Source organism: Sebastes fasciatus, chromosome 3 (genome assembly GCF_043250625.1).
Source record: "Sebastes fasciatus isolate fSebFas1 chromosome 3, fSebFas1.pri, whole genome shotgun sequence".
NCBI classification, from domain to species: domain Eukaryota; kingdom Metazoa; phylum Chordata; class Actinopteri; order Perciformes; family Sebastidae; genus Sebastes; species Sebastes fasciatus.
The window spans coordinates 4257515-5389835 of record NC_133797.1 but is presented as its reverse complement, the minus strand read 5'-3'; the positions used below and the strand labels follow the sequence as shown (position 1 = coordinate 5389835).

Here is a 1132321-nt window from a genome sequence, read left to right as displayed (position 1 = left end):
CATTGTGGGTTTTTCTCTCTTTAACGGAACGTTACCAACAACTTTGCCTACGTGTGTATGTAACGTTAATAATGTAAAATACAATTATGGACACATTGCAATAGGCTACATATAAGTTTAAGTCCAATAAACACTTTTATTTAGGGAACAATTTGATGTTTTTCTCACAACATCAGCATTTTTTAGTCTGAGGTGAATGCACGTTTAAATTAGAACACGAGATACAATTACGATAAATAGAGTTAAACGAAATGTATGTAAAAACTCTGGTTTATTGAATTAATAATAGAAACAGAAAAAAAGTTAATATATAATAAATGTAATATAACATAGCATTTCAGTAAGCTATATCCAAGCAGACTTTTTTTAATAATTTATAAAGTGAATGAAAATTGCACAGGAGTCGACAAAAGAGGGATTGTATAAAAATCCGGAGGATCGTTTTCATTTAACATTTCATCCCTTTAAAGACTTTTGTGTTGAAGACAAAGTTGAGTTTCTGGTATGTTTGCCTCTAACAGTGTCTAGTTTGACAGCTGGCACACACACACACACACACACACACACAGAGGACTGAGTGAGCGGCTCTGATTGGAGCAGACGAGAAGGCAGAGTCAAACCCTGACAGCTGATCTGGAATCGGCTTCCTCTGTTCCAGCCTCGGGGTTGGAACAGAGTTTTACAACAAAGAAAACAATCCCAGACCAGCTACTGAGCCAGAAGTGGCGCGCTAGGCAATGACGCACATTTTGATTTAAATAAATAAATAAGACAGAATTTATGTTTTGTTTTTTGTTTAAAAAAATAATAATAACCATAACAATAATATAGTAATGATAAAGCAGACACACCATACCGGTAATAACGACAATAACAAAAGATACTTTTAGAGAACCATTTCAAAATGAAATAAAAAGAGAGATCTTAATCTGATGATCCCCTCCCACTCCACTTCCTCCTCCTGCTGTGACATCATTTCCTGTTCACGCTGGAGGAAGTGATGAGGGAACTCTGCACAGACCACAGGACAGCATCATCCATGGACAGCACTGCATGCAGCTCAGCACCACTAGATCTGTTCGGCCTTGATGTATAGCCAAGCTTTCATTTAAAACCAGCGGAACGCTGCTACTGCTCCGTCAAATAAATGCATGTTCTCGTGTCACATGAAAATATGTACAATCTGTTTGATATAACACTGTAATTTAAGCGATAACTAGATATAATCCCACTAAATAAATTTCTGAGAAAATAATGGTGGGTTAAAAGTGATATCTGTGTTGTTTGATTTAAAGGCTGCGAGGATGACATGGTTTTGTTTCATCTAGAGGAGCAATATAGATCCCCGTTTTTAGGACCACGTCACTTTTTTATGTCATATTGTTGATCATGATGGGATATGCAAGCATGTGTAGATACACAGATTGTGAACATAATAACTCAGAAGTAGGGTGAGCAGATCCCAACAAACCAAGTGTGGGACAAATAGTATGTTTTTGTGGGACAATGTGGGACATGTTGCTAAGAAGTAGTCTTCAGTTTTGATATAATGTCTATCTAACTTAAAGCTGCAGTGGGCAGAATTGGAGCAAGTATAATTAAAAGAAGTTATTTATATAAAACACTATATCCTGTCAGTAGTACATGAGACAGGTAATCTGAAAAAAATCATGTTCCTCTGTGTCCTCTGGTGCTCCTAACGGCATCTGCAAGTTTTCACAGACTGGAGGAAAACAAGCAGTCAGAGCTGATCTGGAGTCTGCCGTCCAGCTGCCGTCTATGAGAGCCGGCTGTCAATCACTCGCAAACTCCGACCAAACGGTCAAACTAGGTAGCGCTGATCAAATATGAATCAATATTCTGTTACTGTAATGCCTATTTCTCTCCTCAAATGTTTTCAGAATCATCTTGTAGTGTACTGTTTAGCTGTAAAATGAGAAGGTTTGTGACCCGGCAGCCAAGTTGAGATCAAGTTGAAGAAAGTACCAAGCACCGCCCACCAGCCGGAGCACAGCCAATAGGAACGCTCTCTCTCTGAAATGACCTGTGATTGGTCAAAGTCTCCATCACGGGCTAGATGTTCTAAAGCCTGAAAACAGAGCCATGAGGAGGTGCAGAAGTCTAGTTTTCTCTCAGAACACTTGAATTACAATATGCTTGGTTATTATTGAAAATGGTTGCCTACTGAAGCTTTGATGAAGTGTTTATTCACCCCAAACAGCAGCCAAAGACGTTAGCATAAGGCAGCTGTAAACTAGCTAGCAGCAGACCGTATGTTCCTGTTTGTTTGTATGGCCATCAAGCCTCTGACTGAACTCATATTTCACAAGAAACTCCAGTTCTTTCTTTAATTTTCCTCCAGCCTCTCTCATTTTACATCTCACCCTCCATACATCTTTATGAAGCAGGTTCATAGGGCAGCTGTGCCTGCTGAGTTACAGATACAATAAATGATTTCCAAAAAAAACCAAAAAAAACAACTTTCATATGAATATGTTGAGTGAAGAGGCAAAGTGATGGACTGACTAACATGTAAAAAAATAAGAACAGAGCATTACATCCAAGTTCACAAACCCTTGATATGACATCATCATCACTCTTGTATTGCCACAGGTATTACATATCAAACTGAACATTTCAGCAGTAACCTGTCTGCCCTGTCTGTTAGAACACATTCGTCCTGATTGTCCTGATTGACCTCTGCACCTCCTTCCGCACCATTATCAGAATTTCTAGCACTTTTGTCGATTGCAAGTCAAAACAAGTTACCAAAAGTCAACCAGAGTCATACCGGAAGTTAACTCTTCCACCTTCATAATAAAAGCGAATATATGTTAAACTGGGTGAGAGCGTGGGTGTAAAGAGCTCAAAATATCAAATACGAATCGTAGAATTATATTTATTTAAAATACACTTTACAATACAATAAAATGCATTAAAAGGTCTCACGATACTTGGCGTGTAATTCTAAATGAATTTTATTTTTAACATCCAAACCGGAAGTTGTATTTCCGGCTGTCTTCACACTGTAACGCCTAGGATAGCTAGCTTGCAGTCATTCATATTAAGCTAACCGCTTCATCGCTGGCTGCCTCGGCCTCTTCGGGCTTCCTTATACCAGTCCGACAGTACTAGAGAATGGCTCTGCTAACGCCGTTATTCGCCTTCCTGTACCACCTGCCGCAGGTGTACAAGTGGCTGCTGAAGCCCTACTATGTAGCCTCTCTCTTCATGTCTGTAGCCTTCCTAGCTGTCCGCAAGACGCCGGGCATCTGCGACCATCTGGCCACACAGCGAGAGGACGGCAACTCCTGCGACTTCGACTGGGTCCGTAGAAAAATGCTAGAAAGTCACTAATTTGCTTTTCAAGAGCTGCTCCCAACTAGCTGTCTATCCGGTCAGCTGTGTGTCGTTGAACAGGCTGACAGCAAAGGCTAGCTGTTAGCTGTTCTTAGCTATAGGCAAGGCCTATATAAGGAGGTCGGGGCACGGGTCGGGGTACGGGTCGGGGTACTGCACATGCGCAGTGTAACTCAAGCTGCGGTCGAGTGTTACGATTGGCTCAATTTCAACGAGTGCAGACCAGGTTTATACTGCGCGTGCGTAGATATGACTTGTGACCCATCCTCCTTTCCATAGGCCTTGGCTACAGGGAGAGAATGACAGGCCAAACTACGGTCAAAAGACTGCACATTCATTCTGTTCTGCTTATTGTCGGAGTTACTCATGTCACAAAACGTAATGTTTTAACTCACTAGAGTTAATTAAGGTATTTATATTATTACCGGCATACATAGACTGTAAATCGGTGTTTATTTAAATGCAGAATGAACCGAGAGCGAGTCGCAGTGCTGCAGTCAGTATTGGTTTAACGTTAGCTAACGTTAGAGCATTGATCGACGTCCTCTAACGTCAATAACAGTGTTTCTCTAGTTAATCCATCATCCTGTTCCCTTACCGCCCACCATCAAATACAATGTAGGCTAATTGTCTCCCTAAATATTAATGTCGATTATTATTTATTTATATTTTCATTATATTATATTTTTATTATTATTATTCTGTGTTATATCATTAAAAAAGCATGTGAATATAATATATATTTATGAGTTTTGCAACAGTTATACATTTTGACATTCAGACTTTAATTAGGTATCACAAACATACTTGCTAACTTTGAGACCTTTAAAAAAAGGGAGGATTTCTAACCCAAATGGGGGTCTGTGGGTCCTCCCTCAGAAACATTAGTTTCAGAGACTTTGTTTTCTGCATTCTGACGACTGTAAAAGAGTGAAAATAACAAAATAATAACTTCATTGCAACAGCATTTTATGTTAAACTTTTAATTTGACCTTTAACTCCCAGGAAAGAAAACTGAATAATTGGCCCCTCTGGTGTGAACTTGAATGTTGTAAAAGTGTCAGACTGTCGGATGTGTGGAGGGAGGGAGTTCTAGAGCCTCTGTAAGATACAAGAGTACGTAGAGAATCAATGCAGGAGAGTATAAGAATCAATGTCTTTAAGGACACATAAGCCAAATCGTGTATTGGCAGTTTGCCCGAATTTCACAGTAGGTCCTTACTAAACTGTTAAAACTCGTATATTTCAAACTCCAAGACAGGAATATATATCGACGAGCAAAATATCTTAAAACTCTTAGATATCTTATGGAGTTTGTTGTGTTGTTGTCGCCACATAAGAGAGCGTAGACTAGAAAGGTACGGTGGCCTCCTTGATATTCCACTAGCTGCTGCTGAAGCCTGGACTTACACCTGATTTCATCTGATAATTTTTCAGTAATAATATAATTAATACATCAGCAAGAACACATTGTGTACATCCCCTTTTATCATTATCGGTTGACTTTGCCTCCATTCTCCCTGTCCCCTTAGAAGGTCTGTGTATTGGCAAGAATCGATACGATACGTATCACGATACAAGGGTTACGATTCAATATATCGGGATATATTGCGATACTGCAAGCAAGGCGATCAATTGCAATATTTAAAATCAAATTTCAGGAAAACTATCATAGTATAAAGAACACACCACCATTTGCATAAAAACGTTTTTTAATTTAAAAAAGTTTACTTTTTTCTGCATCAGAAGAGTGGGATCTGCATTTGCATTTATCACAGTCCCTGTAACATCATAACACTACTTGTTGTGCAATCCGAGCCACTGTCTACCACAAATCTTTGCATGTAAACTATTAATTAAAAATCAATACAGTATTTTTTGAGACTCTATACAGTGTCAGAAAACATAATATCACGATACTCAAGTGTATCAATATTTTCTTACACCCCTACCCCTTACTGACACATTATACAAATATGCTGTCACAAAATGTAAAATTACCAGGTAGTGTGACATCACGGTGTCCCACAGTGACCTAAACGCTGTCAATATGAACAGACTGGTTAAAGTGGCTGGCTATAGTTAAGGACATGTCATGTCTGTGTTCTCAGAGGGAGGTGGAGATCCTCATGTTCCTCAGTGCCATCGTCATGATGAAGAACAGACGAGCGAGTGAGTAAATGTCATATTTTCTGTTTTGTTCTGAATTAATTTCTCCTGAGTAGCAATATGATATATTATAATGTGATGCATGGATGATAAAGAATGAGTTACAGGGAGTGTAATGATACAAGCGAGAGTAAACCAAGGTATGACTAGAATAACATTCCAGAAGGAACACATTAAATCTCTTGAATTTAATAGTTTGTTTTTTACAATTGTACATTTTAAAGAACCTGAATATCAGCTATTGTCATATTCAGTTAGAAAATATAGACATCATCCCCCAAAACCCATACTGGTTGAATCTTAGAAACAGCACTGCTCAGGATTTGAAATAACAGATGAGCATCATTATCCGCTGCTCATTTTTATGGATTTTGGACAAAAGCAAGGAAAGTGTCTTTGTGTCTGTTTATTTCAGTAACTGTGGAGCAGCATTTGGGCAACATCATCCTGTTCAGCAAAGTTGCCAATGTCATCCTGTTCTTCAGACTGGACATCAGGATGGGACTGCTCTACCTGACACTCTGCATAGGTCAGTCTAACATTTACACACATACATCAGCTGACACTTCTGTTTCCTGTCTTAGGCATCAAATGTCAAAAACCAGGGTCTGATGTGAGCGGGTGGGGGAAAAAAAATCCATTCACCTATGTATCACAATTTTCTTTTCTTTTTTTATGATTTTGAAATAGACCTAATAATGTCAGAATTGATATATTTGCTTCATTTGAGTCTCTGCGGAGGTAGAAGGAAGTTACCGCTTTTATTGCTGTGGAAGGGGATTATTCAAATAATAATCGAATTTCAATTAATAATCGATTCAAAAATCCTGATCGGAGCACCCTGTAGTACCATCCAAATATTTCCAATAAAGGGCCAGTAATGGCTTCAGTAGTGACACAGAAGACGATTATTTTGTTATTGAATAATCTGGTGATTCTTTTTTTTAGTTTAGTCTGTAATATGCTAGAAAATATTGAAAAATGCCCTCCATAGTGTCCTAGAGCCCAGGGTGACGTCTTCATATTGCTTATTCTGTCTCACCAACAATAACTAAAAACCAAACAAACAACAACGAAGAATCAATTTAACGATAAACCGCCAAGAGAAGCAGCATACGTGGAGAATGTGGAATTAGGGAATGTTTCGGCATTTTTGCTTTATAAATGACCATAAAATGATGAAATGTGTGCTCGTTGATGTCAGTGACGGATCGGTTGACGAAACCAGTCGTCAGCACTAATTCTGCAAACATCCTAATGTCCCCTCTTCTGTTGGTTCTTTGTGTGTTTTAAGTGTTTTTGATGACCTGTAAGCCTCCTCTTTACATTGGACCAGAATACATCAAATACTTCAGCGACAAAACCATCGATGTGAGTAAAATGGTAGAATTTGTAGTAGCAGTTTGTCTGTTACCAAGACAAGAGCAAAGATATGTACAATTTCTTTTGAATCATAAATCAAAAGTGTGTGTGTGTGTGTGTCCAGGATGAGCTGGACAGAGACACTCGCGTGACGTGGATTGTTGAATTTTTCGCCAACTGGTCTCCGGAGTGCCAGTCCTTCGCTTCCGTCTATGCTGATCTCTCTCTCAAGTACGACTCCGTCCACCCACGCAGTAACAGTATAAAGTACACTCAGTGGCATTAACAAGAGTAACTTTAGTTACTTGTTTTGTTCTTGTGTTTCAGGTACAACTGTGCTGGTCTCAAATTTGGTAAAGTGGACATCGGACGTTATGGAGAGGTTTCCAAAAAGTAAGACATTATATTTTCTCTTTTGTCTTTAAGACGTTTGTGTCGTAGATTTGATGGGCTTTCATTTTGTCAGAGAAGACACACACTAGACTTGTGAACATGTAACCGTATGGATTTAATTCTGTTCTGCAGGTACAAGGTGTCCGCGTCCCCGCTGTCCAAACAGCTTCCATCCTTGGTGTTGTTTCAGGGAGGGAATGAGGTGATGCGGCGCCCCCAGGTGGACAAGAAGGGTAGAGCCGTATCATGGAGCTTCACCGAGGTCAGGCTGGACAATGCACTTCAGATCTGTGGCTTTTAAATTAGAAAATACATGGCTTGTGTAGTCAATAATATGTGCTGTACAACCTCACTTTACTTTACATTCAAACCATGCTGTTTACACCTCAATATAAGCCGCAGAGTTGTCACTAAACAACCTTGTTTAAATGCATTTGTGGCATGAATTATGAGTGTCAATTTGCAGCATCTTAAAAGTGGCTTTCGGCATTTAAAATGTGAAAGGTGACTTCCAGGAAATATCACACCTGCTAATGCTCCAAAGCATAAGTCTCTATGACCTCATGTTGATATAGCACTATGTCACCTAGAGCAGCTGTTCTCAACCACTGGGTCTCAGAGCACCATCTAGTGTACTGTGGATTGTAAGTACTTTAGGGTGGGACCTCTTTGCAGTCAGTATGGACCGGAAGAAGGATCACAGTGACCAATAACTATTTCAATATACATATACAGTATGTGAAAATGTGTTTGTATCTGGCATTGGGTTCTATTCTTTATTATTTTTGTGTTCGCCTTGTAAAGCACATAATGAGCGCTCGTTTTGATAAGTGCTTTATAAATAACCTTGATTATTATTATTATCAACCACACAAGATGTGTTTATTAACATGTGAACACCACATGTTGTAGAAAATCCTAAAAGCCAATCAGCTCTTTGATCAGTGCGACAGCCAGGCGTTTCCCATCATGTCCTGTGTCTTGCAGTCGGTGGAGAGCAACTGCGGCGCCTGGCTCTAAAAACTACGGCCGCCTCAATCTCGCGAGGTTGTCGTTGCCCACGTGTGCGTGACGTAGGGATCAAGTCGGACACAAATCTATCCGGCATGCATTGCGCACCGATCGCCGGTGATCGATTCTGCGCAGGCCTGGTTCGCGTCGAACGAGCCTAATATTTACCGGAGCAAAACCGGTCAGGGAAACCTTTAACCTTGGCTGCAGATGTTGTTAATTTCTCCCCGATTTCGGGATCAGTTTCTTGCTGGAACGTGTGCCGTCCAGTTTTCGGTTTATACACTTTTAATCCGGTCATTATTGACTGTAGAAGTGCTGATTAAATTCATGTAGCTCACACTGAATCCCCGTTCCTCGGCTGATTGACAGCAGAGACCCGGAAACACTGACCACTCAGAGCAGACTGGGCTGTTTGAGGGGGTGGGGGGCTTAAAGGACAGGCACTGAACCTGAGGGTGAATACAGGCACATTCAGACAGGATGAGAAGAATAACGTTTTTTTTTTTTTAACATTACAGCATGTAAACTAGTAGAAAATTAAAATAGATGTATGAACCTGAGCATAATATGTGATCTTTAAACTGTCTGATTCAAATAAACTGGTATCAATAACGGTCTCTGGCTCTCTCTCCACCAGGAGAACATCATCCGAGAGTTCAACCTGAACGAACTCTACCAGAAATCCAAGAAGCTCAACAAGACCAAAGGAGACAAGGTCGGCCAGTCCCAGTTCCCACCGGTCCCCGAGGAGGACGAGTCCGAGCAGCAAGGAGCCGTCGAAGAGGCGCTGGAGTCTGAATCCAAGAAGGACAAATAAAGACGGTTTCCAGCACTCGGCTTTCACTTCTGGATGAAACCTGTTGGTCTAGGTCAGCTTCTCCTCCTCCTCCTCCTCCACCTCTTCTTCCCTCTCCTCTTTAAATAGTTCAGTTTGTTCACTCGTGAATCAGAGCAGGGCTGGCGTCGTGTGGATCATCGTGAGAATTTAAAATAGCCACGGTACTTCTGCCTCTCTCCAGCACCATTTAACGCTAAACCCCAGTTAAACCCAATCATTCAATATCCCTCTATAAAAGAGCAAAGAGAACAAGTGTACACTTTCGCAGAGGAGCAAACTGTATATGGATGTAAGGCCTGGAAATTTGCTGCGCAGACCTGCCATGTGCACCAGGTTATTAGAGTCCCCACCACCATCATTTGTGATGGTTAAAGCTGTGAAGTCTGAGGGACCGTCAGTTGAGTTCTTACTAATCAACAGTAAGGGAGTAAGTGAATGTGATGCTACTTTTGTTGTTTTAGAATTTTTATGCAACTAATTTAATTAGATTAGAGTAGATTGTTGTGTTTTTTTATTCATTCTATGAATAACTGTATATTCATGTAAATTTAAGTTCTAACTGCTGTTTTCACATATAATTAATTTGCAGTGTGAAACATTTCATTCTGGTTCCTGGTGGTCTGGGCTTGAAATGAGAGATGCTATATGGGAGCACTTGGTTTAACATGAACACGTCTGCATGAGTCGGGTGGTGTTACTCAAGTTTACCAATAGTTGGGCTAGGAATGTTAATAATTAACCGTTTAACCGATATTACGAATTTTAACCGATTTAACGCTATCGGTTAAACGGTTAACCAGCTTAACAGCCCACCTTAAGAGAGTCTGAGCCGGTGTTTCAGGATACAGGGAGTTGGCTCGGGTCTTGAGGAGTTGTAGCGTCTATTCACCGACAAATAAACTGCACACACACTGCTACAGCTACGTTCACAGCTACAACGCCGCCGCCGCCGCCACACACACAGTCTGTCGGACACTCGCTAACGTTATGCCGGACAGACACACAGCTGACAACCTCGCAGCTAAACTAAATGATTCGGTGGAGACTTACTGGGACAATACACGCAGCATCGTGGCTGTTACAGTAACTCTCCCGGACGGGTGAACTGGGGACTCAGTTGTCTGTTATGCTCATGCACTGCAGCTGGTGCACCGCTGCAGCTGCATGCAACGCACTAATCTTGTTGGTTAACGGTTAATAATCGCTTAACGAGGGTTGGCTATCGGTTAAAAAAAATAAATATATCAGCATCCCTATTCATCCATGTTTACTGACCAAGCTCAACTCTACCGCCATTCCATCAGTATTTTTACAAATTCCAACTCTCCTTCATGTGTTGTTGCTTTTTGTATTCAGTGTCCGTGCCTCTCAGAGAGACGACTGTCTTCAGCTCTCGGTTACCATCGCCGCCATTCATTCGTCATTCATTCGTCATTCGTTTTCTTCTTTGAAAACACTTACAGCTTTTATACTAACTATACTGATTTAGTTGTACCTTTTTTTTTTTTACTATTCTTATGTTGCCAACTAGGTAACCAGTATTTTTTATGTTTTTGGAAACAAGCAGTGCTCGAGCTTCTGCATCCACGCACTCCGTGTTTTACAGTTTCTCAACGCCCAGTCGGTTTGGTTACAGTTCCAATAAAGTTACTACGTCCTCAATAGTGTTGACAGAAACAGATGGACATCCTTTTTGTGCACTTTGTGCAATTCCATTATGTATGGACAGTAAGGAGATGCGGATAATATGGTCCGTCTGTTGTGAACTGAAGTTTGTAAATGAACTGGTAAATGGACTTGCACTTTCTAGTCTTCCGACCACTCAGAGCGATTTACACTATATGTCAGCAGTCACCCATTCATTCACACATTCATACACACAGAGGCTGCCATGCAAGGATCTGATCTAAATACTCATTCACACACCGATGGCGCAGCCTTCGGGGTTCGGTATCTCGCTCAAGAATACTTCAACATGTGGACTGGAGGAGCCGGGGGTCGAACCAGCAACCTTCTGATTGGTGGACGACCCGCTCTACCCTCCGAGCCACAGCCGCCCCCCAAAGTTCATGGATCTTTTAACTGCCAGATTCTTTGATCGTTCAAGCAATTAAGCCCATGACCTCAAACTCCACGTTCAATGACAACCGATTCTAAAAATGAGTTTGGGGCGACCGGTTCCGGTTTATAGTTTCTCTTGATCGCTCTGGCTCATTTTTTAAAACCGTTTCAACATTCTCTAAACTGTCAGTACAAATGTCACAACTGTTTGATGGGACATCACAACTCTGTTGCATGTCTGCAAAAGGTAGCAACTGACCTGTTTGGCCAGTTGGCACCAAAATGAAAAGTTGTTTCGTCATCATGTGAGCCGTACCGGTCCAAATGTTTGTGTTTTTTCACCACGGCAGTCAGCTCTGGACATGCAAGTCTGTTTTGTTTTACTTTTTGTTGACACTTTGTACTATACCAGAATGTCAATTTTGTCCAGCTAAATGCTGTCGTGTATCACACTGAGCTTTTTTAGATCCTCATTTCAATTGTATGCAATCGTTTACTGGGAAAGGTCAATACTGTACAATACTGTAGTACACAGAAAAGGGATATGCACATGTGTACAGTCAGTCAGTTTCTTTGTAACAATGTGTTACCTGGACTGTAAATGGAAAATTCACCTTTGATCTCTCATGTAAAGTCATATACAGAATTTGCCACTAAATAACATCAAACATGCAAAAAAAGAAAAAAAGGCTGCGGTAGTTCAGTAAAAAAACAACTAATTGTACCTCCTCATCATAGATATTTATGGAATATACACGTATATCTGACAGGTTTTGATAACTGAATGGATAATTTTGCATGTGACGGCTCAAACGATGAAAGAATGTTTAGAAGTCGTGAAGAGGACGACAGTTTCACTGAGAATCAACTCATCGGTTTTCATCAGCAAGGCGTGTGCAAGTGGTTATTGTACTTACTCATTTGCACACTTGCCACAAAACACGTGCAGTTTGCTTGAATGAATGAAAAATTCTAATCTGTTATGAACAACAAACTCATTGTTCAGAGATTTGAATTTACTTTTTTGAAAAAAACAAAACAATTCTCATTCAAGAATTGAGCCAAAGCGAACGAGAGAAACTGTAATCCGTCCAGTGTCCGCCTGGCTTTAGTCCTTTTCAGTTTCAGATGTAAATATTCTAAAAGGTTTCATCTCCCGTTGCTGCGTTCACTGACGGCAGCGGCTCCTGTAACTTTGGACCCTGTCAGCTGTTTCCTAGCAAAGCAATCCTGAAACGCTTGAAATGGAAATGGTCTATTGAATGATGAGCATGCTAATTCAATTTTGCACAGGCATTGATTTTCTTCCGAGAATGAATCCTACTGACTTTTCCTCTAGCGCCACCATCAGGTCAAAATGAAATGTGTCCCAATACTTTGGTTTATGGCCAAACACCTGCAGAACTAATGACATTCCCATCAGCCTCAGCTGTACTTTGTATTTACTGTTAATTAGCAAATGTTAGCATGCTAACACACTAAACAATGATGGTGAACATGGTAAACATTTTAGACATTAGCGGTGCCTTCAAATGGCGTCGTGTTTACCGTGTTCACGAGAAGAGTCCATATGGACGCCTCCCCTCTTGTCGTATTCACAACCTCGTAAGCGGAGAGTTTCTGAAAGCTCAGAGTTCACGAGTTGTGACGTGTTTGTTAACGTCAGAAATGAACAACGAAGTTAATGTTTCGGTACATAATAATAATAATAATAATAAGTAATTTTAGTCGTATATTGTTTTTCTTTGTAATTTTATAATGGGCCTGAGGAAAATGTTGATATTCCCAACTGACTAATCATTTTCCTCTGTCATTATACCTTTACATTTCCTGCATGATGTTACCCACTTGCTAGCTTGCTAACTTGCTAGCCTCTGTGGCTTCTAGACGCCGACAGTAACGTTAATATTGCCGTTGCGTAGCAGCGGTGTACTTCACGACTTAACCACTTGAACGCCAAGCATATCGTGTGCACGACTTCCCACGTTGTGAACACGAGCTCACGAGTTTCATTTGAAGGCACCGATAGATCATTTCAACAGAACTTGGGTCCATGTTTAAGTTCACAATAGTAAAATGGTCTATAGTTGCTGAACTACAGCGTGTTAGCATTGTCATTGTGACCATGTTAGCATGCTGACGTTAGCATTCAGTATAGCCAGAGCTGCTAACATGTCGGTGGACTCCTAGTCTTATTTAAATCTATTTTCTTTTACAAATTATATCGATGTTTCGGACAGAAACAGTGAAGAGTGTTGCTGGCAGTCGCATAGTTCCATCATCAGACAGTACCATGATACCTGTACTGGATCTTTAGACTGTGTCCAGATCCAGGACTGACTCTTCCCCCATCAAATTCTGATGTCAAAACACTCGTCCTGCACATTGATTGGCTGAATACCGGACAAGTATTTTATTCTACAAACTTGCGATGAGCATGACGATGAAGTGAAAGCATGTTTGCTGCTTCGAACTGAAGTCTGGTCCTAGTGAGAGACCACATCACATCGTGTGAGACATTCACACATCCACTTTCATTTTGATTTTGTTTTTTGTTCTGTATAAACTACAGCTTGTTCCGGTCTTTTACGCCAAATTCACACCAAAGCAGCGGCGAAGTGCAGCCCGCGGCGAGCTGCCGTGCAACGTCTGTGAAAAGATCTGGTGTGCATTTGGCGTCGGGACCAGATAAGACAATTGTTTCCGAGGCATTTTATTCAATTTTCCGGCATTATTTCCTGCTTTCTTGCGAACATTCCTTTCAGGATTTTGAGTTTTTTCCACTTGTAAATTGGAACATGTGCACACATACACTGTATACATTTGCTTTTTGAAGACACTGTGAGTTTATTCCTTTTAATCATTATTTTGTTACTAAAACTGTTTTGCATTGTACACTTTTTGTGAAATTGATTTGATCTTTTGTCATGTTGCATTTCAGTTGAGCTGCATTCTAAAGTCCTGTATGTATTTTGCTCCTGTACATGAATAGAGAAGTCTGCTGAAAAGACCTCCGAAGTCTGTCCTGTTTTGTTATTCATGCAATAAAACAATGTACACATGAAGCGTTTCAATGCAGCCGTCGTTCTTCAGATAAATGATGCTCGGCTGATTCTTCAGTGTTCCTCTGAAACCTTCAGTGCGTCTTACTTCCACATGTACTCTATATACAGTGCATTCAGAAAGTATTCAGACCCCGTGTTATGCTGCAGCAGCCTCGTGCTAAGTAAGGGATAATGTACAGCGAGCCGGTCATTGTTGTGAAAGAATTCCCCCGACAGGTCGATGCAGAGCCGAAGGGGATTCTTTCACAACAATGACCCGCTTAGCTGTACATTATCCCGCTTATTACACGGCTACTTACTGAAGAAATCAATATTTTGACACAAAAACGGTCCTCCAGAGTCCGACATCAGAGCTGCGCCCATAGCAACGGTCTGTTATACATAGCAACGCCGCAGAACGCCGTGATTGTCCAATCAGAATCGAGTATTCAACACAGCCGTGTAAAAAAAAAAAAAAAAAGATTGTTTCATTTTCCCTCATCAGTCTACACTCAACATCCCATAGTGACACTGAGGAAAAAAGGGGAAATTTCACATCAACAGAAGTATTCAGATCCATTGCTATGACGCTCAGGTGCCTCCCATTTCTCTTAATTAATTTGAGTAATTTAAATCTTGATGCTAGTATACTAACGACACAGAAAATAATACATATAATAATATAATATACTTGCCTGCAAATATTTCGCAATAAAACCATTACCGGCAGCAATGTGAATTTGCGACAGTTGCAACACAGTTCCGATAGATTTGCGCGGGCAGAGGACCAACTACTGGAATCATATTTACCCAGTTTGTCTGAGCTAAATTGTTGTATAGTCTAAACTACTGTAAGTTATTTTAATAAGTTTCCTTTTAGCAAAATGTTCTGAGTGAATTTGAGTTCCCTCTGGTAAACAGTTAAACAGTGTACATGTCTAGGGCTTTTATTGTGACGGGTAAGAACAGAAAGAGTGGATCTGGTCTGATAACTCTCTGTGGGTTCATCACAACGAGTGACCTCTCTTGAATGACACAGCTTCATTTGATCCATCCTTTAAAGCCCCTCAAGCTGTACAGTTTGAAATGTCACTTTACTTTCGTGGCCTCCGGTGGTCGTATAAAAAAAAAATGCACTGTGGGACACAACGATGCATGAATCTGACCCGAGGACAGTTAAGTGAATGGGATGAAACTGCACCTAATTGTTTCTACAATCTAAAACTATCCATCCATCTGCTGGAAAATGCTGGATTGCTCTCACTGGACTGGGGAGTGCGTTCCTGCCCCAAGCGAGGGAGTTCAGGTATCTCTGGGTCTTGTTAACGAGTGAGGGTAAAATGGAGCGGGAGATGGAGACAGGCGGTTCGGTGCGGCATCAGCAGTTATGAAGGCGTTGTGCCGGACCGTTGTGGTGAAGAGGGAGATGAGCTGGAAGGCAAAGCTCTCGGTTTACCGGTCCATATACGTTCCAACCATCACCTGTGGTCACAAGCTTTGGGTAGTGACCGAAAGAATGAGATTGCAAATACAAGCGGCCGAAATGAGTTTCCTCCGTAGGGTGGCTGGGCTCAGCCTTAGAAATAGGGTGAGGAGCTCAGACATCCGAACGCCTCAGGGTCCCCTGGGAAGAGCTGGAAAGCGTTGCTGGGGAGAGGGACGTCTGGAATTCCCTGACAGGCCTGCTGCCCCCGCTACCCGACCCCAGATAAGCAGAAGAAAATGGATGGATTAATGGAAAAATGGATAGATGGATGTTTCTACAAACTAAATGTCATGAAAATAAGAATGCTGTAATTGCACAGTTCCACATATTGGAGGGTTGACCAGATTGGCAGTGGCAGTACAATCGCTCACCTCCATTGTAATTAGGCTGGTGCCACAAGTTTCAGAGGCCAAAATCTCTGCACATAAAACTGAAACTATCCGTATTGCTGCTGCATACCACTACGCCTCATTTATTGTGTGAGTTAGATGAAAAGGCCCTTTAAACTGCTCGAGATTTAACAAATAGCACTAAAATAGAGGCGCCAAATCACTTCCGTCTGATAATGCACCTACAGTGCAAAAGTCTGCAGAGTCGAATTTGAGCATGTTCAGAAATGTCTAGTCTAGGTCTCTAGTGTGTGGCTGTAAAGTTTCATGAGGCTGTGATTATCCTAGAGGTCAACACATGTCGTTTTGTAACAGGGAGGTCAAGTTTAAAAAAAATGGTCTCACTACAATGAAATGTCTCCTATGGGGAGTAACATCATCACACATGAATACAGTTGGGCTCATTGGATCCACAAGAGTCTCAGCTTTACAGTGATACCCAATTTATGTAATTCTAAGACTGTTTAGGGACCCCAGTATGCAGAAATATTCAAACACACCATTTTTAGAATAGGAGAAAATAACACATTTATACTGGATGCAAAAAGCTGCATGTGATTATCATAAAGTGGGTCAGGATATAGTGACTGTTTTTATAAAAAATAACTTTTTGTTTTTTTAAATCATATTTGCTCCATTTCTACCCACTGCTGATTTAAGTTAAAGCTAAATTATAATTCATTTGGAGACCAGAAGGAATTTCACTCATGTAGTCTCCAATTTGAATAGTAAGACAAGAGTAGTTGGGGCCACTGGCTTAATTATTTTAACAGAAACCATAATACTCTATCGTAGAATAGAGATCATTTCCACTGGAAGTTTTTTTATAGATAATAACTAACTGAAATCATGACTGAAGATGCAATCTGACTGAGACCATGTTATCTGAGAGATTCTGAACTGCTTTGTAACCGTGATTCTAAAACTCTTGAGTCAATATTAAAAAATCTTCACGTATCAATAGCTATATTTCCATATAAATTCATATAAAACAATTTCAAATTAAATAGGTGACATAAAAAACACTTTAATTTTTCAAGGCAATTGCTCGAGGAATGAATTTTTCTAGAGAGACCGGCCCATCGACAACAAAAGGCTAAAACATGAGTTCCTTGTTCACTTTAGTTTCCACACGTTCTCTTTGTTCAAACAGACCACTTGGTCCACAGCCAAACACAGTGGCCTATAGTGGCTAGTAGTAATAGTAGTGCATGCTGCAGTCTGGTATGAACGCCACTTAAAAAAAAAGAAAAGAAAAAGAAAATCCACACTTAGAATCACATCATCCTGTACAAACATGGAATCATATTCACATCTAGGAATAAATCAACAAATGACTCAAAGAAAACAGGGAATCAGCTTCTTTTTTTTTTTTTCTTCTTCAAATGTCACATTTTTCATCCCTCCATCAAAAAGGCAAGTCAAATTCACGCGGCGACCTCGATCGGAGAGAGTTCGTGTGTGACCGTTCCCTCCGGCCGCTGGTAGATTGTCACAAGTCCATAATAGATCCTACTAATCGCTTGATTATTGACCCTCCTGTCGGCTCCCGTTGTGCATTTCCACGGCTGACTGGAAGGCTGTGAACGAGACGATGGCCTCGAGGAGACGGACGACAGCTTACGAGGATTCTGCCATTACTGACTACGTGCTTCACACACACACACACACACAACTTGTGTTCATGGTCCAATGAAATCGCTCCATTTGGTGGATTGCTGTTATCAAAAGTAGGGTTTAACTGACAACTGGGGCCATAACTTGTATTAACCATAAACATATACACAGACGCCGCACTGGACTCTTCGGCCCGTTGCGGCGATACGTCAACGTGGGCGCCATATTGGACCAGGCAAGACTGACCTGTAACCCTATACAAGTGAACAGGGGAGCTGCCGTTTTTCTGGATAAAAGGCACTATAACGTCTACATTTCTCAACCGATTTCAACGAGTCTTTATTATATTAAATGGTTTATGATCTAAGAGGAGTAGAAAAATAAATTTTGTCTCCAGTTACTTAGAATCTGGATAGTTCAGCTATAATCGCTGCTAGACGCTCAGGAGACGGAGGTGCTGTAGAATGACATGAACTGAATTATTGATGTGATAGAAAATAATTCATTCATCATAAGGAATTATTAAAACTCACATTTGTCAAGTATGGCTTTGGCTTATTTTACTTGTTAAAGGTTAATACTTGTAGAGAGGTCCCTGTATAATAATATAATATAATATAATATAATATAATATAATGTACAATGAAACGTCTTCCTCCGTTTTAGCGATCATGCTTTCAGTCTATAGGCTACCGCTAACATTGCTACTGTTATTACTATTATGTACTCACTAATAAGAGCAATCAGAATAACAGGCAAATAGTAGTACATAAATAAATAATGGTAACAATAAATATTAGTATAATATTAGTTACGATCTGAATTTATTGAAATAATGGTGATAACACAGCAATTATAAAAAACTAAATAATCTAATAGCGTAATTGTTAACCAAGACATGCCATCAGTTTTATTGTTTGCATTATTAGACATATATCGTTTTTAATACGTATCGTACATTTAATTTTTTAAACACGATATCATGATAGATATGAACATCAATAAGCTAACATTAACTCATATCGATTAGCTAACATTAACGAACGTCAGCTAGCTCTCATCTGATGTTACGGAAGCAAACGTTTTGTAAAGATGTAACGTTAACAGCTGATTATGTGAAAAACGCTTAAAGGAGTTTTGAATAATTACATAATCGATTGAATCCCACCTTATCGAATGACAGGCTGGTGATCCATGAACTGGAAGCAGTGACGTTAACGTATTACGTTTTTCGGCATTATCTTTGAGAAAAGAAAAAAAAAAAATTACGTTAACTTAACGTTTCGCCTCGTAGATCGTAAATGTTTGAATATAAAAACGACTCGTTGAAATCGGTTGAGAAATTTAAACGTTATAGTGCTTTTTATCCAGAAAAACGGCAGCTCCTCCGTTCACCTGTATGGGGTTACAGGTCAGTCTTGCCCTGTAAGACTGACCTGTATGGCGCCCACGTTTGACGTACGATCCGGGAGTCAATGCGGCGTCTATGTGTATATATGTCTATGGTATTAACAACTAGCTATGACTTCATCCGATATGACTGATCACATATGTAGTTTTACACTAAACTGGTTGTCTATGGCAAGCCCTTAACTTTAAATGGATTCTACTTTGATTTTGATCGGGTTCCACAGACTGTGCATGAATGTGTTTTGTTATTACTATCATCATCATGGGGTTTTTGTGTTCAATGATGTTCCAAATGTGAGCGTGAAAATGTTAAAATATTAAACATCTGCACCAATTTTGACCTAAACACAGCTTCAGTCCAAAAGTGCTGATTCGAACCTTCGTAAACTTACAGTCATCAAACCTCAGTCCAGAGCTCACTGGTGGGGATCAAACTCCTCACCCTGGCAGTGGTAATGCCTTGCGCTGCTATAGCCTACTTGTGTAATGGAACATCCAGACCTGACCAAGCTGGTGGCCTCATGCTACCTACTGAGCTACAGTCAGGATAAAACCCACAAAAATTCGCCAAATCATGGTTCTTGTTTGGTCCTGTGAGACCCCCAAAAAAATTGTCTTTTATAGCTCAATGCCAGCAAGTCCTGGCTTACATCAAGTCCAGGTCTTACTCTCAGTTATTGTGGTGGATGTCTGGAGGCAGGACAGTCCAGCAAAGTTTAGCTCCACAATCAACCAGCCAACGAGGAGCGACATCTGGACAAAATGGTTCAACTCATCCTCAGATGTTCAGGTCTACAGTCGGTCAGTGGTTTTGTTGTATTAAATCTCTCCCTCAAAAGGCAGGAGACAGCAGCACCTCCTCTTCTTCTCGTTGGTCCTCGAGCAGGGAGGCCTGTCGCCACTCAGACAGAAATCTCGTAGGTGGTGCCTCCGACGCCCGTCACCTTCTTCACCCCGCCACCCTGAGGCTTGTGGGCGGGACTCTGCGTCAATGCCGAGCTGGGATAAGCCACTCCGTGGCGGGCGGACACGCCGACTGGGTGAGAGGGGGAGGAAGGGGCGGAGCAGGAGGAGGCGGAGGAGAAGGGGTGGCTGCCGTTGGTCCGACACAGAGGTTTCATCTGGATCAGCTCATCCCTGATTGTAGGAAAACACAAAGATGATCAGGGTGACAGTTCAGGACAGGAAGTCCAGGGTTCGTTTGAAAAATAAATGGAGAACTCAATGACACTAACAATCAGTATTTTACCACTTCATTTTCCAAACAGCTGGCTCACTGCTACAATGCATGAGATATTACTACAGGTCTGAAATAGTCTGAGTTAATTTGGCCTGGATCAAGGGGACAAAATGACACACAGTTGCCTTTTAGCTCTGGTCTGGTTTGTGTTCACACCATGGATGTATAATGAGACCTGGATACGCCATTGATGTATTAAGAGAACTGGATACAGCGTTGGAGACGGGGCCCCCGTTCATTACTATGAAAGTTGCTCAGTGACGCATGAAGCCTAAGTGACTCGACTTCCAAGTGGAAAAGAACCCGGATCTTCCGCATCCATTGGGCCCATGGAGCAGGCGCAGTAGCGTCCGCTCGGTCACATGACTCGGTCACGGGGTCACAGCCGTCACGCTGTCGTCACGGCTTGCCAACTCCGCCTCCCAGCCCTCGCTCCAGCCTCGGTCTGGGTCTCATTCACATGAACGGAGGAAGGAAAATAACTCTGGATTTGGCTATTAGTGCGTTTTACAACTTTTAGGACCTAATGATTTAAATAAGGACTAGTAGAGTGTTCATACTGGGAAGTTCTTTTACATAAAAAAAAAAAAATTATCCACTGAGTTACAGACATCTCTTTCCTAATGTACGTCTATGGGAAAAAGTCTTTTTGGGCCCAATGGCATCACGTGACGGACACAGAAGTTGCAGTACCGCCATTTGGCCGCTACAAAAGTTGGCATCAACAACCGACGCTCTTCCCGGGGGCTTGGTATGCGCCAGATGAGCAATTCTCAAAGGACTGAATAACCCAACCATGTTGGGGGTCCGGTATCCAGTTCTTATTATACATCCATGGTTCACACTAACAAACCAAGACGAGTAAACAAGAAGTCCCACACACACTCACAGATTGATTGATTAGTTTTCATTACTGTGGGACGGGCATGTGACACACTGATTAATGGACTTAATGAACTGCTTCTGACTGTCTGATTGATCGGATGGATTTATATCTACTTTCAAAAAAAAATCCTGTGCTCGATTCATTTACGAGTTTGACCGACAGCTTTATCACGAGCCCAAACAAATCAAACTAAACGGGCTGAACGCACCAGGGTTCGTTTTTTAACCGAACCAAACAAGATAAGTGTGAAAGCCCCCTTTTTGTGTTTCAGCTTTAAAAACACCGTTCACAGCTGGTCTACACATTACATTCTCACTCCAAAACCTCGGTCTAAATGGGCTCACAGTCTGTATGTAACGTACAATCTCACTACAAGAACCACAACCACAGTTGACAGAGACAACAACGATGGAATGGTTTGTGCTGAAATGGACATTGAACTGAAAGCATCTCACCCAGTAGTACATGTCACAGTGTTTCTGTAATGCTAAAGTATGAAGGTTGAATATCAGACTAATCGTTGATTAGGATTTTTCGCTCTGCTGGAGGAAATGATTTTCATTTAATAGTTGATTAATCTGTGAACTGGAATACGCGCGACATTCAACCTCATTTAGTCATCAAGGCTCACAATGAAGACACACAATGAGACATCCCTGTGGTCTCAGGACCACAGCAGTAGGGCTGCACGATTATGTTCAAAATGATAAATCCCGATTATTCTGATCAATATTGAGATCCCGATTATTTATCCCGATTGTTCATAGATTTTAGGGGGCAATATATCTTTATTGCAATTTCACATTTAAATAAACAGAGCGCTGCTTTCACTTCCATGTTGTGCTAAGATAAGATAAGATATACCTTTATTAGTCCCCAACAAATTCTAAATATTATCCTTTTACTTTCTTATTGTCATCTATGGTGGTTATTTGCATAAAAACTCAAATGATTAGGAAATATGTGATTTTATTTAAATAAAATATTTGCTTTGATTAAAAAAAAAATCTTGGCGTTAGTAGTTTTAATTCTATATTATGAGCTCAGAGCTAGATTTAGGACGTTAAACAGATCATAATTCCCTCTCAAATATCTATTTTATATTGCTGTGAAAACATGTCCTTCAAGAAACAACTGGATTTATTCAAATTTCTCTCCAAGATTACATTCAAAACGCATCATGATAGCAGTAAAATCCATCATCGCGTAATGCATTTTTAATTGTTAACGGAGCTCTGAAACTCCATGCAGTCGGCAGACGAGCCGGTCGCTGTGATCACTCTGAGCAGCATCACGGGAATGAATTACAATATAATCAGTGTCTGATTGAGTTAGTTGTTCCAGATGTTGTTCCTCCACGGCGTATTTTGGACTTACAGTTGTAGCTTTATGTCTTCTTCACTCAAGCTGAAGAACTTCCACACCGACGACATGTTGTGTGCGTGTGTGTGTGTGTGACGTTACGGACTGTGCTGCTGTGTGCCGACCATCATGTGGCGGCTGCACATGTGTGTGACCGGCAAAGAAATCTGATATATGAGACTGCTGAAAACCGGCCGGCTGATTGATGGTGCGTCTCTAGCTGTTAGTTTAGGAAGCGCATGATTTATGCAGCAGAGTTTTCTATGAGCGGAGCATTTTTAAACGTTAATATCGCAGTCGATCATGTTCATTTTACTTGTGGGAAGCCAAACCAGCCGTACCAGTGAGCGGGATGGACAAGCAACAGGGATGTTGGACAGGACGGAAACACGCACGGCAACATATCAGAAGATCAAACAGTTGAATTGTCATCATGCAAAAGTTTGGTGGTAATAATAATTATAATGATCGTGTAGAGGACAAGAACAAACAGGCAGACCACAACAGCGTCATACACTACATGTAACATCAGTGACGAATGGAAGAAGAGCCAATGGAAAAGAAGGAAGAACTCACAGGAAATCTGGCAGGAGGAGGAGGAGAGAAGGGAAGAAGAGGAGGAGGAGGAGCAGGAGGAGCAGTCAATCAGGTAGTCAGGTTTTCAGGCGGGCAGCTGGTTTTTTCGGGGTTAACAGGAAACCAATTGTCCTGACAAAAGGCGAAATTCATACTCACTTCGGCGCTTGTATTCCTCCTCCTCCCATCCCTCCACTTCCTCCTCCTCCCACCCCCGCTGCGTTCGCGCCGGCTGACGCAGAAGCCTTTCGGACCAGCCGGTACTGCATTTCGGCGGCGGCGGCGCTCGAGTAAGAGAGCGACTTGCCCAGAGGCGGTGGGTGCGGGGAGCGGGGAGGGTGGGTGGTGGAGGTGGAGGAGGGTCCCAGAGGTGTGTCGGTGGAGCGAGTGCGGTAGGGGTAAGCGTGGTGTGGTGGTGCGTGAGGGGCGGCGAAGCGGGGAGGGCGGGAGGTAGAGGAAGAGGCGGAGGAGTGGTGGTGGTGATGATGTTGTGCGTGGTGGTGGTGATGGTGGTGATGATGTGCGTGGTGCTGGTGCGGGGGAGGCGGGGCAGAAGAGGAGGGGGGAGCCGGGGCCTGATTGGCGGGCGTGGGGTGAGCGCCGGGGTGGGGCTCGGCCAGCAGGCGCTCTCTCTCTGGAGGAGGCGGTGGGGAGGAGGACGTGGTGGAGGAGGAGGAGCGATGGAGGTAGGAGTGGTGGTGGTGGTGGGAGGTGCGGTGGTAGTGACGGGGTGACTGGGCGGTCTGGGAGTGCATCTCAGCATCTCTCTGTTGTGATGACAGGAAGGGGGAGCTGTAGCCACCTGCCGCTGGTGTGCAGGGTCTCCCGGAGGAGACCTCAGGGGCTGCTGAACCCGCCGCCACCCCTTTGTCGAAATCCTCACCACCTGCCAGTAGGCTGTCATACGACAGGCTCCCGTTGCGGGACGGGTGGTGAGGCGGGGGCGTCTGATTGGCTAAGCTCTTGAAGCTGGCCGAGGCGGTGGTTGCCTCGGAGACGTGGACGGCGCCCGCTGAGGTGTGCGTGGAGCTGGAAGATCGCGATGCCACTCCCGAGAGGACCGTCGGGTCAGAGAAGGAGGGGTACGAGCGTCCGCCGAGGGAGTAGCCGGGGATGCCTCCTCCTCCTCCTCCCCCCGCCTCTCTTCTCCCCTCTCTCCTCTCCCCACCTCCTCCCACTCCCACTCTGTCGGACGAAGTGTCCCTCCGGTCCAGGCTCGGCTGGGAGCGGAAACCGGGCTGCTGGCTAGCCTGAAGGAGGGAGGAGGCGGAGGAGGAGGAGTCCCTGGCACTGCCAACACTCTCCCCTCGACTTAACTGGAGGAGGCAGGGGGAGGAGGAGGAGAAGTGAAGGGAAGGTGAAGGAAAAGAGGGTCAGCAGGAGGGAAAAAGAAACAAGATGCTGAGCAAATAGGAGTAGAGACCAGTATTGACATCCTGACACAACACCTCAACTGTTGCTGTCGGCAATATTTCTTTGCCAGACAGGAACTTGTCTCTTTAATGATACTGTTGGTCTTAATCTTCATGTACATATTCAATATGTTTACTTTGACAGTATCACCACACAATGCTAAGATGAAGGAAGACCATAGAGAGATGAAGGCTCTGCACACTTATGTCCAATGCAAGTATCTAAAAATAAGGCCAAGCTTCCGGTCACTGGACCTTCATCTGAGCAATCAGGACATGACTTTCTATTAGGGGTGGAACAATACGTGTAACTGTGTTGAACCCTTCCGTACAGGACGTTCGGTTCGTTCCGCGACCGAAAGAACGTATATTGCTAAGAAGTGAAAGTCAATTATACGTTCCATTGCAACGCCAGCGGCCAGCAGCAGACCTACGCCTCCACCAGCTTGGATTGTAATTGATTTGACTACCATAATGACGCCTACAAAGTGCCGTACAAAAGTAAAACTAAATTATTTCTGTTGTATTGTCATCATTTTAATCTCTCTACCGAAATGACCTGTGTTGAACAATAAAAATATTATAAATATGCATAATATTATAACTATTTACTTACTTTATTTATTTATTTAACTTTTTGGGTGTATTAAAAAGGTAATAAAAGTGATGAATTACAGCCAATATATCCGTTATTACAGCCGCACACAGCTAGCAGGAAGCTGAAAACCGGATATTAGGGCTGTGTATTGGCAATAATCGGATAAAATACGATACGTATCGCGATACAGGGGTCACGATTCAATATATTGCAATATATCGAATCGCTGGATTATATAGACAATATTATGTTGTGTATAATTAACCTGATATCAATATTTCATTTTTAAATATCATGGTTATCGTCAATACCACACCCCTTATTTACTTTACTTATAAATCTAATTCTCTGTGTGGCACTTAACCAAACAAAATACCACAAATGCCAACAGCATTGTAAACGATACAGACTGATTAACGCGTATTTCTCGTGGCCTGCAGTCGCTGAATTCAAATAGAAAAAGCTTTTATAGTTGAATTAAAGGTTACCAGTGAATCTCCACCACCTGCTGCCAGTTCATTATCAGCTGGTAGAGATTTAAACATCGTAGCTGCTGACGTACAGGCCGCCTGCACTTACTGTAACCATCACACAGCTGTTAAGTCTTTCTCTATTTGATATCCTTATAGATTAATAAATGAATTAAAGTAAATAAATAGATTCCCTTTTGTCCTGATAAAGGTTTAGTGAATGAAAGCTGGAGTTAATCATTCATTACAATGAAGACATACAGTAATATCCCTCATGAATTTAAAAATAAACTATTGTCTAGACTTAAGTTTAACAGAAATTATGAAAAACAATCATTGTGTTGGTACTCTTATAGGCAGTAATGACCTCTTTCTGAGTCCTCAGGAAACGTTTTCTCCATACGAGACCATCAAAATTAGATATCCAAAGGTACTTGTAGGACACTACTGAAACAAGGAATTGCTAAATGGAGGTACATTTGAGCTTTTAATACTGTATCTGAGTTACAGGGGAACAACGTCTGGAGAGAATCTACAGGAGACACACTTCTAATCAGGGAGAAATGAAGGAGAATCAAAACAATATTTGTATACGGTGTGTGCTGGATTGACAGGTGGGAGGATGTGGACCAGACATGGGTACAAATACTGAGTAGAACCGACTTATTCTGTACCAATCAATCCAGATGTATTCAGGTATAATCCTTTGATTCAAAACACTAAAATGACTTTCTCTTTATCTTAAATTGACTGTCAACAACAGTAATGCCATTAAAGACAGGTGAATCTAGTCACTTAACCATTATCAATATGTTCAAACAGTATTTCACCCATGTTCAGAGCAAACAGAAAAGGGGGGTGGGGACAGGAAACAAAGTGAAGACAAGAGAAGGAAAAAAAATGCTTCGAGAACAATCACTTACTGATACTGATCAACAGAAAGCCACTGAGAAACCAAACCCACATGACCCGACAGGAAATCAAAAGAAAAAAAACACAAACAGAAAATGGAGATGCATTAGATTGAAATCAAAAAAGATAAAAGAAGCAGAGACGGGGACAATCTCAGCTCAGAAACATACCGTACATACACACAATGCTCTTTTTAAATGGGAGTGTACGGCTGAGATGTTGCTGCTAGGTTTATAGTGCGGATTTGGAGTCCACGAGCTTAGTTAATATGTCCAGCGAGGAAAAAACCTCCCCAGCATGGGCAGCTGTAGCTGAGAGGTAAGAGCGGGGTCGCCCACCGATCGGAAGGTCGGCGGTTCGATCCCCCCCACACGTGTCGAAGTGTCCTTGAGGAAGGTACTGAACCGTCGGTGTGTGAATGAGTATTTAGATTAGATCCTGATGGGCAGGTTGGACACCTTGCATGGCAGCCTCTGCTTCTATAGTGAAAATAAACTATTTTTCTGGGGACCCCCTGGAACTCGCTCAAGGACCCTTGAGGGTCCCCAGACCCCTGATTGGGAACCATTGGTTTAGAGACCTGCATTTATTTTGACAGGCCGTTACGTTACTTAGACTATCGCACATTCACACACTTTACTTTTTTTGGTCAAGCTTCACTGACTTACATTTAAAACTAGATTCAGAATACGTTCAGAAGGGCCTGGCGACACCGATGGAGTTTGTCCTTATCTGAAGCAAGGGTCTAAAGACAGAGGTTGTCGTAACGTCCTACAGATTCTAAAGCCCCTTGAGGCAAATTTGAGGTATTGGGCTAAAATAAAATTGACCTGACTTGACCATCCTTGTATCTCACCTGGCTGTCTCTCCTGTTGTGTGTTTACGTGTGCGTTACCTGGTTGGCGTAAGCGTGCGTGAGCGCTGTGTGGTTCTTGCCGGGGCTGTAGGTGGGCCTGTATTTGTACATGGTGGGGGTGGGAGGGGCTTTGTTCAGTAGACTGCAATCTGCAGGAGGGTGGGGAGACAAAGAATAAAACAAATGATTACTGTGAAATCAACGTAGAATCAGATCAATGTGTCGTTTTTACAACAAGACGTCGAGACAAAGTCCGTGTGCGGATGGCTGGTGACGGTAAGAGCATAGCAAGAAGTTAGACAGTATTACCCTCAGCGTTTCCTCTGGTGATTCCAGGATAGCGGAGCTCTGGTTTAGGAGGAGGAGGAGGCTCAGCGTCACACGACTGGCTCTCCATCATCTCCAGACTGGACTTGGACTGGATAGACGAGAGATAGAAAGTCAAAGAATCACATTCAGTTGACTGAGAAGTATGAGATTTTCATTTTTCAAGCCTCAATTTTGAGATAATTTGTCACATTTATAACTTTTTATGGGAATTATGTCCAAATTTTGACATAGTAAGCCAAAGTTATGAGATATTAAGTCTAATTTATGAGTCAAAATGAATCATTAATTCCAATTTTGCAATAAAATACACTTCTATTCCTATTTTTGGAGTGGATCTTTCATTAATTGTGGTCTGGCCCACTGGACACCAAACTGGACTGTACGTTTGCCACCCCTGGCCGAGCAGGTTATACCAGCTACCTGCACATTTACTACACTTTATTATACTATACAGATCAAGCCCTCTGGAAATATGTAATTTTGCAGTCAAGGCAATTAATACAAATTCAATTAAAATACTGCAATATTAGTAAAAGCTTGCAATTTGATGCAGTCACTGCAATGTTTCTACAGAGATAGATTGATAAATTGATATATAAAAATGAAAATTCGAAAAATAATAAAGTTTTAAATTAACACCGTTCCCCCCCCCCCCCCCACAAACATTTGAACATCGCGGCAGTTTCTCAAAAATTAACAAAAACAATTGCGAATGACATCACAGTTACTCAGAAAAAAAATTCAGCAATTCAATCAATTTTTGGCCACGATAACCTCCGAGGCCCCGTTTGAACCGACTGATGTGTGTGTTTTTGTATTCTTCGTTTGAAGCATCACAGACCGTCTGGGCTGATGGATGTGGTCGTCTTACTGATGTGACTTTAGAGGATTTCTGGCTCTTACATTTCAAACGGCCTTAAACCTCTCGTTGCCATCTGGACCTGCCTATAAGCAAACTCACCAAGTGCAGATTTGAATGAGAAGCGTAGCGCCCCTTCCGCAGCACGTGTTTACCGACAGTATTTAAATCAAACCAAATGATGAGAACACTGCGGTATTTATGAGCACCCGTTCCCCTCTGTTCTTACCCGGTGCAGGTCTCCCTGTATGCCGTTGTCCAAGATCTTTGCAGCCAGCTGGGCCTCTGTCAGCTGTGGCCGCAGAAAGGGAGGCTGCACACACACGCTCTGCACACACTTCTTTCTGCCCAGATACCTGCGGAGAGCACGGAGACAGTGAGTGTCCGTATCATAAAGACAAACCACGACACAAGTACACTTGCACTGAAATATGCTATTCATCAAAGACTTAAATACTTGCGAATACTACCTAGCAATCACATTTGCTCCCTAAAATAATGAATGTTTTGTCTATGTTATTGTGCTGTGCAGTGTGTACTGAAGCATGTTGATGGGTTTTGGGTGCAGACATGCCTTTGTAAGGCGATGTAATGCTTATGAACAACTGAACAGAGAGTTAAAAAAGAAGGAAAAAGCACCTGGGTGCCTGTGAGCTGCAGAGGACATGAGAGACATTCTTCCGACAGCCATTGGTGAAAGGGTTAACACCTCCTCTGAACTTCCCTGTTACCTGGAGAAAGAAAGAGACACCAAGAGAGGCATTGAAAAGATGAGAGGGAGGATGGACAAAGTATAAAAGGTTGTTAAACATGTCACCACTTTATTTATTTATTTCATTTACAAATTAATACAACCTGATTTAATGCACGGACTCTAAATAAGTTCTAAATAACCTCACTGATATTGAAATCTTTCTAATATTTGTAAAATGAGACGGTGGGTCATTTGGGGCAAGTGGTGGAAAAAGCCCCACCTGCTGGCAGAAAAGAAAAAAAGTGAGGTTTTAGAGGTACTGAGTAATTTAGAAATTACTTTAATTCTGGATTAATGCGAGATAGGAAAAAAAAAAAAAAACCTTGGTTGCTGCTGTTATTCATCATTATTCTACAATTTTGTAGAACAATTTCTATAACTTGTAATTTTGGACTGGGCCCCGAGAGGCTGGTCACTTTTACTTGTCACTGGTGCACTCGTACTGAAACGCTGAGTTTCCCACCTGTTCGTTGGTTGTCCTGCCTCTGGCCACAAGCACTATGTGGAAACCAGTGAGGCCAGCAACAGGGATGAAGAACAGGCCTGCAACACACATTACAGCCAGCCTGAGAGCACAGGATGGGGGGAGTCAAGGAATATCTTATGAGACCAGATTAAACAGACAGAAGAAGGCCCACAGTGAATACTTGAATAGATTTCGTTTGATTTGGATATTTCTTGTGTATGCATGGACAGCTTGGCCCTGTGGTGGTGTTTAGTAGGGGGTGTAACGATTCATCTACTACATCGATGTATCGATTTATATTCCTACGATCCAACTACATCGATACGTACTCGGCAAGTTGTCCTTCACGGGGGAAGTATATCGATATAAAATTGATTTGAAACGCAAAAAAAACGATTGTATCGATACTAAGGATTTGCACCTTGTATTTAAGGACAACAAATGTTATATGAAAGTGTTTTTTAGCACTTTTATTAGTAAAGGTCGGCACCGGCCTGCATGCTGCCGGTGCTGCGAATGTAAAGGAGCCGGTCGTCAGAGTTTCAGACGCTATCAATCCACCTGACGTGGGCGACTTCACCCACATCTGCTTTCCCTGTGCGCTGTCGTTTTTTCATTCAGAGAGAATGACTTTCCTTTCCCCGTCGTGATATCTATGTGCATGCAGCATCAGCCTCACGTATCCAGCTGGAAAGTAGACGGTCCGCGAGGCAAATTATCACAGGAGTAAAGTAAAAAAAACAAAAAAACAGAAATTCAACCGTTAGTCTAACATAGTTTTAAAATGTTGTTCCGTATGTTTTCATGTGTGAAAAGACCCCAAATGAACACTGTAGGTGGACTACTTGATTACTATAAACAGATTATTTAAAAAGTGTTTGTAGAGGAATGATTCTGTCCCAAGCTGTTATATCACTATCAGGTGTTTGATCACTATAAGCGGTTGATCTCTGTATTATTGATACCGTTTATATTAAAAATGAGAACAGAAGCAGGTTAAGCCACTGTTCATTTAACTTGAATAGAAGTTGGTTTATTATATTTTTTGTTAAATATTGCACTGCCTTGTATCTTGAGAACTGAATCAGCAGGTCCTGCAGCTGCACTTTTTATTATTTCCAAATAAAAGGTGTACGTATTTACCATTAATCGTTGTTTACTTGTTTATATCCATAATTAATTTATCCCCGATTCCCTTACAAGAAAAACATTGAGGAATCCTGACCTGCACTGTCCGGTATCAGATATTTATTTCACAGTCACACTGATTGAATTTTTGGCAAAAAAAGTTACTGTATCGATTTCAAATCATTGAATCGTATCGTATCGCTCTAGATGAGCCAAATATCGTCCTTGAATCGTATCGGAACCACGAAAAGTGATACGTATCGTACCGTTGTAAAAACGTATCGTTACTCCCCTAGTGTTTAGACACACAAGAGTTACCAAAATAATCAGAATTCATCATGGAAAGATGACAGCCTGACATTGACACGTCATCAGGACACAACAACGTGCTACCTAAAACTGGACGAATAAAATCTGTTGAAGCTGGTTAGCAATTCCTTAAGGCAAAAAAGTACAAGTTTCATTACTTGTCTCAGAATGTTGAGAGAAATTCTCCCACACCACACTGAAATGAACGAATCAACCATAACAACGTGTTGAAGCCAAGGAGGACCTTAACTGAACAGTATCTGCAATCTTAAAATGGATAGATGAAAAAAATGCACGGGGAAGAGATCTTAAAGGATACGTGACGATGGCATGCAGGCGGTCGATGTTTTGGCGATGGTAGAGGATAAAGAGCAGGCCGAAGCCAAACACGGCCATGATGTGAGCCGTCAGAGACATGAGGAAGAGGAAGAAGTAGCGGTAGTTCCTCCTGCCGATGCAGTTGTTTACCCAAGGACAGTGGTGGTCAAAGTCCTGCATTATGAGGGTTAAAAGACACTGTGGTAAGAAAAGAAGTCATGGCTTTTTTGTCTGTACTTTTCAACATGAATACAGTTATCAGAAAGCATTGTATCATTCCTTACTTCCTCATACAGCAGCGGCAATTCACATTTACATTACACTGTCTTGCCACAACAGATCCAACACTGACACTCTTCTCTCCAACCAGGTACTTTGAAACATCATTTTATTCAGAGACGGCGTCCATTAATAATGTCGGAATTTATCATATGTAAAAGGTGAATGGGTGAGTATGAGCAAACCTCGACACAGTTGTCACAGACGGAGCAGTGGGAACACCGTGGCGGCCTGTAGAAGCGACAGGTTGAACACCACTTCATCCTGACCTGGATCCCTCTGATCTCCACGGTCTTGTAGAGGGGAGCACGAAAATCATCCTCCTTGTCCTCGTCCTCCTCAGCTGCAGGGACAGGAACAGAAGACACACACACACACACACACACATACACACACACACACAACCCTGAAATTTAACAACATTTGAGCACTGACATCAGATTACATTACACACCTTGACCTATTCAAATCCCTCACCCTGACATGATCAGTGTTTGGCAAAGTTTTTGTACCATTTCTCATTAAAACCGTGGCACTAGAATAACAGTTCACATGCTCAATATTCCTACATAATACAGCAGAAAATCACTGATTAGTGCAACATCTGATGATACAGATCCTGCTTGACCCTATTTTCTCCTATACTGGATCAACTACAGGTCAATTAGTCATAGCTGTACGTCAGTTAATATGACTGATGTGAGCTCTGATCACATTTAAAAATCAAACCAAATCAAATTGTGAATTGTTAACTTCTGCCTCAACTCCTCCCCTCACCGATACTACAAGAATCTGCTTGTTGGACACAAGCGAAGAAGTTTTTTTTCATCTTTTTGAGGCTATAAAAGCCGTTTCACACCGAGCACGGATTTTTGTCCGAAAAATTCGCACGGAAATCTATTTAAAAAAACTGATTTTGTGAGTTCTTGTGAATGCTTGCACGCACCTGTGGAACATTCGTGCGGGGGGGACTTCCATTTCAGCGTATTTCAGCCTGCGGAAATATATGTGTGTTCCAAGTGATGTCATACATCCAGGTATAGCTCCAGGTAGCTTTGCTGCCAAAACGGCGGAACATCTTATCAATTTGATTTCTCAACACTCAATATTGTAGGAGATACACCGCAACGACTACCTCAACAACCAAATAAATGACAAAATATGGCGTGAGATCGCCCAGCAGCTGGGATACGATTGAGATGGTGATGTAGCTGATATGCACTTGCTAACATTATGTGTTGGTCACCGAACGGGGCTAGCCACAACAAGCTAGCGTTAGCGTCAAATTTGGGATCTGACTAGTTTATGTATTGTGTAGTTAATGTAAGAATATTAGACATTCTGTGTCTGGATATGTTTTTTGTTATGTGGAATGGAGCACTTTATAAAATTAGGGATTTTTTTTTTTTTTTGTGACGAAAATGGAACATGGCAATGCAGATAATTCACACCGGACCCGTTGTGCATAGTTGCCACGCGCATCCATATTTTCGCACCACATTTTTTGCATCACATTGGTGAGAAACGGCTTTTAAATGGAAATCAATTTTTGAGGCTTTAACATGGAATCATCTTCATGTGTGGATAAGCGAGAATGTATACACTTTGGAAATAAAGCCAAAAGGCAAACTTTAAATTTTGTAACGACAGCAACATCAACATACAGTATTTAGCAGCCTGTTTGGTGACACATGAACAACACAGAGTACATTCAACCATCCATGCTCTCACCTCTCGGGAAGATGCCAGGGTCCATGAACGTGGCCATGCAGAAGTTAGCCAAAACAAACAGGAAGATGACTCCATTGTAGATGGGCACAGCTACCGAGAAACGCTCTGAAAGCCACGGACACCTGGGACATGAATAGAGAAGGACAGTGCCTGACATTCAGTTGTAATCAAAGTGATGCTGCAGTCACCGGAAGACCAGCTGCAGCAGCACATTTTTGGTACTTTTACCGACTGATAATTATAAACATTATTAATATTACCTGAGAAATATTCCTGTTTTGGTGAATTTTTAGACTGATGTGTATTTTTCTCAGTTACATCCAGGACAGAGAGGTCCAGGGCATTGTTCTCCATATGTGGTGTTGGATTGATTGGGTTGCAGATGATTTCACATTAGCTTGGGTTTAGAGTTTAGAGCGATTTTTATGGCGCTGTTACCACAACAATGTCCGTAAGCTCAAACTTGCGAAAGCGTATGAAGATTCAAAGTGAGCTGAATCAGTGATCAAGCCCTTGAAAAAGGCTGGTGGGTCCTTCTATTTTTTCATTTTGTCATCGAACCCCATGAAAAGACCAAATCAAACAGTGTCCGTCTCTCAGTACTCTGACTGCCCTACCGTCTGTGGCATTCGGCCCCATTCGCGCAGATCTATGAAAGTGGCTCACACCTAAAAACATACTTATTCTAAATTAAAAAATAACAAGCATATCAAAATGAATATGAAGCATACTACTGCTTTATGGTCTCCAAGGAGTTTTTCTTTGACATGTTTGTGTTACTCCCTCATTATTATTATTCGATAATTGTTGTCAGCCTTTTTCGTGTAGTGTCGTATTAATTCACTAGTGAGACAATAAGAGGAGGAAGTGTGAGAGTGACTGCAGGGATACAAACACCAACAGACTCGGGGAGAAAGAAACAGTGAGAGACTGGATAATGGGCTTTTGTCAGTGTGACAGATGTTGGCCTATTTTCTTCTCACTAATCTGAAGCACAGAGCTGACTGCCCACCACACTGACCACACACACACACACACACACATAAAGTGATTCGATTTTCTCACATACGCACACACAAACACACACAGATAGACAGGCATGCGCGCACTCATTCACAATCTGACTTTGAGGTGTCAGCAAGATTAGTAATGACAGTCTCTAACAACTCATCCTGTAGGGCTGAAGGCCGCTCTGAGGCCAGAAATCTGAAAATGCTGTTTACATGTGAAAACGACTTAAGTTCAGTCCTCATGACTGGTTTCAGCTTGTTTTTGTTTTTTTAACGTTCTGCATCCATACTCCTAAACTATAAAGCCAGTTAAATGATCCAGGCTTTATCTGAGGACAGACACAGCCTTCTTATGGTCTGGACAGATATTACTCTTCTGTTTGTCGGCCAGCTAAAATTATATCCTCGGGGTTAAGGCGTCGACCGTTAACTTCAACATCCCTGGTTCGCATCCGGCCGGGGACATTTTGTCGTTCCACATCTCTCTTTCTTCCTCATTTCCTGTCATAGCTCTACAGTTGCCATCGAATAAGGCCCCTCCCAAAAAAATAATTATTAATATTAATCTATCTTTTTCATTCAGCTGAAATAGGCTGTTGTGTTCTTCAATCACAGCTTGAGGTCTGATTTGTTCTCGGATGAAGTTATCTTGAATGACGGTGCGCTCTTATTTTCAAATAAAGTTAAAGGGTGGGTCCATTATATTATTATTATTATTATTATTTTTTAGGTTTTTCTATTATTCTGTAGCTTAGCAGTGGTGCTCCTTATGTATTCAAATCAGACCATTCAAATTTTGGTCGAAGTAATGTATGTTTTAGCAACAAAATGCTATTTTCCCCTTGAAGTGTGAGGTTCCCCTTTAAAGGACTGGTAAAATTGTAACTCACTGTAACCATGCAGGGTAAACAGGTCTCAATATTTTCGGCCAACAATTTCCAACTTCGTTTACACAAACGATGCATACCACAGTCTCTATTGAACTACTGGTGGAGTTAAGGCAACACGGAGGCCATATCAAACAAGGCCAGCATCTTCAGGGCTCATAAACACTATACATAGTAGTAGTAGGCACTTAAATTAAAGTGTCCATAAATTACTAAGGTCTCCAGGGCGTTAAGGCAGCTTCCTGGCTGAACAACGAGGGCATAACGTTAATGTCCATCATATTAATGTTACTATAACTAGGTACACCCAGAGTGGTGTAAGTCAGTTTCTGAGGCTGTTGAGGTCGGACCTGTGCCTTCCTTGTGCGTCCCTCCAACCCCACACTGTCCATACCAGGAGCACATTAATTTTTTTTTTTCTTGTGAAGGACTTTGTGATCTTTTCTATGAGCGGTGCTACACTAAGAACTAGAAAATGGAATAGTAGTTAATTAGAACCTGTAACAGTTGTGAAACCGAGACCAGAACACAAACGTCCAGAGTCTCGCGTCGCGGTTCCGTCTTCCATAAGGACGCACACACCAAACGATTCACTCACTCACTTAGCGTTTATACTACACAGTTTCAGAGTGGGGATTCCAGCGACTCAAGTGATAAAACGTGACATCAGAAAAAAATAAAACATGGAGGCAGACTGTCACCGTCAGATGGTTACACTTGTGCGTGCTATGTTTTGCTCTGGAAAAAAAGAAGAAGACAGAATCAGCATGGCTTGTTGGTCTGTTCTATACAAGTACGCGGTGGATCCGGTTGGTGACGCTTTATGGAAGCAAATAAGGGTCATTAATATTTTGAGCCTGTGAAATGATGTTCACAGCCTTCAGTTGTCACCTTTAGATATAATTTGCACATAATAAACCTCACTGTTGAAAATATTCCTGTACAAATTTGAATTACACATACACATAATATTTCTCCAGCTACTTTTGACACGTGTGCAAATCATATCTTTTTGCGTAAAACCTTTCTTTGGTAACATTGTGGCAAAGTGGCAATCCAAAAAAATATGATTTTGAATTTCTATTTTGAGTGAAAACAATGGAAATGTGCTGAGAGTTCAGCAGTCTGGAGTCGTTTTGTTGATACATGAGCATAGAAATAGAATAATAAATAGAATCTCCCTTGTCGCTAAAAGTTGCATATTGATTGATGGATGGATGGATGTCATGATATTATTGGCTGAAATTGGTTGGCAGCCTTCTAGCTTACGTAAGCAAATATATTTTGTTTTACAGGAAGAAAAAAAATGATTGGATTTTGATACAAAAATAGGAAGAAATTGTTTTTTTTTGTATATTGTTAAATAGGTGCACAATGTCACATTATGACCGGGGAGGTGATCTAAAAGGGTTAAAAATACATTTTTAATTTCATCTCGACTTTAAGATTATGTCTATGTTCACTGTGACATATGTTCATTTCCAGGTTCATACTTGTATTTTGGGTTTCTGCTAGAACATGTTTATATGCTTTAATGTACAAAAACGGTCTCATACTGTCTGTCTGAATGTACCTGTATTCACCTTCTGTCTGAAAGACTCCGTTTTAGCGCCTGTCTCTTTAAGCCCAGTCTGCTCTGATTGGCTTGCGAGAAAAATTTGGCGCACCATTTCAAAGGTAGTTCTCAAGCCAAGGGTGGAGATACTCAGATGGGTGGCGGTATATTCTACAAAGCCCTGCATGCGACATACAATAGGAAGGGGAGCCAGATCTGAATGGCTTGTTGAATCACATGTTTTCTGATCCAGGCAGCCCACAAAAGACCAACTGGGTTGTCTTATTTCATACTTTGTGGGTTGGTAGGCACTCCGGATATCCAAATGTTTGTGCACAAGCATTGAAAAAGGGAATTTTTCATGATATGTCCCCTTTGAGAACGTGTTACTCTGAAAAACAGCACGAGAGCTGAACAATCATGTGTCAAGTCGTCACCAATCCAATCAAACAAACTCAGTGTAGAAAGAACCAAGGCCCTGGTCTCTATTATCACATATATTATGTTTCTTATGAAGTATTTAATTAAACAGTCATTTCATTCCAGCTTCTAAACAGGCCAGTATGTATGTGTGTGTGTGTGAGACTATGCACTGTTATCACTTACGTGAAGCAGAAGAAGAGCGTGGTGGAGCCGACGAGGAAGAAGGTGGCTGCCGACACCGGGACGTAGCGGGAAGGTCTCAGGGGTCTGCTGGGCGGGACTGTGCCATGGGGGAGGGGTGACGAGGACGGACCCCGCCCTCCGCTCTTACTACTGCTGATACCTGGCATCACTTCCTTTGCGTAGTGGTGTGCGTGTCTGTTCAGCAACTGCTAGCATTCAGAGTTAAAGTGTTCCTTTACGTGTGGTGTATTGAGTGTGTGAGTGTATTTGTAGTTTGGGTGGGGGCAGAAATGATGGATGGCAAAAAAATAAAAAATAAAAAATGTAAAGAACAGATAGAAAAAGAGATGGAGGGATAATTGAGGAGGGCTTCCTCTTTCGCATGGACAAGAGGAAAACACTCCTCGGCTTCACCACCCTGAGATGGGAGGAGGAGCGTTTGCTTGTTTTCTAAGGTCAACCCTGATCTACTGTGTGTGTGTGTGAGAGAGATTAAAAGAAGCTTACAAGTCTCTTTGCTGTAAAAGCCTTGTTTTGCCGTCAGCCAGAAAACAGGTGGGAAGGCGGAATGAACAAATAAAACCACTGATTGTAAAAAGGAGAAGGTGTCTTGACAGCTATCTCTTAACACAGTTGCAGGTAATTACACAACACTAGTTTGAGTCTGTTCCACCCAATATGTCAATTAATTACAAATACAAGCCAATAGAAACTGATTATTCTTACAGGTCTGTTGGAGTAAAATCAGTCTAAAAAGAGGACATCTGCTTGTTGGATAAAGGCTTGATGAAAAACATGACAATAGAGCAATAAAAAAACATGGCTGTTATTGAGATATAAAAGAAAATTTTGGACCCCTTCCATTAAAACACAATAATTCTTAATAGCTGTTAAGTGATTTGGTGCTGCGGAAGTCCAAAATCACATCCTGACGGACAGAAAAAACCTCAGCTGAACTGATGAACCTGATGTGAACCGGTTTGATTTGATTGGTCTGTAAATGGGAGTTTAGTGAGGTAAAAGAGTTGGCAGAGGTAGGCCTGTATTGGTAAGAGATGGACCTGGACAAGATGGACCAAAAACAAAAACAGCAAGAAATGAAATGAGGCAGAAAGAAAGAGAAAATGGGAGTGAAAAGCTTGAAAGGAAAAAAAAAAAAAAAGGCCGGGATGATAACTTTCCTCAGCTTAGAAAAAAGTGCAGGTCGAGACCTACAAATGGGAAACGGGCTTGTTTGTGCCAGCAAAATGTGTATGGAGATTTCCTTTCCCTTCAATTCAAAGTTGTTTTTTTTAGCACCCAGATATCAGTGGTCTGGGCAGCTGTAGCAATATGAGAAAATGTCATATGATTAAAAAGTGACAACCCCCTTGCTCTCTGCTAGAGAAGGAGACAATTTGCCTTCAGTCCAGGACTCGTATTAGAAACAGCAGTCTGTTAACGGGCCAGTGGAGTAGCCTGGTTTTCCTGTGTCGGGGCATCCCTAAACCCCGCCGGTGGCTGATTCACACCAGCTCACCTGCCAGCTGCACCAGGGATGTGTTCGGAAGACAGGAAGCAGGAAGTGGAGGTGTGGTTCTTTCCAAAACATCCATTAGTATCCATGTAAATTAATTTTTTTTAAGAAAGAGCTAAACAGTGTTGGCTTGGAGGAGCGCTCGGGGGGTTATGGGTGAATAGATAATGGTGTTATCTCATATATTAGCCAGCAATGGCGGCGTAGAAAAACTCCACGCCGGTCTCCTTGTTCCACTGTGTTAGCGGACGACCACGCCTGTTACTTATGTAACCGTCAGCCTTCCAGCTTCGGGCCGTTTTCTGTTTTGCCCTCTTTTTTTCCAGGGACTTCCAGGGCCTTCCCTCCGCTTCCTACCCCAGAGGAGAGCACTGAGGCTTGGATAACATACTCCCACAACAATCCCTTGGAGGATACAGCCTCTACAGAGCAACGTCCGAAAAAATTACCTCAACAAAAATGTGACAAACTGTGGCTTTTTATGTGTGTAAAAGATGGAGATTTCTCGGGCTATTGAGATGTTTCAGGTTTGAAGCATCCTTCTGCGAACTCGAAAACAGGACCCGGTGCTGATCAGTGGCCTCCTCGATAGCTGAGTTTGATCGCTTTGCATATATGGACGAAACACAACTTCAACAGGTCATCTTGCGTCACCAAAAAAAAAAAAGGGTATCCAGTCTGATGGTTGGTCAGGATGCTCCACCTACAGTAGCAATGAGAAGAACAAAGGTTGTGTGAAGATCAAATACTCCAGTATTCAGTATTATGTCTCACTTGACTTGGGGTGGGAGGGGGGGGGTGCGCTAATGTTTAATATATAAATGCAAGTCCAAAAGTGGTCACTACGATCAAGTCACATATATTCATGAACTAATCATTACCCAATGGGAGTAGGATCTCCCAGTCTGTTCTCTAGAATCTCATCATTATCTACTATATAGTACTCCATTAACAATTATTAGAGAAGTACTCCTTAACGACAATCATTAGCTACTGTACTCTAAATTTGAGTGGGAGTTACTCCACTAATGGTTCACTAGCAGTTAGATCCTCATTTGTTTTTTAATTACATAATCGTTAACTAATCATTGACTAATCATTACCTACTAGAGGTGTAACGATTCATCTACTACATCGATGTATCGATTTCTATTGATACGATCCAACTACATCGATAGGTACTCGGCAAGTTGTCCTTCACGAGGGACGTATGTCGATCTAAAATCAATTTGCAAGGTAAATAATCGATTGTATCGGCACTAAGAATGTGCACCTTGTATTTAGGCACCACTATCGTTACATGGATGTATTTTTTAGCACTTTTATTAGTAAAGAAATGTTAAACGTTACTCCGGTTCACTCTCCCTGTTTTATAACTCCATTAACATGCACCAGCTTGCCAGCTCTGCAGCGCAAGCACGTGCGAGTGTGCATCGATGGCCTGCCGGGACTCCTCGCTCTCTCACCCGGTAGTGGCGTGGAGGGAGACGGGCACCGGTCTGCGTGAGCTGCTGGCGCTGTGGTGCAGAGGAGCCGGTCAGCAGAGTTTTAAGGCGCTATCAATCCACTTGACGAGGGCGGCTTCACTTGCTCAATTCACTTGCTTTCCCCGTGCACTGTCGTTTTTTCATTCAGAGAAAATTCCTTTCCTTTCCTTGTCATATATTATCAATGTGCACGCAGCATCAGCGTCACGTATCCAACCGGAAAGCAGACGGTCCGTGAGGCAAATTATCACGGTAAAGTAAAAAAACAAACAGAAATTCAACTAACGTTAGTCTAACGTAGTTTTAAAATGTTTTTTCTGTATATCTTCATGTATGAAAAGACCCCAAATGAACACTGAAGGTGGACTAATTGATTACTATGAGTGAATTATTTGTATAGGAATGATTCTGTCCGAAGCTGTTTGATCACTATAAGCGGTTGATCACTGTATTATTGCTCTACCGTTTATATTGAAAATGAGAACATTTAACTTCCTTCGCGACAAGTTAGTATGACATGGCTGGTACCAATGGATTCCTTAGGTTTTCTAGTTTCATATGATGCCAGTATCGTCACTCTGTGAAGATGCGTTATTAACACAAACACTTTTGCTCTACAAGGCCGAAGTCTCATCAGAACTACAACCAGCCTCTCTCCCTCCTCTTTGGTTCATCAGAGAGCGCTCACAGCTCAGCAGCTGAAGCTGTTCGCAGGGACACAGACCGGCAGAGAGACACAGTCCCTGTGAACAGTTGTTCACTTCATGGACTCAAGGCTTCAACCCTTCAATCAATAAACAAATGAGTGCACCTGTTCAGGCTAGGCGTGATGGATGGACCTGTCCTCCTACAGTTTATCTGTTACTGCTGCCCCATTCATCAGCATTAATTGCTCGCTCCTTCTCTCTGCCTCAACCTGTTGATGTTCACGGCAGGGTTCACTGCACGATTATGGCTAAAATAATGATCACGATTATTTTTGACCAATATTGAGATCACGACTATGTTGTTGTTATTTATTTATCTTTTATTGACAATATGTTAGTATTGTTCACACAAAAAAACTAGAGTAACAGCTGATTAGTGAAGTTGAAATGAGGAGTTATCTGATACGATACCTCCTCATTTCACTACAAACACCTAAATAAGGTGACAGCAGGCTGGAGGGAGATTACCAGGAGATCACCTAAAAGTTTATTTAGGCTACCGTTGGCTGTATTGTATGGCATTTTCAGTTAATATCGCAATATAAAACCTGTGTTTTCTGTTTAAGAAACACAAACGTCGGGTGGTTACGTGTCCAGTCTGATCTGGAGCTCACAGCTGATAGGTACTAGGGATGCACCGATACCAGTATCGGGTATCGGGTCCGATACTGTGCTCATGTACTCGTACGGTCTAGTGTTAAAAAAGTTTTTAAAAAGAATCGTAATATCGAGTCGCATATTAAAAAAATCGCAATACATTGCGAATCGCCAGCCAAGTATTGTGATAGTATCGAATCGGGAGATAGGAGTGTCGTCCCAGCCCTAGTACCAAACTGTGACCCCAAAACCGAGGTACATACCGAACTGGGAACTTTGTGTACCGTTACACCCCTACCATTTTAGAATAGGCGAACATAACACATTTGAACTGCATGCAAAAAAACGACTTGTTTTTTTGCCCCAAACTGCATTTGATTATCATAAAGTGGGCATGTCTGTAAAGAGGAGACTCGTGTGTACCCACAGAACCCATTTTCATTCACATATCTTAAGGTCAGAGGTCAAGGGACAACCTTGGAAAATTGGCCATGCCAGTTTATCTTTGGAGCGTTATTTAGCCTCCTTCCCGACAAGCTAACTTGACATGGTTGGTACCAATGGATTCCTTAGGTTTCATATGATATACCAGTATCTTCACTCTAGCTTTAAAACTGCCACAGCCTCTGAAAGACATGTATAGCTGCTAGTCAGATTTTTAAGAGGTTAAATGTATGTATTTAATTAATATATAATCTTTATTTCGTACTGTTCATTTATTGCATCAATAATCAGTTATCATTTTGTCACCCAGTAATACAGGTAAGCATCTTTTCTACATTTGATTTACTTTTAATGTTAGCCTATTGTATCTGTATATTCATCTGTATGTATTACACAATTACACTGAGATTTGAGTAAAACATCTTGGTCATACCATCGTGAAACGCCAGTGTCTGTGGTCATTTTCTACCCACTTTCGTGACCTTAAATCAGTAGCCTATTCAAACCAAACAGTCTTCAAAATATGGATTTCAGAGAAAATCTACTCTTCGATGGACTTAATGAACACAGGCTCAGGTTTTAGTTGTGGAGGGGATTTGTAAAGTGTGATAGCAATCACATGCATCCTGCTACGCAAACTGGCAGGAATACATGACATCACTTGTGGTTTATTACCCAATATTTGCCTTAACAGTTGGCAGGCGGCCATGTTATGACATGTCAAGGCCAAAAATCAAGGTTTGCAACTCTGTCAAACGGACCTGGTACCTCCAAATGGCATGATGCCCAATACTGAACATACACACACTCCTGTACAATAAGGGATACATCTGCTTTTGACATGCTAAAAATCTAGGATTGTATTTAAGCCAAACATTCAATAAATCCCAGCCTATCACATTTAAAGACTAAACATAATGAGGTGGTTTACCTTGATCTCAATTTACTCAAAAATGTACATTGCAGAGGAATTCTGAACACACACCACCTCATTTGCATTTCCCCAAGCTCCATAAACATATAAGATATGTATTCCCTCATTCAACCATGAGTCCTTTCCATGTGATCTAATCAAAACTGTGCATCCTTACTCCCATCAGGCAGAATCTCTACCCTACAATGCTGGAAATGCTAGAAAATCCCCGGACACAATGGCACCTTCTTACATCTAAAAAAAGGAGCCTACAACATTGCACTTACTCATAAATCCTGGGTGTGTAAGGCAGCTGCAGTCACGGCCAGCACCGCTGTAACCACAGCAGTTAGAGCATCGGTATATGCACTAAAAACCGGTCAAATCATGCCGACAACCTCATTCCATTTGTTCCCCAATTTTGGATTGCCATTTTAGTGACATTTTGCAGCGTTGGTTTGAATGGACTAGCTTGTGCGTCTCAAATGCAGGCAGATGATGATGATGTGTAGATACAGCTGAGCCGGGTGTCACACACACACACACACACACACACACACACACACACACACACACTGGCCCAGCAGCGCTTGATTTGACAGCACCAGTGGACGCGATTTTAGCCCGGACAAAGATGTGTGCCATTCACTTTATAAAACCGGAGCGTCACGCCAAACTACATGTGAAAATCTCACAATTTTGTGTGTCGGCTGTGATTAGCGAGTGTACACGTTTCACATTATTCATTAAAGCCTTCTCTCCATCATCGCCTGTAGATCGGCTCGCACATATGACGGCGTGCAGTGCGGAAACAGCCCGATCGCAGCCGTGTGTGCAGAGACATTCAGCCCAACATCATGACAGCAGCGTTGAAGAAGCCGGGGTGGGGACACATAGTGGGGACACATAGCTAGTGATCATAACGTTACAGGAGGAGCACAATTAAGCCCACGATTACAATGTGTGGTTTCTATATGAATGCTGACTGTAACGTTGTGGCGTGTCTTTATAGCGATGAGAGTAGGGTGGAGGTAACCAACGTTAGCAGCACGATCAATGATCTAACGTTATCTACCAAGACACAGGGGACGTGTATTAAAGCGTTAGATTACACCAACACAAAGACGACTCGTGGTTTAGACGAGAAGTAAATCATGCGTGTGACTGTGTGGCCCAGTAAGGGACAATAACATTAGCTCGCCTTAAAGCTAACGTTAGCCAGGTCTGCTCCGGTTTTAACGGCAGCCCTGCTGACACCCAGCAGCAGGCTAACGACTCAGCTCACCTGTGAGAGGAGGTTTTATGTATTACAGTTGTTCTGGGTCCAAACACGGTGAATGGGATGTTGCCAGGTCCTGGTCGTGTTAATTCCTCTCAGCAGAAGACAAGTCCTTCATCAGTTATTATCCACAGTACTCGTTGAGCGGTGCCAGCTGAGCTGTCCGGGGTGTTGCTGTGAAGGCTAGCTAGCTCTCTCCCAGCAGCGTCAAGCTAACACGGCTAACGTTACATGTTTGGCTATCTATCCACGGACGTCTGACTAGTGATGTGTCGTCGCGAACGAGCCGGTTCAAAGAGCCGGCTCTTTTAAGTGAACGATAAGAGCCGGCTCCCCGTCCGAGAGCCGTTTTGTTTTTTTTCCTTTAATTAATTCAAGGCAGTATACGATACGATAATGCGATAATACTTTATTGTCAGACAGGTCTGAACATTGTTTTGCATCACAGCAGCTCCATTTGCAACATCACAGAAAGGACAAAGACAAGAAACAAGGATACATACATTTAAACATTACAATCACAGAAGACGATATTCAGGGCCCTTCAACGTACATTTGATCTGGGATTATGTATGATAGGACGATCTTCTCCGCGCCACGGGCACTCCATGCACTGACTGTGACTAAATGTTGTGTTAATGACATCCGTGCGAGACAGATGAGGATCATACCATCAAGCAGGGACGGGCGGGGGGATGCACGGCGCGCTGACGGTCTACAGGTACAGAGCAGGAGGGAGAGGAGGGGAGAAAGAGAGAGGAGTGCGCTGCGCGAATAGCAAGACAAGATGAGTGACAGTCGGAAACGAAGCAGCATGTAAAATTGCGGTATTATTGAAATTATAAGGTTTAGTATAATTATATTGAATAATTTAAGTGATATATGTGCACACATACTAATCATAGGTCAAAACAGCGCTAAATTTGGCTGAATTATAAAAAGGCAGAAGTGGTAAAACGAAGAGCCGTTTGGGAGCCGAAAGAGCCGGCTCTTCTTGGTGAGCTGAGCCAAATGATATTGATCACTAAAAAGAGCCTGAATTCCCATCACTACGTCTGACGTTACTTTACTACACGCAGCTAGCTTAGCTAACTGTTAGCTACAGGGATGGAAGCTGCTGGGTTTTTCCTTCTTTTTTTTTTAAACTTCTTTATAATAGCTATATAGCATCTGTCTGCAGGCCGCTCCACCTCCACCAATATGGACATTAAAGAGAGGAAAGCCAAGTGAATGTAATGCCGAGACTATATTATATTATATATATATATATATATATATTATATATATATACTCCTCATATATCCATAATAATATTGGTGGCCAAAGAGATTTCCCAGAGGCCAACATGTTTGTCATCAGTACTACAGTAGTACTCTAATGCCAGCAGGGTCCAAACAGCGAGCCATACAGGGAGCACTGATTGGACGTCAAGGCTGTCAATCAAGATGAGAGCGTTTTGTTGTTGTCACTAAGCATGGCTGGCACATAAACTGTCCCTGACATGAGGTTTTAATCCTCTCATGTGACACACTGACACAGTAACGTATGCTTGTGTGTGTGTGTGTGTCCACATAATGAGAATAGACGTGCACACACGCACACTGGCAACACAAAGGGGAGATTAAAATGACAGCAGGGGCTATGAGGATAAACCTAAACCCACACAACCACAAGATCCTCATCAACTCTCACACACACACACACACACACTCTCTCCAAAATAACAAATCTGAAATCCTGCCACCAAGAACTCATGGAATTGGATTGTGACTCTTTGTGTGGCGTAAGAGTGTGTGTGTGTGTGTGTGTGTGTGTGTGTGTGTGTGTGTGCAGTTGGCATGTGAGTCCATAAAGCTCTTACGCTAAAGGGGCAATCATGGCATTAAAAACACAATGGCTGATTCTGTGATGAGCCGTTGGGGGTCGGACAAAAAAAACAGTTTTTTTCAATGTGTTCCTCCATGTGAAGCTGCAGAAGTGTTAAAGGATAGGTCAAGGTCTATCTTACGGTAATGCAATACTCACCTGTCCAGAGAAAGAGCACATATAGAGGTCATAGAGTTCAGAAGGAGCAACAATAGCTAAATGTGGGTATCAGCAATGACTGCAAATGGTCTTCATTTTATACCAAAAAAGGCAACTGCATCTCAGTCACCGTGGGGAGGGAACTGACACCCATCTTTTAAAGGGAATCTCACATTGATGGTTCAATCTGAATCTGAAATTTAGACATATTATTATTATTATTTTTTTTTATTAGGTTGTTCCCCCACTGCAATAAGAACTCTGAACACTTCTCACTAACCCTCACAGATGTACTGCCCTTAAAACTTTTGTATCAACTAAATACTGTCTCTGAATTTCGTTTTGTGGTAATATGTGAATAATGTCTGTTGTGTTAAGCTGGGCATACGCTGTACGATTTTAGACAGTTTCTGGCCCCGAATTTTGAGCCGCACGACTCATTTTAGATACGGATGGAATTTCAGTTTTTGTCGGGCGTCGTTTGCCGTGTACGGGGTGGGGGGCGAGGACCGATTAACTCCTCCCGACCAGTCAGATGAATTTCTGACATTTTTCACAAAATGTTGGTTGGCCAACCACAGGATCTCTCACAGTTGAAGCAGAGCCACGAGCCGATTCCCCAACGTTTTTTTTCTCCTCTTTTACAATAATCAGAGCGTAGCTATCAAGATAACAATGCACAATAGATATAGTAAAACATAGCTCCTCCAATTCTCTCTGCAAAATGGACAAGCCATTCTGTCCACATCTTCTTCGCCACAGCGAGTCCATATAACGTTACGCTGCTGCCTCTTCTTTTTTTTTAGACGTTTCAGCAGACAGGATGTCACAGATGATCAACGCAGCACGTTTCTGCCTTGTTAGCATTGTGACCCGTACAGACCTCTGCTACCAAACAAACTTTACTTGCCTTGGAGCTTTCAAACAAATCTTTATTGACAACTGTCCAACAGCCAGAACGGCCCTCAGGAGTCGACAGGCCGTGTTGTTTTTATTTTCTATTTTACACGTACAGTGTGAGCACTCAGGTCGTGGCTGATGATCGGACCGTACAGTGTGAGCACATAAATCGTGAGCTTTGGCTTTACAGTAGGAGTAGGAGTTACACAACAACATTTCTAAAATTGTAAATCTATGCCCGCAGCTTAAGTCATGTGCCTCATGTGATGTCTACGTTTGATGTACTGACACTGTCGTATTGAGATTACCGACCATGCTGTATGGAAAGCAAATTCCTCGGTCTCGTGGTCATTAATAAATAATGGATTTATTTACTGATTGATTGATTGATGGATTGATTGATTAAATAAGCAAGTAGTCTCACCAGTTAGGAGCTATTCTCAGCCTTAAAATGTTCCATGAATATGATCCTAGATCATTAGACTGGCTCAGCAGGAGCCTGGTGGAGAAGCAGCAGGAGGAGCCCAACAGCAATCTCTTAAAGCTCCAGGTAATAGTGATGCCAAAGCTTTGCCAGTGTGCCAAAAATGCTGCAGGGCCTCTGGCATCTCTCTCAATCAGGATGAGATGGTTCTTTCTCTCCAAGAGAAGGAGCTGAACTGTTTAAGGCACTGACCATCATATAATACCATATTCATTTAACTATCCAAACACAATTTTATACATACATGTGAACTTTGGTAAGTCAACTGACAAAGATATGACCCTTTGTGTCAGTGATGTTCTGGATAAACAATATCCGACCACTGTGTTGGACAGGGGAAGACTGAAGGGGCATGACAGCGATCAACCTTTAAGGTATCGCGAATGCTCAGCGAGTGCGAAGTACCCATATGTGCCGTTCATATGAGTTAAACTGTAGCTGGGTGATGTCAGTGCAACACAGAATTAGTTTTGTAAGAAACTTTATTATGAAAACAATGGACGCAGGAGGCGAAGTGGTGCCTCTCCAGCTACCAGTCCACACTCTGTTCTTGGTCTGAGCTGGACTTGAACCGGCAACCCTCTGGTTCCTAAGCCAGTTTTGCATTATGATGCATTCATCATAATTCAGGGGACGTAAGGAATCTATTTTGGCTTTCTTAGCAAATTCCTATTTCTAAAAATGTGAAACGTGGGAACATGAACATAAAAAACACAATTTCATTTAACATTTACAATGGTTTTTAATTCTTTACATTTCTCCACGACAAATCAAAGCAAGTCAAAAACCAAATGAATGGAACACAGAAAACATCTTCCAAGTTATTTACACCGAACAATTACTTTTATTTGAAAAAAGTCATTCAGTTTTTGAAGATTATTATAGGATTTATTTTTATTTTTTTGATAAAACTTTAACTCCTCTTCATCACCAAAATAAGTGATGACGAACGCTGTCACAGTTGATTCTGCTGTGACCAGAATCAACTTAATTAGCACTGATAAACAATGCAATAATAACACACAGTAGGTGGACACAATACAAGCAACACCTGTACACTGTGATGCAATACAATAAATACTACGTCTCTGAAGCTTATATTGTCAAATTCCCTGCAGTCTTTGTCAGAATAATTCATGTGGCCAGTGTTTCTGTGTTGGATTGCATTATGTTTTAAGGTGCACCTGCTGTATATTCTGTGTAGTCTGTCTATAGACGGCTATCAGACGAGCAGCATGTCTCAAAAAAAAAAAAATTTAAACAAGGTGCTTTCTATTTGTACATATGCTGCCTTTCAATCAAGACAGTTAAACATCAGCAGATTGCACTTTATACTGTAGAGGACAACCCAAGGCACTTCCAAAGCATGCACATTATGTCACAAATACAAGCACACATTATTACAACTATTTTACATATCATTATGTATCACTAGGCTGCGACAATCATGACTTATCACATTCACTACTTTCACCCCCTTTAATCACAGGGCTATCCCCCTCATGACGCACTGACAGTCTGGGGGTCCTGTAGAGAGTTAGTTTTGAACCTGAACAATCTCTGTCACATCATGTTGCTCGCCACAGTCACACATCTACATGTAGGCTATTATAATTAGAAAATGTGGAGCTCAGAGGACATTTTGGCCAGGACGGAGACACCGGGTGAAAGACAGACGGTCAGTGAGGGAGTTATAAGCGGAGCTAAAAGCTTTAAGCGATTCACTTTCTATTCACTTATTAATTCGCTAATTTTTCACCTACACGCCTGTTGATGTGCAGAAGAAACTAAAAACGACACGTTTGATGTGCAGATAAAAACGGGGGGAAAACGTTTGGTTCTGAGGTTCAACAGTCTGATGCTGGTTGCACAAAATGTAACCAGCAGATCTGCCGTGTCTGTGCATAATGTGACTTCACAGCGCGCAACATCATTCTAGTTAGAGACTGCAGCGGGGTGCGCTGCGCCGGCTCTCTGTATATGTATTTATTTTGTGCGCACAAATTAATGAATGAGTGATACAGAACATGATAAACTTCTATTTAAGTATAAAATTATTATCATTATTTTAATTGTGGTGAAATCTGAGACATTTGTGTGTTTTACAGATATTTGTTGGGACTCGGGACACATAGCTTGAAACTGCGGATTTTGTCATGATCATAATTGTCTCATATTTTTCAGGATAACAAATTACGTTATGTCATTTTCAGCAATTAAAGTTGAAGGAGAGGTTCACAATTTTTCAAGTCCGGAGAACTACGGTGGCCTTCAGGTAACGTAAAAATATGAAAGTCTCTCTCTAGAGCCAGAGTTTGGTTTGTCCGTTCTGGGCTACTGTAGAAACATGGCGGAGCAACATGGCGTACTCCGTGAAGAGGACCCGCTCCCTATGTAGATATGAAGGACTCATTGTAAGCTAATAAAAAAACAATTCTTAGTTTCAGGTGATCATACACTAATGAAAACATACTTGAAAGAATATCATATTCCATTTCTACTAATAGATCCCTTGAAATGTTACACACTGTTCCTTTAAGACAGACTTGAAAAATGGGGAACCTATACTTTAAAGTAGACATTAAAAACATGTCTAAATTATCTTACTATGTCAAGATGACAAATAGTGCTCATAACTGTAACATACAGTATGTGTAGGCATGCTTTATTGGTTTGCAGTTTTGCTGTGATGGATTACTTAAAGGGGAACACCACCTACATTAAGAATACCAATATGTTATTTCCACGGCCTAGGAAAGTTCAATCATTATCTATGAACATGAGCTCCTCTCTCTGAGAGAAGTACGTCTCAAACTTGTGATGTCTTAAAGTATTAAGTCTGGAGCGGCTCCATAGACGATGAATGGGAGACTGAGTTTGTGGACCCACAGAATGTTTGTTTTCTTTTTTTATACACAAAATTAGCTTATTCTATTGTAGTGGTCTGAAACAAAAAATTTACCCATATACTCTCTCAGTGTCATCTATAACATCTTTCCCTATTCATTGTCTATGGAGCAGCTCCAGACTTTATACCCTATGACATCACAAGTTTGGATTTTGAGTTGCTTGAATTCTTTCACTCTAGTTTTTGGATTTGGGAGAGAGTTGTTTACTAATATTTTTGGAATGTCTTAGACCAGTGGTTCTCAAACTATGGTACACGTACTACTGGCTGTACGCGTGCTCTCTCTAGTGGTACGCGGAGGAATCTTTGACTATCGATTCCTCCGTATTGATGCTTTCCCACAGTTACGCATGCCCAATGACGCATAAACACGCTGTATCATGTTTCAGTTTGTTTGGGACCGGAGCCACGGTGAAGAGAAAAAAAAGCGCTCAACAGCATGGCACTACTAAATCTGAGGGGACTCACCCTATTCTCCCTGATAAACTGTGAACAACAAACCTGTGTTGAAATCAGCAGGAGGAGAGTTAGTAACGTTAGCTGTTAGTAGCCGGTGGGCAGCACAGTCCTGACTGGCTAAATACCGGAGATACGAACATTAACGGAGGTGCCATTGAGTTATTGTTATGAGGTGTTCGAGTCGGCTCAGGAAAAATTACTATTGGACGAAAGTAAATTACAACGTTATCATGATGTGTTCAAATGTAATCTTGTAAAATTAAGTTTTGGCAAGAAACTTGAATAAATCCAGTTATTTGAAGGAGATGTTTTCTAATCAATATAAATTAGATAATAGAGAGAGAATTATGACCTGTTTAACTGCCTAACACTAGCTCTAAGCAGCTTGCCAAGAATTTTTTAATCAAAGCAAATATTTAAATAATCATAATCATTTGAATTGTGTGTTTTTATGCAAACAACCACTAAAGGTGACAATAACAAAGCACAGTACAGTACTGTGTACGGTAGGCTACCCTCCCTGCCATGAAAAATAGGGCTTTTTGGACCTGCAGTGCATGCTGGGGGATTATCTGTTTTGTTAAGTTTTGTTAATGGAAACATTACTACCCAAAACAGTCAGTCCTATACGGTTCAAAAACTCCTGCATATTATGTAATTTTCTTAATAATATGCTGTTTGGAGTGATTATCAGTATAATAAATGCAGAAAAATAAGTGTGCAGTATGTTTTCTATAAATTAATCTAGTGATAAAATAGAGGTTAGGTCTGACAGAACTTATTTGGCCCCCGGCAACAATCTGGGTTTTCTCATGTGGCCCCCCAGGAAAAATAATTGCCCACCCCTGGTCATAATGGTGGTACTTGGAGAGTCAAATATTTTCTGAGGTGGTACATGGTGTAAAAAGTTTGAGAACCACTGTCTTAGACCATAGGACTAACATGTGAATTTTGAAAATGGGTGTAGTTCCCCTTTAACCCAAGCAAGTTTCAAGTACATTCAATAATCTAAAAAGTTACGCTTTGAAAATGGCTGGAAATACTCCAGTCTAGCTACTGTAGGTGATTCATATTACACAGGAGGAAACATGCAGAAACATGATATGGTCCTTGCATATGGAAATTTGATGCTTAATGCTTGGGTCAAGGGTTTGGGGACTGGAAATTTTCCCAGCATGCAGTTCACTGGTCCATCACATGACGGAATCTAGTGAAAACTCAAAGAGTATTTTCTAAATGAGAAGCCGGACATTAGGGTTACAAATGTAGCTTCCAGTTCCATCGTCAATTTTTGCCAAAATGTGGCACTATTGCTGGCTATAACCTTTGTTTTAAATAAAGATAAAAATAAAATTTTGCTCAATATGTATTCTTTTTTTTTGTCCTGTTTTGTTTTTGCTAGATGTCACAGTTTTCAAACCAGAGTTGAGGTTGCATTTACATCCTCAGACTGAGACTGAATGGTGTTATATAAATTGATCGTTTCACTCCTGTCAATCATCTTAAGCAGTGTGTCCATCTGGTGTGTATCCATTAGCCGCATGTCCGTTGGCTGGTCTCTTAGCAGTTCCACTGTCTGATTTGGTTAGAGGAGCATTCTCTTTGTCTGATTGGCTGGCAGCCAGCCTATCACGCTCTGCCTTTGCCCTGATCAGGTTTCTACGGTGATAGAACAGATAGCCTGGCAACAGGAAGCCCGCCACGGAGAAGATGAGAAGGCCCAAATTGATCTGTTGTAAGGAGAGACATGTCAGTGCATGTGATAAACCTGTTATAAAACCTGTTGTATGTATTTGAATCCTCGCGTCTTCTCTATGATTGTTTGTGTTTGTGTGTGTGTGTGTGCTCTCTACCCAGTAAGGATCTCCATTGAGGTGTCCCACCATCAGTATGAACAGTGGCTGTTGGAGCAAGGCGAAAGCAGCACTGATCATTGACTGCAGGCCTGTCAGTGTTCCAAAGTGGTTGGCTGGATACCTAGAGCGGGATGGGAGATAATACATGATTCACAACATAAACAGAAAGAGCATGAATGTCTATTTCCCAATCATTGTCTTAATTTAGAGTCAAAATATTCTAAACCTAGCACACAGAGCAGTGCTGGAATGTAACTAAGTATATTTACTCAAGTGCTGTACTTATGAATACATTTGAGGTCTTCTCTAACTCCTCTAACTCTGAGACCGACTTTACTGTCTTTCAGAGGCTGTAGCAGGTTCAGTTTTAGAGCTAGAGAGAAGATACGGATAGCATATGAAACTAAACAACCTAAGGAATCCATTGGTACCATGTCATGCTAGCTCGTCTGGAAGGAGGCTAAATAACGCTCCAAAGTTGGGCTAAATTTTGGCGAGGAAAAACTGGCATGGTCATTTTCAAAGGGGTCTCTTGACCTCTGACCTCAAGATATGTGAATGAAAATGGGTTCTATGGGTTCCCATGAGTCTCCCCTTTACAGACATGCCCACTTTATGATAATCACATGCAGTTTTGGGGCACAAAACATGCAGTACAAATGTGTTATTTTCGCCTATTCTAAAAATGGTGTGTTTGAATATTTCTGCACACTGGGGTCTCTAAACAGTCTTGGAATTACATAAATTGGGTATCACTGTAAAGCTGAGACTCTTGTGGATCCAGTGAGCTCAATTGTATTCATGTGTGATGATGTTAGTCCCCATAGGAGACATTTCATTAAAGTGAGACCATTTTTGAGACAGGACCTCCCTGTATAACACGACCTGCGGTGACCTCTAGGATAATCACAGCCTCATGAAACTTTACAGCCACAAACTAGAGACCTAGAGCATTCAGAGGATGGATGGCTTTCCTAGCTAGATTGACAATAAGGCGGTTTCTGAGCAGTTTACACAACAGAAGTGCGCTGAAAAATGAAAGAAATCTCAAAGGTTTTTGATCCCAAATCACAGCATGGCTTTTTCTATGGTGTTCCTCAAAGGCCTTGGTGTCTTAATGTGGTATTTTGGAGGGATTATTCATCATGTTTTATTAATTTTCGAGTGGTAAAAAAAATGGTTAAATTTAGCACCAAATCTGTGTAACAAATGGTATCAACCCAAAAATGTATGCGACATAATAGAGCATGGGGATGATCATCATATACTTCTATCATAATGTTCTAAGCCCTTATACACTTTAACAATTCATTTTAAATAATTAATGAACTCATGTTTATTTCTGATTATTTATGACTAGAATAACTTGACACACAGTGCTGAGCAGCATCTCAAATTAATCTTCAGATTCCTAGCTTTCAGATGATGTACACCACTTCTAAAGACCCCCTGTACCCCTCTAAAAGAAAAGACAAGAACGGGTCTATGGTGGGTCTCAGAGGGTTAAAGATGCCAGTGGTGTTACTCACACAGCAGCATAGAGACCTCCACAGCAGGAGTGGATAAATCCTCTCACTATGGTATGCAGAACAAACGACACCATCTAATAGAAAAAGGAAAGACAGAATGACAGAGAACAGATTCATTAATGATCATCAACGGCGACACTTTGTGTTTCTGTATCTGTGTGTGCCTGTAAATAATTCATAGGCATTGCTTCTGTATTCAAATATGAAGTAAAAACACATTGTATTCCTGAACAGTATTTTTGTCTAACCTGTAAAGGCAGGTTGTCAATCAAGGAAATTATTCCGAAGGCGACCAATAGGAGGTTGGTGAAGATGAAAGCTCTCATGGCATTGGTCAGTTTCTGGATCTTTCTGTCTCTCTTTGGGGGATCTGATTGGCTGAAGGGGACAAAAATAGGCTGACAGCTAAGGAGGAGGTGTGGATGTTACAGAGTATGAAACTGTGCTGTTTCCTTCATCTTTTACAGTGATAGACAAGGATGGGATCACTTCAGGGCCAGTATGGACTGCAACCAAAATTTCAAAGTACATAATGTGACATGTGAGTGTTGAATTCCAAATTGATAAATCCAGAGAAACCTTCTCAACCTAATCTATACAATAGTCATCTGTGTTGCTGACTTCTGTAAAACAATGCCTAAACCTAAAGAGATGCCATCTTCATACCTCTTCTCTGTGTGTGGGTTTGCATTTTCCTCTTCACACTCTGTCAACCTCCAGTCCATGATGTAGCCGATCAGAGGACAGGTCAGGAGACACAGAAGCTGCATTGTGCCGAAGATAGATGAGTAGAAGCCAACTGGGGGGGAACACACAGAGATAGAGCGATGTCCATAGAAACCATAGATGTAACGGGAGACAGACTGACTCTACCTTAGGCTATACCTATTGTCTTATTTTAGAAACACTGACTAGATAAAACCCAAATGTTTTAAAGGTCCCATATTGTAAAAAGTGAGATTTTCATGTCTTTTATATTATAAAGCAGGTTTAAGTGATATATAAATACTGTTAAACTATCAAAACGCTCAATATATGGAGAAATACACACAGCCCGTATTTACAAATTGTGCGTTTAAAACAAGCAGTTCGGATTTCTGTCCATTTATGATGTCACAAATATACAATATATAGATCATTACAAGGTTTTAAACACAAACATTCTAAATATGTCCCAGTTTATTTCCTGTTGCAGTGTATGTGAATGACATCAGCTGACAGGAAGTAAACATGGACCCAAGCTGTTGCCTAGCAACGCAATTCCGTTGCAATTCCATTGAAATGCACTAAAACGGAGCGTTTCAGACAGAGGCTAAATACAGGTATATTCAGGCAGACAGTATGAGGAAAATATTTATTTTTTTAACATTAAAGCATGTAAACATGTTCTAGTAGAAACAAAAAATACAAGTATGATCCTGAAAATGAGCACGATATGGGACCTTTAAGGTTTCATTTCCCAATATGAAGGTCTAAATGGTGTTTCAAAGCCCTCTCCACACTGTTAGGAATACAGTTCAGATGGAGAAATACTGGATTCTGGGGGAAAGTAAGCACACAAAATACAACCGGAAACATCAGTGTAGTAACTCCACTCAGACCACTGAGTATCCCGACTCTTACCTTGTTCCTCCACCTCCTTCTGCAGCTCTTCTGAGGCTGAAAGAGACAACAGCTTCAGGTCAGGGGTCACCACAGATGGTTTAACACGGGCTGTTGTCATTCACTGTTCGTACCTACAGTATACCTACGAAAAGTAATGTACTGTAATTTGTATATATCCCGTGTAATTGTGAGCCGGGACGTGCAGGCTGCCTCTTAGCAGACAGGTGACGTAGTATTAAGAGCGACAAAGTCTGCGTAGGGAGGATGTTGGGGTGGATGGACGGTTCAAACAAAGACAGGTCTTTTCACCCAGGAGACCACTGCTCGGGTCCCGAGTGAAAAAACCCCTCAATATTGACTTATTTTAACACATGATTCGAAAAAAGTATTTTTTATTAAACGGTCACTACTGTATATCCTGACAGTAGTGCATGAGACAGGTAATCTGAAAAAATCATGTGCCTCCGGTTGCCTCCGGTGTCCTCCGGTGCTCCTAATGGCATCTGCAAGATTTCGCAGACCGGAGGAAAACAACCAGTCCGAGCTGATCTGGAGTCTGCCGTCCAACTGACGTCTATGAGAGCCAGCTGTCAATCACTTGCGAACTCCGACCAAACAGTCAAACTAGGCAGCGCTGATCAAATATGTATTATTATTCTGTTACTGTAATGCCTATTTCTCTCCTCAAATGTTTTCAGAAACATCTTGTAGTGTACTGTTTAGCTGTAAAATGATAAAGTTTGTGACCCGGCAGCCATACTGAGATCTGTTGAGGAAATACCAAGCACCGCCCACCAGCCCGAGCACAGCCAATAGGAATGCTCTCTCTCTCTGAAATGACCTGTGATTGGTCAAAGTCTCACGTCACGGGCTAGATTTTCTAATGCCTGACATTCTAATTGCTTCATCTATAATTTTCTCCATTGATGACAAAGGAAACCAAACAATCTTCATTCCTCTTGCCATTGTTTTGTCCAATGATAACAAAGTAGTACTTCAGTTATTAAAAAAATATACATTCATGTAGGTTATTGTTCTTACGGTTGGGGTTGCCGTGGGTGACCAGGAACTCCAGCATCTTGTTCATGGCACCCATGAAGAAGATCAGCCTCAGCTGGGTCATCGCCATGGTGATGAGACTCCACAGCAAGATGGGAGTGCACATAGAATGACAGAGTGGCACCGAGCCTGAAGAAGTAGAGAGAGAGAGAGAGAGATAATTATGTTGAAGCAACCTTTAGTTCAGGTAGAGAGCTACTCATGGAGTCACACACACACACTCAAACATCCGTCCACCCATTGAAACTGCGACCCCTCTCGCTTCGAGGCGACCGGACTCAAACAATTCAGCCAAATTGTTGCAGCTCACTGGGAGTTCAGTTCCATAGAAAATTCCAAGAATGAACTGTTTCTCTTTTATTTTTCACGGCACTTTATACCTAACCCCGGAGTTGGCGTAAAATTTCAGAGGTTAATGGAGGTGACTAATACATCAGTGAAATACATCAGAAATAATATTCATTGAAGCAGCATCCTAATTCACTGTGTACTTATTCACTACCAGTAGAGCAAGGAACCAGTTTGAAACACTCCAATTCGGTGGATGAGACTCATGAAAGCACGGCAACGACGAGTGACACTTTAAGTTGAAGGCTCAGGAAGTTTCAGGCTACACTAAAAGAACCAGTTTCACTGTAAAACAACAGTAGAATAATCAATTCAAATGTTATCAGTTGGTCCATCATGTTGGCAAACGTTCCAGTTTTGAATCCATATGCAGTTATATTGATATTTTCATTGGTTCATGTGTTGTTTTATCAGTATGTAGTTGAGTGGCACACAGTTTGTGGCTTTAGTGACAGGCACTTTGTATAAGACATCAGATATGTTACCTTATCACATAGAATGTGAAGAATATGGAGCAGGGATTTACTGTAACTTTATGTCATTTTTAAAACTTCTACGAAGAACTTCCATTTTTTTGTGTTGATTTTGGCGGCCCCTGTGGACAAAAGCGGAAATGTTTCCAAGCACCAGAGTCCCTTTAGAAAAACCTCTAATTTTACTGCAGTAGGGTCTGAAAGTCTGCCCCGTGCAGTCCTGGTTCTGGTTCTATACTGCCTGCATGGGCCTCCAGCAGCGTGGTGGAGCTCCACCTCCCGCCGGAGCTCCGACTGCAGGTCGAAGGCGGCAGCGAAGCCGGATCTGGGTCTGTCTATGGGGGGGCGTGTCACTGTCGGAGTCCCAGCTGAGTCTGAGCTGAAGGAGTTTCTGGTGAACATGCATGATTGTGTCTGATTTTTCCGGAATCTGACCCGGTGGCACCGATGATAAGCATTAAAGGGACTATTTGTAACTTTCAGAAATGCTTGTTAACAGTGACACCTGTGGCCTTGAAATCAACGAAAGTCAGCGTCGAGCTTGCGCTTGCTCGCTCTAAATAGACATGAACGAGCATCGCTCAAAACAGTGAGGCGACACACGTCAGCTAAAAGCACAATATCACTCTATATTTCACCTGCTTGGCAGTAATGTTAGCTGACCAGACGAAGGTCTCTCCATGAATCACTGCTGATCCTAGTGTTGGCTTTTCCTGCCTCAGCGCAGGCTCAGGCAGCGGGGCTCCTTAACGAGTTACGTTATCGCCTCCCGACCGCAACCGGCAGCCGCAGGGAGACACCGGCACCCGGTCGGTAACGAGACGACAACGTATCACGTTGAGGAGCCCCGTCAATTCACAAGACACGGAAAACCTCTGTTGGTCTGGAGGAGCTGCTGCATTTATTTCTGCACAAACGTCCCCTGTACATTCACTAGATATTCTCAGAGCTAAACTAACTCTTCTGCAGTGTAGAGTGAGCGTGCGTTCACGTCTAGTAGAGGTGGAGCGAGTACGCGAGCACGCGCGCTCTGTCTGAGTGAAGGTAAGCAGGCAGCGGAGACGAGGCTCCGGCCACACGCGAGCGCGCATATGCGAACGCGCATGTGTGGCGACCCGCTACATTTATACGCTTAAAAAGTTACAAACAGTCCCTTTAAGAATAACTAGCCAATCGTCTCACTGATGTTCTTGTTTACTTATGTAGGTCATATAGAAGCATCAGTATTGCATTGAGACTTCATAACGTTTCATAACCAGTTAAAAGTTCCTCGTACTAACTTTAAAAAATACAATAGGTTCAACTCGTACTTTTATAGTAAGTTGTTAAAAATTCAACTCATAAGATGTAAATATCATCACTAGCAGTTTTAAATGAAATCAAAGGTGACTTCCACCATGTTTATACATCAGGATATCTATGCCTCTGAGGCACTAAATTTGACCATTATTTTAAAGAATCTCTCTCTTGTGAATCCCCCCGTTTTATGGAAGTGCAGTACTAAATTGCTGCAGTCTTCTTTACATTTGCATGATTCACTTCATGGTACACCTACAGGTCTTTTCATTTATTTTGCCAAGCCACAAAATTACCAAATAGACTGGAGCACAAAAATCGGAACTGCTGCTTTGCACCTGTATGACAACAGAGGGCTTGGTGTCATATATACTGCAGAGATCTAAATGCTGTTTCACACCTTTCCATTCTGGCATCAAGTAGAAACATAAAATGTTGAATGTCTTACCCTGGGTTGGGTTTTTGGAGTCTGTCTGCTCGGATTCTGACTGGTTAGGTCCCATCGTGTCTTCCATGACAGTCACATGGGTGACGTACCTGTCCCCAGTAATCTTGTCCTCTGTCACAACTCCACTCAGCTTCACCTTTTTACTGCCGACAAAAGAGAAAGAGATTGAATGTATAATGAGACATATAAAATCACGACGGAGTATACGACGAATAAAGTCATAACTTTACGAGAAAAAAAGTCGGAATATTATGAGAATAATGTCATAAGTTTAAAAGAAAAAAAAGTCGTAGTATGAGAATGAAGTCATAATATTATATACATTTTATGTGTTATTTTAGAGGGGAAAAACGGCGTTTATTCCGAAGAAAGAACCACACGGACCTGATAGGGAAATTAGCTCTTTTGTGGTTAAAGTTATTACTTTATTATTGTAATATTACAACTTTTTTTCTTCAAATAGTATGACTTTTTTTCTCATTAAATTATGACTTTTTTCTCGTAATATTATGACTTTATTTTCGAAATCACATATTTTTTTTCCCCTCAATGTGGCCCTAATACTCTGTCATATAAAATAACTCCAGCCCTTACTTACTTAGTTCAAGAAATTGATATTAGATGCTAGATGCAAGATCAATTAAGAAATTCATCAATAAGCTCTAAACCTAAATTTAGAATTTCAATGAAACTGCTTCACACTCTTCCCTCTTGGTGCTTCTTAAACTCATGCATTAATACCTTAAAACTACATTTTCTCGATAAATGTCATTGAATTGATAGATATCAGTCACTGAATCTACCTGTTCAATTCATGAGTTTATGATTAGTTATTAATTATAGTTACATATTTTGATGTTAATTCATTATTAAATCTGCTACAAGCAATAATGTTACAAGTAGCAACGGTAAAACTCATTACTGGACTTTACGGGGATGATTGTGTTTGTGTGTTTCCATGAGTATAATAATGTGAGTGCACTGACGTGTATCTGATGTCTTCGGGTGCAGGGAAGGATTCAGCAGGCCAGTTTAGGAAGCAGTTGACGAAGACTAAGCCGGCCAGACCGGACCAAAGCCACATGATGGTGTGGAATGACACGCCGAGGTCATAAATCACCTGGAGTGGTGAGAGCGATAAGATGGGGAGAAGACGGGTAAGGAGAGAGACAGAAATGAGGACAGGGATGAATAGAAGAGAGAGGGAGAAGCAAAATATGGTTTAAAAAAGTGTACATTAGCATGTTGTAAAATTGACCTTATTGCATCCTTACATTTGCATTATATTTAACTTTAACTGCACAGTGGATAGCACTGTCGCCTCACAGCAAGAGGGTCGCAGGTTGGAATCCTCCTGTGTGGAGTTTGCATGTTCTCCCCGTGTTAGCGTGGGTTTTCTCCGGCTTCCTCCCACAGTCCAAAGACATGCAGGTTAGGTTCATTGTTGACTCTAAATTGCCCATAGGTGTGAATGTAAGTGTGAATGGTTGTCTGTCTCTACGTGTCTATCATGTCTGCGATAGGCTGGAGACCTGACTAGGGTGTACCCCGCCTTCACCCAACGTCAGCTGGGATCGGCTCCAGCCCCCCGCGACCCCTAATAAGCGGTTGCAGATGATGGATGGATGGAACTGCTTAAAGGTCATCACTGAAATCCCACCGTGAACCCATTTCCCCTCTCTCTCCCTTCTGTTTCTTCTGCACTTCTTTTACTTTCTAATCTATTCCTCCTTCTTTTCATTCTTCCTTCCATCCTCTCCATTTCCCCCATCTTTCTTCCCTTCTTCCTTTCTTTCTTTTGTTAATGTTTCCATAATGCTTCTTGTACTATACCCACAGTTCACAGTCTTAAAATGCACTTTTGTAATTATATAATTCAAAATAGAGGCATGGGTGACACTATACAATAAGACAGTGGTTCTCAAACTATTTACACCACGTACCACCTCAGAAAATATTTGGCTCTCCAAGTACCACCATTATGACCCATGTTAAAGTACAGCGTATGCCTATACCCTAGTCAGCAATGCACAGTTCACGCAGGAGGCAAATTTATTCCTAATAATAATAATATTACTTATTGTTGACTTTTGTCAGCCACAGCCACGCTGTACAAAGGGCTAGCACTAGAACTGGCACTTAAACTCTTCCATAAAACCAAAATAATAGTTCCCGTTTGGAGCCACGATTGCAGTGTTTTTGAACCCTTCATCATTTTAGCTACCTCCTACCGCTTACTATCTTGTCATCACAGTTTAGCTTGTCACTAATTGTGGATGTTTTGCACGCACTACTACCCGACTACTACGTAGCTGCTACGTGGCGGGGTGGCAGCGCGTGCATACGTTTTTTTGTTTCAAAATAAAAATATTACAGCAAAACCAAAACTTATTTTAAATCCCATTTCGATGATGTCATGGTTAAGGTATTTTCATTTGTAGTAGTATTTTGATATTATTATATGTTTTCAAATTAATTTTATTTCACTTTTTAAAAATATTTCAGAGATTCCTCCGCGTACCACTAGAGGGAGCACGCGTACCACCAGTGGTACACGTACCATAGTTTGAGAACCACTGCAACAAGGGAAATAACATTTTGAGTGAATGAGGAGCTAACTGCTTGTAGTTCATCAGTAACTCCTCGTCAACCATTTGTAAAGTGTTATAATAATATAATAGGCACAGTTGGCAAAAAATCTTGCGAACTGGATATTTAAAGGTAAAACTGCACAAGCAAGGCAATGACAACAATCCTAAATAAGGATTTTTGTTATGATTATTTTGTATAAAGAAGATTTTTTTTTCAACAACAGTTCAAGTAGATTTGTGCATGCACAAATTGTGTTTGTGTTTGTGTTTGTGTTTGTGTGTACCTTTACACCAGGAAAGGTGACGGCTGAAGAAGCGTAGGAGCCAATCATCAAGGAGAGGATGGTTGACCGTACATTCCCAAACATGTTAGGCAGCTAGATGACAGAGAGGGACAGAGATTAAAGAGCAAGGAAACTTCTATAATATCAATTAACGAATAAATGAAACATTATCATTATCAGTCAACAGTAAGTCCTAACGTCTTTTCCTAACCACTTTTCCTTTGACCTCGATGGAAAACGTCATGAGGTCAAGGAAAGATGAGAAGGAGAATTCAGAAGAACTTAGGAAAAGACAAATGTGGTGTAAAGAGAATCCAACTGCACTTTCACTATAGGCTCTGTGATTATGATGCGACGGCAGTGGATGTTAGTGACGCAGGTCTGCCGTGGTGAAACTACAATGTTCCAAAGATGGACTACAGAAGGCGCTGCTCCGTCCATCCGTTCTAAAATAATTCTTTCAATGACAGACTGCTTCAACCGCGGTGTGTGAAAGAGAGATACCACAGGTCCTTCTGCTGCTGGAACACTTTATCAACAGATAATAAAAGATTATCTGACCTAACGTGGACAACCCGTGAAAAATATCACTTCATTACCGAGGTTGGAATTGAAATAAACAAAGGAATATATGATAAATATTGAGTTAATTGTTCGAGTTATGGAGAAGGTGTAGGACCATATACTTCTTCCAACTTCTTTTCGGACATGTAATATTTATTTATGTTGATTAATTGATGGTTTACTGTTAATTTTATTTGTTATTCTTGTTTTGTTTTTTACTTTGGTATTTGTTACATGTTCGAAATAAATAAATAATTAAAAATAAAGTGAAACAAAATGGTTCTCACTGTCCACTCATATTAAACATGAATCCCAATTAGCATATCGATCAGCATATCGTTTGTTATCAGGATCGGCCGAATGGTGCGTCGATTTAAAAGCTGCGGCCGCAAGTAATTGTGGGACGGCATTATATCCTTTCCTTTGGTAAAGGATGGTTCAGTGTATCCTCTGCTAAAGGAGATAATAAAGGAAGCATTGAAGCTCCTTTCCTCAGCATTTAGAGGATTCGACCAGCTCTCATCATGGCTGCTGCCGAGATACTTCCGGGTCATTTCACTCCGCTAGGAACCTTCCTAAGTGAAAAAGGACTATTCGACCACCAAAGCCTAAATGTGATCAAATAAGCTACTGCTAATTCCTTTAATCAGATATGACCTTTTGACCATTTTTCAGGTATTTCTATAAAACAACATATGATGTGAAACCGACTAAAATAAGTAAACTAAATCAATGTTATGAGTAAACTAATGTAGATTCTCAATGATTCACTTTGAAAACCCCTAGGTGGTGCAACTGCATTCTTACACACACACACACACACACACACACGCACACACACACACACTGCCCCTGTGTGACTGTGACTGCCACCCATCCCTTTTGTTATGACAACTTGGTGTGTGTGTGTGGGTGTGTGCATGTGAACATTCTCTGGCTATGCAGATGGTAAGTTTTGGAGTGTGTGTGTGTGTGTGTGTGTCTGGAGACTTTCACTCTAACTATAGACGCAGCTGGAGTGCCGCCAATCACACTGCACGCGGCTCTGTTCACATTACAGGCCGTCATGTTCAGTTTAAACTTACTGCTCATATCAGATTTTATGGATGACTGTTTATTTCAATTCTACAATGTTGCCAATAGTATATCCCATACAATCAATCAATCAATCAATCAAACAATCATTCAATCAATCAATCAATCAATTTGTCACATGTAATCATATAAGGTTAGGTACAATTTCAGTGCCAGTTCCTTCAAGTTGTGCATTAAAAAGAGTTTAAATAGTGTGTATATGTGTGAAAAGGCCGTTATAAGGGTGGTTGGGATCCTTAATCGATGTCATCGGTGACATTGACGGTGGTGTCCTTGAACAAGCTCCAGACTGTGTCAGACTGCAGACGATTCGCCTAAATAAAGTGACCTCTCGAGTCTGTTTGAATACTTTGACCTCAGCAAGCTGGCTGTGCGGTCGCCCGTTCCTAAACGCGGGTAGCGATTCCGCTGTAGCCGTATATTGAATGGCGTGTAGCAGTGATCCAGAGTGTTCGATGGTTAGTTTTTCAGGTTTACCCGTATGAACTGAGGCCAGGACAAAAACACAAACACTGAAGTGTCCCCAACAACTCTGATATTCATTACAGCCCCCGTACACCACCAGCAGTGTGTTGTTTGTCCTGAAGGTCAGGACAAATTACAACCCAGTCCAGTCTGGTCTCCTAAAAATGACCTTCCAACAAAAACAGCAAAACTGCATTGTTTTGAATGACATTTTGAGGGAAACCTATTTATTATTATTATCATTATTATCATTATCATTATCATTATCATTATTATTATTATTATTATAGGCTTCTCTGTAAAGAAGGCAGACTTAGTTAGGCCTGGTTTTGATTTATTGATTTTGATTATTTGGCAGAACCATTTTGTCCCTACCTCAACCACATTTGTCAACCTTTAGTTTCTTTAATAAACACCTTTAATTTTGCCCTTCACTTTGACTCTGTCTAATCTTTGGTTGTTGTTCAGTTATTGTTCCACCTAGTGGACGTAACACGGACCATCAGCCGTTCTGTGGCGTCTCTCTGCCTCTCCGGCTGGTGGTGCCTCATTCCACATGATAGACCTGGACCTCCGTCCTCCAGGGAATTTAGCCTCTCTAATAAATTGCTTCAGTCCAAGGGGGCTTATTGGCATGGGTAATATACATTTACATTACTAAGCAACTGTGAATTACAAACAAAAATCTGGTCCTCTCTCTAGGTTCCATGGTGGAGAGGAGGTTGTGTTGCTCTGGCTCTATCTATCTGGCATGGAGAGGAGGTCATGTTGCTCGGGCTCTATCTATCTGGCGTGGAGAGGTGGTTGTGTTGCTCTAGCTCTATCTGTTTGACGTGGAGAGGAGGTCGTGTTGCTCTGGCTCTATCTGGTTGGCGTGGAGAGGTGGTTGTGTTGCTCTAGCTCTATCTGTTTGACGTGGAGAGGAGGTCGTGTTGCTCTGGCTCTATCTGGTTGGTGTGGAGAGGTGGTTGCGTTGCTCTGGCTCTATCTGTTTGACGTGGAGAGGAGGTTGTGTTGCTCTGGCTCTATCTATCTGGCGTGGAGAGGTGGTTGTGTTGCTCTGGCTCTATCTGTTTTTGACGTGGAGAGGAGGTCGTGTTGCTCTGGCTCTACCTATCTGGCATGGAGAGGAGGTTGTGTTGCTCTGGCTCTATCTGCTTGGCGTCGAAAGGAGGTTGTGTTGCTCTTGCTCTGTTTGCCGACGCCTGGAAGCTCTCTCTAGATTCCATGGTGGAGAGGAGGTCGGGTTGCTTTGGCTCTACCTGTTTGGTGTGGAGAGGAGGTCGTGTTGCTCTTGCTCTGTTTGCCGACGCCCGGAAGCTGCTTGACATCCTCCTGGATCCCCCTTCTAACATATGGTCACATTATATGTATTATTTTTTGTCATATGGATTGTCTATGATGTATTTTCATTATGTTGTTACTCTGTACACGCGGCATCTATTGCACGTCTGTCCATCCTGGAAGGGGGATCCCTCCTCTGTTGCTCTTCCTGAGGTTCCTTCCATTTTTTCCCTGTTAAAAGTTTTTTTTTCTGGTTACGTTTTTCCTTATCCGATAAGAGGGTCGTACTGTAAAGGACAGAGGGTGTCGTATCCTTTACAGATTGTAAAGCCCCCTGAGGCACATTTGTGATTTTGGGCAATACAAATAAAATTGACTTGACTTATTCCCAGATTACTTTTGTTTTTGATGTATCACAAATACGTCCACTGTTCCGTGTGAAACCAAAATTGAATAATTTACGTCTGTAACTTAAATAATGTAACATTATTTGAAGCCAAACGATGATGTTTTACTAAACTTAGTCAAGTACTTTTGTTGCCTAAATATAACCAAGTAATTTTGTTGCATTTTTGTTTGGTTTCAATTTACAATTTAACCACATGTTCAAATACCTTTCCCCTCTAAACGTAATTGAGAATGCAGTTTAGTTGTATGGGAGTGTATTTAGTAGGAGACAGGGTTACCCAGTCATGGGGGCAGTAGTTTAGTGGTTTATTGCAATGTGGGGTTTTCTATTGACAGTACTGACAAACACAGAGCTGTTCCACCTCTGTCAACACTGTAGACTGATATCCTTCTCAGGGTCTCTTGGCTCTTTGACAATCACGTAGTTCATTGTGTACTCTGCTTGTGTGTTTTTCGCCCTCTTATCCCAAAGGTTCTAATCTGACAAATTCTAAACTCACTGGATAAAAGCTTTCCTACTCCGAGAGAAAAAAGGTTCAAACACACCCCTTTTAGATTCTATCAACTGGAACTGCATGAGCTTTTTTTGATAGCTTTTTTGATAGCTTTTTTGAATATTACAGATGTGCCCAACGGGTATGTTATTAAATTAAAGTGATGTATGGACACAGTATGCTCTCATATTTCTATTCAAATATATGAACAAAAATAGACAAATCTATATAAGATTGAAAAATGAGTGAGATTTTATTTATTTTCAGCACTGGTCTTAGCTGCTAACAGAGGTTGTTTCGACTGAAAGGAGATCAGAGACGAAATATCGTGTCATGATTTGTATTATTTGAAGGTCATTTACTTTCAGCTGATGGTGCAGATGTATTATATGATTCCTCTCGACTCTCAAAGCCGTATTCAGGGCGAGATGGTGATCAAAACTCCATTTACCTAAACTGTTTACCTAAAACATTGTTCGAGGAAACAAATGAACTCTCATCTTCTGCCCCTTCTTCCAATTGGTCTGTTGATCGGCCCACTCTGTCTGTGGACCCAATTCAATATCAGCGCCGGTATCACCAGATGGAGAATGAATGACATGACGATTTGTAAATCATTTCACGTGCAATAACAACACCTTTCGTGTTTTGTCATTTCATGCCATGTAGTCTGTTTACACTGAATATGCTACGCTAATAGCTAGTGACGTAATATAAAGAGTGAGACAGACTGCTTATGTTGTGGGTGGGAGGTGGGAGGCGGGCGGGCGGGCGATGGACGGGTCAAACAAACAGGACTTTCAACAAGGAGACCGCTGTTCGTGTCCCAGTTTTGCCGCGTTATTTTGAAGTGACGTTTGTCATGTGATTTACATACTTATGTTACGTTGTTTACGTACTTATTTCAAGCTCAACCATGATGTTTTATCCTAAACCTAACTTAGTGGTTTTGTTGCCTGAACACAACCGTGACCGTTCACGGTAACCACCCCATTGTTATCGTGAAAAATCACACGTAAAAAGCTGTTTCACAACATTAATAATAACGTGATAATATAACAGTAATGCGTTACTTAGCCCCTTTCAGATGGCAGTGTTATCTGTTTTGGGGAGCTCTGATAGATGGTGTAGTAGTTCATTCTCAACTAAAGGACAACACAAGATTTTCCAGGACATTTGACTTTTTCTCTCATGTGTTTTCCATGACTGGAAAATTGGTCAACTGTTTTCCAGGTTTTCTATGACACGTCGGAAGTTAAAACAAAAACCTGATAGCTCTGGCCAGTCAATTTATTATAGTACAAACTGCCTTATCAAATTACACAGAGCAGAGTGTGTTTGCAGCTAAGTTAGGTTAGCTGGAAATGTACACTGTTTGTATCAAGTAGATATGTTAAGAGCTTATCGACAAGATAATAACACAGCAGACACAAACACACACCAGACCAGGAATGACAGCAGTGAGGCCACAATGACCATGTCAAGTCCAGGACATGGTCTAGGTCAGGAAGTGGGAGGGAAAGAGAGAGAGACAGAGAGAGAGAGATGGTGTTGACAAGGAGACAGGGCCTCCGGAGGGTGTGTTGGCCGCCCATGCTTTGGATTGGCTGAGAGGTCGCAAGAGAATTTTGAATACGTGGAACAGCATGTGCTGCTTTGCAAACACACACACACACACACACACACACACACACACACACACACACACACACACACACACACACACACACACACACACACACACACACACACACACACACACACACACACACACACACACACACACTGTTTGGAACATGAATACCAAACGTTATGTTTGTAGATGTAGAGGGTGCAATGCCATGTTCCTACGGTCCATTATTCCAAAACCCCAATAGTCTGAAAGTACTGTAAAAGTACAGTACGAACACTCTAATAGCCCTTATTTAAATCATTAGGTCCTCAAAAGCTGTAAAATGCACTAACAGCTGAATCCAACTTTTAGGACCTAGTGATTTAAATAATAATGATGGGAAGTTGATTTACCCAAAGAAAATTATCCGCTGAGTTACAGACGTCTCTTTCCCAATGTAAGTCTATGAGAAAAAGTATGTTTGGGCCCAATGGCATCACGTGACGGACACAGGCGTTGTAGTACCGCTGTTTGGCCACTGCGAAAATTGACATCAACGACCGGCGCTCTTCCTGGGGGCTTGCTGGGAACACTTCAGGATTCCTCAGCAGGAGATGAAGGAAATAGCTAGGGAGAGGGACGCCTGGGCTACTTTACCTCACCCACTGCCACTGCGACAAACCGGAATTTTGTAATATAAGTAGCTATTTTTCAGTGCGAGGAACTATTTTGTTAAGTACTGGTTCAGTTGTGACTACATTTTGATAGGCTAGTCTGCAAAGTGTGTGTGTGTGTGTGTGTGTGTGTGTGTGTGTGTGTGTGTGTGTGCGTGCGTGCGTGCGTGCGTGCGTGTGTGTGCCTGTGTGTGAGTGGGAATCATACTGTGAGTGAAGTGAAGGTCAGGCAGATTCCTCCAAAACCGTTGAAGGAGACAGCGAGGAAGATGAGGCCAGACAGCACTGATGGAACACATGGAAATGAAGATTACCATAAAAAAAAAATTTGAATGGTAAATTCAGTTGTTTTGGGTTTTTTTTACAATGTGGACATTCATTTTTGTACCTTTGTCCCATTATTCCCACCTGAAAGTGAGTGCGTCCAACATGTCAGTTATAATCTCATTGCGTAGAAAATGATGGTAAATAGGGTGGGTCAAAGTGAAGAACCAGGAAGACCGGCTACAAAATATACACAGTTTGAGTATTAATTGTTCTTTCTCTTCCAAGTTCCTTAAAGATCCCACATTGTAAAAAGTAAGATTTTCATGTCTTTTATATTATAAAGCAGGTTTAAGTGATATATAAATACTGTGAAAGTATCAAAGCACTCAATATACGGAGAAATACATACGACCCATATTCAGAAACTGCGTTTGAAACAAGCCGTCAGGATTTCTGTCCATTTGTGATGTCACAAATCTACAATATTTAGACCATTTCATAGTTTTAAACGTAAACATACTAAATGTGTCCCAGTTTATTTCCTGTTGCAGTGTATGTGAAAGACATCAGCTGACAGGAAGTAAACATGGACCCAAGCTGTTTACTAGCAACGCAATTCCGTTGCCATTCCGTTGAAATGGCATAGCGTTTCAGACAGAGCGTGAATACAGTTATATTCAGACAGACAGTATGAGAAAAATAATGTGTTTTTTGAACATTAAAGCATGTAAACATGTTCTAGTAGAAACCCAAAATACAAGTATGAACCTGAAAATGAGAATATTATGTGCCCTTTAAACTGTTGGAGTCTGTTGTGAAGATGTTGCAGTGTCTCACAGTGAAGCTGGTGATTAAGTATTACCATAATTGGTTGCAAAACTACAAAAATAAGTGGAGCTGTAAAGTACTGTATCTCTGTGGGAATGCTGTTGCAGTAGCGGAATTGGTTTGAAGGAAGCTTGAAGCATGATAATTCAAGGTTTTGATGTATTGATGTTGTGGTGTCTCACCTTCAGGGTCATATGTAGCTGCAGCTATCATTGCACAGGAGGCTGCGAAACATGAACTGAAATATATACACAGGGATATCAGAGCACATCTGGGTGTGGTTTCAATGTCATTTTCAATTCATATGGTGACAACTCTCATCTACAGATAAAAAAATCAAATAATAAAAGAACTGTCTGTCTGTCACACCTGCCAATGAGCCTCAGTGGGCGCGGCCCATATCTGTCCATCAAGATCCCCAGAGGTAAAGTGGCTGCGCTCAAGAGGAAAGAGCCAATGGTGAAGCCAAGGTTCAATACCTCTTCCTGCTCCACACAACTCCGCCAGCCGTCGCTCTCCGTGGAAGTCACGTTGGTGACGACAGTCTCATTTTCTAGATAGAAAAAAACAAGTCGGAAGAAGGTAAACTGTTGAAAGTAGAGAAATGAACACTTCCTCACTGCACTGAAAAGATTAGGCATGACAATACATGAACCAAAATAAACACAATATACTACTACTAACAGGATACGCCCTGATAACATCAGTCAGGTGTTAGGGGTCAGAGGCAAGGGGCAACCAGTGAAGCCAATGCAGAAGTGTCTTAAACCTGCATTCTTTCTGACAGCCAGCAGGTGGCGACTCCTCTCAAAAACGTGAATGATGCTTTTGCCCAACAGTGCTATACGTGTGCACATTCGCTTACAAACACAGGTTACTCCTATTCAAATATTACACTACTTTTGTGAACCTAAGACTTTGGTAAACACATTTCAAGCAATAAAGCGATTCGTCCACTCGAGTAAAGTTGTGTTTTCACAAGAGATTTAAAGAATTTCAAAAAAGTGGACTTCAACTTTTCAACTTTAGAGCCAAATTATCTCTTTACACAGAGTGCTCTGGGACTTATGGGAGCCTCAGTGCAGAGAGGGCTGAGAGTGTTCTGCAAATTTTGATATGCAAGTACCTTTAAAAGGTGAATTAAGGACGTCATGTAAAAATGGAGAAGACTTCAGAGGGTTCCAGAGGCATCCTGTCTCACATCTGACCTCTACTGTTAACCAGTTGACAAAAAAGTGCCTCCATCCTGCTTGTTTTGGAAGAAGCTTCAACATGAATTAACTTGATGAGCACAGTAGCTAATGGCAAAAGTTCAGGGACAATGCAAGATACAAAGACTGGAACAAAAACACTTCAGTCAGTCTTGTTGGATTATTTGTTCTACTGTATTACAACTGAAACCAGTCCTAAAATGAAGACACTCATGGTCTCCTCAAAGAACCAGAAACACCATCAATGACATTGATCAATATCACGGTCAGAGCATGTCTTCACCAAGTCACAGACACCAAAACATTCAAGCATCCTGTCTGTGGCCGTCTGTACTGTATCACCAGAAATGCAGTTAAAATGCCCTTTTTTTTTAGTAAAACTGCATCTTTGAAACAATCCAAGAGAGGTACATGTCTGATATATCTGACTGTGGATGATCACCGTGCTAGAGATCACCAGAGGAGCTGCTTGGATGGATGGTCTTACCGATACAAAGGTGGGAATAGAAGCCTTCATTCTTCAGCATGATGAGCAGTGAGCCCCAGCCCAGCAGAACCGCAGAGCAGAGCAGGTTCTCTATGATGGCTGTGATAGCCATCCACCACCTCCTCCTGAAAGCTTGGGCCAAGCTTGGAGCCATGACAGCTGTAGACACACAAGAGCAGGAAAACATTAGCCCACCACACAGCTGGAAGCCAACAAGTACAAGTACAACAAATCCTTACATTGCACCATCCTGTATTACTACTCTATGCCCCTTTCACACATGCACTGCAACCCTGAATTTATCTAGACTGTAGACTGTATATAAGAAGTGGACGTAGTCCCCGTCAGGGCTGGATTGGGACAAAAAATCGTCCCTGGCATTTTGGCCCAGACCGGCCCCATCACCGGCCATTTGCGCTGTGTGTACCACGTTTTGTTGAAGGCTCTGTTCGAGGAAATCCCTTCAAATGTGGTTGTTTTGCATACTTGCCAACCTTGAGACCTCAAAAATAGGGAGGATTTCAAAACCAAAGCAGAGGGGTCTGGGGGTCCTTTGTTTCCTGAAATCTCAGGAAAGGAAACTGAATAATTCACCCCTCTGGTATAAACTTTGCGTGTGAATATCTAGCATAAACTAATATTCATCAGTTATAATTAAATTGTTTTGCCCCTGCTAGCCCATAACAGCTTACCGCAAGCTCTACACTCCCTCATCTCTCTCCCTCTCCTCCTCAATGTGGCCGCCCGGCACAGAGCGATTGGGCCAGCCCAGTGTCAATTAAGGAAAAGAAATGGGCCGATTGGGACCTGTTTTATGGGCCAAAATGTTATTTTCCATGAAGAAATGGAAAATAACAACTTCAGATGCATGTGTGTGTGGCGAATCCCAATCCATGGAACACATCATGAGATGTAGCCGAGCTCCACAATGTACCAACGATGACCTGGACGAACCAAATGCCGCTGCGCTCGCCTGCGCCAACCACTGGAAAGATGTGATATAGAAGATGGCTGGACACGAGGAAGAAGATGGGCCAAAAAAAAGAAAAGACATCCCCTGGGAAAATACCCGGTTAGGCCAGATGGCCAGCCCAGCCCTGGTCACCGTGACGCCACCCATTGGTTTACGGACTGCGCTTTTGAAACCTTGAGTTTGGCATTTTGGCCGTCATCATCTTGTTTTTTGTGCAACCAGAAGTTGACATGAGAAGGTGGAACTAAGTAAAACCGAATGCTGACCAAGACATTTTTGGCGACCAAAATGTTCCAATTAGAATATAATAGAATAGAATATATCTTTATTGTCATTGTACAAGTACAACGAAATTTAAATGCAATCCTTAAGAAGTGCATGAAACATAAACAATAACGTGCCTCTAAAATTATATAAAAAATGAATAATAATAAAAACACACACACCACACACAAGACATTCACATTCTACAGGTATTGCACGACTCATATCATTATTGCACAGTGAATATTTACAAGATGTTCTTTGCTGTGTTTAGTGCAGTTATGGCTCTGGCATAGAAACTGTTCTTTAATCTGTTTGTCTGTGCTTTCAGTGTCCTGAAACGTCTGCCTCAGGGCAGCAGTTCAGCAGTTCATTAACTTTCATGAAGTGAAAACACAATGTGAAAGGGTTAAAGTTCTAAAACAAAAACACAAAAACACCCAAACAGGAGAATCACAAGGTAGCCACGCCCTTAAGCACACCCTGCTTTATCCTGCATTAGATTCTGTTAGACGAAATTAACATCATGCTGTACTGAAGAAGACTTGAAACTAGCAATTGAGTCCATAAACTAAAAAAAATTTCTGAGGTAATAAATCAAGTGAGAAGTAGGCTCATTTTCTCATAGACTCCCTAATACAAAGTCTGATTGACCCATGTGTCATTGTCCGGAGAATTTACAGTGAGTGAGTGGGCATGTTGGTAATGTTTCTATCATGCAGCTGGCGCGAAACCTGAAATTGTCACGAAGCAATCCAGCGAAGTGATTTGCAGATAATAGCCTAACACACCCGAATATTAAAGGACAGCTATCTCGGTGTGTACAGTATTGCAAATGTTTATCATTTCATTGTAGATATTGTCGTATCGGCCATCCATACAGACTAAACATAAATATGTACACAATGCAGGTTTTCAAAATATTACATTTTGACATGCTGCCTATAATTTGTCATTAGTTCCGTTGCTGTATATGATTCAATAATAAAGAATAGTAAAATGTATGTTTAAGTAACTTAAATGTTTTGTGGAAATTCATTCAACACTAGTGTTAGGCCATAAGGATACATGCAATTGGTTTATGTGAGAAACACTGGATGTAAACTGTGTGTGTTTGCAAGAAAACCCTACAGAGTACCCCTTCATTCTGTCCATGGATGGATTAAGAGAACTGGATACAGCGTTGGAGACGGGGCCCCGTTCATTCCTATGAGTTGCTCAGTGGCGCATGAAGCCAAAATGGTTCGACTTCCGAGTAGAAAAGTACCCGCATCTTCCGTTGATCTTCCTCATCCATTGGGCCCATGGAGCAGGCGCAGTAGCGTCCGCTCGGTCACATGGGTCGGTCACGGGGTCACAGCCGTCACACTGTCATCACGGCTTGCTAACTCCGCCTCCCAGCCCTCGCTCCAGTCTCGGTCTGGGTCTCATTCACATGGAAAATAACTCTGGATTCGGCTATTAGTGCATTTTACAACTTTTAGGACCTAATGATTTAAATAAGGGCTACTCAAGTGTTCGTACTGGGAAGTTGATTCACGTCAAAAAGGGAGTTACAGACCTCTCTTTCCCGATGTAAGTCTATGGGAAAAAAGTCTTTTAAGGCCAAATGGCATCACGTGACGTACACGGAAGTTGTAGTACCACCGTTTGGCCACTACGAAAGTTGGCATCAACGACCGGCGCTCTTTCTGGGGGCTTGATTCTGTCACCATTAAACACCATCACTGTTGCATCAGTCAAACTCTGTAGAGCTCGAATGTACATGGTTATTAGCTGTGAGCTGTCATGAAACCTGAAAGGCAACAAGTGTTAAGGAGGGGAAGTGGAAGATGAGACTCAAACAGGGAGGAGTTTGACCCTATTTAACCTTCTACTGTAGCTGGAGCTATCAGGTGTCGTGCACTGATCTAACCCATGTGCACACTCACACTACGCATGCAAACAGAAACACTCATGTTGAACTACAAATCAATGGACCCCGTGTTCTGCCCGGCAATGAGTGTGCAAATATTTAATGGACTGACTTAAAAACTTGAGTTGGTGTGTGCGTGTGAAGCTTTAGAAAGCAGTGACTCAACCTGTGTAAGGCACATGTTTGCACACTGGGAGTCCAGCTGACCACGGAAATAGCACTCCCCTCTCTCTCTCTCTAAAACACACACACACACACACACACACCGCTGTCTTTTCAAAATAAACTTCCATGTTCACAGGAAACGCACAGTTTCCCGCTCGTTACATGCATACAGTCTCTTTTCAAAATAAACTTCCAACGTAGGTTTACTTTGTTTTTAAGTTTACTTGCATAACAAAACTACTTAGGTTAGGTTTAGTCAACAAAAGTAGTTGGTTAGGCTTTGGAAAAGATCACTGACCAAGCATCAGCTTTGATCAAATGAGTTGGGAGTGAGAATGAGCGAAGTATGATATTCTTGGCGTAGAGAAGCGTCATGTAATCCAATCCATATTTATTTATAAAGCACATTTAACACCAACAAAAGTTGACCAAAGTGCTGTACAATTATACATAAAAAATGTGAAATAAAATAAAAACTAAAACACAATAAAACACTCAGACCAATTTAAAACCAACAGGACATTAAAGGCGGATTCATGCGTCATCAACGCGTCATCAGTTACACTGCGCATGTGTTATACCCTGTGGTCTAAATGCTCAGGCTGATTGGAATCCTTAAAAATATTCTTGAATCCGGATCATGATTCGGATCGCCACCAAAATTGAATGGATTGTTCATTGTGCTACACCCCACCCCTCCAAAAAAAAAATTCATTCAAATCCATTGTGAACTTTTGGAGTAATCCTGCTAACAGAAGGACAGACAGACAGACAAACAAACAAACCAACACCGGTGAAAACAAAACCTCCTTCCAAGGCCCTTATAATAAAAGTGTTAAGATCAATAGGAAAGGAAAAAGGATTCTCTCATGCCGAGTTAAAAGCCAAGGAATAAAAGTGCTTTTTGAGGTTTGATTTAAAAACAGGCAGTGTGAGGGACAGCCCAACATGTGGAGGCGGAGCGTTCCAGAGCTTAAAAAAGGCTCGGTCACCCCTGAGCTTTAACTTTGACCTGGGGACAGTCAGAAGCAACTGGTCAGTGGATCTGAGTGTCCTTGATAAAAGATGTGGTTTTAAAAGGTCTGAGAGATGAGTTGGAGCTTGCCCATTTAAAGATTTATATGTTAATAATAAAATCTTAAAATCAATCCTAAAACGCACTGAAGAGAAGCCAGAATAGGGGAGATGTGCTCACGTTCACGTTTACCAGTTAAAAGACGAGCTGCCGCGTTCTGAACGAACTGCAGGCGAGACAAAGAGCCTCGGCTAACACCAATGCAAAGTGCATTACAATAATCAAGACGTGTGGTGATAAAAGCATGTATTACCTTTTCAAAATCATTAAAAGATAAAAAAAGGACTTAACCCTAGATAAAAGACGCAGTTGGAAAAAGCTTGATTTCACAACTGAGTTTATCTCTTTGTCCATTCTAATGTCCTTATCCATTATTAACCCCTAGATTCTTTACAGGAAGTTAAAGAAAAGGTTCCCAGAGGGGGAAAGGTCCATGTTGGGCTCGTGGCTGCTTCCATTGGTCCCAACAATAATGACTTCTGTCTTGCTCTTGTTGAGCTAGAGAACTTAAAAACCTGACGTGAGAACCAGGTGTGAGCGTTAAGTATAGTTCATTTTCATTCAGCATCACACAAATCCCATCTACAGATGGACCAAATCAGCTGTGATTCTGACACATCAATTCCTTCTTCAAGGTTCAAGGTTAATTTATTGTCACTGTACATCACAGGGTTGCACAACGAAACCCTTTATGTTACACAAGAAAAAAACAAAGTACGGAGAATGAGTTGAGGAGTCTCACAGCCTGAGGTAAGAAGCTGCTCCGTAAGTCTGGTGGTACGGCAGCATAGAGAACAGGCCGTTGCTGGGGTGGGTATCGACAGCATCACCACAGCATCCCTAACCTTTACAGCTTTATGCTTTGATTTTGTGTGTGTAGTTGCCAGTTAATATCGTTGGAGAGCAGTCTGATAAGCTGGATAATGAACAAGACTTCAGAGCAGCAGCCAGGTTTCTGCTATATTTGTTGAATCATGGTGACCTCTAGCGCATCAGCTAAAGAAATGTATCCCATGCTATCCAGGCGCTAACCAATAATACACTTAGAGCCCATGTTGTCGCCTAATATTTCCATTTAAAGTGAGACGGTGTGACTTTTGAAAGAGCAAATAACACAATCTTCTCCTCCTACAAATGAAAAGTTCAATTCATAACGTAAAATTATATACATACATATACATATCATCTTGAATTTCCCTCGGGATCAATATAGTTACTATCTATAAAATACACCGATCCGCCATAACATTATGACCACCTGCCTAATATTCAGTAGGTCCCCCTTTTGCTGCCAAAACAGCCCCGACCCGTCGAGGCATGGACTCCACTAGACCTCTGAAGGTCTGCTGTGGTATCTGGCACCAAGCCGTCAGTAGCAGATCTTTTAAGTCCTGTAAGTTGCGAGGTGGGACCTCCATGGATCGGACTTGTTTGTCCAGCACATCCCACAGATGCTCCATTGGATTGAGATCTGGAGAATATGGAGGCCGAGTCGACACGTCCAACTCGTTGCCCTCCACATGATGTAAAAGAAAATGTGATCCATCAGACTGGGCCACCTTCTTCCATTGTTCCGTGGTCCAGTTCTGATGCTCACGTTCCCATTGTAGGCGCTTTTGGCGTTGGACACGGGTAAGCAAAGGCACCCTGACCGGTCTGCAGCTACGCAGCCCCATATGCAACAAACTGCAATGCACTGTGTGTTCTGACATCTTTCTATCGAAACCAGCATTAACTTTTTCAGCAGTTTGAGCTCCAGTAGCTCTTCTATTGGATCAGACAACACGGGCCAGCCTTCGCTCCCCACGTGCATCAATGAGCCTCGGGTCTGACCCTGTCGCCGGTTCAGTGGTTTTCCTTCCTTGGACCACTTTTGGTAGGTCCTGACCACTGCAGACCGGGAACATCCCACAAGAGCTGCAGTTCTGGAGATGCTCTGACCCAGTCGTCTAGCCAGCACTATTTGACCCTTGTCAAAGTTGCTCACATTCTTACGCTGGCCCATTTTTTCTGCTTCCAACACAAAGTTCAAAATGTTAACTTGCTGTCTAATATATCCCCCCCACTGCCAGGTGTCATTGTAACGAGATAATCCATGTTATTCACTTCACCTGTCAGTGGTCCTAATGTTATGGCTGATCGGTGTATACTTTTGCTCAATTCAATTCCCTCTGGGGTTTCTGCTTCTACAGCCTTACTTGGCCTGGTAAGACCAGTAGCTTATGCTAGTGAGTCTCTAGTGATTCTCTACTTAGCATGGCATCATCTTGTAATTGTCACTTGTGTCAACAATGGCTGCTGTTCAGCTAAAGTTACATAGGCTGGCTTTAAAGCCCACCGAAATCATGAGCCTTTATAATATAAGTGAACGCAACATGGGCCCATGTCGGACCTGATGGTAAATCACACACAGTGTCCAACGGCCCATTAGTGACCCACATAGGCACACACTATATGGAGTCATACGCACTTCTTAAAATCCCAGCCCATCACATAACTACAGTATGTGGGGCCCTCAAGGACAAACTGACTGTAAGTTCTACAGTTCTTTCACTCGGTAATGGATAATAGCAAAATTAATTTTAAACTCTATGTTAATGTCCATAATTATTACTTTAAATAGTTGGGGTACTTCCTATAAAAGATATCTCGTGAACTCCAGAAAATCTGAAAATGTCCCCTAACGAGGTCATTAATGAGCACAGTAAACACGAAGACGTCATATACTTCTACCTTTCTCTCCCTACATAACATGTCACAGTAACACCTTTTCTAAGTTGAGTTAATAAACGACCATTTCCATATGAAAATGACACAAACAAATATTCGTTACCAGAAGTTGAATTATACAAAAGCTATTGGCCGTCTCCGTCGTTCCATTTCATCATCACAGAGCTCCCTTTCAAATGTTGGGACGTGTTGGAAAATTTGACTCCGTTGAGTTAAACAAATGAAGATGATGGTGGTTGACAGGAGAGGGAACTGACTGGTTCTAATGCAGATTTGACACCATACATACCCCTAACCTCAGAAGTACCTCCAATCCCATTACAACAACACAACTTGAGTCATTAAATGGCTTTATGAGGGGACCCTGTCAACTTTTGTCTACAATCCAAACATGTGCAACAAGTTTAAAGTTACTTACTTCACGAGTTGAGCCTCCAGTAGATGATCTGTGTTTGTATGCTGACACGTTATCTCCGCTGCTGCTTCTGTTTCCAGACAGGAGAATGTTGGAGTTTAAACTTTCTTCCTTTCTTTTGCAGATTTAAAGTATTCCTCCCACTGTGTGACAGCTGTATTCACTCGCACATGTGCACTCACATTGACACTCTCTCTCTCCCTCCCTCTCTAAGTACAGCAAGACTATAAATGGAGCTCAAGTCTCACCCGCCCACTGACCTTAACAAATCCACGTTCAGAAACCCCCCCCAGAACCCTTGCTAAATTTGTCCACATCTAATGTGTTTTACAATCTGGACACATTAGGTCTGATGGTGAAATAAGTTAAGGATGTACATGTCATAAAAGCATTACAACTCTTTTTTTGAACTTTGGTTCCGGAAAAGCTGAAAGTTTAACAGCTGACACCCGTGATACTGATAGACTGGTAGCTTGCTCAATGGCCCCATCATGTGGTCTCTAAACAAAATATAAAAGTATATATTTATTTATAACATTGGTTGCACTCCTTAATCATACATTTCAACTGTGAATAAATTGCTGATATATATAATTGATATAGTCTTTCTCACACCAACGCTAAGTGGCTCCTTTCCAGGAATCATCAAATAAAAACACAGACTTAAAAGAGAGAGTATTATAAAATCATATTATATTATTATACAGGAACCTCTCTACAAGTATTAACCTTAAACAAGGAAAATAAGCCAAAGCCATAATTGACAAACGTGAGTTCTAACAATTCCTTATGATAAATTAATTATTTTCTATCACGTCAATAATTCGGTTCATGTCAGCCTGCGGTACATACTCGTCTTCTGATCGTCAGCAGCGATTATAGCTGAACTATCGAGATTCTAAGTAACTCGGGACAAAATTTTTCTACTCCTCATAGAACATAAACCCTTTAATATAATAACGACCCGTCCGAATGGGTTGAGAAATGTAGACGTTATGGTACTTTTTATCCAGAAAAAAGGCAGCTCCCCCGTTCACTTGTATAGGGTTACAGGCCAGTCTTGCCCTGTCCAATATGGCGCCCACGTTGACGTATCGTCGTAACGGGCTGAAGCGTCTAATGCGGCATCTATGTATTTATGTCTATGGGAAATGAATACATTCAATGTGCAGTAGTCAGTGCGAGGGAGAGGCCCAGATGGAGTAAAAAATATTGTCAGTTAGTGACTCAGAGGAAATCCTAAATAGTAGCTGTACATATTGTGACTTTACTCACACTTCACAACATTTTTTTCTCATAAAAGTATGACTTCATATAAAAGAATGACTTTTTTTCTTGTAAAATGATGACTTTACTTTCAGAACATGATGACTTTATTCTTCAAATCTCAGATTTTTTGCTTTTCTAACAGTTGCCCTAATACTCTGTCATCGTGGCCAAATGTGATATACAACAAAAGTTATTGTTAACTACATGAATCCAAAATGCTTTGTTCACAAATAATAATAATAATAATAATAATAATAATAAAAAAAATCCCTTCAATGGCAAACAAAATGACAAAAATGGCTGGTTCGCACAAAAAAAAAAAAATCATTTCAAATGAAACACAGACTCACTGTCAGGCCTGCTGTATGACTCAATAGGAATCTATGTATTACAGCTCTGCTAAAAGCATCGCAATCCTGCGTGTGAAATCATTTCCAGTATACTAACACAGAGGCAGACTCCGTGGTACACGGGAGTAAGCAACGAAACGAATAAGTGTTGCAGTGAGGACTCGCAGGAGTGAAAGTAATAAATACAGACAGTATATTCAAAGCCCTAAACATAAAGAACCATATTAATACATTTAGCTTACATACGTGTAGCAGTCGCATCATTAAAACGCTGACTGTACCTGGAAGTACACAACAACCTCTACTGTGTTTAAACATGAATATAAATAATAGAATCGACAATGTGTGAAGGCTTTAAGTCGGCTTCGGTCAGTCTGCGAAGCCTCGGGATGTCAAGTCAAGTTACGTAATATTTAAGACTTTCTCAGCTTTTCAGCATCAGTAACAATCAAGAGAAAAGACAAAGAAGGATACTGAACTGGAGATCTATCAGAATGACTGGCCTTTAAATGCTACACTCTCCTTTACAACCTGTAGACACCCCGCTGTATATACGTCCCACTTTAAGCCCAGACTCTGCAGGAAATGATGCGTTTCTGCAGAATCATCAAATTCATTTTACAGGTTCGCAAAATGTCATGGTAATTAGGTGATAATTAGCAAGTAACCTATTTGAAATTTCTTTGGAATTACTGCCAAATTACCCCAATATGACTTTGTTTGGTTACTTTGTTTTGCTTTATTTCCATGTCTGCTGGTAAATAGATAATAACCAGGTTACATTTGTGTAGACAATAAGTCACACGATGGGGAGTTTTGTGCCTGATCAGAAGTGTCTTCTATTAGTTTTCCACGTCCGATGAAGAGCTGCGCACAGCCGCTTCTCAAGCCTATAGGCCCTATTTTAACCATTATATGCTATTTTAGCAAACAATTATTAAAGCTGAAGTAGGCGAGAATGGAGCAAATATGATTAAAAAAAAGGTTATTTTTATAAAACGGTCACTATGTCCTGACAGTAGTACATGAGACAAGTAACCTGAAAAAAAGCATGTGTCCTCCGGTGCACCTAAAGGCATCTGCAAGATTTCATAGACCGGAGGAAAACAAGCAGTAAGAGCTGATCTGATGTCTGCCGTCCAACTGCCGCCTATGAGAGTCGGCTGTCAATCACTCGCGAACTCCGACTAAACGATCAAACTAGGCAGCGCTGATCAAATATGAATCAATATTCTGTTACTGTAATGCCTATTTCTCTCCTCAAATGTTTTCAGAATCATCTTGTAGTACACTGTTTAGCTGTAAAATGGGAAAGTTTGTGGCGCCGCCGCCATGTTGAGATGGCTTGAAGGAACGCCAAGTACCGGAGCACAGCCAGTAGGAACACTCTCTCTCTCTCTCTGAAATGACCTGTGATTGGTCAAAGTCTTCCGTCACGGGATAGATTTATTAAAGTCTGAAAACAGAGCCATGAGGAGGAGCAGAAGTCTAGTTTTCTCTCAGAACACTTGAATTACAATATGCTGAAAGGTTATTATGGAATTTTTGCCCAATGATGCCAAAAATATACTGCCTACTGCCACTTTAAATCACGTTTATAATAAAGCAATTTTCGATAAATCTTGAGGTAAATATTGGGGTAATTTGGCAGTAATTCCAAAGAAATTTCAAATAGGTTACTCGCTTATTATCACCTAATTACCATGACATTTGCGGACCTGAAGTGTTACCCAGAATCCAAGAGTTGCAGTACGGACTCGGGCTGAACATCCGCTCTGAAACATTTTAAGAAGAGTGTGACGTGCACACTGACATGCACCCTGTGATGGTCTGCTAACAGTCTTCCTTCACAGGTTGATGCAGATCTAACAATAATGTGATTGCAGTGTAAAGACTGTTGCAGTGGCCAGTTGGGGGATTCTGTAGTACACCTAGTCATCTGTCCTTTTTACACCTTTTTACTGACCACAGATTATTACTGGTGAATTACAGTGTGGACGTAAAGCTGGTGTGTGTATGTGTGTGTATGTGTGTATGTGTGTGTATGTGTGTATGTGTGTGTGTGTGTGTGTGTGTGTGTGTGTGTGTGTGTGTTTGACTTGAGACCACTCAGCGCTTTTCTCTTTCATCTATCTGATCCACTCGTTTTTCATCCAGACATCTAAAAGGTGCTAGCCTATATGTAGCATTTTAACCACCAATACATCATCGACATGCTGTTAGCATTACTCATTAAACATCTACAGCAGTGTTTGTCGGGACCACAGAGGGATTATATCAACAAGAAATGTAAGAAAAGAAACAAAAAGTATTTCTGCTTACACAAATTATTTTTTCTGACTTTCTGATCTTTGCAATTTTTATTTTGAAAATTGTGTTCACCTCTTCGGGAGCCGGGTACACCGGCTCTTCCAAATTTCAGCGTTCAGCCTCATTATAAGCAGAAGGGTTTCACCACAGTGCAGACCTATGCGTCACTAAATGAAATGGGGTTGCACCAAACTAGGTAGAGATTAGCCGTTACTAAATGTTTACTGCCACTAACTGCAGGTAGAACTGTTGTGATCTAATATTTGATATATTAATCTTTGAAAGAGGTAATGGGATATAGTCGATATATCTGACTCTTAGACACTATTTAATTATGTAAACTGAAAAGACTTCAAATTACATTTCACAAAAAAAAAAAACATCATATCTCAAATTACAAAACGTTATGCCAATAATCTCACACAAAATATGCTTGGTTAGGTTATCTCAACCGGATATTTCCCTCCCACTCTAAAGTACGTGAATACTACGACGCCTGAAACACACCCGTCTCTCACTGTACTCATATATAACTTATATTGTTTGGCCGCCCAATCTCTTATACAGCTTGTGATGCTACAACAACTTCCTGTTGATTGCATTTTAAAGATGTTTCCTAGCAGCATATTTACACATTACTGAAGTCTTTACAACCGAAGACATTTCTTAAAGGGGAACTACGCCCATTTTCACAATTCATACATGTTATTCCTATGGTCTAAGACAGTCCCAAAATTTTTTAGAAAACATGAACAACTCTCTCCCAAATCCCAAACTAGATTGCTGAAGCTCAAATGTGTGATGTCATTGAGTATAAAGTGTGGAGCTGCTCCATAGACAATGAATTGGGAAAGATGTTACAGATCATTGAGAGCACCCAGGGGAACGTTCTGAGTATATGAGAACTGAGAACACTAGAGTAAAGCTCATTTGGGTATAAAAAAGAAAACAAACAATTCTGTGGGTCCTCGAAATCAGTCTCCCAGTCATTGTCTATGGAGCAGCTCTAGACTTTATACCAGGGTCGGAAATTAGCAGACCTGAAATCATCAGGACACCCGCCACTTTGGCAGGTGGGGAAAATGAACCAGAGAGAACCGCAGCTGTCCGATTCCTTGGCATCTCATGCCTCCGTGACCATCGTTTCCTCTTATTGATGTTTCCGACAGTTACGCTGCACAATGAACCACACGCACGCTGTAGGCGGAGAGAAAAAAAACGCTCAACAGCATGGCGCTACTAAACCTGAGGGGACGCATCCTATTTACCCCCTGATAATGTCACACTGTGAACAACAAATCTGTGTTAAAATCAGCAGGATGAGTGTTCGTAACGTTAGCTGTTAGCAGCCGGTGGGCAGCGCAGTCCTGACTGGTTAAATAGCGGAGATACGAACGTTAACGGAGGTGCCATCGAGTTATTATTATGAGGCGTTCAAAGTCTGCTCAGGAAAAATGACTATTGGGCAAAGGTAAATTACAACGTTATCATGATGTGTTCAAATGTAATCGCATAAAATTAAGTTTTTGGCGAGAAACTTGAATAAATCCAGTTGTTTGAAGGAGATTTTTTCACATCAATATAAAATAGATATTAGAGAGAATTATGACCTGTTTAACTTCCTAACAACTTACCAAGATTGTTTTTAATCAAAGCAAATATTTTAATATTCATAATCATTTGAATTGTGTTTTTATACAAACAACCACTATAGATGACAATAACAAAGTACAGTACTGTGTACAGTACCCTCCCTCCACGGTGTAATCGAACACTGTAATCTACCGTGTATATAATGTTTTTGTGTAAAATATATCGAACATTGAATGACATCAGATCTAAAATGTTATTCCTTCATTTAGGGCAGAGATTTCAAAAATGGCAGATAAAAAAAAATACTTGCCTGCCACAGTGGCAGGAAGTGAAAAAAGTTAATTTCAGACCCTGTTTTATACCTGATGACATCACAAGTTTGAGACTTACTTCTCTGGTTTCTGGCTTTGAGAGAGAGGAGCTCAAGTGCACCAATATTGATTGACCTTTCCTAGGCCATGGATATAACATATTGGAATTATTATAATTTAGGTGGTGTTCCCCTTTAAGTTTTATTGGTGCATTCTGATTTAGTAAATGACTAGTTGGAAGCTAGCTAGTAGTTACTGAGAACTTTACACACAAACTTAGTGAAGGTTTTATGAATAGATGGTGCAACCCAAAGATATTAATGCATCCTGTGACGAGCCAAAACGGTTGGGAAACCATTGATTACAGTGACGTTTACATGCACACTAATATTCCACTATTATTCCGAATATATGACAATATTTCGAACTTGATACCGGTAAACAGCATATTCCCGATAAGACATGCGGGATATGCTGATGTTATTCTGGTTTTAGGAGCATTCTTTGGACGTGTACACAGAGCATTCAGAATATGTGTCTGCATTTGAGTTTTTACGGCAGTTTGAGACACGTGGCCTCTTGTCTGTTTACGGCCAGCTCAACCCAACTAGCTGCCCCCCCAAAAAAAGACACACATCTGGTCGGAAGGAGAAACACACCTACTTTTAAACATTATGAAAGACTCGGATAGCAACTGGTTTTTGGACATTCGCAAATATCGCAATGCCGACCTTTGGGTGGTCGAAGGAATGAAAGAGAGAGGCTGCGTTTGCGCGGTCAAACAAGTCCGCCACCGGTTACGTTGATCATGCACAGCGGCATGTAAACAGGAATATTAGTGGAATATTAATTTTCATAAGCCATGTAAACAGCTTTGTAGGAATATTGTCTTTTTTTGGACAAAAAAAAAACCTGGAATATTTTGTAGTCACTGTGTGTCCCTCATCTAAATGCTTTACACACAAAAAAACGGATTATAGCATGCTAACATGCTAATGTTTATCATGTGACCTTTAGTATTTTAGAATGCAAAGGTTAGCGTTAAAGTACAGCTTTAGCAAAATCATGTCATAAGAGACATAGTTCACTCAAGTGTTGGACAGGCAAACCGGGCCTAGGCCTTCCTAGACTCATACAAGTGCAGTCTTAGTAAGCTATGGGATTCAAATGAAATGCTACACATAGCACCTTTTAGTATTGAGGAGGAGATGGTCTTTCCTTCTTGTTGTTTTCTGATTGTCTGTTGGCTAAATATTTCACTCTTTAGTGAAATATTTTCACTCTTTAGTGTTAAGTATTTATCATCTTTGCTTGTTTCTCTCTCTCACCTTGCCTCACCCCTACACGCCCAGTCCTCTGCATTTTTTTTTTTTTCCGACAGTCCTTCTTTAGATGGTCTCTTTCTTCTTCTTCTCCCCCCCCCCACACAGTCCACCGGTCCTCTCTTTCTCCCATTACTCCCAGAAGATGTTGGTGATGTCAGAGTCCAGGCTGAAGATCCAGATCAACAGCGGTGCAGAGATCAGGACGAACGACCAGGACACGCCCCTCAGCGACTGGCGCACCTTCGTCGTCACGGCGCCGACCAATCCCGTGCTAGGCCCCATCCTCCGCTGCTCCTCTTCCTCTTCCAGTGTCTTTTTTGAGAGATGGATTGCAACAAAGAAAAAGGGTTAGTTAGACACAGACCGCTTTGAGATACAACTACCGATCGGGGACACGTCTTCTGACCTGGATCTGGCTTCCTGGCTCGATGTAGTTGCGGGCCAGGAACTTGAGAGCCTCGTCCATCATGATGACAGGAAGTGACATCTTCAGCACTACCACCCACTGAGGCCACGACAGAGGGCGTATCTGGAAAACCACCTGAAAACACGCACAGAAGGAATGGGGGGATATATTTAAGCCCACGATAGATAAGAAGTGTCAGCGAATTACATATATACATTACATGTGCATGCACGCTTACCGGCAGTGGGTCTACATATAGAATGAGGAAGTGTAGAGCCATGGACAGACAGATGGCTCCCACCAGCCAGGGGTTTGACCAGGGAGGCATTTTCAGCAGAGACTGGTTCTCTGAAAGACTGGACAGCACGGCGACAGAAGGAAAACATTATTTTCTGCTTTCTGACTTTACAGTTTCGAACAACTCCGGGCTCTATCCTACACCCGGCGCAAAGGCTAGTTTCAGACCGACGCGGTTCTCATTTTCATTTACGTTGTGTAAATAGCAAATGTACTTGCGCCCATCATGATTGGTCTTAAAATGAGGTGTGGTCAGGTGCTTTGTTTGACGCCTTGCTATCTTGAGGCAGCAGAAAGCGATTGCGTCATTGACCAAAAGAAACCCGGTTTAAAGTCAATGGTGTCGTATTTTCCTGCTATTTAAAGTGGCAGTAGGCAGTATATATTTTTGGCATCATTGGGCAAAAATTCCATAATAACCTTTCAGCATATTGTAATTCAAGTGTTCTGAGAGAAAACTAGACTTCTGCTCCTCCTCATCTAGAAAATCTAGCCGGTGACGGGAGACTTTGACCAATCACAGGTCATTTCAGAGAGACAGCGTTCCTATTGGCTGTGCTCCGGTCATGTGACCGGAACTTGGCGTTCCTTCACCAGATTTCAACATGGCTGCCAGGTCACAAACTTTCTCATTTTACAGCTAAACCGTGCACTACAAGATGATTCTGAAAACATTTGAGGAGAAAAATAGGCATTAACGTAACAGAATATTGATTCATATTTGATCAGCGCTGCCTAGTTTCACCGTTTGGTCGGAGTTTGTGAGTGATTGACAGCCAGCTCTCATAGACAGTAGCTGGACAGCAGACCTCAGATCAGCTCTGACTGCTTGTTTTCCTCGGTTCTGTGAAATCTTGCAGATGCTGTTAGGGGCACCGGAGGACACAGAGGAACATGATTTTTTTTCCAGGTTACCTGTTTCATGTACTACTGTCACGATATAGTGACCTTTTTTTAAATCATATTTTCTCCAATCTCACCTACTTCAGGTTTAACCGATAGCGATAAACGGTTAAAATGCTTAATGTCGGTTAACGGTTAATTATTAACATCCCTAATTCAGATAGTAAGATGTGTTTATTTAGGCGGTTTCACAATGTGCATATACTCTGCTTGTTCCACACACAGGGACGTGCAGCAGCGCTTTCCTCCTCAGTTAAAGAAGTTATCGGTTCATTTGCTTGTATGCAGTCAAATGGAGATGTTGACGGGGCAAATCAATAAATAGCAATTCACAATGCGCCAGGTGCAGGTACACCTGGCTTTTAAAGGGAACGAGAGGAGTGACACTCTGGTTTAATTCATGTTACGCCCAAAACACACAAGAGACTAAATACAACCCCTTTGCCTCGGGGGGCAGCTGTGGCTTAGAGAGGTAGAGCAGGTCGTCCACCAATCGGAAGGTCGACGGTCAGTGGTCAATCCCCGGCTCCTCCTCCGGTCACATGTCGAAGTGTCCTTGACTTAACCCCATATTGTGTACGAATGTGTGTGTGAACGGGTGAATGCTAACGTGTAGCGTAAAGTGCTATGAGTGGTCGGAAGACCAGAAAAGCGCGATATAAATGCAAGTCCATTGACCTCTTGCGCCTTACTTTGCGGCCAGATTATGCCGTTTAACTAGCAAAAGTGGAGTTGCGCCATGCTCTTTAGACACGTACTATAGATGGTTTAAATAGCAGGACCCCATCTCTTTCCTAGATCTACAGCCTTCAAACTCCAAACCATTACATTCATATATATGTATAGATAGTTTTATACAGGACAGCACTGTAGGATATTTGCTTTAGTGTGTGGGTGTGATTGTTTTATTCTTACCTGTTCAAGGCGTTACACATCTCTATGGTAACCAGGACAGACAGGGCCATGGTCATGGGATAAGGAGACTCAAAGACTGAACACTGCACACCAGCAAACTCAGCATGGCCTTCGCTGCACTGCAGGTAGTGGGACTGTGGAGGAAACAAATGTGGAAATAACATTCTTGCCACCTTCCCACTTTCCTGTCTCACTTACCTACTCCTGCTGAGATCCTTTGGATCACTTATTATCCTGCAGGTGCAGAGCTCTCAATCCGATACATTGACATGGCAGTTATCTTATCACTTGTGCGTATATTTTTTCAATGTAAAATCTCCTGCTCGGCACATATCTTGGTCACAAACAATAACTAGACAAACCACAATTCAGCATTGGCCTCCCCCAAGTGTTAATGTAGCCTTTAAGCCTGTTTGTTGGCCTCTTAACATATTATGTTCATTACTATGAACATGGTAGCAAACGATGACGTGTTAAAGGGGTCATATCCTGCTCATTTTCAGGTTCATACTTGTAATTTGTGTTTTCTACCAGAACATGTTTACATGCTTTAATTAAAAAACCTGAATGTACCTGTACATTCAGACATAGTGTACCTGTACACACACTGGAAATGTAAATATTTAAGACATAGCAGCTGAAACTCGGGTCACACGGCTCCATTAGGTCTGACCTATAATGCAGTTTTTTCTATAAACCTATTCTAAATAAGCGATTGTTAATATTATCAATAACAAATACAAGCTGTTTATTGCCTTACTTTTATTGTCTAAAATTTGAATTGAGTACATCTATTACCTATATTACCTACAGTTTGTCAACAAGTTGCTTGATAGTTTGAAATGAATATGGAGCTATACCCTTTTTGCCTGTGTAATAGTAATGGTATGATTTCTTTTAAATACTATTTTTAGCAATATGTAATACCATGTTTATGGTTTCAACTGCTCATTCTTCTTGTGTTAGTGCCACAGCGTCTCCATTCAACTACAGTATATAATGTAGGACATGAAAGAGGTGTAGTGAGACAGCTTACCAGTTGATAGAAGGAAAGTTTTGGTCCGTCGTGGGCCGCCATAAACCACCAGGCAGCAGCTCCGACTGTGGCAGCTCCCACATAACCTGCAGAGAGGAAGGAGGGGGGAGAGGGGTATGTTTATAACCTGCAGACTGTGTGTAGCAGGACATCTTGTCTAATAGGTAAGATGCTCTGATGATGAATAAATAATCTGCAGATAAGATTTTTTTTAGTGTATGTGGCTAATGAAGATAATCCCATTCTGTCCCGGGCACGCGACTCACATCCGACGATGAGGTAACGGCAGAACAACCAGCTGGAGATCAGAGGCTCTTTGGGGGAGCGGGGAGGGCGGGACATGATGTCCAGGTCTGGAGGGTTGAAGCCCAGAGCCGTTGCTGGGAAACCGTCGGTGACGAGGTTGACCCATAGCAGCTGGACCGGGATCAGCGCTTCAGGCATCCCCAGCGCGGCCGTCATGAAAATACTGAGGAGGAAGGAAAGACAGATGGAAGAGAAGGCAACAGTGAGAGGGGCCAAATGATCCATAAACTGAATGTTTGAAGTTAGTTCCACCACATTTTCTCTCGCTCTTTTTTTTACTCACCAGACCACCTCTCCTATGTTCGATGATATCAGGTATCTGATGAACTGTTTCATGTTGTTGTAGATGGCTCTGCCCTCTTCCACCGCAGCCACAATGGTGGAGAAATTGTCATCAGCCAAGATCATCTCAGAGGCCGACTTAGCCACCGCCGTGCCGCTGCCCATAGCGATGCCGATCTCCGCCTTCTTCAACGCGGGCGCGTCGTTCACCCCGTCACCTGTCTGAAACCATGAGACAGGATGGGAGGGATGGAGGGTTGGTTATCGACGTGCCCTTGATACCACTTCGAAGTGTGAGACGGCACTACTCTCACCATGGCAGTGATGTCACCGAGGCTCTGCAGGTACTCCACTATACGACTCTTGTGTGCCGGTTCCACCCGGGCGAAGCAGCGCACCGTTCTGCAGGCCTGGCGCTGCAGGTGAGGGGGCAGCTCGTCAAACTCCCGCCCTGTCAGGCCCCCGTTGACCCCGAAGCCCTCCTGCTCCTCTTCCTGCTCCGTGATGATGCCCACCCTCCGACAGATAGACAGGGCCGTCCCTTTGTTGTCACCTGGAGAGAGAAAAATGAAGAGAGAGATGGATTGTTCGATTAATGCTCGTATCGGCTAGCTAGGTTAGGTTTCTGACAAAGTTTCTAAACTAACCTCACTGATCAAAGTCAGATTGAAGTTTTTCCAACTAAAACAGGAAGTTGAGTGAGAGATAATAGATAATTCTGCCCCCCCCCCCCCTAAAAGAGAAGTAAAGCCTATGTTCAACAGATTTTAAGAATATGAAGCATGAGAAGATACTCCAAGAAATGACATCACAATAAGCAAGAATACCAACATACCAAGGCACTGGCTATTTCTATTGTTCTATGGCAGAGTTCAAAGGGTTAAAGGTGTGTTTTTGCACGCATATACAGTAGTGTACATTTAGATGTGTGCGTGGTTGTGCGTGTTACCTGTGATCATGATGACTCTTATGCCAGCCTGCCGACACATTCGGACAGCGCTGAGCACCTCTTTCCTGGGAGGGTCCAACATGCCCACACAGCCCACAAATGTCAGGTCCGACTGGGGAGATGGAAGAAGAGGAGGGAAGGCGTAGGGGACGAGTTTAGGCATCACCAACAGTTCACTTCTTTAGTTAGAGCCACTCTAGTGAAGACTGACTAAAAGAGAGTTTCCAATTCCCATTCAGCAGACCAAGCGGGATTTGACAATGTAGGTATTCTCTGTCTTAACTTCATATTTTAAAAATGATATGGATATTCAGTGTTATATTTCATCACCATCACCTCATAGTCAGCAAAGGTAGCTGAGTTCTCCAGGTTGAGGCTTTTGATGTCAGGGGGCGTGTCCCTGGTCGCCATGGCGAGGCAGCGCAGTGTGTCTCGGCCCGATCCCCATTCCCGCACCGTGGACAGGAGCTGCTCTCGAACCGCCGGGGTCAAAGGCACGCGGGAAGAACCGCCGACCCGAATGTAATTACAGCGCTCCAACACGCTCTCTGGAGCTCCCTGAGGAGAGACCGGTGAGAAAAAGATGAGACACCGCAGGGAAGAAGAAGAAGAAGAAGAAGGAGACATGACAGTCTCTGGATAACCAAATTTGGCACAGTGAGCCGTGTGGAACACACCTTGATAAACATCTTGGCTCCAGTGGAAGACCTGTTGAGTTTATTGGAGGAACAGAAGACAGACATGGACTTCCTGTCTCTGGAAAACTCCAGTGTCAGCTCTTTCCTCATCAGCTGCTTAATCACCTGAAAACAAGAAATAAAAACTAAAGCATGTACAGTACGGTTCATTTATAGCACAGTTCAGTCATTCATTTTTTCATTCATTCATTCATTCATTCATTCATTCAATGACCTAGCTGTACATTATCCCGTTTATTACACGGCTACTTACTGAAGAAATCAATATTTTGACACAAAAATGATCCACCAGAGTCCGAAATCAGAGCTGCGCCCATAGCAACGGTCTGCTATACATAGCAACGGTCTGTTATAGAGAAATTACAGACCACAGAACGCCGTGATTGACCAATCAGAATCGAGTATTCAACACAGCCGTGTAATGTATATATATATATATATATATATATATATATATATATATATATATAGTATATTTATTTATTATTACCTAGCAGGAGGCTGGCTTGTCGCGATTTACCCTCCTTCTCGAAAAGCCAACATAACATGGTTGGTACCGATGGATTCATCAGGTTTTCTAGTTTCATATGTTACCAGCTAGAGCTTCACTCCAGCTCTAAAACTGAGCCCGCTACAGCCTCTGAGAGACGGTAAAGTCAATCGGGATTGCCGACGGGTTAAAAGCGTCTCACGCACACATGCGTACGTACCCCCATACAAACACGCACGCGCACACAAACACACACTTACGGAGCAGCATGCTGTAGCTCTCTCAACAGGGCTCAGTCCTCTCAGGTCAGTGTCGAACACGTTCATTTTCTCCACCAGACAGCAGAGGGCAGTCTCTGTCGCCTCCCCAACCTTCTCATATACACCTTTTGCCTGGAACACACACACAGACACACAGACACACACACACACACACACACACACACAGACAGACACACGCACATGCACACACACAGAAGGGACATAGCATCAAAGTATGCTGCTGACGGTATTTGTGGTCTAAACATATTCAGAGACAGATTCCAGCTGTAACTGTTCCAGCACCATATACGGTAATCCATGACGGTCCGAGCCGTCGCTGCAGTCGTGTCTTACCTCATTGTAGTCAAGCGATGAGTCATTGCAAAGTGCACAGATGGAGGCCATCTCCACCAGGCCTTCATATTGACTGGACTTCACCACTGAGCCATCCTTATAACTAGAAAGACAGAAGTACAGGCCATGACGGAGGAAACACGGGAATAAAAGAGGGAAAAGTGGAGGGAATGTATACAAATTGTGAAAAAAAGGGGTGGATAAATGAAGGAGGGGTAAATTGTGGGCTCTCACAATCCATATCCATAAACTGCCAGGGGGTTAATGGGCTAAGTGTTAAAGGTTAAAGACACTCACACTTCCCCTTCAGGGGCGTAAGTAGATCCAGTCACTGTGAACTCGCTCAGGCTGCAGCGCTCCCCTGACACACTGTCTACTACAGACATCTAAACACACACACATGCACACACACATAGACAGTAGTTGATTAGTTCAATAATATTAGAAGAAGGGATGCACCGATTTTGACTTTTTCAGTCCCGATACCAATAGCGATACCTGGGCTTTGGGTATCGGCCGATACCGAGTACAGATCCGATACCAGTGTTTAATGAATAAGCTGTATGCCTGACTGTGTGGAGGTGAATGGGATCATTCTTCTACATCAGGCTGGACTTAAACATTGCTTTCCTAACTTTGTAAAAACAAAATGTAACAAATAATTACATGGATATAAATTTACTGAATTGTTATTATTAAAACAATAAATTGTAAGGTAGCAAATTGGTAAAATAAAAATCTTAAAAATGAACAAGAATTACAATTCAAGAGTAAAACCCTTTTTAATGCTGCAACAAATTAGTCAAAACTTAAACAGGAATTAAAAATCCAGTCTATAATGTATATAGTATATAAACATAGAATTTGATTGAATAGATTGGCCCCGTTGTCACCGATACCCGATCCAGCTATTTGAGTCAGTATCAGCCCGATATCCGATATCAGTACCGGTGCATCCCTAATTAGAAGATCACATTTAAGATTAGGTCCACATTCCAACAGGCCATTCCACCTCATTAGCCCCAGGTTTTTATATCAAAGCTGACACTACATCAAAGGCAGACTTCCAGACTTAATTAACATTTGAATACTAAAATATACGTATGTGGCAAAGTCCTGTATCTTATTCGCTTGACTTTTTAATAGTGGAAATTCTCAAATAAAAGCCTGCGTTCAAAAAACAGCTGTGGCCAGCAAATAAAGACCTGGTAGAAATCATTGAAGGGGGCTGGTGACTTTAGATAAAGTCAATTTCTACAACACTGAGTCCGTCATACTCACCACTCTGCTGCTCTGAGTTTCTCTTTTTAACACATTTTTGTTTTACTTCACTATAGGGGTGACCCCGAATAGTCGGCTACTCGACATGCTCTAGGACAGTGGTTCTCAAACTATGGCACATGTACCACTGGTGGTACTCTCTAGTGGTACGCGGAGGAATCTCTGACTATCGATTCCTCTGTATTGATGCTTTCCCACAGTTACGCATGCACAATGACGCATACACACGCTGTATCATGTTTCAGTTTGTTTTGGAACGGAGCCACGGTGAAGAGAAAAAAGAGCACTCAATAGCATGGCGCTACTAAACTTGAGGGGACGCACCCTATTTTTCCCTGATAAAGCGACACTGTGAACAACAAACCTGTGTTGAAATCAGCAGGAGAAGAGTTAGTACCGTTAGCTGTTAGCAGCCGGTGGGCAGCACAGTCCTGACTGGCTAAATACCGGAGATACAAATGTTAACGGTGGTGCCATTGAGTTATTGTTATGAGGCGTTCAAAGTTGGCTCAGGAAAAATTACTATTGGGTGAAGGTAAATTACGTTATCATGATGTGTTCAAATGTAATCTCTTAAAATGAAGTTTTGACGAGAAACTTGAATAAATCCTGTTGTTTGGAGATGTTTTCACATCAATATAAAATAGATAAAAGAGATAGTAAATGCTGAAAAATAAGTGTGCAGTTTTTTTTTCTATAAATTAATCTAGTGATAAAATATAGGTTAGGTCTGACAGAATTTATTTGGCACCCGGCGACAATCTGGGTTTCTCATGTGGCCCCCCAGGAAAAATAATTGCCCACCCCTGGTCATAATGGTGGTACTTGGAGAGTCAAATATTTCCTGAGGTGCTAAAAAATTCAACTTAGAGCAGGAAAGCGGCCGACGTCATTAAAAATTAAAAAGACTTATTCCATAATTTAATAATTTTTCATCCAGGAAACTAAACTAAGGGTTAAAAATATTTTCTTAAAAAAAAAAAAAAAAATTCTAACAAAAAGAATAAGATCACAGAGTCAGGTTTTGTTTGGTTGAGTGAATAATAATGGTCATTGTGGTGACTTATGCTGGATACCTGGAGCTATGTGACTTTACCAACCATGGTTATCATGATCTGACCAGAAAACAGCAGGCCTGGAGGCTGTTTATGGATACCCGGAGCTACTGCATATGAGTTTACTAACCACCATGATCAGAACAGAAAATAGCAGGAGGCAAATTAGTGCGGTACTTGAAATTTCAATGTTTTCTTTTACCCGGCCTGTATTAGCTACCAGGCTTTATTAGACTGCTGGCACTCTAGAATGTAAGTGAGCTGTTGAATCTAATGTTAGTATGACAAGCCATTAGATGTTCATTTGGAATAAGCAAATTACTTTTTTTTAATAGATTTTCATGTTGCCTGCTTTTGGATATTACTAATCAATGCCATGATGACTGTGATGTAATCAATACTACTGTATCATATCAATCGTATGAGAGCTGAATGAGGCTGACTGGCCAATATAGCAATTTTGACACACGGCGGATGTATCGGTGTGATCGTACCCTGCAGACTGACATCTGGTTGGTGGTCAGTGTTCCTGTCTTGTCAGAGCAGATAACAGAGGTGCAACCCAGCGTCTCCACTGACGGCAGGCTGCGGACGATGGCGTTCTTCCTGGCCATCCTCCTGGTGCCCAACGCCAGGCAGGTAGTGATGACTGCTGGGAGGCCTGGGACAAAACACAACCGGCAGACACTGGTGATGAGAGGGAAGGAGTCTTTTCCTGTCATTCTCCACTTGAGCTGTTGGGTTGTATGTGCCTTGCTCAAGGAAGGGCACATGTAAGGTTATTTAAAGTGAGTGGACAAGTTATTTACAAAAACATAGGAAAAAAACATCTGTAAGAAGTGATTTTCCTGCATCGATAGATAGATAAAGATATTTGACCTTCGGGTATTGCAGCTACAGCCAGAGCCACAGCGATCTTGAAATAGTAAACAGCTCCTCTCAGCCAGCTGCCTCCATGGACAGGGTCATTAAAGTGGCCCACATTGATGGCCCACACTGCCACACAGATCAAACTGATGACCTGCAGGTTGAAACAAGACAACTGTAACTGTAGTAACACAGATATATTCATTCTATAGACTATAAAGTATCAAAAACAATGAGTCCAAAGTGACCCCAAGCACTACATTACACACAAACATACACACACACACACGGGTCCTTGCCTTAGACAGCTGTTCTCCAAACTCGTCTAGTTTCTGTTGTAGCGGGGTCCTTTCAGGGTCAGTGGAAGCCATCTCATCTCGGATTTTCCCAATCTCTGTCTGCACCCCTGTTGCCACGACAACCCCGACGGCACGGCCCGCTGCAATGTTGGTACCCTGGGGCAAAGGTCATAAACTTTACTGTCAAACTCCGTTTTCATCAAATATTGAGAGATAGTTTCTGTAGTTCTTCAGCAGTTTAAGAGATGCTGAGTAGAATCTGGATGTGTCTATTTTATTTATATGCTCTCACATAAAGCGGTCAAAGTGAAATGTGGTATCTAAGTGTAGTGATTTCTTTCTATCCCATAATAGCAGGTTTCCTCCACATCAGTGAGTGAAGTCACAGTTGGTCCAGCAGTGACAGATATGCAGCCTGTCAGAGTGATGGTGCTAAATAAAACATCACTGGCTGACAGACCAACACACACACACACACACAAAGTCAGCCATTTTGAATTTTGTGTGATTTTTTTCGTGTATTTTTGCTATTTCCAGGCTCTGTACTTTAACAAACTCCTCCTACAGATTTAACCTGATCACTAGTTTTGTTGCCTAAACCTAAAGAAGTTGTAGTTTTATTGTCTAAACCAAAAGAAGTTGTAGTTTTGTTGCCTAAACCTAAAGAAGTTGTAGTTTTGTTGTCTAAACCTCAAGAAGCTATAGTTTTATTGTCTAAACCTAAAGAAGTTGTAGTTTTGTTGCCTAAAACTAAAGTAGTTGTAGTTTTATTGTCTAAACCAAAAGAAGTTGTAGTTTTGTTGTCTAAACCTAAAGAAGTTGTATTTTTATTGTCTAAACCTAAAGAAGTTGTAGTTTTGTTGCCTAAAACTAAAGTAGTTGTAGTTTTATTGTCTAAACCAAAAGTAGTTGTAGTTTTGTTGCCTAAACCTAAAGAAGTTGTAGTTTTGTTGACTAAACCTAAAGAAGTTGTATTTTTATTGTCTAAACCTCAAGAAGCTATAGTTGTTGCCTAAACCTAAAGAAGTTGTAGTTTTGTTGACTAAACCTAAAGAAGTTGTATTTTTATTGTCTAAACCTAAAGAAGTTGTAGTTTTGTTGCCTAAAACTAAAGTAGTTGTAGTTTTGTTGTCCAAACCTAAAGAAGTTGTAGTTTTGTTGTCTACACCTAATGAAGTTGTATTTTTATTGTCTAAACCTAAAGAAGTTGTATTTTTATTGTCTAAACCTCAAGAAGCTATAGTTGTTGCCTAAACCTAAAGAAGTTGTAGTTTTGTTGACTAAACCTAAAGAAGTTGTATTTTTATTGTCTAAACCTAAAGAAGTTGTAGTTTTGTTGCCTAAAACTAAAGTAGTTGTAGTTTTGTTGTCCAAACCTAAAGAAGTTGTAGTTTTGTTGTCTACACCTAATGAAGTTGTATTTTTATTGTCTAAACCTAAAGAAGTTGTATTTTTATTGTCTAAACCTCAAGAAGCTATAGTTGTTGCCTAAACCTAAAGAAGTTGTAGTTTTGTTGACTAAACCTAAAGAAGTTGTATTTTTATTGTCTAAACCTAAAGAAGTTGTATTTTTATTGTCTAAACCTAAAGAAGTTGTATTTTTATTGTCTAAACCTAAAGAAGTTGTAGTTTTGTTGCCTAAAACTAAAGTAGTTGTAGTTTTGTTGTCCAAACCTAATGAAATTGTAGTTTTGTTGTCTAAACCAAAAAAAGTTGTAGTTTTATTGTCTAAACCAAAAAAAGTTGTAATTTTATTGTCTAAACCTAAATAAGTTGTAGTTTTATTGTATAACCAAAAGAAGTTGTAGTATTATTGTCTAAACCTAAATAAGTTGTAGTTTTATTGTCTAAACCTAAAGAAGTTGTAGTTTTATTGTATAACCAAAAGAAGTTTTTAGTTTTATGCCTAAACCTAAAGAAGCCTTTTTGTTTGTGTTCAAAACGTGATGTTTCATTCAGTTTTCCAACGTGTTAGAACTGTAAAACAAACGCATCTCCCTGCCCTCCAAGGAAGAAAAAGAAAGTCGCAGCGTGCCTTGCTCTGCTCACTGAGGCAGTCCTGCTGTTGTTGGGTGACTGTTCGGTTTAGCCATCTGATTCTCATGCTAATGCGAAACTAGCATCTTGAACAGAAGCATCTGCTCAGTTAACACAGGCTGAGGGCAGAACTCTAATTACATTAGAAATTTACGCTAAATTTTGGTGAGGAAAAACTGGCATGGCCATTTTCATAGGGGTCCCTTGACCTCTGACCTCAAGATACAGTATGTGAATTAATATCGGATCTGGGTCTGTCTGTCGCGGTCTGGTCGCTTCCGGAGGCCCCGCTGGAGTCTGAGCTGAAGGAGTTTCTGGTGAACCTACATGACTGTTTCATAACCAGTTAACAGTTCCTTGTAGTAACCTTAAACACGTAAAACACTTTGTAGTCCCATTCATCCTGGTCTCTTTCCTGGCTTTTATGTTGATTCTATGTGAATTAGGAAAAGACAGATATGTTTGTTGAAACTCACAGAGAAGAGCATGTTCTTCTTGTCCTGGTTGACAGCTCGGGGATCCGGTACAGGGTCTGTGTGTTTGATCACCGACACAGACTCCCCCGTCAGAATGGACTGGTCCACCCTCAGAGTGGTGGAACAGATGGACGTCAGCCTGATGTCAGCTGGGACCTTATCACCGACTGCAGGGTGTTGTGAACAGAGACAGAAAAACAAATCTTAATTTCACTTTTCATTTTTGTATTTAGTTTAGATTCAGACAAATGTGGTGTTTGTATTCCATTCTGTATATAAACTTTTCTTCCCGAGTTAAAAAAAACAAGCCACAAGTAGTGGCCAAGAAGTGTGCCTCTAAAAACCCACAAAGATCCTAAGATGTAGATTATGTAGCATCCCTTCCCCCTCTCCTACCTCCACACCATAAAAGAACAAGCAAGGTCATGATCTTGAGATCACGATTAGACACATCAACTAAGGTTCAAATTAAAAGCACTCTCCCTGGATGACAAGCAAACAGTCACACTCCAGTTAAGATCACAACCAATCAAAATGTCCTTGACTTCAGACGCTGCGGCTTAAACAATCAGAGCACTTCAGTTCTCTCCTTCCCGTCAAAGCTTCAAATTATGAACTTGCTCCTCCACATGCTGCAGTTGCCTAGCAATCAGCAGTCTGGCCTTGTTACCTAGATCTGCTGATTGACAAAAACAGCAAAATGATGCTATTGACCAGTGTCGTTTGTCTGAAATAAAAGCTCCAAAATACTCCTTGCAGGGCATGTAGCTGTTCCACCTGAGGGTTCAGAGGCTTGCCACTAAGGCTGCATTCAAATCAGATCAGGCGTTGCAGCGAAAACGCAAGTTTTCCCATTCATCTGGGCAAAAAAAGAATTACTTAATAAGGCTTAGGAAAAGAGTGACTTGGTAAAAAAACTACTTAGTTAGGTTTAAGCAAGAAAACGACTTAGTTAGGCTTAGGAAAAGATCGAATTTATAACAAAACTACTTAGTTAGGTTTAGGCAAGAAAATTACTTAGTAAGGCTTAGGAAAAGATCGACTTTATAACAAAACTACTTAGTTAGGTTTAAGCAAGAAAACGACTTAGTTAGGCTTAGGAAAAGATCGACTTTATAACAAAACTACTTAGTTAGGTTTAGGCAAGAAAATTACTTAGTTAGGCTTAGGAAAAGATCGGAGTTTGGCTTCAAATAACGGAAGTGGCATTACTTAAGTATGCAACTAACGTGACAAATAAATCATCGTTGACTTCTGGTTTCACGCGGGACACGAACGCCGGTCTCCTGGGTGAAAGTCTGGTATTTTTTGACCCACCCATCCACCCAAACCTCCTCCCTATGCGGCGTGTTGCTGCGATGTATATTTCCTGGTTCCCGATTACATTAATTACACACAAACTGATTTCGTGGGATACACACAAATTACAGTGCATTACTTTTCGTAGGTATACAGTAGCTACGAGCAGTGTATGAAACCAGCCTGCTTTGATGAACATATTTAGTTATATTTAACGCTGCACAACACCAGACCAATTTGATCTGTTGTGAAGAAATCAGAGACGTGGGCAGTGATTCACAGGTCTGGAACCAGACTACCTCAAAAGGTAGATGTTTGCAGAAAGAACATATCACAGCTGGTACAAAATGAAAGGTTATACTGCAGAGTGACCTTTAGGATGACAAGAATACATTGTTGGACCAAACAGTGATCACATCAATAGGGCTGCCCCCTCTTGGTCGATAAGTCATAGTTTGTATTAGTGATGGATAGGGTTACTTAAAAACAGCCAAAATTACTTACACAAACTACTGTCAGTTTCACTCCAAAAATGTACGGATGTACCCAGAAAGTCATATTGGTCACTCCATTATGTTTGGCAAAAAACATCGGAATGAAACACAGCCTCCGGTCTGGTTAGTGTCACTGAGTTCCCATGCTCTGGAAGGCGAATATTTTACAACAAACAGACAGGACAGTTGATCTCACACACACGCACGCACACACACACACACACGATACATACTCCTAACCCTACTTCCTCTCTCTGAGCAGCTTGAAATAGCAGTGGGTATCTGGAGGATTCAACAGTTGTCTTACTGGGAAAAAAATGTGTGTGTGTGTGTGTGTGTGTGTGTTTAAGTTGTTACTACAGCTGACAGTGTTCATATAACTCAGCTGGACTGTGTTGTGCATGAGTGTGCTAAAAGAGCGCCATTCATTGAACGTGCTCATATTTTTGGTGAACGGAATGTATCTGTTTGCAACTAATGAGCGAGAACGAGAGCCTCGTTAACTCACGGGACAGTTAACCACGCTCAAGGGACAGTTAACCGCGCTCACGGGACAGTTAACCGCGCTCACGGGACAGTTAACCACGCTCAAGGGACAGTTAACCACGCTCAAGGGACAGTTAACCACGCTCAAGGGGACAGTTAACCACGCTCACTGGACAGTTAACCGCGCTCACGGGACAGTTAACCGCGCTAAGGGGACAGTTAACCGCGCTAAGGGGACAGTTAACCACGCTCACTGGACAGTTAACCGCGTTAAGGGGACAGTTAAGGGGACAGTTAACCACGCTCACTGGACAGTTAACCACGCTAAGGGGACAGTTAACCACGCTCACTGGACAGTTAACCGCGTTAAGGGGACAGTTAACCACGCTCACTGGACAATTAACCACGCTAAGGGGACAGTTAACCACGCTAAGGGGACAGTTAACCACGCTAAGGGGACAGTTAACCACGCTAAGGGGACAGTTAACCACGCTAAGGGGACAGTTAACCACGCTCACTGGACAGTTACTGTAACCATGCTCACGCACGGTGTGGCCGGCAGTGCAGTCAAAGGACATCAGCCACTGCCTTCCATTCCCGCCTCCGCTTGACAAGAGAGCGTGGGAGGGTCGAGCTCGTGCTCGTTACAGCCCCGTGCTTGCGGGACTGCATTTGTGCACACGGAGCAGAAATGCTAATTCGCGAGGATGCTTGCGGATACTGTGCGCTCTTATCACGTGCACGTTTCTGTTTTTTGTATTCGCCGGGTTTGTTCATTACTATCATATGCACAACAATTACAAAGAAGCAGACGTTGGCTCTTGAATCTCAGGCTTCCTTCAACAATGCTCCTTAAATATGCAGGCCTATATAAAAAAAGGAAGATCACACAAGTAACAGCAGTATATAGACTACAGAGATATAAAAAGCTTTTAAAACAGTAAGTAAAGTATATAGAGGTAAAGTGACAGTCTAATGGTATGAAGCTGTCCCTGAGCTGACAGCAGATCACCAAGTCGGTATGCTAATGTTGAACTGGTTGCTAGCTAGCTAGCAGAACCTACCGGCAAGTTACGTGAACAAACTCTATAATGTAGGCTTCAGAATAAAGTAGTGCTTTGGGCGTTTATTTCCATAGTGACCCTGTCTTTGAACGGTCTGAATGAGACAGCAGAGGAGAAGAGGCAGGTGATCAGAGAGGGGAGAGGACGGGAGACAGAGACAGAGACAGAGACAGAGACAGAGACAGAGACAGAGACAGAGACAGGTGATAAGAGAGGGGAGAGGATGGAGAGACAGAGACAGAGACAGAGACAGGTGATAAGAGAGGGGAGAGGATGGAGAGACAGAGACAGGTGATCAGAGAGAGGAGAGGACGGGAGATGGAGAGACAGTCAGCTGACGCTGGACTCAGTGCCTGTCGGAGGGCTCTTTCAGTGCCACTAGCCAGCGCTGCAGTAACGTTACTGATCTCCGTTTCAGCGTCAGTTTATTAAAATGGACTGTTTTGTCCTTGACTTTAACATTGTAAAACTCATCTTTACATCCAGTAACAATACAACATTGTTCCCTCTTTTGTTTTTCTTCTGTCCCGTGTCTCCTCAGTCTCCGTCTTTCACGGTCTCTACCGTTGTATCGGTGTAACTCAGCCGAGCCAACCATCCTTGTGACATCACAGGCTAAAGTACTGTATCATGGCGATCTTTTTTTTTTTTAAATGCTGACATTTGTCATGTTTGTTAGATAATAGTTCATTAGAGTGGAAATCCTTTTTAGTAAACCAGCTTAACTTGGTTGAACGCTTCACTTCCACTTTAGAACTTTACACGCACTCTCACACTCTAAAACATTTGAGAAAAAATTACAGCACTCAAAAAAGCACTCCACAACTGGATGAAAAAAGGTTTACACACAATATCTAAACGACGCTTCAGACCCTCCGATTCTTCTCGTGTATTCCACCTTTCATGAATCCACACTACAAAAAGCTTGTGAAATTGCTGCTATGAGATGCACTCCAATCAAATATTTTCCATCCCAGCCTTGTGTGCCTCTCATTGGGTTTTCCATGATGATGATGACAGCCAGAGGAGAGGGCAGAGATTAAGATGTTTGCCAGGAATGACTGGACTAAGACGCCACAGTGGTATTTCAACCATGTCTATAAACAGCAATGCAGTGTATATGCATTGTGCTTGAATACAAATGTCTTTCCAAGCTCATTGTAGCACTACAGACTACATACTATTAGACAGAATATCAAGTGTGTGTGTGTGTGTGTAAAAACATGTTAGGGCTTCAATTCTCCATTATTAATGTCTCCTGTTCATACTCTCCTGAATGCTAATGCCTTAATATCACTAAGCTTCTTATATTTGCTTTTATATGCCTCTAACTGACTTAAAAGAATGACGGTCTAATGGGTTTGGGGCAGAACTAGATAGATTTGAAACAGAGGAATAATGCCTAGCTGTGCAAACAAGTATTACTGGAATTAAATTACAGTTTCTGCGGGACATTATTCAACATATTCAGTGCAGAAGATGGTTTGTTATCTCTAGTTTGTTAGTGAGAGATTCTAATCAACTGGATACAAAACGTGTGTGTTCTACTCCACGTAGATCATAAACCCTTGAATATAAAATGACTCGTTGAGATTGGCTGAGAAATGTAGATGTTTTTTGATCTTTAAATCCACTTCTGGGAATTATTGAGGCAATAAATAAACTGTGCAGATTTCCAATATTGGCAGTTTTACAAAAATTGATGGCAAGTCGAAAAATGTATGGCAAGCCAAAAATTTGCTGCATTTTTAACGTTTAGAAGCTCCATAAGACCGCGAGCAGACCAACCCCTAGTTTATGCAGTGTAGAATGCCATAGTCTGGTTTCTGGGTGGATTGTACTGCAGGGCTGGCTGTAGAAAGTTCTGTGGCCGTTAGTTTTCCCACTGTGAAATGTAGAATCCCACATAAGACATAAACCTGCTTTACTGCTTGAAGGTGGAAGTTACAGAGCTACAAAGGGTGAGTGTTTGACACTCAACAGATGTTGAATGAATTGAATTTTATTTGTCTACTTACCAGCGACTTCCACCAATGTCTCCAGGAACGATGTCTCGGGCTCTAATTCTCTGGATGCTCTTCTTGTCCTGTCGGTACACCTTGCCCATCTCTGGTTCGTACTCCTTTAGAGCCTCGATGGCATTCTCTGCATTACGCTCCTGGAGGACACAGCATCATAGAACGGTTCTATGAGTTTTTTTTCAATTGTTGATGTGGAAACTTCAATTGTACAAAAAATCACTTCCAACACGGTTGCCCTCATGTGAAGATAAAGACAGAAGGGAAGGAGAGACAGGAAGCTCTCTTTATGTTTGATTCTCAACATCCATAAGATTTCTCTATTTACAGCAATGCTTTGCTATTCATTTTAGCTGTCGGCGTTAACACGCATTTTCTGCAGGAAATGCATTTTCTAGTTAAAAAGAAATTCATTATTAATTGCCTTGATATGATGATGTGATTGTCAATCCAAAAAAAACTGCACACCACACACACACACACACTGTTTACCTGCCAAACTCCAACAATAGCATTGGCAATGAGAATGAGGAGGATGACAAAGGGTTCAACAAAGGCTGTAATTGTCCCCTCCCCTTCTTCGAACCAAGCCAAGGTCTACGAGACAGAAGACACAAGACAGAGAGAAAGGTGAAGATTTGTGTTATTAACGATCCTTTCATTTGTGTGCGTAAATAGCAGAGTTAAACTAACTAATCAGTTTACACAAATCCACATAGTCCATACAAACTTGTAGAAATTACTACCTTTACTTGTATATGTGAATGTGTATGTGTTTGCATGTGGTTGTGCACACGGTTGCGTTTTCTTACAAAGGAGATGCACGCAGCCAGCAGCAAGATTCGAACCAACAGATCCTCAAACTGTTCCAGGATCAGCTCCCAAAGTGACTTCCCTGCATGAGGACACCAAGGAACACAATGAGCAGCAGAAGAAAGAAAGAGACAAAAAGACAGACTTTGATTTAGATGAGATAAAGACGATGGGAGAAAGACAAAGAAAGAAGAGGAACAGAATATCATGATATAGTGAAATAGATAGATATCTCACCTTCTTCAGCTGGCAATTCTGCGAGTAAAGAAAGAGTTAAAGGTAGATAGAAAGGACGGAGGGTGGAGAAAAAGAAAAAAATACATTATCATCACCACTGGCATGTTGTTTAATAAATTACAATGCGGAGGGGGTCATGATCGTTTTGAATTTTCAATTAGTTTTTATTTTATTTTGTTAGTTTTCAGTTTGCTATTTTTAGTTTAGTTTCCGTTTTTCAGAAAGTTTTAGTTTTATATATTTAGTTTTTGTTTTGCAGTAGTTTCAGTATGTTTTTTGTTAGGGCCAGGTATAATGTCTCAGAAGTATGTAGCTATAAATACATATAAAATACACGGTTGGAGAACTGTGTAGGAATGGCCATAATGTTTAATCTTCACGCTTCTTCAGTTAAGTCATCTCCTGGAATGTCAACTCCGTTACGTTTCTGTGGTTCAACGTCACGAGAGTTGACAGAAATTCATGCCGTTTCCTTTTTTTTAGTAGTGATATATTATAACTAAAAAATTAAAACTGATATGAATTTATGTTCATTTTTACAGGAGCGAGTAACGTTTTCGACTCCAGCCCGAAGCAGGAAAAGTTATCAGTGTTTGGTTTGTCCGTTCTGGGCTACTGGTGAAACATGGCGGTGCAATGTGGCGGACTCCATGAAGAGGACCCGCTCCTTATGTTGATGTAAACGGCTCATTCTAAGCTAACGAAAACACAACAATTCTTATTATCAGGTGATTATACACTAAAGAAAACATACTTATTATTTGTATATTCCATTTCTGCCAATAGATCCCCCTAATTGTTACACACTGGTCCTTTAAAGGATATTGTTTTTATTCAGTTTCAGTTTAGTAACAATATTTTTCACTGCTTATTTTCATTTTAGTTTCAGTTTTAATTTACTATAATAACCCTGATGCAGAGCAGTGATCGGTTATTTTCCTCTACCCGAGCACTTTTGTACTGTTTGTATCTATTGTTGCATTATGTGATTTATGATGAATATGTTTATATACCTGACTGCAACCAAATTTCCCCTGGTAGGGACACATGACTCGACACATATGATTTTTTTTTTTGTTGGCTGCTGCAGCAGCAGGTCTAAAATGATATTGTGCTTGCTAATACTTGAACATGATGCAGTTATACAGAACATCTTTTACTGAAAAAGGATATGATGCAGATTGACAGCACTGTCTAGTAAATGTGTATCCATGTTAACATTTACTGAATTATGTAATTGTTGCATATGAGGAGCCTTTAACCTTAATTTGGTCTAATGATATTTTGTATGACCATGTTTTTATTATCATGATGGTTGTAATGTTTTGTTAGTGGCAGTAGTAGTAGTAATCATTGTATTAATTTCATCTAATAAACAAAAGATGGATGAAATCTCTTGTGACACTACATTGAATAGTCTATTTGTTTTGAAGAAATTGAATGAATGAGTGTTTAATGAAAACAAAAAAAAGATTTCTATTTGTACCGTTGGGTCCCCATCTCTCCCTGTTCTTCTTCAGCTGCTCACAGCTCAGACCTGTAGACTCATTTACACTGCAAAAGCCCAAAACCTCCTCCACCGTCTTAGTATGAGCATTATCCATCACTGTGGAGGGAGGAGGAGGAGGAGGAGAGAACACAAGGCAAGATCAATATCAGCTTCTTCAGTACAAAAATATCACAAGAAGCTGTCAAACTCCTATTTTTGCTAATTTACAGAGGCAGTTATGTAACAGTTGGATTCAAAAAAGTGTGTAGTGTATATAATCACCCTTCTTTACAACATAGGAAGGTAATATATAGCTTGAAAGCTGCAGTCGGTCACTTTGAGCAGATGTGATGAACAGTATTGTATGAGACAGATAATCCGTGAAAACAATCATGTTCTCCTGCCCTTCCCCTCGTGCTCCTAAAGGCATTTGCAAGTAAAAACCTTTGCAAGAAAACATTTGAGGCGAGAAATAGGCATTGCAGTAACAAAATCTTGATTCATATTGGATCAGCGCTGCCTAAATTGACAGTTTGATCGGAGTTCACAAGTTTCATGAGCGGTGATTGACTGCTGTAGAGACTCCTCGGCTCCGATTGGTTGTTTTCTTCCGGTCTGGGAAATCTTGTACAATTCTGGGCATGATTTATTTTTTTCAGATTACCTGTCTCATGCACTACTGGATATAGTGACCGTTTTATAAAAACACCTTTTTGTTCTACTATATTTGCTCCAAGTTACCAACTTTAGCTTTAATAAGGCTGACTACACCGATCAGCCATAACATTAGGACAGCATGGGCACCCTGACCGGTCTGCGGCTACGCAGCCCCATACGCAACAAACTGCGATGCACTGTGTGTTCTGACACCTTTCTATCAGAACCAGCATTAACTTGTTCAGCAGTTAGAGCTCCAGTAGCTCTTCTATTGGATCGGACAACACGGGTCGCCGGTTTTCCTTCCTTGGACCACTTCTGGTAGGTCCTGGCCACTGCAGACCGGGAGCATCCCACAAGAGCTGCAGTTCTGGAGATGCTCTGACCCAGTCGTCTAGCCATCACAATTTGGCCCTTGTCAAAGTCACTCACATCCTTACGCTGGCCCATTTTTTCTGCTTCCAAGTAACACAAAGTTCAAAGTTCAAAATGTTCACTTGCTGTCTAATATATCCCCCCACTGCCAGGTGTCATTGTAATGACATAGTCAATGTTATTCACTTCACCTGTCACTGGTCTTAATTTTATGGCTGATCGCTGTATATTTTAGGTTGAAAATGCAAACATTGGTAGAATTTAAATTTTTTATTCTTATTTTATTCTAACATTTATCTATTCTTTTGTTATTATACTGTTTTGACTTGCACCAACATAACCAAAGCAAATTCCTAGTGTATACCTCTTACACCTGGCAATAAACACGATTCTGATTCTGATTTTAGCTGTATTGAACTTTTTTTTTTTTATATTTTTAAATTTTCAAGTTATAAAATATTTCTTAATATTCAGTGTTTTCCTCAGGTTAATATTCTTATCAGTCCTTTTTATCAGCTGGTTTTCAATAAAAAATATGCAGTATTTCAGCGTGATCCACACTTGAAAAGTAGCCTGCCACTTGAATGTGTCAATAATTACACACTGTTACAGCATTAGTTGGCTGGGGAATCAAATGTACTGTTTAGCCAAGCAACCGCACAAACTGGAGCCCACAGAGAATAAACAGGCCCCAGACACATGAATCACTGTATCCATAGGGTGAGCTGCCTCTGAAGGAGCATCTCCTGCTGTTGCATCCTATTGGTACAATATTCATATCTGTGCTTTTAGGCTGTTTATTATTCAAGTTTACATTAAATGCACCCAGGCTATCTATAGTTCACCCATTTAAATATTATTATAAGAAATAATGTGGGTGTATTCCCTTGATCTCCTTCCCACCATTGTGTGGCCGTGTGTTAGCGAGCAGCTCGGAATAATTACAAACTCCTAGCATCATTTACCGGTTCATCATCTAGTCCAGGGGTCAGCAACCTTTACTATCAAAAGAGCCATTTTAGGCAAAAAAAAATCTGTCTGGAGCCGCAAAACATTTTATCATTGTGATGAAGGTAACACAGTTTATAGTCTAAGTATATAGTATATAAACCAAATGCAGTGAGGGCCAAAGAGCAAATGTACGACGGAGTATTAGGGCCACATTGAGGGGAAAAAACATCTGAGATTTACAGAATAAAGTCATAATATTATGAGAGAAAAAAGTCGTAATATTACAGGAAGAAAGTCACAACTTTACGAGAATAAAAGTCTTAATTTTACGAGAATAAAGTCATAACTTAACAAGAGAAAAAGAAAATAACACGTAAAATTACTACTTTATAATATTATGACTTCATTTTCGAAACCTCAGATTTATTTTTTTCCCTCAATGTGGCCCTAATACTCCCTAATACTCCGTCATACCGTAGACCTACAACCATGATAAATAAAAATGAAAATCCACAGGGAGCCAGTGGAGAGGAGCTAAAGAGCCGCATGTTGCTTAGACCCCTGGTATAGGCCGAATTCATCACAAGTCTCTGTTCTCAATCATTATTAAAGGCCCAGTCAGGTTGGAAGAACTGGGCCTGAGAGTTTAACAGAATTAATAATGTCTTATGCCAATTTCTGCATCTGCAGTATCATCCTGAAGGACCGTCCCTGTATCCTGCACAAGATGCAAATAAACTGGGTACCAGCGAAACTAATAATGAGGACACTTCCGGTCATTTGTTTAATGACAGACATTAAAATATGAGGGTCTTACGATCCATATACCTTCGCTCTGTTATTACGAGAAGCCTCGCCTTCATGTGGATGACATAACGGTGAAAAGCTGCAGACATATTGCTCACTAGCAATTTGATATGGCTGCAACTGGTTGTAGGCTGATAGCAGAGCTATATGTCAGATGACAGGTGAAAAAATCACAACAGGCTGAAGCCTTCAGCTAGCAGAGAGCTAGCGGGCTAGCTGTCTGTCTGTGTGGGTGACCAAGGCCTATAGAAGTAGGCTAGGACACGCGTCATCAATACGTCATAAATCAGGGGGTACTACACATGCGCAGTCGAATCTGGTCTGCACTCGCCGAAATTGAGCCAATCAAAACGTAGGACCGCAGCTTGAGTTACACTGCGCATGCGTCATACACAACACCCCAAAACCGTGTCCTAGCCTCCTTCTATAGGCCTAGTGGGTGACTAGCTTAGCTACCGTCGGGCAGCTATAGCGCGGTGTGTGGTAACGTTAATCCTCCGGAGATGAACAGGTTGCTTACCAGAGTGTGACATCGCTCCACCGTCCCTTCACTTCTTTTAGTAAGACACGATATATCACAGCACCATGCGTTTCCGATTGATTTCCCAACAGCAACGAAGAAAAAAAAAAAGCAGCAACAAATATACTTAGAAAATGTGTTTTTTTTTACAACAGGCTATCTAGCTCAGTTATACTGTGACCAACACTCATAATAATCCATTCAAACAGCGACGTCGTCTAACTCCCGAGCGGTACAAATATTACAAAAATTAAGGCTTATTTAAGGCAAATAATTCTCATATATAGTTGCAGACTATTTTCTACAGACAGTGTCGTATTATTCCTCCCGGCTGCAGGGGTGTGGGTCACTAATACTCAGCCTACAGGCTACAGCAGCCAATACAATCAAGCTGCACAAACACCAAACACAACTTCCGGTCGGAACCTTCAAAGTAAACATTTCTGCTTGAGAAGATTCAAAATTCAAGTCCTTTATTGTCATTGTAAGTACAACGAAATTAGATTGTGACAATCCCATAGGTGCTAAAAAAAAGATAGCACAAAAAAAGAGATAGTGCAATATAAATATAAAAAAACATATACAAGATAATACAATATAAAATATAAAATACAATATGTATATTGATGAGATGACAGTTTTGCCAGATTATTGCACAAAGTGTCCGTCAGATAATGATATAATTATTGCAACAGAGTGATCAGCATGTTATTGCACATATATCCGTAACAGTAGATTTACAGTATTTACATTGCAAAAGTGACCAACGTGTTATTGCACATTTACATTGCACGTGTTCAACTCAGACAGAGGAGACGTCACTACATGCTGTGATATAATCTAAATGCACGTTTCGTGACAATGCTTGTTTCAGAGTATTCTCCACCAACGGGTAACTGACAGCTGTATTGTCTCCAACACCAACACATTTTGGACTTTTATTTTGAATAAAAGTCGTCTGACTTCTGGTATTATCGCGGCTGATGTTGTCCACCTTGACGCTGCTAGCCCGTAACGAACATGATTAAACGGTCCTCAACGCAGCTAAGAATGAACCAATGAGAGGCCGGGGAATCTGAGTGACGCAGCACGTCAACGTATCACCGTGTAGAATCCTGTCAAATCCCGCCCACTCTAATCGTTACTACCGAAGAGACCGCCTCCAATCTCAGTCACCCAGCTCTTGACCAATCAGAGCACGGTGCGTCTGCTGTCGCTCAACTGATCGGCGTGTGAACCAATCAGCTTTGAGTGTTTGACGACACTACAGACCAATCGAATACCGCTAGAGGCGGGACCTCCTTTTCGTCCATCTGTCAAACATTTTTTTTTTAATTAAAGCTGCAAAATTCAACCCCTGTAACCCTCACAACCAGTATTTTACATAAGAAAATTTATAAAAAAGAGCGTTTCATTTTACATAGTACATTTTCTTCTTCTCAAATGCATTCTCAATGGATATACAGCATATGGCGAGAGACCTACATATTACAAGGAGTCTTATCATGTGTGTGCATCACTTTTTGGAATATGTTCCAAGTGACAACCATTCAAGTCTTTATTTTCCAATCACTTTAACCACTAACAAAGGCTTACACAGACTTTTCATTGTAGCTAGAACACATCCACTCACTCAGTCTCTATCTCATGTATCTCGTGGAGTTGAGAATAAAACAGAGACTTTTAAGTTAGGTCAGTTATAAAAAGACGGAGGCAAATGTATGTCAGTGTGCAGTCCACATGGGAGATACCAGAGGGTAGCAAATTATGTGAATGTGTAACTCTTTGGTATTTATGTCTCCTTCATCATTTCATTTCTACAGTGTCAACAGTGAGGTAAACCCTCCCTCCATTATGCATCACAAGACAGAAGAAGACAGTATTTTTGGTAGAATTATTTTTTTAATTAAAAAATGTTAATACAAACATTGTGTGTAAAAGCCAACGTAGTACAACTGCAAGAAAAAACAACAAATGGATGCTGTGTCATTCTTCTGTCTCCATCCTGAAAGAGCGACCCCTCCTCTGTTGCTCTTCTTGAGGTTTCTCCCTTTAAACATCTTCAATCTTTTCAGGGCTTAAAGAAGGTAAATCCCTCTGAGAGGTGCATATACATTAACCTGACTTTTGCTGGAATCTGCATTCTTTTTCTCCTTCCAGTGATGTCTTCCTCACAAAGGATAATCGCTCCATAGGCTGAAAGACAAAAAACTAAATAATTACCAACAAATTAAGACCGACTTTATTAATATGAATCTGTGTCTCTAAGAGTTAGGGCTGAATATCATTCCACATTTTTCAGCAGTACATGAACTTTGCCTACATTAAATGCAGACTAAAATGACTCATAAGTATAATACTGTAACTCTCTCATGATAATAGAATAATTAAAGGTCCCATATCCAGGTCATTTTCAGGTTCATACTTGTATTTGGGGTTCCTACTAGAACATGTTTACATGCTGTAATGTTAAAAAAACAACTTTATTTTTCTCATACTGTCTGTCTGAATATGCCTGTATTTACCCTTTCACTGAAACATTCCGTTTTAGCACATTTCAACGGAATTGCATTAAATAGACGTACTATCATATTACATTTTCCTTTAAGAATTTTTCACATTATCAAAACGTTTGCTTTCGTAACTTAGCTCATCAGATGAGAGCTAGCTAGCGAAGAAAGGAGGTTGAACGCGCTTCAACCGTTTCACAAGGAATCGCCGGCCTGTCCGGTGCTCACAGAATAGGGCAACAGGAGAAACTTCAGAGACCAGGTCCAAAGCACACTGGATCACATGGTTTAAAGGCAATCAACTTTATTACAGACTAATGTTTCAACGCCATATCAACTGTTCAGTATAATAATAATATTATTTTGCCCCCATATTTTGTTAACAATAGGTTTCTCTCCAGCAGTAAATTAGGGGTTCATCCAAACTGGCATGAGGGGAGGGATAGGCCAGAAGTACTAAGACGTCTATGATGTTCTTATACCTCCCATGAATGGAGGATCAGGGGGATTATCAATATTTTATTACATTTTGGATAACACCAGTGGCTATGATTTTTTTATTATAACCACCTCCAACTACCTTCTTCACAGTGTTTTGACCCATGATAGTTTGTATCTGCCATAAGCCTATAGGATAGATAATATGAGTAAACATCAGGTATACCTCAGCCACACATATTTCTAGAGTTGGTGGATGTTAACATTGTTAGTATAGGAGTTAATAAAAAGTAAGCATCGTGTGGTACTTTAAAATACTCTACGGATACCACAAATGGGGGATAAGTGTGTGTGTGTGTGTGTGTGTTACCTCTGGTTGTACTCATTGTCAGTGTGTGTTTGCAGCAGCAGGTATCTGATCTCCTCAGGTGGGCTCAGACCATGAAGCTTTGCTCTCTCCCATCTCTGCAACCTGCTGATACCTGGAGAGAGAGAGAGGTAATATGATAAATGATAAATGATTCAGGGTTTTGTGTGATGGCTAAAAAAAGGACAGACGGGAACTGCAGAGTTGGTGATAATTCTCTGTGGGTTTTGTCACTACAAAACGACACCTTTCATATTAAACATAATGATTTGATCCACTGTTAATATAAATGTAGTGCAGCTTTAATAAATATGTTTGTGTGATTAAGTATTGCAGAACACGCGTGCGTTTAGTGCATGTGAGCGTGCCCCACTGGCCTGGTCACGGCCGCCGCTCTGCACCCTGCTGATAAGACGGTTACAGCTGATAAAGCCGTGCCGACCGACGTGGAAGTGTAGCGCCCACCCTTCGGTCCATATGAAAACGCTCGGTGAATCAACTGCACTACACGCTGTATTCATTTGTTAAAGCCCTTTGACTACTCAGAGATTGTCATCCCGTACACAAATTCAAACCGATATTTAAGTTGACACGACTTAAATCTTATTCCAAAGCCAGATATTCTACAGTGTGTACACATGTAGGTATGTTACCTGTGCAGGGACCAAATCTCCAGTCCAGATCAAACTGTCTGAGCGTCTGCAGATCCTTCTCTCGGACCGTTTCAGTTTCAGCCTCTGCTCCAATGAAAAGATTCAGAGAGAATTAAAGTCACTATTGTATTGCTGGGCAAATATATTGATATTATATCGATATCGTGATATGAGACTAGCTTTCATTTTAGATTATATCGTAATATCGTCATATGGCACAAGTGTTGTCTTTTCCTTGTTTTAAAGGTTCTATTACAGTAAAGTGATGCAATTTTCTGAACTTACCAGAATGTTCTAGCTGTTCTATTATTTGCTTTTACACATGTAGTCATTATATCCACATTACTGATGATTATTTATCAAAAATCTCGTTGGGTAAATATTTTGTGAAAGCACCAATGGTAAACCCTACATTATCGTTGCAATATCGATATCAAGGTATTTGGTCAAACATATCGCTATGTTTGATTTTCTCCATATCGCACATCCCTACAATACAGAACATAGCAAAAACAGGACCTCTATATACAAACACTGTGCTGCTCTTCACCTTTCTGTGGCGGAGGAGGAGTAGGCTTCTTCTCTCGCTTCATCGCCCTCCGAGCTTTCTTCACCACCTTGAATGAATCGGTTATCAATCCGTGCTTGGTTGTCATGCTGACTGATCTAGAACATACACACAGGCACACACTTTACTGGATGCTCCACATTACTGTTCATAGTTTGGGGATTTTTTTTTTTCAAATCAAATAATACTTTTATTCTGAAAGGATATTAACATTTTTCAATGAGAAAATCTATGTATATCCCAAAACTACAGCTTAGGGTCGTGATTACCTTACCATCCTTCTCTTCTCTGGTAATAGTCATCAACGTTCAGTTTTAATGCACAAAAATGAGGAGGTCTGTAGAGATGACAATGTAATTTAGTATTATTTTCTTCCAAATTCTAAGTAGTAGCCTACTTGCAGCTCCAATGAGAGTCGGCTACCTCTGCCAAATCCTTGATTTAACCACATTTAAAATGACTACAAAGTAAACCAACCTAAATCTAGTTATCACCTCTTTGTGCATGGAGACTACCCTGAATCATTCACCTTTATTCAAATTAAACTTAATTCAATTTCACATTAAGAGGCATATTAGTGGTTGCTGCCTCATTATGGTCACATATTGGTGCTGGTCACACAGTAAACCCTTTTGATTTAAATTTACATAGCAGTTACTTTGTTTGGGGTGGTACCACAAAATGTCACTTTAAACAACAATAAACTAAACCTTTTACCTTTTGCTCCGATGGTGGCCAGATGACAAATTTTGATTAGATGGAAAGATTGCAACCCTCCAACATTTGCACAGTGGCTTAGAGATATGTTATACTTTATTAAGTTGGAGAAAATCCGGTATACTATTAAGGGGTCAGCCGACAAGTTTTCATTGATTTGGCAACCTTTCCTTAGTCGTGTTGATTCCTTAGACTCAGATAACTTTGTGGCTGATTAAAGTTTGGTGTATGTGTGTGTATGTATATATATGTGTATGTGTCTATATATGTGTGTGTATATATATGTATATATGGATACAGTATATGTGTGTATATATTTGATCAGGAATATTTCAAACGAAACATTGGAAGGACCCGATTTATCTTTGTGTTCAACTCTTCGGCTTAACTCCTGTGCTTGTTTTATGCATGTCAATGCCCTAGATGATAGGGTGTACTGTCTTAAACCTCTAACAATTTATCATGATTTATGTTTATTTATTTTATTTTAATTTTATTTTATTTATATTTATTTTTGTACACTTGTTTTTTTTTTGAGTGCCCTCTGGGTATTGTCATGGGTGGGGGGTGGGATATCTATCAGTCCAAACATATTTGTGCAATGGATTGTTAGAGTTGTATTAACAAAATTCAGAAATAAACTCTGTTTAAAAAAAAAATTTACATAGCAGTCTCTACTTGTCAATTATTACGTTTTAATGATAATTAATTATTGAGAAATACGTTTCCATACAGCGTTTAGCTATTATTTGCTTGGAAACATTCACATTAACCTCTTTTATGTATAGTTGAAAATGTCTGGGCAAGGGCTATACTACTTCCGGTTTTACCTTTCAAAATAAAACAACTCTTAACGATACAGCGTTGCTCATGTATGTAAATGATTATGAACAGCATGTTACCACAAACAATGAAAGTGACACATAGGCTGTTCTGGCCCCGAAGTTGCACTTCTCACAAGGTCAAACCAAATTCAATTTAAAAATCGGGTTAATTGTGATTACAATACGCTTCTTGGCAAATATATATGCCGATGGGATGACATATTATAATGTTTACGACTCTTGGCAATTTAATCTTAAATTCGGCACAAACTAATAACCGCTATTTCAATGAGATTGTGAACTACAGCTCACTGTTACATCAGCTGCCACTCCTCTCGTCTTCATAGAAATCACACCGTCATCTGGCTGGACGGACGTTATGGACCGGTTATGAAAGCATTACGCACTAAAATAGACGTGTTTCAACGTGATTGTCCAAGGTCGTCTCTCAGTCTACTGAACTCACCTCGTAGCTTCAAACAATAAAAGCTCCAATAGATGTGCGTTATTATCGCCCTGTCCGAAGTGTTTTCTCTTCGTTCAGTCTGCAGCAAAACCAGTCGACCAAAACAATGACTACTTCTTCTTCTGTCTCTCCGGTAGACTCCAGACTATTGGGCCCTTTTCCTGCCGCCTGCCGGTACCTCCGGGTATTACGTCTACATGGTCAGCAGCAGTATCCTACTGCACTATTCAAACCAAATTCATAATTTACAGTTTTTCTCATTCGCTTATTTGGCTCAATACTTGAATGAGATTTCTTTTTTTTTTAAAACAATAAGCTCAAATCTCTGAACAACTAGTTTGTTGTTCACAACAGGTTCAAATGTATCATTCATAGGTTGGCCATAGGCATCTTGCACCAGAGCTTTTTTTTTTATATCTATTTTATATATTGATGCCCCTTTGAGTCATAGTTGATGATGCATTGAAGATGCTGATGCCAGAGGTAAGTTAACAAGTTATGGTTGTAATTTTCTTTACAAAGTATAGATGGCTATACCAGACAAAGGTAAGTCAACACTTAATGACAGCATTAACACAAGTCTCCTGAAAGTCTCACTTATTACCAGTAATTCAAAGATTATTTATTATTATTACTCACTTTCTCTCTTTTTTTTCTTTAGTCATGTGTAGGTGGCTGTACCAGACGGAGCTGCAGGACCAGATGAGGAGAATGGAGGACTACAGGACCAGATGAGGAGGATGGAGGACTACAGGACCAGATGAGAAGGACGGAGGACTGCAGGACCAGATGAGAAGGATGGAGGACTACAGGACCAGATGAGAAGGATGGAGGACTACAGGACCAGATGAGGCGGATGGAGGACTACAGGACCAGATGAGGCGGATGGAGGACTACAGGACCAGATGAGAAGGATGGAAGACTACAGGACCAGATGAGGCGGATGGAGGACTACAGGACCAGATGAGGCGGATGGAGGACTACAGGACCAGATGAGATGGATGGAGGACTACAGGACCAGATGAGAAGGATGGAGGACTACAGGACCAGATGAGAAGGATGGAGGACTACAGGGCCAGATGAGAAGGACGGAGGGCTACAGGACCAGATGAGAAGGATGGAGGACTACATCAATATCATGATCTTTCTTTAAACACTAATTCGTAAATCTGACAATGTATGATATTTTAGATACAATAAATATTGTGCAAATTATGATTTAGTGTGTTCTAAATTTTCATTCGACTCAAAGGCATTACTGTTATTACTGTTAAGTATTATATATATAATACTCATATGTGTATGTAAATCTCATATTACATGTTGATATAAGTAAAATTGGGTACGCTTTAGATCACGGCCCGCAGTGTACAGCGTAATTCTTCCCAATTTAATTCATATTAAATCATAATTAATTGTATTGTTTTTGCACTGACTGTGTAGCAGTAGAGGGGAGTGGTGTTGGATGTCATATTACATTTGCCATTATATGACATATAGTTGTAGATTATTGCAGACTACCGTAAAATATGAATGAATGAATGAATTAGTTAAAGTGACTCAGTGTTCTCAGTAGTACAATGTTAAAATGCTTCATACATACATTAGAATTAATCATCCAGTAATAATGTCTAGTTAACACTAATAGGGGACATTCTGCTTGACAATGAATACTTTGATACTTAAAGTACATCTTGCTGATGATAATACAGATGAAGCATCATTTCCACTCAGACTTGCAGTTCCAGTTGTATCCTGAGTCTCTCTGGTGGCAGTATACTCAACATTTAGCACCAGCTCTCTCTTTTTCGTTATTCTATCACACTCTACAAAAAAGGTTAATCAATTAGACTCTGCGTTGTCTTTAGTGACTTCAGACTAGTTGTACATTAAATACTGCATAGTGGAAAGAAGTGCATCCAAAGAGGCCCAGAGAGAAACAACATGAAGACGACTGAAAATAAACAGGATAAATAACTAAATAAATTAATAATAATAATCCAAATTAAGTGGATCATAAAGAAAACACAATAAATATAAATAAATAAATAAATAAATGATAATATAATAAAAACGGAGAGGGTTAGGGATCATGATTGGACTCTACTAGAAGAGGGAAATACCTGATCAAAATAAAATAAACAGGGTTGCCAGACTTTGTGGAACCTTGGAGAAGAGCATTGAATGGTGTATTTAAGGTGTTCAAGTTTGAGGTGTGGCATCACCTCCTCCAGCCGGCGTTTATGAGACTGTGGCTCTGCCTTCCTCCAACTGAAAATAATCAGTCTGCTTTTGTTTTATAACAATGTTTAATTTAATAAGAACAATAATGGCAGCCGTGTAATAATATATATTTTTTTTACTTATCCATCGCGAGCTGGACTCAGCAGTGACGGCTGAACTCTTCATCACTTCCACCCATCAGACAGTGAAAAGAAGACTCTATACTTTAGCATTATTTGGTTTCCCATTAGCTTCCACAAAGTGGTCACAGGGTCCAGATAATAGTGTACGGGAATGATCTTTGTGGCTAATGCTTCATTCATATGGATAGGTGTAATCTTTATAATGAAAATGGTGGTGATGGTGGAAGTTAACCTAATGATGATGATGATGTGACAGGAAGGCAGAGGATAATAACTCTCTTTCTCTCTCACTGGTCATAAATATAAAAATCAATACAAATCATTTAGACCAGTTATTCAGCCGTCTTCCTCGGTATTTCCCTCTCTACGTCTCCCTCATCCCTCCATCCAGATAGATCACTTACTGTATAATCTAATCTACGGTGTGTGTGTGTGTTAACTGATAGAGAGACATGCCACTTTCTCTTTGTGAATGCTTATGAGAGGCTTACGGTTTTGGAAATAACATTTCATGATTTTATTCTTTTTTTTGTTTGCTTTTGACACAACAGTATGATTTAGTAATGAGCTCTCGATCTTAAAATGCAACAGCGACAAGAAAATCAATAATGTTCAGATAGCATAAACCGTCGTCATTATGTGCTACCTTCACTGAAACAGATGTTATTTTGTATGCAATAAAAGGTGCATAAATCATCCCCAAGATAACAGTTATCTCCAGTTTTCTACATTGGGTAAAGAATTTGAAAGAGTAATTATGCAAAAATGGCAGATCCCAAACTAAAAAAAAAATAATCTAAATTTGCCAAGCTAGTAGTTTCCCCATTTCCAGGCTTTGTGCTAAGCTAAGCTCACAATAAAGTTTAAAGCTGCAGTGGGTGGAAATGGAGCAAATATGATTAAAAAAAAAGTTATTTTTATAAAACAGTCACTATATCCTGACAGTAGTGCATGAGACAGGTAATCTGAAAAACGTCATGTTCCTCTGTGTCCTCCTAACGGTATCTGCAAGATTTCACAGACCGGAGGAAAACAAGCAGTCAGAGCTGACCTGGAGTCCGCCGTCCAGCTGCCGTCTATCAGTCAGCTGTCAAAGTCTGTCAAAACTAGGCAGCGCTGATCAAATATGAATCAATATTCTGTTACTGTAATGCCTATTTCTCTCCTCAAATGTTTTCAGAATCATCTTGTAGTGTACTGTTTAGCTGTAAAATGAGAAAGTTTGTGACCCGGCAGCCATGTTGAGATCTGAGTGGGTCATAAGTGATGACTGAGAGGGATTCTTTTTCTCAGTCTATACATTGTTTTTTAGGAAATTCCTGCATATATTTAAGAAACGTAACAAACATACTTATTGTAATGTAACTTCAAGGTTGACATTTGGTTGCGGACCTCCTCCCCACACAGACTTTGTCGCTCTTTATTCTACCTCACCTGACTTTCTCCTTTATAATCCTCCACCATAGCCACGTAGAGCATCATACTTTGAAGCATATGGGGCCACTGGCCAAGCTACCAAATTTGACAACTTGGGAGTGAGGACGGGCTGCTCTTTTCTCTCTTTCTCATCTGTTACTCCCCATCATTTTCTTGTCTTCCTCCTCCATTTCTTCCTCCTATTTCCCCCCACCCCAAAAGAATGATATTTTACCACTTCCTGGTTCTCATCCAATGGCAGTCCATTGTCGACTCTTCATAAGTGACTGCTGGAGGTATTCAGAGAGTCTAGGTGGCATTAGACTGAAGACAGCTGCGATTAGATTAGTGTGAAACGTTATCTCCTGGATATGGTTTGTGGTGTATATTCGGATGTAGAGACTGATACGCTGGGCTGCTGATAGCAGCCTTTTAAACAAAGTGAGGTCAGCTCCACTCACTGTGGTCCACCATTACATGATGGATATGATGAATTTTGAATCATATAAATATTTCATATAGATCATAGAATTGATCTTTACACTGTGTAAGGCAGTGTTCTGAAATCCTGAAATGATGCCAATGGGATACTGGATTCATTTAGATTTAAAATTATGTTATCAGTATGTTAGCGATGTAACGATGTATCCAGCTAACAGTTTGATCCAGTATTAATTAGTAATATTATTATCATCATGGTTCATGGTGGAGAGGAGGTCGTGTTGCTCTGGCTATATCTGTCTGGCGTGGAGAGGAGGCTGTGTTGCTAGGGCTCTATCTGGTTGGCATGGAGAGGAGGTTGTGTTGCTGTGGCTCTATCTATCTGGCGTGGAGAGGAGGTTGTGTTGCTCTGGCTCTATCTATCTGGCGTGGAGAGAAGGTTGTGTTGTTCTGGCTCTATCTGGTTGGCGTGGAGAGGAGGTTGTGTTGCTCTGGCTCTATCTGTTCTCACATATGTTCACATTATATGTATTATTTTTATTATTTGTCATATGGATTGTCTATGTTGTATTTTCATTATGTTGTTACTCTGTACACACAACATCTATTGAAGGTCTGTCAATCCTGGAAGGGGGATCCCTCCTCTGTTGCTCTTCCTGAGGTTTCGTCCATTTTTTTCCCTGTTAAAAGGTTCTTTTTGGTTAAGTTTTTCCATAGTTTACAGAGGGTGTCGTATTCTGTACAGATTGAGGCAAATTTGTGATTTTGGGCTATACAAATAAAATTGACTTGACTTGAAACATGACATTGGGGTTTAAGGAGCTGTTGGGTTGTTGGAAGTTGCTGGATTTTTTTCCCTGTTAAAAGTTTTTTTTTTTGTGATTTGTGATTTTGGACTATACAATTACAATTGACTTGACTTGACTATCCTGATGTTTTGAGCAAAAACTGAAAGGCCACAACTGTGTCTAAAGACAAAAGCGCCTCAGCTCGGTATAGGGTCGTGTCAGCAGTTCTTGGATCTGTGTCCTTGGGTCACTTTTGGATTGGTTCTCTTTTTTTGAAAATGGCTAAATGCATGTCAAGTTTTGAGGACCTCTAGTTACCAGCCTAACTATAACTGAAAAATAAACCTTCCAGCAACTTCCAACAACCCAACAGCTCCTTAAACCCCAATGTCATGTTTCAAGTCAAGTAAATTTTATTTGTATAGCCCAAAATCACAAATTTGCTTCAGGGGGCTTTACAATCTGTACAGTATGCGACACCCTCTGTAAACTATGGAAAAACTTAACCAAAAAAAACCTTTTAACAGGGAAAAAAATGGACGAAACCTCAGGAAAAGCAACAGAGGAGGGATCCATCTTCCAGGATGGACAGACGTGCAATAGATGTCATGTGTACAGAGTAACAACATGATGAAAATACAACATAAACAATCCATATGACAAAAAATAATACATATAATGTGAACATATGTGAGAAGGTGGATCCAGGAGGATGTCAAGCAGCTTCCCGGCGTCGCCAACCAGATAGAGCCAGAACAACACAATCTCCTCTCCATGCCAAACAGGTAGAGCCAGAGCAACACGACTTCCTCTCCACGCCAACCAGATAGAGCCAGAGCAACACAACCTCCTCTCCACGCCAACCAGATAGAGCCAGAGCAACACAACCTCCTCTCCACGCCAACCAGATAGAGCCAGAGCAGCACGACCTCCTCTCCACGCCAACCAGATAGAGCCAGAGCAACACAACCTCCTCTCCAGGCCAGATAGGCAGAGCCATGTTTCTACTTTCTCTTTCTCTCTCCACTTTTGATTGAGCTGGGCTAGCAGTTTCGTACTCCTTCCAGTCCTTTGCTAAGCTAGTCTAATTATCCTCTGGTCTATTCGTACTGGTTCTGACTATCCCTTTAAAACTGCAATATATGCATGTTGGATAGCCTGGCCTAAATGCAAGTTGAATAAATTTAAAGACCAATTTTATTGGCACTAGTCAATACTAAAACAGTTGCTGCTGTTGTATTCCCCCCCCCCTTGACTGTGAACCCAGAATGCTGCACACAAAAAACCTTGACCATGAGTCCAGGATGCACTGAGCAGAAGGAGGGAGGGGGGGCTTTGAGGAGTGGTTTAGATAATCGAATGGGGGGAAATCAGAGACAGAGAGTCAGAGACAAAACGAGAGAGAGACTGGCCGAGTGGGTGAAGATAGAGATACGGACAAAAGAGAGAGAAAGCTGTTTACTTGTTGACCAGTTAGTCATCGTCATACATGAAGGTACAGGAAGAGAGCATTAACTGAAGACTGGTTTCCATGAAGAAGAAGAGATACAGCTCTTGGATATCTGGACTCTCACTGTTGGATTTTTTTTTTTTTTCCAACACAAAATAATAATGAAGATGTCAGCCACATTTGGGGACTGAAATATGCTGTAGGTGTATTATTGCTGCAGGCACACAGCTGCTTCATTTGGACTTCAATTTCAGCTTTTATATCCATAATCCATACATAGTGGAATTTTCTTTATACTTACGTAAATTGCTTTAAATTCCTTTAAGTCACACCACATACAGAAAATACACAAAGACAAGCTTTTTTAAATATTTATTCACGCACATAATGCTAGGATGTGGTCTTGTATAAAAGACTTCTTCACCTATGAAACCACCAAGTCGGTGGTAGTGAAGAGCTGGACCATCGGCATCATCAACCGTGTCGTCCAACTCCTCATCATCACTTACTTCATCGGGTGAGTATTTCCATTCATTCTGCTGTATTTTATGATTATTTAATTTGGTTTAGTTGAATGAAACAACATATTTTTATTATATATTTATTATTATTTATTTTATATATATATATATATATATATATATATATATATATTTAATATCTAATGCCATGGATTAGGCATTGATTATCATATCGCACATGCCCTTATTAATTGACATTAATTACTACTTATGAGTAAATCATGTAATGGTGATGATGACACAATTGGATAAGTTTAGAATTAAAATATAGTGTTATTTAAAGCTAAAAGCACTGTTATATATTACATTATTATTACTGTTATTACATCACTGTGAATTATTCAAATACTATATGCTGTGTATTGATTCAAAATGTTAATGTTTCAATATTAAACTTATTTATTTATCACTATTAATTAGATTCAAGTGTCCTGTTACTGACATCAAAGGAGACACATTTCCACAATTTTACAGGCTAGAAGCACTATAATTTAAGAAAATAAATAAAATTCAATCTTATTTTATTCATTCAGTATCACTTAACAAAAAGGAAAAAGTCAACCAGTCAAGTTATGCTAGCAAATTATTTGTTAAATGTAAGTGTTTGTGGGGGTTTTAGGTGTTATTTGTATTGCAATTTCTAGGTAATCATTAAAATTATTATCAAATTAGGATTCATTTAACTAAATTGAATTTCAGGTTGGCATATATATATTCAAATTCTCCTGTTCTATAGATATGTAAAGGTGTATAACACTTACCAACAGTCAAATATGCTTTTGAGTCTCTTACTGGACGTTTGACATTTTCCCGCAAATAGTCATTTTTCACAATAATTGTATCTTTGTCCACAACATTTCTGTATCTTTTGGTAACATCACAACTTACAGTTTGTACTTTTCCGATATATGTGGTGATAGTGTAGTACCTGCATTACACACACATGCTCTCAGGATATAGAGGCAGTTGGTGGTAAACTCAGCTCAAATCAATCTATCTGAACAGGGCCTCGGACTGTGAGTCCTATAACTGAAAACGTCCCTGACAGCTGGCAGCTGCCACACAAAAATGAACATCAGCACGCTAACAAAATCATTTAAACCCAGCAAAGTTCTCTAACTAACAACTAACTTTTATTTCAGGTCACTGCTCTATCAGTCCACAGCAGGTGACAACAGTCAGACAGCAGCTTTAGCTTTTAGCCTATCAGTGAGTGATACATGAACAGGCTCCACTGAGTCTTAGAATGAGGTCTGAGAGAAGTAATACACAATACCTTTTCTTTTTTTAATGTTTCTGTTGTCTGTGTGTGTGTGTGTGTGTGTGTGTGTGTGTGTGTGTGTGTGTGTGTGTGTGTGCTTCAGGTGGGTGTTTGTCAATGAGAAGGCCTACCAGGTGAGAGACACAGCTATTGAATCCTCAGTGATGACCAAGGTCAAAGGTTTTGGAATCTACAATGACAAGGTCATGGATGTTGCAGACTACGTCACTCCTACACAGGTAGGCCTATGGACGGATAAATAGATGGAGGGATAGATAGATAGATGACTGACAGTAGTATACAGTGATGTGCTATGTGTTTTTCGCAGGGAGCTTCAGTCTTCTGCATCATTACCAAACTGATCACTACAGAGAACCAAGTCCAAGCATACTGTCCTGAGGTTAGTCTTCGTCACTACCATTACTGCAATACTACTTCCATAGAGTGCTGCAGGGATGACGTATTTCTGTAGGCCAATCAGGAAGTTAGCATCACCCTGTTTCCTTTGACAAAAAGCCAATGGGACTTTTCCATTGGGTTTTGCATCGTTGCAGAAAATAAGCTCTGTGGCAAACAAACGTTTATGATACTTACATGTTTTGCTCAGCAAGATCAATTTCCCAAATGAACACCGCTTTTATGATTTTTGAAGCGTGAATGCAATCGGCAGAAGTAAAAAGCTAATGTTCACATTAATGTGAGTAACACAACAAGGCGGACTAGTGTTCAGTGTGATGGCATCTAATGCCCCCGACAACCTCTGAAGTCTCTTTTAGCCACTTGTTAGTAACTGCCTTTTTTAAAACACAAAATGCTGTTCGGTGCTGAGCATGTTGTGTATACTAGGTTTATTATGTATACTGGGTTTATTATAGCTCACTGTAAACAGTTGCCTGCTGCTGCTGGAAATGATGCTGACGAAAGAGCAGAGACTAAACCAAAACAATAAAGTTGCGGCCATAAAACCCAAAGCCATGATCTTAAAGACGCTAAAATCTGCCTAGATCTGAGGGGAACTGCAGAGTAGGGTGATGATTCTCTGTGGGTTCATCACTACGAGCAATCCCCTTTGACATTACACGTAGTCATTTGATCCATTGTTAATATAAAAATAATTATGTGTGTGTGTGTGTGTGTGTAACTTTGTGCTACCCAGAGTGAGAAGAAGTACATTTGCACCCAGGACAGTAACTGCACAAAGCACCTCAACAAGTCAGGAAGTTATGGTGAGACCTTCTCTCTGTTTCTTTTTCTTGTTTCATCATACTTGATAACATGTTTGATGAAAATGTTATTATTATTATTATTATTATTATTATACTTATGCTGTTGAATTACTATGTTAGAAGTGGTATCTATTTCTGAGCCTAACATTTATTGTTTGATTTTTGTAGTTTGCATAAAAGCTTTTCTTTTTTCCCGCTCAGGAATTCTGACAGGGAAATGTGTTCCTTTCAACACCACCGTCAAGATGTGTGAAATAAAAGGATGGTGTCCTGCCGAGATCGACACCATCAAGACGTAAGACGATATACTGTGCATGTGATAGAAAGCTTTTTACGTTGCCGTGCCACTGTTGGATAGCCCATTATTCCGAAACCCCAATAGTCAGAAAAATGGCCCATTGGACCTGAATGCCCATTTGTCCTACATGTTATTCCAAAAACAAACTGCCATTGTTCCGGAGGCCCATTGCTCCGAAAATACAAACTTTATGTGCAGTGCACAGAAGCACATGGATAACTATTATGCAGAATTATGTCATCGGACCTTCCCCGTCGCAATGAGTGTGTTTTTTTTACCATGACAACGGCATGACCCACCCTACTCTATCTCTGGTTGACTTACCCTGATATTCTAACTGATCTCACTCCTCATGCCTAAACCTAACCAACCTCACCAACAAAGGCAACGAGTAATAAGAGGTAGATTAATGGTAAGCCGTTCTGTAATTAATTTTCAGATATCCATAAACACATTTCTCCTGGTCAAAATTGTATTCTCACTAGTCTTATTAAAGGACTAATTAAAGGACCAGTATGTAATATATTTACTGTAATAATCATAAAATGACCATATGTCATCAGAGATTAAGGAAAAATGCTAAACTGAAATAAAACGGAACGTGTATTTTGATTTGGCCCGTGTAATCTCGTCCACTGCCCATTTCAACAGCCCATTGCCTATGGAAGTGTGTGCCACACCATGATACTCAAAGACAAACATTTTGTGCTGGCTTTGTGAGGCTCGAGAAAAAATTACATATTTAAACACAATGCTGTTTGTTTGTCTGTCTTTTCTTCTGTGTTTCTCCCTTCACCTCTCTTTCAGTACGCCAATGATGGAAGTGGAGAATTTCACCATTTTTATTAAGAATAGCATCCGCTTTCCAATCTTCAACTACACCAAGTATGACAATTATGATTTTAAATATGGTGATGATGAGGATGATGAGGATGACGACAACACTGGAGTCTGACATGTTGATATGATATATGTCTGTATGTGTACAGAGGGAACTTCCTTACTACCATCACTGACGATTACATCAAAAGATGTAACTTTGACATGGTGAACAACACCTACTGCCCCATCTTCAGAGTGGGAGACGTGGTCCGCTACGCACAGCAGAACTTCACTAAACTGGCCGACAAGGTAGAGTCAACGCATGTCGTTTTTCTGGAGACGGGCACGGCTCGATCCACTCCTCCATAGAAGTTAACCTTAAACATTTCCATTTCGCGGCGCGTTTTAGCAGCTTGCTTTGTTACACTTTGTATCTGTAACCTGTTCTGCGATGGTGGAAGTGATCCCCCTGTGAGCCTGTCAACACATTAGTTTTTTTCTCAGACAGGGAGTGATGAGGTATGTGGGTATTATATCACGGCTATGAACCAATCAGAATGCTTGATTTTGAGCTACCCATTTTCTAAGCTTTTGTTACGGAGAATCGTTCAGTTTGAATAAACACACAAAAACACTGAGGTTAAAATTAAAGAATATAAATGCAATTAGGGGACATAATACATTGACACAAGAAACTAGGAACCAAGCAGGAAAGTCTTCCTCACGGAAGATATTATACAGCCTAATATACTTTTCTCAAAGTTTCGTGGCTGAATATATTGTAGATGTGTTCTTTTTATTGCTTTTCTTATTCAATTCAATTCAATGGGGGCAATGGGGCAATTGGTTTGGAGCAGTTTGTACATAAAAACATAGATAAAACAGGGTGACACACAACAACAAGAACAACAATATATGTAAGCTAAAAATATAAAAACAGGACCTAAAACGATTACTGGTGTAAATTAGACTAACTAATAAATAAATAAACAGACTGAATAAGAACAATAGGAGGATCAGTCTAATAAGGGATAAAAGGATCTGTGATGGTAAAAGGATAATAGTCCTTCAGGATAAACTGACTGCAGAGGGGATAAACGATTTAGAATAGCGGTTAGTATTACAAACCGGTAAACCATAACGACATCCGGACGGCAACAGAGAAAATTCACTTGTAAGCACATGACCAGAAGATGCTAAAATACATTTCTGCTGGTTACAAAAGGAATTCAAATCTCTCTGTTTCACACCAATAATCTTAGAACAGATTTTAACAATACTGTTGAGACTGTTTCTGAAAAAAGAAGAAAAGCAAAGGAGACTCTCAATGAAAGACTGATAAAAAACGACAGAGGATTACGGGACTGACTGAGAAGGAATTCAGTTTCCGTAAGAGATGAATTATCTGTTGCCCCCTCTTTACAATAGCCTCAGTGTTGACATCAAATTTAAGTTGATCATCCAAATACGTGCCCAAGTACTTGTAAGATCTTACAATTTCCACATTATCATTATGAATGGTATAATAATAATAATAATAATGGGTAGAGCCTTTCCATGGTCTGACACTGGACCCTGGAAGAGGGATAGTAAATTTGATCAGGTAGCTGTCCTCCTGAGAGCTCCTGCAAGCATCAGTATACTGTACATGATGAAGAGGAGGGGGGAGAGGACACACCCTCGTGGCGAGCCTGTGGATGTGGTTCGGGCGTCTGACAAATGGCCATTTACAGACACCCTCTGTGTTCTGTCAGTCAGAAAGTCCATAATCCACAGTACAAGCTGATGATAAAAGATCACAGATCATTCTTTCTGTTAGAAGATGAGGCTGCACGGTGTTAAAAGCTGATGAAAAATCGGCAAACAAGAGCCGAGCGTGAGTTTGTGGCTTTTCTAAGTGTCTGTTTAAGCAAATGAAATAATAAACACAACACCAAAGTCACACTGAAACAGACCAGAGTCTGCCTGAGTCTGCTGCTGTCTCTGGAGCTCTGCCCTCCTGCGGCCGCAGACACAACAGCATCTTCGTCTCTGCTGCAGCTGCTGATTCATCTCCTTTCTTCTGTTCCAGTCTCACACAGTTTAACAACACGACATTCTCCATGAAACTTTTGTGATAAAAAGTTACAATGTAAAAGTACAGATTTTTAAAAAATACCTAAAAAAGTACACACACAAAAAAACCTTTGTCACAATGAGAGTAAATGTAATTTCTTACCTCTACCCCTGTCTCATATGATTATATTTGACAACTGTTATCAACAACTGACCCAGACTGGAACAGACCAGACCCAGTTCAGCTGACTCAGACTGGAACGGACCCGGTACAACTTGGTGCTATCAGTCATCATGCCCATATCATACAACACATATAACACAGGCAGTGCAAAATACCTCCGCAACATATTAGCCATATTAGCAAATTAGTTATATATAAATGTAATTCCTAAGGAGACAGGATTGAGCACAAACATTTATTCATTCTTTCATTCATGTGCCTCTCTTATTTTGAAAATTCTCCTCAGGGAGGAGTGATTGGAATAAAGATCGGCTGGAACTGTGATCTGGACAAGTCAGATGACCAGTGTAACCCTTCGTACTCGTTCACTCGCCTGGATGCCATGTCACAGAAGAACGCTGTGTCACCGGGCTACAATTTCAGGTATTCAGCTACACAGTTGGACCGATGTGTTAAGACACAAAGCGCTCACGATTAGACCTTGAAGACCGGTTGCTGGATCCTTAATCTAGATGACGAAAAAAAAGAAAGACTAGGACAGCGCTCCAATTTCACTTTTGCCACACAAATGTTTCAAGCAAGATGCCCTTCTTCAGCGTGTATTCTGGCAATTTCACAGTCAGTATACACAGGTGGGGTGACCGACATAAAAGACTTTTATGCTTTTTTATATTCAAGAAAGGAATCCATCAAATTTCACATTGTGTTATGATCAAGAACTGGAACTGGACTCTATGGCGTCTGTAAACGAAGCTAAATCTGTTTTCAGGCTCACTTCGTCCTGATGCAATAGGGAGAAATTTAAAGGCGGGGTGTACGGTTGACGGGCAACTCAAGCTCAAGAGGAGCATCTGTGTCATCATTGACCTCCACCTATGGCCTCCGTATGTAATTGAAAAAAATCTTTTTTTTATAAATAAATTCCTCTTAAATCTTAATTGACAAATGCCCATGTTATTCTAATAAACAAAATTTCAAGTAAATTGAAGGAGAAAATAATAATGTGGCAAGCGGGCAGGTAGGGGTATGGCCAGAATTCAAAGACAAACACTGCACACAAACAAACAACAACTCACACAGGTAGTGTGCGGTCACTATGGCAAATGCTTGCAGAGCACGACAGGTGAGTTACGCCCCGGCGAGACCGCCCGCATGAACAGCGCTTGGCGGCTGCGGGATTCACACATCGGTTGTTCACAACAGCTGCGTTTCTGCTGCTGCTGCCAGCCCTTTCTTTCTACATAGAATTTGCCTTTCATAATGGCCATTTCATTTCATTATAAATATATATATATATATATATATATATAATATATTATTTTATTTTAGACAGAGAAAGGTAAAGAACCGTGTGGTAATTTGTAAATAATAGTAATAATCCACAATTAAAACCCCATACTATATTAATTCATGGAGCTCTTCAAGTCACTGCATGTTCTACATCACTGTCCGGCACATATTTCACAATAAAAGCCTCGTGTTAACAAATTAAGGAATTCTGTCCACAGAAAAAAATGCTTGAGGGCTTTTATTTTGAAATGAAAGCAGAAACTGTTGATTTAAAAAATAGTCTTTACTTTTTTTTCATCTCCCTAACATTTTCTACAGATACAGACATTGAAACTTTAGTAATGTTGCTGGTATGATGTCAATATACAGTCAATAAATCACCTTCACTGTCTGTTGTTGCTGTGAACCGCGCGGCTCACGTTCGTACGCCGAAATAAAAAACAAAGTGCAAAGTGCTTTTATCTCTATGTGTTCAAGTGTGACATATCATTTATGGGTTAGGATTTTCTTTGTATTACACCAAAAAAAATGTGTCTAAGTTGCACACTGTTCCATAAGCTTTAAAGTGTTTTCTTTGATATAAAAATGGCGTGATTTGTCTGTTTGTGCAGGTTTGCCAAATACTATAAGATGGAGAATGGGACCGACTACCGCACACTGGTCAAAGCCTACGCTATTAGGTTTGATGTTCTAGTCAATGGAAATGTGAGTATATATGTATCTTAGTGTGTGTCAACATTTGTGTATACTTGCAAAACACTATCTATTATGGATAATGACAAAGAGATATGGATCTGTATGTTTTGACCGCTCAACATAGAAGCTTCTTCATAAAGTACGAAAATATATTTTATGGCACCAGTTGCATACATTTATTTATTTCTTATACTTGCATACTACATCTTTTTTAAACATCTTGGGTATTCTAAATGCTTTGTTTAGCCATCCGCTTCAAATACAAGCGTACTTGTTACTTTAAGTTTCACTTTCACAACGTGGTAGGTGCAGTTTTTACCCGTCTGAAGGATTAGCGTGGTAGTGATAAGCACTGATAACGCCCATTCAATCGGCCGATAGCGCTCGAAATGTTTAGCATTACAAGAGCAGAATAGCAGAATAATTTATACAATACATCTACAATGTGGCCATACTGTTTGGTGTGTGGGACACTGAAAGAGTTATTGTCTTTAACATAATTTCAGGTCAGATAAAGTAGCTATGATCACTAAAATTCGATTATCAGGTGTCATCAACATTTTCACATAAAGCCTGGGGTCGTTGAATTGGAAACTCATAATAGTAACTATTTTTCCCATCGGCCACTATATTAATCACAATCACACCCAGGAGACTGAAACCTGTTGAAATAAACTACTGTTCTTCCTTTGTAGGCAGGGAAGTTCAACATGATCCCTACACTCATCAACATGGTGGCAGCCTTCACGTCAGTGGGAGTGGTGAGTTTTATTGGTATACTTGACACAACTGATAAATGGAGCCAAACATTCCCCTTTTACTTCTGATTTTAAGTATTATCTCAAGTACAATTTGACCTTTGTTGTACTTAAATACATTGCAAAAATGCCCTCCCACCTCCCTTCTCACTGAAGCTCAACTGTAAACTATTTTAAAACATGAATAGTGACCTTTGAGAAGATCTGGGGTTACTATTGGGCTGAATTTTAAAGTTTCATCTGTACTTTTGCTTTGTTGAGTGCTTTGTAAATAAAGATTATAATTATTATTATTATTATTATTATTATCATCATGCAGGGCACGGTGTTGTGTGACATCATACTGCTGAACTTCCTGAAAGGAGCGGAGCAGTACAAGGCCAAGAAATTTGAAGAGGTAAATTAACCCAGTTCTTCACAATGTAATGTACACTTCATTAGATTTGAACTCATTACTCAGTGTTGGTGTTGCATTAATTGATTGTTAGCCAATTGGGGGCAGTGGGACATGCTGTAAACACAACAGTGACCACCCTTTAAAGTTGTTATGGTGAAGTTCTTAGCAAATATCCAATATTCACTCTCCTTTTAGCTCTGGCTTTGGTCTCCACCACCAACTCCTGAGAAAAATATCTGTCTATTTAGCAGCTAAATGCTCCACTATGTTCACCAGCTAGTTGCTAACTGTGTCTGTCCAATGCGGTATCACGCCAAAGCGTGTAATAGACCCGCCTGTCCACCAGAAGATAGCATGTCAGAGTCACGTTTTGCCTCGCCGAGGCGTGAATATTACACACATGTACGAAGGTGCAGTACCAGCGGGGGGCAACAAAACCACTTAGCTAGGTTAAGGAAAAACCTCATGGTTGGCCTTAAAATAAGTATGTAAACTAAGTACAATATATACGGAAACAACGTAACATAAGTACAGAAAACGCGCCACAAACGACACTAAAAAACAATTCACAAACGTCACTAATGTACGAAACAAAACACCGGTCTCGAACACCCGTCTCCTGGTTGAAGGTCCTGTGTTTTTTTTACCCATCCAGCTTCCCTCTCGCCCTCAATAAGCAGTCGGCCTCACTTTATATTTTACGTCACTAGCTCTGAGTGTAGCATATTTACGCGGATACATTTACATTGCAGTCAGAATTTAAAATTCAATGTATTTGTTATGAATAGAGATGGCAATAAGTGTGGTACAGAGCAACATTTCTCTCTCTCTCTCATATACTGTAGGTGTCCGACAGCCCGATGGATTTCCAAAGCAACGGGTTGTACCGCTCACAGCTGTCACTCCGACACAACGAGACCATGATGAGGTCCAGTGACTCCGGGTCATTTTCTATTGAACATTACAGCTAAATGGACAAGAGCACCAGCCACTGGTCTCAGCAGTGGACTATGGAAAACAGATGTGGGTTGGGTTTCTCTAAAAATGTTTTGAGTTTTAGCAATTTTATGCATTCAGGGCATCCCGGGCCGTCTTTATATAATACAGTACCTCAGCGTTACCAATATATTTTATGTCAATGTCTAAAAAACTTCTGATTGTTACTAAATTTATATTATTCTTAAATGTATCAAAAGTGCTACAAGCAATGACGAACAATATATCTTAAATCAAATGAATCAAATACAAAAGTGTTTTTGCATGGTGACACATTTGGCATGTGACATTGGCTCAGGATTTTCCGAGCAAGAACAAAACCCTTTTTGTGTTTAAAAAAGTGAAATTCAACCTGAAAAAAAGATTTCACGTTTGAGCACTCTTGAAACTACTGGAATGCACCACAACTATATTATGAAGGCCTTTTTTTGTGACAAGAAAACAGGAATAAACAAGACAGCTGGCATGAATTGATTCACTTGCTTGCTCTTCTTTAACAGCTCTATTGTGGTTTCTGCTCTGATAGATTAACTCTGGGTGAGGGAGCTGGATTGTAGTTTGATTTGATAAAAGCAGCCATTTTTGTCTCGGATGATAACAAGCTGGATAAAGCCACAACGGTGATGGAGAGCACGCTATTCCTAATGGATATATGCGTGTCATTGTCCTTGATCATCCAAACAAGTGTTCTAAATTAATCTGCTAATTACACATCCGCTCAGATTGGTGTTGGGTGGAGCTATGTTAGGAATTACATCAGGGAACCAAAACCACTAATGAAAAAGCTGAAGGTGTAGATCGTCCCGTCCTAACCAAGCCCCCAGGAAGAGCGTCGGTCGTTGATGCCAATTTTCGTAGTGGCCAAACAGAGGTACTGCAACCTCCGTGTCCGTCACGTGATGCCATTGGACCCAAACAGACTTTTTCCCATAGACTTACATTGGGAAAGAGACGGCCGTAACTCAGCCGATCATTTTTTAATCAACTTCCCAGTACGAACACCTCGTTTTGTACTATTAAATTGTTACCAAGAAAACAATAGTGTAATGCTACAGCAACCAACCAAACAAGTGTGTGCAGCAGCATCATGATTAGCATGTTTTACATATATAATTGGGACATATTTCCATACTTTTTATTATTATCTGGACACCGGGACAAACCAGGTATACCAGGATGTCAATCTGGTCCGGAAATAGTTAACTTATTAACGTTGGTAGCTAGCTAACGAATGTTTAGAGAAAGATGTGACGTTGGCCAAATGCAAATTTAGTGATCATAAGAGGTGGTGACATTTACGTGAACATTCATGCCATCAAAATGAACACAGAGCCCGTTTTATAAGACTCAAATTGAATTAAATTTAGACGTTACCTAACCTCCTGAAAACCACGGAGAAAGAGCGACGAATGGCAGCGATGGCAGATCATTTAAAAGATTGACCTCGCCTTTTCGTTGGCTTTTATAAAGATGGGACTAAGTGGCGTGATTGGCTGTCAAATTATTGACTTTGACATTTGATTTGCTTGCAAAAGCTTGACTACGATACATGATTGTTTTTTTAAATGATGGAAATTTGAGATGCAGACAAGCGGTCAGATACTGGAAAAGGTATGTAAGGTAGGATGAGCTGATTGTTTTTCAAATAGAAATGTAGATGAGAATTTCCTACAAGATGCACAGGTCAATACGTCTTTTTTAATTAATATCTCACAGCAGTTTCTTTTTTATACACCTCTGTCTATGGCTATTAAGAATTACAACGACACAACAGGTAAGTTTCATTCTTTATTTTGGCCTTGTATTAATCACCCATACTCCAGCAATTATTTTTGCAATATGTACACTTTGCTGTTGATGCTCTCTCTCTCTCTCCATACCGAGAACCGATGATCACCTTTTCCCCACCCACCCCTCATAAACATGAAGACAATGTAGGGATCAGAACTGTTCATGGGAAAAAAAATCCACATTTAAAGAAGGGACATGGCGAGTTACTAGTCATAGCTGTTTGCTACTGTTTGCTCATGCGGCTTCAGACACTGCACACCGTCGGATCGAAACCTTTAAAATCGACCAGTACTCTCTTCCAAAGACACTTGAGGTTAATAATTCATCACTTTTTAAACCCCACAATAACCAACTCATGGCCGAATCTGACTCCATTCATCCAATTCATAAAGTCAAGAGAAATAGTAATAAAAAAAAAACATTTATTTCAATTTCTTGTTCATTTGTTTAGAAATGAAAAACATTATTTTAATAACAAAAATCCACAATCAAGTGAGTGACTTACTGGTCATACAAAATCAAGTGTTTTTCCCCGGAGTCACTGTGCAGTGTTTGGGCCAACAGAGCAAGAAAACTGCAACAACGCAGGAGTGATTTTATATTTTACAATGTTTCAAATAACAATTTTCCTCATGCCACCTGCACTTCAACCATTCTGCTGCCGAAAGAGGGGCGGACGTAAGACGAAGAGCAAAATGTCCATCGACACGTCGACTACGAAACCTTCCAGGCTCACAAATGTTGAGAGCTCTGGAGGGCTGACGAAGGCTCAGTGCAGAACAGCAGCAGGACAGATGATATGTAGAAAATAAAAGTATTGTTTACCCCCACGGAAGAGCAAGTGTATAAGGGTTTGACTTGCTATTAAAATTCATTAAAACTTTTCATTAAAAGTCTACCATCAAATTCCTTTTCCAGAAAAGATGACACAAATCAGCTTAACTTTCTGTACACAATGAAAAAAAGAAGAAAACACATATTTAACAATACTTTGTAAACTCAAATGAAAAGGGGTCAAATTAATACAACGTAAACATACAAAATGAACAAGGCAGTTTACTCTATGATAGTGTCAAGAGAAATGCTATTAAAAAACAAAGGCATAACTACATTTCATATTAAAATAACATAATAAAGAAGGAAGGGAGTACCATCATCAATCATCATCACAGTTAAAGGATAGGGATTCCCGTTAAGTACCAACAGAATACCGTAAACTGGGAGCATACACACACACACACACACACACACACACACACACACACACACACACACACACACACACACACACACACACATACACATATACACACAGACACAACATTGTGATAAGGGGTCATGTACAGACCCAACTCAAAGACTGGGCAGTGTGTTATTTGTCAGGAGAGGCAGAGGTAAGAAGAGGAGAGTTTTTATGTGTGTTGTTGAGATCAGAATGATGCTACTGATCTCCAACTGAGGTCAACAAGTCATAGATTAAATGTCCCATATTGTGTATTGTGTACAGTATACTTCACAATTTGAATTGTAACATCGCCACATAAAGAACTCACATTTACTGATCGGCCGACACAGCAGGCTCATCGGATTTAAACGCGGTGAATCCACAGAAGGACGGCCTTCTGGTCCAGATGCTGTAAACTGGCCTTATTGGATGGATCTCAGTGCCAGCCAAGCCGGAGCAAGCCCAGTTGTGATGTGTTTCCTGTAGTTGGTTTAAAATTGGTTTTGGGGACTTGCAATTAGGCTTGTCGCGGTAGTCGGGTGTTACACGGTGGTCGGGGCACACACCGATTACATTACGTACCCATCGTCGTTTTTTTTTTTTTTTTTTACAGAAATAAAACCCATTTAGTTAATTTTGGCGTATCAGCAACATGTTATCAATAGATAGTCGGATGACGGAGTCTCAGCTCAGAGCAGCAGGTGTCGGAGTGTGAAGGATTTGGTGTCGAAGCGAAAAGCAAACTTTGCCTATTTGGCAATATTTCAGATTTAAACCCAGAACTATAAGAGAACCGTAATGTTTAATGAGGCAATCAGCGCAGAGGAGGACAGAGCAGACACGGCCGGTGTGCACGGCGCAGCGGCGCCAGGTAGACCCCTGCTGCCCCGCAGCGAAGGCTGGACCGGAGAGGCCAGACACACTGCCACCTGACGGTCGAGATCAAGGTAAGCACGCTACATATATCCCCCGCCACTTTTCTTGTAAAATGTCCGGTGTTATCAGTAACACCGGTGTTGTCACGAGTTTATTCAAATTTCCTAACCGTCACATCCCTACTTGCAATATGACATTTTAAAGGTGCTGAATGCAAGCTTGGGAGCATTTTCTATTGCCTCCGCACGGCTCTCAACATGCGACGGCTGAGCCGGCGGCTCGCAGCTAACGGCGCTAACAGCGGTAACAACAGCAATAGAGCTGACAGAGATAACGGTGTTGACCTGGAGGGCGGGGGGTTCCACGCTTCCGCGACGACTTATCGACCTTAACCGCCGTATGGGAGCAGTTGCAGAGCGGCGTCTGTGAGCTAGCCGGTGGCTCACATGCACGAAAAAGGCAGGTACGGCCGGCCCGGCTATGTCAACAAAGCAAAGAGGAGCTCTGATTACGGCACACACACATAGAGGGAGAGAGACTTCATTCTCTGCTCAGGTAGACATTACTCCTCTATATCTTTACATTCAGTAAAAACAGGGAAATAGTCATTTACTATTTATCTTTGATGACACATAAGAGGGGAATTTACATTTGCAGTACATACTGTAAGTATGGGACCCTTTAATTGCCTGACTGTTTAATCATGTTTTCCTTCTTTATTGTGTGTGCGTGTGTCTTCATTTGTAATGCTCTACTAGTTACTAACAACCACATATGGAGGCTAAGTTAAGGATGCACCGATGTTACCGAGACCGGATCGGCAGGCTGATACTGACTCAAATAGCTGGATTGCGTCTCGGTGACAATGGGGCCAATCTATTCTATTCAATTCTATGTAGTATATATACTACATACATTATAGACTTGAATTTAATTCCTGTTTAAGTTTTGACCATTTTGTTGCCGCATTAAAAAGGTTTATTATTCCTGATAAATTGCTGGATTTATTATTTTAATAATACATAGCAGTAAATTTATATCTATGTATTTATTTGTTACATTTCCTTTTACAAAGTTAAGATTGTAATGTTTTAAAGTCCAGCCTGATGGTGCCTTACACATGAAAGAATGATCCCAGTCACTTCCACACAGTGAGGCAAACAGCTTATTAATTAAAGACCGGTATTGGATCAGTACCCGGTCGGATCGGTGCATCCCTAATCCCAGCTTCCTTGACAAATTGTCAGATCGACCAATTAAAATGAGTGTTTTGTATGTGTTTGACCAGGTTGTGACCTCTGCTTCAGGTCTCCCTCTTGTCCTCTCCATCGCCCCCCTCCCCCGACCCTCTGCCCAATCTAAGAGGCTTCCTGTCTGCGAGACCAGCCCCCACCAGTTCATTTCTCTTCAGTTTTAAGCACTGACAGTGAAGCTCGTTCAACTAGAACTAAACACTTGGGCCTCGAAGCAAATCCTCATCGCTTCTAGGCGACCCTAAAACAGTTTTTATTCCCCATCCTCACCTTTTTTCTCACTGGTGCCACACTGTTGACGAGATGCAACAGCATTAACGCCCACTGAACACAACGTGAACCGTCAATAGGGTCAAAAATATAAGATATATAAGTAAATAGCGGTACCTGTGTGTCTACGGTTAACTCGTACCACAGTGGCTCAATAGTAAGACTCCAAATAGGACCAAATGACGAGGCCTCAGTTTGGTCTTTTGTCATTTCACACACAACCATAAATGTACGGAGAGCCTAGGTCGTATAAAAACCCCATCAAGTCAAAGGTAGGAGGTAAAGTATGGAAAGGCATTAAATGAGGATTATAGCAACAATGATAAAAAAAAAAAAGTAACACGTGTGGATAACTCATAGTAACATGTTTGATTTGTTCCAGTAGCTTGCAGGCTGAATCGTAGTTCATCAGTACCACCACAAGAGGGAGCGACGGCACTAAACTTCAACCACAAACAAAGCAGGTGGTTTGAACAAAAGCCGGCAGAGTCCATCTGTCTTTCCCTTCATCGCTCTTCTCGGTTTCCTTGTGTTTTTTAAATGACAGCCAAAGTACCTGTTGAGTACTGTACAAGTTAGTTTTACTCTACTCCTATCCTACGCTACATTCATACACCATCTTTTGTCTCTTTCTGCTACATCATTCCTGCATTCCTGTCCCCTCCCCCCACCACTCCAACTTCTTTCTCTCTTTGTCCTTTCTCTTCCAGTTTTCATTGAACTGCTCTTACATTTTGACCTTCTTTTTCTGGTTACTCTCTCTCTCTCTCTCTCTCTCAGTAAAGTGAACTTGTTTTTGTCCTAAATATTAGTACCATTTCATTCTCACTTGTTGTCATTTTAGTACCTAGCTAAAACCACGAGTGCCATCATTTTCTTCGCCTCCTCGTCCTCTTCTTTCTGCGTTGCTTTTTTTTTCTGTGCTTGCTTGTGAAAACTGTGAAGTTTGGACAGACTTGCATTGACAGGCGAACCCAGCGGTGACTCTTGAAAAAGCGGTTCCCCTCCGCAAAACCAAATCAATGTCTTCCAGAACCCGAGATGTCCCCCCCCCTGCACCCCTTTTATGTGCTGGCAGAGAGAGTGCGTTCTCTTTTCCTCCTCCTGCTTCTGTTATTTTCACGGTCTCTTCCTCTTCTCCTCGTTCTCCCTTCCACTCTTCGCTGCTCTCACACGGATGTCTCCTCATCCTCCTCCTCCTCCTCCGCTGCCTTGTCCTTTCACTTTTCCATCAGTCCGTCGTCCTCTGTGATGCCCTGAGCTCGGAGCTCTTCCAGAACGTTGTTGAGGTGTCCGGGGTCAGGGAAGCCGTGGCCTGTCAGGTTGGAGCCAAACTCTGTCTTATGGTGGACCTTGAAGAGAGGGAGGGACAACAACTGTTTTCTTTTGTTTCTGTTATAGATATCACAAACTACAGTTTATAAAAATCCATTTCCTGAGTTACGGTCTAACGTTATTGTGTCTGTACCTCATTCCAGATGACGGTGTCAGACTCTCCGGTCGTGCTCGAAGTCCCAACTGAGAAGATCAACCTGCGGTCCCACGCCACCAGGAGCAGTCTCAGTACCTGAGGGGTAAGGACAAAAGGTTATTTTAAAAAAAAAATAAAAAAATGTTGACACATCAAACATTTTTGAATTGTTTTTTTTATTGCCAATGTGTGAACAGGCTATAATCTAACCCTAAAAATTAGACCTTCCGTGACTTTCTGGGTTTCCTCTATAAACCTGTAGACTGCTTTTGATGTGAAGAATGCGGGATGTTTTTTTTCTGGGGAAAATCCAACGGATGTGACATCATGCATGCTCATGAGTTTACTCTATTCTCCGCCTCAGGGCTAACTGTGTGCAACGATAGCTAACGTTCGGTTAGAAATGGAGTCTCTAACGACCAGCATCCACCACAACTCAAGACTATAGCCCCTTTAAAAACACATCTGTATGAAGAATGGATCTACATGGGTCTGTAAACAGGACGGTGGATTGTGTTTACCTTGCGTCCTCTCTCGCTGTCTGGGAGGTAGCAGTGTCGGGGAAAGCCTCTGGCAGTGAAGGGCTTCCCTGGGTTCGGATGCTCTGGTCCCTGAAAAGGAAAGGGAGGAGGTCGATATTAGCAGACAACCCAACTCTGACCGTGTAATACCTCATATGGGAATAAAAACAACACTAGTGACTACATCTACATGCACAAAATATTCCAGTTTTTGCCCGTGTTCCCTAAAAAGACAGTAGTTAACATGGCTAGAGAAAATGTTTCACTAATATTCCCGTTTACATCCATGCATGCAACAATTAACGTAAAATGCCCCCATGACGTATGTTCCTTTAAATAACTTAAATTTCCAATTTCCAATTTTCCAACTGCAGTCATGTTGCAAGTTTTGCAAAACTGTGTCCTTCAAGCTATTCTTTTTACAGCTATGCACAAGAACGTACGTTTGTACATCCTGCTAATGTACAAATATTTGCATAAAAATAAGACTGATTCTTATTCACAGTTGCATCTCCTAGAATCAAAATCAAAACATTTTTTAGCGCATTTTCATTTAAAAAGAGTAATATGCAGTACATTATGATGGCGCAGCTGCGAGCTGAGCTCCCCGGAGATTGTGTGTTTTCTTAGTTTTTGTATTTATTTTGAACATCCTTTTTGCTACCTACACATCGGCACTGACATCGTACGACTGCGACACACTTCTGGACATTAAAACAAAGTTTTTTGAACACTTTTTCCATCGACCCAGCGTTGCCGGCTGAGATCACAAGAGCGAGCCAAGACGAGAACAGTGGTACGTTTACATGAAAAACGACGGAGGAAACATCAAGGTATACGGGGAGGGATACGGAACAGACTGAGAGCTCGTGCCTACCGTTCACCTCTGGCCAGCACTCTTCTTGCTAATGTCCAATCTCTGGATAATAAGGATGGATGATGTTAGGGCGAGGATCAGATTCCAACGGGACATACGGGCTTGTAATATCTTCCGTCTGACTTTGATCCGCTGGTGCCAGATCGAGTTATTTGCCCAACCGAGTCCTTCTCTGTTTTCCATGCGGTCCGAACGGTAGAGTCTGGTAAATCCAAGGATGGAGGGGTTCGCTTCATGACTAACGACAACTGGTGCAACCCCAAAGGACATTAAGACTCTTTCTCGTTGTAAGGTGCGCACGCAGTGGTGTGGCAGCTCCCCAAAAGTGAAGCCAAAACATTGTGATCGCCGGCTGGCTGTTAGTTTAAGAAGCGCTTGATTTAACACGCAGCAGTTTTCTATGAGTGGAGCATTTTATTAATAGCCTGAGTTGTGATCCCGATTAATATTTGATTAATTGTGCGGCCCTGCTGTAAACTGTCAGCCCAGTTGTTTTGGAGTACCTGAAGGCCTGGTGGTATGTTGTAGATGATGCGTATGGTTTTGCAGTCAGGATGTCCCGGTAGAGAGTGAGGGATGACGTGGTACTCCATCTTCCCTGCTGGCTGGTTGCCTGTCTTGACGCCGTAGATGGTTTTACAGGTGGGACACTGAAGACTGCAAAAGAGAGGAAGAAAATTGATGAGCTAATTTGTGAAAAACAGTGAATAGACGATGAAGAGTCTCTCTGTCTCTGACCTACCTGCCATCCTTGTTCCCATTATTATACATGGCCACCAGACACTGGAAATGGTACTGGTGTCCACACTGTGCTAGTCGCCCGACTGACTCCGCCCGAGACACGGGCCCCACCCCTGGACCCTTGTATCCAGACGGACCCCCCAACGGCTCCATACAGATGGTACAGTCCTAGGAAAAGAACAAGAAAACCCATTATTCTGTATCGTTTAATGAGTTAGCACTATGAAAGATATAGATACAAATACTGTTCGTACCTCCTCTGGTGGACTTTTTACTTTCTGCAGGTACTTCTTCACCACCTCCTCTGGAGTTTTACCTGCAGACAGGAAGGAGAGGGAACAGAAGGAGGGGGATGAAGGGCAAGAAACGGTGAGACCTTCACTCTTATCCGGCACACAGTGTTTTTGTTTTTTTTCATTTCTGTGGCTGGTCTTGACTTGAGAGCTTACCCTTGCGAGCCTGTTTCTTAGTGGTCTTCCTACAGCAGTGGCCAAAGCTCGGCACGGGTTTGATGTCGCTCTTGCTGACAGGCGGAGGGTGCAGCACGAGTTTTGGAGGTCTAGTCAGACACACAGGCAGAGCGGCAGCACTCATCAGGATACCTGTGATCCCTGAAAATACAGCGAGAGAGAGAAATCCAAGTCTGGTTAGAAAACAGAAAAAAAAATCTCAAAGAAATGAATCAAAATTTCATCTTGTTCTATCGGTTAACAGTCCGTGGTTAGTGAGAGTGTGATTTTACCGGCGAGTGCAGGGTGAACAGGACTGGATCCGTTGAGGTTCTTCACTGGGACGGTGGGCACACTGCAAGAGAAGAGCAAACTGTTTAGTAGAGTGTATTTCCAACGCTTCTTCTCAGGCCTAGAGCGAGAACATCAGACATAACAAGCTGGCAAATACTTTGAGGTTATCATACACTTACTTTGAAAAGCTGATGACTGTCATTTCTACACTAAGAGGTCACAATTGTGCAACCGACAAAAAGACTGAAATCAGCTCAATAAATTATTATCCAGCCAAATTTCTGGAGTTGAAAAAATTGCGGAACAAAATTGTCACAAAAAGCGACTGAGTTCTCCCTCCGTGTGTCTCTCTCTCTCTTCTCTCTGTTACGTATCCTTTCCCTCTCTTTGCATCTCCTTGTTTCTCGGCGCACTGCTTCGCTCGGCGGCTAGAGAATATATGAATGACTGTGCACGGCCGTCTGTGTTGTGTTCATGAAAGCTAATCCACAAGAGTTTCCATCTCCCCAGTGACGTAGACGTCACGTAGTTGCTTGCCGGGGATTACCTGCCTCGTCACAAAGCCCATCATCATCATCTCTAATAGACAAATGCGTAACACCCACACAGATACATCAACTGGTACAATTGTATAGAGAGTCCAGTATATTTGATGATGGTGATCTAAAAATCTATTTATGATACCAATGTGAGCTTGACTCTCAGAAATAAACACGTGCAAAGTCTGGATATTCAGAGCATTTTGTCAGTCATAGTCTGACCGCCGGGCCACACGGGGAACGTCAGCAGCGCGTGGCGGCTGTGGAACTTGTTGTTGTTTTTTATTACGGCGTCCGTGTTAACAGGTTAGAGCAGCTAATCTTCTAAAGATTCGAGGCCTCGGCTATTTTTACCGCGAGCCACGCGGTTCACAGCAACAACAGACAGTGAAAATGTTCTTTTTGACAGTATATTGACATCTTACCAGCAACATTACTACAGTTTCAATGTCTAGACATCTGTAGAATGAAACACTTCCTGCTTCCATTTCAAAAATAAAAGCCCTAAAGCATTTTTTTCTGTGGACAGAATTCCTTCATTTGTTAACACAAGGCTTTTATTGTGAAATATTTGCAGGATAGTGTTGTACAACATGCAGTGACTTGCACGGCTCCATGAATGAATAAAGTACGAGGTTTTAATTGTGGATTATTACTATTATTTACAAATGAGCACACGCTTCTCAAACTTTTTCTGTCTAAAATAAATATAAATGACACTTACAATGAAGTGGAATGATCGTTATGAAAGGCAAACTCTGTGTAGAAAGAAAGGGCTGACAGCAACAGCAGCAGAGATCCTGCCAGTGTGGACGCCAGGCAGCCGTCACGCACTGCTCACGCACTGCTCACGCACTGCTCACGCACTGCTCACGCAGCCCCGTCTGTCCCGACTAAGTAAGGACAGTGGACTGGTGGCTGGCGAGGTGCCAGTTCGCCTCCTGGGCACTGCGGGGGTGCCCTTGAGCAAGGTACCAGACTCACAAACCTGCTCCCCTGGCACTATATAGTCGCTGCCCACTGCTCCTAATACTAGGATGGGTTAAATGCATTGAGTAAATTTCACTCTGTGTCGCTGATTTACATTACATTTACAAACGCTAGTGCGATTGCTCTATGAGCTCCGTGGATGCTGAAGATCCGGGGTAATTTTCAGTCCTCGACTCTAACAGCGTAGCTGTCAAAGGGGGGCAATGGAAGCCTCTTTTCATTCAACTGCAAACACGATCACTCACTCATACTAACAGACTACTTCAGGCAGAGGGACAGTGTGCTGGGATGATCTGTTGTTGCTTTAGATTTAACAGGCTTTCTGTCAGTGCACTAAGCTGCTTTAACTTAACCCCTCTCAGTGAAACATGACGACACGTGAGTGAATGACTCACTGGGATGTGTGTGTGTGTGTGTGTGTGTGTGTGTGTGTGTGTGTGTGTGTGTAAATCTGCACCAGTGTGGATGAGGGAAAGAGTGTAAGAGAATGAGTTTGTGTCTGAAAGGAGGTGTTATATCACACGCTTCAGAGCGAAAAAAGCAAAACAGAAAGTGTGAGTAGAAGAACATACAGAGTGAGGTGTAAACAACAGAAATTACTCATCTGCCATCAATACTAATGAATAGATGTAGCACATCACAGGGTTAAGATACTGTATATAACAATCTGATACACAGACACGACAACACTGGTGGGTTTCCTTTTCTGCCTATAGCTATGATACTCAATTAGGGGTGTAATTATAATTTTTTTACAACGATACAATACGATGCAATGCGTATCACTTTCCATGGTTCCGATACGATTCAAGGACGATATTTGGCTCATCTAGAGCAATACGATACGATTCAATGACTTGAAATCGATACAGAGCAGGTCAGGATTCCTCAAAGTTTTTCTTGTAAGGGAATCAGGGATAAATTAATTATGGATATAAACAAGTAAACAACGATTAATGGTAAATACATACACCTTTTATTTGGAAATAATAAAAAGTGCAACTGCAGGACCTGCTGATTCAGTTCTCAAGATACAAGGCAGTGCAATATTTAACAAAACATATAATAAACCAACTTCTATTCAAGTTAAATGAACAGTGGTTTAACCTGCTTCTGTTCTCATTTTCAAGATAAACGGTATCAATAATACAGAGATCAACCGCTTATAGATATGATCAAACAGCTTGGGACAGAATAATTCCTATACAAACGCTGTTTAAATAATCTGCTTATAGTAATCAAGTAGTCCACCTACAGTGTTCATGTAGGGTCTTTTCATACATGAAAACATACGGAACAACATTTTAAAACTATGTTAGACTAACGTTTGTTGAATTTCTGTTTTGTTTTTTACTTTACTCCCGTGATAATTTGCCTAGCGGACCGTCTGCTTTCCGTCTGGATACGTGAGGCTGATGCTGCGTGATGCACATAGATATCACGACGGGGAAACGTTTTAACATTTCTTTACTAATAAAAGTGCTAAAAAACACTTTCATATAACGTTTGTCGTCCTTAAATACAAGGTGCAAATCCTTAGTATCGATACAATTGATTTTTGCGTCTCAAATCAATTTTATATCGATATACGTCTCCCGTGAAGGACAACTTGTACTTGACTGTATTAATAAATCTAGTAAAACATGTGTGAACACCACCTTATTACAGCTCAGACGGGATAATGTGATCATAGCTCTGCCTTCTACTATGGAGGGATGGGAGGACGACCTGAAGAAGTGGCCTCAGATAACCTACACTAGCATATTTAGCTACTTTATTGACAGGCCCTGGATCAGCAGATGAAAATGAATGGATGGATGAATACATTTTGGGCTGCACACACACACACACACACACACACACAGTCTGCACAGACCCTCATGGACATGGACTGATGCTGCTCCGTGGTGAGAGAGAAAACGGCATGTAGGGTCGGCACATTTTCCCATATAACACTATGAATTAAGGGTTTATTCAACCATATTATTGGATGTGTGACGATGTTCCGCCGCTCGAACAGCTGATCTACCAGTTGAAAAGCACTCACACACACACATAATACCTGAACTGACGGAAAAGAGCCTAACTGAACGTGCCACACACTGTAGTAACATTACAACCAGGTGGTGCCTGTGACGGTTAAAACAAGGGAAAATATAATTTTGAAGATATGATGATAGTTGCATAAACTGTTTGATTTTCTATAATTGAATGACTATTAGAAAAATTGAGAATCATGACCCATCCCTAGATTTTAGTGCTATATGCCTTTAGGTAGGCCTATAATGTTGTTTTTTAAACAACAAAGATTACAGTTTTAAAACAAAGTAAATACTAGTTTATTGTTAAAGGGACTGTTTGTAACTTTTTAAGCGTATAAATGTACCGGGTCGGGACACATGCGTGCTCGCATATGCGCTCTAGACGTGAACGCGCGCTCACTACACACTGCAGAAGAGTTAGTTTAGCTCTGAGAATATCTAGTGAATGTACAGGGGATGTTTGTACAGAAATAACTGCTGCAGCTCCTCCAGACCAACAGAGGTTTCCCGTGTCTTGTGAAGTGACGGAGCTCCGCAGCGAGTTACCTTATCGCCTCCCTCCTGCGCCCACAGGGAGACACCGGGTTCCGGTGTCATGGTTCACGTTTCTCTCTGCGGAGCTCCGTCACTTCACAAGACACGGAAAACCTCTGTTGGTGCGCGCTGTGTCAGTGAAGGCAAGCAGGCAGCGGAGGAGAGGCTACGGTTGCCGGTGTCTCCCTGCGGGCGCAGGAGGGTGAGGCAGGAAAAGCCAACACTAGGATCAGATCTAAATCATGTTCATGGAGAGACCTTCATCTGGTCAGCTAACATTACTGCCAAGCAGCTGAAATATAGAGTGATATTGTGGTTTTAGCTGACGTGTGTCGCCTCACTGTTTTCAGCGATGCTCGTTCAGGTATATTTAGAGCGAGCAAGCGCGAGCCCGACGCTGACTTTCGTTGACTTAACGGCGGCAGGTGTCGCTGTTAACAAGCATTTCTGAAAGTTACAAATAGTCCCTTTAAATGCAGAACACAGAAGGGCAACGAGGCGCAGCGTTTTGTTCAGCTGAGGCGCTTTGGTTGTGTCTGGTTGCAGAATATCCGCAGGAGTAAAAATGTACTTGAGAGGAAGGCTGAAGCATGTAGGGGGAGAGGAGAGGACGGACCCGCCAGCCTACGTGTATTATTTCTCCTCCCTTGTTGTTGTTGTTGTTCATCATATTTCCATCTACGTTGATCAGATTAGTCTGAGCCTTGCTATGAGTATGAGTCAGAGGAGTTTAAAATCCTAAATTTGTCATAAAGATTTATTTATGACAACATAAGACGGACAGACAAACAGCCTCCTCTGTTATAAATAGGCTATATCCGCTGATGACGGATGGGAAACACCTATTAGATTGAGCCAGCGAGTGACGACGACGACGGTGATCACACGCTAACCACTCGTTGCCAGTCACCGGATCTATTAATATTTAATAGACTGCAGCGTTAGCAAGGAAGGCTTTACAGTATGAGGTAAAGAGGAAGAGGAAGTGGAGTGTTGAGTTAAGTCTGATCCTGGATAAGCTTCATGTAGCTCATTAACACACTTACCAGCTGCCCCACTGATGCTCTAATGACACATACATATACACACAGCTCCTTTGTTAACCCTCTGAGACCCACCATAGACACGTATTTGTCTTTTTTTTAAGGGAGAGATAGCAGGTCAACAGTAGATGTCACATAAAAGTGGTGTACATCATCTGAAAGCTGGAAACATGGAGATTAATTTGAGATGCTGCTCAGCACTGTGGGTCAAGTTGTTCTAGTCATAAATCAGAAATAAACATGAATTAATTAATTATTTCAAATTAACTGTAAAAGTGTATAAAGGTTTAGAACATTATGATAGAAGTATATGATGGTCATTCCCATGCTCTATTATGTCTCATAAATTGTTGCAGCAACTTTTGGGTTGATACCATTTATTACATGGATTTGGTGCTAAGTTTAACCATTTTTTACCACTTGAGAATTGATAAAAATGATCAATAATCCTTCCAAAATACCACATTGAGACATCAAGACCTTTGAGGAACACTATAGAACAAGTCATTCTGTGATTTGGGATCAAAAACTTTTGACATTTGGAGATTTCTGCAAGAATTGCATTTTTCGGCGATTCGATGGCGAGCACTTCTGCTCAGAAACCCCCTTATTGTCATTCTAGCTCCATCCTCTGAATGCTCTAGGTCTGTAGTTTGTGGCTGTAAAGTTTCACGAGGCTGTGATTATGCTAGAGGTCACCACAGGTCATTTTATACAGTGAGGTCAAGTTTAAAAAAAGGGGTCTCACTACTTGTGACTTTACATTTTTCTTGTTATAAACTTAAAGGTAGAGTCGACGATGTTGGAAAGCTAGCATAATTTGCAAGTAGATCCCCTCCAACATGTATTTTTCCAAATAAAACAATGACTTTCTCACGCAAACCAAATCAATGTGATTGGATGATAGGAAGTGTCTGCCATCCCTATTGGTTGAGGAAGTGACATCATCGCATAATCATTGCAGCATGAAAAAAAAAAAGGAAGAGAAGAAAAGAAAAAGTGTCTTTGTTGTACTTTTTGTGAGGTTTGTCTCACAACAACACCAACACTCTTGAGTGGCGGCGGTGAGCGACTGTCAGTTCTCTGTGTGTGTGTGTGTGTGTGTGTGTGTGGGGGAAGGGAAGGGGTGGAGGGATCAGGGTTGTGTACGGATCCTGCAACAGGACAAACTAGACCGGTAGACAGGAGAGAGAGAGGAGCCCAAATAAACTATAACACTTTAGAAACAAGCCCGAAAAACACAACCTGCAACTACCAATATTTGTAAGCCACTTTTCAGGAAAACAAGCCCACAGCCCAAGACTTGACAACTCTACAACTCTGGTTAAGAGAGTCAAGGCCCCAATAATAGGAAAAGATCCCGTCCCTGCCTGAAGGGGGGGGGGGGGGGGTTTGGCTGAATGGGACTCCAGTCTCTTGACCTCCTGTGACCTCAAACCCGCCCTCCTACCCTCCGCCCGCTTCCCACAAGATCACACACTCCCTCAGCTTTGTCTCACCCACTCCCTCCAGTCCCTCCAGTCCCTCTGCTACTCCTATCCACCCCCACCCCCCCGGGCCAGATGGACATCAGCTGGACTGATTTAGACACGAGACAATAACACACTCCCACACATTCTCACAAACATATTGTCACACACACATAAAGCTGCACCCACAGCCTCAACACACATTCTTATGAACTCACACACACACACTTGCCAATGATGTTTCAAGGAAACTTCCTCTGCTTTAATGAAACATCATTTGATGTGACAGAAAATGTGACAGGTTCGCTGTTGTGAGGTGACTGTGTGCCATTTCCTAGAACGATAACTACATTTGAAATGCAAGCTGGGAGTTTCTTTTTTTGTCAATAAACAGAGAAGGATGTGCATTTGTTGAATACATAATGACAGGCTTGATTAGCACCGACAAATATGTGTTCAAAAACATTGTACAACAGTTTCACAAAAGTGGCTACGGATGTTCAGAAATGTTCATTATGAAAAGAAATTATGTAAGTAAATTTTTTTTGGCAGCTTGGGAAGCTGATTTAACTGCTATAAATGACCTCAGTGAAACTCAACAAACTTTTTCAAAAGATATTTGAGAGAAAGAAACACTATTCTGGATATAAATCGACAATGACAGACAGGCTGGGAGGAATCAGGACAGACCAGCAGTCGGCCGCTGACAACAAACGACACAGATGGCTGTTTGGTCTAGCTGTCTGTCTACTCTTAGTCATTGCTGGTCGTGTCTGGATGGTAACCCCCAAAATTACGAAAACTTGCAATAAACTCTCGCTGCGACCTATCCTAACCATAACCATCCGAGAACAATGCCTAACCTCAACAATCTCTTGATAGTTTTGCAATTTTACCGTTCTTCATCTTCTATTATTGTTCTAAAAAGGAAGAATTTAAAAGCGTATAAAGAACATCACAATCTAACTTGCCGTCTGGTCAAAGGGAAATGATCAAGTTTGCGCTGACTCTGTCTTGACAGCAAATAACTATTTAAATGCAACAACAGAGTTTTTTTGGACCAGATCAGAGTCCTTTGATATCAGGTATCTCTGATCCCATACTTATATTTACCAAGAGTGTGTTCCAATCCACGTTCTTCCAGATGTACACTTCAATGTAGTGCACTTTGTGCCCTCTGTACTCACTTGAGTAGTGCGTGAATTTCAACGGGGTAGGGTCGTCTCAAATCGAATACTCTGCGGCGCACTGACCAGAAATAACGATCGCAACATTTGACCGAGGCTCACTACCCGCCAAAATATCTTCTGAAAAAAAATGAAAGCAGAGTGGAAATTACGTTTCCAAGGTCGTCGCCTACGATGTGTCCTCCTGTTGGCTGAAAATGCACTGGTATGTTTACGTATTGTTTTGTTTTATTCTGTTATCTACGTATGTTTGAATAGTGGTCGTGGCTCCGCCCCTTCCGCTACGTAGCCAAGAGGGCGACAGTTGAGTGTGGAAAGTGTCCAGCGTTCCACACTCAACGATCTGACCGTTTTGAGTACAACATCCGGGTACTTTGAGTGCACTGCATTTTGCCGTACTTCCCAGTGTGAACGCACTTATGCACTCAAAATAGTAAGTGTAAGTACAGAAGTACGCGGATTAGAACACACTGCAAGAGTGTAGTTCCTAGTGTTAGGAAGTTAAACAGGTCATCTCTAATATCTGTTTTATATTGCTGTGAAAACATCTTCAAACTGCACTTATTCAAGTTTCTTGCCAAAGAAATTTTACAAGATTACATTTGAACACATCATGATAATGTTATAATTTACCATCGCAGATTTAAACACATCCTAATGTAACTCAATGGAATCTCCGCTAACGTTAGCTGCTAGCTCCATTATTTAGCCAAGCAAGGGGGGGTGCTGTGCTGTGCTGTTAATTAGCTCTCCTCCCGCCGATTATCTGTCTCGCACACTTTGCAGGGGGGCTCGCGAGAGTTTTCACATGTGTTCGCAACTCGTGGGTTACCCTCTAGACATGACCGTTGTTGCTCTCAGCCGCATGCACAAGACCCAATGACAGGTATCTAGCTTGTCCACCTGTTGGATATAATATTTTGTATAGATTTATTCATAATATACAATAAATATTTTTATTTTATACAAGTTAGAGCCTTATAATTCCTACATACATACGATTTCTGTATTTCTCCGTCAATTATATTCATTAATTCAAGGGTTTATAAAAAAGCCGCGGGGTGTCGGTGGCCTACAGGTTAAAGTTGCTGACCGAGTCAACAATAAAGTCTCCAGGTCCGAGTCCAGCTGGGAACTTTTTAAGACATGTCATTGCACATTTGCTGTCCAATAAAGACATAGAAACATTCTCAAAAAAGACAACATTGAGAGGCCAAAGATTACATGTAGGCCTTACTGATTAGACAATATATTACAATACTCAGCAAAGACGCCAGACAGTGGAGACGGTCACTCTGAGAACTATTTGTCAAAGTCAGATTTGTCTGTGTGCTTTCACCTTTTAAACTTGTCTCATTATTTCATTCTTATTCAGTCAAGGATGTCAGTTTCGTCCAAGGTTTCATTGACTCCGAGGTTATGTTTTCACTGGCGTTGGTTTGTTTGTTTGTCTGTCTGTTAGCAGGATTACTCCAAAAGTTTGCCATGGATTTGAATGCATTTTTTTTTTGGAGGGGTGGAGTGTAGCACAATGAACAATCCATTAGATTCTGGTGGCGATCCGGATTCAAAATTGTTTTTAAGGATTCCAATCAGCCTGAGCATTAAGACCACAGAGTATAACACATAACACAGAGGGATACGTGTGTGGATGTGTGGCGAGACATCGAGGGGCGGGAGCTGCTGGCCGACCGCGGTGAGAAACAAAAAAGCGGTAGATGACAGGATGAGAGACAACGTAGTGTAACCTTATACGGACGTAACAAGGCTGCTGAATGAGAGAGGCATCCGCCGATACGTTACACGGAAACACACCGTGTTAATAACAAGCCGACCACCTCACGGTACCGCCAGCTGTGAGCTCTGATCTGTTTTCAAAAGTCACGCACCTTGGCGGAGGTCTGCGCTCTCCGAGTGCCATTCTAGCTCTGCATATTTTCTTTGAATATGAGAAATAGATTTAGAATTTTCCCCGTCTGTGGTTACAGCTCCCTCTACGGGCCGCACATGATTAACAATTATACCTTCTGGTGAACTGAACAGGTGCCGATACGTTCCCACAGCTCTCTCTTATCTTACCTCTCTCTCCCAAAATACAGTGAGATGTTTAGTTATGGAGTTCTCTCTTTCTCACACCCCTTCCTGTTTATTTAGCTTTTCCTCAGTACGCTGTCTGTGCCGTCTCATTAATTCCTTTTGTCTCGTTCCTATAATCCCCCCACTGGGGAGAGAGCACACATTCTCCACTGCATCTCCCGTTAGGATTGTCAATATTTACTGTGTGTGAGAGAGAAGGACAATGTGTGTGTGTGTGTGTGCATTTGTTAAATGCCTCAACAGCCAGCCAGGCATGGCTGAGAGTGAGTGTGTCACCTCCCTCCCTCCCTCTCTCTCTCTCTCTCTCTCTCTCTCTCTCTCTCTCTCTCTGGTGTTCTTGCACCATTGTGTGATCAATCTTTGACAGTTTGCTGACTCGTTCTTTGTCTTGTAACCCCCACCCCATTCCCATAAAGCCCTTGTCTTGAGCGCTGTCTGAGTCTGAGACTGTCTATACACACACACACACATAAATAAATCTAACTACACACCCCTCCCCTCGTCTGAATTGTGATTGTCTGGGGGGGGGGGGGGTAGAAACAATGCTGACTGGACCAGTATCATTGTCTAGCTCTCCCACCCACCTGAAAAAATATTCCCTTTACAAATATGATACCAGATCAACACTGGGCATCTGTATGATGGGGGGGGGGGGGTATTCCTCCACATCCACCCACCACACTAAGAATCCACCTACGACATCTTTACTAGTCCCGTTTAAAATAGCCCCAAACTCTACAGGCTGCTAAAACGGAAGCAGAGCCAGAGAGATTAACACAGTGAGAAATAAAAAAAAGACATAGAAATACAGAGGGAGGTTAAGAGATGGTGGGAAAAGAATATAGACCGGTGTGAGCAGAGAGAGAGAGAGAGAGGGGGAAGGAGAAGAGAGTAGAAAGAGGAGAAAACTCGCAGAGGCTCAGCATTGTGCTGCTAATGCAGCCCAGGCTCGGCTAATCCAACAAAGGTTACTGTGGAAACCAACAATGAGGCTCTGAGGGGCCCCGACTGAGGAGACGCGACAGGAGAGGAGCCAGGGAAGGAGAGGAGGGGGCCGGGAACATCAGACAGGTTTGAAGGGGGAGGAAAGGGGGAGGAGGTCCAACCAAGAAAAAAAAGAAATCTACATCTCAGAACTATCTGACCTTGCTTTCAGTTTTAACACGATTATCGGCGAGGATCCCACCTTCGGTCAAAAATTGAAAAGCATCACTTCCTGTACAGCTTCCTGTCGGCTTTTGTGAAACACACACACACACACACCTGTTGTTTAAACGCATTAACGGGAAAGGCTTTCATGAAATGGCTTTAAGTTGGAAAATGAATCACTATAAAATCTAGTTTTTCTTTTTCCGGTCGCACAACTGAACAGAGGAAGTTGAGTTGTGACTGGAAGCTGATTAAAATCAGCCTCTGTGGTGAATGAGCAACACTTCCCCCCCCCACCTCGGTGTGACTGTGAAGCAGAGCGAAGCGGGACGACAACAGCAAGTGCAATCAGGCAGCACTCCCTGAGTTATGTAGAGTCTACAGTCATGTTACTGTGGCCCTGTTCAGACCTGGTATTAACATGCGTCTCCAGTGATCCGATCACAAGTGGACAGCTCTACGTACAGGTGTGAACGCACTGAAGACGCATTGAGATCAGATCTTTCAGACCACATTCAGAGGTGGTCTGGGCCACATATGGCCACATTCTTTTAGCAGTGTGTAGTGAATGTGTCCTGGGCCACATTAAGGACCGCCTACTCATCTGATGTCCCGCTGGGATCCGCGGGATCACTGCGCTCCTCAGGTGAACAGACAGGAGAACTGTGCGGGGGGAACGGACTCTCCGTCCAGTCTGCTTTTGTTTTGCTCCGCTAATCGACACATTCCGGTGATGCCGTCGTAATTAAATGTTTCAAGTGTCCACATATAAACCCGACTTCAGTTGAACAGTGTCTGCGTACGGTTTGACACAAATCGTTGTCAGTTTAGCTCGACCATCACGAGCTACTGCGACACTAGAACGCTGCTACCGTTCTTGGTGCGCTGCCAAAACTTTCCGGGTAAAACTCACGCTCCAGAGTTGCTGTTCGGCGCGTGCGAGTAACGGCGTACCGAGAGGATGTCGCGGACCGAAACCGAACGTCCTGTGCCGAATGGTTCGTGTGAAATACGCATACCGTTCCACCCCTAATTGTGATAGTATCAAACTGGGAGATAGGTGTATCATCCCAGCCCTAGCAAATAGCCCCGATCACTTCAGAAGCTTTGACATCAACTTGATACAAACTCCAACTGAGTTCAAGTACATTCTTTAAACAGAGACACGAACACCGGAATCAACTGGAATGAGTGCCAGAGAGAGTGTGTTCAGGCTGAGAGGAGAGCAGTGTGGGAGGAGAGCGAGGAAGGCTGGCAGTTTGTTGTGATCGTTTTCACACAGCTCATTCACCATTCCTCCAGTTGTTATCTGCAGCTGGTTAAAAACGTCAGTCGGTTCGATGTGTTTTTGTATTTGTGTTTCCAGTTTACTACTTCTCCTCACGCTGTGTTGCCATCAAACAAGAAGACCTCAAGTTCCACTGAGACTCACAGAACTGTGTACAACAGCAGTCTGATAAATAAAGTATAGTGCTGGCGTTGGAGATTGATGGAGGTGTGAGAGAAAGACATAAGAAGACAGGTGAGTGTTGTTTTGACATCTGACTATGTTTGTCCCCTATCGTGAGATTCTCATGTTTCAGGGAACAGGCGTTAGTTACAGGCTACCACATTTATACTTTTCTTACATTTTTAGAAAATTTCAATTCAGCAAGTTTGTTTTTAATTTGTGTGTTCACATGATTCCTGAGGTCTCCACAGTGGGCTTCCAACTCGAGACTGTTAACCCCCCCAGCCAGTTTTACTTCCTGTTTTTTGGTTATTTCTCAAACAGAGAATGAGCGTGTGGTTAATAGTCAAACGTAATTCATCACCATGGCAACCAGATTGCATCGTTTTTCAACCCAGTTTAGATGAATTTACTGTTTATCAGACCACTAATGAGACGAGAATTATCTCAACACACCGACTCTCTCTCTCTCACTCTCAATCTCTCTCTTCTTGACCGTCTCCTCCTGGCGAGGCGGCCGTCTGGCTGCTGCTGCACCGAGGAGCCGCCACGCCGCACACCGCCCACAGCGCACCGGAGGAGATGTTGCAGAGGTCCAGCGTTTGAAATGCTGTTTCGGGACGTTTTGGAGGTGCACCGTCAACCAGCGCCGGCCGCTCTCGCCTCAGCTCCAGCACCGACACCGCACCGGGCTGCTCTGTGATTCGTTTATTTCTCTAACAGGACTTTTCTCTGGTTTTCTGTTGGGCTGAAAGTTGTGCTTCCCGTCGTTTGGACCTGTTAGCAAACCTCCGTTAATTTATCTCCAGCAGGAGGAGACGGTAAAGAAGAGAGCGAGTGAGAGAGACCGTCAGTGTGTTGTGTTCATTCTGCCAGTGGGATTTTGTGTAATTCACTGCGTTGATTTGACCTGTCCACCAAACACACAAATGCCATTGTGAAAATAAACACTCTAAACTAAGGTGGAGGATACTAAAGAATAAAATGAAAACCCTAAATTAGCTAATGCAACAAGTTGGGCTACTAGCTACCTAACTAGAAAGACAAACTGACAGACAGATAAACAGATTTATCAGTTCGCTGCTGTTCAGACTCAAACGAGCATGAGTGCACCTGCAGCTTGGAGGATGACCTTTGACCTGCGGCTTCTACTATAGTCATACGTCATATTCCCGTTTTAGAAACAACCTTCTTTTGTAACTTTAAGTTATTTGTCAAAAACATTTTGGGCAAACAGTGTGGCTGATCAACTTAGTCAGGAAATGACTCTAATAAATATGAAATATCATAGAAATGCCAAAATACACTGGAGGGGGGCTTTAAGTTGACGTTCCGAGCGGACCACTCGCAGAGCTGCTCTCCGCTCAGACCTTTGCACCGTGCACACCCAAATAGCTTTAGAGAGAGAGGGAGGTAATGCTGACCCATGGCCTTCACACTCGCTCCCCTGTCTTCTCACACAATCCTTCCCCCCCTCCACCCCCCCCCCACCACTCTGCTCTACAGATGCCACTTCACAGATGGACAACACACAGAAGGCTCGGCTGACTTTTGACACACCCACACCCACACCCACACACAAACACACACACACACACACACACACTGGCATAGATACATATTGCAAGTTAACAGTTACAAGTTCAGTTTAACATTTTATAACATCAGTTTGGCCAAAAACAATTTTTCCGAGTTCTTGTAAATTTGCCACTTAAATCTCAGCGTCTGAAATTAGAAGTTTTTTAATACCCCCCTCCTCTGACTCCATATTTTTTTTTTTTAACTACAATGGACCTAATATGACGTTGTATAACAAGCAATTGAATAAGAGTTTCAAACTTGAAGGTCACCAGAATTCACTATGACACATGAATAGGTACGACTGAATCTCATTTGTCTCAGTATTTAAAATTCTTCCTCACAAGGCGTGTCACTATAATGACATCATCCGCTCACCATGCGATATACAGACATGATGTGACCTCGATCATTTTTACGTTATCAACTTATCGTACGATATACAGACATGACCTCAAACATTTTCGCTGACCTCGACATTGCCCTTTGTGTTTACAGGCATGTTTTTTTACATAAGAACATCACCAACATTTTAGCCAACAAGATGCCAGCAGGGTTTTCCCTTCTATTATAAGACTTGGGCATTGCACAGGCATTGCACATTGTGGTTTTATTTTATTAACGTATTATTTATTTAGAATATTTTTATATTTTTTTAGAATTCACATTTCAGTGCCACTGTCTGATAACTGTAATTGTTTTATCCTGTTCTGCTTTTGCGTCTAAAGCGGAGTTGGAAATTAGCACCAGCCAAATGCTTGTAAAATATGACATGGCTGCATATTGGTTGCATATTGGCTGCTAGATTTGCTTCACTCACCAGCCACAAAAAAACGACAATAATCTATGGAGTGGCCGGTGGGCAAAAAAGTTAATTTCCAACACTGGGAGGCTACTAGAAAGCAGCAGGGATAAGGAGTTGGCCTGCGGGTTGTTTTTTCCATGTCCTGGTGATCAGCACATCGGGCTGATGCCGTTGAATGTGCGTTAGCATGTTTGATGTGTTAACTTTCCGTTCACATCTTAATATCTTTAACCCCTCCTCCCCCCCGCACCATGGCATATTTTGCAGAAAGGAGACAAGTTTGCATGCCTGCAGGTCACGTTGGAAAAATTTTAGTAGGACTTGGTAAAATAGCATTTTGCGGCTAAAACAGACATACTTAGACTACAATGGGAATGTTCGGACTTGAATACATAAGGAACACCACTGGGAAGCTACAGAATGATACAAAAATAAAAAAAAAGAGAAAAAGAAAGTATGTTTTATTTACTCACCCCGATGCTATGAGCGCTCTGGACTGGGCCATTGCAATCCTCTGTAACGCTGGTCTGCTCAGCCCGGCTAAGCTCGATCTCTGCGGCAACGGGGCATGGCACACCGTCGCCGCGGACGACAGTGGGCGCTGCTGTGGCTTCATCACCATCGTCGATGGAGACGGTACGGGAGAGGGGGGCGTGGTCACGCCGTTGGCGGGGGTAACTAACGTGCCGGTTGGCACCGATTCACTGGCCGACAATGAGGAGTGCTTGGTCGGAATGGACGGAGGGATCAGGTTTGGTTTGGACGACGGAGGCTGAGGAGGCGGGAGGGACGGCGGGGGTGGCCTGTTGGAAGACGAGGAGATACCCAGAGAGGAGGTGCCCGCGGTGAGGGCGGCCAGCGACTGAGCGAAGAGCTGGGCGTTCCTTCGAGGAGAAGCGATGTTTCTGGAGATGGCGAGGCCGTGCGGCAGCGTCTGGTAGTAGTTGGAGTTGGAGTTGGTGTTCTGCTGCTGTCCTCGCCCCAGAGTGGCTGATTTCGACGGACTCAGAGGTTTAGAGGCGATGGGTGCTAAGTTCTTGGGCCGCTGCATGGTTAGTGAGCGTCTACCTAGAGTCTGTATCCCTGCTCCTCCTACTCCTGCTCCTCCTGTATTGGTCTTCACGCTGAGAACCAGCATGCACTGCTGGCAAGAACAAGGCTGGCCCAGTCCAGTAGCCTGTAAGCCCCCATTGGGGTAGACAGAGCTTCCAATCCCCATGCTGGCCCCCGACACCCCGACACCCAGCAGGGCTCCTGTTAGGCCTCCACCTCCTACACTGCCTCCTTTGGATATAGGGAGAGGACCGGACACTAGAGGATAGACCATGTCAGCACGTCTCTGGAGCCTCCGACACCTCTGGCTCTGTCTGTTCACCTGCAGGAGGACACAACAAAACAGTAGTTTCATGACATTTCAGAGAATTAAAGGTATGGAAGATGTTTCAAGTTGATTTTGTCACCGATGTCCACGTAAAGAATTTAAACACACCTGTGTCATGTTCTGGAAATCAATGAGGTAGCAGAAGCCGAGCGGCGTCAGGTCGAGGCAGGGCTGCTGCCGACTGTGGGCGCTCTCGATGGCGATGGCCACCTCCATGTCGTACGCCGTCCACGAGCCCGAGTCGTTTTCCCACTCCCACTGCCAGCCCTGACCTGGGGCCGAGGCCGGGTCATAGAAACTCCTCCGCACCGGACGGATGGTTCCTGAAATGGAAAGAAAGGGCCAACTGTTAAACAATATGCAGACCACTAAACTTTAAGTTACATGGTCTCTGATTGTTATCAATTAGGCTACATGTAATACTCTAAAACTGACTACAATGTTACAGTAATTCTACTGATTGAACATTTGGGGCTTGGGTTACCTCTTTGCTAAATATAAGATTGTCAAGACTATGGATGTGTATTCCAAGTAAAAATATAAGCAAAAAAACATGCAGTTTTTTGAATGCAGTATAAATGTGTTATTTTTGCCTATTCTAAAATGGTTGTGTTTGAATATTTCTGCATACTGGGGTCCCTAAACAGTCTTGGAATTACATAAATTGGATATCACTGTAAAGCTGAGACTCTTGTGGATCCAATGAGCTCAACTGTATTCATATGTGATGATGTTAGTCCCCATAGTAGCCATTTCATTGTAGTGAGACCATTTTTTGAAACTTGACCTCACTGTATAAAATGACCTGTGGTGACCTCTAGGATAATCACAGCCTCATGAACTTTTACAGCTACAAACTAGAGACCTAGAGCATTCAGAGGATGGATGGCTTTCCAAGGTATATTGACAATAAGGGGGTTTCTGATCAGTTTACACAACAGAAGTGCTCGCCATCTAATCGCTGAAAAATGCAATTCTTGCAGAAATCTCAAAATGTCAAAAGTTTTTGATCCCAAATCACAGCATGGCTTTTTCTATGGTGTTCCTCAAGGTCTTGGTGTCTTAATGTAGTATTTTGGAAAGATTTTTGATCATTTTTATCAATTCTCCAGTGGTAAAAAATGGTTAGATTTAGCACCAAATCTGTGTAGCAAATGATATCAACCCAAATAATTGCTGCAACAACTTATGAGACATAATAGAGAATAGGGATGACCATCATATATTTCTACCATAATGTTCTAAGCCCTTATACACGTTTACAATTTATTTTAATTAATGACTTCATTACTTCTATTACTACCGAGCTTTCAGATGATGTACACCACTTCTATGTGACATCTACTGTTGACCTGCTATCTCCCCCTAAAGACCCCCTGTTCCCCCCTAAAAAAGACAAAAACGGATCTGTTGTGCGTCTCAGAAGGTTCATTTCCTTTACAGAACCAATAACATAAATAAACATTTTTGATGAGTTTTATGACACTGTTTTAAAACAAATCTTTGACATCCCTGTACTTCAATTTCATGTCATTTATTGGCTGACATATATGCCTAAACTGATATTTCTACTATGAGCCAATATTGGGTATTGATTTATCAACCTGTCCGATTTATCGGTCGGGCTCTAATACATACCGTATATGGTATATTAGTGTTGTCACGATACTGGGTTTTCTAACTTGGATACAATACCTTGAAAAATATCGATATTCAATTTCCGATACAACGATTAGGTTTTTATTAAAAGATTAATAGGCCTATAACAAGACCAGTGTTTCCCACAGGAGTTTGTGAGACTATGGTGGGCGGATGCTCCCCCGGGGAAAAAAAATTGTATTTGGAATCGGAGTGGAAAGTTGAATAGGTGCATTGGTAATATTAGTACATATGGGATATGAATGTATAGGATTTACAACAATGATTGGCTCAATTGTTTCCCACCCCAGGAAATATGTGTGAATATTGAAGATCTAAGAGCACCAGGGAGAGAAATGAACGTGAGTGAAATGTATGAGAGGGATAGAGAGCACAAAGAGGCCTATGGCAGGTGGAGAAAGAGACTGGCCATCTGGGCTTTATTGTTCTCTCTACTACTGACCCCTCCCTGCACACACACACACACACACACACACACACACACACACACACACACACACACACACACACACACACACACACACAACATGACCAGCAGGCAGGCACATGTTAAGGCCGGGTCATGCTTGATGCTTTACGCAGGAAGGTGTTTGTGCTGCTCTCACTTCTCATGAAACCTTCAACCTCTGTGGTAAAATTCAGCATCCGATATGAGCTGGCACTTCCTCTTTTTCCTCCTCTGTTTAGCCGATTCTAGAAATTATGGCATATGGCTATAATGCACAAACATGTCTCATGTAGACTTTAAAAGGTGTAATTCTAATACAATAACACACTTTTTGTCAACCTTTTTGTGCTCTGAAAAAAAGCCGATGTCCACACACATACACACACACAGCCATGGCTCTGTAAATGGGAAACAAACAAAGTGGCTCGGACCAAGTTGTCTGTCAAAGGAAAAGACTATGGGAAAAAAATGACATGAAAAAGTGACTGCATGGTCGGTGTCGTGCCTCTGCTCATCCTGTCTTTCCATGTCCATATAACTTTAACTTTATTACATTTGTCATATACATACAGACACATACAAGAAATGTGACCTCTGCATTTAACCCATCCTTCTTACATCTAGGTTGCTGTAAGCGCCCGGAGGTTTAGTGTCTCGCTCAAGGACACTTCAACATGCAGACAGTAGGAACCGGGGATCGAACCGCCAACCTTGCGGTTACACTGAGCTACAGCCGCCCCATATACGGTGCTTCATTTGTATATCAGGAGGTACCGTAACACGCGTATGCACGGAACGCATCAAAACCACAGCGCCTGGCGCACAGACAACACCTACTGCAGGGTGCTGCTGTGCAGATACTAAACAAGAATGACATAATAAGCAACGCTATGTGCAGCGTGTGTGACAGAAAATTATATTGCATGTCAGAACGTGACAAGACATGACCGATACTGTGCTAATGTACTTGTAATCGTAAAATTACTCTGATACAACCGCACCGACACTTTACGGCAACGCAACGTTAACCGACAATTTTAGTGCCTTGAATGCAGAGGTGCTGTGGGTGAAGTGCCGCCCAGCCGCGAGTCACCAGATCACCCCGTTCACGGTGCATCGTCGTGGACACCTGCAGCCACTTTAGTCTCCACCGCATCAACTTGTTTAGCTTCGAGGTTGTCAATTTATGCCCGACATACTCTGTTGTTCGAGTTTCCGCCAGTGTACTGCAAGCCCGGCGTAACATTAGTGAGTGTCCAGCCGAGAGAGAGAGAGAGAGAGAGCGTGTGTGTGATGATGATGAGTATGAAGTCAGCAGTAGCTGTGAACGTAGCAGTGCAGTGTGTGTACAGTTTATTTATCCATGAATTAATGCTACAACTCTTCAACTCCTGAGGGGAGAGACCCAAGCTAAAGTGGTTTCATGTAGGGGTGTGAATCTTTCGGTTTCTCACGATTCTATTTCGATTCCTGATTCAACACACAAAGGCAAAAGACACCATTTATTCATGCTGAACTCGCACTAATAAACACAGAAAGATTCTCACTTCTCACAATTTCTCACTTCTCAGTGACTTCAAGAATGATAAATTCAAGTCCTACAAAAAATAAAACCGCTGTTTGTTACATAAATAAAATTGGTTTGCCACCTTTTTATTTCTGAGAAACTTGCCAATGACAAAAATAAATTGTACACAAAACAACACTATAAAACTGGTATTTTGCATGATAGGAATCTTGATTCTTACATGAATCAATTTTTTCCCCCACCCTAGTTTCATGCCCATAGCTGGAAGTCATCTGACGATTCAAACACTTTGCCCCTACGGTCCAAACTCAAACATTTAAACATGATAGATAGATAGATAGTAACTTTATTAATCCTGAGGGAAATTCAAGTTTCCAGCATCACAGTTCCATAGTGCAAAACATGTTAGTAAAAAGGCAGTGGAAAAGTTAGTAGCGCAAAGTACAAAGTACAAAAAAATATATACCAGATATAAAAATACAAGGAGATGAAGAAAACTGTTAAAACTGAATATAGTGCAGGGTAACAGCTGTGATACACGACTATTCAAAAAGTGAATATAGTGCAGAAGAGACTGTTAAAAGTGGGTATAGTGCATTTTTATCCGTACTGCAGACTGTCCTCCTTTGTGTCACAGCCAGGGAAAACACTGGAAACAGAAAAGCTAGTGACAAACGTATGGTGATCTATCCATGTTGACCATCACGGTGAGAGGTTGACCGTGGCAAATCAATCCTCTAAATTGTGATGTGCTTAGTTTTTAACCAGGTTCTATTGGATTCATTGCCAGCCAGAGGTTCATGAATCACTTACTTTTGCATAACAGCATCAAAGCCAGCACAATGTAACGTCAAAATATCATCTTGGGCTCATTCGACTCTCCTAAATCAGCCACACATGCACATGCAAAACTGTGTGACCTCATGACTTTGTGATTTTGTATCCACCCATCAGAGGAATAACAACATTTCCCTCGCCATCTCTCTCATGTTTCTTTCCATTTCTGGCCCCTGAGACATGAGAAGTGTCCCAGTTTGAACCCAGAGTGATTTCTGTCCAAACCTGAACAAAGCCTAAAGGCAAATCAGATGAAATAGCCATTTCACTAATGATAACTTAAAGCACTTCTCAAAAATATTCCCTGACCTCCAGCTCCACTTCACTGCTCACCATCCTCAATCAGGCCTGAGTACCCTCAAGCAGCGGAGGGATGAGGGATGGTCGAGGAAATGAACAAACTCATATTTAGTTGGTGTCGGGGAACGTTTGAATTTTAACGATTCTGGTGCTGCTTATCGATTCCGGTACTTAACGGTTCTCGATTCTGATTCTTTGAGGGGGCTGTAACAGGTCACATGCTTATTTCACAGGAAAAAAAAAATATTTATAAAATTCATATTCACCAAAAGCTTTATATATACTGTATATATGTGAACCAATATCCATTGGTATGGATTCCTTAGTGTAAATTCTGTATCTGTAAATTATAATCCAATAAATGTGCATTAAAGACTGATAATTATAATCTAAAAAAGTGCATTAAAGACTGTCAATTATAATCTAAAATGTGTATTAAAGACTGTAAAGTATAATCTAAAAATGTGCATTAAAATTCTGTAAATTATAATCTAAAAATGTGCATTAGATTCTGTAAATTATAATCTAAAAATGTGCATTAGATTCTGTAAATTATAATCTAAAAATGTGCATTAAAGACTGTTAATTATAATCTAAAAATGTGCATTAAAGACTGTAAATTATAATCTAAAAATGTGCATTAAAATTCTGTAAATTATAATCTAAAAATGTGCATTAGATTCTGTAAATTATAATCTAAAAATGTGCATTAAAGACTGTTAATTATAATCTAAAAATGTGCATTAAAGACTGTAAATTATAATCTAAAAATGTGCATTAAAATTCTGTAAATTATAATCTAAAAATGTGCATTAGGTTCTGTAAATTATAATCTAAAAATGGGCATTAAAATTCTGTAAATTATAATCTAAAAATGCACATCAAAGACTGTAAGAATTATCATCTAAATATCTAAAATGAAAATGACATCCCTGAAAACGACATACGCAGAACAATTTGTGGCAAATGTTAACACCAACGACAGAAAAATGAGAACTGACACTGAGATAAAAAAGGCCGAAACAGAAAATCGGTCTAGACGAAACTGAATCAAAAGCAGCGGGATCGTTCTCTCAAAGGAAAAAAAGAGGATGGAGCGAGGAGGAAGAGAGAGTCGAAAGACGAAGTAGAAGCGTGAGATTAGAGAGGAACACAGAGACTGAAACAGAGAGGCTGAGCTCACTAATTATCTAGAGGGTCCAGCTGACCTGAGGTCACCAAGACTACATCTTCCAGCACATACTTGTTTTCATTAATTTCTTTCAGACACTCACTTCACTTCCTCTTGTTTTGTTTCCTTCTTTCATCACTTTCCTGTCCCCCTCTGTTCTTCCTTGTTTCCCCACTATTGATTTGTTTATCTTGATGTCTCACCCACTTTCTGTCTGATATCACTGTCACCTTTTCGTCTGATCTTTCTAACACTTCATCACTGATCACTGTGTGGAGTCTACAATTATTGTCCTTTAGCAAATATTAGTCTTTCTTCATGGCCTGGTTCAAGCCCTCTGAATCACTGGCCATATCTCATATACATATACCGTACGTACTGTATGTGTGATGTTCCGTTGGTTGGAGAAACAGTTGACCAATCAGAGCTAAGACAATAACACAAATGGGTACATCTGCCTACATACGTAGCTACATCCATTCTAAATAGCGACAGTAAAAAGGAAAATGTGATCAGCGTGGATGAAACAGGTATTCGGGTTTTGTAAATCCTCTTAAAGGGATATTACAGCAATTTATTATTGCACCTTCATAAAGTTGTGGAACTTACATAATACAGATTTTATTAAAGAATGGATGGAATAGATATCCATCTATCAATCCATCTATTAGGGGTGTAACGATACGTTTTTACAACGATACGATATGTTCCACTTTCCATGGTTCTGATACGATTCAAGGACTATAATTGGCTCATCTGTTTCCTATACAAACACTGTTTAAATCATTTGTATATAGTAATCATGTAGTCCACAATCAGTGTTCATTTGGGGTATTTTCATACATGAAAACACGGAAAACTATTTTTAGAACTACGTTAGACTAACGTTAGTTGAATTTCTGTTTTGTCTGCTTTCCGGCTGGATACGTGAGGCTGATGCTGCGTGCACACTGATATCATAACAGGAAAACGGTAATTTTCTCTGAATAAAAAAACAATGTGTACGGAGAAAGCATCTGTGGGTGAAGCCGCCCTCGTCAAGCGGATTGATAACACCTCGTCACGAAGTGACCCCAAAGTGAAAACCCTCCCGAACGGTTATACAACCGGGAGAGTGAACCGGAGCAACGTTTAACATTTCTTTACTAATAAAAGTGCTAAAAAATACTTCCATGTCACGATAGTGGTGCCTAAATACAAGGTGCAAATTCTTAGTATCGATACAATCGATTATTTACCTTGCAAATCGATTTAGATCGATATACGATATATATCTATTCATTCTCTGGCACTAATTCTGTTTTTGCATTTCATCTCTTTGCCTCCCTGCGAGCCCCTCTAAACCCCATCACATGAGAGTCACCAGCCGTAGGCAATCCTGTATGTATGTATGTATGTGTGTGTGTGTGTGTGTGTGTGTGTGTGTGACTGCTGTGGTTTAAGTGTGAGCGCGTTAGTTAGGGTGAGTTTAGGTTTGGAGTGTTTAAAGGAACTAGAACTGAGAAATTCTGAGGCAATCTGTTGTTGCCCATAACTGAATTGAGTCGGATGCATGATACTGTAACGCAGCAGCGACATAAATATTTATCGATGCCTTCACATGCTTTCATATACATCCACTGCTTGTATGTGTGTTGTCCCCCTGGAGGACACAGTAACCAGACATGCAGAGTTGCACAACAACAACAACTCCAGTCCACTAACTTGAAGCTAAGTTAGTTCTTCTAATCAAGCAATAGTGTGATTTATATAAATAATGTTGAAAGATAAAAATAATTCATATTTTAGTTTTCATGTATCTGCCTTGACAACTGGATGGAAAAAAATAGGTTACTGCTTTTCTCAGAACGATACAAAAAACACATCTTAATGTACAGTATTTTAAGCAAAAATATCCATCATTATTTTTATGGTTTCAAGAAATCCCACTTGTCTGAATGAAAGTCACCCAAGCCTTTATCCTTTCATTCTCCCCTCTGGATTTTTCTGTCAGGTCTTGTCATCTTTTTTCAGTCACTTATATCTTCCGCCTTTCCTTCGACCTCAGCTCCTTTCTACACCTCTACATCTTTTTCTTCTTCCGGTAATATTCTTCCTTTGCTGTTTAATTTTCTGTTGCCCTCTCCACACTTTTTTCACCCCTCTCTCTCTCTCTCTCCTCCGACTTTGTCGTGCCGCCTCCTCCCTTCAGCTCGCTCTCTGTCTTTGTCTCTACTTTGTCTCACCTTGAAAGAGTCAACTCCCCTGAGTTTTGGTTTCAGAGTCAATTTTCAGCTTCATAAGAGTGTGAGAGAGAAAAGCAGAGAAAGAGGGTGATGGAGGAGAAAAGAGAAAGAGATAGCGAGAGATAGATCAGGTGGTGACATAAAAAGCGGAGGCTTCAAGACAAAAGAAGAAGAGACCCTAACCTTCACAGTCAAAGTCAGAAACTCTGTCCAGGATAGGGCTGACCGATAAATCCTATTTTCATCGTCGTCACGATATGAACATGCGCGATAAACGCATCGCAAAAGGCCGTCTGAAACACGATTAATACGAAAAATCATTATATTTAAAGGGACTATTTGTAACTTTCAGAACTGCTTGTTAACAGAGACACCTGTGGCCGTTAAGTCAACGAAAGTCAGCGTCGGGCTCGCGCTTGCTCGCTCTAAATAGACATGAACGAGCATCGCTCAAAACAGTGAGGCGACACACATCAGCTAAAACCACAATATCACTCTATATTTCAGCTGCTTGGCAGTAATGTTAGCTGACCAGACGAAGGTCTCTCCATGAATCAATGCTGATAAGAGTGTTGGCTTTTCCTGCTTCAGCAAAAGCGGGTCGGTGCTGGGGCTGAAGCAGGAAGAGAAACGTTATTGCCTCCCGACTGCGCCCGCAGGGAGACACCGGCACCCGGTCGGAGGCGATAACGTTTCTCGCTGGGGAGCCCCGTCACTTCACAAGACACGGAAACACACCTGTTCAACAAGCATAAACATGATGAAATGGTTAAACATGTATGAAAGCTGCTCTGTCCGCAGTCTGTCATCCACTGCCGCTATGTTTACACAAGTACAGCGCGTTAGCGTGGCGGCTAACAGCGAAGTGTAAACAAGTGCAAGTCATTTAGTTGAGTTGTGACTGACTTTAGATCCTCTAGTAAGCAGTGATCCAGTGTTTGTGTCCGGGGAGTTAATTGTGAAGGGAGGAACGGAAGGCGTGATATTGACGAGGCTGCAGATTACGGAGCCTCCGTGTTATTCATTTATTATCTTCATAAAGTACGGGAGCAACGTAACCCTCGGCTACACAAGCTAAAACTACATCTGGCAGTAGGCTGTGTAGTCTAACTGTTTAGGTTAGTTTGCCATGTATCTTACTGGTAAATGTATCTGCTGGCTGAGACAAATCACCCCCGACCCCCCCTCCCTCCCTCAACCATCGGTACCTATATATGTATATGTATAGCTAATATGCACACTTCAATATTTGTTTACTTATCACAGGTCATATCGTCATCGCAATATTGAATGATGTTATCGCAGATTGTCCTCATATCGTGCAGGCCTATTGTGTACGTGCGGAACGGATTAGGCACTGACAGTGTGTGTGTGTGTGTTTGTTTATGTTGTCACACAAAACGTGGTCATTTTCATCACCGTTCATTCTAATATAACGAGGATTTTTCTTTCAACTCTCGTCCCAAACTAATTTTCATCCTCCCCGACCATACTTTTTCCGGCCCCCGGGACGACGGGGCGTCCTTGAGCTCCAGATATGATCCCGCAATTATCACATGTTCTCGAGACGTCGTGAGAATCCAGCTGCCGTGCAAGAGCAGTATTTTGCCTCAGGATCCTAGAACTGGATCCTGAGTGGAAATGGCCCAACGTTGACTGCTCTCTTTTCCCTTCTCCGCCTTCCTTCCATCCTCCACTTTACTGAACTTGTAACAACGAGCGACCCCCAAACCTGACAACCCCCTCCCCTCTGCCTCCGAGGTCTTTTCTGCTTCTCAAAGCCCCTCAGACTTTCACTTTCCCGTGTGTGTGTGTGTGTGTCTCACAGCCACAATGGAGTAACTCACATCTGTTCGACAAAATCCAACAATGGTGGAGGAGTGAACGACAGAGAGAGAGAGAGAGAGAGAGAGAGAGAGAGAGAGAGAGAGAGAGAGAGAGAGAGAGAGAGAGAGAGAGAGAGAGAGAGAATACTGACTCCCCAATCATCTCACTCCTTCTGCAACAACCACTCCCACTCCTTCTACCACCCCCCACTGCACACACACGCACACACACACACACACACACACACACACACACACTCGTATCTTTCTATCTGTCCCATGTCAAAGCAAAAACCGAAAGGCCCTTGGGACTTTTGCCTTATTGACGAAACTTAACACTTGCACAAGAGAGAGAGGGAGAGGAAGGGGGGAGAAGGTGAGAGACCCCAGGGAGAGGAGGAGAGGAGAGAGAGAGGGGGGTGGGGGGCTACAGAGGGAGAACAACTAAAGTGAACTCTCTGCTCATCAGGCCTTGAAATATTCCATTCTTCCAGAATCAAGGTCTCTCTATTGCTTCGTGTCAGGAGTGTGCAGCTGCTGTGTGTCTGTGTGTGTGTGTGTGTGTGTGTGTGTGTGTGAAGTGCTAATGGATAATGGCTAAAGAATACAGCTAACTCAGTGATGCAATGGTCATTTGCAGCTGCTCCACACCATCATATTGTTGAATTTCAAACCAACACAGCCACCACACACACACACACACACACACACATACACAAACACACTTTCTCTCTGTTTCTGACTGGCAGAAGTTCCACAAGGAGCTGAACCAATACAAGAGCTTATAAAGCAAATCAATAGATTAAGACTTTATCTGAACCGCGCACGGCTCGCGGTGAAAATAGGCGAGACCTTGATTCTCCAGAAGAGAAACGCAGCTGACACGCAGACGAGCCGTGCGTCTAATGCAGGCTGTGTGGTTGCTCTAACCTGTTAACATGGACGCCGAAATAAAAAACTACAGGTTCCGCAGCTGCCACGCGCTGCTGACGTTCCCTGTGTGGACGGGGCGTAATAATGTCTCTAGTGATTGTTTTGGTGACATATAAGGACAAAAGTTTATGGTTATCTCGCTAGTGGAAGATACCGCCGGCAAGCTACATGTCAACAAACTCTATAACGTGGGCTTCAGAATAAAGTAGTGCTTTGGGCGTTTATTTTCTTAGTGACCCTGTCTTTGGACGGTCTGAATGAGACAGCAGAGGAGGAGAGACAGGTGATCAGAGAGGGGAGAGGATGGGCGATGGGGAGACAGAGACAGATGATCAGAGAGGGGAGAGGACGGGAGACAGAGACAGGTGATAAGAGAGGGGAGAGGACGGGAGATGGGGAAACAGAGACAGGTGATCAGAGAGGGGAGAGGACGGGAGATACAGAGACAGGTGATCAGAGAGGGGAGAGGATGGGAGATGGGGAAACAGAGACAGGTGATCAGAGAGGGGAGAGGACGGGAGATGGGGAGACAGAGACAGGTGATCAGAGAGAGGAGAGGACGGGAGACAGAGACAGGTGATCAGAGAGGGGAGAGGACGGGAGATGGAGAGACAGAGACAGGTGATCAGAGAGAGGAGAGGACGGGAGATGGAGAGACAGTCAGCTGCAGCTGGACTCAGTGCCTGTCGGAGGACTCTTTCAGTGCTTTGTCCTTGGCTTTAAAATTGTAAAACTCATCTTTACATCTAGTAACAATACAATAGTGTCCCCTCTTATGTTTTCTTCTGTCCCGTGTCTCCTCAGTCTGTCTTTCACGGTCTCTACCGTTGTAGCCAACCAACCTCATGACGTAACAGGTTAGTTAGTACTGCAATGACAGTCACTTTTGCCGTGAAAGTTAAAACGGAGTTTCTTTTTTTCTTTTAAATGCTGACATTTGACTTACGTTTGTTATATAATTGTTGATTAGAGTAGAAATCCATTTAGTAAATCAGCTTAAAGCAGCAGTGGTTAGAAATGGAGCAAATATGATTAAAAAAAGTTATTTTTACAAAACGGTCACTATATCCTGACAGTAGTGCATGCATGAGTATTTCTCTCCTCAAATGTTTCCAGAAACATCTTGTAGTGTACTGTTTAACTGTAAAATGAGAAAGTTTGTGACCCGGCAGCCATGTTGAGATCTGTTGAGGAATTACTAAGCACCGCCCACCAGCCGGAGCACAGCCAATAGGAACGCTCTCTCTCTCTGAAATGACCTGTGATTGGCCAAACTCTCCCGTCACGGGCTAGATGTTCTAAAGCCTGAAAACAGAGCCATGAGGAGGAGCAGAACTCTAGTTTTCTCTCAGAACACTTGAATTACAATACGCTGAAAGGTTATTATGGACATTTTCACCCAATGATGCCAAAAATATACTGCCTACTGACACTTTAACTTGGTTGACTGCTTCATGTCCCCTTTAAATATATATATATATGCCAACTGTTTTACTGACTTTGTTGACAGAGGTAATCACCACCCTACTTTGAGCAACGCTTTCACAAGTCGTTAGATAAAACTAGATCGTTCTTATCGCCCACATTTGAATCAAAACTCACCAGATATAGCTCTGTATACTGTTTATGATCTGGTAAACATTAATCAAACTTCAACACACTGAAAAATACCCAGATGTGGTACTTTACAGGCTACATTCAGCCTAATATCTTAGACCTACACCCAGAAATGCAAGGTGTTGTGCTTTGAAAAACAAAGTTGGTGTCTTCTGAAACATCTTTTGAGGATCGCAGGGCAGATTGACTTGAATCTCAAATAATATTCTGCATTTCTATATGAGTGGTCCAAACAGAAGAGATTACACCTTTATATCTTGTATACAGCCATACGAGCGTATTTACGCAGTGCTATATTTTTTGGTCAATGACTTGAGGCTTTCAGTTTGTTTAAAAATCCATGACCATAATAAGTAGCAAACAGCACACAGATGCCAAAGAAGCAGATTGTACCATAATGCACAACAGCTCAAGGCTAATACCATTTTGATCCAGTTATAGCACTCTCTGTTACATGGGGAGTTGTATGGCCCTGAACCCTTCAATAAAAAAACAACCCAAAACGTGACACCCCATGCACCGTGCATCCTCTCCCTCTATCGCACCTTCCCCTGTCTTACCTGTGTCCTGTCTGAACTGGTGCATGGACTGGAGATCTATGATGTACGGCGAGAGTCGGCTGTCCACCTGGCCGAGGACCACGCTCCCTCCGCGGGGGTCGCTGCTCCGGATGGCCGCCTCTATCTGGTGGGAGACGGCGGGGCTGTAGGGCCGCCACCGACCGTGCTCGTTCAGCCATTCCCACACCACCACGACAGAGGCCAGGAGCATGTTGTTACTGTTGGCCCTGGGGAGGAAAACGAAGGATGAAATGGCAGGAAAACACTGGGTTTGTTTGCCAAAATAAAGGCTGCCTGCTCGAAACCAGAGGCCAACCACACACCAAAACAAGCTGGCATATGCACACAATAGTCTCTTATATGGCGTTATCATATTTAATCTGGCCGTATGGGTGTCTTTTAACTTGTGATGAATAAATATAGGCCGACTATACCCCCAAAAGCCAGAACAAAGCCATTTTCTTTCTTACATGGAGCCGCGGCGGAGCTAACGCCGGGAGGAGAAGGCGACACATTCTTCTACGTAGATCCGAGCTGCTCGCATGGCCAGGCGGGGAAGGAAATCACAGTCCTCGCTCGTCTTTTGTTATAACACCGTAATACGTCGTTTTATCCCAGCAGCGAAGGGAATCCACAGTGAAGCGGCATAAATGTCGTCGTTTTATGTGTGTTTGCTAGTCCTTTGCTCCAGACACACCAACGATTAGCTTCTCCTCCTCCGACGGACGAGTGGTTGTTTCCCAGTGACGGCCTATTAGTGGATGTTTTGCCTCAATAGAAGCCTCGTTGTGTGGGGTTTTCGTTGTTATTCCTCGTAGAGCGGGAGCTATATATGTCTACATCCCGACATAAGCAGCCACGGCTAGGGTGGAGATAGCAACAAGCTCGTGCAACTTGTGTTTTTCTCCCGTAGTTTTGGGGCGTAGCGTTACCGAAATGTTGAAGAAAGAAAGTAGTGGTTGGCTTCCAACAGCGCAACCTCACAAGTAACCAACCACTCTCCAACCAGAACAGGTTGAACTGGTCTCGAACCCCGGTCCTCTGAACACCACTGGATATTTACTACACTCACACAATGTAAACAAGCTCGTAGGTCCAGTGGACATTTGGGGGCCCAAGGCGGTGGCTGTTTTTTATTCAGATAAGTCCTGTTTTTAACAAAATAAAAAGCTCCGTGCTTGTTTATTCCTTTTCATGTGCACTCAAGAAGGAAATATCTGTACAATAATGGTGTTTTAAGCCATCTATATCTCATTTTAGTTTATAGAAAATTAGCTTTGCATCAACTTGTTTGTTCTTTCTCCACACAAGCCAAAAATAATCTATTCATGCAGTTTGAATATATATATTTGAGTTGCAATTATTTTCTCTCATATATCAACAAGTCTTTCTTTCTCTAACGCTGTCTCTTTAGCCTACTTTTCCTCTTTTATCTCTTTGGTCCGAGATACAAGTCAGTATACATTATTATTATTATTATTATTATTATTAGGAATTTGAAGCCGCTGAACTCATATCACGCTAGTCATACTTCAGTTTGTAGTTGTTGTTTTGCGGTGTTGTTATTGTGGTTAAGCTGATCCTATGTGAACACTTCGTTACAGGGTGTGCACCACTTTATCTGTTCAAACATGCAGTCGTTCCTCCCACACACACACACACACCAACACACAGAGAGAGAGAGCAGACGGACCTGAATCAAACATTCACCTGTTGATAGGAACTTGTGGGTCCACTCTCCTGGTCCGGGACACTTGACACAATCCAGGATCGCCACAGACTTCTTCATGAATTAAATCTGTCTTCCTCTCTGCTCCACCATGGCTCCTTCTTTCTTTCTTTCTCTCCCTGTATATACACCAGGTGGTCGCACAAAGCCAGACCCCCACACACACACTTCTTTGTCTTTATATTAAAGTCCAAATAGAGAGGAGTTAGATACCCTGTAATGGGTTAAGGGTATAAATGGTGCGTCCATGATGAAATAATAAATTCCATGTTTACGATGCTGCTATCCTTTCGCGTCCATCTTCAACCAGCTGTGGGAGAATCTGGTAGGAGGCTATAGAGAGTAGAGAGGGAGGGGGGCAGCTGCCCCTCACCACGCCCTGTAGACCCCATAGTGATGGGGGGCCGACAGCAACCAATAGAAAGACCCCCCGTCTATTTATATGCCTTAAGGTTTGACCTATTGGACATAGGTTTATTTATTTGTGTTTTGTTTCTGCACTGTAATCCATATCCATCAATGTACACTTGTGACAGTGAGATATTATTAAAGTCATGCTGTAATGTGTTGCAATAAAATCAAATTAAATTAAATTAAATAAAACAAAATCTGCTTTTGCGTTTGCTGGAGGCTCTTACTGGTCTGTTTGAAGGTGGTGACTTGCTGCCACCTGGTGGATGAATGAGAGATCTCACATATAGCAGGCTCCGGTAGAAACCATTACAGGCAGTTTCTGACGGCGCTTATTTAATTTTATATCGTCAATTAATGCTAATAGACTACAGGTGTGCCTCACTTTATTACCATATCTATTGTCAGTTGAATAGATGCGGTGTAAAGGTCTGTTGAGGGAAATGTGGGCTCACTGCGGGGGTGCATCAGGGGTGCATGGATGTGCGGGGTTGTGCGGGTGTGGGCCTGAAGCGTATCCCAGAGTGCATTGCGTGGCAGAGATTGTTTTTACCTGAACAATATTAAGAAATACATCGTAGCAATAGTTCAAAACTTGTTGAGACAACTATATAATCAAATGTGACGTCATAGGCGACTAACACGGGCTCCATAGCTCAGGGGTTAGAGCACTGGTCTTGTAAACCAGGGGTCGCGAGTTCAAATCTCGCTGGGGCCTACATTCCTTTTTCATTTTCTGTCATGGATATATTTGCGCATTCACTGCGTAAATTGTGGTAAACGTTTTTAAACGATTGTTTCGGGAACTTAGAAGCATCATAACTGTAAAAAACAACAACACAGTACAGAGCAGCAGTTACACAAGCATAAATACAAGAAAAATACAACACAAGTTAAATAAAATAACTTAATAAACTAAGCTTCATTAAAAAATATTGGGTCGTCATAGTTGGGTCCATATATACAGTATATTTACCAAGGTTACCCTGTTCATATTAAGTACACAGTCTACAAGCAGAAATCTTCCATCTCTATCTCTTTCGACTGAGTTCAATTTAAAACTCAGGTTTTTATTAATGAACAAGGCAACTCCTCTCGCGTTTGAGGAGTAGGAAGAGAAAAAAACATCACCCACCCAGTCCCTACGCAATTTCAAATGTTCTCAGTCTGTGAGGCTCTGTGTGGCTCTCTTGAATGAAAGCTGTTTGCTCTTTGTCTCTTTAGATACATTAATATATTTTGTCCTCTTTATTGGTGAGTTGACTCCTCTAATGTTCCAAGATATACATGTCAATTGACCTATACTATTAGTTCAATAGATAAATGTACCAGCAGGATGTAAATTATTAATATAAGATCAAAGAATGTCAAAACCCCAAAACGTTAAACTAAAAACCTGCCTAGCAAAACCCAAAAACAAAACATTAGTGTAGGTAACTCTCTTAAAGTCCATGTAAAGCAAAAAATAAATATCCATTCCAGGTTTGTCACACCACAGAAAAATGTGTTACTACCCACCCAGCCAAATTTTAATGATTAAAAAAATCGCCAAGTATATAAAATTAGCTTTCAAAATCATTGAAAAAGTAAGCAGTATTCTCTGCTCTGGCGGGTTAGTGACAGTCGCTCGGTGTGGAAGGATCCCCTTGCGTGACCTCTCCCCGGCACTCGGTGGCCCTCGCCGGGCGCATTTCATCCGAGGTGGTCGGTCGGCTTGGAAAGGCTCGGGGCAACGGTGGATGGAGGCTTCGTGGCTTTACAGCGCCCCCGCCCCCTGCCCGGACCTCTATTACAAGTTTACAGAAAAATAATAAATATACACAGTACATGGGATGGAGTACAGTCATAAAAACACAAAACAAAAACAGTGATAAAAGTGCAAATGTTCAATGTGGGACTCAAACTCACAACCTTGAGATTATAAATTTCTTGCTCTACCAACTGAGCTAGCTGAGATAACCCTTGATGATGTCATGGGTTTCTGTTTTGGCTTTCCAAAACCAGGTTTGTGAAGACAGATGGAGTTATGTTAAGGATGACTCCAGTGCATCATCGAGCCATGATTTCAGCCCTGCCTTAAAAACCCTGAACACAAAACTGGTCAAAAAAACAGTTCAATGGTCTAACTCCACAATCCAGTACTACAATGTTCACAGCCTTTGCACATGTTTTCACTAATTATTTTCCAACATTTATAATGTGTTTAGAAACAAATCTCTGAATTTCCTTTACGCGGCCTTTAAATTACTGTGGATACCTCAGCAACTGCTGAGATTAGGAATAAACTTTCAGAACAGTTTGAACACAGAGACATTTTACATGTTAGGAGACCAGAGGTGAGGACCAGACAGGAAAAAATAAAATAAAAATAATAATGTGTAAGTCTACAAGTATGTGTATAAGCCCTTTAAACAAAAATAATAAATTAAAGTACTGGGCTTCTTATCCTCTGATTAGCTATACCTAAGTAATATTGGCCCCTCAGCATCATGGCCCAAGTTATTATTATAAATGAGAGGAGCAGTAATAACTTTGTCAAGGTATGATCATACATCAGTCTCTGTCCCTTTCTCTTTTTTTCTGAACAGCTCTGTTCATGTGAGTCTAGATGTCTCTGAACGGTGCATGACATCACTCTGATTGTTGTTACTCACTCTGCGGCTCCTTCAGGAACCTCTCAGCTTCAGTGGAGAAACATGTGAAAGTTGTCTGGTGTTTTGCTCTGCGGAGCGACATCTCTCTCCTGCAGCCTCCTCCTCCTCACGGCCGAGGAGTCTGTCTCTCCTGCGCTGCAGCTCCGGACAGAAGGACATCTATCCGTCCCCTTGTTGTTGTTTAAGGTAATCTGTCCCTTGTTACCAGAAAGTGCTCGTCCGCCAGAGACTGATTGCCGTCCGCGGGAGCGCGCACACCCTCTTAAAGCTGTATCGCCCAGATTACAAACTTTCAGTCACAACAATATATATATATATATGCTGTATATATACATATATACAGCATATATATATATATATATATATATATTGTTGTGACTGAAAGTTTGTTTCTGCCTCAGAATGACTTGATTTCATTCATGAGGATTATATTTGACAGATTTCAGCCCACTCAGACCTTTTTACCTCGTGAAACTCCTTTAAAGGGCCATTACAACCCATAAAATACAGTTCTATTTCATTCTCCCTGACCGCCAGAGGACGGTGCTTTAGCACTGGATATCTCCATCTCGCATATGTGCAGGTCGAGTCATTATATCAACAAGTCACCTGTGACCATGTGATGACGTAGGGCGCACGCCCCACTATAAAACCCTTACGTCATCACGCAATCTGTTCCTTCTATTTTCTCGCTAGTGAGTAAACTGATAGCAGGTCAATGTGGCTCGTCGCTTGTAGCTTCGTAACCTGAGGGTTGGTGCTTTGTTTTTACGCCCACCAGAGGCTGCGACAAGCTAATATTTCAAATTCCATTATTTGTTTCTTCACACTTTGGCTCTCAAGGTTGGCAGTCTGTCATCAGTTTGCCCAGATTAAAGAGCTCCTGCTCAATCTCCAGCCTGTTAATAGGAGGCCAGTTACCAGTGGTGACTCCGCCACAAGGGACTCGCCTTGTCAGGAGAATGATGATGTACTATCAACTGCAGCCTCCTGCAGTTTGTTTATAGATATGGGGCAGGATGTGGATAGAGCCACAGCCTCTCAAGCCTCTGATGCCTTTTCTCAGGGGTCTGATGGTGGGTCATTACATTGATCAGAAACTGGCCGTGCCACAATGAAGCCAGCAATTCAGATGGCTTTATCACATCTGGGACAGACGAAGCTCCTGTTGCAGCAGCTCCGTCAAGCGCCTTTTTCAGGCAGACGCCACAGTCCTCCGCCTTTTCAGTACCTCCTTCTAAGCCCTATGTTGGAGAGCTCCACAGGTGCTGACCCTAAGTTGTTCTCCCATCACACCAGTGATTGCAGAAACTATTGCAGATATATTCAACATTGTAGGTCCCAGCAATGGCCATAAAGTTTAGCTGGTAAGGGGTCGAGGAGGCACGTGGTAGGTTTAGAAGCGGAGACCAGCTTAGAAAGTGTTTCAACAGAGACGGTCTCAAAATGTGGAAGGACGACGCACGGAAATTGGGTTAGTTATTTGGGTTAATTTACAGATGTAGCTGGGAGCGAGGAACTCATTTTATATCTGATCTCATCTATTTGTCTGCAAAAGAAATCTAAGAAATGATGTGCTGTAAAGGGTAAGCTGTTAACAGCCGGCTGTTCTTGGGTGAGTTTGGCTACAGTGTCAAAGAGAAATCTAGGATTGTGTTTATTGTTACTGATTAATCGAGAGAAATAAGCTGTTTTGGCAGCGGACAGAGCACGCTTATAAATGACGACACACTCATGCCGTGATAGGTAGTTTACTTCCAGTTTTGATTTACGGCATTTGCGTTCCGATCTCCTGCAGGCCTGTTTAATATTGTTGTTCTCAGAAAAATACTGCCCTTATTTAAAGTTTTCTGCTAATACAATACAAGGGTTACTGTTTAGCTCCTACTTGATGCAAAGATGAAAACTGTTGTCGATGTCGATTTCATTAAAAAATATAAAATTAAACTGATAATTCTTTTGAATGTTGTCAGGTGAGTCAGTGTGTGGCATGCCAGGCCAGTGGTGTAATAATTAAACAGGAGGTGGAGTACACACCAATAAAGGTACGATTCGATTCATATTGTTTTTGTATTATCTTTTAATTATAGACAAAAATAGTTACTAACAGAAATCAAAATATTAAAGACAATATTACACAAATTGAATTAGTAATGTTTTCTGTGTTTGAAAGGTAACCCAGCCATTTGATCTCATTGGCATAGATTTGGTTGGAAAACTGAAAACCACTTCCAATGGAAACCAGTACATATGTGTACTAATCGACTATCTAACAAAGTGCCACAGGCAAATCCAAGATTGCAGAGGAAGTAACCCAGTGCATTCTAACGTTTTTTTATCAGTTTGAAGCGCCCAAGCGAATTCTAACTGATTAAGGGAAAAAGTTTGTGAACGAAGTACGTACAAAGCACTACTGAAATGCAAAAGTTTTAGGTATATAGGTCAGGCTTTATTTAACTATAACAAATGTAATTGGCTAAGAGAGTTTAATCTTGTTTCACCTGTTACCTTTTTTTTCTTTCTTCTCCTTCTTCTTAATACAGATCAATAAAAATGTCTGCAAAGTACTCAACATTAAAAGGCTCTGTGCCCCTTACCACTCGCAGACAAATGGGATAGTTGAGAGGATGAATTGTCCCATACAGAGGTATAATGTCCATTTCCACTTTTTATATAGGCCTAGTTTTAAGTTAATTTTACTTCATGTCCTAAAACACATACTTATTAACAAGCAATTTATTGATATTTTCTCTTTTTTTCTAGAGCACTGTCCAAGTTGGTGAAAGACAGACCTGAGTAATGGGACAAACGTTTGGACGCTGTCATGTTTGACTTGAGGACAAAGCGCACAAATGACAACAAAGTTTTCACCCTTCTTTTTGACGTTTGGTAGAGAGGCGAGGTACCCCTCACAAATCCCATATGAATACAGGGTGAGTTGCACTTACAAACATATTTTAAAAAGAAAGAACATTTTAAATTTTGGTATAATGTGACCTTTAAACACTGCATTTTAATGTTTTAATACAACACCACAATCATTTTATAGGTGGGTAGCAGCATTGAGGACAATTTGTCTGTTGAGGAGGTAACAGAGGACATTCTGAAGCTCGACGAAGTTCTTCAGAGTGCCATCTCAAACAAAGCAAAAGTGAGCATGGCTCACATACCCCAGCTCACTGCTTGACCCTTACTAAAGTACGGCCAAAGGTTTTACCCTTTTGGAACTAATGGAATTAGTCTATTGAGCACAATCTAGCTTGTTATTAGCTCACCTTCCTCAGGATAAAGTCAGTAGGAGACAAATATGGTCTGTCTTGTTGATGCTCTCCAGGTTTTAACCACTTCATTACTTGCTTGTATTTCAACACCTGGACTCTGATATTTCATTAATTGTACATGATTTGGGAACTTGCCATCCAAGTTTGTTTATTCCAAGTATGTGATGAATCCAACACAGTGCCAAGTCGTTAGCTGTAGATTTAAGTAAAAAAAAGTCACAGTTTTTGGCCAACATTTAAAAATTTTTGGGCACCCTGGACTTCTAACCCTCAAAGGCACAACTAGACCACACCGTCAACCATCATACCAATTTTGAAGTTCTTAAGTTAAATAGTTTCCGATTGCTGGTCTAGAAATGAAAGTGTGACACGCGAACGGACGGAAGGATGGACACACGGAGCGCTATAAACCCAACCAACTACCCCGACAATAGCGGCTATGGTTTAGAGCCCAACTATCGTGGGGTCTACACCATAGCCGCTATTGTAGGAAAAGTGTGGATGTTGTGGACAGCCGAGGAGTGACAATACCAAAGATTAACAGGGATCACTTGATGGTTGAGTGACCATCAGTTGAGTGACTCTTTAAATCTTATCTAGTGCTAACATTTGTAGTTGTATCTGTTCGCTGTATGTTATGTAATGTTAGCCCGTGTGTAGGGGACGGAGCTGTAGGGGAAGTAGAAAAGGGTGCACGGGGAGGGCACTGTGGCATTTCTGCGACCTGAACTGCCTTAAGGTGTGTGGAAGTGGGTAGATTTTCCGGTTGCAGTGTATTGTGTGCATTATGGTGTTTTGCAGTATAATCTGCCCTGTTTGCTGTAGGCATTTAAATTCGTAGCCTAGTTATTGGGTTTGTAGTCTAACTTGCCTTGTGTATTTAAATTAGAACCAATACCAACGAGTGGTATCTGCAGTCAGGTGGGGAAGGCCATAGTTTGCGCCCGGCCGCCCGGTACTACCCAGCCACAGCAGTGATTCACCTATACATGTTTTAGATATTTGACTGTAGTTCATGAAATAAAGATAATTTATATTTTGTACTCCCGAGACTGGTGGTCATCTTTTCAGCCTCTCACCCGAGTAAAACGGGTTACCCACGGCCCGCTATTTAACAAACTTTATTACAGTATTATGGAGATTAACTAGCAGCTAACGTTACACAAGTCAAACGCCATCAATTTGTATTGATGTTACAATAACGTTGAGTTAACTTTAGACTGAGAGGTAAGTATAATTTTTAGGTGTACCATTAGCTTGGTGTTTTTGGTGTTGCTAACTAAATCAATTATGCTGTAATATGTTAACTTTTATATTTTTGACAGAGTCCCTGAGAAAGCTCCAGCTCATATCTCCTGTCAGCACAGATCTCCTGTCACACCACATGAGAGACAGCAGTCCTAATATCAGCTGTAGCTAAATGTCTGATTTATTTATGGTATTTATGTCATATGCTTTTGTGACTGATTTTGCTTTGCCTTAATTCAGCTGAAGTGAAGACGGGTGTGGGCTGGCCAGCGAGACAGTAAGAGCTTTCTCTGCTGGGCTGGAAGGTGCCGGGTTATCCTCTATGGTCCAAGAGGCTTTTTATGTAGAGCACATTTAACTAGATACTTGTGCCAAATTCAATCAGACGCACTGTGTGAGGGGCGTGGCCTTTCCAAATTAGCATTTTCAGGTATCATTTTAGCGCCACCACCAGGCCGATTGGGGTCAAATTTCTTGGGAAGCAGTTGGACCATCGTTTCCAGTTATTTGACCACGGTTTCATGTTTCTAGCTCATTCCAGCTCATGGCATTTCGAGCCACGGCGGAAGACGCCAAATAATAACAAACCGGCACAAACTCAACAGATTCCAAGGTTTGAACTCTAATAAAGCTGATTGCCTCGGTGTGACACGGGCATTTTCTATTCCAGCCTGTATTTTGTATCAAAGACAGCAGCTCACAAATAAGTTTTGTTTATTGTTTAAGAATACATACAGTCTGTTACACTCTTTAGGCAGATACAATAGCAATTAATACAAACAATAAAATAACAGACTTACATTCCAAACTGCTTTCGTGAAAAAAATACATATGAAAACAACAAAAACCCCACTCGACTGACATGGAGTCATTTGTGCTGTAATTAATGTTACAGATAGTGTGTGTATGCAGTCTTATAAAGAACAGCAGCATCAAGTATCATCTGTAGAAGTCAGCGGTAGCATTGCACACACTGTGACGACTAGCAGTTTGGCTTCACCTGACAGACGAATGGGAAGCGCATGGTGCAGCCGTGATTGGACCAGCCCAGGGACTCTACAAAAAACCATTAACATCAGCATCATCAGCAATGGCAACAAAATGACATCAATCAAGTTTAATGGTAGAAATAGGCCTCATGGTCCCGTCTCTGTGCTGTTGCCTACGATATGTTCAAATCGTTGTTGTTTTGTTCCATGACCAGTAAATGACTGTGTGTTTTTTTTTATTCTTACCTTGAGAGTTGAGCTGTAGGCACTGGTAATGGTCAGTGGAGCTCGCTGAATCCCAGTTGTGATAGTCAAACAATGAGCTATCTTCCCATCTCCAAGCGCCCTGGGGGAAATCACGGTTACAGTCACTTTAGTTTTTTTCAGTGTCTCTACATGTACACGTTTAAAAATAAAATTGCCAACCATCAATTATTTTCTAAAAAATTCATTTAAAACCAAACCCAGTTCCTCGAAAGTTTGCTGAAAACTTAATTTAAGGTTAACACAACGTGCACAACCTTTAATAATCTATTTCTATTTGAAGATGAAGTTAAACAGTAATAAAGCAATAAATACGTAACAGTTTAGGTTTTCTAAAATAAAGGCTTTTTTAAATGTTTGAACAAACCTCGAAGTAGTAACCTCCGATCCAGGCTAAAGTGTGAGCCCCAGTCTTGACCAAACGCTGGAGGAAGTTGTACTCCCAGATGTTGTGGACTGAGGCCAGACTGCCACCATAGCTACCACAATAGCTCTGAGGATGAGACAAGAGGAACAACATTGTACTGTTGTAATTCTGAGCAAGAGCTCTAAACTTTTCTGTCTTAATGAATAATATGTTATTACCTCTGCGTTGCTCCAGGTGTCAACATGGTTGCTTAAATAGTAGCATTTACCACGGAAACTATGCCAACCATCCAGGCAGAAATCAAAACGAGCTGGAACGATTTGGAAAAACAATAATTAAATCAAATTCCAAAATGTATCTTTTTTTTTTTTTTTTTACTCATTATTTTTTGGGGAATTTATTCAGTGTCTCGGGACATAAACTAATTTGAAGTTCTTTTTATCTTCTCTCTCCAGCAAAAGCAGCCTCATGCTTCTGTGAAAGTGAGTAGTGTGATTTTCTAACCTTCAGGTAGAGCAGCTGCCCCGCCAGCAGCAACAGCAGTGTCAGCATCCATCCCTGTAAAACCCAACAACATAAGGTCTGTAAGGTTAAGTGAGTTATGTATTCTTTGTGTGAGATTCATTACTCATTATTTTCTCTTGGACAAAGCTGGATAGAAAGATAAAAAGTAAAACATTTTAAGGGAGTTTGTATCATTTCAGTTTACTGTGCAGCTTGTAACGCCTCGTCCACACAGAGAACCTCAGCAGCGTGTGGCGGCTGCAGAACCTGTTGTTTTTTATTTCGGCGTCCTTGTTAAAAAGTTAGAGCAGCCACACAGTCCGCGTGAGCAGCGCGGCTTACAATACTGGCGGAAACTCTGAGAGAGTACGCCAGGCAGACACAGCTGACAACCTGGCAGTTAAACTAACTAGACTTAATGGGAAAAGTGGCTGCATCTGTCCACGACAATGCACGCTAAATCTTGGCTGCTAACTCTCATGGACGTTTCAGGTGAACTGAGGACTCAGTTGCCTGTTTTGCTCATACACTACCCGTTTGTGCATTGGCTTATGGTTGCAGGTGAGCATTAGGCACTTCATCCACAGCAACTCTGCATGTAAGGCACCAGTCATGACGATTAACATGACGTTGTCATAAAGTGGATTCGGGTGCGGTTGTTTAATCGGAGTAGTTTTAAAAGTATGAGTACATGAGCACAGTGTCTGACCCATTACCTGATAATGGTATTCGTATATCCCTAGAATTAGGTTAGGATTACAGTACAACTGTTCCCTTTGCTGATTCACCAAGTTTTCCTTCAGCTCAAATCAATAGTTGTCTCTAATTGTAAAGGAAAATTTCAGCAACGATTCACAAAGAAAATGAGGAACACCCAATGTGTTGACACAAGATGCTTCATATTACAGCAACAATATCTGAAGTGAAGTTAAGTAAAGATGAAAAAAAAGCCAATAACCTGATTTTGGTGCGGGTTTGTTTTCCTGTTGTACTGCAGCAGCCTCAGCTGGAACAACTAAGGGAAAAGAACGGCAAAGATAGTTAATGTAGATCATTTTTTTTACAGTTATGTACTAAACAAGTACCACTGAGTTCAGTGGGGGCTGGAGCCGATTCCAGCTGACATTCGGCGAAGGCGGGGTACACCCTGGACAGCTCTGTGAATATTATACTATACACTGATCAGCCATAACATCATGACCACCTGCCTAATATTGAGTAGGTCCCCCTTCTGCCGCCAAAACAGCCCTGACCCATCGAGGCATGGACTCCACTAGACCTCTGAAGGTCTGCTGTGGTATCTGGCACCGAGCCGTCAGTAGCAGATCCTTTAAGTCCTGTAAGTTGCGAGGTGGGGTCTCCGTGGATCGGACTAGTTTGTCCAGCACATCCCACAGATGCTCGATTGGATTGAGATCTTGAGAATTTGGAGGCCGAGTCAACACCTCCAACTCGTTGCCATCCACATGATGTAAAAGAAAACATGATTCATCATCGGGCCACCTTCTTCTATTGCTCTGTGGTCCAGTTCTGATGCTCACGTGCCCATTGTAGGCACTTTTGGCGGTGGACATGGGTCAGCATGGGCACCCTGACCGGTCTATGGCTACGCAGTCAGAACACACAGCAACCTTTCTATCTGAACCAGCATTAACTTTTTCAGAAGTTTGAGCTCCAGTAGCTCTTCTATTGGATCAGACAACGCGGGCCAGCTTTCGCTCCCCACGTGCATCAATGAGCCTCGGGTCTGACCCTGTCGCCGGTTCACCGGTTTTCCTTCCTTAGACCACTTTTGGTAGGTCCTGACCACTGCAGACCTGGAACATCCCACAAGAGCTGCAGTTCTGGAGATGCTCTGACCCAGTCGTCTAGCCATCACAATTTGGCCTTCGTCAAAGTTGATCACATCCTTACGTTGGCCCATTTTTTCTGCTTCCAACACAATGTTCAAAGTTCAAAATGTTCACTTGCTGTCTAATATATCCCACCTACTGCCAGGTGCCATTGTAACGAGATAATCCATGTTATTCACTTCACCTGTCAGTGGTCATAATGTTATGGCTGATCAGTGTATATACGTATATGGCTTTTATATCAAGGTTGAAAGGAGTAATAAAGTTGTTGTTTCATAAATATAGGCGCAACATGAGTTCCAAACCCTCATCCCACCCCATCATCTACATTTCACAATTGTCTAAAATGTGTTATTGAGATGGTACAAGTATTTGAGCGTATCAATATTGTGTCTGACCTGTTGCAGCCCTGATGGTCAGAGCACCACAGAGGATAACAGAGAGGATCAGTAAAACCTTCATGATGAGAGCTAATGAACGTCTGGATGCTCACAGATCTGAAAATTGAAAGCATTGAGAAGGTAAGAGAAAGATATACACGCATAAAAGAAGCAACGCCGAAGCGGTAGTGTTGATGACTTACAGAGAGAAGCAGCAGTCAGGCAAATGTGCAGTGTTCTTCAGGTACCAGACAGTTCAGTGATGACAGGAGGCTATGTGATCTTTATATACACACTGAAATACATTGACTAATCCTCTTCTTCTCGTTAACAGTAAAACTTGTGGACTTTGCCTCCTGTGTCAGTATCGAGGGGTGTGCTGCAGGAAGACGGAAGTGTTTTCCCATCACTTCCCACCAAGGTGATTAAATAACATCAATCAAACCGATATGAGTCAACAAAGTGGTGACATTTTCATGGATAGTAGGCTATACATGTCCACTGTTTGACCCTGCTGCCTGATCTTAAATCTTCTGGAATTGCAATGAATGGATGTGCAGGAAGAATTGGCTATAACTAGAAAAGGAGGCATAGGCTACATTAAGACCACTTAAGGTTACGCATTTTCTTTCAATAGTTAAGGTTAGGCATTGATCTCAAATAGTTAAGGTTAGGCATTAACCTCGAATAGGTAAGGTTCGGATAAGTCGTCGGGCAGCGAGTCTCATCAGAGTTTTTGCAAGTTTTTGCAGATCTCAGATCAGATTTCACAATTTGCAGGTTCCCCTCTAGACTTGACCATCCTAATGCCCAAATTGGTCATAATCTACCTCAAAAATTCCCAGAATTCACTGTAAAAAGCAACATGCCAAGAATAAAAAGGGATTTCCTTAAAGGAATCCTCTTGTTTGCTGTCTTGCCTGGAGTCGGATGAGAAGACAGATATACTGTAGTTAATGATATCATAGTACAAAGTTGCAGTAGGTCAAGGACATTTTTATCTCAGTTTAGAAAAAGGAAACCCCCGGGATTAGAATGCACTGAAAGAGAGACATAACACACATATTTTACAGCCATAAAACACATAGAGCAATGATTGATTCAATGAAATGATGATTGGAGATCGTTTTAGAGTCCAGTATGCAGCCTATCAGTCATCATGGCTATAAAATATTCATGTTTTATTGGAAGCCTGTTCTTTAGTACAATAAATCCTTTACTTTATCTTTTCTTCCAAACTAATAATCTGTTATCTCCTCTTCCTCCAGTAAGAGAGGTCGGCACTCTGCCCTGCTTTTCCCAACACTCCACACCCTTTAAATCCCTATCATAAATCTGAATCTGAACCAGGAAACAACATCATATTATGTGTTTTACTTTTCATCCCACCATATCTATCTATAACTGCAGTTAATCATTAGTTTTATTATGAAAACAAATGTTAAGAATTTAATTTAATGAAATATGTTTCCTCTTTTCCCCCTTTGTTTCCAAAACCTTTGCGATTTTAAGGATGAAACATCTGCCCCCTAGGTGAGCACAATCTTCTCTGAGAAAACACGAACTACAAACTGGTTAAAGACGCATTTCAAGCTCACAGAGAGTGAGCGCATGAAGATTTTGGGGGCTCTCCATTCAGCGGCATTCACACTGACATCATCACTGACATCTGTTTTGTGATCAAATTCGCTCTCTACATACGACTGCATGCCCTCAAACACAATCATTACATTTACAGATGACACAACAGTGGTGGGACTGATCTCAAATAGAGATGAGAGGTGAAGTCTGCAAACTGGCAGGATGATGCACGGAAAACAATCTATCACTGAACATAAAAAAAACCCAAAGAACTCATCCTAGAATTAAGGAGACACCGCGAGGACATCTCTCCTCTAAATATCACAGGAGTAGAAGTGGAGAGGGTTTCCAGCTTTAAGTTTCTGGGAACACACATCACAGATGACCTCAGATAGACGATCCACCCCACTGCTCTGGTAACAAAACAAAAAGGCTGAACAGCACCTTTATTCATTTTAGGACACTTAGGAAAAGCAACCTGTGAGCTGCACATACTCTACCACTGCTCCACAGAGTGTATTGACACTATATTACTGGATGGTATGCGAACTGTTTAGCAGCAGACAGAAGAACTCTCCAGAGAGTCATAAACACACCCCAGAAAATAGTTGGACTTCCCTGTCCTTCCCTGTCCTTACTGGAAGACATGTTCAGATCACACAATCACTGCAGAGCCAGCAGCAGTGTAGATTCTGACTCTACCTTCAAACTCTTGAGAAACAGACAATAAAACATTGTGTTATTTCCTTTTCAGTAGGCGTCTTGCTTCCTTGATTGAGGCAGTGACGAAAAGTATGTTGATTCACTAGAGACTTACAAGAACGATAAACGGATTTAAGACTTCCTTTATTCCCCTATGATCTTTCAGATGTGACAGAGGCCATTCCTCCTGCATAATGACTACTATAGCTTAGTTAGTTTACAAAGTACATTTTTTTTCTGCTCATACTTCTGTACTTTTATTTAACGGTGCAATGTGTAATGTCTGGTAGGGCTGCACAATTAATCTAATTTTAATCGTGATCACGATTTTGGCTTCTCACAATTAAATGAACATGATCGCCTGCGATATTGATGTTTAAAATGCGTGCCACGCGTAAATCAAGCGCTTCCTAAGCTAACAAATAGAGACGCACCGTCAATCACCGGCTGGCTTTCAGCAGTCTCATATATCTGATTTTCTGCCAGTCACATGAGCAGCTGCCACATGATGGTTTTACATCGGCGCACAGCGGCACAGACAGTAACGTCAAACAAACATCTGGAACAACTAACTTAATCAGACACTTATTATATTGTAATTCATTCCCATGATGTCGCTCAGAGTGATCACAGCGACCGACTCGTCTGCTGACAGCACGAAGCTGAAGTGCTGGTGGTGCATTCAAGCTCTAATCAAAATGAGTATTGGCCGATGGTAACTTCTAACGCTATCATGATGCGTTCAAATGTGATCTTGTAAAATGTAGTTTTTGGTGAGAAACTTGAATAAATCCAGTTGTTTGAAGGAGATGTTTTCACTGCAATATAAAATATGTCCTGTTTAACTTCCTAACACTAGCTCTAAGAAGCTTATAATATATAATTAAAACTGCTAATGCCAAGATTTTTTTTAAATCAAAGCAAATATTTAAATAAAAATACAATAATGTATTTCCTAATTGTGTGTTTTTATGCAAATAACCACCATAGATGACAATAACAAAGTAAAAGGATAATATTTAGAATTTCTGACGGTTGGAATGTAGCACAACATGGAAGTGAAAGCAGCGCTCTGTTTATTTAAATGTGAAATTGCAATAAAAATATGTTGTCTCTAAAATCTATGAATGATTGTGATAAATAATCGTGATCTCAATATTGATCAAAATAATCGTGATTATCAAACGGGTCAGCATTTCACCTCTACTACTGGCTCCATACAATCTAAATTCACAGTCATCAGTTTAAAAAAAAAAAGCCAACTACTAACTAACAGCAGGGTAAGAATATAAACACAATACATCACGTCTTTGACATAATGTCAACTCTTAACCTCTTCACATTCTGTTGATAATGTTGGTTAATTTTTGGAATGTGTTAATCTAAAAGGATGTCCATATCTTACACATTGCACCCTAAATGTTGAATAGCGCATCATAACTGTTCAATTGTTCTTTAAAAGTGCAGAACACACAGCTGACGCACAGACCTCACTGAATATCCAGTCAAGTTCCAGTTCCTTTAAACCATTAACCTGATCTGAGATCACACCAACAGAGAGAGTTTGTGCCGCAACTGTTTACATGCTGTCAGGAAAAAGATCAGAGTTCAGGTTCATATCTTTATGTGCAATCATCTTCCTGCATACGGGGCTGAGTCACAGACAAATTATCGGCACGTTCCACCATCCACACCCCCGCATGAACGTGACTCGGTGGTTCAAGTGTGTATATAAAGAGCAGGGAGACCTCCTCATCATCATTGCATCCATCACTGAGCTGATACCTGAACAACATCACCTTACATTTACCTGACAAGTAAGTTAGACACCTGCTGTATTTCTTTTCATTCAGTGGAGCTCATGGTTCTGCTCTCCCTCTTTATATTTTTAACAGCAGATTTCTCTTCTCCACAGTTGATCATCACCATGAAGACGGTCCTGGTCCTCTCAATTCTCCTCTGTGCTGCATTTGCAGCTCCGGCTGAAGACAAAGAGAAGCATGCTCCAGGTCAGTATTGAAGGTCTTTGCTTTAATACACACACAGACAGTCAGACCTACATCTATCTAACACCAACATTAATGTGATTCATCCACAGAAGCAGCAGCAGCAGAGGCCCTGAAGGAACAGTCGGTTGCTGCACCTGGTTAGTGTCCTCTTCAAATCTCATGCAGCTTTTTTTCTGTTTGGTTTCATGTTTTATTTAGCCTGCGATGTGACAGCTAGTTGAGAACAATTAACTAAACAAATGATCAGAATAGCTCAACTAAGTCAACTAATATCCAAAGCCAGGATAAACAAGTTCCACCAGTATGCTCCCATTTCAAGTTTTGAGTTTTTCTGACTTGTCAATCTGTTTGTTGTTGAAAGGGAAAAATAATTCAAGATAGATTCTCCCTGAATGAGATAGTTGTGTAGGATTTGAACCCAAGGGCACATGATGACAGACTGCAGTTTCAACAGTTTGCTCGATTACATTTGAAGGCCAGAGCAGAACAACTACAACTTAGTCTGGTACAGGCTGTCGTATATAACCAACCTAATCAATTCGTACGTAATCCACGTAATCGTGACCCAGGACAGGTGACTTAGTATAAAGAGTGATAAAGTCTGCATAAGGAGGAGGTCAGGGAGGATGGGTGGATCTAAAAACACCAGACTTTCACCCAGGAGCCCACTGTTTGTGTACCGTGTAAAACCAGAAGTCAACGTTGACTTATTTGTCTCGTAACTTCCATACTTAATTAACTTCTGTAGTCATTTTAACCCAAATCTCTTTTCCTAAACCTAACCAAGTAGCTTTGTTACCTAAACAGGTTCTGCACTGCAGTGGCACTGATCGCTTGTGTTGCTGGACATTAATTTGAAGACAAACACACGAAAAATAACAAAATAACTTTTTTATAAGATATACGAACCGTTGTATGAGGATACGTTGATCTAGAACAGCACAGCCCTCGAGGAGCTCAAAGAGCACCTTTGTAGATTAGAGCTGGTGTTGCTGAGATTCAAGACCAACATTTGGTCCCCTTTCCTTTAGGTTCTGTCCAGTCAGAGGTTTGCACACTAAAAGAATAAAGAAACCATCACAATTTGAAGGTAAATGTCAAATTGTGGCACAAGGGAAACAGCTTTGTCAATCTAGTCAGAACTTGCCTACTTTTTAGTCACGCTTGCAGCATTCGCTGAAGGGACGGCAATGCACGACCTGCAAAACGAATAAGATTCCCATCAGCCTCAGCTTATATATTACTTTTACGGTGCCTTCAAATGAAACTCGTGAACTTGTGTTTACAGCATGGGAAGTCGTGTTTGCATTATGCTTGGTGTTCAAGTGGTGAGAACACCGCTGCTAAGCAACGGCAAAATTAACGTTAATGAAGCTGTTGATGTTTCAGAGATGGAGGACAAGATGATGAAGAAAGAAGAAGTGTCTGTGCAAGAAGATTCTGTTCCTGTTCCCAGAAATGGTAAACAGGAAGGACACACACACGCACGCACGCACGCACGCACGCACGCACGCACGCACGCACGCACGCACGCACGCACACACACACACACACACACACACAAACACGCCACTCTATACGCTGTGGCTGCTCATAGTCAACTAAGCCGTGAAATACATATTTCAGTTATCACAGTTATACTTTATCAAGTACTCCCGACCTGTCCCACATATTGTTGGACTGTAAAAAAAAGTTCAATTAGATTAAAGACATTTAAACTACAATATGCACACAATACATGTCCAGTATTTTTTATTTATTTTTATACTACATCTCTGTCTCTCTCTCTATGCAGTATATGTGTATATATACATAAATATATATATATATATATGTATATATATATTGTATATTTTACACAATAGTACTAATTGTGTTGACTGTTTCTCTGTGTTTGTGCAGCACTTCAGTCTGAGGAGGCAGCAGCACCTGAATGTAAGATCCACTTCACTGTTTTAATCTTTCCTTTATGCTCCTTCATGACCGAGGTCGTCATGGCAACAACAATGACACCACTGAAAGAGAAAATACAAATAAAAGTCAAACACCTACCTGTCACGTAGATTGTCAAATGTCTTAAGTATTTAAGCATGACGTGCTTTAAAGGACCAGAGCAGTATTTTTGCATGTGTTATTATTATTAACTACTTACAACATGTCTATTATACTCCACTACTAACTAATCTCCAAAATACATCAGATGAATACAGACAGATGTTGGTGTCATTAGAACAGCAGTTTCTTCCTTAGGAGGCTGTAAAAAGTGAGTTTAGAAAGGACCTCTTATCGTTGTATTTCAGTCAGTCAAACTGCTCTGTTCTCTCTTCTGTCTGTCTGCAGCTCGTTATAACTTCTGTCCACAAGGCTGGTTCAGCCACAGCTCTCGCTGCTTCCTCTTCGTCAATACTGCCATGAACTGGTACAGTGCTGAGGTACTGCTGCTGTAATATAATAATATATAATATAATAACTTCTATATTGGTATTGTGAGCAGCTTAATAACTCGTATAGCTTTTCCTGTCATCTGATAGACTTTGTTATAGACTACTTTAGAAGTTAACCATCAAACGATGAATGTTCCACTGGATGGTGACGGTAGGTCAGTCAGTCTGTCACCATCAGTCCATGAAAAGATGAGCAGCTCACATCGAAGCTAAAGACAATTCCATTTGGAAAAGAAAATTAAGAAAAAGTATTTAGTTGTATAGCCCTAAAATATCCCGATGTGCTTCCTCTGTCTGACAGGAGTACTGCAACGGCCTGGGTGCCCACCTGGCTTCTGTAACCAACAGCAGAGAGTACAGCTTCCTCCAGCAGATCACACAGACAGCTGGTCAGACCCTCGCATGGATTGGAGGCTTCAGTCTGCAGGTCTGGATTTAGGAAGAAATACCACTCAGTCAGTCCAGATCAAGCTCAGGACCTGGTCCAAAATGGGGTGTAGAACTACACAAGATGAATATGAGAGCAAATGAAGAGACTATAAGACAACACTTCCTTACACTCATGCTCTTTGTCTCTCAGGGCCGGTGGATGTGGATCGACCGTGAGGGTTTCTATTACACCAACTGGCACTCCCAATCCTCCTCCAGCAGCTTCCCCTGCGTCCACTTACGCACCAGCAGTAAGTCCACCTGTTTGCCTTGGCTCGCTAGCTACACGAGTTAAACTTCTCACTACGGTTACCTGTTTTCAATTATTATTTTCTCACACGTGAAGCAAACATAGCCTTAGCTAATGTGTTAGTTCAGATCAAATTTACTACGTGGCTATCTGTGAAGGTGCTGCCTGGCTTTTTTTTTCGCTGAAGAGGGCAACATCAGACACATTTATAATTTTTTGTCAAATTTGACAGTGATATTGGAATATTTTTTCAATCCCAGTTATAATCAGTTTAAGTTAAGTTAAGTTTCACTCACACTTAACCATGAGTGCCACACGCTCTCCATCTCCTTTCAGTCCAAATAAGATTTACGTATATAAATACAGTTGTAAGAGGTGTGAATGTTCTACCTGGATTTCTGTCTTGGTCTCAGAGAGTGGATATCTGTATTTATATGTCTTGATAGGGAACAATGCCCAGATCAGAGTTAAAGTGACATTAGAGTATACAAATCTTCCTCTTTCACCCTTTTTTTTTTGGTCTGAGTGCTAATTTATTAAATTTTCTGTGGAAAAAGGCAATTCAGTGATATTACAGTGAACATTATGGTGTATAATTTGTTAGATTCAAAATGGATTTATTGTTAATGTTGTTATTTTTTGTCTTTTTTTAAATCAAATTTCAGATGGTTGGGGCAACACCCAATGTAGCTCTTCTTATCGCTTCATCTGCTCCAAGAACCCTTTCAGCTGTTAATATACGGACTAAACATCTGGGGCCTTGGGACAGATCGGCCGGTGTATTTTTTTCTGTTTGAAGCCGACTCATGAACTTTGTTGTGTGTCTTACTGAATTATAGATTTCCATCGTGTATTCTTCAAAACGTTAAATGATGAAGTAACTTTTGTGTTAAAGTGTTTGTGATTGTGGCAGTAGACTTGTTTTACATAATAAAGACTTGTAAGAACGGGACAATGTGTGATCTTCCTTTAAGAGCTTGGTTGAAAAGTGCTTGTTGAAGTCCAGCTGTAGTCATTCATCAGGTTTGTATCAAAGCCGTTCAAATAATGACACACGTCTCAGAACTAATGCTTTAATCCCTGGTCTTGGTGTTATAAGAGGTATGATAAATATAAGAAAACACAGACAAAGAGGACTCTGGGTTTTATTTCAAGACCAGGTCAAGACTGTGGTGTTATATCACTAAACTGCCTCCACATTGTCCGATTCAATTGTTAAGATCATGACTGTGATTGCTCATAGAAAACAAAGGAGAATCCCCACACATAAAAAATTCACGTCTGCAACGCCTTTTAATTATTTTATCAAGACACTTCTCATGGTATACTTCTACATACACACATATGTATATGTGTCGATGAAAGAAGTGAATCAAGGAATCTTCTTTTATTTTCTGTTGGTGTTTTTATGTGAATGTGGATCTTTCAGATCAATTAGAGGAGTTCCTCTGGTTTGCATGTTCCACCTTTTATCACAAGTGCAGTGTAGGACTACTCGCACTGGTCTGGTCTTGGTTTTGACTCAATCTTGTCTTGACTTTGTCTCAACTCCTTCTTTTTAACTTAACATTGACTTACTGTCAATGTACATGTATTGATTTGATTTAATGCTATTCACTGAGTTTTATTGTTGTCATATTAGTAGTAGTAGTAGTCAGTTGTCAGGCTATTTGGGTAGCTGGCTTTGCCACAGTTGATTTTTTCGTTATGCTTCACACGAACACGGGGGTATTGCATGCACACTAACCATCTTTTCTAACTCGGTGCATTATCCTAAACACTACAATGTACATGAACTGTGAATACACATACACATTCAGAGAGAATCTCAAAACTCCCGCATCACACACATTGTTGTGACCGAATACGTGTTCAGACAAGACAAAGAGACCATGTGGCTGATGAACCGGTGGCCATCTTTGTTATTTTACATTGTCAGCCATATTGTTTTGTAGGCCATGCGGCCTCAGTCGCCATCTGGAACCAAGAACACCATTTTGTCTTTGTCTCTCTCACACACACACACACACACACGTTTTGTCACTTTAGAGGACATTACATTGCTTCATGGGGACATATATTTTGTCCCCAAAAGGAAAGCTAGTCCCCACAATGCGACTGTGTAAACAGATTTATGTCCCCACAACATGAGTAACACATGCCCACACACACTCTTTTTGGTTTGTTTTTCTTTAGTTAATTAGTTAGATTAATATTGTGTTTTAACCACTATTATCTTTGAAATAAATGCTTGTGGAATAAACATGCTGGTCTGTTTAATGCTGCATAACTGATAGTTTAGTATACTTTATGAGACTGTTCCTATGGGACAACATTAACTGGCTACTATTTTCCCTTTGTTAAGGCGGGTGGTTCCCCACGAGTTCACTTCATATAAATGAAGTCATATTATTTGTTCTGCCTCCACATTTTTTGTGTTGCATTGGAGCCACCTAGTGGTGATGAAATGTATTTCATTTGTGTTCATGTATTTTAACCCTCCTCTCTTGGTGTAGTCTGTTCCTTTTGTCTATGACTCTACTGAGAGGACATGCTGAGAGGACATGCTGCCCTTTCTTCTTACTTTTCACCTCTGGTAGCCTTAGAGGGTCAAAGTCTGGAAGTATTTCTGCATGTAAAGGTCTACTTTGATATATTCATGGAGTATTTTTATGTTTTGATGTTACATTCATGTTGTAGTTGTAGTGCTAAATGTAGTAGCATTTCACCACAATGTTAAAATCAGCTCAGATGCTAACTAGGCCTGCAAGCCTCATGATAATGGCTCCTCTTTTTTCTTATGTGATGGTTATATGTTAAATTTGAGTTGTGTAATCATGCATATGTATATGGGCAGTTTGTAATGCCATATTTTGTATGTTTCCACAGTTTTACAGTGAAGGAAAGATTCTAACTAAAGACCCTACACTCTACTCCGGTTTCCTGGGTCTTTATTTCAAGGATCTAATGTTAGCTATCGGCTAAGCTAACCTGAACAAAGCAAGATCAGAATATTATTCAATACAATTATTACTTTCGTTACATGCCTGTGTGTCGTTGCCGCCCCTCATTTACACTACTGATCCTTCAGTAAAACCTAAGGAAACTTTTAAATCATGGTACCCATTTTACGGATAATTCCAATATTTCTGCAATTTATGAAACACCTTATATTTATGGTCCTGAACCATAAGTTTGACTTTAGCATTTTTTTTTGTTGTGCCAAACATATCCGTAGAGGGTTCAGATGTTCTCTAAATACCATGGTTGCAAAATCAATTAACGGCAAACAGACCATCGAACTGATGGTGTTGGACCTAAAGAAAAGGTACAGCCAGGCTTGTGTTCATCCCCGAAAGGTTCTCTACGTGGATGTCTGTCTCGCGGAGACAGGACAGAGCGCATTGCAGGCGAGGTTTGGAGTGTGGTCAAATCTCACAATCAGACTTGACATATGGCATTTCATATGGAGGTTGTCTGCTGGGTGCACCACAAATGCCCACCCACTGTATGGGACATTTACAGTATGTCCTGCCTGCAGTTTTGACCGGGAACCAGAGGACATTGCTCTGCTGCGCCGGGCAGTGACTGAGCAGCTGAGCTGACTTGGTGGACAAGCGCATCGCGAAGAAAGATCTGGGGTCTCATTTCTAAAACAGTGCGTAGGATCCACAATAAAAATGTACGTGCGCACAAAAGCTGAAAATGGCGTGCACCAAAAAAAAATTGGACTTATAAACCTGTGTGTAAAAACACCTGCAGGCAATGTTCCCTTTATAGATCACAGTCCACCTGGAAATGTGCGCACATGGATCCGCCTCATATCCCGCCCTCTACACCCCCACATTCAGCCATAAATGGTCGATGCAAAGCACCTCATGAATGTTTCTGCGTGTAAATGAGCCTGTTGATCAGTGGATCTTACACACTTACACACCAAAAACTGACAATAACTGCACTATACTGTATACTGACTGTGCAATATCATAACTACTCAGGTGTAATTCATACTGTGCAATATTTTTTAGGTAGAATTTAATTTCATTCTCACTGTGCAATATAATTTTTCCACTTGTGCAATTTTGTTAATAGTCTGTTTATTGTCAATACTGTATATACTGCTCCTATTTTTATACTTCCTTCTATTTAAATAGTTCATATTTTGTTACACTTTGTTTAGCTCTTTTTTTACTGTGTTAGCTGATGCATCTTGTTTTTTTGCACTATCCCCTTTGCTGCTGTACACTGCAAATTTCCCCACTGCGGGACTAATAAAAGAATATCTTATCTTATCTTATCTTTACGGTGAATCACGGCAACTACCGAGAGGAAGACCAAGAAAATCAATTTTTCTGACACAGAGATCGAGGTGCTTGTAGGTGAGGAGGTCTCTGAACACTCGTTCCCTTCTCATTCTGTCATTCACGTCACGTAGTCCTCACAGTGCCGGTATATCCACCATGCAGCATGTTACGAGTGTCACTGCTGTGTTTATATGTTTACAGCAATCAGAATGATCGATTCACAACTTGCCAAAATGATCAAGGCAATCAGTAATATCCCCCACCTGGATACCATTTGAAAAAGGAAGTTTGATAGGTGAATACAATTTATTTATTTAAGTTTTAATGGCAAACTTGTCCTGCATTATGATTAGGACTGATAATGATAATGAGGATATAGAGTGTAACGATTGTGCAAGAGCTGTCACTGGCTTTACTTCCTCACTTTGCTAATATACACAATCCATACTGTCGAAGATGTGCCGGGTGGAGGTGACTGGAGGAAGCTGAGTTTGTGTGGCGCACTGTTGGAGACATAGTTGCATCAGATAGCTGTTTTCATTGATTCTATGTATACTGTATCTGTCCCTATCTAATAAACCATACATACATGAATAAGTCGATTTTACAGGACAACTTTAAGAAAACTAATATCGTACTTGGAGATATATGCACACTTATTAAAACTATTGGCGCTCTGTTCTGCCATTCTTTAATGCTATTTGATATAATCTTGGATTTCTACAACCCATGATGATGATGATGATGATGATGATATCAACAGCTGCTCCACAGCTGACTGCAAGTGTCGGTAGTCCGGCCCTCTCCTCTGAGCTCCGGAGGAACGTGATGGTCAGACAGCGCTGATGAGATATTGAGAGGAATTTGATTTGAGATTTGAGTTGGCTAATATATTTTACATTTGTAAGGTGCTTATGGAATAATTATGGCTCACTCGCACAAATAACACTGCTGGTTTAAATGTTTATGATAAAGTGGATATAATTGAAGTGAAGTTAAATATGTGAGAGGATTTGGTAGGAACAGGTTTGGTTATTAGCAAATTAATTCATAATATCAATAGAATTATTAGTATTAATAAAATTATCAATAAACATTAATAAATGGGGCACCACCCTGGAATCAGGGAACAATAACCAAAACGTAAATATAGTCTCATTAAATATACTAAACTATCAATTTGGACCTTTGATTAATAATTAAATTAATAACTATAAGCAAAATAGATAGTAAAGGTTGAAGGATATTGGAGTTCTTGACATAGCAGAGGTTGGCATTATTCACTCTTGTACAACATTAAACAGACCAGCATGTATATTCCACAAACATTTATTTACAAGATAATAAAGGTGTTAAACACAATATTAATCTAACCAAACTAAACAAACCAAACACAGTGTGTGAACTTGTGTGTGTGTGTGTGTGTGTGTGTGTGTGTGTGTGTGTGAGAGAGAGAGCGAGAAAGCGAGAGAGAGAGAGAGAGAGAGAGAGAGAGAGAGAGAGAGAGAGAGAGAGAGAGAGAGAGAGAGAGAGAGAGAGAGACACAAGATGGCTGGCTACTTGTCTCAAGATGTCTGCATTTGCCTACAGACAAATGGCGAGCACTGTAAAACTACAAAGATGTCTGGATCAAAGATGGCCGCCAACATGTTACCACATGGCTTCGGAACACATGTGCTCAGGAAGGACAAAGAGGGGGGGTTGATGTGGGGGTTGAGATCATCTGAATGTGTATGTTTATGTTTAACACTAATTCACAGTTTATGTATGTGATCTTAATGTGTGTCAGATAATGCAGTTGGTTAGTTTGCATGCAATACCTTGTCTATGTGAAGCATAAACTAAACACATCAGATGTGGTGAAGCCAGCTACCCAAATATCTTAACTACAAATAATATCACAACAGTCAAACTCAATGAATAACATTAAACATATCAATACAGGTACATTCCAGAAATCAAAGTTGAACACTCTTGCTCAGCCATGTACAATTGCTAGTGCTAAGGTAAGCCCAGTACGTTACCAATCCATGGAAGAAAGGGTTGTAACTCCATGTGTTGAAGTCGTGGTTGCAAGTCAAAGATGTTGTCTTTGCTGTGTGAGATCTAGTTCTGCAGTTTGGTGGGAAACTGGTCCAGTCCTGTTTCTGCAGCTTGGTAGCTTGGTGCTAACTTCCTTGCTCTTATTGCTTGAAGTTAGCTGGTCAAAAGGCAGGCTCTCGCGTCTTCTGCTTAGAAGTTCTTTGTGCTTCAATGTCTGTTTCCTAACAGGCCATAGATCAGAGCAGAGCTGCTTCTACAGCTTCTGGTCTGGAGAGAAGAGCAGCAGCTCACCTTCCGCAGGTCAGCAGAGGTGAGAAGAAGGTGAAGAAAGAGAAAGAACAAATGATTGTCCTTTGGTTTTGTCCTGGGTGAATTTCACAACTATGTGTGAATGAGTCATCAGCCAATGGTTACTGAGCTGAGTCCATGGGTGGAGATACTCAATGGGTGCATGACTCAAGGATCCTGAGAAGAGTAGTTCATTGTCTTTGCCACCAGTAATGGTGGGTCCCAACAGTGCGTACGCATGGGTCAAAGTTTCCGTACAGCTGCGCACATTCTCCCGTTAAGTTTGTTTTTATAGATCACAACTGTTGCGTGGGAAGTGGCGTACGCACATTTCAGGCCCCGTTTTGTGCGTATGCAACGGTTATAAATGAGACCCCAGATCATTACTTGGACAGAAAAGAAAAACAAAATTAAAGCTGCAAGCAGCAATGAACGGGCCCTCGCCCCTTGTGCATGTCAAGGGAACTGGCGGGACGCTGGTCAACGCGGCTGTGCATTTCCGTGATCGTCTGACACGCCATACACGACTTAGATGGTATTTTTTGCTTGGAGTGGATGGCGCTGGAAATTATGTATTTAAAATTTTGAACAACTTCCTGTGTCCACTATGTGACACTAGAGAACACACACACACAAATGATACGCTATGTTGCTGTATATCGTGTAGATCACACCATGTAAATCTCATGTAAATCGGATGTCACAAAAGGCTGACTTCCTGTTGTCAGTAGGTGGCGCTATGACCATAACTCAATATGGGCTTGTAGATGTCTTCAAGCCTGGACTTTTGTCCAGCATATACAATTTGGGGCATATTGGACAATGTTAAGTCTAGTTACAACTGCTTCCTGTGTCATGGCAAAACATGCAAATTGCCCGCCTCGCCACGGCAACGCTGTTCCACAAAAACCCCAAAAGCTTCGCAATTTACCATTGCAAAGGTCTTGAGATACTGTAGACAAATTTTGAGATCGATCTGTTGAATCCTCTAGGAGGAGTTTTGAAACGTTCCATACCTGTAAAGTGCCTAAAATGGCATATTGTCACATGATCTATGACATCGGCGTTGAAGGTATTGAATATTCCTTCGCAATTTAGCGTTAGATTAGCTGGAGGGTTATACCACCAAATTTGAAATGAATCCGATAAACCCTCTGGGGCGAGTTCAAAAAAGTTTGCAAAGTTTGAGTGCATGAGTTTTTATGCATCCTAAAGTCCTCAAACATGTGTTCGTAAAATGAAAATTATCATACAAATGCTAATATGGCTGACTTTCTGTCTGGTGAAACACTTTGAAAAAGATTGGATATACTTTTGAACATGAGTGCAATGATCCCACCAAATATCATGAACATCGAAGGAACTTTTTTCCAACCTGGTGTGCATTTGGGGAGTGCTATGGAGCCCACTGGCCATGCCGGAGCACAATCACTGCACAACTATGCTGTTTTCGCCGGCTCTGGAGCGTTTGCCAATTTTTGTTTTAGTGCATCCCAAGCCCAAGTCCGGACCTGTCAGTGCGGTCACAACAAATTGATGGCATGCGGATGTCTGTGGAGCCTACACATACCTCTGATGACGAAATTTACATCACACGGACCCTAGCAGACCCTCACATACTCGCGGAAAGTATAACTTCGACTTAAGACTTCCAATATGGACTTCTAACCTTCAGAATGAAAGTTTCAGTAAAACAGATTATTGTACCTCATATCCTTGTTTCAGCCAATCAGAGCTGAGTAGCCTATACGTTAGACACGGATTGTTAATGCATCATTTACATGTCAACAAGTTCAGGTCAGATATCATTTGTGCTTTAACAATCAAAGGAGAATTGTACAATGTCTCACATGCTTTAAAGGGACTGTTTGTAACTTCTTACACGTATAAATCAATCCGTGTTGGTGTCCCATGCGTGCTCGCGTGTGGCTACGTTCAGACAAGACTCCAACACAAACTACACGGAAGCACCAAAACCGCAAAGTTATATCTAGTGAAGCCTGTCTTGCAAAACAGTGTTCGCCTGGGTCGGACGACGCGGGGGAGACCGTAGCTTTGGTCTCCAGGGCTGGGTCTCTGCTCCTCTACCTGCCTTCACTCAGCTCGCTCCACCTCTCACGTTCATGCGCGCACACTACACACTGCAGAAGAGTTAGTAGCTCTGAGAATATCTAGAGAATGTACAGTGGACATTTGTGCAGAAATAACTGCTGCAGCTCCTCCAGACCATCAGAGGTTTCCCCTGTCTTGTGAAGTGGCGGTGCTCCGCAACTAGTTACGTTATCGTCTCCGACCGGGTACTGATGTCTTCCCTGATCCTTCCCTGGCCGCAGTCAGGAGGCTGAGGCAGGAAAAGCCAACACTAGGATCAGCAGTGATTCATGGAGAAACCTTCGTCTGGTCAGCTAACATTACTGCCAAGCAGGTGAAATATAGAGTGATATTGTGGTTTTAGCTGACGTGTATCGCCTCACTGTTTTGACGGATGCTCGGTCACATTCACGTAGCGCGTGCACACGGGCGAGCGCGAGCAACAGGACACTGACTTTCGTTAATTTAACAGCCACAGGTTTCGCTCTTACAACCAATTTCTGATACTTACAAACAGTCCCTTTAACTCACTTCTTTTCAGTCTTTATGCAGGTCATGGAATATTATAGTATTTCACTATTTTTATTAGTCTGTGACGGCATGAAAGTGAAATGCTGCATTACATTACTCAAAAACATGGCTTTATTGTGAATCCCATACAGTACTTCAACATTTCCACTACACAGTGCGCTCAGTTTAACAATCTGTGCACACAGTTTTTTTTAAACAGCATTCGGAGAGTCTGTGCCGACACTGCTCAACCCTCTCACATTAGTTTTTTTAATGATAGAACATGTTTAGAAAGCAAAATATACACAGTTAGGCTGTTTGCCTTTAATTGATTTTGCAACCATGGTTTTTAGAGAACATCTGAACCCTCTACAGAAATGTTTGTACGACAACAAAATGTGCAAATATCAGACTTATGGAGGTGGTGGACATCTACAAGTTCCTGGGAGTACACATGAACAATAAACTGGACTGGACCGACAACACCGAGGCCCTCTACAGGAAGGGACAGAGCAAACTGTTCTTCCTGAGGAGGCTCAGGTCCTTCAACGTGTGCAATAGGCTGCTGCAGATGTTTTACCAGTCTGTAGTAGCCAGTGTCCTCTTCTTTGCCGTGGCATGTTGGGGGGCGGGGGGTAACACCAACACAAGGGATGCCAACAAACTGAACAGGCTGGTGAGGAAGTCTAGCTCTGTGGTTGGATCTGAACTGGACGATCTGGAGGTGGTGGCAGAGGGGAGGATGAGGAGGAAGCTGGACGCTATCCTGGAGAACCGCTTCCACCCCCTCCATGATGAGCTAGTCAAGATGAGGAGCACCTTCAGCCACAGACTCATCCCCCCTCGGCACAACACAAAGCGCCTGGGTCAGTCCTTCATGCTGGTAGCCATCAGGCTCCACAACCAAGGCTGACCCCCATATGAGAACTATGAGGACTTTAAAGGTCACCTATTATGCAAAATGCACTTTTCCATGTCTTTTAAACATCAATATCTGTCCCCAGTGTGTCTACAGGCCACCATAGTATCATAAAAGACCATCCTCTCTCTTTTTCTCCTCCTCCGTTTGTCCGGAAATGGGTGCAGAAAAAAAATTCGCTTTTTTCCTTGTATTCTGACGTCATTAGAGAATGCAAGTCACGTGAGGGTTTCCTGGTCGAACCAGAGAGAACCTTCAGTAGCTGACCCCGGCCCACAGCGCGTCACTGTCTCTCCTCCTCAACCGAACTAGAGCAAAGTAGCTCCTACAGTTAGTCTGCAAGAACCAGCAGAACAGGCTTCATGTACTCCCATCATCTAAATATAACATGTTCTTTCACAAAGGCTTTATGTAATTACACTGTTTAAACAGATGATATTTATATATTATATATATTTGATGTCATGCATGTAGCAGATTACAGGTAGTAAATAGTGACTTGTAAGCAACACAACACATTTCTGTTTCACAGTCAAACTTTATTTGAGAAGACAGATGACAATATTAATTATTCACAGCATTTGTAATCATCTCACCTGCAGTTATGTTAACATGGTACAGGAGAAAGTCTTCAGCTCTGGTAAACTATGGTAAGCTAAGCTCCGGTGGTCTGTAGTCATGGTAACACAGAGACAGCTACTACTGTAAATAATATACCATTACTCTGATCTTCCATACATTTATCTTTTAGCAGAAATAATGAACTGACTACTGTTTCACATCTTCTATTTTCCACCCTGATGGTCGCTGTGTTTACACACCGTGTCATAGCGGTAGCATGTAGCTAACCCGTTAGCATGTAGCTACATGCTACCGGGTTAGCTTTGTATCTCCATGTAAACAGAGCCATCTGCCCACAGCTGTCTGCTCTCCTCTGGGATGATTCTGTCGGTCATTTCTCACAGATGGATCTGTAAAGACAGACGTAAAACAGAGTGTATGTTTACGGTTTACAGAGTTGATGCATGAGGTAAACACTGAGCTAACCAACAGAGCTATAAATAGTATTATTTACCTGAGAGAAACCGTCAGGAAAACCTGGAATCTGGACCGCAGATGTTCATCATGTGTCGCCGATTTCTGATCAGATTCCTCCGGTAACGTGCGCTGGGTGAAGTTTCTGGTTTATAAACTTTAAAGTGGTTTATAAACTCTATTCTAGCTCCTCTCTCTCCACTCTTCTCTCTCTCTCTCTCTCTCTCTAGAGAGAGAGAGAGAGAGAGAGAGAGCTTCTCCGGGAGGGAGGGGGATGGTGACGCTGTTGTTGAGGACGTTTGATTGACAGAAAATGCTGACCAATCAGAGCAGAGTGGGAGGAGACAGAGGCTACAGACACAGAAATCAGCACTTTTGGAAATGGGCTGAAACAGAGGTTATAGAGACATGCTGGAATGCATGATCTGATTGTTTTTTTGAAAAAAAAACTTCAGAGACATGGTTTGGAGGTGTCTGAGACCTATAATAACTAGTTTAAATGGAGTATAACATGTGACCTTTAAGAACTTTAAACACACACTATCTGCAACCATCTTGGACTCTAACCACTGGCGCACTTTACACTTACTTCACACTATAAATCCTATATACCACTTTATACGTAGACTGCACATATGTACATATTACATTTATTTATTGTACATACTACATTTATTTATTGACAGACTGCACACACTATGTTCAACCATTCAGTCTGTATCTTTTATATCTCTATTATTGTTTTTATAATTTTTGTATACCTGTACCTCTCCTGTGTTTCACTCTGTTTGCTGCTGTTGCTGCTTTGACACCTGAATTTCCCTCTGGGGATTAATTAAGGTTAATCTTATCTTATCTTATCTTAACTTAATTGTATTGAATAATATTCTGCTCTTGCTTTGTTCAGGTTAGCTTAGCCGATAGTTAACATTAGATCCTTGAAATAAAGACCCAGGAAACCGGAGTAGAGTGTCGGGCCTATGATGGCTTCCTTCTCGCTTTCCTATTAAACCATAATTCTATCACCAAGCAACGTGTCAACAACAAGGCTTGTATTAAATAAAGTTACGCTCATTCATTTTGTTACTCACGGTTAGATATCCAGTCAGTAGCTTTCTGTCTATGGATGCATGGATGTCAACGTGCAACCTACTGTATGTGTGTGTGTGCACGTGTGTGTGTGCGATAAACTACACAAAATAACCAAAACAGGATATGCCGCGGCAACCCAAAGTAAAGAAAAAGATCAACTTAAACTTTATCTTTGTGAAATGAACAAGTTACTGTTTTAAAGCCCATTGAAAAACTATTTGGTCTCTTGGCGTCCTGAAGCAGCCTGCGCTGTGCACAGCTGGTACTAATCACTATGACGCCATCAACTGGTGCCAATTTATTAACAATTTAATGCCATGGTTGGCCACATGGGGCACAAATACCAACCACTACTCTATCAACATGCTGTTCATCTTATAATAAGGAATTTAACTTATCCTTTTCTAATATTTGGCTCCTACAGGGCCTTTAGTTAGAACTTTTCCTTCACTTTAAAACTGTGGAAACATACAAAATATGGCATAAAAAACTGCCCATATACATATGCATGAATACACAACTCAAATTTAACATATAACCATCACATAAGACAAAAGAGGAGCAATTATCATGAGGCCTGCAGGCCTAGTTAGCATCTGAGCTGATTTTAACATTGTGGTGAAATGTTACTACATTTAGCATCTATTATTACAACATGAATGTCACATCAAAACATAAAATACTCCATGAATATATCAAAGTAGACCTTTACATGCAGAAATACTTCCAGACTTTGACCCTCTAAGGCTACCAGAGGTGAAAAGTAGGAAGAAAGTGCAGCATGTCCTCTCAGTAGAGTCAGAAACAAAAGGAACAGACTACACCAAGAGAGGAGGGTTAAAATACATCAACACAAGTGCAATACATTTCAACACCACTAGGTGGCTCCAATGCAACACAAAAAATGTGGAGGCAGAACAAATAATATGACTTCATTTATATGAAGTGAACTCATGGGGAACCACCCGCCTTAACAAAGGGAAAATAATAATAGCCAGTTAATGTTGTCCCATAGGAACAGTTTCATAAAGTATACTAAACTATCAATTATGCAGCATTAAACAGACCAGCATTTATATTCCACAAGCATTTATTTCAAAGATAATAGTGGTTAAAACACAATATTAATCTAACTAATTAACTAAAGAAAAACAAACCAAAAAGAGTGTGTGTGGGCATGTGTTACTCATGTTGTGGGGACATAAATCTGTTTACACAGTTGCATTGTGGGGACTAGCTTTCCTTTTGGGGACAAAATATACGTCCCCATGAAGCAATGTTATGTCCTCTAAAGTGACACAACGTGTGTGTGTGTGTGTGTGTGTGTGTGTGTGTGCGTGTGGTGTGTGTGTGAGAGACAAAGACAAAATGGTGTTCTTGCTTCCAGATGGCGACTGAGGCCGAATGGCCTACAAAACAATATGGCTGACAATGTAAAATAACAAAGATGGCCACCGGTTCATCAGCCACATGGTCTCTTTGTCTTGTCTGAACACGTGTTCAGTCACAACAAAGTGTGTGTGATGCAGGAGTTTTGAGATTCTCGCACCGAGTTAGAAAAGATGGTTAGTGTGCATGCAATACCCCCGTGTACGCGTGAAGCATAACGAAAAAATTAACTGTGGCAAAGCCAGCTACCCAAATAGCCTGACAACTGACTACTACTACTACTACTAATATGACAACAATAAACCTTAAAAAGGAGTTGAGACCAATTCAAGACCAGACCGAGTCAAGTCCAAGACCAGACCAGTGTGAGTAGTCCTACACTGCGCGACACACTCACACAATAAAATGTGGAACATGCAAACCAGAGGAACTCCTCTAATTGATCTGAAAGATCCACATTCACATAAAAACACCAACAGAAAATAAAAGAAGATTCCTTGATTCACTTCTTTTATCGACACATATACATATGTGTGTATGTAGAAGTATACCATGAGAAGTGTCTTGATAAAATAATTAAAAGGTGTTGCAGACGTGAATTTTATGTGTGGGGATTTTCCTTTGTTTGCTATGAGCAATCACAGCAATGATCTTAACAAATGAATCGGACAATGTGGAGGCAGTTTAGTGATATAACACCACACTCTTGACCTGGTCTTGAAATAAAACCCAGAGTCCTCTTTGTCTGTGTTTCCTTTGATTTATCATACCTCTTATAACACCACGACCAGGGATTAAAGCATTAGTTCTGAGACGTGTGTCATTATTTGAACGGCTTTGATACAAACCTGATGAATGACTGTCAGTCTTCAGACTACAGCTGGACTTCAACAACCACTTTCAACCAAGCTCTTAAAGGAAGATCACACATTGTCCTGTTCTTACAAGTCTTTATTATGTAAAACAAGTCTACCGCCACAATCAAAAACTTACTTAACATTTCATCATTTAATGTTTTGAAGAATATACGATGGAAATCTATAATTCAGTAAGACACACAACAAAGTTCATGAGTCGGCTTCAAACAGAAAAAAATAACACCGGCTGATCTGTCCCAAGGCCCCAGATGTTTTGTCCGTATATTAACAGCTGAAATGGTTCTTGGAGCAGATGAAGCGATAAGAAGTGGCACACCTCTGGTTGCCCCAACCATCTGAAATTTGATTTAAAAAAAGAGAGAAAAAATAACAACATTAACAATAAATCCATTTTTAATCTAACAAATTACACACAATAATGTTCACTGTAATATCACTGAATTGCCTTTTTTCCACTGAATAAATTAGCACTTAGACCAAGAAAAGGGTGAAAGATGTAAGACTTGTATACTCTAATGTCACTTTAACTCTGATCTGGGCATTGTTCCCTATCAAGACATATAATTACAGATATCCACTCTCTGAGACCAAGACAGAAATCCAGGTAGAACATTCACACCTCTTACAACTGTATTTATATACGTAAATCTTATTTGGACTGAAAAGAGATGGAGAGCGTGTGGCACTCATGGTTAAGTGTGAGTGAAACTTAACTTAACTTAAACTGATTATAACTGGGATGGAAAAAATATTCCAAAAAATGATAAATGTGTCTGATGTTGCCCTCTTCAGCAAAAAAAAGAAAAGCCAGGCAGCACCTTCACAGATAGCCACGTAGTAAACTTGATCTGAACTAACACATTAGCTAAGGCTACGTTTGCTTCACGTGTGAGAAAACAATAATTGAAAACAGGTAAAAGTAGTGAGAAGTTTAACTCATGTAACTAGTGTGACAAGGCAAACAGGTGGACTTACTGCTGGTGCGTAAGTAGACGCAGGGGCAGCCGTTGGCGGACACTTGGGAGTACCAGTTGGTGTAATAGAAACCCTCACTGTCGATCCACATCCACCGATTCTAAGAGAAAGAGAGCATGAGTGTAAGGAAGTGTTGTCTTATAGTCTCTTCATTTGCTCTTGTATTCATCTTGGTCCATTTTGGACCAGGTCCTGATCTTGATCTGGACATAGTGGTATTTCTTCCTAAATCCAGACCTGCAGATAGAAGCCTCCGAGCCACGCGGTGGTCTGACCGGTTGTCCGTGTGATCTGCTGGAGGAAGCTGTACTCTCTGCTGTTGGTCGCAGAAGCCAGGTGGGCACCCAGGCCGTTGCAGTACTCCTGTCAGACAGAGGAAGCACATCGGGATCTTTTAGGGCTATACAACTAAATAGTTTTTCTTAATTTTCTTTTCCAAATGGAATTGTCTTTAGCTTCAATGTGAGCTGCTCATCTTTTCATGGACTGATGATGACAGACTGACTGACCTACCGTCACCATCCAGTGGAACATTCATCGTTTGATGGTTAACTTCTAAAGTAGTCTATAACAAAGTCTATCAGATGACAGGAAAAGCTATACGAGTTATTAAGCTGCTCACAATACCAATATAGAAGTTATTATATTATATATTATTATATTACAGCAGCAGTACCTCAGCACTGTACCAGTTCATGGCAGTATTGACGAAGAGGAAGCAGCGAGAGCCGTGGCTGAACCAGCCTTGTGGACAGAAGTTATAACGAGCTGCAGACAGACAGAAGAGAGAACAGAGCAGTTTGACTGACTGAAATACAACGATAAGAGCTCCTTTCTAATCTCACTTTTTACAACCTCCTACAGAAGAAACTGCTGTTCTAATGACACCAACATCTGTCTGTATGTATCTGATGTATTTTGGAGATTAGTTAGTAGTGGAGTATAATAGACATGTTGTAAGTAGTTAATATAATAACACATGCAAAAATACTGCTCTGGTCCTTTAAAGCACGTCATGCTTAAATACTTAACACATTTGACGTTCTACGTGACATTTGTGATATTTGGAGAGAGGTGTTTGACTTTTATTTGTATTTTCTCTTTCAGTGGTGTCATTGTTGTTGCCATGACGACCTCAGTCATGAAGGAGCATAAAGGAAAGATTAAAACAGTGAAGTGGATCTTACATTCAGGTGCTGCTGCCTCCTCAGACTGAAGTGCTGCACAAACACAGAGAAACAGTCAACACTATTGATTAGTACTATTGTGTAAAATATACAATATATATATACAGTATATATGTATAGAGAGAGAGACAGAGATGTGGTATAAAAATAAATAAAAAATATTGTACATGTATTGTGTGCATATTGTTGTTTAAATGTCTTTAATCTAATTGAACTTTTTTCTATAGTACAACAATATGTGGGACAGTTAGGGAGTACTTGATAAAGTATAACTGTGATAACTGAAATATGTATTTCATGGCTTAGTTGACTATGAGCAGCCGCAGCCTATAGGGTGGCGCGTGTGTGTGTGTGTGTGTGTGTGTGTGTCCTTCCTGATTACCGTTTCTGGGAACAGGGACAGAATCTTCTGGCACAGATGCTTCTTCTTTCGTCATCATCTTGTCTTCCATCTCTGAAACATCAACAGCTTCATCAGACCTCGATTTTTGTTGAGAGTATTTGACATCACAGTATATCTATCTTGAATTATTCTTCCCTTTCAACAACAAACAGATTGACAAGTCAGAAAAACTCAAAACTTGAAATCGGAGCCTACTGGTGGAACTTGTTTATCCTAGCTTTGGATATTAGTTGACTTAGTTGAGCTATTTTGATCATTTGTTTAGTTAATTTTTCTCAAATAGCTGTCACATCGCAGGCTAAATAAAACATGAAACCAAACCGAAAAAAAGCTGCATGAGAAAGAAGACACTAACCAGGTGCAGCAACCGACTGTTCCTTCAGGGCCTCTGCTGCTGCTGCTTCTGTGGATGAATCACATTAATGTTGGTGTTAGATAGATGTAGGTCTGACTGTCTGTGTGTGTGTGTGTGTGTGTATTAAAGCAAAGACCTTCAATACTGACCTGGAGCATGCTTCTCTTTGTCTTCAGCCGGAGCTGCAAATGCAGCACAGAGGAGAATTGAGAGGACCAGGACCGTCTTCATGGTGATGATCAACTGTGGAGAAGAGAAATCTGCTGTTAAAAATATAAAGAGGGAGAGCAGAACCATGAACTCCACTGAATGAAAAGAAATACAGCAGGTGTCTAACTTACTTGTCAGGTAAATGTAAGGTGATGTTGTTCAGGTATCAGCTCAGTGATGGATGCAATGATGATGAGGAGGTCTCCCTGCTCTTTATAAACACACTTGAACCACTAGTCGGCAGAACGTGCCGATATTTGCAGGAAGATGATTGCAAATAAAGATATGAACCTGAACTCTGATCTTTTTCCTGACAGCATGTAAACAGTTGCAGCACAAACTCTCTCTGTTGTTGTGATCTCAGATCAGGTTAATGGTTTAAAGGAACTGGAACTTGACTGGATATTCAGTGAGGTCTGTGCGTCAGCTGTGTGTTCTGCACTATTAAAGGACATATGAACAGTTGTGATGCGCTATTCAACATTTAAGGTTCAATGTGTAAGATATGGACATCATTTTAGTTTAATACATTCAAAAAATGAACTAACATTATCAACAGAATGTGAAGAGATTAAGTGTTGACATTATGTCAAAGAGGTCTATGTATTGTGTTTGTATTCTTACCCTGCTGTTAGTAAGTAGTCGGCTTTATTTTAATAACCTATGACTGTGAATTTAGATTGTATGGAGCCAGTAGTAGAGGGGAATTGCTGACCCCTGTTTGTTTGAAGAATGTGACCGGACATTAGGGCTGCACGATTATGGCCAAAATGATAATCACGATTATTCTGATCAATATTGAAATCACGATTATTTATCACAATCATTCATAGATTTTAGAGACAACATATTTTTATCGCAATTTCACATTTAAATAAACAGAGCGCTGCTTTCACTTCCATGTTGTGCTACATTCCAACTGTCAAAAATTCTAAATATTATCCTTTTACTTTGTTATTGTCATCTAGTGTGGTTATTTGCATAAAAACACACAATTAGGAAATAGAATTTAATTATATATTATAAGCTTCTTAGAGCTAGTGTTAGGAAGTTGAAGAGGACATATTTTATATTGCAGTGAAAACATCTCCTTCAAACAACTGGATTTATTCAAATTTCTCGCCAAAAACTACATTTTACAAGATCACATTTGAACGCATCATGACAGCGTTAGAAGTTACCATCGTCCAATACTCATTTTTAGTGATTAGAGCTTGAACGCACCACCAGCACTTCAGCTCTGTGCTGTCAGCAGACGAGTTGGTCACTGTGATCATTGTGATCACTCTGAGCGGCATCATGGGAATGAATTACAACATAACAAGTGTCTGATTAAGTTAGTTGTTCCAGATGTTTGTGTGATGTTACTGTCTGTGCCGCTATGTGCCGACGTAAAACCATCATGTGGCGGCTGCTCTTGTGACTGGCAGAAAATCCGATATATGAGACTGCTGATTTCAGAGCACTTGATTTACGCGTGGCACACATTTTAAACATCAATATCGCATGCGATCATGTTCATTTAATTGTGAGAAACCAAAATCAAGATCGCGATTAAAATTTGATTAATTGTGCAGCCCTACCAGACATTACACATTGCACCGTTAAATAAAAGTACAGAAGTATGAGCAGAAAAAAAAATGTACTTTGTAAACTACTAAGTTAAAGTAGTCATTATGCAGGAGGAATGGCCTCTGTCACATCTGAAGGATCATAGTGGAATAAAGGAAGTCTTAAGTCTGTTTATCGTTCTTGTAAGTCTCTAGTGAATCATCGTACTTTGATCACCGCTTCAATCAAGGAAGCAAGACGCCTACTGAAAAGGAAATAACAAAATGTTTTATTGTTTTGTTTCTCAAGAGTTTGAAGGTAGCTGTAATAGAGCTAACTGGATTCCTAGCTTGCTGTCATGGTTTTATTGCCATATTTGGTTGAAGTGTACCCACTTTACCATTCTCTAGACGACACAAATTCTCTAATCCATCTTATTTTTCTAAACGGAGCCCCGCCCAGCAGCTCTAATCAGCTGCTGCTGGCTCTGCAGTGATTGTGTGATCTGAACTTGTCTTCCAGTAAGGACAGGGAAGGACACGGAAGTCCAACTATTTTCTGAGCTGTGTTTATGACTCTCTGGAGAGCTCTTCTGTCTGCTGCTGAACAGTTGGCATACCATCTTGTAATATAGTGTCAATACACTCTGTGGAGCAGTGGTAGAGTATGTGCAGCTCACAGGTTGCTTTTCCTAAGTGTCCTAAAATGAATAAAGGTGCTGTTGAGCCTTTTTTTGTTACCAGAGCAGTGGGGTTGATCGTCTATCTGAGGTCATCTGTGATGTGTGTTCCTAGAAACTTAAAGCTGGAAACCCTCTCCACTTCTAATCCTGTGATGTTTAGAGGAGAGGGATCCTCGCGGTGTCTCCTTAATTCTAGGATGAGTTCTTTGTTTTTTTTTGATGTTCAGTGATAGATTGTTTTCCGTGCATCATCCTGCCAGTATGCAGACTTCACCTCTCATCTCTATTTGAGTTCAGTCCCACCACTTTTGTGTCATCTGTAAATGTAATGATTGTGTTTGAGGGGATGCAGTCGTATGTAGAGAGCAAATTGTATCACAAAACAGATGTCAGTGATGATGTCAGTGTGAATGCCGCTGAATGGAGAGCCCCTCAGTGCTAACTTGTAGACCGTTTTGATTTTGATCATGTGTTTTACCTTTTACCTGAAACCAAAATAACATCATAATAATCTGCTCTTTTTGTTTTAATGTTCTACATTTGGCCCATTGCTGTCCATGTGAATGAGGCAAAAATGCTGCAGATCAAATGTAAATGTTTAGGCTTTTCTATATGAGCTGTTGGGCTGAATTTAACAGAACTATAATGTTTGGTAGGAGTCTCGTGTTTCATTTTTCTCTGGGTATGTTTGCCAGTAAGCAAGACAGAATTAAAATTAAACTTGCCCCCAAATCTTCAAGCGCTCACTCTCCGTGAGCTTGAAATGCGTCTTTAACCAGTTGGTAGTTTGTGTTTTCTGAGAGAAGATTGTGCTCAGCTCGGGGCGGATGTTTCATCCTTAAAATCGCAACGGTTTTTGAAGGAAGTTTGGTGCAGCGGTTTTGGAAACAGAGGGGTAAAAGAGGAACGTATTTCATAAAGTTAAATTCTTAACATTTGTTTCAATAATAAACTAATGATTAACTGCAGTTATAGATAGATATGGTGGGATAAAAGTAAAACATGCAATATGATGTTGTTTCCTGGTTCAGATTCAGATTTATGATAGGGATTTAAAGGGTGTGGAGTGTTGGGAAAAGCAGGGCAGAGTGCCGACCTCTGTTACTGGAGGAAGAGGAGATAACAGATTATTAGTTTGGAAGAAAAGACAAAGTAAAGGATTTATTGTACTAAAGAACAGGCTTCCAATAAAACATGAATATTTTATAGCCATGATGACTGATAGGCTGCATACTGGACTCTAAAACGATCTTCAATCATCATTTCATTGAATCAATCATTGCTCTATGTGTTTTATGGCTGTAAATTATTTGTGTTGTGTTTCTCTCTTCTAGTGCTTTCTAATCCACGATGTTGCCTTTCTCTAAACTGAGATAAACATGCCCTTGACCTACTGCAACTTTGTACTATGATATCATTAACTACAGTATATCTGTCTTCTCATCCGACTCCAGGCAAGACATCAAACAAGAGGATTCCTTGTTTTTTCGAGGTAGATTATGACCAATTTGGGCATTAGGATGGTCAAGTCTAGAAGGGAGCCCGCAAATTGTGAAATCTGATCTGAGATCTGCAAAAACTTGCAAAAACTCTCACGATTCGCTGCCCGACGACTTATCCTAACCCTAACCATTCAAGGTCAATGCCTACCCTTAACTATTCGAGGTCAATGCCTAACCTTAACTATTTGAGATCAATGCCTAACCTTAACTATTCAAGGTCAATGACTAACCTTAACTATTCAAGATCAATGCCTAACCCTAACTATTTGAGATCAATGCCTAACCTTAACTATTCAAGGTCAATGCCTAACCTTAACTATTTGAGATCAATGCAGAACCTTAACTATTTGAGTTCAATGCCTAACCTCAACTATTTGAGATCAATGCCTAACCTCAACTATTCGAGATCAATGCCTAACCTCAACTATTCGAGATCAATGCCTAACCTTAACTATTTGAGATCAATGCCTAACCTCAACTATTCAAGGTCAATGCCTAACCTTAACTATTCAAGATCAGCAGGAAGTGTTGATTTAAAAATAAATCTTTACTTTTTTTCATCTCCATAACATATTCTACTGATATAGACATCGAAACTGAAGTAATGTTGCTGATATGATGTTAATATACTGTCAATAGATCACTTTCACTGTCTTTTGCTGCTGTGAACCGCGCGGCTCGCGTCAAAAATAGGCGAAACCTCGAATCTCTAGAAGAGATTGATCAGCTTAGACGTCTAACGCGAGCAGTGTGGCTGCTCTAACCTGTTAACACGGACGGCGATATAAAAAACAACAGGTAACGCAGCCGCCACACGCTCCTGACGTTACTGGTGTGGCCGAGGCTTTAAGGTTAGTCAGTGACAGACATTCTTTCAAATTCTGTAAAAGCTAATAGCTAATGCTAATCAGATCACTCATGTTTATGTGTAACATTACTGAATTGACACCTCTATGGTCTTAATGTAGCCTATGCCTCCTTTTCTAGTTATAGCTAATTCTTCCTGCACATCCATTCATTGCAATTCCAGAAGATTTAAAATCAGGCAGCAGGGTCAAACAGTGGACATGTATAGCCTACTATCCATGAAAATGTCCCCACTTTGTTGACCCATATCGGTTTGATTGATGTTATTTAATCAACTTGGTGGGAAGTGATGGGAAAACACTTGCGTCTTCCTGCAGCACACCTCAATACTGACACAGGAGGCAAAGTCCACAAGTTTTACTGTTAACAAGAAGAAGGGGATGAGTCAATGTATTTCAGTGTGTATATATATAAAGATCACATAGCCTCATCACTGTCATCACTGAACTGTCTGGTACCTGAAGAACACTGCACATTTGCCTGACTGCTGCTTCTCTCTGTAAGTCATCAACGCTACCGCTTCGGCGTTGCTTCTTTTATGCATTTGTATCTTTCTCTTACCTTTTCAATGCTTTCACTTTTCAGATCTGTGAGAATCCAGCTGCCTCCAGACGTTCGTTATCTTTCATCATGAAGGTTCTACTGATCCTCTCTGTTATCCTCTGTGGTGCTCTGACCATCAGGGCTGCAACAGGTCAGACACAATATTGATACGCTCAAATACTTGTACCATTTCAATAACACATTTTTGACAATTGTGAAATGTAGATGATATATTGAAAATGTGGGTCATGGGACAAGGGGTGGGATGAGGGTTTGGGACTCGTGTTGCGCATATATTTATGAAACAACAACACGGAGGCTCCATTGTGCGAACCAAGGCAGCAAACTTTATTACTCCTTTCAACCTTGACGTAAAAGCCATATTTATATATACACTGATCCGCCATAACATTATGACCACTGACAGGTGAAGTGAATAACATGGATTATCTCGTTACAATGGCACCTGGCAGTAGGTGGGATATATTAGACAGCAAGTGAACATTTTGAACTTTGAACCTTGTGTTGGAAGCAGAACAAATGGGCCAGCGTAAGGATGTGAGTGACTTTGACAAGGGCCAAATAGAGATGGCTAGACGACTGGGTCAGAGCATCTCCAGAACTGCAGCTTTTGTGGGATGTTCCTGGTCTGAAGTGGTCAGGACCTACCAAAAGTGGTCCAAGGAAGGAAAACCGGTGAACCGGCGACAGGGTCAGACCCGAGGCTCATTGATGCACGTGTGGAGCGAAGGCTGGCCCGTGTTGTCTGATCCAATAGAAGAGCTACTGGAGCTCAGATTGCTGAAAAAGTTAATGCTGGTTCTGATAGAAAGGTGTCAGAACACACCGCCAAAAGCGCCTACAATGGGCACGTGAGCATCAGAACTGGACCACGGAGCGATGGAAGAAGGTGGCCCGGTCTGATGAATCATGTTTTCTTTTACATAACGCGGACGGCAACGAGTTGGAGGTGTTGACTCGGCCTCCAAATTCTCCAGATCTCAATCCAATCGAGCATCTGTGGGATGTGCTGGACAAACAAGTACGATCCACGGAGACCCCACCTCGCAACTTACAGGACTTAAAGGATCTGCTACTGACGGCTTGGTGCCAGATACCACAGCAGACCTTCAGAGGTCTAGTGGAGTCCATGCCTCGACGGGTCAGGGCTGTTCTAACGGCAAAATGGGGACCTACTCAATATTAGGCAGGTGGTCATAATGTTATGGCGGATCGGTGTATAGTATAATATTCACAGACCTGTCCAGGGTGTACCCCGCCTTCGCCCAGTGTCAGCTGGAATCAGCTCCAGCCCCCACTGAACTCAGTGGTACTTATTTATTACATAACTGTAAAAAAACTGATCTACATTAACTATCTTTGCCGTTCTTTTCCCTCAGTTGTTCCTGCTGAGGTTGCTGCAGTACAACAGGAAAACAAACCCTCACCAAAATCAGGTTATTGTATTTATTTAACTTCACTTCAGATATTGTTGCTGTAATATAAAGCATCTTGTGTCAACACATTGGGTGTTTCTCATTTTCTTTGTGAATCGTTGCTGAAATTTTCCTTTACAATTAGAGACAATATTATTGATTTGAGCTGAAGGAAAACTTGGTGAATCAGCAAAGGGAACAGTTGTACTGTAATCCTCACCTAATTCTAGGGATATATGGATACCATTATCGGGTAATGGGTCCAACACTGTGCTCATGTACTCATACTTGTTAAACTACTCCGATACAACCGCACCTGATGCCACTTTATGACAACGTCATGTTAATCGTCATGACTGGTGCCTTACATGCAGAGTTGCCGTGGTTGAAGTGCCTAATAAGCCGCTCAGCTGCAACCATAAGCCGATGCACAAACAGGTTAAATCCATCATTTACCGCCAGCTGCAGTGTATGAGCAAAACAGGCAACTGAGTCCTCAGTTCACCCGAAACGTCCAGGAGAGTTAGCAGCCACGATGTAGCGTGCATTGTCGTGGACAGATTCAGCCACTTTTACAGTAAGTCTAGTTAGTTTAGCTGCGAGGTTGTCAGCTTTGTGTCTGCCTGGCGTACTCTCTCAGGGTTTCCGCCAGTATTGTAAGCCGCGCTGCTCACGCGGACTGTGTGGCTGCTCTAACTTTTTAACAAGGACGCCGAAATAAAAAACAACAGGTTCTGCAGCCGCCACGCGCTGCTGAGATTCCCTGTGTGGACGAGGCGCTATAAGCTGCACAGTATACTGAAATGATACAAACTCCCTTAAAATGTTTTACTTTTTATCTTTCTATCCAGCTTTGTCCAAGAGAAAATAATGAGTAATGAATCTCACACAAAGAATACATAACTCACTTAACCTTACAGACCTTATGTTGTTGGGTTTTACAGGGATGGATGCTGACACTGCTGTTGCTGCTGGCGGGGCAGCTGCTCTACCTGAAGGTTAGAAAATCACACTACTCACTTTCACAGCAGCATGAGGCCGCTGCTGCTGCTGGAGAGAGAAGACAAAAAGAACTTCAAATTAGTTTCTGTCCTGAGATACTGAATAAATTCCCCAAAAAATAATGAGTTAAAAAAAAACAACAACATAAATTTTGGAATTTGATTTAATTATTGTTTTTCCAAATCGTTCCAGCTCGTTTTGATTTCTGCCTGGATGGTTGGCATAGTTTCCGAGGTAAATGCTACTATTTAGCCAACCATGTTGACACCTGGAGCGATGCAGAGGTAATAACATGTTATTCATTAAGACAGAAAAGTTTAGAGCTCTTGCTTAGAATTACAACAGTACAATGTTGTTCCTCTTGTCTCATCCTCAGAGCTATTGTGCTAGCTATGGTGGCAGTCTGGCCTCAGTCCACAACATCTGGGAGTACAACTTCCTCCAGCGTATGGTCAAGACTGGGGCTCACACTTTAGCCTGGATCGGAGGTTACTACTTCCAGGTTTGTTCAAACATTTAAAAAAGCCTTTATTTTAGAAAACCTAAACTGTTACGTATTTAATGCTTTATCACTGTTTAACTTCATCTTCAAATAGAAATAGATTATTAAAGTTTGTGCACATTGTGTTAACCTTAAATTAAGTTTTCAGCAAGCTTTCAAGGAATTGGGTTTGGTTTAAAATGAGTTTTGTAGAATATAATTGATGGTTGGCAATTACATTTTGTTTTAGGAAAGTGAAACAATCTTGGTGAAAATATATGTAATGTTTTGATATTTAGTCAGAAATGTTAAAATCCTACACAAAGGTGCTTTAAACTAAACATGTACATGTAGAGACACTGAAAAAAACTAAGTGGACTGTAACCGTGATTTCCCCCAGGGCGACTGGAGATGGGAAGATGGCTCAGTGTTTGACTATCACAACTGGGATTCAGCGAGCTCCACTGACCGTTACCAGTGCCTACAGCTCAACTCTCAAGGTAAGAATAGAAAACCCACACAGTCATTTACTGGTCATGGAACAAAACAACAACGATTTGAACATATCGTAGGCAACAGCACAGAGACGGGACCATGAGGCCTATTTCTACCATTAAACTTGATTGATGTCATTTTGTTGCCATTGCTGATGATGCTGATGTTAATGTTTTTTGTAGAGTCCCTGGGCTGGTCCAATCACGGCTGCAGCATGCGCTTCCCATTCGTCTGTCAGGTGAAGCCAAACTGCTAGTCGTCACAGTGTGTGCAATGCTACCGCTGACTTCTACAGATGATACTTGATGCTGCTGTTCTTTATAAGACTGCATACACACACTATCTGTAACATTAATTTCAGCACAAATGACTCCATGTCAGTCGAGTGGGGTTTTTGCTGTTTTTATATGTATTTTTTCACGACAGCAGTTTGGAATGTAAGGCTGTTATATAAAGGTTGTTATTTTATTGTTTGTATTAATTGCTATTGTATCTGCCTAAAGAGTGTAATGATTGTATGTATTCTTAAACAATAAACACTTGTTATTTTTGAGCTGCTGTCTTTAATACAAAATACAGGCTTGAATAGAAAATGCTCGTGTCTCACCGAGGCAATCAGCTTTATTAGGGTTCAAACCTTGAAGGGGTAGAACCTTATTGAGTTTGTGCCGGTTTGTTATTATTTGGCATCTTCCGCCGTGGCTCGAAATGCCGTGAGCTGGAATGAGCTAGAAACATGAAACCTTGGTCAAATAACTGGAAATGATGGTCCAACTGCTTCCCAAGAAATTTGACCCCAATCGGCCACATGGTGGTGGCGCTAAAATGAACACCCGAAAATGCGAATTTGGAAAGGGCCACGCCCCTCACACAATGCGTCTGATTGAATTTGGCACACATATCTAGTTCAATGTGCTCTACAAAAAAAGCCTCTTGGACCACAGAGGATGACCCAGCACCTTCCAGCCCAGCAGAGAAAGCTCTTACTGTCTGCTGGCCAGCCCACACCCGTCTTCACTTCAGCTGAATTAAGCAGAGCAAAGCAAAATCAGTCACAAAAACATATGACATAAATACCATAAATAAATCAGACATTTAGCTACAGCTGACATTAGGACTGTTGTCTCTCATGTGGTGTGTGACAGGAGATATGAGCTGGAGCTTTCTCAGGGACTCTTTCAAAAATATAAAAGTTAACATATTGGAGCATAATTGGTTTAGTTAGCGACACCAAAAACCCCAAGCTAATGGTACACCTAATAATTTTACTTACCTCTCTGGCTAAAGTTAACTCAACGTTATTGTAACATCAATACAAATTGATGGCGTTTTACTTGTGTAACGTTAGCTGCTAGTTAATCTCCATAATACTGTAATAAAGTTTGTTTGGAAATAGCGGGCCATGGGTAACCCGTTTTACTCGGGTGAGAGGCTGAAAAGATGACCACCAGTCTCGGAGTAGAAAATATAAATGATCTTTATTTCGTGAACTACAGTCAAATATCTACCCTAATATCTATATCTAAAAGCTAAAAGCTAAAAACTAAAAACGACCCACTTCCACACACCTTAAGGCAGTTCAGGTCGCAAAAATGCCACAGTGCCCTCCCCATACACCCTTTCTACTCCCCCTACAGCTCTGTCCCCTACACATGGGCTAACATTACATAACATACAGCGAACAGATACAGAAGAAAACAACAGAGCTGATGAGACAATGGATGAGCACAAAAGCCGAAATCTTGGGCTGGCAGGTGCCACACAACGTCCACCCAGTTACCGCTCCCCAGAGTCCATCAATCAGTGCTCGGCTCTCTCTTTTATCAGTTCCGAGGTGTCCGAAAGAGCCGGCTGTACAATACCAACTGCCGTGATGACCTCAGTCTCAGTCAACTCGGTGGTCTCTGACACTGTTTGTTTTTGCACTGTCTTTGTTTGTCTTGTTCACGTGGATATATAATGTTTGCACTACTGCTACTGCGCATAATTTATAATGCACATATTTATTACCTTTTATAACATATAACTTTTACTAGTGTTCTTATCGCTTGTTTTTTTTTTACTCTCATTTATTGTATGCCCTGTCTTATTTTATGTATTTACTTCTTCTGTTAGAATCTGTGCTGCTGTGCAACTGCAATTTACCCGCGGGGATTATAAAGTTCTATTCTATCCGAGTATGGCTCTAACTGGCCTCCTTTCCTCTGCTGGCTCCTCAAGTTCAGCCTCCACACTTTCATGCCCACATGAAAATCAGAGGTAGCTTTTCCTTTTGTTTCTTTTGTTTTGTTTTGACTGTGTTGTGTTGTTATTATACGTAGTCGGGGGGTATATAGCGCTCCGTGTGTCCGTCCTTTCGTCCTTCTGCGTGTCACACTTTCGTTTCCGAAGCAGAACTCGGAAACTAATTAACTTAGGAACTTCAAATTTGGTATGATGGTTGACAGTGTGGTCTAGTTGTGCCTGTTGGGGGTTAGAAGTCCAGAGAGCCCAAATTCTTTGACATTTTGGCCAAAAACTGTTTTTTTTCGACTTCAATCTACAGCTAATGACTTGGCACCATGTTGGATTCATTACATACTTGGAATAAACAAATTAGGATAGCAGTCTGATAGTTGCATCAGACAGCTGTTTTCATGTTTGTCTGTGTATACTGTATCTGTCCCTATCTAATAAACCATACCTACATGAATAAGTCATGTGTTGTTCACGGCAGCGATTTTACAGGAGAACTTTATGAAAACTAATATTGTACTTGGAGATATATGCACACTTATTAAAGCTATTGATGCTCTGTTCTGCCATTCTTTAATGCTATTTGATATAATCTTGGATTTCTACAACCCATGATGATGATGATGATTTCAACAGCTGCTCTACAGCTGACTGCGAGTGTCGGTAGTCCGGCCCTCTCCTCTGAGCTCCGGAGGACCTTGATGGTCAGACAGCGCTGATGAGATATTGAGCGGAATTTGATTTGAGATTTGAGTTGGCTGATATATTTTACATTTGTAAGGTGCTTATGGAACAGTTATGGCTCACTAGCACAAATAACACTGCTGGTTTAATGTTTATGATAGAGTGGATATAATTGAAGTGAAGTTAAGTGTGTGAGAGGCATCATTATACGTATAATGATGACTCTCACATTTAATGTCTAGTCTGGCTTAATTTCACCACCTCACCATCTGCGTCTCCAGTTTCCCCTACCTCGGTGTCTCCATAATGTGCGTACGCATGGATCAAAGTTTCCGTACAGCTGCGCACATTCTCCCGTCAAGTTTGTTTTTATAGATCACAACTGTTGCGTGGGATGTGGCGTACGCACATTTCATGCCCTGTTTTGTGCGTACGCAACGGAATTAAATGAGACCCCAGATCATTACTTGGACAGAAAAGAAAAAACAAAATTAAAGCTGCAAGCAGCAATGAACGGGCCCTCGCCCCTTGTGCATGTCAAGGGAACTGGCGGGACGCTGGTCAACGCGGCTGTGCATTTCCGTGACTGTCTGATACTGCACACACGACTTAGATGGTATTTTTTGCGTGGAGTGGATGGCGCTGGAAATGATGTAGTTCAAATTTTGAACAACTTCCTGTGTCCACTATGTGACACTAGAGAACACAACCACACAAATGATACACTATGTTGCTGTATATCGTGTAGATCACTATATGTAAATCTCATGTAAATCGGATGTCACAGATGGCTGACTTCCTGTTGTCAGTAGGTGGCACTATGACTATAACTCAATATGGGTGTGTAGATGTCTTCAAGCCTGGACTTTTATCCAGCATGTCAAATTTGGGGCATATTGGACAACGTTAAGTCTAGTTACAACTGCTTCCTGTAATGCAAATTGCCCGTCTCGCCACGGCAACGCTGTTCCACAAAAACCCATACATTACATAGTGTTAATGTAATGTCAACTGTTATTTATACCCAATAAATGATTCATATTTGGATAATAGTGTTAGTAAAACAGATTACTGTACCTCATATCCTTGTTTCAGCCAATCAGAGCATAGTAGCATATACGTTAGACACGGATTGTTAATGCATCATTTACATGTGATCAAGTTCAGGTCAGATATCATTTGTGCTTTAACAATCAATGTCTCAAATGCTTTAATTCACTTCTTTTCAGTCTATATACAGGTCATGGAATATTATAGTATTTCACTATTTTTATTAGTCTGTGACGGCATGAAAGTGAAATGCTGCATTATATTACTCAAAAACATGGCTTTATTGTGAATCCCATACTTCAACATTTCCACTACACAGTGCGCTCAGTTTAACAATCTGTGCACACAGGCACGTAACAAAAGTAATAACTGTATTGAATAATATCCTGCTCTTGCTTTGTTCAGGTTAACTTAGCAGATAGCTAACATTAGATCCTTGAAATAAAGACCCAGGAAACCGGAGTAGAGTGTCGGGCCTATTATGGCTTCCTTCTTGCTTTCCTTTTAAGCCATATTTCTATCACCAAGCAACGTGTCAACAACAAGGCTTTTATTAAATAAAGTTACGCTCATTCATTTTGTTCCTCACGGTTAGATGTCCAGTCAGTAGCTTTCTGTCGATGGATGCATAGATGGCAACGTGCAGCCTTTGTGTGTATGTGTGTGTGTATGTGTGTGTGTGTGTGTGTGATAAACTACATAAAACAACCAAAACAGGATATGCTGCAGCAACCCAAAGTAAAGAAAAAGATCAACTTAAACTTTGTCTTTGTGAAATGAACAAGTTACTGTATTAAAGCCCGTTGAAAAACGATTTGGTCTCTTGGCGTCCTGAAGCAGCCTGCGCTGTGCACACCTGGTACTAATCACTATGACGCCATCAACTGGTGCCAATTTATTAACAGTTTAATGCCATGGTTGGCCACATGGGGCACAAATACCAACCACTATTCTATCAACATGCTGTTCATCTTATAATAAGGAATATAACTTATCCTTTTTTAATATTTGGCTCCTAAAGGGCCTTCAGTTAGAATCTTTCCTTCACTGTAAAACTGTGGAAACATACAAAGTATGGCATTACAAACTGCCCATATACATATGCATGAATACACAACTCAAATTTAACATATAACCATCACATAAGAAAAAAGAGGAGCAAATATCATGAGGCCTGCAGGCCTAGTTAGCATCTGAGCTGATTTTAACATTGTGGTGAAATGTTACTACATTTAGCATCTATTACTACAACATGAATGTAACATCAAAACATAAAATACTCCATGAATATATCAAAGAAGACCTTTACATGCAGAAATACTTCCAGACTTTGACCCTCTAAGGCTACCAGAGGTGAAAAGTAGGAAGAAAGTGCAGCATGTCCTCTCATCATGTCCTCTCAGCGTGTCCTCTCAGTAGAGTCAGAAACAAAAGGAACAGACTACACCAAGAGAGGAGGGTTAAAATACATGAACACAAATGAAATACATTTCATCACCACTAGGTGGCTCCAATGCAACACAAAAAATGTGGAGGCAGAACAAATAATATGACTTCATTTATATGAAGTGAACTCATGGGGAACCACCCGCCTTAACAAAGGGAAAATAATAATAGCCAGTTAATGTTGTCCCATAGGAACAGTTTCATAAAGTATACTAAACTATCAATTATGCAGCATTAAACAGACCAGCATGTTTATTCCACAAGCATGTATTTCAAAGATAATAGTGGTTAGAACACAATATTAATCTAACTAATTAATTAAATAAAAACAAACCAAAAAGAGTGTGTGTGTGTGGGCGTGTGTTACTCATGTTGTGGGGACATAAATCTGTTTACACAGTCGCATTGCGGGGACTAGCTTTCCTTTTGGGGACAAAATGCACGTCCCCATGAAGCAATGTAATGTCCTCTAAAGTGACACAACGTGTGTGTGTGTGTGTGTGTGTGTGTGTGCGTGTTCGTGTATGTGTGTGTGTGTGTGTGTGTGTGTGTGTGTGTGTGTGTGTGTGTGAGAGACAAAGACGAAATGGTGTTCTTGGCCGCATGGCCTACAAAACAATATGGCTGATAATGTAAATTATCAAAGATGGCCACCGGGTCGTCAGCCACATGGTCTCTTTGTCTTGTCTGAACACGTGTTCGGTCACAACAAGGTTCAGGTTCAGGTGACTTTATTTGTACCCGTAGGTAGATTTGTTTTGCAGCAAAAGAGGATGACATCCGTATTGACAATAAGTTAGAGCACAGACAAGAGACAGACACACCAAAAACATGACAAAGAGTACTCAAATGCTTACTGGGATCAGGACCCAGCAAAAAGAAGACCACAAGATCAATATAAAGAAAAGAAAAACACTGAAATATCAGGACATTGAAAAAGACACAAAAAATGAGAAAAGGGATAAACAATGTGTGTGATGCGGGAGTTTTGAGATTCTCTCTGAATGTGTATGTCTGTGTTTATAACCGATTCACAGTTCATGTACATTGATGTGTTTCGGATAATGCACCGTTATAGAAAAGATGGTTAGTGTGCATGCAGTACCCCGTGTCCTTGTGAAGCATAACGAAAGAATCAACTGTGGCAAAGCCAGCTACCCAAATAGCCTGACAACTGACTACTACTACTACTAGTATGACAACAATAAAACTCAGTGAATAGCATTAAATCAGATCAAGTTAATGTTAAGTTAAAAAGAAGGAGTTGAGACCAAGTCAAGACAAAGGCAGGACAAAACCAGGGGTCTCATTTATAAAACAGTGCGTAGGATCCATACTAAAAATGTACGTGCGCACAAAAAAGTTGGTGCGCTGCTCGGCTGCGCACTGCGTCTCAGTTTTCTCTGTTTGCTCTGTGTTTTGTTTTTTGTTTTTGTTTAATTGCTGTCTAAATTGTTGCGTCTGTAAGAACTGTCCTTGTGTAATGTGTAAGATGATGACTGCCCTGAAAACTACGCTTCTGATTCTGTGGATTATTGGCCTCCGTGGACAATGTTTGTCGGTGCAATTTTCAACCACACACCTGAGTGGCAACATGGACAGGTGTGGCGAGGAGCCGTGCCTCGCACGCTCGTACAGTCGCGAGACTTTGCTGGAGCTACAACCCGAGCTGACACGGGAGATGACATCAAGCCACGTCTACCATTCGATGCTGGATAACATCCCTCAGGAGAAAACAGTGCGTAGGATCCATACTAAAAATGTACGTGCGCACAAAAGCCGAAAATGGCGTGCGCCAAAAAAAATCTGTCTTATAAAACTGTGCGTACGCGCACCTTCAGGCAATGTTCCCTTTATAAATCACAGTCCACCTGGAAATGTGCGCACGTGAATCCGCCTCAGATCTCGCCTTGTACACGCCCACATTCAACCATAAATGGTCGATGCAAAGCATCTCATGAATGTTTCTGCATATAAATGAACCTGCTGATCAATGGATCTTTCTTTACGGTGAATCACGGCAACTGCTGAGAGGAAGACTCAGAAGAGAAAGTTCTCTGACACCGAAATCGAGGTGCTTGTGGGTGAGGTGGAGGTTAGAAAAAATATATATTGTTTGGTGGCCACAGCAACGGTGAAACAAATAAAAAAGAATTAACTTAGTGGCAATATGTTACTGTTGCGGTTAACTCCGTGAGCACGACAGATAGGACGGTCCCTGAAGTTAAAAAGAAGTGATCCGATCTGAAGGTGGAAGCGAAGAAGAACATTGTGACCAACCGTCAGAGCGTGTCTGCTACTGGTGGGGGGGCGAGGCCACACCTGAGCTCACGCCGCTGAAGCCCGAATGGCCTCCATACTCGGGGAAGCAAGTGTGTGGGGCATTGTGTCGGAGAAGGAGGGAGACGCAGACATGACTGAGACCACAGATGAACCAGGTAAAGCACAGTTTTATCTTTTATTACAGTGTTTTGAAAACAATTTAAACATATGAAAAACCACAGTGGGCTCATGTATGGTGTGTTTTAGTCCTCCCAGAGTCGGGAGCGGTTGGTGACGTCAAGGTTCCTGGCAAGGAGGTTCCCGGTGAGGGGGTTCCCGGTGAAGAGGTTCCTGGCGAGGGGGCTGCAGCCACAGAGCGTCCGGCAGTTGCCAGCACCAATGAGTCCTGTGCACATGGCACACCTGGAAGTGGCCGCGTCCTGACCGACGCTGTCCTGCAGACACAGAGGGACACAATCAGCGCAATTAATGTAATAACTGACGAGCTGAAAGAAATGAGAGTCGTGCTTTCTGATATTGCATCCTCATTAAAAGATCTTGTTAAAAAGTAAACCTTACTTGTTGTCCTTCCTTCATACGCCGCATGACATCCTCACTGGTCCTTACTCCCTGTTGAAATCCCTCTTGTCGGCAAGGGGGCTGTGGGCCAGGGTCCTGATGCTGGGGAGGTGGGAGGCCAATCCTCTCCCCCTCGCCATAATGTGCAACACAGCACACGCCCTGATAATCTGGCAGACTTTTTTGGGATGCCACTTGAGGCATCTAAAGACCGCCATCAGCATTTGAGGAGGCCGATGGCTCGCTCCAAAACTGAACGCACACGAGTGTGGACATCGTTGTAGCGCACCTCCTTTGCACTCTGCGGGTTTGGGAATGGGGTGAGTAGCCAGCGCCTGAGGGGGTGGCTACTGTCACCTGCAGATTATAACGGAAAGTAATTATACATCAGGCTTGAATGGTTAGAATTCCTACAATACGGTGGTTATTAACTTACCAATAAGCCAGCCATCACGCACAGCGCCTGCCTGTAGTCTGTTCCCTACACAGATATAAGTCAGGATAAAGGAGTCATGTGTTGAGCCAGGCCATCGTGCTACCACATTTGTCATGTCCATGTTGGAGTCACATGTCACTTGGACATTAATTGAATGTACATGCTTCCGATTAACTGACATATATTCGTTATCATATGGTGCCCTTATAGCAATATGAGTGCAGTCAATTGCAGCGATTACATTTGGGAAACGAGACATTGCTGCATTGTATCGACAAGTCATACTAATAATGCCGTCCAAGACGGCAGTCATTATGGCACTCAGGAACGGCTGTGATATCCCGGACCTAAGGATATGAATTAACAGAACTGTATTATTACCAAAAGGGGCTTTAGGCAGTAAGGTAAACATTATATATGATAATCATATCAAACACATACCTGTCAGCTAATTCCCGCTGGTAACAGCCAGTTGCCAGAAACCCCAGAGTGGTCAGTACTTGGATGTTAACCGGGATGGCGCGGTTCCGTCTGGTTGGTCGCACTAATGCTGGACCCAGTTCAGCACATAGATCCAAGAGCATTGCTCCAGGGGATCTAAATCGGCTTATTGGCCAGTCGTCATCATGGCCCAGCAAATCATCACGGTCCCTGAACACTCGTTCCCTCCTAATCCTCCCATTCAGGTAGTCTTCCAGCAGTGCCAGCACATCCATCTTGCAACATTACGCACGAGTGTCACCGCAGTATTTATTGGTTTTCCAGCAATCAAAATAATTGCTCCACACCTTGCCAAATTGATCGTTTCAATTAGTGCTATCCCCCACCCTGGATATCATTTGTAAATGGAAGTTTGATAGGTGAACACAATTTATTCATTTAATTTATTCATTTAACTGGTTATGGTGAACTTGGCCTGCATTAGACCTCATAAAGAGGACATGGAGCATAACGATTGTCTGAGAGCTGTCACTGGCTTTATTTCCATACTTTGTTAATTTACACAATCCACATGTGCAGGTGGTGAAGATGCGTGGAGAAGGCAGTGTGTGTGGTGCACAATGGTGTCTCCAGAGCGCTCTGTGCGCCACAGTGCATACATAGTATTATAAGACATTATTAAAACTATTGGCGCTCTGTTCTGCCATTCTTTAATGCTATTTGATATAATCTTGGATTTCTACAACCCAATGATGATGATTTCAACAGCTGCTCCACAGCTGACTGCCAGTGTCGGTAGTCCGGCCCTCTCCTCTGAGCTCCGGTGGAGGGGAGGGGGTGAGGGACGTGATGGTGAGACAGTGTTGATGAGATATTGAGCGGAATTTGATTTGAGATTAATTTCAGTTGATTGATATCTTTTACATTTGTAAGGTGCTTATGGAATAGTTATTGCTCACTAGCACAAATAACACTGCTGGTTTAAATGTTTATGATAAAGTGGATTTAAGTATGAAGTGAAATTAAATGTGTGAGAGGCATCATTATACGTATAATGATGACTCTCACATTTAATTTCTACAGTCTGGCTTCATTTCACCACCTCACCATCTGCGTATAGTTTCCCCTACTTGGTGTCTCCATAATGTGCGTACGCAGGGTCAAAGTTTCCGTAAAGGTGCGCACATTCTCCCGTCAAGTTTGTTTTTATAGATCACAACTGTTGCGTGGGAAGTGGCGTACTCACATTGCAGGCCCCGTTTTGTGCGTACGCAACGGTTATAAATGAGACCCCAGACCAGTGCGAGTAGTCCTACACTGTACTTGTGATAAAATGTGGAACATGCAAACCAGAGGCACTCGTCTAATTGATCTGAAAGATCCACATTCAAGTACAAACACCAACAGAAAATAACAGAAGATTCCTTGATTCACTTCTTTGATTGCCATATTTACGTATGTGGGATTTTCCTTTGTTTTCTATGAGAAAATCACAGTAATGATCTTAACAAATAAATTGAACAATGTGGAGGCAGTTTAGTGATATAACACCACAGTTGTGGTCTTGACCTGGTCTTGAAATAAAACCCAGAGTCCTCTTTGTCTGTGTTTCCTTTGATTTATCATACCTCTTATAACACCACGACCAGGGATTAAAGCATTAGTTTTGAGACGTGTGATATTATTTGAACGGCTTTGATACAAACCTGATGAATGACTGTCCGTCTTCAGACTACAGCTGGACTTCAACAACCACTTTTCAACAAAGCTCTTAAAGGAAGATCACACATTGTCCTGTTCTTACAAGTCTTTATTATGTAAAACAAGTCTACCGCCACAATCACAAACTCTTTAACACAAAAGTTATTTAACACTTCATCATTGAACGTTTTGAAGAATACACGATGGAAATCTATAATTCAGTAATACACACAACAAAGTTCAGTATTTGGCTTTAAACGGAAAAAATAACACCGGCCGATCCGTCCCAAGGCCCCAGATGTTTAGTCCGTATATTAACAGCTGAAAGGGTTCTTGGAGCAGATGAAGCGGAAAGAAGAGGTACACGGGTAGTTGCCCCAACCATCTGAAATTTGATTTAAAAAAAAGAGAAAAAATAACAACATTAACAATAAATCCATTTTTAATCTAACAAATTATACACCATAATGTTCACTGTAATATCACTGAATTGCCTTTTTCCACAGAAAATGTAATAAATTAGCACTCAGACCAAAAAGGGTGAAAGATGGAAGACTTGTATACTCTAATGTCACTTTAACTCTGATCTGGGCATTGTTCCCTATCAAGACATATAAATACAGATATCCACTCTCTGAGACCAAGACAGAAATCCAGGTAGAACATTCACACCTCTTACAACTGTATTTATATATGTAAATCTTATTTGGACTGAAAAGAGATGGAGAGCTTGTGGCACTCATGGTTAAGTGTGAGTGAAACTTAACTTAACTTAAACTGATTATAACTGGGATGGAAAAAATATTCCAAAAATGATAAATGTGTCTGATGTTGCCCTCTTCAGCAAAAAAAAAAAAGAAGCCAGGCAGCACCTTCACAGATAGCCACGTTGTAAACTTGATCTGAACTAACACATTAGCTAAGGCTACGTTTGCTTCACGGGTGAGAAAACAATAATTGAAAACAGGTAAAAGTAGTGAGAAGTTTAACTCATGTAACTAGTGTGCCAAGGCAAACAGGTGGACTTACTGCTGGTGCGTAAGTAGACGCAGGGGCAGCCGTTGGCGGCTTCTTGGGCGTACCAGTTGGTGTAATAGAAACCCTCACGGTCGATCCACATCCACCGGCCCTAAGAGAAAGAGAGCATGAGTGTAAGGAAGTGTTGTCTTATAGTCTCTTCATTTGCTCTTGTATTCATCTTGTGTAATTCTAGACCCCATTTTAGACCAGGTCCTGATCTTGATCTGGACATAGTGGTATTTTCTTCCTAAATCAGACCTGCAGATAGAAGCCTCCGAGCCACACGGTGGTCTGACCGGTTGTCCGTGTGATCTGCTGGAGGAAGCTGTACTCTCTGCCGTTGGTCGCAGAAGCCAGGTGGGCACCCAGGCCATTGCAGTACTCCTGTCAGACAGAGGAAGCACATCGGGATCTTTTGGGGCTATACAACTAAATAGTTTTTCTTAATTTTCTTTTCCAAATGGAATTGTCTTTAGCTTCGATGTGAGCAGCTCATCTTTTCATGGACTGATGGTGACAGACTGACTGACCTACCGTCACCATCCAGTGGAACATTCATCGTTTGATGGTTAACTTCTAAAGTAGTCTATAACAAAGTCTATCAGATGACAGGAAAAGCTATACGAGTTATTAAGCTGCTCACAATACCAATATAGAAGTTATTATATTATATATTATTATATTACAGCAGCAGTACCTCGGCACTGTACCAGTTCATGGGAGCATTGACGAAGAGGAAGCAGCGAGAGCCGAGGCTGAACCAGCCTTCTGGACAGAAGTTATAACGAGCTGCAGACAGACAGAAGAGAGAACAGAGCAGTTTGACTGACTGAAATACAACGATAAGAGGTCCTTTCTAAACTCACTTTTTACAGCCTCCTAAGGAAGAAACTGCTGTTCTAATGACACCAACATCTGTCTGTATGTATCTGATGTATTTTGGAGAATAGTTAGTAGTGGAGTATAATAGACATGTTGTAAGTAGTTAATATAATAACACATGCAAAAATACTGCTCTGGTCCTTTAAAGCACGTCATGCTTAAATACTTAAGACATTTGACGTTCTACATGACATTTGTGATATTTGGAGAGAGGTGTTTGACTTTTATTTGTATTTTCTCTTTCAATGGTGTCATTGTTGTTGCCATGACGACCTCAGTCATGAAGGAGCATAAAGGAAAGATTAAAACAGTGAAGTGGGTCTTACATTCAGGTGCTGCTGCCTCCTCAGACTGAAGTGCTGCACAAACACAGAGAAACAGTCAACACAATGATTAGTACTATTGTGTAAAATATACAATATATATATATATATATATATATATATATATATATATATATATGTATATACTGCATAGAGAGAGAGAGAGAGAGAGAGAGAGAGAGAGAGAGAGAGAGAGAGAGAGAAGTAGTATAAAAATAAATAAAAAATATTGTACATGTATTGTGTGCATATTGTTGTTTAAATGTCTTTAATCTAATTGAACTTTTTTCTATAGTACAACAATATGTGGGACAGGTCGGGAGTACTTGATAAAGTATAACTGTGATAACTGAAATATGTATTTCATGGCTAAGTTGACTATGAGCAGCCGCAGCCTATAGGGTGGCGTGTGTGTGTGTGTGTGTGTGTGTGTGTGTGTGTGTGTGTCCTTCCTGATTACCGTTTCTGGGAACAGGGACAGAATCTTCTGGGACAGACGCTTCTTCTTTCTTCATCATCTTGTCCTCCATCTCTGAAACATCAACAGCTTCATCAGACCTCGTTTTAGTTGAGAGTATTTGACATTACAGTATATCTATCTTGAATTATTCTTCCCTTTCAACAACAAACAGATTGACAAGTCAGAAAAACTCAAAACTTGAAATCGGAGCATACTGGTGGAACTTGTTTATCCTGGCTTTGGATATTAGTTGACTTAGTTGAGCTATTTTGATCATTTGTTTAGTTAATTTTTCTCAACTAGCTGTCACATCGCAGGCTAAATAAATCATTAAACCAAACAGAAAAAAAGCTGCATGAGATTTAAAGAGGACACTAACCAGGTGCAGCAACCGACTGTTCCTTCAGGGCCTCTGCTGCTGCTGCTTCTGTGGATGAATCACATTAATGTTGGTGTTAGATAGATGTAGGTCTGACTGTCTGTCTGTGTGTGTGTGTGTGTATTAAAGCAAAGACCTTCAATACTGACCTGGAGCATGCTTCTCTTTGTCTTCAGCCGGAGCTGCAAATGCAGCACAGAGGAGAATGGAGAGGACCAGGACCGTCTTCATGGTGATGATCAACTGTGGAGAAGAAAAATCTGCTGTTAAAAATATAGAGAGGGAGAGCAGAACCATGAGCTCCACTGAATGAAAAGAAATACAGCAGGTGTCTAACTTACTTGTCAGGTAAATGTAAGGTGATGTTGTTCAGGTATCAGCTCAGTTGGATGCAATGATGATGAGGAGGTCTCCCTGCTCTTTATATTCACACTTGAACCACGAGTCACGTTCATGGGGGGGGGGGGGGGGGGGGGGGGGGGGGGTGGGGGGGGGGGGGGGGTGGATTGCAGAACGTGCCGATATTTGCAGGAAGATGATTGCACATAAAGATATGAACCTGAACTCTGATCTTTTTCCTGACAGCATGTAAACAGTTGCAGCACAAACTCTCTCTGTTGTTGTGATCTCAGATCAGGTTAATGGTTTAAAGGAACTGGAACTTGACTGGATATTCAGTGAGGTCTGTGCGTCAGCTGTGGGTTCTGCACTATTAAAGGACATATGAACAGTTGTGATGCGCTATTCAACATTTAAGGTTCAATGTGTAAGATATGGACATCATTTTAGTTTAATACATTCAAAAAATTAACCAACATTATCAACAGAATGTGAAGAGATTAAGTGTTGACATTATGTCGAAGAGGTCTATGTATTGTTTTTGTATTCTTACCCTGCTGTTAGTAAGTAGTCGGCTTTATTTTAATAACCTATGACTGTGAATTTAGATTGTATGGAGCCAGTAGTAGAGGTGAAATGCTGACCCCTGTTTGATAATCACGATTATTTTGATCAATATTGAAATCACGATTATTTATCACAATCATTCATAGATTTTAGAGACAACATATTTTTATCGCAATTTCACATTTAAATAAACAGAGCGCTGCTTTCACTTCCATGTTGTGCTACATTCCAACTGTCAAAAATTCTAAATATTATCCTTTTACTTTGTAATTGTCATCTAGTGTGGTTATTTGCATAAAAACACACAATTAGGAAATACATTTTTATTTAAATATTTGCTTTGATTTAAAAAAAATCTTGGCATTAGCAGTTTTAATTATATATTATAAGCTTCTTAGAGCTAGTGTTAGGAAGTTGAAGAGGACATATTTTATATTGCAGTGAAAACATCTCCTTCAAACAACTGGATTTATTCAAATTTCTCGCCAAAAACTACATTTTACAAGATCACATTTGAACGCATCATGATAGCGTTAGAAGTTACCATCGCCCAATACTCATTTTTAGTGATTAGAGCTTGAACGCACCACCAGCACTTCAGCTCCGTGCTGTCAGCAGAAGTGTCGGTCACTGTGATCATTGTGATCACTCTGAGCGGCATCATGGGAATGAATTACAACATAACGTGTCTGATTAAGTTAGTTGTTCCAGATGTTTGTGTGACGTTACTGTCTGTGCCGCTATGTGCCGACGTAAAACCATCATGTGGCGGCTGCTCTTGTGACTGGCAGAAAATCCGATATGAGACTGCTGATTTCAGAGCACTTGATTTACGCGTGGCACACATTTTAAACATCAATATCGCATGCGATCATGTTCATTTAATTGTGAGAAACCAAAATCAAGATCGCGATTAAAATTCGATTAATTGTGCAGCCCTACCAGACATTACACATTGCACCGTTAAATAAAAGTACAGAAGTATGAGCAGAAAAAAAAATTTACTTTGTAAACTACTAAGTTATAGTAGTCATTATGCAGGAGGAATGGCCTCTGTCACATCTGAAGAATCATAGTGGAATAAAGGAAGTCTTAAGTCTGTTTATCGTTCTTGTAAGTCTCTAGTGAATCAACATACTTTGATCACCGCTTCAATCAAGGAAGCAAGACGCCTACTGAAAAGGAAATAACACAATGTTTTATTGTTTTGTTTCTCAAGAGTTTGACGGTAGCTGTAATAGAGCTAACTGGATTCCTAGCTTGCTGTCATGGTTTTATTCCCGTATTTTGGTTGAAGTGTACCCACTTTACCATTCTCTAGACGACACAAACTCTCTAATCCATCACCTTTTTCTAAACGGAGCCCCGCCCAACTCTGACCAGCAGCTCTAATCAGCTGCTGCTGGCTCTGCAGTGATGGCGTGATCTGAACATGTCTTCCAGTAAGGACAGGGAAGTCCAACTATTTTCTGAGCTGTGTTTATGACTCTCTGGAGAGCTCTTCTGTCTGCTGCTGAACAGTTGGCATACCATCTTGTAATATAGTGTCAATACACTCTGTGGAGCAGTGGTAGAGTATGTGCAGCTCACAGGTTGCTTTTCCTAAGTGTCCTAAAATGAATAAAGGTGCTGTTGAGCCTTTTTTTGTTACCAGAGCAGTGGGGTTGATCGTCTATCTGAGGTCATCTGTGATGTGTGTTCCTAGAAACTTAAAGCTGGAAACCCTCTCCACTTCTAATCCTGTGATGTTTAGAGGAGAGGGGTCCTCGCGGTGTCTCCTTAATTCTAGGATGAGTTCTTTGTTTTTTTTTGATGTTCAGTGATGGATTGTTTTCCGTGCATCATCCTGCCAGTTTGCAGACTTCACCTCTCATCTCTATTTGAGTTCAGTCCCACCACTGTTGTGTCATCTGTAAATGTAATGATTGTGTTTGAGGGGATGCAGTCGTATGTAGAGAGCAAATTGTATCACAAAACAGATGTCAGTGATGATGTCAGTGTGAATGCCTCTGAATGGAGAGCCCCTCAGTGCTAACTTGTAGACCGTTTTGATTTGATCATGTGTTTTACCTTTTACCCGAAACCAAAATAACATCATAATAATCTGCCCTTTTTTTGTTTTAATGTTCTACATTTGGCCCATTGCTGTCCATGTAAATGAGGCAAAAATGCTGCAGATCTAATGTAAATGTTTAGGCTTTTCTATATGAGCTGTTGGGCTGAATTTAACAGAACTATAATGTTTGGTAGGAGTCTCGTGTTTCATTTTTCTCTGGGTATGTTTGCCAGTAAGCAAGACAGAATTAAATGTATACTTGCCCCCAAATCTTCAAGCGCTCACTCTCTGTGAGCTTGAAATGTGTCTTTAACCAGTTTGTAATTCGTGTTTTCTCAGAGAAGATTGTGCTCAGCTCGGGGCGGATGTTTCATCCTTAAAATCGCAAAGGTTTTCTAAGGAAGTTTGGTGCAGCGGTTTTGGAAACAAAGGGGTAAAAGAGGAACGTATTTCATAAAGTTAAATTCTTAACATTTGTTTCAATAATAAACTAATGATTAACTGCAGTTATCAGATAGATATGGTGTGATAAAAGTAAAACATGCAATATGATGTTGTTTCCTGGTTCAGATTCAGATTTATGATAGGGATTTAAAGGGTGTGGAGTGTTGGGAAAAGCACGGCAGAGTGCCGACCTCTCTTACTGGAGGAAGAGGAGATAACAGATTATTAGTTTGGAAGAAAAGACAAAGTAAAGGATTTATTATACTAAAGAACAGGCTTCCAGTAAAACATGTTCATTTTATAGCCATGATGACTGATAGGCTGCATACTGGACTCTAAAACGATCTTCAATCATCATTTCATTGAATCAATCATTGCTCTATGTGTTTTATGGCTGTAAAATATGTGTGTTGTGTGTCTCTCTTCTAGTGCATTCTAATCCCGGGGGTTTCCTTTTTCTAAAATGAGATAAAAATGTCCTTGACCTACTGCAACTTTGTACTATGATATCATTAACTACAATATATCTGTTTTCTCATCCGACTCCAGGCAAGACATCAAACAAGAGGATTTCTTTAAGAAAATCCCTTTTTATTCTTGGCATGTTGTTTTTTTACAGTGCATTCTGGGAATTTTCGAGGTAGATTATTACCAATTTGGGCATTAGGACGGTCAAGTCTAGAAGGGAACGTGCAAATTGTGAGATCTGCAAAAACTTGCAAAAACTCTCACGACTCGCTGCCCGACGACTTATCCTAACCTCAACCATTCAAGGTCAATGCCTACCCTTAACTATTCGAGGTCAATGCCTAACCTTAACTATTCGAGATCAATGCCTAACCTTAACTATTCAAGATCAATGCCTAACCTTAACTATTCAAGATCAATGCCTAACCTTAATTATTCAAGGTCAATGCCTAACCTTAACTATTTGAGATCAATGCATAACCTTAACTATTCAAGATCAATGCCTAACCCTAACTATTCAAGGTCAATGCCTAACCCTAACTATTCGAGGTCAATGCCTAACCTTAACTATTTGAGATCAATGCTTAACCGTAACTAATCAAGATCAATGCCTAATCTTAACTATTTGAGATCAATGCTTAACCTTTACTAATCAAGATCAATGCCTAAACCTAACTATTCAAGGTCAATGCCTAACCTTAACTATTCAAGGTCAATGCCTAACCTTAACTATTTGAGATCAATGCCTAACCTTAACTATTCGAGGTCAATGCCTAACCTTAACTATTTGAGATCAATGCCTAACCTCAACTATTCAAGGTCAATGCCTAACCTTAACTATTCAAGATCAGCAGGAAGTGTTGATTTAAAAATAAATCTTTACTTTTTTTCATCTCCATAACATATTCTACTGATATAGACATCGAAACTGAAGTAATGTTGCTGATATGATGTTAATATACTGTCAATAGATCACTTTCACCATCTGTTGCTGCTGTGAACCGCGCGGCTCGCGTCAAAAATAGGTGAGACCTCGAATCTCTAGAAGAGATTGATCAGCTTAGACGTCTAACGCGGGCAGTGTGGCTGCTCTAACCTGTTAACACGGACGGCGATATAAAAAACAACAGGTAACGCAGCCGCCACACGCTCCTGACGTTACTGGTGTGGCCGAGGCTTTAAGGTTAGTCAGTGACAGACATTCTTTCAAATTCTGTAAAAGCTAATAGCTAATGCTAATCAGATCACTCATGTTTATGTGTAACATTACTGAATTGACACCTCTATGGTCTTAATGTAGCCTATGCCTCCTTTTCTAGTTATAGCTAATTCTTCCTGCACATCCATTCATTGCAATTCCAGAAGATTTAAAATCAGGCAGCAGGGTCAAACAGTGGACATGTATAGCCTACTATCCATGAAAATGTCCCCACTTTGTTGACCCATATCGGTTTGATTGATGTTATTTAATCAACTTGGTGGGAAGTGATGGGAAAACACTTGCGTCTTCCTGCAGCACACCTCAATACTGACACAGGAGGCAAAGTCCACAAGTTTTACTGTTAACAAGAAGAAGGGGATGAGTCAATGTATTTCAGTGTGTATATATATAAAGATCACATAGCCTCATCACTGTCATCACTGAACTGTCTGGTACCTGAAGAACACTGCACATTTGCCTGACTGCTGCTTCTCTCTGTAAGTCATCAACGCTACCGCTTCGGCGTTGCTTCTTTTATGCGTTTGTATCTTTCTCTTACCTTTTCAATGCGTTCACTTTTCAGATCTGTGAGAATCCAGCTGCCTCCAGACGTTCGTTATCTTTCATCATGAAGGTTCTACTGATCCTCTCTGTTATCCTCTGTGGTGCTCTGACCATCAGGGCTGCAACAGGTCAGACACAATATTGATACGCTCAAATACTTGTACCATTTCAATAACACATTTTTGACAATTGTGAAATGTAGATGATATATTGAAAATGTGGGTCATGGGACAAGGGGTGGGATGAGGGTTTGGGACTCGTGTTGCGCATATATTTATGAAACAACAACACGGAGGCTCCATTGTGCGAACCAAGGCAGCAAACTTTATTACTCCTTTCAACCTTGACATAAAAGCCATATTTATATATATTTATATATACACTGATCAGCCAAAACATTATGACCACTGACAGGTGAAGTGAATAAATAGTGGTGGCTAGACGACTGGGTCAGAGCATCTCCAGAACTGCAGCTCTTGTGGGATGTTCCCGGTCTGCAGTGGTCAGGACCTACCAAAAGTGGTCCAAGTAAGGAAAACCGGTGAACCGGCGACAGGGTCAGACCCGAGGCTCATTGATGCACGTGGGGGGCGAAGGCTGGCCCGTGTTGTCTGATCCAATAGAAGAGCTACTGGAGCTCAGATTGCTGAAAAAGTTAATGCTGGTTCTGATAGAAAGGTGTCAGAACACACCGCCAAAAGCACCTACAACGGGCACGTGAGCATTAGAACTGGACCACAGAGCAATGGAAGAAGGTGGCCCGGTCTGATGAATCACGTTTTCTTTTACATCATGTGGATGGCAACGAGTTGGAGGTGTTGACTCGGCCTCCAAATTCTCCAGATCTCAATCCAATCGAGCATCTGTGGGATGTGCTGGACAAACAAGTCCGGTCCACGGAGGCCCCACCTCGCAACTTACAGGACTTAAAGGATCTGCTACTGACGGCTTGGTGCCAGATACCACAGCAGACCTTCAGAGGTCTAGTGGAGTCCATGCCTCGACGGGTCAGTGCTGTTCTAACGGCAAAATGGGGACCTACTCAATATTAGGCAGGTGGTCACAATGTTATGGCGGATCGGTGTATAGTATAATATTCACAGAGCTGTCCAGGGTGTACCCCGCCTTCGCCCCGTGTCAGCTGGAATCAGCTCCAGCCCCCACTGAACTCAGTGGTACTTATTTATTACATAACTGTAAAAAAACTGATCTACATTAACTATCTTTGCCGTTCTTTTCCCTCAGTTGTTCCTGCTGAGGCTGCTGCAGTACAACAGGAAAACAAACCCTCACCAAAATCAGGTTATTGGCTTTTTTTTCATCTTTATTTAACTTCACTTCAGATATTGTTGCTGTAATATGAAGCATCTTGTGTCAACACATTGAGTGTTCCTCATTTTCTTTGTGAATCGTTGCTGAAATTTTCCTTTACAATTAGAGACAATATTATTGATTTGAGCTGAAGGAAAACTTGGTGAATCAGCAAAGGGAACAGTTGTACTGTAATCCTAACCTAATTCTAGGGATATACGGATACCATTATCGGGTAATCGGTCAGACACTGTGCTCATGTACTCATACTTGTAAAACTACTCGGATACAACCGCACCTGATGCCACTTTATGACAACGTCATGTTAATCGTCATGACTGGTGCCTTACATGCAGAGCTGCCGTGGTTGAAGTGCCTAATGCTCACCTGCAACCATAAGCCAATGCACAAACAGGTTAAATCCATTATTTACCGCCAGCTGCAGTGTATGAGCAAAACAGGCAACTGAGTCCTCAGTTCACCCGAAACGTCAGGTAGAGTTAGCATCCAAGATGTAGCGTGCATTTTCGTGGACAGATGCAGCCACTTTCCCAGTAAGTCTAGTTAGTTTAGCTGCGAGGTTGTCAGCTGTGTGTCTGCCTGGCGTACTCTCTCAGGGTTTCCGCCAGTATTGTAAGCCGCGCTGCTCACGCGGACTGTGTGGCTGCTCTAACTTTTTAACAAGGATGCCGAAATAAAAAACAACAGGTTCCGCAGCCGCCATGCTACGCTGCTGAGGTTCTCTGTGTGGACGAGGCGCTACAAGCTGCACAGTATACTGAAATGATACAAACTCCCTTAAAATGTTTTACTTTTTATCTTTCTATCCAGCTTTGTCCAAGAAAAAATAATGAGTAATGAATCTCACACAAAGAATACATAACTCACTTAACCTTACAGACCTTATGTTGTTGGGTTTTACAGGGATGGATGCTGACACTGCTGTTGCTGCTGGCGGGGCAGCTGCTCTACCTGAAGGTTAGAAAATCACACTACTCACTTTAACAGCAGCATGAGGCTGCTGCTGCTGCTGGAGAGAGAAGACAAAAAGAACTTCAAATCCGTTTCTGTCCTGAGATACTGAATAAATTCCCCAAAAAATAATGAGTTATTGTTAACAACAACATAAATTTTGGAATTTGATTTAATTATTGTTTTTCCAAATCGTTCCAGCTCGTTTTGATTTCTGCCTGGATGGTTGGCATAGTTTCCGGGGTAAATGCTACTATTTAGCCAACCATGTTGACACCTGGAGCGACGCAGAGGTAATAACATGTTATTCATTAAGACAGAAAAGTTTAGAGCTCTTGCTCAGAATTACAACAGTACAATGTTGTTCCTCTTGTCTCATCCTCAGAGCTATTGTGCTAGCTATGGTGGCAGTCTGGCCTCAGTCCACAACATCTGGGAGTACAACTTCCTCCAGCGTATGGTCAAAACTGGGGCTCACACTTTAGCCTGGATCGGAGGTTACTACTTCCAGGTTTGTTCAAACATTTAAAAAAGCCTTTATTTTAGAAAACCTAAACAGTAACGTATTTAATGCTTTATTACTGTTTAACTTAATCTTCAAATAGAAATAGATTATTAAAGTTTGTGCACGTTGTGTTAACCTTAAACTAAGTTTTCAGCAAACTTTCGAGGAATTGGGTTTGGTTTTAAATGAGTTTTGTAGAATATAATTGATGGTTGGCAATTACATTTTGTTTTAGGAAAGTGAAACAATCTCAGTGAAAATTGATGCAATTTTTATTTTTAATTTTTAAACGTGTACATGTAGAGACACTGAAAAAAACTAAGGGGACTGTAACCATGATTTCCCCAGGGCGCTTGGAGATGGGAAGATGGCTCAGTGTTTGACTATCACAACTGGGATTCAGCGAGCTCCACTGACCGTTACCAGTGCCTACAGCTCAACTCTCAAGGTATTTACTGGTCATGGAACAAAACAACAACGATTTGAACATATCGTAGGCAACAGCACAGAGACGGGACCATGAGGCCTATTTCTACCATTAAACTTGATTGATGCCATTTTGTTGCCATTGCTGATGATGCTGATGTTAATGTTTTTTGTAGAGTCCCTGGGCTGGTCCAATCACGGCTGCAGCATGCGCTTCCCATTCGTCTGTCAGGTGAAGCCAAACTGCTAGTCGTCACAGTGTGTGCAATGCTACCGCTGACTTCTACAGATGATACTTGATGCTGCTGTTCTTTATAAGACTGCATACACATACACATATCTGTAACATTAATTTCAGCACAAATGACTCCATGTCAGTCGAGTGGGGTTTTTGCTGTTTTTATATGTATTTTTTTCACGACAGCAGTTTGGAATGTAAGGCTGTTATATAAAGGTTGTTATTTCATTGTTTGTATTAATTGCTATTGTATCTGCCTAAAGAGTGTAATAGACTGTATGTATTCTTAAACAATAAAAAAACGTATTTGTGAGCTGCTGTCTTAAATACAAAATACAGGCTTGAATAGAAAATGCTCGTATCACACCGGGCACGTAACAAAAGTAATAATTGTATTGAATAATATCCTGCTCTTGCTTTGTTCAGGTTAACTTAGCCGATAGCTAACATTAGATCCTTGAAATAAAGACCCAGGAAACCGCAGTAGAGTGTGGGGCCTATTATGGCTTCCTTCTTGCTTTCCTTTTAAGCCATATTTCTATCACCAAGCAACGTGTCAACAACAAGGCTTGTATTAAATAAAGTTACGCTCATTTTATTTTGTTCCTCACGGTTAGATGTCCAGTCAGTAGCTTTCTGTCTATGGATGCACGGATGTCAACGTGCAGCCTGTGTGTGTGTGCACGCGCGTGTGTGTGTGTGTGTTATAAACTACACAAAACAGGATATGGCCGCGGCAACCCAAAGTAAAGAAAGAGATCAACTTAAACTTTGTCTTTGTGAAATGAACAAGTTACTGTATTAAAGCCCGTTGAAAAACTATTTTGTCTCTTGGCGTCCTGAAGCAGCCTGCGCTGTGCACCAAAGGTGAAAAGTAGGAAGAAAGTGCAGCATGTCCTCTCAGCAGAGTCAGAAACAAAAGGAACAGACTACACAAGGAGAGGAGGGTTAAAATACATGAACACAAATTAAATATATTTCAACACCACTAGGTGGCTCCAATGCAACATAAAAAATGTGGAGGCAGAACAAATAATATGACTTCATTTATATGAAGTGAACTTGTGGGGAACCACCCACCTTAACAAAGGGAAAATAATAGCCAGTTAATGTCGTCCCATAGGAACAGTCTCATAAAGTATACTAAACTATCAATTATGCAGCATTAAACAGACCAGCGTGTTTATTCCACAAGCATTTATTTCAAAGATAATAGTGGTTAAAACACAATATTAATCTAACTAATTAACTAAAGGAAACAAACCAAAAAGAGTGTGTGTGGGCATGTGTTACTCATGTTGTGGGGACATAAATCTGTTTACACAGTCGCATTGTGGGGACTAGCCCTCCTTTTGGGGACAAAATGCACGTCCCCATGAAGCAATGTTATGTCCTCTAAAGTGACACAACATGTGTGTGTGTGTGTGTGTGTTCGTGTATGTATGTGTGTGTGTGTGTGAGAGACAAAGATGAAATGGTGTTCTTGGTTCCAGATGGCGACTGAGGCCGCATGGCCTACAAAACAATATGGCTGATAATGTAAATTATCAAAGATGGCCACCAGGTCGTCAGCCACATGGTCTCTTTGTCTTGTCTGAACACGGTCACAACTAAGAGTGTGTGATGTGGGAGTTTTGAGATTCTCACTGAATGTGTATGTCTGTGTTTATAACCGATTCACAGTTCATGCACATTGTAGTGTTTAGGATAATGCACCGTTATAGAAAAGATGGTTAGTGTGCATGCAGTACCCTGTGTCCGTGTGAAGCATAACGAAAAAATCAACTGTGGCAAAGCCAGCTACCCAAATAGCCTGACAACTGACTACTACTACTACTAATATGACAACAATAAAACACAGTGAGTAGCATTAAATCAGATCAAGTCAATGTTAAGTTAAAAAGAAGGAGTTGAGACCAAATCAAGATCAAGGCAGGACAAAACCAGGGGCCTCATTTATAAAACAGTGCGTAGGATCCATACTAAAAATGTACATGCGCACAAAAGCCGAAAATGGCGTGCGCAAAAAAAATCTGACTTATAAAACTGTGCGTACGCACACCTGCAGGCAATGTTCCCTTTATAAATCACAGTCCACCTGGAAATGTGCGCACGTGAATCCGCCTCAGATCCCGCACTGTACACGCCCACATTCAACCATAAATGGTCGATGCAAAGCATCTCATGAATGTTTCTGCATATAAATGAACCTGCTGATCAATGGATCTTTACGTTGAATCACGGCAACTGCTGAGAGAAACACTAAGAAGAGAAACTTCTCTGACACCGAAATCGAGGTGCTTGTGGTTGAGGTGGAGGTTAGAAAAAATATATTGTTTGGTGGCCACAGCAACGGTGTAACAAATAAAAAAGAATGAACTTAGTGGCAACATGTTACTGCTGCGGTTAACTCTGTGAGCACGACAGATAGGACAGTCCCTGAAGTTCAAAAGAAGTGATCCGATATGAAGGTGGAAGCGAAGAAGAACATTGTGACCAACCGTCAGAGCGTGTCTGCTACTGGTGGGGGGACGAGGCCACACCTGAGCTCACGCCGCTGGAAGCCCGAATGGCCTCCATACTCGGGGAAGCAAGTGTGTGGGGCATTGTGTCGGAGAAGGAGGGAGACGCAGACATGACTGAGACCACAGATGAACCAGGTAAAAACACAGTTTTATCTTTTATTACAGTGTTTTGAAAACAATTTAAACATATGAAAAACCACAGTGGGCTAATATGTGGTGATTTTTAGTCTTCCCAGAGTCGGGAGCGGTTGGTGACGACGAGGTTCCTGGCAAGGAGGTTCCCGGTGACGGGGTTCCCGGTGAAGAGGTTCCTGGCCGCAGAGCGTCCGGCTGTCGCCAGCACCAGTGCGTCCCGTGCACATGGCACGCCTGGAAGTGGCCGCGTCCTGACCGACGCTGTCCTGCAGACAGAGAGACACAATCAGCGCAATCAATGTAATTGCTGACGAGCTGAAAGAATGAGGGTCGTGGTTTCCAATATTGCATCCTCATTAAAAGATCTTGTTAAAAAGTAAACCTTACTTGTTGTCCTTCCTTCATACGCCGCACGACATCCTCAATGGTCCTTACTTCCTGTTGAAACCCCTCTTGTTGGGGAGGGGGCTTTGGGTCAGGGTCCTCATGCTGGGGAGGTGGGAGGCCAATCCTCTGGGCCATATTGTGCAACACAGCACACGCCCTGATAATCTGGCAGACTTTTTTGGGATGGCACAAAAGTCTGCCACCTGAGGCATCTAAAGACCGCCATCAGCATTTGAGGAGGCCGATGGCTCGCTCCATAATTGAACACACACGAGTGTGGACATCATTGTAGCGCACTTCCTCTGCACTCTGCGGGTTTGGGAATGGGGTGAGTAGCCAGCGCCTGAGGGGGTAGCTACTGTCACCTGCAGGTTATAACAGAGAGTAATATACATCAGGCTTGAATGGTTAGAAGTCCTACAATACGGTTATTAGCTTACCAATAAGCCAGCCATCACGCACAGCGTCTGCCTGTAGTCTGTCCCCTACACTGCTATGCGTCAGGATGAAGGAGTCATGTGTTGAGCCAGGCCATCGTGCTACCACATTTTTTAGGACCATGTTGAAGTCACATGTCACTTGGACATTAATTGAATGTACATGCTTCCGATTAACTGACATATATTCGTTATCATATGGTGCCCTTATAGCAATATGAGTGCAGTCAATTTTACCGATTACATTTGGGAAACGGGACATTGCTGCAAATGCCTTTTAATATTGGCCTGTTCTCCCACAGTGTAAGGAAACCTGATGTATCGACAAGTCATATTAATAATGCCGTCCGAGACGGCAGGCATTATGGCACTCAGGGATGACTAAGGATATGAATTAACAGAACTGTATTATTACCAAAATCGGCGTTAGGCAGTAAGGTAAACATTATATATGATAATCATATCAAACACATACCTGTCAGCTAATTCCCGCTGGTAACTTCCAGTTGCCAGAAACCCCAGCGTGGTCAGTACTTGGATGTTAACCGGGATGGCGTGTGTCCAATGCTGGACACAGTTCAGCACATAGATCCAAGATCACTGCTCCAGGGGATCTAAATTGGCTTATTGGCCAGTCGTCATCATGGGCCAGCAAATCTTCATGGTCAAGCAATCAAAATAATTGCTCCACACCTTGCCAAATTGATCGTGTCAATTAGTGCTATCCCCCACCCTGGATATCATTTGTAAATGGAAGTTTGATATGTGAACACAATCCACATGTGCAGGTGGTGAAGATGCGTGGAGAAGGCAGTGTGTGTGGTGCACAATGGTGTCTCCAGAGCGCTCTGTGCGCCACAGTGCATACATAGTATTATAAGACATTATTAAAACTATTGGCGCTCTGTTCTGCCATTCTTTAATGCTATTTGATATAATCTTGGATTTCTACAACCCAATGATGATGATTTAAACAGCTGCTCCACAGCTGACTGCCAGTGTCGGTAGTCCGGCCCTCTCCTCTGAGCTCCGGTGGAGGGGAGGGGGTGAGGGACGTGATGGTGAGACAGTGTTGATGAGATATTGAGCGGAATTTGATTTGAGATTAATTTCAGTTGATTGATATCTTTTACATTTGTAAGGTGCTTATGGAATAGTTATTGCTCACTAGCACAAATAACACTGCTGGTTTAAATTTTTATGATAAAGTGGATTTAAGTATGAAGTGAAATTAAATGTGTGAGAGGCATCATTATACGTATAATGATTAATCTCACATTTAATTTCTACACTCTGGCTTCAATTCACCACCTCACCATCTGCGTCTCCAGTTTCCACTACCTCGGTGCCTCCATAATGTGCGTACGCAGGGTCAAAGTTTCCGTAAAGGTGCGCACATTCTCCCGTCAAGTTTGTTTTTATAGATCACAACTGTTGCGTGGGAAGTGGCGTACTCACATTGCAGGCCCCGTTTTGTGCGTACGCAACGGTTATAAATGAGACCCCAGACCAGTGCGAGTAGTCCTACACTGCACTTGCAATAAAATGTGGAATATGCAAACCAGAGGAACTCCTCTAATTGATCTGAAAGATCCACATTCAAGTACAAACACCAACAGAAAATAACAGAAGATTCCTTGATTCACTTCTTTTATTGACATATTTACGTATGTGTGTATGTAGAAGTATACCATGAGAAATGTCTTGATAAAATAATTAAAAGGCGTTGTAGACGTGAATTTTATGTGTGGGGATTTTCCTTTGTTTTCTATGAGAAAATCACAGTAATGATCTTAACAAATAAATTGAACAATGTGGAGGCAGTTTAGTGATATAACACCAAAGTTGTGGTCTTGACCCGGTCTTGAAATAAAACCAAGAGTCCTCTTTGTCTGTGTTTCCTTTGATTTATCATACCTCTTATAACACCACAACCAGGGATTAAAGCATTAGTTCTGAGACGTGTGATATTATTTGAATGGCTTTGATACAAACCTGATGAATGACTGTCAGTCTTCAGACTACAGCTGGACTTCAACAACCACTTTTCAACCAAGCTCTTAAAGGAAGATCACACATTGTCCTGTTCTTACAAGTCTTTATTATGTAAAACAAGTCTACCGCCACAATCACAAACACTTTAACACTTAATCATTGAACGTTTTGAAGAATACACGATGGAAATCTATAATTCAGTAATACACACAACAAAGTTCAGTATTTGGCTTTAAACGGAAAAAATAACACCGGCCGATCCGTCCCAAGGCCCCAGATGTTTAGTCCGTATATTAACAGCTGAAAGGGTTCTTGGAGCAGATGAAGCGATAAGAAGTGCTACACTGGACGTTGCCCCAACCATCTGAAATTTGATTTAAAAAAAGGAGAGAAAAAATAACAACATTAACAATAAATCCATTTTTAATCTAACAAATTATACACCATAATGTTCACTGTAATATCACTGAATTGCCTTTTTCCACAGAAAATTTAATAAATTGGCACTCAGACCAAAAAAAGGGTGAAAGATGGAAGACTTGTATACTCTAATGTCACTTTAACTCTGATCTGGGCATTGTTCCCTATCAAGACATATAAATACAGATATCCACTCTCTGAGACCAAGACAGAAATCCAGGTAGAACATTCACACCTCTTACAACTGTATTTATATACGTAAATCTTATTTGGACTGAAAAGAGATGGAGAGCTTGTGGCACTCATGGTTAAGTGTGAGTGAAACTTAACTTAACTTAAACTGATTATAACTGGGATGGAAAAAATATTCCAATATCAATGTCAAATTTGACAAAAAATTATAAATGTGTCTGATGTTGCCCTCTTCAGCGAAAAAAAAGGCAGTCAGCACCTTCACAGATAGCCACGTAGTAATTTGATCTGAACTAACACATTAGCTAAGGCTATGTTTGCTTCACCTGTGAGGAAATAACAATTAAAAACAGGTAAAAGTAGTGAGAAGTTTAACTCATGTAGCTAGCGAGCCAAAGCAAACAGGTGGACTTACGGGTGGTGCGTAAGTAGACGCAGGGGTAGCTGCTGGAGGACAATGGGGAGTACCAGTTGGTGTAATAGAAACCCTCACGGTCGATCCACATCCACCGGCCCTAAGAGACAAAGAGCATGAGTGTAAGGAAGTGTTGTCTTATAGTCTCTTCATTTGCTCTCATATTCATCTTGTGTAGTTCTACACCCCATTTTGGACCAGGTCCTGAGCTTGATCTGGACTGTCTGAGTGGTATTTCTTCCTAAATCCAGACCTGCAGACTGAAGCCTCCAATCCACGCGACGCTCTGACCGGTTGTCCGTGTGATCTGCTGGAGGAAGCTGTACTCTCTGCTGTTGGTTACAGAGGCCAGGTGGGCACCCAGGCCGTTGCAGTGCTCCTGTCAAACAGAGGAAGCACATCAGGATCTTTTAGGGCTATACAACTAAATACTTGTGTCATTTTCTTCATTTTCTTTTCCAAATGGAATTGTCTTTAGCTTCGATGTGAGCTGCTCATCTTTTCACGGACTGATGGTGACAGACTGACTGACCTACCGTCACCATCCAGTGGAACATTCATCATTTGATGGTTAACTTCTAGAGTAGCCGATAACAAAGTCTATCAGATGACAGGAAAAGCTATACGAGTTATTAAGCTGCTCACAATACCAATATAGAAGTAATTATATTATATATTATTATATTACAGCAGCAGTACCTCGGCACTGTACCAGTTCATGGGAGTATTGACGAAGAGGAAGCAGCGAGGGCCGAGGCTGAACCAGCCTTCTGGACAGAAGTTATAACGAGCTGCAGACAGACAGAAGAGAGAACAGAGCAGTTTGACTGACTGAAATACAACGATAAGAGGTCCTTTCTAAACTCACTTTTTACAGCCTCCTACAGAAGAAACTGCTGTTCTAATGACACCAACATCTGTCTGTATGTATCTGATGTATTTTGGAGATTAGTTAGTAGTGGAGTATATTAGACATGTTGTAAGTAGTTAATATAATAACACATGCAAAAATACTGCTTTGGTCCTTTAAAGCACGTCATGCTTAAATACTTAACACATTTGACGTTCTACGTGACAGGTAGGTGTTTGACTTTTATTTGTATTTTCTCTTTCAGTGGTGTCATTGTTGTTGCCATGACGACCTCGGTCATGAAGGAGCATAAAGGAAAGATTAAAACAGTGAAGTGGGTCTTACATTCAGGTGCTGCTGCCTCCTCAGACTGAAGTGCTGCACAAACACAGAGAAACAGTCAACACAATGATTAGTACTATTGTGTAAAATATACAATATATATATATATATATATATATATATATATATATATATATATGTATATACTGCATAGAGAGAGAGAGAGAGAGAGAGAGAGAGAGAGAGAGAGAGAGAAGTAGTATAAAAATAACTAAAAAATACTGGACATGTATTGTGTGCATATTGTAGTTTAAATGTCTTTAATCTAATTGAACTTTTTTCTATTGTACAACAATAATTGGGACAGGTCGGGAGTACTTGATAAAGTATAACTGTGATAACTGAAATATGTATTTCACCGCTAAGTTGACTATGAGCAGCCACAGCCTATAGGGTGGCGCGTGTGTGTGTGTGTGTGTGTGTGTGTGTGTGTGTGTGTCCTTCCTGATTACCGTTTCTGGGAACAGGGACAGAATCTTCTGGGACAGACGCTTCTTCTTTCTTCATCATCTTGTCCTCCATCTCTGAAACATCAACAGCTTCATCAGACCTCGTTTTAGTTGAGAGTATTTGACATTACAGTATATCTATCTTGAATTATTCTTCCCTTTCAACAACAAACAGATTGACAAGTCAGAAAAACTCAAAACTTGAAATCGGAGCATACTGGTGGAACTTGTTTATCCTAGCTTTGGATATTAGTTGACTTAGTTGAGCTATTTTGATCATTTGTTTAGTTAATTTTTCTCAACTAGCTGTCACATCGCAGGCTAAATAAAACATGAAACCAAACAGAAAAAAAGCTGCATGAGATTTAAAGAGGACACTAACCAGGTGCAGCAACCGACTGTTCCTTCAGGGCCTCTGCTGCTGCTGCTTCTGTGGATGAATCACATTAATGTTGGTGTTAGATAGATGTAGGTCTGACTGTCTGTCTGTGTGTGTGTGTGTGTGTGTATTAAAGCAAAGACCTTCAATACTGACCTGGAGCATGCTTCTCTTTGTCTTCAGCCGGAGCTGCAAATGCAGCACAGAGGAGAATGGAGAGGACCAGGACCGTCTTCATGGTGATGATCAACTGAGGAGAAGAAAAATCTGCCGTTAAAAATATAGAGAGGGAGAGCAGAACCATGAGCTCCACTGAATGAAAAGAAATACAGCAGGTGTCTTACTTGTCAGGTAAATGTAAGGTGATGTTGTTCAGGTATCAGCTCAGTGATGGATGCAATGATGATGAGGAGGTCTCCCTGCTCTTTATAAACACACTTGAACCACTGAGTTGCGTTCATGGGGGAGTTGGGGGGGGGGGGGTGGGGGGTGGGGGGGGGATGGCGGAACGTGCCGATAATTTGTCTATGACTCAACCCTGTATGCAGGAAGATGATTGCACATAAAGATATGAACCTGAACTCTGATCTCTTTCCTGACAGCATGTAAACAGTTGCAGCACAAATTCTCTCTGTAGTTGTGATCTCAGATCAGGTTAATGGTTTAAAGGAACTGGAACTTGACTGGATATTCATTGAGGTCTGTGCGTCAGCTGTGTGTTCTGCACTTTCAAAGGACAATTGAACAGTTATGATGCGCTATTCAACATTTAAGGTTCAATGTGTAAGATATGGACATCCTTTTAGTTTAATAAATAAAAAAAATTAACCAACATTATCAACAGAATGTGAAGAGGTTAAGTGTTGACATTATGTCAAAGAGGTCTATGTATTGTGTTTGTATTCTTACCCTGCTGTTAGTTAGTAGTTGGCTTTATTTTAATAACCTATGACTGTGAATTTAGATTGTATGGAGCCAGTAGTAGAGGTGAAATGCTGACCCCTGTTTGTTTGGAGAATGTGACCGGACATTAGGTCTGCACGATTATGGCCAAAATGATAATCACGATTATTATCACAATCATTCATAGATTTTAGAGACGACATATTTGTATTGCCATTTCACATTTAAATAAACAGAGCGCTGCTTTCACTTCCATGTTGTGCTACATTCCGACTGTCAAAAATTCTACATATTATCGTTTTACTTTGTTATTGTCATCTAGTGTGGTTATTTATATAAAGACTCACAATATAAAAATAAATAAACGATTGTATTTTTATTTAAATATTTGCTTTGATTTAAAAAAAATCTTGGCATTAGTAGTTATAATTATATATTATAAGCTTCTTAGAGCTAGTGTTAGGACGTTAAACAGGTCATAATTCTCTATTTTATATTGCAGTGAAAACATCTCCTTCAAACAACTGGATTTATTCAAGTTTTTCACCAAAAACGACGTTTTACAAGATCACATTTGAACGCATCATGACAGCGTTAGAAGTTACAGTCGCCCAATACTCATTTTTAGTGATTAGAGCTTGAATGCACCACCAGCACTTCAGTTCCGTGCTGTCGGCAGACGAGTCGGTCGCTGTGATCACTCTGAGCGGCATCATGGGAATGAATTACAATATAATAAGTGTCTGATTAAGTTAGTTGTTCCAGATGTTTGTGTGACGTTACTGTCTGTGCCGCTATGTGCCGATGTAAAACCATCATGTGGCGGCTGCTCATGTGCCTGGCAGAAAATCATATATATGAGACTGCTGTAAGCCGGCCGGTGATTGACGGTGCGTCTCTAGCTGTTAGTTTGGGAAGCGCTTGATTTACGCGTGGCACGCATTTTAAACATCAATATCGCAGGCGATCATCTTCATTTAATTGTGAGAATCCAAAATCGTGATCGCGATTAAAATTTGACTAATTGTGCAGCCCTACCAGACATTACACATTGCACCGTTAAATAAAAGTACAGAAGTACAGAGTACAGGCCTCTGTCACATCTGAAAGACCATAGTGGGATAAAGGAAGTCTTAAATCTGTTTATCGTTCTTGTAAGTCTCTAGTGAATGATCGTACTTTTCGTCACTGCCTCAATCAAGGAAGCAAGACGGCTACTTAAAAGGAGATAACACAATGTTTTATTGTCTGTTTCTCAAGAGTTTGAAGGTAGAGTCAGAATCTACACTGCTGCTGGCTCTGCAGTGATTGTGTGATCTGAACATGTCTTCCAGTAAGGACAGGGAAGGACAGGGAAGTCCAGCTATTTTCTGAGCTGTGTTTATGACTCTCTGGAGAGCTCTTCTGTCTGCTGCTGAACAGTTAATATAGTGTCAATACACTCTGTGGAGCAGTGGTAGAGTATGTGCAGCTCACAGGTTGCTTTTCCTAAGTGTCCTAAAATGAATAAAGGTGCTGTTCAGCCTTTTTGTTTTGTTACCAGAGCAGTGGGGTGGATCGTCTATCTGAGGTCATCTGTGATGTGTGTTCCCAGAAACTTAAAGCTGGAAACCCTCTCCACTTCTACTCCTGTAATGTTTAGAGGAGTGGGGTCCTCGCGTTGTCTCCTAAACTCTAGGATGAGTTCTTCAGGTTTTTTTTTATGTTCAGTGATGGATTGTTTTCCGTGCATCATCCTGCCAGTTTGCAGACTTCACCTCTCATCTCTATTTGAGATCAGTCCCACCACTGTTGTGTCATCTGCAAATGTAATGATTGTGTTTGAGAGGATGCAGTCGTATGTAGAGAGCGAATTTGATCACAAAACAGATGTCAGTGATGATGTCAGTGTGAATGCCGCTGAATGGAGAGCCCCTCAGTGCTAATTTGTAGACTGTTTTGATTTGATCATGTGTTTTACCTTTTACCTGAAACCAAAATAACGTCATAATAATCTTCTCTTTTTGTTTTAATGTTCTACATTTGGCCCGTTGCTGTCCATGTAAATAAGGCAAAAATGCTGCAAATCTAATGTAAATGTTTAGATTTTTCTATATGAGCTGTTGGGCTGAATTTAACAGAACTATAATGTTCGGTAGGAGTCTCGTGTTTAATTTTTCTCTGGGTATGTTTCCCAGTAAGCAAGACAGAATTGAAATTATATTTGCCCCCAAATCTTCAAGCGCTCACTCTCTGTGAGCTTGAAATGCGTCTTTAACCAGTTGGTAGTTAGTGTTTTCTCAGAGAAGATTGTGCTCAGCTCGGGGCGGATGTTTCATCCTTAAAATCGCAAAGGTTTTTGGAGGAAGTTTGGTGCAGCGGTTTTGGAAACAAAGGGGTAAAAGAGGAACATATTTCATAAAGTTAAATTCTTAACATTTGTTTTAATAATAAAACTAATGATTAACTACAGTTATCAGATAGATATAGTGGGATACAATTGTAACATATATGTTATTTCCTGGTTCAGATTCAGATTTATGATAGGGATTTCAAGGGTGTGGAGTGTTGGGAAAAGCACGGCAGAGTGCCGACCTCTCTTACTGAAGGAAGAGGAGATAACAGATTATTAGTTGGGAAGAAAAGAGAAGTCAAAAGATTTATTGTACTAAAGAACAGGCTTCCAGTAAACATGTTCATTTTATAGCCATGATGACTGATAGGCTGCATACTGGCCTCTAAAACGATCTCCAATCATCATTTCATTGAATCAATCATTGCTCTGTGTTTTATGGCTGTAAAATATGTGTTGTCTCTCTTCCAGTGCTTTCTAATCCACAAGGTTTCCTTTTTCTAAGCTTCTAACACCGAGATCTGCAAAAACTTGCAAAAACTCTTGCGAGACTCGCTGCCCGACGACCTATCCTACCTTAACTATTCAAGGTCAATGCCTAACCTTAACTATTCAAGGTCAATGCATAGCCTTAACTATTCAAGGTCAATGCCTAACCTTAACTATTCAAGGTCAATGCATAGCCTTAACTATTCAAGGTCAATGCCTAATCTTAACTATTCGAGATCAACGCCTAACTCTCGCGAGAGTTTCCCCAGTTTGCGGGCTCCCTTCTAGCCACTACCCATTAGGACACCCTACACCCTGGACCTGCAGAGTGGGTCAAACCAGGGGGCATTACTGTTTTACAGCATGTGACTTAACCAGTAGGCCAGCACCATGCCTCGAACTGAAGATTAATATGGCCTCATTACAAGTCTTCTTGTAGGTGATTGTTATGTCCCAGTGAGGTCTAGGGGTTAAAGGAAGGAACATAGTCCGGTGTTGTCATGCGTAAAGTTGCCGTTTAATGAAATAATGGACAATCAAGGAAACAACACAGACTGTAGTCAGTAATATACAATGACTCAGCAAACAGGAGCAAACATACCCGTGTCAGCAGGCAAAAAGAAAAACAAGGAAAGGGCTGTGGATGGCGTGGAAATCAACAAACAAATAAGACAAAAACTGCTACAAACTATAACTTAAATTCACAGCTGACTAGCTAGCAAAAAATCCCAAAACATGAACCAGAAAGAAAACGGTATTCTTACTACACTAATGGTGAAAAAATATAACACAATAGTGGCAGCCCTTTACCTGGTGTTCCTAACAAAGAAAATGCCTAACTGAGTGTGCACAGCGGTATGTACGCTAAAAACTAACTAAAAACGAATCCCTGCCTAGTCCCAAACACAATATAAAGTGCCTCTATGACAATGAGTGCCATAACAGAAACTAACAATCATTACACACAGAGTTGGATATTCAAAGAATGATTGAACTGCACCGGAGAAGCACGGCGATGGACTGATCAATGAAAATCACAGCCACCCCGATGTTGAGCGCCAGGCCTCTTTAATAATATTCAGCGCCAAAGTTTCCTTCTCAATAGTGGAATAGCTCATTTGATGTTTGCTGAACTTGCGAGACAAGTAATTAACTGGATGGTCTATCCCGTTCAAATCCTGTGTGAGGACAGTGCCAAGCCCCCACCGCACTAGGGTCAACCTCCAACTTGAAGGGATGGGTGAAATCAGGGGCAGCAAGCCAGAAGCATTACACAGGAGACTTTTAACACTATCAAAAGCATGCTGGCATTAGGGGTCCACTGGTAATCCGCTTTTGGGCTGATGAGACTAGAGAGGGGATGAAGTACAGTGGATAAATTCCTGCAGAAGTTCCTGTAATAACCAAGGAACTGTCGCAGTGCACGCCTAGCGGCAGGAACTCCTCAATAGCTGTTACTTTAGCCTCAATGGGACCCACTTGACCCTTCCCAACCCGTCATGTCATGGAACATTGAACTTTTTCTGTTTGTTAGAAGTTAAGATTGTCTTATGTTCCTTCTTTGGGTTTATTAGTTCTGTTAATGTGATTTGGGTTTGTGTTGGATTTGGTTTCTTTTATATTCTTTCATTCCAGTGTTTCCTGTTTTATTTTGAAATTCAATCCTCCTGTGTCTTGTCTGGTTTTACTTCCTACCTTTGTTTGTTTTCCCGCCTTTGTTGATTGTCTGCCCCGCCCTGATTTATTCCACCTGTGTTTAATCACCCTCTTGTATTTATGCCTGTGTGTTCCCCACTGTCTTTGTCGGTTTGTTTGTCGCTCCAGCCTTGTCTACCTTGTCTCCCGTTTTGCTCGTCACTCCTGCCTTGATCCTAGTGATCCTCGTGTCCTCTGGTTGGTAATTTTGGTTTTGTTCTCAGTTTGGTTTTTGTTGTTTGTTGGATTTATTCTTTTGTACTTTGTTCTCCTCCCTGCATTTTTGGTTTTTGATACCTGTTGGTTTTTGTTGTTGGGATACTTCAGTTTCATTTATTAAAGCTCGCTTTTATTTAAATGTTACTTTCTGCCTGGTAACTCTGCGTTTGAGTCCACCCTTTAAACTCACACCCTGACACATCATCCTAAATAACGTACGGTGCCCCTTCCCAAATTCACATTTGGCCAAGTTGAGGGTGAGCGATGCTTTACCGAGGCGGCTGAACACTTCAGATAACGTGTTCAGATGCTCAGGACAGGTGGAGGAATAAAATGATCAGGTCATCCAGGTACGCATTACAGTTAGATACGCCAGCCAAAACAGTATTTACAAGACGTTGAAAGGTGGCACGCGCATTGCACATGCCGAAGGCTATAACGGTATCCTGCAAAAAACGGTTGCGAGTCACAAAGGCACAGATGACTGAGACGCAGTCCGAAGGAGAAGTTGTGTTTTATCAGATAATCAGCCTCTGTCTTCATTAGATCTCTTTTTATTTGGCTGACGCTGTATGGTTGTTGTTTTATTGGCTATAACTAACTATCTAACTCGGTTATACTCCCAAGCCAACACGCACACGGACCGACTCGGTGGGTTGCTGTCAGCGGCAGCTCCGGGCGGTGTGGGGGGGGAACAAACCCCAGTCGTGTCCGTCGGCTTGGGATTATAACCGACTGAGTGAGTTAGTAAGTAATTAAAGGACAACACAGGTAACATTAGGCCTATAATGTGTCTAGTGTTTGCTTTGGAGATAAGTTTTACTTTGTGACGGTAGTTTTGGTATGCTAATGTTGAGTCGGTAGCTAGCTAGCTAGCAGAAGCTACCGGCAAGTTACGTAAACAAACGCTATAATGTAGGCTTCAGAATAAAGTAGTGCTTTGGGCGTTTATTTTCTTAGTGACCCTGTCTTTGAACGGTCTGAATGAGACAGCAGAGGAGGAGAGACAGGTAATCAGAGAGAGGAGAGGACGGGAGATGGTGAGACAGGTGATCAGAGAGGGGAGAGGACGGGAGCTGGGGAGACAGACAGGTGATCAGAGAGGGGAGAGGCAGGGGGGGCGGGGAGAGCCCATTACCTGGAGGAGTGTGCCAGCTTTGTGGACCGTCCCAGTTTGTTCCGTGTGGCCTGCCAGGAGCCACCTGAACCCACAGATGTACACTCCAGTCGCAGGGTATTATCTGTGTATGGCAGGGACATAATCAGTCGTCTGGATCACATCAAGGCCATCATCACTTCCACCTTTGGATCCATTTTGAAAATGGACTCAAGCAAAAAGGTATTAAGCAGTAGTGAAATAACTAAACATAGCAATAGCACAGCATGAATCTAGTATAATCCATCCATCCATCTGCAACCGCTTATCCCGTTAGGGGTCGCGGGGGGGCTGGAGCCGATCCCAGCCAACATTGGGCGAAGGCAGGGTACACCCTGGACAGGTCGCCAGTCCATCGCAGGGCGAATCTAGTATAATAATATATATAATATATTCTTGGATTATTACTGATACATGAACATCAAACCAAGATTTTCATGTTGAAGTTTGTTGTAAAACGGTAGTTTTACAGTGTTGGGTAGTTAAATCTATAACAATGCATCATATTACATAAACTGATCGTATGTTACTTTTTAAAATCTTGAAATAACCACTAACTTTAGCTGTCAAATGAATTAAGTGGATTGAGAAGTACTTGAGTAAATGTACTGTTACTTTCTGCCACTGGTGTTAAGTTTACATAACAATCAGTGCTTTCTTTTGTGTGTCAATACAGATCACAAAGAAGTTGACAGGAATAGGCAAGGGGACTACCTTCTGGATGACCTCTGTGGGCAACGAGATTGGCCAGATCCTTATTAGCGTCTGTACTGCTTAGGAAGTAGCGGGTCTCGACCTGATGGTGGCGGACCTAAAGAAAAGGTACAGCAAGGCTTGTGTCCTTCCCCGAAAGGTTCTCTACGTGGATGTCTGTCTCGCGGAGGCAGGACAGAGTGCATTGTAGGCGAGGTTTGGAGTGTGGTCAGATCTCACAATCAGATTTGACATATGGCATTTCATGTGGAAGTTGTCTCCATGCGCCCAAAGTGAGAGCTGTGTTCGAGTTTTCGGCAGTAAGTCAGACTCGTTTCCGGTGGGGATTGGCCCCCGCCAGGGCTGCGCTTTGTCACCAATCCTGTTGGTGATATTCATGTACAGGATATCGAGGCGTAGTAGGGTTTGCAGTTCGGTGTGCTGACGATCCCGTTGCTGCTTTTTGCAGATGATGTGGTCCTGTTGGCATCATCGATCTGTGACCTCCAGCACTCACCGGATCGGTTCGCAGCTGAGTGTGAAGCGGCTGGGATGAGGATCAGCACCTCTAAATCTGAGGCCATGGTTCTCAACAGGAAACCGATGGATTGCCTACTTCGGGTAGGGAATGAGTCCTTACCCCAAGTGAAGGAGTTCAAGTACCTCGGGGTCTTGTTCGCGAGTGAGGGGACTATGGATCGTGAGATTAGCCGGAGAATCGGAGCAGCGGGGGCGGTATTGCATTCGCTTTACCGCACCGTTGTGACGAAAAGAGAGCTGAGCCGGAAGGCAAAGCTCTCGATCTACTGGTCAATCTTCGTTCCTACTCTCACCTATGGTCATGAGGGCTGGGTCATGACAGAAAGAACTAGATTGCGGGTACAAGCGGCCGAAATGGGTTTCCTCAGGAGGGTGGCTGGTGTCTCCCTTAGAGATAGGGTGAGAAGCTCAGTCTTCCGTGAGGGACTCGGAGTAGAGCCGCTACTCCTTTGCGTTGAAAAGAGCCAGCTGAGGTGGTTCGGGCATCTGGTACGGATGCCCCCCTGGGCGCCTCCCTAGGGAGGTGTTCCAGGCACAACCAGCTAGGAGGAGGCCACAGGGAAGACCCAGGACTAGGTGGAGAGATTATATCTCCACACTGGCCTGGGAACGCCTCGGGATCCCCCCAGTCAGAGCTGGTTAATGTGGCCCGGGAAAGGGAAGTTTGGGGTCCCCTGCTGGAGCTGTTGCCCAGCAACCCGACCCCGGATAAGCGGTTGAAGATGAGCGAGTGAGTTGTCTGCTGGGTGCACCACAGATGCCTACCCACTGTATGGCACATTTACACTATGTCCTGCCTGCAGCTTTGAGTGGACCCAGAAGACACTGCTCTGTTGAGCCGGGCGGTGACTGAGCAGCTCAGGCAGGGGGGTGTCAGAGTCGTCAGCGTTGACTTGGTGGACAAGCACATCTCAAAGACGTAACTGGCCTTCTACTGCAGACGGAGAACTCGTGGAGAGGACACCACCATCCGCCTTCTTGATCAGCTGCTGCAGGAGCTCATGACTGACAAGGGAAGAGACCACATGGGTATCCAGCTGCTGGACAGGGTGAGGATGGAACACATCTGGCGTGTTCAGCAGCAACAGGTCAAGTGCATTCAGGATGTGCTTGGGATACCTCTGTACACTCAAACTGGCACCACTACCATCATCCTCACCAGGTATAGGTGTGCCAGAGGTTCCACATCCCTGGAGTGCTTTCATTTGCACCTGCAGACATTCATTCCAGGTTGGTTACAGTCTCATCATTTCAACTGATTATGACTATCATATCTTTAAATCTATAAAATAATTCTTTTCACTAAACCACTGATATTTTTATAATTTTACTAGGAACCAGTGCCAAACAACTTGAATTTCCAGCCGTACCTCCTGGAAGATCTTGGCAGGTGGAATCAGGACATTGCAGCAGAAGCAGTCAGCCAACGGCTCTGCTTACCTACGCTGGGGACGTGGTTCAGAGCATTAACACCAACAGCCTGAAAGTTTTTGAACGGAGATATGTCACCTCTTTCCAGCCTCCTGCCAAATACACTGGTACATTCTGTTACTTTTATTAATTCCTATCTTTCTGCATAAACTATATTTATACATTTATTTTTAATTTCCATTCCTTGTTTTTCAGGAGAGCTGATTGGTGTGGACTATTTGCTGAGGCAGACAGGACAGCCTTTACAGGAGGTCAGACCTGACTCACTGAGGACACTGAGACCTTGCTGGAAGACCAGGTAGAAAAGGATTGAGAGGAAGATGAGGGCTTTTGAGGAGGACACACAGGACCCAACTCTTTCAGAGACTAGTTTCACCTCAGTGCCCACAGAACAGCCTGTATCCTCCACCCAGGCAACTAGTTTGACACAGCCCCCAAGCCAGCCCGCTGTCCTGCCTGCTGTCCAGCCGTCCGTCCTGCCTGCAGTCCAGCCCTCCATCCTGCCTGCTGACCAATCTGAATCCCCAACTGGTGTCTCAGGTTCCTCAGCGCAGGTGCCAGAAATACAGGCGGAAAGTAATATTTACATAAACCTCACAATAAAACAATAGTAACAGTTGTGTCAAATTCATTGAACATACACAAACAACATACAACAGACAGCATACAGGCAATAAGACATTATATGTTACATATAGTGTAATTTCACAGCAGTTTATCCTATTTATTTGCTTACTGACGACAAATTGTATGTTTATCAGGCAGTGGACGAGCATGGTATGCCAGGTATGGATCGGGTTGACAGCCTTGCAGAGTACCTGGTAGAACTGAGGACACAGACCTCCATGACTCTCAGCAACCAGCAGGTCAGTAATATTTGTAATATGGAATATCATGCTTAGTCCAAAAAGAATAAGACAATGTTGTTTTTTTGTTATTTCATTAGTTACTCGCATACGCCTGTTGTGTGAATAAATATTCAGTCTTTGTTGTTCTTTTTCCATGTTTTTAAGCACAATTGTGGATCTGTGGCAAAACCTGCTGGACTTTGACAAACAGCCAGTCTTGTTTGCTGCCAGACACCAGGACAAACTAAACACAGGGCGGTCTAGGTCACCCAAAAAAGAGGGCTGAATTTACACCTGGAGTGGACTGTCTGAAAAGTGCCCTTGCCTCCTCAGCGCCGCTTGCTCAGTGGCCAGACTGTTGCCGTGTGATTGAGGGACAATCTTTATTCGACTTTGTGATATTCACAGATATCTAAAGAAGATGGGAAAGACCTCTCTCACAAGGTGGTCACTGATCCTGCAGCACTACCGCATGATACAGATGTTAATTTTAAATATCACCGTAACGAGGGACACTACTCTGCAGGTGGTTGAGGCCAATCAGACCGCACTTCAGCAATGGCACAATCGAAGGGTGAAGAGACAAGAGCATCGCATGGTGTTACAGGGAATCAACTTGCCCTGTAGGATTCCTGTGGCTGCCGCGGCCCTACCACCAGCTGCTGTTGCTCCCGGGAGATATGCACAAGTACAGTCTACCTCGAAGTACTGCAGGACTAGCAGTCACTAAGAGGAAAACCACTGCCCCAGCATCTACTCGGCCACAGAAACCACTTCTCCCAATGCCTCCCACCCCGAGCCCACTTTCTGTGTCACCTCCCCTTCCTCTTACCCTTTTCAGTTTTCCCAGAGGGATGTCTTTTGCTCCCATGCCAACACACCACCACACCTTTCTCCAAATCCCTGGTACCACACCATCCCCTGTCACTATTTCTGTAAGTACATCTGCTCCTCAAAGGAAGTACATAAAGAAGGTGCAGAATAATACCTGCAGAAAGTGTGGTCAGTACAGGACCTCAGAAACTGGCCACAGCCAATACAAAGGCACAATTTACTGCCCCTCCACTGAAACGGCATCCAAAGAGGAATGGCTTGAGGCAATTAAAAAAATAATAATGGTGGGGTTAGGGATGCAATTGTTTTATTAAGTTATTCAGTATTCAGGTTGTAAATGTTGGTGTCACAATCTTCACAACCCATTACATTGTATATAGTCCCAGTTTATATGAGGAACTTTGATTTTGGTGGTCCTTGTGGACAAAAGCGGTAGTGTTTCTGAGCACCAGAGTCCCTTTAGAAAACCTCTCATTTTACTGCAGCAGGGTCTGACAGTCTGCCCCGCACAGCTCCTGGTTCTGGTTCTCCTTTCCCTCCAGCGGGCCCAGCGATACTGCCTGGGCCTCCAGGCGGAGCAGCGAGGTGAAGCTCTGCTCTTGGCCGGAGCGAGAGTCTGAGCTGAAGGAGTCTCTACAAAAGTTGCAAAATGATTTGTTCTTGTTCTCACGTGTTCCACACCGAAAGACAATACAATTAAAACTTTAATATCACAACTGTCTCAATTCATGTTTAATTAATTACATACAGCAAGTCCATCACAATTAAAACACATTGCACAACTTCTCCAGTACATAGCGCTTTCATTCATCTAACATTTTGGGCCATCTTGCCTTCATCAGGTTGGTGTCTGAGGCCGTTTCCGATTTCTTAACTGTTCATTAATCAGTCATAAGAAGAATATGTGTAAAATAACATAATCATCCTTTATTATCCTCATTATAAAAGTAATGATGATGATGATAATGTTTTGTATATAGGGTATCTGTGGTGATCTACCAGTTATATGACTGTATAAGGAAACCTGAAATAGCCTCAAACACCACCCTGATGAAGGCAACACAGCTGAAAATAAACACATTTATCTTTTACAGTTATCCGTCAAGGGAACACATAGCAAAAAACTATAAAATATTAATCAATGAACTTAGAAGACAAAGAATCTATTTATGGATTGTACTGTGGAAGAACATAATCAGAGACTAGGGACGTTTTTCCATTCTAATGTATTCATTGCATTGTACAAGTCTTGCATAAAAACAATATCTTGAGTAAATTCAAGTTTGTACAGACGACACAGACAATTTTTTACTGCATATCATTAACCTCAACCCCGTTGAAGACGAGATTCAAACTGCCACTTATGTTGACATGTCTTCTTCCTCCTGAAATGCACAAAAGAAATAACAGTTTTATTCTCTAAGACCAATACAGAATTGTGTCTTCTATTTTCTTTCCTCCTTCTTTTTTCTCCCCTTTCACCCCCTTTTTCCTCTTTGTTCCCCCACCCACCCATTGTTCTCCAGCTTTTGCGGAGTTGGTAGAACATTAGACTTTTAATCCGAGGGTCCAGGGTCCAGGGTTCTTATTCGAGCAGATATTCCTCTGCATCAGCAGTTTTTTTTCAGTTTTCCCTCCTATCACTTGGTTTTATATTTTTTATTGTCTATTTTATAGTTTATATTATATTGTAATTTGAATATTTGAATATCTCTGTGGGTGTAGCATGGAAGGGCTACAACTGCATTTCATGGTGCAATCCTGTATTGTACAATAACACGTTTAAAATTGGTGGAGTCTTCCATCTGGTACAGTCAGAGAATCACCACCTGATGAACTGAGAGGTCATGTCTTGTTCATTTAGCTGATATTGTTGTTGGTTACTGTATACTCATTTTGTAAGGAACATAATCAATAAGCACTGGAAATGCATTAAATGTAGTTCAAAAGAGAGAGACTTCCTCCACTCACTTGGATCAGATTATTATTGAACACCATAGCTTGAAGAGCACAGGTGTGGTTAAGATCATTAATGAAAGCTTAGGGGCGTAGGTTAGCTTAGGTTCCTGCATGATGCTGCTGCTACATGCACAGTAGCTATACATCCGTATAGTCAGTGTATTAAAAGGTATAATATTCCGCAGGCCGCTCTGTGGAGGACTTCCTCCACGAGATGAGGTAGAGGGACGGGCGGAAAATGCCGTGCACAACAAAGTAGCAGAAAAAACACTGAGCGTTGGCGGAGGCTGAGGCCAGGAGGAAGGGCTGGCTGTTCCACGAAAGGAAGCCCTATACCTGCCAGCTGTGTGGCATGCCAAAGAATTATGAATATGGCCACACGTTTCCGTTTCTGCTCAATGACTAATAGTGGGAAGACTATGGAGCAGTGGCTAGCGGAGCAGAGGGCTGCCTCCCCCACTTCCGCCGCCTCCGATGCCACCCAGCCATAGCTGTAGTGTGTTTTTTAGTGACTGACTGTTGTGTGTGCCTCTTCAAACTCTCTGTAGGCCAGCCAACTAGCGTCTCTGAGGAGGACTCTGTAGCCAAGCCAGCAGCCTCTCGCCCCCTGTGTGGTGGTCCTGCAGGTCACAGGGGATTCTACAGCTTCAGAGGTCATCAGTTCTGCGAGGTGGTGGCAGCAGGACGGATGACTCTGAAGCACTAGCATTTATTCACCGACAAATAAACTGTACACACACTGATACTGCTACGATCACAGCTATAACGCCACACACACGGCCTTTCAGACTCTCGCTAACGTAACGCCGGGTTGACAAGAGTACACTGCTGCCACACACACACGCACTTCCTTGTCCTGGTCTTTCGACCGGACACTCGCTAAATTTACGCCGTTCTCACTGGTACGCCAGGTAGACAAACCGCTGACAACCTCGTAGCTAAATGTTGTGGTGGAGATTTATGGGACAATACACGCGGCATCATGGCTGCTACCGTAACTCTCCCAGACGGGTGAAATGGGGACTCAGTTGTCTGCATACACCGCAGTTGGTGATAAATGATGGATTTAACCTGTTTGTCCATGGCTTTTCGTTGCAGCTGGTCGGCTTGTTATAGGTACTAAAAATAGCAGCGCTGCATGACACGCACTAATCTTGTCGGTTAAAGGGACTCTATGTAAGAATCAGAAATTGCTTGTTAACAGCAACACTTGAGGCCTTTAAAAGGTCACCTATTATGCAAAATGCACTTTTCCATGTTTTTTAAACATCAATATCTGTCCCCAGTGTGTCTACAGGTCACCATAGTATCATAAAAGACCATCCTCTCTTTTTTTCTCCTGCTCCATTTGTCCGGAAATGGGTGTAGAAAATCACTTCGCTTTTTTCCCTTCTCTTCTGACGTCATTAGAGAAATGCAAGCCATGTAAGGGTTTCCTGGTCGAACCAGAGAGAACGTCCAGCTAGCTGACCCCGCCCCACAGCGCGTCACTGTCTCTCCTCCTCAACCGAACTTGAGCAAAGTAGCTCCTACAGTTAGTCTGCAAGAACCAGCAGAACAGGCTTCATGTACTCCCATCATCTAAATATAACATGTTCTTTCACAAAGGCTTTATGTAATTACACTGTTTAAACAGATGATATTTATATATTATATATATTTGATGTCATGCATGTAGAAGAGTACAGGTAGTAGTGACTGTAAGCAACACAACACGTTTCTGTTTCACAGTCTAACTTTATTTTTATTAATATACCATTACTCTGATCTTCCATACATTTATCAGGTGTCTTTTACCAGAAATAATGAACTGACTACTGTTTCACATCTTCTATTTTCCACCCTGATGGTCGCTGTGTTTACACACCGTCTCATAGCGGTAGCATGTAGCTAACCCGTTAGCATGTAGCTACATGCTAACGGGTTAGCTCTGTATCTCCCATCTGCTCACAGCTGTCTGCTCTCAGCTGTCTGCTCTCCTCTGGGATGATTCTGTCGGTCATTTCTCACAGATGGATCTGTAAAGACAGACGTAAAACAGAGTGTATGTTTACGGTTTACAGAGTTGATGCATGAGGTAAACACTGAGCTAACTAACAGAGTTTCTGGTTTATAAACTTTATAAACTCTATTTTTAGCTCCTCTTTCTCCGTTAGCCAGAGCTTCTCTGGGGGCAGAGGGGGTGGGTGGGCGGGGAGAGAGTGACGCTGTGTTGAGGACGTTTGATTGACAGAAACGCTGACCAATCAGAGCAGAGTGGGAGGAGACAGGCTGTAAATCAGGATCTCTCAGACAGAGGCTAAATGCAGGCTAAGTGAGAGACACTGAGAAGAATAAAGTTTTTTTTAACATTGCAGCATGTAAACATGTTCTAGTGCAACATTAAATACATCTATGAACCTGGAAATGAGCATAATATGAGACCTTTAAGTCAACAAAAGTCAGCGTCCTGTTGCTCGCGCTCGCTCTACATAGACGAACAAGCATTGGTCAAAACAGTGAGGCGACACACGTCAGCTAAAACCACAATATCACTCTATATTTCAGCTGCTTGGCAGTAATGTTAGCTGACCAGACGAAGGTCTCTCCATGAACCAATGCTGATACTGTGTTGTCCTGCTTCAGACTCCCGTCTTCTGCAGTGTGTAGTGTGCGTGCATGCATGTGAGAGGTGGAGCTAGGGGTTTCGCGGTATACCAGTTTTGCGGTAATACAAACATGAAAATAGTAATATTGTGTAAATAATCCAGCCACGATATTTCGTGTTTAATTCAATTTAGCTCTTGGTTTAACCGTTTCTCTTTTGTGTTCTCCCGCACGCAGTAAATAAAAGCTTGTCGCAGACATGACGTCATACACGCGCGCCAAAGGCAAGCACTCGTCTTGTCTTCGGGATTGTCAAAATGACGACGAATAAAAGGAGATACTTTATCGCCATGCTTAAAACGTAAACTCTGCAGTGGGAATTCTTCGGGTTGCACAAGAAAACAAAGTACAGATGTGTGTCCAGTGTGCAGGGAATGTGAGGCTACAGTATTAGCTAAAGGAGGGAATACTTCAAACATGCTGCATAGTCACCTTCGCAATCATCATGCTGAACATTTCGCCACCGTAGAGCGACTAGATTGTAATGTTAGCATAACTAAACATGTCAGTTGAGTTACATGAGTTCAACGTTAGCAAATCTTGGTTAGTGAATGACTGTGAGCTGGCTGGCTAACGTTAGCTAGCCAGCTATAGCTGCGTTGTGTTGGCTGGCTGGCTCGGCTAGTTGAAGCCAAGCAATGCTAGCCAACCGAGACTTGCCAGCGATAGTGAACCGGTCGGCTGGCATTGCTTGGCTCTGGCTGGCTGGGTTGTTCGCCATCACTGGCGGGCTCCGACTGGCCAACACCACCCGGCTCCAACCAGCCAAGCCACCCGTCACCAGCGGCGCGTCCCAGCTGGCCAGCACTGCCTGGCTTCAACCATGATAGTGAATGGCTATGTTGGCTAGCTAGCTAATTTATGTGCTAAGTAAAGTTGGCTAACTTAATTAAGGTCTGTTCAACAAGACAGTGACAGCTTGAACTTTTCTTTTGGTCAGGCAGCAGCATCCAAGAAATGTGAGAAATCATCAGGGAAAGAAAAAGGAGCAGGTCAGCTAGGCCTAATTATTATATTCCATTAGTTTATTCAGTTCAGACACACTCACTGCCATGTAAAATACACTGTTATCCATTGTTTTGGAAAGAAAACAAACAAACGTTGGACCAAATATGGTTAAAGATGTATTTTAAGCGATTGCATAATTTTTTTTAAATGATATCGCGATAATATCATTCTCATGATATTTTTTGCCATGAAAACCGTATTGAGAAAAATGTATCTCGTGACAGCCCTAGGTGGAGTGAGTGAGAACGAGCGCGGTGCGTGAGTGAAGGCAGGCAGGCAGAGGAGCAGAGCAGCATCGACTGGAGACCAAAGCTCCCCTGTGTGTTCTGGCCGCGGTCAGGAGGCTGGAGCAGGAAGAGTTGACACTGTTTTGCAAGACGGGCTTCACTATATATAACTTTGCGGTTTTGGTGCTTCTGTGTAGTTTGTGTTGGAACAGCATAGCCACACGCAAGCACGCATGGGACACCGACCCGATTTATAAGTGTAAGAAGTTACAAACGGTACCTTTAATGGGTTAATAATCGGCTAACGAGGGTCAGTTATCGGCTAAAAAAAAATTCTAAATTAGCCTCCCTAATCCTGTTTGCATATATTTCCGAAATAATGTCCCTCCCCGTCGCCTGTCGGTCGAGCTCATCCATCATTTCAGAGCCAATCATCTTGCGTATCGCTACCAAGATTCTACCAAGATTTGACCAATCGGAGGCCGCCCTGCTACCAAGAATGGCGACAGCCAATCACCGTCCGTTGCGTCTACCAAGATTTGACCAATCACACTCGCTATCGCTACCAAGATTGACGCCGGAAGCCACGCCCCTAGAAATCAACGTCAGGTCCCTTCAACGGAAAGTCAAGTCCTTCACCAGCATTTCTTTTCGACCCGACGTCTTTGCTATAGTTTGGGTAAGTTCATCGTCAACCATTTATTGAAAATATGTGGTTTACATTGGTGGCGAGCCAGCACGCTAGCGAGCTAATGTCATATCCACTTAACCTGGCTATCTCACACTAGTTGAAGTCGCGAACGACTCTCCATTCATAACCAGCTGACGTCAGCTGATATGATACTATGCTTTATTTTAGGCAGCTGACAACACTAGTGTGTTAGCCTGTCTGTTTACATAGCACATTATGTAGTCCTACAGTTAATAACGGGCTGGCTATTTGGTAATAACACTGACGTTAACGTTAATCAATAGTACAAGACAGAAAATACGTAGTCCACAGTTTACCAACGTAATCTATGTTTCCACTCTTTATGTGTGGATCAGTCTATGTATTTGGTATTTTGCTGAGTATGCTAATTTAGCCCCTGTGTATATGAATTGTTTCAGAATGTTATAGTGTTAAGTTACAGGTAGTAAAGCAGTTGACAATAAGACATGGTAATGCATAGGTCCAGTAAGGTACTCACCTGGTAACTAGTTTTAAAAAATTAAATTGTTTACAGATTCTGTATAGTAAGTACATTATTAGAAAACACTGTATCACAGACAGACAGAGGCAACAACATATTGCATAACCTCTTTTGCATGAGAAGTAATGGACACAGAGTGTAATTTATGTTAGTTTAGCTAGATTGGAGATCAGGATACAAGGATGTATTGTCATATGCATAAATAAACAAGTTATCAATGCAATGACATTCTTAGTTTGCTGGATCACTATTCTGTAGTGAAATATACTAAAAGTAAATATGAAATTAAGAAAGAAGAAAGAAATTATAACATAACATATAGCAGGCCATAATTTTACAATATAAGAGGACAGACCAAGCATATTCTCACTGTGTTTTTTTTCTTTTTCCCCCAATCATACAGAATGGAGCCTAAATTTAGGAGGAGGGGGGATGGCCATGCTAGCCTCTTTGACACAGAGGAAGCAAAACGAATTAAGAGGGAGAACAGGCCATGGGTGCGGGCTCTGTCGCCTGAGAGGGTGAAAGAGTGCGAAGATGGCTGTTCTGCGTCGCGGTGGAGACCCGGAGAATATGCAGCATGTCCTGGGCCAACATCAGATGCAGTTTGGGATATTCAGGGGCCAAACTTTTCAATGGGTGGCAGAAAATGCGTTGGGGTATGCGGGTTATGTGGTGGCATCAATGTCAGAGGAGTCGGGAAACTCTGATTCACACAACAACCTCGTCAACAAAAGAGCCTTCCAGGGGTACATCTCACATTATCCGGCAGGCCGTTATGCCATCCAGGTCAAGCGGGAGGTGAGATCCGCTAGAAGCCAGAGCCAACCTGCCACTGCTGCTGCTGCCACCTCCACACAGCTGCCCTCCACCTCACCACGGCCCTCAGCCTCTTCACGAGCTGCAACCACCACACAGCCGCCCTCCAGCTCACCACGGCCCTCAGCCTCTTCACGAGCTGCAACCACCACACAGCCGCCCTCCAGCTCACCACGGCCCTCAGCCTCTTCACGAGCTGCAACCACCACACAGCCGCCCTCCACCTCACCACGGCCCTCAGCCTCTTCACGAGCTGCAACCACCACACAGCCGCCCTCCAGCTCACCACGGCCCTCAGCCTCTTCACGAGCTGCAACCACCACACAGCCGCCCTCCAGCTCACCACGGCCCTCAGCCTCTTCACAAGCTGCAACCACCACACAGCTGCCCTCCATCTCACCACGGCCCTCAGCCTCTTCGCAAGCTGCAACCACCACACAGCTGCCCTCCACCTCACCACGGCCCCCAGCCTCTTTGCGAGCAGGCCATCTCGACCTCAAAAATCACCTTCGTCAGCCCAGAGAGCCTGCCTCCTGCAGTTGAAAGGAAAGGAAGACCCTGTATGCCTAACAGCAGTGTGGCAAATCCCCACATCTTTGTTTTGCCCCCTAATACTGCAGGGATGGCCCAGCTAAAACAAAGACTGAACATAACTCCATCTGCTGGTCTTAGGCCGCCCTTCCTTGCAGCTCTCGAGCCGCCTCTCCAGGCAGCTCCCCAACCTCTCAGACCTCTCCTGCTTGCGCCCAGACCTCTCCTGTGTGCAGCCCAACCTCACCTGCCTGCACCACAACCTCTCTTGCCTGCCTTCCAATCTGTGGTTCCTGCAGGTTCTTCCCTGACAGATGTGCCTTACACCACTCAAAATTACCACAAGAGGAAAAGACAGGAGGAGGAACAGAGTGGCAAAAGGAAGAGGAAATACTCTAGGAAGAGTGACGCCATCACCTGCAAGCAGTGTCAGAGGGAGCGGGACCCTGCCACCCACCAGCAGTACTTTGGGAACTGGTACTGCCAGGCCACAGCCACCGTGACTCTGGCTGAGTGGAGGGCTGCACTTGAAGCCTGGGGATATGGCACAAAAAAAGATGCTCGACCCTGATAACTCTGTGCACATTAGCCTATATTGTATTGTATATATACTATTTCATATACTGTATTGTATTCTAGTAATAATAGTATTAATAATAATCTATTATATGATACTATATTCTATTCTATTCTATTACATGGTATTATATTATATTATATGGTATTATATTATATTATATTTTATTATATTGCATTATATTATATATATATTATTCTAGTAACAATAGTATTTATAATATATATTTTTTATTGTATTATATATATTCTGTTCTATTTTGTTCCATTACATTGTATTCCTGTTGATTTTATTGTTGATAAATGTATATACCACTGATTGCACTGATTTTATTACTGTACTGTTTTTTAAAATTTGTTTATAATAAATATGTTATTAAGATGACTCAATACAAGTGTTCTTTTTCATTCAAATACAATGTATAGCATACCACTGAATTATATTATATACAATAAATATATATATACTCTTCTAGTAATAATAGTATTAATAATAATCTATTTTATTAGCCTATATTATATTAAATTATATTATAATATTATATATAAACTATTCTGTCCTGTTCCTAAATGATAGGCTATTAATTAATCAATCACAATGGCAAGTGTATAAAGTTAATAGTCAATGCTTGTGATAAAAAAAATATTGTAATATTTACATACACCACACACTGCTTAATTTCTACCATAGATTAAGCACAACAGACAATATTAACACACCGTTTGAACCGCCTTAATAATAAAGCCAATTACATCTTTCATATCATTACAACACGGGATACGAGGCGATGATCATCAGCCGTGTTTTGGTAGCGCGTTAATGTTACTATTTATAGCATTAATAGCTCGACGATCTGCGATAATAAAGCCAATAGGAAATAGCGATAATAATGATAAATGACCGTCATTATAACGGCAACGATAAAAGATCCACCTTAGAACCATCTATGCATGTGTGTTTGCTAAATAGTAATGGCATGAGGTTTGGGTGACACGGGTTTCGAGGCGAGGATCATCAGACATATTCTGGTAGTGTGTTACTATTTTTAGCAACCGTAGCACGACCAACCGGCTACTTCCTTGTCCCATGGGGTCCACCGCAAGGGGAGGAACTTCGCCTCTCTATACTCGACCTCAACTTCTGCATCTCAAGAGGAGTCAGCGGATTATCTACTATTTATCCAAGGCTTCCACTCAAATACTCACACATATGGTGTCAACTAGTTTACACAAGTTTTATTTTGTACTGCAACTTTACATAAGTATACTGATAGCATAAGTATAGCCTACTGATAGTTTACTGGTTTAATACTTGTAGCCCACTTTTTAGTTTATGAAAGTACTGCACTACAGATAAGTAAAAATGAACAGAGTTTATTTTCCAACCAAGAGGAAAAAACACAGGCAGGGAGCTTGCTGACTCGTGGAGGTATCACCAGCGAGGAGAGAATGGAACACGAGGACTGAGCACATGGAATTATTTAATCACAGGAGACAACGGAAGTTGGTGAAGCAGCGAGGCACACAGGATAAACCTGAGCACAGGAAAAAAACACAGGCAAGTACGTGGATCACGAGCAACACTACAAAACTAGCAATCTACAAAAACACTGGGAGAGCAGGCACGCAATGCACTACTGAACGAGACGGAATTATCTGGCAGTGTAGTGGAGTGAAGACCAGGCTTTTATGGGGAGGTTGATGAGGTGAGTGGAACCTGGTGTGCCTCCTCTGCTGCCGAAGGAGGAGCCAGCCAGCCACACCCCCTGCCACACACATGCCCTACCAGGAGAAAAAGACCGAGAGGAGAAGGGGAGAGAGAAAGAGAGAGCAAACACAAAAAGACCTACAAACAAAACCAAAACTAACAGAATCATCACAAGTACGCTTTAAAGTATACTCCCAGTAAACCACTAGTTTAATAGTTTTTATACTGCAAGTATAGGCTAATTGTATATATTTGTAGCCCACTTTTTAGCAGAGATGGGTAATCGAGGCTGCGTCTTGGATTCGAATGATTTATGTATCACATAAAGAGACTTGCTCCTTTTATTTGATGTGATGATTTGTGATGAGATTAAAAAAATACGTAAAATGTGTTGTTCTCGCATGCCTCCACGGTGAACGGATAAAATCAAAAACTTAAATTCTTGTTGAACTGAAGTAAATTCATATCAAAACATCCTTTTACAAATTCTCTATCAACAAGTAAGCACAACTACAAGCCAAGTATACCTTTCTGTAGGCCTACAAGGCAAGAATACTTAATTATACTTTTCTTAAGTGTATCTCGATCAAAAGATTAAGTACAAGTTGGCCTATAAGCCAAATAAACTTAGACTTTACTGAATACTTGTCCGTATAAGCCAAGTATACTTAAATATATTTTTGTTAAAGGGACTCTATGTAAGAATCAGAAATTGCTTGTTGACAGTGACACCTGTTGTCGTTAAGTCAACGAAAGTCAGCGTCCTGTTGCTCGCGCTCATGCTTGTGCTCGCTCTACATAGACATGAACGAGCATCGCTCAAAACAGTGAGTCGACACACGTCAGCTAAAACCACAATATCACTCTATATTTCAGCTGCTTGGCAGTAATGTTAGCTGACTAGACGAAGGTCTCTCCATGAATCAATGCTGATACTAGTGTTGGCTTTTCCTGCCTCAGCTCCCCGACCGCAGCCGGAGGGAACAGGGGAGACACCGGAGATTTGGTCGGAGACGATAACTTTTCTCGCTGCGGAGCCCCGTCACTTCACAAGACACGGGAAACCTCTGTTGGTCTGGAGAAGCTGCAGCAGTTATTTCTGCAAAAAAATCCACTGTACATTCAGTAGATATTCTTAGAGCTACTAACTCTTCTGCAGTGTGGAGTGTGCGCGCATACACTTGAGAGTGGAGCGAAAGAGCAAGTCAGAACGAGCGCACTGTGTGAGTGAAGACAGGCAGAGAATCAGAGTACAGCAGAGACTCCGGTCCTGGAGACCAAAGCTACGGACTCCCCCATGTCCTCCAATCGCGGCCAACACTGTTTAACAGACGGGCTTCACTAGATAGAACTTTGCTGTTTTGGTGCTTCCGCGTAGTTTGTGTTGGAGTCTTGTCTGGACAGCGTAGCCAAATGCGAGCGCACATCGGACACCGCAACGATTTATACGTGTAAGAAGTTACAAACAGTCCCTTTAAATAAGTATATCTAAGTTCATAAAAAATAAACTGAAAGTATGCTCTCTTATTCTAAGTTTAAAAGAAGTACACTAATAGCACACTTGAATAAACTTCTTTTTGGTAAGGGTACGTTTGCTGAGACTTCACAGAGGTGGTGTAGATGTGCAGTTCTGCTGGGTACCAGCGCACGACAAGCTAGCATAAAGGGCCTTATAAAATGAAATAACTGTGCCAACACCACTTGGCAGAGGAGAAGGAAAAGCAGTAATTAAGAGGAAAGGAATGTACTTTGCTATGACTGTATTCGTTCTTCGTCCTTCCGTTTCTGTCCTCGTCCCACTTTTTCGGCCATCTCTACCATAAAGAAAGGAACAGAAAGGAGGAAATAATCACAACGACACTCAGGCTGGATCACACAGGGTTAAATGGTACTAAGTTTGTGGTGGGGGAGGAGGAAAGGAACAGTGACAAGTGTGTTAAAGAACACGTTGGAGCATGTTTTATTGCATTGTTACACCCCACCCTTGGGCAGCCCTATTGGGGCGAACAACACTCCAACACGGACCTAAATCAACCACAGAGGACACCTTTAATAACACTCAAATCCATATAGGATTTATCAACAAAGAGATATGAACAAGACCATACAAAAACTATAGGCTGAGAGGCACCAAAACCAGTAGTCCCCACACATCAGAGATTCCTCTCCCTTCTGCTGCTGGCAAAGGAGCTTTTAAGCACTTCCTTCCCAACCTCATTGAGCAATGCAGCACACCTGGACACCTCGTTGAGCAAAGCAGCACACCTGGGCACCTCGTTGAGTAATGCAGCACACCTGGGCACCTCGTTGAGCAAAGCAGCACACCTGGGCAGAGCTACTGGAGAGGGAAAAGGGACAACAGCACAGAAAACACACACAGCAGTAACAAACATGTACGACGTAGGGATGTGCAATACAAGCAAAAATACTATTTGAAAATCACTGGGAATTATTCAATTATTATTCGAATAATACCGCACCCGGTCCCAGTGTGCTCCGTGCTTAATGCAGCAGTCTGTGGCTGGCAGACCTCCTTGCACATCATACCTCTGTTCCTTGGTTTTTGGTTCCTTTTCCTTGTTTTTACAGCACAACATCCATGCAGCACATTTTCACACATCCACTCCCTACACTACTGACTGTAAAGATTCCTCCCATACGTTCTTTAGACTTACTTTTTACATACTTTTTGGTTAATAAATCATTTTATTTCATACTTGTCAACCCTGCCGATTTTTACCGTGAGACTCACGTTTTTCATTGCCCTCTCCCGGTTTCCTCCCGGGGTCACAATTCTCTTGTTTTTCTCCTGATTTTCACTCCTTTTTTCATTAGCCATTCTGTTTCCACCCAGACGACAAAGTTACACCAAATATAATATATATTTATATATATATATATATTTATTATATTTACATAGAATTAAAAGTAGGCCTATTTATCATATTTTGTTATTTTCGTTCTTTAAAAGTCACCAGAGTTTCAGGAAACAAAGTCTCCTGAAACTACATTTTTTCTGGGGGAGGACCTCCAGACCCCCCGCCTTGGTTTATAAATCCTCCCTATTTTGAAGGTCTCAAGGTTGGCAAGTATGCTTTATTTGTTCAGTATACCCGTGTGTCTCCCGTGTTAAACTGCAGACCCATCACCCTAACATCACATATCTGTAAATTAATGGAACGTATGGTTAATGAGAGGCTTATGTATTTTTTGGAAAGGAGGGGCTTGGTGGCTGCATACCAGAAGAGGCAGGAGCACGATGGATCTGGTTGTGTGTTTAGAGGATGAAGTCAGAAAACCCAGGTTAATAAAGAATCAGTGACGGCAGCGTTTTTTGATGTGGAAAAGGCGTGTGATATGCTATGGAGAGAACGGTTGCTGATCAAGCTACATCAAAATGGGAATTGAGGGAAACCTGTTTAATTGGATTGTGGATTTTTTTAGGTGGAAGAGCCATCCAGGTTAAGATAGGCTCAGAGCTTTCAGAAAGCCATGTTGTAGAAAATGGTACGCCCCAGGGGAGTGTTATAAGTCCTACATTATTCTCAATTATGATAAATGATATAGTTGGAGGTATTCTGGCAGAGATGGGAAGGTCTCTGTTTGCGGATGACGGGGCTCTGTGGAAGAGGGGAAGGAATATGGGGCATATAGTTAAGAAACTAAAAGAAAGGAATAAAACAAGTGGAAAGATGGGGAACAGAATGGGGTTTTACATCTTCGGTGCAAAAGACTAAAGTCATGTTCTTCACAAACAAGAAAGCAAAGGAAGGAATGAATCTGAGTTTATATGGAAGTAAGTTAGAGAGAGTTTTTATTTTATTTTATTTATGTAACCTTTATTTAACCAGGTTAGTCCCTTTGAGATTAAGAACCTCTTTTCCAAGGGAGACCTGGGGTCTCATTTATAACCGTTGCGTACGCACATTTCAGGCCCCGTTTTGTGCGTACGCACTTCCAACGCAAAAGTTGTGCTGATAAAAACAAACTTGATGGGAGAATGTGCGCAGCTGTACGGAAACTTTGACCCATGCGTACGCACATTATGGAGGCGGGAACCTCGCGGATGGTGAGGTGATGAATTGAAGCCAGGCTGTAGAAATTAAATGTGAGTCATCATTATACGTATAATGATGCCTCTCACATATTTAACTTCACTTCATGCTTATATCCACTTTATCATAAACATTTAAACAAGCAGTGTTATTTGTGCTAGTGAGTCATAACAATTCCATAAGCACCTTACAAATGTAAAAGATATCAACCAACTCAAATCAAATTCCGCTCAATATCTCATCAGCGCTGTCTCACCATCAAGACCCCCCCACCCTCAATTAAAGAATGGCAGAACAGAGCGCCAATAGTTTTAATAATATCTTATAATACTATGTATGCACTGTGGTGCACAGAGCGCTCTGGAGACACCACTGTGCACCACACACACTGCCTTCTCCACGCATCTTCACCACCTGCACATGTGGATTTTGTAAATTAACAAAACACGGAAAAAAAGCCAGTGACAGCTCTCACACAATCGTTATGCTCCATGTCCTCATTATGAGGTGTAATGCAGGCCAAGTTCACCATAACAAAAGTTAAATGCATAATTTGTGTTCACCTATCAAACTTCCATTTACAAATGATATCCAGGGTGGGGGATAGCACTAATTGACACGATCAATTTGGCAAGGTGTGGAGCAATCAGTCCGATTGCTGAAAAATGTATAAATACTGCGGTGACACTCGTGCGTAATGTTGCAAGATGGATGTGCTGGTACTGCTGGAAGACTACCTGAATGGGAGGATTAGGAGGGAACGACTGTTCAGGGACCATGAAGATTTGCTGGGCCATGATGACGACTGGCCAATAAGCCGATTTAGATCCCCTGGAGCAGTGCTCTTGGATCTACGTGCTGAACTGGGTCCAGCATTAGTGCGACCGACCAGACGGAACCGCGCCATCCCGGTTAACATCCAAGTACTGACCACTCTGGGGTTTCTGGCCACTAGAAGTTACCAGCAGGAATTAGCCAACAGGTACAGTATGTGTTTGATATGATTATCATATATAATGTTTACCTTTCTGCCTAAAGCCCCTTTTGGTGATAATACAGTTCTGTTAATTCATATCCGTAGGTCTGGGATATCACAGCCATCCCTGAGTGCCATAATGCCGGCCGTCTTGGACGGCATTATTAATATGACTTGTCGATACATCAGGTTTCCTTACACTGTGGGAGAACAGGCCAATATTAAAAGGCAATTTGCAGCAATGTCCCGTTTTCCAAATGTAATCGGTGCAATTGACTGCACTCATATTGCTATAAGGGCACCATATGATAACGAATATGTGTACGTTAATCGGAAGCATGTACATTCAATTAATGTCCAAGTGACATGTGACTCCAACATGGTCATGACAAATGTGTTAGCATGATGGCCTGGCTCAACACATGACTCCTTCATCCTGACGCATAGCAGTGTAGGGAACAGACTACAGGCAGGCGCTGTGCATGATGGCTGGCTTATTGGTAAGCTAATAACCACCGTATTGTAGGAATTCTAACCATTCAAGCCTGATGTATAATTACTCTCTGTTATAACCTGCAGGTGACAGTAGCTTCCCCCTCAGGCGTTGGCTCCTCACCACATTCCCAAACCCGCAGAGTGCAGAGGAAGTGCGCTACAATGATGTCCACACTCGTGTGCGTTCAGTTATGGAGCGAGCCATTGGCCTCCTCAAATGCTGATGGCGGTGTTTAGATGCCTCAGGTGGCAGACTTTTGTGCCACCCCAAAAAAATCTGCAGATTATCAGGGCGTGTGCTGTGTTGCACAATATGGCCCAGAGGATTGGCCTCCCACCTCCCCAGCATGAGGACCCTGACCCACAGCCCCCTCGCCGACAAAAAGGCTTTCAAAAGGGAGTAAGGACCAGTGAGGATGTCATGCTGCGTTTGTAAGAAAAACAACAAGTAAGGTTCACTTTTTAACAAGATCTTTTAATGATGTTGCAATTTCAGACGGCACAACTCTTATTTCTTTGAGCTCGTCAGCATTACATTGATTGCGCTGATTGTGTCCCTCTGTGTCTGCAGGAGAGCATCGGTCGCAACGCGGCCACTTCCAGGTGTGCCATGTGCACGGGACGCACTGCTGCTGGGGAAAGCTCTGGGGCTGCAGCCCCCTCGCCGGGAACCTCTTCACCGAGAACCCCCTCACCGGGAACCTCCTTGCCAGGAACCTTGACGTCACCAACCACTCCCGATTCTCAGAAGACTAAAAATCACCCCACATATTAGCCCACTGTGGTTTTTCATATGTTTAAATTTTTTTAAAAACACTGTAATAAAAGATAAAACCGAGCTTTAACTGGTTCATCTGTGGTCTCAGTCATGTCTGTGTCTCCCTCCTTCTCCGACACAATGCCCCACACACTTGCTTCCCCGAGTATGGAGGCCATACGGGCTTCCAGTGGCGTGAGCTCAGGTGTTCCCTTGCCTCCACCAGTAGCAGACACGCTCTGACGGTTGGTCACAATGTTTTTCTTCGCCTCCACCTTCAGATCGGATCACTTCTTTTTAACTTCAGGGACCGTCTTATCTGTCGTGCTCGCAGAGTTAACCGCAGCAGTATCATGTTGCCACTAAGTTCATTCTTTTTTATTTGTTACACCACTGCAGTGGCCAACAAACAATATATTTTTTCTAACCTCCACCTCACCCACAAGCACCTCGATTTTGGTGTCAGAGAAGTTTCTCTTCTTAGTCTTTCTCCCAGCAGTTGCCGTGATTCAACGTAAAGAAAGATCCATTGATCAGCAGGTTCATTACTATGTAGAAACATTCATGTGGTGCTTTGCATTGACCATTTATAGGGCGTACAGGGCGGGATATGAGGCGGATCCACGTGCGCACATTTCCAGGTGGACTGTGATTTACAAAAGGAGCCTTTCCTGTAGGTGTGCGTACGCACAGTTTTATAAGTCTTATAGTCTTTATAAGTTTTATAAAACGAAAGTTACGAATGTAACTACGGTTCTATGAATCCTGGATGACTGCCAGAGGCAGTGCTTCAACACTGAATATCTTCGTCTCGCGCATGCGCAGGTCGAGTATTAATATCAACAAAGTCACGTGTGACCTCGGATGACCCTGGTTAGGTATAAGTTCCGGTGTCATCCACGAGATCAGTCCTACAGAATCTTCTCGCGGGATCACGGGATTCTGAGTGACTAAGAACTCTGGCGGTCATCCAGGATTCATAGAACCGTAGTTACATTCGTAACTTTTGTTCTATTTCATCCTTACTGACCGCCAGAGGCAGTGCTTCAACACTGGATGACTTATAACAACAGAGTCACGAGGAATCCTTGAGTACATACCTCATAAAGATGAAGCAGAGGAACTCGGCTGAAGGACCGCGCCCAATGGATGGGGGGTGGCCACATTGACTCTATAGTATCTGGAGAATGTGCTCGGTGACGTCCATGAGGCCACGGCACATATGTCCTCCAAGGGGACCCCTCTCAGGGTTGCCCATGATGTGGAAACACTCCTGGTAGAGTGGCACCTTACTGTGGATGGAGGAGAACGGTCATTCACCTTGTATGCGTGGGCAATCACTTCCACGATCCAGTGGGACAGGCGCTGCTTTGAGAGCGCACAGCCCTTCTTGGGACCGCCGTAACAGATAAAGAGTTGCTCTGACCGCCGTATGCATGCGGTGGCTTCTACATAGGCTCTAAGGGCCCGCACTGGGCATAACAGCCTTGCCCTCTCCTCCCCATCTCCTTTTGGGGGTTGAAACTGGGCAAGCCGAATAGGCTGATTGTGATGTGAGCGTGACAGCACCTTAGGGAGGAACGCTGTATTTGGCCACAAAGTGACACCTGAGCCATCTGAGTTCCACCTCAGACATGAATTGTTCACTGACAAGGCATGTAGCTCGCCTACACGCTTTGCAGAAGTGATGGCAAGGAGAAATGAAGTTTTGGCCGACAGCCACCTCAGCTCTGCCTGTACTAAGGGTTCAAAGGGAGGCAAGCATAGAGCGTCCAACACCAGGGGCAGGTCCCATGCGGGAGCCCTCGGGGTGTTCGGGGGACGCAGCCGCAGAGCCCCTTTTAAGAAGAGAGACACAAGCCTGTTGCTCCCCACAGTGTTATTATCGACCCTATCATGCTGCGATGAAATAGCAGCCACATACACCCTCAGTGTAGATGGAGACCGGCCACCTTCCAGGAGGGACTGCAGAAACTTAAGAATTGTAGGCACAGAGCAATGTACTGGGTCCTCTTTCTGAACTGTACATCAGTCAGAGAACAACTTCCACCTGTTCTCATACTGCAGGCGGGTAGATGGTGCTCTGGCATTCAGAATAGTCTTTCTGACGGGCTCTATGCAATCAGTCAGCATTGGGTCGGGCCCTCCAGCAGCCAAACCCACAGCTGAAGGCGGCTGGGGTCGGGATGCCAGATCTGACCCCCCAGCTGAGATAAGAGGTCTGTCCTGCTGGGGAGGCGCCAGGGCGTCCCGCAGCAGAGTCTGTGCAGCAGTGAGAACCATATCCTTGCTGGCCAGAAGGGGGCCACCAGGAGAAGTCTGTGGCCCTGCTGAAACACTCTGAGAAGCGTTGGTAGGATCAGAGGGAACGGTGGGAAGGCATAGAGGAGACTCTCTGGCCACGTGTGAGCCAGAGCATCTTGACCTAGAGGGCTGGTCTTCTCCCTCAAGGAGAGCCAGAGGAGGCAGTGGGTTGACATCTCTGAGGCAAAGAGATCCACCTCTGCTCTGCCAAAGAGACTCCATATTTTGTGCACCACCTGGGGGTGAAGGCGCCACTCCCCCGGCGGGGGTTTGTGACGGGAGAGGAAATCTGCGACAAGGTTCCGTTACCCTGGCAAATACATTGCCCGTAGGCTGGTCAGGCGAGAGGCTGCCCATGTCAGGAGAGCCTGGGATGTCTGCAGCAACCTTGCAGATTTGGTGCCCCCTTGGTGGTTTATATAAAAGACGGTCGAGGTGTTGTCCGACCGGACGAGCACATGTTTCCCTCTCAGGGATGGCAGGAAGTGCTTGAGCGCTAGGTGCACTGCACGTAGCTCCAGCACATTGACATGCTCTGTGCGGTCCAGAGCAGACCACTGTCCCCGAGCAGTCTTGTTCTGCCACACTGCACCCCACCCAGAGAGGCAGGCATCTGTTGTGACGGTCTCTCTGCGGGATGGAACAGAGTCCATGGGCACGCCCCTTTCCAAGTACGCTTTCTCCCTCCATGGGGATAGAGCGAGAAGGCACTGTTGAGACACATTTATCTTCTTGTGCCTGTGCCGCTTGTCCCTTCGAAGACCAGAGAACTGCTGCCTGGTCTGGTCAGCTTGGACAGTCCGCTCAAGTACCTGTAGGGCAGCTGTCCCGAACAGCTGCCCTGGTTCCACTGGGACAGTACGGAGGGTCCTCCGACATGTCTCAGACAAGGGCGACTGCGCCAGCCAAACCTGGCGACGAGTCTGAACCAGCGTGGACATCAGATGTCCAAGTTCCCTCGACATCAGGGCAAACGCCTGCAATGACGCGTCACTGAGGCTGGTGGAGGAAACGTCGGGAGCAGCCTCCTGCAGAGAGGCTGAGAGGGCAAGCATGAGGTGAGAGAGGGAGTTGCCGATGCGGCCCATTCGAGCCGCTGTATCATAGGCTTTAGAGAGGAGGTCATCTGTGACCCGACATTGGGGTCGAGGGCACCTGGCCTCTGGTCTCAGAGCCTCGTCAGGGGAGACTATGAGGGAAGCAATGGCAGGCTCAATAGCTGGCATGTGGTCAAGGCCAAATTTCGCCGCATCCTGCATGGTTGCCAGGGTTCGGCCATCAGACGGGAGACGGGAGAAAGTCCTAGTGTCCCTCCAGCATGCCTGTAACTCCCTAAGATATTCTTCGGAGGGAGGGACAGTAAAGGTGGTGGAGGCCGGCGCGCGCCTAAAGAAAGCGCTAGCAGGCGCCGATTCTGGCTGCCATATATCCAGCTGCAGGCGAGACAAGGTCATGTCTTCCATCCCATCCGAAGAGCTATGGGCCGAGGAACGGGAGCCGCGCCCAGAGGAATGGGAGGGCTCCTCCACGTTGTATTCGTTAAAGAGGGTGGCTGAAGCCGCCATCGAGACAGCATCTTCCTCCGAATATGACTCAGCCGTGGGCGGAGTTGGTGTACCTGCGTCCTCCGTACCCGCACTAGAATGAAGGGCGAGGAGGAGCGACTTCATGTGGGCCAGCTCAGCCGTAAGCAGATCCACCTTAGAAGACAGCTTGACAGACTTGGCCTGCTTCTTGGATGGCGCACCCGCAGCCTCTGTGGCCCGCCGCTTGGAACGGGTAGTTTGGGCTGGGGCCAGCTGCCCTGAGGGGAGGCCAGCGTAACCCATCAGGAGTTCTACCTCAGCCAGCCTAGCGGCCCTCACTGCACGAGGCATGATGCTGCAGTTCATGCACGGGTCCTCCGAGAGGCCCTCCCTCAGATGTTCGAGGCCAAGACAAGAGGGGCAAAGTTCATGGCCATCCTCAGGTTGAAGAGGAGCCATACAGGTGTTGCAGCCTGGAGAGTTGAGCATAGTGACAACAACGGAGAAACTCTGTGCTGAAGTCAGCTAGAGCACTCTGCTGACTGAAGAGAACGTGCAGGAAACAGTCTGTGTAGTGAGAGGAGAGTGAGCACACTGTCTTCACTAGCACAGTAACTGTCAATGTCTTAGTCTACCCGATTAGCCTGAGCGAGAGCACTCTGCTAATGCGAGGACAGTAACGTTGTGGTAATCAATGCCAAGGTTAGCCTGAGCGAGAGCACTCCGCTAACTGTGAAGGCGGTAACGTTGTGAAAACAATGCCGAAATTAGCCTGAGCGAGAGCACTCTGCTAATTAAGAAGGCAGTAAAGTTTATAGTAAAAAATGCATACAGTAATGTTACCAATATACTTAGCTGTAAGCAATGTTCGTTATAGTGCTACACAGCAGAGAGGAGAGCTGGACGCTTCTTCCCTGACAGCACGTTGTCAAACGGTAAACACTGAGCGGACACGCTCTTGTTAGTATCTCACTAGTTTAGCATGAGCTAACGCTCTGCTAACTGTGCACAGACGTTATCGTTATAGAAAACAATGTAAATCGATCTCACCGGGTGATGTACACATTGGAAGATGTCCTTATCACGCTGGTGATGACCAGGATAGGTGCATCCGCCGTCTCCTCCGTCGGAGGACCGAACGGCGGACAACACAGTTTGATGGGCGGCTCGTCGCAGCCTTTGGAGGGCGAAACTCCGCAACTCCGACCGGTGGTCACAAGGCTACCGGCGACGAGCTCAAATAGGTTAGTTGTAGGTAATTTAGCTTTTAGCTAATGCTACCACAGTAGTTAAACTGCGCAAGCGAGAAGATGAAATAGGACTGATCTCGTGGATGACACCGGAACTTATACCTAACCAGGGTCATCCGAGATCACACGTGACTTTGTTGATATTAATACTCCACCTGCGCATGCGCGAGACGAAGATATTCAGTGTTGAAGCACTGCCTCTGGCGGTCAGTAAGGATGAAATAGAAAGGAACTTTTCTGGGAGTCAGCTGTACAACATGGGAAGCTAAAAACATTGGCATGCCATAGAGTCTGTTTCTAAAGCCTTCATTTTAGATTTAAAAATGTTTAATGATACCTGCTCCTTGATTTTCAAGTAATTTTGGAGCAAATTCCAGGCTGAGGGTGCAGAATATGCAAAAGCCCCAATTTTTGTCCGAGCTTTTGGGACACAAATAAGTCCTGCGAACGCAGTGAAGACTGTCCACAATTTTTCTGCGTAGTAAAAACACTGAAGTAGTGTGGGAGCAGACCCAGAATCACCTTATATAAATTTATAAAGATGTACCAATGGGAGAGCCTACGGGTTGCCGGTGCAGGCCATCCCACAGTGGTGAGTCAGAGCTTTACAATTTGTAATGAACCTCAAGGATGCTTGGTAAGCTACGTCAAGCATATGAAGGCACTGAGCAGAGGCATGTACAAAACATCTCCATAATCTAAAACCAGTAAAAATGTTGTAGAAAAAAGATGCTTTTTTACTTTAAAAGAAAAACACAACTTGTTTCGAAAATAAAAATCCAGTTGTAGCCTCCGTTTTTTTTTTACAAGGTACAGCACATGTGGTTTAAAAGTAAGGGAGTCATCAATCAAGATGCCAAGGTATCTGTAGGCCTTGACAACCTCTATCTCCTTTCCATCCACAGTAAGCAACACAGGAACATATTGTGACCTACACTTTGCGATTGAAAACAACATAAGTTTGGTCTTATCTGCATTTAAAACAAGTTTCAGCTCATGCAGTGTACTTTGCACAACAACAAAAGCATTTTGCATATATTCAACAGCCTGTATAAGAGATGACCATCGGGTTCTTGGTCACCTCTCTTACCAAGGCCCTTCTCCCCCGATTGCTCAGTTTGGCCGGGCGGCCAGCTCTAAAGCCCGGGCCACACAGCGCGCATCATGCTCGCGTGACGGCAACGTCGCGTGTTGTTTTTTATTTCGGCGTCCATGTTAACAGGTTAGAGTGGACACACTGCCCGCATGAGACGCGCGTCAGACGCGCGTCAGACGCACGTCAGACGTGCGTCTATTTTATAGAATAGAAGGCTCGCCTATTTTTCACGCTTGCCGCTTACCTCTCGGCTGCGTCTCCCAGCAGCAACAGACAGTGAAGGTGATCTATTGACAGTATATGAGCAAGATTACTACAGTTTCCATGTCTAGACATCTGTAGAATATGTCACTGAACATCAATATTTTACACTTCCTATCTAGATTTCAAAATAAAAGTCCTCTAGCGTTTTTAGTGCACAGAATCATTCATTCATTAACACAATGCTTTTATTCTGAAATACTCTAAATAAAGCAGTTGTCTGCTTGCAGGTTTCCATCAAGTTAATATAGTACAGGCTTTTAATTATGTAAACACTGTAGTAGTCATAGCAGAAACCCTACATATGCTATACATATAATAGACTGGGTTAATAGGTTATAAGAACATCAGGTGATAGTTGGCAGTATTTTTCCGATGCGCTCTCTCTCTCTCTCTCTCTCTCTCTCTCTCTCTCTCTCTCTCTCTCAACAAACACCACGTAACTTTATTGTTCTTTCTTTTAGAGGTGTTATTTAATTTTTTTAAAGATATTTAATAATAATTTTCGTTTTCTAAAGGTTAACAAATAACGAAACTGTTTATTTTGCTTTGTTTTATAATAATAAAAAAAAAAACACTTTACTTATATTTATCATTCTGAAATACTTCAGGTGTTTTTCTCCATCAAGGCGCAGTTCAGCAACAAGGTGGTGAAAAGCTCCAAGTTGCCTGAGATGTCGGAACATCAGCATTTATAATGTAAATTGCTGTCCCGCCCCAGATGTAAATTAAGTCGTTTTCGATAAAAGCCGCAACCTGGAATGCTGTAGAACAGGAACCCGAAACCCCCTGGAAATGTTGTTTAAAACTGTGCCAGTCAAAGTGAAGAGGGATTGCTGTAGGCTCTCTCTTACTACTAATGTATTTATTTATTTTTTTGTATTAATATATAGCCCACAGAAATCCCTCTTCACTGTCAATGAAGAGGGATTTATATATATATATATATATATATATAGCCCATAGAAATCCCTCCTCATTGTATATATATAAATCCCTCTTCACTGACAGAAAAGAGGGATTTATATGGGCTATATATTAATATTTATGTATGAATTTATTTGCTTGTTTTTAATAATATTTACAAATTACCACACAGTTCTTACCCTTTTTTGTCTTAAATAAATATAAATCACATTTATTATGAAGTTAAATGGCCATTAAAAGACAAACTCTATGTAGAAAGAAAGGGCTGTCAGCAACAGCAAAAACACAGCTGACAGGTAGCTCCGGGACGCTCCCGAGACGTAGGTAACTCGTGTCTAGTGTGAACACCCTAGGTGGGCATGACGCGGCCACGACGTGACGCTGCCGTCACGCGAGCATGATGCGCGCTGTGTGGCCCCGGCGTAAGAAGAGTCCTGGTTGTTCCAAACTTCTTCCATTTAAGAATTATGGAGGCCACTGTGCTCTTGGGGAACTTCAATGCAGCAGACATTTTTTTTGTAGCCTTCCCCAGATCTGTGCCTCGACACAATCCTGTCTCAGAGCTCTGCAGGGAGTTCCTGCTTTGCTTGGTTTTTGCTCTGATATGCATTGTCAGCTGTGAGACCTTATATAGACAGGTGTGTGCCTTTCCAAATCATGTCCAATCAATTGAATTTACCACCGGTGGACTCTGGTCAAGGTGGTGAAACATCTCAAAGATGATCAAGGGAAATGGGAGGCACCTGAGCTAAATTTCAAGTGTCATAGCAAAGGGTCTGAATACTTATGTCAATGTGATATTTCAGTTTTTCTTTTTTAATAAATTTGCAAAAATTTCTAAAATTCTGTTTCCGCTTTGTCATTGTGGTGTATTGAGTGTGTGATGAGGGAAAAAAATAATTTAAACGATTTTAGCACAAGGCTGCAACATAACAAAATGTGAAAAAAGTGAAGGGCTCTGAATACTTTCTGAATGCACTGCATGTAGCATTAATCCAGACGAGAACTGATTACAGGTGTGTTGTGTATGGGTCAGCAGCAAAATCTGTGCTGTCAGACCTCAATGTTGTTCAAGCCCGGGCGTTGAGGATGTGCCTATCGGGGCAGAGAAAACTGCACCTGTGTGTGCACTTCAAGTTGAGGCAGGAGAGATGCCACTGTGGCTCCGTTGGAAACAGCTGATGGACAATTATTGGTTCAATCTGAGGGGACACAATGGGTGTCATCCAACTAAGAGGGTCTTGGAGGCTTGTTGGGAGAGAGGGAAGGCGAAGAAAACAAGTTTCGGATGGGTAGGCGAGGGTACATGTAATACTATATATATATATGTATGTAAATATGTAAATATGATATTATTCTTATCCCCAAAATGAAATATCTACACATTTACATTATTCTTTACAAAAATTCTTTACAGAAAAAAGAGGTAGATAGACTAAGAGAGAATAAATATTAAGTAACTAAATAAATAAATAAACAGCAATAAATAAATAAACAGTAACCCTTGTAAACACCTTGTGATTGTCAAACCCCCACTTCATCCCTGTACCTTGAGAAAATCATGTCTTTATACTTTATTTTAAACTGGTTTAAGTTTGGACATTGCTTTAGTTCCACATTAAAAATGTTTCATGGTCGTACAAAAACTATGAATTTTGAAATTAAATTTTCCCCTTAAATTATAACCCCCATCGCGATCACTGAACAATTTTTGAATATTTCCTGGAAGCAGGTTATTTTTAGCCTAAAACATTATTTGTGCTGTTTGAAACTCCACTAGATCTGTTAATCTTAATCATTTTGACTGTAAGAATAATGAGTTAATGTGATCCAGATATACGAGATTGTGAATAATCCATATTGCTCTTTTTTGGAGAATATATAGATAGTGAATGTAATGAACATTTGTAGTTGTTGCCCCAGACCTCCGCACAGTAATTTAAATATGGTAAAACTAGGGAACAGTAGAAAATGTGGAGGGATTTCTGATCCAGAACCTGTTTTGCTTTGTTTAATACTGAGATGCTTCTTGACAGTTTAGTTTCTACATGTTTAATGTGTGATTTCTAGCAGATTCTATCATCTATTGTTACCCCAAGCAATTTGTTTTCGTGAACTCTTTCAATTTCCACCCCATCTATCTGTACCTGTTCTTGTGTGTTAATTCTACAGTTACCAAATAACATTACTTTACTCTTGTTCAAGTTTAATGATAATTTGTTTCTATCAAACCATGTTTTTACTTTGCTCATTTCTTCAGTGATATCCTCCAATAGTTGTTTTAAATTATCCCCAGAACAGAAAATATTTGTATCATCAGCAAACAATACTAATTTCAATACACTGGATACTTTACATATATCATTGATATACAGTACAAACTATTTAGAGCCCAACACTGACCCCTGGGGGACACCACAAGCAATGTCCAAACATGATGAACAGAAATTGCCTAACTTCACTAACTGTTGTCTCCTACTTAAATAGCTTTTAACCCAAACTAATACTATACCCCTGATACCATACCTTTCCAGTGTATTGATTAATATATGATGGTTGATTGTGTCAAAAGCTTTTTTGATATCAATAAATACCCCTACTGCATATTTTTTTTTATCTATAGTGTTAGTGATTTCCTCGATTGATTCCATTATTGACAGTGATGTTGATCTGTTTGATCTGAATCCGTATTGAATGTCAGTGAAGAATGTGTCCAATCTATTGTTGAAGAGTTTTTCTAGTATTTTTGAAAATAAAATAATATTCTTATTTTACACTATTATTGCATTTTTATAAATGCATGCATTTATATTATTTGCATAGATCCTATTTTTCAGCAATATTATCTGCACTGTTGTTATATATATATATATATGTATATACTGTATATATATTTCTTATTTATATTTTCTTATGATTCCTCTATTTTTATATATTCATATTTATAATCTAGAATGTAACTCAATTTCCCCCAGGGGGATCAATAAAGTATTTCTGATTCTGATATTTATTTCCTTTTTTCTGAAGTGTGCTTGTCATTGAGCTGTGATTCTGACTAAACTTCACTTTACTCCACCACTGGAGTGGGAGAGTGTAGGAGCCAGATTGGAATTGGGCCTCCTAGAGCCGGGCAGTGAATTGATGTGCTGTTACACACTCCTGCGGTAGGTGGCGGTATGCACCTTTAAGCTGTCTGGTATCCGCCAATAAGACCCAGAAAAGAAGAAGAAAAAGAAGGAAGAGAAGCAAGGCCTATGGAAAGGAGGTGAGGTCACAGGAGGAAGTCGGTCTTTTGTGGGGTATGACGCATGCGCAGTGTAACTGAAGCTGCGGTCGTGCATATATTCTACTGCGCATGCGTTGTACCCCCGGAATGTACACGACGCGTTGATGACGCGTCATCCAGCCTCCTTTCTATAGGCCTTGAATAGTATGAAGGGAACCTAAACAGCTCTCTGTTGTCAGTGTGTGTTGCTGCTGTTTAGCTGACTAAACTAAAGTGTAACAACAACAATGGCGGTCACAGCTGTTTGTGTATAGAAACTGCTCCAGGTTGTGAAACCACCAGACTGAGAAGGAAGCACCGGATGAAGGAAGCGCTCACAGGTGAACAGCTAGCTAGCATTAGCATTAGCATGTTTGTTAGCTTGCTCGCTGTCAGATCAGCTGATGATGTGTGATGTTTGTTAGCTCACATTCACGCTGTTGATCTGTTTTAAACCATGATGGGGGATCTTTGAAGTAAAAATAATGAACTCTTATTAACTCTCAGTCTAACTAATCGTGGGTCTGATCTTTAATCAGTCTGATGAAACACGTGCTGTCGTGTTAAAGTGTCACTCACGTGTTGTTTTGGTGGCCAGCTGATTAGCTAGCATGCTAACGTGACAAGTTAAGATAGCCACCTGAAAGCATTAGATTCTGATCTGACGTCTTTTATCTTGTGTAACCTGAGAGAGAAACAGCATCTCACTTAAAGACACATCATCTCTGACTCAGAGACGCGGTAGTCAAGGTCTGTTTTAACCTGGAAGGTGTTAGTTAGCTAGCTAGCTGTGCCATGTTTTGCCAAGTCAACTGTTTTGCTGGAGGATAGTTAGGACGACGTGTTTTTAAGGTGGGCCAAGTGTTTTGATTTCAGATGAACCCATCACGTTACTAAACACCCTCATCCAGCTACAGGAGGCTGATCTGGTGTGTCTTTGTTTTTCAACATGTTTTGGATCACTGGGTCAACTGTTATTGTTGTTATCAGAATCAGAATGGTGTTTGTTGCCAGGTGTAAGAGGTATGCACTAGGAATCTGCTTTGGTTTTGTTGGTGCAAGTAAACAGTATAATAACAAAAGAATAGATAAAAACGTTAGAATAAAATAAGAATACAAATTTTTAATTCTACCAATATACAAAATAAGCTATAAACAAAAATAAATATGATATAAACAGATTGTGCAAACAATCAGGTACCAGAGGGAGAGAGAAGGATACAGTAGGGTGGTGGTATTGAGATCACTTGTTAACAGTAGGCCTATATTAGGGCTGGGCCATATGGAGAAAATCAGATATCACAATGCTTTTAACCAAATACCTTGATATCAATATTTCAACGATAATATTGTGTTGACTACTGGTGTTGATGCAAAATATTTACACATTTTTGATAATCATCAGTAATGTAGATATAATGACTAAATGGGTAAAGGCAAATAATAGAACAGCTAGAACAGTCTGGTAAGTTCAGAAAATGACATCACTTTACTGTAATACAGCCTTTAAAACCGAGAAAAGACAACACTTATGCCATGTTACGATATACAAAATCTAAGACGATATCTAGTCTCATATCACGATATCGATATGATACTGATATATAGCCCAGCCCTAGTCAGTGTCGGCCTGATATCAGTATCGGTGCATCCATAGATTAAGCAAACAGGAATCACAGGTTCCTCAATCACAGCTATACCACTGTAACTTCTGTATGTACAAAAACAAAAATGTAGCTGTGTGGAAATAATCGGGTATTTCTGGGACACTAAATACCAGTTAACATTCAGATTACAGACTGACATATATGTTGTGATGTAGTACCCTTTCACATGGAACCCATGGACTATCTGTTCTTCACAGAATATCTGACAAATCAAGGTACTTCATCACATTGATGCAATAATCCTGTAGACCTAATATCTATATAAAGCAATCAAACTTGTTGATTTGCAGCTTTGCCCACAGTGGCCTTCTCCATCCGGAGATTTTAATAGGATAATTACCTACGTGTAGAAATAAAATTGATTGTTTCCAAATTTCTATCGTCTCATGGTATACATTGTCATATCACCCTATCTAAGACTTAAAACAGACGTATGACATATTGTAGTGTTCCTGTAATTCCTGCTTTTTGTTGTTACTATCAGTGTAGAACAAGTCAAAGGCCTATGCGTTGCCTATTGTTCAGGAGACGTGCATGTTTCATAGAAATGCTACATTCCTCATTGGGACGAAAGTGTTCATGAGTCTCTGGTTGGATTGAAACACAACAGATTGTTTGACTGTACAATCTCTGTTTCAGGATGGCAGGAATGTTCGACATAGACTTGGAGACTGAGGACATCAGTGATACAGAGGTCTGTATTCCCTGGTGGTTGATACGACTACTGATGATCAGTTATTTGAAATACACAGGAATGAGAAAACAATTGATTTGCCTCATCACAGGTTGTTTCAGCTTCAGTAACGTTTTGATCGCATACTACTTACACTTACACATGATTGATAAAAGGTCAAGCTTGGATACATTACCACAAACACATACATTATAAAATGTGGAATACATATCTTTGTGTTTTTGAGGGACATTTAGCTACAGAGTACAACAACTAAGAAAGATGACTTACTTTGTTTAACCTCATTGGCTTGCTGTTCCCCATCTGTAGGATGATGTCTGTGACTTCACTGTGACAGAACCAGAGAAGTAAGTTCATCTTACCATTAAGTGGAAGAAAAATAATGATGATGCTGATTTAGTACACAAATGTATTTATACCAATACTTGTACTTGTGTGTGTTATGCTCACCCCAGTGTGCAGACAGAGGAGGTGGAGTTGACCAGTGAAAGTGTCAACAGAGACAGTGAGAGAGTTGGACCTGACTGTTTCGAGCTTCTTACTGTGCTGGGAAAAGGAGCCTATGGCAAGGTGTGTGTGTGGGGGGGTTCTTTGTTCCTTTTGATTGATTGATTGATTGATTGATTGATTGATTGATATTCACATTGAAATTAAACAAAATGTCTTTTTTCAGGTCTTCCAGGTGAGGAAGGTTCAAGGTGCTCAGACGGGGAAGATATTTGCCATGAAGGTCCTGAGAAAGGTATTTTGTCTCAGCTCACAGCTCCCTCCTTAGACATAAAATGTAGAATTAAAAAGTACATGAAGTTGTCCCTCTCTCTCTCTCCGTGTATTCTTCATGCTTTCCTCTCCACACCATGCTGTATCTGCCTCTCATGTCTTCCCTTCTTTCTATTTGTCCTCCTTTCTTTCCTGGTCCCCTTCTTTATATTTTCCGTCTTTCAACGCTGTACTGAGCTCCTCACTTGTCTCGTTCGTTTGTCTTTAGGCGAAGATAGTGTGTAATGCTAAAGACACGGCCCATACGCGAGCAGAGCGGGAGATCCTGGAGACGGTGAGACACCCGTTCCTCGTGGATCTGCACTACGCCTTCCAGACCGGGGGGAAACTCTACCTCATATTGGAGTGTCTGAGTGGTAAGAGAGAGAGAGAGGCACTGAGGGATGAACTGATGGAAGCGGAGGGTAAAAACATAGGAGGAGAGATAGATGCCATGGACCAATGTTAGTGCTTGTATATAAACCTTGTGTGAGATCCCTTCATTTTTAACATTTATGGCCATAGCTGTTTTAAAAGGGAAGAGGTGAAGGAAGAAAACGAGGGATGAATGGAGAATTAAAAGAATGGAATGGAGGAAGATTCTCCGATGCCAGTAACCCATCTGTACTGTTTACCACCAGGAGGGGAGCTGTTTATGCAGCTAGAGAAGGAAGGCATCTTCATGGAGGACACTGCTTGGTAAGGACACATACTCCCGGGGAAATGCTTGCAAATTTATGCATAAAATTAGAGATGCACCGATTGCAATTTTCTTTATACTATAATTGACAACATATATAAACATTTTCAGATCATTCTGCTTCTCTCATATCATGGACTGGACTCAAATAATGTATGTTTGTGTGTAGTTTCTATCTAGGAGAGATCACATTGGCTCTCGGTCACCTCCACTCTAACGGGATTATTTACCGAGACCTCAAACCTGAAAACATCATGCTTAATCAACAAGGTAACATATACTAACTATGTCAACATGCAGAATGGTCATAAATAACATCTGAGTAGGTTGGGGGGTGCTGAAATCTTTGTAACTGTGTTTAGGCTCAAACTGATCGACTGAATCACTTGTAAAACATTCGATAAATAAAATGTGATCTTGCAGCTGAGTTTATGCCTGAATGATAACAAATTGAAGCTTGTGTATTTAAAAAAAAAAAGAAACGAAAATACGTCTTTAAGTGTTTGCAAATGGGAAAATATCTAGGTTTATTGAAATTAAAATATAGCTCTCAGTCATTAACTCTCTGCAGCTTTGAAATTCAAGTTGTTTCCAGGATTCCTCGAATTTTGATCTCACCTCCCTCAAAATATATCACTTTTGAAAGCTTCAATTTGACCAAAAATGACCTTAAAAGGTCAAGTGTGTAGGATTTAGGGGGATCTATTAGCAGACCTGGAATATAATATTCATAACTATGTTTTCATCAGAGTATAATCACCTGAAACTAAGAATTGTGCTTTCGTTATCTTAGAATGAGCCCTTCATATCTACATAGGGAGCGGGTCCTCCATGTTTCTACATTAGCCCAGAACGGACAAACCAAACTCCGGCTCTCGAAAGGGCCTTTTGAGTTTTTCGCTACCTGAAGGGCCACCGTAGTTCTCCGACATAATTGGAAAAGGGAGGGGTGAGCGGAGCGGAGGGGTATTCAGGTGGTTGCAATCTGCAACCTCACCGCTAGAGGCCACTAAATCCTACACACTGGACCTTTAAATACCCCTAATGAATGTGAGCACCGTGTGGTTTGTTTGTGTGTTTCCTTTTCCCCCCTTTGCTTCATTGTTGAAACATCATTTTGTGATTTGACGAGTGTAATTTCCTCTTAATTTTAATATACATTTTACACATTGACCATGGATGGTTTCACTTCAATAATGTTGTTTTTCTTTCTGAAGGACACATCAAGCTAACTGACTTTGGCCTCTGTAAGGAATCCATTCACGAAGGATCCGTCACACACACCTTCTGTGGCACCATAGAGTACATGTGGGTAACACTGCACTCACTCTCACATAAACACACAGATCTAAATATAATGTAAATATTAACTGTGATTCTTCCATTTTGCCCCGCTCACACACACACACACACACACATCTTCACACATTTTTTTCTTTACTCCGATAACTCACTTTCTGTGTTTGTGTGTGATTCCTTTCTCTGCGTATCTTTTTTCTCGACCAGGGCTCCAGAGATCTTGACCAGGTCGGGTCACAACAGAGCAGTAGACTGGTGGAGCCTCGGGGCCCTGATGTACGACATGATGACCGGATCGGTAAGTTAGTATATTCATTATGAGAAATCTGTGCCCGGAGATGGTGATGTTGCTGTAATAGTTTCAGTATTTGCCTTTTTAGAGCCGATGTGTGGGATAAGAACCTGCTCGAGATCTCCCATAACCACACCAACAAGGCTTATTAGTGATGCTGTTTATTGCTGCTGTGATGGAGTAGTAACTACTGACTCCTTCCTGTGATTTCATTCCACCAGCCTCCATTCACAGCTGAAAACAGGAAGAAGACCATTGATAAGATCTTGAAGTGTAAACTCAATCTGCCCCCATACCTGACCATTGATGCCAGGGACCTCATCAAGAAGGTCTGTAAAACACACACAGAAACACAGAAACAAATGAGATTGAACGTAGAGTTGGATACTTTTGTATTCTTCTCTTTTGGTTTTTGGTTTTACACAATTGTCAGGAGAAACATTTTGTACACTGTTTTATCACCCATAGGTAGGGCTGTCACAATAAATTTGACATGTGAAATATTATTATTATTATTAGTTGTAGTAGTATTTCAAATGTTTTCTTTTGCAGCTGAACAGATGGTATGTGTGCATGCCAATTTTTGATCTTGAATGTCACCATTATAGCAAATACTGCTTTTATTAACATGAAAATAAAAGTCCTTCCATATGAATTCAAATCAGTTAAAGTTCCAGTTAGATCCTTTCATTACAATACAGTCAGCAGGGGACTGATTCATGAATCTATCTGTCCCTCTCTCTCTATTTAAATTGTGTTATTTTCTTGGTATGATATCATGAAACCAAACAATATTATGAAAACAGATTTATTCTGTAAAGCGATTGATTATTTAAACACTTTGGCACTATAGAACACAATCATCAGTCTTTATAGTGACATTCGTGACTCTTTGTTTTTCAGCTGTTGAAGAAGAATCCAACCCAAAGACTTGGCTCCAGTAAAACAGACTGTGCTGATATTCAGGTATCTAAATGCATTCACTTTTTCACTCACGCTCATTCTCCAATAGTGGTGGTAACCACTAGTGATGTTAGGTTCTGTGCCGAGGCTTCGGAGCGTGTGTCGAGTAATCCAGGAAGTTTCCTGCGATGCGCGTATCGAGGCTTGTATCGTTTTAGACCGATTCCGTCATTGATGACGTCCGAAGCCTCGCTGCCAGGCCATATACCGCGTGACTGGTTCGGGAAGTGGTTCAGATCTTCACTGGGTAAACCAATGCCACTTCCAGAAGTGACACAGAACTCTAATATTACCCCTCCTGCCATTATTATATTATATTACACTACACTACAATACAATTATTGACCAAAGGATTGGTTTACACACATAAGATGCATTACTCACAATTAGTTTATTATACATCTTATATACTCATAATATACTTACTAAATAGGCATTTTATCATACATGATATAGATATAAATGGATTACATGGTAATATATATTTCTTTTCATTGTGTATAGTCATTCCCAACAGCCTTTACTGGCACAAAATACAGTATATCACAGAACTGTGGTCCCAGTAGACCACAACCAGCACTGCTCCCAGTAGACCACTTACACTTACACACCAAAAACTGACAAACTGACAATAACCTGATATTTTCAGGTGGACTTCATTCATTCTCACTGTGCAATATCATTTTCCACTTGTGCAATTTTGTTAATAGTCTGTTTATTGTCAATACTGTATATACTGCTCCTGTTGTTATACTTCCTATCTTTATACTTGGTTCATATTTTGTTACACTTTGTTTAGCTCTTTTTTACTGTGTTAGCTGATGCATCTTGTTTTGTGCACTATCCCCTTTGCTGCTGTACTCTGCAAATTTCCCCACTGCGGGACTAATAACGGAATATCTGATCTTATCTTATCACATGGTTAAGATCATATCTGCCTGTTTTACACTCTTTGACCACCAGGTGGTTTCGTGAGCACATGAAGCCTCGCGCAATGAACCCTTTTCCGAACCAATTTGCTGGAAAGCTTCAAAGCTTCATGAGGCTTCATCTCGCCATCATTAGTAACCACGATTGACGGTTCTACTTGATGTTAACATGGTTTCCCTTTAACGGGACAATCTAAAATACACCAAATCCATGTGTGAAGGCACCTAAGATATATTGAAGATGTGGTGATTGAAAATAATCTCTACCAGTGGAGTACTGCACGTCATTAAGTATAAAAGCAATGTTGAATTCACATGCACACTAGGAGCTATACAAGCAAACCAAACAGGCAGGCCAGGCAGTAACATGCTTGTCATAGATGCACTGCCCTGATATTAAAGGGATAGTTCGGATTTTTTGAAGTGGGGTTTTATGAGGTACTTATCAAATAGTCGGTGTGTTACCTTCAATAGATGGCTGTCGGCACACCCCCCAATTTGGGGAAACAGACAGGAGCACCAGCACGGAAGCTAAGCGATGCACTGCTGTGGACGGGGGCAGCAGATTCACATCATTTGAGTCAAGTGATTCACATGTCTTGTTATTTTAGAGTTATTTTTGGTATAGGTTTATTTTATAAATAATTTAATTTGATGCCAAAACATGGGCTAGATAAGACATGGGATTAAAAACATCCCCCTCTTTAAAATAACCTTGTTTATTTTAACTGAATAAGAGTCCATTTATGTTTCTAGTAAAACAATACATTAACCTTCTAGACATTACCGTGTTAGCGTCTGGCCAGCAGCAGTAGTTGGAATCACCCCACCGTCTGTGTCTCAAATACCCGCTGCCTTGATAACCCAGCTGCACACGGACCACAGGGAGATGTGCCGAGGCTTTTCAGGTCGGCTAGAATCTAACGTTACGTTATCTCTGTTGATCCACTTCGTTAGCTTGCTTCCATGGCTGCAGAAGGCTGCGTTTGAGTGCCAATTTGTTTCATATGGGGCAACGAGGGTGTTGAAATGGGCATAGGACGGGATCACACCGGCCAAAACAAAAACAGACGTTGCAGACCGGAATGGAAATTTCAAAGGAGAACATACTGTAGCATTGTTGTCTGAGAAGCCAGTATTTCCTTGTGGAATTTTGTTTTTCCATCTTCAGGTAGCTCTCTCTTTTTTTCACCACATAAGTGTTTGCATCCCTGCAAAGACAATTTTCCACATCGTGGACAATAAAACTTCTAACTAACTTTAATATTTTTAATATTTTCACTGTTTTACATTGCTGTCAGACAGCTCTTTCCGACGGGGAACTGAAGCCGTTATCTATGCTCTTTTCAAAACCACCATGCTCCTTTGACAAAAACTGTAATTTTACCGAGCAGAAAATGGGAGTTAAATGACTGTGGAGTCTGTTGGATTTGAAGAGAATATACAGCGGGTAAAATAAGTATTGAACACATCACCATTTTTCTCAGTAAATATATTTCCAAAGGTGCTATTGACATGACATTTTCACCAGATGTTGGTAACAACCCAGGTAATCTATACATACAAAGAAACCAAAACAAATACATTCAGAATTGAAGTTATGTGTAATAATGTGAAATGACACAGGGAAAAAGTATTGAACACGCTTACTGATATTTATTTAATACTTTGTACAAAAGCCTTTGTTGGTAATGACAGCTTCAAGACGCCTCCTGTATGGAGAAACTGGTCGTATGCATTGCTCAGGTGTGATTTTGTCCCATTCTTCCACACAAACAGTCTTCAAATCTTGAAGGTTCCGTGGGCCTCTTCTATGAACTCTGATCTTCAGTTCTTTCCATAGATTTTCAATTGGATTCAAGTCAGGTGATTGGCTGGGCCATTCTAGCAGCTTTATTTTCTTTCTCTGAAACCAGTTGAGAGTTTCCTTGGCTGTGTGTTTGGGATCATTGTCTTGCTGAAATGTCCACCCCCCTTTCATTTTCATCATCCTGGTAGATGGCAGCAGATTTTTATCAAGAATGTCTTGGTACATTTTTACATTCATTCTTCCTTCAATTCTGTGAAGTTTGTCAGTACCGTATGCTGAAAAGCAGCCCCACACCATGATGTTCCCACCTCCAAACTTCACTGTTGGTATGGTGTTTTTAGGGTGATGTGCAGTGCCATTTGTCCTCCAAACATGGTGTGTGTTATGGCATCCAAAGATTTAAACTTTGCTCTCATCTGACCAGACTATATTCTCCCAGTATTTCACAGGCTTGTCCAAATGTTGTGCAGCAAACTTTAAACGAGCTTCAACATGTTTTTTCTTCAGCAATGGAGTCTTGCGTGGTGAGCGTGCATACAGGCCATGGCGGTTGAGTGCATTACTTATTGATTTCTTTGAAACAATTGTACCTGCTAATTCCAGGGGTCTCATTTATAACCGTTGCGTACGCACAAAACGGGGCCTGAAATGTACGTACGCCACTTCCCACGCAATAGTTGTGATCTATAAAAACAAACTTGACGGGAGAATGTGCGCACCGGTACGGAAACTTTGACCCGTGCGTACGCACATTATGGAGGGACTGAGGCAGGGGAAACTGGAGACGCAGATGGTGAGGTGGTGAATTGAAGCCAGACTGTAGACATTAAATGTCATTATACATATAATGATGCCTCTCACACATTTAACTTCACTTCATACTTATAGGCCCTATCCACTTTATCATAAACATTTAAAAGCAGTGTTATTTGTGCTATTGAGCCATAACTATTCTACAAGCACCTTACAAATGTAAAATATATCAGCCAACTCAAATCAAATTCTGCTCAATATCTCATCAGCGCTGTCTCACCATCACTGTCCCTCCACCTCCAGAGCGCAGAGGAGAGGATCGGACTACCGACACTCGCAGTCAGCTGTGGAGCAGCTGATGAAATCATCATCATGGGTTGTAGAAATCCAAGATTATATCAAATAGCATTAAAGAATGGCAGAGCAGAGCGCCAATAGTTTTAATAATATCTTCTAATAGTGTGCAGATATCACCAATACCATATTCGTTTTCATAAAGTTGTTGTGTAAAATCGCTGCAGTGATGACGTGACTTATTAATTTATTTATGTTTTATTAGATAGGGACAGATAGGGTATACATATAGACAAAATGAAAACGGCTATCCGATGCAACTATCAGACTGTCTCCAGTGCGCCACCGCGGTGCGCCACTCTGCCTCCTCCAGTCACCTCCACCCGGCACATCTTCACCAGTATGGATTGTGTAAATTAACAAAGTGTGGAAATAAAGCCAGTGACAGCTCTCACACAATCGTTACTCTCCATATCCTCATTATCATTATCAGTCCTAATCATAATACAGGACACGTTCACTATAAAAACTTAAATAATAAATAAATTGTGTTCACCTGTTAAACTTCTTTTTTCTAATGATATCCAGCGTGGTGGATTTTACTGATTGTCTTGATCATTTTGGCAAGTTGTGAATCGATGATATCGATTGCTGTACAGATATAAACACTGCAGTGACACTGGTAACATGCTGCATGGTGCTGGTGGATATACCGGCACTGAGGACTAAATGACGTGTATAACAGAATTAAGAGGGAACGAGTGTTCAGAGACCTCTTCAACTACAAGCACCTTGATCTCTTTGTCAGAAAAAGTCCTTTTCTCGGTCTTCCTCTCGGTAGTTGCCGTGATTTACCGTAAAGATCAAACAGGCTCATTCACATGCAAACATTAATTAGGTGTTTTGCATGGACCATTTATGGTTGAAAGTGGGCGTGTAGAGGGCGGAATATGAGGCGGATCCACGTGCGCACATTTCCAGGTGGAGTGTGATTTATAAAGGGAACATTGCGTGCAGATGTGCGTATGCACGATTTATAAATCTGATTTTTTTTTGGCGTACGCCATTTTCGGCTTTTGTGCGCACGTACATTTTTAGTATGGATCCTACGCACTGTTTTATAAATGAGACCCCAGGTCTTTCTGAAGCTCTCCACAAGTGGTCCTTGGGGCCTTGGACAACTCTTCTGATAATTCTTTTCACTCCTCTGTCAGAAATCTTGCGAGGAGCACCTGGTCGTGGCCAGTTTATGGTGAAATGATGTTCTTTCCACTTCCGGATTATGGCCCCAACAGTGCTCACTGGAACATTCAGAAGTTTAGAAATGTGCCTGTAACCAATTTCATCAGTATGTTTTGCAACAATAAGGTTGCGAAGGTCTTGAGAGAGCTCTTTGCTTTTACCCATCATGAGATGTTTCTTGTGGGACACCTTGGTAATTAGACACCTTTTTATAGGCCATCAGTTGGGACTGAACCAGCTGATATTAATTTGCACTGACAAGGGGCTTGATTGCTTTCTAATTACTGATAGATTTCAGCTGTTGTCTTGGCTTTCCATGCCTTTTTTGAACCTCCCTTTCTTCATGTGTTCAATACTTTTTCCCTGTGTCATTTCACATTATTACACATAACTTAATTTCTGAACTTATTTGTTTTGGTTTCTTTGTATGTATAGATTAATTGGGTTGTTACCAACATCTGGTGAAAATGTCATGTCAATAGCGCCTTTGGAAATATATTTACTGAGAAAAATGTCGACGTGTTCAATACTTATTTTACCCGCTGTATATAAATATAATGGCTTAATTTCCCTGTCAGAAAGGGCTTGTCTGACGGCAGGGTTAATAATAATAATAATAATCGGTAATAATATTCTAAATATAGCATACACTTAAACTATCTTGAACTAGATATACATTTTTTTATTTTTTTGCTGCTACCCATGTCCACAGCAGTGCATTGCTTTTCTCCCGTGTTGGTACTCCTGTCTGTTTCTCCAAATTGGGGGTGTGCCCACCGCCATCTACTGTAGGTATATACAACCCCACCTCAAAAAATCTGAACTATCCCTTTTAATGGATGTGGAGAAAGGCAGACATGTTGACTGCCAGTTAAATTATGTGCAATATACAGTATTGAGAGGACAATGACATGATTGAAATGCTGCCCAATTATAAGCTTGTAAACAAAAGAGACATGCACTCCCTGGTTCCCTGGTGTTGAGGGATTCATGTACATGTCAGCTACAAATGAGGCCCACAGAGAATATATATAAATTAGCCCTTTTGTTCCACTGCAGAAACACCTGTTCTTCAGGCATATCAGCTGGGATGACCTGCTGAGCAAGACAGTGGAGCCGCCATACAAGCCACAACTGGTAGGTCGTCAGTAGTCATTTTTATTTCCATTATGTTATTGAACGGCTTGTTAAAGTCCGGGTAAAGCAAAGTCGGAGATTTGTTTCTGAACACATTAAACATGTTAGAAAATAAGTACTGAAAACACGTGAAATCTCTTCTTTTTTACTCAATCACTCTTTTTTCTCTCTAACTTTTTGGCTGCCTCTGTTTTCCCATCTGTCTCTGTAGCATTCGGACGAGGATGTAAGCCAGTTTGACACCAGATTTACCAGACAGACACCGGTGGACAGTCCAGACGATACTACACTGAGTCACAGTGCAGAGCTGGCTTTTGCTGTGAGATTCTCTTCTTTATATTTATGGGCTATAGAAACCAAACCATTAATAATTAGTCAATGCACTGCAGTCTATCTTAATATTGTATTTATTAAAAAAAAAAACTGTTTTAATGAGGAAGCCAGCAACATGGTAACATTATACGTCTATGATTGACTGTGGTGAAGGAATGATCATTTTCCTCAGGGTTTCACCTACGTGGCTCCATCGGTCCTGGAGAGTCTAAAAGAAGGCTTCTCATTCGAACCCCGAACGCGACCTGTACGCCGACACAACAGCAGCCCACGCACACCCATCAGGTAACACACACACACAAGATATTTTTTGTTTACTTTTGTTCTCTTAAAGGGACTAAATGTCAGAATCAGAAATTGCTTGTTCATAGTGACACTTGTGGCCGTTAAAGTCAAGTTTCCCACGCTTGTGCTCGCACTACGTAGACCCGAGCGAGCATCGGTCAAAACAGTGAGGCGACACACACAAGGCTGAATGTGATTGACAGCTAAAACCACAATATCACTTTATATTTCACATGTTTGGCAGTCATGTTAGTTTACCTGTCCAGGAGGAATTTTGCCAGCTTTGGGGTCCGTTTTGATACCTAAAACCAAACGAAGCTCCCTCCATGAATCGAAGGCCCGGCCGATGTTGATCCTAGTTTCCCTCCCACCCCCCGATGTCGATCACATTCCTGTTTTGCAAGACGGGCTTCACCAGATATAACTGTGTTTTTTGTGCTTCCGTGGAGTATGTGTTGGAGTCTGAGTTGTGGTGGAGGCCGGTCGTTTGTTTGCGTTGGCGGACTCCAACTAGCTAGTGTTAGCTATCCCTTTAGCTGCGCTGAACAGAGTAGGCACACGTGAGCGCACATGACGTCACATCCGCCGGGACACCGGACCGAGTCCATCACATTAAAAGCAGTGTACAGGCTGATAGAGGAAACGCAGAAAGTCACGGAAGGTCTCGTTTTTTAGGTTAGGTTACAAACTGTTCCCCCATTTGCAATAAAAATACAATTCATACGTGTACAGTCCCTTTAAAGAAGATAAATAAAATCACAAATCATTTTATTTATCTTTTTCAACCATCTTATATTTCTTATAACTTCTGTCTTTTTCTTTCTTCATCCATTTCTTTCAGTCCTCTGAAATTTTCTTCAGCTGGACCTTTCAAGTCCTGCATGGATGGAGAGTCGGATCTTTTCTCTCCCACCTCTCCACCGGCAGCTCCAGCTCCAGCTCCTGTCTCACTGGAAAACGGCTCTGCCAGTCAGCCGATCAGGACGCCTGCAAGGAACAAGAAGCAGAAGGCACTTCGGAGATGAGGAGGAAGCCCTACGTACTCTCCTCAAGACCGTGGTCAGATTAACATTTTCCATCGTATATCATAAGTGTTGAGGCACAGAGCTGAAGTGTTTTTGCTGGTATCATGCTTTTTTTTTTTGAAGTGGTTTAACTTAAGGAGGTCTCTGAAAAAGCCAAAATCAAAAGTGGAAAGCTCTCCATTTTTCTTTTTTCTCACGTTCATCTCTGAAAACAAATACAGTAGTATTTGGGCTTACTATTCAGGACTTCCTGTTTGTCATATAACTATCTACAGGTAGATCACTCTACACAGAACCACTGGATCAACGTGGGATTTTCATGCTTTTACTTTCATTTGTCTCAGATGATCACTATATTGCATGAAGCTGTAATTTACAGTTTCCATACGTCTGCACTCATAGTTCACACTGTGGCACTGATGTATATATATGGGAAACAATGACTTCATATCAATATTTTATACAAAAAGCACTGGAAAGAGGGCAACAGAGCCAACGATTCTTCTTCACCAACTTCGAGGTCGAGGTCAGGTAAATGATGGATTAATTGGTGACTGTTTCATTTTGTACTTACATGCTAGTGCAATTATAGTAAAGGGAAGCTTTGAGATAAAGCTTTTTTGGGGTTTAATTAGTTCATCAGTTTGTGCAAAGAGGTCGGCTATCAATTAGACAACTGATGAAGGACCAACTCGATTGAAGTCCTGTGTGAAAGCGACCTTCAGCCATCAAGTTATGAAGTACATCTTGACTGTACAAGCTTAAAGTAGTAATATTTGCTCATGTGTCAGGGTGGGACTTAATCATGTAGAAATCGGAAACAGAAGATAATGTATTCACGAATGTCATATTTGATCTCAAGTGAACATTTCTGTGTGAAAATACTGTGTGGTGACCATATTCATCGGTGCTTCTCATTTCTCTGAGCTTTTCTTAACAGAGAATCTTCATGACAACTGCCAAAGCTTTAAACGCATCCTATCCTCATATTGTACAAACGGACCAATCACAGTATCATAGAGTGCACTTGACAAGAGGGATATTTATTCATTTGGGTAAACAAGGAGGTTGTGATCTATCACCCTTGATTAAAAAAAAAATAAAAAAAATAGCCCCTGTATTGTAATCAAAATATTACCATGTGATACCTCCATATAGTTAGTACAATGTACAGCCAAAGCAGGAAGTTAAAAGCTGTGCTCTCAGGAAGCAAATTATAATGTTGTATAAAAAGTATTTTGGGTTACCGAATAAACTTATTTTTACACATGAAAAACGTCAGATAATTGTTGGAAAAAAAATTCTAGATATTTAGAAAGTGTTTGATTGTCATTGCCTGACATACACCCATAAGTGTTTAGTCACTGAAGGCTTAAGTCAAACACTAATTCAGCACTTGGATGGATCACAGAAAGGTTATTTGATGCCAAAAATCTTTTTCATTTTCTTTTCTTAGAATAAATGACTCATAGGTTGAGATAAAATTGAACCAAATCCTGGCCCATGTCACTATATCTTCTCACAGGACAATATACAAAACAGTTAAAGGGCCAGTGTGTTGGATTTAGTGGTGCTGAGGTTGCAGATTGCAACCAGCTGCATACCTCTCATCCCTTCCTTTCCAAGCGTTTAGACAAAACTTATGGTGGCCTTTGGGCTACCAAATTCATCTTCCACTTCAACGCAAAAACGCCTCTCTAGAGCCAGTGATTTGTTTGTCCGTTCTGGGCTACTGTAAAAACATGGCGGACTCCGTGGAAGAGGACCCGCCCCCTGTGTAGATATGAAAGGGCTCATTTTAAGGTTACGTTAACACAGCGATTCTTAGTTTCAGGTGATTACACACTAATGAAAACATACTTATTAATATTATATTCCATTTCAGCCAATAGATTCCCATTAAATCCTACACACTGGTCCTTTTAAGCGTGCACAAGTTTTAAACACACAAGGCAACAGAGACAAACTTATCTTAAGCAGCTACTGTAAGTGCAAATATTACACATTAAAATAGAGTAACAAAATATAATTAATATTAAATCCTTGGTTAAACAATCTATGAACTATACAGCTTTCAATCACTGCCCTTAATCCAGTGATATATATACAAATACAGGTAATGGAGATGGGGCAAGTATTGTTTGGAGTAAAGAGGGGGATATATGGGGAAGTTACTGCAGTGGAAACAACCTACAAATTGACGTGATTAACTTAGTTGAAGAAAGTTAACGTGCTTCTATTTGTTGGCTAAATCATCCATTTGTTGCCTGTCCATCATGGTCTTCTACTGGAGAATGAAAAATATATTTTACCAGGTGTAAACTATAAGAGACCCAAAGTGTTCAATGTTATGTAGATAAATAATATAATGAAATAAAGAATCATATGAATTAGGGCTATCAATCGATTAAAATATTTAATCGCGATTGATCACGATTGTCCATAGTTAATTGCAAATTACATTTTATCTGTTCAAAATGTACTTTAAAGGCAGATTTCTTAAGTATTTAATACTCTTATCAACATGGGAGTGGGCAATTATGCTGCTTTATGCAAATGTATGTATATACTTATCATTGGAAATCAATTAACAACCCCAAAAAAAAGACAGATATTGTCCAGAAACCCTCACAGGTACTGCATTTAGCATTAAAAATATGCTCAAATCATAACATGGCAAACTGCAGCCCAACAGGCAACAACAGCTGTCAGTGTGTCAGTGTGCTGACTTGTCATCATAAAGTGGGCATGTCTGTAAAGGGGAGACTCGTAGGTACCCATAGAACCCATTTTCATTCACATATCTTGAGGTCAGAGGTCAAGGGAGCCCTTTGAAAAAGGCCATGATAGTTTTTCCTTGCCAAAATGTTGCTTAAGTTTGGAGCGTTATTTAGCCTCTTTTTGCGACAAGCTAGTTTGACATGGTTGGTGCCAATGGATTCCTCAGGTTTTCTAGTTTCAGATGACAGCTGTTGTTGTTAAACTGAGCCCGCTACAACCTAAAAATCACAAGTTGTGTTAAAGAAAATAGTGGTGTGAATCCAAATTAGCGTTATTATCGCATCCCTAATATGAATATATGCAGACAAAAAATGTGTAACAGAATCACGATACAGTAAGTGGTCTTTTTCACTTTATATACTACGTAACTAGCTCTGAAGTTAGACTTCTGTCGCTACGCAACACGTGACAAACGTCACATGACAACCGCTTTCTTCCGGTTGACAGGCAGGTCTATAACACGGTTTGCCCATGAGACTGGTGCTGACCTGCTAAACATCAGCCTGTTAGTATGATCATTGTGAGCATGTTAGCATGCTGACTTTAGCATTTAGCTTAGAGTACTGCCATACAGCCTCACTGAGCTGCTAGCATGGCTGTAGACTCTTGTCTTGTTAACTCACATCAGTATTAATTGACCGTCTGCTGGAATTCAATAAAAATTACCAGTAAAAGCCTATGAAATGATATTTCATAATAATGAGCTGAGTGTTTATTAAGTGAGTCAGATATTTAATTTCACAATTTTATGGTTATATGTTTTGTCTTTATTTATTTATATGATTATTTCACAATATCGTATTTATATTGAACACATTGGGTCTCCATAAAATCAAGCTATATTTAAAAAAGAAAAAAATGGAATGAAAAGAGTCTCTTCTGGAAACAGGCACAACACATCATGTCTTCCTACTTTCCTTCATTACCACTGGATGTAAAGTCTGTACAGTACATGTTTGATGCTGAGCTGTGAACCACTGTATGTATTATACTTAGAGAAATGGCTTCACATTGCAGTTTGTTTTTGTAATGACATTGTAACTACTATTACATTATTTGTAATGCAAGATAAAATGACACAGGGCTCTGTTTTCTTTTCTTTTTTTTGTCTCTACTCCAAGTTGCCACACTTGCGTCATGGAACTAATTGGACTGCTGAAAGAACTGTTAAGTTGTGTTTTGTGTATTTATTTACATAATTAGGAACAATTGTACAGTAATATGAAAAGGATTCTACATCTCTGGAGTTAATGGATATTTTACAAGTTCATTTTTTGTGATATTTGCTGATTTTGTTTCTCTTCTGCTAACTGATAAAGAACCATTAATTGCTGAATTGTTGAATTGAGAATTTTATTTATGCTTTATGTTAAAGGCTAACTTAGGTATTTTTTCAACCTGGACCCTATTTTCCCATGTTTTTTTGAAATTGGTCCAACATTTAGGGGTTAACGCTGTCACCGGCAACCTCTTAACAAGCTGCAAGGGCAAGTGAGCAGCGTCAATGTAACGTTACGCTCACTAAAAGTGCACTTTGTCTGATAACATTATGGAAAGGACCTTACAGAGAAATAAAACGTTTTCTTTTCCCGTCTGTTTGTTGTTGTGTCCAAGTCCCGCTCAAGGAGAAGTCTCGTTGTGCAATTTGAATATCCGTATACTCTGGCTCAAATAAATATGGGCGGCCATCGCTCATCAAAAATCATTTAGATTTATCATTTAGAAATTATCTAAATATTCAACCTTGACATTGAACATATTTTAGATAACGCTAAGCTACGCTTTCTGTATTTCAACACAACAAACTCTGCCCGGCTGGCACTCGGGCAGAGTGCCACATGGATGTATTCCACTATTCCACCGTTGTCTTGCGGCAACACGTCACCTCGTGAGATTTCGGAGCTGGACTTCCCCTTGAGCGATAGTCAGTTATAATAATAATAATAGGAGCCTATCATGGCAACAACGAGCACTTTTAGTGGACGCAAATGACGGTGCTAGCTTGCCCCAATGGGATTACGTTGCAGCCTGCGAGCGGCTACTGTTACATCACTCTGGTTTAATACTGGACCAATTTCAGAAATTATCATGCCTATTAGTCAGTAAGACACAAAAACATGGGAAAATAGGGTCCAGGTTGAAAAATACCGAAGTTACCCTTTAACTAATGGATGGATGTATTTGTATATAATTTATTCAAATTCAATGGAATGTTTTTATGGATTTTACATTGTCAACATCAAGTTTGTTGACTTCTAAAGTCACTTTTAAATCATGTTTACACACATTATGGGAACAAGTTGTGGGACAGCAGATTAAAAGTTTTGGCTTTAAATGGTCAACGGTGTGTTAAGAAATATTTGGTGACGTTTTTTTCCAGGACTCAGTAAAGCAAACACTGTCAGGTGCACCTTCAAGGATAAGCGTCATGACTTCACTTGTGACCTTCACTAACTGATTAGCAGCCCATTTATTTCATTTCCCAGCATGCCAAAGTCAGCAGGTGCTACTTTAGGTCACTGACTTTACATCATCGCCTTGAGAAAAAAAAAATCATCCTATTACATGCAAACCTCTAATTTTCAGTCATTGATGTTCACCTTTTAATTGCTGCTCATATTCACAAAAAATAGTGCACGCCAAACTCAAATCACAGGTTTGGGTTTGTTTCCAACAGCTTCTGGGAACTACTTGAACAAACACTGATAGATTGAGATCTGAATGCAGGCATGCTGATTAGTTTATCGCATGCATGTACACGTCAGACTGAGATGTGTTAACGTGATGTGGGACTATAAAGCCCAGAACTGTTCGGGACCTCCCAGTCGAAGACCATCTCTCATTCACCACAACCAGGTAAGCCTTTTTGCTGCCTTCGTCGCCTCGTAACCATAATAATAATAATAAGGGTTGAAGTGAATTTTAAGAGCTGAGAGGTTAACGTTCTCTTTAATGGCAGGAACGCGTCGTTCATCACCATGAAGTCATCTCTTGTCCTCTGTGTTCTCCTCGGCATCGTCTTCTCTGTCAGGGCTGCATCAGGTATGTAAACTAGAAATAAGTCATTGAGTAGATTCTACTCCTATAGCTTGTGTTGACCCCATATATTCTTTATCTACTATAGTTCATGCTAGAATACAAGTAGGGAGGCTTACTTTTAGTTGCTTCATAGATTTTCAGAAAGCTTTTGATTGCCCGATCCTTCTGACTTTTTGGTTTTTAAGCAGGAGGTGTGAGAAAAGTTACCACAGGGATAACTGGCTTGTGGCGGCCAAGCGTTCATAGCGACGTCGCTTTTTGATCCATAGATGTCGGCTCTTTCTACCATTGCGAAGCAGAATTCACCAAGCGTTGGATTGTTCACCCACTAATGGGGAACTTGAGCTAAGTTTAGACCGTCGTGAGACAGTTTAGTTTTACCCTACTGATGATGTGTTGTTGCAATAGCAATCCTTCTTCTCAGTTTCAAATGATTAAAATCTCAGTTTCAAATTAATACAAATTGTATCTACTGTAGTTCGTGTTATAGATCTCAGTTTCAAATGATTAAAATCTAAAAATTTATTTTACAATGCCTTAAAAGTTCTTTACCAAACCCCCGTTGCTTGTGTGTAGGTCAGTGAATAGAAGAGGTTGGTTCAATTAATATATTTTTACTTGGTGTCAAATCATAACAAATGTTCATTTCTTTTGGAGTTATCGTCCAAACGGACAAACCAACCAACAAACCAACGCCGGTGTAAACATAACCTCCTTCCTAGGCCTTTGGCCTTGGCGGAGGTAATAAGAGTCCCACCGTTAGGTCTCATCTTTCTGAGCTTTTACACCGTGCAGCCTCTGCTAAACCTCTTTTGTTCTCTCAGGTTTGCCTAATGTTAGCTTTATATCGCTTCAGGCTGGTGCACGCCAAGGGGTAGTGTACGAGCAGGGAGGCATCTGATTGGTTCTTTCCAAGCGGACCTCGAGGCAGTGATTGGTAGATGTTTTTACAGGATTACAGCAGCTACAGATGACGGCTCTTTTCCGGTCCTTTTTTTCAGAGCTCATCAGTAATGGATCGCTGTCGGGGTGCAAAGACCATTTCAACCAATATAACAAATAGTGTATACTGGAGGACATCATCATCTCTGCCTTTAATATCGATTACATTTATGTTTTCAAACGAATAAAATACGTGTTGATTTGTGGCAGATATGATTGTAACATCTTTTATGAGGGTTTTACGTGATGATCTTTTTTGATTAATACAGATTTTAATTCTTTTCTTCACAGTGCCTCCTACTGTAGAGGCTGTCACTAATACAACCCGGCCAACCGTCACGGCTACAACCGTCCCAACTACAGTGACAGGGCTTTACAATGACACTACTACCACACCGACCACTATTACCATGACTACACGATACACTACCATCGCGACCACTGTTACCACGACTACAGCCACATCAATTCCTTGTTGTTCCCCTCCTTCTCAAACGACGGAAACAACAACACAAACAACAACACCAACAACAACACCAACACCACAACCATTCCCTACTACACAGGCTCCTCTGTCATCGCCTTCTCAAATGACAGAAACAACAACACCACCAATAATAACACCAACAACACAACCATTCCCTACTACACAGGCTCCTCTGTCATCGCCTTCTCAATTGACGGAAACAACACCACCACCAATAATAACACCAACAACACAACCATTCCCTACTACACAGGCTCCTCTGTCATCGCCTTCTCAATTGACGGAAACAACACCACCACCAATAATAACACCAACAACACAACCATTCCCTACTACACAGGCTCCTCTGTCATCGCCTTCTCAATTGACGGAAACAACACCACCAATCTCGACTACACAGGCTCCTCTGTCACCGAGCCAGATGGCGTGTCCTGAAGGATGGGAGGTGTTCCAGGGTCGTTGCTACTACTTTGTGAATGACGGCATGACCTGGCCTCAGGCTCAGGTAAACACTTAAAATAAGACCACAGTACCAAAACATTCTCTCTGTAGAAAACCCAAGGTTAAAGGTGCAATGTGTAATACCTGGCCACATGCTCCAAACAAATAGAGGGCAGCATTTCACCTCTACTACTGGGTCCATACAATCTATATTTTCAGTTATATATATATATATATATATAAATAAAAGCCAACTATTAATACGCAAAATTCAACCAAAATAACACCCACTATCTTTGCCATCTTTGTGTTTACTGTGACACTACCTGGGAGCTGCGTGGTGTGGTTTGACAGTTTAATTATTGGATTAAATTCAGTGGCCGAAACGAGGAAACCGCCTCGGGTTCTCCTTCTGATACTTTGTGTCCTTGGTGGTCCAGCTTTGCTCAGTGACTACAGACCGGATTGTCCTTCACCCAAACTAAATTTAAAACGTTTAAAAGAACTGCACTCTCTGTAATTCCACATCCCGTCTAGCTTAAAGCTGCAGTGGGTAGAAATGGAGCAAATATGATTAACAAAAGTTATTTTTATAAAAACGGTCACTATATCCTGACAGTAGTGCATGAGACAGGTAATCTGGAAAAAAATCATGTTCCTCTGTGTCCTCCGGGGCTCCTAACGGCATCTGCAAGATTTCACAGACCGGAGGAAAACAACCAATCAGAGCTGATCTGGAGTCTGCCATCCAGCTTCCGTCTATGAGAGCTATAAGTCAATCACTCACAAACTCCGACCAAACGGTCAAACTAGGTAGCGCTGATCAAATATGAATCAATATTCTGTTACTGTAATGTCTATTTCTCACCTAAAATGTTTCCAGAATCATCTTGTAGTGTACTGTTCAACTGTAAAATGAGAAAGTTTGTGACTCGGCAGCCATGTTGAGATCAAGTTGAGGAAATACCAAGCACCGCCCACCAGCCAGAGCACAGCCAATAGGAACACTCTCTCTCTGAAATGACCTGTGATTGGTCAAAGTCTCCCGTCATGGGCTAGATTCTTTAAAGCCTGAAAACAGAGCCATGAGGAGGTGCAGAAGTCTAGTTTTTCTCTCAGAACACATGAATTGATGGCCATCTATAATTTATCATAATGTATTCTTTCTGACCCCACCCTGTATCCAAGTGTGGCACTTGCGGCAAGCGAACCTGACCCCCTCTTCCCCCAATGCAATTGACTGGGCGTAACTTGACTGGGATCTGTGCCGCACTGCAGGATTAATGTTGCATAATGTTCACTTAAAAAGTCAAAATTCAAATATTTTTTATATATATTTTGCACTTTCCTGGCAGAAATGGGCTTCCATAGATATATATTCATACTAAAAAGTAAAAGTTAAAAATATGATGGAATGTGTTTCCTTTAATCAGGTCAAGAAGGATGAATATTTGGTTATCTGTTTCAAATCAACATTTGTGCTGTGCATTTATTTTTTTCTATTATTATTTTAGACTGAAGCAACAATAGAAGCCACCAGAGCAATATATCATGTCCATTACATTCATGTTTTGTGTGTTTTCAATGGATAATTCAATGCAGTTGATTTCTTACATAGTGTGCACACATTTTGATATCACCACAATCTAATTTCTATGCAGGAAATGTTCTATCTGTATAAAGCATTATATGTATATATGTATAAAGCAGGACGTTGACCATGTGCTCATCAGGAACTTGGTCTTCAATGTGTCTCTTTTTTTCCTCACGTCTTCTTCTCCTCCACCAGTCGAACTGTGCCATGCTCGAGTCCATGTTGGTCTCCGTCCACAGCGCTCAGGAGTACGGTTTCCTCCAACAACTCACCCAAAATAATGGAAATCAAGAAGCTTGGCTGGGCGGTTTCTACCTCCAGGTACCAACCATATCCTGATATGACATTAGTAGCTATGATAATCTGCCACACCACAAAGAAATACAAGCATGAGAGACAAGAGAGGAATTTCTGGAATATCATAATATATAATGTGTTTTGAGATGTGTTTTCCAGACTGAGGGAGTGGCATACTTTTATGAACACTTGTTGTCAAATAGGGCAGCATGGTCAAACTATGGCGCTCTATGTACCCCTCTAGCGTCGGTTTTGCTCGTTACATGCATACACTGTCTTTTCAAAATAAACTTCCGTGTTCACATGAAACAACTTTGTTAGGTTTAGGCAACAAAACTACTTGGTTAGGTTTAGGAAAAGACTGGTTCATTCATCTTCAACCGCTTATCCGAGGTCGGGTCACAGGGGCAACAGCTCCAGCAGGGGACCCCAAACTGGGGGATCCCGAGGCGTTCCCATGCCAGTGTGGAGATATAATCTCTCCACCTAGTCCTGGGTCTTCCCCCTTGGCCTCCTCCCAGCTGGTCCTGCCTGGAACACCTCCCTAAGGAGTAGCTGCTCTACTCCGAGTCCCTCACGGATGACTGAGCTTCTCACCCTATCTCTAAGGGAGATGCCAGCCACCCTCCTGAGAAAACCCATTTTGGCCACTTGTACCCGCGATCTGGTTTTTTTGGTCATGACCCAGCCCTAATGACCATAGGTGAGAGTACGAACGAAGATTGACCGGTAGATCGAGAGCTTTGCCTTCCGGCTCAGCTCTCTTTTTGTCACAACGGTGCGGTAAAGCGAATGCGAAAGTGGCCTAAATCGCATTTCGAGCACTGAATCTGTCATGGTGATGCAACACCATGAAAGTCATGGAGCTTTACATCAGGGCCACGCTGCAAACCCCGACTCACACACTGCTCCAAAGACATATTTAATAAATGGTGCTGAAGGACCTCAGTGTAGCTTTGGACATGGTCCACCATGCTATTTTAATCATTTGCCGAGTGGTGTGTTGTTGTTGTTTTTTGTCATTTTTCGAAGATGGTGTAAAGTCTTTTTGCTTCAATTCAGAACTCCCTCTGCATTTCTATCCAGAACAGAGTCAGACAAAAATAAACAGTCCAATGTTAACCCCCCCACCCCATCTAATGTCTTCAACTGTGCTCGTTTGCTGTTTGATTTTTATCCGTTCCTATTTTACGTTGTTGTTTTAAATTAGTCCCCACTGTACAACGAAGCACTGATGATGATCTTGTGCTTTCCCTCCAGGACCAGTGGTTATGGATGGATGGTTCCTGGTTCTACAACAACAGCTTGAGCGGGGAATCCCAGGACAGCAGCAACCCATGCCTAATGCTCAATTCTTATGGTAAGAAAACACAAACATGAAGGTCCAGGGACTCTAATAATACAATCTATAGGTGGCTTTTACAAACTACAGCAGTGAGTTGCCTGATGGCCCGCAGCCAGTAGAAAGCAGAAAACAATACGTCAGAAATCAATCACTTTCTGATTTTCGATTTGGACAAAATATTTCCTACATGTTGACCTGTATGAGAGAGTGTTAGAACGTGGTTTGATTAACCAGAATGACCAACCATTCAGGATACAGGGGCCCAAAGTTGACCACATATTGGATGCCCACCCCTTCTAAAGCAAAGAGGTACAGCTGATGTTGAGTCTGTATTTGGTTCTAAAATGAGCATTGTAAACTAGCTCTAGTTGCTAGACGTTTTCCCCCCAATGCCATCACATGGTCCTGTGCCATGAGCAGAGAAGTTCCACACAAAGCGTCAGGGAAGGCTTTTGCAGTTTTTATACTGCGCTGCACAACCATCTGAGAAGTAGAACACCTTCCCTAGGAGTTCTCCTAGCTTTCTTTCAAGCGGCCGTATGACAAGAGGTGGACTGCAGCAACAGGCAGAACATACTGTCCAGGTCCAAATGAGATGAGCCAGTTATCATCAGCCCTTGACCAGTGGCTTCAAAATAAAAAAGGAAAGGTCTTCACACCTTCACATGACTTTGCACTAGGGGTGGGGAGAAAAAATAGATTCACCTATGTATCGCAGTTTTTTTTTTTGACGATTTTGAAATAGATTGTTTTTAACGCCAGAATCGATATATTTGCTTCATTTGAGTCTATGCAGAGGTAGATGGAGGTTACCACTTTTATTGTTGTAGTCTGAGTAACATGACATCATAGCCGTTCCGTATCCTTCAACCAAAACAAACAGTAAGCGGCCGCTGTGAGCCGAAACGAAAAAGTAGAAAACGGTGGAGGGTCCGCGTAGATACGATCTGCACCCTCACATGTTAAATCCAGCATGGTAAACACTACACATCCAGTAAAGGATGGAAACACTTTGGGTTTCATACATTGACAGGAAAAGCAGAGCTAGACATCACGGCTAAAGCTGCATGCTAACTCTGTCACGGACAGGAAACGTTATCGTATCGCGGTAACGCGGCAGTCGAGCCGGCCGTCGCTCTCATCTCCGTGGTCAAATGGACCGACGCTACAACTGTAGAGCACCATATACTGACATTTATGTTAAATGCATTCAAACAGCCCCGATGGAGCTGACCATGGATGGACAAAGAGAACGGAGCTGACGGGAGAGCTAGAGACGGACTTGGAGAAGTTAGAGGAAGTATGCATGTGTGACTACGTCCGGTTTTCAAGATAAGGTGTTAACAAAGGGAACTGTATACACAAAATACATCTATGGAAATAAGATTGATTGGATTATATTCACCCGAAGTATAAAACATTACATGTCCCTTATAAATTAAAAAGAAAATAACACTAATTTGTGAGGGAAATGTCTTTATTCTTTGATTTTTTGGGTTGCTGGTTAAAATTAAATGAATAATTCCTGACAATGACTGATATATTTGACTTCAGGATATCTCTGACTACATATATGCTGGAAATCAAACATTCTTACTGTATCAATTTAGATATTTTCCAAAGTAAAAGTCCCTAAAAGAGTATTATTCAACTTTTTCCCATGGTTTAGAGTTAAGAAAGTTAACAAAAATTTCAATAAATCGTGGTATCGAATCGCAATACTTAAAAATCGCAAAACATATCGAATCGGCACGCAAGTATCGAGATAGTATCGAATCGGGAGATAGGTGAATCAACCGATAGCGGGCATGAAACATGAAACCGTCAGGAGATGTAAAGAAGTGTCTACCCTATAACACAGCGCAGCCACTTCCAAAATTATTAGAATTCTGTCAAAATATGGCTGATCCGATCCGAAATGTAACGGGGTTCTTCCTTGTAGCCCATGCTACGCTACACCCTTCCACCAAGTTTCATGAAAATCAAGCCAGTAGTTTGATTTCTGATGGAATGCCCCAGTAGTGACTGTGACAATGATTTAGCTCATCACATACAGAATGAAAAAAAAAATCAAAGCTTTCAGATACTTGGCGTGAGTTCAGGCATTTATTATCTGCACAGTTACATAACGCTCCGCTCCATTATTCTCACGGCCTTTTTTTTCTAATCTTCTCTTTCCGCAGAAGCATGGAGCAATTCCCAGTGCAACGCTGGTGACTATTCCTCCATCTGTGTGAAGAACTCCAATGTCCGTAAGTCAATTTGATCTATTTGCATGACAGAAAAACATATAAGGGAGGTTACAACATGAAAGAGAAGATTAATTCAGAATGCTTACATTGTCCTTCATGTTACACTGATTCTTACAAAATGATCTTACTTGTGAAGGCCCTACTAAGTTGTGTTAGTAGTTATCAGAACAGCCTGAAACGATTTAGTTTCACACATGCGCTCGATCAACAGGAGTGATCGGTTCAGCCATTTAGTTTTTGGCTCTGCTGGTAAACTGTTCTCAATCACACCAAGGGAATGAAGTATTTTAAGCAGTTTAATACTGCTGTGTAACAAATCTGCCTAGACGTAGTATCCAACACTCGAACAGGAAAAGAGAGTCAGACGATCGTAGGTGAAAACGTCTTGATGTGGATTTGAACTCACAGGATTGTTGTAAATTGTACGACGATGTCTAATTGTCTTTCTGCTTGACATTCACAGCACCGTCCATGTTGTGTCCTCAAGGCTGGACGGGGTTCCAGGGACGCTGTTACTACCACAACTATGAGTCTCTGAGCTGGCCTGACGCTGATGTAAACACACAGTATAACTGCCATGCCCATATTGATTACAAAATTGATAAACATGCAGTCACAGATTAGAGAAATACAAATTTAATCAATTATAAACAGGTTCATTCGCCCATCATTTGCTCTTGTGATATTCACATTAACAAGTAGGACAGTGGAGTTGTTTTGGATTAGATTTTTGATGATCTCACACAAACCTAGATGTTTTCAGTTCTTCAGAGTAACAAGTCCTAAAGCTCAAAGCTTACTTTGCTGGATAATGACCAAAACTTTTCCAAGTTTAACCCCAAACATTATGTTCTTTTTTGAGGGACCAAGTTAGCTGGATGAAGGAATATTTTAGCCTGCATTACTTTTGAATAATAGGACCTGCCACTTGAAATGAAGCGAGGACTATGAGGTTGAAGTGCTAACTATACACATCCACCTCAAAGGATCTGATTAGGAATTGTAGTCCTTTTTGCTTCCTCTGCCCTCTTACGCCGAATTCACACCAGAGCGGCGGAAAAGTGCGGCCTGCGGCGAGCTGCCGTGCAATGTCTAATGAAAAGCTGCGGCGGCCGCTCCCGAGCTCTGCGAGCTGCGGCCGTTTTTTGATTCTGCGGTGAAGTGCGGCCAAACTAAAATTGGGAAAAGTTTAACTTTTAAGGGGCAAAGTGCGGCTAAAGAGGACCCACAACCAATCAGTAAACAGTGACTCGTGTGACATGTTGACCAATGTGACAAAGAATTTCTTCCCGCCTGAAACACATAAACACGCCTCCCAGCTGCAGAAAAATTTAATCATTGTGGCGAGCTGCACCTCGCCGCTGCCTGGTGTGAATTTGGCGTGTGTTAAACATGAGTTATTGCAGGTTTGAATTCATCACACAGTTGAAAAAGGAGGTCTTCAAGTCTAATCCAACAGACACAGTCAAACCTAGTTTACTCTCCCTCTGTTTCTCTTTACCTCCCACAATCACTTTCTTTCCTTCTCCTCCTCTCGCATCTTTCACTCTCCTTCTTAATTCATCCTCGTCTTCATCTGTCACCTCTGTACCTCTTTATTGTTACCAACTCTTCCTTGGCGTTGGTTTCACCTCTTCGTCTCTGTGTGCTCTATTCCACGCTTCATCCTTCTTCTGTCTTCTTTCTCTCCGCCAGGTTAACTGTGCTGGTCTCGGGGCCAGCCTGGTCTCAGTCCACAGCCCTGACGAGTATTTCTTCCTCTACAAGCAGACTGCTGCTAATGGATACACTGCAAGCTGGCTGGGTGGATTCTACCTGGAGGTGAGATGATGAAGCAATACATTAAGTATTAAGATGTTCTGTGTTGTATTGTTGATTTACAGAGTTTAATATACTCTGTAAATCAACCCCACTGCACCAATGTTTACCTGGATCATCTTATTTCTTCTACAATCAATAAAACAATACACACACAAACTGGCTTTAGATACTAATGATAGTGTCACCAACACACGGAGAAATAAGATAAATCCATCAGAACTTTGTTATTAACAGATAATGTTTCCCCGTCTCCCTCCAGGACCAGTGGATGTGGCTCGATGGTTCCTGGTTTTATCAGGGATTTTTTACTCAGATGTCTCCAGACGTTACCTACCCATGCCTTTCAACATACAACACTGGTAAGAAACACACTTGGTGGTTAAAACAATCTCAGTTTCATCCAACCTAAACATATGCTCTTGGTCATTTTTTTTAAATCAAACCTCAGCTTAAAGTAATAATCTCGAAGATATTTGCAGTATTACCAACTGGGGCTGCGATCAAAAAGTATTTTTCTCTTAGGAAGGTTCCTAACGGAGTGAAATGACCCGGAAGTATCTCAGTAGCAGCCGTGATAAGAGCTGTTTGAATTCTCTAAATGCTGAGGAAAGGTGCTTCAATGCCTATCCTTTAGCATAGGATACACTGGACCATCCTTTACCAAAGGAAAGGAGATAATGCCGCCCCACAATTCCTTGTATCTGCAACATTTAAAGCGACGCACCATTCTGCCGTACATGTAAACATCTTACATAGATTAATTATTTTCATACAGTCATATACTAATGGGGATTAATTTTTTTTCTCTTCTTTTAAATATAAATAAATATTACGTCGTGTTACCTGTTACCACCAGTAAACAGGGTGTCGCCAAATCACAGCCCAGTCGCCCGGAAAATTTTTTGGTATTGGACGTTTCATCAAACCAGGGATACGTTCAATGTTGACGTTTTTGCATTCGGTCAGAGAAAGTGACGTAGTTTAAAGAGCGAAAAATGGACACATCGGGGCGGGCGGGCGAGAAGAAGGATGCGTCCAACAAACACAAGGCTTTCATCTAGGAGACCACTGTTCATGTCCCGTGTCCACAACGTTCAGTATCATTTTCACTGTACAAACGTAGTAGTTTTAATCCCAACCATGTCCTAAACCTAACTATAGTGGTTTTGTTGCGTTGTTGCGTTGTGTTGTTATGTTGTGACATTATAATATGAACACAAACCATGATCTTTTTTCGAACCTTAACCAAGTAGTTTGTTGCCTAACCAATCGTTTCACAACATTAAAGACGTGGCATTGTGCGTTTCTGCAAGCGTCATACAAGGCTGATATGAAACTAACTATTTATGAACCGTATTTTTGGTTCAGAAACGTCGACATTCGGCATATCCAAGGTTTGCAGAAACGTCCAATGACAAACATTTTTTTTTTATAGTGAATGGGTTGCAAATTAATCAGGACTGAAATCTTACAGATTGCCACTTTAAGTGCAGCAAACCTGGTGGTTGCTTTATGGTGTTGAGATAAAACTTGTTTTATGATCCACCACCAGCATGTATGAAGTAGATCTATGAATTATATATATATTTTTTCCAACTGATACGGTATGGCTTTGGACGTTTTTTGCAAAAACCCTTCTACTGTTCTGTATAGGACATGAGAACATGTTCAGTTTTAGTATCTAACCTCTCTCTGTCTTTACAGATGGTTGGAGCAATTACGAATGTAATCAGAACTTCCCTTCGTTTTGTGTGAAGGATGCGGTCGTGTGAAGGATGCTCTATAAATCTGCAAATCACACAGGACAGACGTGCATATTTTACCCAAATGTATTCTTGAATTCTTTCAAAATGGAAAAGTATCTGTGCTATGCAAATTTTACCAAACAAATTAAAGATTAATTTATCATCCCGGAGTTTCAGGGTGGTTCTTTTTTTATTGCATTACATCATGTAGTTGTCAATTTTTCTACACAATAAACAAAAGGTTCTTATCTGTATCCCACTCTGCTCTGTAGACAGACAGACTCTCCTCAGTAAATCCAGTTATCATTTCCAATCTATCTGTTCGAACAGGACCGCTCACTCTCTGTTGTTCCGGTCCAAGCCCCCAGGAAGAACGCCGGTCGTTGATGCCGTATGACGTATGACGATGACGTATGGGTTCATAAAGTGTGTCTAGAGACAATAAATCTATAATACGCTGTGAATTTCTACCACAACTCTCTAGTGAACAAAGCTCCTTGATGATGAGCTCTTTCTATTTCATGTAATTTTCTAACTATCGGATCCACAGTGGTCCCCGACCACTCGTCTCACAGCCAGCTGCACATAGAGACCGATGTTATGTGTCCAGCTCGGAGGACATATAATTATTATTAATTATTATTAATTAGCACAACTGTCTTCTCTGTTAAAAAGGCTCCTCAAGAGGACCAAACCAACTATTTGGCATTGTGTTCGAGATTTGAAAGCAGTGATTAATGCAGTATATGTCAGAGCTCCAGTAGTGCCAAATCTTCCCACTAATTTGACTCAAGTTCCGAATAACATGAAATTTCTCTGTAATATAAGGCTGGTCTTAAATAAACTGCACTGGGTGACGGAGGAAGTGACATTCCTCGGCCGTAACATTTTTAGAAGCGGGAAGCAGCTGTTCCCGCAGATAGTCGAAGCCATCTTGAAAATGTTAAAATCGATTACAAAGAAATAAATGATGGCATTTTTCAGTGTATGACTGTATGTTCCTCAGTAGTATGCAGCATGAAACAGTTAAAGTGATGTATTTTGCAGTATCCTAGACCAGGCTTTAGCCTTTAAACCAGCTCTTAAAGTACTGGACAAAAAAAAACAACTCGTACCACTATTGTAATATTATCCAACAATACAACTTCTTTTGTTTATGACCAATGTTTGTTTACTTTATAAGATACTGCCGGGCTAAGCCAGGACGTTGTTTTTTTGTTTTTTTTTACAGTTTTACCTCAATCACTGTGGCTCAACAATCTTAACTTTCTCTTAACTGTGAGTACAAATGTCACAACTGTTTCATGGGACATTACAACTCTATTGCATGTTTGCAAAAGAGTTGTTTCATTCATGCTTCAAAACCTAGTTATTGTGTCAGTAAATTGGCCAGTTGGCACCAAAATGAAAAGTTGTTTAGTCATCGTGTGAGCCGTACTGGTCAAAATGTTTTTTTCACCATGGTAGTCAACCCTGGAAATGTTTCTTATATATAAATCTCTGTTTCGTTCTACTGTTTCTTTGACACTGACTTCTTACTGTACCGTACCAGAAGGTCAATTTTGTCCAGCTGAATACTGTTGTGTATCGCAATGTCCTTTTAAATTCCCATTTCAACAGTAGGTCTCTACAATACTGTAATAGTTACACAGAAAAAAGTATATGCACATTTGTATGTATACAGTACATGTCTTATAAACAGAACAGTCACTTTTGATCTTTCATGTAAAGTCATAGACAGTGAACAGAAATTGTGCCACAAAATGAAATCAACAACAACCCTGCAACAATGAAAAAACCTGCTGTAGTTCAGTTCAAAAACAACTAATTGTACCTCCTCATCATAGATGTTTATGGAATATACATGTATGTCTGACGATAAAGGAATGTTTCACTGAGAATCAACTCGTCAGTTTTCATCAGCAAGACGTGTGCAGTTGGTTATTGTACTTACTCTTTTGCACACGTGCAATTTGCTTGAGTGAATGAATGAGAAATTTTAATCTGTTGTGAACAACAAAACTAATTGTTTAGAGATTTGAACTTATTGTTTTGAAAAAAAAAAATTCGCATTCGAGAATTGAGCCAAAGCGAACGAGAAAAACTGTAACATTGTTTGCTTGATTTAACCAGATGAGGTGAAATGGTGTGTAGTAGTCCCTCCTGACCAGTTGGGGGCACTATGCAGCCACTGCAGTTACAGCTTGGAGGCACCAAATATTGTAGTATGGAAGTAATTTTTATAAAAGTTTTATTGAATCAGTTTTAATGTTCTGTATCGTTGCTTGGTATGGGAACTTGACTTTGGCAAAAAAAACGTCTCGGTAGCCTCATCAAAGTGGCTAGTAAGATTTCAGTGAGGAGTCGTAGCAACTCATAACGTAATAACTGCGCATAATGTAATAATTTAAATGTAATAAAAGCTCGAAATGTAATAATTAGCACATAATGTAATAAAACCTTGAGAAAGGAACTTAGAAAAATCAGCCTCAGAGGCAAGATAAAAAAAAACCACAAAAAATATTCTTGCTTGCCTTTCAGGGCTTCCGTACATGAGTGTTCAGCGGGCATATTTAAATGTACACAGAAACATTAACATTTTTCTCTCCATTCTTTCCCAACTCTTAAATGTTCCTCTTCTTTTTCTTGTGCCTTCCTTTCTCACTGCTCCTTTCTCTCCTCAGGCTCTCTCAGTGAAGTGCATCTGCTTTCCTCTCAGGGGTTGTGTGTCAAAGTGCATCAGTTAGTCTGCATGACCTTTACTTGCAGTACAGTAAGTAAAGGTTTTTCACATACAATACAACTGGTTGGTCACCTTCATTTGTACATTTGATATAGATTTGTATTTCCTCATTCTTTCACTCTAGTAGAGAATCTTTAAATGTAGTTTGTTTCCCTTTCATCAAAAGTGCTTTAAGCTGCAGTGGGTAGAGATGGAGTGAATATGATATCACTATATCCTGACAGTAGTACATGAGACAGGTACTCTGAAATAAATCATGTTCCTCTGTGTCCTCTGGTGCTCCTAATGGCATCTGCAAGATTTCACAGACCGAGGAAAACAACCAGTCAGAGCTGATCTGGAGTCTGCCGTCCAGCTTCCGTCTATGAGAGCCGGCTGTCAATCACTCGCAAACTCCGACCAAACGGTCAAACTAGGCAGCGCTGATCAAATATGAATCAATATTCTGTTACTGTAATGCCTATTTCTCTCCTCAAATGTTTTCAGAATCATCTTGAATCATCATACTGTTTAGCTGTAAAATGAGAAAGTTTGTGACCAGGCAGCCATGTTGAGATCAAGTTGAGGAAATACCAAGCACCGCCCACCAGCCGGAGCACAGCCAATAGGAACGCTCTCTATCTGAAATAACCTGTGATTGGTCAAAGTTTTCCGCTAGGGCTAGATTTTCTAAAGCCTGAAAACAGAGCCATGAGGAGGTGCAGAAGACTAGTTTTCTCTCAGAACACTAAAATTACAATATGCTAAAAGGTTATTATGGAATTCTTGCCCAATGATGCCCAAAACTACTACATAAACTGCGTGGACTACAATTAGATCAGGGAAAATTGTGTAATTAGCTCATCATCTCAGTCCTCCTTAATGCCTGCAGCACCTGAGCCTCGCAGACTATTCTTAATCACAGCAGCATCTTTTTTCAGCTCTGGCCTTAATCTCAGGGTTTATGTCGGGCTATGTTGACAAAGATACGTGCCTCAAATAGAACTTTAGCATGCAAGCTTAGTGTACACTATTATATAGTTAGCTGTGTGTCCCTGAGGTCAGCTCTCAGTGGAGCTGTTGCCTCAAAGACACGTGTTAATGCAAACTTCTGCCATTTGTTTTCATTAAACTGTGTCCAGGTAAGAATCACATTTTAATGAGGACTAATTGCCATATTTAAGATATTATCTTTATTGCTTTAATGACTGGAGTATATTTTTACTCACATACTGTACCTATAGGTATTTAGGTATTTACTTGAGTGTTTCCATTTGATGCTACTTTATACTTCTACTCCACTACATTTATTTGATAACTTTAGTTGCTTTGGAAATTTAAGTCAATCATCAACCGTCAATACAAATCAACTAATACATTATGATAAATTATTAAGCTAACCAGTAGATAAAGTAATTAAAATGTTTTTTTACCAGCTGCAACAATAAAGTGATGAATAGTGTTTTCATTAGCTTAGAATTTTGCTCCCAATCTAGAATAGCAATATATATTTAAACATAGAGAAATCATAAGAAAATACAAATACGAAATATGTATAACATTGCAAATAATAATGATGAAAAATAGGATCTATCATTAATTGTGTAAAAATGCAAGAATAGTATGAATACATATGAATATTAGTTTAAATGTACTGTATAAATAAATGCAGTGTTAATGCCAGAGTAAACCAGATTATTGCACAGCTGAACTATTGCACACAATTATTTTACTGTGAAGTCAGTATTGCACCATTGAAGATATAATAAATGCTGGGGTTATAGCTACTGATAGGGGTAAATCAAAAATAAATATGCAATATATATATATATATATATATATATATATATACACACACACACAGTTTACAATGAACATGTCTAACGTTACCGTTTTCTAGACTAGATAAGGGTATATTTGATCCTAAATACAATCTAAATTTATTTACTTTAAGTTGATAACGGAACTGACATTGGAGCGTGTTCCATGACGAAAACAAACCGGCGTTGCACGTCGTCAGTAAGGGCAGCTGGTTAAGCCTGTTGGAGGGTTTTATAACCCACTTCCACTCCCCACTGATGGTTTGGGATGGCACTTGATATGGCGGACCCTCCACTCCTCAGACCTATTATAAAATTACTAAGAATCACAATATATGACTAAAATTACAAACTTATTATGCACCTAAAAATGAACTTGAAAAAGTCAACAAACACGTCACAAGTGGTGAACTTGGAAATTTCAGAAACTTTCCACTGCCGAGGTCGTGAATACGACAAGAGGGGGCGTTCATATGGGCCCAACTCGTAAACACGGTAAACACAACCTCATTTGAAGGCACCATACTGGTCCTTTAAGTAAAGGATCTGAGAGCTTCTACCACCACTGCTCATTTCACAGTCAAACATGTAAAACTGAAGCTACATCAAGGGTGATGGCTGGTGCTAATGGACAAATATGGTCACATTCAATTCTAGAGTGCCATGGTAAAGCACAGCTTCCCATCCGGTGATTACTAACAAGTCCAATGAATTTCCTGAGTTACTAATGCACATTTTTTTCCCCTGGAGCTGTAACATGTAAGATATGGATGGAATGTTGAAACCAGGGAGGAGCTGTGAAGGATGTTTGTATCATCACTTGGGTGGTATTCTTATCAAGAGTGACTTTCACTGAGAGCTACAGCAGATGGACTCAGCTGCTAGACGGTGTTTTGTCCCAGAAAACTAATTCAGATTCCCTGGTGTCTGACTCAGCTGTGGCTGGCATTTATTACCGTAACTGTTGCACCATCCTTCTTCCTGTGAGGCTATGACTACATGCTGGTCATACACGGAGGTCACTTCTCACAGAAGATCTGTTATTATGTTTTTGCAGATGAATTTCAGGGTGCTAAAACATTTCCAGAGGACTGGTGGTTAAAATAAGTGACATACAGTATGTTTAGGTTTACCAAATAAAATCAGTTGAGGAAATACCAAGCACAGCCCACCAGCCGGAGCACAGCCAATAGGAACGCTCTCTCTCTCTCTCTCTGAAATGACCTGTGATTGGTCAAAGTCTCCCGGCACGGGGTTAACATTTTTAAAGCCTGAAAACAGAGCCATGAGGAGGTGCAGAAGTCTAGTTTTTCTCTTAACTTGAATTACAATATGCTGAAAAGTTATGGATTTTTTTTCCCCAATGATGCCAAAAATGTGTTGCCTACTGCATCTTTGCAACCTGTAGACTCCTCATTAAATGTTATATAATATTTTACTGCCCAAGGATATGTCAAAATTACAAAAATACTTCTTTGAATATTGCACATTAAGTTATATACGGTATGATGTTAGAGGCCTAATTCATTAAAAACATTTTGCATTCAATTGCATCGCATTTATGAGAAGAAATTCTCTTTTTTTTAATGATATAAAATCTTGACTTTAAAACACACAGAACATGCTGCGGTGAAGTCACTCCAGTTCAGTGAGAAGAAAAGAACAGTTTACTGGACTGTACATTCGTCTTTACAGAGGAAATTCATAGATTGATGTATTCCACCACAACCTCAACAAATCAATACAAGTAGAGTTCCAGCCGTGACTTGTGCAGCCACGAGCTGTCTGGATGTGAGCTAATGACATTTCCCCATCGACAACCCACTCACTGATCACCTCGTCACCCCCCCTGACCACCCTGTGTCCCTCCTGTTGTATAGTACATCCCAACCCACATCCACCGTTACAGCCTGACTCTCTGTGCTCTGACGGCTATAATTGGCTCTGTTGGCCTAGTCTGGCTAATGCATTATAAAAGCTCCCCTGGCCCGGCTTATCCGACAGCGCTTACAGATTCACACCTCCGTGTCGCCGCAACATGTTCTGTACATGCTGAGAACCTCAGCAAAAGCACAGTTGACACCCACAGACTGCTGGCATCCTGGGTGAAAATAGAGAGGAGGACAACGGAGCGCTGGCAGAAAGACACAGTGAAGGAATTGCTGTCACGAGACAAACTGTAATCAGGAAGAATCACAATTTCAAGGAAGAATCACAATTTCAAGGTGAGTGTGTGTTCGGAGTAAAATTTTGTATAGAAGTAGTTTCATTTCAGTATTTCCAGAGAGGACCTTAGCTACCATTGAGGACACTGAGGTCATGTCCTTTGTATTTTTTGTATTTTGATTTGGGAGTTTTATCAACCTGAGGGGAGTTTACATTGAACAATTAAAAATGTACAATTTTTTTAGGCTAATTCTGTTATTTCACCCGAGGCCATTAAATAGGTATATCGGTCGCTATAGGCAGCATAGATGTGGGTCCTTGGGGGCCTACTATGCTTACTACATTTTAAAAGTGAAAGTAAAATTTAAAAAGAAACACCTTCTAACATGTTGTGAAACTGAATGAAACATCACCTTTTGAACACAAACAAAAAGGCTTCTTTAGGTTTAGGCAACAAAAACAGGTTTAGGCAATAAAACTACAACTTCTTTAGGTTAGGCAAAAAAAACTACAACTTCACTTCTTTAAGTTTAGGCAACAAAAACAGGTTTAGGCAATACAACTACAACTTCTTTAGGTTTAGGGAAAAACATCATGTTTCGGCTCAAAATATATACGAACACAACTGCACATTGTTGTTTTCACACAGGATGCATACTCCTGCGTGAAATTTCTGTGATTTGTGTCCCATCCAACATCCACCACCTCCACCTTTTATGGAGTTTCACACCATCTATACTACAGCACCTGACTTCTGCTTCTGCTCCTGTAATAATTACTGCGGTTGCTAGAGGTAGCTGTCTTCTTCTTTTATACCTTCTTTCAGTGATATTCATTCATCCACCAGGATTCTGTTTCTGTAACCAAAATGGCCTCTGAAAACACATTTAGATCCTCATTTTGGTAAATAAAATGGTCAGTAAGGTTTCTGGAAAAATAACTATGTAAAATTGTAAAATAAATTAAAGGGAAAATAGATACAATGTTTTGAGGAAGATATAATATTCCAACTACTTCCATTCCAACATCAGGTGCACCCACTTTGGATGTTATCAGCTGATTGAATGGGCGTTGTAAGTGGTTATCAGCGTCATATACATGAGTTAAAGGGGGCCTGCTTGTCAGTGGAACGGGGAGAGGGACGCAATTGCGGACCAGGGGAATCTAAAAGTGATTTAAAGGGAAACAGGAAACACCAAATGAAAACAAGCCTAAAAGGAAGGCTCCCTACACTCAACATATCTTGAAAAGACTAAAACACCACTGCCAAGCAGCTGACTAGAACATAAATGAAACAAAAGAACCAGCGAAGGCAGGCCACAGAGACCTAACCCACTCTAAGAGACTCCAGAGAAGAGAAGAAGCTAAACGGTGAGTGAATCCCACAGATAGGTTCACGTGATACTTCTGCAGATTCACACACCCCTACACAGGCAGAGCAAAAAACAGGACAGCACTCGCACTACCTCTGACAAAGAGACAATGAGTCAGCACCTGAACACTGAAACCAGGGGTAGATATCAGCTTCAACCACCTGATCCTCATCAGGGACGATTAGGCTCCACAGCTGCTTCTGCTCAGAGATAATGAACCCAACCAGCCTGCTGAGTGGCAAGTGACCCTCACACTGCTACACCTACTAGCAGGTTCAGAAGGCTGTTATCATCTATTCACATGGTTGATCACCGATACGAAGATGACGCCGACCTCTAGTGGCCTTAGTAATTATGTCTGGAGCAAAGCGGGAAGTCAAGTGACGTAGTATAGAGAGTGAAAGAGGACTCTGTTCATATCCCATGTGAAACCAAAAGTTATGTTGACTTATTTTACCATACTTTTGTTACGTAACTTACGTATTTCACTAACCTAACCAAGCGTACTTGGTCACTTTAACTTTCAAAATGTGGTAGGTGCAGTTTGGCCTGTTTAAAGCATTAGAATGGTAGTGATAACAGCTGGTAATGCCCATGCAATCGACGGATAACATAACACATAACACACATAACCTAATTGACTCTGCCATTACTGCTATAGTTTCAATAAAGAAATGGATCACAGGAGCGCAGGATATCCCTTTTGATAACAAGAGGGAATCCCTTTTAATGTTCACATCACAACATTAAAGGACATGCATTTCTTTGCAGGATGAAGCCCAGATGCCTCCTCTCCACAGTGGACAGACTTCCTACCATCAGCGAGATGCAGGAGAGCGACACAGAGGATGGAGACTCGGATTATTCCTCACACACCATGGAGCAGTATTTAGACTCTATCAAGGAGCTTTCCCAGCCGGCTCCCTACCCTCTCCACGGGCCCCTCAGAGGTCACCGCCGCTGGATGGTGCGCACATGCCCCGGGGTAACACCTGTGGCTCCATCTATGCTCTTAAATTCCTACGCGCCCTGGATTCCAGTTGAACTATCAGATATATCTTTTACTTTAACCGACCGATCAAACTGCGACTCATCGCTGCATTTTAACCGGAACCTGCTGGACAGGTTGGTTGCACAATCCCTGTTTGCAGGCCTGGTGTGAGCCAGAGGGGAGGATTAATGGGGTGAACGGATTACCTTCACCGCTGGATTTACTCAGTTACCCCTGCAGCGGGCTTTGACATCAGATCCATGTTGCATAACTAATTCATGTGTAAGAAGTAATTGAGTACAGCCACTTTCCAAAAGTGATATGCATTCCCTTTGAAGTGCTAAATGAGTGCAACGCATGAAACAAAAGATGAAAAGGGAAAAATATCAAGGGCAGAACAAACAAGTGAGCAGCCTGAGGCGTGAGCAAACTAAGTGGTTGCGTAGGGGCCCCTCAGCCACCAGGGGGCCCCCAAACAAACTGAAGATGGGAACTTTCTTTGGGTTTTGGGTCCTGATTTCAATATTTAAAGATACACTCCCTGATTTTTGCTATCAGATGATCATCTGAAGGTGAGTCGGGGTGCCCATGCTGACCCGTGTCCCGTGGGTAAGGGTGCCCATGCTGACCCTTGTCCACCGCCAAAAGCACCTACAATGGGCCCCTGAGCATCAGAACTGGACCATGGAGCAATGGAAGAAGGTGGCCTGGTCTGATGAATCACGTTTTCTTTTACATCATGTGGATGGCAACAAGTTGGAGGTGTTGACTGGGCCTCCAGATCTCAATCCAATGGAGCATCTGTGGGATGTGCTGGACAAACAAGTCCGATCCACGGAGGCCCCACCTCGCAATTTACAGGACTGTAAGGATCTGCTACTGACGGCTTGGTGCCAGATACCACAGCAGACCTTCAGAGGTCTAGTGGAGTCCATGCCTTGACGGGTCAGGGCTGTTTTGGCAGCAAAAGGGGGACCTACTCAATATTAGGCAGGTGGTCATAATGTTATGGCTGATCGGTGTGTATATTTATAGTATTTTGAATGATTCAGTTTTTAAGTCATGTTATATGTAATTCCTTTCTATATCTGGATTGACTGTCACTCACTCACTAGTCTTCAACCGCTTATCCGGGGTCGGGTCTCGGGGCAAACCGCTCCAGCAGGGGACCCCAAACTTCCCTTTCCCTCGCCACATTAACCAGTTCTGACTGGGGGATCCCGAGGCGTTCCCAGGCCAGTGTGGAGATATAATCTCTCCACCTAGTCCCGGGTCTTCCCCGTGGCCTCCTCCCAGCTGGTCGTGCCTGGAACACCTCCCTAGGGAGGCGCCCAGAGGGCATCCTTACTAGATACCCGAACCATGGCTCCTTTCAACGCAAAGAAGCAGCAGCTCTACTCCGAGTCCCTCACGGATGACTGAGCTTCTCACCCTATCTCTAAGGGAGACGCCAGCCACCCTCCTGAGAAAAACCCATTTCGGCCCGAGCCTTCCGGCTCAGCTCTCTTTTTGTCCCAACGGTGTGGTAAAGCAATACCCCCGCTGCTCCGATTCTCCGGCCAATCTCACGTTCCATAGTTCCCTCACTTGCGAACAAGACCCCGAGGTACTTGAACTCCTTCACTTGGGGTAAGGACTTATTCCCTACCCGGAGTAGACTGTGACATAATGAAATGAAAAACACATGTTAAAGGGACAATTATTATTTATTTTTTACTTTAACTGAATTCATTGTTTTTCATTGTGACGTGACTTTTCCATGCCATAATATATACAACAATGTGTGTTGTATTTCACTTTATTTCTTTTAATTTAGGAATTTTAAATCTTCCAAAGAAAACATGCTTGGGCTGGCGCTGCAGATGAGGTGAATGAAGCAATAAAGCACCTTCATTATCCCTGCACCGTACACATGTACAGTAACAACCCATTCTCACTCCCAACTTGTCAAATGCCGACGTTTGGTCAGTGCCTCTTTGGCGTCTGATACCAATGCGCCAAGGCACCCTGATACCAATGCACCCTTTAGCATCTGCATGACGTATGTATGGGCTTAAAACTAACTCCAATGTAAACCCATCCGAGTCGTTATTAGATGGTCAGAGCAACTGACATACTATAATGAGCGAGAAAGTCTGCGTAGGGCGTATGGGAGGGGAGGTTGGATGGCTCAAACAAACCCAGGAGACCGCTGTTTGTGTCCCGGGTGAAGCAAAGTAAACGTTGACTTATTTTTTATTGTTGCATAATGGACAACAGTTCACATCCCCTCCACGATCTACTGGTCGGACAGCAGAGTGTTTTCAGTCAAGCTCCTTCAACTCTGCTGTAGTAAGGACCGCTACAGGAAATCATTCCTGCCCACTTATCAACCCCTATCAACATACAACGACTCTCCTCTGTGCCGGGAAGGGAGACTTATGTTCTGACAAGGCACATTCTTCTACTTCAATTTGCACAACACATATTTTACTTTCAATTTCCACAGCAGATATTTGTCTCTAATGGTATTTTACTGCATTTTTTATTGCTTTTATCTAGTTTAAAGTAGAGTAGTTGGAATGTACATTATATATCCATCCATTATCTGTAACCGCTTATCCCATTCGAAGTCGCGGGGGGGCTGGAGCCGATCCAAGCTGACATTGGGTGAAGGCGGGGTACAACCCGGACAGGTCGCTAGACTATTAAGCCTCGTCCACACCGGGAACTTCAGGAGTGCGTGGCAGCTGCGTTACCTGTTGTTTTTTTATTTCGGCGTCTGTGTTAACAGGTTAGTGCAGCCACACTGCCTGCGTGAGACGTCTTGGCTGCGTGTCAGCTGCGTCTCTTCTAAAGATTCGAGGTCTCGCCTATTTTTGACACGAGTCACGCGGTTCACAGCAGCAACAGACAGTGAAAGTGATCTATTGACTGCATATCAGCAACATTACTACAATTTCAATGTCTCTATCTGTAGAAAATGTTACTAAATCAACACTTCCTGCTTTCATTTAAAAATAAAAGCCCTCAAGCATTTTTTTTCTGTGGACAGAATTCCTTCATTTGTTAACACAAGGCTTTTATTCTGAAATATGTGCAGGACAGTGTTGTAGAACATGCAGTGACTTGCAGAGCTCCATGAATGAATAAAGTGCAGGGTTTTAATTGTGGATTATTACTATTATTTACAAATTACCACACGTTTCTTAACCTTTCTCTGTCTAAAATAAATATAAATTACACTTATCATGAAATGAAATGGCCATTATGAAAGGCAAACTCTATGTAGAAAGAAAGAGCTGACAGCAGCAGCTGCAGCAGCAGCAGACACGCAGCTGAAACGCAGCTGGTGTGAACACCGGAAGCGTCAATCATGCAGCCGCCCAGTGCTATCTATCTATCTATCTATCTATCTATTATCTATGTACCTATCTATCTATCTATCTATCCAAAACTTCCAAAACTGACCCTGGAGGGGTACCTAGAGCATCATAGTTTGGAGCGAAGGGCCACTGACCAAGTGGAGAGAGAATGTGTTGCTACAGTAGTGTAAACAAGTTTCAGTTATATTCTGTATCTTTAAGGACATCTTGCTCAAGTTGAAATAAGACAATTGTGAGAAAAACATGAAATGACTGCACGCTTCAACAATGACTTGACGTGTAAACATCCCAGCAGACTCTAAACACTGCTGTCCTTCATTATCTTTTGTGGCTGTGCTTCATTGTTCAACGATCTACTTTTAGTTTCTTTTTCCCTGAAGATTTGCGACCATGTGGAAAGTGTCTTCAGCAGGGTCTTGGCAGGAATCGCCAGAGTTACGTCCAACAAGGATGTGGTGGGGGTTAAGAGGGAGCACAGCAGCCCCCCTGGAGACTTTTCCACAGAACAAGCCTGTGAGTGTTATTCTAAATGACCATGAATGGCTCACACACATTGTGAAACACTGCACACGGAATGTGAAAGCGTATGTATTCTTCATAAAGACGATTATCTTCTGCAAAAACCCCGATGACATATCATGACACCCTTTTCCAAAGAAATATCCTGACTCATGTAGTAAGTGAATGGTGTGCAGATAAGACTTATGAGCCATACGTAAACTTATTATCTATGCTCACAACATTTACAGGAAAGTGCTGCTTTAGCAATGCGTCTGTTGACAACACTGGATGTGCTTTTAATTGAATCCACAGTGATGTCGAGGTGCAGATATCATCTACTCTCCAAAACTCATTAAATCAGAAAAGGAATGAGTAACTGTGAGCGGCGCTCTACAATAAGAAATACTGCAGCGTGCCAGAGGAGTGATATAAAACAGATTTGCTCTAGTCGATTCAAAGTTTGGTTGTAATACCCCAAAGACCCGTGTGATGTGTGGCTTAAATATGAAGTGCAAGTGAAGAAAGCAGCGAGATAATGAGAGCTTTGTGTCAGAAGATACTGCAAGATCTCAGCATTGAGGCGATATATGTCAAGAGAATTCATCTGACAAACTACAAATATTCTGTCTGAAATACAACAATTGAGCACACAGACAATAAAGACAATCTGAACATTAAGACAATGTTGAAATGATATCCACAATTTGCAGTCTCCAGTCTAGACATGAACTGCAGTCATAGCGAAAACAAAACTGGTTTTAGTGTGTTTGACTTCACGTGTTTCCTGACAGTCACAGTACATTTACTCTGCATGATCTTATTATTTCACAAGAGACTGTTCAGGTTAATCTAAGCATGCCATCTCTAGTTTGCAGTGTATGAAAGAGTCTTCTGTGTCCATCTGAAAGATGTTGAATGTTTTTTGATACTGTGAGCATCACACACAATGAAATTCCAGTCATCCAGCCAATAGCCTAATAACAAACAAGTGTATGTTGTGCGGGACGAGAGATGTAGTTCACTGAGCGATTTCACACAAAAATAAATGATACTACGACAAACTGAGACTTTCTTGAATTACAAAATTATCTTTTAAATTGAAAAACATCATATGTGTGATTCATGGCGTAATTCAAACGGGATAAAAAATATATATATTTATCTCTCTCAGTTGACTACCGTTCATATATTTTTTTCAAAACAAGGTCCCATGGGTTCCATCTCAAGGGGCGGGACTTCACCTCTCTATCCGCAACCTTACCGCTAGATGCCGCCATTGTTGAGCCCTGTACCTTTAGGAAAAAAATGGAGAATATGTGCACAACTCCAAAAGATCCCAAGACTCAAAAAGGCAACAGTTCAACCCCATATAAGCTATATAGACATGACAACATCCTGCTGACGTCACAGTCAAGTGATGAGACAAAGAAAATACACTAAAAATACCACCCTTCAAATATATAGTATATCATTTATATATTACACTTCAATATAAGTCTGGAGCCAGTAGTCTCTGCTGGTTGTCTAGCAACCCCAAGACTCTCTTTCTGCTTCCAGTCTGTCTTTATGCTAAGCTAGGCTAATTGCCTCCTGGCTGCAGATTCATATTAAACAGACAAACATGCTGTGGTATTAGAGCAAAATATATGTGTATTTTCCAATATGTCAAACTAGTCCTTTAAAATAGTTTTAAAAGAAAAGAGTTTGTTTGAGTTTTTTTTTTAATATGTTTTCTTTGGACAGTTGGTACTTTTATCTGTTAACCCGTGAAGTAGCCTCCCTCACTCCTTTAAGTTATTTTCATTTACTGATTCAAAAACTTATGGAACTTTGTAATTTAATCTAATTTGACTGAATGAATAAAATGTATCTATTGTAGTTGATTTGCTACAGCAAAACACTGATACTGTATACATAATACAATCTGGTGCATATTATTGAGTAATGAGAAACAAGTTTTGTTTTCAAGTTTTTTTAATCTCGGAAATTCTGAGTTTTTTTCATAATTTTTTTTTTTTTACTTAGGCCTACAATGACCCTAAGGTCATATATCAGAATCATAATAAAATGTTCTCATTAAAGAGATAAAATATGCAAGAGAATGTTTTTTTTGAATATAGTTATTAAGAACCAGAATTACAAATATCTCATCTTTGTGTTCAGGTTCACAAGCTCAGAGTCTGCTGACTTTCAACATATTCTCATACAATGATTCGTATGATATCTTACGAAAATGTTATTCCTCCTTTTTAGTTTGTTTTGCTACGAATGTCCAACAACAAATGTCAATTTTTAAAATAAACTTCTGTCTTCACAGGAAACAACTTCCTTAGGTTTAGGCAAGAAAACTACGTGAAAAGATTAGGATTACGCAACAAAACTACTTAATTAGTCAAATCAAGTACATTTTATTTGTATAGCCCAAAATCCCAAATCCCAAATTTGCCTCAGGGGTTTTACAATCTGTACTGGATACGACACCCTCTGTCCTTTACAGCATGACCCTCTCATCGGATAAGGAAACACTTTTAACAGGGGAAAAATGGAAGAAACCCTCAGGAAGAGCAACAAAGGAGGGATCCCCCTTCCAGGATGGACAGACGTGTAATAGATCTCCACACCAGATAGATAGAGCCAGAGCAACACGACCTCCTCTCCACCATGGAACCTAGAGAGAGGACCAGATTTTTGTTTTTAATTCACAGTTGCTTAGTAAGTAATTAGGCTTAGATGGCTTAAAATAACTCCGGAAGTGGTGTTACTTAAGTACATCAATTACGTGACAAATAAATCAATGTTGACTTCTGGTTTCACACGGGACACGAACGTGTGACCTTCTCCAAACGGCCTTTACCGCTCTTTTTATTTCCTGGTTGATGATTACATGAATTACACACAAATTCATTTTGTGGGTTATACACGAATTACAGTGCATTACTTTTCATATGTATAGCTAGGAACAGTGTATGCGTTCTGTGACGTTACAGTTGTTGCCACGGGGAGTTTGCGATCTTTTCAATAGACACATAAAATTGAATAGTGATCCGAGACCTGTAATGTGCATGTTGGCTTGAAAATAAAGTAAAATAAAATATGACTTTCACTGTCTTCTATTATCGATTAGGAAACGCCATCAATATGAGGGAATCAAATAATTAAAGCAGAGAGAAACACTTAATGAGGAGGTAATATTTCACAGTGCTAAATAATAATTTGGTCATTTCTTTTTTTGCTGCAATCACACACTCTGTTGGACTGCAGGATGCAGCTCTGAAGACTTTTTGACTCGGGCTCAGTTGTTAGGGCTGAAGATTCGCCATGATAGAGACATTTTGTTCGGGTTATAGAGTTTCTGTGGTCAGAAAAGTCTCCTTACTCTGATGCGATTTTGTTTCATATTGCTATGAGGCATTTGCTGTACTCAGATGACTCTCCAGGCCAACAATTTTTTGACCCATCTCTTTTGTTCTAGGTGAAAACCCGACCACAGGAATAAGCCTGTGGCCATGTTGCTCCCAGCCCCGGACAGATGCTGCTGGCCTTGCTACAAAATTGTTTTGTCCCGTGTGGCAACTGTCCTGGTGAAATTCAGCCATTAAAAGTGTTATTTTAATCCTTCTAATCTGCAAAAAGTCCCCGTTAAAGGTTTTATTTCCTGCTACACTAACAATGTTATTTACATTACGATGTTGATGAAGAAGCCTCGATCTCTGAACCCATTGGCTATTGGGTCTGACGACAGACAAGCCTCTGGGGGCAAGGGGCTAGGGTTCCTGTGTAGCCAGCGAATATCCGGGCCAAGACTTCCTTTTCCATGCGCTGCTCATTGTTAACAGTCTGATTGGCAAGTTGAGATGCGAGACTGGAGTTGGAGTTGAGAGCTGACGTGTACGATCGGATTATTGTAACCAGTTTACAGTTTAATTTTAAACCAATAAAAAACTAAATTATCATCAGACGATAGCCAGTAGGTTCCGAGATAGCATTTTGGCCAAAGCGTTCCGCCTCTTTTGCTCTACACACGGACTGTTTACCTGCATTCAACCAAAAACTACTCGAATGTGATTGGTTGATACTACTTGGACTACAAACAGGTCCCAAAACGCTTCTGATTCCGCTACCAAAATATTGTCCCATTGCCTAAAGATTCTGCAGAATGTTTGTAGAGATTATGAACACATTAACTTTGTGTTTTCTGCAGATTGAAACTGAGCTCCATCGAAGGGGCAAAAGAGAGCCAGAGTCCTGACGCCACCGTTGTCTTATCCATGATATCCACCCAGTCTTTTCTCATTTTTTTTAACTTTTCAGCTGTAATCTCTGCTATCTAAAAACACCTACGCCATTCGGTCCTCCCCGTCCTGCCATTACAGACATTTATGACCTCATACCAAGATACCAAGATACTGGAAATATGGTTTCACTTCGACTTTCAAAACCTTTTTTCTGGATTTATACATGAAACTCTTAAAGGAATTGTTTGACATTTTGGGAATACACCTTGCCACTTTGCCCCACACCTAGGGCTCAAAGGTAATTAGCTTAGCTTAGCCAAAAGACTGCAAACAGGGGGAAAAAGCTAGCCTGGCTCAAAACTTTAAAATATGCATACCAGCACTCTAAAGGGTAACAATTAGCATGTTGTACCTAATACAATATATATACACACATTAGGGCCGTCAAAGTTAACGCAATAATAACGCATTAACGCAAATTAGTTTTAACTCTTTAACGCATTAACACAATTGATCTTTCAGAGATTGTAGCGGGCTCAGTTTTAAAGCTAGATCAAAGGTACTGGTATCATATGAAATATAGAATCTAATGAATCCATTGATACCAAACATGTCATACTAGCTTGTTGGGAAGGAGGTTAAATAACGCTCCGAACTTGCGCTAAATTTTGGTGAGGAAAAACTGTCAAGGCCATTTTCAAAGGGGTCCCTTGACCTCTGACCTCCAGATATGTGAATGTAAATGGATTCTATGGGTACCCACGAGTCACATGCCCACTTTATGATAATCACATGCAGTTTGGGGCAAGTCATAGTCAAGTCAGCACACTGACACACTCACAGCTGTTGTTGTCTGTTGGGCTGCAGTTTGCCATGTTATGATTTGAGCAAGTTTTTTTATGCTAAATGCAGTACCTGTGAGGGTTTCTGGACAATATCTGTCATTGTTTTGTGTTGTTAATTGATTTCCAATAATAAATATATACATACATGTGCATAAAACAGCATATTTGTCCACTCCCATGTTGATAAGAGTATTAAATACTTGTCAAATCTCCCTTTAAGATACATTTTGAACAGATACAAATTTGTGCGATTAATCGCGATTAAATATGTTAATTGATTATTGACCAATCGATATATACTGTATATATATGACATACACTAAAGTATTGCCTTTAAGTGTGTTGCACCACTAAAAATGTGTCTTCTATCACCTCAGGTGTGTTAACTGATCAATAAACTGAGTTTGCAATTAAAATAAGTGTGTGGATGCTTTCAATTTATAGTACAGTAGCCTACTTTTTGATTGAACATAAAACATGTTCAGGCTGCAAAATGCTGAAATGCCAGCTCCTGGCAAAGCAACGTGTGTGGCATGGGAAAGTGATCTTTTCACACGCTCATGAGTCAGTCATGATTGGGATGTTACTTGCCACAGCATGCGCAGTATACGGTATGCAAACACACTTGTAAATACCGGAAACAGGAGCAGATTCATGACGTGCTTTAAACCATTACTACAGTGAACGTGTTTCAGTATATTCCATAGAACAGGTGCTGGTCTTCTGTCTGCTGGCGTACTTCCATCCACTGCACCCCCTACCCACCATAACGGCTCACAGTGTGTCATTATGTTTTTGTGGTTTCCAGTAAGTGTGAACATGCATGGAGAAGTTTGAAGAATCTGAAAGTCACCCTCTGTTTTCAGTCAGTTTACAGAAGTATTCAGTTTTCACTATTCAGAAGAATAAGAACAATAATAAAGCCTAATCACGATAACAAGACACTATTTTTCATCTACACACGCAGAGTAAATAAATTCTGCAATTCATTTGACACACACGGTAACAGCTTTTAGCTGTTAGTCAGAATTGCACAACAGATTTAACTATTGTAAAAGCAAAGTGAAGTTCTGCTATTAAAGCTGCAGTGGGTAGAAATGGAGCAAATAGATTAAAAAAAGTTACTTTTAGAAAACTATCATTATATCCTGACAGTAGTGCATGAGCCAGGTAAAAATTAAAAAAATCATGTTCCTCTGTGTCCTCCGGTGCTCCTAACGGCATCTGCAAGATTTCACAGACCGGAGGACAACGACCAATCAGACCCGAGCTGGAGCCTTGCCGTCTCTGAGCAGCTGTCAATCACTCACGAACTCCGACCAAACGATCAAACTAGGCAGCGCTGATCAAATATGAATCAATATTCTGTTACTGTAATGCCTATTTCTCTCCTCAAATGTTTTCAGAATCATCTTTTAGTGTACTGTTTAGCTGTAAAATGAGAAAGTTTGTGATCCGGCAGCCATGTTGAGATCAGTTGAGGAAATATATTTTCTAAAGCCTGAAAACAGAGCCATGAGGAGGTGCAGAAGTCTAGTTTTCTCTCAGAACACTTGAATTACAATGATGCCAAAAATATACTGCCTACTGAAGGTTCATCTTCCACCTCGTCTTGTTTGAAAACACTTTGATAAAGTTCCACGTCCTGTCAGAAGAACATTGATCAAAGTCAACATGATGCAACTTTACTCTTTCCTGACAAACAATGCAGTTTATCTGACAGTTTGCTTTGCTGGGACATGTCCGGGCAAAGTGTGGCATAAAGTACTAATCATCTGGGTATGTAGTGGACTTACTTTTCTCATGATCATTTTCCCTTTCCCTTCCCCTTCCCCTGTCTGTCTGTAAGAGGAGCGCAGGGCACATTCCAGAGTACAATTCCGGAGCATGTTGTAGGCTTGGCTTGACGGGAAGAAGCATGGAGTCTGGGAAAACCCACACTGTGCTGCCTGCCTGCCTATAAAAGGGAGGGAGGCTCGCAGCAGCTCTTCACTCTTCTCTCTTCAACCTGCTCTCCTCCGAAGGATCTCTGGACTTGTGTGTCTCTCAACAGAAAAAAATGGCCTCATCACAGAAAAGCATTTTCCTGCTGGTTGTCGCGGCTGCAGTTTGCATTCAGCTCTATAATGGTGAGTTAAAGTTTATATTTCTTAAAGTAGAATGTTACAGGATGTGTGATACAGTAAGAATTAGAAACACTGCAAAAGATTGAAAACCAATGATTCATTATTCAACCGTAGTGTAATACTCTCATTCTTATAGTATAATAATGGAAGTTGTTTCTGTGTTAAAACTGTGACTCATTTGCCGTTTCTGCACTCCTAACTTGTGTTTTAAAAATCACTTTTCCCCCACAGCTCACGACTTTATCGGACGCTGCTCATGTCTCAACACAATCAAGTTCGTCAGAGGCAACATGTCAGATTTCCAAGTCCTTGAAAGGCGTCCTGGGTGCGATAAAACTGAACTGATGTAAGTTTAAATACAAATCTGTACACATCTGCAGCTCTATAACATTTAGAATCTAATCGGTCGTGTTGATTTTGATTCAAAATTTGACATCTTGTTTTTGTGTTTTTCAGTGTAACCATGAACAATCCGGACAACTCCACAGAGCAATTCTGCATGAACAACGAGGGAAAGATGGCCAAGGCTTTTTTGAAATGCTGGGAAAGGTAAGCGACGCCATGCAAATGATCCACACAAACACTGCTTTAACTGTCACAAAACAACATCACTTCAAATTGAATAATTTAGGAACGAAATTCTTTTTCAAAATCTGAACATCTTAAAGGAAGTAGTTGGCATGGACTGTTCTTTTCCAGCTCTTTTCCACTCTCTCCCACTTAAGACCACCGCAGCTGAAATCTGCACACAAATTCAAGCCTTTAAAAACAGCACATAAGCTATTCTTACTGATGCAATCCTGTTGCACAGTTGGATTCTGCACTGCTTTCATGAGAGATGGGGCAGAAAATCACACCACAAGAATGCTTGATTTGACCCCAAATTGTAGCATCAGAATATATTTTATTGAGCCAAAATCCTGACTGGCAAAATGCTCCAGTTTACTCTGCAAAAAAACAAAGTGAATGGGACAGAAATCTGCTTGCAAATAAGAAGAGTTTTATTACAAAACGTTGGCCCCACAGATTGCAACTCTTTGCACAAAACTCCAGATGTTTCGTATTAGTCCTCTGGCCTGATCCCAGTTTTTCTTCCTCACCCTTTTCAGAATAAACAAAAACGAGAGCCGTAAGATGGAGTGCATCGCAAGAAGAAGGACAGAGTGAAAATACAAGAGAGATGGGAGGCCTGACTGGGGAGGAGAAAGTTATCCGGACCGGTGTCCCGGAGGTCACATGAAGACTGAGCACACAAACCGAAGAATGCTGAGAGCAGAGCTTACACTGAACTCCTGCACTGGAGAGGATTGGTAAATACAGCGAGAGGGGAAGAAGAGTGGCGGGAGGGGAAATGATTAACAGCTAGGACGCAGGAAGGGGGGTGGGGGGGCGGAATAGAGCCAGGAAGAGAAGCCATTGAAATGAGATAATGTAAATATATGTACAGAATAATAGCAGCAAGTCTGTGTAAAAAGGCCACTGTTGAAATGCACACACCTTTATTTGTTTTTTGCTTTATTATGATATATTATTATTTATGATGATTATTTATTTAAAAAATATATATTTCTGTATTTTTTCTTTTTTTATAAATGTCTGAGTCCAAGCAAATAAATCAAGTTTTGATACAACTCTGGGCTTTCTGTTTGTTTTCATCCCAATCTTCTGACAACAACAACAAAAATAATCCAATTTAAAATCCTTGGAATCTGTCGGAATCCTGTGAACCATCTGTTTCCAACTGGCATTTCTTACGCCTCGTAATGAAACCTGTGGCTTACCACCAGCATTTCTGCAGTTGAGCAGTCGCACACATCAAAATAAAAACACTTATTATTCCGCGGCGAAGACGCAGCTGGCACTTGAGGACACCGAAGTGACTTTGTTTGCGGGGAGTGACAAATTAATTGTTATCATAGAAAACCCGCTCTCTCCTCGGGGAGAAGGCTTTGCATGATAACAATAAATGATGCCCATGAGAAAATTTGACCACAGCTGTTTGCAGCAGCTGCAGGCTGGATGAAAGAGGAGAGATGGATTCCCGAAGCATGTCGTGACTCTGTTGATCTAGGTGAAAAGTGATGAGTTGCAACTGCTAAAGTGTATAATGCTTCAGTCGATAGAGTAACAAGGAAAATAATCTGAAAGTCAAACTGGAATTTAAATTATCCTCACTTTTTGTGAAAGGACATGTAAGCCACAGCATACTGCAGTTTTGTGAGTATTTTCCATTTCGTCACAAGAGGATAAAAATTTAGAGAAAGAGTTGTTTAAAGATGCCCACAAAGTTTTACTGTTACTGCCGGCTGTCCCTTTACAACATTCAAGATTTTGGAGGACCCAAATATTGTTGTGTAACTCCTACTCCTACTATACGAGTAGATTGTTTGCGATGTAAAGCCAAAGCTCACGATTTATGTGCTCACACTGTAACGTTACAGTCTGATAATCAGCCACGACCTGAGTGCTCACACTGTACGCGTAAAATAGAATAAAACACGGCCCGTCGGCCTCTGAGGGCCGTTCTGGCTGTTGGCAGCCTCGGATACTGGAGATAAATCTCGGGTGTGGCTTCACTTTTTGCCGAAGGTGAGGTGGCTTCATAGAAATTCACAAAATCCAAATATGTGTGCTTGCAATGCCACCATGAACATCCACATGTCCTCACATAACCTACACAAGATAACTATTGAGTGAGTCATAACATGTGGCTGAAGCTCAACCATTAATGCTGTTATATTTCTCAACACCAGGTAGCTCGTTATAAAGTTTCACTAGTGAACGCTACATATATATAACTTCGAGGCGTCAATGTTTGTGCTCAAAGTGACAATAATCAAGTTAATATCCTCATCTACATCCAGGATGATCGACCCGGTTTCTCCCCGCTATCGGCGGCCCTGACGGTTCATTTTATCTAAACTAATCAGCCGTTCCTTGTCCATGTTGCGTCGCTCTCAATGCGAGTGACAGAAAAAAATAGGAGCAGAGCGTCCGACAAAAGTTCAGCTCAAAACGTTGCGTCGTGTCGACACTCCGATAGAAAACAATGTAATCAAGCCAAGGACTGTACATGTCGTAGTTGTTTCTGAAATGCAAAACTGTCACTGTTTTGTGCTTTATTTTGCTTTGCAGTGTTAAGTCCTCCCATTACCAAACTGTATGACTTAATTTTACTCACAGCTGTAGATGTATTTCAGTTTAGTTTTTTTTCTCAGGAGAGAATTCAGCTGAGGGGGCACAGTGACCTTTTTGGACAGACCTGGACCCCAAAGGCCCCCCAAGGCAATTGTTTTCTCTCCTGTGTTCATGACTTAAAGCTGAAGTAGGAGAGATTGGAGCAAATATGATTTAAAAAAAGGTTATTTTTATAAAACGGTCGCTATATCCTGACAGTACTACATGAAACAGGTAACCTGAAAAAAAATCATGTGCCTCTGTGTCCTCCGGTGCTCCTAACAGCATCTGCCAGATTTCACAGACGGAAGAAAACAAGCAGTAAGAACTGATCTGAGGTCCGCTGTCTATGAGAGCCGGCTGTCGATCACTCGCGAACTCCGATCAAACGGTCAAACTAGGCAGCGCTGATCAAATATGAATCAATATTCGGTTACGTTAACGCCTATTTCTCGCCTTAATGTTTTCAGAATCATCTTGTAGTGCACTGTTTAGCTGTAAAATGAGAAAGTTGTGACGCTGCCGCCATTGTGAAATCTGGTGAAAGAACGCCAAGTTCTGGTCACATGACCGGAGCACAGCCAAAAGGAACGCTCTCTCTCTGAAATGACGGCTAGATTTTCTATTACTGAAAACAGAGCAATGAGGAGGAGCAGAAGTCTAGTTATCTCTCCGAACACTTGAACTATAATATGCTGAAAGGTTATTATGGAATTTTTTGCCCAATGATGACAAAAATATACTGCCTACTGAAGCTTTAAGGTGAAAAAAAAAGTTTTATTAGGATAATCTTTCTAAGCCTCTTACATTTTGGTTTTCATCTGTGAAACAAGTGTATAACGCCAGGATCATTTTTGTGTTTGTTGTTGTAATACTCATTTCGGCCACAAGAGGTTGAACTGACCACTACGACATTATCTCAATAAAAAACTAAAAGCATTAATTTTTTCTTCTTTTAATTTCTCCATGCACGTTAAACACAATCTACTTATATTGTGTGCTAGTCAGTTTAAAACATTACAACCACAAACACTTTGAAAAATGATCCTGACCATTTTTTATTTTCCCCAACACAACATTTTGTGCTCATCCCAAATAAAGGCAGCACATCTATCCCCAGCCTGTCTGTCGATTGAATGCTAACGTGGTAATGCTGATTGGGTTATCGATTGTCCGGGGGCCCCGATCCGCCTCTCAACCACGCCGGCTTCCTCTGAGTGATCGGCTGAGCCAACACGTCTTGATTTTTGACCATTAACTTTGCTTGAGAGATAAAGTTTGCAGGAGAATATCAGAGCTGCTGCTTGCTTCACTCCAGGGAAATCAGAGCAGGCCTGGTCTGGGTCAGAGCACAAGAGTGTGGGAAAGAATAGATCTTCGATAAGCCCACTCCTTCTCTGGGTCCTCGGGCTGTGCTCGCCCTGTCTGGCCGTTCACACACTCTCACACACAAGCATGTAAACTCAACAAACACGTGCTAAAACATCAGCTACATGGTACCAAAGACTCTGTGGGGCAAACAGCAGGGCCTCCTCCACGCTGAGCCACTGCCTGCCTGTTCACAGACATTCAGCAGTACTTGTTCACGGCTCTGCTTGAGACAACAAACAGGAAGCCCCCTTCAGGAAAAGACTAGAGGCTAGAAAACAGATAAACCTGAGCCAACTGCTGACAACCTCATGAGAAAATCTTCTTCCGAGCTGTGGTAAAATCAAGCATATTTATATAGCTCCTATCACACAGGTCTCATATCAGGGGCGATTCTGGGATCAGACCTTTAGGGGGGCTCAGGTCCTAATGAGAATGTGGACAGTCAAGGACGTAGGTTTCAACTTTGGGGTGGACATATATTAACCCTCTGAGACCCACGATAAACCCGTTTTTGTCTTTTTAAGGGGGATACAGAGGGTCTTTAGGAGGAGATAGCAGGTCAGCAAATAAGAGTGGTGTACATTATCTGAAAGCTGGGAACCTGAAGATTAATTTGAGATGCAGCTCAGCACTGTGTGTCAAGTTGTTCTAGTCATAAATGAGAAATGAACATGAATTAATTAATTATTTAAAATTAATTGTAAAGGTGTTTAAGGGCTTAGAACATTATGATAGAATTATATGATGGTGAATGCTCTATTATGTCTCATAAGTTGTTGCAGCAATTTTTGGGTTGATACCATTTGTTACACAGATTTGGTGCAAAATTTAACCATTTTTTAACCACTGGAGTATTGATAAAAATGACAATAATCCCTCCAAAATACCACATTAAGACACCAAGACCTTGAGGAATACCGTAGAAAAAGCCATACTGTGATTTAGGATCAAAAACTTTTGACATTGGGAGATTTCTGCAATTGGATGGCGAGCACTTCTGCTGTGTAAACTGCTCAGAAACCCCCTTATTGTCAATGTAGTTTGGAAAGCCATCCATCCTCTGAATGCTCTAGGTCTCTAGTTTGTGGCTGTAAAGTTTCATGAGGCTGTGATTATCCTAGAGGTCACCACAGGTCATTTTATACAGTGAGGTCAAATTTTAAAAAAATGGTCTCACTACAATGAAATGTCTCCTATGGGGACTAACATCATCACAAATGAATACAGTTGGGCTCATTGGATCCACAAGAGGCTCAGCTTTACAGTGATACCCAATTCATTTAATTCAAGACTGCATGCAGAAATATTCAAACACATCATTTTAGAATAGGAGACAATAACACATGTATACTGCATGAAAAAAAGCTGCATGTTTTTTGCCCAACACTGCATGTGATTATCATAAAGTAGGCCATATTTTTTGTAGTTTCATATGATATCTGTAGCTTCACTCAAGCCCTAAAACTGAATCGCTAGAGCCTCTGACAGACAGTAAAGTCAGTGGTCTCGGGGCCAATCGGGGTCCTCTCCCAGGAAATTTTGAGCATCAAACACTTAATTTCCTGAATTACGGGGAATTTTCATGTACCAATTTCTGCATCAAGTTATGGTGGAAATGTCTTTATTTATGTAAAAGAAAACACTAAATTCAGGTACCAGGTGACAAGTCAAAATATAATGGAATATAATGCAGTACGGCTCTCAGTCATTCTGTATTGCTTTCAAATATTTATTCTCCTTTAGCTAAACTTTTCTCATTTAATGTTATCCTGTTATAACCTATATAGATATCAATGGTAATAGCAACCAATCTGACCCAGCCTTCTCTCTCAGAACATTCAGCAATCTTATTTGCAAACATTTCAACTTCCTTGTGTTTTAATCTGCGCCATCATGAAGTTCACTACCTACATTGTCTTCCCTTTTGGTTTCACTGGCAGACTACCAGCGTTAAAGGTGCGAGCCGTCACCTACTGTACCGTAGTGTGTAACATCATGACTTTATAAAGAATACTGGATATTAAACCTGTTTAAATAAAGCCCTGTGAACCTGTAGTTGATGGTCCACTGTCTCTAACAGACATGTTTGCAAAATCTAAAAATGATCTCAGAAAATAATAATAATAATAGGCCTAATAATTAACCCTAAGAGTTAGACCCGTTTTTGTCTTTTTTAGGAGGTCTGTAGGGGAGAAAGCAGTTCAGCAGTAACCTATACAGTATATGCCTATAATTGTGAAAGTGTATAAGGGTTTAGAACATTATGATATATGAGTATATGATGGCCATTCCCATGCTCTGTTATGTCTCATAAGTTGTTGCTGCAATTTTTGGGGTTGTATAGTTTTTGTTTATGTACATGGGAGTAACATAAAGTGGGCATGTCTGTAAAGGGCAGACTCATGGGTACCCATAGAACCCATTTTCATTCACATATCTTGAGGTCAGAGGTCAAGGGAACCATTTGAAATTGAATAATTTCAGAGCGTAATTTAACCTCCTTCCTGGCAAGCTAGCATGACATGGTTGGTACCAAAGGATTCCTCAGGTTTTTATAGTATTTTTTAGTGGTGCTGATTTGAAACTTAAGTGTGCTTAAAGGTCCCATATTATAAAAAAGTGAAATTTTCATGTTTTTTTTTTTATTATAAAGCAGGTTTAGGTGCTATATAAATACTGTGAAAGTATCGAAACGCTCAATCCACAGGGAAATACACACAGCCCGTATTCAGAAACTCTGCATTTGAAACAAGCTGTCAGGATTTCTGTCCATTTGTGATGTCACAAATATACAATATTTAGACCCTTTACACAGATTTGAACGTAAACATTCTAAATGTGTCCCAGTTTATTCCTGGTTGCAGTGTATGTGAATGTCATCACCTGACAGGAAGTACACATGGACCCAAACCGTTGCCTAGCAACGGAACTCTGTTGCAATTTCGTCGAAATGCGCTAAAACAGAGCGTTTAAGACAGAGGGTAAATACAGGCATATTCAGGCCAACAGTATGAGGAAAATAAAGTTGTTTTTTTTACATTACAGCACGTAAACATGTTTTAGTAGAAACATGAAATACAAGTATGATCCTGAAAATGAGCACGATATGGGACCTTTAAGCAACCCTAAGACCAGTGTAAAATCGCCACTGTCTCATATACTATATTGTACAAGTATGATCCTGAAAATGAGCATGATATGGGACCTTTAAGCAACCCTAAGACCAGTGTAAAATCGCCACTGTCTTATATACTATATTGTACCTTAATAACCACTGTATGTATATCACATCATATACCTCTATTACTATTATACACATCATGTCATGGTACAGCAAAAGAAAATCTACTGTCAAAGGTGAGCTCCATCTGCTGAGTAAATTAAGACCGTGAGATGTGGTGGAAACCTCCGAAAGCTAGATTAGAAAATGAATTCTTCACCTTGGTAACTGTGACTGGCAACCTCATCCAGTCTGGTCTTTGTCAGCAGATGACATTTGCTCAGTTGTCATGGAAATGGCTCAGATGTCCTCAGGTGACCAAATATGGTTTTGCGATGACATAGGTGACCTCAAAGTACTGGTGAGTCGAGGTTTCAGAATCTGTATTGGGACAGAATGAGTGGGATTGGTGCATGTTTAACCTGAACAGGTCACAACATGGCCTGGGAAGAGGTCAGAGTTATTGCCCAGTGGCCTCATTACAGAAAAATACCCAAACTGCTCGTCTTATCTTAACTTCATTTCAAAGATAAGAAAAATCCTTCCTATTACAGAAGCGGTTCCTAAACTAATGGCTGTGTCCCACAGTATGACCTCCTATCTTAACTTATCTTGTACCGGTAGGCTACTATAATATATCTATAATATTCATCATCATGTCTCATTTGTCACTGGCTAGCTAGCCTGCTGTCAAAAAAAGACAGGCGTTCAATTTCAGCTACGAGGACTTGGAGGCAGAATTCAAAATTCATCATCTTGGCAGACAATATATATATACCCATATACATGGTCCATCATCATACAGTTTGAGTAGCCTTTCAGTCATTATAGTTCGTTGTTCCCCATCTTCATTGTCATCGCCATACAGACAAAACAACAGTGCTGCTGTCAGTTATGTTGAATTTAGGACAGGGTCTAGCTATGCCATCCTAATTTAGGATTCCTAACTCGGGAAATCCCTAAGAAGGGACAGTTCTGTAAGAGCTAAATTCCTATTCTAAGATAAGATAGGATTTTTTCCCCCTAAATGCAGTTAGGAAACATGTTTCTGTAATACCAGAAATCCTAAATGTCATCCTGAGCTGAGGCCAGAGGTTACACTCCCTTCTCCCATATACAACCACCTGTTATCACATGCTCCTTTTCCATACACATGGCAGGGATTTTCATCTCTATTAAAACAGGGCTCCCCGCCTGAAGGAATATTTTACCATGGCTGTGACCAGAGGTCAACGGAGCGGCTGTAGAATGGTGGATAAACACATTTCATTTCCTATATTGTTCAAAGGCTTGAGCTTTAGGACGTCCCGTCGTCAAAAAAAATATGATCGGGAGAGGATTCAAATTCATTTTGGGATGAATTTGGGACGAGTTGAAAGAAAAATACCCGTTACATTAGAATGAATGGCGATGAAAAAGACTGCACGTTTTATGTAGCGCGAAATACATTTTTAAAATAAGAAAAAAAAAACAGTTTGGGTAATAATTAAACCAAAATAAAGCATTTTTTGATGTTCGATTTATGTTAAAGGTGACTTTGAATGATTAAGTAATGATAATGTAGAAAAACAAAGATTTTAAATTCGGGACGGCTTAGGTTGTATTTCAGGACGGTTCCAGGAGGAGGATGGTGAAAAGAAGTTAGTTTAGAGCCCCGTTGGTAGACTTGTTTTTATTGAAAAATAACCGCAAACAAAGCTCCGCTATATCGGTGATAAACACATTTAATTTCCTATTATTGTGAAGCAACAAAATCAGGAAATGTTGGGTTGTCATCAGCAGAAACTTAACATGACTCCTATACAGCTGAAAGTGAAACAGTAAAATAAATCAGATATCTGACAAACAGAGATGAAGGAGAGAAACTACAAACCACAGAGATTCAGTTAGAAAGTACAGAAGTACTGAGAGCTGAACACGCGCAATGTGACTCGGCACAACTCGGCATGCTAAAACTGATGATAGAAACAGCAAATCAACGCAGCATGGTTTGACTTGGCGCGGCCATAATGCCGATGGAAAAGTTCTACAAATTCCATTCTTAGGCTTATTATACGTAAGGATTAGGGAGGAAATAGGGATTTATAATAACATCCTCACTAACTGAGATGTAGTAGATTTGTCCTGTTAGCCTTTTATGACATTCTGGTAAAGAAATGTAGAGCTGAGGAATGTGGGGGTTTACAGTACATGATTTCTGGGTTTTATGTCAAGCAGTTGCCTTTTGGTGCCATTTGGAGGCGCCAAAGTGTTGAGTTGAGCTGAAAATGTTGCACTTACTCTGCTCAACTCTAAAACTTGAGGTCCCTCCTGAGAATGCACACACACACACACGCACACACACGCACACACTGACGTTCAAAACTTGATGTATTAAACAATGACAGGTCATGTTTTGCAGGTACAGTACATGCAGTATTTTGAATCATTCTTGTGTGCATCAGCACTGTTGTATTTGTTGATTTTTGTTTATTTGGTGATTAAATCTTGATGTAATCTAAATATCTAAGGGTCTACGTTTGCAACTATTACTTTCATCATATCATAACTGCAGATTATTTTCTTGATTAATCGATGAATTGTGCCCTTTAAAAAGTACAGAGAAATTAGTGAAAAATTGCCCATCACAATGGGATTAAGTTGACTTTAATCAAATCAAGTTGATGGTTGCAAGATATTCTGTTTACTGTCAGGGACGACAAAGAAAACCAAGAAATAAATATGAACATTCAGGAAGCTGGAACCAGTGAATTTTAGGCATTTTTGCAAAAAGCGACAATTGTTATTGGCATCATTGGGCAAAAATTCCATAATAAGCTTTCAGCATATTGTAATTCAAGTGTTCTGAGAGAAAACTAGACTTCTGATCCTCCTCATGGCTATGTTTTCAGGCTTTAGAAAATCTAGCCCGTGATGGGAGACTTTGACCAATCACAGGTCATTTCAGAGAGAGAGAGCGTTCCTATTGGCTGTGCTCCAGCTGGTGGGCGGTGCTTGGTATTTCCTCAACAGATCTCAACATGGCTGCCGGGTCACAAACTTTCTCATTTTACAGCTAAACAGTTCGCGAGTGAAAGACAGCCGGCTCTCATAGACGGCAGCTGGACGGCAGACTCCAGATCAGCTCTTACTGCTTGTTTTCCTCTGGTCTGTGAAATCGTGCAGATGCCATTAGGAGCACCGGAGGACACAGAGGAACATGATTTTTTTTCAGGTTACCTGTTTCATGTACTACTGTCAGGATATAGTGACCGTTTTATAAAAATATTTTTTTTAATCATATTTGCTCCATTTTTACCCACTGCATCTTTAATATTGCAATTCTACTACTGCTGCTTCTGTCTACTCTGTATACGACGTATATATTACATGCATCTCCGTCCTGTAAGAAGAATCACTTGTTCTTACTGAGGTTCCTTCCTGAGTGTTTCCCCTTACCTAAATAAAGGGTATAGGGATGGAGGGTATCTTACGTTGTATAGAACGTCAGGACCACTGAGACAAATGAGTGATTTTGGGCTATATAAATAAAACCGGCTTAGCTTGCGACTGAAAACAAAGAACTGTTAGTTTGTGTGCTGCAGCTCTCTCCCTGCAGGCAAACACACACACAGGCATGAATTTGAGGAATATATTGTATATCAAGCTCTCATATAGCAGCATTAACGCTTTCCCATCAACTTGGCTACTGAGCCATGTTGAAATAGGGCCTACACCTCCTGCATGTATCACTGTAATTGCCATGTGAGCTTGGGCCCGCTCTCTGTCTCTCTGTCTCTCTCTCCAGCTCAGAGCCTGTGCTCAGTGTCTCCACAGTAAAAACCCACATTGCACACTACAAGCCACAAACCAGCAGATGAAAGGAGGGTTACAGCGTACTAAAAAAAAACCACACATCTTTGCTCCGGGCGAAGCCGACGCTCGTGCGTCTCTGAATCAAATTGTTCCCAAAGACACTCATCCTTAGCATGTCGCAGGCCTGAGCGAGGTGCTGATCAAGTTTGGCGTTGACCCTTAAAGAACGCTTTTTAATCATATTGTTTGACCTCCGAGCCACTGGCTCAAACCCTTAATGTTTCTCAGACTCCTTTCAAAAGCCTCAGGACAAGTGGTGCTCTTAAGAAGGTGTCGGCTTTCTTCCTTTATCGATCAGCGAACATGATGTATGAAAGCCCTGTCATCCTGCTGCTAGGTGTTTCAGCTGTTAAGGCACTTATTACGGTGCTCTCCTCCGGCTGTCAGACCAATGGAAGCTCTGTGAAGTGATCTCTCGCCAACAAAGCAAACACTTCGCCGATGTACCATCTCCACGCTATTAAAAGCATTCGATCCGGGGAGGCATTTTCATGTTCTCACAGCTGCTGCTAATAATTTGTCAGGCACTTTGTAAAGGCTGCGACAAGCATGTTTAAATTTTAAACATTCTGCGGCAAGCGCGAGTCCTGAAAGGAGACTGCATTTTATTTCCATGATATTATGTGTCGTTCTCTATCGCTTTGAAGTTTATATATAGGCCTGGCTTTGCGAGGGATAAAAAAGACCAATGCTACTGTCTCCCATGGAATAAAGTGCACTCTCGTATGCTAGAACAGATCAAATCAAAGTTATGTGAGAGCTGTCACTCGCTTCTCTGTAGTCCACATCCATGCCACGCATCAGATGGAGAGAAACTTTCTTTTTTTTTTTTAAACACACGTATTGTTCCTCCTGATATTTTATTTATGGGAATGGAAACCGCCCAGCTGCTTGTTGATGGAGATGTCAGACAAAGGGGAAAAAGTGTAAATTGGCCAAACGTGTTTGTGTGGTGCAATATTTATGCAGCTCTGTTGGGAGCAGAGGCTTTCATGTTGCTCTTTCATTGCTTCAGCGTGGATGGGCCACGAGCGTGGACACCGCTTTAGTACAAAAAAAAATTAAAAATTAAAAGTAGGGCAAGAGGACATATGTCTCAACGCAGATCAAATCTGTTCATGTATCTGTCACATCCATAGTGATGCACGGGGTGTGCATGTCCGTGAACACGCTGGCGCTTCTCCACAACTCGGGTCAACACATCACAGTTGTCATATCAAAACCTTCTATCTCCAAACATGTTGATTTTCCTGCTTTAGCAGTGTTAAAGTTCACCTGCTCGTCTACAGGTTAGCAAAAATTTGGCCCCCTCTCCCGACAAACTTCAAAAGGTTGTCAAGCAAAAAGAAAATATGTTGGAGATAGGAGGTTTTCACCCAGCAGTTCGGATGATTGTGTGAACAGCTCGGTCTCACCATCTAGAGAGGCGAAGTCCCACCCCCCTCCGGTGGACTACCGTGGGACCTTATTTCGGGTTTGATATGCACGGTAGTCAATGGAGAGAGACAAATATTTGATTGATTCCGTTTGAATTGTGCCATGAATCACACACTGGATGTTAGTTCATTTAAAACATAATTTTGCAAGTCAAGAAAGTCTCAGTTTGTTGTAAAAAGTATCAGACTGTGAAAATACGTAATAAGAAAGATGACACACTCAAAAGTGTTGTTAGTGAAGTCTCTCTCTCTGAAGCTACGATGTCTGTGTTTCCTACTTCTATCCTTCCCGGGTGATAAAAAGAGCAGGTGTCGCTGGATAAAACACATCAGGTCAGATAACGGTTCACTTGGTCATGGAACATAGCTACGTTAGCTAGCTAGCTAGTGTTGGCGACGTATATTGTGCGGGACGAGGGATGTAGTTCACTGAGCGGTTTCACACAAAACTTGATGATACTACGACGAACTGAGACTTTCTTGACTTGAAAAATTATCTTTTAAATTGACAAACATCATATTTGTGATTTGTGGCGCAATTCAAACGGGATAAAAAAAATATATTTGTCTCTTTCCGTTGACTACCGTGCATATCTTTTCCGAAATAAGGTCCCATGGCGGTCCATCCGGAAGGGGAGGGACTTCGCCTCTCTATGGCGTATGAATGACACGTCAATTTGTAAGTCATATCGCGTGCAATCACAACGCCATTCTTGCTTTTGGCGTGTCATTTTATGCCAAGTAGTCTGTACTGACTGCGATGTAAACGCATCTGCGTGAATATGCAACGCTCTGAGCTGGTGACGTAGAATAATGAGCGATGCTCAGAGCAACAGATGTAGAATAAAATGTGAGAGGCTGCTTATGGTGGAAGGGTCAAAACAAACACAGGACTTTCAATGAGGAGACTGGTGTTCGTGTCCCAAAGTGTTGAAACTCAAAGAAAAAAAAGATTTTGAAGTTACGTTAGTGACGTGTTTTTCGTGCTTAAGTTACGTTGTTTACGTATGTATTTGACTTAGTTTGCGTACTTATTTTAAGCCCAACCACGATGTTTTGCGGAAACCTGAGTGGTTTTGTTGCCTGAACATAACCACAGCGTTAACGATGTGGCTTTAAAGGGACTGTTTGTAACTTCTTACACGTATAAATCACCCGGGTTGGTGTCCCATGCGTGCTCGCATATGTGCGTTCGCGTGTGGCTACGCTGTTCAGACAAGACTCCAACACAAAGCACCAATACCGCAAAGTTCTATCTAGTGAAGCCCGTCTGTTAAACAGTGTTGGACGCGGAGGAGAACGTAGCTTTGGTCTCCAGGGCCGGAGTCTCTGCTGTACTCTGCTCCTCTGCTCCTCTGCCTGCCTGCCTGCCTTCACTCAGCTCGCTCCACCTCACGTGCATGTGCGCTCACTCCTCACTGCAGAAGAGTTAGTTTAGCTCTGAGAATATCTAGTGAATGTACAGTGGACGTTTGTGCAGAAATAACTGCTGCAGCTCCTCCAGACCAACAGAGGTTTCCCGTGCCTTGTGAAGTGACGGGGCTCTGCAGTGAGTAACGTTATCGTCTCCGACCGGGTGCCGGTGTCTCCCCTGTTCCCTCCGACCGCGGTCGGGAGGCTGAAGCAAGAAAAGCCAACACTAGGATCAGCATTGATTCATGGAGAGACCTTTGTCTGGTCAGCTAACATTACTGCCAAGCAGCTGAAATATAGATTGATATTGTGGTTTTAGCTGACGTGTGTCGCCTCACTGTTTTGAGCGGTGCTCATTCATGTCTATGTAGAGCGAGCACAAGCACGAGCCAGACGCTGACTTTCGCTGACTTAACGACCACAGGTGTCGCTGTTAACAAGCATTTCTGATTCTTACAAACAGTACCTTTAAATGACAAGCGAAAAGCAATTTTCACAACGCTAACCGAGTGGCATGAAAATTATGTGAAAAGTTTAAAAATGCATTATCATGACATGTCCTTAAAAAATGACGTGCTATTTAGACGCCTTCATATGAGATCAGGTCGGTGTGTTTGTGACAGCGTCCTGGGTGTGAGACAGCCTGAGGCTCAAGGGGGGGGGATGAGGGGAGATAGACCTCTCTGCTATCCCAGGTTGTCAGTCATGGCTGCTCCCATCTCCATAAATAAAGGATGGTGCATCCACCCCAACTGCTCCCTCTCTCTCTCTCAGTGTTGGCTAGACGCCTTCCTGCTTAGAGTCACAGGGCCGCATATGTGCCGCTTGTCATTTTAAGTGCAGGAGGGGGTAACTGCGCGGGGAGTAGAGAAACACCGAGCTGGCCTCTGCGTCGATTCTATGGACTTCATAACTACTGAGTAAACACAAAGCTGCTGGCCCGTGACTCTGAATGCTGAACCGTACGGCACGTCGCAAAATGAATGATACGGCCTCGTGGGATGCAGGGGGAAAGACGCGTCTCTGAAGGATTGTTTTCCATGGTGTCACGCATGGCCAAAGTTATCTGCAGCCAATCACAACAATAATGTGGTTTCTGCTCTGCCGGCTTTCCGTAAGAGAGGATTTGGAATGATTGTTTTAATCATAGTCGTAATAGCCACAGTGTACACTATGCAAATAATATCTCAATCAAATAGATTGGATTTTCTTCCACCTGATGTACCACTGGCCGGCTCCGGAGCTATGCTGCATGTGGCTTTGATTTACAAGGGAGGGAGGGAGGTAGGGCTGGGATATGGATGGAGGGATGTGTGGAGAGAAAGCAGAAATACACAGCCTGCCTGGGGATTGTTTCTGGTCACTGGTTCAGGTCCCTCGCTGCTGACGCCCTCTGTCAAGTTGTTGAGATGCAGTCTGAGATGCAGCTCAGATACTGAGACAGAGGAATACACAGACGCATCACAAATCCTCCACTGCCCCTCTCTCTCTTTCTCTTTCTCTCTCTCACACACACATTTGTGCTGGAAACACAGTGGCAAATTTTAAACTTGCTTCCCCCTCCCTCTAAGCCTCTCCTTTTCTCTTTGTCTTGCCTCTGCTTGTTGGGTGAATTTGCATGTTGCTGCTGCTTACTGACGAGATTACTAGGCAGAGGGTGGAGTGTGATCTTACAATGCAGTAGTGTTCACTCACTGCCTGTTTTCTAATCCTACCTGAATAGCTACCACACTGCAGTGTAACAAATAAGGCTGCAATTAATGCTTATTTTATTGTTTGATGCCAAAATAAATAATGATCAACGCCCATCACAAGTTTCTGGAGACTAAAGGAAAGTCTTCAAATGTTGTTTGACCAACACACTAAAGACTCTAAGGTTATTTATTCTGATCTGAAATGGAGAAAAACTCATGTTGTCCCTGCTATTTGTACTTGTTAAAATACATAAATAATTAAATTGGGAGTAGGCAGTATATTTTTGGCATCATTAAGCAAAAATCCGATAATAATCAGCATATTGTAATTCAAGTGTTCTGAGAGATAACTAGACTTCTGCACCTCCTCATGGCTCTGTTTTCAGGCTTTAGAAAATCTAGCCTGTGACGGGAGACTTTGACCAATCACAGGTCATTTCAGAGAGAGAGCGTTCCTATTGGCTGTGCTCCGGCTGGTGGGCGGTGCTTGGTATTTCCTCAACTTGATCTCAACATGGCTGCTGTGTCACAAACTTTCTCATTTTACAGCTAAACAGTACACTACAAGATGTTTCTGAAAACATTTTAGGAGAGATATAGGCATTACAGTAACCGATTATTGATTCATATTTGATCAGCGCTGCCTAGTTTTACCATTTGGTCGAAGTTGCGAGTGATTGACAGTTGGTTCTCATAGATGGCAGCTGGACGGCAGACTCCAGATCAGCTCTGACTGCTTGTTTTCCTCAGGTCTGTGAAATCTTGCAGATGCCGTTAGGAGCACCGGAGGACACAGGGGTACATGATTTTTTCTCATGCACTACTGTCAGGATATAGTGACCGTTTTATAAAAATAACTTCTTTTAATCAGATTTGCACCATTTCTACCCAGTGCTGCTTTAAATGCTTATTTTACTTTTTGATGCCAAAATAAATAAATAAAAAAACTAATGACCAATGCCAATTACAAGATTCTGAATACAAAAGGAAAGTCTATAAATGTTGTTTGACCAACGCACTAAATACTCTAAGGAAATGTATTCTGATCTGAAATTAAGAAAAAACTGTAAATCCTCACATTATCCCTGCTATTTAAAATGCACAAATAATTAATTAACTATGAAAATTGTTTGTCAAAGTTGATTAGTCACCTAACAGAAATTACTAATTGTTTCAGCACTAGCTGGAGACAAGAAAAGGACTTTTATGAAAATACAGCTACATTTCCTCCAGGCTGGTTCTGAACAGTTTCCATGAATGTAAAAAAAAATAAAAAAAATAAAATAATGATACATTTATCTATTTAAAGTCAAACATTTCAAGTTATCTTTCAAAACCTAGAAAAAAAAATTATGACAATCATGAATTCTACAGGGACAATCTCATTACAGACATTTTGTGATATTAAATGTGACATTTCCCAGCCTTTCCTTTGACCGGCCCGCTCACACAGGCCTTGCACCTGCTGATCTCCACCTTCAGGGGGCAGCGACACTCTCCTCTACTGCTGCACCTTCATCAGCATGCTGCTGGAGCTCTGTGCACCCGCCGCCTCTCCCTGTGCCCACTGTAAGGGGAGTCATGGCTTACAGTGTTGAATTCATTAACCTTTTCGCCACTCCCATTGAAAGCGCATGGCAGCGATTGAAAATAACCCCTTAGCACTTTAAACTGTTTAGTGAGAGGGCCCCCAGATGGAAGAAAAGAGGGCAGGACCCCATTTGTTCTTATCTAAAAAAGTGTCATCTCATATCAGATGGTTAGTTATTCAGCGACGCAAGGCGTGTTTATGGCTGTGATGCACAATCACAGGCTATCCGAGGGGTTGACACGGTATGCTGTCGGACAGGCGGCAAATTTTGGATAGAACTTATAATTGTCTCACTTGAGACTGTCTGATGGGTTTCTGCACTTGTGAGGGAGCTTTCAGTAGCTGTTTGTGTCAGCGTGGCCAGTATACTATGGCATCAGAGGGAAGATTCAAACAACAAGGAGAGCGGGCTCGCATTCACAGGACTATTCCCTGGTAAAGATAAAAACAACCCTTTGTTAGAATAAAACTAAACTCATTTTCTCATGCTGCACTGTAAACATGGAAGAACAATCTAACAATATGCACTGTTGTATGCACGCGCACAGATAACAGACTGCAGTCTTCACGTTGTTATTGAACACAGCTCTGAAACAGAATATGTAGCCTAACATTTCTCTCAATGCCACTGGATCTTTAACCATGCAATATGGTTTCAAAATGATGGAAAACCACTATGCACAACCATCCATCTATTCTCTATCCTCACTTTATAAACCTTTGCTTTAACTTGATGTCATAAACCTTTACTGGCGCTTTGTCAGACCCCTCGGCGTCACTTTTCGGTTACAGTAAATGTGTGCTGTTGTGATTTAAACAAAAACACTTGCTTAGGTTTAGGCAACAAAACCTCTTAAAGACCGGGCCACACTGGGAACATCAGCAGCGCGTTGCGGAATCTGTTTATTTCTGCATCCATGTTAACAGATTAGCGCACAGCTCGGCTGTGTGTCAGCTGCGTCTCTCGTAGAGATTCGAGGTCTCCTATTTTTACTGCAAGCTGTGCACGATTCACAGCAACAACAGACAGAGAAAGTGATCTTTTGACAGTATATTGACATCATATCAACAGTTTCAATATCTGTATCTGTAGAATATGTAACGGACATGAAAAAAAGTAAAGATGTATTTTTGAATCAACAGTTCCTGCTTATGTTTCAAAATAAAAGCGTTATTTTTCTGTGTGGACAGATCTCCTTTCATTTGTTAACACAAGGCTTTTATTCAGAAATATTTACAGGACAGTGTTGTAGAAAATGCAGTGACTTGCACGGCTCCATGAATGAATAAAGGACGGGGTTTTAATAGTGGATTATTACTATTATTTACAAATTACCACACGGTTCTTAGCCTCTTTTCTGTCTGAAATAAATATAAATGATATTTATAATGAAATGAAGTGGCCATTATGAAAGAAAAACTCTATGTAGAAAGAGGCTGGCAGCAGCAGTGCTGCAGCAGAGACAGTGTGGAAACCACACGTGTGAGACACGCAGTAGTTCAGCGAGGCAGCCGTCATGCACTGCTCACACGGGCAGTCTGGCCTGAGCGTCAGATAGGTTTAGGAAAAAACAACATGGTTGGGCTTAAAATGACTACATTTTTACATTGAAAGTGTGACTTGACGTAATACGAGACACGGATGAACAGCTGATTGTTAAGTGAAACTATGTCACCAAAGCACTTTCCCTGTGCATTTACTGTTGCTGCGGATAGGTTTAGGTTAGATATAAATAACACTATATACACACTACAACAACATTACAATATTTTGTGACATTGAATTGTCAAATTCCCATTTTTATTTTGTTACAGACTACATCATGAGTTGCCCAGAGGCTGCTGTAGAGAACAGAAGTTCTCATGGAAAAAGGAAGATCCACTGCAGCACAAATATTACATCACAAGATTCAAAAAGTTGACAGAATTCAGCTTCAGTGTGAAACGGTGTCCGTGTGAATCTGTCCTGCAGGCACTGAAGTCTGCCAGAGAATTAGAGGGAGACAGCCCCCGAGATCAAGAAGAATTAAAACCGGTACAGGAGGATGTGTGAGTCTCCAGTGAAAGGAGGGTAATACAGGAGACAGTTAGGGGAGAAACGAGGATAAAAAAAAATGAAGTGACAAGGGGGTGGTGTGGGAGAACTCAGAGTCTGAGTTGAGAAAGTTCCAGAGGCCAGCGTGAGAACTAATGGGGAGGAACCGGTGCGATGGGGAAGGTTTTAATGAGCAAGAATGAGAGGAGGGAGAGATGAAGGTGAAGTCAAGGATGGGGAAAGGGCAACATGTAAAGCTGTACATGATATACATGATATTTCAAGTCCAGCAAAAGAGTTTAAAGAAGTTCTTATGACATGTTCAGCCATAAACCAACATGTAATATTCAAACCAACAGCTGTCAACAGAAATGATCCCTCTTGAGGTGAGGTGAGTAATCCACAAACTAGATTAATAATTTGCAGGGAAAAAATATACAATTCTCACAGCTGTAAAAGCAACAAAACACATAAACACAGCCTTGATTCATCACCAGCTGCCTCCAAGCATTTTCCTTTCTCTAAAGAAATAATTTGACATTTTGGGAAATACGCGTGTTTGCTTTATTGCTGACAAAAAAGCAGATCGATACAACACTCTGTTCTTTAAATATAAAGATACAACCTGGAGACGGTTAGCTTAGCTTAGCATAAAGACTGGGAGCATTAAGCAATTTACTAACGCTTGGGCCAGACTGCCCACGTGAGCAGTTTGTGACGGCTGCCTCGCTGAACCGCCGCGTGTCCCATGCGTGTGGCGTCCACACTGACAGCGTTTCTGCTGATGCTGCTGCCAGCTCTTTGCTTGCTATTGTATATCTTATGTTTTTACACACACAAAAACCTTTCTAATCATAGTCCAAAGTCTGTAGGGAGGAAGTCGGTGGATGGTTGGGTCAAACAAACACAATGACTATTACCCAGGAGACCGCTGTTCGTGTCCCGTGGGAAACCAAAAGTCAACGTCGATTTATTTTAATTTACATCCGTAACTTAAATAACGTAATAAACATAATTATTTTAAACCAAACCGTGATGTTTTACTAAAACTAACCAAGGAGTCTAGTTACCTAAATATAACCAAGTAGTTTAGTTGTGTTTTCAATTTACAATGTTAATCACATGTTTAAAAAATTGCGACCGTAATCCGGGAGATTCTTTGAAAATGTAATTTACAATGCAGTTTAGTTGTATGGGAACATGATTTTGTAGGAGACAGGGTTGGTGTTTTTTAATCGCGCCGCCTCTAAAATTGACTTTGCGTTCTGTCTGAGTGAAAAACAAAGCCAGGCATAAAAAAAACAAATAAATAAAATAAAATCCAGGAATTCAGGTGACCTTGTTTGAAGCAAATATACTACAATAGAGTTTGTAAAATGAATAATGGATATTATTTTACTGCTTGTTGAAAAGCAGAAAGTGTATAAATCCAGACTGATTAAATAAACTATCCGACTAGAGAGTATTTGACCATTTCGTCTTTAAAATAAAAATCAATTTCTTGGACAACAGTAGCTATTTAAAGCATGCTTCTGGACTGATAGGTCAACCACACCCTTAATTGGTTGAGAACTCCCTGGTGCCCAATTTGAGCAACTTCTTCCTCCTGTGCTGTCCACCATCACTGTGGAGCTCAGCCGGGAGTCTTGTCGGGGAGATACTGATCCCTCTTCAGCACTCTGCTCTGAGTCAGTCACACATACACAGAGGCGTGCTACTGTTGCAACACACTCCTACTACATTACAAAAAAAAAAAACTCAGCTAACCTGAAGACCTTATTTTCATTTCGGCAGCTATATACAGTAGGATTTAGTCGTAGATAGATTGAATCTTTAGATTCAAGATTTAAAGCTGCAGTGGGTAGAAATGGAGCAAGTATGATTAAAAAAAGTTATTTTTATAAAAGGGTCACTATTTCCTGACAGTAGTGCATGAGACAGGTAATCTGACGAAAATCATGTCCCTCTGTGGGTGCTCCCAATGGCATCTGCAAAATTTCACAGACCGGAAGAAAACTCCATTTCCAGTCAGAGCTGATCTGGAGTCTGCCGTCTATGAGAGCCACGAGTTAATCACCCACGAAGTCCGACCAAACAGCACAGCCAATAGGAACGCTCTCTCTCTCTGAAATGTCCTGTGATTGGTCAAAGTCTTCCATCACGGGCTAGATTTTCTAAAGCCTGAAAACAGAGCCGTGAGGAGGTGCAGAAGTCTAGTTATCTCTCAGCACACTTGAATTACAATATGCTGAAAGGTTATTATGGGATTTTGGCCCAATGATGCCAAAAACGTGTTGCCTACTGAAGCTTTAATGACTTATTACCATGTCAATGAAACATTGATTGGAATTTGTCTTGATGTGTGCATGGGTAGGCAAAAACAGTACAACAAATACGCATCAACAATACAATACAATTACACATCAGCCAAGACATATCAAAAATACTCTAGCAAAATAAATAAGCATAAACATATGGAAATACTCTCATAGAGTAAATTTGCCCTCACTGCCTCAGGATACGTGCTGTTACAGAAATGAGTAGTTTTTCTTTTAATACTACTCAACATTTTACCTGTAGGAAGGGGGTAAGGGTATCGGCTAGATGAGAGGGGTCTCTGATGACTTTCAGACCCATCAATTCAATTCAATTCAAGCTTTATTTCAGACACACAGGAGGGTCCATAGCAATAAAAGAAAAGTAAAAGAAAAGTAAAAGAAACAAAAAACATACAAGATAAGACCACAGCAGTTCATTATTCAATTCATATGTTATGCTATCTCGCCAGTGTTTTCTGAGCCTGGATGAGTACCGAGTGCAGCTCTTGCTTGCCTCCTAATGATGAAAATGCTTGTTAGTTTTAGTCATTTTTATCCTTCATAGTTTAAGTCCAGTTTTAGTCTACAAAAAGTAATAACATTTTAATGAACTTTTAGTCATTACTGTTTCTCAAAATGTTTTTTTCTTCATTTTGTCAGCTATTTTTCAAAATTTGTCTTAGTCTTATGCTGTATCCGAAATCTCATAGTAGTACGTACGGATTTGGCCAAAATGTAGCATTTAGTATGTAGTATATGAATAAAACAAAACATTTACAGTATGCCAAAAATACCTGGATATTGCACTGATTTGGAAAAAATCTCCAGACCAGTCCAAATCGTCTACTGTATCCCACAATGCAAAGTACTGGAACGATACAGTCTACAATTAAAAACCAAAAACGGCTCGTTTTTTTTATGTTTCTCCCATTTTTCGTAGCTATTTCATCACTAAGTTCACTTCTGAAAGTTTTTGAGTAGATTTTGAATATTTTTGTTTTACAATATTAAATGGTGACTCGAACATTTTCATCAACATTTTTGGAGTTTAGAAGCTCCACAAACTGCCGTTACAGCTAGCTAGCGTATGTACTATATATTCAGTCAATCGAGTCTAGTGTGTGCGTGTGTGTGTTTGAGACAGAGAGAGGGGAAGAGAAGGTGTGACGAAAATAAAGAGAGATTTTGCAAAAGTTTTTATTCTTTAAACACATACATTTTTGTCTTGTCTTTTTTCGTCAACGATATTGCATATTTGATATCGTCAAATTGGTGTTTGAAGACGTCGGTGCCGTCTTTTCTTATTCATGGAAAAAAATTCGTTGATGAACATATTTCGAGTTCCTTAACGAAAATGAACACTTGTTGGTCCAGAACATCTCTCTGTCCAGAGACAGTATAGGCAGCAGCAGCCATTTGCACCTGGACTCTGGGCAAAGTTCAAACCAACTGTACATCACTTCAACACAGACTGTTTCATTAATAGCAGGGTTGGCGAGCTAAACTGCAACGCCACAACAAGCGTTTAATTACGATATAAGACACTTTAACAAGATGGCCATCAGCAATGAACATTTGATTAATGCTGTGCCCTCAGGACTTCGCATGCTGCAGTAGATGTGGACAGTGGTAAAAGTCATTGGGAAGCAGGTAACGCAGTCACCAATCACCCCCCCCAGAGCTGCAGCTGTGTGTGCACACGTGTGTGAGAGTATTCATGTGTGAGTGTGTGTGTGAAATCACAAGCAACAGGTAGACATTCAATATTAATTGTATTCCTGGGAAGAAGTGTTCGCTAAGCCGCAGGCTGGTAGACTTAAAGCACAATTAATGTGATCCGCAGTAGCAGGTCCTGGCCCCGCATTCCGTTTTCTCTCAATCAGCCGACCGACAATTTATCTGTCCCGTATCTGCTAATCTAATCAACTGGGTGATTGCTCTTTCTCCCTGTTCCCAGTGAGTGATATTTAAAAAAAGACTAGGTTGCGGCGGCCAACCCCCGAGACAAAGCGTGCTCTGGGCCCTAAAAGAAGTCCTTCCACCGTCTTGATATGCAGGGTGTGTGCTGAGGACGTGCTACCCACTAGCCTGGCATATTACACGCTAAGTAGATGTATTAGAGGATGCTTTGAACATAGAGTATGAGGGCATGTGCTTAACACTACAAAAAACGTATTGGTTTTTAATGCCTCATTGGTTTCAGTGCCACTCAGCGACCTCATTGCTTTGAAATTGCAGCTGATGAAAAGGGAGAAATATCATTTGGCTTGAAATAGGCATGCTGTATTTCACAGACAATTAGCTGTGTAGCCACCAAACTGGACTTTCTCCAATCTCGCAGTGCAAGTCAAAGAGCCACACAGACCATGTTTGGCCCGAACAAATTAAATCCTCTTGTAGCTGTGCAACTGTGAAATTAATACTAAAAAGACCCTCTTGAAAAGTCTATTAAAGTGTCCACAGCAATACTTCACAGAGTTCACTCACTGAAAGAAGTGGGATGATGAGACTTCTGTTTTGCTACCAGTTGGTACCGCTGTAGGTGTATACTTGACACTTCATTATCTACTTGCTGTTGTTTAAGTCGAAACATCAGCGCAGCATGTCCATAAAACACACATGGTGTGACTGTATCCATTCACTTACAGTGAAACAAATCAGAATAGAAGAAGTACAATGGAATATTTGCTTTTTTTTGCTTTTTGCCATATGATTCAGATATCTGTGCATAACGCTTCGTCCACACTGGGAACGTCAGGAGCGCGTGGCGGCTGGTTGTTTGACACCAGCTGCGTTTCTGCTCGCTGCTGTCAGCACTTTCTTTCTACATAGAGTTTGCCTTTCATAATGGCCATTTCATTTCATTATAAATGTTATTTATATTTATTTTAGACAGACAAAGGTTAAGAAACGTCTGGTAATTTGTAAATAATAGTAATAATCCACATTAAAACCTATTAAAATACTATATTCATTCATGGAGCTCTGCAAGTCACTGCATGTTCTACAACACTGTCCGGCACATATTTCCGAATAAAAGCCTTATGTTAACAAATTAAGGAATTCTGTCCTCAGAACAGAAGTGCTTTGGGGCTTTTATTTTGAAGTGAAAGCAGGAGGTGTTGATTTAAAAACAAGTCTTACTGATGAATAGCCAGTTAGTTTATACCAGAGATTCACACAAGTTCACACCAGAGGGACAAATTATTTTGTATTCTTTCCTGAGAATTAAAAGTAGGTGTACTTTACATAAAAATGCTGGTGCAGTGTACTTAATATTTTTGCTATTTTCATTCTTTAAAAGTCACCAGCATGCAGGAAACAAAGTCTTTGAAACTCAACTCAAAATTCAAAAGACCCCCCCCCACTTTGGTTTCGAAATCCTCCCTATTTTTGAGGTCTCAATGTGGCACCGGTAGGTCACTGTTTTACCAAAACACAAATATCACTATGTGATATTGACAAAAATGTTTTCGACAAATTTATTGACAGAATATTTACGGGTGCGGGCGGGGCTAGAACATACGCACACACACACTCTCTAACTGGGAATGCTGGTATAGGAGGTTGAAGAAGTACTTAAAACCTTTTTTTTCTGAATTAAAACTATTAACTATTAAAAGTAAAACTATTAATACCGCACAGTAAAAGTCCTGCATTCAAATTTTACTCCAAGTGAAGAGTGAAAGAGAGACATTATCAGCACAATGTGCTTAAATTCACTTAACGCCTGTTCAAGGTGGAGTTTTCAATTCTAACATGATGATGGATAGATTAATGAATATCATATTTTAATTGTAATATTTTGTGAGTCAAATCTGAATCTGTAACGTAACCTAACATTTCTCCGTCAGGTAAATGTAGTACTACAGTGTTTTCCTCTAAGTACTAAGTACTATACAGTTCAGTTGCGTTGGCGTTTTGTAAGCTTTTTCGGGGTACAGTGAGTTAGAATAGTAACATGGTTCAATATTTTTCATATCTATCTAAACATCCTAATAAATCTAGCTGTTTGGGGGCCCAGGCAGTTGCCTACCTCGCTTAACAGTAAAGTCTACCCGTTTTCCCGGTTATTTCACCGGTATTTCTGACCATGACTGATTGCAACTAGGGTGTGTGACGCAAATATATCATAGCAGGTGTATTGCTGAGGACCCAAGGAAGCGCAGGGTCGAGTGTGAAGTCGTTTGTGTGACTGCTTCTCGAGAAAGCTGCAAGCAGCAACGCCACAGGCCAAGCACTGTCGCCTCACAGCAAGAGGGTCGCAGGTTCGAATCCGGCTTGGGAACCCTCTGTGTGGAAATGGCATGTTCTCCCCGTGTTAGCGTGGGTTCTCTCCGGGTTCTCCGGCTTCCTCCCACAGTCCAAAGACATGCAGGTTAGGTTCAATGTTGACTCTAAATGTCCCGTAGGTGTGAATGTGAATGTGATGTCAGCCCTGTGATAGTCTGGAGACCTGTCCAGGGTGTACCCCGCCTTCACCCAATGTCAGCTTGGATCAGCTCCAGCCCACCCCCCCCCCCGCGACCCTGAAAAGGATAAGCTGTTACATATAATGGATGGATGGATGGATTACCTCCCTAAGTAGGAATATATGGCTGCAAAAATGGTTTGACTTTTGGTACGACAGTTGGACTCTATCATAATGACAGCAGGGTTTTTTAATTATTTACTGAAGCCTAAACACCTGAGATGTGGCCACATGTGCAACAAGCTTAATCATGTCTACTGTGTGTTTTGCTGGAATTAAGCAAACCCTGTGTTTGGAGAATATAAATAAAATATGTCACTTGACAATATGCACGGCTTCCTTGTTCTATTTGCTTTTTAAAAACAGCAAATAAAAAGCTCTGTGCCATATGTGGCTCATATCTGATCCACTGAAAGTTGTTAGCTAGCATAGACGGAGAGCTAAAATTATTTACCAAGCTGTTTATCCTCAAACTGACTTTCTGTGTGCATGGCTTTAAAAGGAAAACCATTTCAGATCTAGCAGAAACAAAATCCTCATGGATTTGCATTGTGCTTGGCTTGTGGGACATCAGTGTTTCTTTTGTTAATCGGCTGGTGAAAGCAGACCACCCGCCTGCTCCTGTCTGCCTCTTAAAACACCAGGGACTCATTCATGAAAAATTGATCTTTCGTCATGGAGCATTTACCAGGGCTCTGAGTTCAAGCCCTCTGCATTGTACAAACACTAAGTCCAGGCCCCATGAGGGAGCTAAGGAGGGAGGTAGGGAGAGAGCACAAGGAGGGGAGGGGTAGACAGACATATGCATGCTAAGGTGTTCTGAGGTGAGGCATTAAACCAGTCTTGCTTGCTCTGAGAACATTATGCTTTCAGTTATTCATTTTCCCAAAGGAGCCGAAGAGAATAAAGCTAAAAGGGTTTTTGCATTTGGGGACAGTCAGGTGGATGAATGGGAGATAAGTTGCTCCTCCAACCACTGTGGAAAAATGCATAGGGAAGATTCCATTGCTGAGAGGGGAATGAGAGATGGAACAACAATAGTGCGGCACACACACTTGCTAGGGACCCTGCTCAATAGAGTAATGCAGGAATGAGTTCTAAAACCCGGAAATGAGTTAGCATTTATAGATCCAAGATGGCGCCGCGAATGGCAGCCTCGGTGTTGTGCTCTCTATTAACATTTTTTTTGTTCTTGTTGTTACGTCCGCCAAGGCCGAAGGCCTAGGAAGGAAGTTATGTTTGCACCGGCGTTGGTTTGTTGGTTTGTTTGTTGGTTTGTCCGTTAGCAGGATTACTCCAAAAGTCCGTGATGGATTTGAATTACATTTTTTGGAGGGGTGGTGTGTGGCACAATGAACAATCCATTCGATTTTGGTGGCAATCCGGATCATGATCCGGCTTTGGGAATTTTTTTAAATAATTCCACTCAGCCTGTGACACCACAGGTTATAGGACATGCGCAGTGTAACTGATGACGCGTTCATGACGTGTCACCCTGCCTCTTTCCTTCTGCCTAGAGAGGGATAGAGAGAGAGCGGGGGGTGGTGGGAGGGGGGGGGCACCTGTAGATTCGGCGTTTTTTAACATTAAACTCTGTGAAATTACAGTTGAGTTCGACCAAAGCACACTTGGTGATTGTTGGAAAGAGTAACGACGACAGTTTAGGTGAGTTTTCTTTGTTTCTGTCCAGTTTGAAAGAAGTGTTTTATGATACTCCGCTACGTACAGCTGATCTCAACATAAACAAAAATACACGTGGATGATGGCGCAAGCTGAACGGAGAGGGGGGGCAATCGTACTCAGGCAGCTTGGCGGATGTCTGCTCTCTCTGAGTGCCATTCTAGTTTATTCTGTTTTCTGCTGTCCCTTTCTGGTTACATTCACCAGGCAGGAACTTTTGAACATCCAACAAGTAGCTTGTCAAACTGTTTCTTGGAGGAGCAGGAGCTCTTTATGGGGTTATCAGGAAGGCCTATCACTGTGTTCCCCGTGCAGCTTTGAAACTCTCTGATCACTGTCTGGTTCATCTTCTCCCGACTTAAGAGGCGGAAACTACGATCTGCTAAGCCTGTGGTCAAGACTGTGAGGACATGGACCAACGACGCAAAGCTAGAGTTACAGGTCTGCTTTAACTGCACTGAGTAGAGGGTTTTTGAATCTGCTACTTCAGACCTGGAAAAACTCTCTGACACTGTGACATCTTACATCAGATTTTGTGAAGACGCGTGTGCTGACAAAAACCTTCTGCACACACAATAACAATAAACCCTGCTTTTCTGCAAAACTCAGCTTGGTCAGGCCAAGGAGGAGGCCTTGGGAAGCAGGGATAGGAAATCAAATAGAGTTTGCAGAGGTGAAAATCAAATATAAAAAAAAGTCCATTCCTGCACACACTTATCACCTCTGCATTCATTTATTTAAAAAGAGTAAACCATTAAAATCACAAAAAAAAAATAATTTGTAGGACTTGGATCTAGATGTGGAGATAAAAAAGAAAGACATTTAGAAAAATAAGCGATCATTCCAATGCACACTGTAAGCATGTCTTTAACACAATACACTATATAATGGTCATAATATTCTAGCATTGTGGATTAGTGGTTGTAATTAATCTACATGGTCTCGCAGTTTTATTACAGCTGCTAACAGCCGCGTCTCCTTTTTTTACACATTTATATGCTATACTTCCTCGTAATTTTCCATTAGTAGATGTTGCGCCCCGGGTTAAGAGTACACAGAACGCGTTTGATCCATTTCAGCATCAGTATATCTGTGATCGACCTCGTGGTCTGTTGAAGAAAGCTGTGAACGCGCATCTATCTGAGTTACTTACACCTGCCGCAACCAAGTCGCACCTCCTCAGCCTGGCCAACGTGAAATGTATTAAGTCAGGATGAACTGACTAGACTAGGCCGATCCTCGCTTTCTCTGGATTTCTTAATTCTGCTTTTGTGAAATAGCCCCCGGGAGAATTAAGTTGAATTTGAGTGGAGGACAGCCGTTAGTGTCGGATGAATAAACGATTGGAAAGGGATTAACGACGTTTGGGAGTTTTGCTCCGCCTATCTCTCACTGCTCTCCTGCTGTCCTCACAAGCTGAATGACGGATAAAGGGAGGGAGCTGAATTTGCGTCTCGAGCCGGGAACGAATCGGTGAGTAGGTGGGTGTTTCGAGGGGTGTACACGGATGATGAAATCCCGGTTGTCACAATAATGAATCGTCTTGCAGCGTCACTCAGCTGATTGTTTGTTGCCAGGTGGTTTCATTAATAATCTGTTTTATACGTCTGAGAGGATATTGTTTCTCTCCAATAATATGTCTAGAAAATCAGCATTTTGTGAAGTGATGAAAAAATCCACAGGACAATGTCTCAGTTTCAAGTAAAATCCACAGTAAAATATGATTGAACCTTAAATGCTAGTGAACACTTATGGTTATTTCATTTCTGTACAACTTGAGCAAGATTTCCTCTTTTTTGTCTCACAAAACTTCTCTTAAGATCGTTCATTCACAGTTGCAAAGTTACCAAATCCTCATACATTGAGTATATGTCGCAAAAGTGATTAACGCTGAGATATTTGTTGGCAGCTTCTCCCGAAGCATCGGTCAGACAATGTTTAGATTTGACCATCTAACGTGTAAAGTAAGTCAGCTCAGGTTAAAGACACTAAGCTACCCAACACTGTTCAGTCTGCCTGGGTGCTGCCTGTAAATGGTAAATGGACTTGCATTTATACAGTATAGCACCTTTTTAGTCTTCTGACCATTCAAAGCGCTTTAAACTACATGTCGGCATTCACCCGTTCACACATACATTCTATACACTGATGGCAGAGGCTGCTATACAAGGTGCCAACCTGCCCATCAGGATCTAATGTAAATACTCATTCACACACCGATGGCACAGCTTTCGGGAGCAATTTGGGGTTCTGTATTTTGCCTAAGGACACTTGTGACACATGTGGCACATGAGGGAACATATTTGATAACTTAAATAGTTTGCCTGAATATTGATTACAGAAATTCTGCAGGCTGAAAACCTGTCATACAACCTGTCTACATTAGTTTTCTTTGATGAAAGCTCTAGATAGTTTTTCTTCCCTGCTCTGCTTGTCTTGTTTATCTGAGTTGTATTGACAATCACCGCCATCATGATGAACCCATCGCACCTTTAAAGTCATACTTTACCTGGTTTACAGATGTTTTGTGCAGGTTAAAAGGAGGCAACCAAACATCACTGATGTGTTTCAGTTTTGTCTGTCCAGAAAGCTTTCCAATGTGTGCTAATTGTTGTTATTAAACTAGACAGACATCCAATTACTGGTTGCTTACCGATCAATGGAAATGCGACCACATTGTGTGGACTGAATTTGGATAAGAAAAAAGGGTGAAATGACTACCTATCTCTCCCTCTCTCTCTTTCTCAGCCTGATCTGAAATAACCACTACCTCTTACCAGCGCATTATGTGGTGGTGGCGGCGGTCTGTAATATGTTAAAAATTACCATGGATACAACGGTAATGGAGAGTCAATTAGGATCCTTTGTCGTGGTGGACACAAATTCCCATATTTAACAAAAATATGTTTTAATCAAATTCTGTGTTGGGAGTGTGAATGGATGGGTCAAACACCGGACTTTCATCCAGGAGACTGCTGTTTGTGTCCCGAGGCAAACAAAACAACATTGACTTATGCTAATTTCCGTAGGCTGTGTAAATTATTTTAAACCAAACCATCATCTTTGCTTTTGTTAAACCTAAGGAAGTAGTTTTGTTGCCTAAACCTAAATTGTCGGTCATTTTTACAAATCACGTACCACCACCACGTAATGCACTGTAGGTCGTGGTCATTTCCAACACATTCTCATCCCAACTCGTTACATTTGGCATCAAAACCACTAGATGGTTGGGCTTAAAACTACTACGTTTGTATAGTGAAAATTACACTGAACGTTGTGAACACGGGACAAGAACAAACAGTTGATTGTAACGTGATGCGCAGGACACAAACAGCAGTCTCCTGGATGAAAGTGTGTCTTCTAGCTTTTTAAACTATGTCACCACACTCGCAGCATACTTTCTATGAGCGTTTACTGTTGCCACTGATGGGTTTACACTACAATTAATGGAATACCCGGTTTGTTTATGGAATACCCGGTGCGTTTTTTAACATCGCTAAAGGATGCCCTGTGCGGCGGTAACACACGTCAACGGCCGTGACAAAGCCTCGGTATTTAACGCCCTGGGAATAAGAATGGGCCGTCATTTCACAAATTTCTGTCAGATCACATTGATCTATCTATCTATGATATTTGTCACTTTCCTCTAGAATTGACTTTTTATATGCCACTAAATTGCTTTGCCTAAGGCTGGGAATGTGCTTCTAGAAAGATAGACCTAAATGTCTCTGCACAACCCTATCTAATACAAAATTACATTCCCATACAACTATACTGCATTGTTTATTATGTTTCGAGGGAAACGTATTTTCTCCCCGATGACGGTCGCAGTTTTAAACACATCGATAACGCTGTAAATTCAAACAAAACAAAACACAACAGGTTATGTTTAGGCGACAATGTTTCGATGTTTCCCTCGAAACGATATTGACAATGCACTTTCATTGTATAGGAAAGTAAGTTTTAGGAAACGGGGCTTTTCTGCAAACCTACGCAGAGAAGGTTGTTATGGGTCGCCGATGCACACGTCTGCCAAATTTTACGTGTGCATCTAGCAAGCTGGTTTGTTGATCCAACTCCTGTGGGGAGGTTCAAAACGGAGGAGAAAAAGCATGACAAGTTGTACTTTAACTTAAGAATAGAAGAAACACATTCTCCTACGTGTCGCTCGGAGAAGTTGATGTCCCAGCCTTAATAGGTTTGGAGGAAATGTAATTGCTGAATGGATTTTCAAATTCTGCACAACTTGATTAATCCTACCAAGGGGCAATTACAAGCAGCTTGTACACAGGGAAACACAGTAACATGCAACAACAACATACAAACAAACACACCAAGGAAATAAAATGTGCAATAAAATCTATAAACACTGATAAACCTACGGAGCATTTAAAAGTGGGATTGCAGTGTGGATGAATGATTTCTGAATGGTGGAGTTTCCATCCAAAGCTGTTTTCAACTTGTTTGATAATAGGATAAACAAATATACAATGTATTATTTTGTGGAAATCCACCTGCTTTTCCTGTTTTCGTCTTTAAATCTGAAATTGGAATAAAAGTTAAACCAAAACCAGAAAACAACTTGTTTTTCGCTTTTGATGTTATATCTATAGGCTATCTGCCCTTATTGCATCTCTACAAAGCATTGTCTGTGGCTATGCTATAGGCATAGATGGATAAACCCTAGATAAAAAAAAGCAAATTTTTCCAAACATAGCCCTAACCCGTTGTTATTTTCACCCAAACCACAATCATTTTCTAAACCTAGCTAGAGGGGAGAGGTTCACATATTAATGACTGTGTTCTTACATGCTGTTCCATGTCTGTAGTAGTGAGTACATAGTTTCCTCATGCAACAGTAGTTGAGATTATGCAGTGGGTTTAAAGGTGGGGTATGCAAGATTTGTCATTTGATATTTGCAGGCGGTGGGCAGTGCCCCTGCGATGATTAAAGGAGATAGTATGTATGAGTCTATGTAATTTGGAGGGAGAATCCTGCCTTTAGAGTGGTGTACAGTTTATATATAAAGTATGTATTTACTGTATAATTCATTTTGCATTGTTATCTGAACCATGTTTATTTTCTTTGGTAGAACCATGCATATATACCAACAAGCCCATGATCTGTACTGCTGCTAAATCCAATTAAACCCTTCAAAGGAGAGTTTGCGTCCCTGTTTTGATAGACACAGTCCTTTATCCTAGCCCTCAGTAACAGGTAGATTAAACGGCATAACTTTGAGGTCAGAAACGGAGCGGCAGCCAAAATGCGCCAGCATCCGCCATCTTGAGCTGATGTTGTGTCGCAGCAGGTTGTGCAATCAGGCTCCACCCACTATACCCATAAAGTCCAGTAGAGGGCGGAGCCTGTGTGAGTTAGTGTGGAGGTTACAATATTGTAACCCTAGTCTTATAAACCCAGGCGGAGCCCTCTACCAAGGGGACCTTGTCGCTCCTACGCCACTCACTGAAGTGGGTGTGGGATGACAGACAGCGATGTGTGCTGCCTTATATACTGTAGGTCCTGATTGGTCAGCTACTCTTATGCAGATTTTCAGTGGGCGAATGCATGCTTGTGGAGAGAGTATTACGCATAGAGTCCAGTAGAGGGCTCCATCTCTGCTTTTAGAACTACGGTTATCATAACTTTTGTTGATTACGTACGGGTTTTACTTAGTTTATGTTTTTATTTCGAGCCCAACCATGATGTTTTTTTCTTTCTTTTTTTTGCCTAAACGTAACTGTTACATGGCTACGACGTGGCGTTAAATTGACGAACAAAATGCTGTTTCGTGTTAAGGCCGTGGCCTGTAAATGACACGTGAAAAGTTTAAAATGCGTTATCATGTGACGCTGAATGTCCTCAAAATGTTGTGCCATTGACACACCTTCCCATGAGATCAGGTTGGGTGTTTCCTCTGCAACGCTCATGTTTCAACACTCAAGGCCATATACACACAGCAGATCAGTGAGCTGAATCATTACATCGTACTGCATAGACACAGAAAGGCCTGTGCCTTTGCAGGTGAATGTGTGTGTGTGTGTGTGTGTGTGTGTGTGTGTGTGTGTTAGCATGAATGAATATACAAATAGATATGTCCCTGTGTCAGTGTGTTAGTCTGCACCTCCGTCTGATTATGTGTGTGTGGGTGTGTGTGAACAAATGTGCATATGCTTGTGTGGGTTCCAGCGTATACTGTGTGTCATAAAGGTTACAATAAAAGCTCTGGGGCTAAGGGACTCATAATTCAGCAGAAGCTTTCTGCCTTCACCGCTGCGGTTAGCTCTTTTCCCCGCAGAGACCAGCATTCACCGCTGCACCACAAAACCCACAGAAGGCGAGTCTGCGTCACCATTTCTTTCGTTTCTTATGGGAAAACAACCCCGATGAAATATGACAGCCTCGGATAAAGTTGTCATGTATATCCGAGAGTAATCTAGCTCAGTGGGCTTGAGGGGGGGAGGTTGTTTTCTCTGCTCAATAAGAAATCAATTCTCAATTCTCTGCCTCATTTATTGCTGCTGGCAAACTCCTGTGGAGCCTTGAAATCCTATTTAATAATCAAGCATGAAAAGCCGTGGATAATAGACTATTATGAGATGCAATTTCAAAAAGGGAAGATAAGCTTATACTGTAATTGAAATATCATTTACATCGCATGTACTTAAGGACCACCATGGTGAGATCTGTTAGTCACACAGAGACCATATCTCATCTCTGCGCTGTTTTCATGGCAGAAAGGAAAGGGAGTGAAATCCAACACTTGTTCAACTACAATGCTGGTAATGTGATGAAGTCATTTGCTTAATAGATTAATTCATCAGAATCAGAATCGTACTTGCCAACTTCTCCCAAAATGTCCTACTGTTTCCACCCTGACGCCAATAGAGCTACACCAAATGTGTTTACCTACGGAAAAGAGCTGCTCGCGGTATCACAGCAAAGCCACCATTTAGGGGTGTAACGATACGTTTTTACAACGATACGGTACGTATCACTTTCCATGGTTCGATTGCGATTCATGGACGATATTTGACTCACCTAGAGCCATACGATATGATTCAATGACTTGAAATTGATACAGTAACTTTTTATTGCCAAAAAATTCAATCACTGTGACTGTGAAATAAATATCTGATACTGGACAGTGCAGGTCAGGATTCCTCAAAGTTTTTCTTGTAAGGGAATCAGGGATGAATTAATTATGGATATAAACAAGTAAACAACGATTAATGGCACATACATACGTACACCTTATATTTGGAATTAATAAAAAGCGCAACTGCAGGACCTGCTGATTCAGTTCTCAAGACAGTGCAATATTAAACAAAAAAAATATAATAAACCAACTTCTATTCAAGTTAAATGAACAGTGGTTTAACCTGCTGCTTCTGTCCTCATTTTCAATATAAACGGTATCAATAATACAGTGATCAACTGCTTATAGTGATCAAACCGCTTGGGACAATAATCATTCCTATACAAACGCTGTAGTCCACCTACAGTGTTCATTTGGTTTTTTTTCGCACATGAAAACATACGGAAAAACATTTTAAAACTATGTAAGACTAACGTTAGTTGAATTTCTGTTTTGTTTTTTACTTTACTCCGGTGATAATTTGCCTCGCAAAAAGACTGTCTGCTTTCCGGCTGGATACGTGAGGCTGATGCTGCGTGTTTGTGATAATATAAGGAGGAAAACAAAGTAATTTTCTCTAAATTAAAAAATAAAAGCGCACAACATTTAACATTTCTTACTAAATAAAAGTGCTAAAAAATACATCCATGTAACGATAGTGGTGCCTAAATACAAGGTGCAAATTCTTAGTATCGAGACGATCGATTATTTACCTTGCAAATCAATTATAGATCGATATACGTCCACCGTGAAGGACAACTTGCTGAGTACCTGTCGATGTAGTAGATGAATCATTACACCCCTACCGTCATAGCATGGTGCAAGCCATTAGAAATAAGGTGTTTCAGAGCACAGTGGTGCCGTTGTCGCATTGTGTCTGAGAGGGCCTTCAGTGAGTGAGAGAAGGAGAGAGAAATAGAGAGTACTAAGAGAAAGAAATACTCAAGCAGGGGCAAAAATGAATGAAAACTGATGAATATTAGTTTATGCCAGAGATTCACACAAGTTCACGCCAGAGGGGTGATTATTGAGTTTTCTTTCCTGAGAATTAAGTAAAATTAAAAGTAGGCCGATTTAACAAAAAATGCTGTTGAAGTGTACTTATTATTTTGTTATTTCAATTATTTAAAAGTCACCAGAATGCAGGAAACAAAGTCTCTGAAACTCAAATTTTTCGGAGGGAGGACCCCCAGACCTTTGGCCTATGAAATCCTCCCTAATTTTGAGGTATCAAGGTTGGCAAGTATGTTCAGAATCACGTTTATTGGTCAAAGTACATACATGAAATTTGACTCGCCAGCACCACCTGTCTGTCAGGAAGTTTTTGTTCCACTGACAAGTGGAGGCTGGGACAGTGAGGTGGTTGAGTTTGGAGCCAAGGATGTCTGAAATGATGGTGTTGAACGCTGAGCAATCATACTCGGCCTTACAATGTCATGGTTTCTCTTATATTTTACAAATTTTGTCAGGTTAATTCACTGCAAAAACAAACTGTCAAACAAAGTGTCACATTGGCATTGGACCCAGCTGGCAAGAAGTCAGGTCCTTCACACACTTCCCCTTCAGTGCTCAACCATCTGCTATAGGTCTAAAACATCATGTGGTTGGGTGAGTTTCTGTGTGGAAAAAGCAGCATTATTCAGTCTCTCCAGTTCATTGTTATTTACCTCTCAGTGCTCACATCTCCTCGTCAATCTGATCAGTGAACCATCGGAGCCTTGTTGAGCTTGTTAGATGATAGTTACACCTTTCAAGACTGATCAGCCACAGTCTAAATCCTCATATTTCCTCAGCCGCCACTGTTGCTCTTTCAATTGCTCGAGGTTTCCCAGTGTAAGCTGGAGCAAGATCAGGCAATACTGCTTCATTTTTTTTTTATTTCATACTCATCGTTATAAAGATGCTTTACATAATGTGAGAAAAAAATTTGAAGTGCAGTTCACACGGAAAAAACCTGGTGCCCACAGTATGATTCCAGTATGAGTACTGGTTGGTTTCTGTGTGTCTGGGTAAATAAATAATAACAAATAATAATATTTGGAAATCACCATAAAATCTCACTGATTGACCTAAAATTTGAAAGAAATATATTTTTGGTGTTTTAATGTCTTTGCATTACAAAAGGTACATAGAAAAGGTTGCGCTTAGAAACGTAAGCGCAACCTTTTGTTATTTATTTTTGTCACTTGTTGTGTAATGACGGAAGTCCAACTTCAGAGCTAGTTACGTAGTATATAAAGTGAGAAGACCGCTTATGGTGGGCTGGTGGGAAGCCATTCCACTGGGAGACCCGTGTTCGAGATAGGTGTTTTCTTTTGTAAGTTTTTGTAAGCATCAACCAAAGCAGAACCAGGCAAGCACTACAGGATGAGGATCATCACCAACCCATAACCCCTACCTACTTCTACTCTACTCCCACTAACCCTCCTACTCCCTGTCCCTCGAATGTCATCTCCCCTCCCTCTGAAGCTAACCTTCCCCTCCCTCCTAACCCCCCAACCTCCTCAATATCCTCTACCCCTCTGACTCAGGGCAGAAACTCTGGAGCCCCACCGCAGAGAAGGCCATGGAACACCTGTCCAGTGGAGAGTTTGTTGGTGTACAACATATCCTCTTCCATACTGGATTAAATGACCTCACAAGAAAAAATGGTGATATACCCACAGCCTTATGGCAGCTGTAAAAAAAGAGCCATTGAGGACTGCAAAAGTAACAATATCCACATTGTTTCCTTGATCAGACATTCCCCAAAACATTATCAACACTATAAACTCAGAAATCTACAGGAGCTGTACCCATTTCCCTAACGTGAACGTGGCACACCACAGTAGAATGAGTTACCATCACCTGTATGATCACATCCATCTCAGTGACTCTCAAAATCCTCATGTAATGTTATGACCATTCAATCATTGTCATGTCGAGTACCATCCTCATGCCCTGATTCTTTTCTGGAGCTTTCCCAAGGGATTTCACAGTGCAAGCCTGCATATTCCAGCCACAGCTGGACTGTGCATCACATGCTGGCGCTGTACATATTTTTCTACCGTATTTGGCCAGTTTGCCTGGTATATATTGTCTGAAGGGACAGTGGCCATGAAATGCACATTCATCCACAGTCATGAGGGGGCCTGGAATGTAGAGAAAGGGTAATCGTTGTACCCACTTGTCCCACATATCCTGTATTGCTGCGAGTTTGCCATGCTCTCATTGGCCCTGCCTTGTTTTTCTGTCATCAAAGTGTATGACACGGGAGAAAACACGGAAAGTCTTCAGGGACATGGTGGCTGGAAATATTGCCCTTCCAGCGTCAGCATTCCAAAGGCTTGCTGTTGCTTCACCTTTTGACTTGAACACTCCTGCCAAAACGAACAACCCAATGTAGGCCTGGAGGTGGGTCACATCCAATAAGTCTTCCAACTCTCCCCATACACGCGCCTCCCCTCTAAATTTGTCTTCTCAAGTATTTCCTTTTCAATTGATGCTGTTATGAAAAGCTCAAATGCAGATTTTATGTCTTACACATGGCTGGCTGACAGCGTATCTGGTTGGACCTGGAACCATTTTTAATCACATGGCAGCACTAAGTCTACCCTTTCAAGTAGGGAGAGACCATAATAATATTACTTTTTTTTTAAGCTATTGTGTCTGCTGGTGGTTGAGAGACAACAGGAGCATCAACTCCAAGGGTCTCATTTTCATCAGAGACATTCTTCTCTATTTCATTTTCACTGTCAAAGAGCTGTGACAAAACTTTACGGACAGAAAACCTTTTCTTAGAGCTCATTTCCAACTGAGAGATAGTGTAAAGTGAAAGCACAAAGAGCAGAAATGGCTTAGAAGGCTGCTGCGCAAGCTTTTATATGTTTGATATGTTTGACCCTCCCCTAAGTTGTGTGAACTATCAATGACTTCGGAACTCTATTTCCCCTCCCTCACAATCTGGGAAACATCAAAATTATTGTAGGAATTATGTTTCCCGCTCCCCAATGTTTTGTGAACTATCAGGGGTTCTCGCACTACTACTAAGTATGGTTAGGGCACTAAAGATTATAAAATTGCATGCTATAGTGACCTCAATATCAACCAAAACAACATGAACAAATGTTTGTAAAATGTTATTTTTTTCTATGTTTTATACAGCTAAAACAGCCTGGGGTCAAATTGACCCCAAGGAACAACTGATGCGTACAAAATGCATACAGGACATTGCTTATCGTGGCTACTGTTGGCTAATGTTTGCAAACATTAGATAGACATCGCTAGTTAGTTTGCTGACTTTATGACGCTTCACTACACTAATCATCTGTGGCACTTTTTAGCCTTTAACACAAACCTATATCTACCATGTGTCTGCACTGTGGCTGCTTGTTTAGCAAAAGTTACATAGTCTCAAGATCTACAGGATGATCTTGTTGAGCTGTGTCTGGAACTGGACAGAGTTCAATACTGATCTAGTATCTACACCAGGCACTCTGGCTGCAGCCTCAAAACACAACCAAGTAGGATATGAATGAATGTTTAAATAAATGAATAAAGCTTCAAACACTAGGAGCCCTCAGGAAAGGGCAGGACCTTTGGAACTCAGTCAGTTCACCCATTCCACACAGTGCAAGCCCTAAATATAGACAATAATACAGATTGACCTAAGAGGTGAGAATAATGCAGCCACAAAATGTACAAGAAACACAAAACACAGAGCTGGGATGATGATTTAACACTGCCAGGAAATTATGTTGGCGTTATACGTTTCTGCAAACCAGGGATGAATTGAATGTTTTTTTTTAATGTGAGCATTTTGGCTTTTGGGCAGGGCAAGTGACATGTTACAATGAGTGACACGCAGAACAAGTGACTTATGGAGCTTCCGTTATCGAAATTTACATGGTATAATAATAAGCGTAAAGAGCGAGAAAGTTAACAAAGGAAAGCTGGGTCAAACAAACAGGACTTTCACCCAGGAGGCCGCTGTTCCGCTGTTCGTGTCCAGTGTGAAACCAAAAGTAAACGTTGAGTTTATGCTTGTTACGTAACGTTGTTATGCTTGTTATGTAACGTTAAGAAAAATTCCGCTAAGAACGGATGTTATTTATTTACGCTAATTTCGTTGTTATGGTTGTTACGTTATTATTTTAACACAAAATGTGATCTTTTTTCTAACCTTAACTAAGGAGTTTTGTTGCCTAAACCTAACCAATAGTTTCACAACGTTAACCACGTGGTATTGTGCATTTCTGCAAGCGCAATACAAGGCTGATATGAAAGTATTTATGAAATGTATTTTGGATTCAAAACTGTAAAAATTCAATGTATCCCGTGGTTTGGAGAAGTGCAATGCCAATGTTTTTTTTTTTCGGGCGACTAGGTTGGTTTAAAAGCTAAAAAAATAAATAAAAAAAACACGAGAAACAAACCAAAGAAACTATATGAAATTAAGCTACCATCCAATTAACACTTAGCTCACATAGCTTATGTATTACACTGTACTTACACTGATACTGGATGTACTTTGATATTTGGCTCTCTGGGGATTAACAAAAAACATTTTTAGCTTTTTAGCAGTTTTATTCTTTTAACGATCTTGTATTAGTTGCACCAACATACTACTATAAAACACCACAAGCTAAAAGCTGGCTGCTGCCTAGGTATGTCCTTGTCATAATGTCCTTGCTGTGAAGTTGCTAAGCTGTTGCTGGGGGACATTTGTGATGTACATAAGGAGAGACAGGAGGAAATATCTGATGTTGAAGGGTCATTTAAGTCAAAGTGTGAAACTTTCCCCCCTCGTCTCTCCTCACGTCTCCTTTTCAAAATCGATCATGCCCACAGCGTCTTGTTGTGGCTCTGTGTGTCAATATGTCTCATCAATATCACTCTGTCCAGACAGGTCAGTAATGACAAGGGCCATTAATGGGAGTTTTCTTGGGTACCGGTCTTAAAGGTATAATATGCAACAATTTCCTAAAAAACAATGTCTAGACTGATACAAAAATAATCCCTCTCAATCATCACTGATGCCCTACTAGAAGTGTGTAATAGTTTCTTTATCTACAAAGATCCTGCCATCTGCCTGTATTTTCTCTTGTCTTCTTATATTGCTGTGTTCGGGACTCTTTTGGGGATGTAACCCCCAACCAATAACAGCGTGTGCAACCTGTTCAGGTCTTCAAGTACCGCCGTGTTGTCACACCGTTCGGCATCTGATATCGAGGCACAAATCCCCCTTTAGCTCTGTCAGATACAAAGCGGCGATATTTCACGGCTGAGAATGGGTTGTTACATCGCCGTGTGCTTCAGGTTTTCCCCTGCTTCCCTGCTGTGTGAAGAGGGGCTGCTGTGTGCTGCTATCAGTGTGCCGAGACACATACACCAAGCAGAGAGGACAGGAAGACTGCCCTTCAGCTGCATTCATTCAAAATGTGGCAATGTGGCACCTTCCAGGGTTCGAAGGGTTGTGCAGAGATGTTAGGAGTTAGGAGTTAGTTGTGCGTTTATTTGTGCTCAATGAATAGCATTAAATCAAATCAATACTTATAAATTCACATAAGTTTAAATTAAACAGTATTGCTTAGCCATGTGCAATTGCAATGCTAAAGCTGTAACTGGTAAGGGATTTCTTTGTTGTTGTTGTTAACTGGTGATTCCATCGGTGGAAGGTGGAGGAGTCAGGCTGGTAAAGTTCTGCTTCCGGTGTCAAAAGATGCAGTCCTTGCTGTGTTCAAATCCAATTGTGCAGATTGGGGAAAGCCGGTTGCTCCAATCCCTTGTTACTTGGAGAATTAGCAGCTTGGCGCTAACTTGCTTTGTTCCTGTTGCTTGTAAAGTTAGCTGGCAGACTTTGTTGTAGTCCATGGCGTCAAACTTGTTTCCTCTGGGTTAGTAGTGCTAGCTGAGCTAAGCAGGAATCTGAAAAAGGCAGGCTCTTGTGCCTTCTTCCTTAGAAGAAGTTCTTGTGTTTGGCCCTGTTCAGACCTGGCATCAACATGCGTCCTGAGTGATCCGAACACAAGTAGACAGCTGTAAGTACACCTGTTCACACCTGGCAATAGAATCTCCACATGCGTCTTGAGTGACCACTTTTGATCCGATCTCACTTCCCCGCTCTGTATGCAAATAAACACACGGCTTATACAGCAGACGTGACGAAATATTACATGGATGTCAGTAGTAATATCCTACATATTCGTGAATTCGGGTACATTTTTATTAAAATAAAAATAAAAGGTTATTGTACCGGCGTATCCGATCAGTGATCCGATCACTGAGGACGTATGTTACTACTAGGTCTGAACAGGGCCTTGTTACTAACAGGCTATCGCTCAGAGCTCCTGCTCTGGAGGTGACAGGAGGTGAAAAAAAAGGAAGAACAAAAGAAAGCTCTCTGGTTTTGTCAGGGGTGCAGTTTCACAGGTAAGTGTGAATGGGTCAAGGGACTTACAGTAGCCATGGTTATTGTGAGTCCATGGGCGGAGTTTAGGATTCCAGGACCCTGGGAGACATAATTCACTGGCCCTCTGCCATTTTGAGTGGTGTGGGTCCCAACATCCCACCTTTTGCTTTTAAGAACGGCCACAGTCCTTTAGAGCAAAATAGAAAGCTGAACAATACACAGCTCCTTAGAAACAACCTAGGGGTTGTACATTTCAGTCATGGAGGATGACCTGAATGTTGTACAGTTCAATTCCTGGAGACTCGAAGTTGTTCAGTCCATTATTGAAAAAGTTTGTTAAATTTTTTAACATCTGGGCAGTTCATTAACCAACTGGGCATTGGTTGGAACTATCTATCTTGGCTTAGCAAGAACAGTCATGAGGTTACAAACAAAACGAGATAAACAACAACAATAGCATTGTATAAAATACATAACCACTCAGTTATTTATCAGGTTAGTTAGAAGAACAGGATTGTTGAGATGTAAATTTGTTTTGGTGAGATGTGGAGAGAGTGGCACCTACAACGGTAAGGACAGGTGAATGACTAGTTCTGTGAGGTCATAATGTGGCCCTAAACTCGTGTTTTGCACTAGTGAGCTCATATCAAGATACCATCAAGGAGTTACAAGTGTACAGTGCAAAGTTGAACAGTGGTGTCTGAATCCAATCCAATCAGATCAGAATTTTGTTTTATCAACTAATAGTAAGATGTCTGGCTCTTACTGAGTTCAGAAGCTCTTGTGTTTAACTCGTGGCTCAGGGCTGTAACGCTCCAGGTAGCCAGAGGCAGAGAGGCATTCAGAAGCGTTGTCTGATAGACTATGACCTGCGGTCATTGTCAGATCGGTCTCTTGGCTGGTCACGTCAGTTCTGGGCCAAAATTTCTGAGTAAGGCATTCTAACATTTCTATTGTGTGAATTCCTATCTTGACGCCATTGGTGGACACGTGGAAGCACTCAGTGTCCTTATGCGGTCTTCTGTGAGTACAATGTGGGTGCGTACACATGGATGAAGATTCTGCAAAAACAAGGACTTGAAGATGGAGTTTTCTTCTAAGCCTGGTGCAAGTATGCATGCCTTAAACGTTTGTAGTAATCCTTGAGATTCTCACTACGGGGATGTTTAATTTGGAGGGCGGCAAACATCGCTGTGGTCTCATCAGCGGTAGAAGAAAATTCTTCTGTCAGTGCTTTATGGAGCTCTTTGTAGTCATTTCTGACACTGGGAGGTTGTGTCTGTATAAACTTGCAGACAGCTTTAGAGCTGGTTTTCCACACAAGTTTAACTTTCTCCCTTTGGGTTGCATGGGGCAAGTCAATTAGATTGTGATCTAACTCCCTAAAGTAGTCTTTGATGTTTTGATCAAAACTGTTTCAAAACTTTCACTGTCCTTAGCTATGAAGTCGAGCACAGTGGAAACACTGTGTGTTCTTTTCTGGCGAAGGCAAGACTAAGTTAGCATGAGCGAGTGCATCACGTGCTAAAGTTCTCTCTGGCTGAGAGGCAGAGGCTGAACAGCTGTCATCACTCCCGTGGTTGAGTAGAAAAGAGGCTGAACAGGTTGAACCCTCGGAAGGAGGAGCACGGATGAAGGTGTCATGTCTCAGTGGCTGAGAAGAACACGGGGCAGAATATCTTCTTGAAGATAAACTACATGTCTCTTCACTGTCTGTGTCAGAGAGATGGGAAGTCAGGTAGCTGTCAGCTCAGTCTCTCAGCGGAGGTTGACGAGCTGACTTCGTTCCCAAGGATTTGGAGTCGGTTGGAAATCCTTCACCTCTGAGTGGAGAGTTCACCTCTCATCAAGGGAAGAGTAACCAGAATCCCATTGGCTGAATGACTGTGGTGTTGAAAGAAGTTCTAATCTAAGCCTTAACATTTGTTCTTTGTGTTGACAAAGATCTAACTGCTGAATGCAGGTCTTCTAAGTAACACATTTTTCTTATTAGCTGTCTGAACTTTGTGGAAGAGATCATTATTTTGCGTTCTTTGGCAAACTACTTCCTTTTCTAGGGCTGCTTTGCTCTGAAAAGCAAGGCTGGTTTGCCTTGTCTGAGCATCACACCTGTCAGTGAGTAGCGGGTTTATTTCTTTTTATTTCACTCACTGAAACTCAACCTTCTGATGAGTTCAGGGCAGCCAGGGTTTAAGCTCTGTGCTAACGAAGAAATAAAAAGCTCTACACAGAGGTTCTCTATTGTAGTGTCTGGAATGTAGGGTAAGACTAAACAGGATGTCTAGTACAAAAAAAATGTAGTTGGCTATGGTGTTGCGTTGGCAGACACCTTGTAGTGTAGCTGGGGCAGTACACTAGCCAAACAAAACAATGTGCTGGCCTATGCTATGGGAAGTAGCTTCTTGTGAAAGAGGGGCAACTACAGCACCATCTAGTGGCTCTAGTGGGGATACAACATTGGGGCCAGTAAAAGTAAGTAAGTGCACAGGTTTACAAAATAAGTTTGCTTACCAAACTTTTCAACCTGCACTGAGATGCAGGGCAGCAACAGTCAGAAGACTGTCTTTCAAAGTGGACTTAATGTGGCAGTAACAGCTAGGTACAAAACTTATATCACAGGGCTGGTAGCACGCTGTGGCTCTATCTCAGGCTCTATATTACTCAGGCTGGAATGCAAGGCTGTAGCAGCCACAAGCTCTCTATGTTGCACGGGGCCGGTGGCACGCTCTCTATTAAATAAAAGAGCACTTGAATTAACATCAAATTGTGACAGCTTGACTAGATTGCATTGAATACCTGGTATTCGAATGCTCAACCAAAATTCTTACAAATTCCACAGAGTAGAGTGGTTCGGGTCCGAACACATTTTATTTCTCTGATTCACTGCTTCGTTCTCACTAACGTCGCTCCCTCTCTTCATTCACTCTATAGCTCCCTCGCCCATTGAGCAGAGGAGGAGGGACCAACATTGAATGGCGTGTGTTTACAAACAGCAACCAACAACGGTTACACATTATACCTTTAAACACAGCTGCACAAGTACGTACAAGTAAGTACAAGCACATCAGCGTGGATATTTTCCCTGATTAACAGGTCAAAAGCTGTTAAAACTGCTGTGCCTGTATCCGACTCTGTGTACTTTGTCAGTTCATTAACTTTACATCAAAAAGTGTGTGATAGTGATCCTGAAGGCGCTGAAACCTGAAACCTCTCTTAATACATCAATGGCTGAAACCACACCCACAAGCGGGGAAGGTGCAGCCTGTCAGGATTCCCTCAGTAGCGGCGAGCGAAGAGGGAAGAGCCCAGTGCCGAATCGGCGTCAGACGGGCAGAGTGGGGAAATGTAGCGTACCGAAGACCCTTGCTCGGTGTCGCTCGGGGGCCTGAGTCCTTCTGATCGAGGCTCAGCTCGTGGACAGTGTGAGGCCAGTAACGGGGACGAAGTTTGACCCTGAATTGACCATGCTCCTTTGATTTTTTTTTTTTTCATTTTTCTCAGGTTAAAAACTTTTAAAAAGAGCCCATAAAAAAATAAAGAGGGAAAAAACCTTTCTGTGATCTCTGACATCTTATCTAATCAGCTTGAGCACACCTTGGAAATCATCAAGACCCATAGAAGCAGTTTTCTGCAACATTTTTGAATATTTAGCGCCTATTTAGCGGCCATTTTGAAAAATGGCTGCCACAGCACCCTGACATATAAACCTTTCCTCTCTCTGAGTTCCCTTTGATAATGATGCATGTATCTCAGTAACACTTTATAATAACCATAATTAATAAATGGTAAATTGACAATGAATTAAGTTAATAGTTACTTTACTTTTATCAAACTATTTCTTAAAGGTTTACAAATAATTTGGTAAGCACTTATCAACACCTAATATATTATATAAAGATATAATGTGTGCAACAATAAACTGATAATAAATACTTTACTAATGTAATCAGAATGTAATTGTTATCATCTCTTATCAGCTGTGATACAATTTGTATTTTATAAACTAATTGTTTTATATTATTATTATATGTTATTTGTTAACAATAAAATAACTATTAATAAGTTTACTTAACTATCAATTCACCATTTATAATTGATGGTTATTATAAAGTGTTACCTTTGCTGTATCTTCACATTCTTAGCTCATAACGATGTCACTCTTGTTGTCTAAAAATGCTCTCTAGAAAGAAAATGACAACATGTTTCACCTCTGACTGAAACTACAGTGCATGTTCTCGGATAGTTCGGTGCAGTTTGCACTGTATTTGTAACACCCCAAAAATACAAGATAGGACGAGCTATAAAAATCTGTCTAAAAATATTTTGTTTCATTACAGAAAAAGTTTTAACAATGCCGTCCCGTAGAGCTGGCAAATTGGTTCCCAAGACAGTTCCTCTTTGAAGAGAGTGGAATCCAACAAGTCCTAGCTGCTTATTTTTAGGTCAGACATGCTCAAACAGCAAAATACAGCAAAATACGAATCTTGAAAACAATGGCAAGTGCAGCAGTGAGGCTTGTTTACGCTGTTGTTTGAATTGTTAATAGGTGCAGTGTGGGCTATTGTCACTGTATTAGCTTTGATGGTGAAGCAAGGAGTACTGTATGTGTCTGCCTGTGCCATGCTCGGAGAACAAGGTGTCGATGTTTAGAGACAAGAAACAGCTGGTTTGTTATTGACTCTGACAGAGAGAGACAGAAATAGAGAATCAAAGATGGAGAGAGAGAGAGAACGGGGGAGGAGAGAGAGTGTTTTAAGGCTTTAGCCTAGGAAGTGTTTCCATGTAATGTCACAAGCTATTGTCTTCATAGTGCTGAAATCCCATTACCACAAGTGATGTGGAAGGCATCAGCAAGGGGCTGCACTCTGGCCAACGAGTATAAGAGCCACAATGGAAAAGGTTAAATCAAGACTGAGTCCAAGTCGACTCAGCAGGGGGAATTCAAGGCCGAGCATTGCCGTGTTGTTCTTTAGCGTACAGCTGTTCAATGAATCATGCTTCGTCCGGACTGGGAACGTCAGGAGCGCGTGGCGGCTTGGTGAGTCACGCGTCGGGTGTTCAAACCAGTTGCGTTTCAACTGCGTTTCTGCTGCTGCTGTCAGCCCTTTCTTTCTACATAGAGTTTGCCTTTCATAATGGCCATTTCATTTCATTATAAATTTAATTTATATTTATTTTAGACAGTGACAGTTTAAGAAACGTGTGGTAATTTGTAAATAATAGTAATAATCAACAATTAAAACCCCGTATTACAATAATTCATGGAGCTCTGCAAGTCACTGCATGTTCTATAATACTGTCCGGCACATATTTCAGAATAAAAGCGTTGTGTTAACAAATGATGGAATTCTGTCTACAGAAAAAAAACGCTTGAGGGCTTTTATTTTGAAATGAAAGCAGGAAGTGTTGATTTAAAACCAAGTCTTTACTTTTTTTCATCCCTGTTACATTTCCTACGGATACACACATTGAAACTGTTGTAATGTTACTGTTGTAATGTTGCTATTATGTCAATATACAGTCAATAGATCACTTTCACTGTCTGTTGTTGCTGTGAACCGCGCGGCTCGCGTCAAAAATAGGCGAGGCCTCAAATCTCTAGAAGAGACGCAGCTGACAGGGCAGTGTGGCTGCTCTAACCTGTTAACACCACTATACAATGCGTCATGTGAAACCAGAACACATTGACATTTGTCATAACACACATTGCTAAAAATCCAGCTCTGGCGCTTGGGTTAGCTCAGTTGGTAGAGCGGGTGTCCATGTATTAAGGCTTGGTCCTGACCGCGGCGGCCCGGGTTCGAATCCGGCCTGTGGCCCTTTCCGCATCCACTCTCTCCTCCCCCCTTTCAAGACTCTATCCACTGTCCTGTCATAAAAATGGAAAATGCCCCCAAAAAAATTACTTTAAAAAAAAAAAAAAAAATCCAGCTCTTACTCAACAGTAGGTTGTATATGGTTCACCCTGTATGTCTAAATAAGTGTGGTTTGTTAACGGTGCTAAATGCGAGATTGGGAGCATTTCTGTTGCCTCCGCACGGCTCTCAACATGGCGACTGCTGAGCCGGTGGCTTGTTGCTAATGGTGCTAACAGCGCTAACAGTGTTGAACTGGGGGGGTGAGGGGACAAGGTTATCTTTATTATCCCCGGGGGGGCGGCAATTTGGTTCACAGCCAGCAGTAATAAATAAACATCACACAAAACAAATAAATACACAACAAATACCAACACAAATTACAATTTCAAAGTGTCATTTACAAGGCTGATAGCAGCAGAAATAAATTACTTTTTGAACCGGTTTGTTCTGCATCGTGGCAGATTGTATCTGCGGCCTGATGGAAGCAACATAAATTCACACCACAAGGGATGGCTCGGATCAAGCAAGGTCGATCGGGCTTTCTTCAAGTACTTGACCTTATATAGGTCATGGGGGTCGTTGAACGGTTTACTAGCAATTTTGCTGCACACTTTCACAATACCCTGCAGGCGATTCTTCTGTTTAACAGAAAGTGACCCGTGCCAGCAGATAAGAGAAAAGGTAAAAACAGATTCGATAAAACAGGAATAAAACATTTTCATAAAAGTGGTGTCGACATAAAAATTGCGAAACTTACGATAAAAGTGCATACGCTGATGTGCTTTTTTTACACACAGCATCAACCTGTGGCTCAAAGCACAGTTTGTTGTCGATCACAGTACCGAGATATTTGTACTGCTGCACCAGTTCAACAGCCTGATTGTCCATCACAACAGGGGAGATGACAGTGGGATTTTTCCCTAAAATCAATGCATATCTCTTTCATTTTTGCCACATTAATGTTTAAAAAGGATGATTTGCACCGCTCACTAATAAAATCACTCACTACAGGATCATGTTCATAGTCGTAACTGCTGAGGAGGGACACGATAACGGAATCATCCGCAAATTTGATAATGTGGCGCCCGTCATGATGGCGCTGGCATTCATTTGTGTATAAAACAAATAAAAGAGGGGAGAGGACGCGGCCCTGGGGGGATCCGGTGGATGAGAAAAAGGACATCTGATAAAACACCAATCACCCTTACCCGATGTGACCTCACTGTTAAAAAGTCCATAAGCCAGCAAATCAGGCCAGCATCAAAGATGTAAATGCTCTTCAACCTGTCTGCAAAAAAACTGGGGCTGGATGCAGTTAAAAGCAGAAGAGTAGTCAATAAAAAGTAGACGGACAAGGGACTTGGCCCCCTCAAGATGTTTAAAAAACAGGTTTAAAAGTGTCCCTGTCGCATCATCCACACCTCTGCCCGGCCTGTAAGCAAACTGGAGAGGGTCCAACTTATCCTTGTACAGTGTCCAAAAGTGTATCCATCATCAACTTTTTCAAAAGTTTTCATGACAAAAGAGGTGAGTGCCACTGGCCCGAAGTCCTTGAGTGTCTTTGGAGTTTTGTTCTTAGGCACAGGAACGATTATTGAGTCCTTACAAAGACGAGGGACCTTATGCAGCTGTAAGGACAACTGGAAAATGAAGCAGAAGATGTCTGCGAGCTGCACGGCACAGTTTTTCAGAACTCGACCTCCGATGCCATCGGGGCCTGGACTTTTCCTTTCTCTGACACCACGGAAAAGTTTCAAGACCATGAACTTATCAATGGACACGTTATGATGTACAGGGTTAAGATCCACATGTTTAAAAACAGATACCTCCTCACTAAGGTCATGGACATTAAAACATTTATAAAAAAAACATTCCAGGGTCCAGGTTGGTTGTCCCATTCCAGGTAATTGCACATACTCTCTTGCTTCACCACTCTCTTCCCATGTACACACACACACACTCTATGCACTGGCTCTGCTCTCGAAATGACCTGCGCAGCTCTTACAACAGCTGTAGGTAGGGCCGTTCACGTTTTTTAGTCGGCCACCGTAGTTCTTCTACGCGCTTGGCACACGGGAGAGGCTGCAACCTGCAACCTTACTGCTAGATGCCGCCAGATGTTACCCACCGTACTTTTAAGCTATATTACGTAAGTTCAATTTCACACGGGACAAGAACAGCGGCCTCCTGGGTGAAATTCCTGTTTGTTTGACCCATACATCCCATGGATGTATTAAGATAACTGGATACAGCGTTGGAGGCGGGGCCCCGTTCATTCCTATGAGAGTTGCTCAGTGGCGCATGAAGCCAAAATGGATCGACTTCAGAGTGAAGAAGTATCCGAATCTCCCGGCCATCTTCTGCATCCATTGGGCCCATATAGCAGGCGCAGTAGCCTCCGCTCGGTCACATGGCTCAGTCATGGGATCACAGCCGTCACGCTGTCATTACGGCTTGATAACTCCGCCTCCCAGCCCTCGCTGCAGCCTCGGTCTGGGTCTCATTCACATGAACGGAGGAAGCGAAATAACTCTGGATTCGGCTATTAGTGCATTTTACAACTTTTAGGACCTAATGATTTAAATAAGGACTATTAGAGTGTTCATACTGGGAAGTTGGTTCACCTAAAAAAAATTATCCGTTGAGTTACAGACGTCTCTTTCCCAATGCAAGTCTATGAGAAAAAGTCTTTTTGGGCCCAATGGCATCACTTGACGGACACGGAAGTTGTAGTACCGCCGTTTGGCCTCTACGAAAATTGGCATTCACGACCAGCGCTCTTCCTGGGGGCTTGATCCATCCACCCCAACGTCCTTCTTATGCAGACTTTTTTACTCTTTATACGCCACCTGATTTCCTCCTTTGCTCCCGTCATAATTACTATGGCCACAAAAGGTCGTCGTCATCTCCTTGTATTTGTATCAACCATGTGAATAAATGATAATGGCCTTCTGAACCTACCAGTCGGTGTAGCAGGCCCTTTCTAACCCATATCTTTGATCACTGATATGGCTCATTCAATCAGCTGATAACATTCGAAGCGTGTGGATTCAGATTGAATGAACGCCTGATTTCCACAGACGTTGGTAGTATTTGTCCTCATGCTGTAGGTCGTCCTGAAAGCCACAAATGTCACTTTTATATTGTAAATGCTGGTGTGACTAAACTCTTATGCTGATGAAATTTGCCTATACTTTGATCGCTGTAACCAAAAGCAAACCTGCAAGGATTCCGTGACATTTTTGTTGCCAATGAGAGCACATTTCATGCATGCAGACCATCATCGGTGTGGATATTCGGGGGAATAGTTCCCTGATGTGGCTCTTTGTCTCCAAAAACCTATTTGACTTGGACTCATATTTTGTCAACACAGTTATGGTGTATGACTTCATTTACATATTTATGCCTCTTGAATCAATACTCAATGTGTGCATGTGTACAAAGCATGCATCATGATCATTTCTTTTCTTTTTTTCTCACTCTTTAGCACTTGCCTCCCAAGACAATTTTCCCTGCATATATTTGATCTCATCCTCTCGCCCGTGGTATATATAGCTGAGAAAGTTTTATCACCCTCAACCAGCAAATGACTGTGGTCATTTGTACAATATTTCACGTTTCAAATCAGCGAGGCACACAGCCGCAAATGACAGCCACGGTTTGTGCACTCCTCAATCACTGCAGAAATGAGCACACAAAAATAATCACATTAGCATAGTAATCTGAAGGAGAAGTAGTGGTAATGACTTATTTGCCTTGAATTACCAACAACTGAATATTTTTTCTCTTGTGTACACATGATAACACGCTCAAACATTTACGAGCGCCGAAAACAGTCGCCATCAATTCATTAGTTAGCTCTGCGTGAGAAATTTCTATTTCCATAATCTCCGAATAATAAAGAAATTCTTCAGTAATCTATATGAAATAAGTAGCTTTGGACAAGCTTTGAGTCGACTGTGTTTCAGTCTGCTGTGGAGCTTAATAGGTATTTGTCCGCACAATGCTGAGACTGTTGTTATTTATGATTTGGGGCTGTATTTTACAGCTGAATTAAAGCCATGCATCAGCAGCGCAAGTCTCTTTTGGCGATATTATGTTGTCTTTCAATTCACTAGAAGGAAGAGTCTGTTAAGTATCTTACTCCATACTGAACCAGTTGATCCAGTGATCAACTACACAGCATGACACCCCACTAGAGGGAGTATTTACCTTTCTCCCTTCAGTTATTCCCACCTCACACTCCTCCACAGCCTCTGCAGGTCACTAAAGAGCGGCTGCTTTCCTCTGAATGTGGAAAGCCAAGATGACAGAAAGAAATAGACACAAACTATTTGATATACCATCTTTGTTACCATACCTGCATTAACAATGACAACCTCCACAACCTCCCAGCATCATTTTTATTTTTTTTTATTTTATTTAGTGCGAAGAGACATAACAGGTGAGGCAAAACAAGACATAAAACAGAATAACAGAAAAGTAATAATCTGGGGCTGGGTGAGAAGATTTACGTCTGTTTGTTTGAGAAAAAAATAAATAAATAAAGATAAAAAAGGGGGGTATAGGTGGGAGGAGAGAGGGAGGAAAGAAGAGAAATTTTGTTGATTTTCTTATTTTTATTTAATTAAATGTTGTATCTATTATTGTTTTCTTCCTGTGAGCTGTCTGTTGGTGGGCATGCCCCATAGCCTAGTCCTCCATCCTGAACATCATCACACATGAATACAGTTGGGCTGATTGGATCTCAGCTTTACAGTGATACCCAATTTATGTAATTCCAAGACTGTTTAGGGACCCCAGTATGCAGAAATATTCAAACACATCATTTTAGAATAGGAGAAAATAACACATTTTTACTGGATGCATAAAACTGCATGTTTTTTGCCCCAAACTGCATGTGATTATCATAAAGTGGGCATGTCTGTAAAGGGGAGACTCATGGGTACCCATAGAACCCATTTTCATCCACATATCTTGAGGTCAGAGGTCAAGGGACCCCTTTGAAAATGGCCATGCCAGTTTTTCCTTGCAAAAAATTTAGCCAAACTTTGGAGCATTATTTAGCCTCCTTCCAGACAAGGTGGTATGACATGGTTGGTACCAATGGATTCTTTAGGTTTTTAGTTTCATATGATATCTGTAGCTTCACTCTAGCCCTAAAACCTACTAGAGCCTACGAAAGACAGTAAAGTCAGAAAGTCCGTGAACACTGAGGCTACTCCTGGTATCTGCGGTGATCCCACCAATAAGATTGATTCAGCTGATTAGCTGCCTCGTCTCTGTTGTTGCTGTACGACTGCAGGTTATTTCCAGTGAGCAGCACACCGGGGCCGGTCCTGACCTCCCCGGGGCACTAAGCAACATTCTGCTAATGGGCCCTACTACCTGACCCGTGAGCCATGCAAACCATTTGCCATTGCCACACAGTCACACCTGACAACCCCAGTGTATTACACTGCTGCAATACAATTATTCATAATTACTATAATTAATTTTATCAGCTGCATCAGGCTTACTATTCACACTGGCTCACTATTTATACTATGGCTTGGATGAATACTCACCATTTTAAATTCAATATTTAATCAACAGTCAATGCTTTCCATCTTGCATTAGTCCAGAGTTGTAACTTAACATTGGCTGAGAGATTAGATAATCATTGTCTTGTTTTAAGATGATGTGCGCCTGAGGAGTGCCATCACACCTACAGTATATATTGACTGGATCAGTGGCGGCTGGTGACTCAAACAATTGAGGAGGACAGGAGGAACAGCAACCCACGGTGTCACGTTATTTTATTATATTATTTCTCTTATTTTGTACTTGTACCTCCATTTGATGTACTGTATTTGCTCAGTGCTGCTTGATATATGTGCTCTCATGTTCCTAATTTTCACGTCATATAGGGGGGGGCTTACATGGGATTCAGATTTGTTTTTTTATTTTTATTCTGTAAATCTTTTAATCTGGAAAGAACTTTTTGCTTAAGTTTGACAAGTGTTATGTAAATGATTATTATTATTGCTACTCTAGTTGCCTAGGTTACTTATCTCTACTTTCTTATGTAAAACGAAAAAAATAAGCAGTAAAACAATGGCTTATGAGATTTCTTAAAAACAATCACTGCAGCCTCAGGAGTGTTTGTAATGTGTCACTAGAAGCCCGTCTGTAACTGCGTGTACAGCAGTCCGTCGCCAACACCAGGTTCCTGTCCCGGGTGAGCGCACCGCACGTCTCCGTAGCTCCGCTGTGGGTCCAGTCCGGACAGCTGACGGTGAGGCACGAGCAGCGAGCCCTGAGCGGATCTCTCTCTATCCACTCCCCGGCAGGGTACAACTCCTGCTGCGCGCCCCAGGCAGCCCCGACCCTCGCTCAGCTGTCTGGGCTGACCCATGGCGGGACTACGTTGGCGTGCAGCGGTCCGACGCACTGTCGCACTCCCGGACTGGATCCCGGTATGGGCGACAGACTGCTGCACAAGTCCGTTGCTACAACAAGCTAACTGTTGTGTTAACTAACACTAGTAGCTAGCTACAGCTCGATAAAAAGGCAGAAATATAAAGGATTTGTTTTGTTATGTGTTTAAAAGTAGTTCACAATTTACACGTTGTAATTTATTTCATAGTTTGCTGCTGTATGATACTTTACTGACAGTTCAGATTGAGAGATGACATTTGGACATCATCATTGGACCAACCCGCTGTCAATCTTGTATTCTGCTGGTTGTTGATTGGTAACCAGCTAAGGGCGGTTAACCTCCCTTGGAGCGTCATCTGACGTGTTTTGGCCAATCACAAATAAGCATGAAAAAAATGAAATGCATTGTATTTGTTAGGAGAGGTCCCGCCCTAAGGGAGGACGAGGACCTGCCGTCCCCCTCCACCCCCCACGATGCCGACAACCACTTCACATACACAGGCTGCCCTTTCCCCTCTGCCCTGCAGGTATCGCTGTGGAGGCATTTAAATCAGTATTTGAATAATGGATTTTTTCCAAAGAAGAAAGAAAATAAAGAAAATATTTAATAAATGATACAGAGATTTGGTAATGGTTTATTTCAACCAATTACTCTTTTTATTTCACATTTTGATCTCCCTCTTGCCTCTCAAAAAATAGAGGAGGAGCCACCTCCTCTGCCTCTATGGACCAGCCTCTAATGGTGTATTCAGACAAACAGTAAAAACAATGTGTTCTTTGAACATTAAAAAATACAAACATGTTCTATTATAAACCCCAAATACATATGTGAACCTGAAGATGAGCGTGATATGTCCCCTTTAACACATGTAGATTAGTTAACTTGTCATGGGGAGAAACAGTTAATAACAGTATAATGTCTGTTGTGGCATTTTTTTTTTTGATGATATCACCATATATATTTGCATGTTTATTATTTCTGATTGTGATTCTGATCAGGGTTATCTCAGCTCGAGCTTAAACACTACAACGTTTTCATGGAAAACCTGTGTTGGCATTTACCACACAGGGAAGTTGCATTACAGGATTTTAGGATCCAGCACTTTAAAAATCCTGGTGTATACCAGGGAATACAATTCAGGATATCTCGACTTCTGCTGCACCAATTTTAACCATTCTTTTTAGAACTCTGCCACAACAGAAACGTCAGGAGCGCGTGGCTGCTGCGTTACCTGTTGTTTTTTATTTCGGCATCCGTGTAAACAGGTTAGAGTAGCAACACTGTGAGATGAGCGTAAGCGCACACAGTATATTGACATCATCAGCTACATTACTACAGTTTCGATATCTGTATCTGTAGAATATGTTATGGAGATGAAAAAAGCTAAAGATTTATTTTTAAATCAACACTTCCTGCTTTCATTTAAAAATAAAAGCCCTCAAGCGTGTGTTTTTTCTGTGGACTGAATTACTTTATTTGTTAACACAAGGCTTTTATTCTAAAATATGTGCCGGACAGTGTTGTAGAACATGCAATGACTTGCAGAGCTCCATGAATGAATAAAGTACAGGGTTTTAATTGTGGATTATTACTATTATTTACTAATTACCACACAGTTCTTAACCTTTCTCTGTCTAAAATAAATATAAATGACATTTATAATGAAATGAAATGGCCATTATGAAAGGCACACTCTATGTAGAAAGAAAGGGCTGACAGCAGCAGCTGCAGCAGCAGAAACGCAGCTGGTGTGAACACCTGACGCGCCAATCACGCAGCCGCCACGCCATGCGACGCAGCCGCCACGCACTCTCGACGTTCCCAGTGTGGACGAAGCGTTAATCTGTCCCTCTGGAGTGACATACCTTTATAGAGGCACAATGACAAATCAGTGGTGTGCACCTTTAAAGGAAAAGACCTTGTGTTGACAGCTTATGTCCATTAAGATGGATAGAAAACTGCATCAGCAGTCCTAACTCGCCATTTGCACTTAAGGGTTACACACACAGAACCAATATATTCATACAATGACTAGCTTGGAAAGGAAAAATAGTTTTCTACCACTGGTTTGAATATATAAGCAAATATATATATTGTACAACCCGAAGCTTAAGGCATCAATGTTACCCCCTCCCTTCCGGCAGTTATCGAAAGTTATTCCAGGAAACACTAAAAACCATTAACTGAAGTGGAAATGGGTGAGGCAAGGTGAGGTAAAGTGAGTACACCAAAAAGATAAATTGCCACATTTTGTCACATAATAACTCCCGGAAGGTATTGGATATCACAGATTGATGATATATAACAGTTTAGGAGTATCCGAGGGTGGAATTTTCTTTAACATTTATCTAGCCTTGAGTTGCTGGCTCTGCTCCCTGACTGGAGATAGAGAAGGAGTGACATTTAATTTCACGTTTTTTTTTTTCCCCCAGTATGGAGGTGTTTTAAATGAATTGCCTACACTATTAAAACCACTACATGGTGTTTAATGGCTGATTTATCGCGCATTTTGTGCTAAAGATCCAGGTTCATGTGTAAGGAACCTGACAAGCTGTTCTGCAGTTCCGCAGAGCTGCCAACATATTTGGGTATTAATTGGCCCGACCCTTGCTGAGGTGGAGGCAGCCATTGTTAAAAGTGACCTTTGGAGTGAGTCTGCGGGCATACATTCTTTTTATCTGAAAAAAGTGTTTAAGTCAGAAATCGCATTCATGAACATCAGGGTATTAAAACCATCACTGCGGGTATGTTTGATCTGAGACTTAGGCTTGTTTTCTTCGTTTGTGATATTGTGCTTGAAATTCTTAGAGCTTATAGCTTCAGATAGCTGTAGGCCAGCTGTGTGTGTAAACAGTACTACAAAAAGATATTAAATTGATTTATTATGCCGTAACTGAAATGTCATGGTAATTGTTTGGCCATTGCTAAAGACAGTTTCTGGTTTCTATGTGAATCCTTTTGTTTAGTAAAAACATATCTTAATCACGTTTTCGGTTGAGTCATAGGAGTGTGTGTGACCTCAGCACTCACAGTAAAATGAGGACACTTGAAGTGAAGTGATAAATGTTAAATTCTAAGAAAACAAGGCTTTGGATTTCATCATTTTACTACAAGCTACGACATCTAGGAAATGGGACTTCTTTTCACTGAATCCTGTTGTCTTTAATGTGAATTAACAAAATAATAATTTGGGGGACAAAACTGAGTCTCATCTAGTTTGATCTACTGTAGAATGATCACCATCATGTACTGTTTACTCACACCTTATCTGTAATGCTCATAGAGAATACTGTTAAATATCCCCTCAAGACATGATCCTTAAAACTACATCTACTCCTTCTTCCTCATTAAAAAAAACTATTACGACACACAAAAATGTATTCTAAGTTAAAAGTGAATTGGTCTGATTTTTTTCTGCTATATCCATTCAATGTATTCATTCTGTAATTACCTCTCTATATAGAAGTTTTCATTGTTAGTAGTGGAGTCTGCCATTCCCGGGCAGGATTCAAGAAGAATCAGCCTCATTGTTTTACTGTTCAACCTCCTAAAGCCAGAAGAGACCCTCTGCGTGAGCAGCGCGTTACCTGTTGTTTTTTATTTCGGCGTCCGCTTCAACAGGTTCGAGCAGCCACACTGCCCGCGTGAGACGCTCAGCTGCATGTCACCTGCGTCTCTTCTAGAGATTCGAGGTCTCGCCTATGTTTGACCCAAGCGGCAGGGTTCACAGCAGTAACAGTGAAAGTGATCTATTGACTGTATATTGACATCATATCAGCAACATTACTACAGTTTCGATGTCTATATCTATAGAAAATGTTACGGACATGAAAAATAGTAAAGATTTATTTTTAAATCAACACAGTGTTGTAGAACATGCAGTGATTTGGAGAGCTCCATGAATGAATATAGTACGGGGTTTTAATTGTGTATTATTACTATTATTTACAAATTACCACACATTTCTTAAAGGGACTGTTTGTAACTTCTTACACATATAAATCACCCGGATCGGTGTCCCATGCGAGCGCTCCCGTGTGGCTACACTCCAACACAAACGACACTGAAGCACCAAAACCGCAAAGTTCTATCTAGTGAAGCCCGTCTTGCAAAACAGTGTTGGCTGCGGTCGGAGGACGTGGGGGAGACCGTAGCTTTGGTCTCCACTCTGCTCCTCTGCTCCTCTGCCTGTCTGCCTTCACTCAGCTCGCTCCACCTCACGTGCATGCGCGCACACTCCACACTGCAGAAGACTTTGTAGCTCTGAGAATATCTAGTGAATGTACAGTGAACATTTGTGCAGAAATAAATGCTGCAGCTCCTCCAGACCAACAGAGGTTTTCCGTGTCTTGTGAAGTGACGGGGCTCTGCAAGAGAAACGTTATCGTCTCCGACTGGGTGCCGGTGTCTCCCTCCGCCCGCGGTCGGGAGGCTGAAGCAGGAAAAACCAACACTAGGATCAGCAGTGATTCATGGAGAGACCTCCGTCTGGTCAGCTAACATTACTGCCAAGCAGCTGAAATATAGAGTGATATTGTGCTTTTAGCTGATGCTCGTTCATGTCTATGTAGAGCGAGCACAAGCGCGAGTCCGACGCTGACCTACGTTGACTTAACGGCCACAGATGTCGCTGTTAACAAGCATTTCTGATTCTTACAAACAGTCCCTTTAACCTTTCTCTGTCTAAAATAAATATAAATGACATTTATAATGAAATGAAATGGCCATTATGAAAGGCAAACTCTCAGCAGCTGCAGCAGCAGAAACGCAGCTGGTGTGAACACCCGACGCGTGAATCATGCTGCCGCCACGCGCTCCTGACGTTCCTAGTGTGGATCAGGCTTAAGTTACCATGGCGATATACCCCGGTAAGAAGTGATCCACCTTCGCAGTATGGAAAACCCTGAAGGGGTTAACCCTGATGTTACCTCGCTAACCCCAAATCCTGCTTCGTAGTACAGTACAGGCCTCTGGTGCTAATTCAAACCAAACATTTCCTGCTGCTGCTTCACATCAAAAGCATTGAAACACAGGCTGGCTTTTATTGTGAAGCATCCGCAGGTAACGCAATGTGTTCGTCACCGAGGTTAGCGCAGACTGAAATCGTTCATCAGCGGTTCTACAAAATAAGACAGTAGTCATTTTTTCTTTTGACAGAGGGTCAACATTAAATATGTCAGGGAATGGAACAGACAGGAGCAGCCACAGTGAGCTATTAGATGAGGAGCTGCAGGCGCCTCCACAGCGAGGTAACCGACTTTACTGTCTCCCTGCTGTCGTGTGGAAAACTACTTCTTTATTGACACTTTGTGAATTTGTTTGGCCGCATTGTGTTGGTGGTGTAATCAGATACACCTGTTGCTCTTATAGTATTTCTGACAAAGCAGCTGCTCAATGAGTGTTTGCTGTAGTATTAAATCACACTTGTTGTTATCATCAGTAACCATGGGGGTGTCGCCAAATCAACCAGGACTGAGACCCTAAAGGATTACAACTTTAAGATGAGCACTTTCCCCCTTCAGCAGATGACTGTGAAAACTAGTGTCAAACTCTGCACAGACATCATCATCATCTAATCACAACACATTTTTGAGTGGAGGGGGACATGAATTTTTAGCTCAAATGCATGCATGTATACCAATAATACACTAATGAGGAAAACCAAACAACAGTGAACAACATGGAAAATGCCCAAATCTAAAAAAAATAATAATAATAATGAAAATACTATTGAATGCTGATTATTACAGGAAACAGAATGTAATGACATCTTGTGTTTCTTACTATTTGACAAACGTGTTGACCTCAGAAAGACACAAAGCCCTGTCTCCATAGCTTTTATAAATGGCTATTAACCTCAGTCTATTCCCGTTGTCGTTGCTGTCCCTTTTTCTATAGCTCAGTTTGTACTTTAAAGCAATTCAGTGAATCTCAATCTGACCTATGTTGTTTTTAAGCTTTACGGTCGTGTTGTTCACGTCTGAAATTGTATTTTTAAGCTTATATTTTTAGCAAATGGATCTAAATAAAATGCGACAGAATGCAGAGAGCAGAGTCAAGTTCGTCGCTTTTGAAGAGAGTTTCCACACACACCGCTGTTTGAAACACAACGGTGCCGAGTCATTCCAGCTGCCTGACAGTGATGTATCATTAAAGTCACTGTCAAGTGACCTCCTCACAGCGTTTATATTTCTAAGCCTGTTCTGAAAAACATCTCGTCCCATAACATGCTGTGATTATTCTCTCTACCAAACTCAGTCAGAATGAAGTCCACTGTGTACAGCAAGAGCTCATATTGTGATGTGATATTCTAGTATAACCAATTCAAAGATACTTTCTGTGTCAAGATGTGAAACATACTGTCAAAGACGCCCTCAAAGACTTCTGCAAAAGCTTAAATGTTTAGTGAAAGTGCACAGCAGCAGACTGAGACGTACAATGGGTTTCACATGTGCTGTTGGTTTGTCTTTTTTTTTTCTTTTGGCTTGTATTTCATCCTCACTTTACTCAGTAGGATAATATGGGATAGATAGATCTGCTGTCTGCAGGCCAATCACAGACCCTGTACCATACATTGAATTTTCAATTCAATTCACTTTCTAGTCTATTACAGATGATGGGGAGTACTACTGCAAATGTGAAAAAGAAATTGTCTAAAGACTGAGGATGATAACAATTAGTCTATCGAATTTGATCGAGCACGTGGAATTTAATCGATCTACTATCAAATAAAGATCTGAAATATAAATAATGTGCAGATACATTCTAGATATCAGTAGAGTATATTATTATATTATAGTATTTTCATTTTCAATTCTCATTGAAGAAGACTTGAAACTAGCGATTGAGACCATAAACTCATGTTTACAATGTTTACTGAGGTAATAAATCAAGTGAGAAGTAGGTTCATTTTCTCATAGACTTCTATACAATCAGAGGAGTCGCCCCCTGCTGGCTATTAGAAAGAACGCAAGTTTAAAGCACTTCACTTTTCATAACAGGAGGTTGCAGCCTGGGTGTTACAATCTTCCCTTCTTTAAAATGGGAAATCAACACTTCAGCAGTAAAGCCAGAGTAGAGCTTAGCAAAGAATTTTCTTTCTTCTTGTCTGACAGGTGAAAAAGTTTGACATATTACCAGTACAGCCGGGTTCTGCAAAAGCACTTACCCAGAGTCGGTATTTTTCTTTTTTTTGTGTGAGCTCACCAAACCAAATTCTTATCAACTATGTTGTGTTGAATCTTGAAGAGGGAATGGCAACCTTGTGAAGACAGAGGGACAACTGAAGGACACAGTGGCTGTTCAGTGAGGATACATTAGTTTGCATTTACAGCCAAAGGAATGGGTGAATACACAGCAGTAGCTCTGAATTCATCAAGTATTTTTCTCTTAGAGCTGCAGTGGGTAGAATTGGAGCAAATATGATTAAAAAAAGTTTTTTTATAAAACGGTCACTATATCCTGACAGTAGTACTTGAGACAGGTAATCTGAAAAAAATCATGTGTCTTTGTGTCCTCTGGTGCTCCTTACGGCATCTGCAAGATTTCACAGACCAGAAGAAAACAACCAATCAGAGCTGATCTGGAGTCTGCCATCCAGCTGCCGTCTATGAGCAAATATCAAATATGAATCAATATTCTGTTACTGTAATGCTTATTTCTCTCCTCAAATGTTTTCAGAAACATCTTGTAGTGTACTGTTTAGCTGTAAAATGAGAAAGTTTGTGACCAAGCAGCCATGTTGAGATCTCTTGAGAAAATACTAAACACCGCCCACCAGCCGGAGCACAGCCAATAGGAACACTCTCTCTCTCTGAAATGACCTGAGATTGGTCAAAGCCTCCCATCACGGGTTCTATTTTTAAAAGCCTGAAAACAGAGCCATGAGGAGGTGCAGAAATCTAGTTTTCAGAACACTTGAATTACAAAATGCTGAAAGGTTATTATGGAATTGTTGCCAAAAACTTGTTGCCTACTGAAGCTTTAAGTGTTGATTTTCATTCATGAATTAATCATGAAGCAAGCTAACCTGACTGCACAAAAAGCTATCTGAACCACTTACTAAGAAAGTAGCAGAAGAATCAATAATCCCTTCGCCACACTTTACCTTTTTAAAGCAACATTTTCGTAAAAATGCTCTCTATCCATAATAATAATAAAAAAAACTGATGAATTGTTTTAACTCTGCTGCCTCAGAATGCACTGCTATCTGTAGAGAATTGCAGCCTTGTGAAAATGCAGTCATTATATGCTTATGATGCACGCCTTCTGACTTTTAAAGAATACAGTTGTCATTTAGAGTTATAGCCCAGGTTCTTATAAGTCTAGGTCTGGTTTATGTGTCCTTCAAAATAAAAGATGATACAACTGCAATGAAGCCAGCTTGTCCGGTGAAATGCTGGTACTTAAATTATACTATGCGTTCACTGAATCTGAGTGCAACCGCTGTTTATGGTACTTATGTATCTTGTGTATGTCACACATCTAGGTGTGCATTACTTTTTCAAGCTTAGATTTCCATAGATCATTTTGCCCAAGCCATATCTGGTTAATTTTTTTTAATATCCACTGTGGTTTTAAAGACCAACTGAAATCACGTTAGTCATGACTTTAAGCAATAAAATCATGTCAAAGTGATTAAAAAAATCTTCTTAATATTCCATTACTAAACGAAAAAAAGCGGCCTTTGGAGAGCACAGCACATCAGTCGGCGGGCCGGTGCATGTGTTGCAATCATAGACTGTATGTAAAGATGGATGACATGACTACACCCCAAAAGTGAATCCACTGCACCACCGAAGGTGCTCCAGTCTGATCTGAGATCGGCACTCGGCTTATTGTGCTCTGTTTGATCTACATTAAATCTATTTATATCGAATTCTGGAGTCTGTCTTGTTTTAAAGTTTGTCTTTATTGAAGTTATTGAATAATGTGGCTGAGGACCTGAAACCATCTGGCCTGGTTGAAGATTTTCTCCCACACAATTGAACACCGAAACCTACTCATATTGACGTTTGCAGGTACGTTTTTAAGCTGTTGACGTGCTATGCCTGAGCCCCGGGTCACACAGGGAACGTCAGCAGCGTGTGGCGGCTGCGGAACCTGTTGTTTTTTATCGTCCATGGTAACAGGTTAGAGCAGCCACACAGCCCGCGTGAGCAGCTTCACTCACGCGCTCTTCTAGAGATTCGAGGTCTCGGCTATTTTTAACGTGAGCCGCGTGGTTCACAGCAACAATAGAAAGTGAAAGTGATCTATTGACATTATATAGTAAAGATTTACTTTTAAATCAACACTTCATGCTTTCATTTCAAAATAAAAGCCCCCCCAAACGTTTTTTTTTCTGTGGACAGAATTCCTTAATTTGTTAACACAAGGCTTTTATTCTGAAATATTTGCAGGACAGTGTTGTAGAACATGCAGTGACTTGTAGAGCTCCATGAATGAATAAGGTACCAGCTTTTAATTGTGGATTACTACTATTATTTACATATGAGCACACGCTTCTTAACCTTTTTGTGTCTAAAATAAATATAAATGACATTTATAATGAAATTAAATGGCCATTATGAAAGGCAAACTATGGAGAAAGAAAGGGCTGGCAGCAGCAGCAGCCCACCAGCAGCAGAAACGCTGCTGGTGTGGACGCTACACGTGTGAGATACGCAACAGTTCAGCGAGGCAGCTGCCACGCACGGCTCACGTGCCCAGTCTGGCCCAAGCGTTACAGTGTTGTGCATGAACGCACTAAAAGAGCACATTCATTGAAAATGCATGTTTTTGGTGTTTTGGTTTTTAGTTGCAAACAGATACGTACTGTGTTTTACGGCATACCAGCGTGGCTAGTGCAATCAAAGAAGCGGAGACATCATCTACCGTCTATTCCATCCCCGCCTGCAAAGTCTAAAAAGTCAACTTGACGAGCGAGGGAGTGTCGAGCAGTTGCGGGCGGACAGCGAAGGTCGAGCGAGCTAGCGCTCGTCACAGTCCTGTCCTCGCAGGACCGCATCTGTGCATGCAGAGCAGAAATTCTCCCTCGCGAGGCTGCTTTTCTGCTCGTGGATACTGTTCTGTGCACTCATATCACGTGCCTGTCTTTTAAGTGCACAGGTTATGAGACTAATTAAACACCGTACTCTAGCATCTGACCGGTAGCCTATAAAAGAAAAAAAATAACGAAGAAATGAACGTGAACTAATTAATTTGAATGTGTGTGAACTGAACTTTGAGCTGGCTCTTGTGAAATGTGGAATGCACATAACTGATGGCTGACTACTTCGTTACCTAGCAATCTAGCCTGCGTTGGTTTGGTTTCAGAATTGGTGGGGGGGCTCATGAGGTCAGAGATTTCCAGAGAAACAAAACAGTTATTACCAGTATGTGAATGCTATTTCCTGCATGTATATAAATATAGGAAATAGTATATTATAATGGAATTGATTATAAGGCTTTCCAAATTAGTAGTAGTCGAATACATTTTCTTATTTAAATTGCGTTATTATTAAACACCACTTGAAAGGTTTCATTAATACCTGATACCTTATGCTAGATAAATATTGTATTTGCTTCTTTACTAAAAAGAGCTCTCAGTACTGACTATAAATAGTGTCTGCAGTGTCTTCCTCTCAGGCTGCAGGTATAAATCTACCTATTAGAGGGTAGAGTAGTAGCTTCTATAAGGGCGAAATCTGGGGCAAAAAAGTCTGTATATCATTCGCTACTGCTTGTAAAGCTTAATTACTGTGAACTGTCAACAGATGGAATTTACTACTAAGACGATGTTTAGAGAGATTTTAGTGACTGAAACTGGGATTATTAAAATGAGGGCGACATTTCATCCCCATGGAAGGTAGCTAGTGAGTAGCTAATGGGGATTGATTTTCATAAACAGGAACTTTGAAAAAATGAAAGGCACCCTGTGAGTACATTCAACAACTCGCCAAACTGCATTGCATGTATCGTAAAGGTCTGTGTAACATGTTGAATGCTTCTCCTACATTTGAAAATATGTTCACATCCTGTTTACATTGGCGTCCAGTCGTTTTCTGTGGTCTAACAGTTGCTCTGATGCTCTGCCAAGTGAGGTCAGCCAAACGGTGACATCATACCAAACAATGGAAAATATTCATATACCGCTTCTTCTTCTTCTTGTGCCAGTGCATTCTGCAGCACAGCAACTGAAGCCAGAAAATTTGAAGTGCATTGGCATTTTATCACAGAACTTATGCTTTTTTATTTTCTTTGACTGTGGGACAATTCCTCAGGTTTTCATTTCTTAACAGTCTTGAAAGGTATTTGGCAGAAATGTCCCCCACAGGACGAAGACCTCTTCATCAAAACATGACTGTACAGGGCCACTATTGGTCCAAATCTCCGCAGCTTAAAGCTCCCCTCCAGACAGTTTTACTTCCTGTTTTATGATTAACGTTCATTCTCAGAAAACAGAGAATGGGGGTGTGGTTAAATAGTCAGACGTAATTCATCACTATGGCAACCAGATTGCATAATTTTTCAACCCAGTTTAGATTAAGCCAGTTTAGATGACTTTACTGTTTATCAGACCACAAATGAGACAAGAATTATCTCAACACGCTGACTCTCTCTCACTCGCTCTCTTCTTGACCGTCTCCTCCTGGCGAGGTGGCCGTCTGGCTGCTGCTGCACCGAGGAGCTGCAGGATGGATAGACATGTTGCGGAGGTCCAGCGTTTGAAATGCAGTTTCGGGGACGTTTTGGAGGCGCACCGTCCACCAGCACTGGCCGCTCTCTCCTCAGCTGCCAGCGCCGACGTCGCACCGGGCCGCACTGAGATTCATTTATTTCTCTAACGGGGCTTTTTCTCTGGTTTTCTGTTGGGCTGAAAGTTGTGCGTTCCCCGTCGTTCGGACCTGTTAGAGGCCCGCAAACCTCTGTTAATGTATCTCCAGCAGGAGGAGACGGTAAAGAAGAGAGCGAGTGAGAGAGACAGTCAGTGGGTTTTGTTCATTCTGCCGGTGGGGTTTTGTGTAACTCACTGTGTTGATTTCACCCGTTCACCGCACTTTAAATAAAATGAAAACCCTCAGTTAGCTAATGCAACAAGTTGGGCTAGCTAACTACACCTAACTAACTAACTACAGCTAACTACCTAACTACACCTAACAAGCTGACTAACTAGAAAGACAAACTGACAGACAGATAAACAGATTTATCAGTTTGCCGCTGCTCTGACTCAAAAGAGCATGAGAGCGCCTGCATCTTGGAGGATGACCTTTGACCTGCAGCTTCTACAATAGTCATACATCATATTTTAGCAACAACCTTCTTTTGTTTTTTTAACTTTGAGCTGATCAACTTAGTCAGGAAATGACTCAAATAAATATGAAATATCATAGAAATGCCAAAATACACTGGAGGGGGGCTTTAAAGGCCTTCATCAGTAATGGAAAGAGAGGGACATTGGTCTGCAGTGCATTTCATAAGTATGGGTTTTGTAATTGTATGTAGGCTTTGTTGTATTTTTAGAAACTTAAAACATACATTTTTGTAAAAACAGGAAGTCTCTTCGGCTGTTGAGCATTTGCCCATTTGGCTTCCAGCGTGAAATCCCAACTCAATGACGCAGCAAATTCCACTCCAAAAGGGCATTGCCCCAGAGGTTTGCAAAGGAGATGGCCCCTGAGCTGATTTTAGACCTATGTTCTCCCTTGGCAGAGTGCCCCACTGCCCCATGATTGAATGCCACTTGACATATTTTCAATAGGTTCCTCACCTTTTTTTCCCCTGTACTCCTGAATATACATCAGAGCAGCTGGTGTCTCAAGAGAAGCGTTGATCCTTCCTTTTCCTTTTCAGCTCTCTGATAGCGTCTTTAAGCCGTAGGGTACCGCTTTTTCCTTGACAGATGGAAATGTGCAGGGAGAGCTGATCTATAAACCCTCCAGTTATGACTGAAGTAACTTTGTGTATAACACGCAGAAAAAAAAATGTATATATATATATATTTAATCTGGAAACCTCCAAGCTGTTGAACTCGATGATCATAGCTGCTGGATTTTGTTAGAAGAGACATCTTAATTTAACTGAAATACCGACACAATTTTAACAGGCCAAAAGGGAGAATTTGAAATTTTTCTAACTGGGCCATTTTCCTGACGTTGTTCTGTCCCTTGTTGAAGCCTGTCCGCTACAGACAGAAATAGTTTCAACTTAACTTTATGGTTTATTTCCACTCCTAAATCTTTCTTCCTAAAAGTAAAGTAATACCCAATACTGGAGGATCTGGTGTTCTTCTGCAATGACAGGACAACTGCAAGAACCTTTACCTTTATGTGTAGCAAGGTGAAAGATACCAAAAGAAGCTGACTGTGGCTGTAAGTGAGCCAATGGCCTTTGACAAAACACGTTTAGGGATGATAAGTCTGGCTAATGAGGTCTGGCTAAGGGAATTACTCACCTTAAAACCACCAACAGCCTTCACAAGTGCTTGAGGCAGCCGGTAACTCAGAAAAGTGGGAGTTTCAGTTGTCTGTGATATTACACTGTAAATTAGTGAAATTGCCCTCCAAAGGCATGGAGAATTGTCTATACATCAATAAAACATATTAAATATCACAAATAAATACTGAAAATGTCAGCTTTCCATGCATCTTATGCATCATCCTGCAAATCCGGAGAGATATACGAGTGATTGTACAGTGGCTAGTGACACATTTTCCCCATCCAACTGTCAACATTTCACTGAGTTAAAGTACAACTAAAAAAAAAAAAAATCCAAAGCGCATCAGCACATGGACAACAAACCCTTTGTAAAAACAGAGATCCATTTTTGCCACAGTCTTATAGGGGAACCACAGGGATTTATAGCTACCAACGTACGCTGCTACCTGCAGCTGCGAGGCGCCACCTCAGGTAACAATATGATGCATGCTCTTCATTCAGCTGTCAAAATGTTGGCAAGTATCCGCAAGCTTGAAATCATCTGCGACACACTCAGATGAGGACATTATGTAGTTTACAAAAACAGTCACAGAAGCCTTCCAGGATAACTGCAGTCATTACCGCCGCTGAAACAAACTCATACGTGGGCTCCCGGCGGAGGAACCTGCTGTGTGTAGGCGGCCCCATAACCTGTATCTACCCTGGAATAGCAGCTGTGTTTGAGGTCTCAATTGAATGGGGAGAAGAGGATTCCCCTGCTTACAAGGCACAAGTGTTATAGTACATGCGTTGTTCAATTATTAAGGCATCTTCAGAGACCACCAGGGAGGGAGGGTTAGAGGGCTTTGACTGAGGAGGGAGGCGGTTTGGGTTCATGGCCCACCTGCAGACAGTTATTTCTAATTGTGTCAGCTGCTTCACCTTAAAAACTGCAATAATATGTGTAAATAAAATAAAACACCCACATGTCTCAAGTTCTATTTAATCCTGAAGGGGCAATAAAAGGAACTACATTTGTTACGTAACTTCTTACGTAACCTACGTAATTTAACCTCTTAAGCCCTAGGGTGCTGGAAGGTGTGGTTTGCCTAGACAGACATACCCAAAATAAATCAAGAATAGCTCCAAAATTACCAGGTCAATATGCATGATCTGGGTCTCTATCGCTAGGTAAGACCTCAGAGAATTCAGTAACATTGTGAGTGTTACCTATGCCTGAGTAAATTGTGATGAACCAAAGGAAAAATTTTAATTTTTATCCTTGCCTAAAATGTTTTCTAGATCAGACAGTGGATAACACCATTATAGCAATGGTGATGCACAGAGATGGTACTGAATTCATTCAGCATCTCCTTGACTACAACTGTGTCAAAGCAGACATAAATAACACAAAGACATAGATTCTACAAAGGTTTTAATCAGGATAGGACCAGGTGGACTCTACATTTGGCCACTTGGATACCCACAGTGTGCCAAATGGGTTTTCCACCTCTTGAAAGGAAATCTGGCTATAAAATACTACAGATATCCACTACAGGAGGCTATGTGCACACAATGGAACCTTTGGTCATGACATTTACCCTGTGCATCATCACATTCTACCATTGTGCACGGTATAAAATCAATAAAAAACAACTAAATTGTATAATTGTGACTCCAAATGGAGTAGTTTTATTATAATAATGACATATGATCAAGTAAAACTTAGATAATAACAAATAAGATCAATAACAAAGGTAACAAAAAAGAACCAATATTCAATATTCAATATAAAAATGGTCAAAAATATTATAAAGTAAAACGTACAATTTCTTGTGCGTGATAGATTTTGTATCTAAAATATTAAAATCATTGACCAACAAACATTGTTTGGATAAAATACACTTTTAAAGGCAGTGTTTTAACACACGGCTCAGCCGAACCCGGTAAAAGGGGTTAAAATAACTCAATGTTGACTTTCGGTTTCACACGAGACACAAACACCAGTCTCCTGGGTGAAAGTCCAGTTTTTGACCCATCCATCCATCCATCCATCCATCCATCCATCCATCCATCCATCCATCCATCCATCCATCCATCCATCCATCCATCCATCCACCACAACCTTCTCCCTATGTCATTTCACATATTTCTGTGAGATCAGGCTTGTCAAAGTCAGACACTTTGTACGACCAACCATCAACTATGACCTCCGACGTAATCGACCAGTAAAATAGTTTATGGTAGCAGGTAACAACAGGTCCCCGGTGCTCCTTGCTGTGAGGCGACAGTGGTTTTGTCCTTTACTATTATGGCTTGATGTATCAGCCTTCATAGCCCAAATGTCCATTAACTCTATTCATAGAGCCATCTCCCTTCTTTGAGTTGAATAAAATGAAGGAGTTGAAAGGAATGAGTGTTCTGAATGTGCAATAGGTAGTCTTTGCTGGTGAAGCAGAGCACTGGCCAGGAAATAAAAGCTTTTAAAAATCCAGAAGTGTCAGCACCTGGTGAAGTAATCATTGAGTCAGTGGTATTGATCAACAATTCTGTCAAACCCCTGCAGAGATATTTTCAGTCATTTTGCAGTACGGGGCAGCACAAATCATTTCAATTGCCCCTTTAACTGTTGAGGTTTAATTTTAATAAAGTGGTGAAAATCATTGAGTGTTTTGAAAGGAAATGACAAGTGTGATACATCGTTGTGAACGTGTACTCCTTTTATCCAAGAACGTTAAAAATAACCAGGGACCAAAGAGGAATTCTGCCATGGTGAGCCCTGCTAATGAGTCATAAAAACACGGTGACTCTGATCAAGTTGGCTGCAAAGAGCTTTTTAGATACAGAGACAAAATAATGTAAACAGAGGTCAGATTAGGTTGAACAACAAAGAGCAGCAATTGACAGGTATAAAAGAGATCACACAATCAGCACATGAGACAACTATTAAGCATGTATTCGGTAATTTGCAGGCCAAAAAACCATCCCTAAATGGCATCTAGGGAAAAGCTGGGCTAAATTTGTATTTTTAGTTGTAAATAAATGCAAAAATACAAGTTTACCCTGACCTCCAGGAGCCTCAAAAGTCCTATTCACCACGTGTTAGTTGCTTGGTGAATTTATCAATATATCACTATACAAATTTGTTAGAGAATTTTTTTTTTGTTAAAGATTATTTTTGGGGATTTTGCCTTTACTTGATAGTGACAGTGACAGTTGTGAAAGGGGTAAAGAGAGAGAGAAGGGATGACATGCATTATGGGCATCTGAAAATATCGATACTACCAAAACCTACGTCTCCTTTTTAAGGTTGATTCTGGCGTCAATAGGATCGATACAAAAAAGGGATCAGTTTCTCTCTTCTACACCTATTTGTGTGTCATCAATGAGTAGAACTGTCAGTGCAAACAATGATCTGTTGTAAAACTACAAGATGCATTTCTAGGGGGTTCAGTGAGCCCCCTGAACCAACGCAAACTGCGCCCATGTCTACAGCCCACGCACCCGCCCATCTTTTAATAGTGTCTCCAATGTGGCATGCAATGATATCACCCTCCCAATCCAACTTCTGGTAAGACAGCTAACAAGCTAACCTCCCAAAATACACGACTTGCCACTGAAAACGTAATCATATCAATGTTGTGTTTTACCTAATAGCCTAATATCTAACTGAACCCTTATCATGGCTATACCTTTAAAAAGAACACCATGAAAACAAGTAGAATGTTGCTCTCCAGGCAGTTTTACCACCAAATTACTTCCCAAACCATTTTCTCTCTCAGAAAGTCATATGTCAGCCTACAAAGGCTAACTTTAACAAGCTGTCCACAAAAAAAGTCAGCAGCTACTCTGGGCCATCCTGCTTTGCTCAGTATGAAACAAGCCGACAGTGCAGACAGAGGATACTCTGGGAGTTGTTGGTGAAGTCAATGTGACCACTAACTTTCTTGATCACAGCTCCCTCTCCTTTCCTCTGCTCCTCTCCAAGTCCAATTCACGGAGAGTATCTTATGCCCTTTTGTCCCCCGCGGCCCTCTGCATAGCTCATTTATGAAGTCTGGAAATATCTGCCAACTCTGCTTTCCCACCAACCTCTCCCTTAAAATAGCCGTGGAGGCAAGCGTGGAGGGCCCTCACTTCGTTGTGCAGTAACATAACCAGGTCATGTCTGTCCTCTTTAGAAGAAGAACAGGCAATTTAGAACCCAGGGGGTGGTTGTCAACAAGAAGCCCGGTCAAGTACACGGACGATGTTTTGCCGATTGAAAGATGCCCTTTAATGGCGTTCCTGACATTCAAATGAAGAAAAGGTGGAGACGGAATGAAAATGGCAAAGAAGACAAACGAGGACTTTTGAAACTGAAATTATGGAAACTGGGATGTAGAGAAATAAAAAAAAAAAGGTTAAATTTCTAGAGAGCAGTTCCTCTTTGCTACAGGCTGCAGATACCATGAACATTGTGGTATCCCAACTTTACCATTTTTTTTTTTTTTTTATATATAGTGGAATATTATCAGTAAAGTCACAGGGAATTTACTGGTTGTTAGACATTCAACCTTCTAACATTTCTCCGAGACGATCTACGGAATTCACAAACTGTTCAATATTCCAGTGCTATTTGAACATCATAATTCAAATTTGCTGCATAGTAATCTGCCTTGATAGGAAAATAAATCACACTCAGGCTCCTTACAGTAATTCACAAGCCTGTGTGGGTCCTTTATTCATGCCAGCCTGTCACTACACATGAGCATGCCTACACAGCATGGAAGTCGAAATCTAGGGAATGACAGAATGTTGTGTCCCACATCAATAATTGCCATCTCCAGTCAGTATCACCATGAAGTGTTCACACTGGATGCCTCTGCATGCGTGGAGTCACCTATAGCTGGCTACTGGCCACAATCCAACTAAGGTCCTTTTTTCTGGTTAAGTTGTTTGCGTGTAATTTTATGTTGACAGTAATAAAGCAAATGACTTGAGCAGATGACGGAGTCTGTTGTTATTCCCTCACAGGTTACAGCTCAACAAGTCTACAGCTATGTTAGCAGCTTGGTGAGGCTGTATTATGGCATAGGGGTGCTTTGAGCTAAATGCTCACGTCAGCAAAAGCAGAACGGGTTCAAACCCTCGTAAGATCCTGGCATCTTTCCTTGTAATTAATAACATGAGCTCATAATACTCTGACATTTACATACGGTATGTTGACATATGATCCAAAACCAGGTTCCTCCAGTAACTTAAATGAAGAATATCATTCTTAACGGAGGATGTATACTGTATATCCGACTGGAATCCAACAGGCCTGTATTGCTCAGCAGGTTAGACCTTACATGTCCTCTACTGAAAGTGAGCAAAGCTCATCTAAACAGGCCGACTCTCAGAGGATCTTCCCTATATCAACATAGATAAGAAGAAATGAGAAACATTTATTCATCAAAATGTTGACACAAGTACTTAATTATGAACTCTGCTCACCAAAACAAATGGCAGGGTTTGAGAGTATTTCCACACAGCAATTAAAACTCTTCCAATATTTGTCTACATTATATAGAATGACACTTAAACACGAGAGAGTAAGGCCACACCAGTGCTCTCAGCTCTTGCAATGTACAGCATTCACTTATATACAATTTTAAAACGAAGTGTTTGTCTCCATTATGCTTCCTAATGCGGGGTACACACACTAAACGAGAATCAAGCTGATTTTGGGCCCGGTTCCCCCCCCCTACCGACGATCGTCAGCAAAGCCCTGATTTTTTGGTGGTTCTAAAGGTGATTTTTCCAGATGTTCCTGTGGTGTGAGGTATGTTAAGAGTATTTTTACATCCCAGATCTGCTCGGAAGTCCATCCTGGCCGCTCTGACCTCACATGGGAAAGAACGATAGCAAAATGAGAAACAAACTGACTGAAGAAGGAAGGACAACCACCATCGTCATGGCGGCCGTGGCTTATGCATGAGCTAATGCTTAACCTGAAGCATAAAGTAGTAGTAACATGAAGCTCAGAAATGGAGGACCAACTTGTTGATTTGTGGCAACAATGCGTGTTTATCTAACGTGTCTCCATGACTTCATCCATCCATCCTTCATGAATTTTCAGTACAAAGTAGTGCAAACACTAACACTGTTAATTCCTCCTGCCCGTCGTCCTCCATGTTTGTTTACACTAAAGTCACGTTTGATCGAGAGAGCTTTTGCGAGATTTTCGTTTGTTTTATTCATGTTCGTGAATGAATCTCATTTTTAGCATTGCTAATTGTGGTGCCCAAGGGTTGAAAATGCTGCTCGGTCTGTTCTGTGTCAAAGCTATACCAACCAGGCAAAAGCTCCAAGCTCAAAGGGTGGCAGCTGGTTTGTGGTAATATAATTAAGAACAAGTTTGTTTGGTAATACGCACCCCTAACAGACAAACTGAATTGGTAAGGGCATTAAGATGGACCCATCCTCAGTAGGGGCCCTGTGTCACAATCACAATGCTGGGGGTAACAAAGTAACATGTAAGTACTCAGATCACTTTTTTGTTATAACGAGCAACGTAACGCATTCATTTGCAATTCAAGTAATCACTAATGTTTAATCTTCAAATAAGCAATCCGTCACAAGAACATTGCAGCGAAATGCAAGTTGTGCCTGGAGGATAATGTTAAAGCATAAGTAGGCGAGAATTGAGCAAATATGATAAAAAAAAAGTAATTTTTATTAAACTGTCACTATACCCTGACAGTAGTGCATGAGACAGGTAATCTGAAAAAAATCATGTGTCCTCTGGTGTCCTCCGGTGCTCCTAATGGCATCTGTGAGATTTCACAGACCGGAGGAAAACAAGCAGTCAGAGCTGATCTGGAGTCTGCCATCCAGCTGCTGTCTATGAGAGCCGGCTGTCAATCACTCAGGAACTCCGACCAAACGGTCAAACTAGGCAGCGCTGATCAAATATGAATCAATATTATGTTACTGTAATGCCTATTTCTCTCCTCAAATGTTTTCAGAATCATCTTGTAGTGCACGGTTTAGCTGTAAAATGAGAAAGTTTGTGACCCGGCAGCAATGATTTTCTAAAGCCTGAAAACAGAGCCATGAGGAGGTGCAGAAGTCTAATTTTCTCTCAGAACACTTGAATTACAATATGCTGAAAGGTTATTATGGAATTTTTTACCCAATGATGCCAAAAACTTGTTGCCTACTACGGTTTAATGTTGTAAATTGAACAAAGAGACTTGCTTAGGTTCAGGCAACAAAACCACTATAGTTAGGTTTAGGAAAAAACAACATGGTTGGGCTTAAAACTACTATGTTTGTACAATGAAAATGACACTGAACGTTGTGAGCACGGGACATGAACAAACAGCTGATTGTAACGTCAAGCACAGGACGCGAACAGCGGTCTCCTGGATTAAAGTTTTTGTTTTTATCCCTATGTAGATATATCATTTTAATCATTCTATCATTCTAAGGTAACACAAAAACACAAAAACTCCTATTTTCAGGTGATTATACACTAAAGAAAACATATTTATTAATATTATATTCAATTTCTGCCAATAGACCCTAAATGTTACACGCTGGTCTTTAAGACCTAAAACTCTATAATATTATAAGTTAACTCAAGCAAATAAGATTCATACAAAGCTAGACTACAGGTACTTTTGCTGTCAGACATTGCGGTGTACACAGTGATTAATAATGGATGTCAAGGGTACAGTTAGGTCCCCCCTTTTCTCTCACGCTGTGTGTATGTATATGCACAAGCGTGTGCTGAGGGAAATGAAAAATTCTGTCACAGTATTCCTAGAAAAGCAACATACCCTATCATATATCATTCTTTTTATATGGTGAAATGAATAAGGAACAAAACAATGCATTTTTCTACGACCGAACCCCAAAAGAGCAGCACACAACGGCACACTTTTTTTTGCTCCCCATTTCTTTGAATAAATAATTAAAGCAGCTCTGAATTGATGTGTTCACTCGAAGAGAGGATGAATTCTAAATAAAACCTTAAGTTCTTTTTTATACTGTTGAAATCTGGTGATAAATTGAACAATTGTTGCAAACATCTCCATCTTCAGCTATGTGAGCTGATGATGTCATTTGCATTTTCTTGTATTTTGTCACTTTTATTGTCACCGACTCACTTGTCTCCTGTTCAATCAGGTATATTTAATCATACGTTGACAACTTAAAAGTTAGAAATTCAGAGTTTCTCAGATTTCTTCTGCGTAAAACAAATTGACGAGTCAACGCGGAATGTTTGACGCCAGTTTTATAAAATATAAAGGCATCAAAAACTGGCAACGGAATGATACATAGCAAAATAAATAAATTAGATTATTTACCACAGCTGTCAGCTTCAATGAAGTGCACGTCTGGTTTGAATGTCAAGCTCATCTACAGAATGTGTGCATCAGCGGTATCGTACCCACCAGCAGCTCTAATCCTTGTCTCAACCAAATTATACGTACAGATGACAGCAGTGTGGGCAGGACGTTAACGTCTGGCACATCCATTTGTTTCATTCTACGTGGCTGGATGAGAGTGGCATGCACAGACCAACACAATAAAGGCATAATTATCACGTCCATTAACAAATTATGAACAGAAATTATGGAAGTTTGTGCACCTCGTCCTGGGGTTGGACAAGGTCGTCAAAAAACATCAATGTCATTGTGTGCTACACTTATTGTGCTTACGCTGCCTTGGACAAGCAGATCAGGATTATCACAACTCATCACTGACAAAGAAGCCAAACATCTTAACGTTCATTTGGAGTTTCTGGCCACCTGACACATTTAAACCCAATACTCACTATCCTTTTAGCTCTGTTTTTGGTCTCCACAAGCTCCTGAGCGAAAGATATGTCTCTTTAGAAGCTAAATGCTCAAGTATGTTCACCAGCATACTTGCCAACCCTCACGATTTCCCCGGGAGACACTCTGTTTTCCATCGCCCTCTCCCAAACTTCTCCCGTATTTCTCCCGATTTGTGACAATTTTTCCCACCCTTTTTTTTCCTATTCATTATCTCAACCTGTTTCTGGTACTGTACAGTGTGTATAGGCCATAAGCCTTACTGTTTCCACCCCAGATGGCAACAGAGCTACTACACCTATGTCTTTTCCCGACAAAGGAGAGCTGCTCATGACACCGCGGCGTGAAACCGAGCGCGGCGCAGGCCGTTGGGAATAATGGGTTTCAGAGCGCAGTGGTGCCGTTGTCGCATTGTGTCTAAAAAAGGCCTTCGGTGAGCGGAGAGTTTGTATTACAAATGTCAATGTCATTTTGAATGAGGTTTTCTTACTTCTGGAACAAATCCTGGAAGTTCAAGCTTGCTAACGTTAGCACGCTCAAATCCTAAAGCCAGTTTAATACTAGCCAGCGGAGCAACAATGATGGTTTGAAATTTAAAAAAATGGTTTTCATTCAATAAAATGAGAGGAGCTATCATAATAAGATAAGATAAGATATTCCTTTATTAGTCCCACAGTGGGGACATTTGCAATGTACAGCAGCAAAGGGGATAGTGCAGAAACAAAAAGCAGCAGTAAAAACAAGATACAACGAAAAAGCTAAACAAAAGTAGACAGGCATATAAAACATGAACAATTTAAATAGAAGGAATATAAAAATAGGAACAATATAAACAAGGGGATAATAAGAAAAGTGTCTAAACCTGCTGTTATACCATCCATATCGTACCCACCAGAGGTTATTTTTTCTTTCAGCTCATGTGGAGGATTGTGACTTTTTGGCAATGAATAGATCCGATTTGTTACATGTGCTCCAGTATACATTGTGACCTACAGGATGAGAGGGCATTGGTAAGCCTTGTTTTCAGTAGTTCATGCCAAATGCATTTTGTATAATCCCACACAAATATGGGTATATTTTTCCTGGATGCATTCCTGCAGAGGCCTCATTGTTGGCAGATCTGAAGACCTCTGGATGATGCTGGAGGGAAGGTGGTGGTGGCGGCGGCGGCGGCGGCGGCGGTGTGTTGTTGGAGTGTTTCTTGTTTTGTACATGGCGCATCAATGTGGTGCACAGCGAACAGATGCCGAGCTGAGTTTAGCTGGGGAGTGTGTGAGAAAGCTGATCCATCTCCCCATCCTCCCTCCTTGGTCACCGAGGGCATTTGAGACAGAGCTGCGAAGAAACGTCACATTTTGTTCCCAGAATTTGCTCATAATGTGCTCTTCCCAGAAAAAATCAAAACTAGGCAGAGAAAAGAAAACATCATCCTCTGAGAAATCTCTAATGTTACCAAGATCATTAGGATTACTTAATGGCTAATGTCGCTTCTGCTAATGGAGTGAATTCAAATGAAGGCAAACTTTGTAATTGATAATTGATTGTGTGGTCATTAGGTGGGATGTAACAAAGGATGAATGTCTCGACAGCCGACTCCAGACACTGCCAGTCCCACGAGAGCCCACCACACCGACAGCTCATTTAAATAGCCCAGCCTAACCCGAACCACTTGATGAACTCTTTATGTGTACCTGGACACTACTTTGCCTTCCTTTTAGTCTGCCATTAAGTGCTCCCAGTCAAGTTCACGAGAAAGAAGAGAGTCGGTGGCGCACCGACGGCTCCGGCAGCCTCGTCTTGCCGCAAAGGCTCGGCTCCTCGATGCCGGCGGACTGCTGCCATTGATAATTGGACTTAAGGTTCCCCTCCTATTATGTACTTGTCGAACAGCAATCTAACACTTTGCCATCTGTTTGTGTTAGTGTTAATCATATCTATTCTCCTACGTTATTGTTCCAGATGGCTTCTGTAATTGCATTGTTTCTTCTGCAGATGTTTTATGGTGCGGTTTCGGAGCGCAGCCAGCTCTGGGTTGATAAAGCGCTGGAACAGTTAATGGGAAAATAAACGTTTTCACAGGCAGGTTCCAAGTTTTTGTCACTAGTCACACAAACAGTGTAATTGCCACTAATGGGGCCAGGGTAACCATTGGATGACTGGGGGCCATATTAGCATAGTTCCACAAAAAACGGAGGAGGAATCCAAATTTAGAAATGTGGCAGCGGCTGGATCGACCACGGTGTAAAAAAAAAATGAATCTCTTGGCGCTCGGAATATAGAAGGAGCTCCAAATGTACATTATGCAGGGACTTCTCATTATTTTGCATGGAGGGGAGAGAGCGTATACGGCGGCAGCAATAGCAGATGGAACAATAGCAGCAGGAGTTTCAATTCCAGGGATTAAGTTCTTGTAGAGGTTCTCTTGCTGCTCTGTTTGTTTTACAATATATCAAGTGGCTGGAAATATCCAGAGCATGCTAAAGGAAACCGCTTCACTCTTATGAAGGCAGTAGCTCTCCAATAGTTGCCATACTTCGTTGCAGATTTGCCATTTATTTGAAGAGCCGCATAACCTTTAAGGCTTATGAGTAAAATACGAGACAGTGTGCTGTATAGACTGCCTCCGCCTTGAGATGCTGAACCGCAGTCTATTTTCCCTAATCGCCTGTGTGAGCACAACACCGCTGATTCAATCTGAATTTGACAAATGTTGCTGACTAGAGGAGGACAGCTCTGGCATCCTACATGGCAATTTTGAAAACGGCCTCATTTCCCTGCGCCATTGTCTGCATGGCAATGGTGTCTGCGATGAACTGGAATCACATTATCGTGCAGTTACATGGGCATCAGCTGTGCCGTTGGAGACACGGCCGGGGGAAATGAGGGTCACCGCGACTCCCCCAGCCTCTGATTCATCTACTCAGACGAGACAAAGGTCAGCTCATGATTCCAGCTCATCAGCTGAGCCTCACCCAAGCAGCCAATGAGTGGGCAAATTATTTTTTAGGAAAAGGTGGGGAAACAGGTGTAGCGAGGTATGGAGAATATTAATTACCACATTTAAAATCTAGAGTGTATATCACACACACACAATTATTATTCATCATCAACAATAATTGATTCTGTTGTGTTGTGCAAATGTGTTATTTTTAGGGATGAGAATAGCTGTGAATCAGTATCAGCAACTGATTACTGCGAGCAAGAAAAAAAAAAAAAAGGGTTTCTACATTTCTCCATATCCTCGCTTTTTCAGGGGCCGAGCTCCACTGAAAGTTTGAGTTCAGCACATTTCTCCCCACTCATTATTTAATGACAACAAAATTGTCGCTATTATTGTCCCATTCAAATGGCAGGCAGTGACAGAAGAAAGTGGGAATACGGAGCTAATCTTACAGAGAAAATGCGCGGCGGGCCATCATGTGTTAGGAATCTCATTTCCTTTGTGCTCTCTGAATCACCTCCTGAATCTATTTAATTAAATCATGTATAATTCAGAACCTACAGCCCCCACGTGTTTGCGTGATGCTGTAGGTGACACTACGTTACATACAAAAGGCGGGTGTAAATGCAAGCGAATACAGTTTTCATCACGTTACTGATGAAGCTGCAAATGTCTGTGGGATGAATGAAGCTGACGGTGAGGAGGCTGCAGCATCAGGTTGGATGTTGGTGCTCAGACCTGCTTGTTGTAAAACTATCCACAAACTGCCTACACAATATGCAGGGAACAAAACACACAAATGTCATCTCCACCTACGGTCTTTTCTTCCCCTGCAGAGAAAGCCGTCTCCCTTCCAGCCCCTCATGTCAAGGTTTCAGACCTTATCACTGATATCTATCACAAGTCTTCTGCAGGCAAAATAAAAAAAAAATAAGCTGTGAATAATAGCCAGGAGTAGCTTACATGAGATACAGTGAAACATTGAGGTGATCAGAGTAGGCTGAGGAAGGACAGTAAAATGAAGCGGTGCAATGAGGAGCTGAATATCTGCGATGGTTCAGGGCACATGAAATGGAAGATAACTAATCATTGGCATCATAATAGCCCCCCGCAGAAGGGGTGTTTTGTCTCCATTCGGAGCAAAGCAGGCGATTTAGGGGGAGATTTAAACCTTGTGCAATGTGCTGTATTATCTATAAGTTACTGCGTGCACATACAAAACGGGAAGAGCAGGGAGAGAATGCAAGGAGTGAACATAACATGGGGACATTTTAGAGGCCAGGGCAATCTATTATAAACTCGGAGAAAAAAAGGTTTGGAAATTTGTGTTTGGTGGATTATTTCTCCGTTGTTACAATGCTAATTGGCATTGTATTTTACATCGTTGGAAAGCCTGTTTATTTACCTTCACAATGATATCCAACTTGTAAGGATCATGCATTTGTGGGATGAGCATCACAGCTGATTATGTGGGTAGCGCCCAAGTGAAATTTGCCAAAATGCTCTGCCGATGGTAAACAGTGTATTCTCCTGTTGGTGTTGACTCTTGTTTTGAGTTGTTTGGTGGATTGGATGATTGAACTCTCTATCAGTAACAAGGAACAAACAAGACATATTGGCAATTTTTACACTTTATTCATTTAATACACCGTGAGGAGCCTCAGTAGCGGGTGGAAGATCCATACGCAGCCACAACAGCCTGGCACCTCCTCCTCATGCTGGTCACCAACCTGGTCACACGTTGCTGTGGGATGGCGTTCCATTCCTCAACCAGGATGCAACTTGGTTTTGCGGAACACCAGCTTCCAGATTAGACAAACGTGGCATGCCGATGCTTGGAGCAGACAACAAATGATCACTTTAGCAGGGCGCAGCACCCAGCAGGCCCCATGCACATCAGCCACCTGATTGGCAGCACCTGGAGCTCAAAACAAGAGCCAATACCAACAGGAGAATACACTGTTTAGCATTGGCAGAGAATTTTGTCAAATTTCACTTTTGCGCTACCCACATGATCGTAATAAGTTGGACATCATTGTGAATGTACTGTAAATAAACAGGCTTTCCAACGATGTAAAATACAATGCCAATTGGGGGGGGGGGGCTGGAGTCGTAGATCCCAGCTGACATTGGGTGAAGGCGGGGTACACCCTTGACAGATAACCATTCACGCTCACATTCACACATACGGGCAATTTACGGTCAACAATGAACCTATTTGCATGTGTTTGGACTGTGGGGGGAAACCTGAGTACCTGGAGAAAAACCCACGCTAGCACGGGGAGAACATGCAAACTCCACACAGAAGGCCAGGTGACCTGTGTGATCCTCTTGCTGCGAGGCGACAGTACTAACCACTGCACCACCGTGCAGCCCTAGAAACAGTAACTTGGGGAAATATATTTCAGCTTCTCTGCGTGCCCATGTTTTTCCAGCTTTTCCCTTAAACGTGTAGGATTTTCTTTTTTTCTTTTTTTAACCTTGGTGTGGTTTTTTTTTTACTGAATCAGCGTTTCTTGTTTCAGCAGCTCAGCGACCGGCCGTATTTGCCGTTTTCCAACAATCAGATGAATGAGCGAAACATGCTTACAGTACCGCTTTGAAATCACTTTATCGTACACTACTTTGAGAAATGTCAATACAATTGTTGTCAAAGTAATGTTGTTATATGCTTTGTGGCCTGGAAACAAGTGAGAACACCGGGGAATAAAAAATGTATATTGTGTTTTGAGGAATCTTTGTTGCTATTTCTGTTCAGGAGGTGAACTTGGCATCACCTTTTAATCCATCACATTAAGCCGGTGCCACGTCAAGGTCAATGCAAAAATGGCAATATTACAATTACTGCCCTCAACATTTGCCATCAATTTGTTAGATGTAAATGTCCTCACTCTTATTTGATGAAGTAGTAATAGAAATTAGAAAATAAATCAATGTAATTGTGAAATGTGTGCTGTCCTTTTCGGATCAGCAGTTAGCCATTATGTGTGGAAAATGACATCCATGTCTTGGGGACATCCTGCAATCAAATTAAACTGTCTAATAGCAATGATGGACCAAGATAAACACCGTCTATAACATAGTCTAGAGATAGATTTGCTTGATCCGTCGAATAAATCATTCTGAATGGGATGTGTATGAAGTGTGCTGTATTAGCTTTTCAAGCTTTTTTTTAATTATTATTTCACATTCAAATGTACTGTTTTTCACTGTATTGATTGTTGCTAAGCATCTAAAGTACTTCAGTTTCAGGTTATTGTCAAAAATATATTATAAAATCATGAGTTGTTGACTCACTTCGTCGGAGCAATGGCAATCCGATTAGTACTGACAAGGTGGGAGAGGCCAAGTGTTTTTAATGACAGAATATGGATCTTTTTCAAAATGAGTTCACGTAAATCAGTAGATTCTGTCAATGGCTTACATGTCCTATGAGAACATTCCCTGTATCAGCTAAAAGTGTGGAGGTAGGGACAGCTTTGTACTCCGGACAGCTAAGGAGGGTTTTATTCATATACTGAGGGCCTTTGTATCCTGATGAATTAGAGTTTTGTATCTAACACTGAAAAGGCTCTGCTTTAGAGAGCACAATCGCAGGAAGGAGAAGTAAACATTAAAGGATAACTTTTTTTCACCTAGACCCTATTTGGCATGTTTTTGTGTCTAAGTGACTAATGGGGACAACAGTTTTTGAAATTGGTCCAGCATTGAGTGAGAACCCTGCAGCCACCAGCCGCTAAACGGGCCGTAACTTAATTATTTGGGGCAACCTGGTACTGTCAGTTTACGTCCATTAAAAGTGTTTGTTTTTGCCACCGAAAGGCTCATATTGTTAATATAAGTGTCTGGCAACATTATGGAAAGGACCCTACGGAGAAATAAAACCTTTTCTTAATTTTTGCTTTCGGTTTGTCATTGTGTCATGTGACTTTTTGCCAGAAGACAACAGTGGAAATGTGAGTGAGAGTGGAGAGAGGAGTGGTCATGTCTAGAAGGGAACCCGCAAATTGAGGTCTGCAAAAACTCTTGTGAGACTCACTGCCCGACGACCTATCCTAACCTTAACCATTCAAGGTCAATGCCTAATCTTATCTATTCAAGGTCAATGCCTAATCTTAACTATTTAAGGTCAATGCCGACACTGTGAACAACAAATCTGTGTTTGAAATCAGCATGAGGAGAGTTAGTAACGTTAGCTGTTAGCAGCCGGTGGGCAGCACAGTCCTGACTGGATAAATACCGCAGATACAAACGTTAACGGAAGTGCCATTGAGTTATTATTATGAGACGTTCAAAGTCGGCTCAGGACTATTGGGCGAAGGTAAATTACAACGTTATCATGATGTGTTCAAATGTAATCTCGTAAAATGTAGTTTTGGCTAGAAACTTGAATAAATCCAGTTGTTTGAAGGAGATGTTTTCACTTCAATATAAAATAGATAATAGAGAGAGAATTATGATCTGTTTAACTTCCTAACACTAGCTCTATGCAGCTTGCCAAGATTTTTTTAATCAAAGCAAATATTTAAATAATCATAATCATTTTAAACAACCACTATAGATGACAATATCAAAGTACAATACAGTACTGTGTACAGTAGGCTACCCTCCCTGCCCCGAAAAATGGGGCTTTTTGGACCTGCAGTGCATGTTTTTATATTTTGGCATGCTGGGGGATTCTCTGTTTTGTTAAGTTTTGTTAATGGAAACATTACTACCCAAAACAGTCAGTCCTGTACGGTTCAAAAACTCCTGCATATAATGTCATTTTCTTAATAATCTGCTACTTGGAGTGATTTTCAGTATAATAAATGCTGAAAAATAAGTGTGCAGTATGTTTTCTATAAATTAATCTAGTGATAAAATAGAGATTACGTCTGACAGAATTTGTTTGGCCCCCGGCAACAATCTGGGTTTCTCATGTGGCCCCCCGGGAAAAATAATTGCCCACCCCTGGTCATAATGGTGGTACTTGGAGAGTCAAATATTTTCTGAGGTGGTACGTGGTGTAAATAGTTTGAGAACCACTGATCTAAAGGATCCATATTGTAGAAAGTGAGATTTCCATGTTGATTATAAAGCAGGTCTAGGTTCTATATAAATACTGTGAAAGTATCAAAACGATCAATCCACGGAGAAATACAAACAGCCTATATTGAGAAACTGGGCTTTTAAAACGAGCGGTCAGCACTTCGGCAAGTGTGTGATGACACATTTATACGGGTCACCGTTAGAAGTGCCACTAAACTCTGTGTAGTTGACACATCCTGGCTGCAGTGACGCTGTGAAGATAGTGACAGCACTGATGCGGAAGACCAGAAAACGCTGACCAATCAGAGCAGACTGGGCTTTCGGGAAGGGGTCTTAAAGAAACAGGCGCTAAAACAGAGCGTTTCAGACAGAGGCTAAATACAAGTTTATTCAGCCAGACAGAATGTATATAAAGTGTTTTTTGGAACATTAAAGCATGTAAACATGTTCTAGTAGATACCCCAAATAAAAGTATGAACCTGGAAATGAGTCTTCTTTAAAACGGCTTGTTTCACTTCATTATATTTGCAATATCTCTTCACATTCGAACCTTCAACTTCCGTCTCGTCTCAAGCAATTATTGCCATCGTAACAACCTCTGCCCAACTAGCAAACCTTGACATGTGTTCAACCCTTCCCCTGTGGTGTTTAACAGGTCATATATCATATTTAAAATGCATATTCATATCGAAAGAGATGGCAATATATATATATATGGAGAATCTGAGGGGGTGAAAAGTTGGCAGGTTTCTAAATGAGATTATTAGCAGCGAGATCATTAGCATACACAAACACGGAGCCTTATTATAAGGCAGCTGGACCACTCGAAGAAGTGCGAGACTCGCTCTGACCTCATTAGTGGGAGCATATGGGAGGCAAACCTGCGTATCAGTGCAGTTATCCAAGTTTCAGTGTGAATTGCCCAGCGTGATCTCCACACTACACTATATGGTCTCAGTCTAATGAATATGCATTACCCCCACAAAAAGACTGGAAGTGGATCTTATTTGGCTAATCTACTTTGTTTTTGCACCTCTCTAATCTGCAGTAATAGCCCAGGGACGCAGGGAGTTTTGTCACATAATGTCTGGATGCTCTAGATGCTTCATATCGTTTGTGATTTGGGCAATGTGGGACTTTAAAGCTGCGTTAATTGATTATTTTGGGCCCACTAGGGTGCAGGGAACAAGCTCGAGACACAATATCTGACAAATTATCACCTTATAAAGTTGTTATTGCTAATTATGCCTTGTTAACATACAATTGGCTACACATCCAGCGGACACAGATGAAAATCAGCATTCATTTGGAGTTTGCTTGTAAATCCAATATTCACTCTCTCCGTTTGGTCTTTAACAACTTTTGAGATATATATCTGGCTCTTCAACCGCTAAATATTCCATCAAGTCCATAACCAAAATTATTTGGTGCTGGACAGGTAGCATGCAATGGGTGGGCTTAATTGAGCTTTTATTCTGAAAACAGCTGCCTGCTGCAGCTGGAAACTATGTTAATGAGAGCAGAGTTTGTGGGTCATTAAACCAACGTAGAGCTGAGGGGAACTGCAGAGTTGGGTGATCATTTTCTGTGAGATTGTCACTACTATAGCAACACCTTACATAGTACACATGGTCATTTAATCCATTACTAATATAAGAAATGTGAATTAGGGACTGTACAAAAATTCATAGGAGTGTGTTTGTTTCTTAATTTGCTGTCTTTTTTTGGAAAGCAGGCGATGTTATTTTTAATTCTTCTCACCTCGTTCATGTCAGCATTTTATTACAGATGAATTGCACACTTATTCCACTAAAGGGTGCATACGTGTTGGAAGATGATTTAAACTGTGGGTGCGCTGCTGCCACTAAATATGCATTTATTTTTTACGTCACTGTATTCAATAACCATGACTGCCGCTCTCCGGTATTTAGCTCAACGGCACTCTCTTGCCACTTACAACTTTGCTAACTACAAATTAACAACAACTAAACTGTCATTTTAACATACAATGAAGAACATCCTCTCTTGTGGAGCATGGATTGTGCAGTCATGTGTATCTCTTTGGATTTCAGAGCATCTGGTGTCAACCGGCCCAGATTGCACTTTTGACTTTGGCCAATCACAGGTCATTTCAGAGAGAGAGAGCGTTCCTATTGGCTGTGCTCCGGCCGGTGGGCGGTGTTTGGTATTTTTTCATCGACAGATCTCGACATGGCTGCTGGGTCACAAACTTTCTCATTTTACAGCTAAACAGTACACTACAAGAAGTTTATGGAAACATCTGAGGAGAGAAATAGGCATTACAGTAACAGAATATTGATTCATATTTGATCAGCGCTGCATAGACAGCCGGCTCGCATAGACGGCAGCTGGACAGCAGACTCCAGATCAGCTCTGACTGGTTGTTTTCCTTCTGTCTGTGAAATCTTGCAGATGCCGTTAGGAGCACCGGAGGACACCAGAGGACACAGCGGAACATCATTTTTTTTTTTTTTCAGATTACCTGTCTCATGCACTACTGTCAAGATATAGCGACCGTTTTATAAAAATAACTTTTTTTAATCATACTTGCTCCAATCTCGCCTACTGCTGCTTTAAACACTAAACATCGACTGTGGCTGTTTACAATTATTAATGCTAATAATATGAGTTTATTAATGCACGCACATGTTCTACACATACACATGGACCCAAGCTGTTGCCTAGCAACGCAATTTCGTCGAAATGCGCTAAAACAGAGCGTTTAAGACAGAGGGTAAATACAGGCATATTCAGGCCCGACAGTATGAAGAAAATAAAGTTTTTTTTTGGACATTACAGCATTTAAACATGTTCTAGTAGAAACACAAAATACAAGTATGATCCTGAAAATGAGAATAATATGGGACCTTTAACTGTAACCAAGATACTTATAAATACCGCTGTGCTCACCAGTACCATAGCGTGAGAGCGCACGCTGCACACAGCCTTTCTCCCTCTCTTTCAAGCATGGGACTTTAATTTACCGACAGTAATTGACACGTGTTTTAATATTTAACGGTACGCTCTTTGGCTCAACTGTTTTGAGGAAATGTCTCCCGCCGACTCTATATCGTGTAATTGGTTTGATTATTATGACGGACAGTCAGACATCTAATCTCACACCCATCACGCTAAAGTATCTGATCTTATCCATATTTAGTTTTTTTATCATTTGGAAATCATTCAGTGGTTATAACATTTTTTTTTTAAAAGTAAAATATAAAAACTGTCATAAGCTCAAGATATTATTGTTGATCAAATGTACATGAACATACCTGTACAGGAGCTGGCTGCTTCACTATTGAGACATATTGGGGAAAGATATTAATAATAATAATAATAATAATAATAATAATAATAATAAATTGGATTTATATATGAAAAAAGAAGAGTATGTGTATTTCAGTCTGTGGGGTGGATTTGTGGAATGGGTTAGGTGATGGGTTGAAGGGGAGCACAAATATAAATCAATTTAAAAAGCTATACAAGAAAGATATTTTTGGGAGGTACATGGTTGAAGAAGAGTTGTGTTAAAGGTTGGTTATATACTTTTTAACTGCGGATGTATTTGTGGGTTGTAAATAAATTTGGGATGCTGTTCATATATTCAACTTGGGATGTAAATAAATCTGAGATAGTTTTTATATTATATTATATTATCATTCTATGATATATGAGTTAATAGAGAAGTGAGAAAGGGGTAGGGTAATATAAGTTTTTCTTCTACCTACTCCTTTTCGGACACTATAACTCTTGTTTTGTTTGTTATTATTTTGTATCTGTTTTTATTTATTATATGTTCAAAATAAAGTCTTTCATTCATTCATTCATTATAGCGCCTTTCAGAAACCCAAGGACACTTTACAAAAGGGGCACACAAAAATCATACTAATAAATATAATAATAATATTAATACTTATTTTATATATACTTTACTGTTATTATATCTGCTTTACTATTGTTATTATATTATATATACTTTACTATTATATATACTTATTAATATAAATACTTGTTCCAGTTAAACTCCCATACCTTCACTATATTGACAATTAAAGTGATTCTGTTTATGTGTCATAAAAAGCGAAGAACATGATGACAAAGATGATAAAATAAAGGTCATTATGGCCTCACATACAAGTGAGTAAGAAACAGCATAACGACCCCTTAAAAAAAAGTCAGATATGTCATGCTCTTTCTGCTCAACTCACTAAAGAAAAAAAAAAACACAGTTACTGCCATACACTGTGTCCAGTCCTTACTGTAATTTCAGTCTCACAATCCTCATGGGATGCTGTTAGTTAGCCGTATTACTGTCAGCTTATCTCTGACAGGAACCAAGAGAATGACATACAGGAAATAAGCTTTGGAGTAAAGGCAGGTCATTTGGGAAGCAAAATGGAACTCCCATTACTACCTGCAGTGCTAAACATTTCCAGAGCGAACACTGACAAGGTGCATATCCTGCAGAATATGGCACGAGGTGCTCCAATGTCAGATATAGCAGAAGGGCTTTGATGATGCCCAGGGCTGCAGCGCTGTCAAGAACCCCAGGGGAGCCAGACAGAGGTGGGAAGCTTTTTCGAAAGGTCGAAAATTGCAGGGGAACTACTTTCAAGGTTCCTAAAAATTCATCTGGTAGAGAGTGAGGCAGGGTGGAGTGCAGAGCACCTTGAATACATTCTCAAGGAAACATTGGCTTTAGTGCATTTTTTTGTTAAAGATAAAAAACCTGATTCTGTTTGGAGAGGTTTTGGAGCTTGACTATGTCATGGAGGAATCTAAAATACGGATATGGATCATAAGAGTCTTTGATAATATAAATTAAAGCTGCAGTGGGTAGAAATGGAGAAAATATGATTAAAAATGTTTTTATTTTTTATAAACTGTATGTCACTATATCCTGTATAAATCCTCCTATGCTCCTAACGGCATCTGCAGGATTTCACAGACCGGAGGAAAACAAGCAGTCAGAGCTGATCTGGAGTCTGCCGTCCAGCTGCCGTCTATGAGAGCCGGCTGTCAATCACTCGCATACTCCGACCAAACGGTCAAACTAGGCAGCGCTGATCAACTATAAATCAATATTCTGTTACTGTAATGCCTATTTCTCTCCTCAAATATTCTCAGAATCATCTTGTAATGTACTGTTTAGCTGTAAAATGAGAAAGTTTGCCGTGTCGAGATCTGTTGAGGAAATACCAAGCACCGCCCACCAGCCGGAGCAAAGCCAATAGGAACGCTCTCTCTCTCTCTCTGAAATGACCTGTGATTGGTCAAAGTCTTCTGTCATGTGCTAGATTTTCTAAATCCTGAAAACAGAGCCATGAGGAGGTGCAGAAGTCTAGTTTTCTCTAAGAACACTTAAATTATAATATGCTGAAAGGTTATTGTGGAATTTTTGTCCAATGATGCAAAAAAAGTGTTGCCTACTGAAGCTTTAAATGCACAGCGTAACAGGTGTATTATATATCTATTATATATCTATACCTCTCGACTCTCTCCCTTACTTCCATTTTCGCCTCTTTGCTGACACACACAGTAGCTCATATGTTGAACTAATCATCTCCAAGGCCATGATTTATAGGCCCCTTTTGCTAATAAAGACTGAGTAACAAGCTGTCAATGGGAGCTCAAGGTTATTTATGTCCCCCCCTGTTTCAGCAATGTTTCCTCTCCACCGGGACAATAAGACCCCTCTCCACCAATGATATTTAAATCCGTGAAGCATGGATCACTTGCGGTACATGACAGGCATTTTGCTTGCTGCGATAAGGATGATTCATTCTCATCTTGTATTCACCATTAAAAGGAGAAAATCCAAAAAGGGGACGCATGTTTAGAAAAGTGTTCTCAAAGGCACAATTATTACCGCAGAAATCTGTGAAAAATAATTACCTTGAAACATTAAGAGTAAATGGAAAATTAAATGTGCTGCCCGCACGGACGTTATCGCACTTGTTGCTCTCTCCGTGGTCGGCCGCAGACTCTCCTCTCACAGCAGTACTTTCACCTTTTAATGTGAAACAAAGCACGCGCTACAGGAATCAATGCACTTGTCATTCACAACTATGGTCAGATCAGCAGAAAGGTCACAAAGCCCCAAAATGTCGACCCCCCCCTCCCTCGCCTTGCGAATATCATCCCATTCTCTCCAAAGTTTCCTTTTTATGAATCCATCACATGTCACGTCAACCTGTGTCGTCTTTGGCTCGGATACAGCGCCGACATTCATTACTTGTCATCTTTATGATTCCGGCGGTTCGTAATAAAAAAAGGGTTACTGTGGAAACGCGACCAAACTGTTTCGTGCCATTTAACAGCATTCGCGATTTATTAGTATAATGAACCCCTTAAATGGCATGAATCCAATATTAGCATTCATCTTTCATTAAGTTATGACCACGCTAAATGAACTAGCTAGGGGGCAGTTGAGAATTCTCAACTAGACCTGCATTTTCATAAAGGCACAGTGCTCGTTTCTTCATGATTGCAAAGGAATTAATCACGGGTTATATTAACGGCCGTGCAGCGGGGGGTCAAAGCGTCTGTTGCAAGATTTAAAGGGGAAGGTTTGTAAAACACCAGAAATATATATATACTGCTGTGAAGGACTGCTGCGGCTCTCCCTTTGTTGTGTTTCTCCCTCCGCACCACGGGAGAAGTCATACAAATATGACTAATGCGTCATGAAATACTCTCTAATCCCTCAGTGTTCATAGTGTCAAGAACGTGCTGCACTGAAATCTACAACTGTTTCCTCCTATAGATTATAATTGTTGGGAGACTTCCCTGGTGGCCATTATTCATCCATAAGATAAACATGAGACTGGTGCAATCAAAGATAACAGTAAAAAGATTTAGATCTGACTCAGTCGGTGGGCAGATAAAGGAGAACGCTTGCAGCTTGCAGACTTCCTTCTCTGAATTTAATTATATTCATGTGTGTGTGTGTGTGTGTGTGTGTGTGTGTGTGTGTGTGTGAATGTTTTAGGATGGTTCAAGGGAGAATTTGGGACAAACTGAAAACATGGCGGAGAGGGAGAGAGTGGAAGAAACATGACTGGAGGCCTCAGGACGGGAGAGAACAGCAGCATGTAAAGTTGCTACATCATCTAATTCCTAAAGGTCATGTTGGAGTCAGTGAGAGTCATCGTGCACCAATCTCCACCGCTGCAGAGAGAGCTACCATAGTGTAGAATCATCCTTCACAACAAAGCGTATGTCCATAATAACTGCTGTATTAATTATAAAGATTTTGCAGCCTGTTCCCACTGTGTTTCACCAAATTAGCAAAGACTGTCTGTAAAGAAGGTAGCATGTTTCCTTATGTGTTAAAAAAAATCAACACCTAATGTTTTTATGCATTCTGAAAGTGGAAAGTGGCAGTAGGCAGTATATTTTTGGCGTCATTGGGCAAAAATGCAATAATAACCTTTCAGCATATTGTAATTCAAGTGTTCTGAGAGATAACTAGACTTCTGCACCTCCTCATGGCTCTGTTTTCAGGCTTTAGAAAATCTAGCCCGTGACGGGAGACTTTGACCAATCACAGGTCATTGCAGAGAGAGAGAGCGTTCCCATTGGCTGTGCTCCGGTCATATGACCGGAACTTGGCGTTCCTTCAACAGATTTCACGCTTTCTCATTTTACAGCTAAACTGTGCACTACAAGATGATTCTAAAAACATTTGAGGTGAGAAATAGTCATTACAGTAACATAATATTGATTCATATTTGATCAGCGCTGCTTAGTTTGACCGTTTGGTTGGAGTTCACAAGTGATTGACAGCCGGCTCATTGACGGCAGCTGGACAGCAGACTCCAGATCAGCTCTTACTGCTTGTTTTCTTCCGGTCTGTGAAATCTTGCAGATGGCGTTAGGAGCACCGGAGGACACCTGAGGACACAGAGGCACATGAGTTTTTTCAGGTTACCTGTTTCATGTACTACTGTCACGATATAGCAACCGTTTAATAAAAATAACTTTTTTTAATCATATTTGCTCCAATCTCGCCTACTTCAGCTTTAACATGTAGTTCTGGGGGATCTTTGTTAAAGTGAGTGTGTCATTTTTGAAAGAAGAAATGCTTCTTACCAGGAGGAAAAACTTCTTGTTCACTGTCTCGGCGGAACAGTAAACAAATCGTCTCTTTATACATCCATGGTAGCGACGGTGTTCATTCGGACAGGTAGTCTGTAGGTTTACAGAATGGACAGATATTTGACAGGGACAAAAAGAAAAACAGACGATGCTTTGGAGACAAACAAGACGACATGCTCACCTGACGGTAATCAAAAGATAATGCGACCAAGTCGGGCCGCACCGAGGTGTTCGAAGCTTCATTCATAATGTTGACATTCTAAATATAATCAAACTTACAGAAACATTAGCCTGCCATCCACCTTTTCTTTCCTCCTCTCTCAAACACACATAGAAGTATAGCATCTCTTTTCGGCGTTGCAGTTTGCAGGCGGTCCCCGACCACTCGTCTCACAGTCGGCAGTTGCACATAGAGACCAATGTAGAGATGCTTTTGGTTTATGAACCAGGAAGGACCCTCAGATCCTCCGGTTCTTCTCTTTTAGTTGTTCCGCAGAGCAGAACAAAAACATTTGTTGATGCTGCTTTCAACCGCTGGAACGACCGTCCAGAGGAACTGAGAGGAGCTGAAAATATTGATATTTTTAAACATTGACTAAAAACCCATCTATTTAGTCTGGCTTTTATGTAGTGTTTTATAAATGTATTATTTTATGGTTTTATGGTTTATACTTGTTTTATTTATCATCATCATTATAGTGTTTATTTTACTGTATTTTGTTTGGTCAACATTTTATTGCTGATCATTGTCTCTTTTGTTCTATTTTATTTTATTAAAATTTTGTTGTTTTGATATGGTCTGCTTATTTTGTTTAGTTTCATGGGTTTTTGTTTGTTTATTTTTTGATGTTGTTTTTGTTTCCTTGTATTTTATATATCTTTTTTTTTATCTTAAATACCCATCATTTATTACTTTCTTATTCAATGAACTTTTATATTGGTTGTTTTGTTGTGCATTGGTCTCTGGATCCATTTTTGACACTCTACATTTTTGTCGGTCGTCTGTACAGCACCTTGAATTGCATTTGACTTGTTTGAAAGGTGCTATATAAATAAAGTTTGATTGATTGATTGATTGAATGTTAGGTGTCCAGCTCTGAGGACAGTTGTAGCTCGTTGTCTGTCTTACTACGGTCAGAAAGATTTGTGTTTTAACACATTTCGCTCATGAGTTGTTGATCCCGGAAGTTAGAATCTGTGAATATCTTTCCAACGTTACAGAAGTTGCGATACGACGCTCCATCCGTCTCTGTAATTACATCAATCTGCAGTCCAAAAGTCAAAATTTATTGAAAAAAGAGATTTTAATTATTTCCAAAATCCTCTGCATGTCTTTATCTTATGAAATATTCTGCTTCAGTCCATATTTTTCGTCATTTTTCGTCGTTAAAAACTGTTTCCTCTCCTGCATGCACCTGTGCCACCACTGACATCCTCCACGGACTTCTAAATGAGATCTGGGTAAAAGAGGAGGTACCCAATGACTGGAAAGAAGGGCTAATTGTCACAATTCCCAAGAAAGGCAACCTCAGTGAATGCAAGAACTGGAGAGGCATAATGCTTCTCTCAGTCCCCAGCAAAATCCTCTGCCGAATCATCTCGGATAGAATGCAAAAACCACTGGACAAGATATTCAGGAAGGAACAAGCAGGTTTCCGGAAGAACAACTCCTGTACAGATCACATTGCATCACTCAGAATAATTGTCGAGCAGTGCATCGAATGGCAGTCATCACTGTTCATCAACTTTGTTGACTTTGAAAAAGCCTTCGACAGCCTAGACAGAAACATCCTGTGGAAGCTCCTCCGACATTATGGAATACCCATAAAACTGGTCAATCTCATCAAATGCATGTACAATGGATTCACGGGCCAAGTCATTTCAAAAGGCAAGCTATCAGACACCCTCCAAATAAAAACAGGAGTACGACAAGGCTGTCTTCTGTCCCCCCTGCTCTTTCTTGTTGCCATCGATTGGACTATGAAAAAGTCAGTGGATGGCCAAAGGACAGGGTTACAGTGGACTCCCTTCACACAATTGGAAGACCTTGATTTTACAGATGACTTGGCACTGATCTCAGGAACACACACACAAATGCAACAGAAGACAAACAAACTACATGAACACAGCAAACAGCTAGGCCTCATGATCAACGTTGGAAAGACCAAGGTCATGAGGATCAACACTAAATCCCACCAAGGAATAAATATCAAGGAGCAACCCCGAGAAAATGTGGCAGAGTTTGTCTACCTGGGAAGCAACATCAGCACAGACGGAGGAGCAGATAAGGATGTGGAGCTACGCATCAGCAAAGCAAAACATGCCTTCAGAACACTCCGACCTGTATGGCTCTCTTCCCAGCTCTCCAAAAACACAAAAATCTGAATTTTCAACTCAAATGTAAAATCTGTCCTTCTCTATGGCTGTGAAACCTGGAAAACCACAAACACGATCACCAACACACTGCAAGTGTTCATTAACAACTGCCTCCGATACATACTGAGGATATGGTGACCCAGGAAAATTACAAATACAGACCTGTGGAAACAAACAAACCAGGAGCGAATCAACAAAGAAATCAAAAGGAGAAAGTGGAGATGGATCGGGCATACACTCAGAAAACAAGAAACAAACATAACAAGACAATCTCTGGACTACAACCTACAAGGAAAGAGGAAGCCAGGGAGACCTAAAACCAACCAGAGACGGTCCACGCTCGACGAGCTAAATAAGATCAGCAAGAAGCAAAGACTACTGCACAGAAGAGAGTGAGGTGGAGATCCATAGTGGATGCCCTATGCTCCCAAGGGGGTCAAGAGGATTAAGAAAAAGATGCACCTGTAACAGGGCAGTCTAGCAGCAATCCAACAGCATCATAAATTACATTTATATAAATAATGTTATGTTTGATCACGTTGTTGCATTTCTTCTCTTCCAACAAGCTTATTATAAAGGATTATAATCAAGACATGAACAATTAAAGCAGCAGTGGGTAGAAATGGAGCAAATATGATTAAAAAAAGTTATTTTTATAAAACGGTCGCTATATCTTGACAGTAGTGCATGAGAGAGGTAATCTGAAAAAAAAATCATGTTCCTCTGTGTCCTTCGGTGCTCCTAACGGCATCTGCAGGATTTCACAGACAGAAGGAAAACAAGCAGTAAGAGCTGATCTGGAGTCTGCCATCCAGCTGCCGTCTATGAGAGCCGGCTGTCAATCACTCGCAAACTCCGACCAAAAGGTCAAACTAGGCAGCGCTGATCAAATATGAATCAGTATTCTGTTACTGTAATGCCTATTTCTCTCCTCAAATGTTTTCAGAATCATCTTGTAGTGTACTGTTTAGCTGTAAAATGAGAAAGTTTGTGACCCGACAGCCATGTTAAGATCTCTCGAAGAATTACCAAGTACCGCCCACCAGCCGGAACACAGCCAATAGGAACGCTCTCTCTCTTAAAAATGACCTGTGATTGGTCAAAGTCTTCCGTCACGTGCTAGATTTTTTAAATCCTCAAAACAGAGCCATGAGGAGGAGCAGAAGTCTAGTTTTCTCTCAGAACACTGTGCTTATTGTGTAAAATGACAACAGACCCGAGCACATGAGTAAGTGTGTGTCTGCTGCATCTGTATTTTTCTCCATCAAAAAGACTGACAGAGTGCCGCTACCCCTCTGATAGTGTGTCACATTTTATCCATCTACTGCTTTTCTATTTTAAAAGTTGTTATTACATGGCTGTGTTGAATATCGGTGGTCAATCACGGCGTTCTGCGGTACCTAAAGACCGTTGCTATGTATAACAGACCGTTGCTATGGGCGCAGCTCTGATGTCGGACTGTTTTTATGTCAAAATATTGATTTCTTCATTAAGTAGCCATGTAATAAGCGGGATAATGTACAGCTAGCGGGTCATTGTTGTGAAAAAATCCCCTTCAGGGTGATGAGATACCCCTCCGCATTATCGCCCTATAGGGGATTCTTTCACAACAATGAGCGGCTTGCTGTACATTATCCCTTATACTTATCGTCCAATTAAAATTGTGACATGTCAGGGACATTAGAAAAAGTGCCCTTAGCCATATCATCACAAATAGATCCACATGTATGTACTAAGGAAATGAAGATGTTTCATGCTGTCGCTGCTTCATAGCATCCGCAGTATGTATTGTGATTAGACTAATGTAATCAGGATTTGATTAGGAACAGTCTGAGTCCTTATTAACAAGGCGTTAAATAAACATGAACATTAATGTCACTCTGTTAATGGCATTATATTACAGTGATTTAGTAAGACGTCAGGGGAAAATCACAGACACACTTTTCAACAGCTCTTTGTTTAATTCACAGCGTAAATGCTAAGTCTTGTTCTTAGAGGGAGAATTGCATAATATCCCTCCAATATAAGCCTACACATTGTACCATTGTCCAGGATTCCGGCGGACCATGAAATGAATACACCGTGATAAATTATTCATTATTCCAGCCTATTTTTTTTTATCCATTACATCTCAAAGGAATCCTTGAGTGCATTCATGTTGACAATGCAGAACCGGACGCTGCGCGATGGCGCTCATTTGTTTTACTCTGAACCACCGGCGTTAACAAGTTGAACGTGACATGCTAGATTAATTATGCTGTAGAGCAAATGACCCCCAGGGTTGCATGTCATATCATACCTTTCGCTATGTCCCGAGGCCTCGAGATCCAGGCTCCCTCTTCACCTGAGAGAGACATAACCAGATTACTACCCTCAGGCTGTCTGTTCTTCATCTCTCCACTTTGCAGAAACAAAGCCCTTAAGAGTCTGGAAGGTCACATAACTGATGTCTGTTTTATGGAAGCTAGTGGTGCAAAGAGCTGTACATCTAATGCAGAACTTACACTGTTAGTTAAAGTTTGGTTTTTGGGGAATTGTACTACTTTTTCCGTATCCAGAGGGAGACAAACTCCTGGATGCCCTTTTTTTAAGCTATACCAGCAGCGTAGCTCCAGGGACAGCCGCGTTGGCTGGATCGGTCTGGAGGTTCAACGCTCATATCTCACCAGCTATTGCATGGAATAGCATGACATTTTGTACAGACTTTAAATGTCCCCAGAGATTTATCCCAATAACTTTGGTGATCCCTACTTTCAAATTTAGTCTCAGCTGTACTTACAGTACTTGTTGCAAATCACAAGTTTGTTCACAAGTAGGTGCATCATTTGCATAATCAATGCATAATATTGTGACGTAAGCCTACCTGTTCTCCATCCGTGAAGTTCCATTTACAAAAATGTAACCAAAGAGTAATAAGAAGACTTTCACACCACCGGACAAATTGAATTGCGTCAGCAGTCGTAATAGAGAACTACTTTTAGACAATTAAAAAAAATATTAACAGTGACATAAATGAAGAGGGAATGGGGATTGACATGAGGTTAATGCTTAAAAACATATTGATCAAACAAAATGGTCCATGACAACACATTCTCACTCCCAACTTGTAAAACATAGGGCCCTGGAAAAATTAGCCTGATAAAAACATGAAACACAACACAAAACCTTTTGAAAAGAATACTGTGTGTTAACAGAATATTGAACAGGGGAACATAGGACCCTGGGAACATACAACCTTGGAAACATAGGACCCTGGGAACATAGGACCCTGGGAACATAGGACCCTGGGAACATAGGACCCTGGGAACAAAGGATTTTGGAAACATAGGACCCTGGGAACATAGGACCCTGGGAACATAGGACCCTGGAAACATAGGACCCTGGAAACATAAGACCCTGGAAACATAGGACCCTGGGAACATAGGATCTTGGGAACATAAGCCACTGGGAACATAGAACCTTAGAAACATAGGACCCTGGAAACATAAGACCCTGGGAACATAGGACCTTAGAAACATAGGACCCTGGGAACATAGGACCTTGGGAACATAGGACCCTGGGAACATAGGACCCTGGGAATATAGGACTTTGGAAACATAGGACCCTGGAAACAGAGGACCTTGGAAACAGAGGACCCTGCATACATATGATCTCAGAAACATAATTTGTTTGAGAAGAGGATTCACTCGTGGGGGAAAAAACTGAACTTAACAAACTAAATTTCTATCTTTTGTTGTTTATTGCTAAATCTTTGAAAAGTTGTGGTGATTTTTTTTATTGTCATAATAATATAACATTAGCATTTCAAATAAATATTTAATGGTCTAATGGGCTGTCACCATGTCAGTGAATTTAAACTACTGCTTGCAATCTGAGGTTATATAGATAGAGAGTGCGTGTGTACGTGTACAGCCTCTGCCTTTTTCTTACAGTCACTGAGCTATACCTGAGGAATAAATGCTCATAATTTTCCTTTTTTTTCTTTTACCATGGTATCGAATTGGATATTGAGAATCATGGAAATTCACTGGTATTGGTATCGACTACTACATTTCTGGTATCGTGAAATCCCTAATAGAGACCTGGGAACATACTGTAAGTCCCTGGGCACAAAGATACAATCCCATATTGAAATGACTGAATCACAAAGTCTAAAACTTCACAAAAATCCTCCTCATGACAGACAAAGAGCATCTTCAAGTTGTTAAGTCTCTGGTTTGTTTCGAGAGAATGAGCGAGACAGAAGAAAATAAATTAGCTCCTCTGTCTTGTATCCGTCCACTGCACATCATGAGGATTTTATATGATGTTGAAACACTAGTGTTATAAATCACATGAAGACTTCGGCTGGAGCAACGATCAAACAGAATAGACTTTAGACATTACATGTAGCCTAATCATGAAAAGAAATCGCAAGGGAGAAAACTTTTCTCTTTTTTTGCAGTTTGAATCAAACTCCCAAAAATCAAAAGAAATATATCTAATGTATGAGGGTGAGATCATTTATATGAACTTGAATGTGGCACAGGACATATTTGGCTCTATAATGGAGTATTTTAGTATGACGGCGTATAATCACAGAGCCGGGGGAAGGGGGTAATATTCAGAGAAAAACCTCAGAATTTCCAGAATTAAAGTCAGAAATGTATGAGAAAAAACTTGGATATTCTCAAAAATTAAAGAGGCAAATTTAAGTGAAAAAAAGTAGGTTTTCTTTTCTTTCTTTTTTTTGGCAAGGAACAAAAACATTTCACTTTGCAAGGTTGGGATCAACCTCATCACACCACAGATGCCAAAGTTCAACACTGTGGTAACGTGAGCCGCTAAGTGCAAAATATAATTCTCATCACAGGGGCAGCAGATTAAGCAGAGTTTTCCAGACTTCCCTCTCCACAGCAAACTCTAGGGGCATAATTCACCATAATCTGTGGTACAACACAAAGCAGTTATGTTTTGTGCCTTTTCCGTGTTGTTTTACCTTCACGCTGACACAGTGACAGTTAGGCACGGCCCCTTAAAAGCATCAGTGTAACTATGGTAACGCTGTGTGTTCAGAGTAATGTCTGCTCAACGGTTGTTTTTTTTAGTGTTAGCTGTGCTGGGACAAAAGACACGCCTTCATTTAGTCAAAGATAGAAGTTGTTCATCTCTACTTTCCTGTAACTTCTACAATATTAATATTTATGTTCATGAAAAAACAGAGAGAACATGAAAGAAAACATGTATATGTATCTTTCAGGACCTCGTTTAGAGGCCACCCTTACCATAATAACCCTACTTTACCACTAACGAAATTCAAACGGTGTCTGAAGTGTTTTTCTCGTAAATTTACAACTTTAATCTTTTAAATTCCGAGGATCTAATATTCTTGGAATATTCCCTCTCTCCCTGGCTATGTAAGTATTATTTAAGGTCCAGTGTGTAGGATGTGGTGGTATCTAGCAGTGAGGTGAGGAGATTGCTACCAACTGAAGCCTCTCTCGTGTGCCGAGCGTGTTGGAGAGCTATGGTGGCCGACGCGAAAATGCGAATGGCCCTCTCTCTTAAACCAGTTGTTGGTCATTTGGAACAGGAGCGATTAACGTTATCGACTCCGGCCCAAGCAGGAAAAGTTAACAGAGTCTGGTTTGTCCGTTCTGGGCTACTATAGAACCATGGCAGTGCAACATGGCGGACTCCGTGGAGAGGACCTGCTCCCTATGTAGATATAAAACGGCTCATTCTAAGGTAACGAAAACACAACAATTCTTATTATCAGGTGATTATACACTAAAGAAAACATACTTATTGATATTATATTCCATTTCTGCCAATAGGTCCCCCTAATTGTTACACACTGGTCCTTTAATTAAAACAACTCGTATTTTCGTTTTGTCCCCCCCTCCCCACCAAGAGACTACTTTGCCAAGAGGAGAGCATGCAGCAGCTCCGGGAGATGGACCTTCAGTTAGCGGTTAGCTGTAGCAAGTCACATTCAGCCAACACAACCCCCAGCACCGGGAGTCACAGCTGTCTGGCTGTGGGTCTGACCTGTGTACAGCAGGAATTTAAATTTTGCTGATCCGGTGGGATCAGACTCACAGCGCTGGGGTAATAGAAACCTAACTTCACCCTGAGTTTCTTCGTAAGACAATGTGATGTTTAAAAGAGAGATTGTCTTCGAGGAAAAAAAAACAGGTATTTGTAAATTCAGAATTGTTCAGTCACTTTATTATCTACAGTAACAATCTGATACACATCATCAGCTGTCTTCTGGGAATGTGATGGGAGTAACTGGTCTCATTGTTTTTTTTAAGTCACTTTAAATTACTTTACGAATTAAGCAATGCCAAAAGAGAGGCAAAGTCCATGGTGGTCCCTTTTGTTTCAGAAAGAATATGACGGAGTCAACGGAGAGAGACAAATATTTTCGATCCCATTTGAATCACACGTGATGTTTTGTCGATTTAAAACATAATTTTGCAAGTCTAGAAAGCCTCAGTTTGTTGTAAAACTGTTGAAGTATCAGACTGTGAAAATACGTAATTAGAAAAACGACACACCCAAAAGTCGCATAGTGACGACTCTCTCGCTGAAACTACGATGTCTGTGAGTTTGCTACTGGGATGAACTTCTCTCTCTTCCTGGCTGATAAAAAGACCAGGAGTCGCTGGATAAAACACATCTGGTAAGATAACGATTCACTTGTGCGTTGAACATAGCTAAGTTACCTAGCTATCTAGTGTTGGTGACGTATGTTGTGCCAGACGAAAGATGTTGTTCACTGAGCGGTTTGACACAAAACTAAATGACACTACGACAAACAGAGACTTTCTGGACTTTCGAAATTATGTTTTAAATTGACAAACATCATATTTGTGATTCATGGCGTAATTGAAATGGGATAAAAAAATGATTTGTCTCTCTAACGTTGATATTTTCTTCCGAAATAAGGTCCCATGGGGTCCACCGGAAGGGGAGGGACTTCGTCACTCTGTACCTGAACTTCCCCACCTGCCAATGAATTTCAGTGATACAGAGTGCAGACACTGAGCGGTGTGAGGTTGGGTTTGTATAAAAAAAAAAGTCTCTCCCAGTCTCTCATCGCTCCCAAATTTGGGGTTTATGACAATAAACGACTTAATACACGCTCTTCTTCTCTGCTGTAATTATCGCTCTGCCAAGTGATTCACCAAAACACAGTCTTCTTTGTCATTTCAACCCGAGTAGATAATTACAGGTTTGTTCTTCAAATTAAATTCCTGAGGGACAGTGTACTCGAGGATCAGAAAAAGGCTGACATAGCAGATCCCTGTGCGATCCCTGTAGCCCTCTCTGATAAGATTCACACTGACAAGTGTGTAGAGGACAAACCCCCGTGTCTTCTTGATTGTAAACAGCCCGGCAAGCAATCGCTTCTTTCTGATCTTTTCACCTGCATAACACAATGCCCAGGATGCTCTTTATTATAAGCCTGGCTCTTACAAGCTTTTACAGGCCAGCTAAGTTCAGTATTAGCAAGCAATTAATGTAGCAATTAATGTATTAACGTAGTACCTGTGGGAGGGTTTCAGAGCCTGCCTGACCTTGGCTGGAAGTTTGACCCTATAAAGAAACAACATGAAAGTCAGATTCAGTGTGGCTCTCAACTTAATACACCCCGGGGAACTGTTAATCTGTTGGCTAGAAAACATTTTGATGAATAACTATCGTAAGGTTTTTATATTTTTCTGCGATGGTATTCCCATCTCTCGCCATCCTTAAAGAAGCTTCAGAGGATTAGGGGAGCTTTTTACAAATGTTAGATTTTTCTTCTTGCTTATATACTGTAAAAGGCCCACAACTGGGAATTTGATTGAACTAACAGCTGCTTTTATGCTGCAAATAGAGATGCCCACGCACGACGGCGACGCTGGCGACGGACAAAGCAGTGGACCAGACAATCGATTATCATTCAAGGATATCTTGCAGAACAGCATTTTTATTCTAGACAAAGTCATCATAAACTCCAAACCAAGGTTGTCCGAAAGTCACTTTTGCTCGACAATCGCTGGCAGCCATAGCAAACAAAAATGTCTTATCCTGGCCTCATCTGAATGACACGGAGATAATTATCGAGGTGGGCCTCATCAGAATTCATTAGAAGCCCCTTTCTCTATGAGACAATGTGACTATTATGTCAAAATCCCTGTCAGCTATTTTTATCATATCTGCCACAGATCTAGCTTCAGTGAATTCATAGGGAGGTAATTACCTCACACTCAGGAAAAATAGGGTGGAGACCGACAGACGGAGGGAGGGGATGTTTGGCACAAACCAACACCCCAGGGTTGTCTGACTACAGGAGCGGCACACAGGAAGAGAGTTAAAATGTATGAGATAAAAATCAGGGAGACAAGGAAATTTATGATTACTGTGTCACTCCGAAGAGAGCTGTTGATGAAAGCTAAATGTCAGCGCCAGCTATGAGTTTGATTAACCGCATTCTGCGGAAGAAAAGCTGAAGGCAAGCTGTGAGCCGCTGAAATTCAGAGAGTTACACCAGCGAAATAATTCATTACCATCTTTGGTGGCAAAAGTCAAACTTAAAGTGGGAGTAGGCAGTATATTTTTTGGCATCGTTGGGCAACAAAAATCCATAAAAACCTTTCAGCATATTGTAATTCAAGTTTTCTGAGAGACTTCTGCACCTCCTCATGGCTCTGTTTTCAGGCTTTAAAAAAATCTAGTCCGTGACGGAAGACTTTGGCCAATCACAGGTCATTTCAGATTGAGAGAACGTTCCTATTGACTGTGCTCCGGCTGGTGGGCGGTGCTTGGTATTTCCTCAGCAGATCTCAACATTGGTTGTCGGGTCACAAACGTTCTCATTTTACAGCTAAACAGTACACTACAAGATGTTTCTGAAAACATTTGAGGTGAGAAATAGGCATTCGATCAGCGCTGCCTAGTTTGACCGTTTGGTCGGAGTTCGCCAGTTTTTGACAGCTGGACGGCAGAGTCCAGATCGACTGTTGTTATGTATGTTATGTTGATAAGCAGAGTGAGAGGCGTTGTTTAGCACTGCGAGAATGGCAGTGTCATCTGAATATTTGAAGTAGAGGGTAGTGGTGGATGGACCTTGGCGGTCGTTTGTATAGATTGTGTCGAGAAATGGACTGAATAAGCACCTCTGTGGATCTCCGGTATTGAGAATATTCTCTCTCCTGAGCAGGATGAAGAGGTTTAGAAAATAGATGGATGGATGGTAAACATGCACACACAAACATAAAGTATATTTAACAAGAGTTCTTGAGTGTTGTTTTGGCAATTATGGACACGTATGAAAAGTTTGGTTCCCAAATTAGATATTCACCAATGAAGTCTCACTGAGCTTTCAAAATTACCTTTAAGATTTAAACAAATCATCATTAAACACATTCAACTGGTAGGTTATTGGTGACGCAAAGAGTTTTAAAATAAGAAATCAGTTGTACTTTGAAACAATATAGCAAAGAACATCATTATGATGAACGGTGCACGCCCCAACCAGGATCAAAGCTATAGAAAACTACAATGGCACTCAGAGACCACATACCTCTGCCAAGCGGCCCGAGTATGATGGGCCCCCCCCCCTATCCGTGCAGCTTGCGCCATCATCCACGTGTATTTTTGTTTATGATGAGATCAGCTGTACGTGGCGGAGTATCGTAAAACACATCATTCAAACTGGACAGAAACAAAATAAAACTCACCTAAACCGTCGTCGTTACTCTTTCCAACAATCACCGTCGTGTGGTTTGGTCGAACTCAACTGTAATTTCACTGAGTGTAATGTGAAAAAACGCTGAATCTACAGGTGTCCCCCCTTTCTCCCTCCCCTGCTCTCTCTCTGTCCCTCTCTCTGCAGGCAGAAGGAAAGAGGCTGAGTGACGCATCATGAACACGTCATCAGTTACACTGCGCATGTGTTGTAGCCTGTGGTGTTATACCCGATCGCCACCAAAATCTAATGGATTGTTCGTTGTGCCACACCCCAACCCTCCAAAAAAATTCATTCAAATCCAATGCGGACTTTTGGAGTAATCCTGCAAACGGATAAACCAACAAACCAACGCCGGTGAAAACATAACCTCCTTCCTAAGTCTTCAGCCTTGGCGGAGGTAACAAAGCTGCATAGACCAATATTGTCTCAAATTTCTGCAGCTTTCACCATCAGAATAGTTTAAAAGATGTTATGATCACATACAAAAAGTGTACTCACAGTCACTTTAATGTTCTTCTTAGGATGTTGTGACACTGCACAGTCAAGGACGGAACAAAAATAATTCCCGCTTTAGGGAGCAGCCGGCTCTCAGATCTGCTCATTTCCTATAACACGCAAGAGAAAGTATTGGTTATTCAGGCCTATTTCATCACATCCTCTCCATCACCAGTCAGGTGTGACAGCCTTTTAATTAACCTGAGTGACATCAAATGATCACATTTATCATGTCCACGCGTTCACTGTTCATCCAAGTGTTTGTTTGAGCGGTGAGACGAAGGAAGACGGATAAGCTAATGCTAATGTTTACTTCCTAACACATTACTAATTTGTGAAGCAAGCTTTACAGAAGCATTTTTGGATGATAGGAATTCATGCACGGATAAACTAGCTCTGCTACATCGATATCACAAAGATGTATATAATCATGATCCTCGTGGGACCTTAGTATATTTACGCAGGCGCCACAGAATGTGGAAGTCAGAATCTCATTCACAAAATGTTTGGGACTGTGATGTATTGCACAAGCAAATGGTTAATCAATAGGATTATAGTGTGAAAATGTTCTTGATGCACTTTCACATCAATATTATGCATAGAATTTCCTGTACACCCCCAATCCACCTGGTGTAATCCCTTAACTCCCATGACAGATATGTGTGCGTCCATTTAATCAACTGGTTGCAGAATAATCTCATCATAAACAGCCTCAGCTGCTCGTCTCCCGGAGTGAACGACGCGCCCTCTATCTCTCATGCCAAATCAAAGCATCTCACTCTGGCTTGGCGCCAGGTAAGATAGTAGCCCAGCCTGCCACGCAGCCGCCACCCCGGCCGGCAAAAAAGCCCACCCGGTGTTAATTCAGTGCAGAGACCGGCCTGGCAGGAGCACTGTTGGGGAGATTGATGATGTTGCTGTGTTTGATTACTTTTATTTGTGTTTTTGGCACAGGAATGTCTTTGAACCGTTTTTTTCTGCCTCCCTCGCCTTGTCAGAGAAAACCAATCACGTTGACAAGGATTTACAGACCCGGGTTTCATCTCGTCTCCCTCTCTTAACCGCTTATCATTTGTGTATTAAGAAACACTACACTTAAAGAAGAACTTCCTCAGAGGATTCTGTACAGCCAGAGAGACAGCTTGAGTGACCTCGTGGTGCAGATTTGGGACACATACACACACAATAAAGACACCTTTAGGCCTTTTGGGAAAATGCCTGGAGAGCTATAAAAAGGCACTTTCTGTAAGCTTCTCATTGGCTTAACAGGAGCTACAGTAGTAACTATCCCATTTAACATTTATAAGCAACATATCAACACACTACAAACACATCGGTGTAGTTATAAGGAACCAATAATTGGTTTTACGAGCAGTTAACAAATGCTTGATAAGACAGTAAGACATAGCTGCAATCACATGTAATAATATATGATTACACATTACAGTGTGTTATTAATACACATGTATACATTTTTCCATATGCTCCCTTGGAAATAAATAATCTGACTGTTTTTATATCCAATAAGCATGCTTCAAAGGACAAGTTATAATTGTTGAAAAATACATTAACACAAAAAGAAAATCTCTGTATCCTTCTTATAACTAATTACCGTGTGTTTTAATATGTTATCAACCATTTATTAAAGCTTCAGTAGGCAGTATATTTTTGGCATCATCGGGCAAAAATTCCATAATAACCTTTCAGCATATTGTGATTCAAGTGTTCTGAGAGAAAACTAGACTTCTTCACCTCCTCATGGCTCTGTTTTCAGGCTTTAGAAAATCTAGCCCTTGACGGGAGACTTTGACCAATCACAGGTCATTTCAGAGAGAGAGAGCGTTCCTATTGGCTGTGCTCCAGCTAAACAGTACACTACAAGATGATTCTGAAAGCATTTGAGGAGAGAAATAGGCATTACAGTAACAGAATATTGATTCATATTAAATCAGCGCTCCCTAGTTTGACCGTTTGGTCGGAGTTCGTCAGAGATTGACAGCTGGCTCTCATAGACGGCAGCTGGACGGCAGACTCCAGATCAGCTCTGATTGGTTGTTTTCCTCGGTCTGTAGATCTTGCCGTTAGGAGCACCGGAGGACACAAAGGCACATGATATTTTTCAGATTACCTGTCTCATGTACTACTGTCAGGATATAGCGACCGTTTTATAAAAATAACTTTTTTTATTCATATTTGCTCCATTTCTACCCACTGCAGCTTTAATTGTTCATGTATAATCCATTATAATTAGCTTGTTGGAAGAGAAGAAATGCAACAACATGATCAAACGTAAAGAAGACAGCTGCTTCCCATTGGTAGAGTTAAACAGTGATGGGATATGTAACATGTATCTCAGGAGATCTCTGACATGATGTGAGTTTCAGTTCTTCCCTGAGGGTTCACACAGACTGTCACATAGAAGCCTATTAGAAAATTAGCCTACATCTCACTTGATTTATTACCTCAGTAAACATTGTAAACAAGAGTTTATGGTTTATCGCTAGTTTCAAGTCTTATTCAGAGGGCTTGTTTTCCTGAAAAGTAGCTTACAAATATTGGTAGTCGTGGCATGCGTTTTTCTGGGCTTGTTTCTAAAGTGTTATAGCTTATTTGGGCTCCTGTCTCTCTCCTCTTTACCGGTCTAGTTTGTCCCGATCAGGCTTCAATCAGGCTTACAGACATTGGATTCACGGTCTTAGCAAAAATTAAATAAAATGTTCAACTTATTTAAGTTTAGTTGACAAGAAAAATGTAAAGTTACGAGCCAAAAATGGATGCAAAAATGCAATGAAATTCATGCAATCCAAAATAAATTCATACATATATATGAAGTGATCAAGTGGCCGCCTCTCTCTCTCTCTCTCTCATATTTTGGCAGGTAGGTAAGGTCGCTTGTTTTGGGCTTGTTTCTATAGACTTGGTTGCTTGTTTCTCTCGCGAGATCTGGGATCTTCTTCAATACAGCATGATGTTCATTTAGTAAATTATGGTCCTGTTTAGAGTCAAATAGACCATAAAGCAGGGTCTGCTTTAAGGTGTGGCTACCTTGTGATTTACAGGTCGCTACCATTACAACTTTAACCCTTTCACAGTGTTTTGTCAGTTCATGAAAGTTAATTATAACCTTTTTGGTCGACTGAAAATGTCTTATTCAGTATTCGGCTTTACTTAGCTCCACCCTCTCGTGTCACTTCTGGTTGCAAAAAAACAAGATGCCAAAATGCCGAACTCAAGACCACAAACCAATGGGTGACGTCACGGCGACTACGTACACTTCTTGTATAAAGTCGACAGCAATCAGTCAGAACTTTGAGCCTCTCAAAGGTGCTGCCCGAGAAGTTTGACGGCTGCCTCAACTAGGAGTGAAGTGGTAGTGGAGTCCTTCAAATATTCAGCCCCACTCTTTGAATCTAATGCAGTGAGACATTGGGCTATAGTTGGGGTGAGTAATGCAATATTTCTCTGAATCAATGTTCTGCTCTGCGGGTTATGACGCTCTCATCAGTTCTGAAGACAACAAGCAGAAACAAAGGGATTATGCGCTCATATAAAGAGAGATAAATAAGATATTGCCCCTTTCTTTTGGCGTTTATTTTTAGAGCGGAGGAGTCGACAGATTGCTTACTTCACATGAGAGTATCAGCGCCCCGGGGGTAGTTTGCTTCGTCTCTCGCAGAGCTGCCATTTTAAAGCAAAAGCACTCACTGTCAGATTCCACTGCAGTGTGCCACTGCTCATCCAGCTGGACTGACACCGGACGATGAAAATCCCCAAAACCAGATTTAGACATGAATTATACATTCTGATCCTCTCTTCAGATTAGATGAGGAGCTGCTCATTGTGTAACACTGTCCTTTAATGAAAGAGTGAATACATACAGGAGGACTTTGAAGTTGTTGGTAGTCAAGAATTAAAGCTGCAGTGGGTAGTAAAAAAAGTTATTTTTATAAAACAGTCATTATATCCTGACAGTAGTACACAAGACAGGTAATCTGAAAAAAATCATGTGCCTCTGTGTCCTCCGTTGCTCCTAACGGCATCTGCAAGATTTAGCAGACCTGAGGAAAACAAGCAGTAAGAGCAGATCTGGAGTCTGCCGTCCAACTGCCGTCTATGAGACCCGGCTGTCAATCACTCGCGAACTCTGATCAAATGGTAAAACTAGGCAGCGCTGATCAAATATGAATCAATATTCTGTTACTGTAATGCCTATTTCTCTCCTCAAATGTTTTCAGACACATCTTGTAGTGTACTGTTTAGCTGTAAAATGAGAAAGGTTGTGACCCGGTACCCATGTTGAGATCAAGTTGAGGAAATACCAAGCACCGCCCACCAGCCGGAGCACAGCCAATAGGAACGCTTTCTCTCTCTGAAATGACCTGTGATAGTCTTCCGTCACCTTCTAGATTTTTTTAAAGTCTGAAAACAGAGCCATGAGGAGGTGCAGAAGTCTAGTTTTCTCTCAGAACACTTGATTTGTGTTAACTGATCTAAGTGGATAATGAAAAGGATTCTTAGTGTCAGGTGATTATACACTAATGAAAACATAGGTATGAATATTATGTTCCATTTCTGCCGATAAATCGTACACACTGGTCCTTTAAAATATGTGTTACTATCACTGTTGTGTCTAATTACACCATTCTCCTTTTGTCTTCCAGTTGGATATATTTAAAACAAAATAATTCTTAATTTTTTACAACCGGAGTGAGTCATCTGCCCCCTAGGCTTTTTAAATTCCTCTATTAAATCTGAACGAGTGCTCTGATGTGATTCATCACCGGCTTTTGAGGCTCCGTGTGTTTTTCCCGTGACAGAAGGCTTCACGATTATGCCCTCTCAGGAAAGAAGTTTTCAACCTGATGAATCCATGTGGTAAAAAAAAAATGTTCCTTTCTCAGTAAACCGGATGGATGTCTACATCTTACACCGAGACAGTGATAGACACAGAGACAGTCGCTCTAACACTCGCAACAAACAACCACCCACACAAACCTTCGTGCCTGCGAGCCTTTTTCTTGCACATGCCCAAAACACATGCACTCACAAACCCCCCCAAATTTACCAAGAATAAAAGTAGAAAGGTGACTGATAATTCTCCTATGGAACGTCTTTGAGGGAAAAGATGAGTGATATATTCATCTAGCTCAGCTCATTATTGTTCACTAATTGTCTGGCAGGACAAAATCACATCTCCCCTGCAGTAACTATTTGGAGTGCGTCTCAAGTGATCGCAATGTCGTACTGTGACCTATTTCTCCCGTCTTCTTCGTGAACATCATCCGGCAGTCTCCCACCAGTAATGAAATGCAGCAGAGGAGACAATCTGCAACAGATTTATACCTTGAGGGCACAGCCACCGCCACCCAATATCAAATCTTTATTATTTTGTGCCCAGAATCAAGCCACTTTTTTCCCTTATCTACCTAGCTAGCTCGAAAGAGCTCGGAGCTTGATTGTAAAGAAGTGCAGGTTTGCTCTGGGAGTATGCTTCCCCCCTCTGTTGGTGATTGCCTGGCACAACCTAAAAGAAGTCGGAAATACAAGTTGAAGTGTAATTCCAGTTGATGACTTCTGGCGCTTCACACTATGTTCTTTTTCAAAAGACCAGCGCCGTCTACCCTTTATCTCTCCTCAACGGGAGAAGTCATCATTATCTCAACTTGTTTGTGTGCTAAAATACAAGGGCTGCTTGTTCTTCAAATGGGCCTGTGGTCCGGCTAACATATGCAGTGACAATTCCTTGTAACTCCGCCACAGGAAACTGAGCATAGCCGCTGAATACAAAATGGAAGCTTGCCTCCCTGTGACCCCGGTAAATCAACAAGAGAGGGCATTTGATTTACAGGGGAGGTGGGCACAAAATCATCATGGCAGATGCTCACATAATAGACAGCATCAGCATGTGGGGCATCACTGTGTGCCTGAAGCTACAAAACACACAGATAAACAACACAGTGAACACCGGCGTCGCGTCCAGACACACAAATGTGAACAAATAAATAATCAGCACGGACGACAGCGTTGCTCAGCCCGACACATGCTCCGCCATGCTGACCGTCGGCGCAGAATGTGGACAAGGAATATTGAGGCACGACGACATGAAGTGCATCACTGAGCTGCAGGCATGTAGAGTCAGGGACATGGCAATATTCCACATGCACGCAGATCTGCCAGCACCTGCAGCACTTGACGAGCCGTCTCCTTCAAAATTACGTTACCATACAACTATACTGCATTCTCGGTTCGGGGGGTCCAAGCTGACGTCAGGCCAGTTCCTGTGTGTGGGCGGCCAGGCGGCGGTCCAGCTGACAACTGTTCCTCGATTCCAGTCGGCAGTCTGGCCGACACCTGCTCCTCGTTTCCTGCTCCTACTGGGCTGTAGCAGTCTCCTGTGGTTCTGTCCTGACTTGAATGAGGGACTTGAGTACTGACCTCAAGTCCCTGGGTCATCCTCGAGACGGGTCCTGCCTCCGTGGCCAGTGGGGTCCCGTCTCTGTGGCCATGTTCCAGCGGGGTCCCGTCTCCGCCTCCGTCCTCCAGAGGGGTTCCGTCACCATCTTCGTCCTCCTAAAGGATCCAGTCTCCATTGCCGACCTTCAGGCTGGGTTCTGCCTACGTCACCGACCTCAAGGTCATCTACTAGGGCGACTGCGCCGGTCTGGTCGACCTCCAGCCCAGCCCCCAGAGGAGCTCCAGCTGTCTGGTCCTCCTCCTGCCCTCTTCCAGTGAGATTCCGCCTTCGCCGTCGGCCTCCTGCTCAACCTCCATTGGCTCCTACTTTTGGCTATGCCCACCTAATCAGTTTTGCCTGTCTATTCTGCCCCACCCACCAGCTTCCCATTCCCACTGATCAGATACAGTTCTTCAAATACCAGCCGACTTCCTTTGTTCAGTTTGTCCAGTTCATCCTAGTTACCACTGTCAACCGCTACCGGGGCGGCTGTGGCTAGAGCCGCCCCGGTAGAGCAGGTCGTCCACCAATCGGAAGGTCGGTGGTTCGATCCTCGGCTCCTCCAGTCAACTCGCACCTTGCATGGCAGCCTCTGCCATCAGTGTATGAATGTGTGTGTGAATGGGTGAATGCTGACATGTAGTGTAAAGCACTTTGAGTGGTCGAAAGACTACAACAGCGCTATATAAATGCAAGTCCATTTACCATTTATCGGAACCTGTCTTACTAATAACACCTGTCTGTAAGCTCTTTAATGCATTAAATCCCAGAACTGCACAAGTCTACATGTTTTCGTGTCCTTCCCCTGCTGCCTGCTCTCCTAACCATGACACCGAAAGCCTGTTATCCTGGAAAAAAAAACACCCATTGTTCATAAGGCCCATTGCTCCTAAAATATACACTCTCCCTGCAACAAACAGAAGCACATGGCTAATTATAATGCAGAGTGACATCATCAGACCTTCACATTTTTTTTCTTCCTACTATGATTAAGGCATGACCCCCTTACTCTGCCTTTGATTGGCTAGTACTCGTTGCTCTTTTTGGTTGGTTTGGTTAAGTTTAGGCGTGAGGAGTGAGATGGGTTTGATGGTGCACGGCAGCTAGATTCTTGCGATGTCACGAGATCATGCGAGAATCACGGGTTATGGAAAAACAAAAAAGCGATTTCAGAGAGAAGCAGAGAGAAGGGTCTACAATATGCGTTTGAAGGATATAACCGGGATGTCAAACTGATTCAGCAGCAAAAACAGGTAAAACAGTGTAAAAATGTAACCATTGTATAACCTGGCAACCGAGAGAGAATACAGTGAAATTAAGAAGCAACACTGTTTCTGTAAAGCCGGGTAGAATTTTATTCACTGTTACAATCATTACAAAGCAAAAGCAGCATGTGTTCAGTATACCTTCAGTAGCTAGCGTAGCATAGTGCTAACACTAGTTAATGATGTGCTTACGCACTCTGCTAGCTATGTTAACTAAGGTTTTTATGTAGAAATGTAACATTTTAAAAACGTATATCTCCCAACCTCTCCGGGTAACGAGTATCGTGCCCCAGGTACAACGTTTAACCATGACTAGCTCAAAATCCACAAAACCAGTCTGAAAATGAAGAAAATTTGAAACAATTGCATTAGAGTCCAGTTGTCGGACCCTGGTATGAGCTGGCCAATGCTACGCTATGATTGGTCAGTCTGTGTGTGAGGGGCGGGACTTAGCGAAGGGTCAATTGGAAGTGAATAGAAATATTTATTGAGGTCTCTAGACCTTCATTTTCATTAAAGCAATAGTAAGACGGTTTGGGAAAAATGCTTGTTTGCTTAGAGTTAGATGAGATGATCAATGCCACTTTAGATGTGTCCGTCAAATATCAAGCTACAGCCAGCAGCTAGCTTAGCATAAGGACTGGAAAAAAGGGGAACTAGCTAGCCTGGCTCTGTCCAAGGGTAACAAAATCAGTCGACCAGCACCAAAGATTGATTTAAAGCCACCATGTTTTTTTAAATGTGATTATAGCAGCTTTCAAATAATTTTAACGACATAAGTTTTTGTTTGTAGATAACTTAATCATTAATGGTAAAAATTGGTGCAAAGGGGCAGAATGCATTTCTATCTGCCACAGTGCCTTTATTGATAGTACCGCTAGGGGGCACCACAGTTGAACTTTTTAGAAATGTTCACAGTGGCCTTAAAAATTCTAATCAAACACACAATTTCTTGCACATGTTATCACATACTTTGGACCTTTCTTAAACCAACATACACATGTCTATGGAAACACATTTCCAACAGGGAAATACAAGTTGACTTGATATGTCATAATTCTGGCTCAGTACGTTCTGTGATTATTGTTTTAATCATGCCTATTTTTTTAAATTTTATTCCTTGTCTTGGCAGAGTTGGGCTTCCATACAAACTGAGTAAAAATGCATGTTATCTACTGTAAAACATTTTAAAGCCTTCAATATGGATGACAAAATAAATTATATACTCAGTCAGTCAAACGATAAACTAAACCCAGCAGAATACAGTGAAGGAAAAGTGAATCGATAGCTATAAAGGTGCCTTTGAGCAAGGTCTATACAACACAATACAAAGGCTCTGATTGCACCAGGCAGCATGTAAGTGTAATTTTGTGGATGTGTGAATGTGAAGCTGTGCATATCCACAAAACAGCAGTGGACATTCTCTCAATAAGAAAAGGTTAAAGGGGAAATAAGTGAGATTTTTACTGCCTCACAATACAAATGCCTGTGTTACATCTGTGGGAGGTTGATGGCATTTTCTGATCAATACCAATGATTCAACAATTACTTTGCCAGGCGCTGAGATTTCAGGCTTTCAACGCTTACTTTCATTTGCTGAGCTCTTTTAAAGACACACTCATACTGGCATTTTCAATTGCTCATCAATGCAGTGTGCTGCTATCAGTGTCAGACTTGACATTTCAGATAGGTAATAAGCCTCATTCTCAAGCTACAAATGCAACTTATATTTGTTTGATACTTACCATGTCGATATGTAACTTCCATGTCTGTACTTCTTCTGTAATGAGAAATGTAAGGGACTACTATTTGAAATTGAGTAATTACATTACAGTTACCAATACCAGTAATGCTCTGTTACTTCGACAGTTTGGGGGCCTTCAAACTCGTGTGCCATCTTACCAGTAGTACTACTGGTCAAGTACCGGCTAGCTTGGTGCAGCTGCCACCCAAAGAGGAGAAACGTAACTCTTAAGTTGTCTTATTTATATGTCTTCTTAGCAGGCTTGCTTGTATAAGCCACAGGTAAAGAAGAATCGTCTGGTTTTGTTCAGAGTTGGAGGGTGTGAGAACAATGCAGCACAGACCACATTGTCAGGACCGGACTTCTCACATGCTGCTGCTTGTAGGCAACCATAGATAACGTTAGCTGCTGATGGTCAGTACATACCTCCAAACTGTAGGCTAAACCACAATGTCTTGTTTCCACCTTCTACACATGTCAAAGCTTCAGTAGGCAACAATTTTTTGGCATCATTGGGCAGAAATTCCATAATAACCTTTCAGCATATTGTAATTCAAGTGTTCTGATAGATAACTAGATTTCTGCACCTCCTCATGGCTCTGTTTTCAGGCTATAGAAAAATCTAGCCCGTGACGGGAGACTTTGACCAATCACAGGTCAATTCAGAGAGAGAGAGAGCGTTCCTATTGGCTGTGTGGGCGGTGCTTGGTATTTCCTCAACAGATCTCAACATGGCTGCCGGGTCACAAACTTTCTCATTTTACAGCTAAACAGTACACTACGAGATGATTCTGAAAACATTTGAGGAGAGAAATAGGCATTACAGTAACATAATATTGATTCATATTTGATCAGCGCTGCCTAGTTTGACCGTTTGGTCGGAGTTCGTGAGTGATTGACAGCCGGCTCTCATAGACGGCAGCTGGACGGCAGACTCCAGATCAGCTCTGATTGGTTGTTTTCCTCCGGTCTGTGAAATCTTGCAGATGCCGTTAGGAGCACCGGAGGACACAGAGGAACACGATTTTTTTTCAGATTACCTGTCTCATGCACTACCGTCAGGATATAGTGACCGTTTTATAAAAATAACTTTTTCTAATCATATTTGCTCCATTTCTACCCACTGCTTCTAGCTGCTGATGGTTAGTACATACTTAAAGGGGAAGTTTTTTCTTGCCACTGTCGCACTGAGTGCATGCTCATGGGGGATCTCTTGTTGGGTCTCTAAATTATAGAGTACGGTCCAGACCTGCTCTAAATGAAAAGCATCTTGAGATAACTTCTGTTATGATTTGATGCAATGTAAAAACAAATTGAATTGAATATTCACAGAAAATATTAAAGAATAATGTATAGAGAATATTGATTAGAGCATTATTACGAGGGAGAATGAGACTGCAGGGTGTATAAAAACTAGAACGATAACCACTAAATCCCACTTGGAGCTATTAAACACTCCATGCTACACAAATATTGTTAAACAAACTTGAGTGTGGTTGAAACTTCCCTGAATATCATCTCGATCCATCAGCCGTCCTGGGGAAATGTCAGCTTGTTGAGAATATGTTTACCCAGTTGGGTTGCCCATTACAAGCTGATTAATTAAAAGCATGTTTCTAAATCCTACTATGTTGTGATCAGTCAACAGGACTATTTAAGAGAATTTGAGGGAAGAGGTCTTAAATTGTCAACGTGTCCTTGTCCCAGCCAATGGTGGGATTAAGCAGGGGGATCAAGGAGTGTGTCTGTGCATGAATCAAAGCCTTGTTCAAATACAGGCGCACTGCTCTGATTTCAAATGAGAATACTTTGATAGTATAATACACATCCCTCTTTTGTAGTCTTCCAAGGACCTTGTGGAAAAGCCAGTCGTCACCAAGCAACAGCTGGTGCAAATGGAATATCTTGTCTTGTTTGAAAATATTTAACTTCACTGATGATGAAGAAATGAAAAAATCTGCTTCATCTAAATAAAAGATGGCTTTGATTCAGAGAAGAAACCCAGAAAGGTACAACACAGCACCAGTCTGCATTACATGCATACCTGATTTCCCACAACGCGATCAATAAAGTTTCATCTTACACGTTATTCCGGGCCTAACAGTCTCACACGTCAAGCGTGCTCTTACTCCCACACAGTGAAATACTGCCTCTGCATTTAAATAGAGCACAATTGCGAGGGGTCAACTATAAATCATTGTATGGAGTGGGATAGAAACGTTTTATCATTAAGGTACAGTACGTCGGTTTGGTTATGTGTGCCGTTTCCATCAAGGTACATCTATTTAAACCCTTTGTGGTAATTATCTCACTACAACTACACTTGATGTCTCTGTAGTGTACTCCTACTCACCTACAACTCAAGCTGAGAGCAGCTCTCGTGTGAAAATTGGACTGAATAATGAAAATATAGCCGCGGGCTGCTAATTGGTGTTGCAATCAGAAAACTATCACTATAGAATGGTGCTTTTGTTTAAAAATCCAGTGAGCCTTGAAATATGAGATATTGGCCAGAAAAAAAAGATCCCTCAATCGAAAGCGACATCGCGTTCAGTGACCAATCAACTTCAAATGTTTTCTTGTGATTCTTCTTGACAATTTGTTTGCGACAACTCCCCATGATATCTATTGTAGTGCACTGCCGCCTGATTAGTTATTGACGTCTGGTGATTAAAACGTCCGGTCTGAGTCTCATCTTCCTTTCTCAGGCTGTCACGCCGGTTGACGCCTGCCCGGTAGCTCCAACCTCCATACAAAATGCACCACGGCTTCTCGATCAATTAACCACCGCTTTTAAGGACATTACGTGTAATTGCATGTAAATTGGGTTCAATCCTATTTGATGGACACCCCATTCACCTGACCCATGTACATCTGTATGAATTAAATTGAAATTCTATGGCCTTGTTTGACAATTCTATTTCCTTAGTGAATGAATCAATTACCAGCTGAATGACCTTCCACATGCCGTATGGTTCCACATGCATATTTTATTTACCTTTTATTGATGATAGCACACATACAGCAGAATCACCATTAAACTAGAGCGTTAGTACTCCTACTGTATTGATCCTGGGCAATGTAACTTCATTTAATGGCTTTGTTAGGCATCTTAGAAAGTGTGAATCAGCAGAAAAACAAATGTGTAGTGGGGGAAAGTAATTGTACAGAGACGGCAGTCTGCCTGCTGCTCTGCCCTGATTCTCGCTCGTTTATGAATCCTCTCAGAGGTGTAAAGGTTAAGAACTGTCATCAGATTAGCCATTGATTTCAATTAGTGCTGCCTGCTACTAAACAACCTTTGTCTGTCTGCGATCACTGACTTGTATTGATCCTCAGGCTTGTTCCATTACCTTTGATTGCCACTGGCCCACTGTCAGTTCTGCAGCCCGATTACCAGTCCACCGCAATCCACATTGTTCTCTGCGTGCAGCCACGAGCTCTGACACCACATCCGGTCAGATTCCTCTGAATGGAAAGTTTACGCAGTAAAAGACTGCTAATAAGGTTAGGCTCTGCTCGCTCTCATACGGGTCTAAGAAAGGTCAAACGGCAATGCTTCTTCACAGGAATAAAAATGGGCTCAGGGGTAGTTTCACTGCAAATATCAGTAAAACAGGTAACACCAAATAACACAAGCAGTAAAGCTGCAAATAACAACTATTTTCACTGTTAATTAAACAGTTTATTTGTTTTACAGTTGATTGATTGATTGATTGATTGATTGATTGATTGATTGATTGATTGATTGATTGATTTTTCTAGTGTATAAACTGTCCAAGATGGTGTCTTTAACGGAATAGTTCAACATTTTGTGAAATACGTTTATTGTCTTGCCGAGAGTTGGATGAGAAGATTTGGTGCCTAAAAATGAAACTCGTTAGCTCGTGTTTACCACATGGGAAGTCATGCACACGACATTTTCAATATTTTCCTTTATTATAAAATTACGAAGAGAAACAATATACGACTAAAATTACAATATATTCACTTATTATGCACCGAAAAAATAACTTTCAAAACTTCCGCCATTTCTGTCAACATGGAAAAACACGTCACAAGTCGTGAACTAGGAAATTTCAGATATTTTACGCTTCCGTGGTCGTGAATACGACATGAGGGAGCGTTCACATGTGCCTAACTCGTAAATACGGTGAACATGACCCCATTTGAAGGCACCAATAGATACATGTCAGTGTGCTACAATTAAGCTAATGCCAGCAGGTAGTTAGGTTAGCTCAGCATAAACACTGAAAGCAAGGGGAAACTGCTATCCCATGACGTTAGCTAAGCTAATTTCATAGTTAACATACAGACATTAAAATGGTATCGACCTTCTCATCAAACAAGTCCTTGATAAGTTCTTGACTTAAACACAGTGTACATTATTTTGTAACAGATGGGTAAAGAGAAAAGAGCATTAGGAACAAATGGTGGTAACTAAGTGTTTGGTGAATAGTTTGGATTATTTCTCAGGTTAAATTTTGTTCACCTGACTTTTTTTGAGATTGTAAAAGCTACAAAAAACAACAACAACAACAACTTCCCATCAAAATGAATTAAATAATTATCATAGATTAAAAAAAAAATCAATGGGATCAAGTAAATTATGTTAAGCACAGATACAATTCATTGCTGAGAAGCTGCAGCAGCCTTGCTAAATCAGACCACAGGATTACTATTTGGATCACAGCCCTGACTCAAAATCACAGCTCTCAAAAACATCACCATCCATTCTGGGTTCAATGAAACACAAAGAGGCAATTAATAACTTCAAATGCCCATTAACTGTGACTCTGGGGACCTAAGGAGTTCTTAAAAGTCTCAAATTAGTTTATTGATTCCTTTAGAATGATACATATGAGTATTTTTTCCTTGAGAGGTCTTTGTAAGGCACAATGTTGTTCTTTAGCCGCAAGGAATCTTTTTGAGCTTTTCCCTAGGACTATTGGGCTACTTGAATGGCTGTCACATTATCAATCATGTAAGAAGATCATGAATCATTCAGTCCATCTTGATTGAATTTAAGAAATGTCTCGTAGGGTTATATTGAGTGCCACTCAGGGACATTTCCAGGGTTTTAATCTTGCTGGCACTGAGCCCACCTCGCCAAGGAGGGAAGGTTGGGAGAGAAGATAATGTTAAAAGTTCCAATAGTAGCTCTTCTCATGTGAAAAGATTTCCAAACAACATAGAACATTGCTTACTAATAATTGAATGGAGGGAAATACACAATATTTGAAGGCCAGAGAGGCTTTTTGCTCTAAGCATGGCCAAAATGTTTATTCATTAATTCAGGGGCACCACTTTAATTAATGTACCCATGTGGTTAGGCTGGGAATACGTCAGCATAGCGCCCAACACACACCAGTTGTTAGCAGCTGCAGCTAGCTGTGCTGCCAGTTGAAACATCTTGTCAAGCGTCTCTGTCATACAGCAGCAGCATTATGCCTTTCATAATGGCCATTTCATTTCATTATAAATATCATTTATATTTATTTTAGACAGAGAAAGGTTAGGAAATGTGTAGTAATTTGTAAATAATATTAATAATCCACAATTAAAACCCCATACTATATTAATTCATGAAGCCGTGCAAGTCACTGCATGTTCTACAACACTGTCCGGCACATATTTCAGAATAAAAGCCTTGTGTTAACAAATGAAGGAATTCTGTCCACAGAAAAAACGCTTGAGGGCTTTTATTTCGAAATGAAAACAGGAAGTGTTGATTTAAAAACAAGTCTTTACTTTTTCTCATCTCTGTGACATTTTCTACAGATACAGACATTGAAACTGTAGTAATGTTGCTGCTATGATGTGAATATACAGTCAATAGATAACTTTCACTGTCTGTTGTTGCTGTGAACCGCGCGAGTCTCGTGTCAAAAATATGCAAGACCTCGTATCTCTAGAAGAGACGCAGCTGACACGCAGCCGAGCCGCTGCTCTAACCTGTTAACACGGACGCCGAAATAAAAAACAACAACTTTAGAGGCTTCCTGCTCTCTACTTTACCTGGGTGTAACTCATGTTTTATGAGTATGAGTTGCCCTCCAATGGATTTTGCTAAAAACTCAACAGCATTGCGTCTTGTAGTGACAATATCCCAGCTATTCTGGATAATCCACAGATGTCGATCACTTTCATATGGACTATTCTTCAACAGAAAGTACTTCCACTGAAAACTTTTCCAGTTATTCAATGCTTTGAGCACCTTAAGTAAAATTCCATTCACCTCCATTAAGTTGGACACGTTGCAAAAATCTCAGAGGTAGATATAACTGGAATATCAAGAAATCAGATAGGCTTACAAAAACAAAAATGAAAAGTATTTCCCAACCTGACATTGTACATTTCTGCAGACCACGGATGCACTGAATCTCGACGTTTCCAAATCAAAAACACGCTTCATGTCAACATTTCTACATACGTGTATATCAACGTTATAGTGTTTTAACTGCTTATGGTGCTTTTTCCGTTTCAAAACAGCATTCTCAATTACATGTAGGTGAAGGCAACACAATTACATGGTTAGGTTTAGTAAAATATTATGATTTGGGTTAAAATAAGTAGATTATTTTTGGTTCCACACGGGACACGATCACCGGCCTCCTGGGTGAAAGTCCAATGTCCTCCTCCCTATTCAGACCTACGTAGACTTTGATTAAACACATTTGAGGGTAAAGCAGTTCGTCCACCAATCGGAAGGTCGCATGCCGATGTGTCCTTGAGCAAGACACTTAACCCCAAATTGCTCCCGAAGGCTGTGCCATCGGTGTGTGAATGAGTATTTCACTTAGATCCTGATGGGCAAAGTTGGCACCTTGCATGGCAGCCTCTGCCATCAGTGTATGAATGTGTGTGTGTGAATGTTGCGTAAAGCGCTTTGAGTGGTCGGAAGACTAGAAAAGCGCTATATAAATGCAAGTCCATTTACCATTTACCATTTGTGATACATCAAAAGTCCTGGACGGAGGGCAGGCCGGCACCAATGATTTTCTCTGCAGTCTTGAATCTTCATGGTAGTCTGTTCCTGTCCTGTTTGATGGCCGACCCAGACCAGGTGGTTGTTTGATGTCAGAGCAGTTGAGGGGTGGGAAAGCGGGTTTATTAAACCTACAGTAAAACACATTCAGCTCGTCAGCCAGTTGATGGGTCTCCACATCCTGCAGGCCCTTCCACCCTGACGCATGGGTTGTTGGCTGAAAACTTGTTTTTCAGCTTTTCAGAGTAGTTACTCTTTACTACTCGGATCTCCTTTGTCAGTGTTTTCCTGGCCTGCTTGTACAGGAGTTTTTCCCCACCACTGCTGTACGTCTCCTCCTTGGCCTGACGAAGCTGCCTGAATTGCGCAGTAAACCAGGGTTTATTGTTCTATGTATATAAGGTTTTTGTCGGTACACACACGTCGTCACAAAAGCTGATGGAAGACGTCAGTCAGAGAAATGTTATTCGCAAACTTTACTCTGCAAAACAGAAGTACTACCGTCACGAACAAGTGTCCGAGCTATCGTCCATCTCTGAGCAGAGGGAGATCAATGGAGAGTCGCTAATTGGCTTGAATTTTTTTTTATGTCTTCCACTGACATTTAGTTGCGGCACGTCCTCTCTGCCGTGTTTATCAGCGCTGCGATGTGTCGTTTGTTCAGCTGTGTCGTCAGTGGACACGTGGAAAAAAAAAAAAAGATATAAAATAATGAAATAAATTGAAATCTACATATAAAAATAGCCGCCGGGACTCAGCTCTTTGCTGAGTGATCATTTGAAGTAATTATTCATTAAAAGAAGGCCGGGTGAGCCAGCATAGAAATCAATTACAATATTTTTTAGCCTCTGCTTTTGTTGAAGAACAGAAATACTACTAATGAGCTGCATGGATTCTATCTGACTCCAGTCTAGGCCGGGGCTTAGCTTGCACTCTTACTCTCACTTTCTCTTTTCTTGCAGCCCTCTCCCCCTGCACATGCATTCTCACACACACACATGCACACGCAAAACAGTTCAAAGCAGCCAAGATTCAAAGCCATTTAGCAGCCGGTTTCAATGCAGAAAAAACCCTATAGTAATTAAAAGTGGGAGGGCTAATCAGGGTTTTTGACTTTGGAAATGAACACAGACACAATGTAAGTCATACCATAACACCACCTTTTACAAATTATAAAAATGCTGAGGGGGTCCCACTTATCTACATTCTCATTAATAAAAAACAATCATCAATACGAGGCTTTAATTAACCTGCTTTTGTCGTGACGAAACACGTTCAGTATTCAGAGGAATCCTCCCTGTTGGCGCTGTAGCCAAACTGACAGAAAATGTCGGCTTTAGAGGACATCCTCAGTATGACTGTCCATTCAGTTCCGCCAAATCGATATCCTCAATATCCTCATGCAACACAAAAAAAAGATGAATGTTTTCATCCATATTAAAGCCTCCTGAAAATATCCCTTTGGGGGGAAATAGTTCACCTCTTCAACTCAGCTGGGGGAAAGTGGTTAGTATTCTCTGTGATAGATTATAGGCTCTATCATCTTCCCCTTGAAAGGCAGGCACACAGTGTGGTAGGGATGCCACAGTATTAGATAAAGGCTTCTTGCTGTCTGGAGCGGTAGCTCTAATTTGAATGCTTTTACATTTAAAAAGTGAGCGAGGGTAGTCTGTGAGTTGGCTAATGAGGAGATTGGTAATGCAATTATTGCTGCTTAATGAATATGGAACATTTGGGCCTATTATTATGCATCAGGATCAACGGGGCAGGCTTGTTATTCCATTACTTGTTCATCATAAACTTCCTATGACATCACCGTCCTATTAAAATTATTACCTGACATAAAATACGTCGAACACTTTTATCCACAGAACCTCTCAGTACAATGAATGGCATTGCGTTTTACAGGCTCAGAATGAAACCAACGTGATCTCACAGACATACATGAAATGACCACGACCTTTTGACAGCGCATTACCGGGTGGTGGAACGGAATGTATTAAAATTACGTGATGCTACCAAGGCAACACAACTACTTGGTCATGTGCGTCTGTGTCCTCTGGTGCACCTAACGGCATCTGCAAGATTTCACAGACCAGAGGAAAACAAGCAGTAAGAGCTGATCTGCGCTGTCCAGCTGCCGTCTATAAGTGCCGGCTGTCAATCACTTGCAAACTCCGACCAAACGGTCAAACTAGGCAGCGCTGATCCAATGTGAATCAATATTCTGTAATGTTAATGCCTATTTTCCGCCTTACATTTTTTCAGAATCATCTTGTAGTGCACGGTTTAGCTGTAAAATGAGAACGTTTGTGACGCCATTGTGAAATCTGGTGAAGGAACGCCAAGTTCCGGTCACATGACCGGAGCACAGCCAATAGGAACGTTCTCTTTCTCTGAAATGACCTGTGATTGGTCAAAGTCTCTCGTCACGGGCTAGATTTTTTAAAGTCTGAAAACAGAGCCATGAGCAGAAGTCTAGTTATCTCTCAGAACACTTGAATTACAATATGCTGAAAGGTTATTATGGAATTTTTGCCCAATGATGCCAAAAATATACTGCCTACTGAAGCTTTAACGCAATCGATCTTCCGGATGTTATAACGGACTTAGTTTTAAAGCTAGAGTGAAGATACTGGCATCACATGAATAAATAACGCTCCAAACTTGCACTAAATTTTGTCGATGAACAGCTGTCATGGCCATTTTCAAAAGGGTCCCTTAACTTCTGACGTCAAGATATGTGAATGAAAGTGGGTTCTATGGGTACCCACGAGTCTCCCCTTTACAAACATGTCCACTTCATGATGCAGTTTGGGGCAAGTCATAGTCAATTCAGCACACTGACAGCTGTTGGGCTTGAGTTTGCCATGTTATGATTTGAGCATATTGTTTACGGTAAATGCAGTACCTGTGAGGGTTTTCTAAACAATATTTGTCATTCTTTTGGGTTTTTAATTGATTTCCAATAATATATTTATACATACATTTGCATAAAGCAGCATATTTACCCACTCCCATGTTGATAAGAGTATTAAATACTTGACAAATCATACATTTTCAACAGATAAAAATGTGAGATTAATCGTGATTAAATATTTTATCGATTGACAGCCCTAATAAATATATATGACAAGCTGAGAACGCCCTCTGCCTGCTGCTACCATACTAGCAGAGATACACATACGATTAACAGAGTAAAATAGTTTGGTAACCCTCCATGGGCCACGCATGGGTGGCCACAGCTGAGTGCCTCACCCTTTACCCTGCTAGTGCTCCGCTGTTTTATTAAAGAACCACCAACATGTTCTATAAACTTCAAATGACACAGCTGAGGGAGTCTGAACACACATAACGGGCTGCCCTTTATGTTGCCATGTTGTAGTGTAAACTTCCCCTTTTTAGAGGTCTTAAAGGTCTGAGACTCCCCCTATAGAGAAGTGTTTAACTCAGCTGTTTCTGTTCAGTTTCAGTGACAAAGATTAGTATATGTGTCACAAGCTGCAGTAGGTTTGTGATTTTACATAGTGAACAAGAGGGAAGTTTGATTCGCACTCCCCCAAGTCTCTCAAGAGATGTTTACGCCTGGTTGCTTTTAATACATCAGCAGTGTGGAGCTACAGTGGTAGGATTTTTGCAGGTGTAGATTTATGTCATGCCCACCACATTCAGTTTCTTTTTCTAGGCTTGAGATTAACCAAGTCCTAATGCAACAGCTCAGACATGACTGCATCTGTATGGAATCAATATCTCATACTTTTGTGGAATTGAGTTTTGGGAGCACAGAGGCGTTACTTCGGTGTAATTTCAAAAAGAATTAAGAGCACTGTTTTCTTTTTCAGACTTCTCAAACTGCTGATGTACAACATGCATATCATGATGACGATGATCATAGTTATTAACATGAAACATGCATTACTGTACCGTCCCTTTCAGTTCCACTCCAGAATAAGGCTTACAAGTTGTAACTAATGGATATATTAATGGATAAAAATGAAATTATTCATTCCGTTTAATTATTGTAATCCACTTACCAGCATCCGTTTCTAGTCTGTAAACTTTATAATCCACAATCAAGGGGGGGAAAAAATATAACCAAGTAGCCTATTCATTGGTTTAAAAATATGTTGTTATTGCACACGTGTTTCCTGGTTTGAGGTCATCCTGAAACAAATTGCCCTTGAGAGAGTTTGTGTGTGTGCGCGAGTCACAAACCGAGAAAAAGATGAAAATTACAACATTAAACTAATTAAAACTACTTGTGCGCACCGTTGCCTTCGGACAGCATAAGAGCATCCTCACCTTTGCAATAACTGTGTAGTATGGTAACACCCTTAGCTCAAGATATGAAATAGCTGGACACAGTGGTGGATCAAAGATTATAGGCCAGGAGCTTCCATCCTTCAGTGAAATGTACACTATTAGGCAGCGAAAAAAAGAAAACAGGACTCTTCCCCCTGCTTAACCATCTTTTTAACTGCCTCCCTTCTTTTAAAAGACTGAAATATATCAGAATCTAGTGTATCTAGAGGCACCCCCTTAAAGCAGCAGTAGGCGAGATTGGAGCAAATATGATTAAAAAAGTTATTTTTATAAATCAGTCACTATATCCTGACAGTAGTGCATAAGACAGGTAATCTGAAAAAAAAATTCATGTGCCTCTGTGTCCTCTAGTGCTCCTAACGACATCTGCAAGATCTCTCAGACCGGGTGAAAACAACCAATCACAGCCGAGCTGGAGTTTGCCATCTAAAATAAATCTTTGCATCACATGGACATCAGCTTTGGTGAACCTTGACTGGCGAAGTCGCAGCCTCAACTAGGGATGTCACGAGAACCAATACTTCAGCTAATCATGGAGGTTGCATTGAGTTTAGTTATAATGCATTCAAGCTCTATATAGTAAAAATAGTCTAAAAAATAAGTATTAGGCAAAGGTAAATTATAATGTTATCATAATGTGTTTAAATGTAATCTTGTAAAATTTAGTTTTTGGCGAGACCTTCAATAAATCCAGTTGTTTGAAGAAGATGTTTTCACAGCAATATAAAATAGATATTAGAGGGAATTATGACCTAACACTAGCTCAAAGTATTAATTTTTTTTGTTTGTTGTTTTCTACCATGGTATCGAATTGTGTATTGAGAATCGAGGAATTTCACTGGTAATGATAACTAAATCTTTTAACTAAATCTTTTGTATTGTGACATATAGCCTCAACCAATAGCAAAATGTGTGGATGACCCCACTTGGCTCAGCTCACATTCAGCAATATGGCCTCGGCAGGCGCCCATGTATGACCGTCTTTATTTATAACCTGGTAACATTTATAACAGTCCTGCTGTTAAAGCTGCATAATCAGTATTTTTATATTGACAATGGGTGAATGTGTAATGTGCTTGCGCTCGCATCAAAAGCTCTGAAACTGTAAACTACCTGCCCAGCACCAAACAGAAAACAGACAAAGTTAGTGAGCAGCTAGGAAACATAATTGAGCATTTAGCAGCTAAAGAGCCAGATATTTTTTCTCAGGTGTTGGTGAGAAGGTGAAAAATAGCTATAGGGAGAGTGAATATTGGACTTACATTCATCAAGTGGACATGAACACGACTCGAAATGAATTCTAAGTTGCTCCGTGTCTGCTGAATGTGTAAACAGGTTATTCTTTGCTGACATGTTCACCATAACAACTTAATAGGGCGATCATACTGTAAGTCGATGTTGAGTTTACAGCTTGTTGCTCTGCCCCCATGTGGCCGAGGGAAATCAATTAATAATGCTTTAATGTAAGTTAATCATTAATAATAGATTTCTCATGCTCCAAAAAGTAGCATGTTTGCACAGCAAAAGTCTACAGTTAATCCCGTTTATACGTTGAAGAGTTGCATCGCTCCCAGTAGATATTAATGTTTTTTTTGCTGTCGGTTTTTCCTTGAAATTCCCTGCTTATCAACAAATTAATCATTAAATAATCCATGCTGAAAATAGTTATCTTTTTGGTTTAGTTTTGCTAAGTGAGGGTTTTTCAGCCTTTTCTTTAGTCTTGCAGTTGCACCAAGACCACAACAGCAAAAATACAGCATAACTCCAACAACACATTTTCAACTGGATTTACATATAAAACTGTGCTGACTCCAAATACATAGAAAGCGTAACAAATGAATAATTTTGCTGTCTGTGTAGGCCCTGCAGATAGCTGACCTGCGTTAAGCGTTTCTCGCTGTATTTTCAAACAGGGCTTTGGGCAGAGTGTATCCATAGCTCGTCCTCTAATCTCTGCCGGTAACACTGTCTACACACTGAAAACATGTCGGTGCTCGGATCAGCTCTGAGGAGTCTGTGGCAGGACTAGGACAGATCGAGGTGGTGCACACACACAATGATCAGTGCCGTTGGGTGTGTATTTGTTCAGTCTTGTTTTTAACAATCTTGTGAGTTCTTGATGCACTGTGATATAAAGGAGTGGACACAATGATTTGGTCTCTGCTGTTCGGTCAACTGATCCTGTTTCAGCTTTGTATTATTACAACAATGTTCGAACAAAATCCTTTTAAACTGTAAAATAAGTTGTGGACCAAAACATTCTGAACTACCAGCACCGTTATGTGGCTTTGTCTGGAAATAAAGAAAAACAAAAATGGGGAAACTGCAAAGAATCTCACATACATAGACAGATACTTTTTTGTACATGCTACAGCATGGTCACATAGAAGATGTGACATCTCCATTTCTATGCTGATGATACATAGCTGTACCTTTCAGTCAAACCAAGTCAAATTGGTTTAAAAATGGGTATCTAATAATTTTCCCCGATTAAAGTCTGATAATCAAAGTCATGGTGATTGGGCTTGTTGATCTATTATTTGCCCTCTAAATTAACATAGAGCAATTAAGGGTTATTATGCTAAAATTATATTTTAAGTGTTAAACACTCAACCCGTGTAAGCTTCAACAGCAGCAGTAGTGAGATTGGATTCACAATGGTGACCCAACAAAAACAGCATTATAACCTCATAGAAACGTATCTAACTCCCGCAACACAATCCATTTCTCTACTGATGATCCATATGCATTTCTATGTGTGTTTTTGGCAGAAATTTGGCAAGTGAGCAAAGGAGAAGAAATCTCCTCCTAATACACATCTTTATTGTGAAGCCTCCAATATCCTTTAATTTATGTGTATCTATCAAATCACTACAGCCAGCGATGTTATTAGGACTGTGATATCACTGTTTTCTAATCAAATTATATTCACTTAAATTGTTCTGTTAATTTTAAAGCACTTTGTAACAGTTTTCAAAAGTGCTACAAAATTAAGAAGAATATTATTTTGATAACAGGTACATAAACGAGACATCATTGAAAGTGGATATATGTTCAGTGTATTAAGTAAGATTAAGTCTAGATGATAACAGTAACTATGCCTTTACTGTCCAACCCAGTCTCCTGAAAATTACGTTGTCATACAGCTAAACTGCATTCTCAATTACATTTCAAGGGAAATGTATTTTCTCCCGGATAACGGTCACAGTTTTAAACACGTGGTTAACGTAAATTGAAACAAAACAAAAATCGCAACAAAACTACTTGGTTAGGTTTAGTAAATCTAATGATGATCTAATCATCATGGTTTGGCTTAAAATATATACGTTTGTTATGTTTTTTTTTTAAAGTTACGGCCGGCTTGGTTTCTCACGGGACACAGACATCAAACGTCTCCTGGGTGAAAGTCCTGTTTTTGTTTGACCCACCCTTCCACCTCCTCCCTACGACTAGAAACGTATTTGTGATACGTCAAAAATAATGTAATCCGGGAGAAAATAAATTATGTTTCCCCTTGACATGCAATGTACAATGTAGTTTTGTTGTGTTAGATCAGAAATACAGGCTTTACTGTCTGATGATTTAGGGCTTATAAGAAAATACCTGTGTCCTAGCAGACACTTGACATGCCGTATAAAAGCATTACCATGGCCACTGATCTGTCCTGCTGGTGTACAATGGCATACTACGAGTTTTTATCTTTCAAAAGCATTTCTGTCGTGTCCATTTTCCATTCACTCCTCAGAGTGAATCAGTTAGCACTATGCAGCACATGTTGCTGAGCATTTGTTCTGGTAAACACAGGTATGATAAATTCCGAGCCACCGGTGCTTCTGGGACTCTATTGAAGGTCACTATTGAATGCTAACAATGAAAAAAAGTGTTTGAAATTCCAATTCAAATCTAAAACCTTATAACGGAGTGGAAAATCATAGTGTGCACTGTAACATTGCAAACATTCTGAGGTAAAAAAAATAATAATTCATATCCTTTGAAGCTGTGACAGAAAAAAAAGATTAACGTGCTGCCACATTCATCAGTCTTTTAAATAACCTTTATGTGATTTTCATTGTTTCCCTTCTCAATTACAAACAAGCTTAAGCATTACAGAGCCTCAATCATTTTGAGTAGGCTATGGTTCAAAACTACCTCCTCATGCAAACTCCTGCACATGCAGCCTAACAAGCAAATTCAAACATGCATCCATGGATCATCAGTAAATCATTTCCACTGTGATATATGACGACCCCCCCATCGCCTCCACCCTCTTCCACTTTGTCTGTGTCCTCCTAATCCCGTTTGTAAGGATCCATTACCTCCTCTCTTGCAACATCCCACATTCCTCTCAAGGCCCCCGACACTGACGACTGATGATGAATCAACGACACGTTTCACTGTAACCTTCCAAAATACAAGCAGCTTGTCTTCAATACTTGTTTCCTTACCCCCCCCCACCCCACCCCACCCCACCCCACCCCACACCCTTCTCTGTGAACATGAGTGCAGGACAGGGTAGCCATTCCGTACGCATTGACAGCTCAAGCGTCCAATTTAAAGGGGAGGTCTGGGAGTTGAGTCTGCAGCAAAGGGCCCATAATTGGCATCCTTCTTGTCTTATTAAAGGGGAAAGCACTGAGATGGATCTCCTAAGCCAGATCTCGGCCTTTATTAGAATCGTCTGTAAACAGAGCCACACACAGAGACGGCTAAAGGCATTACTCATCGCAGTGTTTTAGTTCTCAAGCAGCGAATTAAAGTAATTAACCGTTGTAAATGAAACTTACAGTGACTGCGGCATTACTCAGGTGAAAACGATTTAGTTAAAATTGATAGTCAAGAGTTCTTATGTGTAATTGTGAGGAGTAAATGGCACGTACGAGTGTAATGCACTGTTTTTGTGATGGTAAATAACATTTGATGCAAATCACTAAAAAATGTCCACCACCTTGGGCGTAATTGTTCCGTATTCAAGAAACAATTATCTCAAAGATTTGATTATTTTCTGTTTCATGCCCTTTTGTGTCTCCGTCAAATTTGCAAGAACTTGTGCTTTTCATTCGTTCTCAGCCTTGAAAGCTCTTAATGCAGTGGTGTTTTGTGGTGCCCCTGGACAAAGACAGGGTTGATAGATTCACAGCTCCTCTCCACCGCCTCTTCTGGTTCAGTAAAGCACGTTGGTTTAACAAGTCTGTGCCATTCGATGCTCAAGGTCTTAATCCCCCAGGGGAGGAAACAAAGACACGTAAAAAAAAAAAAAAGAAAGAAAAAAAAAAGTGTTCTCACTTCTTCTGACTGCTCAGTGATTCTATTGACTTCCCTGAATTGTTCAGAGCCATGCTAGTGATGAAGAGAACTATTCAAGATCTAGCCGCCCCCACTAAGCTCGCAGCTAACAGCAGTCCCACGGCCACTGCAGCCCACCTCTATACTACCGCTCTCGGCTGTGCTAGCAGCTTTTCTTCCCTTCATGAGCCCTATTTAGAATACGCTGACAGGTGAACAAATTTGACAATTAGCAGTTTGCTGTTTTAGTAAGTGTGTTGCAGTATCGGTGAGTTAATATATCCTTTGCCAGCTGAGTAAGAGGGTGGAGAACCTGAAAAAAGGCTCTAGAGAAGGTTTGATGGAGATGGCACATGCACAATTATCATGTTACCCCTGTGGTTTTCCTTAACAGCTTGTTTTTCAAATGGTAGCTAAATTAGCTCTATGAGCAAACTGTTGGGCTCTTAATGCTTATGCACTGTATACATCGCCCACTCTGCAGCATAGACAAGCTTTCTGCATCGCCAGTAGTTTCACTTTTACTTGTATAAAAGTACAGTGACTGTGTTAACATGCCTTTATTCTTCTGTCCCTTACCATTGGGGGATATTGTCAGAAGCCTCTTCTGTATTGTCTGAAAACCAGTGTTTGCATTTCTGGCAGTCAGGCCTGCAAAAGAACTGCCGGAAAAGGCATTCAATTATCTGGCAGAGTGACTGTATGTGTTCATTGAGAGCCAGAAGAATGGGCCATGTTCTTTGGAGGAGAAATCCATCATAAGTAGGCATCTAATAGCTGAGTGTGTTTCCTGTGTGTCTGGACGCTTGTTCTCTTCAGAGAAACACAGTTTCTGCCACTGTGAAAAAAAAATTGAAACTGCTCTTCAGTGCAGTTTTTTTGCAGTATTGTGCTCATGAAAAATTCATATACAATATAATCATGATATTTATAAATTGGTCTAACTCATGGCAATCCATTGCCAGGTATGATATCAAAGGCCACTGATGAGATTTTGACATGAATGCAGTCCAAGGCTGCTTTTTCATTGGGTACACAGGGATTTTATAGGCAAGTATGGCCTTTTTTTACCAACATGTTTTAAAACTGAAATCCAACTTTCACATGTAGTTGGTGAGTGGTAATTGAAGTGTTGCCATGTTCTGATGGCCCATTATTCCGAAACCCTAATAGTCAAAAAAATGTTCCATTGGACCGAAAGCCTGTTTTGTCCGACGGCCCGTTAACCCTGAAAACTCCTTTTTCTGAAGGCCCATTGCTCCGAAAATATCACTTTCTGCAACAGAAGCACATGGCTAATTATTATTATATTGTGAAGGCATGACCCGCCATTCTCTGCCTCTGATTGGCTTACGCTTCGTCCACACTGGGAACATCAGGAGCTTGTGGCGGCCGCGTTGCATGGCGGCTGCGTGATTCACACATCGGATGTTCACACCAGCTTTGTTTCAGCTGAGTATCTGCTGCACTTCTGCTGCTGCTGCTGTCAGCCTTTTTTTCTACATAGAGTTTGCCTTTCATAATGGCCATTTAATTGAATTATAAATGTAATTTATATTTATTTTAGACAGAAAGGTTAAGAAACGTGTGGTAATTCGTAAATAATAGTAATAATCCACAATTAAAACCCCGTACTATATTCATTCATGGAGCTCTCCAAGTCACTGCATGTTCTACAAAACTGTCCGGCACATATTTCAGAATAAAAGCCTTGTGTTAACAAATGAAGGAATTCAGTCCATAGAAAAAAATGCTTGAGGGCTTTTATTTTGAAATGAAAGCAGGAAGTGGTTATTTAAAAATAAGTCTTTACTGTCTGTGACATATTCTCCAGATGTCTAGACATTGAAACTGTAGTAGTGTTGCTGGTATGATGTGAATATACAGTCAATAGATCACTTTCACTGCCTGTCGCTGCTGTGAACCGCGTGCGGCTCGCGTCAAAATAGGTGAGACCTCGAATCTCTAGAAGAGGCTGCTCTAACCTGTTAACATGGACGCCGAAATAAAAAAACAACAGGTAACGCAGCCGTCACTTGACGTTCCCAGTGTGGACGAGGCTTTACCCTGATATTCTTACCCTAACCCTAACCAATCTCACCCCTCATGCCTAAACTTAACCAGCCCAACCAACCAATGAGTTCTAGGCAATCAGAGGCAGAGTGGTGCATCATGCCTTCAGCCATATTGGGAAAAAAAATCTGGAGGGTCCGATGACCTCATTCTGCATAATAATTAGCCATGTGCTCCACTTTGTTGCAAGGAGTGTGCGTTTTAAAAACAATGGGCCGGGGTAATGGGCTGTCAGACAAATGGGCTTTTGGTCCAATGGGACATTTTTGGACTATTAGGATTTCGGAATAGTGGGCCATCGGAACAATGGGCAGTCCCCATTGAAGCAATGTTTAATCTACAACGATGGCAGAGCATCCTGTAACAATGCCAAAACCAAACCAAATTTGACCGAATTTCTTATCCACTAAAGTAAGAAAATCGCACACTAAAGTAGAATGGGACAAAGCAGATTTTGGTATATTATATTGTCACTTTGTGCGCAATAGTTGTGGTTTGAACAGACGTTTGTCACATGTTTTTTAGTGACGTTTGTCACGTGTTTTCCGTACTTATGTTACGTTGTTTCTATACGGATTTTACTTAATTTACGTACTTATTTTTAGCCCAACCTTGACATTTTTCCTAAACCTAACTAAGTGTTTTTTTGTATGTGGTTTTGTTGCCTCAACCTAACTCAAAATGTTACCATAGTTTTGCTGCATGGTGTACAAATAACACATAGAAAACAGCGTACAAATGACACACGAAAAGGCTAAAATGTGTCCTCATGACACGCAGAATGTCTGTGTAATGTTGTGTTATTTATACGCCTTACAGTGAGACTGGGTTGCATTATTATACCACATAACTTTCAATACTTTCTTGTTCATTATACTCGTTATTATACCATGTAACTTTCACTAACGGTTGCTTGATATACTACATCACGTATTCTGTGCATTCAGCCAGTGTTTCACCTTTTCATTAAACCTTTTCAGATTTTCTGTGAATAGTAATACACAGTTGTATTAATATAAAATATGTTGTCATAGGAGAAGTTACAACTCACAAAACACTTTCCCAGCCTGGAGACGAAATCTGTTTGGACATAGTCAGTCTCATCCTCAATAGCTTTTAATTCAACCTCATTAAACACTGTGTGAGTGCTAAAATTGGCTGAGCCCTTGGACAGCATTCTTTACCGCATTATATTTAACAAAGACACACTGGTGAATACAGCACTGATGATCATGGCATGAGGTCTTTAAAACCAGTAAAGCTACTAACAGAAACAAATGTAGAGCTATTGAAAAAATATCTAATACAATTAAAATCCTCAAAATCCATTTTTTTTTTGTCATTCATTCGACTGAATGTTTAATTACGGAAATCCTCGCTGTTAATCATGGAAGTGGTTTGTCAAAGAACCAGCATGTGCCAAATGTTGTAGTACACATTTGGGATTTGAAGTTTGTCCACCAGCTGTTTTCCATGTTGGCAAGCGCCATCAGCGCCGCATATCACTTTTGGACATTAAAATTGTTATTATCCAAGACACTTAATCTCCATGCATTTTTATAAACTAGTGGAGAGATAAAAAAATGGAGAGAGAGTGGCAGACTAGATAGACAGGCACGGGAGAGAGGAAGTGCGAGACAAACAGAGATGACTGTTGGAGGAAGTGGAGATGCAACACCTTGGCCCCAGATTTTGATCTTGAGGATGCATGTCAGAAGCAGTGACATAAATGATGTATCTCTGCAGACCCATCAATAACACCCAAAGAGGGCCTAATGGAGGTATAAAACTGGACAGATAAGAAGTTTCGCTTGGAGCTTTCATAAATCAGCCACTCAAAATGACCTATATAAATGTGAACAGTACTGACAGGCTGCATAAATTTCAAATGGATGCTGTAGGAAGTATTACTGTTATTGTAATTATCATGAAGCTCGTGGACACCTTAAGCGCATGTATTAAATATCATGGTAAAATGCATGGGGTTCTACTGCAGAGGGATATATCATTCATAAATGATTTATTGTCTCACTGATGCATCTTAATAATCCAGTAACACAGACCTTACAGGCAGTCAGTTCTTAGTATGAAGAGCTCAGTCTCCTATCACCAATTGTTTTCACTCAAATTAATTCTGCGAGAGCCGATCAAACAGTCAGTCATATCAGATGTTAAATCATATGCATACTGTATGCTGTAGTTGTAACACACACAGGCTCCGCCCTCTACTGGACTCTATTGGGAATACTCTCCTCCAATCACACGTCCACTTTCGCCCCACTGAGATTTGCATAAAGCAAGCTGACCAATCAGGATGTGCCTTCCGAATATGTGCGTAACCACAGTATATATGGCGGCATCCAGCGCTGCCTGCTATCCTTTTCTCTTCAGTGATTGGCGTTTGCCCACTGACTGTTAGATCTCCACGGATGGAGTCGCTGCTACAAGAACCTTGCCAGTGCCCATTGTGCCCTGGCCTCATCGCCGGGGTGGATCTTCACGATGCTTGCTTCCTATGCCTCGAAGTGGACCACCGGTCAATATCCAAGATTCAACGCCAGCAGAGATGGGATCATTTTGATGGCAGTTTGAGTTTGACGCCTGCTTCATCTGCTGATGAAGACGATGATACTTGTTGCTTGATGCTTCGTGGTGACCACAGCAGGGCTATTCTCAAACCAAACCTAGGAGCTTAAGGAGTTCATTCGGTTCGAGGGTCATACAAGTGCTTTTTGCACTCCACCCCATGCGGGAAACAGGGAGGCAAGGTTGCATCTGCTATGCCCTGTTCGTACGTTAGCATGTTATGTTGAATGCACGGCCCCCCTCAGACGCACTGAACAGCTGTTTGTGTTCTTTGGTGATGGTGTAGCCGGAAAAGCCCTTTCCAAGAAACGCCTTCGTAGCTGGCATTATGAGTACATCTCCCAAGCCTATAGGCCGGCAGGAAGAGACCCTCCCACTGTGGTACGTGCACACTCTTCATGCAACGTTGCAGTGTCAGCGGCATTGTTCGGTGGGGTGAGTGTCAAGGACATACTGTATGTAGGGCGGCATCATGGTCAATGCCTTTATTTCTTGGACATGCTGGATTTATTTTCAGGGTTTGTGCTCGCTGGAACGACACAGGACGGGTGAAAAAGGTGATACACCTACATGTTCCCATGATTCTTGATGACCTGGGGAATGTGGTGTGCAGGATGTCTACTGTTTGTTTTTGGTCCCTGCAGGGTTAGACCACAGCTTTACCCAGATCAGCTAGGGTAGGGCCCCGCTACGGCGGTCTAGGTTATAAAGAAATAGGTGGGCTGTGGTGTCTAGTCCTTAGCTGGCCTAGATCACTGTGGTTAGATTGATGTGGTGGCGCGGCAGGGCGTACATCCATCGGGCTCCATCCACTCTACCCATAGAGTCCAGTAGAGGGCGGAGCCTGTGTGAGTTATGATAAAGTTTACGATATTGTAACCCTACTTCTAAACACATGCGGAGCCCTCTGTCAAGGAGGCCCTGCCGCTCCTGCTCCGCTTGCTGCCGAGGGCGTTGGATATCAGACAGTGCTGGACGCCGCCTTATATACTGCGGTAATGCACATATTCGGTATGCCAGCCTGATTGGCTGGCTATGTTCATGCGAATCTCAGTGGGCGAACGTGTGCGTGTTATCGGAGGAAAGTATTACCCATAGAATCCAGGAGAGGGCTCCGCCTGTGCTCATAGAACTAGGGTTACAATATCCAAAACCTTCGTTATTTTCCACCTGAGCCAACACTGTGTGTGTACATCTGGGAGTGTGTGTTGGGGTGTTTGAGCCTGACCTTGACCTGGTAATGACTCTGCATCTGAGCTAAATATCAGCAGAGTCCATTCCATTTCGAAACCCGCTGCCATTTAACACGGAGAGCAATATTAGCAGCAACCTCCTCAATCTAACTGGAAAATGACCTTTCAAAGCCCCACACATTTCCACAAGAAACAAAGAGGCTGATGATGAATTGCACAAGTGTGGACCATGCCTTTATACTGTGTACCTTATGTTGCCTATTGCCTCTAGTCACCACTTATGGAGCACTCAAGCCATGTTGGCAGAAGGGGAAGGACGGGGAAACCTCCAGGCATTCTGACTTTCGAGCATTCATGCAATATTCCAATGAGGAAACAGCTATGTAGTCACACAAGAGAACTGGAAACTAAGCCTTTTTATTTCATATTTTAGGGGTTGTTAACAAGTAAAACCAAATACATATGGCTTAACTAGTTTTAATAATCTTTATGTTGGAATTACAGTGTCTTTGTTAGCCTTAAAAACTTCCTTTCCTACTGCAACACGAAAGAGCAGCTGACTGAAGTTGCCTTCCAGCTACGAGTATTAACTGTAATAAAGCTATTACTTCACAGCTGTGCTGTTGCCCGGGAACAATGTGTACATGTATAACCTCCAGCCAGTCGTCACCATGTACTCTCCATGGAAATGTTCATAATTAAATACTATTAAGCCCCATCTTCACAGGCTTGGGATAGCATGGTTCAGCCATGGTGTGCATAGCCAAGCCGTGCCGAGTCATGTTCATCTGCATTACATCCTGAAGCTCCCTTCCATGAGGGGATAAACTGTGCTGACCCGTGATATGCATCACCTCTTATCAATGCTCTCAATGACTCGGGCGGCTATAAGAAGGCCTACTAGTTTTTTACAAGTTCTTACGAAACATAATGATTAGGGGTGGCATGTACACAATATTTAGGAAAGGGAAAACAAAGAAAATGCATAAATTAACTTTTATTTTCATTTCTTTTTAAAAGGTTTACAGTTGCTCATTGGCCATAATTCTTACTTTAACAGCTAAGGCACTGAAATACTGACATATTGTCAATAAACAACATAAATGAATAACAGCTGTTGATAATTCCTGAACTGAACTGCAGCTTGTGCTCATTCATACAGGGGCAGGCACTATATGGACTGAAATACACACGTGAAGGCGCATTGTAGCGGGGCTCAAAACACTTTGACCATATGCTTTCATTCGGTGTTGTCTACGATCGATTTGCTCTGACGTCATGCACACGTGGGCGACGATAACCTCACGAGATTGAGGCGGCCGCAGTTTTTAGAGCCAGGCGCCGCAGTTGCTCTCCACCGACTGCAAGACCCAGGGCATGATGGGAAACGCCTGGCTGTCGCACTGATCAAAGAGCTGATTGACTCTTAGTTTTGGCAGCAAACATGTGTTGTAGATAGTCTGAACTTTCTGTGTAATTGTAATATTTAACACTACATTGTAGGATATTAGTCTCATGTTGTGCAATGAAGGTTTCATCTGTTAACAAACACATCTTATATAATAATATATAATAATAATAATGATTATAATAATGATAATTCCTGTGACTTCCTGTGACTTCCTTTAAATTCTTTTTGTCAGCACCCCCTGCTGCCGCCGCCTGATCTCATCTACTTTCCAGACAAGGCGCAGTTCATCTCGGACAAGCCTGATCACACAGGCGTTAAACACACAAGGGCAGTAAGTGAAGTATCTGAAATGAGAGGAGAGGTGAGTAACACAAAATAAAACAGGAAATAATAACTGAATACTGAAGTAAATAAAACACATAACCTAAGGAGCAGGACGAGACATGACATCAAGAAACGACTGCAGCACTTTCTTTCATTCACAACCTTTCTGTCTCTCTCTCTCTCTCTGTCTCGCTGGCTCCTATTCTATCAGCTGACTGTGGGTGGTTCACTCTTAGGTAACCAAACAGATTCTACCATGCTCTCCCTGAGCCAATCATATCGTTGCAATCAAATTTTTAAAACTGTTCTCCTCTCTGCTGCTGTCAGTTGTCATTTCAGTGTGACCTGATGTCACCTCCGGTCTTCATCATATTCAGTGCCCATTCCTGCTTTACATCCCTTCATCGGATCTTCAGCTACTCCCTTCACCACCACCACCAGTGTCTAGACTCCAGGGGGGGAATATATCCTAATCTCATCACGACATCACTACCCACTTTGATATACTACATCACGATGGAATCTAATCTCCAAAGACTTTGCACTATTCTTCTTATCACGCACCATGTAATAAATTATTGTTCAATCTATACGGGGTCTCTCCTGATTGAAATTAATTAAAAAGATATTTCAAAATATATTATGTTCCCATTTTAATTGCCCTGTGGATATGAGGTTTTTCAGACAGCGCTCATGAAACAACTGAATACAAGTGAGCGAACCAAGTGCTACGCTATAGCGTCAAAATCTATAGAGGGAAGGTTGGACGAGACCTTCCATTGGCATTGTCTCCGTGGTGCCGGCACGCAATTTTAACTGTTACCCGGTCATGGTCATTTCACATGTTTCTGTGAGATCAGGCTAAAAAAATATGTACGAGGGATTTATCTTCTTACATGTGGTAAGTACAGTGTTTGTGTATGTGTGCATAGTGTACATGAATATGTAGCATAAGAGCATTCTCCACAGAGGTTCGACTTCTATTGATTTGTAGTCACAATACCGCAATTAAATGAATCAAGCACACAAAACTTTAAGAAACAAATCTGAAAGCTTTTGCAAATGACTTTTTTTCCGTAGCCACCTCGTGTCTCCTCTTTGTCCTATAACTTGAAGTGAACTGTTTTGCCCCAAACTTCTAAGAGGAGAGAGTGGAAGAGTTGTGCACTCATGACGGCCTGACTAAGAAGTAGTTTGTCCAGCTCCGTAACAAGATCTGTCCATGCCTGAGCAATTGGAGAGGCAGCTGTTCTCGGCCAGCCAGAATGCAGACCATGGCTTTTTACACAGAGGAATTAGGAGTGATGGAGGAAGGAGAGGGAAGAGAAGGGGAGTGGAAAGATATGTAATTAGGGAGCAAGACAGGGAGGATGAGGTAAGGGAAGAAGGGAGAGATGGAGGGGGGGGAAAGCCACTAAGGGAGAAAGACAGAAACACAAAAAGGGGGGAAATAGAGGAGGAAGAGAGGCCAACGGAGACAGAGAGACAGTTCGAGCTGAAAATCATTTAGCGCTAAGCTAAATGCCAACTAAGAATAGACTTTGAATCAATCAAGCCCAGCTATCTGGCTGGAGAATTAATATGTCCCCTAGAAAGCATTGCCTTTCCCTTAAAGGCTGAAGGAGGGTGTCTGTTTTCTGAAACACCGTCAAAACCAGAAGAGACCATGCTTATTCATATTAGGCTAAGTTCACACTGCACGACTTTCAAAGTCAGATTGTTGTACTGTTCACACTGCACAACTTGCTGTCCTCGAATCAGGAGTCTTTAAAGCTGCAGTGGGTAGAAATGGTGCAAATATTATTTTAAAGAGTTATTTTTATAAAATTAGTACATGAGACAGATAACCTGAAAAAAAATCAGGTGTCTCTGTGTCCTCTGGTGCTCCTAACAGCATCTGCAAGATTTCACAGACGAGAGAAAAACAAGCAGTCAGAGATGATCTGGAGTCTGCCATCCAGCTGCAGTCTATGAGCCGGCTGTCAATCACTCGCAAACTCCTAGGAAACTAGGCAGCGCTGATAAAATATGAATCAATATTGTGTTACTATAATGTCTATTTCTCTCCTGAAATGTTTTCAGAAACATCTTGTAGTGTACTGTTTAGCTGTAAAACTAGCAAGTTTGTGACCCGGCAGCCATGTTGAGATCTGTCGAGGAAATACCAAGCACCGCCCACCTGCCGGAGCACAGCCAATAGGAATGCTCTCTCTCTTAAATGACCTGTGATTGGTCAAAGTCTACCGTAACGGGCTAGATTTTTTTAAAGCCTGAAAACAGAGCCATGAGGAGGAGCAGAAGTCTAGTTTTCTCTCAGAACACTTGAATTACAATATGCTGAAAGGTTATTATGGGATTTTTATCCAATGATGCCAATAATATAGTGCTTACTTAAGCTTTAACACAATCGATCTTCCGGATGTTATAGCGGGCTTAGTTTTCAAAGCTAGAGTGAAGCCACTTTAAGTCGTTGTGGTTTTTACACTACATGTCTGACCGGTGACAGGATGTCACACTACAAGATCTTTCACCAGGAGGAATCCTCGATGAGTTCTCCAAAAAGTCACAAAAACACAAACAAGAAAGACACAGTAAATGACATGTTACTATACGCGAGACACATTGCTAATGTTGTCGTTGGTACGTGTTAAAATAAATAGTTCCCCCGGTTTCCACACGTCTTTTTTACAATTCCTCTAGGTGCAACAATAGCTTTGCTCCGTGTTGCAAATGCAACACATACAGTAAGTTCCTGTTGTTACAGGCGAAATCAGGGCTAAAGTTGTGTAGTGTGAACTAGCTATTATACGTGCTACAAAGATCATTGTATTTACAACAACATCTGATACGAGAGCGGCAATCAGATACACTTTAATAATCTCAAGCACACTAAAAAGCCAGCTCGTATCTTCATAAGCGGAGCGCTTGCTTTGATGCGCTTCCTCCGCTACAGGTACCGTGCTTCCTCTGGAGGTTTGACAGCTTGGTTTGGTCCCCCTACATCTCATCAGAGTTAGTCTGATCTCTTGTAAGGGAACACAGCAACTATGTGACAAACGCGGCCCCTATAGGCTCCAGTCGTGAGTATCAAAGAATCCATTTGAACAACAGAAGGGAATGCAGGGTCTGTCTGTTTCCCGTCATGCGTAGCTGCATTTAGAGTTGGCCCCTTGTTTCTTAGTGCCTGATTATGTGCAAAGAAATGCCAGCAGAGCTTAAAAAGACAGTCTAGCAGACACTCATGCTGTCAACTGCCCCATGCATTTTGCATTACACTTCTGCGATAACTAGTTCGCTTGCTTCAATTGTCAGGGTCTAGGTGAAAAAACATTTGCGCTTAGCATTTTTATGCTTTTAAGAATGTGACAAATTGTTGCCTAATTAGCTAAGAGATTTTCTCACTCAATGAAACATTCATCATAGAGCTCTTATTATTGTCAGCGAGGGGTTTTTAAAGATAATGGCTTCAGAGACAATATTCTCTTCTTGCCTGCTTCAAAGGCACGTGCAGGAATGTGCAAGAGTTTACACAGATTGCTTAAGCTGTTGCCATCATGCGCTTTGAAAAGCCCAATTTTGCCATTGATTTTATAATGGATGTCACATGAAAGTCGGTCCAGCAAAAAATCCCGCGTCCCCATTTATCACCCTTAATCATTTCCTGCAGATTTCTCAAGACCACATTTAGTGAATGCATCTATCTTTCTCTTGTTGAGGCTGCGGACAGAGACGGATAGCCTCACCTACAAGATTTAAGGACTTCCCAAGCCAGACAGAGCACGGCTGACACTCCTTAATTCTTCGTCTCAAGCACACGCTCTTCTAAACCTGCGGACTCTGTATTCATTGCGTGTCAGTTGGTTTGTGGTAATTTGATTATTTGCACATTTGTGTCAGAATATACGCCAGTAAATCAGCTCAAATTATAAAAAAAAGGAAAAGCTCGACATTTCGGGAAATACGCTTATTCACTTTCTTGCTAAGAGTTTGATTAGAGGATCTAACTTACACTCACTCACTTATTAACATCTTTAACAATTTTTGGGGGTTTCACACGGGACATAAAATGCCAACCCCCTGAGACAAAGTCCTGTGTTTGTTGAGGACTTCTTGCTCTTTATACTCCGTCACATGCTCCACGTCTAATAATGACATGGATGGGTTTACATACAGATGTTACAGGGTGCGTTGTGCATCAGCATCAAGATGCCCGGGGCCACTGCCCAAGCGTTGGTATATAAGCCAACGTTTGGACCATACTTGACAACCTTGAGAAAAAGCTCGGGGGTCTGTGGGTCCTCTCGGTCCTCTGTGGGTCCTCCCCCAGAAATATGAGTTTCAGAGACTTTGTTTCCTGCATTCTGGGGACTTTTAAAGAATGAAAATAACAAAATAATAAGGACACTGCAACTGCCTTTTTGTTAAATAGGCCTATTCTTAATTTCACTTTTAATTGTCAGGAAAGAAAACTGAATAATTCACCCCTCTGGCGTGAACTTGTGTGAATCTCTCGTATCAACTAGGCTAATATTCATCAGTTTTCATTCATTCATTTATTCATTTTTTTGTAACTGCTTAAGTATTTTGTAGACAATGGCACCTGTGGTCATATTACCTCCGCCAAGGCCGAAGGCCTAGGAAGAAGGTAAAGTTTTTACCGGCATTGGTTTGTTGGTTTGTCCGTTTGGATAATTACTCCAAAGGTCTGTAATGGATTTGAATGACATTTTGGGGTGGGGTGTGGCGCGATGAACAATCCTTTAAATTTTTGTGACGATCCGACAAGACATGCGCAGTGTCACTGATGACCCGTTCATGACGCGTCACCCTGCCTCTTTCCTTCTGCCTGCAGAGAGAGGGACAGAGAGAGAGCAGGGGTGGAGGGAGGACACCTGTAGATTCAGTGTTTTTTCACATTCAATTCTGTGAAATTACAGTTGAGTCCGACCAAAGCTAAAGCAAACTTGGTGATTGTTGGAAAGAGTAACGACAACGGTTTAGGTGAGTTTTACTTTGTTTCTGTCCAGTTTGAATGACGTGTTTTACGATGCTCCGCTACGTACAGTTGATCTCAACATAAACAAAAATACATGTGGATGATGGCGCAAGCTGAACGGAGCGGGGGGTGGGAGCAATCGTACTCAAGCAGCTTGGCGGAGGTCTGCGCTCTCCGAGCGCCATTCTAGTTTCCAATTGCTTGTGTCTTGCCACGATGACTTTGCTGTGATGTGCGGTGAGCGCAGCTCAAACCACGCCGCAGTGTCGCAAGCAGCTCTCCTCCGCTGGGAAAAGACATAGATGGTAGCTCTATTGCCCTCCGGGTGGAAACAGTAGGGTTTATACAGGCTGTACAGTGCCAGAAACAGGTTGAGATAATGAAAAGGAAAAAAAAAAAAAGGATGTGAAAAATTGCCAAAAATCAGGAGAAATGTGGGAGAATTGTGACCCCGGGAGGAAACCAGGAGAGGGCAATGAAAATCGTGAGGGTTGGCAAGTATGGTTAGGACCCTACCGGGTCTTCATCAAGCAAGGAAAGATCATGGTTATGTTACTAAAAGGGAAAATGTTAATTGCAGTTCTGTGATGGGACGTGATGCCAATTTTATATTTCATATTTTTTTCTCCCGATCACACAGTACCATAGGTCTCGTTCCCTATCAACCATATTAAGACAAGGTTCCGCTTCCACAATTGAAGTTACTGACCAAACCATGAAACTAAAGACCCTCTGTGCACCGTTTAAAATGACTTAAACTGCAAATCTCCATTATTCATGCATCGCTCCCACGCTCCCCGTACACAGAAATCTTTTCCTGCTGCATGTGCCCAGCCAGAGGTCACAACCCTCATTAGAAGATGCAACAGAAGGTTTGCGGGGAAGACATTTTCAGATGCCTTGATCTGAATTAGAATATCTTTCTTTTAGCATGTTGGGGAAGGTCCTTTGCTGCCTTTTGCCACAGTGCTGCTAATGCTGTGAAGAAATACTTTCCTGTTTTGCCTGCAGTACCATTTCAGTATGTAATCACCTAGCTCATGAAAATTGCAACGGTGGTGAATAATTTAAAGCGGCTGCGTTAAAAAAGTATGTGTTGTACGGTGTCATAACGATGGTGGTCCAGACACAGGGAGGAAGATGGTGAAGTAGATAAAAAGAAATCCAGGGGAAGCATTTTTCTTTGTCGCTCATTTATAGCGTTCACATTACATATTCCTCTGTTTCCAATATTTCTTTATTGTTACTCGAGGGCATGCTTAAATTGAGACGAGGACCGACCGACTGTTTATCCATTTTAATCTCCAATGTATTTGAGCACATGTTCTGCGTCACAAATGGAATGCAAAATGTTGCATGACTGACTGAAAGTACAGCAGTTTGAAGTTGGACCATTTGTCCTGGCAAGCTGTACAAAATTGAGGAAGGAGTGAGTGAAGGAATGAAGATTTTTAGCCACATGGGACACCTGCAGTGATGTTATTTGATTAACAGCAATGATGAAATCACAACTCACCAAGGTGTGCTCCAGACCATCAAAACCAGTAAGGCTTTCCAAAATAAAGGGCTGATTAAAGATATGCAGATGCTATTAGCACCCAGGTGTCAGTAGCCAACGATGCTATTTGCACCTGACCCGGGCACACATTAGATACTGGAATTGTACATGTACTATATGAATTTATCTCCTAGACCTAACCATGTAGTTTTTGGTGCCTAAACCTAACCAAACTGCTCCTGAAAACTGAGAATAATCATTTAAAAAACAGAAAATACCTGGCTTGACAGACTGCACTAGTTGTATTTACACTGATCAGCCAAAAACAATTATGACTACTGACAGGTGAAGTGAATAACATGGATTATCTTGTTACAATGGCACCTGGCAGTGGGTGGGAGATATTAGACAGCAAGTGAACATTTTGTCCTTGAAGTTGATGTGTTGGAAGCAGAAAAAATGGGCCAGGGTAAGGATGTGAGCAACTTTGACAAGGACCAAATAGTGATGTCTAGACGACTGGGTCAGATGGATCTCCAGAACTGCAGCTCTTGTGGGATGTTCCCGGTCAACAGTGGTCAGGACCTACTAAAAGTGGTCCAAGGAAAGAAAAACGGTGAACCGGCGACAGGGTCAGACCCGAGGCTCATTGATGCACGTGGGGGGCGAAGGCTGGCCCGTGTTGTCTGATCCAATAGAAGAGCTACTGGAGCACAAACAGCTGAAAAAGTTAATGCTGGTTCTGATAGAAAGGTGTCAGAACACACAGTGAGGAGCAGTTTGTTGCGTATGGGGCTGCGTAGCCGAAGACCGGTCAGGGTGCCTTTGCTTACCCGTGTCCACCGCCAAAAGCGCCTACAATGGGCATGTGAACATCAGAACTGGACCACGGAACAATGGAAGAAGGTGGCCTGGTCTGATGAATCACGGTTTCTTTACATCATGTGGAGGGCAACGAGTTGGAGGTGTCGACTCGGCTTCCAAATTCTCCAGATCTCAATCCAATGGAGCATCTGTGGGATGTGCTGGACAAACAAGTCCGATCCACGGAGGCCCCACCTCGCAACTTCCAGGACTTAAAGGATCTGCTACTGACGGCTTGGTGCCAGATACCACAGCAGACCTTCAGAGGTCTAGTGGAGTCCATGCCTCGACGGGTCAGGGCTGTTTTGGCGGCAAAAAGGGGACCTACTCAATATTAGGCTGGTGGTCATAATGTTATGGCGGATCGGTGTATGTTCTATGTTCTAATATCATGTGTCACCTTGCCTTCTCTCGCTGCCTCTTAGACAGGTCGTCATTGTAAATGAGAATTGGTTCTCAATTGATTTATCTGGTTAAATAAAGGTAAAAAAAACATGAGTTTATGAATTGTGCTTTGCCCGTGCCCACATAACACCCCAAGAAATGAAATATGTCATACATGAAATATTCAGAAATGTTGCAGTTGCTGTTGTCGATATTACATGGAAATGAATTAAATCTGGGTTTCTCAGCAAACTTCTTGCTCCAGTGAAACTGCTCTGTGGCCAGTAGTCAGAGACACTTGGCACTTGGCAGACAGGTGTAAAAGTGTGTAACTATGCAGAACAAGAGAGCACACAGTCAGCAAAGCTCTTTCCAGAGTTTTAAAAAAATATACTTGAAGCCGTTAAAAGTCTCCTCGCAACATATTAAACCTATACAGGGGTAACTTTCTCAACGGCACGTCATTTATAGCTACACCAGTTTAGTCAGCATAACAAGTGGTTAATAACAATTCTGAGTTGCATAATTAGACGATGACCTTTCAGTGTTTCTCGCAATGTTCACATCGCTATGTCATTGAGAGGTTTAGGGAGGAAACTTAGCAGACACCGCACTTCTTGCTCTGATCCAGTCACTGAGCCAGGAGCTGTAAATGGCATCACATTAACGACGCCTCCAGGGTATAGACAGTCCCCTGCATCTCTATGCAGCATGTTTGTTAAGCACTGGGCGGTCACATCGCTGCTGTCGTGTGGTTCCGACTGCCCTGGTGTCATATCCAGGCTGTTTAATAGCATGATAGCCACAGTAATGGCTTAATTATCCTGCTGTAGTGAACTCAAAAGATGAGCCCTCTTTATCATTTCAACACCAAATCAAATTTGCTTAGACGGGGGGATTTTTCCCTCTCAGTTCAGCGGCTCATCACATCTGCGTGCGTTGATTAAGTCGGCTTTTATGGCCACGAGATACTTGATATATTGTGTGAGCTTATTCAATTTAAACAATGGCTCTTTTGTGATGTATGTCTCAATTAAACAAATGTTACTGGACTATTTCCCATTAAATATGAAGTGTGTTTTATACAGTATTTATGTCATTATCAGTTTCTACCTCAGACTCACACAGTACTATATATATATACATATTAGCTACTGTATGATGATGAATATGTGTGTGCTGGAGGGCAAATGGGGAAGAAAGATTAAACAGAACAGTTTTTATTTTGAAACTTCAGGGAAAATAATGACCTATGGATATTAAAAAAAAAAAACTTTATTTGAATTCCCATGAAAAGAAGATTGCTGCCAGACCTATATATAGGTCTGGCAGCAATCTTTGTCAAGTTCTTCAGGGATAACGGGTTTGGATCCAAATGCAGAAAAGGACGAGGAGGTAGCAGACAGAGTTCAAATGGCAAAGTGGAGCTGGAGTCGGCCGTACCGCCGACAGGACACGTGGAGCAGGTGTTGGCAAGGACCCTCAACACCGAAACTGCCGCAATGTCGACTGGACCGCCCAGATCGCCCAGATAGCTGTCTTCGAGACCCACGCCTTGCTCCAGGGGCTCTTGCCTCCAGACAGAAATCTGGCTGGAAGCCAGTAGGCTGGAGGCTAGCATGGCGAGGAGCAGAACCGGAAACTTCGAGGACCTCCCAAGGAACGAGTCTGGTGCTGAAGCTGGCTCAGGACTGGCTGCCAGCCGACCAACAGAGCCAAGCCTAATAAACTGGGAGCCAGACTGCCGGGGCATGGGCTGAGGCTGCTGGGGCATATGCTGAGGTTCTTCAGGGATGACGGGTTTGGACACAAATGCAGAAAAGGACGAGAAGGTAGCAGACTGAGTTCAAATGATTTTATGAGGAGAAAGTTAAGAGAAAACAAAAATGCAGCCGATCCTGGCAGGTTCAAAAGCCAATCCACATGGTCAGGTACAAAAGCAATTTGCAGACACAGGACAACAGAAAACCTACTTTCAAGGGTGAAGAACCGCACACAAGGAGCAACGACGAACTGACAAAGAAACAAGGGAAACCCAGAGACTAAATATACCAGGGAATCAGGGTGATTGGACACAGGTGGAACAAATCAGGGTGGGGCAGACAATCACAAAAAGGCGGGAAACAAACAAAGGCAGGAAGTAAAATCAGACAAGACACAGGAGGAATGAATTTCAAAATAAAACAGGAAACACTTAGAATGAATGAATATAAAAGAAAACCCAAATCCAAGAAACCCAAATCACAAATAACAGAACTAATAAATATACCATTAAAAGGATGACCACAAAATCGTAACTAAAAGAAAAAACGTCCAGTGTCCTCTGGGCATTGCGCCAGACCGTAACAATCTTCTTTTCATCTACCAACAATGTTAATGAAGAGTTTACGTCCCATAAGTGGTCAAAATCTTTACCTTTTTTTCCTATTGGCCCAGCCAGGCTCCCAACATGGCAGTGGGTGGATGCATCCAGGACGCCAAAATGTTTTTCTGGCCATGCTGGTACAGCAATATATAAATTAAAGGAAAACAGCAGCTTCAGGCACCAGCAACATGGTGGGAAGCCAATCATTGTTCATTTGCACCTGACCTTGCATGGCAGCTGGAATCTCGTAATATCACAAGATCACACAAAAATCCATCTTGAGAGGCAACTGTTTGTTCTGAACAACAATGGCAGCTCCTAAAGAGGTTAGCACAGATGCTGCAATAGCATATAATATCAGAACTTATTTTCTTGGAGAGTATTTTCTTCATTGAAAGAAGAGCAAAGAATGGCACTGAAGGCTGAAAAGATGTTTTCGCTCTTCTCTGGTCTGGCTTCGGCAAGAGTTTGATCGACAGATGGTTCATCCAATCACCTGCCAAGTATTTTTTTTTTTTTTTAAAGTGCCTGCCCTTTTCCAAATAGTTTCCAATGACGGCTTTTCAGATGGTTCTGTGTAACAAACCATCTGGTGCATAAGGTTACACACCACCCACACTGCAAAAATACACTGTCAGTTGAAAATCAGCAACGTTGCTTACATTTCTGTATTTTGGTGTATTTTATGAAGAACAGATCCCTTATTGATGCTCTATTCTTTCTGTGGTATTTGGCCAATGGTGATCACTTCCTTTTAGAGCCTTTGCCTACAGAAACATGACGTGTTGATCATGCAGCCAGTGTGCTGATAGATCCCATTCTAATAGGAATGACAGATTGACTGTTTTGCCCACTAAAGCCCTTTTATAAAGCGATAGATTTGCAGCAGGGCCTCGCCAAAACCACAACTCTCTCCAATAAATTCAGGGGCCGACAGGGTGTCTATTTAGTCATAAATATGCATGGTGGACTCAATTACTCAGCGTGTTATATGCACGGCCATCCTGGCCATAGTTTACTGTGAAGCGCTTTCAGAAACAAGCACGTTATTTATTCGACTCAGGTGAAGGAATCCGAGGTGCGAGGGTAATTGTCACCAGTTTTGCAGTGATTTGTTTTCGCATGGTCTCAGGGCAGTAATGGCTTGTGCCATTTTGGTGATTGAAAACAATCAATTCTACTGCATAGGACGGCATCGGACAACGTGCACTTTCCCCACCATCAATGTCATGCATTCATGGAATCTTATTTTTTCTGTTGGAAAAGCTTTGGTATTGAAATCCCGAGGAGCAAAAGCCCCTTGATAGAACAGCTGTGTCCTAATATCCTATCCAGCATACTTCCAGTAATTTGAGCCAATATATCAGATACAGCAAAGATGGAAGATGTGGAGGAGTTTTTTTTTCCTAAGTACATGTTTATGATGTTTAACAAGAGCCGGGGACTTGTATTTTAGAGCTGTTTAACCAGAAGCAACCATGCAAAGTAAATCTCATAAACATCCAGCCTTCGTCTTTCTATGTAAAACATGATTTCTGTGTATTTTAAATGGTGGTTTTGAATCTGACTGCCTAGTTTAAAGTGGCAGTAGGCAGTATATTTTTGGCATCCTTGGGCAAAAATGCCATAATAACCTTTCAATATATTGTAATTCAAGTGTTCTGAGAGAAAACTAGACTTCTGCACCTCCTTAAGGCTCTGTTTTGAGGCTTTAGAAAATCTAGCCCGTGACGGGAGACTTTGACCAATCACAGGTCATTTCAGAGAGAGAGAGTGTTCCTATTGGCTGTGCCCCGGTCTTGTGACCGGAACTAGGCGTTCCTTCACCAGATTTCACAATGGCGGCGGCGGCGTCATAAACTTTCTCATTTTACAGCTGAACAGTACACTACAAGATGATTCTGAAAGGCAAGAAATACACAGTAACGTAACAGAATATTGATTCATATATTTGATCAGCGCTGCCTAGTTTGACCGTTTGGTTGGAGTTCGCGAGCTGGCTCTCATAGACGGCAGCTGGACAGCAGATCTCTGATCAGCAGATCTCAGATCAGCTCTTACTGCTTGTTTTCCTCCGGTCTATGAAATCTTGCAGATGCCGTTAGGAGCACCGGAGGACACTAGAGGACATCGGAGGACACAGAGGACATGATTTTTTTCAGGTTACCTGTTTCATGTACTACTGTCACGATATAGCGACCGTTTTATAAAAATATTTTTTTTAATCATATTTGCTCCAATCTCGCCTACTTCAGCTTCAAGGCAATGCAGACAAACATTCCTTCATTATTTTCTCTGAACTCTGAAGACACCAGACATCATACATCATACTAAACACAGTAAGATTTTTTTTTTTTTGCCTATTCTTGTTATTATTCAGCAGCATCTCACATCAGGGAACAGATGCTAATAGCTGGTGAGAAGTGAGACAGGCTGCTTATTAGGCATGCTCAAACTGAACTAAAAGACCACCCACTGCCTTGCAATTATTCCGCGGTCTCTGCCTCAAATTACGGCTTAATTGAACTTTTCACAATCACACCATTGCAAACTATTCCTCGGGTCAAAGTTGACTCGGTGGCGAAGGGCGCTGAAACTTAAAGACATCATTAGCACGGATCCTCTCATAATTATCCTCTTAGGCTGGCGGCTCTGCTCAGATGTGAGGTCAATTACAAATATACTTATTTGCATAGAGGTGCGTGTTAGCAGGTGGTGTGCAATTTCAACCTCGGGGACAAATGAATCTGTCAACTGCAGTATTTACTCCCAACACAATGTTCTAAGAAAAATATATACATCTTGATCATTATTCTGCCAAAGCGGCAGGTCAAAACATTTAAGGTGTTCTAAGCTCCAGTCTTACGTGATGTGGTATGATGGTGGATATATTATTAGCTAATGTTAGCAAACTATAGATAGATGCTGTGTAACTGACATTACTGAGGCAGAATGTAGGTGAGAGGGGTCTTCGGGTATAAATGAGGGTTGGAGTTGATAGATGAGAAGGTTGGCTTGTGGATTGGTTCTTGTTCTTGTGTATATTTCCTGTATGTTAACTCAAAGACCGGTTCACTCAGACATCTTAGCTATGCCACTGTTTAGTGTTCACAATACTGGTGTAAAGTCAATAAAAAAGATTTGAGAAGGAAAGAAAGACTTACTTACTTATTAGCAAGAGGGTAGAGCAGGTCGTGAGTCGTGGAAGGTCGTTGGTTCGATCCCCGGCTCCTCTGGTAACATGTTGATGTGTCCTTGAGCAAACACTTAACCCCAAATTGCTCCCGAAGGCATATATAAATATATATACATTTATATATGTATTGTTTTTTATAAAACAGTCACTATATCCTGACAGTAGTGCATGAGACAGGTAATCTGAAAAAAATCATGTTCCTCTGTGTCCTCCGGTGCTCCTAACGACATCTGCAAGATTTCACAGACCGGAGGAAAACAAGCAGTAAGAGCTGATCTGATCTGGAGTCACAATTCTCCCGTATTTCTTCTGATTTATGACAAATGATCACACCTTTTTTTTAACCTTTTCATTATCTCAACCTGTTTTTCTGGTACTGTACAGCGTGAAAAAAAAGTCCTACAGTTTCCTCCCGGGACAACAATACAGCTACACCCACTGTCGTTTCCTGGGGGGGGGGGGAGAGCTGCGCTCGCCGCTGGATTCGCCACACACGTTGTCAGTGCACGCTCCACCTAAAGTCGGGCTTTACTCGATGCGGCAAAAATAAGTTGTGTCGTGGCGCGGCGCGGCGCAAACCACTGGAGATAACGGGTTTCAGAGCGTAGTGGTGCTGTTGTTGCGTTATGTCGCAAAAAGGACCTTCAGTGAGTGAGAGAAGGAGAGAGCAATGGAGAAGAGGAAGAAATAGGCCTACTCAAGCAGGGGTAGAAAATGAATGAATGAGTGAATGAATGAATGAAATCTGATGATGCCAGAGATTCACACAAGTTCACACCGGACAATTCCTCTGTATTCATTCCTGAGAATTAAAAGTAAAATCAAAAGTATTTAATGTACAACTGATGGAATTTCAATTTTCATTCTTTAAAAGTCACCAGAATACAGGAAACAAAGGGGGAGGACCCCCGGACCCCCCCACTTTGGCTTTGAAATCCTCTCTGTTTTTGAGGTCTCAAGGTTGGCAACTATATGTTCTGATTCCATCTGTAAGGCTTACGGATCGTACAACGTTTATTCTCTTCAAGGACCGCATGCTTACTCTAACAATGTCTCTCTGTGACACAGAAGCGACGCTGGCCGTTTCACACGATGTTGTTGCCTGAAGCATCATCGAGCACAAAAGAGCCTGATCAGTCTATTCAAACAAAAGTGTGACATCTTCTGGAGTGACGCGGTTTCCAGATGTTCATGAATAAGTCATCTAGAGCACAACTGCTGAGATAAACAAATCAGCAAGATGAGCTCAAACCGCAATAAGCAAATTGTAACAGATTGCTCATTTCTAGTCTACTGACTCCTGATAGAAGACGACGCTGTGCTTTGCTTTCCCTCTGAAGGTCGCAGGCACTTTGAACATCCAGCACAGTGGCCTGAAAATGAGATTCATTAATAATTATCGTTGCCTCACTCCAAAAGATACTGGTAATGTCCCTGAGCAGCAAATATTAATATTTCAGCCCCGGTAGGAAAGCTTTTAAAGCAGTCACTCATTTGGATCTTCAAATGGACGAAGACAGATCTCGTTCTCCCTCTTTACCTGGCTTCTTTTTTTTTTTTTCCTTCTTATGGCTCGTGTTGATATGAGAACTCAAGATGTTAGCAGGAAACTGCAGTGACAGCCCCAAACATTGTGCTCTTGACACTCTGCCTGTATTCTTCTTGAGGAAAGGAACAGAAAAAAGCCAGCCTGATGAATAGAAGCTAATGGCTTATCTGATGAAAGCTAGCGAATAAACAGCAGTTGGCTTCAGTTTCTGCTCTAAATATTATAAGCACAATTGATTGTGTGTCCATTCACCAGCACTTTATGGAACAGTCATTTCACCCCAGGAGGATGTTGAAAAGGGGGGGGGGGATTTCTAGGAAGGCAGATCACATCTCAGAAGAATCTGAATGCTGCTTTTGTGTGCAAAATATGCACATTTCCTAAAACGCCATGAATGAAGTCCCTGTGTAGTGAAATGTCCCTTCAATAGACAGAGAAACCCCTCCTTCGTCCTCTGTTGTTAACCGACAATTACAATTTCAACAAGCCACAAGTGTTGCTTCATGGACCCGTTAGCTACACTGCAAGAAAATATCAATTTGTGGCTTTTTACATTTGCATTAAGTGAATTAAGGAGAGTGCAATAAAGATTGGGACTTGGCCCCAAAAGTGCCATTGGAAAACTGGGCAGTGGGGCATAAACTGCTCTAAGATAAAGTCCAATGTGAGGGGAATAAATAAGAGCCACTCTCTGCTAACAAGTAATCTCTCTAGAGAAGAAAGTGGACTTGAAATGTCTGTGTAGAAGAGTGCCGGACAAGGAGGAGTTTCTCTACAAGATATTCACACACCGCAGCAAGATTGATGCGGTCAAGGTTACCGTGCATCTTGTGTTCGAGATGGCAATATTACTCACTATCCACATTCATTTGGGGAGATCCGTTACTGCCATAAGTTTGGGGTTTCATCGGCATCTTTAAATGGATTATCCAATTACAGCTTTTCAAATGCCATGACAATACGGAGCAGAGCTGCGGTCAGGCTCGGCCAATTTGGGACACCGCTTGAAACTCAATTCATGAATTGGAAATGGAATCCTAAGTAACCGCTGGTCTATTTCTGAAGGCGTTTTTTTTTTTTTTTTTCGCCTCGTGAAGGATTGGCTTTGATTTAGGCTGCAGTCTGTATCTCACAAGCTCACATTGTTATGGGTGGATGGTTTTGCAATTAATGGCAGGCTGAGACACAAACATGCCAAAAAGTGTTGGAAATTGAAAGATGCTGAACTCAGATGTTGAACCCCCTCTCCGTGAAACTGATTGCTCCTGACCCCCATATCCGCTCTCTGCTATGAGTGAATACCAATAAAGTATTATTTTACTGCGGAAAACTTATTTATCTTGAGTAACTTTCAATTTGAGAACACAGTCAAAGAGCCATTTAGACCCCTCCACACCCCCCAGCCCCCCAACCCACCAACCCCCTCTCCCTTCTTTCTTGCTTTGGCTTCTTTTTTTTTGACTTCCTTCCTCTTTTCAACTCTTACTTGTTCACCGAGAGCACACTTGAAACACATGGCTTTGCTCCTACATTTATTGGGCTGCTTTTGTGTCCGGCTCTCTTGTTAGAAACGGGAGTGTTTTGGCTCGGGGAAAAAAAGAAAGGACGTCGCAGTTAGTTCCAGTGATTCTTGTTTGTGTTAATGCTCTAAAGCTTTTTACTGGGCCGAGGGTAACCCCGGGAGCTGAGAGAGGGAGGGGGAACAACGTCGTAAAAGATGTGAAAGGACGCTTTATGAGTCGGTGTCATGGTTCGATCGAACGACTGAAATAATATGAAGCAGTGGCTTCGAAAGAAGAAAAAGGTCATACAAGGATTATGAGTTTAGAGGGTATAGTTTTTACATACAGTGTTTATCTGAAAAGCCGGACAAGCGACAGTCTTTAACCCTCTGAGACCCAAAATAGACCTGTTTTTGTCTTTTTAGGGAGGTACAGGGGGTCTTTAGGGGGAGATAGCAGGTCAGCAGTAGATGGCACATAGAAGTGGTGTACATCATCTGAAAGCTGAGAACCTGAAGATTAATTAGAGATGCACTGTGTGTCAAGTTGTTTTAGTCATCAATCAGAAATAAACATGAATTAATTATTTTAAATGAATTGTAAAAGTAAACCTTATGATAGACGTATATGATGGTCATTCCCATGCTCTATTATGTCTCATAAGTTGTTACGATTTTTGGGTCGATACCATTTGGTACACAGATTTGGTGCTAAATTTATGTAAGTTCGAGAATTGATAAAAAATTATCAATAATCCATCTAAAATACCACATTAAGACTCCGAGACCTTTGAGGAACACCATAGGTAAAAAGCCATTCTGGGATTTGGGGTCAAAAACTTTTGACATTTGGAGATTTCTGCAAGAATTGCATGTTTTGGCGATTGGATGGCGAGCACTTCTGTTCTCAATCTAGCTAGGAAAGCCATCCTTCCTCTGAATGCTCTAGGTCTTTAGTTTGTGGCTGTAAAGTTTCATGAGGCTGTGATTATCCTAGAGGTCACCACAGGTCATTTTATACAGTGAGGTCAAGTTTAAAAAAAAATTTCTCACTATAATGAAATGTCTCCTATGGGGACTAACATCATCACAAATGAATACAGTTGGTGTCATTGGATCCACAAGAGTCTCAGCTTTACAGTGATACACAATTTATGTAATTCCAAGACTGTTTAGAGACCCCAGTATGCAGAAATATTCCAATACACCATTTTAGAATAGGAGAAAATAACACATTTATACTGGATGAAATAAACTGCATGTTTTTCGCCCCGATCTGCATGTGATTATCATAAAGTGGGCATGTCTGTAAAGGGGAGACTCTTGGGTACCCATAGAACCCATTTTCATCCACATAGCTTGAGGTCAGAGATCAAGGGACCCCTTTGAAAATGGCCATGCCAGTTTTTCTTTGCTAAGATTTAACCCAACTTTGGAGCATTATGTCGCATGACATGGTTAGTAGCAATGGATTCTTGAGGTTTTCTTTCATATGATATCTGTAGCTTCATTCTAGCCCTAGAACTGAGCCTACTAGAGCCTACTAGAAAGACAAATGTGTTGCAAGCATGCAAGTGTATTTGAGTCACCACCTGCCTCTGGAGGGGATTTCAATCATGATCTCTTTACTATGTTGAGCTTCTGTGATCTAGAGGTCATATTCTCTGCCCCTCACTTTAGCATATAAGAATATTTTCCTCTGATTCGTGAAGCTTCCCACCTTGTTGTGGATTCATAGTCCGAGGGGGTACATACAAATCAGACAGCTCAGGGCCTGCATATTGCCTTCTGCAACATCCTCAAAAATCCATTTCTGCTATTGGCAGGACATTGATTCCCTGTGAATGGATGGTGAGTCCAGGCGGGGACAGGAGAGCACGCGGTGTCAGACGGTTACCGAGGGAGAGAGACACACACACACACACACACACACACACACACACACACACAGAACTGGTTGATAAGTGTCTGCGAGTCATGTGGTCCCTGTCCATTGCAGCACCATTAATCCAATACAATATGTCTGCTTAATGCCGTGTGCCATGAGGAGAGGCAACACTTATCATCTTTAATGTCTCCGATAGGACACGGCTTGGGAGGATCACCCCCCCCCCCCAAAAAAGGGAAGGTATAATCAGACTTCACTTTAAGAGCGTAATTTAAAGGGTCGTTTCACCCACGTTATAAAAAAATAAATAAAACATATTTTCTCTCTTACCTATAGTGGTATCAGGCCATGCAGATACACTCTGAGGTTGCTCCATGTAGCTGTAACGCTGCAGTTAGATGCAGAAGATTGTAGAATAGAGATCTTCACAGGTCTCAGTTCCAGCACTAACCAAACCAAATATTAAAGCTTCAGTAGGCAACATGTTTTTTGGCATCATTGGGCAAAAATTCCATAATAACCTTTCAGCATATAATTCCAGTGCTCTGAAAAATTGACTTCTGCTCCTCCTCATGGCTCTGTTTTCAGGCTTTAAAAAATCTTTGGCCAATCACAGGTCATTTCAGAGAGAGAGAGCGTTCCTATTGGCTGTGCTCCGGCTGGTGGGCGGTGCTTGGAATTTCCTCGACAGATCTCGGGTGGCTGCCGGGTCACAAACTTTCTCATTTTACAGCTAAACAGTACACTACAAGATGATTCTGAAAACATTTTAGGAGGGATATGGTCTTTACAATAACAGAATATTGATTCATATTTGATCAGCGCTGCCTAGTTTGACCATTTGATAGGAGTTTGCAAGTAATTGACTGCTGGCTCTCATAGACGGCAGCTGGACAGCAGACTCCAGATCAGCTCTGACTGGTTGTTTTCCTCCGGTCTGTGAAGTCTTGCAGATACAATTAGGAGCACCGGAGAACACTGGAGGACACAGAGGCACATCATTTATTTCAGATTACCTGTCTCATGCACTACCGTCAGGATATATTGACCGTTTTATAGAAATAACTTTTTTTAATCATATTTGCTCCATTTCTACCCACTGCTGCTTTAAGTTCAATGCAAGTTTTTTTTTTTTTTTAGGTTCAATGGCAATGTTTTTAAAATTCTCACTTTCTACAATATCTGCACATGGCCACTAGGGTATGGTTAAAGTTAGGTAAATATTGCAGTCATGACAAATTAACTAAGTCGAGGAATAGATAGGGTTAGGAAACTAAAACACTTGGTTAAAGTGACTATGACTTTAGTGGCTAAAATCAATATTTTTTATCTTAAAAATGGTGTCAAACCCTTACTACTTACTACTTCCTGCATTGGCACTGAACATTTGCACTGGACATAAAAGTCAATAATTTGACATGGTAAGTCATTAGCTGGCAGTATAACCTCCCCACTGATGTGGATAGGTGTAGCACCAAGGATAGCTCCCTAGCCTTTATAAACCACAGGATCAGGACCCTGGAAATTTCGGCCCAAATCCAATCCGGTCCCTACACCCTCCCACTCCGTGACGGAGTGAACTCCATTTGTAGTCACACTCACAGCTCAATGAAGCACACTTCTTTAAGGTAGAGGGTGTAAATACAGCGGCCACTTTGGGACCAACTTCCCTCTCTCCGGCAAAGGAAATTTAAAATAAATATCGTATATATATAAAACAGGGAAATCATAAAGAAATCATAAGAAAATATTAATAAGAAATATGTATAACATGTCCAAAGACATGCAGGTTAGGTTAATTGTGGACTCTAAATTGCCCGTAGGTGTGAGTGTGAGCGTGAATGGTTGTCTGTCTCTATGTGTCAGCCCTGCGATGGACTGGCGACCTGTCCAGGGTGTACCCTGCCTTCACCCAATGTCGGCTGGGATCGGCTCCAGCCCCCCCGCGACCCCTAACGGGATAAGCGGTTGCAGATGGATGGATGGATGTATAACAACAGTGCAAATAATAATGCTGAAAAATATGATCTATTATTAAGTGTGTAAAAATGCAGAAATAGCATAAATAAATATGAATACTAGTTTAAATGTACTGTATAAATGAATGCAATGGTAATGCCCGAGTAAACAAGATTATTGCACAGCTGAATTAATGCAAAAAAAAAAAAATAGTGTACTTTTAAGTCAGTATTAAAAAGTAAAAAAAAAAATATATATATGTTGCTTATGTATGTAACACTTTTCAAGTGAGCGTTAACATTTTCTTGACTAGACGAGAGTATGTTTGATCCTAAAAACAATATATTTACTTTAAGTTGATAACATCTGTATGACAATGAAGTAGAATAAATTAAATGTCTATCTTAGTTTGAGCAGTTTACGAGTCAATGTTTGTACCGGTAGTCGCACGGAACTGACATCGGAGCGTGTTCCATGAGGAACACAAAACGGCGTTGCACGTCGTCAGTAAGGGCAGCTGGTTAAGTCGGCATTAATGCAGGCTCACTGTTGAAGGGTTTTATAACCCACTTCCACTCCCCAGTGATTGGTTTGGAATGGCACTTAAAGGTCCCATATTGTAAAAAGTGAGATTTTCATATCTTTTGTATTATAAAGCAGGTTTAAGTGCTATATAAATACTGTTAAACTATCAATATACAGAGAAATACACACAGCCTGTATTCAGAAATTGTGCGTTTGAAACAAGCCGTTAGGATTTCTGTCCATTTGTGATGTCACAAATATACAATATTTAAACCATTACACGGTTTTAAACGTAAACATTCTAAATGTGTCCCAGTTTATTTCCTGTTGCAGCGTATGTAAATAACATCAGCTGACAGGAAGTAAACATGGACCCAAGCTGTTGCCTAGCAACGCAATTCCGTTGAAATGCACTAAAACGGAATGTTTCAGACAGAGGGTAAATACAGGTATATTCAAGCAGACAGTATGAGGAAAAATAAGTTTTTTTTTAACATTACAGCATGTAAACATGTTCTAGTAGAAACAATACTACAAAATAATTGTGAAATACAATTGTGAACCTAAAAATAAGAAGGATATGGGACCTTTAATATGGTGGAGCCTCCACGCGAACCGAGAGGAAGTGGGCATAGGGAGAGGGTGTAAGGGGGCGGTTTGGAATCGGGCCTTCTTCTGCCAGTGCTCACCTCGGGTTTGATTTGGGTGAACTGACCCTTCAAACAGGGAAGCAAAGATATTTCTGCTGACTTAATGCTCATAATAATAAAACACCAATAACAAAAAAAAGGAATTAATGAACATTTTCAAAGCTACAGAATTACTTTTTTTCCCATTAATAACATAATGTCCATGCAATGCATATAGTCTCCCACTCAGGTTATAATTAAAAAAAACAACACATACATACAATGAAATCACCTCATTATGATTCATAAGGAGATAAAAAGGTATGATTATAGAGTCACCCTCAGGATATCGTTCCACGCTTTATAACAACAGAGGGAGAATGAAAGTGTGCAGAACGAGCAGTGTTGAGCTGTAATCACCACAGATGGGTCATTATGAACATATGACCAATTAAAAGCAATGTGTTTATATCACAGCACACTTCAGAATGCAACATGTGTTAGGTGGAAACATTTTGTCTGAGCGGGGTTTTAACAGGATGTGTGACACTCTAATCATATAATCCTTTACTCTTTAATCTTAATTTGTAGTAGCCTATAGATCCTTGTGGTAAAAAATTAATCGGCTCCCGAGGCACAATCTGCCCATTTTATTCCCTCTGGAGCTAGCATCCCTGAAAGCAGCCAGCTGGTGTAGAAGTCTGTGGCCATTTGTATATCCCTTTGTGCTCATCAGCAATCACCATAACCTCCAGTCATTAGACACAGAGAGCTGCAGGGCTGATATCAAAGAGATGAACTTCCATCCAGCCCCTCCACCAGTTCCACTCATCCCATGCCGCCTGAGACATCCTGGCTGCTTGTTTGGGGGCAAAATGATACACTTAAACATGATGTCTCTTTGTTTACAACCTATTTAAATATTCATTCCAGACTGCATGTCTTCACCTTACAGGTGGTTTCTCCAGCTTTGCCCCTCAGCTGGTCTGCAAAAGCCTGCATCACATCATCCTTGAGGGGATGGAAGATCAGTTTGCGAAATGCATGCAGAGAGAGAGGTGTAAAAAATGTTCCTTCGTGGGCTGTTGAATTCATTATTGCTGTTTAATAAGTCATAGGAGCTCCCATCCCTGACACTGCACTTAATTGGAAACACATTAATATGTTCCAATTACTGGAAAAAAAGTCCCTGTTCAGAACCTAAAAGGATTGAATATAAACAAGATCGTCATAAGGTGAAATTATCCAGTTTTCATTTGCCAAATTAAGCGATTTACTTTCCCTGAAGGGAGGCTTGGTGATAAAAATCTGCATCAGGAGAAAAAAAAGAAAACAGGAGAATAGCAGGAAAATGTGGCTGTGAGGAGAAAATAAAAGAGCAGCAGAACAAAAATGACTATATTACTGACTTTAATTATAGCCAACCATATGGTGGGAAATAACAAATATGGAGAAAGTCAGTCCAACATTCTCCTCCATCTCTCAGTCTGGATCAGCTCCTCCCCCCACCACCCCCCCACCGTGCGTGCGGAGCTTCATTTGATCAAATCCTTCAACTTGGACCACTTTTTTTTTGCAACACTGCATTTGAGCAACGCCACAACTTGCGCAGCACTTCCTCTTCCACACACAGCGGCAATTTTACACCCCGAAAAAAGGCAGAGAGAAGAAGAAGAAGAGTGGAGGAGAGAGGGGTGGCACAAAAAAAGAGGGACTTCTTCTTTGCATCCTCAGCATCCTACATACTCTGCCAGCCAGCGATGGAGCGGGAGGTCAGATTCTGCCCAAAGTGGCACAATGCGTTTTTGATTTTCATGATGATGATGATGCTCTGTTTCTTTCAAGCCGCCAAAGCTGAGATAACTTGCAGGTCGTGCCAGCCTGGGAATAATAATAATAAGTGGCGTGCACGGGAATTACTGCTGAAATTCGACACGAGTGAGTCCGCAACAGGATTATTAAAGGGAGAAGTTTTTGGACACAGTGCCGGGGCAGCAGGGAGATCCATGCAGGCTGAGAGTGCCCAAAGTCGGCTCCGTTGCGCAGCAGGTTCCGCTGAATGCGCTCCAGAGAGTCGGGCGGAATACGCGCAGCCAATGAGGCTGACACGGAATACAGACGTACAAATTGATGAAATTGGTGAGAGCGAATTTGCAAAGACCAAAGTTTCCAATGTCAAAATGAGTGGTGAGAAGGAGAGCAAGGCAGGCGTAGGTTTGGCTTCTGCCACCCGGTACATAAAGCGCGCCAGAAGGAACAGTGATGATGATGATGATGGTGGTGATGGTGGTGATGATGATAAAATCCGATCCCCCGGTTCAGCCCAAAGTGGAGACCCGGGAGAGGTTATGCGCTCGGCGGCTGGACGGAGCAGAGTGACGCGCTCTGAGTTGCGCTGGAGCGGCGGAGAGGAGCGCAGAGCCGGCGGTCCGAGGCAGGACGAGCTCAAACTCAACAGTTCAACGTTCGCCTTGACCGGGGACTCATCTCACAACCAGGCGATGGTGCACTGGTCCGGGCACAACAGCAGCGTGAGTCACAAGTTCTCATTTAGTCCAGTTTTTTAAGCATCACATATGCGCGAATCCACACATCCCTACATGTACTGTATATGTGCGCTTATGTGTTGGCCGTCAGGTGGGCGCACACACCACCTCAAGAGAGAGGAACCACATCTGAGTGATTGTGTGTTTGTGTGTGTGTGTGCGTGTGTGTGTGTGTGTGTGTGTGTGTGTGTGTGAGGGTCCAAAAGAGAGACACACTTGATGATATTGTCCCCCGCTGCCAGACATCTGTCTTTCACTCAACATTTTCTCACATTTCAACAAAGGTTAAATACTTGGCTTTCAGAATAATAATAATGTATTTTAGTATAAAATAGCATGGAGATAGCCCAATGGTCTTAATCTATCATTTAGAATAAAATGATTTAAAGGGGACATATCGTGGAAAAAGTCACTTTATCTGGAGTGCCTACCAACCCATAAACTGGGAAATAAGACAACCCAGTCAGTTTTTTTTTTGGGTGGGGGGAGAGGGGGGGGGGGGGGGGGGGGGGGCCTGTCTAGATCAGAAAACATGTGATTCAACAAGCCATTCAGATGTGGCTCCCCTTCCTATGTGGCATGCAGGACTCATTAGAATAAATCGCCCACAGTTTGAGAACTACCTTCTCTCAAGCCAATCAGAGCAGACTGGACTTTTTCGGGAGGGAGGTGGGGAGGGGTTACGGGCGATAAAACGGATGATGAACATTCAGACAGATATTACACTAAAGCATGTAGAAACTTGTTCTAGTAGAAACTATGGGATGGACTCGGGCCGATACTGACTCAAATAGCTGGATTGGGTATCGGCTGAAAATGGAACCGATATGTTCAATTCAATTATTCCATATACTTTTTATAGATAGTTTTATAGGTTATATACTATATACAGTACATTATATACTGGAATTTTAATTCCTGTTTGACCAAATTGTTGTTTATTAAAAAGGTTTACACTTGAATTGTAATTCCTGTTAATCATGAAGTTTTTTTTACCCAGTTGCTGGGCTACGATTTATTATTCTAATAATAAATAACAATTCAGTAAATGTATATCTATGTATTTATTTGTTAGGAAAGCAACATTCAAGTCAAGCCTGATGTTGCCTTACACATAACAGAATGATCCCAGTCACTTCCACACAGTGAGACATACAGCTTATTAATTGAACACCGGTATCGGATCTGTACTCGGTATCGGCCGATACTCAAAGCCCAGGTGTCGCTATTGAACTGAAAAAGTTGGATCTGTGCATCCCTAGTAGATATCCGAAATACAAGTATGAAAATGTGCACGATATGTCCCCTTTAAACACCTTTTTTTATTACAAATTAAAATTCGACCTAAAATGCACCTCCGGTGTGGTCTGGGCTTTTATTTGAGTTGTAGAGGGAGAGTGACCTCCAGCAGAGAAGAGAGAAAGAGAGAGAGAGAGAGAGAGAGAGAGAGGGGCTTTATCTCGGGAGCTTCTTCAGTATGAGCAGCTGAACTGATGTCGGGCTAAAGCTGTTCACGTTGAGCACGGAGCATCTCTGACCAGAGGGCAGGATTTTCAAGTAGCGCCGTAGGTTGTGGGAGAGGTTAAGCAATTTCAGCCCTCCTTCCTTCCTTTCCTGAAGCCAGGTTTCCGGAGCCACAGGCCCCGAAAGCACCTGCACACTTTGGAGCTGAGGAGCAGGCCGCCTCTCTTCTTTAGCCTCTTTGCTTGTTGGGCCTGAGATTCTTTTCATTTAGTGGCAGGAATGAGAAGATCAGGGTTTTTGTCAGCATGGCAGGACGTATACAGGGCGCTCCAGACTCTAGAGCTGGTAGTAAATTCATTTCAGTTGAGGGTGGAGGAACGCAAACCAGATGACCAACAGCTGCAGCAAACCTCTGTATGCATCTTGTACAAAATCATATCCATGTACAAAGAGCTGAGCCAAATCTGTCACTTTAATTTAGTTTTTTTTCCTTCCAACAGTCTAAAATCCAAAGATATTCATTTTACAATGAACAAATCCTCACATTAGAGTTTCTAGAATGGTAATGATGAGTCCTGAGTTCCCCTCTGTCGCACATCTACAGAGGGTTCACAACTCTTGGATTTTATTATGATGTCCTCCAAAATTCCATGTAAATAAAAACATAAAATGGGAGAAAAGGAGGCAGTGATGCCATGTTATCGTAATGCCCGATTATTTGAACTTTAATTCCCTGACGAGCCCGTCTCCTTGGAGCATTGATGTGTAGCGTGCCTCCCTCTACCTTGTAGCTGGCAGTGCTGTTGAATGTGTCATTCTGCACAGTGTCATCATGGTCCAACACATTTTAGTACTTGTTTTACCAGCTGCCTTTAAAGCAGCATTTTGTACATTCTTCACAGACAACAACTTGCTGGATGCAGGAGGAGAGAAAAAGAGCTTCTGTCGAATCTGAGCATGAATCAGAATCTATACAAACATGCTTTATGTTGTATTCCCAGCGATAATCTAAGCCTAAATGCAATTTAGATTATTGCTTTAAACTTTAATTAACATTGGGAAGAAGAAAGTCTTTGGGCAGACGAGCGCTGGAGCACGGTTCAAATGTATTCATTTGCTGCGAGCACTGATATATTTCAACACGACCGCTTCTTCTTCTTCAGAGTCAAAATAAAATAAGCATGGACTGAGATTCCAAGGCAATAAAACGGATGAAAATGTCTTTCTCAGCCTGCAAAACCTGCTGTCTTTAAAAAAAAAAAAAAAGAAAGAAAGTGAACGTTTGTCCTCAAACTGCTTTCCGTGAGTCAATGTCCTGACTGTTCCACAACTGCACAGCTCTGTGTTACACCCACACCACTTAGCCCTGTCTGTAACAAAGCCAATTACAGTCAAACGCGTATCACCAACTCCCATGCCCTCCACTTCGCTACTGACTGAAATTCCATCCTGTGCCCCAGGTGTTTTCTGTGGGCTTGACAAACTACTGTAGCTCACGACAAAAAAAGTGACCTTACAGTGGAGGCGAGGGAAAAAAAAAATTCTTGAGAAAGTGTCAAAAACATTTACAGTTCTGAAAATATATTGCCATGCTTATATTTTTTGCTTCTGCCAATCTGTGCAAAACAAAACAGTCATTACTATTGAGCAGCCCTGTTTGACTTTGTGAAGTGACTCGATGCTATACTTGAGTAACTGTGAAACAATTTGCCCCTATTCTTTCAGTTGACGCAAACGACTTACTCGAGGCGTGCGATAATAGAGGATCTCGCATTAAATATGTAGAGATGCTGCTATAAGCAGGAACAGACGTCCTCGGTCTTTACAATCTGAGCCGCTGTATAAATAAACAGATGAGTCAACAACATGCCACGGAGCCAAAGTGAAAAGGATACAGATAAGGGCTTGGCTGCTCTTAATATTTAACCTTTAAGGCATTTACAAAGCTCGTCTTTTAACCGTCCCACATCACTGCGAGCCAGTGTGTCAGATTGGATTGGAGGTTATAATTATGACTCATGAAACATTGGCCACAGGAGTCATTTTTAAGCCTTGTACAGCAAATACAGGGAGACATTTTTACTATGAGTAAAAAAATGCATCTACATACACACACACACAGCAGCTGAATGGACTGAACTGAATTTAGTAAATCGTTATAAAATGTCCCAATAAGACAGGAGTGCAGACTGTAGATGTGTAGACATGGCTCAGGCTTAAGTCAATGCCCCTTATTTTCGCTTGCATATACATTTTTATTGAAATATGAGCAGAAAAAAGTGTGGTGTTTACATACAGCTGCCTTCAGCCCTGAACGAGTACAAACTTCACTCCGGGCAAAGTTTTAACTAAAAGTTCATTATCTGATTATGACCCAAGTTTTAACCCACATCAGGCAATGTCTCAAAGTGGAGATGAAACGGTATGAAAATTTCATATCTCGATTATAATGACCAAAATTATCACGGTTATCAGTATTATCACTGTATTGTTAAGATGTGCTGAAAATGTTCTAGTATTATAGTACGCATGTACACAGTTACATTATTTAATAAAGTCTATCGTATCGTATTGTATCGTATCGTATCGTATTACCTCCCTCAAGCGGCGTTGGTTTGTCTGTATGTCTGTCTGTTAGCAGGATTACTCAAAAAGTTAGAGATGGATTTGAATGAAGTTTTTTGGATGGGTGGGGTGTAGCACAATGAACAATCCATAACATTTTGGTGGTGATCCGGATCATGATCCGGGTTCAGGAATCTTTTTAAGAATTCCGATCAGCCTGAGCATTAAGACCATAGGGTATAACACATGCGCAGTGTAGCTGATGACGCGTTGGTGATGCGTTGGTGACGCGTTGGTGATGCATGACCCCGCCTCCTTCTGAGAGCAGAGAGATATGTGTGTGGATGTGTGGCGAGACTCTGAGGTGCGGCGGGAGCTGCTGTCTGTCCTCGGTGAGAAAAAAAAAAGCGGTAGATGAAGGGATGAGAGACAACGTAGTGTAACGTTATACAGACATTACACGTTACACGGAAACACACCGTGTTCATAATAAGCCGACCACCTTACGGTACTGCCAGCTGTGAGCTGTGATCTGTTTTTCAAAGTCACGCACCTTGGCAGAGGTCTGCGCTCTCCGAGTGCCATTCTAGTTATTATTATTCACTTGCTTGTTGCTTGCACACACACACACACACACACACACACACACACACACACACACACATTCTATCATCTGTGTTGCATTTTCACCTTAAGACTAAGTTGTTGCTAGCACTTTAATCAGCAGGTGACACGAGAACTTGGCTTGAGTCTTGAGGAGTTGTAGCATTTATTCACTGATATATAGCCAAAACTGTACACACACTGCACTGCTACATTCACAGCTATAAAGGTAACTTCATACCGCCACTTACACACACGCTCTCTCTCTCTCTCTCCTGACCGCACACTTGCTAACGTTACGCACACAACCTACCCATATTATTTGTTAATAACTCTGTGCATAGCCCGCTGTTCATATCCCTCCACTGGCTCCCAGTTGCTGCTCGCATCAAATTCAAAACCCAGTGGCTGGCTTAAAAAACAGCATCAAAAACAAAAAGCAAAAGCGTCTGCTACATTATAGTGTGCAATTGTAGAATTGTAGCCCGTCCGGCCTCAGTTGACGCTGGCAGGATCTCTGGTGGTAATCAAACACGGTTTTAATGATATAATTAAAATTAGTACTAAATAACTAAGTACTAACCGTCTGGAATTTTACCATTGTTTTTTTGTGAAACCGGTAACTGTCACATCCCTAGTCCGTAGTCCTGTAAAGTAAAGTAACGTAATGTTAAAAAAAATAACATCCAATACAACAAAACTGCATTGTGAATTACGTTTCGAGGAATTTCTCCTGGATTACGTTTGTTTTTGACGTATCACAAATAAATCTCTAATTATAGTCAAACAAACAGGACTTTCACCCATGAGACCGCTGTACGTGTGAAACCAAAAGTCAACGTTGGCTTATTTTAATTTACGTCCATCACTTAAAATTACGTAACAATCGTACTTATTTGAAACCAAACCATGATGTTGAACCTAACCAAGTAGTTTTGTTGCCGAAACATAACCAAGTCATTTTGTTGGATCTTTGTTTTGTTTTGTTTCAATTTACAACGACATAACCACATGTTTAAAACTGCCACCGTAATCCGGGAGAAAATATGTTTCCCTCGAAACGTAATTGAGAAAGCAGTTTAGTTATATGGGTATGCAATTTTGTAGGAGACGGGGTTGAACTGACCCACCCTTGAAGACAATGCGACCTGTGGCTGTAGTAGTTTTATCAAACTGTGTTTTCATTCCAGGATTTACTTTGTAATTTGGTGAGAATGTATTTTTTCGGTGTATCCACATTCTCTCAACTGTTCCTTTGTGTCTGTCCGCCTCAGCTGCTGACTCCCCTACAGCCCTACATTTGACAGCTCTTGGAGAACTGGTGTGAGCGTGTTGCACTCAGCTGTGTAGGTGGACAGCACTGTAGTAATGTCAAGGAAAGATCTAAAGAAGGAGTTCTGCTGCAGTTGAGACAAAATCAAGAGTCCTACATCTCATTCAAAACCAGGACTATCAAACAGTTAATTCACACGCAATTTATCACCAAATCACCATTTGTTTCAAGTAACTAAATATTTTATCACCAATTAAAATTAATTTGATAATAAAAAAAAACAATACTAACTGTATATTACCAAATGGCAGACTAAATTAATTCCCAACATAAAAAAAAATAAAGATTCAACAGATTCAACGCAATAATAAAGCATTAACGCAATTTTGTTTTAACGCCAATAATTTCTTTAACGCATTAACGCAACTTGTGATTTAGCCTGGCCGTTATTCGATCTTTGGAGGTTGTAGTGTTGCAGCTCAGTTTTAAAGTTACAGTGAAGATACTGGTATCATATGAAACTAGAAAAACCTAATGAATCCATTGGTACCAACCATGTCATACTAGCTGGTTGGCGAGGAAAAACTGGTAAGGCCATTTTCAAAGGGCTCCCCTGACCTCTGACCTCAAGATATGTGAATGTAAATGGGTTCTATGGGTACCCACGAGTCTCCCCTTTACAGCCATGCTCACTTTATGATAATCACATGCAGTTTGGGGCAAGTCATAGTCAAGTCAGCACACTGACACACTGACAGCTGTTGTTGCCTGTTGGGCTGCAGTTTGCCATGTTATGATTTGAGCATATTTGTATTATGCTAAATGCAGTACCTGTGATGTTTGTCATTGTTTTGTGTTAATGATTTTGAATAATAAATATATACATATATTTGCGAAAGCAAGCATATTTGCCCTCTCCCATATTGATAAGAGTATTAAATACTTGACAAATCTCCCTTTAAGGTACATTTTCAACAGACAGAATCTGTGCAAATGATTTGCAATTAAATGTTTTAATCAATTGACAGCCCTGATTATGATATTAATAATGTATTGGCACAGTTACCGGGTCCATATAACTTTAGTGCTGACTGAGCCCGGCTAGTCATTGTCAGTTCATGATCAAGGGATATAAATGTAAAATGTTCGGTCCAACTGTGTTTAAATTTTAATGTGCATTTAGATCTTTTTAGGCGGAACGCCGTCCTGCCCTGCCATTTTGACGACAGCTAGGCTAACAGCTATGTTAAGTTAGCTGGCTCATCTGCCTGCGCACAGAGCAGCTGCGCACACGGCCCTTGAATCAGGTTGTGGGTTGCCAGGTTGCGGTGACAGATGGGTAGAAATCGTATGTAGTGTGTGGTTTGTGTTTCATTGACAATTTGGCAACTTGAGTGACGTCACACAAACAAACAAAACGTACGCTGGGAGATGGCCTTGAAATTAAGGGTGTAAGAAAATATTAAAACAATTGAATATTGCGATATTATGTATTGTGACACTGTATCGATTCTCAAAAACACTGTTTCAATTTTTAATGAATAGTTTACAGTTCATTCAACACTTTATTTCATTTGCAAAGAGATGTGTCCTCTCAAAGTCGTGCTATGATGTCGGCTGTTACAGGGAGTGTGATAAATGCAAATGCAGATCCCACTGTCCTGATTGCATAAACTTTTTTTTTTACTCAGATTTTATGCATATGGTGGTGTGTTCTTTAAACTATGACTATATAAAAAAAATCACAATATATCGCCTTACTCACAGTATTCTACAATACAATATCTTGCCAATACACAGCCCTACTTGAAATATTGGAGACAGTAACATGCAGCTGCTAGAGGACTACACAGATTGTTCGCCAGGCTAGCAGTGTGGCTCAAGGGATGGCATGTACTACGATAGCCAAAAAGGACTGAGTGGAGACTAGTGTGATACAACGAATGTCAAATTAATACAATTACATTTTTAAGCCACTATTTGTAAATTGTATGATACCCTCTTTCATTGTATTCTGATGGCATAAATTTGAGGATTACGAGGCAATTCTTGCAAAAATTGGCGCAGTTTATGTATTTTTTTGAGCCCTTCATACTCAGTGTCTCTAGTTGGGATCCATGGGGGGTATCGGTGTGTGTTGCTGCCTGCCACACTCTCTTTTTGATACAACCATTGAGTAGTGTCGAAGTTGAACATTACATATATGTATGTGGCTTTAGTTAAGGTTCCTGTATTGTAAAAAGTGAGATATTCATATCTTTTATATTATAAAGCAGGTTTAAGTGATATATAAATACTGGTAAGCTATTAAAATGCTTAATATACGGAGAAATACACATAGCCTGTATTCAGAAATTGTGCATTTGAAACAAGCCGTTAGGATTTCTGTCCATGTGTGATGTCACAAATATACAATATTTAGACCATTACACAGTTTTAAATGTAAACATTCTAATTGTGTCCCAGTTTATTTCCTGTTGCAGTGGATGTAAATAACATCAGCTGACAGGAAGTAAACATGGACCCAAACGGTTGCCTAGCAACGGAATTCTGTTGCAATTCCGTTGAAATGCACTAAAACGGAGCGTTTCAGATAGAGGGTAAATACAGGTATATTCAGGCAGACAGTATGAGGAAAATAAAGTTTTTTTTTTAAACATTACAGCATGTAAACATGTTCTAGTAGAAACACAAAATACAAGTATGAACCTGAAAATGAGCAAGATATTAGATATGAGATATGAGCAATTCTGAAAACACCCACTACTCAAATCCCAAACTCCCAGGATGTCATTGTAGTCCTGAAAAAATGTTGCTGAACTCAGTAATTCCATCTGTAATCACTGGACAGGTCTAGAAAATTAAAGGCACACCTGAGCCTCCATAAGAACCACAGAAACATTTGAATACTGCCATTTCATCATTTTACGTCACCATGTCAGAATTATACACAACAACTCCCAATTATGTAAACAGGAAGAGGAAGAGAGAGAAAGACAACTGATCAAACAAATACCCGCTGAGTGCTTGGTCGGCTACTTGGAGAGCAGTATTGAGATTCTGAGAAAAAAAGGTTACAGGCAAAGAGCAGTCTCACCGTGGGGCCTGTGGCATATTGCTCGGATGGATGTACAACATGCACTGGGACAGTTTTATTTGCATTATGAAATGTCAGGCATTTAGTACTTTACTCTGTCACTCAGATGGATTCAGGCTGACATATTGTCTATCAGTCTAAGAAGATTACTTTTGAGCTTTGATGCCTCCGGAGATGTAGGACATATCCTGCTGGAACAGAAGCATATAAATTATACAACGATACCCTACAGAGACAACGGTAGTGCCTCAGTGTTTCTCGACACACGAGTAACGTCAAAAGATTGTGTCACCAATTAGCAAAGAGTTGATCACGCGGCGCTCTTTGAAGCGTGGTGAGGAACTCACTCAACATGTGGCATCTCAGTTCACAGTCTCACACTACCACTTTTAGGCATTGACGGAATCTATTTCTGGTGTTGTATGCATTCTGATAGCCATGGCAACGCCCAATTTACCGGCGACGCCAGGTTTGTTTCACCAAAGTCACATCTCTGCTTTGCAGCGGCATTCTCTCTCTACACCATCAAGCCTTCATAATCTGCTCATTTTCAGACATTTGAGGGCCATCAGCGCCACACGGAGTTGTAGAACGAGCTCTAAATCGGACACATTTACAACCTGCTCATCCGAGATGGCAGAAATCAAACATGCCATTTAGAACAGGCATATGCTACATTGACAAGATCTGTGCAGCAGGGGAAAGTGGTTAGGTTCGAAAACAGTACAACTCACACTCTGATATACAGTGCAGTATTATCTGGTAGTTTGTCGAGTTTGAAACATATTTGTCTCGTTGAAAAAAGGACAATTGATTGAAGGTTGTGTTAAAAATGTGATGCTTTTTCAGTAGCATCCATTGCTAACCAACTACAGGTACATACAGACTTTCAGCCATGCTAGTGGCGAGTACAGCTGGCATTGGCGGTCTGTCTGTCGGTACACAGTCCTTCTCTATGATCTATTTTATATTGCTGTGGAAACATCTCTTTCAAACAACTGGATTTATTTATTTCTGACCAAAAAAACTACATTTTACAAGATTACATTTGAACATTTGAATGATAAAGTTTATAATTTAGCTTTGCCCAATATTCATTTTACTGAATAGAGCCTGAACGCATCATACTGTAAATCCATTGCACCTCCCGTTAACGTTAGCTGTTAGCTCCGTGCTTGACTGTGCTGCTTACCGGCAGCTAACAGCTAACGTTAACTAGCGCTCGTCCTACCGATTTCAACACAGATTTGTAGCATTATCAACAAATTGTCATGTTCTGGCTGTGCCAGTCTTTGTTATTAGTTATGTTTATGTGATTTTGGTTTGTGTTTGGTTTCTTTTATATTCTCATTCCAGTTTCCTGTTTTATTTTGTAATTCACTCCTCCTGTGTCTTGTCTGGTTTTACTTCCCTCCTTTGTTTGTTTTCCCGCCTTTTGTTGATTGTCTGCCCCGCCCTGATTTGTTTCACCTGTGTGTAGTCATGTCTTGTATTTAAGCCTGTGTGTTCCCCTCTGTCCTGGTCGGTTCGTTTGTCTCTCCAGCCCCGTCTACCTTGTCCTCCGTGTTACCCGTTACCTCCTGCTCTGATCCTCGTGTTTCCCTGGTTTGTGATTTTTGGTTTTGTTCTTTTGTACTTTGTTCCCCTTCCTGCTTTTTGTTGTTTGGATTTTTCAGCTCCCTGCCTTTGGTTGTTTTTGGATTGTTTCAGCTTGTAATTATTAAAGCTCGCTTTTATTTCAAACTACCTGTTCTGTCTGTAACTCTGCGTTTGGGTCCCCTTGTAAACTCCACATACGACAGAACAAACCGACCAGGACAGAGGTGAACACACAGGCTTAAATACAAGACAGGATTACACACAGGTGAAACAAATCAGGGCGGGGCAGACAATCAACAAAAGGCGGGAAAACAAACAAAGGAGGGAAGTAAAACCAGACAAGACACAGGAGGAGTGAATTACAAAATAAAACAGGAAACTGGAATGAGAATATAAAAGAAACCCAACACAAACCAAAATCACATAAACATAACTAATAACAAAGACTGGCACAGCCAGAACATGACACAAATAGGGTGCGCCCCCTGGACGCATTGATAGTAAGTTTACTGCATCCCAAACACATTTTCTATCGTCCCTGGGACGATAAGATGCCATTAGTCTCGAGCCCTGACTGTCCTATATGGTACCTGCAGTACTGGTACTGTGGAAAAACGAGCACCGTCATGTTTTTTTTTTTTTAAATTATTGTTTTGGGGGCATTTTTTAAGCGTTTTATTGATAGGACAGTGGATAGAGTCTTGGAAAGGGGGGGAGAGAGAGAGATGACATGCGGAAAGGTCCACAGGCCGGATTCGAACCCGGGTCCACCGCTGCCAGGACTGAGCCTTGGCCACACATGGGCGCCCGCTCTACCGACTGAGCTAGCCAGGCGCCCGAGCACCGTCATGTTTACAGAATTTTGGCATCAACTTGGTACCGAAGTATCGATTCTCGTGACATCTTTAGCGCCATCATCAGGTCAAAATTCCAATTTGTCCAACAATTTGGTTTATAGCCAAATACCAGCAAAACCAATAACATTCCCATCAACCTCAGCTGTACTTTGTGTTTTGTGCTAATTAAAAAAGTTATTATTACTATTAAAAAGTGAAGTGAAGACTGTAAACTTTTAGTCTTGTTTTAAACTAAACTCATTTTAAGCAGAATGAATAGAGATAAATGGAGCGTGATTCATTAAAAATGACACATTTTAACCCTTTAATGTTCTGCTCGACTGTTTGGTATAGAGCACATTTTGAGTCACTATAAGTAGGGCAGCTGGGCTGAAATATTCATACCAATTGTGCATTTTGCGAACACATTTGGCACAGACATAGGTTTATATCTTATGAAAAGATATAGATATTGGGGTGCTGCAAATTTTTCACAATGGCTGCCAAATAGGCGCTAACATTCAAAAATGTTGCAGAAAACTTATTTTATGAGTCTTGATGATTTCCAAAATGTGTTCAAGCTGCTTAGATCAGATGTCAGAAGATCACAGTCATGTTTTTTCCCTTTTTTGTTTGTTTGTTTGTATTTTTCTTTTACTGTGAATTGACTGTTTGGTAGAGGTCTGTAATTACAAAAAAAGACATTGATTGTTGTTATAATTGTCCCAAAGACATAAAAAATGCAAAGAGAAAATGTTTCTATTGCTTTTTTTTCTTAGTGAGGACATTAAAGGGTTAAAATGACTTACAAATTCATAGCAATTTGTTTTCTTGGCCTTTAAATTACCCCAAAGAAATCCTAAAACATAACCTTGATGATAAGAACTACCACTGGTCAATATTAAAATTATTAAGAACCACCTGTGCTTCAATTTAATTAGACCTGAAAATAATGTCTATATTGCCTGTTTTGGCGAGAAACTTTCAATGTTTCTTAGTGACTTAATCTCATGTATACATATCTTCAGATGACTAAGTTTCTTATATAATGTGGTTTAAAAAAAACAACACATTCTTAAACACATTCTGATTGAGGCAGCTGGACTATTTCACAGGTGTTGTTGCAGCTCCTCCACAGAAATACGCAAAATATTTCCTGTAAAAAAAGAAAAGGTCTGGAGTGCTCGGGAAGTTCACACACGTGTAATGAAGGGAACACAAAAGTTCAAAAAAGAAAAAAAGGTCCAAGGCACTATTCTGGCAAAAAGTTAAACAGCCTTTTAATCAGATGGCTATTTCATGGTGAAATTCTAAAACAGACAAAGCTTGTACATGTTGAGATAGAGCTGGGTTACAGCCCATGCATAGCGGCACAAACTGCCTTCTTCCGATGAAAGGCTTTTTAACTTCCTGCCAGAAGAGTGCTTTATACTATGTAATAGTTGAGAGAAGGTTTCCAGAGTAATTGACCTGCAAATTCCTTTGGCATTCTACTTCTATTTGTTGTTGAGAGGACAGGCTAGTAGGGCCTGTCACTTTCAGATTTTACTTTTCAAATAGAAAAACCCCCCACGAGCAATTTAGGCGTGTATATTTAGAAGTTGAAAATTGGATTTCAAAAATGCTATTTGTACCTCAAACACTCTCTAGATAATTTTTTTTCTCCTCACTTTCTACAACTACTACTTGTCTGAGCTCTTTCTTGTTGCAAGAGATCTACTGCAAACCACAGTCACAGCAAACACAACACATTTTGGATGCGATTGATTAGATGATTTCTGTACACGATGCAGGTGATAATCTGCTTTAACTTCTAGCTCCTCCCTTTTAAAGGGGACATATCGTGCTCATTTTCAGGTTAATGCTTGTATTTTGGGTTTCTACGAGAACATCTTTACATGCTTTAATGTTCAAAAAACACATTTTGTTTTCTCATACTGTCTGTCTTCATTTGCCGGTTCTCGATCTCTTGTGCTTTTATTTTCTTAAATCTGTGTCCATGTTCCTCTCTGCCTTTTTTCTCCCCTCTCTCTTTCTCTCTCCCTCCACTTTGCTCGCATGCACCGTGTGTCTTGGCCACACTCATCCTGTGTAACGCAGCAATTACAATGTAAGCTTCCAAATCGGGTTGTGAACATCCCATTGCAACGTGAGCGGAGTCTAATCTGTGTGCTTTCAGACCTGGTACTTAACACATCCTGCTGAGAGGAGAGAATTAAAAAAAAAACACAGGAAAGACACATTGAAACAACAAACAGAACCAAAGCCACTGTGTGGGCTAAGCGATCCTTCGGGTACGTGCCTGGGAGTGATCAGGCAGGCGGACGCTGTCACGCTCCAATGAGCAGCGTTTACTTGCCATCAGGCTGCATATGCCCATAAACAAACTAGGTTCCCAGTCCCTCTCTCTTTTCTAGAAACAAAAATCTCTTGTGAAATGCTCACAAATAAGTCATTATTTCCTTTAGTCTGAAGTTATATATTGTAAAAATTCTCTCTAGCTGCCTAGAGGAAGACTCTGACTCCTGGCGAAATATATACACTTTGTGGGTAATATGTCAGGGCACTCTCAGCAAAGCCTGTGAGGCCTCAGGTACGCACACTTTATTTCAGTAAGTGCCCTTAGGTGCTCCTGAGAGTGTCGTTCTTATTGCTCCCACCTTTGTGTTTCTCCCTCTTAATTCATTCTCAATCATGCAATGACATTATATCCACTTGTGATTTTTCACAGCTCACTCAATTTGTGGCCCCTTCAATTTACAGGAAGTGGGGAGAATCTGTCTCGTTCTGGACAAACAGAAATTAATTCACTCGCAGCTTGGTTTATAGAGGACCTCATAATGGTTTATGGAAACCATTGTTCTTTGGTTTCCTTTTTAGATGTATCTGCAAATTTGTGCCCATAGTACAAAGGGGGATAATAGCACAAACCACGCGTTGGACCCGATTGTACACACAAAATAGTTGCGTGAAGAAGGCGTGCCTATCCGATTGTTGGTTTTGAATAGTTACACAAATTGTTGGATGCATTCTTCCAATCTCAACTTCTGAGAGGTGTGGGGGGGAGTGATTTCAACGCTATCCCACAGAAATACGTGAAATGACCACAACCTCTTAACACGGCATTACTCGGTTGTGGCACGTTAAAATTACGTGCCACCACCACAGAAACAATTTAGGTTTAGGCAACAAAACTACTTGGTTAGGTTTAGGAAAGAAAAGACCATAGTTTGGGTTATAAAAAGTATGTTTGTTATGTTACATGAGTTACGTAGCCTACTTAATTTAAAATAAGTCAACAATGACTTTTGGTTTCACACGGGACACAGAGTTGCCAGATGTATGATAATTATCATATTTGAAAGATAATTTTGCTCTCTCTATGATCAATATTGCCCAAAAGTGCCACAATGTCCTATCATTGGAAAATTTTTTGACGCTTAGTAGTTTAGTCTGCATGGTCTCATTTTAATTAATTTCTGGATGGATCCTGTTTTTGTTTCTGTGTTCAGGGTAGGGTCTGGGGCTCAGAGGGTAGAGCAGGTTGTCCACCAATCGGAAGGTCGGTGGTTCGATCCACGTCTCCTCCGGTCACATGTCAGAGTGTCCTTGACCAAGATACTTAACCCATGGCAGCTTTCTCAGCCAGCATTCATACAAGTTTTGTATGAATGGGTGAATGCTTTGAGTGGTCGGGAGACTAGAAAAGCGCTTTATAAATGCAAGTCCATTTACCAATCATGGATCTCCTCTCACGTGACCTCTTCCAGCTTGGTGTAGGTTATGGTGACCATGACTCACGACTCACGAGCACAACTGCTCGACGCTCATTTTTAGGAGAATTTGCATGAGAGATAGCTTTGAATGCACCAGTAAGTCCGTATGATAATTTCCCTCAAAATACAATATTTTGTGTGTCCACCATGACAAAGGATCCTAATTGGCTTTTCATTGACATTGGTTCCGTGGTGCCGGCACATCATTTTAAAACATTACATGCCACCACCATGTCTGTTGATTCGTCACTTATTTCTGTGAGTTCAGATACTGTTCGATGATCTGACAAGCACCTGAAGCATACTGAGGCCTTTAGCCAGATCCGATGAACACGCCAAACCTTGTGGTAGTGCTAACGTTGGCTTGGTTTGCCGCTTGGATTTTACACCTTGTTACTGTGCTTAAAGTTCAATCATTTTCAAACTTTTACCTTCTTTGTTGGTGACCTTTCAATGCACATCTAATGAGACAGTCGCCTCTGACGTAACCTGAAAGCGAGCTGTGATAGATTAAAAGCTCATTCTGTGTTTCAGTGTTCCCAAAAGTGTAGGACACCACTTAAAAGTCAGACCGCCATCTTGGAAAGAAGACAGATACTTTCTGTTCCGATACAGTGTTTCTCCAAAACAGTGTATCGATTTTCAATTAACTTCTTAAAAATCTGACGGCCTGCCGTCGGACCCAGCCGCTATTCGATATTTCTGAGGTTACAGAGGGCTCAGTTTCAAAGCTAGAGTGAAGTTATGGCATCATATGAAACTACAAAAACCTGATGAATCCATCGGTACCAACCATGTCATACTAGCTTGTCAAGAAGGAGGCTAAATTACGCTCAAATTTTCCTAAAATGTAATTTATGGCCTTGCTTACTGTATCACAATATATTGAATCGTTGCCCCTGTATCCTGATACGTATCCTATCGCCATATTCTTGCCAATACACAGCCCTACTACCTAGTGCACACTGGTGACATAAATCTATACTACAAGAGCCAGGCTGGTTGTTCCCCCAGTTGTTTCCTGTCTTTATGCTACGCCAAGCTAATCGCCTCCTGGCTCCAGCTCCCTACTTAATGCACAAACATGAGAGTGGTATTGATCTTTTCATATAACTCTTGGCAAGACACCAACGAATTTCCCCAAAATGTCAAACCATGTCCTTAACAATCAGTCACTGACAGCTCTTTGCAGAGAGGACATTAACGAAACAATAGCCAAGAATTTCATCTTGGTCTTCAGGCAAGTTACTTACCAAATTATGGAAATAAAGATGATATAATGTGCTGCAGGCAAAGTCTGCTGTTTAAACAGACATTGTCAGCACCTATATAATACGAGAGGCCTGTTTCCTGAATGCTTTTTGCTAATAGGAGCTATAGGAATAATGAAATATTTGATAAAATATTTGTTAGCTTTGGAGCTTAGATAATTTAAAGGTTCCATATTGTAAAAAGTGAGATTTTCATGGCTTTTATATTATAAAGCAGGTTTAAGTGATATATAAATACTGTGAAAGTATCAAAACACTCAATCCACAGATAAATACACACAGCCCGTATTCAGAAACTGTACGTTTTAAACAAGCTGTTGGGATTTCTGTCCATTTGTGATGTCACAAATATACAATATTTAGACAATTTCACAGTTTAAACGTAAATATACCAAATGTGTCCCAGTTTATTTCCTGTTGCAGTGTATGTAAATAACATCAACTGACAGGATGTAAAGATGGACCCACGCTGTTTCCTAGCAACGCAATTCCATTGCCATTCCGTTGAGATGCGCTATAACGGAGTATTTCAGACAGATGGTGAACACAGGTATATTCAGACAGACAGTATGAGAAAAATAATGTGTTTTTTGAACAATAAAGCATGAAAACATATTCTAGTAGAAACTCAAAATACAAACATAAACCTGAAAATGAGCATGATATAAGGCGGCTACTTTTGGATTCAACATGGAACCAGCTATCAGAACCAAAAGCCCTGAACTGTATACTGCATATGATCGTGTATGTATCTACGTTCTACTGCAGTGCTGTAATCTCTTCACAAATATCAGTCCGCTGTATTTTCTGTTACAGCTGGTGACATCACTGCAGCTGCCCCACTGCCCTGCGCTGTGATTGACACTTTGATGTGAATGATGGTGATCGAGGTGATGGGTTTGTGGGAGAGAGGAGCTCTGCACACTATTAGGAGAGTACTGGAGCGCAGCTAGAGGCTGAGCTGCAAGGTGGAGCACACTCACAGATCAGATTTCGTCTGGACATTTGTGACAGTTATGGGAGCAAATGCAATTTATACACTACACAGAGAGTATTAAGTAAGAGCAAGGACTTAAATTGACTTACGAATATCTGAAAAAGTAAAAATATGCTGGATGGAGTTCACAGAGATACAACCGATACCCTCTGACTGCAGAATTTCTGTCTTGAGGCACAAGAATTCAATCGCCGGTCGTGGTGTTTATGTATTATCTGCTTCCTTTGAAACCTCTTACCCGTCGTAGCAATTCAGATCGACAAGGATGATTCTCGCAGCTATTGCAAGGCAGTCAGAGGTCCTCTTTCAGGAGGCGGAGAGTCCCATCTCACCCGCTGATCAGGTTCAGAATTGCATGGGACATTTCTGTGGCACAAATTGAATCCCTGGCAATCTGTAAACTGCAGGAATGTGTCTGAAAGTGAAGATGGGAAAAAAAGGTGTTTTTCAAGAGCAGATCACGTTGATTGAGAGAAGCAGATGAGACGGCCGGTCAAGTTAATTGCCCGAGTCTGATATAACATGGAGACGCAGCGTGGTAAAAATAGCCCTGACAGACCCTGAATAACACAAAGAAGAACAGGAGATGGATGGATCTCTGCTTTTTCAACACTCAATGCTTGTTGTTGTTGTTGTTGTTGAGCAGCAGCTGTCTTTTCCTGCTGCGTTTGCACGTGTATTAAAAAAAGAACTCAAGAACAGACCTTGTGTTGCCCACTCATGCTCTTGAAATTGACATGGTATACCAAATACTTAATGTTCAAAAGTAAAAGCAACTGAGCCTTTTTTTCCTTTTTTTCCCTTTGCCTTTACAACAGCCCACACACTTCCTGGCTCTGCATGCGCATGATGACCGAACATAGAAATATACAAATCTTTTAATGAGCCCATATCACATTACGATTCATTATGATCAATGCACTTTCTCCGCCGCCTTTGCACAAATGCTGCTGCTTGAAGTACAATACAAACAATGCTATTTAGAACTAGTGCTGGAATTCGTTGTTTTCAATTTTTCTCTTATCCTGCTGGGTGGTGAAATTCACACAGTGATTCTTTTTCTTTGTAAGCTGCCAAGGTTCTAAAGTTCTCATGTAGGGCATTACTGCGAGTGCGTGAGTGTCTATGTGTGTGTGCTGTAGCCTCAGCAGCAGAACCTGAGTAAGTTACTAACTGTGAGCAGACAAACACTAAAGAAAAACGCCTCGTTTTGAATATTCATAATATGATATCAATTAACATAATTAGACAAGTTACAAATAATTGACAGCTACAAAGTCTCCGTGGTAACTTATAATTAAGATCTATGAAACATGACTATATTCATCAAAGACGTGGCATTTAAAATGCTTATTTCGGTGTGACTAATAGGTGCGTTAACACCTCTGTTCGGTGGAAGTGCACGGCGCCACATTAGTGCTGCAAATCAACACAATGGATTTTAATTGGTAATGCAAAAGTCAGAGTACACAGTACAATAAAAAAATAGACACTTAAAGCTGATCCTTTAATTACTTCCACCAAGGAGGTTATGTTTTCACTTTCGTTAAAGGTGCTGTATATGACATTCAGAGTCTGGGCACCCGCTTCAAATGTTATCAGCCTCATAGATACAGTATGGCTTAGAAGGGGCCTTCTACACCTACTAGTAGGTTCAGAAGGCCTTTATCCAATATTCACATGGTTGATCACCAATAGGAATACAAGAAGACGAGACCGACCTCTAGTGGCCGTAGTAATTATGATAGGAGCACAGGAGGATGTCAGGTTACGAAGTATAAAAAGTCCACATAGGGGGGAGGTCGGGTTGGATGGATGGGCCAAACAAACACAGGACCTTCACCCAGGAGACCGCTGTCGGTGTCATTGTGAAACCAAAAATTAACATTGACTTATTTTACTTTTGTTACCCAAGTAACGTACTTCGCACGTACGTAAGTTATGTAACAAACTTATTTTAACCTTTAACCTAAAGTTGTTTAGTTTCAATTCACAACATTAACTTTCACAATGTGCTAGGTGCAGTTTGGCAGTTTGAAGCATTAGAATGGTTGTGATAACCGCTGGTAACGCCCATTCAATTGGCTGATAACATCCAAAACGGTTGGTCTGGGGCCAGGATTGCCTGCACATGGCTCTCACCTCAGACGTCACAACCAAATATGGAGGTGGCTGAGCTGAAATGGCGCTAACGTGCTAACAGCGCTAACAGTGCTAACAGTGCTAACAACGACAACAGTACTGAACTAACAGTGTTAACCTATCACCGTAGGTCCGGGTGGCGATAGTGATAACCGCGCGTATGAGCGCAGTGCAGAGTGGCAGCGATTACGTAGCCAGTGGGACATAAAGGGAGGGACTCACATGCACTAACGTGCATTCGCAGCCGGCCCGGTTACCAAAACAAAGCACAGAGAACTCGGATTACATTGTCTGCTCAGGACGCCATTACTCCACTATATCCCTACTTAGATAATAGAACCTTTACCATAGCGAGATAGGGAATTTGGCCTTTGTGCAGGTCTGCGCTCTCGGAGTGCCCTTCTAATTATGTTTGTTGATGGAAAGACGATACGAAGACAGTGTCTTTGTAGAGAGGTTGATCAGTCTTACAGCTGTAATAGATATGCCCTGCAGATACATACTTATTCTAAGCATATTTTCTGTATTGTGTTCACACAGGAAAAGAGGTAAAGTAAAGTATACTTACAGCGGACAGAAAATTAAATACAATCAATTTTTGAGTGTGCTGTTGATGCACAGTAAATGGAGGAGCAGGTCAAAGCTGAAAACAAATTCAATTGTGCGTGGTGGTGGAAGAGCTTCAAAAAAATCTTGGAAAACAAAAAAGTAGGAATTCAATTTTAGGCAAAACATTTTGATGTATATTTGTGAAGTTTCATTGGCACTCACTTTCCAAAGTTGCAGTTAGTAACTGCTAAAACAGTGTACATGATTAGTATGTAGTACACATGGTGTAGAATTAGTATGTAGTGTGGTGTCTGTACTTAATGTAGCCCAAGGGCAATTTGTTCTGCCCCTGAGTGCCATTGTAGCTGGTTTCCTGGTCTACTACCAGATTCCCGGTGGTTCTGCTCAGAATAAATATGTTTTGGTTAATATTTACATGTTCAGTTCAATATACACATACACATGTTGTGTCACTTTAAATAGGTTGGTTGCAGTGTACTTGGTGAGCATGTGGTTTACTTTGAGTACAACCTAGTTGTTTAACTTTATTACATGTAATTGGTTGTTTATGTGTCATGTCACTTTACCTGGTTGTGATTGGCTGTGGGGCGGGACTAGCGAGGTTCGGGTGGTAGAGCGAAAGAAGTGAGGGAGCGGCGCAAAGGAGAGGTTGGAGAGAAGCAAGTGGAACGAAAAGAGATGCAGTAATTTGAGATTTATGGTTTAAAGTGTGTTTGTAAGTTATAGTGCTGTAAAAACTAGAGCCTGGGACTGCAAGCCAGTGAAACGCCGAATGTATACGTTGCGAGTAGTTAAGTGGCTATCTGATATTGCGCCGTTAGCCTTTCCAGCTAACTAGCCAAGCTAACTACCGCCAAAGGACACTCTGGACTGCCCAGATAGCGCTCCAGGTGACCTGGATAAAAGCCTGGTAGCTCCTCTGGGAATGCGGGAGAAAGAAGATTTCACCTGTTGCACTGCCATGGTCAGCTATCAGCCTTTCTAGCTTTTTGCACTACTCTTGGAGGTGCAACATTAGGACTCTGTGATACAAACTCTGCTACGCTAACGTGAGTACTCGGCTTTTATTTGGCTGTTAGAGCGAAACGGTCTCAACTGTTTTTGGCCACCACTTTCCCAAGCATCACCCAGGCCTGCAACGGGGTTGTTTTCATTAATGGTCCTTTTCTGTTTGCCGGCTTGTGTGTGTGTGTGTGTGAGAGTGTGTGTGTGGGCCCACCAGGTTATTTTTGGTGAAAGTAAAAGAAACCATAAGAGTTAATTGCATATCCTTTGGTACTGCTTTATGTTATTTTGGGCTAGACCAAGTACATTAAAGGGTGACATATATGCTAGTGACCCCAGAAGGTTAAAGGAACATAGAAGATTGACTTGGGTTAATACTGACTTGTTTATCTCTGTGAAAGGTCAAAGTACTATTTTCTTGGTATACTATTATTGAGAGTATTGTGAACCTTTTTCATTTTTCATATTTTGGATTATCATTCCCTTTTAGTTAATAAATTGAGTAAATTGTTGGGGACATATTTGTTATGTGATTTTTATTAGGTATAAACATAACCACAGTGCAGTCACATATAAGAAATAGGGAGGAAATAATTATGGGTTATTAAAATAAAGCAACAACAGGAATAAGGGTTTAACTAAAGCCAACCTGGGAATTAAGTTTTTCGAACACAGGGCGCTACCTTTATAAAAAGGTGCAGAAAGCGCTACATTAATATTAATTCTAAGCAGGCTTGGAGTAAAACTTTGTCACCAAAATCTGGATTACGAAATTTGAGGAATCAAGAGGCGACATCTAACGTTAAAAGGAGCACCTTTCGTAGTTTGAGTCCTGTGTGGTTTTGATGCAAAGCACGTCAGTTGGGTGCTAGGGGTCAAAAAGAATCCAATTGCAGATGATTCCGCTTTCTTTCTCGACAGCCAATTATAGCCATTGGTCTCTGGTTCTATTGATGACAACTCAACTCAACAGTTTTGTGACAGGGTATGGTGTTACGCTCAAAAATTTATAAATAAAAGGAACATTTGCTTAATTCGTTTTTATTATAAGGAACAGCTGAAAATTTGTTGACAGTTTTTAATCCAAATTGCTGGCCAAAAAAGGGTGTTCGGTTAAAAGCCAGAGGAGTCAGCACCTGGTGAAGTAATCATTGAGCAATTTGTGTTGCTCTGCAACCCCATCACACTGCTCTAAATGTTAAAGGTCCCATATTGTAAAAAGTGAGATTTTCATGTCTTTTTTATTGTAAAGTAAGTTTAAATACTTTAAAAATTATGTGAAAGTATCGAAACGTTCAATCCATGGAGAAATACACACACCCCGTATTCAGAAACTGTGCCTTTGAAACAAGCTGTAAGTATTTTTTGTCCCTTTGTGATGTCACAAATTTACAATATAAAGGCCATTTCACAGTTTTAAACGTAAACATTGTAAATGTGTCCCAGTTTAGATCCGGTTGCAGTGTATGTGAATGACATCAGCTCACAGGAAGTAAACATGGACCCAAGCTGTTGCCTAGCAATGCAATTCCATTGCAGTTCCGTTGAAATGTGCTAAAACGTAGCGTTTCAGCGGTTTTTTTTTAAACATTACAGCATGTAAACATGTTCTAGTAGAAACATAAAATACAAGTATGGACCTGAAAATTTGCATAATATGGGACGTTTAAATCATTTTGTGGTATGTGATGGTAAAGGTGATGCTGTATCGTCATAAGGATAATGCGTCATGAGCTGTCCTATAGTTTTAAGACTGATGGCTACTGTAAAGTAGAAATGAAGTAGAAATATGTGGAATCAAAATTACAGTATTTATATATTTATTTATTTTTTACAAATTAGACAGCCACCATTCTCATCAACAGGTGAATTCATACATTATATATTGTTCAGTACAAAATATGTGGGCAAATTAAACTGTCCTCCTACATTCTTGCTGACTTTTGCCACCGGCTCTGCACGAACAGTCTTCAGCTTTTTTCTGCTATTGGCAATGCCCTGCAAGAGGTGTCCATGTGTTTTACGAACCAAGAATACTTGCCGAGAAAAAGAAATAACTTCCTGCTTATTTGGCAGGCCCCATCTGTGTATAGAGTCATCCTTGAAAAGACTCACTGGGGACAGATGAAGACATCTGGAGATACAGTACCTGCCACATCTGCTAATGTCTAAACACATTTACCTCAACCCTGTCATAACCATTTGAATTACCATGTATCCGTCGGATGATGCTTTGATCGGCCCGGCTCCCTGTGTCACAGCTCTTGAAGCCAGCATCCAGCCATCAGAGCCCATTAGAGAGCAGCAAAGTAAAGCTGTCGACACTGCGGCTACAGCAGCAGGGCTGGAACGCATTTAGAAAATATCCATCTTCTATTAACAGCTTGTGCACGCTGTAGTTTCTCCCAAAAACGAAGTATCCAGATAATGGTTGGGGTGTGGCTGCTACAAACAAATACAAGCAAGCTAAAAAGACAGTGAGGGAGGATGGAATGCTGTACTTCAAATTCTCACCTGGTAAATTTAGCATAATGTACATTTCTGCACCACTTATTCAGAGCTGTGATTCTCCACCTGAACCCGATTGGGCCCGAATCGCTGGGTTTGGGCCAGGCCGGGCTGTAATGTAGCGTGGGTAAATAATGTGGGTAAATACATTTTTCTTCTTAAAAAAAAATATCATGTGGCTCAGTGTCCTTGAATGCTCTTAACTGCATCTGCAAGATTTCACAGACTGGAGAAAAACAACCAATCAGAGCCGAGCTGGAGCCTTGCTGTCTCTGAGCAGCTGTCAGTAACTCGTGAATTCCGACCAAACGGTCAAACTAGGCAGCGCTGATGAAATATGAATCAATATTCTGTTACTGTAATGAATATTTTTCAACCCTCAAATGTTTTCACAATCATCTTGTAGTGTACTGTTTAGCTGTAAAATGAGAAAGTTTGTGAGCCAGCAGCCATGTTGAGAAGGGCGGCTGTGGCTCAGAGGGTAGAGCAGGTCGTCCACCAATCGGAAGGTCGAGCAAGACACTTAGCCCCAAATTGCTCCTGAAGGCATAGCCATCGGTGTGTGAATGAGTATTTAGATTAGATCCTGATGGGCAGGTTGGCACCTTGCACGGCAGCCTCTGCCATCAGTGTGTTGGTGAATGTGTGAATGCTGACATGTAGTGTAAAGCGCTTTGAGTGGCCGGGAGACTAGAAAAGCGCTATATAAGTGCAAGTCCATTTACCATTGAAGAAATACAAAGCACCGCCCACCAGCCGGAGCACAGCCAATAGGAACGCTCCCTCTTCGAAATGACCTGTGATTGGCCAAAGTCTCCCGTCACGGGCTAGATTTTGTTAAGCCTGAAAACAGAGCCATGAGGAGGAGCAGAAGTCTAGTTTTCTCTCAGAACACTTGAATTACAATATGCTGAAAGGTTATTATGGAATTTTTGCCTAATGATGACAACAAAATTGTTGCGTATTGAAGTTTTAATGACTTATTTATTTATCAAGGTATTTCTTTATTTCTTATTTTGGCAGATTCCGTCTTCTATAAACGCCAGTCTCCAGGTTGAAAGTCATGTGTTTGTTTGAGCCATCCATTTCCCCCTCATTATCCTCCATCTATCAGATGCTAAATTTGTTGTTTTTTGTCTTTGTAAAAAGTTGTTTTTTTGTTTTATCTTTGTATGTAAAGCAGCAGAGTGCAGTTGGCAGGATGATAGATATGTGAGGCTGACCATCAGGCGTGAGCTTATTAGTATTTCAGGTCCTTCTTGTTGGACACCAGGAATACAGGGGTCTAATTAATTCATCCACTCAGTGCAGTGAACAAGTCCAGGGGGCATCAAGGACCTTATAAAGCGAGACTATATCATGCCAGGGATCCTTCCCAGAGATGGACTGACAAGAAATCAACCCACTCTAGGTAACAAAAAAACAAAAATAGTGTGGTCGTCACGCCTCATTGAGCGCTGCCTCTGTGCGTTATACCTGTCATACTTCATTCTGCTGCCGAGGTAATGCACGGAGTCAAAAGAAATCTCTAGTTCAACCTTGTGAGATGGTGATACTCCGTGTGATCATCATTGTGCGAGCAGCGGTAGGCACTTAACATATTCGACTCACCGCTTGCCCAAGTGGTGTGGAGGTGTGTGATAGTGGGAGGCAGATGACAGGAGTAGTTCGGTGAGTTCAGGACAAAATATTCTAAGAAGCTATACAGGAGTTGCTTTGACGCTTAAGTAATAAACATAAATCAGAAGATTTAAACAGAGAATGGCTTTAGGTTTTCAAGACTAACTGCTAAATTTGAAGACAGCATCAGTGGTGTTTTTAGGTAGTTAGATTCAGTGGTTTGATAGGTGCAATGATTAGCTGTTACTACAAACAAATAAAGTCAATGAACGTGCACGCTATCTGCGTTACACTCACTGTGCTTATTCTTGATGCCGTTTTTGCAGATTGTATCAGTTTATAGGAAGTTTCAAAATCATTTTGCAGTACAATTATCATCAGGTCTTCAATTGAAAGCCGTCTCTGTTAGACATGTTCATTTGGGGTGTAAGAAAATATTATTTGGGATATTATGTTTTGTGATACTGTATCGATTCTCAAAAACATATAGATTTTTAACTAATAGTTCACATGCAAAGATTAACTCAGTCAATACTTTATTTCATTTGCAAAGAGATGCACCCTCTCAAAGAAGTGCAATGATGTTGGATGTTAAAGGGGCTGTTATAAATGCATATGCAGATCCCACCGTTCTGATTGCTTAAAATCGTGAACATTTTTTCACTCAGATTTTATGCATATGATGGTGTGTTCTTTATACTATAACAGTTTTCCTAAAATTTGATTTAAAATTAAAAAAAAGAATATTCGCAATATATCGCAATATATTGAATCATAACCCCCTGTATTGTGATACGTATCGTATCGGCAGATTCTTGCCAATACACAGCCCTACTGTTAATAGCAACATTAGCCCCAAATATAAGGATTAGGATACAGGATTAGTCTGGTGATATTCTACAATTTTCTTATTGTCAGCGAATCCCATGAAAAGATCCTGTGTACAAGGATCATCTGTGTAGCCTGATTTAGCTTCAAGTAACTTTTGACTGGTTATGAAACTCAATTCAATACTGATGCCTCTATATGACCTACATAGGGAAACGAGACCATCAGCGAGAAGATTGGCTAGTTATTCTCAATGATCTGTTTTCCGGTCAGCAGTATCAGACAAATTGATTGACGGCATGCAACTTCTTCAGCTCAGACGCCAGCGACCAGCCTGTCGCCTTCAACCTGCAGTCAGAGCTCCGTGCCCGGCAGCAGGGGCTCCTCCTCCAGCCTGGAGCAGAGCAGAGCCTCACCGCTCCGCTGGTCCCCGCTGGGACCCAACACCGACACCACGCTGCTGGAGGCCCATAGGCCGTATTACTGGGCCCGCTGGAGGGAAGGGAGGCACGAGAGAACCAGGACTAAGTGGGGCAGACTGTCAGACCCTACTAATTCATGTGTTTGATTTAAAAAATATAGCCTGTGACGGGAGACTTTGACCAATCACAGGTCATTTCAGAGAGAGCGTTCCTATTGGCTGGTGGGCGGTGCTTGGTACTTCCTCAACTTGATCTCAACATGGCTGCCGGGTCACAAACTTTCTCATTTTACAGCTAAACCGTACACTACAAGATGATTCTGAGGAGAGAAATAGGCATTACAGTAACAGAATATTGATTCATATTTGATCAGCACTGCCTAGTTTCACCGTTTGGTTGGAGTTCGCAAGTGATTGACAGCCGGCTCTCATAGACGGCAGAATCCGGATCAGCTCTGATTGGTTGTTTTCCTCCCGTTTGTGAAATCTTGCAGATGCCGTTAGGAGCACCAGAGGACATTGGAGGAACATTAATTTTTTTTCAGATTACCTGTCTCATGCACTACTGTCAGGATATAGTGACCGTTTCATAAAAATAACTTTTTTTTAATAATATTTGCTCCATTTCTTCCTACTGCAGCTTTAAATTTGCTGTAGTAGATTAAGCGTTAACTGCTTGTTACCTTTGGGCCATCACCGCAAGAATTCACTTGTTCATATATGAGGATTTATCCGCTTACAAGTCGGCTTCATTTCTGAAAAGCATCCACTTTTTTTTTTCAGTTCGATGTTTTTTGTGAGTTGCACGTGAAGCTCCAGCAGAGCTGCCCTTTGAACTTCCTTTGGTCCATTTGGTAACCTTCCAGCCAGAGGACCTCCATGCTGAGTGGGCCCGTCCAAAAAGAAGCAGGCTCTCTGTATCTGGCAAACTGCCAAGGCGTGTCTTGCCAGCTTTACCAGGTGCCCGTGGCCCCGGTGTAGGGGCCTGAGTCAGGTAGCGCTCCTCAGGCCAGATGGCCCTTCCATGGCGCTACATCACTCAGCCCTCCCCCTGAGCCCTTCTGGAGACCACTGGTCATGAAAAACGAAGAATCCTAAAAAGACAGAAAGAGCACTGAGATTAAAAAGAAATCATGAACAAATATGTGCTGTAGATGTTGCATTCACAATCATACTGTATGTCCCTTATCATGATATACAAAACAACCCTTTTAGATCACTTCCCAGGTCATTTTGTGCTCCTATTTAACAAAATATGCAAAAAAATCTTTCTTTGTATTTTCATATCAAAATCCAATCATCTTTCCTTCCTGTAAAACAAAATATGATATGTGCTTACGCACACTAGTACCAACCAATTTCAACCAATAATATGACATCTATCCATCAATCAATCTGCAACTTTTAGCGACAAGGGAGGTGTGTGTGTGGAGCCGCAGTCTTCAGTAGCTCCGTATAGGACTGTGTGTTGGCAAGAATCTAGCGATACGATACATATCATGATACAGGGGTTACGATTCAATATATTGTGATACTGTAAGTAGGGCGATATATAGCAATTTTTTAAAATCAAATTTTTGGAAAACTGTCATGGTATAAAGAACACACCACCATATGCATAAAAGCTGAGTGAAAAAAGTTTATGCAATTATGCAATCAGAACGGTGGGATCTGTATTTGCATTTATCACAGTCCCTGTAATATCCAACATCATAGCACGACTTTGAGAGGGCACATACACCAAGGGGGTGCATCTCTTTGAAAATGAAATAATGTTTGCATGTAAAATATTAATAAAAAATGGATACAGTGTCAGAAAACATAATATCGCAATATCCAATTTTTACCTCCGCCAAGGCCGAAGACCTAGGAAGGAGGTTATGTTTTCACCGGCGTTGGTTTGTTGGTTTGTGGATTGTTGGTTTGTCCGTTTGCAGGATAACTCCAAAAGTCCACGATTGATTTGAATTAAAGTTTTTGGAGGGGTGGGGTGTGGCACAATGAACAATCCATTCGATTTTTGGTGGCGATCTGGATCATGATCCGGCTTCAGGAATTTTTTTAAGGATTCCGATCAGCCAGAACATTAAGACCTCTGGGTATAACACATGCGCAGTGTAACTGATGATGGAATGATGACACATGACCCTGCCTCTTTCCTTCAGAGAGAGAGCTGGGGTAGGAGGGAGGGGGGGACAACTGTAGATTTGGAGTTTTTTCACATTAAACTCTGTGAAATTACAGTTGAGTTCGACCAAAGCACACTGGTTGATTGTTGGAAAGAGTAACGACGACGGTTTAGGTGAGTTTTATTTTGTTTCTGTCCAGTTTGAATGAAGTGTTTTACGATGCTCCGCTACGTACAGCTGATCTCAACATAAAGAAAAACACACGTGGATGATGGCGCAAGCTGCACGGAGAGGGGGGGGCAATCGTACTCAGGCAGCTTGGCGGAGGTCTGCGCTCTCCGAGTGCCAATCTAGTTTTTATATTTTTTTACACCCATAGCTCTGTATCACACTACATTCTAAGCCCGCCCTCTTTTTAGCGATCCAATGAAATGCGAAAGATTTGATTTAAATCCCTCTTGTAACTGAACACTTCTCAAATATTCCATTTCAGTGGGGAATAGTCCCAGAACAGAAGCTAAAGACGCTCTAAATTCCGTAAATCGGATTGTCTGGAAGTTTTATGAGCGTAGATCTTTCTTATATTCACCCATTACAGTCCGTCCGAGTTTGAAATGAAATGACAGCAATTCTTCGCACAGTATGGCCAATCAGGACAGATTTAAATTCAAAGTCCATCAATGCACTCTCTACCGACCTATTGGCCATGTAGCCCCTTTTTTCAACACCTCTTCCCAGCGCTTGATTGCTGTAAATGAAGAAAGGAACAATCAATGGTCAAATGACAGACTGCATTGCAGTATAGCATGCTGATGGAAGTTGGGGCTCAAAGTGATCCGGCCACTCTCTCCACACACTCCCCCTGCAGGCCCCGTACAAGGTCAAGGTTACTGGCAGAAGAAACTGTACAAGCATATCTATTCACTTCATATCTGTAAAAAAAGGCGGCTCAGTCGGTGGCTCATATGAAACCTCCCCGAGGGCTGCACACGGCCGAGCTGTATAGATACAATGTTATCCATCTGGGGATGGAAATTGTGAGCTCAGATAGAGAGTTTAATGGTTTTTAATACAAATATATAAGATATCTGAAGGCGATAAAGAGGGTTAAAATCTGAAAATCAAGCTTATTTTTGACCGTATATATATATATGGTGTTAAAAGATCATTCGATTTATCTTTTGATATCTTATGTTATATATTATAAGTAGGGGTGTAAGAAAATATCAGAAATATAATATTGTATATCGGGATATTATATTTTGTGACACTGTGTCGACTCTGAAAAACACTGTATTGATTTTTTACTAATAGTTTACATGCAAATATATACACCGTTCTGATCGCATAAAATCGTAAACATTTTTTCACTCAGATTTTATGCATATGGTGGTGTGTTCTTTATACTGTAACAGTTTTCCTAAAATTAGATTTAAAGGTCCCATATTATGCCCATTTTCAGGTTCATACTTGTATTTTGTGTTTCTACTAGAACATGTTTACATGCTGTAATGTTAAAAAAAAAACTTTATTTCCCTCATACTGTCTGCCTGAATATACCTGTGTTCACCCTCTACTTGAAACACTCCGTTTTAGTGCATTTCAACAGAATTTTAATGAAATTGCGTTGCTAGGGAACAGTTTGGGTCCATATTAACCTCCTATCAGCTGGTGTCATTCACATACACTGCAACAAGAAATAAAATGGGACACATTTAGAATGTGCCAAATATTGGACATTTGTGACATCACAAAATTCCGGAAATCCTGATGGCTTTTTTCAAACGCACAGTTTCTGAATACAGGCTGTGTGTATTTCTCCGTGGATTGAGCGTATCGATACTTTCACAGGAAGTTTCCCTTTTTACAATATGGGACCTTTAAAAAATCGCAATAAATCGCCTTGCTTACAATGTTGCAATATATTGAATCAACCCCTGTATCGCGATACGTATCGCATCGTCAGATTCTTGATAATACACAGCCCTAGTTGTAAGCCATAAACTTAGTTGTATTTTGATGTTTTGGTCGTAATAAATTAGCAGTTTCTCGTCTGATCAACAGTACGACGGTATTCTGGCGTAACAAACCCTTTAAAAAGAAAAGCCACATACCCACAACATACAATATGGCACCTCACATTTCTCAGTGGCAGAGAGAAAGACAGGAACAGTGTTTGCTTTGTGTGGGGGTACTTCCTTACATCTCCCTCTCTCCCTCCTTCCACTGTTTCTTTTTCCAAATCACTCTCTGCTGTCAGATGTTGACTGAATCAGGTTAGAGATGGGCGGTGCAGAAACAGAAGCCCTCGCTGATGAAAATGACAAAGCATCTACCCTGTTTTGGATCTTGAGATGCACAAACTTGCCTCCTTCCCCAGGAAAACATGAGCTTATGTAACCTGTAAAAAAAAAAAAAAAAAAAGAGAGAGAGACCTGCAAATGTCTGGTGCAGGTGTGCAGGAGTAATTGGAAACGGAAAACGATTTTAACGTGGATTAAAAAAACGTACACGCGACGACTTGAAATATTCATGTAATTTAGAGATGTTCATAATCTCTCTAACACTTGCAAAATCCAAGGATGTTGTAATACAAGTGTTTTTTCTGATTTATAGGCAGCAGCAGAGACAAAAAGTAATAAAGTGCTTTGCAGATAGCGGTGCGGAGACAGAACGCTCTACAGGTTTTATTTGATGTGACTGTGACATTTACTGATTTGTTATTCAAAGTCTGACACAATGAGCACAGATAGTCATGACATTAAGGAGCTCTGTTGTCTGCAGTCGTATAGTTTTTGCCCTGTGAAACGTTCCTTTTACCGGTTTTCAACAGTGTGCTCACTTTACACTTGAATCAGACTTTTATCACCTCCCAGAATAACACAATAATTATGTGCAGTGCAGACGACTTGAATAGCAAAAGAGTGCGTATTAAAGCTTCAGTAGGCAACAAGTTTTGTAATTCAAGTGTTCTGAGAGAAAACTAGACTTCTGCACCTCCTCATGGCTCTGTTTATCAGGCTTTAGAAAATCTAATCAATCACAGGTCATTTCAGAGTGAGAGAGTGTTCCTCTTGAGCGTTCCTATTGGCTGTGCTCCGGCTGGTGGGCGGTGCTTGGTATTTCCTCAACAGATCTCAACATGGCTGCAAGGTGACAAACTTTCTCATTTTACAGCTAAACCGTGCACTACAAGATGATTCTGAAAACATTTGAGGAGAGAAATAGACATTACAGTAACAGAATATTGGTTCATATTTGATCAGCGCTGCCTAGTTTGACCGTTTGGTCGGAGTTCACGAGTGATTGACAGCCGGCTCTCATAGACGGCAGCTGGACGGCAGACTCCAGATCAGCTCTGACTGATTGTTTTCCTCCGGTCTGTGAAATGTTGCAGATGCCGTTAGGAGCACCAGAGGACACCTGAGGACACAGAGGCACATCATTTTTTTCAGATTACCTGTCTCATGTACTGCTGTCAGGATATAGTGACCGTTTTATAAAAATAACTTTTTTTTAATCATATTTGCTCCATTTCTACCCACTGCAGCTTTAACCTTTTTGACCTATCATTTGATAAGCTTTGACTGACTTTACAAGTAAACAAACAGGATTGAAAATATGAAAAATAGCAAAAGAAGACATTAACATAAACGTGCAGGATTCTGATTTTGGATCATTTTGTTGAAGTTAGTTTTGTTGTTCAGCAAATAAATCCATTAAAACAGGGTTCAGTACAAAAAACTAGTGCGAACCAACCGAGCCTCAATACCTCCTACGAGGTCAACCCTGTGCACAGAAAAACTCAACTGTAAAAACATGTTGCTGTTATATCAATGTAATTGGATTAGTCAGGCATAAAACCCCCCTCTCTTAAATTCAGTGACTCAGGTTGGGTAGAGGTGAGTTTCATCTGGCTTTTACAGGCTTGTATACATTTAAACCGATGAAGGTGAGTGATTCATTGGTGACTAAAAAGTTCCTCATTGTACATCTAAAAAACAGATTCACAGTACATGAAGGCATTTTTCTCAGGACCCATGAAGTTGGCCTTGAAGATAGTTCCATTAGCATCTCACAGGGCAGCAGCGTCGACTCACAGAAAGGTTTCTTCTCTCAGCAAGCAACTTGAACAGACTTGTTTGAAGCTGTCTATTTTTATCTAGGGGAGCCTTTTTCCCTGTTATCTTGGGGAGACTTTTTTTTCTGTTTATATGTGCTACGTATGCAAGAGCTTCCATTCCTCCACCTGGGAATCCAAAATATTGCTGGTTCGAGCACTTTTACCTCGTCTCATGGCGGGAAATATGCAGCTTGGCAGCTTTTTTTTTTTTTTTTAAAGCGTCTGTTTCAGTGCCACCGAGGCACATCCTGGCAAGTGGGATGTCTTTGTTTCTTCAGGTTGCTACTTTTCTTCTTTTTTTTTTTTTCACTGTCCTTAAACTTGACTGCTGGGATTTCTTAAGCTGACAAGCGACATTGTGATGGGGCAGCTGTGTAAAAGAAGTGTTGTGCCTAATGAGATTTCCTTGTGCTTTTTCCCTTCGCCTCGGGGCTTCAAGAGCCTCGCGTAGTTCAAGCGGAGGTCTTATTACCGTATTCCTCAATCGAAGGACTTCTTCAGATTCACACCTCAAGCAAATTCCAGCCTTGTTTGATCCCTCAGCACTGCACTGATGAGTTGATCTGAGGGAGAAAAAAAAAAATAATAAAAAACTGCTTGACTCTGAGATGATGAGAGATATGGAGACATGCAGTGTCTACCAGCACTTTGCAGGTTTTAATTGCTGGAGAGACGAGGATCAGGTCAGAATGATCCAGGCATTGTGTCATTAGATGGAATAAGGATTTTTTTTGTCTTGTCAACCAGAACCCATATGGAAAGGATAATTAGAGCAGCTTTAATTAGTATACCTTTTCAATGACAGATGGTAGCATCTAGCTTTGTTGACGATATCCAAAAGGTAAATTTTTTTTTTTAAATCTGCAACTCGTCCCTCACAAGGTTTTTATTTGTTCTGTAATAAAGTCTGTTTTTATTGCACCCTTGCAATTTTATTTTGGCTTCTGGCTGTTTCACAGCACACAGACAGCGGGTACAGCTTGATACATCTGGGGGACAATTTCTCTATTTCTGACAGTTTGCTGTTTACATATCCAGACGCAAAACCCAAACCAACATATCTTGAGCTTCTACACGAGTCGTTATGGTAATAACTCCACAGATAAAAAAGATATCTCCAGCATCCGCGAGGGTGTTAATGGAATTCACAGGGGGAAGGAGAGTTTTTTCATTACCATCAATCATGGAATTGTTAATTCCAGTGATTAATGTTGGCTTCAGTCTCCTTTGCTATTTCTGCCTGTCTTTATACACACATTTAGCTCATAGGGATGGTTCCAGCCAAAGCAATGTCACAGCAAGGAGAAATTAGGGCTTTTATTCATAAATTAAAGTGGCAGAAATGAATGTGAATGCATAATTAGCAGTTTTTCATTAACAGGGAGTGATTTAAGACTTAATGATGAATATAAATGAAATGTTTGTTTAAAAAAAGTAGTTTATCGGGATGAGTAAGAGGTGGTTGCAAGTGGCTGGACGCTCACACCCCTAATTTGGAATTAAAAATGTTACCAGCTGTAATTGGAATATATTAGTGAGTACAAGGGATGTAACCGGATACAACGATATTTGAATATGAACACATAATGCGCCCTTTACAGAGGGTATCTGAGTTTGTGCATTTATATAAGTTGTTTTTTTTCCTCTAGGTTGACAAAAAATGCAGAACACACAGACATCATACATATAGTATACTATATTTAGTATGGTACTGTATATATCATATGATCTAGATGTTTTCTTCAGTATGAACGGTAATCCAGTTGATTGTTGGTCAATCCACGTCCATGGTCTGAGTGCAAACACAAACTGCTAATAAGTAATGCAGCAAAAAACAAAACAAATACCACAAAATAGTTGTCAGTTAAATATTTAAGAACATTCTGCATTGTTAATGGTTAAAACTGCAAAATGATGAACTGAAGTTAGGGACCATCTTAAAAGTGCAAAATGATGGGTTGAAGTGTTCTCCTCCCACTGCATGCACAACCACCATTTATCCATTTACTTATTTATCCTTTTTTGAAATTATACAATATTGTAGGGCTGAACGATGTGGGAAAATAATCTAATTGTATTTTTTTTAATCAATATTGCAATTGTGATTCAGTATGGATTTTTTAAAGTTCGTTGTCTTCTGTATTATTCACTATACAGAAGCAGTAAATCATTCTATAGTATGCCCAACCCACACATTGGATACAGTCAACATGTGTTATGATGAAATTAAATGAACTGCATGAATTGACTTGAATAACAGATCTTTATTTAGCTATTGAATTGTAAAAAGCTTGCTAGGTTTGAAATTACAATTCAAACCTAGCAAAAATGCAGTCTAATATAATCATCATGACTTAATGATTTAATTCATGAATATATGTGTATATATATAAATTAATAAAATTGTACTGAAAAAAAGTTTTTTTTTTTAAATCTACAATTTAATTGAAAATTACATTCTATTACAGTGCGATGTCGATTTGAATGCTATTAATTATTCAGCCCTACAATATGGTGCAATAAGCTATAAGTTGTTACGCCTGTTTTATCAATTTGTTCCTCATTTTTAGTCGTAGTATACACACTCTTCAGACCAATGTTTTTTTTCTGACTGTAATTTCTCATTAATAAACACCAATTCTATTTCTTTTTTTTTAGGTGTGGTTCTTTATTTATTATTTGATTAATTTCCGATACCGTACATGGTTCCAATATTGTTATTTTGTACATTTCGTCGGCACTTAAATTAAGACATTAAAGCAGCAGTAGGTAGAATTGGAGCATATATGATATAAAAAAAGTGATTTTTATAAAACGGTCACTATATCCTGCCAGTAGTACATTAGACAGGTAATCTTCCGTGTCCTCCGTTGCTCCTAATGGCCTCTGCAAGATTTCACAGACCGGAGGAAAACAAGCAGTCAGAGCTGATCTGGAGTCTGCCGTCTCTGAGCAGATGTCAGTCCCGCGCAAACTCCGACCAAACGGTCAAACTAGGCAGCACTGATCTTCTGTTACTGTTACATGTCTCTCCTCAAATGTTTTCAGAAACATCTTTTGGTGTACGGTTTAGCCTAGTACCAAGCACCACCCACCAGCTGGAGCACAGCCAATAGGAACGCTCTCTCTCTCTCTCTCTGAAATGACCTGTGATTGGCCAAAGTCTCCGGTCATGGGCTAGATTTCCTGAAAACAGAGCCATGAGGAGGTGCAGAGGTCTAGTTTTCTCTCAGAACACTTGAATTACAATATGCTGAAAGGTTATTATGGAATTTTTGAAAAATATTCTAACTACTGCAGGTTTAACTAGCAGTAGAAAACAATTTAACACAACAAGTGAGTCAGAAAACGATACTCTAGAGGATTTCCCACAGACCAGGTCCCACACCCTGCCTGTGTATATTCAAATACAGGCAGCGTCCTTGCATTGTACCTTCTATTTCTTTATTTTGGTGTTGCATCTGCAATACACCACCTAAATATAGAAAATGTATTGCCTTCAGGTATTCATGAAGACCGGCTGCTGCGCACCTGAAAAAATAAACAGCATGTGTAGGCGTCGCTTCTCACTTCTTATTACCTGCAGCAGATCTTAGCGAGCACACAGGATGCAAAAAATTATGTTAGTATGATCGACAGCACGGCCTTGGCATATTTAATGACAACATCTCGTGTGAGAAAAGTGGAAGTCAAGATATACATGTAAAAACGATGTGATGTGAATTATGCATCGAGGCACTCTACCTGAACCCTCCGTCACCTAGTCGACGTTGTTTCGCTGTAATTACAGTGCGGCAAACGCAACGAAGTGTCACAACAACATCTCCACGGTGCGGCCTGATATAGTGCGTGTTAATGTTTTCTAATAGGTTTTATCAGACGTAGACTGAGAGGTTGAAGTAGGAAAAAGCAGCTGTTGTGATCCATCAACTAACTTCTCTGCGAGAAACATAACTCACAGGAGCAGAGAGTGATTAGCAGCGCCCTGTTTTGATTCATGATTAGACATTGTGTGTGACAAATCTAGAAATTGGATGAAATGGAGACTGAACAATTTGCAATCTAACTCCATTTAGCCGCAAATTGGACAGACATCTGTTTTCTTAAGCGTGTTGCTGGCTTTTTTTTTCTTCTCTCCCATTCCCCTGCATGGGGGTGTTAATCCAGCTCTCAGCTGTCATTTGAATAGCATGTTTGTACTGATCCCTGCAGTGTGCAACTGTGTGATGCTTCTCTCTGATCTCCCTCCCCAGAGGACCATAACTCTCTTTATAATGTCACTGGCATTTTTTATTCTGACTCCAGCCCGTCAGCACCCAGAAGAGAGGACAGGTTGTGTATATCCATCAGTCACTGAGTGTATAGTCATTATATCAAGCCAGACATCATAGGTAAGGTGTTTCAGCAGCCTGATGTGCACCATATTGTAATGCGCACTTCTTTTTTCACACCACCTAGTTGCGTCGGGGAAGAATAATGTAGCTGAAACTTTGTTTGTATCACTCTCATTGCAGAATGATGGGCATCTTCATTAGAATTAAAGGGGAGATATCATGCTCATTTTCAGGTTCATGCTTGTATTTGTGGTTTCTACTAGAAAATGTTTACATGCCTATAAGGGACTGTTTGTAAGAATCAGAAATTGCTTGTTAACAGCGACACCTGTGGCCGTTAAGTCAACGAAAGTCAGCGTCCTGTTGCTCGCGCTTGTGCTCGCTCTAAATAGACATGAACGAGCATCGGTCAAAACAGTGAGGCGTCACACGTCAGCTAAAACCACAATATCACTCTATATTTCAGCTGCTTGGCAGTAATGTTAGCTGACCACACGAAGGTCTCTCCATGAATCAATGCTGATCCTAGTGTTGGCTTTTTCTGCCTCAGCCTCCCGACCGCGGTCAGAGGGAACAGGGGAGACACCGGAGTTTTGGTCGGAGGCGATAACGTTACTCATTGCAGAGCCCCGTCACTTCACAAGACACGGGAAACCTCTGTTGGTCTGGAGGAGCTGCAGCAGTTATTTCTGCACAAACGTCCACTGAACATTCACTAAATATTCTCAGAGCTAAACTAACTCTTCTGCAGTGTGGAGTGTGCTCACATGCTCGTGAGAGGTGGAGCGAGAGAGCGAGTGAGAATGAGCGCGGTGTGTGAGTGAAGGCAGGCAGAGGAGCAGAGGAGCAGAGACTCCGGCCCTGGAGACCAAAGCTACGGTCTTCCCCGCGTCTTCTGACCGTGGCCAACACTGTTTAACAGACGGGCGTCACTAGATAGAACTTTGCGGTTTTGGTGCTTCCGTGTAGTTTGTGTTGGAGTCTTGTCTGAAAAGCATAGCCACACGTGAGCGTATATGTGTAAGAAGTTACAAACAGTCCCTTTAATGTTAAAAAAACACCTATACCTGTATTCACCCTCTGTCTGAAATGCTCCATTTAAGTGCCTATTTCTTTAAAGCTGCAGTGGGTAGAAATGGAGCAAATATGATTAAAAAAAAAAAGTTATTTTTATAAAACGGTCACTATATCCTGACAGTAGTGCATGAGACAGGTATTCTGAAAAAAAAAAATCATGTTCCTCCGGTGTCCTCCGGTGCTCCTAATGGCATCTGCAAGATTTCTTATTGTTAGTTCACAGTCTGTGGGTTGGTATAGGCTCTCCAGATACCCAAATGTATGTGCACAAGCACTGAAAAAGTCAGTATTTTATGATATATCCCCTTTAAGAAAACTTGAATTAAATCAGCGTGTGGCACATTTACCAAGTCGTGGTGTAATATACTGCGTCCCCAAGGGGCTTGTGGTTGTAAAAGTGAATTATTGTTTTATTAAAGGTCTTGATAAAATTAAAGCTGCTTCAGTTATTCACTGCCTTCAAGCTTGTGAGGAACGGTGTGATATAGCAGAATAGGAACCTCTCTACTGTAGGTGAGCTTAGCTGAGGCGGTCTGATTTTTTTTCTAGAGAGCCTCACAGCATCTTCAGTCTCTTTCTTTCCACACATTTTATACCTCATTATGACATAAAAGTTACAGCTCACTCACCACCAAGGAAATGCATCAAGAGTCTCTTAACCTCGAGTGAAAGCATTCCTGAAAAACACAACACATCAGCGATTCTTTAATGAAAATGGTTGTGAGTAGAGTGAGTTGTAGAGTAAAGAGCGTTTCATTTCATCTATAGATTTGGGTTCAAAGTCATTTTCTTTTGGTCATGGTGAAAATTAGAAAATAAATGGTTTCGTCTCTCCTCCTCCTCTTCTTCCTCCTCCTCCTCCTCCTCCTCCTCCTCCTCCTCATCCTCCTCCTCCTCCTCCTCCTCCTCCTAACATGACTGATGATAGAATGTGTAGCTCCTCTAGGATCATATGATAGAAGACTGTACTGTATATTGATGGAGAAGTACCAATCTTTGATGTGTGTTCCTTCCAATGTGGGCGCTTGGTCTTCAGAATAAAAGAAGGAAGTTTTAATTTGGTATATTCAGCAGTGGAAGAACTATCCAGATCATTTACTTAAGTAAATGTGGCAATGCCACACTTTGAAAAATATCAAAAGGAGTCATTCTGCAGTATAATGTTCCCTGTTCCCAGTTTTACTATAATATATAATGTTTCTGGATTAATATTACTGCTGCAATAATGTGCATGTTGCATTTTAAGGTTCTAATTTTAACCACTTTATATATTGCTGGATGTTCTACAGCAATGCATCATATTCTAGAAGTACTGTATAAGGTAGCATTAAATGGAAATACTGGTTCTACAGTGCCCATGTCTATAATGAATTATAAATATATTTATAGTGTGTTTATAATCTGCTTCTAGCACTGTATAATTATAGTTTTTATAACAATAATAATAACACACTATAAAGCATTTTATTATGACTCATTAAGGTCAAGTATAATTAATGACTGCTGGTCACTCAATGACAATTTGTTTTTGCAAGGATCATAGTGTATTATCATAATCAGAGCTGTAACACATTATAATATTTTTATGATGCATTATAATGTGATTACTCTAAGTGGTCATTGTTTGCTTTCAGTAAAGTAAACACTAATTTTACAACATTTTGTTTGTTGTTTTTATTAAATTATATATATATTAATTTTACTTAAAGCAAACATGATCACTTAGAGTAACTTATAATCACATTCAACAGTAATTATAATGCATTATACAATTATTATAGTGTATTACAACTATGAGAATTAGACCATACACCATGATCTTTGCAACAAAAAAGTCAGTAAGTGATCATGAGTTATGAAGTATTATGATACTTGACCTTATAAGCCATTATAACATGTCATTAGTCATGTGAGTCGTTAGTATCGTCAGTCCCATGAGTCACGTGAGCCATTAGTCACGTGAGTCGTTAGTATCATCAGTCCCATGAGTCATGTGAGTCATTAGTCACGTGAGTCGTTAGTATCATCATTCCAGTGAGTCATGTGAGTCAACAGTCATGGAGTCGTTAGTATCGTCAGTCACGTGAGTCACCTGAGTCCTTATTCACGTGAGTCGTTCGTATCGTCAGTCACGTGAGTCATTAGTCATGTGAGTCGTTAGTATCGTCAGTCAAGTGAGTCACCTGAGTCATTAGTCACGTGAGTCGTTAGTATCATCAGTCCCGTGAGTCACTTGAGTCATTAGTCACGTGAATTGTTAGTATCGTGAGTCACGTGAGTCATAAGTCACGTGAATTGTTAGTATCGTGAGTCACCTGAGTCGTTAGTGTCATCAGTCCCGTGAGTCACTTGAGTCATTAGTCACGTGAATTGTTAGTATCGTGAGTCACGTGAGTCATTAGTCTCTTGAGTCGTTAGTATCGTGAGTACTGTGAGTCATGTGAGTCATTAGTCACGTGAGTCGTTAGTATCATCAGTCCTGTCAGTCACGTGAGTCATTAGTCACGTGAGTCGTTAGTATCATCAGTCCTGTCAGTCACGTGAGTCATTAGTCACGTGTGTCATTAGTATCATCAGTCCCGTGAGTCACCTGAGTCGTTAGCCACGTGAGTCGCTAGTCAGTGAAGTTAACGTCAACCACAACTGTTTTTAATATCCTCTACCTTTAAGAAGGGTGCCTGAATGTTTTGGTTGGTGTGTGTTGGCATCAGAAAAACACTGCACTACGCAATGCAATAACAATCAGCCAGATCAGGGAATTTAAATAGACACTGTACAATGTGATTATACAGCATCTAATTAAAAGCCTATTTTCTGATAAGACAGCCAAATAAACCCACACCTACAATGCCAACAGTAGAAGACAGTGGGGGATTTGTAATAAATCTATGTGTGCGTGTTGCTCATGATACTCAACATAGTCCCATGAATCAATGGAAACTTGAAGACAGGTGGCATTACCAGTGGCAGAATATGTTCTGAAGAGGTTCTCAGCATCAAAAACAATTTCTTTTTTATTTAGTACTTCCCATGCACTTTACAGAGGAAAGCAAATCCAAAGACTTTTTTAGCGGTGTTCAGTGTGAGTTTGTTATCCTGGTTAAACAGCTGGTCCAGACAGACAGCTCTGTGCCCAACTCAAGCTGATTCTGCTTTGGGTTTGTTTTCCCTATCAAAAGGCTGCAGAGAATAGAGCTTTATGAAGAATTGCATTACTCTGCATAATTACAGCACATTATGCACCTTCATTTGTCATCCTGTGCTAAAATGCTCATCAGACAAATGTTTGGTCTCTCAGTTGTTACGCCATTTGTAATAATACCAAGTCTCTTTTCAATGGAGCAACAAAGTCTGTCAAGTAATTTGAAAGGGTTTTGGTATATGCACACAAAGGGAATGTGATGTTTTTACTCTGTTAGTCAGTTTCAGACTATAGCTGAAGTATATTCATGTTAGTATACCTTTAAAGATACTTACTGAAATATCAACATTTCTCTAATTGAAAACAAAAATCTGTGTAATTCTTAATCTCTTAATTGGCCTGTCTTCATAAGGAGGCCATTTTTTTTTTTATAGAACACATTCATTAAATATGAGTGTGGCATGTATGAAATTGCACAGATCTCTGCCAACACTTTCTCTACATCATGTTAATATATTCATAAAGCCATCATATTTAAAGAAACAGTGCATTATTTATGGACCTAAGTAGTATGAGTTGCATGAAGTCATGCATTACAGTCAAAAGCTTTTGAACTGTAGTTTTGAAAAGTTGTAGCTGCCTGCCCATGCAACTTCCTTTTTAACTGCTCGGCTTTCTCAAGGTTGTACTTTAACCAGTGCTATAGTGTCCTGGGGAACTTAAATACAGAAATAGAAAAGAAACAACATCACATGAATGTGATTTGTTTCCACCGACAAGACTACGCAGTCTGGAGGCATTCAAATAACGGAATTTGGTTTCCTTATACCCATTCCCAACGAGCGTGGATCCGACCAAACGAAGCCCTAAATAACAGTAGCTTTAGCTGCCATTGTTAAATCTGTCACTCGGTGCCCAAGAGATCCAGTGCTAAAGGCCTCAGCTAAATTTGCTCTCTGTGTGACTCAGGGCAAGCGGGAACAGAGAGCAACTGAACCAAGGGGCTTCTGGGCTTTTCACAACATAGACTACTTCATGTGATTTATGTGGATTCTTTTTTTTTTTTTGGTCCCTGTTTGCTTAAGAAATGCGAGCACAGTCTGTCCATGGGGTGGAACAGACTGTCATAGAGGTTTTTTTTAGTACACAGTCAGAGGCACTTTAGGGCTAACTGGGCAAGTCAGGGTAAGTTATTGAGACTCTCTCTTGGTTGTCTTGCGACATTTTACATTTATGTTTCTTTTCAAACACTTGATGCCAACATTAATGCGCCTTTCAAAAGTGAAACTGTTAAAATTTAGGTTCAGTTCATTCTTGACCTCAAAACGTTGTCAGCTCAAAGGCAAACTTCCTTCTAATGAAGGCTGAGATATGGTCAAAAGCTTCTGAACGAGTGAGCAAGTCAACCTTGGGCTGAGATAGAACTTAGTTGCCAGTACATTCAAATTCAGCTAAACACAAAGATGTATGCACCATGTTAAGAAGGGTCACAAATCATTCCGACCAACATGTTAAAAGCCAATGATCTTAAAGGTTCCATATTGTAAAAAGTGACATTTCCATGGCTTTTATATTATAAAGCAGGTTTAAGTTCTATATAAATACTGTGAAAGTATCGAAACGTTTAATCCACAGAGAAACAGACACAGCCTGTATTCAGAAACTGAGCTTTTGAAACATGCCGTCAGGATTTCTGTCCATTTGTGATGTCACAAATATACAATATTTAGACAATTTCAAAGTTTTAAACGTAAACATTCTAAATGGGTCCCAGTTTATTTCCTGTTGCAGTGTATGTGAATAACATCAGCTGATAGGAAGTAAACATGGACCCAAGCTGTTGCCTAGCAACACAATTTTGTTGCAATTCCGTTGAAATGTACTAAAACGGAGCGTTTCAGACAGAGGGTAAATACAGGTATATTCAGGCAGACAAAATGAGGAAAATAAAAGTTTTTAAAAAAAATTAAAGTATGTAAACATGTTCTAGTAGAAACAAAAAATACAAGTATGAACCTGAAAATGAGTGTGATATGTCCCCTTTAAGTATTTCTCTATAACATGAAATATTCATGACTAAATACGCAACGATCAAAGTTAATCTTTGGAAGAAAACGTTCTATATGGCATAGGCTTCACCTTCTAAGAGCTGTCGCTATTGGGCCTATCCCTATGCACATGCGCACATGAAGATTTCTTTCGCGCCCTTGTGCTTTACATAGCCGGGCCGGCCTCGCATGCTTTTCGTGCGTGTTTGTGCATGTGAGTGTGCCCCACTGGCTAGGTCACGGCCGCCGCTCTGCACTGCTCTGCACCGCTCTGCACTGCTCTCACATGGCGGTTACAGCTAATAACACTGTCCCAACCGACGGCGTCGTCACGGAAGCATTGCACCCACCCTCCGGTTCCCCCTCAGGTAAACACCGTTATCTCTGTCAGCACTTTCGCCGTTCTTTGCGCTGTTAGCACTGTTAGCTGTAGCCGCCTCAAGTGAGGAAGAGCAAGTCACGTAATATAAAAAGTGAGAGACTATACTTGCGGTGGGCGGTTCAAACAAACACAGGACTTTCACCCAGGAGACCAGTGTTCATGTCCCATGTGAAAATAAAAATGTTGTTGAGTTATTTTGAAGTTACGTCAGTTACGTTTTTACGTAGTTATGTTGTTTACATACGTGTTTTACTTAGTTTACTTACTTATTTCAAACCCAAACTTGAAATTTTTCCTAAAACTAAATACTTGATTTCCTTGCCTAAACCTAACTGCGACCTTTATGACGTTCTTAATTTTAAGCCCGACAATGTTTTACCTAAACCTAACTGCGGCCGCTACTGTAATCTTTTGCCTAAAAATAACCGTGAGCGTTATGACACGTTAAAAGCACAACGATAACCCTGTGGCGTGAAATTACATGAAATGATACATATCGTTACACGTGTAATGCCCTTAAAAGTGGCGTGCTATTTATACGTGTTCCCATGAGATCCTGTTGGAAGATCATACGACTAACGTATCATATCTGTTCAAAAGTTTTATCTTAAAGGAGAGTTGATAGATAGTTTGTTTGAAATGTTACATAAACTATACAGTATTTTGCTGTGTTTGGACTAATCGCATTATAAATGGATGTAGAATCTTAATGGGATGTGCGGTCTGTATTGGTCCAGAGCCTCTTCCTTATTGGTTTTGGAAGCAGAATATTCCGCTCCAGATGAATTACCCCGGATCCCCAGGCCTTTCATTTGTCAGCACTAATGACCACAGTTCCCTCCCTCTCGCTCTGCTGTTGTTTTACCTGTAATAATGGATTGATTTGCGGCTCTCAAAGCAGCTGTGAATGAGTGAGAGAAAGTTTGCATTGAACTCATTAAAGTTTGTATTATCCAGTGTTTAGCACACTGATTATAGCAAAAGGAGCCATCTGCTTGGGGGAGCGGGGCTCCCATCACAGCTCTTTATAATTTACCAAACAAAGTTTGTCGCGGCCGTCAAAAACCTGCAATCTGGAGGGGTACAGCAGAGGTTTGTGGCATACAGTAAACTAAAAGGTGTCGGTGTATCTCCGGTGAATTATGTAGATGATGTTTTCATAGGGTGCTCCTTGGTGCTCTCCGTGTCATTCAATTAATGCAGTTAGCTATTACTCTGTTCTTCAAAAATGGATTGGCTTACTGAGAAATGAGATTGACTTGTTTCTCATTAAAGGGAAATATTGTAGGGCTCTCCTGGAGGTCCTTACTCTGGAAGACATTAGCATATTTATCTTTATCCCTGTTAGCATTCTAGACCCGTATTCAAGAAATTACATGTTTTTTTAGGGTTGTAATGAGTACATAAATTACATTCTTATACTACTATTCTAATACTCACCTACCTTCCTCACCAAAGAAAGAACAGCATTGGTCATTTGCTCAAGTGCTTAAGACAACCTACTTTCCAGAAAAGCATTCTTGACAAATAATAACCGTTGTTTCTAAGAAGCAAAGGCAGAAGTAGCATAATGTTGTTATAGTAAAGCCTCTTGTGGACAGTGTTGCCAGGCGCCAAAAACAAAACCGTCACATCACCCCTGCACACTGTTGGGAAGCCGACGACATTAAAGAAGCGTGCCGCTTTCTCATCCTCCTCTTGTTTTGACAGGAACTTCACCATGGTGTTCAGCAGAGGTGTGAGGGCTGTTTGAACCTCGGTGAATGACACGACACACTGTTGACCTGTGGACATGAAATACCTCGCCAATGAATGACTGGAAAGATCCCATAGCATAAAAACCATACAACCGACTTGTCATCAGTCACTACAAGCATGGGTCATTAGGGGCCTACTACGCTGTAAAAGTGAAAGTGAAACTTAAAAGCAACACGTTCTAACATGTTGTAAAACTGAATTAAAAGTCATGTTTTGAACACAAAAAAAGGCTTCTTTAGGTTTAGGCAAAATAAATCAAAACACTTAGTTAGGTTTAAGGAAAGAAATTGTGTTTTGGGTTAAAATAACTACGAACACAAAGACAACTACACATTATTAGTTTCACACATGGATGCAAACTCCAGTCTCCTGGGTGAAAGCCCTGTGTTTTGTGTCCCATCCATCTTCCCTGACCTCCACCACTTATGAAGTTTTACACTGACTATACTACAGCACCTGACTTCCACTTCTGCTCCTGTCATAATTACTACAGTCGCTAGAGGTCGCTGTTGTGTTCTTTTATACCTTCTTTCAGTGATCTACCATATGCATAGATGATGAAACCTACTAGTAGGTGTAGTAGGCCTTTTATTGACCCACATCTATGGGGCTTATAGCGACTGATAACGCCTATTTAATAGCCTGTCAATAGTCGAATCGGCTGAACTGTAGAGCAATCATTAATTGCAAAACTGCTGCGGAAAGTAGAGTGATCCAACTCTAGACTGTCGGACAAATGGGGAATTGACTGCCGGTCAAATCTATGTGTAAAATAAATTGCTCATTGTTAACACTAGGACTGCCATAGCCCGTTCCATTTAACGTTGTTTAAAATGTTTCAAGTATTCCGTCATTGTGTAAGATATGTTTCCCTCATGCCCTGACTTGTCCTAAATATCTATTCTGCACACGCCTGTATTGTCATTACGATAGAGTAACATTTAGAAAACCAAATGTATGTTTTTTAGTTTTTTTTTTCATGACAAAAGCCCCATTTAGTCGCCAGGACTATCGCCAGTTAACGTTGGTATTCTGCTCCAACTCTTCTCCGGCAGCTGAATTGATGCATTTGCATAAGGCCGTATAAGCGCATTGAGACAATGAATGGGACACAAAAACACACACATGCACTTATAATTGCTTATCACACCACTAAGATATGTAGGCCCACAGTATTCTTCATATCATGTGTAAATAATCACACTTTTTGTCTAATAAATGTGTGCACTGTACACATATATAAATAGGACTGTACTGAATAGTTCAAAGCTTGATTCATAACGTTGGCATTCAAATTATTATTATTTATAACTTACAGAAATATTGCATGCAATATTCCACCTTGTCTCTTTCTCTCTCTCGCGCACAGCGAGTGACACAGCGCTCGGTACTTGTCTCAGTCTTCAGTCCAAAAGTCAACGTTTATTGAAAATGGATAGAAGTAATCATTTTCAAACTTCACAACATGCTTTTATCTGAAAAAAATATTCTCCTTTAATCCATATTCGTTGGCATTTAGCCTTTCAAAAAGAACATTTTGTTCAATATGCCACGGTACTGTTTCTTCGCAATGGACTGTTACTGCATCAGGTGGCAGCATGAAAACATATCATATCATATGAAAATAGCACATTTTACATTGCTAAGAGTATACCAGCTTTCTGTAAGTTCTAACAGTGTGTTCCAATTGACGTACTTCCGGAAGTACACTTCAATGTAGTGCACTTTGTGCACTCCGTACTTATTTGAGTAGTGCGTGAATTTCAACAGGGAAGGGTCATCTCAAATCTAATACTCTGCGGCACACTGACCGGAAATGACGATCGCAACATTTCACCGCAGCTCGCTTCCCGCCAACATATCTTCTTCTTCTTCGGGGTTTTACAGCAGATGGCATCCTTTGTGTTGCACTGCTGCCTCCTTCAGGTTTTACTCGTCCACTACCTGCCAGATATCTGCCTGTTTTGTTGATCAAGAATACACAGAAAATGAAAGCAAAGTGGAAATTACATTTCCAACGTTGTCGCCTACGCCTACGATGTGTCCTCCTGTTGGCTGAAAATGCACCGGTATGTTTACGTGTTGTATTGAATTATTCTGTTATCTACGTAGCCCATAGATATCCATAAGGTACGTTGTTCAGCACCGCAAAATCTCCTGCATCATCTGCCACCTTTTTCACATGTTTGAATAGTGGTCGTGGTCCCGCCCCTTCCACTACATAGCCAAGATGGCGACAATTGAGTGTGAAAAGTGTCCAGCGTTCCACACTCAACTAGCTTTGTTGCCTAAACCTAACCAAGTAGCTTTGTTGCCTAAACCTAACCAAGTAGCTTTGTTTCCTAAACCTAACCAAGTAGCTTTGTTTCCTAAACCTAACCAAGTAGCTTTGTTGCCTAAACATAACCAAGTAGTTTTGTTACCTAAACCTAGCCAAGTAGCTTTGTTGCCTAAACCTAACCAAGTAGCTTTGTTTCCTAAACCTAACCAAGTAGCTTTGTTTCCTAAACCTAACCAAGTAGCTTTGTTGCCTAAACATAACCAAGTAGTTTTGTTACCTAAACCTAACCAAGTAGCTTTGTTGCCTAAACCTAGCCAAGTAGCTTTGTTGCCTAAACCTAACCAAGTAGTTCTGTTGCCTAAACCTTACCAAGTAGCTTTGTTGCCTAAACCTAGCCAAGTAGCTTTGTTGCCTAAACCTAACCAAGTAGCTTTGTTGCCTAAACCTAGCCAAGTAGCTTTGTTGCCTAAACCTAACCAAGTAGCTTTGTTGCCTAAACCTAGCCAAGTACTTTTGTTACCTAAACCTAACCAAGTAGCTTTGTTGCATCTTGGTTTTGTTTCAATTGACAACGTTAACTAAATGTTTAAAACTCTGACTGTAATCCGGAAGAAAATGTGTTTCCCTTGAAACGTTACTGAGAATGAAATTTAATTGTATGAGAACGTCATTTTGTAGGAGACAGGGTTGCACAGGAAACAAGATTAATGATGAATTAGGGATCCATTCTTCAAATGTCACACCGCAGTCTGAAGCTGCAGATGGTCTTAGATCATCCCTGTCTTTGAGGAGTCTTTGTGGAGCGCTGGGGGAAGAAGTTGAAGAACACAGATGTCACAGCTTCAGTGTTTACCTGTACCTCTGGATTTGTTGCAAAGCTGACTAAAAAGACCTCTGTTGTATTTTCAGCTACTTTAATTTATTTAGAAGTCAATTTCATTGTCTGATTTAAGTGCCTGTTCCATTTGTTTCAGCTAATAAAGCCAGCAGGTTCGTAGGGATAAAAAATGTTCATTACCTTTCAAAGTTCACTGGGTTTTTATCTGTCCTGTTAAGAGGGTTTTAAGTGCCTTGTTAAGTTGCCCATTTATTCAGGTCATATTGATCTCACATGGCCGCTGGAGGGCTGGCCAAATACCATATTTTTGAAAACTTCCTCTTGACTGTAAAATGCTTACATACTAATTATTTTTGAAATGTTGGACTTTCTACAGCCGCTTCTAACCATTAGTGATCAATATTGTTTGATATTTCTCTGCACGCGGTCATTATTTTTGTCACCGCTGCAATTACTGCATGGTGGGTATTGATGCAAAGCTTTTGCTTGTCTCCAGGGTTTTCACACTCTGTTAGTTAAACTTGTGACAGAAGATTTACCCCTGATCTTTCGCTAATTGTACAAGTTTTCATCATCTGCTCGCCCTCTTACCTCTATTCTTGCTCCCTCCTTTGTGGATCTTTTCGGTCTGTAGTTTGCTCAGTGTTTGATCTCACAATTCAGTGATTTTTTAATCTGTCATTCAGACATCCCTTCACCTGTTCAGTGATGTCCACTTGCTATTTTCTGACACCAGCAGTGGTATAACAATCCAGTTACTGATGTTTCCAATGTGAGCCCCGTGTGTGAGACAAGACTTTTTCTGTATCACTTATGACAAGCCAGAATAGATCAATGACAAAAACAGTCAAGATTCGCAAATAGTTTCTCCCCTTCTCCATCACAAGGAAGTTTCCGACAGCATTACAACCGCTGTAACTTTCTCCATCTCTCCCTTCATTCTCGCAGATGAAAGTTTCTCTCTTCCTCTTCTCCCTGTTCGCTTGCCACATCTTTTGCCTGCCATAAATATAGACACAGCTTTGGTATTTTTTTTTAATGCTATTTACATTCAGCCCCATCTATCCATTTCCTTGCCTGTCGGGCAGCGTAGTCAATTATATGTATCTATGTCTGCAAGAAACGCTCCATGCCCCCTTCACATCTGGTGATGTATAGATGGTGGAACAATATAAACTTGAGCCCCTTAAAGGAGCAGTGTGTAGGATCTGGCGGCATCTAGCGGTGAGGTTGCAGATTGCAACCAACTGAAGCCTCTCCTGTATGCCTAGCGTGTAGCAGAACTTCGGTGGCAAACACGAAAATGCAAATGGCCCCTCTCTAGAGCCAGTTGTAGGTCATTTGTAGCAGAAATAGTGCGTAAAGTGTGTGTGTACGCGGGAAGTGAGTGGTGAAGCAAGAGAGAGAGAGCAGTGGCGACGGAAGTGAGTAATGTTCTCGACTCCAGCCCAATTAGTTTTATCTACTCTACTATTTAATTTTTCTTTTTATTAATTAATTAATTCATTCATTTTTATTAACTTTTAAATGTATGTTTTTATTTTTGCATTTATTTTATAATTTTTGTAAATGTATTTATTCAAAACTAAATTTATGTATTTATTCATTTCTGCACGATTTCCCCTTTGCATTCCTCCCCCATTTATTTCCCCAAACTTATTTATTTCTGTATTCTTTTCTTTATGCATTTCTACTTCATTATGCAAATAAGGGGGCTTTCATTCAACTTGTGTCATGAGGTCAACTTCGCCTGTTGGTTGATCGACATCAGAGTGCATAGATTGACTATATGCTAGCTAGCCAGCTAGCTAACTGTCACAACCTGGCTCTCAAGGCCATGACAAATAGGGAGACACCGTGTTAATGATTAAATCAATTAATTTATTTTACAAAAAAATCTAGTAAATTATGCAGAACAAAAAGATCATAAGGTATGGAGTGTGAAGAGAACAGGCTCGAGTACTGAAGACTGAAGTTGATAAGCAGACCACTATCTGCTAGTTAACTAACTAGCATGTGTAGTCAAGCTATGCACTCCGATGTCAAAAAACTAATAGGCGAAAAATTGGCCCCATGACACATGCTGAATGACAGACTTCTAATTTGCGTAACGAAGCAGAAATGCATAAAGGAATGTATAAAGTAATGTATAAAGAATATATAAATTAATAAATAAGTTTGGGGAAAATTAATTGGGGGTGTAAAGGGAAAATCATGCATAAATACATACATTTAGTTAATAATGAATAAATGCATTTAAAAATAAATAAGAATGACTACAAAAATACATTTTAAAGTTAATAAAAAAATGAATAATAAAGGGGAAAATTTAACAGGAGAGTAGATAGATGGGAATTTATACAAAGAGAAATAAATAAAGAAGCCAATTAAAATAGTTATCAATTAATAAAGGCCTACATTTATTTTTAATTTTATTTTTTGTAAATTTAATTACATATTTATCTTGTCATTTATTTATTTAATTATTATGGACAAGATGACAGCACCTTCGTAATGTCAATATTCTCACACATATACAGTGTGTGGACGTTGTTTTACCTTCCCTACCGTGCACATTGGTGCTCCGGCCGGCAGCCAAGGCTCATGCCCGATTCACCTTCCTTCCTTCAGGGAGAGACCTCTGTCCTTTTAACCAGTGAGAAGAACAATGACCTGTCCAAAGTGATTGATCTCCCTGAAGTGGCAGCTGGATGACATATTTCCATTTCTTCCTCGTCCTCCAGCTGAATGTGCAGGGAGACTTGTGAAGGTCAGGCTGGCAGGCATCATTCACAAGTGACTGCCGGGAGTGTTCTTCACACACATCAGTAACATTTTTACCTTTTATTGACACACAGACAAGTGTGTATCCATGTGTAGCATTAGGTTGACTCAAAATAAGATTACCTCATCCCTGCAGTCATGGTATACCTTTTTATACCTTTGGTGTGTGTCCAGGGAGTTGGTGTTGAGGCCCGGTCACACACCAGCATTTAAAATGGTAAATGAACCACGGTGAGTGAATTCACTCAATAGCATTAATAGCAAGCCTTCTTGAAAATACTGACCAGCAGGTGAGTGCAACATGGAGGGAGCTCTCTGTGATGTACCATTAACTTTTATTTAACTTCCTATATAAACTGTTCCACATAACAGGAATGGCTTGGAGACAGTTAGAGACCGGACAGTCTTTTGAATAAACTATGTGACCTTATTGACCTGAGCTAGTGAGCTTGCTAACCATATCAGCTTGCTAACAGGAAGCAAGCTCTTTATAAAGAAAAATAAACTAGCCATTGGGAGTAACTAGCGCTAGCGTATTCCCGGCTGGCTAGTGTGTTACCAGTCAGCTCACCAGCTATGACTAATTCGCCAACTTGTACCAGTGGCCAACCTCCGGGTCTGAAAAGTGAAGCCAATGTGGAAGTGTCTTAAACTTGCATTCTTTCTAACAGCCAGCAGGGGGCGACTCCTCTGGTTGCAAAACAAAGTCTGATTGTATAGAAGTCTATGAGAAAATGAGCCTACTTCTCACTTGATTTATTACCTCAGTAAATATTGTAAACATGAGTTTATGATCTCAATCACTAGTTTCAAGTCTTCTTCAATACAGCATGATGTTCATTTAGTAAAATTTGGTTCCATTAGAGTAAAATAGACCATAAAGCAGGGGATGCTTTAGGGCGTGGCTACCTCGTGATTGACATGTCGCTACCGCGGCGACGTCCGGTCTTGGCGTTGTCCGGGTTTTCGTCTTAGAACTTTAACCCTTTAACAGTGTGTTTTCAGTTTATGAAAGTTAATTGTAACATTTTGGTCACCTAAAAATGTCTTATTTAGCATTTGGTTGTACTTAGCTCAACTCTCTCATGTCACTTCTGGTTCCTCAAGGCTGTAGAATATATTACTCTTGGTTCTATTGGTATTTTATATTTTCAACATGCTGTATGTTTGTCTGAAATGTACTATATCTGGCAGTTGGTGCATCTCATCCAGTTTGGCAAATATATTTATATATATTAGGGCTGTCAAAGTTAATAATAACACGTTAACGCACATTAGTTTTTACCGCCACTAATTTCTTTAACGCATTAACGCAATCGATCTTTCGGATGACAGTATTAAAGTGAAAATACTGTCATATGAAACTAGAAAACCAAAGGAATCCATTGGTACCAACCATGTCATAGTGGCTTGTCAGGAAGGAGGCAAAATAACACTCCAAACTTGCGGCTGAATTTTTGTGAGGAGTCATGGCCAAGGGGTCAAACGGGTCCCTTGACCTCTGACCTCCAGATATGTGAATGTAAATGGGTTCTATGGGTACCCACGAGTCTCCTCTTTACAGACATACCCACTTTATGATAATCACATGCAGTTTGGTGGCAAGTCATAGTCAAGTCAGCACACTGACACACTGACAGCTGTTGTTGCCTGTTGGAATGCAGTTTGCCATGTTATGATTTGAGCATATTTTATTTGAGGGTTTCTGGACAATATTTGTCATTGTTTTGTTACTGTATATACTGTATATATATACTGGAAAAACAAAGTTTGGAAACTTGTGTTTGGTTGATTATTTCTCTGTTGTTACAATGCTAATTGTCATTGTATTTTACATCGTTGGAAAGCCTGTTTATTTACCTTCGCAATGATGTCCAACTTGTAAGGATCATGCATTTGTGGGATGAGCAGCACAGCTGATTATGTGGGTAGCGCCCAAGAAAAATTTGCCAAAATGCTCTGCCAATGGTTAAACACTGTATTCCCATAAGGCTACCAGGAAGCCTGCAATGACTGCCCTTCACCGTCAGGCCCATTTGCGCTGGTGTCGGCAACACAGACAATGGAACCTGAACATGTGAGGGAATGTCATGTTCAGTGATGAGTCCACGTTCTGTCTGCGAAAGTTGGATGGCAGTGTCAAAGTATGGAGACGACGCTGATTGTTGCACCGATGGACTAACAGCTTTTGGTGGGGGCAGTGTCATGGTGTCGGGGGGGCGGCATCTTCCTCACTGGCAAAACAAGGCATGTCATCATTGAAGGCCATCTCAATGCAGTGAGATATCGGGATGAGATTCTGCAGCCAGTGGTGATCCCATATCTCCACAATCTGGGACCTAACTTCATCCTCCAAGAAACAACGCTCACCCCCACAGAGCCAGGGTTATCACAGACTACCTCCACAATGTGGGAGTAGAGAGAATGGAACGGCCTGCCAAGAGTCCAGACCTCAACCCAATTCAACACTTGTGGGATCAGCTTGGGCGTGCTGTACGTGTTAGAGTGACCAACACAACCACGCTGGCTGACCTGCAATGAATTCTGGTTGAGGAATGGAACGCCATCCCACAGCAACGTGTGACCAGGTTGGTGACCAGCATGAGGAGGAGGTGCCAGGCTGTAGTGGCTGTGTATGGATCTTCCACCGCTACTGAGGTTCCTGACGGAGTATTAAATGAATAAAGTGTAAAATAGCCAATATGTCTTGTTTGTTCCTTGTTACTGAAAGAGAGTTCAATCATCCAATCCACCAAACAACTCAAAACAAGAGTCAACACCAACAGGAGAATACACTGTTTACCATTGAAAGAGCATTTTGGCAAATTTTTCTTGGGCGCTACCCACATAATCAGCTGTGCTGCTCATCCCACAAATGCATGATCCTTATAAGTTGGACATCATTGCAAAGGTAAATAAACAGGCTTTCCAACGATGTAAAATACAATGACCATTAGCATTGTAACAACAAAGAAATAATCCACCAAACACAAGTTTCCGAACTTTGTTTTTCCAGTTTATATTTGCATAAAGAAAGCATATTTGCCCATTCCCATGTTGATACGAATATTAAATACTTCACAAATCTCCCTTTAAGTTACATTTTGAAAAGATAAAAAATGGTGTGATTCATTTGCGATTAATTGCGAATTAATCATGAAGAATCATGTGATTAATCCCGATTAAATATTTTAATGAATTGACAGCCCTATATATATATATATATATATATATATACGGGGGGGAGAAAAAATCAATTCACCTATGTATTGCAATTTCTTTCTTTTTTTACGATTTAAAAATCAATTTTTTAATGCCAGAATCGATATAAGTGCTTCATTTGAGTCTATGCGGCGGTAAAAGGAAGTTACCGCCTTTATTTTTGTAGTCCGAGTAACGTGAGACGTCTGTTTCAACAACCAAAACAGAGCCGCAGTGAGCCATAATCATGGATGTATTACTAGAACAAGAAAGCGGAAAACAGCGGAGGCACCCTCACATTCTAACTCCAGAGTGGTAAACACTGCACATCCAGTAAAGTATGGAAACACTTTGGGTTTCACACATTACCAGGAAAAGCAGAGCTATAGACATCATGGCTAAAGCTGTATGCTAACTCTGTCATGGAGAGAGAGAGAGAGAGATTTGACTTGAGACACTGCGCCGATGAGGACAAGCAATTAGAGACAACAAGCATTCACGTGACTTATACTGTGCTGTAACACACACATGCAGTAGTCTTGTGTTTAGTCGTTACATATGACGTCAACGCGTGGAATGACATGAAGTGATTATGAAGTAATTACACATGGAGTGCATACTGTAAATGAAGACATAGTGATCATTGTCTTTCCTCTCAGAGTAATACAGAGCACACATTTGAAAAAGCACTCCTCATTCACTAATTGAGACTTCCTTATTAAATGATGTCCATGTCAAAATACATGAAAAACAGAAAGTATATGCTCTAGGGCTTCCCTTGCTATGCTGCGTATTTGTGCCAACATTTGGTTTATTCTCTATGTAAAATTCTGTGATCATAAATTGTTTATCGTATACATAACAAGTGTTGAAATGAAAGCCTTTCTCTCTCCAGGTAAATCATTTAGCACATAAACAATTCAGAAAATGCCAGGCTTTGGAATAAAAAAAAGAAAAAGAAAACAACAACAAAAAAATAACTTTTGATTTTCTTTTGCCAAAAATGTTCTCATCTGCTGCCTCCAGACCTATGAACCTCTTTTAGAGGAAACTGGCATTGATGCATGATCCTTCCTTGGTGGAAATGATTGATACCACACATTGGAAAGACTAAATTGCCACAATTTGTTTAGATCCTTGGCAGAGAATATTTCGCATTAATGAAACATTATCAATCATTAGCATGAATCTCTGTGTGTGTGTGAGAGCCTGTATGCAAATTAGCCTCCCATTTTAGCCAGAGATGTGCTTCTCATAAAAACGCAAACACATACGTCTTGTCATCCGCAAACCCGCCCAAGTCTGCGAATTTGAATAAGCGAAATAAAACACGTTGGTGTGCTTGAGGCTCAGTGCTTATCATGTGTCTGGGGGAAGAGCTGACAGCATGATTGGAAAAAAACAACAAAAAAACACTACCACTTTTTCCCCTGGGAGTACAGTTTGTCATCATTTACTGTAATTTTCGCAGTACTCATCCACAATGATTACACCACCGAGCGATGAGGCTTCTGCGTGAATATGACGATATGATGTAAAAGATCAACAGATAAGTGACATTATCTTTATTGTTTTTACTTATGCAATAGTTCCCATGCATTCAAACTCTCTCCTTCTGCCCCCTTAAAGCTGCAGTGGATAAAGAAATGGAGCACATATGATTCAAAAAAAGTTATTTTTATAAAATGGTCACCATATCTAACGGCATCTGCAGGATTTCACAGACCGGAGGAAAACAAGCAGTCAGAGCTGATCTGGAGTCTGCCGTCCAGCTGCCGTCTATAAGAGCCGGCTGTCAGTGACACGCAAACTCCAACCAAACGGTCAAACTAGGCCACGCTGATCAAATATAAATCAATATTCTGTTTTCAAAAACATCTTGTAGTGTACTGTTTAGCTGTAAAATGAGAAATTTGCGACCCAGCAGCCATGTTGAAATCTGGTAAAGAAATACCAAGCACCGCCCACCAGCCGGAGCACAGCCAATAGGAACGCTCTTTATCTCTGAAATGACCTGTGATTGGCCAAAGTCTCCCGTCACAGGCTAGATTTTTTTAAAGCCTGAAAACAGAGCTATTAGGAGGTGCAGAAGTCTAGTTTTCTCTCAGAACACTTGAATTACAATATGCTGAAAGGTTATTATGGAATTTTTTTTGCCCAATGATGCCAAAAACTTGTTGCCTACTGGAGCTTTAAAGGTCACCTATTATGCAAAATGCACTTTTCCATGTCTTTTAAACATCAATATCTGTCCCCAGTGTGTCTACAAGTCACCATAGTATCATAAAAGACCATCCTCTCTCTTTTTCTCCTGCTCCGTTTGTCCGGAAATGGGTGTCGAAACAACGCTGCGCAGCTTTTCTTTTCTTCTGACGTCGTTAGAGAATTAGCCATATAAGGGTTTCCTGGTCGAACCAGAGCAGAACCTTCAGTAGCTGACCCCGCCCCACAGCGTGTCACTGTCTCTCCTCCTCAACCGAACTTGAGCAAAGTAGCTCCTACTGTTAGTCTGCAAGAACCAGCAGAACAGGCTTCATGTACTCCCATCATCTAAATATAACATGTTCTTTCACAAAGGCTTTATGTAATTACACTGTTTAAACAGATGATATTTATATATTATATATATTTGATGTCATGCATGTAGCAGAGTACAGGTAGTAAATAGTGACTTGTAAGCAACACAACACATTTCTGTTTCACAGTCAAACTTTATTTGAGTAGACAGATGACAATATTAATTATTCACAGCATTTGTAATCATCCCACCTGTTAGTTAGTTATGTTAACATGGTACAGGAGAAAGTCTTCAGCTCTGGTAAACTACAGTAAGCTAAGCTCCGGTGGTCTGTAGTCATGGTAACACAGAGACAGCTACTACTGTAAATAATATACCATTACTCTGATCTTCCATACATTTATCTTTTAGCAGAAATAATGAACTGACTACTGTTTCACATCTTCTATTTTCTACCCTGATGGTCGCTGTGTTTACACACCGTCTCATAGCGGTAGCATGTAGCTACATGCTAACGGGTTAGCTACATGCTAACGGGTTAGCTCTGTATCTCCATGTAAACAGAGCCATCTGCTCTCAGCTGTCTGCTCTCCTCTGGGATGATTCTGTCGGTCATTTCTCACAGATGGATCTGTAAAGACAGACGTAAAACAGAGTGTATGTTTACGGTTTACAGAGTTGATGCATGAGGTAAACACTGAGCTAACCAACAGAGCTATAAATAGTATTATTTACCTGAGAGAAACCGTCAGGAGAACCTGGAATCTGGACCGCAGATGTTCATCATGTGTCGCCGATTTCTGATCAGATTCCTCCGGTAACGTGCGCTGGGTGAAGTTTCTGGTTTATAAACTTTAAAGTGGTTTATAAACTTTATTCTAGCTCCTCTCTCTCCACTCCTCTCTCCAGAGCTTCTCCGGGAGGGAGGGGGAGAGGGTGACGCTGTGTTGTTGAGGACGTTTGATTGACAGAAAACGCTGACCAATCAGAGCAGAGTGGGAGGAGACAGGCTGTGAATCAGGGGTTTTCAGACAGAGGCTGAATTAGGCTCCGAGGCAGGCAGACTCAGGCTGCAGTATGAGAAGAATAAAGGGTTTTTTGAACATTGCAGCATGTAAACATGTTCTAGTGCAACATTAAAATACATCTATGAACCTGGAAATGAGCATAATATGAGACCTACAGAGCTACAGACACAGAAATCAGCACTTTTGGAAATGGGCTGAAACAGAGGTTATAGAGACATGCTGGAATGCATGATCTGATTGTTTTTTTGAAAAAAAAACTTCAGAGACATGGTTTGGAGGTGTCTGAGACCTATAATAACTAGTTTAAATGGAGTATAATATGTGACCTTTAAAGGGGACATATCATGAAAAATCTGGAGTGTCTACCAACCCACAATCTGTGAAATACGACAACCCAGTCAGTTTTTTGTGGGCTGTCTAAATCAGAAAACATGTGATTCAACAAGCCAATCACATGTGGCTCCCCTTCCTATGTCACATGCAGGCTCATTTGAATATACCGTCCACAGCCTGAGAGCTACGTTTTACAAAGGTGCACTCTATTTTTCTCACAAGCAAATCAGAGCAGACTGGGCTTTTTCAGAAAGGGGTCTTAAAGAGACAGGTGCTAAAACAGAGCGTTTCAGACAGAGGGTGAATAGATAGATAGATAGATGAATAGATAGATGTACTTTATTGTTCCCAAATTGGGAAATTATTGGGTTATTGGGTTATCCAGGCAATGCACGTCATGTCAACACTAGGGAAATATATCCAAGAATATTGAAGTACACTATAAATATACCTGACTACTAGCATAAACAAATCTAAATTATGAACATAGAATAATCCACTCTATACATTAGCAAAGTATGCAAATTACAATGTTTTGTACTTTAATAAAAAAATCATAATTAAGGTAGTAAATGTGCTAATGTAGATGTGCGAAACTCAACATGTGCAAAAATATTACAGAACTAAAAGAGAATGGAGTGTAGTTGAGACAGAAACTATTAAAACTAAACTAAACAAAAACGAATAAAGTTGAATACAGGTATACAGTGCCTTCAGAAAGTATTCAGACCCCTTCACTTTTTTCACATTTTGTTATGTTGCAGCCTTATGCTAAAATCGATAAAATTACTTTTTTTCCTCATCAACACTCAATACACCACAATGACAAAGCAGAAACAGAATTTTAGAAATTTTTGCTAATTTATAAAAAAAGAAAAACTGAAATATCACATTGACATAAGTATTCAGACCCTTTGCTATGACCCTTGAAATTTAGCTCAGGTGCCTCCCATTTCCCTCGATCATCTTTGAGATGTTTCTCCACCTTGACTGGAGTCCACCGGTGGTAAATTCAATTGATTGGACACGATTTGGAATGGAACGGTCCTGTCCATATAAGGTCTCACAGCTGATAATGCATATCAGAGCAAAAACCAAACCATGAAGTGGAAGGAAATGCCCGAAGAGCTCAGAGACAGGATTGTGTCGAGGCACAGATCTGGGGAAGGCTACACAAAATTCTGCAGCATTGAAGGTCCCCAAGAGCACAGTGGCCTCCATAATTCTTAAAAGGAAGAAGTTTGGAACAACCAGGACTCTCACTATAGCTGGCCGCCCGGCCAAACTGAGCAGTGGGGGGAGAAGGGCCTAGGTAAGAGAGGTGACCAAGAACCCAATGGTCACTCTGGCTGAGCTCCAGAGATCCTGTGTGGAGATGGGAGAAACTTCCAGTAGGACAACCTTCACTGCAACACTTCACCCATCTGGGCTTTATGGCAGAGTGGCCAGACGGATATGAAAGCCTGCTTGGAGTTTGCAAAAAGGCACCTAAAGGACACTCAGGCTGTGAGAAACAAGATTCTCTTGGCCTCAATTCTAAGCGTTATGTCTGAAGGAATCCAGGCACTGCTCATCACCTGCCCAATACCACCCCAACGGTGAAGCATGGTGGTGGCAGCATCATGCTTTGGGGGTGTTTTTCAGCGGCATGGACTGGGTGACTGGTCAGGGTTGAGGGAAAGATGAACGGAGCAAAGTACAGAGATATTCTTAATGAAAAGCTGGTCCAGAGCGCTCAGGACCTCAGACTGGGCTGAAGGTTCACCTTCCAACAGGACAATGACCCTAAGCACACAGCCAAGACAACTCGGGAGTGGCTTAGGGCCAACTCTGTGAATGTCCTTGAGTGGCCCAGCCAGAGCCCTGACTTCAACCCAATCGAACATCTCTGGAGAGACCTGAAGATGAGTCTCCACCGACGATTCCCATCCAACCTGACAGAGCTTAAGAGGATCTGCAGAGAAGAATGGCAGAAACTCCCCAAATCCAGGTGTGCAAAGCTTGTCACGTCATACCCAAGAAGACTCGATGCTCTAATCGCTGCCAAAGTTGCTTCAACTCAATACTGAGTAAAGGGTCTGAATACTTAAGAAAATTTGATATCAGTTTTTCCTTTTTAATAAATTTGCAAACATTTCTAAAATTCTGTTTCAACATTGTCATTGTGGTGTATTGCATGTAGATTGATGAGGGAAAAAAGTAATTTTATTGATTTTATCATAAGGCTGCAACATAACAAAATGTGAAAAAAGTGAAGGGGTCTGAATACTTTCTGAAGGCACTGTATTCAGACAGACAGTATGAGACAAATAATGTGTTTGTTTTTGAACATTAAAGCATGTAAACATGTTCTAGTAGTAACCCAAATATATATGTATGAACCTGGGAATGAGCATGTACAGTAGGTCCCCTTTAAAAACAGATAACAGTCTAAAAGCATCATAAATGAACCCAAGGCAACATACAGTATCAAAAACAAAAAGTAAAAAAAAAATTGGAAAAACACAGCATCCTTTGTCTTTCACCCCGCCAAAGCCATTTTTTGTTTTTTGTTCTCTTCTGATAAATATAGAGAACCAGGAAACTTACGAACATATTTAGTTGCTCTGTAAGGATGAGAAGGAAAAGGAGAAATGGGAAACCATGAAGAGGATGAGAATGAAGAACAAGGCATCGCTGGTCCCGTTCTGTGCCAAGCCTTTTTTTTTTCTTCATTCCCAGGGAACACAGACATCATTTTGTTTCTCCTACCTGTGATATTTGGCTCTGTTTGCTCTGATTTGAGCAGTTGTAATTATTACAACACCCACAGAGTTTTGGGGGGGCACAAGGGGAAACTGAGATTTACTCTCTCTCCTCTAAAATCTTTTTCTGGGCCAACCGATCTGACTGAAACATGAATGGCAGATGTGAGGAAAAAAAATAATACCCACTTGATTTTAAATACTGTATATGACATATTCTCCCAGATGGTGTGCCTTGTCACAAAAATGTAAGACATGGAAAAGTAGAAGAAAAAAAAAATGTTCAGCTGCATGAAACACCTGCAAAGATCCGTACGAAATGTGTTTTTAATGATAATCTGCAGACTTCTCGAACTAAACGGTGATGTCTACATTCAATATCCAACTCGCTGTCTTCCCAGAGATCCGCATTCTCCTCCCATCACGCTTGAGCCAACGAGGAGAACGCCGCTGTCTGCGACTTGGCAGTCTCGCTGGTCCTGACGCTTCTCACATGCAAATTAAATAGACAGTATGACATTTAAGTAAGTGCCGTGCCTTCGCCTCGACTTTACTCTCCCAAGTCTCTCACTTGCCATCTTATCTTGGAAACTGATGCAAGCAGTGCTCACCATGAGGGCTTTGACAGTGGATCCCTCAGAGGAACACTATGTGTCGTTCACTTAAGCGGACACTCTGGAGTGGCGAAATAGCCCGCGGTCTGGCCCAGTGTGGAAGAGAGGTCGTCATGTCTGTTCCAAGTATTTGTAAAGGCGCTTCTTGTGGCAAATCACAAGGACTCATGCTGTCCTATTGAGTTCTTGGGGGCTTTTAGAAGGATCCTGCTGAGCTGAAAGCCATCTACAATGTGTGGTGAGGTCACAGGGGGATGGAACGAAATTGGGGAGAACGGACGGAATGTATTGTTCTGCGTCAAATGAGTGGCTTGTTAACTTTTTGGATCGTTGGCTGTATCCGAAACCGCATTCTACACTAGTAGTACGTACTGATTTGGCCAAAATGTAGCATGTAATATGCGAACAAGAGCAAAATCTCCAGTATGCCTAAAGTACTCGGATGTCTTTGGAAAAAAAATCTCCAGTATGCATCGGACCAGTCTACCTCGCCTACTTTATCCCACAATGCAAAGCGCTGGAACGGCACAGGCTACGATTACAACAGCAACAGCAGCCAAAAACAGCTTGTTTTTTTACATTTTTCGTACCTATTTCATCACTTGTAAACATTTTTGAGGCGAGAAATCAACTGTGTAGCGTTTGAGTATTGACAGTTTTACGATATTAGATGGCGAATTGAACATTTGCTCCAACGTTGTCGGAGTTTAGAAACTCCACAACCTGCCGTGACAGATAGCTAGCGCCTGCCGCGGTCGCTGCCTCGCGGTCACGCTCACAGACCGCTATGAGCTGGCTGGAGCTCTCTCTAGCTTTTATTTCCTTGTAGACGGATAGTTTGTTTAAATGTCACAACACAAATGAGAGATTCCTGCTGAGACAACATGACCCTTTTTAACATTACTCTAATATCTGGAGGGAGATCAGTCCACTGTTTAGTTTCTGTAACTGAACAAGCAGTTTGAGTACATTTTGTCGAGCACTGTTTTCTATTTCCTGTCTGATGATCCTGTTTGTCTCACTTCACTATGAGCTGTTAGAATAAATAGTAGTGCTTTAAGAGCTGGTTTAAAGGCTAAAGCCTGGCCTAGCATACTGCAAAATACATCGCTTTAACTGTTTCATACTGCATACTACTAAGGAATGCAGTATGTACTGTATACTGCATACTTTATTCGTCAGTAGTCTGTAGTAGGTGGTTTCGAATACAGTCTATGTTTCGCTTGAGCTCTTTCAAGACAGTAAAGGAGGGATTAGAAATTCCCTTTTCAGTCCGTGCATCATTTCTTTAGGCACCCTTCTTCCATATTTTATAGAATTAGAGCGCTGCTCTTTTTTTCGAGGCAATTTCAGCAGCAGCATATGAAAAATGTACAGGCCAGCTGTGTAATACTGCCTCGTGTTGTGTCGAATATGGAGCTACCCGCAGTCCTATCAGCCCCAGAGAGGCCTCTCTCATTGGAGCGCTACTGACAGCTTCCAACATACCAGGGCCTCCATCCACTTCAAGGTATTTAAGATAAGGCCCGGGTGGAGACGGAGAGAGAGGGGGGGAGGGTAGGGGACGGAACACTTTCTTTTGTTATCAACCAATGCCCGGGGCTGTTTCGGGATTTCCCACGAGGCCCGGAGTGCAAACAGACCTTATGGGAAACTGGGTGAATGAACCACCTGCACAACCAGTTGTGCTCGGTGTCACGGGACTTTTAAACAAAAACCTGTCTCGACATTTGCTAGCCAATCAGCTCTTATAAGAGAGCGTGATTCAATCAAGACATGCAGAGCGTCCTCCGCCTTTTACAGCTCAGTGGTGTTACATTCAGAATGCAAGATTTTCCATTTGCGCTTCTCTCCCCTTTTAGACCTCATCATTGCTTTACAATCAAATCATCCCAACAAACTTAATCCCTAGTTACGTTCAAGTTTATGTACTGATGAATTGAATTGCGCCACATTGTTTCCAAATTGGATCAGAGATTTCAGTCTTTCGCTGTGTTCCCATAAGTCCTTGGCATATTGGAAAAGAGCCTTAAGACGCAGGCTACGGTTAGCACCTTGTCAGCAGTAAAGGATTCCTTCTAATCTATTTGATCACATTAAAATGCTCCATAGCATGCGGTCGTGCTACAGCTGGCTCTCTGCAGCTGCCAGTCTTCCAAAATGTATTTACTGCGTATGTATGCCTGATTTATGGTGAAGGTGCAAATCCCGCTGGAATAGAAAGAAGACATAGGATGATTAGAGGGTGTTAAAACATACAGACAGAAGGACATTGAGAAGTAAAGTTGGGGAATACTTGCCAACCCTCCTGATTTTCATGGGAGACTCACGTTTTTCATCCACCTCTCCCGGTTTCCTCCCGGGGTAACAATTCTCCCATATTTCTCCTGATTTATTGCAATATTTCAAACCTTTTGTTTTCTCCTTTTCATTATCTCAACATGTTTCTGGAACTGTACAGAGTGTATAAGCCCTACTGTTTCCACCCGGATGGCGACAGAGCTACACCTATGTCTTTTCCCCAGCGGAGGAGAGCTGCTCGCGACAACGCGGCGCGGTTTGAGCTGTGCTCGCCGCACATCACAGCATCACAGCATAGCCCGCGTGGCGTGGCACTGGCCAATGGAAATAAGAGCGCAGTGGTGCTGTTGTCGCATTTTGTCTGAAAGGACCTTCATTGAGTGAGAGACAGAGAGAGAAATGGAGAGTACTAAGAGAAAACAAGACTCCAGCAGGGGCAAAAATGAATGAATGAACACTGATGAATATTAGTCTAGTTTATACCAGAGATTCACAAGTTTACGCCAGAGGGGCGAATTATTCAGTTCTCTTTCCTGAGAATTAAAAGTAGGCCTATTTAACAAAAAGATGCTGTTGCAATGTACTTATTGTTTTTTTTTATTTTCATACTTTAAAAGTCACCAGAATGAAGGAAACAAAGAAAGAAGAAAACCCCAGACTCCCCTGCTTTGGTTATAAAATACTCCCTATTTTTGAGAACTCAAGGTTGGCAAGTATGAGTGTGGTGGGACCATAGGGCAGACTCAGGGACAACAGGGGGCAGGACAGCAGGGTCCACCCCGGAGGTATAATCATTAATGGATTTTATTATTATTGTTGAGAGTTTTGTTGGCATCATTTTGTAGGAGTTGTCGCCGTGGGCCACCCCCAGACCCATCGGAGGGGATCGGTGCACTGCTAAACTTTCCATCTGGGATTGCCCCCAGACATTGTATTGCACCAATAAAAAAAAATAAGAAATAAAAAAGAAGAAGCTTACAATGGTGACAGATCTGTTATTTCTTCCACCTGGGAGGTAGACTGAACAAAGATGTTCAAACAAGGTAGTTCTACTGCCTCAGATCTGCAACAAAAACTACCCACTGCACCAATTTTTCAGACAGACTTGTGCTGTAATCACATAAAGATTGCTCTTTAACCATCAGGTTATATATGATAATAGAATCTTTTGAGTTCCCACACTGCTTCAAAAACAGTCATTTATTCTTCCACTCACTTTGAAAGTTATCAGTCGATTGAATGGGCGTTTTCAGCGGAAAAAAGTCAGGTGATACAGAGCGGCAAACAAACACAGGACTTTCACCCCGGAGACCGCTGTTCGTGTCCCAGGTGAAACCAAAAGTCAGCTTTGACTTAGGACCTTTTCAGACCTGGTATTAACATGCGTCCTGAGTGATCCAAACACAAAGTGGACAGCTTAAGTACGTCTGTTCTTGACTGGCATTACAATGCGTCTCCACATGCGTGTTGAGTGACCACTTGTGATCCGATCTCACTTCCGCGCTCTATATGCAAATAAACATGTAGTAAATACATAGCTAATACAGCAGACCTTGTAACGCAACATTACAGGAATGTCAGTAGTAATATCCTAGATATTCGTGGATTCGGGTACATTTTATCAACATCAAAATAACAAGCTATTGGGCCGGGGACCTCTGCGCCGCTGGAACCGCTGACTTTACCAGGTAACGGCGGTGTATAGAGCTTCGGAGAGCCGGGGAAGGAGAGACAGTGCAAAGCAGCGGAATAAAAACACCAACACGTCTCCAACAGTATGATAATAATGCACTTTGCGTGCCTAGTCTGATAGTCTGTATAAACAATATATATTTCAATAAAGTACAGTTGTACCGACAGAATATAGCAGAGCACAGAAGCCGTTTCCACGCTGAGAGGCAGACAAGCGCTCGTCTGCCTGTCTATTCACATGAGGAGCGCGGTGAGACCCGCGGATCGCAGCGGATCCTAGCTGGACGTCAGTTGAGTAGGCGGTCCTTGATGTGGCCCATTCGCGTACACACTGCTAAAAGAATGTGGTCATATGTGGCCCAGACCACCTCTGAATGTGGTCTGAAAGATCCGATCTCAATGCGTCCTGAGTGCGTTCACACCTGTACATAGAGCTGTCCACTTGTGATGCGATCACTGAGGACGCGTGTTAATATCAGGTCTGAACAGGACCTTATTTCACCATCTGCTGATAACATTTGATATGGGTACACTGAAATATTTAAACATGTCATACAAGCAAAATGGGAACCCACTCTTAAAAACATAGTTCCATATCGCTACTAGTGGTAAAAAAAAATCCACAGGGTACCTTTATATCTAGTTTTACCACTGTGTCATAAACAGTTATTGATTCTTCACATCCTCATCCAAGATTTTGAATTACACCGACAAATTGCTATCACTCTTGAATGCATTGTGTTGCAACCAACTTCATATGACAGAGGCACATATATAAACTGCCCTTTTGTCCATATAGGTGGCAGGAGAGGATATAGGTCCGTGGCTGCCATCAGTCAATCAGCATGATTGTCTATCACTCTATATGTATTTTGATCCAGATCCAAATCTACAATCCAGATTAAAGCTTTTTTAAACATTATTAGAATGTAGAGGACTGTGCAGCCTTGGTTGGAGGTATACGCTATCCCCCGAGTGCTTTCTCATTTTAATAAATGTTGTATATATAGATATGTGGCCCTAGCGCTGCCCTGGTAGAGAGAAGAAAAAAATGAGCATATAGGAAGTATCTTTAAGAGAGAATTCTAATAAAAAAGTCCTTCAGGTAAGTTGCAGAGACAGCAGCTTGGTGCCGGTGTTGAGAGAATGACTTTGGTGTCTGGCAGAAGTCCCCAGTCCCCCAGTGGGACGCAGGAAACAATTTACATAACTAACATCTTGATTTGCTGTAAAGTGAAATTAGGGGGCCTGCGTTATGTTCAATTAACTCCACGGATCTTCTTGTAATTAAAACTCAGCGGTCCCCCACTGTTCAATAACTCTGAGCCAGGAGAGAGAGAGAGAGAAAGAGAGAGAAAGCAGAGAAAAAAAAAAGAGAGAAGATAAACTGCTGCTTCATCATGTTTTCATCAGACATGACCTTGGCAGTCATAATGGCGGGGCTGAAGATATCGCTGGAGAAGAGCCACACTATCCATAAGTTGAAAGTTAATGTGAGGAGCATCAGCTATGGTGGCCCCTTTATAGCGCCCTTGCCAGCTGTTGTATGGAGATCAGTGGCTGCGTTGCCGGCCCCCTAATGAGATGTTTCTCCCTTAAACTGATTACATGGGGGAAGGATTATGTCGGGTTGTATATCGCTGAGCACTTTTGCTTTTAAGTTAACTATTTACAGTGCCGTCACAAGTCCCCCCTTGCTCTTTGTTAATTGCTGTAAACTCCAGCATTTAAGCAGGACTTTATTTCTTATCCCTCTGGAAGACTTAAACACAAAGAACAAGTGAACTTATATTGCTCAATAATCACCTCTTTGATTCCTTGTTTTTTGATTGTTGGTGAGTCACGATGAGGCGGGAGCGGTGCTGCAGTGCAGTCTCAGGTCGATGCGGTGATTCAGTCCAGACAGTTGAAACACTCGTGTCATTATGATATGCTGCTATTCTAAAACTCTACTTTAGCTCCCGTGCCTTTTCTTTTATGCAAGCCATTAATCTTTATTATACGTTTATCTGGAAATTGCAAAATGACAGGAAGGCAGCGTCTCCTTTTGCCTATACAATGCATGTAAAGTGGCTGTTTTATGGGGATCAGTTAGAGAATTTTAACTAAGCCATAATCCCTAAATTGATAACATTGCCTCCAAATGTACTATGATGTTTAATTCATGAGCAATAATATGCAGGTAATAAATAGGATTCTAAGTGGAAAAGGCCCCAAAACTTCTGCAACATCATGCCTTTCTGACTTTAAGATTGTTTCACTTGTTTCTGAAATTGTGTGTTTGTTGTCTTTTTAAAGATAAAAAGAGTGAATTGTATGACATCTGTTAAATATAATGCATTACATTACTTGGAAACAGTTTGTCCAAATCCAAAAATTCTTGCATATCGTGAATTTAAAGCTGCTACTATGAGGAACTTTTATTTTAGGCGTTGATTTTGTGGACAAAGGCGGTAGTGTTTCCGAGCACCAGAGTCCCTTTAGAAAAACTCTCATTTCACGACAGTCTGGCCCATGCAGTCCTGGTTCTGGTTCTCCCGTGCCTCCCTTCCCTCCAGCGGGCCCCAGCAATACGGCCAATATGCCTCAAACAGTGTGGCGGTGCAGCGAGGCAAAGCTCTGCCAGAGGAGGAGCCTCAGCTGCCGGGCACGGAACTTTCCACCTCCGGCCGGAGCTCCGACTGCAGGTCGTAGGCGGCAGCGAAACCAGATCTGGGTCTGTCCACGGTGGGCTGGTCGCTGTCAGAGGCCCTGCTGGAGTCTGAGCTGAAGGAGTTTCTGGTGAACCTGCATGATTTCATCTGGTTTTGTGTGGAATCCGACCCAGTGACACCGACGACAGGCATTAAGAATAACTATGTAGAAATAGCTAATGGTCTTGTTTACTTGTGTAGGTCATATAGAGGCATCAGTATTACATTGAGACTGTTTCATAACCAGTTAAATTATTATTCAATTTTTCTAATTAAAAAAAATATGTAGGATGATCTTGGCTGATTAGCACAGAGCTAAATGGCCGGGCCAGACTTGGCACGTCAGCAGCGCGTGGCTGCTTCCTCGCTGAACTGCTGCGTCTCTCACACGTGCGGCGTCCACACAGGCAGTGTTTCTGCTTCTGCCAGGCTGTTGCTGCCAGCCCTTTCTTTCTACATAGAGTTTACCTTTCATAATGGTCATTTAATTTCATTATAAATGTAATTTATAATTATTTTAAATAGAAAGAGAAGCGTGTGCTCATTTGTAAATAATAATAATAATAATAATCCACAATTAAAACACAGTTTTTGTATTCATTCATGGAGCCCTGCAAGTCACTCTGTCCTGTAAATATTTCAGTATAAAAGCCTTTTGCTAACAAATGAAGGAGTTCTTTCCACAGAAAAAAAACGCTAGAGAGCTTTTATTTTAAAACGGAAACATGACGTGTTTATTTAAAAATAAATCTTTACTTTTTTTATGTCTGTGACATATTCTACAGACATTGAAACTGTAGTAATGTTGCTGATATGATGTCAATATACAGTCAAAAGATCATTTTCACTGTCTGTTGTTGCTGTGAACCGAAAAAAGGTGGTGAGACCTGGAATCTCTGGAAGAGCACTGCTCACGTGGGCGGTCTGGCCCTGCCGAAAAGACCAGCTCGGCCATGTTAATTTTGTGTTCCTCTTGCCCAAGCTATCACCTAACATTCACAGCTTACTATAAAATTGTTTGCATATATTATATTAAAATTCCGTCTCTGGAATGCACTCCCTCTGTGGGATCACAAGAGTACGCATTAAAGCAAACACTCAACTGCCTGGTGTGAGCTGTTTGTGCACGTTGGGAAATAATGAACATAGCTCCGAACTCCTGCTAATTTCACAGAACTGATTGTATGAATGATCTCTGTATATAAATAGGTTTAGGCTGCTAATGTGTAACAACCCCTTAAAATACAAGACAGTATCCTTTAAGGGATTGGAAGCATCAGCTACTGTGATAGCAGCGTCTGTCCACTTCGGTAGAGCCCTGCTGTGAAGCATTGCTCGTGGATATCATAGATTTGCTGACAATAATGGGGGCGGCGGGTGGTGGTGGGGAACAAAAGGCAAGATACCGCCTAATGGCCACACTGAGGCATCCCTCTTTGAAAGAGTTTTTTTTTTTTTTTTAATCAGAAGAAAAGGTTAATCCTCAATCAATGAAAATGTAAAGCAGTAGCTTTCTGTTCTATTTGTGCTGATAGCAGCTTAAAGGATCTCTATTGAGGGGCACCGACCGCATTTGCAAGTGCCTGGCACGACTCCTAGTCATGTCTCGCCCGGCGCACACAGGGGAAAAGGCTTCCTTTTTTTGGACGCCCCTGAAAAAGGGTTGGGGAGGTAATGCTCTACATTTCCCCCCCTAACATCTAGCTTGTGAAGGCTATTAGAGATTGTTTGCCTGATACTGTTAATGGAAACACCCAGCGTGGTTAGAAAAATGTGTTTTGTTCTACATTAGGATCCCGGAGCATGTTTTGCTGTGGCCTTTTTGTCGAGGAGTTAGCGATACACATTAGCATCAAATACATAAAGAATGTCATTTCAAAGGATGCTGCTCTTGTATCCTCTTTTTTCTTTTTTTTCCCCTTTAATTTTTTAAGATCAGGGGTGTGTGCATGTTGTTGTAGCCATATTTTCTTTTGCTGACACCAACAATTCTGCTAAGTCATGAAAATGCACTGCAGCTTGTTATGGTAATATTTCAGCTAGCGTGTCAGACCCTGATAAGGAAAAGTCGGGACATTATTCACCCTTGAATCTTTACGGCTCTCACTAAGCAGCTCTCTTTAAAAAGGTCCATAAGAAAGGCTGCATCAAAGGGAATCAGGTATAATAGGCAACATTAAAGTTGCATTTATGCATGCTGCGATTCTGCATTGATGATAAACAGCAGCTTAAACTTGTATATGTTTGTGAGATGTAACCCTTAAATGTATGTGTCAAATATTATTTAACCCTATTTTTTGCTGCTTTTTATTTCTCAATTCAATTCTCTACCACTTCCCCTGGCTCAGAGGGAGTGGAAGCAGGAACAACATAAAAGTGTCCTAATATATTTTTTAGAACAACTGAACCTTGATTTGCAGATGCTATAAGCAGCCCCCAAACTTACACTGGCAGAGCATCTTATTGATGCTGGATCCGCGGATTCATTTCAGGCTATATTATGTGAATGCTCGTCAATTGGTCCACTATAAATCATATCTACAGTGCCTCCTAGAATCACTCAAAGCTAAAACAGTTTCCCTCCACCTTGACACTGTTGTAATCACATTCGCCACCTGTTTGTGTAGCTGTTGGGACATTTTTCACCACAGAGACACCTAATTAAGAGTCATCTGATGCTAGTTTTTGTGATAACATTATGGAATTGTTGGAAAGGCTTCCAGCGTTTGCATTAGCTGGTGATAGCCTACCGTGTGTGTTTGTTTATCGTTTCCCCATGTCCATGGGAAATAATTCACTTCTGTTAGATAAAATTGCTTGTGTAGCTAGTAGCCTCCACTGGACCCTTTCAAAGCCATGCTGGCAGCATAGCTTTATATGGTACTGTTGATCAGTTGGTCCACCATCTTAGTCCAGACTGAGATATCTCAAGGACTCCATTTTTTGTTCACCACCACCATCATCACATTTATTATTTGTCCAGTACTTTGGTTCACGACCGAATACCTTTCCCTTAGCCTCAGGTGTACTTTTTGTTTTATGCTAATTAGTAAAATGATTAGAGGCTGTGATAATCATGACTTATCACATTCACTACTTTCTCCCCCTTTAATCACATGGCTATCCCCCTCATGACGCACTGACAGTTTGGGAGTCCTGTAGAGAGTTTTCCTCAGAGGAAATTGTTTAGTTTTGAACCCCGAACAATCTCTATCACATCATGTTGCTCGACACAGCCACACATCTCCCTGTAGACTATTATAATTAAAATTGTGGAGCTCAGAGGAAATTTTGGCCAGGATGGAGGCACTGGGTGAATGACTGACAGGAGTGGACAGTCCTGAGGGAGGTATAAGCAGAGCAAAATGACTGTTCATGTGCACATAAACACGGAAGGTTCTGTGATTCAAAACTGCATTAAATGTAACCGGGACAATTTGTTAGTGACTGTTGAAAACCGGGACATTTGTGTGTTTTGCTGATAGTTGTTGGGACTCGGGACACTTCAGCTTGAAACCGGGACAGTCCCGGACAAACCGGTACCCGGATGGTGGGCACTATGCTCCCGCGACGCCGTGGGTCGGGACGGTGTTTTCAGTGGTAACCGCCATATGAGCGCAGTGCAGAGTGGCAGCCATGAGCTAGCCAGTGGGGCACAACAGAGGGACATGCATTGTACTAAGTTAGAGTTTCCCAAACTATTTTTCTGGGGACCTTATCTATAAATCGTGAATGATACCCCCTGGTGTCTTGTCAGAGGAAGGAGGGCTCAAATGCAGACAGTCAAGGCAGACAGGAACAGTTCAATAAGAAGCTTACAGGCAAACAGGTGACAGAAGTCCAAACAGGCAGGTCCAGCAGGCAGGTAACAGGTTGACAGGACAGGCAACAAAAACGCCATACAGCAATGATGAACCAACAACAGGAGCAAAGGAAGTGAACCGGTATATGCAGTGAGAGACTGATTAGACAATGAGATGCAGGTGAGGAGGTGGGTGGGGATGGCCAGGTAATTTCAGAGCAGATGAGGGATGTGGAAGCAGATGTGTCGATGGGTGTGGCACTCAGGTAATAGGGCAAAGAGGGAAGGAAAATGGTAATAAATAGTTTCTGAGGAAGTGGGACTGTGGCTTAAGAGGACGGACAAAGGAACAAACCAAGATAGGTTTATTACATTTATTAAAAATATTATTTTTGAAGGATTGAAATAGATTCAAAATGGTAAACAATTACACACTTAACAGAGTCGGGAACAGAGGATTTTGTAATTACTTATGTAGTTAAAGGCAGGGTTGACGATGTAATCCAGGTTACACTATTTGTTATATTGGTTGAAATGGTCTTTACAGTGATCCATTACTGATGAGCTCTGAAAAAGGATCGGAAAAGAGCCGTCATCTGTAGCTGCTGTAATCCTGTAAAAACATCTACCAATCACTGCCTCGCTGTCCGCTTGGAAAGAACCAATCAGATGCCTCCCTGCCCATACTCTTCCCTTGGCGTGCACCAGCCTGGACTCAAAGCGCGTCGCCGCACGTTTCCTGGAGAATGGAAGAGAAAACTCAGCCCTGCAGTAGCACTGCCGCGGTTACTTGTCATGAGGTAGCGTTGTTGAATTGAGGTCCTGTGAAGTAGTTACGATGCTGCGGTGCTCGTGCATGTGCATGTGTGTAGGGGGGGCATCTTTAAGTTTTGACTTCCAAATATTTTTGGCCAGGATGTTAGTGGTAACTGTTTTGCTCATGAAACCAAAAAATGAAATGCTTGATGGATCAGCTTCTCAGATGTACAATCTATGCTTAGAGGGTGTCACAGAAGAGTGCATGCCAACAGTTAAAAGAAAGAAGCAAGCTCTAAATTGTTTTGCAAAACCAGCCTCATGGAATGCTTTGTCAGTACCAGAGCTTGGTGAAAATTGAAGCAGAGTGAATGTGTCTGAACTTCGACAGATGAGATATCAAATTGGTCGGGCGGGAGTGTGATAATCAGGGAACTGGAGAGGGAAAATTGCATCAGAATGGAATCATAAGCCTGGCCAGAAGTGAGGATTTGCTGATCCCTGACCTTCCGTTTCAGAGCTAAAGATTTTAGGTAATGAGATCTATGCAGTGAAACAAGCGAGCGTCTGCCGCTACGCAAAGCACGGCCAATGGATTCAACACATATTTAGAAATGTGCTGTGGCAGCAGTGAAAGACGCTAAGGGTTAAGGAGGAATAATGACATTTTGCCGCAATAAATAGACCTTGCATGAAAGTATAATGTGCTGAAGGGCTTTCATGGTGTCTGATGTTGAATATGTTATCCACTGGCCTTCTGTTACAGGAAACAGCTGCCTGGAAAAAAAAAAGACATAAATGAGATTTTCTTTCACGAATTAGCATGAAGCTGCAGGTGCACTAACTGCTGGATATTACTTTCAACTCTCTCAGTATGTCTCACCTTGTTTTTCACATCAACGAGGTATAAATCAGCTAACTGAAGGTTTCCTGTGAAGGTAAAAGCTCCTTATTCCTTCATTTTCTTAGTATTTCTCCTGTCATGGACATTGAGAGCAGCTTAGCAATAATAGAGACACCATGTAATGGGACCACCAGTCCTTTCCCTTGTTCTCTAAATGATCCTTACATGATATACATGATGTATATCATGATTTTGGTTTGAAATGATCCTGAATTAAAATGAGTATTATTCAGCCAGACAGCGTCGAGAATCCCCTCATGAATCCTGCCTTTGTCACTGGGATGATTAGTTTGTGTTTGGAGAAAGTTGCAAGAGGGTTAAACAGCTTGAGATGTGGAATTTAGCATAGAGAAACATTTTCAATGACATCATTTAATTTTGATAATTAGTCTAAATAATTCACCTAATTGGACTAATTTGGTTGATTGCTGTCACATATTGTTTGTGGCTGGGCGGCACAGGTTTTTTTAGTCCTGTTTTGAATTTTTTAAAGATTATTATAAACAATCTAATGCACTTCAAAACACAATTAAACCAGTAAAAATGATTTATCTGGACAGGGAACGTGTAGGTTACTGTGTTATATCCAACAAGTTCAACAGCTAATAATAATAATAATCTATTATTTTTTTAATCATAGTTATTTACATATCTTTGTTTTAATTGCATGCTTTTAAAATATGTTGTGAATAAATGACGAAAAAATATATTTTTTTAGTAATTATGCCGACCTCACATGCTCTTAATTCAGTAATTTTATCGACAGAGACAAGAAAGTCTTTGTTATTTTGCATACCTGGAAATGTCAAAATAATGAAACATATCCGTCTTGTTTGGTAGTTTTATTTATGTGCTGTTTAATTGTAATGTACAGAATATTATTTGGACTTAATGCTTTTGGTTGACCATTTAAATTTGTAATTTATACATCTCAGGTGTAAGGAAGCCGAGAATGGCCGTGTTTGCAATTATTTTTTTAACGCCTCAAGAACACAAGTTAATGAACTCGTTATTCCGAGAAAACAAAAGGATGTTTCTTCTTATTACTTAATATGTATGGGTCAAATCAGCCGACGATGAATGCCTTAATTCGTTCCGCACACCTGGCTATGTTTAAGTCAATAAATTAATCTTATCTGGACCTTATTGTACTGTACAGGTAAAACCATACCGGTAAAGCCACAACCACATCCAGCATACATGGAACAACATTAGCATTAAAGCTGCAGTCGGTAGAAATGGAGCAAATATGATTAAAAAAGTGTTTTTTTATAAACCGGTCTCGACTGCATGAGACAGGTGATCCGAAAAAAAAAGCATGTGCCTCTGTGTCCTCCGGTGCTCCTAATGGCATATGCAAGATTTCACAGACCGGAGGAAAACAACTAGTCAGAGCTGATCTGGAGTCTGCCGTCCAGCTGCCGTTTATGAGAGCCAGCTGTCAATCACCCGCGAACTCTGATCAAACGGTCAAACTAGGCAGCGCTAATCAAATATGAATCAATATTCTGTTACTGTAATGCCTATTTCTCTCCTCAAATGTTTCCAGAATCATCTTGTAGTGTACCGTTTTGCTGTAAAATGAGAACGTTTGTGACCCGGCAGCCATGTTGAGATCTGCTGAGGAAATACCAAGCAAAAAATTTTTGCCCAATGATGCCAAAAAACTGTTGCCTACTGAAGCTTTAATTTAATTGCGTTGTTGGTCACTTGACAAATGTTTGTCCAACATTCACTCTCCTTTTAGCTCTGTTTTGGTCTCCACCGAATCCCGAGGGTAATACTTGGCACTTTAGCTGCTAAACTATTCACTAACTTTGTCTGTCGTTTCCTGCTGGGTAGGTAGCATACAGTGGGTTTATTGGAGCATTTTGACTGAAAACAGATGCCTGCTGCTGTTGAGGTTGATGAAAGTGAAATTTGTGATCAAGAAAAAACAAAACAATGAGCTAAAAGAAGCCAAAAATATTGAGTTGAGGGGAACTGCAGAGTTGAGTAATAATATTCTGTGGCTTTGTCCACAGGGTTGAGTAATCCCTATCATGTTACACACAGTGATTTTAATCATTTTCTATATCAAACTATTGATTAGTGCAGCTTTTAATACAGATTTCAGTTAAAGTAATGTGTAACAGAGCATCCCCTCTGTGGGAGTAAAGAATTAAATAACACAAAATAATGTCCTAATAAACCTAAGCCACTGTAAAAGAGCAAGCTTGAGGAGACACAATGGATATAAACAGTTATTTATCGTAGTATTTTTTTATGTAACATTTATTCATTTCTATGGTTATTTCCATTTTATATTTATGTTCGGACTTTGCTTGTATTTTTATTTCCTCCTCTTAATATTTTTAACACCAAGGCAAATTTCTTGTAAGTGAATAGCGTACTTGGGAATGCACCTGATTGTGGTTATTGCAGTATAATTCTGATTGTGATTGAGGCATCTCATTTGTCCCCATCACATGTAGCCACCATTAGAGACTAGTGCTAGAGGTCCTTAGAACAATCATACCGTGCCATGTTGAAGGGCTGTGCTCTTCTTGCTCCAGTTAGCTCCAGTTGCCTCCAGCTCGCCACAGAAGTCTGCCTAATTCCAAGCATCAGTGTAAAAAATGGGCCTGTCCTGCCATTGAATCGCTGCTTAAAGAGACGGGGATGATTGGACGCAATGGTGGAAGACAGTGGAGGGAAACCTGCTACAGAAACCAGTAGGAGAGGTTGCTACTACCTTAAATGAAATTGGATGGTGCAGCATACTGTGAAGATTGACTCTAGATTTCAGAGCAGAGAATATACGCGGCAGATTGTGAACATGAAGAAAGAAACAAAAAAAAAACGACAGACTTCCTCCCCATCTTTCACCACCTACACTCCGCAACCCCCAGAGCTACTGCTCACTATCAGGGAGGCACTGACATGTTCAACCCTTAGACCAGATGAGTCCAGTCTACTGCATGAACCCACCAGACCTTAAACCTCCCTTACCACAAACACAGACCTCCGAAGAAAATAAAGTATAAACACAGAGAAGAGAATAACATGTAATACAACTCTTTAACCGAGGCACACAACATTTTTCTCACCCTCGATATGCAAAGTCCATCCCATCATAGCCAGATTAAGTGTTACTTTAAGAACAGCTTTTACTGTACCATCTGCTGCTCATCCATCTTCTGTACCGTTGAGCGGTGGACTGTGGATGTTTAAGTGTGAACTCAAAGTGTTATCCACACTAATCCAGTAGCAAAACACTTTCTGCCTTCATCGGTTTTCAAAATGATGAATATACTTTAGTTTGCATTGGGAACTATTGGTATAAAAAAATTCCCTGATCAAATACAATGATAATCTATTCATCAATTCTGCCTAATCTAATGTCTATTATAACATTACCATTAACCCTATTCCACATTTGACCATTTTTTTGTCTTTCCTTTCTGCTTTTCATGATCAGTCTCCAATCAGCTTTTAGATATTTCTTTGAATTTCTTCGTGGATTTGGGGCACCCTGTTAGCTCACCTGGTAGAGCGGGCGCCCGATGTACTAAGTCTGAGGCCTCATTCACACTGGGAACGTCAGGAGCTGTTGTTTTTTATTAGGCGTTCGTGTTAACAGGTTAGAGCAGCCACACTGCCCGCGTAAGACGCGGATCTCACGCGCAGTTTGGCTGGATCTCTTGTAGAGGTTCACAGCAACAACAGACAGTGAAAGTGATCTATTGACAGTATATTGACATCATATCAGCAACATTACTACAGTTTCAATGTCTAGATATCTGTAGAATAGGTCACAGACAGTGAAAGTGATCTATTGACTGTATATTGACATCACATCAGCAACATTACTACAGTTTCGATGTCTATCTGTAGAATATGTCACGAAGATGAAAAAAAGTAAAGATTTATTTTTAAATCAATACTTCCTGCTTTCATTTAAAAATAAAAGCCCTTAAGCGTTTTTTTCTGTGGACAAAATTCCTTCATTTGTTAACACAAGGCTTTTATTCTGAAATATGTGCCGGACAGTGTTGTAGAACATGCAGTGACTTGCAGAGCTCCATGAATGAATATAGTACGGGGTTTTAATTGTGGATTATTACTATTATTTACAAATTACCACACAGTTCTTAACCTTTTTCTGTCTAAAGTAAATATAAATGATATTTATAATGAAATGAAACGGCCACCTACTACATACTACTGACGAATAAAGAAAGCAGTATACAGTACGTACTGAGTTCCTCAGTAGTATGCAGTATGAAACAGTTAAAGCGATATATTTTGCAGTATGCTAGGCCAGGCTTTAGCCTTTAAATCAGCTCTTATAGCACTGGACAAAAAAAAAAAATGAACTCATACCACTATTGCTATATTATCGAAAAATACAACTTTGATTTTTTTTCGATAGTGACCAATGTTTGTGTACTTTATTAGATATTGCAGGTTTAGCTCAGCCACAGGAGACGGTAAATTTAAAACATTTCTTTTTCAGTTATAGCAACAAAACAGTGGACTGATCTCCAGATATTAGAGTAATGTTAAAAAGGTCATGTTGTCTCAGAAAGTATCTTTCTGCACCGTCAGCAGCTGCTCTTTACCTCACCTCTTCGCTGCTCTGTAGCCGCTCTGTGAGCGTGACTCTCTCCCCCTTTTGAGAGGAATGGTAAACTTTGAGGTGAAGCAATTGCAAGAAATGCGCACGGCCTTTTCTGACATTTCCTTGTAGGACATTATCTATATTTGCTGTGGGACGCTGTCTGTGTACCTCGTCAGGTTGGGGACAATTTTGGACTTTCTTATGGAATTGAGGACATTCATGCAAACAGTCTTACTGACACTATGAAGCCATCAGAAAAAGGAATTCTGAATTTTGACTACTCTCTTACACAAGACCTCGTTCGCCGTGTCGTCTTTTCCATGAGTAACAATTACCTCCTCCAGTGGTGGGTCACTTTTTAATTATAGAAGGTAAATATGCAGACAGTGAAATTGATCAGGCAGATTACACGTAAGTGCTGATAAGGCACATTTGGCGAAGAGAAAGAAAATAATTCTAACGTTGAGCCAGGCCCTTGCTCCTTCGGGCGCTCATACGTCCTTTGTGCTAATCACAATATCTCCTGGATACACAACAGTAATTACATTTCACTGAATACATGGAAACTGAAGTACAATAAAGCCCCTCCATTTATATTTCTCCAACCACGGAGAGAACATCTGAAAATGTCATTTACTCAGCGGAAACGTACAGATTTACCGGGGGATTGTCAAAGCCCACAAATCAATCTGCTCATAACTATTTGACAAATTAGGCAATGACCTTTTCACAGATTCACTTTCCGATTCGATCGTAGTCCGGATAAGTTTCTTTTCATCAAGTCTGTATGGAAACTGACAGCTCTGCGCCTACGAATCCGATGCATTAGTCAGACAAAGGCAAATTATCTTGTTCGGAGCTTCCAGTCATTTTTACAGACGAGTCCATAACAGATTTGGTCTAAACTCATCTATTAATCCCTGCGCTTTGTTAGTAAAAAAATATTTGGTACAAGGTCAGGTTCCAAGTTTTATTATGGATCTTAGACTTGGTCAATAAGTACTTATTGATAAAACTTTGAGCTGCTGATACACGTGTCAGCTGGTAATTGCTCTCTCCATAATCTGTGTGTAGCTTCCCTGAGGACTCCTTCCCTCTGCTGGTTTTAGCTGACCACAGAGAATCCCACTGGTTCACTGGTGAGCAAAGGTGAGCTGAGCCTTTGTTTTGTGGCCATAGGAAGCCACAGTAAGCAATAAATACACTTGCAGATAACAGAGTGGAAAGTTATGGTTTACCAATAACTCTGCGGTTTATTGCTTTCCATGGCAGAGCTGTATTTAGAGTTTGCTCCTGCGCCCTACGTTCAGCAATAGACTCCGCATCCCCCCCTCCTAGTCAGCCCCTTATTAATTTATGCATTAACTTGGAACAGGTCCAGTTGGAAATTTCCAATGGCATCCACTCGGCGGTGCGAGCTCAAATGATACCACAGTAAGTAATTGGATGGTGTTAGGAATACCATTAAAAACTATAAAGCAGCTGGCAAAAGCGGGTCAACAATCAATCACTCTCGCTTCTCAACCGCGAGGCCTCCGCCCATACAACATCAACATTTCATTTCTTTTGAGTTATTTATTTTATTAGGAATTTGTGTTTGTTTCCAGCCCATTGTTATCTAATTAAATTACTTATAGTGTATAGTTGACCCCATATAACAACGCAACGCTGCCTGGAGGTCAGCATTGAGTTTGGGTGCATAATTACAAGCTTAACCTTTTAATGGAATGCATTTCATGTAAGGGATCATGTACAGCTAGCGGGTCATTGTTGTGAAAGAATCCCCGCCCCGATGCAAGGCGGAGGGGTCTCTCACCGCCGTGAAGGGGATTCTTTCACAACAATGACCCGCTAGCTGTACATTATCCTGCTTATTACACAGCTACTTACTGAAGAAATCAATATTTTGACACAAAAACGGTCCGCCAGAGTCCGACATCAGAGTTGCATCCATAGCAACGGTTTGATATATAGAAATTACAGACCGCAGAATGTCGTGATTGACCAATCAGAATCAAGTATTCGACACAGCCATGTAATAAAACCGCGCTATAGGGTGCTGTGTTCGGCGCTACCAAACACCTATGACTGTGACAAAGCCTCTGTATTCAACTCCCTGGGAATGAGAACGGACTGCCGTATCACGTCCATATGTTCATGTGTCATTTCTGGTCAGTCCCTTGTGCACGGGGAATGCTATTTGGATAGACCGTTTGTCACATCGGACCAAACAACGGCGGCAAGATGCTGCCGCGGTGGTGTGTGATTTTAGGCATCGCGGGAGCAAAAGGGGCGTGATGTTAAACACAACAGCTCAGCTCTGCTGCGTGTGTCTGTGTAGACCTGCTGTGCCGGCTGTCCCTTTCACAGAGACATCAGCTCGGCTCTGTTACTACCTCCGCTGCCGGCTCAGAGTTGGAACTCCATGTCCCCCCTCATTCCGTCTCTGTACCTTCCATACAGAACAGCGAGGCAGATTAACGTTACAACATTCCAGACTCGAACAGGCAGTGTGAAAGGGGCCAAGGGGTGTGGCAGCTGGATTTCTAACCCCCAAAACTTATATCAGCCCGTTGTCATTCCCAGGATGTCAAATACCGATGCTTTTTCATGGCACCCTTTACCACCAGTATGCAACGCACTGGGCTTTCTATTAACTGCAGTGGAAACCCATCTGTAGCACCAGTAAACGCATCGGGAAAGTGCACCGGGAGTCACTGTGGTGATGTAGTTTAGTGGATGGGTCCAATAAAACAATGTTCCTGTCCTGTGTTCACAACACAACATCATTTTTACTGTACAAACGTAGTAGTTTGAAGCCGAACCATGATGTATTTTAAGTAAGTTAACTAAGTAGTTTTGTTGCATAATCCTAAGTGTTAATATCTCATAACTAAGTGTTTTTATTTAATTCACAATATTAAGCATGTGTTTACTACTGTTTTAGCGAAAAGTGACTCCGAGAGGTCTGACAAGGAATAACTATGTGACGAAAATGATACTTAGAACATTTTTGTCTATAAAAAAAGTATTCAGTTTTCATCCATTTAAGATGCAACATGTTGTACGTATTAGGCTCAAGTTTCATGGAAAGACAGACACAGATCAGACAGTCCATTAAACTTAGTTAGTTAAAAATAATAAAATAGCGAGAGAGAGATGAAAAGTTCAGTATGAGGATGTTAAAATATATTTCATAATTAATTATATGCCAGTATTAAATCAGTGTGATGCTTTTGAAGGCACAAATATTGCATTTGCCCGATTTAATGTGACATCCGGTGCACGCCCACTTCAGGTCTTCTATCCGAATCCAGATATACAGAGACAGATCATTTTATTGGTTGAACAGATACAGATAATGACGTCTCTGTTCATCTCTAGCTTGAGGGCATTAGTCACGTCATCATCAGTGGCATCTTTGTCACATCTTTGTCACGTCACATCTTCTTCTTCGACATCACGTTAATACAACAAAAATGTCTTACCCGTGATTGAAAGTCATCTTCCACTTTATATGAAATGCATGCACATGTACTGGCTTCTGTCTTCCACATGACGGCCAGTACGTGTGCATGCATCATTTCTTGTCATCCCCCTGCGCATGGTAATACAATTTGAAGAGATTCAGATCCAAATGTAGAAAGGCAACTACAGAATACAAATACTGTACATTCAATTGCTATTTGCCAGAAACTGCCAGCCATAAATAGTATCAAAAATAAGATTTGATATAATTAATATCTAAAGGATTACAACTTTAAAGACCCCCTTGGGTGGTGAAGACCGATATGATATCCTCCATATAATCAGAGCAGTGAGAGAAGCCCATCCGTTGCATTGACCTGAGGTTCACACTGAAGGCCCCTGGTCATTAACGCCACGCTGACAGTCCACAGCAGATAGACATCGATCATGTTTACTTGTGCCGTCTCCATTAACGTGCAGGTAATGACACCCATTCAGATCAATGGTTTCCGACTCCGCCGTCTGCAAATGGATTCTGTGGTTAGAAGCCACTGAGCTTCTTACAGATACTTAAAGAGAGAAACAACTCCATTCCTCTGATTCGCCTGCTTTCCTTTCACTTTCGGTCCTGCCAAACTCGCTCATTTGTCCTTGGATTTATTCCTCTAATAGGGGAGCCAGCATGCCTTCTGCCTCAACTTGTACATGCACACCGTAGCCAAGGCCGCGGCTGGCTCGACAGCCTGGCCTTGAATGATTTCCTGTGTGGGCTGGGTTGAATTCTTGGTCAGGACTGGTGTCATGAGGAGATGGATCAAACGCCAACGGCAACTCAATTACCGGTAACTCATGTGAAGTCCGACAGTTTGGTTGTGACCTTCCCGACTAAAAGGTGCATTTCTTGGTGTATTAAAACCAACACATACATTGGGTGATCTGACTGCCAATACAGCTACATACATGTGGAAAAAAGGCTGCTTCCCAGGCTTTAACACAACACTCCAACGCCTGATCATCTCATTTCCATGGCGGTGAGACAAGGTCACGACCAGTGTTATCACAGCTTTCATTCCCTTACAACACCTTGACTTGAAGGGACTCAATGTCATAATCAGAAACCGAGCATCGGTCAAAACAGTGAGGCGACACACATGAGACTGAATGTGATTGACAGCTAAAACCACAATATCACTGTATATTTCACATGCTTGGCAGTAAAGTTAGCTTACCTGTCCAGTAGGAATTTTGCCAGCTTGGGGTCCGTTTTGATACATATAGCTCCCTCCATGAATCGAAGGCCAGGCCAATTCTAGTTTTCGCTCGACGTCGGTCACATTCCTGTTTTGCCAGACAGGCTTCACCAGATGTAATTTTGTGTTTTTAGTGCTTCCGTGGTGGTTGTGTTAGAGTATGAGTTTTGGTGGAGGCCGGTCGTTTGTTTGCGTTAGTGGACTCCAACCGTTAGCTATCCCTGTAGCTGCGCTGAACAGAGTAGGTACCATGGTTGTATTAAAAGGAATGGATACAGTGTTGGAGGCGGGGCCCCGGTCATTCCTATGAGAGTTGCTCATTGGCGCATGAGGCCTAAATGGCACGACTTTCATCTGGAAAAGTACCCGGATCTTGGCGGAGTAGCGTCCGAGATGATTGACGGAGTAGCGTCCGCTCTGTCACATGAGTTGGTCACGGCGTCCCAACGTCACGCCGTCGTCACGGCTTGCGCTCCAGCCTCAGTCTGGGTCTCACTCACATGAACGGAGGAAGGGAAATAACTCTGGACTTTTAAAACTTAATGATTTAAATAAGGACTATTAGAGTGTTCATACTGGGAAATGGATTCAGCAAAAAAAAAGTGTCCGCTGAGTTACAGACGTCTCTTTCCCATTGTAAGTCTATGGGAAAAAAAGTCTTGTTGGGCCCAATGCATCATGTGACTGACACAGAAGTTGCAGTACCGCCGTTTGGCCACCTATGAAAGTCCGGATCGACGATCGGCGCACTTCCTGGGGGCTTGGTAGGCACATGCGAGCGCGCATGATGTCACATCCGCTGGGACACCGGCCCGAGTCCTCCACATTAAAAGAAGTCTTGAAGGCTGATAGAGGAAACGCAGAAAATAACGGAAGGTCTCGTTTTTTTAGGTTAGGTTACAACCTGTTCCCCCATTTGCAATAAAAAACGATTCATACATGTAAACAAGTTACATACAGTCCCTTTAACAGATGTGTCAACTTCCCCTCCTTGAATAGCCCGTTCGCTTTTTGTGTTATCATCTAATTCTCGATGTTGACTTTGAAAATTCTGTCAGTCTTAATATCCCACACAAGTGAATTGCATCTATAATGCCGGCATGAGCGAGAGCGGTTTACACAGTCCTTTGATGATACAGAAGGAGAAGTAGGCAAAGAAACAGAAGAGGGTCAATGTCAGTTCTGCATTGTTGTCCATGTTGATTAGCAGAGGCAAGGTGAGGCGCTCTGAGGAAGTGCTTCTGTTTTCATCACAGCCTCGTCTAATCACCTTTAATCAAATGCAAACGGCGAGAATAGGGAATCTTTAATTCAGAATAATGGGAACAAAGGGAGAGATGGGAGGAAACATAAGAGCTTGTTAGTTACCACCATCAGTTTGCTCTTCAGGCAGATCCTAAGGGGGTTCTTTTAATCTAGCTTCGCCAGCTACCCAGCCCTAAAGCGTCCGAACTGGATAAAATTAGACAAAATCAATGAAGCTTAATTCTGTTTGAGAAAGTTGACACATTCTATTTTGCCTCCGTTACCACAGCATTTAGGCTGGATGATGTTATTGCAAATTCCTTTATGGGCCTATTAAACAATTAGCCAACCAAAGGTACTCCTGACAATGCCAATTTGAATAATTAATCTACACTGGTAGCAAGATTCCTCTGGCTCAATTCATCACAGTCCTTTCTACCATAGCTGAAAATGATGACATGACAAAGATCTCCCTGATTTCCAGAATTTATTTTCCAGGTTCCAGCAGCTCCTCTCTCCTCGCCGTAATGTTAAAAACTCCTTATTCTACTTTAAATCACTGCTTGGGGAGGAATACATCTATCTCTGGGGCGAAGCAGTGCCTTCAGCACTTCTCACAAACTTCTCAGAAGTTGACTGTCTATACCAAGCAGCACTTGGATTCGTGCTTTTTTTAATTTACCACCGCGTATGAAAAACATCCTTAGGTAACGGCAAAACTGATACATGTGATTAAAATTCATATATTCAGTATGTTTGTTCCAATGATCAGAATAGGGAGACAATAATATGTTTTCTCAAGCAGGATTTATGTTTACTAGGTGGGTCACCCAGTTTCTAAGTCAAACAAGGTTGTTGTTTTAGCTTTTTCATTCAGTGCAGGAGCGCATAATGCACTCGGAGGGATGTCGCGTCTTATCAGCAGGTGTCCATGAATTTCTTTTCAATAATTGTGTCAAGTGTTATCTCCCCCTTATGACAAAGCACTAAACAGTGATTTATCACCCAAATATACATTTACCCAGACACTCCTTTAAATCTCTGAAAGTTTCTCACAGGCAAGTACACACCTTATACACACAGAAGTACACAGTTTCTCTCACATACATAATTAATGCAATAGTAAACTCTTGAACTCAAATGAAGAGGAGGGCTTGTAGCTCTATCGTACTGTGTCACGTGACAAAAAAAACTAATGATATGTAATCATTATGTACATTTAATCATTCCTCTGCATACTTTTAATGCTTATTACCAGTAAGCATCCCCCTTAATGTCTTCCTTAAGCCTTTCATGTCTTGAAATGCATTAGCAAGCTCCACACTTGAGAGATCGGCTCCTTAACTGCAATCATTTTCATACACTGAATCTCCAAAGTGGGTTAACAACCAATTAGGAGCAGCAAATAGCTAAAGATCAAGGGAAATGGTTGCCGGGAACCCTGAGACCGCATCTTCATCACAAAACAAAACCACACAAAAGGTGACAGGTCTGCGCGGATCAAACGAGCAGCACATGAAACTTGCAGGTAGTCTTCCTCAGTATTCTCTGAGCATCTCTGCAAACATCACACTTCCAAAAATAATCTGTTCCAATGGAATCGAAAATAGAAGATGTGTATGTTTTCCGTTATCTCAAGAGAAGAAGAAAAAGAAAAAAAAGAAATGAGATTTTAATCATTTGACGGCATACACGCTCCACATTGCGGGTGCATGTTTTAATGCTTTTCTACAGCTTCCGTCGTTCTAATGAACACTGGAAGAAATCAGACTAAATGAGGACACAGCACACTGATCATTTGCTGGCTAATAAGCAGCCCGGCTTGCTGAACATCGGTATGCGAAGGCATATATACCCTCCCTGGGACACGCACCTCCGACAGGTCTTGATCAAATTTGATCCCGATGAAGACGTATTATTTATAGATATGCGACAAGCACCTGAACACCCTGTTTCCCGGGTATATTTCACTTTTATATTTGCGATAGGCACAAGTGGTGAATCTTCCAAAGGAAGATGTGACAGGCTAATCCACAGAGAGGAATGATCCCAGATGAGCCTGACAGTTTTAGGTATTCAGAAATGTCGGCAGGTAAAAACTTGTTTACTTCATTACGTGTGTGCATTGCAGTGTTTCTGCAGTCGTCATTACAGAATGAATTCATCGATTAAAAACAATCCGCAATATAGTTTCATTAAATGCATCTGTGTGGCAAGAAAGTCTATTTTTGTTCCTCTGATGCATGGCCTTGTGTGCTCGGATCACTCTCTTCCTGTAATGAAATGGTGCAAAAAAAAGATGCGTGCCCTGGAGAAATCTGGTCTCACGTGATTACAAAAATGAGATGTGAGAAAAACAAATAGTTCATAATGCCTTACAGAACATGAACCCGGCACATTTCCCTGTTTTGGGAGTTTCAGAATATGTGCTAATACTCTGCATTTCATATTTGTTTATTCTGCCTTCTTGTGCCCCAGGAAATGGTAATTGTTGTTTGTATATGCATGTTTGGGTATTTTGATTCATGATGATATTTCCTCTCCTCCATCCAAGGACAATTATCAAACAGTATAGGAGATAACAGTGTTTGCTAGCAGCAAAGGCATACTTTTGATTAAAAAGAAATAATGGGGAGATATTTTAAACACCTAAAGCTTTGCACAGACAGAGTTGTTACTGATCCCCACCCGGAGCGGAGGCTTCCCTTTGCATGACTAATATCACTGCATTTGGAAACATTCTGAACCAACCTACTGAGATGCATCCAAGTTTTTTTCATTAAACTATGCTCTTTATCCTTCAAAATCATGTGCAATGTAGAAGCTCATCAGTTGATCAAAACTGTGGAGGAAACCAAATTGGCTAAAAAAAAAAAAAAAAAGCCAATAAATCCCAAAACGACACATATGACCTTTCAATTTAACGCTGTGAAACGGTCGCTGTTTCAAACATGTGTTTAACGTTGTGAAATGGAACTTGTGTTTAGGCAGCACAATTACTTGGTTAGGTTTAGGAAAATATCATGGTTTTGGTTAAGAAACACAACTCAATGTGTTGACCTATGGTTTCACACGGGACACAAACAGTCTCCTGTCCAAACAAGTCCTGTGTTTGTTTGTACAAAGTAGGTTTTTATGCAGTACGTGATATGGTTGGGTACTATCGTAGTTAGGTACTAATGTAGTTGCGTTAGGTTACACACTAATGTTACGCATTAATTAATGTACGTAGTAGTACTGCGTTGTTACGCATTAACATAGTTACGTACGTAACTTCAAAATAAGTGTGTTGACTTTTGGTTTCACACATACTAACGTGGTTATGTATTAACAAAGTTGCTTTATTTACATACTAACGTAGTTACATACTAACATAGTTACGTACGTAACTTAAACTTTTGGTTTCACGCATACTAATGTAGTTACGTACTAACATAGTTTCGTGCTAACATATGTGCTTTAGTTACATACTTACGCAGTTACATACTAACGTAGTTATTACATACGTAACTTAAAATAACACTGTTGACTTTTGGTTTCACACATACTAACGTAGTTACGTACTAACATAGTTACGTACGTAACTTAAAATAACAATTTATTGACTTTTGGTTTCACACATACTAACATAGTAAAGTATTAACGTGGTTACGTACTAACATAGTTGCTTTAGTTACATACTAACTTAGTTACGTACTAATACAGTTACATATGTAGCTTAAAATAACAACGTGTTGACTTTTGGCTTCACACATACTAATGTTACGTACTAACGTAGTTAGGTACTAACATAGTTGCTTTAGTTACATGCTAACGTAATTACGTTCTAACATAGTTACATACTAACGTAGTTGCTTTAGTTACCTACTAACATAATTATGTACTAATATAGTTACATATGTGACTTAAAATAAGTCAACGTCTTGACTTTCGGTTCCACACATACTAACGTAGTTAAGTACTAACATAGTTGCTTTAGTTACATGCTAACGTAGTTACGTACTAACATAGTTACATACATAACTTAAAATAACAACGTGTTGACTTTTGGCTTCACATATACTAAAGTAGTTACGTACTAGCATAGTTGCTTTAGTTACATACTAACGTAGTTACTTACTAACTTAGTTATGTGCTAAAGTAGTTACGTACTAACATAGTTGCTTTAGTTACATACTAACGTAGTTACTTACTAACTTAGTTATGTGCTAAAGTAGTTGCTTTAGTTACATACTAACATAGTTACATGCTAACATACTTTCATACATAACTTAAAATAACTCAACATGTTGATTTTTGGTTTCACATGGGACACCAACAGCGGTCTCCTGGGTGAAAGTCCTCTGTTTGTTTGACCCAACACAATCTCATCCCATCTCGTATCATACCACCGCTTTGTCACGCTCCTTGACGTCACTTTATTTTTGGTATCAAAACGAGTATAGTTACCGTTGGCTTCACTTTCGGATTAGGAGACAAAACCACTATAGTTAGGTTTAGGAAAGAACTACATGGTTGGACTTAAAACTACTACGTTTGTACAGTGAAAAGGACACTGACTGTTGTGTTCACAAACAAACAGCTGATTGTAACGTGACACACGGGACATGAACAGCGGTGTCCTAGCTGAATGCCTTTTGTTTGTTGGTTGTGTTGTTTTATTTTATTCATGTTTTATTTATTTAGGATATTTTAATATTTGTTTCACATTCCAATTCCATTGTCTGAATATTCCTAAGAATTAAAAGTTCATTGCTCTTTTAAAGGATTTGTTTGCATTATTATGCTATTATTAGGTCAGTGGCATAACATGGTCTTAAAATGACAATAATATTGTTTATTGCAAGTATTTCTGGGACAATATATCTTCCAACGAAATGTGTTATCACGACAGGCCTTCGCCTTACAACAAACATAATATGAGTCATAATAAGCTGCTTGCACAGACAACCTATACGGCCGCTTGACATTTTCACCACACCAACAACAATGAGATGAAACAACTGTATGCATGCAACACTAGCTGCTCTGACATCTTTGCAGTAGTTTGAATCTGGAGAAAGTTACAGATTGGAGCTTTAAGTTTTTATTAAGCAACTTGCCACAAACATAACAATGTTGTTGCTGTTGGTTTCTCTTGTTATCTAGACTGTAGCAGGCAGGGATGATTGGTGATCCTGAAACTACTGTTCCAAGTTAGATGTCTTTGACACTTTGGCAGCCCCTGTTTCATCGGTGGATAGCATTCTGGTTATTGTTTGGGGCATATACATCTACGATGCCATCTTCTGTCTTTTGGTCAATGCAGCCTGCATACAAACACACACTAACAATGGGGCTACTGTGGCTAAGGTGTAGAGCGGCCCTTACAAAAAAATAAGTTTATTCAAGTGTGCAATTAGTAGGCTATACTTTTTTAAACTTAGAATAAGGGAATATGCTTTCAGTTTACTTTTTATTTATTTATCAGAGATACACTTAACAAAATTATACTTAATTATACTTGGCTTATACTGACAAGTATACAGAAAAGTCTAAGTGACATTGGCAAGTACAGAGAAAAGTCCAAGGATACTTGGCTTATACTGAAAAGTTTACAGAAAAGTATATTTGGCTAAGTACTATAAGTTCACTAAGTATAATAAAAGTAAACTATTAAACTAGTAGTTTAAAGTGTACTCTAATAAACTAACAGTATACCTATATCACTTGTAGTATAGTTCATATTATAGTTGCAGTCCAAAATACAGATTGGATGTAAACTAGTTGTGTACTCAAAGTTTACTACTCCTACATTTACATATACTTTAAACTAGGGATGCACCGATACCACTTTTTTCAGACCGCGTAAAACTACAAGTTCTTACATTTAGGTACTCGCCGATACTGAGTACCGATACGAGTACTTCTTTGTGCCAAAAGACCCTCGTTAACAGCCAACTGGAGGATGTGAGCGACACACAGCAGGCTGGGGAGTCCCGCATACGAGGCGGTGCGCCGTGACCGGCTCTAGGTCGGCTTGGAAAGGCTCGGGGCGAAGGTGGCTCGCGGCCGCAGCTTTAGAGCGCTCCCCGCCCAAACCTCGCCGCACCGAGACGGGGCTCCCTGCTCCCGGTGCGCCTGTCGACCAGGGCGGACTGTCCTCAGTGCGCCCCAACCGTGCTGTGCCGCGGGGTCGGGCATACCACCGGCCTGTCTCGCCTGCACCGTTGGGGAGGTGGAGCGTGAGGACCCGAAAGATGGTGACGAGAGGTTAACGTCGCACTGCTGTAAAGTGGTATTGGTGCCGTTGTATCGGGTCCGATACTGTGCTCATGTACTCGTACTCGCAAAATGGCTATCGGTTTTGGTGCATCCCTACTTAAAACATATACTTAAAAGTTTACTTCATAAAACAAACTTTTTGTAAGGGGGGGGTCACCCACCGATCGGAAGGTCGGCGGTTCAATCCTCGGCTCGTCCAGTCCACATGTCGATGTGTCCTTGAGCACTTAATCCCAAATTTCTCCTGAAGGCTGTGCTGTCGGTGTGTGAATGAGTATTTAGATTAGATCCTGATGGGCAGGTTGGCACCTTGCATGGCAGCTTCTGCCATCAGTGTATGAATGTGTGTGTGAATGGGTGAATGCTGACATGTAGTGTAAAACGCTTTGAGTGGTCGGACAGTACAATCTTTTTACAAAGGCAAGACTGCATGGGGCTTGTAACTGTAGCATTTTAAAGCATCTGTTAATCACAGCATCTCCATAACTCTCTAACTGTAACACGCGGCCACCATCTCATTCTCATGCCTTCATGCTCCTCTGCACATCTCCAAACTGTCAGAAGTGGGTGTGTGTCTTTTCATCGTCCGTCTTTGCCGCTTCATCGTAGTATTTACAGTAGCAGAAAGCCCACAGGCCTAATTGGCATGGTCAGTGATGGAGCATATGCACTTTCCAGTGGGAGCCCATCTGACAGAGCCACTCGCTGATGACTGCCTACGTAGTCTCCATATGTGACAGAAGGGCCTGCACGCACACTGCCCTTCAACTAATGAAGCCAAGTCACCCGGCTTATACCTCAGCCTTTTTAGAGGACTTTATCCAGAATCCGGAGCCAGAGCGCTATACCGCTCACAAATATACACACACACAAATACAAGCCGCGGGGGGGGGGAAGCTCAGAGTTGTAAAAGCATAACTGCTCTCTCACCTTCACCTACATCCAGACGGATACACTGACCCACACAGACACACACACAGTCACGCAAACACACAGCAGAGTGGCTCAGAGATGCTAAAAGCATAATTGCACCATTACCCTCACCTTCACTCCACCCCTCTCTCTCACACACACACACACACACACACACACACACACACACACACACACACACACGTAGACTCGCAGGAGAAAATGGTGTTGAGATGTGAAGGGAGAAAGAAATGAGGAGGGGGGGGGGGGTAAAAAAGAAAGTGAGGGAATACAGAGAAAGAGAGAAGCTGCGTGGTGCGAGTGTGAATTCAGCCTCCAGCTGGGCAGCTAAATGGACTTGGTCGGTCATTAGCATGCAAAGGTCTAGTCCGGGCATTTAAGGTTATTCATTCCCCAGGCTACAACCCAGCTACTTCCTGAATCACACTTTAACGCCGTTTTACAACTCGTTGTTGTCCTGGTGGTTATTTTCCACAACACACCCCTTCAGCGACACTCCAAAACCCCGCCAGCAACGGGGTCGGCCGAGCGCACCGCACCGTTTCGAGTGTTTCGGGGGCTGCAGATGTTAGCGCACACTTAATAAGCTTGATCACAGGAGCCCCGACCTCGCAATGTAATTCCGCTACCCAAGGTGCATCTGTTCTGCTTGTACTCACAGGAACCCCATGGTGGTGGAACTGTTTCACAAAGTCACACAAGTCATAGAGTGGCTTGGCCTCGATAACAGGCAGCAGAGGCAGTGGAGGCATCGGAAGGCAGCCAGGCCAAGGGGAAACAGTTGGATATTGGCCGTGCGCAGCATGGCACACGACTTCAAGGCAAATAAATAGAAATCGCATGGACTCCGGTTGTTTATTTCACTCCACGCTTTGGGAAATATCTGCGTGCATCACCTGCCTTGTACATACAGCCGTTTCCCCGATAGCCAAGTTGTAGATAAGGATGTACCAGCGCATCACAAGTGATCACATAATGTGAATAGATGTTTCTCCATTGGCAGCATCTCCTCTTTCGCCCACGCCGTATCACCGGACCATTGTGCCGTAGCTTATCCACAATGCATAGGGGTCATCAGATAACTGTCAAAGTCGCCACAAAATATCCCCCCGGGGGGATTTTCACACTGTGTTATCAACATGAAAAATAAGTCATGAGTAAGAGAAGTAAGAACACTACACAACTGTTAAAAAAAGACTATATTGAACTGAAACTGCAGCATTCCTTGCGAAGGTTTTCTCCCCTTTTTCTGCTTCTTCTGAGTTTTATTCATTTCAAATACACCTCCAGTCACAAAGTAAATAGATTGTGAGTTTCCGTGCTGCTTTACTTCTTTTATGCTCGGAGCGAAATGTGATGTTTCTGTGTCTGTTTTTCCCTCAAGACTTTGGCTGACCCACTTTTCCCTCATCCCGTGCACCTTGAGGGTGTTAACGCAATGAGGAATATTTACAGTGGAGTGTTTAGAATCAATCTGATATGATTAAATAATGAGTTTGGGACAATTAGAGGGGGATCACATTTAGCAATGTGATGTATGTATGGTAGTATGCATGGCAAAATATTGTTGGAGCAGAAGCTCGCGGGTTGGCGTGGGTGTGGATCCCTGGTGTTGAGTTTCGTTCTGGCAAAGATATTTCATAACACCTCATCTTACACGGTGATTGGTGTCACAGGATTAAAACTAATCAAGGAACCCATTAAAAGACACATTTCCATGATTTTACAGATGCAGTGGAATTTCTCAAGGCGTCATGTGCACGCTAAACCACCTGTTGGTCAAAGAGTGTAAAACAGGCAGATATATTACAGGTGATCTCAACCATGTGATCTGTGTATTTTGCACCACTAAAGGCTCCCACAAAGGCTAATTCATTTATAACCAAGGGCCTTGGAAGGAGGTTATGTTTTCACCGGCATTGGTTTGTTTATTTGTTTGTCTGTTAGCAGGATTACTTCAAAAGTTAGTGGTGGATTTGAATGACATTTTTTGAAGGGGTGTAAAGTAGCACAATAAACAATCCATTCGATTTTGGTGGCGATCCGTATCATGATCCAGATTCAGTAATTTCTTTAAGAATTCCGATTGGCCTGACCGCGTGAACCCGCCTCTTTCTTGTGGATGTGTGGCAAGAATCTGCTGCTGGCCGTCCACGGTGAGAAAGAAAAAAGCGGTAGATGACAGGATGAGAGACAACGTAGTGTAACGTTATACAGACATACCAAGGCTGCTGAATGAGAGAGGCATTCGCCGATACGTTACGCGGAAACACACCGTGTTAATAACAAGCCGACCACCTCACGGCACCGCCAGCTGTGAGCTGCAATCTGTTTTTAAAGTCAGACACCTAGTGTCTATTTTCTGGTAAGCAGCCTAAACCGTGATTGTATAACATGAACTGTATACTAAACTATAATTGTTGTGAGTAATGCATCAAATGTGTGTACCAGTAAATTAATCATTCGGTCAATAATTGTATCATATTAATGGCAGGAGGGGATGTAGTGTTCTAAAACTGGAAAGTGGCGTTGGTTTTACTGGGCAGAGGACGGTAAATGTGCTTGCGTAACTATGGGAAAATGATAGAGGAGAGACTTTAGTCATTTTTATTCAGCAACAATAATTTCTCAACAGTGTTTTGGCTTTGCGCGTCATCAATGACGTCATTGCTCTAGCCTCGATGTGTGCTTCACATAAAATATGGCTTACTTCGCTCCGAAGCCTCTGCACAGCACGTCAGGTGCAGTTTATGGGAGGGGTAAACTGGTCATTCCAAATCACACTGGATTGGATATGTTGCATGCATTGTAATGTTTGACAGGAACATTGAAACACAGAGATACAAGATAAGAATATATATATTTTGTTTTTTGTTTTTCTGGCGACTGGGTTGCATTCATGCAGACATATAAAAATGCAATCCACAGTATTGTCTGACACTTACTAAGTGGGAGAACGTTTTTTGAAAGACCAAACTATTCTTCTACCACAATGGCAACACAGTATCACAAAATGTAATCTATTTGATTCGTGTACATTGACACAAATTCCCCCTTTTTTTGTGACGCTCAGCACGACTTTCAACAACGTATTTTTCGTGCTTTTTCCTACGAATCTCCAGCAACTAGGGATGCTAATTTTGAATATATTTTTTTAACCGATTAACCAACCCTCGTTAACCGATTATTAACCGATAACCAACAAGATTATTGCGTCGTATGCGTCTATTTCACAAACCACTGTTAGACTGGGCTGATAATTGATAGAAGTCTCTGTTTGACTGCTGTTCATTTTCCCTCCTGTCATTTTTGCCTTGATACTGTTTGACTCGCTCACCTGACATTTGATCAATAGGCCTGTGTCTTGATTACAATCCTTGTCTTGTTTTGCAGGTGATTTTGATGCTGACCAAACTATTTGACTTCAACCTCAACAGTGTAACTGAGAGTTCATTATGGAGGTAAGCTCATCACACTGCATGACATTTGTAGAAAAAGCCTAGAGCAGTTATGAGTTTGACACGGCAAATTGGTCAGAGGGGACTGTTGGACTTAGTTCTATATATTTCTGATGTTTTTTTATTCCTCCCAGCACTGCTCTTAGGAATAGCTAATACCAATACTCACAAGGATCTCATAATGTGAATTAATGAAACATCCAAAGCTTGAAAAAGAGGCAACAGTCTGAAAAAGATCTCTCAAATGGCGAGCCTGGGTAGCCGACAGTCTTCAATCGCTTTTAATGTCTGTGGGCACCAGAAATCCCTCACATGAAAGCCACTAATCAACGCGACTGGAGCTTGCAAAGTTATCCAGTAAATTACCTTGACCAGCCTTGAACTCAGCGTAGCCTTGCTTGGAGCGTCAGCCTCGTTTCTGACTCGGTCCTGATGTAACTCTGGTAGATGGCTGTTAGGGAGGAACGCGGCTGCATTCATGTCTCAAAGAAAGAAAGTCAGAACCGAGAACATCTGCACAAGTAATTATCATTATGAAACGTATTTTGCATTATTATTGTTGCCTATGAGTTGTAATACCACAGGCATGAACAGCTCTCTCCAAGGAAACTCAGAAAGAGGAACAAGGACAAATAAAGATTAACTACATGGAAATAAATTTGAAGAGCTAAAGAAAGAGAAGGACTGATCAGCCCTCGTGGTGTTTAATCTCCCTGCGTGTTTTAAACTGGAACAATTCTCAAACTTGAAAAGTGAAAAGACATAAGACGTTTTTATCTCCGCAAATTGGTTGTAATAACTCGCCACAGTTTGTCGTCCGAATGAGACGGATAGCTACTTTGTCAGAGTTTTTTTTCTCCAAAAGTTGATTTCATCGTCGTAACAGTTGGCACATTCTGATTTTTTCCAGTGAATGATAGAAACCAGTAAACCAGTTTGAATACTTGAGATTTGCAGCTCTGTGATATTTTTTTTTACTTTTCTTTATGTTAGATTTTTGTGCAAGATCATTGAAAATATGTCTGAAAGCAGAAAGTGGGGGGAAAAAAGAACATAAAAACCAAGATGTACAAAAGATGCAATATATGCAAAGAATTGTTCATTGTGCTGCATCCAAGGCTGTTCTGTTTTGCAAGTTTCATTCAAATTGTAGTTTTCAATTCTAGTAGAGATCCCAAACTTTGAAAACATATCAGATATGTCAGACATAATTATATATAAATGCACAAGACATCTAGATGATTTCCATTTGATGTAAGGCCTAAAAACAAAGCCTGCTGGATTTGAATGTTTCACATAAGCATCATGTAGCCTCAATGAAGTGTTGAAACAAGCTGATACTCATGCTGCACATGTGAGTCTTGTTGTGGAAATGTTTATTTTTTCTGTGTATACATTTAAAGAAGGATGAGGGTAATAGAAAGGTAAAATCAAGATTTATAGAGGTTAAATCTGCATTGGGTAGAAATGGAGCAAATATCTGAAAAAATCGGATTTTTATAAAACGCTCCGAACGGCATGTGCAAAATTTCCCAGACCAGAGGAAAACAACCAATCAGCTGATCTGGAGTCTGCCGTCTATGAGAGCCAGCTGTCAATCACTCGCAGACTCCGACCACGCGGTCAAACTAGGCAGCGCTGATCAAATATGAATCAATATTCTATTACTGTAATGCCTATTTCTCTCCTCAAATGTTTTCAGAATCATCTTGTAGTGTACTGTTTAGCTGTAAAATGAGAAAGTTTGTGACCCAGCAGCCATGTTGAGAACTGCTGAGGAAATACCAAGCACCGCCCACCAGCCGGAGCACAGCCAATAGGAACGCTCTCTCTCTGAAATGACCTGTGATTGGTCAAAGTCTCCCGTCACGGGCTAGATTTTCTAAAGCCTGAAAACAGAGCCATGCGGAGGTGCAGAAGTCTAGTTTTCTCTCAGAACACTTGAATTACAATATGCTGAAAGGTTATTATATAATTTCTGCCCAATGATGCCAAAAATATACTGCCTCCTGAAGCTTTAAGCACTACATACAAAATGTATAAATGTGTCAAAAGCGTATTGCCTTGCAGCTGAAAAATTAACCTTGGAAGCAGAAATTTAATGTTCAGACTTGCAAAGGAGTCTACTGGCTCAACCTTTAATGCAAAGAATGTAAGAAATAAGCTGACAAGTATACTAAACCTTAGTGTGCAGCTCTATGACAGATTTTACCTTCCATATCCCCGGGACTATTTTATCCATCTATACAGCAGTTGCAATAATAAAAAAAAAAAGTTGGTGGAATGGAGACCCTACAAAGTAATGAGAAAAGTGAACTGAATGCCACATGTTGCCTTGAACTTATTGTCAATTGTCCATGTGCGGAATTATAGTTATTCATACTGAATGTTTTCACACTTGAACAACATATGATTTCCCAGTATCGAATGTATTATAGCTTCAGTAGGCACCAAGGTTTTGGCATCATTGGACATAAATTCCATAATAACCTTTCAGCATATTGTAATTCAAATGTTCGGAGAAAAACAGAAAAACTCGGAGAGTAATAGGCATTACAGTAAAAGGAATATTGATTCATATTTGATCAGCGCTGCCTAGTTTCACCGTTTGGTCGGAGTTTGCGTGTGATTGACAGCTGCTCAGAGACGGCTGCAGGACGGCAGACTCCAAATTAGCTCTGACCGGTTGTTTTTCCTCCGGTCTGTGAAATCTTGCAGATGCCATTAGGAGCACCGGAGGACACCGGAGAAACATGATTTTATTTCAGATTACCTGTCTCATGCAGTACCGTCAGGATATAGTGACTGTTTTATAAAAATAGCATTATTTAATCATATTTGCTCCATTTCTACCCACTGCAGCTTTAAAATATAGATGACATACCTTCGTCTTGTTATTGATCTGTATTCAACATTATTGAGGATAAATGACACAATAACTCTTTAATACCATTCAGAAAAACAACTTGATACCATTGTTTGATGAAATGTATACACCCTTTACATGGTGTCTATACTTTATATGTAGAAGTGTTATTAAACCTGCATTAATTGATTGGCCGTTTGGATCCACAACTAAAGGTGACAATGGGTGAACGTGTTAGCAAACAGAACAACATTGGCATTCATTCGTAGTTGCGTTTGTGTCCAAGTCTATTTTTTGTCTCGACTAACTCCTGAGGAAAGTTTCTAGCCACTTAGCTGCTAAATGCTCCGATATATTCACCAGGTAGTTACTAACTTTGATTGTCCATTAATGCTAGCTAACGGGTAGTGTACACTGGGTTTCTCAAAGCTTGTTTGATGAAAACAGTTGCCCGCTGCGTCTGGAGACGAGCGGTGAGAGGGAATCGAACGGTACATTTGTGGGCCATACAATCAAAACAATTGATGGAAACTGCAGAGTCGAGTGACAATTTGCTGTGAGTTTGTCTGTGCAAGTGACACACAAGTCATTTTATCCATTATAGTTAATAGCAGAATAGTGATTTTGGCAGCTTTAAATAAATGATGGAGTCATTTTACTTGCCTCTCTTTTTTAAAAATGTTTATTTAACCTTTATTTAACCAGGTTAGTCCCATTGAGATTAAGAACCTCTTTTCCAAGGGAGACCTGGCCAAGAGTGTCAGCAGCAAGCACACAAAGTTGCAGACAGTCACAAATAGAGATAAAATACAATTCACAAACACTAAAAGCACTAAAATTTGCATTAAAAAGGAATTATCTAAAGACAAATGGGGGGACAAAAAGGAACTTTTCTGGGAGTCAGCTGTACAACAAGGGAAGCTAAAAACATTGGCATGCCGTAGAGTCTGCTTGTAAAGCCTTCATTTTAGATTTAAACATATTTAATGATACCAGCTCTTTGATTTTTAGGTCATTTTGGAGCAAATTCCAGGCTGAGGGTGCAGAATATGCAAAAGCCCTTTCCCCAATTTTTGTCCGAGCGTTTGGGACAGAGCACAAAGAGGTCCTGTGAACGCAGTGAATACTGTCCACAATTTTTCTGCGTAGTAAAAACACTTAAGGATTGTGGTAGCAGACCCAGAATCACCTTATATATAAGGATGTACCAATGGGAGAGCCTATGAGTTACCAGTGAAGGCCAGTACAACTCACAGTGGTGAGTCAGAGCTTTACAATTTGTAATGAACCTCAAGGATGCACAGTGAGCTACATCAAGCATATGAAGGCACTGAGCAGAGGTATGCATATACAAAACATCTCCATAATCTAAAACCGGTAAATTTAACTGGTGTATTTACTCGTGTATTTACTCCCTTTAAGTGTTATTCTTACTCAACACCTTGTTTATTATCAATGGCCTCCTTTTTAATAAAATGTATAATTCAAAAGAACTACTTTTGATTGTTTTGCATTGTCTACTTTACCATGTCCACCTGACACTTAAAACAAGTAAAATGAAAAATGTCTGCAGGGGGAAAAACAACAAAACACCATTATATCCATGTCTTAATACAAATATATTACAAATTAAAACATTAACCCTCAGGTCAAATGTAGTTCGAAAACAAGTTTTGAGACATGCTCACACCGTCACGTGCTACATAACAATTAAACTTCACTTTCAGTTTAAAAGACATCTGAATTACTCATGAGGTTCAGTCTGCAAGGATGTTAACCATCTGTCGCCGTGAGGAGTCAGTCAAACCTTTTGTCCGGTTGTATTCCTTGACAATACAGTCTCCACCGGGTTTCTAGGCCAGCGCAGATTCAACCAACTGTGAAACGACAAGAGTAGAAGACAAGACAATATTCACTAAAAATGAAATAATCTTGAAGAACTGACAGTAAATACACAGGAAAATCAAATCAAAAGTGTGCGATCCCCAAAGGAAGCTATCACAACAGACATTTTACACATCTACTTACACGTTTGGCATCTTGATCTTCCTTCTGCTGTTTTCTGGAAGGGCTGTAATCCTCATCTAGAATGACTGTATCACCAGAGCTGCAGGATACAAGTTCCAGGATGACCGCATCATCTGGGGCCGCAGCCTGAAAGTTCCAGCGCTGAATTGGTTACGACATCAAGCGGTGGACTGGCTGGCAGATGAAATTGGGAAGAGCCGGACGTGTAGTATACGTGTAGTTCAGGAGAGAGAGGGAAGAGAGGAAAATAAACACCTACCATTTCTCGGTTTTTCTCAACCTAAAAGTGTAACTGAGTATTCCTCCACATTCCATGGACTATAACTGAAAGAAATGGGAATTAAGATAGAACAAGTTTACCGTTGTCAAATGAGAAAGTAAATACACCAGCTGCTGTGTTACTTCTTCAAAGACGTCTGCATCCGTCTCAGTTCCCGTCTCATCGTATACTCTGATGCCTTTGGTGACAGGTGCCACCAATCTGGTCACACTGTCTGGCGTACCAACTTTCATTAATCATCTTAACAAAAAAAGAAAAAGTGGTCCCTAGATACCAGTTAGGTGAGAAACAAACTCAACTAAGCCGACCAATACAAGTCAGCAGTTGATTGCTGTGACCTCTGGAAATGCCCAAAATGTAGCTTGCCAGAAAGTGAGTCATGGAAATTATTTTCAACCAACAGAACAATGACGTGAACCCTCAAGGGTGTGGCTAATGGCTTACCAGCATTCAAGAATTCCTCCGAGCTCGGTTCACTGATCTGGACGTATTTCTGCTCGTTATTGATTTTTGTTTTAATCAACGTGATGGTATCTGTTAAAACAGCAAAACTGAATCTGTGTTATGATCGCTACGATGAACACAAAGCTACTCTGACAGTAGCATCAGCTCCTGTTGGCATATAGTAGATGGGGAAATCGTATTGGTCGATTTGGGCTTTAAAAATCTCAATCAATTTGTCTAATTTCAAATTTAAAGTAGCTGGACTGTGTGGAGTCTGAGTCGTGCAAGCAGAACTGATTTTGCATTTTCCACGTGAGTAAACAAAGACTAATGTTAATATGAACTCATCTGATAGAAAAGACATCCGCACACTTAGATCTATGCAGTATTCCACTTTATTCTAAACTTTCGGTCTGTCAGACCTTCATCAGAGCATACGTGATTCAACAAAGGACAGGCTGGAAGAAATAACCAATCCCATTCCAATTATTGATTGGCAGTATGCAATGCACCCATGTGCACACCCTGGTGGTAGAAGCTCCACCTCTTGGGAATTGTAGTTCTAGTAGAGAACTGTGAGGCATACAAATAGATGCCATATTTGTTTTATCATACTAAATACACAAAAGGGTGGAACACAGTGAATATAGAAAACACATATATAATCACAAAGCACCTAATAGAAATATCATACATTTTATAGTAAACGGAGCTTTGAAAAGGATCAGGCTGAAGCCATCATAAATCAGAGAGCCCCAGATTCATAAGAAATAACAAACATCTCAAAAGAGGATCTCAAAAAAAGACAGTAGAACAAAGAGCAATGGAGAGGTATCAGGCGAGGGCAGTCATAAACCTTAGACACCAAATTCTACATTAGAAATGAAGAAAACATCTTGAACTACTACTGCCAATGATTGGAATGGGAATGGTTGTTTCTACCAGCCTGTCTTTTGTTGAATCACGTATGCTCTGACGAAGGTCTGACAGACCGAAAGCTTAGAATAAAGTGGAATACTGCATAGATCTAAGTGAGTTACTGCTCTCTGTTAGCATGTTTCTGTACTGACTTGGGCCCGCTGCACTTTACTCTGTTAATTCATCTGTAAATATTAGCTGCTAGCTAGCGCTATTTGAAAGCAATACTCATACTGTAGCTTCAGACCATTGCTGTATAATACATAGACGACGCGTCTCCACTCCCTAAGAGTTACCGCTATGAAAAACTTTGTGTTTGCCCACGCACGCAAATGTAATGTTAACTGTTAGCCCCGGATAACTTGTTAGCTAGTTCAGCCAACTCCCTACACATGCAGTCTTTGCTATATTACTGTAATCTATGGACATTAAAAATAACACAATACTGTCACTCCTCCACATTGACACCTCTTGCCGACATTGTGTAGTTTGACGTTAGCTAGTTAGCGTCAATTGGCTTAATGTTACTGACACATTTTAGCTAGCCTTCAACTTGGTCACGTTAGCCCTGTGTAATTTGGTATTTTAAGACACAAAACCAGCTGGAGTGTATGTTGAACATCAATATAAAGTTATTCTAAAATGCTGCTTCTGCTGAAATGCTGAAATTTGGTTTAATAAGTGATTAAGAGAAACTTTCGACAAGTGCTAAATGGCGCTGTGAAAATCATGGTCCGTCTGAAAGAGGTAGGAGGTGGACGAAGCTTTCCAGAGTACAGACTACTTTCCAGAATACACCAGTATTGTAACTCTGAACATTTTCACCGACACTGGGGGGTATCTTACTCTAGCTGTTGTTGTAATAACCCTGAAACAGTTCATGTACTTTGACACTGCATATTTAACACCGGGGAATTTATTGCTTCCAGAATTAATGCTAAGTAGGGCTAGGCAGTATGACGATAGGCCTATATGTCTTCAAAATGGTATAAATATATCTATTGTTTATATTTTTCTATCGTTTCTATCGTGATATAGACTATAGGCCTATATTTATTTATTTTTGCTCTATAATTTCACTTAAAATGTTATGTTCATTTTGCACTCAAGTTTCTAAAATGAGAAAATACTCACTACTTTTGATTTGTCAAGTAGCCTATTTAATTTACACAGGAGTCTACAAAAATGGGCTTTGCCATGTGGCTATTTCATATAGACTTTATTTATTGAATCACCAGAAAAAATACTATATCATGATATATATATCGTTAACGAGATATGAAAATGACCTATTTTGTGATACAGCATTTTAGCCACATAGCCCAGCCCTAATGCTAAGCTAGGTCACGCAGCCAAGTGGGATATCAATCTTTTCATCTCACCCGCGGTAGCAAATGACCAATTTAACATTGAGTGGTTGAGTGGTGAGAGGCTAACTGCTAGCTTGTAAGAGAGGATGTTTTTTTTGCTTCCCGAGTGTGTTATTCAGAGGGGATGGTACCTGGTCATGAACAGGCTTTCAGGATCTAAAGCATCTTCCTAAAAGGATTACCAAAACATAAAAGCAGCAGGACAACGCAGTAAAATTGGGCTCGCTCGGCAGAACAAGCTACCCAAATTGACAGCGCATATAAACGAGGAACTGAGTCGTATAACAGCGAGTTGAGGAGAACAGGTGTGCCCGGTCGGATTATCACCTTTGTTAAATTGTGTGGAAAATGTGAAATAGCACATTATGTCATATTGTAAAATTGTGTCATTTTCTAGGTTTCGCATCTGTCCAAAGTACTTTTCCATTTTCCCACCTAAAATGTCATTAAATGTAGCGTTATATGACTGCACTTAACTCATAGAGACCCGAGCGAGGCTATCGCTCTGTTTCTGATGAAGGTACCACATTACCCTCGTAATGGTGCATCTGCTACTGATGTTTCATTCACATTATTATAATTCTGATGCCTTGATAAAGCGGAGCTTCCAGTGATGGATGGATGATTAAAGGTGCACGTGGATAAGCAGACAGATTGACAGATGAGTGAACCGATGATATACATTTAGAGACAGCGGAGAGGATAATGACAGTACAGAACATTAGCAGGCAATTTACAGCCATCAAGATAGACAGAGCTTGCAAAGCAACTGATAATTGCATTTAAGATAGCCAACTGGTCTGCCAGGAAATCCAGCACTCCTTGGAGGGAGTTTGAAGCTAAACTGTTGTGGCCCCAAATAGCAGCATGAGGTAACAGCTTGAAATGTTTATACCTAGAAATCACGTGGCGTGAAGTGAGAATGCACATGTCTGTCAACCTGTCTGTCATTGCTTTATGCCAAAGGACAAGCAAAATATGTCACATTGGTAAGCTTTGATTCAAATGTTTTTTTTTCTCAGTTTTCACTCCATTTGTTTGCAGGTTTATAGCCACTTGTATTCTGCAGCGGCCTAACACTGAGACTTAAACTGGTCCCGTACGGGCGCTTTCACAACCCATAGTCTGTTTGGCTAGTCCGGAACAGAGTGAAATTGATACTTTTGGTTAATTTTCTATCAGTTTCACAGTGCACAAATTAAAGCGGACCAATTAAAAAAAATCTATTTGCTGAGGGGCGTGTACGAAGCAGCAGGGCTGAAGTTTTATCACATATCCCTTCTCCTCAAGTTGATCTCAAGTGACTTTGTAAACGTCTCTATTTTTGTGGACTTTATTTAGCATATTCTGTGTTTTTCTTTGGCCCAGATGTCAAGCAAACATCGGACTTCTGCAGAAGTCCTGAGCCCTGTACTACAAAGCAGGATTTGGGGTTAGTGAGGTAACTTTGGGGTTAACCCTTCAGGGTTTTCAGTCCTACGATGGTGGTTCACTTCTTACCGGGGTAGATCACCATGGTAACTTATGCTGAACACCTAACCTGCTCCGGATCATGTTATGTTTCAGATAAGAGATCAACTCGTATAAAGGCACCGCCTACTGACCAATCAAAGCTTTGTGCGCTGATAATATTACACAAATACAAAGAAGTTGAAGTTATAATCCAGGCTAAAAGCAACACAGTTTAAACTGACAAATGCAGGAAGAACAGCTGGCTGTATGCTGTGGGTGATTACTGCTTTGAATTATGTTTCTTACCTCCGCCAAGGCCAAAGGCCTCGGGCCAAGGTGGTTTTGTTTTCACCGGCGTTGGTTTGTCTGTTAGTAGGATTATATGTTGTTTTTTTTTTTACTTGCTCTCAAATCCGTTTCACACCGCCGGAGTTGGGGTGCAGCTGAAACAAGGCTGAAATAGTCACATTGTTGTCAAAGGGCTTAATTATGTGTAATCTATTCATATATCACATAATATCACTGCCCCATTTAGCCGACTATATCTGACTTTTGAGTGTTCTGTTAAATTAATAAATCTGTTAATTTAGATTAAGAAACCCTGGGTTGATTTACCGAGTTGATAACCAGCGCCGTAGGACCGCTTAGCGGGATCTAGTTTGTTAGGGTGGGTTAAGCCAGATAACCAGAAGATAGCCTGGGTATGCTGAACTCACTTCATATTACAGGCCTCAGGTCAGTCTTCTCCCACTCCTGTTAACCTGTCTTTACCTGTGTCCATCTCAACAAATGTCTGCACAGGCGGCCCATGATCCCCAGCGTTTTGGTTCACTTCCTGCAATCCGGTCGATTATGTCCTCACTGCAATCGAACCACACTAGTAATCCCTAGAACCAAGGCTATATTTTGGCTTTACTTCATCCATAACTTAGGCTAATGCAACACATTTGGAAATAACGAGACCCAACCCTGGCCAAAAACGTTACGCAACAAAACCCAAACCTGACAGGCCCCAACAAATTATTAGGTTGGGTAGCGGAATTCCAAAGTTATGTTCAAACTAAAAATAATTTTCCGAAATCGCACATTCAATATGTGCACTATCGTTCAACATACTTTTGTGTGAATAAACAGTAGTATGTATCTTTCCGGACACACTGAGCAGTAATTTACGACGTCACTTCCTGAGAGCCTCCTTTCCATTTGGAGACATGTAACCATGGTAACCCGTGCCAATCTCATGTCACCAAAACGACGATTTTATGATAATCAATGTCTGAACTAATTAAAAAAATATATTAAGTGAAATCTTATACTTCCATCTAAATTGAAGCGTTGGGGCGCCCCGATAGCTCACCTGGTAGAGCGGGTGCCTCATGTACCGAGGCTGAGTCCTTACCGCAGAGACCCGTTACTGCATGTCATCCCCTCTCTCTGTCACTATCAAATAAAGGCAAACGGCAAAAAAAAATCCTTAAATTGAAGCATTATTGATTTTGCTTTCTATCAAAGTCTGTTATGAACGTTGTCATCACTACCACATTGCATTGTGGGATATTTATACTGCCGTAGTGTCCAGCGTATGCCATGGATGTATTAAGAGAACTGGATACAGCATTGGAGGCGGGGCCCCGTTCATTCCTATGAAAGTTGCTCAGTGGCACATGATGCCTAAATGGCTCGACTTCCGCCTGGAAATATACCCGGATCATGGGCACATGGAACATGCGCAGTAGGGTCCGCTCGGTCACATGACTCGGTCACGCGGTCGTCACGGCTTGCGCTCCAGCCTCGGTCTGGGTTTCATTCACATGAACGGAGGAAGGGAATAACTCAGCTATTAGTGTGTTTTACAACTTTTAAAACCTAATGATTTAAATAAGGGCTGTTAGAGTGTTTATACTGGGGAGTTTATTTACCTCGAAAAAAATTACCCGCTGAGTTACAGACATCTCTTTCCCAATGTAAGTCTATGGGGAAAAGTATTTTTGGGCCATCACGTGATGGACACGGAAGTTGCAGTACCGCCGTTTGGCCACTACGAAAGTTGGGATCAACGACCGGCGCTCTTCCCGGGGGCTTGGCGTATGCATAGTGTAATATTTCAATGGAAATAGTATGCAACATGCGTCGTATTTGTTTCATATTAAAGGTCCCATATTATTAAAAAAATTTTTTTTTATTATAAAGCAGGCTTAAGTCCTATATAAATACTGTGTAAGTATGGAAACATTCAATCCACAGGGAAATACACACAGTATTCAGAAACTCTGCATTTGAAACAAGCTGTCAGGATTTCTGTCCATTTGTGATGTCACAAATATACAATATTTAGACCCTTTACACAATCTGAAATGTAAACATTCTAATTGTGTCCCAGTTTATTCCTGGTTGCAGTTTATGTGAATGTCATCAGCTGACAGGAAGTACACATGGACCCAAATTGTTGTCTAGCAACGCAATTCTGTTGCAATTCCATCAAAATGCGCTAAAAAGGAGCATTTCAGACAGGGTGAATACAGGCATATTCAGGCCGACAGTACGAGGAAAATAAAGTTTTTTTTGAACATTACAGCATGTAAACATGTTCTAGTAGAAACACAAAATACAAGTATGAATCTGAAAATGAGCATGATATTGGGCCTTTAAGGTTTTGGACATACTAAAAAATCTCACATACTTGGTGTACTAAAGTATGGAATTTCAGATGCAATCATAGATCTGAATTTGCTAGCTTGATGTGATGGGATCACACCATGCCAAATTGGGCCAGGGGCGTAAAGTCAGGGGGATAATGGCCCCTTCCCCATTTCACACCCCCCCCCCCCTACTTCCAACCATCTTGCTCAGACCAAACCCACCTTCAAACTGCCTTCAGAATTGATCTCAACTACACATCTGTAAAGTTTTTGCCCGGTTGTGATGCTATAGTGGTGACAAATCTGTCCACAGACATACAGATATACAGTATAAACACCTGGAAAAGTACTCAAAACCTCTTCTGTGGTAGTTCCCGCTACAGTAGGTGTCTCCAGAGCCACATTTTGGCATGACAAGGTGAAAACAATACCAGCGTCACTGGTAATAACTGGAGTTCCCGGTGAGCTCTGAAATCTATTGTAGTTGTTTCATAAAACACACATCCTGACATGTTGGGACGGTCTTCTCTATTGCAATCTTCAACCTTACTTTTTCAAACTACACTCTCATCTAGTGTAGCTTTTAAGAGCGAAGGTTTGTCACCAGACCTGCCTGAAGGGCAGGATCTGGATTGCGGATGCAGAGAGAGGGAGAGGGTGAGGGGTACGGTTTAGACTGCTACTCAGAAGATACACTGTGTGAGCTTACTGAGGGTTTCGTAAATCCGTCCTGTCTCAAGCAGTGCTGTTGGTGTTTTCTGCACATCAATGCAGCGAGTGACCTCATGTTAACTGTCCCGCGATGCAAGCAGCTCTCATCCTCCAAACCACAACTAATCAAACCCCCAGAGAAAATGTAACAGTTCTGTAGCAGCTGCCTGTTAATGTATAGTAGAATCTGGAATTGAAACTACCTAATAAGTCAGTTAATAAGTGACCATAGACATGATTCTAATCTATCTCAGAGAAAAGGGGATTGTGTGTGAGAGTGTTTCAAGATGTAACAGGGAATAGCTCAATTGTCCTCCTATACCATGTCCAGAATCCAGTTTCCTCAGTGAGCCATACTGATGTCCCTTATTGTGTCCTGGTACAATGTTTCATTAACTTCCCCCCTTGTTTAATCCAACATGTGGACAGTCTGAAGCATTGGCTCACCTACTGTGAAGCCCACATCCTCACGACGGATGAAATCACAGCAGTGTGGTCAGAGCAGCATTTCACACCCACACACATAACCACTGAATAGCCATTCAAAAGCCACTATAGCCGGGCGGACAAGATTCACTCAGAATCATCGTCCTTGAGAAACTGTCATTTTCCATTTAATGTGACTTCCATCATCCTGGGGGGGTTTCATCTGCTGGGGTTGGGCTGTTTTATTGGTTCATGTTGAAAGTTGCTGTGACATTAGAAATAAGTCATTGGCCCCTAAATCAAGTGATTCGGGGGCCTCTGAGGAGCCGATCAATAGCCTGATGATGTCATTGTCCCGTGGTCCCGGGTGTTGATGGTTTCTGATGAATTATACTGGACTCAGAGCAGAGTTCGCCTGGTGGCAATGTGTTTGCTCACTATAGTTCCAGCCCGTCATAAATAGAACACCAGGTTATGGTCTTTGGCAAAACTGCATGTGCAGTTCTTTTCGGAATCCTACATAAAATTATGTAAAATATGTGTTCATTTCATTTGAATGTGATATGATACACCATATAACTGAAATATACTTGGGCAAAATCTCAAAGGGCGAGTAAAAATTGCCAGTGTGCCATGAATATCTTTGTATTTTCATGGCTGTTTGTAAACTTCAAGCGTGAAGTTCTCAGTAAACTCCCTCAGAACCCTTCAAACAAGGACTTTAGTCTGGATTTAACAGCAGCACGGAGAGAAGGTGGAGAAAAAAAAAACATCAGTCGATGTGAGTGATTGCTTCATTTGAAGTCACACGAGGCATTCTGCAACGTCTTTGCTGCATTTTCTAAGATTTGCATGCTTTGGGGCTTTTTCTCCATCTTCATGTGAAATTAGAATAGCTCATTGAGCTGATTTAGCCTCAGACCGCTCGCGACAAATTAGACCTGACAGCTCAGATAAGTCGTTCAAACTGTCGGAGAGCGTCTGAAATGCTCAATTTCAACCGAACACATGCATTAGCACTTTGACCAACATTTGAATATTTCAGCACTCATTCAAAGCTGGTCTTTGTTTAACTGTTTAAAGCTCACTCTTTTCTATGTAAATGAGGTTTAAAAAATGACAAGGTGCCTGCTTACCAGTCATGTTAAACAAGACCCTGTATGCCCCTGTGTTAAAAAATAAGACCGTAAAAGTGCTTTCTTGGATTCCCCTATCGTAGATACAAATGGAAATGCCCCTATGTTGTGTGCCCTCTTGGGTGCCCTTAAACGGAGAGAACATGTTAAACTGCCCTCTAGGGTGCCCTTCCAGTATAGAAAACAAGATGAAATGCCCTCTTGGGTGCCCTTAAATGGAGAAAATGTGTTAAACTGCCCTCTAGGGTGCCCCTCCAGTTGAGAAAATGTGATAAAGTGCGCTCGAGGGTGGCCTTAAATGGAGAAAACATGATGAACTGCCCTCTTGGGTGCCTTTCCAGTAGAGAAAACAGGATAAAGTGCCCTCTAGGGTGCTTTTCCAGTAGAGGAAATGTGATGAAGTGCCCTCTAGGGTGCCCTTCCACTAGAGAAAGCCTGGTGAAGTGCCCTTTCGAGTCCCATTAAATGGAGAAAACATGATAAACTGCCCTATAGGGTGCTTTTCAAGTAGAGAAAACGTGATGAAGTGCCCTCTAGGGTGCCATTAAATGGAGAAAACATGTTAAATTGCCCTCTTGGGTGCCCTTCCAGTAGAGAACATGTGATAAACTGCCCTCTAGGGTCCCTTTCCACTCAAGAAAGCCTGATGAAGTTCCCTCTAGGGTGCCCTTAAATTAAGAAAACATGATAATCTGCCCTCTTGGGTGCCCTTCCAGTAGAGAAAACCTGATAAAGTGGCCTCTATGGGTGCCTTTCCAGTAGAGAAAATGGGATAAAGTGCTCTTTGGGGTGGCCTTAAATGGAGAAAACATAATAAACTGCCCTCTTAGGTGCCCTTCCATTAGAGAAAACCTGATAAAGTGCCCCCTATGGGTGCCTTTCCAGTAGAGAAAATGGGATAAAGTGCTCTTTGGGGTGGCCTTAAATGGAGAAAACATGATAAACTGCCCTCTTAGGTGCCCTTCCAGTAGAGAAAACAAGATGAAATGCCCTCTATGGTGGCCTTAAAATTGAAAAGATGCGATGCAGTGCCATAAAGGCTGCCCTAGATACTAGAAAACTTTCTGCACGCTAGTGCCCCACTGCATGCAGCTGCCACTGAGCCAGAAGGTGGCATGAAGTGAACCCCTAAATATAGAATTATGGCCTATAATCATGTGATGTTAACATACAGTCGATGGAAGCTGAAAAGTGTTAAAAAGTACTCCTGTGTTGGGAAAGAAGAGGCATGTGGAGAAGAGATAAAAAGAAATGTGACACAGTTGTATAAATTTAATCATAATCCTGTCATAGAGTTTAGGTCCTTTTTTTTTCTTCAAGACTAATTATGGATCATTTACCCACACAAGACTGAAATTCATTTGGGTTTTTGTATTTAATTAGATGCTTGAGCTGACTCTTCTCAAGAAATAATTTCATAGTGCTTCAAAACAAAGGTACACAGTTTCCTGTTACCTAAATTTAGAAACACATCTTCTGCGTCAGATTAAACACAAGAAACGTTTGTACTGCATAAAACTACACCCACATACATAAAACAAAAAAAAGATCTGGTATTTTTCTAACCACTTAATGCAGATTAATGAGTGATTGTTAGCAGTATCTGTCATCCACAGCTGCTTTTAATCTTTATGAAAGACTCAAGAGCTCATTAAAGCCACTATCTGACTGCAGCACGACAGACATGTGTACTAAATTATATCTGAAGCCTCTAATTTGAAGACTTCAATTTACACACAAGGCTCCATAATTATATGATCAGCACCAGGCTGCTGCACAATAATCACACAAAGCTCTGTGTGTGCATCGAACTGGTCAGTTTAACTGTGTTCTGTCAGGTTACACAATGTAAACCATCGAGTGTTGGGAACCGTGACATCCTGTGAACACAATGGACACATTTCATAATAAAAAATTTCAAAAAAGTGTAGAAATATTTTCAGACTACACAATGGTTGATTATGATTGTATAAAGGTTCAACATGTTAGACGCCATAGGACAGTAATACCTGGCTTAGAGGACACCACTTTATTACCATAGCACCTGAAAATCAGGGGACAAAAAGTCTCATCCCATCTATTCCGGCGCCAGTGATGTATCACTGTCTTTCTCTTTGGCATATGTATTTTCAGGTAATTTTACGTAAAATTCATAAATGATTATGTTAATCTATGAATATTTTATTTCAGTTTGATTATCTTATACCTGAACATTACCTTACCTTTTACGTGATTGTTGAACATTCAAACAATGGGCATTACTATCCTTCACTTTCATAGGAAGAATTTCCACCAGATTTCTGAACCTGACTGAAGGGATTTTCTCCCATTCAGCCACAAGAGCAATAGTGTTGGATGGGGCTGAGGTCAGACCAGTCAAGTTCTTCCCGACCAAACTGCAAAAAAACATTTCTTCTGGCTTTGTTATTAGAGGCAGGGCCGTAGTACTCGAGTCCGGTCTCGGTCTCGAGTATACTTTTTTGAAGTCCTGCACTTGGTCTCGGCTATTAAGAACTGGTTAAAGTGGCAGAAGCAGTATATTTTTGGCATCATTGGGCAAAAATTCCATAATAACCATTCAGCATATTGTAATTCCAGTGTTCTGAGAGAAAACTAGACTTCTGCACCTCCTCATGGCTCTGTTTTTAGGCTTTAAAAAATCGATCACAGGTGATTTTATTGAGAGAGCGTTCCTATTGGCTGCGCTCCGGTCATGTGACCAGAACTTGGCGTTCCTTCACCAGATTTCACAAGGGCGGCGGCGGCGGCGTCACAAACTATCTCATTTTACAGCTAAACCGTACACAAGATGATTCTGATAACATTAGAGAGAAATAGACATTAACGTAACAGAATATTGATTCATATTTGATCAGCGCTGCCTAGTTTGACCGTTTGGTCGGAGTTCGCGAGTGATTGACAGCCGGCCCTCATAGACGGCAGATGGATAGCAGACCTCAGATCAGCTCTTACTGCTTGTTTTCCTCTGGTCTGTGAAATCTTGCAGATGCCGTTAGGAGCACCGGAGGACACAGAGGCACATGATTTTTTCAGGTTACCTGTTTCATGTACTACTGTCAGGATATAGCGACCGTTTTATAAAAATAACTTTTTTAATCATATTTGCTCCAATCTCGCCTACTTCAGCTCTAAGTTGTTCCTGGCTGCTGATTTGGGATCAGTTGTACAGAACGTTGATTGATTCCTACAGTGTGTAGATAAAGAAACAATCCTCTTTCCCACTACAGGCCACCACGAGTATTACACATATAGCCTGTATCCCAGGAAGAAAGGGGAAAACACTATGGATTTAACACTAAGTTTAAATTTCATCAATTGATGGTTGTTTGTTTTAGGAGATGGTGCAGCACACCTACTTCCTTGTCCATGCTATTTGCATAAATAATAATCTCAATAAAAAATTCAAAATTAAAGTTTAATGAAAATGTCGGGGGTAAATATTGGGGGGTTGTCCCAGGGTAGAAATGTCAGCAATGTTAGCAAATGTCAGATGAAATTCAAGGTTTATGAATGTAACATTGGACTGTAATGGTCACTAAACCTAAATTCTTTGCATTGATTAGTTTGATGTTAGGAGATAGATCGGTAGTGTTTATAGATTGTCCATCCTAACTCATTAATCATATTACCATTGGATAGACACTATTGCCGATTATGGTCTTGAACAGGACTCGATTTGCTCTGGTCTTGACTGCCTCAGGACTTGGCCTTGATCTGGACTCGACTGGACCTGGTCTTGGACTTGACTTGCACTCAATTAAGTTGGACTTGACTACGGCCCTGATTACAAGGGTGCATTGTCTTGTTGAAATAGAAAAGGGCCATCCCCAAACTGTTGGGAGCAGATCTAAAATGATAATAATCTATCTATAATCTAAAAGGAATATACAGAGGTAAATATTGTACACATTCAGAAACGTGCTTAAATATTCTCGAAAGAGTTAATTTGGTTTAATTAAACCATAATTCAACCAAAACTGTGGCTTTATTGTTTCCATATCTGTTTTATTAATTAAGATACATTTTAATTTAAAACTGCAACGCTCCACATATTTCTCTCTTTTTTTTCTCCACATTTTCATGTTCCACTTGTTGCCTTCTAGTTCAACTAGTTCCTTTGAGATTTCTCCAGTGTGGTTAAAGATGTCATACTGTGGATCCCTACAGTGTGCTCTGTTGTATTTACAGTGGTGTTTGGGAAAAAAGGGATGGGGCAACTTGGCACAGATGTTCTCCTCAATTTGCTGTTATACTTCTGAATTCTTCGTTTGTATGCGTTGTCGATTTGGGTATGTTTGCTCTGCTGAGCAAGCTCAATTTGCAGTAGAGGTGTAGCTAGGGGGGACCGCACAATCCCACTCCGAAAAACTGCATTTAGCCAGGCCGTCTTTTCCTTCAGAGCATCACATCAATGGGATTCAGTACCAGAATCAGAGAGTCCTCATCATATTATTTATTTAAGTGTGACCTTAAGAATTGGCTTATTGAGAACCAACAATGTCAACACACAAACGGACTGAAAAACAGCTTCAATCCATGAGAAGCTTAATGTCATTTATATTTATTTTAGACAGAAAAAAGGTTAAGTACCGTGTGGTAATTTGTAAATAATAGCAATAATCCACAATTAAAACCCCGTACTTTATTCATTCATGGAGCCGTGCAAGTCACTCCATTTCCTACAACACGGTCCTGTAAATATTTCAGAATAAAAGTCTTGTGTTAACAAATGAACGTATTCTGTCTACAGACATAACCCTTGAATGAAAGCAGGAAGTGTTAAAGTGATAAATCTTTACTTTTATTCATGTCCGTGACATATTCTACAGATGCAGACATTGAAACTGTAGTAATGTTGCTAGTATGATGTCAATATACTGTCAAAAGATCATTTTCACTGTCTGTTGTTGCTGTGAACCGCGTGCGGCTCACGGTGAAAATAGGCGAGACTTCGAATCTCTAGAAGAGACGCAGCTGACTACAAGCAAATTGAGCAATAAGAAAATTATGACAACTTGTGGTTGCTGGTGAACAGCCAATCAAATTGTAGCGGGGCAACAGGCAATCAGCCCCACTTGGCATCAATCAGATATGTGCCATTGATTTTCATTACCAAATGATTTGGGCATGCATGTTGTTGTTTTCCCACACTCGGGGCACTTGACATTGCAGCCTCTTGAGTCAATTGCAGTTAAAACACCATTTTACCTAAATTGAAGAATATAATAATGATAAATAACTGAGTAAATTTAATGTCATCCATTAATCCAGAATTGTATTAATTCCTAGGTTACTCAGTCAGTATCATTAAAACCAGAGCTGTCAAGTCCGCTTATTATAAGCAACTTTGGGCTTGTTTTCCTGAACAGTGGCTTACAAATATTGGTAGTCGCGGTTTGCGTTTTTTAGCTTGATTCTAAAGTGTAGTAGTTTATTTGGGCTCCTGTCTCTCTCCTCTATATCGGTCTAGTTTGTCCTGTTGCAGGATCCGTACAGAACCCCGATTCCTCCACCCCTCCCCTTCCCCCCCACACACACACACAGATAACTGATGGTCACTCACCGGCACCCCCGCCGCCACTCAGAGTGTTGGTGGTGTTGTGAGAAATCTTCGCGGTTGATGGAGTATAGCTAACAATGCCAGGTACTAAGTGAGTGAAAAATGGCAAAAAGTACAACAAAGACTGGGAAGAAGAGAGTTAATTCAAAGATTGGATTCGTCCTCAGGTGGGGAACGATTCGAAGGCAGTTTGCCGTTTTTGTGAGAGTTTTTGCTGAAGAAATGCAGCACCGTTCTCCTCAATCAGGCTTACCAACACTGGATTCACAGTCTTTGCAAAAATGCAAAAATTAAACGAAATGCACAATTTAATTTGAATGTTTAAAAAAAAGCTAAAAGCTAAAAATTAAATACAAAAATGAAATAAAATGTTCAACGTCTTAAAATTTAGTCAACATAAAAAATGTAAGGTCACAAGCTAAAAAATGGAAGCAAAAATTACATGAAACGTTCAACTTCTTTAAGTTTATAATAAGAAAAATGTAAAGTTACAAGCTAAAACTGAAATACAAAACTGAAATGAAATTTAATTAAATAAAATACAATTTTAATTTAACAAAAGTAATGTTAAATTACAAACCAAACATGGATGCAAAAATGCAATGCAGTGCAAAAAATGAAATGAAATGCATGCAATCCAAAATAAATTCACACATATTGTGGTAGGGAGGTAAGGTCGCTTGTTTTGCTTTTTTTTCCGGGGGGAGAGTTTCTTCTTTTGGGCTTGTTTCTATAGACTTGGTAGCTTGTTTCTCTCGTGAGATCTGGCAACACTGATTAAAACCATCCTTTTTTTTTCTGCTGCCAGCAGATGGGCAAAGCCCCACTTGCCCCAAACGTCCTGTCATCTCTATGTGTTTAAGCTATTTACATTTCTGCATGCATGGCATAAAAACTCCCCGTACAGTGTGTTTATTGTACCTGGCAGGTAAAAAAAAATGTAATTCTGATGCTGTTTATTTTGTTCGATGGTGTTTGAGAGCTTTATTTCTGAGCATGTTCAAATTCCACTAATATTATTTAAATTTCAGTATCATTTGTGTGATTGCATTGTTACGGACATCTGGAGGAAACAACTGTGTGCGTTGTTTATGTGGATTATAAATACAGCAGCCGAGGTCGCCACACAGTGACCGTAATGATGTGGCCCCTGTTCTCCCGCCGGGATTCTTGTTGCTGCATTGAGCACAAAAGGGACTTAATTACGTCAGTGCTCTTTCCCCTCTCACGCTGAATCCTCGAGGGGGACTTTTAATTGCAACAAGTAATTCATCAAGTGTTCATCAGACCTTTCTGATTAAATTTCAGGTCAACTGACTACGGAGCAACGTACCAGAAGCTGAATGACAAAGTAGGAGCGAAGACAATACTCAGTTATCTGTACGTGAGTCCCAACAACAAGAGAAAGGTAATGTTCTTCTATTGTTTCCTTTGAATTTGATAATTGTCTTGTTTGTGTGCATTGCTCTTGTTTCCTCTTCACTGTTGGTCTGATATGTATGGAGGACCACAAGAGACGTAATAAAGCATTTAATGGATTAATAATTAATTAATAAACTTGTTTACAAATGTATTTATTAAACTATGAATAAATGGACTAAATTACAAAATAATTCATTATTTGACATTTTAATGGGCAATAAAAAGAAGAATTATAAAAATAACATACAAATGAAAAAATGTATCCATCAATAAATATTCAAATTAAAAAGGGATTTACAAAAACAACATAAAACAGTCAATTAAAAAATTTTAAAATTTAAAAATACATTAAAAATGTCATAAATAAATAATGGAATTTAAAGAAAAAAATTAAAATGCAGTTTAAAAAGATAAATGATTAATTGGATTCACAAATTAAATTAAGAATACAGGTTTTTAATCAGGCATTTAAAAGGGCAACTTATTTTCCCATTTGCATTGGCATTAATTCATTTATTTTTAAATGATGTACTTATTGACTGTTCAATGGTGTTTTGTAAATCCCTTTTTAATTTTAAACTATTTATTGACGGATTAATATTTTATTTGCAATTTCTTTTTATAATTATTTTTATTGCCCATTAAAATGTCAAATAACAAATTAGTTTGTAATTTAGTGCATTTAGTCGCAGTTTAATAAATACATTTGTAAACAAATGCCTATTTTTATTGTAATTAGTTATTAATCAATTGAGTGCTTTATTACTATTTATTTGCCTCTTGTGGTCCTCCTTAGATATGCGGTGTACTAAGTCAAATAGAGGCATGACTCATCGTTTGATGACTGTCTTTCCCTCTGCCACTCTCTGCAATGCCAATAAGATACATGGAACAGTATTTCATTTATAAACATGTGGAATCCACCTAGACAGTAAGCTGGGAGCAAATACTCTCTAAAATGAATAGATCAACTATAGTTTCTATTCTTCTCTCTGTCTTTCCTGGACTTAATCAATTATAAGCCAGACTTGAACCAGACAAGGGGTGGGTTCATATTTGAAGCCATTCCTTCAGGCGGTGCCCCTGCATTTTGCTGGGTTTGGGTCAATTGATGGTTGGAACCATCTGTCTCTGTTCACTCCACAGTTTCACCTCTCTCCCCTTACACGACTCTAATCAGGAAGGGGTCATTTTCTCTGAGTTAATTATTGTCTAATAATGAAGATGAAAAGCAGCCCCACCTCGGTTTTCAGAATCCCGGCCGCTCACCTGATCCAGTTAGGCGGTCTGTCAGTGATTGGGACATCCCCGAGGTCAGTTAAAGGTGTCGAGCCAGCCGATGAGACATATACGCTACACGAGGAGGCTGGAATGTTCTTCTGTTGTTATCAGGGGAGGATTACAACACAGTCACACTCAATATAGATAGATAGATGTATACTTTATTTATCCCGTGGGAAATTAGGCATCCAGCAGCTTATACGATACATTCGAAACACTGATACACACAAGGACAAAGAATAGATGTATGCATACGAATAAAAACACAGCAGTGAAGTGATGGTCTAGCCACCAGAACTACAGAGAGCTGCCTCTGTAATAGAGTATGTGCTAATGGAGGTGATGCGAATGTAAGGTGATTAAAAAGTAATTAAAAAAAGTGCAAGGATAATATAAAATACAAATTGAAGATAAACATATGAACAAATACAAATGCAGATTGTGCATAAGGCTAACATAGCCAGTGATGATGCATTTTGCAATCTAAGAGAAAATACATTCAGTATCAAATCGTTTGTGCTTTAACAGCCATATAATATGTAGATTAGTAGATTAGTGTGTGTCACCTGAATTTTTTAAATGATTCCCTGCCCATTTCCTCTCCTATTAACATTTTGATTCAGTTATGTTTGAATATTTACGCTTTCAACTAGAGGTCCTCGGGTCTAGTCTAGTAATGGGCCATCCATCCATCTATCCATCCATCCATCCATCCATTTTCCAACACTTATCTGGGGCAGGTCGCTGGCAGCAGGCTAAGCGAGGTAGTCCAGACATCTCTCTCTCCTGCAACATCTTCCAGGTTCTCCTGGGGCAGAGGTCAGCAACCTGTGGCTCCGGAGCCACTTTAGCTCCTCGCCAGTGACTCCCTGTGGATTTTAAAAAATGGAAATTAATAACTGTTTTTTGTTTACATTTTAATTTTTATTTATCATTGTTGTAGGTCTAATGTACAACGGAGTATTAGGGCCACATTGAGGAAAAAAAAAAAATCTGAGATTTTGAGAATAAAGTCATAATATTATGAGAATAAAGTCAAAGGTTTACGAGAAAACATTCGTAGTATTATAAGAATAAAGTCATAAGTTTAAGAGAAAAATGTCGTAGTATTATGAGAGTAAAGTCATAATATTATAAAGTAGTAATTTTACGTGTTATTTTCTTTTTTATGGTAAAGTTATGACTTTATTCTCGAAATTTTCCAACTTTTTTTCTCGCAATATAACGACTTTATTCTGAAAATCTCAGATTCTTTTCCCTCAATGTAGCCCCAATACTCCGTTGTACATTTCCACTTTGGCCCTCACTGTATTAGACTTATATACTATATACTTAGACTATAAACTGTGTTACCTTCATCACAATGATCAAGTGTTTTGTGGCTCCAGACAGATTATTTATTTATTTATGTTTTTGCCTAAAAAGGGTCTTTTGATAGTAAAGGTTGCTGACCCCTGTCCTGGGGGATCAGAGGTGTTTTCATGCCAGATGATATAATCCCTCCAGCATGTTCAAGGTCCATCCCGGGGTCTCCTACACTTGGACTTCCCTTTAAAGAGAGGCACCCAGGAGGCGTTCTTATCATATTCAGCAGTGGATCTACTCCGAGGTCTCACCAGAGGTCTGAGCTCCCTACCTACCTACCCCTACCTCTGGGGACTGCCCATAGTTCAGATGGCCGATTACCGCAAACCCATTTGTCCGACGGCCCGTTGTCCCGAAAACAAACAGCCACCGTTCCTAAGCCCCATTGCTCTGAAAACACACACTCTCCCTGCAACAAAAAGAAACCGTAAAGAAGACTCCTTCCCAATGCTGAAGTGAACCTGGATGGATGAATGTAATGATCAAAAGCCAGTTAGTGTTTTAATAATTTCTCAGCTGGTATGGAGTTGGATGAGGTTATGGAGGCGAGGTCCAGTAGCACATTATCAAATGATGAGTGTCAGCTAATCTTTCTGCACTCCGGTCCATTTGGATCAATTTACTTAGGTTTCATTACAACCCTGGTCCATTAGGTTTTTTGTGGGGTTTTTTCCAATAGTCTTTTGTCATTTGTCCATTTTTGGTTCATATAAGACGCTCGTGGGTCCAAACATCCTCGCCCGACCCCAAAGGATCTCTTTTTACCCTCGTCTGAACTTGTTGCATCCATCTTGGTTTTTGCAGCAGCTGGAGAGAGCATTATGAGAGAGGAGTTGATGACAGTTTTTATTTCAGATATTTTTTTTTAACTCCCTTGTAGCTTTTCCATTGTGCATTATTTGGCACATAACTCTGGTTCACTGTAATTTGTTTACAGTTTTGATTGTCCATCCATTAGCTATACCCGCTTATTCTTTAGAGGGTTTCCGGGCTGGAGCTAATCCCAGCAAACAGCTCTTTAGTTTAATTGATTATTTTCACTAAGTATGGGGCCTCTTTAGCATGCCAATAAACAGCACCCACTGAAGAGTGAGAGACTGAGGTAGGAATGTCCTTCTTCAATTGCCATTACTTGTAGATTGGATTAACAGTGCATGCATGTTCTGCTGTGGGACCTTGGCACAAAAACCCAATGAAGAGGTTCTGAAGCTTTTCTAATGAGGCAGCACTGCAGAGACCATGAAAGGACAACAGCTTTTGAGTGCAGGAAACCAACTAGCTCAACAACACCAGGCCTCAGTTTTAAACACACAGAGCAGCGAGCAGATGAAGACCTGCAAACAACTTGACAGGTTGTTAATATCTTTTAACACACTACAGGGGCACAGAGGAACACTTAGACACACAAGTACACAAACAAAGCGACAAACACACATGCACACCAACAGGCTCTCAGATATAGCCTACACACATACAAACACACACACACACACACACACGCACGCACACACAGTGTCTGCCTTTGTCTGTCTACTATCCTCACATCTATCTCATATCAACCTCAGTTACATTCACACGCAGGCAAGCATTCCAATTATCTTTGTCTCACGCACGTTCACACACCCTTTGTGGGTCTTATTTCTCTCTTACATGCATAGTGTCCCCATGTTGCCAAAGCATGACATTTGTAAAAATACAAACTAAAAGTCTACAGTATAGCTGTGAGTCTGAGTCTGTTATAATTATCCTACATGCAAGTAGAAATAATTGGTTGATGGATGAAAAAGAGAGACACAATTTGCTGTTCTCGGGTTCTTACCACAAGTCTGATAAAAAAAAAAAAAACAGTTCAAAAGTCCAAAGTGTTTATCCTCTGAACAGTGTCCATTTTAGGACATCTCAGTCTTAGCTCTTCAGGCTCAGCCCTACAATGTTGGATCGCAGGCTGTTCTCGTACACCGTTCGTAGCTATACCTCCGAAAAGTGAATGCAATGTAATTCGTATACATCCCACACAATCAATTGGTATGCAATCAACGTAACTGTGAACAAGGAATATCTAAAAGTACAAACAAAGATGCAGGAGAGAAACTAAACCACAGAGATTCGGTTATTAGAAGCTACAAAAGTACTGAGAGCTGAGACTCTTAAAAACATCTTCATCTCCGGTCTTCTACAGTTGAGTCTCGCAACACACGCTTGTTTGAGGGAGAAAAGGGGGGGTCTTAACGGGTCGCCTGCAGTCGGCGAGATATCACCACAATCCACTTGGAGAGTGCACTTTGGCCCCAACGATGCGGCACGCTAAAACTGGTAATGGAAACGTAAATCCGCGCAGCATGGTTTGAGTCAGCGCAGCCAAAAGTGCCAATTGGAAACGCCCCATCAGAGATCTTGTCATCAACTAAAGTGCTGGACGAGAACATTTGGTTGCTGTGTGAAAATCAGGAGATCACCAAAGACGGGCATTTATCTTGTGTGGACGATGAATGTGTGCAGCAAACCTAATAGCAATCCATCCAACAGTTGTTGTTGACACGGTGGCGCGGGCCTCCCTATGGCAGCATGCACACAGGCGTTTATGTTCAGCCCGTTGTTCGTTGCAATATTCTCCAAAACGCCAGGAGGCGTACAAAGACAATATTCTGTGGATAAGCAAGAAGTCAACGAGGGATTACCGAAAAATAAAGTAGGCTGCGTGGCAACAGTAGTAAACACTAAACACCCACGTATGTACCGCCAAACTTTAAATTTGTGTACTGAAATTATTACTGTTGCTTACCTCCACGTCTAAACTACTTTCTGTCTCTCGGTGCTTCCCCCTCGGGTCACCACCCTTTCCATGAGAGCTTTTTTTTTAGCTTTTACAAAACTCTCTCTCATATTGTGTTGCCTATTTCTTTCCAAGTATTTAATGTCATGTGACTGTCCCTGCGGTCTCTCAATTCGACCGTTGTTGAGATGTCTGTACAGGCCAACCTGCGTGGCCGGTCTTCCATCGAAGGCATCCATGTTGAAATGAACAGCGCAGCACGTGCAGCCGGCGCGTAGTTACAAAAATTCAGAGGTGAGCAACGATGACGTAATTTTCTGGCGCGCTCAGCTCGGCTACGGCGACCATAAACCAGACTTGTGACAGACAGACAGATTAATTGAGATTGCCATCCTAGTGTGGCTAAAAATCAAACACAAGTAAACATAATTCAGAGAAACATGGATGGAGGAACTTTCTCACTCTCAAACACACACAGACACAAACTCTGTTCTTCCCACCCATATGCAGTTAATTCCGAGCACACAGCTTGCATGTTTGCGAGGGAGGGTAGCCGAGACTGCAGGTTCGTCACTCTCGCTGTCACCCCCGGCCGGCATGGCGCCATGTGACTGCTGCTAGTGGCAGACAAAAGCCCCTCTCTTCACCCAGTAGTGGAAGTAAATCAGGCCTCTGTGGCTGCGGGGGGATAGAGGGAGTTAAGCACTGGAGGACGGAGGAGGGAGGAAGAGAGAGAAACTGCACGGGGAGCGAAAGAGAGATACGAGAGGGGGGGAAAGAGATAGCAAATAACTGACAGAGAGCAAGTGAGCGTGGTAGAGTGGAGAGGGGGAGGAAAAGTGTGACAAAGCAGAAAAAAAAAGTAGAGTAGATGGCCCAGGGGTCAGCCATGGAGAAAACAGTCTGACAACACAGCAATTACATCAATTTTCATATTGTGGCTTCACGCTGAGCCCGTACATGAGAGAACGCATCTCGAGCACACATTAGGGGAAATGATTTTGGGTTTTAGCCTGAGATTTTGTGTGAGAGCACATTATTACAGTAAATGGCTAAGGATGGTGAGTGCTGGTTGAAAAAACAACTGACAGGCTCATACAAATGGGTAATGCCTCTAATGGTTTGAAAACAAAGAGGAATTTTTCAGAGCAAGCATATGAGTGACAGATGGATTCAGTCTCTGCTACTTTACACTCAGTCTGCGAGTTCTCTTTAAGGAATACACAACTGCTTTTTCTCAAGAATGTATTGACTAAAACACAACGGCTGCATGTGCTCCGGTGTTTTCCCGGCAAAGGCCTCGATTGTATTTGTGTCTGCTTCTCGTCTGTGTGAGTGTGTGTTTGCATGCACGGCATTCAGAAACAATTACGGCCTTGTGCGGCGGCGGCTGCGACAGGCAGGTGGGTGGAATATGAATTCACCTCAGATGAGGCCTCTCCCACTGTCGAGCTTCAAAGACTCTTGTTTATTGTCTCACTTTTGGATACAAGCTCCGACTTAAAAGTGAACTTTAATATTTCATGTCCTCGAACTGTCCTCAAAATGGCAATGACAAAAAAAAAAGTCTAGCAGAGAGACAATCAGAAGAAAGGAGCGCTCAAAGACGTACAGTATGATGCAAACACTCGGAGGAATTTCACACACAAATACTCATATGTATTATATCATATTATATTGATGCCTTTCTCTGCGGTAGCGGTGAGCATCGCCGCACAGGAAGTGCTCGGCTTGATTTACTGTACCCAATGACCAACACATCTCTCCTCTCAGTTCACGCTTTTTTAATTGAATTTGATAGGTTTACAATATTTCCCTTTGCTTTGGCATTTTCTGTTAGGGGCGTCCATAGTCGAATCTGATTGGTCAAGTCAGTTACCTATTGTCAACTCATTGATATCATATTCTAAATTGTGACATTGGCTCCCATTTTTTCCACAGCACACAAACGAGCTGAAACACCCGATTAAACAATTTGTTTAGAGTGCTACAGTCCTAAAACCCAGAAATGAGTTAGCATTTTAGGACTTCCGGTTCCCTCGTCTGGAAGTCTATGGGTTTTTAGATAGATGCCTGAAATAAGGTCTGTGGTTAATACTAGCTGAAGAGATGTCAATGTTTTCTACTACGAAATAAATGAAAATCAATAAATAGCACACTATTTTTAAATTTTGAGACCTTTAATAAAGGCTTCAAAAATCAAATTATCAATATAATAAAACTAATTATTTTAATTATTATAAATAAAAAACAATAAAATTACATTTTAAAATAAATATAATAAAATAAATGATACATTTATGCTCAGAAATAAACCACTTTGGATGTTTGATTCATGTTAAAAGTCACTTTAACTAATGAAAATGTAGAAAAGCAAATATTTTAGATTTATCGACGGTCCGCATTCATTTCGGGACTGTTCTGGGAGGATGGTGAAACAAGTTAGTTGAGAGCCCTGCTTTATGTGTCTAAAAAAAAGGCAGTTGATAACAAGTGGCTAAATAAGACTACTAAACGCCATCACGCCGACTCGTCCTCCTTTACAGCCTCGTTGTGTATACTCGCACTCATGCGACCATGGTGTAGTTCGTTTATAGCCTAACGTTAGATTTTTACTTCTGCCGATGGTATTCGCACTTCAAAAATCATAAAATTCTTGTTCATTTGTGGAGATTATTTTACGGAACAAAACATAATAAAAGTATCATGAACATTTGTTTGCCACAGAGCTGAGATTCTGCAATATACCAAAACCCATAACCATATGTCTTATTATCATTCTAATTTATTTTGTAGTAGGACATGTTCTCCGGGCCCGGCGCCATGAGGGGACAGCCCTGTTTGTTGTGTGTAGGTGTGGCGCTGTGTCCGAAGGACTGAAACTGAAGGAGATCAATGGACAGACTGCCTGCTTGCTTTTCATGGTTGTAAATATAACTTTCAGCCCTAATTCCCATAATTCGCTTTTGATCGTGATTAGTGCAAACTGCGGTGACAATTACATTGTGTTTCCTGTGGCTCCTTCACAGTAAAAGTCACCCAGTTTTCAACCACATTTTGCCAGTTGAACACTTTTAATGTGAAGCACCAGCAGCATGTTCTGTGGGCATTTGCAGTAACTTCATATTCTGATACAGCATGGGAATGGTGGACTATTACACTGAGAGGTAATTATGAATATAAGTATATTAAAGGGATATTGCAGAAAAAAATGCAGGCCATAAAAAGTATTAAAAAACGGATTTGATTTAATTAAAATCCTGGTTTGTTACATACTCTAATTTATAGACCTTTTACACAGAAGACATGTAATAATAATAATAATATATTGGATTTATATAGCGCTTTATATTAATCTCAAAGACGCTTTAACATAGTCGGGGGAAAAACGGTGTGAGACAGACAGACAGGAGACGAACGACAAAATGTAGGCATGTAGACATGTGGACTTGTAACAGTAGGAGCAGGTGTAAATAATAATGTTAATGATGGCTGAGTATAGTTATTGGGCTGTTTCAGTTTCAGTGTCCTGATGTTGTGCATGCTGGCTCACTGTCTCGGCTTATGGGACACTTCAGTAGAACAAACCAACCATTAATGTTATTGGTAACACGTGTTTAATGCCTGCTATGAAACCATCTTGGAATATTAATTGAGCCAATTTGTAGGAAACAAATTATGTCAAATTCAGAATTTAAAGGCAAACAAAAAGTGCAAAAAAAGAGAGGAATTTTCAAAGATTCTAATGTTTTAAAAATGTCTTAAAAACACCGCTCACAGAGAAAACAAAAGTAAAAGCAAGCTTTATATTTTCACAGTTTAATCAATATTACGATTGAAGATTTGAACAGACAGCAACCCACTGATGTTGAGACAGGCTTATGAATTCACCAGTTACAGACATACTTTTCAGTGTGCTGAAAATTTAAATGTGCCCAACACTAAAAAACAAACAAAAAAAACATTTTCAAATCATGTCATGTGATCAGATTTTCAGTAATTATCAAACATAATTCTGACATTAGGATGATAACAAGTCAAGCACAATATATTATGATAATAAAACAAACCATTTTTTGACCTTAAAGTGGCAGTAGGCAGTATATTTTTGGAATCATTGGGCAAAAATTCCATAATAACCTTTCAGCATATTGTAATTCAAGTGTTCTGAGAGAAAACTAGACTTCTGCACCTCCTCATGGCTCTGTTTTCAGACTTTAGAAAATCTAGCCTTTGACCAATCACAGGTCATTTCATTGAGAGAGAGCATACCTATTGGCTCTGCTCCGGTCATGTGACTGGAACTTGGCGTTCCTTCACCAGATTTCACAATGGTGGTGGCGTCACAAACTTTCTCATTTTACAGCTAAATAGTGCACTACAAGATGATTCTGAAAACATCTGAGGAGAGAAATAGGCATTACAGTAACAGAATATTGATTCATATTTGATCTGCGCTGCCTAGTTTGACCGTTTGTTCGGAGTTTGTGAGTGATTGACAGCCGGCTCTCATAGACAGCAGATGGACAGCAGACCTCAGATCAGCTCACACGGCTTGTTTTCCTCCGGTCTGTGAAATCTTGCAGATGCCGTTAGGAGCACCGGAGAACACAGAGGAACAGGATTTTTTTTCAGGTTACCTGTTTCATGTACTACTGTCAGGGTATAGTAGTGACCGGTTTATGAAAATAACTTTTTTGAATCATATTTGCTCCAATCTCGCCTACTTCAGCTGTAAAATCTGATATAGAATAAATAAAGAATAAATAAAACAAGAATAACAACTTGGTATTATTAATTTAATTGCGTAGAGAATGCAGGTATGTTACTGACAGGACTCAAGGGGAACAATATGAGACCTGGATTGTATTTTAAGGTTAGTAAATATCAGATCTGTTTCATTTTGGCAACAGCTCCATAGTCCAGGTGTGAGGAGCGAAGAGGACGGGCATGCAGAATTTTGAAATTACATAGAGTTCAATTCATTAAATCCAGATTCTGTGTTCTGACAAGCAATTATAGAGTAATGAGCGGGAAAATCATTGTCACATCTCTGGCTTCACAATAATGTGTCCAAACCTGCTTTGGTCTTTAATAAGCATTTTGTTTTAGGGAGATCCCTTCTGCATGACTGCGTTCATCAGAAAAAAAACAAACAACATCTCACATTTCTCCGTCACATCAGCTAATGGATGAGGTTGAGACTGTTACAGCTGAGAACTGTTCGTCTGAGGACAGATTTACTGCAATTTCAATGACAGCATGAAAAATAGGAGATATTCCCTCTTGAGACTGAATGCATCGAGATAAGAGTTGTAGCTTATTTTATGGGAAACAGATATTGAAAAAGGTAGAAAAGAACTTTGTACTTTAAACATAAAACGCTGCACGAACTAGCCGACAGCAAAATCATGGAGCTGTTCCTGATTAAAGAGGTCATCACGACACATGCTTACTTACACCAGAGCGATGCCACCTGGTGCGAGAAACAACATATGGATATCAACACATCCTTTAACAGAGGAATAAAGCAGGAGGAAAAGGGAGGTGAAGTGTCTCTTTGTCTGCCGGCCTTTTAAGGACATAACGCATGCCAAATGAATCACGGTGAATCAGCCATGCTTTGCTGGCTGGAACGCTGCGCTAACGGATGATGGTTTCGTTTGAGTTGGTGGGGTATGGGGGTGGCGTCGGGAGGTGGGGGGTGGAGGGGGAGTTGGTGATGCTGGGAGGGGACGCAACATCTGTCAGCCCTAAGGCACAATCTCCAAATGGCTGCGACGAGCAGAGAGGCAAGTGCCCTGGAGCCCGCGAGAAGACACAGCGACAGAGGAGGAGAGACAGGCCGAGAGACACAAATACAGATGGACAGAGAAATGGAGGGGAGACGGAGACAGGTTGACAGGGTGTGAGACACGGAGATGGAAGAGGGGAGAGAGGGGAACAGGATTTGTAAAGAAGATGGGATGGGTAAAGCGAGGTGAGCAGTGGGATTCCATCAATATTCTTTTACTTGCCTTTACAGGACATTGCCCTCTTTCTCAGCATGGGAGTGGAAGGCTGTACAATACAAAGTGTCCGACACGGCCCCGGATAAAGGGGACCTGAATTCCCCCTCCAAAAAGCATTAACCCAAAGTGTTCAGAATAAAAGCATCCACAAAATGTCATATGTGGTTACGTTATTTATTAATGATCACCGTGAAGAATTTAGTATTTCAGCAGCTCGACACAGCTCGAGATGTCTAAAGTGGGAATGCTGCTGGTTAATTATCTAAACGGATCCTGTTTGTCTTGTCTCTGTTCATTCACAAGTAATGAATCTGCAGCTCTGTGTTTTCATACACAGCTTGCACGCCTTTCAACTTATGTACCACGCCATACGGCGCTCGCTATAGATGGAAACCCAATTATACCAAAAGGCGGAAACTGACACGTTACCGTTTGTCAGGTCTGGCAGGAGGTTGGGTGAGCTAAAATGTCAGGCAGTGTTCAATTAGGCCCGGCTTAAATGCCTCCGATCAAGAGACAGAAGTTGCGTTTAATAAGACGGATCCAAACCGCTGAAAGCACCTGGTCGATGCGGTAGATGAGGCGGCGGGAAAAGAGAAGTAATAATCATGAATATGTGTATCCACTCTTTTTCATTTATGTCCTCCACTTATAGAGCCACGTAGCAGGGAGCCGATAGCTAGTGTGCATCATGAATATTCATGGGAAGAAGTATGGCGAGAGCGATTTGATTTGCTACGTGCTATTGATGGACACAGTTTGCTGTTGACACGGTTCCGCATGGATACGCAGGCCGTCTGGTATTTGAGGGGTACAGTTAACTCATTAGTAATAGCCTACTGCCAGAGTCCCCTTATGTCTGGTAGCATCAGCTTTGTTATTGTTAACCATTTTTATTTAGTGGAAGCTGACAGTGAATGACAGTGGCATGGTTGTCTACAGGTGTATGTGCTTATTATTATATTAAAGGGGAAAAAAATGCCACATTTTCTGTGGATGTCTAGTGTCCAGATGTTCACTGTTGATGGTAAATGTAGTCCACTGAAGCAGTTAATTCCTCAGTGCGTGCTATATTGACAGAGAAAGTGGAGTTCTCTCGGTTCTCCTGCTCGAGGAGCTGTGTCTACGTGTACCAGGATGCCTTGCTTGCGAGCTACTGATGCCCAGCCAAACAATAGTGTAGCCGAGTTGTGCCTATACTCGAGGCCAGGGTCTGAAATTAGCACCCGCCACCCAATAAATGCGGGTAAATTGTTGGCAGTGGCGGGTGAAATCATCAGGACACCCGCCACTCTGACAGGCAGGGAAAACGCTAGAAATGGGAATAGAGAGCCGTAGTTGCCCACTTTCTTGGCATCTCATGCCTCCCTGACTATCGATTTCTGTTATTGATGCTTTCCAACAGTTACGCTGCACAATGAACCACACACACGATGTATCATGTTTCAGTTTGTTTGGGACCGGAGCCACAGCGGAGAGAAAAACAAACGCTCAACAGCGTGGCGCTACTAAACCTGAGGGATGCACCCTATTTTTCCCTGATAAAGCGACACTGTGAACAACAAACCCGGGCTGAAAGGCAGCAGGATGTGTTCGTAATGTTAGCTGTTAGCAGCCGGTGGGCAGCACAGTCCTGATTGGATAAATAGCAGAGCTACTAACGTTAACAGATGTGCCATTCAGTTATTATTATGAGGCGTTTACGGTCTGCTCAGCAAAATGTCAATTGGGCGAAGGTAAATTACAACGTTATCATGATGTGTTCAAATGTAATCTCGTAAAATTAAGTTTTTGGCGAGAAACTTGAATAAATCCAGTTGTTTGAAGGAATTGTTTTCACATCAATATAAAATAGATATTAGAGAGAGAATTATGACCTGATTAACTTCCTAACAACTTACCAAGAGTTTTTTTTAATCAAAGCAAATATTTAAATAATCATAATTTAAATTGTGTTTTTATGCAAACAACCACTATAGTTGACAATAACAAAGTACAGTAAAGTACTGTATACAGTAACATCCCTCCCCCATAAAAATAGGGCTCCCCCAGAAGCTACGGTGTAATTCGAACACTGTAATTTACCATGCATATAATGTTTTTTATATAAAATATATCAAACATTGAATGACATCAGATCTAATATTTTATTCTTTCATTTAGCGCAGAGATTTCAAAAGTGTCATGGATGCTCTGTATACCAGACCAGCGTGAACCAAAATGCCAACAACTCTTTATTTTCCACATTGTTAACGGCAGCACATTAGAGCTTCATTCCTTCCGTTTTTACCTTTTACAATAAGAGCCAAACTTAAATTCACTCAGCATTTCGCCAAGAGGCTACTCAACAAAATAGCTTACAATAACGTCAGTTGACAAATAAATATTCACTCAATGGTCATCTGCCTTTTCAGCCCTGCTGGTTTTGGTTGTCTTTAAATTCCAGTTTATTCCTGGGTCGAATATTTCTCCAATTACAAATTCACCAAAATTATGTTACTTACTTATTCCCTTTCTATTTACATACTTATTTCCAAACTAAGTATTGCAGTATAACTATGAGGAGATCATTGATGTGTGAAGTTATTTTGGTGGTACTACATTGTATAATACTGAAGTTATTGAATATTTTCTCTTTTCGGCGTTGCACTTTGTAGACGGTCCCTGACGGCTCGTCTGACAGCCGGCTTCACATAGAGACCAATGTTATGTGTCCGGCTCGGAGGATGGCTCATTGTGATTAAAATGAGGTTGTAGCTCGTCGTCTACCTTACTACGATTAGAAAGAGCCCTCATTTGTGTTTTAACAACATTTCTGTTATGAGTTATTGATCCAGGAAGTTTGAATCTGTCAATATCTTTCCAACTTTACCGAAGTACATCATCTAGGGGGGCTCCGTACATCAGCAATGCGTGGACTGTCAGGAATGATTGGAAGAAGTGCACTATGAAGTAACTCGTTTCCTCGAGTTACTAACTCGAGGGAACAAGTTTCTAACTCATGGGAACGAGTTACTAACTTGAGAGCACAGCTTAATGAAAATGTTCTCCTAGGGGTCTAGAGGGGCTCCGTAGGGCTGCCTTTTTTGCTGTCGGAAACATAAATAAGAGAGTAAGGAAGTTCTGTTTTTGAGCGGCATCTAGAAAACGCCCCCTTGCTACCCAAACAAATTCAAGCAGATGTAGCCTGTTAGTTTTTCCTGCCACCAACTGCGTCACTGTCACGTCAAATGACGGCGCACGATGCCGAAAGAACGACAGATTTTGAAGCTGCACCTGTCCGGCCCCAGAGACAGAGGGAACATCGCCTACAACTGCAGGCATTTTTCACACTATATCCCGAACTCGGATAGAGAGATAAGGTTGAAATGGGCAAATTTACCCTTTAATGAATCAGTGATATAAATAACATATAATGCAAGCTTTGACTCACGATCATACTTGCCAACCCTTCCTATTCTCCCGGGAGACTCCTGTTTTTCATCGCCCTCTCCCGGTTTCTTCCCGGGGGACTCAATTCTCCCGTATTACTCCCGATTTATGGCAAATTTTCACACTTTTTTTCCTGTTCCGTTATCTTAGCCTGTTTAAACTCACTGTTGTGTTCACATTACTGTTTTATTCCCTCTCATACATGTCTGCCTGAATGTCTCTTGTTATGTTCGCTCTGCCGTTGTTTTCGTCGTGTCTGGCTGTTTTTATCTGTTCCAGTATTATTTTTATCTTTGTAAGGTGTCCTTGGGTGTCCTGAAAGGCGCCACCAAATAAAATATATTATTATTATTATTATTGTTATTATTTGAAGGAGAGAGAAATGGAGAGGACTAAGAGAAAGAAATACTCAAGCAGGCACAAAAATAAATAAAAATGGATGAATATTAGTTTATGCCAGAGATTCACAGTAGTTCACAACAGAGGAGAGAATTATTCAGTTTTCTTTCCTGGTTTAAACAAAAGTTTAACATAAAAATGCTGTTGCAGTGTACTGTAGTCACCAGAAACAAGGACTCTGAAACTTACATTTGTTTCTAAATCCTCTCTATTTTTAAGATCTTAAGGTTGGGTGAAGTATGATCATGATGCAGGGTTTAGTATGCCAACACGTTAAGATGAAAATATTTTTTACTTTGGTTTTGCATGATAAAAGAATGGCATGTGGTAATATCATTAAAAAAAACTTTTAATTCAATTACTGCACACGTCACTTCAGTCCGTTTCCTCTTACTGACGTCCAGTGAGTCTGTACATTTTTGTAAAGTGCCAATACAATTGTTGATAATCTCGATCAGCCGGGCTGCACACCTTACAATTACAAGAGAAAGTCCAAGATGACCTGGGACTGACGTCTGCTCACATTCAAAGCATGGATATTGGTATGAATGGGGAAAATTATCAAACTAACTCCTTTAAGAGCAGCAAGATTAGAGATACAAGATGCACTTGTATCTGAAGAAAATAGAATTATAATAATATAGAATATATACATTAAACGTCCCATATCGTGCTCATTTTCAGGTTCATACTTGTATTTTGTGTTTCTACTAGAACATGTTTACATGCTGTAATGTTAAAAAAAACTTAATTTTCCTCATACTGTCGGCCTGAATATGCCTGTATTTACCCTCTGCCTGAAACACTCCGTTTTAGCGCATTTCGATGGAATTGTGACAAAATTTCAACAGAATTGCGTTGCTAGGCAACAGCTTGGGTCCATGTGTACTATTTAGAATGTTTACATTTAAATCTGTGTAATGGTCTAAATATTATATATTTGTGACATCACAAATGGACAGAAATCCTGACGGCTTGTTTCAAACGCACAGTTTCTGAATACAGGCTGTGTGTATTTTCTTGTGGATTGAGCGTTTCGATACTTTCACAGTATTTATATAGGACTTAAGCCTGCTTTATAATAAAAAAAAAACATAAAAATCGCCCTTTTTTATAATATGGGACCTTTAAGACATATAGACATTAAGTTCTTTAAATGTAGAATTATCATAGCACAGAATGTAAGATATATTAACGTGCATAAAATTTGCAATCCATTTTAAGAATATTGTGCGAGACGTCGACAGATGTAATCATAATTGCAAATAATGATCAGATGTGATGAGGTGCATTGCAGATCTTAGCTCATCCGACCCAGACGAGCGGCCTATCAGCAGAAGGACGTTGCTTATCACTTTCCTCCAAAACCGTTAATCATGCTTTCGAAAAGATTCTAAATAATGTTTTCTGATCTGCCACTGCTACGGTTAAAGCTGGAGTTATAGCTCTGCGTTAACCCTCTGAGACCCACAATAGACCCATTTTATTCTCTAGGGGGGTACAGGGGGTCTTTAGGGGGAGATAGCAGGTAAAAGATGTCACATAGAAGTGGTGTACATCATCTGAAAGCTGGGAACCTGAAGATTAATTGGAGCAGCTCGGCACTGTGTGTCAAGTTGTTCCAGTCATAAATCAGAAAAGAAATCAGAAAGAAATCATTGTGAAAGTGTATAGGGGTTTAGAACATTATGATAGAGGTATATGATGGTGCATGCTCTATTATGTCTCATAAGTTGTTGCAGCAATTATTTTGGGTTGATACCATTTGTTACACAGATTTGGTGCTAAATTTAACAATTGTTTTCCACTCGAGAATTGATAAAAAATTATCAATAATCCTTTTAAAATACCGCATTAAGACACCAAGACCTTGAGGAACAGCATAGAAAAAGCCAAGCTGTGATTTGGGATCAAAAACTTTTGACATTTGGAGATTTCTGCAAGAATTGCATTTTTCGGTGATTGGATGGCGAGCACTTCTGTTGTGTAAACTGCTCAGAAACCCCTTTATTGTCAATCTAGCTAGAAAAGCCATCCATCCTCTGAATGCTCTAGGTCTCTAGTGTGTGGTTGTAATATTTCATGAGGCTGTGATTATCCTAGAGGTCACCACAGGTCATTTTATACAGTGAGGTCAAATAAAAAAAAAAAATGGTCTCACTGCAATGAAATGGCTACTATGGGGACTAACATCACCACACATGAATACAGTTGGGCTCATTGGACCCACAAGAGTCTCAGCTTTACAGTGATACCCAATTAATATAATTCCAGTATGCAGTATGTGTGAAAGAAATATGCAGAAATATGATAATTTTTAGAATAGGCGAAAATAACAGATTTATACTGCATTCAAAAAACTGCATGCTTTTTGCCCAAAACTGCATGTGATTGTTATAAAGTGGGCATGTCTGTAAAGGGGAGAATCGCGGGCACCCACACTATAAAAAAGAACAAGTTGATTCAACTTAAAAAAAATCGTAACCTGGCTGCCTTGATTTAGGCAAGCTAAGAAACTTAAGTTGTTTGCACATATATATCGCTGTTCCTTAAACTTAGAATAAATTGTTGGGGTGACAAAAGTGAGGCTGACAAAATAGTCCCATCAACCTTATACTTTAAGTGTAATCAACAAGTTTTTTTAGTGATACCAACAAGACATTAAGTTGTACAAACCTAAATCCTAGTTGAGACAACATAGAATAACTAGTCAAACCAACTCACTTGTATTGATATTTTTAATTGTACAAACGTGAAAATAAAAGTTGGTTGAACTAAGCATCTTGTTGAATCAATTTATAATTTTTAGTTGTATAAACATAATAATAAAAGTTGGCTCAACTAAGCATCTTTTTGAATTAACTCATCTTTTTAAGGCAGCCAGGTAACTTTTCCAAAATGTAGCCTAACTTTGGAAAGTTATTTTGCTTCCTTCCCGATAAGCTAGTATGACATGGTTGGTACCAATGGATTTGTTAGGTTTTCTAGTTTCACAATATATCTGCCTATCTTCCTTCACTCTAGCTCTTAAACTGAACCTGCTACAGGCAGGTCTCAGAGGGTTGAACTCTATTTTCCCATGTTTTCGTGTCTAACTGACTAATCGGGAAATCAGCACTTTAACCGGCAGCTGTTCACGGGCTGCGCTGTAATCCTATCGGGGCAAGCAACATAATTTACGGCCGCTAAAAGTGCTTGTATTTGTGATCGTTATCATTATAAGTGTCTGACAACAGTCTCAAAGTTTTCTCCGGGTTCTTGCCTTGTTACATTGACGGCAGGAGATGTCAAGACCTTTAGCCGGTCCGGCACATGTTTGCGACTGACATTTATCACCCTCTTGTGAATACTTTACTCTCTCCTGGCTACACCTGCCCTATTTGACTGCCCTTTGGCTTTAATTATGAGATTTAGTACCTCTGGACTATAAGTTCACTTTTCCTATTTTCCTCCCAGTCTCTGCTGATACAGGTGTGAAATAATCCACAGTTGCTTCTGTAGCTTGGTGAGGTATTTATACAAAATAACCCGTAGAATCCCATCCCTTTTATAGCACATATACTGTACATTGTGCTTCATCACACACAGAGAACCACTGAATGTGTTGTAAAGAAGTGGTTGCAAAAAGAAGTGGTTTTGCAAAGTGGTCCGTCCTTCATTTCCTTTCCCTTTCTGGCATTCTTTGAGAAACATACTGTACTCTTTGAAATATCTGAATCAGAGAAGAGAGAGAAGACATTCATAGTGGCTACAAAAAGACAGGCCAAAGGACTCTTTGGTAAAAAGGAAATATACTTATGCTTCAACAGGAGTTCTGAAACATACAATCACTGACAGACATGAAGAAAAACGTATTATAGGCTATAGGTTAAATGTGAACTGGCCTTGACCTCCTTCATTGTCCCAGTTCTGCTGCGCTCTGATAGCGAGAGAGCTCCTGGGTTCCTGCCGGCTCCGTCAATCCCAGTAAGTTCAAAACTGTAACCTCAGGTGGATCATTCTTTGTTTACAATTTGTTGTTTTTTTTGCTCAGAAATCAAAATAAACAGGAATTGGCTGAAACCAAGTTTATTTACTTGTATTAAATCATTCCCAACCAAGTCGCTGTTACGGCAAAAGCTAGAAAATTGACTTGCCCCAGAGAGATTGAATCTCAAGCGCTTTTCATTGTTCCACTTTTTTGAACGCTTTCCCAAATCTGAACCTGCTTACAGTCTGACAACAACAAAGAAATCTATTTATTGCAGGGTGGGAAAAACTAGGCGTAGATTTATAGAGAGGAGTCACAATCCAATTACTGGGTGACTTTGTGAAATGGAGAGTATGAAGCTAATTTCATTAATATTCTATCTCGGAGTATTTACGGTACACGGCATCGGCGGAATTAACTCCAGTATTCCTTACACATATCTTAAATGTCCTCCAGCTGGCACATATACACTTCATTAACCTTTGTCATTTTCAACCTTTTTGGCCTCAGAATTTACAGTCTCTCACACACAGATATGACTGCACTCAAAAGCTCACAGTCTTCTCTTCCACTGAGGGAAATGTTATTCTTTTTTCTGTAAGTGTGCAAGTGTTGATCTTTTACTTATCCAGTGCTGATAAGAAAAGTTTTATAGCGAGTTCCCAAGACTGCTGTATTTCTAGGAAGCACTTTTTTTTAACCAAAAGTTATTCATTTGGACCAAAATCATTTGCATTACAAAGCTGTTTCGGGTTAATTAAAGGGACTGTTTGTAACTTCTTAACCCGTATAAATCATTGAGGGTCGGGGTCCCATGCGTGCTCGCGTGTGGCAACGCTGTTTAAACAAGACTCCAACACAAACTACAGGGAAGCACCAAAACCACAAAGTTATATCTAGTGAAGCCCGTCTGTTAAACAGTGTTGGCCGCGGTCGGAGGACGCGGGGGAGACTTTGGTCTCCAGGGCCGGAGTCTCTGCTGTACTCTGCTCCTCTGCCTGTCTTCACTCACACACCACGCTCGTTCTCGCTCTTTCGCTCCACCTCTCACGTGCATGCGCGCACACTCCACACTGCAGAAGAGTTAGTTTAGCTCTGAGAATATCTAGTGAATAGTGGACGTTTGTGCCGAAATAACTGCTGCAGCTCCTCCAGACCAACAGAGGTTTCCCGTGTCTTGTGAAGTGACGGGGCTCCACAGAGAGAAACGTTATCGTCTCCGACCAAAACTCCGGTGTCTCCCCTGTTCCCTCCGGCCGCGGTCGGGAGGCTGAGGCAGGAAAAGCCAACACTAGGATCAGCATTGATTCATGGAGAGACCTTCGTCTGGTCAGCTAACATTACTGCCAAACAGGTGACATATAGAGTGATATTGTGGTTTCAGATGACGTGTGTCGCCTCACTGTTTTGAACGATGCTCGTTCATGTCTATGTAGAGCGAGCACAAGCACGAGCGCGAGCAACAGGACGCTGTCACAGGTGTCGCTGTTAACAAGCATTTCTGATTCTTACAAACAGTCCCCTTAAAGAGACATTTATATGATTGGTTATCAATACCATATCTGAAGACTATACAGTCTATGGAGCTATACAAAGCCATTTAAAGTTGAAATTATAAGTAATATACTTAACTGAGTAGCATTAGGGTTGCATCCGAAATTCCACGCTAACATGCTATTTAGTGCACTAAAACAGTTCGTGAGATTTTGTCCGAAACCTTAGTGCCTTAGTAAACCAATAGTATGCCAATTGCGTACTATTTCAGGTGAAATATTGCATTATGCAACGCTGGACACTACGGGAGCATCAATATCCCACAATGCAATGCGGTAGTGAAGACGACGTCCATAACAGACGTTGACAGGCAGCTCTGTAACATCAATAATGCTTCAATTTCACTGTAAGTATAAGATTTCACTTTTCCAGGCATAATATATATTTAAAATTAATTCAGATTTTGATTCTCGCAAAGCTGATCACATGACATTGGCATGGGTTACCATGGTTACACGTCTCTAACTGGCAAGGAGGCTCTCGGGAAGTGACGATGTAAATTACTGTGTGTCCGAAAAGATACATACTATTGTTTATTCACACAAAAGTAATGCTGTACACATATTGGGTATGTAGTACATACAGTAGTATGTGATTTTGGATGCAGTCTAGGATTTTTTTGCAGCTGTGGTTCAGAATGGCTTGTTTGAATAGTGCAGTTTAAAAAATTGAAATAAGCTTTGTGCTTTAACAGCACTTAAAAAGCATCTCTAATGGCATAAAATCAACAGCAAGATAAGATATTTCTTTGACAAATCTTAACTCAAGGTCCACTTGCTGGCTTTTTCCAGACATTTTAATCACATCTCAATGTTTTATCAGCAGATGGGAGTTGATGAAAATGTGGGAAAAGCTCGCAGATGTAGTTTCAAGGTGAAGAATGAAAGTGACGAGAGACATTTTTATCATTATGAAATGAAAATTGATTACGGACTGTAATGTCTGCAGAATAATGACACCCTCAGTGTTCAGATTGGTTCCCTACAAGTAGTAGGCAATTTAGTTATGTTTAACTGAGGGGGACAGACCCAGTTGGTTTTGTGAACTGCCCCATGAACAACACTTTTGGTCCACTAACAAAAAACACACCAATTATTGTAGGGGTTTGGAATACTTTATTCCTTATTGGAGATGGAGGGGAGCAATAATAGGAGGAACAGGTTAGGAGGAGAATTAGGGATAAAGGCATGGGGGTCGAGGGAAAAAAGGATGAGGGATGAAGGGATGAGGTTCGAGGGAAGAAAGGATGAGGGATGAAGGGATAAGGGTCGAGGGATGAGGGATGATCGATAAAGGGATGGGGGATGAGGGAAAAAAGGATGAGGGATAAGGGTCGAGGGATGAGGGGATAAGGGTCGAGGGATGACGGGATGGTGGGATGAAGGTATGAGGGAAGAAAGGATGGGGGGTAAGGGTCGAGGGATGAGGGGATGAAGGAAGAAAAGATGAGGGATGACGGGATACTTGGATGAAGGAATGGGAGGATGAGGGTTGAGGGATGAGGGGATGAAGGGATGAAAGAATGGGAGGATGAGGGTTGAGTGTCGATGGATGAAGGGATGAGGGTACCGGAGGCTCTCGGGTTCAAGTATCGATTAGTTGATCTTAAAATACGTCTTAACATAAGTGACAACAACTGCAAATCATTGTTTTTATTCCCTTTATGTCTGCCCTGGGCATGACCTCAGCCAGAATAATAACTTCAAATTCATCAGCTATAAAAGGAAATAGAAAGGAATATGACATTGAAGCCTGTCATGCCCTCACAAAATGAATTTATGGGATCTCATTGAAACATCGACATGCAAAAGTTACATTTTGAGCCACTTCGGCATCAGGAATGCTGCGTGTGGAGCGACTGAGGAGAAGGGAATGACTGTAGAATGCAAACGAGGCAAAGCCCTCCTATTTTCACACCATCATTTCCTGGAACTGTCCACCAGCCTTCTCTCTTATTTCTTTATGATTGAAAAAGGTTAAATAAGGTTTTTATACAAGAGAATAAATCAAAAACAAAGCCTCTTGCATCAGAGCTGCAGCAATCTCAATATTGTATTTTCACATCTCAGGGTGTATTAATCTTCATATCCCAGTGTATATTAGCAGAATACATATTTCTGTAAGAATCCCAAAAAATATAATATTCCCGATACCCCCCATTTACCAGTAATACATGTGTCAATTATAAAGTTGTCCATTATTCCAGCTGAGTTCCAGTTCCAGGGAGCGAGCACGACGTTAATTGGGATTTCGTAGTTCAGACAGCGTTTGAGAGCATCTGATTGGACCGGTAAGCATGTGGCTCACTGTGTGGCATTAGATCTGCCTTTTGTGATTGATGATCTGGTGTTAGTGGTAACTGCTGTTACCCAAGCGAGTGCTGACAAATGACTCACTAGCATGAGAGAGCAGAAACACTGCCGCACGGTGCCACACTGAGAGGGATATTGACTGTGAGAGGAGTGTGTATTCTCTTTCTCACGGCTGTCTGATGACATAATGGGCACATAGAGATTGTCATGCCAAAGGCCATCTCTAAACCACATATAAGCCCCCCAGTGTGCGACGCAGGGTCAGCACTCCAGCTCCGGCACTTGTAAGTGCCTGTAATTGACAACAAAACAAAGCCGCGCTTTCGCAATTCTAACATCGACTAACAAGTTAAGGATTGTTTTGTCACCTCAAGTCAGTTTCTGTCTTGTTATAAGTACATTAAAGGTCCCATATCGTGCTCATTGTCAGGTTTATACTTGTATTTTTTGTTTCTACTACAACATTTTTACATGCTGTAATGTTCAAAATTGCAATGGAATTGCGTTGCTATGCAACAGTTTAGGTCCATGTTTACTTCCCGTCAGCTGATGTCATTCACATAAACCGCAACAGGAAATAAACTGGGACACATTTAGAATGTTTACGTTTAAAACCATGAAATGGTTTGAATATTGTAGATTTGTGACATCACAAATGGACCGAAATCCTAACGGCTTGTTTCAAACACACAATTTCTGAATACGGACTGTGTGTAATTCTCCTTATATTAAGCGTTTTGATAGTTTAACAGTATTTATATAGCACTTAAACATGCTTTATAAAATAAAAGACATGAAAATGTCGCTTTTTACAATATGAGACCTTTAACTGCAATAACCATACCTCAGACAATAGACACTTTTCAGAAATTAATAAATAAGAGCGCCCATTTTGTTTAAGTTTGGATGAGTACTCCAAAAAAAAAATTAAATTTCAATTTTCAAGTCAAGTCAATGTACCTAGGGTAAAAAATCACGAAACGGAAATCCCCAGACTCCCTTAACAATCATGCCTTTTTTGTGATTTGTTGAGTTATGACAAACTTTATGAACTTTATGTAACGATAAATTAGTAATTATTAATTTCTTGTTGTAAATATAGCCCCAGTACCTAACCAACCTTCTCCACCCTTATACTCCATCCCGTAAGCAAGGATCCTCCGACACTGGTCTGCTGGTCAGCGACCAAAATGTTACAATTAACCTTCATGAACTGAAAACACACTGTGAAAGGGTTAAAGTTCTAAGACAAAACCCTGACTGGACAACGCCGTGGTAGTGACCTGTCAATCAAAAGGTAGCCCCTCCCTAAAGCATCCCCTGCTTTATCGTCTCTGACTCTAAATGTGACCATAATTTACTAAATGAACATCATGCTGTATTGAAGAAGACTTGAAACTAGTGACTGAGACTCATAAAATAAGATAATAAATAAAAAAATAAGAGTTCTATGCAATCAGACTTCTTTTTACAACCAGAGGAGTCGCCCCCTGCTGGCTATTTGATAGAATGCAGGTTTTAGGCACTTCCACATTGGCTTCACTTTTCAGAACTGGAGGTTGCCGCCTGTGTAGTACACGCACGTGTAATCAGACGTAAACAGTCAGAATCGGATTGGTGCATCCTTAGTATCAACATTTCTGGGTAAAACCTCCTCTTCTCCAATGATTTTTCAATCAGGACGATGAGAGAACAATGTTCAGAGAGAATTTAGTAAGATGATTTCCCCACTGGAAATTAAGCCCTTGAGTGAGAGTAAATGCTGACCGGGCCTTTTTTTCCTGTTATGAGCTGACTGCTAAACATCTATATGTTGTACCTTAGCCAATATGCATCTTTAATGAGGGTTACACCGGGAGCGAGCATTTTCCAGTGCCAGTATTGGTTATAGACTTTACTCATGAGCACATATACATGCAGCGGCATGCAGTATCACATCCACACACAACCACCAGCATGCCTCTCTCACTGTCCTCATGATGAGAGCGCTTGTGTGTCTTGTGGTCCACTGATTCAATTATATTTGCATCTGATATCATCTGGGGATTTCTTTGTGATTTTGTGATTTTTCTTTTGGGGACTGTGCCAGAACTTGGCAAAAAAAAAAGTGGGACCTCTAAGAAAAGAAAGAAGCTCATGGGAAATTACTGCTTTCAAGGCCTGATTGAGCATAGGCGGAGAGAATGAAGAGTGAGACGAACGGCGGAAATGTGAATGATGAGGCACACACACACACACACACACACACACACACACACACACATTTGCTGCAAGATGTATCATACTGATTATATCATCAAGCCCAACAGATACAAGTTATTATTTGAGATATGGCATCGTCAAGGGAAAATGACTGTGTGTAGGACACGTTTTTAACATAATAATCCGCAGCCACAGTCGTAATAATACGCTTTATATCTCAGATATGGTAATCGGTCTTTCTAATAGTGCAGACCTTGCCTCTGTTAAGTGCTGAAAAAACCACAAAGTGGAGCTCCGCATTGTCCCCTAACGTCTCATCCCTTCTGCCATCTTCAGATCATGCTGCTGACCGATCCAGAGGTGGAGAGCAGTCTTCTGATCAGCTCCGACGAAGGGGCTACCTACCAGAAGTACCGGCTGAGCTTCTACATCCTCAGCCTGCTCTTCCACCCCGAGCAGGAGGACTGGATTTTGGCCTACAGCCACGACCAAAAGGTTAGAGAACGGGCACGGGCAAGGCTAGATTAGCGGTCGGTTTGTTCAAAGGTATATCAAAAGAAACTGAGTGTTAAATCAGATTAGAAACAACAGTCCGGGGATGCAGTGCCTCGGAGCAAGTTGGATAAAAGTGAGATCTTGTTACACAAGAGTGTGGCTCGGAGCACACAAGCAGAGTTCATGAAGTTCATGTGGGAGAGAGGTGGATGCACGGAGATTGTGTGATTCAAGTTGTTCCAAATTCACTCAATACAGGTTTTCACCAGGTAGAGACAGAAAAGAAAAGGTTTGACTTTTTTAAGTCATGATCTTACTGAATCCAAAAAGACTTTCTGCATCCAAAGTATGAGATAAAACATCACAATGTTCACCTTTCCAATCAATGTGACCCACTTTAAAGTCAAAATTAGGAGTCCGTATTGTGACTTTGAAAATCGGAATTAGTATGACCAAAATAAAAGCCACTTAACGATAATTTTGTTTCAATATCTCATACTTTTTTATTCATTTATTTTATTGTGTTTATATATATTAATAATGATAATGATGATGACGTTTTGATAATAATACCAATAACAACAATAACACCAATACTTACAATTATAAGTGAAAAAAACAACAACATAAAATTAAATTAAAAATTAAAAAATTAATTTAAAAAAAAGTCGTTTACGTTAATTGAAGATCATTATATCGATATCTTATATTTAAGTGAGAACAATGTATTACTTATTTGTAAGTCAAAAGTTTATTTTGGACTTCAAAAGGTTGAATTAACAAATTAATTAATATAAACATTAACATAACATAATTTAAGAATGAAGCTGAGGTTCTGGCCAGAATTTTGATTTACTGTCTCATAACTTTTAAAATCCATTTTTTGACGTAGTTAATCTAAATTACTATGACTCATTATTTTGAACTTTGGACCAGGTTATGCCTGTTGCAGTATTGTGAACTATCATTTACTGAGAGCTGACTTTCTGATCAGATTCATAATCTCGTTACTTATTCTTTGATCACATAATTCCTGATTTAGATCAAAAGTCAAAGGTATTGTGCAACTGTTATAATTATTAGGATTCAAATTTAAAGGGTTATTAAATCCTTTTGTAGAAAAGTGTTTTTTATATTTCTCAAAGTCAAAACAAGTCATTTTGGTATCGTTACTGACAGTCAGGTGAATTTCAAACGCGGCCGTATTATCGCTCAGTCAAATGTTTTACCATCAACTTCACCTCAGGATTACCCTGCCAGAGCTTAGAGACGCCGTGCAAATGGTTTTTACGAATAAATAATCATCTAAGGAGGCAAAGTGCAGGAGTATGCAAAAATAATTGTATCTGTGAACTAGTGGGGCAAAGAGAGAGACAGAAAAGAGAGAGAGAGGTCAAATTCATAGACATTTTAAGATAACTGTTTGCATTAATAAAATGCTTTTCTTGCAGCTCAGCCCATTTGAGTCTAATGTTTCAGTTGTGATGAATAATGAAGGCATTCTCCTTTGGTGAGGAGACATGTGCGTGCGTGCGTGCGTGCGTGCGTGCGTGCGTGCGTGCGTGCGTGCGTGCGTGCGTGCGTGCGTGCGTGCGTGCGTGTGTGAGCATGCCCCCTGCCTCTGAGTCGGCTTTCTCTACTTGAAGGAACATCACACTTTCATTGTGCAGCGAGTATATAATCCCCGTACACACATACACACACACCCACACACACACATATATACACCTTCACCACACAGTCCTTGAGTTTGCTGTTTGATAACTCCGAGATGCCTGAAACCCATAAAAAAAAACCTTTTCAAGTTGTCATTTTTCACTTCAGTTTACCTTTTTTTTTAGAATTCAGTTGTGTCGCCAATTTACTGGGTTATATATGTCTGAATGCAGTGCATGAATAAATGTAAATATGGGTCTATGGGCTTTCAAAGCACTCTTAAATGATAATCATAAACCAATGATCTGATGGGGATTATGGGTTTAAGGCATCAGAAGTCATCACACCGTTTTTCTACTGCGTTTTATGCATTAAAGGAATTATGTATAAAAGAATGTTATTTGCAAGCCTAGTGCTGGCAAAAAAAAAATAACAAATCTTTTGCAAGCTCAATTCGTACAACATATCACCAAACAACGTTTTCTTGATATCTTACTCAAAGTTATTCCTCATATTTTGTGCGTTCTCCGATGAATGTCCAACAACACGTGTCAATTTCCCCACGTTAACATGATATATATTTATTCACCGACGCAGAGAGGCACCCTTTAGTGACCATATGTGACGAACCGAACCGGGCTTTCGGATAGCTTCAATGTAAACCCACCAGCGGCGTTATTCGACGGTCGGAACAAGTGATGCAGTATTAACTAGAATGTCACTCGGAGAGCGCAGACCTCCGCCCCCCTCTCCGTTCAGCTTGCACCATCATCTACGTGTATTTTTTCTTTATGTTGAGATCAGCTGTACGTAGCGGAGCATCGTAAAACACTTCATTCAAACTGGACAGAAACAAAATAACACTCACTAAAACCGTCGTCGTTACTCTTTCCAATAATCACCAAGTGTGCTTTGGTTGAACTCAACTGTAGTTTTACAGAGTTTAATGTGAAAAAACGCAGAATCTACTATGTACTAATCAGAGATATACTTAACAAAATTATACTTACGTTTATTTGGCTTATACTGACTAGCATACAGGAAAAAGTGTAAATATACTTGGCTTATACTGTCAAGTATACAGAAAAGTCTAAGTATACTTGGCTTATGCTCACTTTTTGATAGAGTAGCCTATTAGTGTGTGTGAGTTTTTAAACGTATGTTTTGATATGAGTTTACTTCAATTCATCAAGGATAATTTATGTTTTTGTGTTCTCCGTTCATGTGAGAAAAACAAATTGTATTTATCCTCTAATCTCATCACAAAACATCAAATCAGATAGCAAAAGGAGCCAGTCTCTTTATGTATTTATGCATAAATCATTGGCTAAGTACTATAACTTAAAGAAAACGTACAAGTATACTTGCAGTATAAAAACTATTAAACTAGTAGTTTACTGAGAGTATACTTTAAAGCGTACTTTCATAAACTAAAAAGTGGGTTACAAGTATATAACAGTATAGCTAGAAGTTTACTTGCAGTATAGTTCACTTCATAGTATAGTTTCAGTACAAAATACGACTTCGATGTAAACTAGTTGTGTTCTCAAAGTTTACTATTCTTACACATATAGTACACTTAAAAGTATACTTTTATAAAGTAAAAAGTGGGTCAATTTAGTCCCAAGAAGTACTGAAGTAGTACACTTACAAGTATACTACTAGTACATTGATATATATATATACTGTATATATTTACTACATAAAGTATACTTGGGAAATATACTTGTTTACTTGATAAAATAAACTTGAAGTATACTACTTTTTCATAAGGGAAACTCTTCACAGACCTTGTTCTGTAGAACTTCTGTAGACATTACATAAAAAATGTCTTAAGTTGGACCTTTAAGTGAAGATTTAAGTGAAACAGGCTGTGGTTCACCAAGTATTTATGCTGTGTTCACTCCCTATATGTCAGGCGCCGACTCGCTCACCCCTGCCCTAACTGGCACACATCGTCTCCACCCGCAAAACTGCATCTCTTTCACTTTCCTCACCTCGTGTTGGCAGCGCCGCTGCATTTGTTGATTGAGAGACCTTTGGAGGTTGTAAAGGCTGCGTCGACCCCTCCGCCCCCCCTCACCTTCCCCCGCCTGGCTCCTGCTCTCTGCCTTTTTACTGTCACTTGCTTGGCTACATACTAACTTGCTGCGGGAGGATAATTAGGCAAAGTGATTTCCTGCACCCCCCCCTCCTCCCTCAGCCTCACCCCCCGTTCGCTTGCATCTGCTTAGCACAGCTTGGCATGGAAGTCGTGGAAATGTCATCGACCGTGCCATTTGTCTCTCCCTCTTTGACATGGGAACATACACACACCAGATGCGATAGTCACAGCGTATATGGTTTGCATATGCCCACTGTGGAGTGATCCAATGATGCGGATAAAATTGAGGAGCATACTGTATATATGCGTCACATAATGTCAGGACTGCATCATTATCATGCCTCACTGCATTTCACTATCAATAGGCGGAGGGTATAAAGGTATAATATACAACATTTCCGCTTTAAAATGCCTAAAAGAATGCCCAAATGTTTCCAACAACTTTCAAACCTAGACATATCGGTAATTTTAATCAAGGTATGTATGAAAGGTATAGTTTCATTTGGTCTCTTGTCAGTGGCATCATATCCCCTTTGTGCATGTGTTAGTGTTGTGGTTGTCTGCCAGAAGCTGTCATAAATTTACTTTTTATCCAGTTTTAAGCCATATTTATGATAAATTTTTTTAGATCTTGGTCGTATTTTAACTATATATTTTAACCGGGTGAAGGATTTTAGTCACCGGACGTCTGGATCTTAAGTTATCAGCTAAATAAGCTGAGGGAACTTTAGCAGCAGCTCGGATTGCACCGGAGGACTGAGAGACATATTGCAAAAAGGTCCGGCGTTTGAAATGCAGTTTCAGGACGTTTTGGAGGCGCACCGTCCACCGGCGCCGGCCGCTCTCGCCTCAGCTCCAGCACCGACACCGCACCTGGCTGCTCTGAGATTTGTTTATTTCTCTAACGGGACTTTTCTCTGGTTTTCTGTTGGGCTGAAAGTTGTGCGTTCCCCGTCGTTCTGACCTGTTAGAGGCAAACCACAAACCTCCGGTAATTTCTCTCCAGCAGGAGACGGTAAGGAAGAGAGCGAGTGAGAGAGACAGTCAGTGTGTTAATTCTGCCGGTGGGATTTCGTACTGCGTTGACTGCACCCGTTCACCACAAACACAAATGCCATTGTGAAAATAAACACAAGTAAGGTGAAGGAAACTAAAAATTAAAACCCTCAGTTATCTAAGTTGGGCTAGCTAACTACACCTAACTAGCTAACTAACTAGGAAGACAAACTGACAGACGGATAAACAGATTTATCAGTTTGCCGCTCAGATTCAAACGATCATGAGTGCACCTGCAGCTTGGAGGATGACGTATGACCTGCAGCTTCTACTATAGTTATACACCAAAAATCCTGTTTAACCAACAACCTTCTTTTTTCATTTTTTTTTTATACTTTATTTTTTCCCCTTTTTTGTTTGAGGTTGTTTTCGTATATGCAATTTACAGTTCGTACTTACAATAGTTTATAAACCAATTTGTAAGTAGTTGAGCTTCGAAACAAACACAATAAGCACACTAGAGAAAACAACATCAGCATTCAAAATTGAAATAAATTTTTTTTTTTTTTTTAAAAAGAGAAAAATAAATAAAATAAAAATAAAAATTCAATTTTTTCAGTTTGAGCACAAAAGTTATTTGGCAAACAGTGTGGCTAATCAACATAGTCAGGAAATTACTCAAATAAATATGAAATATCATAGAAATGACAAAGTTATCAGACAAACAGGCTGACCAAACGTTAGTGGTAGCTCGGCTTGCAGCACCTCCGGGACGTCCTGTGTCCCCTGAACAGCATTGTAGAGACACTGATTTTGACATGGAACAGTTTTATTCAGTGTCTTAACCAGCTTTAACCACCTAGTCCATTTGTTCTGGAGAGGAGAAGACGTCACCAAACTTAGTTTTTTCTTATTGTTTTGTTTGAGAGACCCCTAGTGGCAGAAAACTGCATATTGTGCGTTTAAGATATTTTTTCTTTCACGAAATAATCTATTAATGTCGGCAGTAACACTTGTCTTTTGTTTTTGTGATGTTAAAATACAGCGAAATATAAGGAAGCAATAAGAATTCAAAGAATAACTCTCCTATTAGTACAATTAAAGATAATTATTGATTTGGCAGCAGTGATAATTTGTGTGGGATTTAAGATGGAGAGACTGTTCTCATGGATGCATTTTAAATGCAGGCCTACACTTCACCCTTCGCTACAGAGTAAATAAATGCAATTAGAAAATAAATTAATACAAACAAACGGAGTCCGATTTTTGTTATCCTCTAATAAATGGTTGTTTACGCATTCCGCATGATTGATCATGCTAAAAATGGAAAAAAGTCCAGCTTGAAACACTGGGATAAGTTTTATGCCTCATTAAATTCCAGCTGTGAGCTAAACAGATTTGTCATTGTGCTTTGTCAGAGACTGCAGGTGTGTTTGGAGACAAAAGGACTTCAGTGAGTGTAGCAGTGAGTGTTGTTGATTTACCGAGCGACTGACGGAATACGTATTGTACTGTAGGCAGAATGCAACTGCTCATTTTGGGACACTAGGTGTTAAGGTGCCGACCTTGACCGCAACGACCTCGCTTCGCATCTGGCTGTGGGCCTTTGTTGCAAGTCTCTCTCTGCCGTGGAAAGAATGAGGAAAGCATTCCAATATCTGAACATGAAATCAATAAGTCATGCTCTCCAATTGAAAGACCACACTCTTGAATAAGTCTGAGCTGCCACAAAGGTAGGCTTCATACTGTATATTGTGCGAGTCAGTTATGTAAGTTAAATCATCCTGACAAAAAAAATAAATAAAAAAAATAATATATATATTGCTAAAAATTATAGACACTTCACTAGAAAATATTGAATATATATTTAGATTTTTTTTTTTCATTTGAGTGAACTCAATTTCAGCCACAAACACCTCTAAAATTGATTTAATTAATTAAAGCTTCAGTAGGCAGAACATTTTTGGCATCATTGGGCAGAAACTCCATAATAGGAGTCTAGTTCTGAGAGAGAACTAGACTCCTGAACCTCCTCATGGCTCTGACTTTGATCAATCACAGGTCAATTCAGAGAGAGAGAGAGCGTTCCTATTGGCTATGCTCCGGCTGGTGGGCGATGCTTGGTAGATCTCAACATGGCTGCCGGGTCACAGACTTTCTCATTTTACAGCTAAACAGTACACTACAAGATGATTCTGAAAACATCTGAGGAGAGAAATAGGCATTACAGTAACAGAATATTTGATCAGCGCTGCCTAGTTTGAGCGTTTGGTCGGAGTTCGCAAGTGATTTACAGCCGGCTCTCATTGACGGCAGACTCCAGATCAGCTCTGACTGCTTGTTTTCCTCCGGTCTGGGAAATCTTGCAGATGCCATTAGGAGCACCGGAGGACACAGAGGAACATGATTTTTATTTTTTTCAGATTAGCTGTCTCATGTATTACTGTCAGGACATTTTATAAAAATAACTTTTTTTAATCACATTTGCTCCATTTCTACCCACTGCAGATTTAAAATCTAGTAAAATAATTCAATTTAAATCAGCTGAAATCTCAATCATTGGAACAAATGAGGGTTCTTATTTTTATGGACAGTTGGTTTCGTTCCACAGAGATTTCAAATGCGTTCTCCGCCCTTTCTGTGCCGCGTGATAATAATCTGAGCAATCCAGTGATTTACTGACTTGTGAACAATGGCTGTATTGAGACCACCTACCACACTTGGTTCTCCTCTCCTCATCACCCCCCTCCCATTCACAATGTTGTTGCAGCGTTTCTCTGGTGCAGGAAAACCTACGCCCTGCACATCTGTCTTTATGGTTCCATTCTTAGCTTGGTGGTCATTGTGTGTACGTTTAGCAATAATCTCTGTAAGGTTTCAGCAGTAATGAGTAGACGTGTTGGAAGACAGACAATGCTTTTATCCCTAAATGTCCTTAAACCATGTTATTCCTCTGCAGTGTTTGAATCTTATGTAAATTGTAATCTAATTTAGTGGATTCAAATAAAGAACTTGTACGTACAGTTTGTGTGTATGCATGTTACACTGCAGCTGCTAAATGGATCACTGAGGTACTAAGTAAATCAAAGTGTGAAAACAAACCCAGGGATAAAAAATCCTGTGCACATAATTTTGATTGCAGCATTTCATAGGATGATTCTCATAGGAGGAGGACTTGCGTGGTGTAAAATGGTAAATTTGATGAAGATGTGAATGAATACTCACCGGTGCCTGTTGTTGTCTTTCTACAGCTCTACAGCTCGGTGGAGTTTGGGAGGAGGTGGCAAGTGGTGCACGAGAGAGTGGCTCCCAATCGTTTCTACTGGTAAGTACAGAGATTTGGACGTTGTTGTAGGCAATATGAAATGATGAACTAGATCTAAAACCATTCATTATACAGTACTGTGTTTGTTCTATTCAGGTCAGGGCTGAATGAAAAAAATAGGTAGGCTAATCTACATTTACCTAATGATTACTTTATATTGGTGACCTACATATTATCACACATGGTAAAGCCCAAGCTAATGTATGATTTTTTAGTACATGAAAATAATCAGGTACAATTATGCAGTTGCTTGTTTTTCAGTGCTCCCAAGATTATTTTTTCATACTAGTCAGAAGGAAAAATATGTCAACTTTTTCGTAACCCTAGCTAATATTCACCCCAGTAATCAGAATAAAAATATTGGCAACGTAACAAGCGTAACAACATAATTACCGTGAATACATAACAACCACCCTTAGCGGACTTTCGTACGTAACGTTACATAACATACTTAAAGTCAACATTTACTTTTGTTTTCACACGGGACACGGACAGCTGCCTCCTGGGTCAAAGTCCTGTGTTTGTTTGACCCATCCACCACTCCTCCCACTTGCTCCCGGCAGACTATCCTTGTTATTATACCACGTAACTTTCACTAACCATCGCTCAAAATGTCACGTCACTTGCTGTACGCGTTGCTCATTACACTACGTCACTTTGTGCTGACTGAATGCAAAAACGTCGACATTCATTGTATCCATGGTTTGCAGAAACGTACACTGCCAGCATTCTTTCCTGGTGACTGGGCTGCTAATATTCTACAGAAAATGTGTTACATTTGTTGTAAGTGTCATAAATTACAAGTGTTATACTTGACAGTACTTGATATTTTTCTAAATGAATCATGACAGTCCAACAGTGGTACCACCAAGTGGGGGCCAGGATTGGCCACGTCCACCCCGAAACAATCGCTGGTCCCCCCCTCGCAAAGTCAAATATGCATGATATGGTAGGCTTCTGTGTGGTGTTTTTAAACTTGAGTAGGCTTGTTCCCAGTAAATGTTTTGTTCCATACAATCAATGTTCAAATCAAAGCTGTATCTTTGGCTGTATCCAAAACCTCATTCCATACTAGCAGTACGTACTGATTTGGCCAAAATGTAGTATGTAGTATGCAGTATGCGAAAAAAAAAGAAGCTAAATCTACAGTATGCCGAAAACACCCGGATGTTGTACTGATTTGGAAAAAATCTCCAGTGTGCATTGGACCAGTCTACCTCGCCTACTGTATCCCACAATGCAAAGCGCTGGACCACTACAGGCTACGGTTGCAACAACAGCAGCAGCCAAAAACGGCTTGTTTTTCTAAATTTTTCATACCTATTTCATCACTGAATTCACTTGTGAACATTTTTGAGGCGAGAAATCAACTGTGTAGAGTTTGAATATTGGCAGTTTTATGATATTATATGGCAAATCGAACATTTGCTCCAAAGTTTTCGGAGTTTAGAAACTCCACAAACTGTCATGACAGCTAGTTAATGCCCGCCGGGGTCGCTACCTCGCCAGCCGGGCGGTCACGCTCACAGACTGCTATGAGCTTGCTGGAGCTCTCTAGAGACCAGGGGCTGTTATTTCCTTGTTGACGGATAGTTTATTTAAATATAACAACACAAATGTCCATTATGAATTAACATTAACATGTGTTTATCTGCCTTTTTGGTGTTGAAAACCTCAACAATCGCCAGCGGGCGTAGCTCGCTGGAGAGCCGGCCAGTGACGCTCACAGAGCGGCTACAGAGCAGCAGAGTGGCGAGGAGAAGTGCAGCCTATGACGGGGCAGAGAGATACCTGCTGACACCCTTTTTAATATTACTCTAATAACTGGAGGGATATAATTCCGCAATGTTGTTGCTGTAACTGAAAAAGCAGTTTAAGAGTAAATTTTGTCGATCAATATTTTATATTTCCCATCTCCCCTCGTTGATGATCCTGTTGGTCTTATTTCACCATGAGCTGTTAATAAATTGTTCAAGGGGCTGGCGGAGCTAAACCATGCAGTATCTTATAAAGTAAACAAAAATAGGTCATAAAAAATCAAATCAAAGCTCAATAATTTGCAGGTTTGGATAATATTGTAATAGTGGTACGAGTTGCTGTTTTGTCCAGTGCTTTAAGAGCTGGTTTAAAGGCTTAAGCCTGTTCTAATATACTGCAAAATATGCATATACAAATACAAAACATGTTTAAACAGGAGGATAAATAGTGATGTTAACTGTAAAATAAAGAACTAATGTGACTCCTTTACTCTCATATTGACATAGTTTGCAACTTGCCTACATACTGCAACTACTGCCCCATCTGGCCAGTCCTGTGAACAAATTCTGAGGGCTCCACTGCGGTCCAAATTACATTATGTTAATTGATAACAGCTACATTGTCGCATATACATGTGAAAAATGACAAAACAATAATTGCGTGACGACTATCTGTAGAACTAATGTTGAACTCATCGAATGAAGAGCACTTTTGACTTTGTAAATGTCCTGGACAGACTACGTCATTGCCTCTCCCACAAAGTGAGGAGCAGATGAGCCAGAGAGGTTTTTAAGATTTCCATTATTTATGTGTCTGACATGCTTGATCTTCCTCTGTGGCAGACAGTTACATTATGTGACCGACAGTGTTCAGCTGTGGAGGGAGGCTTCAAAATCAGTTTTGGGGCGCAACCAAGCCTTTTGTTATCCTTTGAGATGAAATAAAGTATGTGAAGATTCCATAAACTAATATTCATCAGTTTTTATTTATTTTAGCTCCTGCTTGAGTATTTCTTTCTCTTAGTTCTCTCCATTTCTCTCTCCATCTCTCACCCACTGAAGGTCATTTCAGACAAAACGCGACAACGGCACCACTGCGCTCTGAAACACGTTATTTCCAACGGCTTGTGTCGCGCCACGACGGCTTTTCGCTGCATCGTCGAGCAAAGCCCGACTTGCAGCGTTGCATGCTGTGGCGAGCGCAGCTTAAACATGAGCTAAAACTGCGCTGTGCCGCGAGCATAGACTGCTCTCTTCTGCCGGGAAACAACAGTTGGTGTAGCTCTATTGCCGTCCGGGTGGAAACAGTAGAGATTATACACACTGTACAGTTCCAGAAACAGGCTAAGATAACGAAAAGGAAAAAAAAAGTGTGAACATTTGCCATAAATCGGGAGAAATATAGGAGAAGTTTGACCCCCTCTTGTGAAAATTGGGAGGGTTGGCAAGTATGATGTATCTAGATATGATTTAACCCGATAACATTTACCCCTGGTTTAAATATGTGTCTCCAGTGTCCACATTGAGATCCGACTGAGATCCGATCGCTCTGTCCAGCTCAACCAACCGAACGTCACATCCTTCTCTCGTTTGCGCCATTGCCTGTTTCTGCCAACGTAGTTTTTGGATTGAAAACGCAATTACATTTACGCTTGTGTTCAATGAGGTCACAGGTCAGGGTCGCATTGGATCACAATCCATCCTGAATGTGTTTTTGGTGCATTTACACCTGTAGTTTCATGTGGTCAAGTATTATTCGATTGCAATCCGATTACATTGTGCATTTTGATGCACAATGTAAAGGGGGTAATTGTTTCAATTCTTTCAGAGGAAGATGCACAACTTGTTAATTTTTTTTTTTATAGTATATCAATTTATATAGTATATTTATCAACTCACCCTCAACACAGAACACATTTTCCACACACATGAGAGCCAAGAAACGACATAAATGAAATAAAATAAAATACAAAAACTAGAATGGCACTCGGAGAGCGCAGACCTCCGCCAAGATGCGTGACTTTAAAAAAACAGATCACAGCTCACAGCTGGCGGTACCGTGAAGTGGTCGGCTTATTATCAACACGGTGTGTTTCCGTGTAACGTATCGACGGATGCCTCTCTCATTCAGCAGCGTTGTTATGTCTGTATAACGTTACACTACGTTGTCTCTCATCCCGTCATCTACCGCTTTTTTTCTTTCTCACCGCGGACGGACAGCAGCTCCCGCACACACATCCACACACGTATCTCTCTGCTCTCAGAAGGAGGCAGGTCACGCCTCATCAACGCGTCATCAGTTATACTGCGCATGTGTCAAACCCTGTGGTCTTAATGCTCAGGCTGATCGTAATTCTTAAAAATATTCCTGAATCCAGATCATGATCCCGATCGCCACCAAAATCTGAAGGATTGTTCATTGTGCTAAACCCCACCCCTCCAAAAAATGTCATTCAAATCCATCACGGACCTTTGGAGTAATCCTGCTAACAGACAGACAAACAAACGCCTTCAAGGCCTTTGGTCTTGGTGGAGGTAATAAACAATAATAAATTAAATTAAATATATGAATAAACAATAATAAATTAAATAAATATATATGAAATACATGCGCTTACATACACACACCTATATATAAAAATATATATATATATATATTAATACACAAAATTTAATAAAAAAATAAAAGGAACAGAAGGTTTATACAAATATGTGTATATAAGAAAAGTAATCAGGCATAATGATGGGATAATTGCATTTCAAACACTAACTATACCTTTAATTGTTCCATTTAACATCATTGTTCCTTGCTCTGCTATCTTTCCCTCAGCTAAACGCTCTCACTGTCATCAGGTCACAGGTTCTGTCCAACTCAGTGGTATCTAGCATGTCTGGCCTCTATGCAGTAACTAACTGTAACAAAAAGCCTTTCACCTCGACAAACTGTCAGGGTAGTAACAAGCTGGGCACCCGGGAGTGAAGGGAGCCTGGAGGGCTGATGCTGCAGAAGCTGTCAGTGAGTTCTATTTTGGGACACACGTTGTGCGCTAGGTGTGGTGGTGGTAGCCCTGGTAATGAGGCTGCAGAGGGAGTTTATGTCTGCTGTACATGTGGCCACCAAACACATAAAGAAGATGAAGAGTTGTAAGCTCATTTCGGTCAACCTGAGCAGCGCCCTTTCACGCACGGCGTCAGGTTGTATATATACGGCGCCGATTTGAACAAACATCACTCTGAATTCCCCCGCATTCAGCTGTAATCACTTTTGTGAGCTTAGCCGGTGCGGCCGTGAAATGTTTTGCATATGACATTACAAATCTCGACAAAAACATCTGGAGCTGCCTGAATGTGATATTTTTTATTTTTTTCGCTCCAGCTCCGCCTGTTTCTGACGTCAAGTGTCCACAGAGACCGCACAGCTGTCCAAACTAGTGACACGCATACACAGAGGCGCTATAGTAGGCCGGCAACATCCCATCGCTTAGTGGTGAAAACATACACGTTTTAACAAAACCATAAGGCTCCACTAACTCAAAGAGCTATTCTTTGCCTGCCATACACTGTTCTCAGGGTACCTGGATGGATTATTCAGTGAAAATGGAAATGTGGGTTGGATAAAAAAGGCCATCCTATTCGCAGCTGTGTTTCATCGGGGAAATCACCAATACTACCAATAAGTATAAAAGCTATGGCGGTCTCTTTCTGTGACTGCTCGTCATTCTCCTCACACAGACCCCCTTTTTATTCCTCTTTCCATTTATGTGTGTAGTACCTGTGGACACATTCTCTCTTTTCTCTTTCTCTTTCTCTCCCCCCCGTCTCTCTCCACCACCTCCCCGTTCTCCCCTCCATGTGTGTGCTGCCTTTGCTTCTCCTCTGATCCCCCAGTCTTTTTAATACATTTTTAATGCCCTAATGATTATATGCTATTCCATCTGCGGACATCCCTACTGTAGAGAGAAAATCAATGGCTTTTCCTCTCCTAATGATGTCAGGAAACGTCTTCCTCCATTCGTCTGAGGGGGGGAATGGACCATCTTCGGGGGCTCTGCACATTTAGATCACACAGTAAACCCGCGGTCCTTTTTTATCCTCACACTTTAAACTGCCATTCACGATGAAGACAAAGACAATTCATGCAATTCCTGCTGATGTTTACCACAACTGTCTTAGCACATGACTCACTGTAGTTATACATTTGTGTGCCTTTAACAGCATTGCAATCTATCAGGTCAGACAAGCAGCTACGGTAGGTGGCATCTGCCCGAAGGCAAAAGACCAATGGTGATGTTCCTAAAAACACATTTGTCTGCCTTTCAGGTCGAAAATGGGTTTGGACAAAGAGCCGGGCTTAATTCACCTGGAAACCAGCATCTCTGAAGGACGTGAGTAATTGAATTCCGAGTTCAGCGCTCCATTTTCCCTCGTGTCTTTGTACTGTATTGTGAGCATTGGGCTAAAGTAGAGAGGAATTGGGGAGTTGTGTGGACAATCCCGCTGAAGGGTAATGCAAAGGGACAGCGGAAATGGGCGAGTCTGGGGACACACAATGACAATGGAGAGAAAAGTAATGCATATATTAGAATGCTTTTAAAAGCAAGTGATTTAGCTCAGCATGTCTAGAGAAATATCACTCATCCTCCTGAATGACAATGAACACTGGGATATTGCGGGTTGATATATAGTATTACACTTGTTTTGCTTGCTGAGTCTGGTGTCAGAATCCTTAGAAAACAGACAATTTTGAGTTTTGTTGAAATTATATTTTTAAAGGGGAACACCGCTAATTCATGAAATGTCAGTTTCTAGTCACGGGGAGTGCTACTCCTGTAGCCTGTAAACATAATAAGTTATATTAACTTGGGGTTTAAGCCTTACTTACAACTTAAGACTTTGTGTTTAACCAGGCAGGGAGTGTCTGACATTTTTTTCTTTTTCTTGTAATTATGTGAAATGTAGGATCCAACATTTCATTTATTATCTTATATATTTATACATTTATTACATATTATTTATTGGAACAACAGAGCAAACAAGTAGTCTACTATTTTTACCCAAGTTTTTGCCTCTAACCTCCAACAGTATGAAAACATCTAAGAAATAGCCAATATAACACTAATGGCAACAGTTACATCAAGACTTAAAGCAGTGGTGACACCAAAATGAGTCAAACACTATGCAGATGAAATAATAAAACACATATTATATACACACAAATAAACATATACTACGTATAATAATAAGAAGAAGGCTTAGTTGTCACAACCAGGCAAGGAGGTCAGAGATTCAGTACTGTTTAGGAGAGGTTTCCAAGTCTTTTCAAAATAATTTAGGGAACCCTTAAAGCTTCGGTATGCAGAACATTTTTTTGGCATCATTGGGCAAAACTTCCATAATAACCTTTCAGTATATTGTAATTCAAGTGTTCTGAGAGAAAACTAGACTTCTGCACCTCCTCATGGCTCTGTTTTCAGGCTTTAGAAAATCTAGATGGTGACGGGAGACTTATGATTGACAGCTGCTCAGAGACGGCAAGGCTCCCGCTCGGCTCTGATTGGTTGTTTTCCTCCGGTCTGTGAAATCTTGCAGATGCCATTAGAAGGAACACAGAGGAACATGATTTTTTTTCAGATTACCTGTCTCATGCACTACTGTCAGGATATAGTGACCGTTTTATAAAAATAACTTTTTTTTTAATCATATTTGCTCGATTTCTACCCACTGCAGCTTTAAAGCAGCCGTGACATCAAAATTAGTGAACCACTACGTACACACAATAATAAAATAGATACAATATAGACATATACACACAAATGTGGGCGGCTGTGGCTCAGAGGGTAGAGCAGGTTCTCCACCAATCGGAAGGTCGGTGGTTCGATCCCTGGCTGCTCCGGGTCACTTGTCGATGTGTCCTTGAGCAAGACACTTAACCCCACATAATTGGGAGGCTCAGTCGTCACAACCAGGCAAGGAGGTCAGAGATTCAATATGGTTTAGGAGAGCTTTCCAAGTCTTTTCAAAAGAATTTAGGGAACCCTCGAGGGAAAATCACTTTTGGAGTCTGATGTAATATATATTTCTTTATGAATAAAAGCCTGTACTGTATCTATTTTTTCCTCAAAACTTGTACTTTAAATGGGCCAAACGTATTGGTCACGTCACCATTTACAGCGCTGTCCATAGTACTAAAACTGGGAGGTGGGGATCGATAGAGAGACAGAACACGTCACTTAGTTCAGTTACTTAGCCTGCTTGCCTTTCGTGGTTGTAAAAAGAGAGAGAGAGCTGAGAGGCGTAAACAGCTGTTTGTATGCGCCTCCCCCCCTGCTAATTTTGACAGAGAATTGGTCAAAAAAGTCAAAGCTGCAGTGGGTAGAAATGGAGCAAATATGATGAAAAGGTTATTTTTATATCCTATATCCTATATCCTGACAGTAGTACATGAGACAGGTAATCTGAAAAAAAAAAAATCATGTTCCTCTGTGTCCTCCGGTGCTCCTAATGGACTCTGCAGGATTTCACAGACCGGAGGAAAAACAAGCAGTAAGAGCTGATCTGAGGTCTGCTGTCCATCTGCTGTCTATGAGCAGCTGTCAATCACTCACAAACTCCAATCAAACGGTCAAACTAGGCAGCGCTGATCAAATATGAATCAATATTCTGTGACGTTAATGCCTATTTCTCTCCTCAAATGTGACCTGCTCCATCATTATGAGTCACATTGACCCCGAAACACATTTTGAGTTATCTGTCTGACTGTAAAGAGGAAAGTCTCAGCTTTATGGCAATACCAAGATTATCTTTCTACGCCAAATATTCAATGAGATATGCTCTTTCAAAGTTCGACTGTCATGAAACATTACTTTTGAGAAAAAGGGCATTAAAGATAAGAATTAATTTTCAGCCATTTTTTGCATTGATTAAAACACATTTATTAAGACTCAAGTCTAAATGAACACAATATGTTTTGGTCAAAAGTGACACCCAACATTTCATAATGTAGCCTACACATACCTTCATGCATACATGTGCACATAGTCACGAGCATGTGACGTGCACGTGGCCACGTGCACGCGTATGACCACAAGCAGTACAGTAGATAGGGCTAGAAGTCCATGTAGAAAATAATCCAAAATGTATGGAATAAAATTGATAAAATCTAAAAAAAATATACTGTACATATGATATAATATATAGTATATATGTTTATTTCAATATAATAATAATTATATGAAGAATACATAATTAAAAATATTAAATATGGAGCCATGTGCACACAGGTACATGCACAAACTTACAAGTCCATATCCAAACAATAAAAAACATACTAGAAAATGGATAGCATATGAACAAATATTATGTACATATTATGTATGTACAATATAATATAATATAATATAATATAATATAATATAATATAATATATAATAGAAATATAGATATAATAGAAAGACTATGAAATGTGTTGCCTGTACTCATTCTGCTGGCTTCTCCTGGAGCTCACTGTATCCTTTGACAGGGTCATGTGGGAGCTGATCTTCTCAAGGAGATCCAGATGTTTCTCATCTACAAAATGACATAAAGTGAAAAGCATAAAGTGAAAAATCAAGTCATCTCAAAGATTTTAGGCTGGCTAAATCATGTTGAATCATTGTTGAATGAGGCCTGATCATTATCATATAAATAAAGCCCTATATTCATTAACATAGCCTATTCACCATGTGATATCAGATTAATATACAACATATCATTTTACTATATGTTAAGCTATTTCTTTTGCTATTTAAAATGATATCCTCACCTTTTGTGTCTCTCACAGCAACCCTGTCTGTCCCTGTCCCTGTCTCCTAGAAATGACGTTTGTATAGACAGACACCTATAGACTACACACACTGACACACACATTAGTAGCTGCTATTAATGCTTCTTTGCCTGCTCTAGTGATTTTAAAAGTCTTTAAAACAAACAGATAAAATAAGGATAGTGTAATTTAACTATAATAACTTACCATTAGTCATTTCTTTCATTTGGTCGCGTCTTCTCTCCATCTCCTCCGGTGTAGAGGGCGGCGCTGTTGTACAGTTTGCAGCTACACTGGTACTCCCGGCCGGGCGATCTCAGTCTCTATAACACTGTCCTGATTTAATAACTTTAATCAGAGACACTGTGTGTCATCATCGGCTCAGCCATGAGTGGAATATCTTCCTCCTCGTCTTCCTCCAACTCCCTTTCTCCGTCCTGATCAGCGGATTGAGAGCTAGCCTAGCCTCTAGCGTTAGCCGGGTGTCCGACCCGGCTCGGCGCACCCGCTGTCCTGATCACCCGGTGCGGTGAAATAATCTGAATTTAAGTCGGTCCAGTTGTCGTCAGATGTAGCACCTCTAACAGGAATTTAATTTAAAAGTCGAGCGATGTTTTCCTCACGTGAATTCATCTTGTCAAGCCAGCTATCTCCTCCGTCAACCACAATCTGTCAATCAACTCTATTGAGCCGCGTCAATACACAGCGGACTTCCGGTAAAAACTTTACGACAACATTATGTTTAAGAGCTTCAAAACTAGACTTATCATTTTAATTTTACATCGATTCTTACTTTTTATGAAAGCTGAGACTTTATTTATTCATAAACGCATAAAAAACAAACAAAAAAAACCCACACTTTTTCATAATTATTTTTACAAGAATGCGCTGCCGCGACTTCCGACTCATTTTGATAGAGCAGGTCACAAATGTTCTCAGACACATCTTGTAGTGTACTGTTTAGCTGTAATGTGAGAAAGTTTGTGACCCGGCAGCCGTGTTGAGATCAAGTTGAAGAACTACCAAGCACCTCCCACCAGCCGGAGCACAGCCAATAGGAACTCTCTCTCTCTCTCTTAAATGACCTGTGATTGGCCAAAGTCTTCCGTCACGGGCTAGAAGTTTTTAAAGCCTGAAAACAGAGCCATGAGGAGGTGCAGAAGTATCTCAGAACACTTGAATTACAATATGCTGAAAGGTTATTATGGATTTTTTGCCCAATGATGCCAAAAACTTGTTGCCTACTGCAGCTTTAAAATCATATTTACCACTCTGATAGTGCTTTGTTCTTATGTTAGTGCTCTGATTAATAAATGCATTGATTGATTTTGAAACAGTAGCCTTATACATCATACATCAGTAAAAGTATGAGCCTATATATGTTTCAATACATATGCCTCATCCTCCCACACCCAACCCCCCCAATATGCCCCCTCCCCTCCATGTTCAGATGCGTTCAGTGGTCCATGCTGCAAAGTATCTGTGCCACCTTTCTGTCAGAACACTCTTTGAGGCCAAACACAACAGAGCAAAGCCAATCATACAAACACACGTAGCAAACATCAAATGTGTCAGATATTACGGTCACTCAGCCAGAGACTATTGATCATGTGCATGTGGATGAAGCCGACATATATTTGGCAGAGGCTAACATGTGGCGACAGGCTCTCTCCCAGCGCTGCGATTGAAGCCATCGAAAGCAATTGGCCTCTCTGGTCATCTGTCTTCCACCCTCCGCCCGGCTCCTCCCTTACTGGGACCACTTTATTGACACGAGTAATGTAGGGGAGCCAAAAGAGGCCGCTTTGGCTTTGGGTGAAGGCTGCCTTTTCTTCATTGGCTAATACCACCGCTGATGCCGTGGCTTGACGTGTGTATGTGTGTTTGTGTGTGTGTGTCTTTGTGTGTGGGAGCAGAGGCGCTGTATGTCACCTGCAAGCTGCAGAACTGCACAGATGCCAACAAGGGCAAACCGTTCCCCGGCTACATTGACCCCAATTCTCTGGTGGTGCAAGATGAGTATGTGTTTGTCCAGGTAGGTAATTGTCCAGTTTGCTCAGTGAAAAAACATTAGAGCAATGTATGAGACAGAAAGTGCAAGGATTTTGTAGGACATTTGTGAAGGTCATTCTCAGAGAGCTGCTATTAGTGCAGCTTTATGTGAAAAATGTCTCTCTTTTTTTTTTTACGTGTCTCCAAAATGTTTTCACTCAACGGTTTGTTCACCTTAAGGTGTCAGCTGCGGGGAGGCCAATCTACTATGTGTCTGCTAAAAGAGATGTCTTTACACCGATGAGGCTGCCAAAGTACACGCTGCCCAAGGTAACATATATAGTATAACATTCAAAATTCAATTAACATTGCCAGATACTCACTAGATCTTGATGATTAAACACCTGCTTCAAACTTTCAGCCGATTGAATGGGCATCATCAGTGGTTATCAGCCTCATAGATATGAGTTGGAAGGGTCCTGCTACACCTACTAGTAGGTTCACATATATTCACATATATTCCCGACCTCTAGTGGGCGTAGTAATTATGGGTGTAACGATTCATCTACTACATTGATGTATCGATTTATATTCCTACGATCCAACTACATCGATATAGGTACTCGGCAAGTTGTCCTTCCCGGGGGACTTATATCGATCTAAAATTTATTTGCAAGGTAAATAATTTATCGAATCGATACTAAGAATTTGCACCTTGTATTTAAGCACGACGAACGTCAAATGGATGTAGTTTTTAGCACTTTTATTAGTAGAGAAATGTTAAACGTTTGATTCACTCTTCCATATGACGTCATCAAGCCGCAGCACATCTCAGAAAGAAGACAACAAAACGAAGCATGGCTGATGGCGAGGAAGAGCCAGACGATCGAGAGATTTTGAAGCCCCATTTGAGGTCCAGCGTGTGGAAACATTTAGGCTTTTGCAAAAAGGGAGATGTCATCAATAAATCACTCGCTGTTTGCAGAATATGCATCAGAATATGTATCTTGAGAACTGAAGCAGCGGGTCCTGAAGTTTCATATCGTCTATCGCTCTAGATGAGACAAATATTATCGTCCTTCAATTGTATCGGAACCGTGGAAAGTGATATGTATTGTATCGTTGTAAAAATGTATCGTTACGACCCTTGTAGTTATTGTGACGGGAGTAAAGCAGGAATTCAGGTGATGTAGTACAGAGAGCTACAAATTCTGCAGATTGTGGTGGATGGATGGATCAAACAAACACAGGACTTCCACCCAGGAGGCCGCTGTACGTGTCCCGTGTGAAACTAAAAGTCAACATTGACTTATTTTACCTTACGTACTTAAATAACATATATTTTAACCCAAATCACAATCTTTTCCTAAACCTAACCAAGTAGTTTTAGTAGCCTAAACCTAAAGTTGTGTTTATTTCAATTCACAACATTAAGTTTAACTTTGACTTCCAAAGTTTCATTTTCGACTTGCCAAACTGCACCTAAGACATTGTCTCAGGTGCAGTTTGGCCCGTCTGAAGCATCAGAATGGTAGTGATAACCACTGATAACGCCCACTAAATCAGCCTGATAACATTCAAAATGGGTGTGACAAATAATGAACTGAACCTGGGTAAGAGTTATCATCGGTCACCAATAATTTATGAGACAATTGTCAACTTTTGTTGGTAGTGCTGCAGTTCGGGGAAGTTTCCTGCATTCAAAAGCAAATAATATGCTTTCAGCTCCGTTTGGTATGTGGGCTAAAATTGCAGTAAAGGCGTCAGTTCATCGCTGGCTCTGCGTGACACCCTCTTTGTTATTTATGGGCAAATCAAGGCCAAAAGTAACTCTCACAGTGTTTCCTGAATTGTTATTCCGTGCTGCTCCATGTGCGCATGGCCTCGCTTGTCACGTCCCCATTGACAATTAGACATGTTTTATTCAATCAAGCCCTAGGCGCCCCGGTTGCTGTCGGCTCACTGCAAGGTGTTATTGGCACAGCCAGAGGTAGATGAAGCACGCAACCAAACAGCATGGCCTCAGCTGCATAAACTCTGCCCAATAAGCCTGACAGAGCGTTAATGGTTGTAGTATCCTCTTACTTAAAAATACGGCAATACAGAGGATGTAGCAATTCTGATTATTGAATATGATTAAACCCAGCAGGAGTGTAAAAAACAGTATACAATCTAAAAGTTTGTGAAACATGAAAAGATGATATTTTTGATTGTAGGGAGCGAGTTAAAGCCTTCACAAAATACAAATTAGAATGTATTCAGGATAGCTGCTTGTTTATTTTGAATAAATGCATATTTAAAAGGTTTTTTTTGCCTTTTATTCAAAATAACAATGAATTCTATATTGAAAAATGTAATACACTATAGCTAATTGCTGCCAGCATTACAAATAAGCATTCTGCTCAGTTTCCCGCTATAACAAGAAAATGTCTCATTTTAATGAGATTCTGTCCATGTTATAATAACATATTTATCTTATTACTACATACCAAATGATTCAACAAGAAACGTCCTTGTCATATACAAAATCAACATATATCTTTAGAACAAGAAATACGTTTCATTACTCTGCAGCAAAAATGAAAGTTAAAACAAGCCCAAATTCACAATAGCTGATGACGTACGCATGCACATGCATCCACGTGTGCATGCATTCACACACCTCCCACAGGTGTCTAGTGGAAAGGGTTCATGAGTTAATGAAGAGGGTGTGGCTGGGTTTCTTTTTGCCAATTGGCATGATGAACACAAACAAATCTTCACAGTCACGCATAGGGGTGGGTGATATATTGAATATACTCTATATAGACTATATAGCTTATATCAATTGCAAATTTCCAAGCTGCTGGCATGAGACTCTCGCTTCTCCTTCGAAAATGGTGAAGGAAGATGCCAGCCTCCACTTCGAAAAAGACGGTCAAACTAGCCGCAAAACAATGTGGGGCACTATTATATAGGCATTACGGTTAGAGCGTGTAAGAACAGACTTCAAAATAAAAGCGACCAAGGAATTGCCCTCATACAGCTATTTCACATTCATTCAATAAGTCAGTCAGTCTGTCAATAATAAATAAATAAATAAATAAAACTGAATTAATAATATATATATAATATATAATTAATAAAATGTTAAATCATTAATAAAATGAATGATGACTAAAAAGATACCTGTAAAAAACTGTATTTCAGAGAAAAAATTTAATATTTATTCCAACTTAATAATAAAGAATACATTTAAAAAAATAAATAATCTGACTTCAATATGACAGTATACACCACCTCAGGGTGTTTAGATTACTTTGCTAGAATGATCGTGCTGGTATGATCATACACATCAAAAGTTTAAATCAAACGGTTGTGTTATTTTAGAGAAAGTGTGAAAATATCGAGATATAAATCATATATCGCGGCAATACCTAAAAATATCGAGATATTATTTATAAGCCATATTTCCCAGCCCTACCCACACACTTGACCTCCGTGTCAAATCTCAGCCTCCTAGGGTGAAAACTGTGGCCGCAAAAGGGTGGGGACATTTTTTTATGGACCGGCTGACAGACAGAGTGATCTACTGTATAGATCTGCTGATCACAGCTAAAAAAGTCTGCACATACAAACAGGACAGAAGGGAATACTAACAACATATAAAAACACTGTTCCTGAGTTAAATGATGTATCATTGTACTCCCATACTGGTGTTAACTTTGCCTCTCTTACCAGGACCTGCACGTGATCAGTACAGATGAAAACCGCGTGGTTGCAGCCGTACAGGAGTGGAACCAGAACGAAACCTACAACCTGTACGTGTCGGACACGTCGGGGGTCTACTACACCCTGGCTCTGGAGAACGTGGTCAGCAGCATGGGCCCCGAGGGCAACGTCATGGTCGACCTCTATGAGGTAAATGAATAAATACAGATGACGTGACATAAAAATCGGTGGTATAGTCAAGTAGAATGACTCTGCTTTAGTTTTGGATTGGTATGCTGTACGTGAGGTCTACCCCCACACACCCACAACCCCGCCTCACCTGTCTGCAGTATTCATTTTGGTCAATTTCTTCTTTTTAAATAACCGTATCAAATAAAGCCTGCCTGATGAGTGCTCAGCCCACAAGTTTTTTTTTTGTTTTTTTTATGAACACTGATCAATATTTTAGAGCTAGGAGGCAGAGATGATGTTTTGTCATTTTGGAAACAGCCCCTGCTGCTGTAGGCCTACAGTCTTCAGAGCACATAGTGTGAATATGAAGCAGCCTCAAAGTGCTGACATCAACAAAGGCAAGAGGGAATAGTGCCAAGGATATAGATTTTTGGGAGGCTGAGATTATTTCTTTCTTTGATGAATAACTGCAGATATTACTTCGCAAAATGCACCTAATCCAAAAAGGAAAAAAAAAAAAAAAAGTGTTAGGGGCTAATGTCTGGAGCTCAGGTACGCATCCAGATAACAATTTTAAAGACATAGCGGCACCAAACGTGGGCTAAAACTATATCTGAGAATCAAATAATGAAGCTGTCGATGATGCTGCTGGTGTCTTGCTGTGGCCTCGCTGCTGGAATCAAATCCGCTGTCTTGATTGGGGTCGCCACCCAAAACGTAGGATATGCTAAATCTCTCCTCCAAGGGAGGTTGAAGTATCTGTCAATTACTAAAGTGGAGTTTCATCGCCTGATCGGACTGTCACTGACTCAATTCAGTATCCCTGAGCTGTTAGAGGGGCCTCCGACAAAGAGTCAGATTCATTTAAGACACACATTGATTACTCAAAAGTCTCCAGACAGTCGATCATTTCCCACTCAGTGTTTGCTTTTTGCTGGGAATACAGAAGTGGTGAGCGTGCGTGCGGCTGCACTGCCTCAGGGCATGGGGATTTGCTTTGCAGTGCATTGCATTCATTTTCTGCATCTTGACTCGGAAGATATGGAAATGTCTAATATCTTTTGGACGTGTGAAGTCTGAAGTCTGTTTTCATTTGAAGCCGTGCGCTTGTTCTCTCTCTCTAATTTCCAAGGTTGCGGGAATAAAGGGGATGTTCCTAGCCAACAAAAAGACGGATAACCAAGTGAAGACGCACATCACCTACAACAGAGGCAGAGACTGGAGGCTACTGCAGGCCCCGAGCAAAGACCTGCGGGGAAACAGCATTCACTGTGTGCTGGTGAGTGTGTCTGTGTGTATCTGCGAGCACGCCGCTGCTGCTGCTGCTGCTGTTGATGCGCTCATACGTGTTTTCGTATGTGCGCGCTTCCATCAAAGAGAGGTCTTGACAGGAGTTGACTGATCCCGGCAGCAATGAGAGTCCGAGCTCAGAAAGAGCAGCGCCCGTCAGAGCTGAGTGCTCTGAGGCTGCTGAGCTGAAAGGTCAGCCATTTTGATTCAGTCCAATAAGCCGACCTCCCATTTAAGAAACAAAGACAAAGAGGTGTCAAACAGAAAAAGAAGACGCTTCTTTTCTTCCTGAAAGCCTCGGAAAGTTGCTTCTCAGAGCAAAAGTTGATTCAGAGTAAAGAATCTAACCGGGTATCTTTTTAACTACAGATGGGGTGTGTGTCGACGAAGCACACGCTGCGATCACCCTCTTCTAAGGTGTGCTTGAATGAAAAAGAAGCCAGACTAAGGCTGTATCCAAAACCTCATACTATACTAGTAGAACACACTGACTGGGCCAAAATGTAGTATGTAGTATGTAGTATGCGAACAAGAGCAAAATCTACAGTAGGCTATGCCCACAATACCCGGATGTCGTACTGATTTGAAAAAAACCTCCAGTATGCATCGGACCAGTCTACTTCGCCTACTGTATCCCACAATGCAAAGTGCTGGACGGCTACAGGCTACGGTTAAAAACAACAGCAGCCAAAAACGCCTGTTTTTTTTGTTTTTAAATTTTTTACATTACACCAAATTCACTTCTGAACATTTTTGAGGCAAGAAATCAACTGTGTAGATTTTGAATATTGGTAGTTTTACAATATTAGATGGCGAATCGAACATTTGCTCCACCGTTGTCGGAGTTTAGAAGCTCCACAAACTGCCGTGACAGTTAGCTAGCGGCCTGTTTGGGTCGCTACCTCTCCAACCGTGCGGTCACTCTCACAGACCACTATGAGCTGGCATGAGCTCTCTAGAGACCGGTCTGTAGACGAGGGGCTTTTATTTCCTTGTTGACAGATGATTTGTTTAGATATCACAATATGAATGTCCATTATAAATTAACGGGAACATGTGTTTACCTGCCTTTTTGGAGTTGAAAAGCTCCACAATCGCCCACGGCCGTAGCTCGCTCGCCAGCCGGCCATTAACGCTCACAGAGCGGTTACAGAGCAGCAGAGTGGCGAGGGAAGAGGAGAGGGAAAGAGCAGCCTCTGACGGGGCAGAGAGATACCTGGTGAAACAACATATAACTCTAATATCTGGAGGGAGATCAGTCCACTGTTTAGTTTCTGTAACTGAAAAAGTAGTTTAAGTAAATTTTGTGGATCAATATTTTATATTTCCCGTCTCCCCTCGTTGATGATCCTGTTGGTCTCACTTCACTATGAGCTGTTAGAATAAATAGTTTAAAACATGCAGCATCTTGTAAAGTAAACAAACAGCACATAAACAAAAAAATCTAAATTGTATTTTTCGATAATATTGCAACAGTGCTAGGAGTTGTTTTTTTTTGTCGAGTGCTTTAAGAGCTGGTTTAAAGGCTGAAGCCTGGCCTAGCATACTGCAAAATACATCACTTTACCTGTTTCATACTGCATACTACTCCGGAAACTGCCTACTACATACTACTGACAAGCGCAGTGTGCAGTATACAGTATATACAGTATATACTGCACACTGCGTTCCTGAGTAGTATGCACTAGGCGATTTTAAATACAGCGTAAGATGAGTGTCGAGTTGATGGTTTGTGTCATTGCTGCACACATCATCTGCCAGGCACATTAGCACATCTTCTTCTTAACATGAATTTATATAAAAAGTAATCACCCTTTTTTTGATAAACCAATTAGTGATTCTGTGGCATGCCTCGCCTTCTACCCATATTATACAGTCATTTGTCAGGAAATGTCAGCATTTTAATAAACCTCTAAACAGCCCGTCACAACATGGCCTGCACTACTGGCATTTTGCTGGGTCGTAATGAGAATTGTGTCGGTAAAGGTTAACCCAATCAAAATTAATGGTGAAACCAGCCAATGGGGAAATGGTGTTTGTGATAAAACTTGGGAGGGTTCGTGCATCCGAGTTAATGCAACAGCCGTTTCATTCAGAAGCGTCTTTAGTATCGTTGGTTTTGAAAACTGAGTTTGTGATTTTCTTTTTTCCCCGCAGCCCTACTGTTCATTACATCTCCATCTTCACGTGTCTGCGAATCCCTACACATCTGGAAACATAGCCAGCAGGGACTCGGCGCCGGGGATCATTGTCGCGTCAGGTGGGTGAGAGGGAATCTCTTTTGAGTGACATGTTGTTTCTCTTTTTTCTCTGTCTCTACTTTGAGTTCTGAGGGTTTTTTTTTTCTTAAAAAACAAAACCCATGTTGAAACCCTTTCTGAGCTTTTTGTTTTGTTTATTACATACTAATTGACATTACTTGTAGTCTTTGACTAATAGAATGAAGCCTCTACCAGGTGCTCACTGTTATTTTTTTATACTTTTTAAAGCCACTGGATTAAAAAAAAGACATTTTACTATTAAAAAAGAAGTATTGCAGAAAGAAAGTCAAACTCTGAAAGAATGTTAAGAGAATGTACGCAATTCAGATGTTGAAATGGTGCATTATATGGTTTGTTTAAAGTGGCAGTGGGCTGTATATTTTTGGCATCATTGGGCAGGAACTCCATAATAACCTTTCAGCATATTATGATGCAAGTGTTCCGAGAGAAAACTAGACTTCTGCACCTCCTCATGACTCTGTTTTCAGGCTTTAAAAAATCTTCTTTGACCAATCACAGGTCATTTCATTGAAAGAACGTTCCTATTGGCTGCGCTCCGGTCATGTGACCTTGGTGTATTTGGCGTTCCTTCATGGCTGCTGGATCACAAACTTTCTCATTTTACAGCTAAACAGTGCACTACAAGATGTTTCTGAAAACATCTGAGGGGAGAAATAGACATTAACGTAACATAATATTGATTCATATTTGATCAGCGCTGCCAAGTTTGACCGTTTGGTCGGAGTTCGCGAGTGATTGACAGCCGGCTCTCGTAGACAGCAGATCTCAGATCAGCTCTGACTGCTTGTTTTCCTCCGGTCTGTAAAATCTTGCAGATGCCGTTAGGAGCACTGGAGGACACCGGAGGACACCTGAGGACACAGAGGAACATGATTTTTTTCAGGTTACCTGTTTCTTGTACTACTGTCACGGTATAGCGACCGTTTTATAAAAATAACTTTTTTTAATCATATCTACTCCAATCTCTCCTACTTCAGCTTCAAAGCTCATTCAGCACGAGACAACAAAGGAGACACGGAAAGACCCATCTGGTTTTCCCCCCAAGTTGTGTTTTTATTGGCAATGACATTCACAATCGAGTAGTGCATCTCTATTCTTTTCTCCATCCCTGGACGCAGTAGATAGTGTTATGCTAACTCAAAGAGACAAATACAATGGAAATCACTTAGACAGAAGCCAAAAAAAAGTCTGCCTCTTTTAGTTACTTAGTAACATTTCAGTGCTGTGATGTTTTACAATATGGCAGCGCAGCTCTCAACGCTGCGTTCTTCTACGCCGGCTGTTTGCAGTTTTTTTGCTTCTTTTACTTCTGATTTCAATAGTTTGTCCCTGTTCAGCATCAGCATATACGACTCCCACAGACATCCGACAACATGCATGTGTCACCTCACCTTTGAACGGGGGCAACGGCAGAACAAAAAAACTACATAATCGTCATGTTTTAGCCCTCGGGAACCGCGATGCTCTCATTGTTGTTCCTGAGAACACAGGGGAGGAAAGCAAAAGGCTCAATAGAGAGAAAACAAAGAAATGGAGGCATATGAGATCAGCAGCCCCCTCAGGTGAATTCACACCTCAGTGATATTTACTCCCGCATGGACCGGCACTGTCAATAACACATCAGCACAAGCCTCGGGTGTCTGGAGAAGGTGTCTGGACCTTTTGTGAAACATTGTGAATTAAACAGGTTTCAGAGGATGTGGGAATAAAACTGATTGTGTCTGATCTCTGTCATTATTCAAGCTACAAAATGGCCAAAATGAACAGAGAGAAAGAGAGAGAGGAGATGTTGTATTGTTTTATAATTACCTTGTAAAATAACCAACCCCTTCTCAGTCTTATTGTGGCTTTACCTCCCATTTGAGATGCCAGGTCGATCATTCCCGCTGCTTATTATAACATTTTACTCACCGACTTCAGAAGTGAAATGAAATTTGCACACTGACAGGCAAATTCACAAAGAATGGCTAGACCTACCTCCGTACCACTCTCCATTACATTTGCTACTTTTACTTAAAGCTGAAGTAGGCGAGATTGGAGCAAATATGATTGAAAAAAGTTTTTATAAAACGATCGCTATATCATGACAGTAGTGCATGAGACAGGTAACCTGAAAAAAATCATGTTCCTCTGTGTCCTCCGGTGTCCTCCGGTGTCCTCAGGTGCTCCTAACGGCATCTGCAAGATTTCACATACCGGAGGAAAACAAGCAGTAAGAGCTGATCTGAGGTCCGCTGTCCATCTGCCGTCTATGAGAGCCAGCTGTCAATCACTCGCGAGCTCCGACCAAACGGTCAAACTAGGCAGTCAAATGTTTGAAAGCATGAAAACAGAGCCATGAGGAGGTGCAGAAGTCTAGTTTTCTCTCAGAACACTTGAATTACAATATGCTGAAATATTATTATTGAATTTTTGCTCAATGATACCAAAAATATACAGCCCACTGCCACTTTAAGCCCCTCTAAGGTTGATGAACCCCTGTGTTGGCCATCAGTGAAGGGGGGAGACTCCAGGAGAATCACTGTCACTGCTTTCAATGTCAGTGTCAGTTGGTAAAAAAGACACACTGACTCATGAAACACAAGGCAATATGTGTGTAGACAGGCAGGGAAAAGGATACAGGGACGCTGGAGCAACAATCTGACAGAGCTGAGCGTCTGAGTTTAAATGCTTGTTTTTGTAAATGTGTGAAGGGGGCTATGTGTTCATGCTAAAACACTGTGTTAAGTTTGTCTTTATGGAAAGCACACACACCTGTAGGGTGCAGCAAGGAGAGAACATTGACCACTGGAGGTCAGCAAAATTGTGATTTTTCAGCCGATGTTAAATTACTCTCCAAATGTACGGATTGTAAAGCAAATTGCTTCTTACGGAGGGTTCAGACAAGGGGACAGCCATGCCTCTGAAACACTTACAGTACTTTCCAGCCTCGTGTTTAACCACCTGGCACCAATTACAGGCTAAATTAAAGCAATTACAGCAGTCTGCACAGCATTCTGCACAGCATTAGGAAGCTCGTCTTAATATGGTCGGAAACTGCTGAAAGATGAATACAGTAATCTGGATTTATTGGTTAATTTAGGGGTATGGGCAAATGTCGCACTGCACAGTCGATCTTCTGGAGCACTGTAATTACAGCCCCAGTCTGCAGCTGCAGGCTGGAGCCCCCTGCTGTATCACCACTGCCGGTCTAAAGGCTCCTTTATAAAATTTGGGATTTATTTGATCTCAAATAGAATTAATTTCCTGCGTCTGCATTATGCAATGTCCCACCTCAACCACTTACTGTAGTTTTGTCTTCTATCTGCCGCCTCACTCTTCCAGGCTCCATTGGCTCAGAGCTGACCACCAGCAATGTCAGCGTGTTCATTGCCTCGGATGCAGGAAACACATGGAGACAGGTGAGGTTTTTTTTTTTTTTGTAATAATATCATACTGTAATTATAATGACGCTGCAGCTAGCAATTTTTTTATTTTTTTGATGATAAAACAGTGTTTGGAAATATTTGGAAATATTTGTGGAAACTGCGTCCACCTTTAAAGGTCCCATATTGAAAAAAGTGAGATTTTAATGTATTTTATATTATAAACAGGTTTAAGTACTACATAAATACGGTTAAACTATCAAACGCTCAATATAGAGAGAAATACACACAGCCCAAACTCAGAAATTGTGCGTTTGTAACAAGCCGTCAGGATGTCTGTCCATTTGTGATGTCACGAATATACGATATTTAGACCATTACATGGTTTTAAACATAAACATTCTAAATGTGTCCCAGTTTATTTCCTGTTGCAGTGTATGTAAATAACATCAGCTGACAGGAAGTAAACATGGACCCAAACTGTTGCCTAGCAACGCCATTCCGTGGCAATTCCGTCGAAATGCACTAAAACGGAGTGTTTGCGACAGAGGATAAATACAGGTTTATTCAGGCAGACAGTATGAGGAAAATAAAGTTTTTTTTTAACATTAAAGCATGTAAACATGTTCTAGTAGAAACACATAATACAAGTATGAACCTGAAAACGAGCTCGATATGGGACCTTTAAGCTTCAAATCTGGGTTGACGTATTCCAGTGACATTTGAGTGATGATGGTGCTAGGGGACTCGCCGTCAACCTCTGTGGAACGCTACTGAATGAACAATGGCTGATACCGATCGATTTTCACCTTTTTTCAAAAAGCTCACATAGTGTTCGCTACTAACTGTTAATTGTGATTTAGTCCCTCTAACATTTGCAAGGACCCATCATGCTGTTAAAGGAGAACAATGGCCACTTTTAAAACATTAATATTCTGGATGCTATGATGACATGATGGAAAAAATACTGCAACTTGCTCCTGAAAGTCATACAAGGTGGCAACCTCACCACGGTAAACAGCAACTGCTTGTCAGCGGCGAGTAGCCTACAGAACTTCAACAACATTTGCAATATACAGTAAATAAACAGGCTCTCACTTTCTGAATCTACTTTGTGTTAACAATAAACTCTTTTAGGACAGGGAACCTGTCATCCCTTTCTGACTTCTTTCCTTTTCCAGTAGTTATAGTTTATGCAAGATGCCTTACTGGTGTGCCATCCCTCACTTGGGAAACTACAAGCTGCTACAAGCTAGCTGCTGCCCAAATCCTGTCATGGATTGCTGCTCTGTTCCAACGGACAGCACTTGCATAAACTATAACTACTGGAAGATGATAGAAGTCAGAAAGCTATGACAGTTTCTCTGTCTTATGTTTATTGTTAACATAAAATAGATTCAGAAAGTGACGGCATGTTTATTTATGTTGCTAACGTTGTTGAAATTCTACACTCCATTTAGAAGTCGCCACTGACGGGCAGTTGCTGTCACCATGTATGCGTCTTCATGAGCGAGTTGCAGCATTTTTTCTATCATTTATTACAGCCTCCAGAATAATATCAATGTTTAAAAAAATGGCCATAGTTCCCCTTTAAGATTGTGTTCCACTGAGGATTGTAGCCTAGCCTAGAAGAAGCCGAGGGGTGGGGGGTTGTCACTCCCAAACACTGAGGCTTGGTCAGTGCCTCTCGACATCTGATACTGATGCACCGATACAACCTTTAGCATCTGTATGAGACGTTAATGTTAACTCATTATTAGACATCAGAGCAACTTTCACCCAGACCGCTGTTCAAGTCCTGTGTGAAACCAAGTCAGCGTTGACTTATTAGGGCCCGAGCACCGACCAGGGGTCGGCGAGGCCCTAATGAAATCGCTATGTTTATTATTAATATTTTCTAAATAAATCCCATTTTTTAGGTCTTTCAATGACCGGCTCCTTCACGCGCAGTGTGTGAAAGAGAGATATCACAGCTCCTCCTTCTGCTGCTGGAACACTTTACATCAACATATAATAAAAGATTATCTGACCTAATGTGGACAACCGGTGAACAATATCACTTCATTACCAAGATTGGAATTGAAACAAACGGAGAAATATACGATACATATTGAGTTAATTGTTCGAGTTATGGAGAAGGTGTGGGACCATATACTTCTACCAACTTCTTTTCGGACATGTACTATTTTTTTAAGTTGTTAAAGGGACTATTTGTAACTTTTAGAATTGCTTGTTAACAGCGACACCTGTGGCCGTGAAATCAACGAAAGTCAGCGTCGGGGCTCGCGCTTGCTCGCTCTCAATATACCTGAACGAGCATCGCTCAACACAATGAGGTGGCACACGTCAGCTAAAACCACAATATCACTCTATATTTCAGCTGCTTGGCAGTAATGTTAGCTGACCAGACAAAGGTCTCTCCATGAACATGATTTAGATCTGATCCTAGTGTTGACTTTTCCTGCCTCAGCGCAGGCTGAGGCAGCGGGGCTCTGCAGCGAGTCTCCCTGCTCTTTCCGCCCGCAGCTGGAGAGAGCAGGGAGACACCGGCACCCGGTCGGTAACGAGACGATAACGTGTCTCTCTGCGGAGCCCCGTCACTTCACAAGACACGGGAAACCTCTGTTGGTCTGGAGGAGCTGCAACATTTATTTCTGCACAAACGTCCACTGTATATTCACTAGATATTCTCAGAGCTAAACTAACTATTCTGCAGTGTGGAGTGAGCGCGCGTTCACGTCTAGAGGTGGAGAGCTGAGCGAGAACGCGCGCTCTGTCTGAGTGAAGGTAAGCAGGTAGAGGAGACGAGGCAGTGGCCACACGCGAACACCCGACCCGGTACATTTATACGCTTAAAAAGTTACAAACAGTCCCTTTAATTGATTGTGTACTGTTCATCTTATTTTTTATTCTTGTTTTGTTTTTTACTTAAGTATTTGTTACATGCTCGAAATAAATAATTAATTAAAAATAAAGTAAAACGAAATGGTTGTCACTGTCTACTAAAGAAATTAAACATGAATCCAATTTGACAAGTTGGGAGTGAGAATGTGTTGTTATTGCACCAGTCAAATTATTGAAATTGTCAGTCGGGCCACTGGAGAACACTAATGTACGGATTGCTTCAATGTTTTCTTTTTCGTAATTAAAATTATAAGTGTAGGCTTACTCAAATAAAAAACAACTCCACCACACACTCATTTCTTAGCTATAATGAATTGTTTTTAAATTTATCTTTATTTCAGTTGGACTTCAAGTGTCAGTTACGGCCTGTCAGGACCCTGCTGTTGGCTGAGATCAGCTTCCGGCTAACATGTCACACTACATGTGTGTATAACACATGACATGTTCTTTTATTACTGTTCTATTATTAATATCAAAGACTCATACCTCATAATTAATTTTTTCCAATGATGTGCCCAATTGAATCACAGCCACTCACCATATGGAACACCAGGAACTGACCGACCTGCTGTCCTGCTATCATTAAAAATATCCTTCTCATCCTAACTCACTCTCCCTGATTTTATCATATAGCCTTATTAATCCTCATACACTAGCCGGGGCTTTTTAAGGTCGATAATCAAAGGAATTTTGAAGCGTTATTTGATTCGGTCCCTGCATGCAGTGCCGGTGCCAGTGGGTGGCCCCTTACCTCACTTGATCCTGGCTTTCAATTTATGGGGGGCTTGTTTCTAATTAAACACAGCGATGAAAAATAATTATTCAGAGGCTGATGCAGCGAGTTCTAACCGGTGATGTATATACTGTGTTTGTTTGGTGTGTTATTACTTGGCTTACTTTGAATGATACAGTGTGGGTGTTGTGCAGACGTCCTGGACATGTACACGGGTATAACAAGCCACTGCAGAGTGAGTGCTCTCTCCTTTTTCTCTCCGTCCCTGCAGATCTTCGACGAGGAGTATGCAGTGCTGTATCTCGACCAAGGAGGAGCCTTAGTCGCAATAAGACACACTCCGCTCCCCATCCGACACCTGTGGTGAGTCATTATGACAGAGACGCCATTTGTCACAGCATGACTAATTCCCTCGGAGGAAAGCCTCAAGTCTTAAGTTAGTCAAACAAAGGCAAATGAGTTTGTCTTCAAACTGGGGGATGATATTATTCTTGTTAGAAAACGCCGCCAGCCATGGGAAAAAAGTCTGTCTCGACAATTGTCATTCAATTTCACCTTTTCCGTGTTCGGAGCCGTAATGAGTCTACAGATCAGTGTTCACTGAGCAGAGAGCAGCCTCAGCCCTGCGCGGAATATGAAATAAAGTTGTTAGAGACAACTCTCAGGGTCATTATCTTGTGCTCACAGTCGGGAGGGTGGGTGGGGGGTAGCATAGGTGCCTTGTCTAATGGCTGTTTGTGTTTCCAGGTTGAGCTTTGACGAAGGCCGGCAGTGGAGCAAGTACAGCTTCACCAACACGCCTCTGTTCGTGGACGGGGTGCTGGGAGAGCCCGGGGAGGAGACTCTCATCATGACGTGAGTGACAAACATTTGTCAACATGGAAATCGATCAATCATCACTGAAAATATCAAAGTGACAACAAATCTGATCGCGTCTGTGTGTGTGTGTGTGTGTGTGTGTGTGTGTGTGTGTGTGTGTGTGTGTGTGTGTGTGTGTGTGTGTGTGTGTGTGTGTGTGTGTGCTCTCATCCGCCTTTAACCCATGCATCAATATGCAAGCCTGCACGATTCAGCATTCCTGACTGCCTGTTTTCCTTTTTCATGAATAAAAAAAGATTTCTCTCAAGGTCTGCCCGACATCAAAACTGTCTGTCTCTAGATTATGATCACAGGAGATCTATGCTTTTGGCAGCCAGCGACAGGCGTGACTGTCCATTTGAAGAAAACATGAAGGAAAATGATCACAAAATGCCTGAGAAAACAGACAAAAAACTTAGGTCTAAAAAAAAAAAAAGTTTCAACAGCATTAAAAGTGGGGAAGAGCAGTTAGTAGCCTGTCATTCGGCGTCATGTCTTCAGAAAGCACATTTCTGAAGATTAATTTTGCGTTCTATCACATTTATTATTAGAATAGCCCAGAGAGCCCTGAGAGTGCACTATACTCCCCTATTGCAGCCGAGATTTTTTAGGACTTTGGGATGTGTTATGAAAGGCTTTGCACAGCTATTACATCAATGTTTCAAGACACCTGCCATACATGACAGACTGACAGTCGGGCTCTGTAGTCAGCTCTACAGGAGAGTGATAGGGCGCAGCTGGAGAGACGGAGAGAGGGAGAGAGAGGGGAATAGGAAAATGCACGGCAATAGTCTCGACGAGAAGAAAATAATGTTGGGGAAAAAGGGGCAGTGAGAATAAGTTCTCGAGCATTGGAGCCTCTCAGCTGGCAGCATTAGTTTTCATAAGACCATCATGCACTGTTTTCTTATCAATTTGTACTCATTGTTACAGTAAGTGCCTGTCATGGTCGGGTGCCCCGGGAGCTAATTGACAGATTGATTGTGATAAATATGTTGTGCTATGAATGGTGAGGGGGGTAGCCGCAGAAAAACACACCCACTCAATTTAGCCGGAGATGGAATATTTATCTGGTTATTCTCATAACCTTGGATTCTGTTTTTGTTTTTGACCATTTGACATGTACGGATATTCATTATGATTAAGCTTTCAGAAGAAATGAGTTTCAATAACAACGTATCAGTTCAAACTTGCTATCCAAAAAAAAGAGAGAAAAAAAATAATATGTAAAGACATGGTGGGCACTATATTCCAGGCTGTGTCGTTAAGGGGACGGCTGGCACTTTTCTATGTTTATGTATTGTTAACAAATCCCATGTAAAGTCCAAAACCAACAATGAGTTAAGGCGCCTGAATGCTCCATCAAATTCCTTGTCAGGTGGTCGAACAGCTTTGAAATCACCCTCCCCCGACACCTTTCTGAAGTCGGAATTTGGAAGGGATGCATCCTACAACTTCTATAAGTCAAACAAGTATAAACGCCTTCCTACACATCATACAAACTAATTTTGTTCTAGCATAAGCAGATGCACCCTATACCATGTCAGTGGCACTCAGCCCTAAGCCCATTTGTTCCTACTAAAAATGTAAATCTTTAATTAAAAAACGTGTTTTCTGGAACTTTCAACTCTCTCCGACTTTAAAAAAACGCTCAATAATTCCCTGTGGCTGCTAGGTTAACCCAACGGGAGTAACCAGTGGTTGATTGTTTGGTTTGTGAAAAAAATCAGAAAATAGTGAGAAATGACATCACAATTACCCAGAGCCCAAAGGGACACCTTCACAATGTTTGTTTTGTCCAACCAACAGTACAAAATTCAAAATAATTAAATGTAATTTAAAGCAGCAAATCTTCACATTTGTGAAGCTGGAACCATGACATGTTTCTATATGAAATATGACTTTGTCTGTCAATTCACTAATTATTTCAGCTGTAGCCTACTAGTACAGGCTACTGTTGGGTAATTTAGTACAAAACATCATATTTTACAAGCTTTTCTTATGTTTTGTAATGAAAAAAAAACGTAATTTGTAAAGTAACTACAGCTGTCAAATTATTGTAGTGCAGTAACAAGTAAAATAATTCCCTCTGAGATGTAGTGGAGAAGAATAAAAAGTATAGACTCAAGTAAAGTACAAGAACATCAAATTTACACCTAAGTACAGTACTTGAGTAAATGTACTTGGTTATATTCCACCACTGGGAGCAAATAATGCATTTGTTGGGGACTATTTTCAGCTGTGGATCAATGCACATTTGGTGCTCTAGCTCAGTGGTTCTCAAACTTTTTACACCACGTACCACCTCAGAAAATATTTGACTCTTCAAGTACCACCATTATGACCAGGGGTGGGCTATTATTTTTCCTGGGGGGCCACATGAGAAACCCAGATTGTTGATAGGGGCCAAAGAAATTCTGTCAGACGTAACCTCTATTACATCACTAGATTAATTTATAGAAAGAAAACTGCACACTTATTTTTCAGCATTTATTGTACTGAAAACCACTCCAAACAGCATATTATTAAGACAATTACATTATATGCAGGAGTTTTTGAACCGTACCGGACTGACTGTTTTGGGTAGTAATGTTTCCATTAACAAAACTTAACTAAACAGATAATCCCCCAGCATGTCAAAATTTAAAAACATGCACTGCAGGTCCAAAAAGCCCTATTTTTCAGGCAGTTAGGGTAGCCTAGTGTACACAGTACTGTACTGTACTGTACTTTGTTATCGTCATCTATAGTGGGTGTTTGCATAAAAACACACAATTCAAATGATTATGATTATTTAAATATTTGCTTTGATTAAAAAAATATATATATTGCCAAGCTGCTTAGAGCTAGTGTTAGGAAGTTAAACAGGTCATAATTCTCTCTATAATATCTATTTTATATTGAAGTGAAAACATCTCCTAACAACTGGATTTATTCAAGTTTCTCGCCAAAGCTTCATTTCATGAGATTACATTTGAACACATCATGATAACATTTTAATTTACCTCATTACAGTCATTTTTCCTGAGCCAACTTTGAACACCTCATAACAATAACTCAATGGCACCTCCGTTAACGTTCGTATCTCCGGTATTTAGCCAGTCAGGACTGTGCTGCCCAGCGGCTGCTAGCAGCTAACGTTACTAACTCTCCTCCTGCTGATTTCAACACAGGTTTGTTGTTCACAGTGTCTCTTTATCAGGGAAAAATAGGGTGCGTCCCCTCAGGTTTAGTAGCACCATGCTGTTGAGCGCTTTTTTCTCTCTTCACCGTGGCTCCGGTCCCAAACAAACTGAAACATGATACAGCGTGTGTATGCGTCATTGTGCATGCGTAACTGTGGGAAAGCATCAATACAGAGGAATCGATAGTCAGAGATTCCTCCGCATACCACTAGAGAGAGCATGCGTACCACCAGTGGTACGTGTACCATAGTTTGAGAACCACTGCTCTAGCTTACATAAAGTACAGTGCGTGTGTGTTCATGGATGAAGGAATAATGTGACCCAGTACAACATTGTGGCTCATTGATGTGCTTCATGGCACAGAGGAATACAAAGTAGGTTCAAGTCATTGTTGGTTTTGCTCTTCTTGTAGAATTTTTTGACAATATGAAAAAAAAAAAAAACTGAATATCACCAGCCTAATCATTTAACACCAGTTCTGTTGGTCATTAGCATGTTTTGTATAACAAGCAGCGGCGTGTTTGGCTATTTTCCAGGATATTCGGCCACGTCAGTCATCGCTCGGAGTGGCAGCTGGTGAAAATCGACTACAGGTCCATCTTCAACAGGAGGTGTACAGAGGCGGACTATCAGACGTGGCACCTACACAACCAGGTACGGTTCATGCCAGCACAGACTTGTTTAGCACATACCCCAGCAAAGTTCCTGATGGTTGGTGGAGAAATCTACATCTAAAGCTCAGATGGAAGAGAATCTTAAACTAGATTTACTTGCTTTATTTTATTGTAGAATCTTTACGGTACAGTGTGTAGCATTTCTAGGAGAAATTGAATATGATATAGGGCGGTACGGTGGTGCAGTGGTTAGCACTTCTGCCTCACAGCAAGAGGGTCGCAGGTGTCTCTATGTGTCAGCCATGTGATAGTCTGGAGACCTGTCCAGTGTGTACCCCGCCTTCGCCCAACGTCAGCTCGGATCGGCTCCAGACAATTTTTTTCCCACCCCTAGAGTTTTTGAGGATACTATAGTGCATGTACAATTCCGACACTCAAAATTGCATAAAGTAAATAGTGCTTGAGTTAACACTTGGAGAGTGATTACAGACACAGCCTATGTGTCTAATGTCAGCACTCCTATAGCTTATGAACGCACCTCCATTCTGGTGCATTAACAAAATCCCTAAAGAGGATTAAAGTTTTGACTTAATGAGCTATTATTCGAAAATAAAATGTCAATTCCTTCATGGAAGAACGAAATTGTCTAAAGTCTGTGGAGCTTGTCTTCTCTGTAACACCGCCTCTTAAAGGGGACATCATATCATATCATGCTAATCTTCAGGTTCATACTTGTATTTTGGGGTTTCTACTAGAACATGTTTATATTCTTTAATGTTCAAACAACACATTATTTTTCTCATACTGTCCGTCTGAATATACCTGTATACACCCTGGAAACAGCTTGGGTCCATGTTTACTTCCTGTCAGCTAATGTCATTCACATCCAATGCAACACGAAATAATCTGGGACACATTTAGAATGTTTACGTTTAAAACTGTGAAATTGTTTAAATATTGTATATTTGTGACATCACAAATTAACAGAAATCCTGACGGCTTGTTTCAAACGCACAGTTTCTGAATACGGGCTGTGTGTATTTATCTGTGGATTGAGTGTTTTGATACTTACTTTGAACAGGATTTATATATCACTTAAACCTGCTTTATAATATAAAAGACATGCAAATCTCACTTTTTACAATATGGGACCTTTAAGGTTTGGTTGATACATAGGTTAGCTTGAGCATGGCCCCCCCACCGACCCCCCCGATGAAACGCCCAGGCTTCAGCCTCAGGGTAATGCGTGATCACTGGCTTTTAGCGTGGCTGTATAGTGAGTGGACTAAAGCGGGACATCTCTCAATTCCCAGAGCACTTATGCAGATTCTCCAGCCATTCCTACTGATGCTCTGAGAGAACCGACGCTAAGCCCCCCCCCCTGCATACATTAAACCTGCCCTCAACCTGGCCGGGCCTGAAGCCGAGTCAGTGTGCCTTTATTCATGGCCCCGTTCTGTAATTGGTTTAGACATCCATATGCTCAGAGCGGGCTAATGACTAAGACATATAGCATGGAAGATGGCATGAGTCCAAGCCAATTACAGGGCTAACCTGCCTAAATGTAGAGGTACTGTAGGTTCCAGTCTGCTGCAAGAATAAAACCGAACACTACCTCAAAACAGAGGACAGTGTTTGTGTTTATTAAAGACCGCTGGGAAAGTTGAGGACATTTTCAGGAGCTTGGAGTCTATTTGTGGATACAGAGAGATTTTTTTAGCATCTCACTACTGACACCTAATGCACAAAGACAGAATGTTCTGGTCATGAGCAGCAGTGTAGCATGGAGGATGCAGTGAAACAGACTGGGGTTATTCTCTCATCTTTTTTTTTGTACTCCAACTGATTTTATATTCACTTCGCACGCATACAAGGCTAAAAATGGATTTTTGTGCCGGCAGCTTTTGTGACTGAAGCTCCCCTTCTTATTCGTTCATCTCAATATCACTAAAAAAGAACTCATGCGGCACATTCTCCAGTGTGACACTCGCGACGCAGGAACAGTTGTCGAGTTTAGCACACCACACAGCACAAGGCCGTAAATATTCGCCGAACAGGAATGCACAACAAGCTGAAGTTAAGCAAGGCAGCGGTGCTTTTCACACACATGGCTGGCTGGTTGCGTCGGGTGAATTATTTATGGTGGCAAGTTACAAAAGCAGCTCATTTTTTTTTGGATCTCTCTCCTCTCGGTTCGCTCCTGAAATCTCCGGGCCCACAGGGCGAGCCGTGCCTCATGGGAGTGAAAAGAATCTACCGGAAGCTGAAGCCCACGTCCAGATGCGTTATGGGAAAGACGTACTCGGTGTCGATGACGTCGGGCCCCTGTGACTGTACGGAGGCTGACTTTGAATGGTGAGTATACTTTTCATTTTATTTATTTTTTTTAGCCATCCCATATTCAGTCCCATTTGCCTTCCCTTTGTATTGTTGTTAAAGGAGAATTCCACCAAATTGTACAAAGCTAAGTCAAGTTCAAGACCTTTATTTGACCCCCAGGGGCAGTTGGTTTTGCCAGAGCAGCAATAACAACATAAGAAAATACACACACATCACCACATACTAAAACACTTAAAGCTTCAGCAATCTTTTGGCATCATTGGGCAAAGATCCCATGATACATTTTCAGCATATTGTAATTCAAGTGTTGTGAGAGAAAACTAGAATTCTGCTCCTCCTCATGGCTCTTTTATCAGGCTGTAGAAAATCTAGCCCGTGACGGACGACTTTGACCAATAACAGGTCATTTCAGAGAGAGAGCATTCCTATTGGCTGTTCCCCAGTTGGTGGGCGGTGCTTGGTATTTCCTCAGCAGTTCTCAACATGGCTGCCGGGTCACAAACTTTCTCATTTTACAGCTAAACAGTACACTACAAGATGTTTCTGAGAACATTTGAGGAGAGAAATAGGCATTAACGTAACAGAATATTGATTCATATTTGATCAGTACTGCCTAGTTTGATCTTGTGATCAGAGTTTGTGAGTGATTGACAGCCGGCTCTCATAGACGGCAGCTGGACATCAAACTCCAGATCAGCTCTGACTGCTTGTTTTCCTTCGGTCTGTGAAATCTTGCAGTTCAGTCAGGACCACTTTAGTCAAAAACACTTATCCCATTTGTAGTAATATATACATTATATTTGGCGGTATGGCTCTGCTCTGGGACCTCCCTGCCCATCCACGCGCATGCGTGGATCCACGAGCCTACGTGGTAGCATGAGGCAAGGAGAGCACTCCTCCTTGCCCTTCCATGTGCAGACATGGAAAGCCAAAGGCAGGGAGAGCAGCAGCAAAGACCCCCAAGGGTGCAGAACAGAGCCGGAATCAATGACAACAGAATTGACATTGATTAAGTCATAAACAGTTAGGGGTGGGCGACACATCGAATATAGTCGATGTATCGCGACTTGTCCCCCGCGCGGTACAGAAAATGACTACATCGCGAACATCGAACACAAATTGTCATGTAATGTTTCCAAGCCAACCCTTTTTGTATGAAAGATTAAAATTGTTCCAAAGAACCACTAATGAATATCAACAGAAGGTTTTAATGCAGACATATACTGCAGGGACTACAAGATCATAATATTGGTGTGATTGTATGCATCAAAGGGTTAAATTGAGCATTTATGGAGTGCTTAGAGGATATTTGAAAATATTGCAATATATATCGTGTATTGCAATATAGCCTAAAATATTGCGATATTATCCTAGGCCATACCGCCCAGCCCTAGAAACAGTATTAAAAGGAGGTGGTGGGGTGGAGGTGGGTTGCGAGCGGCTTGTAGAGGAAGCAACAACAGTAGGCCAGCTGAAGCAGCTTAAATAAGGCGCCCTGTATGAAATTGACCAATGAATGCATAGAGAGGAATCAGCTGATCCGTCAGCTGATTGGGCTGGCTTAAGATCAGCTGTTATCAGCTGATAGCCATCTTATGAGCAGAGCTTGACATCATAGCCTGCCTGAACTAACGCTACGCTCGATATGTCGTTAGGAGCATCGGAGAACACATGATTTCTTTCAGATTGCCTGTCTCATGCACTACTTTCAGGATATAGTTTTCTTTTAAATATGTTTTGCTCCATTTGTACCCACTGCTGCTTTAAAAACACTTGGGGGTAAAAAAGGTGAAACCTTGAAGTACAAAAATGTTAAAAGAGTTACAATATTACCATATTAGTTAGTGAAAAGAACAGGCATGGGTGGATGACGCTACCTGTACTTTACAGAGTTGAGCAGAGAAATGGCGGAGGGTTTGAAAGAGAATCTATATCTGTTAGTTTTGACTGATGGTTGTCTGAGGTGGGAACCACAGACCAGAAACTTAAATTCTGACTGCAGGGGGTGGGTACTGTCCCAAATGATGGATTCTGCTTTATCTATTGTTTGTTGTACAGCTCAGATAGACTGCTGAGTGCCAATGGTTTTGCTGCAAATTTTGATCACCATTGTTAATGACTTTTTTCTGTTTGAGGTTGAGGGATTCATACCAGCAAATAAAAGCAAAGGTGTGGTTTAAAGTCAGTTTACTAGTCGTAACAACTGTGGATGAATACCCATTTGTTGCACCAGTAAAAATCTATTTTGTGCTTTGCATTATGGTACATCGTGAGTACACTAAAACAATCTGTGTATTTACTGAACATATTTTAACAACGAGTGTCAATTCATTCATCATCAGCAGTAACAAACGGCTAAATGTGCCTCAATTAAAAGAAAAGAGTTCACACACATTCAGGTACTATCCACAGATTGCGTAATCCTTTGTCCCTACACAGCTCCTACTGTGAGCTGTGTGTGAGCTATTCTAAGCCATTATTCCTGACCAATATAGACCAATAAAGAAAGAAAAGAAAACAGCGTAATGAATACTATACACGAGTGTGTTTGTTCATTACACTGAATTGATTTCACCTGAACAACAATGATAATTCACAGATGCTTTTGTAGCTAGTGACTCTCTATATTACAAGTGCAGTGACAGAGAATGTTTTCCCACATCCTCACAACCCGCTTTCTTTGAATTATCAGCAGTATTAATGTTGCTTTTTTTTTTTTTTTTTCCTTTGGTCCCAAATCTGCAGGTCTCTTGAGTGAGGCAGCTCTTGGAATAAGCACCATCAAAACCATAAATCACCAAGCCTAATAGCTTTCATTAACAATCACAACACTTTTGCATCTGTGTGCATGTCGCACTAATTGGGGCAATTTGTCCCTATCATTTTGGGGACACAGCGCTGCTCTGCCTTTTAATTTGTAGGACAAAAAACAACTCACAGGCTGTGTTCAAAAAGCACTGGAGAGGCGCAGAATAGCCGCTGTAACTTCTGTGAAGTCGACACTAAAATGGCATTAAATTTACACGTTGCTTCCCCCCTAATTCTTTATTAGAATTTCAATATCCAATATGTCTGAAATACAGAGCAGGTGATCTTTTTTCAGCTTAGAATATATATCTTTCGATTGATTTGTCTATGTCGAAATTTCAGTCATTTTACAAGTGTGTGTCACATTGCCAAATAGTGTTTCTCATTTTGGAAACAGCCTCAGGAATGTTTGCATCCGTCTCGTCTGTGAGTGCGTTTCTCCACGGAATCTGATTGGATGGCTTATTTTTCTGTTTTTGTCTGTTTTTGATCATTACAGTGATTATGGCTACGAGAGACGGAGCGACGGCAAGTGCACCCCCGCCTTTTGGTTCCATCCATCAACGATGTCCAGGAGTTGCACCACGGGGATGACTTTCCTTAACAGCACCGGGTAAGCGCAGGACGACAGCAGACTAGGATCCGCACGCATATTCTCAATAGTGACGCGCAGGCAGGCATTGGTTAAAATGAGCGGTTGCATTTGAGTTGAATAGCTCAGGGTAGATTAATTAGTTTCTCAGGGACAACAAGGACAGGCTGAGGAAAATGTGGGCTGAATGATCAAACATGAAACAAGTATAAACCGCTGGTAATGATGTGATCTACTGCGGGTGAATTAGTATTTGCAAGTCTTGTTTGAAAAAAGCTATAAATGAAAGATTCAATATCCTGTTTATTTTAAGAGAGTGTAAAGTACCAAGGCTCGTCCAGATTGTATTCTCTTTGAAAAAAAACAACAACAACCTCTCCTCAAGGTCCATGTAATAGCTGTTCTGGAGCTTTTGATATTTTCAACTTTTAAGCCAACATGGGCAAGAAGTCCTGAAAGCAGCAGTGTGTACTGTAGGATCTGGCGGTATCTTGCGGTGAGGTTGCAGATTGCAACCAACTGAAGCCTCTCCCGTGTGCCAAGCATGTCGAAGATCTACGTGTGGCCGACGCAAAAATGCTAATGTCCCTCTCTAGAGGCAGTTGCTGTAAGAGTAGCGGATAGGCATCTGGAGCAGAGCCAGTGTGTAGAGTATGTGGGAAGTGGGAAGTGAGTGGTGAAGCAAGAGAGAGAGAGAGCAGCGGCAACGGGAGCAATGAAACGTAATCGACTCCGACCCAAGCAGGAACAGTTAATGGGGTTTTGTTTGTCCGTTCTGGGTTACTGTAGAAAACATGGCAGCGCAACATGGCGAACTCCTTGGAGAGGACTGGCTCCCTATGTAGATATAAACGCCTCATAAGGTAACGAAAACACAATGATTCTAAATATCAGGTGACTATACACTAAAGAAAATATACTTATTAATTATATAATCCATTTCTGCCATTGGATCTCTCTAATTGTTAGACACTGTTCCTTTAAAGTGCTCTGAAAAAAAATGGAAATTTGAACATCTACATTTTCAAGACAACTGGGCAGACTCCACCTGCTAATGAAAACCATGTCATACGACTGAAAGCTCCAGAAGTTCCCATTTGAAACAATGGACAATGGATTTCAAAAGGGGTTGGCTCAACCCACCCATTTTCTCATTTACTTGTAGTGATTTGTAGTCATGCAGTGTTTTTGGTTTTCTTTGTCCAACTTTTGAGACATCCAACTCCAATCCGATCCAATTTCTACTGCCAACCCAGTACAATGGGAATGACGCTCACAACTTTGACATCAACAATTTAATCAGCAATATGTCTTTCCAAAAAAAAAAAAAAAGAAGCGCCCTTGTTACTCCACAGAACACACTGTCAAAAGTTTCCATTGGCTCTTTAACAATATTACTGTATGTTATCCAGTCATTTTGTGTTCTCCTGCATAAATGTACCTATCTACACCTGTAAAGGTGCAACATGTAATTCCTGGCCACATGCTCCAAAGAAATAGGGGGCATTGTTTCACCTCTACTACTGGGTCCATACAATCTAAATTTGAAGTTATCGGTTATGAAAAATAAATAAATAAAAAAAGCCAACATCTAATAACAGCAGAGCAAGAATACGCAGTTTACGTTAGCCATCTGTGTGTTTACTGTGACCCTCATCGGGGGCTGTACGGTCCATGTACTGTATGTTTTGATAATGTGTTTATCAGATTTAATCCAAAGTGGCAGAAACAAGAAAATGACTGGTATTTTCGAATCGTCTTCCCCGCTACTTTGTTGGGAAGAGAGCGGGCGACAGCTCCGAAACAAAGGACATATTTTTCCAAGAATTGAAAGTCAATTGTTCGTTCCATTGCACCATCAGAGCAGCAGAGCTACGCTTCCGACATCTTGGACTGAAAGTGACTACCAGACACCAGTAAAATGTCTAAAAAGTGCCGTACAAAAGTAGAACTCAATTATTTCTATTCTATTTTCATATTCTACCAAAATGGACTGTGTTGAACAATAAAATATTATTAAGCGTTTTCAGTCCAAAATGGCGGCAGCGACTGTCAAAAAAAACACCGTAGTTTCGTCTCTCTGCTTCTATACTCTTTGTCCGGTAGACCTTCAGTTAGCAGAGCTGTAGCAACTCATTCAGCCAGCGCAAACCCCAGCATTGGGGGTCTGATCTGATCCCGGGGGGAACTCACCGTTCGATCAACTGCCATTGTTGTTGCCATTACACAAGTTGGACGCAGCGTTTGGGTTTGCGCTGGCTGAATTCAAGTTGCTAAAGCTCCGTTAACTGAAGGTCCGTCTCCCGCAGCTGTCGCACGCTCTCCTCCCGGCGAAGTACTCTCCTGACGGCGGGGAGGACGGAATGGAAATGTGACTCATGTTCTCGTTTCTGCCACTGTGGATTTAATCCAATAAACAAACTATCAAAACGTACACGGACCACGTACCTTCAATGTAACTGACGTGCCCTCGTGGGCAGCTCTACGTCTTGTCCTCTCATGTTGAACTGAGGGCAGACTGGATGCTACACTGACTCACTGTCGCCTCTCACAATACAAGTGGGATGGGCAACACAGTACATAGACGTCTTTGACATAACGTCAACACCGTAACCTCTTCACATTCTAGTAATAATGTGTTAATTCTGGCCAGATCTTACACATTGCACCTTTAAACTTTCTGTGTTTTTCCACCCCCAGCTACAGGAAAGTGGTCTCTAATAACTGCACAGCTGGAGTCAGCGTGGAGTACACAGCCAGGAGGCAGCAGTGTCCCATCCAAGCACCCAAAGGTCTCCACCTGGTCACCAGTGAGGGCACGCTGACAGCCACACTGGGCACCAATGTCACCTTCCTTGTTTTTCTGGAAGAGGTAAGCTGCTTTTCTGTACTCGTCAAAAAGCTCATGAACTGAACAAGTAAATGTTATTAGATTCACAATATAAACGAGGGTAAAACCTCAATTATCTGTATTTTATAAATCAACATTACATGGTTTCTTTTAGAATGCAGTAGTCCGTATGATTGTGTCACATCGAAGCAGAAGTGACACATTCTGACATCAGAAGCACTTTATCACTTTCATCTTTAGCTCTCAGGTTTACAACAGGTTTTATTGTTATATTGTTAAAAAAAAATATGGACTATGGAATACCAATTAGCTGATGTTGGCAGCTGTGCCTCCTGCTTCATCACACCTCAAAATTTCCAAAATTAAAGGGGTGGGTCTGGGGGTTCTCCCCCAGACCCACCCCTTTAATTCTGGTGACTTTAAAAGACTGAAGCATTCTGGTGTTATGTGCACATAGCTGATTATATTAACTATGAATGCCGCCCATATCCATGTGACCCAAGTCTTCCAAATCATCACGATCACATAATAATAAATGACAATATCACAAATACCAATACCAAAAAATATAAACCATCACAAACCTAATTTGCATTACTTCAAAGATAACTCCTTTCTGAAATTCTCTACGTCGAGCAAAGTCTGACTTTGGGCGCTGCACGCTGTGGCGAGCGCAGCTCAAACATGAGCTCAAACTGCGCTGTGTCGCGAGCATTAGACTGCTCTCTTCCGCCGGGAAACTACATTTGGTGTAGCTCTATTGTCGTCCGGGTGGAAACAGTAGGGATTGTACAGTACATGCTGTACAGTCCCAGAAACAGGTTGAGATAACGAAATAGAAAAACAAGTGTGAAAATTTGCCATAAATCGGGAGAATTACTGGAGAATTGTGACCCAGGGAGGACCTGGGAGAGGGCGATGAAAAACGGGAATCTCCATGCATACTCCTACATACTGTACACTCACTATATTTTCATGCTTTATATTAATGTCTAGTATGACGATTTAGGACAACGTTTTAGAGTGTAAAATCTTCGCTAACTGCCCTAATAGCCTATGGTGCTGTTCCTAACCAGCAGGAGTTTGGCATAGTGACACAGCAACAGTGCCATAGAACTATGGATAGTGGTGTAAAATAACTCCTCAAGTTCTGCACTACTTAAGTACAATGTTGTGGTACAAATACTTCATTACTATGTTTTATTATTTGTTATTTCATACTTCTACTTCAGTACATTCTGGAGGGAAATATTGTACTTTTGTAATATTGTACTTCAATACTTTTATCTAACAGCCAGAGTTACTTTACAGATTTACAGATGATTTAAAAAAAAATCATATGATCAATTTGTAAAATAAGATACTGTGCTATAGATTAATCTACCCACAATTTTAAATTGCTGTAAAAATACAGCCAAATTCTAACAGTAGTGAACTATTCTTCCAAAACAGTAAAATACCGTAGATTTTAATGCTCTTTGGAGCCAAAACAACACTAAACATCAACAGTTTGTCAGATACTTTTTAAGTTAAAATAATACTTAATTTGGCATACAATGCTGCCTTTTAATAAATGTTCAGTTCCAGAAAGCTCATCCTCTTTTGTGTTAGATGTTGTGCGGGTTATGCATTTTTAAATTTAAAACTGAGCTGATCATTTTTAGTTCTCAGTACTGGATCACAAATATTAAAAAGGCCAAACCTGCAGATTCCCTGAAGGAGTTTGTCCTGTGCAGGGCGACGGGGCGAGGACAAGCATCACACTGGACTTCGGAGACGGCCACGCTCTGACCTACTCCAACGTGAGCTCCATCGAGGACGGGATCAAACACATCTACAAAGCTGTGGGAATCTACCGGGTGACTGCCACCGGGGAGAACAGCCTCGGCTCAGAGACCGTCGTGCTCTATCTGCATGTAACATGTGAGATACTGAGGAGCTTTTTGTGTTTATAAATGTGCATATGTATTTATTTAGATAGGAGGAGAATCTCCAATTTTTTTTTTTTGCGTTCATGCTCTTGGCTCTTTCTGCTTTTCTACTTTTTTTTTTTTTTTTTTTTTTATCACATTCAGTGGAATTGCGGCTGTCAGCTTGTACACAGTGTACCACACTCTGTGCTTTATCTCTTCACAGAACATGCTCCCCCTCCCATAACCAAACAAACAAGTGAGATAGAACAAATCCCATTACACTTCCACTCAAGTCAGCTTATGCTTCACAGCCGCTCAGCCCACGGAAGCCGCTGCAGCCTCATATGTAACGGGGCTGACCACCCCTGGTGAATTCAGGGGGTGACAGATGTAACGGAGCTGACTTATTGATCGGGGAGCGCCGCCGCCCCCGCCAATCTGTCAATCCTATGTGCCAGCCGAACAAATAGAGCCACCGCAGGCTCAGGAGTGCCACGAATGAAAAATAACACACAGATGGCAGCCAACGGTCCCAGCACAGGACAGAAATTCTGAACAAACTCACCCTCCCCACCCATATAAACCCCTCTTTTCTTCATTTGAAAAAAAAAAATGATGTTCCTTCCTTTTCTTTTTTTTCTCCTTGTTTTTGCACATTGCAATGTAGTTCAGAGAGTTCACTCTGTGATGTATCTGTGTGCCTGAGTAGGTCAGCTGGAATATATCCATCTCTCGGCTCCCTTCGTGGCGGTCAGGAATAAGGAAGTGAACCTGACTGCCGTTCTGTGGCCCAGCCAAGTGGGAACGGTCACCTACATCTGGTGGATCGGAAATAACACAGAGGTACTGTACACTCAAGACTTTCCCCACTTCTCTCCGAGCTTTTTGTTACGCCTTTGCTACAGTATTAAGTAGGTTGCTGACTCTTCTGCTCCAAAAAAATGTGAGAATCATTATTTTGTTAAGCTATTTTTGTGCATTCAGGTTGCAAAAAAAATTGCGGCCTTGTTAATCAGCATCAGAGCGTGCTGACGTATCAGAGACACAAAGCAGCTTAATTACTGATAGCCAGTGAAGTGTATCCCTTAGTCATAAATTCCTCCAGTTAAGGTCAGAAGCTGCCAGGCAGAGCAGATCAATCCAACACAGTTAAACGTTTAGAAAATACCTTTTTTTTTTAAATAATCCCTCGTGGTATGTAGCCATGCAGATGGGTTTATGCGCACATATTTAGAGATCTCTGTTGCCACCCCAATACAATGTAGGTGGGTGGAATTTCTTTTCTGCTCATCAAGAGAGTGACAAAGTATATTTTAAAGAAAGTAAATCGACCTAGTCAGCTAAGGAGACACGAAATGTAAATATTACAACTATGGAGTTTCCGGAAGTTATATCCCTTGTCCTCTGGCAGAGGCTTTCAGCCCCAAAACCAGTCTCACCAAACGCAAAATAAAGCAAAGCGTTTCCTCAGGCAGAGCACTGAAGTTGCCATTTCCATTAGTTGATTGGCATGCTTCATTCATGCTTCACCAGCTGTGAGGCAACCCAGCTGACTAGTAATGTCCAATCTTCTTCATGCAAGCAGCGTGGCCATTCTAATCTGACACTTCTCACTGTTGTACTGATATGCTCATGCCAATGCTGTTTCTCCGCCGCACCTCCCTCCACTATCCTAACTTCCTCGTTATATAATATGCTTTTGGTATTGTCATTTTAACTAAGATTTAATGTTAATATACAGTATGTGTTTATTAGGAGGCATTAGTCCAGCAGAATCATTGTTTCTGCTTGGATTCTTTGTGAGCTCCCTCAAAAAGTAAAGCCTTTTTTTGTCTATATAGCTCAATAAGCACTCGCTATAAATGGTCAAGTCAAGTCAATTTCATTTGTATAGCCCAATATCACAAATCAAAAATTTGCCTCAGGGGGCTTTACAATCTGTACAGGATACGACACCCTCTGTCCTTTACAGTACGAGCCTCTCATCGGATAAGGAAAAACGTAACCAAAAAAAATTTAATAAACCTCAGGAAGAGCAACGGAGGAGGGATCGCCCTTCCAGGATGGACAGACGTGCAATAGATGTCGTGTGTACAGAGTAACAACACAATGAAAATACAACATAAACAATCCATATGGCAAAAAAATTATGGATGTAGAGCAGCTTCCCAGCGTCGCCAAGTAGAAAGAGGCAGAGCAACATGACCTCCTCTCCACGCCAGATACATAGAGGCAGAGCAACACGACCCCTCTCCACACCAGATACATAGAGCCAGAGCAACACGACCTCCTCTCCACACCAAATAGATAAAGCCAGAGCAACACGACCTCCTCTCCACGCCGGATAGGTAGAGCCAGAGCAACATGACTTCCTTTCCACGCCGGATAGGTAGATCCAGAGCAACACGACCCCCTCTCCACACCAGATACATGGAGCCAGAGCAACACGACCTCCTCTCCACACCAAATAGATAGAGCCAGAGCAATATGACCTCCTCTCCACCATGGAACCTTTAGAGAGGACCAGATTTTTGTTTTTAATTCACAGTTGCTTAGTAATGAAAACATATGCCATGCCAATAAGCCCCCTTGGACTGAAGTAATTTGTTAGAGAGGCTAAATCTCCTGAAGGACGGAGGTCCAGGTCTGTCATGTGGAATGAGGCACCACCAGCCGGAGAGGCAGAGAGAGGTCACTGCTGTTGGTCCAGCACAGAGAAGCCTGAGTAAAAGGAGAGAGAGAGCGAGAGAGAGGCACACAGCAGTGCTTGAGGAACATAAACAACAGAGGGTTATTAAGACGCATTGGATTGAAATTAATAATATTCTCGTCGGCAGACTACTAGGCTGAAATTATACATTGCGACTAACTAATTGAAAGTTAGGGCAAAAAGATGGGTTCTGAGTTTGGATTTAAAGACCTCCACAGATTGGTATGACTGTTTACATTCACACTGTTGTGCATGATTTGAATATCGTCATTTGACTATTGTCTCATTATTTTTCACTGACAGCAGTTGCCTAGAACAGACTCCCGATTCCTGCCTCTCATTAACTAGCAGAAATATTACACAATCTCTGCTTAACACATATGGCAATGGGATATGACAGTTTTTGGGTTGTGCTGCACATTCGGTAGGAGATTGTATTTTGTAATATATATATACAGTATATATATATATATATATATATACTGTATATATATATCTTTTTTTTTTTTGTCAATCATTTTTATTTTATTTTATTTTTTTATTTTTTTACAGTGGAAATTCTGTTTTTTAATTGGGCTCGAGTCAGGCTTGGACAGAAACTATGTGAGTTCATGTAGGGTCGAGCCTGATTTTCTGGGTCCAATCATAGCTCCATATGTAATCAATAAACATACTGTATGCACAGGTTATGTCAGAAAATATATTTTTGTAATTTGAACTAACCCTTTTAATATTTACTTACAGAAAAAAACTTCCAAAATGATAGTTGAATTTTAGTTAGATGTTATTTTACAGCTAGTAGAGACTGTAAAAATATTGAGACACTAAAAAAAACAACCTCCTCCATCTCTCTGGACCAACAGATGCACTGGAAGCTCCACTCACTATCTGTCTTCATAACTGCAGTTGTGTAAATGTGTTTGTTCAACACCAGCAGGGGCCTTCCACAAGGACAGACAGTTATGTCAGCTGGTAATAAACCACAGCATTATTAGCATCTTATAGCTATTTGAAGAAGAAATGGAGACGTGAGTAATGACAGGAAAGTCACACAGGGAACTCTCTGTGGGCCCCGACCCTGTATTCACCACAGATTGTCAAGCTCTCAATGTATGTGTGTGTGTGTGTGTGTATGCTCACTCCTCTGTAGTGTAAATAACAGCAGTGTGAGACCAGCTGTTAATAAGGGTCTCTCACCGGAACCCCAATACTCTAACTCTCTCCATCTCCCTCTCTCCCCTTACCTTCTCTATCTGTCTCTCTCTTTCTCCCCCAGCAGCCAGTAATCACCCTAGAGGGTAGTGTGGCATGCACGTTCTCAAGGGAAGGCATCAGTACAGTCACTGTGCAGGTGTCTGCAGGGAATACTATTCTGCAGGACAGAAAAGGCATCGCTGTCCACGGTGAGCCGACTCTGTGACTGCATCTCTACTGGGATTCTCTGTAAACACGAGATGGCTCGTCAATATTTAACTTGCTAAGATACATATAGATGCTATTATAGTCATTATGAAATGATGATTCCGCTTAATTACAACCTGGGTCTTATTGTGTTTATTTTGGCTATCATTCTATAGGTATTAATAATAACGTACTTCTACCAAATCACACAACTTTCACACCCGATTCGACTGTTATCAGGCCGTTAGGTCATTAGGGGCCTACTACGCCTACTACGCTGTAAAAGTGAAAGTGAAACTTAAAAGAAGCACGTTCTAACATGTTGTAAAACTGAATAAAACGTCGTGTTTTGAAGACATACAAAAATGCTTCTTTAGGTTTTGGCAAAAAACTACAAATTATTTAGGTTTAGGCAAACAAAAACACTTAGATAAGTTTAGGGAAAAAACACTGTGTTTTGGGTTAAAATAACTATGAACACAAAGACAACCACTACGAACACAAAGACAACCACTACCAACACAAAGACAACCACTACCAACACAAAGACAACCACTACCAACACAAAGACAGCTACTACGAACACAAAGACAGCTACTACGAACACAAAGACAACCACTACAAACACAAAGACAACCACTACAAACACAAAGACAACTACTACGAAAACAAAGACAAATTGTTGGCTTCACACGGGATGCGATCTCCTGGGTGAAAGTCCTGTGTTTATTTGACCCGTCCATCCACCCCAACCTCATCCCTACGCAGACTCTTTTTACTAGGTCACCTGACTTCCTCCTTTGCTCCCATCATAATTACTACGGCCACTAAAGGTCAGCGTTGTCTTCTTGTATTCGCACTGTCGATCAACCATGTGAATAGACGATAACAGCCTTCTGAACCTACTACTAGGTGTAGCAGGCCTCCTGATAATGCCCATTCAGTCGACTGATAACATTCGAAACACCTGCCTACATTAGAGAGCCACTGCAGCCCTACATCATCACCAGCAGGCACTATATGCCAGATAAAGTGGTTTAGATAATTTAGATAAACTGTTGGCTTGTTTACAACATTGATTGATGGTCTGATCTCTCATGTTTTTTAGTAACAATGGACTATACTGTACCGTTGTAGTCATTACTTTGATAAGTTTGACCAAATCTATGAAAATAAGACACAAGTTACAAAAGAAATTGTATTATCCCCGAAAGAGGGTGCAAGATTTTGGTCCACATGAGCTGAATATAAAAGCTGAACTTAATGCATTCAATGAAAAGTAAAAGCAGCTCACACGCATTTACTTTCCCCCCTGCAGAATATTTCCGCTCTCATCTACTTGCCTTTTCATCAAACCTGGACGACCACAACCCTGATATTGCAGAATGGAGGCTGGATGTGAGCCGAGTCATCAGGAACTCTCTGATCCAGGTAAAGCTCTCTCAGGTCTTTTCACGGAAAGCGTTGCTTTACTCCGGTAAATACTGTCAGCTCTCGACCGGACCTCTGAAGTTAGTGCAGCATTGACCTCCCTGAGGCTTTGAGACATGATTCTGACTTTTATGATGATAAATGACAAGGCAAGAGGGGAGGAGAGGGGGAAAAATACAGTTCAAGAGCATTGCTGATTGGCTCGCGCACCAATCTTATAGCTATAGCGTATGAGTACAGCCTGTGTGAGTTCAGGGCCGTGCAGTAACAAGGTTGTGGATGTTGTGTACAGGAGAATAAATGTCAGTATGTGCCTAATATGTGCTCTGCACTGACCTGAAAGGACGCTCGGAGTCGACTGCTTTGCAACCTGTCAAAATGTATGATTCAAACCCACGCATGCCATGTCAGGTACACATTTTGCCTCATTAACTTTGTTTTTTTTTAAAACATCCTCGGAACGTCGACGCTTTCCTGATTCCTAGCGGCAAGCAATCTGGGCCTTGCATCATGTTTTCACACTTTTTTGATCCTGCAAAATCAAAATTGATGCCAAAAATATACCCGGCTGTTCAGTCTTCAGTGAACATGTCTGTTTTCTTATTTGTAACTGACATCATTTTCTCATGACAACCCCAGCCTGGAAGGCAGAACACCCAAATAATAAAAAAAATAACTTTCAGGGGAAAATATGACATGATAGCAGAACACATTCATAAGATTCACCGCAGCAAAACTATGCAAGCGCTGGGACAAGACTCAGAGGCTTTTGAAGGAATCAGTGCAAACATTTAGTAAATCACATGTTCTCTATTTGTTCTACAATCACAGCAGACTGAGTAGAGCTGCAACATATCAAGTATCAAGCATCAAAGGTCAGCTACATGATGCTGCTAATAAAGACTCTGAATAGTAATGACTAATACCTAGTACTAATAAAGTTTTCTATACTCATACCAAGTCCAAGAGACCAAACTCCTTGGAATATAGTAAATTATCATGGACAAAACACATAAACAATTTTTTTTATTTTGTATTTAACCTGTATTTAACCAGGAGGTCCCTTGAGATTAAAATCTCTTTTTCGAGGGAGACCCGGCCAAGATGGCACACCATTACAAAGTTACAAAAATTATACAATGGAACATGTTAAAACAGACAAAAGACAACAGATACATAATACAAAATCCAGTTTAGGAATAGCAATTGCACTCTTCAATCTTCCTTGACCAGGGCGCAAAATAGGAGAAAGCTGCTCCACCAAGTTCCGAGCAAATCCTTTGGTACCCGGTAGAGCAGCCATCTAGTGGAGCGAAAGTTATAATAGCTGTTGGTGAGTGATAGGAGATTACACAGATATGAAGGAAGTGGCCCAGTATTGCTTTGTAAATAAAAATATACCAATGCTGCTGTCTCCTTATAAGCTTAATGAAGACCAGAGGAGACAAGATCATAAAGAACACAATGATGTGTACGGGATAATGAGTTGGCTATAAAACACAGAGAACTGTGATACACAGAATCTATAGGCAGCAAATTGTAGAGGAGGCAGCATGCATGTAAACAAATGTCCCCGTAATCTAGAACACTTAAAGGTCCCATTTATAAAAAAGTGAGATTTTCATGTTTTTTTATTATAAAGCAGGCTTAAGGCTCAATCCACAGGGAGATACACACAGCCCGTATTCAGAAACTCTGCATTTGTGATGTCACAAATATACAATATTTAGACCCTTTACACAGATTTAAACGTAAACATTCTAAGTGTGTCCAAGTTTATTTCTGGTTGCAGTGTACTTATGTGAATGTCATCAGCTGACAGGAAGTACACATGGACCCAAGCTGTTGCCTAGCAACGCAATTCTGTTGCAATTTCGTCGCAATTCTGTTGAAATGCGCTAAAACGGAGCCTTTTAAGACAGAGGATAAATACAGGCATATTTAAGCCGGCAGTATAAGGGAAAATAAAGTATTTTTTTAACATTACAACATGTAAACATGTTCGAGTAGAAACACAAAATACAAGTATGAACCTGAAAATGAGCATAATATAGGACCTTTAAAAACGTAGCCTACACAAGTGTTTTCCTAATTGCTAAATTAAGGCAGGCCCTATTTCGATAATACAAACCCAGCCTAAAAGATAAGATAGTTGCGAAGATGGGAAATAGTATATCTGTTTTTAAAAGATGTGCAGAATTGTTGACACAATAATTCTGTAATGTTATGTTGTGTTTTTGTCTTGTCCTGTTTATTCTTGCACTGTCACATTGTATAAGTGTGTTTGTGGACCCCAGAATATCTAAATAAACTAAACTAAACTCCGTGCTATGAATGGATGAACTTTTTTTAACATTCTTACTCTTTTCTGTCTTGTTCCCCTCCAGGCCACAGGCGTGCGAGAGGACCAGCTCCTGGTCACCATCCTCCCAGGTTTACCCACAGCGGCGGAGTTTTTTCTTCTGCCTGACAAACAGTTAACTGAGGGGAAAGCAGAGAAGAGTTCTGCTCATTTAGATCAGGTGAGACAACGACTGCTGCTCTGTCTGCCGCCGTGTGTGCAATAGTCATTCCTTTTTCCAGCCGCGAGACAGATTTTGAGTAGGTGGATGGATTTCACCTCATTATCCTCATTGTAATTCTACCATAACACCATGCGCAAGTTTGAAACTTCCTCTTTTTCTGTTTTTGTGAGTCATGTGTTGATCCTTTTTTTTTTTTTCTAGCAGCAGTTTGTCCAGTAATTGCTCCCCCTGAAGAAAATAATCCCAAATTTCAAGTTCATCCTTCCTCCAGCAGATGTCAGTATCGATCCATTGAAGCATGTCCAGGTCTTTACGACGAGTCTAATTCTGGAAATACGCCTGAGGAATCTCTGCAATAGACTCATCAATAAGCTTGACAAGTATTAACAAGTTATCAGGGGGGAACGGCTTTTAAACTCCCTCAAGTCACATCCTGTGGGGTGTTTGGGTGGGAGGGTGGGAGGGTTGGGAGGAGGAGGGCCGGAGTCTCGAGCCTAAAGAGCCAGACAAAGAAATTGTCATGGTTGATCAGTTCACTAAATCACCGGCGTATCAAGATGGACCGAATTAGCTCTGAGCCTCACGTAATAGATAATAACTGATAATAACGTTGGACGTGCTCTTTCTGTGGGGAAGAATTCCACAGGCGTGTGTGTAGAGAGACAGAAACCGGGAAAGGAAATCAATTTGATTTTCTTCTTCCCTCCCCGCTCACACCTGGTTGATCGCCTGGAAAGATCTTCTCCCCTACAAGCCAGCGATAAATCCTCATTCAAGGTTGGCATCTTAAAAGTGTAGAGCGCGCGCTGCTTATTAGAATGTATAATAGATTTACTGACCCTGGTATACAGTGAGGAAAAAGTAATTAGTCATAGTCTAAATTTAAACTGCTAAGAAATATAAAGGGGGGGAATGAAGCACTACAGAAATTACTCATATCACTATTAATTTGGGAAATGAGGCAGATAAGATAAATGAAGCCTCCGCAGAGGAAAAAACTGGGATCTGCAGAGAGGAAATGGAGGATTTTGTTTGGTTTTGTGTCTTCTCTATGCGGCTCCGTATATGCTTGTTTCATGCAGTGCAGATGAAAAAGAAAAAAAAAAGAGAAAAGTATTGGAATATCATTGAAAATGAGGCACATCTCATTTTTAGATTGTGTACAAGGATTAGAGCCTCGGGATAGAGATTTATAATTGCGTGAATGAAAGGATCTATGTTGGGGGAAATAGATTGAGAGAGAATGAGATTGGACTTCTTGCTTTCTATGGTTTACCTTCAGGTCAGGGTAATCTGCCCGATTTATATCAAAGTTAGATGTTCTCAGTGCAGAAGATTACTTGCCAGTCTGGAAAGCAGAGATCAAGTGAGGCTGCATCCTATGCATTATGCATCGCGGTGGAAAAGGTCCCACAGACAAAGACCCTTACACAAACAGGATAAGCACAAATGGGGTTGTTGGTGGAGGCAGTGATGTTTCTTTGGGTCATTGGGCACTTACAAATAATGCAGGTAAATATTACCTTTATGATGTTCTGTGTTTAAAGTGCATCAGAGTGGTCATTTTTATTGAGTGTTTTGCCGAGGGTTGATGTGTAACCACTTCACCCGTTTGTTGTCTGTCGTGCATAATGTTAAAGGTCCCATATTGTAAAAAGTGAGATTTTCAGGTCTTTTTTATATTATAAAGCAGGTTTAATATATGCGGCTCTATATACGGAGAAATACACACAGCCCGTATAATACAGACTGTGTGTATTTCTCCGAATATTAAGCGTTTTGATAGTTTAACAGTATTTATATAGCACTTAAACCTGCTTTATAATATAAAAGATTTAAAATAAATCTCACTTTTTACAATATGGGACCTTTAACAATGGATCAAATTTGTGTAATGTTATAGGTATCACTCATGGTAACCAAGCGGCAACCTCAGGGTCTAAAAAAATGAAGTCAACACGCAAAAAAAAAAAGAAAACTGCAGTTCTGACAGTGACTCACCTAACTATATTAAGACTTAAAGTTTTGCATAATTAAGGGCGTTGCACTAAGAGACACTCCTAATGCTGCACTGTGTCTGCTGGATGTGTAAATCAGCAACTGTTTGCTAACTTGTCTGCCGTATCAACTTTACAAGGTGAAAATATGTCAATGTTGTGTTTACAGCTTGCTCTGCTGCCCCCGAGTGGCCAAAGAAAATATATTATGAAGCTTTAATCTGACTGAGTGGTGTATCTCAGTGGTTCCCAACCTTCTCTGACTTGTGATCCCTCAAAATGCTTAATTACTTATTACACAGGAAAGATACCATATTTGAAGCTTCCTCTGTTACCTGTTACTTAAAGTTACAATGTGTGTTTGGGATCTCACTTTCACTTTTTTTTTGATGTTTCATCATCTGTAGTCATCGCTCCTTTCTTTATTTCTTTGGCAATTAACGTTTACTCACAACACTAGCAGAGACCGCAAAAAAAAAAATGGTACATCGCTTCATACACAAGTGAGTTGCAGAGCGAGGCTCCACCTATCCTCTCTGGCGGTCCAACCACTGCTGGGTGATGGACAACTGTAGGCCGCTTGTGATTTTTCCAGCCCGTTCTCATACCCAGGGCCTCAGATACCGAGGCTTTGTCATGGCCGTTGGCGTTTGGTACTGTAGCACATGACGCCCTTTAGCCTTCCACGGCAGCAGTAAACGCGCCGAGAAAGCGCGCCGGGAGTTTGGTGACGTAGTTTAAAGAGCGAAAGAGACACACTTGGTGGGCGGGATGAGAGATGGATGTCCAACAAACACAAGGCTTTCATCCAGGAGACCGTTGTTCGTGTCCCGTCCGTTATGTTACAGTCAGCTGTTTGTTTGTGTCACGTGTTCACAACGTTCAGTGTCATTTTCACTGTACAAACGTAGTAGTTTTAAGCCCAACCATGCAGTTCTTTCCTAAACCTAACTCTAGTGGTTTTGTTGCCTAAACCTAAAGTGACGCCAAGGAGTAAACATAGTGGTTTTGATGCCGAAAATAAAGTGACGATTTGGGATGAGAACGGGCTGGATTTATCGCAGGAATGTCGCCACGGACACCGAGTTTTCATTCACAAACAGAATTTTAAGGCAGATATTTAAACCAGGACACCTTCGGAAGTGTTGTCAAGTGCAAGTGGTATTTGGACTCAATAATTTTTCAGTCTGATATTAAAAAGAATTGGATGAATCTGTGCAAAGATTGATCAGGAAAAGAAAACAAATTCACTCTGAAATGTCAGAACAGAGTTAATAAATGACAAGTCAAAAGCAGAGATAGATGAGACTGAGGTTTGATGATCTTGGCAATGACTTTCCTCAATAGTCACATTTAGATTTGTTCTACAAAATAATGTTGTTCAAATCCTGTTCCCCCTCTGTGTCCCAACAGCTCTCCGAGGTTTTGCTCAGCGCCTTAAATCAAAACCTTGTCCAGTTCACGTTGCGGCCAGGGGTCCAAGTCACCGTCTACGCAGCGCACTTATCAGCAGGTAAACACACACGCCGCCTATGTCTGTACAGAGCCGCCCCTTCATGATGTAAGTGGGACAGGACATAAAGCATGCAGACTATCAGGAGACCTAGATACAGTGGACTATGGAAGCCCATAGGGGACTTTATTAAAAATGAAAATGTAATTCCACAACAGCATTATAATTGTCCATATGTGTATGTGTTATTTGAGTAAAATGCAATAGTCATTTTCACATGCTCATATGGGTGTTCAATTACCATAAAATGAAAATGGGAAATCTATTCGACATTTAATTTTCAAACCCCTCTGTACAGTGGACAATATTCAAATGTTAATTCAAATTTAAAAAACGATGTGTCGATGTGTCCTTGAGGAACACACTTAACCCCAAATTGCTTTCCGGACTCTTAGCCATCGGTGTGTGAATGAGTATGATGGGCAAAGTTGGCACCTTGCATGGCAGCGTCTGCCATCAGTGTGTGAATGTGTGTGTGTGAATGCTGACATGTAGTGTAAAGCGCTTTGAGCGGTCGGAAGACTAGAAAAGCGCTATATAAGTGCAAGTCCATTTACCATTTACCAATATAAACAATGTAACCTGATTTGCCGTTTATGCAAGCAATATTTAACAGTCTGAAGATGAAAATAAAAACGTCATTTGACATTTAATTTTCAAAGAGTTAACCTTACTTTAAAATGCAATATAAACAATATAGCCTAATTTTCCATTCGTGCAAACCTTTTTTTCTTTTAAAACCATATTTATTGTTTTTTTTGTTCATTTTGAAACAACAGTCCCCAATAATTATTACGTCCACAATAATAACATTCTCGGTACAAAGAAACTTAACAAACCTATTATTAATATAAAATAAGCCAGTATAGATACAGGTAATAAATATTATTAAAAAAATAGATAAATAAATAAAAATAACATACACACAGTAAAAAAAAATAATTAAAAAGAATAAAATTAAATAAAATCTATTTATATATACATATATATACTGTATACATATATACATACATACACATATACACGCACACACAATATATACACATAGAGAAACACATATACATATAAGCAATTAAATAAATCAATGTACAATTCAGTCATCATTCTATTCTATCTCCCTATTCACATGCAAGCATTTTTTAAGTCAAAATTAAAATTAAAATTAAATTTCCAAACCATTTGAAAATGAAACTAGCGATTGACGTTCAATTTTCAGACGTAACCTGCTCTAAATTGGATGACTGCATTTGCATTTTTTTTATTAAATAATACATACGTATGTGAAAAATTTAAATGCTCTTGAGGAATTACATTTTCATTTTCAAGTTTACATTATCATTTTAATAAAGCCCCCTATGGACAGTCAGGTATATTACTATTTTTGCTGCCCCCCGTCAACTAATAACCCTGTGTCTGATTGGCTCCCACCATGTAGCTACACAGAGACATTCAGAGAGTGAGCATCGTTACAAGTATGTGTGCCTCTTCCTATTGGGGATGCTGCTACTGTCCTAAAGGGGCTTATAAAATAAAGAGTAAGAGAAGTACATACTACTGTATATTAAAATGATTCATCTAGGTGTCAATTTTCCTGTTGACTGCTCGTTGCATGATTCAACTGGGTGGGAAATACAGGTTGTGTTAGTGTGTTGTGTTGCTTACACTCCGTGCCTCTTTGTCTCCCTGTCTCTGCAGCGCCTCTAGTGGACACCAGCAAGACCCACAGTGGCTCTGCCATGCTAATGCTGTTATCAGTAGTGGTTGTGGGTTTAGCTATATTTGTCATCTACAAATTCAAGAGGTAAAGTGTTCACGAAATGTCATGTCTATATAGTCATCACGCTGTACTGTACGTGATAGGGGAGGTGGTGAAAGGTATCGTAGCGCCCTGACAGCTCGGTAAACAAAAGCTGCCTTTCGAGGTAACAGAGAAGGCTGACAGCTGCCTGTCAAGACATCCTCGCCGGCGTACACGGCGCTCCTCCTCAGTGGAGAATTGGCTTTGCGCCCACACATCTGTGGGAATCCTGTGGAGATTCTTTTGTCAGGTCATTCTTTGCAAAAAAGAAATGTCAGTCAGCCTCCAGCCGCTATCAATGTTAAGCCCTTTGAACGTGGGCAGTTGACCTTTCTGAAATGTTAAATTATGTCCAAGGTGCAGTTTCAAGGGAAAAGGGCGGAGGATCATGAAGATGTACAGAGACAAATTAAAACGTCAGATTCACAGACCTTATCGCTTTTAGAGTGTTTTCATATCTAGTCCTTTTTTAAATGAACCAAACTCAGTCCTCTTAAAGTGGACCAACAGTAAAACGGACTCAGTTCTTTTTGTGTTAACATTTTCAGTTTATTTGTGGTCTACTTCAGCTCTGATGCTGGTCAATGCTTTCCCCTTCAATGACATTTTTAGTGCCGGCACAGGCGCTTCCACACAGAATACTGTCCAGTTCGTCGTAAAAGGGGCATGTGTCTTTTATGTCAGTGGATTCCCCCGCTTTTACTCATTTTATCACGCGTGGTAAAGTACTTTCGATTTCATTTTTTTTTTACTTTGACGCGGCACTGCAGTGCGGTCCTAATGAAGCCCCTCGCTTTCATATGAACTGAACATTGGAGGAAAACCTCAGCGGTTCCTGTGTGTTGTAGACCGTTTGATGTGCAGTAGTTTATTTTTCGGTCCAAACTACTCTTCGTCCACTAGCGGCCGTGGTTCCGTGTTGTTTTTCCGAAGTCACAGTGAGCGAGCGCGTGTGTGATCTGTCTACGGCAGGGGTCTGCAAACTGCGGCTCCGGAGCCACATGCGTCTCTTTAGCCCCTCTCCAGTGGCTCCCTGTGGATTTTTAAAAATGGAAATGAATAACTGTTTTTTTGTTTACATTTTCATTTTTATTTATCATTGTTGTAGGTCTAATGTACGACGGTACGATGGAGTATTAGGGCCACATTGAGGAAAAAAAAATAAATCGGAAATTTCGAGCATAAAGTCATAATATTTCGAGAATAAAGTCATAATATTATAAAGTAGTAATTTTACGTGTTATTTTATTTTTGTAAAGTTATGACTTTATTCTCGTAATATTACGACTTTTTTCTCGTAATATTACAACTTTATTCTGGAAATCTCAGATTTGTTTCCCTCAATGTGGCCCTAATACTCCGTAGTACATTTACACTTTCGCCCTCACTGCATTAGACTTATATTCTATACACTTAGACTATAAACTGTGTTACCTTCATCTCAATGCTCAAATGTTTTGTGGCTCCAGACAGATAAAATGGTAGTAAAGTAAAGGTTGCTGACCCCTGGTCTACGGCAACTCTAGAGGGCTAAAATACACTGGCAAAAAATCGCAAAAAATACTGACTTATCGCTCGGAGTTCGTTTGGAGGGATGAAAGGGACCAAGTATGAAAACACCATAAGAATTTTTTGTGTAAATTCCGGTTTACATGCAAATGCACTCAATCGTATCATCAAAAGTTACAAACAAGTTGAGTAAATCAGAAATGTCACCCGGTTGCAGATGGTTATAGAAAGCATGTAGTACCACCAACCCCCTAGTTGTGTCCTTGCTGTCTTTGCTTTAGTTAGGCTGCTGTCTTTATCCCTTTGCCTCACTATAAATCTTTCCTCAAGGAAGATCCCAGGCCTCAACGTCTATGCGCAGATGCAGAACGAAAAAGAACAAGAAATGATGAGTCCAGCTAATCCAACAGAGAGCACGCCCAGCTCACAGCGGGACTTGGTGCATTCTTTGGAGATTCTGGACACAGAGTTCAACTCACGGCCCACAGGTAAATATCCACTCTGGTTCGACTCTCATCTGTGGCTGGCATTTCTAATTTAGTTTTCTCCATTGCTCATTTCATACCATTGTGTGTCTGTTGTTTTTTTACGAGACTCATCCTGTGCTTTTTTGCTCTGTGTTTCTCAGAAGTGAAATGGTCTGGTCAAGGGGTGAACGACTGCTAAGCAAAAATGAGTATGATGAAAAGTACAGACACTTCTCAGTAGTACAGGAAACACATTGTTCTCCTCAGTACTGACGCCTTTTAACCATCTGAGAATACAGATGGATGAGAAATGAAAGAAAAATCCAACATAAAGTGTCCTAGTAAGACATTCGCTCTAAAATCTCCCACAGGTGTTCAGCTGGGTTGAGATCTGATGCTGTGAAGGCCTTAGCATATGATTCACATCGTTTTCATATTCATGACAGCATTTAGTAAACCCCTCGTGCCCTGTGTGGAAACATCTGCATTTCCGTATGTGTGTCCACTCATTTATTCAGGTTTTTCCTGTAATTTGTCACCCATCTGTATTATTATGATATGGTATTTGACTGTGATGGCCTAACATAATGTCTGTTGTTACCCCAACAACCCCAAATCAAAATGATGCTATATTTCGGTGGCTCTATAAATCTGAAATTTTAGGGATTAACACCGCTATCTGTTGGATGTCAACACAACCATGTCGTTAACACATATTCACATTCTGTGCCCTGTTTCAAATTTCGTTTAAAGTGAGACTATGTACATTTTGAGAGTATAAATCAAACATTCTCGGCTATTATAAATGAAAAGTTGAATACATAAGCAGTAAAATGCACTCCCCAATTTATTACGCTGTAGAGTTTTGCCAATACAGCCATACTTGGTGTGTTATGGCCAGTAGCTTATATTGGTTAATGTTAGTTAGTTTTAGCAGGTAGATATTGCTGGGTAACTGACACTACTAAGTCAGTCGACTGACTTAATCATTCTTTTCTTCTTGTGCTAATGTCACATGTCTTCATATTTGCCATTACCTTGTAATTGTCACTTGTGGCTGCTGTTCTCAAAACGTACATAGTCTCACTTTAACAGCTGCTTTTCTGTTTTCATACATCCTGTCTCATCTAATTCATAATTTACTTTTGGATGGATCTGGGACGGCGTGTCAAATTTTACGCTTGTTACATGCATAGTGCCTTTTGAAAATAAACTTCCGTTTTCACAGGAAGTTGTCGTTAACTTCACTGACTAGCCACTCACGTGACTCCCAGGACTGACGATACTAAAGACTAGCGAGTCCTGTGTTTGTTTGACCTGCTGCATTCATTCAAAATCCGGTAAAGTTGTGCAGAGGTGTGCGGAGTTGTGGGTGTGTTTATTTGTGCTTTTGAACATAACCAGTGAAACATTCAGAACAAAATAGGTTCTATCTATCTGATTCACTGCTTTGTTCTCACTAACGCCGCTCCCTCTCTTATTTCACTCTATAGCTTGCTCAACCAACCTGCTCTCTCTCTCTCTTCTCTTGGCTCAATGAGCCGAGGAGGAGGAGCCACCTTTAACAATGGCTCAAATAGCTATGTGTAATGTGGAAAGGTGTCGGCTGTAGTGTTTAAATCCTGGAGACTTATTACCAACTCTGCTTTTTAGCCTCTTTTAGCTTATGTTTTGTTTTTCGGGCCCACAAATTCTTCTCTCTTCAACCATGTTTCCTTTCACAGTAGGCATCTGTTCTTAGTGGAAAAGCTCCAATAAAGCCACGGTACGCTACTTCCCAGCAGTAGGCAGCAGACAAAGTTAGCTGACGACGATTTAGCCTCTTGGGGTAATTTCTAATATTTTTTGGGCTCCGGTGTAGCCAGTGGATTACGAATATCCCTATAATGGATAACAGAAGCTAATAGAAATCGTTGAAACACAATAGCCGTTGGGATCCGAGATTGCATTTTGGCCAATGCGTTCTGCATCTTTTGCTCTCAACACAGACTTTTTACCTGCATGCAACCAAAGCCTGCTCAAACGTGATTGGTCAATACTACTCAGACTACAAATGCTACTCTGACTACAAACAGACTACAAACCAAAACCAGAACACTTCCGATACCAAAATCTCGTCCCATTGCGTACAAATTCTTCATTCATATGCAGATATCTGTTTATAGAGATTAGCATCTCACTGGTAAACATAGTAGAGCTTAAAGCAGCTAAAGAGCCTGATATTGTTCTCAGGAGTTGGTGGAGACCAAAACAGAACTAAAAGGAGATCGGTGACCAAAAACACAATTCCAAATGAATGTTGCTCCATGTTTGCTGGATGTGTAAACTGTTTGCTAACATGTTGTTCGTATAAATATGTCAGTTTATCACAGCTTGTTCCGCTGCCTCCAAGTGGCCAAAAATCAATAAATGCAGTTTTAAAGTATCACCTGTAGTAATGCCTCCAGCTAAAATCTTCTGCTTACACAGTGTCTATACAAAACCTCCTCTGATACCTGTTCTTTTTTCTCTGTCCTGTTTATCCCCAGGATGTATGAAACCTCATGTACATGTGAAATTCTCCACAGAACTCCCCACGTACATCGTCTAAACTCTGGACTGGATTACCACTCCAGCTGCGTCATGGATATTTTTTTACCATTCGGGACACAATGGTTTTGAGCTTTATACCTGTGCATGTTGGACCCTGCTGACACATACTGTGCTCTGTTCAAACCAGAAGAAACTGTGTACAGGTTTTTAATTTTCCTTCCTTGTATGTGCGATAAATTAAACATTTAAAAAAATCCCATTTATTTATATAAGTCAGATACATAATTCAGAGGGAACGCCAGCATGAACTAGAAAGGGTAAAAAAAAATGAAATAAGCAACAATGATTTGGTTTTGCTTACATATCTGCGATTGGTTTGCTGTTCTATGAAGCTAACAGCAGTAGTGTATTATTTATTCATATGAATATACTTTTCTGAAGTATGTTATTGAAGTGAATTACACATTTATTTTGTAAATCATGAATGTCTATGTTATAAATTTGTGTATTTTAATAACAAATGTCATACTAAACAGAAATGCTGTTGTAAAAATATGAATAGGGTACTTCAAAGCTTTTGGTCCATTGTCTCTTGAAAAGCTGATTTATGGCACAATACACATTTTTCTACTGAAATATTTACTTTTTTCTGATTTTAATTTGTTAACAAAAATACAGGGTTTGGTTTTTCTGGATTAATTTAACCTTTGCTGTTAATCTAATGCTTCTGGTTACTATTTATGATACATACCAGTTTGTGAAATGTTTTGTGCTTCGGAATAAGTGACCACTTGATGGCTAAGATGCTACACTGCACCTTCAGATTGCAAGTGACCCCCCCAAATATAGCATTACACCTTTTTAGGAATAAAGAAGAAACAGGGTGGTGACAGGAGGACTATCCCACAAAGAAAAGTATTCCAAAGTGGTTCCGCAGATAAACATCCCTATACTGGAGGCAGAGTACAATTTATCAAAGCTCAGATTTAAGGTGGCAGTTGAAATGAGATACAACTACTTTGTGGGAGAACCCAAAGAGCATGGCAGAGAGAAAGAGAGAGACCGAGAGAGAGAGCGGTTAAGAGAGATGGAAGAGTGCGTTTTGGGGCCATGACACATTAAGAGTGTTCTATTGGACAGAATAAGAAGAGGTTGACTTCTTGAATACTTAATGTGGCCAGTCAAGCTCAAGGCTGGCTAAGGTTGGTGACACATTTAGGCTAATGTCCTGACCCGCTCTCCAGTAGCACCCATCTTCATCCCAGCTCATTATATTATTGCGCTGTATAGGAGCAGGAGAACTAGAGCGCAGATGCTACCAGGCTACACGGATGGTTAGCTTGTTCAGAGGACTGTCAAGCCCCGTGGTACTTTGTGTGTGAAATCTGACAGATGTAAATGCCTGATTGATGCCTTTCAAATCTTCAGAGGCAACCTTTCCGGATTAGTTTTCCCTTTTTTTTTTACTTTGTGGGGATGTGGAGATATAGAGTAGAGAGTGTGGTTTTGTCAACTTTGGATGATATTTTCTACGATTGTTCAGTCGCAGCTGTGCAGAAATTGCCACAGTAGATATACCTACAACACAATCAGTAGAGAATGTAACCATAGACCGTGGAGAACAGCGATAATTAGACACTTAAATGCAACACACATTGGCTGCTTTGCATAGCGTTGCTTCACTGGTAACAGTGAAGACCCATTGAACACTATGCCTAGTGAGGAGAAGTTTGCAGCGATTGATTTTTAGATGGAATGCATGTGAATCACTTATCAAGACGTTGTGGGAAATCAGGGGCGGTGGGATTGCCAAATGATGAAAGAATATGTAGGGGTCAAAAGTTCAAATACAAATCTAAAAATCTAAATGAGGGTATTCCTTGGTAGCTCTGTAGGGAAAATACCTGTCGAGAGCATCATTATTCTGAACTCCGGTATTGCTCTTTAGTAGGACTCAAACAAATATGAGGTGATGTTTTTGACACACAGTCACTTAAAATTGCTGAATTAAGGCTGAGTATCCATATATAATTTGTTTTTCCTCAGTGCAAGCGTCTTCTTTCAGTTGTTCCCAATGAGGAGACAGCATACATAAAAAAGAGAGAAAAATGGTATATGGACACACAGCCTAAGTGGTAGGTTGCTTACAAGATTGGATTACTAACCAGGCAATTTGGGCATCTGCCCATAAGGGCCCAGGAACCTCAGGGGGACACTGAAGGCACCATACTGTGTATGAATGAGTTTGTGATAATCTAATCAATTGCAAATATGTTTAATACTGCATGTACAAGTAATAGGCATTTTGCATTAAAATGATAAGGGCCTTAAAGGACCAGTGTGTATGATTTTGACGGGATCTATTGACACAAATGGAATATAATATTCATAACTATGTTTTCAACAGTGTGTAATCACCTGAAACTAAGAATTGGTGTGGTTTCGTTAGCTTAGAATGATTAGAATTAGAATTACTATCTAGAATGAGTCCTTCATATCTACTACACAGGGATCCTCTTCATGGAGTCCGCCATGTTGCTCTGCCATGTTTCTACAGTAGCCCAGAATGGACAAACCAAACACTGGCTCTAGAGAGGGCCGTTTGTGCTTTTACATTACCTGAAGACCACCGTATAGTTCCCCAACACGCTTGGAAACACGCGCTTGGAAAGGGAGGAGTGAGCAGAAGTTGGTTGTGATCAGCAACCTCGCCTCTAGATGCCACTAAATCCTACACACTGGACCTTAATTTGTACCAATACCAAATTTGTATGCGCCATCTTTTAGAGGGGGCCCTGAGTTATAATCGATTTCAGGATGTATTATGCTACATGGAGTATTTTCAAGTTACCACAAATTAAATAAAGAGTGGGTTAGTCCAGTCCTGGTTGCCTATTTACGCAATGCTAGCCATCAAGCAAGCTACATTTCCAAGTGTTGGCTTGCCCACAGTGACTAGCAAACAGCTGCAAGGGGCAGTGTTGAAAGTCTGATTGAAACCTGATTGTTTTGCTTTCCAGTGGCTCTCCACCCTAACACACCAGATTTGCTGTTCAGACAGAAGAAGCCGTCAAAGTATATAGAAGGTGGGGTGTGTGTCACTCTGAGGAGTGAATGTGATGCAATTACTGCTACTGAAGTAGGATGGCGACATATCCTGGCAGCGTGCAAAGAGCCTGAAGCTTGAGGGTATGTTTGCGTTAGATACTGAGGTCCGAATGTTCAGGTATTTTTCTCATTTTGCTACTATCGGTGCATAACAAAGCAGTTCATTTCCAGAGCAACATGTCACCATGCACTGTTTCTCTTATTCAAGTCCCTGCTTCTTAAAGTTACATTGTAGAGAATCGGGAAGCCTTTGACCATGACGATCAACTTTCCCTCCAACTTGTTTTAAATTATTTTTGGTAGTTGAGTGGAGGAAGGGTATTTTGCATTAAGTTGAACCTTTCTCTTTTGCTACTGAGCAACTTTTGAGTGTTCGAGTAGTAGTTGACAGTGCTACTTGCATCCTGTCTAAGTGTTTGAGCCCATACGTGTGAATAGGGGTATGATGTGTCAAGATACCGCCGGTGTGCATTGCCCCTCAATAACTGTGGTTAACATTTTTTTTGGATAAAGTGTGAGCAATCTGTTTAAAACGAAGCATTTATATTTAAAAGTTCCACTATACGGTGATTTCGGTTACAACTCTGCGTCCATCTTCATTTCCATTGTAGCTATGTGTGTGTTCCATCTGAGTTTGCAGGACATCATTTGCACTCAGCTATGAGGTGATTTATCTTGTTCGACTGCATGGTGTATAAGGGTAATTTTCACATTTTGGTGGTTGGAGTTTTGTAAATCAGCAACATCGATGATATGTCAAGGAATGTAGCAATACCGTAATAATGAGATTTTCTATGATTAAGGAGAATTAAGGATTTCTTTTCAAGTTCTGCAAAGAGTTCTGGCTCTGATTTTAACAGCTTGAGGGAGACATAAAGTAGCCTGTAACCCCAGACACAACCGTCAGAAACAGCGGAAGTAGTACTAATCCTAACCTTAACCCCAGGGAACAGGACATGACACTGGGCAGACAAGATCAGGAGGTCCGTCATGATAAAAGCACCCTCTGCCTTTGGGTTCCACATGGAGGAGGACAGGTCCAACGGACAGGAAGTCCTGCTAACACGAGGGATCTCTGGCCTCCAGGTTAGGAGCTGTGATGTGACAGTATCAAGTTGTAGACTAGTTTTGAGCAACTCTCTTTACCCTCTCTCTCTCCCTCTCTCTTTCTCCCTATCTCCTCCTCCCTGCAGAATTAGCAAGATTATTATTTTTGTAGACAAATATTAATAATAATTGAAAAAAAAGAGTTTTATTACTGTACAGCTTTTGTATAAGAACAGACGGTAAGGTGTTACAGTGTTTTTGTTTGACCTCAACTGTGCTGTGTGTAATTGTTTTATGCATTTATAATCATATTTATTAAATGGAAAGAAGTCTGTTAACTGTGTTCTCATTTTCTTACAATATTTGTAAAAAATACTATGTATTTGAGGAAGTAATATTCAACCTATAAAGAAAAAAAACAAGCGTGTGTTGGTGTTTTCTTCTACACACACACACATACACACAACTATATACTGTTTATATGTATTTTGACATTTGCAAACATGTAACAAAACATAAGTAAGTTTGTTACGTAACTGAAGTTACGTAACAAACTTACTTATTTTAACTCAAACACTAGAAGTGCACTCGGAGAGCGCAGACCTCCGCCAAGGCAAGTTTTATGTATGTTGCTGATTATTACGGCGGAGGTAATAATCTTTTCCTAAACCTAACCAAGTAACTTTGTTGCCTAAACCTATAGGGATACCCAGTGAGTTAAAAAGTGATGCCAAGCGGTCCAAATGTGCAGCCCGTTCTCATCACCAGGACTTCAAATACAGGTGTTTTTTGTCATGGTTGTCAGTGTTTGATATCGCCGCACATGGCACCCTTTAGTGCCAGTATGAGACGCACCGAGCTTTCCGTTAACTACAATGTAAACCTATCCGCAGCAACAGTAAATGCTCAGGTAAAGTGTTCTGGTGACGTAGTTTAAAAAGAAAAAGAGACACCTACAGTAGGGTGGGTGGGACCAACAAACACAAGGCTTTCATCCAGGAGACGTTACAATCAACCTTTCACGTTACAATCAGCCGTTCGTTTGTGTCCCCTATTCACAACGTCAAGTCACATTTTAACTGTACAAACGTAGTCATTTAAAGCCCAACCATGTTTTTTTTTTTTCCTAAACCTAAGCAATTGTTTTTGTTTAATTCGCTACATTATGCATGTGTTCACTGCGAACAAAAGATGACACCAAGGGGTCTGTCAAAGCATCAGCATGTGACGAGCGTGAGCAATGCTGAACATCACAAGCGTGAAAATCTCTCTCAAATCAGCTATTACGCTCAGATTTTGTCCTCCCTTGCGCACAAATCTAATTCTGCTCTTATACTTGCCTGTGTACTCGCAAAGGTTGGCGTATAGCACTCACATTTGCTGTGTTCTCTCACATCTTTTGTCCTCAATATTCTCCCAAAGCTTTCAACAAACTGACGGCCTTTGTGTGTGCGCTGGCCACCTCTTGCTCAATAGTAGTGCTTAAAGTGGCAGTAGGCAGTATATTTTTGGCATCATTGGGCAAAAATTCCATAATAACCTTTCAACATATTGTAATTCAAGTGTTCTGAGAGAAAACTAGACTTCTGCACCTCCTCATGGCTCTGTTTTCAGACTTTAAAAGATCTAGTCCATGACGGGCGACTTTGACCAATCACAGGTCATTTCAGAGAGAGAGTCACAGTACACTACAAGATGATTCAGAAAACATTTGAGGCAAGAAATAACCATTAGAGTAACAGAATATTGATTCATATTTGATAAGCGTTGCCTAGTTTGACCGTTAGGTTGGAGTTCGCGAGTGATTGACAGCCGGCTCTCATAGACGGCAGATGGGCAGCAGATCTCAGGTCAGCTCTTACTACTTTTTTTCCTCCGGTCTGTGAAATCTTGCAGATGCCGTTAGGAGCACATCGGAGGTCACAGAGGTATTTCATGATTTTTTTCGGATTACCTGTCTCATGCACTACTGTCATGATATAGCAACCGTTTTATAAAACTAACTTTTTTTAATCATATTTTGCTCCAATCTTACCTACTTCAGCTTTAACTGTTTATCTCCAAATCTTAAATTGGTAAAAAAAACAAATCTATTCATTGAGTTGGATCCTGCCAAAATGATTAGTCCTAATTACTTTTAGGTGATAGTATTGGAAACATGGGAAAATGAAATCTCAATAAGATTGAATGTTCACGCAAAGCAGTCAAGATCTTTTTTGTAAGCTATTCTAATATTTTCTCTAAATTATTCATAGACAACTTAACTTGGGAGAAACTCAAACAACCTAACACTAATTTGACTCGAAAAAAAAAAAAAAGTTTTAAAACAGTCTTTCCCTCCTCTGCCTAGGGTAGTTTAGACCGGTTTGTCGAGCAGAAGAGGATACTCTTATAAATAGGGACGAGGAACTGAGTCGGAGTCATTAAAGATGAAGATGTTAATTCCAGCATGGATATAACCTTAACAAGTTTTAGTGCAGAATATAATGATGCTGAAGTGAGTGATAGTGCATAAAGGATAGAAGTAATTATAGCCGGTTCTTTTGCACTTATTTATGCGGCTCCTGAAATAGCTGTGGTTGGAGCAGCGGTGGTGATAATGATGATGGCCACGGCAATGGCAAAACTAACACAGACTGATTGTTTGACTGATTCATATCGATGCTGCCAGTGTACCGTGCTCAAGTTGAGGCATTCCGGGGAACATAATATCATCTGAATAACGATGATGAGTGCGTTACTCATCATAGTTCCCACGATGCACACATCCAAAGGCCTCTATTGTCCTTAACTAAAGAGAAGAGAGAGAGAGAGAGAGGCTACAGGGCAGTGTCATTACTGATGTGTACTGATGCTATGCTGCTGACAAGAGTCAGACAGGGTGGTCTGGAATGGAGCGGGGAGGGGGAGGTGGTTGACGGACTCTTTAATCGTTCTTAGCCAGAAGATGCTTGGGCGCCCAGGGGAGAGAGAAGATTACCAAGAGATCAATTCCAAAACAGGGCTGGCTCTGCTGACATCTCAAGGTAGTGTACTGCAGTGGCCCCCCTGGGACCCGGCTGCCAATACAGGCCGGTATTACTGTGGATTTAGTGTGAAGGAGACTCAGACAGAGTCGAGGAGAGGCTTTTGGTAGAAGTAAATAGCAGGAGGATTACACAAAATGCCACGGTGTTAACAAGGGTGGCACTCCTACTATGGCTAAATTACAGCTGCACCAGGCGAGATTAGGGCCGCAACAGAAAAAGGAATAAGAATAATTGAGATATCAGGTATGGTCACATTGCATCAAATCTTTCTTAGTGCTCAAGAAGTTAAGGAGGTACCTGGAGAGTAGATAAAATGAGTCAGAAAGCGCTCTTCTACCTCACCAAGTGCACACAAGTCACAATGAATCATAACAGGAAATATAAAAGAAGATTAATCTGTTTAAAGCCCCCCCCCTTGAGACAGTTTTACTTCCTGTTTTTTTTGTTATTTCTCAAACAGAGAAAGGGGGTGTGGTTAATAGTCAGACGTAATTCATTACCATGGCAACCAGATTGCATTGTTTTTCAACACAGTTTAGATGAATTTGCTGTTTATCAGACCACTAATGAGACAAGAATTATCTGAACACACCGACTCTTTCTGACTCGCTATCTTCTTCACCGTCTCCTCCTGCCGAGGCGGCCGTCTGGCTGCTGCTGCACCGAGGAGCCGCACCGCCGCACGCCGGCCACAGAGCACCGGAGGACGGATAGACATGTTGCAGAGGTCCAGCGTTTGAAATGCAGTTTCGGGGACGTTTTGGAGCTGAACCGTCCACCAGTGCCGGCCGCTCTCGCCTCAGCTCCAGCACCGACACCGCACCGGGCTGCTCTGAGATTTGTTTATTTCTCTAACAGGGCTTTTCTGTGGTTTTCTGTTGGGATCAAAGTTGTGCGTTCCCCGTCGTTCGGACCTGTTAGAGGCCCGCAAACCTCCGTTAATGTATCTCCAGCAGGAGGAGACGGTAAAGTAGAGAGTGAGTGAGAGAGACAGTCAGTGTGTTGAGTTAATTCTGCCGGTGGGATTTTGTGTAATTCACTGAGTTGATTTCACCCGTTCACTGCCCACACATATGCCAGTGTGAAAATGAACACACTAAAATAAGGTGGAGGAAACTAAAAAAATAAAATGAAAACCCTCAGTTAGCTAATGCAACAAGTTGGGCTAGCTAACTACACCTAACTAGCTAACTAACTAGAAAGACAAACTGACAGATAAACAGATTTATCAGTTTGCTGCTCAGACTCAAACGGTCATGAGTGCATCTGTGCAAGCTTGGAGGATGACCTTTGACCTGCAGTTTATACTATAGTCAAGTTTTAACTTTGAGCGCAAAATTAAGTTATTTGTCAAAAAAAATAGCATGTCCTGACTAAGTTAATCAACTTAGTCAGGAAATGACTGAAATAAATATGTAATATCATAGAAATGCCAAAATACAATGGAGAGGGGCTTTAAAAATACACATACTGATAGACTGGTGTGCTACATGTGCCAGATTACTTACATTTTTAAGATTATGAGTGTTTGAAAACTAAATAATTCTATATCAAGATTTACTGTCTAGCTTTTTCTATGGCTTTCAACCACATCTCATGGTCTTCAACAGCAAATGCAGTTGTTGGCTCAGCTGTTATGGAGTTGACTCATTTGTAAGCACATGACCTACGACAACTATGACCTATGACAGCAGAGCTAACAACTCTATTCGCTGATGAAGAGAGTGAGATATGGTTGAAATATCTAAAAAAAAAAAGCTAAGAAGTGGACCTTGAGTGATTTGGTCAAATGAATGATTCGTAATTATAATATTCTGTGTGCTTCAATGTCAGAAATGCATTTAAAATTCTGAACCCACACCAAAATGAATGACTCGCTCCATGGACCATGACCTATACTTTATTCATTATTATTATTAAACATTACTATACATTTTCATAGCTTTTTACAGTTTTGCATGTTTTTTTTTGTGGTGCCATATTTAATCATTTCTCAGCAAAATAAGGCCCCATGTCTTCTTGTTTCTAATATTAAAAACTATTGTATTGTTTGTTCACTCTCTCCTTCTATCACATCAATACATGTTAAACATTTGGTGTTCATACTATTCTGTAGAAGCGCGTTGCATTTATCAAAGAAAACAAATGGAGACATATTATGAATTTAGACTATGAATTAATAATCTTGTAAGTAAGAGAATAGAATTATGAGAACTATGAATTATGAGATTTAGATCTGTATCTCATAATGATTTAGCATCACGTACAAGACAAAGGCCTCATAATTATTATAATTATGAGATCTGTATCTCATAATTACAAAAAAAAAATGATCTCATCATAATTAACAGATACAATTCACATCATAATCACATTAGAGCAACATGGGGAAAAAAGGCTGGATGTTAGAGAACTGCACGAATTTAGCCTTGAGTGAGTCGCGGCAATGCACTTCCATAACCTCCCAGGTAAATTATTTTGGTTAGAAGGTTAGGTACAATTTGTACAATTGTTCCACTCTCACATGAGAGCAAGCTGAAGGATTTTAGAACATGGCCTGAATAGCCCAACATATTGTACAATCAGACTGCAGAGAGACATACGTAGTCACAAAAGGCATCCATGAATTTGTTTCAGTATAAATTAGAAGAAAAAGTACAATTGCCCAAAAAAGAAAACCATCATCTTGACCTGTACATTAGGGCTGCACAATTACTTGAATATGAATCGCAATTTTGGCGTCCCACAATTAAATATACATGAACGCTTACCAATTGACGTTTAAAATGTGCGTTCTGCTCATAGAAAAGTCTGTTGCATATCAAATCAAGCGCTTCCTAAACTAACAGCCAGCCACCAGCCGGTGATCCAGATGTTTTGGCTTCACTTTTGAGTATAAATATTATCTATAGCTTACAACCAATGTGTTTATGATTAAATTTCGAGCATAACATTGTTTATCTAGCACTTAATGTTGCTAATTTTGCTCTCAAAGTGCACCAGATTGAAGCATTTCACTTTAAAATGTAGCTAACAAAAGGGTAGGGTGAACATTCCTCTATTTTTTCATATTCAAATATATATAGCAGTGCATTAACAAGGATGTAGCACAGCAATGAAAGTGACAACAGCGCTCTGTTTTTTTTGTTTTTTTAAGTGAAAGGGCAATAAAATATGTTGTTGCTAAAATCAATGAATAATCGTGATATCAATATTGATCGTAATTATCATTTTGGCCATAATTGTGCAGCCCTGCTGTACATCATATAAGCGGTGTCTCCTGCGTGTGTCTGTGCACCTGAGCTGCCGGTCTCCTCTAAATTAAAACTGTGTTAAAAATGGTTAGATGGTTAGAAGTGGAAAATATTCATCTATTCCGACTACTTAATCCATCCTGGACGAGGTGTACCACCTTTTATGCAGATCAGTGTCATGCTAGGGTCAAGTCATTCTTCCCATTTGTTTTAAAATGCCCAAAGTAGTTACTGTAAAGTTAGACTTTGCTACAAGAATACCACATGGTGTATTTTTTCCTTTCAGTTCAAATGGAAGTAGTTGAACTGTCTAGATCAGTGGTTCTCAAACTTTTTACACCACGTGCCACCTCAGAAAATATTTGACTCTCCAAGTACCACCATTATTATGACCAGGAGAGGGCAATTATTTTTCCTGGGGGGCCACATGAGAAACCCAGATTGTTGCCGGGGGCCAAACAAATTCTGTCAGATGAAACTTCTATTTCATCACTACATTAATTTATAGAAAACAGACTGCACACTTATTTTTCAGCATTTTGTATACTGAAAATCACTCCAAACAGCATATTATTAAGAAAATTGCATTATATGCAGGAGTTTTTGAACCGTACAGGACTGACTGTTTTGGGTAGCAATGTTTCCATTAACAAAACTTAACAAAACAGAGAATCCCCAGCATGCACTGCAGGTCCAAAAAGCCATATACAATGATGTGAAAACATCTCCTAACAACTGGATTTATTCAAGTTTCTCACCAAAAACTAAATTTTACAAGATTTCATTTGAACACATCATGATAACGTTGTAATTTACCTTCGCCCAATAGTCATTTTTCCTGAGCCGACTTTGAACGCCTCATAATAATAACTCAATGGCACCTCCGTTAACGTTCGTATCTCCGGTATTTAGCCAGTCAGGACTGTGCTGCCCACCGGCTGCTAACAGCTAACTTTTTTTCTCTCTTCACCGTGGCTCCGGTCCAAAACAAACTGAAACATGATGCAGCGTGCGTATGCGTCATTGTGCGTGTGTAACTGTGGGAAAGCATCAATACAGAGGAATCGATAGTCAGAGATTCCTCCGCATACCACTAGAGAGAGTACGCGTACCACCAGTGGTACGTGTACCATAGTTTGAGAACTACTGCTCTAGATATAGCAAACTCCAGTCCTTTATAGACCTGTTAGTTAAAACAGTGAGGGTTATTTTGCTAATTGATCATTGTAGGTGCCTTCAGCTTATAATGAGCACTGTCTGTTTCATTTCCCAATACATTGCTTATAGGCCACCACTGATAATGTCAGATTCAATGGCCCGTGATGTCATGTTCAATTAAAAGCTGAGCTTAATGACGAGGACACGAGCACTGCAGGAACTAGACCTAATTGCTTGGAGAGGAAAAACTGTGAGAAGGAAGGGCATGAGGAGGACAGTCTGTTACTTTAGCTGCAGGGTTGTGTGAGAGTGTGTGCGGTATGTGTCATTATGTGTGTGTGTGGGTGTGGGTAGCGCGGTGGGGTGTGCGTACATGTGTACACGAGCCTGCGTGCATGCAGCTGTGTGTGGAGACAATCTGACAGCCTGTTACTTTGTATGTATCTGTCTGCTTGTTTGTCTGTGTTTGAATGTGCATTTGCAGTACATTTCATGTACTAATTGTGTCTCATTTGGTGGAATATTTAATTTCTAAGCCATTTGCACACATTACCACATGTTGAAATGTTCTCTGTCTTTACTGAGGTTTGCATAAGTCAGTATAGGAGGCTAACCAAGGGTGCAACATCCAGTTCTGAAAAGTGAAGCCATAGCAGAAGTGCCTTAATCTTGCATTGTTTCACATGGCCATCAGGGGGCGACTCCTCTGGTTGCAAAAAAGAAGTCTATGAGAAAATGAGCCTACTCCTCACTTGATTTGTTACCTCAGTAAACATTATAAACGTGAGTTTATGGTCTCAATCACTAGTCATCTTCAATACAGCATGATGTTCATTTAGTAAATTATGGTCCCATTTAGAGTCAAATAGACCATAAAGCACTTCTTATATACAGTCTATGGGGCTAACCATGTCTCAGTAATGGTTCAAATAAAGCTCCACTAATCAATATTTCTATATTAAAAATGTGTCAAATCCTGAACCTTCCTAAGCAAAAAGGACTTTTTCGACCGCAGCCATAATCTCTTATCTGGAACATAACCTGCTCCGGAGCAGGTTAGCTGTTCAGCATAAGTTACCAATGAGATCTACCCCGGTAAGAAGTGAGCCACTGTCGTAGGACTGAAAACCCTGAAGGATTAACCCTGAAGTTACCTCACTAACTCCAAATCCTGCTTCATAGTAAAGGCCTCAGGTCGCTCAGTGGGTTTATCAGAGCTTTTTTACCAAAAACAGCAAGGTTGATGAGAGCGGTGAGCATGAACCGAAACAGTTGAGTCGTTGGCCGTAAAAAACAAAAAACAATGAGCTGAAAGTTACTAAAACTCTCCACAGAGCTGAGGGAAACTGCAGATTTGGGCCATAATTCAGTTTGGATTTGTCACTATGTGTGGCTGATCTACAAAGCCTTTAATGTTAATTAAAAATATATATATATATCTTAAATTAGTGCAGCTTTTATGCTGATAATACACACACAACTGTTCCATCTGCACATTGAACATTATGTTTCATGATAACCCTTCTGCCTTAGAGCTGCACTCTCTCTGTGTTGTGTATGATTGTCTGCAGGTGTTTCCAGAGTCAGGGTGGAGCCACCAGCTGCTCTGCATCACCATAATCACCTCAAAAACCCTCCTCAGACATCTCTACACAGTTAGTGCAGCCATGTTCAAGCCATCTTTTACAATTCTGTGTTCTCTTCTGCCTGGTGTTTTTCTTGCTAGTAACCATGGCTGCGGTTGAAAAGTAAAAAAAATATGATGTCCTAACGTCTTTTCCTAACCACTTTTCCTTGACCTCGATGGAAAATGTCATGAGGTCAAGGAAAGATGTGAAGGAGAATTCAGAAGAACAACCGTGGTGTTAAGAGAATCCAACCGCACTTTCACGAGGCTCCGTAATTATGATGCGACGGCGGCAATTGTTATCAGGCCTGTTCGAGATGAACTTCCTACAACACGTTGTGTTTGCTGTCAAAACTAAAAGCCAATTAGCTCTTTGATCAGGTGACAGCCAGGCATTTGCCATAATGCCCTGGGTCTTTTTTCATTTCATGTCATGGTTTATTTGATAGGGACAAATACAATGTACACAGACAACTTAAAAACGTCTATCTGATGCAAGTATTGTAGTGCTTATAGCTGATGCTAATTTGCAATGCCACAGTTCCTTCTGCTGCTGGAACACTTTACATCAACAGATAATAAAGGATTATCTGACCTAACGTGGACAACCGGTGAAAAATATCACTTCATTACTAAGGTTGGAATTGAAATAAACAAGGAATAGCCTATAGGCCTTTCCATAACCTTTGGGTTATGGAGAAGGTGTACAACCATTGAATGTATATTTCTTCCTACTCCCTTTTGTATGTAATATTTATTTATGTTGATTATTTGTTTATTGACAGTTTGCTATATGTTTGGTCATTGTATTTGTTATTCTTGTTTTGTTTTTTACTTATTTGTTACTTGTTCGACATAAATAAATAGCAATAAAGTGAATCAAAATGGTTGTCGCTGTCATATTTATCAATATGAATCCCAAATAGTGTATAGTCTGTATGAAAATAATATGCAAGATAAGCATATTGTTTGTTTTTATGAACGGCCGAATGGTGTGTCGCTTTAAATGTTGTGTGCTGCAAGGAATTCTGGGATGTTATTATGTCCTTTCCTTTGGTAAAGGATGTTCCAGTGTGTCCTATGCTAAAGGAGGTAAGAAAGGAAGCATTCAAGCTCATTTCCTCAGCATTTAGAGAATTCTAACAGCTCTTATCGTGGTTTAGATATTGCCGGGTCATTTCACTACGTTAGGAACCTTCCTAAGACACAAAAAAGACTTTGAGTGCAGCCCCAATTTTTTCGTCTGCTCTTCGTTGCTCTTGCAACACCGCCCAGACCCCACCTTCAGCCAAGAACCGCCACTTAACACCCAACACACTCCTGATTGTTACAGGTCAGTTTATACTTTTTAAATTTCATAGACATTGCATACACATACACATGCATACAGAATAATTTAACATACTTTGCTGTCTTTTTGATAAGGTTATTTTTAAACGAGAGTTTACTTGAGTGATCTCAGCTTGTGTTTGGAGACAACTAATATTTTTCTTCACTTTTCTTTTTTTTAAATGATGCAACATAAATTATTAACTAAAGCTAGTCACAAAGAAGATGTCCTTTAAGCTGCGCAGGGCAGTGAGGACAAGCAAGGACCATCCAGCCTTTTGTTTATGGTAAAAGCAGAGTCACAGAGATAGGCCACAGTTAACAAGCCAGCCCTCCACTCTCACTGTCCCCTGAGGAACGAGGGCACCGGGAGGAGAGATAGAGTTGGCGCCTGGGCGTCCATCGAGGGAATGTCATTTTGCTCTCCTGGGCAATTTGCATGCTCTAATATTAATTGCTATTGGAAATGCTTGATTTGATTAAGGGGGGAGTCCCGGGGGGGGGGGGGGGGGGGGGGCGTCTCTCTCTCTCTCTGTGGCTGAAGCCTTTGCTCCTAACCTTGTTATGTTGAAAGGCAACTGTTACTGAGTCAATAATGCAAACAATGCAAACACCATTTCAGTCTCTCAAACAAATGCGTAATTTACGGGGGGGACAGGGTCCATGCTTCCCCCCACTCTTTCAGAAGGAGACATCCACATATATATATATTACAAATAAATAAATAAACTGGAGAAACTGCATGCACTCGGAGCATGCGGAAACAGTGCACCCAGTCCCCTTCTAACTCCCCCCCCCCCCCCCCCATCAGCATCTGTTTCTGCGTACAACATCAGCATGGAGCAGCAGAGCGATGCCTCCACCATTTTGGACTGAAAGTGACTACCGGACGCCAGTAAAACATTGCCTACAAAGTGCCGTACAAAAATAAAACAAGATTAATTCTATGCAATTGTCATATATTATATTAAGGCAGGGTTGACAATGTTATCCAGTCTTCACTATTTGTTTATTGGTTGAAACGGTCTTTACCCCCCGACAGCGATCCATTACTGATGAGCTCTGAAAAAGGACCGGAAAATAGCCGTCATCTGTAGCTGCTGTAATCCTGTAAAAACGTCTACCAATCACTGCCTCGCGGTCCGCTTGGAAAGAACCAATCGGATGCCTCTCTGCCTCCCTGATCATACTCTACCTTTGGCGTGCACCAGCTTGAACTCAAAGCTCGTCGCCGCCGCACGTTTCCTGGAGAATGGAAGAGAAAAGTCAGCCCTGCAGTAGCACTGCGGCGGTTACTTGTCATGAGGTAGCGTTGTTGAGTTGAGGTCCTCTCTCCGCTCTGTGTCTGTGAAGTAGTTACGATGCGGCGGTGCTCGTGCATGTGTGTGTGTGTGTGGGGGGGGGGCTCCTGAGGCGATGCTACTTTCAAATGATGCTAGCTTTCCAACATCGTCAACCCTTTCTTTAATGTCTCCACCTAAATGGCCTGTGTTGAACAAAAATAGACATTATAAATATGCATACTATTATAATTCTTTACTTACTTACTTATTTATACATTTTTTTTACTGTCCCAGAGGAGCATAACGTGATCATTGGACATGAAAGTTAGAAAAATCCAGCACACAGATTTTGAGAGCAATCTTAAACTTTTTTCATGTCAAGGATCTCCAAAATCAATATCCAATAGAATCCAATAGACCATAAGAGGTTGTGCTTTTGCCCTGCATATACGTAAATACTCTACTGCATGAAGGCCCGACGTCCTCTGGTGGGACCCCTGCTCACAGCCCAGCACCGTGCAGCTCGATTGGCATTCGCCAGAGAACAACAGAATTGGCAGGTCCGCCATTGGCGCCCCGTTCTCTTCACAGATGAGAGCAGGTTCACACTGAGCACATGTGACAGGCGTGAAAGAGTCTGAAGACGCCATGCATTGCATTATCATAAAGTTGGCATGTCTGTAAAGGGGAGACTTGTGGGTACCCATAGAACCCATTTTCATTCACATATCTTGACATCAGAGGTGAAAGAACCCCCCTTTGAAAATCTAATCGTAACTTTTTAGCGTTATTTAGCATTCTTACCGACATGCTTTCATGACATGCTTAGTGCCAGTGGATTCCTTACGCCGGGGCCACACAGCGCGCATCATGCTCGCCTGACGGCAGCGTCACGTCGTGGCCGCGTCATGCCCACCTAGGGTGTTCACACTGGACGCGAGTTACCCACGTCTCGGGAGCGTCCCGGAGCTACCTGTCAGCTGTGTTTTTGCTGTTGCTGACAGCCCTTTCTTTCTACATAGAGTTTGTCTTTTAATGGCCATTTAACTTCATAATAAATGTGATTTATATTTATTTAAGACAAAAAAGGGTAAGAACTGTGTGGTAATTTGTAAATATTATTAAAAACAAGCAAATAAATTCATACATAAATATTAATATATAGCCCATATAAATCCCTCTTTTCTGTCAGTGAAGAGGGATTTATATATATATAAATCCCTCTTCACTGACAATGAGGAGGGATTTCTATGGGCTATATATATATATATATATAAATCCCTCTTCATTGACAGTGAAGAGGGATTTCTGTGGGCTATATATTAATACAAAAAAATAAATAAATACATTAGTAGTAAGAGAGAGCCTACAGCAATCCCTCTTCACTTTGACTGGCACAGTTTTAAACAACATTTCCAGGGGGTTTCGGGTTCCTGTTCTACAGCATTCCAGGTTGCGGCTTTTATCGAAAACGACTTAATTTACATCTGGGGCGGGACAGCAATTTACATTATAAATGCTGATGTTCCGACATCTCAGGCAACTTGGAGCTTTTCACCACCTTGTTGCTGAACTGCGCCTTGATGGAGAAAAACACCTGAAGTATTTCAGAATGATAAATATAAGTAAAGTGTTTTTTTTTTATTATTATAAAACAAAGCAAAATAAACAGTTTCGTTATTTGTTAACCTTTAGAAAACGAAAATTATTATTAAATATCTTTAAAAAAATTAAATAACACCTCTAAAAGAAAGAACAATAAAGTTACGTGGTGTTTGTTGAGAGAGAGAGAGAGAGAGAGAGAGAGGGAGAGAGAGAGAGAGAGAGAGAGAGAGAGAGAGAGAGAGAGAGAGAGAGAGAGAGAGAGAGCGAGAGAGAGAGCGCATCGGAAAAATACTGCCAACTATCACCTGATGTTCTTATAACCTATTAACCCAGTCTATTATATGTATAGCATATGCAGGGTTTCTGCTATGACTACTACAGTGTTTACATAATTAAAAGCCTGTACTATATTAACTTGATGGAAACCTGCAAGCAGACAACTGCTTTATTTAGACTATTTCAGAATAAAAGCATTGTGTTAATGAATGAATGATTCTGTGCACTAAAAACGCTAGAGGACTTTTATTTTGAAATCTAGATAGGAAGTGTAAAATATTGATGGTCAGTGACATATTCTACAGATGTCTAGACATGGAAACTGTAGTAATCTTGCTCATATACTGTCAATAGATCACCTTCACTGTCTGTTGCTGCTGGGAGACGCAGCCGAGAGGTAAGCGGCAAGCGTGAAAAATAGGCGAGCCTTCTATTCTATAAAATAGACGCACGTCTGACGTGCGTCTGACGTGCGTCTCATGCGGGCAGTGTGTCCACTCTAACCTGTTAACATGGACGCCGAAATAAAAAACAACACGCGACGTTGCCGTCACGCGAGCATGATGCGCGCTGTGTGGCCCGGGCTTTAGTTTGTTTTGGTATAAACTGCACTATTGACTACCCCACCACCTTTGAAATCAGAATTCCGCCCCAGCTCTTCAGTATGTTCACACATTTCTACACATGCTTTTTCACAGATCGGTGACACAATAGTTGCTGCGTATGAAAGATTTATGATAAAGCCTTTGCACACTTATTTCAAACACGCATACAATCACCCAGATGCACAAACACTCAGCCATACACATGTTTCATAAATTATTTGGATCCACTGAATTCCTCTAGAACTTTTATCGGATTAAAATATTGAAGCTACACACACACACACACACACACACACACAACACATTTAGCATTCAGACAAGGCTAAGGAATTGATCACGGCGTTTGATATGGAAATGCAGCATAAGCACACTGTATCAGCCGTGCATTTGCATTCTGCTGATCACTCCTTAATTCATAGCAGAGGTTTTTATTTACATGCTTTCCTTTTGGTATGCACCAGGCAGCTCAAAAGGATCTTTTGTTTTGACTGCAAAGGGCGTATTTGTCCCTTGGCCTTAGCATTAATAGGAGCTGACGATAAAATATAGCCTGCAGGAGAACTTACCATTGACTGGGAATGAGAAGAAGCACAGCTATTGTATTACCACAGGCTGATTTACATAACTGTGTCTGTGCAGAAATATATTTGTACAGTATGTGCTTGAGTGTGACTCTGGGTTGTTATGATGCAGATTGTAGCATACTATACCTAGAAAAAGAAATGCACTGTAATTAGTATATATCCCATAATATCAATTTGTATGTGTTGGTGGGGGGGTGACGGTGCGGCCGTTGACCGTCATGCAGGCGCTGGGGTTCATGACGGCTGCTCACGCGGTAGTGCAGCTGGGGCTGTTGCAAATGCAGAGCCTGCAGAGGTGGTTTGCCAAGAAGCACAAGCATCGCTTGGTGACCGTTCCCCCCTTGTTAGAGAATGATCTACACTGCTGGGGGTCTCGAACCTTCACGTGGTGGTGAGGACCGTCAACTACGCTACAGTGGCTTATATCAAAAGGCAGGGCGGAGAACTTGTGGTTGTGGGCCTCAGAGCACCTGTTGTCTTTGAAGGCTCTCCAAATTCTGGGACTGGAAAACAGCGGTACCGACCCCATGTCAAGAGGTCGACCCCTACTTCAGCCGAGGCTTCACCCGGATGTGGTGATGCAGCTTTGGTCCCAGTTTGGGTTAGCGGTAGTGGATCTGTCTGCCAACTGATGCAACGCCCCCTGCCTGCTATGATTCTCCCTGGCGCAGCAGGACGACCCACACCTGGGGATGGACGCGATTGCACACGCTATTGGGGAGAGTGAGGTTGTTGGACATTCTGGTAGGGCCAGGTCGGCACTCGGCGCCGTGGTACGCAGAACTGAATCAGATGTTGGTGGCCCAGCCCTGAACCATCCCCCAGTTCGGGGGGCTCTGTGTCAGGAGGCGGGGGCAATGGGCGCGCTGCCCACTATGGGGCATTCTCTCCAGGCTTGGCTCCTGAGAGGGACAGGCTGAGGCGGACGTATTTGGGAAGGCACGTCCTGATTCGCCGACTATGTTTATGCAAAATTCAGTGGGTGAATGCTTGCTCATGATTTGAGGAGAGTATTATCCATAGAGTCCAATAGAGGGCTCCACCTTTGCTTATAAAACTAGGTTTACAATATCTTAACCTTGGTTTTTGTCACTTAACTTCCCTACTTAAGTTCCGCTACTTCCAGTTATTTTGGCTGGTGCGTCCCATGTTGCTGGATATTCGTAGGAAAATGCACAAAAATGTTTTCGTACAATATCTTACAAACTGTTGTATGAGGATACGTTGACTTAAACACACTTAATTTAACTGTACAGACAAACAAGTTACATTTAGGTCCTTGTCGCATGCATCATCCATTATGCAAACTTTCTCTTTGTCTCTCTTAAAGGTTTTGACCTACGTCCAAGAAGCATTAGCATGCAGTATTCCAGCAGGCTTACCTTAATGGTCTTCTTCAAATGGAACTCACAGCCAGTGAGTTAAGTCTGGAGCTCACTGGACACACAGATTATTGGACTGCACAGAACACAAGCTGATGAATTTAGCATTCCTCCGAGGCTTCCACCATTAACATACATACAGAGGCGCATAAGTCTTTAATTTGAAACACTTTAGTCAGCCCGTGTTTGTTTTTCATGTGGACGTGATCGGTGATGCAAACAATGCAAATGCTTACCGAGACAGACAACGTTTCATTAAAACCCCCATCAGAGGCGCAGACAGTCTTATCTGGGTTTGTGAATGAGCTGTGGAAGATGAGGATATCATCTCTGATTCATGTTTGCGAGGTGCACTATTACACAGCTCGCTGTGGATGTTTAATAGCAGCCGCAAAATTAGATTATTTTGACACTGATCCAGTATTGTGACTTTTGGAAATATGTGCTATTCATAAAGTATATGCCGTAGAATGTATATTATTATTGCTTTTACCATCATGTATTTGTGTGATTTTATTATGTATGTATAATAAAGTATGAATTTAATTTGATGAGTCAAAAAGTAAAGTGGCATTAGATCCAAATAATGGTAATATAATATATAATAATCATTTGAGAGCTTTAGTCATTCTGTCACACAATTTACAACTTTTCAGTTGATTGTTTTTTAAATATGAATTTTTGTAGCTATGAAATTTATTTGAATGGATTTGTAATTTATTGGTGCCAAGTCAAAGGCCCCGAAGGGGCACAGTCTCCCGATTAATACAAATTAAATGCCTTATCTCCATGGACAAATTTATACTGGAACTACTGATGTAGTGTTACTTTCCATGTTAAACAGTCACATCATTTATTTTTTTTCAATATTATATTTATTGTTTTTTTGTTCATTTTGAAACAACAGAAGAAACATTCACAAACGTCCCCAATAATAACATTCTCGGTACAAAGAAACTTAGCAAACCTAATTAACCTATTAATATAAAATACCATCAGTCACATCATTTCTAATATTCATGCTGTTAGAAATATTTGCCCGAGATATTAATATTTGCCTTACATAGCCCAGTATACTAACACTGCAAGTAATGGGTGATACATTTAAAGCTGAAGTAGGCGAGATTGGAGCAAATATGATTAAAAAAAGTTATTTTTATAAAAGGGTCGCTATATCCTGACAGTAGGACATGAAACAGGTAATCTGAAAATAATCATGTTCCTCTGTGTCCTCCGGTGCTCCTAACAGCATCTGCAAGATTTCACAGACTGAAGGAAAACAAGCAGTAAGAGCTGATCTGATGTCTATGAGAGCCGGCTGTCAATCACTCGAGAACTCCGACCAAACAGTCAAACTAGGCAGCGCTGATCAAATATGAATCAATATTCTGTTACTGTAATGCCTATTTCTCTCCTCAAATGTTTTCAGAAACGTCTTGTACTCTAGTGTACTGTTTAGCTGTAAAATGAGAAAGTTTGTGACGCGCCAGCAATGTTGAAATCTCTTGAAGGAACACCAAGTTCCGGTCACATGACCGGAGCACAGCCAATAGGAACGCTCTCTCTCTGAAATGACCTGTGATTGGTCAAAGTCTCCCGTCACGGGCTAGATTTTCTAAAGCCTGAAAACAGAGCCATGAGGAGGAGCAGAAGTCTAGTTTTCTTTTAGAACACTTGAATTACAATATGCTGAAAGGTTATTATGGAATTTTTGCCCAATGATGCCATAAAAAATACTGCCTACTAATCCATCCAACCATATTTAATATGGTTGGATGGCATTTAATAGCTGTATTGTATATCATTTTCCTGAGTGTCCTGTCCTGTCACATCACATCAAATAGCACAATGTCGCTTTAAACATGACTTATGGTTTAGTAGTTTGGATAATTCTACTGTTCGCCCTTGTTTACTCTTCCAAATAAGTTGTGGATAACCTGGGGGTTTGTTTATAGCCCGATCTGACTGCCCGTGATTCTTATCAACATTCTTGAATTTTACAGTGGTTCTATGTAACCGCAAAAAGTTTAACATTAACACAAGTGATGAGGTTCGCAACAATACTTATAATAGTAATGTGTTAAAGAGCAATACTTTACTAAAGTTTGCTATTATTAGCTAAAATTAGCCATCATACCAGACCAAGTAAAGCTGTAGCAGAAAAACAACTACTGAGCTGAGAAAGAGTGTGTTTGCTTATGATTTCAAGTTTTCATTATTGAGAAGCAGAATGAGTCAATTCTGCTTTCATAAGATACATGTAGTCTCATTTCCATCTACAGTCCCTTTAGTTTATTTTATGAAGTAAACTTAAGTATAGTTCAAGTATATTCTCAAGTATCCTTTATGTAATAAGAATACTAATATCAATATCAATGTACTCGTAGTATACTTGAAAGTGTACTACTTCAACACTTCTTGGGAATAAATTGGCCCACTTTTTAATTTATAAAAGTATACTTTAAATATACTTTAAATGTAAGAGTAGTAAACGTTGAGTACGCAACTAGTTTATATCCGAGTTGTACTTTGTACTGCAACAATAATATGAACTATACTACAAGTGAACTTATAGGTATACTGTTAGTTTACTAGTTATATACTTATAGCCCACTTTTTAGTTTATGAAAGTACACTTTAAAGTATACTCTCAGTAAACTACTAGTTTAATAGTTTTACTACAAGTATACATGTAAGTTTTCTTTTCGTTTCTTTTTCAAATGTACTTTCCTGTATACTTCTCAGTATAAGCCAAGTGTACTTGGAATTTTCTGTATACTTGTTGGTATAAGCTTAAGTATAATTAGTATATCTCTGATAAGTACATGAAAAGTAAACTGAATGTATACTCTCCTATGTTAAGTTTAAAAGAAGTATACTAATAGCACACTTGAATAAACCTCTTTTTTGTAAGGGGTATCTCATTTTATACTTATCTTGTCTTTTTCAGTCTTCAATCTTAAAAAATATATATATTTTTTTATCTTTTAAAATGTTATCAGTCTATGTTTACAGAGTCACTGTTTCAGCCTGTCTCCATTCAGTTTTGAATATTGTCACCTTTTATAACCTAACGTGTTATCACTGCGTGAAAATCCGGCAAGCTCTTGCATTGAATGTCATTTTTGCTCACACAGCTTTACCTGCATCAGCCAAAGCTTGAGACATCACATGCAGAGATTTGACAAGCAGTATACTTTTCCCTCAACAGGGGGAGGTGTGACTCTGTCATGTCGGGCTCAGTCCTGTGTCAGTGAAGGGTGCACCTTGCCGAGGCGCCTCGGATCCCAGACGGTGACAAGTGCTGCCGTGCTGCCGTCCTGCCACACAACCCGCAGGCTGCTTATATGGTTTGAACTTTCTGTTTTTATGTTATTTAATAGGATTTTCATAGCAGTGTGTCACTCCCTGCAGTCTGTCACTTCCACTGAGGGCATATGTTTGCTGGGAGCCGGCAGGGAGTTCATCATGGTTGTCTAAACAGGGAAAACCTAAGCCTGCGTGGATTCTCAAAGCTTAGGTTGCAGTGAAACAGCATGAAGGACTTGAACATTGGTACTTTATAGATAGATAGATAGATAGATAGATAGATAGATAGATAGATAGATATAATTTATTTAGTTATCCTTGATTTATATAAATATCAGAGAGGTTTTAAGGTGGCCAGCATTAGCTAGACAGAACATATCCAAGATTTAAAGGTATAAAAGGCAACAGCTGTCGGTTGGTGTTTTTTTGCACAACACATTCAAAGTTGGCGACACCTCCTCCAATTAATTAGCCGAAGAGAGAGAGAGAGAGAGAGAGAGAGAGAGAGAGAGAGAGAGAGAGAGAGAGAGAGAGAGAACAAAGCAGTTAATCAAATAAATTAAACACTATTTTATGATTGTTTCATGGCGGTTACCAGGGTCTGATATGAACTTTTTTTTTACCAAGTATTGTCTGCCACTCAGAAATTTTAACTGCAACTTTTGAAATCTCTGCGCTAAGTGAAGGAATAACATTTTAGATCTGATGTCATTCAATGTTAATGTCAATGTCAATATATTTTACATAAAAAACATTATATGCACGGTAAATTACAGTGTTCGAATTACACCGTGGAGAGAGGGTAGTGTACACAGTACTGTACTGTACTTTGCTATTTTCATCTATAGTGGTTATTTGCATACAAACACACAATTCAAATGATTATGATTATTTAAATATTTGCTTTGATTAAAAAAAATCTTGGCAAGCTGCTTAGAGCTAGTGTTAGGAAGTTAAACAGGTCATATTTCTCTCTCTATTATCTATTTTCTATTGATGTGAAAACATCTCCTTCAAACAACTGGATTTATTCAAGTTTCTCGCCAAAAACTTAATTTTATGAGATTACATTTGAACACATCATGATAACGTTGTAATTTACCTTCACCCAATAGTCATTTTTCCTGAGCAGACTTTGAACGCCTCATAATAATAACTCAATGGCACCTCCGTTAATGTTAGTAGCTCTGCTACTTATCCAGTCAGGACTGTGCTGCCCACCGGCTGCTAACAGTTAACGTTACTAACTCTCCTCCTGCTGATTTAAACACGGGTTTGTTGTTCACAGTCTCGCTTTATCAGGGAAAATAGGGTGCACTCCCTCAGGTTTAGTAGTGCAACGTTGTTGAGCGCTTTTTTTTTTCTCTCCGCCGTGTATCTGGTCCAAAACAAACTGAAACATGATACAGCGTGAGTATGCGTCATTGTGCATATGTAAAGCATCAATAAGAGGAATCCATAGTCACGGAAGCATGAGACGCCAAGAAAGCGGTCAACTATGGTTCTCTATTCCCATCAGTAGCGTTTTCCCTGCCTGCCAAAGTGGCAGATGTCCTGATGATTTCACCCACCACTGCCAACAATTTACCCGCATTTGGTGGGTGCTAATGTCAGACCCTGGCGGTTACGTTCTAAAACACCAATAAATACACAACTAACTCTGCACGCCTCCGCACAACTCTGCAGGAAGGTGCCAAGTTGCCAGATTGTGAATGAATGCAACTGAAAGGCAGGCTGTCCTCTCTGCCTGGTGTGTGTGCCTCGGTCAAATTGACACACGGATAGCAGCACACCGGAGCCACTGCGCACATCAGAGGAGAGACAGAGGAACAGGGGAACTCACAGCGATGCAACAAACCCTTTCTCATCCGTCAAATACGGCCGCAAAGCTTCTAAAAGGGGACTCGTGCCCATCGATGTGTAAGGCTTGGTGCCTTGGTATCTGAAGCCGAGGGGCGTGACAAAGCAGCAATATTTGACAACCTGAACGGACTGCACAACCTGCAAGCTGCGGTTACACGCCCACGTGGGGCCTAAAGGCTGTTTGCTGACGCCCAGAAGAGTCCCGAGTAAAGCAAAATAATAAGAAAAGTGATAATACAGGCAGAGGGCTGCAGGGTCTCTGCAGAAACACACACCACCACACATTTCTAGTGGGGCATAAGTCTATACATAATTTTTTAGGAAATTAATGCACATTATACCTTTAAAGATACTAAGCTTGCAAACCTCATGATATGCTGGGTCATGGGTCAAAGAAAAACAGCAAGGTTAATTGTTTGCTATAGCTGTTAGCAACAAATAAGCTAAAGTCTTAGCATGTTAGCTGAATATGTCTGCAATGCCCACACAGAGCACATTCTTACAAACTCTTTGTCAATTGACAATGACCTGACAACACTCAAATCTAAATCAACATCTCAGAGGGATACCATCTCATCAGTCAGCATTTGAGCTTCTATTATTTCTCATAAATCCAGCAAAGTGACTAATTTCATATCTCCATCTTGTCAAAATGCAATTTCTTTGCATACTTAATGGCCCTGTTCAGACCTGGTATTAACATGCGTCCTCAGTGATCGGATCACAAGTGGACAGCTTTAAGTACAGGTGTGAACGCACTCAAGACGCATTGAGGACGCATTGAGATCGGATCTTCCAGACCACATTCAGAGGTAGTCTGAGCCACATATGACATTCTTTTTGCAGTGTGTAGTGAATGTGTCCGGGCCACATTAAGGACCGCCTACTCATCTGATGTCCTGCTGGGATCCGCGAGAACACCGCGCTCCTCAGGTGAATGGAAACGGCCTCTGTGCTCTACTGTATTCTGTCGGTACAACTGTATTTTATTAAAATATACCTTATCTATAGGTTACATAGTATACAGATTATCGGACTGGGAACAGGAAGTGCATTATTTTCATACTGTTAGAGACGTGTCGGTGTTTTTTGTTCCGCTGCTTTGAAGCTGTAGGCATGAGCTCTATATGGACTGAGGTCACATTTACTTACGCTACACTATTAGTCTTTTCATGACTCATTCATTCTTGTTTCATTCTGAATGAACCACGAGCACAAATAATGCAGCCTTAACCAACCCAGACTGGTGCATATATTTCTGAAGGACTGCTTCATTGGAAGGAAACCTGTTTGCAGCATCAAATACTCATCTCCTGCTGGCTTGAAAGTTGTCTTTGAAAAGACTGTAGCTTGCTTGCTACTTCCCAGTGGATGGCAGTAGTATCAAATGGTTGTAGAAACTTGCTGAAAAGTAACTGAAAATAGGTGGAAAAAGTGCTTCACTGCCCACTCTGGTTGAGAGTTTGAAGTCTGATGGGTGTGGTCGGAAGTGTGCTCTGTTGCAGCTGTAACCACACCCAACAGTGATGTCACGGTACACTGACACACCCTGGAGTACACTACATCACTGCAGCAAGGTGAGAAGTTAGTGGACATTCAGACCAAGCGTATAGGAAACATTTAATAGCTGAGATTGACTATCCAGAATTAACATTAGAGATAGCCACAACTGCTTTTTGACTAGTCATATGTACATTGTGACTAGTCAGAATTCTTATTCCAGATATCTATAACGTCATTCTGACTAGTCAGAATTGTTGTGCATGACGTTGCTCATCAGGGCTTCCCATTGGATATCGGCCCAACAAAACATCTGAACAGTGTCAGCAGAAGCTTTTGCTAAGTTGGAAAGATATTCACAGATTCAAACTTCCCGGATCAAAAACGCATGAGAGAAACGTTATTACCAACGATGGCTCTTTCTAACCGTAGTGAGGTAGACAACGAGCTACAACCTCATTTTAATCACAACAAGCTATTAGTCCTCCGAGCTGGACACATAACATCGGTCTCTTTGTGCAGCCGGCTGTGAGACGAGTGGTCGGGGACCGCTGTGGATCAGATAGTTAGATGAAATGCCATGAAACAGAAAGAGCTCATCATCGAGGAATCTGTGGCCAACGAGAGCTTTGTTCACTAGAGAGCTGTGGTAAAAATTTACAGTAGATTTACTGTCTACAGACACACTTTATAAACCCGTACGGCTGCAGTGCAGCGCCATAGTATGTTTGAATAGCTTCCACCTCCCGTCCCATCCCGCCCCCAATTCTGACGTAATTACACATATCTGCAATGTCATTTTGCCTCGTCAAAACTCTAATTCCAGACATCTGTAATTATACTTTGACTATCCCTAACTCCAGTTAGAGATATCTACAACGTCATTCTGACTAGTCAAAATAAATTTTAGATATCTAAAAAGGACGATGTAGATATCTACAATTGAGGGGACTTAAAGATATCTTGAACTGGAATTCTGACTAGTCAGAATTTAATTGTAGATATTTACCTCGGCCAAGGTCGAAGGCCTAGGAAGGAGGTTATGTTTTCATCGGCGTTGATTTGTTTGTTGGTTTGTTCGTTTGGAGGATTACTCCAAAAGTCCGCTATGGATTTGAATGAACTTTTTTGGAGGGGTGTGAACAATCCATTAGACTTCGGGAATTTTTTTTAATAACTCCGCGCCTTTGCATTAACACCACAGGCTTTAAGACATGCGCAGTGTAACTGATGACGCATTCATGACGCGTCACCCAGCCTCTTTCCTTCTGCCTGCAGACAGAGGGACAGAGAAAGGGCAGGGGGTGGAGGGAGGGGGGTACACCTGTAGATTCAGCGTTTTTTCACATTAAACTCTGTGAAATTACAGTTCAGTTCGACCAAAGCACACTTGGTTATTGTTGGAAAGAGTAACGACGACGGTTTAGCTGAGTTTTACTTTGTTTCTGTCCAGTTTGAATGAAGTGTTTTATGATGCTCCGCTACGTACAGCTGATCTCAACATAAACAAAAATACATGTGGATGATGGCACAAGCTGAACGGAGAGGGGGTCGGAGGTTTGCGCTCTCCGAGTGCCATTCAAGTTTAAACTGGAATTACCAATAGTCATAAATCAGTTGTGGATATCCGTAATTCACATTGCGGATATCCACAACTGAATTGTGGTTATCCGTAATGACAAACCCCATACACATGAATGGCAAAAGTAGTCTGAATCGTATTAGTCAAAATAAAATTAGGGATATCTTGAATTAGAGTTTTGACTAGGCAAAATGACGTTGCAGATATCTCTAATGAATATCCCGTCGAGCTATTAAATGTTAAAACGGCTTGCCATACAAGCAGCAACCTCTAGTGCTTCTCTTTTAAAATTGTGTGAGTATTTTTGCCTTGTTTGGAGCGAAGAGAGAAGGAAGGAGGTCTGGACTGGGGAGTTCCAATTTCTATCCATAATCCATAATGCTAGTGACATTGGGGTGTGGACAGCATATGGAGAATACCATATAATATCAAAATAATGATACAAAAATAGCATAAATGAATACGTTTTATTATACAGAAGGCCTAGAACATGTTTGTCACCACTGCAGCAGTAGACCTTTTCTTTCTATCATGCCCTGTGGCCGTGTTCTACATTTGGGGATCAAGCAAGCGTTCACCCTGTACAACCAACAATCCAGACGATAAGTCACAGAGAGCTCTATTGTCTAGCCGTGCATCTACGCAAGCAGCCTCATAAACATGATAACCGCATTAGAGATGTGGAACGTCTGACATAGATGCATTGCTCCACACAGGGAGCACAATTTCTTCTGTGTACAGTTTACACTGCTCTATGATAAACTGCCTCACACTATCACAGAGGCTCTGTTGTATAGAGTTTAGGATGAAACGGGGAGAAAAAAGTACAAAGAGGAAAAAGAACACAAGGAATATCACTGCAGTGATGTTCGCAGCTTTCATCTGGTCTGAACAGGAAGCGGGCAGAGGAACCGACCGGTGTGTGTGTGAGAAAGGGAACATCCCTTCTGTGACCCCCCTCTTTCTGTCTTAGTTCCCCCCCCCCCTCTGGTTGATGCTAAATTCACCCCTACAAGGTGACAGACTGCAGATTATGAGCTGCTTCTTCATTGATGTGGAACAAAAAGCAGACAATGTAGCCCGTGGGTTAGATGCTAATTGTCTGGAATCCCAAAACGGAGCTGGATGATGAAGAGAGATCGACGACTTGTGTGGAAGCACAAGTCTCCGTTTTTTTTCCTGTTGTTTTGACGCCGCCCTGCGGGTTCAGGTAATAATGAGGACTAAATTTAGATGTATCAAGAGCTCTGAAAGGTGGACACTGAAATTTGAAATCAAAGCAACCAAAAGTACAAACCGTTCATGACGATTAACTTGAAAGATGTCAGATGTCACCTATACGTGTTGATGGCTCAATATGACACCGCCTATGCTTGTATGTGTAATGTGTGTTTCATGCTTGAACATGAATTTCACACATATTCACCTTCACATTTCTTTCTTCCCCTGCAAAGCTGTTTACGTTTTTTCGCACTAGATGGCACTGTGCACATGTGCTGTGAGAAACCTGAACACTGGCTGGATCAAAGCGCACAAGCATCATTTATGATCAGTTATTGACACTGTGTTTTGTATTTAGACCTCACCCCCCCATCAGACCGGCTCTGTTGCCGTGGGAACAGGTCTAAAACAGGGCTGTGCAAAATCCACACGGTGTGATTTGCTCCCTTTTCCGACGTCTCTAAGGCGAGTCACTGTAATGCATACAGCGGGCTGAGTTGAGTCAGCAAAGGTCACAGAAGATGACACTACACTCTGAGAGTGAATTAGCAAGGGGTCCCTGCCAGGGCCAGGTGCTGAGCCGTTAGCCGCCACTGGCGAACAGCCAGGCAATAAAAGTCAAGTCTTGGAAACTGATGTCCTGTAAAAGCCAAGTCTTACTTGAACACTGTGCCGGCTAGGTAATCCAGCAGTTGAATAAAATGTCAGCCCTAGCTGGATGTGCTCAGCACACCTGTTTGGCAAGAAGGCTGCTTTGTTATACGCAGTGCAGCTGTGGGCCAGCAGCTCACATGTCCATCCAGACTGACCTCATCTATGGTTTTAAACGCTATTCACATTCAGTGTACCAATAACAAAAGAGCCAGGGGGTATATCACACTAAACAAAAACATATTAAAACCAATGTATAGGCCTATTAATAGCTTTTTTCTTAGTATAATTATGAAGTGGTTTCACATATTGCTCAACATCCTTCAAGAAAACAACAAAATAAGGTGTTTATTGTTATTGTTATATTTATGAATAACCAATTAAAAGAAAACGCTTCAAATTTACTATAGGAAAATATTGTTGTACACCACATTTTCCCATAATAATGTCTAAAGATATGATCAAAGGTCTTTATGTCTTTTTTTTATTTCTGCATGTAGTAATTGACAGGATAATATTTATCACCCAGTACGTTACAGTGGGAATATCCTCCATGCCGTGCAGCGGTCCGTTGCCCATGCCGGGATCCAGTCCGGGGTGAGCAGAGTACAGAAACGCACGTCGGGCTGGCGGTCCCAGACGTAGTCCTGTTCATCTATCGCGTTACTGCTAGTTCGTCACTTACATACTGTGGTAGAGAATTGAAAAGGAAACTTGGAAATCATCATTGGACCAACGTCATGTTAGTCTTGTATTCTGATGGTTGTTGATTGGTAATGACTCTTATATGATTTTGAGATGATTTTGAGATATTTAACATCCTCCCTTGGAGCGTCATTTTACATGTTTTGGCCGTAAATACATTGAGTTGATACGTCTCAAGGGAGGACGGAGACCTGCCCTCCTCCTCTACCCCCGACCACCACTTTCTTGCCTGCCCTGCAGGTATCGCTGTTGAAGCATTTCAATTAGAATTTATTAAATAATGGACTTTTTCCAAAGAAGGCAGACAAATATTTTATTAATGATACTGAGATTTGGTTATGATTTATTTCAGCTTACTACCCTTTTTTAATATTTTTGATCTCCCTCTTCTCTCTCAAAAAAGAGAAGAGCAACCCCCTCTGCCTCTACAGACCAGCCTCCACTGGTACTCTACATTCCCTTTTCAGTCTTGTTCTGTATGAATACACGCAAACATTCATGAAGAGCGTATGTGCGAGGAAGTACTTTAGTAATTTCCTTCACAGTTGTAACTTCACAGGATAAGTTCTGTAGGCCTTTCTTACTTCCCAGTTTGTACATCTTCCACTCTTTTACTTGCCTCCTCTCCTCTTAGTCCCGCCCCACAGGAGATGGGAGCAGAAGAGGTGAGGAAAAGAAGCGAGGACAGAGGAGTCAAGGCAACAGGCATTTAACAAAATGAGAGATCCTTGCCACGGCGCCGTCACCTTAAAGCGGCAGTAGACAATATATTTTTGTCATCATTGGGCAAAAATTCCATAATAACCTTTCAGCATATTGTAATTCAAGTGTTCTGAGAGAAAACTAGACTTCTGCTCCTCGCTTATAGCTCCTCTGGCAAGCCTCCTCACTCCTCGATCATTGCTCCTCATGATGTATTTTAGGAATTGGGACATCCTTCACGATGGAGTGCTGAGATTGATTTCCGGGTCACAAGGATGGAGGATCGAGGAAACAAGGAGGCACGAAATCGAGAAATGAGAAATGAGAAAGACCCTGTATATTTCAACATTGACCCTATTTCCCTATGTTTTCGTGTCTAATTGACTAATAGGGTCCACTATTAAGCGAGAACGCTATAGATGGCAGCCGCTCATGGACTGCAATGTAACCCTATTGGGGCAAGCCGGCACCGTCATTTACGTCCACTAAAAGTGCTTGTCTTTGCCACTATATTTAGATGAATTCAGCAATGTGGAAGAGGTCTTTGAATACAATGGCCGCCCGTATTTATTTGAGCCAGAGTATATGGATGAAGAGCTCCTACAAATTGAAGAGTGGACAAGGAGAGAGAGAGAGAGAGAGGGGGCAACAGACAGAGGAGGGTGATCCTATGCCCACAGAGGAAGAATGCTGTAAAGAGTGGGACCTGTTGCTGCCCGATATTCAGATTTCACAACGAGATTTCTCCTTGAGCAACACTTGGACACAATCTCACACACACTGGATCGAGTGAAAGGTAAGAAAAGCAAACACTCTCAGTGGACGTTACGTTACACTGACGCTGCGCAATTGCCCTCACAGTAGGGATGTGATGGTGAGGAAATTTTGTCACCGGTTAATAAACCTGTGACAACACTTGTGTTACCGATTACACCGGACCTTTTACAAGAACAGATGACGGTGACGATGTAAATCTGAAATATTGCCAAATAGGCGCTTTTGCTTTTTGCTTTTTCCTCCGCCAACATCTCATAAATATATCTTTTGCTTGTGATGTCAAAGGCAAATTATATCACTGGTACAGACAATAATGTAAAGACTACTCCCTAGACTAAAGTAGGTTATTTTCTCTTTAATATATATATATATATATATATATATATATACATATACATATACATATACATATATATATATATATATATGTATATATATTTGCACACCAAGGTTCAGAACCACCGCTCTAAATACCGCAAATAAAATTCCTTTCCCCCAAATTGGGGTTGCAAAAAAGAAAAAATGCAAGTTAAATATCTCAAAATCATATCAGATTAAACTGACTAGAGACCACAACGGGTAAATGACACAATTATGTATTTTGCGTGAATTTACCCTTTAAAGTTCTTAAATCTGCATTCCTTGATTGAGCTGATGCATGCATGGCTGATGGATGCATGTTACTGAACATTAGGGCTGTGGATTGATTAAAATATTTAATTTCTGTTAATTGCATGATTGTCTATAGTTAATAGTTCTATAGTTAATTTATCGCGATTATTGCAAATTAATCACACATTTTGTATCTGTTCAAAATGTACCTTTAAGGGAGATTTGTCAAGTATTTAACACTCTTATCAACATGGGAGTGGGCAAATATGCTGCTTTATGCAAATGTTTATATATATTTATTAATGGAAATCAATTAACAACACAAAACAATGACACATATTGTCCAGAAACCCTCACAGGTACTGCATTTAGCATAAAAAAAATGCTCAAATCATAACATGGCAAACTACAGCCCAACAGGCAACAACAGCTGTCAGTGTGTCAGTGTGCTGACTTGACTATGACTTGCCCCAAACTGCATGTGATTATCATAAAGTGGACATGTCTGTAAAGGGGAGACTCGTGGGTACCCATAGAACCAATTTACATTCACATATCTTGAGGTCAGAGGTCAACGGACCCCTTTGAAAATGGCCATGCCAGTTTTTCCTCGCCAACATTTTGTGTAAGTTTGAAGCTTTATTTAGCACTAGTATGACATGGTTGGTACCAATGGATTCCTTAGTTTTTCTAGTTCCATATGATGCCAGTATCTTCACTCTAGCTTTAAAACTGAGCCCGCTGCAACCTAAAAAATCGCAAGTTGCATTGATACGTTAAAGAATTTAGTGGGGTTAAAACAAATTTGCATTAGCACGTTGACTGCCCCTCTGAACATACTTTATGTTACAGAAGAACATGCCATCATTCATTGGTACACCTCCTTTAAATATCCAAAGTCTGACACTGAAGTTCACATGTGATTCCCTCACATGTAATAAATAGAAATATCAGGGAAATGACTCTCATATTTTGCATAGCCTGGCCTCGATTGTGCTCTCTAAACAAGGTCTGTCAAGTAGCCAGCATTGCCTGTGGTTGCACACTCATGAATAAATATAGAAAATGGAAAAACACTGCTTTCGTCATCCAGCGAGCTTTCCCTTCTTCATGACGGTGGAAAACAAAGTATACATTTCAAAGGATGGAAAACAGGTGGTGCAAGTTCAATGATGCCATTGAACACTTGTCTTGAGAATAATAAAGCAGTGGCTTCCTGTTCAGTACATCTGTGATATTGCCCCAGACTTCATATGCTCAAAAACAAGGGTTCATCCACATATCAGTGGCTCCATCTGTCTTTGCAGCCGCTCCACACATAGTGGAGTGGGCAGCTTAACAAAGCCTATCCAAACAAGTTGGTGGAGCAGCTGAATTTGTTAACAATCCATATCAGAATATTTTTTTTTTCCTTTTCAAGCCCTATTAAATGAAAGTGAAGGTGCAAGAAAACAGACTTCAGATATAAGAAAGAGATTTAATTCAGCTGAGGCCTCTTATCTTTTCATCATGGAGATATGGTCATGGAGTCTTAAAATAACCAGCGCACCTTCATCAAAAGATCTTAATAACAAACTGAAAATGTAATGTCTTCCATCTCTGACCGGTTTCTCCTGTTATTGTTCAGTTGAAATGATTAAGACCGACGGAGTGCAACAGTGAAATTAAGATGTTAAAAACAGATTCTTCTGAAGTTCAGAAGTTAAAATTCATCTACAGATGATTCAGCTCGTTGTTGCTATATATGCTGTCAGGGGTTTTCTGCTCCACTCTGAAGACTGGATTTGCATGTGAATTCTTGTGTTTTGTTGCTTTTTTTTTATCAGGATGTATAAAATTCAGAGAAAGACCAAACGATCATAAACACAAAAGATTAATTACTTGGCATGCAGGTCAGGTCACAGTTATATTTCCCTCGTAAATGCACTGGCCACGAGCCATAATATTGCAGTATCTCCCAGAGGTACGTGCCTCGTTGTCTGTTTGTATCTTAACCTTTTCAAAAACATTATATATGTGCATGCAGATGTACATACAGGTACAATTTATTTATATTCATGCTGCAAAATGAGGAAAAATAGCTTCGTGCATGGACATGTTTGCACACATATACATTAAATAGGCGAGGATTCGCACACTCATGCACACCACACTCCTCCCTCTCTTCTCTCTCATCAAAGCATTGTCAGTACGCTATAGTAGCAGGATATTTTACTTTCATTTTTGAAGAGAAGTGGGTAACAGCACCTTACATGTTCTGCATCTATTTTGCAGTATTAAAGGCGAAGAAGCCCGTCTGCTTTGACAGCGAGCATAATAAAAAGACATGCTGCCACAGCCGCTGGGACTAACGGGCTACAGCACATTTCCCACACTGTGCAACTGAGAGTAATTATCTTTCTCTCTGGGAAATCAATTCCATATCATGGAGGGTTTCCAGAGACCAACTTGCTGCACAAGTCGAAGCTGAGCGTGATAATCGCCACTGTACCACAAAATTTGACTGTCCTACTTACTCCTGCAGCCACCCCTAACTCCCCGAACTTCAGAGGTAACGACGGATGTGCTGTTACAAGACTAACGGCGTGTCTACACAGGAAGTGTTTCAACTAGGGATGCACCGATAACACTTTTTTCAGACCGAGTACGACTACAAGTACTTACATTTGGGTACTCGCCGATACTGTGTACCAATACAAGTACTTCTCTGTGTCAAAAGACCCTCGTTAACAGCCAGCTGGAGGGTGTGAGCGACACACGGCAGGCTGGGGAGTCCCGCATTCGAGGCGGTGCGCCGCGACCATCTCTAGGGCGGCTTGGAAAGGCTCGGGGCGAAGGTGGCTCGCGGCCGCAGCTTTACAGCGCTCCCCGCTCGGACCTCGCCGCACCGTGGCGGGGCTCCATGCTCCCGGTGCGACTGTCGACCGGGGCGGACTGTCCTCAGTGAGCACCAACCATGTTGTGCCGCGGCCCACGTAAAAGGCGCCTGTGAGGGCCGGCGTGCGCCGGCTGAGGTGGGATCCCGGCCCCGCGGGGTCGGGCGCACCACCGGCCCGTCTCATCTGGACCGTTGCGGAGGTGGAGCGTGAGGACCCGAAAGATGGTGACGAGAGGTTAACGTTGTGCTGCTGTAAAGTGGTATCGGTGCCGTTGTATCGGAGCCGTTATGTGAGTACGAGTACATGAGCACAGTATCGGTGCATCCCTAGTTTCAACCATGTTTTTTAGTCATCTCTCTCATGAACATCTGTCGGCTCTTATTTCAATCAATCTAGCTGTCTACACAGGCCGCATAATGGCTCACATTATACTCACGTCACACGCACATAAATACAGAACCCCAGAAGAGATATGGAGGTGAAAAATGTTTTGAATGTGTGGAGTTTGCATGTTCTCCCCGTGTTAGTGTGGGTTTTCTCCGGGTCCTCCGGTTTCTTCCTACAGTCCAAAGATAAGCAGGTTAGGTTCTTTGTTGACTCTAAATGTCCCGTAGATGTGAATGTGAGAGTGAATGGTTGTCTGTCTCTATGTGTCAGCCCTGTGATAGTCTGGAGACCTGTCCAGGGTGTACCCCGCCTTCGCCCAATGTCAGCTGGGATCCGGGCTCCAGCCCCCCCTGCGACTCTGAATAGGATAAGCTGTTAGGGATAAATGAGACAAGAACTAGCTAGCTAGCGCACCCCCACAGTCCCTCCACCTCACTCCCCGCTGCTAGGAGACTACTTGGACGGCAGCTCCGGACAAACCTCTAATTTGTCTTGTCTTTATATTTGAGGCCAATTTTCAAAATAAAATTCTATGAACCTCTCCCAGGGGTGTGTGTGTGTGTGTGTGTGTGTGCGCCCCATTGTTGTGGTTGTTTCCATGGTGCCAATCTGACCCGGAAGTACATTGACATATATGAACAGTATATATATATTATAATTTTTTTTAACTAACCTAGGTTTTGCGAGATCTTGCATAGAGTTGCGCTTTGATATAAATGATAATGTCATCATGCTAACATGCTCACAATGATTTCATGGCAATCCAACCAATAGTTGTCAAGATATAAAAGTAGAAAAAAAAAGATGCTCACCTCCTGGTGGTGCTATGGAATAGTCAGGGGACCACCAAAGTCAGTAGGGTTTGTCTCGATCAAATGTCATTAAAATCCATTTAACAGCTGTTGAGATATTTCAGTCTTTACCTACAGTATGTGGTGACCAACAGTGCCTCAGAGCCTTGCCGCTAGCATGGCTAACGACAGGCTTGAGACGCAGTAAGGACTGAGAAGGATTTAACCTGTGTCAGATATTAAAGGCCACATATTATACTCCATTTAAACTAGTTATTATAGGTCTCAGACACCTCCAAACCATGTCTCTGAAGTTTTTTTTTCAAAAAAACAATCAGATCATGCATTCCAGCATGTCTCTATAACCTCTGTTTCAGCCCATTTCCAAAAGTGCTGATTTCTGTGTCTGTAGCCTCTGTCTCCTCCCACTCTGCTCTGATTGGTCAGCGTTTTCTGTCAATCAAACGTCCTCAACAACAGCGTCACCCTCCCCCTCCCTCCCGGAGAAGCTCTCTCTCTCTCGTCTCTCTCTCTCTAGAGAGAGACGAGAGAGACGAGTGGAGAGATAGCAGCTAGAATAAAGTTTATAAACCACTTTAAAGTTTATAAACCAGAAACTTCACCCAGCGCACGTTACCGGAGGAATCTGATCAGAAATCGGCGACACATGATGAACATCTGCGGTCCAGATTCCAGGTTTACCTGACGGTTTCTCTCAGGTAAATAATGCTGTTTATAGCTCTGTTAGTTAGCTCAGTGTTTACCTCATGCATCAACTCTGTAAACCGTAAACATACACTCTGTTTTACGTCTGTCTTTACAGATCCATCTGTGAGAAATGACCGACAGAATCATCCCAGAGGAGAGCAGACAGCTGTGGGCAGATGGCTCTGTTTACATGGAGATACAAAGCTAACCCGTTAGCATGTAGCTACATGCTAACGGGTTAGCTACATGCTACCGCTATGACACGGTGTGTAAACACAGCGACCATCAGGGTGGAAAATAGAAGATGTGAAACAGTAGTCAGTTCATTATTTCTGCTAAAAGATAAATGTATGGAAGATCAGAGTAATGGTATATTATTTACAGTAGTAGCTGTCTCTGTGTTACCATGACTACAGACCACCGGAGCTTAGCTTACTGTAGTTTACCAGAGCTGAAGACTTTCTCCTGTACCATGTTAACATAACTAACTAACAGGTGAGATGATTACAAATGCTGTGAATAATTAATATTGTCATCTGTCTACTCAAATAAAGTTTACAATACATGGTGCAAGCTTTTGTGTGGAGTATTGCAGCCAACAACAGAACAAGCGGGTTTTCCTTTCAGCATGTTTACTAGTAAACAGTCGAAATAACAATGGCGGATGCAGCTTGCTGAGCCGGCTACTCCGTGGGCGGGGTTACCAAGCCGGGGTATGGGGTGAGGGGGGTGCTGTTCTGTTTCACTGGAAACAGGAAAGCCATATATGGCTTGCATTTCTGCCTAATGACGTCAGAAGACTAGGAAAAAAGCGAATTTTTATTTCTGCACCCATTTCCGGACAAACGGAGGAGGAGAAAAAGAGAGAGGATGGTCTTTTATGATACTATGGTGGCCTGTAGACACACTGGGGACAGATATTGATGTTTAAAAGACATGGAAAAGTGCATTTTGCATAATATGTGACCTTTAATGTCTATAGAATGAGTGACTGATACATGGCGTTGAGCGTTGGATGCTATTTATGCAGCATCATGTATTCAAGCTCACGTCTGCTACATTTCCTGTGACACCGATATAGAAGATATATGTCGGTAAATTATGTATATCAAGTTAACCGTCTGACGAGGAGCACCGGGTTGAAGATGGAACCATGTTGAGACGTGAATACTGGAGACCGTGTTTCCACATTTTCGGTTCTATATTTAAAAGCATGCACAGGTGATGAGAGATGGGAACGGAGATGTGTAAATTAGTTCAGGAGGCAACAGGTCGGGAGGTGTTGACGTTTCCTCACCTCTTCCTCCAGGCCTCCTCCTTCAGCACAACATGTACAGTAGAGTTTTTTTGTATTATTTAAACAACCATAAACACATCCGTCAGATGTGGTTGACATAACATTTGCAAATCATTCTTTGGGTATGATCAGACCAATTATTTAAAACAGCAGGTTTAGAGTTTAAGGTTTTCACTCCTTTAGACTACAATTATCTCTTTCCAGAAGCAGTGTCCTGGTTACACAACACCATGACAAAAGTTTAAATTGGAACTATTTTCTACTGAAAAAAATGGACCCTAATGAAAACTGGTGGATTATCCAGACTAATGGGGACACTCTCCGGAAAGAAATGTAATTGCTGAACTTTTAGCCATGCTAGCGGCATGACACGAGGGCAATGACACACGGTCAGTTGGCAGGTCGGTCAATTCACCACTTTGGTCAAGCCTAAAATATCTCAACGCGTATTAAATTGATTGCTATGACATTTTGTACTGACATTGATGGTTCATAGAGGATGAATCCTCCTGTCTTTGGTGACCCTGTGACTTTTCCTCAAACGCCATTATCAGGTCAAAGTTTTTACTTAAACTGTGATATATCTCAAAGTTCAGTACATATTATTCCTGGACCCCAAAATATGTGCTCTAAAGATTTTGCTGATCCTCTGACTTTTCCTATAGCACCACCACATTTACTTTTTTGTTCTTTTGTGAAATACTACTGCAGTACCCGTTCAAAACAAGCCTGTTCAGAACGGGCCAAATCCTTGGCCTGTTTGTTGGCAGCTTTCTCGGGAACCGCTCATACAAAAAAAAAATCACACTCAACGCTGCGCTTCTTTGGGTCCTCATCAATACACCCTCCACCCAAGTTACTGTACGGCTACTCGCGGTAAGAAACAGCGGTGAAATACCGGGAAAAAGAAGCAGACTTTACCATTACGCAAACTGCCTCGAGCCCCAACTAAAAGGGCCCCAAACAGCCATAGATTTATGATGATGTTTAGACATGAAAAATAATGATATTACTATTCTAACTCATTGTACCCCGAAATAACTTAGAAAAGGCCCCCAAAGCACTTGAAAAATCTCACTTACTTAATCTGGAAAAGTTACAATCCCTAAAAAGCCACTCAGGGGGCTGTGATCGTACTCATACAACAATGGTTACGATACATAACCTCTGGCTGTCACCACAGTCGAAAGCACATGATGTACCTGTACAATTCTCTACCTACAGGGTATGTGCACATGCACATGGAGGTATGGAATATGTCTTGGAAAACAAACTACATGCTGTGGACTGTATGTTGTATGTTTGTGTGAGGGTTGCTTTTGAATGTGCTCTCCACTGAATCAAATAAAACATTTTTGAGGTGTAGGTCGCAGGTCTGTATAATAATGGTTTGTGTAATAGTTTGTATGATAATAGCTTCAACTTCATAACAAGTGTTCCTGTGCTGAACTAATCAACAGTGACTTTTGCTCCCCCACACACTGGAAAATTCTAATTATCTCTGCAGCACACCAAATTACCTGAAACTAGACTCTACAGTGCTTTGGGTTAGTAATTACTGACATATGTGACATAAATCAGTGGGCATTCACTAGCTTGTACTGTAACCATACATCACTGAGCAGGCTAGTTTTGATTTGGGCAAACACCTCATTTGTATTATTCCACCAGCAGGCAGTGCCTGCAGAAGCAACACTGACGATGATTACATATCAGCTTTCATTTTACAAGGACCATAAAACTATTATGTGAACAGGTTGTACACAAGTTGTCACATGGCACCACACAAACTAAATGTTACCAAAGAAACTATTGCAGGCTTCCAATATACTTTACCCAGGCATATCAATAGACTACTGCAAATGAGACGGGCCAAATCATCCCTGATGACACCAGAATATCTTTCTTGAAATTTGGTACAATTTTAAGTTAACTAAATATGACGATGCATCAAGGAGGTTACTTATGGTTGCTGCAGAAAATGCAGCAGTAACTATAGGTCCACCTGCTCGACTTACTTCACATCCTGATATAGCGCCCCCACTTTTCATGTACTTAATTGCATCTAGTGGACACAGAGTATCAGTGGTGGAAGAAGTACTCAGATCTTTCAGTTACGTAAAAGTAATGACTTCAAAGGCGCAGACTGACTTGTTTAGCAAATGCATGGTTAACATACCCACCTCCATTAAATAGAAATGCACAGCCGCTTCCCTGTGCATTTCAATAGGAACCATTCGGGACTAATTATGGCTGAGCAGTCAATGAAAGATGCTGTAACAGAGAGGCTGAAATCGTTTCAAGGTGAGGCTTAGGGAAGAAAAAAAAAGGTGCTGTGAGCAGATTACCCTGAAAGACAACTGATAATAGGCTTGAAGACTGAAATTGTAGTATTTACTCGCTTGGCCGATCAGAACAGCCAAATTCCTTTGTGCATGGTCATTTAGCATATTGCCACAACAACCCAACTCAGCACAATAATGACCAACAATAAAATAAGAACACAATAGTAAATGTCAAGTGGTCTGGAAGTTGTAAAAAATACAAATTGTGCAAAGAAATAAATACTGGATGGATATACATGGACTGAATGATTATGTACAGTATGTACATGTGAAGATGTTTATTTAGTATATGTATAGTGAGTAGGATTTGTATTGGCAGTGGCATATGATATGTACATATTACAAAACAAAAGTGCATTACAGACTGTAAATTATAATCTATAATTGCAGTAGTGGGCATTTTGGTGTTATTGACTCTGTAGTGCCTCCCGAAGGGAAGAAGCTGGAAGAGGTTGTGTCCAGGGTGTGAAGGGTCTGCAGTGATGCTCCTTGCCGGATTCCTGACTCTGGAGATGTATAAGTCAGGCTGGCACCAAGGATTTTCTCTGCAGTCCTGACTGTCCGTTGTAGTCTTTTGGTTGATGCGCAGTGATGGATGCGCAGAGAACAGAAAGATTATTGCGGTGTAGAATTGTATCAGCAGCTCCTGAGGCAGGTTGAACTTCCTGAGCTGGCGCAGGAAGTACAATCCTATGCTGGGCCTTCTTCCTGTTGGTGTCTATGTTGGCGGTCCACTTGAGGTCCTGGGAGATGGTGGATCCCAGGAACTTGAATGGTTATGGGGGGCAGTGTAGGGGGGCTCCTCCCGATGTTCACTGTCATCTCCACAGTTTTAAGAGTGTTCAGCTCCAGGTTGTTCTGACCACACCAGAGGGCCAGCTGGTCAACCTCCCGTCTGTATGCAGACTCGTCACCGTCCCGGTTGAAGGCCGATGACCGTTGTGTCATCTGCAAATTTCAGGAGTTTAACAGACGGATTTCCTGAGGTGCAGTCGTTGGGGTAGAGGGAGAACAGCAGAGGGGACAGCATACATCCCTGGGGGGCTGCCGGTGCTGATGGTCCAGGTGCTGGATGTGATTTTTCCCCAGCATCACCTGCTGTCTCCCGTCTATCAGGAAGTTTTTGATCCACTGACAGGTGGAGGCTGTGACAGTGAGCTGGGTGAGTTTGGAGCGGAGGATGTCTGGGATGATGATAATGATGTCTAGGAGCCCCACTGTGTCCAGGTACCTCCTAGTCGCTGGACTGCCAGATGCTCATGTGGATCAAATATGTTTGATAGAAGAAGAGACCCGTGGTGTATGATGCATCAAATCCTGGCTATGGTCCCACCACCGTGACACCTGCCGGATGTGAATATGTTTTTGTTATTTTTTCTGCCTTTTAGTATGAGTGACGTGTGCTTGGTGTGTTTTTGTTTTGTCTTTCTGTTTGCTTGTTTCCCTCCTCCTCTTGTCCTCTCTCTCTCTTTCTCACAACTCACCTGGCCATAATCTGCAATCAGCGCTCCTGCTAGTCAACTGCAATCACCAATCAGGCAAGCTCCTCCTCACTTCTTGAACCCTGCTCCAATGGCCATTCTCAGCCATACATGGTTTGTCAATGTGCCATGTTTCCAGCTCATGCTAATGATCTTGCCAGTTTGTTTCCAGTTTGTCTGTTTGTTAGTTTGCCTGCTTTCTCGTCTCAACTAACTGCTGCTCTCCACTCTTCAGGAAAAAGCTGCCAGCCACTTCAGCTCATCCAGCCTGCCAGTCAGCTCTCATCCAGCCCGCCTGCCTGCTCACATCCCCAGAACCCCCCTTTTCCCTCACCACCGCCAACACCAGCCAGCATAACAAAAATCTTCTGTAATAAAATACTTTCTCTTTCACAATCTTCACCTGTTATCCAGCATCTGCATTTGGGTCCAGCCACAGAAACCCTGACAGTACGATCCGGCCAGTATGGACCCAGTGGATGCGGACCATGTTCACAATGCAGATGCTGCCCAGGGAGCTCTCCTTGGCAAACACAGCCAGGCTATGCAGGGTTTTGTGTCTCCCCATCCTCAAACTCAGCTGCATGTCTCCCTCATTTGGAATGGTCAGTCCACTGAACTTCTCACTTTAATTGACTCTGGTGCTGATGAAACATTTGTGGATGAAGTGGTCGTTTAGGAGCTAGGTGTTCCTACTGAACATCTGGACCGGCAGCAACGCGCTGGATGGGTGGCTGATAGCCTGTGTCACTTGTAAGACAGCCCATGTATGTCTCCTATTGTCTGGGAACCATCAGGAAGAAGTAAATTTCCATATAATCAGTTCATCATATGTTTCCTTAATTATTTGTCACCCCTGACATGAAGCACAACCCCCTGATTGACTGGTCCTCAGCTAGAATTATCAGTTAGAGCCCCACCTATCATGCCATATGCCTGCAATCTGCCCTGCCTCAGTCTGTCTCCAGTCAGGTTCCAAGTCTGAGGCCCCTGATCTGATTATAGTTACCATGACCTCCAGGTGGTTTTCAGCATGCAACAAGCCCTCCCTCTGACCCCCCCATTGCCCTTATGACTTCGCCATTGACCTGCTGCCTCTCCACAACCTCTCCAAAACCCTCCACCCATGCATCGACTTCTGAGGTCTTAACAACATCATCACGGTAAAAAATAAATATCCCTGCCTCTCATTAACTCTGCTTTTGATTCTCTCTCCAGGGTGTCACAATATTCACCAAACTAGATTTCAATAATACTTACCATCTGGTCCTGATCCCTAAAAGGAGACGAGTGGAAGACAGTGTCCAATACACCTCTAGGCCACTTTGAGTATCTGGTGATGCCGTTTTGACTCTCCAACACCCCTTCTGTCTTCCAGAACCTGGTAAATGATGTCCTTAGCGACATGCTGAACCGTTTTGTTTTTGTTTATCGGGATATATTCTGATCTTTTCAAAGAACCCCACTGAGCATGTTCTCCACGTCCATCAAGTCTTCCAACAGCTCCTGGAGAACTGCCTGTTTATTAAAGCTGAGAAGTGTGAGTTTCATGCCTCATTAGTTTCCTTCCTCAGCTGCATCATTGCCCAAGGACAGGTAAAAATGGACCCGACCAAGGTGAATGCGGCCCTTGCGTGGCTCAGCCTCAATAGCCGTTAGCAGCTACAGAGGTTCCTGGGTCTCACAAACTTCTACAGGTTGTTTGTACGTCCCTTTTAATAGCTCTCACCTCCACTTCCCAACTGTTTAGGTGGACCCTGAGGCTAAAGGAGCCTTCCAAGAGCTTAAGACTTGTTTCACCTCTGCTCCCATCCTCATCCAGCCGGAACCTGTCAAAGCAGTTTGTGGTGGAGGTGGATGCCTCGGGCATTGGAGTTGGGGCTGTCTTCTGACAACAATCCTCTGAGGATGGCAAACTGCATCCCTGTGCTTTTCTGTCTCACCGTCCCTCCACTGCAGAAAGGAATTATGATGTGGGGAATCGTGAGCTCCTGGCAGTGAAGCTGGCTGTGGATGAATGGCAGCACTGGCTGGAAGGATTTGTGCAACCTTTCCTGGTGTGGACAGATCACAAAAACCTGCTAAGCGCCTCAATGCCCGTCAAGCCAGGAAGGCACTCTTCCTTGGCCGCTTACATTTTATGCTCACTTACAGGCCCGATACCCAGAATGCCAAAGCTTGACGTTGTGTCCCGTCAGTACGGTAAGGGGGGACATTCATACCACACCCCCGACACCATTATCCCCCCGAGATTCAGTTAAATTGTGTGTACTTCAATGGGCTCAATCCCTTGACCTGTCACCCTGGTATTAATCACACTCTGGCCTTTCTTTGTAGATGGTCCTGGTGGCCGTCCATGGAGATGGACACTAAGTCCTTTGTCTCTGCCTGCCTTGCCCCAGTTCTGGTCTGCTCTGCCCTCTGTCCAGGTGCCTCTGGTCACGCCCCTGGTCACAAACTTGGCTCTTGACTTTGTCTCTGGTTTGCCTGCCTTGGGTGGCATGGTTGTCATCCTCACGGTAGTGGACCTCATCAGTAAGTTTGCCTATTTCCCGCCCCTGCCTAAGCTACCCTCTACCAAAGAAACCGCTGATCTGTTGGTGAAGGAGGTTTTTCGGCTCCATGGACTTCCTGTGACATTGTGTTGGACAGTGGCCCCAAATTCACCTCCGCCGTCTGGAGAGCCTTCTGCTCTGCCCTCTTAGCCACCATCATCCTCTCCTCTGTGTTCCATCCACAAACCAATGTCCAAGCAGAATGAGTAAATCAAAAGCCTGTCCACGGTGTACTCCGCCTTCGCCCAATGTAAGCTGGGATCGGCTCCAGCCCCTGAATAGTATAAGCGGTTACAGATATCCATCCATCCATCCATCTGCAACCGCTTATCCCGTTAGGGGTCGCGGGGGGGCTGGAGCCGATCCCAGCCGACATTGGGCGAAGGCAGGGTACACCCTGGACAGGTCGCCAGTCCATCGCAGGGCTGACACATAGAGACAGACAACCATTCACGCTCACATTCACACCTACGGGCAATTTAGAGTCCACAATTAACCTAACCTGCATGTCTTTGGACTGTGGGAGGAAACCGGAGTACCCGGAGAAAACCCACGCTAACACGGGGAGAACATGCAAACTCCACACAGAAGGGTCCCAAGCCGGATTCGAACCTGCAACCCTCTAGCTGTGAGGCGCCAGTGCTAACCACTGCACCACCGTGCAGCCAGCGGTTACAGATAATGGATGGATATTTTTTTGTTATTTCTGCTAGTATTATCTTTCTAAAGTGAAGCCAAAACATCTCGATCGCCCCCTGGTGGCCGGTTGTTAGTTTAGGAAGCACTTGATTTGATTTTTCTAGAGTGAAACACACATTTTAAATATCAATATTGCTGCCGATCATGTTCATTTAATTGTGGGAAGCCAAAATCATGATTACCATCAAAATTTGATTAACTGTACAGCCCTACAAGATTCCTGAAGAACATTTTTGAATACCTTCTTGCATCAACACATAAAGAAATCAGCATTCTGAAGACAATATTGGGCTTTTAACCACTTCAAACTAAGTGTATACAATCTCAAAAAATGAATAAATATGGTTCCCTCTTGACTTCTTGGCACTAAATAGGCCTCTGTGACTTGAAATGCAAATACGAGAGTGACACACCTCCAGCATCTCTGGGGCTAACTCAATCTATCTCAGATTGGCAGAAGTAACAGTTAATCATTAGAGGTGTCATCCAAACGCTGTGATTAAAAGACCCAACTTAATTTTCCTGAGGGTCAGTTGTCATTGAACCATGGCAGCAGCCCAGCGCTCTCAAACTGATACAATTATTCAGTCCACTGCATGAGCAGGCCTCTAATAGATTATATTTAAGGTACACATAATACCAAAACCCTCTTTTCAAGATATATGAAAATCTAAGCTCAAAGAATGGACTGGACATTCCATTTCCGCTGTTTGTGAAGTGAATTAATGATTTAGGTTAGCAAGTTAAACAGTTATGGAAAAAAAAAGGTCATTATGGACCTAATGAATTTTTTTTATTTGTTAATGTTTATTATCTAAATTGTCCATTTTCAAGGTTCAAGGTTTCTTTATTAATACCCAAGGGTACATTTGCTGTGTAGACAGGAGATTCAGCATCCATAATTAAAACAAGACAAACACTCACAGCTCAAAGGACATTAGAGCATATATTAAAAACAACATCATCGTACTAAAATTTTTTTTCTTAAAATCCCCAAGTGCCATGTGTGGGTGTGCCAAGTGCATCATCTTGTGGTAGCTTTGTTGAGTAATGCAAAAGCTGTAGGTACAACAGTATCCCTGTATCATTTTGTTCTCCACCTAGGGCCCTCAAACCAACGGCTAGAGCAAAGGAGCTGGGATTCGCTATGTAAGGGATGGGAACAGTCCTGAAGAATATGGTAAATGTTAAATGTACTTGCATTTATAAAGCGCTTTTCTAGTCTTCCGACCACTCAAAGCGCTTTACACTACATGTCAGCATTCACCCATTCACACACACATTCATACACCGATGGCAGAGGCTGCCATGCAAGGTGCCAACTTTGCCCATCAGCTGTAAGAACTAATACAAATAGGAGTAATAACAAAAATCAATAGCAGTGGATGTAAAAGAGTGACAATACAACTATCGGAATTAATAGCTGTAATAATAATGGAACTATAACTAATACTAATAATAATAAAAACGCTGATAAAAAAGGAGTCTAGGCCCATAGCAGCATAACTAGGGGCTGGTCCAAGGCAGCCTGAGCCAGCCTTGGGCCAGCCCTAACTAGAAGCATTTAAAAGAGGAAAGTCTTAAGCCTACTCTTAAATGTGGAGAGGGTGTCTGCCTCCCGGACAGAAGCTGGGAGCTGGTTCCACAGAAGAGGAGCTTGATAACTGAAGGCTCTGGCTCCCATTCTACTTTTGGAGACTCTAGGAACCTCAAGTAACCCTGCTGCATTCTGGGAGCGCAGGGCTCTAGTGGGGTAATAGGGTACTATGAGCTCTTTAAGATGTGATGGTGCTTGACCGTTTAGCGCTTTGTAGGTGAGGAGGACGATTTTAAATTATATTCTGGATTTTACAGGGAGCCAGTGCAGAGAAGCTATTACAGGAGAAATATCATCTCTTTTTCTAGTTCTTGTCAGTACACGTGCTGTAGCATTCTGGATTGAATTATTACGCTATTCAACTTCTTTTTTGCTTAGTTTATAATATAATAATGTTTTCATAATGTAATAACTTATTACATTATGCAAAGAAATGTTATTAAATTATGTGTTTTTGGTTTTATTATATCATATGCTGAATATTACGTTATGCGCAGTATTATATTATGCACAGTTACTACGTTATGAGTTGCTACAACACTGCCTGCAGAGAGTTGCTGTAACTGAGTGCCAGAGTATCAATCATAGACTCAAGTGACACTCAGCTCAGCGTGGTGTCTGTGCCGCCGAATCCAAGACATGTGTGATTTCTTCACTTACGGCTTATTTTCAGAGAATGGTGCAGATGGTGTTCAAAACTGTACAGGTTAAAGATGACACAGTTTTTTTTATGGAATTTTTTTAGTGGTCTGCTTACCCACACATGGAACTGGAACTTGTGCTCTGCTGTCCTGCTGAGGTGTGAACATTGCAGGATGGAGAGTGACGTGCAAGGCTATTTATTTGTGATTTAGGATTTTTTAGAACTTTTCTCCAGTTTTGGGGTTATTTATTGATTTATTTGGGATGTAATTAATCCGAATTTGTTAAGACATCTTAAAACCTTCAATTTAAAAAAAACAAAAAACAAAACGTTAAAACGTCTGATTCATGTTCTTATCAAAAGGTAACCTAAACTGTGCAATCATGTTTACATGAATAAAGATAGTAATGTTTATTAACTGTGTGAAATGTGTGGAAAAAGTTTGCTACCACTTCTTCATAAGGCACACTTTATAAAGGGTTTATAAGCTGCAATTAATGGTAAATAAATAATAAATTAGTGTTTAATAGATCAGCTATTAAAGGGTCATTAGTTGTATCACATTATATGAAGCCATCAGCAAAAGAAAGTGATCTGCAATTGTGATTTTAAGAAGTTAGTGACTGACTAAAGTGTTTTAGTACTTTATAAAGTAAGCAGTTGTTAAAGCTATTGTGCATATTTCTTTGTTTTTCAAAAGAGGATGAATTGTTTTTGGACATATTTGTGAAAACAGTGTTGAAACCATTTCCCATGCAGTTGAATGACAAATGAGACCCAGTATTGCTTGGAGATGCGTTGCCAACTTCCATAGTGTGCTATTGACTTGACAAAGGCTTACTGTATAAAGCTGTTTGCCTCCTTTTCAGCAAGCCCTCATAGTGATTTTATAATAATTTATGTGCCGCCACATCATCATGGGAGGCTCCATCTCCATAGTGCTGGTCTGGGCCCCTGGAGAGAGCATCAGTCACAGCTAGCATTTTCCTAGTGCATAGTCAGCTGTTCGCTTTGAAACACATGACATCATTGTCCAAGAGGTACCAGATGTTTATGATCAGTGACCACCCTGAAGTTATCAAACCCAAACAGGTTCTTATCGAAACTTTCACAGGCCCAAACGCTGGCCAGGCACTCTTTTTCGGCGTACCTCATCTCTGCATCGCTCAGATGACTGGGACAGTATAGGCCACGGGCTTCCAGAGGTCCCTGTGCTTTTGGAGTAGGATGCCTGCTGGCCCGTAGCTTTTGGCGTCTGCTGACACTCCAGTAGGCTTGGTAAAGTCGTAAAAGTTGAGTACAGGGGTGGTACAACCACTCTGCCTTCGCCTTCAGCATCTCATAGAGTGGTTGACCCATAGTGGAAAGCTCCGGAACAAACTCTACCAGATCATTGACCATCCCCAGGAACCTCTTAGGGTCCGTCACATTGTGGGCCCGGGGAAAGTTGTCTATTTCGGTCTGGGTTGTGTTTGACGCCTGAAGCGGACCTGTTTTTGTTTGAACTTGCACTTAGCGTCATACAGTTTGAGACCTCTGTTTCTCCATGTATGAGTATATCATCCATGTAGACCTCTGTACCTTCAAGTCCCGTCATGGTTTCAGTCATTTTTCCTTTGGAAAATTTCAGGAGCACTCATTATCCCAAATGGGAGACAGCGGAAGGCGTACATCTCAAATGGGGTTATAAAAGTAGTGAGCCTTCCTGCTGTCCTCACGTAGGGGGATCTGGTAGAACCAGCTTGCTGCATCCAACAATGTGAACACCTTTCTTAACCAGTGGACTGAGTGGCAAAGGTATCTGCCTGGCTGTTTGCACTGCCTATAGCTGGGAATTCTCTTGTCGGAGGATTTTTTTAGCAACCCACTTGATTAAAAAATACCACAACCTTATCCACCCGCTTCAATAAACCCATCTCCACAGCATCACGGCTGCATTATTGCCTTTCCCAATTTTATTTTGTGCCTTTTCATTTTCAATATCTCTGGATTGATGACTGTAGCATCTGCTGCTGTGTCAAAAGGTGGTTAGTGGTGTATTACCTATGTTTAAACTAACAGTCCAGTCATCCTGGTTAGTTTCTCTGGCAACTTCTCCCAGGAAGTATAGCTGTTTCATCTCTTCTGTGATTTCTCTCACATCTTTTGAGTGGCATGCATGTTCCCAATGTCCCTTATCGTGACACTTATTTTCAAAGCAGGGCACCGTTTCTTGTCAGAGTGCCGGGGCTTACCCCCCCCCCCCCCCCCCCACATTCCTCTATTTTGTGGGACGCAAGGGCTGCTGCTTCCATATCTCTGCCCGCACCTTTTTCTTTTGTTGCCCCTTCACGTCGTCGAACAACATTAACAATAGCCAGCTAGGCTTCTGGTTGGTTTGCCTGGAGACTAACCTGCTTTGTTATCACCTCCGCCTGGCGCACCTGTTCGATGACTTGCTACCAGCGTTACGTCCAGCCTGTTCTCATTCCCAGGGCGTCAAATACCGATACTTTGTCACGACCGTCGGCGTTAGATACTGACACACCCTTTGGCGTCGGTAGGACACGCACCAGGCTTTCAGTTAACTACAACGTAAACTGATCGGCGTTAATAGTAAACACTCAGGGAAAGTGCTGTGTTGACGTAGTTTAAAGAGCAAAAGAGACACAGAGGGCAGGCGGGTCCAACAAACACAGAGCTTTCATCCAGGAGATCGCTGTTTGTGTCCCGTGTGTCACTTTACAATCAGATGTTCGTTCATGTCCCTTGTTCACAACATTCAGTGTAATTTTCGCTGTACAAACGTAGTAGTTTTAACCCCAACCATGTTGTTTTTTTCCTAAACCTAACTATAGTGGTTTCATTGCCTGAACCTCAGCAAGTGTTTGTGTTTAATTCACAATATTAAGCACGTGTTTACTGCGACCAAAAAGTGATGCAGATGGGTCTGACAAAGCGTCAGTATATGATGAGTTGGGATGAGAATGTGTTGTTATGTTGTGAGAATATGTTGTTATATCGCTCATGTATAATTTTGCGCCGAGGAACAATGTAGTCATCAAACTTTTTTAGAACAATTTCATAGTCTTTTTTTTTTGTCTTTGCTGTAAATTGAAAGGAACTAAATATCTTTTCAGCCTCGCTTCCCATTTAATAAATCAGCGGGCTCACTTGAATCTTCCCCATTTAGCTTCGTAGCTAACCTGAAGCATGACAATCTTTCTTCCACTCTGGCCGTTCACACCAGCTGCGTGTCTGCTGCGTTTCTGTTGCTGCAGCTGCTGCTGTCAGCCCTTTCTTTCTACATAGAGTTTGCCTTTCATAATGGCCATTTCATTTCATTATAAATGACATTTATTTCATTTATTTTAGACAGAGAAAGGTTAAGAAACGTGTAGTAATTTGTAAATAATAATAATAATCCACAATTAAAACCCTGTACTATATTCATTCATGGAGCTCTCCAAGTCACTGCATGTTCTATAACACTGTCCGGCACATATTTCAGAATAAAAGCCTTGTGTTAACAAATGAAGGAATTCTGTCCACAGAAAAAATGCTTGAGGGCTTTTATTTTGAAATGAAAGCAGGAAGTGTTGATATAAAATTTTAAATCTTTACTTTTTTTCAACTCCGTAACATATTGTACAGATATAAACTTCAAAACCGTAGTAATGTTTTTGGTATGATGTCAATATACAGTCAATAGATCACTTTCACTGTCTGTTGCTGCTGTGAACAGTGCTTCTCAGGTCAAAAATGGGCGAGACCTCGAGTCTCTGGAAGAGACGCGCGTCTCACACGCTCCTGACGTTTCAAGTGTGGACGAGGCTTTATACTCAGTTGATCGGAACTTCTAATATTGGCGCAGATGGGTTTACATTGGAGTTAGAAAGTCCGGTGCATCTCATACAGATGTTAAAGCCTGCCCTCAGTGCGTCGTATCAGATGCCGAGCTTCACTGTCCAAGTGTCGGTATTTGACGAGTTGGGAGTGAGAACTGGTTGACCGGACAGGTTTTTCACAGCCTGACAACCCACAAATTGTTCTCAATTATGGCTTATAACGAATCTATGGAGCATCCGTATGAATGATTTATTAACCGTCAATCAAGCCATTAGTTCCAACGTATTTAAACACTTTGCAAAGGTTGATTTATCAAAAGTGCTGCCAAAGTTATGAAAAAAGTTTGATACAATATTACATTATTCTTCACGTCAAAGTTTTCGAAGACAATTCTTCAACAGTGAAAAAAAACATGTGAGATGTATTAGCACTGCAGCATTTCTAACTGAGAAGAAGAATGATTTATGGCTAGTAATGGATCAAATGTCTCATGATAAGCCATATTAATGTTAAACGACAACCCTTTTGTTGAAAATGTGACGTTGGATCATCTTTATGTTGTGATTACAAGGGAGGGAAAAAAAAAACACAACTTGACTTTGCTTATATTGTTGGACAAAAAGAAAAGGAGTGAAATAAAAGATCTGGAGTTCCGTCCTCCTACGTGTTGTGATGAATGGGAGCTAGGTAGCTAAAGCTGAGGTCATCCATCATGAGCTATAGTGTTAATTAATGTTGTAGGAGGGGGAGCCAGCGAGGCCTGTTCCACATCAGCAAAAAGAATAGCTGCTGCTTTTCTTTCAGCTTCTTTCAGAAGGACTACGGATTAAAAATGTAGCTCTTTGCTGTGAGAATCACTCAGATCAGAATGCATGAGATACACGGGAGACACAGACTGATAGAAACACACACACGCCCTCGCATACATGCAGTCAGCAAACCAGCTGAGCTCCACTCTCTTTCCAATACACCTTACTAGTGCTCCGTGTGTCACTGTAGCCTCACTCTTATCAGCCTGAGATGTGACTGGTTTTCATAATGACTTTTCATTACACCAGAATATGATTTATGTGAGTGGTCAGTTTGAACACTCGGCCATTGTAAATCATCCCCAAAGGAAAACCCTGCGAATAAACAACCGTGTCATGATCGTCATCATAAAGTGATGTTAATTCATTACAAGCGGTCGGGGAACATGTCCGCTCCTCACTATGCCGACCAATAAAAAAAAAAGACTCGTGACAAATGGGAGAAGTAAAGCGTCATGTGTATAAAGTTATGTGTATTTCTTCGGTGTGTTTGGGGACTCTGAGAGGCATGACTTGGGAGAGAAATGCAATTCTAAGTGTAATGCTACAGCCTTTGGGCATAGAGGGCCCAGAAATGGAGGCTGTTGGATTTTTGCACTTGTGAAAGAAAGAAAAGGTGGCAGCTCTTTCTATGACGCCCGTTTCTATAATGCATTATAAACATACTTATGTATTCTAATCTGTTTACAGCACTGTATGATTATAGTTAGAAGCACTCATAAATATCCGTAGTTCTTTATAAAATAATCATAACATTATAAAGTGTTTTAACCTCTTTTACCCGACTCGACTGAGATGTGTGTTAAAACTCTGCCTTTAAAAACTTCATAAAATGCTGTGGTGGTCTTTTTTTCGGAATAGTTTCTAAAAAGACGAGGCCTTAACGCTACTAAAACAACACTCCAAGTGTATTTTGTCCAAACAATGTTTGTTTGGCAATGATTTCAATATTTTAGTTACAAAATCACAAGTAATTGTATTTTTACTTTATTATATTTTTGACCGTTTTTATATTGAATGTACATACTTGAGTTTTACTTGATGATATTTCATTATTATAATAAAACTACTCCATTTGGAGTCAAAACTATACACTTTAGTTGTTTTTTATTGATTTTGGTATGGTATAGTAGTTGCAAGTATTATCTATAAATTGAGTGATCTGATTATTTAGAGTGAGTTTTTGGGGAAACATTACATTACATTATTTTACAGTATTTTGTGTGTTGTTCTGGCATAGATTTAATGACATTTCTTTTTACTTACTTAAAGCAAACAATGCCCACTTATAGTGACTCATAACCAGCTTGTAATGTATTATATCTGCCTATACCTTAGGAATTCCATTACTTATCTTAGAGTAACTTATAATGCATTATAATGTAACAGTGATTATAATGCCTTTAATTGAATTTAAGATTTCACTGGTTGTTTTTAAAGCACAGAAGGGCCTAGCCGCTAGCTATATTTCTGACATTTTCTCTCTTTATGAGAAGGAATGCAGACTTAGATCCTCAGGCAAGGTCCTTTTGGTTGTTCCACAGGTCAGGTTAGAGACTAGAGGTGCTTTTTCTATTGCATTCAAAACGGATTATTGTCCGATCTGCCTACCCTACATCCTCTTTTCTCTTGTTAAAATGTTTTTTGTTTTTGCAGTGTCTCATCAAATCTTATAAACTTGAAATGAATAGTGACATTTTTGCTAAACACGCATATTCACGTTTTTGCCAAAGTTAGATAGGAAGATTTTGAAATGTTGCTGTATTTATCTTGCGTCTATTGCCTTGTGAAGCTCTTTGTAAATTTGTTGCGAAATCCTTTTCTTCCACATGATCTAATTTGCCTATGCACCTGGCTTACAAGTGTTTATTAGACAACACTTAGCTTGCCCTGAGTGCACAAAAAATGCTGGATACAAAAGATGTGTTTGCTCTTGGTTTCACCTGAGAAAAAAAAGAAAAAAACACAAAGTGCAGTTTAGAATCTTAAAGAACTTTGTTCCATTGACAAAATGGACATTTTCCACTGTGAAGAGGGCAGAAAAAGAAGCCCAGTCTGTCAGCGATAGGTTAAATGTCAAAGTATAAAGAGAAAAGCAAAGGTGCATCTTCAAGTCGGAACTGTGTGATTAGCCACGAGTGGACTGCAAAAGGGCATCTGGCCAGAGCCCCGTCAAAAACAAACAGGTCAGTGGCGTTAACTTTGACATATCTGGAAGAATTAGACACATTAGGTCCTATCTAAAGGTTATGCAATTCTCACACTGCAGAAAGGGCTCTGCTGAAAGCAAAACAACGCCGTCATCTGAAAATAGATGCCCTCCACTTTAATTAATTAAATTCAGCACAACAATACAACACAAGTTCTTACTTCTCACCAAACTTCAGCTTTATTACAGTTCATTAGTCACCACGAATTCAACTCGCATGCCCTTTAGGTGAGCAAGAAGTCCACGTCTGTGAGACATCAGTGACAAATGAAAGTACAAATGACTTAATAAATGTCTGGTCCCTCTTGTTGGATTTTTTTTTGTTGAGTCACTAAATGCATCTTGCCTACTCTGTTCTGATCCTAAACAATATATCCTCCTGTCTTGGTGAAATTTCACCTCCATTATTCATTTACAATCACCCATGCTCTGCTGCTGGAGTTTTTCCCTTTTTTTTTTTTTTTATTACATCTATCTCTGAGAGAACCAGAGTCAAAGTCAGCATAGGGGCAGATATCAAGAAGGCAAATTATCAGCTGCCATCATCTCTCCTAGGGCATTATAAATATGGCATTTATCACAGAAGCGATCCACAAACCACACTTTAATATATTCTCATTTGACAGCGAGCAAAGTGATAAATCTCTCCTTGGACCGTTTTAGACGAGGTAACTACAACTTGGAGAAGCAACAACCAGAAATGAATAATTCATACAGTGACAAAATGGTGCACCAATTACCCAGCACATTTACAGTGCTGTTGTATTCCATCTTGCTCGCAGTTAAAACGTGGGTATGATCGGGGAGATGGATGTGAGATCAAAGTAAGTTTAGGTTGGATTTCATTTCCTACATACCGTCTTTACAGTGTTTGTTACACACACTGACTGCAGTGTTTTGCAGCAAGGCAATGAACCGCACATTTCACATGCAGGTTATTGTATATTTAACATTCTATAGGAGGACCACCAGTATAGCATCTGGTTTCTTAATGAGGTCACTGATAAACCCTTTCACACCGAGGACTCATCCAGGGTTGATTGAGTGTATGAAGCGGTTAACGCGTTGACTGACTCGCCTTTGCGACCCAGGCTGAGAGATGGGTCAGACCAGGGTCGGATCAGGGTCGATTTCAATGTGAAAGGCACGGACCAGGGTCGCTAACAACCGGCTTGGGACAAACCTATTCGGTTGCAAATGTGGGCGCACAATCGTGAGATTGCCGTAGCTCATAAACAAACGGAACGGCAGCAGCGGGAGTGTTTTTTAAGATACACCGGAGTTGAACCACGGACGAGAACATCACGGATGTGTGGCGAGACTTTGAGGTGCGGGAGCTGCCGGCCATCTGTCGTGAGGAGGAAAAAAGCGGTAGATGACGGGATGGTGAGAGACAACGTAGTGTTTGCGAACATAACAAGGCTTCTGAATGAGAGAGGCATCCGACCTAACGTTACACGGAAACACACCGTGTAAGCCGAACACTTCACGGTACCGCCATCTGTGAGCGCATCTGTTTTTAAAGCGTGTTTGCACATGTTCTGTTTGTAACATTACCTTTTTTAAATTTGTTTTATTTTCCAAATAAACCTGCAAAAAGATCCATCTGTCGCCCGTTTCATCTGTTATGAAGTAACAAACACAGTCCAAGTTCATTACATTAACAAGCATTTAGCAAACTAAATGAAATATAATCTCATTTTATCATGTTTGGACTAACTGTTAAATTATCCAACAGTTGCCACATGTCCAGTTGAACAACTTAAGTAGGTCTACTATATGAAGCAAATCTTTACTGGGATGGTGGAGTGAGTGAAATATACATTTCAGCCTTCAGATGCGTCTGATCTTTTTGTAAATGTTGCCTATTTTATCATATTAGATAGCACAACGTAGTCTGATATATGATAAATGGGTTCTGTAGATAGACAGAGGAAAAACGGTTCATGTTGATGGGTAGATATTGTAAATCTGTATGTTTTTGCATACATTACAGCTCCATACATACAACCTAGTTAAACATGTTATAAAGCTAAAAATGATTTGTGTACTATATTTACACCGTATATCCCAAAAACAGCAAAATTCTGTGACATTTTACGTCTTTGCACACATTGATGATGCAACTATCCCCTCCTCTCTCTGTAATCCTCCAGAGGTTTAAGCCTCCACCCATTTCTAGCACCTGAGCTAACTGGTATGCATTGCTCCCGGGTTGTGACCCAGGTCGTATCTGAATTGTCCCGACCAGGGATTAACCCGGGTTGACTGGCTTGGTTTGAATTGACAAAACCAGGGTCAGATAACCCTGGTCCAACCCTGGTAATTGGTGTGAAAGGGATATTAAGCAAGGAGGGTACTTGTTGCTTAAGATAAAAGCGTACATGTATATACCCAGAGTTATTTGGAACTAAATTACTAAATAGGACTCAGATGAGCATTTATTGATCTGACCCTATGTGCCTTCCAAAATGACCCATATGAATATAACAAAAATGATTCATATGAGTGTTTTCTGATCTTCCTTCATGGTTACGTTTTGGTTAGGTTTAGGCAACTAAAATCACTTGGTAAGGTTAGGAAAAGAGTGTTGAATGTTGATAAGAGACAGAACACAAACTTTCATCTCCGATGTCAAAGATTCGTCAACCCAAGTGTCCGGACGGACCTCCTCTTTGAGAGAATGTGTGGCTGTGTTTAAGAGCCAATTCCACAGTCAACAGTCATTATTCGCATCACCACAAGAGGTCACTTGTCAGGAAAATGTAGGTCATTATGGCCATTTGAACAACAACCAATGCAGTCAGTTTTTTAAATTTTTTTTCTGGCAAGGACAGTCTTGAAATTTCATTACACAAATGATGTTGCATCTTTAACAGCACAATGTGGAGCGCGAATCCATCCTCCATGAGGACAGGAGGTGTGTGAATCTTTTGGATGTCTGACATCACATGAGGATCTGATCAACGCTTTTCTTTACAATTAATGCAACGATCTCAGCAGCACACTTCAGCTGTGAACAGTGCTTCAGTAGTTTATCCCCCCAGCACATGCACAGCTGGAAGGAAAGGAAATGGCATAGCTGTTGCACTAGAAAAAAAAAAATGCAAGTTGGCAGCTCTGTATGTGAACTGCAGTGTGACATGATAGTGATGAGCCCCAGTGCAAATGTTTATGTTGGAACATTCCCCATATGCATAGACTGCTGCTTTCACCATCTTGTATAAAATAGCAGTATTGTTCACCGGAGAGAGGACAATTACAACAGAAATGTCTTCTGTGCCATCTTCCATGAACGCCTTGTCAGCACCGCGGACAGCGGCCCCTGACTTTTTTTTTTTTCTCAATAGATGCAATAATGCTGCTGATTAAATCAAATGTGAAAATGTTCTAATGAAAAAATAATTTATTCAAATATTTAAAAAAACTTTTTACATGCACCTACTCTTATGCCAGGCTTGGTTTGGTCGCATAGGAAAGCAATACAGTGAAGGATAATATTGCATACTTTCACTTTAATGTCATAAACTGACATGAAGTTTGGTAGGCTATTTCAAAATGTAGTAGCTATGACACCAAACGCCAGTGATGGAAGAAGTAAAATGAAAATAAACAGACAAAAAGTAAAGCCAAAAACGGCAGAAAGCTCACATAGTAGAACCAGTTTTAGTAGCAGGACAGTTTGAAACAGTGTGTGGTTGCAGACACTAGAGGACAGCAGTGAGACGGTTTTATTCATCACAGCAGCAGCACCAAACAATTCCGTTCAGGGCGGGAGGGAGGGGTGGTAGATGGGTCAAACAAACACAAGACTTCAACCAGGAGGCCGGTGTTTGTGTCCCGTGTGACACTAAAAGTAACGTTGACTTATTGTGTCACGTGAGTTGTTAGTCGGTGAAGTTAATGTCAACCACGACCGTTTCCTAACCCTAACTAAGTCGTTGTGTTGCCTTAACATAACTTCCTGCGAAAATGGAAGTTTATTTTGAAAGGACACTATGCATATAACAAGCGTATATTGACACGCCGTCCCTGATCCGTCCAAAAGTAACGCAATCGGTGACCGATGTTGAGGCGCACTGACCAATCGACCATCAAAGTTGGGCTAAATTTTAGCGAGGAAAAACTTGCATGGCAATTTTCAAAGGGGGTCCCTTGACCTCTGACCTCCAGATATGTGAATGAAAATGGGTTCTATGGGTACCCAGGAGTCTCCCCTTTACAGACATGCCCACTTTATGATAATCACATGCAGTTTTTTGAATGCAGTATAAATGTGTTATTTTCGCCTATTCTAAAATATATTTTATATTTTAATATTTCTGCATACTGGGGTCCCTAAACGGTCTTGAATTACATAAATTGGGTATCACTGTAAAGCTGAGACTCTTGTGGATCCAATGAGCCCAACTGTATTCATGTGTGATGATGTAAGTCCCCATAGAAGCCATTTCATTAAAGTGAGACAATTTTTTGAAACTTGACCTCATTGTATAAAATGACCTGTGGTGACCTCTAGGATAATCACAACCTCATGAAACTTTACAGCCACAAACTAAAGACCTAGAGCATTCAGAGGATGGATGGCCTAGCTAGATTGACAATAAGGGGGCTTCTGAGCAGTTTACACAACAGAAGTGCTCACCATCCAATCGCATGCTGAAAAATGCAATTCCTGCAGAAATCTCCAATGTCAAAAGTTTTTGATTCCAAATCACAGCATGGCTTTTTCTATGGTGTTTGTCACGGTCTTGGTGTCTTAATGTAGTATTTTGGAGGGTGTGTCAAAAACGACTTGACACACAGTGCTGAGCTGCATCTCAAATTAATCTTCAGGTTCCCAGCTTTCAGATGATACACACCACTTCTATGTGACATCTACTGTTGACCTGCTATCTCCCCCTAAAGACCCCCTGCACCCCCCCCTGAAAAAGACAAAAACGGCTCTATTGTGGGTAAATCTACGCTGATGACCCTGTTTTATACATGACAACACAGCAGAGTGAGCTCCTTGGAAACCTAAAAAAAACAAACAGCGTAAACAGTGTTATTAGTCCGCCGCAGGGGCTGATGGGAGGTGTGAGGACCTGTTAGGAACCACGTGGCCCTCGTCTGATCTCATAGCTCATCCTTGTTTGGCCTCAGCTGCATCAGAGCGCCACTTCTCCCCAGGTTCACCAGAGGAAACACCACTGCACACAATGCTTTTCCTCCCAGCTGCTGCTCTGTGCTGTCTGTGTTCAGGTGAGTGTTTCCAGCCAATCAGGAGCCAACAAAGTCCACCTGTAATAAACACTGTGACACTCACCTTCATCTACCTGTCTGTCTCTCTACAGCGCTGGTTGCCATAGCAGCAGAGCCGATTAAGAATGATTTAACATTGACCAGGAGAGTTGGTGACAAAGTTTCCTTTAGCTGTCAAAGAATTGACCAGTGTGGCAGTTATGATGTACACTGGTTCCAGAAGAGAGACACAGAAACATTTAGAAGGATTCTGCATATTGATATGAAATATTGTGAAATAGATTCACGTTTCAATCAGCCTCATGAAGATGAATTCTCAGCTGTGTTTAATCGGAACGACTGTGAGTTGGAGATCCAGAACGTTAAACTCAGTCATTCAGCCTCCTACTACTGCTTCTGTAGAGGATATCTCCACAGTGAGAAATGATCCCTGCAGCCTGTACAAAAACCAACAGATGAACAGATGTCAAACAGTGTTTGTGACAGGAAGAGAGCAGTAAACCACAGCCCAGGTTTTCACCTCCATCCCAGCCACAGTCACACACAAACTGAACTGAGGGATTCATTTGATTTTATATTCATTCATATTTTTATCAGATAATCCAGCAGGTTTATTGTTGTTCCACACAGTGAGGACAAACTAGTGGCACTGAGGCACAAGGATGAAATCATTTAAATACATCATACAAATAAATGGGATTAAAATATAAAGAAGTCCTTTTTGTCTGATTAAAAACATACATTAAAACAAAATGATCAAAATGATGAAGAAAAAAACAAGCTTCATCATTATGATAAAGATTAAAATCCTCTGCTTTGACCTGCTGCTGGAATAAATCCCATTTCTCCTCACAATACTACTCTGCTCTTAATGCAAACACAATAAAAGCCTTCCAGACACATTTCTTACATCAGCAGATAATTTCACCTCAGTAAATGATACAACGGAATTCTTGTATTCATGACAACTCCCCTCAACAGAGATATGGTAAATGTATTTGTATTTAATGAAGGTTTTTCTCTGTGAGCAGTGGGACCCTTGGCTCAGTCTTTCCATCCAACCAAAACTTTGATCCACAACAAGAGAACGTTTGGTTACGTCCTCTGGGGACCATCAACATCCACTGTAGCTGTCATAGGAATCAGGCCAAAAGTTCTCTATCGTATCGAGACTATCTCTCCAGCCTACATATTCCATATGTATGGGGAATGACCCCCCTTGGGTCAGGTGACATGGATACTTATTTAAGACACACCGGCACTGCCGGCCACGCCTAGAAGCGAGTCTATAAAGCGCATGCGTTGGCATGGAATCATTGCTAGATTTGATCGTAACGTGTCTCTGAGCGGCTTCATGCTGTAGAGATAGTCTCTCACTCAGAGAACAAAGGTTAACCGAACGTTCTCTATCGTATTGACACTATCACCCCAGCCTACATATTCCATATGTATGGGGAACTATGTAAGAGGAGACGGTGCAGCCCAATAAGTATGTTTACCCAATAAACAAACTATTTACAAATGTACACTATTTACACTCCAACCAGTTAACAGGCCCTGCCAGGCACAAAGGCCTCTACCCGGAGGAAAGCCGCTCAGGTCAGCCCGCAAGACGCTAAGCAGACTGAGGGGAGACACTTATCACCCCAACAGGGGGACCAGAAAAAGGAGGCACAGCCCTATGGGCGGATAAGATCAAGTTACAACCGGGTTGCACCTAGCACCAACTCACCAAAGGAGGTGCCGGATGCAACATTTAAGCGGTAGAATCTGGTGAAGGTAAATGGAGCTGACCATGTGGCTGCTGTGCAAATCTCATCTAGAGAGGCACCCCGCCACAATGCCCATGAGGTCGCTACACCTCGTGTCGAGTGCACACGCACCCCTGGTGGGCCCATCCGTCTCCTTGACTTCGTCCGTCCGTCTAAACACCTACGTTGGTTTTATGTACATCCCCAGGGTCCTAACCAGGCACAGTGTCTACTGTTGTCGATCGGCTCCCTCCCTTGAGGGGAGTAGAAAGGACAAAGTTCAACTGACTGGCTCATGTGCATTCCAGAGAGTATTTTAGGGAGGAAAGCTGGATTAGGGCAAAAGATCACACCGTCTGGCAGAAACCTGCAGGATCTTTGATGGATAGATAGAGCCTGCAGCTCCCCCACTCCCTTCGCAGAGGTCACTGCTAGAAGGAAGGCTGTTTTAAGTGACAGCCATTTGAGCTCTGCAGATTCAATAAGCTCAAAAGGGGCGCGCTGCAATGCCCCCAGGACGCGGTCCAAAAGCTGGCCCTCTACTACGAGCTGTAAGCCTATGAGCCCCTTTGAGTAACTGCGAGATCAGAACACAGCAGCTCTCGGTGAGTCTGAGTTCTCCAACTCATACATACATACCTCTGAGGGTGGTGGAGGACTTCCCTGCATCCTGCAAAAATCACAGGATGTCTTGGATTGTACAGGCAAAAGGGTCTGGTATGCCTCACACCATGACAGGAACACCCCTCACCGATAGGAGTAGGCTGCCCTAGTTGAGGGCGCCCGAGCCCCTTGGAGGGTTGTGACTACCCGCTCTGGCAAGGGGTGGAACAGTGACCCCCCAGCCTGAAACAGCAGGTCTCTCCTGACTAGAAGTTACCATGGCGCTCCGTGCAGGAGAGGTGGAATGTTGGAAAACCATGTCATGTGGGGCCAGTTTGGGGCCACCAGAAACACTTTCCTGTTCTCCGCCTGCACTCTCTGAAGAAGAGGCGGGAGAAGGCTGAATGGAGGGAAGGCATACAGTTGGCCCTGAGGCCATGGATGTGCCAGAGCGTCCGTCCCGAGAGGGGTGTTGTCCCTCCCCAGGGAGAAAAACAGAGGGCAATGTGTTGTGTCTCCCTGGAGGCAAACAGATCTGCGTCCACTGGCCCAAAGCGGTGACAGATCTCTGATACAACCTTGGGAAGTAGCCTCCACTCCCCCGGGTCTAGACTTCCTCTGGACAGCTGGTCTGCTGCTGTGTTTGTAGAGCCTGGCAGATGCACCGCTCTCAGAGACAGAACCTGTGAGTGTACACATATCCAAAACTTGTGTGCCAGCCGACACAGGAAGGGAGAGCCCAGGCCACCCTGCCTGTTGACATAGGCAGCAACTACGGTGCTGTCGGTTCTTACCAGCACATGGTGCCCTCAGAGACGTGGCATAAAGTGCTTGAGTGCGAGGTGAACTGCTCTCAGCTCCAACACGTTTATGTGCTGACCTGCCCAGGGGCCAGTCCAGTGTCCGCTGACACCCCAACCTTCGTGAACTGCACCCCAAGCCCCCAGAGAGGCATCTGCTGTTACCAGCCGGCGAAGAACCAATGGACCCAACATGCTTCCTTTTGCAATGTTGCCTGGATGCTCCCACCAGTGAAGGGCTACACGAAGCCTCCGGGTGACCGACACCTTGGTTAACAGGGACCTCTGAGGGCACAACCCCAATCTCAGGAGACACCTCTGCACAAGCCGCATGTGCAGAAGTGCCAAGGGTACCACCTGAGCAGTAGCTGCCATCAGGCCCATGAGGCGGAGACACAGTCTCCCGCTGACCTTTGGGAGGGACAGGCCACTATGGCCTCTTGCCTCTCCAAGGTCAGTGTCACTGTGGCAGACCTGGAGTCCACTATCATTCCCAGGAACTGTGTTACCTGGGTCGGCTCCAACCTGCTCTTCTTTGTGTTGAGGTGCAGGCCTAAACCCTGGATGTGCTCCAGGAGCATACACACATGATGGCGGCACAACTGTTCTGTGGGGGCAGATATTAGCCAGTCGTCGAGGTAATTCAACACCTTGAGGCCCTGACACCAAAGAGGTCTGCTTTTGAACTCAAACCTCAGGAAGTGCCAGTGATTTTTGCAGATTGGTATCTGAAAATAGGCGTCTTCGAGGTCGATATTAGCGAACCAGTCGCCTTGGCTGATCGCCTGTCTCACCCTCGGAACTGTCAGCATCTTGCATCACAGGGGACAGAGATATTTGTTGACTCCCCTGAGGTCCAAGATTGGTCAGAGTCCCCCGTCCCGTTTTGGGACAAGGAAATAATGGGAGTAAAACCCTGCTTGCCGGTTGCCCTGCTCCACCTCCCTTATGGCTCCCTTGGATAGGAGTAAAGTCATCTCCCTGGCCTGCTTCAACATACTTACCGCATCTGAACCAAACATGGCAGAGGGCTCAACAGGAATCTGCGAAAGGTGGCGCCTGACTGTCCAAAGGGATGCCAAAGCTTTGCCTGCTGCCTCAGCCTGCTCCCTCATTATTATAGGTAGAAGAGAAGAAGCCTGGTGTATCTCCTCTGCCAGGCCTACACCCCCCTGTTCACCCTGTGATCTGCGTGGCAATTGACGCAGATACAATGAGAGGATGGCGCCAGTATTGGCAAGCTTCGTTTGAACAGCCATAGCCTTGTGCATCTTAAATAGTAGACCATCCATGGTCCTGCAATTTTTGCTAGGGCAGCTAACCCTACCAAGCAAGGATTGAGAAGGAGACATAAGGGCTGCTAATGCCTGGTCCACTGGAGGCACTGGCCCACAACCAATCCTCTCAGCTTCACTTATGTCTGCCATCCGCCTACTGACACCAGACCACCTGTGTGCTGCTGTAGGTGCAACTAATTGCTTCTGCACTAACTCCTCAAAATCTGGAAGGAGGGGTACTCTGGTAGGGACAGGTGGAGCTTCACTCTCATCCTCAAACCAAGAGGGCTGTGCCCTAGGGTTCTCAGGCAGAGGAATCTCAATCGCTCCTCATGCCTTTTCAATGCCATCCTTAAACCGGAAAGCCATAGGTGGCTCAGCTGCCCCTGAGACCTGCTCGGCCTGCTGCCAAGCTGGCAAATTGGTCTCATCCTCTAAACAGGGTAAGCACACCAACTTCATCCTCCTCCTCCTCCTCCTCCTCATCCAGAGGCACAGAGGTGGGGCGAGGACCTTCCTCCAGCTGACTCTCAGCCTGTGAGCAGGCAGAGGTAGACCCAGAAAAAGGGGGACCCCGTGCAGTTTGCCCTACTGCCCTTGGGTGCTCAGCCGCCCCCTCAACCTGGGAAGGGGAGCGGGGGCGCTTCCCTCTAAAAAAGTAACGTCTGGCTTCCCTTGTGCGAAGAGGCATAATAAAACAATCCCTGTATGACGCTGGGTCATTTTTAGCCCTCAGTGCATGGTCATAGCCCAAGCATGAAACACACTTGCCATGCCCATCCTCCATTGGCAAATTAACATTACAACCAAAACAGGAATGGCCTGCAGTATCTGCCATACTGATGAACAAAAGATTTCTTTATTTTTTTTAAAATAAAAAAATGCCTCTCTTTCGCTACTCTGTTCTTTTTCTTTCTTACTTTTTTTTCCGTTCCCTTTCAAGAAACGAAACCACTTTCAAATGCCAAAGAAGTGATGTCACCAGGTATCCAGTCCTGTGATACATGGAACCCGGAAGCAGCAGGATAGTAACACACATACACACCGGTCAACGTTTGCTGCTGTAGCCGACTTAACGGCACAGCAGACAAACTGACTCTGGACTCGTTAGCGACTCTCGCAATACGTCCTGGAAGCCCTGGTATCCTGGTCAACCGGATTAGCCGCCACGCAGCACACCGTAGACACAGTTACCAGACAGGGACAACAGCAGTCTGGGGAGGCTGCCAGAGACAGACGCCCGCTCCTTACCCCAATTAAGTGGAGTCAATTCTGTAACCCTGATCCAGTATTCTGGTTTGGTTTAGCTTTTTCTCTTTCTTCTTTCTCTGATCACGTGTACTGCACCTGCTCCAAAGTGGAGATCAAAATGGCAATGATCCCACACCAACGCATGCGCTTTATAGACTTGCGTCTAGGCGTGGCCGGCAGTGCCAGTGTGTCTTAAATAAGTATCCATGTCACCTGACCCAAGGGAGGTCATTCCTCATACATATGGAATATGTAGGCTGGAGAGATAGTCTCGATACGATAGAGAACTTTTGGCCTGATTCCTATGACAGCTACAGTGGATGTTGATGGTCCCCAGAGGATGAAGCCTAATATTTAATATTTAAGATGTCTTTTCAACTGCTAACCAACACAGAAATGTCTCATGACCATATGTGACAGAATATTGAAGATATTTAAAGGTTTTTAAAAACAGCATAACTATATCAATGTCAAACCCTGTATACATACATCCAAACACTGAAATCACTTTGAATCAATGGTTGTACTGAAATTGTCAACAAAGCTTTTCAATAAGATTAATTTTATCTTTAATATTTCAGATGTTCACTTCACCAAAATAAGCCACTAACAGTTCAACACACACTGGCTGTGTCACCAAGCGTCCTGTAATTGATGCACATACGTCATAAATCAAAGTAATGGACAATATAAAATGTGACCTGATGATGGTACTGGATAAAACTTGACCAAAGTCAGTAGGATTCATCCTCTGAGGAACATGAACGTGTGAACCAACGATCCACAGAGACACTCTGCTAGTGTGTCTAAAAAGACAATAAAAGAAGAGACAGTCATGTTAATATGAACATTAGAGGAACACATCATGGAGCTGAAATATGATTCTGGTTCATAATTTGGACTCGTTCACCTCAGCTGACACGTTCAACAGCAGACAAGATATAAAGCACCTGACAGTTGACTCAACCAGCTGCAGCTTTAAAATTCGGCTTACATGCAACAATAATGATGACACGTTCAACAGCAGACAGGTTTTTGTATCACTCTGTTTCACTGTGCTAGGACTATACGTACCCAACGCCTTTGGCTCTGGAACTAAACTGTATGTAACAGGTAAGAACAGACATTCATTTTTCCTCAGTTGTTTTATTGAACAAGTTGAAAATGTGTTTTAATGAGTTAATTTTTTTTATCATTAGTAGAGAATTCTTGCAGCCATGCAGCTGTTGTTACATTAAAAAGGTTCATAATTGCTGAAACAATGTTTAAATCTCACTGAACAACTCAAGTTATTCTTTATTTCTGCAGGAGATTAAACTGATTTATATATATATATATATATAAAAAAGTTTGATATTGGAAACGTTACAAATATACAGTATTTGATCCTCTCAGTAATTCAGCACCATCTCTTGTTTTTATAAAACTAGATCATATATGATATTAAACATTATTTAATATGTGTCAGGAAATGTATCTTGAAAAGCAAATAACTTTAAATATGTTGTAAAGTAAATTAATAAATAATTTTTAAAGGGCAAAATATACCTCATGTAGTAAAAAGTAAATGGTGGTTAATACTATGTATTGTATTATATTATATCATATTATTGCTTAACATTTGATCTAACATATCATTGAAGTTGCGTATAAAAGTTCAAATTGTTATGCAAAATGTTAAAAACTATTAATGTTTTTGTGTTTCTTTAGCAATTAAAGTAAAGTATATGATGGTAAATATGTTATATATATATTATAATTGTTAAATTTAAAAATGTATTTTATGTGAAGATAAATGTGCAATTTATTTTAATGTGCATTATGTTAATGTGAAAGAAAAGGAACATTGTTTTCATAATTATTAATTTTAATATGATCAAATCATATTATATTTTATATAAATGTCATAGTATACTATGACATTTATACTGTTTATACTACAATTATTTAATCTTTATAGTATTTATACTAAAATGATACATATTTTACTTGAAAGTGAATCTTAAATTTATTTAAAAAGTTGAGATAAATTTGCTATGAAAAAAGTGATGAAATTATTGATGTACTAATTTATTTCTTTTGCAATTACAGTGAAGTATATGGTGGTATGTAATATGCTATTTATTATAATACTGTATGTTCATTAAGTTAACGGGAAAAGAAAGAAAACATTTTCCTCTATTGAAATGAACTATTATCTCCTATTATATTATATATTATATTATATTATATCATATAAATTTCCCAAAGGGGATCAATAAGGTTTTATCTTATTTTAAATAGCAGTGTTTATTTACATGTCACATATCTTAACACATCATTGTAGTTTTGTATAAAAGTTAGGTTATAGGTTTGTTTAAAATTAGAGTAAACTATACAGTGGTAAATATATAATATATGTTATGTATTATAATCTATAAAATGACACTTTACTATATTTCATGTGAAGCTAAATATGTAATTTATTATATTTATATTATCCCTAATATAGGAAATCAAATTCCAAATTATTGTGAAATTATAATGAATGAAGTTTGTACATAAAAATAAAGAGTTATTAAATAAATAATGTTCTTTTGCCAGTGGCATAGGTGGTATAGCTGAATGCTGGGTCTCCATTTATCCAGAGTGGCGCCCCAATTGAGGAAAGAAAAAATAGTCTAAATTTATAAATTTTACTATTTTTTACTAATATTATTGTAATACTATTATTTCAAAATATAACAAAAAGCCCACAACATCATAAGTACATAGTCTATTAAATAGACTCTATTTTCTGGGTGGCCCGCAGCATCACCTCCCATCATTTTGAGGTATACAGTTTTTCTTGAGTGTGATCTGCATCGCTTAATGTCAAAACATGAAGCTCTGTAGTTTCTGCGATACAAGAGGCGCCGGCTGATCTGTTTCCTATGGCGCCAGATTGGTCAGGACCGGCTCTGTAACCCATGCTGCCATTAGATGCTGAGTGTGTTCCATATGAACCTGAATCCAGTAGACTGTATCTAGTGAACTCTGAGTAGTTTAGTGATCAGAGTCCATTTAGTTTCCAAGATCACACTGAATGCAGTGCAGTGCTGTAAGCTGACTGTGTCAATGTGTGTCTGTGCTGCTTGTTGCTGCTGTCAAACTTCAGATGAGCCGGTAGTGAAGCCCGTGGTGACCGTGTACCCAGCAGCATCCAGAGCCCACCCTGAGGGGAAGAGCTCCCTGCTGTGTCTGGCCTCAGCCATGTTTCCTCCTCTGGTCCAGTTCTCCTGGAAAAGACGGAAGGAGAACGGTCCTCTGGAGGAGCTGCCCCCTGCTGTGGGAGAGCAGCTGGAGCTCAGAGAGTCGGGACGCACCGCCGCCATCTTGCTGATCCATCAGCGAGAGAACAGCACGTATAAATACCGCTGCTACGTCCGGCACGAGGGAGGCACAGTGGAGGCCCAAACAGAACAAGGTAATGAAGGCCCGTTGACTGTGTTCAGCAGTGATTCAGCTTCATGTGAAGACGCTGTCAAAGAGAGCAGAGGAGCAGAAGATTGCCATTTCTCACTGCAACTGCAAACATGTCACTCCTTTTGTGTTTCAGAGGTTCCAGCTCCAGCAGACTCTGGTCTTCCAGAGAGAGAGCCAGCACACCTACCAGCTCTGGAGCAAGCTGACTGTAAAATCACATGCTGCCTCTCCTTCAACCACCATGTTTCCTTCAGCACTTCAGTGTCAGTGTCCTTTCAGTCTCAGTGCAAGGTGACGCTGCTCTGTGTGCTGTACACAGTGCTGATAGTGAAGAGTCTGGTGTACTGCTGTGGACTCTTTCTGCTGATGATCCTCAGAAACAAGGGTCCGTCCACCAACTGCACACATGCTGACTGACTCGCCTTTTCTCAACATCAAATCTCATCAGTTCATCTCATTCATCATTTTGATAGCTATTCACAAATATCAATTATGACGTGTTGACGTTGTAACATTTTTATTTTTTTATGAAGGTTAGATACTGTCATCCTAAAAATATAAATACACACACACACACACACACACACACAATATATATATATATATATTCAGTTATTCAGTAAAAATTTTGTGTAGTGTTATTTTGATTTTGTTTATTTCCGCTTTTAATTGTGACTTGTATGACATTAAAATGAATCCTTAGCTGTCTGATTTGATTTGATTGTTTACAGTTTTTTTGTGTTCTTGTGTTTCTTTTTAATACATTATACAGTCAGATTTGTCAAATTCATTCAGTGTAACATTCTCAATAAAGTGTCTGTGTTCTATAAAAATACTTGTCTTTATGGATTTCAGTTTGGCTTTATAGCAAATAATCAGAAACAGAATCAACGTCGTCGGTCGTGTTTCTTGACACCTACAAGTGATGTGACTCTGTTTTTTGTGGCTCTGAATACAATTTCACACAGCGCCAGGAGAGTGGAATATAATTACAAGTCACATCAGACAACTAAACACCTATAGATCTTTAAGTACCCAATTAAATCAATGGGTGATTAATACATGTCAGCACTAAACTCTCTTTTTGCTGCTTCTATCTATATGTCCGGCTTGTCTGTAATGTCATTTTATATGTATAAATGTCACTCCTGTTTATATTGCTTTCAACAACTGTGTGTCCTTTTACAACTTTTAAACTGCATGTCCTGTTTTATGTTTTTGTTCTGATGTATTTTAGGATACCTTCTGTAACACCGTGGCCAAGAACAACATATGAAAAATAGCCTTTTGACTAATTCTGGCCTTTTTATACCATGTGTATTTATTAATTAGCACTGTCCCTTCACAACTGAACTAAACTAAAGAACAAGGAAGATATGAATATAAGCATACAGCTAAACAAGGACAACAAAGCTGAACAAAGAGCAAATACTGTATATACACACAGCTCTTCTATACAAGTCAGTAGGTGTGGGTGTCCCACCAGGTTCAGTGCTGACCCCCTTTTATAACTGTGTCAGTGTGGATGTAAACCTCTACGCTGATAACACTGTTGTTTACACACATGAACAAACAGCAGAGCTGCTTTGAAGCTACAACTGCTATGAAATGATGACACAGTGTTCATTTCATTGAACATATTTGATGGATTTTATTAAAAATATAAGAAAAACATATTCAACGTACTGTGTAAAAGAAATATAAATATTTTATGCTAAAGTGCATAATTTATGCCTTCACATATAAAAAAAATGTATATATATGTATATATATATATATATATGTATATAATATAATATATATAATATAATATATATATATATGTAAAATAAAAACTATAATTATAAAACAATCTAAAGCTCCTGATTTAGTTCCTGAGTTCAGCTCCTGGAGCTCCTCACTTCTATGGCTATTTGATCAAAAAGCATTTTGAGTTGCTGAACCTGAACAATAATCTATTTGCACGACCACAGTCCTCCAACCAGATGGTTTAAGGGACCAAGAAGACGTTAACCGTTGATGGAGGGCTCAGTGGAAAAAAGGCAAAGAGAAAAAGACAAAGAGCTGCAGAGAGGAAGAGGAGTTCATGAGTTTGAGAGTGTGTACAGCAGCAGATATGAATCTGTTCTCAGTGGTTATTAGGACTCGTAAAAAAACTGTTGACTGAGAATCAACACTTCCTTTCCTGCAGCAGACGGGCTATGTGGGTTTCTGCTCTGCAGACTTCCTCACATTAATTTCACAACGACGGTTACAACCCTCAACTCTGGTTAAACAATCATTCCAGGAACTACAGCTTGATTTCAGCTCTCGTTGCTCACTGTCTCAGCTTTGAGCCCTGTCTACACCTATACAGATGTTTCTAAAAACGGATCATCTCCGTTTAAAACAATCTGTCCAGATGACTTTCGTTTTACTAAATAATTTTATCTCCGTCCACACTCAAATGCAAAAACGACTCCAAATGCTCTCCACAAAGTCACCACCAGTGAGATCACAAGTTAAGGGTCAAGGGATTGAGACATAAACACAAGTATGTTTATAAAACACAGACACTTTATTGAGAATGTTACACTGAATGAATTTGACAAATCTAACTCTGTATAATGTATTAAAAAGAAACACAAGAACAGAAAAATACTGTAAACAATAAAATATCTTCCAGACAGCTAATGATTCATCTTACTGTTCTATTATTATACAAGTCACAATTAAAAGTGGAAATAAACAGCATCAAAATAACACTACACAGAATTTATACTGAGTAACTGAATATATATATATATATATATATACAGTGGAGGAAATAAGTATTTGATCCCTTGCCGATTTTGTAAGTTTGCCCACTTACAAAGAAAAGATCTATAATTTTAATGGTAGGTTTATTTTAACAGTGAGAGACAGAATATTAAAAAAAAATTCCAGAAAATCACATCATCTAAAAGTTATAAATTAATTTGTATTTTATTGTGGGAAATAAGTATTTGATCCCCTAGCAACCAACAAGAATTCTGGCCTCCACAGACCGGTTAGATTAGTCCTCTCGCTTTAAGAAAGTACTCCGAATCTCAACTCGTGACCTGTATAAAAGACAACTGTCTCAACTCATTACCTGTATAAAAGACACCTGTCCAAAATCAGATTCCAACCTCTCCACCATGGGCAAGACCAAAGGGCTGTCTAAGGACGTCAGGGACAAGACTGTAGACCTGCACAAGACTGGAATGGGCTACAAGACCATCAGCAAGTAGCTTTGTGAGAAGGAGACAACTGTTGGTGCCATTATTCGGAAATTGAAGAAACACAAAATGACCATCAATCGCCCTCGGTCTGGGGCTCCACGCAAGATCTCGTCTCGTGGGGTAGGTAGGGTGAGGGATCAGCCCAGAAATACACGGGAGGAACTTCTTAATGATCGCAAGACAGCTGGGACCACAATCTCCAAGAAAACCATTGGTAACACACTACACCGTAATGGTTTAAAATCCTGCAGCGCCCGCAATGTCCCCCTCCTCAAGAAGGCACATGTACAGGCCCGTCTGTTTGCCAATGAACACCTGAATGATTCAGAGAAGGCTTGGGAGAAGGTGATGTGGTCAGATGAGACCAAAATCGAGCTCTCTAGCATCAACTCGACTCGCCGTGTTTGGAGGAAGAGAAATGCTGACTATAACCCCAAGAACACCATCCCCACCGTCAAGCATGGAGGTGGAAACATTATGTTTTGGGGGTGTTTCTCTGCTACGGGGACAGGACGACTTCACCGCATCGAAGGGAGGATGGACGGGGCCATGTACCGTGAAATGTTGGGCGACAACCTCCTTCCCTCAGCCAGGACACTGAAAATGGGACGTGGATGGGTCTTTCAGCACGACAATGACCCAAAACATACGGCCAAGGCAACAAAGGAGTGGCTCAAGAAGAAGCACATTAAGGTCATGGAGTGGTCTAGCCAGTCTCCGGACCTTAATTCCATAGATAATCTGTGGAGGGAGCTGAAGCTTCGAGTTGCCAAGCGACAGCCTCGGAACCTTAAGGATTTGGAGATGATCTGCAAAGAGGAGTGGACCAAAATCCCCCCTGAGATGTACGCAAACCTGGTGACCATCTACAAGAAACGTCTGACCTCTGTGCTTGCCAACAACGTTTCTCCACCAAGTACTGAGTCATGTTTTGCTAGGGGATCAAATACTTATTTCCCACAATAAAATACAAATCAATTTATAACTTTTATATGATGGGATTTTCGGGATTTTTTTTTTTATATTCTGTCTCTCACTGTTAAAATAAACCTACCATTAAAATTATAGACCGTTCCTTTCTTTGTAAGTGGGCAAACTTACAAAATCGGCAAGGGATCAAATACTTATTTCCTCCACTGTACATGTGTGTGTGTGTGTGTTTGTGTGTGTGTGTGTGTGTGTGTGTGTGTGTATTTATATTTTTAGGATGACAGTATCTAACCTGCATAAAAAGATTTTACAACATCAACACGTCATTTTTGATATTTGTGTATAGTGATCAAAATGATGAATGAGATGAACTGATGAGATTTGATGGTGAGAAAATGCGAGTCAGTCAGCATGTGTGCAGTTGGTGGACGGTCCCTTGTTTCTGAGGATCATCAGCAGAGAGAGTCCACAGCAGTACACCAGACTCTTCACTATCAGCACTGTGTACAGCACACAGAGCAGCTTCACCTTGCACTGAGACTGGAAGGACACCTATACCACCTATGCCACGGGCCGGCTCTGATGGGTTATATGGGGACAAAAGAACATTATTTATTTAATAATTCTTTATTTCTATGTACAAACTTCATTCACTATAATTTCACAATAATTAAAAATTTGATATCCTATATTAGGGATAATATACATATAATAAATTACATATTTACCTTCACATAAAATAGAGTAAAGTGTAATTTTATAAATTATAATACATATATTTTATATTTTTAACACTGTAAAGTTTACTCTAATTGCTAAACAAAACTATAAATACATCAATAATATTTAAAAAAAAAAAATATTTCATGCTGAACTACAATGACTTGTTAAGATATGTGAAATGTGAATAAAAACTGCTATTCCAATTAAGATAAGATAAAACCTTATTGATCCCCATGGGGAAATTCATATAATATAATATAATATAATTTAATATAATATGAGTTGATTGTTTGAACTTTTAATGTAATAAACATATTATAATAAATTACATATTTACCTTCAGAGTAAATACAATTTCAAATTTAACAATTGTAATATATATATATAACATATAACTTATTTACCATCATATACTTTACTGACATTGCTAAAGAAACACAAATACATCAGTAGTTTTTAACATTTTTCATAACAATTTCCACTTTTATTTGCAACTACAACGATATGTTAAAAAGTAATATAATATATCATAATATAATATAATACATAGTATTTACCACCATTTACTTTTTACTACATGAGGTATATTTTTTGCCATTTAAAAATTATTTATTAATTTTCTATACAACATATTTAAAGTTATAAGCTTTTTATATTTCAAACTTTTTTTATACATATAAATCAGTTTATCTCCTGCAGAAATAAAGCATAACTTGAGTTATTCAGTGAGATTTAAACATTGTTTCAGCAATTATAACCTTTTTAATGTAACAATAGCTGCATGGCTGCAAGAATTCTCTACTAATGATGAAACAACTAACTAATTAAAACACATTTTGAACTTGTTTTATAAAACAACTGAAGGAAGATGCATGTTTGTTCTTACCAGTTACATACAGTTTAGTTCCAGAGCCAAAGCTTACGGGTACTATAGTCCTCACACAGTGAAACAGAGTGAAACAAAAACCTGTCTGCTGTTGAACGTGTCATCATTATTGATGCATGTAAGCCGCATTTTAAAGCTGCAGCTGGTTGAGTCAACTGTCAGGTGCTTTATATCTTGTGTTGTTTAATCAAGAAAAAGGGTATGTCGTATGTTATGAATTGATCGTATGTACTGTTTGGGGCGGCTGTGGCTCAGAGATAGAGCGGGTTGCCCACCAGTCAGAAGGGTGGCGGTTCAATCCCCGGCTCCTACAGTCCACATCTGAGCCTTGCATGGCAGACGCAGCCATCAGACTATGAATGTATTGCTGACATGTAGTGTAGAGCACTTTGAGTGGTTGGAAAACACTGGCAATAATCAAATCACCAGCTATAGGAAACATGAACTCCAGTGGCTGAGATGACAAAAGTGTTCTTTGTTTTATCATATATATTGGATACATTATAAATGCATTTTGTTTTACTCTATGCATTTTTAAACCACAATCAGCATTGTAGTTTGTTTGTCTTGTAAATACAGAGTGCTACAGTATATATGGCTGCTGCATGTGGGCTTGTGTTCAGCATTGAGCATAAGTGACAGAAAAAGAAAAAAAACTGACTGAAGGCAACATCACAATGTACAATTTACTCTGCAGCTATGTGTCCCTGATTGCCTTTGCCTCTTGTCATTGTTACTGTCATATAACACCGTGCTGCTCATGAACAGCCCTTACTTAGCTTACACTACAATGTCATTTTGCAGAGTGAATAGCAGCTATTTGAGAAGAGGAGCAATCACAGGTGTGTTTACTCACCGCCACATCCTGATCTCTCAATCAAACAATCTTCACACGTACAGACTTTGACACTGAGTAAAGACTAACACAGGACAAGTAATCCTTTATCGTGGAGCACATACTCATCAGCTACGGGTGTTATTATGTTACAGTATCATATTTACAGATCCTGGAAGACTGTTTCGTATCTTTCACTAATATAATACTAATGTGAGTACTCAACAACCGCAACACAGATTCCCTGAAAGGCTGATGGGGACCCTGTCAACCTACATCCTAACATCTACTAATTAGCAAAATATAAAGTACAGCTGAGGCTGATGGGAATGTATTTAGTTTTGCATTAATTTGGTCAGAATATTGATCAAAGTATATCCTGATGGTTGTGTTTGAGGGAAAGTTAAGGGATCACTAAAATGTTTTAAAATGCATGAATATGTGTATACAATTTTCATGGCAATCTTAAAAGTTGTTGAGATATTTTGCTTAAAACCAGGTGTGTCAACCTCATGGTGGCGCTCAAGGAAAAGTCAAAAAAGTTTAACAGTTTAACCGACATTGAGAATTTTAACCGACTAATGCTATCGGTTGAACGGTTAAAATAAATATTAATAAATAGCTAAAAAAAGCTGAGCAAAACTCAGAGGAGAGGCTTGTCACTTAAAGGAGAATAGCTGGTCCACCTTAAAGCTGATTGGAGCAAATATGATTTAAAATAGTTACTTTTAAAAAAAACGGTCGCTATATCGTGATAGTAGTTCATGAAACAGGTAACCTGAAAAAAAATCATGTGCTTCTGTGTCCTCTGGTGTCCTCTAGTGCTCCTAACGGCATCTGCAAGATTTCACAGACTGGAGGAAAACAAGCAGTAAAAGCTGATCTGAGGTCTGTTGTCCAGCTGCCGTCTATGAGAGCCGGCTGTCAATCACTCGCAAACTCCGATCAAACAGTCAAACTAGGCAGCGCTGATCAAATATGAATCAATATTCTGTTACGTTAATGCCTATTTCTCTCCTCAAATGTTTTCAGAATCATCTTGTAGTGCACGGTTTAGCTGTAAAATGAGAAAGTTTGTGACCCGGCAGCCATGTTGAGATCAGGTTGAGATGGCTTGAAGGAACGCCAAGTTCCGGTCACATGACCAGAGCACAGCCAACAGGAACTCTCTGAAATGACCTGTGATTGGTCAAAGTCTCCCGTCACTGGCTAGATTTTCTAAAGCCTAACAACAGAGCCATGAGGAGGTGCAGAAGTCTAGTTTTCTCTCAGAACACTTGAATTACAATATGCTGAAAGGTTATTAGGGAATTTTTGCCCAATGATGCCAAAAAAGACAAAAAAACTGCCCACCTTAAGTGAGACTGAGCCGGTGCTGCACGACACAGAAGCTTGGCTAAGGTCTGAGGAGTTGTAGCATTTATTCACCGACAAATGAACTGTACACACACTACACTGCTACGTTCACAGCTACAACGCCACTGACAACCCCACACTCACCGCCGCCACACACACGGTCTGTAAGACACTCGCTAACGTTACGCTGCGCTGACAGACCGTATGTGTGTGACAACGGGAAGCACGAAGCCACCAGCAACGCTACATCTTCAAACGCAGCACACACACACACACGGTCTGTAGGACACTCGCTCAAGTTACGCCGGGCAGACACACAGCTGACAACCTCGCAGCTAAACTAAATGTTGCAGTTGAGACTTACTGGGACAATAAATGCAGTGTCATGGCTGCTACAGTAACTCTCCCAGACGGGTCAACTGGGGACTCAGTTGTCTGTTGTGCTCATACACTGCAGCTGGTGATGAATGATGGATTTAACCTGTTTGTGCATCGGCTTATAGTTGCTTGTTAGGCACTAAAAATAGTAGCGCTGCATGCGATGCATTAATCTTGTCGGATAACGGTTAATAATCAGTTAACGAGTGTCGGTTATCGGATAGAAAAACAACAAAAAATCAAAATTAGCATCCCTAATCAGGACCCAAAAGGGATCTATGAATGTTTAAACTGAATGTCAATCCATAGCAGAAGTTGAGATATTTCACCGGATAAGTAAAAGTAAAAGTCAAATGGCCAGGGGACTGTCACTGGGGATGATGAATCATGAATGTACCACATTTCATGTCAATCCATCCAGTAGTTATTGAAATAGTTTTGTCTGGACCAAATTGGTAGACTGACAGACATTGCCATATTCATATTCATATTCATGGGGGTTGTGGTTGTTGGTACAGCCTTGTCCTAACATAGGAATATGATTTGGTAAATGTGGCGAATCACATTAGTTTTGATGGGATACATTACTCCACTGTGATTGTGGCTAATAGCAAAGGTGCAGTGTTATATAAAATGTCCCCTAGCTTTTAGGATTTCTGCATGTATAATCCATACATGCATTAAGCCTCGAGATGGAATCCATGGACAGGAGACTGTAATCGTTTACTACATTTGCATGATGGAGAAGCAGCTTTATGAGCAGTGGTTCGCTGGTTGGAATTCACAGGAATATGTGAATGATCTCTGGTGGAGCTGCTCAGTGGACGACAGTGGAAGACATACAGGTGTCAATGAGTGGAACATCGTGAAAATTACAAAAGGGCATTGCTCAAAGAACATTATGGATTCTCACAGAAGCTTCCCTAACTAGCTGCAAAGTAGCTCAAACCATGAGTGACACTTGGCAGATATGATAAATGTATGTGTTGCTTATGGAATTGTGGACAAACACAAAACCAGGTGACCTAAACCTTAGTGCTCCAGACAGCAGAGATTAATCTCCTCAATTTAATATTTTTCGCCTGACACCAAGGAAACAGATTGTAGCTTGAATGGCCTTATGGGTCCTCTGCAGGACATCTATAACGGCTCTTGTTATTAATCTCCTCTGAATCCCTCTAAAACTTCCCAGTGGATGGCAGAGTTTCACTTTCCACTTCTCGTCTTGATAACAATTCCTGGCTTTGTGGTTGGTTTGTACAGAAAAGAATTGCACTCTGCAACCTCATGGTCATTTGCAAACATTGTCACTGTTTACACATATATCTTAGCACACAAAAAAAACAATCACTGTGTGGTTGTGTCTTTCCAATTCAGTTATTGAGAAAACTAACAAAGGGAAGTCATGAATATGTATGCATTCTCACTTCTTGACTTGATTGAATTGGATCATTGCCCAGTCATTTTGCTCCAAAGCCATTTCTAATAATTTGCAGCACTGTTACAGTGTGTATTGGAAAACACTAAATGTCGATGCAACCGAGAACCCTTAAAGCGTTTTTGTGACTGAATGTCACAATCCTGAGACACAATATCCATCATCATCATCATGCTAAAGCCTTTTTGGTAACCCTTCCTTTTACAGTCCCCTAATTACCAAGTATTTAAATACATGGTAGTGTTAGAATGCCCTTAGCGGTCCGAGAGGCAAATGAGAAGAAATCCGCGACAGGATGGGGTTTCAGCATGAAAACATTTTATTTTCCTTTCACAGCACCGTGCACACATGCTGGCCTCCACCTTAGCATTGCCCACTCGACTGAGATCCACCAGCCTTATATAGCCCAGTCAACTATTTATAGGTGCGCGAGCCCCCGGGGATCTCTTTCGCCCGAACACCCTGGGAGACAGAAACAGGCAGAGGTCAGTTCAAGCATTATAAGTCAATCTACAATCTTCAGTCTACTTCCTTATCCCACATTACTTTCTTCCACTACTGGGGTATAAATCGATGTGCATTTTAATAAGTATTTTGGTATTTTACAGGAGAACGACGAGGAGGAATTGACCCGCGTCCCCGCTGTAAAATACCCTGCACGCCAGCCTCACCCCACTGAAATACATCGACAATAAATGAATTGATCAATAAATACATGTTTATTTTGTAATAAACATTAACAATAAATATTGTTTGTTTGGTAATAACTCAGCTGTAACTGAGTACTTTCGAGGAAAGCAGGCTATCAATTCTTCGAACCACCTCAATTAACCCCTCGAGTCAAATTACAATTGTAGTTATTCAAGGTTCATGTTCGTAACAGCCCAAGTTTAACTATATACTTTTTAGAAATTAAGATAGTACTTTCCAATAAATTACTTTTTCTTATATGTATTATTATTGTTGATGGCTACACCCGAGTAGAAAATGCATTTCCTGCGTGTGAATGCTGACAGCTGAAATTACATTCTGGTTACATTAGTAAAGTATTACATTAGTAAAGTATTACTATCAGTTTATTGTTGCACACATGTCTCTATGTGTCAGCCCTGTGATAGTCTGGTGACCTGTCCAGTGTATACCCCGCCTTCGCCCAACGTCAGCTGGGATCAGCTTCACGCGACCCTGAATAGGGTCACATAATGGATGGATGGATATTAAATATTTGTCAATAATTACCAAATTATTTGTAAACTGTTAATAAATTGCTTGTAAAACGTATATAAACATTACATAGATAGATGGACCAGAAACCAATTATAACCATTGACAAAGTAATAACAATCTATCTAAATAATGTTTATAGATGCTTTACAAAGTATTTCTTGACCATGTAACAAGGTATTATAATATATCAGCTGCAACTTTATATAATAGCCATCCAAATAATGTTTATAGATGGTTTATAAACCAGTTATTAACCATCAACAAAGTGCTTCAAATATCTGGTCCATCTTTCTATGTAATGTTTATAGATGTTTTACAAACTATTTCAGTGCTTTAGTCATTCCGTTGTGCCTGCCCGGTATAAACGAGCACAAGCTGCAATTCAGGAATTATAGTAGTACATTTTGCAATTACGTTTCTGTAATTACAGATTTTAACCATCATTCCTCAGTGAAACTGCCTCCTTGGCGGAAGTCTGAGAGCATTTTCTAATTAAGTATCTAGTTATTATTATGGATTTCCCATGTGTTTAGGAGTCTGGTCACATTGCTATATAGACCAACAAAAATAGCATTCATTTTGTAGGAAAGGGAAAATATTAAACAATGTTAGGCTAATTAGATCTAAATAAATGTATTTTTTTTCTTGTTAAATTTGAAAGTCCGGCCCCCACAGTATCTGCTTAGAAAAATTCTATCCCTTGGAGAAATGTAGTTGCCGCCTCCTGGTATACACTGTCTAGCAAAAGGTTGTTGAATGTATTAGCAGACCATCTATGTTTATGTTACTTGCTTAGTTTGAGAAGGGGGCAGGTAATAAAAGATTTTTTCCCTTGTTACATATTAAAAGTTATCTATATGATGTCTAGAGTATTAATATAGAAGCAAATAACTGTTGTCTATGTAAAGATATAGAGGAGTAATGTCTACCTGAGTAGAGAATGAAGTCTCTCTACCTCCGTGTGTGTTGTAATCCGAGCTTCTCCGTTCTTTGTTTGCATAGCCAGGCCGGTTGCACAGTTAGCACCGCTAGCTACTAGCACCGCTAGCTGCTAGCCACCGGTTCAGGCGTTGCCATGATGAGAGCCATGCAGAGGCAATAGAAATGCTCTGAATTTTGAATTTAGCACCTGTAAAGGTTATTAAAAAGACCAGGTCATTGCTGCAGCGGCCCAGGGTTTGAATCCGACCGGTGGCCCTTTGCTGCATGTCATCCCCTCTCTCTCTCTCTCCCTTCCATGACTATCACTATCTCTGTCAAATAAAGCCAAAAAAACAATCTTTAAAAAATAAAAAACCTTTCTGCTGGTGTCTCTATTGTCACTCTGGCTGGTGAGCTGGCTCAACTCACGCCACTCTTGTCCTGATTCTCCTTCACCCCACTCTGGAGGTCATTCGGGGGCAGCTCAGCCTGTGGAGCTTGTGGAGCCCCGTCGCCACGGTGCGGTAGCGGATCTGCAACGGCACGCTCCCAGGAACGAGAGATGCCCGAGGCCATCACACACACACACCTGAACTGCATAATGCTTTCTCCCCAGATCCATCTTTCCCCTCTTGTGGTGCTTAAGCCGCCATCTTTCTCATTCTCATCCTCTCATTCCTCCTTCCATGCCGCTGCTGGCAGTTAGTTTTTTTGTGCCAGGGCGCAGGTCCAGGTCCAGACAATCTGTAATCAGCTGTTGGCACCAGGCAGACCGGCACAATAATACATGCAAAGCAAAGCATAAGGCAAACTGACACATGCAACCGACTGCACTGGCAAAAGAAAAAATGCATGCAAGTAATGAAAATCAACTAAATCAACCCAAAACAAATACAGAAATATTCAACTTGATTAATATCTGCTGTGTAATATTTATTTTGTGACAAATTGAGTGCTAGAAGTGTAGACTGAAGTGACAAAATAGTGAGAAAAAAAATATTAAAACAGTCAACAAACTGTGGAGATGATGGTGGTAATTCCACAAAAAAGGATTCCCTGATTTAGAAAATTTGTCAATGGTTATTATTTTAATATACAGTGCATATCTGATGATCCTGAGGTGAACAAACTCATATGCAGGTGACTATACAGACTGCACATTTCTGAACAAGACCAGGAAACATTAAGTCAAGTTGCCAGACACCAGATCAACTAACTCCTACTACCTTATCTGAATAGAGTGCCACAAGGATGGCTTCCAGTCTTTTCTGCTGTATTCATGATGTTGGATGTTACTGACTCTATGAGCGCCAACAAGTTTGACAGATCTGAGTATGTTGAAACAAGCGGCTGCTTGATTGTGTGATTGGTTCCAGCAGTTGAACTGCAATTTTCTGAACTACAGTGTTTGGTTCTGACAACCATTGTTTTGTTTTGATCTCTGCCAAACTCCATATTATCCCTGGAGGATGAAGACAGCGTGATGCTTTTTTTTTTTTTTTTTTTTTTCAGGAAGACACTGACTTTTACCAATTAGTGCTGAGGAGAACAGACTGTCATGTCTCACACATGACAGCATTCTATATTTATTTACTGCAGTTACCAAACCCAGCAGAGTAAATTAGCATATTGGTCCTGTGTATGGTATCCAAGTTGTGAGACGGCACGTCTCACCCGCAGTTCGGCTGCGCGTCAGCTGCGTCTCTTCTAGAGCTTCGAGGTCTCGCCTATTTTTGACGTGAGTTGCGTGGCTCACAACAACAACAGAACGTGAAGGTGATCTATTGACTGTATATTGACATCATATCAGCAACATTACTACAGTTTCAATGTCTAGACATCTGTAGAAAAATGTTACGGAGATGAAAAAAAGTGAACTTATTTTTAAATCAACACTTCCTGCTTTCATTTCAAAATAAAAGCTCTCAAGCGTTTTTTTTCGGTGGACAGAATTCCTTCATTTATTAACACAAGGCTTTTGTTCTGAAATATGTGCATGACAGTGCTGTAGAACATGCAGTGACTTGCAGAGCTCCATGAATGAATATAGTACGTAGTTTTATTTAATTATTATTTACAAATTACCACACGTTTCTTAACCTTTCTCTGTCAAAAATAAATATAAATGACACTTATAATGAAATGAAATGGCCATTATGAAAGGCAAACTCTATGTAGAAAGAAAGGGCTGACAGCAGCAGAAACGCAGCAGAAACGCAGCTGGTGTGAACACTTGACTCGTGAATCACGCAGCCGCCACGCGCTGTTCATGAGGGCGGTCTGGCCGGGGCGTTAGTCTGTTTACAGGTGTTGGAAAATACTACTGCATATGTGAAAAAGGTGTATAAAGCATTTTGTGTCTCCAGCGAGAGCTGTGTGAAGTCTGCATAGATTGCCTCAAGTGATGGCACCTGAGTCAGCGTCGGGTGGATCTGAAGACGACACGTTTGAAAAGAAATCTGAAGGTGTGGAGTTAGAAAGAAGTGAGCTTACCATATATCTGTAACAATTCAATTCATTTTATTTCATATAGTGTGAAATCATAACAGAAGTTATCTCGATGCCTTTCACATAGAGCAGGTCTAGACCATACTCGTATAGTTAATACAATACACTGCTTCCTGAAGGGATGTCCTGTTATACACATTCAATCAGTCAAGACAGTTAAACATATGCAGTATATCCTCAGGATTCAGATCTAAATTAGCAGTCCTCTGATTCTGGTTTAGCAACAGTATAGACTGAGGTATAAAATAATTCCTCCACCTGTTGCGTTTAAAATTGAGGGACTTTAAATCGCCTGTTGGAGGGCAGAGTTTAGTTTTCATTCCATTTAAAACATGATTATTATTATTTTAATGAACACTGCTATTTAGCCATCCAAAGACACAGGTAGAACATTTTAGTGAAGAGGGATTTGCTTCTTGTCATAGAGTAACATTTTAAAACATGTACCCCTTATTTGTGAGACATTGAGAGCAACTGAAGGTCTCTGGTTGCTGTTTTTTGTTTTTTTTAGTAGTGCTAATTGGTGTGGGTTGGGGGATGAGCTGTGTTTTTCCAGTTGTTTGAATATTACTTTAATTTGGAGGACGTTTGTGACAAAAACAAAAATTTGTCTCAAAATTGTGTATAAACCGTGCAAAATGAAAACAGGAATTTTAAAAGAATGGATCCTTTTTTGGATAGATACATCTGGGGAACAAGATGTGAAGTTATGCAATAAGGGGGTAACAATTTGGGATCTTATAAAGAACTTATACTGTAGTTATTGTTTAACTACTGGGTACCTATTCTGTCATTGAAGGGTATGGAAGACCTAGTGAGCAATTATCTGCACATTTGGGAGGAAATTGAAGAAAATTTAAACTGCAGTAATTATTTAACTACTAGGTACATATTCTTTTACTATTACAGGGTACAGTATGACCATAAAACTGAGCAAAAATCTGGATGTTCCCGGGGCAGCCGTCAATGAATGACTTTAATGTTTTGACATATGACTGCAAGGTTGCTCTTGCAGTACAGGGAGGCACTGCAAAGTCGTCCCCCTCTGAGGCAATTCTCAACTGTGATCACAAGTAGAAAGACATATTTATAGTTTGCTGAATTTAAAAAAATACTGTTTGTACTGTTAAAGTAGTATGCATTAAATGTTTATTTTAAAGGGAAGCAGCTGTAGACTATATACAGCTATAGCGTAGGGTAAATTGTTGAACGGTGACAGAACGGTGTGTGATATAAAAACCACAATTATGATTACATATTTCCAATTAATTGCACATACCTCTGCAATGATGCTACATAGGGCCATGATTGTTTTGTCAACCCTGTGGCTCTATAAACATTCAGTGCACTCTTAACTGACCTGTTCCGTGGTTGTCACTGGAGTGACATTTTTTTTATTCTGTTTTAATCATTGGTACAACTATTAGGTATATCTGCTCTTCAGCACTGCATTCTTTCTTGATTATTAGCAACAATACAGCGCTGATTATTAGCAGTATGGAGTCCATACACATTGCCAGACTAACACCTGTGTAGATTTCACACTAAGCACTCATCTGAAATACATTTTCCGAGGCCACTTCAGGTCAGATGAACAAGTGAACACACACATACACACACACAGAAAAAAATGTCAAAGTATACAAATCCAGGTCCCATACATATGCTTTTTAAGTGGGCCTCTTCCCCTTTTAATCCATGGATTGTCACATCCATGCACATAAATGAATCCACAAGTCAACACATGCATCTGTGTAGGTGGACAACATTATTTCCATTTCAGGACTTTAGTTTACTTTAGTGATTATAAGACAAAGGTGTAAAGCCATCTACACTAAGAACATTTTTTTTATGTTTGTTGTTCATTGTTATAACCCGGCTCAAAGGTTGCAACAAAAATGGGAGACCAGACACGTTTTAAAATAGTAAAAGGAATTTATTTAACCAAATAACAATAAATAACTAATTAAACGTGGAAAGTCAGTAATCAGTAATGTAGGCATGTGTGGGTGTGTGAAAATGTCTGCAGCAAACAAAACCAAAACAATTGTGCCAGCCAAGGAAGAGAGAGATCCTCTGTGGGAAGGGAGGGAGCTTTTATCCTCACCACACCAAGCCCAGGTCCCATTTGTTACAACCCGGCTCAAAGGTTGCAACAAAACTGGGGGCTCGTCCGGGATAACTAGTATAGTGGAGGGGTGGTCACAAAAAACAACCAAATAAAACTTAATTGGAATCATTTGACATTTGTAGAATTCAGGTGAACAAGTTAGCAAGAAGTCCTAGCCTAGTCTGTTGCACCATAGAAGTAGCATATTGTAACCATAAAGAACTTATTAATATAATAAGTGAAAGTCAATTGGTCGTTCCATTCATCAGCACCCAGCAGCAGAGTGTTAGTACTGACACAATGATGCTCTGATTTACAGACGTCTCTTTATACATCCATGATTAATAGACTACTGCATTTTATGAAAATGTCGAGTGCTGGCAAAGGAAGGCTTTCTCTTTCCAGTAGTTATAGGTTAGGTATGGCTTATCAACAAAGAATTACTTCCAGAAATGTTTTTTTTCTCTATGGATTTCTTATTGCTATAGCCTGTATGATTTTTATGCATAATTCACCATTGGTCATCATTCCTTGTGCAGAATGTCCTTGGTAAAATCATTAATTTCCTTGGTTCAATCATTCAATCAAATAATTTCTTGTTTAATCTTTGGAAAAAAAATATGTGCTGGTGAAATGATATGTACTGTCCAGTTTGGTGCTACAGTAGATGCCATATAGCTCCAAATCTGTACAGACAAACTTGTGTAAAGGTAATGGCTAAATTAATTGAATGCAACTATTCAACGTTCTTACTCTCTAGTGATGGAGAGACGTTGCAAATTAAACTTCAACAAACTTGTATTTCTTTTTTCACGCTCCAGCTGAGATGAAGTCATCTTGTTGAAAGATGAATGCAGTTTTTTGAAGAGGCCATACAAGTCCAAATGGTTCGTTTAGTTGCCAGATTTGTTCAGGTTTGGGTTCATTATTTTTAGTTGGTGTCTGAACAATATCCTTTCTATGAAGCTGCTTTCCAGCAAACTAAGCAATGAGGGCAAACTATCAAAGAGTTTTGAATTTGAGTCTGCACTTCAAAAGTTGCTTTAAACACAGTGCGACACTTGCAATATACTTTTTGGAAAAAAAGGTATGCTGTGAGAGGCTGCACGGTGGTGCAGTGGTTAGCCTCACAGCAAGAGGGTTGCAGGTTCAAATCCGGCTTGGGGCCCTTCTGTGTGGAGTTTGCATGTTCTCCCTGTGTTAGCGTGGGTTTTCTCCGGGTTCTCAGGTTTCCCCCCACAGTCCAAAGACATGCAGGTTCATTGTTGACTCTAAATATCCTGCAGGTGTGAATGTGAGTGAATGGTTGTCTGTCTCTATGTGTCAGCCCTGTGATAGTCTGGCGACCTGTCCAAGGTGTACCCCGCCTTCACCCAATGTGAGCTGGGATAAACATAAAAAAATAATAGATTCAACAGAGAACCGGGGGGTTACCGGCTTCTTTCATCTCCTACTGCTCCTCAACATCAGAGTCATCCTCAGAAGAGGAAAAGAAGCAGAAGAAGAAGAAAAAAGAATAACAAAAGGAGGAAGAAAAGCAGCAAGAAAAGAAAATAAAGAGCAAAGAAATAACTTACTACTTTTAGTTTGAAATAAGAAGGACACACAAAGTGTTTGTGCAATGTTTACGATCATTGTAGTTTGATTATTTATTTATTTTTAAATTGTGGTTTATATGTTCGTGTGATTCATCTTCTTTGTTATTAATAAATCAAAAATGGTCATGGCTTTTGTATTCCAACATTAGGAAGGTGTTAAATGGACATACCTTGTTTATGTTTAACTGTATATTGTGGGGCACATTTCTATGTACTTTGTCATTGACTGCCACAACTGGGAATGTGGTACTTAAAGGGAACTAGGGGAAACCATTAATGCATTGCATTCCGCATACCATATAGTTACCCTCTAACTAAGTGTAACAAGGGGGGAACTAAGAGTGCATTAGATGATATATCCCGTGCCCTGTAGTTACCCTGGGGGTGGCTGTAGCTCAGTGGGTAGAGCAGGTCATCCTTTAACCACAAGGATGGCAGTTCGATCATCCTATTGTTCGCATGTTGGATTGTCCTTGATCAAGACACACAAAAAATTGCTCCCTGGGAACTTCACAGCAGCCCGCTGCTCCTAAATGTTTAGGATGGGTTAAATGCAGAGGTCAAATTTCATGTACAGGGCTTGACATTAATCTTTTTCAGCCAGTATCCGCAATTATTATAATATATTAATGTACAAAACATACTATTAATATGCTCCCCTCAAAGCCACCAGACTCCATTGACAGAAAAAAGTACATTTACGTTGTTGATCATTGTATAACGCACTTCATTCAAACTCAACAGAAACAAAATAAAACTCAAACAATCACCAACTCCGGTTGCTTTCTACAGAAACTTGGTATGAGCAGTTTTAAGTATGTCTCATTATAAGCTGCTTAGAGCTAGTGATAGGAAGTTAAACAGGTCATAAATCCCTCTCTATTATCTATTTTATATTCCTGTGAAAAATCTCCTTCAAGCAACTCTATTTATTCAAGTTTCTCGCCAAAAACTACATTTAACAAGATTACATTTGAACACATCATGATAGCGTTATAATTTACCTCTAATGCTCAGTTTTACTGAGCAGAGATTGAAAGCACCATAATGTAACCCAATGGAATATCCGGTAAAGTAGTTAGGTGTCTTATTTACATGGGAGAAGTTTGCTTTAAGGGGTTTGTGACAGGAAGCCCTTTCTGACAGGTTTAGGAAACAAACCTACTTGGTTAGGTTTAGGAAAAGATCATAGTTTGGGTTCAAATAAACCCGTTTTGGCAGAAAGTCTTGAAGGCAAACTTCTCCTGTGTGTTGACTGCCAGCTAACGTTGACTAGCTCTCCTTTTGCCGATTTCAACACGGATTTGTCGTTCAAAATGTAGCTTCATGCTGGAAATTCGGAGTGCTGTTGGAATACAACATTACCGTTCAGTTATTCGTAGCACCTCACTCTCGGAGCGGCGGAGCGTACTCATGGGCACTTGAACCAAAGACGTCCTCCTGATCTCATATTTTTACTGAATATCGGGGCACCCCTAATAAAGATGACATTTATTTTTCACTTGTCCAATCAGACAACTGCATGAGGCATTCCACTTTCCCAAGCACAAGTTTACTTTCCCCGGGCAAATGGGCAAGCGTTAATGTTGAGTCCTGATATACGTACCTGTATGTATATGACGATTCTAATGAAGTGTAACAAGGGGGGAACTAACAGTGCTTTAGATTAAAGCCTGCATACCCTTCAATTACCCACAGATGACTAGTTTCATTTGACGCAATTGCAGCAGCGGTAAAGGTGCCCCATCTAGCCGTTTCTTGCACTAGCTGCAGTGCACACCAACAACCCCCAGGTGGCACATGTGAGCGGTCCAAACTGCAACAGTACAGTGAGTGAACACAGTAGCTGTGAGAGTGAGTGAAAGGTGAGCCCTGCATATCTGTTCCTCATAAAGTACAGTAACTATTTAAATGTAACAGAGTGGAAATTAACATGGAAGCAAACCTGTCTCCTAAAACATGATGTTCCCATACAACTATTTAAATTAACGGATTCATTTTAAAATTCCAGTGTCTCCATTGAGTTTATCAGAGAGATTCCACACAACGAATCAGAATCATGTTATAACGTGAAAAGTTTATTGTTATAGCAAGATGTTTTTTTAACGTTAAGACGTACAATGTTAGACCTATAGTCTACTATTTATCTTGTTAACGTGAAGACAGTGCACAAACTGATTAATTGAGGAATGGCTCATTTACACGATTTGATTAAGTTCATGCTTGGGTTGGAAGCTCAAAATTCTGCTGTTATTGAGCATGGTTGATGATATTGTGATAAGTACAATAGAAAGAATGAATCTGACCCTCTTTAGTATTTCTCATTGATCAGTTGGAGGGGCACAGATGGATACAAGCTACACATCTCATCTGGGTATCAAATCGTAATATTGCCATTGCATGGAACACTACATAATTCTCTAGTTGTGAAATATAAATAGGCCTAATGTTATCCGACCGCTAGTTCCGACAGCCTAGCTTCCAGTTGCATCGGTACACTGTAATAAATTTTACTGTAAAATAACAGTAAAATACCTGGCAGCAGGGACGCCAGGAATTTACTGTTATTTTACAGTGCAGCACTGTAATTTATTTGGACAGTATATTACTGTATATTGGATTACAGTACACAACAGTTGGATAACTGGGTTTTACCGTAATTTTACATGCCATAATATTATGCCAGCATGTTACTGTTTATTTACAAAAGGTAATAAAATCTGCTACTTTTGCATTTTTATTCCCCACAAATTAAAAAAAGTAGAAAATGAGTAATGTAATTTATTTATATATAGTAATAGAAATGCATCACAGTCAAGAACAGTGTAATAGAAATGCATCACAGTATCAATGTAAGGGACCGTACACATGCCACATCTAAAAACACTTGGAAAACACCAGGTGTAATGCTTTTTTCTTTCCAATGTGCTTGGGACATTGCGCTCCTGTCGCGCCTGACGTTATAAGCAACCAAAACCTGTGTGCTGCGATGCCGAAACCCGTGCTGTCCAAATGTCACGTTCAAGAACAGTCAGTCAAAAATGAACAATAGGCTATGAGCACTTTGATTAATAGAATGTGTTATTAACAAAACAGAAACATTAGCAATAATCACCAGTATGATGTTGATCGATAGTGACTCACCAGCACGCAGGGGTGTGAAGGAATGATAGCGAGTATTTCCACCGCTTGACAGGAAATACTGTATTATGCTGATAAATTACAGTTAACTGCTGTTATGGTTAACTGACGGCATTAACTGATAATTTACATGCAAATGATGAATATTTAACAGTATCTTACAATTATTATGATGAAATACTGTAGTAAATCAACCGTAAATTTACAGCAATTCATTAACGTTCAATAACGTCATGCAAAATTAACCATATGCTGTTGTTTCTGTAAACAATGAATGAAATGAAAGGAATAACTCAGAAAAATAAGATTGTAAATAAATCTACTCTATCACATCATGTTGCTCATCACAGCCACACACTTACCCAAATGCTTTTTGTGGAGCTGAGTGAACTGTTTTCAATGTGTCAGTAGGCCTACTGAGAGCTGAATTAAACTGGTAATGGAAACGCAAATCAAAATATTCTGTAACCAGTCCAAACATTGATCTTTAGAAATGGAAATGGAAATAAAAGTAATACAAGTATTAGTTTTTGAGATGTTTTAAAGAAAGGTTTTAGCATCACTGTTGCTCTGTCCAACGAGTTGCGTCACCCACAATTCACAAACTGAAAGGCGGTGGTGGCAGCTGCTGTGTGATGCTGCAGGTATTTAATAAACCCAAAGGAAAAAATCTGACGCACAACCAGCTGTGGACAACAAACAGAACATCAGTATGTTTCTGCGAAGTCTCGGATGGTGACACCTGAACAACATTATTGTAAGATTCAGACATTAATAGTTATAGTTAAAGAAATTGTAACAAAATGAGAAAATACCAGATTTAATATCAGATTTTCAAACGAATTAATAGACATTCATCACAAACATTCAAATTAATAAAAAAATACAATACGTGAAATAGGCCTATGATTGTAATTTTTTTTTTACATTCAAAGCTTCTATCCAGCTTTTTGAATGAGGTCATATTTTATGATCACCCTAAAGAAATGAGAAAAATATGATTTGATGTTCTCGTGGTTATATAAATGCAATTTACTGCTAGACTGCCCCGTTAATACAGTTTTTTGACTGCAAAATTTTATATTTTTTTTTTCTTGGAAGGCTAAATGCCAACAAATATGGATTGTAGCAGAATATTTTGTTAGATACATTTTTTTTGTGAATTTCAGAAATTATACATTTATATTTTTGAACTGATGACTGAGACAATTACAGAGACTGGGGGCCGCATCGCTCGAGTATGTTAGAGAGAGAGAGGCTTTAGAGGAACCCCAACAGCCCGAAAAACGTCTGAGAGCCTGTTTTCTCAAACAGAAGCACATGGCTAATTATTATGCAAAATTACGTTCTCAAACCTTCCGGGGTCCGATATTTTTTCCTACTATGGCGAAGGCATGACCCGCCATACCCTGACTCTGGTTGACTTCCCCTGATATCTAACTCCTCATGTGTAGACCTAACCAATCCAACCAAGACCGTGCACAGAGCTGAAAAAAGGTAAGCTTGCACCTGAGAAGCTGTATTGCTGGTAGAACTCAATTACCAAGGAACAGACTTTCATGAAAATTATGAACATGTGGTTCTACCGAAACACAAGTGAGTACAGCGAGTGACATAGGGTGGGTGAATTCTCTCCGCCGATGGCAGTCGGAGCCACAACGCCATAAACCAGCGTCCAGTAATGAAGTCAGCTGGTGAGACAGTCTTCAGAGGCCAACCTGACAATACACTGTACCCCTGACATTTGTTCCAAAATAAACGCACAGGTAGTTATTTTCAGTACCCCAACATTTTAAAGGAATTTACAAGTTTTCAAAGCAAATATCCAAGTAGAATATTTCAGTACAGTGACATCAAAATGTTTTTTTCCATTTTGAGTTAAAATTAAATGAGGTAATTTGTATTTCACGAGGTTGTACAGGGGGCATCCTAGGCAACATTACATTTCTATGTCCCACATAACCCCAACTGTGTGTGTGTGTATCTTTAGAAGTGAAGTTGACAAAAGCAACACAGTAGCAGTGTAGTAGCTGTTGCAATGGTGCTGTTAATGAGCTTCAAATTAGGCTTGTTTGAAGTTAAAAACATCTCTAGATGAAAGAATTAAAAACATAATGCAAGTTTGAATGGAATCCAGGAGTAATGCATTTTTTAGAAATTCAAGCCTGAGAAAACTGCATTATTTCAAATAAGTTAGACATTTGATCAAGTTACCTTTTATAGAGAGAAATGTTTCAATAACTAGTTTGATGAGATATGTTTGACTGTATGTTTGTTTGATTACATATCTGTTGTGTGTGGGTTTTTTTCATGTACATCAAATGGAATAGGCCACAACTGCAAGGATTTTGTGGTTTTAAAAGATAATTAGGTGGCATTTCACACAGCTGAGCAGATCCTGTCACTGCACTTAATTTAACACCCAAACTACTGCTGTTTCAATTTTATGCTTTTTTACACAGACGCTTTCAGGACTGACAACAACAGAGTCCAATTTGAGGCAATCTTTACCTTTTGTGAATCCAATTTTGTTGATGTTTTCAAGGCTTAGAAGAGCAGAACAGACACATCAGTTCCCCAGAATATATATAACGTATGTAAACATCTGGGTTCATATTTATTCAAAGACTACTGTCATCATAAATTAACTCCTATACTGTATAATTCAAGAGGAGGGCTTTTTCTGAGATTTTTCTGAATCTGAAAACAATATTTGGGATAATGGGAAACAATATTTCTTCTTAATTAGTTATTTTTCAGTCTGTTCAGTATTATTTGTATTTGGAAGCTCGTTTAACAAGCATTGCTGGAGTCCACTGGAGGGAAAATAAAATATTTTTTTGCGTGTTTGAGGACTACAAATGATATTATATTATATTTCTCTTCCAAAGCATATGGATCATCAGTTTGCCGCTGTGGAATTTTTCTTGTAGTTTCTGTTTATATTGAGTATTACCAGCCCGTTGTCATTCCCAGGGCGTCAAATATTCACGGCCGTCGGCGTGTGATACTGCCGCACAAGGCACCCTTTAGCGCCTGCATGAGATGCACTGGGCTTTCCATTAACTACAGTGGTGAAGTGGTTGTTGATGAGTTAAGTGTACTACTAGCAATGGCTTTTGGGGCAGCAAACGGCAGCTGCGGAAGCTGTTGTTTTTTTATTTTGGCGTCCATGTTAGGAGATTAGAGCAGCCACACTGCCGGCGTGAGCGGCGCGGCTGCGTGTCAGCTACATCTCTTCTAGAGATTCCGGGTCTCACGTACTCAGCAACAACATACAGTGAAAATGTTCTTTTCACAGTATATTGACACAGCACTTTTCTGAAAAGTTCAGAGATTTTCAACTAGAAGCGCTCGGAATTGCCTTTTTCTCAAGGCGGCCGCATGCAGCTGCATATACGCACTCTCCTCATTGGGAATAATTGAAAAAAGATGCTGGCGATCAGAAAAAATAAATAACTCAGTACGGACACTCAGCCCGTTTCCCTTCCATGTGCTGTTGTATGGTAATGTAAGTGCACATGATTTGAAAGGATTTAATGGATGTACACAACACACTGTTCCAGCTGTATGGCCTTTTGTATTGTCGAATGTTATTTTTTTTCACCTTGTTGTTTAATCTGCTCGCTCTGACCTAAACCGTTGCCCCTGGGAAATCATGGATTTCTTTCTACAGATTTAAGAAGAGTTGAGTAATACCCGGGTCTAGAAGAAAATTAAGTACTTTGATTTAACTGTTGTCTTTTTAATCACATGATTGATATTTGCTCTTTACGCTGGCTGAATACCACACAGTCGTATGGGATTCTTGCATGAAGCAATGTTGAGGATCTATATTAATGCACAAACTAAAAAATGACATTTAAAAAGTGCGTGGAAAGCCAACAGTTTGCTTTAGTGACATGTTTACTTATACTGCAGTGTTTCCCAAACTTGGGCGGGCCACCCAGGTATATTGATGGTGGCCAAAGTATATTTGGCGACCCATTTTAGTATATTCTTTTATTGTTATTTTTTTTAAGTGACGGCATCCACCATCAACTAACTAGTGGACAATCTACCCTCTCGCTCTACCCCTCCCATACCAACTGGCCAATTTCCCGAATAGAATCAATCAGGAGTTCACGAATGGTTAGTATCAAGAACACCTCTGCACAAATTTGTCCAAAACTAATGCATTCAAGTTAACTCTGATAAGTTAGTCTATGTTCCTGACACAATGCTGTCAACTCTTCAAATACGTTATTAGCAAGCACGTAAGGAACTAGCTACCTATAAGCTTACGTTACGCTCGGGCCAGAATGGGCACGTCAGCAGTGCGTGACGGCTGCCTCGCTAAACTGCTGCGTCTCTCGCGTGTGTTGTCCACACCATCAGCATTTCTGCTGCTGTTGGGCTTCTGCTGCCAGCCTTTTCTTTCTACATAGAGTTTGCCTTTCATAATGTCTATTTCATGTCATTATAAATGTAATTTATATCATTTTAAGCATGTGCTCATGTGTAAATAATAGTAATAATCCACAATTAAAACCCCGTACTTCATTCATTCATAGAGCCCTGCCTGTCACTGCATTTCCTACAACACTGTCCTGCAAATATTTCAGAATAAAAGCCTTGTGTTAACAAATGAAATAATTCTGTCCACAGAAAAAAATGCTTCAGAGCTTTTATTTATAAATGAAAGCAGGAAGTGTTGAGTTAAAAAAAAATTGTTACTCTTTTCATGTCCGTGACATATTCTACAGATAGAAACTATATTGCTGTTATGATGTCAATATACTGCTGTGAACCACGTGGCTCACGGTAAAAATAGAAGAGACCTCAAATCTCTACAAGATATGCAGCTGACACGCAGCCGAGCCGTGCGTGAGCAGGGCAGTGTGGCTGCTATAACCTGTTAACATGGATGCCGAAATAAAAAACAACAGGTTCCGCAGCCGCCATGTGCTGCTGTGTGGCCCGGGGCTTCGAATAGAGCTAGGTCAACCTGATCTCATGGGAAGGTGTATAAAAAACACAACATTTTAAGGACATTTTTCGAGCCATAACACATTTTAGGCTTCTTGCGTGTCATTTTATGCCAGGTTGTTGCCCTGAAATGGTCGCGGTTATGTTTAGGCAACAAAACTATGCTAACGGCCTGCAGTTTGGTTTAGGCAAAAAAATCACTTTGGCTTAGGAAAAACATCATGGTTGGGCTAAAAATAAGTATGTGAAATAAGTAAAATATGTACGTTAACAACACAACATAAGTAGGCTATGGAAAACACATCCAAAACCTTTAAGCCAGACGCCAAAAAAAAGCAAGAACAACACCGTTATTGCACGCAACATTACTTAATTGCTTCAGCGACAAATAGAAAATAAATCTATGGGAAACCCTGTGCTGTATATAAATGGAACCTCTGCTGTGGTGATGCATCTGTGTCAAAACATTACTGTTAATTATAACAATGCTAAACTCACTTTTCCAAACTGTGTGAGTACAAAACTTAAGTTGCAATTAATGAGGGGCAGTCAGATGAGCATTAAAGACCTTAGTGGAATGTGTAAATGAATTCAAATTTGGCAAAACTTGCTATAATCCAACATAATTTTATGTAAATGTGCTCATTACACCACCTTCAAATATCCCAAATCTGCCACAACAGAACATCCAGGCCAATATGAGCCATGAATAAAAGAGACATCATCTGCTAGCCCAAACTGTGATGTCCAGCTGTTATTGACCATGCACAATTCACTGCTACAACTGATAAAATAGGCCATTACATCAACCAAAGAATGCTTATTTTCAAATTGATTTACTTTACCACTGAAGGTAAAAAAAATATAAATATAAAAATGCACAAGATATTAAACACAACCACACAGCTACACCAGTTGTTGCTATGATCAACAGCTGCCAAGTGTTTGACTGCAGTCCATGCACACCTCCAGATGTCACACTTCCGAGCCCAGCCAGGTTATCCCCCTGGGGGAGAGACGGGACGGGGGGGAGGGGTGTAAGCTTGGGAAATATGGGAGCTCCAGCAAAACTGCATCCCAACGAGCAGGAATCCTTTCACAGGTTGAAGAGATAATACTGGTGCCAGTACATTCACAGTATTCTCTACATGAAGTTAAACATACAGTCATTTCAGAATACAAGAACAGGTTCATCAAGCTAACTACACATCACAGTTCACAAAGCCCCAAACACTGCTAGGAACTCCAACCTCCTGCCAGTTCTCTCATTTGCAAAAAGAAAGTCTAATGTTGAATTTTCTGGTGACATTGTCTCTGCTCAAATATCAACTGGCTTCCCCTGAAATGAATTTCCGTGATTACATACCACCACCATAATCTTTCCCTACCGCTCTGTTCACATTCCAAAGCTATCTCTATTCGCAGTAAGCTCCACCATCAATGTGCGAGGACTATGGACTGACATGGTCTGAATTCATTTATACGTGTTGCTTCCATGCCACCTGCTCACGTATGGGCCTAATTCAATGGGCTCTGCATTCAGGGTTCCTACAAAGTATGGAAAAGTATGGAATTTGATTTCTGTAATATCCATGTCTGGATAAGTATGGAAAACTTTTGCCCCTAAAATCAAGAATTTCCAAAAAATAAAACAATCATACAAGCGGAATGTATTTCAGCCACAGAAAACACAGCCAACAAAACAGCTCAGCCCCAAGTGCCTTATAACTGTACAAAATATGGATATCCATGACCAAATTAGTGTGAAAGAAAATATGGTAATATCTTTGAATCACAAATAAACAAATGTTAAGCTAGTCTGAACATTTATGAGTTAAGCAGTGATGTAGGTATCAGAAAAGTCAACGGACTATCTTTCCTACATAGGAAAACCATACCTTTATGGCTGCGTTCATTGTCATTTCCATTGACACAGTGAATAAACAAGGTTGCACAGACGCTGTCAAAATGAAATGATTTAATTTTCTTCAACTCATTTATATTCTTTATTTATAAAAGAGTAAACAATATAAGATTGTTTCAATATGTTAAGGCTGCAGTGGGTAGAAATGGAGAAAATATGATTAAAAAAAGTTATTTTTATAAAACGGTCGCTATATCCTGACAGTAGTGCATGAGACAGGTAATCTGAAAAAAATCATGTGCCTCTGTGTCCTCTGGTGCTCCTAACGGCATCTGCAGAATTTCAAACACCGGAGGAAAACAACCAGTCACATCTGATTTGGAGTCTGCCGTCCAGCTGCCGTCTATGAGATGCAGCTGTCAATCACTCACAAACTCCGACCAAACGGTCAAACTAGGCAGCGCTGATCAAATATGAATCAATATTATGTTACTGTAATGTCTTTTTCTCTCCTCAAATGTTTTCAGAATCATCTTGTAGTGCATGGTTTAGCTGTAAAATTAGAAAGTTTTTGACCCGGCAGCCATGATGAGATCAGTTGAGAAAATACCAAGCACCGCTCACATGACCGGAGCACAGCCAATCTCTCTGTCTGAAATGACCTTTGACCAAAGTCTCCCTAGATTTTTTTAAAGCCTGAAAACAGAGCCATGAGGAGGTGCAGAAGTCTAGTTTTAGCGTGCCCTCAGACTCTTTAGCTGGCCACTTTTTCCCTCTGGATGGCTACTTACATATCCTTGTGGAAAGCCCTGTTCATCACAGTGGAGTATACAATTTTGCAACGCCACTTGTTGGAGGTATTTGCATGTTTCCTCTCTCTTAAACCTTCTTTGATTCCTTCTTACTCATTACACAGCTTTAGTGTTTTTAGGGTGTGGCAGGGTTGGTATAGCTATAGGGGAGCGTGAAGATGGGTGGTTGTGTGTGTGGGGCGTTTTGGAAGTTTGGACTAAAGTACCAGGGCTGTTTTTTGTCCTAGTCCAGCCCTGCCTTTGGGCAGAGATGTTTGACAGTGGAATGTCTTCCAACTTTTCTGCATAGAAGTGTGAACTGAACAGCCACAAAGGGTGAACGGAAGTTTTCCAAGGGCTAGCTTGGCAGTCCTAAATAAAAAGCCTGGTTGGCTAAGGATTCCAAATGGGAAAAGAAAGCTAGATGTAAACTTTGTGTAACATCTTATTGGGGGAGGAGGCGATTGTAAGCCATGCAAGGACAAAAACACTGTTGTCTTGTCACAGCAGATGTCGAACAGGGTCTGAAAAATCTACGAGAAGTCTGGAGGGTCCGAAAAAGTATGGAATTTCTTTTTTTACTTTTAATATCTGATAAAGTCCTTAACGCCTACATTTTTTATTTGATTTCATGGACAATTAGCACGTACTGTCCTGTCTGTTCTCAAATTAGACATGTGGACTATTAAAGCCACCATGTCGGGAAAATGGCTCGGCCCAACATTGGCCTAAATCCTGAATGCCAGATTGCTGGACTCAACCCAGACTCATGATGAGTGGTGTGCCAGTATCGGCTCAAGTACACTGGTCCCATTCCAAGGGCCAAATTTGTCCTGTGTGCCACTAACTGGAGCTGGCTGTCAGCCCAAATTGCCCCAGGTTCACACTGCCAAAACCTAGCCTAATCTTGACTGGCAATCAAATACCGATTCATATTTGGACCCCAATTTTGTTCCCAAACAAGAGACATCGGTTTCTTGTGAAGAAATGTAAGAATAAATTCATGATCAATGATCACTCAGTTGCACAGCAGATACAGTCCGTGCCAAAACTAGCATCGGAGAGGGTATTTGGGGTATTTGATGTAGGTTTTGAGGTGAATGTCATATGAACTATAGCCAAATATTTAATGTTAAAGCTGCTAGAATCTTCAAGATCATTGTATCGGTTCGGGATGCAACATTGGTATCAGCCGATATTAGCCTTGTTGACTGCTAACGGCCTATCGGCAAATAAGATGGCATTCGCCGATGTTTATCTGTTGTATTGCATCAATTTTGAGCCGGCTAAATTTTGTGTTGGTTATTTGCGGTCGGACTCGTAAAACAGTAAGCAACTGCTGATTCAGAGAAAAAGCCACTGGCCCAAAACAATAAGAACAATAAAGTGCAAAACTTTTTTCTTAGTAGACAAAGTTGATGACTGTTCGCACATAGGCCGGGTCTCCCTGCTCAGTCAGGTCTGCAGGAAACAAATGGACCTCCAGTGATTTCCTGATAGTGTCCCTCGCAGCTGCTTTGTCCGTTACATTGGGAGTCATTTTATTTGCTTAAAACAATGAACAGCATAATTAAATGCTGATTGGAAGAAGATTCATGATGATGCAGATAATTGTTAGGAACACTAAATATTCGCCCTGTCTGGGTTGTTGTTGCCCCGATCAGACTCCACCGGGGGAATAATTGAAGAAGGGGACTAGATATTGAATTTTTAATTTGCTACGCCCTTAGAGTAGAGTGACCTGCTATGCATTGGGAGTTATTGGGAGTAATTCCAGACCCATTAAGAATTCTCCTGGTATGTTAATGGAGGTTGATGAAGTGACCAGGAATCCTTAGTCATTTAGCAGAAGCGGGGGGATGGGGGGACAAAAAGTGAGGAAGAGCAACAGAAATATTCAATGAGAGTTTCTTCACTGAGGCTCAATGGGGCTTTGCTATTGAAAAGATAAATATGTGACAATAGTGAGCAGGTTATGAATCAGAAATATTCTAAAATGAACTCAATAAGTGTTCTGCCTATTCCCATAAGTGCAGGGAAAGTGAGAGTGAAGGAGCTTCAAAGCGTCGGCTCTGTTTAGCAGTCTGCAGGTAACCAGGCTTACAAATTATTGCAGCAAACTACCCTTTCTCAAGTGTTGTCTCCCTCCCAGTGCAACTAAAACAGCTTAGGAAGTTTTATGTTTATCTTAACTGTTCATCTTGATATGTGTCTCTAGGTGCTTTGAAATGGGTGCTTACCTCCTGAAAGCTGCAGCCTATTCTCATCTTAATGAACAAATCACCTGGTAAAATATGTGAGGCACCCTATTGATGAAATGGAAATGGGAATGCTGACCCAGCACCATCGCTCAAGCACTGACATAAATTACCAATTGGGGCCTTGTTTCTTTCTTATCAGTACAGCCACAGTGATAACTCACAAGACTGATTAATTTTCATTTAGCTCTTTTTGTTGTTGTTGAAATATTCCTTACATCAATGTATTTCACAGATTTTTAAGGTGGTGTATTTACGGGAACATGCTCCAAAGGAAGCATTAATCAATGACAGAATGTACGGTTAAAGTTGGGGTAGGCAGTAAATTCTTGGCATAATGGGGCAAAGATTTGGACTACTTGGACTCACAATTTTGTTCCCAAACAAGAGACATCGGTTTCTTGTAAAGAAATGTAAGAATAAAGTCATGATCAATGATCACTCAGTTGCACATCAGATACAGTCTGTGCCAAAACTAGCATCGGAGAGGGTATTTGGGGTATTTTATGTAGGTTTATAGGTGAATGTTTTATGAAATATAGCCAAAGAACCTTCAGACATTAAAGTTTTAATGTTAAAACGGGATGCAACATTGGTATCAGCCGATATTCGCCTTGTTGACTGCTAACGGCCTATCGGCAAATAAGATGGCATTCGCCAATGTTTATCTGTTGTGTTGCATCAATTTTGTGCAAGCTAAATTTTGTTTTGGTAATTTGCAGTCAGACTCAGAAAACGGTAAGCAACTGCTGATTCAGAGAAAAAGCCACTGGCCCAAAACATACTTAGGTGTCCCAACCAAGTAAAGTCTATGTTTGGGAAACACTGCTATGTTTCTAATCCCTTTTACATTTAATTACATTTAATTTATATTTCACAAAACAGATATTTTTCTAGGCTATGCAAGTACTGACACAATCTTCTCGTTGAGTGGGTAGTTTATAAAAAAAAAAAAAAATCTTTTTCATGTGAAACTAGATTATGTTAAATGCTGTTTCATATATCTGTACTCATTCAAAGACTGTGTAATGAAACAATGTGTATGAAAATGCCATATGATGAGCCCAATTGTATTCAACAGGGAGGTTTTAAGGGTTTAACTATAAAGCTAAAATAAAATAATATTAAATTAGGGGAACTTGGGATCCTAGTACCATTTTGCATCTTAACAATACAATACACTAGGTGTTATTTGGCCCGTGGCCTACCATTGAGTTCCAGTTTTGGCGATCCAAAGGAAAAAATTTGGGCAACCCTGTTCCAAGGCCTAAAAACAGAGCCATGAGGAGGAGGTGCAGGAGTCCAGTTTTCTCTCAGACCACTTGAATTACAATATGCAGAAATGTTATTATGGAATTTTTGCTCCTTGACACAAAAAGATACTGCCTACCCCAGCTTAAAGGTGTCCAGGAGAATATTGACATTAAACAATTTATGTGACACCACCAATCAGTCTTCATCTCCCCTCGGCTTTATAGTGAGTTTCAGCTCATTGTTTAGCCGTCCGTCTACTGTTCTGGTTCATTCTCACTGCTCTCGTAACCTTGTTTTTAGATGCAGCAGACAGCTGTTTTCAGAGAAAAAGCTCTATAAACCTCCACTGTACACTATCTGCTCAGACAGACACAATCAGTGACTAGCTAGTGAAAATAGTGGAGCATTTAGCAGCTAAAGACCCAGATAGGTCCCTCAGGAGTTGGTAGAGACCAAAAACAGAGCCAAAATAGAGAGAATATTGGACCAGTGTTGCAAGATTGGGATTTTGATATTGACAGGGCACTATGCTTGGTAGGCTAAGCTCGACACGCAATGAATGATAACTGATGATTATTTTTTCCTATCCAATCATTATTCTGTCATAGCCCTGAGTGAGCGTTGACACACATAATATCCCTGCTGATGCTGAGGTGAATGTCCTATCAGGATGAAATGGCTGCATTGTGTAATTCTGTCATTTCAAACTAAATGTATATTTACTCACCATGATAGGTAGGCTTACAGCTCCATACAGAGCTTGTATTTACATTACAGGAACATATATAGGATAGTTTCATCTGGGCTATTACAGGATAAAATATAGATTATTAAAAAACGACTGAAGACATTACTATTAGTTGGTCACACAATGTCAAAGTGGAGTTTGATGTTTTCAGAGATATTGTATAAATTAGTGTAAATAATGCAAATATGTGAGTAAGAGTAAGAGTTTTTTTTATTAGGCGTTTGGGAGAAGCACTTCTATAAAACCATCTGTTTAACAGCTTTGTCTATGCATTCATTCATTTATTCATGCACAACAGTTTTAGCAATCCTCAGTCATTAGTGCAAGATGTTATACAGTACATGTACGTGTTTTGGATAAATTATTCCTCCTAAAACGATGAGGTTATCATTAAGTGAATCACCAAGTGGAAATTAAGTGGATAAAGACTGAAAGCAGGGGAAAGAAGCCTGGCTCCGTCCAAAGTTTAAAAAGTCAGCCTGCCATTATCTCTAGATTTTGTTCAATCCATAAACAAACAGAAGAGTACAAAATACAATGTATGGGTTTTTGGGGAGTTACGTATGTTGCTTGAATTAATTTCTTGGGTGGGGGCAATTATTTCCTGAAGTCTCTGCTGTTTATGAAGACTCCTGTAAGTCATTGTGCCATTCTAGCTGTGTCCCACTACTTTTAGCTTGTATGCTAAGCTAAGCTTACATTCTCCTGGCTCTTGATTCATTCTGTACTTAAAGCACATTCATGAGAGTGGTATCCATCTTCTCAGCTAACTCTTGGCAAAAAAGCTAATTATTTCCCAATGTTGAACTATTCCTTCAAATACAGTATTTTGTGATCATAGCAAGTTACTGTATCATAACAACAACAACATTACAAACAACAACAAGACCCAGGGCATCAATGGCCTTCCATATTTGCATATCATTTACATTTGAATGGTTCTGTAGGCCTTTGTGATCCCCCTTGACCCACTGGCAGGTCCATTAAGCAAATGCATGTTGTGCGTAAGTGTCAAAGCTTTGTTAACCAATAACACCAAAAATGTCATGTTGGTTTTACAGTAATGGGCATACAAAGTAGTACAAGGCATTTTTCATTTGATACAACACTGGGGTTCAAAATGTGAAGAAAGTCCAATGAGTCTTTAAAGTTAAAGGGTTGGTATAGTAGGCCTATGCTCTCTGCAAATGTTATTGAAATATTCCCATTTGATCACGAGACATCTTGTATGCAAGTGAAAAGGTTTGGCTAATGGTGGTGCTAGAAAAAGGGTCAGAGGTTCAACACAAATGTTTACAAAAATGTGAATATCCAAATAAAATAGCATGGAATTGGATTTCAATGTGAGTGTTAGTGTGCATGGTGCAAGTGTGGAGGGTTGATTCTCTGGGGAACATAAATGAGCAAATTGTCTTTTTCATGATGACACCTCATGAGTACAAGTTTTGGGGTTATGGTGGTGCCGGAAGAAGGGTCAAAGGGGCCGAAAAAGGTATGTTAATAATTAACCGTTAACCGACATTACAGGTCACATATCGTGCTCATTTTCAGGATCATACTTCTATTTTGTGTTTCTACTAGAACATGTTTACATGCTGTAATGTTAAAAAAAAAAGTTTTTTTCCTTATACTGTCGGCCTGAATATGCCTGTATTTACCCTCTGTCTTAAACGCTCCGTTTTAGCGCATTTTGACGGAATTGCAACAAAATTGCAACATAATTGCGTTGCTAGGCAACAGTTTGGGTCCATGTCTACTTCCTGTCAGCTGGTGACATTCACATACACTGCAACCAGAAATAAACTGGGACACATTTAGAATGTTTACGTTTAAATCTGTGTAAAGGGTCTAAATATTGTAGATTTGTGACATCACAAATGGACAGAAATCCTGACAGCTTGTTTCAAAAGCAGAGTTTCTGAATATGGGCTGTGTGTATTTCCCTGTGGATTGAGCGTTTTGATACTTTCACGGTATTTATGTAGGACTTAAGCCTGCTTTATAATAAAAAAAACTTGAAAATCTCACTTTTTTATAATATGGGACCTTTAAGAATTTTAACCGATTAACACTATTGGTTAAATGGTTAAAATAAACATTAAAGATGAAATAAAAAGCTGGGCAAAACTCAGAGGTGCACATTGTCACTTAAAGGAGAATACCTGGTCCACCTTAAAAGAGTCTGAGCCAGTGTTGATGCTCACGCCGGGGCTAACCGCCTTCACTTTAATCAGCAGGCAGCTGGCAAGACACGGGATCTTGGCTCGGGTCTTGACGAGTTGTTGAAGCATTTATACACCGACAAATAAACTGTACGCACACTGCGCAGCTACGTTCACAGCTAAAACGCCACCGACAACCCCACACTCACACGGTCTGCCGGACACTCGCTAACGTTAGGCCGGGTTGACAAGAGTACACCGTCGTCACACACACACGCTCTGTCTCTCGACCAGACACTCGCTAAAGTTGTGCCATGCTCACAGAGAACGCCGAGCAGACAAACAGCTGACAACCTCGCAGCTAAACTAAATGATGGACACTTACTGGAACAATACACGCAGCGTCACGGCTGCTACAGTAACTCTCCTGGACGGGTAAACTGGGGACTCAGTTGTCCGTTTTGCTCATACGCTGCAGCTGGTGATAAATGATGGATTTAACCTGTTTGTGCATTGGCTTTTCGTTGCAGCTGGGCGGCTTGTTAGGCATTTAAAAATAGCACCGCTGCATGAAACGCACTAATTTTGTTGGTTAACGGTTAATAATCAGATAACGAGGGTCGGTTATCGGTTAAACAAATTTCAAAATTAGCATCCCTACGCCAAACAGTAGGAATGATCCTTTGGGGACCATGAATATCCACAGCTAATTTCATAGCAGTTTTTCTTGTAGTGATATATCTTGCTCCAGTTAAATGGATGGGCCGAAAAAAGAGTTCAATGGTTACAGAGAGTTTTATTGGCTGATTTTGGCCGACCCATTCAAGCAGCACTTTCATCTGAGGAGCAGTTTCATCTGCAAGACCTTTTTGGTAATTAATTCAACTGCCTACTAAGCTCCTGTGAGACACATTTTGTTCCAAGTCAGACTGAAAATCAAGCTTAATTGACCTTTAAACTGATATTTAATCTTTGCCAGATTGCAGCATAGGCGTGAGGAGCTCTAACCCTGTTGCTCGCTGTCAGTTTGAGTCGCCATAAATAACCAACACAGACTATAAAACTGGCATCCCCTCTCAACCACGTGCTTTAGACAATTGTTTGTGGCTCGCTCTATACAGCCAGCTGTATAAAAGCCAATCTCACTGTGGGCCTCCCAGTATTTGGGTGGAAACAAATCTCATTGCCAATGGATTTCATGATGAAATGTAAATTAAAGCCCCTGTTCACAGTGAAGCATCTTGGACTGGTCTGAGGCTGCCCTGAATAGTTTTCTGTACTTGTCATCGAAGACTTCAAGAATTTATAGTTGAAATATCAAATACAGCTCAAAAAGAGAAAAAATAAAAATCTTCTCATTTGGCAACCAAATCGCAGCATCCGTCCTGTCAGCAAAGCACAAGGCATCAAGGACAAGCACCAATTTCCCAGGGAGTGAAGGAATACACCAGGTTGCCTTTTTATATGCAATTCCAGATGTCTCATTAGGGCTTGATGTCTTTCATCATTATTCTTTCATGTAATTCTGTAGCACACAGCATCTGCACTCCTCTCACAGTGTTTGTTATTTATGTAAATCATTTTCATCAAAAAGCAAATAAACATCCTTTGGAGAAAAAAAAGAAGAAAAAAATGAAATTGAAAATCACAAGGTGAACAGACAAGATTGGCCAATGCTAAGGAGTTCATAACTTACACAATCAAGAAATGGAAACACCAGCTGTCTTTTTCCATTTACTGACTCAACCGGGTGTCTCCCACACATTTCCATTTTAAGATACTACATTCGCCGGCTCCTAGAATCGACATTTGTTCAGTTTCATTCCTTTTCTTTCAGTCACCTTTTAAACTTATCAACAAAAAAAAGTCCATTTGACTCAAAGGAGTTCCATTCTAAAGGACTCCCCGTAGAAATAACCTCTTCCAAACCTTGAGTTCCCGTGCATAGATACACATCACTTAATTCTCAGAACGGGGGCATTAAAAGCTGACATTTACTGGGGTTACGTAAAGCCTCAAGATAGGATGAAAGAAAGTAACAAACAGTTTAACCATTTTCTCAAACAAGCATGACCTGACATGCATTTAATTAATCTGACTACATCAAAGTGTAAACAATGACAGGAATCAACACTGCATGATTCTGCAGGTCAAATTGTTTATCAAAGTGTCACTGCTATCCTGAGAATTAAAGGGGATATATCGTGCTCATTTCCAGGTTCAGACTTGTATTTTGGGTTTCTACTAGAACATGTTTACATGTTTTAATGTTAAAAAAAACACATTATTTTTCTTGTACTGTCTGTCTGAATATATATATATTCAGCCTCTGTTTGAAACACTCCGTTTTGGCGCCTTTGCAAAGGTAGTTTTCAATGATGACAAATTCAAACTACACATGGACTAAAGCAAATCAATCACATACTGGCACCGATGACAACCTGAATGTAAAAAAAAATTAAGAATAAGACGGGCACTTACAAAAAGGTGGTTAAAATACAAAATTACCAGAGATGACTGAATCATATTTACCTTCAAATATATTAAGTTACTGCCTAATGGAACTAAAGGAGGTCCGTGTCAAAGGCCCGAGACGGCTTCTGGTTGGTCAGTGTGGGCAGCCGCAGCATCAGTTGGTCAGTGGGCCGCCGAAGCATCGGTTGGCCAGTGGGTCTCCACAGCATCAGTTGGCCTGGGGGCCGCCACAGCATCGGTTGGTCAGTGGGCTGCCGCCGCATCAATTGGCCAGTGGCCCATCAAAAAATCCATAAGTTGGTATCGGCTGTCCGGCCCTGTCTGTCTCTTTTTTTCTGTTCTACCAGTTATGATTTTTTTTTATTTCTTTTTTTTTATTTAGTGAAGCAAGAAAAAAAAGGGGAAATTTGACAATACAAATAGAAACAAACAAAAGAGAAAAATAAATAAATAAATAAAAAATATCGGGTAACATGACGGAATTAACGGGACAGGGCAATTCTAACAAAACGAACAGTTATGATAATTGTTGTCACTAAAGTAATTGGTGAGATATTGGTGAGAACATAGGGATAATGCTAAGAGTAAGTTAGCATAGTTAGTTGTAAACAACCCCCCAGTTAGCCAAACCTATTTGGAAGATAATGAAGGCAAAGTGTTCCTTGAATTATGCATTGTAAACATCCATCACGGTTCACAAATCAACTTCCTTCTTCAACTTCTAATATGAAATTTCTTCCACTAAAGAAATATTGCACCAAAAGATCCACACAGCAATGTTAAAATGTTTTGGACAAACACAATGTTACACATCATTGAACTTTGTGTCTCTCACGAATTGCTATGCAGAGAATGCACTGGTGGGTGTAACCTTATTTCAAGGTTTTTCACTCTGTAGAGGTGTGTACTCTTCAAGAAGCCAGATTCTACTTCTACATGATTGTTGTTACATCTAAAAATCAAAGTTTATGGGGGGAAAAAAATGAAACTCAAGGCACGTCCTGACATCTGTGTTTACCTATTACAGTATCTGTTACAGTGTATTTCACATTAGAAATCAACCCCTTGCTGCACTGTCTCGAGCACATCGATAATAACAGAGTAGAGCCACGGCTAAAATTTTAATCGGTCTGGTAAAATAAAAGGATTTCAAAATAAATGGCTAATGCATCTGAATCCAAGCAACAAGGATCAAGGATGAAACGCAAGTAGCAGTGTAAAGAGTTGAAAGTTCTGCATACAAAGTGACACAATAGCTTCAGACAGTCTCCATATGGGCCTTTGGAGCGGGTAAAATTGAAAATGAAAGCACAGATGCTGTCGCAATACATCGGGGGATCACAATTCAACAAAGAGTCTTAGAACTGTCAGGATGTGGCAACAGGACTCTGACTAGTGTTGTTGAGGAGAGGCGCCTTCTGACAGCTTCACTCGGTGCATCATCCCAGTGTGAATGGGAGCCAAATTATCATATTTCATATGTCAGTCAAAAATAAAAAAAGATGACTGTTATCCGCTGGCTAAAGCAACAGAGTGAAGTGTTTTTCACTTTCAGATGGATAATCTGCTTTATGAAGTACTTTTTGATTAAAGACTTTTAATAAGTTTCAATCCATTTAGCCTTCTTAAAAGTAATCAAAACTTAGCCTCAGTATCCCTTATACTTATCTTTTAATGGATAATTTTAATGGGTAGTGCTAATCCAAATATCTAAATTATTATCAAGATAGAGCAATCATATTGATGTTCGACTCTCTGCATCTGATATATCTGCCTCATCTATCTCTGCAGCCATGCTGAACCCTCCACTGTAATTGGCCTCTGTGACCTTCTACTCACACCACAGGCTCCTGCTTTAAGGCTTTGCCAGTTGGATGGAAGTAATTATTTGAAACAAAACATGTTGTTTTACGACATCTTAAACTTACTGGTATTTACTACCCTGTAGCTACTGCGTTGTGAGCTTGGTGTCATATTTATACATTTACTGCACAGTTTATAAGAATCGACTGTGTAGCTTAGTGTTTTATTTTTGTGGAATGTCAAATCTGAGTCGGCACGGTTGTGCAGTGGTTAGCACTATCGCCTCAAAACGAGAGGGTTCCGGGTTCGAACCCGCCTTGGGCCCTTCTGTGTGGAGTTAGCATGGGTTTTCTCCGGGTTCTCGTCCGAAGACATGCAGGTTAGGTTAATTGTTGACTCTAAATGTGAGCGTCCTGCAGCCCTGTGATAGTCTGGCCACCTTCGCCCAATGTCAGCTGGGACTGGCTCCAGCCCGACCCTGAATAGGATAATCGGTTACAGATAATGGATGGATGGATGGATAGATGGAATGTCAAATCTAGCAGGGTAACAGCTAATGGGATTCATCAGTTATACTGATTGAAATTTAAAAGGCAGAGAACGACCGAGCAAAATAGTCACTGCTTGAGGCTTGAGGGACACACATGACAATTGTTGGACTGATTATATTTCCGATTTGGCCATTATGACTGACTGCTCCATATTGGACTGAATCCGTTATGACTACTGGGTCAGTTGGTGTTGACACTCAGGAGATAGTAAATGTTACTACGAGGATCTTTTAACTGGTTATGTTACAGTTTCAATTTAATACTGATGCCTCTATATGACCTACACAAGGAAGACCATCAGTGAGAAGATTGGCTATTTCTATATAGTTATTCTTATTAATGCCTGTCATCGGGTCCAATTCCCGCGAATTTACGGCACACAGGTTCACCAGAAACTCCTACAGCTCAGACTCCAGCGACCAGCCCGCCCTGGACAGACCGCCTGGCATACAGTGGCTCCTCCTTCGGCCAGGAGCAGAGCTTCACCTTGGTGCTCCGCTGGGAGCCAACACCGTCACCACACTGCTGGAGGCCCAGGCCGTATTGAAGGGGCCCGCTGGAAGGAAGGGAGGCATGGGAGAACCAGAACCAGGACTGCACGGGACAGACCGTCAGACCTTGCTGCAGTAAAATGAGGTTTTCTAAAGGGATTCTGGTACTCAGAAACACTACCAATTTTTGTCCATAGGGACCACCAAAATCGACACAAATGGAAAGTTCCTCGTAGAGGGATTGTTATTGTATTGTGCATTGTAATTCAGTATTTAAAAGCTGCACTAATCAATATTTTTATATGAACAGTATCAATATGTAGTGTGGAAAGTGTTGCTCATGGTCAGGAACCCACAAATAATTATCACCCGACAATGCGGACCATGCTCATCAGATCTGTGTAACTTTTTAGCATCTACTCATTGTTTTGGTTTGGCGACCAGTAAAAAGTTCAGCTGTTTCGAGCAAAAATGCTCTGACAAACGCACTGTCTTCTACGGTGAACATATTGTAGTGCTTTTTTTTGTTTTGTTTGTTTTTTTCTGTTAAAGAGCCTGATGTTTTTTTTCAAGAGTTGGTGGAGACCAAAAAGGAGTGTAAATTGTATTTTCACAGTTGGCTAGAAACATGACTTGAAATTAATGCTAATGTAGCACCTGGTCTGCATAAATAAACAACTATTTGCTGTTATGCACAGTATATATAACTTTTGGCCTTTCCATTTACGCACGTAATGGGGGGGGCGGCAAAATATTAGAAACAACTTGTCACCATGACCTGTTCTAACTCCCAACTCGTCGTGAGTGGCCCTCGGTGTCTGATACCGACGCACCGAGGCACCCTTTAGCATCTGTATGAGATACACTAGGCTTCCAACTGACTCCAATGTAAAACCATATGCTTCATTATCAGACAGTCAGAGCAACTGACATAGAGTAAAGAAACTCAGTTAAGGCGGGTGGGAGAGGAGGATGGATGGGTCAAACAAACATACGTTCACCCAGGAGACCGCCGTTCATGTCCCGTGTGAAACCAGAAGTCAACGTTGACATATTTTTACCTTAGTTTTGTTACGTAATTCTGTACTTTATCAATCCTACAAACGTAGTTGTTTTACGTAAGAAACATTTATTTTAACTCAAACAACAATCTTTTCCTAAGCCTAACCAAGTAGTTTTGTTGCATAACTAAACCTAAAAACTAAGTAAAACTTTGTTGGAAGTTTATTTTGAAAAATGCATGCAACGTGCAGAAATTAACACACCGTCCAACATTACAGGCATCATTAAAGTACACTTTATGGCAGGGCTATTGTATAGTGTAATAAAGTGGACACAGGGTGTGTGAATGTTGTGTTTTTGTAGACTGTATTTCTTTCTCACTGACGAGACAAAAAGGTTCAGTGTTGGTAGTCATTATGTGTGGGCAGTACTGCTTTAGTCAACCACTCGCAACAAAGCTGTGAGCTGTACACCGAGTAAGTGTTATCCTTGATGCTTTGAAGCTAGACTTAAGCGACAATCATGATGATAGCATTTTTCTTTTCTTTTTCTTTGGCACAGTTTAGCTCAATACAGAACAAAAATAAATATTCTGGCTTTGAATTAACGACAAATAGCCCTAGGCTTGCAGTTCCAACTGATCAAAAATGCCGGCCTCTCTAACAGCTCTGACATGAGGTAGGTGATGCATATTTATGAATCCCATCTGCGAGTATAAAATCATAAATAAATCAAATATCTTTTTTTTTTCAAAGAGCGAGTTTATTCATACATGTTGCATGGAGATCTTAATGGTTTTGTGGGATACAGAGATCACTCTCAATACGTATTGTCTTTGTCCAAGTGTTGTGAATAATGATTCGTTAATTGCTTGAATACATAAGAGAGGAAATTGTAATTTGTTGGGCAGCGGATCATTGCTCATATGTTATTCATATGGTAACTGATGCAGAGGGAGGCAACAGTTCCTCTCCGTGAAGCCCGGCTTAGTTAATTGGTTATGAAGCCTGTTTTCTTATTACAGCGTTACAAAGGTCGAAGGTGTCCCTGCAGTCTGCCTTACTGGATACGTGTTGGTGGAGCTCCTGAATGAGCAAAGAGCTTTTGATCTCACTAAGTGCCTCAGTTTATGTAATGTGCTCTGCTCTCCAAATGTGATTTGGTGATAGATTTTGTAAACTGATTATTATTTTTACAGAAGTGCAATATGCATGAGGCCACCCCGAATGGCTTCTACTCTCGAACCAGTCCTGTGCCAAACAACACACATGCTCTTCCACTTTTGGTTTGGAGTTTCAGAGTTAATAATGTGCCTACCTACTTAGTCATTTTGTTAATTATGCCACCCTGCACAGGTGGGGAATTTGCATTCCTCTAAATAATAAGAAGGTAGGGAATGAGTCCTTACCCCAAGTGAAGGAGTTTAAGTACCTCGGGGGTCTTGTTCTCGAGTGAGGGGACGATGGAACGTGAAATTGGCCGGAGAATCGGAGAAGCGGGGGCGGTATTGTTTAGTTTAGTTTAGTTTATTAGTTTATTTTATCGTGGACAATCCCAATTAATTGACTGTAGCAATAACAGTAAAAAGGGCAGCTTTAGCCAACATGGCTAATATCCAGCTGTAGTCCCCGGCCCGATGACAATAGGCACCCTAAAAAGAACAATACATTACACATATTGCATTCGCTTTACCGCACCGTTGTGACGAAAAGAGAGCTGAGCCGGAAGGCAAAGCTCTCGATCTACCGGTCAATCTTCGTTCCTACTCTCACCTATGGTCATGAGGGCTGGGTCATGACCAAAAGATCTAGATCGCGGGTACAAGCGGCCAAAATGGGTTTTCTCAGGAGGGTGGCTGGCGTCTCCCTTAGAGATAGGGTGAGAAGCTCAGTCATCCGTGAGGGACTCGGAGTAGAGCCGCTACTCCTTTGCGTTGAAAGGAGCCAGCTGAGGTGGTTCAGGCATCTAGTACGGATGCCCCCATGAGGCGCCTCCCTAGGGAGGTGTTCCAGGCAGGACCAGTTGGGAGGAGGCCACGGGGAAGACCCAGGACTAGGTGGAGAGATTATATCTCCACACTGGCCTGGGCACGCCTCGGGATCCCCCAGTCAGAGCTGGTTAATGTGACCAGGAAAGGGAAGTTTGGGGTCCCCTGCTGTAGCTGTTGCCCCCTGCGACCTAACTCCAGATAAGCGGTTGAAGATGATCTGATCTGATCTAAATAATAAGATCCAACCAAATGGCAACTGCTGGAAAATGAAGCCAATGTGGAAGTGCCAAAAACTGCAGTTTCTCAGATGGCCACTTGAGGCTGTCTCCAAAAGTGAGTCAATCCCCGTAGATTCGCATGTTAAAATGCTCAACTTTACAGTGCACAATCCGCAAAATATGACGAGTAGGAATGAGATCACGTATCATCTACACTTGTTCTGATAGCTTGAAGTGATAGGCTGGGTGTGGTGTAATCAGTGACATTGGGCCCTATTTTAACGATCTATAGCTCATGGTTTCAAGTGCATATAGGGCGTGTTCAACTCCACTTTTGCTATTTAAGCGACACGTAATCGAGGCAAAAGTAAGGCGCAAAGGGGTTGTATTTAGTCTATTAATTAATCATAGGTGTGTTTTGGGTGTAACATGAATTAAACCCATCAGAATGTCATCTTCCATTCCCTTTAAAAGCCAGGTGCACCTGCACCAGGTGCATTGCTATGTAAAAGGCAGCAAACTGGATGTCCGATTTCTGCTGAGAAAACGTATCTGCTCGTACACGAAGTGAATATGTATGATAATAAGCACTAGGCTAAATATGTGTAGCACCCCAACACTCTATAGTAGCTATAAATAACCTTAAACTAAGATGAAGGGGTGTTTGAGTTCGGTTTCTTAAGGTAGCTACCAAAAAAGGTTTACCTGTTGTGGGTGAAAATGATATTACCCTAGTGATACACAATCTATTTACACTCACAGTGATGTATTTTAAATAACTGACCCCAGACAACTTCTCTGAATGAAAAATAATAGTTTACTGACCGTTTTTAGTAATGTACAAATAATATTTACCCTTTTTGTTCAAAGAAAAAATAACAATTATAACACACTTTATGCCCCTTTAAAGTCCCAAAAATAAACACTTCCAATATTAGACCAACACTTAAATCATCAGATTATCTAAACAATTAGTTGGCAACACTTAAATTACCTGGCCAGTTACTGGCAAAACTGAATTGGTTTACACAAATATACTTTAACAACACACTTAAATCATCTTAGATTCCCTTTGAAAATCCTATTTCTTCCCTTTTCCTTTTAACCACTATTCCCCTATAGAAAATAAACAACTTCAGATCCAACACTGAACTCAATTAGACTCTAAACATTTCTGTGGGCCCACACACACACACACACTCACACACGCACGCACGCACGCACGCAAAATAATAAAAGTAGCAGGCCTGTACGTTGCTCGGGTGCGGTGCGGCCGTCCAAATCCTTATCCTCAGCGAACAAAGACGTGAAAAGTCCAACTTACAGTTCGAAGTCTTCCTTGAAGAAACAGTTCGTAGTTCGGGAAAAACAGTTCAGGTCCGAGAGATGAATCCAGTGGCAGCGGAAACGAAATCCCCGTCACGAAGCAGGCAAACCGTCCTCCTCACGTAGCGAGCAACAGCCTTCCTCACAGCGAGCAAGCGTCCTCTTCACGTGGCAAACAGTCTTCAGTTAGCAACGCCGTCCTCGTGGCTAGCAACTTACTGACGTTAGCATAGCAGCGACACAGCTCACACCAAACATTCACTTAATCCACTGTGATAAAAGCAAAACGGTGTGATAGTTCACAGCTACACTTTTCTACTGTTTACATAAAACATTCACTTCACCAAGCTATCAAACCTAGCGTTCTTCCCACTCCTTCGTTCTCTCTTTTCCTACGTCTGTTCTCCGTTTTCCATTCTTCTCATCTCCTCTCTCCGCGTCTCTCTTCCCCGTGTTTTTCTCTACTCCCGCCCCCTACTGGTTCTCTTCCTTAACTACAGCCAATCACCACAGGTGTCATTGACTGATAACTCAAGTAACCAATCACAAACAAAATAGTTGAAACTAAAGGCACAGTCTGTGTATTTTTCACTTAGTTTGAATCCACTGTTTACCTTAAAACAATATAGATCTATTTATTTTGAGCTACTCATTAACACATTTACATCCTACCTTATTTATGATTAGATTACTTTTTAATTAAACCTTTGTTCTTTCTTCATTAAACTAAATTACTTTCAGTTTAATTTCTTTACTGGATTTATCCACCTAACTTTATTAGGCAAACTTGTTTTAGTCCCTGACTGTTTTACACCGGGCTACATATGATAAACATGTATTAATAAATAATGAAATCTGTATTACTTTCCGATGCAACCCACGGGGGGCTCGGAACGGCTGAGCGGAATCGTCCGGAGATGCATTACGCACAGGCGGGCACTGCCCGGAGAGGCGGTGCATAAAGGGGGCGTTTATGGGGAGAGGGCCCTACAAACTTTGAAGTAGCCTTCGTATACACTCGCAAACACAGAGAGATGATGAAAGGAGACGCCACAGAGGCGTATGTGCACCGTGATCTCCCTGGTCAAGACGGTGGTGACGGTGGTGGCGGTGGTCACGTCAGTGAGCGGAGGAGCGCTGAGAGCATGCCGCAGGGTTAAGCAATACAGAATGCCCAAGAGCCTTACTTCATTATATTCAATTATATTTTGAATTATAACCTGCCGCCTCAATTTAGTGTTTTCCACATTGTTCTAGCGCCGGAAGAAAACTGTTGCGTGTCCCCGTGTGTGTAACAAGCAGAGTGTACACATGTTATGACCCTGCCTGTGTAGACACATCTTAATATCTGAATAATGCGCCCTTTAAACAGCAGGACAAATACTGCGTCAGACTTTAGACCAGGTTTTTGTTGGTCAATGGTGCAATCGTTTTTGCTGCCTCAAGAGCAATGCGTCAACAAAGCGACTGACCATAACTCATTTTAAGACCAACACTCATGGGTGCACAGTACATTTGCTACTTACACAACCTGGGTGCTTGGCGTGAAAATGACAACTACATAGGTCTGAAACTAGAAAAAACAGTTGCGCTGCGCTGGGTGTGAGATAGGGCCCTTTGTCATTAGTGGGGAAGGTGAAGTAGGTTGGTAGTGTGACGTGACAGGCAGTGGCTTTAAAGATGCAAATAAAGGGGTTGGGGATAGGTGGTTTAACTTAACTTGCCACCGTTTATTCCAATGTATCCACATGTTAGTGCTGTTTGCTAGCATTTCCCTCAGTCCGCTCCTGGTAATTCAATCAGGAGAGACTCGTATGAATTGAATGATGATTTATTACAAAATGCACAAATTATGAATAGTAACAGTCTTTGGCGATTTAGACCCGATGTGAAATAATAAAGGGGAAGTGAAGCTGTAGTAGGATGTAGAAATATTCCCCCCGGGTCTAGACACTGGTGGTGGTGGTGGTGAAGACTGATGCAGATCCGATGAATGAAGTGGAGCAGGATTACTCTGATGTGATGAATCTGGAGGTGATAGGGTGGTGGAGGGTCGCGTCCGTTAGTGCTGAATGCTGACACTGAAAGCGCATAGAGGAGAATGGTTTTTAAACTTTTGACAGCAGCATGTGATTGGTTGAGGGAGATATGGCAAGCTCTGATTGGTCGCTGAAAAGAGAGACGCCCATAATCAGCTGACATATTAATAGCCCATGAGAGAGAGAGAACCAGAATGAATGAGAATGAATGAGCTTGCACCCCTAGTCTTCCTGTCTGAATTTTCGCATAAGCTTCATTTATTATTTTCACCATTTATTACTTTCGCCAAGGCTGAAGGCCTAGGAAAGAGGTTATGTTTTCACCGGCGTTGGTTTGTTTGTCTGTTAGCAGGAATAATCCAAAAGTCTGTGATGGATTTGAATAATTTTTTTTTGGAGTGGTGGGGTGTGGCACAATGAACAATTCATTAGATTTTGGTGGTGATCCGGATCATGATTCTGATCAGCCTGAGCATGTAGACCACAGGGTATAACACATGCGCTGTGTAACTGAAAGAGGCGGGGTCATGCGACATTGACGCGTTGATGGCGCATGACCCCGCCTCTTTCCTTCAGAGAGAGAGCGGGGGTTGGTGGGGTTTTTCACATTAAACTCTGTGAAATTACAGTTGAGTTCAACCAAAACACACTTGGTGCTTGACGAAGATGCTTTAGGTGAGTTTTATTTTGTTTCCGTCCAGTATAAATGAAGTGTTTTACGATGCTCCGCTACGTACAGCTGATCTCAACATAAACAAAACTAAACGTGGATGATGGCGCAAGCTGAACGGAGAGGGGGGGGCAATCATACTCAGGCATCTTGGCGGAGGTCTGCGCTCTCCGAGTGCCATTCTAGTTCTTCATGTTATTTGCATATGCTGATATATTGAGTTTCAGATGGACAAACACCCATAATCATAAAAGCTGTGTTACAAAATATTCGGGGTGCGAATCAAAGTGCATCCATGAAGTTTCCAAAGACAGCTTGTGCAGCTGAAAATAAATGTGTAAGTCTATGGTCTCCTAATCTGACTTCTTTCTACTGTTCTGTAATAAAATATAATAAAAATCAAACCGTGCAGGAACTGTAATACTGTCAGTGGAATCCAACCTTTACCTGTTTTTTTCCACATTCAGCTTGCACCTCTGTCCTCTACCTGACATGCAAGTCTATCAGTAACCTGCACCAAGGGTTAGAGTATGTGTTCAGTATTCTAAGAGCCCTGTAATACATTGTATCAGGCTCCCAAGGTGAAAGGGAGAGACAGGGGCCTGAGATTAATTCGAACCACAGTATAATGAGGCTGCTCTCAGACTTCCCCGGTGAATAAAGACAAATGGCTTTTGTTTGTGCCAGCTTTGCTATCTTGCATTGATAACTCCAATAATTCCATTTCATGTCCAAGTCTCATCTGCCACAGCCAGAGAAAACTGAAAAAAGTGAAATAAACTGTAATTGAGGGAGGCTTTTATGAAGTGACGAGGTATTTTCACACTCTAGTGGAAGTAATCCCAAGCAGGGAGAGCGGAGGATGGTGGATATGAGATGACAATGCTGTCCTCTCTCTGGAGAAAAGTCTTTCGTTGAGCACAACAAATATCTCGCTTCCAATCACTTTGCTCTTGGCTGAATGGACATTTGCATGCAGGATTCTTGTGTGGGAGCCATCAAATCAAAGATTTTACTTGTCAAGACCATCGCTTTGGTGATAATTAAAGTCCCAATCAATAATTGCTGTAATTGCTCCATTGCCCTCAGTCATATCATGCCTGAGTCTACATGGTCTACAAGGTCAAAGCTATCACATGTAGGTTGGACCAATTCGTGTCCACACCTGATCCTAACCCTTTCAAGTGCAGTGATCGCATGACATGCATGACCTGCAAAGTATCCTAACTTGCAGGTCAGGTCAATTTTATTTATTTATTTTTCCCAATCAAATCTGGGCCACTTTCAAATGTGGTCCTAAATCCGATACATGTCCGATCACTGGCAATGCGACTGCTGTGGGAATGGTCATATCGGAATTCGTGTGTGTTTCCAAGTTATACTTCACTGTGCGGGTGCAGATCACCATGCCATACCATCACCATACGTTGTCGGAGCGGTCCGTTGAAACTCTCTCTCCACAGAACAGACTGATACTGATAATGTTAATGTTTAATGTTTAATGTTCTTTACCTGACAAAAAAGACTTTCTATATTACCGAATTCTTCCACTAAATTCGGCATCATCACTCGGATGGAACTCAGATTTAACTAGAATGGCACTCGTATAGCGCAGACCTCCGCCCCCCTCTCTGTTCAGCTTGCGCCAACATCCACGTGTATTTTTCTTTATGTTTAGATCAGCTGTATGTCACGGGGCATCATAAAACACTTCATTCAAACTGGACAGAAACAAAATAAAACTCACCCAAACCGTCATCGTTACTGTTCCCAACAATCACCAAGTGTGCTTTGGTCGAACTCAACTGTAATTTCACCAAGTTTAATGTGAAAAAATGCTTAATCTACAGGTGTCCCGCCCCCGCTCTCTCTCTGTCGCTCTCTCTGCAGGCAGAAGGAAAGAGGCAGGGTGATGTGTCATAAACGCGTCATCAGTTACACTGTGCATGTCTTAAAGCCTGTGGTGTTAATGCACAGGCTGAGTGGAGTTATTAAAAGAAATTCCTGAAGCTGGATCATGATCCGGTTCGCCACCAAAATCTAATGGATTGTTCATTGTGTCACACCACACCCTTCAAAAATTTCATTCAAATTCCTCACGGATTTATGGAGTAATCCTTCAAACGGACAAACCAACAAACCAACGTAACTGCTAATAAATCAGCAGTTACAAAACTGTAAACTGCTTCGTTAAGGCAGACAAGCATTATCTGGGAAACATCACGTTTATTCACTCTTTATGGAACTCAAATTAATGCAGAATTATGTTAAATCAGGTGTGCCGAATGAGTCAGTTTCTTTTTACGAGTTGTAATCAGTCATTAAATTATCTTTCAGAAGGAGTAGATGTTTACCGGTAATCTCAACTCCGTTAAATTTATAAATTTGTCACAAGCGGTTTTCCTCTGAGAGTAGGAAACAGTTGAAGACGTTATTTGCCTCGAAGACGTTATTTGTCTTTTAAAATGACATATTGAAATGTAAAACTGACTTTTCACAATTCACTCAATTATTCTGATAAATGTGTCACGTCTCACAAAGCAGAACTCGGATTTAATGAAATCACGTTATAAAAATTGCATGTACGTGCTGACTGCCAGTGTTTCTGGATGTCAAACAGTAACATTACACATCTTGCTTTAAATTATTTATTTTGGTTCACAGAAGAGCTGTTAAACGTAAATATCTGCCGAAATGGAATTCTTTCTTTAGGAGTCATACAAAGTCATACATTACGCTTTAGGTGTATCATCTGGGTAACGAGGAACCCAGCTCTGTTAGTCTGGCATTCACTGGCCTCCAACAACTCCGGTTTTTATTTCCTGAACAATGGGCGGTCGGACGGCAGCCTCCCTTGTGTTTGATATCATTGGTTGCATGTGAGGCGTTTCCGGGCAAAGCTCCGTTCACACTGATGTCAGATATGGGTCACTTCAGACATGAATGCAAACCGCCTAGGCAGAATGATCGAATCCGGGCAAAATATTGGAATTGAGGATTAAGCCCTGTAATGTGAACATAGCCTTAGAGGATCTTGCAGGTCAGAGGTCTTATTCATAAAACAGTGCGTAGGATCCACACTAAAATATTACGTCGGTTCGAATGAGAAAATGTACATACAGCAAAAAAATATTCAGATTTATAAAACCATTAGTACGTCTGCCAGTGTGCAATTTCCTTTTATAAATCCCAAATCAACATGGAAATGTCCACACGTGAATCTGCCTCATATCCCGCCCTCGACACGCCCACATTCAGCCGTAAATGGTCAATGCAAAGCACCTCATGAATGTTTCTGCATAGAAATGAGCCTGCCGATTAATAGTTCTTTATGGTAAATCACGGCAACTACCGAGAGGAAGACCGAGAAATCGATTTTTTTTCTGACACAGAGATGGAGGTGCTTGTGAGGTGAGGTGGTCCCTGAACACTCGTTTCCTCCTAATTCTACCATTCACGTAGTCCTCGCAGTGGCAGTGCATCCATCACGCAGCATGTTACGAGTGTCACCGCTGCGTTTATATGTTTACAGCAATCAGACTGATCGATTCTCAACTTGCCATAATGATTGCGACAATCTATTTAAAATGTATTTATTTAAGTTTTGTTATGGAACTTGGCCTGAATTATGATTAGGACCAAAAACGATAATGAGGATAAGGAGAGTAACGATTGTGCGAGAGCTGTCAGTGGCTTTATTTTCACACTTGGCTAAATTGCACAACCCAAACTGTATGTGCAGGTGGAGTGGAGGTAACTGGAGGAAAGCTGAGTGTGTGTGACAGACACTGCGGTGACACCCAGTCTGATAGTTGCATCAGATAGCTGTTTTTAGTTTGTCTATGTATACTGTATCTGTCCCTATCTAATAAACAATACATAAATAAAGTCAAGAAATAAAGTATAACAGTAAGCTCGTCAGTGAGTTGACACCATGGCACATTGTTTTTGGTTGCAGCTTTTGGTCAATGAGTGGAGGAGGAGGAGGAGGAGCAGATAGACCAGGAGTTTTCTAACCTGGTTGTGAGCTTCTCTACTGTAGAATGGTACTTTGAGTCATCAGGCGATGAGTTGTAATTTGCAGGAAACATCATCTTCTTTGCACCCTTCAGTTCACAGAAATTTCATCAGCCAGAAGAACAAATGCATTGATGTACAAAAATACATTTATTTGAAACAATTTCAAAATGACAGTTTCCTTACCGTAGAAATATCGAAATAAAGATGAAACAGAACATTACCGATGATGCATGCATTGTAGATTTTTGTGCACTGAAGAACATTACAATGCTTATGCCTTTTGAAATATGACGAAAAAGCAAGAATCTCTTTCAAGTATGGATTCCCCCCGAAGATATGGTTCTTACGGTATAATGTGGCATTTAAGATACCAGATGAGACAGCAATTTTCCAGTGATCAAAGTGGTGATTGAATGAACAATGAGGAAATTTACCCAAAGTGGATGAATTTCTTTTTCTGGTGCCAGTACCAATTTCTCTGTGCAAGATGTAAAGTATAACATTTTAGAAGCTATTCTTTACTTTCTTTACAGACTTTTATGGAGCGCCATATTCTTACCCACCACAACAGCTGCGACAAAGCATTATGGCCTGGCTGTGAACCGGTCTAGTCATCATACATTTGTTTACAATTTTCAAAGGGTCCAAGAGGGAAAAACAAAAATACAATAAAAGTATGATTTAAGTTGCGCTCAGCACAAACTTTTTGTTTCTAATCCTGTTTTCCTAATAAGAACCAGAACAAAGTGACACCATTAAAGTCCCCCACCCGAAGAAAATCCAGCCAAGCAAACAACCCTTTGCTTATGACATGTGTTGGATTCAACACCTAAAAGCTGTAAAACAATCTTTGTTCAATGTGTATTCTGTCTGCAGTAACAAGGATTGGCTTGGCTGTTTGCTCTGTTTGAGATGAGAACGCTCTGTTTGAGGTAATGCATATGTGATATGACAGCTTATGTCTTTGTGCAGTGTTCCCCCTGCCCCCTCTTGCTTCTCCTGCAAGTGCTGTTTACTTGAGCCGAGCATTGTGGGAAAGCTCTGCATGGGGCATCCTCTCAGCTGTCCAGCTTCCTCTGATTATCCTCATGCTGTATATACCAGAAGGCTGATGGGAGTCAACCCAAGGCCACTCAGCTTTTTGTAGGCCTGGAGAACACAGCGCTGATAGAGAGCGAGTCAAGTGTTGGGTTGTAAAAGAAGCCTGATGGGACGAGGGAGAGTGGATGAATTGCATCGAACCAACTCGATTGTGTCTGCTCTGTTTGTACACTGAGGGGGGCGAATTCACAAAAGGATTGCGCAAAATTTTGCGGTCGCTAGACCTGCAAAAATAAGACAATAAGAAACGTGTGTAATTCTCAAAGCGGCCGCAAAGGGTGAAATGTACCCTAACTGCTGTGCCAAGCTAATAGCATCTCTATGAGCTCCTGTGCTATTTGCACGTATTTAAATTAGGTAATATGCAGACATTTGGAGCAAATCGGACCCTTTCTTTTGAGCCTAGTTACAAAAACAGTTCAATTCACAAAGATCAGAGCGAATTGCTACATGCAGTTACAGTGAAATTATTAGCATCTTGAGGGGCCAATTCACAAAGAATGGAAATTGCGGTTGCTGATGGCACCATGAATTGAATGATTAACAAAACATATTGCGCTACTGATATTACAATCGCAAATACGCCAATAAAGTTTTGCTGCTGAGTGCAATTTGCCCTTTTTTTTGCATCTGATTGCCATTATCCATGTGGCAAAGTATAAATGCGCTTGAGGCCAATGCGTACGTTGTGAGAGGGGGACAGTCAGTCTGAGCCAGAAGCCCATCGGAACCCGACGGGCCCCAACATGTTGAGTTGATCTGCTCGTGCTCATTTTACTTCTCTCCTTTCATTGTGCTCATATACGCCTCTGCCTTGCAGAGCACGCATATGCAGGCGGCTGAAATTATACATCGTTAATGAGGAAAATATATATATAATATCACATTTTCTTATTTTAAGAGACAATTTAGGTGTATATTAAATACCTGCAGCGATCCCACTGCAGCAGAAACAATCAGTGAGTCTCCCCGTTAAGAGTGACGCTGTGCACATTTACCCACGAGGCCCAGCATTTTTTCCTCATGTATTTTCAATTGAGCTTAATTCATTTGTTTGTCATGACACAACTGCCATTGCACACTGTCACTGCAATGCAGCAACTGCATCCCAAAATAAATAAGTTTGAGCGGACACCAATTATAAATGCGCTTCAGTTACCACCAACTCTCTGAAGACGCTAATTATTTCACTGTAACTGCGTGTAGCTATTAGTGCTGATCTTTGTGAATTGGACTGTTTTTGCAATGAGGGTCATTAGCATAGAAAAGGGGCCTCATTTAAATATGTGCAAATAGTACAGGAGCACCCTGACACTATTTGCTTGGCAGCGCAGTTAGGGGTGCGTTTCACCCTTTGCGGGTGCTTTGAGAAATACACTGTTTGTTCTGTCTTATTTGCACCGGTCTAGCGGCCACAGAAGCCGGGCAATCCTTTTCAGAATTTATCCCAGAGCATTGTCGGTAACTGAAGCACATTTATAAGCGGTGTCCACCCAAACTAATTTATTTTGGGATGCAGTCATGGCTTTGCATTGACGGGATGCAATGGTAGTTGTGTCATGAAAATAGATGAATAAGCTCCCCTATGTGTCATTTTTGAAAATACATGAGGAAAAAACAATATTTAAATAATCAATGAAGTAACTCTTCTGTGCCTCGTGCATAAATTCGCACAGCGTCTCTCTTACATTGCACCACAAAGGGAAAATGATTGGCAATTAATGAAGTCTAATCTCATAAAGTATGCTAAACCATCAATTTGTAACTCTGATTAATAAGTTAGTGTGTGTGTGTGTGTGTGTGTGTGTGTGTGTGTGTGTGTGTGTGTGTGTGAGACAAAGACAAAATAGCTTCTTGGTTCAAAATGGCAACTGAGGCTGCATGGCCTACAAAACAATATGGTTGACCATAAAAAAACTGCTGAATCAATGATGGCCACCAGGACATCAGCCACAATGTATTGTTTACAATACAATTGTAATGTGTAGGATAATGCGCCGTGTTTGAGAAGATGGTTATTGTACGTGCGAGACTCTGTGTCTACGTTGAAACATAACTAACATAACTTTGGCAAAGCCAGCTAACCAAGTATCCTGACTACAACAATACCACAACCATAAAACTCAATGAATAGTGTTAAATCCAATCAATAGATGTACATTGACAGAAGATAAGATAAACAGTCCTGCTTAGGCATGTGCTGTTACTGTGCTAATGCTGTGCTAAGGTAGGCCCAGTTATACGTTACCAAGTCCAAGGAAGAAAAAGGGATTCCTTTGTTAGGTGGGGATTCCATCGATGGTGGAGGAGCCAGGCTGGGAAGGGTTCTGGTTCTGGTTTTGAGAAGATGCAGTCCTGCTGTGTTTCTGCAGGTTGGAGGTTCTCTTTGAGTTAGCAGCTTGGTGTTAACTTGCTTGTTTCTCCTGTTGCTTGTTTCTCCTGTTGCTTTTAAAGTTGCTAAAGACTTTGTTGTAGTCTCTGGTGCTAAACTTGTTTACTCTGCAATCAGCAGTACATACTGAGCTGACCAGGAATCTTTCAAGCAGCCTGAGACAAAGTTCTTGTGTAGGCTCTGTCTGCTGTTAGCAGGCCATACCTGAGAGCTGAGCTCTATTGCTCCTACAGGTGAGAAGAGGAGAGAGTGAGGGATAAAGGAAGGTCCCTTTTTATTGACCTAGTGTCCAGGTCCAGGGTTTACACCCCCTGTGTGAAAACCGAAGGATCCTGGGGAACTGAGTCAATGGCTCTGCCGCCATTTTGGTTGGTGAGTCCCAACATTGGGCACAATGAAAGGAGAAAAGTTAAAAGCCAGAGTCCGACCAGAGACCGAATGGACTCAGCGTGATGGGCTTCTGACATTTTGTCACATGGATAATTGTAATCGGACGCAAAAAAAACGGGCAAAAAGCACTCATCTGCAAATCTTTATGGCCATGTTTACGCTGTAATATCATCAGCAAAATATTTTTGTGAATTGGACCTTGAGACGGAGCAGATGGTGGTTGCAAAATGACGCCCAATTCATGGTGCTATCATTGACCACAATCCATTCTTTGTGAATTTGCCCCAGTCATGTTTAAATGAATACAAATCGTTCCAGTCTTTTTTTTTTTCAAATGAATGGAAATGTTTGTGCGACTATTTTAGCCGTCAAATATAAAACACTCTTCAAGCTGCATGGAGCAAACACCCTTATACCCTGAGCAAAGGACCAAGCGAGAAACACTGCACTGAGGGGTTCATTCCAAGTTACTGTTATGAACAAAATAGTAATGAGATATTTTTTTGTATATATATATATATATATATTCTATATTCAATATAACATAAGCAATGTTATATGTTAAAATATCTATATTCTATAGGCTTTCTTCGAGATGGGTTTCAATAGCCTTAAACATGTGCAAGAATCCTGCATTCCTGAATAACTAAAACTTAAAGATTCATCTTGGGATTCAGATTGGTATTTGTATATAACAGGTACTGAATCCAAAATGGAACCAGCTATCGAAACCCAACTCTCTTCCTACTGGTATTTTAGAGGATATATAATATCATAATATAATACCACATGTAATATTTTTGGAATGAATGTCATCATGGTTCTCCCAACATGTGAATATTGTGAATTTGATCACTGGTAGCCACAATAGATTCCTATTCATAATAACGGATTCAGCTTTTGTTCTGAGGCCAAATCAGAACGATCGAAGCCAATGGCAAATGATGTTTGGTTCAGATAGTTTAAAAACTGTGTCATCTGTGTAAAAATGTCTGAACATCTATGTCTAATTAAAATATAAATATAATGATCATGTTCATGTTGATCCTAATCATTTCATTCCCAGGGAAATGGTGGGAATATAAATCTGTAAATTGCCAATACAGTTCTATACCTGCATTAACATATAAACCCTTTTCTACTAGATACATAACGCCCAACAGAAACTGAAGGAAAACGAGAGCAAAAGAAGAGAAGTTTGAGCAAAAATCAATTGGGCTCTTTTTGATGAATGATTAGAAAATAACTATTTACAACACTTGCTTATCTACAACACAGAAATTGTGTCCTCAATAAGAACATGCACAAGTCAAGGACCTTAGCAAAACAAAGTTGATTTCTTTAAGTAATGTTTGACTTTTTAACACACTTCGAAAAAAACAGACCATTGTCATATCCCTCTGTCGTCACCATGGTACTCAGACTACAAGCATGTAGAAAGTAATAATATATACATTGAACAGAACAGATGATAATATTGTACATTTCAGTAATATTCCCTGTTTGATTGAAGACTCAGACATTATAGTCTATATATAGGCAGAAATGATTTTTCAAAGCAAAACTCCTCAGGAAATTTACAGAACTCTTCATAGGTTTTTGACGAAAGATATTTCACTCTGTAAATGAATATCGTTATGTAGCTTATACATCCACAAAACTGATTACGTTTTTCGCTAATAATTACAATGATCTCATTGAGTAAATTGACATTTGCTGCATGGATGTTGTTGAATGAGGCATCCGTGCAAGTCTGTATAAATGAGGTCCCTTAGAAAAACTATTAACATCAGCTGTGTTGAGAATTACAAAACAGAAAAAAGAGAACCCCCGAACACTGTAATACTTCGCTCTGTACATAAATGGTTGCTCTCCGGCTTTACACGCTGGTACAGTTTGGAATCTCCCTTGTGCTCTCGCAGGCATTTCCAACTCCCCCTGAGCAGAAACGGATGAAACAAAAGAAGGAAAAAACAAGCGAAGAACAAAGATAGTTAGTTCTGCAGAGGCACTTTAATGCCTGTGTAACAAATAACTTCCTTGACATTGACACCACATGCCAATTACTGAAATGTTTTATCAAAGGCTCTAAAGCTGTTAACCAGCATGGAAATTAGAAAGTGAGCCATTATTATAATGTGCCTTTTTCATTATGATAACTTGAGTTGAATGAATGGGCACATATACAGAATGAATACATTTCAGTTTTGAAATGTACTTTTCTTTGAGACAAGAGAAAAACTGTTAATATTTATGATGTATGAATCAATGGACAGAATCAATATACAGATTAAAGGTACCATATCATGCTCATTTTCAGGTTCATACTTGTATTTTGTGTATCTACTAGAACATGTTTACATGCTTTAATGTTAAAAAAAAACTTTATTTTCCTAATACCGTCTGCCTGTATATACCTGTATTTACCCTCTTTTCTGAAACGCTCCGTTTTAGTGCATTGCAATGGAATTGTAACGGAATTGCGTTGCTAGGCAATAGCTTGGGTTTATGTTTACTTCCTGTCAGCTGATGTTATTTACATACACTGCAACAGGAAATAAACTGGTACACATTTAGAATGTTTACGTTTAACACTGTGTAATGGTCTAAATATTGTGTATTCATGACATCACAAATGGATGTTTCAAAAGCACAATTTCTGAATACGGGCTGTGTGTATTTCTCTGTTTATTGAGCGTTTTGATAGGTTAACAGAATTTATAAAACACTTAAACCTGCTTTATAATATAAAAGACATGAAAATCTCACTTTTTACTATATGGGAACTCCACTGATTTTACAAATATGATGTCATCAGCGGTCGATGATGTCATCAGGGTTATATGGGCTTGGGTTTGGACACCACAAATTTGTAAGCAAGCCTGCGAAGCAAACTCTGAGCTTTGAATTTGAAAGATGTGGGCCTCTACTAGCCTGGGAGGGTCTAATGAAAGAATGTGTTGAGTTGCATTATGGGAAATGTGTTTTTCAGTGACAATAGGGACTAAAAATAAGGACATCTTTTCTCTTCTGCACTGATTATTACCATTACTTTTAAATATGTCTCCCCCTGGCTATATGGAAGCGCAATACTAAATCACAGGAGTACCCCTTTAATATCATTCATCTGCCTTCTCGGGCTGCAAATAATTATTATTTTCATTATCAAATTATTTTCTTGATTAATCAATGAATTATTTGGTCTATAAAATCTTAGAAAATAGAGAAAAATGCACATCATAATCTCCTAATTCCTGAGTCAACCTCTTCAAATTGCTTGTTCTGTGTGACCAACAGTCCAAACCCAAAGATAGTCAGTGGGCTATCACAGAAGATAAAGAAAAGCAGCAAATCATCTAAATGTAAAAGCTTCAAAGTGCTAGCAATGGTCAAAAACGCCATAGGGTACCTTTAATGTTGTAGGGAATAACAAAAAAATATCATTGCTGCTCCCAGATTGTGGACCAGTTGAACCCTCACTATTATACTTCGTCCACACTGAGAACGTCAGGAGCATACGGTGGCTGCGTCACGTTTCAGCTGTGTGTCTGCTGCTGTTAGCCCTTTCTCTCTATATAGAGTTTGCCTTTCATAAGGGCCATTTAATTTCATTATAAATGTCACTTATATTTATTATAGACAGAGAAAGGTTAAGACACGTGTGGTAATTTGTAAATAATAGTAATAATCCACGATTAAAACCCCTTACTATATTCATTCACGGAGTTCTCCAAGTCACTGCATGTTTTACAACACTGTCCGGCACATATTTCAGAATAAAAGCCTTGTGTTAACAAATGAAGGAATTCTGTACACAGAAAAAAAACACTTGAGGGCTTTTATTTTGAAATGAGAGCAGGAAGTGTTGATCTAAACCCTGTACTTTATTAATTGATGGAGCTCTCCAAGTCCCTGCATGATCCACAGCAATGTCCGGCACATATTTCAGAATAAAAGCCTTGTGTTAACAAATGAAGGAATTCTGTCCATAGAAAAACATGCTTGAGGGCTTTTATTTTGAAATGAAAGCAGGAAGTGTTGATTTAAAAATAAGTCTTTACTTTTTTTCATCTCGGTAACATTTTTTTTACATATAGAGACATAAAACTGTAGTAATGATGCTGATATGATGTTAATATACAGTCAATAGATCACTTTTACTGTCTGTTGCTGCTGTTAAAAATCAGCAAGACTGTACAGTATTTTTGTTAATTTTCTTAGCATAGCACTCTATTCCTATTCAGTATGAGCCACAACCTCCTGTACCACCATCAGGTCAAGCTGCTACATGTTTTCAGAACTGACTACTACAACTCTGTGGATGATTACAGGTTGTATGCAAAATATAACAATGGGTATTGAGATGAATACAAATATTCAGCTGGACATAAAGCAGAATACTGATGACCTCGGTGCTTGACGGTGGCCACTACTCTGTAAGACCTGTTTCAGGTCTATACACGTATTCTGAATTTTAAACCCTATGTCAGAACAGCCCGCTCTCATTCCCAAAGCGTCAAATACCTGCGCTTTGCCACGTCGCCTTGGCGTGTGATACCGACAGACACCTTTTAGCGTCTGTATGAGAAGCACCAGGCTTTCAATTAACTACAATGTAAACCCATCAGCTGCTAAACACACTGTGTGTTCTCAGGTCAGAGAAGCAGTATCCGGCCAATTTGCTTTTTGCAATTTTTTTTCTTTTTCGTGCTGGATAGAAATATTATTTTTAAATACCATATTGTGATCAAATAGTCAAGCGATTAAGGCCGTTGCCTTTGTGCTCCTGCTGGCCTATTGAATCCCAAGGCAGCGTGCTTAAACAAGTTGGTTTTATTATTAATTATTCATTGTTTTCAGTACTGCAAGTACTGTACCTTGGTAAAATGTTCTGAGTGTATTCTAACTTTTACTCTCTACAATTAAACTATCTCCAAAGTCAAAGAAACAAATCCTGTCTCAGATCAGGAGACCAAAATCACTTTCAAGGAACGGTCTTTACATTACCAGCAATGTCAGCAAGTACAAACATTTTGATTTCACACATGATTTCACCTGAATATGAAAGCTCTTCACTTACTTTTGACCCTGGCATCCAGTTCCTTCTCCATGATTTCTTTGGATGTGGGGAACTCACTCAGAGTGATTTTAGGCGTGCTGTCACCCTGGCCCACCGAGCCAATCATCTCCTGCTCTTTCTCCTGGTTCACCTCGGCGTATATGTTGATCCAAGGTATTTTTCTAAAGATTTACAAAAGAAGAGATTGACAAACGAGCAACAATTTTCATTAAAAAAAAGGAATCATTCTTTCTTAGAATGATAGCATTTATTTTGTTGTTGTCATAAGTAATTATTTTTACAACTCTCACAGAAGTTACTTTGGGATGACAAACTTTTCTTAAAAACCCACATATCTCTACTAAACTCAAAGACAGTAGTTCTGTTTCCGATTATGTATATAAAACTGGGGAAAAAAGTTTGGAAACTTGTGTTTGGTGGATTATTTCTCTGTTGTTACAATGCTAATTGGCATTGTATTTTACATCGTTGGAAAGCCTGTTTATTTACCTTCACAATGATGTCCAACTTGTAAGGATCATGCATGTCTGGGATGAGCAGCACAGCTGATTATGTGGGTAGCACCCAAGAAAAAATTGCCAAAATGCTCTGCCAATGGTAAACAGTGTATGCTCCTGTTGGTATTGACTCTTGTTTTGAGTTGTTTGGTGGATTGGATGATTGAACTCTCTATCAGTAACAAGGAACAAACAAGACATATTGTCTATGTTACACTTTATTAATTTAATACACCATCAGGAGCCTCAGTAGCGGTGGAAGATCCATACGCAGCCACAACAGCCTGGCACCTCCTCCTCATGCTGGTCACCAACCTGGTCACACGTTGCTGTGGGATGGCGTTCCATTCCTCAACCAGGATTCGTTGCAGGTCAGCCAGCGTGGTTGTGTTGGTCACTCTAACACGTACAGCACGCCCAAGCTGATCCCACAAGTATTCAATTGGGTTGAGGTCTGGACTCTTGGCAGGCCGTTCCATTCTCTCTACTCCCACATTGTGGAGGTAGTCTGTGATAACCCTGGCTCTGTGGGGGCGAGCGTTGTCATCTTGGAGGATGAAGTTAGGTCCCAGATTGTGGAGATGTGGGATCGCCACTGGCTGCAGAATCTCATCCCAATATCTCACTGCATTGAGATGGCCTTCAATGATGACAAGCCTTGTTTTGCCAGTGAGGGAGATGCCCTCCCACACCATGACACTGCCCCCACCAAAAGCTGTTACTTCATCGGTGCAACAATCAGCATAGAGTTCTCCGCGTCGTCTCCATATTTTGACCCTGCCATCCAACTTTGGCAGACAGAACCTGGACTCATCCCTGAACATGACATTCCCCCACATGTTCAGGTTCCATTGTCTGTGTTGTCGACACCAGCGCAAACGGGCCTGACGGTGAAGGGCAGTCATTGTAGGCTTCCTGGTAGCCTTATGAGAATACACTGTTTACCATTGGCTGAGCAATTTGGTAATTTTCTCTTGGGCGCTACCCACATAATCATCTGTGTTGCTCATCCCACAAATGCACGATCCTTATAAGTTGGACATCATTGTGAAGGTAAATAAACAGGCTTTACAACGATGTAAAATACAATGACCATTAGCATTGTAACAACAGAGAAATAATCAACCAAACACAAGTTTCCAAACTTTTTTTCCCAGTTTATATATATGGGCATTATCTGTTTCCTATAGTGCTATGGGTATTCCAACTTTTCAAAGTCATACCTCAGTAACTAATCTTTAGGCACATTACAGCAACATTGGTATCTTTTCCCATCTGCATTTATAACACCTAATATACATCTTTATTTAGTCACTATCCAATTTATTTCCAATTACTATTCATTTTGGTTATTAATTGCTCTGTTTTGTCAACTGTGAGATTTCTTGAAAAATGCATGCTCTTTAGACTAATGGGAAAAAATTCATATCCATAATTAATGACAGCTTTTCCATTTCCCTCCGACTCTTCAAGAGAATCATTTTGAGTATGAATAATTTATTCAGCAAATAACAGCCGAGGCACAGCAACCGCATATTAAACCATTTATTGGTCGTTTTCTCTGCATTTTATCACTGATTGGTGCATGTGCCTCATGCATTGGAATCCTGCAAGAAATTTGTCTACAACCTCGCGGGGGACTTGTCAAATCAAATTTCCAAACACGACTGATTGATTGGTTCAGACTGTACTCATCTGGTATCATCAATAATGGATAATATGGTAATAGATATATATACTAGCGTTCTACATGATCATGCTATGTGCAGCAGTTGGAAGTAATCACAAAGGTGCGTGTACCTCTTGAATTTGTAGATGAGGAACACTGCTAGGCCCAGGAACACCACTGATAGCAGCATCAGCATAGCTGAGCTGCTGTGTCTGGGGTTGGAGTCCACCAAGGGTGCTGTGGGAGCGGGAGAGACGTCAGGAAAGATTCTGCTATTGCTACAAGGCAGAGAGCTGTTCTACCTTTTTCTGTTTGTTTTTTGGTAGCTTAGCACTCTGATGTTTACATCATGATGGTGGTATTTATAGGTCACCCTGTTGTTTTCAGTAGCTGTGTTTCCATTCGATTGTTAAGCGAACTATTCAAAATTTCATCAGAGGTTGGTGCTATAGGCTATGCTTTATGCAAGGCTGTAGTCCCCCAGTAAACACAGAAAAAGAAGAAGCAGAGGTTGCGAACCGGGAACAAAACAAGTTGCTTGACCATCTAACCATCTACATTCCGTACACTAATGATGTTCCGTACAGATGACCTTTGTTCGACGGTCGCTGAATAAATACTTCCAGGCCGTGCATAAAATTGATATGGGTGTCATCTTCAGTTCCCCCTCTTTCATTCCTGACCAAGCAAGACACCTTCACGCCATTTGTTCCCTTGAGATTTCAGTAAGTTTGCGAGGTGCGCGAGGGGAAGCTCCTGTCAGGACTGCAGCTTGAAAGGGGATGAATGACTAGAGCAGCAAAAATGTACATTTTAACTTAATTTATGCTAGGAAACAGCTTGGGTCCATGTTTACATCCTGTCAGCCCGATGCCATTCACATACACTGCAACAGGAAATAAACTGGGACACATTTAGTATGTTTACATTTAAAACTGTGAAATGGTCTAAATATTATAGATTTGTGACATCACAAATGGACAGAAATCCTGTCGGCTTGTTTAAAACGCACAGTTTCTGAATACGGGCTGTGTGTATTTCTCCATGGATTGAGTGTTTTGATACTTTCACAGTATTTATATATCACTTAAACCTGGTTTATAATATAAAATAAATGAAAATATCACTTTTTACAATATGGGACCTTTAATTGTTCTTTCATGTCAGCTAGTATTGGACATGTTTCATGCCATCCAGACACAAGCCTTCGCGGGTTACGGGAATATCCGGGCAGACCCCGACAGCAAAAACAGTTGATCAGTCATGTCAGTTAGATGTTTGCTACTGTACGTCAGAACTTATTTGGCATTTCCATAATCCATTTATCCATTAATCAAATTATTTTTCGACAAAGGCGAAAACCACTTCAAGCGAGCATAAAAACCTTTTTCCACGATTGAGGACGTTTTTTTGCCAAAAAAACTTTTTGAATGCATTAAATATTTAACTAATATTTAAATATTTAAAATCCTACATTGTTTACATCCTTGTTTGCTAGTTTACATGTCTTCTTCTCTGCTACCTTTGCGGGCACATTGCTCTGCTTCTTTGCGTGTTACTGCCACCTACTGTTGATTAGCGGAGCGTTGTGAAACAAGTGGCAGGAACTTGTATTGTGAATGTACATTACAAACAAAACAGGGGTGTAAAAACATTGCTTCCATTGCTCTGCTGGTGGTCAAACACTCCACAGGGTATCTTTAATCTTGGCTACACTGCATATGCATATGTATATGCACGTATATATACTGTAAGCGCTTAGGCAGTTTAGCAGAAGAGTGGCGATCAAAACATTTCTTGTCATCGGTTTCTGTCGACATTCAAATTGCAATCTTTCTCATTTTCCTGACTGCACATTCACATTAAAAAGCTCTGCTTCTGAAATGATATAAAACCCATTTTTTATTCACCAGTAAATTAATTTGAGTGCTGATTATGAATACTGCAGATATACACGACAATGATAATGCATTATGAGACGATGATCTTGTTTTTTAATATCTCAAACGTCGTAAGTTGTGGTAGCGTGAAATTGCGATTTCTATCGCCGGGCGACGAAGGTGACAGCAGCAGGTAATTCTTACATTTCACTTGGATTTGAAATGGTTAAATGCACTTACATTTACCTCAAACAAGAAGCCAACCAAACAAAGCACTTACTATGATTAATAATACCACAGTACATGGTTTTGCTCATAACGCGTCCACCCTTAAATTCCCTCTCATTATTTTGAAGAGTGCTTTAATGGCCGTCATTGCGGGGAAATCATATCGCATTTTCCCGATGTTTCCGTGTAACTCCCGAGCCCCTTCGGCTCAGAGACGGCGGTGCGTACGCTGCTGACCTTTCTCAAGCAGCTTGAAGGCTTTTTAGACCTTTTCTTAGGAGGTGAAATATAAAGAGGGATCCAGCTGGGTACACCTCCAATGTCATTAGAGTGCAGCACACCACAGAACGTCGCAGAGCAGCACATGCCAGGCTGTTAATACCTAGTACTTTGAGCTACAGACAACTCATGGCTGTGTGCCTCCAGAGACTGTGTGCCTAATGAAACCAGCCAAGCAATGAATACAATGTAAGTGTATCCGTCCAGCAGCGGGACACAGGAGTTGTTGAGGACTACCAATACCAATAAAAAAAGTAGAGTTCTCCAGACCAGCCAGCACTATTTACAATCAATGTGCCTCCATGAATCCAGCATTGATTTGATACTTATAACAGCAATTAGATTCCTGGCAGCAGCGCTTTTTGATGGTCCCAAATGTCGACAAGCCTTTCCATTTTCCAGCAGTTAAGAACCGACTCCTCAAGCTATTCAGAATTTTGTTTCTGCCCTTAAATTGTACAGTGTTCTTTCTCAAGGACTAAATAATCAACATAATTATACTCAGTGTAACACTCATTTTGTGGTTGGATGGCGATACAAGAAATAGAACAGATGTTCAGCTTTTTGATGGCAGGCATAAAAGATCGTCTCAAGGAGCTCCACTTAAAACCAGCCCCCCCCCCCTCCCCCGTCCTTACCCATACTCCCCTGTGTTCTTTTGCCTGGAAAGGAGGCAGACTGACAGGAATTTTAATTGGTGGACCAAAGAAGAACTCTTGTTGTCAAAACATGGTTATTACAGTTCTATTTTCTTCTCACTTCAAAAATGAAGAATAGAAAATGATAGGGCATAATCACATTACCAGTGCAATTTAAGATTCTAGTTGATAACTTAATGGCAGCATTGAAAGCAGTGAAAGCAAAAATGTTTCTTACCCAGTGTTAACTGTGTGTTGTACACAATCACCCTTACACCAGGCTTGAGCTCAAACTCCACCAAATTTTGATTCAGCGCGCTTACGATGATATCCGATACCTGTCAAACAAACACAAACATGGTGTTTTACAGTCAACGAACAGCTGCAGTTACCATTTTTTATGTATAAAGATCGATACCAGGGGTCTGCAACCTGCGGCTCTGGAGCCACATGCAGCTCTTTTTTCCCCCTCAATGTGACCCTAATACTCCGTAGAACATTTGCACTTTTGCCGTCACTACATTAGACTTATATACTATATACTTAGACATAGACTATAAACTGTGTTACCTTCATCACAATGCTCAAATGTTTTGCGGCTCCAGACAGATTTTTTGGGGGTTTTTTTTGCCTAAAATGGTTCTCTTGATAGTAAAGGTTGCCGACCCCTGATCTATACAATATATGCATATGATCTATTTTTTCAACAATTTATGATGTAAAATTCAATCATCATAGTTACCCATACCTGCTCTAGCTCCTCCTCACTCTTTTTCTTGCCCTCTGATTGGTTCTTGTGAGGTAACAGAAAGAGCTCGGCAGCTGTTGGAACTCCTGGGAACACGGCTACCAAGAGCTGCTCCTCCGGGAAGTCAGACACCTGTGACAAGGCAGGAAAATACACTGTGACAGTGATTATTACAAATAGATTCATCAATTAAAAACATGTGACTTTGTTTCGTGCCCATGAAATCATACGATTACATCAGTTCAGTCAGCCAACTCACGTAGAGTGGAATATTTTGTGAACGTAATATATGTACTGCGTTTGTACTGCCTGCACAAGGTAGCACAGAGCTCAACACAGCAGGTAGTGGGGGAGTGATGATGATAATAAATTCCCTGCTAGAACGTGGAACCTAGAACATAGACTATAATCAAAAGGGTGTGTTGGATATATGTTGCAGTGAGAAGAGTATATGCTGTGCGAGAGTAGCGGCGGATTTGAGTTGAACTAGCTCTCAGGCTTGGATTCGTTTTGTGTGTGGTTGCTGTAGTCACTCCTTGCTGCAGAAAAAAGACTACAGTGTTTCCCACGGGGTTTTGTGAGACTGTGTGAGGCTCCCCTGGTACGTTTTAAAGTTAAAGTGGCAGTAGGCAGTATATTTTTGGCATCATTGGGCAAAAACATTGCTTGGTATTTTCTCAACTGATCTCAACATGGCTGCCGGGTCACAAACGTTCTCATTTTACAACTAAACAGTAGATGATTCAGAAGAGAGAAATAAGCATTACAGTAACAGAATATTGATTCATATTTGATCAGCGCTGCCTAGTTTGACCGTTTAATCGGAGTTCGCAAGTGATTGACAGCCGGCTCTCATAGACAGCAGCTGGACGGCAGACCTCAGATCAGCTCTGACTGCTTGTTTTTCTCCGGTCCTTGAAATCTTGCAGATGTCGTTAGGAGCACCGAAGGACACAGAGGAACATGATTTTTTTTCAGATTACCTGTCTCATGCACTACTGTCAGGATTATAGTTTTATAAAAATATTTTGTTTTAATCATATTTGCTCCATTTCTACCTACTGCAGCTTTAAATACATCAATCAGCACTTCCAGAACAAAATTAAAAGCTAAATCCATGAAGAACTTTGTGCTCTTAATTATAAACACATGGTTGTATAGATATGAATGGTGATGGCAAAAAACAAATAAAAACTGTACGATTAATCTGCTATTAATCGCGATTAATTATAATCATGTGATGAATCACAATTGAATATTTTAATTGATTGACTTGATTTTTTACTCAACCTAACTAAGTAGTTTTGTTGCGTTTTTGTTGTTTTGTTTTTTCAATGTCGTAGCCATTTTTAAGCCAAACCGAGTAGTTTAGTTGCCTAAACCTAACGAAGTAGTAGCCACAGAATCACTAAGGCTAGTTTCTGAATGATGTCTGTTACCAAACAGACAAAGATGAATATATGCATTGTAGTAATGCCAGGCTAGACATTTTTATTCATATAGCACATTGCATTACAAGTAAATGTTTGTTGCTTAACATAAAACATGTAAGTTGTATATTTATACCTGATGATTTCAGGATTAAACATAATGTTCCAGGAAAAGTTACTTTTTAATCTTAAGGGAGTTCTTAATGATGTACTCAAAGTCTCAGTCAAGTTATAATTGCCTAAGTGGTTGTATACACTCAGCACTTAAGCTTGAAAAGCAATGCTTCAGATCTTCAAGTATATTATCACCCTCTTCATGAAGTTGTTGATGTCTTATATAATTGCAATGCCTGTGTCGCTATGTAATTTAATTTTTTTCAGTATTTTCTTTAAAGCTGAAGTAGGCGAGATTGGAACAAATATGATTAAAAAAAGTTATTTTTATAAAAACGGTCGCTTTATCCTGACAGTAGTACATGAGACAGGTAACCTGAAAAATATCATGTGTCTCTGTGTCCTTCGGTGCTCCTAACAGCATCTGCAAGATTTCACAAACCGGAGGAAAACAAGCAGTAAGAGCTGATCTGAGGTCTGCTGTCCATCTGCTGTCTATGAGAACCGGCTGTCAATCACTTGCGAACTCCGACCAAACGGTCAAACTAGGCAGCGCTGATCGAATATGAATCAATATTCTGTTACGTTAATGCCTATTACTCGCCTCAAATGTTTTCAGAATCATCTTGTAGTGTACTGTTTAGCTGTAAAATGAGAAATTTTGTGACCCAGCAGCCATGTTGGAAATCTCTTGAAGGAACGCCAAGTACCGGTCACATGACCGGAACACAGCCAATAGGAACGCTCTCTCTGAAATGACCTGTGATTGGTCAAAGTCTCCCGTCACGGGCTAGATTTTTTAAAACCTGAAAACAGAGCCATGAGGAGGTGCAGAAGTCTAGTTTTCTCTCAGAACACTTGAATTACAATATGCTGAAAGGTTACTATGAATATGTTTGTTTTTGTTGTTGTTGAACTTATATAACTTTAATACTCTAGTGTAAAGGCTTAAAACATACACAGTAAAACCCAAAACAAAAACAAAAATCCCAAAATAGGATTTGAAATATTGCCGCTTTGGCTTATTAAATGTTTTTAATGTTTAAAAGCTGAAATCATAGTTAGAGGTAACTGACATAACATTTAGACTACAGCAGCAATTGTTTTGCTGTTTGAGTTGCTTGAAAGGTTGGGTGATATTTCATTTTTTAGTTTTTTTTAATCAGTCAGTGCAAAAATGCACTTGTTCAATGGTATCAACCACAAGTTTACATGTCAATATTTTTCAGCAGTAGACACATTCTGGAGGAACACCACCTGGATCACCATATTCATACAGCTATACCAGGTAAATACAGTAACATAATTATGATATAATCTATAAAAATAAACATGATGAACTACTGTATGTCCAACTGGTCTTTCTAATTACATTTTAGCATCTTGGAGAGATTCAGCATTCACCAGTGCATTAGCGTTTGAACCAACCATCACCAACACTGGCAGCTAGCAGCAGCTAGCAGTAGAGTAACTACTAACTGCCATTTTCCCTCACGACGAGCGCTGCTCTGTTCTGCTATATGAGAGAGAGAAGGAAAGAGGTATAGCAATGGAGAGAGATGAAGAGAGAGAGAGAGAGATATGGAAAGAAAGGATGAAACACACAGATAACAACAGAGTGAGAGATGCAAAGAGACAGAGTGTTGAATGTATAATGACCTTTACGTCTAGTTCGCAAATGAAAGCGTCCTACTTTTTCAAATATAATTTCTTGGGAAAGAACAGAGAACAGTACGGTGGGTTTTTCTCCAAAACTTCAGAGTTCACATTGTACAGTTGTCAAAAATGTTCAGTGCCAATGTTTCTCAACTGGATATTCTGTAATATCAAAAAAGCCCCTTGCGTTTTACTGTGTTACATAAATGTCACACAGAATATCTGCATACAGATATAATTTGCAGAACATGAAGAGCAATCTCTAGCCATGGCAAGAGATCAAGTTTTTAGCCATGATGGTTCCAGTAGTCGCACTGTTGGATTGGATGGATTATTATAAACTTTGGTACAGACATTCATGGTCCAAAGAGGATGAACCCTAATGACTTCGGTGATCTCCTGACTTGTTGCAACTTTTCGGTATATGACAGGATACCTGTAATTCAAGCCTTCAGGAAGTGCGCCGAGCTTTTTAGCAAATTTTCGTAGTGGCCAAACGGCGATACTACAACTTTTGTGTCTGTCATGTGATTCTTTTGGGCCCAAAAATACTTTTCCCGATAGATTTACATTGGGAAAGAGAATTTTTAAATCAACTTCCCAGTATGAAAATTTGAATAGCCCTTATTTAAATCATAACAGTAGGTCCTAAAAGTTGTAAAATTCACTAACAGCTGAATCCAGAGTTATTTCCTCCCTTTGCTCATGAATGAGACCCAGATCGAGGCTGGGGCGAGGGCTGGGATGTGGATTTTAAGAAAACACTACTGCGTCTGCTCTATGGGCCCAATGGATGCGGAAGATCGCCAGATGATCCGAGTACTTTCTCTCATTATCTGGGTACTTTATCACTCGGCAGTCGAGCCATTTTGGCTTTGTGCGCTACTGAGCAACTCTCATTGGAATGAGCGGGACCCCGCCTCTGACGCTGTATCCAGTTCTCTTTATACATCCATGCTGTAATTGCATCAGTTTCCCATTTTATTCAGCATTCATCAATTAAAACAATAATGGCCTTGGCTGCGCCAAAAAGCATTAGCGACAAATTTGACAGTGTAAGACCAACTATGTGTTGCCGTCCAATCAAAACTATGCATTTCCAAATTTCGTGATTTTAAGTGTTCCCTTGTGCGTTGAGAAAATGATCCTATTTCATAAGAAAAATAAACCATTTACAACCCTTTGGATGACCTTGAAAATAAACTGTCACAAAACTGAAAATAAGACATTTTGTAGATACGTGGTTCTCACAGGACGTGCCTTCAGGCATGTGACTAGTCTATTTGAAACAATCAAAGGAGAACCATTAAGTGAAAGATTTTTGGCTTAATCTCAATTTCTAAGGGTGCTAAAAGCGTATTTTTCTTTTGATAAAAAAAGGTGAAGCCAAACAAATGTTTCTGTTTTTGTTTCCAGAAAAGCATTTTTTAAGCCCCTCAGCTCTTAACCAGTTTATACGAGCGAGGGAGTCAGGGCCTGGGTGGTGATCACTCTTCATTTTAGAGCCTGTGATGTTTTTTTTATGTTTTCTCAGTGGCCTGTGTGGACAATAGAGTGGGTATAGCCAAAGCACATCAATTATCGAGCACAGAAGTCACTATTTGAGTACCAAAGTAGTGGACAAATGATAGCCGTGGGCATGACTTGCAATGAGAGAAGGGGCGGCAGAGGGGGACATAAAGTGAATAGGATGACAGAAGAGGCAATAACCCCTGAAAAAAATCAATACCCTTTGACCATGTTTGTTCTCATTGAAATCAGTCATTAGTTTAAAAGGCTGGCTGGCTGCTTTTGGAGTGCTCTCTTTTGAGGCTCTGCAAATCCACCCCTGGATACAAAAAGTCAGATTGGGTTGGCAAAGCAAGAAAAAGAGGTGAGACACTCAGCGAGGACGAGGTTACCTGCTGCAGGGGAAGCGTGCCTCAGTTTGGTTTGATGCAAAGATTCCACAATGCAATATTTTGCAAGTACATTTGAGGGGAATATTATTTGAAGAAGATAAGCTCGAGAGGGACTCGGCACAGAAATGAATGCATGCAAAATGAAAGGTAGTATGCCTCCACAGATACAGTATTTTACATGTGCAACTCAGTTTTGCTTTTATATGTTCTGGTTTAAATGTAATATGGATAACCCCCTTAAGATGTACCAGGTGCAATTCTATGTGATATTTAGGCAACACTTCATCTGTAATAAGATAATCAAGTGTTCATGCTCAACTTATCGTCAAAACCTCTACAGCCATGCTAGCAGCTCCGTGAGCATCTCTCTGAGGCTTTATAGTGGTGCTTTGAGCTAAATGATAGCGCCAGCATGCTAACATGCTCATAATAACAGTGTTAAACACCACATAAAATTGAGCATTCTAATATGTTAGCTCATGGCCTAGCAAAGTTCAATCAATATTTGTGAACATGAGCTACTCTCATTGTCTATGGAGCAATTCCAGACTTTATACCCTATGACATCACCAATTTGAGTTTTAGCACTCTAATTTTTGGATTTGAGGGAGAGTTGTTCAATTTTACTTATATTTTTTGGACGGTCAGACCATAGGAATAACATGTATGAATTTTGAAAACGGGCATAGTTCCCCTTTAACATGTTGAGGTTTAGCAGGTATAATGTTTACCATGGTCTAAGTTTTGCATGTTAGCATGCTGACAAAAAGTACAGCTGAGGCTGATGGACATTACTTTGCAGATATTTGGTCATAAAGTGTCGGATTAATTAAATTTTGACCTGGTGATGATACTAGATGATAGGCTAAGGGCTCATCAATGCTGATACAATCCAACGTTTGGGAAATGCTTAACCAAATTTCATTGAAATCCATCCACCTGAGACGTTTGCTGCTGGTGGTGCTACAGGAAAAGTCAGGAAATCTCCAAAATCATTAGGATTCAATGTCTGGAGACCACAAGTGCTTGTACAAAATGTCACGGCAATCCAACCTATAGTTGATGACATATTTCATTGGTGGACTAACTGTCCATCGGACCAACTGACTTGACCATCCCACAGTCACAACGCTAGCATGAAATCACCAAATTCAGGATTCATGGGAACCATGAATGTATGTATTACATTTGATTTGTGCCAATCAACTAAGGCTGAATGTTAGTGCTACAGTATGTCAGAGAGGAGAGCCAGTCAATTGGATTTGAGGCCTTGAATATCATGTCATGGCGATACATCCAAAGGTTGTGCAAAAGATATTTCACTCAAAAACCTAAAACAACCTCCAAAAAGGAAAAGTCAGGGGATCACCAAAGCCTTTAAGATTCATCCTCTGTAGACCATGACTGCCTTTACCAAATTCCACGAGAATGCATCAAATAATTATAAGATGTTGTGTAAATGATGGACCATGCTGCGAGCACTGCTATTAAGATGTTTTATAAAGTGTAAGCTGATGTGTTATTATCATCGCATACGCTATACAGTATAATACTACCTCTGATCTCTAATCACTTAAACCAACACTAGTGCTAACCAGGCAGTGGCGGTGCGGCGTCAGCAGATATGCAGGCATTGTACCGGACCGTTGTTGTGGAGAAGTTGTCTAAGCTCCCCATTTACCGGTTCATCTACGTTCCGACCCTCACCTATGGTCATGAGCTTTGGATAGTGATCGAAGGAATGAGAATAAGGGCGTTTTCACACCTGCAGTTTGTTTGCTCTGGTCTGAATCAGGGACCAAATTGTTACAATGTTGCATATTGCCTCGAGTTTGGTTTGTGTTCACACGGCAGCATTAACAAGCGGACCAAAATTTTTGTGCGCAAAGAAACTGCTCTCTAATTGGTCAGAATTTCCATGCTGGAAAACTCCCGGAAGTAAACAAAGAAGAGCAGACTTCCAGAACGCAACAATGGAGGGACAACTACGCGACTTGATCTTGGCCCTGGTCATGTTATTATTACCTCGTAGCAATTTTTCACTCAAGGCAAACGATACAGTTTGAGAATGAGGCGCGGCTGCGACCGGTAAACAATGTATTGATGCACTGGAGTCGCCGAAGGCGCATATCAAGATGGACGGAGGAGGAGGCGTGCATTAACCCTCCTAAACTGTGCCGAAAATATTTCTGAAGATCCATCAGATATGCCGATGGTCTTCAACACAACCTGACGTTACACCTGTTTAGTACTGATGTGAAGAGCGAGGGCAAGGGTTGGCTCTTTTGTAGTAATGTTGTCTGGTGTCTGGTGTTGACATGCACAGCGCAGCTTGCTGCCGGAGCAGGTTTAATCCAAAAAGGCGCAAAGCTTTTTCCATTTGGGCCGGATTGAGGTCGGATCATGTTCTCACGCAGTTCGTGTGGAAGCAAACAGAGACCGCCCCTTCAAGGAGGTCTCGGTTCGCTTGTTTTGGTGCTGCACCCGAGTGTGATTGCTGTGTTCACACCTGCCCAAATGAACTGCACCGAGAGGGTAAACGCTCCAGGGTAAACGCTCAAGGGTAAACGCTCCATGGTAAACGCTCCAGGGTTCAATTCAACCGAACTAAACAAGGCAGGTGTGAATACGCCCTAATAAAGAAAGAATTATATAAGTATTTTTTATAAAATTCTAATATTATTTGAAATCCAGATCGTGTTTCAATTAGTGTGAGGGGAATCTCTTAAAACCCAATATACATTCTAATCATTTGAGAGTAAGTTAATTATCAACATTGTTTAACAGAGTGAAAAGATGAAAATATCACATTACTGTGTATGATATACCATGCATCAGTTGGATGAGGAAGTATTTCGGTGCCTTCAGGCAGGCAATAAGGAGATGATAGCTTGATAGCTTGCATTAACCTTCGAGGAAAGCTATGGGGGAGTGTGAACATTGTAAGCTGGATGAGTTCGAGTTGGGGACATTTAGGGAATGTGAGAGGGAGGTGGCTGAAGATAGACACAGTAGAATGAAATAGCCTCCATTACTGGATGTGCATTCAGGACCAGTAAAGGCTGTGGCACAAAAATGAGCCTCGTCGAAGAGTGCAAAGTCATGATGTGACAGATTCAGCAATGGGGCTTCAGTTAAATGGACCTTGACTTTAATTGTAAGTTGTTCCCTCTCTCATCTCCTATTTTATTGTTGGGGAGTTGTTTACTATGTTGGAAAGCCATCAGTTGTGGACTGGCCTCTGTCTCAAGCAAGAGTTCTCAACCATAACAAAATAGAGGAAAAATAACCCTTCCTGGGACCACTTGGGCTATATGTTTGTCTGGAATTGAACTTTGTGTCAGTGCCAGCTTCATAAACAGATCTACAGCAATTTCACATGGGTAGTGGCTGATATCAAACTCTAATGTGAAAAGATGAAAACAAACAAAAGTGACACATCTGCCACTATCCACAAGTGTAATATAATAAAAAAAAGGCACATATTGGAATTTTCAACCCTGGTTCCATTTAATACTTCTCTTCAAGGGAGTCTCTTGAAGATGGTTATGCATTGTAATCCTAGATCTACGATCAGTGGTAGATCAATCTAATGTGTAGCATGGCACTGACACTCCGCATGTGCATCCTTTGCAATTCCCATACAACTCTCCTGGATTACATCGCAGTTTTAAACATGTGGTTAATGTTCTAAATTGAAACAAAACAAAATGCAACAAAATTACTTTGTTATGTTTAGGCAACAAAACATACATTAAAATAAGTCAATGTTGACTTAGTTTCACATGGGACACAAACAGCGGTCTCCTTGGTGAAAGTCCTGTGTATGTTTGACCCATCCATCCACACCGATCCCACCCTACGTGGACTTCCGCGGACTATGATTAGAAAGGTATTTGTGAAATGTCAAACACAAACGTAATCCGGGAGAAAATAAGTTCCCCTCGAAACATAATTAACAATGCAGTTTTGTTGTATGGGAATGTAATAGGGATGCACCGATACCGGGTATCGGGTCCGACACTGTGCTCATGTACTCTTACTCGCAAAACGGCTCCGATACAGAGGCACCGATACCACTTTACGGCAGCGTGACGTTAACCTCTTGTCACCATCTTTTGGGTCCTATCACATGCGCTCACGCTCCACCTCCCCGACGGTGTGGGCGAGATGGGCCAGTGTTGCGCGGCCCTCACTTTCATTGCGCCACAATGTTTTGCTTGCACCCTCTGACTCGCACGTGCGTTAGACTCCTTGGTCCGTGTTTCAAGACGGGTCGAGTGGGTTGCAGAGATCACCGCTGGCGCCTTTTACGTGGGCCGAGCTCCACCCCGGTGTGGCTTTGGCAACGGCCCCGGGAAGAACCTTCGCCCCCCAGCCTTTCCAAGGCGACCTACAGTAGAGCCGGTCGCGGTGCGCCGGTCGCGGTGCACCGCCTCGTATGCGGGACTCCCCAGCCTGCTGTGTGTCGCTCACACCCTCCAGTTGGCTGTTAACGAGGGTCTTTTGGCACAGAGAAGTACTCGTATCGGTACTCGGTATCGGCGAGTTCCCAAATGTAAGTACTTGTACTTGTACTCGGTCGGTGCATCCCTAGAACGTAATGTTTAAGAGACCAGGTTGCCCTTAGACAAGCTGAATGAACCCATTTAAGGATATTGGGGTTCTCCTATAAAACAGCAGTTGTCCTTATCGACTAATGGACAAGCTTGGCAAGAGGGGGAAAAAAAAGAAATTATTTAGGTCAGAATAAAGATTCTTGTTTTCTATCATTTTGAATCAAATCGCAAATTCAAATTTTTGATTATTGTATATTACAGTTTCTCCTAGTTAAATAAGCTATGCCGACAGGAACGGGAAAAGACAAAAGTCTGTGCCGTGAGCAGTCAAGCAGTCGAGTGTAGGTGGCAACTATGATGCAATAGAGGAGAAAGGTAGCTGAACCAACCAGCTTTTTTCTTTTTTTCAGAGGAGGAACTTGACATGACTCACAATATGCACTGTTTCAATCTGTTACTGCAGTGTATTGTGTGCTAATACAGGAAGTATTTACTCATATTTTTTTTCAAGCCAGGGCCAGATCAACCTGCTGTGGGGCCCCGGGGCAAAAATGACCTGTAGAGGAATGGGAAAGAAAATCATTTCACCTGCATCACATTTTTTTTCCTTTAACCCTCTGAGATCCGCAGGCAGTTTTAGAGTTAGAGTGGAGATACAGATATCATATGAAACTAGAAAACTCAAGAATCCCATTGACACCAACCATGCTAGCTTGTTGGGAAGGAGGCTAAATAACGCTCCACAGTTGGGCTAAATTCTGGCAAGGAAAAACTGGCATGGTGATTTTCAAAAGGGTATTTTGACCTCTGACCTCAAGATATGTGACTGAAAATGGGTTATATTGGTACCCTCAAGTCTCCCCCTTATAGACATGCCCACATTATGATGATCACAGGCAGTTTGGGGCAGAAACCATGCAATTTTTTGAATTCAGTATACATGTTTTATTTTCGCCTATACTAAAATGGTGTATTTGAATATTTCTGCATACTGGGGTCCCTAAACAGTTTTGGAATTGCATAAATTGGGTCTCACTATAAAGCTGAGATGCTTGTGGATCCAATGAGCCCAATTGTATTCATGTGTGATGATGTTAGTCCCCATAGTAGCCATTTCATTGTATTGAGACCATTTTTTAAACTTGACCTCACTGTATAAAATGACCTGTGGTGACCTCTAGGATAATCACAGCCTCATGAAACTTTACAACCTCAAAATACAGACCTAAGGCATTCAGATGATGGATGGTTTTCCCAGGTAGATTGACAATACGGGGGTTTCTGAGCAGTTTACACAACAGAAGTGCTCGCCAACCAATTGCCGAAAAATGCAATTATTGCAGAAATCTCCAAATGTCAAAGGTTTTTGATACCAAATCACAGCATGGCTTCTTCTATGGTGTTCCTCAAGGTCCTGTGTTTGTTTGACACTCCCAAGAAAAAGCTGTTGTCCATATGGGCATCTTCCTATTGTTTAAGACAGACTTTAGAAGTTGTGAACCTATCCTTTAAGATAGAATAAAATGTACAGAGAGTGGAATAAATGAGGGATCAGTAGTGGCCTATTAGGGCAGGGAAGATATGCTTATCTCCTGATTTGATACTATCACGATACCTGGGTGCCGATTCGTTATGTATTAAGTGTTGCTATTCAATATTACGATTCAATGCTAGTTTTGTTTGCCTTTTAAACACTACACCGTGGGAAAATGTTGGATCATACACTTCTAGAGACTTTTACTTTGCAAAATCTCTAAATTGATACAGTAGAACTCAAAGTCAGTACACTGAGTACAGCCACTCAGTACTTTAATTTTGTCATCTTAAAAAAGGATGTTTTCCACACAATTTTCTCTGCTTGATTCGACAACTGAATTTGATCAAGACCTGTTAGCTTGCCAGTTATGTTCCACTTCACAGCAGGGTAAAAAAAATTAGTATGGATATCTGCCTTTCAAAGCCTCCAGGTTGACTGTGTGGGAGTTTAGTGGTGCATACAGCAATTCATGCAGTAACTACCAACATTTTGCAAGACTCACCTTTTACCAGATAACACAGCAAAATATAACGTGGAATAATCAAGGATTTATAGTCGATTTTAACTCCGGTACAAGAAGGTTAACGCCCTTATCATTTATAATGAGCTTCATGGTAATTTCCTGAATTGCAAATATTTGATAGTACTGCATGAATTGCTGTATGCACCACTAAACTCCCACACAGTGAACCTGGAGCCTTCAGACACAATGAAAGGCAGTAATCTACCCTCGTTTTACCTGCTGTGAAGTGGAACGTAATTGGCAAACAAACAGGTGTTGATCAAATTTATTTATCAAATAAAGCAGAGAAAATTGGGCGAAAAATGCACTTTTTTGAGATGACAAAATGTAAGTAGCGAACTTCAGCCACTTGAAACATGTTACTGTTACTACAATAATGTGAACAATGCAGCCCTGAGACAAATGGTAACATATTGCCATACAAAAGTAAAAACATTTTAAGGCACATACACATTATTTCATCCACATACTAAAAGAGTTTAAAGGTCCCATATTATGCTCATTTTCAGGATCATACTTGTATTTGGGGTTTCTACTAGAACATGTTTACATGCTGTAATGTTCAAAAAACCCTTTATTTTCCTCGTACTGTCGGCCTGAATATGCTTGTATTTACCCTGTGTCTAAAACACTCTGTTTTAGCGCATTTCGACGGAATTGCGACAGAATTGCAATAGAATTGTGCTACCAGGAATAAACTGGGACACATTTAGAATGTTTACATTTAAATCTGTGCAAAGGGTCTAAATATTGTATATTTGTGACATCACAAATAGACAGAAATCCTGATAGCTTGTTTCAAATGCAGCGTTTCTAAATACGGGCTGTGTGTTCAGCCTGTGGATTGAACATTTTGATACTTTGACAGTATTTATATAGGACTTAAGCCTGCTTTATAATATAAAAGACATGAAAATCTCACTTTTTTTTATAATATGGGACCTTTAACTGTGACTCAGAACATGTTAGTTTTCATGCCCATCTCTGTGATTAGTGAAGTACACAGAGTTCCAGAATGCATCGATAACCCCTCTGATTAATTGAAGAGTGAAGTTACATGCTCAGTCGAGTGAGTTCAAACATAAACAAACACCACTGTGTCCTTAGGGGTTGTTAACATCAATTCGGTCTAAAGTATGTAGCAGAAATATGTTACTTCTGGTCTTAATGATTGCCTCATTATATGGACAATCTTAGTTTGAGGTCAACTCACTTACTAGCTCAATCAATCAACTGTCTTCATCAGCGTATGGAGTTTGCTCATTTTGTCATGAGACTGTAGATGTTCAAATGTTGGTGATTCTGAGCACTTTTGACTTCTTGTTCATTTTGGCTTTAAAGGTCCCATATCGTGCTCATTTTCATGTTCATACTTGTATTTTGTGTTTCTACTAGAACATGTTTACATGCTTTAATGTTCAAACAACACATTATTTTCCTCATACTGTCTGTCTGAATATACATGTATTCACCTTCTGTCAGAAACGCTCCGTTTTTGCGCATTTCAACGGAGTGGCAATGGAATTGCGTTGCTAGGAAACAGCTTGGGTCCATGTTTACTTCCTGTCAGATAATGTTATTTATATACACTGCAATAGAAAATAAACTGGGACACATTTAGAATGTTTATGTTTAAAACTGTGTAATTATCTAAATATTTTATATTTGTGACATCACAAATGGACAGAAATCCTAACGGCTTGTTTCAAACGCAAAATTTCTGAATACTGGCTGTATGTATTTCTCCGCTTTTTGATAGTTTAACAGTATTTATATAGCACTTAAACCTGCTTTATAGTATAAAAGACATAAAAATCGCACTTTTTACAATATGGGACCTTTAAAGTTTGACGTTGGGCGAAGGTGGGGTACACCCTGGACAGGTCTCCAGACTATCACAGGGCTGACACATAGAGACAGACAACCATTCACGCTCACATTCACATCTACAGGACATTCAGAGTCAACAATCAACCTAACCTGCATGTCTTTGGACTGTGGGAGGAAACCTGAGAACCCGGAGAAAATCCTCGCTGTCACAGGGAGAACATCTTGCTGTGAGGCGACAGTTCTAACCACTGCACCACCACCGTGCACTTTTTTTTTTAGGGCTGTACTTTGCATGCTATCGCAGTCTAGGAAAAGGGAAATCAATGGCTCGAAAGCATGGAACCTGAGTCTGGGGTTGTCCAGGTTATTCATGAGATCCCCTTCATCCATTTGAATATTCCTCCAAAAGTGCCCACCTGCAGCTCTAATGCTCAATCCGTTGGTAAGATGGCCAAGAGCGCAGCACAACCAAATGCAGTCCGCTATTCATGAGCTGTGAATGGGGAGATGAGTAGCACTTAACAATGATGGCTGAGCTTCCCACACACACCGAGAGCACTTGCACCCCTCCTACGTTCAAGTACGCTAACACACACACACACACACACACACACACACACACATTAGGTGACAGGTATCGTCACTCACGGATCTCCTACCAAGCCCCCGTGCTTTAAGTTCCGAGATCATTTTATTGGAGACATTAAAATTAAAGAATCAGCCCTCATGAAGCCATCTTTGGGTGAGAAGGAAAGCAGAGGCGTCTTCACACCTGTCTGATGATGAATCACAGGGTGGCCTGAGGGCGTTCTCTTGCCGCACCACTGAGTATTGGGCAGCAAAGGTATAGGGGTATAGGAAATAATGAGAAACAGCAGGGTGAGAAAGACAACGAGGGATAAAAAAGACGGAAAAGAGCTGAAGACAGACAGAAGGATGGGCGGAAGAAAGAGGGGAGGACAGAGAAAATGAAAATCACTCACTTGGAGCAGAGCCTTCTTAATTACTCTCCCCACATCCTGTCTCCACTCGGGTATGTCGGGGTTGAACTCGTCCAGATTAGGGGAGAAAGATAAAAGTAGAGATTTGAAGAATTCTGTCGAGGAGAGTCGGGGGAGAATCAGCCATTAATTCACTCGGATCCGGGGGCATTATTCTCAGGGAGCTGTGCCAACTGTCATTTTGCTCAAGTTGAGTTTCAGGTAGTTAACACTTGATGAATAGAGGAAGGGTTTCTCATATCCCCTGCACTTCCCTTTGGCTAAATGTTCCAGATGCACTTCTAGATAATTAGAAAGTGTGACAGTTTTATGCTAACCCATCCGCAGGTAATAAATCATTGCATTTTACAGATACTTTCATACTTCATTTCAAATGAAGACATATTCTTTAGAGGTTCCAACAGCAGTGTGATATATTTTACTCAAGTAGGAGCGGTTTTATTTAAAAAACATGTTACACACGGGCGGAGTCAGAATATGACAGTTTACAATTATCTGACTGAAAGATGAATTCTGTAATATTTAACTGCAAGACTGCATTTTTTTAACATATAAAAGAAATCAAAAGATGTCAACACAGTTGTTGAATCCAGAATTAGAAAAATGAATACTGACCTTTGACAGCTATGGTCTTGGTATCCTGCAGTATGTTGCTGGCTGCAGCCACTTGGACCGTGATGGTGTGCATTCCGTCGTTGGGGAAGGTGTGTGAGATGCTCCCGTCCAACGTTACCATGGGCTGCAAGTGCAAAAGATGCAGGTACAAAATAATGTCACACTTGTCACACACACACACACACATGGACTTTGCTTTATTCACCAGACATTTTAGGCAACAGTATCTGGCCTTCATTAGGGTGGTGTCCCAGGTTGACTGTAGTTTCCTTATATGCAGTCCATCCATCAGTGGTGTGACTTATAGATCATCAAAAACCGGGATTGGTTTGAGAGCAATGTGAAATTTGGTTAAAGTAGGGGGGATGTTCGAGCGCCTTCGTAGTCAAGTGACTTTGGCCGAGTTACAGCAAATGGGTTTGCTACATTTCTACACTATAAACTGTCAAATATAAGCGAAAAAGGTGTGTTAAGGTCAACCATAGATCAATCTCTGAAGTGTGAGCCAGCTTTAAGGTGTAATCATCAGCATGTTAGCATTGTCATTGTGAACATGCTAGTAAGTGGATTTTACCATTGCTGCGTCTAAGTACGGCCTCAGAGAACTGCTAGCTGGTTGTAGACTCGCTGTTTTCAGACAGACAGCGAGTGGTTGCTGCTGCCACCTCCGTTGCGTTAAATGTAAACGGGATAACAGACATTTCGCTGAAGTTGGTTGCAGTGGTGGTGCATTCAGAACTTATGAAGGTTTAAACTGTACAATTGTTGTCCCGCCTTTGCCATTGCTGTGTAACCGTGACAACCACAGAAACCACAGCGAGGGAAATGATACAGGAGCTGATTTTACTGGTATTGGAGTTCCCTTAATTGTACACGTCCAGCAGAGAACTGATAGATCAGAAAAATGGTGAAATAGTCAGAGAGCAATATCAGTTTCAAAGTCAGATTTTCTGGCCTGCGATAATAAACAACATTTATTATACTAGTTCGCAAAACTTGCTATATTGTTATGTGTCATATTGCTCTATTTACAGCGTGATGAGCTTATACGAGGTGGATAGGCAGCCACAGCCAGAAAACATCTTTAGTCTTGATGAAAAGGTAGCTGGAAAAATGTGGTTGAAAGAGTGCAGTGATGTATAAGTCACATGACTGGCAACTGGAGGCAACCTCAGACACCCTGATGAAGGTTTGTTGAAATCCGTGCATCACTGTGTTTATGTTCTCAAAGTTACATACACTTCTCAAGCACTCAAGCACTCATGTCAAGGTGATGTTTTACCAGGTGTTATTACTTGATGATAATTATACAGTATATGCTTTTCAATTACACGGATAAAAGCCAACATACAGTAGCATGCAAAAGAAAATTAAGACTGAAATGTGCATTAATGAGCCTTAATGTGCTGGCAGAAGAAGTACCTCAGTATTGTTGCCCAGCCACCAGAAGTAAGTAACAGTACGTGAGTGGCTGGGTAAGACCACCGCTGTGATGTTCACCTCCTTGTTCTTTATGACCACGAAGGGAGCGAGAAGCTGGACATGCTCCACAGGACCTAAGAAAAAGAAAACACCATCGAGGAGCTGATGTTATGTGAGGCGACTTCTAAAGAGACACATTTGAGCTTTTCATTCAAATAAGTAAAAAAAGCCAATTGGCAAGATCACAAATCCTAAGTACATGGGGGTGTGAAGCTTGTTTCAGGCAGAGAAACACTCCAAACACCATCACTTTTATACGACAGGAGGTGTGCTCAGGTTTTCTCCCACAGTCCAATATGTGTCCAATTTCACCTCAGGTGAAATGATAAATAGTCCTAAGGTGCGAGGGTGAGTGTGACTGTCCTTTTAAGTGTGCTAGCTCTGTGATTAACTGGCGACCTGTCCAGTGTGATTCCTTGCATCTCGCCCAGTGGGATAGTATCCACCCCCCCATACCCTGAACTGAATAAGTGAATAAGAAAATGATAAATGGATTGCATTAATGTAGCACTTCTCTACCTTAACAGAAAAAACACACTTTACAATTGGCATAACCCTCTATTCAGTCATTCACACACATGCTCACACACATCGGGAGCAACTTGAGGTTCAGTGTCTTGCACAAGGACACTTTAAAAGGTCCCATATTGTAAAAAGTGAGAAACATCATAGCCATTCCATTCTAGTTATTTGCTAACACCCTTGATTTATAAATCTGCCAAACAGCAAATTCATCCCCTGGAACTGATCGCTAAAAGTTGGCCGGAATAATTTAGAATGACAGGCGATCAAATGTTTCTCTGACGTTGACTGACAGTATACAGTGGTGACAGCAAAAAAAAAAATCCCTGATGTTAAAAAGGTCCTTGAGGGTCTGTAACTATGGTGATGGAGACTAAAAAAAAGTCCCATTCTAACACTGAAAATATGTTGACACCATCATGTAGTTTTGACATGATACCTTCTGGATAATGCCTCAAAACCTCCCCACTAAGAACCTAATAGGACCTGACAGGGGTCTGGGTTGCTTTACACTAATCTTGAGGATGAAGCTCCCCCGCCGCGGACAGATGTAATACACTGCTTTGGTGGGAAATACTCCAACGAAAAGGTTTCTGTAGTGCTGCGGTTTGGGGTGCTCGTCTCGCCAAGGCTTCCGTTGGCTCTCATCCTCTTTAACCAGAACTAATCTTTATCCCCACTTTGAGATGCTCAGTGTGTGTGTGTGTGTGTGTGTGTGTGTGTGCGTGTGTGTGTGTGTGTGTGTGTGTGTGTGTGTGTGCATGTGTGCATGAGAGAAGGAGAGAGAGTCATTTGGTATTAAATATGCTCAGCCGAGGAAATTATTGTAGTAGTTTTTGGCATTTCCCCAGCTACAATTATTGCCATCAGAAATGTATAAATACAGAGCACACTGGCTGACACATGAGGATGGCAAGAGGTTAAATTCAAATGGTTTCAACAAGTCGATGAAAGATCAACTAACAAGACAAAGAGGTGATTCAACACATACTGAAAAGGAGCTTGGGTAATTCCCCTTGGAAACTTAAAATGATACACTATTTCATCGCTGTCTGAATAGAGCTGGGAAAAGCATGACGGTCCTGTAATTTGTTATGTTGTGCTGCTGTGTAAAAGCTGTGCTCCATTTTAAAATAAGCCATTGTTCTGGTGTTGTATCCTCGGATAACTGGCAATTAGTTGCAGTGGCCTTGCAGGCCCCCACTTCTCATTCTCTCTGCCCACAGTGAAACCTTGCATAAGCAAGTTTGTTATGACCTTTCTCCCAAAAAGTTGTTTGTGTTTACCACAGCTGCTATATTACATAATCCTGTGGTATAGGTCAGTGCAGTTCACTTCAGATGAGTTTAGCATGGATCAACAGTGGGGCTGTCGTTCAGTGGAACATATTTTAGCACCTGGAGCTACGGAACATGAATTATCGTCGCTGTTGGGCGGAAATATCCCATGTTCAAAAACGTTACTTTTCAGGAAATGAAGAAAAACAAAAACAGTTTTTTAATTGAACACTTAACTGTCAAAGTTCATATTATTTCTTTATATATAGACAAACACTTGCATGTGTCATTATATTATTAACCCTATATGTGTATATATATATATATATATATATATATATATATATATATATATATATAAACTGGGGAAAAAAAGTTCGGAAACTCTTGTTTGGTGGAATGCTAATTGGCATTGTATTTTACATCGTTGGAAAGCCTGTTTATTTACCTTTACAATGATGGTTCCATTGTCTGTGTTGTCGACACCAGCGCAAACGGGCCTGACGGTGAAGGGCAGTCATTGCAGGCTTCCTGGTAGCCTTATGAGAATACACTGTTTACCATTGACGGAGCATTTTGGCAAATTTTTCTTGGGCGCTACCCACATAATCAGCTGTGCTGCTCATCCCACAAATGCACGATCCTTACAAGTTGGACATCAGTGTAAAGGTAAATAAACAGGCTTTCCAACGATGTAAAATACAATGCCAATTAGCATTGTAACAACAGAGAAATAATCCACCAAACAAAAGTTTCCAAACTTTTTTTTTTTCAGTATATACAGACGTAGGCAAAGTTGTTGGTAACGTTCCGTTAAAGAGAGAAAAACCCACAATGGTCACTGAAATAACTTGAAACTGACAAAAGTAATAATAAATAAAAATTTACTGAAAATGAACTAATGAAAATCAGATATTGTTTTTGAATTGTGGTTCAACAGAATAATTTTAAAAAACAAACTAATGAAACTGGCTTGGACATGATGGTACCCCTAGAAAAGATGTAAAATAATGTGACCATAGGGACATATTAAACTAAGGTGTGTCCTGTAATTAGCATCACAGGTATCTTCAAACTTGTAATCAGTCAGTCTGCCTATTTAAAGGGTGAAAAGTAGTCACTGTGCTGTTTGGCATCATGGTGTGTACCACACTGAACATGGACCACAGAAAGCTAAGGAGAGAGTTGTCTCAGGAGATCAGAAAGAACATTATAGACCTTCATGTTAAAGGTAAAGGCTATAAGACCATCTCCAAGCAGCTTGATGTTCCTGTGACTACAGCTGCACATATTATTCAGAAGTTTAAGGTCCATGGGACTGTAGCCTACCTCCCTGGACGTGGCCGCAAGGGGAAAATTGATGACATATTGAAGAGACGGATAATATGAATGGTAACCAAAGAGCCCAGAACAACTTCCAAAGAGATTAGAGGTGAACTCCAAGGTCAAGGTACATCAGTGTCCGATCGCACCATCCGTCACTGTTTGAGCCAAAGTGGACTTTATGGAAGACAACCGAGGAGGACACCAAATCATAAAAAAGCGAGACTGGAATTTTCCAAAATGCATATTGACAAGCCACAAAGCTTCTGGGAGAATGTCCTTTGGACAGATGAGACAAAACTGGAGCTTTTTGGCAAGTCACATCAGCTCTATGTTCACAGACGCAAAAATGAAGCATACAAAGAAAAGAACACTGTACCTACTGTGAAACATGGAGGAGGCTCGGTTATGTTATGGGGCTGCTTTGTTGCATCTGGCACAGGGTGTCTTGAATCTGTGCAGGGTGCAATGAAATCTCAAGACTATCAAGGCATTCTGGAGCGAAATGTGCTGCCCAGTGTCGGAAAGCTTGGTCTCAGTTGCAGGTCATGGGTCCTCAAACAGGATAATGACCCAAAACACATCTAAAAACACCCAAGAATGGCTAAGAACAAAACATTGGACTATTCTGAAGTGGCCTTCTATGAGCCCTGATCTAAATCCTATTGAACATCTGTGGAAGGAGCTGAAACATGCATTCGGAGAAGGCACCCTTCAAACCTGAGACAGCTGGAGCAGTTTGCTCACGAGGAGTGGGCCAACATACCTGTCGACAGGTGCAGAAGTCTCATTGAGAGTTACAGAAATCACTTGATTGCAGTGATTGCCTCAAAAGGTTGTGCAACAAAATATTAAGTTAATGTTACCATCATTTTTGTCTAGGCCAGTTTCATTAGTTTGTTTTTTTAAATGATTCTGCTGAACCATAATTCAAAAACAATATCTGATTGTCATTAGTTAATTTTCAGTGAATTTTTATTTATTATTACTTTTGTCAGTTTCAAGTTATTTCAGTGACCATTGTGGGTTTTTCTCTCTTTAACGGAACGTTACCAACAACTTTGCCTACGTCTGTATATAGACAATGCTGTATTTACATCTTTACCACAAAGAGCTCTGTGCTTCAATGTCCTATCTTTGACTAATGTTCAATTATATAGTGTCTTTTGAGCAGTTAGAGCATTAAAGGTGCTCAATGCGTAATTCTGAGCATATCTATTGCCTCCACATCCGAGAACCTTGGATTAAAACACACACAGAGAGAGAGCGTCATTCTCTGCTTAATTTACTTAACTCTACTGTACCTTTGTTGCTATAGTAATGCTCTGAATCCTGTATATAGAAGCTTTTATAGTGAGTAGAAATATTGGTTAAATATTCTGTAACCCTAAAATCTAAGTTGGCGGTACATTTTTAGCCCTGAGTGGGCCATATGTCTGCAGGTAGTCCTTTCAGACTGCAAACAGTCTCAACAACCTTCACCAGTAAGGAAGAGCAGCCGCCCTTAGCCTGCATGTAGCCTGAGAGGCCATACAAAACAAACTAACAGCAAGATTTGAAATTGAAACAGCAGCACTTACATATGACATGCAGGAAGAGTGTTGTGGTGTCATAACCCAACGTGTTCTCTGCCAGCGCCGTGACACGGAATATTCCAGCAGACTTGTAGACGTGTTTGATCCCCTCCTCGGTCCAGCTCAGGTTGGAGTAGGACACGGCTGTGCCGTCGCCGAAATCCAGCTGGATGTTGGTGCGCATAGAGTCGCCCTGAAACACAGCACAGCAGAACCTCATTCAGCTATAGATAATCACTATGCACTGATATCACCTTTTTCACACAAAACCACCCTCGCCACCACAGAAAGACCAAACACAATCGTCTACATCGCCAAACATATTAACCCTGCAGTATAGGCAGAACATTGTTGGTATCATTGGGCAAAAATGCTATAATAACCTTTCAGCATATTGTAGTATAAGTGTTCCGAGAGAAAACTAGACTTCTGCTCCTCCTCATGGCTCTGTTTTCATGCTTTAGAACATCTAGCCAGTGTCGGGAGACTTTGACCAATCACAGGTCATTTCAGAGAGAGAGTGTTCCTATTGGCTGTTCATTCAACAGAGGCAGCTGTCAATCACTCGCAAACTCCAATCAAACTAGGCAGCGCTGATCAAATGTGATGTAATATTCTGTTACTGTAATGAGAAAGTTGGGTCCGGCTGGTGGGCGGTGTTTGGTATTTCCTCAACTTGATCTCAACATGGCTTCTGGGTCACAAACTTTCTCATTTTACAGCTAAACAGTACACTACAAGATGATTCTGAGAACATTTGAGGAGAGAAATAGGCATTACAGTAACAACATATTGATTCATATTTGATCAGCGCTGCCTAGTTTGACCGTTTGGTCGGAGTTTGCGAGTGATTGACAGCTGCTCAGAAGGCTCCAGATCAGCTCTGAAACTGAACATATGAATGTTTTTTGAAGGGATTTTGAAGGCTGTTGCACTTTGCAAAAGAGATGCTGTAAGCGGGCATAATGTTGACTTGTTGCAAGACCTTGTGATCACTAATATTCGCAAAAGTAGTCCAATCACAAGACTGCAAATTTTATCAACTGCCACACTCCATAAAATATTCAAGAAGCGCCGTTATAAATCTTGGTCAATTAAAATCAAACTTTGACCTCAACAAACAACCTTCCAAGAAATATGTCGATGCCTATCCATCTTTCTCTGTCCTTGCAAACAGCCCGTATTGTACGTCCAGGCTGTGAAATGCTGCCTGAGAGCTCTACTGATCAAAATTCAAACAATAATTTCCACATACTCAAAACTAATGGAGCTTGTTAAGAGCACTGCAAGGTCTGGCAGGAAGAACTATCTGATTCATGACCTTATAATTCACGTGAGAAAAAGACAAAACTAGAATTATCGACTCACAGTTGTATGCCTCCACCAACCAGTCAAGTTGCAGTTTACATCCATGTGTGTCCAAAATGTCATCACTTTAGACTTTTGTGTGAAATTGTCATAGTTAGCATTAGCATATGAATCCTTGAGTTATGGCCAAAAACATGATTTGTGAGGTTACAGTGACCTTAACCTTTGACCACAGTTATATCCCTCAAGTTTAATACACCCCTGTCTCAGGAAGCACTCACTTGAACCATTCAAAGGGCTCCGGTTCTCAGCTCTACTGGTGTGACCCAGTTGATGACCTTATAGCTGAAAACTGTTTAAACTGGTGGCGAGGAGATTCACCTAGCTTCTCACTGCCTTCCTCTGGACGCCAACCCCGCTGCTGCTGCATGTGAAAAGACTGGCTGAGTAGCCCTGGAGCCAGGCGTCGACACCAGCCACGCCCGTTAACGGCAGCTCTCCTCTGTGAGAGTGTTAGGATAAAGTTCAGAACTTTGCAGTACAAGGCCTCTAGGATTTGTTGATAGTCTTTGGCTATGAAAATTCTTGCAGAAAAACTCTTCTTATGATGTTATGCATGCTGTACCATAAAGACCACAGATCTTAAATTCTAATCAGTTTATCCTTGAGTCCAAGGGGACGTTTGTACCAAATTTGAAGAAATTCCCTCCAGGCGTTTCTAAGGTAAAGTAAGGATGGACAGACAACCCTAAAACATAATGCCTTGCCTAATCGTTGTCTGCATGGACTGGTGGCTATTTCAGGAATGCTCACTGGGGATCGAACCACTGTCTTTCCAAATGGTAGGGGATTTGCTCTACCGTTCAGCCACAGCAAGTGTACGCTGTATTTGAAATATTTACACCACTTTATCTTGCCGTCAGACGGCCCTTTCCTTCTCCTTTCTTACGGGGAACTGAACTGAAAGTGAAACTTATCTATGCGCTCTCCAAACCTAGCAGGCTCAGATGACGCAGTATACACACAGTAAAGATACGTCTCACTTTCAGTTCAGCTCACTGTTGAAAAATATTCTAAATATAGCGTACACTGAAAGGAATATCTTTTTTTTTTAGGTGAGCCTTTCTTTTTGGTGGCTAAAATGTTTTTTTTCTGCCGTCCTCATCCACAACACTGTATTGCTTTGATCTGGTGCCGGTGTTCTGTCTGTTTCTCAATGCTGGGGGCGCGCCGACTGCCATCTACTGTAAGCAATACACCTGCTATGGATAAGTCATACAACCCCACGCAGTAAAACCATTTCTGCCTGTCGTTAGTGGGGGACAACAGAGACTGTGTCTCTATAAGGACATGGATCTCTGCTGAGAGGTAATCCAACTCCTTCTGCGAGGATAGATATACCTCTTTGACGCTCATGAACTGAGGACGAATGCTGTAGAACTGAAAAAAAAAAATAACCCAGTCTCAGCGTCCTGCCCGTCCGTTCCATTGACACGCAGTTGAGTCACTGCTCTCGTACAACTGTGTTAGAGGACGAGCGACCAGCTACAGGGCAGCAGCTAAATAGCTGCGATATCCTGTCTCAGCCCTTACCCCCGCCAGACCTTCCACAAGTGCAAGGCTGGCCCACGGGAAACTGATGAGGAATGGTCCGAGCCGGAAATTAGGTCCTTGAATGGGTTAAGGGTTAAGCTGGAAGGAAGTGCATCCCCCCTGAGGTAATACAGCCAGATATCCCACCGTTGAACCAGGGACCATTTGCGCACGTCGATTCATAATAACAGAGTAATGACGGGGAGCAGAAAGCAAAAAAGGGCCGATCCCAGTGATGAGGTCCATGAACACACCACCGGCTCGCCAGTATGCAGCAGCTGACATTGTGTCCCTCTCCTGTGTGGAGATCGATGAGAGAGAAATAGACGCGTGTGTACTGCCCCCCCTCCTCCAGAGTGAAGACGGTGTGATGTCTCATATCCCAACGGAGAGGTTAACGCTGGGAGCGATCCATGCGTGCAGGTTCATAGTAAGTACTGTAACACAATGACAGCGGCCACAATGGGGAGCAACTAATGGAAAAAGCCGAGTCGGCGTTGAGGTCCGTGAACGCACACCACCCACCGGCACGCCAGTCAATATGTTATTCAAAGCCGCTATAGCGAGTGAGTTGTGCTTCTGACAACATCACGCCAATATAGCGTTGGTGAATGGACACAGCGCCATGCCACCGACCCTGATCGCCTAGGATCATCCCAGCCCGCTGCCTCCTTTATTGGACGTGGGGCGGGAATGGTTGGTGTTGGTGTGTGTGTGTGTGTGTGTGTGTGTGTGTGTGTGCTTTGACGCTGGGCAGCCATGAAATGCCATGATCGGAATTCAAGCTGAATTTGACATCATTGAGAGCCGGGGAGGTTTTTTTAACAATTTTTTACATTTTCAACCACGATTTCCAAGATCAACTTTTTAAGCAGCATCAACAGCAACGTGGGAAGGGGGCGGAAAAACCTTGCCACCACGTCGTGGGGGAGTGCGGTGGCAGGGAACACGGCCCTCATCTGCGAGCCTCCGCCAGGGAAGCCAGAGTCAAGGGTGCTCTATCCCGCTGACGCTCTCTTCTCGCTGTCGCGTTGTTCTGCTTCCCCTCAACTTTCCTCTCAGGCAAGTTGAGTGGTAGGTTACGAATGAGCTGTTATTTGGACGAGGCCCTCGTTAAGGGTGGGCATGACCCTTCATCGCATGGTCTGTGTCGAGGCACTGGAAGCAGGCGTCGTGAAGATCCATCTCAGCGATGAGGCCGGGACATGACGGGCACTGACGAGGTTCAAGAAACGGCGACTCCATTCGAGGAGACGAGCAGGCAGATCGCCGTTCGTTGAAGAGAAAAGAATGACAGACAGTCAAAGTTCATGATTTTTGTGTTCACACTGTACAGTCCAATCATCAGCCTCGAACTCACACTGTTCGTGTAAAATGAAAAAAAAAAACACGGCCTGTCGGCCTCTAAGGTCCGCTCTGGCTGTTGACAGTTGTCAACAAAGACTTGTTTGAAAGCTCCGAGGCAGGTAAAGCTTGTTTGCTAGCAGAGGTCTGTACGGGTCACGATGTTAACAAGGCAGAAACTTGCTGCCTTGATCATCTGTGCCATCCTGTCTGCTTGAAACGTCTACAAAAAAGAGGCCGTTATATGGACTTGCAGGTGGCTTTGCAGAGAGAATTGGAGGTAAGCAAGCTACATTTCACTAGCTATATCTGTTGTGGCCTACATTGTTATCTTGAAAGTTACGCTCTGATTACTGTAAAAAGAGTAGAAACAAGGCACTGACGTTGGGGAATCGGCTTGTGGCACTGCTTCAACTGTGCGAGAGCCTGTAGTTGGCCGACCAGACATCTCATGAATTCATCCGACTGTCCAACGGCCGGCCGGGATGAGTTAACCGCTCCTCGGTCCCCCCTGTACACTGCAAACAACACCCGAAAAAGTTGAAATTCGGTCATACTCTAAAATTAGTCGTGCGGCTCAAAATTCGGGCCAGAAAAGGGCTAAAATCGTACAGTGAATGACCAGCTTTATATGCTGTGGGGTTCTGCATGTATTTGGGTAGACACGTCCCGATTGGCCTGCTAGGTTTATGCAAATTGTCAGTGGGTGAATGCATGTTTGTGATTGGAAGAGAGTATTCCTCATAGAGTCCAGTAGAGGGCGGAGCCTGTGTGAGTTAGAACTGTAGAATTTTCTTTTTCTCTCAGCCATTGTTCTGCCTACTGTGTTCCTGGTGCAAAGAAGACATTTACACTTTGCCAAATGGATAGTTGAAATCAGTCACAAAACAGGGCAAATTGCACTCAGCTGCAAAACTTTTATGGGAGTGTTTATGCTGTAATATCAGTAGTGCATTATATCTTTTGTGAATCGGTCCTTTAGACGGGACAGATAGCGAGTGGTGTGTAATTCATGATGCTTTCAGCAGCCGCAATTCATTCTTTGTGAATTCGCCTATCAGTTTTGACTAAAACTCCAAAGCTGAAAAACTACAAATGAAAGCCATGTCTTACGGTCTGGACACACTGGGTGTGTGAGCAGCGCCTGACCGCCGCCTTGTTGCGTGACTCACGCGTCGGTTGTCCACACCAGCTGTGTTTCTTCTGTGTTTCTGCTGCTGCCAGCTCTTTCTTTCTACATAGAGTTTGCCTTTCATAATGGCTATTTCATTTCATTATAAATGTCATTTATATTTATTTTAAACAGATGAAGGTTAAGAAACGTGTGGTAATTTGTAAATAATAGTAATAATCCACAATTAAAACCCCGTACTTTACTCATTCAATGAGCCGTGGTATGATGTCAATAAACTGTCAAAAGATCACTGTCATGGCTGTTTTTGCCATGAATCTCGTGCGGCTCGCGGTAAAACAGGCGAAACCTCAAATCTCTAGAAGAGACGCAGCTGACACGCAGCCGAGCCACGCGTAACATGGACGCAGAAATAAAAAACAACAGGTTCCGCAGCCGCCACGCGCTGCTCATGTGGGCGTCGTCAGAAGTATGCTGCGAGTAGTCCACCACATTCATGTAACATTCACCTTTGTAAAACTTGTAAGAAATTAATAAATGTGCTTTTCTAGTCAATCAGTATGCTTTTCTTTCATTTAAATGATACGCTGGCACTTAGCAAATGCATGTTAATTTTCATCAGTATACAGTTACACTATATAATTATAGTACTTAGATATAATTATATAGTTAGGTAATGATAGGTGTTCTTTCAATTTACTCCTCTTCCAGACTGAAAGTACTTAAATCGTCGTGTGTGGAATTATTAATGGTGGTTTCAAAAGTTTGGTCTGATTATCTTTCATAATTTTCATAATTTGTTTCATAAAACAGGCGTTGATGCTCTTTAGTTTTGCAGAAATTTTGCAAATACTAATTTGCAAAACAAGCAGTTTTGGTAAACATTAATGAATTAAATTGTGGAAAATCATGAAACTTTCTTCAAGGAGTCCTTGCAGACCGCAGATTTGTTTAGAAGTTAATCCATGAGGACAATAATTATTACAGTCAGCTTTAATTTCTAATGATCTGGATGCTGTCCATAAATGAATAAATTATTTGATTACATAATATTATTAATGTTGGGATAAGGAGCATAGGGTGGCTTGGTGTGTGCGTGTGTATATGTGATTATATGTGAAATGGATGTGTGTTTGTGTGTGTCAGAAAGAGAATTTTGAATGTGTGTCAGTAAGAGTGTGCGCATGTAGGCTCCCCACCCCACCATGTTTGATTTTGCATGGTGTGCGAGTCTTCAGCTGCCTCCACGCTCTCCTCTGGGAATCACATCTGGCACTATCTGAGGATCAGCACACGGCCTGAGAGTCGCTGGCTCCAGCTGCCACAGTGACCAAATCTGTGCTCATCCCCCCCCAGGCCAGCGAAGGCAAACTCCCAGCCTCCCCTTGGCACACAGTAGCCCAATGCTACTGGGATCTTCATTTGTTACGCCGCATAGGCACGCTGGCTTTGCCAAAACGCACAATAAAACCAAACAAATACACCTATTGTTCATTTTCTCTTCCCTGCTCTTCTTGCTCCTTCCATCCCCTCGCTACCTGAGTCCCCTTCTTTGTGGGCTTTCGAGTGTGAAATCACGGGAGGTTTTTGGTCGAGGCTTCTGGGGATATTTCATGTCACTCTGCCTGGAAAATGATATCTTTGATAAGTGGCTGGGGAGAATAGAGCACAGCTAAGAACAGGGCCTGACAGTGCGGGCATTGTTAAACGCTGTAATGAGCTGGCATGCAAACAACACTCTTGGCTCGGCGGCGCCAATGTCACTCAGCTCTTCTCCGTGTGTCTACTGTCCGTTCTGTGTTCATGTTTGCTCTCTATATCAGCCACAATGGGATTCACTTATCTGCATGAGACTGATGCTGACCCCGTCGCTCTAAATGTCACTCGTTGTGTGCATGTATCTCCCAGGGCTGAGCACATCCAAACACATCTAGGCTGGAGTCTTGAGACTCGGTGTTCGTTCGCAATGAAAAGCACTGTTGTAAGGGGCTGTCGGGGGTTTGGATACACAGGGCCAGCATTTGTTCAGGTGTGTCAAACCTGAAACCACAATGTCGACGTGATGGGTGACAACAAAAGACACGGCAGCTGTGAATAATTCTGGGAAGTTGGCTATAGACGGAGCAGAGTCTGGGTTGTTTTACTGCAGTGAGGCTGAATGTGCTGTAATATTTGATCAACTGTAAGATTAGAAAGAATGTATTCTTTCTATGATCAGCATTACATGGTTATTATAACAGGTATCATGGGTGAGAAAAGAAAACTTCTAACAATTTGTGTGAAATAGCATACAATTATTTTTAGTAAAATGTCTTTACTTAAATCTGCACAAATAAATATTTCTATGACCCTGTACCGGCGACAGCCATGTCCAAATTTTGGCACAATTTGGCAAAAACACCCACTTGGACTCAAGGATGAACTGTCACTGTGACCTCACAAAACATGTTTTTGGCGACAAGTCAATAATTCATACATTCACATGAATGTCTAATAGGATAAAATGATGTAGTGATGACATTTTGGACAGACATGGATGTAAACTGCAACTCCACTGGCTGCCATGAGGCGGTAATTCTATATATTTTTTTAATATGAATGACAATAAATCGTCAATAAATTGATTCATAAAAATTAATCATATGACATTGTGTAAAGGCGTCACTTTTACACTTATATATATATATACATATATATATATATATTGAAATGTATGTATTTATTTATCCATCCATCCATCCATCTGCAACCGCTTATCCCGTTAGGGGTCGCGGGGGGGCTGGAGCCGATCCCAGCCGACATTGGGCGAAGGCAGGGTACTACAGGGTATATTTATTTATGTATGTATTTATTAATTTCTGCACAATTTACCCTTTGCATTTCACCCTTTATTTATTTCCCCAAACTTATTTATTTCTGTATTATTTTCTTTACACATTTCTTATTAAATTCCATTATGCAAATGAGGGGGCTGTGACTCACTCTGTCAAATAAATAAATAAAAAAATAAATGCAAAAGGAAATAAATATATATATAAAAAAAAAAAATTAATGTAAAGATTTATAAAAGTTAATACATACATAAAAGGGGAAATTAAACAGAAGAGTAAGTAAATAAAGGAAATATACAAAGATAAATAAATAGAGAAGCAAATTAAAACAGAAATATAAATGTATGTAACATTTTATCAAGCAATTCATTTCTAAATGTTTTCTTTCAAATTACTGTTACTATATTAAATGACAATTATTTATTTATAGATTCATTTATTTTTTAAGTTTGACAGGTTCTGTCCTCCTTTATTACTTGGCCAGAAACCCACGGCAAGTAAATGCTAATGTTTCTCTGTATGTGTAAATAGCCAATTGTTGCTAACATGTTTGCCTCTGCTGCCTTGATGTTGCCTAAAGATGATATCTTACCCGGAATGATTACATAAAAGGAAAACCTGATTTTATTTTTTTTTATTTCACTGCCTGTGTTTACTTTTTATGTTTCTCTGATCAACTAATTCCCGCTAATAGCCAAACAAGTCAAAACAAGTCCATATAATATTAAGACAACACAGAGTTTGAAAATGAGCACTGCAGTTCATATTTTTGGTGGGAATCCTCAGCGGTTGCACCTGTCATGTTCGATCACAGCGCTCACCGGCAGGAGATTCCATCTAGCTTTTCCACTGGGGCAGAAATAAGTTTCATAAAAAGATAACATGAGCAAGAACAACTGTAGAACATTTCCTCCCAAATGTGACTTGAGTGTGAAACAGAGAAGTGGCTGATAAAAATTCGAGCTGACAAAACAATTGTTAGGCAGATCACAGGGAGCTTATATTAAACGAGAAGGAACTGCTGTGTTTGTCTTCTAAACATCTACCCCATTTGGTGAGTATATAACTAGGGTAAGCTATGTAATGCAGCTAAGGCCAGACAAATTGGAACGTTATATCAAGCTGAACACTAATAGCGACCTTACATCTTACGACTCTTCAAGCGATTTTACTGTCGCAGACATATTTCCAATGTCGGAATAAAATCGGGAGAGTTTTGCTAGAGTTGCGGCACGCTCCCGTGACCTCCGTCGTTCAGTGGAAGGTGGTCATAAAACTCAGTCCGAGCAGTCTCAAGTCAGTCTTTTTATCGTCTTGATGTTCCGATAAAATCAAACAAGTTTAATGTGATCGTAACTTCAATGGCACAAAGATTGTCAACAACCAATAGGTGCGCTAGAAAGTAAACATGGAGGAACTGGTGGAGTTGTGGAGAGAACGAGAGCGCCTCTTTGACGTGTCCTCCCATTTGTACCATGATAGAGTGGAGAAGGAAAAATTATCTGGGACACTTAAGTGTACCGCACCTGGGCACGCGCTAATATGCACGCACCATAGGCGTTTTCATCAGGATGGCTAACTTGGCGCACCTGTGGCCCATTTGAACACGGAGTGGGATCATAAAGAAGGCATTATTATAGGAGGGGGGGTGCATAAGGGCTGTGACAATCAGGACTTATCACATTCACTATTTTCACCCTTTAATCTCACGACTATCCCCATCATGACGCACTGACAATTTGGGAGTCCCGTAGAGAGTTTCCCTCAGAGGAAATGTATTGTTGTTTGGACCTACGTACATTCATTTTCAACTTGTTTCGTCCCAGGCTATTATAATAAAAATTTGTCGAGGTCAGATGAAATTTTGGTCAGGATGGAGACACAGGGTGAAAGATGGAACGCCCGGTCCTTAGGGAGTTATAAGAGGAGCGAAATGCCTGTTGATGTGCAGAAGGAACTGTGTAGAATAATTAATCAAAATGACACGTTTGATGTGCACATAAGCACGAAGGGTTGTGTGGTTCAAAACTACACTTAATGTTACCAGCGGATATCTGTTGCGTCTGTGCGTAATTGTGGCTTGACCGTGCGTAACGTCACTCTCTATAGAGACTGCAGCGGTGCACTGTGCTGGCTCTCTGTATACTTATCTCATGCGCACAAATTAATTAATGTGTTGAACATGATAAACATCTATGTAAGTTTAATATTATTTCTATTGTGGTGAAAACCGGGAAAATTTGTTAGTGACTGATAAAAACCAGGACATTTGAGTGTTTTACAGATATGCTTCGGGACTCGGGACACATCAGCTTGAAACCGGGACAGTCTCGGACAAACTGGGATGTCTGGTCACCGTATCATTATTTCATAACATTACATTACATTAAATTACGTTATGAGAACATTATTACATTATAAACTTAGCAAAAAAAGTTGAATAATGTAATAAATTCAGCGCATAATATAATCATTAAAAAAAGAGTATTCTCTTTGTCTTCTTAAAGCATGGAACCCTTCTAGTTTTACATGACACAAGTGGAGGAGTTAATTTAAAGCAACTGGACTTTGTCTGTTTGGTTTAGAAGACATTTTGAATTTAATATACTGGTGATTCTGTGTGGCGTTCACATGTTCTCCACGTGTTAGCGTGGGTTTTCTCCGGGTTCTCCGGCTTCCTCTCACAGTCCAAAGACATGCACGTTAGGTTCATTGATGACTCTAAATGTCCCTTGTGAATGTGAGTGTAAATGGTTGTCTATCTCTATGTGTCAGCCCTGTGATAGTCTGGCGACCTGGTCCAGGGTGTACTCCGCCAGATCCACCAGGAGCAGGATGTGACATCATCTCAAGAGCAATCTAGTTGAAGTCTTCTGAATAGTGACCCTGCAAGATCACCAGTCTTTGCAAAATATTATAGTCTGTGTGATGTGAGAGGGTGCCAGACTTCAGTCTTTTCAAAGTCTCCCAGTGCACGGTAGGCATTAGTGACTCAAATAAGACAATTCAATAGTTATAAATAAATCCTTTCAAGTTTTCAGACCTTATGGGGACAATTAAAAATCTATTATAAAACCTAAAAGAACTGCAGACAAATCTCCCAAATTTTTCTGTGTAAATCAAAATGATGTCTCTCTGATGAAAGGACAAAAATGAAGCGTGCTCTCACCAGTGTCCACTCTCCAACTTAAGCACTGAGCTGGCAAAGCTTTTAGTTACTTAAGCGGTGCCAGCGAAAGGGAAGCCAAATCAGATTCATTATGAACCAAGAGGGAAGTCAGTGCTTACTCTCTGTCACCATCTGATGTGATCTGTCACACTTGTTTATTTAAAAAAAATGAAAAAGTCACAGAAACCAGACTCAAATGTCAGTTTTTGTAAGCCTCTTAGGAGAGTCTTGATGATAGTGTTCACTAGAGAGTTAAGTGGAGAATTTCCATGAGCCACAGGTACAGCAATACACTGTTCCTTGCAGTCAGTTTGTTGAAATATGCAGTTACTTGTACAATGCCATTGAGATGTAGAGCATACTTGCCAACCCTCCTGATTTTCCTGGGAGACTCCCGGTTTCCTCCCGGGGTCACAATTCTCCCGTATTTCTCCCAATTTACGGCAAATTTTCACACTTTTATTTTACTTTTCGTTGTCTCAACGGCTTTGTGGAACTAAACAGTGTGTATAATCCCTACTGTTTCCATCCAGACGACAATAGAGCTACACCAACTGTCGTTTCCCGGCAGTCTGTGCTTGCGAAACAGCGCAGTTTTAGCTCATGTTTAAGCTGCACTCGCCACAACGTGCGGCGTCCAAGGTTGAGCTTTGCTCAATGCAACGAAAAGCCGTCCTGGCGCGGCGCAAGCCATTGGAAATAACAGGTTCCAGAGCGCAGCGGTCACGTTGTGTCTGTGCAGCATCGCCCTGTCGGGGATTCTTTCACAACAATGACCGGCTTGCTGTACATTATCCCTTACTTAATGTATCAGGATTTATTGGAAGAAACCAAGTAATTTTATGAAGAATCACACATTCAGCACCCCAATATAGCCTGAATGGATTGATCCTTTGTCGCACATAACCAAATTTTTTCCACCAGTGCGACGATTCGACTGTGAAATTGCCAGTCGAATCAGGCTCCTTATAGATTGAATGTTCCAATAGTTGACTACTCAGTGTCGCCCCTATCGTGCAGTTATTTGTATTTATGCATTTTGAACAAAGATGAGCTCATGCATTTCAGATTTGCCATACATATAAATTCTCTTTCCACCACCACACTCAAATACACCGCACACTGTAAACACCAAACCGATTTAACCGGCAGAGAGAACATAAAGTGAAGATGCAAGTGTCACAAATTCCCCGTGTCTCCTTCCTTTGATGCCCAATATGGAAGGAGAGTTCAATTTCTCCCTGAATTGTTTGAGATTTGGTCGGATGTCATTTAGGCACAAGCCAATCACTTCTCTGCCAACCGCTTAGCGAAAAGTCAGTCGATTTTACAAAGCCCATCTGTAGCTGCAATAACAGCTTTCTCAACCAATGCGCAACCAGTTTTAACCAGGAAAACGTACCATGTGGTCGTGCTGATCTTATCAAATCCCAAAACATGTGTCCATGTATTTTTAGATTTCTTCCTTTTTTATAAAAAACTATGAACACACACCACAGTCTCCTACCCATTACATATTGACGGGCATTTGCTCTCCCCAAGAAATACAGCCATCGCAGGCTTCATGAATATAAATTAAACTTTGAATTCATCTTGAGAATTTTCTCAAATGGGATTGAAGCCACAAGGATTCTTTTACCCCACCCTCCTCTTCTTTTATCACTTCTGCTACCTTCCTCCCTCCGTCACTCCGACAACCCCCCTGTTAATTAAAGAAACAAGCCTCGATTCCTCATCTCATCACAAAGTAATATGACAACTGCGTCTGGACAAGACCCCAGATGGGGACACACTTACCTTGAGCTGTTGCAGTGGCAGGAAAACACTTATTTTGCTACTGTAATGCCCAAAAGCCTGAAGTTATTATCATGTGAGACTGTTTCCTAGTAGGGGTGTGAAAAAAAAATGTATTCACCTTTGTATCACGATTTTTCTTTTCTTTTTTACGATTTTGAAATAGATTTTTTCAATACCAGAATTGATATAAATGATATGCTTCATTTGAGTCTATGCAGGGGTAAAAGGAAGTTACCGCTTTTATTGTCGTTATATCCATTTCGTATGCTTCTACCAAATCAAACCGCAGCGACGTAAAAGTACAAAAGTACAGTTATTGGCCCATTAAAACCGAGGGACTGCACGATGATTAACGTCTTTGTTCTGTCATGGCTGGGTTGTACAGCTCTGGATTAGCAGTTACATGATTGGTTGGCCATTGCAGCCTGACGTTGGGTTGCGTTTCTCCAAATGTTGATTCCGTTTCAACTTTTCACTGTTTTTTTTTTTTTTTTTAAATAAGTCAATTAAAATCAACTGAATAAATCAGTGCCTGAGGGAATTGGAAAGTGTATTCAGCTAAGACTAGTGATGGAGCCGTGTTTGTTGTGTTCTCACCTCATCCAGATGAACCAGGAAGGTCACGTTGCTGCCCAGGTTGGCGGTGAGTTTGCTGTCTTTGGTGGTCAGCAAGAGTCCTTTAGGAGGTCTGTTGGGGCACTGCTGCTTTCTGGCCGTGTACATTTCTTTAACTCCTTTAGTGCAGTTGTTCAGCACCACTTTACGGTACCTTTGGAAAAGATCCCAAAAAATGAAATTCAGAATGGTTCTTTAACTTTTTTCTCTTTTGTCCTTTTCTAGTTTAATCTACTCAAGTGTGCACATTCCTTTAGTTTTTCAAAAGGAATCCCCCAGATGCTCCATGAGCTTGTGGTTTAGAAACAATGTTGTTTTTTTCATGCAGTGCCTTCCAGTTTGAAAAGAGAAAAAAACAGGCTAGATGACAACTGACAACACAAGCTGTGTCAGAGGCTGAGACACCTTGTAAAGCTTAATCACAGCGCAAGTGAATAAAAACACTCCCACTGTGATTAAGCTATGCAAGGTGTCTGTCCCCTGGGGAGCCTCAAAACTAACACAGACAACATCCCACTGGCACAAGAGAGAAAGTAGAATGAGAGTAAATTATTACACCACAGACACAAAAACAATGTGTTTCATATTAAAAATCACAAGTGTCTAAACCTACTTGGTGTACTGCAGTGGTAGTAATTTATAGGGATGTGTTAATAAATCTGGATATTGAAATAAGTTGAGTTGAGTGATCGCAAAGCAGACAGACAGTAGGGCTGCTCTGATCGATTGGGAAGTGATAGGAAATGGTCAATGTTCATTACAAAGTATTTGATCGGTGGTCCCTAGTTGATGAGATACAATAATTGGTAAATAGGGTTAGGGTTAGGGTTAGGGAAATAGGGTTAGGGTTAGGCTAACCCTAAACCTAACCCAATAGGTAAAAAGAAAAACTAAACAAACGTTACTTAAACCTGACCCCTTCACCACACCAGCATCTTGTCCCACTGGTAGAAGCACTACTCAGATCCTCTACTTAAAGTGAGGCTATGTACATTTTGAAATAAGACACAGCACAATCATATTCCGACAAATAAAAAAGTGGACTTCATAAGCTATAAAACACCCTTGCCTAATTCAATACACTCAAGGGTGTTGCCCCTATAGCACTAAGGCCTTTACACACTGAAGGTGATTCATTGACTTGCAGTCAGTATATCTTTTCGAACCAATGTGGGACTTGAAATGCGGTTATAGGCAGGCTATTTCTAACACTGCTAACTTCAAAGCTCTTTCCTACACAAATGGGCTATTTATTATTATCATGGACGTATCAGAGTTTTTTTATGCCTACTTTGTTAGCCAACATGTTAAAGGTCCCATATCATGCTCATTGTCAGGTTCATACTTGTATTTTGTGTTACAACTAGAACATGTTAACGTGCTGTAATGTTACAAATTTTCCTCATACTGTCTGCCTGAATATGCCTGTATCTATCCTCTGTCTGAGACACTCCGTTTTAGCTAATTTCAACGAAATTGTAACGGAATTACGTTGCTAGGAAACAGATTGGGTCCATGTTTACTTCCTGTCAGCTGATGTCATTTACATACACTGCAACCGGAAATAAACTGGGACACATTAAGAATGTTTACGTTTAAAACCGTGTAATGGTCTAAATATTGTATATTTGTGACATCACAAATGGACAGAAATCCTGACGGCTTGTTTCAAACGCACAATTCCTGAATACAGGCTGTGCGTATTTCTCCATATATTGAACATTCAATACTTTCACAGTATTTATATGGCATTTAAACCTGCTTTATACTATAACAGACATGACAATCTCACTTTCTACAATATGGGACCTTTAAAACTAGATTCTGTACAGCATCTCATTCAGTTTTGCAATTCTAATCATATTAAATCTAGCAATCTGAATCTGCTCTGAAACCCTGCTTGAGCATCTAAGAGGCGGCCTCCGAAACTGACACATTTTGTGTAAAGGACAAATGAACATGAATGTATATATGTACCATTATACATAAATCACACAGTCCTCTCACCCTGTGCTGTTGAGGTAGTTTTGTCCCTGGCTGCAGCTTCTGGAGACAGTGGAGGGGTTGAACCAGAAGGAAGGCCGGCAATTCCCATCGCCACGCCGCTCGTATCCATAATCACTGTCGGACAACAAAGCACATCCACACGCACCTGATCAATATCTGAATGTGAGAAGGGACATGTTGTCATACAGTGTGTGTTCCACATCCCTGTCTTATGAATCTCTTTATAACTGGTGACCAGGGGCCATGTCTGGCACAGAGACGCATCATTATTATGTATTGATTATGAGGCCACAGTTGACAAATGTGCTACGGCAGTGTGAAGCAGTGTGTATGGAAAAACACCCTGGGAACGGGGGTGGGGGTGTTGCTACCATACATAGGGATGACTAACTCACTCGCCTGTTAGCGTTTCCAATCAGAACATGATTTACATCTAACAAAGCAAGGTAAGCAAGTGTCCATTCTAATAATGGCCATGACATTGATTTATCAATTATTCACCAAGCCAGAACAAATAAACAAAACCAAGAAGCCGGTGGCTGAATAGTCTAGCTTACGACAGTCTGAACTATTCATTACCAAGCTGTCAAGGCAGGTTGGTTGCACAAGTGCATATGGGTCATTCTATAATTGGGGGGACATTTCATATGAAAAAAAAAAAAAAAACTGTAAAAAAAGGTAATGTGCTCTCTCAAAAAATGGTTTATGTTCAAATATTCCTTCAGTGTAATATATCCACTATTGCAAAGCTTAAACATTGACTACTTTTTTGATGATTCAAGGAAAAGGATATTTTCCCAGTGATTCCAGTAGGGTCACGTCAACTATATGTTACTCATGAGTTGACTATACTCTGGGTCACTTAGTTAACAATTCCTCTATTTTTGCCCATAATTTCTATGGTTGGCCTATAGCATGGCTAACGACATTGATATGTTATTTTCCTTATCAGGTTAACCTGAAATTTCAACATACATTTGAATTAAAATCATAATTTACCCAACATAGTTGACAATCAATCAGTCAATCAATCAATTAATTTATGTTCTCCTTGATGATACATTATTACAGATTAAAAAAAAAGATTTAAATGAGAAGATTGTCACCAGAATGTATTGAAAATGGCCACCATTGAGAGAAATTAGATCCTGTGTTGCTGGTCACATGGTTTTTGGGACAAACCATTGTTTTCAGTTGCAAGGGGGATGTTCTGTTAGTAACATAGTTGACATAACTTTTGCAGACATTAATAAATTTCACGTGGCTGTGTCGCGTGGCTGCGTCGCGTGGCTGCGTCGCGTGGCTTTTGCGTGATTCACGCGTCGGGTGTTCACACCAGCTGCGTTTTAGCTGCGTTTCTGCTGCTGCTGTCAGCCCTTTCTTTCTACATAGAGTTTCCCTTTCATAATGGCCTGTAGTTTTGTTGGCTTGGTCTGCACCAAAGAAAGACGTGATGCAAAAGAGGTCATCTCCATACATTAGAAAACATTGTTTTCTGTAAGGATTCCTCGTATGCTCACTATTTTTGCCAAAACACATGGAGCAAGACAAAAGCACAATATACCTGATTCAGCATCCAATGTCAACTTTCAGTACGTGACAGTTTCCAATACTCTTTGCTACATTATGGTCGGTATTGAAAAAGCATGGAGGTTTGACATTTAGCTTTAATCTTTTGTGGATCAGCCTTTTGTACTGAATAAACAATAAAATGATAGAATTGGACTGTTTGCAGGCAGGTGTCCACCCTACATAGCACCATTATTTCATACAAGGTTAATAAGTATGTACTTTAGCTCATGAGGCAGACAGATTCTTCACACCTCAAATTACATTTAAGGATTTGAGCTTTTTTCTGTACTGATGCCTTTTTAAATCCTCATTTTAGAATCCCTGCAGAGAGAGACAGAGCAAGATAGACAGGCACAAATCAGACTTAGACACAGAAAAAAAATAAAATAAAACTAACTTTACATCAGTTCAATGGGAAGCATTTGGCACTCTACAAACACTAACTGCTGTATGTTCAAATGGCTTTTTTTCTGTTCCCTGTCATTACAAGATAAAAAATACAACCGTTTAGGATTTGCATACAAATTGAAACTATTTACGCCCACCCACATCGTCTCAACAGAATTACAAGCATAGCGAGCTCACAGAAAGACAGACATTATGAGCAAATTGTGCAAAACGATCAGATTATTGGAAAACACACAGCAAATGGAGTAAATTAATGAGACACATGAATAGCATATGCAATGGATTCCACTTAAATGGCTGAAAATTGGCCTCCAGCTGAAGCTGGTGTTTGTATAGAACCGCTCTCTTGTCCGGGCTGCACGCTTCAATTGATGCACTGTTAATTCTCTGATCACAGAAGAAGACAAATCTTGCTTACTACTAAGGAATAACACCCCCTTTACACATTTTCTCTTCCGTAAGAGCTTTTTTTATTAATTGATATATCAATGTATTATTATTATTTTTACCAGAGGTGACCTGTAACTTGTAATGTTGTCTGTGTTGCTGTAATGCAAACCAGTTAATTGCTCTGCTGAATAAACACCTCTGCATTATTTCTACGAGAGCATGCATCTCTCAAGTCAATTTACATCCACTCTGCGGGTTTAATAACAAATGTGTTTATTAGATAACCATTAAGAACAGCATATAATAACACAGTGGTCTTAAATTAGAGCTCAAAACAGCAGTGTTCTTTTCTAATCGCTAATCATTATGTTTGCCTGTTTTGCACCAAATTCAATTCATTTGAAGTAATGTGAGTGAGGTGTTTGTAGCTGTACTGTAGGTGAATTAGTTCAACCTACAGAGCAACACATTTCAGTATACTGAAGATTGTATTTAATGGTATCTGGGTGGACAACACATTCTCACCATCTCATCAAAATATGGCAGCTTGGTCAATGGCAAAAACTATTACACTCTAAGTACCGCTCTAGCGTCAGTTTGGGATGTGTCAAGGACGATGTGTCAAGGACGGCGTGTCAAGGACGGCGTGTCAAGGGCGGCGTGTCAAGGGCGGCGTGTCAAAGACGGATTGTCAAGGGTGGCGTGACAGTTTCTGCTCGTTACATGCATAGTGTATTTTCAAAATAAACTTCCGTGTTCACAGGAAACATACAGTTTTCGCTCATTACATGCATACAGTCTCTTTTCAAAATAAACTTCTAATATATAAGTTTACTGAGTTTTAGGTTACTGTTTAGGCGACAAAATAACTTGGTTAGGATTAGGAAAACATCATTGGTTGGGTTACATAACTGTCGTCAGTTAAGTACGTAACTTACATAACCACACTAAGATAAAATAAATCAATATTGACTTGGTTTCACGCTGGACACGAACAGCGGTCTCTTGGGTTAAAGTCCTGTATTTGTTTAAAAAAACAAAACAATAAGTACGTTTTAAAAGATGTGTAAGTTTGTTACGTAAAATAAGTCAGTTCATTACATAACTGGTGTTAGTTAAGTACGTAAGTTGCTTAACAAAACTGAGGTAAAATAAGTCAAAGTTGAAAAAGAACAACGCAGTCTCATTGCTGTTTGTGAAATAGTCACGAAATTTAATCTATTTGATTCGTGTACATAGACACGAATTTCCCTTTTTTTCGTGTCGCTCAGCACGACTTTCAAATATCTATCTTTTGTGTGTTTTCCTATGTTTTTGACGCACGTGTCAAATTCTGCTAGTCTTTTCAAAATAAAACTACTTAGTTAGGCTTAGGAAAAGATCGCCTTGGTTAGGCTTAGACAACAAAACTACTATAGGAATAGATCAACTTGGTTATAGGCGTCTAGTGTGTGTGTGCGGCTGTTCCTTTCACACAGACATTGGCTCAACTCTGTGACTACCTCAGCTGCTGGCTCAGAAGTGGAACAACTCCATGTCCTTCATTTCCACATCCGTACCTTTCATACAGAACAGCGAGGCAGAATAATGGACATTCTCGCCTTGAACAGGTAGTGCGAAAGGGGCTGCAGCCTTTCTTGCTATTCATACTACATCAGATGTGTCAGTCGCGAACGAATCGGCTCTTTTAAGTGAACGATGGGAGCCGGCTCCCGTTCGAGAGACTTTTTTTAGTTGTTGTTGTTGTTAAACAATACAAGGCAGAATGATAGGATGATCTTTTCCGTGCAACGGGCACTCCATGCATGCACTGACTGTGACTGAATGTTGTGTTAATGACCTGTGTGCCATGCCAGTGATGACAGACAAGGATCATACCATCAAGCAGGGAGGGGCGGGGGTGCGCAGTGCGCTGATGGTCTACACGTACAGAGCAGGAGGTAGAGGAGGAGAGAAAGAAAGAGGAGTGCGGTGCGGTGTGCGACTAGCAGACAAGATGAGTTACAGTCGGACACGGCGCAGCATTTGGATTAATTAACTTAATTTAAGTGACATATGTGCACACATACTAATCATAGGTCAAAACAGCGCTAAATTTGGCTGAATTATAAAAGGCAGAAGTGGTAAAACGAAGAGTCGTTTGGGAGCAGAAAGAGCCGGCTCTTCTTGGTGAGCTGAGCCAAATGATCTGACTCACTAAAAAGAGACGGAATTCCCATTACTACATCAGTTGCTATGACCGTTAAATAACCTACTGAAGGGGATGGGTTTACATTGAAGTTAGCTCATACAGACGCTAAAGGGCACTTCGGTATCAGACGCCGAAATGCACTGACCAGGTATGTGTATTGACGAATAACGGGTGGGAACGGGTTGGCGTGAGTACACTTGAAAATAACAAACGGCTGTTGAATAATAGCTTTTTTTTTTTTTTAAAGAAGTCATAGCTGTTTTTTTACCTCAACTTTAAATAGAGGAGCTTTTGATTGACTAAATAAGCCGTTGATTCGTACTGTTACAAACATTCACGTTTGGCAGCTGCCCGATAAAACATAATTAAAGTATCAACATATTTAAAAATCCTACAAAGATGAAAAAGCACTTCCTTTTGAAAGGAGTGCTTCTACATGTGTGGCAGTGTTGGAGAACAAACATAGTTGTTAATGAAGCTCTCCTTTAACAGACAATGGGGAGAAACATAATCCCCCCTCGGCGATTACGGAAAATGGAGCTTTTGTACAAAGGCACACATCATCTTACCATTCGAAATCATGAGCTCGACAAATACAGGACTCGGCTGAGAGGATTTTGGAGTAGTCCTTTCCCAGCATGCAGTAGTTTCCAGGTCTGCGCTTCATGTAAATCTGTTTTTGTCCCATCACACATGGCTCACCCTGTCGACACAACAAGCACCACAACTACTGTGAACACTGGTCTGTTTATGGCATGAACTTTAACACGGTCAGTGGTAGCCTACGTATTTCTTACCTGGTTGTGCAGGTGCCAGGTTTGATAGTCTTCCTCTGTGCACTTCCTGCTAAAGATGGACTTGTAGTCTATCTTGATGAGCTGCCATTCAGAACGGTGGCTGAAGTGTCCGAAAAAGCTGCAGAGGCAAAATGATGAAATGACTTTGAATCATAAGCAAAGAATTCATGTCAATGTATCAAAGCGCTAAAATAAAGTGACACAGCTCCTCTGTACATCAAAGGATAACTGCGGTTTATTAACTCTTTGGTAAATATTTTGAAGTTTTAGCTATTATTTCTATTGGTAATAATGACATTCTACTCCACAAAGTAATTGCTGAGATCTGGTAAAAGATACAATCACTACAGCACAGTCAGATGGTGCATATGTTCACTTTTGTCAAAAGTTAGAGCGTCTTTATCTTCTGTAATGGCATATTTCAACATTGTCTCATGGCAGTTCATGAAATAGTCACGAAATTTGATCTGTTTAATTTGTGTACATAAGACATATTCATAGAATTTCCCTTTTTTTTCATGCTTTTTCCTACGAATGTCCAGCAACACGTGACGCACTTGTCAATGTCCGCTTAGTTAGGTTTACGAAAAGATGGTGGTTTAGGTTTAAATAACACCGGAAAGTGCTGCGACTAAAATACAGAAGTTACGTGACAAATGAATCAACTTTGACATCTGGTTTCACACCGGACATGAACACCGCTCTCCTGGGTGAAAGTCCTGTGTTGTTTTTAACCCACCTGTCACCTGCTACACCTACTAATAGGTTTATCAACTATTCACATGGTTGATCACCAATACGAATACAAGAAGACGGAGTAAGGTGCCGACCTCTGGTGGATAATAATTGTGCTGTGCTTCCTTTTCTCTTTCAAATAAGTTTGGTTATCATTGTGGTTTGTTTAAAATCTATCTGGTCATCGACGATCACCTCCTTCGACTCTTTTTAGGGATGTCATCCCCTCAAATTGCAATGAACTGGATTAACCATTTAAAGGAATGCCATTTTCTACAGTAGCCCAGGACGGAACCAAACAGGGCCATTTGCATTTCAAGTTTTCACGTCGACCACGTAGTTCTCCCACACGTTTGGCACACAGGAGAAGCTTCAGTTGGTTGCGATCTGCAACCTCACCCCTAGATGCCACCAAATCCTACACACTGCACCTTTAAAGGCCCTAAAAACTTGTCAATGACAATCAGCTTTTTGATGGAGCCTACATGAACAAACATGTTTTCTGCCAAATTCAGAAATGTTGTGCTCATTATTAGAGTTTTCTATTTTCTTTTGCTTTTGTGCTCTTCTCACTTGTTTGATGTGGGCGGGACTTTGAAAAGGGGCAATGTCAATGTTAGTTCAATGATTATAATAATTAGGCAGCAATGTTTGAATCTAAATGTGATGACAGTCGGAGGGTGTTTTGGTACCTGTCAATCAAACTGATCGAGTTTTAAACTCTCAATAAATACAAGTATTTTCTTTTTTAAATTGTGACTGTAACTATTATATCTATTATAACTACTGCTCATCTAGTCATGACTATTTCATTTTATAGAGAAATACTTAAAATTTGAAGCCACATTTTCAGGGTTTCACAACAGCCCTCCCATTAGCGATTTCCTTATGAACAAACCCGTTTGTGAGGTGACCTAATATCCACAAAGGTCTGAATAACAGCCTGTATATGACCCATTACCTGCCCCTCAGAATTGTGGCTTAATAAAGACTAAATACCACTGAGCCTTGAATGGGCGCCTTCCTTAAAGGTCCTCCATCCGTCTAGCCTTTTTGCTGAGAACCCAGAGGGCTGAACAGAATAGAGAAAATACCGTTCACCTTTCACTCAGCCCACAATACTCCCTAAAAGGACAGAGAAATCAAAAACCTTTTTAGCACGTCGTTCGTCCCTTTTTGTGGATTTTCTGGACTTACGTCATGATTTGGTTCTCAGCCCCAGCCTCCACCAAGACTCCATCCACAAACAGAGGCACCAGGGAGAAGCTGTGTTGGGTCCACTGCCTCCCCTCGTCAAAGCTGACCCTGTATAATGTGTGTCAGAATGCATTCTCATCACAAACCCAGCAACAACGATGGCACGGAGACAGACGCTCTATTAGTGCCTGGTCATTCAGGAGGGCGGGGGGGTGGTTATGTGGGGATCAGAATGACTGGCTTGTCTCAACAGAGGAGTCTCTGTGCAATTAGCTACTGTAGCGTTGGGTAAATATCAAAAAGCCTGAGCATTAAACGGATATCTAAGAGACAGACGGTCTGGCTATTAAAGCAAAGATGCAAAGGAAAACTGCTTTCAGAGCACATGCCAAAAAAGGAAAAGAGCAACGTCACGGGTCCGGGGTAAAAGTCTACACAAAGGTGGAAAAAACAAGACCAGAATAGAACTGTTTCATGTTCAACTACAAAACTGCAGAGGGAAAGGAGACAGAAAAAAATAAATAAAAATTGGACAGCTTTCATCATCGGGGCCTGAGCTCTATTGATTCTGACAGCTTATCAACATCGGTGCTGAAGTGAGAACAACTAGGAGTACCTGAGTGTGACATGGGTTGAAACACTGCTGAGGCCTGTGCTCGGAAGAAAGAAAATCCCCCCATGTGGCCTCTAAACGCCCCCTCCCACCTCCCCCCCACACTGCCTTGATTTCGCTAAAAGCACTGACAACAGAAAAAAGCGTTGACATGCACCCATTATGAGATTCAGGCAGGGGAAGTGTTTAACTTAACACTGGCTGAGAAAGCAATACTGTTCCATAGCTGCTGTACAGTGGCTGTGGAGCTACACAGGCTTCTTTCTATCTGTCTTTTTTTTTTTTTTCACTTCCTCTACCACCACACTTAAATTGGTTGAGAGAAGAAAAAAAAACAGCAGGCTACACTTCACTGCTTCTAAAACTAATTTCAGAATTGTTGCAAAAGCGACTGGAGAACAGATCTGGTCTCACTTGGATTAGCCTGCACTGAGGCAAAGCGTAGGCACCCGATTTGGCAAGAGGAAGGCAATGTGTTAATGAAAACATTAAAAGGGGGGGGGGCTCAGACGGCTGGCTGTTAATGATAAGTGGCTTGGAAAAAAAAAAATCTCAAATTAGGCTGCCTAAGACTTTTTTTTTTTCATGAGCCACAGTCAAAGTGCATTGCTAAATGGATCGAGTGTCACATATAATATATACATGCTCATTTTTTTGGGACCATAAGGGTTGAATTAACCTAAAGTTAGGAATTGGAAATTGGAAAAGCAATTTCAGAAAGGAAGAGTGTCCAAAAAAAATCCCCTAAATGGACGTACCACAAGTGCCTGGTTGGCACAGACGGCTGTTTGACAGCGACGAGGGCCCCTCCTCTGTCCAGAAACCACACATTGTGCTCCTCTTCAAAAATCTAAACAGGCATATGCAGAAAACAGTCATTATAGTATTGATGCAACATGCAAATATTACTTTCATAATTTACAAGAAACCCTGAGATAAGCATCCGACCATTCACTAAATAATATCTTTGCAACCATAAAGATTTCTCTCCAGAGGCGTGCGTATACGAAGTGGAGGGTGGTGTCTTTACTTATTTTGTTTTACCTTACACAAACAGTCTTCATAAATAGTTATTGATGAGTTGATCAAAATTATAATAGCTAATGATATACATAGCTAGTTAGGGCTCTTTACATTTACCTTGAATTTCATTTATCTTTTAAATGTAAATAGTTATGTAATGATGCACCAGATATGCAAATTAGTATGTGACGTCATCTAGCAGCATCTAGTAACTTTTCGAAAAGGCTTCAGCTGCTTCCTTATGAAAATCATAGGCAACAATAGTAATGTTTACTTTCAATTGTCAAGCGAATTCTCAGCGAACTTTTTGAAATGTTGCAAATAAAGAAATGCAAATTAGGCGCGTTTCCATCAACTGGTTTGAAGCGAATAAACTAGGCTATAGGTGTAGTTTTTGTCAGAAGTTGGCTTGGCTGTAATCAACCAGTAAACACAGTAGAAGAAGAAGTAGTCAAACAAATAAGTCGCCTCGGCCGATCTACGAGAGAAAAATTTATTTCAATTGGGCAAATTATTCTTTCATGTCAGCGAGTATTATATAAATATATATCAGGGAAGACGGCGACAGTGGAAACAGCTGATCAGTCGTGGATTTAAATGTTTGCTACATTGGAAAAGGCATTTCCATTATCCATTTAGCGCATTGACTACTTTTCAATGAAAGCAAAAAAAAAAACTCAAGGGAGCCTTTTTTTGCGCAATTTAGGAAGTTTCATCAAATTTTGCCATTTCCTTATGGATTGTCTAATGCAATACTTCAAAATGCGCACAAAAATATGTTAATAGAAACATGGCTAATGGCTCTAAAGTAACCTACGAATAACAGCATACCCGCAAGCTAGCTTATACTTTCCACAATAGTAACCTGGCAATACTTCCAAGGCCAGGATTTAGCATATCCTTAGCTGGCTACATTATTATATGAGGTATGTAGCCTATTATTCTTTGGAGTTCGCATGTTACGGTTAGGAAAATAAAAATTCAAGACTATCACAACCACCGTGTAATATTCTCACACTGCATGGGAACTGGTCCTGGATGTAACTCGGAGTTGAGGCTAAAAACGTCTGTCCTGCTCTTTATTGGGTGTTGGGAAATGGGAGAAGATGTTATTAAGCCACATATTTGGAACGTGGAACATATTGTTTGCAAATCCAAACAATAAAGCATGAATCAAACCACTGTGTAACTTGTCCAGTGGCAATATGTTTGTCTATAGTTAGCATATTTTTCCTAATCAAAATAATAGTAGAGCTAACTAGCTCTACATTGCAATACAAAAAGAATGCTCCTCCTTTATTGAGTTCTACATGGAAAATTAACCAATGAGGATACAGACCTGGGAACCGTAGCATTAGCATCAGGCCTTTAGCATCACATCATGTATAAAGCAACTCAAAGAGTTTATGTTAATTAGCTAGCCATAGCTAATTAAATTCACTAACATTTCAGTTAGCAAAAGAAGCCAGCTGCCTTTTTTTCTAGAAATCAAAGACTGTTTGTTGTTTCAAAAAATCACTCTGAATTTTGAGTTGTAAATCTGTTACTATTACGGTGTTTTTTTTTCTTTCAACGCAGACATTTTGACTTGTCACGGTAGGAAAAGCACAGCTAATACTAATACCACCATGCCAGCATGCACAATACCAGGACCGAGCTAAAGCAGCTTTAATGGAATTCAGCCATCATTCATTCTATTTACACCTGTACTTTTCCCGCTGTGACATGTCAACAAGAAGAAAAGGCCTATTGTATGCTGCACCTGCTGAAGTGGTATGTTTGACAGGTGTAGCAGCAGTCACTGAGGGGTTGGGGCTTAGCAAAAGTGTCAACTGGGTTGTATAACAAGACACCTTAATAAAATATACATTTGGAAAGCCAGTAACTGTTATGTCAAGATGTCAAACTGTTGTACAAGCCTGTCAGTTTGCTTGGACACTACATGTTATATTAACGTCTTCACATGTGCCTATGCGTAACGTTAACACACATCTTTGGGACTATATCGCTGTACATTGCATTTTATTTTTACACTTTGTACTGTCAAACTTTGTACATTCTTTGGACAATTTTCACATTTCTGCACAAAACTACCACTTCTAAAATGCTCTTTCATTTAACAGCCCGGACACACCAGGAACGTCAGGAGCGCGTGGCGGCTGCGTTACCTGTTGTTTTTTATTTAGGCATCCGTGTTAACAGGTTAGAGCAACCACACTGCCCGTGTGAGACGCGCATCTCAGCTGCGTCTCTTCTAGAGAATAGAGGTCTCGCCTATTTTTGACGCGTGCCACTCACGTCTCACAGCAGCAACAGACAGTGAAAGTGATCTATTGACTATATTAACATCATATCAGCTACATTACTGCAGTTTTGATGTCTTTCTGTAGACTATGTTACGGAGATGAGAAAAAAGTAAAGACTTATTTTTAAATCAATACTTCCTGCTTTCATTTCAAAATAAAAGCCCTCAAGCGTTTTTCCTGTGGACAGAATTCCTTAATTTTTTAACACAAGGCTTTTATTCTCAAATATGTGTCGGACAGTGTTGTAGAACATGCAGTGACTTGGAGAGCTTCATGAATGAATATAGTAAGCAGTTTTAATTGTGGATTATTACTATTATTTACCAAATTACCACACGTTTCTTAACCTTTCTCTGTCTAAAATAAATAAAAAATTATATCTATAATGAATGAAATGGCCATTAAAAGGCAAACTCTATGTAGAAAGAAAGGGCTGACAGCAGCTGACATGCAGCTGAAATGCAGCTGGTGTGAACTCCTGACGCGTGAATTACGCAGCCACCGAGCGCTCCTGACGTTCCTGGTGTGTCCGGGCTGTTATAGTATTTCTTTTTCATATTTTTTTTTATCTTCTATTCTATATTTATGTTTCTTGATTTTTAGCACTTGCTTTTTGTTTTTATTATTGTATTTATTTATGCACCAATACACCAAAGCAAATCCATTGCATGTAAAAAAAAGTAGTCAATGAAGTGGAACATGATTCTGATTGATCTCGGTGTGAAGCTCACCTGTCTCCAGCTATTGCCCGCGTCAGATGATATGAACATGCCGACGTTGTTGTAAGACAGCTCTGCTCCAATGTTCCCTGCAGTGGAAATGCCAAGAGAATATTATGTGATACAACGAAACTGCAGATCACACAGATAAAGGGGCCATGTGTTTTTAAATACACGCTGCCAATCACACCACGTCTGTAATTAAATCCATTCCTCTGGCTTGATTCCCAGATCAGCTATTGCTTTCTTCCATTCATGTGAATAATACAGGGAGAGACCCTAGGTTAATTCCTATGGATGCCTGCATCATTCAGGCAACGTAATGTGTGAGCTGTGGAGGAGTGAGCGAGTGCATCCTTCGCTCTGGCAAGTTTGCGGCGTTATAACAAAATGCCTCCGAAGCTTTTTTCCCTGCGAGTTGTGCAGCGAGCGAACCGACTTCTTTTCCGTTGATCTGCACCGCTATCTTGGCCACGGCTCAGTAAACAGGCATGTGTTTGATCTGGATGGTGTTTGTCATGTTGGTGAGATGATCTCTGCACCAGCTGACGTCTTAAAAGGCGCAGCGGGCAAAGTGAATCACGGTGCCAAAGCAAAGGCTCGGCCAGCGATACACAAACACACAAAGACACACTGTGCAAGCATAGCGGCGGCGGATGTATGTTTATTCAGCATTCTCACACACCCGAGACAAAACAGACAGATCCGAAGACAAACACACACTCACGTATGAAAGTACACGCACACAACAACAAAAGGAAGACTTTTTTGTTTTGTTTTTGTCTGCTGACGCCACCACCCGGTGCCAACACATCTATTTTGTCATCTCTCTTTCTTTGCTTCAACTCATTCAAATGCTCATACACTTACTCACTTATACATAACACAAACTGTTGCCTTTTTTTCACACAATTGGCTGGGTGACGTGACATCGAGACAGGTGGTCATGTGATCCGCACCATATTTGTCTCTGTGGAAGAATCCTGCAGTGCACTGTGCCCAGTGTAGCTTAAAGAATCACTGAGACAGAAGCTCCAGCGAGAGGGCACGGAAGGGTCACATCGGTGCTGCATTAAGTAGTCTAGTAGCTGAGTGGGTGGATCACGGTGCACTTCCTCATCCCAAAATACCTTGCTTTCATTATATGAAATGCATATTTATGCTTAGTACGTTTTCAAAAGCTTTATCACAAAATAATGCATCACAAACAAGTTGCTATAGTACAAAGTAAGTTGTGTGAAGTGGTTTTACGACACATTTGCATTGAGTCTTTTGTCTCACCCGTGGCAACGATGATCCCTGGTGCAGAGCTCTTGGTGGAGATTGTTCCTGACAAGTAAGGGTTCTCTGATGTCTGCAGTTGGAGATGGAGTGAGCAGAAAGGCTGCAGAAGAAGAAGAAGAAGAAGAGACATGTTGTAAGGGGACATATCATGAGTCAGTCCAGTCAGTTTTTTTGTGGGCTGACTGGATCAGAAAACGTGATTCAACAACCCCCAACAAGCCCCTTTGGCTCCCCTTCCTATGTCGCATGCAGGCTCATTAGAATATATCGCCCCACCCCCCCACCCCCACCATCTGAGGATCTAACACCCCAGTGTTAATTTTGGCAGCTATTTTAGATTACGTCTTAGTCTTAAAATGAAAATGCTTATTAGTTTTAGTCATTTTTAGTCGACAACAACACAAAACATTTTTGTCCAGTTTTAGTCTGCGAAAAGTCATTACTTTTTACTCAACTTTCAGTCAAATTGTTTTAGCTATTTTTTGTCTTAATCCTGTGTCAAATGTCATATTTAGTCATCAGATTATATTGAACATTTCAGTCAATCTGTTCTAGCCAAAACCAATCATTTTGTCATTTTATTCTTATCTGATGAAAAACACAGGTTGAATGATTAAGAATGCAGCTTCGCAGTTAGTTTGAGTCTTCCTGACTGCGCTAGGTTCCATGGTTGAGAGGAGGTCATGTTGCTCTGGCTCTGGCTCTATCTATTCGGCATGAAGAGGAGGTCGTGTTGCTCTGGCTCTATCTATTCGGCATGGAGAGGAGTTTGTGTTGCTCTTGCTCTATCTATTCGGCATGAAGAGGAGGTTGTGTTGCTCTGGCTCTATCTATTCGGCATGAAGAGGAGGTCGTGTTGCTCTGGCTCTATCTATTCGGCATGGAGAGGAGTTTGTGTTGCTCTTGCTCTATCTATTCGGCGTGAAGAGGAGGTTGTGTTGCTCTGGCTCTATCTATTCGGCATGAAGAGGAGGTCGTGTTGCTCTGGCTCTATCTATTCGGCGTGAAGAGGAGGTCGTGTTGCTCTGGCTCTATCTATTCGGCATGGAGAGGAGTTTGTGTTGCTCTTGCTCTACCTATCTGGCATGGAGAAGAGGTTGTGTTGCTCTGGCTCTACCTATCTGGCGTGGAGAGGAGGTTGTGTTGCTTGGGCTTTGTCTGTTTGGCGTGGAGAGGCAGTTGTGTTGCTCAGGCTGTATCTGTTTGGCGTGGAGAGGAGGTTGTGTTGCTCTGGCTCTATCTGTTTGGCGACACCGGGAAGCTATTTGACATCCTCCTGGATCCACCTTCTCACATTAGATGTATTATTTTTTGTCATATGGATTGTCTATGTTGTATTTTCAGTATGTTGTTACTGTGTACACACGACATCTATTGCATGTCTGTCCATCCTGGAAGGGGGATCCCTCCTCTGTTGCTCTTCCTGAGGTTTCTTCCATTTTTTTTTGGTTAAGTTTTTCCTTATCCGATGAGAGGGTCGTACTGTAAAGGACAGAGGGTGTCGTATCCTGAACTGATCTTAAAGCCCCCTGAGGCAATATACAAATAAAATTGACTTGACTTGACTCATTAATGATGTGCGGTTCAGTCGCACTTACCGGTCCGTTATGAGAGCCAATCCACCCGACCAACATTCAAAAATATGCATTACTCAACCACCTGAACCTGACCTGCAAACCACCAACTTTATGCATTATCATAGCACAATTCAGGACTGCTGAGACAAGAAGGAAAGAGATGGACTGAGAGCCACCGCTGCAGCACAGGGTGTGTGTGTGTGTGTGTGTGTGTGTGTGTGTGTGTGTGTGTGTGTGTGTGTGTTGGAGACACAGAGAGAGTGACAGAGACAGGGGATGAGATGGTGGAAGTTGCCCAAAAGAGAGATTTTGGTAAAGTTTGTATCTTTTAAACTACATTTTCTTCTCATCTTTTTTCGTCAACAATATTGCATGTTTGATATCGTCACCGTTATTACATTTTCATCACAAACAAAAAGCTAACATCTACATAGACTCAAACATACCAACCCCACATACAAAAAACAAGCTTAAAAAATAAATAAATACATCAAATAAAATAAAATGAAATAAAATAAAATAAAATGAAATGAAATAAATTAAAATGAAATTAAATTAAATTAAAATAATAAAATACAAAATACAAAAATTAAAAATAAGGTTGTTAATGAACATCATTCGTCATAGTTTTAGTTACCAAAATTAACATTGCTCCACCCAAAGCTTGAGAACCACCTTTGCAAAGGTGCACCATATTTCAAGCCAATCAGAGCAGAGCTTTTTCAGGAGGGGGTCTTAAAGAGACAGGGCACTAAAATGGAGCGTTTCAGACAGAGGGTGAATACAGGTATATTCAGACAGACAGGATGAGAAAAATAAAAACATTTTTAACATTAAAGCATTTAAACATGTTCTAGTAGAAACCCCAAAATACAATTAGGAACCTGAAAATGAGCACGATATGTCCCCTTTAAGTTAAATGTTAATGTGAAAACTATCACTCATTTGCATATCACTTTGTCTAAGTGGTGATATATTATGTTGAAAAGTAATTACAGTAAAATTGATATAAATTAATCTTATTCTCGCTGTGTAATTGTGAATCATGCAATCCACAATTTCATAGTTCATAATTCACAAATGATAGGGGTCAGAACAAAAATTGTAGAACAAAAACAAACCGTCGCAAAACAAGCCAGATGTATTAGTCTCCCAGAGAGAACCAACTGTGCCTTCATACATTTTTTGCTAATTGCATTTAATCTGTCATTAACACAAAGAGCGATGGAATTTGCATTAAAGTATGAAGCCAAGTCTCCGGGGCATGCACACAACAGAAGACAATTACATTTGTTCACAGAGCAGAAAAAAAAAAAAAGTGTCGGCTTTCATCTTTGCAGCAGACAGCGTGTCACTGGTGTAAGGACATCAAGGGCAGTGGGACTGAACAGGGTAATCAAAACGGAATCTACGGCACTAATTAAAATGTCACATGAATGCGCAATCACAGGGAACCTGTAAGCCACACCGCACGGCCCCGCAATCACCTCTTAAACAGCATGAAGTCCCCCTAATGTCTCCAACATGATTCCTCCTCACAGTCACCCTGTTAGTTTGAGTTGGAGGGAGGCTGTCTAATGAGGAACGACACGCCGTCAACACATGCCGCGTATCTGGATCTGTCAGCGGAGCACCTGATCTGACTTATTTTTAAAGCAAAAGTGTGTAACATATTGTGGAGGCAATTTCTGTTGAATGAGGACTCAAAAACAAGAGTGTCTTTCTCAGTTTTATTACTTGCAAGTGGGCACGCAACCACCAACATAGGATGTTCAAGGCTGAGAGCACTGAGTCTCTCTGTCCAACACCTATATTGAACACTAATAATAGGTTTATTGCCACAGCAAGTTGCAGTGAGAGACAACATTACCTCTTATATAATTTTATTTTATTGTTTTTTAAATTTTATTTTAAATCAGCTTTTTTCTTTCATGTAGCTTTTTATGATTGGAAGGGTCTGAAGGCACCCTACTAATAGGCACTAGGCACCCTTCTAATAAGGCACCCTACATACAGTGTTTATACATTTTAGGCTATAGGCTATATTAATTGTTAACACATAATTTAATAAATAATTATTAATAATAATAATACATTTTATTTGGTGGCGCCTTTCAGGACTATCAAGGATCTTGCAAAGATACAAATAAGTTTATAATTTACTAATGCTTTCTATAGTTACATGCCATTAAAGCAACAGTGGGCAGAATGCGCTATTATTTTTATTAAAGTTATTTTTATGAGAAATTTTGTGTCCAAACAGCCATGTAGAGATCAGCTGAGGAAATACCAAACACCGCCCACCAGCCGGAGCAAACTTTCTCATTTTACAGAGTCAGATGGCCTTGCAGCTTATTTCCAAGATGGTCAGTGGTAGAACGGTCCGTAGACAGATCAAACAGATGAACTAAAAAGCTAGCAGTTCGAATCCCGAACTGGCACTGGTCCAACGTTTGGACAATGTACCAAATTTGAAGAAATTGGCTCAAGGCGTTCCTGAGATTCACGAGAATGGGACGGACACAAGGTCTCAGTGACCTTAACTTTTGACCCCTTGAGCTCCAAAATGTAATCAGTTCATCCTTGAGTCCAAGTGGACATTTGTACGGATGGACAGACAGACGTACATGCAGACCTAAGACAGACAAATGTGCAGATGGACAACCCAAAAATGTAATAAAAAAATGCTGAAAGATTATTATGGAGTTTTAGCCCAATAATACCAAAAAATACCCAAAAAGCGTGCACAAGCGCGTGCATCGGTCAAAACAGTGAGGAGACACACGTCAGCTAAAACCAAAATATCACTCTATATTTCACCTGCTTGGCAGTAATGTTAGCTGACCAGACGAAGGTCTCTCCATGAATCACTGCTGATTCTAGTGTTGGCTTTTCCGGCCTCAGCCTCCCGACCGCGGCCGGAGGGAACAGGGAGACACCGGAGTTTTGGTCGGAGACGATAACGTTTCTCTCTGCGGAGCCCCGTCACTTCACAAGACACGGGAAACCTCTGTTGGTCTGGAGGAGCTGCAGCATTTATTTCTGCACAAACCTCCACTGTACATTCACTAGATATTCTCAGAGCTAAACTAACTCTTCTGCAGTGTGCGCGCATGCACGTGAGAGGTGGAGCGAAAGAGCGAGAACGAGCGCGGTGTGTGAGTGAAGGCAAGCAGGCAGAGGATCAGAGTACAGCAGAGACTCCGGCCCTGGAGACCAAAGCTGCGGTCTCCCCACGTCCTCCGACCGCGGCCAACACTGTGTTATGAGACGGGCTTCACTAGATACAACCAAGAGGTTTTGGTGCTTCCGTGTAGTTTGTGTTGGAGACTGAGTCTGAACAGCGTAGCCACACGAGAGCGCGCATAGGACACCGATCCGGAATGATTTATACGTGTTAGAAGTTACAAACAGTCCCTTTGATGATAATGAGCAGTATCTTACCAGTATGCAGTGAATGTCGTTTCCATCCAGGTCAGCAGCAGGTGCCTGCAGGAGCCTCCACTCCCGGCCTTTATTGTAGGTCATGTAGGTCTTGACCTGGTTGTCTTGCCTCTTGTTAGCAATCAACATGCCTTTGATTCCAGCCACCTGAGAGAGACACAAACACACACACACACACACATAACAGGTTGAATCTCATCTTTACCCTCTTAACGCAAAACCAGCAGGGTGCATTTTACTTTTACCTCTCCCCATAACAGTTTAGTTCTCCATTGCAGATGACAAAACATACCCAGTGCTCTCATCAGAAAGGGGCATATTGTGTATTGAAGCAGCAATCTTCACAATACAAGCTCAGTTAAATGCAAATGGTGTGCTTATCCTTTCTCGGCGCTGCGGCTGACAGTCTCGCAGACACCATCAGCAGAGTTGGCTGCATTATCTTATTCTGTGCTAAGTGCTATCTGTAATTATATCCTCACACGTCTCGGCAATTCAGACAGTACAAAATCATGACCGTTGAGAAGTGACACCTTGTCTGTTTTCTCACTGTCAGTCGATTCTCCCCAAACACACACACACACACACACACACACACACACACACACACACACACACACACACATACCTATAAAAACATACACACTTCTCTTCCAAAATTCTCCCTGCTAGTTGTCTCTCAGGTTTTATACTTATCCCTCAACCAAACCAAAGCATGGTATGCAATGGAAAGGACAGAGTCACTCCAAGTGGTTGCCATAGTGAGGGGTTTCCATTCCCTCCCTGAAGGGAGCATGTCTGTATAAGTGGCACTAATAGGCAGCGCATTTGACATTGTCATAGAAACATGGCGCTCAGGATGGATGCGGCTAACGAGGGTCCTCACGTCCACAGCCAACCCCACCTGTCAATTATTTATTGCCTTCACCTCCTCTATCGCACGTGCACGCACATACACACACACACACACACACACACACACACACACACACACACACACACACACCTACTGTACACGCAAACAAGGAGAAGCACGTGTCCCCACCGGCATACATGTCTCTCTATCCATCACTCACACCAACCACACTCTATTTCTTGACAACGACGTGAAGGACGCAGGCATAGATCTCTATTCTACAGCACAGATTACTCCTAGCAGTGCCAGCACTTAAAGCTAGGGTAAGTTATGCTGAGAAACTAGCAAGAGTACACTAGATTTTTTTAAAAATGATCTAACTGAAAAACCCAGCCCCAGTGTTGCCAACTCTTTCCCAATGAAAGCAGCTAGCAGCACTAGCTCCAAACGTCATTAAATCTATAGCAAGAAAGTTGCCAAGTCGACAAAACCCTCCAAAGCCACTCCCTAAAAAAATTATCATTATGAAGGTAACCATATCATAATGAAAGTAAACAACGAACATTGCTGTTATTAGTACTCACAGTTGTCAAGCTAGCAGCTTGTGGAAGACTCCGGTGACACGCAATGAGTGCAATGACAGAGTAACGCGCAGGCCAACCTGTTCTCCCAACTCATCAAATACCGTCGTTTTGGTAAGTGATCCTCGGCAATGGAAACCGAAGCATGGAGGGGCCCTTTAGCAACGGTATCTGACGAACCGGGCTTTCAACTAACTCCAATGTAAACCCACCCGTGGCGTTATTCAACGGTCGTAGCAAGTAATAGCGGGCAGGCGGAAGGGGTGGTGGATGGGTCAAACAAACACAAGACTTTCAACCAGGAGACCGCTGTTCATGTCACGTGACTTGTCGGTGAGTCGCTAGTCAGTCAAGTTAACGTCAACCACGACAATTTCCTAAACCTACTAAGTGGTTCTGTTGCCTAAACCTGACTTCCTGTGAAAACGGAAGTTTATTTTGAATGGACACTATGAATGTAACGAGCACGCCGTCCCCAGTCCGTGAAAAAGTAACACAAGAGGGGTAGCCCATGCATCTTCAATGCCGAGGGGCACGGACCAAGGTGCAGTATTTGACGAGTTGGAAGTGACAATGTGTTGCGCAGACAGGCAGGTAGTTAGACAGACAGGTAGTCCATCCAGTCATTACATTCGGGCCAAATGAAATGATTGGAAAGGATTATCTGAGTCCTGTGACTTCCACAGATACCAGATTTTGTATTGATTATTGTCGGAATGTAATGAGAATTTCAACAAATATAACAAAAAAATTTACTGAACAGCACTACCAACCCTATGTTTAAGGAATACTCCCACATTTTGAGAAATTATTATTTGCCTCCTTTGTGCAATGACATTTTAAATGAAAAGTATGTAATCTGTTGGCAGAAATGGAATATAATATTAATAAGTATGTTTTTTCTATAGTGTATTATCACTTGAAAATATGAATCGTTGTGTTTTTGTTATCTTGGAATGAGCCCTTTATAACTACGCGGAGCCGGTCGCCATGCAAACCAAACATTTGCTCTAGATAGGGGTCATTCGCATTTTCATATTTTCACGCCCCGCCACCGTAATTCTCCTTCACGTTCGGCACACGGGAGAAGTTCAATAAGGTCTCAGTTGGTTGCAATCTGCAACCTCGCCGTTAAACGCCACCAGATGTCCTACTGTACACACTGCACCTTTAACGCAGTCCTGCCATGTGCTGAATGCCGAGTGTGTAGAAATGAAAAAGGAGGATAAAGCATGAAGATTGTACCCGCAGAAAGAACACCTGGCTGGTTTAAATAATCTCTGCTAGCATCAATGAAGCACGAGTCATAACTCTGACCATAATGTACGAGTGCTGAACAGTGAAAATTCTTACATTTAATATTTTATATTCAATGTTTTCCCACACAGCCTATTTCGAGGCAGAGGATGACCTGAAACTCAGTTCAGATCTACTACCAGCACACATCTCTTTATGCTTCGACTCTATACAGCACTGGACTCTGTCGACTTAGTCCTATTATCATACAATAGGGAATTCTTAAATAGCACAGAAGGGGGCGACTCGATGGGTCAGCATTTACTGTACATGGAAGCCCTGACCCTTTGTTTTGCATTTCAAGCAAATCTAAATAAAACTCATATACCCATATATATGTACTGGAAAAACAAAGTTTGGAAACTTGTGTTTGGTGGATTATTTCTCTGTTGTTACAATGCTAATTGGCATTGTATTTTACATCGTTGGAAAGCCTGTTTATTGACCTTCGCAATGATGTCCAACTTGTAAGGATCATGCATTTGTGGGATGAGCAGCACAGCTGATTATGTGGGTAGCGCCCAAGAAATATTTGCCAAAATGCTCTGCCAATGGTAAACAGTGTATTCTCATAAGGCTACCAGGAAGCCTGCAATGACTGCCCTTCACCGTCAGGCCCGTTTGCGCTGGTGTCGACAACACAGACAATGGAACCTAAACATTGTGGGGGAATGTCATGTTCAGTGATGAGTCCAGGTTTTGTCTGCGAAAGTTGGATGGCAGGGTCAAAGTATGGAGACGACGTGGAGAACGCTATGCTGTGCCGCTCATCCCACAAATGCATGATCCTTACAAGTTGGACATCATTGTGAAGGTAAATAAACAGGCTTTCCAACGATGTAAAATACAATGACCATTAGCATTGTAACAACAGAGAAATAATCCACCAAACACAAGTTTCCGAACTTTGTTTTTCCAGTTTATATGAAAACTGAAATGCAACTGTTGCAGTTTATTGCATCATCGGATACCACTGTAGATCAAATGTATCTGTGAAATCAGTGTTCCCAAAACTAATTCCTATTATTCTCAAATCAATTGATCCATCAGTTCTTTTCTACATTGTGTTTGCATAGCTTGGTTTTAACTTTAGAAGGTTGTGTGGAATTAGACAATTTATTGGTATGGGTTCATTGTCAAGATCCCCAAAGTGTGTCATTTTTTTTTATAATGCATTAGCCCTTATTTATTAAAGGGACTATTTGTAACTTTGTACGTGCATAAATGTAGCGTGTCATCACACATGCGCGCTCGCATATGCGCGTTCGCGTGTAGCCGCTGTACACTCCTCCTCTGCCTGCTCGCCTTCACTCAGACAGCTCAGCTCGCTCCACCTCTAGACGTGAACGCGCGTTCACTACACACTGCAGAAGAGTTAGTTTAGCTCTGAGAATATCTAGTGAATGCACAGGGGACGTTTGTGCAGAAATAACTGCTGCAGCTCCTCCAGACCAACAGAGGTTTTCCGTGTCTTGTGAAGTGACGGAGCTCTACAGAGATTTACGTAGTCTTCTCGTTACCGACCGGGTGCCGGTGTCTCCTCTGCTCTCTCCGGCTGCGGGCAGAGAGAGCAGGGAGACACGCTGCAGAGCCCCGCTGCATCAGCCTGCACTGAGGCAGGAAAAGCCAACACTAGGATCAGATCTAAATCATGTTCATGGAGAGACCTTCGTCTGGTCAGCTAACATTACTGCCAAGCAGCTGAAATATAGAGTGATATTGTGGTTTTAGCTGACTTGTGTCGCCTCACTGTTTTGAGTGATGCTCGTTCAGGTATATTGAGAGCGAGCAAGCGCGAGCCCGACGCTGACTTTCGTTGATTTCACGGCCACAGGTGTTGCTGTTAAGAAGCATTTCTGAAAGTTACAAATAGTCCCTTTAAGGGATTTTTACTCTTAACCATGAGCTTGGTATTATAATTGTTTTATGCTACATCCTACTCAAAGCATATTTTTTTCCCTTTTTGTAATGATTTATTTCCTTCTTATAGAGCCCGAATGGGTGGAAGGGGCTCCAGAAATGCTTCTTTCAATTTGCTTTTTGTCAGACCAAGAGACTAAAACCCAAAGCTATTCAATCTTTAATGAATAAGTTTAAAAAGCTGGAACAAGAGAATAATTGGGATTTTTGTTTGATAAATGACCCAACTCATTAATCGATTATCAGAATTGTTATATTTCATTATATAAAATGAATTAACTGTGTATATTTGAGCTCTACTTTGCACTTAAAGCTGCAGTGCATAGAATTGCAGCAAATATGATAAAAAAAGTTAATTTAATAAAACACTATATCCTCACAGTAGTGCATGAGACAGGTAATGAAATAAATCATGTTCCTCTGGTGCTCCTAATGTCATCTGCAAGATTTCACAGACCGGAGGAAAACAAGCAGTCAGAGCTGATCTGGAGTCTGCCGTCCAGCTGTCGTCTATGAAAGACAAAGCGGTCAAACTAGGCAGCGCTGATCAAATATGAATCAATATTCTGTTCCTGTAATGCCTATTTCTCACCTCAAATGTGTTCAGAATCATCTTGTAGTGTACTGTTTAGCTGTAAAATTAGAAAGTTTATGACCAGGCAGCCATGTTGAGATCAGTTGAGGAAATACCAAGCACCGCCCACCAGCCGGAGCACAGCCAATAGGAACTCTCTCTCTCTCTGATATGACCTGTGATTGGTCAAAGTCTCCCGTCACGGTCTAGATTTTGTAAAGCCTGAAAACAGAGCCATGAGGAGGTGCAGAAGTCTAGTTTTCTCTCAGAATACTTGAATTACAATATGCTGAAAGATTATTATGGAATTTTTGCCCAATTATGCCAAAAATATGCTGCCTACTGCCACTTTAATTGCATTAACTGATGAGCTGGTAGCATACAGTTAGTTTATCAGTTTTTTTTTTATTAATTTTTTTTTTTTTTAAATGAAAACAGCTGTCTGTGAGACCAGTGTTTGCTGAGCGTCAAACCAAAACAATGAGCTAAATGATGCTAAGAGAGATTAAAAAAGGTCTATAAAGCTGAAAGGAACTACAGACCGGGGTGATAATTATTTTCACCACAATTGACCCCATTTACATTCCACATAATAACTTGACCATAATAACCATTGTTAATGTTAAAATATAGACTTGCGCAGCTCTAAACTTATTCCGAATTCTACAGAATGCCACTGCAAGTTTCACTTTAAAAACTGACACTGTTTTGAAATAATGGGGCCTTCAAATGGGATCGTGTTTACCGCGTTTATGAGAAGAGTCCATATGAACGCCCCCCCTCTTGTGGTATTCACAACCTCGTAAGTGGAAAGTTTCTGAAAGCTCAGAGTTCACGAGTTGTGACCTGTTTGTTGACGGAAATGGCGATGGAAGTTCATATTTTGGTGCATAATAAGAATATATTGTAATTTTAGTCGTATATTGTTTTTCATCGTACTTTTATAATAGGTCTGAGGAAAATGTTGGTATTCCCAACTGCCTCATCTTTTTCCTCTGTCATACCTTTGCATTTACTGCATTATGTTACCTACTTGCTAGCTTGCTAAATCTTTAGCCTCTGTGGCTTCTAGACGCCGACAGCAACGTTAACATTGCCGTTGCTTAGCAGCGGTGTTCTCATGACTTAACCACTTGAACGCCAAGCATATCGTGTACACGACTTCCCGTGTTGTAAACACCAGCTCGCAAGTTTCAATTGAAGGCACCATAAATCTAAACAGACACCACATCAATGTCTTCCATCCATCAGCTTGGTGCTATTGTTGTGTTAACCAGGTTTTCTTTTTAAGACTTTCTGATTTTCATGAAACTGAATGATCACATGAGATGAGAAGGGCCCCTACCATAGACTATAAAAAGTGAACGTATACTGTCACCGTGGCTGCCGTTCTGAGGCCTTGAGTTTGGCATTTTGGCTGTCGCTAATTTGGTCTATTTGACTCTAAATGGGACTATAATTTACTAAATGAACTTCACGCTGTATTGAAGAAGCGATTGAGACCATAAACTCATGTTTACAATGTTTACTGAGGTAATAAACCATTGAGAAGTATAGGCTCATTTTCTCATAGATTTTTATACAATCAGACTTCTTTTTTGCAACCAGAGGAGTCGCCCCATGCTGGCTATTAGAAAAAAAATGCAGGTTTAAAGGTCCCATATCACACAAATTTTCATGTTCATACTTGTATTTTGTGTTTCTATTAGAACATGTTTACATGCTGTAATGTTAAAAAAAAACTTTATATTCCTCATACTGTCTGCTTGAATATACCTGTATTTACCCTCTGTCTGAAATGCTCCGTTTACTTCCTGTCAGCTGATGTCACTCATGTACACTGCAACCAGGAATAAATTGGGACACATTTAGAAGGTTTATGTTTAAAACCGTGTAATGGTCTAAATATTGTAGATTTTTGACATCACAAATGGACAGAAATCCTAACGGCTTGTTTCAAACGCACAATTTCTGAATACGAGCTGTGTGTTTTTCTCTGTATATTGAGCGCTTCGATACTTTCACAGTATTTATAAAGCACTTAAACCTGCTTTATAATATAAAAGACATGCAAATCGTACTTTTTACAATATGGGACCATTAAGGCACTTCCATTATGGCTTCACTTTTCAAACATGGCTGCCGATCTGAAAACGCTGTTATCCAGTAAGATGGAGCATCTTTTTTTAACAACAGGGAATCAGCAGTTATTTAATGTGAAGCAATTTAGCATCTTCCAACGATATATTATATGGCTCATTTGTTGAATCACAGCCTTGTGAGTTTAAGAGTGCTGGCAGGAAAAAAAACACAAACATGAGGGGCCACATCATAATAAGTATCACCATTATCCAGATCATCTAATACTCTTCAATGACAACAATCCCCTTCATGTCTTCAATCAATCATTCAGAGCTGTTTATAGCGACGCCAGAGAGAGAAAGAGAGAGAGAGAGAGAGATAATGATTTTTGATACAGTGAACCCAAGACAATCAGAGTGATAATTGTCGGAGAGCCACCTGCTAAAGCACCTCTCAGATTGAAGGGAGGTTTAGCGGGTGATGTAGAGCCCCGATGTCAACAGAAAAATTAGCTTGCACAACAAAGGCTCATGATTACAGAATGTGCCCTCATCCAATCTGATTGACAATAAAACAATCCTTCTAATTTAGGAGATAATTGTGCAATTTTATGTTTGGAAATAGCATAATTTATTTTAGGGGAGGAGGATGCAGCGAGAAAAAGAGGCCCCTCTGGGTGGGAAGAGACATGACTTCCAAGTGGAAGAACAAAACAACTTTCACATACTTTGCTGTCTCCCCCTCTGGTCTGACTGGAGCTGTGTCTTCTCTCTGGAACATTAGGTCCGTGAAGTGCAGTTTGTCAGGGTCTAACAGCAATAAATGGGATGAGGTCCATAGCATATATCTCACCCTGTGTAATGGATCTGATTTATCAGAGACAGCGGTGCATCATCTATCTGTTGTTTAGGTTCCTGATCAAGAGCGGAGCTGTGACCGCGTGACAAATGTAATTAAAACGCCTTATCATCTCATGCTGCACGCTGAAATACTTTTTACTGCTGCATGGTAATAGGAGCTGCCACACACACCACATACCGTGCAGGAGAGAGGTAATGGCATTGTTAATTACCACACTGCTGCCACCGCTGCTGGCCAATATCTCACTTCCTTCACTCTCTCAGCCACCACACCTGCCAGTGTAGGAGTGATAAACTGGGTTCAGCAGGGAGTGGAGAAGGAGGGGAAATCTACTTTCCTGCTATGAATGCTAATGCAAACACATACAGTGGCTAGCCGGTAAGCTAACAAGGTCATTACAAGTCCAGAGGTGCATGGCAGTGAGCCCCATTAAGCATGCTCTTTATACAGCGTATGTCTGCTGTCAGGAAGATGGACGACGACAGCCTGTAATGCAAATGTATGCATGTAAGACAAGTCTGTGTATGTAACACAAACAAACCAAACTAATCGACTGTAGTTAGTTTTTTTAACTAGCTGTGGTTAATCTAGTTAATCAGGTTGCCAGAAACATAACTCCAAATGTTATATGTATGTTGTCATATCCCAAGCCACCCTCACCCAAAATGCGTCCGTAAAGGTTGTCTGTGCGAGCAGAAATTACGACCCATATTTACGTTTGTTGTTAGGCAGCGAACTCTAGTGGACGTAAGTAATTATGACAGGGAGGGAGGAGGTCATGGTGTCCCATGTAAAACCAAAAATCAATGCACTTTATTATTGTACGTAACCACATCACGTACAACATAATAAACGTAACAAAATAACTTATTTCAACCCAAACCATGGTCTTTTCCTAAACCTAGCCAAGGTGTTTTGTTGTCTATACATAACCAAGCACCGTTTCACAACAAGTTGTTTAAAACTGAGACCATTTCACAACGTTAAATAGAATGGTCATGTGTTAAAAACTGCCACCGTGCGACCGTTAAATGGAACGGTCATCTATGTGGTTTTGGAGCCATTGGCAAACGACCCATTTGTTGTTTAGGTACAAGGACTTGCTGCATAAGGACAACCGAGAAACACCATAGAAAAAGCCATGCTGTAATTTGATATCAAAACATTTTTAAATTTGGAGATTTCTGCAAGAATTTAATTTTTTGGCGATTAGATGGCGAGCACTTCTGTTCAGGAAACTGCCCAGAAACACCCTTATTGTCAATCTAGCTAGAAAAGCCATCCATCCTCTGAATGCTCTAGGTCTCTAGTTCGTGGCTAGTTTCACAACGCTGTGATTATCCTAGAGGTCACCACAAGTCATTTTATGCAGAAAGGTCAAGTTTCAAAAAAGAGGTTCAAAACATATCCAAATGTCAAAAGATTTGATCCCAAATCACAGCATGGCTTTTTCTATGGTGTTCCTCAAGGTCTTGGTATCTTAGTTGGTATTTTGGAGAGATTATTGATCATTTGTATCAATTCTTGTTTGGTAAAAAATGGTTAAATTTAGCACCAAATCTGTGTAACAAATGGTATCAAAACCAAAAATTGCTGCAACAACTTATGAGACATAATAGAGCATGGGAATTTCTGATTTATGACTAGAACAACTTGACACAAAGTGCTGAGCTGCATCTCAAATTAATCTTCAGGTTCCCAGCTTTCAGATGATGTACACCACTTCTATATGACATCTAGTATTGACTATTTATCTGCCCCTGAACATCCCCTTGTTGTTGAATTGATGGGTCACTGGTATCGATTGCTGCACCCTACTGTATGGTCATTTTGTGCAATGGGACATACAAATCTCAATGTATTGCACGTTTAACCAGAAGCAATCAGAAAAAAACAAAACAAAACCTTTTGCTCCACCGTTTGTGTGTTGCCACCTGCATGTGCCTGTACTTTATGGCAGATCTTAAGAAATAATAGTCCCTGTAGCTTCCCATAGATTCAATCAATGAAAAACTCACTGTATGTATCCCCCCCCCAGGGTGACCAATTTATTTTAGGTGTCTACCTCATACAGATCCAGCATCTGGTTCCCTCCGATGCCTCTAGTGGTCTTGACATTTTCCATGGCCAAGGTGAAGTAGATCCCTCTGGTGTCGGACAAGTAGAGGTTGTAGGTGTCGTTCTGGTTCCACTCCTGCACCGCCGCAAATACCTGCTTCTCATCAGTGCTGACGATGTGTAAATCCTATCAGGGAGCGGGGAGAGATTGAGAGGAGTTATGAGTGGAAGCGGAGAGGTGACGGATTAGAACACGCTGACCCCGTGGGACTGGTCATGAGATCAATGCTGTGGCCTGAATATAAATGGTCGACGACATACTGTAATCTATTGAGGCTCACTCTGAGTGTGGCGCCACGACTGAAAGTATGACTTTAAAGGGACATCAATGCCAGCTTCTAAAGGGAAAACAAACTGAAAAAAGGTGGTGACACGCCTGTGGCTTTACACATTTTTGAACCGATCTACATAAATTTCACCGTTGTGACAACATCAAATTCAGAAGCTTTCAGCAATAGGAATGGGAATACTTAATTGAGTCTATGATTAATTGACTCTGTGACAGTCTGAAATTAGAACAGATTTCAATGAGTCAGGAGTAAAAATAATATTAAAAAAATGTCTGCAACTTACCTTAGGCAGGGAATATTTGGGTAGTTTGATTTGTATAAATGAGTCTCTCTTGTAGGACACGTAATAGGTGGCTCGCCCTGATGTGGGAACCTACAACACAAAGAACAATTCATGTTATGCTTTCAATATTACATACAATGTTTCCCTCAATAGACAACAGGGGCAGCTTAAAAAAATGTTGGCATTGTACGTTTCTGCAAACAACGGGATATGTTAAACGTTGATGTTTCTGAACGAAAAATATGATTCTTCAATACGTTTCGTATCAGCCTTGTATCGCGCTTGCAGAAACTATTGGTTAAGTTTAGCTGACAAAACTACTTGGTTAAGGTTCATAAAAATAAATCATGCTTTGTGTCGAAATAATAACGTAACGTAAGGTAATAACGCAACGTAAGGTAACAACGTAACGTAAAAATGTAAACAACGTAAGGTAACAACGTAAGTTACAACGTGACGCAACACAAGGTGACGTAACAAGGTGACGCAACAACGTGACGCAACAACGTGACGCAACACAAGGTGACGTAACAAGGTGACGTAACAAGGTGACGTTACAAGGTGGCGTTACAAGGTGGCGTTACAAGGTGGCGTTACAAGGTGGCGTTACAAGGTGGCGTTACAAGGTGGCGTTACAAGGTGGCGTTACAAGGTGGCGTAACAAGGTGGCATAACAAGGTGGCGTAACGTAACAACATTGTGTAATGTAACAAGGTAACAAGATAACAAGGTAACAAGGAAACAACATAACAAGGTAACAAGGTAACAAGGTAACATCACAACCGTTACAATGTAACAACCGTGAATAAATAACAATCACCTTGCATAATGTTACGTAACAACCATAACAACCGTAACAACGTTGGCTAACAAGTGTAAAGTCAACATTGACTTTTGGTTTCACACGGATTAGCTGTGTCCTTGGTGAAGGTCCTGTGTTTGTTTGACCCATCCACCACCCCTCCCACCCTTAGTGGTCTTTCTCACTTTTTATACTACACTCGTTATTATACTACATAACTTTCAATAACTGAAATGCGATACACTACGTCACTTGCTCTGCTTGTTGCTGTTTGTACTACTTTACCTGCTCTGACTGAATGCAAACATGTCCACATTCAACGTATCTGTGGTATTTGTGGTGACTGGGCTGCAATAGAATTGGTTTTATTTGAGTGTTGTTTCAGCAACATTTTACTTCTCTTTCACTATTTGTCTTAGCACTGAGGTGATGGACCTCTGCTGCTGAACAAATGCTGGGGACACCTTGTATTGAAGGCCTCGTGTGTAACCTCTTCACTGACACCATACCATATTTTCTCCAATCAATTAAAGTGGTGGGTGAAAGCGCACATCACTCTCTCTCACACTCTCTCTCTCTCTCTCTCTCTCTCTCTCTCCCTCTCTTTTTCTCTGCTGGTTACACAGGACATTTTTTTTTGGGACATGGCCATTTATAGCGATCTCCTTCCTTGCATTCAGAGGATGCTGCCCTTTCTAGGTGTCAATGCGCTCGGTGGTTTCAAAGTGGACTTTGGTAAATATCTCGTAGGACGATCAATAGTCTCATTATTCTTTGTCAAGAGAAATCTTTAAGTTGCCTAACCAAGCCTCATCCGCAGGCTAAGAAAAAAAGAAGTCGTCCATAATGGTCTAGACCAGTGGTCTCAAACTCAATTTACCTGGGGGCCGCTGGAGGCAGAGTCTGGGTGAGGCTGGGCCGCATCAGGTATTCCACAAAAAAAGCTTTGTTAAAAAAAAAAACAATCTTCTCAAACGTCATTATTAACAGTTCTTTAACTTGAATGGGTTCTTCTGAACATGAACTGTCCTGAACATGAATGGAACATTGAAGAACATGAACGGTTCTTCTGAACATGGCCTCTATTGCGTCTCCCACTTTTCCTGAAATTGTCTGTGCTCGTCACCAACCTTTCTCTTCACTGCAGGCTTTGAAAAAGACATGATTGGGGCTGTGTGACAAGATATATATTCATTCCACTTGGTGTCACTCCGCAATAAAGTTGTGCCTGCTGTGTTTGTGTTGCTCTGCAATTACACCACCAAACCGCTAGTTGGCGGCGGCGTCTCTATGAGTTTCCTTCTTCTTCTTGTACTACAAACAGAAACTGAGCGGAGTTGGAGCTAATAACTGTTGAACCACAGAACTTTTACTGATATTACTGCAACGCCGAAAAGAGAAAATATATCTGAGTGGATTTGTGTGAACAAACATTGAAAAGATGGAGGCAGAGAGAAGTAGAACTTGGTCCTGGCCGCTCAGCATCGCTGACAGACTGGACCAATCACAGCTGTTGCGGTCTGCGTCGCCGCGACGTGTAGTTACATTTCTGGAGAGGTGCACGTCAGGCTACGGCGTCGATTCAACGCAGAAGTGTAAATCAAGCTTTAATCGAGTTTATGCGATGTTACACGGGCGCCGCCACAGTTGTTGTGAAATGTTTCTCTGCTTGCATCAAGCCCGGCCGATTGCCCGTCCCCGGGAGCCATATACCCCGCTGTGATTGGTAGGTTCGTTCAGCTCGGGCTCGCGCAACAAAGGGACCTTCCACGGCAAACTGCCATTCACATAAAACGGGCGCCCATGTAACAAGACTTGGTCCTGACCGCGGCGGCCCGGGTTCGAATCCGGCCTGTGGCCCTTTCCGCATCCACTCTCTCTCTCCCCCCTTTCCAAGACTCTATCCACTGTCCTGTCAATAAAAATGAAAAAATGCCCCCAAAAAAAACTTTATAAAAAACTTTATAAAAAAAAAAAAAATTTGCGGGCCGCACTAACATTAAACTTTCATATCAAGGTGGGGGCCACAAAATATCGTCTTGCGGGCCGCAATTGGCCCGCGGGCCGCGAGTTTGAGACCCCTGGTCTAGACCCTTTGCAAACACTCCAAGCTGTTAGTTGTGAGCTTATGCAGCAAGAAAAAAAAAAAAACAGGGCTGGTAGGTGTTGGAAAATTGTCATTAGCCTCAAGGCCACGGAAGCCAGGCACTTTATTCACATACACACACACATAAAGACGCAGAGCAAAGTGAGACCGCGGCTCCATAATACACTTCTTCCATCCTATCAATAACGACATGAAATTCATTAGAGCAAAACCTTCAAATCAAACCTGTGGCTTTCTGCTGAAGAGAAGCGATATCAGTATTAATGTTGAATGACAGGGCTGGTTCTTTCACTGATCTTGTAAGTGCTCCGAACGGCTCAGAAGAGAGAAAACAAGCTCAGAGAGGAAATATAGCGGACTAGCGGTGAGCACTGCAGAACAGTCCCACATGCAATCGAGTGAAGGAGCAGGAGATCGATGGAGGGGTAACCAGAGGCGGTTTGAACTTTAAGAGGAATTGGTATGATTGATTTTTTTTCCCCCCCATCCCTTTCAGGATCTTTCGTCCGTGACGCATACGTGTTAAAATGTGGAGGTGCTAGAATTGAAGGGGAGGTTTAGGTTGAGTGCTTGTGAGTTTACTTGAAAGACTTGAGAGAGGTCAAACAGGATTGAAGGATCTTTGGAGAACAACTCTATTTCTTTGTCTAATGTGCTGCCAGTACCGGTAAGGTTTCCGGAGGAAGGATTTGCCTGCAGGTGGCTCAGGTAAGTAGGATTCAGAAAAAAATCCATGTTCTCTACTGAATAAAACGTTTAGTGTGATCAAACAGCGAGAAGAGCACCATTACAACTACAACTGCTACTAGGGGTGTGTCATTATAGTTATTATATCATATTTGTTATATCATTATACAGGGGCTTATGATTCAATTAGGGGCTGTCAATCATTAAAATATACAAAATATTGTCCATAGTTAATCGCGATTAATCTCAAATTGATAGCACATTTTTATGTCTGTTCAAAATATACCTTAAAGGGAGATTTGTCTTTTTAGTATTTATACACATTTTTATAAGAGTATTTTATACTGTTATCAACATGGGATTGGACAAATATGCTGCTTTATGCAAATGTATGCATATATGTATTATTGGAAATAAATTAACATCTCAAACAATGAAAAATACTATTCAGAAACCCTCACAGGTACTGCATTTAGCATAAAAAAATATGCTCATAACATGGCAAACTGCAGCCCAACAGGCAACAACAGCTGTCAGTGTGTCAGTGTGCTGACTTGACTATGACTTGCCCCAAACTGCATGCGATTATCATAAAGTGGGCATGTCTGTAAAGGGGAGACTCGTGGGTACCCATAGAACCCATTTACATTCACATATCTGGAGGTCAGAGGTCAAGGGACCCCTTTGAAAATGGACATGACGGTTCGTTTTTGTTTTTTTTCAATATTTTGCGCAAGTTTGGAGTGTTATTTAGCCACATATTTATTATAACATGGTTGGTACCAATGGATTCATTAGGTTTTTTAGTTTCATATGATACCAGTATTTTCGATCCAACTTTAAAACTGAGCGCCCTAAAATCGCAAATTGCATGTTAAATGTGTAAAATAAATTAGTGGACAAATTCACGCGCCATTATCACGTTAACTTTGACAGCCTTAGATTCAATATATTGTTATACTGTAAGCGAGGCGATATGTTGCGATTTTTAAAATGTAATTGTAGGAAAACTGTCATTGTATAAAGAATATGCATACAATCTAAACAATTTTTTAAGAAAAAGGTTTTTATGTAATCAGAACAGTGGGATCTATTTGCATTCATCACAGCCCTGTAACATTCAACATCAGAGCACTACTTTTGGCAATCTGAGCCACTGTCTGCCACGAATCATACTGCATAAACTTTAAAAAATTAATTACAAGTTGCTAGTGTTTTTGAGAATCAATACAGTATAACAAAACGTAATATTGTGAAGTGTGTCCATATTTTCTTACTGGTATCATATGAAACTCGAAAACCCGAAGAATTAGTTAGTACCAACCAACCAAAGGGGTCCCTTGACCTCTGACCTCCAGATATGTGAATGAAAATGGAATCAATTCAATTCAATTCAATTTATTTTTATATAGCGTCAAATCATAACCGAAGTTATCTCGAGACGCCTTTTATATAGAGCAGGTTTAGACCGTACTCTATAGTTCTATGGCTACCCACGAGTCTCCCCTTTACAGACATGCCCACTTTATGACAATCACATACAGTTTGGGGCAAGTCATAGTCAAGTCAGCACACTGACACACTGACAGCTGTTGTTGTCTATTGGGCTGCAGTTATGATTTAAGCACATTTTTTTATGCTAAATACAGTACCTGTGAGGGTTTCTGGACAATATCTGTCATTGTTTTGTGTTGTTAATTGATTTACAATAATAAATATATACATACATTTGCATAAAGAAAGCATATTTGTCCACTCCCATGTTTATAAGAGTATTAAATACTTGACAAATCTCCCTTTAAGGTACATTTTGAACAGATACAAAAAGGTGTGATTAACTTGTGATTAATCACAATTAACTATTTTAATGGATTGACAGCCCTACAACTAATTTAAAACATAAATTTACTTCCACAAATGTACATTTGTAAAGTACATTTAGCTCAGTAGGGTGATTTTAGGATTTTATAAATGATGTTTTTTCAGTGATGATCTGTTATTATCACCATAACAGTGTCATTTAAGGTTTTTGGAGGACATGGGTCATCCAACTCTCTGGAGCAAGAGAGTGCTCTTTAAGTTAACTATAAGTTAAGGTTCTGAGATTTGTCTGAATACTTTTGGAGGCGGTGCCAGCAGTTGCATTCTCTAACGTGCGTTGGTCTCATAGCCACCTTTGGAAGGAGATACACGTTTGAAGAGGCAAAGAGGGAAGCAGAAAAACATAACCTGATATTCCTAAACACCGGTGCTGAAAACACATTTAACAGACATAAAGCACCATACCAATTGTTGGAGGTAAATTTGAATAAAATTGTTGTGGACTAGCCGTGTAATTATGCTGACTTTTCCTGTTGACTTTTAAATGCGTGAAACCTCATTTGCACAATGTCAAAGTAAATAATATTCACGCTGTAGAGAAAATTAAAATACAACCCATGAATTGCAACTGTGTTACTTGGAATTCAGGACATTACCATTTCAGATTTTTCTGTTGCACAAATCATGATTAATATGACACACCGGGCAGCAGCTAAGGATGAATATTTAAACTCGACTGGCTTCACAGAAAAACAAAGCACAAATGTTCAGTTGAGGTCAAAGTAAAATGAGTCTTACACATTCCCTTTGTGCCAAGCACTGAGAGATATTGTATATGGAACATTTGCATAGAGAACACACCTCTGATTTTATGGCAGTTGAGGTGAAAATAGAAGTAAAGAAGCAAGTCTAATAGTAAATCTGCTTCAGCAATATTTTGAATATGAATGACATATATTGACACATTATCACTCGTCAAATACCAACGCTTAGTCAGTTGCCCTTATAGTGATCACGTCTGTCCGGGTCAAATTGATCACTATAAGCGGATGATTATTACCTCCGCCAAGGCCAAAGGCCTAGGAAGGAGATTATGTTTTCACCGGCGTTGGTTTGTTTGCTGGTTTGTCTGTTAGCAGGATTACTCCAAAAGTCTATGATGGATTTGAATGACATTTTTTGGAGGTGTGGGGTGTGGCACAATGCACCACCCATTACATTTTGGTGGCCATCCGGATCATGATCCGGCTTCAGAATTTTTTTTTAATAACTCCGCTCAGCCTGTGCATTAACACCACAGGCTTTAAGACATGCGCAGTGTTACCGATGATCACCCTGCCTCTTTCCTTCGGCCTGCAGAGAGAGGGACAGCGAGAGAGCGGGAGGTGGAGAGAGAACCTGTAGATTCTGCGTTATTTCACATTAAACTCTGAAATTACAGATGAGTTCGACCAAAGCACACTTGGTGATTGTTGGAAAGAGTAACGACGGCGGTTTAGGTGAGTTTTATTTTGTTTCTGTCCAGTTTGAATGAAGTGTTTTACGATGCTCCGCTACGTACAGCTGATCTCATCATAAACAAAAATACACGTGGATGATGGTGCAAGCTGAATGGAGAGGGGGGGCAATCGTACTTGGGTAGCTTGGCGGAGGTCTGCGCTCTCCGAGTGCCATCCTAGTTATAATAGAATCTTAGTTGTTGTGCATCATTTGTCATGCAGATTAATATCTAATGCCAATTATTTTGCCTTTTCCCTCATTTTCCCTCGACATGGAGGGACTGCAGGCAAAGCGCCGTAAGGCCGGTAAAAGATCAGAAAAAAGTTTCACTTTTGGGGGCAATACACTTGGCGAGGGCGCTTTCCCCCATTCGCATTCATTTTTCATTCAGAGAAAATGACTTTCCTTTTCCCGTCATCAAAAGTCAAAACATCCACCACCGTTAGACGTGCCGTGAAATGACACGTGAAAAACCTAAAATGTGTCATCATGACATGCAGAATGGCCTTAAAGTCCCATATCGTGCTCATTTTCAGGTTCATGCTTGTATTTTGGGTTTCTTCTAGAACATGTTTACATGCTTTAAAGGGACTATTTGTAACTTTCAGAAATGCTTCTTAACAGCGACACCTGTGGCCGTGAAATCAACGAAAGTCAGCGTCGGGCTCGCGCTTGCTCGCTCTAAATATACCTGAACGAGCATCGCTCAACACAGTGAGGCGACACACGTCAGCGAAAACCACAATATCACTCTATATTTCAGCTGCTTGGCAGTAATGTTAGCTGACCAGACGAAGGTCTCTCCATGAACATGATTTAGATCTGATCCTAGTGTTGGCTTTTCCTGCCTAAGTGCAGGCTGAAGCAGCGGGACACTGCAGCGTGTCTCCTCTGCTCTCTCCGCCCGCAGCCGGAGAGAGCAGAGGAGACACCGGCACCCGGTCGGTAACGAGAAGACTACGTAAATCTCTGTAGAGCTCCGTCACTTCACAAGACACGGAAAACCTCTGTTGGTCTGGAGGAGCTGCAGCAGTTATTTCTGCACAAACGTCCCCTGTACATTCACTAGATATTCTCAGAGCTAAACTAACTCTTCTGCAGTGTGTAGTGAGCGCACGTTCACGTCTAGAGGTGGAGCGAGCTGAGCTGTCTGAGTGAAGGAGAGCAGGCAGAGGAGGAGGGTACAGCGGCTACACGCGAACGCGCATATGCGAGCACGCATGTGTGACGACCCGCTACATTTATACGCTTAAAAAGTTACAAATAGTCCCTTTAAGGTTAAAAAAAAAAAAAATTCTCATACTGTGTGTCTGAATATATCTGTATTAACCCTCTGTCTGAAACACTTTGTTTTAGCGCATTTCAACGGAATGGCAATGGAATTGCGTTGCTAGGAAACAGAGTGGGTTCATGTTTACATCCTGTCAGCTGATGTCATTCACATACACTACAACAAAAAATAAACTCAGACACATTAAGTATGTTTACGTTTAAAACTGTGAAATGGTCTAAATATTGAAGAGTTGTGACATCACAAATGGACAGAAATCCTAACGGCTTGTTTCAAACGCACAATTTCTGAATACGGGTTGTGTGTATTTCTCCATGGATTGAGCGTTTTGATACTTTAACAGTATTTATACAGCACTTAAAACTGCTTTATAATATAAAAGACATGAAAATCTCACTTTTTACAATATGGGACCTTTAACATGTTGTGCTTTTTATACGCCTTTCCATGAGATCAGGTTGGAAAATAACACATTAAATACTCACCCGTATTTCATATGAAATAGACAAGCTAGTTATAGACACACATGACGATGGATACATGGCATAATGCATATAGTACCAGGTACGTACTGTTTGGAGTCCTACCTGTATGAATATGTAGTCATCTTGCACCACCAAAGAGCTGATGTCGATGTATCCAGGGAATGGGTAGTTCCTGTTAGCTTCTGTGCACACCGGAGCTCTGCATGTGACATACTGCACGTCTGTCACATAGGACGACACACAGAAAGCATAAAGATTTTATGACTACCGTATGCTGTATCTCTATATGTTGAGCTGTAGCAACACCTTATCTATAACACATGATCTTTTGAGAGCATCTTTGAATGGTAGCTGTTTTTCTCAATTATAGGCTCAGATAATTAAAGTAGCGTTGGGAGAATATGTATGTATGAACTGTCAAGGTTCCACCTGTCTTTGCAGACTGACATTTTCTCTGACTAATTTGCCTCTCTTTGAGAAATATTTGTTTAGATACAACAACAAGCATCTCGGCCTGCCAATCACACCACGATTATATGAGGAAAGAAAAGCAATGCTTATATCCCAGAGCGCCGCTATTCCGACAACACTGGCTGGCATAAACAGTTTCACCTATGTCACCTATGGAGGACCTTGGTGGTGCTGCCATTCAGAGTTACGGAGCTGACATTCAGCGAGTGAAAGGAGAAGAGAAGAAAGGCCGTATTAATCAAGACTCATGCACTGTGGGTTTACTGGTGGGGCGAGCCGGGGCTGTTTCCCTGAGGGGGACGCCTTCTTTTCTCCCAGGAGGAATTCATTCCTATCGAGACCTGTTCATTACTCCTCGTTGATGTGTATGTGTGTGTGTGTGGGAGACTCACTTCCATCCGGTGTATGAGCCTCCATGTGGACCAGATCCGGCTCCTTGTCGAGGCCGGAGACAGACCTTGGGGAGAATGACAGACCGTGGAAGAATAAATAACGACAATGAATAGAATGGGGTGTAAAAGGGGGGGTGTAAAAGGGGAAAAAAAATACCAGAGAGTTGTCAGCGCAGAGGAATGGTGGAAGAGGAAACAGAAAGAATCTGGCAGAGGCATTCTGCTGCTCTTATAGCTGTTTTTGTTTTTTTAAGGAGAGTACAAGAATGTTTCCCCCCATATTCTAAATGCCACATTATGGCAAGCACATCCACAGCAACTCTAGTTCCATTCCATCAACAATACAAAGAAATAGTCTCCTCATCATTGACTGGGTAGTTCAGGGACACCACGCTCTCTGACTGTGAGTGTATCTCGGGGTAAAATCTTGCTCATTTCACTGCTTGTGGATTAGACTGGATGGATGCAGCGTTCCCATTGTGGCAATATTTCATATCCCCTTGGAAGCCATTGTCTAAAATGCAGCCAACTGGAGGCCTGCCTAGCCATTGCTAGAGGCCCATCCAGTGTTTAGATGTCCTTGAAGGGGCTTTGGCGGTGAAGGGCATAGCCAGCGATGGATTGCGCACATTATTTAGGATTATACCACAACGGCACGGAAAGTAGAGCTCCAGATTTTATGCAAGTTAGAGGAGATGTAGCCACGGGCTATCTCGGGGACACACCCCAGTCACCTCAGAAAAGGGGGGAGAAGAGCAAATGGGCTGGTTTTTGTGATGAGTGTGCACTTACAGACACAGTAGGTACTCTGCGGGGGGAGTGAGGAGCAGACGTGACTGGATGAGAAGCGACAGGGACGTCCCAGATCCATTATTACTCTCACCAGAAAGAAGTTTATTCAAGTGTGCTATTAGTATACTTCTTTCAAACTTAAAATAAGAGGAATAAGAGAGTATACTTTCAGATTACTTTTGATGTACTTAACAGAGATATACTTAAGAAAAGTATACTTGGGTCATACTGATAAGTATACAGAAAGTCTAGGTATACAGTTGAAGTTTAATTAAAAGTATACTTTTATACACTAAAAAGTGGGCAAATTTAGTCCCAGGGAGCATTAAAGCAGTACGCTTATAAGTAGGGATGCACCGATACCGATACCAGTATCGGGTCCGATACTGTGCTCATGTGGTCGTACTCGCAAAACGGCACCAATTCCACTTTACGGCAGCGCGACGTTAACCGCTCTTCACCATTTTTCGGGTCCTATCGCACACACTCATGCTCCACCTCCCCGACGGCGAGACGGGTCGGTGGTGCGCCCGACCCCGCGGGGCAGGGATCCCACCTCAGCTGGCGCGCACCGGCCCTCACTTTCATATCACTACGGGGTTTTCCTTGCACCCTCTGACTCGCGCGTGCGTTAGACTCTTTGGTCCTGGTTTCAAGACCGACAGGGTAGGTTGCAGACATCGCCACAGACCCCTGGCGCCTTTTACGTTGGCCGAGCCCCGCCCTGGGGGCACGATGTGGTCGACAGTCGCACTGGGAGCAGGGGGCCCCGTCCCTCCCCGGCGGGGAGAGAGGGCGCAGTGAGAGCACTTTGCCCACGGCCCCGGGAAGCACCTTCGCCCCGAGCCTTTCCAGGCCGACCTAGAGCCGGTCGCAGCGCATCGCCTCGTATGCGGGACTCCGCAGCCTGCCGTGTGTCGCTCACACCCTCCAGTTGGCTGTTAACGAGGGGCTTTTGGCACAGAGAAGTACTTTTATCGGTACTCGGTATCCGCGAGTACCCAAATGTAAGTACTTGTACTCGTTCTGAAAAAAATAGTATCAGTGCATCCCTACTTATAAGTATACTACTAGTAAATTCATATTAGTATACTTCTACATAAAGTATACTTGGGAAATATTTACTTGAACTTTACTTAAGTATACTTCATAAAATAAACTTGAAGTATACTACTTTCTTGTAAGGGTAGTCATAGTTCCTCATACTGTACGTGAGCTTCTGTATCTGCATGTATGCATCTGTGGAATCGCCCCCTCTCCTTCTGTTGTTGATGTACACATAATCATTTTATATTTATGTGCAATATGCCTGATATGAGCAGGACGCGTGTGAGAAACAAAGTGGGATGTGACGTGCCCTCGGACTGCGGAATGCAAAGTGTGTTCTGCTCTAGGGAGGAGATTAATCTCTGCCTGATTGTATCAAGGGGGGGGGGAAGATAATGTGCAGAAATTCAGCAGCATCACCAGTCAGTCACACACCTTGTTCTAAGCCATCAATATCGCTTGCTCAGTCGCGCGGAACGCAAGCAACAGTTCCTGCATTCCTGAGTAAACAGAACTTTGGAGAAGAGGAGTGGATGCGGAGTACAAGGATGACTCACCAGTAGAATCTGTTCGGCGTGACGTGTTCGTGGATGAGCTGCCATTTTCTTCCAAAGTCCACCGAGCTGTACAACTGTGGGGGGAAAAAGAAAGTCAGTCTTGTTAGCAAGATGAATGTGTGCCTCTGCATTGGTCCGGCTCCTAATTAGACTGGCTGATTTAAAAGTCGTAACGGTGATGAGCCATCTTGAGACATGGCTGGATAATTCCAGTGCGGAGGTTAGTCTGGGGCTATAAAGCATTATCGGGGAGATAGGCTGACATAGTGCTGAGCTGCTATCATCATTACCAACTGGCCATTTGAGCTAACGTATTGTCTCAGATATAGGCGTCTCTAATCCCCTCGCCCCTTTACAAATTGGAGCTATGGGTTTAGACAAAGCACACAATGGGAATAATACATTAAAAACTGAAATAGTTATGACATTAATGTAGCCACTTTTGGCTTGATCAGCAAATAATTTGGTTTGATTCAGTAGGTTTTAGCCTGAAAAAACACTGAATCAAAAACCAAGGTCCTGCAGCAGAGCGTGCACGAACGCAAGGAATGATATATCGTCCCAACTGACGTGAAGGTGTACAGTGTGTAGCCAGTGGCCCAATTTCAATGTATTAATTACATTTCGTGGTGCCCGGGCAAACAATTAATAACCCAGGTGCATTTCCCAACACTGTATTGATTGATGTTGTAGACACAGCTCCCCATTGTTGCCGCCTTGCAGCACGGTGAGTCGGTGGCCCCGGTTGAGCTGTATGCTAATGTTCCTCCTTGTTGCCTTTTATCACAGCAAATCTGACACTTACTCACTTAAAAGGGTACACATTAGTCACACCGCTGCAAATTTATTTGTCAGCTTTGCAGGGGGGAAATCTATCTACGTCAGCAGGAGCGTTTTCCACTTAGAAAATGACAGTTCGTGTCGATACATGTACAGCGAGCGTGCCATACATATAGGCATGTTGTGGCAATAATCTGCTGCTATTCTGGAATTGGCGTGATTCTTTTGATTTCACATATGGATGTCAAACTCTATCACAGGATTATTCTATCATATATTCATCCCTTGCAGGCCATGTGTCTGCTTGGAGTTCCTTGACAATGATGGGCAATGGCAGGAGACCAAAGCATCTTATCTTAGTGTCCTGTGTTGTTAAGGCATGGATCTAGTATTAGCTGGGAGCAAATGTTTGTCTTAAACCTTTATGAAGTTGAACAGAGTCTATAATATGCAGTACCCGTAGGCGTGTATTCTGCAGAAGAATTTGGTTTTCTGATTCTTCCAACCTCAGTAATGAAAAGGTTCCCCACCGGGGCCCTTGGGCGGGTGTAACAGGGCAGCAGGCAGGGTCCCTCATCACTTCGGACAGTGACATATGACGCCAGCGGGTAGGCTCAGCCTCTCCTCTCTCTATTCATCACTTCAATGACATCTTAAATTTTAAAGCTTCTGAGCTGTCACAAAGTAAGCTTCATAGTTCCCTACTCACTTCGATAAATCAAACGCACGGCCAGCCAGCTGCTACGCCACCGACAGTGACAGCCGAGGGAGCCGGCGAAAGGACGGCGGCTCCAATGGTGATTGAGGAATTGCAGAGAACATGTTTAGTTAAATTCATCTGTTCATGCTGATGGTGGGTTTTAGAAAACACTCGGGTTGAAAGGACTACCGTATGAGGTTGACAGTGTTTGTTTTCCTTAACAGAAACTATGAAAAATATTCCTTGACGACTTTTTTTTTTCAAAATTTAACAAAAAACGGTCAAAAAAAGTTGAACAAAGGACAAAGGGACAAATAAACCGATTACTTGTTTAAATGCAGTCTTAGAGGTGCTGACTGTAATGTTATCCTCCACCCAAAATATCTCAGCATTCTCTTTACAAGAAACCATCAAGCTATTGACAGGATTCTCTAAAACTTCAAACTACTCAATTTACTGGTAAAAATCAACACAGTTGGAATCTTGCTGCCCTGCCATCGCCCATACCTACCTCCAAAGACACCCTAAGACACCATAAAACACCTGGTGTTAATATCTCCCTGAAACTGTCAGAACTGGTACGCCTGAATCTCAACCCACTTATCAAAACAATTGAAGAGGACATAAACAGATGGATGAATCCACCAGTCTTTTTAATCGGAAGAATAGCAATCACCAAGAAGACAATACTAGCTAAATCATATTACCTTTTCTCAGTGGCTCTAGTATACGCCCTACTCCACATGGTTCAACTCTCTAGATTCAACAATAACAACATTTTATTGGAAAAATGAAATAATAAGAATCAAACTCACCAAATTACGAATGGATAGGTGATTTTTATTTTTTTTTGTTTGTTCACTCACGACTAGCAAAGAGCCCCATGAACGACTCTTTTGGTTCTATACGTTTTCATCCCACCTAGCTATATAGTTCAGACAATATTTTAGATCCAAGGCGAAAGGTACATAAGGGCAGGAGAAAAAGTCAGAATCACAAAGTGGTGCTATTTCAGCACCACAGACAGCGCCATGGATTTAGCAATACACAGCACAGTTAGGCTTGTGATATTTCAAAGCCATGGTCGGGGCCATAGATTCTAAATTGCACAAAGCTGAGTGAGTCAGACAGACTAGACAAACATATTCAACTAAACAACTCCTCTGCCAACGCACTCTCTCTGCTACTAGGAGATGGAGAGAGGTGATGGCAGGTTAACAAGGGGGATGCATTTTTGTCATTTTGCTAACAAGGTGGATGGCACCCCCCCCTCACACCCCCTCATACCCCCTCATACCCCCTCACCGGATCCACCACACCGAACAATGTTATCCCTGGAGAGATATTGAACAACAACAATGCAAAGAGCTAGACATCTCCACCCTGCTGTTTATCAGCACCTCCATAAAACACCAGACCTGCTTCAAGAACACTACCACATTAGCTACAGCTCTGACAGCATGGTGTAAAACTCACAAAATTATGCACTTCACACACACACACCCTGCAAATACACACTACTATGGAATAATCTGGAGTTCCTTAGGGAAAAGAAAGAAAATCACTGCATTTCACCACATGGAAAGATAAAGTTAAAGCTCAGCTTCAACACGTAATCCAACACCCAACTTTAATTCCTTTTGAAGAACTGGCCCACAAGTACAGAATAGATCACAAGACTTCAGTATTTACAACTCAAATCAGTGAGATCACAGAAGGTCATCTCAAATAAGGCCATATATAAACATCCACACTAGCAGAATAAATAGTCAAGCTCACAATAATCTAATAATACCGAATAAAATCCTCCTCAAATCGGACAATAATATCTCTCCCTATTTCAAAATGGGAGAAATATGTATCCATATTAATTGACAATTTCTGGACCAAAATGCACAAAACAGAAATAAACCCAACCTCCAACTCATACAGTACATTGTCAACCGTAGAAGAACACACATCACACTCACAAATATGCACCGAATTGGGTATCTTGGATTCAACTAACTGCCCACTCTGCCCCCTTGACACCATAGCCGTTTACATCCATGCAATCTGGCACTGCCCACCCGTACAACAATGCTGGAAAGAAATCACTGATAAACTGTCCCTCATATTGAACAACAGAGTTCCACTTTCCCCCGTCACTCTGCTTGTTAGGCGGCTAATTATTAATCACACCTCCCAACAACACTAGAAATAGTACTCATCGCTGTAACTGTTGCCAAGAAGACCCTCCTGCTAAACTGGAAAAGCAGGAAATAAACTGAACATCTCAATATGGATGGACCTCTATACAGAACACATAACAATGGAGAAACTAACTGCATCAGTTCCAGAAAGTTTGGGAGCCAATCCTCACTGCATTACTTCTTGAATAACATACACAGAAGAGAACTGGATACAGCGTTGGAGGCGGGCGCCTGTTCATTCCTATGAGATTTGCTCAGTGGCGCATGAAGCCAATATGGTTCGATGGCCGAGTAATAAAGTACCCGGATCATCCGGCGATCTTCAGCATCCATTGGGCCCATAGAGCAGGCGCAGTAGCGTTTCCTTTAACTCCGCCTCCCAGCCCTCGCTCCAGCCTCGGTCTGGGTCTCATTCACAGGAACGAAAGAAGGAATTATTTCTGGAATCGGCTATTAGTGCATTTTACAACTTTTAGGACCTAAAGCCTCATCCACACTGGGAACGTCAGAAGCGCTTGCCGGCTGCGTTACCTGTTGTTTTTTTATTTCGGCGTCCCTATTAACAGGTTAGAGCAGCCAAACTGCCCGCGTGAGACGCGCGTCTCCTCCAGAGAACAGAGGTCTCGCCTAATTTTGACGCGTGCCGCGCGCGTCTCACAGCAACAACAGTCAGTGAAGGTGATCTATTGACAGTATATTGACATCATATCAGCTACATTACTACAGTTTCGATGTCTATCTGTAGAAGATGTTACGGAGATGAAAAAAAGTCAAGACTTATTTTTAAATCAACACTTCCTGCTTTCATTTCAAAATAAAATCCCTTAAGCATTTCTTCTATGGACATAATTCCTTCATTTGTTAACACAAGGCTTTTACTCTGAAATATGAGCAGTCAGTGATGAGGAACTTGAAGTGACTTGGAGAGCTCCATGAATTGATAAAGTATGGGGTTTAAATAAACACTTCCTGCTTTTAATTTAAAAATAAAAGCCCCTCAAGTGTTTTTTCTGTAGACAGAATTCCTTAATTTGTTAACACAAGGCTTTTATTCTGAAATATGTGCCGGACAGTGTTCTAGAACATGAATGAATACAGAATGGAGTTTTAATTGTGAATTATTACTATTATTTACAAATTACCACATGTTTTTTAACATTTCTCTGTCTAAAATAAATATAAATTATATTTATAATGAAATGAAATGGCCATTAAAAGGCAAACTCTATGTAGTAAGAAAGGGCTGACAGCAGCAGCAGACACGCAGCTGACACGCTGCTGAAATGCAGCTTGTGTGAACGCCCAACGCGTGTATCACGCAGCCACCACGCAACGCAGACGCCACGCGCTCCTGACGTTCCTATTGTGTCAGAGCTGTAATGATTTAAATAAGGACTATTCTAGTGTTTGTCCTGTGATGTCAAATAAATTATCCACTTATATGCCGTTTGGCCACTACAGAAACGTGCTTCAGCGCCTGACGCTCTTCCTTCAGGGCTTGGATGTACACATTCCCACCTATCTTCAGGTGATCAGATTGAGAGAGCTGAAATGTATGTGTATATCAAAATTGATCAAGAAGAAATTTTTAAAAAAAGTCAGTGATTTTAAATTTCTAGGCATCGTTTCGGATTCACAACTCAAATTTGATAAACATGTTAAAAAAGTTATGCAAGACAGGAAATCTGAACGGTTTTAGAATGATATGACAATAATACTGTACGCCTTAATACGGCTCAACTGTTAATGCATACCATGATATTTTCACACTCGTCTTATTGTGTTACTGTATGGAGACAGGCATCACAGTCAACTGTCAAACCTGTTGCATCGCTATATAAACAAGCACATCGTCTGCAAATGATCTACGGCTAGAAGTCCTATATACATTGCATCGGTTGCACTTTAATTAAGTGTAACAATGCCTACATGTATTGTCCCTGTCAAATAAATAATGAAGGAAACTAAAATAACAGTTTTTATTGACTAAAACTAACATAATCAAATGACCATATTGTGACTAAAACCAAAATACCTTTTTTTGTGAAAAGGCTAAAACTACATATAAATCAGATGAAACAGAGAAAACTCTCAGAAAAATATTTTTAGTTGAATATGACATACTACGTGTGCATAATATTTCTCAGACAGCTGGTGGAATAACTGAATGATAATACGCTGCCAAAGCTCGGGTATAAAAACAAAAACATCCAAGGGGTCGAAGAGGCCATTCCACAGTGTGAGTAAGCTTCCTTATCTCAGGAATTATTCATGTTAATAGAGACACACGGAAGCGCACTCAAGCACTGTTTACACATAAGGTGTGTCAAAACCAAAAAGGAAGTCGGTGATTTAGATCAGAGTTAAGGTCTTTGAGGGCTATGTCTCACTAGAAACTCAGTCCAGGAAGCAACTGGTTTTTATCACAAGTATATGCTGCAGGCTCACAGTCAGAATAAGCAGGTTTTGTTTCACTACTCTAAGCTTAGGAGTTACACGGGGATATTGGATTTCAGAATGTATACGTATAGGGACATATTGTTTTTCTTCTTGTAGCCTTAACTTACGCTCTACGTGGAACAAACCTGCACGGAGAAGTTAGGTAAATCAAACACAGATGGAACTTAAATGAGAAATAAATTGATTCAAATTCTGGTCTCTCACAGGAGAGCTGACACATCCAACATTGAAAGATGAATTTCAGGAATCCTTTTTTCGTGACTTTTTTTTTTCTTTTTTTCCTTTTCAGAGGTGTGCAGGAAATGCTTGGGGGAAATGCACATTATTGCATTTGCTGCTGCTATCCAGCTACTTAAAGTTTTTTGTAAGTGCACTTGTGCTCGAAATGAATTATGAATCGGAATAAAAGATAAATGACACCTCTACTGTGGCTGTCTACCCTTGAAAGTCTTAGTGGTGGGGCCGCAGAGAGCCCCAGTGGACAGAATGACATGGGTTTTCAATGTTCCAGGGAGGCCATATACTGCTCTTTGAATACATCGCTTGTATTCTACTGGAAACTAGCACACGCTACTTGTTAGCTGTGAGGCTACCATCTACTAAAATGAAGCAGTTGTCACTGGCTAAGATAATAATCATGGTTTTCCTTGGCTCTCACTGTGAGGTGTGAAAAAGCCTGCTGTGAAAAAGAGGGATAAAGTGAGACAGAGAGACAAACCATTATCCTCACAGCGGATGATAAAATGTGATGTACCTGTACAACCAATTAGTGACAGGAAGCCTATTCTGTGACCTCGCAAACCCCCTGTTCCCGTGGGATTTCCAACCATTACCAGATACACCATGCTACTCCCGCCACAGCTGATCTGATCATTCCTGCCCGCAACAATGTTCTCTATTGACAGTCTGTCTGCTCCATTCTGCAAGGAAAATAAGACATTGATTTTGCTTGAGGTCGTGTGGATAAAAAAATGTTAGGGATCACGTCACTGCCTCTCTGATAGTTTTTGTTGTTTCCCATAGCAACAGATACAACCAGACACTGACGAGTGGCAGCGATCATATCGAGGGGCTTGGAGCCTAAAGGGGCGGAAGTGCCTTATATCAGATTTTACAGAGAGCCAAGACCCATTTTGATCAAACTTTAATCAGCTGCTGTTGCCATGTAATGAACACAATATTTGATATTTGTTTGCGTTATCAAATCAGAGCATCACTATACAAACAATATTGCTCCAGTTTAAGTTGAAAAATCTTTATCAGACATTTTTAAAATGGCAAAAGAGTGAGATACCCCTTTTTGGCGTATGGACGTATGTAAGTAAATGTTAAAAATAAAAACAAAGGTTGATGTACATGCTGTTATACTAAAAAGTTTGTCTTTAGAGGTTTTTCAAAAAATAAAAAAAAACAGAAAAATTTGTATCAGTTGATTTGATACGTTCCTTGTAGCTTAGAATTTTAAAAGCCTTGGTGAAAGTTGCTCAGCATTACTTGAAGATGAAGATAGTCGTTGTCTTTTATTTCAGTGTTGATTGAAGTGCAATTGATATATTTTAAAGGTGCTCAATAGGGAATTCAGAGCATATGGATTGCCTCCACAAGGCTCTCAACATGGGGACAGCTGCGGCTCGCAGCTAACGGTGCTAACAGTGCTAACAGTGCAAACAAAGGCAACAGCGCTTACCTTATACCCATATGAGAGCAGTGCAGAGCAGCGGCCGTGAGCTAGCCAGTGGGTCACAACAGAGAGACTCGCATGCACTAACATGCACTAAAATGTGAACGCGGCTGGTGCTATGTAAACAAAGCACAAAGAAGCTTGGATTACAACAAACGCAGAGGGATAGATACTTCATTCTCTGCTCAGGTAGACATAACTCCACTATATCTTTACATAGCAAATAGTTGTTTTCTGCAAAATAAATGCTCTGGATTTCGAATTGCGCACCTTTAAGTAAAATGATTTCGGTTTACAATAATTTACTTACCTACACTCATATTGCAATAGTCTATGGAAAATGTTTGTGCCAAAAAGTCATTTTTTACTCTTTTGCTATTTTGAAAATGTTTAATAAATATTTTTCAACTTAAACTGTTTTCATATTAATGCTCAATCGGACAATACAAAAAGATCCAATATTGTGTTCATAACATGTCAACAATAGCTGATTAAAAATTGATCCAAATTTGCACTTATGTCCCTTTGGCTTCAAGCCCAAGTGTTGTTAGTATGCTCTACCCACAATGCTTTGTTCAGTCAAAAAGGACACAAATGAGCTTACACCATTTTGCCGCAGACCAAAACCTCACTTTTACTGCCTTTCCATTTTCTTTTAATTCACCCGATTAGACTGTTGTCAGACTATTAAATAGGCGTTATCAGTCGCTATAAGCCCCATAGATGTGGGTCAATAGGGGCCTACTACACCCACTAGTAGGTTTTATCATCTATTCACATGGTAGATCAATGAAAGAAGGTAAAAAAGAACACAACAGTGACCTCTAGCGACCATAGTAATTTTGACAGGAGCAGAAGTTGAAGTCAGGCGCTGTTGTCTTTGTGTTCGTAGTTATTTTTCCCTAAACTTAACTAAATGTTGTTTTTTTTGCCTAAACCTAAAGAAGTTGTAGTTTTGTTGCCCAAATTTAAAAAGAAGCCTTTTTGTTTGTGTTCAAAATGTGATGTTTCATTCAGTTTTAAAACACATTAGAAGGTGTTGCTTTTAAGTTTCACTTTAACTTTTATGACGTAGTAGGCGTAGTAAGCCCCTAATGACCCACATCTATGGTGCTTATAGCGACTGGTAATGCCTATTTAATGGCCTGATAACCGTCAAATCAGGTTTTTAATTACAACCTATGGGTCATCATTTCAGTTGTGCACTTTCGTCACTCAAAAAATCTCACTAATAGCTTTCATTTGATATGTAATACTCATATTCGCCCAGAGTAGCACTTATAAGCCCCTTTGGCTCCAAGCCATCAGATTTGAAGTATCAGATTTGTGATATAATTTAGTTTAAATTATAATGTAGTTTAATCAAAGGGAAAGTTCATCCATATGACAAAAAAAGCTCAGTTTCTCTCTCACCTTTGGTGGTTTGCTCTGATGTCCTCTGAGGACAAAAATGTCAGCGTCCAAAAACTGCCATAAAATTATGTATTAATATTATTTTCCAATTTCACAGAGTTACATCATTCCTGATCATAACTACCAAATATTAATTCATTTTTAGAATTTTCACCCCTTTAAACGCAATTTCTTTACATTATACCAAAGTTGTTTCTAATGAAAGGAACACAAAAATATGAATTATTTGCTGTATACTAAATGCTAGGGGGGAGTTTTTATTTTTGAGAATATGGCTCAGTCTGGTGGAAAATATTAAAAACTACAATGTTGAAGCCAGGGCTCTAGATTGAACGCCTGATATAATGGAATGCATGGTTTAATGCTGTAATGGCCGTGGGATCGAAAATTGTGGTTTTAATGGGTTTCAATGGGCACATTTTTGTCCTTAAAAGGTCTGAGTGTATTTTGGCTACACACTTTATTACAGACTTATTATACGAGCTGATGTTGAACTTCTAAATAAAAAAAAAAACACACCCTTGCCAAATGTTATGCCATATGCATTAACACCAACAGAATAATAATTAAAACGCCAAAAATGTCTCTCTCTTTCCCTCTCTCTCTCTCTCTCTCTCTCTCTCTCTCTGATATTTCTGCTTTAATTCCAATACAGTGGAGATGAATGGAATTTCATTAGTGTGTGCACAGCTTTGAAAAATTGCATTTAAAAAATTCAACAGCAACATCTTTCTAGACACGATGCACCTGTTGCTCTACATAATCATATCAGCCGTTTTATTTGTTGGAAAGTATAGTTCCAAAGGAAACTGTGCAAATTATTGAGGCAGGAATCTCAAATCTGGAGAAATAAAAACCACAACTATTTGCATGGCTAGATACCACTCGACCCAAGTGAGAAAATGTGTTGTTGTTTTTTTTTTTGTAATTTGAATGAATCATTCCAGACTTCTGAATCACACACTGTCCACATCTCTGATTTTCTTAGTGTGCTCAAAAATTATAATAATTTGTCGATTTAAAAGATCATTTTGCAAGTCAAGAGGGGCTCAGTTTGTCGTAAAACTGTTGAAGTATCAGACTGTGAAAATACGTAATTAGAAAGACGACACACCCAAAAGTCATGTAGTGACGTCTCTCTCTCTGAAGCTACGATGTCTGTGTGTTTCCTACTGGGATGAACTCACACCAGCAACGGGTCTGATCAGGAGTCGCTGGATAAAACACATCAGGTCAGATAACGTTTCATTTGTGCCTGGTCTAGCTAGCTAGTGTTGGTGACGTATGTTGTGTGAGGTGAGAGGTGTCGTTCACTGAGAGGTTTCACACAAAACTAAATGATTATTTGACAAACCTACAACAAAGTGAGACTTTCTTGACTTGAAAAGTTATATTTTAAATTGACAAACATCCAATGTGTGATTTTGTGGCGCAATTCAAACAGGATAAAAAAAATATTTATCTCTCTCCGTCGACTAAAGTTCAACGTTCAGAAGGGGGGGGGGGGACATAGGCTCTCTATGTGCCAGAGTCAGAAAAATAGCAATAACCATATAAATAGAGACAGAAGAATTGCTTCAAAACTAGAATAGAAATGTTTATAATCACTATAATCAGAAAATCTAGATTATGACAACTTAATCTACAGATTTTCCTCCAAAAATCGTTTCAATAAACTGGACATCATGTATACATATACATATATATGTATATATATTGTTGTATATACTGTATATATATTGTGATGTTTTAATTTTGTCTAATGTTTTATTGCACTAGTCGTATTTATGTTCTATGTTTGAATGTCTTGTATCGCCTTTCCTTCTGTTGCTGCCTCTTAGCCAGGTCATCACTGTGAAGGAGAATCGGTTCTCAATTGACTTTTCTGGTTGAATAAAGGAACAATAAAACATAAAGGAATTACATCCAAAAACATCCCGATAATGTTGCAGCCCTCATTTATAATTTGCAAAATGAGTCGAAAAGACATTTCGATTAGCCAGGTGATTGGAAAATGAAAGACAGGCAGGTAAAAAGGAGGTGAAAACACCGACGAGAACTTCCACTTATTGACAGTGTGAGTGCTTCAAAACATGGCTCCTATTTCATCATGGCTTTTTTGCCCTGATGTTTGGATAATGTGTGTAAATCCTTTCTATGACACATTGCAGTAACAGAAAGCAAAAGCATTGTTTTTTCTGCCGGTTTTCATTTGCACAGTTCCTTCTGCAGCATTGCAACGGCAACATTCTGCCACCCCAGAAAAGCTTTGTGCATTAACATCAAAGCACAAACAGCTCCACCAACACATGCGAGTTCTGAGGAAAAAAGAATCAAGACTCGGGAGTCATGGAAATGATAACTGCCGCATTATAGCCCAGTGTCCCACACATTTGCTATAAGTCACTTTTATAACTCCTAATTAAGTCTCCTATAAATTCTTGATGCATCTATGTACAGTGCTCTAAATCAAAGGGCTTCTGTTGGCATCGTCTTGGCATATCCCATATGGGAGGGAAGAGGAGGGCTGGTTTTTATACTCCACAATTTATGGAGCCTGCAAAGTACACAGCAGCACGGATGATCCTATGGAGGGAGGTATAGGAAAGGGCTATGCAAATGAGCCGTCTGGATTGTTCTGAATGAGAGGCCATAAGGAATCTGGAGTATGCTCGCCACTGTATCTCTACCGAAAAAAATCAGGATTGACAACAAATGAAGTAACTTATTTAAAGGTCCCATATCATGCTCATTTTCAGGTTCAAACTTGTATTTTGTGTTTCTACTAGAACATGTTTTCATGCTGTAATGTTAAAAAAAAACTTTATTTTCCTCATACTGCCTGCTTGAATATTCCTGTATTCACCCTCTGTCTGAAACGCTCCGTTTTAGTGCATTTCAACGGAATTTCAACGGAATTGCGTTGCTAGGCAGCAATTTGGGTCCATGTTTACTTCCCGTCAGCTGATGTCATTAAGATCCACTACAACAGGAAATAAACTGGGACACATTTAGAATGTTTATGTTTAAAACCATGTAATGGCCTAAATATTGTAGAATTGTGACATCACAACAGGCTTGTTTCAAACACACAATTTCAGAATACGGGCTGTGTGTATTTCTCCGTATATTGAGCTTTTTGATAGTTTAACAGTATTCATAAAGCACTTACACCTACTTTATAATATAAAGACATGAAAATCTTACTTTTTACAATATGGGACCTTTAAACTTCAGTCACCCCCGTGTTCTATGTGAGGACTTGCTACGTTTTATTTCTTTGGAATCTGAAAATCTTTGGGGCTATTGGTCGGACAAAACACAACATGTTATAGGCAAAGCAAGTCATCATTTAATCAGGAAAATAATCAGCACATTAATCTAGATGTAAAATAATTATTAGTTGCAGCCATAACCGGAAGCCATAAAATAATCAGAAACTTGCACCAGGCCAAGACCCAGGGTTTGTTTTCCAGGAGCTTCACCACTAGCTCAGTTGTGTGTACCAACAAACGTTATTGGCAGTGGGGGAGGAAGATGGAGAGGAGAGCAGATCCTCTTCACGGAGCCGGCGGCCATGTTTCTCCAGTAGCCCAGAACGGATGAACAAAACACTGGCTCTAGCATTTTCATGTTTTTGCCTCGGCCCCCGTAGTTCTCCGACATGCTTGGCACATGGGGAAATATATTTTTTAAAGCCTGAAAAGAGAGCCATGAGGAGGTACAGAAGTCTCTCAGAACACATGAATTACAATATGCTGAAAGGTTATTATGGATTTTTTGCCCAATGACGTAAAAAAATAAACGGTCTACCCCAGCTTTATGTAAAAATACTAATACCACACTGTAAGAATACTCTTAAAAGTAAAAGTATAATCAGAAAAATGTACTTCAAGTATTAAAAGTAAAAGTAGTCGATGGAGAAAAATATCCCCTTCGATTGTTACACTATATATCATTAGATTATTATTACACATGCATTAATGTACAAACAGGATTTTACTGTTGTAGCTAATTTTTAACAGACTGCAACTAATAATTATTCTCAATATGGATTCATCTGCTGATTATATTCTCAATTAATGTTAAAAAAAACTTTATTTTCCTCATACTGTCGACCTGAATATGCCTGTATTTACCTTCTGTCTTAAACGTTTTAGCGCGTTTCGACGGAATTGTGACGAAATTGCAACAGAATTGCGTTTCTAGGCAACAGCTTGGGTCCATGTGTACTTCCTGTCAGCTAAAGACATTCACGTACACTGCAACCAGGAATAAACTGGGACACATTTAGAATGTTTACATTTAAATCTGTGTAAAGGGTCTAAATATTGTATATTTGTGACATCACAAATTGACAGAAATCCAAACAGCTTGTTTCAAATGCAGAGTTTCTGAATATGGTCTGTGTGTATTTCCCTGTGGATTGAGCATTTCGATACTTTCACAGTATTTATATAGGACTTAAGCATGCTTTATAATAAAAAAAAAAACATGAAATACGGGACCTTTAAGGTCCAATTACTATAGCTAACTTCATGAAGTTGATCATGTAAGTATGATCATGTTGTCACAATACTTCTTGAAGGTAAAGCATGAACTTCAAAGCGCCATTTACACCTCACTCTCACAATCTTATTATAACAGACGTTATGTATTCTACTGTATATAAATAGCAACCATGATTTACTCTGATCGTACATTCAAGACCCTTTGAAAGATGACAGCTTCCGTATGAAATGACAGCACATCAATGGGGTTGTTATGCTTATAACACAGTTACTGACCTCATAATTTCATGCTATTAAACTGACACTGTATGTTGACAACACAGGCCATTAAGGTGCAGAATGCAATTAGTTCTACAGCTAATCAAAAATGATCCACATGACATTTTATCACATTGTAAATGCAGGAAAATATACAGAGCCCTATTTTTCATCTTAGGCACATTGTGTGCCTACCTACTCTTCTAATTATCACAGTCTAAACATGCTTCTCTCTTAATCAAGAACACATAATTAGAAAACCAGGATTGAAAAGTAGTTTTCTACATTTACTTTCCTTTTAAGATGTTCCACAAAGTGTATTGCAACATGAACTTGTGGGGTTTTCAACCACTTGTTGCCAGTACATGCTCGACAAATTAAAATATTATCCTGTGTGATTATCAGTGGCAAACACTAATGTGTGCCCAGTCAAGTCTAACAAATGGATTCCCTCTGGCTTTGTGCTCACTTTCATCCTGCACCACCTCTTCTGGGTTCCCCTCAGTGATTCCTTGTTATGCTATCTTATTGCCTTATAGCTACATAACGAATGATAGCAGGCAGCACACACCTGCCTGGCAGTCACACAGGTACTGACAGTGTGTCCTCTCAGAAGACAGTGACACGTGTATTTCAGTTCTTTAGAATATGAAAAACAGCCAACTACGTCTATCATATTGGCAGCTGTTGGCATAGACTGCGGAAAGCACGTGGGCAGGGGTACCGCGGCCCGGGTAACTTTTTAAGTCTGATATAATATTTTTTTATGAATAATAGCCTGTATCTGTTTTTTTCTCAAAACTTGTACTTTAAATGAGCCAAACAATATTTTTTAAGCTATTAAAGGAACAGTGTGTAACAATAGGGGGATTGGCAGAAATTGAATACAATATTAGTTAGTTTAGTTTATAATACGTGATAATAAGAATAATTGTGGTTTCGTTACCTTAGAATGAGACGTTTATATCTACATAGGGAGCGGGTCCTCTCTCCACAGAGTCAGCCGCCATGTTGCACCGCCATGTTTTTACAGTAGCCCAGAATGGACAAACGGAACTCTGGTCACTTTTCCTGCTTGGGTTGGAGTCGATAACATTACTTGATTCATGTCACCGCCATTCTCTCTCTCTCTTGCTTCAGCACTCACTTCCCACATTCGCGCACACACACACACACACACACACACACACACACACACACACACACACACACACACACACACACACACACACACACACACACACACACACACACACACACACACACACACACACACACACACACACACACACTCTACACACTCTACACACTGGCTCTGCCCCAAATGGCTCTAGAGAGGGACATTCGCATTTTCGCGATGGCCACCGTAGCTCTCCAACATGCTTCGCACACAAGAGAGGCTTCAGTTGGTTGCAATCTCTTCACTTCACCGCTAGATGACGCCAGATCTTACACATTGGAGCTTTATTTATCTATAAAAAGCAAAAACAACCAAAATATTTGCAGGGATACATGACTATGGTTTAGCTGTTGCTTCAGAACCATGGACAACGCTTTTGTTGGTTGTGTATAGGGGGTGCGTGTGCAGGTGCGCTGCTGTCCGTAGTGTTGAAACAGAGTGGCGGAGATTGATAGACAGACAGTCAAATGTGTCACTTAGTTCGGTTTCTTAGCCTGATGTAAAAAAAGATGTAAAAAAAGAGAGAGAGACAAAGAGCGACAGACATTACTCAATCCTTACACATCAGCAATATACACATCAGTAATATAGGCCTATATGTCTGTTTCAGTGCATATGCCCCCCCATCCCATGGTCCACGGTTGTTGGAGTTCATTGAAAATTCCCAATGCTTTTAATTTCAGCCCGCCATGTACTGAGTATGTCAACATGGACATAAACCAGGGCTCCACAATCTGTATATAATATAAAGTAGCTCACTTCAACCTGGGCCTTCAGGCAATCATTTTTTCTCCACTTAGCATTAATTATGCTGTGAACTGCTGAGCCCATACGCATGAAAATGGGACCTATTATCTTCATTGTGCTAGCAAGTGCACTGTCTGTATTGTCCTGATCATGTGTTTCAAATTAAAGTCCATTAAAAGTACCCTGGGAGGGCGGGCCCGCCGCAGCCCGATGGAGCGCGGCAGAGCTGTCGCAGCTCAGGACATGGGAGCTGAGCACTAAAGATACCTGCCATCTGGAGAGTCATTGAGTTGAGAAATGCAGTGCAGCAGCTGAGCAGCCTTTTTGGCTCGAGATCAACACCACCTTTTAGACGGGGGCAGGCGAGGGCTGGGAGTGGATCTGTTCAAATAGGCACATTGTGATAGATTTGTAGGAGGTGCTTTGGTTTGTGAAAAGAATTAGGAACTGACATTTTTAATCAATGGCTACAGCACTACTTGCTCTGTAGATTTCATGCACTGTGCTCTCTTTTGAAAAATCAGTACCAAAAAGCAATACATTTCTGTTTAATACTTTTTGGTTTCATGATGGTTATGACATATACCAGTAAGAACACTGTTTCTCTGTCTACATAGACATATAGCCAAGTAAAGTATTTGTATTATGAGAACTCTAACTTTCAGCCAAACAACAGCCGCGACACCACACATAAAGAGCCTGCAGGCCATATTAGCTTTTGGGGCTAATGTCTCCTTCTCCTCCCACAAGCATTGACACTTCTTGTGTTGCACCTTAGTTTGCTGAACAAGGAACCGAACTATCATCCAGGTTAGGTTTAGGCAATAAAACTATGTGGTTAGGTTTAGGCAACAAAGCTATGTGGTTATGTTTACGCAACAAAACTATGTGGTTAGGTGTAGGCAGCAAAAGTACTTGGTTAGGTTTAGGCAACAAAACTATGTGGTGAGGATTAGGCAACAAAGCTACTTGGTTAGGTTTAGGCAACACAACTACGTGGTTAGGTTTAGGCAACACAACTATGTGGTTAGGTTTAGGCAACAAAGCTATGTGGTTATGTTTACGCAACAAAACTATGTGGTTAGGTGTAGGCAGCAAAAGTACTTGGTTAGGTTTAGGCAACACAACTATGTGGTTAGGTTTATGCAACAAAATTATGTGGTGAGGATTAGGTAACAAAGCCACTTGGTTAGGTTTAGGCAACACAACTACGTGGTTAGGATTAGGCAACACAACTATGTAGTTAGATGTGGGCAGCAAAAGTTCTTGGTTAAGCTTACGAAAATATCATGGTTTGGGATTAAACAACAACGTCTGTTACGATAAATGATTATGTTTGTTGCGTAGCTGGCATTAGCAAAGTACGGAAGTTAGAAGTTACGGAAGTTACGAAAGTCTGCTTTGACTTGGTTTTACACAGCGGTTTCCTGGGTGAACGTCCAGTGTTTGTTTGACCAATCCACCACCCCTCCGCCCTGCACAGACTTTCTCTCTCCCTCTATGTCAGTTGCACTAACTGTCTAATAATGACAAGAATGGGTTTACATTGGAGTTGCTCATACAGACACTAAGGGGTGCGTCTGTGCGTCTGTATCAGACGCCAAGGGCCACTGACCAGGAGGCGATATTTGATGGGTTCGGATGCTAACTGGTGTAATCTTTATTCTTCAATACCGATGCTAACAACAAATACAAAAAAATGTCTGTCTTATATTATAATCTACAATTACCAGCACATAACAAGTTTGTTACGCTGTATCTCTGTGCCCCTGCCAGCTCAGCTGTCAGTCAAACACATTCACTGGCCCGTTCCCACTCAAAGGCTTGGAGGAGTATTACTGATGTATCCCTAAAGACGTGTTTCTTCCTTTAGTATAATGGAAAACGTGACGGTAAACTTCTACATCAATTTGACAGTGTTTTTTGAGTCAGCGGGAACATTTGTGAATTCACTGTTAAGACTCTAAGAAAAAAGGAAATGAGCAACCTCATATCCAGTGAAAGGTGCTATTTTTTCTACATCTCAGCAGTGCCAGACTGAGGTCTACAGCTTAAGCATAATGTGCATTTAATCAGAAGAAAGTGGCCCTGGTTGAAACCACTCTTGATTATAATCACGCTGTGACATAAATAGCTTTTTTGCACCAGTGAACGGGTTACTCTGTATGATGCTTGGGCATCCATTTAGAGTCTGTATATCAGAGAGTTTAAATGAAAAAAAATCATATTTAGCAGGCAAAAAAAGGTGTCAGCTGAGGATTACAATGACAGAGAAAGATCCTGAAAGCAAAGCACTCAGGGATGTAGGCTTACTGCTTCCTATTAAATAAGGTTTGAATTAAAAGAGCTTATCTAAAGAGGACTCTTCAATACCGGAATCTATAGCCACCGACAACAATATCACCCGTATTAGGATTGCTACAAAATGGAAAAATGCAAATTCTTTTTATGGAGTTGATGCAAATGAAAAAGAATGAAAGAAAGAAAGAGGGAAAAAAAGAAATCTTGAATAATGTCTTTCCCCTCTCTCCCTGAATACTTTATTGAGTGTGATGTCCCCATTGCATTTCTGAAAACGTTTAGCCAGGATACAATTCAGCTAGAAATAATTAACAGCATAAATTTGCATCATTAGAGGGGGATTAAGTCAAACAATGTTTGCATGTTGAAGGACTGAAGGGACTGTGCGGATCTCTCTGAGAAGCCGTTCTTTCATATTTTAGGTGGGCTGTGGGCTTCCCATGGGAGTGGAGAGTATTATCTGGGAAGCAAGGACACATACACATGTATTTTAGTCGTGTCTGGGTCTTACCGAGGGAAAAAAGTGTTTGAACACATATGTTTGTGTATGCTAGCGTGTATGTGTAACAGAACAGTGATGGAAAATAATGGGAATTACAGGCAGCAGTGTGTTTTAGTTGTCCCCTGAGCCTCTTCCAGTCACAACCTTAGCAGCTAAAGTAACTTGCCCATTTTCATCGGCAGAGCGTTTTCTCATTTCCCAGGCTCACTCTGCTGACTGCTGACACCCGCTCCAAAAATCTAAGACCCTGACAGACTTGGACAGCTTATCCAGATGTTGCCTGCACCTGTTTCTGTATATCCCTGGAAAGCATTTACAGAAAAAAATAGAAAAGGAAACAAAATCCAGTTTTGTTCGCCACTGAAATATTTGTACAATTCTCTGTGAAAGGCAGAACTGTTTCATTCTTTTCAGGAGAAACGTCAAAAAGATTAAACAACCCACACTATTTCCAGCAACCACACAGGGCCGTAGCCAGGTCAAATCTTTAACCAGCAGCAGTCGTGTGGGTTGTGGAGAGGATTATTGCCAATTTCCTTTCAGTCCAGAGTAGTAGCTTCTCTCTCCTCTGGCACTTCAGATGATGTCACCTAGGCTATGAAAAATCACCTTTATCTATAGATGAATCTGTATACAAAAACAACCAAAGAAGAGTAGCCTGTGGTTAGTTACATTAATATAGTATACTGTATATAAAGTCTTAATCTCAACGACTATGCTCTGATTGGTCGACTGTTTCTCCAACTGGTGGAAACAGCCGTCAACGGGCACACCAGCAGAATTGGTCAGTGGTCCCTTCGCCTCAAACTCTAATGTTCTAGGTAACATCAGTTTCAGCCCAGTCACACAGCAGTCCGTGAAATAGGCACAAAATGTAATGTATCGATTCGTGTACATAGACACAAATTTCACATTTATTTTGTGATGGTCGGCACAAAATCAATTCGTAAAAATCGAGAGCGGTGAATGCCACATAGGGAGGAGGTCGTGGTAGATGGGTGGGTCAAAAAACATAGGACTTTTCCCCCGGAGACCGGTGTTTGTGTCACGTGTGGAACCTAAAGTCAGAGTTGATTTATTTGTCACTTACTGTAACTTGGGTACTTAAGTTACAGCACTTCCAGAGCTATTTTCACCCAAACCACGATATTTTCCTAAACCTAACTAAGTAGTTTTTGTCATGTAACTTCTGTACTTAAGTTACGCCACTTCTGGTGTTATTTAAACTTAAACCGCAAGCTTTTTCTAAACCTAACTAAGTAGTTTTGTTGCCTAAGCCTAACCAAGTTGATCTTTTCTTAAAGCTAATTAAGTAGTTTTGTTTCCTAAGCCTAACCAAGTTGATCTTTTCCTAAACCTAACTGAGTAGTTTTGTTGCCTAAGCCTAAGCAAGTCGATCTATTCCTAAACCTAACTGAGTAGTTTTATTTTGAAAAGACTGGAGCGAAAATTGACACGTGCGTCATGTGTTACTGGACATTCGTAGGAAAACGCACAAAAAATATGTTGCGCTGAGCGTCACGAAAACAAAGGGGAATTTGTGTCTATGTACAGGAATCAAATAAATTGAATTTCGTGATTATTTCATGAACTGCCGTGAGACTGCGTTGTCAGTTTTGGACTTTTCAGTCCACGTGTCGAATTCCGCTCGTTACACACATGCACTGTCTTTTCAAAATAAACTAGTACGCCGTGATGTTGTAACGTTATGTACAAGACTTAATCTGCTTTTGGTTTCACACGGGACGCGATCACCAGTCTCCTGTGTGAAAGTCCTTTTGTGTTTTTGGCCCCAACCGTCCAACAGTAAGGCACACTTTAGGCGTGTTACATATAACACATTGTTGAAGAACAAAACAACAATGTCTTGACCTTCTTCTGATGACCGGAGTTGTGAGTAGATCAGTGCTGTCATGTAACATGAAAGGATCGCTTTGTGATTTCATCTATTCACAGACGTGAACAGATGCACACCCCGGTCCCGCCAAGGTGAGAGCCGTCCAACAGACGCCCTCCTGGAAGACTTCGTAACTTCTTCAGGGAGCGAGCTCCGGCAACAACATTATCTCAACTGAAAATGACTCAGTCAACTTAACTCAGTCATCACCATTAGTCAAGCGGAAGAGTAATTGAGCTCATCCCCATTACACATAAGACAACAATATGGCACGGGGACGTCATTAGGTGCGGGAGGGGAGAGAAGTGATGAAGAGCTCACTGAAATGAGATTGGATTTAAACAAGTGCTGCTGCTGTCCTGGGGGCCTTACATGGATGCTCTTTGAGCGGATAGGTGGAGGCTGCATAATGATGAGACACTTAGTTTCCCTACTGTTCAGATTTATGGGCTCCGAGGCCTGTTACGATCATTAGGGGGATTGTGAAAAGAAAAAGGGAAATGGGGTTTAGACTATATGGGCATGGGAGGAGGTGGAAATTACACCGAGGTTTTTTTCTGGTAACACAGCACTTTTGAGCCATAAATCTTTGATCCTCTCCTCCCTATTTGTGCAATGGCATTTTATAATGGAAGACTCCCTCTAATTTCACACTCCAATTAGTAAATTACTGATGTCATAATATGCAAGTCTTGGGGGGTGATAATAAACAAACAGGTCACACCCCGAAGGAACCTGGTTAACTACAGGAAAAAATTGATTTTTACACAATGTTGCTAAAAATGCTTTTGTTTGTGTTTGAGGTTAACCAAACAGCCCCAGATGAACTGTATAGCACTGAATAAAAGGAGGTATAAGAGGAAAAAAATATCCCTTTGAAACAACAATCTAATGATTGTTTTTATTTTTGCATAATGATTTGCAAGTAGACCAGAGGAAGCTCGAGTCAGTTCAAACATCAGCACAATTTTACCACCACTGAACACTGAATGAACGGGAGTCATTGGGAGCATGTTGAATAATTCATACTGCATAATCAAATTAAATCAACAAAAACATTTGCTTGTATGTTACCTGGGGTGGATTTACAACAGGAAAAAATAAATATATTGTTGCCCTGATGACTCTAAAGGCCTTTACACCCCGGGGGGCATGGCGGATAAAACAACACGGAAATGCAGAATAGCCACCTGCAAATAATTCACACAACACAGTGACTTCATTTTCTGCTCAGGTAGACATCACTCTACTATATCTTTACATAGACAATAGCTGTTTGTTGTTATATTAATGCTGTGGATTTCAAATTTAACACCTTTCAGGCAATGCTTCCTTCCAGGCAACATAAGTAACCCTATAAAATGGCACCAGGCATGAGAAGACCCTTACCAAAAAGAAGTTTATTCAAGTGTGCTATTAGTATTATTTTAAACTTTAAAGGTCCCATATTGTAAAAAGTAAGATTTTCATGTCTTTTATATTAAAAAGCAGGTTTAAGTGCTTTATATATACTGTTAAAGTATCAAAGCACTTAATATAAAGAGAAATACACACAGCCCGTATTCAGAAATTTTGCTTTTGAAACAAGCCGTTAGGATTTCTGTCCATTTGTGATGTCACAAATATACAATATTAAGACCATTACACGGTTTTAAACGTAAACGTTCTAAATGTGTCCCAGTTTATTCCTGGTTGCAGTGTATGTAAATAACATCAGCTGACAGGAAGTAAACATGGACCCAAACTGTTGCCAGGCAACACAATTCGGTTGCAATTCCGTTGCAATTCCATTTAAATACACTAAAACAGAGTGTTTCTGACAGAGGGTAAATACAGGTATATTCGGGCAGACAGTATGAGGAAAATAAAGATTTTTTTTAACATTACAGCATGTAAACATGTTCTAGTAAACACAAAATACAAGTATAAACCTGAAAATAAGCACGATATGGGACCTTTAAATAAGAGAGTCTACCTTTAGTATTCTTTTTATGTACTTATCAGAGATATACTTAACAAAAGTATACTTGGCTTATACTTGTACTTAATCTTTTGATCAAGATTTTCTTAAGAAAAGTACAAGGTAGTATACTTGTAATATAAAAACTATTTAACTAGTAATTTACTGAGAGTATACTTTAAAGTATACTTTTATAAACTAAAAAGTGGGCCTATTTAGTCCCATGAATTATTGAAGTAGTACAATTACAAGTATAAAACCAGTAAACTGTCTGTACACACTTATAATATAGTTGTAGAACAAAATATGACTTAAATGTAAACTAGTTGTGTACTCAAAGTTTACTATTCTTACATTTAAAGTGCATTTAGAAGTATACTTCGGTCTGCAGATTTCATGGTAAGTAGGTGATGATTAGCTAGTAACGCATTTGAAATTACCCCTTTATTTAACTCAAAATTATTTAATTTTTAATATTCTGCTATTTCCCAAAGCAGATACTTACTAGCTGGCAGTTTATATAATAAATTAATTGCTAGGCATAATTACAAACGCTTTATTCCCAGGACCACTGTTTACTGGTAAGTAGATGATAATCAGTATGCAATTTCTTTGATATTTCTTGAAAATTACATCCAAATAATTGTAGAATTCTATTCTATTTCCCAATAAACAGTTGATAATTAGCGATTAAAATATTTTATTTAATTCTACCAATTTAATTTATTGTAATTAGGCCTACATTCTTTTAAAAGGACATAGTGTAGAGGGGCTCAGTTTTGATATTTACCGAGAGAAGGGTTCTAATTCGTCCTTACCTGCTTGTGATAGGCAGTGATGTACAGATTCAGAAATACAAACAGAATTTGGGGGTTAACAACTCATAGCCTTACCAGACACAGTTTACTACCTGCTTTGGGAAATATAATTCTTAAATAAAGTTGGGGTAATTTTTCAATACATTTTTAGGTAATATATAGGGGTAATTTCAAAGAAATTTGGAATGCGCTACCTGCGAATTATCACCTACTTACCATGAAATTTGCGGACCTGTAAAATGAAGTCTATACTTTTATAAACTAAAATGTTGGCCAATTTAGTCCAAAGAACTATTAAAACAATTCACTTTTAAGTATTCTACTAGTATATTGATATTAGCATACTTACTACATAAAGTATACTTGGGAAATTTATACTTGAACTCTACTTAAGTATACTTCATAAGATAAACTTGAAGTATACTACGACTCATCCACACTGGGAACGTCAGGAGCGCGCAGTGGCTGCGTGAGTCGCGCGTTGGGTGTTCACACCAGCTGTGTTTCAGCTGCGTGTATGCTGCGTTTCTGCTGCTGCAGTTGCTGCAGTCAGCTCTTTCTTTCTACGTAGAGTTTGCCTTTCATAATGGCCATTTAATTTCATTATAAATGTTATTTATATTTATTTTAGAGAGAGAAAGGTTAAGAAACATGTGGTCATTTCTAAATAATAGTAATAATCCACAATTAAAACCTGTATATGTTGTACTGTATTCATTCATGGAATTCTGCAAGTCACTGCTTGTCCGGCACATATTTCAGAATAAAAGCCTTGTGTTAAAAAAATTAAGGAATTCTGTCCACAGAAAAAAAGTTTGAGGGGGCTTATATTTCTAAATGAAAGCAGGAAGTGGTGATTTAAACCCTGCACTTTATTCATTCATGGAGCTCTCCAAGTCACTGCATGTTTTACAACACTGTCCTGCACATATTTCAGAATAAAAGCCTCATGTTAACAAATAAAGGAATTCTGGCCACAGAAAAAACACTTGAGGGCTTTTATTTTGAAATGAGGGCAGGAAATGTTGATTTAAAAATAAGTATTTACTTTTTATCATCTCCGTAACTTATTCTACAGATAGACATCGGAACTGTAGTTAAGTCTTGCTGATATGATGTCAATATACAGTCAATAGATCACCTTCACTCTCCGTGAAATATTCTACAGATGTCTGGACATTGAAACTGTAGTAATGTTGATGATATGATGTCAATATTCTGTCAATAGATCACTTTCACTGTCTGTTGTTGCTGTGAACCGCGCGGCACGCGTCAAAAATAGGCGAGACCTCAAATCTCTAGAAGACACGCAGTCTAACGCGCATGTCAGTCGGGCAGTGTGGCTGCACTAACCTGATAACACGGACGCTGAAATAAAAAACAACAGGTAACGCAGCCGCCACGCGCTCCTGACGTTCCTGATTTGGATGAGGCTTTAAGGGTAAGCGTTGTTTGAAGGACTAACTTGGAGAACAAAATTCTCTTCACTTGCTGTAGGTTCATAATCTCTCTAAGCTTCATAACTAATCAGGCACACACTACAAATATGAAGCAAACACACCAAGGCACTCTGTCAAACAGGACAAAAAGTGTCCGTCAACAATTATAGTGACAATAGATATGAGCTAGAGTAAGAAGCAAAAGGAGACGGTGAGCACATAACCAGCAACGTGGAGGGTTAGAGGGAAGTATTCAGATCCTGAAAGTAGCAGCACTGCCATATGAAAATGCTCCATTACAAGTAAAATGCATTGAAGTTGAGTGCACCTGATCTGGAGCTTTCGACCAAGGTCAAGAAGGTTTTGTGGTAGCAGGTTAGCAGCACAGCTGAGCTTTCCAGTCAAGCTTTGGTAAATTATGTTTTGCAGGCCCCCTGCCGCCCCGTGTTCCCATACACTGACAAGGTCGCTTGTGGGATGACGGTGACTAAAATAAATGTCATAATTGCCCCGTAGCCCAAAAAACATACACATCGACTCCTCACGGCGAGAGAACAGCTCAGAGAAGACCCATCCTGCTGCCAGTCGCCACAGAGACAAGAGGAGTCAAGGATTTAAATTGTCACATCAACTCCCACAGAATTTGCAAACCGCTCCGGTGTTTTCCCTCATCCCCGTCGATGTGATGAAATGATAAAGGGTTTGATTCTAAGAAGTGATTTTAACCCAGTGTGTCATATCAGGGTTGGCTCGGCCGCAGCGTCGGATGAGGGAATAACACAGCAGGCCAACAAACAAGCTGATATACAGGCCAAACAGACAGATGAACTGATATCTATTCACCTGTTGCCGCGCCAACAGAGGATGTCAGCGAAGTCTCTATAGCAGATAGAAATGAGTTATTTAATAAGGACCTGAGCACGATCCATCAATCTTCATTTGCTCTCATTTATTGGTTCATTCCCTTCCCTCTGTTCCTTCGTCCCTACCTTTCTCTCACCCCCACCCTCCTCTGACACCTCACACACACACACACACACACACACACACACACACACACACACACACACACACACACACACCTGCTAACAGTCGCCTCACCTTCAGCCTCTTTTCTCTATCTCCTCCACCTTGACAGCAATGTTTATCTTCTGTGAAGAGCTAAAAGTGGACTGACAGGGCCACGCGGCTCTAGGAGAGCGGCGGCCATGCAAGCAACATGTAAAGGTTACAACGGATGTTGAAATATCAAAGGCTGCTCCTTCAGCCGGTGAATTCTAAACACCTTCAGAGGACACAGGGTGTTTACTAAGGGCAAAGAGACTGGTCCTGCATACAATGAAGAAATCACTGTGGTCTGCCACACAGCGTTCTAGCTAACTATACTGTAGAATGGAATTTAGCATAGCCTTTGCCGGGTCTTAATTTGTCATGGCAGCATGTGTGGTTAATCTGTTATAGGGTTAAGCTGCCAGTATGCTTCATCAGAACTTTCCCAGATGCCCTGTTCAGACCTGGCATTAACATGCGTCTTGGGTGATAGAAACGCAAGTGGACAGCTCGAAGAATGTCAGTTTCACATTTTCGCATGTGGAGAGGCATTAGAATGCCTCTCCACATGCGTCTCGAATGACCACTTGTGATTGGATCTCTCTCGTACATCATTTTCCATTTGCAAAGACCAAAAACGCTGTAGTAGTATTATCCTACATATTCGTCAATTCGGATATGTTTTATGAACATATAAGGTTATTGTCCATTGGCCACCTATAGGGCTGTAGCCCCACCAAATGGAAAAGTCACGCCATGCCACTAAAAAACTAAAGACTATTCTTTGGTGTGTTGCAGGCAAACCAAATTGCCCAACATGTTTGATGCATTTGCAATATATCTCTTTGGGCTTTTCTAAATTTCCCTGTGTTGTGGACAAAGCCAGCGAATGGGTATGTACTTCCACTTATGCAGAGGATGTCAGTTGAGCAGGCAGTCCTTTATATGGCCCAGGACACATACACGCGTACACACTGCTAAGAATGTGGCCAAATGTGGCCGAAACCCCCTCCGAATGTGGTGAATGTGATCGGATCTCGATGCGTCCTCAACGAGTCTCAGATGCATTCACACCTGTACTTCGAGCCGTGATTGGATCGCATCAAGACGCATGTTGGCTAAGAACAGGACAAAGGCTGTACCCATATTGTCCCCAAATAGTGCTTAGTAAATATCGTAGGGTGAATTTGCCTAATGTGGGACATTATTTTGCTTTTCAGATTTCTGGTATATATTGTGATATGAAGCTAATACATTAAATCCAAACCCAGTACCACTCCGAAATCCCCAAGATGTGTCCTAATCAAAACAATAAAAAAAGAAAGGAAATGCAGATATCACACTCATAAAAGAAATTGTAGACATATCAGTACTGTCATGCCAAGTTTTCTCAGGCAAATCTTGATTTTGTAATGTGGGACAGTCATGTCCGAAATGTGGGACACTGAAATAAGTCTGTTAAAGGGCCTAAAAATCACCTTAGTTAATGTAGGAAACACATCAGGCTAAATGTGCAATCTCATGTTCAGTAATTTTACTACTTACAATGTTATTGCTGTTACAAAACCTGTAGGCTAATGTGTGGATATTACAAGGAGAATCGCAACAACATCAAACAAACAATAAGATAAATAATATTATTACATGGCTGTGTTGAATACTCAATTCTGATTGGTCAATCACGGCGTTCTGCAGTCTGTAATTTCTTTATAACAGACCGTTGCTATGGGCGCAGCTCTGATTGTCGTTTTTGTGTCAAATTATTGATTTCTTCAGTAAGTAGCAGCGTAATAAGCGGGATAATGTACATCTAGCGGGTCATTGTTGTGAAAGAATCCCCTTCAGGGCGATGAAAGACCCCTCTGCAGCATCGCCCTGTCTGGGATTCTTTCACAACAATGACCGACTCGCTGTACATTATCCCTTACATAATGTAAATAATAATACATAAATAAAGAATAATGAATAAAGACTATAGTATTTAGGCATATTAGAAATACATTAAATATTAATAGTTTATTGACTTGTATTGGTTTGAGGAAGACCTACATCCAATGGAGCTTAGCTGTCCCACATTAGGCAGTGTCCCACTTTACCACAACTCACCCTATAATATAGGAGGTTACGGTAACAGCACAAAAACAAAGTCATATAGAGCACAACAGCCAACTGTCCAAGAGTGGCTTTGTTCCCATGAAATCAATGAGTTAATGACTGAAGTATAATCTTTAGCAAGGTCCTACCAAGTAGCAGAAAAGTTTCCTCTCATTGCTGTTGATACGCTCCGCTGTCGGCTTGTGCAGCACACCTCCATCTGCTGTTTTGACAACGGAGTGACAATACATATCTGCTATTCCATCAGAACGAGTTACTCCATCTGTTGTGCCTGCCTCTCCTTGCCATGTAGCCATCAGTGCTTCACTGTATCCATAATTTCCCTTTGATTTCAGAGCCCCTTTCCCTGTTTCATCATGCAAGACGCGACAATCAAACATTTCCTCATGAATCGAGCCATGCTTGACCTGTTGTCTTTCCCTCTTTTTCAAGTTCCTATATCGTAAAGTTTTCATATGTTCCTACATCCTAGGCTTATTATGATGTTTTACCCTCCGTTTGATATTACACATACATAAAATGCATATGCATATGTATTTTCACAAAATTAATTATGACCCTGACTAATCTGCCAATGCTTTTTTGTTCTTTGCGATACTAAGCATACTTCTTCTGCCATCTAGAATTAACCTGCCAAAGACAGCTCCCTCTATGATCATTTAGTCATGATCTATTGTATTATTACCGTTTGACTCTGAGCCATCCATCACCTACCTAATGACATTAATCCTTCCATCTGGAGCAGGTTGCCAACTCCGTGCCGTGGAGAGCTTTGGTTGAATCCCATATGTGTTGAAATTCACACTCAGTAATATAGCCGCCGCAGCCGCAGAGACACCGGCTCCCCGCTACAGCAGCCTCGGCCTTAATGGATTGTTGCACCTCCAGTGGAAATACAAACACACAAATTAAATGTTTGCCTAGACCTAGGGTGTGTTGTAGGGTAATGAAATTGCAGTGTAGCGTGAATTTGCACTACATGTCCATGCGGATGACTCTTTATGAGGTTAGAGCTGAACCATGAAAGCCCCTGTCCTCATTAAACTCAACACTGTGAATATACACTGGTGGTTCTCTATTGTTTCTCTAAAGAGCAAGTTTCTTTATTTGCTTCTTCGGGGTTCAAAGGAAATGTGAGGACGGGGAATTTAAATTTGTCAGTGCTCAACTTGTGTTTTCTGCAGACTGGTTTAGACTGCAGCAGACCAGCAGAAAGTATGCATTCTGCGTCTTGGTTGCTCACGTGCGGCAGACTGATGTTCAGAAGTGTGCTGGTGAAGTCACAACAGGTGCCTGACGGGCAAATTTTTTAGAACATGAGCGTAAAACCAAAACATATCAGTCGCGGATTTATTTGCGGCGTAGCTGAAACCAAATCATTCAAAATGCAAGGGAAAAAAATTTATGTTAAAGGTGCAGTCAGGTAGTTTTACATGATGTCATCATATAGTCACTGAAAGTACTCAGTTGAGAAAAGAGTTGTATAATGTCTTTTATGACTTTGTCAAGTCTGACAAAGTGACCCTGATTATGTCATTAAGGGTTATTTTGGCTTGGAAACTACAAGCTTTTGAGCCATGTGTGCTGCTGTGATGCAAGACAAATTTCAGACCTGTCCGACAATACAAAAGTATTATCGTATCGTATTATCACACTAGCTGCCTGGCTTTAAGTATGGCAATGTCAGTGGGTCTGGTGGTCCAACACAAGATCTCAAAACTATTGAATGAATCTCCATGAAAGAATGTTTCCCCAGAGAGGTTTGAAGTGAAATATCTCAAAACCTATTTGATGTGTTGCCATGAAAATTTGGTACAGATATCCAGGTATCCATGGTCCCCACAGGATGAATCCTACTGCAGCCCACTGCTCCCGAAAATGCTTAAACTCGGGCCACACAGGGAATGTCAGCAGCGCATAGCGGCTGCAGAACCTGTTTTTGTTTTTTTTATTCAGCGTCCATGTTGACAAGTTAGAGCGGCAACACAGCCCGCGGCCTGCATGCGCGACTCGGCTGCGTCTCTTCTAGAGATTTGCCTATTTTTACTGCGAGCGGTTCACAGCAAGCAGACAGTGAAAGTGATCTATTAGCGTCTTCAGAGTGTTGGTGGTAACTGAAGCGCATTCATGAGGGGGTCTCCCACCCCGCTCAAACTCATTTATTTTGGGATGCTATGACAGTTGTGTCATAAAAATTACATGAATAAATCTCCCCGACATGTCATATATGAAAATACATGAGAAAAAAAGAAAAAAAAAAAGAATCAAAAATTCTTATATAAACAAAAGAACAAATTATTTCTTCCCTCTCCCTCCTTTCTCAAATCATGGGCTTACATTTTTCCCGTTCCTTTCTCTTAATTGTCCTCAGGAGGTTTGGATGGAAGTGGCCCTCCTGACAAGACCTGTGGCTCAGACTGACTCTCTCTCACTCCTCACAGCCGATGCATTGGCCTCAAACACATTTGCAACATTGGATAATTGCAATCAGACGCAAAAAAGGGCAAATTGCACTCAGCTTCAAAACTTTGTGGGCGTGTTTGCGCTGTAATAGGCTATCATTAGCGCAATATATCTGTTGTGATTCAGACCTTGAGACGGGGCAGATAATGGTTACAAATGATGCGCAATTCATGGTGCTATCAGCGGCCGCAATCCACTCTTTGTGAATTTGCCCATTAGTCAGCCTGACGTCCTGTAAAAAATAATTAAAGATATAAAGAAATGAAATGAAATGAAATAAAATTAATAAAAAGTTTGGAAATCAAAAAATAATACAAATACAAATAAATACAAAATATCATAACATTGTCGTACCTGCACTGTCGATAACACCCCCCTCCCTCCACCAACATCCGTAAATTGTCTCATTTTGTTTCTTTCGTTAGGTTTGCCCAGTCGAGTTTATCCTGTCATGTCACCTGATGTATTTTATTGTTTTGTCAAGTATCACCTGTCTTGTCTTGTTTCACGAAATAAAAATAAAAATAAAAAAATTGCCCATTAGTCTTGGTTAAAAAGATACGTTACAAACTTGGGATGTGGAGTTTGAAAGCAGTTGTGAGTCTGATAAAAGATGCTACCAAGTTGAATTATGGGAAGTGTAGGATTACATTTTTTTCAGAGCTTGAACCTCCTTAGGGACTAAATGTCAGGATATCTTGGACAATGCTGCACCAATTTTTGACCACTCATCTTTTAATCTGTCACTCACAACTTTATGGAAGTGCAATGCCGACGCACTGGATTACTCTTTAAAAACATCAACACAAGTAATATGGGCAGTCATTATGATGGTAATAAAAATGATGATGATTAACGACAAATAATAGCTGGGAAATTATTCCATTCTGTCATAGGTCAGAAATTCACATGAGGAAATAGCTGATTGCAAATGTTTGATTACAGTGTGCAGCATGTACTCTTGTCTCCGACGCAATTATTGGATGAGTTACAGTAATTACTACACAGTCCATTAGAGAGTCACGGCCTTGTCTCTCAAGTTTGCTGAGGCGTAGGCAGTGGTATGGTAATATTCATTACTGTGATAGAAACAATTCTGTTTGCAAAATCCCTACAATAACCAACGCAAGTAACATAAAGGGAAATATTCATCGTTTTTCTTCCTGTTTGGAGACATGTATTTCTCTGCAGTATCCCTCAAATGCTACTAAATATCTGCCAGCACACCATCAGACAGCTACAGGGCAAAGAAGCCTCTCATGAATAAGTGAGGAAATTAGAAAAAGCAGCTCGTTCTTGTCTGGGCTTTTGTCAAAAGGAAAACAAAAAAAAGATTTATTTTTTGTTAGGCAAGATGCCCTAACACCCAGTCGACTGGTAGCTCAGATGCTTCACAGGGAATAAAATAAGACAACTCCTATTTATTCTAGCTTCTTGCGTCTACTGTTCTTCTGAGTCGGCCTGTTTACATAACTCACTCACTTGGCAGCACCAACACTGGCCTTATTCTCAGAGGCCAACTTGGGACTACATCAATGAGTAATTGTCTCCACAAAGGCCTCGCAGTCACGAGCTAAGAGCCTGGAAATGTCACCAGGAGTTCTAAATCTAAAAATACCTCCATTTATTCAAGGAGGGGGGACTGAACTGAATGTTAATTAAAAAAAAAAAGTCTTAAAAGAGAATCAAGGAGTACAACAAATACTTTACTCCAGCCTATTTGTCCTGACATGCATTCTGATGTCTCACTAAAGAGTTTCTCACTCCTGCCTCAAAGTTAAGTCCTCGGGGCTACACTTAACCATGGCTAAGCACCAACTTACAGCTGATTAAATTCAGAGTGACCCAGTCTGAAAACTATTAGCCGGTTACGAGCTGAAAATGAGCATATTAGAGCTTCTCGCTGCTGGCTCGACGGTCGGGACGAAGCCTGCGAGGGGGAAATCGGATTGAATTAAGCGACCGGTAATATCTGTGTAAACCACTTTTAACTAACTAGATGACGAACATATTCTTTATTTGCAACAACAGCCCCGGGGAGGTGGTTGCAGTATGTGGATAACACATTCGGAAATAGGTCCAGCAGAGGGGATAATCATACCTGGGCCTGCTGCTTTTTGGTGCAAATAAATTAAATTTTGTATTAATTATTATATAAAATATTCATGATATTCTGTGTTGTTTACCCTCTTTTATATTGTATCTATCTATATATAGATAGATACAACATGTATATAGATACAATAGATATAATGTATGTGTATTGTTTATATTTTATGTTGAAGGTCCCATATTATTCTCATGTTCAAGATAATACTTGTATTTTGTGTTTCTACTAGAACATGATTACATGCTGTAATGTCCAAAAAAACTTTTGTTTTCCTCATACTGTCAGCCTGAATATACCTGTATTTACCCTGTCTTGAAGGTCCAATATTGTGCTCATTTTGAGGTTGATACTTGCATTTTGTGTTTTGACTAGAACATGTTTACATGCTGTGATGTTCAAAAAAACCTTTATTTTCCTCATACTGTTGCCCTGAATATGCCCGTATTTATCCTCTGTCTGAAAGGCTCAGTTTTAGCGCATTTTGACGGAATTGCGATGGAATTGCAACAGAATTGCGTTGCTAGGCAACAGCTTGGGTCCATTTATATGTAACCAGGAATAAACTGGGACACATTTAGAATGTTTAAATTTAAAACTCTGTAATGGTCTAAATATTGTATATTTGTGACATCACAAATGGAGACAAATCCTGACGGCTTGTTTCAAATGCAGAGTTTCTGAATATGGGGCTGTGTGTATTTCCCTGTGGATTGAGCGTTTCGATACTTTCACAGTATTTATATAGGACTTAAGCCTGCTTTATGATAAAAAAACGGAAAATCTCACTTTTTATAATATGGGACCTTTAAACGCTCTGTTTTAGCGCATTTCGACGGAATTGCAACGAAATTGCAACAGAATTGCGTTGCAAGGCAACAGCTTGGGTCCATGTGCACGTCCTGTCAGCTGATGACATTCACTGCAACCAGGAATAAACTGGGACACATATAGGATGTTTACATTTAAATCTGTGTAAAGGGTCTAAATATTTTATATTTGTGACATCACAAATGGACAGAATTCCTGACAGCTTGTTTCAAATACAGAGTTTCTGAATACGGGCTGTGTGTATTTCCCTGTGGATTGACCGTTTCGATACTTTCACAGTATTTACATAAGACTTAAGTCTGCTTTGTAATAAAAAAAACATGATTATCTAAATTTTTTATAATATTGGACCTTTAAATGGCAAAAAACATGGGAAAATTATAATGATGGAATGATGAAAAAAGGGAGTGATAGCACATAGAAAGCTACCATTGCTGCAATGCTAACATGTATTTTCCAACACTCGGGGTATAAACCTTTAAAAAAAAAAATCACGATGAGACATGGTCCCTCCAAATTGGCACAACGGACATATTTTGTGGGTCAGGCTTATGGACAACCTACATGTACTGATGATGCACATTATAGCCACATTAGTCATATCCTCATAATACCTGTAATCTTCATTGCACGCGCTGACCTCGTTGTTAACGTTGAGTTGCCAAATCCGAGTCTCAGCTGCCTCCACCTTCTTGAACTTTCTGTTCTGCTGCATGATGCATACCCCCACCTTCATGACTGAGATGTATTTAATCAGTGAGATCAATAGCTGTTACCGTCATTGATTTTGCGAGTCTATTTCATGGGCGAGTCAGACACAACCTCATATTTTCTATACGCTGTAATCTTTATAGATAATGTAAGCTGCTATGGGCTGTTTTTAATTAACATTAGGAAAAGACTGTTTTGGAATAGTATAACAGCAGTGACTGATGAGTAGTTTTTTACTCCCTGCAATCCATCAGAATAATTTTATGTTTTGCCCGGAACCTTGGCTGAAGGCAGACAGCACCTCTCCTTTCAACTACTCCTACCCAGACTTCACAGGGATTTGAACTTCTTGAACCTGGCTGCCTTGTTCATCTTAATAGTTTCCTCTTGCAGTTTTAAAATAGCAGCAAAGCAGAATGTTCATGCTGAGTTTTTAATTTCTGGAGCAAAAAGTAGCAGAGCTCAAAGTAAAGTTAAGTTCCTTGTGACTTTTTTTTGCTTTCTGTGACAGAATGCTTAATGTGTGATAATAAGATTTAGAAGCAGATGCGAGACTCCAGAAGAGGAAAGCAAATCACAGCTGCTACCCAATTAGCAAGAGTCATAACATCCACTAAATATAAAACATTATAATTAAAAAGATGAAAATAAGGAACATAACATCTTAACACAATCTACAGGTTTAATTCTGCATGTTTTCTTTTTTTTTTATTATGTCCGCTAGGAGATTATGTATTGTTGTTTTTGTGTGCGTGGGTGTTCATCTCTGTGTCTGTCTGTCTGTCTGTCTGTCCACAGCTAATCGTGCATACTGCTGGACCCGTCAGCCTTTTTTTTGTGCTCATTTATGACTTTATGCTTAAGAACCTCTCGTGGTTGCAGTGATTTACACTTAAAAAAATATATATATATTTAATTGCGATTAATAGCATGATTGTCCATAGTTAATCGTGATTCATCGCAAAAGAATCGCAAATTTTTTTACTGTATCTGTTCAAAATGTACCTTAATAGGGAGATTTGTCAAATATTTAATACTCTTATCAACATGAGAGTGGCCAAATATACTTGCTTTATGCAAATGTATGTATATGTTTATTATTGGAAATCAATTAACAACAGAAAACAATGACAAATATTGTCCAGAAACCCTCACAGGTACTGCATTTAGCATAAAACAATATGCTCAAATCATAACATGGCAAACTGCAGCCCAACAGGCAACAACAGCTGTCAGTGTGTCAGTGTGCTGACTTGACTATAACTTGCCCCCAAACTGCATGTGATTATCAACAACTGCTTCAGTTTGTTTGGACTCTTATTTCTACTACTATTACTTTCTGTTCAGAGGAAGCGTTAAAACAGTCAACATGAAGAGTTACACAGTGAACTGCAGTTTTGCTGCACAGGTCTGGTCCTATTCTACCCAGATCTGGTCCTATTCTACCCAGATCTAGTCCGATTCCCAGATCTGGTCCTATTCTACCCAGATCTGGTCCTATTCTACCAAGATATGGTCTTTGTTTACCCAGATCTGGTGCTATTCTACCCAGATCTGGTGTGATTCTACCCAGATCTGGTCCTATTCTACCCAGATCTGGTTCTATTCTACCCAGATCTGGTTCTATTCTACCAAGATATGGTCTTTGTTTACCCAGATCTGGTCCTATTCTACCAAGATATAGTCTTTGTTTACCCTGATCTGGTCCTATTCTACCCAGATCTGATGTGATTCTTATATTCTACCCAGATCTGGTTCTATCCTACCCATTTCTGGCCCCAATCTACCTAGATCTAGTTTTTATCCACTCAGAACTGGTCCTATTCTACCCAGATCTGGTCTGATTGTGGTGACAATTGTGGTTTGTATTCATTCAATCAAATAACACAGCTTTGGCCGTTGCAGACACACCTGGCGGAGAGCTGCACTCTACTGAGTGCACCTTTCTAGTTTATATTTAATTGTTCACCCATCGATGTGAGAATACATACTTAAATGCCGTAAATCCACTCTGCCAAGAAAAACCCCTGACATTTGTCCATGCGGTGAGAACCTTTTCAGAGCTTTATCGTTGACAGGTTTGATACAGCCACCACTGTTCACCAATCATCACCCTCCTGCACCATGTCCCCCCCTGCAGGGCGATGGCTTTGGCTCTCAGGTCAGAGTCATTGACCTTAATGGCTGGGTACAATCTTAGGCACTGTGTGAAGATGGTGTGCAGAGCTCCAAACAGTGTGACAAAGCCCAGTGAAGGTGACACCTGGTAAGGGATATGGGAGGCTAAGAATCACTTTAAGGCACCGATATGTAATAATGTACCATTACCTCTCAACTGCAGTGACAGCCGGGGCTGAAATAATAAGTGAGTCTCTGTCAGACAACAAAAGGGAGAGTCCAAAATAAAGCCAGAGCTAATAAACAAATGACTAGTTCCTGTGCTGTAATGGCTTGCATGGTGCATTGTGTACATTCCCACAGCATAATTTCCATCAGTACAACACAGTGGTGCCCTAGTCACCACTCTGCGGCTCTGAGCTTCTGTTTTTTTTTAACATAAATACCCGTTTCAGTCACTGTCGAGTCATTCCTTCCTTCCTGCAAATGTTTCACAAGGAAAGTTTGTAAATAATGATTCTAATAATTTTCTAGGAAGGTTCTTTTAAAGAACCATGTATAATGTGGCACTAATTGTGAGTAAAATGGAGACATTGTTCAATTTGCACACTTCCAATAATTCCAATTAAATGCTAAGCTATCTGAACCTAGAGTATTTTAATGAGTGCACGGCAGGTCAATTGAACATACAAAAATGTTGCACTTTGTCTACAGGCAGTGTATCAGAACATTGTGTCTGTTTTCCTTGTAAATCCCAAATGACACAGTCATTTCCAAGAAAAGAAAAGAAAGGAAATCATAAGCTACTGTAAGACTCTTTGAGGCGGAAGGGCTGACACATAGAGACAGAAAACCATTCACGCTCACATTCACACCTACGGGACATTTAGAGTCAACAATGAACCTGCATGTCTTTGGGAGGAAACCGGAGACCCCAGAGAAAACCCACGCTAACACGGGGAGAACATGCAAACTCCACACAGATGAGCCCCAAGCTGGGATTTGAACCTGCGATCCTGTTGCTGTGAGGCAGCAGTGCTAACCACTGCACCACCTTTATTATTGTACATTCTAATTCATATTCAGCCAGTGAATGAATGGCCTATACTATCAGGTTATTAGCCCAATTGATGAAAATTGCAGGCCCTAGTGAATATGTACTGTGGGCAACACAAAGGTAGAGACGGCTGTAAGTAAATCACATGCAGCTAATTGTGGCGAGGACAGAAAAGAGATACAACATCAAGCGCAATCTGACCTTCTGGTCGTGACTGTAGGCCAAGGCCCAGTCCTCCTCGGTGGGGTGGAACAAAAGGCTCAGGACGTAGAAAGTGAGGCGGTACTTCTGGTAACTGGCTCCCTCATCAGAGCTGATGAGCACGCTGCTTTCAAACTCCGGATCCGTCAACACCATAATCTGAGAAGAGAGAGGGAGGAGAAAGGAGAGCGTACACACATGGCAAGGGGGGGCAGGCATGAAGGAATGAAGGGCGAGTTTGAGTAAAGAGGTGGAAAGATGGGGGAGATGAGAAGGTAGAAGAGAGATGTTAGAGGCAGGAGCAGTGTCAGCAGAAAAGGCTCGGCTTTTTGGCGCACGTCAGGCTTATTCTTGGCAAACAGCTCCTCTATATATCCTACTTCATTTCACGAGTGTGACTCGCGCGCTTCTGTTGCCATGGCTCTGTGGCTCTTCCTGTGCACTCCGAGGTGAAGTTTTCATCATATCTCTCCGAAATAAGATCAAGGTTGTTTCACAGCAACAAGAGGTGAAACGATGTGTAAAACCAGAACTGACCAAAAGAACACTTGAAGAACACAGGTGGGTTGAAAAACCATGTAATAAATCGTCCTTCTATACAGAAAGGTGATGGAGCTTGTAGTCTAAGTGCTGTATAAACAGCCTTGCATGAATCCACATATACATTATGTTATTTTCTTTATCAGCTGTAGTCTTTTAGTATGTCATTTCTTTAGTATTGCTCCTTCCGAAAAAAAATTATAATTTAAAATTTAACAGCACCACAGTGGTAGAAGCCCTAATTTCATGCTTGACATATTTCTGCCAGAGCTATCACAGTTATTACAGAATTCAATAAGAACAGGAATTCCACAATGCATATTTCCTTCAGCTAATGACATTTAGAGTCTTTGTGGAGCCAGATAAAATGGTCACAGGAATTCCTCCTTGACTAAAGCGGAGGTGGGTGAATAGATGTGTAATATGTTTAAAGAAAGGTGTATTCTTTTGAATCAGACTATGCTTTTGAATGCAAGCATATTCATGCATAGAAGGTTATATTAATTCAGATGTTGAAAAAAAAAATCCATTATTGGGGCATTTCACTTTGCAATTTTGTAGGCTAAATAAATTTAGTTTAAATAGGGATTTGCATTAGTAATAATAAATCAATAGTGTTCATTTTAACTGTAGGATATATATGCTGATTTATGCTATACTAGTGACTATAATTCCTTATCCTTTCAGTATCAGAATTAGGGCTATCGAAGTTAACGGGTTAACGCAAATTTGTTTTAACGCCACTGATTTCTTTAACGCATTAACGCAACTTGTGATTTTTTTAGGTTGTAGCAGTTTTAAAGCTACAGTGAAGATGCTGGTATCGTGTGAAACTAAATTACCTGAGCAATCCAATGGTAACCATGTCATACTAGCTTGTTGTGAAGGAGGCTAAACAATGCTCCAAAAACTCATGGAAAAACTAGTATGGCCATTTTCAAAGGGGTCCCTTGACCTCTGAGCTCCAGATATGTGAATGAAAATGGGTTCTATGGGTACCCACGAGTCTCCCCTTTACAGACATGCCCACTTTATGATAATCACATGCAGTTTGGGGCAAGTCATAGTCAAGTCAGCACACTGACACACTGACAGCTGTTGTTGCCTGTTGGGCTGCAGTTTGCCATGTTATGATTTGAGCATATTGTTTTATGCTTAATGCAGTACCTGTGAGGGTTTCTGGACAATATTTGTCATTGTTTTGTGTTGTTAATTGATTTCAGATAATAAATATATACATACATTTTCATAAAGCAGCATATTTGTCCACTCCCATGTTGCTAAGACTATTAAATACTTGACAAATCTCCCTTTAAGGTTTTTTTTTTTTTTTGAAGATTAAAATGTGCAATTAATTTGCGATTAATTAAGTACAATCATGCAATTAATCATAATTAAATGTTTTGATAGATTGACAGCCCTACTCAGAATCAAAATTAGAAAAACTTTATTGTCAATCACAAGGCAATGGTTTCATGAAAATCATGAGTAAGTAAAAAACAATGTACACAGAATGGAAGATACAAATTGAACAAAAAAAAATGCATTATGGTAAATATGGCTCAAATATGGCACAAGAGGTAGCAAAGTGCCATTATATAAGCTAGCGTGCAAAATCTTTCAGTGTCTCTTTAATACTAAAATTGAATTAGCAGATTTGTTTTGGTCACCTGGGGGCAGAGAGACAATCTGAAACACCTTATAAAGGTAATATGGAACATGTGTTAACACACCAGGCTGTTCACTTTTTGTAGCTATTCCTACGAACAGTAACGCATTATAATAACACGTGAATTGATTACGTATGTTATATACGATAGGAGGTCGGGGCGTATGGGAGGGTCTAAAATCAACAGACTTTCACCCAGGAGACCGCCATTGCGTCCGAGAAGTCAGCGTTGACTTGATAATTTCCATACTTAAGTAACGCCATAGTTATTCTAACCCAAACCACGATCTTTTCCTAAACCTAATCAAGTAGTTTTGTTGCCTAAACAATGCAGGAGCTCACATGAGCGTACTTATCGCTCGTGTTGTAGGACATTCGAGGGAAAAAGTACAAAAAATAACGAAAACATTTTTCGTAAGATATCATACAAACCATCATGTGAGGATATATTGGTATAGCTTATTTACACATCCAGGAGACAGAAAGCATCATTATTATCCAAGTAGTCATGTTTGCAACATTCAAAATGCTAATTGTGTTTCTGGTGACATGATGAATTCACTCTCCTTTTTAACTCTATTTGGGCCTCCACCACATGCAGAGGAAGATATCAATCCCTTTTAGCTGCTAGCTGTTCGACTTACTTAGCTTAGTTACCTAGTAGCTAACTTTATCCGTCTGCTGTTTGGTGGGGGGGCAGGTATTGGGTTTACTAAAGCCTTTTTGGCTGAAAAAAAGTAAACAAGGTTTATGAGCGTTGAGTTTTTTGGAAACTGTAGAGCTGAGGGGAACTGAAGAGTGGGGGTAGCCAGAATAATAGAATAGAAAGACAAATCTCTGTGGGATTGTCACTACGAGCAAAACCCCTTCACACTACACTGAATCATTTGTTCCATTATCAATATGAAAATATGGGCCGGGGCATGTTTATCTCTCGTATAAGTCTCTATTGTGAGGTGGAATTGTGGGTCGTGGCTTTGCTTCGTGGCCCAAATGGCTGCGTTCTCTCTCGTCAATTCAATTTGAATTGGGGAAAAAAAACAGCAGCACATTTGTCACTGACAGAACTGCTAGCCCTCTTTCCAGAGCTTTAACCAGTAACCCTCCCTGGTGGTGATTTAGATAAATTGTTTTTCATTAAGCACCAATAAACGGAAAAGCACATTCTCAAACTGGATCTCTCATCGGCCCGGCTTCGCCAACGTTGGCATCGCCGTGCTACGCCGAGACCTCCTGATATCTGCCAGTGTCTTCGGGGCTTGTCAGATGTAATTAACAGTAATCATATTCTATAATCATATAGTAAGCAGCAGACTCTCCATTGTGAATGGGAAATTACATTCGCCGTGCTTTATTCAAATCAAATGAAATGTCAGGATTTTCAGGTAAATAAAGAAGTAGAAATGCCTTGAAGAGGTGTATGCACATACCGTACATTTCATATTAAAATCCACCCTTTAAGCCTTATTTTTCAGTCATCAGTGTTATGTCCCCTTCTCTATGCTCACTATTTAACTACATCCTTCAATTGCAGTGCTTTTGGCTCATCTTTTCTCAAGCCTTTGAATCACGGCGGCTCACAATTTGCTCTTTTAATACTGGGAATGGGGCCTAGAAAGTATTGTCACCTTCACTTTACTCATTTACCACCATGTAAGTGTGAAAACAGACACATTATTTCACCAACCTTACACATTATCGTAACACAGCCAGTTTTATGTCTGTCGCCTCAGCGATTAGAAAGAACCCACAACCAATTCGAAGCCAATACAAAGGCGGGAACAGGAGCAAGCGGCCAATTTCTCTTGCCCTGCCTACTAAAACAATCACCCTCAGAAAATAATTACTCACTTCCAAAATCACAGTGGCCGATAGCATTAGCAGGGGGTGATTAAGATTTCCCTCACAGCGAGCGCTCAGCCTTTTGTGAGGAAGCGGGGCGAGTGAGGAGGGTAACAATACCGAATCGATAGAGGGTTGGAGGGATAACCGTTGGTGTTTTATCAGCCTGATGTTGAGCTGTGCATAAGCTGGAGCACGGAGATAGAAGCCGGTGTTGTCGGATCATGAGGTAAGTGGAGGTATGGATCAGAGACGGCAGGGAAAGAGACACCCTCCAGCAAATGAATCACGTCACGCCAGATCAATTGAGCTTAGTCTGTCTTTGACGGGAGGGTTTTAACAGAGATTGGTCGCCAGCAATATGCTCATTAACCATGGATCAACACTTAATCACCCACATCTAGCTATCATGTTTTCACTGTCTTGCCTCCTCGATGGCATTTTAAATGTGGATGTCTTAATTTTTTTTTAAATTAACCCAATCCAGCCGTTCGATTAAACTGTTCAAGGACTGAGCGCACGGAAAGAAAGACGTCAACGTATAGCGGAGAAGATTCATGGGAGGTGTCATTTTCAGAGGCCTTGCGCTAAATGTCATTACTATCATTCAAATCTATAATGTGACATTGTAAAAGGTCACAGCTTCCATCCACTTTTTTTCCTCGGACAATGTAAGAGACAGAGTTCTACATATGCTTCCTGAACGGTCGCAGTGGACACATAACGATTCCTTTATTGTGGTTTGAAAGGAATATCTGGAAAGAGTAGCAGACGATTATATCTTACAGTGAGCGATTAGGCTCTTTTTATCTGGTGGAACACAGCTAAATAAGGCCACTCAGATGCAAGGAGGCAACAAAAGGAGTGTAGCCAGCAGACAGGCGAACTTTCATCCATCTACGGGACGGCAAATCGAAATAATTAGATCAGAGATAAGGTGCGGAGGGGGAATTGGCCCCCATGGGCAGAGCCAGAGGTCGAGCATTAGAGTAAAATATTCTCCTGAGATTCCTTACTAGTTCTTGGCTGCGATGATGATTCACTTACACAGTAACATGCACACCATATGCAGTCAGATCAGTCTCAATATTAATGAATGCGCACAGAATGATTCACAAATGTATTTAAATGACTCTCTCCACAAATATGTGTATTTAAAAGTATCTGCAATTTTCATCAAAAATATATTTGGATGTTGTTACATTTATATACAAACTGTTGACCCTAAAACTGCTTGTTGTGTGAACTTCATTGCATTTGTGTTTTTTTTTTTAAACAAAATGCATTTCTTTCAACAGCAATGTAGCCAATCAGATGTCTCGTTTTCAGCCAATCACATGAGCGTGTCCCCACAAGGGTATCATGGATGTATAAAGAGAACTGGATACAGCATTGGCGGCGGGCTCCCGTTCATTTCTATCAGAGTTTATCAGTGGCTACATGAAGCCAAAATGGCTTGACTGCCGAGTGATAAAGTACCCGGATCATCCGGCGATCTTCCACATCCATTCGGCCCATAGTGCAGGCACAGGCAGTAGCGTTTCCTTTAACTCCGCCTCCCAGCCCTCGCTCCAGCTTCATTCAGGGTCTCATTCACATGAACGGAGGAAGGGAAATAATTTGGATGCAGCTATTAGTGCAGTTTACAACTTTTAGAAGCTAATGATTTAAATAAGGGCTATTAGAGTGTTCATACTGGGAGGTTGATTTACCTCAAAGGAGTTACAGACGTCTCTTTCCCCAATGTAAGTCTCTGGGAAAAAGTCATTTTGGGCCCAATGGCATCACGTGACGGACGCGGAGGTTGTAGTGCCACCGAAAATTTGCTTCAGCACCCTTCCTGGGGTTTTGGAGAGTATGTCTGACTTTGCGGGAAGACCCGCCTCTACTCTGTCTCTGATTGGCTAATGGCTTCTGAAGGCGGTTTAATCATATTAATAATAATTTTTCCCAGAGGTAGCCTAAATACATAAATATGGGAATATGTAATAATAATAATAATCACACTCATTATCATACTTATTTTTATCACTAAAACTGTGTCTGATAGATAAGTCTAAAATAAATCTTTCATATATGTTTTGTTTGTAAAAATCTGGAGGCTTTTAACGGGGCTGGAGAGGCAGTCATGGCAGGTGAGAGGAGAGGAAGGGCCCGCAAAGCATGTTGGAGGCTCCACATCCAGGGGTGCATGGATGCTGGAGGACAGCCATTAGCGAGGGTCGGTCCGCTCGCGGTCTTGTGGAGCTTCTAAACTCTGAAAACGTTGTCTTTGTACAATTGCCATTATTGAAAATCTACGCAGTTGATTTATCGCCTTAAAAAAAATCCAAGACTGAATTTAATGATGGAAAACCATAATGTTGTTCAGACCGGGTAGCCTATATCTTCAGACTGCAGGAACAAAAGCATTCCTCCTAGACCTGTCTAGTTCAAAGCTCCAAGTAAGTATCATAGCTAGGCTACCTGCCGTTAGCCTTTAAAAGTAGCCAATCAGAGGCAGAGTAGGGGCGGGTCTTCCCGCAAGTCATACATACATACCCTCGTGGGGGATACGCTCATGTGATTGGCTGAAAAGGAGGGAAACATCTGATTGGCTACAGATAATTCCCTGTTGAGAAAAATGCAGTGAAGTTCACAAATGACAAGCAGTTTTTTTTAAATGGAGGTTCAACAGTTTGTATATAAATGTAACAACATCCAAATATGTTTTTGGTGAAAATTGCAAATACCTAAATACATATATTTGTGGATTTATATTACATGTATTTAAAACAAGAAACATTTGTATGTGCATCAGAAATATATTTGCGAACCTTGTTTTATTTTAATCATTTTTTACATTTATATACAAAGATAACTGTTTTTGTGTGCATTGTTTTTGTGGTGTTGTCACTTATATACAAAAGGTTATTTACATCTAGGATATTGTTATATTTTTCCTCTTTGGGGTGTTAACAAAGTTTATCTAATCTTATATAACTGAAATAAGACAAAAAATACAAATACCTCACATGATGAACAGAGAGAACCTCGGGGACTACATTCCTGCTATGCCCTTGATGTTGAATTAAATTTTCTCCACATAAAATAGGCAGGAGGAGTGAGTCATGAGGAGTAATCAGTGCTGGCTATGATCTGTTCCTCACCCTGACATGGTTCAGCTCAACAGTCCCAGGATCCTATTAACTCCAGCGCAATGCAAACATATTCAGGGTCAATACCTTGGTTCGGCCTTGGAAAAGTGAGGCTGATGAACCCGAGCGCCTCCACAACTCTGATCATGTCCTCATCACACATTCGTGCTTCATTTTCTGTAAGTCTGTTGATGCCAAGCACATTTTTATTTATTCAACATTTGTGGGAAGGCAGGTAGGTCAACCTGGACAAAATTATTATTTTCAAGGATAACATTTTCAATAAGTTTTGCAACACCCGTCATGGCACGAAAACTCTAAGCTCCGACGGCCGTTCTCAACCGCATCACTATGCCAATTTCTACAGTAAGTGTTGACACTGAAAACAAACTCGTTAACTCCTAAAATTGTAGCATATCAATAAAAACAAATATGTTTCTAAATGTCGCTGTGTTTTTTAATTTTGAATGACCTGTTTACATGGTTTAAAGGCAACTGTGGCCATGAGTGGCAGTTAAAGCAGTTACCATCAATGTTAAAGGTCCCATATTGTAAAAAGTTTTTTATTATAAAGTAGGTTTAAGTGCTTTATAAATACTGTTAAACTATCAAACGCTCAATATATGGAGAAATAGACACAGCCCGTATTCAGAAATATGTGTGTTTGAAACAAGCCGTTAGGATTTGTGTCCATTTGTGATGTCACAAATATACAATATTTATACCATTACACTGTTTTAAACATAAACATTCTAAATGTGTCCCAGTTCATTTCCTGTTGCAGTGTATGTGAATAACATCAACTGACAGGAAGTAAACATGGACCCAAGCTGTTGCCTAGCAACACAATTACGTTGAAATGCACTAAAACGGAGCATTTTAGACAGAGGGTAAATACAGGTATATTCAGGCAGACAGTACGAGGAAAATAAAAGATTTTTTGGAACATTGCAGCATGTAAACATGTTCTAGTAGAAACACAAAATACAAGTATGAACCTGAAAATGAGCACGATATGGGACCTTTTAAAGGAGAGTGAATATTGGACTTGACATTGGACATTTGCAAGGTGGCCAGAAACAAAACACCAAATTGATGATAATCAGCTCACCTTTTTTTCCTCAGCTGTAGGAAGTTAAAATTTCATTTTGTGATTGCAGACAGTACACTGACTCAGACATGCTCTTTTTTGTTTAAAATAGTAAAAACATTCAAAGAATGACTTGCAACTAATCGCCTCCAATTGTCATGTCAAGCTCCCTGTAAAACTATAATGATGATGTCTCCAGCTCTGGTGTCCTGAGGAGCACATCAGTGTAATGCTTTATAAACTCCCATTACCTCCATATGCATACAATCTGTTGTAACATGAGCTGGGTCAATTAGTACATTGTATGTGATAATGTTAATGTTTAGATACGGTATGTTGACTGGAAACGTATCGACATGGAAACAGCCTCGGGGGCAGTCTAGGCTTCAGACTCATACTTTAACTGAGCCGCTTACAGCACTCTGACCTCTTGGCTACAATTCCACTTGTCTATCAAATCGCTGCTCGGAGCACCAGACGAGTGGAGTTCACCACAGGGGCAAATCAGATTTACTGCCTGACACCGTGAGCTGGATATCACAGTTTATAGAAAAGTGAAGGGGATTTAGAATGTCCCTTTATGTGGAACTATACAGTATGTGATGCAGGAATTAGCATAATCTTTTAGGGGATCAGTTACCTGCACAATTCAATTCAGCTTATGTGAGAACAGGAAGTTAAGGAAGGTTCTGCAACTATTATTTCATTAAATAGTAACAAGTGACAAAAATTGAGGCAGATGGTAGAAATTGCAGTGCAAACCACTCACTGATCAGTTAACTAAATTCTTAGAATGTCGGAGGGAAAAGAAAAGTAATTGACAGAACTCTCCGGCAGATAAAAGACGACCGCAGATGGTTGGCAGTTGGCAGTGCTCGTACTTTTTTTCATTTTCTTTTTTTCTCTTTTTTTTGTGGACTGAAACTCTTATGATTCCACTTTTGATGGTTGCCAAAAACATCCTCATGCAGGGAGGAGGCAATGCCATAAATTAACACAATGTCCACAGATAAACTGTATATCATACATTCTCAAATAAAGCCAAGTAATAGAAGCCGGGTAAAAAAAGTTGAGGTATTGAATTACCTTTATATTCTACACAGTTCAGCCATAACATTCAGACCACTGACAGGTGAAGTGAATAACATTGATTATCTCGTTACAATGGCACCTGGCAGTGGGGGGGATATATCAGGCAGCAAGTGAACATTTTGAACTTTGAACTTTGTGTTGGAAGCAGAAAAAATGGACAATCGTAAGGATGTGAGCGACTTTGACAAGGGCCAGATAGTCATGGCTAGACGACTGGGTCAGAGCATCTCCAGAACTGCAGCTCTTGTGGGATGTTCCCGGTCTGCAGTGGTCAGGACCTACCAAAAGTGGTCCAAGGAAGGAAAACCGGTGAACCGGCGACAGAGTTGGACCCGAGGCTCATTGATGCACGTGGGGAGTGAAGGCTGGCCCGTGTTGTCTGATCCAATAGAAGAGCTACCGTAGCTCAAACTGATGAAAAAGTTAATGCTGGTTCCGATAGAAAGGTGTCAGAACACACAGTGCATCACAGTTTGTTGCGTATGGGGCTGCGTAGCCGCAGACCGGTCAGGGTGCTCATTCTGTCCTAATGTTGTCGCTGATCGGTGTATGTTATAGCTCATATTGGAAATTCAGCCTAATCTAAATTTCCACAGCACTAATTCCATCCGTACAACAACAGAGTCATATCACACTCATCACTCAGGTGCTCCGCTCACTAAATCAGTCCAATCTCTTCTGCTTTTGTCAAGGTCCTGGCTTTTTTTAGTAGTTTGTTTCCTGTTTTACTTTGAAAGTCACTCTCCTCTTGTGTCATGTTTGGTTTTACTTCCTGTCTTTGCATGTATTCCCGCCTTTTTGATCATCTGCCCCGCCCTGATCAGTTTCACCTGTCCCTCATTAGTTCTGCACTCACCTCACCTTGCTTCCCTGTTCTCTCTTCCCCAGATAGCCAGTCACTATTTATAGGCCTACCACCTCAGTTCCTTTGTTCATTTTGGTTCGTCTTTTGTCATTCTTGGAGTTTGTTTTGCCTTTTTCGTTCTCACTTCCAACTTGTCAAATACTGACGCTTGGGTCGGTGCCCCTAAACATCTGATACAGACGCACTGAGGCGCCCTTTAACTAACTCCAATATAAAATTCAGTCAGTATTATACGGTCAGAGCAACTGACGTAGTATAAAGAGCGAGAAAGTCCATTCAGGGCGGGTGGGTGGGAGGGGAGGTTGGACAAGTCAAACAAACGGGAGACTGCTGTTCGTTTCCCGTGTGAAACCAAGTCATCATTAACTTATTTTACCGTAGTTTTGTAAAATTGTGTAACTACTATTGTTATTTGAACCCAAACCACTATCTTTTCCTGAACCTAACCAAGTACTTTTGTTGCTTGAACCTAAACAAGAAGTTTTGTTGCGTAAGTAAACCTAAAAACGAAGTAAAACCTATGTCGGAAGATCATACTGCGAACACTGAACTTTATTTTGAAAAGTCACTATGCATGTAATGAGTGGAAACTGACAAACCATTCCTGACACATCAAAAACTAACTGCTAGAGGAGCGTAGGGACACTGACCGAGCATCGGTATTTGGGAGTGAGAATGTGTTGGTTGAAGATAATCAGTGAACGACAACACTATTTCTGTTACAAAAACAAAGTATGACGTGACTCATGACATGACAGTTGTACTGGAGTCAGTGATCAGTGGAAATGTATATTAACAAAAAACTTGTATCAGTAAGCTGGTAAGCGGTTATCTGCACAAAAACTGAGAATGAATGACTTGCAACATCTCACCTTTCTCTTGTTCGTTGGACAGACGTACAGGTAACTCAGGACAGTCTTGAATCCGACTTTGTCGTTCATTCTCTCGTACGTGGAGCCGTAGTCGGTAGATCTGAAAGGAGGAAATAAAAGGAAATACTGTAGAAGATAAACCTCACAAAAGCATACTGAAACTAATGGGTAAACAAACAGACTAAAGATTACCGGACATTGCGCCATTCGTGTCAGATGATATTGATTTTTGCAGTGATGAAAAAGAATGCAATATCACAGCATTGGGTAAAAAACAACAAGCATAAACAGGGTGGTACGGTACCGTACGGTTACTCTGTGCCGAGTGTAAAACCTCTGGCGATAGAACAAGAGAAGGTTAACCAATCATCTATAGCTGCCAACAAAAACGAACCATTCGAAGAATGTCTGGGGACCTGGTCCCGTAAATAATTAATTCACTCCCGATGACTATTATGAAATAAAATATGACGAGTGCAGAAACATGTGGATGTTCCTGAACCCATGGGCTTTAATAATTTAACAGTGGGAATGAGCCTGTTAGCCAGCCTAGTCCCTAGAAACTCCACATGAATCCATCATCACTAGTAACTACCAAATCTGCCTTCAAGTAGAATATTACAGCATTTACAGAGCTGTATTTTTTCCAGAGAAAGCTGCGTTCATGTGCCCAGGATTTTCAAATGTTTCTCTCTGTTGGGGACAGAGGCACCCACCCACCCACAACTGTGGCATAACTCCCATTTGGATTCGCAGTCTACTTCACAGTGTTATGAGGAAAAGTGAAGATGATACCTATTTCAGCGTTCATTCCTTTTTTTAGTCGGAGCCTCCCTGCTTGCGCTCTTTCAGCGGGAACGGGGGTTTCGGTGAAATTGCAAAGAGATTTCTCTCATTTAAATTCATTCCAGAATGCCTCGGAGAGACACAGTAGTTGCTATGATTACAAAGCACAATAATGAGTCAGACAGACAGCATCATTTCCACAGCACATTCAAGTGGAGGTGTGGGGAGAAGTGCTTGCACCGAGAGTGATCCTGATTTGGAGCAGAGGCAGCGAACTATACCGCTGGCCTCTGTATAACACCGTTGGAGCCCTCCTGAGAGAGGAGACTTCATAAATAGCAGAGAAACATATGTTGTTTCTGGCATGACACGGGTAAGCACATAGTGCCAGACGTGCTTTAATCATCTAGTCGCTGTAATGCATATGGTTAGATTTTCTTTAATGGAAAGTGGGGATATCTTTGGCGCAGACAGCAGCAGCAGGGAGATGGCAGCTCTCGGATGTGGACCAAGATTAAGTGTGACCCCCCACCACCCACCCTCAAACACTCATATCCTGCACAAGAGAGCTAATAAATATGAAAAGGAAAAAGAGCTGATTTTATTAGAGGAGATGGCAGAATGACAAAAGAAAGGTATCCACCTGCATTATATGTTTGTAATGGGAAACAAAATTAGGAAATGGTGAATGTGGGTAGTGGCAAGGCTGCATTATGGGCCAGGTTGCACTGTACTGTATCCAAAAGGCAGTAGTTTGATTCCTAACATAGTTATGTTGTCAGTACTTTCTGCTTACAGTGTTCAACCAAAAGCATAAAATGTGCCCAAAAAGGTGACGTGCTGGTTTTGTCTGGAGTTAATCTCCTACTTAACACACAGAACTTATTGCCTAAAACCCACTTTATTTTCTAATACCAATTTGTTATTTACCTTGTTGGCAGAAGAAATGTTGACGTTGTACATTTCTGCAAACCGAGAGATACGTTGAATGACAGTGTTTCTCAACCAAAAATTGATTTCATAAATACGTTTCATATCAGCCTCGTATCACGATTGCAGAAAAAAGCACGATGCCGCGGGGTTAACGTTGTGAAATGATGGGTCAGGTTTAGGCAACAAAATGACTAAACAAGATGGTTTGCGATGAAATAATAATGTAGCAACGTAACTAGCGGAAATACATTACAACTGCCCTTAGCGGACTTTCTTACTTAACGTTACATAAAGAGTGTAGCAAAGTTACGTAACAAGAATAAAGTCAACATTTACTTCTGTTTTCACATGGGACACTAACAGCGGTCTCCTGGGTGAAAGACCTGTGTTTGTTTGATCCATCCGACACCCCTCCCGCCCACTCTTAGTGGACTTCCCTGCCTGCTATATTATACCATGTAATTTAACGGTCACTTGCTCTGACTGAATGCAAAAAAGTCAACAATCGACGTGTCCATGATTTAAAAAAAAAACTTACAATGCCAACATTATTTCCTGATGGCTGTGCTGTGATTTATCGCTGAGCCTGTTCTCCGATTGTTTTACACTATTCCACTGATCGACGAATGTTGACGGTAACATGCTGAGACACTTGAGTTCGAAAATGCTGGGGAAAAATAAGAATGCAAGCTAGCAAAAATAGATGTAAAAGAAAATTGCATAAGACATCTTTCAAAAACACACTTTATGGTAAGAAACACCAACACGTTCTCATCCCAACTCGTCACATACGGATGATTTGTCAGACCCCTCGGCGTCACTTTTTGGTCGCCGTAAACACGTGCTTAATGTTGTAAATTAAACGAAAACACCTTTCTAGCTTCAGGCAACAAAACCACTTAGTTAGGTTTAGGAAACAACAACATAGTTGGGCTTAATATTACTACGTTTTGTACAGTGAAAATGTGACTTGATGTTGTGAACACGGGACACGAATGAACAGCTGATTGTAAAGTGAAATGTAATGCACGGGAAACAAACAGCGGTCTCCTGAATAAAAAGCCCTGTGTTGTTGGACCCATCCGACTTCCCCCCCACTCGAGTTTTAGGTGAAAACTCAAAAGGGTCCCTTTAGGAACAATCTTTAATGAAGAAAGTACATTTTCTAAATACATTTAGAGACGACTATAATCTGTAATTTATTCAGTGAAAAACACTTTTTTTAATATATTTTAGTTAAATTAAATCAACAACTTTAAGTAACAGCTAAGTTGATGACAAACATTGGCTGTAATGCCTGACAAAATTAAGTTTTCCACAATTAAATTTAGACTAACTGAACGTCTTTGTTATAGGCTCAGGGTGCGTTCCCAGCCATATGTGGCCTGACCTTCGCCCTCTGATCGAGTGATATATTCAGGAACTGACAAGCCCATTTTGACCTGAGCCTTATTTTTAAACATCCTCAGTGATGCAGAGAGGATTATCCATGCTAATATTTCACAGTACAGCAATTACTGCAGTGCCCTGTTTCATTAAAAAAGGCCTAATGCTTCTATTGTTTTTTAAAAATGCCAGGCGTTGAGCCCAAAGTTACAGATGGTGGCGTAGTTCTTTGCTGTAGGTTTCTGTTCGCTGATTGAGTTGATTTTCAGATTTAACTGATTATTTCTAAGGATTAAGGACTTTAGTTTTTGATTGTATTGGGATGTTAAAATCTTCACTTTTGCAAATGCCCTGTATTGCTCTGTTCGTATATGACTCTGGAAAAAGTCCTATTACTGTGAAAACCCCTGTCTTAAAGTCCAGCACACTGACACCAGCTTTGTGTTGTGGTAGGATCACCCAATGCCTTCTGCATGGCAACAAGTATAGGTGGGATGTAGCTTTTATTCTGGCATAATCCTGAACAGTGACCAGTCAGTCAGACAGGCTGGTGTCTGGAAGGGAGGCATTTCTGCCTATCTGCTCTTTGCAAAACCGATGCAGGTCTGGTCTGACTACTGTGACACGTGATTATCTCACAGCATCCCCTCCTCTCCCCTCCTGCCCATCAGTAGACTTACAAAGGTATTTGTGATACGTAAAAGACAAACGTAATCCACGACAAAGTATGTGTTCTTCCGAACGTAATTGAGATGCAATTTAGTTGTATGAGAACGTCATATTTTACGGGACAGGGCTGCTATGAGAAATAACAAGAGCACAGTCACCATATGAGGCCAGCCCCGTTTTTGGTTGAATGGGCTTACTTTGATTGGCTAAGCATGAACATGCAACTTTTTGAGGTGCAGACAGAGAGTATAGAAGCAAAAAGCTGAAACTCTGGTGCTTTTTTGACAATGGCCGCGTTAGCGCTGCCACTATTTTGGACTGAGTACGCCAACGAGTCTGTGGCCATGGATGTACAAAGAGATGTCCGAAAATCAGAGGATCATTTTTTTCGAAGTAAATCAACTTCCCAGTAGGAACACTTGAATAGCCCTCATTTAAATCATTATGCCCTAAAAGTTCTAAAATGAACTAATAGCTGAATCCAGAGTTATTTTCCTCGGCATAATGAACGTGCATCAGACCCACGGGACTGCACCGCCCTGAACGCTCGTATGACACATCTGGTTCTGCCAGCTTCCTGCTAGCTGTATGCGGCTGTAATAATGGATATATTGGCTGTAACTCATCACTTTTATTATCTTCTAATACATCCATGGGCTGTATACTGTCAGCCTGTACCGTGGTGGATGTATTAACGTCTCTGTTCCCAAACAACCGGCTATCAGCCAGTAGCTAGTAGCGCTGGTAGCATGACATCAGCAGAATTTAATGGACACAGCCTCTTCTACATCCATGGTCTGTTGGACATCAATTTTGGAGGTCCTTGACATGAAAAAGTTTTGCTCTCAAAATCAGTGTTCTATATTCAGTGTGCTATCTTTTTCTAACTTCCATTTATGTCCATAACTCACTTTAAGCTCCTCTGGGAAGCAGCCGGGCAAAAAAGTTGAATAAATAAATAAGTAAGTAAGTTAATAGTTATAATAGTGTGCATATTTGTAATTTGTATTGTTCCAACACAGGTCATTACAGTAGATACATTATGACAATAGAAATTATTTTGTTTTACTTTTGTACAGCACTTTGTAGCGGACGTTTTAAAAGGCGTCCCGTAGTCGCTTTCAGTCCAAAATGGCTGAGGCGTAGCTCTGCCGCTGGGCACCGACGTTGCAAATGGACAAACAGTTGACTTTCACTTCTTAGTAATATACCTTCTTTGGTGCAGAGACACTCTCCAGTTTGAAGGCTCCACCTTTTTTCATAGAACTAAGGTTATATTGCATAACCGTCATTTTCTGTAAACCAATACGTCTAAATATTCATGAAACAAAACCCCCCTCAAAATTCTCATGTGATTACAACGTTTATCTGAGCCTCGCTGTTCAGTCACCGCTTCCCCATCAGCTTATACCACAAGCTCGTGCCGCTTGTTTTGTCCGGTCACCGTGTGCAAAGACATGACGTGGCAAAGTTGCACAGACAGTGTCTACAAAGAATGGAGAGAAAAAATACTGCTACCGCCTTGAGTGTTCTACATGTTTTCTCTATCTGAGGCATTATACCAGTATGCTTTTGGCAACCTGTTTCCATCTCTGTTTAGACAAGCAGTTTGTGAGCTTTCCTGTGGATAGTGTGGCTGTTTCAGGCTTGTGGTGAAAGATAGCAGCTGGAAAATATTTTTTTGTGATTATCAGTAAAAAGAGATTAAGGCAGATTTGAGTCAGGATGTTACATCACACTCTCTTGAGTGGAAGATTTTCTCAGTAAGTCTTTGACCATGAAACAGACTTACCGCACTGGCAATAGTATGGTATATTATGTTAGGTATGGCATTTAAAGAGCATAATTGATTGTTGAACATGCAAAAGCTAGACCTCTATCACGCTATTTACTCTAACACTAGCACCGGGGTGTTTTATAATGCAAATAACTCCACAAGCATTTCATCCCATGACTTTGCCTAAATGTGTAATTTTTGATGTTTTCTGAAGCTTAGAAGGTACTAAAATGAAACACACAAAATTTCTGAGCGTTCATATCTCTGACAGCATACTACTATGCAAATGCACAAAGGTGAATCTACACATTATTTATTACATTTAGGATTTCATCCTTATTTTGGGTGCTGCCCTAATAGTATAGATCGGAGGATAGGAGGATGGGGTCAATCTCATCTTATTCCATTGCGCAGTGCATTTGAGATGAGAGCGGTTGTGTCTAGAAGGGAACCCTAAAAACTGATCTGAGATCTGCAAAACTGTGCAAAAGCTCTTGCGAGACTCGCTGCCCGACGACCTATCCTTACTATTACTATTCAAGATCGATGCCTTACCTTAACCATCTTGCGAGAGTTTTGACAATTTGTGAGTTCCCTTCTAGACACTACCAATCAGAGCTGCTGCACAGTCAGGAACACAGCTTCTGATTGGTCGACAGACTCAACCCAAGACATCATGGCAATTGCTTGTTAACTGTTTTAAACACGGATAAGTGGATAGATAATCACAGAGGACGTCAATTGTTGGATTTATCATTATGGATTGGATTTTTATTTTTATTTTTTTCTAAAAAAATACACTGAAGTTCAAGACTGGATAAAGTTGTGTGTCCTATAGGGTTTCTTTCTGGCACGATGTTAATATTTCTGTGACAACACTATCTTAACAATATGTCACCACTCTAACTGTCGTTGTATGGTAGACTAGCATCACCCCTTTGCTTTTTATTATCTATTTGGGCTACTTTCTATTTGTCTGACATAATTTTTTCACCATGAGCCCCAACCGGAGGATGCCTGCCCTCATACTTTGTATGAATGAGCTTGTCACCGCAAAATCTGACAACCGTAGAGCAAGGAGGAAGATCCGTCGGAGACAACGCATACGATGATAAGAGCACAACACTGACCAGTAACTGGCCGATCTGCTCCCACAAACGGGCTTTTCGGTCTTTGTAATGAGTGTCTGACTTATAAGTCTGACATATAAGTAGTTATCCGTCTCAGGATAGACAGACATGGTTGAAACAAGCTTCATTTTCTACAGTGACGTCACCAGCGCTTATCTGGAAAGTTCAGAGACCAAACAGAAGACTTTCAACCAGGAGACCGTCGTTCATGTCCCGTATGAAACTAAAAGTAAAGTTGACTTATTTTGCCACGTCAGTCTTTAGTCACGTGACTCGTCGGTATCGTCAGTCCCATGAATCACATGAGCTAACCCTAACTAAGTGGTTGTGTTTGCCTAAACCTAAGTTCCTGTGAAAATGGAAGTTTATTTTGAAAGGACACTATGCATGTAACAAGCGTGTATTGACTCGCCGTCTCCGGTCCATCCAAAAGCAACGCAAGAGGGGTACCCCGTGTGTCGGTCTCCGATGCCGAGGGGCACTGACCAAGCGGCGGTATTTGACGAGTTTGGAGTGAGAATGTGTTGGCCGTATACGCATTCTCCTCATTGGAAACAAAACTACATGAACAACGAAATGACATATGACTGTTGCTGGCAGTCCAAGTGTTAATTTGCCTTTATAGTTGTGAAGAAGTTTAACAAAAAAATGTCATTCCAACATTTGCAAAGTATATTCTCTTGAAATGAAACAAACTGAGTAATAGCCTACCCATGTGTTGTTTCTACATAGTCACAAAGTGGAGGTTTTCATTTTGGTTTTATTCGGGAATTGAAGTCCTCCATTTTTAAAAAAAAAAATTTGAACGTGTGCTAGAGAGAGGGGTACAGTGCAGTGAATTGCAGTGTGAACATCAAATGATTGGGAAAAAAAGGCAGACAGAAATTGCATTAGGGAATGTTTGTGAGGTTTTGCCAGATGTCTGCCAGTAAAGCAGAACAATTCAGCGTTGGTGTACAACACTGTTGACCATGCTTGGGGGAAAAAGAGAGAGCGAGAGAGAGAGAGAGAAACAAGCACTTCAAAGACAGAAGGATGGTAATTCCAACTAAATCATCTTAGTTTCTCAAGCTCAAACAAAGCACATCACCCTGAAGCATGCAGGAATTAAAGAGAAATGAATTATGTTGCAATATTGTGTCATCCATCCATCCATCTGCAACCGCTTATCCCGTTAGGGGTCGCGGGGGGGCTGGAGCCGATCCCAGCCGACATTGGGCGAAGGTAGGGTACACCCTGGACAGGTCGCCAGTCCATCGCAGGGCTGACACATAGAGACATACAACCATTCACGCTCACATTCACACCTACGGGCAATTTTTAGAGTCCACAATTAACCTAACCTGCATGTCTTTGGACTGTGGGAGGAAACCGGAGTACCCGGAGAAAACCCACGCTAACACGGGGAGAACATGCAAACTCCACACAGAAGGGTCCCAAGCCGGATTCGAACCTGCAACCCTCTAGCTGTGAGGCGCCAGTGCTAACCACTGCACCACCGTGCAGCATATTGTGTCAATGAAAAGAAAAAGGTTACTGATCTGACTCCTCTCACTGTTAACCTGGCTGCGGCTTGCTGCTGAACAAGAACTGTTTGTGAATGCGAGTGCACACGGAAACAGCAAAAAGCCACAATGAGAACAGAAAAAACACCAAATCAATATTCATCGAGGGGTCTGAAGATGAAAGCATCATCAGGTGGTTGTCGGAGTCGAACCGAAGCAGCAACAACTCAATTGTCTGTCCTCCGAAAGAGACTCACACTGAGACACAAGGGGGCTCAGAGAGCGAGAGAAATGGGGAGAGAAAAGGTTTCTTAGCAGAGAACCCTGCGGCAAAATCAAGCCTGAAGACTCGCTGACTGATGCGTTTGAAAAACATTCTCAGCACTGGTGAACCGAGGCGTTCTATGCAGTGCTGTGGGGTCAGAGGTAGAGACGCCTGAACGCGTCACAGACATTTCCACTGCAATTGTCTGAATTGTTGCAGTCTTTTGTTCCAAGAACACATTCTAGGGGGATGCCAGAGCCAATTCTGCTGCAGCCACAGGTCATCGACACTAGCCTGCTCTCTGGCTAGCATCCAGGGAACTTTGGGTGACCAGGAAAAGAACTAAACAGAGCTGTCGCCCAGAACAAAACGCCTGAGAGTTTGATGACAGAGTATGAGAGACCAGATTTGGGCAAGTTGAAGAGCTTCTTATTAGCCTTCATTTACTCAAACAAAGGGTTAGCTGAGCATTTATACTCTCTCTACAGAGCTGTGTTTTAAATTCAGTGTAGAGCTTGGGTGTCCTTTTCATTGTTTGCGTGGGTTTTTCTCCGGCTGCTCTGATGTCCTCCCACTTTAGGGACATGCAATTCAGTTAAATTTGAACATCCTTAGTAAGCACTGATTTGGAGGTTTGCAGGACAAATTATGACTGTGTCTAGGTTAAAGGTTCTCTATTGTTTTCACCATTATCGCTGTAAACACCGTTAGCTAGCTAGCCACTGGCTCAGCCTTCACCATGTTGAGAGCCAAGACTGACATAGTTCTCATATCAGCAGCGTATCACGCTTGCAAAAATGCACAATGTCACATGGTTAACATTGTGAAACGATTGGTTGGGTTTCAGCAAAAAAACTACTTGGTAAAGGTTAGAAAAAAAGGTCATGGTTTGTGTTAAAATAACGTAACATAAATACCGTAACAACGTAACTATCGTAACAACATTGCTATTGTAACAACATTGCTATCGTAACAACGTTGCTATCGTAACAACGTAACTACCATAACAACGTAACTATTTTAACAGCATAACTATCGAAACAACATGGCTACCTTAACAACACAACTACCGTAATAACATTACTTTCATAACAACGCAACTATTATTACAATGCAACTATAATAACAATGTAACTACAATAATAACGTAATTACCGCAACAACGCAACTACCATAACAACGCATCTACTGTAATACTGTAACTACCGTAATAACGCAACTATTGTAATAACGCAACTCTCGTAATAACACAACCATCTCAATAATGCAACTATTGTAATAACGCAACTATCGTAATAACGCAACTATCGTAATAACGCAACTATCGTAACAACACAACTATTGCAACAACGTAACTATTGTAACAACGTAACTACCGTAAAGAAATAACAACCGCCCTTAGCGGACTTTCTTACATAAAGTTAATAAACAAGAGTTACGTAACAAGCGTAGTCAAAGTTTACAGGACACAAACAGCGGTCTCCTTGGTGAAATTCCCGTGTTTGTTTGTGTTATACACTCAAGAATATTAGTCAATGCCATTTTGGAGTCAAGTTTGTAGAATACCCTGATTCGTTAAGCTTCGCGGCAATGAATCCCTCATAAAATATTTCACACACGGTCTCTTTTGCCTCTTTCGGACACGACAGGCATCTGTAAAGAAACAAAAAAGAACTGGTGGGTATACAAACATGTGCTAAGTCAGGGACACAGTTGCTAACAAGTTTTACTAGCTGCAAACTGTGTTCTGTTAACTTCTGCAGCAGTAGCACAGCCCCCCCAGTGAGGAGCCATTTTCCTTTGCAGCAAAAAAAGAAAAATGAGTCAGGACAGGGTTAATGAATGTCATAGAGCAGTGACAAAATATGTAGTGGAATCTCTGTGGTTTAGGTATGATGCTGAATAAAATAAAAACAGGAAATATCTTAATTTCCTACCAAACCAAACGAAATAGATTTGATAAGAGATTTAGAACTGGATTTTGATTCAATAAAATTCTGTCGAACCCCAACCCCCACCCCCATCATTAGAATCTACCTCACTGCAGGACACTATACTACCCTGGTACTGCACATTAAGTGGCGTTGGACGTAAATTGTGAGGTGCAAAATTGTCCAAGATGCAGGGATACTGGGCTTGGTCTTGAGATCTCTGCCAAGGAGCATTAATGTTTAATTAGCAGCAGTTATAGGTAACCTAGATGTGTAAAAATAGCCCATATCTAGACAAACTGAAGACCAATGCTCACTGGGTCAGAACTGCCCACAGTGTGGGCTTGTAATGTGTTTGTCTGTGCGGTGGCCTGCAGCGACCGGTGACCTGTCCAGGGTGTTTCCCTGCCATTTCGTCCGAGGCATGAAAAGAAAGGTTTAAGCCTCCCTGTGAGTGGCAAAAAAATTGAATGGATGGATGAGTCGCCTGGGGCAATTAGTCTGTTACTCGCAGCAGCAGCAGTGTACTGCTTCATTCAGCCAACGGATTATTAAATGCTTTAATCCAAAACACTAAGCCGGCACTCTAGACAACATTCAGGCGGAAACACTGTTGTCATAGTTGGAGAAAAATTAACCCTCAAAGGGGGGGATAGAGAGAGCAAAGCCAGTTATAACTCAGTGGAATCACATGACAACACGGGAGAGAACTGAATGTTTAAATGTATGTTTAGTTCAAATGAGTCGATAATTCATCATTAATGTATCAATATAAAGGTTAGGTCTGGGAGTAATGACACTTAGGCTTCATCCAACATCGCATACTATGCACTACATACTCAATATGTGTACTATTGTTCAACATACTTTTGTGTGAATAAACAGTGGTATGTATCTTTTCGGACGCACTGAGCAGTAATTTACGTCATCACTTCAGATTGCCAGTGGGAAAAGTGTAACCATGTTAACCTGTGGCAACCTCACGTGACCAAAAGATCAGTTTTGAAGTCTGAATTTAAAATATCTAAATATACGCCTAGCAAAGTGAAATTGCATTCTTACAGCTAAATTGAAGCGTTATTGATGTTACTTAGCTGTCCGTCAATGTCCGTTATGAACGTTATCGTCACTACCGCATTGCATTGTGGGATATCTGTGCCACCGTAGTGTCCAGCGTTGCATTCTTTAATATTTCAAAGGAAATAGTATGCAATTTGTGCACTATCGGTTCCATACTAAGGTTTCGGACATACTAAAATAAATTATATTGGGTTGCAGCAAGGTAATAAAGTACGTGGATTAGTACCTTTGATTAGCCACTACTTTCTATGTATTATATCCATAAACAGTTTCTCAATTGATTTTCACAAACAACTTCTATGCCATAATATATACTGTATATATTAAAGCTGAAGTAGGAGAGATTGGAGCACATATAATTAAAAAAAGTTATTTTTATAAAACGGTCGCTATATCCTGACAGTAGTACATGAAACAGGTAACCTGAAAAAAATCATGTGCCTCTGTGTCCTCCGGTGCTCCTAATGGCATCTGCAGGGTTTCACAGTCCGGAGGAAAACAAGCAGTAAGAGCTGATCTGAGGTCCGCTGTCCAGCTGCCGTCTATGAGAGCCGGATGTCAATCACTCGCGAACTCCGACCAAACGGTCAAACTAAGCAGCACTGATCAAATATGAATCAATATTCTGTTACTGAAATGCCTATTTCTCTCCTCAAATGTGTTCAGAAACATCTTGTAGTGTACTGTTTAGCTGTAAAATGAGAAAGTTTGTGAAGCGGCCGCCATATTGAGATCAGGTTGAGATGGCTTGAAGGAAAGCCAAGTTCTGGTCACATGACCGAAACACTGCCAATAGGAACGCTCTCTCTCTCTCTGAAATGACCTGTGATTGGTCAAATTCTCACGTCACAGGATAGATGTTCTAAAGCCTGAAAACAGAGCCATGAGGAGGAGCAGAAGTCTAGTTTTCTCTCAGAACACTTGAATTACAATATGCTGAAAGGTTATTACGTAATTTTTGCCCAATGATGCCAAAAATATACTGCCTACTGCCACTTTAAAGGACTAGTTCAGATTTTTTGAAGTGGGGTTGTATGCTGTGTATCCATAGTCAGTGTATTTACAGTAGATGGCGGTCGAAACGCCCCCAGTTTGGAGAAGCAGACAGGAGGAGTCTGGTGGCTTTGGAGAGAGCAAAGATGGATATAACGGCTTCAGTGCCCCGTTGGAAAGGGCTGGCTGTCTGACAGCAAGGTAAAACGGTGAAAATATTCCAAATATAGCATAGGTGTCTAAAATATGTCTTGCTGCTGCCCCCGTCCACAGCAGCACACTGCTTTGCTCCCGTGCTGGTACTCCTGCCTGTTTCTCCAAACTGGGGGGGCGTGGGCGGTAATGGGTGGCATTACATGGCATTGTGCTGTCTGTTTAGGTATTTCCAGGTACAAAGAGGCAGCATCATATGAAATGGATTGTACAGACAATAGCCAATTAAGACGTTCCAATCTGCATTCCAGTCACATTTATGCAATGCCACTTGATTTAAGTCAGTGAGCCTGGAAATGTTTCCCTGCATCTAAACTAACATTGAAGGGGGAGGAAGTATGTGGTTTATGCACAGGGGAGACAGTCCAGTACATTCATGGAGAGAAGGTCAGGTGGCAGACATTTGGATTTCTGACAATGCGTCACACCTCTGCCTGAAATCAGCTTCCCTACTCTTCATTACTTTTTGAAGAACGACGTGAATTTGTAACACAAGATTTGGTAACACTTTATATGACGCCCATGTCTATAATGCATTATAAACATACTTATAATGTCTTGTAAATTTCTTACAGCACTCACAAATATTCATAATGCTTTATAAAATGAATCATAACATATTATAAAGCATTTTATAATGACACATAATACTTCATAATTGCTGGTCACTCACTGGCATTTTATTTGTAAGGGTCATAATGTATCATAATTCCCTTAGTTGTAATACATTATAATCTTTTTTTATAACACATTACAATGGGATTACTTTAAGTGGTCATTGTTTGCTTCAAGAAAAGTAAAGATTAGGGCTGTCGATCGATTAAAATATTTAATTGCAAGTAATTGCAAATTTTTCTTATCTGTTCAAAATGTACCTTAAAGGGAGATTTGTCAAGTATTTAATATTCTTATCAATATGGGAGTGGACAAATATGCCGCTTTATGCAAATGTATGTATATATTTATCATTTTAAATCAATTAACAACACAAAACAATGACAAATATTGTCCAGAAACCATCACAGGTACTGCATTTAGCATACAAAATATGCTCAAATCATAACATGGCAAACTGCAGCCCAACAGACAACATCAGCTGTCAGTGTGTCAGTGTGCTGACTTGACTATGTCTTGCCCCAAACTGCATGTGATTATCATAAAGTGGGCATGTCTGTAAAGGAGAGACTCGTGGGTACCCATAGAACCCATTTACATTCACATATCTGGAGGTCAGAGGTCAAGCAACCCATTTGAAAATGAGCATGCCAGTTTTTCCTTCTAAAATTTACCATAAGTTTGGAGCGTTATTTAACCTCCTTCTTGACAAGCTAGTATGTCATGGTTGGTACCAATTGATTCCTTAGGTTTTCTATTTAGAACTGAGTCCGCTTCATCCTAAAAATCACAAGTTGCGTTAATGCATTAAAGAAATTAGTGGCGTTAAAACAAATGTGTTAACGCGTTATTATCGCGTTAACTTTGACAGCCCTATTAAAAATATATTTTACTATGTTTTGTGTTGTTCTTGCATCATTTTAATAATTTGTTTCACTTTACTTAAAACACCCAATTATGTGGTTATAATGCATTATAAAATAATTGTAATGTATTACAACTATATTATAATACACTGTGATCCTTGTAACAACAAAAAAGTCAGCAATTATGAAGTATTATGACTACTTGACCAAATAAGTCATTATAAAATGCTTTATAATGTGTTATGGTTATTGTTATAAAGCATTTTAAATATTTACGAGTTCTTATAACTATAATTATATAGTGCTATAAGCAGACTATAACGCAGTATATGCATGTTTATGATGCATTATAGATGGTATTCATACCATACATAGTACACATTATCTACACTGCAGATGTAATGTTGAAAAATGACTCATTAGAATCACAGACAGGTGGACACAGAGCCAGGCTCACTTGCTAAAAAACAGCACGTAGCGCAACATGTCATTTACTGCAAAACCACATCACATTTCCCACCGGCTTCCATCAGCAAATGGAATTGTTTTGGGGTCTAAAATCAGAATATACAGACTTTGAGGACAATGAAAACCAATTCCGATATTCACTGCATGCCAAACGAATAAAAACGATGACGTTCCATAAGATCTAAAAGAGAAAAAAAAGTAAGAAGATTGTGTTGCAGTGTGTCTTTAGCAGAGACACCAAACATCAAGCAGTTTTTAATAATCACTGCTTCCATCAGCAAAGCGTATCTCAGCAAGGAGAGTCATAATGTACAAGCTGTCAAGGAGTTTATCTGTGGAATATACACTCACCCTGAGCTGCACTCTTGCACAGCAACTGAGACATGCACACACACACACACACACGCATGCTTGCATCTTTCCATGTTTCCAGCCCTAAGGCAACTGCTGCACAATCTCTCCTCTAATGCAGAACCCTCTGAAGCATAATTGAAAATGACTTTGGAGAATTGCCACATTGAGATGGGAAGATACTGTATTTGCAAGGTGTTTTAGAGTTGTCAGTGCAACACACGTGAGAGCAGGGAGCTGTGACGCATGAAGAAAAATAATGGAACCTCAACAGACTTGAGCGGCGTGAGCCAAAATCTGTCTTTTCTTTCGATAGATTAAGAAATGTGTGTTTATGTGCATATCCGACTGTATGTGTCTGTGTTAGTGGGAGATAGTGAGAGGAAAAATATAAGAGCAGCCCATGTGTGAAAACAAACAGAAACACAGGAAATGTGCCTGCCCACCACGCTGGAATCTGCTGCTAATTCAAAGCACCACCGAGAAAGTCCGAGACGATCCCGCGGAGTGAAACAAAAGATTTCACATAACAACCATGTGCTGGAGTGTGATACATGTAAACAACAAGCAAAGCAGAGGAGGAGGAGGAGGCAGGAGGACTGGAGTTGATATAAAAATTGTAGAAAAAGTCCTCACAGTATCCCATGCTGCGATCAGGCCTTACCAAATATAACCCTCGCCGCATCATTGCGCACCACGCCGAGCGAATGCGGCGTTGAGGAAACACCTTAAAGGGAAGAGCCGGAGTGGGACATAAGTGCTGACATTCAAAGATCGCTCTCAGTGACAACATTTGTCGTGTATCCCACTCACAGCCCGTGTTCTCCGTTCAACCTTGACAGCGGCTGAGCAAGTATCTTTTCTTCATCCCCCTTCCCTTGCTCGCCACGCTCTAGAATGCTTTTTTCCAGAATGAATCTTTTAAATAAAGCATAAAACTTAAAAAAAATCCTCCCAGACATGATGACTTTTTTATGAAGTCTAGAAGGATTTTTTTTTTTTAGGGTACAAAAGATAAATCCACCTTGTTTTCACCGTCATCGCCAGCTGCTGACCTGACCCACATCGTCCCATGACCTCTTTTCCTCTGCTCTTTCCACTTCGAGGTTGAACCGACAACCAGCTTCCCCTTTGCAGTCGATACTCGCAGATGATACTGTAACAGTATGTGATTCAAATCTTTGTCAGAGAGCATGCAGGCTTAGGGAGGGGGAAAATCCCTCAGCGTATCTTTCAACCCTGCAAAGCTGGGAACCAGAAATGACTTCTTCCATTCATTATTCATGCCACGAGAAGGCCTGGAAAACAGCAATTGGACAGCTGGATTATTAGAGTGTGTCGCTGGAGAGTGGCAGCGCACCGTAGTGGCCGGTAGGTTTGGAGTTTGCGCTCCAACGAGGTCTCTGGAGTGTTGTTAGTGATGATAACTGACACGCCGTGGTCAGGAAGAAGTCTAAATGTGCTTAAAAAACTGACTGTAGAAGTAGTGTGTGTGTGGGGGGGGGGGGAGTGGATGTCTCTCCAGTGAAGACTACCAATGTTAAACTCAGAGGAGCGGCTTGTCATTGTGGGTCGGCAAATCTTGCGGGTCGGTGTCCCATGCGCGCTCGCGTGTGGCTACGCTGTTCAGACTCAGACTCCAACACAAACTACACGGAAGCACCAAAACCGCAAAGTTCTATCTAGTGAAGCCCGTCTTGCAAAACAGTGTCAACTCTTCCTGCTTCAGCCTCCTGACCGCGGTCGGAGGACGCGGGGGAGACTTTAGCTTTGGTCTCCAGGGCCGGAGTCTCTGCTGTACTCTGCTCCTCTGCCTGCCTGCTTGCCTTCACTCACACACTGAGCTCGTTCTCACTCGCTCTCTCGCTCCACCTCTCACGTGCATGCGCGCACACTCCACACTGCAGAAGAGTTAGTTTAGCTCTGAGAATATCTAGTGAATGTACAGTGGACGTTTGTGCAGAAATAACTGCAGCAGCTCCTCCAGACCAACAGAGGTTTCCCGTGTCTTGTGAAGTGACGGGGCTCTGCAGAGAGAAACGTTATCGTCTCCGACCAAAACTCCGGTGTCTCCCCTGTTCCCTCCGGCCGCGGTCGGGAGGCTGAGGCAGGTAAAGCCAACACTAGGATCAGCAGTGATTCATGGAGAGACCTTCGTCTGGTCAGCTAACATTACTGCCGAGCAGCTGAAATATAGAGTGATATTGTGGTTTTAGTTGACGTGTGTCGCCTCACTGTTTTGACCGATGCTCGTTCATGTCTATGTAGAGCGAGCACAAGCGCGAGCAACAGGACGCTGACTTTCGTTGACTTAACGGCCACAGGTGTCGCTGTTAACAAGCAATTTCTGATTCTTACATAGAGTCCCTTTAAGTCAGTTTAAGCTGGAGTTGCAGGTACAGGAAGTTGGCTTGGAGGAGTTGTAGCATTTATTCACCGCCATATAAACTGCTACAGCTAAGTTCACAGCTACAAAGCCGCCGACAACCCCACACTCACCGCCGCCTGTCACACACACACACACACACGGTCTGTCGGACACTCGCTAACGTTACGCCGCGCTGACAGACCATACGTGTGTGACAACGGCGAGCACGAAGCCACCAGCAACGCTCCAGCTGCGAACGCATAGCACAAACACGGTCTGTAGGACACTCGCTCAGGTTACGCCGGGCAGACACACAGCTGACAACCTCACAGCTAAACTAAAATGATGCGGTGGAGACTTACTGGGACAATACACGCAGCATCGTGGCTGCTACAGTAACTGTCCCAGACGGCTGAACTAGGGACTCAGTTGACTGTTGTGCTCATACACTGCAGCTGGTGATAAATGATGGATTTAACCTGTTTGTGCATCGGCTTATAGTTGCTTGTTAGGCACTAAAAATAGCAGCACTGCATGCGACGCACTAATCCAGCTGGTTAACGGTTAATAATCGGTTAACGAGGGTCGGTTAACAGTGAGAAAAAAATAAAAAATTTGCATCCTTAGTGAAGAAACTTGTGAAATATATGTTTATATGTAGAAATTATGTATGTGATGACATATGTACAAAATTGGAAATTCACATTTTCACATTTCCTCTGACTTGAAGCTAATCCACTGCCCCATTTTCCTGCAGTACATACCTACAGGGAGATAGTTAGAGGTGTAGAGCACAGACATGGGGGTCAGGTGTGCGTTCACACATATTTTCTTGGAGCGTATCCATCCGTGGCATTTGGAGATAGCTTACTGACGTGTCTTCTATAGTGTTACTCTAAAAATAATACGTACATAGCTTGCGTTATACAGTATGTGCTGAGGCAAACAGTTGAAAGAGAAATATTACCCTTTTTAATATGTGCTTCACTGACTGCAGGAAACCTCTCTGAATCCTTCAACCGTGTCGTATTGGATGAGGCTTGCAAACAAACTTTTGATTTATATCTGCCATAACTCCTTTTGGATTCATGCTCATCATGCGCTGTGTATGCAGAATCCAATTTTAAATCATTCCCTCCTTTTCTGTCAGCGTCGAGTCAAGTCGCTTGCTGGGGGATGAGCGACTCACAAACGCAAAGTGTTTAGCAGAACGCCAGCTGTTTCTCCGGTGGAGGCTTGGTAAAGTAGAGAAGTGATAAAAGCCAGGCAGGAGTGTAAGAAGTCTGTGCACGCTCTAAAAGTCTGTTGTTTGATCGCCTGCTCATTTGCCAGCGTGCATCCTGTTGCGGCAGCACAGGGGTAAATACACGTTTTGTTGCCATTTCCAAAGAGAAGGGGGGAGGAAAAAAAAGTGCTCTCCTGGAAGGTGAGTGGGAGCTATCCTTCCCCGACTCTGCAGCGCCTTTATCTGGTACCTTTCTTCTTTCTGATAAGCAGCTCCAGAGCCAATCATGTGGAACTTATAACTCAGGCATGTGAAAGTGAAGTTTTACCGAGGTAAGTAAGTAGAAAGAGGGGGGAAATGAATAATAAAACTTTCCTCCAACCTTCACTAAACTTTCTTCCCCGTGCTGCGCATACTCTTATGCCGTTCACACATTCAGCCGCGCTGGCAGCCTCTCTCCGGCGTTGGCAGGAAACCCGTCCATAATCTCAACAGATCTGCACCGGCCTCAGCGCCGACTATATAACGGTTCTTACAAACAAATCATGCACCTAGCTACAGCATCCACGCCACCGGCCACATCACCAGCCACCACAGTCCAGCACTGTGCTGCGGGGCGACTGATGTCAGAATGTCGTCCCACGTGGAAATATTTGTCATTTCAGATAAGCAGTGGAGTCAAAAGCTCTCAGGCCAACCTGCTGCCTGCTGTGGACAAACATAGAACATTTTGTAATACGTTTGAGGCGTATTCTGTGTGCTTGTGAATCCATTACGTTACAAAAATAGGAAATGATGAGAGCGATGAGGACGGTTTACAAATCTAATAAGTTTTAAACTCCTTAAAAGTATCAGTTTAACATTCTTAAATAGGAAGGAAAAGAATTAGTGTTAATCGCTGCAACATCTGGATGATGAGACTTTAATTTGATTACTGAAAACAAACCGCCTCAAAGAGAGATGCCCTTGAATCGCAGTGGTATGAGATTCCACATTGCCTCCAGACTAAATTATCCACCATTTGCTGTTATGACAGGAAGCAAATGAGTACGTGCTTCAGGATATGAGGGGGAAAAAAGCCCAAGAGTGCGTAATTAAAAAGGTAAGAATTTAAATATTGTGAGAAAAGATCAGAATAAATGACCTCTTTAATAACAGCGAGGGTGATTTATGCGTGAACTCCCAGGTAAAGCAGGAATGTGGGGGAAACAAAAAAAGGTTGCTGTGTAATTCAGTTTGTTTTAAAGCAGCATGCATCTAATAGATTTTTTTCTGGGTGCCAATAATTCAGTGCTGTCATTTCACGCTTGCATTACTATAGAATACATGAAATTCACAGTCATGCTTGTCCGTCTGACAAATACTGTGGTGGACTGGCTTCTGATGGACACTCTTTATAACTGCATCAGTGGCGGCCGGTGAGGACAAGAGGCAAACCAACCCACGGCGCCATGTTATTTTACAATACTTATCTCTACTTTCTTTCTTTATTAAACAACAGAACATAATTCACATCCAGTATAACAATAACAAAAGAGCCAGTTTGTTATTTTTTAGTTTGTTTTTAAGAAACCAAACACCACATTTTCCCATAATAATGGCACAATAAACATATGATCATTGACAAATCGGCAAAGGTCTTCTTTTTTTTTCTGCATGTCGTGATTGACAGTTTAATATTTATTTATAATTCTGAAGGACATTTCCTTAATCTCATTCAATATTATGTATTTATGAGGAGACCTTCTTCCGATAGCGTTTATATCATTTAAAAACTGATTCCAATATGCCATGATGACATAGCAATATCTTTTTGAAACAGGGCAGTTATGGCTCTATTATTATTTTGGAGATGTGCTGAGAAACATTATATTCCTACTGGGGAGTCAGCTGGGTTGAGCTTATCTCTACTTTCTTATTAAGCAGTAAAACAACAACTTATAAGATTTTGTAATAAACAATCACTGCAGTGATATCTCTCCCAGTGAGACCAGGTTTGGTCATTTAAAGCCGCGTCGTTACCGTGAAATTGTTGCAGTTAAGTTTAGGCAACAAAACCACTTAGTGTACGTACTTATTTTAAGCCCATGATGCATTTTCTAATAAAGTATATGTAAACAACGTAACATAAGTACAAAAACACGTCACAAATGTCACTAATGTAACTTAATAAATAACTCAACAACATGGACGCCGGTCCCCTGGTTAAAAGTCCTGTGTTTGTTGGACCCATCCACCTCAACCTTCCGCCCACCATAAGCTGTCTCTCTCACATTTTATTCGGTCAGTAGCTTTGAGAGCTCTGAGTTTAGCATATTCACGTAGATGAATTTAAATTGCAGGTAGTATGGCGTGAAATGACACGACAAAGGAAAGAACGGTGTTATTATTGCACACAAAATGACTTAAAAAGTTGACGTAAAATTCATACACCATTTGGTGAGATCGGGTTGATGTGACGCACCAGGCTTTTTACTTACTCCAATGTAAACCCATCCGTCCCACACTGTAGCCTATGTTACGTTACAAGCATACTTATTTTAAGCCAAACCCATGTTGGTTTTCTAACCCTAACCAAGTGGTTTTATTGCCTAAACCTTACTGCCACTGTTTCCCACTGTTAACCATGTGCGAACCTTCTCCGTGAAGATACTACACAAAAAGGCTGCATCCAGCATCATTATAGTGATGCCGGGGGGCTTCTGAAGAGAAGGGATGAGATCACGTTGGAAGACCAGCATTGTATCTAAATGATACATGAACAACTTGGCATATAAGTTTGATTTTTGTTGTTGTTATTGTTTCTATTTTTGCTCTATTATCAGCCCACTCTTGCAGTTATGTTCATATTGGATGATTCTGGCGCGTCCAACCTATCCAATGTTCAGTGCCAATGCACAAAGTGCTGAGTCCTTTTTCTTTTGGGCCATTTGGTGGCAGAGAAACAAGCTGTAAACGCAACATGGACCCCCCTTTACTATCTTGCATTAAAATGTGCCTCTGTGTGTCCAGATTGTATTTAGATATGATTTAACCTGATCACAGTTATGCCTGGTATAAATATGTGTCTCCAGTGTCCACATTGAGATCTGATCGCTCAGTCCAGCTCAAACAGCCGAACGTCACATCCTCCTTTCGTTTGCGCAATTATGTATTTCCGCCCACGTAGTTGTTGTTGTGAGTGGATTGAAAACACATTTGCATTTCCGCTTGTGTTCAATGTGGTCACAATGCATCCAATCCCTGACCACCTCCTGAGGTGGTTTGGCTGATTGGATCACAAATCATCCTCAATGAGTTTTGGGGTGCATTTACACCTCTAGTTTCATATGGTCAAGCTGATTGCAATATCATCACCTTGAACACATTTCAATGCCAGGTGTAAAGGGGGGTCACATTATCGCCCTGTTAAGTTTTTAAAGGGAACAGTTAGCCAACAAATTTCCTACTTCCTCATCCAGCTGATTCGTTGCAGCACTAGTTGCTTCAGGTCTGGAAAATAATTAGCAATCCGAAACATATCAACACGTTAAAGGTGAGTTTCGTCAATTTCACTCAGCCCGAGACAACAGTTGTATAGTGTCTTCTATGCCTCTGGACGAGCTGTTTTGTGTCAAGAAAATAACCCTTAAAGATCTCATTAAAAACCCCTAAACACTCCCGGCGGCCTGCCGGCGGACCTGGACACTATTATGTCATTCAGATGTTGTAGCGGTCTAAGTTTTGAAGCTAGAGTGAAGGTACTGGTATCACATGAAAGTAAAAAACCTAAGGAATCTATTGTACCATGTAATGCTAGCTTGTCAGGAAGAACGTTAAATAACGCTATGAAGTTACGCTAAATTTTTGCGAGGAAAAACTGGCATGACAAATGCACAAATGTAAATCATTTTCACTAAAACTTTCATTTTAAAGGTCCCATATTGTAAAAAGTGAGATTTTCTTGTGTTTTATATCATAAAGCAGGTTTCAGTGCTATATAAATACTGTGAAAGTATCTAAACGCTCAATCCATGGAGAAATACACACAGCCCGTATTCAGAAACTGTGCCTTTGAAACAAGCTGTCAGGATTTCTGTCATTTTGTGATGTCACAAATGTACAATAACGCTAGACCATTTCAGTTTTAAACGTAAACATTCTAAATGTGTCCCAGTTTATTTCCGGTTGCAGTGTATGTGAATGACATCAGCTGACAGGAAGTAAACGTGGACCCAAACTGTTGCCTAGCAACGCAATTCCAGTGCGGTTCCGTTGAAATGCCCTAAAACGGAGCGTTTCAGACAGAAAGGTAAATACAGGTAAATTCAGGCAGACAGTATGAGGAAAATAAAGTTTTTTTTAACATTACAGTATGTAAACATGTTCTAGTAGAAACACAAAATTCAAGTATGAACCTGAAAATTAGCACAATATGGGACCTTTAACTCCATTCCGTCTTCAACAATTCTTGATGGAACTATCTCTTTAGCTGCTAAATGCTTCACTGTGTTCAACAGATAGTCGATAAGTATGTCTGTCTGCAGTTTGCTGCCGAGCAGGAGGTGTACAGTTAGAAAACAGCTGCCTCCTGTGGTTATAATAACTATGTTGGTGAGAGCAGTGAGACTGAATCCAAACTGTGCGGGTTGTAAACCAATCTGTAGAGCTGCTGAGGGAACTCCAGAGTCGGGGGATTCTCTGTGGTTCGTCACTATGAGCAACTCCTTTCACATTACAGTGATTAGATCCATTGTTAATATAAACATTTTAGTGCGGCTCTAACCATGCCGCAGTTACCACATGCAGATAGGGCTGCTATTATCCAGTGCACATTCTCTCCCATTTAAGGAGAGCTGACAGTAACTGTATCAATCTTATCCTCCCCAGAGTGCTTTCACAGAAGTGCTTTTGAAAACTTGTGGCTAGCTCAGGCTGGCAAAGGTTTTGAGGGAAATACCAAGTCCAATTGGAAAAAGGTCACAGACATCAGGTGGGTCTCTCGGAGAGAGCCGGGCCCTTATTATAGGCACTGACCTGTGAAATATGACATAGCATGTGAGCATGCTCAGCTAAATGATGCAATTTGAGAGGATGTCACTCCTCACCCTCAGGTGACCCCCATCCTGGCACAGCGGGAGAGGAGGAGTCTGCAGCCCGGGAGTGATAATGCAGAGCTATCTTTCTTCTCTTTGTCTCTCTCTCTCTCTCTGTCTCTGATGGTCCCCTGTGTTTAGGCAAGGGGATCCCCTCAAACAATGATGGCCCTCTCAAAAGAGAGATGGTGCGAATCCATTGGCGGCGTTTTTTCTCTTTCATGGTCTGCAGTGGAAATGACTTCTAAAAGGGACACGTTTCAGCTTCCTGTAGTTATTAAACTGGGTAATACAATGAAACAAATCTTTATTATTGTGATTAGTTACATTCATTTCTACATCCCTTTTTACAGTGTTTTACAAACTGTTTTATTTTATCCTATGTATGAGTCTAACTATGGGGCTGCACTTGGTGCAGTGGTTAGCCCTGTTACCTCACAGCAAGAGGGGTCGGAGGTTCAAACCCGGTTTGGGGCCCTTCTGTGTGGAGTTTGCATGTTCTCCCCGTGTTATAGCGTGGGTTTTCTCCGGGTTCTCCGGCTTCCTCTCACAGTCCAAAGAAATGCAGGTTAGGTTCATTGTTGACTCTAAATGTCTCGTAGGTGTGAATGTGAGTGTGAATGGTTGTCTGTCTCTATGTGTCAGCCCTGTGATAGGCTGGAGACCTGTCCAGGGTGTGCCCCGCCTTCGCCCAATGTCAGCTGGGATCGGCTCCAGCCCCCCGCCGCGACCCTGACAAGGATAAGCTGTTACAGATAATGGATGGGTGGATGGACGGAATCTAACTATAAAGAGAGGAATCTCCGTCTGTCTGTCTGTCTGTCTGTACCCACATTACATTCACATATCTTGAGGTCAGAGGTCAAGGGACCCCTTTGAAAATCGTCAAGCCAGTTGTTCCTCGCCAAAATTTAGCGTAACTTCATAGCGTTATTTAACGTTCTTCCTGACAAGCTATAGCATTACATGGTACCAATGGATTCCTTAGGTTTTTTAGTTTCATGTGATATCAGTACCTTCTCTGTAGCTTCAAAACTTAGACCGCTACAACCACTGAAAGACAGAATATTGGCCGGGTCCGACCAGCGGGCCATCAGGAGTGTTCAGGAGTTTTTATTATTATTTATTATTTTCTTGACATGAAACAACTGGTCCACAGGCATAGAAGACACTATACAACTGTTATCACAGTGTGAGTCAAATTGGTGAAGCTCACCTTTAACTTGTGGATATGTTTCAGATCGCTAATTATTTTCCAGACCTGAAGCAACTAGTGCTGCACAAAAATCTGCCCACCAGTTGTCTTAACCGTTCCCTGACACTTCATAATCACTGTCATTCTCAGTGACACTAATTCCAGGCAGTTATCGTTATAATGAACATTTCTTCATACCAAACATCATTACAACTGTAATCACAATGTTAATAGGAGACAAAGAAGAGTGGAGAGAGAATGCTCTTGTTTCATCAGATCAGCGCTAATTTGCTGAGGGCGAGAATAAGACCAATTAAAATAATTAGACTCAAACGTCTAATCATTTGGCACGAAAAACTTGCCTTAATGAAATAGGACAAACTGACTAAGACTACAGCAATGTTCCCTGGAGGATAATATGAAAAGAAACCAGTTACTACACGTTTATCGGTGATATGATGTTATCATTTAGCAGTCCATTGGGAGAGAGTTGTTCATTCTCAAATATTGATTGAACTATCTCAAACCACAGAGATGGCATAATACTTGTCAAGCTGAGAAGTATTCCCAATTGCAGAGGCAGTTAGAAGTAGTACAGCCTTTGTATAATGTACAAGACCTCCGTAAGACTATAGAGCTCTAAAATGTGCATGCTAATGCATTACAAATATACAGCGGTAATTGTCAGTAAGTCAGTGAGCCAGTGGTCAAGCAGACAACTCAAGTCCTGCTTCTCTAACAGGCAGTGTTGCCAGATTTGACTGATAGGTAGTCAAATGAGCCTCAAAAACACTTTTTTTTTGTTTTGTTTTTTTGTTTTCACTAGCGGAGATGACATTTTAACATAAAACGTTGATTTAAGATATCTGTTTTTTAGGGCTGTCAATCGATTAAAATTAGGGGTGTGACGAAATATCCCGATATAAAAACGTGACAATATGCATCGTCCGGCATGCTGCTCAGAGTAATCTCAGTTACCGGCTCATCTGCCGACAGCACAGAGCTAGACAGCTTACGTTAAGAGAGGTTACATTGTCATTTACATGATGGTGCATTCAAGCTGTGATCAGTAAAAATGAGCAGTGGGCAACGGTAAATTATAACCCCATCATGATGTAAAATTTGTTTTTTGACGAAAAAGACTTGAATAAATCCATTTGTTTGAAGGAGATGTTTTCACTGCAATATAAAAATACATAATAGAGAGGGAAATATGACCTGTTTAACTTCCTAACACTAGCTCTAAACAGCTTATAACACATCATTAAAACTACTAATGCAAAGATTTTTTTTTAATCAAAGCAATATCTAAATAGAAATACAATCATTTACTGTATTCCTAATCATTTGAATTGTGTTGATGTGCAAATAACCACGATAGATGACAATAATAAAGTAAAAGGATGACAACATTTTTGAGGGTTTAGCAGCAGACAGGCAACATGAAACTACATTAGCAGGAATGGAAGTGAAAGCAGTTCTCTGTTCATTAAAATGTGAATGTGCAATTGAATTGTGATAAATAATCGTGATCTCAATGTTGATCAATTGCGATTATCATTGTGGCCATAATCGTGTTGTTGCTGGTTCACTGAAGCTCTGTCTTGTAATATCTTGCTAAGATATTACAGTAAATATCTTACTAAGCACCTATCTGCAACTCAGTTTTGTGATTGTTTCTGAGGCTTGTGCCGTCTGTTTTTTTGTTTTTTTTATCAGGACCTAACACACTGTTTATCAGGGCTGAGCTGACAGTGGCTCTTTCTGTCTCCAGTGAGGGGAGCTCCAATGCTAAAAGCTACTGACTCTGTCAGTGACAATGACAATGACTCACTACACTCAGTTCAGTTTGAGGATTCAGTGAACACAAAATAAGAAGGACTGGACTTTTTGCTTATGTGTGTTGTAGGTGTACAAAAATAGATTAACATCAGCTCATCATCAAACTTTTCCAGCTCAGTAATCCAGTAACACACTGTGAGAACAACTTCAATAAACTCACTGTATGCAGCACAGAAAAAACAACTGCTGCATAGGCTTGTTTCGCCAAAAAGTACAAGTATAGGATGTGTCAAATTCCTACAGTGATGGGAGGGAAATACAACCTTTGTTGACTTTGTTTTTGGCGTTAATTTACCCACGTCTGAATACCTGCAAATGAGTACAGGGCTTGTCATATTTGATAAATTTTCATCTACAGAGGGACAATACTCCAGAGGCCAGACGAGAGAGGCTGAACAACTTTGAAGAATTGTTTTGCCGAGTTGATTTATCGTCAAACAATGAACGGCTCGCCTTCATTTCTCTACCACGCATTATGAAGGCTCTTTTGAAAATTATGCACAGACTGACTGATCAGCTTTCATTGTCTAAGGTCAGGATGTTCATTAAAATTGACAGACTGACTGGGCGATACTTTGAGGTGTTGCCACTGCCCTGACCTTTCGCAAGAAGGCAGCCTTAGACTTGTCATTTGGGACATCTTCCCCGTGAACTGATAAACATTCTCTACAACCGCTCCTCTTCAAACCCCATCAGAGCTGTGATCTCAATTAGGCAGCAACAGAGAGACGACTCGCGGACCAGAGCTGACATGAGACAGCCAGGTTTCTCGGCGCCGCCACAGTTGAGCTGATTCAAGAAAACAGCTGCTTCAATAAATAGTTACCCTTTTATCTTTTCGCTTTTTTTTTTTTTTTTTATTCCTCTGTCCATTTTCCTTTCCTTCAACGTCCTCTGCTTCAAACATTCCTGTCATGCATACACAATCCTGCATTTCCTCAGACACTGATGTACTGGAAAGTCAAGCTTAGATGGACAGCTGCTCCCCTCACTGTAGGTTTGTGGGTGAGTGACAGGGCTGGGAGTGCTGCCAATAACGCTGATCCTCAACCACAGCGATGTCCCGGTTTTCACACCACGGATAAATTACCTCACCTGATTAGGTCTTCCCTACAGAGTTTAACTGTCATGGTGCATTTAACTCTGATGACAGTGCTAGGGTTTATGTGAGTCCACACTTATTTGGGTGCAAAAAACAACAACAACAACAACAACAACAACAACTGTGTAGCAGAGGATGATACTCAGAGACAGCCTGTTCAGGTTAAAGCTGCAAATAGTTTATCTATAGGTAATCGTTGGGTTGTATTTTTGTGGGTGTTCAAAAAACTGTCAGTGTTATCAGATGCTGGCTTTGCCCTGACCTGAATTGCACTTTGTCCATTCATTTAGTATTTTTTGTAGGGCTGTCAAAATGAACATATTAATGCAAATTTCTTTAACGCATTAATGTAACTTGCGATTTACACCATCTGCAACTCGATATTTCGGAGGTTGTAGCGGACTTAGTTTTAAAGCTAAAATTACGTAAACATACTGGCATGAAACTGGAAAAACCCAAGGAATCCATTGGTACCAACCATGTCATACTAGCTTGTCGCGAAAGAGGCAAAATAACGCTCCGAAGTACTGTTTATATGGTAAATGTTTTAAATAGTAAGGATTTAGTTTGGGAAGTACTGAGCATCTCAAGGTTCAAGGTTTATTTATCATTCGTCAATTCCAGCAAAGCAGTCATTGGCAATGAAAATCTTTGGTCGAATGTTCCTTCAACAATGCTCATAAAATATGCATTTATAAAAGGGAAATCACAGAAGTAAAAGCAAAAGCAAAATGATAATCTAAGGTATAAAATAGTACAGTTAAATTATAGGGCTTGACTATAATGAACATAAGTAAATATAAAATAGTAATGTAAATGTAAATTTGTGAATTTGATTAACGTTATCGACTCCAGCCCAAGCAGGAAAAGTTATCAGAGTTTGGTTTGTCCGTTCTGGGCTACTATAGAAACATGGCGGTGCAACACGGTGGACTCAGCAAAAAAGATGTAGTTTTGTTGCCTAAACCTAAATAAGATGCAGTTGTGTTGCTTAAAGGGACTATTTGAAACTTTCAGAAATGCTTGTTAACAGCGACACTTGTGGCCGTTAAGTCAACGAAAGTCAGCGTCGGGCTCGCGCCTGCTCGCTCTAAATATACCTGAACGAGCATCACTCAAAACAGTGAGGCGACACACGTCAGCTAAAACCACAATATCACTCTATATTTCAGCTGCTTGGCAGTAATGTTAGCTGACCAGACAAAGGTTTCTCCATGAACATGATTTAGATCTGATCCTAGTGTTGGCTTTTCCTGCCTCAGTGCAGGCTGAGGCAGCGGGGCTCTGCAGCGTGTCTCCCTGCTCTCTACGCCTGCAGCCGGAGTGACCAGAGAGACACCGGCACCCGGTCGGTAACGAGACGATAAACATTTCTCTCTGCAGAGCCCCGTCACTTCACAAGACACGGGAAACCTCTGTTGGTCTGGAGGAGCTGCAGCATTTATTTCTGCCCAAACGTCCACTGTACATTCACTAGATATTCTCAGAGCTAAACTAACTCTTCTGCAGTGTGGAGTGAGCGCGCGTTCACGTCTAGAGGTGGAGCGGGCTGAGCGAGAACGCGCGCTGTCTGAGTGAAGGCGAGCAGGCGCATGTGCGAGCGCGCATGTGTCCCGACCCGGTACATTTATACGCTTAAAAAGTTACAAACAGTCCCTTTAAACCCCAAAAAGTTGTAGTTTTGTTGCCTAAACCTTTTTTTTGTTGCCTAAACCTAAAGAAGATGTAGTTTTGTTACCTAAACATAAATAAGCGTGATGTTTCATTCAGTTTTACAACATGTTAGAACATGTTGCTTTTAAGTTTCACTTTAACAAAGTAGTAGGCCCCTGTTGACCCACATCTATGGTGCTTATAGCAACTGATAACACCTATTTAATGACCTAACAGTCAAATCAGGTGTGCAAATCCTTGGTAGCAGTAAATTAATAGAGATGCTGTTACATAACAAATATAATGTTTTGGCACACAAATATTAGCAAACGTGATAAAAACACACATTTTACCATGGTTACTGGTGAAGCAGACACCACGTCAGATGCCGAGATCATGGAGTATGAATTAATAAGGCTCTGCGGTTATTTGATTACCAGAAACTTGGCTTTTAATGAATGCATCTTGTGTTGAGAGGAACCAAAAGTTTCTCCTCGTACTAGTTTATTCCACCTCCATTCAGTTCACTTTATGATGGTTTTCACCATTCCTTTAGGCTACATTATGTCCTCTCTCTGCCATCTGTGGCGGTGCTGATGACTAGGGTATGTCTGGGGGTGTTTATTCAACAGGGACTAGGGATCATCAAAGTGATAATCCCTTTTTTTTCCTAAAGTTTACTTAGCTGTATAATAGGATAAACATGGGAGAAAATGTAAGCTTGAGTTTGAAAAGACAGAGATGGTTTGGAAATGCAGATAGTAGAAGAAGCTTATCACAAAACAATCATTTCATTATTAAAGAAGTAAACCCAGACTATTTTATTTCCCATAGTGTCTGCAGATAAAGCAGCTGTGTTCTGTCTCATCGCAGAATATCAGGGGACTACTGCATTTTCTTTGCACTTATTCAAATACCAAAACACAACTCTGTTTTCGCCTCGGGGTCCAAATTACAAAGTAGATGTCTAAATGTCAGAAATGGCTAGCAGTCACTGTGGCACAGCTTATCATTGTCAAACTACCGCTTCAAGCTGGGCAGAGTAAGCAAACTTGAGAAGTGCAAATGTTGTGTGCTTTAAAGGACTGTCATCTTGAAATTCTCAAAGAAAAAAAAAGAAATTGCGCATATGGAATACTTTTCCTTTCTCTTTTGGCAAATAGAGCTACTGGGATTTCAACCAGTAATTGCATACTCGAGTGCAGAAGTGCATCACTGGAGACTGGGGGACTAGTCAAAAAACAAATTTGAACTGACTCAAGAAAAGATGGGATTGAATGTCTTTGAGTAGTACACAAACAAGCCACTCTTACTCTATTTATCTCCAAAAAAAAAAAAATGCTGTACATCTGTCTACTTGTTTCCTCACCGAACTACTCCCAACTTCAGGCTTTCTCTCTGATAGTTTCCTTTTCCTGTGGTTACTTTTAATCACTTTAAGGGGAGACACTACATGGGAATCGGGTAATAATTTTAACTAATATATATCACCATGTCGCCTCACGGCAAGAGGGTCGCAGGTTCGAACCAGGTTTGGAGCCCTTCTGTGTGGAGATGGTACATTCTCACCGTGGTAGCGTGGGTTTTCTCCAGGTTCCTAGGTTTCCTCCCACAGTCCAAAGACATGCAGGTTAGGTTCATTGTTGACTCTAAATGTCCCGTAGGTGTGAATGTGAGTGTGAATGGTTATCTGTCTGTATGTGTCAGCCCTGTGATAGTCTGGTGACCTGCAGGGTGTACCCCGCCTCCGCCCAATGTGTCCCAATGGATAATGAATGAATGAATGAATGAATGATATCACCATGGCATTTTTTTTGTATTGCAAGTTTTCTGAAATTGCATGTTTAAATATGCAAATGTGTCATTATCTAATGCTAACTGTTGGTGAATTTGGGAGAAATCTACAGACTTAAATAGACAAAGTAGTCAAGTAAACACCTAAATGTGTATTTTGGATGTTTTCTCTCCACTAGTCTGAAAGAAGACATGTTACGGAAGCAAAAAGAGGCCAAAATCTCAAAATTGACCAGTGCATGAAAAAGTTTTGCTTGTAGTGTCTCGCCATAAAGACACACATTTAGAGTGTGAGCATATTACTTCACAACGAATAATGCTGTTGACACACACAATCGACTGAGCAGATAAACACACCATTAATCCATTCCTAACTCTTTGCCCTTGTATTTTTGGTTTTGGAAGACACCACCCCTTCCAAGTATCACAATTACTACAGAAATCCAAAGCATGACAGACACGCTGTGCCTAGTTACGGTGGCTAAGCTATAAGATTGGACGATCGCTGTTTTGGGAGTTCGGCGATCAGCCAATTACCTGAGAAAACCCTAAAAAAAACAGGCCAAATCGTATCCAGGAGGATGCTGTCACATGTGTGTGGCATCATCCCTAAAACTCCAACAAAGGAAGAACTGTATTCATGTGACACGATCCCCAATTTGAAAATGGGTTACACGCTGTTTCAACTCATCAGAGATGTGTTACCCATCCGTTTTGGTCGTGTATTTTTACTCTTTACAAGCACTCTTGTTTACAGGAGTGTGTGTGTGCATGTCTTTGTGTGTTTATTTCATTCCCGCGAGGGGTGAGGAAAGGGGAGTACATCAGATAATACATCAGAACAAGAGCGTGGCAAACAGCATCCTCCACACCGAGTGCCCTGTCTGACCGTGCATGACACCAGAACACACTGTTCACACTTGTTCACAGCGCCAGAGGAGCGCATGAGGGGAAAAGACGCCGTGATTGCAGACAGGTGGGAAAAGAGACTGACGGTTGAAAAACAGAGATGAAGAAGCATTCGTGTCAGTCAATGGAGGGCAAATTAAACTGACTGGTCAATTAACCAAAACATCAAGCAAATCACAGGATCATTGCGCAAAGCCTTATTTTACCCCTTTGCTACTCCGAGCAACATTACAGGATTCAAAGATATCTACTTGTAAATATTGTATGAATAGAAGTCTCCTTTGTACTCACCTCCAAAGAGTGCTCTCAGTGACGCTGCCAATATGGAAGTCGTAGAGCTTGGTTAGAATCAGGATCACCTGTAAAGAAAGGGGGATTTTACCATTAAAATCTTTGTATCAGACACCAAAAAAACATTGCTCGGACCAGTACCAGAATTTAGGATCTGAAGGATCCCAAGTGAAGGAGTTCAACTTTCTCAGGGTCTTGTTCTCAGAGTGAGGGTAAGTTGGAACACGAGATCAGCAGATGGGTCGGTGCCGCATCAGCAGATGTGGACGCTGTACAGGACTGTTGTTGCGACAGCAGAGCTGCAAGCCCGAAGCTCTCGGTTGACCTACTTTCCAACTTTTACCTTCCCCGACCTGCACCTATATGGTCATGAGCTTTGGGTAGCGACCGGAAGAATGAGGTTGTCTGAGCTCACCCTCCAAAGCAATAGTTTGATATTTTGGGGAATTCACTTTTTTGCTAAGAGTTTGATGAGGAGATCAATACCGCTCTCAGTTCTGTACGTTAAATACGACGCCACAGCCAGTTAGCTTAGCTTAGCACAAAGACTAGGAACAGGAAGAAACAGCTCACCTGGCTCTGTCCAATGGTAAATATCCCACCTACCAACACCTCTAAATCTGACTAACTAATATCTTATATCTCGCTTATTTAGTTCGTACAAAACTGCGCCCTACCAACACATAGTCTAGCACAGAGCCTCTCAGCAAGAAGGAGAATAAGTGCATTTTCCAACACATCAAACAATTCATTTACAGACAGGGTTGGAGAGCGCACACATCTACAACGACTTTGGAGTAGAAACACTTCTCCTTTGCATTGAAAGACGCCAGTTGAGCATCTTGATCAGGATGCCTCCTGGACGCCTCCCTGTGAAGATATTCCTTTGCACGACCAACTGGGAGGTAAACCCCAGGGCAGACCCAGGACATGTATATATCCTATCTGGCCTCGGATCGTCCCGGGATCACCCAGGAAGAGCTGTAGGATGTGGCTATGGAGAAGGACGTCCTTCTGATACCTTTGCTGAGCCTGTTGCCACAGATACACAGACCTGGATGAGCAGTGGAAAATGAACGGAAGGCTCCTCTTTGTTTAGTATGGTGATTCATATATAGTTCTATATTATTATATATTGCTTGCTTTATGCAAATGGCTGTTTATATGCATTATTGGATATCAATTAACAACACAAAACAATGACAGATATTGTCCAGAAACCCTCTCAGGTACTGCATTTAGCATAAAAAATATGCTCAAATCAAAACATGTCAAACTGCAGCCCAACAGGCAACAACAGCTGTCAGTGTGTCAGTGTGCTGACTTGACTAAGACTTGCCCCAAACAAAATTTGCATTTACGCGTTAACTTTGACAACATTAATTATTATACATATTGCAATCCCATATGACCCTCAAAAAAGTGTTGAAAATGCCTCTTTTACATAATAAGTTTCCTTTAAGTTTAGTCGGTAACACTTCCTCAGCTGCTTCACAGTAAAACAACCGTGTAGGAACTGTGGATTAGTTTCACTGGTAGATTATTTATTGTACATTTTGAGGTTGCTGTAATTCTTTATTTGCCACTTTATTTTCTTGACAGGCCATATTTGCAATTGTAACCAGCCTGCTTAAACTGCATCAGTCTTATTTTCTAGTTCAATTGAATGTCAGAAGACAAATCATCAAGTACAATGAAACGAAAACAATTTTGTTTTCTCTATCTCCAACAACAAAAGTACATACTTCTTAAAGCTAGGGTTTAGTAATCTTGAGAAACTAGCAATAGTATGCGAGATTTAAAAAAAAAAAAAAAAAGATCCAACCCAAAAACCCAGTCCAGTGTTGCCATCTCTTTTCCAATGAGAGTAGCTAGCAGCTCCAAAAGTCCCTAAATCTAGATAGAAAGTGTCCAAGTCGGCAACATTAACCAAAGCCACTCCAACATAATTATAATAATAAACATAATCGATGAACATGGCCATTAGTACTCACAGGCTTGGTCAACTTATTCCTCCTTTTCACATCCAAATCACGTGCTTGTACATCCTCGATAAACAGGCCCCCTAAGTAATTGAGTATTTATTAGTGATTAACAAATGATTTGTAAACCTTTAAGAAATAATTTGTAAAACATCTATAAACATTACACAGACAGATGGACCAGAAACCAATTATTAACCATTGACAAAGTAATAACTATTTATCCAAATGATGTTTATAGATGCTTTACAAAGTACTTATTAACCATTAAACAAGGTATTATAACCATCAGTTGTAACTTTATAATAGCATCCAAATAATGTTTATAGACTGTTTACAAACCAGTTATTAACCATTAATAAAGTCTTACAAATATCTATCTATGTAATGTTTGTATATGTTTTAAAAACAATGTGTTTATGGTTTACGAATAATATCTTAATCATTAACAAGTTTAATGACCTATCAATTTTAGTACTTATAAATGACGGTTATGATAAAGTGTTACCGAATTTCAACAAATATAACAAAAAAATATTTTTGAAGAAGATTACCAACCCTATCTTTAAGGCAAAATAACTAATTGCATTAACAGCAAATGTAATTTTCCCCAATACCAGTGAGGAATACAAGGTTCTGGGAGTAATGGATTACCATGTTGGGAGGTATAATGCTTTGCATAATTATTACTACTATGTGACCAACTTTGAAACTTAGTTTTTTTTTTTTCTTGATGGAGCACGCTGCCATCCTCGCCCCCTGTGGAAAAAATCCTGATCCAACAGTCTCTGTGTTCACAGCTTTGGTCTCTGCTCTTTTGGAGAGATAATCAGCAGGGGCACTTTGATAAGCACTGTGCCACTGCAAGTCCTCAGAGCAAATAACAAGACATGAAGGCCAAGTCTGCCATGACAAGATCAGTGGTCAGCTGTGTGATCCTCCACTCCGGAGTGCAACTTTGTTGCACAGAGAGACAGCTGGCGGTGTAAATTTGCAAGAGAGATGAGAGGTAATACACTTAACCGGGGGGGAGAAAAAAACAACAACACACTATTTATTACATTTAACCGTCTGGTTAACATCCACGACTGATATTCACCTCTGGGTTACAGAACGCAGTCAGAGGTGTGTGTGGGAAAAATTAGTTGAGCAAATGTTAAAAGTGCTCACACGCAATTATTTAGCATTCATCACATACTTGACCTGAGCTCACATCCTTTTTACATAATAGATGCTATTTTCATCCGTCAGTCCATGTGCTGTTTGCTATACTAAATGACTGCTGCTCTTCCTCATTAGCATCCATGTCTCTCTTTAGCATTTCCCTCCCCGCAACAATCTCATGCTTGTTTAAAGAAACCAGACATGCTTGACTTGAGTCACTTGGCCTCGAGGGGATGCAGGGGGGGTGTGGCCTTAACTCTTCTGACAGGCATCAGGGCTAGATGAGAAGGAAGTGAATCTCCAGTATCCTGGCATCCCCGTCCTCCCCCTTGGTACTCATGTCCTTGTGAAGCTCTGAGGCCCCGCAGACTTCCAGGACCTTTCCACCTCTGGCTGAGCCTCACTATCCCCACAAGCCCCTCTCTGAACGAGCCAGCAAGCCGCTCACCAGGGACCCATTGGCTCTTGTGGGGAAGATGTGCCACATGCCCAAGGGGATCCTCTGACTAAGACTGTGAACATATGTTTCAGGCCAAGCAGTGCCAGAGAAAGGACAATGTTGAATAAGATGAAAATGGATTCTTGCCATGCGGCTGCAACACATAGAAAAAAAAAATGTCTCTCTGTTTGTGTGTGTTTTTTTGGATACATATTTATTGGTAGTGCATATGTGTCCTGTAGAAATGAGGGCGTCTCAGAGAAAGAAGGGTGCGTGTGTGCTCCTACAGGCTTTGTTGCTGTCACAGATGGGTGGTCTCGTCTGCTCGGGGGGGTGACACACACAGAAACGAGTCGTCTCATCCCCGCACGACAGTCTGAATTTGAAATTTTTACATTGAACAACCAGGACACCAGCTGAAAAAGAGAGAACCTTCAAATGCTTCTTAAGGAAATCTCATAAATATGTCTCAAAAAACATATTTTCAGCCAACCTTAAAAGTCTTCTTTAGAGAATATTTAATGCGTTAAGCCACAGACGTGAATGAAAAAAGGCTTGGGGGATTTCAAGGAACACCAGGCAGATACTCACGCTGTTTATTTACATGCTCGCTCACATCTGTTCATAGCTTTTGTTCTGCAGACAGTGGGTGTAATGGACGGACAAAACTGCAGCACACTTTTTTAAAAAAAAAAAAAAAAAAAATAAGTTTGACATGTTGTCTATTTCAAGTGCACTCTCCCCTTCTGAATCCCCAGTTGACTTTATTATTTTATCACTGCAATTATCGAATCAAAATGTCACATTGCACTTACATTAGCCTTGTTGCCTCAGCAATTAACCAACTGTGGCGAAAACATATTAGCATAACTCGATGTCCCCCTGTCCTCAAATACAGAGTCAAAGTGCCAAACAGAGTTTTGAATATTGCTTCAGCTCCTAGAGTGTTAAGTAGAGTGCTAATGCCTTATTCTGAGAGCAATGTTCGACTCCACTCTTTGCAGAGCAGTAGTTTAATCGTGATCGTGACCTGAAGAGCGGTCGCCTGTCAGGTAGCGGAACAAGGCAGCAAAGGAAGGCTATTAAAGTGGATTCCTATGAATAGCAGTGGATGAATTGGTTTAATTCCAACGTATTCTCACTCCTAACTCGTCAACTACTGCAGCGCCTCTCGGCATCGGAGGCCTAAGCATGGGGTACCCCTCTTGCATTACTTCTGGACGGACCGGGGAAGGCGTGTCAATACACATTACATGCGCAGTATCCTTTCAGAATAAACTTCCAAAGTTAGGAAGCTAGGTTTAGGCAACACAAACAGTTAAGGGTTAGGAAACGGTCGCGGTTGACGTTAACTTCACTGCCTAGCGACTCCCGTGATGTTGCTGACGAGTCACGTGACTAGAGACTGACGTGAAAAATTAAGTAAATGTTACTTTTAGTTTCACACGGAACACAAACAGCGGTCTCCTGGTTGAAAGTCTTGTGTCTGTTTGACCCATCCATCTCCCTCTCCCCCCCCCTCCTGTCCGCCCTGAATGGACTCTCACGCTACTAATACTATGTCACTTGCTCTGACCGTCGAATAACGCAGAAGGTGGGTTTACAATGGAGTTAGTTGAAAGCCTGGTTTTGTCAGATACTGTTGCTAAAGAGTGTCGCTGTGCGTCAGTTTCCGATGTCGATGGGCACTTACCAGATGGCGGTATTTGACGAGTTGGGAGTGAAACGGGTCGTTAATTCCAGCCCGTTCTCACTCCCAAGTCGTCAAATACAGCTGCATGGTCAGTGTCACTACACGTCAAACAATGCCGCACTATTTGCCCGCAGTTATGGCGGTAGTAAAAGAAGAAAGTCAGGTGACGTAGTATAAAGAGCAATAAAGTTTGCGTATAGGGAGGAGTTCGTGGTAGATAGACGGGTCAAACAATACCAGCACAGTTGCACTAAATGGCATATGAAGGACACGATAAGTCGCAAGTCATTCCACGGGCAATAAGAACGCAGCTCTTGCTTTTGGCGTGTCATTTGTACGCTATGTAGTCTGTATTGACTGCAATCTGCATACATATGCTACGCTCAGAGCTAGTGACGTAGAATAAAAAGTGAGAAAGATAGCTTATGAAGAAACCAATTATTAACCTTTGAAAATTATGTTTACAGATGCTTTACAAAGTAGTTATTAACAATTTAACAAGGTATTATAATCATCAGTTGAAATTTATAAGATTATTTTCATTCACATATCTTTAGGTTAGAGATCAATGGACCCCTTTGAAAATGGCCATGCCGGTCTTTACTTGGATCTTTATTTAGCTTTTTTGGAGCATTATTTAGCCTTCTTCAGGACAAGCTAGTATGGCATGATTGGTACCAATGGATTCCTTAGGTTGTTTAGTTTCATATGATACCAGTTTCTTCACTCTAGCTTCAAAACTGAGCCCACTACAACCTAAAAATCGCAGTTGTGTTAATTCATTAAAGAACCTAGAAGTGCTAAAAGTGCACTAGGAGAGCGCAGACCTCCGCCAAAGCAGGTTTCATGTACGTCGCCGCGTACGTGTTTGTTTATGTTGAGATCAGCTGTACGTCGCGGAGCAGCATGTCGCGGAGCAGCATAGCAGAGAATCGTAAAATCACTTCAGTGGAAGTGATTTTACGATGTTTGATGAGGAAAGCTGGCAGAAGGAGAGAGGCTGGGTGACGAGTCATAAAAGCGTCATCAGTTACACTGCGCATGTCCTAAAGCCTGTGGTCCAAAAGGTTTCATTCAAATCCATTGTTGACTTTTGGAGTAATCCTGCTAACGGACAAACCAACAAACCAACAAACAGCACCGGTGAAAAAATAACAACCTTCGGCCTTGGCGTAGGTAAAAAGATGCATTTCCTGTTGTTGTATTTTAGTAAAATCTTTATTGGAGTAAAGTTCTCGCTGAGGAAACGTCACCATCACTCTCGAGATTATTTTTTCCCCATTTCTCAGAGGCGTAACACAACCGTATCAGAGACATTCAGGTAAAAGTTTATACTTTTCAAAGCAAAAGTTGCAGTGCAGCATACAGAACGATACACAGAGAAACAAAAGGGACAAGAAACGGTAGCATAAGCTTGATCAAATAAACACATGTCCCCTGGGCAGCATTTATATAATTGTGTTCATTGACCCTGCTTCATAATACATGTTACTCCATTCAAAGGCTCCGGTGGCATCAAAGTAACCGATCAATCCAAAAGCAAAAGATTTTAACTTGAATCCAAACTTCTCAAATACAGCTCCTCACACACTTTGTATTTTAGCTCAAACAATCTCAAAGACTTTGTGCGCTCCGTTCTGAACAAAAGAGCTCTCTCGGTGCCTTTGATTGCGAAAATGTCACGGTACTCCAGTATTGACAGTGTCACACGCAACCGAAAACAAGCTTTTAGTAGTCTGCAAACAAACGTCAGGAGAGTCGACACCGAAATGGCAGCTGGAACTGATCATTATCTAGAAGTGATTAAGCCTTTTCAGTAGCATGTCAACAGCTGAGCAATTACGTTGTCAATTGGCAAGAGCTGTTTATGAGACACAATGTCAACTGGTGTGACAGAGCCACCATCAAGGCGAAGCCCAAAAAACACGGAATCCTTTCAGTTTGGCACGATCACCGGGGGGAAAATGAAGCCAGTGACTTTATGGTAAATGGATAAATACACAGTGAGACATTTTTTGAATAACTGTGTGGATCATAAATTGAGACAAATAGAGAAGTGAAATAAAGACGAGCAACAATAGAGAGTATTTGACATACAGCGCCCCTGAATAGGATAAGCGTTTACAGATAATGGCATCCATCCATTATCTGTAAACATGATGGTTGTCATCTGTTGTCATTGTTTTCCATCTAGCAACAAAGAGGGCTGGGCTGCGGACAAAAAGTCAAAAAAAAAATTACGTCCCGACGTCTTTTCCTAACCACTTTTCCTTGACCTCGATGGAAAACATGAGGTCAAGGAAAAGACAACCGTGGTGTTAAGTAGGGGTGTGACGATACGTTTTTACGATACGATTACCATGGTTCCATGGTTTAAATAATTTGCTTGTAGTAATCAAGTAGTCCACCTACAGTGTTCATTTGGGCACTTTTCATACATGAAAACATCTGGAAAAACATTTTAAAACTATGTTAGACTAACGTTAGTTGAATCGTTTTTTACTTTACTCCCGGGATAATTTGCCTCGTGGACCGTCTGCTCTCCGGCTGGATACGTGAGGCTGATGCTGCGTGCACATAGATATCATGACGGGGAAAGGAAAGTCATTATCTCTGAATTAAAAAACGACAGCGCACAGGGAAAGCGCCGGTAGGTGAAGCCGCCCTCGTCAAGTGGATTGATAGCGCCTAAAACTCTGCCGGGTGAGAGAGCGAGGAGTCCAGTGTGCGCCGTTCGTCCGCATGCACGCCACGGATGCGCGCTCGCGCTGCAGACGGCAGAGCTGGTAAGCTGGCGCGTGTCTGGAGAGTGAACCGGAGTAACGTTTAACATTTATTTACTAATAAAAGTGATAAAAAACACTTTCATATAACGTCTGTTGTCCTCAAATACAAATCCTTAGTATCAAATCAAATTATATAGAGTACCTATCGATGTAGTTGGATCGTAGGAATATCAATCGATACAACGATGTAGTAGATGAATCGTTAAACCCATTGTGTTAAGAGAATCTGACTGCTCTTTCACTAGGCTCCGTAATTAAGATGCGACGGCGGCAGATGTTAGTGACGTGTTAGTCTGCCGTGGTGAAACTACAATGTTCTGAAGATGGATTACAAAAGGCGCTGCTTCCCCCCCGTGCGTTATAGGTCTAAATAGGTCTTATAGGCAAATAGCTCCTTCCGTGACAGGCTCCTTCACGTGCAGTGTGTGAAAGAGAGATACCACAGGTCCTTCTGCTGCTGGAAACTTTACATCAACATATAATAAAGGATGATCAGACCTAATATGGACAACCGGTGAAAAATTATTTCACCACCAAGAATGGAATTGAAATAAAAAAAAGGAATATATGATAAATATTGAGTTCACTGTTTGAGTTATAGAGAAGGGAAAGGACCATAAAAGTGTGGGCTGTGCTTCTTCCTACTTATTTTCGGACATGTAATATTTATTATGTTGATTATTTGTTTATTTGAAATATGTTTACTGTTCATTATATTTGTTATTCTTGTTTTGTTTCTTACTTAGGTATGTGTTAGGTGTTAAAATAAATAATTAAACATAAAGTGAAATTAAATGATTGTCAATGCCCACTCATATTTATCAAAATGAATTAGTATATGACTGTATGAAAATAATATTTAAGATCAGCATATTGTTTGTTTTCATGAACGGTAGAATGGTGCGGCGCTTTTAAATGTTGTGTGCCGCAAGGAATTCTAGGATGTTATTATGTCCTTTCCTTTGGTAAAGGATGGTCCAGTGTAACCTCTGCTAAGGGAGATAAGCAAAAAAGCATTGAAGCACCTTTCCTCAGCATTTAGAGATTTCAAACAGCTCTCATCACGGCTGCTACTGAGACACTTCCGGGTCATTTCACTCCGTTAGGAACCTTCCTAAGAGAAAAAGGCTTTTCGACCGCAGCCCTGCGGCTCTAAGGACCATAGTCTGTCTTTCTGTTCACCATTTTGTTCAAAGGGGTTGGTCCAACTGGGCTGTAGCCTACAGCGAATGAAACACTCAGTAATAGAACAACATAATAGCAGATGATTATTAGTCTTGAAAGGTTAAAGCTACACTAATCAATAATATCTTATACAATGGATCAAATAAGGCGTTGCTTGCAGTAAAAACAAAACACTCTTCAAATTATCACCAAACTTTGTTATTCCCCTCAGCTCTTCTCTCTAGCCTCTTTTCAGTCATTTTTGTTTTTCTGGCCCATAAACTCCAAACTAATTAACTATTCCAGCTGCAGCAGACAACTGTTTTCAGTGAAAAAAAAGCATTTATAAAGCTCCAAACAGCTGCATGAAATGGCACAAAACAGACAAAGTTAGCAACTAGCTGGTTAAGATAGTCCGCCATAAAGCAAGCTAAAGAGACAGATATATTTGTCAAGAGTTTGATGGCGACATAAACGGAGCTAAAAAGGAGAGAGACGTTCCCCAAGTGAACATAAACGGAATGATGATGTTGCCGTGTGTTCTTTTTAGATGAGTAAATAGCTAATAATTTACATGTTTACATAAGATCTTTATGCAACCAGTTCTCATTCCTCACAACTCGTCACATACGGACGCTTGGTCAGAACTAGGGATGCACCGATACCGATACCAGTATTGGGTCCGACACTGTGCTCATGTACTCGTACTCGCAAAACGGCTCCGGTTTAATGGCACCGATACAACTTTACAGCAGCGCAACGTTAACCTCTCGTCACCATCTTTTGGGTCCTCACGCTCCACCTCACCAACGGTGTGGGCGAGACGGGCCGGTGGTGCGCCCGACCCCGCTGGGCCGAGATCCCACCTCAGCCGGCACGCGCCTGCCCTCACTTTCATTGCGCCACAGAGTTTTGCTTGCACCCTCTGACTCGCACATGCATTACACTCCTCCAGTCATCAATCAGAAATGAATGAATGAATGAATTAAAATAAATTGTAAAAGTGGATAAGGGTTTAGAACATTATAATAAAGGTGTAGTATGGTCATCCCCATGCTCTATTATGTCTCATAAGTTGTTGCAGCAATTTGGGGGTTGTCACCATCTGTTACACAGATTTGGTGCTAAATTTAACCATTTTTTTCCAATCGAGAATTTATAAAAATGATCAATAATTCCTCCAAAATACCACATTAAGACATCAAGACCTTGAGGAACACCACAGAAAAAAGTCATGCTGTGATTTGGGATCAAAAACTTTTGACATTTGGACATTTCTGCAAGAATGCATTTTTCGGCGCTTGGATGGCGAGCACTGCTGTTCTGGAAACTGCTCAGAAACCCCCCTATTGTCAATCTAGCTAGGGAAGCCATCAATCCTCTGAATGCTCTAGGTTTTTAGTTTGTGGCTGTAAAGTTTCATGAGGCTGTGATTAACCTAGAGGTCACCACAGGTCATTGTATACAGTGAGGTCAAGTTTTAGAATAGGCGAAAATAACACATTTAATCTTTATGCATGTGATTATCATAAAGTGGGCTTGTCTGTAAAGGGGAGACTCGTGGGTACCCATAGAACCCATTTTCATTCACATATCTTCAGGTCAGAGGTCAAGGGAACCCTTTTGAAAATGGCCATGTCAGTTTTTCCTGATTTGGAGTCATTTGTTTGGATCGTTATTTGACCTCGACAAGCTAGTATAACATGGTTGGTACCGATGGATTCCTCCGGTTTTCTTGTTTCATATTATGCCAGTATCTTCACTCCAGCTTTAAAACCGAGTGTTAACGCATCATCATGTTAACTTTGACAGCCCTAGCAGTAACCAGAGGAAACTAGCATTGTTTAGGACAACAAAGGATTGCCATTGGATGCCATTGGCTCACAGCCCAGTGGCCAGGGGAAAAAAGAAGGAAATAAAGTCCACTAACGTTGTTGCATTATTGTTTTAACACAAACCGTGATCTTTTTTTTCTAACCTTAACAAAGTAGTTGTGTTGCCTAAACCTAACCCATCGTTTCACAACGTTAACCACGTGGCGTTGTGCGTTTCTGCAAGCGCAATACGAGGCTGATATGAAATGTATTCATGAAACATATTTTTGATTCAAAAACGTCGCCATTCAGTGTATCCCCTGAGTTGCAGAAATGTACAATGCCAACATTTCTTTTTCTGGCAGGTTGATTTTACTATCCATTAGTATTATAACTAGTGTCCTTCAACAGTGAGAATCCTCATGTATTCAACTGGCCTTGAATGGATACGACTGCTTCTTAACTACCGTGGCTGACAGCAAAGTAAGACAAAAAAGCCAAGGTTATGGTTAAAGCTCCATTCTGAATGTTGCAATTAACTTATCGGTATTATGCACAAATTAAATACATGTACCACTTCTGAGATGAAGGCCATCGGAGGACGAAAGGGAAGTGAATTTAGATGTAAAAAGCGTGTGTAAAATGGTATGCTGTAGCTGCCGGCGTGCTGTAGCCCCCATCAAGGCCACACCAGGGAGAAGACTGCAGTACTGTGCTCCTTCTGGACATCACTCACTCCGCTTCCTCGCAGCTTCCTCCTTTTTTCTCTTTCTGTCACTCTGCCTCTTCACACTCCCTCTCACGCTCTCTCTGTCTGCATCTCTCTGTATCTGAATCACTTCCTCCTCCCCTCTTTTATTTCCCCTCCTTCCTCGTATGCCTCCCCGGAGTGAAGTCCTCTCTCATTTATTGCATCCTTCATGTGTCCGTCTTTCCCCTTCGTTCCCTTTTTTTCCCCTCGCCGGCCACATCTCACCCCGCCGTTACCTCACCAACTCTGAGTATTCCTCCCCAACTAAAGCCACTTTATCTCTGTTTATCTCGTCTTTTCCTCTCTTCCCCCTCGTTGCTGGTCTCTCCTTGGTTTTTCTGTCTTTTTGTCTTATCTTTATTCTCTCAGTTGTTTCTCATATTCCCCCTTCCTAATGTGCCTCACCCTCTCTGCTCCTCACCTTCACTCTGTCCTCTTTTTTTCTCTTTAGTTATCTCGTCCTAATGCTCCTCTCTGTCTCCCCTCTCTTCTTTGACTTTATTTGTCTGCCTTGTTTTGTTTCCTTCTCTCTCTTCCACCACCTCTGTCTGTTTTGGCCTATTAAAGTAGACAGGCATTGACTATGAGTTGTATAGCGACTGACAGAATCTCTAATTAAAATATATTTATTTTAATATGTAGTGGAAGTTGAACTACAATGAGGAATAAAGCAAGAGTGCTACTTAAAGAGACCCTTCACCTTTATTTCATAAGGGGGGTAATAATAAAATATCGTATTGAGGCTCTAGAGTAAATGATGATGATGATGATGATGATGATGATGATGATGATGATGATATGAGAAGTACAGGATCCGGGGATTTTGAAACATGACCCATATTAGAGACTTAAAGGTCACATATTATGCTCATTTCCAGGTTCATAGATGTATTTTAATGTTGCACTAGAACATGTTTACATGCTGCAATGTTCAAAAAACCCTTTATTCTTCTCATACTGCAGCCTGAGTCTGCCTGCCTCAGAGACTAATTCAGCCTCTGTCTGAAAACCACTGATTCACAGCCTGTCTCCTCCCACTCTGATTGACAGAAAACGCTGACCAATCAGAGCAAACTTCCTCAACAACAACAGCGTCACCCTCCCCCTCCCTCCCGGAGAAGCTCTGGAGAGAGAGGAGCTAGAATAGAGCTTATAAACCACTTTAAAGTTTATAAACCAGAAACTTCACCCAGCGCACGTTACCGGAGGAATCTGATCAGAAATCGGCGACACATGATGAACATCTGCGGTCCAGATTCCAGGTTTTCCTGACGGTTTCTCTCAGGTAAATAATACTATTTATAGCTCTGTTAGTTAACTCAGTGTTTACCTCATGCATCAACTCTGTAAACCGTAAACATACACTCTGTTTTACGTCTGTCTTTACAGATCCATCTGTGAGAAATGACCGACAGAATCATCCCAGAGGAGAGCAGACAGCTGAGAGCAGATGGCTCTGTTTACATGGAGATACAAAGCTAACCCGTTAGCATGTAGCTACATGCTAACGGGTTAGCTACATGCTACCGCTATGACACGGTGTGTAAACACAGCGACCATCAGGGTGGAAAATAGAAGATGTGAAACAGTAGTCAGTTCATTATTTCTGCTAAAAGATAAATGTATGGAAGATCAGAGTAATGGTATATTATTTACAGTAGTAGCTGTCTCTGTGTTACCATGACTACAGACCACCGGAGCTTAGCTTACTGTAGTTTACCAGAGCTGAAGACTTTCTCCTGTACCATGTTAACATAACTAACTAACAGGTGAGATGATTACAAATGCTGTGAATAATTAATATTGTCATCTGTCAACTCAAATAAAGTTTGACTGTGAAACAGAAATGTGTTGTGTTGCTTACAAGTCACTATTTACTACCTGTAATCTGCTACATGCATGACATCAAATATATATAATATATAAATATCATCTGTTTAAACAGTGTAATTACATAAAGCCTTTGTGAAAGAACATGTTATATTTAGATGATGGGAGTACATGAAGCCTGTTCTGCTGGTTCTTGCAGACTTTGCTCAAGTTAGGTTGAGGAGGAGAGACAGTGACGCGCTGTGGGGCGGGGTCAGCTACTGAAGGTTCTCTCTGGTTCGACCAGGAAACCCTTACATGGCTTGCATTTCTGCCTAATGACGTCAGAAGACTAGGAAAAAAGCGAATTTTTTTTCTGCACCCATTTCCGGACAAACGGAGGAGGAGAAAAAGAGAGAGGATGGTCTTTTATGATACTATGGTGGCCTGTAGACACACTGGGGACAGATATTGATGTTTAAAAGACATGGAAAAGTGCATTTTGCATAATAGGTGACCTTTAAAGTCAGGAGGTCACAGACTCTTCTGCACCAATTGTGCACATTGAATGTTCACTAGAGCCTCCTGGTTTCCACATCACACTTGGGAAAGTTGCATATTGGACCACGGTTGGCTTCCAAACTAGTTGCTGTGTCAAACAATTGTGTTACATAAACGTCTTAAAGTGAGATTTAAAACTTTCAACATGGGCCCTATATTCCAATGTTTTTGTGTCTAAGAGTCTCTGTTGGGTCCTTTTCATAATGTTATCAGACAATTATAATAACAATCTGAGCCCTTTAGTGGCAAAAACAATCACTTTTAGTGGACGTACATTGACGTAGAGGGGTTGCTCCGAGTGATTACATTTCAGCTTGTTTTAGCTGCTGCCGTCTGCAGCGTTCTCTCTCAATACTGGAACAATTTCAAAAAAGTGTTGTCCCCATTAGTCACTTAGAAACATGGGGAAATAGGTTCCAGGTTGAAAGAAACTGAAGTTCCCCTTTAAGATGAGCCCAGACATATGTTCCCCCTTCAGCAAATGAATGTGAAAACAGCCTTCTGGAGTCAAACTCTGCACATATACATCATTCTGCACAGTGAAGGTCAAACATCCAAGTGAGATAACAATAAGCAGAAAACATTTTTGAGTGGGGGGGGGGGGGGGGGGGGGGGTCTTCAAAGAGAGATGAGAGATTTAATCATAGCAACATTTTTTTTATTTTCTTCTTTCAAGTAACTTGAGTTTAACTTTTTCAAGTGACAGATATCATTTTGGAGCAAAAGCTCTTCATTGGATTGCTTTATCGTCGTCTGAGCAGGTGACATGGCATTCAAAAAAGGAGCCGGAGGATCAATACGGTGCTACAAGGTGAGGTCAATTGATAAACCAATCAAGTGGCCTGCATGGCAGGAGTGAGATTGTGAGCCTATCTAGCTCGATCACCTCAGCTGGACTTCGAGACTGTGGGAGGAATAACCTTTTCCAGCGCGCTGAGATAAACCTGTCATATTACGTTGTGCATTCCCTCCCACTAAAAAAGAAGGAAAAAAAAAGTTTTAGGTGCTTCCATTTCACAGAAGCACAGTATATCCTACCTCAGCTTCAAAGACTCGAGATAGAAACGTTACCATAACAACCGCTGTCTGCAAAAGCAGCTGCAAAGTGCTCGCAGAGCTCCAGCCATTCTGGATCCACAGTTTTCTAACAGTCTAGAGAAACCCGCTGCTATCTTCTTCACAGAGGATTAATAATTTGTCAAAAAAGCAAGGATATTCTGGCACAGGTGATATGAAAATGCTGAAACGCACCTAACGTTAAAAGGAAATTGGAAAGTGATTTCTTTTACTAATGCTTTTTTGATGCACAGCCGTGAGCTGGCCAGCCTGTATAAAAAAGCACGATACTGAGCTGCTAGGTGTGACGTTTGCTGCCAGTTTTGAATGATAGCAGTAGGCTGATGGATGATTCATCTTAAAAAAGATGCAGCTACTGTCCTTCAGATTTCAATCTGTATTTTCAAGTAATTCTTGGTACTTATTTTCTTCCTCCTCGGAGTGTTTCCTGCATGAAGACAGTTCCACAGTGTAGACATCAGCCTCATTCTAACACTTAATTAGGCTTAACTCACTTAAAAAACAACAACAACAACATTGCCTGAAACAAACAAAGGAGAAAATGCTGCTCTTCTACATTAAGTCTTTGGTTTATGGGAAAATAACTTCAATGTTAGTATTAAAGGGACTGCATGGAATTTTTTACCCATTTTGTATTGCCAATGTGTGAACAGGTTGTAATCTAACCTAAAAAATTAGACCTTCCGTGACTTTCTGGGTTTCCTCTATCAGCCTGTAGACTGCTTTTAATGTGACGGACCCAGGCCGGGAATTTTGATTACTGATTTTCCTGGGGAGATCCAACGGATGTGACGTCATGCGCGCTCGTGAGTGCCTTAGCCGTAGCTAACGTTCGGTTAGAAATGGAGTCCGCTAAAGCCAAACGACCAGCCCCCACCACAACTCAGACTCAGACAACACAAACTCAACGGATGCACAAAAAAAGACAAAGTAATATCTAGTGAAACCTGTCTTGCAGAACAGGAATGAGACCGACGTCGGGTGAAAACTAGTGTTGTGGGAGAATTAGTATATCGTTATCGACTCCAGCCCAGGAGATCAAAACTACGGCGTCTCCCCTGTTCCTTCTGACCATGGTCGGGAGGCCGAAGCAGTGTAGCAGTAGAATCGGCCAGGAATTTGATTCATAGAGGGGACTTTGTTTGGTAAGCTAACATTACTGCCAAGCATGTGAAATATATTGTGATTATGGCTGTCAATTGATTAAGATAGTTTTTCCTGATTAATCGCAAATTAATCACATTTTTATGTGTTAAAATGAACCATAAAGGGAGATTTGTCAATAATACTCTTATCAACATGGGAGTGGGCAAATATGCTGCTTTATGCAAATGCATGCATATATTTATTATTGGAAATCAATTAACAACATAAAACAATGACAGATATTGTCCAGAAACCCTCACAGGTACTGCATTTAGCATAAACAATATGCTCAAATCATAACATGGCAAACTGCAGCCCAACAGGCAACAACAGCTGTCAGTGTGTCAGTGTGCTGACTTGACTATAACTTGCCCCAAACTGCATGTGATTATCATAAAGTGGGCATGTCTGTAAAGGGGAGACTCGTGGGTACCCATAGAACCCATTTACATTCACATATCTGGAGGTCAGAGGTCAAGGGACCCCTTTGAAAAGGGCCATGACAGTTTTTAAAATGTAAGATTTAGTGTTAGTTTGGAGCGTTATTTAACCTCCTTCACGACAAGCTAGTGTGACATGGTTGGTACCAAAGGATTCCTTAGGTTTTTCTAGTTTCATAAGATACCAGCATCTTCTTCTTTAAAACTGAGCCCACTACAACCTCCGAAAGATCAATTGCCTTAATGCGTTAAAAAAATGAGTGGCTTAAAAACGTTTTTACGTTAACGCGTTATTATTTCGTTAAAGCTGAAGTAGGCGCGATTGGAGTGTATGATTTTAAAAAATATTTTTATAAAACAGTCACTATATTGTGACAGTAGTACATGAAAACAGGTAAAGTTAAAAAAATAATGTTTCTCTGTGTCCTCCGGTGCTCCTAACGGCATCCGCAATTTCCGATTTCACAGACCGGAGAAAAACAAGCAGTAAGAGCTGATCTGAGGTCTGCTGTCAATGACAGCCGGCTGTCAATCACTCGCGAACTCCGACCAAACAGTCAAACTAGGCAGCACTGATCAAATATGAATCAATATTCTGTTAAGTTAATGCCTATTTCTCTCTTCAAATGTTTTCAGAATCATCTTGTAGTGTACTGTTTAGCTGTAAGATGAGAAAGTTTGTGAGCCGGCAGCCATGTTGAGATCAAGTTGAAATGGCTTGAAGGAACGCCAAGTACCGGTCACATGACCGGAGCACAGCCAATAGGAACGCTGTCTCTCTGAAATGACCTGTGATTGGTCAGTAGATTTTTTAAAGCCTGAAAACAGAGCCATGAGGAGGAGCAGAAGTCTAGTTTTCTCTCAGAACACTTGAATTATAATATGCTGAAAGGTTATTATGGAATTTTTGCCCAATGATGCCAAAAATATACTGACTACTGCCACTTTAACTTTGACAACCCTAATAGTGATTTTGTGGTTTTAACTGGCTAATGTTGCTCCCGGTAATCAGCATGATGTCTGTCAATCAGTTTCGTGTGTGTCGGTAGTACAAACACAAGCGCGAGCATAACAGGACGCTGACTGACTTAATGACCACATGCAGACGTCACTGTTAACAGCAATTTCTGATTCTCACAGAGAGTCCCTTTAATAGTCTGGCTATTTTAGGCATTTCCAGAGGAAGCAGGACACCAGCTACGAACATCTCCTATTTTTTCCAATTTTTTCTTTTTCTTTCCCATGGTGCATCTGTCTCTCAGGCCAGCTCTTGAGGAAGTCAAGCGAAGCAAACACTATCTGGCTGGCCGTGGAGCCTGCACTGGGGGGTTAGAGCTTATCACAGTGCGAGCAAGGGTGCAATAAAAACAAAGAGTGGGTAGACAACCCTGACTTTATACCGCATCATACTGTATGACACAGAGACGGACAAAAAAAGTGGAAGGAGTGGAATTTCATTGACTAGCCAGACATCACAGTAAAACAACAAAGACGACATCCCACAAGATCTAACACTGATTATAAAAAACAAACTATAATAATAATATCTTTTGATGAAAACAAAAGAGTAGTGGTCCAGTTTTCTTTGTTCTGATGCGTCTCATTTTTTCACATCTTATCATGAATACATGGAGGGTTAATTCAGTGGGAGCCCACAGTGACAATCTGGAGAGATGTTCAAAGAATTTCCATTTCTCTGAGGGTTTATGTGAAAGTAGCCTTGCATGTTCACTAATTAGGAAACAGTAGCTTCTGTGTATGGGAAGCAACTCATACCTGATGTTGAAAAATGGACTGAATGGCTCACTAATATACAACGTTATGTCCAATATCGCCTTTAAACATGTCCAGTATTGTTGGATGCAAGCTACAACAACTGCATGTTCTCCTACAGGAAAAGGTGTAATGATTCAAGAAGCTACTTAAAGGAAACGCTCACAACAAATCACAAAGCCCCTCCTAATCTGAGAGGAAAGTTACTGTTTGTAACTTCTTACACGTATAAATCATTGCAGGTCGGTGTCCCATGCGCGCTCGCGTGTGGCTACACTGTTCAGACTCAGACTCCAACACAAACTACACGGAAGCACCAAAACCGCAAAGTTCTATCTAGTGAAGCCCGTCTGTTAAACAGTGTTAACTCTTCCTGATCCGGCCTCCCGACCGCGGTCAGAAGACACAGGGGAGACCGTAGCTTTGGTCTCCAGGGCCGGAGTCTCTGCTCCTCTGCCTGCCTCCACTCACACACTGCGCTTGTTCTCACTCTTTCGCTCCACCTCTCACGTGCATGCGCGCACACTCCACACTGCAGAAGAGTTAGTTTAGCTCTGAGAATATCTAGTGAATGTACAGTGGACGTTGGTGCAGAAATAAATGCTGCAGCTCCTCCAGACCAATAGAGGTTTCCCGTGTCTTGTTTCCTGCTGCTGAGTAAATAGACAAGGCTCCGGAGCGAGTAACGTTATCGTCTCCGACCAAAACTCTGGTGTCTCCCCTGTTCCTTCTGACCGCGGTCGGCAGGCTGAAGCAGGAAAACACAGTATCAGCATTGATTCATGGAGAGACCTCCGTCTGGTCAGCTAACATTACTGCCAAGCAGCTGAAATATAGAGTGATATTGTGGTTTTAGCTGACGTGTGTCGCCTCACTGTTTTGAGTGATGCTCGTTCATGTCTATGTAGAGCGAGCGCGAGCAACAGGACGCTGAGTTTTGTTGACTTATCGGCCACAGGTGTCGCTGCAATTTCTGATTCTTACATAGAGTCCCTTTAAAAAGAAATTGAGCACCCACAACACGTACAGTATATAGCTGTTTGTGTGTGTGGAGGCTGCTGGAGAGCCAGTGGGCCTGTGTGAATACAGTATACTGTGTATGAGTGTTATAGCCATGGCCGCACTCCCAGAAGATACCTCCTTGTGTTTCACCTTCCCTGTGTCCCCAGTGTATCTGTCTCTCTCATTCTTTTTGTTTTGTCTGTGGGCTTTTCTCAAACCGGACCCTCCCCACTCACACACTCACAGCTGAATGAAGCGCCATTCTTCAAGGTGGAGGGTATAAACACAGGGGCAAGCTTTGGGACAAACTTCCCTCTCTCCGACGGAAACTGGAATTGTCGTAACGTTTCGTATCAAGCGGCAACTGTTATACACGGCACTAATAATAAGCTACTTAACAGTGTGGGCTACGGAGCCCCTAGGAGAACATTTTGTAATAAGTCGTGGCCTCAAGTTTGTAACTCTTTACGAGAACGAGTTACTTCATAGTGCACTTCTTCCAATCATTCCTGACAGTCCACGCATTGCTGATGTACGGAGCCCCCCTAGATGATGTACTTAAGTGAAGTTGGAAAGATATTTACTTATTCAAACTTCCTGGATCAATAACTCATAAGCGAAACATTGTTAAAACACAAACGAGTGCTTTTTCTAATTGTAGTAAGGTAGACAACGAGCTACAACCTCATTTTATTCAAAACGATCCTGAATCAATATTCTGTTACTGTAATGCCTATTTCTCTCCTCAAATATTTTCAGAATCATCTTGTAGTGTACTGTTTAGCTGTAAAATGAGAAAGTTTGTGAGCCATGTTGGGATCAGTTGAGGAAATACCAAGCACCGCCCACCAGCTGGAGCACACTTTCTCATTTCACAGCTAAACAGTACACTAAGAGATGATTCTGAAAACGTTTTATGTGAGAAATAGGCATTACAGTAACAGAATATTGATTCATATTTGAATGAATCTAGTTTGGCCATTTAATCAGAGTTTGCGAGTGATTGACAGCTGCCTCTGTTGAATGACCAGCCAATAGGCTCTCTCTCTGAAATGACCTGTGATTGGTCAAAGTCTCCTGTCACAGGCTAGATTTTCTAAAGCCTGAAAACAGAGCCATGAGGAGGAGCAGAAGTCTAGTTTTCTCTCAGAACACTTGAATTACAATATACTGAAAGGTTATTATGGAATTTTTGCCCAATGATGATAAAAATATTCTGTCTACTGCAGGTTTGATATAGCGGACCCTCTGCACGAACGCGTGGAAGTAGATAGGTTAGAGGGTATAGGGGTAGTTTGAGAAAGGCCATGTGTGTTGCCGTGGGCGTGGTCTCTCTTCCTCGTTCTTCTGGCTCCCAGCTCTTCTTATCATGCACACCTGTCTGCAGTCGGCCCATCACCTCTCCCGGTCTGCTCATCAGCTTGCAGTATATACCCCGACTCTTCGACCACTCCTCACCAGATTGTTCTTTCAACCACAGTGTTATGCTTCCAGGGCCAACTTAGTGATCGCACTCAAGTGATTAATTATCTTTGTGTAACTAACCTGTCTCTTTTGTGTCCCGGGATCATCACTCGCCTTCCTGTCTCCCAGCTGCTTGTCTTCCTGCAACCTCCTAGCCTCCAGGCTAACCCCCCGTGCTTCCCCCTCATTCAGCGCTCACAACAGCCCTGTTCTTCATTATCTCCGTTCTTCCCATTCCCTGCCATCAGCCACTCATCCAGATCCTCCTCTACAATAAAAAGACTCTTTTCCTACCAACCTGACTGTGTCCTGTGTTTGGGTCCCTCCTGTGTTCATAACAATGAACTGTCTTTTTATAACCTCATTATCTTCATGCTCGTGCATACTGAGCAGATTTGATTGTGTCGTGATAATTCAGTACATACGCAGACCTCATTGTACAGGTCTATAGTCACAGGTGTGATCAAATGAGGGTGAAAACCATGTGCAAAGCAGGCAAGACACTGCAACAAAATCATATTATTTGTATCATTATTTTGCCTGTTTGCTTGACAGGAAGAGTTTAGAGAGACAAAGGAAACACGGGGAGAGACAGAGGGAGGGGTATGACTTGCAAATATCCTCAGCCGGTAATCAAACCATGGACAATGAGTGCATGTGGTATGTGCTAAAACTATTAGGCTACCAGGGTTCCCCCCCCCCAAAAAAAAACCCATTTTGGGACCTTTGAAAGAGAAATTACAAAAAGAAAATTGATCAAAAATCGAAGCAGAAGAGGCCAAGATTCCATCACTTTTAGTTCCGGGTATGGGGTGAAGCTCCTCAAACACTGCATCCTGGGATTATGGGTGCTTTATCCTGTTTTATTAACTGTAGTTTTATTTGCTGGATCTTTTGCTGAATTGCAGCGTGGTATTGAAATAATTTGCCGAGTTGACGTCACATTATGTGAAAACATCGTGGATGAAAGTCAATTTTGGGTTGATGGTAAGAAACTTTTTTTTATTAAAATTAAAATTAAAATTGCATATCAATTTTTTTGTAATTTGTAATATGGTGTCAGGTTGTAACTGTTAGTTGCTGCCTACATACAGTGACCTAGATGAGTTAGAAAAGTTATTTATTAGCATTATACCTGCTAACAAGTCAGGTAAAGCAATATTACTGTGCAGATTTGTTTTAATTTAGTTTTTCCTTTAAAACACTGAATCATTATTAGTATTATTATAAGTTTTTAGTGTCATTTGTATGTAATCAGTGCAACAATCTGCAAACCTTGGAGCAGCGTTGCCAGATTTCGAATGAATGTAGCCGAAGGGCAGGCTTCCTCCTGCAGCAGGAGCTGGAGCAGGGAGGGGGGGGGGGGGGGGGGGGGGAACACTGAAGCACATGCACATAAAACAGACAACCTGTTCTCATCCGTCAAATACAGCCAATTTGTATCTGACAGAGCTAAAGGGGGCCTCGTGCCTACGGATGTATAATGCTTGTGCCTCTGTATCCGACACCGAGGGGTGTGACAAAGCGGCGGTGTTTAACGGACCCTGTGCTCTGTTATTTGGTGTGGGTTACACCCCCACGTGAAGTACGTTACATACGGGAGGTAGGCTAAGTTAAGTACATCACGCAAGTTAACTTACGTACGCAAGTTAAAATAAGTCAGTGTTTTTAGTTTCACATGGGACAGGAACAGCAGTCTCCTTGGTGAAAGTCTTGTATTTCTTTGAACCATCCATCCACCCCAACCCGACCTCCTCCCTATGTGGACTTTGATGGTTTTTATACCACACCTGACTAACTCCTTTACTCCCATCATAATTACTACGGCCACTGGAGGCAGCCCTGCATGTGCAAAACTGATACTAGCGGGCTACGTGGAGCGTCATAGCTTGACGCTTATAGGACCGCTGACCTAGCTGCCACATTTGACGAGTTGGGGTTGAGAGAAGGTTGCTTTATTAGACCCTAACCCTGCCCTGTAAACACACACATCTTTAAACTCCACACTCCCTGCCTTCTGTTTCTTACACTTTTACACTCTCCAAGCCCAAGCTAAGATAACCCTGATGACATCATTACGGTTGTTTTTTTCAGACTTTTGAAAGCCCCTCCTTAACCAAAAAACACAGACCTCTGACCTGAAATACATCATCCAGAGTATAGGCTCTCACCACCACAAAACAATCCCGTGTCCCTCATAGACGGTAACAGAGTAAACAGAAGAAGTTGAAATATGACTCCAAACTTCTACTTTAAACAATCCGGTAATAGTAATAACGCTATGCTGAAGAGTTCCTGTGTAGGTGGTTGCACCAACAATAAATACAAAACCGCTGATCTCCGATTTCTGTCCCTGTCATGTCCTAAGATAAGAAAGATATAATAGAGGGGCTTTATGGCTCAAAGCTATAGACCAAACAAACATTGCGCCATCGCCGAAGCTGCGCTCCCTTTTGGGGGAAAGAAACATGGCGGCGATTAACCTTAATTTATTAAGTTAAGACCAAGATGGGAGTATACAACGCCACGTCGTCAGTACACTGCTGTACAGCAGCGAGACATGGACAGCCTACACCAGACAGGAGAGACGACTCAACTCCTTCCATCTGAGAAGTCTCCGCCGCATCCTGGGCATATCCTGGCAAGACAAAGCAAGCAACACCGAGGTTCTGACCCGCGCTGGCCTCACCAGCATGCACACTCAGCTCAGACAGCGCTGTCGCATGGAAGATGGTCGCATCCCCAAAGACCTCCTCTATGGAGAACTGACAACTGGGAGCAGAACAACAGGCCGCCCCCACCTGCTCTTCAAAGATGTCTGCAAGCGAGACATGAAAGCCCTAGACATCGACACCAAGTCCTGGGAGGCTCTTGCAGGTTGACCGCACAAGGTGGAGAAGCACCTTGCACCAACATCTCATGACGGGGGAACAAAAACTGAAGGACACAGCGGCAGACAAGAGGGCCCGCAGCAAAAAACACAGCAACACAGGCGACCTCTGTGATCGAGACTGCCACTCTCGCGTAGGGCTTTTCAGTCACAAGAGACACTGTACCAGACAGCCAGACCCGTAGGATGCGCAAACCATGGTCACACCCTGACCGACGGAGGCCTATGACTGTATATAAAACAAATGTTTGTATATCAAGAGATGAATGCATACAAACTTGTCAAAAATACAATCCAATCACATCAGATTGCATTGAAGTCTATGGGATCTTCAGGGGCACAGCCTTGACTTTTTGCAAAGTACCCATATGTGCCGGTCTGATGTATTCATCACGACGAGTTGATGTGTAAAAATGGGTGGCGTTCTCCTTTAAAAGATAATACAAGATAATAAATCTGATCTTTTTTGATGGTTTTCATAGTTCATTAGCACCAGCCTTTGTGTTATGATGATGAAAATGCTGGTAGATCGAAAACTCTGAAAAATTATCATATTGGGTGGTTTTATTTTTTATGTGGAGAATACAATGCAATTTTAAAGTTCTGGTAAAAAAAAATACCCCCAAAAACTTGATACGTTTTTACCTGACAGAAGCAGTAAGTGCTACTTGCCAGAGGGAAGCAGGTAGGCCGATGGTCTGTATAGATCACAAGTGACAGACGCCCGACTGTGAAATGTGCTAGTGGGAAATATGCTGTGTTATCCAGTTTTTTGGGGGGAAAAAACAGTCAGTTTTTTGCAAATTAGTGTGAAAACCAAATTTGCAAGTGGAAGGAGGCGTAAGAGACTAGCTGGTGTCAGCGCTGGGAGTCAGTCAGTCAGAGCGGGAGGCGTCACCAGCCACAGCTACGGTGGCCATTGTGAAATTTCTACCTTTCTCATAGATCTTTTTTTTAAAGACTGAAAGATACACCGTATGCTATTATCACAATGAAGACTACTAGCTTTGAAACTAAAAAAAAGCGGGAATTACCCTGACAGCTGAATCTGAACACGTCCTCGAGCACAAGTTATCATTAATCTAATCAGTCATCTCCCACCACAGTGGAAGGCTGAATATGCTTTTTTCCTTCCCCCCGTGTTACCGTAGGCACATCATTTCTGATTAGAGGGACATATTGCTCTTTATTCAGCAAACGAGGGACAGGAATTAGTCGGAGTCTGTCATTTTCATCTTCACATTATTTCCTTTTTTTTTTCACAATCCCTTTCTGAGCTCTAGTAATTGTCCCCTCTCTGGTGTCAGCAGAAGCATCGGAGAAGAGAGAAGCGAGGCAGAGAGCTTTAGCTGCGGGGGTACTCGCGTGTCATTGCGAATCTTCTCAGAGGTGACACGATACGGAGGCAGCAGGACAGCTGATTAACACCAGGCTCTGACTGAAACTCTTGATTACGTTTGTCCCTGGCTGTGACGCCGTCTCTGGATGCTGATGGAGTGGTATGAGGGGGTGAAGCAGGAGGGGCGGGGTAAAAAACTGCTCACTCACTGATGGCACATCCCCGAGCTAATGCAGGTGTACCTAGCTAGACAGCGAACAGACACACTAAAAGCATCAGAAGTCAGCTCGGCGCGATTAAAATTGCAACATGTTGTCCTTTCAGGGACATTATGATCCATCAAGCACTTGATCCATCGGCTCGGCTCGACACAAGCCGGCTTGCTGATGGCTCAGGGGCTGCTTACGCTGACATCTGCTGTGACAATGCTGGGTTATCAGACCCCGGAGTGTGGTGCTGATGCCACCCCGGCGCACCATCCATTAGCGTCATACACCTCCCACCTGACTGATCGACCACGTCTGGGGAATCATTTGAAGCCACATCATTTTTATTTTGTTGTTTTTAGTTTTTTTGCAATAGTGCAGACACTTTGTAATGATCTGTCACTTTCTCTTTTTATTTTCATTATTTCTTAGGAAATTTCTTAAGGAAAAAAGCCTGAGACTTTCTGTATTCAGAGAACAACAAGACTAGAAGCAAAGAACATGTATTGCCAAGAAGGGAAAGTCAATTGGTCGTTCCACTGTAACATCAGCGCCCAGCTGCAGAGCTACGCTTCCGGCATTTTGGACTGAAAGCAACTACCAGATGCCAGTAAAAAGTCCGCCTAAAAAGTGCTGTACAAAAGTAAAGCAAAATGATTTATATTCTTTTGTCATATTCTACTGAAATGGCCTGTGTTGAACAGTAAAATATTCTAAATATAATAAGCATTTTCAGTCCAAAATGGCGGCAGCGACTGTCGTCAAAAAACATTGGAGTTTTGTCTCTTTGCTTCCGTAATCTTTGCTAGGAGTCTGCAGCCATGATAGCATGCTAACATGGTCTTTTATTTTCAGTATTTCTCATAGGGGAAAAAAAATAAAGTTTCTGTATTCGGAGAACAAGACATCATCGTCAGCAAATCATATGCTCATACAGCAATGCTGAAATGCTGATGTCAAGTAGGTATTGTAAGTTCTCCATTTAATTTTAGCATGCTGACATGCTATTTAGCACAGGTTTATTTTCTTCATAAAACAAAGTATTGGACAAATTTAACATTCGGCCTGATGATGGCACCAGATGAAAAAGTGAAGCGATTGCAAAAGTGATTACAAGTCATCATTAGGGGGAAATGAATGTATGGACCAAATTTCATGGCAGTCCATTTTTCCAATCCAGTTTTTGAGATATTTCCGACCATAGTGGTTGACCAACCGACAGACCACCCTAGAGCCATACTGCTAAGTATCCACTTTTACATTCAAGATCACATCCCAAAAGAACTCCGAGAGATTACATAAAGCCCTAAATAAACATAAATATGTAAAAGTAAAGGGGATTTCTACAACGTTTGCAAAAATCACACATGATAGGGTGTGCTGTAATAGCTAAATTAATGAGTTAGGACTGAAAAAATATGAATTCACAGCTTATAGAGATCCCTTGAAATCCTAAGTGTTCTGTTAAATGATTATGTTATACTACTGAAGTGGGAAAACAAAAACAGAATTTAGTCTTTCAGTTCCATAGAAAGCACAAACTGTCACTGTGGTGAAGTTCCAGAGAGACATCGCTGCTCTCCAGTGCCGTCGACACAGCTCAGGACTGGAACTCCAGAGAGCCTGCATGACTCAACTCATCATCCGGTGCCATTGCGGGTCATGGGCAGTGGGCATCTTTTGTGCCAACAACAGTAGCCCGGCAAACAAAACAGTTGGTGCCATGTGTTGCATGGCGTGATTCATTTTGACATGCCCAGCATCCAGCATCCAGCATCCTCACAGCCAAGGCATTTTAAGTGAGTCATTTCTGAGAGTCAGCTCAGACTCCTCACTGAGGCTCTCTGGTATGCAAGTCCCCAAACAAAACCCCTGCATAAATACTGAGTTAAAGGTTGGCTCAGACTGTACAGATATATATAGGGAGGATTCGCTGTACTGCCTCTTATAATGAGACCTCTTTAATAATACAGAGGAGGGGTCCGCATGGATACGACCTGCACTTTCATATTTTAAATCCAAAGTGGTAAACACTGCACATTCAGTAAAGTATGGAAACACTTTGGGTTTCACACATTGCCAGGAAAAGCAGAGCTAGACATCACGGCTAAAGCTGCATGCTAACTCTGTCACGGACAGGAAACATTATCGTATCGCGGTAACGTGCGGTCGAGCCGGCCGTCGCTCTCATCTCCGTGGTCAAATGGACCGACACTACGACTGTAGAGCACCCATATACTGACATTTATGTTAAATGCATTCAAACGGCCCCGATGGAGCTGACCATGGATGTATGAAGAGAACGGAGCTGACAGGAGAGCTAGAGACGGACTTGGCGAAGTTAGCAGAAGTATACACATACACGTGACTACGTCCGGTTTTCAAAATAAGGGGTTAACAATGGGAACTGTATATACAAAATACATCTATGGAAATAAGATTGATTGGATTATATTCACCAGAAGTATAAAACATGAGATATCCCTTTTAAATTAAAAAGAAAATACCACTAATTTGTGAGGAAAATGTCTTAAAAAATGAAAAGAAATTAATAAATAATTGATGACAATGACTGATATGACAAAAACCTAGTCAAGCAGAGCTCAGACATTTCTGGAAGCACTCAGGATGCTTCACGGTTATGACTGGCCCATGGATGTAAAGCACAAGGAGATCATTGTATAACCTGATCAATAATCCTGCCTCGCCAAAAAGCACCTCTTAAAACGACTCGCGATCTACAAAACAATTTAGCTCCACACAAAACCACATTTGGAATTCCTTCACAGGATATCTGATTCTGATTGATTTCGTAAGCCGAACAATCAATTAGCCTCGACGAACTTTAAAAGGACTACACTTTTTTTTTCACACTACATGAAAAAAAACTTTTTTAATCATGCTTGACATTGCTTGACAAGTTCAGTCCTCACATTGGGGAATAAAAAAGACATTTGAAACAGCCTTTACTTATCTAGCCAAGCTTCAGTGCAGCTGTGAGAGACTTTCCGTAAACCAATTAGAGGAAGAAAAGGTCATACAGTAGCCTTGGAGAAAAAGAGATAAAAGCCTGATTGGATTGGTTCATGCTCTAATTTTGACCATCACACTGTTCACTTAGTTATTCAATTGAGCATTGAAGTAGTGAGAAGATGAGACTTTTATATCCCGTTTCATTCTGTCTCCGAATGCTACTGATAAAAAAGAGCAAACTTATCAAAAATGGATTGCGAGCGCCCAGATCGCTGCGTTCGAGTGATGCAGAATGTGCCCAAAAGATGAAAATTGATCACAATCTATAATGAAGTTTTGTAAGAATAACAACAAACATGAGACATGAGTTGCTTATCAGTGAAAACAAGGAAAAAGAGAAGTCAGCTGCACGAAGAAAAAATCCCATGCTGCGCACACAATATTTTATGAGAACATGAAGTAAAATGCTTAAAAGTACAGTACTGCAATTGATTTACAGCTCAGGCTTTAGGTGTGCCTTAATAAATGTTTCTAGTGAGCACTAGATCATTTTGTGTGCACACCCGATACATTTACCCTACATGATAAATTCAAAATGTGGCAGCATGTTGTTTTAGTGTCAACACATTCTCGCTTCCAACTCGTCAAATACCAACGATTGGTCAGTGGCCCTACGCTGCAAACTATGAAGCTCTAGCTACCCCTTTAGCGTCAGTTTTGGACGTGTCAGATTTGGCTCATTACATGCATACAGTCTCTTCAAAATAAAATTCCAACTTAGGGTTTACTTAGTTTGTAGGTTTACTTACGCAACAAAACTATTTGGTTGGGCTTCTGGTTTGAGATTCTGGTTTGGGTTAAATTAACTATGTTTGTTCAAACTATGACGTTATAGTTAGTTACCCCTCTAGCGTCAGTTTTGGACGTGTCGGGGACGGCGTGTCAGTTTTCGCTTCTTACATGCAGTGTCTTTTCAAAATAAACTTCTGTGCTCACAGGAAACATAAAGTTTCAGTTCGTTACATACATAGTGTCTTTTTCAGAATAAACTAATGTGCTCACAGGAAACGTACAGTTTCAGCTCGTTACATGCATACCGTGTCTTTTCAAAATAAACTTCCAATGTAGGTTTACTTAATTTTTTTATTTACTTGGTTAGGTTTAGGCTACAAAAGTAGTTGGTTAAGTTAAGGAAAATATTGTGGTTTGGGTTAAAATAAGAACATAAAAATAAATACATTTGTTACATAACTGGCGTTACTTAAGTACGTATGTTAGATAACAAAACTACGATAAAATAAGTCAACGCTGACTTGGTTTCGCACAGGACATTAACAGCGGTCTCCTGGGTGAAAATCCTGCGTCTGTTTAACCCCAACCGCCCTACGCGGACTTTCTTGCTCTTTATATTACGTGCGTTGCTCTGACCGTCTAGTAATGACATGGATGGGTTTAAATTGGAGTTAGTTGAAAGCCCGGTGCATCTTATACAAATGCTAAAGGTTGTCTCAGTGTGTCGGAATCAGACGCGGAGAACCACTGACCAGAGAATGGGTTGTTTCTGTTGTTGTGTGCACCAGAAAGACTTACATGTCTGTTGAAGAAATAGTTCAACGATTTGGAAAATACAGCATTTTGCTTAGTTAAATTATATGATCGATGTCATATCATATCATAAGAGACCCCAACTGCTGCCGTCTGGCAGATGTTACCACAGCATCCGGTTCCACTCTTGAGCTCCTGAGCTCATCACTTCACACTTTACCATTATTTAACTTTATATACTTAACATAGTGTTTTACAAACTGTTACACCTCTGTGTGTGTCTATATACTGTGTGTATATATATATATATATATATATATATATATATATATATATATATATATAATGAACATAGTTGAAGGAACCTAAGACCGAAGATTTTCATTGCCAATGACTGCTTTGCTGTAATTGAAAAATGACTAAATAAAGAACCTTGAACTCTTGATCTCATATCTTACTCTCAGCAAGATAGTAAAAAAGTGTATTTCCCATAACTAGTCCTTTAATAAATAATGATAAATTAGGGTCAAACATACAGACAGCATACGGACTGCATTTGCCATACATATTCAGAAAATGGGTAAACTATGTATCCCTCAGGGAACATCCTGCTGCCCTGAATAACTTCCTATGTATACAGGGAAAAAAAATAAAATGTTTTTGTTCATATCAAATGTCACTTCTTAAAAACAATAAATAATTTAAAAAAATGCACAAGATTTTTACAGTTCAAATGCATATCATAGTATTAGATTAAATTAGCAGCAATATGTGTTTTTGTAATAATGTAATAAAAGGACACAATTGATGTTTTAAAGAAAACAGCAATATGATAAAAGCTGTTTTCTTCTGGTCAATATCAATCCTTGCTCTTGGTTAATAGAAAATCCCTGATGAAAGGGCATTTGATTTTCCTCCACTGTTTGGTTGCTCTTAGAATATGCATCCTTTTCATGCTTGTAACAATCAGTGAACTGCACACTCCTCAAATCTGAGGAGTTATCTTTGTTCTCAGCATGAAAAGCTCAAAAATCACTCAGCGCCTCCCGTTGTGGGAGCATAATCTACTTTGTTACCTTGAATGCAGACAGAAAATAAAGGATTTTCTATTGACGCGGAGAATTAGGACCATTAGGTCTCATTAAGAGACTCGATCAGAGCCTGCTTGTGTGCTTTCCTTCGAGGCCTGCGAGGGAGATAGTGGCCTGAAGTGATCGTTACAAAGAGAAGCACATTTATTCTTTCTGTCAGCCGCCGAGACACAGTGGATGCTGCCAATGAATCTCTAATTTCTCAAGCCACTGAGAGGAGATTTCCAAAAAAAGCACTGCACCATAGCGATGCATGCTCGCGCTACTTCGGGGTGTTGTTGTTGTTGCACCACAGGAAGAAAGAGATAGAGAGGGAGATCAAGGAGAACGAGGTGGGAACAGAGTATGCATTTGATCTTTTTTTTCTTTTTCAAATTGATCAGCATCACAGAAAAAGCCTTTTGAATGCAAAATAAGATGTATGGCTTCTATTCTCGACTGTGAAAACACTGTATTGCCTTTCTATATAAGCAGAGAGAGCCTGCGTGTCTTTTGTATGCTACTCTTTTTGCACAGTGCTGAACCAAAAATGTTAAAAGTGGAACTTCACCGTGTGGTATAGTATTAAACGTACTCCTCAGTCGCCTCTCTTGGCTCTCTGTGCACTTTGTATCCGCACCAGCAGCATTGCTACGCTATAAATAGGGATCCTCAGAAAAGCGAGGTAATAAAAGTGTCAGGATTTTGCAATGAAGAATGATGCCTTTGCTGTTAACTTTCTCCATTGGGCTGATGTATCATTGAGGTTGAGCTCTCATTATCAACTCGGAAGATTATAGGCCCTAACTCCCTTCAGAGGAGGGGAACTGTCTGCACTTCTTGGATCAGGTGCAATTCAGCAGCATAGAGACTCACTGGCAAGTTGAATAGGGACATATCTATCTTCTGTTCCGTTTCTCTGACCGTCTCCTTTCCTTTCCTTCCTCTGTCCTCTTTACTCTTCTTCTCCCTCCCTCCTGCATTCCTTACTGCCGTCTTTCCCCTCTTGGCCATTTTCCTGCCCGCTATCTCTATCGCCTGCCTTCATTTCTTTCATCCTGTCTGAAAGTTCAAGGCTTTCATTGACTTTGCCGACTCCCGCTAGACTCCGAGGACCACTGGAGTTGAGTCTATCAATCTCGAAGCTGACATCTCTTCTCAATTAAGTCTGGCACCTTAGCTGATGGCTCTGGTGGTCAATTAAAAGAAGGATTTGGTCTTTTATAGCGACAGACTGTAAGAACTGTAGAAACAGACCATGTTTCATTTTGTCTTTTGACTTCAAGATGGGGTTTGGTTTTCAAGAAACTGAAAATGGAAACATTTATTTTGACATAGAACTTTAATTATCCACCTAACGGAGTCACATGTGAGCCCTTTGAGCTGTAAAACCAACCTGATCTCATGGAATGACGTATAAATAGCATGCCACTTTTAAAGACGTTTTGCGTGTCATGTCTACTAGGGCTGCACGATTATGGCCAAAATGCTAATCACAATTATTTTTGATCAATTTTGAGATCACAATTATTCATAGATTTTAAGGGACAAAATATTTGTATTGCAAATTCACATTTAAATAAACAGTGATGCTTTCACTTCCATGTTGTGCTGCATTCCAACCATCAAAAATCCGAAATGTTGTCTTTTTTTTGTCATCTATCTATGTATCTATACACAATTCTAATGATTAGGAAATAATTGAGTTTATTTTTATTGATAAAAATATATTGGAATTGGTTCTATAAAAATCTGGTCCTCTCTCTAGGTTCCATGGTGCATGGAGAGGAGGTCGTGTTGCTCCGGCTCTGGCTCAATCTATTCGGCGTGGAGAGGAGGTCTTGTTGCTCTGTGTCTATCTTTTTGGCAATGCCGGGAAGCTGCTTGACATCCTCCTGGATCGACCTTCTCACATATGTTCACATTATATGTATTATTTTTTGTCATATGGATTGTCTATGTTGTATTTTCATTATGTTGTTACTCTGTACACACAACATCTATTGCACGTCTGTCCATTCTGGAAGGGGGATCCCTCCTCTGTTGCTCTTCCTGAGGTTTCTTCCATTTTTTTTCCCTGTTAAAAGGGTTTTTTTTGGTTAGGTTTTTCTTTATCCGATGAGAGGGTCGTACTGTAAAGGACAGAGGGTGTTGTATCCTGAACAGATTGTAGGGCCCCCCCGAGACAAATTTGTGCTTTTGGGGCTATACAAATAAAATCGACTTGACTTAAAATTAACTTCCAATTATATATTATAAGCTGCTTAGAGCTTAGAAAGTTAAACAGCGCGTATCGGCTATAAGCCATCATGGCTTAGAGTTCGTTTTTTTTGCCCAATATAAACTAACTAACTATTTGTTTCTTCTATTATAAACTAGTGTTAGCGTGCTTTTACTCTCCGCTGCATGAAAAGCAGGGAACATTCAGGTAATGCAAAGCTTCCATGATTCATTACCGGGACAAATACAATAAATGGTATGCCATCTGACAAAGAGTCATTAGCTGTTCCTGATCCAGTCCATTTTGGAGAGACTGAAGTGTACCATCAACCCCTCCCTAATGCCAGATAATGGAAGCAGGCGGGGATGGAGGTCCACTCAGCTGATCCACTAAACAAACCACAACAGCACCACCATAAAGCAGCATTCTAAACACAGTGGTTGTTGTTTCACAGAATCACAAATTGGACTTTAAATCAATGTGGTTTGGACCTTGCGAGTTGTTTTGACCAGAATGTGACTTTGTAAAGTTGCAAACCATTCATTTTTAAAGGGTGACCTGGAGTCAGTGCACTTAGAGTCTGTTCTTACATCTTGAGTGTGCAAACAGCCCCATTTAACCACACTCACACAAACACACACACACACACACTGGCTGACATATGAACAGCGAATGCACTGCAGATAAGACCTGTACATGTATGCAGAGACCTCAATCGTTGATGGTTGCCAGGTGACAAACTTCACACACAAATACCATGTCTCAGAAAAAAATGAAATATTGTCAAGCATTGCTTGCATTTTATGTTCAACTACTAAAAAGACAAGTGCTAAAATACTGTCTGTCAGCCCAAAGGGAGTTTGTTGAATTATTGAGAACACAAGAGAGCTATGTGTTCAGGAGAAAACAAACAAAACATTTAATATATGCTAGTGGGGAAAAAAGAAAAGAAAACCTCTTTATATGACAGAGGAAAATGCTCCTGCTCCTGCTCCTGCTCCTGCTCCCCCCCCCCCCCCCCCCCCTTTAAACCCCAGGAATTTATGTTCATTGTGAAAATCAATTAAACAAAGCTGCTGGACCATGACAGCTAAGAAGGGCACATTTTTAAACTTACATCATGTTTGGGAATGTGTTCCGTCTTGCCATGAGCTGAAACAGAGTCGCAATTTGCCCTAAAATCAATGCTTCATTTAGGCTTTCATTTCTGATACTTGCCACTGTGCTCGACTCTGCAATGCTGCAGAGTGCATTTGTAATCAAATCCAACATGCTTTTATACACCCCTAGATTCTTAAAAAAATAAGTCACTTTATGATTTCTACATACAATAAATGAATCAAATGTTGCTGTAATTCAACCAATGCACCATATAATCCTATCAAGTTGCCGTGTACTTCTATGGCACAGAAACACCCCTGTGGATATTGCCTTTTCAGTCTAATGGCAACAGCAAATTGAACAAAACGTTACACTGCCTCCTGATTATATTTCCCAGAACCACAGTGCAAACAGTAAGATATTACATCGAAACATTTTCAGTATATAAGCTTTACATTGCAACTGCCTAACGCAATCTTTCAAACCCTGTGAACCACAATTGCCGCACAAAATTTCAAGACAAAATAAACTCCCTTCTCATCTGCCATGTTCACAGAGGATTTGCAGCTTCAGAATTGAGATATGCTGCACTATGAGGCTGACATTTGTGGTTTTGAGAGAAATGTAATTGCAGCCATTGGATGGATTGTTGTGAAATTTGGTACAAACATTCATGTTCGCCTTACGATTAATTATAACTCTATCTAACCCGATCAGCAGATCAAAATTTGTATTTATCCATTGCCTTGGTCTACAACCAAATACCTGCAAAACTAATGGCATTCCCATCATCCTCGAAATGTACTTTGTGCTTTAACAAACCGTTTATTTTGGTCAGTAGTTGTACACATATGTGGCTCAGGTGTAGATGGCGTGCTTCCAATGCCTAGTTCTTTGTCCTCTGTTGTCACCAAAAAACTTGCAGTTAGATATGTCAATCCATTTACCGTCACATTATAACAAAAGTAGGCTACAGCTCTCCAAATAAAGCACCACCATCATTACCCTGACTCAAAGTCAAAAAACGTAGATCAAATTAGTCTACACTTAGATAGTAGACTACTATAGCTACCCACAGCGCCACTCATTGGTCACCATTGAAACTGCTCCAACAGTGTTAATTAGCAAATGTTATCATGCTAGCATGCTAAGATGGTGAACGTGGTAGACATTATACCTGCAAAACATCAGCATGTTAGCATTGTACGTAGGAAAAGATTGGGGTTTGGGTTAAAATATGTTTGATAGATAAAATGAGTATGTGGCGTTACTGAAGTATGCAAGTTACATATCAAAAGTAAGGTAAAGTAGGTCAACGTTGACTTGGTTTCACACAGGATACGAACAGCGGTCTCCTGGGTGAAAGTGCTGTGTTTGTTTGACCCAACCATCCACCCCGACCTCCTCCCTATGTGGACGATGTCACGCTTTATACTAGTGATTCTCAAAGTGGGGTCCGTGGCACTCTGTCAGGGGGTCCACGAAATATTTAGCTATAAATTATAAAACTGTGCTGTATCATTAAAAAGTACATATCTATATATGAGCACCATTTGCGCCAATAAAACAAGCATATTGTGTCCATTACTCCCTCCCCATGTTAGCTTTAGGCCAATAGAAACTCATGAATCAGTCACTTCACTCAGGGCGCAACGAACCGTTCCTGCTGCTGCTTAGCTTAGCTTATTGGCCAGCTAGCTAGCTTTGAGTCAGTCCACATCATCAAGTGAAGCGAAGCCCAAACTAGCTAAATTGAGAAAATATGACGACAGTCGATTGACAGCAACGGGAGACTAAAATGCGTCTTCAGGTGCTACTGAACGAAGCCACGAAGCCGCCCAAGCTAAAGCGGCATCTGATTACAAAGCATACGGAATATCAGGGTTAAGCAAAGTGGTGATAACATGATTCAAATTGAAATGTGTTTCTGTTTATCACCATCAAACAGGTCTGAAGTATTTAGGTTGAAACGTTTTAGAATACAAATAGATCCAATGGCATCTAAGAGTACAAATGGTAGTAAGCATTATGCTTGATCAGTGTTACAGTTATGAGGGGGGTCCTTGGAAAATGTTCTCCCCTTTAAGGGGTCCCTGGCCCCAAAAAGTTTGAGAACCCCTGCTTTATACTACGTGACTTCATTAGAAGCAACCCTGCACGCGCTGGCTCACTATTACGTGGGTTATATATGAATAATAGTGCATTACGTTTCGTAGGTATAAGTACAAACAATGGATGCGAACAGCCTGCACAATTAATCACTTACAAAGTTGGCTCCAAGCTTATTGTATGTATCATACGTGCAAAAAAATAACGCAAACTTGTATGATTTTACAGCTCCTGGACAATATTATATTAGGCTATTTCATTTTTTATGTTATCTCGTTCAGATTTACTGTAAACTGTATCATTATTGTGACTATGTCATGAAAAGTTCTATACAAATAAAGGTATTATAAAGAAATAGTTTTCTCAGTTTGACGTGGGACACACTTGAGCCCTGACCTCAACCCCCTTCAACATTTTTGGGATGAATCGGGACCCGTACTGTGAGCCAAATCCATGCAGCCAGTTTCCAAAATTGTCTATGGAAAAGCAGAAGAATGGAGGCTGTACTTGCAGCACCATGTTTTTTTTTGGAATGAGATGTTTAACCACACCATAAGGGTGTGTTTAAGTGTCCACATACTTTTGGCCATATCTCGTAGCAGCACATCATCCGGTAAGTTGGTAATTAAACCCCCCCCTATAGTTCCAGGTCGACAGATATTCAACAATCCATAATACTTGATGAATTAAAATGGCAGGGTGCCCATTAAAAAATCCACAGTACACAAACCACACAGGGAGAATTATAAGATCTTTTCCAGCAAGTTATTGATGACTACCCACCACAGAGCTATTTGGACAGGCTGTGGGTATGAATTAACGAAAAATATACTTAAAATGTTTACAGGTTATAAATAAAAACACAACCCATTATACTAGAGTGCACCTGTAAAACACCCTACCTCTATTGGCTTGGATGTCAAAAATGAGATACATTTTATGGTGTAAAAATATAAATGCATCACCTACTTAAGTTTTCAACGCGCTTGCCATAAATTACATTTCAAGTAAAAGCACTGCAGCTGTCAGCCAATTTAATCAAATCATACAGTGCAGTACATTATGAGCATGGGTATTAGCTTTCAATATGAACTGTGTTTTTTTTCATTAGTTCATTTGGTTATTTGTTTATTCATCTGCAATTCAACACAGCATTTTCTTTTCTTTTCATTATGATAAATTTAGACTCCGCAAACCGGCAGCTCTGTGCCGTGTGCTCCGAGAGCGACCTGTTGAAAGTCATTATCTACGGTATTTGCATATAAATCTGGCTTCTGTTTGAAATTTTTTTTTTTATTTGCCAGAGAAAATATGTTATATTTAGGAGCATCTGTCAGGTCCTGCTGAATTTCAGCCGCTGTTAGCCGGCTCTGTTGGAAGGAGTCTGTCAGGGGGGCTGGAGCAAGCCAGTGACCTTTCAGACAGCCAACACACACGGCTGCCTCCAGTCACCTCTTCAGCATTAACTTGGCATGTGAAGACTGCGCTGAAGGCTCCCCGACACCCACCAGTTCCGGCACGTCTCTCTTTGGATGCACATGACACACAGAATACGCACTCATTTGCTCACATGCGCTATCACACAATAAAACCACACAAAGCTGTTTCAACATCCTGCCAACCTTATGTACGCAGTCACATGCCTCTCAGACGCTAGCTCTCTATTTTCCCTCTCTGCTCCTCTCTCTCTCCCCATCTCCCACTTTTTTTTTTTTTTTCACCCAGTCACATGCAAACACACTATGGATCAATCTCCTCGGATTAGATTGATGGCCCGCAGGCCTTCTGCTGACTAAGGCATTGCCAAATATGGTGAGTTATTGGGAAATTATGCTTAGCTGCCACTCTATGTGGGATGGTGATCCACTTTGTCAATCCTGATCTTTAGCTGCTGTCACCGTAGTACCACCCAGCTTGCCTTCAGTGACCTGACACTGCTCGCGGAGACAGAGCAGATGCCACTACAGACGTGATAAATGCATCCCAATGAGTTCAGGCGTCGGTTATTTTTGATCAATAATACTGACCTCCAAAGAGAAACGTTACATTTCCTCAATGAATTTTAGTCGGAAATTAGGTGCAGGAAATTGGGGATATCGATCAATTGGGAATAAAAGAGCCGACATCGCCCACTTTCTGGCAGAAACGGTGAAAGGAAAAGAACAGAAATGTTCCACCGTGTGTGGTCGGGGAGGTTAGTGAAACAAAGGCGCACAGAATTTCTCTTTCCTTTCTTTGCCTGGTCATTTCCATATGTCCCCCGTGCTCTCCTTCCCATCCATCACATTTCACTCTGGGCAAGACAGCTGTCCGGGGCTGAAGCATATTCACAGTTCAGCAGTCCATCAAATTGCACCAAATACAGTAATTCTTCAGTCAAGCTGGAGCAGGGGGGGCGGAGGGGTGGGAGGCAAAAAGTGTCAAGGAGGCAGAGTTGTGTTGGTGAACCTCGCCGAGCTTAACCCTTTGAGCGCCAGGCGGTTTTAATGACACGGTCACTTTGTATTATAACAGCCCAGTCGCACAGCACTTTGGGAAATAGTCACAAAATTGAATGTATTGATTTGTGTACGTAGACACAAATTTAAAAAATGTTTGGTGATGGTCAGCACGAAATGATTTCGTATGTAATCCACATAATTATTAACCGGGAAGTATAAAGAGCAGTGAATGCCGCATAGGGAGGAGGTCAGAGTGGGTCAAAAAACACAGGACTATCGCCCAGGAGACCGGTATACCTGTTCCATTTGTTTCTTTAACTCAATGATTTCAAGATTAGAGTTTGCCCTAGATATATAAATGGTTGCTTTCAACCATCGGAAATAAACATTATGAGAATTGGCGTTTAGGCTTGAGGCTGGGGTAAAAAAAAGGCTATTGATTCCGTACTATGAAATCTAATGCCCCATTTACTATGAATTCAGTGTTCTTGTTGACTCAAGTTAATTGAGGACAGTGACATATGTAACCCAAGCCCAAAGGAAGTGCTCCAGTCGTTGATCCCAACTTTCGTAGTGGCCAAACAGCGGTACTGCAAATTATGTGTCCGTCACGTGATGCCATTGGACCCAAAATACTTTTTCCAATAGACTTACATTGGGAAAGAGACGTCTGTAACTCAGCGGATCTTTTTTTTTTTTAGGTGAATCAACTTCCCGGTACGAACACTCTAATAGTCCTTATTTAAAGAATTACGTTTTTAAAGTTGTAAAATTAACTAATAGCCGAATCCAGAGTTATTTCCCTTCCTCCGTTCATGTGAGTGAGACCCAGACAAAGGACTGGAGCGCAAGCGGTGATGACGGCGTGACGTTGGGACTCCCCCGTGACCGAGTCATGTGACCGAGCGGACGCTACTGCCCGTGTTCCATGTGCCCAAGATCCGGGTACTTTTCCAGATGTAAGTCGAGCCATTTAAGCTTCATGCGCCACTGAGCAACTTTCATAGGAATGAACGTGGCCCCACCTCCAACGCTGTATCCAGTTCTCTTAATACATCCATGCTTAATGTACGCTACTCAAATGTTAGAGAGACACAGTCGGGAGAGGACCTGCTGCTGAACGTTAAAAATATAACTCAGATACAGATGTAAACACAATATAACGTTGTCAAATCAGAATGGTTACAGTCTGAACTCTGTTATAAGCTCGTAGATGTGTGTGTGCGGGAGGCCCTGCTCACTGAAAGCTGCTGAGCGACACAGAGAAACTCCAGAATTGGTGAGTTGCTAAAATGAATAAGTGCTCTGCCACGATGCCCTAAGCTAGCAAGATCGAGTGAAAAGGCCTAGAGTTAACATAATTAGCAATAAGCTATGAACAGCGCAATTAGCTAACTGTTGTTGAGGTCAACTAAATTAAAGCTGCACTGGGAAGAGTATAAAATGTGACATAAAGAGCGTTTAGCGACGTACATGAAACCTGCCTTGGCGGAGGTCTTCACTCTACAAGTGAACTTCTAGTTACAGACATATTTCTATGTTGCTTACAAAACAACTTCAGGACTTATTGTAATTTCAATTAATTTGCTATGAAACCATGGTATCATGCTTTAAAAAGCAACATGAAAACAATAAGAAACCATCTGATTCATGAAACATGCATCAACCAATGAAATGTTCTTAATAGTATAAGGATGATGATAATAAATGTATCTTAGAGAACTTGGAAATGCTGGATCAAATTGCACAAGTGTGGAAATTCAGAAGAAGTTTCATTCAAAATAGGAAATATCTTCTGTCACGTGTAGATCTTTGCAACAGGTGCGTGCAGTTTTTTCATTGTGCGGCCTGGACTGTGTCCGGATGGTGAGGAACAACTAGACCAGACATCCCACTAACTCCACACGCTCAGGCGTCATGTACTGTGAAGAGGTAATCTGCTGTGTTGGATTGTTTTATGGCATACACCGGGGTTAAAGTGGGCCGGAACGATCCGGAACGCTGTCGATTAATGAGTAAATAAATCTGATTGGCAGTTTCATACATAATAATGTCAAGCGAGTTCATTCTAACCGTGTGCCGCAGCCTGGTATTCCTTCCAGCTGATGCCATCGAGATACTCACTCAATAAATCAGAAAGTAATGTCACCCCACGGTTATTTTCCCCCCGCTGCACCACTAACACCTGGTGGATCTTACTAGAAATCCCCAATGGAAGCAAGACATGCGAGACGTGACCGATCCACACCGACTTCCGTCTTCCGTGAACGAAGAAATCAAAAAAATCAGCAGTAACATGTATCCATTAATTGATTTTATTATTGAATCAGGATTAACTCCTCAACCATAAGGCTTAGATGTATACTGTATATCTATTCTCTTTTGAAAGGTAAGAAGCTACGGAATATGATTACATGTAAGTAAACTAAACTATATTACCGTGGAGAGTACAGTGGAGATGCAATGAAAGAAAATACGATTTTTATCCTCGTCTAGTATAAAATCTTAATTCCAAAGGCAATATCCCATGGATAATGATGCAACTGAATGCATTCTATTTCTCTTAACTGGGACTGTACATTTGTGGAATTTTTCACAATGTAAATGTCACAAGAAACACAAGGACTTTTCTATTTTTCTTATTTTCGGTATTGTAAGTACACTGCACTACAAGGGCATAGGTTTGGGTTCAGGTGTTGGAGGGCACAATGGAGTTCGACGATGTTGGAAAGCTAGCATAATTTGAAAGTAGCACTTCACAGACACAGAGCGGACCTCAACTCAACAACGCTACCTCATGACAAGTAACCGCGTCAGTGCTTCTTTTGGCTGAGTTTTCTCTTCCATTCTCCAGGAAACGTGCGGCGGCGACGCGCTTTGAGTTCAGGCTGGTTGCTGCTAAGGGTAGAGTACGAGCAGGGAGGCATCTGATTGGTTCTTTCCAAGCGGACCTCGAGGCAGTGATTGGTAGATGTTTTTACAGGATTACAGCAGCTACAGATGACGGCTCTTTTCCGGTTCCTTTTTCAGAGCTCATCAGTAATGGATCGCTGTCGGGGTATAAAGACCATTTTAACCAATATAACAAATAGTGTATACTGGAGGACATCGTCAACCCTGCCTTTAAAGAAGAATATTAACTGTAAATAAGAATATAGATTAAATATTCTTTAACTGAAAGACATGCAGTGGAGGCAGGTCCCCCCAGTGGAAATCACACCCTTCACACCATTATTATTAGCCGGCCTGCTTTTTTTTCAGTCCGTCAAGTTGTTACTCTATTCCCCGGCATTCCATTGTGTGTGAGAAAGTGCTGCTGATAGCTCAAACAAGAATGTCACCGCAACAGTCCACAAGGTTGCAGAGGACATGAGATAACAGGCCCTTGAGATCCAAAGGGAAATCAAATATGGAGGTGAAGGGATGATTGAAGGGAAGCTTGATTTGTCTACTTCGCTGGTGGAGGTATAGGTCCGAGAAAGAGATGCCACAGAATGCATCCTCTATAAGATTAATTTTGCCATCATTTAGTGGTAAAGGATAATATAAGCTGCACAAAAAAGGTACGCCAACAGGACACAGTGGCTTGGATCCAAGATGCAGAACACTCATAAAAGCAAAAGCATTTCTTTTTTTTCAGTGCTTTCTGTAAAAGACTGTCACTATAACCTAAAATACAGTGGTCCTGCAGAAAGCGTATTCCAAATGTCACTTTAAAACATGAGGTACAAGTATTTCATTTCCTGTAAATAGAGCTGTAACCGTGTGAGAGGTTTATTGTGCCGAGCTCTTTTTTCCCCTTTTTTTCTCTTCCGTTTGAGAGGTTTATGACTTTTTTGGGAAAAGGCTTGGATTTGGATGAGCCTTTGTTCTGGCTGGGCCATGTTGATTCTTCACTTGAGAGTGCCTTGTTAACCCAGTAAGCGAGCACACAAGTGCACTTTATTTAATGCATGGAGAGGTGGCACCTAGCCAGCCGCTGCACGTTTGTACATTATGGCAGGCTTCACTCAAATCCCCACTATTAAAGGCTGCCAGGCTTCCACTCCTGCACTTACTCATTATGTTGTGATCAACCTGTGGTGATCTTCTTCACCGCGGCTTGTTCCTCTTCTTCTCCCTCAAGGCAGATTTAAGCATCCTCATGAATGCAAATGAAAAGCACCGTATTAATTCAGGGAATTCAGTCCCCCACCTGCATTTCCTACCTTATCATAGTGGAAACGTGCGCATGCCCCCGGTGCCTCTGGGAACTGTGTTGTCATGACAGGGGCAATAGCTCCTGGTTGGCTCTCTGAAGACAAATTGGTCCCAGGTGAGCAGCTAGGTGATTCACAGACCCCCCCTGTAAAGCTTGAGTAGGAAAGAGTGACCACACCGGGACTCCCTTCTGGAGCTCACAGGTGAGTGTCTACCATGGTGGTGGGGTCTTACTCACTGGCCTCAAAGAAACAACGTGACGCCGCTACCGTGTGGCGGAATGATGTTGAACTTCTGTGTTGGGGAAGGAGCTGGATAAACTGCAGTTTTCTGGAGCCAAAATCTTGGGGAGGAGTTTACAATGGTCATTGTTTCAGAGGGTTGTCCATGGCAAAGAGATCATAGTAGACAGTTGTCTTTGCTGAGCTGGGGAAGTTATACGCATATCATCTGTCCTCTGTCAGAGGTCACTGAAGTACAAGCTCTAGATCAGGGCTATTCAATTACAAATTCAGTTGGGCCAGATTTTCAAACCAAGAAATTTAGCTGAGCCAGACATTTTCAGCAGCCGGTAAGCAGCCGGTAATGACAAATTTTGTATGAATGTATTGAAAAACAAGTAATGTTTATTCATTGTTTCCCTTTAACATTTGGTCACAACTGACACAAGCACATCAAAAAGTGCATAAAAAAAAATAAGCTAGAACTGAACAGAATCTGAGGTAGTAGCAATACTTTATTCCACTTGGTCATATCTGACCTAGACACAACTCAAAGTGCATAAAAAACAAGTTATTGTCATTGTGCAAAAGCAGGTCGTGGTGCACAGCAGACATTTCTGACAGCAGCATGCAGAATAAGCGGTGTTGGAGGCTTGAAAGCACCTTATGAATGTTTCTGCCTAGAAATGAGCCTGTTGATCAGTGGATCTTTACAGTGAATCACGGCGACTACCGAGAGGAAGCCCCAGAAACTTTTTCTTTTCTGACACAGAGATGGAGGTGCTTGTGGGTGAGGTGGTCCCTGAACACTCGTTTCCTCCTAATTCTACCATTCACCAAGTCCTCACAGTGATGGTGCATCCACCATGCAGCATGTTACGAGTGTCACTGCTGTGTTTATTATGTTTACAGCAATCAGACTCTCTTCACAACTTGCCAAAATGGTCAAAACAATCAATAATATACTCCACCTGGATACCATTTGAAAAAGGAAGTTTGATAGGTCAACACTATTTATTTAAGTTTTTATGGCAAACTTGTCCTGCATTATGATTAGGACTGATAATGATAATGAGGATATGGAGAGTAACGATTGTGCGAGAGCTGTCACTGGCTTTATTTACACACTTTGCTAATTTACACAATCCATACTGGTGAAGATGTGCTGGTTGAAGGTGACTGGAGGAGGCAGAGTGTGTGTGGCGCACCGCTGGAGACATAGTTACATCAGATAGCTTTTTTCAGTTTGTCCATGTATACTGTATCTGTCCCAATTAAATAAACCATAAACAAATGACTAAGTCATGTCTTGTTCACTGCAGCGATTTCACACACAACAACTTTATGAAAACTAATATCGTACTCGGTGATATAAGCACACTATTAGAAGATATTATTAAAACTATTGCCACTCTTTCCTGCCATTCTTTAATGCTATTTAATGTAATCTTGGACTTTTACAACCGATGATGTTGATTTCAACATCTATGTTGCTCCACAGCTGACCACGAGTGTCGGTAGTCCGGACGTCTCCTCTGCGCTCACGAGGAGCGGGACGTGATGATGAGACAGCGCTGATTAAATATTGAGCGGAATTCCATTTGAGATTTGAGTTGGTTTATATCTGTTTTATTTGTAAGGTGCTTATAGAATAGTAATGGCTCACTAGCACAAAATAACACTGCTGGTTTAAATGTTTCTGATAAAATGGATCTATAAGTAATGTGTGATATGAAGTGAAGTTAAATGTGTATCACCACCTCACCATCTGCGTCGCCAGTTTCCCGCCTCCATAATGTGCGTACGCATAGGTCAAAGTTCCTGTTGCGTGGGAAGTGGCGTGGGCACGTTTCAGGCCCCGTTTTTTGCGTACGCAACAGTTATAAATGAGACCCCAGGTCTTCACTCTTACAACAATATTACCAGAGGCGGCATGAGTGTTTGCCTGTCCTGTACTGACTGAATGTGCTTGGTGAATGAGCCCCCTTCGAGGACAGGGTGAAGAACTCACAAATTCCTGACCAAGCTTGCCGTATAGGACCACTAGTGCTCTTTCACATCAGAAGGAATGAGTTGAAGTGGTTTATACTTCTGATTAGGACACGTCTCTGTGGAGAAGTCCAACCGAGAGATGACCCCCGGGTAGACTGCAGAGCCCATTGGAAGGATTACATATCCTATTTGACCAGGGAATGTCTCGGATCCCCTGGAGGGCGTTGCTGGGGAGAAAGATGTCTGAGCTGCTATTCTTGGCCTGATAGATAGATAGATAAAATAGATGGATGGATGATTGTATACCTACTTTCCTACATTTAAAAAACATCCATTTGTGGAACTGTTCAAACTAAAGATCTTTGATAAAATTGTAGGGCGAACTGAAAGAAAGCCATTAATAGTCCTAAAACAATATTTTCAATCATTTCTACTTGCTAGAGCTGCAACAGAAGATGATTGAGCAAAAGGGACTTCAAATGAGGACAAAAAGCATTTCACAGTATAAAACATCCAATTATTGTTCAATAGGTGTTGCATTTCTCATTGTGAGAAATGAGATGCTGCTTGTCAAGCTAAGAAACAAACAAGAGACAGCAGTCTGGACAATGAATACAGATTGCATCTGAAATATTAGCAGAGTTAATTAAATCCAAATTACGGTCGGGTAAACAGTGCTGCAGTTTTGGAATATCAGCCCCCTGGCTTTGAATGAATGTGTCAAACTGACAGTAATTTCCTAGCATTTCAAATTTAATGGAAACATTTGAAACCCGGCACCGGCAATGACTAGAATTACAAGTCATTTTTCATAGAATGGAGATCATGCTGGAAAATGAAACACCAATACAAACACCGTGACACCACCTGAGACTCATAACTTTTAGTCAGACGTTAAAGTCTGCAAAGTTAACCTACTTTTTGTTCAGAGTAGTTTACACGATTCGCATACTTTCAGAATTGAAAGTGTCGATGAACAGCGGTTGAACATGTATGAAAAGAGAGGGAGGAAAACAGTCATTAAACTCCGGATTCTGAGAGCTGGCGAGTCATTCCCTGTAATGTTTTATTAATGCTGCCTCGCTGCCTGAGGGGTAAATGTTTCTTTTCCAGCCACACATCCACTTTAAGAAATCAATCATTCTGCTCACTAATGGCAGATCATCTCCACTGGCAGGGCTAGCAACATCTTTTCAAAGCCCCCTATCCCTGAGCTTTTACACTCTGATCACAAACTGCAGATTGAAAGAGAATAGCACTGATGGACCTGCATGAGGAACACATTACCGCGAGGGCTACAATAAGGTCTTCCTTATTCCTTCTGAGCAGCTCTGCGGAGGATATGTCAGCAGCAATCACTCGATCTTGTCAAATGAATGTCTGAATTATCTTCAGAGTTTCAGGACACTTTATTAATCAGAATGATGCTGGTTTCCATTACATTTGATATCTGTAGGGCTGGAAATGGTTCTAGGGACATTATCACATTGGCTTAGCCTTTAGGGCAGACTCTATCTGAGGGCGTTTTCACATTAGGTACGATTGATCCGCACCGTGCCCCGAGTACGATTGCCCCCCCCTCTCTGCTCAGCTTTCACATCAGTAAAGTTGTTCCGTACCCGAGTACACTTGCGTCATCATCCATGTGTATTTTTTTATGTTGAGATCAGCTGTACGTAGCAGAGCATCGTAAAACACTTCATTCAAACTGGACAGAAACTAAATAAAGCTCACCAATATTGTCGTCGTTAGTCTTTCCAGCAATCACCAACTCTGGTTTGGCCGAAATATTTCACCGAGTTTGATGTGAAAATAGGCCGACTCTACACGTTGTCTACCCCCACACCACGTCTCTCTCTCTGCCCGCTGAGCAGCTGAGTATCTCTCGTTCTTCGCAGACATACATTAAATCAGCTAAATAAAATAACAAACATCACTCAACCCCATCACCTATTAACGTCTATATTTTAAGGAACCTCTCGCCGGCCTTCCTGCTGTATCATCCACGGCCGTGCAGTTCTGAGGATGAGATCGGCGCATGCTTCGCACAGATACAGACATAGATATGAAACTGTTTTATGTATACAGATTTCAGAGGAGACCAGCGGCGTTGGAAAAAGCCTGCCCTTTCAAAACTACTCCCTAACTGCTAACGTTACTCACATTAAATAGCGGTCCACTTCCGTGTTTTGGTACGGTTGGCTTTCACACCTGATGCGAACCGTACCCGAGTACACATGATCTGTACTCCAGACCACCTTTCTAGTGGACTCGGGTATGGATCGACGAACCGTGCCCGAGTACGGTTCGGAACGTTCAAACTAATCAATCAAACTGGACTTTGGGGACAAGTGTACTCGGATCCGGGCCCGGGTCCCTGATGTGAAAGCACCCTAAGAGACCAAATCGTTTTTTTTGGATGACTGTTGTGAATTAGTCAGGTTAGAATATGTGACTGTAAAATAGGTGTTGGTTTACTGGGTACCAACTTGTGACCTCAGTGATGCTGAAGGAATGAACCCTTAGATGCTGGTTCTATGAATGTAATTACACTCTCAACACAATGTCTAGTAAGAAGATGTTGATGGGTCAGTTAATCCAGTTCACACACACACACAAACATACTCTCATTGAGACGCCCCTCATTTATTGTTGGCAGTTGAGAATATCCCTATGTGAAGATGTGTGGTTACTGAAATAAGGAAAATAAATGGAGCGTCAGCAAAGAGCAAACTCAGGCTCCTATTCATTACAACGGGCATAGAGTACACAGAGGGTGAGCTGAAAAACTGTACAACAGTCCCTTAATGGCGGCCGCGTATGTGCATTCGCTGCGCTGCTATAACTCAAACAATTGCCGACACAGCAACACATAACTAATTAACATAAATGGCATTGCCAGGGATCATATACATGACAAAAACCATCATATGCATAAATTGATGATGTGTAAATTGGCATATGTCCGTCAAACTATTACAAAAACTCGAGTGTCATCATTATACATGAGACGGTGTAATTACTATAGCGATGCGGACGAAGACAACTGAAAAATAACTAGGCTACTAAACAAATTTTCACATTCTCAAGGATGCACAGGATAATTAACCATGTGAATAAACAGAAATAGCCATTGTATTTTCATAGTAATGAACGGGGCCCTTGCCTCAAACACTTTATCCAGTTCTCTTAATACATCCATGATGTGAAGTCCATGCGCGGAGCCACAGACGTTAGGACTCTTCATGTGAACAGTGCATGAGCATGCTTATGGGGTAAACTGCTGAAGAATAGGTGGCCTTTTGAACAGTGACCAACGTGTAGGAGAAAACAACAACGCACAAACTCTGTCGTTTAAATCCCGGCAACAAAAGTGGTTCTATCAAATTAAAGAGGTGAGCAACCATCATCTACAGCAGTTTCCCCTTTTATGACTCATCACTTCCCTCAATAGCATCTCGCTCCTCCCACCTCTGACTCAATGGGGAGATGCATGGATGAGATGCGAGGGTGGAAGACTCTTTTCTTGCAAATGAGATTCTTGCTCTGACGAGCGTTATTTTAAAGTGACATCAGTTCCTTTGACTTGTTGCACAGCTCTATCAACTGTTACTGGGCTGAGATTGTAGAAGATTGCAGTCTATCTGTATCTGAGCTTTCTATTTATGTAAAGCTATAGGTGGGCATTTGTGATATTGGATGCTGTATCACCATACAAATACCTGTATGCAGTCTTTTCTCCACTTGCCTCCCATTGACAAAAATAACACAATTTGTCCCCTACATTTGCACATTTTGATGTGCGAGGTGCCACACATTTACTTTTGCCTCACCAATATTCATTAAGTACTGTGAATAAAGCTCATTCAAATCATTCTGTGTAATACAATTATGAATGGAAATAATGTTTGTAATTGTATTTCACACACTCAATTGGATACAATGCATCACACAAGATTAAAGTTATTCATTAAGGGACATATTATTCCTTAATTTAAGCACATTAAAAAAAGGATTGTCATTCAGGACATTAGAGCTGCGATGTGGATTTCAGTTGGCTGCTGCATCATACTTTTACAGTCTCCGTTGCCTTTTAATTGATTAATCTAGCATAATCATCCATTCATGTATTTGTGTATTAAATCATAAAATTATTCATTAATTTGTATATCCCTGAGCTTTCCTATATTGGCCCTGAGCAACGTATTCCAATACAACAGTTTGTATGATATCTTACAAAAAAGTTATTCTTCCTCTTTCATTCGTTTTCCTACGAATGTCCAGCAATACCTGTCAATTTCCGCTCTTTACATGCTTAGTACCTGATTTAACTGTTATCCGTTCATTAAACAAGCATTATCAGTCGCTATAAGCACAGTAGATGTTGGTCAATAGGGGCCTACTACGTCGTCAAAGTGAGTGTAACTTAAAAGCAACACGTTCTGAGATGTTGTAAAACTGAATGAAAAGTCACCTTTTGAACACAAACAAAAAGGCTTCTTTAGGTTTAAGCAACAAAACTACAACTTCTTTAAGTTTAGGCAATAAAACTACAATGTCTACAGGTTTAGGAAACAAAACAACTTCTTCAGGTTTAGGCAATAAACTGTTAGGTTTAGGCAATAAAACTACAACTTCTTTAGGTTTAGGCAACAAACCTACAACTTCTTTAAGTTTAGGCAATAAAACTACAACGTCTACAAGTATATGCAAAAAACGGTGAGGTTTAGGCAATAAAACCAGTTAGGTTTAGGCAATAAAACTACAACTTATTTAGGTTTAGGCAACAAAACTACAAATTTAAGTTTAGGCAATAAAACTAAAATGTCTACAGGTTTAGGAAACAAAACTACAACTTCTTCAGGTTAAGTCAATAAACTGTTAGGTTTAGGCAATAAAACTACAACTTCTTGAGGTTTAGACAAAACTACAACGTCTACAGGTTTAGGCAATAAACTGTGAGGTTTAGGCAATAAAACTACAACTTCTTTAGGTTTAGGCAACAAAACTACAACTTCTCTAAGTTTAGGCAATAAAACTACAGTGTCTACAGGTTTAGGAAACAAAACTACAACTTCTTCAGGTTTAGGCAACAAAACTACAACTTATTTAGGTTTAGGCAACAAAACTACAACTTATTTCGGTTTAGGCAAAAGCTACGAACACAAAGACAACTACACATAGTTGGTTTCACACGGGATGCAAACTCAGGCCTCCTGTGTGAAAGCCCTGTGTTTTGTGTCCCATCCATCATCCCCTTATGGAGTTTCACACCGTCTACAGCACCTGACCTCCGCTTCTGCTCCTGTCATAATTACTACGGTCACTAAAGGTCGCTGTTGTGTTCTTTTGTACCTTCTTTCGGTGATCTACTATATGAATAGATGATAACACCTACGAGTGGGTGTAGTAGGCCCCTATTGACCCACATATATAGGGCTTATAGGGACTGATAATGTCTATTTAGTAGCCTGACAACAGTCTAATCGACTGTGCATACAGTCTTTTCAAAATAAACTTCTGTCTTCACAGGAAACAACTTCCTTAGGTTTAGGCAACAAAACTACTTAGTTAGACAAAAGGTTGTGGTTTGGCCTAAAATAAATCCGGAAGTGGTGTTACTTAAGTACACCAGTTACATGACGAATAAATCAAGTCCCGGGGACTCACTACATTGAAGACCTATCAACATCACTGCTTCAGTAAACCATCAATGTGTAAATTATTGACATCATTAAGGTAAAATGATACTGAAACTTCTTATCATGAGCTTTATCATTAAACACAGCTTTTCTCTGTGTTATTTTATTGGCTGGATAAACTCCCCATCTATTTTTAGGCTTTCAGTTCTTGTTGAAATCCCACAGCCCTCCTGCTGATTCTTCTCTGCAATTTAAAATATATTTCTGATATTCTGGTACATAGCAGTGTGCAAGCACCATGGCAACAGCAAAAAAAATCTTGGTCATTTGCTTGCATTATGAAAGTGTGCCCTGAAACCAGTTCTGTACCGGAGTACATTCAGGCAAAACCTGTCTGGCAGAATGCCCCGGCTCGCTTCACGCACCAAACAACAGTGTAGAAAATGCAGAATAGCCACAGAGCTAACCTTGACCGCGGCTGCCACTGTGGGCGGCTGATGGAGGAGCGGGGGAGTGGAAGAGGAAGAGGTCATGAACTGCCCCTCTGGTACTAAATGGATAATTCAACTCTATTCCACTAAAACACCTACTGGAGCCAGAAGGCAGGAGAGTTTGTACAATACCTCATGCCATCAACAACATAACAAGCTCCATCACCTCTTGGAATAAAGGAATGAAATGGTGAGCACATAAACACCTCCTACCCCCACTTTCTTTTCTATTACTTTTTTCTACCGTTCCCTGCCTGTAGCTCGCTACAATCCATCATCTTCAGCTGTGGCGGAGTCTCCTCAGGTTCCATGAGTGCTTAGTGCACCATATGGTTTCCCTAACAAAACATTTCTCCTCTCCGAATCCAACTTTCCCCGCCTCTGTTCTTTTTGACCTCTTGTTATTAATAGACAAGAAGATACAGAGCAAACCACTTAGGGAAATGCTCGCTATGTTACCACACATAAAAAATGTCAGCAAAGGCTGAACAAACAGAGAATAATAGGATCTTTTCCATATCTGTCCTTGCCTCCTACTGTGTTTTCATTTAGTTTTCATAGCACCTTCAAATTACACTTGCTTTTTTGCCAAATAAATATTTTCTATTCTATGGCTCTGGCTTTTGCACTCAAATTGGATGCTTCTAACACTGGTGGTTTGGTTTATAGATTTGCATGTGTTTGAAGTTGCTCTCAATTAGGGATGGAACGGTTCAGGTAAAAAATCCGAACCGTTCGGTTCGCTAGTCACAGTTCGTGACGTGTATGAATTGTTCGGTTCATTTGAAATAAGTTTTGAGGCCGATTGTGTATTTTTTTCATGTAATTGTCACACTTGAAATCAAGGCCTATTGAAGGAGGGTGGGACACGGGTGGGTGGACATGGGTCTTGAGGTACGGGGTATAACACATGCGCAGTGTAACTGAAGCTGCGGTTGTGCGTTGCTATTGGCTCAATTTCGGCGAGTATAGACCAGATTTTACTGCGCATATGTTGATGAAGCGTTACCCAGCCCCCTTCACGGATGAAGTGCAAAGTGCGGCTGTCACTCAGATAAGGAAATGGCGAGCAGACACGTCAAAGTACAGTTAGAGGATCCACGAGCATCGTTTGGCTCTGCTGGATGGGAGCATTATGACGGAAAAGAAGTGGTGGATAAAACGGCGACTGTGTAAGCACTTTGCAACACGTGTGGTTTATGCCAGCGGCAACACTTCGGGTAGGAAAGAGCAGCGGTGCCTTCTCCCCGCAGCACTTAAACAGCCTCTACATGCAGATTCAGACAGGGTAAAAAACATAACTTGAGCATCGGGGAGGTTTATAGTGAAAGATTTGCAGCCCTGCGCAGTCGTGGAGGACGCTGGATTTCAGCATATGATTAACGTAACGTTACTTGAGCCGCGCTATAATATTCCCTCTCGCCGACACTTAAGCAACACAGTAATTCCAGCAGGACAATTCCTGTAATGTGTTTTATATTTATTAATTATTTTTAAATAACACAGTGGCATAGAAATCCAACCGTATTCCTCCAAATACTGCACTTTGTGAGTGGAAAAACTAATCTTTCAATTAAGAGCTGATAATCAGGGAATTGAGACATACTGTATGTTATACTGTTCTTTTATTCTTTTTTTTAGTATAGTTCTGGTTGAGCTTGTGCTTCAATTTATGTTGATGTCCTTAATCTTTAATTACATCATATTTATATGAAAATAACAAAGCTGCATTTTTTTTTGCACTAATTACTGTAGAAGACCTTTTCTTTCAATTAAGATATAACATTTTTGCATATATTATATGCTTATATGCATTATGTCATATTTTCTTATTTTTGCCAAATAAATGAAAAGCATGTTGAAATCAGAACATGACCTCCTCGCTGTAACATAAATGTACCGAACCAAACCGAAAACCGTGACCCCAAAACCGTTATATGAACCCAACCGTGAATTTTGTGAACCGATCCACCCCTACTCTCAATTCTAAAAGTGAGCATGGCTCACATACCCCCGCTCACTGCTTGAAGTAGGGCTAACGGTTTTGCCCTTTTGGAAAAATTTCATACATTTTGGGGGCAGCCTAACCCCCAAAAGGCCCAAAAGATTTTTTTATGATAACAAAATCAATGTGACAGTCTGAGAGGGGTGTTTCATTACAGGTAAAGACATCTTTGAAGTATGCAGGGTGAGTAATGGAAAAAAAACATCACAATTTTGTAAAAGTTGTACCATCATATACATTTGGCTACATCTGAAGGTGGTTTGTCACTGCGTATCACTTTATCATTGTAAAGATGAAGGCTTCAGAGCGCAACATGAAAATCATCCGGGAGTGTTTCTGAACAGCTGAATTGTCGAGTACACTGCTCATCACATATTCCTTCCTCAGGATGTACAAGGATTAGTCACTCTACCATTTATCTGTAATTGTGTGTTATTTTATCCTCCTTTAATGGAAGGATTACTTTGTACTTTAAGCTGGCTTTATTTGTTTTCTCTGACAGTATAATAATAATATAATGATGGACTGCTGCACTTTTCTCCTCAACATGTGTATTGCACTGTGACAAAAACCTTTAGAACCACTCAACATTTCTCAGGCGGTGGTATTATCAAAAGTGACACGGACTGCAGCAGCCACAATCAATATTCCAGGTTTCTTCAACATCTACACTCAATATCTCTTACACTACCCTTAAATGCCACCGATTCTCCAAACTGAACACGCAGCAACTAAAATGTGCAATAAAAGCAGACTGGAGCGCAAAGGCAGCCCGACGGAACTGCCAAAACATTAATTTAGGAAAATCATTAAGCCACCTTCAAAGACCTTGTCGAGTCAACCTGTCTCTCCGCCGCCTCAAAGGGGTAAACATATCCCATCGGCAGCGGAATAGTTTTGTTCACTTTTTGTTGTAAAGTCAAATGAAGGATAAAGAAACAATCCGTCTCATGTAGCTCATTAGAGGAGAGATGAGCCGGTCGCTCCCAGCAGAGCAAGACCCATCAGCTGTCAAACACCTGCTTTCCATGTCTAGGAGACAGGCAGACAGGGAGCCTCACAAAGCTGAGTGCAAACAGTCGGGGCCGACTGTAAAACATCCAAAACAACATCAAGAGGAATACGCCACATCATTACGACTAGCACCCCATTCCGCAAATATACGACAACATGATAGCGGCTCGGAGCCTTTGTTGAGATTCAAAGCGTCTTCACCGCCTTAACGGAGACATGCTCCTGATGAAGGCTCCGTTTTCATTCAGTAAAAAGGCTAAATGAGTAGCGAGGATTCCCCGCCAGTCCTCTCTTTAGAACAGCCCTCCCCCCTCTTCGTTAACCCCAAAATAGATCAGGCTCAGTGAGGAATTCATTAACTCTCCCTGATCCATGCCAGAGGTGAGAAGACAAATTGTCAATTTAGTGTACGCCTGTCCCAGGAGAGCTTTAAGGGATCGCCCACCACTTGGTGTGTTTGACTAATCACTTCCACGTCAGAGTGGTTGAGAAAAGAGACGCAGAGGCTACAGGCTTACAGGCTGTCATGAAATTTGCACTTAGAGCTTTTCCCTCCTGCAATTAGTTCACTGATATCTGCTGACCTTACTGTTAATTATTAGGGTTGGGCGATTGGACGAATACATCGGCTACCAGCGATTGGCTACCGCCTCACGTGGGCTGAGCCCCGATTTGGCAGCGTGACGCGGTTGTCAACAGTCGCACCGGGAGAAGGGGGCAGAGAGGGCGCAGCGAGCCCTTTGTCCACAGTGCGGCGAGGTCAGTGCGGGGAGCGCTGTAAAGCTGCGGCCGCGAGCCACCTTCGCCCAGAGCCTTTCCAAGCCGACCTAGAGCCGGTCGCGGCGCACCACCTCGTATGCGGGACTCCCCAGCCTGCCGTGTGTCGCTCACACCGTCCAGCTGGCTGTTAACGAGGGTCTTTTTGCACAGAGAAATACTCGTATCGGTACTCGGTATCGGCGAGTACCCAAATGTAAGTACTTGTACTTGTACTCGAAAAAAAGTGGTATCGGTGCATAATTACAATTATAGGGTGATATATTGTCTGTAATCTCAGCCCAATCACACAGCAGTTTGTGAAATAGTAAAAAAATTTAATCGTCAGTCGTCGGGAAAAAATGCTGACATTGTGCATATCTGCAAACCAGGGTATGTTGAATGTCAACGTTTTTGCATTCAGTCAGAACAAGTGACAGACACCAGGCGGGCGGGAAAGAGGGAAGGGAGGTGGATGGGTCAAACAAACACGAGGCTTTTAACCAGGAGATGCTGTTTGTGTCCCGTGCGTAACGTTACAATCAGCTGTTCATTCGTGTCCCGTGTTGAACACAAACTCTGATCTTTTTTCTAACCATAACCGAGTAGTTTTGTTGCCTAAACCTAACCAATCGTTTCACGACCTTAACCACTTGGCAATGCGTTTCTGCAAAGCGTGATACGAGTCTGGTGTGTAACGCATTCATGAAATGTATCCCTGTTTTGCAGAAACATACAACGCCGACATTTTCTCTGGCGACTGGGTTGCACTCCCAACTCGTCAAATACGGACGCTTGGTCAGTCAGTGGCCCTGCGCTTCAAACTATGACGCTTTACGTTCCCCACCAGTGTCACTTTCAGACGTGTCAGGGACGGCATGTCAGTTTCTGCTCGTTACATGCATTACGTCTTTTCAAAATAAACTTCTGTGTTCGCAGGAAACGTACAGTTTACACTGGAGTTAGTTGAAAGCCTGAAGTGTCTCATAGAGACGCTGAAGGGTGCCTCAGTGCGTCAGTATCAGATGCCAAGGGGTACTCACAAAGCGTAGTGAGAACAGGTTGCAGCAGCAGGCACATTCTTGAGAAACTTTTCTTGTTACATATTCATATTTAATTCCATCATTGCCTAGAATAATGGCTGCTTTCATCAGAAAGAAAAACAAAGCATTTTTACTTAAAAGCATGAGTGGATGGAAAATGATATTAAATAAGGCATTCAGAGTGATAGTTATCTGGAAGCCTGTGTAGTCTTATATATACAACACCGGAGGGCAAAGGCATTGTGATATATAACCGTATATATATTCATCCTCTACCTGCTGGAAAATAACTGAATCTGGTCTAGAGATTCATTTCTCATTAATAACACCAGGGAAAACCTCAAAACTCAAACATTTTTCGACAGTGAGAAAATGTAGATAGTACAATTGCTCTGTATTACACCTTACTTCTGGCTAAATTCAACCCTTAAATCACACGCGGCTTCGCTTTAAGAGGAAAGCTCATTTTGTCAGAGGAGTAAATGATCTTCTCGCTTCCCTGGTTTTCCCCCTGTTTCACCAAGCAAGAGACTCACTCTTAATCTCTTCATGAAATGAGACTATAAACAATGAGAAATTCACCAGACATCTCCTATTCCATTCCACTGGAAAAGGTTGAAGTTAGCCTTGGGCAAAGCTGTTAGTGCTTCATGCTCCAGCAATCTGGCAACTACTTCTGTTGGGGAACCTTCGCGCAAGGGTGAGAGAGGTTGTGTTTCTTGCCAGGCGGCATGATGTGTTTTTCTTTCTGTGTTTTTTTCTCGCATTTGTTTTGAAAAAAAATCAATCCTTTAGTTTCGTGGGGTACTGAGGAGAAAAAAGGGGGAAGGAGGTTGTGGCAGGGACACGTCTAAGACAACTCTCTCTAGCTAATCCATGCGTTCCCATCGGAATAGGTACCTCATGGACAAGATGACACGTATAAATTGTCACTGTATAGTTCCACAAATCTATAAAGGTCGTAGGAAGCATTATTTAATCAATTGTTTGGATTGAACTGAACTGATATTGTTTTTCATATCCATCTCTACAGAGATTCAATTTACACTACTTACTTTTACAATACTTGTATTTGTGTTTCTACTAGAACATATTTACATGCTGTAATGATCGAAAAAACACATTATTTTCCTCATACTGTCTGCCTGAATATGCCTGTATTTACCCTCTGTCTGAAACGCTCCGTTTTAGTGCATTTCAACGGAATTGCAACGGAATTGCATTGCCTGAGAACAGTTTGGGTCCATGTTTACTTCCTGTCAGGTGATGTTATTAACATACACTGCAACCAAGAATAAATTGGGACACATTAGAATGTTTACGTTTAAAACCGTGGGAATGGTCTAAATATTGTATATTTGTGACATCACAAATGGACAGAAATCCTAACGGCTTGTTTCAAAAGGGCAATTTCTGAATACGGGCTGTGTGTATTTCTCCGTATATTGAGCGCTTCGATACTTTCACAGTATTTATACAGAACTTAAACCTGCTTTATAATATAAAAGACATGAAAATCTCACTTTTTACACAATTATGGGACATTTAAACATGCCATTGTTAGACTGGAGTCTTGATCGGTACAGACCAACAGATCATTGGTTTTATGCCCCGACAACTGTCATTTACACTTTCGAATTCTTCTTTAAAAAGAGAACTGAACACCCCTTTTTATTTAGAAAGTCAGAGCTTTGGACACAGTCAGGTGCGCTGAGAGATGGCACTCAGTAGACCCGCTAGCTTGTTGCTGCTAGCTTGTTGCTGCTCTTATTCAACAACGTTGAGTTGAAACAAACGTAAAAATTCCACCGTGGTGTTGTTCTGTCGGGAGATGCACTGACTTAACGTAAAACTGAGTAAGAGTAGAAGCTGTGAGTAAGGAAATGTAACTAACTAACTAAAGTCTGCTAGCAGCTAGGCTAATTCATGTAGTGTACAATGCCAGTCATACAGGAAGTGCCCTGAGTATCGTAGTGCTGGACTGAGTAGTTTCAGTTTGCTTTATGTTCCAAAATGCTAATTGTTCAGAAGGTCACTTATTCTTCAGCAGTTTAACCCACAAGCATCCCCTCACCAGCCCATGCACTGTTCACATGCACAGTCCTAGCGTCTGAGGCTCGGGGCATATGGACTTCACATGATCAGAGAGTGCTATGATTCCAATCACCTCCTACACCAATCACAAGCCTCATCTGTCCTCCAACTCAACTCGGCATCAGTATTACAACTTCAGTTGTCTTCATCACCGCTGCAATTTTCTGGACTCTATTTCCCTTTGTTTATTGATATGGTTTTTATCCTGTGCGTCCATGAGAATGTGAGTATTTATTATAGTAGCCTATTGTTCAGTGTCTCATGTATAATCCTTGTGCATTACATCACGCTCGACCTTCTGTAATAGTTTAACGGACATATCGACGATGTCGTTGATGTTAATTAGTTGTATATTTTCTGTGTCAGCAATCGTTTGAGTTAGAGCAGCGCAGTGAACGCGCATACGCGGCCGCCATTAAGGGACTGTCTTACAATTCTTCTGCTCACCCTCTGTGTGCACAATGCCCATTGTACTGAATGAGAACCTGAGTTTTCTCTTTGTTGATGCACCCGTAGAGTTATGATGTCTGTGTTCTCCTTATTTTATTCACTGATTAGCTTTGCATTGAAGTATCCTTGCATGTGTATTTCCTACCATACTGTTTGTTTATTAGTATTATATATTACTAATGCCTGTACATCTTTTCTATTTATTTTCTTTATTTCAGTAACCACCATACACACACATCTTCACAAAAGGATTTTATAAACCATCTACAATAAATGAGTGGCATCTCAATGAGAGTGTGTGTGACCTGGATTAATTGACCCATCACCATCTACCTGTTTTTACCGGACAACCTGTGGAGATTGCAAATAACATTAATAATAGAACCATCATCTAAGGGTTCATTCATTCAGCATCTCTGAGATCACAAGTTTGATATCCAGTAATCCAACACCTATTTTACACAAATGTTACTTTTGTTAGTGTCTGTAATGTGTCTGATCAGAACACGGTGGCGTATGTAGGACATTTTTGTGTTGATAAGGCTGCCACTTATTTTTTTGGAAAATCAATAGAAATAGGAGCAATGGACTGAATTCCCCACTCATTTTGAACTTCTTAGGATGGTGCTACATACTGCATGCAGCCATCTTCCCTCCTTTCCTCTCTCATCAGGCCTCCTGCAGAGGATCTCTCTGCTCATTAACCTTTGTGCTACAGCACACCCTGGGGCTCCGCTTTTTTTCGGGCGCAGTCGCTTCTTTTATGTGACCCAGGGTCTGCGTGCTGGGCCATTTCACTGCTTGACCAGATGCCTCCCATCACTCCTTCTGAACCTCTTTAGCACATTTCTGCCTTCCTTTCTCTGCCCCCCCGTCCTCTGATAAAAAAGTCTTCTGGTTGCAGAGTCCTCCTGTTCTCCTCTGCAAACCACCAGAGGGTATATATCCTCTAACTCTGCACTGTCCCGGCACATTAAATCAAATATATGTCCTTCTTTGAGCAGCGTCTGCCTTATGCCCTCCTTTGCTACTTTTTCAAAGGGAGAATCTCATAGAAATTCTCTGAATGTCACGCGCCTAGATTTTCCACCAAAACAACCATGCGAGGAGAGAAAATCGCCCAGGCATTTCAATTTGGGCTGCCAACTGAACTTCTCAAACCAACTCAGTTACTTTTTCTAATTACCACTTAAATCCAATTACAAAATCTGATTTCCATAGAGCCTTTTAGGGATAACACCAAGGAATAGGCGAGGTCATATTATATTCAGCACGGCAAGGAATCCAATCCAATAGAAAGTTTTAAAGTTGATGTCAGTCTTGTTTTTTTAATAGCCTAAATCTAGGGCTGTCAAAGCTAACGCCATAATAACGCACTAACGCAATTGATCACAAACTGGCATGGCCATTTTCAAAAGGGTCCCTTGACCTCTGACCTCCAGATATGTGAATGAAAATGGGTTCTACAGGTACCCATGAGTCTCCCCTTTACTGACATGCCCACTTCATGATAATCACATGCCGTTTGGGGGCAGGTCATAGTCAAGTCAGCACACTGACACACTGACAACTGTTGTTGCCTGTTGGGCTGCAGTTTTCCATGTTATGTTTTGAGCATGATTTCAATGCTAGATGCAGTACCTGTGAGGGTTTCTGGACAATATTTGTCATTGTTTTGTGTTGTAAATTGATTTCCAATGATAAATATATACATACATTTGCATGAAGCAAGCATATTTGCCCACTCCCCATGTCGATAAGTATATTAAATACTTGACAAATCTCCCTTTCAGGTACATTTTGAACAGATAAAAAATGTGTGATTAACTTAATCCAGATTAACTATGGACAATCATGCGATTAATTGCGATTAAATATGTTATTCGCTTGATAGCCCTGATATCTATACAACCAATGTGACATGATTAAATTGTTTACTAGAGCACAAAATTGTCTATCTAGCCTTGTAACGTTACATAACATTACTCCGTCGCTTACATTTGGTACCCCACTGAACTATGTAACAAACCCAAACCATGATATTTTCCTAAACCTAACCAAGTACTTTCATGTGAACACGTAAGTTTATTTTGAAAATGGATGTAATGTATGGAAGGAGCATAATTCACCGGCTGCAGGAACAGATGATTAGTGTTTACCGAGGGTCTGCTTTTGTGCAACTCCAGAAAAATATCAAAAAATATTCATTGATCAGAAACCAAAAGAGAACTAAGGTAAATAAGAAGGTTCAAATTAATGTCACTCTGATGTATTTTGACATCCTTTATTCATATATTTGCTACGAGAGTAATCTCACATGCTGCAATTAATTTTCTGGAGGGAATGCGGGATCTTTAGCACACAGAGTAGCAAGGCAGCAGAGTTTGGGTCTAATGAAGCAATAACTACACAGCTATCCATTTGTGTTCCATTTTAATGAAATGACTAAACATTGCCTTGGGCGTGTATGCCAGCAGAGCAGTGTGCATTACATTGACAAAAAAGGGCTTTTGTGCCTCTACTCATCACACCCCATGTAGCCGCAGTTTGTCACTGAATGAAAGTATTTCTTAAAAATCCAATGTGATGAAATTGTTCTCAATATCCTGCCCCGGGGGGTTGCATAATAAAACATTTGGGAAGTCCTTTGTTGTCTCCGGTCTTCAAAGACAAGCTTGATGAGGAGTCATGCAGTCAGTCGAAATACAGTGCAACACCTTCGCAAACATGTTTCCACCTTGGAATACAGTGAAAATCTGCAATGTTGCAATAAAATTATTATTTAATTGCCGAGTTATTTCTAGAGCTAATATGGAAATATAAAATGTATCATGAACTTTAGACAACTTCCTCTCTCTCTAAGTTCACTTTTCTCCTTCACTGTCTTTATCTCTCCGTCTTATTCTTTTTGCTCCCATTTCCGATTCAGTTGTCAACACATCACAGGCACCCACTTTTGTCATTTCCAATGTCGTCCTTATCCTCGACAGACATTTCTTGGCTTCCTCTTCTTCTTGCCACCTTTATTTTCCTTCCCCCCTCTGTGTCACTACCTCTTCCTGGGCCCCAGACTGCTGCCGCTGCCGCCACTTCGCATTCTAATGAAAGCAGGGGAGAAGCAGAGACACCCCGAAAAAAAAGGTCCCTCAGCACTGATTGCCTTAATTCTAACTCCCTCTTATCATCTGCCTTTTCTACACAATACCTCAGCAAAGCCGCTCACTGTTATACAATCTGTTCCTACCAATGTAGGTCTGAGGTGCAATCCAATTTGTTCTCTATCCTCTTCACTTGCCTCGTCCCTCCGGCCCACCCACCCTTAACTCTCTTATTCTTCCCTCTGACAATGTTTCTGCCTCATGTTTCACCGGGGCGACGACTATCATTCATAGTCCTTCACTTAGAAACAAAGGTTCTTCCCTTCAGTACTTTGAAGCAACTTACTTGACAGTAATGGGGATAAACAAGACTAATGCTGTGTCTCAATTCACGTTCGTCCATCCTTATAACTCACAACGGTCCAAAAGTTGAGTGTGAACGCTGGACACTACTAACCCTCAGTGGTTGCCATCTTGGCTACGTAGCAGATTGGGGCCACCAAACTTGTGCAAATGACGGAGATGGCGGCACACACAAGCAAGTAAAAAAGGAAAATCACGTTAATTTCGATTCAGTTTTAATACAACTGTCATGTAAACAAACAAGCCGGCAGATATTTTGGCGGGCGCCAATCATGGTCAAAAATGTTGGTGGTAAAGCTCCGTCCGGTTGCAATTTGCATTTAAATGGATTGCATTTATATTGCGCCTTTCTAGTCTTCCAACCACTCAAAGCGCTTTACAGTACATGTCAGCATTCACCCATTCACACACACATTCATACACTGATGGGAGAGGCTACCATGCAAGGTGCCAACCTGCCCATCAGGATCTAATCTAAATACTCATTCACACACCGATGGCTCAGCCTTCAGGAGCCATTTGGTGTTAAGTAATGTGCTCAAGGACACTTAGACGTGGACTGGAGGAGCCAGGAATCAAACTGTTGAACTTCCAATTGGTGGGCAACCTGCTGAACCCCCCTAATTACCACTAAAAACAAATTACAGATGAGGCTGATGGAAAGGCATCAGTTTTGTATTTAGTCATAAACTAAAGCATTGGACAAATATAAATGTTGACCCGATGATGGCGCTAGACGAAGAATTAAGGGATGGCCAGAGTCATTACAACTTATCTCGAGGGGGATGTTTGCTAACCTGACCCACCAGACGGTTTGTTACACAGAACCATCAGAGAAACCGTCATTGACTGTTTGGAATGAGGCAGGCGCTGTCAAAAAATACTTTGCAAACTCAAACTCTTGCCACACCAGTCGGGAAAAGAGCAAAAAAAAAATTCCAGGAGAAAAGCCGTCAGTGCCGTTCTTTGCTCTTCTTTCAGTAAAGTTCAGACAGGAACACTCTCGTCATAGATTTAACCATTTATTGCAAAAATGGACATACATAGTTATGCTTGGCGTTGATGGCTCCACTCTCAAGATGCTCCCTGGACTAGCAAAGCAGCATGGTAAACCAAGACAGGGAGCGCAATGCAGAAACCATCCCCCCTCCCATAGTATACAAGAGTGGGCCCAAGGTGAGATATTGAATACCATTTTACCCAATGAGCCATGCATGTTAGGACTCTGAACTAGAAGGTGGATGCTGGGGTGATGGGGGGCAAAGCTTTGCCAGCAGCAGCAGCATGTAGTAGCATTGGTGTAGCAGTGATCAGTGAGGAAGGAGCTATATTTAAATGGACCGCCTTGTTGTGAGAACGGGCTGCGATTGGTGTGTGACTGATAGCGATTCCATCAGCTGGCTGTCAGCCGATTACGGCTGGGCATATGACTTCAGTGTCCTGAACGCTAGGCTTCATAAAATACTCTCCGGTTCTGAACTGATGCTATCGCAGCATCTACACTAACCTCTTCAGGAGCCGCCATCGTTGTTTAGTCACACACCACTGCCGGTGGCTCCTCACAGGATGCTGATTGGTTCAGTCACTGGCTCGCTGGACACAAACACATTACTTGAAGCCTGACAAGATGGATTTTCATATGATAAGTGATCCCCTTGATTCTTGCGTCCTGCTGCCGCGCAAGAAAGCCGAAGACATTTACCTCCGAACCACAAATATCAACCTCTCGGTGGCGCTGGAGGAAAATCTGGGATCAAAGCATTGTTCTTGTTCTGAAGCATTTAGCTTTCAACAGAATATGTCTAAGAGCACATTTGCCATCTACAGTAGACTGCTGTTAAAAACACAAGATGAGAAGGTTAATCCAAACTGCTTGTTGCCGTTACTGTTGGCCTTAGCAGAGGCCAGTCATGATGACATTAGAGCTATGTGCTTGGTAAGTCCCTGTGGATGTCTGGGATCTAATTATGTTCAGCTCTGCACTCGCAAAACATTGCCAGGACATTTCTCCCCCTGTCACATTACTGTGCTTTCTGGGATTTCATCTCTTCTTAGAGAAAAACACAGATGGCACATTGGAACCGATGTGTTCAGGACTAAATGGGCCATGAACATTTTGGCCTGACCTCTTGCAAGAGTGCACATCCATAAAAGAGAAAAATGCATGTCACCTTTTTTCCAAACCTTTGCGAAGCTTTTTCTCTCTTCCCCTCTGTGAGACACTCAAGGATTCAATAGAAAAACTTGCCTCTGCTTCTCGTCAATGAAACTTCCTCTAAGTCAATAAGCCATGTGCCAGCACGACATCAAGTTCTAATAGTCAAAGTAATTAGCTGTTACATATTGTGACTCCACAGGGAGACTTCAAAATGGACATATGGACAGAGGCTGTGAGGCTGTGAAAGTCATTGCAATTAGCTCATTTCCTTATTGAGGCCATCAACAGCTTGTCAGCATGGCATTTTATTGCCACATTCTCAGCAGGATAAAACTAACAACAAAGACACTGGAGTGGGCATTAACGGCACCTGTCATTTCAAAGGCATGACATGGCGACCAAATGCTAAATGCTGTGTCTAAATGTTTGGTAACACACTGAGAGCACATTCACACAGTTGGGCGTGTTCCCCAAATGTTAGTGCATTTTAGTACAAGAGCAAAAACCTGACGAAAAGAGCATCTCTGCAAAAGCAGTGCTCTCACAATCTCATCTCGTACAAAAGACCTCTCTATACTGCTAATTTGCAACAAAATATAGGTTTTGAGAGAAAAATAACGTTGCCCAGATTACATATATTATATATATTCCCTACAATATCTGCAACCCAACCACCCGAAAAAAAAGAGGTGGCATTGGATATTTCTGCAAACAACGGATACATGTTGTTGTTTCTGAACCAAAAATATCTTTCATATCAGCCTCGTATCACTCTTGCAGAAACACACAATGCCACGTGGTTAATGTTGTGAAACAATTGGTTAGGTTTAGGCAACCAAACTACTCGGTTAAGGTTATGAACAGTGGTCTCTTGAATGCAAGCCTCGTGTTTGTTGGAAAAAAAAGTTATGTTGAGCTGAGGGGAACTGAAGAGTCGGTCTGTTTGAGTAAACATTATTTATAGAAATAAAAAAAACGTGGAACTGTGTTGTGCCTATACACTATCTTACATTCCACTGACTGTCCTCATGTATGCACACAATGGCTGCTTATAGTTTCCAGTTGTATCAGTAAGCATGCTAACCTTTCTCACAGTTCATGCATGTGGAGTTCACCTGATTTGTTGTGGTCAGTGACGTCTGTATTGATCCGATCGACTTCACACGAGGCAGGTTTATTGGTGAGGACCCAAGGAAGTGTAGTGTTGAGTGTGAAGTCGTTTGGATGAGCGATTCTCGAGAAAAAGCTACAAGCAGCAATACCGGAGGCTGAGCAATCGGCCGAACAGACACAGCACTAGTGATAACAACCACTGAGGTGGCGTTCGCTATATGGGTCCTTATCTCCACATTTAAGCATGCAGTAGTTGAATATTCTATATTTGAGTACATCTTGCTAACCGAGTGCATTGATGTGTTCAGCTGATTCACTGTTTAGATTTGCATAACAAGTCACACTGCACAATGGACTGGAGCAAGGGTAGGTGCTGAGCTGTGAAGCACTCGACTAATCTGAGATTTTACTGTTTTACAAAGTCATTGATTTTCTTCACACTCACTGTCAGGGAGCATCTTAAGAGCACTGTGTAAATTAACTCAACTGAAAGGCAATAGCTCATTAAAGCTGTTCAATCACAAAATGCTGAAGTGTAAAGATGGTCTTTGGTTTCAGTTTCAAGCAGCATTCATAACATCTTTCATCCTTTTGTGGAAATGCACAGATGGAAAAAAGTAAACTCTTCTCCTTTATCTCTTGGAATGACTTCTTAAAGCATCTTCACCAACAAGAGCTCCATGCCACTTAGAACAAGAGTATTTTCAGTCAGCTGATGTCGGGCACACAAAGTGGCCCATTGTGCATCTCTCGTTTCATTCTGGGCTGTGTAATGCCTGTTCTTCCATCTAAATTTAAATTGTTTGCAACTACAATCTGATCTTGTCATGTCAGGATGGTTTTTCTCTGTACTCTGTCCTTTTTCTCGCCCTTATCCCCCCTCAAATTCACATTTGTAACTGTCCAAAAGTCAAAACCTCACCCGCACACACTGTTTAGTGCACTTAACTCCCTGAGAGACAGCCCCACACTTTGACTTATCATTAGGCAGATGAAAAGATGGCATAACATATGGATACCATATGGATAACTTTGTCCAAAGTGCCTTACAACATATAAAGTGCATTTATTTTTAGCTAGTGTTGCCAGTTGAAGTTTAAAGGTCCCATATCATGCTCATTTTCAGGTTCATACATTTATTTGGGGTTTCTACTAGGACATGTTTACATGCTGTAATGTTCAAAAAACACTTTATTATTATCATATTGTCTGCCTGAATATACCTGTATTTACCCTCTGTCTGAAATGTTCCTTTCTAATGCATTTCAACGGAATTGCGTTGCTAGGCAACAGTTTGGGTCCATGTTTACTTCCTGTCAGCTGATGTCATTCACATCCACTGCAACAGGAAATAAACTGGGACACATTTAGAATGTTTACGTTTAAAACTGCGTCATGGTCTAAATATTGTATATTTGTGACATCACAAATGGACAGAAATCGGCTTGTTTCAAACACACAATTTCTGAATACGGGCTGTGTGTATTTCTCCATATATTGAGCGTTTTGATACTTTAACAGTATTTCTATAGCACTTAAACCTGCTTTATAATGTAAAAGACCTGAAAATCTCACTTTGTACAATATGGGACCTTTAAACACACCGTTCTATAACTCCAAAGCTAATGTATTGATTGCAGTCCATTTTCTCTCTACATTTTTAAACATAGGGTTGATTTTAGAAACATTTCTTTGGTATATTTGTTGAAATTCCTCCTAACAGTAATCAATAAATCAAATGCTCTGACAAAAATATCACATACATAAAAAAAAAAAAAAAACATTCAGCCTGAATATAATGATTGAACAGGCTACCTACCTGCCTACCTGCCTGCCTGCGTGCGTGCTCTCTGCCCGTGCACTCATTGTGCGTCATCCGAGTCTTCCACAAGCTGTTAGCTTGAGAGCTTCAGCGTTCACGTTCATGATATTATATGTTTATGTTGGTAATGATAGTTTTGGGGGATTGGCTTTGGAGGGAAGCCTGAAGGGACGGACTGCCAGCTACTTAGCTGCTAGCTACTTTCACTGGAAAAGAGTTGGCAACATTGGGCTGGGTTTTTGCGGTTGGATAATTTTTAAAAATCTAGTGTATGTAATTTGAATGATAATTCTTTAGAAATCGATAAAACTCTCAATACTAAAGTTGATGCATTGACTCTTTAGCCATTTATAGAGTAAAACGTTAAAGCTACTCTGAGGAACTTTAATTTTGTATTGATTTTGGCGGTCCCTGTGGACAAAAGCGGTGGTGTTTCGGACAGCCAGATTCTCTTTAGAAAACCTCTCATTTTTCTGCAGCAGGGTCTGACAGTCTGCCCCACGCAGTCCTGGTTCTCCCGTACCTCCTTTCCCTCCAGTGGGCCCCACAATATCCTCTGGGCCGCTCTCCACCTCCAGCTGGAGCTCCGACTGCAGGTCCAAGGCGGCAACAAAGCCCGATCTGGGTCCGTCCGTGGCGGGCTGGAGTCTGAGCTGAAGGAGTTTCTGGTGAACCTGCATGATTTCGTCAGATTTTGCCAGAATGGGACCCGCTGGCAACGATGACAAGCATTAAGAATAACTTTATAGAAATAGACAATCTTCTCGCTGATGGTCTCGTGTACAATTTATGTAGGTCACATAGAGGTATCAGTATTAAATTTCAAAACCAGTTAAAAGTTCCTCATAGTAACTTTGAGACAAATGTTCCACGAACCTGCAAACTGCTTTAGAAGAGAAGTTCCTACCGTGGTTCACAACAAGGGCATGTGTCGTCAAAATGAAGCATAGCAGGCAGCATCACACTGTATGGCAAATGACCCGTGTAATAGCTGAGATGGCTAAAAGAGGGCCGCCAAAACTACTACAGGCCAATATGGATCTTTTTTTCTCCCTCTCAATTTCTCTGTTTCCAGTCAGCATTAGCAGAATTCAGTCTCCAATACCACATAGTGGCTGGCTGGCTCTTCAGGGATATTGTTGGGTCTGACCTGGGAGTTTACCAAATAAATGGTAGATCCATTATATCCTTGGATTTGGTGTAATTAGGACAGCACTTCAAAAAGCGTTCCGATAATTGTCTTCACCTGGACAGCGAAAGCATTTCATCATGCTGATGAAATAATGATGTTGGCCTTCTCGACAACCCTTTCAAGAAAGCTTGAGTGGGAGAGGGTTTGAGTGCTCACAATTCCACCAGGCAAGGGGTTCATTTCCTGCTGAGATTATAGGCAACATCAACTGACTTGGTTCAGGCCCAGCTTCTTCTCATTTGACTCACAGAGAATACCAGAAGTCATCTCACTACAATCATTATTGGCTATGAGGCGTGCCATCCCAAGCTAGGTGGTGTCCACAGATAGAAAACCTACAGTATGGCCAGTCGGAAATCCTCTCTATCCTCTAAAAGCTTCCTAACAAGATCAAGGATTGAGTCATCCACGTTGCAAAAGGATTCCTTATCTCAGAAACCAATTAATGGGAAACGCTTGAGTGGCGTTCAGCATGGAAAGTTGCACACGCAACACTTTAGTCAGAGCATGACAGTTTAAGAGCGTCACTCACAGACCAGATCAAAGCAGAGATGCTAAAATGCGCTGCATGTTCTTTTTGCACACTGAAGTGTTGGGATATTTTTAGTCTCCTTAGAAGATAGACTGAATAATAAGTGAGACACGGAGAAGGGATGAGGAACTGATACAGTTAACTGATCATGAAAAAAACTTTTTTCTCTTATGTAATCATTAAATATGCACACATTTTAACCATGCTGGCGGCATGTCTCTATGGAGGGTTAGGGGGTAGGGTTATGGGGTAGGGTTAGGGTTAGAAGGTAGGGTTAGGTCGGTCCACCACTTTGTGTCTACTGAAATATCCAACAACTATTGGATGGATTGGATTGGATTTCCCCAATCATAATTACTTTGGTGATCAGCTGACTTTTCAACTAGCACCAACATCAAGTCAAAATTTTAATTTGTCCAATACTTGGGTTTAGGACCAAATATAAATGTTAAACTAATGACCTTCCCATCAGCATCACTTTTGCTAACACGCTAAACTAAGATGGCGAACATGGTTAACATTATACCAGCTTAACATCAGCATGATAGCATTTCCAAAGTGAACTTGTTGATGTTAGCATTTACCTCAAAGCACCACTGGGCCCAAGTACAGCCAAAGAACATATATATTGCTAAGAAGTGAAAGTACATTTTTCGTTCCATTGCAACACTAGCAACCAGCAGCAGAGCCACGCTTCCGCCATTTTGGACTGAAAGTGACTACCGGACGCCAGTAAAACGTCCGCCTACAAAAGAAAAAATATTTATATTCTACTGATATAATTTTAATGTGTCTACCGAAATATGCACAATATTCTAACTATTTACTTACTTATTTATTTATTTATTTGATATTTTTGCCCGCCCACATCCCAAAGGAGCATAAAGTGAGTGATGGACATAAATGGAACTTAGAAAAATCCAACACAGATTGTGAGAGCAATCACAAACTTTTTCATATCAAGGACCTCCAAATGGAGTCCAATAGACAACAGACCATGGATGTAGAAAAGGTTGTGCTCTGTGCTTTTGCCCTGCGTGTCAGTAAATAGCCTATAACTCCATTAAAGCACTACTAGCTGCTGGCCGATAGCCGGTTGTTGTTCCGGAACAGAGACGTTAATACATCCACCACGGTACAGGCTTACAGCATACAGCCTATGGGTGTATTAGAAGATAATAAAAGTGATGAATTACAGCCAATATATCCATTATTACAGCCGCATACAGCTAGCAGGAAGCCGTCAGAACCGGATGTGTCATGTGTCACGGTGGTGCAGTCCCGTGGGTCTGACGCTCGTTCATTATGCAAAATAAATAACTCTGGATTAAGCTATTAGTGAATTTTACAACTTTTCTGAGATAATTTAAATGAGGGCTATTTTTTTTTACCTTTATTTATTCAGGGGCGATTCACTGAGAGCAATGAATCATTGAAAGCAATGCTCTCTTTTTCAGGAACGCCCTGACATTCACACAGTTACACATTCACACCTGGAAGCTGCCCACTGGAGCGGTTGGGGTTAAGGGCCTTGCTCAAGGGGGGGTAATGAGGGCTGCTTTTTCACTTTCGCCTCCCAGATTTATCCTGCCAGTCTGGGGGATTGAACCGGTCACAAGCTCGCTTCTCTAAGTCTTTGTACTGGAAAGTTGTTTATACAGTATATCCTCTGATTTAGAGACGTCTCTTTATACATCTATGGCCACGGACTCAGTGGCATTTATCAGTTCAAAATGGCGCCAGTGGTACCGCAGCGCCATCTAGCAGCTATTGTCAACAAAGCACCAGAGTTTTGCCTCGTTGCTTCTATACTCTTTGATATAGCCTCACAGAGCTGCCAGCGTGGCTGTAGCCTATGTTACACATGTCAAGATTTCATGGGTCAATGACAAAAACAGAGCAACATGGCCATCCCAAGTCCTCCTTCTTCACTAATTATCTAGCACTGGTTTAGTAGTCCATTACTTTATCAAAAGAGAGTTAGTCTTTGTGGTCACGTTCTATATTTCATAAGCCTTAGCACATCGGGATTGTTACATGTAGATATCCATTGGCTTATTGTATTCCATTTATACTTTTACTTAAATATTAATACGACTTTATCTTCCGAGATCTATTGTCCCATTTTGCATATTCACATCATATGCAGAGACAGAAGAACTGTATTATTTAGAGTATAAGAGCCGGTAAAGACTTATGAGGAATTTAACATAAAGAATAATGTCGTCTGTAAAGCCCTGCTTTTTTGATATTAAAGTAATATTTATTCAAAGGGCGTACTGAACAGAATTACCCAAAATTGATTTTTCAAAAGGCATATGTTTAACCACGGTAGCTATGACGGATTAGTCGTAGCAGGGAAATGATCTGTCCCCCTATGATTAGTATCTAATGAGACTTCTTTTGTAAGTCCCATCATTAAGTCCCCAGCTGTATATGCTGTACGCTGGCACAAAAGATGGAATACTGCATGAGCCCATGAACTCGTGAACCTGTTTCAAGCTCTACATGTCTTCTCGGCTGTCTTTCCGTCCGCCTCGGTCTGGTTCTCCCCGTCTTTCGGTCAACCTTTGTCTCCATTTAGCCAGTACTCCATTCTCACTCTGCCTCTTTCACTGGTGAGAGGGAACTTATTCCTTATGAAAGCCAAGAGTTTGTGGCCATAGCCCTGTGGCACAGTGTGGTCTAACACATCCATGTGGGTAGTTGGACTGAATGAGTTCCTCTAATTCAAAAAGGAACCCGGAGACACCAAACAATCACAGATAGCTACAGTAGTTAGATTCTTAACGCTTGCCCAATTACTGCCACGCAAGAGCCTTTTTATTCCCTTTTAAAAAATTGAGGGAACAGCTGTGGAAAACTGAATTTGAATGGGTTTTTTTAACTGAGAAGAAGAGAAATAGATGTAGCTGAACCGTTTCAAAGCCTATACTGCACATTTTAGCTCCTTAAAAACAAAATTGTATGAAATAAACAACTCACCCAGCTAAGGCATGAATATCTGCAAGTATACTTATGTAATCAAGGAATTTGTGTCATCTTACTGCCTGAGAACATGCATATATAAAAGACTCGGAACAGACCGGGACACTTAGCTCATGCACCATTTAATATATGGTTGATGTGAAGTGGCGAATAAGTGCTTCGACAAGTCTTTTTTCTGTACAGTTTGTTTCACTGGGTGCTCGGTAAACAAGCACCTAATGCTCTGAAAGAAAGCTCTTATGGCGACACAGGACATTTTCACATACACTTCAGTAATCAAACTATTATTTTTAAGTGCATGACCAGCTGCAAATCAATGCTTTGTGTTCATATAGAGACCATACCTCTACAGGAAGATAGAGGAGTGGAAACATGCAATGCAGTGACACATAGCTGAAGCTGAAAAAATAAGGAACAAAACACAAAATCTGGCAGCTCGAAGACTCACTGCTTACAAAGGGGATATTGGAACCGGGGTGGAGACGTGACAGTGCAGTTGTGGGCATTCAGGTTACACTACTGCTGATATTTATAATTCACATAGCTCCGCTCAACCCATTCCCACTCTTCAACTTGTCAAATACCAATGCTTCATAACAACTTATGTTGTTTGAAGAGCGAGAAAGTCCTATTAGGGCGAGTGGGAGGGGGGTTGGATGGTCAACGTTCGCTAATTTTACCGTAGCTTCTTTACATAACATTCGTACTTCACTAACGCTAGTTACATAACAAGCAAACTTATTTTATGTTACAAACCTACTTATTTGAACCCAGACCACAATCTTTTCCTAAGCCTAACCGTGTACTTTTATTGAGTGAGTAAACCTAAAAACTAAGTAAACCAAGTTGGAAGTTTATTTTGAAAAGAGACTGTATGCATGTAACAAGCAGGAACATTATGTTTCCTGTGAACACTATGTTTCCTGTGAACACAGAAGTTTATTTTGAAAAGACACTATGTAACGAGCGGAACCTGACGCGTCAAAGTTATTCTAAACACAATTTTGCAATGGATCATTTCCAAAACCCAAATTATTTTCAATACCAATGTTTTGTAAGCTGGATCTATGGAACAGTCAAAGTTAAAGGAATATTGTAGTTATGGCAAATAAGCTATGGTTCAGGTTAGGCAACTAAACAAACTGCTTATGACGACATTTTGGGGGGAAAAAATGCTAATACACTTTCTGCTGGAGAGTAAGATAGCACAGTATAATACTGTCGTTTCTGTCCCTTAGGTTACAGTTAGGAGACGGTTAGTTTAGCTTATTACACGACTTTGTTGAATAGTCGATTGTGAATGGTCAATCATGGCATTCTGCAGTCGGTTATTTCTTTATAGCAGACCGTTGCTATGTATAACAGACCGTTGCTGTAGGCGCAGTTCTGATGTCGGACTCTGGAGGACCGTTTTTGTGTCAAATTATTGATTTCTGAAGTAAGTAGCCGTGTAATAAGCAGGATAATGTACAGCAGGTCATTTTTGTTAAATAAACTGACAGGGTGATTCGGTGGACCCCGACGTGAAGCAGAGGGGTCCACCCTTGCATCACCCTGTGATTACTTAGCTTAGCACAAAAACTGGTAAATGGGGGAAACGGCTAGCCTTGCAAATAATAAAATAAACTAAATCAAAGTGGAAAAAAAAACAACTCCAGAAAGTTGCTGGTTCTGGCCAAGAAAGAATTCCACACATAACCCCCTGTAAAATTGTAACTTTTTACAATATATGTTGTGTTAATTCAACCCTTTCTCCTACAATATTACATTCACACACAACTAAACTGCATTCTCAATTGTGTTTCGAGGGAAATACATGGTTAACATTGTAAACTGAAACAAAAACAACAACTGCGCGTGACTTTAAAAACAGATCGCAGCTCAAAGCTAGCAGTACCGTGAGGTGGTCGGCTTATCATTAACACGTTGTGTTTCCGTGTAACGTATCGGCGGATGCCTCTCTCATTCAGCAGCCTTGTTATGTCTGTATAACGTTACACCATGTTGTCTGTCATACCATCAGCTACAGCTTTGTTCTTTCTCACCGCGGACGACCAGCAGCTCCCGCACACACATCCACACTATGGATGTATTAAGATCCACACACATATCTCTCTGCTCTCAGAAGGAGGAAAAAGGCGGGGCCATGCGTAATCAACACGTCATCAGTTACACTGAGCATGTGTCGTACCCTGTGCTCTTAATGCTCAAGCTGATCGGAATTCTTAAAACAATATTCCTGAATTCGGATCATGATCCGGATCGCCACCAAAATTGAATGGATTGTTCATTGTGCCACACCCCACCCCTCCAAAAAATGTCATTCAAATCCATCGCAAACTTTTGGAGTAATCCTGCTAACGGACAAAAAAACAAACCAACGCCGGTGAAAACATAACCTTCTTCCTAGGCCTTCGGCCTTGGTGGAGGTAAAAATGCGACAAAACTACTTGGTTATGTATAGGCAACAAAACTATTTTTTGTGATATGTCGGAAAAAAAACTAGAAATGTGAAATGAAACATTGCAGTTCCGTTGTATCAGAGCGCCATTTTAGAAGATCGGGCTGGTTAATTAGTGCATTAATAGTACATTAATTCACATTGGCATGTAAAATCATATACAGTATGTAACTAATTATTAAGTTAATAATTCCACAATTGTTAATGTACATGTTACTGTAACTACTTTTTGTGAAAGTCCAATGTCCAATTTCCTGCATTAAAGTCAAATGAGCTGCATGCCCGCCCATCCACCACAACCTCCAGTGCCAGTCACTAGCTACATTGGCATTGACTGTCCTGACCAGTGGAATTGTCCAAAACAATGTAATTCCGAGGATAGCCTACTGGGCTGACTTAAATCTACACGGTAGACTAAAATGGACCAAGTGTGAGGAATTTTTTATTTTTTTTAATCCCGATTGCTGATTATCTTACGCCATACGGCCACGTTCAGGGACGCATGCCTGAATTTAAATCTGATGGTAAAAGATAATACATTACAGGTGATGGGCATTTTTGAAGACAAATGACACAATTCTAGCAAATGGGTAATGGCTCATTATATTGCCGGGTGATTATTCTTTGGAATTCAATTTCAGGAAATTCAGCCCAGGGAGTCATTACGCTCATAGTTAGTCCTCTGTGTGCGATTGCACTGCCATGCATGATGAGAAAAATACCTAAATTCAATGAGGTGACCATAGGGTCAGACAGGGTCAACACAGAGAGATAAATGCTCTCAGCCGTGTGCGTTCAGCTTTATACGACAGCAGCATGTTCATCTGCAAGAGAGCATGATGCATTTGAATAATATGAAAATTCAGTTAATGTTTTCTTCTATCTCCTGCATTTGCCTTGTTAACTAGCTGGATAGCTAATAGTAAGAGAAACATCAATTCAACCTTGAGGCAGCCAACATGCAGTATTTTGCATTCACTAATGACCAGCTGGAGTCAGATATGACCTCAAAGTAAAATAAATGAATTCATAGTTAATTCAAAAACATATATTTTCATTATCTGTGTGGAGTTGTCATGGTTTTTAATTATGATCCCAAAAATCCATCTTCACCTGAAGTCTAAATTAAATGAGAAACAAAGGCACGGAATGATGAAGGACGCGATAAAAGTCAAAAACTCATCCTTCCGAGATAATTATAAATATGAATGCATCCATTTTATTGTGGCTATATTTTAAACAAAATAGACAAAACAATGAATATCTAGCTGTAAAGCTGTCAGAGGGGCGGGAAAAATTGAGCTAAACAACATCAGCAGAAGTAAGTGATGGGTTTATGATGTGTGGAAGAGAGTGTGTGTTACCTGTAAAAGCAATGAACCCGAAGCTTGTTTCTTCGCTGTGTAAAACGCATGGAAAGATCTGAAGCCTGCATGCAGATGGCACTGCTTTGTTTTGAATTCCATCTTCTTTTTATTAAGTTCCTTTTGAGTTTCAAGGATTCTATTTTTGGTAAAGAAGGAGAGATGCTCAATGACGAACTTCCCCCAAATATACACTGGAAAACAAGCTCAATTAAGATTACCACAGAGCTATAGTCGATCTTCAGCCTGCCGAATATAAACTATATAATATAATATAAAGACTTTTTTTTGTTTTAATCTGCGTATGGCGACATTAGCTATGATAATGTTTATAGCATTGAGTACAGAGAGGTTACTGTATGTGTGCTCCAGTGGCCGCTGGTGATACAAATAATTGAGAAGGACAGGAGGAAAACCGATCCATGATGTCATGTCATGTCATTTTATTTAGTTATTTCTCGTATTTTGCATGATGTATGTCCTCTCATTTTCCAAATTGCGTTTCGAAGGAAACATATTTTTCTCCCAGATTGTAAACTGAAACAAAAAACAACTAGAATTGCAATCGGAGAGCGCAGACCTCCGCCAACGCGTGACTTTAATAACAGCTCACAACTGCCGGTACCGTGAGGTGGTCGGCTTATCATTAACACGGTTTGTTTCCGTGTAACGTATCGGTGGATGCCTCTCTCATTCAGCAGGCTTGTTATGTCTGTATAATGTTACACTATGTTGTCTGTTGTCTGACAGACTGTCAGATGGTCCGTCGCCCACGTTAGGATCCTCTCCCGGGGGAGCACTCCGTAACTCCGCTGTGGGTCCAGTCCAGACAGCTGACGGTGAGGCCCGATCAGCGAAACCCCGAGCGGATCTCTCTCCATCCACTTCCCGGCAGTGCAGCGCACACCAGGCAGCCCCGACCCTCGCTCAGCTGTCCGGGCTGACCCACAGAAAGGTACGGTGGCGTGCAGCGGTCAAATCGATGGATCCCGGTATGGGCGACAGACTGCTGCACCGGGTCCTTCAGGGCTGCTACAACAAGCTAACTGTTGCGTTAACTTACACTAGTAGCTAGGTACAGTTCAGATAAAAGGCCTAAAAAAGGATTTGTTGTGTTATGTGTTTAAAAGTAGTTCACAAGTTGCACGTTATAATTTATTTCCTAATATTCAGCTGATACTTTATTGACAGTTCATCACATACAATACAGTGGTAGAGACTGAAGATAACATTTGGAAAAATGATGATATATATGTAGTATATACTATTGAATTGGACAGTTACATAAAATTAAATATAAAAAATATAAATGATATATATATATTTTCCTTTGACATGTGGCTACAGTTTTGTGAAGTTGGTGTTTTTGGGTGGACTTGGGCTCCTGTCTTGTAAATCCTGGCCAAGGCCCTGCCACAGTCTGCATGTGAAAGCATCACAGCTGATCCCCTTTGTGTATCTGTGCTGTCTCAAGATGGAAAACCGAGCTCTACTGGAACTAAACTAATCCACACAACAACAGTTAAGTGATTGAATTTTTATTACCAGAGGATGCGAAATGTAAAACAGCGACATTTTTTTCTAATTGTGTGGGGGAATATGCAGATTCTCTCCTAAGAGTGTTAAATACCTGAAAATCAAGTTGAGCTAAATGACAATTGGCAAAGCTCCTTGAGTGTAATACCCCCGGATCAGGCTGAATTAAAAGGGGATTTTCCAACAATTCTCCATGAAAGAATTCTTACACATCGCCACTTTTATCTGCGTCTGTGTGTAAAGTCTGCCGTCGGAAGTGTGAGACCGAAGCTATAGGCCTATCCTCAGAATGGAGGAGCACTTTTTTTCCAGACTGAGGGACAGACTTTGCCAGCTTTGTCTCGCCTTCAAGCCAAGAATGCTAATTGGGCTATTTAAAGTCTGTCCATCCTTGGCAGGAAAAAAAGGAAACAGTGCATATTTAAGCTGCTTCCTGGATCACTATATCATGTGTCTGGGGAAACATACTGTACATTAATCCAACCCGGTCTCACCAAATGGCGTAGGAATGACACAGGGAATTTGTGAGTAATTTTGCATGCAATAACAAAGCCTTTGTTGCTTTTGGCGTGTCATGTGTACGCCATGCAACTGCATGAATATGCTACGCACGCTTTTGTTTTTGATTTCGGCGTCCATGTTAACAGGTTAGAGAAGCCACACTGCCCGCGTGAACTGCGTGTCTGCTGCGTCTCTTCTAGAGATTCGAGGTCTCGCCTTTTTTTACCGCGAGCCGCACCACAGTGAAAATGTTCTTTTAACAGTATGTCGACATCATACCAGAACATTACTACAATTTGAATGTTTATATCTGTAGAATATGTCACACACACACACGCAAAATATTGTACACTTCCTGTCTTCATTTCAAAGTAAAAGCCCTGTAGCGTTTTTTGGTGGAAAGGATCAATTAATTCGTTAACATAATGCTTTTATTCTGACATTTTTGCAGGAAAGGGTTGTGAAAAAAGCAGTTACTTGCACGTCTCCTTAAATTAATAGAATAAAATGATTTTAATTTTGTAAACACAGTAGTCATAGCAGAAGGATAATAAGCTATGTTAATAAGTTAAAAGAACATTAGGTGAAGGGCAGTATTTTTCCGATGTGCTCTGTCTTTTCGGACCGCTCATCAACAATGGATGACACAGCGCTGTATGATCTTAACCTTTCCTGTCTTAAATGAATATAAATGACATTTATAATGAAATGAAAATGGCCATTATGAAAGGCACACTATGTAGAAAGAAAGGGCTGACAGCAGCAGCTGCAGCAGCAGAAACACGGCCAGTATGGATACCACGGGCGTCACGCGCTGCCGTCACGCGGCCTGTGTAGCCCAGCTGTCAGAGCTAGTGACATAGAATAAAAAGTGAGAGATACTACTCATGGTGATTAACCCCCTGAGACCAGGCATTCAGAGGATGGATGGCTTTCCTAGCTAGACTGACAATAAGGAGGTTTCTGAGCAGTTTACAGAACAGAACCGCTCGCCATCCAATCGCTGAAAAAAATGCAATTCTTGCAGAAATCTCCAAAATGTAAAAAGCTTTTGATTACCAAATCACAGCAAGGCTTTTTCTATGGTGTTCCTCAAGGTCTTGGCGTCTTAATGTGGTATTTTGGAGGGATTATTGATCATTTTTATCAATTCTTAAGTGGTAAAAAATGGTTAAATTTAACACCAAATCTGCGTAACAAATGGTATCAACCGAAACATTGCTGCAACAATTTATGAGACATAATAGAGATGGGAAAGGAAATCATATACTTAGATGATAATGTCCTAAATCCTTATGCACTTTTACATAGGGATGCACCGATGCCACTTTTTTCAGACCAAGTACAAGTACTTACAATTGGGTACTCTCCGATACCGAGTACCGATACGAGTACTTCTCTGTGCCAAAAGACCCTCGTTAACAGCCAACCGGTGGGTGTGAGCGACACACGGTAGGCTGGGGAGTCCCGCATACGAGGCGGTGCGCCGCGACCGGCTCCAGGTCGGTTTGAAAAAGGCTCGGGGCGAAGGTGGCTCGCGGCTGCAGCTTTACAGCACTCCCTGCACAGACGTGGAGGTGGAGCGTGAGTGCGACCCGAAAGATGGTGAAGAGAGGTTAACATCACGCTGCCATAAAGTGGTATCGGTGCTGTTGTATCGGAGCCATTTTGCGAGTACGAGTACATGAGCACAGTATCGGACCCGATACTGGTATCGGTGCATCCCTACTTTTACAATTCATTTGAAAACATTCATTCATGTTTGTTTCTGATTTACGACTAGAACAACTGGTCACACAGTGCTGAGCTGCATCTTGAAATAATCTTCAGGTTCCCAGCTTTCAGATGATGTACACCACTTCTATGTGACATCTACTGTTGACCTGCTATTTCCCCCTAAATATCCCCTGTACCCCCTTTTAAAAAGACAAAAATGGGTCTATTTTGGGTCTCAAAGGGTTAATAACTGAACTATAATTACAAATTGCAACCCTGACACAGTAATGCATTACTGCCAAACACTGCACACAAAAAGCCTAAAATGCATTAAATATCGTGCTATTTATACTCATTCCCATGAGATCCGGTTGATTGATCACGTACAGAATGTCGGACGGCTCTATTAATTCATAAGTGACATGTAGCAAATGTTAACTAGCTCGCCATTGTTGGTTCCTGGTGATAAGAAGTATGACTGATCTAATTTAATTTGTAAGGTTTTATCCAGTATTGCAATTATTTCATATGATGATGAATAGATAGATGCCACATAACATACAATATAATAAATCAACTGACTTAAGCTGAAACAACTGCTGAATTTATGAGCTTGTGTGCACGCCTTTCCAACTCACATCAGGCCCCCACGCAGTTAGAGACAGGGTGACATGATGTGAGAGGAAACACTCTCACTGCGGGATCCATGGTACAATTAATGAAGTGATGACATTATATATTTATTTACAAGTCATTAGGATTCAGGGCCCGAGGAGTCACATCCTGTCTCTGCCAAGGCTCTCTAAGGAGCGTTCATTTTGTTTGGTCTACATAACAAAGAGAGAAAAAAAAATTAAAAGCTGGCATAGAAGCCCTCAAGCTTAAAGCACACAAAGCCTCAAGTTTGCGTTGTTGACAGAGAAGATTTAAGCACGGAGAGGGAATTTTGTGACTGAATGTTTATAGATTTAATTAAATTACAAGACGCGACACAAAAAAAAAAAAAAAGCCCAAAGGCAAAGCACTATAGTGTTTAACAGAAGCCGGCTATGGCTATTGTTTGGAATGAACAGTCAGCTGGAATTCCTTTTGGAATTCTGCATAATATGCTGACTATTAATAGTGTTAGTGGGTTTATTAAGCTAATGGCGGAGCTGAATATATTTCTCAATAATGTGATCTGGTAAAAAGAAATGGCGAGTATAACAGAAACAGAGAAGAGATGTAAGTGCTTATTCAGGTGTTCTTTAATTGACGCTTGCATGTATGCATGTGTGTTCAATGTGTTTTCTTTCTCTGTGAGCAGTAGGTGTGCAAACCGCCCATGTACACCCCCTCCTCCCTGCTCTTCTCATAACCCAGAGGTGATGAACTGGCATCGAAGACTGCCATCATTATTATGTTATGTCATCATTTAGTTTCATCAATTAATCTGGTGACATAACATGCCCTCAGCCTACACTGGGAGCTCATTCTCAGAGTGCCCTTGCCCATATGTATCCCCCTGCGACAAGAACCAAAGTGTTGCCAAGCCCTGATATTGCCATGCGGAAGGTCGTGCTAAACGCAGGGGGCTCGTCCAAGTGCTGACGCTTCCGTCATCTTACAACATACAGTAATGGCCTCCCCCACTCCACTTCCAAATACAACTGGTCTACACCAGAGTGCCGCTTCAGAAACGACGCATTCTCACTCCCAACTCGTCAAATAGCGACGCTTGGTCAGGGGCCCTACGCTCCAAACTATGATGCTCTAGCTAGCCCTCTAGTGTCAGTTTTGGACTTGTCAGGGACGCTGTGTCAGTTTCCGCTCGTGCTTGATGACTTTTCAAAATAAACTTCCATGTTCACAGGAAACGTACAGTTTCTACTCCTTACATGCATACAGTGTCTTTTCAAAATAAACTTCCATGTTCACAGGAAACGTACAGTTTCCACTCCTTACAGGCATACAGTGTCTTTTCAAAATAAACTTCCATGTTCACAGGAAACGTACAGTTTCCACTTCTTACGTGCAAACAGTATCTTTTAAAAAATAAACCTCCATGGTCACAGGAAACGTAGTTTCCACTCCTTACGTGCAAACAGTATCTTTTCAAAATAAACCTCCATGGTAACAGGAAACGTACAGTTTCCACTCCTTACATGCATACAGTGTCTTTTCAAAATAAACTTCCATGGTCACAGGAAACATACAGTTTCCACGTCTTACATGAATACAGTGTCTTTTCAAAAAAAACTTCCACGGTCACAGGAAACATACAGTTTCCACGTTTTACATGCATAGTGTTTTTTCAAAATAAACTTCCACGGTCACAGGAAACATACAGTTTCCACGTCTTACATGAATACAGTGTCTTTTCAAAAAAAACTTCCACGGTCACAGGAAACATACAGTTTCCACGTTTTACTTGCATAGTGTTTTTTCAAAATAAACTTCCACGGTCACAGGAAACATACAGTTTCCACGTTTTACTTGCATAGTGTTTTTTCAAAATAAACTTCCACGGTCACAGGAAACATACAGTTTCCACGTCTTACTTGCATACAGTGTCTTTTCAAAATAAACTTCTACGGTCGCAGGAAACATACAGTTTCCACGTCTCACATGCAGTGTCTTTTCTTTTACTTAATTTTTTTATTTACTTGCACAACAAAACCACTTGGTTAGGTTTAATCTGATCTCTTCCTTATGCAGACTTTAAGCGAGAAAGTCTGCGTAGGGAAGAGATCGGAGTTGATGTTTGGGTCCAACAAACAGACTTTCAACCAGGAAACAGCTGTTCGTGTCTCATGTGGATCCAAAAGTCAACTTTTGTCACTTAACTTGCGTACTTAACTAAGCCTGCAAGTACTGTTGTTTAAACCTAACCAAGTAGCGTTGTTGCATAAGTAAACCAAAAAATTCGAAAAAGTAAACCTACATTGGAAGTTTATTTTGAAAAGACACTGCATGTAACGAGCGGAAAATGACACGTCCAAAACTGACACTAGGGGTACCAAAAATAGCAACAAAAAGGAGGGTTAATGAGTCGGAAGAGAGAACGGGTTGTCAGAAACCGTGGCCTTATTTCACACGGTGTAAATGATTTCACAATGATCATGTGAACTTCTTAGAAACCCAGCATGAAATGAGTGGAAGAGGTTGAAATGGTCCAATTTATACAATACTGGCTGACAAGGTTTCGATTCAAGGTAGGTAACAGTGTGATGCTCTGAATGATTTAATACTCTATGCATATGTAAATGACACTTTTAGAGTAGATTTATAAAAAATCCAGCACCTGACTGAGCTAAACAGTCATGTCGCCGACACGCTCCGAGATCCAACATTTTTGCATTACCCAGACACAACGCGATGACACCAGAAATAATGTGAATTATTTTGGTCGTGTTTGCCTTTGTGAGAAGTGAACACATCCCCAACAAATCCACTTGCTGCATGACACGCACACAATGAATAAAACAGCATGAAGCCTGAAACAGATTGGAAAAAAGACCAGAATCATAATTTGATGATGAAAAAGCATCAAGTCTAGAATATCTTACCGATGGTAAATACAAAATCCCCTCTGCTTCATGCATATTTACTGCTAGGAATATACATTTAGAAAACATGTTATAAGCAGGGATGGAAAGCGTACTGGAATATTAAAAGTAAAACGTACTCAGATAACAGTAAAAAGTAGTACTGTAATGAAATTGAAGTAAAATTCCCCATTCCTCTCAAACATAACAAATAGTAGGCCTATTCGTGTTTTCTAATATTAGTTTGAACCGCTCACTCTTTGTGCAGCTCCCAGAGGTCCAGTGGCTAGGTGTTGCAGGGGGTTACTGGGTCAACTTGACGCTGGGGGGCACAGCAGTGAGTGGGAACCAAGAAAGAAATGGGTCAATGGTGAGAAGAGGATGGCAAATTGAAAATGACACTAAACCCCCAGCGGAGCAGGCAAACATGGGAAAACATGGATGCACTGTATAATTTATGGAGGGTTATCTCGAGCAGCCGTTCCAAAAAATGTACAAAAGTGACAAATCCATTCATGCTGCGTGTAAACAACATTTTTTTATTTTGTTGGGGAGTCAAGACGTAGCATTAGCTGTTGTCTAGATAGAATATAAATGGAGGAGTTCAAGAGTTCATGGCTCACAGCAGCCACAGCGGGAGGCTGCTGTGAGCAGAACTGTACTGAGGTAAGCAATGTAGGAATGTAGCATCAAAGGCAACGTCCAGCTAGAAACCTATGGAGAGCTCCAGGGATGGCGTGTTTTTGTAGGCCAACCAGGAAGTCAGCATCACCCTGTTTTCCCTCAACAAAAAGCCAATTGGATTTTGCCATTGGATTCTGGATTGTTGCAGAAACGTTTGATACTTACACTCATTTAGTCAGTTGTTAGCAACTGCTTCTTTTAAGACACATAATGGCTTCAAAATTCACAAGTGGGGTATTTATTGATGTATTTTACGCTGCAGAACAAAACGTTAAAATCTATTTAGCTTCTGTTAACCACATATTTTATTTCAGGCATCTAACTAAAAAAACTAGGGATGCACAGATACCGATACCAGTATCGGGTCTGTGCTCATGTACTCGTACTCGCACTCGCAAAACGGCTCCGATACAACGGCACCGATACCACTTTACAGCAGTGCAATGTTAACCTCTCGTCACCATCTTTCGGGTCCTCACGCTCCACCTCCCCGACGGTGCGGGAGAGACGGGCCGGTGGTGCACCCGACCCCACTGGGCCGGGATCCCACCTCAGCCGGCGCACGCCGGCCCTCACCCTATGACTCGCGCGTGCGTTAGACTCCTTGGTCCTTGTTTCAAGACGGGTTGGGTGGGTTGCTGACATCGCCACAGACATCTGGCGCCTTTTACTTGGGCTGCGGCACGAAACGGTTGGAGCGCACTGATGATAGTCCGCCCCGGTCGACAGTGGCACCGGGAGTAGGGAGCCCCGTCACGGTGCGGCGAGGTCCGGGCGGGGAGCGCTGTAAAGCTGCTGCCACGAGCCACCTTCGCCCCGAGCCTTTCCAAGCCGACCTAGAGCTGGTTGCGGCACACCGCCTCGTATGCAGGACTCCCCGGCCTGCCGTGTGTCGCTCACACCCTCCAGCTGGCTGTTAACGAGGATCTTTTGGCACAGAGAAGTACTCGTATCGGTACTTGGTATCGGCGAGTACCCAAATGCAAGTACTTGTACTTGGCATCGGTGCATCCCTAAAAAAAACATTCAAAAAACCCATTGACTTCCAGACGAAGGAACAGGAAGTGCTAAAATGCTGACTCATTTCCAAGTTTTAGGACTCATTCCTGTAGCACTCTATAGAACAGTGGTTCCCAACCTTTTTTGTGTCTGACGAACCCCAACAGCCCAATACGGTCAAACACACCCTTCATCGACACATCTGTAAATCTTTAAAAAGAAAAAATAATAAACATTTATTGTTGGGCTTTTTGTTTCATAGCATACAGTGAAGGCGGGCAGGAAATGTGTGTAGACCGGTGATGGCAATGGCAACTGAGTGTTATCTAACTTAAATTATATTAATGTAGATATGGGGGCTAGAGCCTAATCCAGCACCCGATACGGGTCACCAATTTATGACAGTACTGTTTCTCTTATTCTTCATCTTTCTCACTCACTAACTCGCTCAGAATTTTTTTTCTTTCCTGTGTCGCTCATTTCCCCCACTTTCTCACCATTAAAAACTTCAGACAAGTGCAGCTTCAGAGTGGGAACATTACCAAAAGGATCGCAAGTTTCCCCCCCCAGATTTTGCTTGAAAACACTGAGCACGCTCAGGAAATAATCTCAATTGTCAAGTCAGCCATAAGCAGTTGAGCTGCTGCTTAGCAGAGGAAACAAAAACAACATAAGCGCAATGTAGAATTAATCATAGTAGCACAACAAATGCTTTCTTCACAAACACATTATGTTACATTATTGATGCCGTTCAGATAATAAAGCCACTGCCAATACGTGTTCGAAGAAACCGTATATCACATGAAGCACATTCAGAGTTAAGCATTTGAACGTTAGATGACACAACACAGTTTCGTAGTCATTGTCTAGTGAGGTAATTTACAGGAGAAATTACACCTATTTGCAGAATCCAATGAGAGAAGAGAGTACACTTGTATAGGTACTGTAGATACGTGTTCAGGCTTCAGAAAGTGTTTATCTGTTCTCGTCTAATCTCTGTTCAATCCTGTTCTTTCAGAGAGGGAACATACGATTTGAAAATTCTTGTTGCACGGTGATGATCTGTTTGTCTAAGCCACTACATACCGTCACCAAGGGATACAACTGGAAGTGCATGTGCATCATATAAGCGAGGCCAGGGCCACACGTGTGAGTGTGTGCGTGTGCGCTGTGGAGCGTTGCTTTTTAATTTGGTGCCCATATTAACAGGTTAGAGAAGCCACACCACTCGCGTGAGCATAGAAAAATGCTATGAGCATTGGGAAAGTAGTAAAGTGTGCAACATATTGCAGCAAACTGCTGCTGATCAGATAGTTGAGAGTACCTACAATACGTCTTTTATGGAGGTATTTTTTTTCCCATTGTAAATTTCCATTTCTGAGTCTTTTAACCCCTAAACACTCCGACCTCTAGGTTGTTGAAAAGAACGTTAAATAATGACATTTTAGCGAGGAAAAACTGGCATGGCAATTTTCAAAAGGGGTCCCTTGACCTCTGACCTCCAGATATGTGAATGTAAATGGGTTCTATGGGTACCCACGAGTCTCCCCTTTACAGACATGCCCACTTTATGATAATCACATGCAGTTTTTTGAGTGCATTACAAATGTGTTATTTTTTCCTATACTAAAATTCTGTATTTGAATATTTCTGCATACTGGGTCACTAAACTAGGAATGTCAAGAAAACCAATACTTTGGTACCAAGTCGATGCCAAAATTCTAAAAACGTGACGGTTCTCGTTTTCTACAGTATCGAACGTACCGTACGATGCCTGTAATCAGGGTCCGAAATGAACACCCGCCAAGCACCAAATGCGGGTAGATTTTCCGTTGGACGAGTAACTCTCCGAAGGCCATCACTGGCGGGTAAACATTTGTACTAAAATCATGTTGTTCATGTTATACACATTATGCTTGGTTACACTGACAGTATCTACCATGTTCAGGTTTCATTTAACGTTTCGTGCGCGCTGCTTCTTTCCTCTGCGTCGGAGTTTGACACACACGCACGCACGCACGCACGCACGCACGCACGCACGCACGCACGCACGCACGCACGCACGCACGCACGCACACACACACACACACACACACACACGCCATGCAACACCTTTATTAATTTGTTTGAGAAGAAGATTCACTCGTGGGGGAAAAAAACTGAACTAACTGAATTTCTATCTTTTGTTGTTTATTGCTAAAAAAAAATGTATTATTGAACTCTATACTTTTTATTTCCAGTGAATGTTATTGGGACTTGCATTTGATTATCTTACACTTAACTCCCCAGATCCACCTTGTTTGAACCAATCCAACAGCATCCAATCAAGTTTCAGGAGAAGACCATGAAGAACTGACGTTATGTTACCGAGCACCAGTTGGATCCAGTTACTCTGCTGTGAAAATGACGTTACATTTGGTGAAGAGCGTATAATGGCTTGTTTAGTATGTTCCATCAAACGCTTGCAATTGCAAAACGCTAAAGGCTACCGTGTTTTGGCTAACCTAATGTAACCCATAGTTCATAGTAGTAGGCTATCGTCCTAACCGGTCGGTGTCACTCGTCATCAAAATACAACATTAGCTTTTTAAATAAATATTGAATGGTCTAATGGTCTGTCTGTTGAAACTACTGCTTGCAATCTGAGGATATACTGTATACAGAGAGAGTGCGTGTGAGCGTGTACAGCCTCTGCTGTTTTCTTACAGTCATTGAGCTATACCTGAGGAATAAAGTCTCATCATTTTCCCTTTTCTTTTTTTTAATCGTGGTATCGTATTGGGTATTGAGAATTGTGGAAATTCACTGGTATTGGTATCTACTACTAGATTTCTGGTATCGTGACATCCCTAGCCTAAACAGTTTTGACATTACATAAATTGGGTATCACTGTAAAGCTGGGTTATCACAGCCTCATGGAACTTTACAGCCACAAACTAAAGACCTAGAGCATTCAGAGGATAGATGGCTTTTCTAGGTAGATTGACAATAAAGGTGGTTTCTGAGCAGTTTACGCAACAGAAGCGCTCGCCATCCAATTGCTAAAAAATGCAATTCTGGCAGAAATCTCCAAAAAGTTTTTGATCCCAAATCACAGCATGGCTTTTTCTATGGTGTTCCTCAAGGTCTTGGTATCTTAATGTGGTATTTTGGAGGGATTATTGATCATGTTTATCAATTCTTGAGTGGTAAAACATTATTAAATTTAGCACCAAATCTTTGTAACAAATAATACCAACCCAAAAAATACTGCAACAATTTATGAGGCATAATAGAGCATGGGAATGGCCATCACAAACTCATATCATCATGTTCTACACTCTTACACACTTCATTTAAATTGATTAATTAATTTATAAATTAGTTTTTAGTTCTTATTTATGACTAGAACAACTTGACACACAGTGCTGAGCTGCATCTCAAATTAACCTTCAGGTGCCCAGCTTTCAGATGATGTACACCACTTCTATGTGACATCTACTGTTGACTTTGTATCTACCCCAGAACGTCCCCCGTCCCCCACCCTTACCCATCTGAAAAAGAGGGCTGAATGGTAAGGGGTAAATGATATCCTCAACAAAACAAGAATCTGCTTAATATTACTATTATACTACAGGTTTGTGTTATGTGCATCAGTTTCAATTATTCAGCTTTGTTTCACAGGTGGCTTGAAATATTTCAATACCAATGAAGGTGTCGCAACACTTCCAACTAATTAAAGGAAAACATATTTATACCTGTTCTGAATGTCCACAGTGGATTGCATCTGATCTCTCTCCAGTCTCTTTTTAGTGTCTCTGTAAACTGGAAATCATGTAGAAACTCATAATAATGTAATAACTGTGGATAATATGATAAGTATTATATTGCATAATGTAATGAAAGACATGTCATTAAAAACTGCCTATAATGTCTATTAAAACAATTGGTGAGTGCATGATGTAATCTTTTTTGTGCAAAACATTCAACAAGTTATTACTTTTTTATGCACGTTGTTACATTATGAGATTAGTGGCAACTGTTTTATAAAACAAAATGTTAATAGCTCACTCGATGGCCACTTTAGTAGGTACACCAGGACAAATGTGTATATAAATGTGTTCGCTCGCTCGCTCGCCATTTTAATGACATTATATGCAGAATATTATTGTCCATTTTTTTTATTACATTATGCACACTAATTACATTGTCCACAGTTATTACATTAAGCCATGAATCATACAAAAGGGAATAATTACACACACTTCACACAGTCTCGCCTTAAAAGCATTCACATGTTGCGCCGTCATATGTTCAGAGATGGTTGTGTGAAGACTGAAAAAAAGACAGAGTTCAAGAGGCCGGTTCAAACCCTGCCTTACTTTCTTACCTCTGTTCACCCAGCCAACTCCTAAGTAACAACCTGTTCTATGGGTCAAAGAAACACAAGATTTTCAACCAGGAGACCGCTGTTTGTTGACCTATTTTGTCACGTCAGTCTTTAGTCATGTGACTCGTCGGTATCGTCAGTCCCGTGAGTCATTAATCAGTGAAGTTAACGTCAACCATGACCATTTCCTAAAGCTAACTAAGTGGTTGTGTCTAAACTTAACTTCCTGTAGAGACGGAAGTTTATTTTGAAAGGAAACTATGCATGTAACAAGTGTATATTAACACGCCGTCACTGGAGTGAAAATGTGTTGTACGTAAAGTGGTTGTGATGTGACTGTTGGCTTGTCGTTTTAGGTGAGTTACAAAAATTGTTTGACGCAGCGCCTAATTCTGCCTTCATGAAGGGTGTTAGCCAATCTGACAAGCACTTTTGTCTGAAGCAAACTGGGGCCATAATTGCATAATTCATCCAAAATTGAACCAAAACCTGAATATGAAGTGTAAACTTTAGCTCAGCTTGCCATTAACGATGCACACAACTGCATTTCAAAGGGGACATATCATGCTCATTTTCAGGTTCACACTTGTATTTTGGGTTTCTGCTAGAACATGTTTTAATGCTCAGGTTCATAAAACGTTATTTTTCTCATATTGGCCGTGGGGGTGAGTAACTTTGGCGTGGACTTTGTAACTTTGCAGTCCATTTATATGCACAAAAAAACTATATAACACACTAAAGAAAGGGGAAAAAGCACAAAAGCATAATAGGTCCTCTTTAAGAGTTATCTTGACTTTATGCACCAAATCACCAAGACAAATTCCTTCTATGTGCAAACGTACTTGGCAATAAAACTGATTATCATTCTGATTTCTAAATTCTACATGTTTAAGCAGTGGTGTTTTGGGGGGTCTGGGAGTTGAAATGTGTGGGAGTGAAGTTTGATACCATGCCAACTAGCCCAGCAACATGGAAGCTGAGGTTCATTAATTAAAACTGTGGTATCGTATTCTTCATTTGGCCCTCGCCACTTAAAGGGGACATACCATGAAATACTCACTTTTTCAGTGCTTGTGCACATACATTTGGGTATCTAGAGCGTTTCCCAAGCCATCAATCCACTCATCAGAAAAATGTGCAGCGGACGTTTCTGTAAACCATGGATACGTGGAATGACAACGTTTTGAAATAAAAAATATGTTTCATATCAGTCTCTTATTACACTACAGAAACGCAATGCCATGTGCAACGTAACGCAACAATGTAACGCAACAACGTCACGCAACAACGTAACGCAACAACATAACATAAAAAGGTAGCATAACAATGTAATGTAACAATGTAAGATAACAATGTAACGTAACAATGTAACGTAACAGCGTAACGTAACAGCGTAGCGTAACAGCGTAACGTAACAGTGTAACGCAACAATGCAACAAGATAATGTAACAATGCAACGTAACGTTGTGAACACGAGACAAACAGCTGATTATAACGTGACGCACGGCAACGAATAGCGGTCTCCTGGAAGAAAACCTTGTGTTTGTTGGACTCATCCATCTCCCCGCCCGCCCAGTGTTCTCTTTGCTCCTTAAAGTCCGTCACTTGCTCTGACCGAATGCAAGAACGTCAACTTTCAACGTATCCTTGGTTTGCAGAAACGTCCATGCCAACATTTTTTTCCTGGCAAATAGGCTGAACACCAGAAGCTGAAAATGAGCATGATAGGTCCCCTTTAAGAAGTAAAAGTGGAAAGATAAAGGTAGAGACCTTGAGCAAATGACTGAGTACGACATAGAGAAAGACATCATAAGGGAGACAGAGGGGGGATGGTGTGAGTTTGATTAGACGAGCTCTGAGAGGGGCTTTGTTCGGCGTGAGGGCCGCTAATTACCGCTATAGTTCAAAACAAGCTCCCTCACCCGCTGAATCCTTCCCCTCCCTTTCGCCATCAGCCACATGCTCTGTCACATGGCAGCCCCGCATTACGCATCGCATCCTCATCACCCCAGATTGGTGCGGATCACCCTCTCACCCTGTAATTAGCACTCATAGTCCAGTAGCCACAATCAAAGCACTGTTCTCACTGATGTAGGAAGCACTGATTCCTTAACACCTAATGTACCTCGTAGGATTTCCGTATCTAACACTGAAACACATTTGTCATAGTTCTTGTTTGCTAGGTTCTCTCTGTTACTCGGGACCTTGTCATAAGCATTATGTCAAGGTCCTGGCTGTTGTTGCATTGCATATAAAATGGCCACATTCAGTGTATAAAGGATTCAATTAAATAGAAAAAAAGAGCACGCTCAAACTTTTCTGATAATGCAGAAAAACATAGCAGGCCATAAATACTGTTGTCAAATTAGAAGAGGGGTTCACTGGCTACCACCTGTCCTATTATGTGGTACAAAAGAAGCAGGAGATTACAGCTGACCCCTCTCATCCCCTCCCGTCACCCACACAATCATCTCCCATCAGGGGAAAAGCTCAGGTCAGACATGATGAAGAACCACTTACTGCAAATCCAGTTTCTTTCCAATGTGTCACTGCCCTCAAAGAATGTATAACAACACCACAACCTTTCCTTACCCACACAGCACATGTTTTATGATATAGGATTTTTTTTTCAATTTCAATATAAATACTGTAAGGTAGGGCTGGGCGATATGGAGAAAATCAGATATCACAATATTATTTACATCGATATTGCAACAATATTGTAGGGTTGACCATTGGTGCTGTAAACAAAATATTTACACGATGAGATTTCTGATAAATAATCATCAGTAATGTAGATATATGACTAAGCTGGGTAAAGCAAATAATAAGTTAAGAAAATGACAACTTTCCTGTAATGTAGCCTTTAAAACAAGGAAAAGACAACTCTTATGCCATATTACGATATCCAAAATCTAAGACAATATCTAGTCTCATATCACAATATCGATATAATATCAATATATTGCCCTGCCCTACTGTGAGGTAATCGCATTTAACGGTTGACATAGACATACTGTATATATGTGAAACTGCAAGCATTAGTCAACAAATGAACTCTGCAAAAGTTGATAATGAAATTGTACCTATAGACTGGAAGCTTTAATAGAGCTGCCCATTTCCCAGATGTCCTCAGTATTCCAAACAGAATGAAGAAACAGAATGAATGAAGTGAAACAAAGTGGCAATTCAGTCTGATTATCAGGCTGCCGCTAATGTCGAGTGGAAGCTAAAGGTTGCACTTTGTAGAAACCTGATAATAGGAATCCATACAAAAACATGTGGTGGTTTTAGGGGCTGTTCACATGCTCAAATCCACCAAATCCTGTCAATGTAAACGCACGGCAGGGGCGCTCAAACGCGAGAGCGACATGTTGCGTTGTTCCCAAATGTTTATTACCTCCACCAAGGCCAAAGGCCTAGGAAGGAGGTTATGTTTTCACCGGCGTTGGTTTGTTGGTTGGTTGGTTTGTCCGTTTGGACGATAACTCCAAAAGTCCGAAATGGATTTTAATAACTTTTCTTAGAGGGGTGGTGTGTGGAACAATGAACAATCGAGTGGGTTTTGGTGGCGATCCAGGTCAGGATCCGGCATCGGGTTTTTTTTCACTTCCAGTTTTTAAGGCCGCAACGCCCGAGATAAAAATAGTTCAACTTTTGGAACGCTGCAGCGCGTACCGCATATCATGTGATGAGGAACAACCAATCACACCCAGCAGATATATTTTCTTTCCTTCATAAATATCAGTTCACGATTAATATGGAGGAGAAGTTAATCATTTTAGTGCAGAGCTACCCAGAGCTTTATGATCCCACGACCAATGGACTGTTTGACTTGCTTCACCCTTTCTGACCGAGGATGGCAAAACATCCGGTTGAAAGGTAACGTTAAGCCAACAGTGACGCAGAGGGAATCCAGAACTGAAGCTACTCTGAGGGATTTACGCTGCTGGAAATGCATTTAGTTTTTATTTTGACTGGGTTTTACTTAGTTAAGTCAGTGAGGCTCTGCTAAATTAACTGCAACTTCATCATCATTGTCATCGCAGCACGCAGGTTTTGGATGCTGAAAAACGACAGGCGCGACAATAGCGTAACATCCCAATAACATTGGAAAGAAGAAAAAAAAAGTGGCACAGTTTGCATTTTCCACGCGTTTTTAGATGTGACATGTGTACCACCCCATGTGGGTCGTTTTTCTTTTTACGGCTCATTTTTAGATTCTGGATAAATTCTGGATGAATCAGCAAATACAGCACGGTGTTCTTTTCTTACAGAGGAGGCTCATGGGTATTTTGGTTAGACATGCCAAACTTATGGTAATTCCAACGTGATCACATCCCTACTCGTCATATGTTGCCGCTTGGGCAGAAGCCATGGGCAGCCTCTTGCATTGTATCTTGATGCAGAAGGTCTGCGCGTGGTTAACGTTGTGAAACGGTAGCGGTTGGTTTTAGGCAACAAAACTACTCGGTTAGGGTTCGAAAAAAGATCAGGATTTGGGTTAAAACAAGTATGTCTGTTACAGAAATTAAGCTACGGCCGTAACATCATTTGACTCAGTGGTGTAGCATCAAGTCACATTAACATCATCGGTAAAAATATCTCAACTTTTGTTTTTTACATGGGACACGAACACCAGTCCCCCCTGGGTGAAAGTCTTGTGTTTGTTTGACCCATCCACCACCGCTCCCACCCGCCCTTAGAGGACTCGCTCTTAATACTGCTTCTGATGGGTTCACACTGGAGTTAGTCGAAACAGCCTGTCGCGTCTCAAACAGGTTGCCTTGTGCGCCGGTACCAAGACGCCGAGGGAGTGAGACCAAGCTGGGAAATTCACAATTTCTCAGGAAACAAAGTGGAGAAAAATACTTCCAAAAGCGGCGCCTCCTCCTACGTCACAGCTCTACAGACCAATCTAATAGTTAATATGTACCTCACTCCTAAACTTACATATCTGCCAGAATCCATGCATCATGCCATATGTATTCAAATCACATCTGCACATTGTCCACTTTTCATCAGCTTGCCATCACAGCCCAAACCTTTATTTTTTATAGTATGTGCTTATAGTGCACAGCAGTCTGCTATGACAGCCTCCTGGTAGATACGTAAGAATCATCACAAATCATGAAGTCCTACTGATGCTGATATTTTGTTCCAGGGAAAACGTTAAATTAAATGGCAGCAGAGCTCACACAGCCATTTCATATCTGTGCCAAGGAGGCATGGCAGCCATCTTCTTTGGGACTGACCATTTTTTTTTTTTTTTTTAATGCAGTACTCTAATTGATCAGCATTCATCCCTCATCCACACTGGATTTACAGAGGCTCAGCCCATGGCTGCCAGACCTAAAGAGAAATTGCCCGGGGGAGCTTTGCCATCCACCATCCACACTGGGAGGTTCCAGACGCCGTCGCCACACACAGGCTGTTTACTAATCAAGATTTACGCCATTTGTTTGTATATATCAATAAATCACTTCTGAGTGCATGTGGATGACCATGAATCTTAAACAGGAGTAGATCTCTAATTGCCTCACACAGGGCTGAATATATACCATGGGTTTACCTCCCGGGCTTAATATTAGACTACGGGGAACAAATGCTTTGTTTTTAATTGCTATATAACCGAGGCTTCTGGGGGGATTTTCATTTTTTAGGGCAGTCTTGATAGCAAAGAAGCGATCATCCTGAGCGCCAGAGGCAAGGCTGTGGATTCATCAACGTATTTAACTTCACGTTTGATGTGAATGTTTTGAAAAAAGCAAATTTTCTTCCAAGTCCCCGCTGAGAGAAAAAGAGGTGTTTTATAACTAGCGGATGAAGTGATCCAACAAGTACATAAATACAACTCCAAAGACAGATTTGCAATAATAAAATGTCGCTCCTCGTACGAGGGGTGAAATGTCACGTCCCCTGAGGTTAAGCCAGCGGCTTTCTAGGATGGATGGAAGGGAGTGTTATATGTATCTAATGGGAGAAAGAGATATCTTCTCAAGGTCACAGAGTGAGACCATGATATCTGTAATAGACAGAAGGACCCTTAGAGGAGAGGAGGAGGAGGTGGAGATGGTTTAAGTTCCGGGTCCTTGGGGAAATCTCCATCCATCTGGGGAGTCGCTGAGAGCGCAGTATTCACATGCTCTAACAGGCCCTTAATTTGGGGAAACATATGCCAACGCTTAGGCCTTTTGGAATTGGTTCACATGGCAGACATTGGTTGTTAGGGTGGACATTAGCTGGTAGACTAGATGAGGCATAAATAATGTTATTTACAAGTGAAACAAGTACATATAACACTCTCCTATCCATTTTAATCCCATGTATTTATGTTTGTCGATTATTGTCTGTGACACTAAGAACTATTGGATTTTTGCACATTGCAATATTCATTTTTAAGACCACTATCTGAACACATACAGTATAGTCCATGACACACGATGCCCCTTGTTTTTATGTATGGGGATAGTGTAAAATAAATGCATATAGCATTACTGAGCCAAATCCCATATATACTGTATATGTTCCTTTGGATAAAACCTGGAGGCAAAAACTACAGGATCAATGGTGCTGCAAGTACTCAGATATCTTTCCTATGTAAAAGTAGACATACCACAATATAGAAATACTTCATTTAGAGTAAAAGTCCTGCATTAAAAAATGACTTTAAAAGCACGTAATGTGCTTTAAAGCATTAAAATGTGATTAAAGCAGCAATCATTGATTTTTTTTTGTTGGCCATGAAACTTTACAGCCACAAACTAGAGACCTAGAGCATTCAGAGGATGGATGGCTTTCCTAACTAGATTGACAATAAGGGGGTTTATGAGCAGTTTACACAACAGAAGTGCTCCGCCATCCAATCGCTGCAAAAAGGCAATTCTTGTAGAAATCTCAAAATGTTAAAAGTTTTTTTATCCCAAATCACAGCATGGCTTTTTCTATAGTGTTCCTCAAGGTCTTGGTGTCTTAATGTGGTATTTTGGAGGGATTATTGATAATTTTTATCAATTCTTGATAGGTAAAAAATGGTTAAATTTAGCACCAAATCTGTGCTAAATTCATCAATTAATAAAAAAAACAAAAGTTGCTGCAACAACTTATGAGACATAATAGAGCATGGGGATGGCCATCATATACTTCCATTATAATGTTCTAAGCCCTTATACACTTACATTACATGGCATTAAATTGTATTTACTTGATTAGGGACTCTATTTTCATTAAAAAGTGAAAAAAATTGCTACATCACACCAACAGTTAACAAACAGAACACGTTGTATTCCATGACATATTCAGTTTTTCGAATTTTTTAACGATTATGTCAAAATGTGTTCTTCCAAGTGGTAGATAAGATTATTAAAGGGTTAAGCACGTGATAGATTTAGTATTGTATCAAAGAAAGGTATTGATAACAAATCAGAATTTGGTGTCAATGTGAAACAGGTTTTGTATTGGTGAACAATACTAAGCCTCAGAAAGCAGCGAGTAGTGTTGGGCTCAACATGGTGATGTTTTCGTCGTCCTTATATACAGTTGAATACTGCAATCTATGACAGTGCATCATATTTTATATGGATGTGTTTTTAATTTAATCTGCAAAGAAACTGGTAACTGCAGCAAAGTACAATATCCTCTATAAAAGAAATGGAGTATAAAGTATCATAAAAATGGAAAGCACTCACATAAATTGCAAGCATCTTACAGTAAAACTATATTGAACAGAGAACATAAAGGAATGTGCGTGTGTGGCTATGTGTTGTTGGTTGACTTCCCTTCAGGGGTAGAACAATCCTACGCCACTACGCCTCAACACGAGTCCTCCCTCTTTGAATAAACACATTTTTTCCCAGAGGTCCTGGCACGGTCACCACCCGTCCAAGCTCCGTCTGCTGCTAACTGGCCTGAAAAGCGGTAACATCTCAACACACGCTCAGCCACTGCGGCGATAGCGCCTCAGTGTCAAGTTTTAATCTTCACAGTTGCTCCCAGTCTCAACTCTATCCTTACTGCAACACACCACACAGTGATGAGAGAAGTTCCCCTCGTGCAGTGGCAGCACCCGGAGGGAGCACAGAAAATTGTGGAGTGGGCTCTTTCAGTAATTCCGGTCCCAGCCCCCACCATGCGCATCAGAGCCTGGGGAGCAGATATGGTCCGAATTGTGAATCCACCCACACTGCATGTCACTCTCTATAACACAGAATACTGTGAGCATTGCTATATATGCTGACCACACATACATGTATGTGCTGGCACACACCTACACACGGAAGATATGTTGCTCACATATTACAGTGGAATGGAAAACTTCACATAAAAAGATGGGAGTCGATTACAGGAATCAATATGGTGTGGATAACAACAGTTAGTATTAGATATTCCTACATTGCCTTTGCACTTTATTTCAGACTGCCTCCAGTCACGCTCCTGCTGTAATTATCTTTGATCTCGTCTTGATGTTGCATCTAAGGTTTGAGTACGAGTGGGAGCTTGGCATGTTGGCACGCTCTTTGTCTGCCTCCTGATAGAACGCTTTCCACTCGGCTGAATTACCCACTCCATGATGACTCGATGCAGCAGAGCAAAAAATGATGCTCCCTGGACTCCCGTGCATTCAGATTCTTTCAAATGGATTCCTTAGGTCCCCCTCATGCTGCAGACCCAAGCGCCGCTCGAATATATAGCCTGCTATGGATCAAGGCTCTTTGATATCGAACTGATAAGAAAATATAAACTACGGATGGATTTTTTTTTTGAGATTTGTGGATTTGACAAGAGTGTGTAAATCTGTGTGCATGTGTACTGTAGGGATGTCATGGTACCAGAAATGTAGTAGTCAATACCAATACCGGTGAAATTCCTCAATTCTTAACAGCCAATTTGATACTGTTGTAAAAAACAATAAACACTTCGAGCTAGTGTTAGGAAGTTAAACAGGTCATAATTCTCTCTCTATTATTTGTTTTATATTGCTGTGAAAACATCTCCTACAAACAACTGGACTTATTTAGTTTTTGTTTTTTTTGCCAAAAACTAATTTTACATTTGAACACATCATGAGAACATTATAATTTACCTTCGCCTAATATTCATTTTTACTAAATGGAGCTTGAACCCATCATAATGAAACTCAATGTGACCTCAGTTAAAGCAGCAGTGGATAGCTCCTAACGGCATCTGCAAGATTTCACAGACCGGAGGAAAACAACCAATCAGAGCTAATCTGGAGTCTGCCGTCCGGCTGACGTCTCTGAGCAGCTGTCAATCACTCGCAAACTCCAACCAAATGGTCAAACTAGGCAGCGCTGATCAAATATGAATCAATATTCTGTTACTGTAATGCCTATTTCTCTCCTTGAATGTTTTCAGAAACATCTTGTAGTGTACTGTTTAGCTGTAAAATGAGATCTGTTGATGAAATACCATGCACCGCCCACCAGCCGGAGCACAGCCAATAGGAATGCTTTCTCTCCGAAATGACCTGTGATTGGTCAAAGTCTCCCGTCACGGGCTAGATTTTCTAAAGCCTGAAAACAGAGCCATGAGGAGGAGCAGAAGTCTCTCAGATCACTTGAATTACAATATGCTGAAAGGTTATTATGGAATTTTTGCCCAATGATGCCAAAAACATTCTGCCTACTGCAGGTTTAATGTTAACGCTAGCTGTTAGCGCCACAGGACTGTGCTGCCTACCAGCTGTTAACGGCTAACATTAACTATCCCTCATCCTGACGATTTCTACACAGATTTGTAGTTCACAATCTGGCATTATCAGGGAAAAAGCAGGGTGCACCATTAGTCTCATCACACATGTGTGTGTGCATGTGTACTGTAGGGGTAGTCATGGTACCAAAAATGTAGTAGACGTGAAAACATCTCCTTCAAACAACTGGATTTATTCAAGTGTCTTGCCAAAAACTAAATTTTACATTTGAACACATCATGATAACATTAGAATGTACCTTCGCCTAATACTTATTTTTACTAAATAGAGGTAAATATAGTGCACAATTATTCTCGGCATCCCTAGCGTACTGTATATATGCACAGGTGGGGGAAAAAAACACTGATTGAATTTGTACCAAAACTGCCATTATCACAACAACATGTTTCTCAGGCATCCAACTAGATGCTCATTTGACTAAAGTGCTAAACTGTGTACTTGCTTTGGCATGGTTTCATCCTCATTTAGTCACTTAGTCAGTTCATTTGAGGATATTACCATCACCGGAAAGAATTAAAATTACACATTAACTGTACTGAGAAATGAAATTGCTCTATTACCAAAGCAGTAAAGATTTTAATTTAGATTATTTTAATTTTTCCACGCACAACGAGGTCGCAGTCCTTGTACAAACTTACAGAATCATTCATTTAAGTGATTTGCTTGAGTTGCGTCGTGACTCTCCCCCTCCGTGTGTCATCGATTGGTTTGACCCATCACCTGTCTCCCTCATATCAGCACTTTAATGCTCTGGGTGCCCATCACTGTGCGCACAGGCGGGGAGAGGTGACCGCACTTCCTCTGAACTTTGAACTTGTGTTGACAACTCAGCCGCCTCAAGTTGCAGAGGACACTCATGCGTGTCGTGGTTGGCATGGCGATGACATGAGAAGTTATATCTCAGGGAGATATTGGAAGGCTTCTCCCACGTTTGTATTGACATTATATCCACAGGAGAATAAGACATGTGCAGACGGTATGCAAATTCTGCCAATATTTCTTTTTTTTATACAAAATCTAACACTATTGTATTTTTAGCTAGCTAATCCTAATCATTCTGCACACTGTGACCTTCCCATAGCGATAGATCTACAATCCATATGATGATATCATTGCTGCAATGAAACAAGGCAATCATTATTGCATGTGTTTGAATGTCAAATGCAACCTTCATCACATCATCCCCCTCTCTCTCTTTCTCCTTTCCTGTCACTCATGTGACAGGAAGCAAAGCATGAGTATCTTAAAATAAACCAGCCCAGAGATAGTCAAGTGGTAAATTTAACATCTGGGGCCCCACTGGCAAAAGGACGGAATCCCACCAGAAATGTTTCTCCTCCTGTGTGACTGCTGTATCTGCCCATCTAGTCACACGCTGTCTAATAAAATAGAATTACATTGTATCTATTAATCGGCTTATCATTTTATCGCTTCCTCTCCTCGGGAACATGGACAAAAAAGGTTCATCCTCTGGGAAGCATGACTGTGTGTACAGAAAATCTCATGGCAATCTGCCAGTTAGATTTCTAGTGTCAAATTTTGGGCTGATAGTGGCACTACATGAAAAGTCCAGGTGTCACAGAAATCATTATTAAATCATCTTCTGGGCAACACGTTCTCACTCTTAATTGGTCAAATACCGACGCTTGGTCAGCGGCCCTACGCTTCAAACTATGATGCTTGAGAGTGAGAGCAGGTTGCTCTGGGAGTCATGATTACCTATATACCAAAGTTTACATCTGTGGTGAGGCCCTGTATGGAGTACATAACCTGCCAAAATAATGAATAAATAAATAAATGACTCGATAGGTAAATAAATATTAAATGTAGCAAAAATAATATTACTCTAGAAGTATCTGTGGATAAATAAATAAATAAATGCATAAAAACATAAATAAACACATGCATTTAAAAATAAATATAAAATAAAAAAGTGCTAAATAAATAAATAATAAATGCAAAAAATAAAAAAAATAAATACAGAAATAAATGAATGGGAGAATTAAACAGAAGAGTAAATAAATAAGGGAATTAATACAAGAATAAATACATAAATAAATAAAGAAGCAAATTAAAACAGAAATATCGATTTATGTCACATTTTATCAATTAATTAATGGCTACATTTATTTTTAATATTATTTGTGCTACATTTAATGACATTTATTTATTCATCAAGTTATTATTTTTTTTTTTTCTTTTAGCAGGTTTCATCCTCCACAGCCCCTGACCAAATGGTTGCACCGACAAACGGACAGACAGACGGACAGACTAACCAACATAACAATGACCAGCATGGCAAAAAATGAAAACGCTTTAGGAAAAATGAATGAAATGACAAAACGAAATTAGATGCCACCCTGTGACCACTGTATCCCGAGGCGCAGTGCCGCTATAAGGTTTTTGGCTCTATACCTAAATTCCCTCTCCCATGGCTGCCTGAAACTAAAGCTCCTTAAATGCAGACATAGGCTGCAAGAAGTGAGAAATCTCTACTAGCCAGATTATCTCTCTTGTTGCAGCCTGCTTCTACAAATGCTTTTCTATCTGGTAAACTATGTAGCTCTAAATTCAATTAGGGGCCACATAAACATTTTCATGTGTGGCAAGTGAGCTGTGAAAGGGCAGCAAACAGGCTCAGGCTGCAGCTGGGAGAGGAGAGACGAGCGGGGGCCTGATCTACTTCTGAAGGAAATGGAAAGAGGGAACAGATTCGAGATGCTGCAGGAGATGTGCTGTAATATTTAGCATGCACTGAACTCGCTGCTTTGTGAGAGTCCAAGAGAGCGGCTGTGACTCTTTATCACTCGGTGTTATGTCGGATGCTTCCATCCATCTATCTGACTCTGTATGCCTCCCCCTGCCTCCTCTCATCACACACAAACACAAACACAGACTGAACGCCAGATCTTTTAAGATTTCAATCACAATCGCAGAATCCTTTCATGGCATGACATTTTGTCTTTGCAGGATTTGTCCAATGGCATCCATTCAGCTAACATATACAACATGCAGCATATTCATCATTTAGTATCCATGTGCATTGAAGCTGTATACAGGGCATAATGTGGCTCTAAAGTAAGGCTAATGAATAATCAGTGGTCTCTTCCCTCTCGCTCTACTTCCCCCCCCTCTGTCCTCCTGTCCTGCAGCTCATATTACACTTCATTATTCTTTAGGCTACCCACTCCCTCTAGTGATGGACAAAGGCACTGCCTACGGAGCAGCCGGCAGGCAGGCAGGCAGGCAGGCAGGCAGGCAGGCGGCAAATGCGGGACCACAGGAATGACAGGAAGAGTCGGCCCTCGTTCGCTTCAGGCTGGATGCCGTGCCAGGGCTGCCGGTGGGAAACACAGCGGCCGACTGAGAGGAACAGTTGTTTGACAAGCACACACAAAACAGTCACTTGCGCATTAAAAATGACAGACTGAGTGCAAGTGTTATGCTCTGTTTCGGGAAAAGTGCTAAGAGGCACAAAAAAACAAAAACAGGAACAGGCAGAGGACAAACACAAATACACACACACACACACACACAGAGAGAAGCACCCAAACACACTTGATTAAACTGCTCTCCGCTGTGAAAAAGCATGTTCATTTGTATTTAAGTGGCGCAACGTGATAATTACCTGGGCTGGGTTTCTTCAGAGCTGCATGCTATACTCTGTGGGTACCCGACTATAGGCCTAGTTTTCCTCTGCCCCCACCCCCCTTCATCCATCTCACCGGTCTGGATGATGTAGCGATGCCTTCACCGGTGGCCCTAACTCGGCGAATGTTAATAATCATACGCTGCCTCCACTTCCCTATCTGCATTCCCAGCACTTATCAGAGTAATATCGTCTTTGAATGATAAATGCTATGAGCGAGGAAAACAACCAGGTCAGTTGCTTTAATAACCCATCCAGTTATTATATCAGATTCTGAATCCGTGGGTTTTAGAAACAGAGGAGATTTAGTCCGCTAAGAATCGAGCTGAATGTACACATGCTACAGAACAAACTGACTCAGAATTCAATGCATCGGGCTGAATAGAATTCCTAAAATAAAGTTGCTGGAGAGCGCTCTCCGTGCAACAAATCATCGCCTGGAGTTGAGTGGCCTCATTTAAATTTCATTATGTCTTTACACTGACATGTTTAAAATCAGATAGGGACTGGAATGAGATCTATCCCCCTTCAAGATAATTGATACCGCCAGAGTCTGGGCAGACCACACGGTGAAAAATGGGCCATTATTCATAATTCATAAAATTTTATATAACTGACTTACTTTTGAAGATTACACAATAACATATTCATTGTTGAAGGGGAGAGCCGTGGTCAACCCAGACGACGCAGGCATTGTTGAATTGAATGCCCAGACGACTGAAGTGGACGTGTTTTGTCTGAGACATGTTATGTAGTCGGTCGCCAAATTACTAGATTGTAACGTCATATGTTCAGCGGTGGATCCAGGTGTTTCCAGGATAAAGCTGTTGGCATTTTAGAAGTTTTTGTCTATTTGTTTTCTGTCGTGACTCTCCTCATCTCCCGGATGGAAAGGTCAAGCCAAAGCTAATGCTCCTGCTATCATATTGTGACAGCTCTGGGATAATGTGTGATAATTAAAAGGGCTTCGGCATATGGCTACTAAAGCTGACATGCTGTGTGAGTCAATGGGAGCCATTTGTGCCTTGTGGGGGGAAAAAAGAAAAGAAAAAAGAAATGCCATTGTGGATTGGGAATGTACCAAAAAGCAAAATGTATCAAGATTCAGTGTTAGCAAAAAAAAAGCTAATACAGCCAGCACGAATACCTGGCTAAAGATGCTTACGTGTTGGCAAACAATTTGCACATCCAGTAAACACAACATTAATTCAATTCAGTTTAATTAAATAGGCTTCATTGGCATGACATTTGCCATGTGTTGCCAAAGCTCAATTACGATTATGAAAGACATTAGCATTCATGTTTCTAGCCATCTGACGGAATGGGAGTCTAATATCCACTTTACTTTTAGCTCTGGTTTGATTTCTACCAAAGAATTATCTGCAGCTGGGTCTATAACTTTACCAAATGTTCAACTTTCTTCAGGAGCTAGTTGCTATCATTTTTTGCTAAAAAAAAAAAAAGACTGTCTACGGGGAATGATGAGAGTAGTGAGAGGGAACCATACAGTAAAAGTGTAGGCTGTAAATCAAAACCATGAGCTAAAAGAAGTTAAAAAACTTTGCACAGAGTTTGATGTCAGCTAATTCACTATGACAGCCCGACGACTGACCCCCGTCATTTTATAGTCATTTGATTTAAAGTCGGGGTAAAATACAATCAGAAATTTGTTTCTAAGCATCTTTGATCAATTCGGTCCGATAACATTTGTGGTTAGTCTAGAAGAGCCACACGATTGAATTATTCATCTCCATTCAAGTTAGCGGGTTGGCTAGCGGTCTTTAGTATAATAATGTATGATATATTGTAAGTGTACAAAATCAACCCTGACCTGTGGATTGGGCCTGGTTTCAGAGCCTTAAGCGGACACGCCCCCAGCGTTTCAGAGCATTGAATACTGATTATTTTTTCATCTAATTTCATGTACTTTAAAAGGGACTGTTTGTAACTTCTTACACGTATAAATCACTGCGGGTCGATGTCCCATGCGCGCTCGTTTGTGGCTACGCTGTTCAGACAAGACTCCAACAGAAACTACACGGAAGCACCAAAACCGCAAAGTTATATCTCGTGAAGCCCGTCTGTTAAACAGTGTTGGCCGCGGTCGGAGGACGCGGGAGAGACCGTAGCTTTGGTCTCCAGGGCCGGAGTCTCTGCTGTACTCTGCTCCTCTGCCTGCCTTCCCTCACACACACCGCACTTGTTCTCGCTCGCTCAGCTCGCTCCACCTCACGTGCATGCGCGCACACTCCACACTGCAGAAGAGTTAGTTTAGCTCTGAGAATATCTAGTGAATGAGTGCAGAAATAACTGCTGCAGCTCCTCCAGACCAACAGAGGTTTCCCGTGTCTTGTGAAGTGATGGGGCTCCGCAGAGAGAAACGTTATCGTCTCCGACCAAAACTCCGGTGTCTCCCCTGTTCCCTCCGGCCGCGGTCGGGAGGCTGAAGCAGGAAAAGCCAACACTAGGATCAGCATTGATTCATGGATAGACCTTCGTCTGGTCAGCTAACATTACTGCCAAGCAGCTGAAATATAGAGTGATATTGTGGTTTTAGCTGACGTGTGTCGCCTCGTTTTGACCGATGCTCATTCATGTCTATGTAGAGCGAGCACAAGCGCGAGCAACAGGACGCTGACTTTCGTTGACTTAACGGCCACAGGTGTCGCTGTTAACAAGCGATTTCTGATTCTTACAAACAGTACCTTTAATAATATGTACTTTAATATGTACTTTAATGTAAAAAAAGTATTGATAAATGCAGATTTAAACCGTCCTTAAAACCATACGAAAACACAACAGGTCTCACTGTGGCTGAACTGGTAACCTGCCTTATTTTCACTGTAGCCTAAAGGCATATGACACACCAGGAATGATACTGAGCACCATTGATTATAAAGGCCCACTATCAGTCTCTCTATGACAGGACTGGGGCAGCAGCACTACCTTCACTGAGAATTATTGGGATTTAGAAGGTTTAAGCTTCTACTTTGGGGCGAGAAATATAGCAGGATGTGCCAGGTTCAGGAGGACTAAATGTGCTTTTGATGAACAAACGACACAGCAGTATAAGTGAATATTCAAAAGGCTTCATTACAACTACTGTACTACAAAAAAAAGGTGATAAAGTGTTACATTAAAAAAGAACAAGCCCTCGTTGATGCTGCCTTTTATGTGCTGCTCTCAGCACGACGAGCCACACTGCAGAAAATCACTGTGCTGTTGACGCAGGCAAAAAGAGGCTCACAAGCTGGAGCACGTAAAAAGTGTCAGACTAAGGGTATTTATTTAGTTACACGCCTGTTACCACTCATTACTCAACATTACTGCTTATATTCAGTACAACCTCGACTCGAGACACCGTGGATAAAATGCGGGAACAAAGAGACGAAGTGGGGAAAACGAGCGATGAGGGTCGAAGTGGGTCTGCTCGGGGGATGACTTTATTATAGCAGTGAGAAAAAGACCGATCATTTAGCTGTTGAGGTTAATGTAAAGTAAAGGAGACATCAGCACTTTTTTTTCATTATGAGTTTGCCGTTTATGATTAAATATCCATTTGCAAAATGTTTTGTGGAACAGCATTGTATTTTGACTTCTATTTAGTTGCTGCAAACGCTAAGGAAACGAATGAAGAGGGAACTTTTTGAACTGATGACAACTCTTAATTCATCATGCTTCATTATCTCCGCCAGGCTTTAGTTAGCCTGTGGGGAGATCATGCGTTCAGTTGTATGGGTGTGTGTGTGTGTGTGTGTGTGTGTGTGTGTCTGTCTGTCTGCAGCTAATCTCGAATACTGCTGGATCCATCAGCCTAATATTTTCTGTGCTCATTTATGATCATATGCTTAAGGTATCCCTCGTAGTTGCGGTGATTAGCAATTTTTGAAAAAACTTTTTTATTGACTGTTTAATACAGTTATTGCAAGGCTAAAAAAAAAAAAAAGCCTCTGTTGCAGGCTACATTTTGGCCTTTGTCGTGGCTCAAAAAGTGATATGTTATGATGCACTTAAATCAGCATCGAGTAGAAATGGAGCAAATATGATTAAAAAAAGCTATTTTTATAAAACAGTCAGTATATTCTGACAGTTGTGCATGAGTAATCTGAAAAAAAATTGTGTGTCTCAGTCAGAGCTGATCTGAGGTCTGCTGTCCAGCCCCCGTCTTTGGCTGTCAATCACTCGCGAACTCTGACCAAACGGTCAAACTAGCTGATCAAATATGTATCAATATTCTGTTACTATAATGTCTATTTCTCTCCTCAAATGTTGTCAGAAACATCTTGTAGTGTACTGTTCAGCTGTAAAATGAGAAAGTTTGTGACCCGGCAGCCATGTTGAGATCAGTTGAGGAAATACCAAACACCGCCCACCAGCCGAAGCACAGCCAATAGCAACACTCTCTCTCAATGAAATGACCTGTGATTGGTCAAAGTCTCCCGTCACAGGTTCCATTTTCTAAAGCCTGAAAACAGAGCCATGAGGAGTTGTAGAAGTCTCTCCAACACTTGAATTACAATATGCCGAAAGGTTATTATGGAATTTTTGCCTAATGATGCTAAAAAATATTCTGCATACTGAAGCTTTAAGGTTAGGCACAATACGAGACGAATAAATCTCAATTTTCTTTTTCTCTTCGCCAACATCATGACTGTGAGGGAGCCGGGAGGTACAACTCTTCTTTGTTTGGGGAGAGGAGAGAGGGAGGGAGACACACCTGGCGGACTGTTAGTGGCAGCTCACATCCATTCACACACATTAACACATTACAGTAGTGTTTTTGCTCACACACACATACAGTTAGCCACAATCACCACAGGTGCGAGTGTAGTCTAGTTTCCAGAATCATACTTTGCAGCAAAAACAGGAGCACGAGGATTTGTAAGATCTGCAAAGAGACAGACGCTTACTTGCAACTAAAAAAGCAACTGCCTCATTCATCGGTGCATTAGCTAAACAAACTCGCTTACAGGTGGCAAAAAAAAAAAATTTCTTAGTCAGTTAGATCCTGGTGCCAACTTCTCGAAGATCCTTGAAAGCAATTATCAGCTGAAATTCCATTTGGCAGATGTTTTGCCTACAACCAGAAAAGTAGAAACTGCTGTAATGCAATAAACAGCAACGGTGATGTAATAAATTATATTTTTGTGAATTGTGTTCCCAACGGAGATAAAAAAGAATTCAGCAGAGGCAGGGATATATAGACCAGAGGGGGGGGGAAATCCCTCCTATTCCCCCCCGGCAAATTGCACCCTGATTACAATGCAGCTTAATACACCACAAAGTAGAACCTCAAAGTGTACCACAGCAATGTGTCAACACATGACTCACAGCAAGTCTCAACAAGATCTGACACTTTAAATAAGTACCTTTCATTACATCATACACACCTTTCTACGGCATATAGTATACCTAATATAACGGGTCCTCAGTGGGAATTAAATGCCACCGGCTGGCAGCGTTAGTGTCGCCTCTATTCACCGAGTAACTAAAGGGATCGTGCGCGATACCTTTTTACTTCGGCCTATCTTACTCCGTTCGGTATTTTTCCTCGGCGAGGATTATGTGAGAGCGCTGTACTTTCTGTTCCGGGAAGATCCACCCTTCACAGAGAACACCTATACAAAAGCGGGAGGATTAATAATTCATTGATATCCATGACCACTCACACTCTCCTTTTTAAAAGGCAGGCTTATATTAGCGCCGTCGCACCCGTCAAGCAATTCAAACAACTCTTACCGGCGTCATTAAAATTTTAAAAGCAGCTCAGCATGGAGGATGAGTAAATAAGAGACAATTACTGAGCTTGATAGAAATGCAATGCGCTTCGCATTCAAAGGAAAAGTAAGCGCGAACCTTTGGGTGGAGGAGGACTTATAGCCATATATAACCACATATGTGGCTGAGGGATGATTTATTTAAAAGGGGCATTTTTCAAGCTCCGTTCCACGAACGCCTGAGATACAACGGACAGTCAGAAGTTCAGTCACGTACGGCAGCTGCTGGAGTGTTTTGTGCAGCTTGAGAGGGGTATTAACAGGAAATAGAAAAAGGCAAAATCACGAGCATCTCCTGTCGCCTTCAATGAGAGACGCTCACGAACACACAATCTGTTTGGTAATGGGGGGATGTTTAAGCAGGTTATTACCATTAAAATCCAAATAGAAATAAAGCAGCAGACCTGATTGTAAAGTTAATGCGGCGTGGACCCATTTTACAGCCACTTTCAATCTCTCATAGATAAACCAGTAGATCACTTTAATTAGACAATGTGTTAATTGAGTGCAGGTCCCGGGGTGTTATGTGTCAACATTAGTCTCCATCAGTGACAACCTCCTCCAGGCAACAACACCATCCACTCCGAAACCGAGAGTGAGACGCGACGATACTGAGAATGATTGTGTGTATGTGCGTGCGTGTGCGTGACTTTTTGTCTGCCTTGGTTTTGCATGCGAACAAGTATGTCTCTGGGTGCGATTTAGTGACCTAGTGAAGACGTATCAATGCATGGGAGGGACAGCAGTGTCTGCTGCAGGAGGGCAGAGAGAGGCGAAGAGAAAGAGAAAAAGCAAATAGAGGGCAGAGAGAGAGGGAGAGAGAGAAGCACAGTGTGCGGCTATCGTTTCACTGTGGTCTGACATTATTACGTGCTCATCGCCTGGCCACTCTGCCTGGTTTGTCCATGTTTGGGGGAAATGGCAAGGGACAACATTACAAGGTATCGCACTTGGCTCGAAAAGAATGTGGATAAGGTCAAGATGCACTGTGCTTGGGGGACTTTGAAGTCTCAAACTGATAGCTCGATTTTCCTTGAATCAATCCATAGGGGTTCAAACTGTGCGCGACAAGAGGAAGACGAAGATACGCCGCCCTGGTAGGTAGGTGTTCCCCGCATTCTCTGCTTACCACAGATGGGAAAAAGGCATTTAATAGAATAGAAATGTAACTAAATTAAATTTGACACTGTGGTGTACCGATGTAATTAACACACACTTCTCTCTACTCACTAGATAATGTCAGCACCCTTGCACTGGGCGTACAGGATCAGTGGCCAAGCGTATGATTATACTCAACTCTCTGAAGTCGTAGCGAGGTGGCTCCCATCAGCGCCTCAGCCGCCGTGGCAATCACACGGGGAACATAATGAGGCCATTAGGGTTTGGCGAACGCAGCCTTAAAGCCTCTTGTCCGACCGGCTGGGTTCCCTATACCGCGCACGTGCTCACAGCTTCAAAGCTTTTAGCAGCTTGATGTGATCCAAGATCCGCCGTTGTGCTGCAGCAGCAGGTGCAATGCGTCCTGATTGGATGGCTTCCTGAATGGCCTCCTTTAATGCGGTGGCGTATTCTGTGCCGAGCGCTAAGGAGAGTTTTAACATTATGTGACACTTTTAAGTGCATCCGGTGACCTTTTAGCAGAAGTTATAAAATGCAATCTTGAATTGTGCTGACCGAGTTAACTTCAGGTAAAAAGGGAAAGAGCTGGATGTTCGTATGTGCAGTCATGAGGGGTTAGATGGTTTTTGATCACTTGTATGCTGCGTTTTTCTGGTTATATTTCAAATTATGAGGTTAGCTGTGCTGCTACTGCTTCCCACACAAAACCTTTGTGTAAATGTGGCTTTTTTTTCATTCTGCAAGGCTATCTGCACTATACGTTAAGGTATCCTGAAATTAAATATGGCCTACCATACATTACATGACTCACCCTATACATGCAATTCTGAAGTACTAAAATGTACGCATAAAGTGACAGAAGAATCCTTTGAAAACCCACATTGCATGAAATGAAGAGGTCAAGAGCGAGCCTCGGCCCAACCCCCGACGATACAAATTCTCCATTCATGTTTTGTGGCTTCTTGCCACAACATCATACTTCCAGTGCAAATAAAAACAAGGGACGGAGACACTAATTACTGTAGAGGAGGGAGGAGAGATCGAGGGATAAGGGAGAAAAGGCCCTGCTGGAGGGGTTACATTATTTATGTATCTTTCTCTCTTCCTCCAGAGCAGAGGGCCACCAGGGTAGTGGGAGAGAGAAGAAAAGAAACAACTTTATAATGTATTACCATCAGTAATTTAGGATGAGGGGTGAGAGATGGGTTGATGGAGACAGAGAGTGAGGCACAAGACCTGCCCCTCTACATCCTAAATCATATCTGCAGGAGTCCGTGGTTGGAAAATGCTACACAAGGCTCTGTCCTTGTTGGTTGATCGCTGGGCTCTTTCTACTACTACTATGGATGGTGCATGTAATGTAATGATGACCGTGACATGCAAGCAAACAGCCAGTCAGGTTGATAAAGTATTTCTACAACATTATTTTTTGCAGGATGCGTTCAAAACAGGAGTAGTTTATCTACTCCTGCTTCAAAAGACATCCTGCACAACAAAAAAAATGTGAGTATTGCATTTGTCCAGTCTTCAGCTTTAAAGGGACTGTTTGTAACTTCTTACGCGTATAAATCACCCGGGTCGGTGTCCAATGCGCGCTCGCATATGATATGTGCGCTCACGTGTGGCTACGCTGTTCAGACTCAGACTCGGACTCCGACACAAACTATCTAGTTCTATCTAGTGAAGCCCGTCTGTTAAACAGTGTTGGCTGCAGTCGGAGGACGCGGGGGAGACCGTAGCTTTGGTCTCCAGGGCCGGAGTCTCTGCTGTACTCTGCTCCTCTGCCTGCCTGCTTGCTTGCCTTCAGTCACACACCGCGCGTGTTCTCGCTCAGCTCGGTCCACCTCACCTGCATGTGCGCACACTCCACACTGCAGAAGAGTTACTTTAGCTCTGAGAATATTTAGTGAATGTACAGTGGACGTTTGTGCAGGAATAACCGCTGCAACTCCTCCAGACCAACAGAGGTTTCCCGTGTCTTGTGAAGTGACGGGGCTCTGCAGAGAGAACCGTTATCGTCTCCCCTGTTCCCTCTGGCCGCGGTCGGGAGGCTGAAGCAGGAAAAGCCAACACTAGGATCAGCATTGATTCATGGAGACCTTCGTCTGGTCAGCTAACATTACTGCCAAGCAGCTGAAATATAGAGTGATATTGTGGTTTTAGCTGACGTGTGACGCCTCACTGTTTTGAGCGATGCTCGAGCCCGACGCTGACTTTCGTTGACTTAACGGCCACAGGTGTCGCTGTTAACAAGCATTTCTGATTCTTGCAAACAGTCCCTTTAAAAGGTCCAGTGTGTAGGATCTGGTGATATTTTGTGGTCAGTAGGGATGCACCGATAACAATGCCGGGTCGGATATCGGGCATATAAATGTATATCTATGTATTTATTTGTTACATTTTGTTTTAAAAAAAGTTAAGAAAGCAATGTCCCTCTTTAGAGCTATTTGGAGCAGAGCTAGTGCGTAGAGTGTGTGTGTGTACGTGGGAAGTGAGCGTTGAAGCAAGAGAGAGAGAGCGGCGGCGACGACAGGAGCGAGTAACGTTATCGACTCGGGCCCAAGCAGGAAAAGTTTAGTTTTTCCGTTCTGGGCTACTAGAGAAACATAGCGGGCCGGCTCCGTGAAGAGGACGCGCTCCCTACGTAGATATAAACGTCTCATTCGAAGGTAACGAAAATGCAACAATTCTTATTATCAGGTGATGATACACTAAACCCCGACTTGTTACACACTTGTCCTTTAGATATCTTATACACATGCCTGGAACATGTGTGTTTTTGCTGCGGTGACATTTTTACCTTCAGACGCCGCTATATTGAGAGTCTGTGTGTGTTCCTCCGGTTCTCAAGAGGGATTTGGGAAACACACACGGCTCTATTGATGGCTTGCCAGTTATTACTGACCTGTCCCTGCGTGACTTCTCATGACTATAAAGGACCACTAATACTCGCACCATCTTAATTTTCCTCCCCCCCCGCCCCTCCCTCAACGGATGGAGGACTTCAAAGACAGTGCCATGTGCCACGGTACATGAAAAGAAAACATCAAGGAGTGACAGTGTGGCGTTGACCAGCTGCAAAGGCTGACACCATGTCCTGAACTATCGACAAACTCTGCCCACATTTATGCTCACTCACAGTTTTCTTAAAGAAACAATAACTCATTGTGGATGCGGTCGAGAGGAAATCTCAAGGTTCCCTTAGTAGAGATGAATGTTTCAAGATGACACTAAAAGAGGCACTGCTAGTGCTATCCATTTTGTATTCAAGCTGTCAGTCACAGAGCCATTATGCTCATGACTGCAGAGTGTTGGTGGGGGGGGGGTACACAGCCACAAAAATACGTCAGTAAAGAACTTGTCACTTTGCTGTTGGGATGCTTCATTGGAATTATGCCCACGAGTGTAATAAATGACAGTTAGTCCCAACACTGCTACCTCTACATGCTCAGTTAATACCGAAGGTTAAGGCTTTGAACCCGTGTAAGCCTGAGGCAGAGACACACAAAGACACATACAGCGACAGACAGAGAGACAGAGAGACAGAGTGGCAGGGCAGCGGGGGCAGAGACAGCTAGTTGGACAGGTACAGAGAGACAGTGAGAGTGCATTAGCCTTGTGTACACGCCTCAGAGGACACACCATTCCCCCCCAGGGGAACCCACAGCAGCGTCAAGTCCTCCCAGAGGTAGTCACAGTACAAGACACGGCCGACCAATCTGGCTGAAATAAGACAGAGAAAGTCTCTAGACCGGAGAGGTCGTGAATGTATGGGGCACTCGAGCAAACAAGGAACCAGCCAGCCAGACAGCTGAGGTTCATTTACATTTAGATTCTGGACATTTAGTAAAGAAGAATTAAACGGTTGAGCAGGTAAGAGTTAGTTTGGTATCTCGGCTAAAGGTTCGGTGGAATCAGTCACTCAATATTGGTCATTCTCTACTAAAAGGAAATGTGGTGGTATCAACAAGTTCTCCAGTCTAAACGAGAAAAACATTGTTTGTCATTGCCTTAAAGCGGCAGTAGGCAGTATATTGTTTGGCGTCACTGGGCAAAAATTACGTGATAACCTTTCAGAATATTGTAATTTTTTTTTGTGATATGTATACTTCATTTTTTCCCCTTTTTTTGAGGTTGTTTTGGTATATGCAATTTATAGTTCATAATTACAATAGTTTATAAACTATTTTTTAAATAGTTGAGCTTAGAAACAAACACAATAAATACACTAGAGAAAACAACATCAGTATTCAAAATTGAAATAAATACAAAAAAAGAATAGAATAAAATTAAAAGAAAATAATAACAATACAAAGAGAAAAAAATAAATAATAAATTAAATAAACAAATAAGTTAAAGGTCCCAAAAGTGAGATTTTCATGTCTTTTATATTATTAAGCAGGTTTAAGTGCTTTATAAAAACGGTTAAACTATCAAAACGCTCAATATATGGAGAAATACACACTGCCCTTATTTAGAAATTGTGCGTTTGAAACAAGCCGTTGGTATTTCTGTCCATTTGTGAGGTCACAAATATACAATATATAGACCATTACACAGTTTTAAACATAAACATTATAAATGTGTCCCAGTTTATTTCCTGTTGCAGTGTATGTGAATAACATCAGCTGACAGGAAGTAAACATTGACCCAAGCTGTTGCCTAGCAACGCAATTCCATTGAAATGCACTAAAACGGAGTGTTTCAGACAGAGGGTGAATACAGATATATTCAGAGAGACAGAATGAGGAGAATAACGTTTTTTTTTTTTACATTACAGCATGTAAACATGTTCTAGTAGAAACACAAAATACAAGTAAGAACCTGAAAATGAGAATGATATGTGACCTTTAATAATGGGGGGGGGGGGGGGGGGGCAGAGATATAGCAATATCATTTCCATGGGCACACACATGCGTCCGCCTTCACATGTAAGGTCACTTCCAGGCACATGTACGTATATGTGCATGCGTGCTAACCCATGTGTACCTATGTAGCTATATTTTCCCTTCTGTCAGAGTCCATCTCTTCTCAAAAACATCCTCCATATTCCTTATTTTGTGAGTTCTCTTTTCCATAACTTTTACTTCTTGAATCAAACTTCCATTTTATATAATCTGGGGGTTTAGTCATGTGCTTCAGTGCTGTGATTCTGAGTATTCTAAATAAGTAACGTTCCTCTTTACCGAGACCAATTGGGGGTTTCCCCGAGTATGATATGCTCTGCTTCTAAAAACAGATGTTTTTTGAAAATGTCTTCTATAAACTTAAAAAACTTCTGACCAAAACAAATTCAATAGACAGCATGTGTAGAAAATGTGTAAATGATTTGCGTTACTTTCAACACAGTTTCTCCAGCACTGGTCTTCTTTTATATTTGGAAGTTATTTCAGGTCAAGTGTCAAGAAATATCTCATATTTGTTTTCCAAGCGAATTCTCTCATGAACAATGAACTTTCATGTTTCCATTCTTCATTGGTTATTTGGGTTCCCAACTCTTCTTCCCATTTTCCCCCCATTCTTAGCATATTGTAATTCAAGTGTTCTGAGAGAAAACTAGACTTCTGCACCTCTTCACGGCTCTGTGGTAGTGTGTGGAGAGCAACGATTTGGCCAAAACAGCACACCACACACTAACAGATTCCATTCATGAACAACAAGAGTCCCGATTAAAAAAAACAAAATCTCGCAAAATCTCTCAGGATCAAACGTGACTTCAGTCAGCTTGGTTCTCTATTGGCTATCGTTCTTTCCCACATGACTGCGTCATCGGCTCTCCTCGGGGTTCCCCACACACAACAGGATATCCCATCGTAAATATTGAACATGTATGATATTTACTATTTGAAATCGGTGCAGCCAGGATAAACTTCCAAGCCGATTGGGGGATGTAAAAAATACTCTTTACATACCTCACACCACAGGATTATCTGGAAAGATCATCTTAAGAACCATCAAAAAAATCAGGGCTTTGCTGACTTTCTTCGGGAGGGGGGAGATCGGGCTCAGAATGGGCTTGACTCTCGTGCAGTGTGTGCCCGACATTACAAAACCGACCCATAGGAACCTTTTTCTGATGTTGCACCTCTTTGGTTTATTGTTTGGTTGAGGCAACTAGAACTACTTGGCTAAGGATAGCCTAGGGACTGCTTGTAGAAGACTTGCTTGGCCGAGGTTAACAAAAGATTGTGGTCATGGTGAAAAGAAACCAATGTTGACTGTTGATACGAAACATGGTACAAACAACAACCTCTGGTGCCATAGTCAGACTACTTTCAACAGTCATGGCTGAAAGTCAGATGCTTTGTACACCCAACCCAGCCCGACTTACTTCTTCAGGTAAACCTAACCATACGTTGTTAAAATTATTACATAATTATATATTTTTTATACATTTTGACCATCATTAAATAGCTAACAGTGTTGAGACAAGACAGGGAATGTATGCCATGCATTAAATGTTCCCCTCTGGAATAGAAGCAGGAGTATTTTTGTTCAATGGTATCTGTCTTAATCAGGGTGGGGGAAAAAATGTATCGCAATTTAAAAAAAAAATGTTTTTATGATTTTTAAATTGATTTTATAATGCCAGAATCTATATATTTGCTTAATTTGAGTCTTTAAGTGCCATGTCTTTATTATTTTATTTTTGAGTTGCTGGGGGAAAAAAACAATAATGCCTGAAAAATTACTGATATATTTGACTTCAGGACATCTCTGACTACATACATGTTGAAAATCAAACATTTTTACTGGATTAATTTAGAGATTTTCCAAAGTAAAAGTCCCTAGAAATGTATGATCTCACTTTTTCTCACGGACTAGTGTTAAAACAGTTAACAAAGTTTGCAATAAAATCGTAATATCGAATTGCTATACTTAAAAATCGCAATACATATCGAATCGGCACCCAAGCATCGTGATGGTATTGAATCGGGAGACAAGTGTATCATGACAGCCCTACAGTAGGTCTTAACCACGAGACCAACAGGAAGCCTCAGGTGGTTTGAAGGGTCTAACCAAACAACCAACTTGTCGGTCAACGGGCGGTTACATAAACAAGTCAAGGAGGCTGAACCAAGCCGGTCATCCATTCATCCAGCGAGTCATCCCGTTAGCCGGCCACTCACTCTTACTCTAACTTAACTACTGCTGCAGTTAAGTTCGAGGACTTCAAGCTCAATCTCCCTGTCCTACCGCTCCATTCATCACCCGAACGAGCACCAGCGGCCAACGGAGAAAGATTAAGTAGCAGATCTCTCTCGAGGATGCTCTCGAGGGCCAGGCCTGATTCCTCGGATTTTTTGAAACAGTGGCCTCAGTCTTCAAGATAATTATTAAAGATTCAAAGCTGAGGGGGGGGGGCAGCGGCAACAAAATAACCTCCTCACCCCCTCTCTCCATCCAGAGCACACTCATGCAGTACACACATACACGAGATGTGCCCACACACACACAAACATGTTCCCCTCTCACAGCGCCTCAGTCTTCACTGCGGGATAAAAAAACAAGTTCATGCACCGTGTCATAATCGGCTCAGACAAGACCGAATATGTGGGATTCTTCTTTCTTTTTTTTTCAGATGGAATAAAGCGAGAGGAACAGCCACAACAACAAATTAAGCTTGTGGAAACCACAAAGAAGGACCCCATCGGCTCCCCGCGAGCTCACACGCTTGTGTAAATGACTTTGATTCATTTTCTCTCATTATTCTCCTCATATGATGAGGGCCCTCTTGTGTAAGAGGGGGTTAGGGTTTCCGTCCAGTCCATATGCACAACGGGCTGGAATGTGGTCAGTGTCATTTTAGACACAAAGTAAGTGGTACCATTTACTGCTGCTGTAAGGATTTACAGACGTGATGGCAGCAGGTCACGCCTCTCTTTGACCTGAACAGAACGTGTTGTGACACACATAGGTGTTGTCCTTCTGCACCCAGAGAACAAGGGAAGATTCAAATTTTTTATCTTTAATAAACTGATAAATTAAGTGGTTAGAATAACAAGTCAATTCTATGTTTAATGTCATGATCCTACTGTACCATCAAAACCATAATCCCTGAGTCCATGCCATTAGGGCGTCTTTGTTTCAAGGAGGCACACATCTCCTGTTTAGGATTAATGCTTAACACCCCCGTCTGTGGTAATGCATTCAGGGCTGACACCTTTTTTTATTTGCAATATAAACACTGTACATATGGCACATCACCTATTGTATTTAAAAATAAATAAATAAATAAACAGACAATAAAGCTGAATTTAGTGAATTCAGTTCGGTAAACCTCACGATTCAGGGGGAAGCATAAACTGTCATACAGAAAGAGAAATGCATAATCTAAAGAATTTAAGGGTTTATTGGAGATTGAGCAATAATTTATGACTCCCTCCTTCCCCAATCAATTAGTTTGGATGAAAAACCCTCGCATCATTAGGGAGGAATGAATTATGCAATAGCATATCTCAAATTCGGTGCTATATATCAAATATTTTTTTTCCCCCAATAAGGCTATAAATCATGACAAATTAAACATCATCATTCTTTCAGACCATGCATCACATCAGTGTGTGTGTATAAGGTTAATGTGATAAAACAGCCAAAATAAAGGCCATATCAGAGAGGGGCTTCCGTGCGTAATTGCTTTGGAGAGTCAAAGGTCGCGACCGAATACAATTCACACAAGTCGCTGCACACAAAGTCTGGCATTTAGTGGAGCAGTGCGCGGTGCCGGTGCGCATCTGGAGCTTTCCAGTGCACCTGTTAACATTGAACCACAACTCAGAGGCACGACAGAGCAACACAGAGTCTCTCTGCTCTCTCTCTCTCTCTCTGTGCGTAACATATCCCACACTCCTCATGTGGAATGTGAAGTCCTGGAAAAGCAACAGAGGGAGGAAAAACAATAAAAGAAATGCTGGTTTTACTCACGCTGCTGTTGTGTCCTGACCAGTAGACCACCGCGTGGTTGTGCGCAGAGTCCCCCGTCAGAGAGAAGGTGGTGCTGGTGAGTTTGGGCTCATCCTGTCGGTTATTCCCTCTCCCTTCGTCCCGGTTCCATCTGAACGAGGACCTGCCCTGCTTGTGTCCGTCAAACAACGAGCCCCGGTCCTCCTCCACCGGGGCGCCCCCCGCATCCACTCCGGTCCTGCCGGTCCGCCCGAACTCCGGACCGCTTCTCTTCTCTCTCCGGAGCCCAGCATCCTCACTCTTCTTCTCGGGCTGCTCGCCTCCTGCCTTCTCGCTGCTGCCGCGGTGACTTTCTTCACTGGACCCTGACGCATCTTCCTTTGCGCTAACTCCATCCAAACTGACATGCTGAGGGACATCCTGGACAGAATAACCGCCTACTGTCTCACGGCGGTCCTCGTCCACTCCGGCGTTTTCCTCTGCGACCCCGAGTTCCCTAAACTCCACTCGGATGTGTTTTCGGGTGTCCTGGTCCTCCGTCGGGTCGGTGCGCATCCCCAGCTGTAATTCCTCCTCCAGGTGAAGTTGAACCGGCGACGTGCAACATGCGCAAGAGATCTCCGCCTCGGCGTGTTGGAGGGTCTGAGCGGCTATCAGCATCAGCCAGAGACCCAAAGAGAAGAAGTGCAAGCCTGGGCAGGAGCCAGCCCAAGTCTCCATCGCTGACAGAGATCTGGGGGGGTTAGGGTGGGTGAAGGACCGTTGGAGACCTGAAGTCCCTTCTCTCAGGTCGATGGAGAATACACTGACGCCTCCTCGGTCGTCCGTCTGCTTGTTTTTAGGGGGGAAAGAAAAAGTGTTCTTCAGCGAAACTGTTCACGTCCAAAGGATCTTTGGTCGGGAAAAAGCCACCACACAGGAGGGAGGAGGAGCTGTATCACAGCCAGCTGCCGAGTGAGCGCCCGGAAGAGACAGTTAGAGGGAGAGGGAGGGAGAGAGAGAGAGAGAGAGAGAGGGAGAGAGAGAGAGAATGAGAAAGAGCAAGAGAGAGAGAGAGAGAGAGAGGAGCTGTCCGTGGTGCTGAGTCTTCCCCTCTATTTTGAGGCAGTTTAGCTCTTAGCAACGCAAAATCTCTGTATGGCACATATCATATCATATTATATCATATCATATGATCTAAAACAAATAATCAAACATATATATTTCAATGACATTTTTCTTAGACTATTTTCATCGTGTGCTTTTTATTTTTCCTCTGCAGTATTCATTACATTTTCATTAAAGTTCACAGTATTAACTGTAGCAACATTCAACGCAACTATAATGACTCAATGAATAAATAAAACACAATATATATATATATTGGTCACGTTAAATAATGTTATATAAGTCATATAATTGCTTATTATTATTACCTCCGCCACGGCCGAAGGCCTAGGAAGGAGGTTGTGTTTTCACAGGCGTTGGTTTGTTTTTTGGTTTGTTTGTCTGTTAGCAGGATTACTCCAAAAGTCCGAGATGGATTTGAATGAATTTGTTTGGAGGGGTGGGGTGTGGCACAATGAACAATCCATTCGATTTTGGTGGCGATATGTATCATGACCCGGCTTCAGGAATTTATTTTTAATAACTCCGCTCAGCCTGTGCATTAACACCACAGGCTTTAAAAGGTCCAATATTGTAAAAAAAAAAGGTGAGATTTTCATATCTTTTATATTATAAAGCAGGTTTAAGTGCTTTATAATTACTGTGAAAGTATCAAAACGCTCAATATATGGAGAAATACACATTCAGAAATTGTGGGTTTGAAACAAGTCCTCAGGATTTCTGTACATTTGGGATGTCACAAATCTACAATATTTAGACAATTTCAGTTTTAAATGTTAACATTCTAAATGTGTCCCAGTATATTTCCTGTTACAGTGTATGTGAATGGCATAAGCTGACAGGAAGTAAGCATGGACCCAAGTTGTTTCCTAACAACGCAATTCCGTTGCCATTCCGTTGAAATGCGCTAAAACGGAGCGTTTCTGATAGAAGGTGTATACAGGTATATTCAGACAGACACTATTAGAAAAATAGGTGTTGTTTGAACATTAAAGCATATGAACATGTTCTAGTAGAAACCCAAAATGCAAGTATGAACCTGAAGATGAGCATGGTATGTCCCCTTTAAGACATGCACAGTGTAACTGATGGCGCGTCACCCTGCCTCTTTCATTCTGCCTGCAGAGAGAGAGACAGAGAGAGAGCGGGGGGTGGAGGCACCTGTAGATTCGGCGTTTTTTTTAATTAAACTGGGTGAAATTATAGTCGAGTTCGACCAAAGCACACTTGGTGATTGTTGGAAAGAGTAATGACGAAGGTGAGTTCTATTTTGTTTCTGTCGAGTTTGAATGAAGTGTTTTACGATGCTCCGCTACGTACAGCTGATATCAACATAAAAAAAATACAGGTGGATGATGGCGCAAGCTGAACGGAGGGGGGGGCAGCAATCGTACTCGGGCAGCATGGCGGCGGTCTGCGCTCTCCGAGTGCCTTTCTAGTCATTATAGTGGAATCTGTTTCATTTCTGTAGAATTGATCAGCTCTTCTCTGTGGTGACGCAACAGTTTTTTTG

The 1132321-nt window shown here is 41.2% G+C and overlaps 20 protein-coding genes, 5 long non-coding RNA genes and 1 other non-coding gene across 35 annotated transcripts; 14 read left to right on the top strand and 12 right to left on the bottom strand.

The window, feature by feature from the left end:
• Nucleotides 1-3017: 3017 nt before the first annotated feature.
• Nucleotides 3018-10381, top strand: tmx2b (thioredoxin-related transmembrane protein 2b). Its single transcript, XM_074627948.1, has 8 exons — nucleotides 3018-3327; nucleotides 5472-5532; nucleotides 5945-6058; nucleotides 6824-6900; nucleotides 7016-7122; nucleotides 7219-7284; nucleotides 7417-7546; nucleotides 8936-10381. The coding sequence occupies exons 1-8, from the start codon at nucleotides 3139-3141 to the stop codon at nucleotides 9113-9115; spliced, it is 924 nt and encodes a 307-aa protein (XP_074484049.1). The 5' UTR covers nucleotides 3018-3138; the 3' UTR covers nucleotides 9116-10381.
• Nucleotides 10382-17123: 6742 nt separating this feature from the next.
• On the bottom strand, nucleotides 17124-44893 carry zdhhc5a (zDHHC palmitoyltransferase 5a). Its single transcript, XM_074631049.1, has 12 exons — nucleotides 44637-44893; nucleotides 37688-39906; nucleotides 33630-33751; nucleotides 32084-32241; nucleotides 31621-31793; nucleotides 29862-29964; nucleotides 29284-29375; nucleotides 28874-29000; nucleotides 27765-27873; nucleotides 27495-27604; nucleotides 23367-24523; nucleotides 17124-20280 (listed from the first exon to the last, which is right to left on the bottom strand). Exons 2-12 carry the CDS (start codon nucleotides 37852-37854, stop codon nucleotides 20046-20048), a joined length of 2553 nt encoding a protein of 850 aa, XP_074487150.1. The 5' UTR covers nucleotides 37855-39906; nucleotides 44637-44893; the 3' UTR covers nucleotides 17124-20045.
• Nucleotides 44894-48756: 3863 nt separating this feature from the next.
• On the bottom strand, nucleotides 48757-80063 carry slc43a1b (solute carrier family 43 member 1b). Its single transcript, XM_074631095.1, has 15 exons — nucleotides 79825-80063; nucleotides 72285-72443; nucleotides 70956-71139; nucleotides 70769-70824; nucleotides 69700-69776; nucleotides 62896-62988; nucleotides 61007-61140; nucleotides 60021-60163; nucleotides 57438-57584; nucleotides 56415-56450; nucleotides 55458-55590; nucleotides 55040-55169; nucleotides 54792-54865; nucleotides 53260-53383; nucleotides 48757-53136 (listed from the first exon to the last, which is right to left on the bottom strand). Exons 2-15 carry the CDS (start codon nucleotides 72436-72438, stop codon nucleotides 52909-52911), a joined length of 1713 nt encoding a protein of 570 aa, XP_074487196.1. The 5' UTR covers nucleotides 72439-72443; nucleotides 79825-80063; the 3' UTR covers nucleotides 48757-52908.
• A 1108-nt stretch (nucleotides 80064-81171) lies between these two features.
• Nucleotides 81172-111468, bottom strand: LOC141763474 (sarcoplasmic/endoplasmic reticulum calcium ATPase 2). Of its 2 annotated transcripts, XM_074627923.1 has the most exons (25): nucleotides 111101-111468; nucleotides 107788-107907; nucleotides 106302-106319; nucleotides 106064-106146; nucleotides 105744-105848; nucleotides 105265-105391; nucleotides 103970-103981; nucleotides 99891-100057; nucleotides 97378-97533; nucleotides 97091-97232; nucleotides 96706-96872; nucleotides 94173-94261; nucleotides 93876-93978; nucleotides 93522-93653; nucleotides 92751-92876; nucleotides 92410-92631; nucleotides 92074-92185; nucleotides 91439-91677; nucleotides 91126-91346; nucleotides 90803-91005; nucleotides 90537-90622; nucleotides 89501-89634; nucleotides 87624-87741; nucleotides 87386-87520; nucleotides 81172-87291 (listed from the first exon to the last, which is right to left on the bottom strand). In XM_074627923.1, the coding sequence occupies exons 1-25, from the start codon at nucleotides 111111-111113 to the stop codon at nucleotides 87109-87111; spliced, it is 3213 nt and encodes a 1070-aa protein (XP_074484024.1). In that variant the 5' UTR covers nucleotides 111114-111468; the 3' UTR covers nucleotides 81172-87108. The 2 variants fall into 2 exon arrangements, with proteins under 2 accessions (XP_074484024.1, XP_074484018.1); XM_074627917.1 differs by lacking the exons at nucleotides 103970-103981; nucleotides 105744-105848; nucleotides 106064-106146; ... (1 more) ...; nucleotides 107788-107907; nucleotides 111101-111468 and having other exon boundaries at nucleotides 105252-105314.
• A 1514-nt stretch (nucleotides 111469-112982) lies between these two features.
• pold4 (DNA polymerase delta 4, accessory subunit) lies at nucleotides 112983-117801 on the bottom strand. The gene is made up of 5 exons (XM_074627935.1): nucleotides 117644-117801; nucleotides 115619-115734; nucleotides 115069-115152; nucleotides 114419-114530; nucleotides 112983-113296 (listed from the first exon to the last, which is right to left on the bottom strand). The coding sequence occupies exons 2-5, from the start codon at nucleotides 115722-115724 to the stop codon at nucleotides 113272-113274; spliced, it is 327 nt and encodes a 108-aa protein (XP_074484036.1). The 5' UTR covers nucleotides 115725-115734; nucleotides 117644-117801; the 3' UTR covers nucleotides 112983-113271.
• A 6244-nt stretch (nucleotides 117802-124045) lies between these two features.
• Nucleotides 124046-135067, top strand: LOC141765260 (P2X purinoceptor 3-like). Its single transcript, XM_074631328.1, has 12 exons — nucleotides 124046-124621; nucleotides 125990-126125; nucleotides 126215-126286; nucleotides 127043-127112; nucleotides 127314-127407; nucleotides 128218-128295; nucleotides 128400-128541; nucleotides 130758-130894; nucleotides 132373-132466; nucleotides 133153-133218; nucleotides 133535-133612; nucleotides 134458-135067. Exons 1-12 carry the CDS (start codon nucleotides 124500-124502, stop codon nucleotides 134581-134583), a joined length of 1215 nt encoding a protein of 404 aa, XP_074487429.1. The 5' UTR covers nucleotides 124046-124499; the 3' UTR covers nucleotides 134584-135067.
• A 1316-nt stretch (nucleotides 135068-136383) lies between these two features.
• Nucleotides 136384-176503, bottom strand: LOC141765119 (E3 ubiquitin-protein ligase DTX4-like). 3 transcript variants are annotated; one of them, XM_074631067.1, is made up of 12 exons: nucleotides 175438-176503; nucleotides 173745-173971; nucleotides 160749-160963; nucleotides 159733-160634; nucleotides 144376-144437; nucleotides 144083-144244; nucleotides 143888-143949; nucleotides 143635-143801; nucleotides 143396-143549; nucleotides 142016-142105; nucleotides 141492-141590; nucleotides 136384-141375 (listed from the first exon to the last, which is right to left on the bottom strand). In XM_074631067.1, exons 2-12 carry the CDS (start codon nucleotides 173953-173955, stop codon nucleotides 141244-141246), a joined length of 2256 nt encoding a protein of 751 aa, XP_074487168.1. In that variant the 5' UTR covers nucleotides 173956-173971; nucleotides 175438-176503; the 3' UTR covers nucleotides 136384-141243. The 3 variants fall into 3 exon arrangements, with proteins under 3 accessions (XP_074487168.1, XP_074487167.1, XP_074487166.1); XM_074631066.1 differs by having other exon boundaries at nucleotides 175455-176502; XM_074631065.1 differs by lacking the exon at nucleotides 175438-176503 and adding an exon at nucleotides 174215-174784.
• A 26-nt stretch (nucleotides 176504-176529) lies between these two features.
• On the top strand, nucleotides 176530-176602 carry trnat-ugu (transfer RNA threonine (anticodon UGU)). The gene has a single exon. It is a non-coding gene; the product is annotated as a tRNA-Thr (tRNA).
• A 7162-nt stretch (nucleotides 176603-183764) lies between these two features.
• LOC141765150 (snaclec rhodocetin subunit delta-like) lies at nucleotides 183765-187731 on the bottom strand. Its single transcript, XM_074631143.1, has 8 exons — nucleotides 187628-187731; nucleotides 187443-187541; nucleotides 186150-186206; nucleotides 185192-185245; nucleotides 184906-184997; nucleotides 184688-184813; nucleotides 184303-184402; nucleotides 183765-184123 (listed from the first exon to the last, which is right to left on the bottom strand). The coding sequence occupies exons 2-8, from the start codon at nucleotides 187504-187506 to the stop codon at nucleotides 184050-184052; spliced, it is 567 nt and encodes a 188-aa protein (XP_074487244.1). The 5' UTR covers nucleotides 187507-187541; nucleotides 187628-187731; the 3' UTR covers nucleotides 183765-184049.
• A 3463-nt stretch (nucleotides 187732-191194) lies between these two features.
• On the top strand, nucleotides 191195-212706 carry LOC141765146 (ladderlectin-like). Of its 3 annotated transcripts, none has more exons than XM_074631136.1 (9): nucleotides 191195-191524; nucleotides 191606-191716; nucleotides 191806-191853; nucleotides 193106-193177; nucleotides 193619-193651; nucleotides 194057-194148; nucleotides 194462-194587; nucleotides 194741-194840; nucleotides 195505-195791. In XM_074631136.1, exons 2-9 carry the CDS (start codon nucleotides 191635-191637, stop codon nucleotides 195573-195575), a joined length of 624 nt encoding a protein of 207 aa, XP_074487237.1. In that variant the 5' UTR covers nucleotides 191195-191524; nucleotides 191606-191634; the 3' UTR covers nucleotides 195576-195791. The 3 variants fall into 3 exon arrangements, with proteins under 3 accessions (XP_074487237.1, XP_074487236.1, XP_074487238.1); XM_074631135.1 differs by having other exon boundaries at nucleotides 191196-191524; nucleotides 191623-191716; XM_074631137.1 differs by lacking the exon at nucleotides 195505-195791 and adding an exon at nucleotides 212634-212706 and having other exon boundaries at nucleotides 191434-191524; nucleotides 191623-191716; nucleotides 194741-194870.
• Nucleotides 209444-212736, bottom strand: LOC141765145 (ladderlectin-like). Of its 2 annotated transcripts, none has more exons than XM_074631134.1 (9): nucleotides 212650-212736; nucleotides 212458-212568; nucleotides 212309-212356; nucleotides 211933-212004; nucleotides 211551-211583; nucleotides 211040-211131; nucleotides 210601-210726; nucleotides 210364-210463; nucleotides 209444-209723 (listed from the first exon to the last, which is right to left on the bottom strand). In XM_074631134.1, the coding sequence occupies exons 2-9, from the start codon at nucleotides 212537-212539 to the stop codon at nucleotides 209653-209655; spliced, it is 624 nt and encodes a 207-aa protein (XP_074487235.1). In that variant the 5' UTR covers nucleotides 212540-212568; nucleotides 212650-212736; the 3' UTR covers nucleotides 209444-209652. The 2 variants fall into 2 exon arrangements, with proteins under 2 accessions (XP_074487235.1, XP_074487234.1); XM_074631133.1 differs by having other exon boundaries at nucleotides 212458-212551; nucleotides 212650-212714.
• Nucleotides 212737-217390: 4654 nt separating this feature from the next.
• On the bottom strand, nucleotides 217391-220210 carry LOC141765160 (uncharacterized). The gene is made up of 3 exons (XR_012593396.1): nucleotides 220022-220210; nucleotides 217682-217805; nucleotides 217391-217480 (listed from the first exon to the last, which is right to left on the bottom strand). It is a non-coding gene; the product is annotated as an uncharacterized LOC141765160 (long non-coding RNA).
• LOC141765151 (snaclec coagulation factor IX/factor X-binding protein subunit A-like) lies at nucleotides 217473-221626 on the top strand. The gene is made up of 8 exons (XM_074631144.1): nucleotides 217473-217619; nucleotides 217706-217814; nucleotides 219064-219120; nucleotides 220044-220097; nucleotides 220294-220385; nucleotides 220478-220603; nucleotides 220983-221082; nucleotides 221260-221626. Exons 2-8 carry the CDS (start codon nucleotides 217751-217753, stop codon nucleotides 221331-221333), a joined length of 567 nt encoding a protein of 188 aa, XP_074487245.1. The 5' UTR covers nucleotides 217473-217619; nucleotides 217706-217750; the 3' UTR covers nucleotides 221334-221626.
• A 10380-nt stretch (nucleotides 221627-232006) lies between these two features.
• Nucleotides 232007-235376, bottom strand: LOC141765148 (ladderlectin-like). Its single transcript, XM_074631141.1, has 9 exons — nucleotides 235317-235376; nucleotides 235125-235218; nucleotides 234976-235023; nucleotides 234597-234668; nucleotides 234140-234172; nucleotides 233629-233720; nucleotides 233190-233315; nucleotides 232941-233040; nucleotides 232007-232296 (listed from the first exon to the last, which is right to left on the bottom strand). Exons 2-9 carry the CDS (start codon nucleotides 235204-235206, stop codon nucleotides 232226-232228), a joined length of 624 nt encoding a protein of 207 aa, XP_074487242.1. The 5' UTR covers nucleotides 235207-235218; nucleotides 235317-235376; the 3' UTR covers nucleotides 232007-232225.
• A 5110-nt stretch (nucleotides 235377-240486) lies between these two features.
• LOC141765259 (rheacalcin-1-like) lies at nucleotides 240487-244379 on the top strand. Its single transcript, XM_074631327.1, has 8 exons — nucleotides 240487-240547; nucleotides 240634-240742; nucleotides 241860-241916; nucleotides 242850-242903; nucleotides 243099-243190; nucleotides 243283-243408; nucleotides 243751-243850; nucleotides 244005-244379. The coding sequence occupies exons 2-8, from the start codon at nucleotides 240679-240681 to the stop codon at nucleotides 244076-244078; spliced, it is 567 nt and encodes a 188-aa protein (XP_074487428.1). The 5' UTR covers nucleotides 240487-240547; nucleotides 240634-240678; the 3' UTR covers nucleotides 244079-244379.
• A 5256-nt stretch (nucleotides 244380-249635) lies between these two features.
• LOC141765147 (ladderlectin-like) lies at nucleotides 249636-257123 on the bottom strand. 2 transcript variants are annotated; one of them, XM_074631140.1, is made up of 10 exons: nucleotides 256918-257123; nucleotides 252937-256077; nucleotides 252749-252859; nucleotides 252596-252643; nucleotides 252217-252288; nucleotides 251768-251800; nucleotides 251272-251363; nucleotides 250826-250951; nucleotides 250573-250672; nucleotides 249636-249909 (listed from the first exon to the last, which is right to left on the bottom strand). In XM_074631140.1, exons 3-10 carry the CDS (start codon nucleotides 252828-252830, stop codon nucleotides 249839-249841), a joined length of 624 nt encoding a protein of 207 aa, XP_074487241.1. In that variant the 5' UTR covers nucleotides 252831-252859; nucleotides 252937-256077; nucleotides 256918-257123; the 3' UTR covers nucleotides 249636-249838. The 2 variants fall into 2 exon arrangements, with proteins under 2 accessions (XP_074487241.1, XP_074487240.1); XM_074631139.1 differs by having other exon boundaries at nucleotides 252749-252842; nucleotides 256918-257122.
• Nucleotides 257124-266919: 9796 nt separating this feature from the next.
• LOC141765156 (uncharacterized) lies at nucleotides 266920-564147 on the bottom strand. 3 transcript variants are annotated; one of them, XR_012593391.1, is made up of 4 exons: nucleotides 563819-564147; nucleotides 563646-563714; nucleotides 563335-563613; nucleotides 266920-267127 (listed from the first exon to the last, which is right to left on the bottom strand). It is a non-coding gene; the product is annotated as an uncharacterized LOC141765156 (long non-coding RNA). The 3 variants fall into 3 exon arrangements; XR_012593390.1 differs by lacking the exon at nucleotides 266920-267127 and adding an exon at nucleotides 267232-267389 and having other exon boundaries at nucleotides 563238-563613; XR_012593392.1 differs by lacking the exon at nucleotides 266920-267127 and adding an exon at nucleotides 563001-563074.
• On the top strand, nucleotides 291415-309864 carry LOC141765134 (ribosomal protein S6 kinase beta-2-like). The gene is made up of 16 exons (XM_074631107.1): nucleotides 291415-291652; nucleotides 293618-293672; nucleotides 293982-294019; nucleotides 294128-294242; nucleotides 294346-294414; nucleotides 294661-294808; nucleotides 295073-295130; nucleotides 295301-295401; nucleotides 296349-296439; nucleotides 296638-296728; nucleotides 296944-297051; nucleotides 297626-297688; nucleotides 303773-303850; nucleotides 304062-304169; nucleotides 304356-304468; nucleotides 305310-309864. Exons 2-16 carry the CDS (start codon nucleotides 293619-293621, stop codon nucleotides 305491-305493), a joined length of 1419 nt encoding a protein of 472 aa, XP_074487208.1. The 5' UTR covers nucleotides 291415-291652; nucleotide 293618; the 3' UTR covers nucleotides 305494-309864.
• Nucleotides 311079-322402, top strand: LOC141765133 (macrophage mannose receptor 1-like). The gene is made up of 10 exons (XM_074631106.1): nucleotides 311079-311130; nucleotides 311234-311316; nucleotides 312547-313247; nucleotides 314973-315098; nucleotides 316335-316434; nucleotides 318603-318671; nucleotides 319135-319226; nucleotides 320367-320492; nucleotides 320752-320851; nucleotides 322197-322402. The coding sequence occupies exons 2-10, from the start codon at nucleotides 311253-311255 to the stop codon at nucleotides 322262-322264; spliced, it is 1446 nt and encodes a 481-aa protein (XP_074487207.1). The 5' UTR covers nucleotides 311079-311130; nucleotides 311234-311252; the 3' UTR covers nucleotides 322265-322402.
• On the top strand, nucleotides 342223-344012 carry cxcl18b (chemokine (C-X-C motif) ligand 18b). The gene is made up of 4 exons (XM_074631147.1): nucleotides 342223-342384; nucleotides 342613-342727; nucleotides 342838-342930; nucleotides 343491-344012. Exons 1-4 carry the CDS (start codon nucleotides 342315-342317, stop codon nucleotides 343546-343548), a joined length of 336 nt encoding a protein of 111 aa, XP_074487248.1. The 5' UTR covers nucleotides 342223-342314; the 3' UTR covers nucleotides 343549-344012.
• sorcs1 (sortilin-related VPS10 domain containing receptor 1) lies at nucleotides 504861-719921 on the top strand. The gene is made up of 27 exons (XM_074631017.1): nucleotides 504861-505878; nucleotides 601107-601174; nucleotides 622331-622430; nucleotides 648080-648238; nucleotides 656246-656319; nucleotides 662397-662461; nucleotides 667794-667912; nucleotides 668110-668199; nucleotides 671590-671769; nucleotides 672884-673030; nucleotides 675199-675301; nucleotides 678648-678724; nucleotides 682597-682688; nucleotides 683073-683180; nucleotides 686905-687022; nucleotides 689204-689337; nucleotides 692630-692743; nucleotides 695423-695594; nucleotides 697310-697496; nucleotides 698196-698329; nucleotides 701476-701599; nucleotides 702916-703028; nucleotides 705416-705550; nucleotides 708964-709063; nucleotides 710759-710864; nucleotides 712701-712858; nucleotides 715366-719921. Exons 1-27 carry the CDS (start codon nucleotides 505108-505110, stop codon nucleotides 715425-715427), a joined length of 3810 nt encoding a protein of 1269 aa, XP_074487118.1. The 5' UTR covers nucleotides 504861-505107; the 3' UTR covers nucleotides 715428-719921.
• Nucleotides 719922-776007: 56086 nt separating this feature from the next.
• On the top strand, nucleotides 776008-785959 carry LOC141765258 (immunoglobulin lambda-1 light chain-like). The gene is made up of 5 exons (XM_074631326.1): nucleotides 776008-776050; nucleotides 776143-776466; nucleotides 782795-782845; nucleotides 784869-785177; nucleotides 785310-785959. The coding sequence occupies exons 1-5, from the start codon at nucleotides 776008-776010 to the stop codon at nucleotides 785591-785593; spliced, it is 1011 nt and encodes a 336-aa protein (XP_074487427.1). The 3' UTR covers nucleotides 785594-785959.
• A 38999-nt stretch (nucleotides 785960-824958) lies between these two features.
• Nucleotides 824959-826541, top strand: LOC141765257 (uncharacterized). Its single transcript, XR_012593425.1, has 2 exons — nucleotides 824959-825171; nucleotides 825727-826541. It is a non-coding gene; the product is annotated as an uncharacterized LOC141765257 (long non-coding RNA).
• A 13485-nt stretch (nucleotides 826542-840026) lies between these two features.
• On the bottom strand, nucleotides 840027-1130940 carry sorcs3a (sortilin related VPS10 domain containing receptor 3a). Its single transcript, XM_074631018.1, has 27 exons — nucleotides 1129723-1130940; nucleotides 1011232-1011299; nucleotides 978810-978909; nucleotides 967703-967861; nucleotides 930211-930284; nucleotides 927815-927879; nucleotides 927054-927172; nucleotides 918259-918348; nucleotides 917633-917812; nucleotides 907398-907544; nucleotides 902374-902476; nucleotides 901105-901181; nucleotides 897803-897894; nucleotides 896432-896539; nucleotides 894500-894617; nucleotides 894272-894405; nucleotides 889142-889255; nucleotides 887117-887288; nucleotides 873352-873538; nucleotides 868590-868723; nucleotides 867168-867291; nucleotides 866535-866647; nucleotides 852002-852133; nucleotides 851492-851591; nucleotides 848360-848465; nucleotides 846063-846223; nucleotides 840027-842920 (listed from the first exon to the last, which is right to left on the bottom strand). Exons 1-27 carry the CDS (start codon nucleotides 1130419-1130421, stop codon nucleotides 842862-842864), a joined length of 3735 nt encoding a protein of 1244 aa, XP_074487119.1. The 5' UTR covers nucleotides 1130422-1130940; the 3' UTR covers nucleotides 840027-842861.
• Nucleotides 867177-868916, top strand: LOC141765157 (uncharacterized). Its single transcript, XR_012593393.1, has 3 exons — nucleotides 867177-867312; nucleotides 868202-868356; nucleotides 868693-868916. It is a non-coding gene; the product is annotated as an uncharacterized LOC141765157 (long non-coding RNA).
• LOC141765256 (uncharacterized) lies at nucleotides 1024101-1024871 on the top strand. The gene is made up of 2 exons (XR_012593424.1): nucleotides 1024101-1024309; nucleotides 1024414-1024871. It is a non-coding gene; the product is annotated as an uncharacterized LOC141765256 (long non-coding RNA).
• Nucleotides 1130941-1132321: the final 1381 nt, after the last annotated feature.

What these genes read in the sequence shown, in the direction of transcription:
- cxcl18b (XM_074631147.1), top strand. Translation starts at nt 342,315, where the DNA reads ATGGCCTCATCACAGAAAAGCATTTTCCTGCTGGTTGTCGCGGCTGCA. An exon ending in TTGCATTCAGCTCTATAATG is followed by an intron (nt 342,385 to 342,612) that starts GTGAGTTAAAGT and finishes TTTCCCCCACAG; the next exon opens with CTCACGACTTTATCGGACGC. An exon ending in TGCGATAAAACTGAACTGAT is followed by an intron (nt 342,728 to 342,837) that starts GTAAGTTTAAAT and finishes TGTGTTTTTCAG; the next exon opens with TGTAACCATGAACAATCCGG.
- LOC141765258 (XM_074631326.1), top strand. Translation starts at nt 776,008, where the DNA reads ATGCTTTTCCTCCCAGCTGCTGCTCTGTGCTGTCTGTGTTCAG. An exon ending in TCTGTGCTGTCTGTGTTCAG is followed by an intron (nt 776,051 to 776,142) that starts GTGAGTGTTTCC and finishes GTCTCTCTACAG; the next exon opens with CGCTGGTTGCCATAGCAGCA. An exon ending in CTGTAGAGGATATCTCCACA is followed by an intron (nt 776,467 to 782,794) that starts GTGAGAAATGAT and finishes TCACTGTGCTAG; the next exon opens with GACTATACGTACCCAACGCC.
- slc43a1b (XM_074631095.1), bottom strand. Translation starts at nt 72,438, where the DNA reads ATGGCTCCAAGCTTGGCCCAAGCTTTCAGGAGGAGGTGGTGGATGGCT. An exon ending in CTCCAAAAACCCAACCCAGG is followed by an intron (nt 57,585 to 60,020) that starts GTAAGACATTCA and finishes CTACTTCTTCAG; the next exon opens with GCTCGGTGCCACTCTGTCAT. An exon ending in CACCCACGGCAACCCCAACC is followed by an intron (nt 56,451 to 57,437) that starts GTAAGAACAATA and finishes TGTCTCTTTCAG; the next exon opens with CCTCAGAAGAGCTGCAGAAG.
- pold4 (XM_074627935.1), bottom strand. Translation starts at nt 115,724, where the DNA reads ATGACAACCAAGCACGGATTGATAACCGATTCATTCAAGGTGGTGAAG. An exon ending in GAGATTTGGTCCCTGCACAG is followed by an intron (nt 114,531 to 115,068) that starts GTAACATACCTA and finishes CTCTCTCTCCAG; the next exon opens with GTATCAGCAGGTTGCAGAGA. An exon ending in GACAATGAGTACAACCAGAG is followed by an intron (nt 113,297 to 114,418) that starts GTAACACACACA and finishes TTTGTCTTTCAG; the next exon opens with CCTATGGAGCGATTATCCTT.
- tmx2b (XM_074627948.1), top strand. Translation starts at nt 3,139, where the DNA reads ATGGCTCTGCTAACGCCGTTATTCGCCTTCCTGTACCACCTGCCGCAG. An exon ending in TATGCTGATCTCTCTCTCAA is followed by an intron (nt 7,123 to 7,218) that starts GTACGACTCCGT and finishes CTTGTGTTTCAG; the next exon opens with GTACAACTGTGCTGGTCTCA. An exon ending in TATGGAGAGGTTTCCAAAAA is followed by an intron (nt 7,285 to 7,416) that starts GTAAGACATTAT and finishes TCTGTTCTGCAG; the next exon opens with GTACAAGGTGTCCGCGTCCC.
- LOC141765150 (XM_074631143.1), bottom strand. Translation starts at nt 187,506, where the DNA reads ATGAAGGTTTTACTGATCCTCTCTGTTATCCTCTGTGGTGCTCTGACC. An exon ending in GGCAGCTGCTCTACCTGAAG is followed by an intron (nt 184,998 to 185,191) that starts GTTAGAAAATCA and finishes AAATCGTTCCAG; the next exon opens with CTCGTTTTGATTTCTGCCTG. An exon ending in TCGGAGGTTACTACTTCGAG is followed by an intron (nt 184,403 to 184,687) that starts GTTTGTTCAAAC and finishes GATTTCCCCCAG; the next exon opens with GGCGCTTGGAGATGGGAAGA.
- LOC141765259 (XM_074631327.1), top strand. Translation starts at nt 240,679, where the DNA reads ATGAAGGTTCTACTGATCCTCTCTGTTATCCTCTGTGGTGCTCTGACC. An exon ending in ACACCTGGAGCGACGCAGAG is followed by an intron (nt 243,191 to 243,282) that starts GTAATAACATGT and finishes TCTCATCCTCAG; the next exon opens with AGCTATTGTGCTAGCTATGG. An exon ending in CCTACAGCTCAACTCTCAAG is followed by an intron (nt 243,851 to 244,004) that starts GTATTTACTGGT and finishes TGTTTTTTGTAG; the next exon opens with AGTCCCTGGGCTGGTCCAAT.
- LOC141765146 (XM_074631136.1), top strand. Translation starts at nt 191,635, where the DNA reads ATGAAGACGGTCCTGGTCCTCTCAATTCTCCTCTGTGCTGCATTTGCA. An exon ending in ACAGTCGGTTGCTGCACCTG is followed by an intron (nt 191,854 to 193,105) that starts GTTAGTGTCCTC and finishes TTGATGTTTCAG; the next exon opens with AGATGGAGGACAAGATGATG. An exon ending in GGAGGCAGCAGCACCTGAAT is followed by an intron (nt 193,652 to 194,056) that starts GTAAGATCCACT and finishes GTCTGTCTGCAG; the next exon opens with CTCGTTATAACTTCTGTCCA.
- LOC141765145 (XM_074631134.1), bottom strand. Translation starts at nt 212,539, where the DNA reads ATGAAGACGGTCCTGGTCCTCTCAATTCTCCTCTGTGCTGCATTTGCA. An exon ending in ACAGTCGGTTGCTGCACCTG is followed by an intron (nt 212,005 to 212,308) that starts GTTAGTGTCTTC and finishes TTGATGTTTCAG; the next exon opens with AGATGGAAGACAAGATGATG. An exon ending in GGAGGCAGCAGCACCTGAAT is followed by an intron (nt 211,132 to 211,550) that starts GTAAGATCCACT and finishes GTCTGTCTGCAG; the next exon opens with CTCGTTATAACTTCTGTCCA.
- LOC141765151 (XM_074631144.1), top strand. Translation starts at nt 217,751, where the DNA reads ATGAAGGTTCTACTGATCCTCTCTGTTATCCTCTGTGGTGCTCTGACC. An exon ending in GGCAGCTGCTCTACCTGAAG is followed by an intron (nt 220,098 to 220,293) that starts GTTAGAAAATCA and finishes AAATCGTTCCAG; the next exon opens with CTCGTTTTGATTTCTGCCTG. An exon ending in CCTACAGCTCAACTCTCAAG is followed by an intron (nt 221,083 to 221,259) that starts GTAAGAATAGAA and finishes TGTTTTTTGTAG; the next exon opens with AGTCCCTGGGCTGGTCCAAT.
- LOC141765134 (XM_074631107.1), top strand. Translation starts at nt 293,619, where the DNA reads ATGGCAGGAATGTTCGACATAGACTTGGAGACTGAGGACATCAGTGAT. An exon ending in CCAGGGACCTCATCAAGAAG is followed by an intron (nt 297,052 to 297,625) that starts GTCTGTAAAACA and finishes TTTGTTTTTCAG; the next exon opens with CTGTTGAAGAAGAATCCAAC. An exon ending in CGCCATACAAGCCACAACTG is followed by an intron (nt 303,851 to 304,061) that starts GTAGGTCGTCAG and finishes CTGTCTCTGTAG; the next exon opens with CATTCGGACGAGGATGTAAG.
- LOC141765148 (XM_074631141.1), bottom strand. Translation starts at nt 235,206, where the DNA reads ATGAAGACGGTCCTGGTCCTCTCCATTCTCCTCTGTGCTGCATTTGCA. An exon ending in TCGGAGGCTTCTATCTGCAG is followed by an intron (nt 233,041 to 233,189) that starts GTCTGATTTAGG and finishes TCTTTCTCTTAG; the next exon opens with GGCCGGTGGATGTGGATCGA. An exon ending in CGTCTACTTACGCACCAGCA is followed by an intron (nt 232,297 to 232,940) that starts GTAAGTCCACCT and finishes ATCAAATTTCAG; the next exon opens with ATGGTTGGGGCAACTACCCG.
- LOC141765119 (XM_074631065.1), bottom strand. An exon ending in AGAGCGCTCATAGCATCGGG is followed by an intron (nt 144,438 to 159,732) that starts GTGAGTAAATAA and finishes CTTCTCTTGCAG; the next exon opens with TGTGCCCACCGTCCCAGTGA. An exon ending in TGTTCACCCTGCACTCGCCG is followed by an intron (nt 144,245 to 144,375) that starts GTAAAATCACAC and finishes CTGTATTTTCAG; the next exon opens with GGATCACAGGTATCCTGATG.
- LOC141765133 (XM_074631106.1), top strand. Translation starts at nt 311,253, where the DNA reads ATGAAGTCATCTCTTGTCCTCTGTGTTCTCCTCGGCATCGTCTTCTCT. An exon ending in CTCTGTCAGGGCTGCATCAG is followed by an intron (nt 311,317 to 312,546) that starts GTATGTAAACTA and finishes TTTTCTTCACAG; the next exon opens with TGCCTCCTACTGTAGAGGCT. An exon ending in TGACCTGGCCTCAGGCTCAG is followed by an intron (nt 313,248 to 314,972) that starts GTAAACACTTAA and finishes CTCCTCCACCAG; the next exon opens with TCGAACTGTGCCATGCTCGA.
- LOC141765147 (XM_074631140.1), bottom strand. Translation starts at nt 252,830, where the DNA reads ATGAAGACGGTCCTGGTCCTCTCCATTCTCCTCTGTGCTGCATTTGCA. An exon ending in TGAACTGGTACAGTGCCGAG is followed by an intron (nt 250,952 to 251,271) that starts GTACTGCTGCTG and finishes TCTGTTTGACAG; the next exon opens with GAGCACTGCAACGGCCTGGG. An exon ending in TTGGAGGCTTCAGTCTGCAG is followed by an intron (nt 250,673 to 250,825) that starts GTCTGGATTTAG and finishes TTTGTCTCTTAG; the next exon opens with GGCCGGTGGATGTGGATCGA.
- sorcs3a (XM_074631018.1), bottom strand. Translation starts at nt 1,130,421, where the DNA reads ATGGAGACTTGGGCTGGCTCCTGCCCAGGCTTGCACTTCTTCTCTTTG. An exon ending in AGATGCTGGATCTGTATGAG is followed by an intron (nt 907,545 to 917,632) that starts GTAGACACCTAA and finishes TGTCTCTCTCAG; the next exon opens with GTGGCTGGAATCAAAGGCAT. An exon ending in ACTGGATGCCAGGGTCAAAA is followed by an intron (nt 842,921 to 846,062) that starts GTAAGTGAAGAG and finishes GTTTCTGCTCAG; the next exon opens with GGGGAGTTGGAAATGCCTGC.
- zdhhc5a (XM_074631049.1), bottom strand. Translation starts at nt 37,854, where the DNA reads ATGCCAGGTATCAGCAGTAGTAAGAGCGGAGGGCGGGGTCCGTCCTCG. An exon ending in ACGCTCTTCTTCTGCTTCAC is followed by an intron (nt 33,752 to 37,687) that starts GTAAGTGATAAC and finishes TTCATGTCCCAG; the next exon opens with GTGTCCGTGGCTTTCAGAGC. An exon ending in CGCACGCTTACGCCAACCAG is followed by an intron (nt 24,524 to 27,494) that starts GTAACGCACACG and finishes TGCCTCCTCCAG; the next exon opens with TTAAGTCGAGGGGAGAGTGT.
- sorcs1 (XM_074631017.1), top strand. Translation starts at nt 505,108, where the DNA reads ATGGAGCGGGAGGTCAGATTCTGCCCAAAGTGGCACAATGCGTTTTTG. An exon ending in TCATGGTCGACCTCTATGAG is followed by an intron (nt 671,770 to 672,883) that starts GTAAATGAATAA and finishes CTAATTTCCAAG; the next exon opens with GTTGCGGGAATAAAGGGGAT. An exon ending in ACAGCATTCACTGTGTGCTG is followed by an intron (nt 673,031 to 675,198) that starts GTGAGTGTGTCT and finishes TTTTCCCCGCAG; the next exon opens with CCCTACTGTTCATTACATCT.
- LOC141763474 (XM_074627923.1), bottom strand. An exon ending in TACGCCCCTGAAGGGGAAGT is followed by an intron (nt 93,979 to 94,172) that starts GTGAGTGTCTTT and finishes CTGTCTTTCTAG; the next exon opens with TTATAAGGATGGCTCAGTGG. An exon ending in TCGGTGACATCACTGCCATG is followed by an intron (nt 91,347 to 91,438) that starts GTGAGAGTAGTG and finishes TCATGGTTTCAG; the next exon opens with ACAGGTGACGGGGTGAACGA.
- LOC141765260 (XM_074631328.1), top strand. Translation starts at nt 124,500, where the DNA reads ATGTGGTCTTGTATAAAAGACTTCTTCACCTATGAAACCACCAAGTCG. An exon ending in GAGATCGACACCATCAAGAC is followed by an intron (nt 127,408 to 128,217) that starts GTAAGACGATAT and finishes CCTCTCTTTCAG; the next exon opens with TACGCCAATGATGGAAGTGG. An exon ending in TCACCGGGCTACAATTTCAG is followed by an intron (nt 130,895 to 132,372) that starts GTATTCAGCTAC and finishes CTGTTTGTGCAG; the next exon opens with GTTTGCCAAATACTATAAGA.